General features: G+C 40.5%; 27 protein-coding genes, 2 long non-coding RNA genes and 2 pseudogenes across 55 annotated transcripts; 5 read left to right on the top strand and 26 right to left on the bottom strand.

Moving 5' to 3' along the window:
* Window positions 1-6,924: 6,924 nt before the first annotated feature.
* On the bottom strand, window positions 6,925-11,315 carry tmem100a (transmembrane protein 100a). Its single transcript, XM_074655839.1, has 2 exons — window positions 11,101-11,315; window positions 6,925-9,399 (listed from the first exon to the last, which is right to left on the bottom strand). Exon 2 carries the CDS (start codon window positions 9,304-9,306, stop codon window positions 8,902-8,904), a length of 405 nt encoding a protein of 134 aa, XP_074511940.1. The 5' UTR covers window positions 9,307-9,399; window positions 11,101-11,315; the 3' UTR covers window positions 6,925-8,901.
* Window positions 11,316-14,867: 3,552 nt separating this feature from the next.
* Window positions 14,868-40,760, top strand: pctp (phosphatidylcholine transfer protein). Its single transcript, XM_074655840.1, has 6 exons — window positions 14,868-15,063; window positions 16,679-16,796; window positions 18,195-18,274; window positions 18,438-18,609; window positions 19,174-19,241; window positions 39,080-40,760. The coding sequence occupies exons 1-6, from the start codon at window positions 14,935-14,937 to the stop codon at window positions 39,152-39,154; spliced, it is 642 nt and encodes a 213-aa protein (XP_074511941.1). The 5' UTR covers window positions 14,868-14,934; the 3' UTR covers window positions 39,155-40,760.
* Window positions 40,761-43,475: 2,715 nt separating this feature from the next.
* LOC141780572 (uncharacterized) lies at window positions 43,476-107,265 on the top strand. 3 transcript variants are annotated; one of them, XR_012596697.1, is made up of 6 exons: window positions 43,476-43,547; window positions 48,672-48,738; window positions 65,903-65,966; window positions 70,896-70,994; window positions 73,714-73,854; window positions 106,685-107,265. It is a non-coding gene; the product is annotated as an uncharacterized LOC141780572 (long non-coding RNA). The 3 variants fall into 3 exon arrangements; XR_012596698.1 differs by lacking the exon at window positions 106,685-107,265 and adding an exon at window positions 78,752-79,252; XR_012596699.1 differs by lacking the exon at window positions 65,903-65,966.
* On the top strand, window positions 86,903-89,060 carry nog1 (noggin 1). Its single transcript, XM_074655845.1, has one exon. The coding sequence runs from the start codon at window positions 87,556-87,558 to the stop codon at window positions 88,234-88,236; it is 681 nt and encodes a 226-aa protein (XP_074511946.1). The 5' UTR covers window positions 86,903-87,555; the 3' UTR covers window positions 88,237-89,060.
* Window positions 107,266-115,561: 8,296 nt separating the features above from the next.
* Window positions 115,562-121,117, bottom strand: cbx2 (chromobox homolog 2 (Drosophila Pc class)). Its single transcript, XM_074655849.1, has 5 exons — window positions 120,986-121,117; window positions 120,843-120,886; window positions 118,287-118,352; window positions 117,779-117,848; window positions 115,562-117,699 (listed from the first exon to the last, which is right to left on the bottom strand). The coding sequence occupies exons 1-5, from the start codon at window positions 121,055-121,057 to the stop codon at window positions 116,353-116,355; spliced, it is 1,599 nt and encodes a 532-aa protein (XP_074511950.1). The 5' UTR covers window positions 121,058-121,117; the 3' UTR covers window positions 115,562-116,352.
* A 1,347-nt stretch (window positions 121,118-122,464) lies between these two features.
* Window positions 122,465-129,342, bottom strand: LOC141780574 (ectonucleotide pyrophosphatase/phosphodiesterase family member 7-like). The gene is made up of 6 exons (XM_074655850.1): window positions 128,951-129,342; window positions 128,379-128,524; window positions 127,388-128,017; window positions 124,699-124,924; window positions 123,390-123,519; window positions 122,465-123,047 (listed from the first exon to the last, which is right to left on the bottom strand). Exons 1-6 carry the CDS (start codon window positions 129,183-129,185, stop codon window positions 122,990-122,992), a joined length of 1,425 nt encoding a protein of 474 aa, XP_074511951.1. The 5' UTR covers window positions 129,186-129,342; the 3' UTR covers window positions 122,465-122,989.
* Window positions 129,343-184,611: 55,269 nt separating this feature from the next.
* Window positions 184,612-651,122, top strand: LOC141780577 (RNA binding protein fox-1 homolog 3-like). 17 transcript variants are annotated; one of them, XM_074655867.1, is made up of 18 exons: window positions 184,697-185,223; window positions 233,499-233,621; window positions 283,979-284,078; window positions 351,810-351,872; window positions 424,522-424,614; window positions 461,934-461,969; window positions 506,016-506,125; window positions 601,714-602,016; window positions 613,483-613,626; window positions 618,465-618,518; window positions 621,751-621,843; window positions 622,607-622,667; window positions 622,756-622,809; window positions 628,887-629,019; window positions 631,130-631,169; window positions 633,546-633,604; window positions 636,690-636,768; window positions 638,963-645,531. In XM_074655867.1, exons 8-18 carry the CDS (start codon window positions 601,747-601,749, stop codon window positions 639,005-639,007), a joined length of 1,032 nt encoding a protein of 343 aa, XP_074511968.1. In that variant the 5' UTR covers window positions 184,697-185,223; window positions 233,499-233,621; window positions 283,979-284,078; window positions 351,810-351,872; window positions 424,522-424,614; window positions 461,934-461,969; window positions 506,016-506,125; window positions 601,714-601,746; the 3' UTR covers window positions 639,008-645,531. The 17 variants fall into 17 exon arrangements, with proteins under 17 accessions (XP_074511965.1, XP_074511964.1, XP_074511958.1 ...); XM_074655857.1 differs by lacking the exon at window positions 461,934-461,969 and having other exon boundaries at window positions 184,637-185,223; window positions 628,893-629,019; XM_074655853.1 differs by lacking the exon at window positions 461,934-461,969.
* LOC141780580 (uncharacterized) lies at window positions 626,009-774,998 on the bottom strand. 2 transcript variants are annotated; one of them, XR_012596702.1, is made up of 4 exons: window positions 774,897-774,998; window positions 773,952-773,991; window positions 744,691-744,806; window positions 626,009-626,360 (listed from the first exon to the last, which is right to left on the bottom strand). It is a non-coding gene; the product is annotated as an uncharacterized LOC141780580 (long non-coding RNA). The 2 variants fall into 2 exon arrangements; XR_012596703.1 differs by lacking the exon at window positions 626,009-626,360 and adding an exon at window positions 742,568-743,185.
* On the top strand, window positions 683,776-773,681 carry grin2ca (glutamate receptor, ionotropic, N-methyl D-aspartate 2Ca). Of its 2 annotated transcripts, none has more exons than XM_074655852.1 (13): window positions 683,776-685,025; window positions 713,143-713,589; window positions 729,170-729,771; window positions 737,016-737,130; window positions 744,625-744,836; window positions 755,859-756,027; window positions 758,658-758,811; window positions 759,663-759,788; window positions 761,937-762,166; window positions 764,924-765,084; window positions 765,204-765,391; window positions 767,380-767,612; window positions 769,780-773,681. In XM_074655852.1, the coding sequence occupies exons 2-13, from the start codon at window positions 713,155-713,157 to the stop codon at window positions 771,400-771,402; spliced, it is 4,248 nt and encodes a 1,415-aa protein (XP_074511953.1). In that variant the 5' UTR covers window positions 683,776-685,025; window positions 713,143-713,154; the 3' UTR covers window positions 771,403-773,681. The 2 variants fall into 2 exon arrangements, with proteins under 2 accessions (XP_074511953.1, XP_074511952.1); XM_074655851.1 differs by having other exon boundaries at window positions 683,777-685,025; window positions 713,139-713,589.
* Window positions 774,999-831,685: 56,687 nt separating the features above from the next.
* Window positions 831,686-896,720, bottom strand: tmem104 (transmembrane protein 104). Of its 2 annotated transcripts, none has more exons than XM_074655871.1 (10): window positions 896,452-896,720; window positions 893,946-894,012; window positions 892,958-893,079; window positions 890,928-891,009; window positions 887,015-887,108; window positions 886,340-886,423; window positions 876,524-876,623; window positions 875,084-875,180; window positions 848,826-848,919; window positions 831,686-834,401 (listed from the first exon to the last, which is right to left on the bottom strand). In XM_074655871.1, exons 2-10 carry the CDS (start codon window positions 893,988-893,990, stop codon window positions 833,638-833,640), a joined length of 1,482 nt encoding a protein of 493 aa, XP_074511972.1. In that variant the 5' UTR covers window positions 893,991-894,012; window positions 896,452-896,720; the 3' UTR covers window positions 831,686-833,637. The 2 variants fall into 2 exon arrangements, with proteins under 2 accessions (XP_074511972.1, XP_074511971.1); XM_074655870.1 differs by having other exon boundaries at window positions 887,006-887,108; window positions 896,452-896,641.
* Window positions 896,721-899,066: 2,346 nt separating this feature from the next.
* Window positions 899,067-904,347, bottom strand: LOC141780582 (uncharacterized). Its single transcript, XM_074655872.1, has 5 exons — window positions 904,175-904,347; window positions 904,001-904,078; window positions 901,764-902,369; window positions 901,560-901,679; window positions 899,067-900,496 (listed from the first exon to the last, which is right to left on the bottom strand). Exons 2-5 carry the CDS (start codon window positions 904,027-904,029, stop codon window positions 899,467-899,469), a joined length of 1,785 nt encoding a protein of 594 aa, XP_074511973.1. The 5' UTR covers window positions 904,030-904,078; window positions 904,175-904,347; the 3' UTR covers window positions 899,067-899,466.
* A 1,006-nt stretch (window positions 904,348-905,353) lies between these two features.
* Window positions 905,354-907,209, bottom strand: LOC141780585 (uncharacterized). Its single transcript, XM_074655875.1, has 2 exons — window positions 906,944-907,209; window positions 905,354-906,494 (listed from the first exon to the last, which is right to left on the bottom strand). The coding sequence occupies exons 1-2, from the start codon at window positions 907,120-907,122 to the stop codon at window positions 905,702-905,704; spliced, it is 972 nt and encodes a 323-aa protein (XP_074511976.1). The 5' UTR covers window positions 907,123-907,209; the 3' UTR covers window positions 905,354-905,701.
* On the bottom strand, window positions 907,145-911,872 carry LOC141781537 (uncharacterized). Its single transcript, XM_074657359.1, has 2 exons — window positions 911,655-911,872; window positions 907,145-907,745 (listed from the first exon to the last, which is right to left on the bottom strand). Exons 1-2 carry the CDS (start codon window positions 911,681-911,683, stop codon window positions 907,145-907,147), a joined length of 630 nt encoding a protein of 209 aa, XP_074513460.1. The 5' UTR covers window positions 911,684-911,872.
* LOC141780584 (uncharacterized) lies at window positions 908,044-910,181 on the bottom strand. The gene is made up of 3 exons (XM_074655874.1): window positions 909,703-910,181; window positions 909,497-909,616; window positions 908,044-908,986 (listed from the first exon to the last, which is right to left on the bottom strand). Exons 1-3 carry the CDS (start codon window positions 910,179-910,181, stop codon window positions 908,044-908,046), a joined length of 1,542 nt encoding a protein of 513 aa, XP_074511975.1.
* Window positions 911,873-920,889: 9,017 nt separating the features above from the next.
* Window positions 920,890-926,311, bottom strand: LOC141780583 (uncharacterized). The gene is made up of 4 exons (XM_074655873.1): window positions 926,125-926,311; window positions 922,884-923,480; window positions 922,680-922,799; window positions 920,890-922,272 (listed from the first exon to the last, which is right to left on the bottom strand). Exons 1-4 carry the CDS (start codon window positions 926,151-926,153, stop codon window positions 921,279-921,281), a joined length of 1,740 nt encoding a protein of 579 aa, XP_074511974.1. The 5' UTR covers window positions 926,154-926,311; the 3' UTR covers window positions 920,890-921,278.
* A 3,740-nt stretch (window positions 926,312-930,051) lies between these two features.
* LOC141780587 (apolipoprotein L3-like) lies at window positions 930,052-935,345 on the bottom strand. Of its 2 annotated transcripts, XM_074655877.1 has the most exons (5): window positions 934,993-935,124; window positions 932,875-933,307; window positions 932,711-932,787; window positions 932,505-932,624; window positions 930,052-931,487 (listed from the first exon to the last, which is right to left on the bottom strand). In XM_074655877.1, exons 2-5 carry the CDS (start codon window positions 932,929-932,931, stop codon window positions 930,458-930,460), a joined length of 1,284 nt encoding a protein of 427 aa, XP_074511978.1. In that variant the 5' UTR covers window positions 932,932-933,307; window positions 934,993-935,124; the 3' UTR covers window positions 930,052-930,457. The 2 variants fall into 2 exon arrangements, with proteins under 2 accessions (XP_074511978.1, XP_074511977.1); XM_074655876.1 differs by having other exon boundaries at window positions 932,711-933,307; window positions 934,993-935,345.
* Window positions 935,346-936,663: 1,318 nt separating this feature from the next.
* Window positions 936,664-940,345, bottom strand: LOC141781538 (uncharacterized). The gene is made up of 4 exons (XM_074657360.1): window positions 940,332-940,345; window positions 938,756-939,259; window positions 938,554-938,673; window positions 936,664-938,026 (listed from the first exon to the last, which is right to left on the bottom strand). The coding sequence occupies exons 1-4, from the start codon at window positions 940,343-940,345 to the stop codon at window positions 937,033-937,035; spliced, it is 1,632 nt and encodes a 543-aa protein (XP_074513461.1). The 3' UTR covers window positions 936,664-937,032.
* Window positions 940,346-941,969: 1,624 nt separating this feature from the next.
* On the bottom strand, window positions 941,970-944,523 carry LOC141781539 (uncharacterized; annotated as a pseudogene).
* A 39-nt stretch (window positions 944,524-944,562) lies between these two features.
* LOC141781540 (apolipoprotein L3-like) lies at window positions 944,563-945,501 on the bottom strand. The gene has a single exon (XM_074657361.1). The coding sequence runs from the start codon at window positions 945,499-945,501 to the stop codon at window positions 944,563-944,565; it is 939 nt and encodes a 312-aa protein (XP_074513462.1).
* Window positions 945,502-946,636: 1,135 nt separating this feature from the next.
* On the bottom strand, window positions 946,637-950,598 carry LOC141781625 (uncharacterized). The gene is made up of 4 exons (XM_074657468.1): window positions 950,525-950,598; window positions 948,787-949,383; window positions 948,582-948,701; window positions 946,637-948,054 (listed from the first exon to the last, which is right to left on the bottom strand). The coding sequence occupies exons 1-4, from the start codon at window positions 950,551-950,553 to the stop codon at window positions 947,112-947,114; spliced, it is 1,689 nt and encodes a 562-aa protein (XP_074513569.1). The 5' UTR covers window positions 950,554-950,598; the 3' UTR covers window positions 946,637-947,111.
* Window positions 950,599-956,111: 5,513 nt separating this feature from the next.
* Window positions 956,112-958,786, bottom strand: LOC141781626 (uncharacterized; the record flags this gene model as incomplete). Its single annotated transcript, XM_074657469.1, has 3 exons — window positions 956,112-957,456; window positions 957,975-958,094; window positions 958,179-958,786. Coding segments are annotated over 3 exons (1,686 nt in total), but the record flags the coding sequence as incomplete, so codon positions are not given.
* A 248-nt stretch (window positions 958,787-959,034) lies between these two features.
* LOC141781541 (uncharacterized) lies at window positions 959,035-962,367 on the bottom strand (annotated as a pseudogene).
* A 1,143-nt stretch (window positions 962,368-963,510) lies between these two features.
* LOC141780589 (apolipoprotein L2-like) lies at window positions 963,511-966,208 on the bottom strand. Its single transcript, XM_074655879.1, has 3 exons — window positions 965,823-966,208; window positions 965,618-965,737; window positions 963,511-965,114 (listed from the first exon to the last, which is right to left on the bottom strand). Exons 1-3 carry the CDS (start codon window positions 966,200-966,202, stop codon window positions 964,103-964,105), a joined length of 1,512 nt encoding a protein of 503 aa, XP_074511980.1. The 5' UTR covers window positions 966,203-966,208; the 3' UTR covers window positions 963,511-964,102.
* A 2,928-nt stretch (window positions 966,209-969,136) lies between these two features.
* Window positions 969,137-974,465, bottom strand: LOC141780588 (uncharacterized). Its single transcript, XM_074655878.1, has 4 exons — window positions 974,304-974,465; window positions 971,166-971,762; window positions 970,962-971,081; window positions 969,137-970,554 (listed from the first exon to the last, which is right to left on the bottom strand). Exons 1-4 carry the CDS (start codon window positions 974,330-974,332, stop codon window positions 969,561-969,563), a joined length of 1,740 nt encoding a protein of 579 aa, XP_074511979.1. The 5' UTR covers window positions 974,333-974,465; the 3' UTR covers window positions 969,137-969,560.
* A 3,807-nt stretch (window positions 974,466-978,272) lies between these two features.
* On the bottom strand, window positions 978,273-982,285 carry LOC141780590 (uncharacterized). The gene is made up of 4 exons (XM_074655880.1): window positions 982,026-982,285; window positions 980,399-980,902; window positions 980,195-980,314; window positions 978,273-979,692 (listed from the first exon to the last, which is right to left on the bottom strand). The coding sequence occupies exons 1-4, from the start codon at window positions 982,052-982,054 to the stop codon at window positions 978,699-978,701; spliced, it is 1,647 nt and encodes a 548-aa protein (XP_074511981.1). The 5' UTR covers window positions 982,055-982,285; the 3' UTR covers window positions 978,273-978,698.
* A 2,340-nt stretch (window positions 982,286-984,625) lies between these two features.
* On the bottom strand, window positions 984,626-987,240 carry LOC141781542 (uncharacterized). Its single transcript, XM_074657362.1, has 4 exons — window positions 987,231-987,240; window positions 986,634-987,192; window positions 986,429-986,548; window positions 984,626-985,980 (listed from the first exon to the last, which is right to left on the bottom strand). The coding sequence occupies exons 1-4, from the start codon at window positions 987,238-987,240 to the stop codon at window positions 985,017-985,019; spliced, it is 1,653 nt and encodes a 550-aa protein (XP_074513463.1). The 3' UTR covers window positions 984,626-985,016.
* A 205-nt stretch (window positions 987,241-987,445) lies between these two features.
* On the bottom strand, window positions 987,446-988,372 carry LOC141781627 (apolipoprotein L2-like). Its single transcript, XM_074657470.1, has one exon. The coding sequence runs from the start codon at window positions 988,295-988,297 to the stop codon at window positions 987,446-987,448; it is 852 nt and encodes a 283-aa protein (XP_074513571.1). The 5' UTR covers window positions 988,298-988,372.
* A 3,479-nt stretch (window positions 988,373-991,851) lies between these two features.
* LOC141781543 (uncharacterized) lies at window positions 991,852-1,001,298 on the bottom strand. Its single transcript, XM_074657363.1, has 5 exons — window positions 1,001,285-1,001,298; window positions 999,701-1,000,204; window positions 999,497-999,616; window positions 998,726-999,050; window positions 991,852-992,949 (listed from the first exon to the last, which is right to left on the bottom strand). Exons 1-5 carry the CDS (start codon window positions 1,001,296-1,001,298, stop codon window positions 992,281-992,283), a joined length of 1,632 nt encoding a protein of 543 aa, XP_074513464.1. The 3' UTR covers window positions 991,852-992,280.
* A 2,560-nt stretch (window positions 1,001,299-1,003,858) lies between these two features.
* Window positions 1,003,859-1,008,055, bottom strand: LOC141780593 (uncharacterized). The gene is made up of 5 exons (XM_074655883.1): window positions 1,007,931-1,008,055; window positions 1,007,755-1,007,833; window positions 1,006,006-1,006,602; window positions 1,005,801-1,005,920; window positions 1,003,859-1,005,281 (listed from the first exon to the last, which is right to left on the bottom strand). The coding sequence occupies exons 2-5, from the start codon at window positions 1,007,766-1,007,768 to the stop codon at window positions 1,004,288-1,004,290; spliced, it is 1,725 nt and encodes a 574-aa protein (XP_074511984.1). The 5' UTR covers window positions 1,007,769-1,007,833; window positions 1,007,931-1,008,055; the 3' UTR covers window positions 1,003,859-1,004,287.
* A 2,279-nt stretch (window positions 1,008,056-1,010,334) lies between these two features.
* On the bottom strand, window positions 1,010,335-1,015,742 carry LOC141780591 (uncharacterized). 2 transcript variants are annotated; one of them, XM_074655881.1, is made up of 5 exons: window positions 1,015,450-1,015,742; window positions 1,015,276-1,015,353; window positions 1,012,994-1,013,590; window positions 1,012,788-1,012,907; window positions 1,010,335-1,011,770 (listed from the first exon to the last, which is right to left on the bottom strand). In XM_074655881.1, the coding sequence occupies exons 2-5, from the start codon at window positions 1,015,302-1,015,304 to the stop codon at window positions 1,010,741-1,010,743; spliced, it is 1,776 nt and encodes a 591-aa protein (XP_074511982.1). In that variant the 5' UTR covers window positions 1,015,305-1,015,353; window positions 1,015,450-1,015,742; the 3' UTR covers window positions 1,010,335-1,010,740. The 2 variants fall into 2 exon arrangements, with proteins under 2 accessions (XP_074511982.1, XP_074511983.1); XM_074655882.1 differs by having other exon boundaries at window positions 1,015,276-1,015,742.
* A 1,111-nt stretch (window positions 1,015,743-1,016,853) lies between these two features.
* LOC141780594 (uncharacterized) lies at window positions 1,016,854-1,025,836 on the bottom strand. 4 transcript variants are annotated; one of them, XM_074655887.1, is made up of 5 exons: window positions 1,025,757-1,025,835; window positions 1,024,175-1,024,607; window positions 1,018,985-1,019,061; window positions 1,018,783-1,018,902; window positions 1,016,854-1,018,278 (listed from the first exon to the last, which is right to left on the bottom strand). In XM_074655887.1, exons 1-5 carry the CDS (start codon window positions 1,025,783-1,025,785, stop codon window positions 1,017,285-1,017,287), a joined length of 1,653 nt encoding a protein of 550 aa, XP_074511988.1. In that variant the 5' UTR covers window positions 1,025,786-1,025,835; the 3' UTR covers window positions 1,016,854-1,017,284. The 4 variants fall into 4 exon arrangements, with proteins under 4 accessions (XP_074511988.1, XP_074511987.1, XP_074511986.1 ...); XM_074655886.1 differs by having other exon boundaries at window positions 1,018,985-1,019,148; XM_074655885.1 differs by lacking the exon at window positions 1,018,985-1,019,061 and having other exon boundaries at window positions 1,024,011-1,024,607; window positions 1,025,757-1,025,836.
* Window positions 1,025,837-1,030,707: the final 4,871 nt, after the last annotated feature.

Genomic DNA, 1,030,707 nt, shown 5'->3' on the forward strand with positions numbered 1-1,030,707 from the left:
GGGTCATCAGGGTGTTGACTTTCCTTTTGTTCTGTCGTTCTTCTTCCTCCTCTGCTGTTGACCACAAACTTTAAACTGTAGAAAAAGGATTCAGATATGATGTAGCACTGAATAAAGTGGTCGGATTATCTTTTTTTGTGTTCTTACAAGCCCTTCAGGTGGTAAAACCTCTTATCTGAGAGATGGACAAAATGTGCTTCTAGGTGGCTTTACACACTTCTCTACATCCCTGCTCTCAAGGAGGAAAATGTAACAAAGGACAATTTTGGACAGTATTTCACCCCTGGGTTTATTTAGGAAGTGACAGGTCATGGTAGAAACAATTGGAAAGGGATAAGAAAGACAGTAAGAAGATTAAAAGCAATTTATTGGAAAGTTAATGTTCCATTTCAGCAGTGTATGAGCGCGCAGGTCATGGGTGTGAACTCTCAACATCTTTAATGTAACATCAGTTCAATAAACTGAAATGAAATCAGACACCAGAATCTGTCATGTTTTTATAATTAAAAATGTCTGTATTCTTACTTTACCAAAAGACAATAACTTTACTTAAAATCAACATTGTAGACAAACATCTCAACCATTTGGTTTGTCGGTTAAAATTCCCTGTTAAAATGATGAATGCATTGCTTTTTTTTTTAATTAAAGGCAGTGTTGAACAGATAGAAAGTTGTGTTCCAGCAGCCAAAATTACAGTTGCATTGAACATTTTAAAGCTGCATTCATTTATTTCTTTGGCCACTAAAGGGCAGAAAAACGAAAGAGCGTAAAGTGTGAGGGTTATAACTGCTTACTGACACATCCAGCAGACACAGAGAAACATTGTCTTCCCATTGTGTCTACCTGATGAATGTTCAGTAATCAATCTTTTTTGTTCAGTTTTGGTCTCCACCAACTCCTGAGTAAATTATCTGGCTCATGCTAGATGAACAACCTGGTCTCACGGTAAGCCGTATAAATAGCAGGACATTACGAGGACATTCTGCGATGCATTTTAGGCTTTTCACGTGTCATTTGTACGCCACACAACAAAACTACGGTAACGTCTGCAGTTAGGTTTAGGAAAAACATTATGGTTGGGCTTAAAATAAGTATGTAAACTAAGTAAAATACTTACGGAAATAATGAAACATAAGTACGGAAAACACAAACATTACTAACGTAACTTGCAAAACAAAATACCGGTCTCCTGGTTGAAAGTCCTGTGTTTGTTGGACCCATCCACTTTGCCTCTTGCCCGTCATAAGCAGTCTCTCTCGCTTTTTATTCTACGTCACTAGCTCTGAACGTAGCATATTTACGCGAATGCATTTATATTGCAGTCAATATAGACTACAATGCGTGAAAATGACACGCTAAAAGCAAAAAAGGCGTTATTATTGCACGCTAAATACCTTGCGCATTATCATTCACACACATTTTCTTGCCTGTCAATCAAGGTTGAGAACAATGAGACTGAACCAAAACATGTTTTGTGCTGTAAAACTAAAACATTGAGCTAAAAGAGGCTAAAACGCCACATAGAGACTACAGTGTTGAATAGTTATTGGTGAGGTATTGACTTTGTCTTGTTTTCAGTAGCTGTTACAGTAGGTCTGTTCAGGTTGTTTTTTCCAGATGTTGCTTTTGAAATAGTTAGCACTTTGCCATAAAAAATATAGTTAAAATTAAGCGAAAGTTTAGAGATGATATTTATTTATCTATTTACTGTATTTCAAGGAACAACGGGTATTATGTCTAGTAAGGTTCTTGGTTTTTCCAAAGACTTTGTGTAAAGCTTTGACGAAGAATGTTTTATGTGTGTTGTATTGGAGATGACACCATCGTCCTGTTGAAATGGGATTTACTGTAAAAATGGGAGGAACTGGTCAGGAAGAGCTTTCTCTTTATTATGTGGTGGAATGAGGGCGAACCGAGGCGGCAGCACCTCCGGGACCGTGGCCAGCCAACACTTCAGACACTCCAAGAACCACTGGCAGCACATGAAAGAACCGTAGAGAGAGCATATCGTGCAGAGTCAGTGACCGCCACTGTCACACTGTAAAACACTGCTGGCTCTGATTATGTTGAATGGAGAGGTTTGGCACTCTTACACGAACGCCTTGTGGGATAAAGTGTCAAAAAGCCATTATAAGCTTGTAACAAGAAGATTGCATTATCAGACAACGATCCATAATTGACTGAAAGTATCTTAGAGACCTTCTTAGAGGAAGATTGCGCATGCTGAATGTTTTCCTTGTTATTTTTTGGCTCAAGGCATCAGTATGCTTCAAACGAACTAGGTCGCGAGCAGCATGGTTGTTGGTCCAGGCTGAAATAATAACTATTGGATGAATTGTCTTGAAATTTGGCAGAAAGATTCAGCTCCCCCTCGGGGTAAATAATAATCACTTTGGTGATCTCCTAAATTTTATAGTTGAATTTTAAAACACATAAACAACCTCCAGATTTGAAAAGTGAAGCCAATGTGGAAGTGCCTTCAACATGCATTCTTTCTAATATTTAATAGCCCAGATGGGAAATTCAGGTATTGAAATAAGAAATAAGTACATATAAATAGAGAAAGTAATAAAAAAAAGTAGTTAGGAAAATAAAAACAAGACTAGAAATAAAAATATAAATGATACAACAATTAAAGTCAAAATTACAAGTCTCAGTCTTAGTCTGAGGGTGTTGAAGTTCATGTGTTAAAGTATTCAGGATGACTTTTCATTATTATTTTCTTTATCGCATCAATCATAACATTATCTGATGTTCACAACAAAGAAAGTGATCACGGAGCAGACACACCTCTCTGGGCAGGAAGGAGCTGAGCTGGTGCGTGAGACTGAGCAGCGTTTCACAGTCACAGCTTGGCTCACCTTTATGCCCAGCTCTGAGTTTAACTTCCTTCCAGTGGGCGGTGTCCCGTCCAGCAGCGGAGACGCCCACAACAGCACAGCTGTTGTTCATGTGTACAGACCTCAGACCAGATCCAGATGTTTTCACTCAAGATCTGCTAGCAGCATGGCTCTACAGGGATGGCAATGTTGGTCTGTCTCTCCACCAGTTTGGATCAGATGTTCATGGTCTACAGAGGATAAATCCCAATGACTTTAGTGATCCGCTTACACTTTCTGTAGCCACCGGCAGGTCAACGCGTTCACACATCCTGTGCAATATCTCAACATCTACTGAATGGATTGGCATCATATTTTGTACAAACATTTATTTATATTATTTATTTTATTTTTGAAACACTAAAAGAGAAGAATAACTAACAAAACAAGACTCATGTGGATTCTGGAGCCAAATGAAATTGCTCATACGAAAGATGATGCTATTACAATCTGATAAAAAAGGATTGCCTAAATCTCCTGAGTTTAGTTTTGATCTTCCATCTCTGTCTCCTGACACCCACAAGGTTTATCTTTGCTCTCATGAACTCAGAGCCTTTTCTTGGAACAGATCTTATCAACACAGTATTTGTCCTTTTCTCCAGCTACAGAGCACTGACAAATAACGTTAACAATCAGACGACCTGGACCAGGTCAAATAGAACATTTGGCTCCTCTGTGTTCCAGGTTGTTCTAGAAAATGTCACTTCAATCCAGTGGGCCGGTGGGACGGCTGTCAGGTCAGGTCTGCCTCAGCCTGGACCAGGATCCCTGTACTGCTGAGCTCATTATGTTTAATTGAGTTGGATTGGAACAATGTGCTATCGCTGGTGTTGAAGTCTGGAATTTCAGACTTCAGCTTGTTAGGCTTCGAGAGAGGTGGAAAGTAAATGCATATTTACTCGAGTACTGTTCTCACTGGTAAATATTATTTCCATTTTAAGAGAATTCCTATTGTCATTTGTATATTGTCTACTTTTCCACCACTGAACTTCAGAGGGAATTATTGTTTTCTTTTTAATCCACTACATTTAACTGAAGGTTGCTGTCAGTAAACTCTACCTGCTTTGCAAAGTCAGATTTTACATCCAACATGAGAAAAAATCATAAAATATTGTATAATTAAAATCGTCTTTTCTTCCATAATACATCTATCTTTCATTTTGAATCCTTATTTCTTCCTCCCTTCTGTCCTTTCCTCACAGTCTATTTCTGTCTCGTTCTCTCCTTCATGTATTTCCTAATTTATTTTTTGGATCCCTTCTTTCTGGCCACTTTTCCTGTATTCCTTTCATCATTCATTTCCTTCTTTCCTTCCCATGTTTCCTGATTACTTTGTTTCCTTTCCTCATCATTCATTTCCTTCTTTCCTTCCTATGTTTCCTGGTTTCCTTTATTTTCTTCTGTTCTACTTTCTTTGCTTCCTACCATGTGGCTACCATTCATTACAGCCCAGTCGCACAGCAGTTTGTGAAATATAATTTTAATTGATTCGTGTACATAGACATGAATTTCAAATTGTATTTGTGATGGTCAGCACGAAATCAACTTGTATGTAATCCAGTAATTGTGAACCGGGAAGATGGGTGGGTCATCGCCCAGGAGACCGGTGTTCGTGTCCTGTGTGAAACCACAAGTCAAAGTAAATTGTTTTTGTCATGTAACTTCCGTAATTAAGTTAAAGCACTTCCAGTTATTTTAGCCCAAACGGCGATCTTTTCCTAAACCTAACTAAGTAGTTTTTGTCACGTAACTTCTGTACTTAAGTTTCTGGTGTTATTTTAACCCTGTGATCTTTTTCTTAAATCTATCTAAGTAGTTGTGTTGCCTAAGCCTAACCAAGTCAATCTATTCCTAAACCTAACTAAGTATTTTGAAAAGATTGGAGCAGAAATTGACACGTGCATCACGTGTTGCTGGACATTTGTCGGAAAAAGCACGAAAAATACGTTGTTGAAAGTCATGCTGAGCGTCACGAAAAAAAGGGAAATTCATGTCTATGTACACGAATCAAATAGATAAAATTTCGTCACTATTTCACGAACTGCCGTGACACTGCGTTGTTCATTATTCTTTTTCTTTTATTTATTTCTCCTCATTTATTTCCTTCTTTCTTTGCTTCCTTCCTTCCGTCTAGGCTCCTTCTTACATTCCAGTCTTACTTTCTTTTCTTCCTTCCCTTCCTATGGCCCCTTATTCATTTCCTTTATTCCCTCCTTCTGTCGTATCTTTCCTAATTTTCTCCCTTGTCTTCTTTATCTGATCTGTAAACCCACAAAACTGGACACAAAGTGTTCCACCAATGAAAAATGTAACTCAATAAGCTATTTTACTTTTGATACTGTAGAGTATTCTACTAATAGTAGTTTTACTTTTACTTAAGTCGTACATTTGACTTGTGATAGAATATTTCTCTTAACTAATTCCACTGAGAGGACTTTAGTTCTTCTTCCTGTTTATTGATAAACGGAGCCGGCGGCAACGTGGCACTGAGAGGAATGACAACCACGCGAGGCACAAAAGTGACGCACACAGTCCTGCATGAGGTGCCAGCAGTGTGTAAAGAGGGTAAAGACGCTGGTGGAGAGCACCTGTCAAACTTCATATCAAGTCACCCGTTTTTCCAGCTTCAGTCGGCCTTCCTCTCTAACCTGACGAGCAGGCAGGAGACGCAAACCTCACTGGGTCATGTGTCCCATAAATGTGTTACTGATCTGAGTCCGTACGGTATACGGCCTGTTATAGCTGATCTCCCAAAAGTGACAAAGTGTGTTGTAGGTTCTCCTCTGACGCAAGAAAACCATTTAGTTGTAGTGTCTGGTGTCACGGGGACGCATAGCAACGCAAATGCTGCCTATAAATATACTTCCACGTCCAGGCTATTTTAAACCCAACAGGGTCAAACAGGAGAGTTCAACTTCCTTTTACCACGGAGGATTTCGATGTTTAATTATCTGGAGAAGCCAGCAGAGAAATGAGCGGATTATTATTTAGACGATTTATAAACCGGTGAAATAAATTATGCAAAGACACAGTCGCACCATATTATGATGAATGAAGTGCGACTAGCAGGTAGTTAAAGGGTCAGTTCACCTCCTAAACTATAAGAAAACCAACATACTTTATCACTATATCTACTGGTTTCTGGCTTTGATTTTGATTCTTGACATTTCAGTTTGACAAAAAAAAATCTTGTGGCCTTCAGCAGTGTATGTTATTATCACACGACTTAAGCATGGAAGTTCAGTAGTTGGTGTGATGAAGACGTGGCTGAAAGCTCCAAAAAACATCAAAACATTTTGGGTTTTATTTGCCGATATTTTGAAATAGCTATATCTTTGAGAGTTCTGCCTATACATATTATAATAAATTATTATATTAAACAGCAACATCTATGCAGAAATAATGTTGTCGTTACTCTGGATGACACACACACATTTCACAGGACTATTTCTTTGGTAGAAAGTAATTCCAAACTGTTCACTGTTAAGGTCTGTGGATTATTCACGGTGATGCCAGGATCAGACACGATATGACGACCCGACAGATGTGGCGTCAGGAATAAAATGAAACATCTTATCCCATGTAGAGTCACAGTGGAAGACAACTGACGCAGCATCTGGGACGCCTCACAACAAAAAGACTGTCAAAATATTTATGCCTTTTCTCACTTAGTTTGGCAAACCTTTATAAGACACAACATGACGAAGCAAAAGAGGAATGATGTTGTTGGAACAGTGAAGTTGATCCCTGTCACCTCCTTTCCAATCAGAAGATGGTGAGCTATGATTTGTATGTAGTCTGCCTTGTCTCTTTATAACTCTGATCACCTCATCTGACCCAGTGACCATCTTTAAAGAAAAATATACCTGGTGGTTAATTTAGGACATAACGAGAACAATGTTTCTGGCGAGATGTTGCTGTTGAATTTCTTAAATGTGATTTCTCAATGCTTTGTGCACGACAAACAAAATTCCACTTCCCTTTATTGTGTATTGTTGTTATTGTGAAAGATGCAGAAATCTCATAGACAGATTTTTAGAAACAGTTTTTTTGTAATTTGAGTTAACAGCCCCTTTAATCAATCATGAAGTGTGATGACATCTATAAATCCTATTCATTCAACTGCACTGTAATAACATCACAATTCAAAGCACTTACAACATTCGGTTTGATTATCTTAAGTGATCAACTGTATTTATTTGAGTATGGGGACTGACGGGCACACCCATGTACGTCATGAGAGAAAGAAACATTTCCTTCAATTCAGCAAACCGAAAGCAAAGAGATGATTGTTAACATAATAACTCATCTCTTCTCCAAAACATAAACCGCTTCTAAGTAATACAAACACTGACGTCAATTTATCAAGAGTCAGATTTCCTATGAACAGTAAAAGCCTCAATGAATTTCACTAAATTCTGAAGATGCTCATGGTGATTTACAAACTGTGTCATCATTGTATCACTTGTCCATCTCAGGGCACTGAAGTTTAAAATGTTGCGCTCAGTATATCACATTTAAAGGTACTGTATGTAACAATTTACGTGTATTAATCACTTTGTATTGCTATCGTGTGAACATGATTGTAATGTAACTCAAACATTGAGATTTTCTCGGATGCCTATAACAGCCTTTGGACTGATTTCTATATGAAGGACTCGGGTTGGTTTTGCTTCGTAACGTTAGCTGATGAAGTAATTTGCAAAAGGGTGATCTGTTTGGTATCATGGAGATTGGACATTACACATAGTAACGGTGATGTATGATTATAATGTAATGTAACGTCACTTTTTTGGCCGATGCCCAGGATGATTGCTCATGCCTACGTACATAAGCAACAGGATGCTGACTGCAGTTCACTTAACGGCCACTGGTGTCATTAATTACAAGGATTTAATAAAAGTTGCATATAGTACCTTTAAGAAATCTTCATCAAATTTTTTTATTTATATAGTTATGTGCAAAAAGGTTATGTATCTGTCAGATGTTGACACACATATATCGTCAAATGTTAAAAAGGAACAGCTGAACATTTTGGGAAAAAGGCTTATTCGCTTTCTTTCCCAGAGTAAAATGAGAACATTGATATCAATCTCGGACATTAGAGTCGTGTTAATCTTCTCATCTCACTCCAAATACACATATGTCTCAAAATGATAAACCATTCCATTAACCCTTGAATATCAGTATCGATCAGGTTCTAATAATCATTGACCCTCATTCTTTCCGACTGTTGCATGTTTGTGTATCAACGAGTTTATTACACCTCATGACGTCCTGGTAACAGCCAATACATGCAAAATGATTACATGGAAACAAAACATATGCTACGTTTAATATTTCTTTACAGTATGGAAGACAATAAGTGACCCAACAAAATATTCATTTTGATGTCCCAAATTTGCCAAAAAAAAGGCAAAACTACTCTGGAGGTATCACTTATTTAATTAGTTAATAAACATTGTTTAATACTGAATATGATGATTATGATAATCAAAGTGCTTTAAGAGAATACACATATAAGGTTAAATATTCTCTCTAATATCATGTGCCATATGACATAGAATATATTGGCAGATTTTAAAGAAAATCCTCCCATCGAGTACCATAATCATTCCCCATGAGATGATCGCTGAGACGACGTGTAGTAAATGAGGCATGAATCATTGTCCTGTGTTTCCCGCTCTCCTCTCCTGGGCCTTTCAAACCACAATCCCTCCCATTACAATCAAAGCCGCCACATCCAACAGCAGATTAATGGGAGACTTCCTCTACATGGCTTCGCACAGTGGTAATTCATCTTAATTGTGATACATTCCTTCTGGCAGCGTTCCCAGCTCGCCAGATGCTGCACGTCCGTTTGACAAATAAATCCCTCACAATGTGTTCAAAGCTTTACGTTCTGGGCCTAGGGAGTCTGCGGTCAAAGCTTTTACATGTTCAACACATGCTGGACAACATCTGTCCGCAGCTGGTTCTCTCAAAAATCAGAAATCTTTTCAGACTCCTGTGTCCAACTAGTTCAAGTAAAAATACTCCTCTGGTTCGCGACCAGGGCAGTTTGGCTCTCCCGTCGCCTCTCCTTCTTCCTCTCCAGTCTCATCTTCCAGCAGACGACGCTGGACGCTAAGAGCACCAGTCCGGCAGACAGCAGCACCAGGCCGAAGTAAGAGATGGTGGATCCGTGCGAGTTGAAGCTGTAAGCCACGGCGGTGACCACGATGCCGGCGATGAGGACCACCACGCCAAACGGGACAGTGCAGCGATAGCAGGACAGCTCTGCCCCGCCGGTGGCTGCGGTCAGCTGGATCTCATTGACCAGGGGGATGTTCACCGTGGTGGCTGCTGCTGCTGGGTTCTCGTTGTTGTTGGCCTTCTCTGGGGTCGCTGGCGTTCTCATGGCGTCCTCATTAGTTTCTTCTGGCATTGCAGGATCAAGGAGCCTTTTTCTGTTAACCAACCACAGATGGTTCCTCGCTGTTTTCCTTTTTCCCTCTTTTCCTCGCTAGGGTCTCCCAGTCTGTGTGGAGACAGAAAACCATTCATGAAGTGAGTTGCTCAACACTGGACACACAGACCTTTTCCCTGCAGAATGCTTTTTGTTAGAGTTCAACACGACATTTCACAATTCAACACCACTTTCTGACCGCCCCACGCTGCTTTAAAGTAACCTCTTTGCACAATCCCAGCCACCACCGCCTCCTGACCCAGTCAAGAGGAGTTGTCTGAATGACGCAGGACCACTCAGCCCCGCACGAGCTGAGACATTCCCTGGAGAGCGCAGGATATGACATTACAAACTGCTCCGTGAAATGCGAGGAGCTTCGAAATCACCAGCAATTTCACAAGCACTCATTCTTCCTCCCCCCCCTCACGTCAGACTCTGAGTGACAATAAATGGGGCAGCACAGTGTCAGTTAGACTTTTCATCATTGTCAGGGTTTTAAAACACTTGCTATTTAATCATTTTCATTAAAAGAGCAGAGCTTCTCGCTTGCAAATTAGCTCAGAAGTCTGACATGCTCCAGATTATAGTGGTTCCCAAACTGGAATGTCAACCATAGCTACTACTAGAGCTGCAACGATTAATCGATTAGTGGTCAACTATAAAATTTATCAACTAACTATTTTGATAATCGATTAAAAAAAAGGCAAAATTCTCTGATTCCAGCTTCTTAAATGTGAATATTTTCTGGTTACTTTACTCCTCCATTACAGTAAACCAGACATCTTGAGTTGTGGACAAAACAAGACATTTGAGAACGTCATCTTGGGCTTTGGGAAACACTGATCGACTTATTTCACTTTTTTTATGAAATTTCAAATACCAAACAACTAATCGATTAATCGAGGAAATGATCGACAGGTTGGTCGACAATGAAATTAACCGTTAGTTACAGTATGTTTGTATCTTTGGGTGAAATGTGCAGATTTAAGCAACTTGGTTGGAAAAAATATGACACATGGTGGGTTATAATTATATTTATTATACTGTTATATATTATGCATTTTTCATTGTTATCTGACATTTTATTGACAAAATGGTGAAAATAATGCTAGTTGTGCTGTAATTTAACCTCTGTTTCAGAAAATAGTGGTTGCAAGAAGTAACACAATTAGAAAAAGAAACATTTCTGCTCCATAAAATACTCTTTAGGCTATTTATTTGGACTTTTCTCAAATCTTTGCTCTTTTCTTTTGAAGTGTTGCAGTCTTTCGCCTCTTTATGACTCTAAAAACTATTAAAGCAAAACAACAGCCTTTGGCTGAAATGCTCAAAAGTTTATAGACTTTTATTCTTTTCATTTGGAAATTAACATTTAAAGAAAAAGCAGCATTTTGGGGGGGAAAAATGTTCAAGATGTGAAGCTAAAACAGTTTGAGAAAACACAGAGGTGCAGTTAAACTATTTCTTCAGCTCCAACAGTCCACAATAATAAGTATTTTATTTATTTATTACATGCATGTTTAATGTTTGTTTACTTTATGATACTGTAAGTGACAATAAGGAAAAAGTTATTATTTAGAAAAATCCTCAAAATAATTTCCAGCACATTAATCTGCACCATATAAACTGGCTTTATATGGAGTCTGGCTTCAGCTGGTAACACATGAATGAATTACCTTGAAAGGAAAACTTGATCTTGTTATTTGCACTGAGGTAAATGTACTGGACATGTTTGACAAAAAGCTCAGTAGAGAAAGAAGAAAGGTTAGTTACCTCACAGCCGTTTTCCATTTCGCATGAAGAGCTTCTCTGTTGTCTCTGAGTCATAAAATATTCAGTCAGATTCATCTCATTAAACGTGGATGTGGTTTTCTTCTTCTGTGTTTAACTCTTGTTTAACAAACCGCTTCTCTTGTCTCTCCGGCTGCAGTCTGAATCCATTCATGAGCAGCAGCGTCCTCCTGAAGTCTCCTCTTCAGACTGCACATCCCCATTCACAACAACTATTACTAGTATCGATGACCGCAGCGGCAAGCTATAAACAATGAGGGGAAATAAGTGTTTCCGCTCACACATGTCAAAATAAATCTCCTATACTGTTGCAATTACTTTCACTTCCTTGGATGCATTTATTTTGAAATCAAAATCAGTTTATTTCCGATACTATCGATGGCTTTACACTGACACTATTATATTATATTATATTATGTTATATTATATTGTATTATATTATATTGTATTATATTATATTATATTATATTATATTATATTATATTATATTATATTATATTATATTATATTATATTATATTATATTATATTATGTTATATTATATTATATTATATTATGTCATATTATATTATATTATATTATATTATGTTATATTATATTATATTATATTATATTATATTATATTATATTATATTATATTATGTCATATTATATTATATTATATTATGTTATATTATATTATATTATGTCATATTATATTATATTATATTATATTATGTTATATTATATTATATTATATTATATTATATTATATTATATTATATTATATTATGTCATATTATATTATATTATATTATGTTATATTATATTATATTGTATTATATTATGTTATATTATGTTATGTAATATTATATTATATTGTATTATATTATATTATATTATATTATATTATATTGTATTATATTATATTATATTATATTATATTATATTATATTATATTATATTATATTATATTATATTATGTCATATTATATTATATTATATTATGTTATATTATATTATATTGTATTATATTATGTTATATTATGTTATGTTATGTTATATTATATTATATTATATTACCAACCTTGAGACAATAAATACAATGTATTATTATTATTATTATTATTATTATTAGATAAACAGAAAACATCTTCAACAGTTTGACAACACATAAAAAGAAGAACACGAAGAAGAAGAAGAAGAAGGAATTATTATTATTATTATTATTAGCAGTAGTACTATTATTATTACTATTATTATTATTATTATTATTATTTCAATTAATTGTATTTATTAATTGTATTTATTTATTTACTTATTTATTTATTTGTTTATTTATTGTATTATATGTTTGTAGCTATGTGAATAAAAAATCAACAGTTTGAAAACACACAAAAAAGAAGAAAAAAAAAACTGCAACTCAACAAAAAACTAAAAAGAAACACATTCACCATCATGACAACAATATGCAGCACAAAGGAAGACACTACTACAACATAATGACTGATTAAAGGGTTCGTCCAGTGATTCAGTATGTCACCATCATAAAGTTGGGGGGACTCACAAGTTGAGACAGACAAAAACAATACTGTACTATTTACATTGAAAACAATGGAGGTGCTGTCTGAAAAAGCGACTTGAGTCAAGCTGCATAAACACTGAAGTCAACAGCCGAGAGACCACACGAGGAGTGGAATGCTCTGCTTATACCTGCAACCTGCAGAGGTCAGTGCAGCAAGAGTCAGTGTAGAGTTGCTCTGAGAGAAATTGACTTGCTTGTTTATCTTTGTCTTGTATATGTATTTCCATGCTGACCACATTGTCCCAGTATGTGAGACCTGTGTGTGACACTCTCTCAGGGATCGCTGTTGTTGACATGATTACATAAATGTCCCACAACAGTCATTGATTTACGGTCGCAGACGCACACACCTGTTGTACACACTGTAAATACATTTACACTGGGGCTGTTCCCTCCCTTGTCATCTGTGTAGCTACTACAGTATGGATTTTTCCTAGTAAACTTTACGTAACCTACTGTTGAAATGGGAATCTAAAAAGCTCAGTGCGATACACAACAGCATTCAGCTGGACAAACTGACATTCTTATATACAGTTAGTGTCAGTGTCAATAAAATTAGAATAAAACAGACTCTATCTTTTTGGCTCTCTGGCTCTAACTATTTGGCATGGAGAGGAGGTCGTGTTGCTCTGGCTCTATCTGTTTGGTTTCTTCCATTTTTTTTTCTTTTTTCCCTGTTGAAATGGGTTTTTTTTGGGCGGTGGGAGTTCCTTATCCGATGACAGGACAGAGGGTGTCGTTTCATGTACAGATTGTACAGTAAAGCCCCCTGAGGCAAATTTGTGATTTGTGATTTTGGGCTATACAAATTAAAACTGACTTGACTTGACAGAGACTATTACATAAGAAACATTTCCAGGGTTGACTGCCATGATGAAAAAAACACCTAATCATTTTGAACCAGTATGGCTCACACGATGACAAAACAACTTTTCATTTTTGTACCACTGGCCAACGTACTGACACAATAACACGGTTTTGAAGCATGATGAAGTGTTTTGGGTGAGTTACTGCCCTTCTGCAGACATGCAATAGAGTTATGATGTCCCATCAAACAGTTGTGACAATTGCATTAAAGATTAGAGAAACTGTTTTGAAAAATGAGCCAAAAGCAACTGAGAAAAACTGTAATACAGCGATATAATTGAATTGAATGAATATCAAATATATAACAATAATTTAAATCCTCAGATAAAATAAATGATGATGATACATTTGATGATTTGCTTGACAGAAAAATATGTATAATTTTGAATTGAATTGATAAAAAAAGGGATAATTCATCAGATGTTTAAGCCATTTATCTAGTTTTTAATTGTAATAGGGCTGGGCAATATGGCTGAAATGAATATTGCGATATTATTTTTATTTTGTTTCTAATATTAATCATGATGAGGCAAATATATGCAAAAATACAGAAATAATCAAGTTAATGTTCAATAAATCTAAACTTGTTCCAGTGTTAAGCATTACATAGAAAAAACTCAAAATGTGTTTGATTTTCTCTGAAATTGGCTTGAAATTGTTCATTTAAACAGAATTTCATTAACGATAACATTTAATTTAATTGTAATAGGGCTGGGCAATATGGCTGAACTGAATATTGCAATATTAATTTGATTATCTTTCTAATATTACACATCATGATGAGGCAAATATATGCAAAATACAGAAAATAATCAAGTTAATGTTCATTTCATAGGAAAAACTCGAACGAAATGTGTTTGATTTGCGTTGAAATTGGCTTGAAATTGTTAATTTAAACATAATTTTATTAACAATAACACAATATGACTATATTGTCATGATACAATTATCACCCAGCCCTCTATTTTGATTTTGAACTGTTGATGTGAGCTCTGGAAACTTGTATAAATGCATTTTATTTATTTATTTAATTTAAAAATGCAATCATTAGCTGCAGCACTAATAACAAGAATGAACTCATGTATTTTGTTTCAGTTTTCATGAATTACTTCGACATCTCTGATGGCAGAATTTCTAGCTGGCTGGTGAACTGGGCAGCAGGGGTGACTGATATTGCGATATTAATTTTAATATTTTTTTCTAATATTAATACATCATGATGAAGCAAATATATGCAAAAAAACCCAGAAAACAATCAAGTTAATGTTCAATAAATCTAAACATGTTCCATGAACTCTTTTATTTTGAAACCGGTGACCGGAAGCGTGGTGCCCTGCCTTGTGACAGGTCGTCAGGTGTTGGTAGAGGAGAGGAGGGTTGCCGTCATGTCGCTGCAGTTTACAGATGAGGAGTTTCAGAGTGCCTGGAGAGAGCTGGATGAGCCGCAGCTGGACGGAGGATGGGAGCTCTTCACCGAGACGATGGGAGTCAAAATCTACCGGCTCTATGACAAGGTACAGAAACATGAATAAAAGTGCTGCTTTGACAACAGGAAGACGGTTGCTATAGTGACCGACTCAATGAATGAGTCTCCTCTGCAGAGCGATTTCCTCTATCTTCTGCCCAAAACATGCTTTTATCTTTATCTTTAATGCATTTATTGACAACATTAGTAAACACACCAGCAGCAGTGATTTCCTAGCGGACAACAGGGGAAATATCCGGAAATTGAGCAAGAGAGCTGTTGGACCGGCTGTACCGGTTTCTTTTCTTTTCACCAAACTCCATTTACAAATCTGTCAATTTAATGTTGCCTCTCCTCTGTGCACATTATGCATCATCGTCCAACCTGATTTAATACATTTATAAAATCATTAACATCCACCCTTCAATTCGGCATGCACCTGACACATCAAGGCTGTAGCTTTTATATCATTTTTTTAACAAAAGGTGAACAACAATGAAACAATTAAATACAATTAAATTGTAATCTAAAACTGCATACAGGAAGTATCTCAATTCCCTCACTGCTCTTGATACAAAACAATATATAATATGTGCTTATAATATGTATATATGCGTATAGTATGTATACATGTTTGCATGTGTATGCATATATGGACTATGTGTATGTAGATGTGTTTGTGTATATTTGATGTATGTGTAGGTGAATGTATGTATGTATATGTAAATGTGTGTATATGTACTATATATTTGTGTATGTCTGTGTGTATATATATATATGTGTGTATGTGTATGTATGTTTATTTATTTTTTTCCCTCAGTTATCCATTTACTAGTTGTTCTATGTTATTCTTCTGTTCTGTAGGTATCACTGGGTGTATAAAATACAATAACAAAAATTGCAAATATATAGTGCACCTATTGTGGATGTATAATTTATGATTAATTTTCGATAAAAAGTATTTAAAAAAAGAAGAAAAATTGGACAAATAATATGTTCTGTGAATTTTGAGACATCTGTGGGCACCCTCATATTTTTTTAAAATGTGCTGTATTTAAGAAAATTAAAAAGTTCCATTCACAATAAACAAATATGATTAAATCATATTTTATTTACAGTTAATTGGAACTTATTCCTGTGTTGTTGAGATCAATCTTGTGTCTTGTATAAATCATTCAGTTTCTTAATTAAATTGATTTTTACACACTGAACTATGTGCAGGATAGTCATCAAGGTAATCTTTTTCACATTTGGCTTAAAACGTAAGAATGATGTGATGGCACACTGGTTGAGTCTCCGGAAAAACTCCTAATAATGCTCTGGCCATTTATCAGGAATGTAGTATTTTAAGTGTATCTAATAATTCTATAGGTTTGAGGCCTTGATGTGCTGTACACCGCCAAGGGAAAACAAGACAACTTAAACTGATGTTTTTGTGAATGGAGTTTGGTTTGACTTAACATTCTCTTCACGTAGACACACATTCCTCAGACGTGTTTATGCACTTTTGAATGAAATCCATCACACTATAGGAGTGAGAGAGAGGATGTAACGCAGACCGGCTCTAATCAGAGTTGTGTGGTTTGGGGATTTATTAGTTACATACTGTGGGTGTGGCATGTAGTCTGCTTTTGGAAGAGAGAACTTTCATGTGCTGTTTTCAGGAAACTGGACTTTATGAGTACAAAGTCTTTGGTGTGCTCACCTCCTGCACTGCAGAGCTGTGTGCAGATGTCTACATGGACTTGCCCTATCGGAAACATTGGGATACATATGTGAAAGGTAAAAAAACAAACAAACAGTAACTTAAAGCAAAAGTTGTCATCGTCCTTTCCATCCAAATCAACTTTTCCCTCATTGCTCCTGCTTAATAATCATATTCACATGAGTGTCATTAGTTCTGCTCTCCAGTAAGTTGCTGACATTCACTGTGGATAAATGACTTATTTGTTGGCTGTCATAGCTTTTTCCATGTGCCTTCTTAGATCTTGTCTTGAAATAGTGCTCTGAATATAGGCTTGTTTTTTATACACTAAATAACAATTTTAATTTGTTATCCTTGTCTTCATGCACCGCTACAGTAACCTGCAGGTAACATGTTGTTGTCTTTATTGTAGCTGCCTAGTTTGTTAGAAACTAAAGTCCAGCTTGAATCATAGTTGTTGAAATGTGTAGTAGTTGAAGTAGCCTTTCCTTCCAAAGTCTTGTTGTCTGTGGTGGTAGCAGATTGTTCTTGTATTTGCTATGGTGTCTCTGGTATCTATCTATCGTTAGCTTGCTAATATAGCCTGTGACCTGTTTAGAGTGAAGAGTAAAAGGGGGTGGAATCGAGTGCAGTCGACATATCTAACTCTCTTACTGTATTGCTCAATTCTATTTCATGTGGATGAGGACAAACTGTACTGTGCTGATCCAACTTTAGCCTACTTGGGGGGGATACAGTTGTTTTATTATTACTTCTAATTGCACAATTTGGTCATGGGCAGTATTTCAAGTGTGCCTTCATAACCATTTCATTTCCTTTCCTCTCCATAAGAGATGAAAAAACCCCAATATATATATATAACAAAGCATCTTCAGAGACATTACGGCATTACACACTTCTACAACATCTGATGTTTAGCTGCTTTTTTATTTAAAGGTCCCATATCATGCTCATTTTCAGGCTCATACTTGTATTTTGTGTTTCTACTAGAACATGTTTACAAGCTGTAATATTCAAAAAACACATTATTTTCCTCGTACTGTCTGCCTGAATATACCTGTATTTACCCTCTGTCTGAAATGCTCCGTTTTAGTGCATTTCAATGGAATTGCAACGGAATTGCGTTGCTAGGCAACAGCTTCGGTCCATGTTTACTTCCTGTCAGCTGATGTTATTTACATACACTGCAACAGGAAATAAACTGGGACACATTTAGAATGTTTACGTTTAAAAACCTTGTAATGGTCTAAATATTGTAGATTTGTGACATCACAAATGGACAGAAATCCTAACGGCTTGTTTCAAACGCTCAATTTCTGAATACGGGTTGTGTGTACTTCTCCGTATATTGAGCGTTTTGATAGTTTAACAGTATTTATATAGAACTTAAACCTGCTTTATAATATAAAAGACATGACAATCTCACTTTTTACAATATGGGACCTTTAATGTCATTGTTGTTTCTTTTTATTCAGAGCTCTATGAGAAGGACTTCAGTGGACAGAAGGCAATCTACTGGGAAGTAAAATACCCATTCCCTCTGTCAAACAGAGATGTATCCTTCTGGTCCACACAAATACATTCAGTATGCAGACACTTCTCCTGGACAAACACTTAAAGGTTGTTCCCTTTGAGCACCAAGTCTGGTTTATAGAGTTGAAATCAGGCTATAAAGGAGAGCATATTTTCCAGTGTCTTCCCTAACACCCTTACCTCAGTACGTGTACATGAGGGAGCGCAGAGACCTGGAGGTGGACGGCAGGAAGATCTGGGTGACCCTGGCCAGAAGTGCCCCAGAGATACCGTGTGCAGAAAAGAGTGGCACGCTGCGTGTCAAAGACTACAAGCAGAGCGTCGCCATGGAGAGCGATGGAGGCTGTGGAACTAAACGTAACACATGATGATACTATTGCCACTTCGCATGAATGAATAGCATGTTGTGATGAAATTATTAAATGATTAATTTGCTTGACAGAAAAATATTTATACTTATGAATTGAATTGATGAAAAAAAAGGATAATCCATCAGATGTTTAAGCCATTTATCTAGTTTTAATTGTAATAGGGCTGGGCAATATGGCTGAAATAAATATTGCAATATTAATTTTAATATTTTTCTAATATTAATACATCATGATGAGGCAACTATATGCAAAAATACAGAAAATAATCAAGTTAATGTTCATTTCATAGGAAAAACTCGAACGAAATGTGTTTGATTTTCATTGAAATTGGCTTGAAATCATTAATTTAAACAGAATTTTATTAACAATAACACAATATGACCATATTGTCATGATACAATTATCACGCAGCCCTCTATTTTGATTTTGAACTGTTCATGTGACCTCTGGAAACTTGTATAAATGCATTTTATTTATTTATTTTATTGAAAAAATGCAATCATTAGCTGCAGCACTAATAACAAGAATGAACTCATGTGTTTTGTTCCAGTTTTCATGAATTACTTCGACAACCCTGGTGGCAGTATTCCTACCTGGCTGGTGAACTGGGCGGCAAAGGTGAGTGTATGCACGTTTGATTTACTGTGAGAGTCATTTTATATACAAACAATGCCAGTATAAAACCTTTACAGCTTTAAACCTGAATGACTCATTAAGCAGCTTAAGTGCCGCTGGCCTCGTTGAGCAGTTACAGATGGGTCACATGCAAAGCATTTCCTTATTGGGATCAATAAAGTGTAACTTAACACGACTGGTTTGAATTCAGGTTTCACTAAAATAAAAAAAGTGCAGATTTTAGTCTAGTTTTATTCTCATATTTTGTAGGCAAATTAACAATATAGTGACCAACAAATCTCCCAATGTAACGTTTGCATGATTTACAGTAGAAAGAAAAGGGTTTAGTTTATGTAAACCAGCTTTGTTTGAAGATATTTCTCAACAAAGACGGGGATTTGTAGGATTTGAATGGCTGCCTGTGGGGATTATTCTGCCTTAGGGGGAAAGAAAAACACAGACTACGAGTGTAAAATATTGAGGAGGTGGTTTTGTATTGACACATGTGACTCTAAGACATCCACAACAAAAGGAAAACAAATTCTCCTGTTCTCCATCACCACCTTTTAAAAAGGAATTTGGAAAGTTGGTTTTCCCTGTTTTTCAATTTCTGTGGTTAACGCAAGCTGAAGAGATTTTAACGTTTTGTTCTACGACATAAAATATGTCAATACATATACCACTCTTGAATTTTTAAGCTTTTACGTGTCTTAAAAAAAGGCGATTGCGAACAAGTGGCTAAATGAGACAACAAGATGTCATCACTCCGACTCGTCCGCCTTTAGCTTAGTGGTGGTGATGTGAAGTCATGTGACCGTGGTGTAGTTTGTTTATAGCCTAACGTTAGCTTTTTAATTCTGGTGAGTGCATTTACACTTCAAAAGTCATAAAAAGGGTGTTCATTTTGTGGAGATTATCTTGCTGAACAAAATGTGTACGTATCATAAACGTTTGTTTGCCTCAGAGTTTATTTTCTGCAATGATCCAAAACCCAATGGAACAATCCCATTGGCTTTTTGTCGAGGGAACCAGGGTGATGCTAACTTCCTTAGAGGACAACCTTGTTAAAAAAAAGAAAAGCCTTGAAATGGATTGTACATTCGACAAAGGCTGAGTCCATTTGCTGCCATTTGCTGCATGTCAAGACTATCACTATCTCTATCAAATTGTAGCAGCTGCCAATTCTCTGGTGCTTGCTGTTGTTTCCCTTTTCCCTGGTGTTTTTTTGGTTGAATTGCTGAGTGATTAGAGGGTTATTCAGTTCACCTGTTGCACAGGGTGTGGGTACTGGCTCTTAAATGATAGTTGAGGGCAGCTTGGTGCATTCCCCTCTTGGCCAATCAGGGTGTAACGACGCCCTTTCTGTAGGGCTTAAAAGAGGAGGGAACCTGCACACCCAGGGTGATTCTGATCTCTCCTTCACTCAATGCAACATGTGTTATCAGCCAAACCAGAAACTCTGGTCTGTTTTAGGCCCTTTTGAGATTCTGTGCTCTTTGTGTTTTGTTTATTGAGAGTGTTGACAATAAATACCAATCAATTGGGTTACCTGCACTAGGACGTTTAGGTGCTATTTGTGCAAGAATCTGGCTTGCCTCACGATAGCCTAACGCCTGCAGGCTTTATTTTGTTATTCTAGTCATTTGTTGATTTTCAATGAAACACTTTATACCCATTTCTTTTAGTGTATTTTATTTGGGAAAACTTTAAAGGAGGGTAAAAGGAAAAATAAAACCAATATTTCAGTTTCCTTAATTGTTTGTTATTGTAGAGGCATTTGTTCATTATTATCATTATTATTATTATTAAGGAGGCATTTTATTTTATATTATTATGTGGATGGGAACTGTTTTTCAGTCTTCTGACTGATCAACTACAGTCTGGGGAAATCAGTACCGCCACAAAATAAAGGCAAAAAGCCCCACAAAATAATCTTTAAATATTGCAACGATATTGTGCGTAAAAACCACGTGGAGATCATCCGGACGAGCCGACGCACTGCTGTAATGTATCGATGCAATGTATTTCAGCATACTTTAAAAAAGCATACTAAATAGGGGAATTTAGTGTACTTATGAAAAGTATAATTATCTTCAAGTTCTTTGTAATACGCTATTAGTATGTATTATTAAAGTATACTTTAATTTCACTTCATTAGAGGTGTATTTTATTTTACTTTCAAAAACTGCATTTTAATGTAAGTTTATTTTAAGCTGTATTTCAGTGTACTTTACAAAAACGTATTAAATTGCAAATATGTATAGTGGTAATTTAGTGTACTTATGAAATTCATTTTGCTGCAAGTGTATTGTAGTAAACTTACATGAAGAGTACTTTTTAACTATTACTATTAATTACTTTTACTATTGGAAGTTTGTTTTAAGTTGTACTTTAGTTCACTTAAAATACAATCTCAAATACTTATAGTAGTGTTTCAGTTTTTTTTATTTTTCCTTTTATTTTGTTTTATTACAGACTGATGTAAACTATGCCTACTCTTCTTTCGTTAGTTAACTTTGGCTATAGTCTCTGGTAAAATGGTGTAAAATTCTAGTTTTAAGTAAAAAAACCTCATATTTCCTCGGGGGAGGACCTCCTTTCTATCTACAGACCTAAAGATACGTATACTGAAATACATTTAAGTGTACTTAAGTGTACTATATTGACACACCATTAAGATGCACTTCACTATACTTAAGTACAACTTTTTAACTGATCAGTACGTTTCATGAATACACTTTATTGTATTTCAGTTATATTTTAAGTAGACTTCAAAGTCATTCCAATTGTAATAAATTATGTTTAAAGTGTATTATCCACACATTTTAATTTAATTTAAAATGTCTTTTTTTATATACTATAAGTGTGTTAACAGTTATCTGAAAAGTGGATTAAAATATACTTTGAGTATAAAAATAATTCATTTTTATAAAGTGCATCATTAGTAAAAAAATATGTAAATTACAAATGAAACATGTAATTTTACGTTGCAAAAGCCCATATTTACATTAACTCAGAAGTTCTGCAAAAAAATCTTTATTTTTACAAGAAATATTTTTAGAATTCCATGAAATCCTTTTCTTCTAACATAAATGAATTGTTAAAATAGAGTCATAAACCTCTGAAAAACAGAATAATTATCTTTAAAAATGATCAAGAAAAGCTTAAATACAGATAATAATGATTGTGATTACAAAAAATACTGTAAATCTAAGACCATTTATATAGAAATCACAAATTAAACATGTAATTTTTACATTTTTTTCCTGTCATTTTGAAATACAGACAAAAAATTTAAAATTTCTTGAAAATGTTTTTAATTTTGTTTTTGTTTTTTTACAGTGTAGTCAACATGATACATAAAGTGAGAACTGCTAATAATAATCCTGTTCACATCTCAGAATTGATTAGTACTTGAGTAAATGTACTTAGTTACATTCCACCACTGCTGACAGTTATGAAGCTGTGACACACAGTATACTGTTCAGATATAATCTGTGTGTCAGCTTATTTGATTTGAGACAGAAACCCCCCACCCAAAAAAAAAATTGCTCTGAACCCCTGAATATCGCCCGGAGTCCACCTGCCAGTGGAGCCTAGTGCTCCATGCACACGTCCATGCCTGGCAGCTGGACTCTGAAACATGGCTGTGGCCTGAAGCCTACGTGCCAGTGGAGCACTAGCTCCATGCACACGTCCATGCCTGGCAGTTTCGCCACGGAACAAAACCTACCCCGTAGGTAGGATGGTGCCCGTGGCGAGGTGTAGCCTAGGCTGACAACCAAGTCTCTGGCGTCTGACAGAATCAGAGCACTCCAGGTCTCCTAGATGGGAGACCCGGGTTAGAGGAACGAGAGAAATGGGTCCTATAAGTAAACTCGGTTTTGGTTACACATGACGTCACGTATGACGTGAAACATAAGCCCCGCCCAATAACCTCCTCCGTGACGTCAGACGTGACATCACGGAACATCACCTCATAGATAGTCAGCACTTAATTAAACAGTTTAATGAGCCAAGACTTCAGGAGAAACCTCTTCTTGTCATACTATGTCATTATTGCCAGCTATGGGGAAAATGTTGATTTACCAGAAGATAAAGGAAGAAATAAATCATATGTTTTCAGTTATACTCAACTTATGTTGATTTACACTGTAGCCTGGTCAAGGTGACATTTGATGTGACTGCTCTGCTGTCTCATATGAACCTCTGTGGGACGAACGCGCATCGGTAGACTCCTGCTCATCTCCTGTATGAAATGGATGTATCCTCACTGTCCTGCATTATTATGAACCATAGTAACGTGGTTATGGATCCATTCAGTAACTCACTCTCTCTTCCTCTCCTCGCAGTTCTCATGCATTAGCTCCGTGTTGTTGACTGGTTATGTTGTGGCTGCTTCGACATACAGTAGTCTATGTTGATGTTCAAGTTTGCTTTTCTAAAATCAGAGTTGTTCCTGCTATTGCAGCGCGTTTTTGCGCTGCGTAAAAACCACGTGGAGATCATCCGGACGAGCCGACGCACTGCTGTAATGTATCGATGCAATGTATTTCAGCATACTTTAAAAAAGCATACTAAATAGGGGAATTTAGTGTACTTATGAAAAGTATAATTATCTTCAAGTTCTTTGTAATACGCTATTAGTATGTATTATTAAAGTATACTTTAATTTCACTTCATTAGAGGTGTATTTTATTTTACTTTCAAAAACTGCATTTTAATGTAAGTTTATTTTAAGCTGTATTTCAGTGTACTTTACAAAAACGTATTAAATTGCAAATACGTATAGTGATAATTTAGTGTACTTATGAAATTCATTTTGCTACAAGTGTATTGTAGTAAACTTACATGAAGAGTACTTTTTAACTATTACTATTAACTTGCTTTTACTATTGGAAGTTACTTTTAAGTTGTACTTTAGTTCACTTAAAATACAATCTCAAATACTTATAGTAGTGTTTCAGTTTTTTTTATTTTCCTTTTATTTTGTTTTATTACAGACTGATGTAAACTATGCCTACTCTTCTTTCGTTAGTTAACTTTGGCTATAGTCTCTGGTAAAATGGTGTAAAATTCTAGTTTTAAGTAAAAAAACCCTCATATTTCCTCGGGGGAGGACCTCCTTTCTATCTACAGACCTAAAGATACGTATACTGAAATACATTCAAGTGTACTTAAGTGTACTATATTGACACACCATTAAGATGCACTTCACTATACTTAAGTACAACTTTTTAACTGATCAGTACGTTTTATGAATACACTTTATTGTATTTCAGTTATATTTTAAGTAAACTTCAAAGTCATTCCAATTGTAATAAATTATGTTTAAAGTGTATTATCCACACATTTTAATTTAATTTAAAATGTCTTTTTTATATACTATAAGTGTGTTAACAGTTATCTGAAAAGTGGATTAAAATATACTTTGAGTATAAAAATAATTCATTTTTATAAAGTGCATCATTAGTAAAAAAATATGTACTTAAGTATATTTAAGTGCATCATAATGGTGTGTCAAAATAATACACTTAGTACACTTAATTATGTTTTAGCATATCTTAAGTAGCACTTATGACATATCATTAGTATACTACATTGTTAGTACACTAAAAAATAAAACACTTTAGTACACTAATCACATGTGCATGTGGAAGTATACCAAGTATACTTAAATTAAGTGAACTTCAGGGCACTTTTTTTTTTTAACTGGGTAGTAATGTATTTCCTCTGAGGGGTGCATCAGTGGATCCCATGGGAACTTATATCATAAAAAAATATGAACGGTACACTATAAAAAAAAAAGTGTAAAATAACGGAAATTTTCCGGCAGCAGGGGTGCCAGAAAATGTCTGTTATAAAAGGAAAAATACTGTCTGTTAATTAACATAAATAAACTAAAAAAAAACACAGTAATTATCTTTATATAATTAGCCTTTATTACTGTAATTTTACAAGAAATATTTAATTTTTAACATATATTTATTGTTAGAATAGAGTAATACACTGTAAATCTAACACCATTTACATATAAATCACAAATGAAACATGTAATTTTACGTTGCAAAAGCCCATATTTACATTAACTCAGAAGTTCTGCAAAAAAATCTTTATTTTTACAAGAAATATTTTTAGAATTCCATGAAATCCTTTTCTTCTAACATAAATTAATTGTTAAAATAGAGTCATAAACCTCTGAAAAACAGAATAATTATCTTTAAAAATGATCAAGAAAAGCTTAAATACAGATAATAACGATTGTGATTACAAAAAATACTGTAAATCTAAGACCATTTATATAGAAATCACAAATTAAACATGTAATTTTTAAAAAATGTTCCTGTCATTTTGAAATACAGACAAAAAATTTAAAATTTCTTGAAAAAAAATGTAAAAATTTTTTGTTTTTTTACAGTGTAGTCAACATGATACATAAAGTGAGAACTGCTAGTAATAATCCTGTTCACATCTCAGAATTGATTAGTACTTGAGTAAATGTACTTAGTTACATTCCACCACTGCTGACAGTTATGAAGCTGTGACACACAGTATACTGTTCAGATATAATCTGTGTGTCAGCTTATTTGATTTGAGACAGAAACCCCCCACCCCAAAAAAAAATTGCTCTGAACCCCTGAATATCGCCCGCAGTCCACCTGCCAGTGGAGCCTAGTGCTCCATGCACACGTCCATGCCTGGCAGCTGGACTCTGAAACATGGCTGTGGCCTGAAGCCTACGTGCCAGTGGAGCACTAGCTCCATGCACACGTCCATGCCTGGCAGTTTCGCCACGGAACAAAACCTACCCCGTAGGTAGGATGGTGCCCGTGGCGAGGTGTAGCCTAGGCTGACAACCAAGTCTCTGGCGTCTGACAGAATCAGAGCACTCCAGGTCTCCTAGATGGGAGACCCGGGTTAGAGGAACGAGAGAAATGGGTCCTATAAGTAAACTCGGTTTTGGTTACACATGACGTCACGTATGACGTGAAACATAAGCACCGCCCAATAACCTCCTCCGTGACGTCAGACGTGACATCACGGAACATCACCTCATAGATAGTCAGCACTTAATTAAACAGTTTAATGAGCCAAGACTTCAGGAGAAACCTCTTCTTGTCATACTATGTCATTATTGCCAGCTATGGGGAAAATGTTGATTTACCAGAAGATAAAGGAAGAAATAAATCATATGTTTTCAGTTATACTCAACTTATGTTGATTTACACTGTAGCCTGGTCAAGGTGACATTTGATGTGACTGCTCTGCTGTCTCATATGAACCTCTGTGGGACGAACGCGCATCGGTAGACTCCTGCTCATCTCCTGTATGAAATGGATGTATCCTCACTGTCCTGCATTATTATGAACCATAGTAACGTGGTTATGGATCCATTCAGTAACTCACTCTCTCTTCCTCTCCTCGCAGTTCTCATGCATTAGCTCCGTGTTGTTGACTGGTTATGTTGTGGCTGCTTCCACATACAGTAGTCTATGTTGATGTTCAAGTTTGCTTTTCTAAAATCAGAGTTGTTCCTGCTATTGCAGCGCGTTTTTGCGCTGCGTAAAAACTACGTGGAGATCATCCGGACGAGCCGACGCACGGCTGTAATGTATCGATGCAATGTATTTCAGCATACTTTAAAAAAGCATACTAAATAGGGGAATTTAGTGTACTTATGAAAAGTATAATTATCTTCAAGTTCTTTGTAATACGCTATTAGTATGTATTATTAAAGTATACTTTAATTTCACTTCATTAGAGGTGTATTTTATTTTACTTTCAAAAACTGCATTTTAATGTAAGTTTATTTTAAGCTGTATTTCAGTGTACTTTACAAAAACGTTTTAAATTTCAAATATGTATAGTGGTAATTTAGTGTACTTATGAAATTCATTTTGCTACAAGTGTATTGTAGTAAACTTACATGAAGAGTACTTTTTAACTATTACTATTAACTTGCTTTTACTATTGGAAGTTTGTTTTAAGTTGTACTTTAGTTCACTTAAAATACAATCTCAAAACTTATAGTAGTGTTTCAGTTTTTTTTATTTTCCTTTTATTTTGTTTTATTACAGACTGATGTAAACTATGCCTACTCTTCTTTCGTTAGTTAACTTTGGCTATAGTCTCTGGTAAAATGGTGTAAAATTCTAGTTTTAAGTAAAAAAACCTCATATTTCCTCGGGGGAGGACCTCCTTTCTATCTACAGACCTAAAGATACGTATACTGAAATACATTTAAGTGTACTTAAGTGTACTATATTGACACACCATTAAGATGCACTTCACTATACTTAAGTACAACTTTTTAACTGATCAGTACGTTTTATGAATACACTTTATTGTATTTCAGTTATATTTTAAGTAAACTTCAAAGTCATTCCAATTGTAATAAATTATGTTTAAAGTGTATTATCCACACATTTTAATTTAATTTAAAATGTCTTTTTTATATACTATAAGTGTGTTAACAGTTATCTGAAAAGTGGATTAAAATATACTTTGAGTATAAAAATAATTCATTTTTATAAAGTGCATCATTAGTAAAAAAATATGTACTTAAGTATATTTAAGTGCATCATAATGGTGTGTCAAAATAATACACTTAGTACACTTAATTATGTTTTAGCATATCTTAAGTAGCACTTATGACATATCATTAGTATACTACATTGTTAGTACACTAAAAAATAAAACACTTTAGTACACTAATCACATGTGCATGTGGAAGTATACCAAGTATACTTAAATTAAGTGAACTTCAGGGCACTTTTTTTTTTTAACTGGGTAGTAATGTATTTCCTCTGAGGGGTGCATCAGTGGATCCCATGGGAACTTATATCATAAAAAAATATGAACGGTACACTATAAAAAAAAAAGTGTAAAATAACGGAAATTTTCCGGCAGCAGGGGTGCCAGAAAATGTCTGTTATAAAAGGAAAAATACTGTCCGTTAATTAACATAAATAAACTAAAAAAAAACACAGTAATTATCTTTATATAATTAGCCTTTATTACTGTAATTTTACAAGAAATATTTAATTTTTAACATATATTTATTGTTAGAATAGAGTAATACACTGTAAATCTAACACCATTTACATATAAATCACAAATGAAACATGTAATTTTACGTTGCAAAAGCCCATATTTACATTAACTCAGAAGTTCTGCAAAAAAATCTTTATTTTTACAAGAAATATTTTTAGAATTCCATGAAATCCTTTTCTTCTAACATAAATTAATTGTTAAAATAGAGTCATAAACCTCTGAAAAACAGAATAATTATCTTTAAAAATGATCAAGAAAAGCTTAAATACAGATAATAACGATTGTGATTACAAAAAATACTGTAAATCTAAGACCATTTATATAGAAATCACAAATTAAACATGTAATTTTTAAAATTTTTTCCTGTCATTTTGAAATACAGACAAAAAATTTAAAATTTCTTGAAAAAAAATGTAAAATTTTTTTGTTTTTTTACAGTGTAGTCAACATGATACATAAAGTGAGAACTGCTAGTAATAATCCTGTTCACATCTCAGAATTGATTAGTACTTGAGTAAATGTACTTAGTTACATTCCACCACTGCTGACAGTTATGAAGCTGTGACACACAGTATACTGTTCAGATATAATCTGTGTGTCAGCTTATTTGATTTGAGACAGAAACCCCCCACCCCAAAAAAAAATTGCTCTGAACCCCTGAATATCGCCTGGAGTCCACCTGCCAGTGGAGCCTAGTGCTCCATGCACACGTCCATGCCTGGCAGCTGGACTCTGAAACATGGCTGTGGCCTGAAGCCTACGTGCCAGTGGAGCACTAGCTCCATGCACACGTCCATGCCTGGCAGTTTCGCCACGGAACAAAACCTACCCCGTAGGTAGGATGGTGCCCGTGGCGAGGTGTAGCCTAGGCTGACAACCAAGTCTCTGGCGTCTGACAGAATCAGAGCACTCCAGGTCTCCTAGATGGGAGACCCGGGTTAGAGGAACGAGAGAAATGGGTCCTATAAGTAAACTCGGTTTTGGTTACACATGACGTCACGTATGACGTGAAACATAAGCCCCGCCCAATAACCTCCTCCGTGACGTCAGACGTGACATCACGGAACATCACCTCACAGATAGTCAGCACTTAATTAAACAGTTTAATGAGCCAAGACTTCAGGAGAAACCTCTTCTTGTCATACTATGTCATTATTGCCAGCTATGGGGAAAATGTTGATTTACCAGAAGATAAAGGAAGAAATAAATCATATGTTTTCAGTTATACTCAACTTATGTTGATTTACACTGTAGCCTGGTCAAGGTGACATTTGATGTGACTGCTCTGCTGTCTCATATGAACCTCTGTGGGATGAACGCACATCGGTAGACTCCTGCTCGTCTCCTGTATGAAATGGATGTATCCTCACTGTCCTGCATTATTATGAACCATAGTAACGTGGTTATGGATCCATTCAGTAACTCACTCTCTCTTCCTCTCCTCGCAGTTCTCATGCATTGGCTCCGTGTTGTTGACTGGTTATGTTGTGGCTGCTTCCACATACAGTAGTCTATGTTGATGTTCAAGTTTGCTTTTCTAAAATCAGAGTTGTTCCTGCTATTGCAGCGCGTTTTTGCGCTGCGTAAAAACTACGTGGAGATCATCCGGACGAGCCGACGCACGGCTGTAATGTATCGATGCAATGTATTTCAGCATACTTTAAAAAAGCATACTAAATAGGGGAATTTAGTGTACTTATGAAAAGTATAATTATCTTCAAGTTCTTTGTAATACGCTATTAGTATGTATTATTAAAGTATACTTTAATTTCACTTCATTAGAGGTGTATTTTATTTTACTTTCAAAAACTGCATTTTAATGTAAGTTTATTTTAAGCTGTATTTCAGTGTACTTTACAAAAACGTTTTAAATTTCAAATATGTATAGTGGTAATTTAGTGTACTTATGAAATTCATTTTGCTACAAGTGTATTGTAGTAAACTTACATGAAGAGTACTTTTTAACTATTACTATTAACTTGCTTTTACTATTGGAAGTTTGTTTTAAGTTGTACTTTAGTTCACTTAAAATACAATCTCAAAACTTATAGTAGTGTTTCAGTTTTTTTTATTTTCCTTTTATTTTGTTTTATTACAGACTGATGTAAACTATGCCTACTCTTCTTTCGTTAGTTAACTTTGGCTATAGTCTCTGGTAAAATGGTGTAAAATTCTAGTTTTAAGTAAAAAAACCTCATATTTCCTCGGGGGAGGACCTCCTTTCTATCTACAGACCTAAAGATACGTATACTGAAATACATTTAAGTGTACTTAAGTGTACTATATTGACACACCATTAAGATGCACTTCACTATACTTAAGTACAACTTTTTAACTGATCAGTACGTTTTATGAATACACTTTATTGTATTTCAGTTATATTTTAAGTAAACTTCAAAGTCATTCCAATTGTAATAAATTATGTTTAAAGTGTATTATCCACACATTTTAATTTAATTTAAAATGTCTTTTTTATATACTATAAGTGTGTTAACAGTTATCTGAAAAGTGGATTAAAATATACTTTGAGTATAAAAATAATTCATTTTTATAAAGTGCATCATTAGTAAAAAAATATGTACTTAAGTATATTTAAGTGCATCATAATGGTGTGTCAAAATAATACACTTAGTACACTTAATTATGTTTTAGCATATCTTAAGTAGCACTTATGACATATCATTAGTATACTACATTGTTAGTACACTAAAAAATAAAACACTTTAGTACACTAATCACATGTGCATGTGGAAGTATACCAAGTATACTTAAATTAAGTGAACTTCAGGGCACTTTTTTTTTTTAACTGGGTAGTAATGTATTTCCTCTGAGGGGTGCATCAGTGGATCCCATGGGAACTTATATCATAAAAAAATATGAACGGTACACTATAAAAAAAAAAGTGTAAAATAACGGAAATTTTCCGGCAGCAGGGGTGCCAGAAAATGTCTGTTATAAAAGGAAAAATACTGTCTGTTAATTAACATAAATAAACTAAAAAAAAACACAGTAATTATCTTTATATAATTAGCCTTTATTACTGTAATTTTACAAGAAATATTTAATTTTTAACATATATTTATTGTTAGAATAGAGTAATACACTGTAAATCTAACACCATTTACATATAAATCACAAATGAAACATGTAATTTTACGTTGCAAAAGCCCATATTTACATTAACTCAGAAGTTCTGCAAAAAAATCTTTATTTTTACAAGAAATATTTTTAGAATTCCATGAAATCCTTTTCTTCTAACATAAATTAATTGTTAAAATAGAGTCATAAACCTCTGAAAAACAGAATAATTATCTTTAAAAATGATCAAGAAAAGCTTAAATACAGATAATAACGATTGTGATTACAAAAAATACTGTAAATCTAAGACCATTTATATAGAAATCACAAATTAAACATGTAATTTTTAAAAAAATTTCCTGTCATTTTGAAATACAGACAAAAAATTTAAAATTTCTTGAAAAAAAATGTAAAAAAATGTTTGTTTTTTTACAGTGTAGTCAACATGATACATAAAGTGAGAACTGCTAGTAATAATCCTGTTCACATCTCAGAATTGATTAGTACTTGAGTAAATGTACTTAGTTACATTCTACCACTGCTGACAGTTATGAAGCTGTGACACACAGTATACTGTTCAGATATAATCTGTGTGTCAGCTTATTTGATTTGAGACAGAAACCCCCCCACCCCAAAAAAAAATTGCTCTGAACCCCTGAATATCGCCCGGAGTCCACCTGCCAGTGGAGCCTAGTGCTCCATGCACACGTCCATGCCTGGCAGCTGGACTCTGAAACATGGCTGTGGCCTGAAGCCTACGTGCCAGTGGAGCACTAGCTCCATGCACACGTCCATGCCTGGCAGTTTCGCCACGGAACAAAACCTACCCCGTAGGTAGGATGGTGCCCGTGGCGAGGTGTAGCCTAGGCTGACAACCAAGTCTCTGGCGTCTGACAGAATCAGAGCACTCCAGGTCTCCTAGATGGGAGACCCGGGTTAGAGGAACGAGAGAAATGGGTCCTATAAGTAAACTCGGTTTTGGTTACACATGACGTCACGTATGACGTGAAACATAAGCACCGCCCAATAACCTCCTCCGTGACGTCAGACGTGACATCACGGAACATCACCTCATAGATAGTCAGCACTTAATTAAACAGTTTAATGAGCCAAGACTTCAGGAGAAACCTCTTCTTGTCATACTATGTCATTATTGCCAGCTATGGGGAAAATGTTGATTTACCAGAAGATAAAGGAAGAAATAAATCATATGTTTTCAGTTATACTCAACTTATGTTGATTTACACTGTAGCCTGGTCAAGGTGACATTTGATGTGACTGCTCTGCTGTCTCATATGAACCTCTGTGGGACGAACGCGCATCGGTAGACTCCTGCTCATCTCCTGTATGAAATGGATGTATCCTCACTGTCCTGCATTATTATGAACCATAGTAACGTGGTTATGGATCCATTCAGTAACTCACTCTCTCTTCCTCTCCTCGCAGTTCTCATGCATTAGCTCCGTGTTGTTGACTGGTTATGTTGTGGCTGCTTCCACATACAGTAGTCTATGTTGATGTTCAAGTTTGCTTTTCTAAAATCAGAGTTGTTCCTGCTATTGCAGCGCGTTTTTGCGCTGCGTAAAAACTACGTGGAGATCATCCGGACGAGCCGACGCACGGCTGTAATGTATCGATGCAATGTATTTCAGCATACTTTAAAAAAGCATACTAAATAGGGGAATTTAGTGTACTTATGAAAAGTATAATTATCTTCAAGTTCTTTGTAATACGCTATTAGTATGTATTATTAAAGTATACTTTAATTTCACTTCATTAGAGGTGTATTTTATTTTACTTTCAAAAACTGCATTTTAATGTAAGTTTATTTTAAGCTGTATTTCAGTGTACTTTACAAAAACGTTTTAAATTTCAAATATGTATAGTGGTAATTTAGTGTACTTATGAAATTCATTTTGCTACAAGTGTATTGTAGTAAACTTACATGAAGAGTACTTTTTAACTATTACTATTAACTTGCTTTTACTATTGGAAGTTTGTTTTAAGTTGTACTTTAGTTCACTTAAAATACAATCTCAAAACTTATAGTAGTGTTTCAGTTTTTTTTATTTTCCTTTTATTTTGTTTTATTACAGACTGATGTAAACTATGCCTACTCTTCTTTCGTTAGTTAACTTTGGCTATAGTCTCTGGTAAAATGGTGTAAAATTCTAGTTTTAAGTAAAAAAACCTCATATTTCCTCGGGGGAGGACCTCCTTTCTATCTACAGACCTAAAGATACGTATACTGAAATACATTTAAGTGTACTTAAGTGTACTATATTGACACACCATTAAGATGCACTTCACTATACTTAAGTACAACTTTTTAACTGATCAGTACGTTTTATGAATACACTTTATTGTATTTCAGTTATATTTTAAGTAAACTTCAAAGTCATTCCAATTGTAATAAATTATGTTTAAAGTGTATTATCCACACATTTTAATTTAATTTAAAATGTCTTTTTTATATACTATAAGTGTGTTAACAGTTATCTGAAAAGTGGATTAAAATATACTTTGAGTATAAAAATAATTCATTTTTATAAAGTGCATCATTAGTAAAAAAATATGTACTTAAGTATATTTAAGTGCATCATAATGGTGTGTCAAAATAATACACTTAGTACACTTAATTATGTTTTAGCATATCTTAAGTAGCACTTATGACATATCATTAGTATACTACATTGTTAGTACACTAAAAAATAAAACACTTTAGTACACTAATCACATGTGCATGTGGAAGTATACCAAGTATACTTAAATTAAGTGAACTTCAGGGCACTTTTTTTTTTTAACTGGGTAGTAATGTATTTCCTCTGAGGGGTGCATCAGTGGATCCCATGGGAACTTATATCATAAAAAAATATGAACGGTACACTATAAAAAAAAAAGTGTAAAATAACGGAAATTTTCCGGCAGCAGGGGTGCCAGAAAATGTCTGTTATAAAAGGAAAAATACTGTCCGTTAATTAACATAAATAAACTAAAAAAAAACACAGTAATTATCTTTATATAATTAGCCTTTATTACTGTAATTTTACAAGAAATATTTAATTTTTAACATATATTTATTGTTAGAATAGAGTAATACACTGTAAATCTAACACCATTTACATATAAATCACAAATGAAACATGTAATTTTACGTTGCAAAAGCCCATATTTACATTAACTCAGAAGTTCTGCAAAAAAATCTTTATTTTTACAAGAAATATTTTTAGAATTCCATGAAATCCTTTTCTTCTAACATAAATTAATTGTTAAAATAGAGTCATAAACCTCTGAAAAACAGAATAATTATCTTTAAAAATGATCAAGAAAAGCTTAAATACAGATAATAACGATTGTGATTACAAAAAATACTGTAAATCTAAGACCATTTATATAGAAATCACAAATTAAACATGTAATTTTTACATTTTTTTTCTGTCATTTTGAAATACAGACAAAAAATTTTAAATTTCTTGAAAAAAAATGTAAAAAAATGTTTGTTTTTTTACAGTGTAGTCAACATGATACATAAAGTGAGAACTGCTAATAATAATCCTGTTCACATCTCAGAATTGATTAGTACTTGAGTAAATGTACTTAGTTACATTCCACCACTGCTGACAGTTATGAAGCTGTGACACACAGTATACTGTTCAGATATAATCTGTGTGTCAGCTTATTTGATTTGAGACAGAAACCCCCCACCCAAAAAAAAAATTGCTCTGAACCCCTGAATATCGCCCGGAGTCCACCTGCCAGTGGAGCCTAGTGCTCCATGCACACGTCCATGCCTGGCAGCTGGACTCTGAAACATGGCTGTGGCCTGAAGCCTACGTGCCAGTGGAGCACTAGCTCCATGCACACGTCCATGCCTGGCAGTTTCGCCACGGAACAAAACCTACCCCGTAGGTAGGATGGTGCCCGTGGCGAGGTGTAGCCTAGGCTGACAACCAAGTCTCTGGCGTCTGACAGAATCAGAGCACTCCAGGTCTCCTAGATGGGAGACCCGGGTTAGAGGAACGAGAGAAATGGGTCCTATAAGTAAACTCGGTTTTGGTTACACATGACGTCACGTATGACGTGAAACATAAGCCCCGCCCAATAACCTCCTCCGTGACGTCAGACGTGACATCACGGAACATCACCTCACAGATAGTCAGCACTTAATTAAACAGTTTAATGAGCCAAGACTTCAGGAGAAACCTCTTCTTGTCATACTATGTCATTATTGCCAGCTATGGGGAAAATGTTGATTTACCAGAAGATAAAGGAAGAAATAAATCATATGTTTTCAGTTATACTCAACTTATGTTGATTTACACTGTAGCCTGGTCAAGGTGACATTTGATGTGACTGCTCTGCTGTCTCATATGAACCTCTGTGGGACGAACGCGCATCGGTAGACTCCTGCTCATCTCCTGTATGAAATGGATGTATCCTCACTGTCCTGCATTATTATGAACCATAGTAACGTGGTTATGGATCCATTCAGTAACTCACTCTCTCTTCCTCTCCTCGCAGTTCTCATGCATTAGCTCCGTGTTGTTGACTGGTTATGTTGTGGCTGCTTCCACATACAGTATCCTATGTTGATGTTCAAGTTTGCTTTTCTAAAATCAGAGTTGTTCCTGCTATTGCAGCGCGTTTTTGCGCTGCGTAAAAACCACGTGGAGATCATCCGGACGAGCCGACGCACGGCTGTAATGTATCGATGCAATGTATTTCAGCATACTTTAAAAAAGCATACTAAATAGGGGAATTTAGTGTACTTATGAAAAGTATAATTATCTTCAAGTTCTTTGTAATACGCTATTAGTATGTATTATTAAAGTATACTTTAATTTCACTTCATTAGAGGTGTATTTTATTTTACTTTCAAAAACTGCATTTTAATGTAAGTTTATTTTAAGCTGTATTTCAGTGTACTTTACAAAAACGTTTTAAATTTCAAATATGTATAGTGGTAATTTAGTGTACTTATGAAATTCATTTTGCTACAAGTGTATTGTAGTAAACTTACATGAAGAGTACTTTTTAACTATTACTATTAACTTGCTTTTACTATTGGAAGTTAGTTTTAAGTTGTACTTTAGTTCACTTAAAATACAATCTCAAATACTTATAGTAGTGTTTCAGTTTTTTTTATTTTCCTTTTATTTTGTTTTATTACAGACTGATGTAAACTATGCCTACTCTTCTTTCGTTAGTTAACTTTGGCTATAGTCTCTGGTAAAATGGTGTAAAATTCTAGTTTTAAGTAAAAAAACCCTCATATTTCCTCGGGGGAGGACCTCCTTTCTATCTACAGACCTAAAGATACGTATACTGAAATACATTTAAGTGTACTTAAGTGTACTATATTGACACACCATTAAGATGCACTTCACTATACTTAAGTACAACTTTTTAACTGATCAGTACGTTTTATGAATACACTTTATTGTATTTCAGTTATATTTTAAGTAAACTTCAAAGTCATTCCAATTGTAATAAATTATGTTTAAAGTGTATTATCCACACATTTTAATTTAATTTAAAATGTCTTTTTTATATACTATAAGTGTGTTAACAGTTATCTGAAAAGTGGATTAAAATATACTTTGAGTATAAAAATAATTCATTTTTATAAAGTGCATCATTAGTAAAAAAATATGTACTTAAGTATATTTAAGTGCATCATAATGGTGTGTCAAAATAATACACTTAGTACACTTAATTATGTTTTAGCATATCTTAAGTAGCACTTATGACATATCATTAGTATACTACATTGTTAGTACACTAAAAAATAAAACACTTTAGTACACTAATCACATGTGCATGTGGAAGTATACCAAGTATACTTAAATTAAGTGAACTTCAGGGCACTTTTTTTTTTTAACTGGGTAGTAATGTATTTCCTCTGAGGGGTGCATCAGTGGATCCCATGGGAACTTATATCATAAAAAAATATGAACGGTACACTATAAAAAAAAAAGTGTAAAATAACGGAAATTTTCCGGCAGCAGGGGTGCCAGAAAATGTCTGTTATAAAAGGAAAAATACTGTCCGTTAATTAACATAAATAAACTGTAAAAAAACCCACAGTAATTATCTTTATATAATTAGCCTTTATTACTGTAATTTTACAAGAAATATTTTATTTTTAACATATATTTATTGTTAGAATAGAGTAATACACTGTAAATCTAACACCATTTACATATAAATCACAAATGAAACATGTAATTTTACGTTGCAAAAGCCCATATTTACATTAACTCAGAAGTTCTGCAAAAAAATCTTTATTTTTACAAGAAATATTTTTAGAATTCCATGAAATCCTTTTCTTCTAACATAAATTAATTGTTAAAATAGAGTCATAAACCTCTGAAAAACAGAATAATTATCTTTAAAAATGATCAAGAAAAGCTTAAATACAGATAATAACGATTGTGATTACAAAAAATACTGTAAATCTAAGACCATTTATATAGAAATCACAAATTAAACATGTAATTTTTAAAAAAATTTCCTGTCATTTTGAAATACAGACAAAAAATTTAAAATTTCTTGAAAAAAAATGTAAAAAAATGTTTGTTTTTTTACAGTGTAGTCAACATGATACATAAAGTGAGAACTGCTAGTAATAATCCTGTTCACATCTCAGAATTGATTAGTACTTGAGTAAATGTACTTAGTTACATTCTACCACTGCTGACAGTTATGAAGCTGTGACACACAGTATACTGTTCAGATATAATCTGTGTGTCAGCTTATTTGATTTGAGACAGAAACCCCCCCACCCCAAAAAAAAATTGCTCTGAACCCCTGAATATCGCCCGGAGTCCACCTGCCAGTGGAGCCTAGTGCTCCATGCACACGTCCATGCCTGGCAGCTGGACTCTGAAACATGGCTGTGGCCTGAAGCCTACGTGCCAGTGGAGCACTAGCTCCATGCACACGTCCATGCCTGGCAGTTTCGCCACGGAACAAAACCTACCCCGTAGGTAGGATGGTGCCCGTGGCGAGGTGTAGCCTAGGCTGACAACCAAGTCTCTGGCGTCTGACAGAATCAGAGCACTCCAGGTCTCCTAGATGGGAGACCCGGGTTAGAGGAACGAGAGAAATGGGTCCTATAAGTAAACTCGGTTTTGGTTACACATGACGTCACGTATGACGTGAAACATAAGCCCCGCCCAATAACCTCCTCCGTGACGTCAGACGTGACATCACGGAACATCACCTCACAGATAGTCAGCACTTAATTAAACAGTTTAATGAGCCAAGACTTCAGGAGAAACCTCTTTTTGTCATACTATGTCATTATTGCCAGCTATGGGGAAAATATTGATTTACCAGAAGATAAAGGAAGAAATAAATCATGTTTTTAGACTTAAATTTATTCAAAGGAAAACTTTCACTGACATGTGGAAGTCGTGAAGAAACCATTTCCCTCCAGCACGCCACAATCTTCAAAATGTGCACACATGTTCGTCGTTGACCTACTCAGGCAGATCTTTGATGAGAGCTTTAAAAGGGGTTCACTCTCAGGCCTCGAAGAGCTCCGTCTATCTGCCATGCTTTTATAGTTTTCCATTGTTATTGTGAGCAGATGTGTTGCAGGGTGATGTCAACAAGCTCCTCTCTTTGTTGCCCCACCTGGGTGGGTCTTCTTGACGCACATGTGTTCATGATGGATGCTCTTTGTGTGTTTTTGTTTTTAACAGACTGGGGTTCCAGGTTTCTTAACAGACATGCAGAAGGCCTGCAGCAAATACAGCGACTACTGCCAGGCCAAATGAATGTGACTGGACAGTGGCTCATGCACAAGGGCTCAGTTTAAATTTTCTTGTTTTAGTTTTGGGAGGTATTCTGATGCTGTATGATCAAATTACACTTTTCTGTATGGGGTGAATGTGGCATGGTGTGGGCTGCTACTTGTCGTTGTAGCATGCTGATGACTCAGGCATGATGTGCATGACCGGCCGACCTCATTACTAGGCTGGTGTGAAATCAATTCTGTTTCATTGTACTGTATTAATCAATACTGTATTGTCTTTTCTGTGCAATCACTTTAACCTTGTCACTCCGGGATTTAGGGGCTTTCATAGGATATTTTTTTAATGTTTATGCAAAATACTCCATATATATTATTACTTTGGGGCCTCCATGGTTAAACATGATTAGTTCAAATTAGTTCAGTTTCTTGCATAGGATTTTATCCTTTTACTTTGTTTTAAATGTGCACTTTAAATCTTAAATGTATGGAAGCCCTGAGAGGCAAGTCAGACATTTTTTTTCTGGCGATCCATTTTCTAAATCTGATCTAAATAGTTTTAGTATATAATAGTAAATAGTTTTTTTCCATGCGCTCTAATCACAAGGCACAGATATCGTGTGTTAGCAGGTTATGTAACATTACTGTCATGTCTATTAATCAACGCTAATCTGCCGTTCGGGAAAACATGAATGCTTTTAGCCCTATTTAGAACATGGAGTAGTGGTGCTCGTCAGCCTCTTGTGGCCAAAATGAGTATTACAACAACAAACACAAAAAAACAACAAAAAACAACAATGATACCACAAAAGTGCCGCGATACGATTTCGATTTGATTCAATTTGGGGGCCTGTGATCGATATGAGACGATATCATATGTCCATTTAACACAGTCAGTTACATTTATATCAACTAAAAAATGATTTGACAATTTTGTTGCTGGGCTCTTCCAGACATTTAAATGAAAAACAATCTATTCTTTTTAATAAAAATAACAAAAATAGACATCCTGTTGTTCACATTTCTCATGTTTTAGCACTGTTTGAATGTGTAGGAAGGAGGTGCGCTTGGACGTAAATGGTGACACGGACATGCCAAGGGAATTTAAAAATAAAGGCGTATCTTAAAGATGACGTTATGTATATCAATGTTGCAGAATGACAATAAATTATTATCCTTCCTTATAAACACAGGAGAGAAAACAATTTAGCTCAAACTTGGATGGATCACCTGATTTTTTTTTCGCGCTTCTCTGTGCTTCTGTATAAATGTGATGGATGCAATATAATCAGATTTATTGTACTGTATGTTTTGGAAACACTAGAATCTTCAGCTCAATTCACTGGAATTCATTCATTAGTTATAATAAAGTGAAAATAAACAAATCTGTACTTTTGGAGGAATGTTGCCTGCAGATCTTCTTGTGATTTATTTCCATGGGTTCATTACTTATGCAAAGATCATGTTATGATACTCTATGCTGATTAATATGGGAGGTACAGTATACTGTATTGATTTAGGCTGTACCTCAGTGCTCCTGTTGATGCAGGTGAATAATCTGGTCATGAAAAGCCTATTACTATGTAATATTGAAGTGTTATCGAAATTAATAAACTTTCATTTTAAATTTACTACTGTAATCTGACATTTTCTCCAGCATACACATTCACATCCACTATCACACAATAATGCTTTACATGTAATATTATCTTTTCAAAAGGTCAATGGGTGTGTATACTGTCATGCTGTCTCACGGATGGGATGCTACCATGCAATGCAGTGTTTGACATTGACATGCTGGTTAAAGTTGCCAGTTTATTAGGTACAACTCACTAAAACTAATGCAGTCTAATAATAACAGTCCTGCAATAAATTCTATCTTCATAGTTGAACATGTAATGTTCAGTTTGTGTTGACAATGTTTTAGAGAGGTGTTGATTCAACTATAGGATCATTTTGGAGGATGCAATTTGTGGTGCTATCGAATTGTATTACAGAGAGGTGGTTCTGTTATTTAATCTAGAGATTCTCATTTTTTTTTTCAGCCAAGGACCCTTTACAAAATAGAAAATGTACTGGGAACCCCCTCATGTATGTCCCTTGGAATACTTTGACGTGGCCTACTGTATTTTTTTTTTTACACTTCTATAGGTTTAGTTATGTGAAAGAACAACACAAGAGACATTTCTAAGCAATGTGACACTCCTGTATACCTGGTGGCAAAGCTGGAAGCGGTGTCCCAATTAAATTAGCTATTTTCAGACCTATTAGGGGTCCATTAAGGTCTATTAAGTATTAAGAGAGCACAGGATATGTAATTTATAAAGCAGATCTGTGTGCTGGAGCAGAATAATGCTTTATAATGCTTCAAGAAAATCTAATTTCCTCCTAAATACTTACCAAATGTATTCAGTTTATTTGCTTAGTATCATAGTCTTTTTAAGCACTGTATAATAAAACATGCATTTTCACAATTCATTTTAAAATACCTTTAATATATCTACTGCAGCCTAAATAACATCCTAGAGAAACACTAAATATTCAACATGAATTTATACCGTATTATACTATAATCTTAGACCAGGGGTCTGCAACCTGCGGCTCCGGAGCCACATGCGGCTCTTTAGCTCCTCTCCAGTGGCTCCCTGTGGATTTTTAAAAATGGAAATGAATAAATGTTTTTGTTTACATTTTCATTTTTATTTATCATTGTTGTAGGTCTATGGTACGATGGCACGATGGTACGACGGAGTATTAGGGCCACATTGAGGAAAAAAAATTAATCTGAGATTAAAAGGATAATGTCATAATATTATAAAGTAGTAATTTTATGTGTTTTCTTTTTTTCCTCATAGTTCTGACTTTATTCTCAGAATATTACGACTTTTTTCTCGAAAAGTTATGACTTTATTTTCGTAATATTACGGCTTTTTTTTCTTTTAAATGTATGACCTTATTCTCGTAATATTATGACTTTTTTTCTCATATAGTTATGACTTTATTCTCGTAATATTACAACTTTTTTTCTTGTAAAGTTATGACTTTATTCTCATAATATTTTGACTTTTTCTGTAAATCTCAAACGTTAATCTAATACTCCATAGTGCATTGTCTCTTTGGCCCTCACTGCATTAGATTTATATTCTATATAGGCCTACTTAGACTATAAACTGTCTTACCTTCATCACAATGCTCAAATGTTTTGCGGCTCCAGGCAGATTATTTTAGATTTATTAGATTTGCCTAAAATGTATATTTTGATAGTAAAGGTTGCTGACCCCTGTTTTAGACACTACCAGGTAGACCTACTGTCGCCTACGTGCGCAGGCACGCTTAAAGACAACCCTTTTACGTGCGCGTGTCTGTCCAGGCACAATGACCCTGACCAGGTGGAGGTGCTGCTGCAGGTAAGAACCACATGTAGGCTGTATTATATTGAGTTGCAATTTGTTTCATGGACTGATGTATGGAGTAGAGCTTTAGGAAGGCTTTATAAGTGGTTGTATGATCTTTTATTAGTTTTAGCACTCTCTAAATGACTAACAGGTGTGTAAAGCTGTAGACTGCTAATGCTAACAAGGCATGACTTTCCAATACAACTGTAATCTGAAAGATGTAAACAGAGTTATCTCCCTAGAGATTATTTTACACAACCAGTGGTTTTAATATTTTGTAATTATTAACTTGGCACATTTTGTTAAGCCATTAGCTTTTGAGTGTGAACAGGTATGTTTTTTTTTTACTAGTTGATCAACATTTTTGGAAGATGTAAATAACTTTATATGTAAGGTTAGGTTCTGGTTGTTATCCTTTTATTGCTGGAAAATATATACCCCTGACAAGCTTTAAAACAATATTTTACATTTTCATTTGCAATAATTTATTTATATTTTTCTTAAGATGTTGAGTCTGGGTTAACAGAGAGATAAGATGAAGTATCATGTATTATTTCTAAAATTACATGACTGATGGTTGTTTTGGTAGCTGTGATTGGAGCCTTATCCACACTAATAAATACATCAGCCAAAACATTTGTGCTTGTTATTTTTCTGCATTAAAAAATAATGAATATACAGCAAATGTGACCTTCAAAAGACTATCTTTTACTGAGTGTGAACCAGATTAGCTTCCGATGGGGATTATAATGACATAATACTGCGGGCATCTGGGTTTAAAAGCATGTTAATGTGTGTTTTTACTTGGGCCAAATGTTGCTAAATCCAAACTACAGATATATTAATTCATTACAAGGCTCAGTTAAGGGATGTCAACCTTCCCATGAAATGTATAATCTAAGGTTAGAAATGTAGAAGACTCAGCAGGGATGTGACTTCTTTTTCCCCCAACAGGTGATCCTGTGATGATGACATCTTTCTGTCCAGTATGGAGGCAGACAGCCAGATCCTGATCCTGAGAAGGTTGGTGTCTATCTAGTGTTGTTGACATGGTCGCTGCAGCTGTATGATAAGATAGACGTGCACACTGATGAGTCTGAAACATTCACTAGTTTTGAAACAGACTTTTACCACTGCATTCTGTTGAATGCATGGTTGAATGTCTCGTATGTGCTGCTATAACAGACTCCTCTCTGGAAAGGCTTTCCACAAGACTTTGAAACCCAAACCAGGAGAAAACAGCCCCAGACCAGGTTGGATCAGGGTTTTTTACGCCCACTTTTGGACATATAAATTCACTTTTATTGTCAAATCCAGGCCTTTTACTTTGTTGTCTTTTGCTCAAGCATATCAACACTTCCTCCACCCACTTCCATCATTAGTAGTAACAACAGTAAAACTAACAATGAGAATAATAATATAAATTGTACTAGTAATTAGGCCTGCCACTAATGATTATCTTCATTGTTGATTTAAGTTACTATGATGAACTTTTAACTGGTTATGAAACAGTCTCAATTTAATATTGATATCTCTATATGACCTACATAAGTAAATGAGACGCCGGGCAGACTGTCAGATCCTGCTGCAGTCAAATGAGAGGTTTTCTAAAGGGAGTCTGGTGCTTGGAAACAATACCGCTTTTGTCCACAGGGACCGCCGAAATCCACACAAAATGAAAGTTTCTCTTCGTAACTTTAAGCCATAAACTATTTCCCCATTAATCTATCATTAATCTTAGAGCTGCAATTCGTAACGATTTTCCTTGTCAATTAATCTGATTATATTTTTAAAGGGACTTTTTACACGTGTAAATCTACCGGGTCAGGATCCCATGCGCGCTCGCATATGCGCGCTCGCGTGTGGCCGGAGTCTCTGCTCCTCTGCCTGCTTGCCTTCACTCACACACCGCACGCGTTCTCGCTGTCTCGCTCCACCTCTAGACGTGCATGCGCGCTCACTCCACACTGCAGAAGAGTTAGTTTAGCTCTGAGAATATCTAGTGAATGTACAGCGGACGTTTGTGCAGAAATAAATGCTGCAGCTCCTCCAGACCAACAGAGGTTTCCCGTGTCTTGTGAAGTGACGGAGCTACGCAGCGAGAAACGTTAACGGCTCCGACCGGGTGCCGGTGTCTCCCTGCGGGCGCAGTCGGGAGGTGATAACGTTTCTCTTCCGGCTTCAGCTCCGGCACCGACCCGCTTTTCCTGCTTCAGCCCCGGAGGCTGAAGCAGGAAAAGCCAACACTAGGATCAGCATTGATTCATGGAGAGACCTCCGTCTGGTCAGCTAACATTACTGCCAAGCAGGTGAAATATAGTGATATTGTAGTTTTAGCTGACGTGTGTCGCCTCACTGTTTTGAGCGATGCTCGTTCATGTCTATGTAGAGCGAGCAAGCGCGAGCCCGACGCTGACTTTCGTTGACTTAATGGCCACAGGTGTTGCTGTTAACAAGCATTTCTGAAAGTTACAAACAGTCCCTTTTAAATGTTTGGTTTATTAAACGTTAGAAATGCTTCCCCAGGATCCAAAGTGCTGTCTTCAAATTGCTTATTTTGTTAGACCAACAGTCTAAAATCCAAATATGTTCAAAATACAATAATTTAAAATGTGGGAAAAAAGCAGGAAATCCTCACGTTTGAGCAGATATTGTTTTGTGTTTTTTGTTATTTATATATTGATGATCAGAGTGTTCCTATAGGTATAGTATTGATCACAATATGTCATCAAACTTGCATCAGAGGTGGATGGTTTTTAATAAAAGGTATGATATACAGTATAAGCCCACTTCTTGCTGCCTCAGAGGAGTTCTCAGTGGAAACAATGGACCCCAGTGTCATTTCCTCGTTTCCACTATAATCCTCCTCTACCATAGAGTTAAAAGTGAAACCAGGCTGTGACACGCCCCCCCCCACCACCTCTGCCCTGTTTCTTTTCCCTGCTGATCAGTTGTGAAACTGACGTGTTGGCCCAGATGTTTCCTGTTTCGTTGTTTCCTATGAGGTCACTTTGCTGGTGGTGTAGTGATGGTTCCCCCTTTACTGTCTGTCTACCATAATGGATCTTTACATTGACTCTGGTCATGTGGTTCTATTTAGATCAAAATATTGTGTTTTCAAAGGAGACCAAGCATTATCAAAGCAAACTTAAATTTGCAATTGCACAAAATTGTCTACGTACCAGCAGGCCAGTATAGACCTGCTAAAAAGAGAACTCCTGACCTAGTAGATGAGTCTTTTGGTTAAAACAAAACGGAGGACCTTGTTTCCAGATTTAAATAATTTTGCGGTAACTTCACAAGCAAAGAAACAGAGTAGGAAGGACTTTATATATAAATAAAATAGATATATTACATACCAGTCTAGGAGGAAGAGCGCCAATTCATGATTGATTTTGAATCCTGTCAAACCCCACTATTCTGTCCATCATGTTGAATGACCGACCAAGGTTGACTCTTGTTTTTGCCCGTGCTCTATCACAGTCCCTTTTAGCTTTTTTTTGGTCAATTCTTTTATTCTTCTCCTTGTTGATCCTGCCCTGGTATAAAATTCTTCAAAGAAAAATCTCCTCCTGCTAACTTAATGCTAACTACCCACTACTCGCTGTTAAATCATCTTCATGATATATAATGAATATTTCACGGTATACTATGCTGTAGTATTCTGCATGTGTTTATTAAAACTTCTTATATAATGCACACACAAAGGCAAATCAGGTGTGTTGTATTTTTGCAAAAAGCTTAGTAGTTTTCTAAAAAAAAGAAAGAAGGAAAGTATATGCATGTACAATTTGGACATCCTAGGAGGTAATTTGGGTTTAGTATGTATGAACAGCTTCCTTTTTCCAGGCAGCATTAGATTAAGGTACTTGCATGAAATATCTGTTTTACATACAATTCAAGGCAAGGCTCTCAAAGAGGATGCATTTGCACCAAACTTTAACCAGCTGACAGCTCAGACATATTTGTGATGTTTTAACCCCCTCTGCTGGAGGAAGTTGTACATTGAATGTTTAAAGTCTTGCCTGTGGTTTACTGAGAACAGTATACTCTATGAAGGACTACACCGACCTCAAACTCTTCAGTGTATTAAGTAAGCTATACGTATAATGAAGTACAACCAAGCCACAGTAGATCAAAGAGATGCCTTTGAGAATAAGAGCTGTTGTTGTTCCGCCTGACTCAAGGCTGCAGGTGCATTAAGTAACACATAAGTGTGTAGCAAATGACAATTTTCTTATTTTAAGCAATAAAGATAGAGAAGGATAGAGAGAGAAAGTCCATATTAGGTGAGTAAGTACTCTGCTATTGAAAAAGATTCACCATTAACAAGGTACATGCTTTATTATCAGCATGAAAAACGCACTATCAGATGTGGCATTTTCATTTATTTGGCAAAAATAAGTTAACAAATGTTTGTCTTAACAAAAGTATGGCTTACATAAAGAACAAAAACACCTCTTCATTGTCAAATCTTAATTGAAAGAATAGGTCTTCTACAGTAATTAGTGCAAACAAAAATTGCAGATTTGTTATTTTCATATAAATATGATGAAATTATAGACTAAGGCCATCAACTGGCAGGCCATAAATTGAAGCATAAGCTTAACCAGAACTATACAAAAAACAACAAACAAACCGTATAACATTATGTGTCAATTCCCTGATTATCAGCTCTTAATTGACAGATTATTGTTTCCTCTCAAAAAGGGGAAGTATTTGGAAAGGACTACGGTTGGATTTCTGTACCACTGTGTTATTTTAAAAATAATTAATAAATATAAAACACATTACAGGTATTGTGCTGTTTCCTCTCTCCAGTTTCCGATGTGTCACTGCTTGTGTCAGTGCTTCAGAGAGTTGCTCACTGTGTGGCTCTCATAAAGGGGGCGTGTCTGCAAAACATAGCTTTTTAATCTCCCACTCATTCAACAGTGGCTCATTGACCATAATTCTTACTATAACAGTTAAGGCACTCAAATACTGACATTGTGTCAATAAGAAAAAATAAATTGAAAAAATTAAATCACAAATGTCTGTACTGTAAATGTAATGTACCATCTTAAGGCTGTTGGTAAATCCTCAACTGTTGCTTATGCTAGTTTATACAGGGCAGGCACAACAGACTAAAATTGACACGTGAAGGCTCACGCACTTTGACCATATGCTTTAATTCTGTTTGGTTTACGATTGCGTGTGGTCGTATATGCAGCAATAATATATATATATACACCTTATTTCACATAATTGTGTACATAACAGTCCTGTTTATTCTTTACCTTTATGTCTAGCCTTGTTGTCCCTAGCTGTTATTTCTATTTCTATGTAAGTACATTGAGAGAGATGCAAAAAAATATTTCCCCTGTATGTGCACACATACTTGGCAAATAAATCTGATTGTCAGCAGACAAAGGTAGTTATTAATGTGACATCGTAAAAAGGTCGGTGCCGACATTCTAACTTCATTCCAGTTTTTGATGTGAACCGACTGATTCGATCTGAAATGGTGCGATCTAGTTTCAACAAAGTTCTCATCCGTTTGTTTGGGAATAACAGTGGTAGCAGTGACAAAAATCAGACGCTTAAATCCCACTTTAATGCAACATTTTATCCCCAGGAATGTCTTGGGTGAATAATATTCAGTCCTGGAGTCTTTCCACTGCCAGTCTTTCACAAATGGAAGACAAATATATTTCTTGGCTGGCCGTTGTGTTTCGGAGTGATTGGTAATATACAGGGCTAATTAGCTTAAGAAAGTGATATAGTTTTTCTGCTGGACTGCTGCTCCCCCTTAACGTCAGCTCAGATTTCCCAGGTGCCTCTCTGTCTGCCAGAGGTAACAAAGTAATGGCTCCGCTTGGAGGCCTATTTTTCAACGTGGTTTTTTAAAGTGATTTTTAATAGATTACTATTAGAGATATTGGTGTACTCGAGGGAATCCTTTGACCCTGAATGGGCTTTTATGTGTATTCTTCTTCTTCTTCTACAATCCGCTGTGCAAATCAGCTCTATTTTGGTGGAAGGCCTTCTGCTCCATTATGCATGCAGATTCACATGAAAGCTCAACATGAGCCCATTTTATAGAGAGGGGGAAACTGGAGGTACCAAAAATCAGTGCTTGAATTTCTTTTTCCTTCTCCATCACAGAATGAAAGAAAATCCTGTTATTTCCTGTGATGTCAGGACACTCGAATGACTGCATCCAAAACCACAAGTGAGTACATCGGTTAACATCTCAAGTAATAAAGTACATTTGTCTAGATTTATCAGTTATAAATGATTTTAACCCTACCCTCAAGGCAGGGGTATGCTTCAAAAAAACCACATCTGAAGGCAAAAGTGTTTGTAGCTGTTCAGTATGGCCACACCTCAAAGGTGTGTCCCTGTCAATGAGAGGGAGGAGACCGGTGGGCAATTCCAGGTCTGAAAAGTGAAGCCAAGATGTCAGATTGTATAGAAGTCTATGAGAAAATGACCCTACTTCTCACTTGATTTATTACCTTAGTAAACATTGTTAACATGAGTTTTTGGTCTCAATCGCTAGTTTCAAGTCTTCTTCAATACAGCATGATGTTCATTTAGTAAGTTATGGTCCCATTTAGAGTCAAATAGACCATAAAGCAGGGTATGTTTTAGGGCGTGGCTAACTTGTGATTGACAGGTCGCTACCACGGCGTTGTCCAGTCTGGGAGTCATCCGTGTTTTCATGTTAGACCTTCGACGTTCAGTGTGTTTTCAGTTCATGAAAGTTAATTGTAACATTTTGGTCGCCTAAAAATTCATTGTTCAGATGTACTTAGCTCCATCCTATCGTGTCACTTGGTTGCAAGAAACCAAGATGGCGATGGCCAAAAACCAAGATGGTGATGGCCAAAATGCAGAATTCGAGGTTTCAAAACGTAGTCCACAAACCAATGGGTGACGTCACGGTGAATATGTCCACTTCTTACTGTATATACAGTCTTATGAGTTTGACGCGTAGCGCCACTGACCAAGCTGCCGTATTTGGCGACTTGGGAGTGAGAACTGGCTGCTATATTATCATAAGAAAGCAAACAGTCTGTGGTTTCCAAAAATAATGAGAGGCAGATCCACTGCAATTAAGACGACCACCTTTTTACAGTACACTTGCAGTGAATGCATTTCTAAATTTATAAGGCTAAACGCTGCTGCCTGTCTGTGCTGGTATGGATTTGATTGCAAAACAGTAATAGTAATAACAGCTCATGGGCTGTGCGTAGCTCAGTAAGCACAGTTAATGCCAGCTATTTGTTTTCCTGGGTGTTTTTCTTGCGTTCATTAAAAATAATTGTGTTTTTTACCGAGCATACCACAGACTGGCACCTCCTCTGAGTCGCAGCTCCTCTCTGGGCCAACATAAGCCCTGCATACCAAGGAGGGACTATAGTTGTGTTTACCTCTCCCTACCGGCACAGGCCGACGGCAGGCCGAGGGTCCTCTCCTTTTTCTTCTGTGGTTTCTGGCAGCCAGCGCCAGATTCCTCCATGTCTATCACTGCAATCAGCAGGCCAGACCCGCAGTCAGCCAAGCAGCTTGAAACAAAGCAGCATGAATGGCTGTGCATAAAGTAGGTGAAGCGTTTCTTTTGGGATACTGAGAGGAAGGATCTGTGCTTTCTCTCTCCGCTTTGTCAGTTTTCCGCTCTTTGTCATCGGAAGACACTTCTTCTTCTTCGTGATAAGCCAAAGTGCGGCACGCACCATTTCCTCCTCAGAGGAGGAACATGGCGCCGCATAACTTGTCCTACAAATGTGTTTTAACACCTACACTATATTGATATGTTTTTCTCCATGATAAGAAGAAGAGATAAGAAGATTTATTGATCTGTTGGAACACTAGGCGAGTGATTTAGTGTGATTGCTGATTGGCTCCTGAGCCGATTCATCACTCTGACTAAATTAAACTTCAAGGATCCCACACCTCAAATTATGTCATTATCCCTTCAGCAGATGATTTTTTTCTTTTTCTTCACCATACACATAAAACCAAAGTGCGTGCTGATATGCTAAATGTCTTAAATGGCAGAAGGTGTAAAGCATCCAGAAAAATAAGGGTGTTGGTTAAAAATGCATGTAATGCAGAGACATGTTTACCGAGGAATGATAAATAGCATGATTTGCGCTGGCACCATCCGGGTGCTTTTCTTAGAGCACAGCTTTGCCTTCAGTGATTATTTGGATTAGACTAAATCACACTAATACCCCTCAAGAAATGGCAGAGAAATACTAGACCTGCAGTAAAACAACGGGAAGTTTTTCTCTTTGAAAAATGAAACAAACCTTTTTCCTACGACAATTGGATTGTCGGAGCAGCTTTTGAAAAGTTTAGTAGGCAGGTTTAATTATGAAGCACAGTTCCTGTACTGAAGCTGTCAAAGCCCTTTCCATACAATTAGATATTAAATGCCCTATTTACAACATTTTTAGGGATTATAGCATCTTTCAAATTATTTTGACGAATGCCTTTTTGTTTGTGGATAAATGAGACAATAAAATGGTTCAATCAGCTATTTAATCTGTCTTGCTGTTTACCACAGTGTCTTTTTTTTAATACAACCACTGTGAAAGCCAAAAGTGGGCATTTTCCAATTCTACACATAGTGGCTTTAAAAAGTAGCCTGATAATCAAACTAAACTGTCATTTTGTTGCTAGGCAGTTAACTTAAAGGGACAGTTCAGGTGTTTTGAAGTGGGGTTGTATGAGGTACTTCTCCATAGTATGTGTATTACCTACAGTAGATGGCGGTCAGCACGCCTCCAGTTTGGAGAAACAGACAGGAGTACCAGCACGGAGGCAAAGCAATGTACTGCTGTGGATGGGGGCAGCAGCAAAACGCATTTTAGACACCTTAAAAAATCAAGTGTACACTACATTTAAAAATATTTTCACCGCTTTATCTTGCTGTCAGACAGTCCTTACTGACGGGAACTGAAGACGTTATCTATGCTCTCTTCAAAGCAACCGGACTCCATTGGAAAGAAAACAGTAATTTTACCTTGCAAAATACGGGAGTTGCTGGTCTACCGCTGCCATGCTCGGTTAGTTTGTTTAAGTTATTGTGTGACTTTGGTGAACCAAACTAACTTTTTTAAACACCAAAGTGTTTTTGTCAATGGAGTACGGTGGCTTTGAAGAGAGCATAGATAACGACTTCAGTTCCCCGTCAAAAGGGGTTGTCTGACAGCAAGATAAAGCGTAGAAAATATTCTAAGTATAGCGTACACTTAAAATGATATTGATATTTTTAGGTGTCTAAAATATGTTTTGCTGCTGCCCCCGTCAACAGCAGTACATTGATTTTGCCTTCCTGTCTGCTTCTCCAACTGCCATCTACTGTAGGTAATACACTGACTATGGATAAGTCATGCAACCCCACTTAAAAACACCCAGAACAATCCCTTTAACGTGGGATGTGTTGTTTAAAGAAATATGTTGAAGAGTTGTTGTGTGTAAGTTGACTTATAACTGCCTGTTCTCAGTTATTTCCATCAGAAATAAAATCAATGAGCACAACACCAGACTCATTTGAATCCCTGAAATAATCAGAGATCTGGGCAGCGATTCAAAGGCCTGGAACCAGGCTATTTAAAAGCATTAAAAACAAAAAAAAAGTGTTAAATGCTGCAGTAAAGGCAGTCAGAGTTGAGACCCTCACATATTTTTGTTTTGGAAATGTGGGACATAATACCAAACACTGCAAGTACCAAACAGAGGGTCTCTTTGTGATGGATTATCCTTATCAATTTTTGTCTTTAACATTTCTCAGTCAGGCATATAGCAAATGTTCAATCACTGCACCACTTACCAGTGGCCTTAGTCCATAATTTGGAAAAAATGTCTTAACACCGACTGATTCTCCTCAGCTCGTAATTAGAGATAAAGATGATAAAAAGAACAAAACAGGTTAATTTCCAGCTGCAAACAGCTGTTCAGTGGAGTGTCATCCTTTCATAACCTCCATATTTATGTGCTCTTACCTTTTTTGACATATAATCATGTGTTGGTAATACAATTTCTCTCCCTAATTTTCTTAAATGTCTTACTCAGCCTAAGGTAGCACTTAAGTCTGTGGTTTGTTGCACGCTGCATTTTACACCGTAATTATCAAATTAACCAAGAATGACTTTGTGCTACCGTGTGTGGCGACACCGAGGAAGAAGAAGTGCGTAGATATGAATCTCTGTGTCTCCACTGCTGTGTGGGTTTCAGTAACCCCACACTTTCTATAGAGCAGTGAAACAGTTTTAAGAGAAATGTTTGTTATTTCACACCAAGCGCACGGAGCCAGCAGTAAACCCGTCTGAACTTAAGTGCTCTTCTATAAACCTCTGAACAGTGTATTCCCTGGTAAAAAACAAAAAGCTGTGTTGGTCAGAGATGGATAGGGGGCATTTTGGGACCAATAAACCCAAAATACACAAATACCTCAAATGAGATGTCTCATTGTAGCCTGCAGAGTGATTTACTGATCCCCAGAATCAAAGGCCAGTCACCCTCATACCGTCGCCTTTCACAAACAAAGTGGGAGTCGGGGGAGGACACACAATGGCTGTGACAATATTACAGTTATTATCATTCCGCTGTTGTTCATTCCACACTATCAAATCACTGGTAATAGATATAATTCATGTGCTGCCCGCTGCAAGAAATGTCGAAATCCCTTTTTAGTTTGGCTTCTGAAAAATGCAATACCATGAAAAGCAAAAAGCGAAATGTCAGAATTTCAACCCGAGGCTGCATATTTGTGTTCTTAACCCGTTGGAAGACCTCGCCTGACCCGATCGCTCCATGCAACGGCAGTAACGAGCAGTAATGACTGCACATCCTCTCCCTGCTTTCCAGTAATGCACTCAGATATGATTGAATCCTGCTCTTCGTCGGCTCTTTTTAGACTCACGCTTGAAAAAGTACCCCATTACAGACCCAGTTAACTGCAGTAATCCGGGCCGTAGCGGGAGCACATCTTGCAGTATCATTACTGCCACTGCTCATTACGGCTTTGCCCTTGAATCCACACATACCGGCAGGAATCGAAAGTGTTTAATGGCTGCAGCCATGGCAACAGAAACTCAGCCTCTTTCACTTTCTCCTGGAAAAATGCATCTTAATCGACTGCGCTGCACACTCGGTGTTAGTGTCAGTTACAGAGTAGAAGCTCCCACATTGTGTTTTGATTGATTCGACGTCGGCTCAGTAATGTGCCGCAACCTCCTGCATCCACAAGCATAACAAGAGTTAACAAAATAAAACCTGTGTACATAAATTATTCAATAATTAAATCTGGTTATTTTGTTTGCGGGCTTTTTGTCGGGAGATAGGCCGAGGTCCAGACTCTCAGGGTGTCCTGAGCTTGGCACGTATCAGCCCTGCCGCCGTTAACTTTGTGTTTGTAATTAGTTTAATTCTACAGTTATTAAGCCGTCTCACAAATACTGAAAGGAATTCAAGCTGCAGACTGGATTCTCACAGAGCTTGCCATTCAGGCTTGTCTGGATGAGTCTGGTGCCACTGTTCTTATGTGGGATGATTCCACATGTTGTAGTTTGTTTTAGCTCTACAGCTCTAAACTGTCAGTGGCACACACACACACACACACACACACACACACACACACATAAACACACACTCTTCAAAACAAGGATATATACACAATCACTAGCAGGCTGAACTGTACAAATATTGTGAGAGGAAAACGCTCGACCTTTGGATACCAGTCTTCACAAAAAATATTGGATGAGTTGATCTAAAATCTGAGCTTGTTTAAAGAAAATTTAAATAGACTTTGGAAGGAGACTTTAGTTGAGGCCCCCTTTTTTTTTTAAAGTGTAATAACATCATTCCCTTCCATGTTCACTGTTGCATGTATCATAGATCAAAACCAGCCCCTGTGTCTCCACATGCATATTTCTTCACTCTATTAATTTTGAGTTACTGTACCTTTCTGGCTCTCACACTAGACAATAATTATCAAGATATATATACCTATAGCGCTGAGTAATATTTCACATTTTTTGAAACTGGTGCCCACAAGATGCCTGATTTTTGGTTGAGATGGAAAATATTAGAAATTTACCGACCCTACCATGAGAAACGAACAACTGCTTTTCTCCAAATCCCTTTTTTATTTAACAAAAGTTGCCAATGTTCTCAAATGTTATATGTCTAAACACAAACAGCCGCGCAGATTTGCAAAGTTTTTAGTTAAATCAGGACTTATCTGATCAGAGAACAAGTGAACAAGATTAATCAATACTCAATGTGAAAGACATATTTTGGTTTGCACCAAAAAAGTATTGAGGTTCAGTACTCAGCCCTTTGATACCTTCATGTGAAAATGATTGTGACATATGATCAAACATTAAACATGTAAAGATACTTTTCTTTCAGTTATGTTATATTGTCATGAATCAGACATGCCATTTTAAAGGGAATTTCCACTTCAGTTGAAGTTATGTGAATGTGAGAGCAACAGTTTGGCCCTGGTTAAAATAAAAAAATATATATTTAACTAGAAATTTAAATAAAACTGCAACTAATGATTATTTTCATTATTAATTAATTAATTAATTAATTTTTTGACTAACCAGTTAATCATCTAGAAAATAGTGAAAATTCCCGTACATTTACAGAGCCTAGGGTGACTTGCTTATTTCGCTCGACCAACAGTCCCAAACTCCAAATTCAGCATTTTGGCTGCGCCGTGTTGGTATTTTGCAACCAGAAGAAGACATGAGACCACCAAACGCTGAATAAGACATTTTCATTCTACCAAAAAGGTTATAATTAACTTTCATGAACTGAAAAAACACTGTGAAAGGGTTAAAGTTCTAAAACGAAAACACGGACGACTCCCAGACCGGAAAACGCCGTGGTAGCGACCTGTCAATCATGAGGTAGCCACGCCCCAAAGCATCCCCTAGTTTATGGTCTATTTGACTCTAAATGGGACCATAATTTACTAAATGAACATCATGCTGTATTGAAGAAGACTTGAAACTAGCGATTGAGACCATAAACTCATGTTTACAATGTTTACTGAGGTAATAAATCAAGTGAGAAGTAGGCTCATTTTCTCATAGACTTCTATACAATCAGACTTCTTTTTGAAACCAGAGGAGTCGCCCCCTGCTGGCTATTAGAAAGAATGCAAGTTTAAGGCACTTCAGCATTGGCTTCACTTTTCAGACCCAGAGGCAGCCCACTGATCTCATATATACGTCTGTTTTTAGGGTGCGACCTCTAGTGGCTGTAGTAATTATGACGGGAGTAAAGGAGGAAGTCAGGTGACGTAGTATAAAGAGCGACAAAGTATGCATAGGGAGGAGGTTGGGGTGCGGGTTAGTACGCAACAACGTCACATACTTACATAATAAACATACTTATTTTAACCAAAACCTTGATATTTTCCTAAACCTAACAAAGTAGTTTCGCTGCCTAAGCCTAACCAAGTAGTTCCGTTTCACAACGTTAAATAGATCGATCATATATGTTGTTTTGGGAGTCATTGGCAAACGACCTATTCTGTTAAGGTATGAGGACGTGTTGAGATATTAAGTATAAAATCATATAAAACGGTAAAAAATGCAATTCGTCACATTCGTTCCATTGCCTTTTGTTATTCTAATTGACTAACTTTTTTTTGCATCAATCACCGTAATCACCTGTAATGATTATTTTAAACGAGCATTAATCTGACAGATGAGTACATTTTTGAAGTGACAGGGTGGTCATCATTTCCCCGAGGAATATACGGCAGTGATTATATGTGTTACCGTATAATCTGAACTCTTTACCTGCCGCCTGCTCCAAGCGCTGGTCTGGATTCAAAGTGGATTGAGAGGAGCAGCTTTGCCCTTTGTAGTCCCCAGAGAGGCCGGGGTGGACAGGGCTTTGTTTAGTCTAACCCCAGCGTGCTTCTTCTGCTCCTTAAGCCTTTGGAGACGCCAATCTCAGAGTGTCTGAATGACCGGCAGCACATCATTCACTGTCAGCTCCCCAGAGCCTCGTCTACTACACCTCCGCTTCTCAACCACTGACACTGTCCTATAATAGACATCGGTCTCATAGGAACGTCATCTGGTTCAATTTGTCATCGGTTTATGTTAAAAGACATTACGGAATTGATTAAGGAAAATGATCTTTTAGTCTGGCTCTAACTTCTGACCAAATACAGATGACTTCCCATCACGTTGACATATTTGAAATGCAGTTACAATAGAGTTTAGCACTGTCTTTGACTAAAATGTAGTGGTTTCATATATCAGATCCTCATAATCAAGCATCAAATAGGAAGCATTTATAGCAAGAGATGCCATTTTGCACTTAACTCAGTGGTGAAAGAACAATTTATAAATCCTTCATCCAAGTAAAAGTAGCTATACCACAATGTGGACACATTTCACTTTAGTACGACAATGACAATTAAACTGAACTATTAGGAAGTACTACTTCAGCAACAAACTCATTCTGAAGGATGGGCCCTTTTTAGAGTTACATTATTTATGCAATCAATGTGTTAACTCACCTGTAACTACAGCTATCAGATTAATGATTAAAAACTACAATATTATATAGTTTAAATCAAAGACATTGCTCTCTTTTCAGTGTCTTTTTCTCAACACAAATTTAAGACCTTTACACACCGGAAGCGCGACGAATTAACGACACGAAAATGCGTTATACTCACCTGCGAATATTATATGTCTAGGGCTTTTATTGTGAAAGGTAAGAACGTAAAGAGTGGATCTGGTCTGCGCTGCCTTTGTCAAGGTTGAAAGGAGTAATAAAGTTTGTCGTCTTGGCTCGGACTACGGAGCCTCCGTGTTGTTGTTTCATAAATATAGGCTCATACTCAACCCGTTCTGCACAATGTGATTGATTGATGCCTTTATTCGCGGTACGAAAGCTCAGAAAAATCAACCTTGTTCAGAAAAAAAATATGTTGATGTGAAAAAAAACGCCGCCGGAGTGTAAAAGTTTTTAAAACTTCCACCACAATCTTCACATAAACAAGATAGAGAGCGTCCAGAAAGTCACAAATGTAGGAAATTGGTGATCTAGAAGAGGGTGTTTTTATAAGTAGGTGCACAAAAAGGACACTATCACAAAATAACTCCTGGAACATATATTATAGTTTGAAATCCAACAGTTAAGATTATAAGAAACTCAAAGATTGACATTCAAAGGACGTAAACTGTGTTTTTGCCAGATATACAGTACAGTATATTTTCTATTGAGCTTAATGACTATACCAGAGTGTTGCAAACATGTAATCAACCATGAAAATCCCAGATTGTTTAAAGTCTAACAGTAAGTGCAGACTTTACCTCGACCGTGTAGAGGAAGGAAAGCACAGTAGAAGTCGTATCAGGCAGCACAGAAGCCGGCTCCCCGCCAAGCAGAATCACAAAGACACTAAAAACAACCTCGACCACAGGCTCCTCAGCTTTCACCGTCAACACTTTCCTGTCTGTCCTCGCCAGATCAGGCTGTTTGTTGCTGCAGAGAGTTCTGTGAAATGGGTTACAATATTAAATAAATCAGCTGTGGAGAAGAGCAGGAGAACTGCTGTCTGTCAAGCTGTGAGTGTCGTAACTCTCGGTCTGCATCGCTGCCATTCTCCTGCAAAACTCTGCAAAGGCCAGAAGATCCAGTGCCATTGTTATTTTGAAAAACTCCTCAGGGAAAAGAATGGGAAGTTTGAACAATGCCTCAAACGTATGACTTTTTAGCTCCATCAGCCAATCATCAGTACTGCAACAAAACTGCTCAAATGATTGCTAAAATGGTCTAAAAGCTCCCTTTTATTTAGATTTTAAGTCTGATTAGCTATTGTCTGACTCTTTCTTTCCTTTCTGTTTTGTTTTAGTGGACACAATATTGTTTTTATTTGCTATTATTTAAAAAAGTATTGACATAGACGGCAGCAGTGCCCTCTGAGGGATCTGGGTGGTCTGCGTTGGTCTTCTCTCTTTGTGGGAACTTCTTGGTTGACTGTCTCTGCACTACTCAGGTAATTTGAGTGACTCCTAATTAATTGTTACAACATGGCAAATAGCAGTCCCACGTCTTTACTCGCAGACCTCAGCTGGCTGTCTGACATTTAAAGAAGAGGTAAAAAAAAAGGTAGAAAATTGCGACTGTGAGTCAGGGTCGGATACCTGGCCTCCGTCTCTGAGCCCACTATTTTCATACTTCACTGTCTGGGATGCTGAATTGGGGCAATAAATGTTCATAGACTGTGATGGATTTTCACGGCACAGTTAGGAATGGGTCCGAGCAGCTGGACGGAGCGGAGCGATGTCGGGGCTAAATGTAAAACCAGATGGAGCTGATGATGGTGGATTCATGTCATATTTATCATAAAGACGCATCATCGTTCCAGTCAATTTAAACTCTCCAGTTTCTCCATCAGTTTCATGGACTGACTAGGGAACATTAAAATGACATCAACCCATTGTGAAGTGAATTTCTGGAGGAATTTAGTCCAAAATTTCAGTCCAGTTTTGACCAAAAGATATTATTCCTGGTTGACAGCTAAATGAGCCTTTATTGTTTGGTCATCACAGCAGTTTCTCTTATGACCCTCTTTATACATACATAGCCCATAAATTATGCATTTACTGAAACCTCCACAGGCATTAGTGAGCCTTTAATCTGTATTTTGGCTTGAAAAAAGTATTTTATTCATAGCAATTACTCAGTTATGACACCATAAAAACATTGATGAAATATCACCATATCATGCAAACCCACAAATTATACATTTACCAAAACTTTTTACCACAAGCATTTTGAATAATAGGCTCTTTTAACTGTCCCTGTCTGAAATAGTTTTCTTAGAAGTAGTGGTACATACAGCAGTTTGCACTCAAGAACATTGAAACTCAGTTTTTTGTGAAGTGTATTTCTGAAGGAATTTAGTCCAAAATGTTGTTAAATTTTGATAGCTGAGTTGAGAGCTAAATGAGCATTTATTGTTTGGTCACCATAGCAGTTTTTCTTATGACTTTATTTTTAAATATATAGCCCATAAATCAATGAATTTCTGGAGGAATTTAGTCATTTTTGTCCAAAAAGATAAGACATTTATTCTGTCTTGAAAATATCATCATAGTGATTTCTCAGTTATGATGCCATAAACAATGGTATGATCAGATTAAACATCCCTACATATGCACTACATATGGACGATATGAGCATATATACAGTGAGCCAACATAGTTCATTGTATCAGATGTTCCAGATTATTATGCCGATTTCACGATATATAATTCCCTATACTAAGATAGAGGATTTTATCTGTATTACGCAGTCCTATCCTACAGTGTATGATTTATTCTAGTCCCCAAATTATTCACTGAAACGTCCGCACGCATTTGAATAATACTCCCTTTTAACTTGGTAAGCACATTCTTTTCCTGTCTAAAAATAGATCTACTTTAGAGGTATCACTTGTACATTTTTAGCAATAAAAGACCTCTGCAGAAGTTACATAATTTAACCCTTTCAATGACGACGAGCAATGTTGCCTGTAAAAGCTCTTTTATTGATTCGGAAGGTCTCAAATTAGTTTTACGGGTACATTAAAGCTGAAGTAGGCGAGATTGGTGCAAATATGATTTAACAAAAGTTATTTTTATAAAACTGTCGCTATATCCTGACAGTAGTACATGAAACGGGTAACCTGAAAAAAATCATGTGCCTCTGTGTCCTCCGGTGCTCCTAACGGCATCTGCAAGATTTCACAGACCGGAGGAAAACAAGCGGTAAGAGCTGATCTGAGGTCTGCTGTCCATCTGCTGTAGATGAGAGCCGGCTGTCAATCACTCACGAACTCCAACCAAACGGTCAAACTAGGCAGCGCTGATCAAATATGAATCAATATTATGTTACTGTAATGTCTATTTCTCTCCTCAAATGTTTTCAGAATCATCTTGTAGTGCACTGTTTAGCTGTAAAATGAGAAAGTTTGTGACGCGGCCGCCATTGTGAAATCTCCAGGAAAGCCAAGTTCCGGTCACATGAGCGGAGCACAGCCAATAGGAACTCTCTCTCTCTGATAAGACCTGTGATTGGTCAAAGTCTCCCGTCACGGGCTAGATTTTTTAAAGCCTGAAAACAGAGCCATGAGGAGGAACAGAAGTCTAGTTTTCTCTCAGAGCACTTGAATTACAATATGCTGAAAGGTTATTATCGAATTGTTGCCCAATATACTGCCTACTGCTACTTTAATACAAGTTGTACAAGCTTATATTTGTATCCAATAATGGAAAAAATGTTTTATTTCCTAAAATTAAAGAGATTTCTTTAACAGAGACAATGCTCTCGTTCTTGCCTCCATATGGGCATTTAAGCACATCTTCTGTTTTTCTTTAATAAAGCACCAGCTTGAGTCGCAGAGTCGGCAGGGATCGACCATCCCGGTTGCTGAGACGAGTTAAAGATCTTAAGCTGGGTGTCTCTGCTCTGCACCCAGTGGGCTTAAACATATATCACACTGGCAGTAGGCTGTTTGCTTTCAACCCCCCTCCCTCCGCCCGCCCTCCCTGCCCTCAGCCGGGCAGGCCACTGATCCCCTCTTTGTCTTTATCTCACAGTGAATCCCTTCTAGTCAGGGGGCACAGCGTTGAGTTTTCACAGTCAAACGGCACCCATGCTGGCCGAGAATTTCTTTGATCCCCGAAGAGCTCGTATTGGACGGAGCTACTGAACAACCTCCCTCTGCCAGGTTAATGACGTGTACTTAACTTAAAACTAACAAAATAAAAAGGAATAATCAGTAGTTTAACTGAGACAAAATATCTGTTTTGCAAGTGATTTGATCCAGTATCCAGTTCAGTAATGGTTTTATTGTAGTGAAAAATATTCTAAACTGAGATTTGTCAAGAAAAGAGCACTGCCTACAGAAACCTTATCAACACAGAATCCAAAGAAGATATTAAACTATCAAGAATTATAATTTAGCATCAAGTTGGAAATAGAGCTACTACGACTAATTGATTAATTGTCAACTATTAAATTAATCGCCAACTATTTTGATAATTGATTAATCGGTTGGAGTAATTTTTTAAGATAAAAAAGTAAAAATTCTCTGATTCCAGCTTCTTAAATGTGAATATTTTCTGGTTTCTTTACTCCTCTATAACACTAAACTGAATATCTTTGAGTTGTGGACAAAACAAGACATTTGAGGACGTCATCTTGGGCTTTGGGAAACACTGATCGACAACAACTAATCGATTAATCAAGAAAATAATTGACAGATTAATCGACAATGAAAATCATCGTTAGTAGCTGTGTTTTATTATATTATCATTCATTATCTTTTTACCCTCCTCAATTTATGGGTGTCCACAGGAGGAGTTATAGCTGTTGACAAATACATTAACAAACACTTATATACTTAGATATGTCTTTAGAATACACAATCAAAAGAATATATTTGAATACTAAATATACCAAACTATTACAAATAACATAAGATATAATACAAAAACAGGATAACATACTATATACATTAGCAACGTGTGCAAATTTGTTGCAACAGCTACATTATAATGGCTTATTAGCTATTTATGAAATGTGTACATACTGCTTATCGATGCTGAAAAGAGGGGACTTAAAATGTTTCCAGAAATAGTTTGTCTGCAGCCGTGAGTCAGACCTCCAGAGTTCACCCGGCGGGGGATAAGATGGAAAAATCTGCAGTGATTCTGAAGGAGGGCTGGTATGGGTGTGAAGACTGTGAACTGTCCTGCTGACCTCCCGTGACTCCTTTGATCACTGGACCTTGGTGACAGGGCACCATTCCGTGCCAAATTGCCGTGCCACAACATGGCAGACCATCTATCAATCTAGATTTACCCCAAAAGAGACCACATTTATCCGCAGCACATTTGAAAGGCTACAAGTAGGCAAATAGGGGAGGGGAAACAAATCTCTGCAGCACATGTTAGAGCTGAAACAATTAGTCCATTAATTGATTAGTTAATTGACATCAACAATTTTGATGACAAATTATTTAGGTACTTTTTAAAGTTGAAAAATACCAAACATTCAATGTTTTATATCTTTTATATCATTGTAAATTAAGTATATATACAGTATTATATACCCCCACTATTTAAAAAAGTTTATGGTACCTTTCTCCTCTAATTATCAATAGAGACACTCTATACAGCTCTTTTTTCTGTTCCTGCAGTCGCTAAGTCAACAGCTAAGAAAGCAATTATTTTTAAAGCTCCCTCTGATTGGGATAATCTACCTGTAAATATTTGATCCATCCAATCTTTCCACTTGTTCAAAGTGCCCTTTCTTCTTATTATATAATCAGTTGTACATGTGCATAATAACAGCTCTATAATTATGTGATAACTTTATTTTTCTATAATTTATGATTTTTCATTTTCCATTAACATCTGGCTTTTCACTTTGGTGGGAAAAGTCGGCATTCATTCCCGGCTCCAATCGCTGCTAATTTTCTCCCCTTTTCTGGAGCTATACTATGTGACGCGCGTTGAAGTGAATATATAATAAATAAAATCAGCAGGGATTTGGGCAATTATTATCATTTATTAACGTACAAAACATACAATTAATATGCTTTCCTCAAAGCCACCAGACTCCAGTCAGACAACAGTAACTTTACCTCGCTGATCGTCGTAAAACACACTTCATTTTGTGGGCAACAACTGAAAAGTGAAGCCAATGCGGAAGTGCATTCTTTCCAGTAGCCAGCAGGGGGCGACTCCTCTGGTTGCAAAAAGAAGTTTGATTGTATAGAAGTCTATGAGAAAATGAACCCTACTTCTCACTTGATTTATTACCTCAGTAAACATTGTAAAAATGAGTTTATAGTCTCAATTGCTAGTTTCAAGTCTTCTTCAATACAGCATGATGCTCATTTAGTAAATGATGGTCCCATTTAGAGTCAAATAGATCATAAAGCTAAAATGTTTTAGGGCGTGGCTACCTTGTGAATGACAGGTCGCTACCACGGCGTTGTCTCTGGGAGTTGTCCATGTTTTCATCTCTCAACTTTAACCCTTTCAAAGTTTGTTTTCAGTTCACGATTGTAACATTTTGGTCACATAAAATGTCTTATTCAGCGTTCGGTTGTACTTGGCTCCGGTTTTACTTGGCGACGGCCAAAATGTGAACTCGAGGCTTCAAAACGGCAGTCCACAAACCAATTAGCGACGTCACTGTGACTACATCCACTTCTTATGTAAAGTCTATGATTCAAGCTTGAGAGAAACTAAATAAAACTCATCAACACCTTCTTTAATAGTCTTTCCACTGTTCCAACAATCACCAACTCTGGTTTTAGAGTTTGAAAGAGAGACTGAATTAACAGTAACATATAAAAAAGAAGTAACCACTGTTTATTAACACTGCTTCCGGTGCCGCCCGGCACGTCTGTGAAGTCGAACGTGACACACCAGGGAACAAATCAGAAAGGCCAGTGCAACCGAAGTCTGAGCCTATTTTTAGCGGCTTTTCCTGTGCTTAAAAAACCTGCATATACTGTACACGCCAATTTTGGTGGAAAAAGGGTATTATTTTTTGTTAAATGTTTTGTCTGATTGTGCTTTTATTTATTTTTGCCGTTGAGAACCCCTTTTGAAAACGAAATGGTGCATCTCAAGGGGTTATTCCTAAATACAAATTTCCAAGATCTACAGTGCATATATAATACAGAACAAGCTATTTGAAGACGTCAACTTGGGCTCTGGGAAATTGTGATGGGCATGTTTCACTATTTTCTGACATTTTATCGACCAAATGATTAATAAACAATGAAGATAATTGGTAGTTTCAACAATAATTTGATCCTTAACATGGACTGGGGGAGGATTTGAATATTACATTTTGGATTAATGAGTAACCTAATTACGAGTAAGCGTAAATTAACACATTTAACTTTATTTGGGATAATCAGATAGCTTACAATAGTGGCTATTAATGTGGTCAACATGTGGCTTTTTATCTTTCTTCTCCTGTATGTGCAATAAATGATATGGAATGTAAAATAAGATTAATGTTAAATTTAACTCTAATTGTAGTGATTGTTGTACTATCTCAATGAAAACATTATTCATCACATGATAGAACTGATAACTAACCCTGTGCATTTTTGTGATTAACAGTCCTTATAGCGACGTCATACTGGTTCTGGTTTTGTTCTTAGATCCATGTTTGCAAAATGGTTGAAATTATTTTTTCAAATTAGTTACAAAATTCTCTTGTGAACTTCCAAGCCTCCTGAAAACTGATGCCAGAGTTACAATAACTAACAACAAACGACAATAATACAGTAATGTGATAAGTGTAGTTGGGTAGAGTTGATGTGGAGTTCAAGGACTGTAGGAGAGATAGCTACAGTTCAACAATGAATTAACAGCAACAGACAACAACAAACAGAACAGACTAGATCTAATCCAATGGTTAAATGTTTGTCTATATGGGGATCCATGTAATGAAAACATTTGTGTATTGCATGTCTTGGAAGAAAACTGTGAAAGCAAACTACTTTTCTCTGCTGTATAGTTTTCCTTTATTTCTTATTATCTGCTGTCTGTCTGTATTTCTTCTGTTCTGTCTGCATCTGTGCACTTTTGCAGCCACATCAGGACAAAACAACAACAAAATAATAAATCCTGTGACTTCAAATACAAATACATGAATGCAACTAGTGTCTGCTGTAGGTGCCATGTTGGGTGTCTGCGGGGGAAGTCTTTATATTTCATTCTGCGTGAGAAAAATGCTTCAGAAAACAAACAGCACACAGCCTGAAGCGGTGGAAAATGTCTTTTCTTTCTGCGTTTATTTGATGGTCTAATTTAAACTAAAACAGATCTCATTGGTACAAATTGCCGGTTTATTTGCTTGTGTGCAACACAGATGTTCGATTTCATAGTCCAATAAATTTGCCCACAAGAATCCCTCGAAAAAAACACTTTAAGTCCCGCTATTTAGCATTTATAAGCGGTATATAAACATTTGATTCAAGGTTCATAGCACACTTAAATGTAGTTGTATGCAGCTATACGGACATTTTTAAATGCATACAGTTTTTTTTTTTAACAATTATAACTTCTCCTATGAAGACATATTTTTTCACAACTGTGTTTTACTATATTTCCATTCATTATTAATTTATTTATACAACAGCCTCTACTTTTGGGTGCCTATAGGAAGAGTTAAAGTTGTTGCTCAAAACTACATAAATGCATTAAATGTTTATATGCTGCTCATAAATGGGAAGACTTAAAGTAAATGGGACTTTGAAAATCGTTCACTTGTTTACATGCAGCATGAATGTAAAATAAAGTGACTTCTTTATGCTCTTGCAGACTATCAATGAATTCTGGGAATCTGCAGGGCGTATAAATCAAACTTAATCAGCCACCTGAGCAGGTATGATCTCTCACTAGTGTTTTTATGTTTGACAAAAGAAATATGAAGTAGAAACAAACAACACATTTTTAGTGTCTGACTGCGGGGCCCTTGGGAAGAATGTGTCTCCCACTAAAGCGTCACCTCTTAAAGAAAGCATATTACGTTACATACAAACATGTCATTTGTGGGACACTGGGGTGGAAATGTCTCCCCGGGGAGCAATCAGACTGACTCCAGCTTTTTAAAAAGTCTCCTCTCTCTGCCACTCCTCATTTTTCAGTCTCCCAGAATTAGTCGAAATCCAAGCTTGTAGTATTTGCTTTACCCACACGGCTCAGTTACATTGATTAGAAATCAATTAACATTTTCCTGTTCTGAAAGTCGCTTTGTAATTCAACTCCGCTGGAGATAAATCAGAGCTTTTCTTCACAGCAAAAACTGTGCAAGACTTTTTCTGTTTTGCTCTGATGTTTAAGAACAAGAAATCTAGAAATACAACTAATGCAAAATGATCTTGTCATCAAAGTAATTCAGCAGATAATAGTGTGCAATAAGTGCACATATTTTACACACAATACAACGTATGATGAGTCCATTGAATTAAGCAAATTAAATGCATTTATTGCTTGTGAAGTAAATTAGAATTGTTATGTTGCACCTCATTTTGCAAACTCGTATCTCTGACCAAAGGAGAGGATTAATTCCTTAAAAGATGAAGTTAGACTATTTTTCTTATTGTCAACAAATGCCATGAAAAGACCAAAACCACCAGTATTAATCCATCTCTCAACACTAGTCTGTCGCCCCAAGCCCGTTGCTTCCCCCTGAAGATAGAAGTGTTTAAGAATGGCTCAAAAATATTTAGTTTCATTTCTTAAAAAGGCAGAGTAATCTCCTAAAAGAAATCAGAATCAGAAATTGGGTTACGTTGCAGTTCCATATTTAGAATAAAAATATATAAAAACATAGAGCAGTTATACGAAAAATAGAAATAAGTATGTGAAAATGTGTGCATGGTACACAATATATAACAACAATAAATATGGAAAATAGAAATAAACAGTAAATGTTACTCAAACAGGAGGAAATGGTGCATTTGTTGGGGATTATTTTCAGCGGTGGATTAATCCACATTTGGTGCTCTGGTGAGTATTTGTGGCAGCAGGACGGTGTATCTGGGATCAACCCGTTCTCATTCCCAGGGCGTCAAATACTGATGCTTTGCCACGGCTGTAGGCGTTCGATACCGCCGCACATGGCACTGTTTCACGACGGAAGGACACACACTGGGCTTTCCATTAACTATAATGTAAACCCATCCGCGGCAACAGTAAACGCTCAGGGAAAATACTGTGGTGACGTGGTTTAAAGAGCGAAAGAGACACACAGGGCGGGTGGGAGGTTTTTTCATCCAGGAGGCCGCTGTTCATGACCTGTGCGTTAAGTTTCACTTTCATTTCCAATCAGCTGATCGTTCGTGTTCCGTGTTCACAACGTTCAGTCACATTTTCACTGTACAAACGTAGTAGTTTTAGCCCAACCATGCTGTTTTTCCGTAAACCTAACTAAGTGGTTTTGTTGCCTAAACCTAAACAAGTGTTTTTGTTTAATTCACAACATTAAGCACGTGTTTAGTGCGATGGAAAGAGTGACGCCGAGTGGTCTGACAAAGTGTCAGTATGTGACGAATCAGGATGAGAACCTGTTGCCGGGATTGAGTCTAAATAAACTACAGTGTGTGTGTTCATGGTGATGAAGGAACATGTCACCTGTTGCAACAGTGTGACTCATTGATGTGTTTTTAATGGAGCTCTATGGCTCAGAGGAAGAGGAGATATCAGGTTTTGGTTTCAAAGGTAATACTCATTTGTAGGATCAATTTATTGTTGGTTTTGGTCTTACCATGGGATTTGTTGACAATCAGAAAAACATAGAATATCACCTAATTCATCTCTTAGATGGAGGATCGTGCAGATTCGCTAACATCACTGTTGCTGAGCTGATTTCTGTTTTGCACATTTATATTCCCAAGCCAACAACCATTAATCATATAGATAGTGGAGGAAGTATCTCTACTTCACAAGCAGACCATATTTTTCTCATCACAGACGCCAAATAGCAATGAAATAAGATGCGGTAAAGTAGTAACTGCTGATCTCATTCCTTTTTTTAATCTGTTCCCAATATGTTTAATATTAAAGTACAAGCAAAACAATCCGCTATAGCTCTGTCTGTTGTGTTGTAGACAACAGATTTCCCTTTGATTTCTGTTTCACAAACAGTTTCTCATTAGCCGTCAACCACCATCCTGGCTGGACATTAACTCCCTATAAGTAAGTGAGATTTATTTATACTATGTAGTGCTTTTCAAAACAAAAGTTACAGCCCTTCACAATGAAACAATTAAGCTGAAAAAAACATCAAACAGGCAGCGTAGTAACAGGCACAAGAATGACCGCATTGAATTGAAAGGCTCAAAACAAAAGAGCAAAATCATCAGTTAAGATGAGCGAGAGGATCTGTCTTAGGCTTTTAATTTATCAGTTGTATTATCTAAAGAGGGAAACTATTCCAAAGATTATAGGTGTAAAGACAGTGAATGCACCATGCCAGGCTCTGTGAACAACCAGCAGGCACTGGTTAGCTGATCTGAGACACAGTAATTTTGGAAAATGTACTCCGGGGCTTCAGGTCCAGTCCAGCCTGTTAACTCCAGCAGCAGAAAGGGCATCTGCTCAGTAGGACCGAGGGGTGGCTGTATAAGGTTGCACTCTAACATTTACGCACTTGGCACTGGCAACAAAGCAGCCATTCCTCTGGCAACCACCGCCGGTCATTAAGCATAATTTGTCTGGTATCCCTGTGTTGAAAATGCACAAAGGAGGGTGAGTAAAGCCAGCGTGAGGTTGTCTTCTGGGCTGTCATGTGGAGGGATGGTGGGGGCCCCATGCTGGGTGGTGGTGGTGGCGGTGGTGGTGGTGGGGGGCAGACAGCGACAGAGAGGCTGGCTGGGGGAGCTCCCACAGGACTGCTTGGGGACAGCAGCAACCCGAGAGGGATGCACCCCCCCCAACCACCCAACCACCCATCCACCCCCCTTTCCTCTCCAAATCCCACCTACAACCTCTGCACCACCCCCTCCCTGCAGCCGTGTGTCTGACGGTTAAAACAACAGCCCCTGTGGCCAGCCAGGCTCCATACTCCCCTACTGGATTTACGCTTGTTTCTCAGTTCCCATCACCCTCGACTACACCCTCCCCTCCGTCTCCTGCTTCTGCTGCTGCACCCTCCATCGGCTAAAGAACCTTCTCCTCTTCCTGCCTTTCTTTCTTTTTCTGTCTCTGCTGCTTAACAGATTCTGACATTTTTTGACACCCTCAGCATGATATGCCGCCAAATTAACAAGCAGCAGCATTTATCTCCTGTGATGATTATGATGCACCACATGATCAGAGCTCGTAAAGTCTGCTTGGATTCACTTGGGTATCAGACATATTGACACGCAGACAAGAGACCTGCAGCCCGTTATGAGACCCTTACCTGAACCAATTCGACTCAATAGAATTTGGACTAGAGTCCAGGGCTTGTGAAGACATCGAGGACATGGTTCCGTTTTCTTGCGGCGGGCAGAAACGCAGATTTAAAGTGGCTGACTTTTTGCAAAGACAATCATGCACACATGTGTTTTTGATTTTAAATAGGAGTCAATGACAGTTGACAAGTGCGCTTCAGTCACACCTAGGGTTAGATGCACATATCAACCATAATGTGGAATCATTTAAAAACAATGCTTACGTGTGAAATTGGGTTTCGTCCACACTGGCATTTTGCAACAAGTCCACACCTACATAACTTGTTAGTGCCTTCCAAAAAGCCTATATGGTTAAAGGGGATAGTTCGGGTTTGAAGTGAGGTTATACTGTAGGACGTACTTCTCCATATTCAGTGTATTACTACAGTAGATGGCGGTCTGCACGCCCCCAGTTTAGAGAAAAAGACAGGAGTATCAGTGAGGGAGCAAAGTGATGTACTGCTGTGGTCGGGGGCAGCAGCAAAATGTGTTTTGGACACCTAAAAAAATCAATATCAGTTTAAGTGTATGCTATATTTAGAATATTTTCACAGCTTTATCTTGCCGTCAGACAGCTCTTTCCGACGGGGAACTAAAGCCATTATCTATGCTGTCTTCAAAGTCACCAGACTCCTTTGACAAAAACAGTCATTTTACCTCGCAGAACATGGGAGTTGCTGGTCTACCGCTGCCTTTTGGTTAGTTTGTTTGTTATTGTGTGACTTTGGTGAATCCGAACTAACACTTTAAAAACAGCAAATTAAAATAGCTATTTTTGTCAAAGGAGTCTGGTGGTTTTGAAGAGAGCATAGAGTAAATGGATATAACGGCTTCAGTTCCCAATCAGAAAGGGCTGTCTGACGGCAAGACAAAGTGGTCAAAATATTAGAAATATGGCGTACACGTAAACTGATATTGATGTTTTTAGGTTTCTAAAATGCTCCCGTGCCGGTACTCCTGTCTGTTTCTCCTAACTCCGTCTACTGTAGGTAATATGCTGACTATGGAGAAGTAGCTTCTACAACCACACTTCAAAACACCCAAACTATCCCTTTATGGTTTTGTTAAGTTTAGGCAACTACAGCTGCATAAAGGCTATGTTTGGCGAAAGATCTGGTTATGGTTTTTAAAAAATCAACGTTGATTGTTGGTAGGAGACAAGACACCAAATCTAGACTCCAATGTAGCCCCCATCCATCTACACTGACCTTCCTATAGAGTTTCCTGTTTTGGTACTGAATATAACCATTGGTTGTTTAAAGAAATGACCAATGGCTTGTTGTTCTATTTTTACATTGTCCTCTTAAAGTTCGCCATCTACGCCAATATACCAAACCAATAAAACATTTGTCTGTTTGTTCTTCTCCCTTTTTCAGTTGTCACTTCCTCCATCATCCTGTGACAGACGCACTTTTCTAGGCCTCTCACCCATTGCATGCAGGGAAAGCTCCACCTGGATGGATCAACATCTTCTGGTAAGGAGTGATGTTGAATTGATTGCCAATTTGATATCTAAAACTATTTGTCACCACTGACTATTTATTATTATCAGTCTAGCTGAACACACGGTACCGGTGTGTGTCTGTTTCTGTAGTCAGACTGCAGCAGATTCAATTCTGATTTGATTGTGGGTCATGAGTGATAGCTGTTGCATTGAAACCCACTATGGGAACCCTTTCAGTCATGCACACTCGCTGCTCAGTTTTAGGAAAACGACGACTTAGTGTGGCTGGGAGCCTCAGATGAAAAAAAAAGAAGATGTGTTTTCAAATTCATCTTCATAACGGTGGACACAGCCTGGGATACATAAAAGACTTATTAAGTTGCAGGGCGTCTGCTGAGCAAAACATGGCAGATGGTAATTTAATAATTGATGGTAATTTTGATAATTAATTTTCAGACTTATCGAGGATAGAGTACTTTAATATTGAAATCCATGGTTTGAAGACAGGGCATATCACTGTCTACACAAGTATGGAGTGGGAAATAAAATAATAATAATAACTTTGTTTTTAGAGCTATTTTCATTAAGAAATGTAGCTCAAAGTGCTTTCCAATGAAAAATCCAGGAGACCCCTGTTAGTGTCCAGTGTGAAGCCAAAAGTAAATGTTGATTTTACGTTGTTTTACGTAACGTTGTTTTACGTAACGTTGTTTTACGTAACGTTGTTTTACGTAACGTTGTTTTACGTAACGTTTTACGTAACGTTGTTTTACGTAACGTTGTTTTACGTAACGTTGTTTTACGTAACGTTGTTTTACGCAACGCTGTTTTACGCAACGTTGTTTTACGCAACGTTATTTTACGCAACGTTGTTTTACGCAACGTTGTTTTACGCAACGTTGTTTTACGTAACGTTAAGAAAGAAAGTCCTCTAAGACCAGTTGTTGTTTATTAGTAGTTTATTAGTAGTAGGTAGTTTCGTTGTTACATTACGTTATGTTATTATTTGAACACAAACCATGATCTTTTTTCTAACCTTAACCAAGTAGTTTTGTTGCCTAAACCTAACTAATCGTTTCACAGCGTTAACTACATTGTGCGTTTCTGCAAGCGTGATACGAGGATATGATATGAAACATATTTATGAAACTTTTTTCGTCAACATTCAACATGTACGTAGTTCACAGAAACGTAAAATGCTAAAAAAAATTCTGACAACTGGGTTGATATAATAGTCCATTGATGACATTCTAATCTAACAAATCTATAACTTTCAGAATCTGCGAATATGTTCGATACATGTCTAATATCTTTCTAATTCATTTCTCTTGTGTTGTTCTTTCATATAACTAAGACTATATAGGCTATGCCAAATTATTCCATGGTATATTCTCTATCTTGTAAGGGGTCCTTGGCTGAAAATAATTGAGAACCTCTGATTTATATCATGCACAACACATGTCAGGCTACAATGTGGAGTGTTAACTATTCTACAAATAAGAAGTGAAAAGGCTGTGGCAGAAATCCTGACTCAACAGGGGTCTGTGGCTCTGATGTGTTGTGACAATGTTCCTGATGTAAACCAGCAGAGCTCCTGTTGAATAACAGAAACCTCACCGCTTTAGTGTCACGTTTTATGATGAAAGGGAAAAAGGGAGAGAAAAAACTATTCTGTCTGCCAGAACTGGTATGAAATCCCGTCTGTCTCCACGTCTGGTTGAATTCACAGCAACAACACTGTCACATGTTGAACCAACACAAGACTGAGGTGTGAATTGCAGGAGGTGTGAGGAGCTTATAGAGCCAATAAAGTGATTATAGGTTCCTTCCTATCAAGCTGCCTGACTTTTCAATTCAACAGCAGCTGATAGTTAAAGTGGCAGTAGGCAGTGTATTTTTGGCATCATTGGGCAAAAATGCCATAATAACCTTTCAGCATATTCAAGTGATCTGAGAGATAACTAGACTTCTGCACCTCCTCATGGCTCTGTTTACAGGCTTTAAAAAATCTATTGACTTTGACCAATCACAGGTCCTTTCATTGAGAGAGCGTTTCTATTGGCTGTACTCTGCTTAAAAAATGACTCAAGCAATATAAAATGTTTGTAGATTGACTCTTTGATTAATGGATTAATGGTTTTGGTTTTACTTCCATCGTGTTAATCCTGTTTCTGGAGGAAACATAGAATATAAATTAGGGCTGCACAGTTAATACAAATTGTATCGATATTACAATATGACCCACTGCAATTGTCAAATTGTCGGAGGTGCATTATTTGTTAAAGGCGAAATGTGTCAAAATACCATTTTAGATTAAATATTGTCGTGGTGCAGAGATGTCCTGGCTGGCACATCGTATTCTACAGACTTATTGAAACATCTTTGTTTGGTACAGATCCACGCAAAAATCACACCATAATCATTTTCATATGTTTTTTTCAATGAAAATGAGAATAATGATGTAAAAATGATCATTCCCTCTAATAACGCAATTCATATCGCAAATGCAATATCAGTCAAAATAATCGCAATTAGATATTTTTTCAAAATTTTGCAGAACCTAATATTAATGTGACATATAAATGGTCAGATTTTTAAAGATAGTGAGTAATAATAGTTCAATCCAAAAAATATTTGTATATCGCCAAAAATCCCAAAATATCTGTCTGGAATCACTCCTTCGTTTTGACTGGACTCAGAGCAGTGACCGAGATGAAAGTGAATTAAAGTGTCTGTCTGTCCCATCGCAGTGCTGAACCGCCGGCTGGTGAAAGTGACTGCCTGTCTGTCTACCTGCCTGCTGGTTGTTTGACACGCTGAGGCCACGTGGAGGCTCGCTGACGGCCTCTCCCCGCTGACGGTCTTCTGCTGCGGCTGCCGGAGCTGTGGAGGTGAGCTGGGAAGCGCCTGGGTGGCAGGGCAACACACGGGGCCTCCCTGGCTGGCGCCTGTAATTTTACCTTCCCATTCATCAGCCAGAGATATTAATAATAACAGCACATCTGGATTCACTTTACTGTCTCGTGTTAACCCTTTCAATGCAGCACTGACTGCTACTGCAGCGGCTGGCCAGACCCAAAACCCCCCTCCCACCTCAAGTCCCATTCCTCTTGCTGTCAGTCTTCATTTCTCTGTCTCATCTACTGCTGCACTGTTTCCTTCTTCTGCTTCACAGAGAGCCAGCCAGCTCACCTGAAAAACCTAATGTGCGACTTGTTATTTTTGCGTAGCTGTCTCATACATAATTTTAGACCATGGCTATTTATAATCTCTGAAATCATTTTCCCTATTTTTCTTTCTTCTTTTTTTATTGATGTCTATGAAATAGACAGGGATATGTACAGGATGTTGTATACCACAAAGAAACCCACTGTGGCTGCAGTCATTTTAAAGACACAAGCCGTTTTCACACATGTAGCACACAACAGGAGATTGTCCGTGTCAGACGCGTTCTCACCTACTGGAAATGCTTTTAGGCGAGCGGTGGCGCCTGGGTAGAGCGTGAAAGAGGCAGGACATGACACGGATCACACCGCGGTCACTTATCTGCTTCGTAATTTGGTCATAAACAACCGAGTCTCCTGCCGTTCTTTGAATTTGCCTGACAATTTCAGCATTGGCCCTTACCGACACAAGTTCCTGAATCTTGACATCTCTCCAGTTAGACATTTTCGTTGGCGTCTTCGTGTAAGTGACCCTTCTTCCTCATCCTCAGATGTTTGTTTTCTTCCGGTTTTGCGCCAGCCGCTTGAGAGAAACGTCATCAACACGCCCACTCGTTTGGGGTGAATTCTCCGGACTATGAGCGGCTCTATTCACACATGGGCTCAATCGGACATTGCACAGACTTTGTACCAGGGAGCTGGCAGGGTAAAGTCCATTTAACGTCCGGTTTGGACATTTACGGTCTCACCAAGGTTATTATAGTAAACTAAAACTGAAACTAAACGAAAATAAGCAGTGAAAAATATTTTTAACAAATTGAAACTAAATAAAAATCTTTATTCTCTAAGAAAAACTAAACTGAAACTACATCTCTTGGTTAAAGAACGAATAAAAACAAAATAAAAATGAATAAATAAATTAATTTCGGTTTTAGTTTTTTTCTTTAGCTATAATATATATACCGACAAAAGGAGACGGGATGAATTTCTGTCAACTCTCTGACATTGAACCACAGAACTGAACGGACTTGACTTTCCAGGAGATGGCGCTATACAGCAATTGCTTCACATCGGACGCTAAAGTAGCATGAAGATTAAAAAGGAAACATTATGACTATTATACAGTTCTCCAACCATGTAATATGTATGTATATGTAGCTACATACTTCTGAGGTATTATACCTGGCCCTAACAAAAACAAACTAAAACTAAATGTATAAAAACTAAACTTAAATTAAATTGAATAGTCAAAACTTAAATAAAATAAAAACTAAACGATTATAACCTTGGTTCTCACATACAGCTCCTCTTGGTAATATTTATAGATAGGTTCAGGGTTGCAGTGCATGTGTGAAAGGGGCTAGATACCTTTCTACAGTATTTACCATGGCTGCACTGTGTCACAGCTTATTTGCATAAAGTTGCTCATCGGTCTTCTGTCACTGAGACATTGAGGTGTCTCATCCATACATCCTTCCACTCTCTTGACCCTTGACTTCGAGCGCTTATTAAAAAAAATGTCCTTGTCTTTCATTGCCGCTCACACCTGAAAGCAACAACATAATCACATGATGCAGCACACACACTTTAGACTTCATTATGCTTCAAAAGCATATAGTCCAAAAGTGGATACTGCTCTTGTCTACCGAAAGCTGCATAAAAATGAGTAACATGACATGGTATCGTTGGTCCACCTTTTCCCTTTTTAATGACATACAGTATCATTGACAACCTTCTGAGAATGTCAATCGAACATGCATGGCCACATTACTCAGTAATTGGCCAGTGGTGCAGAAGTGAGGAAGCATTTAGGATATAGACTTCTCTCTCAAGCTCTTTTTCCCCATTCCTCACAAAGCTACACTGTGACTTTCCGTGTTTACAACCGAGTGCATCGTGTTTGCCTCTGAGGAGAGACCGAGTGTGTGTGTGTGTGTGTGACACACAAAAGACAGAGTTCTTGTAGAGTTATCAGGGAAGGCAGTGGGATGCAGCCAGAACACACTAATTTGGTGCCCTAGGCAAGATTTTAGATGGTGCCCCTTGCATCGCAGCCAATTTCACCACCAATTACTACTGCATAGCTTTATGTCTTTATGCAGATCACACTTAAAAGAAAAACTGTATTTCTCAAAATTGTGGTGTAGGTTATTCTCCAAACACCTGAATAGTTTTGGCAACTTTTCCTAATGGATTTAAGGTGACGTTAACTCTAGCTTTTTATTAAATTAGCAAATGTTACTATCGTCCAAAGTAAACTAGTAGCACTCTCCTCCAACGGCAACTACTCTGGAATAGGTAAACTTGCCTCTGTCTTTTTCCCGCTTTTCCTTTTTTTTCTCTGCCTCTTTTCCTTCCCTGGCCCCAGAGGGCTTTGGTCTTTTTGACATGATACAGTGTATTTGAAGCTACCGATGTTAGTGTCAGTGTCACTCACTACGTGGTTTTGTTGTTGTGGGCCTTTTTTGTAATAGTTCGAATAGTATTAAAATCAAAGACTGTATATAAGAAGTGGACATAGTCACCGTGACGTCACTCATTGGTTTGTAGACTACAGTTTTGAAGCCTTGAGTTCGGCATTTTGGCCGTCGCCATCTTGGTTTTTTGCAACCAGAAGTGACACGAGAGGGTGGAGCTAAGTACAACCGAACGCTGAATAAGACATTTTTTATGTGACCAAAATGTTACAATTAACTTTAATGAACTGAAAACACAATGTGAAAGAGTTAAAGTTCTAAGACGAAAACACGGTAAACTCCCAGATCGGACAATGATGTGATAGCGACCTGTCCATCACAAGGTAGCCACGCCCTAAAGGATACGCTGCTTTATGGTCTATTTGACTCTAAATGGGACCATAATTTACTAAATGAACATCATGCTGTATTGAAGAAGACTTGAACCTAGCAATTGAGACCATAAACTCATGTTTACAATGTTTACTGAGGAATCAAGTGAGAAGTAGACTCATTTTCTCATAGACTTCTATACAATCAGACTTCTTATTGCAACCAGAGGAGTCGCCCCGTGCTGGCTACTGGAAATAATTAAAAAAAGTTAAAGCACTTCAGCATTGGCTTCACTTCTCAGACCCGGAGGTTGCCCACTGACTAAAATAGTATTGGTAAAAAATAGTAATAGTTTTTTTTTTTTCTCTCTCCTCATTGGGGGCGCCCCTAAATGAATGGCGCCCTTAGCATTCACCTAATCCACCTATGCCCAGGGCCGGCTCTGATCCAGGACGAGGCTACGATGGCAGACTTTTTGCCCCACATGCCCATTCGGTACAGGTATAAACACTTTTGCCTTTAGATGTGGCCAGCCGACACACCGTCCAAACTAGTTTGCTTCAAGTATACTAAACCATAACTGGCCTTTTTTCAAAGTGTCCACTTCTAAACTGCCTGCAGATATTCTCATCCCCACCTAATTCGGCGAAGAAAGAACTAATTAGCCGTGCCATCCATTTGATTTTTGTCATGGCGCCAAACAAGCCAACAAATGAGGAGCACACTTTGTTTTTCATGTCAACGTGAGACGATGGGGGTGTAAGAACTCAGATGTTGGCCTGGCTTGCTACTATAACGCTGTATACACGAGTGTCCGTAGACCCCTCTGCATGGAGGCAGAGTAAATCACCCCGCTGAGCTGTCTATAGGTGGAGCCAGGGCCCTGCTACTGGCCGCCAGGCTTGGCTCCACGCCCGTCGCCCGAGCCTCCCGCTGGTGGCAACAGGTGACAGAGGTCTGCTGTGTGTAGAGCTGACAGCCCCCTTGCATAGGAACACTTGCTTCATTACCAGACCCCCTCAAACCCCCCCGAGCAGCGGAGAGAGACAGGGAGACAGACAGCAGTAGACGGAGGCTTTACTGCTGTTTCTGTGGCACTAAACATGCGTTTGAGAGGAGGCAAAAAGCTCAGTGTGCATCACTCATCTGCTCATGAGTCAACACTCATGATGTCACACGCCGCCTTGCCAGCCTCACACACAACTATACTGTATTACCAATTTTCGTATAAAAGACCTTATTTATTAAAAAAAGGGGAGAGACGGCTCTTTTTCCATGCAGTGGACTGAGCCGTACCTCCCAGAGAGCCCTGACTGTTAAACCATCGTGCCACAAACAACCTGCTAAAAACACTTAGAGTATTTCTCCCATACAGAAATAAACACTGGCCAATTAGTGTTCTTATTTTTGGAACTATTTTAGCTGCCAGAGGAGTTGAAAATATAACCAACCAGACGTGGCCTGACACGGAGGACTGCAAATTTCAGTCCCGAACGTCTCCGTGTGGACATCCAGGAGCTGCTAGAGCTATCAAGGCCATACATCGGCCTCGAGGATAGTTTATGTCTCTGAAATGAATCCTCGCGCTGGAACAATAGCGCCACTATTATCCGGCACAGAGAGAGATGAATTCACATGAGGACAGGTCATCTTGATTTATGAAGTGTGAATTAGGAGCTGAGAGTTTGAGACCAAGGTGGGGTCGGTGGGGGTTGCATGGCACAAACAGCCGTCTGTGCTGTAGGGGCTGGAGACACCGCGACCTCCCGCCATCCCCCCACCACCACCGCCACCGCCACTACGCTCTGACTCCTGGCCTGTTCGCTCATTCACAGGAGCCTCTGGCACGGCTGCAGCTCTGGCTTCTAGATGATCTGTAGAAAATCCAGCCAGATCGCCATGTGGGGATCAACGCCTCAGCTTCGGCAGGGTTGCTGAAATGCGCTAAATGCCCCGCTAGCCGCAGCAGACGCCTGCTGTGTGTCTGCGCTTCTCGTCAGGCTTCATTTATATCACACGGCAGGTTGATGGAGTGCTGAATCATCCATCAAGAGCACAAGTATTTACTTTGATTCCAGTAAAATAAAGGCTGATCTGAAGCTGCTGACCTGGACTTTTGCTCTTGAGCCAACATGGCAAAGTAAGAGAGAGTGCATGGTGGTTGTGCGTGCTTGCATACTTGAGTATTAGTCCATACCAAAGTTTGACCAGTACTGACTGGTTGATACTGTTTATACCTGCAAGTGTCCTTTAATGGGGTCCACATCTATGGGACAATAATTTGACTGTGAGAATAAACATTTTGATCAAATTTGGCAGTTGCAAGTGAAGTTAGAATTATCACCAACTGTGATGATGGAGGTTTTACTGTCGAACATTCAAGGATTTCCTGTTTGTGCAGCTTCACCATAAATGTGTGTGTCACAGCTAAATGTCACAATTATTACAATTCCGGACACAAGTGAAAATGTGGGATAATCTCTGAGCCAGCTGGTTTTTTTGCTGTGAAAGACAGTGAGACTCGGTTGAAAGCTCTGAAGCGAGGTAAGTTAAAGGATAACTCCGGTATTTTTCAACCTATTTTCCTATGTTTTTGTGTCCAAGTGACTAATGGGGACAACAATTTTTGAAATTGTTCCAGTATTGAGGGAGAACGCTGCAGACGGCAGCTGCTCAGTTGTCTGACAACATTATGGAAAGGATCAGAGAAATAAAACATTTTTCTTACCTTTCACTTGATCCAGTCTTGCGAGAAGTCTCGTTCTGAAATCTCGCGTCACATCCACATTGTGGAAATCATCTAAATATTCAGCCATAACATTGAAAATCTTTTAGATAACACTAAGCTACGCTTTCTGTACTCCAACACAACAAACTCTGACAACACAAGCACTACTCTCTCCCAACTCTCACTCACGTCTCCACCGTTGTCTTCCGGCAACAAGTCACATGACCGGATCAAGAAAAAGGTAAAGAAACATTTTTTCATTTCTCTCGAAGGACCTTTCCATAATGTTTTCAGACACTTATAATAACAATCTGAACCTGTCGGTGACAAAAACGAGCACTTTAGTGGACGTACATTGACGGAGCGATTACGTTACAGCTTGTTTAGCTGCTGTCATCTGTAGCATTCTACCTCAATGCTGGACCAGTTTAAACAAATTTTGTACCCGTTAGTCACTTAGATACAAAAACGTGGGAAAATAGGGTCCAGGTTGAAAAATACCAAAGTTACCCTTTAACTTGTGAGCTTAGATTCTTGTCTCTGTATATAGAGGTGATATCGGCTGTAGAAAATTTTGCCAAACATGATGGCAACCTTGTCGGACAAAAGAAAAATTGCTGTTGCAAATTGTCCTTAAGGTGGTGCTTTTGAGTAAGATTAAAAGTGTATTCATTATATAAGTGGCTGGCTTATGTTAAATATGCAGTATATAAATGGCTTCACATACTGATGAGATAATGAAATATGACCTAGGGAGTTCAGTTTGAGTAACAGATCCTTGAGTCTCGAGGCTTATCAGAAGGCGTAACCCTGCACAACAGTTTATAATAATGATAATGATATTTTATTTATATAGCACTCATCAAAACAAAGTTAAAAGGTGCTTAACATAAAAACAAATTAAAAAAACCCAGCAATAACAAAATAAAAGCACTAAAAGAGCAACATACAAGTTAAAATAGTGAAACCCATAAAACAGAATAAAAACTTGAATCAGGTGAAATCAGTGAAAGCGAGGCGATAAAAGAAAATGTTTTGAGCTTAGATTTAAAAGAAGCCACTGACTCAGCCTGCCTTATTTAGTCTCAGAGGATTTTACAACTCTGGAAAGTTATCACAGCGATCATCATTTTATTTTTCGTTGTGAGGTAAACCGTAGAAATACAGTGTTCACATAATAAAGTAATCTACCAGGAATGTATGCTTGCATAATATAATTGGCCAATTATAGCTGGATGACAATGCGTTGCATTCTGGCAAAAGTTACCGGACAACCTTTCATTTTTATGGCTACTACTATGGCCAACGCAGCGGCCCCATTGAAATGAATGAGGAGCTGAACCGTAGAAAACTGAATTGTTCAATGACGTACAAACTGAACCGTGGGCTTCAACTGTTGCATCACTATTAAATACAGGCCTGATAATCATTTGATGAGGTGCCAGAGACATAGAAGAGACAATAAAAGAGTCTTCATTATATATAATCAGTGTTATGGCTTCATATAATATATAAATTAGGCTGTCAATCAATTAAAATATTTAATCGCGATTAATCACATGATTGTTCATAGTTAATCGCAAATTATTCACACATTTTGTATCTGTTCAAAATGTACCTTAAAGGGAGATTTATCAAGTATTTAATACTCTTATCAACATGGGAGTGGACAAATATGCTTGCTTTATGCAAATGTATGTATATATTTACTATTTGAAATCAATTAACAATGCAAAACAATGACACATATTGTCCAGAAACCCTCACAGGTACTGCATTTAGCATAAAAAAATATGCTCAAATCATAACATGGCAAACTGCAGCCCAACAGGCAACAACAGCTGTCAGTGTGTCAGTGTGCTGACTTGACTATGACTTGCCTCAAACTGCATGTGATTATCATAAAGTGGGCATGTCTGTAAAGGGGAGACTCGTTGGGTACCCATAGAACCCATTTACATTCACATATCTTGTAGTCAGAAGTCTATCAATTGATTTCTTAGGTTTTCTAGTTTCATATGATACTAGTATCTCTAGCTTTAAAACTGAGCCCGCTACAAGCTAAAAATTGCAAGTTGAGTTAATGCGTTAAAGAAATTAGTGGCATTAAAACAAATTTGCGTTTAATCGTTATTATAGCGTTAACTTTAACAGCCTCAATTCAAACACATTGGAAATGATTTTTCTTCTCCGTAATGTACAAAAAAAAAAAAAACAGTGGGCTTTTTGAGCTATTGCGCCACTAATTGTGTTTTTACATCACAGCTAAATAATGTGGGTTATCAAAATTCTTTGTATTACTTGTAATCTAAAGGTTTCGATCAATCTTGACACAAATTGTTTTTTCAATAAATTTCAAAGTACCGGAAAAATGATTATACACAATGAGCCAAAGACTGAGGGGGAAAGGTTTAAAGTTACGTGCCAGAACGTAAAAATACTTGTTACAATTCCACCAGTTGACTCATTTGTGTATTTGAAATTGACTAGAAGTAGAGATCTGAATCCAATCAACTATGTAATCTCTCCAGGACTTTAGTTTTGTAAATATTTTAAGGCAGTTAAACATATTTTAACGTAACAAAGAGGAGCACTGTCACGTTTGTTGTTCCTTCTTTCAGGTATATTATACTGATAAACTCGTCCGTCACCTGTATGCCCAAATACAAAGTCAGCCTTCAGACTAATAATCACAGAGCACTCTGTTCAGAGTTTCGGTTTAATGACTTTGTTTGGATGCAGAGATTCTGTCTGTGAAAACTTTTTATGGAGGAGTGGAAGGAACACACACACTCGCACCAGGCTTCGGCTGCTTTGAGCATCAACTCTGCAACCTGTGGGAAAAATGAGCTAAACGTGCTAATTATAGTGCTCGTTAAAAGCCACAGATATTTATGAGGGTTCTGTGCAACCTGAGCATGATAGAGATTTGACATAAAGGGTCCATTAGAGTCATATATTATCTGACTTTAATAATTATAATGCACTCGGGTCAATAATATCTATCGAACTGTTTAATTATCTTAATGCCTCGCCTTATAAATGTGAATAAAATCAAACCTTTGCAATGGATTTTAGTGGACTGAGATACTTATTAGACCAGCCCGTTCTCACGAAGAGGCGCATAATTGCCACAATAATGCGCAAGGCCTTTAGCGTGCAATAAATACGCTTTTCTTGATCTCCACATGTCATTTATACGGCATGTATTCTAAACTGACTGCAATGTAAACACGTCTGCGTATAAATGCTACGGTAAGAGTTAGCGACGTAGTATGAAAAGCGAGAAAGACCACTTATGGTGGACGGGTGGGGAAGTGGATGGGTCCAACAAACACTGGACTTTTAACCAGCATACCCGTGTTGTTCGAGGCCGTTGTTGACTGTTGCTTTGTTTTGTAACTTACTTTAGTGCCGTTTGTTACACAGCTTTGTTGAATACTCAATTCTGATTGGTCAATCCTAGCGTTCTATGGTCTGTTATTTCTTTGTAGCAGACCGTTGCAATGGGCGCAGTTCTGATGTCGGACTCTGGTGGACCGTTTTTGTGTCAAAGTATTGATTTCTTAAGTAAGCAGCCGTGTAATAAGCGGGATAATTTACAACTAGTGGGTCATTGTTGTGAAGTAAACAGCAATGACCGGCTTGCTGTACGTTATCCCTTACGTGTCACATGACGATTGTTGCGTGTTTTTTATTGACGTTTGTGATGTGTTTTCCGTAGTTGTGTTATGTTGTTTCCGTACGTGTTTTATTTACTTTACATACTTACTTTAAGCCGAACCATGATGTTTCCCCTTAGCCTAACTAAGAGGTTTTCTTGACTAAACCTAACCCAACCGGATGTTTGCGTGACGTACAGATGACAAGTGAAAAGGCCAAAATGCGTACTCATGACACGCGGAATGTCCGTGTAATGTTGTGCTATCTGTACGCCTTCCCATGAGATTGGGTTGATTTAGACATACAAAATCGTCAGACAATCAGTCACTAAACTGACTGAGACTGACCAAAAATGTCTATTTAGAACTTTTATCCCAACAGCATTGAGAATATGTAGGTAATAAAAGCCCTTATAAATGAAATTGTGTGAACTGCAAGAATGCAAATGTGCCATCCGTGTCATGGTCAGCAGTCAGAAGTAGCAATTAATTTTAATTGAGCTAACAGCAGGAGTGATTATTGTGATTGTGTGCTCTTGGATTGCAGAGGAATGGAAAATAGTGCTAAACAAACTAGCAAATTGCACACCTCCCGAGTGCCAGAGTAAACAGAATAGCACCCACTTCATGTCTGTGTGTATTCAGCTTGGCAATGTGGCCTCAATTAGCACGAGGTGTGAAACGGCGTACCGAGGGAGATAAAGCATGTGAAAGGTGCTTTGTGTTTTTCTGAATGACAAATGTCATTGATAACCTTCCGCGCAGAGCCGCGGGTTATCGAGCTTCAAAACGTCTGCTCGGATGATTATGTGACTCCTAAAGCAGCCTTTTCTAAATATCTTTGTGGTTTTGCTCTTGCATGGATGAAAGCTATCAGAATCATTGAGTCCTTTCTGTTGTGTGTGTGTGTGTGTGTGTTTCTACCTGAGCGTGCTTTTTCTTGGTACCAGCGCTGAAGCCGCCTGCCAAGAAGAGAAGTCTGCTTTTCCTCACTAAATGAGAAATCAGCAGGGAAGGCTACAATGACCTGTGCATGGCTCAAACAAGGAGATTCATTTTGAACGCATATCCTTAAGCGCAGGTTTAAAAGTCTTCTCAAGAACCAGACCCCGCAAAAGTCATTACATCGGCCGGTTTATTAGCCAAAGGGAACTGTGTTTGGTTAACTCGAGAATACAAAAAAGAAAACGGCTCAATTAAACAGGCGTCTGTCTCAAGTAGCCTGTCTTTTTAAGGAGGAATATTTCACTATCAAAATGTTCCTGTGGTAAAACAGTAGGAAGGGATTAGAAGAAACAAAAACAACTTGCCGTTAAATGAGCCTGGCAATCCTGATGACACTTAATGAGAAACATATTTGGACTTCACCCATGCAGCCGTACTAGAAATGAAATATTCTAGTGGGTGAAATATTATTTTATTTTGAAAATCCCTCCCCGCAAGTAATTTCAACTTCATTTAAATTGTCAAACAGAAAATAATTCAATATTTATTTGCTTTAAACTCTTATGAGTTCGTGTGTATGGAGTGCTTTTTTAAGAGGCTGACATTATATATAATCTGTATGTGTGAGTATAGCTCACTCCGCACCATCCCACATGTGAATGCACTGGATTGATCTGTCAGGCGCTTTCGGGTAGCGATAGTTTATGATACGTGCCGGTCAGATGAAAAATATAAGGGTGACATTTTCCAGACTTTTCGCCATCATTTACCGTAAACTAAATGAGTCGCTCAAAGTGCTTGTGTGAATTAGCTCATTCAAAAATGAAACAGAGATGCATTTATCTAAAGCGGATGGTTTATGGCTGATGTAGCAGCTGGCTAAGTTCTTCCATTAAATTATTTTTCAAAGAATGATTCTCTGAGCATGAGTTTAGACAGGTTCACAAATTGTGATACTTTCCATGGCTGCTGCTTAGTGAGCGTTGTTTATTTGGGAGCTAATTTGGCCGGCTTTATTGAGAGGCTCGCGGTGGCACCGTTACACGGCAGAAATATTGTCCCACATGAGTTGGACACTGCAAACACTTAACAGGCCATTTCATCTCATATCCAGGCTGTAAATTGTGGCATTCTTTAAATAAAGGGAAGCTTTGGCTAATTGGGTGATTATGATTTCGCTCGGTTTATGTGCAGTTTGTCTTGGGACATCTTTAATAAAGAGGCCAGATCCCTTCTTTCAGAAAAAAATACACTTAAATCAAGAAATTTGTGAACAAATTGAAATGAACATACATGTTTCTCTTCGTGTTTCCCTCTATAGCTTTCACATGGTTAACATGATCTTATCCCACACTGTATGACAGCGTCACATATATTCTGTTCAGCTTCTCTCAGCTTTTTATCGACTGTTTTGGTAGTCAACTAAGATTTCTTTAGTTGATTTGTCATTTTTTTATGCTTTTTCATGCTGAATGATTTATTTCCAAGAAACTTTGAGCACATCTCTGGTACACACAAGCACTCAAGTGGTGCTTTTGTGTGATTCTTTGTGGAGAAACTCGGTTGTACAGATCTGTCGATTAAATGAACTAATCAATTAGTCGACAAAATCGTATGTCGACTAAGAATTTCTTTGGTCGTGGACAGCCCTGGTTTTCACTGAGAGACCTGTTTGTTGGCACAATTTCATCAAATATTCTATATGTCCTGTGTGAATCATTTTATGCACATTTCCATAAAAATTCAGCTTGACATATTTGGTATCTTTGTAAACTTTGGGATCTCCAATTTAAGATAAAGTTAATAAATAAATTTGTGTGTTTGTACAATGTTGGTCTGCACGATTTAATGACTGACCCACGGGCCGGCTGCTACTTATTAAGGGCTTAAAGAAAAATAAGATCCGTGAGTAAATTAAGTTATCGGGGATAAAAATGTGCTTTATTTGAAAATGAAATGTCTGAACAGACGTGACCCTCTTTGAGTTTTCCTGAACAGTTAATTCTCAAAGCACACCAATATTTAAAAATGGTATGCATATCACAGTGATGCTTTGTTCAGAGGGACATTATGTCCACACTATGTCCAAATTGATATGGTACTGATTTCTGTAGACCCATGCCTTTTGATTAAAATCTGTGTTTCATCAAAGTTAAATATGACTTTAAATAACCAGGAAGTAGAAATAGTTAGCTGAAGTAGAACCAGTGAAAGTGGATCTATGGCGTAAACGCTTTCAGGACCTCTGCAAAGAAATATTCTCCTTTACTTAAAGGGACTGTTTGTAGCTTTATACACGTTTAAATCTACAAACTGGCTGAAGCAGGAAAAGCCAACACTAGGATCAGATCTAAATCATGTTCATGGAGAGACCTTCGTCTGGTCAGCTAACATTACTGCCAAGCAGGTGAAATATAGAGTGATATTGTGGTTTTAGCTGTCGCCTCACTGTTTTGAGCGATGCTCGTTCATGTCTATGTAGAACGGGCAAGCGCAAACCCGACGCTGACTTTCGTTGATTTAACAGCCACAGGTGTCGCTGTTAACCAGCATTTCTGAAAGTTACAAACATTCCCTTAAAGCAAAAGTAGTAACTATAGCAGTCAAATAAATATAGTGGAGAACTATAATATAAAGTATCATAAAATGGAAATTGTCCTTAAGCACTTGAGTTATGGTGTAGTTTAGGATGTTGTGGGAGGTTGCAGGACTCTGTGGTTGGTACCTTTGGGTGCTTTGTACTGAAGCTCCATGCAGAAGAAGGATTCTCCAGATGAAAGACTTCAACAATCATTCCCACTGTGAGAAACTGATTTAAGGATGTCTGGAAAACCGACAGGGGGCGTCTCCTCTCCTCTCCCTCCTCCCTCCACCTCCCTCCACCTCCACCACCACCACCTCAGTGCGGTGGAAGAAGGAGGTATTGGGGATCTCCTCCTAGACAACAAACACACATTCAAAGAGGGGCACACACGGATTACGTCACACTCCCTCCGTGTGGAGGATATAACAAGAGGTCGCTGGTTTACTCTCAGTGCTTTTCTTCTCTGTAGACAAGGAGACATCAGGGGAGCATCATGACGAGCCCGCGCGCACGGAGCCCGAGGACACATCTGAGCTTTATCATAATGAAATAAGTTTCTATTGATGCTGCTAAAACTTTGTCTTTTTCTGTCACGGATTTTTCATCATGGGAAAGTTTTAAGGGACAACTAAAGACGCAAGAGTTTGGATACCCCTCACGCGTAATTACGCACAAGAAAAGTGCGCACTGATCTCACCAACTGGGACCTTCAGTCTGATAATGGATCAGACCCAGCAGCAGTGTGTAGCCATGTATCTACTGGTGCTCTTCTCTCTCGGACTCCTCATGGACAGGGTGACTTGTCAGCACTACTATCTTCTGCGTCCCATCCCGAGTGACAGTCTGCCTCTCGTGGAGCTAAAAGAAGACCCGGATCCAGTCTTCGACCCTAAGGAGAGAGACCTTAACGAGACCGAGCTGAAGAACGTCCTGGGAGACTTTGACAGCCGCTATTTGTCCGTTTTGTTGCCCCCAGTGGAGGACAAATACACCCATGATCTGGATGACTTTGAGCTCCAGAAGCCCGGTGGTGTTGGAGGAGTTCTGCCCAAAGAGATCCGAGCTGTGGATTTCGACGTCCAGTTCGGCAAGAAGCACAAGCCCAGTAAGAAGCTGAAGCGGCGGCTGCAGCAGTGGCTGTGGGCGTACTCCTTCTGCCCGGTGGTGTACACGTGGACCGACTTGGGGAACCGGTTCTGGCCGAGGTTCGTGCGGGTTGGAAGCTGCCTCAGCAAGAGGTCGTGCTCGGTTCCGGAGGGCATGGTGTGTAAACCGGCCAACTCGACCCACCTGACGGTGCTGAGGTGGAGATGTGTGCAGAGGAAAGGTGGATTCAAATGCGCCTGGATTCCGGTGCAGTACCCGATCATCACAGAGTGCAAATGCTCCTGTTCAAGTTAAAAAAAATACTATTTTTTTTTATATATATATTTTTTAAAATATTTTTTTAAATTTTTTTTTTTTAAATACTTTTTTTTTTTTTTTTTTGACCTTTATTTAACCAGGTAAAATCAATTGAGAACCAATTCTCATTTACAATGAAGACCTGGACCAAGAGGCAGCAGCAAGAGACACAGTCCACACAAGCGACCACAAACAGCACAGATACATTATATACAGTATGACAAACATACAGTATGCCATGACAAGACATGACTGGCTAATGAATGGGTAAAAAACAGCATAGGTAAATAAATAGGTCAGAAATGAATAAACACTATGTACAAAAAAAAGGTGGATTACTGGATGTTCATTGTAAAATTGTAATGGGAGAGAGAGAGAGAAGTGAGGGCTGGTCAGCAAGTACAATAATAAAAAAGACTCTGAATGAATAAATTATAAGCTCATTATTTTTCTGTGATTTATTTTTTTTTTTTTTCAGGTGCACTACCGAGTGTAGGAATGTATTTTTCTTGTATATGTGGTGCCATGCAGTTATATAGCTCCCCTGTACAAAGTCAGTATTATTTGTAACCAGAGCCTTTACTTTATTTGTGGAGAATATTGGTTATATATTTTGTATTTATGGAGACATGATGGCGCATAGAGCCACGCTGTAAGGACTTGCTGTTTTTTCCATATTTTGGATGATGAAGCAGATCGACCTCAAGAGTTAAAAAGTGGATTTTTTGATACATCCCTGTATCGGTGACTTGTTTTATCCTGTAAATTAAGGAAAATGTGCTATTTATTCTTTATATTCGTATAATAAAACGACACTGAAATGACTTTAAATGCTTTTTCTTTTCCTTCTTTTTGATCACTTCTACCTGATTGGAAGTCACCTGCCACACAGTGCACACAATGTGAAGTTCTAACACCATTTACTCATCAGAAACCTTTTTCCAATCATGCACTTATATCCTCCTGAGACCCAGCCCATTGACATGTGTCCTCTGTAGTGGACATTTTGTCCACATGCATATCCTCTTACTCTTTTGACCTACTCTATCAACCCCTGGTGTATTGTAAAGAGGACATCCTAGGCTTTCCAGTGATATGGCATGTGTTTTTTTTTTTTTAATCAATTTGAATGTATTCTTGTTTTAATATCACTCTACAGCCATAATCTGTTCATTTTTTTGTCTTTTCACACTGAAATAGTCCTCTAGTCCACTACAGTGGACAATAAAAATAAAGTTTAACAAGCCTAAATTGTTAAGATTTTCTTTTAACCCTAAATAAGAAGGAAATCACAAAAAAAAGACACTTTTTGTTAACTCGGTTCCCAGAAAGATATACTGCACCTTGGGGTCTATTTTACTCCCTATTGCAATTTAATGATAATAGAAACAGAAGAGGATTTGGAAGTAGATATATCTGATGGATATTTGATTTACAACACAATATCAATGTTTGATTTATAGACAACATGTGGTCAATAGGTTTCTTCAGTTAACCAACACTATCTTATCAGTGTAAAAGCGTCAGTCATACATCAGAGCCATTACATGCTGATAAAGGAAGCAGCAGAGATTCAGTGATTGAAGGAATCAGCAGCTGCTAACAGCTCCTCATTCTTTCATCTGCTCAACTCCTCCTCTCCATTTGCAGCCCAGCAGGAGCTGAGCTGAAGAGAGGAGCTGGCTGATGCGCCACATACCTTTCTTTAAAATATAATATATTTGAATTACTGTTCTTTCATGTATAAATCAATGTTAGAAAACAGCCTATTAAATATTCTTCCCGGGTGTCTGTGGGGAAAAATAGCAGATAAAAAACACAAGTTCCTCTTTTAGAGAAAGACAAACTTAATTGATTGAAGGGCACTTTAGCAGCAAAGATGGAAACTGAATCAGAATACGGTTTATTGCCAAGTAGGTTTTCACATATACAGTACAAGGAATTTGCTTTACTGTTATATAGACATGAAACATAAATATAGAATAGAAAAAATTACAATAAAAATATTTTAAAAATTAAAAATATCTACAATGTTACGGTTAAAAAAGGAAAGAGCTAGGCAGGAATGTGCAAAAAATATATATTCTATGGGATGTGCTAATGTGCACATGCATTAAAAATAATATGCAAGGTACAGAGATAATAGTCCAGAAAGATGTGATATGATATAAGATATGAAAATACTACTACTACTACTACTATTAATAATAATAATAATAATAATAAATAATGATAATTTAGAAAAAGAACAAGAATCTTAACTTCACTACACTTCAGAGGGAAATTATATACTTTTTTTTATTACATTTATATAACAGTCATAGTTACTAGTTCCTTTGTAGATTGATATTTTAGATACATAACATCAACTCATAAAATATGATGCAGTGTTATAGATTAAAATCAGTGGTGTAAGAAGTCCCAGTATGCTGTGTGTACCTGCAATAAATAATGTGCCAATTCCAATAATAAAAATAATAGAAATGGTCCTGAATGTAAATTCTCATAAATTAAAGTACAAAGGTATTATCAGCAAACTGTACCTAAAGGATCAAGAGTAAAAGTAGTATAAACCAGCAGAATGTCCCCCGTGAGTGATAACATATTAATGAATTATTATAATGTTGCATAAACATGTAGGCAGCATTTTAATGTTGTAGCTGGTGGAGGTGGAGCTAATTGTAACTACTTTATATACTGTTAGGTAGTTGAACCTGTAGCAGTATATCATTATTTATAATGTTGTATGTTTATAATGTTTATGATGTTTTGCTACTATAGCTATAGCTGTCAAATAAATATATTGCAGTAAAATTTGCCTCTGAAATGTAGGACAGTAGAAGTATAAAGTAGCAGAAAATGTAAATACTCATGTAAAGTACAATGATTGTGCTTATTTATTCAACTTAGCTACTTAACTTAGTTAAAATGAGCTCCAGTTGCAACATTAAAATGCGGTTTACACGGTAATAAATCATTAATAATGTTCCTTTATTATAATATGTAACAATGCATGTCTGTTCTGCATATTGATTCTGATATATGAGTACATCTTGCTATTAATACGTCTCTACTTTGACTTATTTTGAATGCAGTTTTGTACTCTCACAGTAGTGGTAGTGCTACTTTAACTCAAGTCAGAGATGTGAATTTGTCTTCCACCGCTGTGTAATCAGTGATTGCTTCACATTTGGCAGGCGGGTGCCTTCCTCTCATTTTACTACCACCACATAATAGCCATTTCTACTGACTCTGAATCTGATGATGCCAGTTAATCTCTTAAACTCTTGAACTCTTCTTTCAAGTTTCTTATAAATTTAGGAAAAAAAGGAACTTCATCAAAGGCATATGATGTCATATTTTTAATGTTGCATCAAACGGAAATATTGTAGATGTCTTGTGCGTTATTTTATTAGCATTTCCCCATAATTCAAACTGACATTTTTGTATTTTTGGAAACTTTGGGATCTCAAGTCGGTGGGTTTGAACAAAGTTGGCTGGTCAACATGAGATTGTAAAGATGGAGCCACTGGTGGGTCATGAAGAAATAATAAATTAGTTTTGCGTAGCCGCTTCACTCTTTCTCTCTGACTAAAGACAACTCCCCCTCCCTCTGTTCTTCCACTACCTCAGTGGGGTAGACTGTGGGGCACCAGAAAGCCTGTGTTTTGTTTCAGTTGTGTTTAGTCCGTAATGATGCTCCTTAGCCTCAGAGCCAGCTCTGCACGTACACATGCAGCAGACAAATCCCCGTACTTGTCACCGGATAGCAACGTAAAGGCAAAGATCTCCACTATACAGCTTAAACAAACACAATAAATAGCCTTTGATGTGTGTGTGTGTGTGTGTTGAATCCTCAGTGTTTGACAATGATCCTCATGTCTTTTCTATGATACTGTTTGTCCTGTTGCATAAAGCTCATGATGGTCAGGCTTCACAGTTGACAAGCTCTGCGGATATCCACCTATTTCAGGTTTTGTGTGTCATAGTCGGGCGTTAAAGGATTAAAGGGCGAGCCAGTTAACAGCTGCCCCGGAAAAACACACATCATGATACTTTCTTATAACTTAAACTAACCTGATTTTGTCCATTATTTTAGGTTAACAGGTGTATTTCTATTTCCCTTTGTAGTCAGCTAAACCTTTCAATATCTCTTCCAAGATTTTGCCTCATGCTTCTTATCACATCAGAGAACCACAAGTTATTCCTCTTCAAGTTTCTATTCCTCAGTTTTCCTGCTGTAAGCGCGGGCAAAGTGCTGACGCCGGTCAGATGATTTGTGTGTGGAGTAATACGCGTTGACAGGGTGCTCGGTGCCTGCTAATACCAGCTGCAGACTGGAGGATGCAGGGCTGCTAATGCCCTTCGTCACTTCTGAGCTAGCTCTCAGCTCTCAGCGTGGCGCTCGGCGGCCTCGGCTGTCCGCAGATCTCTGCAGTCTGAGGTGCCCAACAATGTAATGCTTTTAGCCACCAGTAATCCATTAACTTAATGATCTCTTCTTTGGCTATGGGCTCGTTTTATTGCTCCTCTACTCCCTCCCGCCTCAACCTAATCAACTTTCCTTTTTTCTAACGGAGATATTCTGAAGCCAAAACCTTGCTGCTGATTAAATTCTCCTACAAGGTTCAGATATTTTCCTGATCAAAGCAAACTTCTCCTTGTTAGTTTTGCCAACAATATCAAACATAAGTTGTTCATTTTTCAAATACAGATGATGAAATTAGTTTGAATACATTTGGCTCATTAATAGGCCAAAAGGTAGCCTTTTGTGGCACCTTCATTAAATGATATGATAACAAGCCGAGCAAGTTTGTAAAAGCCAGACAAGCGAGGGATGTTTATTCAATGAAAATTACAAATTTCACATAGTGCCGTTAAACAGTTGAGAACATGAAAGGATGAGCGGTAATGATCAGGTTTGAAAGCTCTGAATACATGTTCACCACAGCTCTATTATAAAATGATACACTACGTTTTGTGCTTTTTATGGAGTGATGAAAGCAGAGAAAAACCTTTTGATCTTCACAACACTGGAAGCGCAGAAAGAGTTTTGACTGGCAGGAGAAATAATTCGAAGATGTATTTTTATTTTCAAACACTCAATGACACGCTCTCATCCCAACTTGTCACATGCTGACGCTTTGTCAGACCCCTCGGCGTGTGGTTAATGTGAATTAAATGAAAACTCTTAGTTTAGGTTGAGGAAAAAACAACATGGTTGGGCTTAAAACTACTATGTTTGTACAGTAAAAATGTGACTTGACGTTGTGAACACAGGACACGAACAGCGGTCTCCTGGATGAAAGCCTTGTGTTTGTTGGGCCCATCCACCTCCCCTCCCTCCTGCCCGCCCGATGTGTCTCTTTCGCTCTTTAAACTCCACACTCAAAGAGTATATAAAGCAAAGAGACGAAACTCTGGTGTTTTTTTGACAACAATCGCTGCCACCATTTTGGACTGAAAACACTTATTTTATTTATATTATGTTATTGTTCAACACAGGCCATTTCATTAGAATATGACAACAGAATAGAAATAATTTTGTTTTACTTTTGTACAGCTCTTTGTAGGCGGACGTTTAATTGGTGTCCGGTAGTCACTTTCAGTCCAAAATGGCGGAAGCGTGTAGCGTTACTGCTGGGCGCTGATGTTGCAATGGAACGAACAATTGACTTTCACTTCTTGGCAATACCCATTCTTTGCCACACTCGAGGCGCACTTTCCATGGGTTTACATTGTAGTTAGTGGAAAGCCCGGTGTGTGTCATACCGATGTTAAAGGGTGCCTTGTATCGAACGCCGACGGCCATGACTAGACGTCGGTATTTGGCGCCCTGGGAATGAGAACGGGCTGGTAATTTTCATCCACCTGTAAGTACCACTGTTTTAAGGTGTAAGTACAGTACATTTATGCTATAAAACAATTTATTCCATTTTCTAGTTTCCTTTTGTTTTACATCTTTATGTTGAAAGTAAGATGATTTATTATTCAAAAGAAAAAAAGACTGCCGGACCTGATGGTGACTCCATCTTGACAAACTCATGCTTTGCAGAAAAGCTTCATTCAGACTCAAAAGATATTATGTCAAGCTTAATTTGTGTGTATTCAATTATCATTGGCTGAGTGATTTCTTTAGTGGGGTATAAGTCTTTAAATATTTCTACAATATTCAGGCTTCAAATGAAGCATATCTGTTGTGTTCCTGCATTGATATCATTGAGAAAGATGAATAAAGATGTTGACTAAACATACACAAACGGAACATTTTGTTGTTCATGTGACACCTGGTAAAGAAACCTTTTTGATTTGGTTTCAAATAGGTGAACTGAAATCCGTCATAAACCTGTCTGACCTATTTTAACTTAAAATGAGTATGTCAGTGAATACAACCCCTGCTTTAATGACCTGAGTGATTTGTCTGCATACATCTGTCAATATGATCAAATATAAAGTAGTTGCTGTCCAGATGTCCCTGAATGAAGGCAGGTGTTCGCTCCCAGTGGAACAGGGAACAGCTGTTTCTCTAGTTCACACAGCTCACTTATGAACCTGACGCCTCCAATCTTTTAGTTTATTGTCAAATAGAAAGTTTTTATGCTGGTACTCCTGACGAGTACGACCTTCGGGTGTTCTGCCAGCGGCAGTCGGTTTAGGATGGGTGTTCTGTTGCTAGTAGCAACCACTACTGGCACAGAAGTGACACCAGAGGCTGGAGCTAATTACAACCGAACGCTGAATAAGACATTTTTAGATGACCAAAATGTTGATATTAACTTTGATGAACTGAAAACACACTGTGAAAGGGTTAAAGTTGTAAGACAAAATTACAGACAATTCCCAGACCGGACAACGCCGTGGTGGAGACCTGTCAATCACAAGATAGTCTCGCCCTAAAGCATACCCTGTTTTGACTCTAAATGGGAACATAATTTGATAAATGAACATCATGCTGTATTGAAGAAGACTTGAAACTAGCAATTGAGATCATAAACTCATGTTTACAATGTTTACTGAGGTAATAAATCAAGTGAGAAGTAGGCTCATTTTCTCATAGACTTCTATACAATCAGACGTCTTTTTGCAACCAGAGGAGTCGCCCCCTGCTGGCTGTTAGAAAGAATGCAAGTTTAACGCACTTCCGCATTGACTTCACTTCTCGGACCCGGAGGTGGTTGTACTTCCTATGAGGAATTCATGTTGATCTTACACTGCTAATAGTTTGCTTCTTCTTGTCATGTACAATGTACAAGTCTGTAGGCCTACTTCTGTAAATCTGGTTTCCTCGTTACTGTAGGCCTACTGATTTATTTTTTACAATACCTTTTGCCTAACTCATCTTTTCCTGATTTGTAATCACTATCATTGAATCTGTTGTCCAACACTGTCTAACAATTGCCTCTGAAACCTCAAATCCTAACTCCTGTCTTCCACCTTTATTATCTCCAAGGAGGTCATGTTTGTCAGCAGGATTACAGAAAAACTGCTGGCCCGATTTTCATGAAACTTGGTGGAAGGGTGTAGCATGGGCCAAGGAAGAACCCATACAATTTTGATTCATCACGGGGCGGATACACACATTATTTTTCACTTATGGAAAAGGCCTTGGCGGAGGTCTGCGCTCTCCGAGTGCCCTTCTTTCCTAATGCGTTCTCCATTATGCCCATTTGAAAGATGATCAAGTCTCACCATCTTCATCACTTTGGGGCTTTTCAACCCACCTTTGAATTTGGCTGTTCGAAACAGCTCTAAACACTTACACATCATATACAAACTTTGTTATCAAGCATACTCAGGCCTGAAGAAAGGATCTGCAGCAAAAACTAATGACTTGTTCCATGGCCTGACTTTGTACCAAATCCCATTGATATCTGGTAAGACGTTTATGGGACAAACTGCTAACTAACCTTGGTGTAGAAAATGAAGGCTTTGTCCCCATATACACAAGTTTTTGTAGGTTTTTCTATGCGTTCTGACCATTCGTCCAGACTCAAATCGCGTATTAGATCACTGAAAACGGAGCTTTTGTAAAACTCCGGCCAGGGTTTACGATCTTCAGAAACTCCATTTTCAGTGTTGATGTGTACATACATTCATGAACGGCGGATGTGGCCAGATAACCTGGACTTTTTACATGTTTATACATAAATGTACAATTACTCTTCCACTATATTGAGGAACAGAGGCGTCGCTAAGGGGTTCACCGCTACTAATCACTGCAACACTACCACGACACAGACCCCATTGCCGGTATCTGTGCGTGTGTCCCAAACTGCCCACTGGCCTTGACAGAACTTCAATTCTGTTTTTGCGTTTTCGTCTGGTCGTAGATTTTTTCAAGACTGTGTTTATGTGGACGGGATTTTTTTAAGAAAGAAGGAGGAAAAACGCCTTTTACAAAAAATACCTGAGTACGTGTGGACGAGGTTTAAAAGGAGAATGTCCTTTTGGGTTTTAGTTTCAATATATTTACTACCATGGCAGTATTTTCACTCTGGAGTTGCTTTCTTTAATAAAAGTATGAATGTAATTTGATAAATTAAGGGTACAGAAATCAGTGAGCGCCGAATATGAGAAGCGTTTATCACTGCCCCGCCTGAGCAGTTTGTTGGTGTGCAGTCCTCTGAAAGGCAGACACGTCCTGTCAAAAGTTTTATTTGTTTGGTAAAGGATGCTCTTTGGCATGCGGCCCAGTTCATTGTGCTCTCCCACACATCAGATAATTGGAGGCTTTTGAAATATCCTCTCTGCTGCTGCTGCTCCCCGTCCTGGTCACGATGTTCAAGCTGAGATGCGTGGCAAGGTTGATGTTGATTTTTCCAGCATTTTTTTGTCCGCTGTAAATTTCACCGAGCTGGGTTTGATGACTTGTGGGGAGTGATCCTGCTGTTTGATGTCCAGAGCTCGTTAATCCAAACCTCATCTGGTATGCAAGGTCAGACCCTACTTTGATGTGCACGGGCCAGCTCTGCCAAGTCTAGAGAGTCGAGAGGGCACTGTTCGTTTACGAAAGATCAGGAACTGTAGCAACCCTGACACATTTTGGCTTTTGTCCATCAACTACTGTGAGGATGAGGTCTGGTTTGTTAAAGGGGCCTCTTAGCTCTCCTGGAGCTGAAAGCGCACACATGAACATTTTCCCCGAGAAGCTGAATCAAATACAAATCTTTTTCCCAAACACACACAGGGTAATCGGAGGAATGTGTGGAACTTTCATGTTTTCCTCAGGGAGCCACCAAATGCATTTAATAAGACAAAAGCTCCACGATAACACAGAATAAAGAACCAAATTATTAGCGGGTATCCATTATGTTCTCACCATAATTGTCATTGTGATAAAACTTTTCAAAACAGCTCTTAAATTCTGCCATCCCTGAACCACATAACAACAACAACAACAAGCAATAATGTATTCATTTTGAGGGAAGAGCTCCGTCTCATAAGCTCCATTGATTTCGCAAAAGCTCCAAACCTCTTTTGCATCTTTGGTCCAAGTTCCTTGGAAACAGAGAGGAATGAGTAGAAACGGTGTGTTTGTTATGTAAAATAAAGCAACAACGGCCCCCACTTTGCACCCAGCGCAGGAATTCACTGCAATTAACTCTTGAGCGTCACATGTAAATATGAAGGTTTGGGGCTCCGCGGGCAGGCCGGCACTCACTCACACACAGGGGATCCTGGGTCTTTGTTCTCCCGGGGCTTTGGCTGGCCGCCACACTGCCTCAGTTGGCGGCACCTAGCTATAATTTTCTCACAATGGCTGGCGTGTGAGCCGTCCATCATTTCTCTCCCGTGTCTCCCCTTTTTCTCCCAAGCATCCCCCTCCACTGGCACACAAGCTGCCGAAGGATATTTATTAATTCACTCTCTTTTACACTGTTTGATCAGATGTTAAATATCTAAAGAGATCATCTTTGGAGGTCTGTGAGATTCTCAGATGCACTTTAAGATCTCTGCAAATAGTTTTCAGCTCCTCTGCTTCCTAGAATACCATTAAATATCCACTTAATACCAATAATATGATATTGGAAAGATGTCAGGCGGCTGCAAAGGAGGTGCTCACAGGATGGATGCAGAGTGATAAAAAAACAGCACAGATGAAGATGTTTGATCACATTTAGATTTGATGCTTTGTTATTTGTTGATATATAGGTTTGGTCTGCAGTCATTTTTCCCTGAAGTTGCAGAAAATTCGAGATTTGCAAACTTAAGTGGGTGTAATGTGAAGTGAATGAGTCATTCAGTTACTCAGTGTTTAATGATGCAGCAAATTCTTTTTAAATATGCACATTTTTGGCTTTCATTTGTGTCATTTAGGTCCACCATGTAATGTTGCAACAAAAAGTGAAAAGGGGAAAGAGGAAGGTTAAAAGAGAATTGTCTTAAGTCGACCAGAAACTTTCACAGGACATAAGACCTTGTCTTGCTAAGACATCTCTCCTGAGCATTTCACCATGCGGTCGCCACAGAGTGAGACAGAGAATGTGAATGCGTATGACATTAGCTGAGAATGACAGATTTGGCAGCCTTGCTCAAAAGCAGGGTTACCGAATGTTCGTAAAACATAAAGGTTATCAGGGGCAAAAGCCCTCCAGCAGCAGAAACTGAGACTAAACCAACCTCACGTCTCCATCCTGATGACAGAGCACCCTCATTAACACGCCTGTGGGTTGCTGATAAAATTGCATTTTGTGAAGGTGCTGCACAAACATGTCACGTAAATACTGTATGGTTCATGGGCAGGATGGGCGCTATACTTCAGGCATAATCCCAGATTTCAGCACATTCGTCAGTCGCAATGATCCATTTCTTCATTGTGTATATCTCACTTGTTGAAAAGGAAAACTGACTGATGAGTAACTCACATTTGACCTGCAGGGTCTTATACTTGATTTGGTTTTACAGGCATTTCCATAGTTATTGCTTGTCACGAAATAGTCCCAGCAAGTAACTCCTCCTGAAACCACAAATTGACATTTTTGGGATTTCTGTTTGTGTAGTTAAACAAGCAAGATACAACATGTTAATTATTGAGCTTAAGGTGTTGGTAAGCATGTTTCTTTTATTTTGAAGAGAGCCAGGTTAACTGGGGGAGTTCTAGCTTTTGGGTTTACTTCGACTTGACATTGTGATGACGTCGCAGATTTTTAAATCCCTATTGTTTGCTCCTATAAGCGTCTTCACTGGAACTGTGCTGCGCTCAAGGACATTTTCTTGTGCTGATTTCCTCAGTTGTTTTGCAGATCCAAACTCACAAACCCTCTGCCTAATATATTTTGTAGGGCTGTGAAAGTTAACGCGATAATAACGCGTTAACGCAAATTCCTTTTAACGCCACTAATTTCTTTAATGCATCAATTTGCAACTTGCAATTTTTAGTATATGGTAGGCTCAGTTTTAAAGCTAGAGTGAAGATCCTGGCATCATATGAAACTAAAAACCTAATAAATCCATTGGTACCAACTGTTTTTTGGTGAGGAAAAACTAGCATGGCCATTTTCAAAGGGGTCCCTTGACCTCTGACCTCAAGATATGTGAATGAAAATGGGTTCTATGGGTACCCACGAGTCTCCCCTTTACACACATGCCCACTTTATGATAATCACATGCAGTTTGGGGCAAGTCCTAGTCAAGTCAGCACACTGACACACTGACAGCTGTTGTTGCCTGTCGGGCTGCAGTTTGCCATGTTATGATTTGAGCATATTTTTTATGCTAAATGCAGTACCTGTGAGGGTTCCTGGACAATATTTGTCAGAGTTTTGTGTTGTTAATTGATTTCCAGTAATAAATATATACATACATTTGCATAAAGCAAGTGTATTTGCCCACTCCCATGTTGATAAGAGTATTCAATACTTGACAAATCTCCCTTTAAGGTACATTTTGAACAAAAAAATGAGCGATTCATTTGTGATTAATCGCAATTAACTATGGACAATCATGTGATTAATCGCGATTAAATGTCCTAGTATTTTGAGATCAAAGCAACCTACTGCTGCCAGAACAGAGAGAGGAGAAGAACTCTTATACTGTATATAAAAGAGAGGAACAAGGGAAGCAGGCGGCAGAGTTTGGAAGACTACAGATTTATCACCCAGCCATGGAGTGGAAAGAAGTGCTGCTCGTCTGGAGAGTGGGTTTCCACTTCACTTTAATTCAGTGTGAAGTGTTTAAGACACATGAGTGTGGTTCGGGGAGATAAATGGGAATCCCAGGCTTTTTCCGTTGAGACTGACACCTCTCTGTACTCTGATCTATAATGAACTCTCTGCCACAGTTAGTTGTTGACAGGCTTTCAGTGCTAATTTGCTGCTTGTTGATTCTGTATTTGAAGCATGTCTTGTTTGGGGTTTTGAACTGATTTATTTTTAGACGATTTATTTTTTCTCTGACACGACTGGAAGCCATCAGTTTTGAGTTTTCATTGAAGGAATATTAATGACAGCTGCTGAACACTACGTAACCGCATTGCAAGTATTTCAGGGGATATCTGCCATCTAGTGGTGCAGATGTGTGCAGATGTTTTCCACAGCTGCACTTTAAAGTGTAACTCATTCAGTTTGCTCGTCTGCCTGTCTCGGTGATGATGGACACAGAATGCAAACTGCCACGCTGCTGCGGTCCATGATTAAAATGCACAAGTGTTCAGCATGTTAAATAGGACTAATGTTAGCACAGGACCGCTTTTATCTGATATATTTAGATCTAATAGGCTAACACGAAGGAATCCGTTTGAACAGTTTTGACAAGAGCTCTCAGAACATTTAATCCAAAAAAAGCTCTTAGACAAAACCTTACATTTACATTTTTTAAATACTATGCTCGTCTGTGTGTGAAGGCAATTCCTCTGTGTGAGAAATCTGCCCTAAATGGCATGTTTGATGGAAGCTGAATGACTTGGCTCTCAAGCTCTGAGGTCATTGGCATGTTAATGGCCGCTTTATTACCATAGCATGTTAACCTGAAGCACCGCTTGCAGTCTCAGAAGAAGCCGAGGAGCTGCATGAAAATGATTACACCGCAATTATATCAGCCACTTTGTTGCGACTCCTCACTGCCCAGCTGTCTGCCGCCCGCTGCCAAGAAATGGATTAGTTTCACTGCTCCTCTAATAAGACTGTTAGACCAGCAGCGTGAGCTCAAATAAATAAATGAAAGCTGCAGATACAGGGACAGAAATAGATTAATATTGTCAGACTGTGGCGTGTGTCTTCATCCAGCCATAGCTGGAAAGTTGGCAGAAGCGAGCGGAGATTCTCATTATCTCTGAAGAACAGTGAACAGCCAGGAGACTCTCGCCACGATGAAAACCTGTCAAACGCTCTCACACAGGACAGGCCCGACGTCAAACAGGGAGTGTTTTGTATCCCCGGAGGGCAGAAGTACAACCCAGGCGGTAATAAAACTCAGGCAGACCATGTTGGTCCTGTAAACGTAATCTGCAAAGTGTTAATTACAACCTGGCGCCTCTGTGAAGCTGTGTGTGCTGGAAGTCAGCTGAGTCGTCAGCGGCGTCCTGATCTCCCCTCCTAAACAACACGGCTCGAGCCATGGCGACAGCCTTGGAAACAAGATTTTCTCTCTCTGTTGATGATCCTGTTTGAATGGGCTGCTTTAAACAAATTAAGAGCCAGTCAGATGCCGTGTTTGTGTGACCCCGTTTCTCCTCAGGGGAGGTGGGGGGTGCGCAGCCAGAGATCCAGTGTTGTTTACTGTCATTCATGTGAAGTGCCGAGGGTTTGTGTGTTTACCACACAAACCTTCTCACAGATGACACTCAATGAAAACGCTCTTAAAGCTGCGTGATGGCCCACACGGCAATGAGAGGCCGCTGCTGCAGCTCTTCCTTTTTCATTGTTGTTTATATGCTGTTATTGCTTTTACTTTATTACCATGTAAAAGTGCCTTTGAGTGCATTTTAAAGCACTATACAAAATAAAATGTATTATTATTATTATCGCAAAATTTAGATTAGTCAGTTCGCTGAAAATTAATCGGCAACTATTTTGATAATTAATGAATCCTTTCGGTCATTTTTCAACCAAAACGTTCTCTTGTTTCAGCTAGTTTCATCTTTGGGTTTTGGACTGCTTGTCAAATTAAAAAAAAGGGAATTTTCAAGATGCCCCCTTGGACTCTTATAATGAGCATTTAATAGAGTGCTACAGGAATGAGTCTTAAAACTCAGAAATGAGTTAGCATTTTAGCACGTCCTGTTCCCTCATCGGGAAGTCAATGTCTTTTTTTTAATGGGTTTTTTAGTTACGTAGATGCCTGAAATAATGGTTAACACAAGCTGAAGACATAAAATACATCAATAAATACCCCACTTGTGAATTTTTAAGCTTTTACGTGTCTTAAAAAAAGGCGGTTGCTAACAAGTGGCTAAATGAGACAATGCTAAACGGCATCACGCCGACTCGTCCGCCTTTACAGCCTCGTTGTGTATACTCACGTTCATGTGACGTTCATTGCATTCATGCCTCAAAATTCAGAAAAGTGGTGTTCATTATTTTGTGGAGATTATCTTGTTGAACAAAACGTGTAAGTGTCATAAAGGTTTGTTTCCCACGGAGCTTATTTTAGTGCAATAGTCCAAAACCCAATGGAAAAATCCCATTGGGTTTTTGTCGAGGGAACCAGGGTGATGCTAGCTTCCTGGTTGCATCCCTGAAGCACTCTATAGACAAAACAGTTAACTGATTAATCAATAATCAATATTTGACAGATTCATCAATCTTGAAAATAATCATCCCTAGATGGTGGTTCTTTTTTTTTATACTTTTCTTCAGCTCTGTTTGATCCTGCAGAGCATAAAAAAAACAGTTTGAATGTGCTCACTCTGGTTTTCAGGATATTCATCCCTCCTCTCTTTGGCGAGGCTTTAATTCAGAAACCTTTTTTCTCCATCTACTGCTTTTTCTCCCTCAGCCCCAGAGGACAGGGTTCAGTCAATGAGCCCCTCTCTCAGATTTTGTTATTTTGTTATTGTGTAATGGCCTCCAAAGGTTGAAGGATGGCTCCTCTACAGGTCTCCCTGAGGAGCAAGCCCTCTATCTAGACATTAATCTACTGCTGTGAGACAGACACGCTTGTTTAGCTAGCACAAAGCCCAGTAAGCTGTTGTCTCTGAGAAAAAGCTGGCCGTCTCCAGAGCCACTGGAGGCTGCGATGGCTGGAGCCAGAGTAATGACCTGTGAAATTCAGCGATAGAGTTGTCCTGTTGCACACAGGTCCGCTGGCACCGGGCCTTGTTCGCGGCCTGCCGCTGATTTATCAGCGCGCCTCTCCTGGTGCCATTGGCTTTATGAAGTTTTGTGTGGGTTGACCCCAGCTTTGGGGAAATTAATGTTGTATTTGGGGAATGTCAAAGCTGGGAAAGATCTGTGTGAATATGATTTTCTAACTAGAAACTAGCAGAAGCTTTGAAATGCTTTAAAAAAAGCGACAATTATTTGGTTAAATTGTCAATATTTGAGCTCCATTTCCACTAGTGTATCATAGCAATGGTTTCAAATATTGACTCTGCTTTGTCCTGTGAAATAGTCAATATTTTCTCTCCTGCTCAATCAGATTAGGATGTGAGGCTGAAAGTTAAGGAGAGGAGCCTTTGAAGGTGGTAAGGAGAGTAGCTGTGTCTTCCCCAGAGCAGATTATGCAAAGATCAGAGGGGCAAACTTCCCGCTGGCACCTTCTGTCTGCTAGATACAGTTTGACTTTGTTACCTCAGTTTCACAGCAGAGGGAGATTCCTCCTTATTCCTGCCCTGTGGGTGTTAAAACGAAGGTTTTCATGTCAAAAAACTGCTTTTGTACAATCACTCCTCAGACTCTTTGTCATATTTCCTTCTGTCTTACTTTATATTTTACTTTCTCCTCGCTCTCTCTGCTCTTTTGTAACCGTGTTTTACCATATTGTATCATTACTTAAAGGGGCAGTGTGTAACAATTAAGGGGGCGGGGTCTCTTGTCAGAAATGGAATATAATATTAATAAATGTGTGTTCTTTAGTATATAATCACCTGAAAATAAGAATCGTGTTTTCATTACCTTAGAATGAGCCGTTTATATCTACATGGGGAGCCTCCTTTACGGAGCCGGCAGCCATGTTTCTACAGTAGCCCAGAACGGACAAACCACTGTGTAAACTTTCCGATAACGTTAATCACTCCACTCAGCCGCCAGGAAACCTCTGTCGGTCTTGAGGAGCCACTCTCTCTCTCTCTCTTGCTTCATCACTCACTTCCCACGTACACACACACACACACTTTACACACCGACTTTGCTATTCACCAAATGACCTACGCTACTCTTACAACAGCTGGCTCTAGAGAGGGACATTCGTGTCTGCACATCGGCAACCGTAGTTGTCCTACACGCTTGGCACGCGGGAGAGGTTTAAAGGACCAGTGTGTAACATTTAGGAGGATCTATTGGCAGAAATTGAATATAATGTTAATAAGTATGTTTTATTTAGTGTACAATCACCTGAAAATCAGAGTCTGGCTCTAAAGAGGGCCATTAGCGTTTTTATGTTGGCCACCGTAGCTGTCCTACACACTTGGCACATTGGAGAGGTTTCTAGATGTCACCAGATCTTACATACTGAACCTTTTAAATAAAAAACTAAATCCTACACACTGCTCCTTTAATTATTAATGTTATTAGGTTAAATGTCTGAACTAGGGATGTCACGTTGAGGAAACTTTCCCACCGGTAAATAAACTTGTGACAACACCGGTGTTACCGATTACACCGGACATTGTACAAGAAAAGATTACATTCAATATGTGTAGAGCGCTTACTTCGATCTTTAACATTGGATTGCTGTGTGTCTGGCCTCTCTGGTTGAGCTTTTGCTGCGGGGCCACAGGTTTCCACCCAGCTCTGCTGAGACCGCTCCTTCTTCCGCACGGCGATCGCCTCATTAACGTTATGGTTCCCTTATAGCATTGGGTTTAAATCAAAAATATTGCCAAGTAGGAGCTTTTGATTTTCGCTTCGACACCAAATCCTCCGCCATCGTCTTGTCTGTCAACTCTCTCTCGTCCCGTGTGAAATCTGACTCCTGCTACTCTGAGCTGAGACTCCGTACAGAGCAGACACTTTCACTTTCAGATCGTGGCGTCCGTCATCCGACTATGTATTGATAACACGGCGCTGATGCGCGAAAATGAACTAAATGGATTTTATTTCTATAAAAAAAAGCAAATCGATGGTGGGGCGGTGGGCTAGTAATGTAATCGGTGTATGTCTGAACACAGTTTAACTCCGGTAACACTGACTACCGCGGCAAGCCTAGTCTGAACTTGAAACTGTAAAAATTAGGGATGCCCCCTCTTCTTAGTCAACTACTCTGTCGTTTTGGTCTTAGTCAATTAAGATTTCTTTAGTAATTTGTTATGCTTTTTCATGCTGAATGACTTATTTCCAAGAAACTTATGAACACATCTCTGGTAAACACAAGATTTAAAGTGGTTGGCATTTCTACATTGTTTTAAGAGGCAGACATCTGGGTGTCGTTTTTTGACTTGAAGTTTCAACAACATGTTAGGACTTCCACAAATATTGTACTGTATTATTTCCATCCATTCATTTTTCTTTGTGGCCAGTACTGAGAAGCTCTACATACTTTTATTTCTGTCTGAATTTCCTAAATGGCAATAAATCAGTTGTGGTTATCCCACATTTTGGACTAGTTGAAGTGAAATTGTCATTTAATTAGTTTTAAAGTTGTGTGCTTGTAATATATAACATTTATCATTCCTCTAAAGTATCTAAAGTTGCCCTGCTCACGTTCCCCAAGAGGCTGGGACTTTAACTTTTAATAAGCTCAAACTTTCAAATAGCCTCCTCGTAGAGCTGAGAAAAGCAGAAAAAATGTTGATATTATCAAACAACTATCTGACCCAACTCCAACCTTTTATTACTAATTATTTAATTCTTATTTCTCAATTATTTTCAGATTTTTCCAGCTCAAAATTTGTTTGATGGGTTCATTTGCAAACACTGATAGCTTTGTTTTTATTTATATTCCTAAATCATGTTTTTCTGTGTGTGCACTCAAGGGAATATCAATCAAAACAGTGTTGGTTTATTAATTTTAAGAACAGTTTTTGCAAATTAACTCTTTATTTATTATATCATTTGTAACATAAACATTTAACCTACAAACCCAATAAATGTATTTCTTTCTAATTTCACTCGTTATTCATTCTTTTAATTACTTCATATTTATTTTGTTTATGTTTGTTTACACTTCGACATTTTTACATGTCCAACTAGAAGCTTCAAATTCATTTTTGAACCGTTTGGCTCCGATGCTGCTCCCTCATGTTTTACAGGTAGCTGATTGGCAATTGAAAAAGTGTTTTGTGGAGCCAGGATGACATCAGATACCATGACTAATCAATAGGTCTTCTCTCTGCCTGCTTGCCCTTCAGGTGTCCGTGAATTCAGAGGGACGGAGGCGGAGTTCATCTGGTGTAATAAAAGTAAGCTTGGAGGGAAAATGTGACAGATGTGGAGGCCTGTGCCAGCGAGAAAAGCGAGAGTGGGACTGTCAGACATGTCGACTCCGGCGTAGTGATGGATGGAGAGTGAGGTAAGACAGATGACATCGTCTGTCTGAGGCCGTGTTGTCATAGTGGAGGATTGCCGCTTGTCTTAACCTCTCAATATCAGAGAGCAAACTGAAGTTTGTTTACACTGCTCCAGCGGAGTGATTTAGAATGAGGGGCGAGGGAGACGTGGGTGTAGAAGGTATGCTCGCTGGAGGGTCGGATCAGGTTTCTAAACATTCCCTTTGAAATCGAATAGCAACCATCCCAGGCGTTTTAAACTCAACCAGCCCCGTTTGGTTACAATCCTCAAGGTAGAGAGGAGTCCAAACACAAATACAAACAGAGAAAATGAAATATCAATATCAGCATTGGCCTTTAAATCCCCACATTAGTCAACATCCAGCCTGGAGTCGGGCCAATGATAGAAGTAGAACACAAAAACTGTGTTTTTCTATCGCCTCTTGTTTGCTATGGAGCCTTCATAAAGCTAAAAAAAACAAAATAGAACTGTTATGAGAAGCTTTCTGAACAGAAGAGATTTTTTCTGAATATTTTTCTATATTTTAGACTATTATTTTACGTTGCAAAGATTATAGAGTGCTAGAGGAATGAGTGCTAAAACCCTGAAATGAGTGAGCATTTTAGCTCTTCTGGTTCCCTCGTTGCTGAAGAGATTTTAACGTTTTGTTCTCAGAAATAAAATACATCAGTAAATATCCCACAGGTGAATTTTGAAGCCTTTACGTGTCTTAAAAAAGGCGGCTAAAAGAGACTACTAAACGTCATCACGCCGACTCATCTGCCTTTACAGCCTCGTCGCGTATGCTCGCGCTCATGTGACCGTGGTGTAGTACGTTTATAGCCTATAACGTTAGCTTTTTACTTCTGGTGATTAAATTCACGCTTCAAAAATCATTAAATCGGTGTTCTTTCGTGGAGATTATCTTGTTGAAGTATCAAAATATGTGTTTGCCACAGAGCTCATTTTTAGCAATAATACAAAACCATATGCAAAAATCCCATTGGCTTTTTGTCGAGTGGAACCAGGGCGATATTAACTTCCTGGTTGGCCTACAAAAATACGTCATCACTGGAGTACTCTATTGTCTGCCTGCAAAAGTTAAGTAAAATCATTTCTGCAAATGAAAAGGTAGGTAAAATGAGTTCCCATGCGTCCCTAATCATCCCTTTTGGTTGCATCCTTTGTATCAATTGCTTACGTTCAAACAATGCATCATGGAAAAAGCTTATTTCTGTCTTTTTAAACAAAGGCCGTGCAAAGAGCTGATTGATTTACGGCATCTTGTGTTGCTAAGACAATAAGACGTCCTGGGGAAAAAAACAAAAACATCCCCGGAGATGAACTTGCTGAATGCTCTTCAAAACAACATGGTTTGGGGGGTGTGTGTTATTGCGATGGAAGATGGATTGGAGTCTGGCTTATTTTGCCAGGAGTCAGGTGTGGGGGGTGTCGGGGATCGGGGTTGGTGCATCGGCGCTGGGGGGGTGAGGTGAGGTGGGGGTTTAGGCTCATTTCCAACTCCTGCCTGAAGTCAGTGCAGTGCTGGGTTGTTGGGTATGTATGTGTGTGTGTGTGTGTGTTGGGCTGTGGGGGTGGGGGGGGGGTGTGGGGTTGGGATTACACTGTCACACTGTTCATAGTGTTTATGCATACCAGGCCACTGTGAGTGCCTCTTTGTTGCGTAAGTGTTTACTTGAATTTATTTTGGGAGAATTCCACATGACTGGGACGGAGATCTCTATAAATTATGGAATCGAGCGCTTTGTGTAATGATAACTTCTGTCAGTTAGTCAGGCTGTGTGACAGTGTTTTTAAGAGTGTGTAAATACAGGGGCGGTGAAAGAGGGAGAGGGGTGTCTGTGTGTTGAAAGGTGCTGCAGACTTTCTTGTTCATTTAGTCTCTTCAGCGGAACAATAACAAGCTGTAAAATGAGCTCCTTGCACCACTTTCCTCACTTGGCCAACATGTATGACACTGAGGACCAGAATGTACTGTAACTAAGTCTTATATTTACTCACCTACTGTACTGTACCTAAGTACAATTTGCACTTTAGTTGAGTTACTTGTTATTCAGCTACATTTATTTGACAGTTATAGTTATTACTTACTTTGCAGATTCAGTTTTTACTAGGGCTGCCCCCTCTTAGTCGATTAGTCAACTAATCGGTCGTTTCGGCCTTAGTCGACTAAGATTTCTTTAGTCGACTAGTCATATTTGTAATGCTTTTTCATTCAGAATGACTTATGAGCTCATCTCTGGTAAACACAAGATTTAATGTGATGCTTTTGTGATTCTTTGTAGAAGTTTCAGAGATCTGTTGATGAAATCAACTAATCAATTAGTTGACAATCATATGAGTGTTAGTCTACTAAGATGTTTTTTAGTCGTGGACGGCCCATGTTTTTGCATACAAAAAATTATCTCATAATCGATTAACTGTATATGAGTATATGCAGTGGTGAAAGAAGTATTCAGGGCTTTTACTTAAGTAAAAGTAGCAATACTAGAGTGTAAAAAAAATGCTCTGTTACAAGTAAAAGTCCTGCATTCAAAATCTTTCTCAAGAAAAAGTACAACAGTAATAGCATCAAAATATACTTAATGTACTAAAAGTAAAAGTACTCACTATGCAGAATAGTTCAGAATGATATTATATTACTGGTTTATAATTATTGATGCATTAATATGTTCATCACTAATATTGCAGCTGGTAAAAGTGGAGCTCATTTTAATTATTTTATATACAGCCGGGTAGCTTGATCTAAAATATTATATTGGAATTTATTGCATTTACTGTATTAATAATCTAAATCTGTAAATTAACTAATGCTATCAAATACATTTTGTATATTATTTATTATTTGCATCTGAGATGTAGTGGAGTAGAAGTATAAATTAGGTAGGGCTGCAACTAACAATTATTTTCGTTTTCGATTAATCTGTCGATTATTTTCTTGATTTAATCGATTAGTTGTTTGGTCTATAAAATGTCAGGAAATTGTAAAAAAAAAATGTTGTTCAGTGTTTCCCAGATGACGTCCTCAAAGGTCTTGTTTTGTCCACAATACAAAGGTATTCAGTTTACTGTCATAGAGGAGTAAAGAAACCAGAAAATATTCACATTTAAGAAGCTGGAATCAGAGAATTTAGACTTTTTTTTCTTAAAAAAATATTACAACCGATTAATCAATTATCAAAATAGTTGGTGAATAGTTCAATAGTTGGCATCAATTAATCGTTTAAACGTTTTAGCTCTAAAGGTAGCATTACATGGTTGTACAAGTACCTTAAAATTGACTATATGAAATACAGTTTTGAAACTCCAGACCTAAGGTGTCTTCTTCAATTAGTGCTTTTTACAGTTAATAAACCCCCAAAGTGATTCAGTACATAGTGATAGTATAGTAAAGCAGCAGATTCTCAGATTGGTGAAGGTGGAGGCTACAAATCTTTTAGCATTTTTATTTGATTCGTCACTTAAAACGGTTAATAGATTGTTGAATTGTTGATTATTTTTCTGTCTTGACTAAACGATTAATCAGCCAATCGTCTCAGTAAAGAGAATATAGCACTTTTCTGATGGTCTGATGGTTACAGGTCATGAATATTACACGCGGGTCAAGTGTGTCAGTAGCCGCCAAAGATTAGTACAACAAAACGGTTAGAGCTGGCAGCGGTCTGCAGCTGGAGGAATGATGGGGAAGACAGACTGGCTGTATTGTCCTCTGTCCTGTTACTGAGAGATTATTTGATTTGAACGACTAAGTGCCAAATCAAAAGCTGTCTGAGTTATCCCGCTGTTCTCAGTGGAGCTCTGGACTCAAGGTATTGCCCAGCCAAGCCATACACACACCCAGTACCTACACAGACCCGAGGCAGATCAAATGGACTGAATGGCTGAAATTGAATCACAAGCGGCCATACGGTGAAGTGTTGGCGTGTCAGAGGAATGTACAGGTTCTCTAATGTTATCAAGATCATCAGATGAGGATGCAGTGGAAACAGAGGACTTCTGCATTTCTCTTGGCACGCTCTTGAAATCAGAAACTGTGGTCGTAGACAACTCGAGCCATTGTTGAGAAAAAAAACAATGCGGTTTATATCATTGTATGCCTTTCACTATAGAGGAAATACCAGTGTGCGCTGTTGTACTATTATTATAGAGAGAGTACTATTGTCGAAGTGTATTGGGAGCTTTTTAATGTGAGAGAGTCAGAAAATTGTCTGCGTATAATAAGATACACTGAGTTTAAGGATGTCAATGTCAAGTGTGTGAACTAACAGATTATATAATTATGGTTAATTAAGAAACTGAAGCACTCTTGGGTGTCTTTACCTTCAAGTACAACAGCACCATCTAGTGGCTGTTGCAGCACATGTCTGCATGAGTCATAGTGGAAGGGAAGAGATGTAGAAAGTCTTGACTGTTATCTCGTTTCTTCCCTAATGTATGTGACTTATTTAAGACTGAAACTAACACCGTTTCAGGGAGAATGAAAGATAAAATTTGTTGGCGGATTTCAGCATAAATCAGTCATATACAAAGTGCGTGGCACTTTTTGGAAAAGCCAAACATATTCTGACTCATCTCAGCTTGATGCTAACATGCTGAAAGTAGGGCTACAACTATCATTACTTTCATCATCAGTGTGTTTATATGTTTAATAAGGCTGCACAATTAATCCAAATTTTATCAAAATCACAATATGGCCTACTGCAATTTTCAAATCTCAGTACAGACATTGTTTGTTAAAGGTGAAATGTGTGTCAAAATACAATTATGGCATGAAAGCAGAATAAAGTGTGTATAAGATTATGGAGTTTTTATATTTGATATAGTTTTATCAACTCATTGCAATGATGTAAACGCACAACTGCAAATGGTAACATTTATTCATGCTCAACCTGCACAAATAAAACATTTTTACTAAAAGGTTTTTAGTATTTCTCAATTCTTAGGTTCAAGTTATACAGAAAATTTAAAAAAGAATGCATGTTTCATTAATAAAATTGGTAGTCTTAGGCTAGCTGCCGTTCTATTTCTCAGAAACTTGTACAACAAAGAAAGACTGTAAAACTGGTATTTTGTGCGATTTTCCAACAAATCACACAATAATGCTTGACACAACTTTGACTTGGTGTGTAGGATTACTGTCCATCAGTAGTAATAGCTAGGTTCTTATGTAAAATAAATGGTTCTAAAAATAGATTTTTGTAAGTTGTGAATCGATTCAGCATCTTAGAAGAATCCCGATTCTTACTTGAATTGATTTTTTCCCCCACCCCTATTGGTTGGTCTGAAGGTCAGAAAATAATGACAAATACCACTAACAGGAGCCCAGTGTGGTGTCTTCGATTTGCTTGTTTTGTCCAACAAACAGTCCAAAACCCAAACATATTCAATTTACAGTCGAGAGAACTGAGAGAAAAGCAGCAAATCCTCACATTTAAAAGAATACTTCACCCACAAAATGAGTTTGTATATCAATTACTCATCCCACGTTACCTTGAATTCTTGAAGAAAACTTTGTTTAACAGCAAAACTATATCAACACATCCGTATACAAACTCTCACACAACTCGTGCAGTATAATCCAAGTCTCATTTATCCAGTCGTATGCTCACTACTTCCCAAACACATGCCACTAAAACAGGCAGCTGCACTACTCAACTGTTTATGCGGAAGTGTTTTAAATAGTATGGTTTTAGCGAAGATGCATGTGTTTGGGAAGTAGTGGGCATATGACTGGATAAATGAGACTTGGATAATCAAGACTTTTCTCCATTTTTTTTATTCTGATATGCCAATAGTACGTTTTACAAACTATTGTTATCCATGGAACTGGGCTCCGATAGTGGCCGATGGCTGCGCAGCCGCCACCGGTCATGCGAGGACTGTTTTGCATGGAGGCTCCATACAAAAAGTCAAGGAAGAGAGGGAGAGAAAAAGTTATCTCCCAAACATATAACGCAACACTACCAGCTCTTTTTCCACGATAGACGGGCAGACGGAGGAAAATAAATCATTCACCGTTACTTTAACTTGTTTACCAATTTGGCGTTCTCTCTTCCAAATAATCCAGCCATGGACCTATCCATTCATGAAATGAAATCACACACTTTAGGATCCTCCTTACCCCGGGAACATGCGCGAACATTAATGGTTTGTAAGAGTGGCATTTAACAATGTAACGGGATGCGCAACAGAAGTAATCCTGGTCAGTCATACTGTAAACCACAGAACAGCGCATCGCCCATCGCAGGTAAATAGGACATATTCCAACGATGTAATCCAACAAATCACACTTCAGGATATTCTCTTACTGATGATTAAATTCAGAGTGACAAAAACAAGTCAGAAGAAGGTTGTACCATTTATTAGTCAATTTGACAAGTGGCACAATACAAGTATTGGTGACACCGTTCTACCCTGAAAGGCTCTTGATTTGAAATAAATAGATTGTAAAGAGAACAATATTCCATCGAGATGGTTAGTAGAGCTAAAAAAAAACTGGAAACATATGTATGCCGAGTTTGTTCTTTTCATTAATTAAGAAAAGCAGATAGAATAAAAAACAAATCATTTTCATATAAACACCGTGCGTTACCCCATAGCCTATCACATGGTAGTGTGAGTGTGAAGGATTCAACTACACTAAACTTTTACCTACTGCCTGATGCATTTCTTTGACTTTGAAAGATACGTCGGAGCTATATGGAAAACTACAATAACTTTAATCTATTCTTTCAATAAGGCATCAAACGTGTCTTGTTCCATACATTTGTGATAAGTCTTCTTCTTTTTACTGTTTCAACACAATACGGACTAGGAAATGAAACAGTCCGGTCTTCCGTGCTATGCTCTAGGGGTGCTCCTTTTTATTGAGCAACCTGAAATTCTAGCTATCTTTGGGGTAATGCCTTTGTGTTTAGTCTTTGAGAGAAAGGAAAGGCACAGTCTGCAGAGCAGGATTAGACAGAAGAGTTCAGTCGAAGTGCTTTGTTGCTGAACTCCTCTCGAGGGAGCAGAAAGTAGCGCACATTGTTGTGGTTTCTTTTCCGTTACATCAGATAAAGATCTTTTTTTTTTTTTTTTTTCTGGGAGGGCCGGGCCTGCAGCTCCTGAACCCATGCAGGCGGGTGAAATGAGACGTCTGCAGCTGCAAAGGAAAAAGAGAAAAACAACCAACCAGATCTGGTATTTCAGTTCCAGACATTTTTGAAACACCAGTAGCAACGGACAACGATGACATCTGGTCGGCGACAAACAATGCCGAGCGGTTTATTTGTCGAGCTTTGTCCACACCCAAACCTCTCTCGCGGTGGGATCAAAGCAGCGATCTCAAGGGGCTCGTGGGAAGCGTCGTCAGGTGTGCCGTCCACGATCGTCCTGCCGTGTCAACACGAGCACTTGTTCTCTGGTTTTTATCCATATTAATTACAAGTCTGAGAAGATTAGAGTTGCTGGTGAACGAAGGACAGAACTGATGCAGAAGGCAGAAGAGCAAACCTCAGTTGGGAGTCTTATCTGAACGGCGGGGAGGAACAGAGATACTCTATCTGACTCCCAGCATGCTTCGGCCCGTTTGGAAACGGGTGCTGATAAACTGGCTGCACTGTGGAATGAAACTTCTTTTTCGAGGCGATAATGGTGCGCACAGTTCAACTCGTTTTTTCATTACACAGCAAAATGAAGCTGTTGTGTCTGCTGCTGCTGGAGCTGCTCGCTGGTACTAACACAAAGTCTATACAGCATGAGAGTCCAATACATTTTAGAGCTATATAAAAAAACAATTATATGGACACAATGATGGTATACCCTGGAGGGAAAAGGTTTTCCTATCCCACGAGAAAATGAATATACATATGCAGCAAACATCGAGAGAAAAAAAAGAGGTAGCTAACTTATGAAATGTTAAAAAAATAAACAATTCTATACTAAGAATTAAAAAACTGGTTTACATTAGCTATTGATTGATATGGATTCACAACACTGAAACATTATGAACTAAATGTCTGCTACCCATAACAGAGGTTACGCCTCCTGCTCATGCCTAACCCTTTCATCATTAGTATCTTATCTGCTGTGTTGTAGGTTATAACCATAGATATAGAATAACAGGACATTGAACTGTTTGCTGTGGTCATTTGACAAGTTACAAAGAACATGGCAATTGTTAGTTGTTAAGGTGACAACTCACGTCCGTTTTGAGTTTTGTAAAGTGTGTTACACATTGTAGTCACAGAGCTGAATCGACGTCTGTTAAGGTCAATTCCTACTTTCTTTAATTAGTTATATATTAAAGGGAACAGTCGACATGATAGGACTACGCACACACACTAGACTCCGACGCTGTTGTTTTACACGTCACGCCGGCATGAGTGAGTCCATGACTTGCCGCAAGTCTGTTTATACGGAAGTTAGTTAGTTACAACGGTTGCAATAGAGTGCTGCAGGAATGAGTCCTAAAGCCTGGAAATGATTTTAGCACTTCTGGTTCCCTCGTCTTTTTTGAATATTTATTTAGTTAGATGCCTGAAATAAGGTCTGCGGAGATTTTAACTTTTCATTCTACAATATAAAAAGTACAAAAATAAATAACCCACTCGTGAATTTTTAAGCTTTTATGTGTACAAAACGTCATCACGCCGACTCGTCTGCCTTTACACCCTCGTTGTGTATACCCGCGCTCATGCCATCGTGGTGTGGTTCGTTTATAGCCTAACATTAGCTTTTTACTTTTAGTGATTGCATTCACTCTTCATGTGAAATGTGGTGTTCATTTGTGCTTTTTGCTGAACAAAACGTGAAGTAAGTATCATAAATGTGTGTTTGACACAAAACTTATTTTCTGCAATAATCCAAACCCCAATGGAAAAATCCCATCGGCTCTTTGTTGATGGAACCAGGGCGATACACCACATGCCAACTTCCCTGGTTTGCCTACAAAAATGCGTCATCCCTGCAGTACTCTATAGCACCGGTACATATAAAATTGGCCGCCGTTCTGACCATCCTGCTACATTGATTTGAATGGGAATGTCCGTTGTACTCCTATTCTATTTCTATGGTTATAACAAAACAGATCTCATCAACAGAGAAACAGAAGAGATCAGAAGTTTTTATCTTGAAACTGAGAAGATGAATAAGTTATTTTTCTCCAGCAAAAGATGCAATTTTGGGCTCACTGAAACCAAAAAGATGAGTTTCTTTGAGATTATCAAGCGAGACCAAAAAGCAGCCTCTTCTACCTCTGTGGGCGTCTCCACTGACATTTTCTTGGAACAATTTGTAGACATGAGCAAATAAATAATAACAATCAATAACTGACGTTCTGTCCTTTTTTCTTTTAACCTAAAAAACTGGTCTTTTACTAAAAGAAGATGAAGCGCAAAATTAACCTCCGGTCCCTGATGCATTCCTCAGGAATTCTCCAGCCAAAGGTTTATCTAATTCCTTCCGAAACCCCCGCCCCTCCCTTTTGCTTGAAAAGCCCATCTGGTTTGCAGTGTCTGGAGTCCTGTCAGTAGTTGCGAATGCTGAAGAAGCCCACACTGGTCGGCGACTCCTTGACTGTGACAGTAACTAGATTAGCCGTGACATCCGTTACAAACACGTGTTCTATCAGACTACGCGTGGGCTTCCAGTCCTGGCTCTGGACCGCTACCGAGCCGTCCTGTCCGACGTAGGAAGAATCCTGGTCGGACTCGGAGCTGCTCTCCTCTTCGCCCGTGCTCATGTCATTCATTTTGCCTTTCTTGCCGTCTTTGGAGGCCGATCTCTCTTGCTGGCTCTGGACCTCCGTGGAGGATTTCTGCACGCCGCTCTTCTCCAGCCTGCCTTGGACTCTGGGGGTCTGGATTTCAGTCGCCTCCTTCACCTTTTCTGTCGCGGGCTGGCTCTTTCTGGTGTGAAGTCTTCCAGGGGCTGCCGGACTCTTGGGAGGATTATACTCCTGGTTCTGTGAGACGGTAGTTTTCCTCGCCGGGTTCGTTGCATTCCTCAGGCCTGATGCTGGAGCGGTGACATTTCCAGGAGCATCTTTGCTTTGCACCAGTTTGTTCTGAAGGTTGAGCGGCTGAGGGCCCTGATTGGACGAGGTGTTTTTAGATGGTAAGGAAGCCACTGCTTTAGTGTTGGGTATCCGCTGCAGTGTTGACACAGGGGCCTGGGGTTTCTTTTGTCCATTGGGGGAGCTTAGTGTATGCTGAGTGGTTCCTTGAATGAGGTGTTTGGATGTGTTCAAATTCAATGCTGCAACCCCTTTTGATTTACTAGCAGCTGCTTTCAAATCCAGACTTGTCCCGCTGCTCATACTGGAGATGGACAGTTTACCCTCGGCGACATTCCTGCTCTGGCTGGATTTGTTCAGAGCGAGCGAGGCCGGTTGGACTGACCTGCCGGATCCCACAGAGTTTTTAACAGCCCCGCTCTGGCTCACAGAGCTCCTGTTCTGACCGCCCGCCGCATCCCTCGGCGAGCCCCGGTGAAAGCCCATGAAGGTGAAGCTCGCCGGGTGAACGGGCTTCTTGATCGCTCCCGGAAGATCGGCATCTTTGGACGCCTTCAGGATTTTGCGAGCGCCCTTGGTCTGTGGACATTCCTTCGCTTCAGGGGACGCGGGTTTCCTGCTCCGCTTCTTTGGCGGCTCCTGTTTTGCGACGACAATCTGCGCCTTCTTCTGCGGGACGGGGTGAAGGTCTCGCGTTCTGACGCCCGGGGTTGCCTGTTTGGCGTGGCTGTTGTCGTCGTCGTCGTCGTCGTCTTCTGACGAGGATGAAGAGGAGGAGCAGGAGGAGGACGAATCGGAGGAAGACGATGATGAGCCAGATGAAGAGCTGCTTGACTTTGGAGCTTCGGGCACATTTTCCTAAATTTTGACAGCAAATATTAGATACTGTGTAGTAATCCGACGGAGTTAATAACATTCTGCTTCTAATTGTACTTACTACAATTTTCCGTGGTCGTCCCCTCGGCCGTTTCCCTTTCTTAAGCAACAGAAGCTCCTTTTCTTGCTCTCTAGAAAACAAACAAAATCAACAAATGCTTAATGGCAGATTAAGTAGTATTCATCAATTTATGTTGTGGCACAACATTTTTTCTGTTAAAACATTTTTCGTTGGCTGTTTCGTGACAAAATTTGACATTTTTGTCAGTGTTCAGTATGATTATAACAATAAGTAGATGAGCAAAACATAGATAACACATTTTAACTAAAAACTGCAATATATTATGTATATCAATATAGAGTATTAAAAAAATATATATTTATATATATATATATAATGTGTATAAATTAGGTCTAAAAAATTATATCTATATTTCTGTCTAGTCTATAAAGTCTATAAATATCTTGCACAAACCACTTAAAGTGTGTCTGAGTGTCACAAAGCTAATATTAAAGTTAAGGGATAGACCGGTCATTGGTGTATTAATGTCTCGATAAAGGACACTCACTTCTTGTTGAATGCAGCCAACAGTCTCGGGTCCAGGATGTTTTCTTGCGGCTCCCAGCTGTTGTGTCTGAAATAAATTGACACATCATAGTATTAGTCAAAATAAAGAAGCAAGGTGGCCCTGCAAGATTAAATGTACCCTCCAACCTAAGCTGGCATCCCACATATAAAAAACAACCTTCGTCGGAGTTTGTTGCACAACTCTGTGCAACAACTGTTGTAACCTGCATGTTACCTGAGACGAACTATTTAAAAGGAATACTTCACCCACAAAATATATCATTCGTATATCAATTACTCACCCCGTGTTACCTTGAATTCTTGAAGAAAACCTTTCTTTCTATCACAACTTGTGCAGTATAATCCAAGGCTCATTGAAACAGTCCAACGGTGCAGGCGTGAGATGCTTAAGTGTTTTGAATAGTGAGGTTTAGGGCTGTCCTCGACCAAAGACATTCTTAGTCGACTAACACGATTATGTTCGATTTAATCGACAGATCTGTAAAACTGAGTTTCTCCACAAAAAGCGCCACTTTGAATCTTGTGTTTACCGGAGACGTGCTCAGACGTTTCTTGGAAATAAGTCATTCAGCATGAAATAAGCATAAAAATGACTAATCCACTAAAGAAATCTGAGTCCACTCAGACAAAAACGACCAATAGTCGACTAATCGACTAAGTGGGGGAATCCCTAGTATGGTTTTAGCGAAGATGCAGCATGTGTTTGGGAAGTAGTGAGCATACGACATGATAAAAGAGGCTTGGATTATCAAGATTTTTCTCTTGTTTTGATTTCTCGTTCGCCGTGGAAGCACGAGAGATAAACATTGTTTTCTTCCAGACTTCAAGGTAACACAGGGTGAGTCATTGACATACAAATGGTCGTTTTGTGGGTGAAGTAGTCCTTCAAGGATTGGCTGAGAAAGATCATTCAAGTGAGCTCAGAACAGAGCGAGAACTAAAAATGTATTACGCTCGTGTCCACAGATCTGCACACTCTAACTTAACCATCAAACAAACATACTAGTGGAAAGCTTGATGTGCAGTTAAATGATTTGAATGGACTTGAGTCGTTACTCGCTTTGTATAACAGCAACTGAAACAATTTCCCCAACACTGATTTTTTGGAATCAATCTGACAATCCCACCCATTTTAAGCAGCGTCTGGCTTCGCTGTGCAGAGGTGTGAGAAAGTAGGTCGGTTTTGAATTCCTCTTCCAAACGTAAAATGGAACAAGCTTTCACAATCAGTTTTTCCAAAACTACAAAGAGGATGCAGGTTGGGTTGGGGGGTGGGAGGTAAAAGTGGAGAATTTGAAACATTTTCTGGGGCTGTTACAGAAATATGTGGGGAATTTGTGGGAAAGTTCAGTGACAGAAGGTACTTTACAACTCGCCTCCCACAGCTTCCAAATCAGATTCTGTTTTGAGTTATTTTTTTCTACCCACAGTGAGCAGCAGCGCACGTGTGGTGAAAGCCGCACACTGTTCATCTCTGTAGAAAAACATGAGCACGCCAGGAAGGAAGGAACATTTTTAGGTCATAGGAGTGCTCTGACATTTATGGGAAGTGATGAAAATAACAACTTTTGTTTTGCTTTGTGACGGCACAGCATGGAACCTCAGTTCTTTGTGACACCTGCACATTTGTGACAAGGTCCAGTGCTGGTTTTATTGTTGAATTAATCAAGTGTCCTGCTTTATTCTCCCTTTTCCTGAGCGCCTAATCATTCGTATAAAATTTAGAAGAATACAAAACTTGCAGAAACAAACTGAAAACAGAGCACAGATGTGCGTCTCGTTGAAGTGATCTGAACTACATGCATTTGTAATGACCTTTTTCTCCTCATCACTTGTTGTTGAATAGCCTATTCTGATCAGCAGTCACCACTGAAATAATCAACCCCCACCCTCTCTCCATACACACACACACACACACACACACACACACAAAGGATGTGGTTCTAACAGAAAAGCCATGGAGCTGGCAGGCAACAGTGTGCATTGATGGTGGATTACAGCAACAATGTGGAGTGAACAGAAAAGGGCAAGTGACAAGAAAATGAAGGCAGAGTGGAGCCTTGCAAGCAGCAAAACATAAATGCAAAAATAAAAAAAAAACAGAGCAAAAATAACAATAAAATGTAGTGTTATGTAAGGAATCTAACATTATACATAAAGTAGTAATAAATCAATTATAATCTTAATAAATTGGACTGATTGCACACATAAATAACTTGTTTAAAGTCAGGAATAAAATGAGTAAAACATCACTATTGTGGGAATAAAAAGGAGGTTATGTAAAAAGAATAAAGATAAAACACCTAAAAATTGGCTTTCTGCTAAATTCCCAAATTTTGAGGTGTTATGAACAAAAGAAAGCAAAATGCAAAGGCAGGATTTGATCATTAGAAACACAATGTGATGTTTTAGTTTGCTGATTTGATGAATAAAATAATAAATAACGGTTTATAGCGAGCAGTTTTTAGTGAGAGCAACAAGCGGACACGTTGTTGTTGTTTTCATTGTTTCGGCTCTGAGCTCCACTTGTACTTACTTGGATGACCATCCCCTCCACTTCACCAGAAACTCCAACTTTCCCTGCAAAGAGAGAGAAACCACAGAGCAGGAAGATGGTTTGTAAACTAGAAGAAGCAAACGCGGATTAAAAAGTGTTGGATGTTTTTCCACAGCTCTGACCTTTCTCAGCCGCTTGTTTAAAATGCATTCCGCATCAAAAACCTGCTCTCCCACGGCGCTCAGCTCCTCCATGTCTGCCTTCACCCCGAGAAACAATCCTTTATCAGAGAGACGAGAGGCGCGTCCAGCCAATCCGAGTTACGCATCGAGCACCACCGGATGTTCACGGTCTGGCCTTCAGAATAAAAGCTCTTCTCAAGCTTAAAGCGCTGATGATATACTCTGTAGAGCAGGGATTCCCTAAAAAGACTGGGTCGGGACCCCACAGGTGAGTCGCATTTGATTTTTTTAGGGTCCCCGATTAAATTAGCAAAATTTCTTCCATAGTCTTTTATTTAACATTTATAAACTCTGACGACAATAGAGTTACACCAACTGTCGTTTCCCGGCGGACGAGAGCAGTCTATGCTCGCGACACAGCACAGTTTGAGCTCATGTTTAAGCTGCGCTCGCCACAGCGTGCAGCGCACAAAGTTGGGATTTGCTTGATGCCGCGAAAAGTCGTCGTGGCGCGACGCAAACCATTGGAATTAATGTGTTTCAGAGCGCAGTGGTGCCGTTGTCACGTTGTAAGTGAAAGGACCTTCAGTGAGTGAGAGAAAGAGAGAGAAACGGATAGTACTTAGAGAAAGAAATACTCAAGCAGGAGCACAAATAAATAAAAACTGACGCCAAGTTCACACCAGAGGGTTGAATTATTCACTTTTCTTATCTGGGAGTTTAAGGTAAAATCAAAAGTTTAACATAAAAATGCTGTTGCAGTGTCCTTATTATTTTGTTATTTTTTCACTCTTTCAAAGTCACCAGAATGCAGGAAACAAAGTCTCTAAAACTAAAAATTCAACTTTTGCTTTGGTTTTGAAATTCCCCCTTTTGACTCTTTGGGTGTACTGCATATAAACTCGGAAAAAAAAGTTTGGAAATTTGTGTTTGGTGGATTATTTCTCTGTTGTTACAATGCTAATTGGCATTGTATTTTACATCGTTGGAAAGCCTGTTTATTTACCTTCACAATGATGTCCAACTTGTAAGGATCATTGCATCCATATCCAAAGAATATGTGCCACAAAACACGTTTGTCTTAATAAAAATACCACCAAAACATGCATTATAAAAAATTACAATACCTCATATAAACTTTGTGATTGTGGTATTTTTCGTAATATATGTATTTTTTTTTACTTGATAGAAATACAAACAATACACAAATGATGGGGAAAAACTCCCACGAAGTCGTCAAGCATATTATTATTGTTGTTGTATGTTATTTTGAAAGTCATAACCGGAAGCTTTGTGCTTCTGTGCGTAACTTGACAACATTACTGGAAGAGAGGCGGGCAACTGAGAAAGAGGTTGGTTCGATTTGTCCCTTTGCAGCCACCGTCCTCTGATATTAACATATTGTAAGTGAAAGTAGAGAAATAATCACTACTTTCTTCTCAAGTTAAACCTGAAAACACATTATTTAAGACTAAAGTCTTTTATCTTCATTTTATTGTTTTTATTTTTTTCCTATTTGCTGCCTTCTTGTTTACTTGTTTGTGGTTTTAAAATAATTAAAACCGCTTCTACATCAGCAATTATGATAAATAGGTGCATTATATGTTCATGGCTTGGAAAGGAAACTAATTGTAGCCTACTGTACAGTTGTAAGACAACTCATAAGTAAACATTTAATCACAACATGTTGTAAAACATACATAATGCACATATAGTACATATACATATAAATGTTCAGTCACACACTGCATCAGTAGTTTCAACCAAATACTAAACAAAGATTTAGCTCATGAGTTATTTTATTAATTTGATTATATTCCCCAAATTCTGCTAAAAAAATATAATTTACAAAATGGTTATGCACAACTCTGCTTTTCTTGGGTTCCTTGTGCAAATCAAATTCTCACATGGGAAATGAGAAATAATCATCAAGAAGTACTGCTGTTTTGTTAATGTCAGACTGTAGCAGTGGCTTGTCTTTTTAGGTTTTTTTTGGTGCGATGATCAAAATGAAGTTTGATTTTTGTTTTCTCCTTCTGGAAGATATTCTGAACTTCCTGATCTGAAACACAGAAGACAAAGAAATTTATTCTGAGGGATAGACTTTATATTATTGTCCGTCAACTTTCAGCAGAATATTATCAAAATGATGTGAACATACTGCGTACTGCGCACAATTCTGTTGTTGATGATGATTTTTTAAAGCAAATCCTAAGTAAAAATTAACAATAGTGCATAATTAAGTTTTACATGTGTGAAGAGTTTGGTGATTTTCAATACAATTGCCTTATAATATGAATATTTAAAAAAATATTGATAACTATAATAAATAAATGTAAATAAATACAGTAATGATACTGAAAACAAACAGTAATGACAAAAAAAAAATAGTTTCAGTCCTTACCTTTTATTCTTGTGTTTGTTCTTGAGTATTTTGTGGGACGTCATCGCTATAAAAACGACAACAAGAAATCCAGCCACGGCAGCCACTCCAATAAAGACATTTGGCAGGATACTCACATCCTCACCTTCAACTGAACATATAGAGAAGAACACATTCACATTTTCAATATGTGTTTTTGGAGAACTGGTGCTGATATTTCAAGACTGATGTTGCATATACAGTACTGGAATTTTGTGCTGATATTGAATATCTATTTTATATACATTTGAAGGACCACAATGTTATTTTTCTTCTCCTGCGTTTCCCCTAAAAGTATCTCTATCTCCAGCGGTCAAAGCACTGCCTCTACTCAGGCACTAAATAACAACAACCAACCACATGATGCCGCTAGAACAACTTTTGTACTCTGTCCATTAACTTCTTAACTGTGTGGCCCCAGACACAAAATTCGTATTCTTGCAAGTCAGTGCTGTCATAAATGTCCTGCTGTCAGAAATACTCACTATAGCACCATATGTGGATAAATCCGCTGCTGAAAATAGTCCCAAACAAATTTATTTATTTCTGTTTGAGTAACGTTTGCTAAAAAACACAGTACCCAGCTATTTTAGAAAATGACTGAGTCTTTTTAAAAAAATTAAACTGTATATTTGTGTTTTTTTAAAGATGTATTTCTTCAGTAGGAACCGATGGGTTTTCGACTGATTAAAAAAGAGAAAAGGTCTGGCGCGCTCGGGAGTTCAAACAAGTGTAATAAAGGTGCTTTTTGGCCGGGAACATAAAAAATTAACAAAAGAAAGAAGGTCCAAGTCACACTTCTGGCAAAAAAGTAAAAAGCCTTTAATCAGATGGCTATTTCATTGTGAAATACTAAAAACATAGACAATGCTGGCACATTTTGAGATGGGTTACCACCCACGCGTATCGGCACAAACAGCCTTCCTCAGGGGGTTTGGGCTGAGTTCAACAGAAAGGGTAGGAAAGTCAGAAAATATTGAGAAACAAACTAACAGATTGTTGTTTTTGGACTTTACATTGTTGACAATAAGAAAAATATAGAATATTACCAGCATTGTCCTTTAATTGTTTAACACCAGACACTTGGCATCATTCTTAAAATCTTTCCAAAGTTACCATAAGCAATGCCAGATCTACTTTCTAGTTTGAACCTACAGTAGCTCTACGTCTGATTTGGTCATATGTGATGTTGGACATGATGGATGAATGGCCTAGTAATGAAGGAGCAGGTGTTGGAGCGACGCACTTTCGAGGCCACGGGGAGAGACTCATTAGTCTGATGTAAACTCACCCGGAGTGGTAACCAGCATGTGTTTGGTGGCGTTCAGGTGGCCGTCGTTGACCTCCGGCTGGATGCCCAGGATGTGACACATCAAGGGGTAGATGTTCACCGTCTCAAAGGGCCCCACCTCCAGGTTCTTGTGAAATGCTGGACCCACTGCCCTGAAGAAGGGCTTCATGTCCAACTCTTGGTTGTCAAAGCCGTGCTCACCCTTGTGGGCCTGAACCGGGAAATACTGCAAAGACACAAGAGGGATGGGTAACATAACATGCATGACCCCGTTTGTTAGATTCAATTACATTGTAAAGTTTATAAGCCAGTGATTTTATCAGCAGCAGTTGGCACATCTTGGTTCGCTCTTATTTAGCCAGCAGAGGGAGGTATTGTCCAAGAGAAAGAGTCACTTCCACACTGTAGGACTGTTTTCTCTTTGTGACTTCTATCAACCAATGAAAGTGGCTAAATGAGAATTTTAATTCATCTCTAAAATTTACATTTTCATAAAACACTACATAAGACATAAATTCCTTTTATAATAATTCTGTTTTCTGTTTTATAACCAACACAATGTGATATCAGAAATATCAGTATGAAGAGGACCCTTATCTTAGCAATTATGTAACAGCCTGAACATGCTTATCCCTCTCTGAGATCAAACTAAAAGGACTTTAAGTGGCCATAAACGGAACAAAGAGTCAGATAATACAGTCAAGATCATGGCCGGGCGTAACCGAGAACAATCCTTAGATAAACTGTTTTATCAGTAGATTCACAGGACTGATTGTTTTCCTCATATTCAGCATTTGGAGACATTTTATGTTCTCAGATGTTTATCCTCCTAAATGAAGTTATGATTTGGGCTGGGCTAACACATTCAGATGCAAAGTTGCCGCCCAAGTGGAGTGACTGAGTGGAGCCAAATGAAAACGCTAATTTTGAATTTTGAGGCATGACTAGCTTCATGAAGCATTTGAGAGCGCTGCATGTCATCAGCCGGGCCTGGATTATCCCAAGGACGTGCAAATCCACTTGATTGAAATTGTAATGTACTAAGATTAAAATTGAACTCCTTATTTCTGGTTGAAAAGAGTCCAGTTTCACCATTTCCAGTGAGCAAAATACAACTGGTAATGTCAGTATGTCTCAAGGCTTGAGGATAGTTCTGTAATAAACTGGAGGTCACATAAAGATTGTTTATATGTATCAGTATATCAGTGCTTGTCATTTATTTATGTATAATCAGATAAGTGGGTCATAATCAAACATAAAAAATATAATATCTAACCCTGGTTTTCACAAGGCTGCACGCAGCAGCTTGGCACATTGATGGGCACAAATGGCAACTTGAGGTAACTTTTTACTATAAAGGGTAAATCAATAGGACTTGCAGTGAGCAGAAAACTGCTGCTGCACGTCTCTCTATGGTTTTAAACTTTACAGCATGTTGCATATCTGGGCGGCTATGGCTCAGAGTTGGAGCGGGTCCGCGGAAAACTTCTGTCTTCACAGGAAACGACTTGGTTAGGTTTAGGCAACAAAACTATTTAGTTAGGTTTAGAAATAGATCGTGGTTTGGGTGGAAATAAGTCCGGAAGTGGCGTAAGTTAAAGCTGCAGTGGTTAGAATTGGAGCAAATATGATTAAAAAAAGTTATTTTTATAAAACGGTCACTATATCCTGACAGTAGTACAAAAAAATAATAATTTGCCTCTATGTTCTCCGTTGCTCCTAATGGCATCTGCAAGATTTCACAGACCGGAGGAAAACAACCAATCAGAGCCGAGCTGGAGCCTGCCGTCTCTGAGCAGCTGTCAATCACTCGCGAACTCCGATCAAACGGTCAAACTAGGCAGCGCTGATCAAATATGAATCAATATTCTGTTACTGCAATGCCTATTTCTCTCCTCAAATGTCTTTAGAAACATATTGTAGTGTACGGTTTAGCTGTAAAATGAGAAAGATTGTGACCGGGCCGCCCTATTGAGATCCGTTGAGGAACTGCCAAGCACCGCCCACCAGCCAGAGCAAACTTTCTCATTTTACAGTTAAGGAGATGTTTCTGAAAACAAGGAATAGGCATTACAGTAACAGAATATTAATTCAAATTTGATCGGCGCTGCCTAGTTTGACCGTTTGATCAGAGTTCGCAGGTGATTTACAGCTGCCTCTGGTGAATGAACAGCCAATAGGAACGCTCTCTCTCTGAAATGATCTGAGATTAGCCAAAGTCTCCCATCATGGTAGAGATAGATTTCAAAGCCTGAAAACAGAGCCATGAGGAGGTGCATAAGTCTAGTTATCTCTCAGAACACTTGAATTACAATATGCTGAAAGGTTATTATGGAATTTTTACCCAATGATGCCGAAAAAACATTCTGCCTACTGCAGGTTTAAGTACAGAAGTTACGTGACAAATAAATAAACTTTTACTGCTGGTTTCACACGGGTACAAACGGCGGTCTCCTGTGTGGAAGTGTTTTCTGACCCACCCATCCACCTTGACCTCCTCCCTATGCTGTGTTTGTCTGGTTCACGCTTGGAGAAAACATATGGTTTGACATGTCTGATCATTGCTGCTGCCTCTTAGTGATTGAATAACATTGAACAGTTGTATTTCTGCAGCCTTGCCCGTCTCAAACACCTACGTCTTTTGCAAGAAATATATAAACATAAAACTTGACTATATCTGTCAACGCACCCCGTTGATTACATATCCAGGGTCGGCCCATAAAATGATGGGGAGGATACGATCATTTTTGGCGAAATGGAGACGCTCTGGCATCTCCTCCTTCTTGAACACATTGAGGTGTGGATGGGCCCCCTTCAAGATGTTGTACACCTTCTCCAGCTTGCCCGGCTTCGGCAACAGCATCCCAGAAGGGCCATAGTCCACCATGTGAAAGGACAGGTCTTTGAACAAGAAGCCCGGGATCTTGTACAGCGTGATCTCTTCCACCAGACCGTTTCGGTACACCGAGGTCATGCCGTGGTCGGATGTTATGATGATGTTCAGGCGGTCGGTCAGCCCGTGTCGCTCAGCTGAGTTTCGAATGTAGCCCACCGTTCTGTCCACTTGTTTGACCATTTCCCGACGCTGTGGGGAGTCGGGGCCGAATTTGTGACCTGTGCCGTCCGGCTCGCCAAAGTACAGGGATATGAAGTCCAGATCCTGATCACTGAACCAGTCCATCACTTTGTCTGTGTTTTCTCGCCAAGCGGTCTCGTTCTTGTAGTTGTAATGCAGTGGCTCCACTTCCCGCACCATAGCAACCTGTCCCTGGTAACTGGAAGCTGTGCCAGGAAAGTGAAGAGAGCCAGCTTTCAGGCCCTGGAAGGGTCGGAAAGAAGACACATTAACACCACACACATAAATATAACGCATGTACTTGTTAACATGACATGACATGTTAACAAGCATGCCAAGGGTTGATCTATTCATACTGTGGGTCACCATGTACGGAAACCAAATCAGCAGTCGCTGGATTTTCATTAATTTCCTTGCAGCTGCACATTTTTAGGAAGCCTTACAGCAGCTGTAAAAATAATTTGCAATATGACTGCGGCGATCTACCTGGAATTATTCAGCAGGCCTTCACCAGAGGTGTTTTTGTGAAGAGAAATGGTTTCTAGTGCTGTAAACTGCAAAACAGTCTCTCACAGATAAGATGGAAATTGTGCTGCACACAGACCTGTCTCTGCGCTGTGATCCAGATAGGGAGAGTGCCATTGTCCCACCACTCATTCACAAACTGAGTCTGATAGTAAGGCTTCTTCTCAGTGGTGGTGGTGTTGAACCACATGTTGTGGATTACCCCGTGATTCTCAATGTAGAGGCCTACAGAAGAGAATCACTGTCAGTCTGCTTGCACTCATTATTCACAGCGTGACACATTCACATTAAAAATTCTATCAACTTAACGGGCTGAGTGGCATGACGCTTTTGGACAAGGTCTTATGACCAACTTCGGAGATTAGAGGAATTTAATTTCAAGGAAGTTAAATTTCTTTTAGCTGGCACTGATGATTTGAGAGTCAAAATAAGAAAGGGAGCAGAGAATTCTTCCCTCAGTCATCCAAGCATAATTATCTTACTCAGCTATAAAAGCTGTTGGACCCTGGGACATTCAATTACAACTAATTCCTTTTTCCCGCGGCTTTTTTCAATCCTAGCAAAGTAAACTCAGAGCGGTTTCCTATTCCGCCATGATATGCAGATCCCCTGCCAACTGGAAGCACTGTTGTAGAAAATGAAACACTTTACCTGTCAAGAGGGTGAAGTGTGTAGGACTGGTGATAGTGAGGTAAGGAGGTGTGACATACAGGGCTTTGACTCCATCCTTGGCCATTTGGTCGAGCTCTGGCGTGTCCACGTCGCGGTCATAATCCCACCGGAATCCGTCGAAGGAGATCAGCAGCACCTTCTGTCTCTGGTTGTGTGCCGGAGCTCCGAGGATGGACGTGGCCCAGAGGAGGCAGAGACTTGCGGTCCACAGCATGGCGAGCACTTGCACTTCCCAGATCGTAACTGACTCGATCCTCCAGCTAACACTCTCATTTACAAGATGATCCACCTCTCGGCTTCTCACCTGCGGGATCTGTAGCCAACAGCTTCCGAGCAAAGTTTCACCGGCGTATCTTATCTCGTAGATTGGACGGACTTTATCTCAGCACTTTCTACATGCGGCCTGATGATGTTTATGAGTCAATTTTACGACTGGGAGTTGTGTTCACAGTGAATTTCCCCCCCTGTTTTGCTCTTGAGGACTGGCAGTAAAGCAGATTAATCTCTCCGGGCATCGCGGCTGTTTGTTTCCCCCCTAACTCGCTTGTTGATGCTGTCTTTCTGTTTGTCTGCCTGCCCCGTCTGTGTGTCGGAGTTTCCTGTGAATCATTGACAATTTGATGGGTTTCACCTTGAGTTGGGATGGTGCATGATTGATCTGACACCAGGAAAATGAAGAGGAAAATGAGAGTATATATCTCTTCGTCAGCTGGCAGTGGTCTCTCGGGAAGAAACGACCCTAATAGACATATTCATTTTAATAACTCTAATGTGTATAATAGCCCCAGGATATTGTTAAAAGATCTTATAAAATCTACATTGATTTCTTTTAGCAATTGCCATGACGATGGACAAACTATTAAAAAGTGATCTCCTCATTGTTTCAGCTCAGATCATCCTCGGCGTTCCCATCCAGACATTATATATCACTGCGTGGTGATATAACCTTATCAACGTCCATCAAATTGCTAGACAAGCTAACTCAAATTTGTTCTTTATTGTGTGTGTCCTTGGCAGAGGTTCAAGGGAATTGTCCAATCTTTATGGAGATAAGGGATAACATTCATCAGCTTTCATTTACCTCATTCATATTCATTAGCTTTCTTATATTAACTCTATCCGCTCGTCTCCACTGTCAGCAAGATTCGGAGGAATGTTTTGGACTGCTGAGACCGGTGCGAGTCTCAGATCTCTGCTATGAGAACTTTATCAAACACACACACACTGTGAACTTGAGGGGCAAGCAAACTTCATCTGACCCTCTCAATCCTGCACAGGATTTCCACAGGGATTCTCACATTTTCTTGAAGAAGAAAAAGTGAAGTTTTTGCCTTTAGCACTCCCTGCTGCCCATACACAACCATTGCAGTACACCTTCCCCAGACGGAGAGCCAAAACAGTTTGAGCCAGAGTACATTACGCATACACAAATTAAGAACATGGTATTTCCCGAGCTGAAGATACAGTATTGTATCTTTAAGCAAAGTTTCTGACTTCTTTATAACTTTTATGATACAATCTATATAAGATCAGGCTGAGAGACAGTGTTGTAGTACTCGAGGCTGGTCTCAAGACCACTTTTTGAAGGTCTGGGTCTCGTCTCGGAATCGACTGCATTTTTACTCGGTCTCGTCTCCGGTCTAATGAACTGCCCGTTCATTTGATTTATTTGTTAACATCATTACTGTTAACATTCCCACACATACAAATTCACCTCTGCAATACATACACACACACACACACATATATATGGCAATAAAAGAGGGGAATGAAGAGGAATCTTTTTTTGATTTTTGAGGGGTTTTATGGGAATGCAGATCTTTTAGTTCAATTTGAGGAGCGCAGTGCATTGTGGGACTCACCCTGCCTTGGTCTTGGTCTTGACTTGTTCTCAACCCTTCAAAGTCTTGGTCTTATCTCGGTCTCCATACACTCTGGCCTTGGTCACGACTCAGTTTCAGTTTAGGTGGCCTTGACTACAACACTCTGAGATAGGAAAAAAAGTGCATACTACAAACTTTTGAATATGTCAATACAGCGCAAACAACTCTTGAGTCAACTCGTGTCTTCTTTGAAGGCATTTTTTGATTTTGTTATTTTTGTTATTCTAAGACTCTTGAACAAAAGTGACAGACTCCTACACACCATCTCACTTACTGCTGAGTTATTTATTTTGTAGTTTCAGTCTAAAACAACCTTCGCCATGTACATTTTAGCAACAACTATTTCAACATTTCCACATACTGTACATACAGTACATACATAGATGCAGGGTAAATCCTCCAATCAGAAGAAGGCAAAAGTTAGTTCAATTGGTAAATGAAACACCCAATGAGGTTATTCAGTACAGAATAAAAAAATCCATAAAACATTACACTGTGTAAAGCTTTGAAAAAGACAATAGATAAATAATGGTGAAGCTATTTCATCGTCCATGAAAGAACATTTTAATAACATCCATATAACAACCATATGTCCCAAAGTAAAATAATTAGAAAATGGCAACATCAGGTGTATGATAAAGCACCAATATTCACACTGTATTGAATGTACGTATTCACCATCTGTGAAATAACGTCACACTGCCCAAAGAATAAGGGAAGTAATATGGGCGTAATATAACAGGTCTGTCTATAGAGACAGAGCGCAATGCGTCATACTCTGAAAACCACGCCCAGCTAGTAGTTAGCTAATGTGCTTGCAAACATATGCACATGATGCATATGATCCACTATAACACAAGTTGCATACTGTCAAAATGTTATAGCTTAATTTACAAAAAATATAGAGAGCCTAAAAGTGACATTTGGACAACATGCTTGCTGCACACGTCAACATACTGAGTGTCAGGATCCTACAGTTGTCCCATTTTTTCCTGCTGATGCCTGTCGTCTTATTGCCTGCCTGTATCCACTTTTGTCTTCTTAAAAGCTCAGTTTTTCAGTCGGCAGCTTATAAAAACTTAGTTCTGGGTTCTTTACCCTGTTGGTTGTGCATCCCACCACACAGCAGCTTTTAGGCGTTTTTTTTCTGTTGTTTGCGAGCAGACAAAAGTGACAAGGAGGCACCTTCATGCAATACAAAGTCAGTGGAGAGCGATGCATTTTTTTCCCCCTGTTTCATTCACCAGTTGACCTAATTTTTCTAACTGGATAATTTAACTTTATATATATATATACAGTATACTGTATATGCTTGTAATGCTTGTTCATTTACCTGATGAAGAAGGTTGTTTTAATCAGAAATAAACCAGCAGTAATCGAGAGTTGTGCAGTCCTCACATGCCTCCTGTCACACATTCAGATATTTGATGACATATTGTCGACTCTTTTAAAAAAGATTTGTCACTTGAGATCTGGATAACCACACAAACACCAAATGATTGTTTTTTCATGATGCTGTTGGCCTATTTACCTTTACGTAAAGTGCCTCTGAATAAACAAGTAGAGTAATGCTGCTCGGTTTCAGCCAGAGGAAATGTCTGTAGGTGTTTCAGTGCTGCACGCCTGGATGTAAGGATTTATTCTAATCTCTATACAATAGAGTTGTATAACACGATGCATTTTAACTAGTTTCACACAAGTGCCTCTTCTATCATCCTAAATGTATGTATTTAATATAAGCATTTGGTGTCAGGAAAGTTGTAATACATCACAACATTTAGAGTATATATGTGACGATTGTCAGGTTAAAAAAACATTAACTAAGTCATCTGTCAACATTTGAATTTTCACAATGCCCATAACATTTTTCGTCTTGCTGATGAAAGAGATCCGAGTGTAAAATATATAAACACTGCATCTGTATTCTGCTCACTTTGCAGTCTGAATGGCAAGCTGCTTCTCTCCCTGCTGTGACTGGAAGTAGACCATCAAGTTCATGCCAGCGTGCCGAGATCGATGTGTTTTGAATTGTGAGTAAACAAACTTTTAATGCATGAATGACTTATTATCAGGTTACATGCAAGTAAGTCCAAGCGTAAAACTTCAAACCACAGGAAAACTCCACTGGAGGTTCACTGTGTTCTCACATAGAGTTCTCACTAAAATAATAACAGCCACGGAGGTTTTCTCTTTGATACCACCACAACATTTTAAAATGTCCAACACAGTTAATTGCCGTCACGCTATGTTGTTTCATCAATTTTGGCAGCAAGCAATGACAGAGCTTAAACAAGGCTGAATGTAAAATATTGATCATAATATCGATCCAACTATTTGTGTAACCTGAAAACACATACACACACACACACACACACACACACACACACACACACACACACACACACACACACACACATTTCAATTGTTCAATTTGTGCCAAAATATTAACTTTTGCATACAATTATGGTTTTGGAATTATGGTCATTATGTAACCATTTTCCTTTAGCCACTGACACGGTTGGAGGAAAACATCATATCAGCCAGTTTAGTGTTTTTTCCATTACAAATTAGACCTGATAAACATTTCTCCAAAATGTCCACTGTTTATGTGTCAAGAAATCCAGTTTTGGAGATGTTTAGGTCAGCCCCGTTAGTCGATTAGTCGACATTTTTTTATGCTTTTTCATGCTAAATGTATGTTACAGTATACAGTTTTGCTGATTTATGTACATTATGTACAAGGTTACATGTTAAGGCATCAATAGTTGAACACCGACTCATAGTACTTTACTTTAGATAACTTTGGTACATTTGATATTTGTTCACTTCCACTTCAGTGAACTTGTGACCTTGCGAGTGAGTTGTTGTGTCTCTGAGCCGGCTATAGCTGTGGCCGGAGGCATTATGTTGTTGGACTGTCCATAAATTCTTGTGAACATGATATCTCAAGAACTTCTTGAGGGAATTTCATCAAAATTTTTGCACAAACGTCCACTTGGACTCAAGGATGAACTGATTAGGTTTTGGTGGTCAAGGGTCAAGGTCACTGTGACCTCACAAAACACCTTTTTGGCCATAACTCAATAATTCATATGCTTATTATGATCATTTCACACAAATGTTTAACAGGATAAAATGATGAAGTGATGACATTTTGGACAGACATGGATGTAAACTGCAACTTGTCTGGTTGGCGGAGGCACACAACCATGAGGCGTAGTTTTCCCAGAGTAGTATTGCTGCTTTTACTTAAAGCGTCTATAATCCATTTTCATAACAACAACAATGTATCGAATGGCAATGTAAAAAACTATTTATCAATGTGAAAGTGGTCTTTTGTAGTGATGAACCTACAGATAATTATCACCTGAATCTGCAGCTATGGAGCTTTTATAGTTTCAGCTTATTGTTTAAGCTTACCTGGCCACAACTTTACTATTTTGATTCACTCTCACCGCTCTCATAGCGTTGTTTTCAGCCGCAGCATGCAGCTGTAAAAAAAAGCTGTAAAAACCTACTATACGCCACCTGCTCAGTGGCAAAAAGCAGACAGACACAGTTTAGAGTGTAGCTGGTGAACATAGTGGAGCGTTTAGCAGCTAAAGAGACCGATATTTCCCTCAGGAGTTGGCAGAGATGAAAGCTGAAAGGAGAGTGAATATTGGATTTACATTCATCAGGTGACCAGAAACACTACAAAGACTACAAATGAATAATGTTTCTCCGTAACAGCTGGATTTGTAAATAAGCAACTGTTTGCTAACAAGTTCGTCATCTGAACCTAGAAGTTGGTTCCTATATACGCACTGGTCCAACACTCTGAAAGAAGTAAAAATGGCTCTGTTTTTATACTCCTAAGCACCTCTTCAGTGCCAACTTCCTGCACTGGTGCTGAGCGTTGCCATTGAACATAAATGGCTCATCATTCATAGCTCCTTCTTCCCCGCTCCTCAGTATCTGGCATGTTGTGATGCATGCTGATCCACCGTGGATCAGGCCAATAGTCTCCAACAGGCCCCCTTATGGAGTCTTATCAGGGAAACAGACCAGATTTCAGCAGAGGGACTGGACTGGAGCAGCAGCACAATAATGGCCGCGGTGCTGCTTCACACCTGTCAAACAACCATGCTGAAACTGAAGAAGGCTGAGGAGGGTTTGGGAGTGTGTGTGTGTGTGCGTGAATGTAGGTGTGTAATGTTACTGGCTCAGTACAACGCACACCCACATGAGGTCAAAATGTGATGACAGCAGAGGTCTCAGGGCAGCATGCAGGGCCAGATCTAGTATTAAGTGAACATACAGGATAAGCTGATGTTTAAAAATATATATATATATATTTTATTCACATCTGTTGTAATTGTTGTCAGCTAGGGGTAGCATTAACTTTCTAATGTCCATGTCAGCACTTGATCTTCTTCTCTTACTTAATCTTTTTTATTTATTTATTAATCCATACATACCTATGTACTTTGTTCTCCAAGATGCAAACTCATTTCATAATACAATATAAATGAATAAGACAAAGAACATGCCATAACATAATCATCATATATAAATCCAAAAGCAGTATTTTTATGTGAGTGGAAAATAAAAAGAAAGAAAATAATAATAATAATAATAATAATAATAATAATAATAATAATAATAATAATAATAATAATAATAATAATAATCATGTATTAATCCAGAAGCAGTATTTGTATGTGAGGGGAAAAGAAAAATAAAGAAAAAAAGAAAATAATTTTAATAATATTAATAATAATAAAAGCAAGGAGAAATAGCCAAACAAACAACCAAAATAATAATAATAATGATAATAATAATAATAATAATAATAATAATAATAATAATAATAATAATAATAATAATTTATTAATCCAGAAGCAGTTTTTGTATGTGAGGTGAAAAGAAAAAGAAAAAATAATAATATTAATAATATTAATAATAATAAAAGCAAGGATAAATAGCCAAACAAACAACCAAAATAATAATAACAATAATAATGATAATGATAATAATAATGGTAAGTAAATAAGTTAGTAGAATGAAATAAATTGAAATGCATTAAGATGAATTACCTTGAACTGGATTGATACTCAAACTGACCTTGAGTGTGTGTGTGTGTATCCTTGGACAGAGTCTATATGTGAATGCTGCTCCTGTTATGTGTGTTGACGTTGATTTGATAACAATGAGATTAACATTTAGAGAGGGTGGCAGTCAGTTCCGCCTGAATGGCACAGTGTACGTAACATACTGCATTAAAATTGAGCAGCAGGAATATGACAGCAGATAGTCCTATAATAAAGTAGCTCTTCCTGCAGCAGGCCACTAGCATGTAATCATTTTCTCTTACAGTTGCTAACCTTACAGTGTATCAGCTTTCCTCTTCATTAATTCTTTATTCGCTCTCTTGAACAGCCCTGCAGAGTAAATATGACTGTTCTTTCTTTGTTGTTTGTTGCTTGCAGAGGTTGCGTAGTCAGCAGTTATTCAGTGGTACGCCAGAAATGTGGAAAAATAGGAAATCTAGTTAATGATCAGCTAAAGGCTACACCATAAAAGATGCCATAAATAGAGATTATACTGCATTTTTAGAAAAGAGTTGATTTGTACTTTTACCTTAAAGCTTGCCTTGTCTTCAACTTACCATGTTAAGATTACCAGTATGATATGGGTTACATAACTACCAATATTTTGAAAGAAGTCAACATTCAGTGGTGATAATCAATATATTGTTTATGAATATATCAGGATTAAACTATGAAACTGAAGTTTAATCCTAAAACTCAGACTGTTTTAGGGTCAGCATTTGATGTATTTTAGGAAGACTTTCAAGCTGCTGCCCTGTTTTTGTTCTGATGTATTTTAAGATGCCTTCTGCAACACCTTGGCCAGGGACAACAGATGAAAAATAGCCTTTTGGCTAATTCGGTTATTTTGTTATACCATGTGTATTTATTTATTTGCACTGTGCCTTCTCAAATAAACTAAACTTTGAAACTTAAACTTAACTTATGACTGTTATGATTTGAATTTAATTAAACTAAGCAGCTCCTTTAAGTCCACTTCAGTTCTCTCATACTAATAAGTGTTGTGTGTGCCTGATATATCATCTTCCTTTGTGCCACACAGCTCCATTGTTGTCCAAAAACTATTAAGAACACATCAATGAGTCACACACTTTAGTTTATTTTGACTCAATCCCACATACACTGTCCTGCTGCCACTAATACTCACTAGACCAGGGGTTCTCAAAGTTAATACTCAGAGGTTTGCATCTGATTTTTATTCAAGGTCAGAGGTCCGGAACGATTGGTAATAACAAAATAATATCACAACTTAGAGATGAATATCGTTCGGATTTTATCAATGCTAGCCATACTACTCTTATCGATACTCCTTATCGCTTTGGTTCTTTATCATTACTAAAAAATAGCTTTTTGATATATTACTTAAAACAAGAATAAATTCAGAATTTATTTGTATTTTAAATATAGCTAAATGTTGTTTCTAGAGCAGCAATGTTTACACCAGCAAAGTCACTATATAAACTCTGTCTCACTGGAAAACAATCTTGAAATGAGCTTTAATAACTTAGTGCCCGTTTAATATGGGCGCCAGTTTAATACGGTGTTTAATACCAGTGTTTAAGGATGGGTGTCACCGTAATAAACAGAACACCAAAACACGAGGAATGGACAGGGTCTGGATTGACTTGCCATTTAATGACTGTTTTTAATATTAATTACTGTTTTTAATATTAATTACTGTTTTTATAATGTGATTCTTTTGCACTTTGTCTCAACGCTTTTGATGTTTTATGTGAAGCGCTTTGAATTGCCTGGTTCCTGAAATGTGCTATATAAATAAACTTGCCTTGCCTTGCCATTCGGTCTGGATGCAGACTTTGGTCCGGATTTGAGAAGCTCTGCACTAGAGGAAATGTGGATTAATCCACCGCTGAAAATAGTCCCCAAGAAATGCACTACTTGCTCCTGTTTGAGTAGAATTTGTTAACATCTACAATATCCAGCTGCTTTAGGAAATGACTGAGACTTAAAAAACATATATGTATATTCTATATATGTGTGTTTTTTTTTAAGATTTATGTCGTCAGTAGCAGGGAAGTCGGAAAACATTGAGAGACGGACAAACACGTTGGTTTTGGTCTTTTAATGGGATTTGTTGACAATCAGCAAAATTCGAAATAATGTTGGAAAGGTTATGATTTGGGCTCTTTTTTTATTGAATTGGGTCAATTGTGATTTGGCTGGAAAATGGTGATCGGATCTGGCAACACTGCTTAAGATGTACCAGTTGTCCTGAGGGTGGCGCTAGAGTGTCCAGAGTGAAAAAGATTCATCATGGGGCGCATAAATATTCTCCAATCTTTACTTTAAAGCTAGATTTTTGTGTGGAAATCTTGGCCTTGGTGGTGGGCAGTCTGTAAAATCAGCCTCCCCCAGCAACATAAATGAAAAAATGCAGAGAAAATATATTTGTATTGCATCGCAATTATGGCTTCAACAGACATTTGTAGCCAGTACGGAGCATTTTCATCTTGGTAGTGGACAAACCCCGATGTGCCAACATTCAATAACGCAGTATGTAAACGGCCATCATTACTCTGAGATATGGCTAACCCTAGCATGTGTACCATATGTGTGTACTGTGAGACCGAGAATTAAGGTGAGAGAATGAGTAAGTGCTGGGAGCGGAGTGGAGGAGGCTCAGGCTTGTGGAGGCAGCTCGGCTGATTTGCGGCTTCATTCCAGCGCGTGGGCCCTTTCAGGCTCTGTTGCCTGTAACAGGTTGACGTGATAAACTCTGTAGCCGAGCCAGTCAGATGTGGCACAGTGGAGGCGCCCTCCTCCTCGCTCCTCTCCCCTTGGCCTGGTGTCTCATTGTGACGCTGTGGGGATCCAGTGTGCTGGCATTACACTTTCACACGGCAGTAATTGATTTCTTTAATTTGCTTCAAGAGAAACTGTTGTCAGCCAACCAGGCAGCCATTTTTCAGGCCACTTTAATTAAATGCCAGGTCTTTAGGTGTGATATGAAATTCGTTTGGCTCCTCTGATCTTCTACTCCTCAGACAATTCATTAGCATTTTCGCTCCTGCCTTTATGTTTTACACAAAGCTTCAAAAAGGAGCTCATCAGTGACATTTCGGTTCCTGCGCTATACATTCAATCATTTATTTAAGTGCATTAAAACTAGAGATTAAGTGCAGTGTGGCTGTTTCACATGAGATAATACAGAGTCTGTAGAGGAATTCAAGAGAATAAAAAAAGCAGGCCTCCAGTTGGGTGTCTTTTATTGGAATTTCTGTTCTATATTGTACTTGTTTCAGGTTACTAAACTGTACCTGAGGATAAGGAGATAATAGAATTAACTGCAGTGAATGTCAAACAAAGATTCAGGTCCTCACTTTTCCAAGTCTTCCTCACTCTGGTGGCTATAGCAGCTTCATTAATATACGTCCTTGGTGAAGAGGTTTTATCCTAATGACCTTTGTCTCTTTCACAACAATCAAACGTGTCATTAGCCCTATAATCTGAAGGGAATTACAGGTTTAATAATATGAAATCTCTTTCACATCTCACATGTAATACCCGATGAAACAACACGGGGCAGGTGTATCTTCGGTCTAAAGCATTTATTTCAGTCATAATAGCAGGGCAGCAGGCACACCTCCCTAATAATATCCCGATGCCTCCCCACTCGCTCTGACTCAGAGATCTTCTGAAAGGCCCCTCTCCACTCATCCTCTCAGAGTGGCCTTACTCTCATGGAGATGAACAGCAGCTGCCTCTTCCTGCCTCCCACCATACGTCAACACATCAGCACCACTCTGCCTGCCTGCCTGCCTTCAAACACCCAAAAATATGAGGCTCGCTAAACCCGAAAGAATAGCCTGCTGCAGTTCATATTACAGTGGTTGATGTGTATTGACAAACATATTTTTGCTGGCGAATTCCTCGGTTACAGACTGTCATAGTTGTGGAATTAATTGGAAAATATAGGGAATGTATGAAAATTATTTTGGAGCAGGGGTCAGTTATTTTTTTTCTTTTTGTAAGGGTGAGGGTAGTCTACATTTTTAGCCATGGTAGCAGCATTAGCTTTAGGTCAGTCCATCACTTTTGATTGAAATATCTGAGCAACCTTTGGATGAATTGCCATTCATTTTTGTACATTCATTCATGGTCCCCTGAGATGAAGCCTACTGACTTTAGTGATCACTCTTTAACTGTAGCATCCAACCATCATGAGGTTGATCTTGGTTTGGTTTTTAGTAGAGCTGTCAAAGTTAACGCGATAATAGCGCGTTAATGCAAATCGCCCAATGCCAAAGGGGTACCTTGACCTCTTACCTCAAGATATGTGAATGAAAATGGGCTCTTTGGGTACCCACAAGTCTATGAGTTATGATAATCACATGCAGTTTGGGTTAAGTCATAGTCAAGTCAGCACACTGACAGCTGTTGTTGCCTGTTGGGCTTGAGTTTACCTTTTTATGATTTGAGCATATTTTTTTATGCTAAATGCAGTACCTTTCAGGGTTACTGGACAATATCTGTCATTGTTTTGTGTTGTTAATGGATTTGCATAAAGCAAGCATATTTGCCCACTCCCATGTTGATAAGAGTATTAAATACTTGACAAATCTCTCTTTAAGGTACATTTCGAACAGATAAAAAATGTGTGATTAATCGCGTTTCAATATTTGAATCCATTAATAGCCCTAGTTTTTGGTTGAAATATCTCAACAACGACTGGATTGACATGATACTTGATACATATTCATGGTCCATTGTGAATCATAATGACCACCGACAAGTCAGTGTTTTCACATATCCAGTGAAAAGTGACATCTAGAATGATTAGTAGTTTTGTACAGATGTTCCTTGTCCTCAAATGATGAATCTCAAGGACTTTGGAGATCTCCTGACCTTTCCTTTAGCCCCACCATAAGGCTCACATTTGTACTTTTGAGTGAAATATACTTTTGAAGTGGAAGGTTGTTTCTCTGAACTTGTGTTCATGTTCTATGTTTCAACTGAGCATAAATTAAAAAAGGAAACTAAATGGCATCACACAAAGAGTTGAGGGCTCTTGTTGTCTGACAAAGAGAAGAAATCCATAGACTGAGTATAACCCTGGATTTCCAATTGATGTGAATGCGTCACAGTCCACTTGAAGCGTTTCAGACTCAGGGGCGTCTTCAAGCAGTCTCTTCTTCAACAGCCCCATTCCAGAGTATTTTGTGTTTTACAAGAATATTGAACACACGTTGGCAGCTCAATGATTGATGTGGTAACAGACACTTTGTGGCTGGACTGGGCATGAGCTGTTGAATCTTTATTTTGTACCGGTATTTCCTGAATATAATAATATCTATTAGCAGAAAGAGCACTCTACAATTCATTCCTCTGCTTCCCAGACCTTGGGGAAGTCAAATAAACAAAAAAGAAAAACTAGTGTGCTCTATGGACGTAAAGACAAAGTCAATAACTGTGAAACACATCATTAAATATTAATGTCATGATAAAAAACAAGCATTTATATACGTTGACTAGTGAATTTCACACTACGGAGACACAAGCTGCAAAAATAGACCCAAACATTGAGGGGGTAAAAAAAACAAATTACCTCGACTATAAAAAAAAAAGTTGTTGGTTTCTGAGAAGCTGAAGAATCATGGTGCATGCAATGTCAGGACTTCAACCCAAATGCATTTAAAGAAAGGTTTTCATCTGGAAATAGAGCGGGAGGTATTGCAAATGGGGCATTAAAAGGAATCCCACATCAATTTCCCATACCAAATGCTGCATAACAGGAGTCATTTTGACAAAGTAGCCGTGTGATTATTTTTTATTTCCATTTGAAAGCAATTAGCTGAAAGGTCCTTCCCTTGAGTTCTGTGGCAGAATGTGTGGAATGACTCAGTATAATTGCTGTGAAATGAACAGAGTGCCAAGTTGAGAGAAGCATGAAAACCGCAAGGGTTCCCTCTCCATGGAAACGCCCTCTGCCTTTGTCAGTGCACCAGGAAATTAGGCAGCAAGTGATAACGGGGCTTGAATGAGTAACAAATGCAGGGGGGCGAGTGATATTTACTCCATTTCAAGCCATTACAGAAATTGAGTGTTTCCCCACGTCTCACGCTGTGCCTACTGAGTGCTGGATACAGGAGGAGGAGGGTCATTAAACATGGCAGCCGCCAGCGACGTGCTGGAGGAAGCCAGTTGAACAACACAGTGTTTCGCACCACCGATGGGCAGGACAGATATAATGAAGCCCAGCGCTGTCAGAGTATGGCACCAACTGATGATACTGATGCCTGAAAGGAGGACAAGGTGTTAGACGAAAGACAAGGCTGAGACAGTGTTTGCAGCTCATCTCATGCCTTTGCCACAAGCTGCCTCCTCAGCTCCTGCCCTAATTGCTGCCCTGCTCGGAGGCGGCTCTCCCTCGGTATGCCTTTCATGCCTCCCTTAATTACGTCAGCCGGAAAGGAACGTGATTGTTATTGTCATTACTCTCGTTAGTAATTAAGCAGCTATTGACTCCTTCCCTACATTCAGTCTGTTTGATTAGGCCTGAGGTCTAGAGATATGGATTAAGCTCTCGCAGTGTTGCAAGCCGCACAACACCGCCGTCTTTTGTTGGCCGGGAGCCACGCGGGCCGTACAGACCGAGGAAGAGGAGGACGGCGGTAGAAGAGGAAGAACTTAACCGCTGTTTACTTTTTCCGTCAGTGAAGCAGTCATCCTTCAGCCTGTGTGTTGGAGTTGGAACACCTTTTTACCTTTCACGCTACATCATCGTCGGTGACACCGGAGCGTGCACCTCACCGGAGCCCGGAGGACACGGAAATCACCAACGCAGCGATGTCAAGAATCTGCTGAAGGAATACTTAGGTGGTGTAGTTTTTGGCTTGGCAGTGATGGAGGAGAGGGAAAAGTCATTCTGCATACTGTATTGCTAAAGTTCAGGAGAGTTCCGTGAAAGAAAGACATTGTCTCTTTACAGAAAAAGTTTGCTTGAAATAAGGTAGTTATAGCCAGCATGAGTAAACAGACAAGAAAATAAACTTCAAACTTCTACAATGCAAATTGTGAAAGTTCATTCCAGACCTCGGGAAACAGTGGTTTAACAAATCCTTTCTCAATGTTCACTTATGGCTTTAAGAAGCAAATAAGTAGACCTTGAGTCAACAGTTTTTTTTTCAAACTTGTCCACAGAATCTGTGTTTCCATTGAGCCTTTTATTCAACTATTGAATAAGCACTCAGAAGTCAGAATTTTTTAGAAAATCATATTCCATTTTAAAGGTTTATTTGAACCCTTCGATATAAAAGAATGTTTCGTGGAAATGATCATTCTGAATACTTGTTTTTTTTTTATCACATCTACTGAATGCTTTCTGTGAACATGACATTTGTAATTTTGGACAGATTCTTTGTTGAAGTGGCACGCTTTCAACTTCAGGAGAAAATGAAACGTTCTCCAGTAGAAGGCTCAGTAATTTCTATGAATAGTGCAGAGTATAAAGGTCTTCACAGGCCCATTTCCTTTTAACAAAGACCTGACGTGGGACTTGAGTTTGTCCAGATCCAAATTGTATTTAAGCTTCCTGGGTCAGGGTGGGGCTCCCATTGTATGTCTCACTATGGGTTCTGATCATGATGATAGCAGAAGAAAAATGTGTTTTCACAGGTGAGACTGAGAAAACTTCTACTCTTTATGGCCATGGCTGCTCGTTAATTGGTGGAGCATCATGGTGCTGCCAGCGTTGGTGTTCTTTCTCTGGGTCTGTTCAGCTCCACTGCATTTTGGGTCTAGTCAAATTATCTTTGGGTATGTATATTTCATGCACCTCTGTTTCAGTCTCTACTACTGGCGGAGTGCTTTAAATAATCGTAAACAACCCTATGCACACGTGCGTAAAACAGCCTGTTCTCATTCCTAGGGCAACAACGCTCTGTCACGGCCGTCGGTGTTCGATACCGCGGCACAAGGCGCCCTTTTGCGTTGGTATGAGACGCACCAGGCTTTCCATTAAATCCAATGTACACCCATCTGCCAAACCCAGACTTCACTTTCACGTTACAGTCAGCTGTTTGTTCGTGTCCCGTGTTCACAATATCAAGTCACGTTTGCGCTGTAAAGACGTAGTAGTTTTAAGCCCAGCCATGATGTTTTTTCCTAAACCTAACTAAATGGTTTTGTTGCCTAAACCTAAGCAAGTGTTTTTGTTTAATTCACAACATTAAGCATGTGTTTAAAGTGACACCGAGGGGTCTGATAAAGTGTCCGTATGTGACGAGTTGGGATGAGTTACGTGAACATATCTTTCATTTTGTAACGATTCATAGAGATTGTCACCGATAAATTTTATCGGCTCGTGTAAACACAGCTTATCACCAAAGGTGTCACCAAAATCAAAGAAACTCAGATCCTGCGGGTTTCCGTTTTAAAACCCCAGGGATTCCCTCCCTTTGGGAAAGTGGCAGAGAAGGATGAGAATAATAGTGTGAGTATAGAAGAGGGAGTTCAATAATCGTGCAGGAGTGACAAGGACCCAAAAGCAATTCCTGACTGAGCACTAATCCCCACTTTTTTTGTGGGACGCACAGAGAGTGAGATAAGCCTGGAGGTTAATGCAGAGGCGTCTCTCCTCTGTCCTCGGCGGTGACAGCCCCTGACAGGCGGACCCCAGCAGCACGCCTTGTTTATGTTAATGTCGGTGGCCCGGGCCAGCTCCCACACTGAGCAGCGCAGATAGAGACGTCAGAGGCTCGTCAGAGTGGCACTCGCAGCCTCTTGCCGGGCTGCACCAGGATCTATGCGTTCACATGCGGGGGGTTGGCTGTGGAGGAGTACCCAGGGTGAGGGGAGACGGGTGAGGTGAGGCGGACCTGCTGGGACTCCCTCCCACCTAATCATCTGTGGATGGTTCATCTACTTCTCCACACTTCGTTTGAACCACAAATGACATCTTGGAGAGAAAGGGGAGAGGGAAAGGATTCCGCTTTTAATGTATGCGCCTTTGAAAATGTGCATTTTCATACCGACTCTTTTCTCTATTCTCTTTTATTTTGATAGGGTCAGACCCTGACAGTTACAATCAAAACTAGCTATGCACTGCCAGTTTTTCCTTTATTTCCTATGCATGAGTTGTGTTATTCATAAAAAATGGCATAACTGATGTACCAAACAGGAAACGGGTACTTTAAGTGAGTGTGGAATAAAAACACTTTCCTCTTTAATGGTAGAAATGAAAACAATGACTTTTACCTTTTTAATATAATATAATAATATGATATAACCACACTTTGGGCTTTTACCAACATGTAACTATAACTATTTGGATTAAATTAGCAGCGTAACAGTCGATTATTTGAATTTTTTGAACCAAGCTAAAATGCCAAACCTTTTCTGATTTCAGCTTCCCAAATTGTTTTAAATTATTTAAAATGGAATATTCTTGAGTTGCGGACTGTTGGTTGGACACCATGAATAATTTGAAGATTGAAACTTTTGAAGGCCATTTTTCACTATTTTCTGAAATTTTGAAGACTAAAGGATTAGCATAAACAAATAATGTTATTCATGACGACTACTAGAAGGCACTAGTTCGTTCACCCATGACTACCGAACCGCCCCGTGATCGACTCTCTTTGGTCAAACAAAAAGTCACAATTACTAATCTGTCTGCTACTTCAGAACCACGGACAGCACCTTGGATTTATCAATACACAGCACTCAGAGCCATGGTCGGGGCCATATATTGTAACTTACTGATATTTCAGAGCAATGGTCAGGGTCATAGATACTAACTTACTGATATTTCAGAGCCATGGTCGGGGCCATAGATTGTAACTTACTGATATTTCAGAGCAACGGTCAGGGTCATAGATACTAACTTACTGATATTTCAGAGCCATGGTCGGGACCAAAGATTTTAACTTATTGATATTTCAGAGCCATGGTTGGGGCCAAAGATTTTAACTTACGGATATTTCAGAGCCATGGTCGAAGCCATATATTCTAACTTTCTGATATTTCAGAGCCATGGTCAGGGTCATAGATACTAACTTAATGATATTTCAGAGCCATGGTCGGGGTCATAGATACTAACTTACTGATATTTCAGAGCAACGGTCGGGGCCATAGATTCTAACTTTCTGATATTTCAGAGCCATGGTTGGGGCTATAGATTCTAACTTACTGGTATTTCAGAGCCATGGTCAGGGCCATAGATACTAACTTACTGATATTTCAAAGCCATGGTCGGGGCCATAGATTCTAACTTGCACAAACCTCAGTCAGATAAAGGATCAGTGTGTCAGGCAGACTAGACTAACATGTTCAACTAAACAACCCCTGCACTCTCTCTGCAACTAAGGAATGGAGAGGGGGGATGGCAAGTTAACAAGGGGGATGCATTTTTGGACATTTTGCTAACAAGTAGGATGGCAACCCCTCCTCCCCTCATCCCCCATCAAATCACCTACTGCAAATAATGCAAACATTTTCATCAATCCAGCCTCCAATGTGTCTTCCATGCGTATTCTACTAAAGGAAACACTGTACCTCCTGGTGTAACTGCCCCGTATCAGCTCTGCACCAGGAATACCTTCCAGTTTGTGTTGTCCCGTTGTTTATGTGTTTGCTACTCGGAGGTATCATTCTCATCATATGCCTTGTCTCTCACTGATGAATGGTTGCGCCTCGCTGACCTGCCCCCCTTCCTCTTGTTTGTGTCTGTGTGATGTAGGGCTGACCTGAGGAGTTGGGAGCAAGGTGGGGACATTGAGACAGATGAAGGGGTCAGAAATGTGTGCTGAGAAGCTTCTCCTCTGGGTCTCCTTCACCCCCGTGTGCCCGACCCACGCCAGCTTTTCATTCTAATCTGATGATAATGATATTTGCTCAGGACGACCTCTGCTTGCACAGTGTAATTACCCCCCAGCTTTCTATGATCTCAGCTATTGGAAATCGATGGGCCATAAGAGGGCCCCATCAGAGCTTATTATTATCACTGCTCGCTTTTCGTTACGGCGCGATCAGATTTAATATGTCGGCGAGTTTTTACTGCATGTTTTTTCCCATTTTTTTTTACGTTGACTACTGTCAGTGTGATAAGTCAGTGTCAGGCTATTCTGTAAATTCGTACAAAAAAAATGACGATGCTTCTCACTACACATTTAGCGCATTTTAGATTGTTTACTGTTTGCATTATCCTGCAAAGATAAATCACAGACTATCAAAAGTTTAACTTTGAAATAATGAAAAAATCACAAAATCTTACATTTTCAGGATGTTTTTGTCTTTATGTCACGCTCCCTAAACTATCTGCTCAGTGCACACCAAAACAGCTTCTGTGGATATTGTTGAGTGTTATTTTGTCCCCTTAATAGCACCTTTGGCTTCGTAGCACTCAGCAGTTCCACGCTTCTCCATGCATTTGTGAGTGGATGCCTATTTAAATCGGTTAGGTGAATCTGCTTTGGATGACTCCCTCCATTAGCTACTCATCCAGGGTTAAGTGCCCTCTGGAACAGACGCCACTGGCCATCAGGTGACCCTGCCTCTGCACTGCCTTGATTGAGACACTTCAGTTGAGGCCTTGCCGCCATGACCTTCCGAAAGCCTCCTGCAAATAGACCTTTCTTGTACTGTCGAGGGTTTGCGTGTGGTCCACTGATCTGGACATTATTGCCACTACTTCAGACTTATGAAACCCAAACTTGTTATTTCAAGAGTAAGGTAGTGTCTTTGTAGTGACCTTCGCGCCTGTTATTGTCAGTCTTGTCAAAGAGATAAGAGGATCACAGGTGAGATTTCATCAATGAGGGTAAACGAGAGCAGAGTTAAGACACACTTTTTGGGCACAAGACTGAGCGTGGCTATACAATTAACCACTGGCGATGGACTTTCTCTGTCATTCCAAAGACGAGGGGCTTTGAAGGCCTGTATTCTTTATTTATTTGTGTTTGGATTAGGTCATAGTTTGAGTTGTATGTCTTAAGTCAAACTCCCACAGCTCCTTTGAGCACCAATTTCCTTTTATTGACCCTTGTAAAGTCCCGGGCTCTGTAAACATTGAGAGGCTGTCTGCTTTATGAGCTATAGGAACCGTATTACACAGCAATCAGCATTTATTTGAAGACCGTACATTTGTGGGTTTTCACAAAGGAATCCAATGCGACTCCAAATGTACAGGAGATCCTCTGACATCGGTACAGCAGTGATAGTATCCTAAGGTCACAGAGTATTGTGGAGGTTGCAAGACAGACTTTGATTAAACAAACATTCTAGACAGAAATATAAAAAAGGATTAAAGCCGAGAGGTCAAAGGATGAAGGAGAGAGGATTGGAGGTGGTCGTTGGCGACACGGATTGGTTGTGAAAGTGTATTTTTAGCCCAGGACAGAAAAGGTGACAAAGGAGGAGAGGTGGAAGTGATCGATATGTTTGTGCAAAAGGCAGAGGACTGCCGACACACAACAGTGGAAGTCATGAGTGAAGCAGTCCCTCAAGGGGACGGCAGGCTCGGCCAATGTGGAGACACAACAAATGAGGAAAATGGTAACAGAGAGATGGCTGATGAGCAGGGGGTGCGCTGGGAGTGCGGGGGTGCTGCTAAGTGACAGGAAATATTTGTTATGAACAAACTGTAGGCCATTTGAACACAAGTCCAGGCTTCCTGTTACCAGACTGAGAATGGACAAAATACAAAGAAATATGTTGGCATGGACTAGTTGAAGTTGTTGAAGTCCAATTCTATTCTAAGAGAGGAAGTGGACATGGAGAGTGCTTTTAATGCTTCTTTAAAGCTTTGTTTGTTTGAGGAAAAAGGGTGATAATAATATTTGCACTTTAAGATTGATCCTAAAATTTGTAGAAGCAGCTTATTACGACCCATATTTACGTTTATTGTTCAGCGGCGACCTCTCATGGCCATAGTAATTATGGCAGGAGCAAAGGAGGAAGTCAGGTGATGTAGTATAAAGAGCGACTAAATCAATGCAGGGAGGAGAACAGGGTGGATGGATTGGTTAAACCAACACAGGACTTTGACCCAGGAGACTGCTGTGCGTCTCCCGTGTGAAACCAAAAGTCAACGTTGAGTTATTTTAACTTGCGTAACATAGGTTAATTTACGTACATAACTTAAGTTACGTAACAAAGGTATTTCTTTCACCCAAACCACTCTTTTCCTAAAGCTAACCTTGTGTTTTATGTTTTAAACTGTGACTGCTATACAGTCCTGTGGGTTTTATTAAAGGGTAGGAACAAATGTATGTGGTCGTATGGGTTGGAGGACTTGTTGGCCACATATGTGACTTTTTGGTCAGTAACTTACAAACCATACGGCACGGAGACATTTGTTTCCCCCTCAGGATCAGAGGCACAACACATGTAACAGTTTTTTTATGTAAGACTTGACATATCCCCGCTATTGCAAAATTAATGCAAATCCTGTTTTCCATTTACATCTTCTATAGTTTGATCCAATTTCGACACAAATCCATGCACATAATTTAGATAAACTTTCTAGATTATGGTAATTTCCCAGAGTATATCCTTGATGAATGCAGGCGGCAAAAGTGAAGCCAATGAGGAAGTGACTTAAACTCACGTTCTTTCTAACGGCCATCAGGGGGCGACTCCGGTTGCAAAAAGAAGTGTGATTGTATAGAAGTCTATGAGAAAATGAGCCTACTTGATTTCATTTCATGAAAGTTAATTGTAACATTTTGGTCGCCTAAAAATGTGTTATTCAGCGTTCAATTATACTCAGCACCACCCTCTCATATCACTTCTGGTTCCAAAATAAACCAAGATGGTGATGGCCAAAATGCCGAACTCGAGGCTTCAAAACTGTAGTCCACAAACCAATGGGTGAATATGTCCACTTCTTATATACAGTCTATGGTTGGATGTAAAATATTTGTCTTTTTGTTGTTGTTGTGACAACTGAGAAAATTTCAACTGCTGCTGAAAACATTTTTGGTTTGTGGTGAAAAGCATTTTTAAGTGGAACTTGACTTCAGAATATTTAGTCAAATATCCCCTTACCAACTTATTTGCAATAACATGTGTTTGTATGTAATCTAAAGGCTGAAAGATTTCCAAAATAGATAAAAAAATCACTTCAGTCAACAAAATGAAACCAATTCTGAAACAGCATAATGTTAGTTATGCATATACTTTAAAGTGTGTACTGTAAACCACATCAGGTCACTGTCAATCTCACAGGCTCTATAGTAAATCACGGCTTCGACATTTTTTATTTGACTGTTTAGACACTTTCCACGTTGTAGACAGATTTCTAACAACATACTTCCCACCTTCAACGCATGGTTAATGTATACCAGCAACCTTTGGTCTTTCCTGTACAATGTGAGTGTATTTGTGTGACTTCATGAGCGTGTGCATGCATGCGTGTATTTCTCTCAGCTGTGACTGGTTAAATGATTTCTTGAAGGGGCTATAGAGCGACCATTTCATTTTGGCACCTAATAAAAGTCAGGTCACACTGTGCCCCGGCTGATCCTCTTTGATATGGTCCGTGCACTTGCCCGAGCCCTCTTTCACAGGTGCCAATCATTATAATCAAGCCCCCACCTCCAGCCCCAGCACCACCTCCACCCCAGCCCCCGAGGGCACGTAGTGGCTTCACAGCAGTTGTGTTGAGGAAGAGGAGAGTTTAATCTGCCCCCCCTGTTCTCGCAGACCGGCCATATTCTTTGACCCTTGCTAACGCCAGTTTGCAGTATTATTCCTCATCTTCTTTTCAAAATACAGTTCTGAACAAAAGATTGTCTGACCCTGAAGATTTCTGCTACGAATCTAAGCATTGTTACTTAATATTATTAATATTATGTTAATTTTATTTCATCAAAGATCAAAGCATGCATGTTCTTACACTAAAGCAGTTGTCTTGTGCAAGGGCATGATGACAGTAGGAACTAATGCTTTCACCACTCATGTACCCCAGACACATTTCCTAGCAGGTGTGGGGATTCAAACGGGTCACCCGGCAAAGGTTGCCCATTTCAAAAAGGCCAAAGGTCAAAGGTGAGCCTGCTTTCCGGATCCCATGAATCGCTGGCGGCACATTATATTTAGCGATTGGCTGGGTCTGACACTGCCCTTTTCTGAGATGAATTACTAACTTCATTGCTCACCCCCAACGGACTGGTCAGTGTTAAACCAATGACAGCAAGACAGAAATCAAATTGAACTCGAGATCAAATCAGGGCAACAGACGCCAAAGGCAGCCTCACCTTTAATGAAAAATGGTAGACCAGCTGATTGCTGCTTTTTTAAAAAACATTTTTTCGATGCAGTTACATTTCGGAAGAAGTGGTGACAATGCTAAATTTAGCCTGTTGGGTGAAGTCATAACATTGCACGTGTTTTATTGTCAGCTTGTTGCTGTATCTTGTTATTGTGTAATCAGTAGGTTTGTCCACAGATTCATCAGTGATCTTTGATTTATCCATACTGAATCTCCTGTCACACTGTCTTCTAAATACTACACGTACAGTAAAGTCATTTTGAAATAAATGTCACATCATCCGGATTGTTTTTAACAACGTATTAATGAAAGATTTAAACGCGTCTTCCCAGTCATATCTGCAAAAGAACCTATTGAATTTCGTTCGTCTGGAATATTTTTATGGTTATGTTTACTCATTCAATGGTCTTGTCTAAGGTTAAGGAAAGATGGGGGTCTTAGTTAAATATAAAAAAATGTCAGTCCTGAACAGTGTGCATTTTTACTTCTGAGGGCAACTTTTCATATACAGGCATTTCTCTGTTTGATGGTGCTCTGTCTGCTGTTAAGTCTAATTGTGTGTTGTTCTTGTGTTACTACTAGACTTCAATCTGATTGCAGGCTGTTCTTGTGCCGTCAATTGACTTTAATCCAGTTGAGTCTCCTGCTCCAGTTTTCTCTGTCTTATTGTATTTTTAACCATTGATATTAGTAGATTGTTGTTTTTTTTGGTCTAGGGTTTGTGCAAGTTAAGGTTACCTATCTACACTTTCATGGGAATACCCATTGGAAGCGTGAGTGGTACATAAGCGTTCTGTCATCATAACCACACTGAGTCTGTCTTCCGTAAACGGTTCATAAGTTCAAAACACATATAGACCATTTCACAGCTGTAAACGTTCCAAATGTGTCCCAGTTTATTTACTGTTCCAGTGTATCTGAATGGCATCAGCTGACAAGAAGTAAACATGGAGCCAAGCTGTTGCCTAGCAATGCAATTCCATTGGACGAAGTCTGAAAACCTCAAATTCATGGCCACATGAAAATAGGGTGAGTTGGCCCTTTAACAATGAACAATCCAGTGCCACAGTGTACTGTATGTACCGGTTCAAGAAGCTGCTCAAATATAAAACATCCACAAAAAGAACAGTGTCTCAGGCTCACACCTACACATTCAAACAACCCAGACCAGGTATTTCTTTGAATTAAAAACAAAATGTACAATATATCACACCACCAGAGGACTGCTTATTCATTTATTTATTCATGTATTCATTCCTGCCCAAGGCCGACCATCATATGGTTTATGCTTATACTCTCCATGTAACACATGGGAAAGGAATCTATAGTCTGTCACAAAGTGATTTTTTTATTTTAATGTAGTCTATATATGGAAAATAACCAACAATAGAAAACATGTATTCCTTCTCATGTCAGGATTAAGCAAGCATAATTCTGAAATAAAAAAAACTATAGAGGTATAGGGGCACAGATAATATAACCTACTTGTCAAACATTAGTTTTTGTATGACTTCACAATGTGTACTATGTTATTATTTTAGTTTTTTCCTTTCAAATCCATTATGATACATTAGTTTAATTACCGGAAATCACTTTTATCTCACACTGCAAGTCTTTCCCCAAACATTGACTTACCCATAAACCACACTGTTTACTGTCACATACAGGGCTGTTCTCCTTGCCCACCCTCTCTTGGGACACGTTCCTTCTACCATCTGCTATTATCAGGAACTCTAAAAGCTTTAGTTGTTTTCCTGCCAGACGAACAGCACCCTCTCCCTTATTTATGCTGTAAAGCAGAACACCTTTTTTGCCTAAAAACGATCCAGCAACTCTCCAGCCAAATTTCCAGCCTGGTGCCGCACAGTGTGGTCTAAAGGCCAGGCGGAGGCTTCCAGTATAGTTTTTGTTGTTGTTTTTTAAACATTTGCCTTTTTATTCACTAAGTGAACAGAACCACTGAATTCATACCCTAAAAGTGATTTTTCATAGTATAATTAAAGGTGCAACGTATGTTTATACTAACTCATTTTATTGGGTAAAATAACTAAATTTGATCCTTAAGAGATGAAAGTGAAGCCCTAGATTTTTCTTATAATCTGACTAATTTTTGTTGATTATTAAGATTTTGGAAATAATTTAAAGGTGCAGTGTGTAGGATCTGGCTGCATCTAATGGTGAGGTTGCAGATTGCAACCAACTGAAAATTCTCCCTTATGCCAAGCATGTAGGAGAACTACGGTGGCCGAGGCAAAAATGTGAAAACACGAATGTCCCTATCTACAGCCAGTGTTTAGTTTGTCCCTTCTAGGCTACTGTAGAAACTCTGAAGAAGACCTGCTCCGTATGTAGATTTAGGACTGTCAATCGATTTAAATATTTAATTGCATGATTGTTCATAGTTAATCGTGATTAATCACAGTTTTTTTATCCATTCAAAATGTACCTTAAAGGGAGATTTGTCAAGTATTTGATAACCCATTTTCGTTCACATATCTTAAGGTCAAAGGTCAAGGGACTCCTTTGAAAATGGCCATGACGGTTTTCCTCGTCAAAATTTAGCGTAGGTTTGGAGCGTTATTTAGCCTCCTTCGTGACAAGCTAGTGTTACCATGGCATGATTGGTACCAATGGATTCCTTATGTTGTTTAGTTTCATATGTTACCAATATCTTCACTCTAGCTTTTAAACTGAGCTTGCTACAACCTAAAAATTGCAAGTTGCGTTAATGCGTTAAAGAAATTAGCGCAGAAATTAACTAATTTGGTTAGTTAGTAGTTTGGTTGATGTTCTGCAGTGGATACAACAAATATGTATTTTTCTTTGACGCAAGACTTTAAACACACATTTTGACTTAAAACTCAGTTAATAAAAAAAGAACCACAAGTTCTGTTTCTCCGTGGTGTAAATAATTAAATAACCTTTAAAAAGGTCAGAATATGCAGCTTTTGTTTGTCATCGTATTTCTCCGTGTTATGAGGGATGAGTCATTCATAAACATTGCGAGGAACACGCTGTTTCTGAAATGTGACTTCCTAATAGTTTAAGTCTACATGTAGCACTATTTAAGTTTATTGAACTTTACCTTATTTCACTAGAAGACTTTATTCCTGTTGCTCAGCATGTGTTATTTTTGGTCCTCCTCACACATTCGGTGGAGGGTGGAGGTTGGAGCGGCTGAAGATGTAGTAGCAGCATAGCCTCAACCTGTGTTTTAGCCCTAATCTGTAATTGCATCCAGTGAAGGAGGAACAGCCTCTCTGACGTGACCGGCCATGGAGCGCGAGAGGCCGGAGCCGCCGCGCAAAGCCAGAGAGAGATGGAGAGATTGAGCAGGAACAGCAAACACAGATAAAAATGAATAAAAAAGGGAAAAGCAAACGGATTGACTTTGGTAAGAGGTCACTTTTGAAAGTCCTCCCAAGTGATTGTTCGAAAGTACCATTTTTTCTCAGTTCAGGACACCCCAGAGATGTGAAGTGTAAGGTTATAGTATGGCCCAGTGCTCTATATTAATGGTGACTTTGGCTCACCTAATACGGATTCTCAGGGTTATAGCCCCCGGGTGCCTGCTGAGCAGAATGTGAATGCAAAAAGAGCCAATCCCTCTCCCCATCCCCTCCCTGGTCACCAGGGCCCCACCAGCCCTCGCTCAAGGTTACAGCCCATACAGCCTGGCAGCGATGAAGCCATCAGCGCTGATTTTAAATGATACCCTGGACTAGCCACCACTTAATGTGTTCCCTCTCCCTTTACTTTTTCTTTAAACTCTTGATTATCCCCTTTTCAACTTGATATTGTAATGCATGATCAGAGGAGAGGCTGAATGGGAAAGGCGCGTTTCTCCTTCATTTCAGTCGCCGGAGTTCCTGCTGGTGGATAAAAAAAGGAAAGGTTTTGATCAAGACCCTGCCTCTTAAGCCCTGAGCTGTGTCTCAATGTGAACCCAGCCTGGGTATATAAATAATTTGCAATGCAAAACTCCTGCACAAGCCCCTGGAAGTCTTAGACATCATGTGTACATTTTCCAGGGAAAACTACACGGCTTTACAATTCCCATTCTGTAATTACACTGTTAGACATCCCCCTGCAGAAAAAAAACGCTCCCCGCCACGGCTGTCAAACGATAGCTCCAATGGACACTGACACTTTTTCTGTGTTACTCCCTTCTCATTGCTCATGTAGATTTCGCTAATGCTTACTTGACGAGTAAAAATGTTATTCTAATGATGGTCGAGGGAGCAGGGTTTTTGCAGGTAGTTGTTATGGAAACTGCAGCTGCAGCTTAACTGTACGATAAGCCTCCTCTCTTACCGCTCCCCCCATCTTCTCTTCCTTTTCGATCTAGTGAACACAGCATGTTGGAGTCATTACCAGAGTACAAATGGTTAAGGACAGAGCCGAGACATGGGGGACAACATTCACTCTGGTCACTGTTGCTATCTGTGAGCCGCAATCTGGCCGACACACAGGAGGAGTGTGATGTGTTTCTGTTCAGTTTTTAGTTAATTCATTCCTTAACATTATTTTCATTTATTCATTATTAATAAAAACAGCATAATTGTAGCATAATCAAATGATATAGATAATTATTATATTGCTGTTATATTCCATATGGCGGACTTCCCTAAAATGACTCATTTACCATTTTTGGAGACGCTTGTCTTTCTCTGTTGTTGAGAAATGATCAGAGCTGTCGCGTTGCACTCGTCCGATTTATATTACCAAATGTGCAATATTTGTTTCCCTCACTTTAGTGCTCCGTGTTGATTTACAGCTAAATGGCTAAAACAGCAAATTATAATGTGATTTATAGGCGGTGTTGTGTAAGTGCTGTCTATTTTTGCAATTGGATACTAATGCACTCAACAGAGTGAAGCTGAAATTCCCAATTTGTGATCAAATTGTCAAACACTCGCTTTGACAAATTGCATATTTGGGGTAAATCAGGGTGTAGTGCTGTTGATGATGGTTTACATTGGTCTTTTTTGTTTTATCAGATCAGCGCGGTCTCACCAAATGGCATATGAATGACACACAAATTTAATTCATTTCACAATTGCAATCACAATGCGGTTCTTGCTTTTGGCGTGTCATTTCACGCCATGTAGTCTGTACTGACTGCAATGTAAACACATTTGTGTGAATATGCGAGAGAGTAAGAACAACTGACATCAGACTGCTTATGGTGGATGAGAGGTGAGGTGGATGGGTCCAACAAACAGGACTTTCAACCAGGAGACTGCCCTTTTACCTAGTTTACGTACTTATTTAAACTGGTCCTCAAAGTGGTTTTGTTGCCTTAACCTAATAGCAGCCGTTTCATGGTAACAACGTGGCGTTAAATGACACATGAAAAGCCAATTCACAACGTTAATCCCGCGGCGTAAAATGACGTGCAAAAAGCTTAAAAAGCGTTATCATGACACGCAGAATATCCTTAAAATGCCGTGCTATTTATATGCCTTCCCATTATATCAGGCTGATCAAATACTATCCTCATTTCAATTGCACAAATACTGTCACCACGACATACCTGAATGTCGTCCCTAGTATGTTTTGTGGAGCTATGCCACACTACTTCCACTTTTGCTTCTGAGCGAGATCGGTCATCATTTTCATGGCCACAAGAGGTCCTTGTCAGGTGAATATAAATATGGTTCATTTCAGGCATTTGTGTGTCTTTCCAAAAATGGTCCATCATTTTTTACAGATTGTTGCATTTAAGTAAGTGACAAACAAACAAAAAGAAATAATTAACTTGCAGGTAATATGGATTTACACTAGATCCATTTACAGCTTGTAAACAATAATGGCTTAAGTAAGAGTGCACACGCATTTTGGCAGCGGAAGTACGGCGGAGTGCAATAGCTTGTCAAGCTATGTGACCACCAAATATCGTGAATGCAACCTAAACAAATTGGCAAATGATGACCGACTTCCAGATCCGTGTTCTATCAGTGAGTTTGTAGAACACATTAGCAAGTGGCCCGATATTTAGTGACCAGATATATATACACGTATTCGGTGGAGAAACCTAGCGTGGAGCGTTACACCAGCGAGACGTTACGAGCATACAAGTCACTAGATGCTTACAACTACGTTATCTGTGGTCATGTACAAAACGTCATATACCATGAGACTCTGACTTTGATCATGTCATCGGTCCACCGGCAGTCAACACGTTCAATAGCTTGCAGCCATAGAGGTGTTTCGGTTTAATGGGTGACCGTGTTAACTGATGACTCTCAGCCGAATGCGTCGTGGTTGCTCGTCGTGACGGCAGCTGTTGAAAACACAAACAAAACAAGTAGGTTTTCCTGTAAAAGACTTCAATCAATTTTAAATACATACTCATCTGTGTTTATTAACTACGCCAACCATTTACTTAAGTTACTATGAGCAACCACGGACGCATTCGGCAGAAAGTTCGTTAAACCGAAACACTCTGAAACAGTCGTGATCCTGACGGAGTAGATTCTGACAACCGAACCAGACATTTTGATGCTGATAACAGTTTTAATTCAATGTTTAAAGCTTGCGAACTCGTCGGATGGCTTGGGCAAAACGGCACTTCCATTGCCAACATGCGCACATATATTTTTTGATGACGTCGGCTGTAAAAGGGTCTATTTAGCATTAGATATTGATAGGTGTCTCCCGTCGTGACTCATCCTGAGGTTCAAGGATCAATATGACATCAAGCGCAATTTATCCAACCTTGATCTTTCTTGTGTTCGACACAAAAAACAGACCATTGTCTGTTCTGCAGTTTGCCCATTTCAATGGCTACACTGATGTCTAAATTAAGGCTATGAAAGAAGGGTAACAAGTCCTTTTTTAGGGTGTAATTTGAAGCATAATACTGGGTTTGCTGCTCCCGGCTCAGTGTTTCCCTCTTCATTATGTTATTAAATAAATGAACATGTTTTACTTGATGGAGGCATTATCATAGGGTGCTCAAATGATGCAGAACCCCCCCACTGTGCATGTAAGAAGCTGCAGCAGGAATTTATTTCAATTTCGACTACAAGCAGTTAAATCAGTGAGTGATGGGAACCTTTTATTAAAAAGTACCTTCAGATATGTTCTGTGAACCAGACCTCTCACATTCTCAGCACAGCTTGGCTTTGACGGAAAAAATGTTTAATTCCGAAAAGAATTTAGATTGGATATAAAGAATTTCTCGGCAGATTGAAGGCCAAACAAAATGTAATTACTGTGAATAAAAAAGTGGATGTTTTGACTCTTTTTTTCTGATTTCTACACGGCTTATTGAACTGTTTGCAGTAACTAATGAGCTCCATGTTAGATCACTCAAGGTTATAGCCGGCAGCATTACAGCTTAATGTGACTCGGGTGGGTGACAAGTTCCCTCAGTTTCCATCGAGCGTCTGTTTTACTGAACTTCCACAAACTTCAGCTGCGGTGATGTCAGTAATGATCTCCAAGTAAACCCAGCTAAAATAGCACAGTGACCTCATTATTGTTTCCATAGTTACAGAATTGCAGGGTTACAGTTCCTATCTATAGCGGCATTCACTTCACACAAAACACTGCATTTTCACAGATGATAGTGGTTAACAGCTAAATTGCAAAAAACAGCTCATGATAATCTGATTTATAGGCGGTGTTGTGTAAGTGCTGCTCATTGATGATAGTTTACATCAGTGTTTTTTGTCTTGTTTATCAAATATTATCATCATTTAAAATACAATGATATCAATTGCAGACCCTGAAACTGCTTCACTGCCACCCACCCACCTATTTCACTTTCTGTGCCAGAGAAAGCATCACACACTTAATTGAACCAGCTGGCTTTGTCAGGCACGGATCCAAAACATGGATCTATATTTACTAGGTTATATCATTGTAAATGAGTCAACTAAAATATAACTCATTTCATGATAGAAGACCTCAGCGCCTCTCAGGCCTGTAACATGTAGAGACATGACAAGCCACTCTGTTTTCCATTTGGTTAAAAGGCGAAATTATATTCTTGAGTGTGATTTGATAAATTACAGTTCAGCTTTCAGCAGCGAGGTGGCTTTTTTTCTGTTGTCTCTGTTTTGCAGGCACAGTCTTGCCTGTTCCCGTTTGGTATTTTGGTGACTCATTGTAAACTGCGCCAAAGGTGGAGGAGAGGCACAGCAGGAGGGGAGTCAGCAGAACTGGGACAGATTGGTGTCAAGAATAACAAAGATTTTGGCTTTCTTCTCTGATTGGTCTAGGTCAGTTGTTTCTACCACGGGTTTCTGACATGTTCTGTAATTATACAACATCTCATTCCATAACCGCAGGCATTGATATGCTGCTATAACAGCCTCCACTCTTTTGTGAAGGCTTTCTGCCAGACTTTGGAACCTGGCTGCAGGGATTTTACTCCAATCATTCAGCCACAAGAGCATCACTGACTATGTTTACATGCACATTAATATCCCACTGTTATTCTGAATATGATAATATTCTGAATTTGATGCAGGGTCATGTAAACAGCATAATCTGTTTGGACATTTTGAATTAGGCCTTATTCTGAATGGAGCATTACAGATTAAGACATGTGGGATATGCCATATTATTCAGGTTTTTAGGAGCATTCGTTGGACATGTATACAGCGCATTTGGAATATGTGTCTCAGTGGGTGTTTTTACGGCAGTTTGCGACACACAGCCTCTTGCCTGTTTGCAGCCAGCTCTGTGCGTTGTACACAGGGATGTATAAAGAGAACTGGATACAGCGTTGGAGGCGGGTTCCCGTTCATTCCTATAAGAGTTGCTCAGTGGCGCATGAAGCCGAAATGGCTCGACTGTCGAGTGATAAAGTACCCAGATCATCCGGCAATCTTCCGCATCCATTGGGCCCATAAAGCAGGCGCAGTAGTGTTTTCTTTAACTCCGCCTCCCAGCCCTCGCTCCAGCCGCGGACTGGGTCTCATTCACATGAACGGAGGAAGGAAAATAATTCTGGATTCGGCCATCAGTGCATTTTACAACTATTAGGACCTAATGATTCAAATAAGGGTGATTCAATTGTTCATACTGGGAAGTTGATTTACCTCAAAAAGAATTATCCCCTACGTTACAGATGTCTCTTTCCCAATGTAAGTCTATGGGAAAAAGTCTTTTTGGGCCCAATGGCATCATGTGACGGACACGGAAGTTACAGTACCACCGGTTGGCCACTATAAAAATTTGCATCAAAGCCCGGCACACTTCCTGGGGGCTTGGTTGTACACAAACCAACTAGCCCAAAAGAAAAGCTCACAACACACCTACTTTTAAACATCATGAAAGACTTGGATATCAACAGGTTTTTGGATATGTGCAAATATCGCAACGCCAACCTTTTCAAGAAGGTGGTTGAAGGAATGAAAGAGGGAGGCTGTGTTCGCAAGGTGGAACAAGTCCGCCACTGGATACATTAATCGGAGTAGGCACGGCTGCATGTAAACGGGTATATTAGTGGAATATTAATTTTCAAGCATATTTTGTGCATGTAAACGTAGTCTCTGATGTTGGATAATAAGGTCTGGCTAGCAGACAGCGTTTATGTTCATTCCAATAGTGTTGGATGGGGTGTTGGATGTCAGGGCTCTGTGTAAGCCAGCCAAGTTCTTCCGCACCAAACTAGGAAAAAACATTTCTTTACGGATCTGCCTTTGTCGCCCAAACCATGAAACACAAGTAAGTAGACAGGTTGTCCACCTACTTTATAAACACATGTTGTTTAATTGTCTGTCTTTAACAGTAGCTCTGGATATATAACTCAAGAAAGAAGTACAACAAGAAAAATGCATTGAAATGTTTGACAGTAGTCTCAACAAGAAAACCAAACAGACAAAATTCAAAACGAGAGAGTGTAAATGAACAATGCCAAAACTTGCAGGTGCGGCTTTAAAGGATGGCAATTTATTCAAAAGTTAATGAGTAAAATGTTAAAAACAGACTGAGATGTAAACCAAATTACAACAAACGAAATGCATCAAGAGAATGACTAAATATCCAATTTTTTAAATTAGTAAATCAACTCAATTTAAAAAGTGTGTCTTCTGTCGAGTGCACACCAGTGTGCCACCCAACACATGCTTGTGATTTCTCATTTCGCAGAGTGTAGCAGGACTCCATCTTAGAGACTCCGATTGAACGCTCCCACCACGCATTGTTGAACCGCGGGTTCAGCTGCAGACAGGTGCTCTTGAATATTCATTGGCAGTGAGCCCTCGCAGATTCTAATCACTGTCAATATGTGTGCACTTTGCAACTGTCAACTACTTGGAAAACAAAATATGCCCCCTGCTTCTAATACTTATGAAAATGAATGATGCAGGTAGAAAACAGAGAGTTCTCAGTTTATTTAACTGAGATTTACACTAAACCTGAACAATGGAATTGTTTTCAAATGATGTGGAGAATGGAGGTGGGGCTTCACATAATCATTCATCTGTTCAAATGGGTCTCAATTTTCAATTAAATGCACAAATCCATTATGAGTAATGGGCTTTTATAGAACAGTAATGTAATGTATGGTAAAGATACAAGACAACTTCTCTTTTGATGGTCAAAATTGTCTCTTGTAGCCTCAGGTCAGCTGCATTTCCTTCAACTCTGTCTCCGCTGTCCTCCTGCAACAATGTTTTGGACACCTTTTTTTGCGATTTCTCTCCAGGATCTATCTAAGGGGCTTCAACGTGTCACTTTCTTGACGCCACAGAACACGGCTACTCAAACTCCACCCACTCCTTGTTACGGTGACATCCATACATTCCTGTCCTGTTTGTTCCACTAGCTGTTTATTTGAAAAGGTTAGTGTCCAGAACATCTTCACGGTGCTGTGCAGACATTTGTTATGTACAACTTTCTGACAACATGCTGAGCCATACAGCGAGCTACATTTGACAGGGTCCTGCTACACTTTCAGTGTGTCTAAAAACTGCCACCTGGGTAAGGAGCTCCTCACCCACTTATTAACGTACATACCATATTTCAATGTGAAGCATGTCATAGCTGGATTTTGAAATAGACTTAATGAAATAATGGCGATAAGTATGTCACCTAAGCGTCTATAAAAGTTTAACTTTCCTTCCAAATTTAGTTCTGTTGTAACCAAGACGTCTTTTTACCTGCAAATATTCAATAGATGCTTACTTGTGTGAGACGATGTCGGGGTCTGCAGAGGCTTTTGTGAGGATTTAGTTTTTTAGCTTTTGTCAAAATCAGAGACTGTCTGAATCAGAAGAACAACAGCATTGTTAGTTTTCTAAAAAAAACAACCTTAAAACAACAACAAACATATTTTAGAGAGGAGGCCGATGTGTATTAATGCACAGACTGGTCTCTTAAAAATTACAGTCCTATGTTACGAAGCGGCATTGTCAATTATGTTTCGATGGAACATATTTTCTCCCGGATTACATTTGTTTTCGACTTATCACAAATCTTTTTTTAATCAAAGTCCGTGGTTGGATCAAATGCAGGACTTTCACCCAGAAGACAGCTGGTCATGTCCCATGTGAAACCAAAAGTAACTTACTTATTATTTTAACCCAAAACATGATCTTTTACTAAACTCAACCAAGTAGTTTTGTTGCCTAAACCTAAAAGTAATTGAGAATGTTTCAAAACACCAAAAGGGCCCCGAGTGGTTAAAACCAAGCAGCAACCTCTGGTGCTGAAACTGCAGTTCCTCAAATGGCCTCTTGAGGTTGGACTCCAAAAGCGAGTCAGTCCCCTTAGACCACCATGTTAAAATGACAAACGTTATAGCAGAAATAAACATATTTACAGCCTGGTACAAAAACGGTTTCAGTCTCTATAAATAATTTACCTGTTCATGACAACTGTACGGGGTTGAATTTATTTTATATATATATATATTATATATTATTATATTATATTATTATTATATATTAGTATATATATATATTATAATATATATAATCAAATATATATAATATATATATTAAAGGTCCCATATTATATTATACAAATTTTCAGGTTCATACTTGTATTTTGTGTTTCTATTAGAACGTATTTACATGCTGTAATGTAAAAAAACAACAACTTTATTTTCCTCATTCTGTCTGTCTGAATATACCTGTATTCACCCTCTGTCTGAAATGCTCCGTTTAAGTGCATTTAAACGGAATTGCAATGGAATTGCGTTGCTAAGCAACAGTTTGGGTCCATGTTTACTTCCTGTCAGCTGATGTCATTTGCATAAACTGCAACAGGAAATAAACTGAGACACATTTAGAATGTTTACATTTAAAACTGTGTAATGGTCTAAATATTATAATTAAAAAATATAATTAATATATTATAATATATCAAGATGGCGACAGCTGGAGCTGTCTGTATTTTATACAGTCTATGGTTAAAACACTAAAATGTTGTTATACGAGTATGAGGAAATGTTGATATGAAACATATTTTTGGTTCAGAAATGTCAAGATTCAACCTATGTGGTTTGCAGAAACGTACATTGCCAACATTTTATATTGGCGACTGGGTTGCATCAATAACGTGGGTAACTGCGACACGGGAGACTGCTGTTCGCATCAATGTTGGATTCTTTGAACCCAAACATTAACCAAGTTGTGCTTAAACCCAAATAAACCTGTACAACAGCAGTGGCAGATCCGAGAACATACAAACGACTAAATGTGATAGTTTTGAAAAGCACAGACAAACAATACTGTCCTGCCAATTGGCTAGCAAAATCAGAAAACTCTTATTTGGGTTGTTCTGGAAGGCAATGATAAACAACATTGTTGTTATTTTGATTGGAAGACTTGTTAGACAGCTAGATGTCTTTGTCACCTGCAAATCACAGAATCCATGCTTAGCACTGTAAAGGTCTGGAGAGGCCTTGCATTTGGAGCGTTTTGCAGCTTTCTTGTCAAAATCAGGCCGTCCTCAACAGAAAAACAACAGCATTGGTTGTTCATTCAAACACGTACAATGACCCACAAAACCTTGGAGAGGAGGTTGGATGGGTCGACAAAGTTAACGACTTTGACACAGGAGACCGATGTCCACATCCCATTTCCAGTCGAGAATGAATTCTTTTTAACCATGAGCACAATCGTTTTTCGACACAGTCATGTTTTATGGAAGGCAACTGACAAACAGTGTTGTCCTGCCTGTAGGGGCGGCGCAGGATCAGAAACTCTCGCAACAGCTTTGGAAGGCAATGACAAACAACCAATTTTGTCCTTTAGTTCGGGGAACTTGTTGACATCTATCCCTTGTATGTGAAACACTGTCGGAGTCTGGGGAGGTCCTTTGTGTTGGAGGGTTTACAGCTTTTGTAGCTTTTGTTGAAATCAGCAGGTTCAAACAGTGTCCTACAACCAGCTGGCACAGTCCTGAACCTCAGGACTCCACTGAACTGGGATGAGGAATGCGAGGTCAGAGCCAATGCCATTGCCAGGGCTGACTGAGTCATTTTACACTCTGTCATCACTCTTATCACAATTTTACCCCCTCTTTCACTCTATCTTGATTGGTCACTCCTCTCTGGAACACGTCTGCACCCTAGAGGCTTTATCTGTGATTCCTTATCATCCCCAACTCTGCCTATCTCTCACAGCTCCCCCCCTCCTTCTCTTTTTTCCCACTGCACCTCTCTCACTCTTCCTTCCCATTTGTCTGTTGTCTGTCATATTTGTCCTTCTCTATCTCCTGTAATAGAGTTGGAATTATATGTTGAAAGTAAATAGTGTTGGGGGTAAAATAGATGTGGGTTTCAGTCAAGCCCCTCCAGGAGAACAAATCTATAGCTCCTGACTTAATTATATGATTCTTTCTTGGGTACGTTTTGCGCCATATGTCCTGCTTTTACCCTGTAATCACAGGGATGAACTTATCATGGCGGTACATCAGCGAAGATAGCCGGACTTTACACTTTGCACAATGTCAGCAAGGCTTGACACTAATTATGATAGTTTCAAAGTCAGTGAGATTCACAGCAGAAGCACATTTATGCAAGATCCATTTAAATTCTTAATTGTGCCTTACTGTTAAAAGTAGAGAGTCTGGGTATTTGGTGTATAGCCGTAGGAGCTGTTTGCCCTTGGCGATTCTTTCATCTTCAGATTTAATAGCACGAGTCAAACAGTGTTTGGTAAATTTGACTGGGGTACATCAAGTAGCTGGAGTTCCTTGTGCTAATATTGACCTGAAGGAGTGGGTGAAAAGGAACGTGTGGGACATGAAGATCCCTATGAGATGGAACAGGGACAGAATGCAGTGAACATTGTTAGAGGACGAGCGTGTTTGATATGTGTCCTTTGTCTTTCTTGCCTTGAAAGTCACTCGTATCCAAGACTTTTGTTTGGCATCTGATTTTCATAATGAAGGTGACGGAAGCTACTTTAAGGTCTTTCAACAACGCTTTGAGGTTTTTACATGAACCTGTTACAGAGTTAAGTTGACACTGCCTTCCAGAGCAGTACCCCGTGTACCTCACGTTGCATTTTAAGGAAAGGATTAGAGAGGCACAGACGTGGAATATCACGGGCTGAGCTATTTCTTAGTTAAGGCCTGAACTAGCACAATATGATAAAGTTACTCTTGTATTGGCAAAAAGGTGAATAATAAAACATTATCTTTTAGATTGACCTGTTTAAGGTCAATCGACTGATTGTTTTGGTCTAAGTCGACGAAGACTTCTTTAGCCGATTAGTCATTCTTTATGCTTTTTTTTCATGTGGAATGTTATATCCAAGAAACACAAGATTTAAAGTGGTGCTTTTGTATGATTCTTTGTGGAGAAATTTTGGTTTTACAGATCTGCTGATTAAATCAACTAATCGATTCGTCGACTAAGAATTTCCTTGGTCGAGGACGGCCCTAGACCTGTTAACTCTCGCTTTTTATGAACAAACATTTCTAAACATTCTTCATTAAATGGCTTAAGAGCCCCAATATAAGATAATGTTTGATGCACTATACAACACCCAGCATGTACAGTATGTGTTGTAGGCTTACTTGATAAGATAAGATAAGATTCTTCGTGACATGAACTCGCAGTGACATGAACTCGCAAGGTTCAGAAGTGTTGTGAGGCCGTCAGACTGACATGCATCTGTCTTCCTATATGGCACATGTATACTATCCATTCACAGCTATTGTAGGAAAAGGCTCCTTGCTGTTTTTATTTTATTTAACCCTAATTTAACCAGGAAGTCCCTGGAGATAGAAATCCGAGCGGTTAATTGCGATTAATCGCAAATTAATCACACATTTTTTATCTGTTCAAAATGTACCTTAAAGGAGTATTTAATACTCTTATCAACATGTGAGTGGGCAAATATGCTGCTTTATGAAAATGTATGTATATATTTATTATTAGAAATCAATTAATATAAACCCTCACAGGTACTGCATTTAGCATAAAGAATATGCTCAAATCATAACATGGCAAACTGCAGCCCAACAGGCAACAACAGCTGTCAGTGTGTCAGCGTGCTGACTTGACTATGACTTGCCCCAAACTGAATGTGATTATCATAAAGTGGGCATGTCTGTAAAGGGGAGACTCGTGGGTACCCATAGAACCCATTTTCATTCACATATCTTAAGGTCAGAGGTCACGGGACCCCAGTTTTCCTCGCCAAAATTTAGCGTTATTTAGCTTCCTTCCCGACAAACTAGTATGACATGGTTGGTGCCAATGGATTCTTTAGGATTGTACAACCTCTGAGAGCTCGGCAGCATGTCAGATTTTTAAGAGGTTATTTAAAAATTGTAAGTTGCGTTAATGCGTTGAAATATGTGGCATTAAAACAAATTTGCGTTCACGTGTTATTAACTTTGACAGTCCTAGTTTATTTTTAAATACCAGACCATGATGCTAACATCATATCATGAATTTCTGCTGAAACTAATGCGTCCAAATGCTCTTTGGATTCTGCAGACTATCAGCAGAAACATTAACGAGTTTCTACTCCTGCTTTAATTTACCACAAGATTTGTGTTTGTTTGGTTGAGGATGAACATCAATCTCACTGGATTAGTTTGAGTTGTTATTGTTTCCATCCAGTTTTTCTATGGCTGCATCTGTTATATGGATGTAAGGTGTAGTGTTAATTATTTCAGATTGAACAACGTGTTTTTAAATCAGTGTTTCTTAATTATTAGTGCATTGCTTTGTGTTTGATTCAGTCTCTTGTCCCTGAATGTGTGCACTTGACTTTTAATAGCACATTAGTATGTGTCTGTGACTCTCCCCAACACCTGGCTTTCCCATTTCCTCCACTCCACTTCATTCAGCAGCACATTTCGCTGGCACTGAACTTACTTTTGATGATTATTTTGGCAGCAGACATATTTTTATACTCTCTGAAGTGAATATATTGTAGAGCCAGCTTGAAGTCCTCGCTCCCTAAGTTTAGTGAAGCTGTGGTTATCGTGGGTTGCAGATCTGGAGACTTCCCTCGTTTCCCTGTTTATCAGTTAATTCTGGCCAAAATGACTTATTGTTATTTCCGCTGCTTGTCTAATGGAACAGCATTATCAAGGCTCTGTTTTTATGAGATAATGCTTGGGAAGACACTGTTCAAGGTCTGGCACGGTCTACCAGATGTCAGATTACCACAAGAAAAGGCACTGTAAATAAAAGCACAGGCCGTCTTGCTGTTGCTCACCACTGTATACGACATTGTGAGATATCAAAATTATCAGCCTATTACAGTCTTGACTGTGTTCAAATCCAATACATGGCCTTCTCGTGTGCAGTGAAAATCACCATCACCTCATCCATAAATAAAGTGAAGGCATTGTACAAAAAAAAAGAGAGACTTGTCCGGTCTCCAGCGAGCGCCAATCCAGTTTCTCTCCAGTGGCGAGTCACAGCTTACATTGTCTTATGTTTGCTCCATGTTGTCATTCTCAGCACATTTCATAATGGATGAACATATTTCCTTCGTATACAGGAAAGCGCTGATAATGAGAGTTCTCGTTCTTTAGAATTTGCACCACTGATGATAATGGACTTCATTATGTCCCTCTTCCAGTAAGCTGTCACCCTGAACAAATTTAAATTAGCCAGCCCAGAACAGATCTTACACCAAGATTATTTCCATTCAAGGCACCATTTGGAGCTGTTTTGATTCCCTTTAATGCAGGACTTTTCACTCCAGCAAGCAGCAGCCCTGTTTATTTGACTGTCACAACATTATAAATTACTGGCAGCTTTCTAAGCAATGACAAGAGGGGAGAAAAGTCACCTAGAGCCAGCCTCGGCTAAGAGAACGGGCTGATGTGAAGGATGCTGGCTCACTGGCTCCGAACAGGGCAAGGTGGGGTCTTGGGCAAGGGACCCTGAGGGAACCATGTGGTGGAAACCATACTGTGACTCATTCAATAAAGTTAATTAATGATATTTTACACATAATGAGGGTCGGTCTCCCATGTGGTCCTCCCTCAGGTTGAGTTCATGGAGAGACAGCAGTTTTGCTGCGGCTGCAGGGACCATTCTGGAAACAAAACACGGCTTGTAACACGTCAGGTTGTGTTAAGGTCATTTTGTTATGACTTTGTCTGTTTGAAACACACATTTACCTTGACATAGGCCTCTAATAGCCATTGATTTATGGATGAACTTGTTATATCTGAGCTATTCTTCATATTAAGACAATATATTCATTTATCATTAACTTATTCACTTGTCAATATTAACATTAACAAGTTTTTTAACACTAATTTTGACATGGAAGGCACTGCACCTGTATTACAAACATGCAAGTGGGTTTGAAACCATCTTGTTGCATGCAACATAAATATTGATACTCAATACATGCAGGTTATTGGAAGCCTATGGTTGCATTCACACCAAATCGGGCGGACCAATCGCGGCTGAATTAATGCGGATAGTGCGTTTAGGCTGCGGCAGCGGGGACCATAGGGGTGCCAAAAAAAAACGCAGCGGCCTGCGGTGAAAAGTTTAAGCACAATCAACTTTTGGAGAAGTGCAACTCGACATCCCGCTGCGGTGGCCAATCACGTAACGGGCGATCAGACCAGAGGATTCCCACGGGATGAAGAGCAGCATGAATGACCCAAACACAACGGAGTGTAACGTTGTTTCACGTGAGGTCACTCAGTTTGTCCGTGTGCACCAGTTTAAAACCCACTGTTTTCTTTCTTTCAAAGGTCTTTTTTATTGATTGTCAGTAATGAATAAAACAGTAACTGTACAGGGAAAGGATTTTTGTTTTTCTCAACAACACTCACCCGTGTCACAACTCATCCATCTTCTCACACAAAAAACAAACACACAGGCAACCACAGACGATAAATTCTAAATTGTGGATAAATAAAATTACAAGTAGAGACATAAAGGAAACAGAAAATGAATAAATAGGATAGGAAAATAAAATAAATAAATAAATAAATAATAATAATAATAATAATAATAATAATAATAATAATAATAAATAGCTTCTCAGAGATTACTGTAGTGGGTTTCTCAAAAAATGCCAAGAAGGGGTGCCACACTTTGTAAAATTCACCCTCTGTTCCCCAGCTCGTATGATGGATTTTCTCTAGATTCATACAGGACATAATATCTCTAATCCAGTGTGGGTCGGAAGAAGGGACAGTCCGGAGCAACGCCAAAAATGGCAGTCAAAGGATTTGGCTCGATTTGGAAACCCACTGTTTTGATAGGCCTCTCATCTTGGTTAGTTATTGAAAATAAATGTGTTTTTTTAATCTGTCGATGTGGACAGACAATCAGTTTTAGGACCTGGCATACTAGCGGCATGGCGTCACACAAACGGGCCATTTAAGTGATAATCCCACACCATCCCACAACCCTGCGCTTATCGTCGCAACCCCTGATTTGGTGTGAATGCAGCTTAAGGCACAGCTAGAATTAAAATTACCAAATGCTACAGAACACAAAAAGCAACATATACCGTATTAATTACCATGTGTATACAAAGCAAGACGGTGTCTCTAAACCAAGATTCAACACCAAACAGCAGTGAAAGCGACAATGTTGACAAAACAGGAAAATTGTGCAAAGTTCAAATGAATCCTTTAAATACAAAAGCAGACTCTTGTTTGCATTGGAAATCTAAAAGGGGGTTGATGCACACCATTTACTCAACACCGTCATCATAAATAAAACTTTTTCATTTTCATATAACACTACTCTGTCTCTCAGTTAGCTTAGTACTTACTGGCACAAAGAAAGAAAAGTAAACATCATCTACCTCATTGTTTTCAGTAAATATGCCAAGGTGCCACATTTATTTGAACAAGAATAATACAAATGCTTATGGATAGATAGATAGATAGATAGATAGATAGATAGATAGATAGATAGATAGATAGATAGATAGATAGATAGATAGATGGAAACAACTGCAACAATGCTGACAGTGTTAACCTGGGGAGAAGCCAGAGGGTGGGTGCTACGCTTCCGTTATCATCTCTGACCGCCGTATGAGCATGGTGTAGAGCGGCGCCCATGAGGTAGCCAGTGGGGCACGCTCACATGCACTAACATGCACTAAAAGGCACGTACGGCTGTCCCAGCTCTGCCAACAAAGCAAGGAGAAGCTCTGTGACACACAGAGGGAGAGGAGAGTGACTTCATTCTCTGCTCAGGTAGACATTATTCCATTATATCTTTACATAGACAATAGCAACATATTCTCATACAACGGCTCGTATGACATCTTACGTAAAAAAGTTATTCCTCCTTTCTCGTTCGTTTTTCCTACGAATGTCCAGCAACACGTGTCAATTTCTGCCTGTTACATGCATACAGTCTTTAAAAAAAAAAAATTTGGTCTTGACAGGAAACAACTTCCTTAAGTTTAGGCAACAAAACTGCTCAGTTAGGTTCAGCAAAAGTTCATGGTTTGGGTTAAAATAATTACGGAAGTGGCATTACGTAACGCCACTACCGTAATTATTTTAACTTACATGACCAATAAATAAAAGTTGACTTCTGGTTTCACACAGGACACGAACGCCGGTCTCCTGGGTGAATGTCTGGTATTTTTTGACCCATCCATCCACCCCGACTTCCTCCTCCCTACGCGACATTTGCCGCTATTTATACTTCCTGGTTCACAATTACACATTAATTGATTTTGTGGGTTATACAGGAATTACAGTGCATTACTTTTCAGAGGTATATCTACGAACGGTGTATGAGGCCAGCCTGCAAATAGATGTTTGCTGCTGTATTTTAATGCTCTGGATATATCGTACAGAGCACCTTTAAAAATGCTGCATGAAGCGTCTGTATTAGGATGTGAGCTGTGCAGTCATTCACAGCTCATGGTGTGGGGTTGAAGGTTAGACCGTGACAGAAAAGTGGACATGCTCAGAGAGAAGTGAGCTGGATTTGTGACATGGCCAATTACTCAGAAAGAAAGAACAAAAATAACACATTGAGCTTGCATCTTTTTCGGCAGTTTAACCCCTTCTACCTGAGTAAAAGATGTCGCTCACATTCAATGTATAGAGAAAACTGCAGCCAAGCTTTTCCACATTTCGTATATACAGTATGTGTTTCTGGGCCTAGGAGTCAGATTGGTTCTGATTAGCATGCTTTCAGCTGTATTGACTCACGGTGAAACTCTGGGCTGGCTTCCCTCGAAAGGTGTAATAAACAGAACCTGGGAGGCTGCAGCATCTGCATTAACACCTTGCCGGGGATGTCTCCTAGGGCCCAGGAGCCGAGGACAGTGCCTTCCCTTCACACCTCGTTACTCCTGTTCCCTCCCGTGACCTTTCCCTGCAGGCAAACACGCACCCCCATGAGACGGCAAGCCAATCAGTACCCCTCTCCCATCCAACCCCACCCCGCACAACCCTTCCTCTTTGCCTCATTCCCTTTTTTCCTCTGCCCAAATACACCGTCGCTGCAACTGTCATAGACTCCTTGGCTGAGTGGTATCGTTGTCGCCGTCCCCCATCATTGTCCTCCACTCTATCAGTCAGCGCTGTTTACGTGCAGGTGATTTTTGCTTTTGAATCACTCCAGCGGAAACTGATGTGACCTTGAAGAGAATGTCTGCGTCTTTTAGACCTGAAGAGGAAGGAGAGCACTCTTTGAAAGTCTTGTCTTTCATGTCACTAATAGACAGGAGGCTGTCTGAATTACTTTTTTTTTGACCAGTCATTACAAAGATCAGGACGGGCTTGAATGCATCAAGCCTTGAGAGAGTGAAAATGGAGTTCTCCGGGTGAAAGGAAAACGGGCCCTCTGGCAAGGTTGCATGGTTTGTCTTTGATGCTCCTGGCTTGACACGGAGAGCTCACCTTGACTGGGTCATTTATTCAGACACACACTAAGTCACCTGGCACTTGGAGGCTGAGAGACAATTGCATTTAGCCTTCATGGAGCAATGACGCCCGGGCACCAGAAAACATTTATATTTTAAACTTTCAATGGCCTGTCGCAGTTTAAGTGGTAATCCAAAATTAATAAACAACATTCTTTTGCACCTGGATATATAATTAAAAAATGTCTCTGCTCTCAACTTTAATTAATTCTCAGCTAATATTCCTTTTCAAAGCAGATCAAAATATGAAAAAAAACAACTTTTTGAAGTCAGCCATGTGTCCCCAAAAAAAGTACGAAAAAAAAAATCGAGTTGTGAGAAACATGTAAATGGTGCAGAAGCACTGGCTAGATGGCACTGCCCTTATCGCTTCTACCTTCTGAACAAACCATCCCAACCTGACCTAGGACATCTGCGAGTCTCACACCGTAGAAGAGTTGCAAACTGCAGTGTGGCGAGTCAGAGCACAGAAAAACCCTGTTAATTGGTCCAGTCTGGCTGGCCCCTGTCAGACGAGGCCTTTCATGGCCTTTTCATGGGTTTCTCCTGGGAGAACTGAGGAGGCTGCCTGTAATGAGGCACCGTACCTGGTTGCAGAGGGGGGAATCAGGAGGGTCACTCGTGGGCAATTAGGGAGAAATAATGAGAGCTTTCTCTTTCTCTCTGTCTCTGTTTCTACCCCCCCTCCTCCTCCTGTTTCCTGTGAGGACGGTGGCTCATCAGGTAACTTTTTAGGGGGGGGTCCCTTGAGAGGCAGCTCGAAAGCCAAAAGTAGCACTGCGAGAAGAGAGCCAGAGCATTGTAGATCTTCCACAAATATGCACAAAATAGCATTCGCCACACATGCTGTAGCTCTGTTGACCAACGGTGGCAGCAAAGCGAGATAGCAAACTTGAAAAGATGAAATATGTGCACGTGACGCTCTCTCCTGAGAAATCTTGAAGTGACACTTGACATGTTATCAAATGACTTGAATCTGTATGCAACCTGCTATCGTATCTGACGTGTTGCGAGCACCAAAGGGATGAGATGGGATGCTATAGCTTAGCTTGTATACAGTTCATTATACAGGGCCAAGGTGAGATGCTATATCTGAGCTCGTATACAGTTCATTATACAGAACTAGTTTCCCCCATGCACTCCTGGGATTCCAGTTTTTATGCAGCTGGTGTTAGCTACTGTAGCTGCTTCCGTCTGCAGACGGATTTCCACTTCTTCGACAGGGATTGATGTGCTGCCTGGCCCCCTTATGTAATAGCACTCAATATCCACTGCACTTAATATCCAAATGGCACCAAATCAAAATCACCACCAGTCTGACACCGGGGTGAAACACCTAGGCTAAGTGCAGCACCTTATTTACGTGCACGGAACTGATTCATTTTTTTTACAGGTTGAAAGGTGATCAATAATTTACATGCAGGTAAGTGCCTTATATGTGTGAAATTGTCCACACGCCTCGAAGAATAATGGAGAAGTATTTGAATTGCAATAGAGCTCTTATTAGCTGCAAAGAGCCATAACAATTGATTAAAAATCAAATTGTACAGGACAGAGAGTTCTTTTGTTGTGCATTTGCTGCTAAAAGGAACGTGACTGACTTTAGAAAATATATTGTTCAAATCATAAGTTTTGCCTGTTGAGGTGTGGAAAAAAATCCATAGATTTCTGTACAAAAAAAAGCCTTTTGTGCAGCCCCAAGGTTCTGCTTTTCATCAAACTGTGAGATCCACAAAATAAAATCACTGTGAAGCTGGTCCTCCCACTTCTCCTTTAATGATAATCACAGATTCCCTCTCTACAGGCTTGCTTTTTACTTGCTTTAGCCTTCAATTTTGCTTTTTGCCGCTTTCGCACGGTGTTGAAAAACCCCTCTGAATGCATTTGTTGTTGTTGAGGAATACTAAGCCGCAGTGGGTTGAAATGTAGCTGCTGCCCTTTCTGTGGACACATCAAGCATTGAGAAAGAATACTGTGGGCGCAGACTGGTACTGAAGGCTGTGTTTTGCATTCAGTTTTGTGTTTTGAAGTAGTACCACAACACTGATGGCATGACAGATTTGGGTTAGGATCCAGACCTTGTTTTGGATCTTGCTGTTTTTTTTGCCTTGGAGAAAGGGCCATAAATGTTACAGCAGTCATGGAAATCCCTCCCTGGTTCAAGCTCCATCTGTGCACACGAGTCTAGCAGAATGTGCACGAGGCAGTAAAAAATGAATGTGAGGATTGCGAGATGGCCCAGGGAGTCTGTTACGCTGATAGAAAATGTAAAGTGCTATAGTCATGGATGTAATGTAGAATGATTGTCTGTCTCCCCTGTTTATTTGCCAGTGTAAGGGCTGTAATGGAGACAAATGCTCGTCTGAGCCTGTGAACCCGTTGCTTTGGCAATCTAACTCCTCGGTATATGTAGCAGCCTGCACTGTGAGGACTGTGTGAAGGCAGGTGAGAGGTCCTCAGGTGACTAACCTGGGTTTTATGCCTTAATGACTCCTTGTTACTCTCATAGCTATTTCCCAATTGCCACCAGCAATTCCACCCTCTGTGTCCATTAGATGCAGGGAACATGGATCAATATGTGATGCAATTTCCCTGGGGAATGTACGAGGCTTCTTTAGGGTGGCTGGCCCACTTTCTCCCCCTCTTGTTCACTCGCTCATTCTCCCTCTCTCTCTCTCTTGCTTCCTCCTCCTCCTCCTCCTCCTCTTTTACATGCCATGCCGAGTAAACCTCAGGCAGGTGTTGCGAAGACAAAAGGAGATTTTGCTCAATCATTTATCTAAGTGAAGTAAAATTCACCGACGACAGGAAACACTTTGTTACAGCAGCTAAAACAGAAACCTGTCACCCAGGTCTCTCTAAAGCACATGAAGAATGAGTCATCACCGGTCCAACACCCACCCAATAGCGAGGCTGGCACTCAGCATGCCAGCAACATCATCTGCCTTACAAGGAATGTTGCCCAGCTATTATCTTTGAACAATGAGACACGGTTTGCTAGTATTCGATTTTGCAAAGGTCAACATCATTTTGCCACTGGAGTAAAGTGTTGTTTTCATAATGAATATGCCCTAGATCATGCACAGACACAACACGGCCTATACAGTCTCAGTGCATTAAAGCTCAGGGAGCAAAAGCACATTATAAAGCAATTGCATACCTTTGTTAACAGCACCTTTTTTTGGTTTTGTGTCATGATATTTTATTGTGCACTTTGTTAGTCCTTTTTGCACTATAAAGCCCATTAATTATTAAAGTAATGCTGAGTTGCAGAGGCTGTTAAAAGATGCTTTTTATGTACCTGGACCTCTTTACTCTGTGATATATACTTAATTATATTTATTTCTTAGTGTTATTGAGTTTTCACTCATCTCATATCTATTATTTTCTGTACTGCTTTAGACCAATGTATAATGTTAATCCTCAACATCCTTAATGAAACCCAGGAGAAGCCCACAGATCTTCAGGATTATGCCTGAAGTTTTCCCATAGTTGTTGTTATGTTTTAGACACCCAAAAATAGCACTCTTAACTGTTCAGACAAGTATGGTATAACTGCAATGCTGTAACTGATCCGCTAACTAGGCAAGGCCCCAAATCCCAGTGCCATTCAGGTAATGGTGATGGCAGTCAGTGTATCATATGCCGCATTTCCACTGCATGGTACGACACAGCTCTACTCAACTCACTCTTTTTTGGTTTTCCATAAGTAAAAGTTTTGGACAGGTTCTCGGTTCCAAGCCAGCTGAGCCAACACTAGAAGGTGGAGTTAAATAGAGAGGAACCATGTGAAAAGCTCTCATTGGAAACTGTTTGGAAAGGGGCAGCACTTTCAGTGAACCATCTGTCAATCAAACTCTTGCTGAAGCCAGTCTGGAGAGGAGCGAAAACATATTTTCCATCGAGAAAAGCCTTCAGTGCCGTTCTTTGCTCTTCTTTCAATGCAGAAAGAATTGTTCTGATGTAACTGTTGCTATTGCAGCATCTACGCTAACCTCTTCAGGCCATTGTTTAAAAGGAACAGTCACCTTGGTGTTGTCTCACACACACCTAAACCACGCCTCTAGCTGCCAGTAGCATCTCACAGGACGTTGATTGGTCCGTGATTACTTGAAGCCTGACAAGATGGATTTTCGTGTGATATGTGATCCTGCAATGCATGCAACATATTTCAGATCCAAAAGCTCTTAACTATACTCTTTATTCTTAACATTAGATTCTTTCTTTGGAGAAATTTAGTGCCCTTACCACTGAGCCGGACCCTGGATCGGACCACACAAACTTTTTTAAAATAAAGAAAAATATCGTTTACCTTTGTAGGTTACCACAGTTTGTGTTGTTCGTCCAGGACGCCGGGCACAGCGGAGGTGATCTCTTCCAATCCTGCCCGACAACGCCACTATGTGGTGGAGATATGGAGACAGATAAGGAGCAAAAACGCAGATGGGCCAAGCTTGTGGATCTGATAGACTTTATTGACACAGAATAAAGACAACTCTGCAGAATAGAATACATTGCAATCACCAGATACCTCCTTTTCTACACATCACTGAGGGTACAAACATAATGAATTAGGTCAATAAACATGGGTTGGTATACCCTGACATTAAGTCATGACAACTGCAGACGTGTTCTCTGGACAGTCATTTTGAGGACATAGCAAACACTCTGTCACGCATCCTTCTCCAACCAGTTAATGATTAAGTGATTTCATTACAGTCAGAGCAGTCAGTATTCAGGCCTGTCACACTACCATATTCTCGCATGATGCAGACAGACGTCAGGCCACTATATATACTGCGTACACATGGGTGCCGACGCAGAGGGCTCCAGCAAAAACATGCAGGTTGTCTGGCAAAAAAAAGAGTTTAACTTGGCTCAAAACTTGCCGCAACACAGTTTGTTGGTTAATCAAATTGTGCATTCCTGGTATATGTCAGTGATGTAAACCAGATAACTCAACTATGCACTTTGGCATCTTTATAGTGGAGGACAATTGACGCCATGATAAGTGTTTTTCAGCAACTGATAAGCCTTCATCTACTACTCAATCTATACTTCCTACCTAGTGGTACCTTATACAACTACATACTATACTACACAGCCCTTTGATTTGATTTGATTTGATTTGATTTGATTTATTTTGACATATCAAAAATATATAAATATGTATATATACAGTATAACAGATCATATACAAATACATATTCATTGAGAAAATATCGAGGATAACACGATGAAGTTAAAGGGATAACTTGTTCCCATTGTGGTCCTCTTTCCAGGAAGACATACCACATAAAAAAGAAAAAGCCACATAGGACTAAGCTACACTGAACCATCACATAGGCTACATTAAAAACAACAATACGTCCATCCATATACAACTACAGAGCAAAAAAAAAAAAATGCAGTGCAGTTCTTTAACGCCATGCCGTTTTGTGAAAAACAGCAAATGTACAAACATAGTTTTTTCTGTGGAGTTTGCATCTCTGCACAATAACTCCCGATTTCCCTCTTTAGAGTTGCAGTTGGCCTGGTGGTGTGTAAACTAATTGATTCATTCGGTTTGTTTGGTAGAGGCCTTGTAATGATTCGGGATACGGAGTGCTGCATTTGAATGTTCCCTTGCTGTGGTAGTTTGCAGCTTTTCTCAAGGTTAAGTGTTTCATGACAACAGATTGTAAATGCAAAATGCAATGTTTACAAGGCAATGGCCCACATTTCCCCCCCCCCCTCCAGTCCGCACTGCCATGGGTCAGTGATTTTCTGTGGGCTTTAGGTTTTTGTAGTTAGCACAGTGTAGCAGTTGAAAGATGTGCATGGTGCGGTGGGTGATCAGAAAGTCTGAAATTGGCCCAGAGAGAGCACCGCTGTCAGAAAAAGACCACAGCATTGAAGGAAAGAAATGGAAAATGCCATCCCCTGCTGAGTGAATGAATACATGAGTTTCTCTGTGAACCTTTGGTCGTGCTGCTTGGATCACAGCATCAGCAAAAAACACTCTTAACAGTCTACAGGTTTCTAAGGGGTATACTAAAGCAGGAAGGGTTATTTATCTCAAAATGCATAGGTACGGGTGAGGTGAGGTGGGGGGGTATTCAGTGTGAAAGCAGAAGGAACCAACAGTTAACATCTTCACTTCCCATTATTAAATTTGTCCGCAGGGGGATATTTCTGTCAGCCCTTCTATGTTGATTCGAAAGGATGATGCAGGTGTCTCCCTCCATGTCTTTAATCAACACACAATGTTATCTTCCACCAGCTCTGGCCCTGCATTTGTTCCTGTGACTGTTTCACGACCGAGCCGCGGCTACTGAATGGCGTTTCACGAGATGAAAGAGCACTTGGTGCAAATGTCGTAAAAACAGCAGAAAAGACAAGACGGACAAAGAGGGAGAATGAAACGGAGGAGACAAAAGAGTCTCTGGTTCAGGATCTGAAGAGGAGACATCAGTATGTGTGGGCAGTGTTAAATAATTTACTCCTCCATGATCAGACCCTATTTAATTAGTCCTTGTTCCACCGATTTAATCAGGCCCTCTTGGTTGGGGTGTTGGGCTGTGAACTGTGAGGGGCGCAGGAGCATCATATGCTCGCCTGCTGCGTGATCACAGCGGGGCCTCAGGTAGAGGACACGGGGACACGTCCTGCCGGCTGACTACAGTTATTGCTAACAACACTATCAGGGCACAGCAGTAGACCCCAATGGCTCCTATAGGTCTGCTAACAGGCTGCCAACTAACACCTTTCACGGCTTAGTTAGCCTTCTAATTACTCTCCTCTTAAAGGGACTGTATGTAACTTTTTACACGTATAAATCGTTTTTTTATTGCCAATGTGTGAACAGGTTGTAAGCTAACCTAAAAAATTAGACCTTCCACGACTTTCTGGGTTTCCTCTATCAGCCTGTAGACTGCTTTTAATGTGAAAAATCCTGGGCCCATTTTTCCGGGAAAATCCAACGGATGTGACGTCATGCGCATGCATGAGTGCCTTAGCCGTAGCTAACGTTCGGTTGCAAATGGAGTCCACTAACGCTAACAAACGACCAGCCCCCACCACAACGCAGACAAAGTTATATCTGTTGAAGCCCGTCTAACAAAACAGGAATGTGACTGACGTCGGGGGGGAAAACTAGTTTTGTGGGAGTGTGTGTGCACGTAGGGAGTGAGTGGTGAAGCAAGAGAGAGAGAGAGCGGCGGCGAGTGTTGGGAGAAAACGAGAGAGCAGCGGAGCGAGAGTTTAGCTTTGAGAATATCAAGTGAATGTTCAGTGGAGGTTGCAGTTTGTCCAGAAATGTGTTTCGTTTCTCTGCTGCTGAGTGCAGTGGCGGGGGTGTACTGCGGACCAAAACTACGGTGTCTCTTCTGTGCCTTCTGACCCCGGTTGGGAGGCTGAAGCAGGACCCAAGGATCAACATCGGACTGACCTTCGATTCAAGGAGGGACCTTCGTTTGGCACACTAACATTACTGCCAAGCATGTGAAATGTATAGCGATATTGTGGTTTTAGCTGCTAATGTTGCTAACGTTAATCAACAGGACACCTGTTAATCACGTTCAGTCTCGTGTGTGCCAGTATGGCGAGCACAAGCGCGAGCAACAGGACACTGACTGTCGTTGTTGTCACAGGTGTCACTGTTAACAAGCAATTTCTGATTCTTACAGAGAGTTCCTTTAACATTTATACAATTATCTTTGTATGTGATTGCGCACAAACGTGTCGGTGATGATGTCACTGAACATCCGACCCCGAACCATTCCTCCATTTTAGGATTAGTGGCAGCATCTTTAGAACTGGGAGCTTTCTGGGAATGATGGCAGAGAGAGGTAGGGGTGCATCTAAGAGCTGTGTTGCCCAAGGCTAGTTTAGAGGAACTGCAAGCTGCCAGAGGATCCAATTTCAGGCCATTTCCCCCCTAAAAAAATTGTCTGAAGTGGAAAATCACACCTGATGGCCCACCAGCATGGCTTTCAAGCCACTAGATGGCTGTATGAAAGTCTTTGTACAAATCAATTTTCTGAAAAAACGGGGTTATGATAAAAAAAGAAAGGTTGGACAAAAGTCCAGAAGACCATCTGTGTCCTTTGGTAAAAAGACTGTGTTCTCGTTTCTTCCCACATGGCGAAGAGATGGACACGTTAAGCAGTTTTTCTCTCACACTGTAGGATAGATGTGAATAGGCCAGTGGAGGACATTGAATTTGTTTTAAGCTACACTCCCACGACGTGCAGCCAATGCTGAGGTACACACTTTGATTTGTGACACGCAGAGAGAGAGGGGGGAAGAGAGAAGACGATGTGGAAGAGGAAGAAGAAGAAGCAAGGGGGAACAGAAGTGGAGTGTCCCGCTGAGGTAATTTGCCTTGGGTCTTATAGAGCTTACTCGCACTGCTGGCAGAGTCATATGCAGGCTGATACGGGAAAAGGAGAAGATGTGGGAACAGCATGAGAAGCCGGCAGAATCACAAGTGTTGTAGCTTTACCTTGTGGCTTCAGAGGAAATAAGAAAGAGTGAGAGCGAGAGGAGGCTGGGAGTGGAGTAGGGTTTAACTAATACTCAAACAAAGGTAGCTGTGCACGGGCACATGCATGTCCTCCAGTGCGTCTGGGAAAGCTAAGGCCAATTTCCATGGGAGCGTAGCAGTTTTGAGCACACATAAGCACCTGTGACACCTTTGGCAGTGCCAAGAGCCCACACATCAGCCGGCGTTGACAGCATGGCTGGCACATGCCTGAGGGGCTGGGAAACTTCCTCTCTATAATTGCATCCCATGTCAACCTGTGACAAGTCAGGCTCAACCAGCACTAATCATCAGCCACACGACCTCCACCTCCTTTACCCTCTCGTTTCCTCCCCTACCGCAACTTTCACCCACCGCTCAGCGCGCTCCCACCCCAGCTATCTGCTGCCCATCTTTGTTTTGTTAAGGTAGCACCCTTTTAGCAAGCCATTACATCTTTATCTCAGCACCTGATACCATCAGCATGACTCAACAGTCAAAGCAGTTCTGTCTCATTAGTCCTCTCCTTTAAACGTACCTGCCATTTTCCATTTATTCCATCTGTTATTCTCACTGGCACGCTCCAGCTGACACATTTTACTCATTTCACGTTAATTGCATAATATTTGTTAAAACGAGTGCTGCGAGATGAAGATGATAATAGTCTTGTCTATTCTTACGGTACTGCTTGCTGGCTGGGGATTCATGAGCTTCTTCTTCTTTCACACCTCCCATGAAAAGTCTGAGTGTGACTATGATACAGTCAGTTACCAGACGCGTTAAAGCAATGTACTTTTGTGATTTAACACGAGGAGGCGATTCGTAACAACTTTATGTGCGTGACGGCAAGTTTGTAAAAGTCTGTACGGCGGAAAGTCCTTGTGATCTTTGATAAGAGATATCAGTGTGTGTGTGTATGGTGTGTGTGTGTGTGTGTGTGTGTGTGTGTGTGTGACCACGTCTTTGATCTTTGGTGAGTGATGTGTGTGTGTGTGAGTGAGTGAGAAAGAGAGCGACATGGTGCTAGTGCCTCCTGCCTCCTACAGATTGAGGTGAGAGCAGCCAGGTGGGGCCCGGTCGTGTCTGTGTGCCACAGTAACTGGATGTGATGGGTGGCCTCTGGGGATCTCTGCCTTAGAAGTGCTAAACGAGCGAAGCAGAGCAATCACACTGTTCCTGTGTGCGTATGCCTCTGTGTGTGCGCGTATATGTCGCATGCCCACACACACACCTCTCTCTCTCTCTCTCTATATATATATATATATATATATATGATAGTCAGTTTGCTTTCCTGTTGCCACTGGCTCTGTGTCTGTGTCTGCTATAAAGGACACTGCATTTATCCCCGGACTAAATATAAGCGCCACGCGATGGATGATAAGATAAAAAAAAAAAAAAAAAGCCTTTAATGTATTAAATGTTGCCAGGTAACAAGCTTTTTTTTAAAATAACAAATACACAAACATAGCTGCTGCCAGGTCAGTATGCACGGTGACGATAAGTGCTGCAGACAGTCCACATACGGTGGAGCTGTAGTGCCGCTCTGCTGGTACGACTCCAAGCACAAAGGTGGTGACAAGACACTGGTTCCGGTCTGGAGACTGTGACCCCACCCTCCTCTCTAAGCCACCTCCACCCCCACCAATGCCTCAGTGCGATTGTTAGCCCCTAAAAGGGCAAACTGCCCCCCCACCCCTTCATTAACCAAATGGAATTGACTTCATTCAGTTAAGGAGTAAAAGATTTCCTCCCGTGAGAGTGTTTGTGTACACTTTTTTGCACAGCAGCTGTGACTGTGTGTGTGTGTTTCTGTGTTTCTGTGCATACTTGCATATATTTTACAACCTGCAAACTGAAGCCCTCATGCATACGAGAGCAAAACAAACAAGCGTGTGTCACAGGTTGTGTTCTTGCCGCGGGCCAACGAGGCCCCGGCGGTGACACTATAGAGGCCTCCGGTAGCACGGGGGCCCCGCAGCTGCGCCCGCGCCCCCTCGTGCACCGCTCGAGCCGAGGTGAATGCCAAGGAGTCTCCGAGCCACTCCATCAAGCAGCTCCCCCCCCCACCCACCACCACCACCACCACCCCAGGGGAACACCAGCCAATGAATTACAGATTAGATCATTGTTACAGGATCATAACAGTGATCTAATTGCCAATTTCTCTTTTTAATTGAATTTGGTGGAGTGAAGAGGCAGAGATAGGATTCATGGGACTTTGTGTGGAGCCGATTGGAGTCGGTCCGCTGTTGACCGGACACGACAGTTAATGAGGGGAAAAATACCGGAGCTTGACATTCGGCTGCAAACAGGGCGTTGACTGCAGAAACGTCAGGACTAATATCCCTGACAGTGCTTCTTGGTCGGACTGCATCCGGTTTTTGGAACGTTTAGGGCGCTGGCTCGCTGAAATTAGTCAAATTGTATCGACATCATTATGAATCACAGTTAAATGAATATAACTGGGCTGCACACGGTGGTTGGTTGATAGTCTTCATTTGGCTTTTTGGATTTTTTTCTACAGGAATTTAATGGTTTTTTTTCTTTCCTTTTTGTTTACCTAGTCAACACATTCTCACTCCCAACTTGTGAAATACCGCCACTTCGTAAGTGCCTTTTACGGCATCGGAGACCTACGCAGAGGTACCCCTCCTGTGTTACTTTTGGACGGACCAGGGACGGTGTGTCAATATATGCTCGTTACATACATAGTGTCCTTTCAAAATGTCCTTTCCTCTCTTGTGAGATGGTTAGGTATTGATCTTGAATAATTAAGGTTAGGATAGGCCGTAGGGCAGTGAGTGTCGCAAGTTTTTGCCCATCTCAGACCAGATTTTGTAATTTGAGGGTTACCTTCTAGACACAACCCTTACGTAGGGTTCGGAAACGGTCGTGGTTGACGTTAACTTCACATGACTAACGACTGACGTGACAAAAAAAGTCAACATTACTTTTAAATTCACACGAACAGCGGCCTTTTGGTTGAAAGTCTTGTGTTTGTTTGACCCATCCACTCGCCCTTAGCGGACTCTCATGCTATTAATACTACGTCACTTGCTCCGACCGTCGAAGAAGAACGCCGTGGGTTTACAGTACATTGGAGTTAGTTGAAAGCCCAGTTTGTCACATATACTGTCGCTAAAGGGGTGCGAGAGGCGCTGCCCAATCGGCGGTATTTGACGAGTTGGGAGTGACACCATGTTGACCTAGTTTGCGTCTTTAATCTGAACCTTTAGGCATCCTCATCCTCACACACCCCCCCCCCATCTCCAAAATCTACTCCGACCAAAAAATGAGCTCCCCGGTGTTGTCTGATTATAGCTGGGTTAAATTAGATGAGATAAGTTAGCCCCACATCTCCTCCACCGCCTTGCTTGAGAGCTGACAAGCCCAATACATCTGCCGCGGCCATGGTAATTGAGATGGGGAGGGGAGGAAGAGGAGGAGGAGGAGGAGGGGGGGGGGGGTTGGATGTGGAGGAGTGATTTGTGTGTGTGTACATGAATGTGTGTGTGTGTGTGTAGAGGCGTGTGAATGGGAGGAGGGGGGCTCCCTCTGTCTCTTGTTCCTCAGTACCTGTCATTGATGAGGAGCCAAGGAGAAGCTTCAGCTTGAAGCTGTCATCGGCCCTCTGAATCTGTCTGCCTCACTCTATCATCCCTCCTCCTCCTCCTCGTCCTCCTCCTCTTCCCTCAATCTCTCTCTCTCTCTCTCTTTCTCTCTCTGTGTGATGTGGATGCAGAGTGTGTGAGTCGTGAGGCAGCCAGCGAGCGTGTGCGCCGTAGGAATCCGCGCGACCGGCTCCTCTCGAGGCGTTTAAAATCGGAGACGCCGCAGACCGACTGGGGTGCAGGCAGCCCGCCACCCTGACACCGCCGAGACCGACGCTCCCTCTCCCGGACTGACAGGCCAATCGCAGGCCACCGCTCGCCCTCCCTCTACCCACAGCGCTCTCTCTCTCTCTCTCTCTCTCTCTCTCACACTCACTCACACTCCCTCCTCCTCCTCCTCCTCTTCTTTCTCTCTCTCTTTCTCTCTCATTCTGGTTTTTCATTCCTTTGCGTTCTATCCGTGCATTCCCTCCTCCTCCTCTTCCTCCTCCTCCTCCTCCTCCTCCTCTTCCTCACACCTTTTGGTCAGAAGAGGAAGAGGAAGCCCAGCCCAGGGAGAGATGCTGAGAGGATGAAACTCTGACACGCCGACAGACCACAGGGAAACAAGAGCACAACTGTGAGTACAGCAGTCCTTTCACCTCTCACTCAGGCTTAACGCTGTCACACACACCTAGTCTTTCTCACACACACAGACACACGCACACGTGTCCGGCACACATAGTGACTTAACTCTACACACCAAAAAACATACTCGCACATCCATCCACTGCTCAAGTGTCTTTGTCTTTTTCAGGCAGGCACAATAACAGTCAAAGAAGTGTGTGTTTTTTATCTTAACATGTGCATGTTGTGCTGTTTGGATTTGGAGCTTTGTCTTGTATTTAAGTGCAAAACAAAAAAACAATCCAGCAAAAAAGTGTTTTATACTTTTACAATATGTGTGTGACATTTTCGCCCACTTTAATGGATTCACTTTTTACGCTTCTTGCCACAACTCAACAGTGCATTTTTATGTTTCTTTGTTTGGCTCAGATGAAAAATCACCCCGGCAATATGCAAGGTCAACTGAATAATGTTTCACATGCACCCGCCTCCTGTTGTGAGCTTCTTTTGTCTGTGCAGTTCTGCTGTTTTTTTTATTGGCAATATAGGCATGCTGGATCACAACATGAGGGAAACGTCCCTGCTCTTATCTCCCATCTTAAACGCATAAGCTGCTATAAGCCAATAGATGCCTGCGGGGTACAAAAAAAAAAGGGGGCGTACTTTCATTCTCAATGGCACAAGCATCCCGAGCAATCCCCACTGCTTATTGTTTAGCGCTCAGCCGGGGGGAGGTCTGCATGCCGGGCTGATCTGCGCCGTTTGCGCCACACTATTTTTTGATTATGTTCCTGGTTCATCTCTGGCCGAGGCGATTTCCTATTTCCTTCTCCCATTTCGAGAGCGGGGAGTATAATATGATAGCGGCTCACATGCGGGGAAGTGCAGACAGTGGATCTGTACAGAGGACACAGATTGCATTTCCCCTGGAGAACGCTTCCCGCTGTATTAAAGGCACTGGAGGGGCTGCTCGCCACTTGTCATCAGCTCCGCTAGTAATGCCGGCGAGGGGGGAAAGTAGACGTGGTGTTTACGGCCACTCTCTCATTTAAAGAGCTCCCATTGGCCCTAATGCCACAGCTGCATCACACCGGCCCGTTGCAATCCAGGTTATATTACATTTGCGAGGCCCAGGATATTGTGTGTTGGCGCCTCACTTTTGCTCCGACAATCTGATGAGCAAATGTTGAAAATGAAAAGATATATATGTTAAACACCACCACAGTATATTAGATTTGTTGTTGGGTCTATAAACTCCTGGAGTGAGAAGTACGGCATTTGCATTTTTATGATGTGGTATAACATGCGCCTGCTTTTTGCTTAAAATTCACCTCATTTTAGTTGTTTTTTAGTTCGCTTTCTCGTCTTTTTCTATTTCTCTGTTGTTCATTTATAATTCTTAATGATTTTCTGGCGTGTTTTAGCCCCTATAGGTGATATTTTTTTATGCTTTCCACGTTGCTGAATCTAAATGAGGGATTGATCTTGACTGTTAGAAATGTGAAGTGACACATCAATGGCTCTCGAGGCCCAGCGAGCCTCTGGTCGCCGATGTGTCAGCAGAAGTGAATGAAAAGCTTGAGACTCACTTCCTTCTCTGTCTGGCCTTGGTAAATTTACTGAACCCTTGTGGTTTAACCCTCACACACACAGACACACAATGTTAAATCAAGGTAAACAAGACAATTATCTATCCTTTCCCTCCTCTGTCGTTCGTTTTTCCCCATCCAAGGAGGGCTGATTAGTTCGAGTTGAACTGATTCGGTGTCCTACATAAGAAAGTGTAACTCCACTGACCGTGCTGCATCACCTATAACAACCATCAAAGCTGTGATATTCGTGGGCACAGGGAGATTACAAAAGCTACATCACAAAAAGTAATTTAAACTCTCTAAATTAATGCAACTTTCATTTTGGATTTGCCTGTGGCTTTCACCGAAAAATCCTGTAATTTAAATGCAGAGAGCCCGTCTGCTTCTGACTTGGTCTCTGACCGTCGATTTAAATATATCTGCTCCCACGTTGTACGTTTCATTGTTGAGGAATATATTCAAGTTAATAGCCTTTTATGGCAGGAAACATATTTAATTACATATATCTTTCACTCTAGAGGTGATGTTAATGTAAGTCGGTGATCTTTGCAGTTATTAAACGGCTCGCGAAGAGAAGATAAGTTACTGTCACCCTATATTTATGACTATCTGCCTCGCGTATCTGCACTTATTGATTAGATGGTTGGTAACCAGTCCTGATCATCAATGGGGATCCTTACAAGGCGAGGGCCAGATAGTCTTTCCACTCTCCCTGAAGGCTCAATTACACAGCATGCACTAGGAAATGTGGGGGGAAGGAGATCAGCTTCTGACAAGGTCAAATTATACATGTCAGCTTCAAATCATTTTGTTGAGGTATCCGGACACATCTGAATGTATAAAAGACACATTCGGAGAATCAATAAATGTTGTATGCTAGAGCTCTTTAAATATTCAGATACCTCACTGATTAAACTATGTCTACTGGAAGATATGGTTTGATCTCCTTCTGGGTGTTTTCATTTATTTTCCGGAAATCTCCACCTGACTTTGGGGTATTAGCTGCCAGTAATTGCACATCTTGAGTGACGGAATTTACTAATTTGCCAACTTGTTACCATTTAAACGATGTTGATTACAATTGCAAAACCATCATATGTTTTTCCAGTCTTGACTCAAATGTAGTGCTACTTGTGTTGCCGAGTAGGAAAGTTGACGCTGTAATTGGTGCTTTGTGGGGCTCTGTTTGCTTCTTTTTAGACAATGGGACACACAGCCTATTCAAAAACCTTGTGAATACCACAATTCAATGATGAAGGACATGTGTAGCAAATATTGAAAATTTTCACTTGGTGGAAAGCCAAAAAGCAGAATTGATTTGTTGAGTGAGCCTGGGAAGGACAACCTTTCCTCAAAAAAACTTTGTGAGAAAGATAATTTTCTTGGCAAAGTGCTTCTGACAGAATACAGGAGGATTAATATATGACACCAATCGCAGGGTTTTACATATACACAAAAACATTATAGTTTGATCTCACAACGTAGGGCTGGGGCGATATGGAGAAAATCAAATATCAGGATATCTGTGACCATATACCTCAATATCAATATTGCGACGATATTTCATATTGTTGTTGACCATTGGTGCTTTCACAAAAAATGTACACAATGAGATTTTTGATAAATAATCATCAGTATTGTGGATATAATGACTAAGTGGGTAAAGGCCAATAGTAGAACAGCTAGTACAGTCTGGTAAGTTCAGAAAATTCCATCACTTTACTGTAATGCAGCCTTTAAAACCAAGAAAAGACAACACTTATGCCATATTACGATATCTGAAATCTAATACAATATCCAGTCTCATATCAAGATATCAATATATTATCGATACATTGCCCAGTCCTATCACAAAGTAGCTTCTATACCAGCAACATGGGTCAGTTCACACGCATTTTCTTATTTATGTGTATTGTTCTCTATCCATGCAGATAGTTTTGGTTATATTTGTCTGGATTTTGAGATATCTGTCTCTAATACCCATTTTCCACCAAAAGTGCAAATGCCATTTTTTCAAACACGGGAAAACCCGCTAAAAATAGTCAATAGACTCCCTTCCCATTGCCAATAGACAAGTAGCCTTTCTGTTGTCCCGTTCAACACACCAGGAAACAGGGTTAGTAAACAGTGAAAATGTTACAGTGGTTACTTATTTTTTTATATCTCTTACTTATTCAGTCTATCTTCAAACTCGCTGCCGACTAATTTGGAACGATTTTGAGCGCTGCTTGGACAGAAATGGACAGAATTTCAGGCTGAGATGACAATAAGTGTGTCTGTCAACCCGATCTCATGGGAGGGCGTAAAAATAAAGCACAACATTACATGGACATTCCGTGTTTCATGAGGACATATTTTAGGCTTTTCTCATGTCATTTGTACGCAGATTTTCGTGGGTCATTTGTACATCACACAACAAAACTACGGTAAGGTCCGCGGTTAGGTTTATGCAACAAAACCACTTAGTTAGGTTTAGAAGAAGCATCATGGTTGGCCTTGAAATAAGTACGTAAACTAAGCAAAGTACGTACGGAAACAACGTAACACGTCACAAACTTCACTAAAAAAACACGTCACCAATGTAACGTAACTTACAAAAAAATAACACCGGCCTCCTGGTTGAAAGTCCAGACTACATGGCGTACAAATAACACGCCACAAGCAAGCTGTTCTTATTGCACACTAAATGCCTTGCGAATTATCGTGTCATTCATACTCCTTTTCGTGCGACCGAGTTGTGTCTGTCCACTCCGGTGTCATGTTTTCATCACTGCTGATTGGAGTTGGAGCTGATAAATACCCAGGACTGCTGCAGTCATTTGTCCTGGGAATAAATGTTGATTGCAACCTTTCACACTGAAGACAAAAGCCAAATGTTAGTGGGTGTTGGTGTTTTTTTTTGTCCACTTGGAAAGGGACTTAAGATTTCTGCCACCAGCCAAATACAATTTGGTGCTCAAAACATTGAAAAATTACATTTAAGAACAATAACAATGTGTCTTAAAAGATGTCCTAGTGATGTTCTGGTTACTTTTTCCTGAATGGGCTTTCAGCATAACAATGTTTTTCATGATTAATTGATTTACTGATTATTTCTATGATAAATCAATTAATCATCTGGTCTTTAACATGTTAGCAAATAGAACAAAAATGCATATCGAAACTTCCCAGAAACCATGCTAACTTCTTAAAATATCCAAAACTGTCATATAAGACCAAGAAAACCAGAAAAAATATTCATATTTGAGAAGCTGGAAACAGTGAATGTTTGCTTTAAAAAAAAAATACTTAAATGATTACTTGATTATTAAAGATGCTATTGATAACATCGATAACATTCAGCCACTAGTTGTAGCATTCTCCCTCCCCGTTCCATTGCATTTACTTCACAACAAGTCGTTGCCAGGCACTTACCGGAAAAGCATTTTTTACACACTAACTGATGACCCAGAGATGCCACGATACCAACATCATTTTACTATTGGCTCACAAGCTTTGGCAGACGTGGGAACCAAACGTCAGATATCTTTCACAGAGATAAACAAAACATTCATTTAGGACCCTCTGACATTTTTAAAAGGATTAATTAACAATCATAATAATATCTTTTAGGAAAAGCCATACTTTTATTCAGCACCTTTCTAAAAGCACTGTGGATGTTTTTTTTTTTTTTTTTTTTTTATTCGTCAACATAAAACTGTTATCAATAAGACCTTTAAAATATAATTGCAGATGAATTTTCTGTGAATTGACTAATAAATAAGTTGATTAATCCATTCTGCTGTAATGGAAACTGTCACCAGTAGTGTCTGTTGATTATTGAGTCAAATGTCCTTTTTCAAAGCTGTGAGCGCCACACCTGAAATTCCAATCACCTCCATGGTTTTAGGAGGCAGTTAGACAGATATATCGCAAAGCCCGGGCAAATAAACCAAAACTATTCACATGGTTAGCTATCACTGGGGGTAAGTAAAAAAAACAAAAAAAAAACATGTTTGTGTGAATTACCTTGTTAAAGCTGTCCTGGACAGAAATTGTGCTGTGAACAGAGTGTTTATTTAGTCCATTTTATTAGAAAGTTTATAGCAGCCCTGGGTGGGCTTTTGCCACTCAGTCGCTATTTAATCAGCCTCTACCCCGAGCGTTAACCTTCATTACCTCTCTGTGTCATTCTCTGCAGGGTCATGCAAAGTATCATCAAATATTTATGATATTAATAACTGCCTTTAGGAAGGAAAAAAAAGGAACATAAATAAATCTGCTCGGCAAAGCACACGATTAAGAAGTCCATTCCATTTAATAAATGGGTGAAGGGGAAATAAAAGGGCAGGCCTGGAGCAAAAGGGGACGAGACGTTACAAAACCGGCGACTAAAGACGAAGAGACGCCACGAAGCGGGAGCGAGCAGACGGCTTTTGTGGTACAGTGGGATGTTCCTTCTGTAAAATTTGTGCATTTATCTGGTGTACAATTGTTCTTCTGTGAGCTTATGCGAGCCTGAGAGAAATCGTTGTTGTGGATGGCTTGAGCATCCGCGGTCCCCGGGGGGGCCTCCTACATCGACAGACTCCAAATAGACAAACATGCAGACACCCACACACATGCGCGCACATATGTGCACGGAGCTGTTTAGCATGGAAGCCGACTGAGGCAGGGCCCAACATTAATTATCTGTTTTTCAGCCGAGGTCTGGTGACAGTGATTAGAGTGAGGGGTTTTTTGGAGAGTGGTGCACACACGGTCTAATGAGGAAAACTGGCCTCTCTATAGAGCTCTCCAGGCACACTTGATCTGCTCTGTGGCTCTGTGAGTGCATGTGTGTGTGTGTGTGTGTGTGTGTGTGTGTGTGTGTGTGTGTGTGTGTGCACAAGTGTGTGGGTGTGACTGTTGCTCCTCCAGGCTCGCTGCTGGGAGAGACACACTCTGAATCTGAGGTTTAGAAGCCGATGTAAGGGTTGAGACACTCCCCAAAGCAAGAAAGGTCTTTTACATAATTGCTGTTTAATTGTGACGATTAATGTTTGGTTTACTGGTCGAGGCCGTTTTGGCTTTGGTGCTCGCTAAAGCTTGAGCTGCTTAAAAATAATGTGATTTTTGCGAGCACACCACATGACAGCGCGGACCAGTCTGTATCCCATGAAGTCTGTTTGGAAAAAAGAAGCAAGCTGCTTTCCTTGCGAGAGAATTATAAATGGCTGTGTCCAAACTTTGGCAGCACAGAGCCAAAAATACTCTGCACAGTAGTGTGGAACAGCAGTGGATCTGTGTTCATCTCAAAACAAAGGAATGATTTTTCTACAGGCGGAGGAAAGAGATGACTTGAATGAGGTTAGAGATTTAAAATTCAGAGTCAAATGCTCGCAAGGTTCAGGTTACTTTGACCTAAATAAGCTGTGATACACTGCAGGGTTTTCTGATGTAAAACATTGTTTGTATCTGAGTTCAAACCGAACCAAATGCACAGACATTTTCAGCAGCAGCAGCGGCAGATTGCATGGCTTGAAATAGTAGTTTTCTTTCACCAGAAGCACTGGTCCAGCACATCAGCTCTCCAGTATCGTCGACTAAATCACATTTGTGAAAATGCCAATGTTGGTGTGCACCTGACTGATAGATTTCTGCCCGCACCAGGTTGGCTTTAGGCGAGGGCCTACACGTCATTTTCCACACCATTTTGTCCCAAAGTCGATTACTTTGCCTCTGCAGCTATGGCCGCCTCTGAATTGAACCACGCATTTAGCTCGGGAGCTGCCAATAAAAGTCAGAGAGCCCGGCTTCCATCAGCGTAATGATATTTCAGCCTCAGTATTAGTTCAGCACTGTTCTCCACAGCAGTTTCTGCTCAATTAAAGATGGTCCATATTTAAATAAGTAGAAAATCAGAAACGCCGGGGCCGGCCCGTGTGCATTCAGATATGCTGTCGAACGGTTAAATGATGAAGTTTGAAATGGACTTTTTTAAGCAGCCCAGACGCTCCACACCTTTCGAGTTTGAATAAGGGGAACTGTTCATTTGTAGCTGTGAAATTTTCCTTTAACGTTATTGATGTAGATTAACTTTTAAAAAGGTAAGTAAGTGAAATGTGAAATAATTCATCAAGAGGCAGCCATGTAAGAAATGTGATTTTTTCGCTGGCAGAAAAAACTCGTAGACCATTACCCCAAACAGAGGAAGTAGATTAAGGGTGGGGCTCTCTCTCTCTCAACCTCTCTCTCTCTCTCCGTCTCTCTCTCTCTCTCTCTCTCCAGGCCTGAAAGTATGAATAGCACATTTCCAACTAAATTGCCAGGCAGAGCGAAGGAAATAAATTTCAGCTAGTGTCAGCCCTGTGCGCTCATGGTTTGGAACTTCCGTTGTCTTCCCTTCCCCGGCCACTTCGGCTTTATTTAGCGGGAGCTGTCATTTCCCATAAATCCCTAGGAGGAGGCGTCCGTCAGAGCTGCCAGCTCCCCTGTGTGGAGCACCTGTAACAGGGGAGCGAAGTGACAGTTGTGCTGGGACGGTCCCATCAAACGTACAGACACACACAGACACACATGCCTGTTCTGAGACCTTTGTAAGTTTCCAAACAGAGTAGCAGCTTCATTGAAAAGTCAATACATCATATAGGAGATTTAATAGACTTTTGAGTTAATTTGAATATCGTTTGAGGCTTCTACTGGTTCCATAAAGTATAAATAAGCACCATTCAAATAGCAACTGTGCTTGTAAATAAACAGTAGGGCTAAGTTTCTCTCAATCACAGTGTTTTGTATTTATGTCTGTCAGCTTTGACACTTTAATAAATGACCACAGTGAGAAAATGTACAGTGGACGCAGGGTTACGGTATCTGTCAATTGTCATTTTCCACAGACTAATTGTTTTATTATTATATTTATAAATGTCGCTTATAAATGCTCGCGAGGTGGAAAAAGAGGCGAAGTCTCTCTTTTTTTTATTTATCAGATTCAGCTGTCAGCACACATGCTCCATCATCTGCGCTCCAGGAAATTAGAAAGGAGAAACGTTTGACAGCACAATTTCACAAAACACCGCCATGCCATCATTTCATTTTCTCTGAACCTTTTTTTTTTTTTTCTCCCCTTTCATTTATTTATTTCATTGTCTTTTGAAAAACAAACAGAGCGATAACAGCGGTTCCTTTTCAGGTAATTTATCCTTGTTGCCGTGTTGCGCTTTACTCTTGCCTCGCAAAAGGTTTAACCCCAGCTGATTAGCCGGCGCACAGGTGGGATGTCAGCTAATGAAAAGGAGAGGGTCATATTATAGGAGATGACTAACATGAATAAAGGGCGGTTTGGTTTGACAGCTGACGAGTGGGATCTCGGTTGCTTGGTTTGGCTCTGCCCTTAGCGTGCTGGCCTGAGGTGCTCCAGTGAGTCTTGACCAAGACGGCAAGAAGTCATCAGTCGCCGCGCAGCCACGGCGGTTATACATCACCAATATCAGTAGCTGACGGCTGCTTATCTCTCAGGTATCGATTGGAGGACTGTGCAGGGGGGACCAAAGCGGCGCGGCCAATCAATGGGGGCATTTCATTCTCCTTGAACATCTGCTTTTTGATCCTCAACACTGATTGGTCGGGCTCACTCCGATACTGTGGGGATTTTTATTTTCTGTTCTGTGTTATGAAAAAGAGTGGGTGGAGAGTGATGAACACTTTGTTGTTGGCAGCCTGCTGGGCTTCTCACGGATGTGCACGGCATATGTGCGAGAATCCTGTTGTGTTCCCCCTTCGCTGCCAAGAACCCACTGATCTCGCTTAGAGGTTTCATTCAAATTTACACTCTAATTTCAGTACACATAATTCCATCACAGAGATATGGAGACCAAAAAGCTTCTCACGCTCACAAAGTTTCCCTGGATTACCTCCAGTGTCTCTGCAGCTGGAATACATGTGTAATCTGTGCAAAAAATGTGAGAGATCTTTGTATTCCGTGTGGTTTTTGGAGGATTTCGTAGAGTTACTGAGCTTTGCTCTGTACAGCTGACACTGAGCCAATTATACACATAATTTGTCTATTTTCATCGGATTGACATTTGCAAGTTGTTTAATATATATATAGACAACCTGATCACACAGGAAGGCATATAAATAGCACAACGTTTTAAGGACATTCCGCCAGTCAAGATAACGCATTTTAGGCTTTTCGCGTGTCAGTTCACGGCACGTTGTTAAAGTGAAATACTCGTTATGTTTACTCAACAAAGCCACTTTGGTTTAGAAAAGACATCACGGTTGGGATTAAAATAAGTACGTTAACTAAGTAAAATACTACATAAACATAACATACAGTACATGGAAAGTATGGAAAACACATCACACACTGCACTTACATAACTTATATTCACGCGGATGCATTTACATTGCAGTCATGACAGACGGCAAAAGCAAGAAAGGCGTTGTTATTGCAAGTGAAATGACTTACAAATTGATGTGTCATTCAGCAACTTGATCTCCCAGGAAGACGTATAAATAGCAAGACATTACAAGGACATTTTAGCCTTTTCACGTGTCATTTCTGTCACGCAACAAAACTACATTAGGTTTAGGAAAAACGTCATGGTTGGGTTTAAAGTATGTAAACAAAGTACAATACATACTGAAACAATGTAACAAAAGTACGGAAAACACATCACAAACATCACTAACGTAACTTAAAAATAACTCAACATGAACACCGGTCTCCTGGTTGAAAGTCCTGTGTTTGTTGGATCCATCCACCATAAGCGGTCATTCTCACTTTTTCCTCTACGTCACTAACTCTGAGCGACATTCATATGGAAGCGTTTACATTGCAGTCAGTACCGACTGCATGGCGTGAAATGACAGGAACCCGCGTTGTGATCGGACGCGATATGAATACTAATTGCTCTGTCATTCATACACCATTTGGTGAGACCGGGCTGATATGTTCTCATCCAAACTTGTCACATACCGCCACTTTGTCACAGATCTGGGCGTCACTTTAGGATTCAACAATAAAACCACTATAGTTAGGTTTAGGAAAGAACTACATACTGTAGTTGGGCTTAAAACTACTATGTTTGCATAGTGAAAATGACACTCAATGTTGTAAACATGGGACATGAACTAACAGCTGATTGTAAAGTGACGCACGGGACACGAACAGCAGTCTCCTTATGTTTGTTGGACCCATCCACCTCCCCTCCCACCCGCCCGGTGTGTCTATTTTCACTGTTCAAACTATGTCACCACACTCTCTGACCACTTTCTCTGACCGTTTATTGTTGCCGTGAATGGGTTTACATTGTAGTTAAGGTGAAGCCTGGTGCGTTTCACACCAGCGCTAAAGGGTGCCTTGTGCGGCGGTATCGAACACCGACAGCCATGACAAAGCCTCCGTATTTGACGCCCCGGGAATGAGACCGGGCTGATATATATTATGGTTAAAAGGGGCGTAGTGTGTTCCAGGACAGTAGTTCCCGACCTGAAGGTCAGAAGCACCCAAGGGGTCACAAAATAAATGTGAGGGATTGAGAGATAATTAGAAAGATGGCAAAGAAGCAGGAAAAAAAACATTTATGCTGCTCAGAATTATGTTTATTATTTCTGACTTTTCTCATATCTTTTCTTCTGGAATACATATTAATTTTTTGGGACTCAGAAAACTTAAAATGAGATACTCTGAAAAGTGCTCACAGACATATAGAGTATAAACACAAGCCGATAAAGTCTGGAACCAGGGCTCCAGGACTTGAATTCTATAAGCAATATGGGCATAACTTTCCCCACTTCTTACTCAAATCTGTGACATTTGCTTTAAACCTCTTCGGTCCCCTTGAGGCAACAGTAGCCGGTAATGGAGAGAAAATAACTAAGCCACATTTTTCTATATGTGAGCAGAGTAAGCAAGCCAAACAGAGCCGGTGTCTGACAGAAACAGCATAGAAAGAAATCGTCAGTTTGGCTCAGACCTTGTGCAATATGTTGCCTTCTTTATGAAACCACTGTTGCTAATCAGTTTCCCGCACAGAATACCTGAAGTGTTGAATGAGCATGTGCAGCAGGTGAAACATCTGTGGATGTTTTTTAAGAGAGAACGTCGATAGTGAATCTCTATTGTGGCTTCAGATCAGGGGATGACAGGTTGCTGGAGTTTTGGCGTGACTCCTGTTTGTTTTTGTGGTTTCTCTGAGCAATGTTTAATAATAATCATCATCATCTTCACAATGAATATGATTTACAGTCTTAACATTTGTTAATTAATCCTCTGACATTTACAGGACAATAAACCTCAGATGGAGGACAAACAGCCAAGTTTGAGAAGTTAGGATGTGCTTCCTCTGAGCATTAAGTACCAGTAGTGGAATGTAACCAAGGACATTTACTCAAGGACTGTACTTAAGTACACACTTAAGGTGCTTGTACTTTACTTGAGTATTTTCTTCTCATGCACTACATGTCAGAGAGGAAACATTGTACCTGTTACTGAACTACTTTTATCTGACAGCTTTAGTTACTTCACAAATTAAAATTGCACACAAACATATGGAAATGTACAAGTATATTAATGGGTTGACATAAAGTATTTTTGCTAAATTGTCTCATGGTTGCAGCTTCTCAAGTGTGAACATTTGCTTTTTAATTATTTTAATAGTATAGGAGTAATAGTAGTTAATAGCTTAGAGGTTTGGCCTGTTGGTTTGTACTAATCAAACATTGTGAAGGTTTCACTTTGGCCTCTGGGTCATTGGGACGGCATTTCTCATTTTCACTATTTTTACTAACCAAACAATCAATCGATTAATGGAGAAAATAATCCGCAGATTAATCCATAATGAAAATAATGATTACTTAATAAATAACAGTCACAGTTTTAATATGTTTACTGAAGACATTTTCAGTATTTGTACAGTTTGGTATTAGTATGTCTGAATACTTCCTCCATCACTGTTAAGTACCCTGTGTATTTTCTTAATAAGCAGATTATTTATTTTACCTATCGCCAGCATTTTTTATGGAGGACAGAAGTTGCCAAAATCAAAAATAAATGACTCAATAAATAAATGACTCAATAAATAAATGTAGCCATTAATTAATTGATAGAATGTGAGATAAATGGTGTTTCTGTTTTAATTTGCTTCTTTATTTATTTTTTCGCTTATGTATTTACTCTTCTGTTTACATTTTCCATTTTATTCATTTATGTATTTATTTGTATTATTTTTTTAATGTATTTATCTATTTCCCAGGACTGTAATAAACCCGTCCAATCATTTCATTACTGTCTACCTGCGTGCACTCTGCCCGTGCACTCATTGTTCGTCATCGGAGTCTTCCACAAGCTGCTAGCTTGACAGCTGTGACTACTAACAATAGCCATGTTCATAGTTTACGTTCATAATGCTAATTTTGGGGGAATGGCTTTGGAGGGAGGCTTGAAGGGACAGGCTGTCAGTGTTGCTGACTTGGCGACTTTCTCACTTTCTCTTAGAAAAGAGTTGGCAACACTGTGCTGGGTTATTCAGTTGGATCATTTTTAAAATCTAGCGTACTCTTGCTAGTTTTTCAACATTACTGACTCTAGCTTTACGTGAAGGATCTGAAAACGTCCTCCCCCACTGTTCAGTACTCTGTGCATTTTCTTAGTAAGCAGATTATTTATTTTAACTATCACCACTCATTTTGTGTCCCATCATTGCAATACCCAAACATGAACACTCACAAAGCAGGTCAAATCTTTAGAGTTGCAGTGTGTAGGATCTGGCAGCATCTAGCGGTGAGGTTGCAAATTGCAACCAGCTGAAACTTCTCCTGCGTGCCAAGCGTGTAGGAGAACTACGGTGGCGTTTTCCTATGAATGTCCAGCGTCAATTTCCATTCCAGTCTTCAAAATGAACTTCCGTCTTACAGAAAACAATTTGGTTAGGATTAGGCAACAAAACGACTTAGTTAGGTTTAGGAAAAGATTGTGGTTAAGTTATGCCGCACCGGAAGTGGCGTAACTTTAGTACGTAAATTACGTGGCAAATCAACGTTGGCTTCTGGTTTCACACGGGACATGAATACCAGTCTCCTGGGTCAAAGTCTGGTGTTTTCCCATCCACCCCCACCTCCTCCCTATGCGGCATTTGTTGCCCTTTATACTTCCTGGTACACAATTACATGGATTACATACAAATTGATTTTCTGGCATATATACGAATTAGAGTGCATTTACTTTTCGCAGGTATAGCTATGAAAACAGCCTGCGCCAGAACTGTCAGAAGCACCTCGACTAACGAATGAGTCACTGCTCAATGATAAAGGAATCCATCAGCTCCCTGCATTTTAAAATCTATAGCAAAATCTGAATTTCCTTGAAGAGGGATTAACAAATAATGATTGTTCTTTGTGAGAGACTGCCAGTTCATGACATTTGATATGCTGTCTTTCAGTTTGTGTATTCACAAAGTTCTCTCCTTCAAAGTGTATAGATGGCTCATATTGAATTCATAAGCCAGTCATGCAGGAAAACGGAGCACCTTTCTGTGATTTACTTTCAGATGGAAAATGAACAAAGACGGTTATGCCACTCTATTTGTGGTTCTGCTGGATCCAGAGAGATCGCTGTTTGCATAATATCTACCTTATAGGTCTCCTTAACCTTTGCTGAAGGCTTATTGACTCTCGCTAACCTTGCAGGGAGCTGCTGGAGGACAGGAGATGATGAGCGTGCTCAGTGTATGGAAAAAGGCCCATGTGGAGGTTTTTTCCCGCCCCCACCTTGCCCTTGCCGAGCGACACCTCTACCAACGCTTTGCATGACCTTTGCCTTCTGATCTCTGTTACCATGGTGAAGCCCACAATAGGCATATGATACAATCTGTCTTTGATGCACTTCCAGCAGGTACTGCATAAGTATAACGCTGTTAAAGATAGAGGTTAAAAGAGGCAAATGTGAGATGATCTCCGCAAATTGTCAATTTTGTGTAAATTGTAGGTTCGTTGGTCAGATTTTCACGGTCCCTCATGACAAGCAAACACCCTCTCTGGCTGTGCATGCTTCCACAGCTTTTACTTTTACCCTTCTCTGACCACTAGGGGCATGTTTCTCCTTGAATAGTTGCTTATGCCACAAGATTTCTGTAAAAGTAAAGAAATACTAGTAGTATAACATAGTACAAACCAAATACATCACTGTCAGTGGTAGCAGTTTAGTCATGCTGCTGGGTGTAGGATCACAAAACGAAACCTGCCCAAGAGAATAGTAATATAAAATGTTCCCTTCAACTCAATGAGAAAAACAGTAAACGTAATATTCAGCAAAAAAACTGCACATGCTCTCCAGATGAAGCTGCTGCTAAAGGGATTTTCTTTCATTTACTTCTCTTAAAATGTCATTTCTTTTTAAATGTATATTTTTAAATTGTACTAAATTGCAAAAAAATAGCTAAATCCACACATTTATTGTACCTGAACAATTCCTATTGTTGCTCATGCATGTCCTCAATAGTGTTCAATAAAAGGCATATGACCTTTGCTACGCTTCACAGACCAAGGTTGCACAGGTAACCGTTTCACTTCACATCCTCAGAGGCCCGTCTGACACGTTTCTTTTGTGATTGATGGTGATGTTTAAAGTTAAATTATAATCCTCCAAAGATCTGGACATGGTTCGCCCTTCGAGGAGGCATTGTCATCAGAGTTTTGGTAAATAATTTATAAATGATACATTCATTACATCTCAGTTATTTTTTTTTAATTTTATTTTTATTTTCAATGATGTTCTTTCAATACATGTCAACAAGATTTCAGGATGTATTTTGTTTTGAGGTGTCAGAGCAAAACAGTGAGCGATTATAACTGTGTCATTGATGGAAGTCATTTCATTCAAATTTGTGTAATTAGGCTTCACTCAATGAAGAGTTTAAGTAGACCAAAACATAAACAAACAAGAAACAATCCTAAAGATATTTTTAATAGACCTTGTGAATAAATTCTAGGCAAGAAAGGTAAACATTTGAGAAATGTTTACTTATATTAAACCTTTCAGTGAATGGGAAAGGTTTGTAAGTTTAAATTCTTATTCTTCTTAATTTTTTTAGGGCTTTGAAAAGAATGCATTCTCAATGTAAGTACAAAAATACCATAAAGTATTTCAAATTTGTGTTTTTAGCCCAAGAAAAACAACTAACTATTAAACCAGGAGCTGAGAGTAATTTTTGGTTAGGATCCACTATTATCTCTATAAACCGATGATGCATTCATACTGTATGCAGAATCTGTAGGCAACGAGACACGATTTTGGTATCAGATGCGTTCTGGTTTCCGTTTGTAGTCTGTTTGTAGTCCGAGTAGTATTGACCAATGGTATTTGGGCAGGCTTTGGTTGCATGCAGGTAAACAATCTGTGTAGAGAGCAAAAGAGGCGGAATGCATTCTGGGAACCCATCGGCTATCGCCTGACGATGATTTAGCTTTTTATTATTATATTATTATTTATACATAGGCTGTGTATAAGAAGTGGACGTAGTCACTAAAACATCAACCGTTGGTTTGTGACAGTGTCGTTTCGAAGCCTAAAGTTTGGCATTTTGGCCATTGCCATCTTGTTTTTTTGCTGTCGCCATCATCGCAATCAGAAGTGACACAAGAGGGTGGAGCTAAGTACAACCGTACTCTGAATAAGACATTTTTTAGGAGACCAAAAAGGTTATAATTAACTATCATGAACTGAAAACACAATGTGAAAGGGTTAAAGTTGTAAAACGAAAACACGGACGACTCCCAGACCGGACAACGCCGTGGTAGTGACCTGTCAATCACAAGGTAGCCACACCCTAAAGCATACCCTACTTTATGGTCTATTTGACTCTAAATGGGACCATAATTTACTAAATGAACATCATGCTGTATTGAAGAAGACTTGAAACTAGCGATTAAGACCATAAACTCATGTTTACAATGTTTACTGAGGTAATAATCAAGTGAGAAGTAGACTCATTTTCTCATAGACTTCTATACAATCAGACTTCTTTTTGCAACCAGAGGAGTCGCCCCCTGCTGGCTATTAGAAAGAATGCAAATTTAAGGCACTTCCACATTGGCTTCACCTTTCAGAACTGGAGGTTGCCGCCTGGTCCACTCTCACGCCTCACGTTGCTAATCGGACTGTAAACAATAACCGGTGGAAACCCAGAAATATCGGTCGTTGCCCTCAGAGGCTAAATCCTCATCAGACTCTTAGCCGATGGGTTCTGAGATTGCGTCCACTGTGGTTGAGGTAGAATTAACCATCAGTCTGCCACCAGGTAGGTTGATAACGTATGAAACAGAACCTATTGTATTACTGTTGCAGGTGCTCAGTGATTTTCCTCTCATTCGATGTTGGATCCAGACAATGGGGTCTTCATGGTGGTGGTGTTGGAGGAGACCGGGGAGGGGTCAAAACAAGACGGAGCTGTCGAAACACTGAGAGCCATCCCTCACGTCTGACTGTAGTGGTTAAAGGGCAGCCAGGCTCTTAAAGAAACCATTAGCATTTAGATTTGAGACGCTCCCCCCACAGAGCAGCGGGGAGTGGTTGCGTCACACCTCCGACTTTTTTTTTTGCTTCGAGTGGGCCCAAGTGGCAGCTCCGTTGCCCTGATCAATCTCTCAATATGCCTAAATTGCTTTGGATGACCTCCTTGTGAAGAGACAGGATTGGCCATACTGATGCTCCTCCAATCAATAGCAGATGCTATCATGGCTCATCAACAATGAAGTGTTTTTAATGGAGGTCAGGGCATGGAAGATCTAATTCATTTTAATTTGTAAATTGTGGCATGACAAAATTCTAATCAGGGCGCTTTGCTATCAGATATGCAGACTTCTGAGTCCCTCGCTCTGTGTCTCGCTCTCGTTGCTTCTTCTCAGCCTCATTTGCATTCCATGTCTGTCTGTGAATCCACACAGGACTGGGAAAGCATGAATGTATACATGACATATATTAAATATCAGTCAGCATTGAGTATCGCTCAGTTTTTAATGTTGAGCATTTCTTTTCTTTTTTTTTTAAGGTGTATCATCTTTATCCGAGACAACTTTTACTCAGAAACACACCCTTGCACATGTTCCACCTCATTAAGTAAAGATTGAAAAGATTATAAATATGACATGTGCAATTTATTATCTTAATTAATTCACTGTCTTCTGTCAGAGACAGGCAGGGCTGCTCTGTCATCTAGAAACTATTTTTTTTTTGCTGGGGATGCTCGTAGGAAGCCGGCGCTGTGTTGTTTGCCGATTAGTGTAAGAGGTGAGCCTTTTCCATCTCCCCTTCCATTTCAGCTAAATTTGCCTCAGCCACAGTAATATGCACCACGGGATCTTTCCCCCCGTGAGCGGAAATGCAATTGGAATGGGATGCGGCCGTCCGTTGTGATTGTGTGCAGATGAACCTGTCTGCCCTTGCACCCGGTGCATGAGTGAGGCCATGCAATGCCCGTCGTCTGTGAAGGCTCTCAGTGCAGCGAGAGAAGAGGGCAGGTCCGGGGGGTCACCGTCTCCACACAAGGCAGCGCGCTTGCTGAGCTGTGACCAATGCAATCGGCAGAGAAGATCGCCACACCATTTCAAATGGATTAGGCTTCCTTTCAACTTGGAGGGAAATTGGCAAAAAACATCCTGTCATTGTTGGCGTAAACAAGAAAAGAGGTCGCTGTCATTACAGAAATATTCAAGTCAAGGATACTGCAGTGGAAAAAAAACTGTGTTTTTGCGCACTATCAAAGGGCCTTGACAAAGTCCAAATGTGAAGAATGCACATTCAGTTAGAAGGGGTTTGCGTTGAAACGCTCTGTTCAAGGTCTGTCGTACCTCCTCCCGTCAGTTGTAACACAGGAATCTATGAGTGAATTATGGGAAATAATTATTGATGAGAGGCAAGGGGTATAGTGCTGTACGGGAAAAAAAAAGGAAGCTTCAGAAGCAGGCAGCATCAACCCCCGTCTTCACTCTCGAGTGTCCCCATTGATTTATCAGGACTCTATTTTTAGTTGCACATGGAACAGTAATGGATTCATGGGAATTAACAATGATTCATGCGAAGCTAATATCAGAGATTTCAGAGGCTCGATTAATGCTGGAGGAATTCAGCGCCTCAACTCCCCAATTATTCACAATATTTCTCCCACTGCATAAACACAGACGCCTCTACCTTATCAGAAAGGCTTGTTAAAGGAGCAGGTGTGTTTGTACTGTAAGAATATCTAATGGGTTGCAATTAATAGCATTAACGTTTTCCCGTCATGGTCCAGCTGATAATGTTTTTGGATTCTTGTTATCAAAACAACAACTCAAATTAATTAACGCTTTACCCCTGATGGTATCAAGCCATGCAGATCATTTGGGTTTTTCTTTGCTGATGTTCTCAGCCACTGAGATTTCTGCCTCTAGCCCTATACAATGGAAGTGAATTGAATTTTGGATGTGGTGTTCAAAGCCCAACTTCTGACTTCTGTTCGTAGTTCAAATATGTTATTTACCTTTAACCTAATCTTTCTTGTAGCACACAATGGCATATTAGAGACTTTGTATGTGAAAATAGAATAATTACAGAGCCGAATCTGACCCGTGGACATTTGCAGCTGTAGCTCAGTGGGTTGAACGAATTAATCATTGAAGAATTTGAATAGACCAAATCAAAAACAAACAAAAAACAACGCTCACAATATATTGAATGGACCTTTTGAATAAATTCCATGCAGGCAAGGAAAGGTAAACATTTGAGAAATGTTGAAACGCTTACTCAAATTGATCTTTTTAATGAATGGGAAAGGTTCATTTTTCAGGGCTTTTTAAAAGAATGCGTTCTCAATGTAAATAACAAATACCACATAAAGGATTAGGCAACAAAAACACTTAGTTAGGTTTAGGAAAAAAAAAAAACATGGTTGAAATTACTATGTTTTTACAGTGAAAATGTGACTTGTCATTGTGAACACATGCAGGACATGAACAAACAGCTGATTGTAAAGTGAGACGTCAACGGACGGGACACTAACAGCGGTCTCCTGGATGAAAGCCCTGTGTTTGTTGGACCCTCTTTCGCTCTTTAAGTTAATTGAAAGCCACGAAAGGGTGTCTTCTGTGGCGGTATCGAACGCTGATGGCCATGACAAAGCGCCAGTATTTGACGCCCTGGGAATGAGAACGGGCTGGTTAATCTGGTTCTAGACTTCTACATCATTTCCCTCAGGTTGTCAGTGATTCAAATAGGTTCGGTGTTTCAGGATTGATAGGCGGGATTCAAAACAATGGAGAAGAAAATGGTGAAAAGCATACATGAGACGGACACAGCCGTGCAGTTAATACATTGACTTATCAGAAAAAAACAACATTTGCAAATTGATTTAATATTATTAAATGTTCCTTTCATTTGCCGTTGCAGCTACTTTGTCTCGAGAAAATGACGTTGACAGGACGGATTCATCACTCGGTTAGGGCAACAAAACCACCCCTCCCAAACAGAAAACAGCCAACGTGAACATAATGTCAGGCTGAATAATGAAGTGGAACAAAATGGCAATTGAGTCTGATTGTCAGGCTACGTTTATACAGCATCATCTGTTGGTCTGCGATCGAGTTTAGATTCAATTTGATGGTTTGCTTCGCTGGAGGAGTGAGCACTTTTCTCTGTAGTTCTACATTTATGATGACTCGTGGGATGTTGTAGTAGATCCTAATAGATTTGATCTTTTTGTATCATAATTGAATGAGCTAAATATCGAGGGCCTGTGAAATGGTGTGTGGGGTCAACCGTACAAATACTGCTAGAGGGAATATAAAGTATAGGCTAATAAATATGACTTGGGATTACTTTTGTGCACAAGGCATTACATAATAACATTTAAAAAAACAGAAAAAAAACAACAATGTCCCAGCTGCTCCAACTAATCCACAGACCTCACTGTGAACAGTTTTCTTTTGGTGCAGCATTCTGCAGAGGAAATAATCCACACTTGAGTATCAAGCGTGTTTATTTGAATCAGTGTCTTGAATACAGTCAGCGGAAGAAGTAATTTCAGTGTTATTACCCCAACGGACGCATTAAGAGTCAACAGCAGAATTCAAATTGTTGCGAGTGTTCGCACACCGTATGCGAGATTTGATAGTGTGTGTTCGACTGTGTAATGTAAAATTAGTCTGAATGTGTGTGTTCAGGCTTGGCTTGGCATTCTGCTTCACTGTCTCTGATGTTGTTTTGGTGGGTGCAGTGAGGATTGGGCGTCCACGGCGGCGACCCCTACCTCCGTTAGGACATCACAGGCAGGCGCCAATTCTTCTTTTTAACAGACTTGTGTTGTACGCCGCAGTCCTCCACAAGGTGGGAGTCCTCGCCTCACAACATTAACCTTACCTCAGAACTCCAGATAGCATCTTGTTGTTGTCGACAAGATCAATGAAGCACAAAAAGCTTAGTGTTGAGTTTATGAAAGGAATTATGAAACTGTTCTTATGAGTTTAGTCTCCCAAGCGAGACTTTTCTTATAACAACTCTGCAGCGTCTGGCAGAGAAGATTCAGGTCTCCTGTTGAGTCAATATGTTTCCTCTCCGAGCTTTCTTGGCAAGTATTCTGAGAGGGAAATACTTCACTTAGTGTTCTGTACCATTAATGTTTAATACAATCAACTACCTTGTCACATTTACAATGAGTGATTTTATGATATTATTTTATACCCAGTCAGTGGCAGTATGTATTTATGCTTAAATAGGAACAATTTTGGGATAACAACAAAGCCTGAAACTGGCATTGACTGTTGAGGACGCCTTAACCTTTAGACTTATCTTTTTTAGCCTGGCTTTTACTTATGGTGCCTCGTCATTTGTTGCCTTAGATTTTAAGTCTTAGTCATTGGTTTTCATACTATTTCTATCTCTGGAGCCTATTTATTCTACTTTTATTTATTGTAGGGCTGTCAAGCGTTATTTAACCTCCTTCACGACAACCTAGTATGACATGGTTGGTACCAATGGATTCCTTAGGTTCTAGTTTCATATGATACCAGTATCTTCACTCTAGCTTATAAACTGAGCCCACTACAACCTCCGAAAGAAATTAGTGGCGTTAAAAATAAATTTGCGTTACTTCATTATTATCACGTTAATTTTGAAAGTTTATCGTAACACTTTATTGTTTATTGCTGTAATTTTTTGTATTTTTTCGTGTATTTTTTTGTGTTGAGTAGGTGGAAACAACTTGTGCTGTAGCCCGTCTCCTCGAAATTACTTTCATATAGAATTAATTTGCAACAGCAAATACGTTTCGAGCAAAACGTAATGCAGAACGGATTATGTTTTGTATCAACATAATGAGGAAATTTTAATTAACGTATATGGCAAGTTGCAAAGCTGTTGATACTGAACTTATCAGTAAAATGTTCACACATTTCTACATGTAATTATAACCAGCATTGAAATACTGTGGCTGCACGGTGGTGCAGTGGTTAGCACGGTCCAAAGTTAGGTTAATTGTTGACTCTAAATTGCCCGTATAGGTGTGAATATGAGCGTGAATGATTTTGTGTCTCTATGTGTCAGCCCTGTGATAGTCTGGCGGCCTGTCCAGGTTGTGCCCCGCCTTCGCCCAATGTCAGCTGGGATCGGCTCCAGCACCCCCGCGACCCCGAATGGGATAAGCGGTTACAGATAATGGATGGATGAATTTAAATACTGTTTAAATAACAGATATATGTAACACCTGAAAAACTATTGGACTAACATTCATTTGGACAAACTTTATCTTAGTTTTATTCCTCAAAGTTTAAATGTCTTTTGACCTTAAAAACTGTGTCCTCACTCAGGCAGCACAATGACATATTGTATTCTTTTCCCACTGTTTACGACTGACTTCAGCACTGAAAATATAGGAGAGAAAAAGTCATACAAATGCTGTAGAAGACAACAACAAAGCTTCCATGTACAGTATAAAGGCCGCCTGTAGGTAGAAAGAGACAGTCTGTACTAGATTCAGTGTTGAGGATGTGAGATGTCAGAGAGTTCAAGTCCAGGTTATGTAATATATTGTTGCCTTGAACGCACCTCAGACTCAGTAGTGGTGTTTGTGTTAGTCATTGTGCTTCAGTCACCTCATCTGAAGTTTTCTGAAAACGAGAGGCGCTGAATAAGGACTGCGAAACTTCGGAGCTGCTTTACATTAAAGTTACTACAAGGAACTTTTAACTGGTTATGAAACAGTCTCGATTTAATACTGATGCCTCTATCTGACTTATATAAGCAAACGAGAATATTGGCTTTTTCTATATAATTATTCTTAATGCTCGTCATCGGGGCCCCAGCGGAATCAGACGAACCGATTTACGGCACTCAGGTTCACCAGAAAATCCTTCAGCTCAGACTCCAGCGGGGCCTCCGGCAGCGACCAGCCCACTGCGGAGAGACCCAGATCCGGCATCGCTGCCGCCTTTGACCTGCAGTTGGAGCTCTGTGGGAGGTGGAGAGCTCCGCGCCCGGCAGTAGCGGCTCCTCCTCGGGCCAAGAGCAGAGCTTCGCCTCACTTGCCCCAAATGGGACCGGCTGAAGACAAAGTGGATCTTTCACATGGTCAAGGACGAGCTGCGCATCGACTTTGGCGGGAAGTTACACTGTGTGTGCCGGAGATAATCCCCGTCTGCGGCTGCAGGACCTGGAGTTCACCAACCGCTTCCTGGGAGCCAACACAAACTGTCAGACTGTCAGACCCTGCTGCAGTAAAATTAGAGGTTTTCTAAAGGGATTCTGGCAGCTGCAGATCTTTATGACACAAAGCGGTGGAGCTCATGGAAACACTGCCGCTTTTGTCCACAGGGATCGCCAAAACCAACACAAAATTAAAGTTCCTGATAGTGACTTTAACCGTTACATGAAGCTCAGCCCGGATGTATTTTAGCAGTTAACTGGAGCTGTCCAAAAGCATGTCATACAATGCACTCGTCAAAATATGGCACTTTTACTTTTCAGACTAGTTACAATGCTAAACACTCCTTCAAATCTGTTTTGTGAATTAATAATTAACGTTTCAAGTAGGCCCCTGTTGAAGGCACTGAGTTGAGAGTAAGCCACTTACATGACATGGCCCTGGCTCCCTGTGTTGCACTGAGATCAAATAACATTTTGATACATCAAAAATTGTGAAAATTATGAAAAAAAGTGTCACCATTAAATGAATGACGGCTTTTTGATGGAGACTTTATGTTCTAAAGTCTTAAGTTAATCAAGGAAAGAGTCATTGTGAAGCATATTTTCATATTTTTTTTACTATATTTAAACTGTGTGGCACCAAATTATCTCTGTGAACTGCTGTTCTCTTCCAAATAACTCCTTCACACAACCCTTTCATATCTGAAATGTTTTTTCATAACTTGAAAATCTTGGAAATTGGACTGAAGTGATCCATGAACTGTACTTGAATATTTGAAAAGTCTACCCTGGACCGTCGTGACAAACCGAGGCATTTTGCGGAGCAGCTGTTTCTCTATGTGAGTCACTTTCTCATTGTGCGTGTCAGAGTTCATTTTTCACGTGTTGTCAGGAAGCCAGCTATTTGCCACTTTCATTGTGAGCTATAAACGCGTAAACAAGCATGTCAAAAAAAGTGATTTTTTTTTTGTGTGAATAAAAGACCAAGAAGGAAGAAACAGACGAGGAGCTGCAGTTACTCACATCAATGCAACCGGTTGGTTGTTTCACATAATTCATCTGAGGACTAATCGATGAGAAGCGTACAATCCATTCTTTTATAGATGTGATGCAGCTTGTATTGTAGGAGAAGATCTGATACTTGTATTCTGTGTAGTGTTAATAATAATACAATTAATTAATACAGTCATACTTTGATTTAAAGTTGATATTGTTTTAATCACTTTGATCCCACTGATCTAAGTCAGTCTTTAAATAGTTTTATTGTACTACTTCTGGAGAGCATGATCTCAAAAATAAAAAATACAAATACATCTGTATGATTCATAGGATTTATGTACACAGTTCAAAGTTCCCCAAGGATTCCACATCTGTGATTTTTTTTTTTTATGTGTTTATTGGAGTTCAAAATGACATCATTTCCAGTGTCCTTGCTTAAACAATTGATACAATTGCCTCCGTTTTAGTTTTTTATTGTAGTAGTAAATGTGGGAAATTGAATGTGCTTCTGTCACTTTTACTTTTTGCCCCGCTTTGGGTTTATAAGGTTACCTTAGTACTTCTAACCATGACTTGTAGTGGTGCTAACATGCTCTATAAACCAAACGGTTAGTAGGAGTATTAGTTTAGAGATGTTTCCGTTTTGTAATTCTGAAAATGTTAAATCAGAGAAGTGTATTGGGAGGGATAAAGAGCCTGGGGCTAAAGTCCTTCACTATAGTTACAAGGATGTTGGTTTGTTGAAATTATAGAGTGGATTTTATTTGACTTTGCCTTGTAGAAGTACTTCTGAATTTGATTATTTTTACTTGAAAGACTGTGGGGACACTCATTTCTTTATGGAATATTTTTTCTGATACTGCAGATGTTGGCTGAAATATTTTTTTTTGTGATTGTTCTTCTCATTAAAACAGTTGGTTCTTTAGCAACACAGAACATACATCTAGAAATGAGACACTGAACAAAATCACTCACAAATGATATTCAATATCCCTCTAGCAAAACCAGACAATCTGAGATATCCGCCTACTGGATGTCTGGGGATTTCTAAATGCAAAGTTGTTGCTAGAATGGCACCATTAACTAGGGATGTAAGAAAATATCGATACAGACGAGTATCGCGATATTATGTTTTGCGATACTGTATCGATTCTCCAAAACACTGTATCAATTTTTAATTAACCTCTTAAAAACCAGCTGCTATTTTGTCTTTTGAGGGTTGTAGCGGGCTCAGTTCTAAAGCTAGAGTGAAGTTACCATCATATCATCATATGATGAGTTACTTATTATATGAAACTAGAGAAAACATAAGGAATCCACTGGTACCAACCATGTCATACTTCCATGTCACAATAAAGGCTAAATAATGCTACAAAGTTGCGCAAAATATTGGCGAGGAAAAACTGGCATGGCCATTTTCAAACGGGTCCCTTGACCTCTGACCTCAAGATATGTGAATGAAAATGGGTTCTATGGGTACCCACGAGTCACTTTATGATAATCACATGCAGTTTTGGGCAAAAACCCTGCAGTTTTTTGAATGCAGTATAAATGTTATTCTGAAAATGGTGCATTTGAATGTCTTAGAATTACATAAATTGGGGATCACTGTAAAGCTGAGACTCTTGTGGATCCAATGAGTCCATTTGTATTCATGTGTGATGATGTTAGTCCCCATAGTAGCCATTTCACATTGTGACTGTTTTTTACACAGATGGTGGTTTGTTCTTTATACTATGACAATTTTACGTATCGTATTGCCAGATTCTTGCCAATACATAGCACTAGCGAGAACAGTGGCTAACAAACCTACGCCCCATACATTGCCTGGATTTGGAAAGAAAAATCACAACTGTTTATCTACATATGTGAGGCACTTACCGTGGCACCACATGGGAATAATGTGCTGTTATTGATCGATGTCATCTAGTACGCGGCTCCGGCGGAGAGAGCCGGAGAGTCTGGAGGAATAAAACCCGCGAGTCACATTCTGGAGCCGTTCACTGGCGGGAGAAGAGCTCTGATATTATTTTTATTTTTTAAACTTTGAACAGGAGCAACAGTGAGTGATCCGTCTGTGTGTGTCTGTTAGCATGTTAGCAGAGCAGCTCTAGCAACAACAGTTCTGTGCATATGTTGCTGCTACGACACTGTCTACAAGCACACAACTTCTGCATGTCACCGCCCTTTGGATTAGTTCTGTTATGCAAGTTTCTTTTTAACTATGATTGTTTCCACCCAGTTTTAGCAAGGAAACCAGACAGATTGTCTTCAGTGTCTATCGAGCAAAACGTTTACAGACTGACTTGTGAGTCTAATATCCCCCCCAAACTTGACATTCAAAAGTGTTTCAACTCCGGAGAGAATATTAAAAGTCTCTGGCCATGTAATGTGATATGAAAGATGGGCGGAAAGCAAGGAGGAGTGGAGGCCACCCTCTCATCACCTGGTCACCCAGACCGGCAGACAGAGCGCTGGCCGTCTGTCCACTCGTCTGATTTCCATCCCCCTGGCACGCTGGGTAATAGAGATCAGTAATTGGGTGCTATAAATCCTGGCCGAGGACAAGGTGGGTCAGAACAGGCTGATTACTTAGGCATTACAGTCAATCTAAGCAAGTCCTTGAATTGAAAGATTTGGCGAGGTGGATTCTCATTATCGGGCTCGGTGCATGTATGCATTTGTGTGAAAGAGTAAGGGCCAAGGTCCCCTTCCCATCCCAAGTTGTAGGATGGCATTATGCAATGCTCCAATGCCCTCGACCGTGCACACTCGTAAACATCACAACAAATTTATTTTCCTCATCCCCCCGCAGTTTTATAAGAATGTTTTCAGAATTGTCAGAGAGCCCGCCTGGAGTTTTAAGACCTCTCTGCTCGAATGATTCCTCAGTGCGTTAAGGACCTCTGCCTGGGTGACACATTCACGGCAGGTTCAATGTTAGACCACGGGAAGGTCCTCGGGTTTCAATCTGCAACAGGCGTTGCAACCGGGACTCTCGCCATCTGCCTCCATCATCCCTCAGCTTCACAGTTTATCTTTCAGTGTAGCCAGAAAACAAGCTCTCAAGGTGATTAGCTCCGTCATTTAACATGAAGCAGATTGATGGCTATATGGTGAAATGCACCTTTCTGTTATTTTTCATCTCAGGGCCGATGAGCTTAATCCATTTTAAGCTTCTCAGTAAGAAAAAGAGTCTATGGAAGGTGAATTAGAGTGTAAAGCCGATAGTCTTTTCTCAGCATTCTCTCCAGCTGAGGGTGTGACTTACTGGATTATGGGAACAGTAGTTTCTGCTCCAACCCCCTTAAGTTCCCTGATGTGGCTTTTATATTCCTGCCTATTTTGATAAATTTTTTTTTTTGGTATCGAGAGCGCATCGACACATTCTGACTGTGAATTTCTTCATCACAAGCTATCCTGCGCCTTTGTGCCGTCAGTCCTCCCCCCGCCCCTCTCCAAAAAAAACTCTTTTATTCACAGTCTTCAAAGTCATTTGTCTGGGAAAAAAAAAAATAGCAGAAGCCTGAAAATGTAAAAATCACGTTATGAATAGTGATGTGGCTGGGCTCCAAAATATGGGCTAAATGAGCAAATGTGATAAATTATCTCAGCATACGTTTGGAGCCGCAGCAAAAACAAAAAAAATATATAAGCAAGAGAAAAAGATATATGACAAATTTATGCTGTGGCATCAGTGCAAACCCCTGCAGTGTGAAGTGTTCCCACTCAGAAAAGCACTCATGCTACCATCATCCCTCGACTCCTATAACAGCATGCTACTTCACTTAGCAGCCTCCATTTGGGATGCAGCACAAACACTGTTTTAGCGCTTTTATCTTAATGCACTGCAACACTCTGTAGCACTAAAGGCATGATTATTGTACAGAGATAGGAGCGGCGTGCATTTAAGCAAGACGTATTTAGACAGGAACTTAGCACCAACCTAACCACTCAAGGGCAGATGGCTTTGTGATTCTCATTGCTCATTTGGTTCATTTTGTTAAATGGACTCTTTCCATATATTTTAATATAACACTAATTCCTCGCGTCGTTATCCCAGTTTAAACCATAATGTCCTACTGAGTGTGTTTACTGTTTTGGAGAGCAATTTATCTGCCAGATACCAGATTGTTGTCACTTTAACCATCTGCTGGCTGGTTTGGCTGTGAAATACTCCTCAAGGAAAAAAAAAAAAGAAGAAGCAGCTGAAGGTTAGAGGGATCACAGTGAGGTTGGGTTGCTTATTTCCATTTTTGTGATGGGAGCTGAGCGGCATATGGCTGCTGTCGGCTTTGTGGTGAAGCCAGGTGTGGAGGTGAGCCTCCGCAAAGCCTCGCCGCCACACCCATCTGATAGCGTCTTCTCCAACACGGAGGATAAAGCGTCCGTCACCCTCAGCTCTGAGCGCGCTTGCACCCAATGTGACAGCGAGGCTTGTTCTCACACTTTCAGAGGCCACTGATTTAATAGAGGCACAATGTCAGCGCTGACCTCATCCACTGATGTCTTCACAGCTAATGCCCTAACATGTGACATTGACACTCAGCAAGACAAACAGTAAAGGAGGGAGATGGATTGACAGAGAGGCTCATATGTCTCTCTCTCTCTCTCTCTCTTTGAATGATAGACATTAGACAGGAAGACGGCGGTGTCAGGAAACAACAAAATCAAGCATGACGTGCTATTTTGTCTCATAGTCATGTAATGTTACATCACATTGTGTCATGGCATGTTACTGTGGTTTGGGCAGCCATGTTTTGACCATATTATAGTAGAGTAACCTTTAGTAGAGTGCAGTAAGTATTCTTGCTATGCAGTGTAGTGATCATATGTTCTGTAGTCTGTTCATGTTATGCGTGCTTATTGTTTTAAATAAAAACTGAAACTAGAACAGAAAAGTTATAAAAATGTAGTAAAATAGAAATAAATTAAAATAAACATAAAAAAAACAAAAAGACGTAAATAAAATAAATTTGACATCAATTCATCCTAAACTAAATCATAATTAAAATGGTCAGAAACAAGGTCAAAGTTTTGATTGACTTGAAAGTTCGACTTTAACTCCTTATGCCCAACGGACCCGGTACCGGTACCAGGTATTCGTAAAGCAACTGTATGTTGTCCAAACTATGTTTTAGTACCAAGTATTTTAACAAATTAAGCCAGTACAAATATAAACTTTGTAAATATATAAGCAGATTCTGTTCAAAAGATAAATTTCTCATGAGTCTACGCTCGGTATCGCTGGAAAATAGAAATTTCAAGCTTTCTAAAGCACCGGCATCGGAAACCGACACACGAGGTACCCCTCTTGCGTTACTTTTGGACGGACCAGGGACGGCGTGTCAATATACGCTCGTTACATGCGTAGTGTCCTTTCAAAATAACCTTCCGTTTTCACAGGAAGTTATGTTTAGGCAACACAATCGCTTAATTAAGGTTAGGAAACGGTCATGGTTGACGTTAACTTCAGTGACTAGCGACTCACGGGACTGTCAATACCAACAACTCACATGAAAAAATAAGTCAATGTTACTTTTAGTTTCACACGGGACACGAACAGCGATCTCCTGGTTGAAAGTCTTGTGTTTGTTTGACCCATCCACCTCCACCTCCACTGCTGCCCGCCCGCCCATAGCGGACTCTCACGCTATTAATACTACGTCACTTGCTCCAACCGTTGAATAACAGCGCGGGTGGGTTTACATCGGAGTTAGTTGAAAGCCAAGTTAAAGTCATAAACAGTTGCTAAAGGGTTCCTCCGTGTGTTGGTTTCCGATGCCGAAGGGCACTTACCAAACTGCGATATTTGACAAGTTGGGTGTGAGACCGGGTTGCTCAGGCAGGCTGCATACAGAGTGAAGAGTGACCAAAATCGGCTATCAGATGCTCTTGTGACAGGCTGTGCCACTACTTTATGATTTCTATTTATTATTAAAAGCAGCCTGTAATGTCAACCCACTTCTGAAATCTTCTCCTATGTGATCCAAGGTGCATTCAATTAAATCAAAGTTGAATGAAAAGTATTATTAGATACTGATACAGATAAAAACCTTCTTGTATTACTTGGTATCAGATCAAAATCAAACCGTATGGTATCATCTGTCCGTATGAGAGAGCAGTATCGAGGATCGTATGTACAAAAGTAAAGGTTTGTTTGTGTTTGGCAACATCCATGTCACGGACCCAGAGATACTGTATGTTCAAAGTGAGAGAAACCCAGTTAGCCAACAGACTGTAACACCATGCTTCAGTAAAGCTGCCGTGGTCAGAGTAGTCTGCGGAATACAAGAGTGAAGCAGCTTGTTTAATCAGGGATGTTTACCAGATTATGTGAAATAATCGGCCTTCAAAAGGTGCTCGGACATGCTGGACCCAAACTCCCAGTGGAGTTTCTTGTTGCCATTTTTCCTTCAAATTGAGCTGAAACTGAAATAGTTTTTTTTTTTTTTAAAAGTCATTGAAATAACTGAAACTAAAATTAAATCGTGAAGGGAAAGTAGAACTGATTTGAAAATGTGGAACTAAAGTAACCTTGATGTGATCCTTCTCCTTGCCACGCTAGCGGTGTGTTTTATTATGTTTGTGTTGTATTATATTCTCTGTTCATACATAGCTGAACTCTGCTTAATGGACTAACCTGCCAAACTCACAGCAGCACAAACACAAAGAACCTGCTGTTTTTAAAATGATTGAGCCATGACTTGTCAGCGAGAATCTACTTTCGCCCTTGAATGCTAATTAAGTGATGTTTATGCAAAGTCACGTACACACTCCCAAAGGATCTGGGAGTGTGTGCGTGCAGGCTGGGTTTTCCAAACTCTTAAAACAAATCTTAACATGTCAGCATAACAATGTCAATAAAATGACACTTCACTTTCTGTGTCAGCGAGGTATTTTTTATTCCCCCAACAGGAAAAGCTTCAATAAGATCCCCCCCCCAGCGTTCCACATTATCTAAATCTGTGACACAATTTCTGCAATCTGCCTGACAGCTGCCCTAAAACAAATTAAAATGTATGAACTGAAAATGCAAATGAAATCCAACTCATTTCAGATAGTTTTCTGTTGTTTAAATGTTTGCTGTAATCATTGTTCACACTGTGTGGGGCAAACCCAGAGGCATATTTTATTAATATTTAAAACTATTTTTGTAGGCGAGTTTCTGGCAGAGAAGTTGCATAAAAAGTTTGAAGGATGGTCTTTATAGAGTTGAGTGTCTTACTTTTGTTTTAGTTGGGGATTGCTGGAGACTTGCGGGTTTTAGCTTACTTGTGATTGAATGAAATGAGGTTAGATATATATAGTTTTATATGAGCTCTGATTGGTACATTTGATGTGCAAATACATTGTAATTATTTAATTCATCACTTACGTATTTGAGACTTTTGCATTGACATATTAGGTAAGGTTATATTGACAATGCTGTTGTTGGCCAACCAATGATGGGGGTGTTACTTGATACATTTTTTGAACTACAGAGAAGTAAATGTGGGGCCAATTCACAAGCCTTGTGTGCTCCAGGGATGACATATTGTTGTAGGCCAAACAGGAAGTTAGCATCGCCCTGGTTCCATCGACAAAAAGCCAATGGGATTTTTCCATTGGGTTTTGGATTATTGCAGAAAATAAGCTCTTAGGCAAATTAACGTTTATGATACTTACATGTTTTGTTCAGCAAAACATTCTTCACAAATGAACATCACACATAAATACAATCGGCAGTAGTAAAAAGCGTTAGGCTGTAAACAAAACACAACGTTCACTTGACTTCACCACCACCAAACTAAAGGCGGACTAGTGTTCGACGTGATGACATTTAGTAGTCTAATTTAGCCACTTGTTAGCATAGGGATATTTACTGACATATTTTATGTCGCAGAACGTGAAAATCTCTTCAGCTTGTATTAACCACAGACCTTATTTCAGGCATCTAACTAAAAACCCATCAGCTTCCAGACGAGGGAACAGGAAGTGCAACAATGCTGACTCATTTCTTGGTTTCAGGGCTCATTCCTGCAGCACTCATTCAAAGATGAAAACTAGTTTAGGTCCAACTTCTAAAAGAGGTTTTAATCTCAATTTGACTTCCTAGTTAGATAAAGGTTATATAGTTTTCCGGGGTCTTTGTTTTGCTAAAATTGTACAACCATCCATATGTGTAATAGCTTTGGATACTTAGGATCTAGTATCATACTTTTAGTTCCAAAAACACTGGATCCTACACTTCCCATAATCCATTTTAATAGCATCTGTTTGTTAGACCCTCCCTGCCTGGTAAAGTCAAACTCCATGCCCCCATTTCAATGTACCCTAGCTATGGGTTCATATTGATGGTTGACAAGCTGGTTGATGTTGTATTGTTTTTGATCGATTCAAGTAACCTTGAGGCTTTTTTCCCTCGAATCTCGGATTAAAGTCAGGTGTTAACATTTGAACCATTTGTATAACCCGAAACTAAAACACCTGAAATTGCAACTGTCTCTAAAAATCAACTGGTTATTTGTCCAAATGTTCAAAGCTTTTCATACTGCCCTGTGCAAATCAGAACTGTTGTGTAAATCCACTTGATGTGTCAACATCTAATCAGCCCAATTTGGAAATGAAATGAGGGGAAGACAAGGAGAGAAAAAGACAGCAAAAGAAAAAATGAAGCTGGGGGTGGGGGGGAGCGATGGGGGGTGGGTGGAGAGTCACCGCCGCCCACCACTGCCTGGCCCTGACACCTTGTGAAGAGTGCTCATTCATCACGCGGCGCAGGGCTTGAGCCTCCGTAAATCACTGTGGATAAAGGACGCGCCATAAAGAATGGAATTGTGAAGGTAAGGGTTTTAAATCCCCCTAGATGATCCGAGATAAACACGGAGAGACTTTTGACAGTCCCTCGTTACCGCCACGAGCGAGAGGAGCTGTCACCGCTCCCTCCTTGCCTTTCATCTCTTGGTAACAGTCTGGCTGCTAATATCCTCAATTATCTCTGCAATATGTTGCTGGGAAAAAGGGAAAGTTCCGAGGAGGCATTCACACAATTTAAAAGTTTTAATTTGACAGCTTGTGGTGTAATGATGACTTGTGATGAGGGTAGAGGGGGCCTGCAGCCCACACGCAGTGTGTGACAAGTGATTGGACCGGACTGAGAATGGTTTGTGCATGTCAAGACTTTCTGGATCAGATGTCAGGAAGCCAAATAGATGTTTCACAGGTTGATGTGGGAGAAAAAGCTCCAAGCTCCTAATTGTAAATGGCAGTGGCATTTCATCTTGTGGCTGTTTTTGGGTATGAAGGTTCATTTTCCTTCACCTAAAATCTTTTTTTTACAAGAAAATTAAATTCTTCCCTCTCCAGACGATACCTGTAACAGTGTCTCGTGTTAATGTCTGCAACACCTCCATGACATTTTCCCTGTCTTGTATCAAAGAGGAAAATGTAATAAAGCAGCTGCGTAGTGCTTGGCCCTTTTTTTTCCGAACCCCTCTGCTGTTCCTAAATCCATCCGAAGGTGCGGGGGAAAAGAATAGAGTGCATTTGCATAGACGGAGCAGCCGTCCGTCTGATAATGACGGCTAAGTCACAGTGCATGATGGAGACACAAAGGGCACGAGACTGTCGCATGAAGGTTGACTCTCAGGAAATATCCTCCCACCTGGGTACCTAGGCAGGTAATTGTCTTTTTCCCTCCTTTTTTCCTATCTGATATATATACATAGCTTCAACTTGGAGGATAAACCAATCGATCATTCCAAGTGTCTCAAGTAATAAGTGAAAGTGATAAATCACGGCTTTGCACTCAGGTTTATGAAATATCGTCCGTCCTGCAGGTGTGGATGCATTATCTCGCAGTCGGGTGTTCCTGGGCATGGGTGCTGGGTGTCAGAGCACGTAGGCAGCACTGTGCTGCGACTAATAGGAGGATCCGCCTACGGTGGAAGTGCCTACTCCATCAAGGGCTTTGTGCTGCAGTGCAATTAGTACACAAAATATTAACATAAGGATCAGACGTGGCGTTTCCACCGGGGCACAACTTAAAAGTTCAAGGTAGTTCACATCGGCGTAGTTGTGATCTTCTTTTCGCTGGAGTAATTGCCTCAGGTTCATTCAGCTTGAGTCAGTATAAGGTGAAGTCAGTAGCCTCAGTGGCATAATGACAGAGTACACACTTTCTTGCTCACATTAACAGCTTTTTTCTTGATAGATAAAAGTCCCAAATAATGGCTTCTGTGATGGAGTGAAACCAGGATAACAAATTGGCCCTTTGTGATAACAACCCCCCTGTGAGCTTCCCGGCCGTGAGAGATAGACAGACAGCTTTGAGGGGAGGCAGGTCTGCAGCAGCTTTGCGCCGGGGGAAAAGCTCCATGCCCTGCAGAAGGATGGATAGTGTAGGTTTGTAATGGTTCTTCCGCTTTTGACAAAGTAACCTAACCCGCAACTTTCATCCTCATTGGCTGAGTGAAAGGGCATTGGCAGAGGAGCTGGCCGGAGATAAGTGAGGTCTGTCGCTCCGGCTGGTACGTTATAAATTGCAGCTACCTCAATCATGTGCATGAGACAAGCGAGCTGTCTCCTGTGACAACCTCCTTTTGACTCGACATGCAAAAAAAAAAATAAAAAATTGATACAAGGCGGAGAGGGAGGGATTGAAGAGAATGAGGGCTGAGCAGATGTGGGAGGGGATGTCGTCCTCCACAACTTTTATTTAACGTTGCATAATGCGATATTAAATTAAAATGCTGTTCACGATTCATCTAAAAAAAAAAAAGAAAAAAAAGTAGGGCTGCAGGACAGAAGAGTGTCCAATGCTTATTAATTAAAACGCCTTGGATTCTCCTCGTTTGTCCAAATTTAGAACAAGTGGTATTAGTGCTCAGTGTGCAGGACATGTATCATCATTTTATCATCTTTCCTTGAGAGCAAAATGTTTAAAGTCAATGTTAAATTCAGGTTTCATTTAGGTTTAACCCTCTCCACCACCCACTGACCAAGGTAATGAAATCACCCTAAGTAAAGTTATATCTGGGCATCACATGGAGCCACTAAAGGGTCAGTTCACCCCAAAAATGCATTTAATTTAACCCTAATAATCCCCAGCTGTGATGTAAAGGTTTTGAGATACGTGCCTTAAAAACGTGTGCTACCACCAAAACAAATGAAGGCAAATAAAATTCCATTTCTGTCATTTAAAAGAGTAAAATTGACATTTAGAAAACTCAACAGCACTGTGTTTCCCCAGAAACAATGTCCTGGTTATTCTGAATATTATCAGACCTTTCATGAACAGTTTAGCAGTTTTAAAAGTTTGACTTACAACAAAAACTTCTTTTGAAATGTGTTGAGGACCGCAAACTAAATGCCATCACCTCTGTTGTAGCAGATATCTCAAAGCCTCGGAAAATCAAACGGAAACACTGTACATGACTGGATACCAGTGCTTTTGGTGAACTAACCCTTTCATACTCTGACACAGCCGTACTCAATCCACTGGCTAATTAGACTTTGTCCTCTGACTGTGTGGGGGCGTGTAAAGACTGCAATTGATTGACATCTCGCTGACCCTTTTGTTTGTTTCTAGCACCTGTTTCAATATATTGAGTCGTCTTTTATAACCCAAACTATACACTGATTAGTAGTGGTGGACTCAGGCACTGCATCGCATCTTCTCAATTTTAAGAGCACCCTGGAGGGCACTTTATCACGTTGTCTCCATTTATTGACACCCCTAGAGGTTACTGCATCATGTTTTCTCCATTTAAGGGCACCGTAGTGTGTACTTTATCACATTTTCTCCATTTAAGGGCACCCTAGAAGGCACTTCATCACATGTTCTCCATTTAAGGGCACCCTAGAAGGCACTTCATCACATGTTCTCCATTTAAGAGCACCCTAGAGGGCACTTTATTACGTTATCTCCATTTATTGACACCCTAAAGGTTACTACATCATGTTTTCTCCATTTAAAGGCACCGTAGTGTGTACTTTATCACATTTTCTCCATTTAAGGGCACCCTAGAAGGCACTTCATCACATGTTTTCCATTTAAGGGCACCCTAGAGAGCACTTTATCATGTTTTCTCCATTTAAGGGCACCTTAGAGGGCACTTCATAATAACTTCATCATGTTTTCTCTACTGGAAGGGCACCCTAGAGGGCATTTCATCCCATTTTTCTCCATTTATGGGCACCCTAGATGGCACTTTATCTTTTTTTTTATCTACAGTAGGGGCATCCAAGAGGATACTTTTGCCCCACCTTAGTCAACCAGTGCTGAGTGGTAATAAATACAATAAACAGCAATGCATCTTATGGATCAGGCTGTCATCCATTTCTGCAGGTCAGTACATTTTCTCTGTTGCTTAGTGCTGGAAACGGGGAAGAATTTTCTTCTGTTACATGCAAAAGAGATTACACAACCTCGACTGTGCGTTTTATGTGGGTGTTGCCATGGACAAGCACAGTACTTTGTTGATCAAAGTCGCTCTGAACTAGCGGAGATATTTGACAGAGGAGTTGGGCTGAGGAGATAGATGTTTCCTTTTAACCCACACTCCTACCGGGTCTGTTCTCGCTCTGGAAAAAGCCTTTGAGTTTTTGTTCTTGCTTTGACCGTATGCACAACACAAATCTGTTGTTATTGTAAACCAAAAGCTAGGCATTAGCTCTTTGGCAAAGTCTCAGACAAGGGTATTAATCACATGACCACAGTTCACTGAACTCTGCCTTGAAATATGAGACTCATTTCTCCTTCCTGGATAATCAACTTAGGGGGGAAAAATCAGATATTTCACCTTAAAATGCTTCATAACTTGCTTGCGGGTTTTTAAACTCGTCATGCTCATGCCTGATTATACTAGACTGAAAGAAAACTAATGAAATAAAAGCTGGCATTCTGCAGCACAGCTTCTCCTAACACATGCACGCCACTCTGTGCATGCCAACAAGCAAATGCATAAATCTACATGAAAGCTCTTATTAATTGAAATGTAATTTTCCTACTTTTAGAGCTGACGGCAGATGTGAAATTTGGGTCCAAACTTTGTAATTTGACCAATTTTGGATTGGTTTACCAAGGAGGATGCATAGGAAGACCTTGGAGACAGTCTTGTGCCTTTCAATCTGCATATGGAGTAAAGTGCAGCAGGTCATATGCACTCTAAAAAGAAAGACCTTACCCTTCCATGTGAGCTGCGGTGCCCCACCTACTTTGATTTAATGTAAGCATTACTTTTCTTAGCTTAGAAGTCCGATTTTGGAATATTCTTATTTGGCACATTAAAGGAAGAAACACTACAGAATTCACATCCTTAAATCAAATAGGGGTGTCAGCGGTCTCAGTATTTCTTTGAATATTGCTCATTTGTTTAGTGTTACTTAGATTTACACATTATTTCGGTGTCGTGCACTATTTTATGCAAATGATCCACTTGTCAGATGCTGAGTTTTAACACAATAACACCTTGTTGAGCACAATATATTGTTAAAGGACAATTTTGTTGTTCATTACGTAAACATTCAGTCTCCGCTAACATCCCCATAAGCTCTCGACAACAATCATACCAGAGCAAATGTTATACAACCTCATGTAGCAGTAAGATGTTCTCTGTGAACTGAACTCTTGGGCCTCAGTTTATGTTGCTCATCTGTGGTTTATAACACTTGATTCCCCACATGAAGAGGCAATCCACCCACATTTAGCTCGCTAGAGGCTGACAGCTATCTTCATAATGAGTTCTGGATCTGTTCTTTTGTTGTAGTGGCCAAAGCTTGGACAGGTTGCATGCCAGGTTCCACTACCTTATTCCAGACCTCTGGATCACTGCTTTCCTGTGATTTTAATACGTCTTGGTTTGCGCTCATTGACGACTGAGACAACTGAACCAATCAGAGCTTTGTAGGCAGGACTTAAAATGGTGTTTCTTGTTACAAAAAAAAAAAAAAGCCTTAAAAATGGTGACAAGCGTGAGATTGACGTCGCTGTTTAGGTTGGTGTTAGGACAGAAATAACAACTCTTAAATAGTCATATTTCTTTGATCACTCTTACCAAATGCTAATGATGTTGACAGGAGGGATACATTAGTCACTACTGATGACTAGGTTTACATATTCTGAGCGTCCGTCTTTTATTGTCCTGGGTGGGAGGGCTGCGTCTTCTCTCTTTGGTAGTCGCAGAAATGAAATCAAAAAAGTAAAGTAGGACGATGGTAATGTTTATTTTGAGGTAGTTCTACTACCAACCACTGATTCTTAGATATCAATGGATGGAGGAGGTAAACTAGGGAGCTAAGTCTGGCTACATTTATGGAAATTGTAGACATGCCTTAATGTATACCAATAAGGTAAATCTGTGTTTTTTTAAATGACTGGGATTAACAAAGCCTCCAGCAACAAATTCATTGCTTTTTTAAACACACCGTCACGCCTACCCACCCACACACGCCAGCCTGAAAAAAGATAAACACATTCCACGCATGTTCTCCCATTTTTTGAAAAGTTTGGAAAACCCCAATTACTTGGAGAGAGACTCGAGGAAGAAGAACAAAAAAATGACTATGCATGAAGGCAGTCAGATGTTAGAGGTCAAAGTGGTTCCCTGATGGTTCGACGTCCTCGTGCTGAGCAAAGCCTCCTCTGTCACCTCCACTGCCGCTCTCCGCTCAAACAACGCTCTGCATTCAATCCTTTCAGGAGAAGCTGTGCCCTTCCTACCAACATACTGATGTTTAATTCATTCCCGGACACCTGGGGGACACTCATAACAACAACAGAGAGGGAGAGAGAGAGAGAGAGGGAGACAGAGGAATTAGAAGGACCTAAATGTTTGCTTTGTATTTTCTATCGGTGGATGTGAAATGAATGAAGGGGCCTAAAAGAAGTCTAAGGAGACTTAAGACATTTGAGAGGGAACATCAGGGACGGGAGGATGTGAAGACAAATAAATCCTGCTTCCTTCGGTTTTGTTTGACTTCATGAGGGGATGGGGTTCAGTGAAGATGTTGCTGGACACCTTGGCGTGCTCCCACTTAATCAGAGGTTGATTAAGCACACTTTCAGAGGCATGGATTACGGGGCTCCCCTCGGACTCCGCTAAATTGGCCGGAAGGGAAGGAAGGCAGAGTGTTGAGCGCTGCTGAGGGAACTTTTGATGTGTCAGTCAGAGAGTCTGGCATGGTTTGCTTTTATTGACCTTCCCATCCTTGATTTGTGACAGATCCCCTGGTGCTAGAGTAGGTGGGGAAGGTTAAAGGAGATGCAGCTTTTGAAGAATTTCCAAATTCTGCTGATCCGGTAGAGCTGCCACAAGCATTCCTGCAATTCATAACAATGAAGGGCATCGAGCTACGAAGCAGCTGCAGCCTAGACGTTTTTGGGAGATTATATATCTGTCATTTTTGCTTTATTTGACAACAATAGGAATAGACATGTGGCGATGGCTCCTGGGGCGGATTCAGATGTTGCACCTACACGGTTGTGCATCTTAGATTGCTGCGCTAACAGGAAGTCCTGGCCTAGTCATTTTTTATTATCTGGTACTTTCCATCATCTAAAGGGCGGGTCCATTATTATTATTATTTTAGGTTTTTATATCATTCTGTAGCTTCCCAGTGGTCTTTCTATTTGAACATTTACATTTTGAGTATGTATGTTTTAACATCAAAATGCTATTTTCCCAAGCCCTTCTGAAAACTTTTCCCACGTGACCTAATGTAGGTTTCTGCATGATGACACGGCTACATATACAGTAATAGTAAACTATATTAATAAACTTTATTTCTATAGCACTTTTCCAAAACAATGTTTACAATGTGCTTTACATGGTAAAAACAATAGCAACAGACATAATAAGAAATTGATAAGAATAAGCCCAATCCAAAAACAATAATTAAAACGAGCAATATGGCATAACGACATAGTAAAAAAAACATGACAATTAACATTAAAACTACATAAACAAATGGTGGGGAAAGTAAAATAGAGGGATCACAGGAAGGCTAGACTATAAAAGTGTGTTTTAAGAAGAGTCTTAAATTAAATGATAGACTTTGGAAAAGTTTGGAAATAACTAAAAGGGTTAGTTTGGATTTTTTTTAAGTGGGGTAAAATTACTGTTTTTGTGAATGGAGTCTGGTGGCTTTGAAGACAGTGATATAACAGCTTCAGTTCCCCATGGGAACGGGCTGTCTGATGGCGAGGTAAAGGGGTGAAAATATTCTAAATATAGCGTACACTTAAACTGATATTGATTTTTTTCGGTGTCTAAAATATGTTTTTCTGCTGCTCCCGTCCACAGCCGCTTTACCTCGCTGTCAGACAGCCCTTTTGGAAGCTGTTGTATCACTGTCTTCAAAGCCACTAGACTTCATTCACAGAAAAAGCAATTTTACCCCACTTCAAAAAAATCCAAACTAACCCTTTTAGCTATTTCCAAACGTAGCACAGATAACCAAGTGCTAGTATTCGCATTATTCATAACCTTATTGATTATTTACTGTGGTAACCTACGTCACTGCTTTTTGCAAACGGCTGAGTGGGCGTTTCCATTTGAAAAAAAAAAAAAAATGCAGATGGATCCACCCTCTAAATCTAAACAGTGGGTTTTTACTCATATCATCTTGCATCCGTTTGTTAATGGATGCAACAAAGTACCGCAGCTCCGCTCTAAATATATCCGTCCCCCTGTATGGACAGTGTGTGTCATTTATGGATTTATGGTTAATAATAGTCTGATGCTTTTTCCGCTGTCAGACTGGTTTGTAACCCCTTCGCAGAAGGATTGGCATTATTCATGTTGTGGCTGTGGCACCGCTATTAATGTAATGAGTCAGGCTGTTAATGTGATCCCGCTTCAGACACAAAGGGGATCTCTCAACCTGAGCTCCTGCTGCAGACAGGAGACCTCTGTGCCCTACATAACAACGACGGGACGTGTCATCGCTGATTTATTTTGCCCTTGAACCTCCTAGTGATAGGACCTTGTGGGATAGCCTTTAAAAGAAGCGCCCAGAGATGAAATGAATGCTCTGTTCCTAAACTATTGAAAGACGTGCACTACAGCTGAAGGCTTTTAGAGGGAGTGCTGTAATCTAAAATGTGCTATTTCTCACTCACGGCACAGCTCTGGGATGGGCTGATCAGATAGCCAGAGATGAATCTGACTTGACCTGTGAGCAGCAGTCGCCGCCTCCTGCATTGCCGGCCATGAGAGGAATTTGCAATGGATTCCAGATAGATAGAAATCAATTCAAATGCAGCTGAGGCACTATACCCCCGATAAGGCATTGCTACACCTATACTCACAAATTTCATAATGAATAGATAAGGATTAATGCAATTTCAAACTGTCAGCACCTGCCAGATGGTATGTCATGAATGAGCTTATCATTGTGCCGCGATTTTATTTACATCCAAGAACATGAACAGACGTGTCCTCACCGTAAACATGACTCCATGGTAACCGTCCACAGAGGTGCACCCTCACAGGTGTTTTCAACAGCCATATTAACTCGGTCCACATGCTCGTGTAATTAATGTCTGCTTACAATGCAGCTAATATCCACTATGTAACCTGTGAAGACACACAATAATTATGTGACCGTTTGAGTGACAGAGATCAGGAAAGCAAATAGAGGAGGCCTGTCCTCAGCCTCATCAGGAGGGGCAGAGTGTTGGTCCAGGTTAATAGGCATCCTCCAGGGACGGATTAGCTGCAGTTCAAGAAAGAGGGAGGCGTCTGGAGTCAGTATAATAATGTCAAATACTTGAAAAAATCTTTTTTATAATCTCATTGTCACGGACCATTTGCAAGTTCTTGGTCCAAGGCATTATGAGGTTCCCTACGCAGCCATTAAAGGGGACATATCGTGCTCATTTTCAGGATCACACTTGTATTTTGGTTTTCTACTAGAACACTGGCTTCCAACCTGGGGGTCGCGAGGCCTTCTTGATATTAAGGGGTATACGTCAACCGTTGGCCTATATCTCATCATTTCATTCATTTCTGTGAAGAAAACAAAATTAAATTGTTATTTTTCAAGTTTGGATTATTATTTAAAATTAAGGCTGTCAAAGTTAACGCGATAATAATGTGAAATGTTGACAAATCTCCCTTTTTGAACAGATAAAAATGTGTGATTAATCACCATTAACTATGGACAATCATGTGATTAATCGCGATTAAATATATTAATATTAATAGATTAAATATTGACAGCCCTATTTAAATTATAAACTTAAATCAAATCTCATAGGATAAGGCCACGGTGAAGACCTGAACACAAGCTACAGTATATTCACACAGCCTTCCGTCTCTGCTGATCAGCTTCATCCCACATTAGAAAAGTACGCAGCTAAAACAAGCAAATAGCTTATAAAATAATTGGCCAAGCATCAGGGAGAAGAAAACACTGAATTTGTCTAAAAATAAGCCTATTAAGTATGAATGATTGTTAAAACTTAAAAACATAAATACACAATACAGAGAATTGTATAAAAGTCCCTAAAAAACTCTGATGTATTATTCACTGGAAATAATCTGTTCAAAATTCATCCCAATTGCTCGTTTTACACAAACTTCCTGCAGTTATTCACTATTTAAGGCTGTTCTCATACACTGTTCGTAGTTCGTAGGTCAAAAAATACCAGACTTTCACCCAGGAGACCGGCGTTCATGTCCCTTGTGAAACCAGAAGTCAAAGTTGATTTATTTGTCACATAAGCGTAAGCCAAACTACAACTTTTCCTAAACCTAACGAAGTATATATTTTTTTTGCTTCAACCTAACCAAGTTGTTTCCTGTGAAGATGGAAGTTTATTTTGAAAAGACTGTATGCATGTAACGAGAGGAAATTGACATGTGTTGCTGGACATTCGTAGAAAAACGAACGAAAAAGGATGAAACATTTTTCGTAAGATATTATACGATTGGTTGCATGAGAATACGTTATTGTACAGTTTATCCGTTGTTCTTTACTTTTATTGTTTTGCATTGAATATAGTATGAAATATCCATAACATATGTCACTTAGTCAAGGTTTACCAGTTTACTCAATGACAGAAAGGGGGTCCCTTAAGGAAGAAAGGTTGGGAACCACTGGTCTTGAACATGTTTAAATGCTTTAATGTTCAAAGAACACATTATTGTTCTCATACTGTCTGTCTGAATATACCTGTATTCACCCTCTGTCTGAAACGCTCCGTTTTAGCGCCTGTCTCTTTAAGATCCCTCCTGAAAGAGCCCAGTCTGCTCTGATTGGCTAGTGAGAAAAATATGGTGCACCTTTGCAAAGGTAGTTCTCAAGCTGTGGCCGATATATTCTTATGTTAATTCAACAATGGCTTGTTAAATCACATGTTTTATGATCTAGGCAGCTCACAAAAACTGACTGGGTTGTCTTATTGCACAATTTATTTACACAAATGTATGTGCACAAGCACTGCAAAATTGTTTTTTTTTAATATGTCCCCTTTAAAAAAAACACTAAGATCCTGTGAAAGAACACTTTATTTGAGTTGGACACTCCGTAGTACCATCCAGAAATAGACAGCCATCTGTTTCCTCCTTTTGCACTAGCCAAGCACTGAGCTAGAAACATTCTCAAACTGAGTCTTGAGTGAGGACCAAAGGAGGAGGACAAAAATGCTGCGTAGTACTATATAACTGAAGATATTACTGCACCAAAGTCCAGCCAGGTGTCTGCATTTCTGAAAGTCCGGCAGGGAAATGTGACTTTTATAAGGGGAATGCCACTTCTAGTAGAGTGGACCTGTGATCGATTGGGATGTGAAGTGGCTTAGCCGTACCTCTGTGTGTCAATAGCTTCACCCTCTACCTCAACCCTGTGATAAAACAGAGAAATCTCAGTCGGTGTACACCTGAAACTGCCTGTATGATTATATTTTCATCTTCTAACTTTATTTACTTGATCTGCAGCTAATTCCTCTGATCAATGTCCAAACTCTTACTCCAGCGAGCCCAGACTAGGACACAAGACCTATAGAGGAGTTAAAGTTTGAATTGACAACACATTAAAATGCGCGCCATAGCGCCATAGATTGAGACAAGGATTTAATTGGCTCCATATCAGGGTTAGATAGCACCGTTGTTGACTTTTGATTAGAAAAAAATAAAAGAACAAGGTGACTTGATATTGTGGTGATAAGCAAAAATCCCAACTCGATCGCGTCAATACGTTTCCCGGGTGCACGTAGGTGTCTCACCTTGTAACCAATGACAGTGGCCGCAGTGGCTCGCCGGCAGATAGACATCAGAGGTTTGCTCGCGAGCGTGCATTGTCATACATTTATTGCTGTGTGTGCAGTGTCTGTTTTCCTTACGATCGTTCCAGTTGTTCTGGACGTACTGTTGACTTAGAGGTCAAGCCCGCGCAAAGGCATAAATTTCTGGAGCGTTGATGTTGTCTAATTCACAGCGTGTCACACAGGCAGCTCTTGAAAATAAAGGTCACCTCTGAACAGCACTTTACGGCTTTATATCTGTTTTATAGGCAACCGTGCAGATTCACCGCTGCACATTATCAGAATCTGAATCACCTTTGTGTGTTTTTTTACCTTCACACAAGACTTTGTTTCAGTGGGAAGAAAACTGTGTGCTCCATGGGGTTCAGCGGACGTGAGGTTAACCATTCAAAAATACACAGATTATTAAAAGGAGTGGATCTATTCAAAGTCATTTCCAGCTACTGTAAGTAGTGAGATCTCGTGCATCATCAGACAAGAGGGATGAGGTCAGGAGCACACGATTAAAGCTCATAAATGGTTGTTCCCACATGTGAAACACGTACTTTGATTCCTGCATCAATAGGACGCTGTTGATCAAACTTTACAGTAAACACAGTAGAAATTGCACTAAATCCAAACAGAACGTTCATATTTCTGCAACTGCAACTGGATTACGTTCATTACAACTATGATTTTAGTTGATTATTTTTACAATACGTGCATGGAAACTACAATATTTTAATGGTTTCTGAAAGTTTAGGCAACTACAGCTTCTTGGTTAATGTTAGTGAAAGATCATTGTCACAGTTAAATGCTAAAAAAGGCCAATACTGACGATTGGTATGAGACTTAAGGAACCCTAACCCATGGTGTAAATGGCAAATGCGTTGGAGAACACGTTCTGTAGATCTCGTACTCTTAGGGAAACTAGACTGACTTGAACTATTGATAGTGAAGAGAGAACTTGAGGAAAAAGCAGCATCCTTGTATGTTTTATTTTTAGTTTACATAACACTAACAAGCCATTAAAGGTGCTAAATTTGACACCCAGAGTATTAATATACAAACAACTATTGTCTATGTAGCGATATAGAAGAGTAATGTCTACCTGAGCAGAGAATGAAGTCCCTCTCCCTCTGTGTGTGTTGTAGCTGCTTTGCCATGTTGAGAGTCGTTGAGAGGAAATAGAAATATTCTCAATCCCATATTTAGCACCTGGCGGGCTTAGGTGAGGTTGTGAAAACAGAACTATATACAAATATGAAAAATACACAGAAATTAACTAAAACGGAGATCGATAAGTTCACAAAATATTAGTTAGGCTATGCCCATGGCTATTGGGCAGCTAGCAGCAAGCTTCCAGCAGGTCTTCACCCTGACTGAACAATGAAGTACCCTAGAGGAAGCTCCTACAGACAAACCAAAGTTATTCCATAATCAACTATAAAATTAAATTTCTATGTGAAATCATTATTCAAATTGTCCTAACTCAGGAACAATATTAATTGTTAAAGGGGAACACCACCAAAATTAATAATTCCAATAAGTTATTCCTATATGGCCTTGTAAAGTTCAATCAATATGTGTGAACATGAGCTACTCTCTATCAAAGCCAGAAACCAGAGAAGTAAGTCTCAAACTTGTGATGTTGTAAAGTCTGGAGCTGCTCTGTAGATAATGATAGGAGGCTGATTTTATGGACCCACAGAATGTTTTTCTTTTTTATACCTAAATGAGTTTTATTCTATTGTAGTGTTGTCAGTTGTGAAAGAGAAAATGTTCCCATATACTCAGAACGTTCCACTGGGTGCTCTCAGTGTCATCTATAGAACATCTCTCCCTATTCATTGTGGACCTGTCTCCGACTTTATGAGTTTGAGTTTATACGTTTTTAGCTCTCTAGTTTTTGGATTTGGGAGAGAGTTATTCATATTTTTTGGTCTGTCTTAGATCATAGGAATAGCATGTATGAATTTTGAAAATGGGCGTAGTTCCCCTTTAAGGGTACTTAAAAATAGACCATTAAACAAACCCCCCTCTGTACTCGACTCAACATGGTACAGTCCGAGTTTCTCACCTATAAATCCCATTGGACGTGCTCACTTCCTGTTTGGCAGTTTGGACCCATACCCAGCAGGTAATATGGAGGGGCATATTATTTATTATAATTAGGTAGGTGTTACACCCACATGGGCTTACTATGCTAACATAACTCTCACTACACAGCTAGGACTACAGATAGTGATGGCGAGATGAAGCTGGTTCGCAAAAGGGTTTATTTCACAAGGCTTCATTTGGGCTCCATGCACACAAAACCACCTATTGGTTGAACAGTGTTAAACATGCAGATGTATTCCAGATATGTGGCAGGGAGAGGGCAGGGAATGTGCTGGTGTAACTATAGGAAAATGATAGATGGGAGACATTTTTCGTTTTTTTTTCAAGAATAATAAGTTCACAACTGTATTTCGGCTTCAGGCGTCTTCAATGATGTCATTGGTCTGAGCCTCGATACACACGTCAGAGAAAACTTCCTGGATTACTCGACACGCTCCGAAGCTTCGGCACAGCATCTAATATCACAAACTATAGATAGAACTGCAGAAACTAGAATATGGGACTTTTGTTTGTACTTCTGTTTGTATACTTTTGTAAGTATGATTTCTATGTGTATATTTGCATGATTTCTTTTAATCAAAATTGTTTCCCTCTCCTGACCCCTAACCTTGGTTTTAAATTCATATTATTTATATGCCAGGATATATTTCACCACTTCTTTTTTTCTCTTTTGAAAATTATGTTTGAAAAAGTATTTTTCCCAAAGCAGGCGTTACAGAAGGAGACGTATTCTTTTAATCAGGGTTGTTTTATTCTAGGCCTGATACAGAATTAATTCAAAATATTGTTTTACAAAAAAAAAAGGAAAAGTATAATTCTATTCTATTCGTACATGCTGCTATATATTTATGCTATGAACAATGCAAGAAGCACCATAACTCAAGACCTTGTACTCTTTAAACCTATATTTAATTGAATTTTGTAGTGTTCTTTTATACAGCAGCCAGAGCTTGTTTCTAGAAAGACCGCATTTGTGTTAATGTGTGGTGCCTAAATCCAGCATTTAATGTTTTGATTCACATTTGACACTCTGCTGCTGTGTGAAATGTTTGCAGCTCCTGTACATGTTGATTACAGGTTGAGCCCTCTGTGTTGACATTACGTCTCTTTGTCTAAGCTTGTTATCTCTGTGCCCCTCAGTTCGCTCCACTCGTTCCAAAAAGCCACTCTTATGTGTCTTCTTTAGTTGCGATCATATTAGTCTCCATGGAAACTCACTTTACCAATACTTCATTGGCGCCAAATGACCCTGTACTGTTACTTAGCTTCTCGCTGCTTTGTGTGAAAGTGTTTTCTTTTGGAGAGATTAAACGTTCGAAGGCAAATTGAGGTCCTGCTGGTTTTATCACCAGGATATTGAATAAGCATATGTGGAAAATACCAAAACGTGGTGCTGCAACACATCATTTGAGAAAAGATTATGATATATCTCCTTATTCCTTAAGGGGATACTGCATAATTTCATCATGTGGAAACGGGTGTAAAAGGTAGCACCCAACACATTTGACTGCTGTTTGATTCGTTATTTGATATTTTACCACTTTCAACACATTTGACAGCAGAGCATTTCTTCAAATTAGCGATCAGACAATGTTGTTTTTATGTAACCATATTTTGCTTCCTGCGGTTCGACCTGCTTTTTGTACTGAGCAGTGTCTGTTTTCGGGATTCCCTCTGGAATATTTACGCTCTTTCTCTCTCCAAAATGTCCACAGATAATTGCTAGAAGGCAGCGCCCAGGAAGGTCAGCCAAGAATCCCGCCGTAGGTGCCAAAGTGAAATCTACAGGACTACAATTACTTGGACAGACTGAGGCGGCAGAGCAAAGTGAATGACAGGTAGGAAATAATTCATATGAATCACCTGCTGTATTATGAATAACCACCTGCTGAGAGGACATAGCACGGTCAGTTATCCTCAGAATTGGTTCTGAATAGCCCGTTTTGTCATTTGTTGGTAATTGCCTTAATTCTCTTGATAATATAGTGAAATTAACCTCCGAGAACATTTCTTCCTTATGGCATTTATGAGACAAGGTTGAAGTTGACATGCCAGCAGTCACACAATTATATTTAGATTATTCCACTCCGCCGCTATTTGGCTTCCTCTTTTGATGTCGACACTTTAGAGGAGTCCTTCTCCCCGCCGCTCATAATTCATAATCTTCATTTTACCAAAACATACTGTGTTGAATCCGACACGAAGGGCGTTCTTTAAGAAACTCAGGATCACTCGCATCTATTTTCTATTTGGGGTACATCTGACCTTGTAGTGAACAGACATAAAAGGCTGTCAGTCAAACCATCACGCCGTCTTTGTTTCTTTGTGCTTGTCATTCTCCAGAGGAGTCAAGCAGCCACTGACTTAAATCTAGTGATTCTACGCTCCTGGCAAAATGCTTCTCTGTCCTTCTTTTTTACCGAACTCAGCGACCGCCTCGGGGTAAGGTGGAAAGAAGGTGAAAAAAAAAAAGGAAAAGTTTTAGAACAGCGTTTGAATGGCTACAGAATGCAATCAAGGCCAGCGGATGGTTAAATAGTTCAGCTCTTTCTAATGAATCAGTCACTTAACACTGACCTTTGAGCGACTTCAACTTTCCCTGCAAACTATAATAACAAAGAACCGATGCCTCTGAATGGGCGTTTCCCATGGCAACTGTTGACGGACAACTGAGGGCCAGCGTTGCTAAGAGACGTGCTGTGGTGTGCTACTAACTGGAGGTTGTCATCCTGTATGTGTTATGAATGTTGATACAAAGTGTTTGTGTTCCATAGCATTGGCGATTAGCGATTTGAGCCGTACGTCTATTTGCAACATTCAACTTTTGAAGCCTCATTGCACTCTTAAGATTGTTTTCCACTTGGAAAGTAAAGGCTAGTTAGCCTAGCTTTCTAACATTAGCACCATGTGTAAAATATGGACGTAGTCTCCGTGACGTCACTCGTAGCTTTCTGAAGAGCCGTTGTGAAGTGGGCGGCTCTGTCCTTCGCCATCTTGGCAGTGACGACACAGCCTAACTCGCAGCTAATCCAAAAATGGGCAAAGAGGTGGATCGTCGGTGGAGCTGAGGCGGCCCGGGTGATGCGTGGATGTATTGAGAGCACTGGATACAGCGTTGGAGGCGGCGCCCCATTCATTCCTATGAAAGTTGCTCAGTGGCGCATGAAGCCAAAATGGCTCGACTTCCGACTGGAAAAGTACCCGGATGGTCCGGCGATCTTCCGCATCCATTGGGCCGACAGAGCCGGCGCAGTAGTTTCTGCTCGGTCACACGGCTCGGTCACGGGGTCACAACGTCACAATGTCGTCGCGGCTCGCTAACTCCGCCTCCCAGCCCTCGCTCCAGCCTCGGTCTGGGTCTCAATCACTTGGACGGAGGAAGGGGAAATAACTCTGGATTCAGCTATTAGTGCATTTTACAACTTTTAGGACCTAATGATTTAAGTAAGGACTATTAAAGTGTTCGTACAAAAACAATTATCCGCTGAGTTACAGACGTCTTTTTCCCAATGTAAGTCTATGGAAACAAGTCTTTTTGGGCTCAATGGCATCACGTGACGGACACGGAAGTTGTAATACCGCCGTTTGGCCACTACAGAAATTGGCATCAACGACCGGCGCTCTTTCCGGGGGCTTGGGGTGATGCAGCAGAGCAGACAGTTATATAAAAATCCACCCTCCGTACAGCTGTCATGAACGGGGAAATTAGCTATAGAGACCAAAACTGTTTTTTTGTTCCAGGCTGTAAACATGTTTATTTCTGCTGTGAAGTTGTGCATCTTAACAGGGGGGTCTATGGGGATTGACTCGCTTTTGGAACCAGCCTTTAGTGACCATTCAAAGAACTTCAATTTTTGGCAATTCCCTGTTGACTTCATTTCTCAGCACCTGAGGTTTCCGCTTGATTAGCGCAGATTCCCAATATGTTGATTTGCATTCTTCTTATATAGAACTGCTCCACATTACAGAAAAAAAGGGGGACTAGCTAGCGTGCTTTCTCTCTTGGGTCCAGATGTGCCGATGGCCTCTCTGTTAACTTGCATGTTGACTAATGATGGCAGAGAAGGATTAATCTTTATTCACAGAAGACAAAACATTATCAGCAGGCCGACCTTCATCGGAGTCACTCTCGTGCAGTATAAATGCCTCTTAAATAACAGACACACATTCATTTGAAGGTAATTGGCCTTGCACCTGGCAAGACAATCGGCTACATAACAACCAATGAGCCTCCAGCATTGAAACGAGAAGGAAAGTAGTTCACCACAAAAAGAAAGTGTGCATCGTCTATTTGACTTATTAATCCATCAAATTTCTTTACATATCAAATGTTTTCAATTTTGACCAAATAAGTACACAAGTTAAAACAAACCCTAATGGTATACTGTGTATATACAGGTAACATGTATTTTAATTTCAGTTTGATCTTGTGTAGCCTTAAAGGAGCTGTATATGTAAAATTGGATGGTTTTTATATTTGTATATTTGTTGTGTAATATTTATTTATTTGTGGAGTTTGCATGTTCTTCCTATGTTTACGTGGGTTTCCTCCTCCTTCTCCAGTTTCCTCCCACCACATCAGGCGTAAAACCTATAAATAAATCATAAAATCAAACTACATGGAAACAAATGATCTGCTCTGGCGACCCCTACGGGAGCAGCAAAAAGAAGAACATATATTTAGTTCATTTTATTATTACATTTATTTATTTTATATTATATTTATTATTTATTTATATTTTTATAAATATTATTTACTTCAATTCAATATATTTCTAAAGCATCAAATCATAACAGAAGTTATCTTGAGAGACTTTTCATAGAGAGTTTAAATATGTATTTATTTATATTTATATTTATATTTATTCCCATTCTGTGAAAAAAAATATTTGAATATCAGTTTGATCTTGTGCAGCCTTAAAGGTGCTCTGTGCACCCATACATTACTGCTTCATTTTAAAAGATTATCATTCAACTATGCAACTGTATCACAATGAGGGGCAGAATTTATCCAAATCCAATCACAATAATCACTTTCACTATCTGGTATCACAAACTAGGCTAAACTCTCAATCACAACTATTCAATCACAAAGTATTTAATGTGCAGATACGTCAAGTTATTAATGTTCACCGACTGTTAAAGGTTTGTCTTCATCCATAAGGCCCCGTATTTGACCACGATGCTGCATGTTGACCATTAAAACGGAGACACACATCACCTTTAACACAGCATGTTGGTTTGTGTTTCACTGTGTTGGCCGTGTGTGTTGCCTCAGATCTCTCTGCATGTTGTTGACCGCAGTGTTTAGAGGAATTTCAGACGTTTGTCCGTCTAACCACCAGCTGGCCGACTGACTCAAACCCTCAGCAGCACAACATCAAACATCACAGTATCTCTCACTGCTTGGCTCAGTTTCACATAAACAGATCAAGGGTAGCACAATGTTTTTATTCCAGTTGATATGGAAATGTCACATCATTTCAAAGAGAACTTCTGTTTTATTCATGTCTAATATCCTTTTACTTCTGACTGCCCAGTGTGGACCTGGGAGAGCTCTAACCAAGCGGAAAGCAAAGGAAGCTTTACTGCAGGAGCTGCACATGCAATTGTTTTCCAGCAGAAAGCATGGCATTTTTAAAATATAAAATGCACATATTTCTGAATGAGGAGAAATATTACCCTTTTTCTGCACAGAGGTAGATTCTTCTCTCCCGGCTTTGAGACAAATATTGTGAGATTTGTGCTCCATTGATGCAGTTTGAAGTGATGATCAGGTGAGTGGGAAATTGGTCAGGATGAAGGATGAACTAATATGATGTTATCTGCACTTATTCAGAAGCAGAACAAATTTGATATCTTTTGCCCTTCCTCTCTTGTTGTGATAAGAGCTGTTCACTACTTTCATAATGGATTTGTTATCCTAACAGATGTTACGAGGGCTCTTTGAGAAATGAGAATTTTTGGTATCCCAGCTGAGAGCCGAAGCATCAAACATGAATATGTCTGATAGTATACTGTAATATTACTGATTTCAATTTCTGTTTTATAGGATTAAACATGTATATTTTTCTTAAATAATGCTGATGACACTGTAATTAGTGTCTGTACTGGAGCAACATATCTAGAAGCTAACAGGGCAGAGAGTGTAGTTAATTACAATAATTTATCTAAGGCTGCAATTAACTAATTATTTTCATTATAATTAATTTGCCTACTGTTTCCTTGATTAATTGATGAACAATATGATTTATAAAATGTCATAAAATTGCTGGTTTTGCCTCATCAACACTCCAAAACCTAAAGATATTTGGTTTAAGGCAAAGAAAAGCAGCAAATCTTACAGTAACAACTGAGGGAGAATAAGGCGATATTTGGTATTGTTCCTTGAAAACTGATTTAATTCAATAAATCAATTCTGGTGCAGCATAAAAACAAAAAAAGAACACATGGGAGAAGCGTACTGTACATACAACAGCAACAAAGACATTATCAATATCTAGTTTGCAAAGTGCAATGAGTAAAGAAGTCTGTTGTCATGATAATTAAGTTGTTTAATTACTCAAAAGCATGTAGGACGGAAAACTGATATACTTTTTTCATTGGTAGAGAGTAGTGCTGTCAAAAATATAGATACATATCGATACTTAATATTTGATACGGTTTCAATGCTCATTTTCCACAGATACACGGGTACCAGCTGTGCTTTCTGCTCTCTCTTCTCTCCGACAACGGGTTGACACACACTATTTATCTTTTAATAAAAATGTAGTATGGCCTCATTGTTACTGTATGTCAGCTTTTCCCCGTGGTATCAAAAATGGTATTGAATATCAATATTTTTCAAGATATAGCGTGACAATACTAGTAGCAAGAGACGTCAAATGCTGCTGTCAGAAAAAGTGACTTGCATGAAACAGACAGTTTGACTGCTAATCTGTGAGACCCCATGTTCTGTCCTTATGTGCTTCTGTTTGCTTGTCTATTCGTCTGTTCGGCCAGAGGCGGAGCCAGGCCCATTTACGGCAGCTATATGCACTATTTTTCAAGCCTTTTGATAATTGAATGCCTAAAAAAACTGCATCATTTAGGATAAACATGATGGTTGCCAATGAAAAAAATCATCCTTTAGAGCCTCCATCCTATTTTATACCTAATTGTTCTCCAAATGTCTTCATCGTTCTGAAACTGGAACACAACACATGTTAAACCTAAAAAAAAGAAGCAGAAATTGTGTGATGCTAGTATTTTTAAGTTACATAACATACATACCTGTAGGTAGGGCAGGAACTTGGCGTCAATAGCATTACTAATCTCGAAACCTATTTTTGTTACACTAAGCCGGAGTAGAGTTCACAGAATAAATGTTAAGCTGACAAATCTGCTGCATTTGAATCCATACCATAATAATCTGGGCTGTTCTAATTGCAAATCAAGGATCCCCAACAATGCCAAGTATATGTGGTCTGCAATACTCTGACTTGAATATTCAAGTCAACAGAAGAGCATTTACTCAATTATATTAGATTTCTTTAGGAAATATCATAGTAGTAGTAGCAGTAGTAGTATAAGTAGTAGTAGTAGTAGCAGTAGTAGTATAAGTAGTAGTAGCATAGAACAAACCACCATGACAATGTTAGGTGGATATGGATGGCAGTATTTAGATTCCATTAAACAGAACTTTATTAATCCCGAAATAAATTCTTTCTTATACCAGAGATTGCTCAAAATTACAACAACATAATAATAAAAAACACAACACAGTAATACATATAACAATAATAAAGTGTATGAGAAGTAATATTGACACCAGTGCAAAATAGAGGAGCAATAAGATACATTGAGTAAAATAAGTAAACTAAGATAGAAAAGTAAATTTCAACAACATAAGAATAGAAACATGAGTAAAAATATAAAGTGTATAAGAAGTAATACTAACACCTAATAGAATAACAATAAAAGTGTGATCAATTTGGTAAAATAAGTAAACTAAGATAGAAAAATAAATTACAACAACATAAGAATAGAAACAGGAGTAAAAATATAAAGTGTATAAGAAGTAATATTAACACCAGTGCCTAATAGAATAACAATAAAGGTAAGATACATTTAGGAAAATAAGTAAACAAAGATAGAAAAAATAAATTAGGGCAACAAAAGAATAGAAACAGGAGTAAAAATATAAAGTAAATGAAAAATGGAGTGCATTTATAATGCATCTTTCTAGTCTTCTGACCACTCAAAGTGCTGTGTAGTGTATAAGAAGTAATACTAAAACCTAATACAATAACAATAAGATGAATTTAGTAAAATAAGTAAACTATGATAGAAATGTAAATTACAACAATATAAGAATAGAAACAGGAGTACAAATATAAAGTTTATGAGAAGTAATACTAAGACCAGTGCCTATAGATTGAATAACAATACAAAGATAAATATAGTAAAATAAGTGAACTAAAATAGAAAATGTGCATGACATTGAAAGTTTCCCGAGTAACAGAACTTAGTCCAGTCAGAGAAGACTGAGGGGAAATGACACAAAGTTAAAGGTAATTTAAAAACCTAAACAATCTTTTCCAAAAACAATGAAAACATATAAGGCGTTACTCCCTTTAAACCTAGCAGGTACCATGTTTTTAAAACAGTAAAGTGGAGTAAGAGTTAGTTATTTGGCAGCAGCGGTGATTTGCTAATGTTCTGTTAACTGTTTGACCTCATCTTCATCATCTCATCTGTCATCCTCCGCAATAGGACTGCATTGCGAGTATGACTGGCATCTTCCTCCAGGGCTCTGCTTAATGTGTCCACTAGTATGTGTGGTGCCACACCCTATACATCTCCCTTCTCAATTATACATGGCTGGAATGGGAAACGAACATAGGGCACATCATAAAAAGCTTGATAATAGAGCTAATACAATTACATTAAAGTGATTAAAAAAAGGTTAAATAGGTGATCTATTACATTGATCTTAAATGCATTCAGACTTAATTTAATTTAACAGTGCTATAATGCTGTAGTTAAAATATGTCCTATTAGTGTTTGGAGCCGGCATGTATAGTGATTAATTATTGAATAATTGTTCATGCATTTCAACACTGGCAGGCTCTGAAGGGTGATTTATTTTCTTCAGTGGCTGTACAGAGATAGGGCTTAATTACAGTGGATAGCCTTATCTCCCCTCTCTAATCCTCTCTTTGGAGTCTCCCGCGTTCACGCCATCTAGTCGTCGATATCATCAGACTGTTGGCAGAGCCAGGCGGAGAAAGTGATCCCCAATTTCTCTGTCACATTAAGGCTCATTCATGAAGTCTCCGCCGTGGACCCGACTTAAGAACTCCAAAGTGGGAGGAAAGAAGAGTCGCTGAGTGCTGGAAACCTCTCCTCCAGTCTGAGGTCAGCGCCAGCTGCCACATCACCCACTTGTGCTGTCTTTCTCAGCTGGATGGACTGACGGATGGGTGGTCAAATCTGATCAGATAATGGGCTCAGTTTCTCGCCAGGAGCAATTTGTTGCAGACATTCTTGTACTAATGTGGGCAATTTAGTTGTTTACCGCCTCACTACGAGTACAGCACTGTACTGTAAGTCTGTGCTACTCACAATGATGTTCTGGCCTCAACTGCATGCAGACAAATATCTCATATGACTTTTGAGTTGACCACTGGTTTGACTTGATGATTCACAATCACCCGTGTTTGATATTAATCAGGGAGACTCATCACAGTTGAATTATTGTAGATTGATGGAAGATTTCCACCACAGTTGGCCCTAATAGTTGCATATATTAAATAAACTTGGGATGAATGAAGTGTTGGCAGCTTAAAAAAGATTGTATTTTGAAGTGCCAGACGGGAGTGGGATCAGCTGATGTGCCCAGCATGATGTGCCTGAGCTACAGTAATGGGATGCTCGAGAGTAACCACTGAAATACAAAATTAACCCTATAGTCAATCAAGCAATGGCATAAGTATACTCTTTAACTCTTCATGGCAAGTAGAGTCATTTCCATGGACATTTCTTCTCTTCTTCTGACAATAAATTGACATGTATTGACATGTACAGAGTATCAAGTACCTAAATACAATATGTGGCCAAAAGTATGTGGACAAACAGGCTGTCCTCATACACCGTCCGTAGCTATACCTACGAGAAGCAATGCACTATAAGTCAAATGTATCCCTCAAAATAAATTTGTGTTTAATTAACGTAATCTTGAACCATGAAATATAAATAGCGGTGGAGGTTGGGGCCGCTGGGCGGGTCAAAAAATACCTGACCTTCGCCCAGGACACCGGCGTTTGTGTCCCGTGTGAAACCAGAAGTCAACGTGGATTTATTTGTGACATAAGTAACGTAACTTCTGGAGTTATTTTAGACCAAACTATGACCTTTTCCTGAACCTAACCAAGTAGTTTTGTTGCCTAAACCTAACTAAGTAGTTTTCTAGGCAGAGCTGGCAAGCTGGCCCATGTCTGGAGAGTGAACCAGAGTAAAGTTTAACATTTCTTTACTAATAAAAGTGTTAAAAAAACACTTTCATGTAACATTTTTCGTCCTTAAAATACAAGGTGCAAATCCTTAGTATCGATACAATCAATTTTTTCATTTCAAATTGATTTTATATTGATATGCGTCTTCAGTAAAGGTCAACTTGCAGAGTAAGCGAGTACCCATCGATGTAGTTGGATTGTAGGAATATAAATGATATATCGATGTAGTAGATGAATCGTTACACCCCTACTAACCAAGTAGTTTTGTTGCCTAAACCTAAGGAAATTATTTCCTGTGAAGCTGGAAGTTTATTTTGAAAAGACTGTATGCATTTAACGAGCGGAAATTGACACGTGTTGCTGGAAATTTGTAGGAAAACAAACAAAAAGGGGGGAATAACTTAATAGTAAGATGTCATAAGAACAGTTGTATGAGGATACGTTGGTGGACACACATGCTGTTCTCATACATCATTCGTAGCTTTACCTACGAAAAGCAATGCACTGTAATTTGTATATATCCCACAAAATCAATTTGTATGTTATCCACATAGTCGAGAACAAGGAACTATAAAGAGCGACAAACACCGCATAAAGGATGAGGTCGGGGTGGATGTGTGGGTAAAAAAACACAGGACTTTCGCCCCGGAGACTGCTGTTCCGACCCCGTGTGAAACCAGAAGTCAACATTGATTTATTTCTCATGTAACTCTCATATTTAAGATACACCTTTTCCGTAGCCAAACCACAATCTTTTTCTAAACCTAACTAAGTACTTGTATTGCCTAAACCTAACCAAGTTGTTTCCTGTGAAGATGGAAGTTTGTTTTGGAAAGACTGTATGCATATAACAAGAGAAAATTGACACGTGTTGCTTGACATTGGTAGGAAAAATCTTAATTCAACAGCACACAATGATAATGTATGTTGGACAACAGTGTGACAACAGTTTGGGGAAGACTCTTTCCTGTTTCAACAATGTCCCCATGCACAAATCTAAGTCCACAAAGAAAGAGCCCTGACCTAAACCTCATCCAACACCTTTGGGATGAACTGGAACTGGAGCCAGATGTTATCACCCAACAACATCAGTGTTGGGCCTTACTAATGCTCTCTTGTGGCTGAATGGGAACAAATCTCTGCAGCCAGGTTCCCAAATCTTGTGGAAAGTCTGAGAGCAGAAGGGTGAAGGCTGTTATAGCAGCATATTATTGCTAGAATGGAATGAAATGTTCGACATTTACCAACCCTGTTGCCAGACAAGAAAGTAGACATTGGAAGATTCTGCAAACCCCAGCTTGTTTATTGACAAAGTTTTTTAAAGTTGAATGCCAACATTGTTAAAATTCTTTCTTTTTACAATATTTCAACATTTTTACTTTATTAATATAGATATTTTCCGAAGTAAATGTCCCTAGAAGTGTATCATTCAACCTTTTCCCATGGTCTAGTGTTAAAAAAGTTAACAAAAATCAAAATAAATCGTAATATCGAATCGCAACACTTGTAAAATACTTAAAAATCACAATACATATTGAATCGGGACTCAAGTATCATGATAGTATCGAATCGGGAGATACGTGTATCGTCCCAGCCCTAGTGTTTACTGCGACCAAGAAGTGACACGGAGGCATCGTTAAACACGTGTTTACTTGGACTGAAAAGTGACGCCAAGGGGTCTGACAAAGTGTCAGTATGTGACGAGTCGGGATGAGAATGTGTTGTATCCCATATGTAAAGGGAATAAAACATCAATTAAAATGGTCTCCTTCACATTTTAATGAGCATTACTTGAACCAGCAGAGGGAAAACAACAATGGCAGAGATGAGGAAGCAAAGTAAAGTAAGTAAAAATACATTCGGTCTGACAAGAAGTTTAATAAAGGTCCAAACATTGGCACTCCATAATATTAAGTGTTAAAAAAGGCAATCCTAGAGAGGTGACATGCATGGTTATTGAAGTGGAATTATACACACTGACTGTCTTTGAGTCCCTCCCTGTCTACCTGTTTTCTGGAGTGATGAACACGGCGCCGGAGATGCTCAGTATGCTGATTTCTCAGGGAGATGACAGGGGAGGCTGGATGTTCTGCTGTACTTTCATTGGCTGAGTGGGCTGATGTTTGTCAGAGCGGTTTGCGACTAGTTAGGGCATCCTAAACATCCGATCTGCTGCCGTATATAGTTTTCAGTGACCGAAGCGAGAGACGTCAAACCCGAAAAAATTCACTCCTAAACCGTCATTCCTGTGTGTTCGGGCTCAGTGACAGCTCTACCTGAAACGGACACAGCTCCCAGTGCAAAGAGACAAGTAAGCTAACTAATTAGAGATCCAACACAAATGTTTAATGAGGAGATTATACAACATGACACTGAATCCTCGAATAATAAGACTACTTTGTCATTAGTCTTTTTTTTCTTGAGAATGAGATTTTTCTTCTTTTTAACCTCCTTAGTGTAGTTGAGAAGCTCCATGAAGTTTTTAATATGAGTTAAGTTTTGTTCTTTTCACTTGCTATTCTTACCAGACTTTCATGATGAAGTACTCTTCCCCTGGATTTCATTTAGTTTTAGAAGATTAATCCATTTTAAGGCACATTAAGCTCATTTGCTCCCATTTCTTTTCGACTGACGATTTTTTTTTCATCATCTCTATATTTTCTTATCATTATTCTGCCATTAAGCTGCACAGAGACCTTGATCGGATGTTTTCAAATAGAAACAAATACTTTTATTTTCTTATTCATTTTCTGTAAAGTCTCCCAGCTTCCTACTCTACATCTTTTAGCCAAATAAAAATGTTCTTGCGGCTATATTCTCTCGATATGTATTCATATTCTCATTTAGTTTAACAAAAAAAAAAAAATCATGTGAATTACAGTTTCCTGTATCCTAATGTACCATCCAGGTGGATTTTTTGGGGGGGATGAACGATATACAATCTGTGGCTGATACATTATCCTCCAGTGTGGAGCTTTTTCTGTCTTGTGTCAACTATTCTTTGTTCAGACTTGTATTGACAGTAGAAAGGAAAGGACTCCAATATGAGATCACTCATGTTAAGCGCTGTAGCACCAAATAATGTAATAATTTCCTGAAAATAACCTACATTAGAATGAAATTAAATAATGACTATTAGGTTAAAGTGCAGACTTTGAGCAGCATACAGCCACATGGGCAGAAACTCAGAGACATGCAACAACATACTGGTCTTCCCCCGTCATACTCCGTGGTGATGCAATTGAGTAAAAGTGCAGTGTGTATGATCTGGTGGCATCTAGTGGTGAGGTTGCAGATTGCAACCAATTTAAACCTCTCCCATGTGCTAAGCGTGTAGAAGAACTACGGTGGCAAACGTGAAAATACAAAACGCAAATAGAGCCAGTGTTTGGTTTGTCCGTTCTGGGTTACTGTAGAAATATGTAGATATGAACGGCTCATTCTAAGGTAACAAAAATACAACACTTCTTATTTTCAGTTGATTATACACTAAAGAAAACATAGCTATTAATATTATATTCCATTTATGCCAATAGATCCCCCTAAATGTTACAAACTGTTCCTTTAAGTATTAAAGTAAACGTTTTTCTTCATTTCAAATTTGATTTGAAACCCTTTTTGAATGCAGAAATTTCATTAGGCGACGCAAAGGAGGCACTTCATTCAATAAGAATCAATGTTGACTCGGATGATGATTTCATGGAGATTGAATTTACTGTTTTGCCGTCATTGCTCGGTTGTGTAACGTTCTGCAGCTTTTGTCATCTTCTGATGGTGTCTAATCTAAGATCCATTCTGGTTTAATGGACGACCAATCAGCATGGGCATGGGTGGGTTTATTTCCCATTGATAAGGATTTTAATTTAATGCAGCTTTGCCTGATAACAATGTACCACTTTCCATCTGTTGTATGTTTCAAAATTCTCATTAAAGCCTAGAGTTTACATTTCCAATCATGAAATCAGTGTCAAATGTTAGTGTTTTCAGTAGGCTAACATGACATTAAAAGTATCATAAATGTTGTATACTTGCACACTTTAAAAACAGCATACTGTTTTTACATTATAACATTATCCGTCAAATTTTTACATCAGTTTTTGAAAAAAACACTTTATAATAACCATAATGTGTAAATGGTAAATTGATAGTTAATTAAAATTAGTTAATATTTATTTTAAGAAACAATGACATGATAATTAATACTGTTTAAAAATTATTAGTAATGTTATTATTTATTATATTTTATCATTAGTTTGTGTAATATGAAATTATTGTTTATAAATTACATATTGTATCATAGCTGATAAGAGACAATAACAATTACATTCTGATTACATTAGTAAAATATTTATTGACAGTTTATAGTTGCACACATTATAACATTTTATATACTGTATTAAGTATTTGTTAGTGATTACTAAATGATTTTAAACTTTTAAGAAATCGTTTGTAAAACATCTATAAACGTAAATAGATGGACCAGAAACCAATTAATGACCATTGACAGATTATTAACTATCCATCTAAATAATGTCTATAGATGCTTAAAAAAAGTAGTTATTAACTATTTAACAAGGTATTATAATCATCAGTTGCAACTTCCATCCAAATTATGTTTATAGACGGTTTACAAACCAGTTAATAACCATTAACAAAGTGTTACAAAGAGCTGGTCCATCAATCTATGTCATGTTTATAGAGTTTTACAGACATTTTCTTAAAGGTTTACAAATCATTTTGGAATCATTAACAAATACTTATAATACAGTATATAAAATGTTAAAATGTGTACAACAATAAACTGTTAAAAATGACATCAGTTATAGCATTATTGATTATAATTTCATTTTTCATTGTATAAATGATGGTTATTAAAAAGTGTTCTTTCCTTAAAATTTTGAAATAAAAAGGTAAACTGGTCATTCTAAAAAGTTTAGCCTTTATTTTCCTCTTTGTGCAATCTCAGTAAGTAATGACAGTTATCGGTTATTTGCCCTGAGATTCCATATTTGTGCATTGCTATTTTTCCCCCCTAGAAGATAAATATTTTAGACTGGTTCCACATGAAATCTTTAAGAATCTCCCGGTAAATGAAAAATTTAAAACCACGCATCTCAACACCTTGACAACTAATTATTAAATTATTGGTTTGGATCAAACGAATCATATCTTCTCCCCCCATATTATTCCAATTTTAGTCATATTACCTTCGTTTAAAATGTTGGTGCTATAAGTCATCCTCTTGCCTGGAATGCAATCAATATTCAAACGAGGTAGCTGATTTCTGCTAACTGAATACCATATGCCCGCACCTGATGTTATAGTGATGGTAATAGCACTGTCAAGTTTGACAATGTGGAGAAAGCAATACTGTCATTCCCCATATTCACTTTTGAAAATCTCATTTTGCTTTCATCTCTTCACTAACACAGAGCTGTCAACATGTAATTCAATGAGTGTCACCACTGCGCTTGAACATTTTCTTCATCTCTTTTGCCAACGTTGCTCACACCATCCGGCATGACTTTACTTCTGTTGTGTTTAAATCACGTTACGGCCACTTTGGTTGCGATTGTTGTTAATTATCATGCGGAGCAGCGTCCCACCTTTTGCATTGTACTCTGGGTTTTCGCTAAAGGTCTTGCTTTGTGGGGGGAACATTTGATCTGAAAGTGATGTGTTGATGTTTACAGTAATGCCTCTGCACAATAGCCGCCTTTTATTCAAAGTTGCGGATGAAATGGGCTGTCAGAATGGAGGAAATTGAAACCAGTCAATATCTGAGGCATTGTTAGAATACTATCTCCTGTTTTGAAAAGCAGGCATAGCACAAAACACACACACACACACACGTAGACGTCCTTATACACACATATATAGTATATATCTGCCCTTTCCATCCTTATACAGAGTGAAATGCACCTCGAGAGGGAGAAGCCATTAAAAAGTGTGCTTCAACTAAGGTCATCCATTTGAATTCGAGCACATCCCTGCATCTCTTTAAAGGAAGAGGCTGACAATATTCTTCTTATTTTTCTTATTTTCAGGAAATCACATAGAAAGACCAAAACCAACAATGTATTGATCCTAGAAGTAGAATCAAGTATTATCCGTGTATCCAAAGCCTGATCTTCCTCTGTGCCATAAAAAACTATTAAAATTTAATTTGGCTCAATCCCACATACACGACCACTCACAAGAGTACCAAATGTGGATTAATTTGTACAGAAAATGCACTTTTTCCTCCTATTTGAGTAACGTTTGATAAAAACTACAGTGACCAGCTGTTTTAGGAAATTACTGAGCGTTTTTAAAACAAAGGAAAGTATATATCTGTGAGCTGTTTTTAGGATCAGTAGGCCTCATTCACCAATATCTTAAGTTTTTTCTTAAATTTGTTCTTGAGAAAGGTCCTAAGAAGATTCATGACATGTTCTTAAACCACAGGATTGTTCATATCTGTGTTCTTATAATGATGAATCCCATTGTATTCGTAAATTGAGAGCGTGCGCCAGTTGATCCTACTTAGCAGGTAAACACAGAAATTGAAAAGAAAAGTTGAGAGAAGAATGCCCAAACGAAAGTCTAAAGAGGGTGGAGTACCGTCGGACTCCAAACGTAAAAAACAATCTTTAATAGTACTGAAGTGGAGATACTTCTGCAGGAAGGGAACGCCAACCCAGCTGTCGTATTTAGTAGCGTCAGTAGTTGATATAAAATAACACAAAAAAAGATACATGGGATGCTATTACTCTTTCAGTGTTGAGGTGTTAGTGTTTATTTTTTTTTTGATACCATAATGTTTTGTAAAATAATTACATTAATTATTAGAAGTATTATAAATTATAAAACATATTAGTGTAATTTAAATCCTGTGTTAAACAACTGTAGAATTGAAGGAATCACAAAAATCTGTTATTTTGCACAAACATGTCAGCACTCAAATGTACCTGAGTGTGCTCTTGAGTGTGCGTAGATACTGATTTTACCTTGGAATAAATACCAAATAAGAAAATATTGGTGAGTGTCAGATGAAATTTCTTCTGAAGAACGGCTGGTGAATGAGGCTCAATGTCATCAGGAATCAATGGGCTTGGTGCTGAGTTCAACAAACAGGGTAGGGGAGGTAACGTTTTGAAGAGACGTTGGCAAAACAATCTTATCTCAAGGTCCATTTAGTAGTCGTTCATAGCTTTCTATTTTCACATGTTCTTCATTAGCAGATAGTTTGCCCAGTTATCGTGGAAATGTACATGTGTTTTGAGCGTGTCCATGTTGCCTACAAATCTCCATCACCATCACTCAGTTTCATCTGCTGATGAAGACCATGTAACATGATCGAAATCTCCACAAGCGTGACCAAATGAACCTTGACGTGAACCGCAAAGTCAAGAGTGAACTTTTGGGTCGGCATGGAGTCCATGCCGACCCAAAAGTTCACAGATCAGGCAGCTTGTGAGAAGCTCCGGTACGCATGAAAAAGTCACGGTATGCCAAGGAGTAAAATGAGTACAATACTGCGTACTGTACCACTTCGTACCGGCCCACTTCGAGCCCTGCTCATCTCTCATGACATGACTACACTCCCTCCCTTATATTTCTCCCTCTCCTCCTCACTGTGGCCGCCCGGCACAGAGCGATTGGGCCAGCCCAGTGTCAATTAAGGAAAAGAAGTGGGCCGATATACCTGTTTTATGGGCCAAAAAAAAAAAAAAGACATACGTCGGCTCAAAAGGACAACGGCCCACCGGGAAAACGCTCAGTATGCCAGATGGCCAGTCCAGCCCTGGCATGGACGAAAAGTCCATAAAATGCTCAGGAAAAACAATGGAAATTGGAACTACATGACGACTACTGTAAGCCGATGTGACATAATCAAACGCTTAAGAATCTTAGCTATTGAGAGACAACACCAACACATTGACTTTGTTTACATGCACAAGATATTCAGGTTTTTGCCCTTATTCCTAAAAAAGACAATATTCATACTAAGCTGTTTACATGGCTCATGAAAATGAATATTCCACTAATACTCCCGTTTACATGCATCTGTGCATACTCTGATTAATGTAAAACGCCTCCCACACAACAACACAGCGTCCCTCTTTCATTCCCTCAACCACCTTCTCGAAAAGGTTGGTGTTGTGATATTTGCGCATATTCAAGAAACTATTGAGTCTTTCATAATGTTTAATATGGGGTGTGTTTCTCATTCTGACCAGAAAATTTGACTTTTTATTTTGGGGATGCATCTCTACTCCTGCCTTGCAAATAGCAAGAGGCCATGTGTCGCAAACTGCAGCAAAAACCCAAATTGAGACGCATATTCTGAATGAGCTGTATACATGTCCCAAAGAACGCTCCTAAAACCTGAATAATATTGGCATATCTCACATGTCTTAATGGGAAAATGCTCCATTTGGAATAAAGCCTAACTAAGAATACCCAAACGAAATATGCTGTTTACATGACACGTATCAAATTCAGATCGTTGCCATATTTGGAATAATGGTGGAATATTAGCGTGCATGTAAACACAGTCATTGTTGGTTTTGTCCATTTTTAGGAATTGTCGACAATAAAAAAGCAGAATAACAGTATGTGTTTCCTGAACACATTTCCAGGCAGACTTGTTCTCTCCTCAGACAGGATTTGAGTCACCTGTTTAATCTGTTTCCTTGTTAAATGTCTCCCTTTCTTTACCAGAGATCCAAAGATTCGGACGGATCATTTACATACAAAGGGATGATCCCTCTTTGTCAGCCCCTGCAAGTGATGGGAATTATCCGGCGTAGTGCTACTTGTGTTGTTGGCTTGTTTCACCATAAGACGTGTGAACAACACTTCAGTTGTTTCCAAGCAGGGCCGACACTCCAGTCATTTTCATCAGCACTCTTGTTCAGGTAATGTTCCTTCAGGCTCGCTGATTTCAGGGCTTATCTTGTTAAGAGCCCCCTGCCTCGCCGCAGATCTGCGTGGCTGTCAGCGGCAAGGCCCGCACATTTCAGGACTATTATTGGTGATTGTAGAATGACACTAATTAAAGTCATTGATGTTGAGAAGGAAGCGCCACGCGTCCCGCTTGTTTTGTCACAAAAGCTCAGATAGCTTCTCAACCTGGCCCCGCCGTGTAGTTATCATGTCATTTGTTTTCAAGCCATGTGGAGAAACTAGCATGTGTGTGTTTGTCACTTCATTAAAAAAACAAACCTCGAGATGGGGGAGAGCTCTGCTTGAGCTATTTACATTTTAATTTTAGCAGGGGCATTCATTTGCTTATGGCGCGGTGGTGTAGCTCACTGAGTCAAACTTTAATCTAGTTTTTATTATAATGGAGCCAAACGAAAATAGCAAAGACTATTTATAGAGCATCTTCCTTCCCTCTCAGCTGACAGGAGCGACATTATTCATGCTAGATTCATTATATGAATTACTAAGTCCAATTCCTTCTGTTTGTACAGTTTGTGAAAACTGAGTTGTTGCTTTCAGTCGGCCGTGAAACCGTAGTCTTTATTCAATCAATGGGTCTATGACAGTAGGTCTTAACTTTTTGAATATATAGTTTTGATTTCCATTTTTGGGTCTTTAATAGGAATACTTTGCTGGCTGTATTTGTATTTTAATCTCTATAAACAGATATCTGCATATTAATGCAGGATCTGTAGGCAAAGGGATAAGATTGTGGTATCGGAAGCGTTCTGGTTTCTGTTTGTAGTCCGAGTAGTATTGACAAATCACGTTTGAGCGCAACCTGATCTCATGGGAAGGCGTATGAATAGCACAGCATTTTAAGGACATTCAACGTGTCATGATAACGCATTTTAGGCTTTGTGAAACGTTTTTTTACGTGTCATTTAACGCAACGTTGTTACCGTGAAATGGCCACAGTTGAGGAACCAAAACCACTTAGTTAGGTTTAGGAAAAACATCATCATCAAGTAAAATATGTACGTAAACAATGTGACATAAGTACGAAAAACATGTCACTAACGTAATTTCAAAATAATTCAACAACACTTTGGGACACGAACACCGGTCTCCTGGTTGAAAGTCCTATGTTTAGTTCATTTTTAGCCACTTGGACAACAAAAGCAGGCTGTAAATAGAATACTGACAAACTGTATTATCACATTTTAAGTTAATATTGCAAATTTAACAAACAGTTGCCTATTTACACATGTTACTTTTATGTTCTCCTCATGAATGTAAGTCAAATATTTACCCTCGTTTTAGCTCTGGTTTGGTCTCCACCTACTCCTGGGGAATAAAAATATCAATCTCTTTAACTGCTGCTCAACAGCTAGTCTCTAAGTTTGTGTGATGTGTGTGTGTTTGTGCGATCAGTACATCTAACAATACATCATTGTATTCAAAGTCTGACAATAGGTAGCTCCTTGAAGTCAAGTTTCCACAGCAAAGCAATTAAATCCAGTTATATAGATCCTGTTACAAAACATGTGTTCTCACTATACAGAGCCTATCCTGTCTGCCTATAATGCTTGTTCCAAGATGCGGTTGAGGGTAAGAAAGAAATCTGATTACTGACCTGCTGCCTATAAACATGGGTTTTACAGTAAAGTGTAGGTAAACGCATCCATTTTCCCCGCACTCACACAGTTTTCTTGTGTGCATGTATTCCTGTTCACTGATAACCAATAATTTATTCCGCTATTGGTGGGAATCTACATAAGACAGACACGTTTTATTGGATAAACGAGTCAATACTGTTTTCAATTAGCTACTCAGAATCACTCAAAGGACCCTTCTGAAATGAGTTAAGGGCCCGATTCGACCCAAGGACCACCATTTGAATAACCCTGCCTTAGGGTGTAATGAATTGACAACCTTTGATTTGAGAGTTTTGCTTCAGTAGCCGCACATCAGCTCTCACCTCCCCTGTTGTTGAAATGGCTTTTACGGATGCTCCATACATGTTCCACCTTTATTTATGACCGTAGTAGCATCTGGCTGCCAGCCACAGCACCCCCACCTCCCTGCTTAAGATGCAGTGGAGCCTCCATGGGTTAGGAGGGCCAGCTCTATCAATCTGCTCCCTTCCGGCCCCCACGTTCCCCAGCGCGGTTAATCACTGCCACTAATTAGTGCTAATTACTCATCGCTGCCCGGGAGAGCCCCCCTCGCTGGCTCACACTGATCTGAAGGTCCTCCGTGGCACCCTGCTGCTTGGCATTCCTCAGGTGCGGGAGGAGGTGCAGGGACGTGGGAGGTGCTGAGGGGACGGAGGAGGCTATGGGGAAGCTTATCTATTCTAATTTACCTTCTTTTTTTTTTGAAGGGGCAACATTTTTTGCTAAATCAAACACATCCCTGGTGTTTAGCCTCCGGTGGCTGCAGGTATAGAAGGCTACGTCCCTGCGGGGGCCTGCAGCAGACTGGTTTGTGCTGGTCTGCTTTGGTCTGGCTGCTGGCCTTGTCTGCATGCTCAGGCCAGCCAGGCTTAATGAGCCAGCACCTTTTTGCTCCCTCTGTCATTAATTGTCTGCGGCCATGACTCTGTGTTGTGTTCGGCTGATTTTTTTTTTTTTTTTTTTCTCCCTGTAATTTTGCTTTAATAGATTCAATTTGCTTTCATTTGCTTTGTATTGATTTATTTGTCCTGCTTTGTCTTGTCAACCATAGAAACCTATAATTTCTCACAAAAGTTTGTGATGAAAAGGCAGAGAAAAAAAAGCTCATTTAATTTGCTAATATTGAGCGAGTTATTAAAAAAAAAGAGAAATGACAAATGATGTTGATGCGGTGTGCAAGTGAGGCTTGACTAAAGCTGAACTCATTCCTTGGAGGCAAGAAAACCCACATAAAAATACAGATTTCAGATCAGGAGCAAAGAGTGAAGCTTAATAACAGGTTGTTAAATGCTATCATTTGATCTGGCGGGGGTTTAACCCGGACAAAAAACAAAACATCTCGGTAATATCTGGTAATGGAAGGTGAGCATGTCATGTCAACCCTAAATAATTACACGATGACAGCTGATTGGAGGAAATGAGTAACTTGGTATTTCAGACAACAGTTTGGACGTCGGGGGTTAAGGAAGAGTCTGAAATAGATTGCTTTAGCCTCTGTCAGAGGGACACGGAGCACAGCACCGAGTGTCACTGGGAATCAACGAGAGGGTAAAGTCTTTACCTCTCACTGACCTCCAAATGTGAAGTGTCCAGCTGTAGTAACTGTGACAGATGAACCAGACACAATCATAACACACACACACGCACGCATGCACTTCAGTTTTTCAAAATGTCAAAAGTTTCAAAAAGCTGTAAGTTCACTCTGACTGACTAATTGAGCCCTTTGGTGCAGATTTGTGATTTAGATGATAATGGCCAAATGACAGCAGCTCATTGACCAAATAATGTTGTACAAGATTAATGCAGAAATAAACCTGTCAAAGCAAAAGTATTGCAGGTATTCTCAATATTCTTTATTCAATTGAAGATATGCTAATATATTTACATTATAATAACAATAGCAATAGCTCCAAGAAGCAAAACTTATCAATGACAAATCACCCGGCAAACAAGTCCAGTTTATGCTATCCATTTTTTTCCCATGACTGAGTCGTTTAACTGGGGGGGAACCAGAGGGTGGGTGTTACGTCCCGTCGGTCGGGACGGCGTTATCAGCTGTTACCGCCATATGAGCGCAGTGCAGAGCAGCAGCCGTGAGCTAGCCATTGGGGCACGCTCACATGCACTAAAAGCATGCAAGGCCAGCCCGGCTATGTCAACAAAGCAAGGAGAAGCTCTAATTACAACACACACACAGGGAGAGCAACTGTAGTGACACTATTTCAACCCTTTTTTCCAATACAAGCCAAGTTGTTTCTAAGTTTCTAAAAATGAGCGTCTGTAGCTTGAAGCAGGAAAGAAAATGGTAAGTTGCTGTGCAGAAGAAAAAAATTAAACTTCATTTTAGAGACATTGGAAACAAGTTGAGGTTCAAAGTTTGTTTTTGACCTTGGAGACAGCAGTCTACAAGATCAATTTAGTAGCTATTCAGGAGCTTTTGATTATATAATTTTATCTTCTTCAGCAGACAGTTAGACAATTTGTCACAGACTTGTAATTGTTCAAAATTTCCATTTTTCTGAGTACTTAAAGGACTTGTCGTCAATGTTGTCTTAAAAGCTGAGGTTCAAACTTCTTTCTAGACCAGTTGAGACGACAATCTTAAAGTAGCAGGAACGATTGACTTATTAAAGCTGGGGTGAGCAACATTGGAGAAATCATAAAAAGTATGCTAGATTTTGAAAGTATCCAACGGGAGAAACCCAGCCCAGTGTTACCAACTGTTTTCCGATGAAAGTAGCTAGCAGCACTAGCTCCAAAAGTCCCTAAATCTAGAGAGAAAGTCTCCAAGTCAGCAACACTGACTGTCATTATGAACGTAAACAACAAACATGGCTATTGTTAGTACATACAGTGGTCAAACTAGCAGCTTGTGGAAGACTCTTGTGATTTATTGATTGCTGTCAGGATGTTAAGAGAATTTGCAACAAATATAACAAAAAAGGATCTAAAATAAATTACCAACCCTAGCTTTAAGTCAACATAGACGAGAAGTACTAAAAGAGTTCAGAAACAAAATAACAACTGGGCTGCTGATTAAGATCATGTGATATGAGCGAAAGCTCCAGACCAGCTACTACAGTAAATGAACCTTTTGGTAAGAGTTTCATTCATTTGCACTGGATAAAGGCTTCAAATGATCTCACTACACCAGCAGCAGAATGTTTTAATTGTTTTCAAGACTTTAAAGGGATAGTATGTAAGATTTGGTGACATCTAGTGGTGTAGTTGCAGATTGTAACCAACTGAGTACCTCTCCGCTAACTCCTCCCTTTCCAAGACTGAGGTAACGTGAGTAGGCGAGTGCAAAACCGTGGTAACGCCGTTCGCCTCGCTCAGAGGCCATCCTTACCATAATAACACTACTTTACTATAGAGTATGGTCTAGACCTGCTCTATATAAAAAGCGTCTCGAGATAACTTCTGTTATGATCTGACGCTATATAAAAATAAATTGAATTGAATTGAATTGAAACTTTAGGAGCAACAGAAGTCAGACGGCAGCTGGCAGTACCGCGGTTTTGCACTCTGTGGCTCACGTTACCACATGAGAACTACGGTGGCCTTCAGGTAACGACTCTTAATTTCAGGTGATTATACACTAATGAAACCTAGTTATGAATATTATATTCTATTTCTGCTAATAGATCCCCCGAAATCATACACACTGGCCCTTTTAAGGACTGAATCATCACCATAAATGAAGTGCATTAATGAATCACCAATTAATCAAGTAATAATGGTATTCAAGAATATACATTAGAGTGTGAATGATATGCAAAGAAAGCAATGAATTCACAATTTATAATGCATTTTAGAAAAGAAAAGTCCAAGACCAAAATCACTTAAATCATCCAGTCGTATAATGTAAGTGAGAGCAGATTGACACAAAGTGAATGTTAGCGTTCACTCAGGGGCTGAACTGAGCTGACCAGACGTTCTCCTGTTGAAGCGTTTCTTATCTTTGTGATATTTGCCGCCAAGGCCAAATAAAAGCTATACGGGCAGGTTAGACCATGAATAGAAAACACTCTCTGTTTATGTCTCTGTGTGTCATTACTTTCGGGGTGAATAGCAGTAGTTTTGAAAGCAATCTCAGTCGCAGGCTCTCAAAGAAAAGAAAGTGTCAGAATGAGGAAGGCACCGGGGCACGATGGTAAACTTCACACTATATACAAATGACAGGACGGCGTTCTCCCTCCACGCTCAACCCCTGATGGGTTTTTATTTCTCTGATGACAGAAAGGTGAAATGAAGTTATGGTTAATAGCATTTTTGAGACGAGCTCAGACAAGTGTGTTGACAAGATGTCATATAGATATATGTATATATTTATTTTTAATATATATATATATATATATATATATATATATACTGTATATATAGATATACATACAGATTTATTTATTTTATTTGAAATTTGTTATTTGTAAGTTTGTCGATGTGGTGTATTATGTCGGAAGAGGACACGTTAATATAGTCATTGTCATAGGGTTATAGAAATGCTGTTGTTCTAATGAGGCACTCAGCAAACTACTGTATGGAGTCACAGTACTTCAGCTGTAATCAGGATCACACTGAAACACTGGAGATCAAGAGCAACAAGTTCCAAATTGGTGATTTATAATGCCCTTTAGATGACGCATGGAAGCGTTTTCTGAGCTTTAGAAAACATTGTGGTTCGGGGTTAAAATTATTACTTCGGTAACGTTAGGGTACCTTCGTCGTCATGGTTACAAGAATAACCAATCCGTTTTCAATCCCAACTCATTACACTCGGACGCTTGGTCAGGACTAGGGATGTCACCGTGAGGAAATTTTTCCATCGATTAATAAACTTGTGTGTTACCGATTACACCGGACATTTTACAAGAAAAGATTACGCTGAAAATGTGTAGAGCGCTTACTTTGATCTTTAACGTTGGATGCCTGTGTGTCTGGCATCTCCGGTCGAGCTTTCACTGCAGGACCGTAGGTTTCCACCTGGCGCCACTACGCCGCGCACACCAGCTGTCACCGCTCCGTCCTCCGCATGGCGATTGCCTCATTTACGTTATGGTTCCCTTATAGCATTGGGTTTAAATCCAAAATATTGCCAAATATTTTTATTAAAAAGCAAAATGACAGTGGGGGCGGTGGGCAAGTACGTTTTTGGTGTATGCCTGAACACCGTGTAACACCGGTAACACCCTTGGCATCACTTAGGTTTAAGCAACAAAACTACTTGATTAGGTTTAGGAAAAGATCATGGATTGGTTTAAAATAAGTACACGTTTGTTATGCAACTTTGTTGCTGACATAAGTTAACTTAAGTACGTAACTTAAAATAAGGCAACGTTGAGTTTTGATTTCACACAGGACATGAATAGCCGTCTCCTGGCTGTTTGTTTGATCCATCCATCCACCCATCCTGCCATGGGTTTACATGGGAGTTAGTTGAGAGCCTGGTGTGTCCCATACAGACACTAAAGGGTGTCTTGGGCGTCGGTATCAGATGTCGTGGGGCGTGAAATGTGTCGCTATTTGACAACCTGGGAATGACCTGTAATAACCACGTGGTTAGGGTTATGGAATGATCGTGGTCATGCTTAAAAGAAACCCACGTTGACTGGTATTAGGAAACAGGAAATGAACAGAGGTTTCTCGTGTGTCCAGAGTTTTGTTGACCCGACCGTCCAACCAAACCTTAGTCAAAACTAGAGGTGGATTATAAACAATTACCATTGCACATTAATTGGTTCCTTATATTTCTACTCCACTTTACAATTCAGAGTCAAATATTGCAGTTTATTCTCAGATTCATTTATTTGACAGCTTTAGTTGCTTTTCACTTTGCTGATAATGAGGTTAAATACAAAACATGTGTTGTTAGTTATCGATTAAACTACCCAGCTATACATTAGTTACAGTTTGCTCCACCTGGACCAGCTACAACAGTAAAGGGCTACTTACATGTGAACGCAACAGAAATAATAACCCTGCCACACATAATATGGAATGCATAATGAGTACTTTTAAACACTGCACCATACTTCTGCAAGCTTATTTCACTTCTAGGATGTTGAATGTGGGACTTGTTATTTCCATAATTATAAAAAGACGTAGAAAGAGAGCAGAAGTTTATTTCTGTCACATTTCGGTTCCCAGAGAAATCATATGTGCTTCACGTAGATACACATCCTGCTAGATGAAGCTAGCCTTATTGCACTGAGCTGTTATAACTCTGCAGCCGTTAAATGTGCCCGACAATGCTTCACGCTGGCATTGTTCCATTTTTTTCCTCATGTGTTTCTTCTGGTGGGACTTTAAACTGAGACACCAAAGCATCATTTTTTCGAATGAATTCCTCTAAATGGAGATATGAAGCCTCTTTACTGTTTGAAAAGACATTTATTTCTTGTCAGTATGCCTCCCCCGAAACTGTATTCATCTCTCCAATAAGATAAATTCCCTCTGCACAAACTTCCCTCATTAAACCTCTGAGATTCATTCAGGTTTATTTTTAGAGAGAGATTTTTCGTTATAGCGTTGTTGATTTTCCACACAGTCTAGTGGGCTTTATTCTGTTGCTCTGCAGCAGGTACTTCAGCAATATGTTTCCTTGGAACAAACACGAGTGAGATGAGGTTAGGGGGTGATCTCCTCAATAGAGGCTTTCAGTGCGTTTAAAGATTCAGGTCCAGGGACAGGAATGTCATCTCCACCAGTATTCCTTTGTCAGGCGCCTTTAAAGGAATCTGTGGCATTCATACATCCCACCGTGTTTCTCTCCCGGTCCCTGACAACATCAGGTATGTGAAGGTCAAGCTTGTCTTTTGTGTTCACAAGCACTTTAAAAAATGCTTGTTGTGTTTTTATTCACCCAATCAAATTCTTTTAAATCAATTTTAATTGGTATTTCATTATTTTTCACAGTCAATCTGTGTTTTAAATTATAGAACAAATTGACAATTTTAGCGAAAAGGAAAGAAAATCTTAACACAAAAGACCCGGGACAATAGAAGCAAAATAGCCTGTGCCAACTTTTCATTTGCAAAAGGATCTTCTTTGCTCATGTGGAATAGCTGTTGGTAAACAAAAGCCCCCCCCCGCCCTGATAAAACATGCCAAATCTGTGCTTTGTTTATGGGAGTCTTCTGGAGGATTTGTCTGTATGATACTTTGTTTGCTTTCACTCTAAACCCCAAATACTTTCATAATCGAGAAGCAGCGGGCGTCCAACGAAGATACTGTCTGCAAATGTTCTTTGTCGCTACATTGTTAACTTCTCCAGATGTATGCACATGTCCCCAAAAAACCCTTAAAAGTCACCTCCGTATGAGAATAAGCCTGAAAGAAAACACGCCACAGCCCATCACTTTGCACCCACCCGGCTACCGTTTGCATGTGTAAATTAGAAATAATATTTCAGCAAAAATGGCACAAATGTCACGGACGCGGGAGGATAACATCAAACAAACTGTAATCTGTTGCATTTCACATCTCTTAATTCACCTTCTGTTCTCTGCCCCTCTTTTCGTTTCCTCTTAATTCTCAATTCACAAGAAATATAGCCGTAAACCTGAGGCAAGAAGAGCCTGTAAAGCCAAAAAACGAAAGGCCATTCTTATTCATTAGACCAGCTCGCAGTGTTTTTGGCTGTCACTGCCACCGAGGGGCCTGTCCATGGCTGCAGCTGACATCTGTTGGCATAATGTAGCGTCCAGCCAGGGCTGTGATAGGCAACAGGAACTGATTTATAAGGTTCCCTGTTTAAGTGGGTGTCTTAAGGTAATTATAAACTAGTGGGGGGGTTGCTGCTAATTGCACCTTCCCTGATCTGTAATGAAGGCCAAACAGCGTGAATGAGCTCATCCTGCGCGTCTCAGGCAGTGGAGGAGCGAGGGCAGCTGAGCTTGACCAGTTAGTGTTGGTTTAGCTCTGGGCTGGAGCTCCTCACCTGCTGTTATGCTGCGTCTTCAGCCAATTCCTCTTGAGTAATTAACTGTGATGCCACATATGGCGCAATGGCGGAAAATCTGATCGCTGGCGGATGTAGAGGAGTCGGAAGAGAGAGAGTGAACGCGGGGAACCCTGCGGTGACCAAAGCTCCAAACACCCAGCGCGAGCATAAATGGGGACGACTGGAAAATTCTTTTGACATGCACAATTAAAAACAAATGTTATTTCCACATGACACAAATGAGCGTAATTAATCACTGCGCAAATGAATTATTAGGAAGATTAGAACATGAGGTAGATTAAGTACACCAATGAGGCTTGAATTATTAACAATATTTGTATCAGTTGATGAAGATGTCATAGAAAGAGAGTACATTCTGCCAACAAATGACAAAGTCATTAGAGGTGGAGTTTTACATACATTATACATTGGAAAGTAAAATAATGAAGAGCTGAACACACCATTATTCATTCTGGGCCTCTTGCAGACATCTATTTTTCCTCTCATATCCTTATGTTTTCACTCTTACAAACATACATTTCACTTTCATATATGTACATTTAATAATATTACTAGGGCTGTCAAAGTTAATGCGATAATAACATGTTAATGCTAATTTGCCACTAATTTCTCTAACGCATTAAAGCAAACGATCTTTCTGAGGTTGTAGCAGGCTCAGTTTTAGATCTAGAGTGAAGAATACTAAGAAGAATCCTATCCTCTATCATATGAAATTACAAAAACCTAAAGAATCCATTGGTACCAACCGTGTCATACTAGCTTGTCGCGAAGGAGGTTGAATAGCGCTCCAAAACTGTGCTAAATTTTGGTGAGGAAAAACTGGCATCACCATTTTCAAAGGGGTCCCTTGACCTCTGACCTCAAGATATGTGAATTAAAATGGTTTCTATGGGTACCCACGAGTCTCCCCTTTACAGACACTTTATGATAATCACATGCAGTTTGGGGCAAGTCATAGTCAAGTCAGCACACTGACACACTGACAGCTGTTGTTACCTGTTGGGCTTGAGTTTACCATGTTACGATTTGAGCATATTTCTATGCTAAATGCAGTACCTGTGAGGGTTTTTAGACAATAATATGTTTCATCGTTTTGTGTTATTAATTGATTTCCAATAATACACATACATACATTTGCATAAAACAGCATATTTGCCCATTCCCGTGTCGATAAGAGTATTAAATACTTAACAAATCTCCCTTTAAGGTACATTTTGAACAGATAAAACAGTGTGGAATTAATTTACGATTTTGAACGATTAACTATGGACAATCATGCGATTAATCACAATTCAATATTTGAATTGATTGACAGTCCTTATTAAAATAGTAATAATGATAATAATAATAATAATTATTATTATTATTATTTGTGTTGTTATTTTTCGTCTTATTATTATTATTATTATTATTATTATTATTATTATTAGAAATCTGAATCAGAAATACTTTATTTATCCCTGGGGGGAACACAATATATGTAGAGTAATATACTGTTATTAAATAATAAGAAATATGCACAATATGTGCATCAAACGCATAGCAATAGATAACCACAGTGTAAATAAAAATAAAAATAAAAAATGCTGAGAAGTAGGATCTATTGAATGTCCTAAATACAAATGCAAGAATAGTATAAATAAGAATTAAATAAGAATATTTCTTGAAATTCACAGTATGAATACAGTATTAATGACAGAGTATTCAATTATTAAATACATACATGTAAGAGGAGAATGTATGTATGACAACACTCATACACACAATATGCATACGTATGTATATATGTGACAGGATAGTGGAAGTGGAAGGAAGGCAGGTCACCCGTTGCGCTGTGATTGGCTGAGTAGGTGGAACAGGTTGTTTTCAGTTACCAAGCAGCATGGAGAGACATGAAACAAGTATATTGAAGCCTGCCTTCAGTTACGACACATACAGTAGAGGCAACAGAGCATATACAGTAACTGTTCCGAAGCCTGTTTCTTTCTCTTCTCTCATAAGAAATTGGCAAAACATTAAAAACATACATACACAGAGTTTCTCCATTTCTAGCAGCAAATGTTGAGATTGAGAGAAATCCAAAAAAGCTTGCAGTAGATATGTTCTCCAAATAGCCATACAGCCTCTCACAAACAAACCAATCTGTAGCATCTCTTTGCGTTTGTTCAATGCATTCGAAGACATGATTAAAAATGGTCTAACCTAGCAAGAAGGATAACCCTGATAGCATCACTGTAGTGGACAGCAGTAATATGATTTAACACTAAGTGGTTTTACCAGATATGTTTTGGAGGAAACATCATTCCTGCCTGGATTATGTTAACTGTCTGTTTGTCACTGTTAACATTTGCAATATTTAACCCAGATTACAATCTCTCCTTAATCGTAACCACGTGCTTTGAGTTACTTAAACATACAGTAGAAGCTTGAAACCATAAACATGTTAAACATGCTCTATGTTGCATTGAGTGGATGTTGAAGAGGAAATCATTTAAGTACTTCGTCAGTGAACATTTTGCTGATAATTAGAAATTGTTTTTTTGTGATATTGATAAAAAAAACTAAATGTGCAAAGCATTTCTTTCAAACATACTGTATTTGCCGTTGCAATGTTTATATGGTGGCCAACAAGGGCCAACATGCTACAAAGACCCAACATATTTAAATTAGGAGAAACATAATGCAGCTTCAGAAACAATGCCAAAATTCAAAAACACATACGAAAATCCAAAACAAATACAACAAGGGAAAAACCATGCTGCAGATAGCCAAAACAAATACATTAACAGGTTGCAAATACGGAAACGATGCAATGTCAAAAACATGACATGAGTTATGTTTGTTTTTTTGAAAATCAAGCAGTTCCACTCAGTGCCCCTAGAGGCCTGGAGAACTTCCGTTGTGTTGACTGAATATGTAGAATTGTTCTGCTGCATTTGTTTTGGGGGTTTGTGTGTTTTGGACTTTGCATCATTTCTGTATTTGTAAAAGCGTTTGCTGTTAATCTGTTGGTTTTGTCTTTCTGCAGCATGTTTCCGTAAATCCTCTTAACCCATTGGCATTGTTTCTGAAGCTGCAGCACGTTTCTGCCGTTTGGAAATGTTTTGGGCCGTTGCAGCGCTTTTGCCTTTGTTGGCCACCGTAAATATTTTGGCTCGACGCAAAGCACTATGGTTATGAACCAATCAGATTGCTTGATTTGAGCTACCTGTTTTTATAACTGTGATTATGCATGAATAATATACATTATTAATACTTACTGTAATTACATGAATAGGAGAATATATGTGAGAGTGAAAATGTTTGCGTGGGACATAGACTATATATAAGAAGTGGACATAGTCACCATGATGTCACTCATTGGTTTGTGGACTGCCGTTTTCAGCATTATGGATGTCGCTATCTTGGTTTTTTGCAACCAGAAGTGATACGAGAGGGTGGAGTTAAGTGCAGCCGAACGTTGAATAAGACATTTTTAGTTGACCAAAAAGGTTATAATTAACTTTCATGAACTGAAAACACACTGTGAAAGGGTTAAATATGTAAAACACGGACAACTCCTAGACTGGACAACGCCATGGTAGCAACCTGTCAATCACAAGATAGCCACACCCTAAAGTATACCCTGCCTTACGGTCTATTTGACTCTAAATGGGACCATAATTTACTAAATGAACATCATGCTGTATTGAAGAAGACTTGAAACTAGCGATTGAGACCATAAACTAATGTTTACAATGTTTACTGAGGTAATAAATCAAGTGAGAAGTAGGCTCATTTTCTCATAGACTTCTATACAATCAGACTTCTTTTTGCAACCAGAGGAGTCGCCCCCTGCTGGCTATTAGAGATAATGCAAGTTTACGGCACTTCCACATTGGCTTCACGTCTCAGACCCGGAGGTTCTCCTCCGGTATTGGACAGTAATTATATTTCTGAAGTTGCCCAGAATTAAATTATGATTTGCATAATTTATTTAAAATGACATTTCTGGCAGTTACATTTCACATTTCTGAAATAGGCAATAAGCACTGCTGTATATTTAATTAACATTTTTTTTGTAGAATACATTATACTGTTCAAGAATTATTTTGGTAATAAAAGATCACTGTTGTGTAAAACCGATGGGGTATTAAAACAGGGAGGTGAAGCTGTGTTTAAGCACTGAGTTACAGAGGAAAGAGTTTCTGTCGAGTGAGTGACACAAAAGCAAGATTAGGGGATCAAGTGCTGAAAGATGAGAGAGGAATTTAGTGGAATTGACAGCACATTCAAGGGTTTCCGAGAGGAAGAGACGACAAGAGACAGGGCGATAATTTTAGAGATTTGAAGGGTCAAGATTAAGCTGCCTGATAATAAGCAGAGTGAAATGAACCAATTTTGAAAATATATGCTGATGCAGTGTGGACAGGGGGGGGAGGAAGACAAAGAGGGTTGTCAGTGCTTCCACAAATGACTTGGTATCAGACAACAGGCTTTTGGAAATATTGGATTGTACAGTCAGACAGTTTCACTGCCTGCCGCACTATATTTATGCACAGATCATATTCGAGGCTACATTAGGTCTCCTGCACGCTGCGCTGCCATTTCTTCACGGTAAATGTGAAGGACCAATAAAGAATCCAGATTTCTCATGGATGTAATTAGCCAATCGTTTCTAATAGTGTCCATAGCAATGCATTTTCATGGCAGTGTCATTTTACCCTGGGCAATATGCCTCGAAGTGTAATTTCTGCCTGAGCGTTTAGACACAGAGCTATCGATTGCATTCAGTGAATGATCTGCTCAGAAACCCATTATCTACTTTAATAATGTCACTCACCGCCACATTCTCTCTGCTTGGTTTCCATTAATAGCCAGCCGACGTGACATTGTCAACATTCACTGCTCAAACAACAGGGTCTTTGAAGCATGGCTGCTTCGCAATTGGGTCATTTAATCAATTTATACAATTGAACCTATTTAACATATTGATATGCAGTTACCCTGTAATGTGTGTGGCCTTTTATCCCCTCGAGTGAAGGAAACTCCAAGGGAGCTTTTCAGATCTTCTGCCGTTATTTATCATGTGACATTTAGCTGGGCCCTGATGGCGGCAGCTCTCCACTTTAATTAAAGGTTCAACCTCTTCACTGGATGACAAATTGACTGGTTTGTGCCTTGGAAAAGTGGTGGAACATGTCTAGTCCACCCTGCTCCTCAGTAACGGTGGGCTAACATCGGGAAGTGGAAGGTGGCATTTTAGTCACCGCGGTCAGAGAATGAGCCGGTTTATCTACTGATAGAACTAAACAATTTCCATCTATTAGCAGTTCCCTCGTGAGCTTATTTTTCTGGGGAAATGAACATCATAAAATAAATGCTTTTCTCTTTTTGTTTGTCCTTATTATTTCCTCCTAGTGCCGTTCTTTTGTTAAGTTTCTTTTGACCTTCTGTTTGTGCAGATGCGAGATCTGCAACTCGGTCGGTAGCAGCAAATGGCTAATGGTCCATCCCCCGGTTATTTTACGGCAGGCTGGAGAATATGTCCACTTTGCATGGTTCCCTTCTTCCATTTTTCAAACTTCGCCTGAGTTGGGGGTGACACAGCTTGAAACGGGTTTCAGGAGAAGCAGCAACACAAATGGAAGAGTAGGCCCAGATGATACAATCACTTTGTTCAGCATGAACACTTCTGCAAACATGTTGGGGGGGTTCTGCGGGGCAGGCGCCAAGGCTTCTGTGTAAGATGAGATGGTGTAAACAGGCAGATTGGCTCTCTTCTCAACGTTAGCTCCTTGAGATTTCATGCTGGCTGGATTTATAGAGAGTCACAGAGCAGAGGAATCTGCCTTGGGCTCCTCTGGGGCCAGTATCAGAGAGAGCACGGAGCTGTGAACTTCAGATGATAAACCAAATATAAATCTATAAAAAAAAGAAATAAATACATTTTACCGTCTTAAAAATAGAGGCCCACCTTTTTTATTGTGGCTTTCACAGTGAAGTAATCCCACCTCCTCAGCCTTCATGTTCATTATATCTATACTGTATGCATACATATTTTATTGTTATTGCTTGGAAAATTACTTTTGGTTGTTATCAAACCATTTTATATATTATTCTTTATTTTTGTTTTAGTTTCCTGGAGCAATTGAGGCTGCATCTCTGCATGAATTGTGCTATAAAAGTATAATTATTAAGACTATAACTATCTACAGTAGGTCATTTGAATGCAACAATGAACAAAAAACCAAGCTTTAGAACAATATGTATTAGACTCCGGATATGGCGATCTACCTGAAGATGTTTTCCAAGAATAACTTGACACTAAATCTTCTTTTTTGAGTTAACATTTAAAATTAATACACGATATGTACAGTCACTTAATTACAGTATCAATAAGCTGGGCTAGGTCCCCCTATCAACATATATAAGTACAGAAACTCTTGGTGTTGTGAAGAGTTCTGGTTCATTATTCTTGACTTCCATGATGGAGTAAATCCAGCTATTACATAACGTCATCCAGGATTCATAGAACTGTAGTTACATTTGCAGTTTAAATTTGTGAACCCACAATATTCTCAGTTTGCACAATGTGAACCATTTACCGACATCCAGTGGTGAAATGTAATTAAGTATATTTACTCCAGTACTGTACTTAGTTTAGTATTTCCTTTATACTTCTAGTCCACTACATCTCAGAGGGAAATATTGTACTGTTTTATAACTTTAGTTACTTTTCATATTCAAATTAATGATACAAAATATAAATCAAATAATAATTGATGCTCCTCCGCTATTAGCAGGATGGAAGCATTGCACACCTCACTTTAGGTTGACTGTATGGTGGGATGAAGTTGGACAATGGTGGTTACTACTGTAGCAGTAGGAGAAACATTTTTTTATATACATGTTATTATTTTTATTTATTATTTATATTTATTTAATATATTTTTATTTTGTATTTGTCTTGAGTATGTTTTCTATATTTAAATATATATATATATATTTATTTATTATATTATATTTATTATCAATTAAACTACCCAGCATAAAGTAATTAAAATGAGCTCCACCATTGATGAACACATAAATGCATCAATAATTATAATCCAGTAATAAAATATATATTATTATGAAAATATAGATTATTCTGAAATGGGCCATTCTGCATGACGAGTAATTTTACTTTTGGTACTTTTAAGTATATTTTGATGCTAATTCTTTTTACTTTTTTACTTTTTTTTTGTACGCACGACTTTTACTTGTAACAGAGTATAACAAAAATGATACAAATCATAATGAAACCACCACAAAGACGATTGTTAACTTCAGTTTACAACAAAGATTTTAATAAGCTTCATTAAATCTCTGCCATACCTTCATACTGTTTATATTTTTCTCTAGGTAATTCTTCAGGTATTATGTATATTAAAATATGCATATAAAAAATATATTACTTTTTAAAATTCATGCCCGAGGGGGGAAATCATCACACCGACGCAGACCAAAGCTATAGGTGTTAAGTTGGTCATTAATGACAGGGAAGGAGGAGTATTTATATACCAAAGCAGTAAATAGACAGCAGCTTGTCCCTCAGCACAGCAGAATGGACGAGGACTGATTGAGGAACCGCGGCTCTCTAATAACGGTCCCGCGCAGAAGGGACAGTTGTCTCGGCTATAAGCCCTACTTCCTTGACAGCCCCTGGGATCCCTTTGTCCTGTTGTAAACTATTCTGAAGGAAGGACATTTAATTGCCCGGCACACACTAATGAGTTTGCAAACTAATTAAAGGGGGTATATTACGCCCTGTGGAGGCCCACATCACTAAGAAAGCCAGGGACATCTTTAATGAGGAGCCTTGATAACCCTTCAAAGGAGGAATGTGTAGTGTCTGTAATGATGCCCAGGGTAAAGCCGAGCTCAGCCAGGGAAAAGAGTGTGTGTGTGTTGGTGTGTGTCCCTCACCTCGGGTGTGCGGAGACTTGCAAGCAGATGCCAAGTGTTTTCAGTCCATCGCCCACAGCTACCTACCTACATGTCCTAATCAAAGAGTTTCACTCTCCTTCCAATAGGTTCAAAGATAGCAGCTCCAGCTCTTCTCTCAGTGGGTGGTGCGCGGACATTTCTAAGCTGTTTCATTTTCCTGTATTGTATTATTTACTTGAGAATAATTTGATTTATTAAGGAATCAGAGGAGGCATATTAGGAGCATTTTTATGAGCAACTCAAATGACCTATATCACATGTAAGAATGGAAAATGCAAGATTGAAGAGGAAGAGTCTTGGCTGAGTAAGAAAGGCAGAGGCACGAGTTGGACAGATGGACCGAATATGCCATCAGAATCGATCAAGGTCATGATTAGTCCTCATTTTGGAAGTCATTAAATCACCCGGGGCGCTTTATGTTTTCTAACAAATTAAACTCTGTGACTGTTGTTGAGGTTCAGCCGCCGCTCTCCGTCATATCTGCCTGAGCTCCTGCTGTGGCTCGATGCAGCCGGCAGCCCTTTTCTCTGTAAAGTCAGTCCCCCCTCCAGTAAATGAGTGCATTTTTTTTTGTTTGGTCACAATATTTTCCTCCCAGACAGTGACGGCTGTTATTTTGCCCGTGGCTCCTGTCAAAACTAACATGGCTTAATTGACTGCAAGCGAATGAGCTCCTGGATTGATCCTGTCAGGCTCCTCAGGAAGTGATGCTGCTCCATCTGTGAGGCGCAACTCCAGCGACAGCAGCAATCTGTTGCTTGGGAATGAGCCAAGGCTTAAAAAAAAAAAAAAAAAAAAAGAAAAAGTCAAAATTACAGAAAGTACCTCAGGCGCTGTGTGTATTCTGATCAGCTGTCAGTGATGACACACTCAGATGAACACGCACATGCAAGAGCAACTGAAAAACTAGACAGACATCCACATATACACAATGTCATTTTTGCATCATGGTTAGCAATGTCACATTCAAGGAGGCCTGTGTCTCTCCCTGCAGGAAATCAGAATGGTCTTGTCTGGCTTGTTAGACATTTGATGTCAGGCGAGGTTGTCCTCAGGGTATATCCAAAAAGCAGCCTGTCATCTATTCCTGCACCGCTGTCATTTGTCCAAACAATTGTGGCATATACTGTCATCTTGGGTTTTTACCTGTAACTCAACTCAGCCAGGCCCAGTCGTGACCCCGCCAGCCGTTCACCTCTCCCTCTCTTTTCTCTCCGTCCTCGCCTTTCATTTCTCACAGTCTATCTTTCCAGTTGGTGATACTGGATTTCCCCGGCTAAAGTGTGCGATGCAGCAGCGCCTTCTGGCGCGATTAAATATTTAGACGGCTGTCTATGTAGATGGCGGCTTCGGAGACGCGGAGGAATAATCTGGGAGACAGCTGCTGTAGCACATCTGGGTGTCACTGATAGCAGAGGAAGGTGTGCGGCTGGTGTTGCTATGGAGGGGGAGACTTAAGAGACACAGCTGTCAATCAGCCGGGTGGCACGGGCGCCGAGGCTTCATAGCGTCCCCTGCATGGTGGGTCGGCTCACACAGACTGACGCCTGACAGACTCAGGCTGCCATTGACGTCTGAGCCGGATGCACTTTTTGGTGAAGACCATATGTTAATGTTGCCACTGGTATACTTTGAAAATATACATCAACTCAGCCTACAATGTAATCCACTTAATCTCATCGCGCTACAGCGATAAGGTCAAAATAAAAGCAGCGGTTAATGACTTTCCTCTGTCAGTGATACTTCCTGCAGGAGACGTTTTGGGCTTTTAAATAGTACTGATCCTTGTTTAGGTTTGCTGGTAACAGGAGGTGGCTGTAGGTGCAGTGTGTCAGAACATTTGAAGAAGATTGAGTGTGAAAAGCCGCCCACTTCTTCCCCCTGCACTCTTCATCCGCCAGCAGCCTGAACTTGGAGGCTGCACAGCGGCACTACGAGGCCGGCTGGCCTGAAAATCACTTTGTGTTCCTCTCCCAGGCACATGCGATATGGATGCGTCTCGGCTCGGCTCAGGCCCTCCCGACACCGTGATTAATGGCACTCGCTTCTCTCCCCATCTCATTCTGTTACTGTCAGAGTTAAGTGGGCCGAAGACAATAATAAACAGTCAGTCTTCTGTGAACCCCCTAACACGATCATTCCACCCCACCCGATTCCCCCTTTCCAATGAGAAAAAGAGGAAGAGAGATGGAGTGAGAGATAGAGAGGAAGTATGTGTGTGTAGATGTGCTACACAGGGCAGACAAATGCAGAGTTAAAGACACAGAAACGGGGCACAGTAATGGAAATGGAGGCTGGGAGATACGTCAATGAATCAGATTGTCTCATAAGCATGTGAAGTTTGCAGCATACGAAGGGGCACCGCTTGGTGTAAATCTTAAAGAACAACATGAGTGCAGGTTTTAGCTGTTTAACTACAAATTATTTATATGTTATGTATACTTTTATACATTTTTGTTTCCTAATGCATGCTTTCCTCTCCATCTCCATACAGTATGGGTCAATTAGCAATTAGCAGAGCCTTGAAACGTACACATAATTGTATATAATTGCATGGTAATGCTGTTTACGTGCAGATTGATTTAAAAAGTCTGCATTGCAGTACCTCACAACTATAATGCAACACCGACGACAATTAATAGACGTGATCACTGTAATAATTAAACAACTCATGGAAGTATTTAATAGATTTGAATACGGTATGGACAGAACACTAGAAAAAAGTACATTTGGATGTATGAAACATAGCAAATGGGTTTGAAAAATGGTGATTAGTGATGTAAAGTGTCATTAGTAGTAAAAAAAAAACATGCAAAACAACTGCTTTGGACTTTTAAGTTTTACTTTGTACCATTTAATATTTGGTAATATATGCATTTGTCCTCTGCTTTCCAGGGAGTCCTGGGTATGCAATTACTAATATCTGATCAGATGCATTACATTACAACATTACATAATAATCATCAGGTAATATTCGGCAATAAGATCCATATACATCACCTGATTTAACCCAGGTATGAATCCCAGGTCGACCTCTAGCTTCAACCATATCAACATGTACCCATCAAATTATTTACAACTCTTAAAAATATATCAGTTACCTGACAATCAAGAGGATGCATTCAAAAACTTTGATCACCAGGTGCAACATAGTCTGAATGTAGTGATTATAATAACAGTTTATCTCATGGGAAAAGTTTATCTTTAGAGCATGCCAAAAATCTCCTTAGGTTCAGGCAATGGTTAAGGCTAGAAAGGATCCGTCTTGTGTAAAACTCTCGCGAGAGTTAGTGTTCATATATTTACGTTCTGCAGGCATCCTGTATCTCTACACTTGTTGGAAGGCTGCATTTGCAGTTCTGTGTGACTTTTTACATGTTACTGCATGTTTACTACAGCAGGGTCTGCCGCTAGCAGTCCTGGTTCTGGTTCTCCCTTACCTCCAGGCGGGCCCAGCAATACGGCTTGGGCCTCCAGCAGCGTGGTGTCGGTGTTGGCTCCCACCGGGGACCGACGGAGCAGCGAGGCGAAGCTCTTCTCGTGGCCGGAGGAGCCGCTGCTGTCGGGCGCCAAACTCTCCACCCTCCGAACTTGCATGATTTTGTCTGTTTACAACGTTAATACAACAGTTTTCTATCACCCGCGAAGAGCATTCAATCCCTTCTGAGTTGTTTTCCCCGAGTCGTTCCAATTACGGAGAAGTTGACGTCATATTTACAAAAGACGGATCTTTTTTAGCCCTAACCTCAGGAAATCCACTTGGTTAGGTTTAGGAAAAGATCCTGATTTTTTTTAAATCTTCAGGCAGAAAGCACTGAAGGGGAGTATTAACCAATCACAGCACAGTAGGGAAGAAGAATGAGTGAGGTGTGTGAGGAGTTAACAAGGTAATTGAGCTAACGTAAGTAACGTTAAAGAGAGAAACTAGAATGGTGTACCGTTACGAATATTTATAGCCCACTCTGCTCCGCCTAGGTTGCAAAGTGTAGATAAATATATTTATTCAGTGCTTTTTATTAGACGTGAACCTCGCGTTAATGCTTGTTTTGTTGAAAAAATAGACTTGGAAGCGTAAATAAACGCTTCCGGTCGCGGTTACGCCCGTGAGACGAGCGCCTGCACATATAGTATGGTTTGTATTCATTCAATCAAACATAACAGCAGTGTTGCAGACACACCTGGCAGAGATCTGCACTTTACTGAATGGTGAATGCACTTTTCTAATAGTATATAAATCTGAGAGGTCACAAGATGATTAACAGGACGAGGAAAGCAGAAAAAAAATACACATTTCTACATCATGTTTTATTCAGACATTCTCTAATATTCATACTTGCCAACCTTGAGACCTCAACAATACAGAGGATTTCAAAATCTGAGTTTCTGAGATTTTGTTTCCTGCATTCTGGTGACTTTAAAAGAATGAAAATAGCCAAATAATAAGTACATTGCAACAGCATTTTAAATCTCAAATACTGTTAATTTTACTTTTTTTCCGGAAAGAATAGGCTACAGAATAATTCGCCCCTCTGGTGTGAACTTGTGTGAATCTCTGGCATACACTTATAATTTTCAGTTTTTATTCATTCATTCATTTTTTTGCCCCTGCTTGAGTATTTCTTTCTTAGTACTCTCAATTTCCCTGTCCTTCTCTCACTCACTTGAAGGTCCTTTCAGACACAACGCAATGACGGCACCACTGCGCTCTGAAACCTATTATTTTCAATGGCTTGTGCCACACCACAATGGCTTTTCGTTGGAGCAAAGCCCAACTTTGGGCAGAACCCAACAGCGGGCGCAGCTCAAACCGAGCTGCGTTGCAAGCAGCTCTCTTCTATCTGTTAACAGTAAAGCTTATACATGCTGTACAGTGCAGGAAACAGATCGTGATAACGAAAATGGAAGAAAAAGTGTGAAAAATGCGTGAGAATTGTGACCCCGGGAGGAAACCGAGAGAGGGCGATGAAAAGCGGGAGCCTCCCGGAAAATCTGGAAATATTTATTTAAATATAATATCTAAAAATGCTTCATATAAACAGGGAACATAGGGAAACTATACACTTATAGTTAGTTATATGCAAACTGTGATGATGGTCCTCAACTAGACATTTCTTCGTTTCAAAAGGTCACACGCCAAAACGGTTGAGAACCATTGACTTTAAGGAAGAAGCTGATTAAGAAAATACCTCTTTCAACGCCTTTAGGATAAACTAGTATTCTGACTGATTGAGAGAAAAGGAAGAAATTGAGATCACTGCAGCCAGAAGAAAGCAGAGCGAGCAAAGACACTTTAGAGCTCAGACCTGCCGGTTAAGTCACTAGTGAATTGTCTTTTCCTGCAACTCCAGCCTCCCTTTCCCTCCCCGGACCTGTCACTTCACTCTGCCATATCCTCCTCAGTCGAGCACTCCCTTCCTTCTCTCTCTGTCTCTGCTGCAAGACACCAACCAACCCGCCACACAAACGACACAGTGCTCGTACGGGCTGCAGCATCGTCCAATCCTCCGAGGGTTTCCGTACACAAGCAGGAATAAAGTCAGAGTTTGAGTTCCAGTCACTGACCTTGGTTTCAGGGCCTCGAAAGCCTCCACTGAGGCCGTGAGACCCTTCACCACCATTACATCTTCCCCTCCCTTCTCCTCCTCCTCCTCCTCTTCTTCTTCTCTTCTCTCTTATTACTGGGGATGACCTGCCTCACAGCCCTGGGCTCAGTGACCGAGAAATCCTCCGGCCCTCACCGTCCCCGTCCTCCTTGCTGCTGGTGGATTGTCTTTGTGTCTACCGGAGTGGCCTCGGAGAAATGAAGTGCCATGATCTCATCACGCCGAGCCCATTGTTTTCACTCTCATGCACACTGTGTAATAGCCATGGAGATAAGGGGATGATTCAGGCCTTTCACGGAAGGAAATGTGAAAAGCCTGCCTGTGAAAAAGTGAAATTACTGTTTTGATGGCTTTCGATGGCGGGGGGCATAATTGCTGGATGGAAGGAAGGATGGAGGGTGAAATACACATAGGAGATTAGTATTTCTAATGCTGGAGACGGTTGGTAGGAGGCCTGCAGAAGGTTATGCACGCAGTGGGTAGTTCTAATGAAGCTGCCATGTATGTAGAATAGCAGATTGACTAAAATAGCTCATTGTTCTTCCTTCCACAGCAACCTTTGCCCCTCTGGATTGAAACTACACTCTTGATGGCAGCACTGATTATGATATTGTTCGATGCTCATCGCCATAGTAACGGTGATTATTTTCACATTGTTTGTGCATGAAATAGTCGTCGGAGTCTTCAGGAATGGGGAAACGAGCTTAAGTATTTTCGGCAAACTGGCAAAAGGCTCATCAACACATGCAGACAACGCGGGTCGGAGGATTACAGCTTGTTGTAATGACAGGGGCAAAGCGTAAATAGCATAAATACTCCATGGGATTATAATTAGCCTTACTCCGCGCATTTAGACACACTCAAGTGGAACTAAAACCGTATTGACTTCTGGAGACAATTTCATATTAATTGGATGCCTCTTCTTTCTCACTGACTACTTCTTTGGTTTGTTTTCGAGCCGCTGACAAACGCGCCGCGGTGTAATAACAGAGAGCGTAGCGGATTAGCATTAGCCACAGCGCCGCCGCCGACTCGAACGCGAGAAAACTCCACCTTCATCGCCGTCACCTGAGCCGACAGCGCCGGCGCTGATGAAGGAGAGGATGGGAATCAAAAGGGAGTCAGGGCAGCTTTGAAGTCGTCTATGAAGAGCAACTAAAAAGCGCAAAAGGGGGATCGATGTGAGAGAGAGGCTGATAAGATAAGGCACTTGCTGGTATAGGGCTGTATCCTCTGGGTGGAGGGATGGTAACATGGAGGCCATGGAAGACGGGGTTTTCCTGGTGATACTGGGGCCTGGACATGAGAGGAATTAATGTGGATCTTGTCCGCCACCACCACCCCCTCAAACACACACAAAAACACACACACACTATTTCATCTTCCATCTCAGCATTCAGCATATGTCCTCCTCCCTCTTTGTCTCCCACACTCCCGCCCTCGTTCTATCTGCGCGCCCGGCCACAAATTTCTCCCTTATTTTCCATCCAGAAGTGGGGGAAAGTTGTAAAGCTAATTAAGGAGCGGGGATGCGGCAGCTCGACAGATGTGCATTGAGATGGGTGCTATTGAGTAGAGGGGATAATGGTGTGTGGACCTGGTGGGCAGCGGGGTTGTGTTGGAGGGAGCTCCTACCTGGGCGTGCATGTTAATCAGCGCGCCTGTCTGTTGAGAGCCGGGGAATTAAGGGGGAAGGGAAGCATGTCGCCAGCCTCCAGTGAAGAGACAAGGCTGGCAAGCTGATTAAGAGCACAAATTTGCCAGTTTGGTCAGACAGGGAGATATGTGTACGAAGGAGGAAAAGGGCAAGAAAGGTGTGTATTGATTAACAGTGCTGGTGGTGGTGGAATTTAGGGGGAAAAAAAACGATGGGTATAAAATCTACCTACCGTTGTCAAACTAAATATTTCACAGTACTTGAAGGCATCACAGTACTTCAAAGGGGCAAAAATCACAAAATGGCCATCGCATATCTGCAGGGAGGCTGTGAAAGTTGTTGATAAATGTTAATAACTTAATGAACTTCTCGACCCGGCGCTGAGATTTCTGCCTGTGAAAACTCACTTTGCCTGCACTGTGAGCAAAAAAACTCACAGCCTGATGAATTTCATGACATTCACAGTCTCCTTCACGTCCACACACATTTTCAGCTGCTCAATAATGGAGGACAGAGCTCCAGTATGAGCAAGCAACATTCCAGTGATGAAAGCGTTCGGCTTGTTTTCTTGCCTTTTTGCTGTGTTTTACATCAAACGGCTGGAAACTTTAACTAATCACTGACCGATAACCAATAGATTGCTTTATATTTTACTCCAAAAAGTACTTACTAGGCATTTAAATTGCCAATGCGAGTCATTAACCTGCTCTAAATTGCAATGTTTGGCAATGTGCAACATACAGGATGAGATGAACTACTATGCTATACCACATTAATGTTAAATATTCATAGACATGGTTTAATGTCATGGGAAATATAATTATGTCAAACCTAAGGTACCATACGCGCAGTTATAATACAAATAGGACATTATTATTGCATTGTCTTTTTGATTCCACAAAATATTGCGATGTACCACATCCTGTAATCATCCCTCATTGTGAAAAAGAAAGTAATCTTTAATTTCTACAGATTTTTAGGCGAGACTGTCTCTCAACATTTTTCAGGTTAGCGCGAGCAACTACAAAATACTTTTTCACATCACAATGTCAAGGTTCAAGGTAGAGTTTATTGCAGAACTATTGAGGAACAAAATTGCATTCCTTCAGTGCTACGGTGTACACAATAAAAACAGATTAAAAAAAAAACTACAAAGACAGGAAAGTGCATTGAAGTACTAAGTTGCAATGGATGAAAAATGTCGTCACACATTAAAAACAGTACGAAGTTCTATAAAAAAGCGGATTATAATGTCCCACATTATAATTACAATGTCTTCCATTCCTTCTACATTGCCAATTAACAATGTTAGTGCTGAAACAATTAGTTTTAATTGACTGAAAATTGTCAACAATTTTATTAATCAACTAATTGTTACAGTCACATTCACTTTATTATTGTAAATTAAATATCTTTTGGTTTTGGACTGTTGGTCAGATAAAACAATAGATGAAAACGGATTACTTGATCAGTAAAATAATAATTAGTCTCTAAATAATTTCATCAAAATATCCCACAGCCATAGTTACAAAGCTACTACTTAAAGGGGAATTAGTTTGACACCAATTAGCAGCATTTCTCATGTATAAAAGAGGCGGCTTTGAGGTTTCAGAGCAACATAAACAATTCACACAACTTGGAAGAATCCAAACTGCATAAACATGTCAAAAAACAGTACATTTCTTTGTGTGTAAATGACGAGAATTAGCAGCACGTCAATCACAAACTGCAACAACAAAGATGAACAGCGATCAAAAGTTGAAAGTACCCAACAGGCAGATTATGGACGTATAAATCATATACGGAGGGTTTAGAAATTAGCAGAGGTTATTTAGTTACTTCAAACTTATACATTTTTTTATTTTTTTATTAAGTATTGATGTCGATTTATCCAACCAATTTACTGTGACGGGAACACTCCATCTCCTGAATAGAAGTTCGGAGCGAAACTCCCGGCTGATATCATAATTAAATAAGATTTGCTTTAGTGACACCTTGTAAACAACACAAGTTTTTCACACACGAGTGAATAATAATTCACTCCTTTAGATAGATACACAGCGTTATGCTTTCTTCCCCAGATATCTGCAAGTTTTTTAATTAGAATTATCTCCCCTTTCACCAACACAGCCTGATCCCTAATTGTTGTTATTTACACAGTAAAGGTTTACGGGGTATTTATCGACATTTACTTTCCCCCAGATCTCAGTGTCTGTCGTCGATAATGAGTAGGGGAAATTATTTTTAACACTCAGTCATTATCTGTGTGTTCAAGTAGTCTTCCTTTTAATATGCTAATGCAGCTGATATAATCAGCTGGTAATTGTAAAACACTTCAAGTACGACACATTTGGTGGCACTCTCTCCTGAATGAAGAAATCACCGCCCCGTCAGCGGCACAGAGCTGCGGTTGGATGTACCGACGATCTGTTTATGTTCTCGGGAGACGTTGTGGAGGGAGCGCCCGCCATTCGATCCTGCATGGCACAAATCCAAATCACACACAGACTCCTATAGAAATGTGTAGGCCGGCGTGAAAGCCGTATCGCTGTGTTAGTGATGCCACCACCGCCACCGCCAACCGCCAACCACCACCACAACAACCCACTTCTGCAGCTTTTTTTTCCCTCTTTCTCATCTTGCTTTTTATTCTTAAAAATCCACCTTTGATTACCATTGATCCTCCCACACAGTTGGTTTATACCTGTGTGCTATTCATGTCACAACATCTTAAATGAATCTTTTTTTATTGTGCGTTAACCAGAATGATGAAAGAAGTGTTCTCCCCGTGTCCTCCAGGGATGCTAGTGCTTTTCTGCGGGAGAGGATGGGATCCTGACTTTGTTTTTCTCCTTCGGCTGTTATTTCCCTGAAGAGAAGAGCAGAGTGAAGGGAGCTATGAGTGATCGACTCTGCCTTTATTCTCCAGGTTTTCGGGGGATTTGAAGTTATTGAAAGTCTGGGGATGGGTGACAGCTCGGAGATGTCTGTGTGATGCCTATCAGGCGTACGCCGGCCGCGTCGTTGTGTGTGTTTGCGTGCATGCATGTGTCCAGCCTCGCGGGCTGTGAGACAGAGGGCACTGGCTCCATGTTCTCAAATACATGTTATTCTTGCGGCCAATCATTTCTGCTCACACATGACATCTCTCCACAGATTGATTTCATTCAGCTGTAGAGGGCGGCAAGATCAAACAAACGTTGTCTGAAATAGCGGCGGCGGTGCAGGGAGAAGGAGGGGGGGGGTCAGGGGTGGGAGGTTGCTTGCTTGAAAGATGGAGTGAGGGATGGAGATGGAGAGAGAGAGAGAGAGAGAGAGAGAGAGAGAGAGAATCAGTCATCCAGTCAGCACTGTGCCATGTGGTGACATGGTATAGCGGTGGAAGGTGTTACTCTATAAACCAACAATCCTTTTCACAGCGAGGTGGCGTTTTTGTGGAGGTGGCGGTGGGGCCCTATTCCTTCACGATGCCTCTGAGTACCCATGCACAGAATAATGGATGCGTAATATGGAACGACAGCTTGCAGAGCACTATCATTAATGTTGTAATTCACTTTTAGTGTTTCTACTATTGCGCTGCAACAGGAGGCACAGATGTCACCTGAATCTGCTCCTTCTAGCAGCCAGAGCACACCCGGTTTTCACCAGCTGTCTTGGAACGCACCCTGCCAGCCCCCCCCTGTGTGGGCAAATGTGGGCACGAGTGTGTTTGTGTGTGTGTGTGTGTGTGTGTGTGTGTGTGTGTGTGGTACATTGAATACAAGTTGGTGTTTTTTGGACAGAGACTTTTTTGCTCGATAGCAATTTTATGATTGTTACATTTTGATCCTAAACTCATAATCAGGGTTTAGTTTACAGTTAGGCTTCTAGTTTAAGGATCATTAATCATTCCTTTATGTTAATCTTTGGTTATAAGATGCATCCAACGAGTTTTCACTTTTCTTTTTAGCCTCTTTGATTCCATCCCGTAAAGTTAATTCATCACTTTTGAATGAGGGGATGACAACCATGTTTTGGCAAAGCATCACAGAACAAATGTCAAGCTGTGAACTTTTACATATTGGAAAACAAATGTTGTGTTTAACATTCGATAATGTACATTCGTCAACACTTTAGTGCGCTCCAATCAATCACAACCGACTAAGCCAAGCTGAAAACCATAGCAACACTGCACTACCAGCTATACTTGTAAAATAAAAGTATATAATACAATGAAAACTTTATGTGAAATATGATTAAAACATTAAATGCAAAATATATTTAATTCAATATTATTTTTGTATATTATTCAATAATATTAATGTTATTATTCATTTGACTTTAATGCAAAGCAACTACTTCTACCTATTATAGACCACTCATAAGCCCCTTTTCCACTGCAGGAACTTTCCCCAGGGACTAGGAACCTTTTGTTGTCATTTTGTGTCTCTTAATTGTCGTTTTGCATCTCTTCTTGGTTGTTATGCGTCTTTTTGCTGACGGTTTGTGCCTTTATGTTGTCATTTTGCATCTCTTTGTTGTCATATTGCGTCTCTTTTTGGTCCTTATGTGTCTCTTTACTGTCAGTTTACGTCTCTTTGTTGTCGTATTGTGTCTCTTCTTGGTCCTTATATGTCTCTTTGCTGTCGGTTTGTGTCTGCTGTCGCATTGCATCTCTTTTTGGTCCTTATTCGTCTCTCTGTTGTTGGTCTGCTTCTCTTTGTTGTCGCATTGCGTTTCTTTTTGGTCGTTATGCATCTCTTCGCTGACGATTTGCATCTCTATGTGGTTGTTTTGCGTGTCTTTGTTGTTGTTTTGTGTATCTTTTGTGTGAATGACTTTTCAACAAGAACTGTTAACTTCATACAGATATTCTGTTCTGATACTAACAAGCCAACTACCTATTAACATCTGACTCTGGTTGGGGGGGGCACCAAGGGTGGCCAATCAGATTCCAGGGAGGAGGCTGTGCCACCTTTTGGCGACCTCTCTGTTCCCGCCTGTGGGTAGGGTTCGGGTTGAGGCGCATAATTTGTTTGAAACATAATCATTAAAATGAAAAATAATAACATAGGTGATGCAGTGGGGTTGGTTTAAGAAGTATTTTATGTGAGCAAAGCAGTAATTTCTAACTGTTCAGTCTTCTAACTTCTCTTTCATTAATGTATTTTTCTTCACCTTTACTTTACCGGTCACTGTTTGTGTGTGTGCGTATGTCCACTATTGCTATTTCAGTATTCCCTCTAAACTACCATGATGCATTCATAAACATGAAGCCCATCTGTCAAATACTTTGTCACATTCCTTCAAAGTGCAGTGTCTTTTCTGCGGCAAAATGCAAAACAACAAGTAAATAATGATATGGATTTCATGGATACCATGGCTCTTATTGAAACAGGTGTGATTAGCATATTGTTTGTGTTTCATGCTGCACCGTAGGCCTATTTGTGTTATACAGGGACCTATATGGAAATGAGCGCTTTGAAAAAAAATCAACAGAAATGTATCCTATTTCTTTTAAAAGGGGCACAAATTTACTGTGAAGATCATCCTGGCAAAACCACAGAGGGAAATGTCAGAAAGGGAAAAAAAAAGGTTCAAAGAGAAAATAGCTGACTGACTCTGTAAGTGAAGCTAAGCTCAAAATGAAAAATGTTCATTATATGCCCGTCAAGGTGAAAGGAAGCCATCTCCTCGCCGCCGCAGTTAAAATGTCGACCTCTCCTTCTCTGAGGGCGAAAAGAGGAGAAATGTAAAAAGAGGAGAAAATGCTGCTCTCGGTGTGTGCGTGGGTGAGCATGTGTGTGCGTGTGCATACATGTTTTGCATGTGTGTGTGTGTGAGTGATCTGAGCCGCAGTTCAGACAAGGGCGGCGATGTTAATGGTGCTGCTCAGTAAAATGACCCTACATCCGTTTCTTCATACATTTTACAGTGCTTCAGAAGTCCTCATATTTTCCCCTTGTCAGCAGTGTTTGTGTATCATTGTTGTGTGTGTGTGTGTGTGTGTGTGTGTGTGTGTGTGTGTGTGTTTGACCTCTACAACGAGCGCTGCGCCCTCTCGGACCTCTGCTTGTCTCTTTGTATGTACCTGCTCATGTTAAGGCTGTTAAATTGCACTCAGGATGCATTTTATTCAGCAGTGAAGCAGAATGTTACGGTCGACCTCTGCGGATCATAGATGCCGTCCCCGGTGCCTCATTACTGACAATTTATATAATCTAATCTTACTTGAATCACTCGCTGTGCTGGCAAATGTGTTTATTTTTAAAATAGCTCTCATTCAGCGTTAACACTACGGTCGCCACGATGCTACAAATCCCTGAAAAATAAAACAGCAGGTGGGAGGCGAGCGGCTGACCACGTATTTGACCAAAAAAAAATTCTGAAACAACCTTCATGGTCCGACTGCAAATGAGCGGAAGCCTCACATTTTTGATTTGTTGGATTCTCTGCTCGTGCCAGGGCCCGTTACAATTTTCATAAGGATTCGATGCCAGCATGGCCACACTTAACTATCTGTTATGGATTATGAGCTAACCTTCCACCTCACCATCTTATTTCTTACAGCAGTGCTGGATGTGAAAGTTTTTCACGTTTTTATGAATGCGAGCAGCGGCATTAAAGTATAACTGCTCTGAACTCAGTGCAGATATTATATCCCATCATTAGAAACAAATCTTTATCTAATTTGGTTTTACCCTATGTGTCTTCTTCCTCTGTGCCATAGAGCTCCATTGTTGTCCAAAAACACACCAATGAGCCATACTGTTGCGCTCATTACCGTTAACACACACATTGTAGTTTATTTTGACTCCATCCCACATACACCGTCCTGCTGCTTGGAAATTCTCACAGTAGCAATAAATGTGTATTAATCCACCGCTGAAAATAGTCCCCGACAAATGCACTATTTCCTCCTGTTTGAGTAAACTTTGTTACAACCTACAGTGGCCAGCTGTTAAAGGAAATTACTGAGCCAGTTTTAGAGATGAAACTATATTATTGGGATGCGTTTTTAAAGACATGTCTTCAGTGGGAACCAAGGCGCTTGGAGCTGAAACAGGAACGCAGAAAGTATCGAGAGATAGAGACTAACACATTGTTGGTTTTAGTCTTTCCGTGGGTTGTTAAGAATAAGAGAAATATAAAAACACAGCATCATCCTTTAACTTGCTACGTAAAATGTACATCCCCATTAATTACTCTTTGGGATACATAGCAGATACAATAGAGCCGTGAAGTCCCTCTCCTTCCGGTGGACTCTATGGGACCTTATTTTGGAAAAAAAATATGAACGGTAGTCAACGGTTAGAGACAAATATTTTTTTGATCCCGTTTCAATTGCACCATGAATCACACATATGATGTTTGTAAATTTAAAAGACAATTTTGCAAGTCAAGAAAGTCCTGGTCTTTTTATCAGTCGGTAAGAGAAAGATCGAGCGAGACCCATTGCTGGTGTGAGTACATCCCAGTACAAAACACACAGACATCGTAGCTTCAGAGAGAGAGACGTCACTTACACAACTTTTGGGTGTGTAGTCTTTCTAATTACGTATTTTTTACAACAGTTTTACAACAAACTGAGACTTTCTTGACAAAATAATGTTTTAAATTGACAAACATCATATGTGTGATTCATGGTGTAATTCAAATGGGATCAAAAACATATTTGTCTCTCTACACTTCTACACAGAGGAAGTCAATTGATGATGTGTTTCTTCTAGTCCCATGTCAGTTGAAGGGAAAATAACTAAAAGGGCATCAATCATATAGGGATTTAATTTTGGAAAATTAAACCTGATTCTAACATGTATATGTAGAGAGGGAAAAATGGTCAGAGAAAACTAAATTTTAAAACTTTTACTGAAATTGAAATACTAATTTATTGACTGAGTAACATACCTCTATCTGTCTGCTCTTTTTTCTTACAGAAACTGATTGGCATAGTGTGGCGTTGACATTGGACTTCACTCTCAACATCAGCAACAAGTGATTTCTCCTCTTCCCAACACCGCCAGCAGCCTCTGACAGGTAGGATGACTCACTTTCATAACTGATGAATAATGATTTACATTTTCATGTTTGAGCAGTGAGTTTAAGGGAAAGAAATTGAAGGTATTTTCACACTAGGTTAAAGCTTCAAAACTTTATCGGACAGAGGGAAGGCAAAAGTTCAATCCTACTGGGGTAACCAACAAGGCAAGTTATTAAACAAAGATATGCAATAAATATATATAAAAAGTTTACAATACAACCCTCCAGATTATCAAAAATCTAAATTGTTGCAAACAAAAACAACAATACGTACTTAATATACAATATTTGTAGTGTTACTAAATTCCATGACAACCCCACAAAATATTCAATAGACCCCAGTGACCAGAAACAATAGTAAGGGAAGGAAGAATTAGTAGCACAACTGTTTGTACTCTCAAAATTCAGCGAAAATAACAGTTTTTTTTCTCACATAAGAAAAACAAAACTATTATTTTTGCTCAGAGAACTAAGTATCAAAAGTAAAAGAAACTAATTTGCAAGGGCTGAGATGACCTCAAAGTAAAATTAATAGAGATCTTTTTCACTACACTGCTTCGGTACCGTCTCATTATTTAGCTCATCTTCTAATTAAAAGATGTCTCTGCAGGTCTCTAAATGCCATATTGACTTAAGTCACAAACCACTGGACAACAAAGAAATACCATTTTTCTTCTTTTGCCATTTTGTGTAATGAGCCACTGTTTCCGCGTCCCTCTGCACAGTGTCGAAAATGCTTTCTTCTCGTCGGCTCGTGCTTTTTTTGCAGACGGTTAAAAGACATCAGAACAGACTCATTGGAATGATAATCGGGTACGCGTCTGCACTTATGGCGAATATCTTGAAGCATGTCAGACTTGCATCAAAGCCGTTGTTGTAATTTCCTTTTCAAGGGCAACTTGAAAGAGGAGTCAGGAAGAAAGTGGCATTAGTTTCTTGTTTTCTCCTACAAGGCAGCCGGTTCAAAAGTAACCCGGCGCTTTCTGATGGGAGTGTAGGGTGATTCAGCAGGAGCCCAACAGCCCATCTGACTGATTCACATTTAAACATAAACAGAAATATGGCCGCTCCAGGGAGCTCCGCAGAGGAATGGAAAGTAGACCCAAATTTCACAGCAGCAAATCAAACGTCTTTTTATTTAACTCTTCCTCTCTGTTTTCCCTTCTTCTACGGCTCCCTGTAGCATTGTGCACACATAACAGCGCCTACTGATTGGGCTTATTTGAAGCACGTACCCCTGACAAAAAATGGAGAAGAGGAGATTTTCCTGTGTCACAACGGGATTGAATGTGGTTCTCCAGAAGAGGAGGGCCTGAGAGGATTATATGGCTCAGTGGGCGCTGCATTGTGTGGGGAGTGGATACAGCAGGTACCCACCGAATCCCAGCCAAGAGACAGACACAGTGTTGCTAGGGATAATGTTGCCTCCCAGCAATTAAACTCTGGAGGTTTTGGAGTGGTTTAGGAGGAAGCTTGTTAAATTATCCCGGCGCTTCTTCTTCTTTTCCCCTTTTCTCTCTCTCTGTGTCGCTGTGCCTCTCCGTTAACCACGTCTGCTTCCCTTTTTTACTGTTTCACTAGATGTAGACCTTTAAGGGGAGCCATTTGCCTTGAATACGTTCCTGCTTAATTGAATCCTTCACTGTTGGTTCACAGCATCGTTTTCAAATGCATATAGAATGCACACATATTGAGACATAAAGGGAAACTGCACCTACGCTCTCACTCTGTTGAGGTATAGTGACACTAAAAATGCCAAAAGCTGCCAGTTGATGGCAGCTTTGAATTAGGAACATATAAGCTTTTTTTTAAAAAAGACATTGAAACTCTGAAATTGTCATAGTAACCTAAACGCAATGTTTTATAATATTATTATTATTATTATAAGATTTCAGTCCTGATACTCATTTTGTAACATCACATTTCACTAATAATTTGTACTGTTAGGAACACATTAGAAGATAAAACTCAATGATGATTCAGGGGCTGTATTAATATTCTAATGCAGCATATACTTCTATAGGATCCTCATTACTGTGACATACATTAAGTTAACAGTGCAATAGGCCTCCTATATGTTGCTATATTTGTCAGTAGTTAAATTAGCCTTTGTTCAAGTGGATTCAAAGGGTTGTGCTTGTTAGGCCAGCGTATTTGTTTATTGTGTATTTTTTGTTTAATTTACATTTTAAGATAGAATGAAGCAGTTCCTCCCTCTATATCATTTTCCACCTTTTCTTGTGATAATTATTCCCATTGCTGTAAATTTTACATTGTGCGCAGGCTGTTAGGTTTTAGTCCAACAGTTGTCTTTTTATATTCTTAAGGGGTTCAACATCCTACTCAAACATCAGTAATTCATGTACCATAATCCTATAATATTATACAGTAACACTGAAAGGAGCCTCCCTGCATAATGATTTCTTTTACTGTTGATATCAGTATGAGCACATTCTGCTCCTAATTATTCTATACTCCTACTAAAGTATTTTAGCTACTTTCAGTAAGTTATAATTCCTTAAGATTTTCATTTAATCATATTGAGTGTTTTTTAGTAATAACCATTTAAAGCTGTGGTTCTCAAACTGCGGGGAAAATGTGATGCACAATTAATGTTTTGACATTGGAATCTTTTTCACGGCGGAACAGTAAACAAATCGGCTCTTTATACATCCATGGTAGCAATGGTGTTCATTCAGACAGGTAGTCTGTAGGTTTACACAATGGACAGATAATTGACAGGGACAAAAAGAAAAACAGACGATGCTTCGGAGATGAACAAGACAACGTGCTCATCTGAAGGTGAAATATGACGAAGTAGGGCTGCATCGAGTTGTTCGAAGCTTCATTCATAACGTTACTTTTCTAATTATTATTAGATTTACAGAAACATTAGCTTATGTCGTATCTTTTCTGCGACAGTGCTGTTGAAGTGATGATGAAGGATGCTCCGAGGACACTGTTCTTGCTGGTAAAATAGAGTTTATTACAAACAAGCCACACATGTCATACGGGCGTCTAGAGCGCCCGGAGGTCTCAAGTCGAATCTGAAAGTCCTGCAGCTTGGGGGCTCGCACCCCCTTATATCGGGTTCAGGTCCTCCAATCCCTGAGCTAAGGTATGACCACATGTCTTAGGTATCTCCTACATGTTTATCTTTCAGCCCCTGGCCTTTGCCCTACTTCTTTCACATATGTTTACAATTAAGGGCCTCTTTGTCCGGTACAAGACCTGAAAATATACCACACTTACCTTCCACCTTTTCTTTCCTCCTCTCTCTCAAACACACACAGAGTGAGAAAAGCGGCGCTCTGTCCGTCTCTGTAATTGCCTCAGTCCTCAGTCTAAAAGTCCAAATTTATTGAAATAAGAGAGAAAAATAGATTTCCAAGATGTTTTTCTTTTACAAAATATTTCAGTCCATATTTTTCGTTGTTCATACTTAATATTCATATTTCTTCTCAAAACATGATTAATTATATAATTAATGTCAGCTGAAGAAAAATAACAGATTATTATTATTTTAGGAAAGTTACAGTTAATTTGCATATTGTGTAAAACAAGAAGAGACCCGAGCACATGAATAAGTCTGTCTCTCCTGCATCTGTATCTGTCTCCTTCACAATGACTGTCAGTGTGTTGTAGTGTTATAGTTGAACCATGGCAAACATTTTATCCATATATTCAATTTTAAATAGGAGGAGGGGGGGTAGGTAATGTGCACCCTGCACTTGTTGCATATCATCAGAGTCTTCCACAAGTTTCTCGCATGACAGCTGTAACAATAGGCATGTTTGTTGTTTACGTTCATTATGACAATTTTGGGCTTTGGAGTGAGGCCTGAATGAACTTTTTATTTCATTGGAAAATAGTTGGCAACATTGAGATGGGTTTTTCAGTTGGATCATTTTTAAAATCTAGCTTACTCTTGCCGGTATCTCCAATGTTATCGACCCCAGCTGTAATGTATTTATATTCTGTAATCTTTCTATATAGTAGTTTTTATCATTGGGGTTGGAGTCCGTCTTTCCTGCCATGGATTTAGACAAACTTACAGTATGCATACCAGCAATATGAGTTTGTTGATTGCACTAAAGCAGGTACATGTGTTGCCATTCTGTTTTATTTCTGACAAAATAGCTGCTCAAGGAGTGTAGTATTGAACTGTACGTTACCACCAGTAACCAATGGTGTCGCCAAATCAACCAGGGTTGAAATCTTAAGGAGAATAGCTTTAAGTGAAGGATCTAAATTCTTCTTCTATCTCTGGGCCAAACAGATAACTTACTCATGCTGGATTCACTTTGTTTTCATTTTGCCTTTGAGTTCAACCTCCATAAAACTCCTGCCTTGGTTTTGGTTTTATGGGAGGTGGTACTCACTAACTTTGACCACTGTCCTCGTCCTCGGGCAAACAAACAACCCATTTCAAAGGTGAAAGTCCATGGCATTCCTCTAGAAAAAAAAAACATTCTCTCATTTATTTCCAAAATGTGACACTGTGCTTCCTAATACCCTTGGGACTTGTGTGTCCGTAGTTCCAGGTCGGTTCCCAACAGCACAGCAGTGCTGCGTTAACCTCTTTTCCATACCCCTACACACACACATAGGATCACACACACCCCAAGGTAACTGTGGGTACTAGAGCCCCAAAGCTTCGTCGTCCAGGACAAATTGGTAGCAAGCGGCTCATTTACTCGGAGCCGTCATGAATGGACTGTGCCGTGACTGTGTAAACAAGTGCAAAGACTCCCAAGGGCATTCCTGCATAAATAATGACTCCAAGAGATGTTTGCCATTTGTACCACTCACTGGTTGCAGACATGGGTCAGCTAGTCTCCTCTGTGGGGAGTCTTCAGTAAACAACAGCCGCCGTGTCCATTAACGACTGTGTGGAAAGTTTACCTGGTCACAGGTGCAAGGGCTGGTCTCCCAGGCTCGGGGAAATTGGGAATTTATTTGGCTTCTTTTACCGCTTGTTGGGGAGCTTTTGGTTTTCGGAGACTCACTTCCAGGGTTTGGTCTCAATCCTGCAAAGTGGGCTACCTCCAGAAATGAAGCCAATGCTGAAGTGCCTTAAACTTGCATTCTTTCTAATGACCAGAAGGGGGCGACTCCTCTGGTTGCAAAAAGAAGTCTGATTGTATAGAAGTCTATGAGAAAATGAGCCTACTTCTCACTTGATTTATTACCTTAGTAAACATTGTAAACATGAGTTTATGGTCTCAATCGCTAGTTTCAAGTCTTCTTCAATACAGCATGATGTTCATTTAGTAAATTATGGTCCCATTTAGAGTCAAATAGACCATAAAGCAGGGGATGCTTTAGGGCGTGGCTACCTTGTGATTGACAGGTCACTACCACGGCGTTGTCCGGTCTGGGAGTTGTCCATGTTTTCATCTCTCAACTTTAACCCTTTCACAGTGTGTTTTCAGTTCATTAAAGTTAATTATAACATTTTGGTCACATAAAAATGTCTTAATCGGTCTTTGGTTGTACTGAGCTCCACCCTCTCGTGTCATGGATGGCCAAATACCAAGATGGCGACGGACAAGATTGCGAACTCGAGGCTTAAGAACCATAGTCCACAAACCAATTGGTGACGTCACAGTGACTACGTCCACTTCTTATATACAGTCTATGATCCTGCCAGGGTAGAGATTTTGGCGGCAGATGAGGAGTCAAAATGCGTCACATCTCCTATCATTAGCTGAGCATTGGCTTGTCTAAAGAGCAATAGTTGAGTACTACTGACATTTATTCTTTTGTTTTTTTCTTAGTCTTTGCAGGCATGATTGGCTTCCTGCTGTTGTTGGTTAATTTCTAACAAGTTGTTTTCTAGTTTTCGTAGAAGGAGAATAAAACAGTTGTTATTTCGACTCTTGACAATGAGCTGTGTTGTTCTCACCTCCTCAAATTAACCAGACTGACGAATTCTGCAATTTGTTAATCAGTTCATCTGGTTGCCTTTTCACTATCCATTAGTGTAATTGTTCTTTTTGTATGCTTTTGTACAGTTGTTGTTACAGACTCTCTATCCACCTCCCTTCACTTGTATTTTGAGAATAATCAATTTGCCAAAAAGGAGACTTACCGCATGATAAACAAAGTTAGCATTATTTATTTATTTTTAAAATTTCTATAGGTATCTCAATGATATTGTTATCATGAATTGTGTTGGCCACCATTATCCCGTAGTACAAATCTAATAGCTCAGCTCTATTTCAAACGCTCTCTGTGTGAGTGCACCTGAGGTTGACATTAGAGGAGGGAGTAATGTAGCTGTAAGCAGTGCTTGTTGTTATGGTCTTATTTTGATGAAGCTATTTCAGGTTTACCCTTGGTGTGTGACTGAAACATCCCTGTTTCTATGACTAAACAGTTTAGAGGACCTGCCTTTACTCATTTTAGATAAATTGTAAAAGTACAGCAAAAGGTCAAACGTGTTTTTTTCCATGAAGAAGTAAGCTGTTTGATATGGTAGTGAGTCAGGTATCTTTGTGTCTCATAATTAGACTATGAGATATGCTGGTTATTGTTAAGATGTGTTCAAAGAAACTGGTTACTTTAAATTTTTTAAACTAATTGAATGACAAAATACGTTTTCGGTGCTGGAACGACTGACCGCCGCCGTCCCTACAACCACACAACTTTGAACTGCCACTGAACTGCACTCTTCCTCTCCACTTTGTTCAAGAAGCAGCGGTGCACTGACCTGATATAATCTCCAGCTCCATGAGCATTATGTTCTTTTGACTTTGACTGTCATTACTGTCAGTAGCTGCCGGGAACTCTACAGTCAGCTATGTTTTTAGACGGCCACCCAGGATGCAAGCAGCACTCCAAATTGTGTTTCATAATTGTTTGGCATATAGGTTTCCGCTCCGAGCGTGGGTTTAAGGGAGAATGGAAAGCGCGAGGATGTGTCAGTGGGAGAGAGGGGAAGAAATAAAGAGGACGACAAAGCAACACCCACTCCTCATTAGCTTAAACATTGCGTGCATCCGTTATCCTGTAAGATAACATTTGAAGAAGAAGAAAAAAGAAAGCGGAAGCCCACATCTACTGCGCCACAACATGGGATGGAGATATAAAACAAATCTCCACACTTAGACTCTGCCATCTGTTCATCTTGGAAAAGAGCATGCCTTTGCGACACTTTTTTCTCCCCTCCCTAAGAAACCATCAAGCTCTCTCAGAAACCAGACAGCTTGACAAAGTGACACGCCTGGATGCCAACCCCGTGGCTGCTTGTTTTCCTTTTTCCTCCCTCCTTTAGAATTTCCAGATAGTTTGCATATCTAAATCCAGTTTTTGATAGCATATGCAAAATACAATGTGACATAATACAATTTGAGCTCCATGTGAGAAATGGAATTATCTTGGTCGTGATTGTCAGCGCTGTGTTACAGTAATCACTTTCTTCCAGGAGCGACGACGTGACTCACTCACAACTTGACCCGCTGTCATTATCTATTCACTCTGACAGTATTTATGCATTTGGCTTGATATTTTGTTTTCCCTTCAGGTAAATTAGAAATGAATTTTCGAAATGGAATAAATAAAGGAATGATGAAAAAGTGAGTAATCCCCCTGCAAATTGGAACAAGGAGTAAATCCCAACGGCAGTAAATCCCCCCACTGTTTCTATCTTCGTCTTTCTCTCTCAAAACGCTGTTTGGATGCTTCAGAGGAAGTGGTCGATCTTCACAGTGAAGACACGTCATGGGCTTCTGCTCTGTCATCCCCACAGCCAGACAAACACCCCGGTGGTCTAATTGATGCAGGATGTGTTTTCCAGGCCCCCAGAGGAAGGTCACACTGCATGAGTCTGACACACCGTGGAGACATACAGAACATAGCAACATGTGAATGTCAGTAGCAATACCGCAACATTATTTATTTCAATAACTTATTTTGAGGAAATTTAAACATTTTCTTTAATTTAGCTCTAAATGCTAAATCGTTCTGTTTAATGTTTTCTTAACAAGATCAGCTAAACTAGAACTTTGTCGGCATACATAAAATAAAAGTTGAATAAAAGTTAGGATTTAGAATTAGGAATGACAAAAGAAAAAGTAAACAAGACTAACATTCAACATGCAATGCCAACTTTTAATACTTTTTTACAGTTTTAGATACTCGATTTGAACGACACATTTCAAGCGTACTCAAGAAGTATGGAGGTTTGACACCTAGCCAACACAGTACATTGAATGTTAATGTTTCTGAACCAAAAATATATTTCATAAATACGTTTCGTATCACACTTGCAGAAACGCACACTGACACATGGTTAACGTTGTGAAACGATTGGTTAGGTTTAGGCAACTAAACTACTTGGTCAGAAAGAAGATCATGGTTTGTGTTAAAATAATAATGCAACAACCGTAAATAAATAATAACCATCCTTAACGGGGCTTTCTTACGTAACATTACATAACAAGCGTTAAGTCAACGTTTACTTTTGGTAGACACGAACAGCGGCCTCCTGGGTCGTAGTTTGTTTCACTCAACCACAAATAATTTCAGTATCAAAAATAATCCTGTCAGTAGCTAATGCGGCATAACCCTCATGGCGCAGATTAGTGTTAATTTTGTCAGGTATCTTTTATATTTCGTCTTAGTCCTGCATCAAATGTCCTTGTTAGTGTTTATCATATTTAGTCAACATCATTAAGTTTTTTTAGTTAAGTTTTAGTTTACTAAAAGTTCAGGCATTTTAGTTTTATCTTAGTCAAAGAAAACCATAACTACATTAGTATAGTTTCAGTCATCAGATTATATTAAACATTTCAGTCAAACTAGTCTAGCCAAAATATCCTCTGGTTTCTTTCTCCCAAGCCCTGTTGTTGTCATTGTTAACTTTAACTGAAGGAAGTTACTCCGAGTCCTGCTGCCTGTGTAGTCCTGATATGACACGAAACTGCTGCATTAAAAAAAGTAGTCTAAGGTTGTTGTTTTTTTGGTAAAGTAAAGCTGGTGAAGTGAAATGCCAGAGTCTTTTTTTTCGTCAACAATATTGCATGTTGATATAGTCAAAGTTGGTGGTCAATGACGTCTTGTCATCGTCTCGTCTTGGAAGTCCTGGGAAAAAAAGGTTGTTGTTGAACATATTTAGTCATAGTTTTCGTTAACAAAATGAACACTGGTGCAGATTCACCAACAATGCAAAGAAATATAGGATTAAAAGACAAAATGGGGCACAAAATAAAACCCAAAGCTGATATATTGTGACACATTATACATCGTCTGTGGTGAAAACTGTAGTGGCAAAACTCAGAAGTCATCATTAACAGATATCCGTGCTGTGTTGAAAATCTGAGGACATACAAGCAAATATCTCAAAACAATTAAAAACTTTCAAGGTAACATTTTATTTTTTAATTTTCTTAGTTTCCTGGTAAAAAAAAATGTGCTATTTAGAATCAGAATCACCTTTATTGCTCAAGTATGTGGATATACAAGGACTGTTTTTATAGATATAGAAATAACAGCTAGGGACTACGACAAAAAACCTACACATATTAAAGTAAAGGATAGAAATGACTGCTATGTCCACACGGAGTGACAAATAGGTGTATAGATACATATCATAAAAAAGCCCCAATGACAAACAATAAAATAAATATGAAACGTCTACAAACAAGTCAAGTGTTCTGTAAGTTGTAAACAATACAAATAGTGCAAAGACATAAATACTGAATGGATATACATGGACTGGATGATTATGTACATGTAAAGATGTATATACTGTATAATCAGCGCTCAGGATTTATATTGATACTGACAGATGATATGTACATATTAAAAAATGTGCATTAAAAACTGTGAAATTATAAGCAAAATAATAGATTTAGTTTATGTTTATTACATTTAAAGAAACTGAAAGTTGCGATTTAACACTTTGTCTCCAGTATTGTATCTATAATTACTACCGCATTACATAGTTTCTTTCCAGGAAACTTGGAAATTATTAAGAAACAAACCTTTTAAATAAAAAAAAAAAGTATAGTGCTAGAGCATGTATATAGTACCACTGACATACTAGTTGAAGGCATTTCTGAGTATCTTATTCTGAAAAACAAACAAATACACGTCATGTCCAGCTAAGACATGCATTGACAAATCCACAGGCCTTTAAATAAAAGACCGAACAACGGCTCAGGGGTTAAAACAGTATTGATACATTAATTGTTAACATGGAGGAAGAACGGCGCTTGAATCACCTTTCCTCTTGATTGCATTGGATTAAGTGGAGCACATGTCTCTCCGTGTTTTGGGCATCGGTATCTGGGCGATATATCCCTCCTGCCCGCCTGTGCCAAGCGGTGACACATGGCCGGCTATGCATTATTTTCTGAGTGTTTGGCTGAAGCCTCGTCCTCTCTCCACGGCCCCTCAGCCTACTTCCACAGCCCGTAAAGAGGACATCCATCAGGACAGGTGCAGTCACGCTTCTCTGCTAATGCAATTTGTTAACCAGTTGTTAAATGTGTATGTGTGTGTGTGAATGTGAACGTACAAACCTCTATGTTTTCAGCGTTTATTTTCTTTGAACTTTGCTTAACTTTTTCGTTCTCTTTTTTAGAATGTATTCTATATCCGCTCACGTCCTTTGAATCTACAGCTGGTTTTGTGAGGACACTGACGATCGTAATTGGCTCGTTGGCTAATTAACTTTTGTTTTATCGAAAATAATTAAGAATTTGTTCAAAGAAAGGCAAACTTCTCTTTTAATCCTGTTGAACATGGTCTAGATGAAAAGAGCCCTTTCAACTCCTAGAGATACGAGGATAATTTGCAGGCTTAACTGGTGTATTCGCTGGCTGAGAGAGCGACATTGGCGGTCTATGATGGTCCGGGCTGTGTACTTCTTCTACTCCAAAACTATTTGTTGCTCGGTGACATTGAGGTGACCCAGAAAATTCTATGTCATTAAATGCTTGGGAGAATTTGGCGCCACTGACCGGAATTTGTTCCCGGCTCAACAACACGTCGCTTGTTTCTCTCGCTGGAGTGTCATCTTTTTGTCCGTCCTGCTGTAATGAAATACTACAATTACTGGGCTCTTCAGGTCTTTTTTTTTTTGTGTTTCCCTACTGCTACTTCTCCAAGTCTTGCATCACAGCCACAGCTTTGCACTGAATGCTACCAAATGGGATTCCTAGATAGCCTCATACAATGCCGTTTAATTCTGGTTACACAACACTAGGTGTCACTCCAATGTTCTGAGATTAGTTTGATGTGACTGCATTTGCCCACAACCTAGGTGGACATCCCTATTCGCCTTTTAGTGCATTCCCACACATCAGCTCGCATGCTTTCACATCACATTACATCACATATCCCCATAGTTAACCACGGATCAAATGCTTGTGTCATCCGAGTCGGAGATGCTGCCTCAGATAAGCAGATTTAAAGTGTGTGTTATTTGAGCAGAAAACTGAAGAGGGGTTAGCACTGTGGTGTGATCCTGGGTCTCGAGGGGAGGCTCCCGCTTGTCAGAATGTGCTGTTGCAGGATCTTCCTGATGAAGTCATTAAGAAGTCATTAAGAAACCATTAAGAATCATTAAGTCGGCGAGGTGGCACTCCAATGCGCGCACAGCGAAGCGCCAGGCATCAGGAAAACTTGTTAATCACGCAGTTTATTTGTTTCCCCAGTGTGAGACTGTAAATACTATGACAGTGTGTTGAAGTGTGCATCCTAATGAAAGTCTGTATTAGCTCCTTTGCCAGTGTGTGAACGCCCGTCTCCAGAGGGGCCACTCTCATCATCACACAATGGCTGCCTCCTCGCCAGCTAACTCTCTAAAGCAATAAACAAGACCACGCGTTTCTGATAGCTGCTCACTCATTTTCCCCTCAATCGGCCAGGTGTCTGATTTCGATTTGGGATCTTTAGGCTCGCACGCTCGTGTGTATGGTTTGTCGGCAAGTGTTTGCACTTGTCATGCATATAGGCGTTGCCCTTGGTGTTTTTCTACCTGATTGTCTGTGACCACTAGAAGCCCCATACTGTGACAGGTCAGGAGGAGGGGGTTGCTGCTCGAAAACCCACTGAAGAGCTCTTATCTTACTCATTAGGCCTGAGCGAGATGTTGCCTTCCCCCATGATTATCTCCATACAGTGAATCTCTCATTAGGAGGTCCCTCTAAACCAAACCCTCGGAGACCCGGGGGCTATCTCCAGGACGAGGAGGGAGAGACAGAGGCTCCAGTGCAGTCTGATGCTGCTATCAGCCAGAATTAGGCGCCACGGGATGTAAAATAGGTCCTTCATAACAGGAGGTGAAGGTGAAAGGTAACTTTTCAACTTGTAGGTCATTTCTTTCTGGATTTTCTTTATTTAGAAATAACACTAAAATGCACAAAATAAACTATGTTAATGGCCAGTATAGCTCATGTCTGTCTGGCACAGAGGATATTTATATATAAATACCCACTATTTGATTTCAGACATTTATATATGAGGATAAAGGCACAAGATTATCCGTTGGAAGGCTCTATATAAACTACGGGCTTGCGCTGTGTTCTTCAGTCGGCCGTTGAAATCGAATTAACGTTAGACTACCAGTACATTTTGCGTTAATTTTAGTGCTAAAATTCGTTTTTAGAGCAAAATTGTGAACCATTTTACTATTTTGGCTTTAGAGATTGATATTTATGTACATCATGAATGGATAATAGTCAAATAGAAGTTGTTAGCTTCTTACCTGGTTTAGTTGAGAGCTCTACATCTACAGATGTGTGTGTGCTATGTTAAACCCTGAAGGAACTAACAATTTGCAGAAGAAAAAAAACCTGTCAAGGAGACCAATTTAAAAAAAAAAAAAAAAGTCGTATGCCAAAGCTAGTCAAATGTGTAGAAAAGAGCATGATGGCTGACTTAGTACCCCGAGGTGGCAAAGAGGAGAAGCCTTAGCTTCCCTTCCCCGTCCTTTTGTTTGATTTTTCTGTTTTTGTGCTTATCTCATATTCCTCCACTTCTGGTGGCTTCAGCCTCTGTCATGGAAGTAATTAAGTTACTGTGTTAGCTGTCACACTGTGTGATAAAACACTTCTTGCAATTAGCTGTGTCGGCTTTCCTCAGGTTGCTAAAAACAATACAGGTGTGTAGCTGAAGTCTCCATTTTTCTCTGAAACTGTGAAAGTTTTGCTGCTTAAGTCCTGCTAAAAAAACAATACTCTATCCTTTTTTTCCCCAGTTGATGCAACCTATGTTTCTTGCTTCTTTTGCCATCATTCTACCATCAGTCAGTGGTGGTTTCTTTTATCCATGACTGCAATCTTTCCGGCAGTAAGTAGTCTGTATTCGTCATTCAAAAAGGGAAACCGGAGGACCGAGTATGGCGGATGTACAAGCCGTTGTTACGATACGTACATGAAACAAAGTGGCTTCCGCCGACCATTTTCACATCACTCTCACTCACCACTTAGCTTCATTTCAGATGGCCATGCCGTTGTGAAAATATCTGTGTATTCGAATGATGACATGAAGATGAAAAATGAGACCAGCCTTCTCTGTGTGTCCGCTTGACTTTACTCGTCGGCTTGCTTTCCTCGCTTCTGTTTCTCTTCTCATGCACTGATTCGTTTAAGCTGAACAGCCAATCAGAGTGATTCCTCTCACCGACAATTCAACATGCTGAATCGGCCGTAAAACCTCCGACACGGGCAGACTAGAGCCAACGATGCGGAACACACCGGAAAAAAATAGGCCGACAGACGCTCACCGACGGCCCCAAACTGTCCGAAGGCCGACCGTTGGCTTGGTGGGGCGTTTTTTTTTTTTTTTGGGCGATTAATTCAACGCACGTCGATATATATTTTTGAGTTTTTGTTTTTTATGAAAACTTTCAAACAAAATACAAATATTACGCGGCGTGAAAACAAAATTTTTTGCGGAACAAGGTTGATTTTTCTGAGCTTTCGCACCGCAAATAATCGGCAATCACGTGCGGAACTTGTTGAGTTGCACAACAATAACACAGAGGCTCCGCAGTCTCAACATAGACGGCAAACTTTATTATTCCTTTCAACCTTGACATATGCAGCGCAGACCAGAATCCACGCTTTCTGTTCTTACCTACAAGAAAAACACTAAACATATCATATTCACGGGTGAGTATTTCGCATTTCCGTGTTGTTTATCCGTCACGCCCCGGTGTATACAGTATGACAGTCGTTTTGGAAGAAAATGAGGAATGAAATGTTTTGTCGCTTAGTTCGGAAGACTTGTTTCATTTGGGCATGTCTTTATATCTATTCATTAGGTTTACTCCCTTTTCGTGACTTATTTGGTCTTTTGCAAAATGTAATTTAATTTGATGCTAGTTCATATTAGATCTTGTAGAGTCTTGTCCAGTTTCTAGTTCAAGAAGTACACAACCTAGATGCTAGAAATGTCGGTCCCCCTGAAAAACACCTCAGCAGCAGCTCTGACATGATACATATCTGTCATCCCTGACATGTTCCAGGGCTTCTGTCCAGCTCTGGAGCCCCAAAATCATTTAACGCCTCCCCCACTGCCTACTGTGACCAAACATCCAAAATAAACAATAAGAAATGCAGGTGTGTTCAACAAAGCGTCTCATGTGATCACAGCCTAGTGAATCCCTGCGTGAACTTTTTACTGCTGCTCAGCTGTTTGCAGCCATCAGAGAATATTGACATGAATGCTGTCAAAACACCAGAAAAGCTACATGACAGATGGTTTTCAGCTGCCATATTATTAGCTTATGGATGTGCCTTTGTCCGCACATTTGGCTTGATACCTCTCCCCGCTGCTTTTTCGACCGAAAAACAACAACCCTCCTGCTGACCGTGTGACCCGGGTCAAGCAACTTCTCTCAGGGTTTAATCGGTGTTGTGTGTAAACACATTAACTGGCAATTAATATGGTGATTCTGCTCCAGATGTGCTTGTAAAAGTGGAGTTTGGACTTGGCAAGCAGCTTTCCACATCCATATGGGTAAGCTGCCGAAGCAATATTCCACCTGCTCCTGCCGCCATTATTTTTCACACAGGCAAACAAATGAGAGCCACAGCATTTGGTTTGGCGGCGCTGATGAGGGAGGAGGTGGTGGTGGGGGGGGGAGACCGCCTCAGTCTTGCAGCATCCATATACACCTGGTTAGTATGTGTTGAGACGAGGCAGAGAATCTGTTTTTTGCTCTTTCGTTATGTTAATTTCAGTCCTCCCACACTCGGAACATGATGATGTGAGGGTTTCATCAACAGCTGCAACTGTCTGTCAAGTGATACAACATTACTGCAGTATCAGTAGTTTTCTGTCAACTAGTTAAACTCGACAAACTTTCGCAGTCGGATCGCATAGATAAACGCGGAAGAAAAATGATGTAAAACGTGGAAATAGTTGACGCCTGAAGCTGTGGCTCAATCCCGTCTGCGGCATTTCACCTCACCTGCTAACTCAGACACACAGACGGCCCAGGATTCCTCAAACAAATTGACCTGAATTGTGCTAAATTACTTTTTTTTCCATCGATCCGGCTTATTTTCGAGCCATGTAATTTAATCCTCCTATTACTCGGCCTATATATCATCTTTGTTTATAAAGAAAAGGGCGATCAATAAAAAATATTACTGACTCTCTTTGAGAATGAATCAATGTGAAACATGATGCTGCAGTATTATCATTCAAAAGCAGTGTGGCAACCTGATCTGCCTCAGATGTATTGTCACAGCTTCTGTGGCAAAGGTCTTATCTGACTGGCAGCATGGAGGCATTAAAATAAAACAAACAGGGTAAATAACACCCTGAACAGATCAGACTCGTGCTGCTTTTACCCCGTGCATTGGATGCCTGTCGTTGCTTTTGCAGTCCTCTGGTTCCTCTCAGTCAGGTGCATGCAGGTCACAGCTGACATATTGTGTAATGCCCGCTGAGATGATCGGTCGCATCAACCAGCTGCAGAAAGAGTGATTGCATACAAGCTCTGTTAACTCCACTTCTCATCAGGATTTCCTCAAAAAACACCCCACTAATTCCGGATTCAGAGCAGCAGCAAAACAAGTGGCTAGTTTTCATGTCACACATCCTCACAGGTTTTTGTTTTTTCTCTGCAGCAGTCTCATCATCCACAGGATAGACCGCATGATGGAAATATAAATGTACCCTAGCTGTCCTCAGTAGAAAAAAAACACCCACATTTTAATGTATTTGTACCGAACAATCGCAGGATTCCCAAGCCGGTTGCATCAGTTCCTCCTCGCCTGTACCTCAGTGTGATTAAAGCGCAGGTGTACAGCAACACATTGATCTTCACTTGACACGTTACTCTTGTGTATTAAAACTCATTAAATGTTCATCTTGCATGTAACAATAAACCTCATGCAGATGTTAACCTTGATAGCTGAGTGCATTTATTTTCTTAGGCTCAAGCAGGCATAGAGACAGAGCGCAACAACGCATCATATTCGGAAAACCACGCCCACCAGAGGGGAAAGCAGTCGGCACCACAATAGGCAACCGACGGCTGAAAGAATAACAAGATGTCTGTAGCTAACTAAAAACATCAGATTTTTTAGTTTAGCAGTTTGTCAGCTGTGTGTCTGCGCAGCGTAACGTTACTCCGTCTGCCCGGCATAACAATAGCAAGTGTCCGACGGACCGTTTTTATCCAAGCCACACTTTTGCAGCTTTTAGGCATTTTTTTTCTATTTACTAGCAGACGGGATAGACAAGGAGGCACCTTTACGCAATACAAAAGGAGAGCGATGAATTGTTTTCCCCTCCGGTATGGGTGGGACTTAATTACGCTGGCTCTATTAGTAGAAACCCTGAAATAAAAGGCAGAAAAGACAGTTAAAAAAGGGCCCCAATATTACATACCTACAAATATATGTAGTAATATGTGGTGATATATGTATTACAAATACCCAGTTAAATAAAAGACACGTTTTTTCATGAAATAAGTAAAGAATATTCATAAACAAAAATTCATAAACAAAACCTTACTGTATATTTACAAAGTAAAGAATGAATGGGTTCAACAACATGCAAAAATACATATTTAGTAACTATGATGTGACATTTGTCACACATTGATAATAATGATCTTTCTGTCTGCACTGCAGATGGCTAACATTAGTATTGGTAGCCTCTTGGATGAAACTAGTTGTACAGATCCGCCGTTATGTAATATAATCTTATAACACTAGATTTAATTTATTTTTGTTATTTCATAAACAAAACCTTAACGTTTGAGATTTTACTTTTATACAACTTTTAGAAGCATTTCTTGTGCCCCTTTTCCAGATTGAAAAATGTAATTTAGTTTAAAAAAAAAATTGCCATTATTATACAATTAGTTTGTTATGCCACCATTACTACCAAGCACCATACATATGGACATTCGTTGTGTAAAGTGGGCTCGAGTGTAGATTTTGGAAAGTTACAGTACAAAAAATTGTGAACAATAACGATCCATGATCAACAAACTAATGTCTTAAATATTTCATTTCTTGCTGGGAATTTGAAGCAGTGGGACAAATAATCTAACATGTATCTTTATCAGTAAATGAAAACAAACACTTTCCTCCACAATATCCACCATGTGACAGGAAGCAGTGGGATTTGTATGAAATGCGACCTTAATTTTGAGAAACACTACCACCATTATCCCCACTAACCACAAAGGAATCGCAATTAATTGCACTATATTAATGTACGTTCGGGTTTAAAAATGCTTTACTTAGCACTTTTAAAGGCAGTGGGGATGCTTTGGCTTAAATTAGACATCAACAGCAAGAAACTAAAACAAGATACCAGGCTGCTAGCTGTTCTTGGAGTAACAGCCACAAACCTCCCACTCTCCGTCACATGGGGTCTGTCCTCTAGCTCGGCCCGGATGGACTAGTGGTCCCCTGATGGTTGCATCCTTTCCCCTGAGGTCCGCCGTGTGCCGACGGGTAAAGGGGAGAGATGCACTAGCAGACGCTGGCCACAGTTGCTCTGCCTGGCATGAGCATCGTGTTGGCTCTGACCAAGCCCGAGTCTTCCAAGAGCACTGTCTTTTCCGGCCGGCCTGAGCGCCCGCATGGGGCCTGGCATGCTGAGCGTGAGCTTGGCATCCCGGACAAACAACAGGAGGTGGAGGCATCCTCGCTCTTTCTCTCTCCTGATGATCTGCTCCAAGGACGATTTCCCTTCTCACAAAACTGGCTGCGGTTACGCACACAACAGCAGCAGCGTTTACAGACCTTCAAAAGGAATAGAATAGAACAAAAAGGAACAGAGGGAATAGGTTTGATTTGCTTGATTCATATTGTATAAAAATCACATTCAGGCTAATTAAATTGCATTCATGTTTGGATACAGATATATTTACATGTAGAAAATACATGCATTATGGTTGGGCCTTGGCCTCTGTGCTTGAAAGATGAAAAGTCTCTGCCAGTATTTCCCCCATATCTGCTAATGGTGGAATATAAACGACTGATGTATTTGTTACTGCTGGGATGAAACTATCCCGATAATCAAGCTGAATTGGCACCGTTTCACTACATTATTTAGTCTGACACCGTGTCCACGTTGTTGTTGTTATTTAACCGATAAGTAGTGACTGATGTATCGGTCTTGTCTCTGTCATTATTCGTTGCTACAGAAGTGGTTGGCAGTAGTGGTTGCTAGCAAAGGTTAATGTTTTGCATGTCCTTCGAAGAAATATGCTGATTTTCGAAGTGTTTCTTTAATCTCAACTCTGCTTGTCACCATTTTCATTGAACTTTTTTGCCATTTTTCTAGCTCTGTCACAAGAAGATCAACTCTAATCGGATTCATTGTTTTTTTCTCGAGCTGGTAAACAGCCGTAAAAGAGCCAAACACTAGACATACAGTATTTGTCATGAAACAAAGGATATGTTAACTGACGACTTTTTTTTTTTTCAGTCAGAGAAAGTGACGTAGTGTATCGATCATCCGTTATTGAACGTTACATGGTATAATAACGAGTACAAGAAGTGAGAAAGTCCACAAAGGGCGAGTGGGAGGTTGTGGTGGGTGGGTCAAACAAACACAAGACTTTCACCCAGCTGTTTGTGTACTGTGTGAAAACAAAAGTAAACGTCGACTTTACGGTTGTTACGTAACATTGTTACATTTATTACGTAACATAAAGTAAGAAAGAATGATAAGGGTGGTTAGGTTGATATGGTTGTGAAGTTATTATTTAAACACAAACCATTTTTTTTTTTTTTTTTAATCCTTAACCAAGTAGTTTTGTTGCCCAACGTGGAATTCTCACCAGAGCAGTGGCGAAGTGCTGCGGCGGCCGCTCCCGAGCTCAGTGAACTGCAGCCGTTTGATTCTGCGGCGAAGTGCAGCCAAACAAAAATTGGGAAAAGTTAGTGTAGTGTGCGGCCAGAGAGGACCTGCAGCCAATCAGTGAACAGAGTGTGACCCCTGTGACATGTTGACCTATGTTACAGATAATTTCTTCCCGCCTGTGATGCATGAATACACCTACCGGCCAAAGAAAAATTTAATTAATGAGGTGAGCTGCACTTCGCCGCTGCCTGGTGTGAATTTGGCATAAACCTAACCAATCATTTCACATTGTTAACCACGTGGCATTGTGTGATTCTGCAAAAGTGAGACAAGGCTGATATAAAACGTATTTATGAAACATATTTTCGATTCAGAAACGTCAACATTCAACCTATCCCGTGGTGATTTGCAGAAATATACAATGGCAACTGGCTACTGGGTCAGGCAGTAGTGCAACGGTGAAGAGCTCATCAACAGCTAAAGTGCTTCTAACTGTAATGTCAAAATCACATTTAAATAATTCTCGTAGTTGCACTGACACAGAATGGTCTGAAGGTGCCAGTCAACAGAATCATTTATAGTCTAAACCGTCCAAGAATATAATAGTTTATAATTCCTAAAATCTTTGGTTTTATTATGCTTAAAACACTGACGCAGTCTGAAAATAAAAAAACAAATAAAAACAAAACAGTGAAGTTCTTATATTAACATCATTAACACATTTACTGTAGCTTAATATAACCAAAATACATAACAGCTACTAACAAATATAAGCAATCACGACTACAAAGCATTAACATCGATCATGCATCAAATAATGACATCAGAAAAATAACCAATATTGTTAATAACTTGATCCTAAAATATTATAACCAACAACTAAAAGTTTAACAAGAAGTACAGAAAAAAACACATTTTTCAATTATATTTTTCATTTTTTAAACACTATCACGTTGCATTTTTAATTTTGTGATTAATAGTCATAGTCTATGACGTTACAAATAGCAGGGACAACCATTAAAGCATTAATACTATCCAATCAACATGCACTTTGTAATGTAGTGCTTTAACAGAATGTCTTGGCATATTAGTAATTTAAAAAATCTGTTATGCATAAATGTGAATAATGTTTCGTGTTTATACATAATAATCGTAATTTAACAATTGCGCAGGGAAGTTGGCAGGCTGTGTATGCCAAAGTCGTGCTGTTTGTGAAAAAAAAGTTCTGCAAATATTAAAATTCAACACTAGTTTTAAAATTTAACACTAGTGCGTCACAAACCTCTGCAGCAACTTTCAAGTTTATTGTTGCATTTGCAAGTCAAGTAAACATCAGTATTCAAAAATAAAGTCAAACTAAAAGAATTGTTTAACAAACTTCTCTTTGCAAAAACTGCCAACTGAAATCTCGACAAGCCCAGAAACCCTGTTGCCAGCTGTATTGTTTTTGCAGCCTAGTGGTATATATGTTACTGACATCAATTCAAAACACTTTCTACAACTGTCTCAATGTGTTTTACTTGTTCCATAATGTCATACTGTGGAAGTTAGAAGCTGCAAAATGTCAAAAGGGTCCAGTAATGTAATAAGAAACCATCCAACCCTTCCTGTTTATTATCAAAAACACAACTCTTTTATTTGAACTACATCTCTATCACTGTTTTTCTATGTGTCAGCATTATCATATTGATCTCGTACTGTGGCTAATGAGCTGGGAGTTATTCTCTCTTCACTTCTCCCACCACGCTGACTGACCAACAGGGGATTTGAATCCTGACAACGTCCTTCAGGCATCACGTGACTGAAAGGGAGCATCTCATTTCCATGCAGAGCTCTGCGGATGGCTAGTTTTCTGACCGCCCCAGCTGATGAAAATAAAGGAAACTGTATTTTAAAGCAGCGCCCTTCCTGCAACCCCCATAATTCATGCTGTTTATGATGTAAATATTTCAGAGAGGTGAGATGACCCCACAGCATGGCAAAGGCCATTAATAATCATAAAAAATATGAACCGCCCTCTCAATGATTAATTGCATGCATTTTGCATAATGCTTTGTTTGCGGTGAGCTTTAAGCAATTTACTATCAGTCGACCAAACTGTCAAAGTAACCAAGGCTACTTCAAAGTGATATTTGTTCCTGTATCACAAGTTACTGTAGAGTTGTCTCAATAAAGGCTCAAAGATGGGAGTCCTTCAATAAAACCAAGAGCTGGGTCTATGAACAAGCATTATTAAATACTTGTCACAAAATATGATTCCTAAAAATGGCACCAATGGCTCCTAAAAGAAAGTAAAGTGCTGGCATGCTGAGAGTTAAGGCTTCAGTTGGCAACAATTTTTGGCATCATTGGGCAAAAATTCCATAATAACCTTTCAGCATATTGTAATTCAAGTGTTCTGAGAGAAAACTACACTTCTGCACCTCCTCATGGCTCTGTTTTCAGGCTTTAAAATTATATATATATATATATATATTTATATATATACTGGGGAAAAAAAGTTCGGAAACTTGTGTTTGGTTGAATATTTCTCTGTTGTTACAATGCTAATTGGCATTGTATTGTACATCGTTGGAAAGCCTGTTTATTTACCTTCACAATGATGTCCAACTTGTAAGGATCATGCATTTGTGGGATGAGCAGCACAGCTGATTATGTGGGTAGCGCCCAAGAAAGATTTGCCAAAATGCTCTGCCAATGGTAAACAGTGTATTCTCCTGTTGGTATTGACTCTTGTTTTGAGTTGTTTGGTGGATTGGATGATTGAACTCTCTATCAGTAACAAGAAACAAACAAGACATATTGGCTATTTTAAACTTTATTCATTTAATACACCGTCAGGAGTTAGTAGCGGTGGAAGATCCATACGCAGCCACAACAGCCTGGCACCTCCTCCTCATGCTGGTCACCAACCTGGTCACACGTTGCTGTGGGATGGCGTTCCATTCCTCAACCAGGATTTGTTGCAGGTCAGCCAGCGTGGTTGTGTTGGTCACTCTAACACGTACAAGCTGATCCCACAAGTATTGAATTGGGTTGAGGTCTGGACTCTTGGCAGGCCGTTCCATTCTCTCTACTCCCACATTGTGGAGGTAGTCTGTGATAACCCTGGCTCTGTGGGGGCGAGCTTTGTCATCTTGGAGGATGAAGTTAGGTCCCAGATTGTGGAGATATTGGATCGCCACTGGCTGCAGAATCTCATCCCGATATCTCCCTGCATTGAGATGGCCTTCAATGATGACAAGCCTTGTTTTGCCAGTGAGGGAGATGCCGCCCCACACCATGACACTGCCCCCACCAAAAGCTGTTACTCCATCGGTGCAACAATTAGCATAGCGTTATACTTTGACCCTGCCATCCAACTTTCGCAGACAGAACCTGGACTCATCACTCAACATGACATTCCCCCACATGTTCAGGTTTCATTGTCAGTGTTGTCGACACCAGCGCAAATGGGCCTGACGGTGAAGGAATAATTAAAATTAAAAAAGTCAAAACCAAGGTTTCAAAACTTAAAGAGATAGAAAAAAAAAAAAAATGTAGCAGAAAATGAAAGAAACACAGGCTGAGATATCAAACTCCAAAAACACTTGGTCCTACACTTCCTATTATTGGATGGATGGTATTTCTTGTTGGACTCTCCCTGCCCAGTAAACACCCACTCTTAGTGTCATTTTACCACTATTTTTCACTACTAAACTGATTTGGATTTTATAAATACTGTATAGTGGAATGCCCCTTTACGATTCCATCAAAATATATTTTGACTGAATCTTGCTTTTATGGATTTTACTGCCAAGAAATACTTGTATTCAATATTGACTTAAGTGAGATAAGGGCAAAGAATCTCTGCCAAATGTTGACCAAGTAAACCTGGCATCTTGGCAACTTCAACATCTCCTGCTGGCTCAGCCGAGAACAGTTTGTCAAGTGGATTTTAATTTATGTAACATTTCCTTTAATGTAGAACACACTCTGCGATACTGTTTGTTCAATTTGTTCATTAATCCTACTACAGAACTCGCTGAGTCAAGAAAAATATGAGCTAGGCAAACTTCAAGTTCAGCCAAAACTGTTAGGTTATATTTTCAGTGATTTCTGATTAGTCATGATTACTAGTTATGTTTAGTTTTTCACGAGTAAAGCATTTTCATGTTTGATCGTGCTAACCCTGTCCCTCAAAAACTACATTTATATACTATCAATGTGCATCACCATACACAAATTTATCAACAAAACAAGAAAGCATTTTTAATATTTAGTATATTTCTAACAGTTACTGTTAACATATTTTATTTGTTTTCCCAAAAACTGGATAATTCAATTTTACGTGACTTGAAACTGACAAACATATTGAATTACATTAAGATTGGGGTTAGCGTTTTCAAAGACCAAGTCAAGACAGAGTCCAGAGCAAATTGAGTCCTGTTCAAGACCATAACAGGCAATAGTGTCTTTCCAATGCTAATATAGTGATTAAGGAGTTAGTATGGACAGAAATAAACAATATTGATCTATCTTCTAACATCAAACTAATCAATGCATAGAATTCAGGTTTTAGGACCATTAAAGTCTAATGTTACATTCATAAACCTTGAATTTGATCCGATATTTTCTGCTGACGTTTATACCACGGGACCACCCCCAATATGCCCATGAGCAGGGACATTATCAGTCAATTTTCATTTTCATTTTATTTATTGAGATTATTATAGACAGAGAGAGAGAGAGGACAGAAGTGTATACGTGATACAAAAACCTTCTTTGATAATGAAGCCTTCTGTTGCGGTCCAATTCTCAGGTGTTTCAGTGAAGTAACTACACTGCAGACTGAAGTCTCTACTAACAGTGACAAACAGAGAGACATCTGACTTATATACAGTACGTCTGGTGTATGAAACAGCTGTATTGTCACCGCGCTGCGTATTTATAAACTATCATATACTGGTCACATATCTCGTCCAGGCACCGTCTCACTCCCTCTTCGTCTCCTTGCATTTCTTGCACTCATAGAACTAGAGTTCCTTTTTTTGTCGTGGCAGCCCAAATTGCGTTCGGGGATATTTTTAGCCGTGCTACTGCACCGCTGTTGAATGCATATAGAGTAAACCAGATAGAATCAGACAATATTCTGTACAACTGATCTCAAATCCGCAGCCTGACTCCATGAAAAGTCTGAGTCTAACAAGACACGAGCCCAAAGCAAGTGCAATACTTTGAGTCTGGACTTGAGTACTACAGCCCTGCTCTGAGGCATAGTTTGTGCGGGTTTCAGGTTTGAATTGACTTCCTGCTCGGTAGAACTGGACAACATGGAACATGGCTTGGGTCTTGAGGAGTTGTAGCATTTATTCACCTACAAATAGCCTAATCTGTACACACACTGCACTGCTACGTTCACAGCTATAACGTTACTGCTATCGCCACACACACGCTCACTCGCTCCCTCTGTCTCTCGGGCCGCCGGGCTTGTAATACACTGGCTGGTGGAAATCCGTCTTGTCTCGTCACCCCAAAAACACATGAACTTTCCAGTTAACAAACACTGCCTTCACTTGTTGTGTACAGTACACGTGTACACACACTGGATTATGCTGTGCTGTATTTTTTATAGTGGCCTCTGCTGTCATAAAATCCAACTCAGCGGCACACTCTTACACTTGGTGGTAAATCTGCAGGATTGTTTTATGCCACAAAGACGCATTGCTTCACAGCTCAAAGCAGGAAGCAGGTATTGTTCTCTCGGTGGATACAGAGGGGGGTGGGGGGAGTGAGCATCAAATACAAGAAAGCCAAGTTAGTGTTTGTTTGTGTCCTTGTGGCAAACGATCCTTCCAAGTTATCTCGGAGAAAATTGAACAGAGAGAAGCAACCTTACAGTTTTAGATGGGCTGCGTGCTTGATATCGCATGTGTGACCAATTAAAACACACAGCTGTTCTTTCTCCCATCTGTTTGAAGCAGCTCTGTATTATAGACTGTTGCGGTGTTTGGATGTGATGTGTCATTCTCACAATGAATCACCGGGCTCCTCATTTGTTCTCATCAGCCGAGTTGCTGTCGGATTTATCCTCATCCATCTCCTGTCCTCATGTTCTTTTGTTGTGGAATCTTAACTTGGACGATTAGACAACAGAACAAGTTTTTAGAGAGACAGTTGTTTTTTAAATGTGAAATGTGATCTTAAAGAACGACTGTGTAAAAGTAGGAATGAAAAATCTTCTTATGAAAAACTAAGTTAATTAGCAAAGTTGGTCAATTCAAAACAGCGGTTTTGCTGCTACAGCCATACTTGGTCTGTTATGATCAGTAGATTATGGTGTCTAATGTTAAAACAAACCAGATAGATACTGATGTATAATCAATATTAGAATCATCAGTTTATTAACTTTGACTCCTCCGTAATTGTGCTGATGTTACACTTTCACAGATACACATCTAGTAGTAAAACAACAAAAACAAAACAAGAACTAAACACACCATACACCGTTTGTTTCTCTTTATGCCATTATGTTGTAATTGCCTCTTGTTGCCACAGTGGACGATGTTCAGAAAAATAGTTACATAGTCTTGCTTTAAAGGACCAGTGTGTAGTATTTAGGGGATCTATTGATAGAAATGGAATATAATATGAATAAGTATTTATTTTTTTTGTTTCTAATCACCTTAAAATAAAAAAAAAAATGTTGTTGCCTTATGCACCGTTTTTATCGACATACGTAGCAAGCCCTTTTCACGGAGCCGGCCGCCATGTTTCTACAGTAGTACATTAGTTGTCAAATATTAAATTAAAAATGTTATTGATTAATCGGTTTGAATAATTTTTTTAAGAAAAATAAAAAACTAAATTCTTGTGAATATTTTATGGTTCCTTTACTCCTCTATGACAGTAAACTGAATATCTTTGAGTTGTGGACATTTTAGGACGTCATCTTGGGCTCTAGGAAAACACTGATCAACATTTTTCACAATTTTCTGACATTTTATAACCAAACAACTAATCGATTAATTGAGAAAATAGTTGACAGATTAGTCGACAATGAAGATAATCGTTAGTTGCAGCCCTATTCAAGATAGGGTCATTTGCGTTTTTGCGTCGGCTACCGTGGTTCTTCTACACGCTTGACACATGGGGGAAGTTTCAGTTGATTGCAATCCGCAACCTCAAATCTAGATACCCCAAAATCCTACACACTGCACCTTTAAAGGAGAAAACAATAAAACGAAAAAATGCAGGCATTATACCAATGGTGTAGAGCCTACAGTACCAATTATCTTGAAAATAGTGCCATTTTATTATTACTGCTGAAACAATTAGTCAATTAATTGATTAGTTTATCTTGACAATCAGTTGTCATCAAGAAAAAATGCCAAACATGATCTGATTCAAGCTTTTCCAACATGAGTATCTGCGGCTTTACACCAATTTTATTTGAACTTCATTTAATCAGGAAAGCATTAAGATTACCAGTCTCTTTTGAAGATGCCCCTTCAGGCTCTACAAAACTCTGATGGGTGTTTTTCCACTGTTTTCTGACTCTACTGTTCTGTCAATTTATGGAACTAGCACTACTAGACCAACGAATCCTAGCAATATATTGATAGGCTGTTCCTCAGGTTGACTGAGTCACCAGCGTCTTGGATCAAACAGAGACAGACAAAACTGACCAAACAAAGGGCTCCTCTAGTGGAACATTGCAAGCGCTGGCAGTCGATAGTCTTATTTGATGTAGATCCCTGAGAGGCTGAACTAACCCACAGCCTGAGTGAAGGTTGGCCCTGGATACAAACCACTGCTCCCCCCTCTCTTTGGACAAAGACAATACATCTTGTGGCCCTGTGAAACAGGTGCTGGCAATTTAGCCTGACCAGCAAGACATAATGTTTGATTGGAGTGGAGCCGGATCAGATTGTTCCCTTCCAATTGAGCCACAACCAGCTGACATTTTCACAGTATTTAATAAAAGCCACTCTTGATTAGTGAGGCCTTACCACAATCTTTTTATTTATTCTCGGTGGCAGAAAAGCATTAATTCACAGTAATTAATGAACAAGTGGTGGAAGGCCTGGGAACAGCTGCCTCCTCTGGGAGGCTGGAGGAAGGGACTCTTTCCTTTGCCCTGATTAGATGCACTCCATTTCCAAGCTCCCCATGACACTTTTACTGTCTAATGATAGCTGCTGCTGTAGTGGTGTACCTAGGTTTTATGTTGTACAACATGCTGGAAGGAGACAGAGCTGTTTTGGCTTTCTGATTACTGCTGCTGTGCAACATCTTGTTACTGTGGGAACAATACAGAGCTGTGGTGACCAGACTCAGTACTTTCTCATTGCATAGATGGTGAATCATACTGGGGAATGTTGTTCCAAAACAGTACAGTACAGAATACTGACCAATTTATGAATATGTAATACCGAAATCACAGTCCTGCTCCAGATCAGGTACCTGCAGGTAACCGCCGTGATAACACGCAAAAAGTTGTGTAACGGGTAAAAATACATTCATATAGATGCACAAGTACGGACACAGATAAAAATGAACTAAATGCGGGCGGGCAGCGGGTGAGAACAAGAATATGTTTGTGTTCTGGAGAAATTAAAAAATGAAAATCAATTTATATTATCAGGCCAGGATTTTATTTTTTATTGTGAAAGCCTGGCACTGATTGTGCGTGTAGGGATGTCACGAGAACCAATATTTTGGTACCAAATCAATGCCAAAATTCTGAAAACGTTATTGTACTCGTTTTTCTGGTGTAACGCAGGTACCATCAGGCCACTAACGCTGTCCCGTCATCCCGGGGATGATATAAAAATTAGTAGTATTAGCTGTCAGCATCTGGTGGACAGCAAAGTCCTGCTTGGCTAAATAACCGACCTAACAGCTAATGTACGGAGGTTGAAATGAGTTACATTATGATGTGTCCAATCATAGCTCTATTCAGCTCTATTCAGTAAAAATGAGTATTGCGCAAAAGTAGATTATACCGTTACCATGATGTGTTCAAATTTAATCTTGTAAAATGTAGTTTTTGGCGAGCAACTTGAGGCGGATCATCAGGGACTAATAAGAAATTAGCAAAAAAACAGTATGCAAACTGTAATAAAGGAGTGTATGTTGAAGAACATGGGATTTATTTTTTATTTTGTGTTTTTTACCGTGGTATCAAATTGGGTATCGAGAATCGTGGAATTTTACTGGTATTGGTATCAACTACTAATTTCTGGTATCATGACATCCCTTGCGGAGTGTGCTTGCCATCCCGGCATGAAGCGCAGCCAGTGAAAGAGACCTTTCTTCGGCTGGATTTGTGATTCAAGAACAGAGAACCCAGCTTAAACCAGGGACTTTGTGTTTAATCACGGGTCGGGTCGTGGGACTTATATATTAACCGGTCAGGGCCAGTCCGGATTGACTTGGAGATAATTGCGGGTTACAGAGCGATTCCGGTACTGAGCTCTGACGGTATTGGCGGGTACGAATTTGCAAAACTGGACCCGTGCAGGACTCGCATCTGACCTAAATACCACTTTGCATGTTTTGCCCTGCAGCTAAAGGGTTAAAAATGAAATTCACAACAACTGATTAACATCAAAACGGAGATGAAAGTGTTAAAAAAGCCTCAAACAAACCAATTTCAAAATCTGATTTTATGCAGCCGCTACAGCAGACGTGTTATGAGTCCATTTGGAGTCGTTCAAGTTGCCATCCATCTTATAATGTGCCCATTCCAGCATTGAGATTTTTTTATTTATTTCAGTCATTTTGTTGTCTTCCAGCCCTTCCCTTCTCATATCCTCTGTCTTTGGCTGTCACTCGATTTTAGTCAGACGGATAAGCTGATCTCTTTTATCCACACTTGATCTTTTTTCTCTTTTATCACCACGTCTTTATTTTTTTTCTCCCCCTGACATCCTTCTTCCTTCCAGTTGGCTGGCCATAGAGCTCTGCTTTATGAAAACAGTTTAGACTTGAAAGGCAGGAGCGAGGTGGTGTGGTGGGAAGGGGGGGTCGTCCAGCCCGCAGGTCAGACTTTCTTTTCGTATCTTGTCTGTCACTGTGAAAGCCAGACATCAGCGCTTGGCATCCCATCAGCTGCTAATTGTCTGCTTGCTTCTTATAGATAATGTCTGAAGACCTGGACTTAAATTTAGACTTGCTTACGTTCCAAAAAGTAAGTTTTGTCCTCCCACAAGGAAGTGGTGGTGGTGGTGGTGAGTGAGCAATGTGAGGAAATCGTTATAGCTTCTGTCGCTTCCTGGCTGAGACAGGTGAAAGTCACTGTTTCATTGCTGACATAGACCCCAGCTATACTGCGGAGGATGCAACATGTCCATCTAATGCTCGTTTCTTGGCAACCAGCTATTTTCATTATAGACATTTATAAAACATAATGTGTTCTTCTAGAAATCAATTAAAATATATTCCATTTAATTGCATTGTTTATGCAAACTGCAATCTGTAACAAAGTAATACACATCCCATAATTAAAATCAGAGGGAAGAAAAAATCATATAAATTTCCCTCTGCTAAGACTTTCACCTTTAACCTTTTAATAGAAGTGCATAAATCAAAACACATGCCCAATCAATGCTAGATGACTAATTATAAACATTACCCACTCAAGTTAATGTTGTCCAATTATATCCTATACAGAACTGAACTGTGCTTTTGTAAAGCACATGTAAGCCTGATATACGTATGGACTTCCTCTGTGCCATAGAACGCCATTGTTGTTGAAAAACTATTAGGAACACATCAGACTGTTACACTTGGTGACATGTTCCTTCATTACCATGAACACACAGACTGTAGTTTATTTTGACTCAATCCCACATGCTGCTGCCTGAAAAACTTAGCAGAGGACACCAAATGTGTTCTAATCAGCTGCTTAAAATAGTCCCCAACAAATGTTCTATTTCCTCCTGTTTAGAGTAACGTGCCGAGCTGTTTAAGGAAATTACTGAGCCCTTTTTTATGTTAACATCTCCAGTGGGAATCAATGGGCTTGAGGCTGATAGCTATAGACGGGTAAGGAGGTCAAAGTATTGTGAGATGGTCTAATGCATTGTTGGTTTTGCTTCTTCTTTTTTTTAAATGGGATTTATTGACAATAATGAAAATATATAATCTTAACAAATAACCTCTTCTAATTTTCAGGCAACAATCTGTCTTTGGCTACTGACAAGTTATGTTATGTTCCCTGTAGGGCTGTCAAAATGAATGCGATAACGCGTTCAAATTCATTTTAACACAACTAATTTATTTAACGCATTAACGTAATCAATCTTTAAGAGGTTGTAGCGGGCTCAGTTTTAAAACTGCAGTGATGGTACTGGTATCATATGAAACTAGACAACGTAAGGAATCCATTGGTATCATTTTTCACATTTATAAAGCTGGAATCAGAGATTTCTTTTTTTTTTTCTTAAAAAATATTCAAATCGATTATCAAAATAGTTGGCAATTAATTTGATTAGGGCTGTCAAAGTTAACGCAATAATAACGTTCCCAATTTGTTTTAATGCCACCAATTTCTTTAACACATTAACGCAACTTGTGATTTTTAGATTGTAGCAGGCTCAGAGCTAGAGTGAAGATACTGGTATCATATGAAGCTAGAGAACGTAAGGAATCCATTGGTACCAACCATGTCATACTAGCGTGTAGTGAAGGAGGTTAAATAACGCTCCAAACTTGTGCTAAATTTTGGCGAGGAAAAGCTGTCATGGCCATTTTCAAATGGGTCCCTTGAACTCTGACCTCAAGATATGTGAATGAAAATGGGTTCTATGGGTACCCACGAGTCTCCCCTTTACAGACATGCCCACTTTATGATAATCACATACAGTGTTGTGCTGTTGTCGCCTGTTGAGCTTGAGTTTGCCATGTTATGATTTGAGCATATTTTTTTATGCTAAATGCAGTGCCAGTACCTGTGAGGGTTTCTGGACAATATATGTCATTATTTTGCGTTGTTAATTGATTTCTTGTAATAAATCCATACATACATTTGCATAAAGCAGCATATTTGTCCACTCCCATGTTGAAAAGTGTCTTAAGTATTTGACAAATCTCCCTTTAAGGTACATTTTGAACAGATACAAAAATGTACAATTAATTTGCACAATCATGACCAATCATGCGATTAATCGCAATTAAATATTTTATTCTATTGACACCGTAGTTCCCTAATTTATATTTCTTAATTCTGTCCATGTTTGAGTTGTATTGATATTGCATATTTTGAGCAACCATTTTAAAATGGTAATATTTTGGTTTATAATGGTATGTAGGCGAAAAGAGGCAATTATTTACATCAGAAAAGCTAAAACCTACAATATTGTCAGTTTTACGTAATTGATGACTTTAAACAATTAACAGATCATTAAGATCGCTGTAAATTCATATTCCGTTGTTTGATTAACCATTTGATACACAGATTACAACTGTTTCCTACAAAATTACGTTCCCATACAACAGAACTGCATTCTCAATTACGTTTCGAACAAAATATATCTTCTCCCGGATTACGATCACAGTTTTGAACTGCTTTAAAAATGTGGTTAACATTGTAAATTGAAACAAAACACAAAAAAAACAGCAAATCTACTTGGTTAGATTTAGTAAAAAATACAACATGGTTTGACTTAAAATGACTGTTTGTTACATTATTAATCTACGAACGTACATTTGAATAAGTGAACTTTTAGTTTCACACGGGACAGAAACAGCAAGAACAAGTCCATCCACCACCCCAACCTCCTCCCTACATGGACTTCCGTAGACTACCATTACAAACGTATATGCGATACGTCTAAAAGAAACGTAATCCGCTACAAAATATGTTTCCCTCGAAGCGTAATTCACAATGCAGTTATGTTGTATGTGAACATAATTTTTAGGAGACCGGGCTGCAAAAAACAATTAGTTGTTTCAGCAACACTCATAAAGCATCTGCTTTTGCCAAAGCCAAACCATCTGGCTGGTGCAGACGAACCAGATTTAGCCAGAGCACATGCTAATTTTTTTTTGTTTTGTTTTGATTATTGTCTCTGAAATCAGCGATGACAAACTCAGAGAGAAACATCAAACAATGCAGAAGCAATAATTATCTAAATTTAAAAAACAGAATAACTGTAAACATATGGAGTGTTTATTTCTTTCTGTCCTCCAACTGTCCCTGTGCGAGCCATTACTGGAAATCAAAGTCAATCAAACAAAAACAAAAAAACTTTTATTCCTGAAAATTGAGGTGGTAAAATTATGTTTGAAAACTGAGCCTGACACCGGTGAACCTGTGTGTTGCATTAACAAAACTTTTCTGACATATCATACCCGGTGATTTAGTACTTATACCATCATAACACTTCATTATAAGAACGAAAGGCAGAGCAGCTGGTCCAATTTTCACCTGAGACAGTCAATAGACACTCAACACTATTTGGGTGACATTACAAATGATTAGTATACACGTGTAGCCATGCTATGTGCAAGTTTTAGATATTACATTTCATAGTATGCCACCGATTAGATTGTATGCATGATCAAGTTCTGATGGTGTCACGTTGGAAATGGACAGCATATTTTATTCAACCTTCTGTTCTAATTTGTTTGAATGTATGAATAATGAGGAGAGCAGAGCGGCTGTCTATTGAACCTTGTATTTATGGGCCCAATGCATTAGAAAGTGCAATTCCTGAATGATAGAGAAACCCATTAAAGTAGTAATAAAATTGCAAATGTCCCTTCTCTGTTTTCCTGCCTTTCAATATGGGCAGCGGAACACGTCGCTCTCACCAACTGTGTGCGAGTCTCTGGCGAACACATACATAGCAATATGATACAGGACACATTTCCCAATCCAATTCCTCCCCGCTGCGTCAGTGAAACACTTGGTGAGATCCATCTTTTTCAATTACGCCGAGAGAGGACACGCATTCCTTTAAGCCTGGAGGGAGAGGGAGGTTTTAAGGACAGGTCTCATCCCCAGATCTCAGCCTGCATTAAAATGTATTGGTGCCATTGGATATTAAAGGAGAATCCGCCGGATTAATCGGCGAGAGGCTCGCTGAGGAATCGCCGTCCGGAGACACGCACTTACAGGAAACACTGCTATGATAACAGATTAAAAAAAACATCAGCAACACTGGGCTGGGTGGGTCAAACCTGAGGGATTGTCTGAGATGCTGGAGAAGCATTTGTTGAAGGATCATTTTATTACAATTTGAGTCAAATTTTTGTAGCATCAATGCCATAACTTCTATCCATCAATTATATCGAAAGTACACTTCAGAGCCAACAAATCCTCCAAACTAGATGACAAGATGGGACGCTTTTTCATTGCCTTCTAAAATGAACCAGGTTTTTAATTTGCACAGTTATGGTTAAGATTTTGAGAGGTTTTCACACAGGGGGAAAGACTCCAGTAAGAGAAACCAATATTAAATGTCGGTAGAAAACTGAACGGCAGTCTGAGTCAAAGTCAAACACTTTGTTAAACCCATCCATCCAGAAGTTTTCCAGCCACTGGAGATCCTTATCAAGTCTTCTTCAATACAGCATGATGTTCGTTTGATAAATTATGATCCGATTTAGAGTCAAATAGACCATAAAGCAGGGGATGCTTTAGAGCGTGGCAACCTTGTGATTGACAGGTTGCTACCCCAGCGTTGTCCAGTCTGGGAGTTGTCCGTGTTTGAACTTTGACCATTTCACAGTGTGTTTTCACTTCATGAAAGTTAATTGTAACATTTTGGTCTCCTAAAAAAATTTCGTATTCATGTCTTATTTATTTCTGGTTGCAAAAAACCAAGATGGCGATGGCCGAAATGCTGAACTCGAAGCTTCAAAACTGTAGTCCACAAACGAATGGGTGACGTCACGGTGACCACGTCCACTTATGTACAGTCTATTGTGAAGACAGTCTCCTGAGAACATGGCCACATTGCGACAAAGAAGTCCAATGGGTCAAGAAACTTCAGCCAGTCATTCAGACAAGTTGTAAACAAACTAATAGTTTTGCTAGATTACAAACCACTTTATTTGGAGGTCAAACTAAAAGTGAGCGCGCCACAATTATTGGTAATCATCAGTAGGTCAAAATTTAACCAGGAAGTCTAATTGTTAACTGTAACCGATGTTTACAGCAGACAATTTGGGCTAGGATTTGAGTATTTTCACCTCCAAGTCCACTTGTACTTGTAATAATGCACAATCCACATATCCATTTTTATATTTTCCTCCACTTATCTGGGATAGATAGTACCTCCAGAGTTGTATGGGTCTGCCCAGGGACTCCTCCCAGTTGGATGTGCCCAGGGAGACATCCAGGAGGCATCCTAATCAGATGCCAAAACCACCTCAGTTGGCTCCTTTCAATGCGAAGTAGCACTCCTTCTGAGCTCCTTCCAGATACTGTATCTGAACTCCCAACCCTATCTGACTCTAGCCACCCTGTGAAAGAAACTGGCCACTTGGATCTGCAATCTCATTATTTTAGTCATTATAGCCAAAACTCATGGTATAAGTAAAGTGACGGAACAATGTGTGATGTTATTAACAATAGGAATGATGGCAAAACTATAAAAAACTGTTAGCCAAGATGATTACAGTGAGACTGTAATGATCTTTAAAATAAGAACAGAGCGGGGAATAACAGAAGGGGACTGGGGAAAAAGCCAACACATCATCATCTGAAGGTGTAAGCAAAGATTCACAAGTCACCCGCTAATGGCGTCGTCCAGCTGCAGTGTGAAGGACCAGGAGCTGTGCAGCTAAAGGTTACGGGAGCGTAGTGCGCCCCCAGCCAGGCCCCCCTCGCAGCGTACTATAATCAGTTGAGTGTGTTCATGGTGTTTGGTGTGTGATCACTCAAAAATCCTATTGTGAATGGGGATTGGAAACACCAGGGCGCTTATGAGTAATGGACAGAGAGGGGTCCCTGTTCCCTAACCCACCTTCTCCATCATACGCAAGCAACTGCCCTGCAGGCAGGCACAGGGGGAGGGTGGGTGAGCCACGCCAGCGGGTGGGAAGGCAGTGGCAGGCCTACGAGTGTTTGATGCTCGCCCCACCTCACCCGTGATTCACAGCTGGTCATTTGTTTTGCTGTATGTAGCGCGGCGTGAGTGCTGCGGCAGCCTTTCTGATCACCTTAAACATGCACAGGGGTGTGTGAAGCCACGCCGGCAACAAGCCAGTCACATCCTCAGCTCCTAATCAGGGAGCCAGGCAGCATCCCTCCTCCTACTCCTCCTCCTCCTTCTCCTCCTCCTATAGTCCCCCTGACCGACCAGAAGAAGGGAATTACATTTCCCCTGGGTGGCCTAGCGCTGGGAAACAAGCCCCCACTGGCCTCGTGTTGGGGGGAAGATGAAGATAGCCTGTGGGGTAGATTGAAAAAGTGACAAAATCTTCCCCAAATCAGAGAGGTGACCTAGCCCAGATTGTTTGGCAGATTAAAAGTCAAAGTTTGTGATACTTTTCATTTGTCAGACTACAGTGATTGATTTGTGCTCTAAACCCTTTTTAAGTGCAGTGGCATCACGGCAGTCACAGGAGGCCTGTGTCTCTACCAATGACATTAAGAACACTTGAGGTAGAGATATAGAGAGGCTCATACCTCTATCTACACAGCATTTTTATTTGTTCCATCCCGATATCTAGGGATGAAAAGATTAGTCAATGAGTCAGTCGACAGAAACATGTATTGACAACTGTTTTGATAAACTTAAATGTCCTTTATCAAACATTGACAGGTTCTAACTCCTCAAGTGTGAAGATTTGTTGCTTTTTTTTGTTTTATATTTAATATTTTATTAGATTTTGGACAGTTTGTTGGACAAAACAATGAATTTGTAAATGTCACTTTAGGCTCTGTCAAACCATAGTGGACTTTTTCACTTCTTTGTGTCATTTTATAGACTACTGTATGCATTTAGCATAAAATATATGCTCACATATCTTGAGGTCAGAGGTCAAGGGACCCCTTTGAAAATGGTCATGCCAGTTTTTCCGTGCCAAAATGTAGTGCAAGTTTGGAGTGTTATTTGAACTTCATTGCAACAAGCTAGTATGACATGGTTGGTACCAATGGATTCCTTATGTTTTTTCATTTCATATGACACCAGTATCGTTTCTCTAGCTTTAAAACTGAGCCCGCTATAAACTCTGAAAGATCAATTCCATTAATGCCGTTAAAATGATTTTGCGTGAACGCGTTAACTTTGACATCCCTAATATTTACGTCATTTGCTTGCTAAAGAAAAAAATATTTTTGAAGTGCTGCATATGTAAATCACAGTCATTTGTTTTCTGTGCTCCTATAGGTGAAAAGAGTCCCATATTTAGTTACATATTTTCTCCAAAATTATTTTGCTGCAAATGTGGCTGTGCAAGACACCTTCAAGATAAACATTTTGTTTTTCAACTTTATGTTTATTGGGTAAAATGAAAAATACACTTTCCAGTTATAACTAGGGATGGACTGATCCGACTTTTTCAGTCCCGATACAGATAGCGATACCTGAGCTTAGGGTATAGGCCAATACCGAGTACCGATCCGATACCAGTGTTAAATTAATAAACTGTATGACTCACTGTGTGGAAGTGACTGGGATCATTATGTTATGTGTAAGGAAACATCAGGCTTAAACACTATTTCCCTAACTTTGTAAAACAAAAAATACATACAGTAGATTTACATTAATTTCATTGTTATTTATTATTAAAATTATAAATTGTACACTAGCAACTTGGTAAAAAAAACTTCAAAATTAACGGGAATTACAGCTTAAGTATACACCTTTTTAATGAAGCCACACATTGGTCACAAGGAATTAAAAGTTAAATTCAAAGTTGTAGTCCGTATGAATTCAAATATGTGCATTAGAAAAGAACTAGTCACAGTTCGCTAGTTAAGTATCACATTGAGTTTATTGCGGTAACATTGACATAGTTCCTCTCTATCAACAGTATTATCTAAATCATGTTATTCCACTAAATCTTTTGTGAAGGCTCCATAAAGAGTCTGTCATTTAAATAGGCGCTGGATGCCTCTTGCTCGATTCTCTGACCCCGTGAAGGTCAATGTCAGTCTTTGTAGTAAAACTTTATGAGATGAAAGAATCCCCAACTGAGCGGAGACCTTGGTCTGTAATTGCTTGATACCCTTCTGCTTAATACAAGAGAAAGCGAGAGAGAGAGAGACACTGAGACTCAGACAGCGGGAGAGTCTCATCTGTGATATTCACAGATGAGATTGAGTGACTTGGAGTTGAATATTCCGGATGATTCAGCTGGACGCAGTGATCGGGCTCATCCTCCATTGTTTTTTTTCTGTATTGCCACAGATGGGATAAGAGTGTGAGGGGCCTTTGTTGTCTCCGTGCTCATCGCTGGTCTGTTCTTTATGATCCCGATGTCCCCAGTCTATTCTACACAGAACCAGCGATTGTCTGTGCAAACAAAACCTCCCTCCCAAGTGATCACTTTCATTGAACCATAGACACTGTATGAAAATATGTACTCCGCTATTCAGGCATGGGGAAAGGGTAGCCGTCAACAATACCTTTGCCTTTTTCAATTCGCAGTGCACATCAAAAGACAAGGCGGGAAAAATGCAGCGGAGTTGCCAAGGACTCCACTTTTTTTTTCTTTTATTGTGGCTTTTTGTGTCCTCTTCATAAAGAATAACAATGGCTTATTGTCTCTGTCTCTCGCTGGGAGCCAGGCGGGGACTATCAGAGGAAGAGTAATAGGACGTACAGGTTGGGGCATATGCTGGCGCAGACATGGCCCCTAAACTTCCTCTCCATCATTCTCTCCATTTACCCACCGCTGAGGCACATCTGGGTCCAGGTGGCATCCGAACATGTTGTCAGCATGTTGTGGTAACTGCCTTAATGGCTTGAGTCATTCTAACTGACAAGATGGGAAAACAGACATGGCAGAGTCTCACTCAGCCTCTTTATCTTGTGTTTACCCACCACTGTTCCATTGATAACATAGAGCCTCCTACCTCCATGGCCCGCAGAAGCCCCGACTAGGCTGGCCAGGTTAGAGTCCTCTGGGCTTTCATAAAACAGATCAAATAGAGCCGTTTCCTGCCCTGCAGTGGTCGACTTGTGTAAACACGCACGGCTGAAAATGAATAGCAAGTGAATGAGATCTTTGTTGTTGTGTTTTTATGTGCTGTGTTTGGTTCCTGATTATGAAGGCTTAAAATGATAGAACTAACCAATCAGTAGTGACTGATATTAAACATTTAACATCAGTTAAAACTGCGGTAGAGGTTGTTAAGAGCTTAATGTTTTTCATAACGATCAAAGAAATAAGCTCAACACATTCTCACTCCCAACTCGTCAAATACCGACGCTTGGTCAGTGCCCCCTCTAGCGTCTAGTTTTGGACATTCAGGGACGGCGTGTCACTTTCCGCTCGTTACATGCATGGTGTCTTCAAAATAAACTTCCGTGATCGCAGGAAATGTACAGTTTCCTCTTGTTACATGCATAAAGTCTCTTTTCATAATATACTTCCAACATAGGTTTACTTAGTTTTTTAGGTTTACTTGGTTAGGTTTAGGCAACAAAACAACTTTGTTAGGTTTAGGAAAAGATCGTGGTTTGGGTTTAAATAAATAAGTAAAATAAGTTTATGTAAAATAAGTACGCTTGTTACATAACAGGCGTTATTAAGTTAAGGAAGTTGCGTAACAAAACTATCGTCAAATAAGTCAATGTTTCACACTGGACACAAACAGCGGTCTGCACTTTTTCACTGAAAATAATAGCATTGATAACATGTTTTTGTTCTTCTAACATGAATTTCAATACAGAAGAAGTGATTAACTACATCTAAGATGTTTTTAAGCAGCTATCAATTCAGTATGATTAATGCAGTCAGATACTCTATCTACAATAATAGACTGTACAATCTGCTGTAGTTCTGCTGGTGTTTTAATGAAGCCTTGTTTTTGTAGAAATCACTCCAGTTATATAAAACATAACAGGATATAACCTATATTCAAATGTTCTCCTTAAAGACTATACAAACTAAAAAAAAAAAGGACATGTTTCTTGCATCTGAATCCTAAAAGATAATTCTCTAGCCACCTTTTTAGAGGTTTAATTGAAAATAATCTTCATGATATGAAGAATGACATAATGTTTTCTAAAAAACGGAGTCATGACTTGTTTTTAAAGAAATCCACAAGGCCGCATTTGATTTTGGCATTGGAAGATAGTAGAGCCGTTTGATCTTCTAACAACATAAATAATACCCACAGTGCTTTTCAGGGCATTCAGGAAGGCCAGCGCACTTTTGCTTTGGCAACCTGCTCAATGCTGTTAGCAGCTGTATTTGTTTAAAATGTACCAGCTGTTGGTGGGTGAGCCAAAAAGTTGAGCACACAACTGTAGCGCACATTGATTTGATATATTCAGCATTCATAACTCTGTAAGCCTGTATGTGTGCATCAGTTCACTTTTATTTTGTCACACACAAGTTAATACCTAAAAATCCTAAAATAAAGGATAAACGTTAGCTTTGGATGAATCCTAATGAGCTGAACTCCCAGGATGAGCTCAAGGATTTTTAATTGACAGCACAGTCAGCTTGTTGCACACACACGCACACATATCAAATAAATTGGCGCTTGCCTCCGTTGAGCTTCGAGTGTTGCGTAAGAACTTCCAGGTACATCCTTAAAAACAGTTTATTGGTTAAAATAAAAAAGTTATAGATTGGTCCTTGTTTGTGATGACGTGCGGAGGCGTGATGACCCAGAAGAGTTCAGGATATTATCTGGATGGAGGCGCGACTGTGAACCACCATAAGTTATAGTGAGACGTGCACTTATCTTTAATTAACGCAGAGTTCAAGAACTGCCGGCTTCATCCGTTACAGAGACGGGCAGACGGAAGCTCCTTTAATTGGGGATGAGGGAAAAAAAAGAAGAAGAAAAAAAAAACAATTGAGCTGAGTAGATGGGTCATGCATTAAGGTCAACATTTTTCATAGAAATCTCCAATCTTCTCTCCCATACAGCATGATTAACTTTGTCACAGCTTCATTCTCTATTTGTGTGCGCCGAGATAATGAGTTTAGAGTTGAAGCTATAATTCCTATATTTTTTTAATTTATGCCTCAATTGAAAATAAGGTGTTTTTACAATTTGGTAATGCTGGAAATGACTCAGGCCAGTGATATGGGCGCTGATGTGACCTGATGATGGACGAGGTGACTCACATAATCAGAGAAATAGCATCAATCTTTGTTTGTGTACAGTGAATCTACCTGTGTGTTACTCTGAGAACTGCTCTGAGAATAGCAATGACAATATACATTATATAAATTCCTTCTCTTCTGTGGAAGTTAAAACGCTGCTTGACTTGTTGCACTAATGATAAGCATTTTGTGTTTTAGTAATGTTATGTCTCTGCAAGCAATGCTGGCTATTGTTAGCAGCTGTTGAAAGGAAAACCTAACATTTATTAGATAAAGTCATATGCATCCACTTTCCCAGTAAGGTGTGAGGTTGTCAGCTGTGTGTCTTCCTGGCGTACACCGTTAGGATGTTCGCCAGTGTATTGCAAGCCCGGTATGCAATAGTGATGATGAGTATGAAGTTATCAGTAACGTTATAGCTGTGAACGTAGCAGTGCAGTGAGTTCAGTTTATTTGTCGATGATACAACTCCTCAAGACCCAAGCCCAAGCTCTCGTGTCTTGCCAGCCACCTGCTGATTAAAGTGAAGGGGGTTATCCCCGAAGTTAGCAACAACTTTTGCTCAGCATCTTTTTAAAATGTATATTATTTATTTATTTTTTTAGCTGCTTAACTGACGGCATTAATAGATTTAAATTATTCTTGTCAGATTACGGCTAAACAATCAATTATTAACCTCCCTCCGGTAAAAAGATAAATGTTGCCTTTTCCACTAGCAACGCAGTCGACGAGCACACAACATATAACCGTAGAACGGATAGAGACTAAAAGGTTTCATATGAAAAATCAACTCAAACAACAATAATAATTGATCAAAAGACTAATACTAAAACTAAATACATTTTGTGCCGACAATTACACTGTTTATTGTGAACAAAGAATATGCTCGTAGAGTATTTTGAAGCATGCTTTAAAACATAATATCATTTTCCGTCATAAATATGAGTTCCTCTGCAGAAATAGAAGAAGCATATCAGTATTCAGCTGCTTCCTCGGGTCATTTGGTGAAGAAATGTAAAATGATAGCCTCAAATGAAAAGATAGGTCAGTCCTTTTTATACAAATTTTGGTAAAAATGTATGTTACCCTAAGAATTGGAGATTAAGTAAAGACGTGAGGCCCCTGCGCAGCCCTTGTTTTAACTTGTCATCTCTGATTTACTCTTGCAGATGGAATATTAAGTATGTTCTTTTAAACACGAGGGGGAGAAAAAAAACAGTAGAGAAAGGGAATTTAATCCGCTTGGCTTTATTTTGATAATGTTTTAGAGCTACGCCTGCCCAAATCCATCGGCAGAGCTGTTCTACTTTCTCTTCCATAGACGAGCCAATTCTTAATCCCAATTCATCTAATTGTACCTCAGAGTGCTAATAAATATTGTTATGAATTATTCAGGCTGTGAGTGGGCTGATGACACAGAAACGGATGCAGTGAGCAGAATTCAAAGCACTTCAAATTGGAAATGGGAAAGTGCACTAAATTCTCTCAGAATTTGAATTAATGAAAGTTGCAGGGAAAATGAATGGTGTGGGGACCTTCTCCTTATGATTATTGTACTAATGGGGATGTTAGTGCAACTGTCCATGGCAAAATACTGCTGGTTCATAGAATGCAAGCTGATATAAAAGGTAAGTGCCATTAAAACATCATGCAGTCAATGATAATAAACACCCCCTGCATTAATATGCCTATTATACATGAAAGTTGGTGCACTCTACTACACTACACTACAACTGACTGACGTCGCCTGAACCCAGCAGTTTGTCTGGGCGCTTATGTCACAGCAAAACGGTTCAATAATCTATTCACGCCGCACCTGGCAGTCATTTTTTATGTCGTTTAAGTGCTGCTTTTAATGCATTCATCTCTTAATTTGCCGCCCAGATACTGTATGTTTTCAAATGTCATCCATGTTCTGCACAGCTGGGGGTTTTACAACTTGCTTCATGGCTGCGGGTCCACAGGGAGCAACCGGGGATTAGGCTCTGTGGCAGCATTGTGCCGAGCCTGTCTCGTCGCGGTACTGTTCCACTACTGAGCTCCACTAATGGCCACTGCTCAGACCAGGCCTCATTAAGGCAAACTGACACCAGGAAACGGGGGCTCGCAGTAGGCGTGATTAGATTAAAAGTTCAGACAAGCCTTTGGTCTGTGTAATTTGTGGGGCTCCGGTGATACACAAATAAACAAAATGCAAGAGCACTTTAGAAACAGCCCCCTTAATTAGCTCATTGAGACTTGGGTAAGCAATATCAACACCGTGGCCTTGGGCTCTGGAAGTAGCTGCTGGAGTACGGGAGGAGCAGAGAGGAGGTAGGGGAGGGGATGAGGGACAGAGGAATTATTCACTGTATAGTCATGTTTCTATGAGCGTTATTTTTCAGCAGGGGAAGCAGGCGGGAGGTCATTGAAAGCAGCAGCGCAGGTCCAAGCTGCTGATTTGGGGCTGGAATTAAAATGTTCCACAGCTGTTTGGCTGGTCTCTGTACCTTGACTAATGAGTTGTGGAACAGGCTGATATCTCGCCAGTCGGTGACATCCTCACTCGGACCAGTCAACTGTTTCAAAGTGTTTTCTGACTAAAATACCACCTGCCCCACTCAGCTGTTGCTACAAACAGCTGCCTCCAACATGTGGACCGCAGTGCACTGTATGCAAACTTAACTTTTCATCAGACCAACCAGCACAATTACACGGCTTTTCATACTTGACATCAGAGGCGGGCGTGCTCTTCACACAATGTCTTTGCTAGATTCTGTTCACATGCCAATTTTTCAAGCATTGAATTCAGCTACAAGAACAAGAAGAAAGACAATTTATTCGCTGTTGCCAAAGGCTGTGGAGCACCGCTATTGCTCCTGGAGCCGATATGGCACCTGAAATATCTAGGCTATATTACTTTGTAGGGACTTTGATAAGCTTGTTACCAGCCGCGACTGCAATGCTGGTATTGCTTTCACCTTGTGTGCCTGTGTGTGTGAGTCATCATGGCAAAATGTGGTCCTGGAGACACCCACTGTAGCGTGAACTACCACAGAAGTGGTTCTGAGTACTTTGCCAAGTGTTTATTTTTTCTGTCTGTGGACAGATTTTGTGGCCACGTCAGCGTCACAACTGTGCAAGAGGCAGGCGTGGAACTTTACAGGAGTATAGTTGATATCAAAATGAAGGCCAAGTTCGAAGATGGGTGTAGTCCGAGCAAGGGCGGCATAAATAGAGGGGTAAGAAACGTTACGCCTCTGGCCCAATTATGTGTTGTAGTTGGTGCATTCCCATTGCAGGCTGGTCTTTAGTTAAAGCTAAACGTGTTTATTATTCTAAATAAATACATACCTAGCGGTAAGGTTACAAATTGCTACCAATTGAACTCCTTCCATGTGTCAAGCGTGTAGGATAACTATGGTGCAAAACTGTGAAAATGCAAATATCACTCTCTGGAGCCAGTGTTGGTTTGTCCGTTCTGGGCTACTGTAGAAACATGGCGGCCGGTTCCGTGAAGAGGACCTACTCCTTATGTAGATATAAACGGCTGTTTCTAAGGTAACGAAAACACAATTCTTAGAAAAAATACTTATTAATGTTATATTCAATATCTGCCAATAGACCCCCCTAAATGCTGCACACTGGTCCTTTAAGAAGTAGAGTTTCTGCCTAATAAGTAACTGTTGTGACTCTGTTTGTTTATCTTTGTTTTCCACACTGCTTACACTGGTGGGCCAGTGGAAAGGTTTAATTGATAATATGACAGGAAGTCTTATATTGTCTTTGACACCAATTTTTGAAGCTGCCTGTTGAATCTCAATACCCTCTGAATAGTTACCCAAAAAAAACAAAAAACGCAGCTCTAACTGGAGCAGATGAGAAAACAGCTGTCAGCAGTGTTCCTGATTGTCGATGAAGATTAGTGGGTGCTCATGCAAGATATGGTCTTGGGAGGAAATACTGAAGAATCACAAAATATCTTGTCCTTCATGACAACCCTGCTCCTAAAACAATACATTCATATATCATTGAGGAGTTTTGTCTAAGATGTATGGAGGAAACATCATTGTGTCCTGACTTATATCATGACAATGTTTTTTGTTTTTTTTCAAAAAATCAGTGAGGTTTTAATGGTGGCATCTCATGTTTGGTTAAGTTCACTCTACAAAAACGTTGCTTATAGTGTGAATTTTTTTTAGGTTTTTGTCAAATATTGAAAAAATAACTTGTTATTTTTTCATTATATCAGATTTTTCAATATATAACCAAGACAAAAACAATCTTACCCTAACCTTAACCAAGTGCTTCATTTGCCTAAACACAACCATAAAAACATTAATTTAATTTAATAATTATTATTGTAGGCAAAACAAACACATTGGCAGTCAAAGTTTTGCAAATACCTTCTGTAAAAGCATTTTGCTTGCATTTTGAAGCTTTAGTCATTAAAAAAAAGTGTTTTATTACATGAACAAAATATATAATTATGATGGCATTAAGTTTAATAAACTTAATATTTTTAAAGTTTTAGATTAGTAATATATAAACATATTTTTTAAAGATTAAGTTTTCTTATGGCAACATATTTGATTTTTTTTTCTTGAAAATTATATGAAGAATTAGATCCAGCAATTGATAAATATATCAATGATGATGTTATCTGAATAAATTCAGAAAAAAATTCAGTCCATCAAATAGACATTTGGGAACTTGTCTTTTGGATGGTGATGCAGAGGGTACAGCTGTCCCCTATATTACTCCATCAATGGCGGCTTGAATATCATTTTGACAATGCCGTGTCATCACTGCATTTTGTAAAATGAAAACAGCCACATCATTTAATTTATGGTATTTTAATGAAAAGGCCTACGAGGCATGCAGCTGTTCCGCAGCTTGTGGCTATACTGAGGAAGGACGAAATGAAAAACAAATAAAACAAACCAAAAAGAAGCAACCTTGACTGTCAGAGGCAGCCAGTAGAAGTCAAACGCCCGTCCAATTAATTGTGTCTTGTGCCAGCGCTGATTGGACCCGTCTGACGGTCGGAGGTGGTTTTTGAGCACTGTTGTCGGTCCTAGATGTTTTGATTCCAGGTTGTAGGTAATGGATGACAGTGAGCTAAAACGAGCACAAAAATGTCTACAATATAAACTAAGTTGGTCATCACCATCTAAGCACACATTTTCCTGCAGCATCTGTACTTACTTAACACCTTTGATAAAATATAGTAATATATATTTCTTCTGTTGGGAGCACCATCAGTAAACATTATTATAGATGCAGCGTGATAGCTAATCTGATTGATGGATCATGCATGAGTAATGGTGACACATAAGTGATGGATAGTGTTAATATCTTTGAAAACATTTTTTTTTTTCCTTCTAAAAAAGACAGCAGCAGGCAGCGGCACTCCTACACTTATTTTCCATCCACCAGTTAACTTCCATTTATCATCGCATTTATCAAAATATGTTCGCGAGATGTATTTTTTACTTCTTTTTCTCACTCTCCTCGGTCGATAAAGTTTTTCCCATGTGCTGATTTGCAGCCGTTGGGTAATCAGATTTAAGTGATGTTCCAAACCTTTAACATTCAGGCTTTAAAATTGTCATTTCAGGACCAGCTGTCAGGAGAAGAGAAGGGAAGGGAGGCAGTTCAAGCAGTTCTGCCAGGCTGTTTGTGTGTGTTGTCATGGCTGCACCACTGCAATACATTTAATAGGCCCATGTCAAAGTTGGTGCATTTTTAATAGGAGACGTTTCTGTTTTCTGACTGGCTCAAACGGTCAGTGAGATTTTTCAGGTTGGAAGCCCAGAGCCAACTGGTTGTTATTAAAAAAAAATACATATTGCCTGGTCACTATAACCAATTATGTGAAGCGGTGTGATAACATCAGTACTGCACTGTAGGGCTGCCAACAACTCATTTTCTATTAATTCATTTATCGACTATTTTACCGATTCATCGATTAATCTAATCTAAGGCTGTCAAAGTTAACGTGATAGTAATGCGTTAACGCAAATTTGTTTAAACGCGACTAATTTCCTAAACGCAATGAGTGATTTTTAGATAGTAGCGGGCTCAGTTTTAAAACTAGAGGGAATATGCTGGTATCATGTTAAACTATAAAACCTGAGCATGTCGTACTAGCTTTTTGCAAAATAAGCAAAATAATGCTCCAAGCTTGCGCTAAATTTTGGCGAGGAAAACTGTCATGGCCATTTTCAAAGGGGTCCCTTGACCTCCGACCTCAAGATATATGAATTTAAATGGGTTCTATTGGTACCCACGAGTCTCCCCTTTACAGACATGCTCACTTTGTGATAATCACATGCAGTTTTGGGGCAAGTCAAAGTCAAGTCAGCACACTGACACACTGACAGCTGTTGTTGCCTGTTGGGCCTGTTGAGTTTGCCATGTTATGATTCAAGCATATTTGTTATGCTAAATTCAGTACCTGTGAGGGTTTCTGGACAATATTTGTCAGTGTTTTCTGTAGTTTATTGATTTCCACTTATAAATATGCACATACATTTGCATAAAGCAAGCAAATTTTGCCCACTCCCATGTTGATAAGAGTATTAAATACTTGACAAATCTCCCTTTAAGGTACATATTGAACAGATAAAAAATGTGATTAATTAGCAAATAATTTTGGACAATCATGCGAAAAAAACCGAATTGACCATTCCATTTTATTTTGACAAACTGTATGTCATTGTGTAGCAACACAATACAAAATGTAAACACAACTTTACATATTACAGTGAAAAACTGTAGTGGGAGCATTATTTGATAGGGGATATTTGTCTACTGAAATACTCTACCCAGAAATCTTAAATATAGAAATTATAATAGAGTATCAAAATATGCCCCCCACATTCTTCTACAGTACACTCACCCCTGTTTGTAATGAAAATCGCTCTATGGTAGCAAGGCAGCATATATTGTCAGAACACGTCGGTGGTGCTGGTGTGTTGGTCTCAACATAAGCTTGGACGTTTGCCGAGTGCAGTGGGGATTTTAGACGTAAAATATTGACCTAGTCAAATGACCACGGCAACAGTTCAATATGTGTTCTACTCCTATTTCATTTCTATGGGCGCGACATGCGAAGGTTCAACTTTATGCAAATTTCCTCTGACATGTGACAGCGTCAACCAATCCCACCTGTTTTGATTCCCTTGAGAAACAGAACGCTGTTTGCAGCTGAATTGTTAGCCCCAAGTCGCCTTTATAAAAGCACTTCAGACAAATGTGTGAAAAGCAGATCGTCATGGTAAACGTCTTCCCCGTTCACTATGATATAACTTTAATGAGCTACCGGGAGCGTGGGAATGATGTGTTGAAACACCTCGCTCGAGAAATGAACTACTTCCTTGTGCACCGCTGTAACGGCAACGGGAGAAAATAACTGTCCAACCAGAGCTGAGTATGTAAATTGCGTGCTTAACACTAAACACAGCAGAAAGCTTCAGGCTTGTGAGAGGCAAAGAAGGAGCCTGCTACTTTGAGTCCTTTGTTGTGATGTAGCATTGTGCAACAGTGCAATGTGAAATTCTGTACTGCACACTTGGATGGAGAGTTCAAGTACACTTACACTAAATTTAGTTCCAGAGGCTTTTCCACTTCAACGAGCACCACAAAGGGAAGAATATAAATCATGAAACTGCAATGATACCCATAAAGAAATTGCATTATTACATCAGGAGATAGTGAAAAATGACTGCAAATCAAGTGTGGTTATGAAAACACAAGCAAATTATGGTACAGTTTATGAATGAAAAGTAAGGGAAGCACAAAGCGATACAAAATACTGAGACTAAAAGTCAATGCAGAAAATCTTTGATATGAAAATTGTACCAATACTCTGAATATTTCCACAGAATTTCAGCTGTCTGAGGCAACCTTATCAGGCTTCAAAGCCAAGTTGATCCCTGGTGGAAACAGAGCCGTTTCTGCTGCCAGGAAACACCATCTGACCTTACATGTAAATAACAACATTATGAATCATTTTTGAAGACTTTCTTTCAAAAATGCATCTTCTAGTCAAAATATGTCGGTTCAGGCTCCAAATATTTAGCAATTTCTATCGTGGGTTGGATTTAATTTGAACCAAACTTAATACAGAAAGCGAAGCAGTTAACTTGACGGATCTCTTGACTTCTATTGATTGCCAGACAACACAATATGGAGACAGTAGGGTAGAAATTGGATCCTTACATTTCTGCTTCTTTCAAAAATGACTTTGATATAAAGTGTCAGGACACGAACAACCTCAAAAACCTTACCGGAAAGGAAACTTTTCTTGGGTTCTGTCAAAACTCTGAATAATTTGAACACCAACTAAAATGCGCCCATAGCACCCAACCTGTCAAGCACCTGAAGTTGGCATTAAATGCTCCCATTCTGTGATCAGATACTTCCCAACTTTAATCGTTATTGAGCAAATTTTCAATTGTGTATTGGTTAGTAAAAGTTCTCAAGTACAAGTGACTAATGGTTACAACATTTTTTGAAACTGGTCCTGTATTGAAAAAGAACGCTGCAGATGACAGCTGCTAAACAAGCTGTAATGTAATCGATTTGGGACAACTCCTCTCCGTCAATGTACGTCCACTAAAAGTGCTTGTTTTTGCCGCTGACAGGCTCGGATGGTTATTATAAGTGTCTGACAACATTATGGAAAGGACCCTACAGAGAATTAAAACCTTTTTCTTACTGTTGGTTTGATCCAGTCTGTTTATTTTTTCGTGTTGGTCGCTCAGAGAAGTCTCGTTCTGAAATCTCACGTCACGTCCACATCGTCGAAGTCATTTAAATATTCAGCCATGACATTGCAAATATTTTAGATAACACTAAACTATGCTATCTGTACTCCAACACAACAAACTCTGACAACACCGGCACTCCTTTTTCCAACTCTCACCAGACCGGATCAAGCGAAAGCCAAAGGAAAGCGTTTTATTTCTCTGTAGGGTCCTTTCCATAATGTTGTCAGACACCTTTAATAACAATCTGAGCCTGTCAACAATCACTTTTAGTAGACGTACATGACGGTGAAGAGTTGCCCCTACCGATTACATTACAGCTCGCACAGTGGCTGCCGGCTGCAGCGCTCTCCTTCAATACTGGACCAATTTAAAAAATTGTTGTCTCCATTATGCCTGTTTCAGACTACACAATATTTGTATTGGTTAGGATGTCAGATTAAGATTTAGAGTCATGCATTTTTGTTTCGACTTGGCCGAGAGATATGACATAGTACACAGTGGCCCCCCGATCAATCATTGCTGGTCGTCTTTCATGACGTGCGTGATGTCATCAGTAAGGAAGCTCGAGCATCACATTGGCACTGGTATTTTGAAATGATATCCAGCATACATGGAGTCTAAACATGCACATGTGTCATATCTAGAGTCGCTCAAGGGTTTGTGAAATAAAAAAATAAAAAATAAAAACTGGCAGAAAACAGGCCATTTTCTATTCCTTTCAGATTCCTGTCTTCTGCCACCCACAGTGCTAAATCAAGGGGCCAAGTCGAGCTCACTTCTACTATATGTGTATGTGTGTGTGGTTGAGGGGGGGGGTCACAGAGAGCTGTGAAGTGCATCAGTCCCATGCCTGTCAGCAGGCCTACACTGCACGCCTGGCCCAAAGGCCAGCCCTGAGCCGTGGAGAACGCCGTGGTCGCCTCCACACCGCTCTGCTCCCAAAACATCCACACTGCCCACCAAACAAAACCCAGAGAGCGAGCAAACAAACCTCAAAGTAATATTATACAACATATACACATAGTGTATTTGCACAGGGGCGCTCTGTTTACAGTAGACATATACAGTATACAGTGTATATATATTTATATATATATATATATATATATATATACATCAGCTCATAGAACATGTAAGCACACACACCACCACACACTCATCTCAGGAAGTACAGAGTAGGAGGACAGGCCCGGTAGCTCATCTCTTCCCCTCTTCCTGTCACTGTGTGGTGGATTCAGGCCTTGTGTTTGGCACAAAAGGCCTCCTACATGCCTGGAGGCCAACTCCTACAGGCTGGCTTTACCCAGCTGGTTCCCTCCCACCAGGATCCCGGTCTGAATCATTAACTCTTACTGAGGTTTTTCCACACTGTCAGTCATTGACAGAGCTAAACCCAGCTAATGGGTAACGCAGAGGTCACTGTCATTTTTTTTTTTGTCAGAATTTTGCATTACTCCTACGTTTACAGAGTTTCTTTTGACAGAAAGTAGCCTCACTTTTCTGATATTCAACCTTCTGCTGTATTTCCTCAAAAGCAATCTGATGGATTCCTTTTTCTACCTGCAAAATAAGCCACTGGCAAAAAAAGAAAAGAAAAATCATACAGTCAGAAATGCTCTTTAGGCAGGAATAAACTCACTAGTTGCGGTAAACTTGAATGGGCAGAGCCTAAGAACCACCACTTTTACTGAGAGCATTTCACTAAAGTGCTAAAGATTTAAAACTGCTTCATTATATCTTCTCTCTTCCTACATTTTCATCTGGCTATAAGAGACTATACGGAGGTTTTTGGCTTCTGCCCTGATGATTTTTTTCCTCAACTAATGAGATTATTTCACAGCCTGGTTCCGACCTCTGAACTATCATCCACATGCACATCCACACATACAGTCTAACGTTATAGAAATAAGATACATTGATACCACTAATTTGTGAAGGAAATATTTAATTTTATTTATTTTTTATTCTTTGATTTTTGGGTTACTGGAAAAAAATTAAATAATTCCTGGCAGTGACTGAAAAACAAAACATGCCTAGTGTAGTAATTTAGAAATTTTCCAAAGTAAAAATCCATAGAAGAGTGTAATTAAACTTTTTCCCATTGTCTAGTGTTAAAAAAGTTAACAAAAATCGCAATATCGAATAGCAATACATATCAAATTGGCACCCAAGTATCGTGATAGTATTGAACCGGAGATAGGTGAATCGTTCCAGCCCTATACTAAAAAGATGGCTGTTTCTCCGTCATCCTGGCACAGCTAGAATCCATTCCAAACAAAAATGCGGCAACCGGCTGTACTGGTTGTTTTACACTGGCATATATCTTCGATCGACAAGACAAATGTTAAGTTATCTTCTCCTCGCAACTGCTACCACAGTTTCTGTTGACACAGGATATATCCCGCGGATACGTTAATCACAAAATAACAACCCCTTCCAAATAGAAAACATGCAATTATGAACACGATGTCAGACTGAATAATGAAGTCAAAATGAAAGTCTGTTTATCAGACTGATCATTTGTTCTTTTCGCCTCCCGTCCCTCTCCGCGAAATGTTGTCGATAAGCAGAACTTCAGTCTGTGGTCTCACCCCGAGAGACATTCATTTCAATGAGATGACCTTCAAGGAAAAGCTGGTGACACGACAAGATTAGTTCGAGGACAGGAGGATGTATGAGTGTGTTTGTGTGTCAGGGATGGTTCAAGGGTGAGAATTTAACATCAGTCACTGGCCAAATACAAGGAACTAGGGATGTCACAATGAGGACATTTTCCCACTGGTTAATAACCTTGTGACAACATTTATGTTACATATTACACTGGACATTTTCAAGATACAAACTCTTAAGTTGCTCTATTTTTTATTGTTTTCAGTTGTTGCATAGTGATGCAGTAGAAAATGCAGATTGATGTTGATGAACATGTTTAGAAAGTGCTGTAAAGAAGGTATAGGAAAATTGATATCACGGCAAAATGTGTAATAGACCTGCCTGTCCACTCAGAGGATAGCATTTCAGTGTCAACTTTAGCCTCGCCAAGATGTGAATATTACACACCTGTATGACGGTGCATTACCAGTAGGGGGCAGCAAACCACCCACTTAGGTTCGGGCAAGAAAACCACTTAGTTAGGTTTAGGAAAAATGTCATACTGGTGGGCTTAAAATAAGTAACTAAACCAAGTACAATACGTATGGAAAACATGTCACAAACATCACTAACGCAACAAAACAAAACACTGGTCTCCTGGTTGAAAGTACTGTGTTTGTTGGACCCATCCACCTCCCCTCCCGCCTGCCATAAACAGTCTTTCTCGCTTGTTATTCTACGTCACTAACTCTGAGCGTCGCATATTCACTCAGTACAGGCTACATGGTATACAAATTACAAGCCTAAAACAAGAACAGAGTTCTTATTACACGCTTGCCTTGCGCATTATCGTGTCATTGACACGCCTTTTCGTGCGAGCGGGCTGAACCGAAACACGTTAAATCAAATAGTGTGATGATACAACAGAAAAGTCAGGGTAGAAGCTAGAAAACAAACAAACAATAAAAACTAAAAAATGGACCTCACGAAATGGATGTTATACACAAAGCACGACAGTGCAACAGGTGAAAACAGCTGTTAGTTATACAATGCGAGCTTGTAAAGGATGCTCCAGTCCACAGTCTTTCAGCTCTGTGGCTTTGTAAAAACAAAAATGAGTATGGTAATTAATACAGTAACACATTCTCTGCAATGTATTTGCATTAATTGGATGAATAACAAAAAGAGGTTGTTAGAGTTGAGGTATGCACCAGCCACTGTGACAAAAAAAAAGTCCCGCTGCATGTTTATGTGAGCATCATACATCTCCGGATCCCCGACAACACCGACGTAAGGACACGCGGTGGAGGAAAGGCGACTCTCGGATGTCATAATGAGTCTGGACAGAATCAATAGACATCAACGGTATGATTGATTACGACCCAGAGCTCCGTGCATCTCAGTTGCGATCCACTTATAGTAAGATACACATTAGCATGTCTTCTTTAACGAAGGAACAAAAACAAGGCACGCCCTCGGGGGACTGTTGTCTAATTTTTTTCACGTCGCGCTTGATTGGGCTCTGTGGCGTCCTAGTAGCCCATTCCAGTCACCATCAACTAACTGCTGTACTCTGGGGCCTCCAGACCTGACTTAATCAGACCAGCTATACATAAATAGCAGGCCAGCCATATGGTGACGGCTAGTTCCTCATTACATCGGTTCTTTAAAATGACTAGCGAGCAGCTATCTTCAGTCCAGCTGGGTTTAAAATACAGGATAAACAGCTGCATCGGCCTACTGTGTAGTGTGTTCATATGCCCTGTGTACGTGGTGAAGTAGCCTCGGGCAATGCAGCTTTTACCATATGCATTGGCCTCTATGTCAGTGCGGGGCTGAATTCACAACATGTAATTTAGTCATACGAGCACACGTTTGTCAAGCAGGTCGGTCGGGAAGAAATGCATCGGCGCTGCTGGCTGTGAAGTTGGTGGGAGGGAAATCTATAAATATTTGCCGTATATTGTGTCAGAAGCAGTGTAATTGTAGCCCATTAAATCAGCAGGGTGTCCGGTGGGCTAGCTCTGATGAAACACCGCTCTGCCGCTGCCTCCACCATCCACAGCAGGGTCAGCAGGCTGGGGATCACCAAGATGATTTAAGGCCCGCGTTGCTGGTTAATAGTTAATGAGAGTGAGTCGTTCACAGGCTCTGGATGGTTCCCAAGGTCCGGGCAGCTCAGGGGCAGCAGCCTCATAGCCACTCAGGGCTGGAATTGAGAGGCAACGGAGAGGTCTAATCACTTTGTTAAATAAAGATGGCCTTTTGCTCACCCTCTGCAGATACACACAATAAGATAGAAAACAAACACACCTACACGCTCCCGTGCTCGCGTTCCCTGCCTCATCTCCCGGCCTGTCCCAGAGCCAGATTTACAGCTGTCCCCGTCGCCTCTGCAACTTGTTCCCCCTGAATTTTTTTTTGTCCTGTAGTTCATCATTTTTCCATTTTTCAGGCCCGCACACGTCGAGCCATAATTCAGGATCGCCGGATAACTTGTCACTCGGCCATTTCCCGGGGAAAAATAAAAAGGGGCTGTGTTCAGGGGGTGGGGATAAAACCCGAGGCTTTTACACACAGACGCTTACAAGGGTACCTCTGTCGTGACCCTCCATCCATAACTACAGCTGGGAGGAGTGATAAGTGAGAGAGAATCAAGGGCGCATTAGTCTACAGAGAGGAAAAAGCGCACCTACAGTAGGAAGCCATTATTACTACAGGTGTTTTGCTAATGCATAAAGTGGCCATTATCTGAGCACGGCTGCCACACTTCTCCCTTTGGTTCAGAGGTGTTTATTGGTTTATTAGGATCCACACTGACTTCACTGCACCAATTTAATGCAATGGAATTGAAATACAGGCAAGTTGCTGTCTGCAGGAGCAGAGAGAACACGTCATGTAGCCCCGTTAATGTTCTTTCGTTATGGGAGAGGATTTAGACGCCTGTGTGTCCTGCGCAGGTTGACAATGAATTATATTCAGCCAGCATCTTTTTTTCCTTATGTTCCGTGTGAATCTGTGCATACGGCATCATGCAACCAGCTTTTGTGTGTCTGTACCTCGTTGGCTGTGAGAAAAGACAGAGATTGGGTGAGAGCTGCAGAGAGACTCTCCAGGGTTTAGAGAGAATGCTCATTAAGGCCTCCTATAGCACAGCCAGCTCATTCCTCACAGTCCCAGCGGCCGGCTCTACTACGCTCTGCTTCCTCACCACATCCTCTCCCCTCTCTTTATCTGCTGTCCTCTATTTCTGTCTCCTCCTCTTTCTGTCTCCTTCCCTGTCGCTGTCTCACCCGCTTCCTCTCGCTCGGTCTTCCACCTGCCATTTGGAAGCTCAAGCAGCAGATGTTTTGACTGTTCGGTAGACGGCGATGTGACGGCTCCGCACGTTAGCAAATTAGAAACACAGCAAAGACAGTCTGGCTTGAATTTAACTTGAAACGGAGTGTGTAGTTGTCTTTACCTGATTTGCATTATTTTGTGTAATTTGGCTGTACATATTTTTTTTTTTTCAGGGGTTGGCTCTCGATGCTGAAAACAACAAATGACAGCTGGTTATAACTGATTTAGACTTTTTTTTAAAGGCAAATCCTTCACATCAGTATATGCACACTTATAGGTCTTCAATGTCTTTTTGAGTGGTGAGGGCGGAGGTGTTGAACAGGTGGAGCCATCCCTGGTGAGCCCCGCTCTGAATCTCTAAAAGCTCTCTGCTGTTTAAGAGACAGTTTTATATTTAACTCGCCCGTTTTTGAATCTTCACTCCTCAGCTCGTCTCACAATTAGGGATAGAACACTCTTCTCTGTTTCTGCCTCATTTCCTGGTTTGAAGTTAATGAGGTTACTGTATTATTGCAGAAATATCTCATCCACCGGCTTTAAAAGGATAGCGTTGGTGTTATTTTATCTTTTTTTTTATTTTATAAACAAATCCCCCAAAGAGAGCAAAACCAACATTGAGTTTACCCGCTATCTGGTACAGCTAATACCTCCACACTGCAGAGATTTGTGTGTCCAGAAACCATTAAAAACACACAAAATAAATGAACTATTGCACTTGAATAACATATTACTTCATTATGAACAGAAAATGCAAGCGCAAGTTAAAAAGCTAAGAGAAATGAATTACACTGGTCGTCTTCATCGTAGTGAATGTCACATGTTGTGTTGAGTTCTTAATACTTGTTGGGTTGAGATACATTAAGCATTAAACATCTTGTTGGGAGAATTAGGGATGTCACGATCCTAGAAATGTATTAGTCGATATCAATTCCAGTGAAATTCCACAATTCTTGATACCCAATTTGATACCACGGTAAAAAACAAAGTAAAGCAATTAATCCATTGTACTTACATACTTAACATACACTCCTTTATTACCATTTGCATACTGGCATTTGTGAGCAAGTTAAACAGGTCATAATTCTCTCTATTATTTATTTTATATTGCTGTGAAAACATCGCCTTCAAACAACTGGATTTATTCAAATTTCTCACCAAAAAAATACAATTACAAGATTACATTTGAACGCATCATGATAACATTAGAATTTACCTTCGCCCAATACTCAATTCTTAATATATAACTACTACTATGCAATACTTTTTTACAGAATAGAGCTTCAACGCATCATAATTTAAATCAATGCCACCTCCCGTGTTGAAATCGGCAGGACGAGAGCTAGTAAACGTTACGCCTTTAGCAGGCGGTAAGCAGCACAGTCCTGCACGGAGCCAAAAGCTAACATTAACTAGCTCCTGTCCTGACGATTTCAATGCAGATTTGTTGTTCACAATGTAGCATTATCAGGGAAAAATAGGGTGCCAATGTTGAGTTTACTGCGTCCTAAACACATTTTCTATCGTCCCCGTTTTTAGTATTTTAGCATCGACTTGGTATCGACATTCTCTTGACATCCCTAAGGAGAATAAACACATTGTTTTGGTTTTGTCATGAAAAACACAGCAGGTTGTATCCTTTAATGTCGATTTCTGTGATACCACAATTTAATTTAGTTGTTTAAGCCTATACTTTGCCAGCCTCCCCTGCATATGCTTCGATATGCGAGCAAACCAGTAGTCTGTGTGAGTGTGTGTGGTTGTGCGTGGCTGGGTGGGTTTGGGTGTATTTGCGTGCTCGTGTGTACCGATGAGTGTTAGCGACGTTATCTGTCACGCAGACAGGCGACCCGCTGTCGGCTTGATTACTGTTGGCCAGCCAAACGCTTGACCCGCAAGCGGTCGAGGCCCCGGCGGTGGCAGCAGTGGGAGCATTATCCACCTCCACCCCTGCCTGTGTATAATGGCCACACCGTGTGATCGATGGCCTGTGTACCTGTGGAGCCCAGCAGCTACAAAGCCAGACACACACACACACACGTCTACAACCAACCCGGCTCTCATAAAGGCCAGGAGACACACAGTGCTCCTCAGGAAACACCTCCAAGTCACACCCTGACACATGGATCCATTATACAGGCTTGACTAGATGTATGCTATATTCATCATCTTGTCCAAATACACACTGCAGTCTCCATGCTGAAATGCCTGGATGCCAAATTATTCACCAATGTAACAGCTGCTTTATGCATTTTCTTTAAATTTATTTTCAAGGTTTTTCAGATAACAGTGTTTACGGATTATAAAAAAGAATCCCTGTATTACCAAACTTTACTGTCGAATTCAAAGTATTTTTTTCTATCTTGTAGCAAATCAACACATTCTCACTCCCAACTCGTCAAATACTGCTGCTTGGTCAGTGGCTCTACGCTTCAAATGATGACGCTCTAGGTACCCCTCTAGCGTTTTGGACTCAGGGACAGCATGTCAGTTTCAGTTCGTCACATGCACAGTGTCTTTTCAAAAAACTTACAATGTAGGTTTGTAATAGTAGTTCGTTTTTAGGTTTCATTTGTGCAACAAAACTACTTGGTTTGGCTTAGGAAAAGATTGTGCTTTGGGTTAAAATAAGTACATTTGTTACGTAGAATAAGTATGTGTTTTTACATAACTGGCATTAGTTAAGTACGTAAATTACATAACACACTCACTCACTCCTCTTCATCCCCTATGGGACATAAGGCTTCAATGAGCTCTCTCCATTGTATTCGGTCCTTGGCAGCATGTTGGGCCTCTCCCCATGACAGGTTCATCTTGTCCAGCTCCTGTATCACAGTTCTGCGCCAGATGTGTTTGGGCCTCCCGGGTTTTCTTTTGCCTGGTTGGTGTCCATCTTAAGGCGACTCTCGGGGATCCGGTCCTGCTCCATTCTCAGAACATGGCCTAGCCATCTCAGACGTCTGTGTGTAATTTCCTTGATGTTGCTCTGGCTACCGTTTTTTTTTTTTTGCACAGTTGGTGGTTTGAGATTTTGTTTGGCCAAAAGATCTGGCATATTTGTCTGAGGCATCCATTGTGAAAAACTTCCACTCTCCTCATATCGGTTTTTGATCACTCGACAACTCTCTGAGCCATATAGCAGAACTCTAGCTCTTTATACTATGTTATTTGCTCTGACCGTCTAATAATGATGCGGATGGGTTTACATTGGAGTTAGTTGAAAGCGTGGTGCGTCTCATACAGATGCTAAAGGCTGCGTTGGTATCAAGATGCCGAGGGGCATAGACCGAGCATCGGTGTTTGTCGAGTTAGGAGTGAGACCGTGTTGTCCAAATACACTGCACCCTCAACGCCAAACTAACAAATTGCTACAGATTATTCAAACGCCAAAATATTTGCATGTATAACAGCTACTCTATACATTTTTGGCATTGCTTTTGAACATATTGAGAGAGACTTCCACAGTCTGTACAGATAGTAAAAGTCATTCCTGTGCTATCGAACTTTCCTGATCCATAATATACACTGTAAAAAACAAAAGTGTAAAATAACGGAAAAATACTGTCCGTTAATCAACATAAATAACCTGTAAAAAAACCCAGTAATTATCTTTATGTAATTAGCCTTTATTACTGTAATTTTACAAGAAATATTTTACTTTTAACATATATTTATTGTTAGAATAGTCATACACTGTAAATCTAAGACCATTTATATATAAATCACAAATAAAACATGTCATTTCACATTGCAAAAGCCCAAATTTACATTAACTCTCAGAGGTTTTGCAAAATAAATCTGTATTTTTACAAGAACTATTTTTAGAATTCCATGAAATCCTTTTCTTCTAACATAAATTAATTGTTAAAATACAGTCATAAACTGAATAATTATCTTAAAAAATGATCAAGAAAAGCTTAAATACAGATAATTACGATTGTGATTCCAAAAAATACTGTTAATCTAAGACATTTACATATAAATCACAAATGAAACATGTCATTTTTACATTTGTTTCTGTCATTTTGAAATACAGACAAAAAATTTAAAATTTCTTGAAAAAAACTGTAAAAAAAAATGTTTTGTTTTACAGTGTAGGTTTGACTAGATGTATGCCGAATTGCCTGGATGCTGAATTGTTCACTTGTTGACAATGTCTTTGTGCATTCCTGGTTGCTTTTGAAAATAATTTCCTATAAATAGCATATTCATCATTCTGCACACTTGTGCTGCACCATCAGTGCTGACTTGCCCGAATGCTTAATTGTCCGAATGAGTTTTTCACCTGTCCAGCAGTTACTTAATGCATTTTTTCCTTTGCTTTAGAAAAATATTGACTTGAGGCTTTCACATAAACAGTATGCTCTTATTGTAAAAAGCATTCCTGTGTTATCAAGCATCCTAGTTTGACTATACAGACTGTACACACGTTATACCTGACTTTATGAATGCAGCAGAGGAATACATTCTTGCAAGTTTAACACATTTAGATGTCTTTAGTCTTTAGTTGTGCTCCACAGATTGAGGGATTTTACTTTCCTTTAACTTGTTACGTTTCAGATTCTATGGACGCTGCTTATCACACATCCATAAGTAGGATAGTAATCCTAGAAAGCTGTACGTATGGCGTTATATATATACATTATATCCCCCGGTGCACACCTGTGTTCCCTGTACCGTCCTGTTCCTGTCCGTCTCCTCCATAAACAAAATCCCTCCTGCTTGATCTTTTCAAAACTCTCCGTTTGTCCTTTGGAGAGCCAAGGTTACCATGTCCATCGCTCCCTCCCGCCACAGCAGAGATCTGTCAACAAACTTCTGAAGACTTTCTCACTTGGCAAACTTAAAGAGGAGCGGGGTTGTCCCAGGAGGTAATCAAGCTCCTTCTCCCACAACCGGTATCTTTAAACAGAATAGATAAAGGAGGAGCGGGTCATGCAGTAGAGCTCAGGTACTCGGCAGGAAAAGTTCAGTGTATTGATGTGCTGCAAAGGGCTGCTGCTTCACAGAGAGAGGAGCCCGTCAGACCCCAGGCTTGATACCTGCACAGGTAGCCCAAAGGGAGCTAGGTTAGTGCCCAGAGAAATTGACTTGCTGAAAAAAAGATTACTCCCTCTTTCTATCTTTTTCTTATAACCCACACGAACCCTCTTTCACTCTAAACTTTTGTGGAAAAGAGTATAAAAAACACATGGATAAATGACTGTCTTCTTCACTGGAGACTAATGATCCACTGGTGTCTTTCAGTCTTGGCACTGAAAGTGGAGAAGAGCTTTGATGATGGAGGATTGCGGCTGACAGATAAAAGCTGGATGCCCCCCCCCCCCTCCCCTCGAGATGCTCCCCATCTCTCATACTACTTAGTAATGTGCTATTGCTATGGTAACCCATTGTTATGTCGTCTTTGACACCAAAGTTCAAGCTGAAGGCAGAGGAGCCCGGTACGAATCGAGGTTGCCTCTCGCTCTGTATCTGTTAGTCTGCCTACCTCGTCTCGTCTGTCTTTGTCTCCGTTCCGCTGTTTCTGTCTGGATCCGTTCATCATACAGAATGCATTTTTTTGAAACGCGAGTGGCGTGCCATTGAAAGGCATCTTTTTCTGTTGATGCTCTCTGTTTCTATAACATGAGTTTAAGGTTCCTTGTGTTAGTCTTCCTATTCAGGTCTTCATATAATCACCTGCATCTTTCCTGACATACTTCTTATATACCAGACATCCAGTGGCACAATTACAAAAGGAAAGGTCACAATATCGAGTGCTACATGTATATAAAACTCTGCAAAGCTCTCACTGATCTTTGTGTTCCCTGCACTGACTTCCTTACCTTCCTCTCCACTTGACTTCGTCTTCAATAAAACTGCTTTAAAGCTGCCTTTGTGCATCTGCATTATTTACTAAATTGCTGTTCTGAGCTATTAAAGGGTAGAAAGAACCTGAACTCCCTGAGAAAATGTGACTGTTTTCAAGCCCATTTCCCTCTCCTTCCCCACTCCCCACTTTTTTCCATCCGAGCACAATTTGATTTGACTTGATTTGATTTGAGCCCTGCCACTTTCAGTTTGAATAAGGTAACCAAGAGTTATTTGCTAGGAGAGACAAGGGCCTCACCGGCCGGGAGGTTTTGATGAATTTTCACACTGCTTAAAAATTCAAACTTTGCTTTATTCAAATGTAACACATGACTACAAAGACCTGGTGTTTGATGAGGTGTATGAGATGTAAATGTCGAATGGAGCCTCTCCACTTATCTGCCCCGCAGAGGAAGGTGCCCGGCATCGTAATCATCTGATCTGAATGGATTCAAAGTGTGCTCCTTTATGTGAATGAGTGCTGCTCCATTGCTTTGACGGGGGAGCCGTACAGTAGCATCCCCCGGGGGCTCGGTGGATCAGATGGAGCCGGCTGGGAGATGTGTGCAGCAGCTTCTCAGGGATCTCAGATGTAGAGTACACTTATTTTTTCCAGGCATCTATTTTTCCTAAAGGAGGAACACTTCAAATCCCGGATTCCCACTACATTCATGCTACATTTATGCCTGATTTTACCAGCGTCACCCAAAAAAATCAACTTGTTCATGTTCCGTTTACTGCTACAGTCGATCGCTTTTATTTCAGTCACACTGAGATTTTTTTTCTTTCTTTTATCATGTAGCCACTCTTATTTTAACCTTTGTACTCCTTATTGTCAGTGTTTGCAATTTAGTCACTTGGAATTAATGCACTCTTGTCTGTATAGTAAACCACTCTGGATGAGAGTGTCAGCTAAATGCTACGATGTGTGAATGTGAGACCTCCTGTGTACAGCTCCATATCTGACTGTGCATAACCATCATCAGCTCTAGTAGGGAACCACATCAACTCCTTTCATTCAGTCTACAAAGTGCCCCACTGTTCAATATATATGCAACCACTCTACAGTACCATTCATGGCTGCACAATTCTCTATTGGCTTAATGAAAAAACAGTAAAACCTAATAAAATATCAGAGCTTATATTGGAGCGATTGAACAGCAGATGTTTAGCAGCACAGCAGATGTTCTCATATCATCAGCAGTGAGAGGGCTGCATACAGTAGCTATTTGCTTTTACAGTAGCTCATGGATAAGTGCGTGTCTACCTCTGCATGTGGCCGTGCCTCTGCAAGGCCGTGCATCTGTCTGGGGGCAAGCTAAGCTCAACCTTAAACACTTTGTGTGTGTGCATGAGCATGCACAGGCTTGTATTTGTTGGTGTGTATTTGTGTGTGAGCCCCTGAATCAAGCTGCTCACTGCCTGCCTGTCTCTTGTCCCCTCCAGAGGGTCATTCAGCGCCTCTCCCAGCTTCTAATCCCGTCTGTCCGGGGGAGATAGAGGGGAGCGGACGGCCGCGGCGCACCCGGGGCGCCGCAAACACAATCACCAGCCTTTCACAGACACTTAACGGGGCTTTGCGCTTGTTCAACAAGGCAAAACGCGGCAGGAGGGATCAATTTAATACAAGGCCTGACTCAAATGGAAAGAGGGTAAATAAATAAGCAATGACAGCGAGGACTGTTGCACAATTTGTGTAGTGGCTGTCCACTTTCTCTCAGTCTCTCCTCTGTGGCTTTTTTCGCCGCGGCACCTATATGAATCCATTTCCTGCCTCGGCAGCATATGGGGGGACGAGCTGAGAAAAGAGCAACCCTGGCTCCTCTCTCTCATCAGGGTGTGTTATTTTAATAAATCACTTCTGCCATTGCTTGGTACATTAATTCCCCGGGCCCAGAGGGCTGTGTTGCCACTAGCAGCGATCTGCATGAGGCGCTAAATGATGTGGGGGATCCCCCGGTGAGAGAACAGAGGCTCTGTGAATCTTCCCTCCATCTCAGCCTTGTCGGTTTGGCTCTCACCCTGGGCTGGCCCAGCTCTCAGCAGACATCATAATCAGAAGAGAGCCAAGGCCTCATCGCGTCGCACATACCAATGAGACGCACATATAGCCAGGAGGGAAGTCACCTGACACCTCGCTCTGCAGACACAGTAGCCCCTCGCGTGCCTTCATTACGCTTCCTCACTCTGGGGCTTTATCATACGATGCATGTACACGGCAATATGTGTGTGGCGTGCACACTGTAGGTTCTCTTGGGGAGTTGCTCCTTTTCAGTGTAATCCAAAGACAACAAGTCTCACAGCAGTTTAACCTACATCTTCCTTAACCTCTCAGTTTTGCAGAAACGTTCAACTCATCAAAACGGAATTCCATTACGTCGTCGCGTGCCGAGACGATCGTAACCCTCTCAATGAGCCACGTGTCTGCAGGTGGCGGCGTGGTGCATAAACACTACGTAGATGTGGCTGTTTTACATGGCTGCTTGATTGAATCCAGCGCAGTGTGACTGCACAGAGGCAGGTGGTAGGAGTAGTGGTAACACTGGCACTCGTAGTGTTGATGTGAATATATTTCTCCACTGGGGGCTCCCAGACACCCCTTTTTTTCCCCTCCCAACATCTTGACGCATCACAGACTGGCTTGCAGTTATTTTCCTTTTCTTTATATATCATAACTCCTTAGACAGAGGTGAGGTTGCCATTGGTATGCACAGACAACACCGGCGGATTCACCACCCAGAATACCGCTGGGAGATTATACCCTTCCCGCTCCACGCAGCAGGGATTCGGCCACCGTAAATAGAGCGCTTGGGAGTGTGCGGTGTGCCCGGAATGACAGAGCACCGCGGCAGCTGAGCACGCCAGCCAGACGCCGAGCACAAACTCAAGGACTGCCGCAAATACAGTAATCTCTCATGCTTTCGGTTGTGGTTTTTAGCTTTTCCTACGGGGACGCAGGAATCGTTGCGCCGGAGATCCGTCTGGCCGATTGTCAGTGTGCGACTGTTAGGGCATGCAGGACATAAACTACAAACAAAATCTGTTGGACTTCAGAAGAGATATATCACATGATAAGGCAGGGAGAAAATGACTTTGGTAGAGAGTTGTTCGCACAGAAACCCTGCCGTCTACATGTGTCATCCGTTATGTTAAAGCTACTGCGGGAATTCAGCCCTAATCAGAGTTTACAGACGAGAAAATTGGCCCCATTTATTTGCTTTTTGCTCAAACATTAAGCTAGTTTATCAATAAATTATTCATTGTCTGTTGATATCAAATCGTCTCAGGGACGGAGCACAAGTTGTAGCTGCGGTTCAGCATGCAGATCAAATCATAAATGAAAAGCAGGAGTTCCTCTGAAGGGCTTCTGTAGTATTGGAGGCAAAAACTGAATGACAGCGAGAGAGGTAATCTGAACAAGTATAATGACTTGCTGTTGCTATGGTGTGCAATGACACTCAGTGGAAACAAGACGCAGCACAGTGAAATTCTAGATGAGAGGCACTTTTGCGTGTTTTAACAACAAGCCCAGCTACCTATGACATTATGAATGGGTAAATGATGCAAGTCTATACCCAAACATTTTTTTTTTTAACAAGTTATTTCAAGTTTAATTAAAACATTTTCAGTTTTCATCATCGAGCTTTATCAGCTTCTGTTTTTTTGCACATTTCCATTTGTCTCACTTGCACATACTCTGACCCATTAAAACTGCATCTGTGCATTTGACTTAATATGGACACGGAGGGCTGTCTTAATTAATAAGCAGGCATCCACCAAACTAATCTGCCTGTGTTGTGAAGTCTGTCCTTTCCATTAAGTGGGACTCACATTATCTCCTAATCAAATTAGTCACTTAATTGTGGCCCTCCCTTGATGGATCCCATGAAAAAAGGAGCGCCGTGTTTGCTGGAGGGGGATGTGTGAAGATGGAACACGGCTGTTTCATTACGATATGAATTTTTTAATAACCAAAGCGTTCGCTGTCATCTCATTGCTTTGAACCTTCGCAAAGGGTGAAGTTGAATTTGACATTTTATCCCACTCTCACAGTTGAGTGTCTAGCTGGTGTGTTGGGGCTAAGTACCTAGCCCAAGGCCACTACCCAATTGGCCAACAGGGGATTGACCCCTGTCATCCACTGATCACTAGTCTGCTTTCTTAATCACTTCCCCACACCGCCTGCCGCACTACCTGATCTTAGTCAATACATTAGCTCCTTCAGCGCTGATAGAACTGCTATTCCCAGAGTCATGATTAAGGAGGGGAAACCTTATGTGACCAGAGACGCCAGCTCTGTCCATCCTCGGCAGATTGGCCCCCGGGAGCTCACGTTTTAAGGCTACCCCTGCAGCAATAGGTAGGTTGTGGTGGCCGGCGTCCATAGGGGGGGAAACCCCCGGGCGTCTGATGAATGGCGGCATGTGCGGTCGTTTGTCCCGCTGATGGAGTTTTATCCCCTGCCCTTTCAGAGCGGCCAGACAATAAAGAGAGCCACAGCCAAGCGTGACAGGTTAACCCAACAGTAATAGAATACCCTTAATAGTCTGGCTTGAGCCAAAGTCGTCGGCGGGGCCGGCCAAATCGCCGGGCTACCTCGGTGGCGAGAGTGCAGGGGGACCCGACACCGGCTCTCGCTGTTGTTGTCAGACAGGAGAGCAAGGACAAAGAGGGCAGCTTGATGGCTTAATGGGTGGTTTGATGGCTTCATAGGGTGAAAGTGAAGTTGGTGAGGGCAACCAAACAGATGAAACACGACACAGGGGGGCGTTATACAAAATAGAGAATCAACCATAATACATCAAACAACTGCATCGCTTATATATTTTATAGGAATCCTTGAGCTTTAGCGTGGTGGCATTGTCTCCTTCATACGGAGAAGGATTTATAGTCATATGACATACATACATAGATGCTGTGACACTGCGGTGATGCCTATACAGAAGGGTGAAAATAAACTGAGCACAAACAGTCAAAAGAGATTTAGATGATGTTGTCATGACGTCGACGTGAACGTGCCTGTTTTCTGGCAGATAATCCTCACAAAGAGAATCCTCCGGGCTAACACGCACCCGCGCAGGCAACGCTTCTGTCGGTGTTTGTTTCTGTAGCACCTCCGCTCGCAGTTTGTCATGTCTGACTTGGGCTTTAATTAGGCCCGCGAATTGAAGCGGCGGCAGCAGGGCCGGGAGCCCTCTGTCCACAGCTCAGCCGTCCTCCACGGCGTCTCCTCGGAGGACCTTTCTGCTCTGTGTGGTTAAGATAATAGCGGCTCGCTCAGAAGATGTTAATTGAGGGGAGATAAAGTGCAGTAGTGGCTGGAGGGATGCAGCGTGCGGGGGTGGAGGGGAAGGAGGGAGGGCTACCTGATTAGAGGCTGAGGTGTTTGACTTACAGCTCTTTTTTGGTGATATATGTACTGCTAGATTTTCAAAAAGAAAGGGAGGAAAACACAGGAGCAGCATGCATCAAAAAACCCAGACCTAAAAGGCAGTTATTAAAGCCGCTCCTGAATCATTTGTGTTGTTCGGCGCTGTGCCGTGCCATGCCGCACTAGCCTTGCAAGACCCGATAAGGCCAGGAGGATTAATTTTACCTCTCGGTAGCTCTTGGAGCTGAATGGTGCCGTCAGCCTGTGCAAGGTGGAGTTTTGTGGAGCTTTTTCGAAGGGGCTGAGGAAAGGTGTAGCAGGCGGGCAGGCAGGTAGGTAGGTAGGTAGGTAGGCAGGTAGGTAGGTAGGTAGGCAGGTAGGTAGGTAGGTAGGTAAGGAGGCAGACTCTATATACGTGGGGCCTGAGAAGGTGAAGGTAGAGAGACAGAAGAAGTGATCTGACCACAACAGCTGAAGTGACAGAAGCTACATTAATAGTGGCATATGTCTGGAGCACGGAGAAAACTGAAAGAGAGAGAAAACAGATCCTCCAGCAGCCCGAGAGAGGACAGAGGGAACGAGAAAGAGGAGGGGAGGACGGGAAAAAAAGCAGAAAACAGTGCCAGCAGCCTCTATAATTGCCTCAATGCCGCTGGGATTGCTTTCATTCAATTGAAGCATTCTCTTTCTCTGTACATTCGAGGTGGAAAGGGGGGGGGGGGGGGCGAGGAGAGGAGAGGGGAGCACGCGGGCGGGTGGCGTGGGCGGGTGGGAGATCCGACGGTGCCCTCCCTCGTTCGGTAACATACAGCGATGAGGGCGATAGCTGAATCTCTGGCATCGGTGTGAGCAGCAGAGAGAGAGAGAGAGAGAGAGAGATAGAGAGTGGAAGAGTGAGGTAGCGATAAGGAGGTAGGTGGACCGCAGATCAGACCTGTCAGATGTGATTGCGCACCCAAGTGCAACCCCGCATGTGTGTGTGTGTGTGTGTTTTATATTTCCCAAAGACAACCTACCTCCTCACCCCCCCCCCCCCCCCCCCACCCACTCATAACAACACACACACCATCACTGCCCAAACACACACACACACACACATTCCTCGAGGAATCCTTTATTTCTTTATTTGGGCTCCTGTTGGTGCGTGCATTGGATGCTCTGCTCTCCCTCCTCCTCCTCCTTCTTCTCCTCCTCCTCCTTCTTGTCCTGCTCTTCTCTCCTCCTCCTCCTCTTCCCTCATTGCCGCTCTCACAGCCTAGTTTTCTTTTTTTTCCCTCTTCAATCTTGTGTGTGCAGGTTGTATCTGACGGAGGGACCGGTGCCGCGCTCCCATCCCCGCGCTCCTTCAACAACAACACTGTGAGTATTCTCATGCTAATTTGGCTTCTCCAGTCTTCCCAACGTCGGTTTGTGTCTCTCTTTTTTTTTTTTTCTCTTTCATTCTTTGCTCTCTTTTATGTTTTCATCCGCCGCGCCAAATGCAGCGGCGGCAAGCGCGGGAACGGAGGAAAAAGAAGTGGAGACAAAAAAAAGGAATGAGAGAGGATGTACAGAAATAGAGAGAGGAGAGGAAAAAGGGGAACAGGGGAGAAGGGAAAAAGAGACATGGGGGAGGAGGGGGAAGAGATTGCTGCTGCCGCCGCCGCTGCGAGCTGCCCGTTCTGCTTTCGGAGGTGTTTCTCTTGGAGGATGGTGGAATTGCCGAAGGGATGAAGGGGGCGGGTCTTGGGTTTGTGAGTAGATAGTTGCGCGAGAATGATAGGGGATGTTGTTGACAAGCATAGAGTGGCTCATCAGACAGCCGGGCAGCTGGAACCAAGGTTTTCTCTGTTGACTAAACTTCTGATTCATCCGTCACTTTCTATATTTACACACACACACACACACACACACACTCTCCGGGTGTCTTCTCTTCCTTTTCCTCTTATTTTATTATTTTGGACTTATATGTCATTTCTCATGATGGTGTGAGATGTTGTCGTCTGTGCAGATTGGAGACGAATCCTTGTCGAGATGTACCGAGCATATGTGTTTGTGCCATAAATAATATGCACTTTAACAGTAGCAGCTGCACAAAGGAGCTTTTCTTAATCAACATTTGCCACCACGAACATGAGTGTCTATCAATAATTGCGAAAGAGTTTTGTGTATTTGCCAGCAGGAAACATCGGAACTGTGTATCATCGGAGTGGACTTCTTATGCATTCACTATAATGAGTACAAAGTGTATGTATGTATCTATATGTGTATAGTGTGTGGAGGTCAGTAAGTCAGTGTCCATTCCCACACGCTGCCCTTTGATCAAAGGGCCACATTTAATCCGCCCACGACATGTGTCTGAGCCATATGAGGAGTGGGTGTACTGTGTGTGTGTGTGTGTGTATGGGGGCTGAGATGGATAGGCCCTGTGCCCTCACTGCAATGCCATGGCTAATGGGCACGCAGGTCAGCGGGGATGGACACGCATCCGGCTGTGCGGATATATGTCACCGGGACCGAAAAAACTCTCTCAGGCCTTCGCTGTGACTCACGAAAAACACGAATCTTTGTAAGAGAAAAAAAGCATATTGGGCCAACAAAACGCTCGCAACACACTTTGGCAGATTCATTTGGCAGAGTAAAAGGGATTGATCTGAGCGTGGCAATTAGGCAAATTTCAGAACTAAGCATCTGGCGAGGCGAGAACGCTTCGCCTGGCAGAGGATTACCATTTTAGTTCCATTTTGAGACGACGCAGCCCAGAATGTGTTATTTCACAGCACTCCAGCAGCTCGGCGGCTCAGGCAAAACCCGGCACATGAGGGATCTTTGTGCAGCGTTTATGTTGTGTATGTTGATTTCCCACAACCTGCAAAGTAAGAGTTGCGCTTTGATTAATGATGATTAGGTTTAATATGTGTGTTCGTAGCCGTGGCGGCCGACCTCCCTATCCCCGGCCCTTTCTGAAAATGAATCGACAGAGTGAAATGACTGGGATGATAGCAGCCTGCCGATGAGCTTGCTTTCTAAAGTAGGCTGATATAAATGAGAACCATTCCCCCAATTACGGAAGATTAGGTTACCCTCCACCAATCTGAATCCTTAAATCCCTTCTGTTTTTACAGCTCTGTCTGCCGAATGTAATTCAGCCTCGAGACCTGGGCAGAATAGCAATAAAAGAAGGTAGAAACTTTAGCAGTGAAACCAAGGCAGTAAAAATATCCATTGGGAGAGAGCTAAAGCACATGATAATTGACACAGCGCTGTGTTGCACTTGGCTGTAATTAACTGTGTAACAGAGGTTGTCAGTTGGAAAGGGAGAAAGCCCAGACTATCTTAGTGCATTTAACACACTTAAAAGTGCAACATTTATCGTGTCTTTCCAGACTTCTCCGAGGATGCGTTTCAGGTTAGCGTGGGCCTCTCAGCTGTATTTATCCACATCTTTTTACTACAGGCCCAGTCAGACATTATACGCTGCTTCCTTTATCCTTTCCACCACAGTTTGAACACATGAAAAATCAAAAGGAGCAATTGTTTCTAGGGCGAGCGCAAAAAAAAAAAAAGCTTATCATCTATTTTTAGTGCGCTTTTCCTCATTGTTGCCTGGGCCACGATTCATGCTTACGTCTAGTGGTTGTGTGCCATAAACTATGTTGTGCTTCGCAGCCAGGCGCTGGCTGGTGACAACTCTCACCCACACATTAGTGATCTATGAGCCATATACCACAGGCCCCCTGCTGCCTCGCCAGCCGCTTTCAAACGCACAGGACCACAACAATGTGGTTCTCCCTGTGTGATAGCACCCATATGTGTCGAGAGCACCTGTATTAGCGTAATGCGGCAACCCCTTTATTTCTCATCACTTATCACAACCCGCTACATGCTGTACCGAAAAGAGGGGGGGGGGAAGCTCATAAAGATAAAAATCACATTTCACTAGAGGGTGCTTGTGTGACAGTGATATATGCTGTGAGCATCCTGCCACCTCATTGAGATGGGAGTGAGTTCTGGGTGGCTAAATCAATTTGTGCAAAGGCTGTTGGCGCTAGTATTGGTGTCGTGATATGATCTTTGTTGTCCATTTTTAGAGGTCAGCGTGAGCGCAACGACAAGGGCAAAAGAATCTGACCGCTTTCTCTCTTGTTCCTGGGCTGGTAAATGATCCCGCCCAAGAGGATTGTGGGTAAAGTCAGTCATGTTTGTTTTGTTTTTTTTCCTCCTAGGTTTAGACACTATGGATTCTCTATTAAGAATGTACTTTCATCCATTACCGCACGCGTCCTGATAGAGTGTCCAGAGCCAGAGGCGAGCTCCGTCCATGCATTAATCGCTGTAATTACTCAGCGAGGGTGACAGTGATTCTGGAGGTGCGTCTGAGTACATATACCAGTAGAGGACTGGGGGCGGGCGGTGGTAGACCAGTCGATAGGTGAACCTGACTCCCTCTAATCTTAGAGATCTCCGGTCAGGAAGAAAAGCCTGCAAGTCAAGCAATTTCCTCATGTCCATCTCATGAGATATGACATTGTGTGTTATACCATAAAAGCCATAATCTGTGGAATGTTTCTCCGAATTTTTGTCTTTATATTAGGGCTGTCAATCGATTCAAATATTGAATCGCGATTAATCGCATGATTGTCCATAGTTAATCCTGATTAATCGCACATTTTTTTATCTTTTCAAAATGTATCTTATCAACATGGGAGTGTGCAAATATGCTTTCTTTATGCAAACATCATAATCATCATGGCAAACTCAAGCCTAACGGGTAACAACAGCTGTCAGTGTGTCAGTGTGCTGATTTGACTATGACATGCCCACTTTACATGCCCAAGTGGGCATGTCTGTAACGGGGAGACTCGTGGGTACCCATAGAACCCCATTCACATATCTTGAGGTCAGAGGTCAAGGGACCCCTTTTGAAAATGGCCATGTAAGTTTTTCATCGCCAGAATTTAACACAATTTTACAGTGTTATTTAACCTCCTTCACGACATGACATGTTGATACCAATGGATTCCTTAGTTTTTTTAGTTTCACATGATACGAGTATCTTCAGTCTAGCTTTAAAACTGAGCCCGCTACAACCTCCGAAAGATCAACTGTGTTAATACATTAAAGAAATGAGTTAAGGCATTATTATCATCGCGTTAACTTTGACAGCCCTAGTTTATATAGCTGAAAAGTACACAGCTTTAAATAACGTTGGTATTCTTCAACCTAAACCCTATTTCCCCATGCTTTTGTGTCTATGTCACTAATAGCAACAACATTTTCTGAAAGTGGTCCAGTATTGAGGGAGAGCGCTGTAGCACTAAGTGTCTGACATTATGAAGAGAGAGTCTTGCTCAAAGAGAAGTCACGCTCTGAAAAATCTAGCGATGCGAAGTGCTGCCAGAAGACAACGGTGGAATAGTGGAATACGTCCATGGTGGAAACACGAGTGCCAGCCGGGCAGAGTTTGTTATGTTGGAGTACAGAAAGTGTAGCTTAGTGTTATCTAAAAGATTTGTGTCAATGTCATGGCTAAATATTTTTATGATTTCCACAATGTGGATGAGGTCTTCGAATTCAATGTATTTATACTCCTTGAGAGGGACGTGCACACAATAACAAATAGACCGGTTAAAGAGAAAGGTTTTATTTCTCTGTAGGGTCCTTTCCATAATGTTGTCAGACACTTATAATACCAATCTGAGCCTGTCAGTGGCGTAAACAAACACTTTGAGTTAATGCAACGTTACATTGACGCTGCTCACTTGACCTCGCCGGTTACAGCGTTCTCCCTCAATACTGGACCAATTTCTAAAATTGTTGTCGATTAGTCACACAAACATGGGAGAATAAGGTCTAGGTTGAATTATACCAAAGTTGCCCTTTAACAAAAGGGTTCTGTCCTTTTGCTGCACATAAAGCGATGCGTTCCATGCTTCCAGTGCATGCGAATAAACCAAAGAATAACCGAAGCTTACTAAAAAAGAGAAGTTCCCTTTCATCAAATTTACCAAGGAAGACGTCACAGCGGCCACACTCTTTGACTGACTTGTGATCTCTGGGAAGTGCAGTGCAAAAATCACCACAGCAACGACTGCTTAGCAACAAAGATGTTGCCAACATAAAAAAAACAAAGCAAACAAAGAAAAAAAAAACATCAACAAAAAAAGGCAAGAGATCTCAGAATTATCACTTGATTTATCGGGCTGGGGATATTATTCTGCCGCATTTGTTTTTATGGCAGGGCCTGCCAGCGACGTTGGCTGTACAGATGTTCGGTGCGAGAGATGCTCGTAAAGAAAAGGAGGCGAGCGGTCAAATCAAGGCTGTCAAGTCAGGGAAATAAAAGCGGAGGAGGGAGAGCTAAACATGCTGCAGCTCCGAGGGCTCCGTATTGTCTGTACAAGGGCAGCAGAGTTCCTCTTTGTGTTGTGCTTCTCCAATGTGTGTTATAACGAAGTGAATGTGCCAGTTAATCAGAGCGGCATTGTTGGTCATAATATGTGAATGGAGTTTAATAGGTGAATGTCTTCCACTTCCCTTCTTATGTCACAGTGACTTTCACTTTCTTGTACCGCCTGCAGCAAGTAATCATGGGAAATATACGACTCAGAGACATCGTTTTTAATTAAAGACAGTTTTTAGAAGAGGGGAAAAAAGGGACATTTGGACGTGTGGAAAGAGAGTTTCTTGTGCACACACATATGCATGTAGAGCCATTTTCTTTGGGTTTGGTTTTCTCATTAATCACAGCAGAACCATGTCTGATACTAGCGTGCAGGAGATGAAACCGGGCTGGAACGGCGAATATTTGAACATCTCAGTGCTGATGTGTGCAAAGCAGAGTGTGTGTCTGCAGGGGAGGCTTTGAAATTTCATCCACTCCATCCCTTTTAACTCTGCGGAGGGGATGTGTGTGTCTCACTCCAGTTGGCCAATGGCTGTTAGGAAGCTCCTGAACACCCCCACCACCACCACCTCCGCCGCCGCCGCCACCCCTCCAACCATTCACACGCACACACACACTCCTCGCTATCTGCCCTCCCCTCCTCTTCCCAACCCCCCCCCCACCCATCTCTCTCTCTCTCTTCTACTCCACCGACCTGCATTGTGTCAGATAGTTTAATGTGAAATTGCTTTTCTTTCAAATTTCCCCCTGGAAACGCAGGTCGTCGCAAAATGTTACATCTCATAATGGCGTGTTATTGTTGTTCTTTCATACGAGTCCTTGGCTCCTTAGTGCGGGATTTTTTCGGCACGGAGCTGAGGTCACACTCGGCTATTTTTTCTCTCTGCTGCTGCCGCTGCTGCCGCTTCACCTCGCTTTGCCATCTCGGATTCTACACCGAGCTCTTCCTCTGCTGCGCCCATGGTAACCCCGCTGAAAAATGTATCACCACCTCACTCTATGATTACGCTGTGCATTAGCAGGGCTTAAATTTAATTTGTCGGCGGGCCCTCGCGGCAGTGCTACGGGCCTGGCCTATCAGAGACACTTTGTAAAGGCCCTGGAAGAGCCTCCCGGGGTGATCCTATCAGTCAGACACACTGTCAGCAGACACACTCAGTTAGTCAGCATTGAGTCAGAAATGTGGCCCAGCCAAGCCACGCGCCACCGTTGGCTGCTCCGCTGGGCCGCTGCTCTGGGCATCAAGCTCCCCCGCCTGCCAATCAAAGCTCCAGCAAGGATGCTGACCTTTGTTCCCCTGTTGAAATGAATGCTCTTCAACAGGTGATCCGACCGACATCCCTGCCTCGGCACCCTCCAGTTTAAATATAGCATTCTTGTCTTTTTGTTCCACCCTCCCTTCACATTAGCCTGTTACAGCGCTGCTGTGTGTTTATGTCAGTGGCTCTGTAGGATGCACTCGCATTATTTCACATATTTTTAGACTTTATTCAGTACACAATGTCAATCCTCTGACGATCGCCTCAATAATAATCACCTGTCCTAGAGTGGCTATTAGCGTCTTCCACTCCTGTGATTTACATTAATACCCGGTGGTTAATGTCATGTTTCTTTACCGAGAGTATGTGGAACATTTAAGTAGCGAGGCAGCGCTACCTCTGCAGTTATACGCCGTGTGATTATGTTCCATTTTGCATTGCCTTATTTTTACTTTCACATTTTTCATCCTCATAGACGACTATCAAAATAGCTTGATCTGAGGCCACTCAAGGCTGCTTTTATCGCCGCTCGCAGAATGAGAAGGTCAATTTTTAAGGCATTTCGTAGGGGGGACATGTTTAAACCAGCTAGTTACTAAGAGAACCAAGAGGTCCGTATGCTTCCTGCGGCTCTAATTGGGATCCATTTTCATTTTCATATGGTTTTAAATGTCAAGAACAGAGCACACGCAAAGTGTTTTGAATTTGCTCGCGAAGGCCTCAGTCCCCGGGTCAGAAAGGTTTAAAGCATATTGGTTTATTATGAAAAGAAGACATACTGTAACGAGGCACTCTGTAGCCGAGTTTTACCATTTGAAAAAGAAGGAGAAAAAAAAAGATGATATACTGCTTCTGACCTCATCCGTGGTCCGCTGAGAACATAATGTCAAAAGTTGCCAGCGACTTTCTTCATTTGACAGAAACAAATCCTCAGGAAGGACTCGATGGCCCTCCCTCCCCATGTGGAGGCTGTGCACTCTCTTCATGCCTTTGTGGGTTTCCCCTGGGTGCTCCAGTCTCCCCTCATGGTCCAAAGATATACAAGTTAGGTGGACTGGAGACTCCCAGCTCACCAAATGTATGAATGAGAATGTGTATTTTATAGTGCTTGGTCACACCAGTAAAGAGACAGTCAAAGTGTCCTTGTGTAGTGATGTAGAGACTACATACAGCTCGTGTAGTGGCAACCTGGTCTCACTCCCAATTCGTCAAATACCGACACTCGGTCAGTGGCCTTTGGCGCTGCTAAAGTTTTTGATATTGTTGACCTATTTTACATGAGTATGTTGCGTAACTTTCTTACTTCGCCAACGGCAGTTACGTAACAAGCGTAGTTATCATACGTAACAAACATACTTATGTTAACCTCATCCACATTATTTTCCTGAACCCTAAGCGTGTAGTTTTGTTGCGTAAGTTAACCTAAAAACTCAGTAAACCTATGTTGGAAGTTTATTTTAAAAAGAGACTGCATGGTAGTGCTGGGCCAGTATTTTCTATCACAATATATTTGATGTCATATCGCGATAACGATTTATATATATCAATATAGCATGCTTTCTTTTAATTCAATAAGTAGTCTATATGAAATAACCACGTGGTAAAGCATATTTTTATACACTCATGTGTGAATTAAATAGTTGTGAAATGAAAAGTACCGAGTAGTTTCTCATTTTAAGAATGTGAGTTCAAAATGACCATAACAGTTTTAAGTGAAATTATAGAGAAAAATGAAATACATGTAGGCCTAGCCTATATCGCGATAGACACAATATTAGAAAATACATACGATAGACATTTTCATTTTCGAACGTTTTGATGACGTATACCGTCATATTGCCAAGCCTACTGCATGCATGTAACGAGCAGAAACTCTGTTTCCTGTGAATACAGAAGTTTATTTTGAAAAGACACTATGCATGTAACGAGTGGAAAGTCACGACGCTGACACGTCCAAAACCAACGCTAGAGGGGAACCTAGAGTGTCATAGTTTGAAACGTAAGGCCACTGACCAAGCGGCAGTATTTGACGAGCTGGGAGTGAAAATGTGTTGGTAGTGGCCACCGTTGGTTGTGCCTGGTTTTCTCATCCCTCCCCTGTGCCCTGTGCTGTACATAGAAACTACAAGAAAATAATCTAAAGTGTTTTTGATTAATTTGGGATGCAAATTAATTTAGCTTTATTGGTTTTACTTCTCATTTGTCAGAACATGGTTTTATAAAGAAGAAAGAAAAATGGCATTTCAGCAAATGCCCAATAACGACACGTTTACCTTCACGTGACAAAGCCCTCTAGTGGTCGTAAGAAATAGGATTCTTGTCAGTCAGGAGCAAAGGAGGAAGTAGTGTGACATTGCTATGTTGCCACAGTAAAGTGTATGGGGGTTAGATGAGTAAACTAAATGTTGGACTTTGACAAAGTAGCTGGCTTGGCTTCTTTTAGTAATAAACACAGCTTTAACCAAATAGTTATTTCAACCCAAACTATACTCTTCCCCTAACGCTAATAAGTTGTTTCTGTGCATAAAACTTAACGAATCTTAACCGTAGCGGTCTCAAATCAGAAAACATGTATTTGAGTTGTTCTGGAGAGCAGTTACAAAACAACAGATTTTCTCATTTATTTTGGACGACTTGTTGTAAAATGAGCGAAAATGGTAGATTTCTCTTTGGACCCTCTGGTTCTCTGATCCACCAGATGGTTTGTTTACACGGAACCATCTGACAAGCCGTAGTTGGAAATTGTTTGGAAAAGCGCAGGCACTTTAAAAAAAAAAAAAATACTTGGCAGGTGATTGGATGAACCATCTGTTAATCAAACTCAGACGGGAGAACAGTGAAAACATCTTTTTCATCGAGAAAAGCCTTCGGTGGCGTTCTTTGCTCTTCTTTCAATGAAGAAATACTCTCCCGTTCTGATAGCACTGATGCTATTGCAGCAGCTACGCCTCTCGGTCACCTCTTCGTGTTGCGTCCCACACCTAAACCACGCCCATATCTGCCAGTCGCTCCTCACAGGACGCTGATTGGTCAGGACACAAACGCATTACTTGAAGCCCAATGATTGATTTTCATGTGATCTTTTATCCAACGATTCTTGCGTGATCTCGTGATGGCACAAGAATCCATCTGCCGTGCAAGGAAACTGCTTTTTCTCCCTTCCCTTCGAAGCTCAAAAGTGTCACATGGTATGCAATTAGTCAACTGTACATATTTGTTCCTGTTTTTTATAAAGCAATTTAATGTCATCCAAACATTCACTGTTATAAATACTGTTTTGGACGATCCCTCGGAGATTTGAACAGAAAGCTGTCAAGGTTATTTAATAATAATTTTTATTTTATTTTATTGAAAAACAGATGGTGCTTAATTCACAGTGCAACTGCAATATGTTAGATATACAAAGTTTTCATTTGTGCATGAAAAAAAATATTTAAAAGAAAGGAATAGGAAACAAAATACATAAGTACAGATAAGGGCTGTCAATTGATTAAAATATTTCATGTCAAATGTACAAAATGTACCTTAAAAGGAAATTTGTCAAGTATTTAATACTCTTATCAACAAGGGAGTGGGCAAATATGCTGCTTTATGGAAATATATGTATATATTTAGTATCGGAAATCAATTACCAACACAAAACAATGACAAATACGTGGGTGACCATAGAACCCCTTTTCATTCACATATCTTGAGGTCAGAGGTCAAGGGACCCCTTTGAAAATGGCCATGACAGTTTTCTTCGCCAAAATTTTGCGCCAGTTTGTAGCTTTGCCTAACCTCTTTCTCAAGCTAGTATGACATGATTGGTACCAATGGATTTCTTAGGTTTTTCTAGTTTCATATGAGACCAGTATCTTCACTCTAGCCTCTAAAAATCGTAAAATTGTAAAGAAATTGTAAGAAATTAGTGGCGTTAAAACAAATGTGCGTTAACTTTGACAGCCCTAGAACAGACACATGTAAATGTACTTCAACAATCTATATATAAAACCAAAAAAACAACAGCAAAAACACACTGTAAACAAACCAAACACATGCGTAAAATATGCACATACAGAGTGAACGCACCAGACCAGAGTGAAACACTGCAAACATGTCCAGGTTTAATCAGAAACTTCCACCTAGTGCTGCGTATATGTGACCGTTGAATAGCTGTTAGGAAAATAAATTAACGGAAATACCCTGGAGACTGGATTTTGTATCCGAGGTTCAAATGCAATTCCGCTTCCTGTAACAATGTATAATCCCTTGTCCGAGCAGGCCCTGTGTTTCTACCTTAAACATCCCTTTCATCCCTTCATTTAATAAATGACACCCAGAGGACGAAACGGGGACAAGTCCCCGCTGACACCTGTGAAATATAGACTGATAATGCTCCTGCCACTCGCTTATTGCCGCTCCCTTCCACCTCCCCTACCGTCTGACAGGCCGGCCCGATGCATGTATCATAATGAGCGGATCTCTACGCCGTCAATTAGGAGCACCTTAAGCGTGTGAGTGAACTTCTGTGATTCCTGAAAATAAAGGGGAAAGAGATGAAGGATCTCTCACCGGCTCATGGGAGTGAGCGCCGGTTCTCCTTCGAGTGCACGTACAGCATCTCCCTCAGTGTTAGCTATTTTCTGCCTGACGATTAAACGCACAGCATCTATTGCTTCTTCGTTTTGTGTACGTGTATGCACAGCGAATATGCGGTGGCGGTCCCAGGGGTGGTGTGACGGAGAGGAGCAAGGCGTACCAGCCGTTCCGTGCACCCCCTCTTGCAGATGGGGGGGAAAAAAAACTCAGTCAGTCATTGTCTGCGTGGCTCACGTTGAATGATTTAATTACTTGCTTTAGACTTGAGCAATTATAGCTGAGCAGCACATATGTTAATTATATCTGACCTCACATTTTTGCTGCTCTGTTAATTGTTCGCTTAGATGACATTCGGAGATGACTGTCATTGGTGCCTGCGTATCGGGCAATTTAAGAAAAAACTGACAGGGAAATGGCTGAGTGACAGATTTTGGTCGACGGAAAAAGTTTAAGCTGCAGCGTTCGGTTCCAGATGGAGGAGTTCACGGCATGTAGGCCCCGTGACTTGTCCTTTTAACCCCTGCCTCTGTTGCCAACAGTTACATACACCCCCTCTCCATCTCTATGGACTGTTTGTGTTTTTTTATGAACTCTTTTAACAGGCTTACAAGCACATATTACAGCTGAGGACTTGAGACTACAAACACCGTGCATGTTGGTAGAGAGGAGATCTCACTTCCGGTTGTTTATGGCGGTGATGCATTTTGTTTTTCTCTCGCCATTATTGCCCAGGAAACATCTAAACCCACTAATGTCCCAGTTCAAAGCTCAGACTGTCTGTTCTAATGCATGTTTGCTTTCCCTTTCCGGAAGTCCTCGGCTCCAAAAAATCCATTAAAAACAGCTTGCGCAGACAAATTGCTACCTGAACTAATACATCTTGTTTAACGACACATGTATTACATTTTTTTTCCCCCGAACATGGTTTTTATCACACAGCTTATTATCACATTTAATGGAGACTGTTTTCACTTTTGCCATTACTGCACACTGTGGTTTAATTCTCCTGGCAGTGAGGAGGCAGAACAGAAGTTAAGGCAGCGTGGAAGGCAGATACACACAGCGAGCTCTTCAAATTCATTTTGTCTTGTGATATGATTGCAGCTGCGTGACTGCGGCCTTATGAAGCAGTGGCAGGAGAAATGAAAAATACATGTGCCGCTCAACACGATTACATTTGTTAATGCCGCAGTATGTCTCTGCACGCTGTTTTCTAATGGACTGTGCTTTTTGTTTGTCACCTTAAGTGAGCGGAGACGTCTCTTGTTTCACTTCACTACACCGAAGTTGAATTTGGTGAAAATAGGATGAATCTGTGGTGTTTTATTCGGGGAGGAATGTCTCCTGTGTCGGAGTTCGTGGCTTCAGATAGATTTAGTGCAACATTGGTACCTACATGGTGAAAAGCAGTGGCTAGTAGTTGTATTTTAACATATGAGTTTTCACTGTCCAACCTGAAGTTGAAGTTTAGCTAAAATGAAAAAAGACATAATCAATGCCAAATTATCTAGAGATGCACCAATTGCTGTTTTCTTGGCAACTTTCGATTTTTGGCAATTCAGATTTTTTTTTTGTCCAAGAACTATAATTGACAGAAACATTTTTGTAACTTTTCTTACATAGAAAATAAGTCAATTGTATGGATTCATAATAAAACATAAACTATTATATAACTTACATTTTCTCTAAAACTGCACCAGGCGTAATCGATGACATTGGCACTGAAAATGAGTCGACACCGATATGTAAAAGCGTCGCATGTTTTTTTTAAATATTTTGTCCTTGTAGCTGCTAAATACACTCATAAAGCCATAAAGTACTCTCCCTGCTACCTTAAAAAATACATTGAATAAATGTTTGAAGGGAAACTTTCAACTGGCTCCGCCAGCGTGTTCTTACGATTTATGCTGCCTCGCTACTGTAGCGCGAATCGATAACATAATCTATCGATTTCCATTACAAACAGGGGTGAGCGTACTGTAGAAGAATAATGGAGCATATTTTGATACTCTATTATGATGTCTTTCTTTAAAATTTCAGGGGTAGCGTTTTTCAGTATACCAATATCACCTATCAAATGCTTACACCACTTCTCACTCCATTCTGTAAGAATATGGGGGGAATATTTTTTTGCATGTGCCGAAACGCAAGTAGCACATCTCGATAGCATATATCATTTTGCACTTTAATAGGCAAACCTTTGTTTACATTTTGTTGATGTTCTTGTTAGTGGCAGCCCTATCTTATTTACACTCAAACAGAGATACAAATAAAAGTGAACAAATAGAATCCACCTGAAAAAATGAATTGTACTATATCCCACTTTATCTAACATGTTTCAGAAGAAAACAGGTGCAGCATATCTATAGAACAAAACAGCTAATGTTCATAGGTACGCATTACTTAACAGAAGTGCATATCTAACAGATTCAGTGTGGACAGAGAGCGTCCGATGTTATGCAATGCAAGACTGATCACCTGTTAAACCGGTTATTGCCAATCAGCTGACAACCGACCGGTTTCTTAAAATGATCGCTGAATTCCTTCTCCCTCCACAAATATCAATACAATCTGAGGTAAATGAAGCATTTCCATGTCCTTGCATACAAGACGTAGACTTGCCGTATGTGAGTTGATCTACTGGCATTTTCTAAATGTTTCAGTATCAGCTGCAGTATATTGTGTCTGATCCATTTCTGATTTTGGGTCTGTTTGCCCAAAATTGAAACCAAAAAAGTGTTGTGACTCAGTGAACAGAAAATGAGTCACACAAAATAAACAACAGTGAGCAGTTTGAGTTAATGAGTGATGCAACCGGAGCCCGATTTGAGTTTTAAAGACATGTTGTTCATGCAGAGGTTGTCAAAACCTACCCAAAGCCTCCTGCAGGCTGTTTGCTTTCCAGCTGTGAAACATATTTAAATTGCCTTCCTTACTCTAATATGTGGCTGTATTATGTAGGAATAAAACATTAGCACGTCATGGAAAATTACTGAGACCACTGCAAACATTTCTATACAAGGCTTAATAGCCGGCTGATGTACAGTATATGCTGTAAGTTTGTCACAACCCTGTTGGTACGTTTCAGCTTTCTGTCAATTCAGTTTGTGTTTGGCAGATTTCCAGACTTGTTCCCCTTGAGATATTAAATCATTTTGCTTTTCTGTTTTTTGTTTTTTTTTAGACTGATGCCTTGTAATGTGGGCACAGATGTTTTGTCCTCTTTGGAACTGTTATGTTACTTTGAAAAGTCACATAAGTGCTGGTTGCCAGACGCCTTTTATAGCTGACAACGCTGCTCATTCAGCCTAATATGACTCACCACAGTGTTTGTAATTGTGATTAAAGTTACTAAGAGGAACTTTTAACTGGTTCTATAACAGTTCTCAATGTAGTACTGATGCCTCTATATGACCTACATAAGTAAACGAGACCATCAGCGAGAAGATGAGAGCTATTTTTAGTTATTTTTAATGTCTGTCATCAGATCCGATTCCCCACGGAATCAGACAAAACGATTTACGTCACGCAGGTTCACCAGAAACTCCTTCAGCTCAGACTCCAGCGGGTCCTCTAGCATTGAACAGCGCCGTGGACAGACCCAGATCCTGCTTTGCTTCCGCCTTCGACCTGCAGTCGGAGCTCAGGCAGGAGGTGGAGTGCCAAACTCCCAAAATGAAAGTTCCTCGTAGTAACTTTAAGTTACTCCAAAGAACTCTTTTTCTATTAGGGGTTATTTTCGATTTTTGCTAATGTTGCAGTACACTTCATGCTGGTGTGTGTGTGTGTGTGTGCCCGTCTGTTTTGGTTGAGATTCTGAGCTGATGGCAGCACACATTCATTAAGCGCAGTGGCTCAGGCTTCTCCCCACCAGGATCCACAGACAGCTGTCAGTTTAGTGAGGGGCTCCTGCACTGATTGTACGTCAACATTCACTCCGACTTGCACATTCCACTGCACATCTACTTACTTCGACATTTACATACCCATCAACACAGGGCCGCTGCAGTGTGAGCGCTGGCCCGAGTGGCTGTCGGGACCGATTACACAGCTACGACCTTTGCTCCCCCGTGTTTCTGAATGTTAAGATTTATGTCAAAGTGAATGCTTATGCATGTAGGAATGTGGAAATTAAAGTGGTATTAATTGATTTTTTTGACCACCTCATTATGGTGAATATGTTAGCAAAGGGTTGCCTACTTACAAATCCAACAGACACATAGCATCATCATGATCACCATCATCATCATCATCACCATTGGAGTCGTTTTTGTGTCCAACTGATGAATGTTAAGTTCCATATTCACTCTTCTTTTAAGACTGGTTTGGACTTTGGACTAAGTGTTTCATTCTCTTCAGTCGCGTAGGTTTTCTTGTGTCTCCTGTTTGGTGCTTGTTGTTAAGTACAGTGGGTTTATCAGAGCTTGTTTGCTGAAAACAGCTGCCTGCTGCTACTGGAAATGCTGGTTGAGGGCGCTGCGACTGAACCATAAAATGTGCCATCAAAGTAAAACTCTGAGCTAAAAGAGGCAAGTTGGTGAAAATATTCTGCAAGTTTATCATTGCAAGCGACTCCTTTCACGACACACAGTCATTAGATTCAAGAGCAAATATGAAGATTTGCTGCTTTTCTGTGTTTAATACAATTTTCAACTGAATATCTTTGGTTTTTGCAATTATGCAAATGATCCATTGTTACAGCTCTACTTGATTCATTTTCAGTAAACAAGTAAAAATATGAGCTTTCACAATAGGGCTGGGCGATGTGTCTTATAAATAATATCTCAATACTTTTAGGCTATATTGTGATGGAGGACGGAACCTGCCAATATAAAAAATAAATTAATAAATAAATAAATGACTCGATAAATAAATAAATATTCATTAATAAAGTAAACATAATATTGAAATTAAATGTAGCCATTAATTAATCGTTAAAATGTAACACAAATTGATATTTGTTTTAATTTGCTTCTTTATTTCTTTGTAATAATTCCTTTATTTATTTACACTTTTGTTTATTTTTGCATTTATTTTTATTTATTTTTAAATGTATTTATTATTTTGCATTTTTTATTTATGTATTAATTTTTCCATTTAATTTTTATTTTATATTTATTTTTAAATGTATGTATTTATTTATGTATTTATGCATTTATTTATTTATACACAATTTTCCCTTTGCATTTCACCGCTTATATGTTTCCCCAAACTTATTAATTTGATTCTATTTCTCCTAAATTGTTGGGAATTATTTAATTCAAAAGAGTGTTTCTATTTTAAACAGCACAGCTTTTTTCTAGTCTTTATAGCACTGGTTTTAGACCAATTGCATGCATCGTAAATCTTCTCTCATGATGCTACTCAGCCAATCAGATCCGTGCATTCTGTTAAGCATTGTGAATTGCGTCAGGGAGTGAGATACACACACGTGAGAGAGGAGACGAGAGACGAGAGACAACAGTCGTAGAAATAAGTGGCGTGCTCAGAGCTTTTTCATCCAGAATGGATGTTGCATGTTTATTCTTCTCACGGGCAGTTCAAAACCACTATGTCTCACACGTTCAGAGACCGTGGCGATCATTAAAAGCAGTAACAGCGTTTTTGAAGTGGAGGCTGGCATCTTCCGTCCCTTTTTCGAATCTCAACACGTATAAACTCGCTCTGGCGCTTCACTTCTTACGCTCTCTCCACGCTCTTTCCCTGTTCCCTGCTTCCCTTTAGATACAGAAACACCCATACGCACATCCATGCTCATATGCCACACACACACTCACCCAGGAGAGTGTGTCTGTGGGAGGGAAAGAGCCAAGAGAGAAGCGGAACGCCAATTCGAGTCCCATGCTGGCGGCTTAAAAAAAAGACAATATTCGATGTTGGCGATATAGTCATTTACTACATCCCACGTAGAACAAGCTGCAATACGTTGAGTATATTCGATGTATCGCCCACCCCTATTTCACATAGTACACACAAAGAAAAGACTTTACACCCTAACCTTGTGCCATGAGAAAGTTCTACTTGTTTGTTATAATGTATGTCTGTTTTATTTTACCTCAGTGTTCCTGTCTGTTGCTGCAGTAAGGAGAATTTTTTTTTTTTTTTATTCATTGGTATTCAGATATGCTGGCCCGAGGTGGCAATCTGTTAAAGAACGTGGAGGGGGGTGTCACCTCTCAGTTAAGGCGGCGCTGCCATGCTCGAGGCCCGGTGTGCTTGGACAGCTGGCCTCAGAGTTAGCGAGTGTGACTGTGGAGGAATGGTCGCTAAATAACAGAGCCTACAGCTCTGCCCTCCCGCCTGGCCGGCTGGCCGGCTGGCCGGCTGGCTGGCTGGCTAGCAGGCGTGACGCGACAGGACGGAGGCCAGAGCCAGCTACAATCCATTACTTTTACCTGAGGAAGAGGGGAGGTGGAGAGAGAGAGGGGGAGAGATTGAGTTAAGGGCCAGAGCACCTTTCAGCGCTCCCCTCTGCATGCTAATTCCACCAGCGCTTCGAAAGGGATCAAAATCTGCTGGCTGAGAAACGTGGCCTCTCAACTCACTAAAGGAAGGGAAAAATCCTCCTTCCTGCTTGACGCTTCACTGGCAACCAGTTTGCACACATATGCATATTAACACACAGCTGCACACAGTGTTTAAATCAAGTGTTTTACAGTACGAGTCTGGGGTTCCTTGACTGTTACATCAGCTGGCTCATAAGGACCCTAAATATATATGAAGATTGAATGTGGAAATTGGAGATTTGTGTTCTATACATACTAACTATACATACTTGGTGCATTATTATCACACAAAACCCCTCTTCTGTTAGCAAAGCAAATCTTATAAAGAATGAAAGGTGCACATAATCTATGTAAAGGGGACATATGCTCATTTTCTAGTTCATACTTGAATTTTGGGTTTCTACTAGAGCTGTCAAAGTTAGCGCGATAATAAGGCGCAAATTTGTAATGCATTAACGCAACTTGCAATTTTGACGTTGTAGTGGGCTCAGTTTTAAAGCTAGAGTGAAGATACTGGTATCATTTGAAACTAAAGAAACCTAAGAAATCCATTGGTAACAACAATGTCATGCTAGCGACTACTAGGAGGCTAAATAACGCTCCAAACTTGCACTAAATATTGGTGAGGAAAAACTGGCATGGCTATTTTCAAAGGGGTCCTTTGACCTCTGACCTCAAGATATGTGGATGAAAATGGGTTTCTATGGGTACCCACGAGTCTCCCCTTTACAGACATGCCCACTTTATGATAATCACATGCAGTTTGGGGCAAGTCACAGTCCAGTCAGCACACTGACACACTGACAGCTGTTGTTGCCTGTTGGGCTGCAGTTTGCCATGTTATGATTGGAGCATATATTGTTACGCTAAATGCAGTACCTGTGAGGGCTTCTGCTCAATATTTGTCATAGTTTTGTGTTTTTAATGGATTTCCAATATAAATATATACATACATTTGCATAAAGCAAGCCTATTTGCCCACTCCCATGTTGATTAGACTATTAAATACTTGACAAATCTCCCTTTAAGGTACATTTTGAACAGATAAAAAATTTATTAACCCTCTGTCTAAAAAGCTCTGTTTTAGCGCCTGTCTCTTTAAATCCCCCTCCTGAAAAAGCCCGGTCTGCTCTGATTGGCTCGGAAACAAATGATGGCTCACCTTTGCAAAGGTAGTTCTCAAGCTGTATGTGACATAAGAAGGGGGAGCCAAATCTGAATGGCATGTTGAATCACAAAAAACTGACTGGGTTGTCTTATTTCACAGTTTGTGGGTTCACTCCAGATACCCAAAATATATGAGCACTAGCACTGAAACTGTGAGTTTTCTTGATATGTCCCCTTTAAAATTGATGTATTTTTCAGGCAAGTCTGCATTTTGTTGTTAAACCCTTCTGGTTTTGGATGAATGATATGGAAATGACTTCTGATAAGAAGGGGGGAAAAGGGTACTATATACCTACCTGTCACACACCACACTTTTTCTTTTTTTCCTTTCCAGATTTATCACTTGCTCAACGATGTCACGACACACACATCCACACTAACACAAATCACCTCCTCCACCCCCTAAAAGTTCCCATGCACGGCAGACAGAGAAACGCGATGAGCATTTGTGCAGAGACCATGAAGCAGAGGGTGATTTTTTGAGGCGCTGCTTAAAGCTATCACTATCGGAGTGGAAAGTACACATGACAACTGGTTTGCAGGTTCCAAATGAGAAACCACCACAAACAGCGTAGGTGGGGGGCGGTGGGAGAGGAGAAAAAAAAAAAGCCGCCTGGATTGGCACCCAGTGACAGTGATAAATTTCACCAATCGTCCAGTGTGAAGATCTGTCTAATCTTTGCGGTGGCTCGCAGCAGGGTAGGACCCCATCACTCTCCCATTATTTGACAACAAAACATCCACGGAGAGCAGTGAGCCAGGTTCAGTTAGCTACAATACACTCCCCGCATACACAAATACCCAGCGAGAGGGATTATCAAGTAGCCGGCCGTTAAAGGGGCAGGCCATTAAAATGCAGCCGCAACCACCTATCCCCACTCTAACGGCAGAGTGGTTGAAAGAGAACAAAACAAAGCCGTCTGTCAATAGCCTTTAATTTTGAATGGAGAGCAAATAAAATCCAATGCCTATAATGGCCTTCATTTTCCTCCAGACTCTTGAAATTGATTCGATGGCTTAATTTGGCGCTGGCAGGTGGGATGCGATTGGCAAACATATACGGCCTCATGCAGTTCACCCCAGATGACTCAATAAACAGCTTCTGCAGCAGTTTAGCAACAAAACATTTTTTCTCTTTTTTTCTTTTGCGAGATCATGCATCACCATCCATATGCATCTATCACGGCCATGTGGCGTTCTGTTGGCAGACACAAGCTCGGCGTTTACACCCAAAATGTTATTTTGATTTCACTGACACAGAGATAATGTTTCATAACACACAGTCAGTCACGAATTAGCCCATCTGTCTGTTTGAGCTCCCCGGTGCTGATGGAGTCTCTCTGTGTTTGTGTATACTGCGAGTGTGTGAGAGAGTGTGTGTGTGTGTGTGTGTGTGTGTGTGTGTGTGTGTGTGTGTGTGTGTGTGTGTGTGTGTTTGACCACAGTGGCTCGGCCCTCTCCCCACCAGGATTCACTGACGGCTGTCAGCTCATTGAGTGACTCCTCCACAGATTGTATTTGAGCCAAAATCCTGATCCCTCGTCTCGCTGCTCCTCTCCTGCTTCGCTTTCTCGCTCCTCCCCGGCTTGTCGGCGTGCATACTGTATGCTGACACACTCACACATGTATATACGAGCACCAACACACGGGGCAGTGTGCTGTGTTACAGCCTGTGGATTTCAACAAGAGATACTGGCGATACTATGTGAATCAACCTGGTCGGATCCAGCTCCACATCTGTAGCTTGATACCGACATACTGAGACACCCTTTAGCGTCATGAATGAGAAGCACTGGGCTTTCAACTAACTCCAATGTAAACCCATCCGTGTCATTTTAGACACTCGGAGTAACTGACACAGTATAAAGAGAGTTGAAGTCAGCGTGCGGATGGACAGGTCAAACAAACACAACACTTTCACCCCAATAGACTGCTGTCCGTGTGCCATGTAGCTCAACGTTGACCTATTTTACCGTAGTTGTGTTACATCATTTCCGTACTTTACTAACAGCAGCTTTACTAACAGCAGCTGCGTAACACATTTTTTTAACTCTAACCAAGTAGTTTTGTTGCCTAAACCTAACCAAGTAAACCTAAATACTAAATAAACCTACGTTGGAAGTTTATGTTGAAAAGAGATTGTATGCATGTAATGAACGTAAACACACACTGTCTCTGACACGTCCAAAACTGATGCTAGAGGTGTACCTAGAGCATCACAGTTTGAAGCGTTTAGGGCCACTGTCCAAGCGTCGGTATTTGACGAGTTGGGAGTGAGAATGTGTTGACTTATCAACACCCCAGAAAGGTATTGGTTTTATCACATTCACTCCCGGGCTGTACGCTTTACCTTTACAGTTTCTGTCTGTACGGCCTGTCTGTTGTGTGCTACAGGTGTCGAATGATGTGACGCTACGCAGCCACTCAACACCCCCGTGAGTTGGAAGGATTAATAAATGTCAAAACACTGCTCAGCTGTGAGACATCTCTGTAAATATATCACAGTGTCAATTAATGTATCCTCCACATTGATGGTCACAGAGAAATCCGGGTTTTAGCCGTTCACGTTGCAGGCTTTGCATCCATATGATGACTTTACTTTGCTTCTTTTTTTCTTCTCGAGGTGACTTTTTTTTTTGACGCATCGCTGGTGTCAGTCTGGTGCTCCCAAAGTGGAATAAATTCATTTTGGTCTCTTCTTTGGGAGAAAAATAAGATGACGTTGCTCCATTGTTATCCTTTAACACCTTTTTGTACTGTCCTGTCAGCTTTAAAACGTCTTTCTCAGATGGAACTCGATGTTCCTTTTGGTATTTTCGGGACTGATGAGTGTACAGTACCTGATGTTGATATTTGTATTCTTTAAAGCAATAGTAAAGTTGAGTGGATACGCTATATGATTTTTGTGCAATTAATCTTTTCTTTGTTAATTGAATATTATTAGTACAACAGCTATTTAAGCTTTTTATTAAGGTCAAAAAGTTCTCCTATGTTGCTCTTTTTGTGCAACACCTTGGAAATGTCTGCAGTGATTTTTTCCTGTACTGTACATTACTGTGAAAAAACCTCATGTGAACCTGCTAGTTCGCCCCTCCGTCTCATCAGACTCCTTCTCTCCATCTTCTCCTTATTCATTGTCAGAGAAGAGGTTGAAAGCCTTCACGCAGGAAGTCTCGCATTGCTGAACAATTTTGATCAGTGTATGAATTTTTAAATCTGAATCCAACAGGAAAATTGAGTTCAGCTCTGAATAAGGAATCAAAGCTCTTTTGAGTATTTTTCATATCCTCTCCCTTGTCAAACTCTTCTTTTATTGTCTTTTTCTCCCTTGTGCTCCCTCTCTCTCTCTCTCCCTAAACCTCACCCATCGCCTCCGCACACCATTTTCTAAACAAGTGTAAAAAAAAAAAATGATGATGCCCAGATTGAGAACCGGTGCGATTTACATGACTGATTACAGTGTAATTTCACACTTATTTGCATGGATCTCCTCAACATCGTCGCAGAGCTAATGGATTGTTGGAGCTCTGCAGCCCGGGCCATGTAAATGAGGATGAGCAAGATGGAGTGAAAGACGAGAGAAAAAAAGAAGACAGGATGGAGACAGAGAGGCAGATAAAGTTCAAGTTAAAGTTCAAGGTCATTTATCTCCATAGCCCTTCATCACGCCAAGTCTCAAAGGACTTTAAAGGGACAGGCAAAAAAAAAAAAAAAAAAAGAAAGAAAGACGGGAGCAAAAAAAAAAAATCCAAAACAGTTGCATCCAACTAATCAGCAACCAATCACAAAAGAAAATGAAACAGTGTGTGGAAAGGACGTGGCTGCGTACCAAACTTCCTAATCAGCAGGAGAAAAAAACAGACTGATGCTTTATTACGCTCAATAAAATAACTCCCCTCTTCCAGTTTCATCAATGTGCAGTAAATGATTGTTCAAACTTTGTTTAAATTTAATAATCTCCACGTCTGAAATATTTAAGTTATAACAAACTCATTTTTATTTAAAGATTAGTTGCTTGTTAACATTTGCACCCAGGTGTAACCTTAATGTAGCTAAATGTATCGCCTGTATAGAGTATATGAGGTTTAATGTAATTTAGTTGACATATTTGACACTTCAAAATGCTGTTTAATCATAATTTAAAGACTCCACTCAACAGTAACCTTGATTAACATCATAACAAATTTCGAACTAGATCTGCCTTGAATGTTAAAGACAATGGGAACAAGACAATTTAACTCAGTTTACAAAATGTTATGCCAATAATGCTAGCAAATAAACTAAGTAAATAAAATCAGTTGGTGAAGTTGCATATTCAGATGTCCCTTTCACTCTAAACTGCATGAATACTATTGATTCTGAAACCCATATATCTCCATTTATGTATATATTCAACATGTTCTCACTCCCAGCTCGTCAAATACCGCCGCTCGGTCAGTACCCCTCGACACCAGCGCACGGGGTACCCCCTTGTGTTACTTTTGGACGGACCAGGGACGGCGTGTCAATATGTGCTTGTTACATACATAGTGTCCTTTCAAATTAAACTTCCGTGTCCACAGGAAGTTAGGTTTAGGCAACACAACCACTTAGTTAGGGTTAGGAAACGCTCCTGTTCAACGTTAACTTCACTGACTAGCAACTCACGTGACTCGCGGGACTGACGATACCGACGTGTCACGTGACTAAAGACTGACGTGACAAAATACGTCAATGTTACTTTTAGTTTCACACGGGACACGAACAGCGGTCTCTGCCCGCCCTGAACGGACTCTCACACTATTAATACTACGTCACTTGCTCCGACAGTGGCGGTATTTGACAAGTTGGGAGTGAGAACGGGTTGATTTATTAATCAGCCCAGAATTGGATGACAATGCAGCTTACGATTTACATCCAATGATTTACATCCAATGTCAACGTCCAAGTATCAACATCCAAGTGTCAACATCCAAGTGTCAACATCCAAGTGTCATGCTGGAGGTTGGATCCTTTAAAAGAACATTTAGTATGATTTGTCTTTTGTGAACAAAACATTCAAAATGTGGCCCTCCTCTCCGGCTCAACGAGGATTACGGTGCTCGCCAGCGGGAGAAGGCCAACCCCAGATTCACTCTCGTTTTGGAATACAAGCTTTGTCCGCTTGCCGTTTCACATCACTATATTTGGGCGATGTGTCCACCATTTTTGTAGCTTCCTCTTGGATGCGTGCTTACGATCTGGCACCCGGTTGCTATGTTTTCCAGAAATCCAGAAATGTCCAGAACAGCAAAATAGAGGAAAATAGAAACATGGAGGCAGAGGGCTGCAGGGTCTCTGCAGATACAGACACCACCACACACTTAATAATAATAATAATAATAATAGCTTGGATTTATATAGCGCCTTTCATGAAACCCAAGGACGCTTAACAAAGACATAAATAAACACAACAAATGTAACAGAAGCTAGAGGCCATAGGCCTTGGTGAAGAGGTGGGTTTTGAGGAGTCTTTTGAAGGTGTCCAGAGATGGTGCGTTGCGGAGCTCTATGGGGAGAGAGTTCCAAAGTGTGGGGGCTGTCACACTGAAGGCTCTGTCCCCAAAAGTTCTCATTGTGGCTGGTATGTGCACATGAACGATGTCAGGCTTCCCTCCGTGTTAGCAGCCCCGAGAGCTCCCCGTTCCCTCGCTGACAAAAGGCTGCCGGATGATGCAAAATGACTTCGTTCCATCATTGTCATTTGTTGATCATGGATTGTCCTGTTTGTAAGTTCCTTTTTACCATGTCTGCCTAAATAACGCTCCAAACTTGTGCTAAATTTTGGCGAGAAAAAACTGACATGGCCATTTTCAAAGGGGTCCCTTGACCTCTGACCTCAAGATATGTGAATGAAAACGGGTTCTATGGGTAACCACGAGTCTCCCCTTTAAAGACATGCCCACTTTATGATAATCACATGCAGTTTGGGGCAAGTCATAGTCAAGTCAGCACACTGACACACTGACAGCTGTTGTTTCCTGTTGGGCTTGAGTTTGCCAGGTTATGATTTGAGCATAATCATTATGCTAAATGCAGTACCCGTGAGGGTTTCTGGACAATATTTGTCATTGTTTTATGTTGTTAATTAATTTCCAATAATAAATATATACATACTTTTCCATAAAGCAAGCATATTTGCCCACTTACATGTTGATAAAAGTGTTAAATACTTGTTAAAGTACATTTTGAACAGAAAAAAATGCGTGATTAGTCTGCGACTAAGACTGTTCTAGCTATACAGCATGTCAAAATAATCAGTTGCTGAGTTTAATGTATTGCATACATAAAAACCAGAAGCTACGTTGTTACATTGTTGATTGCCTTTATTAGAAACCACTGTATGTATTACTAAAACCTTAACTAGCTAGACCTTCCTTATGTTTTAATGATGGTCTAGTCACTATTGAAACTATAGCTCAGTGTTACTAAGACTTCAGGAAGGACTTAAAACACAAACTTAGTGATGCACTTATGAATAACTTGTGCAACCCTGTTCAATCAGCTGCCGTCTTCAAAACATATAAAAAAAGGTCAAGGTATTAAAGAGTATAAAGATATAGACCGGCTGCATGGATTGGATTTTGTGCATCATGGTGATGTTGAAGGCTGCAGAGGTTTTGTGTTGCTTCTGTCAGCGGTCAGATGTGTGTCACAGGGTCTACATATCTGACTGTAAAAATGCACTAAAGCAGTGCAGCTCCGCTCTATAAAGCGCAGTATTTTATTTTTCTCTACAGATGCCATTTATAGTTTTGTCTGAGAATTTCATCAGTGCTTTTATGAGAGGTTGGTCGTATTTGACATGCTTTTATGAGGCCAGTTACTTTTTATGTGAAGCCTTCAGTAGAAATGTTGATGCGGTATGATTGCTGGATTGGGAAGTTTATAGGGATCAGTGGTTCTGTCCAATACACACAGCCTCTGTTTGACAAAAATAGAGCTCATCATTTTAACTTTAAATACATGAATATCTAATTTAATTTATTAAGGATTAAACTCACACTGTGTTGAACATTTTCATTATTTTCTGATTTTCAGCACGCCTATATTGCTATCTTAGAGTCTCCTGAAAAGTTTTTTTTCACTCTCTCCAATGGCCCCTTTCTTTCTTTTCTTCCAATAAGTAATTCATTTCCACTTGTTGTCATTAGTTAACCAGTTAAAAAAAAGAAGTATGGCCGAGTCCATGCAAATAGTGATTAATTGTGGTTGGCTTTAGTCCATTTGTTCTCATGGAAGCTGTACAGGGCAGCTCCCCGGGTGATTCATTCCTCCTGCTTCCAGAGATATGTAGCTCGTCTGCCTTTTCATCATCCTTTTTGTTTCTCATTGTTTCCCTTCACTTTCATCATAAGCCGCATGCTAATGTACAGTGCGGCCGGGGTGGAGGCTGGAATATATCACAGTCTGATTACATTCTATAAATGGATTTGTGGCTATTTGCACAGAGGAAGTGTCACAGCGACATTAGATATCAAAAAGTAGACTTTTGTGCGCAGGTAGAGCCGCAGCAGGTTGTCAGGACGTCCGTCTGCTCTGCAGCAGCTCGCCGTCCTGACGGGCGGACGCTGCTGAGGGAATTACCGGCCGTCAAGGGGAAGCTCTATTAGAATATCTGAGATGGATCCCAGAGTGAGAGTTGATGTTGAGGCTTTTTTTTTTTTTTTTTTTCTCGAGTGATTTTTTTTAGGTACCGTATGCATAAATGGTGCAATTCAGACTGCTACTTAAGCCCTTCGCAGAGGTGCTTAAGTCTTTCCTCGCACACAATTTCCTCCCCGCTCATTCTGACATTGAACTGAAGTGCAATGCCGTGCCGCTCCCAGCAAGTTGCACTCTCACAATGGTCCTTTGCATTATTTAAAGGTTCCTATGAAGTCCAATACTGTGTCTGACCCATATTTATATAATCTGAGATCCTGTAGTTTCCAAAAAGGAATTGATTGATTATTATAATTTTATACACATGCACATTTACCTCAAGGAACTAGGATTACTTAAGTTAGTTAAGCTTTATTTATTCAGTAAGTTCTCTTGTGCGAAAACAGCTCTTGACATCTATACAACAAGACAATTCAGTCACAAAACGCATCACCACTCACAGATACGTTACTTAAAACAATCAGCGAGTAAAACTTTAAAATAAAAAGGAGTCTGTAACTTGAAGTTGTTGTGCACTTCAAAATGGTATTAGGAGCTGTTAATGCTAACCTATCACAGAAAGATTTCCCCTGAGGAAGGGAGTTTGTCTTGGAAATTTCAATCACAATCTCAAAGACTGATGTTGAAAGCCATAACCTATCTTTTATGTATTTAAGGATTTAGGTATTGAGAGCAAAAAATTGAAGAGATCATAAAAAAAAAAAAAATGAAAACTGAGTAGAAGTTTCAACTGTTTAATCATCAACTTTGAGTTAATTGTAATCATGTCAGCCTTTGTCTCCTTTTTATCACATAAGTTTATAAGTATAAAATATATATATATTTTTTTTCTTAATCATTTTTAAGCCACGTCAAATAAAAGAAGTGGTTTGATTTACTGTTGTAATATCTTAATTTTAATCTCACATGTTACATTAAAGGTCAAAACACATGCAAGAGCAAAAGCACAAATGCTAAAGGAATGTATGTGTGGAGGTATGGGGGAACACATACAAAACCAACACTAATCCAATTTCCATGCTACAGGAGAGAGCTATAAGAATTGTAAAATCGATCAGAATCAACCAACGCACTATTTCTTAACTTGCATGCTTTAAAATGTTGCGATGTAGTTGATCTCAAAACTGCAGAGATAATGTACAAAGCACAAAATCATTTGCTTTGTAACTGTATTCAGAGAGGTTGTTTGTAATTACAGAGAGCCAGTATGAATTTATGGAAATACGTATGTTTAAAACAACAAATATAAAGAATAGATGTATATATGTCAAAGGAGTTAACTTGTGGAACGGTTGTGACAAGGAATTAAGAATGTGTAATTCACCTTGCAAATAAAAAAAAATATAAAACTTATGTTTTATCCGTGTTTAAAACCTTTTTTTTATTATTTAAAAACAATATTATTGTGTATGAAATGTTTAGAACTTTGTTTTTGGTTTGTTATTGATTCTGTTTTTGTTTTGTTTCTGTATAGCCTGAACCTAGTAGTGAATTAGTTTCTTATTAGAATATACTAATTAATGTTAAAAATTGTAGGTATAATAAGCTTAAGCTTCAGTATAAAAAAACATTTCGGTCAACGTTTTTAGTTTTTTTTCTATTTAGTTTAATGCCTTTTTGTTATTTATTTTTTTATTATGTGCATTCCTTTTGGAAAATTAATAAGGGCAGAAATAAATGATTAATACTACACTCCAAATTAAAAAAAATGCAGGAATAACCTTGACACATACAGTACAAGAGTGAAAATACACAATATTAAGAAAAATCCCCTTCACATTAATACATGCTAGAGATATTGCATAGAAAAGTAAAAACACAAACAATATTAGAAATCCAGAAATGTCCTTACAGGCCTGCATAACGGAGGTATGATCTTCCTGCGTTTACTTACAAAATATCAGAAAGTTAGTCAGTTAAAAAGGAACTCAATACCAAGATATAAAAAAAACAAACAGTGACCAGAGGGATTTCAACAAACCCCCTTCGACACTTTTAAAAATCTTGTTATGCCGCTGAATCACTAGCAGGTCTAACCTGCTGTACTGCAGCTCCAACGCCTCTCCACCACTTACTGTACCGTACCTCGGTCCAGTCTGCACCTAAACCTCCACACTGCCACCCCCTCCTCGCTCTGTACTGTACTCTTTATCTCTCCCTCTTTGTCTTCCTCTCTCTGCGTGTCTTCCTCCCTCCTCCTCACCACGGTGGGGCTCTGCCAGGGGCTTGTGATCGGATTTAGCGCCGCGTTCTACCTCCGTCTCCCAGAGATGAGTGACAGATGGTGGCCATTAGTGTATATTCCATGCATCTGTTGCAAGGCGCTAATTTATCTCATTAGGGGAACGTGTGGAGGGGGAGGAGGAGTGTGTAGGAGCGGGATGGAGCATTTTATTATGAGTGTAAAACACAGGGAAAGATGCGCCGAGCTGGCTGATACACAGAGAGAGGAATTGGGCGGAGCGTCGGAGTCTCGGAGGTCACGGAGTACAACCATTAGGCTTCAAGACTTCCTCTCTCCGTGTTAGTAGATAAACCCACTCCCATATGTGCAACCCACCCACAGTTACACACTCACATAAGCAGCCACACCCCCACACACCTCTGTCATACTGCATTATTTACATTAAGAAAGGCACGGCGTACATATGCTCAGGCTTAATTAATGCTCCACTGTGCTGATATGAGGCTGAGTGCGTGTTTGTTGGGGGATGGGCCGACGAAGTCTGATGGGTAAACCATTAATTAGTTGACTGTGTGGCAGGTTTTTGTAGCTTTTTTCTCACATTTTTCTCAGGTTGATATATTTGTTATGCCATAGCCATGGGAAATACTTGTTTCTGATTGGCTGGCAGGTGTATGTTAAATCGTGTAACAGGACTAACCCGTAGTTTAAATTAGGGATGTCACAATACCAGAAATTTAGTAGTCGATACCAATACCAATGAAATTCAACGACGCTCAATACCAATTTGATACCACGGTAAAAAACAAAAGTAATACAATAAATCACATGTACTTCAACGTACACTTCTTTATTACCGTTTTCATACAGGTTTTTGTTGAAGTTAAACAGGTCATAATTCCCTCTTTGCTGTGAAAACATCTCCTTCAAACAACTGGATTCATTTAAGTTTCTTGACAAAAACTACATTTTACAAGATTACATTTGAACACATCATGATAACGTTAGAATTCACCTTCACTCAATTATTTTTTTTTTTTACTGAATAGAGCCTGAACGCACCATACTGTAAATCAATGGCACCTCCGGTTACTGTTAGCTGTTAGCTCTATGTAGGACTGTGCTGCAACAATTCTAGCAAGTAACAATCCCTTAGTGAAACATATCTAGTTAAACTGACTACAAATTATGGCTGCATTCACGAAAAGTTACAACAGAATCAACTTCTGGAGAAATGCAACCCGATGTCACGCTGCGGTGGCCAATCTCGTAACGTTATGTATCATGTGTACTCACTTTGGCCAGTGTGTGCTCCAGTTTAAAACCCAACATTTTGATAGACCTCGCATCCTTTTGCATGTTATATTAAATATGTCAATGCGGACAGACAATCACTCGTAGGACACGGCGTTCTAGCAGAATGGCGTCAAACAAATGGGCCATTTAAGTGATACACCGCCAGACAACCCTGCGCTAATCTTTATAATGACTGTGACTTTGTGCTGTGGCATTCTTCAGCCCAGTCCATTATTTTTGCATATCAGGACATCTTGGTGTGCGTCATTGCTTCCTTTGTTTTAAAGCTGTATTAATTGATGTTTTGGCCACCGGGGGAGCAGCAGAACAAACCGAAAACATCTGACATATTTGTAACCCTTTGCAGTGAATGTGGTAGCCAATAATACACCCAGCAGACACAGAGCAACATAAGCATTGGAGTTGTGTTTCTGTTTTAACTCTTGTTTGATATCCACCACCCCCTGAGAAAAATGTATGTGGCTCTTTAACTGCTAGATGTTGAACTTTCTTCACAAGCTGGTCGCTAATCTTTTTCTACCTGCTGTGTGGTGCTGGGCAGGTCGTGTACTGTGGGTTGAAACAGCTGCCTGCTGGAAACAGCATTGATGAGAGCATCATTTGTGGACTCTAAAACCATAAAAGAATTAGCTAAAAGACGCTACAATATGAATTAAATGAGATTCCTGTTGTTGTGGCTGCAGTCTTGATGACGTCAATCAATCAGTGTATCCAGTGCTGTGACAGATTTCTCCTTGTATTGTCTCTTAATGGAGGTTGATTGTCTTTTTCAGCGCTGGTTGTTAGTGTTCTTGCTAAATAACCAGTTGAACGTCAAGTTAAATGTGACATTTCCTGTTGGGAAAAGTACAGAGCTGCCTTCAAGCCTTCATGGTCTGTCTATATAGTTCATCAGGATCACTGTTATGGTACAGCGATCAGTGTGATTTGACAGAGGCACTCGTATAATTTAACTACTATTGTTTATACCATGTTTATTTTATAGCTTATTTTGTAAATTGTAAATTTTTTATTCTTATTTTATTCTAACGTTTATCTATTCTTTGTTATTATACTGTTTGCCTCGCACCAATAAGCCAAAGAAAATTCCTCGTGTATACCCCTTACACCTGGCAATAAACACCTTTCTGATTCTGATTCTGATTCTGATTCATGTCTGAATGTGTGACTTCCTTTACTACTCCTTTCTCTTTACGTTTCCTGCAGGTGGTGGTGACAGCTCCGTGTTTGATTTAAGGGCAATAATGGTGCATTAATGAAAACCTGTGTCCAAGCCTTGTCATGTTGCTCTAATTAGCCTGGAAATATTATATTAAAAATGGTGATACATGCATTATTTTGACATTAATACTCATTACTACATGAATTTTGACACGCTAGTGTAATTAAACAAAGGAAAAAACGGGGGAACTGCAGAGAAGATTGGCAGCCTCCTCCACATAGTACATTGTGGTATAGTTACAGGAGCAAGCTGAAATCCCTCTAGCTAAGTTTTCAATCCAAGACTTTAGTTCAGAAAACACCAGCTGAGAATCAATTTTAGCCCAACAGCTGGAAACTGGACCAGACTGTGAACTGTGGAGGCTTTTTTTAGACAATTGCGAAAAATGAGCAAATAGACTTGGAATGAAAGAGCTCAGGTTCACTAGCGTGGAAAGAGCGGGGGCAGTAAAAGGCTAAAAGAAGAATTAAATGTGTTTATCTTTTACATAAAAAAGAGCCTGATATAAAGCAGTATCTTTTTTTATTATATAAAGCTAGACGGTTTATAGGAAATGTGGTCTGAAACACCAATATGAGTTGGAGGCTTCCAATCATTTGCCGGCACGGTCTCATTTGTTTGCAGTAATTATACCTACATTAGGTATCCTAATTACTTCAACAATAACACACTGACGATTAAAAAAGTAAAAATGTTGCCTCCCCAGCCGGAGCAGCCAAAGGTGGCACATCATTTATCCTCCTTATGGGCTTAAAGTGCAGTAGTGAGCATGTTTAAATTTCTGTCCAAAGTGTTAACTAAAGTGGATTAGAGAGGCCTGTACTCTGTGCACAAACTCCCTAATACCTCCAAAAGATTGTTTCAGCACATATTCATGAATAAAGAGCGAGTTTAAGGAGATTTGGCATCAGGGCTCTTATTGACCCGTCTTCAGTGTACGGTTTTGCAGGGCTATCTGGGAGCCCAGGGGAAGGATTTAGCCTGCCCAGGAAAAATCTAATATTTCTCCACATTAAAGTCAAATAAAAGCCACCTGGCAGCCCCTGTGTGTGTTTGTGTGTGTGTGTGTGTGTGTGCGTGCGGTGGGGAGATGATACAGTGGTGACCTACAGCCATTCACCGGAGCCCGAGTTAAACACTCTGGTTCGGCCTCCTGCTATCTGCTCCGGGTGCCACAAGAGGTGACACATTCTCATAAGCAGGCGGGAGGCCTCAGTGGGTGTTGATATGCTGTCGATTGATGTGTGTGTCTGAGTAGGTGTGTGTGTGTGCGCCTCAGAAATGCATCTTGCTGTACGTGCACGGGGCGATGCTGGGTGAGCTGTTCCTGCAGTTACATGTTATATTTAGGATACGGGCTCTGGATCTAGTGAAAGAAGACACATTGAGCCGCACTCTCCTGTTTATTATTGCATGCATGGAGAGCTTGAGTGAGGAGGCCATGACTGCATTTTTAGGTATTCTGTTTGATTTATAATTTACGTAAAATGCTTTCTAGGTATTTTACGAGTTACTGTATGTACATGAATCATTAAAACATGGAAAGGAATTTAAAAGAAATCTGAAATAGAGAAGTACAGGAAAAATCTGATTTTAAAGCTATAATTTGCAGCACTCTTGAAGAGCATAACTAATTTTTAGGGCTGTCCTCGACCAAAGAAATTCTTAGTCGACTAACACTCAAACAATTTTGCCGACTAATCGATTAGTTGATTTAATCGACAGATCTGTAAAACTGAGTTTCTCCACAAAGAATCACACAACAGCACCACTTTGAATCTTGTGTTTACCAGAGTTGTGCTCGTAAGTCTTTTGGAAATAAGTCATTCAGCATGATTAATAGGGGTGGGGAAAAAAATCTATTCACCTATGTATCCCGATTTTTTTTTTTACGATTTTGAAATCAATTTTTCCATGCCAGAATCAATATATTTGCTCCATTTGAGTCTATACGGAGGTAGAAGGAAGTTACCGCTTTTATTGTTGTAGTATAAGTAACGTGACGTCATATCCGTTCCAATTCCGTCAACCAAAACAATCCAGCCAAACAAAAAAGTAGAAAACGGCAGAGGTTCCGCATGGATACGACCTGCACCCCCTGTTAAATCCAAAGTGGTAAACACTACACATACAGTAAAGTATGGAAACACTTTGAGTTTCACACATTTGCAGGAAAAGCAGAGCTAGACATCATGGCTAAACAGTACGGTCAAGCCAGCCGTCACTCTCATCTCCATGGTCAAATCGGCCGACGCTACAACTGTAGAACACCCACAAACTGTCATTTATTTACTCATGATAGTATCGAATCGGTAGATAGGTGAATCGTCCCAGCCCTAATAATGATTAATCACTGGCAGCAATACACACTGATCTTTACATGTTATACACACTATATGAAAGTATACCTGAAGTAGTGCAATAATGCTGGTAGGCTTACAAAGAATATCTGTACCAGAATACAAGTGAATCAGACGCATAAAAAAGAAACCCAATGAAACCAACAAACACACAAAGTAAATACATTATAAATGAATAAACTCTAAGCTGGTCCCATTCATACAAAGAGTGACGTTGATATCTTCTCTTTGACCATCGATCACAAGTGTTGTTTGAATTCAACAGGCAAAATGGATAGCTAAGGATGTACGTGGAGATGGATCACACCACACATTCAGGCTGCTTTAGTATGGACACTGCACTTACAATCCTCTGGACACAATCACTGAACACTCCCACAAGCAGCACCTCCAGCATTTGGAGTTTGGCCTGCATCATTTAAAAGATGCTTATGTTTTTCTGACAATTGGCGGAAAACTTTTAAAAAAACATGAGCCTCAAGTTGTTTTTGTCTTTTATTGTGAAGCTCTGTTACTATTCTAGAAGAGTCTACATAAACTGTACTGAGTATACAGCGTTTGAGGGTTTCACGGACCAATTGGTACATAACAAATAACAAAATGGAACGAGGCGCTGAAAGGTTTTGATCGAAATCTCAAATAAAATAATCTGGATTTGAAGTGTTACCGTATGATTTAGCTCTGTCAATCTTCTCTAGTGGGTTGCCTCGAGTTGCTCCTTTTTTCGCTTCTTCTCTGTGAGTCATGAAATAACATTGTCAAGAGATTTCATCATTTCCTGTGTAGCAGCTCATTTGGGAGAATAAGTGAAAGGTTGTCACAAAACAGAGTGGAAATAATGCACCACACTGGCCTCGTTAAATCAACCTTAACACCTTTTGGGATAAAAAACTGCGATTTTTGTTGCAGGTTTGGGGGAGATTTATTGCAGAATGGCAAGATCTTTATCTCGGTTTGTGCTGCCTTGGAAAGCGTTTTGTTCGTATCTCTGTGTACTTGTCTCGGTCTTCCGTCACATGTCTCTGTGAAGCCGCTGTATCGTATGTTCCCTGCTGCCTGCAGCCATGCTGGATGAAAGCGGCGTTGGTAGCAGATGAGGCTCAGATGCAGGCGGCCTACAGTGAATCAGTGAGCAGCGACTTGTCTTTATGGGGGCCAGGTCACGAGGAGGTCTCCTTTCATGACGGTGACAGATGTACAAGGAGATGCACATCACTGTGTGTGAGTGTGTGTGTGTAGAGGAGGACTTCTTTTTTGGATTTTTTGCATTGATCAAATTAGACCATCCCATGGATGAGAATGTTCATTTAAATGTCAACACTCATATTAGGAGGCATCCAGTGAAATATGGGGGATTGGGCGGAATCATTTAGATGTCAGCCTTCGTTTCCTATCTTCACTTTAGTGATGGATGGCACCAGTTTGTGTCTACTGAGCAGATTCAAGGGGAAGGTCTCATCATGTCAAGTCAATATTCAAATTCGGAGATGCTGGAGATGGAAATCCGTTGAGTAGGAAGGACGAAGAGTTCCACTGATGAGAGTTTTTGAAGACTTTTAAACAGCAGTGTTCAATATCCTTCTGTCCATTATCTCTTTATCAAAGAGACAAAGAGTGAGGGACAAAGGTATGACGGGTTGTTGTTAAGGCCTTTGCGCACCGAGTCTGTATTTTTCATCCAAAATTGTCGCACATTTAAAAATAAATTCGACCTCAAGTTGTAGTGGTGGGAATCAACAGAGGCGCCACAATATGATATTATCACGATATTTTAGTCACAATACAATCTTATTGCGATTTTAAACATTTTGCGATATGCTGAGTATCGCGATGAGATATATTGTGATTTATTACTTTTTTTCAACTGCAAGTTATGCAGTTTGTCAACATCTGTTTTACCTTAACAAGATACAGTTTTCACTCTGTTCATCTCACAGTTTTCATTCACATATCTGGAGGTCAGAGGTTAGGGGACCCCTTTGAAAACGGCCATTTCAGTTACTCTTTGCCAAAATTTTGCGTAACTTTGGAGCGTTATTTAGTGTTTTTCCCGACTTGCTAGCGTTACATGGTTAGAACCAATATATTTTTTAGGTTTTTGTAGTTTGAGCCCGCTACAACTTCTGAAAGACAGAATAGTGTCCATCAGATTAAAAGGTTAATAGTTTACATAATAAAAGGTCGATACTTGATGTCCGTGTAGCGATACAATATATATATTATATTTACGCAAAATACAGTGATACTATGCTATATTGTTTTTTTCCTCACCCCTATCACGTTGTGTCAGTCACGTTTACACGCCGACTCTAAAACTTTCTTTCGTCATTAAAGTTTTCGGAACAGGTTCGAATTCATTCGCTTTGTCGCATCCGTAAAAATCCTTTAGAGAGTTGTTTGACCACTCAGAGCCACCGTACATGCAAACGTCATCATCCGAAATAGGAGCACTTTACAACAAACAAAGTAAAGACAACAGGGATGTAGAATTTAAAGATAGATTGTGGCAGGGGATTGAAGAACACTTTGAAATCCGGGAAGATATTGATCGCAAAACAAAAAATTTACAAAAGATTAGACAGTAGTTATGGTGCTCTTGTGTAGCAGCTACACGATAGTTTCTTGCTAATATGTTTAATTCATTAGCCCGGTTTGGGACTGGCGCTGTTTTTAACTCATATCGCAAATTTAAAAAACACCTACAAAAAACACAGAGCTGATGTGCAAAGGCCTTAAGATTCATTGCATATCACTAGTAATTTGATCATTTGAGAGTTTATAAGGGACGTTACACATATTAAGTGCAATATAAATTAAGACGGAACCTAATCTTAATCTCTGTCTTTTAGAGGGTCCCAGTGTCAAAGCCTATTTTTCTTCTTAATTTAGTTTAAATTGCTCTTAAATGGTGCATAGTCTTAAATAAAGTTGTGTTTAATCAAATTACCATAAACTAACCGAAACAGAAAACCTGGGGCCAGGTTCCATGTGTGGTCTGCTCAGGTGTGAATAAACATTAGTCAACTATTAATGAAAATAACTTGTTTGGAAAACCAAAACCCATCGAGGTTGTTTCCCAGATGATATATGATATTAAATAATGAATATGGTATTGAATAAAAGTCTATAAACTGATGAGTCTATTGTAAGAGGTTGTTGTGTATAAGATAAAGTACAGTGGAGTTTATCGGCTGAGTAACTTCTGCACTTCTTGTCCGAATCAACACAAACTTTTACTGAGCCCTGAAGCAAATGCACAGCATATTATAGCTGAATCCCAGCGAGAGTCTGGCTGACACCCTGAATAATTCACTCTGCTCTATCAACATGTTTTGAAAAAAAAAAAAACAGAAAGTAAGAAAAAGTCCTTGCTGCCTCTCACCCCCCTCTCCTCTCTTTTTGTTTCATTATAAATCACAACCACTTCTTCTTTTTCTATTTCTTTCCCAGGCTCTGGTTTGATGTGCGGCGACGCACCGAGAGCCGTGTGACGCTAACAAAGCTAAAGTAGCTTGGGTATACCCCTCTGAGAGACAGTCAGCCAGACAGGCACCTGTGTGCTTGTCAGCCTCCCTTTGTGTCAGCCACCTAATTGGGAACAATTAGCCCAAAGGTTGTTTAACATGGCAGAACATGATAGACTTCAGTTATTCCATTGTTCCTGTTTTCTGAATGGCGCTATCTGAATGAAGCTCTGATTGGAATTGTCTTTCACGATGAGGCACGGCGCCGTGTCAGCCTGTCAAAAAGACACTTCCTGAAAGCTCCCTGAAAATAGGCGGCAGAGTCGGGGAGGTCATTGTCATCAAACGAGCAGGCGTGCAGTTTTTACTGCATGTATCTCATGATCGGGCCGGGTTGGGGGCTGCGGGGGCTGCGGGGGCGGCGGCGGCGGCGGCAAACAACAAGCCTCTCATTTCTATCAGCGTTTGTACCGAGAAAATAAGAGGCTGTCATCCAAGAACAGTACAACCATGCGTGTGCACGATATGATCAGTTATGGTGATGATAAGTCATGATGGATTCTCATAATGACTCCGCTGGCTTCGCCGTCGCGCACACATCATCACCTTTCCCTTCCACGCTCATTTGTGAACACGCCGAGGCCAGCTCGGCCTGCTGGTTGCCAAATGGAGCTAACCCGAAGCCAGCCAGCGCTGAGTCTCCTGTCTCCTGTGGCTCTGGAGGGGAAGCCATCTTCTGGGGCCAAGGCGACGTCTCCTCGACAGATCCCTCTCCTCTGTCACTCTGCAGGCGCGAGTGTGTTTGTGTCAGAGTGTGTTCGTCTGTGTTGGCATCATCGCTGGCCTTTTTATGATCCAATCAGTTTGGTCCACACTGAATATGATAAAGAAATATGCAGGGTTTGTTTTATTGTCAGAATTTAGTGAAATAGTTCTAAACATTCTCCAGTTCCAGCCTCTCAAACACTATTTTTCAACATTTATATATTAATATTTATGAATTGACTGCTCAATACGGATTTCAGAGTGCATGTATTGCCTCGACTTGGCTGAGCCGGCAGCTAACTGCGCTAACAGTGCAAACAACGGCAACAGTGCTGACGTAGCTATCAGTGGAGGTTTGGGTGCTATGCTTCTGCAACGGCGTCGTTCGGGACGGCGTTATCAGCTGTTACCGCCGTATGAGAGCAGTGTAGAGCTAGCCAGTGGGGCACGCTCACATGCTCTAAAATGCACTAAAAGCACGCAAGGCCGGCCCAGCGATGTCAAAAGAAAGCACAGAAAAGCTCTGATTACAACACACACACAGAGGGAGAGTGACTTCATTCTCTGCTCAGGTAGACATTACTCCTCCTATATCTTTACATAGCTAACAGTTGTTTGATTCTATATTAATGCTCTGGCTATTGTATAGAGCACCTTTAATAGTTAGCCAAACTAAAAGTCAGCTCCTGGCCTGATTGATTGATTAATAAAGTCTTAGTTTAAGATAAGATAAACTGATTCCATGTCAGGAAACAGAAGAAACAGGTGGTTCTATTTGGTTTTGAACCCACAGTCTGTTGCATGTAAAGCAGACATTATAATAACCACTACACTGTGGATACATAATGTGTTCCCTGACTGGGAAACAAACTTCAACCATGGCAGTGAGAATGTCAAATCCTTAAAACCAGACCATATTTATAGGGCTTTCAATCGTTTAAAATAGTTAATCGCAAATTAATCACACATTTTTTATCTGTTCAAAATGCACCTTAAAGGGAGATTTGTCAGATATTTAATACTCTAATCAACATGGGAGCGGGAAAATATGCTGCTTTATGCAAATGTATGTAGGTATTTATTATTGGAAATCAATTATTAACACAAAACAACAACAATGTCCAGAAACCCTCAAAGGTACTGCATTTAGCATAACAAATATGCTCAAATCATAACATGGCAAAGTCAAGCTTGCAGTGTGCTGACTTGACTATGACTTGCCCCAAACTGCATGTGATTATCATAAAGTGGGCGTGTCTGTAAAGGGGAGACTTGTGGGTACCCATAAAACCCATTTTCATTCACATATTTTGAGGTCAGAGGTCAAGGGACACATTTGAAAATGGCCATGACGGTCGCGACAAGCTAATATGACATGGTTGGTACCAATAGATTCCTTATATTTTCTAGTTTCATAAGATACCAGTATCTTCACTCTAGCTTTAAAAAAAAAAACAGTGGTCCGTCGGATTAAGAGGTTAATTTAAAATCGCAAATTGAGGTAATACGTTAAAGAAATTAATGACGTTAAAAAATTTTTTGTTAACGTTAACTTTGACAGCCCTAATATAGTCACATCCAGCAGACATGATCACCCCATTAAAGTCAAGCTTGTGTCCATTCACCTTCCTTTTAGCTCTGTTTTGGTCTTCACCAACTCTTGAGAAAAATGTCTTTTTAGCTGCTAGATGTCCAACTTTGTCCATCTGCTGTTTGGTGCTGAGCAGGCAGCGTACATTGTGTTCATCTGAGTGTATTTGTTGAAAAGTGCTGCTGCTGGATATGGGCTACATGAGAGCGGTGAGACTGAACCAGACAGCAGCTGTGTTCTGTAAAACTAAAAACTATGAGTGAGAAGAGGTTAAATAACTGAGTAGAGCTCCAGAGTTAGTGATGATTCTCTGGGTTTATCCTTGTGAGGGCCCACAAGTAGTGCTTTGGTTCATTGTTAATATAAAACTATTGATTAGTGGAGCTTCCGTGTTAGTTGCATTATCACTGAGTAAGGATTTTTCTTGCCCAGAGATTCCAACTTGTGTTTCAGAGGCTTCTCCACCCTGACAAAAATACAAATCTGGAGGAAGTATTGAACGCTGTTCTTCTTGGGATTTTTTTGGCCAAGTATTGGATGTCGATGTGCACCTACATTTTTTTTTTTTTTTCTCGTTCCCTTGTGTTTGTATCAGCAGAATATTTTGTCGTGCACGTTTTGGGACACTCGCCACAGTCTTCCCACATCCTTTTGTGCTTTGCTGCTGGAGCTGAGTGGGTTTATGTGAGGGGCAGTATGGTCCTGTAGGGAGGGGAGGGTGGTGGTGGTTTGTGTTGGCAGGCACGCAGGCCTGATCCATGGCTTCACTCTTTCTTTAGAGCTCGAGCCTTGGCTGTCGTTACCGGAAGTAGCAGCAGGAGGATGGCAGTGTGCTGTAATACCCAACAGTGTGTTGGTGTTGTGTTTGTGATATAAATACAGGGAATACATAAATGTGTAGTCAAACCAGGGTTGTGTATTTTTATGCCAGGAGTGAGCACGTTTCTCATTTTGTTTATTTCCACTCAGCCTTGTTATGAATATGATCTGCATGTGTAAATCCAAGCAGGTCTTTGTGCATATGCATGCCTGTGCATGTGTTTCCTGAGTCTGTGTATGTGTGTGTGTGTGCCAGCGGGTGCAGCTTGCAGCTCAGTGTGTTTATATATTCCTGCTCTCAGTGTGCGTCCGGCACTGCGGCACTGCGCCCGGCTTCACCTGAGGCCAAGGAATGTCCTCTCTTCCTCCTCCTCCTCCCAGCGTCCCTCACACTCCTCGCCCACACCCTCAGCGGGGCAGCGGGCGCCTCCGCACAGCCCGGGCCAAGCAGACCTGCCGGGCATCTGGGTCGACTGCACCCGTCTACACTCACCTGGACCTGGACAAGGTCAGGAAGTTGGGAAAGAATACATAACCGCAGAATGCTCAGGCCCGGGGCAAGGAAGAGCAGAGGCAGCGTGAACCGAGCAGACCTTCTGTTGCTTTTCACAATGAACTGAGGAGGAATTCCACTATACAGTTAGACCAGGCTGAGAAAAACTCTAGACTTGTTTCCAATAATTCAATGATCAGGAGGTTAAAGTGAAAACAAAACGAAAGTAAAAAATATATAACTCAGCCAAGGTCGGTAACAGCAGATGAGCTACGTGTTCCAATACTTGTTTCCTTCGCCCAAAACATGGAGAGTCTTTGTGTTCAGTGCTGCTGTGGGAAGGAGTGAACCGGGGGGTTATTCTGGGGGATTTTCATGCTGTGCTGCACACCAAATAGGCAGAACCACAGTCAGTCAGAGCAGGCAGAGAAATTCAGAACTAACCCCAGGATCACTCAGTGTCTATAGCAAAAAAAGCCAGATCCCTCCTTCAACGTCTTGTGTTCTCACACGGCAGACAGCGTAGCTTTGTCTCGTCAATCCCACACTCCCAGAATTCAAACTAATACAAGCCCGGCCCACGAGTGTCTGCCTCCGTCAGGATGCGAGCTACTGGAGATTTGCTTCACTTCAGCGCCTTTGAAACAGGTTTTCCCTCATCGCCATTGTCTGTTTGACTTTTATAGACGATACTCCCGAGGAATACGGGCATGGCATATTCCAGGCTTTACTGATTGACAGAAAAGAGGAGGATTGTGGGTATCGCAGTGGTACACACCGGCCACTGACTGGGAGCCAATCAGCTGATCTAATGCAAATAGAGTCAGTGTTGAAATAGGCCTGGACTACTTTTCATGCGGTGTAATTCCCTGGATATTTTCCGAGGCCTAGCTCATTCTCTTACTGTCACCGCTCCCCCCCCTCCTCTGTCCCCTCTTCCTTACCCTCATTTTTATCACCGTCGTTAAACTGGACCTCCTCGCCCCCCGACAGCGGTTTTTATAGTCCTTGAAGTTATTAAACATGTATAATTACTTTTAGTCAGTTCTGCCGTGGGGAGATGAAGAGAGAGTGTAGAGGGAAAGGATGGAGATGGCGGGAGTGGGGGAGTAGTAGAGACAAACAGAGTTGGATTTTGTGTGCTCGTATATCCTCATTCTTCATAGAGCGAGTGGGAGAGTGTGTGCGGATGTGTGTGTTTGCCCTCCCGCTACATCCTGCTCATATTTCTTTTATTGGCTGTGTGGCGTTTGCTGTCGGAGGGCCCGGGGCAGCCGCGGGGACAGCAGCAGGTGCGGCCTCCGTGTGCTGCTGTATTAGAGGGTATAAAGGCACGGACTGCCCAGGAGTGAAGTGCATGCTGGGAGCCATCGGAACAGCTGCGGAACGGGCACCGGGGCCTCCATTGTTTAGATCGGCGTTCATCTGCTTTTTCATTATTCACAGCCGACTGTGTTTTGCGAGGCATTCTAATTTAATCATTTTTTTTCTTTCGTTCTCCATGTTTCTTTTGAACAGGAGTGTTAAGGTCAAGCTCCAGTAGGGGGCACTCACCCCGTCGTGTGGGCTGACAATTGATTTAGGTCATCCGGTGAAGGACGTACAGTAGGAAGTAGTTGTGTGGGTTCTGTGTGACATTTCGGACATGGCGTCTCACAGAGTCCGCCTCACAGAGTCCGCCTCCTAGGAGCGCGCGCACGCTAAATATAAACCTGCTTCTCAGGAGGATTTAACTCCCCGTTTAACCGTCTGAATGTGTTTCCTGTGCAGGGTTCAGAGAGGTGACGTGATGACTTTCCTCCTTTGAGGATGCAGGGGCTGATGGGTATCGGCAGGCAGGTGGCGGGTTAGGATTGGTGGGGGCTGTGGAAGGGGGCATGTTGGGTGGTTGCTGCAGTTTTGGAAAGGGGTCGGCTGAGGACAGAGGAGTGTCGCTCGCCTGTGGCATTTCTTTCTGCACAGGGACATCTGGTGGACACAGAGGGGACTGCAGTCTGACGCTGCAACAGATACTTGAACATTTTATTTTTACTTTCTCTACGAGTGCTCGGTCAGCTGCAGGTTTTCAAAGCAGCTGTTTGAGTCTGAACTTCAAGAGGTGGATGACATTGTGTTGTCATATGCTCCTGTGACTAATACATGGACATATAAACTAACTTGTGAAGCATATACCAGCTTTGTTATATGTCCTCTCAGCATGTTCAGATGTTTTGTATTCGCACAGTTCTGGATATGGATGTCATATATTTGCAGTTGTGTATATGTGTAGGTGTTGCTCTGACATACTGCCTCCCCATCACAGTGCTGTTCTGTTGTCAGTGGCCAGTAGATGGCAGCAGTGCTCTGCTTTACTCTAAAACAATGAACACCCTCTGTACTGTGTGAAGGAATGAAGTATTTATTCATCCATTATATTTCTTTACTTGCATGCTTGTGCGTGATTTTCTTTTTTTTTTAATTAATTGAATTTAAAAACACTTTGTGTGATTTTTTATATTGCAAAGGAAATAATGCTCTTAATGAGATTATCTCACATCCTATTTATCTCCGTCTCTTGTAAAGTCAACGCTGAGAATATGCAGCAGGAAATTACTCAGAGTTGTTTACATATACAGTTGGGTCATAAACTTTTTTTTAATCACACTGTTTGGACACAAACGATACAAAGATGTTGTCTATTTGTCAGTGACATAGACATGAGTAAATCCTTACAAAGAAAATAAAAATCACACATCTCCCGATATTTTTCATCTTTATCTTTAACATATAAAAAGAAAACAAATATTAAGTGCACAAGGGCTGCAATTAACTCTTATTTTCATTAAAATGTCAGAAAACTTTGACTAATGCCGTCACAATTTCTTCAAAATTGCTCGTTTTGTCTGATTAACAGTCCAGAACCCAAATAAATTCAATGTACTACAATAGAAGTAAATATTAACATTTGACAATCTGGAACCGAGGGAGTTTTGGCATTTTTACTTTTTAAAAAAAAAATGACTTAAATGATTAATCGGTTATCAAATTGGTGCAGATGAATTTTCTGTCGGTTGACTAATCACGTCAGCTCTACAGTGCGTTTATGAAAACACGGTGGTCTTTAAAGCCAAAATGACTGCCAGTGTTGAATGCGTCGCCGTACTGTAAATACAATGCTGCAGGAGAAAAGGAGTAAATCCATTCATGTGTAATTATCAGTAGCGCTCTGATGTCATGTGCACATGCAGGGTTCCAGGCCTCCACCAGCAGCAGCAGACTGAGAATAAACTGGGAAAGCCTTCCTGTGAACGTATCAGCAGCAGCTCTCTGCCAGCTGCCTGTCTGGAATAAACAAACACAGGCTTATTTGTTGCAGGCGGAAATAGGCAGAATCAAACTCTATGGCGCTTATTAAAAAGCTCTCCTAATCTTTCGCAGAGCACACATTGCTCTGAGATAAAGACCACCAAATTAATTACCGGTTAATTATCATTTCTCACACTGCTCGTTCGAAAGAGGACAATGGAGTCTTTTTCCCTCCTTTTTTCGGTGCCGCTCCTCCCCCATACATAGGTTTTCCTCTCTTCCGTGGCCCGATAAAGTGTTTATTTATTCCTGCAGTATGTTTGGCACACACAACCTTTTCCCAGTTACCTCTGGAGCATCTGCACTTGAGCATGCTGGGAGAGAAAGAAGGAAATATGATTTGAATGCAAATCAGTGATGTAAACACAGACAAGCAGCAACATGTTGTGTTGATTATGGAATAATATTCAAATGGAGAATATTCAAGAGGAAAAAAACAAATCCTCAACAGGGGTGAATAATCACTCCAGTAACACTGTCAATGAGTAAAAAGAGAGGAGGAACATTTACAGTAAATAGTGGGATGACTGCACTTATCCGTTTGTCCTTTCACAAGGCAACATGATTAAAATGTAATGTTTAAATTATGGAGATGTTTGATCGTGCTTTGTTCAGTTTTTTTGTGACTGGAAGCAGCTGCTTTGAATCTACCAGACAGGCAGGTACTGGAAGAGAATGAATTATGGTACTTTTGACATGCCTTTAGGCAAGGCACTTTACATTACAAAGACGCCATTCAGGCTCCTTGAAAAGGGCTATGAGATACTGTAGTTTAAAGGATCAGTCTGAAGGTATTCTATACTTTTTTTACTGTCATCAAATCCTGTGAAAAGACCAAAACCAACAATGATTTATCGTAACAAGTCGTCATTGTTTAATATATCTTCTTCCTCTGTGCCATAGAGCTCAAAAACTATTAACAACTAGGACTGTCAATTGATTAAAATATTGAATCGTGATTAATCGCATGATTGTCGATAGCTCATTGTGATTAATCGCAAATTAATCACGCTTTTATTATCTGTTCAAAATGTACCTTTTAGCATAAAACATATGCTATGACTTGACCCAAACTGCATGTGATTTTCATATAGTGGGCATGTCTGTAAAGGGGAGAATCGTGGGTACCCATAAAACCCATTTTCATTCACATATCTTGAGGTCAGAGGTCAAAGCACCCCTTTTGAAAACGGCCATGCCTGTTTTTTCTTGCCAAAATTAAGTGTAAGTTTGGTGCGTTATTGAGCCTCCTTCACGACAAGCTAGTATGACAACATTTCATATGATACCAGTATCTTCACTCTAGCTCTAAAACTGAGTCCGCTACAACCTAAAAATCTAAAGTTGCGTTGAAGAAATTAGTGGCGTTAAAACAAGTTTGCGTGAAGGCGTTATCGCTCTGACAGCCCTAGAATTAACACGAGTGAGCCCCTCTGTTACACTGGGTATAGTTTATTTGGGCTCAATCCCACATACACCATCTTGCTGTCAGAAATACTCACTAGTGAACCAAATGTGGGCTAATCCGCTGCTGAAAATAGTCCTTAACAAATCCAAAACAGTCAACATTTGCTGAAAGTTGGCCTTTAGTCAGACTGCACAGTCTGTTGTGGTTCTAGTTTTGCTCAGTTTTATGATTTGGTCCAAAATGCCTCTCACTGTCGAATAAATGAATAATGTTGATGGCGAGCCTATTGCTGTTGTGTGTTGTTGCCACGAAGTTTAAAAATGTAGATGTATTGCTTTTTGAATCTGCCATATATGTGACGGGTGTCAGCCCATACAGTATGAAGACAATCCTTTTTTATTCTGGTTTCTCATAGAAATATTTTCACTCACATTTCATGACGTTCAGCGCAGACATCACCTTTCCTGAGGACACTATAGACAAGCGATGTTTCAGTTTATTTCATAGTCCACATAAACTATAAAAATAACTGTCTCACTGTAAATTTGGCTGAATAGTACTTGACAGTTTTTCACCGAAAAGAAACTCCCTGATTCACCTGACTGCAGTTGTTTGTTTTTTTTTATCTGCAAAAGTGAAACTTGGATGAACTTGTATATCACGCCAAAAACGCTCTGGGACAACTTTATCTGCATCAATTTGTTATTTTCAAGGGCTTCTCTATCAGTTCATCATTCACATTGAGCATGCAGGAGTTTGGGCACAGAATGTTTGACACAAGAACGTCTCAGTGTCACCGCCTGTATTCATTTTAATGCAACAGGAAGTGCCGTGGTGGCAGCAGCAATGAGAGGCGCTGCAGGAACACACACACAGACTTTTGTTTACCACTTAAGTCCAATAGTTAATGACAAATCAGTGAAGGGGTCAAAGGTCACATGAAACATGACATCATATGCACAGGAGCTAATTAATAAAATGCTTCAGGGATGATGTGTTTTTGTAGACCAACCAGGAAATTAGCACGGTTCCCTCGACAAAAAGCCAGTGGGATCGTTCCATTGGCTTTTGGGTTATTGCAGAAAATAAGCTCTGTGGCAAACACACGTTTATGATGCTTACACGTTTTGTTCAGCAAGATAATCTCCACAAATTAACACAACTTTTATGTTTTTTGAAGTTTGAATGCAATTGCCAGAAGTACAAAGCTAAAGGCTATGAACAAACTACACCACGGTCGCATAAACTCAAGTACACACAACGAGACTGTAAAGGCGGACGAGTCGGCGTGATGATGTTAGCGACTGCCTTTTTTGAGACAGGCTTCAAAATTCACGAGTGGGATCTTCACTGACGTATGTAATTTTGTAGAACAAAACGTTAAAATCTGTTCAGCTTGTATTAACCACAGACATTATTTCAGGCATGTAACTAAAAACTGATTTAAAAAAACTCATCGACTTCCAGACGAGGGAACTAGAAGTGCTAAAATGATAAATCATTTTTTGGGTTTTAGGACTCATTCCTGTAGCACTCTATGGGGTGCGGGAAAAAATCGATAGAGCATAGTATCACAATAGTTTGTGTGGCAATATTGTATCGATACATGGACGTCAAGTATTGATCTCATGTTCTATAAAGTATTAACCTCTTACCAACCCGACGGCTTGCCGGCGGGCCAAACCGCTGTTCGATCTTCCAGATGTTGTAGCGGACTCAGTCTTAAAGCTAAACTGACGAAACTGGTATCATATGAAACTACAAAACCTAAGAAATGGATCGGTACCAACCATTTCATGTGAGCTTGTCGGGAAGGACGCTAATTAACGCTCCGAACTTGTGAAATGTGAAAGAAAACTTTGAGATGAACAGAGTGAAAACTGTATCTTATTAGTAAAACAGATGTTGAATAACTGCATAATTTGCAGTTGAAAAAAGGTAATAAATTGCAATATATATCATTCCGATATTCAGCATATCACAGAATGTTTAAAATAGCAATAAGATCGTATCGTGATAATATCGTGTCATTTTGCCTCTGGTGATTCCCACCACTACTAATTAAGTTGATCTCTTAGTACTCAGAGTATACGAGTCAGTTTCTCTACTTAAGACAATCAAAACCAGATTAGAGCATGTATACATGATCATATAGGGGCTGTCTGATACATATGCATACATATGAAGTGTACAGTCATTATGATTATTGTGTTTTTTTGCCTGCTAGACTGCAATCACATAGTAATTATTTTCAATATGCTAAACCGTTTTTTTAATAGCACAGCCTTTATCTATTTATATATTCATGTTTGTTCTTTATTTTTAATCCACCGCCCGTCTATAAAGAATAGTACACTGAGGTAGAAAACAAGATGTCATTTTATGACATTTTGAGAGCCTGTGTTAAGATTAGTTTTATGAATTAACACATGTATTATACATTTTCACACTGTTTAGTTGTGTGCGCCACAGTCCATCAACAAAAAGTTATAAAACAATAAAAAATAGGGCTGTCAATCAATTAAAATATTAAATCACGATTGATCGCATGGTTGTCCATAGTTATTAATCACACATTTGTATCTGTTCAAAATGTACCTTAAAGGGAGATTTGTCAAGTATTTAATACTTTTATCACCGTGGGAGTGGACAAATATGCTGCTCTATACAAATGTGTGCAAATAATGTATTACTGGAAATCAATTAACAACACAACACAGTGACAAATATTGTCCAGAAACCCTCACAGGTACTGCAATTAACATAAAAAAAATATTCTCAAATCATAACAAGCAAGCTGAAGCCCAACAGGCAACAACAGCTGTCAGTGTGTCAGTGTGCTGACTTGGCTGTGACTTGCTGCAAACTGCATGTGATTATCATAAAGTGGGCATGTCTGTAAAGGGGAGACTCGTGGGTACCCATTTTCATTCACATATCTTGAGGTCAGAGGTCAAGAAACCCCTTTAAAAATGTCCATGACGGTTTTTCGTCGCCAAAATGTAGTGTAGGTTTGGAGCGTTATTTAACCACCTTTGCGACAAGGTAATATAGCATGGTTACCAATGGATTCCTTAGGTTTTCAAGTTTCAGATGATGCCAGTATATTCACTCTAGCTTTAAAACTGAGCCTGTTACAACCTAAAAACTGAAGTTGCGTTAATGTGTTAAAGAAATTTGTGGCATTAAAACAAATTTGCGTTAATGAGTCATTAATGCGTTAACTTTGACCACCCTAAATAAAAAAACATGCATGTTGCAGCCTTCCCTCCTAGAAATTACATATATAAGCTAAACCAGTGTTGCTCGTGTTAGATGTGATGTGTTATTGATAGATGTAAGACTATAAAAGCAGTGTTACAACAGCCAAATCTTATTGGTTCCATTTTTGAACAAAACACTTTTAACTACTTTTGTTTTTTTATTGTCACTACTCCCAAATACCTCATTACATGAAAAATGCATTATTTTGCCGGTCTACTGTAAAAGCTGTTTCACTCAACACGATCATCATGAGATTTAATCCTGGGTGGAGCAGCCATTATGTCACTATTACATCTGCTGTGTGGATGCTTGCTGGTTTAGGTGAAGCTCCTCTAAAGGCAAAACTACATGTTTTAACCCAAATAGATTTCATTTCATCCTCTTTTTCTCCTCCCAACCAAACAGTTAAGCTGAACCCAGCTGCCATATTGCTGCTAGCAGCACATGCTAAGTTGGTACTGTTTGCCCCACTGATGGCTGCCAGTGTCAAAGACTTGACTTTGCTTCAAAGCTAGTGGCAAACAGTAGAAGGCTGTAGTACTGAGCAGCCTCCCAGTGTGCATTTGTAAAGGTGTATGAATAAGAGGATGCTGCAAACCTGTTCAACAAACCTTTTCTTTGCAAACTGTAAAGGAGTAAATGTTGGACCCGCTGCTTTAATGCTGGTCGCCCTCCGTATAAGGAGTCAGTAAACAGGAGAAGCAGTGTGTGTTGTGGGCTGAGCAGTGCAGAGCAGGTACATGGACATGGTGATAAGACCGGGGGACACCGAGGAGCCCCAGCGCAAATGAAAGGCTAAGTAAGGCAGGCAGGCGATCTTGTCATCACATTAGCCCGGCCTCATTGTAATTGTGAGGCTGCTGCTGTCGGCCACGGTGCAGCACAGAGCTCCGAGTCAGAGCCAGCGCCCCGGATAAAGTGCTCCGCCGACTGGAGATAATTGAAAATCCAAAAAGACTCGGGCTAATTTGATTACGCCAGGCAATCGCTGAATTGTTCCCATTATTAAAGGGATTTGATTATGACATGAAGTCAAGTCATTATTGGTGCCGAAACTGCAGGAGCTGTCCCTTCTGATGAGGGCCACTGCTAGAGGGAAACAATGGCACAGTGCGTGACAAGAGTGAGCATGAAGGTAATTTGTGTTCAAAAGAAAAAAAAAAAAATCACTAAATGTGAGTTGTAATAGTCCTTTAATCTTACGGCATTTTACCAAAGTGATCCTTCAGATTTAATTAAGTAAATGTGTGTTATTGTTGAAATGATATGAAAACTTCACACGTTCAGCTCCGATAGACAGCAAGAAGGAGACTATTTGAAAAATCTGAACTTCAATACCCAGACATCCTGTAATGTGATGCCAGAATTCAACACGACGACAGCTTTAACTGACTGCCACCAGACACAACAGTGAGAAGTGATGTAAAAAGTGGAGAATGGCTCCCATTAGACCGATCATCAGCTGCGAGATAAAGTTGTTTGTAAAAAAAAAACTGCAATACAAATAGATAAAACAATAAAGCTACAGTGCTGCTCAGCCCGATGTATATTACATTTGTAAAGGCAGCAGTATGGCTCTGCAAGCTGTTTTTTAATGGATTTCTGAGAGCAATGGGCACAGAAGCAAACCTGCAGCCGAGCAGACTGTCGTGCAGTTTCTGAAATACATCGTCAGGTTTCGACTTTTTCCAGGTTTTAACGGCAGTAAGGGGAGAAAAAAAAGTCAAATTGCAGCAGTTTTAGCCTTTCACTTTTGATTCATCACTTCCTGAGGACGAGGCGACCCTACCGACAGCAGAGTATAATTTGGGCAAATAGAGTGAAACTACAGCATCTCACTTCGGGGACGAGGGAGAAGCTCTTCTCTGTTTCTGCCCCACTTAAAGTCTGGGTAAAGTCAAATCAGAGATTTGTTTCTAAACACATTATACTGTACATGTTAGAAAATAATTGCTGAAAACATGTGAAAAGACTGTGAACTATATAGTGTTGAGTTGTGGAGTTAGACCGTTTGAATAACCGTTAGACTTGTTTTCTCCATTTTTGTGTTCAGGATTTTTGGGGCGGGCCTGAAATCACGGCTCGATGACGCACTGGAGCCATCCTTAGCATAACCCCTCCCTTAACACTATATAAAAACTAGAGCGCATAGCATCACTGGTTCTCCCACTCAATCCTGAGTTACTACATTTACTTACCACATCCAGTGGTCCAGTGGTGTACTGGTCATCTAGCATACTGGGATGTATGCTGCGTGTATGTTGCAAGACTGGGCTCACTGGCCAATCACAACCAATTTAGTTAAACTTATTTGCGTTATAGGCTTGGCCGTAGCCTACTCTGACGCTACTGCTGCGGCTGTATTGCTGCTCAGAATTTGATCATTTGGTCCAATAACATTTGGAAAGTCTACAAGACCCACGTGATTTAATTATTTTATCCCCATTCATATTAGCATTAGCAACTCCCTGGCAGTTTGAAGCCTCTGGTGTGCATGCTCTGTCTGCAAAAGTAGCACGCAGCAGTGAGATGGCCAACAAGAAATGTCCTATACTGTCACTGTGTATATATGTAATCAACCCTGGCCCACGATTGGGCGTGGTTTCAGAGCCTAAAGCGAATCCGCCCCCAGCGTTTAAGAGCAGAGAATACTACCTATTTTCAACCCAGTCGCCAGAAAAAATGTTGGCACTGGATGTTTCTGCAAACCAAACCAAAAATATGTTTCATAAATATATTTCATATCAGCATCGTATCACACTTGCGGAAACGCAATGCCATGTGGTTAACGTGGTGAAACGATTGGTTAGAATTAGGCAACAAAACTACTTGTTAAGGTTTGAAAAAAGATTTGTGTTCAAATGATAACGTAACAACATAACAACATAACAATGTAACAACGTAACAACATAACAACGTAACGCAACAACGTAACGCAACAACGTAACGCAACAACGTAACGCAACAACGTAACGCAACAACGTAACGTAACAGCCGTAACAAAGCAACAGAACCACTATAGTTAGATTTAGGAAAGAACTACATAGTTGGGCTTAAAACTACTATGTTTGTAAAGTGTAAATGACACTAAACGTTGTGAACACCGGACACAAACGAACAGCTAATTGTAACATGACGCAGGCGACATGAACAGCGGTCTCCTGGATGAAAGGCCTGTGTTTGTTGGACCCATCCACCTCCCCTCCTGCCGGCCTTGACTGTGTTTGCTCTTTAAACTATGCCACTTGCTCTGGCCGAATGCAAAAAACGTCGCTATTCAACGTATCATTCAAATTTGGCAGGGTGTTTAATATCAATTTCTTTTTGTGGTGTGACGAACTCAGAACACATTTATTTTTGCTTAACCGGACTTTGCGGGATGGGTGTGTTTGTGTGGCGCAGCTATCGGTTTAACGGCAAATCATCTACGTTTACTTGCAGAGGATGTTTCCCAGCAGGGACAGGTGAATAAAGGAAAGTTCAATAGTTGGACATGCTCATCATTCTCACCGTTGCCTCTCCTTCTTTCTGCCCGCTGATTTAAATATCAGCAGAATTCACTGAACTCCCCCATTAAGGCCAAAGACAAGTCGTGTGTAATGTATGCCCCCTCATGCAGCTCCCTCATATTTGCCACACACACACCACCTCTTCTCTGCCTTTGGGCGCTACATTCATATGAGGGATTAAGAATCCTTTGTCACCGGACCCCATTGACATTTGAGTGAGCATTAGTGAAATTATAACTGCATCTGGACAATATCCAGCCACGTTTTGCTCCACGATGTGACGATAGGCTGTGGGGGGGAGGCGATGCAGCCACACGGTGCGACCAGAAGGGAGCAGTCTTGTGCCTGGGAGTGTGTGTGTGGTTTTTTGGTGTGTGTTTGTGAGTCCCTGTCTGTGCTGTACAGTACGTACACCCATGCACACACTGGGGTATGCAGAGATGGGAGTGTGGAAGTGTGAAAGAGTGATTTTGTCCCTTTTGTATCTCGGCGAGCAGCGCCCTTAGTTCTGCTTGGATGGAGGTATGAAGAGTCACAGTGGGGGAAAAAGGCGCAGCTCTCTTTAAGGCAGGCTTTACCCACTCGAGTGTCCCCATTTGAGACACAGTGCCCAGCTTATCCTCCCTAAAGCACCTTTGACTAGGCCAGCTTCATTCTGAAGAAAAAAAAAAAAGTGCTCACCCCACCCCGTCGGACCTTGCACGGGGAGTGTGGGCAACCAGACCGGCAGAGATGACTCATCCTCAGCCTCCCTTCCCTCGTCTCTTCCTCCTCTATCTCTCTCCTTTAACCAAATTTGAAAGCGACTGTGTTTGTAATTCACCTCTGCGCTTGAATAAAGCTGCGCTCCTATCCGAAATGAGCTTTATATACTGTAGATGTGTGATGGCTGTTTGTGCTCCCCCCCGTCCTTAGTGGCAGCAATAGAACATGAGTGGTTTGAGGTTTATTTATTTATGCCTTTCAGGCTCTCTTTTCCTCTTCATTTTGGGGCTAAGAAATGGCAAGCAAGTGCCGCTGAGGCTGCAGAGATTAGGTTAGCATTGATTGCTTTATTGGTGTGGTTGGATTGTTTCGTATCTGGGAACATTTGATGTAAGCACAGACATTTGTCTTGTCTCGCGCTGTCTCTGTTTCATCGAAAGATCATTCATTTCTCTCAGTGCGTGGGATTTATTGGTAATACAGAAACAGGGGAGCAAATGCTTTTTGTTATGTAGCCTGTGTGTTTTTTTTTAAATGATGAATGTAGATATAGGTTCAATCTTTGGCCTTGCTATTATCACTCTCATTGGAGCTGTTGCAAAGTAATGTTCCAATTTTAATCAACACCTAATTACATCCAATAATGCACATGTAGCTAATCGGCAATAGTAATTACTACGTAGTCCAGCCTGAGAAGTATAGATCTGACTTATTGGTAGCTCTGCTGCTGCGGACTTTTGGATGTACGGCAGCATTGATCATAAAAGTCAATCATGACACACATTATAGTAACTTTTTTATGAGGGCTCTGCAACGTTATGCAATCCCTCCTCCTCAGTTTGATGCCCCTTCCTTTATTTATTGTGCTGAGCTGGTGCTATCCCCTCCAGACCTCATTGTGGATGTGTTTGAGCGCATCAATACCATACTCTTTTGGCGTCAACCATCAATAGTCCGCCCATTAAAATGTGGAATTGCTTAACGCAACACAGTAAGATGCATTTCTCTGTATGGAGACGGGTATTTGCAAATAGCCCTCAGATCAATGGTCTTTTACTGCCTTCTGAAACCATTGTCTGCAAAACAATTGGAAATCTTTGGGAGAGTATAGTGGGGGCAGCGTGAGAGGAGCTGGAAGAGGCGAAGCATCCCAGCACAGCGGCGAATTAATTACCCTTGTGAAGAATGAAGGTCTGTGAGATTTGCTTTTTGGGCCATTATCAAGTGACACTGCGAACGATTGTTTGTCCCTCTCTGGGTAATGTAGCCCAAACAATGGCTGGCCCAGGCCATCATATGGATCATTAGCAGCTCGCCGTGGGACCCCCGTCCTATGAAGTTGCCCTTCCGGGGGACCGAGGGGTTGCTGGGTCCTCTCCCTCCTTCCTTCTACCAGGGGACAGACAGCTGACAGCCCACAGGAGAAGACGGCCACTGGCTGCCGCTCATTAGGAATGGATGCACTCGAGTTGGGTCGTCAGAGCAAATCCCAGCGGGCGAGAACGCAGCTATTACTGTAACTGTTAGACTGCTGAGGGACGCCAAAGCTCATGAAGACACCAGAGAGACAAGATGGTGCCCTCCGGTCCAAATAATAAATGCCAACAGTGTGTTTTGTGGATGGATTTTGCTGTTGGGTTTATACTGAGGAGTTTAAAATAATGAATGGCTCATAAAAGGAGATTCTTCACTCTTAAACAGATGCTGTTAGACGCCATCAGTCTGGGGTTGTTCAGTGCATCTCAAGCCGTTCCTTAATAATTTCGTATACATCCCAGAGGAAGAGGCATCAATGTTTTTCCTTTCAATCAAAAATATGGGGCATGTCCAAGAGAGTGTCCTGTACAGTATAGCTCTCCATCAAAACAATGGTTTGAATGCTGATGCATAGTATGTTCTGTGCATGTTCTACTCTTTTCTTATTCATTATACATCAGAGCATTATTGGTCAGGCTAGAAACAAGCCTCAGCTCTTTGATCCCACAGGACTATTGGCAAAACTTGGTGGTTATTGTATCAGGGATATTTTGGTTGCTGTGTGTTATCATTAGATGGTTGTCTGTGTTGTGTTTATTGTTGTAACACTGGTTTAGATGCGGCCATTGCTCACTTGAAGAAGATATTTTGATATAATTGAGATTTTGCCTACTTAAATAGCAACCCAGTTGCCAGAATAAAATGTTGACATTGTACGTTTCTTTAAACCGTATGAATCTGGACGTTTCTGTACCAAAAATACATTTAACATCAACATTTCTACATACGTGTATATCGACGTTGTATATCAACCAATCCACCACAACCTCATCCCCTACGCAGACTTTGATTAGAAACGTATTTATGATATGTCAAAAATAAACGTAATCCAGGAGATAGGGCTGTCAAAGTTAAAGCAATAATGCGTTAATGCAAATTCGTTTTAACGCTATTAATTTCTTTAACACATTAACATAACTTGTGAGTTGCATAGTTATTATGCTAAATGCAGTACCTGTGAGGCTTTCGGGACAATATATGCCATTGTTTTGTGTTCTTAATTGATTTCCAATAATAAATATATACGTACATTTGCATAAAGCAAGCATTTTTTCCCACTCCCATGTTGATAAGAGTATTAAATACTTGAAAAATCTCCCTTTAAGGTACATTTTAAAGAGATGAAAAAATGTGTGATTAATTTGCGATTAATCTCGATTAGCTACGGATAATCATGCGATTAATTGCAATTAAATATTTTAATCATTTGACAGCCCTACCATAATAAAATATGTTCCATCGAAATGTAATTCGCAATGCAGTTTCACAATATGGCAGCGTCATTTTTAGGAGACCAGGCTGTAAATAAAGGCCTACTGAATTAAAAAAAAAAAAAAAAGAAAAAGCTAACTTCCCAACTTGATCATAGGTGTTTTGGCATTCAGTGTATAAAAACAATTACCCATCAACCCCTTTGTACAGTAGAAACACATGACATATTTGCACGACATGAAGTCAAGAGGCATAATGTTATCATCAGCATCTGGATAGATTATGAAATGAGCAGTTTGTCATTAAACCAAACATTAGGATGTCAAATACAAATAAGATCTTTTTAGGATGGATATTTTTGTCCCATGCAGCTGCAGCATAAAATATAGTCTTAAACATTCTCATTCATTATTTCGCAACAAGCAAAGATAACAAATGTCACAATTTAAGGCATTTCCACCCACGAGGTTATATCAGCGCTAAAACAAACAAGCTAACAAAATAAATGAATAAACGAGTGAAACAGTTTACCTTGAACCTGTGGTCCAATTTGTTTGTCCAAACAGACATATAATTTAATTCCAGTGCATGTTTTGAGTGTAGTGTGCATTGCAAGAGAAACACATTTCCCCAGCGAAATGGGAAAAGCACAAACAGAATTGGCAAGGTGCTGATGGATTTTATGTACAGAGGATGCATAATGCCCCGTGTCAAAAAAGCAAAGTGAAATTTCCTGTTAAATATGCAAAATCCCGGCTGTCTATTGAATGATAATGGCTCGGCACCTTGTCGCTGGGTTGCTGACTCCGTTGGCTGCGCTTCAAAGGCCTGTTGACTAACTTTGAAAAGACCTTGTGTTTCCTGACTCTGGGCTTTCTAAGATTGGACAAATGCAGCAGAAAGAGGGCTGTACGAGTGCCAGTCACGGCTTCCCCGAGACGCCGGAGGGATGTCAGCCTTTGAAGTGATAAAGACCCACTGTTTCTCAAGACAGCCGTCTCATATGGCCGAGCTCTGTGATGCGCTCATGTTTTTTAAAAAATGACCGTGTTGCTTTTGCGCACCGCGCCTTTCTTTAGGGGGTCACATGCTGCATGAGTTAAACTCTTTACAATTTCTGTGAAGACGGCGGATCTGGGTTCTGGCGTGCTTGTGGTGTACACTTTATGGCAATATGGGTGTGGACGCCCTGGATGTTTATAGTTTGGGCTAGGCCCCTTAATTCCAATGAAGGGAAATCTTGATGCAACAGCATACAATACAACGATATATTAGACTAGAATAGGTATGTGACAATACCAGAAATTTAGTAGTCGATACCAATACCAGAGAAATTCCAGGATTCTCAATTCTCAACTACCCATGTACTTCAATATACACTCCTTTATTACAGCTTGTATAATGTTTTTTGTGAACGCTGGACGCTGTTAGTCTTGAGCTCTGAACTCTAGTAGAAAAATAAGTACCGTCAGATTATCATTATATAGGCATCGACTAGGTACCAGTGTATCTGTTCTCATGACATCACTAGATGCCAACGTTATGGAACCAGTTTGGAGAAGGTCCTTTCCTGTTTCAACATGACAACGCCCCTGTGTACCAAGTCAGGTCCATAACTAAATGGTTTTCCCAGTTTTGTGAGGAAGAACTTGACTGGCCTGCAAAGAGCCCTGACATCAACCCCATCCAACCATAGCCAGATTAACCTGTTAGAGGGCTCCGGGGCAAGAAGCTCCTGTTGAGCCTCTATTGAAGCCCCCACCCACTCATATCCCGCCCTCCACCCTACCACCCTGACACCTCTGAATTCCCTGTTAACCGAATACACAGATTTTTGTGTGTGAATTAATTTGCCATACATAACTTTATTTAGAAATGTGCACCACATGGGCATGGAACGATATGAACATTTCCTGTCACGATTATCCTGGCCAAAATAATTCACCATGGTATCCCGATAATCATGAAAATATCTTAATATAATATATATATATATATATATATATATATATATATATATATATATGCAACACCTCCTACACATTTCAGGCCCAACAAAATACAGTTGTGTGAATCTACATGTTGTTATTTTGCTTCAAACTCAAATGCCAAAACAAGAAAAGCTCAATATATATATTGTCCCATCCTTAGCACCATGTGAACACAGTATGAACTCAAACCTCTACATGACATGACCACAAGAACAGGTTGAGTGGTAATATTGTACTTTAGTGGTACCCATTTCTATCTTTAGCAGCAAATTAGCAGTTGACATGCAGCGAGTCTGTTGCTTTGGGGGCACTGGGGCATTTTCCACGTTGCCCAGTTGGTAATCCAGCCTTGCATCTAACACCTTTCGGGATGATCTGGAACGCCGTCTGTGAGTCAGACCTTATCGCCCAACATCAGTGGCCAACATCACTAATACGCTTGTGGCTGAATGGGAGCACATCCGTGCAGTCAGGCTCTAAACCGCCTGAAACCAGAAGTTATAGTCCCACAGCACTACACAAGACAATCCCATATAGTGAAATGCTTACATGTCCACATACTTTTGGCCATGTTGTCAGCGCCACTTGGTGTAATTCATCATCACCATCAACAGGCCTCACCGCTGCGTCCTGATTCCACCAAATCCAGTCTGCATTATGCGCCCACCAGTTGTTATGTCACATGTGTACGGGCTTAATAAATGGTGTGCGCAGCTCCACTTCATGAAAAATGGGCTGCTCCTTGTAATCAATGCAGGAGCAACGTGAATCCGGCCGGCCATTATTCTGTTGGCCTAATCATTTGAAGAACCAGAGACAAACTACCACCTGTGCTCTGAGCATTGATCATGTGTAGGTATTCTATTAAATCTAATAATACACTTTCTTTTGGCTAAATCACCCTGCACATTTCAATACCAAATGACTTCTGTTCATTCTATTAAACTGGAACTACTCTCAATTATGTTTCATAGTCCTATTGTCTGATACTAATGAAGATGAAACACTTTCATTTTTCCAGTTAATTAGTTCATATTTAACAAAGGTGCTGTGCCATCAGACTCCGAGGAAGGAGCTTTTTTTTTTCTTCCTCTCCTTCCTCCCTCTCTGTTTCGCCTCCTATGGCATTGAAAATAATCCTTTTTGCCTTTCATCCCAGAAATTGTGTCTGTGTGTTTTAAATTCCGACACTGTTTTAATTGAATTCTTCAAAAGAATCCACCTGATCCTCTGCACATTTTTTTTTTTTTGTTGAATGAGCTTATGCTTTGTGAATGTACTGATACTCCAGGTCCTGTTGGCAGGCAGTGCCAAGGACAGCTAATTGAAGGTGAATTGATAATGCCCCAGCTGTCTGTGTGTTGCAGCCTCATAGCCGGTCTGCTGTGCGCGTCTTTGATAAGTAATTCATCTGTTTGGCCTCGCAGCACTGCCTTGTTTCTTTCATGTCACTCTCTCTCTCTCTCTCTCTCTCTCTCTCCCCCTCTCCCCCGTATATATATATGTGTGTGTGTGTGTGAAGCCTTGGATGCTCCCTCCCCCAGGCTATGTGTCTGTAGTCATGGTCAACGGGGGGTGAATCCTCTGCTCTCTCTGCTCTCACACTCTGGGTCTCTGGGTGGCATTATATTACTTCATCTTTCTCTCCCAGGCTTCATTCTAATTGGATCCACTCCCAACTTGCACGGAAAAAAAAAAAAAAATCTCTACCAGTCAGCCACCTATCCTATCCTCCTCGAAACTTCATCTTCAGAAAACAATCCAGAAATGACAGTCAGACACCCAGAGGTGCAGATCACCAGGTCGCCACCCAAAACCTCGCCCCCCCCTGTTGCTTTAAAGCCAACTTTAAACCCCCTCCGTCTGCCCGCCTGCCCCACCTCTTGTTTTTGCAGCGCGATTCATTAACATGTTTGAGGTGGACATGGTCGGGCCACAGAGCGGCATCTGAATCAATGCCCTCGCCTCCCAATCTGCCCTTTATCATGTTAATATGATTTCCATTGATGGAACGCTTTTTCAAAATGGCATCCCTCTATGGTTTTACATATTGACTTTTTAATTCATGGCCCTCAGTGCCGCATCACTCTTGTTGTACCGCCGCTGCAAGAACGCTCCCAGATCAGAGACGGATGTTGCTTGAGTGTGGAATTGACTTCAGGGCAGTGTTTTTTATTTTCTCTTTTTTTTTTTTTTTCTTACTTTGTGCAGCTGTGGGAGTGAGTGCGTGCTTGCATGTGCGTGCTTGCATGTGTGTGTGTGTGTCCGGCCCCACCCTTTTCTATCTATCTCCCTGATGGTTTGTGTGTGTGTGTGTGTGTGTGTTCTCTCGTTAGGCCCGAGCCAAAAAAACAAAACTCCACATCGGCTCCATGTCGCTGGGGCGTTGAGTAAGTTGTCTCTTTGCTAATGTTCTCACCAAAATACAACCCGGCCTCGATAGTAATAATGTTTATAGCTCATCCCAATAGCCAGTGGAGAATTGCCTGAACCTGTAACATAGCTATAACAGGAAATAGAGAATTTAATGCCCCGTAGAGTTACATCGTACGAGCAGTAAAACATATATTTCATTATATATTATGAAGACTGAATGATGTCTTTCTTATTGTGGCTCCTCTCTGCAGAGTGAGAGGATGAAGATGATTTTGTTTTGCACATATAATTAAAACAAGTTTCTCATTAGTCCTTGATTTCCTTGGACATCATGTAGTAATATCATCCAGTCAAGATGAATCCATCTTATGTTTAAATAGGTCACTGGATCTCACAGCTTGTTTCAAACATTCATTGCATTAGATGTTTTCTTCAGCTCTATCTGTATATGGAACTTAAAGCTAGGGTAGGTAATGTGTCTTAGAAGCAGGTTTTGTTAAGTTTGTTGAAATTCTCTTTACATCCCGACGGCAATCAATAAACCAAATGCTCTGACAAAAAAAAATGAAGCCTGTTGCAGTACTGTCAGCTGGCCGAGTGGCTTTGGAGGGAGGCCTGAAGGGGGACGGACTGTCAGTGTTGCCGACTTGGCGGCTTTCTCTCTAGATTTAGTGACTTTTAGAGCTAACGTTAGTGCTGCTAGCGACTTGCATTAGAAAAAGAGTTGACAACACTGGGCTGGGTTTGTAGGAAGTATCATTTTCCAAATCTATCGTGCTCCTCAGAAATATCACAATCAGAAATACTTTATTGATACCCGGGGAGCGTTACAGTTGCTCTTTTGTAAACATAAAGAAATGTAAAAAAAAATAAAAAAATAAATAAAGGAGTAACATGTAATACATAATGCTACAATATTAACACCATATAAGTAAAGAAATATAAGTAAGTATTAAAATGAAAATAAGAAAGTGAAAATATGTACAAATAGTTGCATAAAGACGTGCAATGGTTGAGAAATAACCACAGTGCAAATAAGTAAATACAAAATGCTGAGAAGATGCTCTTGTTGGTTTTTCCAATGTTGCAGAGAGACTCCAGCTTTAACATTTCGTAATTGGTTCATAAAAACAACATTAACAGCTATTAACGAGGGGAAAACACTTTGAGTCATTTGGAAAAGTGAGATCTGGAATAATATGGTATTTGAATTCAATGCATTCATGGAGTATCATATTATAAATATATATATGCATTTGAAGTCAGTTTTGTTTTGCAGATTATAAAGGTGTGAATTCACTACCTAGACTTTATTAAATAATTTGATAGACTTGTGCATTAGTGACTTGATGTTTTATGTTATGTGGGGCCCACATAGAGCCTCAAGAGTGTGTTGGCCTCCAAAACTCAAAGATATTCAGTTTACTGTCATAGAGGAGTAAAGAAACCAGAACATTTTCACATTTAAGAAGCTGGAATCGGAGAATTTAGAATTTTTTTTTTGTTTCCGATAAATCAATTTTCAAAATAGTTGGTGATTATTTTAATAGCTGACAACTAATCGATTAATCTTTGCATCTCTAGCAGGACACTGAACCTACGATTGCTCCTGATGTGGGTTTGAGAAAAAAAGTACCTCATACCAAAGTGTCACGTGCCAAATGATATAAAAAAAATAGAATTACATTTGAAATTGCATGATGGCCAGACAGTTGTATGATGCCTTTAAGAGACATAAAGTAGCTGCTGTGAACTTCATCACCACCAACTGTGAGCAACGATTGCCTGCTCATGAACAATTAAATGGAAATGAAATCATTGTCAGCGCCCCAACATTTGATGCGCAGCGATTCAATCATCCAATCACGTTCATGCGTCGGATCATAAAACGGTTCATTTACAGCAGCGGCGGCAGAAGCCAGCCAATCACTTTGTCTTTGCTTTGGCTGTTGACACCGAGCTTCAACCACCGCGTATACGTCTGGGGTTCCTCAGTGGAGAGCCTCGCAGATCTATGTTGAGCTCACTGATTAAGCAATGGCTCTTCTCTCCATTTCAAATGACAAGCTGCCAGGGACTTTGGTTTTAAATTGTGCAATTAGTGATCTGGCATGCTTTGCTTGGCTTCAGTCAGACTCAAATCCCAGTCCAGGGCCTCGCCGAAGCACAGTCGACAACACATACTCCAGGAGCATTTGTCAGACAAATTCATCTGAGCCTCCACTTCCACTTTGCTCTCTGAGCACACTAACCTCCCTCAAATGTCAGCCAGAGTATTTACCGTCTCACCGGTGGGTAAACAGTGGTGATCCGGGTTAGGCGGCACCAGATTCTTCTCAGTCAGAGCAGATAATAATTCACTGTTTGTTTATTGTTGTTGTTTTTGTACAGATTTGCACAAAATGATGTCGAGTATGCACCGGCCTTTGCCAAAAAGTTGTACTGCGCCTGATATTCACTATATTAAAAATGATCTATTTCTCTGCAGTCATAAATTATAAATATATTTACATTTACAATATCCACCTAGGACTGCTATAATAAATCTACATAATCTTGTTGGGTTTACTGCAGCAAATATATAAATTAGGTTACTCATTTTAGGTTGCAAAACTACAAACCAGCCACCTCTTGATCATTATGTTGGCTCAAAAATGAAAAATGGCTTATATAACATAATTATTACTGTACTATATAAATAACCTAAGCTTGGATAATATTGGGAACAGCTTAGATAATAGCCTTAATATTTAATTTCCCCTTTGAAGTCGCGGCTGAGTACATTGAAAGTTAGAAGAAGAATATGGTAAAACTTGTCATCACCACCAAGATTCATTTGAACATGTATTTTTAATAGACTCTTGTAGGAGTCGGATTTCCACAGCTCTGAGAACTGCTTTCATTTCAGCAGTAGTTTGTTTCATGTCTAAAGCCGAGCATCAGGAGTCTAGCATCTGACCAGCTGGGATTTAATGTGCCTTGCTGATAGATGAAAAACTTGCTAAGTTGCAGAAAAAATATTCTGAATTACAAGTACCTTTCCCCTCCTCCTCCTCCTCTTGCATCCAGAAGTACAGCTGGATACTAAATATCATTTTTCTGGTTGGCGGAAACGACAGTCATCTGCAGAAATGGCATTATCTGCCATTTATCACTGCTGTATTTGCTGCGGTAATTAACTTTTTAATGCTGGGAGTTTTGATATCTATTACAAATTAGCACTATTTTTTTTGTGCTTCCCATTGGGGACACAACAAACGCGAGATGTTCGACACATTAGAATGCAAATTTTTCCTCTGCAGCTTTTGTTCTGTCGCAGTGACAACTGTTGGACCGCTGTAGCGAGCAGAAGCAGCCAAACAGGAGGTTCTAACATCCATCCACAGTAGATCCAAGCGCCAGTGGTGAGAAGAAATAAAATTGTAGAAATCGTGGCCTACAGTATATGTCCCAATTTCCCGTTGAGGCTTTCAAATCTATGAGAGTGATTTTACTGATGATCACTTCTCTCCCTCAGGAACAGGAGCTGTAAATGTTAACAACACAGTTTTTAGAATCTGGCACAGGCTGAAATCCCATCTCTCTGCCAATATATCTTTCTGCTGTTTAATATGCTTTAACCCATCGTCACGGGCCAGTGATGGAAAGTAACTCGGTGCATTTATTTTTGTACTCTACTTAAAGGTGCAATGTGTAATTCAACAAATAGGGGGCAGCATTTTCTACTGGTTCATACTATCTAAATTTACAGTCATCAGTTATTAAAAAAAAAAAAAAGCCAATTACATTAGGGCTTTTTATTGGCAAGAATCTGGTGATACGATACTTATCATGATACAGGGGTAACAAATCAATATATTGTGATATATTGCGATACTGTAAACAAGGTGATATTGCAATTTTTTAAATCTAATTTCAGGAAAACTGTCATAGTATAAAGAACACACCAGAAATACACAATTTTTAGAATAGGCAAAAATGACACATTTATATTGCATGCAAAATAACTGCATTGTTTTTCCCTAAAACTGCATTTAATTATCATAAAGTGGGCATTGTCGTGGGTTCCCATAGAACCCATTTTCATTCACATATCTTGAGGTGAGTGGTCAGGGACCCCTCTGAAAATGGTCATGCCATTTTTTAGTTTCACCAAAATTTAGCGTAACTTTGGAGCGTTATTTAGCCTTCTTTGCGACAAGCTAGTATGACATGGTTGGAACCAATTGGTTTTCTAGTTTCATATGATACCAGTATCTTCACTCTAGCTTTAAAACTGAGCCCGCTACAACTTCCGAAAGGCAGAATAGCGGCCGGGCCCGACAGCGGCCCATCATTCTTTTTAAGAGGTTAGTTAAAAAGCGATACAGCGTTTTGGAGAATCAATACAGTATCACAAAATTACGCAAAAATTGACCAAACTGCTGAAACTCGGCCTAGTTCACCTTAGCCATCTGTGTGTTTACTGTGCCACTAACTGGGGGCTGTGGGGTCTGTTGATATTTTTATTGGATTACATCCAAAGTGGTAGAAATGAGAAACCGACTCGTATTTTCGTTTCGTCCTCCCTTTCGCCAGGAGACTACATACTGGGAGGAGAGCTGGTTGCTCCGGAGACGGATCTTCAGTTAGTGGTTAGCTATAGCAACTCAAAGACAGCCAGTGCAAACCCCAGCGCCGGGAGTCACAGTGTTGGGTCTAAGCTTCATAACGGCATCAACAGAAATTCTGCTGATCCGGCGGGGAGTCGGATACATAGACGTCTTTAACATCACATTGACACTGTAACCTCTTCACATTCTGTTGATAATATTATTTCATCTTTTAAACTATAATTTTGGCCAGATCTTCCACAATGCACCTTTAAGTACTTGTACTTTACCATATGCGAGTAGTTTCATTTTAATATACATTTCAATTACACTACATTTCAGAAGGAACATTTGTACTTTTTTTTCTCCACTACATTCATCTGACAGCTACTAGTTACTTCAGAAATTAGGATTTTACATCCAAAATATCAATTTATAAAATAAGATGATCTGTTCTGGATTAAACTGTCCAACAAAATGGGAAATAGTTAGAATTATTTTCCCATACATACTACAAAAATATCCTTAATACATGTTAATGCATCTGTATTCATACATCATAATGCAATGTGATGCACTTTGTCTCTCTTTGATGTGAATTAACAACATTCCAGTCTGGCTTTCTCTTCCTTTTGTTTTATTGAACTTGAACACTATTAAGTGATGAAAACAATGTTGGATTGAACAGTGAATATCTGTTGACTACAATTGGGCATCACAGCAGGTGTTTTTTCTTTTTAATGACACCATCATGCCACAAATGGCACTGATCACATCCATTAATCAAGTAGCTCACAACACTCAGGCAGACCGTGACCATTGTGTACTACAGTGTGATGTAATATCCAGAGCTGGATCTGTAGGTGATTGAGAAAGGCCTCCATGTTTCATCCGCATGGTCCCGCCATGGTAGTTTGCTCTCCTCCCAAAGCAAACATAGCAATTACAGGCGCTGTCAGTCACTGTCAGATGTGGCATCGGTGATCAATCCAGCCCATTGGACTCAGGACATTAGACATGAACATACATGCAGGGGAGTTAAATCCTCCCCCAGCTCCCAGGCCTGCTGTTCAATCAGCTTCCTCTGCTGGGATCGAATGGGAATCCATTTTGTGTCGTCGCAGGCTGCTGTTTCTCCTGCTACTTCTCAGGCAACATCTGTCTATTTCAACACAAAAAATTTCCAACTATTCCCCTTTAGACATAAAAATACAACATTTAAAACAATATTTTGACAGTGTGCCTTGTGTTTCTGGCCATCCTTGTTTGTTGTTTTCCCGTGTATCATCCTTATTCCGTTAGATAACTGGCCAAACGCAGTAATGTCACATTTCTGAACAAAACAATGGGTTTGATGAAATAAACATTTTCCACTCCAATTGTCCAAAACATCAAAGTGAAATGTCAGGTTTTGGTATCAGTCCCTCAGAATGAAACAGTAATGCCTTTATTTCTATAACTGCCATGTTACACTGGCGTTGAACAAAAATACACGACAGCAACGATTTAATTGACCAGAATACATTTCAGCAGTAAAAAATAGTGTCCAAATTCAATACAACACACTGATAGCACACCAACACCGTCTCCTACAAAGTTACATTTCCATACAAATAAACTCTGCATTCACCATTACTTTCGAGGGAAACATATTTGCTCCTGGTTTACGGACACAGTTTTAAAAAAAGTGGGTGAAAACGCAACAACACCACTTGGATAGGTTTACTAAATATAGCATGATTTGGCTTTAAACTAGTATGTTTGATATGGTATTGAAGTTAAAGACGTAAATTAAAACAAGTCAACGTTGATTTTTGGTTTCACACGGGAACACAGCGGTGTGCTGGGGGAAAGTCCTGTGTTTGTTTGACCCTTCCATCCACCCCAACCTCTGCCCTACATGGACCATGATTAGAAACGTATATTTTGATACGTCAAAAACAAATGTAATCAGGGAGAAAATACTCGAAAGGTATTTGTCAATGCAGTTTGGTTTTATGAGCATACACTATGTATATCATGAGTGTTCTCTTTTGTAATTCGTACACAAAATCAATGTACATCCCCGTTTTTTATAAACAGCGAATGATGCAATATGTACACAAACAGAACAATCAAACTTTGACATTGGAATGACACCGCCTATTAAACTTCACAAAGAGGAGGCAATTAGTTTGTCAAAAAATGATATACACTTTTTTAACCAGCCGCATTTTTTTCCTTACGTGCATTGCATTGTGGGACATAAATGTACACCAGCCTACTTAGAGTCCAAGCATTTTTAGTCCGCACACTGGCATCTTAGAATGTAGGGAATTTAGTCACTTTTAAGGCCACACAGGGGGCCTGACGAATAAACAACACTAAAATGCGAAACGCCCCCTCGAATATTATATGTCTAGGGCTTTTATTGTGAAAGGTAAGAACAGAAATAGATCCGGTCTGTGCTGCCTTTGTCAACGTTGAAAGAAGTAAAAAACATTTGCCGTCTTGGTTCAGACTACGCAGCCTCTGTGTTCTAGGCGCAACTCAACTCGTTCCGCACAACGTGACTGGTTGATGCCTTTATTCAAGATGAAAAATCAACCTTGTTATGAAAAAAAGTATGCCGTTTTTTTGGCGCGTGATATTCATGTTCTATGTGACAGTACTCATGACAAAAAGAACAGCTCAAAAAATATTTTGATGTGCGAATTAATCACACGAAAAAATCGCAGCCGTTGCGTAAAGGCCTTTAGTGTGCACTGCATACTCAAATCTTTGGTGTGTAGTATTCAGTTGAGACATGGCTGTTGCATTTTTTTTTTTTTTTTACAAATCTTAGGTGCATTTTTACAAATATTTCTATTGAATAAAAGTAGTACATATATACACAGAGTCATCACAGGGCCTTTCAACTTCTTAATATTTGGGTTTGGTGCCCATTTATAAACATTTTGACTGCACAAAGATCCGTCAAAATGTCTATTAAATGAAAAGTGTGGTTACTCTTTTAAGCAACAGGTTTCTGCCCATTATTTGGATAGCCAAAAAAGCAGAGGTGGGTCTTTGGGGGGGCAGCCTGTGAATGTGCTGCCCCTCTTCCTCAGATGTGCTCGACACACCACTGCTTGTTAGCATTGCAGGAAATCAATAACTGAAATAGAAGTAGACGAGACAAGTGGGTACACCAGAGGGATAAATGGCAATACATGAGCACAAAATAACTCCATAGTGAACACCACAGATGGATGGATATAAGAGCATCTGAGGGTAGAGTTTTTCCTTTAAATGCACAGTTATCACGGTGTCAAACCTCTGAGGGAAAAAAAGGCATAATAGCCTCATTCTTAACTTTACTTCATTGTAGCTGCTGTGCATGTACATTATTCTCATCCGCCCCTGTCGCCCTCGCGCAGCAACAACAGATAGAGATCTATAACTGCGATCTCCAGTCTGGAGGGAACCGGTGGGGGGAAAAGGGCTTTGTTAGGCTACGGGTCCCCGCCTGCGTGGCTGCGCCGCTCGCTCCGGCATGGGTAAAGAAACAGCCATACACACTGACCTCAGAGCTGTTGTTTAATCATCAGGGCATTTTAATGGCTTGTCAGAGTAATGAAATATGGTTGGAGGCTACCTGGTGCAAACATTACGATAAATCCCTCTCACACAAGCCTACGCGGGGCTTAATGGTTATAAATCATCACTTTGGGGAGAGAAAAATGACAGCTATTAAAATAATGAATGGGATGATTAATTTTTCACATTAAAGATTAAAAGCTATGAAAGGTATCATCAGATATTTGAGCCGCCGTAAACGTTTGAAAGTGAGAGCTTATTTTCCGCACTTTATGACGCCCTCCGTTTCTTCACTGTCATCCAAGTTTCTGCCCCCTTTTTTTTTTTTTTTTCCCTCCTCTCTCTGTGTGCTGGCTGGGTGCGCCCGCCGACACAGGCATTCCTTACACCTAATTTGTGCTCTTGTAAAAGTGCTCTGAGGAAAAGCCTTGAAGAACACTCATTGCTTGAGGCAGTACAGGACCCTCTCAGCCTCTCTGCAGGGGCTCCTCAAGGCTCTCACCGACATTATTTCATACCTCTAAAGCTGTCATACCTATAGCCTTTCACAAGAAGAATAAGAAGAGCTGGCCAGAGGTAGTTTGCCTTGTTTTTTGGCCGTTTCTTTTTTTTTTTACTCGGTTGTTCTTGTCAGCTTCCCCAGCTACATCTGTTCTGCTGCTAGTGAGAGCTGATTAGTCAACTTTCTTGCTTCGAAATGCATGTCGAACAAAAGACGGTATATAATAACACATGCTCACTGAGCTGGAATAAATCCCCATGTATAGACAAACTATGACAAGCTTTCTCTCTTCGTCAGATGGCTCCCAGGAGAAGGTGTGTTATTGCACATAGATTCCTAATTCAGGCTTTCACTTCCAGGGGACTCGGCGTGTTGTTCAGACATATATCACCCAAATTGCAAGGCGAAAGATTAGAGGGGAGAAGCATAATTAGAACATTAATAACCATACATGTTAGGGAACATAAGTAATTGAGTTTTTTTATGATGAATGGGAATGTAAACAAAAGGCAGGAGAGTGAGAGGTTCAATTAGATATTCCAAGCAGGGCTCTGTCTCAGCAGAGACGTGAATGTAGGCTTCTCCCACTGTTGCCCAATTATTTCTGTGTTCCCAGGCAATGATAGTATTGCTTGTCCATCTGCAGCCTTCAAAGGGATATTCAAATCGTCTCATTGAAGCAACGGCTCCATTTGTTGGCAGAGAATAAATTGTTGGCGAGAAACATTTTTTTTTTTTTTTTATGCGCTCAGAGCAAAGCCAGGTATTTGTGCAGCTAAAGTTATTTACAAAGTGGTGGGAAATTTAAACGACTCCTCTGGCGTTTCCGCGTACCTCCTTTTTTTCTCTTTGATTTCTGCCTTTTGTGTGTGTGTGTGTGTGTGGTTTCTTTTTCCGTTTTCCTTTCACATGCTGTCACCGGAGACACGCGTGACGGCCGCCCACTCCTCCTTCATGTTCTTCCAGCTCTTTTTTTTTTTTTTTCGCCGTCTGCTAATGATCCAGGGACACCAAATAAAGGGCCACTGAAACAAAATGGCCACCGTAGCTGCCCACTTATATCTCAACCCTCCCCTCTCGAATCAATTCTGACATTTCATTCTGCCCTTATAGAAGGTAATGGTGCATTCAGAGGTTGTTACCGATAATGTTGAAACGGTATTGCTTGGTTTCATTGGATAGACGTACTGTAACCTCTGCAGCAGGATGGCTTCAGCTCTCCTCTGCCTCTCGTCTCTGTACCTTTGTTCTCTCAGACTGAAACGTTGGTATTTACCGGCTCAAATATCTCCTTTGGCACAAGTGGGAGCAGCGTTTCTTTCATTTTCTCTTAACAAGTAACCAACCAGTGTTTGTATTTTTCCTCCCACTCTCGTGTTCACACAACATGAAGTGAAAACAGCCTTTTAAGTCGGCTAGTCAATACACTGTTTCTAATATATTATTTACTGCCTATGGGTTGTATATCAGAATGTGCTAAACAACTGTTTCGGTTTTGCAGTCGTAATCATGTAGAGAGAAATCACAGAGCCAGATGTCTGGCCCTCATTTTACAGCATTTATGTTTCCCTCTGAGTTTATGTAAAATTCATCCTTCCCTGTTTTATTTATTCCCCCGTTTTCACAGACTCAACAATTAGTCAATTCCCAATCAACAAGAGAAAAGAAATTGCTTTTAATTACTTTTGATAAATGACAAATTGTGTTGGCATGGCTCCCCGCAAATGCTTAATCAGGTGCAGGGCGGGGTAGGAAGGCGGGCACCGGGAGAAGGGATTTCTGCTGGGACGAAATCAATGCGCTTTCTCTGCGGTTCACCGGCTGGGCTTCTGGGCACCAGCCAACCCCGAGGCCTGCGAAGATACACAAGTCAGCAGAAAAAAGCACCCGCTGCATGGGAGCAGTCGCACACCGAGGCAGGAGCACGCTGCTGTTTGTGCATATGGGCCGTGTAACAGACGTATACGTGGGCTGCAATGTTCACTCGCGGCGTTAAATGTTTGTGGACATCGATGCAAATACACATTCAGACACAATCATGCACTCAATTAGTCACTCTGACCAAAATAATAAAATCACTGCCAGATAATGTTATTACTTAAATGCAATAGCACCTGTCTAAATGTGTTGACAATGAAATCAAACCTGATGTACCAAACGGAATTACAACGAGCACTTCCATCATTACTTTTTACATTGCTATAACGGTAGAAAGAGACGTGTTTAGATCCATGACTTAAAGGAATATTTCACTATACATGTTTCTAAGTGAACAGCAGCCGAGAGTTTTGTCATTGTAGTGCGGTTGCCAGGTTTTGTACCATTGAGACCAAAACAAAAACTTGCACTCACCAACTGTATATCTGGCAGCCCATGCTAGCTGGAGACAGTGAATGGATAAACAAGTGTTGGGTGAATGGATAAACTGTTGTTCTACATGTCGGATGAAACAAATGACATGCATCATGTTTATTGGTGAACTTTCGAGGTGTTGGTAGGTGTATTTGTTAACCTTTGACAGAGCCACGCTGGCTGTTTCCCCCCTTGCTTCCAGTCTTTATGCAAAGCTAGGTTAACCACATCTTGACTTCAGCGACCTACTGAAACACCAGATACAGTATGAGGTTTATATTGATCATCTAACTCTAGGAAAGTAGGCAAATAAAAGTTCTAAAACGACGTTAAACTATATTTAATAAAAGTTGAAATTCCACAATATATAAATACTTAATTGCCAGCAGATTCTGACGTTCACAGTGTTATCAGCAGGATGGATGTTTCCCAAAAGTAAAAGGGCATCATGTGTAATTGCCACTTCGCATTAGGTTGCATTTATATATACATTAATGATATTTGATGGGGTTAATGGTAGGGTTGTGTACTGGCAAGAATCTCGTGATACGATGTGTATCATGATACAGGGGTATTGATTCAGTTGATATATTGAGATACTGTATGCAAGGTGATATATTTTGTTATTTGTTGTTTTTTTTCAAATCTAATTTTAGGAAAACTGTTATAGAATAATGAACACACCACCATATGTATAAAATCTGAGTAAAAAAAAAAGTCACCATGTGAAATGGCTACTATGGTGACTAATATCATTACACATTAATATAATTAGACTCATTGGATCCACGGGAGTCTCAGCTTTACAGTGATACCCAATGTATGTAATTCAAGACTGTTTAAGACCCCAGTTAGGAGAAATATGCAAATACACCATTTTAAAATAGGTGACAATAACACATGTGTACTGCATGCAAAAAACAACTTTGGAGCGTTATTTAGCCTCCTTCACGACAAGCCAGTATGAATGAATGGTTGGTAAAAATGGATTCTTTAGTTTTTGTAGTACCATATGATGCCAGTATCTTCACTCTAGCCCGCTACAACCTCCGAAAGACAGAATATGGCTGGGTCCGCCAGCGGGCCGTCAGATTTTTAAGAGGTTAATTAAAGATCAATAGTGTTTTGGAGAATCGATACAGTATTGCAAAACTTAATATTGCAACACTCATGTATCGATATCCCTAGTTAATGGTGCAATTGTATTAATGAGCAAGCAGTATTCTAATGTTGTTGCTGGTCAGACTTGACTTACTGATATTTACTTTATCAAGTTGGATAGTTTAATCTGTAACAACGCATCTTATTCCTTTAAATGACCATATGTTTTGTATGAAATTTTCATCTGAAAAGTAAATAATATCTATGATATTCAGTGTTGAATATCCAATGTCCAGTGGTGGAATATAGTATTTCCTTTTCCTGTTACTTTCTACTTCTACTCGACTACATCTCAGAGGGAAATATTGTACGTTTTACTCCACCACATTTGTCTGACAGCTTTAGTTACTTTTCAGATTACACTTTTTCATCCCGTTCCTAAACTCTTTAAAAAGCCTCTCGGATCAGCTGGAAACCTAAATAAGGATTTGATCGTGGGACTTTTACTTGTAGTGGAGCATTTTCACAGTATTAATATTTTTACTGCAGTAAAGGATCTGAATACTTCTTCCAACCACTGATAAAGTATCTAAAAGTTGTTCTTGAATGAATGAATCCAGTGCTTTCTGCCAGTGGTTAAATGATCTAACAGTTGTTATTGTATCAGCTGTATAACGAACTCATTCACAAACATATTCTTGACCTCTGTCTACTGCAGTCTGTGTTTTAACTGGAGCTTTATCCTTGTCTCTTTCTGCAGGGTTCAGCAGCACCTGTGGCAGCAGCAGCGAGTCGAGTGACCCAGCTTCAGCCGACCGGCTTCACCTGTACATGGAGACCCCCAGCTGGGCAGGTCAGTCTCTCAACAAAACCCCCTTTAGCCCCTCATGTCTGTGTGTTGTCCACTGTTGGTCCTTTCTGTCTGTGTGTTAAGTTCCAACCACACTCCTTCTTCAGGTTTGTTTTCTTTGGACTGAACCACGGTGGAAAAGTTTCTTTGGGTTGTTCCCGAAAGGCAAGCCAGGAATCAAAATATAAAATTTTAAAATATCTACTATTAAACTATTAAAACCAGGTTTAGATATATACAATGAAGCATGATCTGCAACTGCATGTACAGGCGCAGTTTGCGTTTGTTCAGAGGGTTCACTGAACCCCCTAGAAATGCATCTATATTTTTTATAATAACGCAGAACAAATCAATTATTGTAATGATTCTTCTTATTGACAGAATAAAATAACAAACCAACAAGATAAGAAGATAGATTTGTGGTATTTTTATTTACGTATAGCCTAATAATATCGGACGCTCTCTGACCGCACATCGTTCAATATGCAACTTCTCTTACGCCTTGTAAACAAACCACGTACCGATCAGCTCTGCGGTAAAGATCAGACTAAAGACGTAACAACTTGAAAGATGGGCGAGTAGTACTTGCTATATTCCAACATTTGTGTTTTTTAAACAGAAAATACAGGTGTTATACTGCGATATTTTGTGAAAATGACATTGACAAACAGTATCCTGAGTAAACGATTTCTTGGTGATCTCCCTCCAGCCAGCTGTCACCTTATTTAGGTGTTTGTAGGTATCGTACAGATAACTCCTCATTTCAACTTCACCAATCAGCCGTTCTTCATCCGTTAGAATAAGGAATAAATAGAAACATGGCGCCTGACAAAAGTTCAGCCCAAAACATCACGCTGCGCAGCGCTTAGTTGCTCGCAGACAATTAGGACATTTAAATAGAAAACAACGCAATCAAACTGATTTTGTCACTGACGCCTGCTTGCGTTACATTCTGTTTGGAGGGTGTAATATGTAAGCTATACACGCATCCCAATGCATTAGACCTCTCTGCATTGTACACATTACATTCCCTCTAGATTTATTTTTGAACCCCACAACCTTAAAGTTCAAACTGCGCCTATGAGTGCATGGCCTCTTTTCTCCTTAAGTTCACTCAAAAACATTTTGGTGCATCGTCTGTATGAAGTTTAATGGTTCCAGAGCAACCAACATGATTTTCCAGTTTGAAAATCAAAAAAGACAAAAGACATATGTCCAATCAGGTGTTGGCGAAATTTCATGTTAATATTTAAGTGTAGAAGAGAACTGTGAATGCCTACATTAAATTACATGTATCTCAAGATAATGTATCTACGGCCTTTCCAGGAAAGAGAAATACTGATTTTTGGATTCCGAACGTGTGAAGTTGTCTATGCTTTATGTATTTTCTGTGATGTTCATATCCATGTCCTTCTACTCACTCATTAATCCATATGTTTTTGATATCAAGTCCATCAAATATTGTTGTTTTTAATTGTCTTCCAAAATGACTCCTAACCTATATCTTAGCTTATTCTGATTTCCAACCACTATAGTTAAAGTTTGATTAGGTTTAAGCATAAAAAAAACCTCACTTAGAGTTAGGGAAAGGTCATAGTTTGGGTTAAATAAACTGCTTTTTTAAGGTTAAGGAAAGATGATAAAAAGAAACTCATGTTTGGTGTAAGTAGTAAACAGGAAGTGAATGGTGATCTCCCATAATGAAGAGTAACTCTTGTTTTTGCTGACCTCCATTGGTTTAACTTCTCACCAGTGCTGCAGTGATGTAGAGGTGTACTTCAGGGTGTGCCAGTACACTGTGATGTCACTGTTGGTTGTGGTTTCAGGTGCAACAGAGCAAACACCCAGCAGTTATGTTGCGTGCAACACACTTGAAACCTTCAACCAGGCAGGACAGTGAAAAGCTGCTTTTCAGCCTGGTATAGACTATTTTAGTGCCGATGTCATGGTTACGTCACAGTGTTAGCTGGAGGCAAAACAAAGGAAAGACTGGAGACGAACCAGAATCACCTCAGAGTAGTTGGCTGACACATTGAAAATGTCATCTTGCTAAGTCCGTTTTAATACTAACACTTGAGGTTCCGGGAGATTGAGTGACTGTGTTCAGCAGTGTCTGAAATTCACTTTTTTGTCCACCTGCCACTGTGGCTGGTATCTAATCTAATCTACCAGCCACTCCATAGATTACCATTGTTTTTTTTGGCTGGTGAGTGAAGCAAATCTAGTAGCCAATTGCATATTTTTTTCCAGCATTTGGCTGGTGACTAGTGCTAATTTCCAACCCTGGTTTTCAGAGAAATTTTGTATTTTCTTTAGCCTTTGTGAAAAAAGCCAAAAACAATTATTCTGCCTCCACCAATGCTCCGCCCAAAAAAATATGTCCTCATGTCTACTAACAGAAAAAAGGGTCTATTAAGTTCCTCTTTAAAGTCACACCCTTTGACAAACCATCTATCCACCAATCCAACGTCACGCTACTTCAGCCTTTTGCTCCTCACGGCTATAATCCACACATTGAACGTAATTGTCAGATGATTTGGGGCGTATGAACAAGCTGTTCTTGGAAGGATATTCTGCTTTTGCCATTGTTTTCTATACATGATTACATCTCCACTCCCACACATTTGTTAGCGAAACTCACACTTTCAGTATGGCCTATTTGAGCGTTTTTCTGTTCTCACCTGGCCTCACACGAGAAGCCAAGCGCCCCAGAGTTTGAGGAAAACGGCTTCACGCCCTCTCGCCGTGGATGCACCCTTACTGTAATAAAAGCCTGTATGTATGCACGCCTTACTCTCCCCTATTCGGCCATATTGTGCTAATGTGTGCTGGTTAAGTAGCGGAAGACTAGAGAAAGACTCTTATCCATATGCCTGAGAGCCCAGGAGCCGGCGTGATCTCTCCCCAGATGGAGCCCTCTGCCTCCCCGCCCATCCTCCGCGGAGCCATATAGCAGGTGGCAGTGAGGATCAATGGGCCTCCGCCATTACCTCCTCTCCACTTCACATCTCCAGCCTCATCTCCAGGGGGGGCCCGCGGGGCACGCGGCGCATCTAGCTGCAGCACACCGGGAGAAATAGGGACGTTTTCCATTAGTCTAATTGCTCGGTTATAGTTCTATATTATTGCCGTGATCACCACTGTGGCTTGGTAATGATGGACCTCCCGTGCCCCCACGTATAGCTGGTGGGTGTTATGTCTCCCCCGTCACCGCCCATTGAAACTGCACTTGCAGTGGGTGTAGGAGGAGAGAGAACGAAGTTAACGCCGAGAAGAAAACAGGAGGATAAACAACCCAAAAAAAGAGAGCACTTCAAATGTTTTGATGTAAGAGTTTAATCAAATAGCCTCAGCTATTTACATTCTCAACAGGTGCAGCATTCGGCTGATTTATGGAATAAACACTGGAGTTCTAGTGCTTGTTCATTTGCCTCTGCTAAAAACTGGCAATATGGGGCTAATTTGCAATAATTTGCTGCCGCTGTGGCCACTGGTTAAGAATGTTTATATAATCATGATATAATAAGAAAAATGAAAATGAGTTTTTCACGCAGTTCAGGCCCTGTCAAACACAGCTCACGGACTCGCTAAATGATAATTACATTCCTCAAGCACAGTATTACATTTTACCCTCTCACATGGACTTTTGTTCATGGTAAATGGGGGAGTATTATTTTCATTTTAAGGCGATATGACCCAGTATTATTCCCACATCTGAGCTCCCTCAGTACAGTAGAAGGTTTTCCCCCCCATCAGCGATTACAAGAGAAGTCTCCCATCAGTCAGCAGATGAGGTGAGGATTATAATGAATTCATTTACCCTCCAAGACTTTCTTCTTTCTGTTTATAATATCCCATTTGCATAACGTAGTCTCTCATGATCGAGACATTGGAAAAGCTTTAGTTTAAGCTGTGGCGGACTAATCGGTGCTGAATATTTCACAGCTGACCTGTAGCTCTCCCTACAGGTCAGCACATAAAAGCTGCTTCCTGTTTTGGATTCCCTCTCATACAGTGGGATTGTTACTGATTAGCTCGCCTCTTATTCCTTAGAAGGAGAAAATCCTTGGCCGTGATTCCTGTTTTTTTATATTTATCATTTATTTATTTTTTTTACAGGTATGGGTATTGATCTTTGCCTTTGCTGCGGGGGAGTGTGTTCACTTAAAAGGCCCACTGATGTAGCAGAGCTTATTAAACAAATAGGCCAGAGAACAAGGCCACAATCGCTTTGAATCATGAAGGAGGTTGCCCGTCTTAAAGCACCACTGTATCAAATATGAAACGCTCTGCTAACAAGGTGTGTAATCTATTTTAATCAGATCATATTTTATGAAACAAGGAGAAGGTTGAACTTAAGTAAGAGAGAAAGATGGAGATACTGGGGGGGGTTGGGGGTTGTATTTTGAAATTGGATGTGACGGCCGGGGACCATGACTTGATTTTACATGCATGGCTTTATAATGAAGCCACGCCAAATGGTCAGTAATGGTTAACTTTAGGGGGAGCTGGAGCCTTTGCTGTAATGGGAGGCTAATTCAGGGCCCGTAACGCCTTGACAAGCTGCAGAGCAGAGCTGGAATATGGATAAGGATGTGCGTTAGAGGCTCTGGGGCTGAAGTAAAGGTCCGTACTTGTCTGCAAATTGCCGGGCTGCCTGAGGGTATAACAGGGTCAACAGCAGCGTAGCGTATTTTCCTGAGTGTACACAGACGCTGTCACAGACACAAATACAATCCAGGAAACACACTCACGCTCAGACGGAGAGGCTCGCTAACTCGCTCAAAGTGTCGCACAGCAGTGACTCCATGTTGACATCGCAACTCAGGCCATGATCCTTTTTATATGTCTTTACACTGGCTGGGTTCATAGGCGAGTGTTTTCAATCACGTTCTCGTGCCATAAATTGTTTCAGATCCTGTGACACTAGACTCGGTTATGAATATATGAATATATATACACTCCCAAGACCTTAGGAAGCTCCAGTAGTCAGACAAGGTAATGGATAGAGATATTATATACTGCTCTGGGAAGCACCACTTGTTGGCCTGGTGTTTAATAATCATAAGGAAACATTTAGCACCAAATGTCTGCCCACAACAGTAAAAAAATACATTAAATTGAAGTTTGAACTCGACGTAGGCGGAGATAGTTCTTCTATACCTCCTGGAAAAAAACAAAATCCTCTGCTGAGAAGCACAACTGTGAGAAAATCTTCAGTGATAACAACATGAGAAAATATTTAACATTAGCTTCAAGCTGAATTTGACAGTGTCACATAGTTGATGTTCTCACTAAATAAATGCTGTTATGGTAAACAGCACAAATATTAATACTAAAAAAATACATTCAATTTGAGTTTGAAATTGACATAGACAGAGACAGTTCCTCTATACCTCCTGGAAAAAACAAAATCCTCTGCTGAGATATTATGCACAGTTCTGAAGCACTGCTGTAAGAACATCTTTGCCCAGATTTCAGTGATACAACACGAGGAAATATTTAACACTTGAGATTTGACAGTGTCATATAGTTTCTGTTCATCCTAAATAAAATGCTATGCTGTTATGAAATAGTGCAGATATTAATAGATATCTATTAGAATAGATGGAGAGGTATTAGTCACCGCTCTGGGAAAGCACCACTGTGGACGAGGCCAGAGAAATTCCCCAGATATCAGTCACTGTTACGGCACTAAGAGAAAGCATTTAACACCAACAACGTTAACAATTGAAGATGACATCTGTCAAGTAGTCCCTTTTTTGTCGTGTTATGTGAGTAAAAGTCCTCCACATTTTTGGGGCCTTGAGTGTTTCCCCTGTGCCACCACCAACTCGGGGGGTGATGAGGAGAAAAGGGAGGAGGAGGAGGAGGAGCAGAGGGAGAAAGAGGAGGGGTGCCTGCGTCTTTAAAAGCTAGATGGAGTGAGGGAGTGGGGCGGACGGGTGGCTGGCAGGATTGTGCTGACGGCAGGGCTTTGGTTCAGAGCATGCCCATTAGAGGGAGCCATAAATCCTGGGCTCTCTGGGCCGGGCTGTGTCAGCAGTCCACTGAATGAATTGATTTTAAACGCCACTGAAAAAAAAAAGAGAAAGTGCAAGAGAGAGAGAGAGAGAGGGAGAGAGGGAGAGAGAGTGACTATTTAATTCACCCTCCGCCAGAGGCCCACACCTCGTTCCACCCCACTTCTCAATTCAGGACTGTCGTTGAAAAAGGGGGAGGAGAGAAGTCTAGAAGCACTGAAACTGTCACCAGCAACGAGCCCATGGCTACACGGCCCCCACACGTTTGATTTAAACAGGAGGTAAACACACAAACCAAATACATAATCTCAAATTCCATACAGCATTTGTTCTCTCCCACCCCTCTAATTTTTCCTCTCAGCCCTCTCCTTTTATATCTCCACAAGAGAAATGAGACATATCGTAAAAAAAAAGAGAGAGGAAAAAAAAAAAGGCGCAGCTCCATTTGAAATTCAAATGTGTTGGATTTTGAAATTGATGTATGTGTTTATTCATTTACGAGCAGCATCCATGTGTGCATGCATTTATATATTATCAGCAGCAATGAAACGCTGCATAGAAAGCTTGTAGCCCATCTTTCTTTTCCCCGTGTGCCCCCCTCGTCTTTGTTTCTTCCTCGAGCCTCGGCTGCCGTGTTATGTTCGCCATCGCAAAAAATATGTCTGCAAACAGACACACAGTAAATTGTGCATGAGGACCAGTTTCAGGCGGTCACACTTCTTTTTTCTTTTCTTTTTTTCCCATGTAAACACATTTAGTATCTGTACTAACTTTGTGTTTGTCACACTTTACACCCACACTTTGGCATCCCTCTGTGTGCGTACCTGTTGGAGTGTCTTCAGACGGTGTGCTGGTGGTGGAGTGTGAGTGCTGTGAGAGCAGTGTTACAAGAGGCTGCAAGGCCAGATGAGGACACTGAAACAGTGTTAAACCTGCAATGCTGCTGGAATATAGGGAGAAGGCAGGGGCAAATTAATAAGTGTAAGTAATAATAATAATTCAAGTTGAAACCTTTTAAGACGTAGGTCCATCCGAATTAAGACAAAGGGACTATTTTTCATAGATCCTTGTGATGAATTTGGGCTGTAAGTTGTGAGCGATTTATTACACTGTTGGACACGCTGTGTCAGTGCCAGTTGTATACGTTGACGTAATGTCTGGGACGTGCGGAGGATGTTAGAGGAGCAGGGGCCCAAATTCATAAAAGGAGATTTTTTGAAAATAATGAAATAAATGTATACCTGGAATGACAATTTTTTTCAACAAGGGGGTGTTAAAAAGAGTCTAAAACAAATGCAGGAACAAGGGTGTAGAATTAATTTCAACATTGAGGGTACACGTATTATTCTGATGAATTTTTATTCACAAATTTGTGCATTTTTTTTGCATCAATTCATGGTGGACATGTCTTTATTTAAAGGAAAACACAAAATTCAGACGCCCGATGACAATTCAAAATATAATGGAATATAATGCCGTAAGGCTCACAGTCATTCTGTATTGTTTTCAAATATTTATTGTACTGTAGATCAACTTTTCTCATTTAATGTTATCCCTGCTGAGTCAACACACATGTAGGCATGATTTACTCTCCACTTTTCTGTGTTTAGTTTGGGGGAGTAACCTCATTAAAGTTGAGACGAATGTTTTAGAAACAATTGTATATCACATCACTGGTCATAGTGTGCACATATTAAACAATATATGCATTTTTTTTTTTTTTACAAAGAAACACATTTCTTTGTTTTTTTATATTAAAATCCAATAATCTTTTCTTCCTCTAAAACAAAAAGTGACGTGTGCTTACGTAAGCAAAAGATTTTGACCGATATTATCATCATAGCTCATGTGTGTTTTAGCAAGATTTCTCCTCATGTTCAAAACTTTCCGCACATTCAAAACAAATCCTCCATCAAGAATAAAGTTCTAATATATTTCAAGAAAAAAGTCATAATATTACAATAATAAAGACGTAATTTAATAAGAACGAAGGCATAATATTTCGAGAAAAATCTACTTGCGAAGTTTAGTGAAGTGGCTGTGCGCTGCTCTTCATCAGAGGTGGAAAACTAACCGAAAACACCTCTGATCAAGCATAAATCTCATCTCATCTTGTGGCTTATTGTCCACACAAATGTTACCGTCACCACCCTATGATAAAGTGTGTGCCTATGCATGAATAAAGTATACGTGCTATTTTATGTGCGTGCGTTCTTCACCATAGAAAGGCTTGCCGCTATACGGCACACAGTGCTCGCCGCTATACGGCAGGAAACAGGAGGGAGGGAGCACCAATCTCCTGACCTGCTATTTTGATTCAATCAATACACCAGTTCGGCAGGGCAGGCTGTGCACAAACAGGAATTTATCTATTTATTTAGATCGAAAAAGGGCACAAACTGCAGGTGCTCAAGCCCACTTTGAGGCCTTTCCACTCTTGCGCCAGCATAATGTCTACCAACTCCTCAGAAAAAATATCTGCCTCTTTAACTTTTGGCTACATGTTCCACTTTCTTCACCAGCCAGGTTCTTTTTTTCTGTCTCTCATTTGGTGCTGGGCAGGTAGTGTACCAAAACAATTAGCTAAAAACCTGCAGACGTGGTGATCATTTTCTGTGTGGGTTCATCACCGTGAGCGACCACTTTCTGCTTCACACAGACTCATTTCAATCATTAGTAATACAAGAATATTGATTAGTGGAGCTTTAAATGCTGTAACTGTTGCTTTGTAATGATAGTTAGCCTGGAATCATTCACTTGGAAAACAAACAATCTGTAACAATCTGTTTTTTAACATGAGATGATATGAAGGGGAAGGGGGGGGGGGGGGGGGATTGGAGTTGGGCAGCGTCCTCTCTGGCTCATTACGCTGTTTAAAGAGCCGGCGCCTCCGAATCACCTGCCCAGCTCCACGCTTCAAACAAGCTCAGCCACCAGGGATCATACATCAACTTCTCCATCAGTCCCCCGGCTTCACTTTTTCACTATTCGTCTCCCAACACACGACTCAACCCATACAACCCACGTGGAAAAACGGAGAGAGCATCGCTTGTTGAATACCGATGTCGCGCCTGGTACAAAAAGAATAATAAATTAGTTACAAAACCGGGCCGTATGTTGTTATGTATGCGATCATGGATTTAATTGAACGCTTCCAGAGGACTTGCAGCATCCGAGGCCCAGTTCGTGGCCCTGCACATTCTTCCTGCGTGGCTCTACTGCATGTAAAACGTACACTTTCTCATGTCTAATTAGCCACGGGGCTAAAGGCATGAAGAAGACTAGCTGCGTATTACTATAAAGATTGCGAGGATATTTCACTTTGAAAAATGGCAAAGCACACAGGACTAAGGGCTTGATTACAAGGAGTGGGGCACACAGCCCCTACATCTTCCTCCCTCATTTCAATTATGGCTGACTGGAGGCACGGCGCTGCCATCGTCCTCAAATAAAACTAAAATATGATAAAGCTGGAATATCAGGCCCGGGACCGCTCCACGCCTCGAGCCATGTAAGGCGCAGATACTCTGCACGTAATTACAACATTTGCCAATATTTTTTTGACGGGAGGTTCAACGTGGATATGAGCAAAAGGGGGGGGAGGGGAGGCATGAAGAGGCTTCATGACACATGATAAAAAGCACATTTCACTTTGACTTCCCTATGGATAACGGGAGACATGCCTGCATATACAGCTGCCACGGCTCTCCCCTACGTGAAAAGTGTAGGATGGCGGTGTTATTTTTAAGTTGTGAGATCATTACTCATGTGTAAGATGCATGAGCTAAGAGAGAGGATCCGCTGTCACAACAGAGGACGGGCGACCGCGGGGAGCGCCGGAAAAGAGCACGTCGTTTCCAGTTATATGTTCCAATGAAATAAAGGCATTCCTATGTTTGAAATGAGACCCAGTGGAACTGCATCTCAACAAACCAGGCAGCTGTAAGCAAATATGTTATTTTGTAACGGAGAAAATGTGCTTCAAAGCATATTCTTTATTCAACCCATGTTTGCCCTTTTAAACGCTGCCCCTTCGCGACCCCCCACAGATGGAGGCGATGTGTGATGTGGCCGATTTCTCACCGTGACGCCCCCCAACAAGGTGGATCTCCTCTGGTGCCCAGATCCCTCTGTGGCCTCAGCACCCCGGGCAGCCGCACCCCGGGCAGCCGCGCTCCGGCCTCCTTCACGTCAGTGTTAATAACAGTCCGGCATGCTCGCCACACCACCGGGTACCACGCAGGGTCAATGCTCCGCACGTCTGGGCTTTCTGAGGAAACACTCTCCTGCTACACTGGGAGCATGGAATGAATGCGAATTGACAAGAGGATTTGCAATAAATGTAATCTATTTTAGCACATTATAAATTTAACCGTTAATTGCTTTGAGAATAGTCTTGATTCATGCACTTCGTTTTGTCAAGATACAGCCTATAAGATAAACAATTTAGCAATTAAACTGAGCAAGAACACATATGTTTATGGAAGGTGTGTTTAGGGACTTGACATGTCAACTCTCAACAGAGTCGTGTCGGTATTATCTCTTTATAAATCCTCACTCATGACTGTGAGGGGCTCCAAATGAGCAGCACCAGTGTGACCGTTAAAAAAAGAGTTTCTTCTTTCCTTTCTCTTTGGAGATATTGATTAAAACTAGAGAAAGAAAAACTTTGAAGTCAAACATTTCTGATTTTAAGTTTATGCGCCCTTCATAAAAGGATAACTGAATGCATTTTTTCTGAAGTTTACTACATATTTGAAGTATATTACTCATTATTTTGTAAGTTGAACTACATAATATATAATTTTGTAGATCTAATCTCGCTCATTAAATCTCAAAAACAACTGATGCATTCGCCTCTTCCTCTGGCACGATTCACCGGACTCAGTCGAAGCCTTTCAGATAAAGAATCTCAGGCTCCTTGTTTAGTTTTTTTTCATGTTGTTATTTTTTTTTTTTTCTTGGACAGTTGAAGTAGCTCCAGCACCTGCTTTTCAAAGTGAAGGAGGAAATGTTTTGCAGAGGGAAGAGCCTCTGCAGCAAAATCAAGAGCGATTCCGCCCCCTTCACTCGTCACAGTGTGGGGGATTCAATCAGAAGTCTGCCCTGTGACCTGTTCTCGGAGAAACAAACAGCCAGCACAGTCTCCAAAGACCGAAGCCATCAGAGGAGGGCGGCTTGTGTGCGAGCTAAATCGTGGCACCTTTCTGAAAGCTTCCATCACAGAAAAATTGTTAGTTGTCGCAGTGGAGAGTGACTAGCATGGCGGCACATTGATACATTGATGCAGTGAATGCCTCGGACAGTGCAGTAAAAGTGCTGAGGTTGAAATTAAGCTGTTATCTCTGGCATGTATCACTAGGGAGGCAAGAAGCAGTGGTGCAAAGGCAGCAGCCTGTTTGCTTTACTGTTATTGCCTCTGCACGTCCTTCCTCGTCTGACTCTCCTCCTGTCGGGACATTTTAAATGCAACTCTTAAGTTTGTTTCATCTCTGATGTTTTTTTGGAAACTATCTCTCCTGTTTTAAAGAACATCAATCATCTCTTTAGTTTTCTAAACTTCATTAACAAAGCTGCATGTGGCATTTTAGCATCAATAAAACATCACCGCCTTGACTCTAAGAAATCAGTGTAATTACCACAAACACACAAGACCATCACTGAGAAAATTGTTGGCCTGATCCAGTCTGAGTGTTGCATTTTACGCTGTGTGAGGTCCTCATTATTTTTTGTATTTTTTATTTTCCAAAAAAAGGAATCTCAAATATCCAAAAATCAGCCCAGTCGCCAGGAAAAATGTTTGCATTGGACGTTTCAACAAACCAGGGATACGATGAATGTTGACATTTTGACATTCGGTTAGAGCAAGTGACGTAGTTTGAAGAGTGAAAAGACACACACTGTAGTACTTCTACGCCCAATCATGTAGCTTTTTTCCAAAACCTAACTACAGTGGTTTTGTTGCTTTGTTGTTACGTTGCGTTTTTATGTTGTTACATTATTATTTGAACACAAACCATGATCTTTTTTCCAACCTTAACCAAGTAGTTTTGTTGCCTAAACCTAACCAATCATTTCACAACGTTAACCACGTGGCATTGTGCGTTTCTGCAAGCGTGATACAAGGCTGATATGAAACGTATTCATGAAATGTGCTTTTGGTTCAGAAATGTTACCTTTCAATGTATCCAGGGTTTGCAGAAACGTCCAATGCCAAAAAACTTGTCACTGGGTAGCTGAAAATGGGTCAAAATGATATTTAAACTAACGTGAGTTCGCAATAGCTGCAACCACGTACGCATATGCATCCACATGTGTACGCATCAACACATACACACTAAGAGAGCGTGGCTTACGTAGAGGGGTCAGGGCTAACCCACACCAATGAAAGAGGAACTCGGCTGAGTGCAATGATGCCTCCCACAGTCGACAAACGGGTCATGAGTTTGGCCATGGTACGTGAATCCGTTTAGAAGTTTTTGTTATAGGCCACTCTCACTGCCACACCCCTTTTTTGCCAATTGGCTTGAACACAAACACACACCTTCACACACACTTGACCTCCATGCCAAATTTCAGCCTCCTATGGCGAAAACTGTGGCCGCCAAAGGGTGGGGTGGGGAAATCTCTATGGATCAACCAACCGTCAGAGTGAGCTATAGAGCTGCTGGTCGCAGATACAAATAAAAACAAATACAAGTTTTGGTGTAAATTGTAGTTTAACCACGCATTGTTTTTTACTTAGAGATGCTGTATAATCAGAAGCTCATTAGTGCTTTGTCCCCATTTTTTGTCCTGGTATTACAAGGACTTAATTTACCGTAGAGTGAACAGTGTCTTCTTGCAGCAGGAAACAAAAGAAATTTGCATTGGGGTCATTAAATCATGTTAACATCAGCTTTAACCAATGTTCTCCTTTCATAACATTCGTGTAGATTTTGGGGAAACTGTGTGCCATTGGGTTTGATTTTGTGCTTACCATAAAATCGCATAATAGTTGACTTTATATTTACCTCAAGCATAGAGAAGCAGGCCTTTTGAGACAGACTAATATCAGAGACAGGTCATTATACTAATACCCTGTTTCAAGCTTCATACAAACTCAAAACTCTTCTCCATGTTTACCCATTGTCTCGATAATTTCAGCATAATGTACATTTCCGGAGCACTTATTCCATCAGTGCTAGAAAATCAAGCCATACTTACCACTCAGAAATATTGAATTCATTCAATATTTCTTCCCAATCACATCCACTTTGCCTTTTATTGTGATTAAACTTCTCTCAATGATATTCAACACGCACTGCACAGACTTCTTCTCATCGGGCTTTCCATCCCTGTTAGGTTTTTAACATTAAAATACTGTAAATAGAAAATAAATACACCGTTGAGTTTCATTGACGGTTACTTAACAGTGAGCAAAACAAAAGCAAAGTGGAACTGATATATAAAAGGTGAACAACACTAGTAGAGTGTTGAGAATGACACTTATCTGTTGTTGTACTATTTTAGTTATTGTTGTGGACATTAAATGAGCTGTTACCGTACAGTTATTTTCACCCAACCTCAATGGTTTTTCATCTTTCTTTTATTTAGCGACTGGCCGTAATTTGTTTGTAAATTTGATAATTTACAGCACTTGGTTTACAGCGTTAAACAGGAAGAGGGCGCTGTTCTGTCAGTGCAAGCAGAGAGTCAAAAGGCCTTCCCACAGTGATTGTTCAGTATTGTGAAGGGCTCATTGCATTGGGTGGAATATGCTCTCAAAAAATGTTCAAATGAAAGTCTCCTTCCAAAATGATCCAAGGCTAGGGTTCGTGCAAAAATTAAAATGCCTTTATTTTACAAGGCAATATGTATCACTGATGACAATGATCTCGATGAAGACCCATGTTGTTCTGAGACCATATTCCACCCAATGCAATGAGCCCTTCTCAAGATAGAAGAAGCACAGTACACCAGAAGGATCCAGAGAGCACCTGTATGTCATCACCACAAAAACCGAGCGGTGCTTCTAGTCCATTACACTTCACGTTCTTCCCACAGTGTCTGATCAATCAATTGCTTTCTACTAATTTCTAATCTTCTAGAGACCATTTTTCTGTTAGTAAACATGATGATGTATTTCTGTGTTTGGAGTGTATGTGGAGGCAGAATAATTCCCATTAGCACACATTAGCTAATGCTGGCTAATTGCTGAACGCGAGTGTTATTGTTAAGACGGACTTATCAAAAAAAGTCTTTCAATCTTAACGAAGCATTTCAGAGATGGAGAGAAAATGTTGCCAGTAGTTTATTCGCTGCTAAACGCAGCCAAAGGCTCACGGCTGTGGTTACGGTTAGCAGAAGGCTAAACTATTAGCAATATTTTCTCCCATCTCTCTAATAGTTAAGCCGCCTCTGCAGCAGCCGTGGCGGCTAATTAAGGTTAGCAGAAAGCTAAGCTAAACTATTGACAACGTTTTCTCTCCATCTCTGAAACGTTTTGCTGATATTGTAGCCTGCTACGGCTTCAAATCACAATTTGTCATCTCAAATGTATGCGATATCGATTCTGGCACGATGACATTTTCGTTGTGTAACTTTAGTCAACTACTCTGAGGAGATACATGTTTGCCTCCAGTCTTTCCTTTTGTTTCGCCTCCAGCTAACAATGTGATGTAATCATGACATCGGCTGTAAAAGGGGTCTATAAGAACAAAGCAACTTTCTCTAAAGAAGCAAACAACACAAGGAAGTATCGTGGCGCTAACTTTTAAAAACCACTACCACAAACACTTTCAGTGGCATGAGCTATAGTGGCTATAATGGTCTCATTTGCATACAAGTGAGGTAAACAAATGTATCACAATTAATTTGACAATGATGTATTAATGTTCAAAATGCTGCACATAGCACCTTTAAAAAAACTCTTTCAATGCATATTATCATAAAGGAGACAGTGAGTAATACCCCGCAGGCACAACAATTGGTTGATGTGACAGTGCGAGATAATGACAAAAATCAACAGATTGGTCTTTTAAAGATGGAAGCAGAGATACCATCCTTCAAAAATCTGGACCTCTGTGTTTTCAGATTTCCTCATAACATGAAGGGCATTATGTTTTCTGGATCCTGAGATAAGTTTGCTCGTTAAAAGTTCAGGACGCTCGTACGTCATATTTGTCTTCCTCCGATGAAGTGAGTGAGGGGAACATAGGTGGAGGTGCTGGTTCTGTCACGCCGCGCTGACACCCCCATGAGTAATCTGGTGCATGATAAACAGAGGGTCGAGGTGTCACGGGAACACCTCAGCGACTGGCACAAGGGTAATTACTCTTCCTGCGTGGGTGCAACTCAAAATTTTTGAACCTTTTCTTTCTCCAATCATACTTGATGGATTGAGTGGAAGAGGGCGATCATCTGGTTCTTAGCAGGCTCACTGAGCGTGGTAGGCCTCTGTTGATTAATGATATCTGCTGCAAGTCACCAAAAGCGGAAATTAAGTATTTCTGTTTAAATGTAACATTTGTCTCCTTTGCTGGTGTTGAGAAAGGCATTTGTCAAAATCCCCGGGCTTTGGAGAAAGGTGGATTTCCTCTGGGAGCATGCTGGGAATTACTCCCTACTTTCACATTAATGGCATTCAGTGTTCCTATTTTATACCTTGAATCTACTTTTCACCCTTTCACCTTTAAGACGTATTTTGAATATGGGATCGTTTCCTTAGCTACGTGACAGTTTTAGGATTAAGTATGTTGCAGATTCTTCCAGAAAGGCGAGGCATGACCTTGGCTGTATGAAAGGAAGTGATTCCTGATGGCATCTCCTGTCTGTGGCAGGGCACATGGGAGGGGTTCTGGTGGTTTCACTGGTTGAGTTGGGTTACCGTTTGTCCTGATGGCAAAGCCCTGGCGCGCTGGAACAGAACAGACTCTGGCTCCTGAGGAGACTAATGGTTACAGGGCCTGGCCAACGTCCAGTGCTGCCCCAGCCACTGCCTCTCCCGTCGCTGGGATATCATTACCTCCAATGTGTTACATCAGACTCGCTTGGTCAGGCTCTGAAACAGTCAATACTCCACAATTTAGAAAATCAGCCAAGTTTGCAGAAACAAAGAGGCAATATCGGAAATAAAGACGGATATATAATCTGACGCCAGGCATTTTTTCATGCTGGGTGAATTATTTGTTGTCCGGAAGGAGGGGACGTGGAGGGGGTAAGAGGGGAAGGAGGGAGGCAGCCAGGGATCTGTCAGGGGTTAGAGGAGGTGGTCAAACGGCCTGAATAAACGTGCAAATCACAGCGCCCAACCGCTGACCCTCCCCATCTCATACAAGCAGCCTCTACTTTTTCCATCAATGGAAATCTAATTGCTTGAAAAGCGATCAATGGAAACTAAATTGGTTTTGTGTGGAAGCGCGCATGGAATAAGCTCTGAGCTGTTTTAATGTGTGTTGGTTTTGCATCTTAAATCACGGTAATATTTGGAGTGGGCCCCCGCTCTCTGGAGGGGGTAAAGTTTGGTAGTGTCGAGACACCGGGGAGGAGGCACTCAATCAACCTCCTAATAAAAATCACAGGCTTAATTGTTTTTCCAAACTCATAAATCGTCCGACTTAATGGGTTAATATTAAGACTTATACGAGGACGGTGGGGTGCTTGTTTTCGGAGCGGCCGGGAGCTCCTCGTTGCGGAGCTGCGACCACTGATAACCCTCTAGTGATCTGATATGACTAATCCCCTCTAATCCTTAATACACTCCTTAACATGCTCCTAAGTGACAGCAGTCGATATGGGTGCACTTCTCTGTCTTATCGCTGATCTCTTTGTCTTTGTACACTCTCTGCAGCGAAATTCGCTCTTCCACTCATCCTTTTGACCGCCCATCACTGGCACATGTAACACAGTTTAGCTCTGAGTGCTTCTTCTTTTTTTTTTTTTTTTTTTTTTTACTTTTTTTTTTATTCTTAACGAAATCATATTGTCCATTACAGTTTTGCATAATTACATAATAAAATGAATAAGTGAAACTAAAATAGATAACAAATGAAATAGAAATAGAAATAATAGAAAGATAATTACAAAAAAAACACACAGAAAGATACTAACCAATTGGATTCATAGCAAATAAAGTAATTATACATTCTAGGGCTGCAACTAGGGCTCTTAATCGATTAAAATATTTAATCGCACATTTTTAATCTTTTCAAAATGTACCTTAAAGGGAGATTTGTCAAGTGTTTAATACTCTTATCTTATGGGAGTGAGCAAATATGCTTGCTTTATGCAAATGTATGTATATATTTATTATTAGAAATCAATGAACAACACAAAACAATGACAAATATTGTCCAGAAACCCTCACAGGTACTGCATTTAGCATAAAAAATATGCTCAAATCATAACATGGCAAACTGCAGCCCAACAGGCAACAACAGCTGTCAGTGTGTCAGTGTGCTGACTTGACTATGACTTGCCCAAAAACTGCATGTGATTATCATAAAGTGGGCATGTCTGTAAAGGGGAGACTCGTGGGTACCCATAGAACACATTTACATTCACATATCTTGAGGTCAGAGGTCAAGGGACCCCTCTGAAAATGGCCCTGCCAGTTTTTCCGCGCCAAAATTTAGCGCAAGTTTGGACGATTATTTAACCTCCTTCCACACAAGCTAGTATGACATGGTTGGTACCAATGGATTCCTTGGGATTTGTAGTTTCATGTAAAAAAAAAGTTCACTAGTGGCTTTAAAAACAAATTTGTGTTAAAGGCGTTATTATCTCATTAACTTTGACAGCCCCAGCTGCAGCCAACAACTATTTTCATTGTCGATTAATCTATCGATTTTTTACTTGATAAAACGATTAGTTGTTTAACCTTTAAAATGTCAGGGAATGGTGAACGATCAGTGTTTCCCAAAGCCCAAGACGACGTCCTCAAATGTCTTGTTTTGTCCACAACTCAAAAATATTCAGTTTACTGTCATAGAGGAGTAAAGAAACCAGAAAATATTCACATTTAAGGAGCTGGAATCAGAGAATTTTTACCTTTTTTTTCTTGAAAAATGACTCAAACTGATGGCGATTAATTTGATAGTTGACAGATAATCAATTAATGGTTGTAGCTCTAATACATCCACTTATCTATCTATATTCTAGGGTTTACTCTGAATGCTTCTTGATAAGCCAACGGGTTGATCAAGGTTTTGAAATCACACCTACTTGTGGGGTAACCGAAGGGCTCACAGGAAGTGAAGAGCGCGGTGGGGCACTGGTAGAAAGCCAGGCCTTTTTTCTACCGCAGTATCCGAAACTGCTGCTTTTTCCCCCTACTTGTCATTCCCGGCGGACAGCTAGATGGACTGCACAGGAGGTTGGGATGTGGCTGGTGCCCGCCGATCGTGTAGCCTTACCCAGGAAAGAACAGTCCCAGCAGAGTAATTTATTGACAGCATTGAGATGTGTTTCTGGCCAGGTGCTTCTCTCAGCCATCCCTCAGGTGCTTATCTATCAGTTATCAGTGCAGACAGAGCACAGACCCAGGTTGTATTTCTGTCTGCTATTGTAATTACATTGTAATTGATCCGAGGGTGTGCTGGGCAGTGCCCATGCAGTAACTTTGCAAGGGCTTTCTTTCCTCTTGTTATCTGGAGAAGTGCTACAGTATCCTTGTAAAGTAAAAAGCAAAAGATAAAAAAAAGTGATTACATGGCAGATGAAATGACACTAAAAAGACAAGATTACATTTTTATTGAAAGTCATAACGTGGACATGCAAAAAGAAAAAAGCACATATGTTGATTTGTTGCCGTATGCACATTTGTAATCGTTTTAAAAAAACCTCAGACAGACAGAAATGCCTACATGTCAATATCTGCTTTATTGGAATGAATGTTGATCCTGTAAATCAGAGAGCGCCGTCTTCTCAGTATGTGTGCCGTCGCTCTCACAACAACAAACAGAACGGGGTTTGTGTATCATTCCAATCACGCATATTAACCAGCCCTCGCCACCCATCAATCTTCCTGCCGCCATTTTGTAACTGATGCTGAAATGATGTTATAAATGATGTTTGAAAATATCCCCACGCCGCCCTGCATCAGCAGTCTGAAGGCCTATCAGATGTTCTCCACACACATCTGTGAGCTGTATTCACCTCCGGGAAATTAGCAATCAACCTTTTTATCAGCCAACACCTGTATAAGGAACACAACATTTCCCCCATCCAGCCGCTCCTAATGTCAGGTCACACACTCTGCGCGCCCGTTGTGTTGAAAATGTTATTGTTATGTTGATAGTAATTTCACATTCCTAATCAGTGTCGTGGCATGTAATTTGCATATCGGCTCCTTCTGTGTAATAACAGCAGCCTTGAAGCGGTGCTGAAACCATCTGAAAGCAGCGTTCGTCCATGCTGTTGCAGCTCTTGAAGCTCTTGTGCAGTCTAATGTAAGTATGCACGCTCTCCCTCATGATCCCTCATTTATCATTTTGACACTGGCTACTTTTTTGAAGTGGAGAAAAATGTTGCAGTCAGCTCTTCCTTTGGTCTCGGAAAAATATGTGCGAATGAGTGCGCGTATGTTGCGCGCGCGTTTCTCGACTGCTTGTGGAAGATAGAGAAGAAGAAGAATGTGTGTGTGTGCGTGCGTGCCTGTACATACATTATTGTGTGTTTGTGTACATGCATCAGTATGATTAAGGAGCATAGGAACAAGGCACTGGCTATTTACTGCTGATAAACCAGAGTGTGCATATGTTGTTGTGTTCGCCGTTTCTTGGTTTGCTTGTTATTCTTATTCTGATGCTCCATCTATCCTGCTTTATGTAAGACAAATTGTATCCTATTTTAAGAAGCGCGTTGACCTGATACAGAAACAAAACTGTTTCAAAACTGTTTTTTTTTTTATCATCGAGCACCATTATAGCTCACTTAAGTTAACTTTATGTAACCGCCCAATGTCATTAAGGCACCTTTCAGTTCAATTACGTCATGGCAACACTGTTTAGCAGAACTCCTGACATTTACCTGAGCTCGGACTAATATCCCCGTTAAATTGCATCGATAGATATCTGAACAGGTATCTGTATTGATTGCCATGGAGTCGATTGCTGACATTATGATCCTTCTTACAGTGTGCCGGTGGAGAGCCTCTGATAAACAGTCTGATCCATCTAGCTGCACAGAGGGATAATGTTACTTGGCTTTTCTGTTGTGTGTGTGTGTGCGCGCGTGTGCATGTGCGTGTGTGTGTGTGTGTGTGTGTGTGTGTGTGTGTGTGCGCGCATGCATGTGAGTGTATGTGTGTTGGGAGTGTGTCATGGCAGGTTACAAATGAGTTTGTTTGTGTTCTGGCCGCAGAAACCTTTTATGCCCCGGGCTGTGTGTGTTGTGTGGGTGGGTCTTGGTGAATGTGATAGAGACTAAGGATCTGCGCGTGTGTGTGTGCGCGCGTGTGTGTGTGCGCGTGTGTGTGTGCATGTGTGTGTGTGTGTGTGTGTGTGTGTGTGTGTGTGTGTGTGTGTGTGTGTGTGTGTGTGTGTGCGGGGCCCAAATAGCTTTATATGAGTGGGATGGTTATGAGTTTGAGCTGCCTTTTTAGTATTTTGCCTGTTGTTACCACCCTAAGCCATATAGTTTCCTGTCCACTCGGTTTCGATCCCCGTGCTCGCGCTGAGGTCAAGCAGGTGACCTATTGGTAAAAGTGCCTTGCGTGCCAATAAATGCCTAGCAGTATTAATCACATAGGAGCCCTCACTCTGTGAAGAGGTCAATGCTTTAAAGGGCACCCAGAGCGCTGCCTAAGACTGAAATACAGCCAGGGCATCTTTCCGGTTGAATGTACCAAAAGTTTTATTAGTTCCCCCAATGAGGTCAGTCTGCCCTGCATAAATGAAATCTGTCGATATCCCATTATAGGCTTTTGGAACTTGATTGTGAGGCATCTGTCAGATGCATATTTCATTCTAAATTTAGTTAGCTGGCAGTAAGTAATGCATACATTACCACCAGCTTATTTCCCAGTGTACACGGCTGCAGAACATCTGTTTTTCTATTAAGTGAAAGATGAAATATTAATCTGAAAGCAGATCTGGTGCAAGTCAATCACTGACAGACCGCAGTGACAGCTGCTGTGAAAGTAACACCAGCATGTCAGGTGTCTGCCTCGATACATCTGATCACGACACCAACACACACTGTAGCTCAGAGCCAAAACATGAATGGGTTCACCGGATCAAATGGACTGTTTTATGAACTGGGTCGATCTAAGCTGGTAATTGGAGAGCGGTTACAGTTAGAGAAATGTGGTGTTGGTTTGGTCAAAAGGATGATGCTCACATCTTCAGATTCACCTCAGTGCTACAGTTTAGCTACTAGCTGCAAGTACACTCAGGAAAACAAGGGACGGTGATATTGTGTTTTTACACTGATGTTCATTAACGTGCTCTGTCTCTATCAAATACATGAATGAAATACTGGTTAAAGCCGGTGTTTCGCTGAATTGTAGAACGCTGGTTTCAGAAAGAACATCAAGGTTCCCACATATCCTGGAAAACGCATGGAATGATAAAGAAGTCAAATGTCCTGGAAAATATGAAACATTCTCCTATTTACCTATAGCTGAGTTGTGGAGTAATGGAGTAAAATGTAGTAGCACAAAATTCAAATACTATTAAGTGAAATACAAGTACATGAAAACTGTTCTTGAGTACAGAACTTCGTTATATTCCATCACTGAAAATCAGGGTTTATACTGTTAACATATGTAAATAATAACTATTGACAACTGAAGTTCCAGAGCTAAGTTTTGATCAGGATCATATTAATGTTCAGATAGTAGTTTATGGACCAGAGTATTTTGACCAGGCTGCTATTAGTTGTTATGGAAATCCACCAAGTCACGTCACATGGTAGCACATGCAGGTTGGATGCATAGATTGTATATAAGAAGTGGACGTAGTCACTGGAGATATCACCCATTGGTTAATGGACTAATGTTTTGAACCCCCGAGTTCGGCAATTTGGCCATCGCCATATTGTGTTTTTGTCGTCATCATCTTAGGTTTTTGCAACCACAAGTGATATGAGAGTGTGAAGCAAAGTACAACCGAACGATGCATAATACATTTTAGGCGACCAAAAAGGCTATAATTAATGAACTTTCATGAACTGCTAACACACTGTGAGAGGGTTAAAGTTCTACGGTTGCTGCCTGGTTGGATGACATTACATATCGTTGCTTTCTCCCCAACTTCTTTTAAACGTTTGAATAATGTTAAATGGTTAGCATGTTTGGTTCAGTTGTTAAAGTTGACCTGCTTGCTGAGTTGTTTTACCTACATCTGCAGGTGTGTTTGCATTGTTTTAAGATCAATTTGTCATGGTTTCTAAGCATGTAAGAGATGATTTCATAGATAAGTTATAGCCGTAGACTGCACATATTTTCAGACTTCCACAGAGAGGAACATATTAGTGCATGGTGTGATCTCTGTCTGTCACACCAGCTAGATCATCACTGAAAATGTCCTGGAAAATTATCTTTAGACAAGGGTGGGAACAGGGACCAAAATCAACATGGATTACATGGTTGGGTAATGGAAATGAGAAAAACACTGATGGCCATAATTGTTTAGCAAAATTAGTAATCTGCATCGGCTCAAAGTCATTCCCATGTACGACTGCCTTAACATATGTGAACAATCAATATAATGTATGCTCCACATTTTTTTTCCTCTGTCTGCCTGTTGAGCATGATGGATGGTTAGAAATCTGCATGTGATGTAATGTTGAAATAGACAAATAGTAAACACATGAAACTCAAAGTCTATTTTTGCTCAGTGCAAAGAAAGGTGCACTGACCCTTGGACAGCGTATGGGATGGATTTCGCATTAATTACTAAATACACCGTCCACCTATCGAATGTATCAATCCACTCGATGAATTCATTGAACAAACAGAGATCCATACTATGCAATTATTGCTCTCTAAATAGCCCCTGTGGATACTTGAAAAGCTAATTGTATGTCAATACCGCTCAAAGGCAAATTGTATTGACGCGCAGCATTTGAAGAATTTAGTATTTGGCTCGGTTGCCAGGTGACGGGCACTAGACCTTGGCTGCAGGCGGCTGTATTGAATGTTTCTCATCATCGAGAGTAATGAGCATTGCCATGTTTATTTTAAGATGATATGAAATGTTGGGATCTCAAACAATAACAGCATGAGCATTTTGCATTTTAGCGTAAATAAATCATCACATCTAACATTAATTTGGAGACTAATCAAAATGACACCACTTCTACAGTCGTTGCAGCCTCCACATTGCTCGTTAATGTTGTGTAACACCAGGATGTATACAGCAGGAAAATTGCTTTATTGCGTTATGATACAAAAGCTATATTAGTTCAAGGCACAAAAACAGTGAATTAGTAAGAAATCCACAATTTGACTGGAGGGCAGGAATTCTGATTGCATACAGTAGTTTCAGCGTAATGTTAGCTGTGCTGGTATGAATGTGGATCAACAGCTGCTATATGTCCTTTTTACCTGTTTGTTTTGTATCTAGTAAACAGAGTGCGTTGGCAACATTCAGAGCGATGCTACAGAGCATTGTTTACCACACGTGCAGTAGGGCTGAACAATTAATCAACATTTTATTGAAATAACTCTATGGCCTACTGCAATTCAAATAGCAGGAGATGCAATATTTGTTAGAGACAGAATGTGCATTGAATTACTAATTCTGATTTTATATATATTCTCTACATATATTGTGTCATAGGGCTGTCAAAGTTAATGCTCTAATAACGCATGAAAGGAAATGTGTTTTAACGCCACTAATTTCTTTAACGCATTAATACAACTTGTGATTTTTAATTAACCTCTTCAAAATCCAAAGGGCCGCTATTCAATTTTTCAGAGGTTTTCAGTCTTAAAGCTAGAGTGAAGATACTGGCATCATATGAAACTACAAAAACTTAAGTAATCCACTGGTACCAACGATGTCATACTAGCTTACGTCATAAAAACTTGCGCTACATTTTTGCAAGGAACGGCATGGCCATTTTCACAGGGGTCCCTTGACCTCTGACCTCAAGATATGTGAATGAAAATGTGTTCTATGGGTACCCACGAGTCTCCCCTTTACAGACATGCCCACTTTATGATAATCACATGCAGTTTGGGGCAAGTCATAGTCAAGTCAGCACACTGACACACTGACAGCTGTTGTTGCCTGTTGGGCTTCAGTTTGCCATGTTATGATTTGAGCATATTGTTTTATGCTAAATGCAGTACCTGTGAGGGTTTCTGGACAATATTGTCATTGTTTTGTGTTGTTAATGGATTTCCAACAATAAATATATACATACATTTGCATAAAGCAAGCATATTTGCTCACTCCCATGTTGATAAGAATATTAAATAGTCAATAATAATAATGACAAATCTCCCTTCAAGGTACATTTTGAACAGATAAAAAATGTGCGATTAATCACAATTATATATTTGAATTGATTGACAGCCCTAGTTATATATTGTAGGATTATGTACTTGATTTAAATGTTACATACTCCCTTATTTCTATTTTCTTACATTTTTTATACTATTATATAAGAGCAACTGTAACGTCCTAATTTTCAAATTTACAGTATTTCTGATTCTGAACATTATAATGTTTTTCAGTGAAAATGAGAATAATGATGTAAAAATGATCATTTCCTTCATATCGCAATTGAAATAGCAATCAAGATAAAATAATCGCAATAAAATATTATTTCAAAATGGTTCAGCCCTACTGTAATATGCAGTGGTGAGTCCAGATCAGAAGGCGGTTTAGTAATGCAGCATGCGTTGGGTTATGGGTATCAGTGGCTTTCCATTGTTAGGAGGCACACGGCAGAGCTGCACCGAACGTCCCTGCAGACTTCCCTTCAGGCCCGACTGTGTGCCGACACGGGCACAACTGTCCTCTCTCTTGAGCTAAAGATGCTTGGACATTAGCATACACAGGTTGTCACGGGTAAATGAATGACAAGACTTTCATCTCCCTATGTGTCAGCCTCGCTTAGCGGTGACACGGTTCAATGTGCCCGCAAAGTGCCACTTTGGTTGCCTGTGGAACCGGCGCACGATTGAAACCCTGCCCCGCAAAGATTACTTAATAAATAGAATAATTTCACCATCAATATTATCCCAGCTTTGTGACAATGTCAAAAGAGAGCAAGAAAACAACCAATCTATATTTGTTATGAAAGTTTGCCATCCTCCCAGTGTTGTGTGCAGCCATTTAAACCATAATGAAAAATGGAGGTATGTTTTTTTTGTACACAGAGGAAGAGTTTGTCACTGATTTCATGTGTTTTCAGTGCTTGGCTTTTGTATTTTGCAGTAAATTCTCCTTCCTCTGCTGTGTTTTCCTCACATTTTGAGTTACGATACTGTTGGTCACGGCGAGGTTTTATTATTTGTCACATGCCGATGCACATATTTTTACAGGTTTATACAGATATGGTTGCTGAACTCAATTACTGTACATAATCTTAACCCTGATAGTTAAAGGGCTGTCAATTAGTTTTTGTTGGGGATATTTAATGCTCATTAAAGAATTAAATGTGCGAAGACTCACTTTGCAGAGAGAACATTTAAAACATGAATATTTAATGCGACCTGTCTTGTCTGTCTTGATGACTGTGACTCGTTCCGCCAGCAGCTGCTCTAAATTCCGCAAAGCCACCCGTGATCCAGTCCCAAAAACTTCTGACATCCTGTCCTCAAAATGGATGACATCTTGATTCCCCGGTAATGAAATCATCACTGGGATATTGCAGACGGTTTTTAATTCTGATTAAAAGTCATTTTTTAAAGAGATGACCTCAAACATCTCACTTCTCCCCGTCTCCGCTCTAATTCTTCATTTCCCATTGCTCCGAGCCGAAGTCCTGAGTTGGCAAAATTCCGCCCGCGAATGGGAGACGTTTATCAAATTTCTCCATTAATCTGATGTGCAGGCCTTGATTAAAATGCTACCCCACACAGACAACGCAGATGCTCAAAGTGCAGACTTATAGGAATATACAGATTGATACAGATGTGCTGCGCTCCTCTGCCTTGTTTGGACGCAGAGGGTGGCTGCGGTGGGAATCGATAAAGGGAATGCTCTGTGATCGGGGGGGTCGGCTTTTGTCTTTAGTGTTTGTCCTGACTCAGCACAAAGTCAAAAAGGCAGCATGTGACCGAAGGGAAGACTGATGTGCCGAATGCCCCCCTCCCTCCTTTCCCTCCTCCCTCCTTTTGGTATCTGACCGTCAGGGATTCCACCGAGCGAGCAGAGATTGATTCTCTCCCCACCCAGAGATAGGGCTTGTTTTTCACATAGGGTGATATGAGACTTTCAGAGAGGGTCGGTTGGGGGGGTGGCGGGTGGGTATTGTGCAGGGGCAGTGGGATTGGTATTGGTGGAGATGACAGGATGGTGATGTGGGGATAGGCAGGACTGATTGGAGTTGAGAAAGAAGTGAAAAACTGAGACAGAGATGGAAAAGCAGACTTGCTCCCTGAGGCCGGAGGGATTGGCCCGCTGCCTCATTCCAACCACCCAGAGCCCGGAGACTCCTCTCATGCCGGCTGGTGTTGCTGCTGGACAAGTTGTCCTCCGGCGTATAGATCCGCCGTCTTCTAATGCTGATTGATATTAATCAAATTGTCTTTGACTGACACAGCGGCCAATAGGCACGATTTTTTAACCCAAAAGGCAATTTTCTAAAATGGGCCCGGGTTGAAGTCTTGAGGCATTCTTGCCGACTGCTCCTGCCAGGGCCACTGACCCCTGGATAGCACATGTAATGGATGAGTACATATGCCTTGTGCTGTCTTCCTCTCTCTGAGCGGAGGAGACATGAACTAATTAATTACGGGGGATGTTGGCCAGGCTGGACGCTGACACGATCGTTGTGGCTGTGTGGTTATTGACTACTCCGCAGAGGAAAGTTGCTCATTTAGCACTGTGTTGCGAGCCTGGGAGGTCACTGATCATTGTGGAAGGAGCATATGCTCCGTGTTTGTCTGTCTCTCGGCTTGTGTTTGCTCCTGTCACACGCAATGTGTGCAGGGGAGCATGTGTGTTTTGCTTCTCAGATGTGTGTGTGGTATTAATTGCATGATGTAACTCGTGAACATATTTGCACCTGACACATTTTTTCTGTTGCCGCCACGGAGGCAATATGTTTTTGGGGTTGTCCGTCCGTCCGTCCAAACGTCCGACTAGTTCTCATACAATAATGAGAAAAAATGATAATGCCTTGAGGAATTTCTTCAAATTTGGCACAAACGTCCACTTGGACTCAAGGATGAAGTGATTTGATTTTGGTGATCAAAGGTCAAGGTCACTGTGACCTCACAAAACACGTTTTTGGCCATAACTCCAGAATTAATATGCTGTAAAATGATTAAGTGATGACATTTTGGGCAGACATGGATGTAAACTGCAACTTGTCTGGTTGGCGAAGGCATAGAACCACCCAACCCTGTCTACCACAAAATTGCGTTCCCATAAAGCTTAACTACATAACCAAAATACGTTTTGAGGGTAACTTATTTTCTCCCGGATTATGGTCACAGTTTTAATGTAAATTGAAACGAAACACACATGCAACAAAACTACTTAGGTTTTGGGCAGCAAAACTACTACTGGGTTAGGTTTAGTAAAAAAAAGTAGGGCTGCAAATCGATTAAAATATTTAATCATGATTAATCGCATAATTGTCCATTATTAATCATGATTCATCGCAAATTAGTCACACATTTTGTATCTGTTCAAAATGTACCCTAAAGGGAGATTTGTATTTAATACTCTTATTAACATGGGAGTCGGCAAATATGCTTGTTTTATGCAAATGTATGTATATATGTATTATTGGAAATCAATTAACAACATAAAACATTGACAAATATTGTCCAGAAAGCCTCACAAGTACTGCATTTAGCATATCAAAATATGCTCAAATCATAACATGGCAAACTCAAGCCCAACAGGCAACAACATGCATATTATTAGCATAAATTGGACATGTCTGTAAAGGGGAGACTCGTTGGCACCCATGGAAACCATTTTCAAGTCAAAGGGACCCCTTTGAAAATGTCCATGCCAGTTTTTCCTCGCCAAAATTTAGCGCAAGTTCGGAACATTATTTAGCCTCATTCGCAACAAGCTAGTATGACTTGTTGCGTTAATGCGTTAAAGAAATGCGTTGCATTAAAACAAATTTGTGTTAACGTGTTATTAGAGCATTAACTTTGACAGCCCCAAAAAAAATCTTGGTTTGGCTTAAAATGACTACGACACTGAAACAAAACAAAACAAAAACGCGACCCATGTTTGACCCATCCACCTCCACTCCCGCCCCCCAGTAGTGGACTTTCTTGCTTGTTATACCTGTTATTATTCAATAACATTATTATTCAACATATCTTTCATTCACGGTGGTTTGATATACTATGCCACCTGCTCTGCGCATCGCTCGTTGTACTATGTCACTCACTGCAGCCGCCCGCAGACTTACAACAGTATTTGTGATACGTAAAAGAGTAACCTATGGCAAAATATGTTTCCTTCCAAAGGTAATTGAAAATGCAATTTAATTGTATGGGAACGTACTTTTTTAGGAGACAGTTGCAGTTATATCATTTTGATTTGATACATGAAGTGTTGAAGGAAATTGAAGCCAGTTGTAATAAGCAGCTTTTATTTCTCCAAGCTCACGAGTGGTTGTGGACATTCCAAGTACATGGCAAGTAGAGTAGATTAGAGGGTTATGCCCTTGAACATCTCTGGTTCTCTATATTATTCTGAAAATATAGATTACAGACTCGGGGTCAGGGAAAGCGCCACAGGAGACTATAGAAAACCACTGCAATCATCTCAGCCAGTCTCCAGCCCTGATCCACAGATGCTTTTGAAATTCTAATGCGCGCCAAGATGGATGTGGAAAAGTACTCAACTGCAGCTTAAAAACAGATAAATTATGATGGCCATCCTTTTACAAAATAGATTGCCTTAATGGCAGGGCCTAACTGTGTCACAGCTCGTGGTGTTTCAGCTTCAAATGGTGCACCTCAGGGACCTGTCGTGGTGCGGCAGATCAACCTTGTTCTTTAGGGGACGAGATGTTTTTCTAATTGCTTTGGCTTCTGCTTTTTTGCCTTTTGGACCTTAGACATGCATACCAGGGGCCAATGAGAGGCTGAGGAGGGAGGGTCTTCTGGGAGATGGGCTGGGCAAAGTGTTATTGTCAATGGGAGAGGTTAAGGTGGAGTCTGTGATTGTTCTGTTGTTTTATTTATGAGGGTTAACACAAGGCTGAGATTCATGTTGGGAATAGAGAATACCAGCTTTACTTGTCTCTGACAGGTAGGGCCGGCTATTGATGCCCAGTGCTCGTTCCAATTTTAAAAGAATTGGTAATTTGTTAAGTAACAAGTTTTTAATTCCACTTTATTGATCCCTAAAAGAGAACTTTGGACTTGCTGCTCTTTCATCCGCATCACCAGTTATGCACGCATCAAAGCACATAGATAGTGTTGGCAATATTGCAGCTAGAGCTCAAAAAGTGTTTGAGCAAAAGTTATACATTGAGATTTGATCATGGCACTGACATAATTTCATTGAAGAGAAGAAGTCTGTCTAACATGATAAATGTCTCCAGTCATTGTCAGAATGATCTAGCACCTCGAGCTCAAGTAAAAACAAACGCGAGACATTAAACTTGCACTAGAGTTTTTATTTATTTATTTTCTGACAAAGGAATCAAAAGCTTTTGACATCACTTTTAACTTTTATTATGACAGCCTACATGTAAATCTAAACAATATAGGGGGCGTTTGCTCTCAACAATTTTGTGTTTACTTTTACTCAAATGATAAGCCACGAATCAAAACCAGGATTCAATGAGAACCCAGAGCCTCATTACAGAACCTTCTTACTGTATGTCGGAAATCCTAATCTTAATGAATTGAATTTTTATAGCACACTTTAAAATACAGAGAAATCTCAAGGTGCTTCACATAAATGGTGAAATCAATCATAATACAACGTTAAAACAATTTGCAAAATAGGATAAATAAAATATCTTATCTTAGTTTAGAATGACATTTAGGATTCCTGGTATTACAGAAACATGTTTTCTAACTGCGTTTAGGAAAGAAATGCTATCTTATCTTAAAATAGGAATTTACCTATTATAGAACTGTCCCAATTTAGGGATTTCCCAAGTTAGGAATCCTAAATTAGCAGCACTGTTGTTAGGTCTGTATGGCAATGACAATGAAGATGGGTAGGAACACCAAGATGTAATGATTGAAATGCTACCCAAACTATAAGATGATGCTTTAAATGTATTAATGGGTATATGTTAGGGCTGCAACTATTGATTATTTCCATTAATCTGTTGATTATATTCTCAATTTACCAATTAGTTGTTTGGCCTATAAAATGTCAGAAAATGGTGAAAATGGCCCAAGATGATGTCCGCAAATGTCTTGTTTTGTCCACAACTCAAAGATATTCAGTTTACTGTCATAGAGGAGTAAAAAAAACAGAAAGTATTCTCATTTAAGAAGCTGGAATCAGAGAATTTTGAATTTAATTGAATTGTTTTCTCAATGTACAGTTATAGTTAGGATTTCTTTAGTTAAGATAAGATGGGAGGTCTGAAATAGGAGAGGACACAGCCATGGCTTTAGGAACTGCTTCTGTAATAGGAAGATTTGATTTTTCCATTTTTCTAATTTAAGTTAAGATAGGACAGGCAGTTAGGATATTTCCTTTTTATATAATGAGGCCCCAGATCAATAGAGATCAATAAAATCCAAATCCCTAGACTCTACAAGGTACTCCTCTGATTAATCTGATTAAAATTGGCTCTCTACATTATTTTAAATATATTTAGCTGTAGTTTCTGCTAGTTGAGACCCAGACCACAATGGCTCTCTTTGACTCTCAACAGGAATAAGAAACCTCAAGGAGGAAGCAGCTCCAACACACGGCTCAATTAAAACAAAAAACTGTTAATAAATTATAACTTTAGCATCTTTTCTCTCTCTCTGCTGTCATAAATCCAATAAAACTAAGGTCCTGTGGGTCTCCTCATAATAGATGAAGACAAAACTCCCCCCGGGACCAATTAGACCATCAGGAAATTACTATCTATTGGATTGTGTACCATTAGAAAAAAATCATATTGAGGATCTTTTCAACAAACACTTGTCAGGAAAACATGATCTAGGTGATTCACATGAGACCAAGAGGTTTTATGCTTGCGGATATCATCTTTATGTCTTTACAGCGCCCCCAGTTACAGTTGCAACCGGGTGTTTGCTCTGAACATCAGTGTCCGTGTAATAACCCGGCAGTATCAGAATCTAACAGCTGATGGCGAAGGAGTGACAGTCGCCTTTTTTCCATCTCCAGCTGATGGAGGTGACAGTGATGTGGCACAGGCAGGTGACAGGAGTGAATTGGCAGGTGCACCTTGTTGCAGTTGTTTGGGGGGTTGAGCTGAAGTTGTGGGTGGCGTGATGATCCCCTGCCTGGCCAGAGGGAGATGGCGATTCATACATTTTTAATGGTTTGTCTGAGGGTGCTTACGCAGCTCCTCGTTACTGCCCATCCAACCTGTCATGGCACCGGGCCCACCAGCCCCGGCAACAGGCCCTCCTTTAGACACCTCAATAATTTAGTGCATGTGTTTACAGAACGTTGACAAAGTCAAGTGCACTGGCCCCTGTATACATCCCTGTATGAATAATACATGTGGCCGATTCAGGAATGTGCCTAGCGGTATGGAAGTTCAGATCTACCACACATAAGCAAAGTAAATGTCCTGACATTTCAAATATCCACCGTGCAGAAATGTGCTGAACGCACAGAACTGCTCCGACTCCCCGTGAAGAGGGAGAGTTGGTTAGTTGGTGGTGGTGGTGGTGGTGGCGGTGGTGGTGGCGGTGGTGGTGGTGGTGGTTGATGGTGGGAGGGGTAAGGACTGCACTCCAGAAATAAAGAATTCCTCTCTCAGAACAATGGCCTGAAACAAACCCTGCATTGCCACAGGCTCTTTGACGGGATGCTACTTGTTTGATGCCTCCGTGCTTTTATCTGTTGTTTGAGATGCTTAGCAGAATTACAGACAGTGAGCACATGTGGATGTTTTTAAGCCAGAATTAAAAATGTTTTGTTCCTATTTAAGTCCAAACTATGATCCCAGGAAGATGAAAAAAAAAAAAAAAAAAAGATGAGGAGCTCTGGGGAAGGAAGGGAGGAATCTACATCGCTTGTTTTTACTCCACTCTCCCATCAAATGAAGTGTTGGAATCTCATCAGGAGTGAAACGATGACTAATCAATTTTTTACAGTCCCCCCGGTGCAACAGCCTAGGACAAGAAAAGGCCTCTAATTTTACTTGTACTTAACAAATGCATGAGTCTGTTGGAAATGGCACAAACAAAACAGTTATGAATGATGCTTGTGTAAGTAATCCAGGGGCGTGAATCAGTAAACAGTGTCCTCCTGTTGCTTTTTTTTATCCTTTCGCTCCTAAAAAATAACAATCAACACGGACGGAATTACAACTCGGCAAGCCGCTGCACCGTTTTACAGTGGACAGGGATGTAAAACACCTCCCTTCAGTCACTCCCAATCAGTGGGATGTTTTTATGCACGCCATGACATGTGTGCAATGCGGTGGATCACATTTCAAATAGAGTTATTTGCAAGGAAGACATTATGCAATATTGTGTTAGACCTGTGTACACTACATACGCAAACACAAACAGACATTGCTTGCATTTTGTTTTCCCCAGGCGACGGCGGTGTTTCTGAAATGAAGCAGACAGCAAACATTTCCTGTTTGTTACATTTTAGGTATTATGCCGTCTCTACCGTAGCAGACGCCTGAACCGCTGTTGGAGGCTTAAGAAATACACACTGCCGCAATCCTAATAAGCACTCCAAGCCTAATGAATGTCTCACATAATTCAGATTGAAGTTTTGTAATCAGTGTGGGAAGAAATGCTCCAAAATGTCACACTTTTTCAACCTAGATCAGTACTCTTGTTGGAAAAACTACTGTTGCATGAGTCTGGCTTTGTATTTGAATATCACCTCAGATTGAGGTGAGCAGGTAAGACAAGGAATTGCTGCCCTTTGCTGTTTTCTGTCTTCCTTAGCTGAGTTACCATCCAATCAAGCACTGCAGGCAACTACTGCCTGGGGCCCCAGACCCTCAAGTGCCTCAAAGGCCCCAGATTCATCGCATATCAGTTGGTTTAAGGTAATTTGATTAATTGGAAATCTGTGCATGTCCACAAGAGAGTATCAACATTCAAGGCATATTGCTTTCTTTAAGTGGGAAAAAAGCCTTTATTAACACAGCTACATTATTGAAAACAAAAAGACCACCACTAGACTGCAAACCGGTCTTCCTTGGAATCAAACAATTACACAAAAGGGCAGACCTACAAAAGTCAAAATGTGAGAAATTGCATGACTACTTGTGGCCTGACCCCTTTCGCACTTGATGCAACTCAACGACTAAACACAATATTGGTACATACATGCAAATACAATGTAAATATAGGATCAAAATAATGTGAAAGAATTTGTATTGTACCTGAAAACCTCTTTTCTGTCCCATCCTGTGCATGTCCTGTCATGAAATCACCCACAGGACAATCTGTGTATATGATAATACAGTCCATTCTCACTCCCGAGTAGTCAAATATGGCAGCTTGGTCAGTGGCCCTATACGCATCAAACTATGATGAAGTAAAGGAGTAGGTCAGGTGATGTAGTATAAAGAGCGAGAAGTCAGAGTGGATGGACGGGTCCAACAAACACAGGACTTTCACCCAGGAGACGGCTGTTCGTGCCCGTTGTGTGTAACCAAAAGTCAACGTTAACTTATTTTAAGTTACATAGCCTACACAAGATAAGTTACGTAGCATTAAGTTACATGGCGTACTTAACTTGCATCGCGTACATAACAACGTTAACTACGTAATAAACTCAACAAAGTAGTTTTGTTGCCTAAACTTTACCAAGTTGTTTCCTGTGAATGCAAGCTATTTAAAAAAAAGACAGTGTATGCATATAACGAGCGTGAATTGACACATGCAAAACTAACGCAAGAGGGTACCTAGAGCGTCATAGTTTGCATAGGATACTCGACTCTGATTGGTCAATTACGGCATTCTACGGTCTGTTATTTCTTTATAGCAGACCGTTGCTATGTATAACAGATAGTTGCTATGGACGCAGTTCTGATGTCGGACTCCGGTGGACCATTTTCGTGTAAAATTATTGATTTCTTAAGTAAGTAGCCGTGTAAAAATGAATAAACCCACTCAGGACGATGGAGCCTGATGCAATGTCAGGGTTTATTTCACAACAATGACCGGCTCGCTGTACAAATAAAGGACTTGTTGCTGAAGAACAAAACAAGCAATCAAACCAAGATAACAAAGCACACAGGATGGACACAGAACAGAGGTTTTCAGGTATAATACAAATTCCTCTGCATATGCCAGTTTGCTCCTATTTTTACATTGTGTAAGAAACATAATGAAATAAAATGAACAAAGTTAATAAATGCACAGAGATAAAAACTAGGACAATTCATAAGCAGTTGAGAATCCTGATTGCCAACAGGAATACACCAAATGACTACAGACTGGGGTTCAGTAGGCTAATTTTCGCCTGAGGAACACCTAACAGGTTAATCTGGTCGTGTACAAATTCTATAATAAACCTTTTTCACAGCAGATATTTTGACATGTCACAGCAGGAAAAGCACAGGTGTATTTAATAACATTAATGATGGCTGCATTCCACTAATGGGAGGTCCTGGTATTGTGCAGGCTGGCTCACTGGGACTCTTAATGGAACCGAGCCATCGTTAAAGGACCCATATCATGCTCATTTTCAGGTTCATACTTGTATTTTGTCTTTCTACTAGAACATGCTTACATGCTTTAATGTTCAAAAAACCCTATATTTTCCTCATACTGTCGACCTGAATATGCCTGTATTTACCCTCTGTATGAAACGCTCCGTTTTAGCGCATTTTGACGGAATTGCAACAGAATTGCATTAACATTGCTAGTCAACAGCTTGGGTCCATGTGTACTTCCTGTCAGCTGATGTCATTCACATACACACTGCAACCAGGAATAAACTGGGACACATTTAGAATGTTTTATGTTTAAAATTGTGTCAAGGATCTAAATATTGTATATTTGTGACATCACAAATGGGCAGAAATCCTAACGGCTTGTTTCAAATGCAGAGTTTCTGAATATGGGCTGTGTGAATTTCCCTGTGGATTGAGTGTTTTGATACTTTCACAGTATTTATATAGGACTTAAGCCTGCTTTATAATAAAAAAACATTGCAAATCTCACTTTTTTATAATATGGGACCTTTAATGTTATCAATTCCTCCTGTCCTTTTCCTGCTATGACAAAATGTCTGCTGTGAAAAAGGGTCTACATGGTTATAAAAATTGCTCAACACTTTAACAGCATCCACAAGAGTTTTTTTTTCCCGTGTTGATCAAAGGACTAAACCTGCGCAGCACTAAACAGAAGAGCAGGTTTAAGACCTGCATTCGGTATGGAGCCCATCATCTTTTGGGACTTTGGGAGTTTCCGTAATTTAGAAAGAGCAACATGTCATGTCAATAAAGTGTCAACATTCATATCCTTCAGCAAAACGGATCACAGTGGATTGACCTGCAGGGACACTGGCTGTAGGGTAATACAGGGTGGTTGTAGGGAGTATTTGCAGAGGCGGAAATATACATACACACACATATAAGCGCTGCCTTCACCTGGGGGGACGTGTTGACGGGCGCTGACTCTTGATTGAGGGGCTGTCCCTCTCTCCCTTTGCAGATTTATGACTGAGAGGATTTGTGTCCAGTCCAACTTATCTTGCTGATAGACAGCCTTGTAGATTTCCTCAGAGTGGATTTATGTTCTGTGGGCACTGGCGTTGTTGGGAGAGAGTGCTCTGCACCTCACATATCCCCCATTTTACACTTTATTTGAACTTTACGTTTTCACACGGCCGCGTCGTCGTCCTGCTCTGAGTGGCTCTCAACCTCCAGCCATTTACTAGAAATGTAATTATTTATGCTGCGGCGTATAGAGAAAAGATTTTTATAAGGAGTCTCGCATTTTATCTAATTTCCCCCTCGTCTCCGAAGATGGCCGATAATGGTGTTGGATTTCTAGCGATGCCATATATGGAATATTATTTTACTACATTATTTTAAAGTCAGTGTGATTTATGGGGCCCAGACTCAAGACGTGATGATCGTAATTAATCTGAACCGTCGTGAGAGGAAAAGGCCAACCACTGATCTGTACACGGCATATGGCTGTGGGATCTTATTCTCCCTGCACCAAATCGCACTTCTTTCACCTGAATCAGCACGTTCGGCTTGCCTGAATCCAGTCATCCAGCCGTCTCTCCTTTAACACGTATGTCTACGGTTGAAAAGGCGTGATCCCAAAAAAACACTCCCGTTATTTCTATCCACAGAAGGAAAATAATGCTTTTTAGGATTCAATTTGAAATCTTGTATCACTCCTTATTGTAGGAATTGTTTGGAGGGGGAAAAAAAGGCAGGATCATATTTGTAGCTCGCATGCCCCAGACGGAGGGACTAGCTCACGTGTTGACCTCCTCATACCGAGCACATTTGCAGAAATAAAACTCCTGTGAGCCTCAGACTGGCAGACAAAGGAGACTCTAGTAGCTGGAGAGCTGGAAAGACAGAGAAAATTCTGAGTAATATTGATCTTAGTTAATTAGATTCCTATCTAGTCTCTGGGGACTAGTGTTCCGGCAACACATTTTAGAGTGAAGAAAGTGGCTGAGAGATATACCAGTATATGAACTCAGTTAATTTAATTTCAAAGCCTCGAGTACAAAATGTGATTTGATTATTGGGAATATTTTTCATGTCTAATTACAATTTCTCTTTTCTCCCCCTAAAGTTTATCTAAACTTTTTTTTTTTTCTCTCTGTGAATCCTAATGAATCTCAGTCCTTGTTTAGAACTAAATGACCAAGTGTTTATCTCCACCCCCCCCAGTCCTCCACCGCCTCCCCCCCTGCAGTTCAGTAATTCAATATGCAGTGCAGAAAAATTAGATTTGAAATTGAACGCTGATATTGTTACTTTCTCCACTCATTGAAACTAAATGAATTTGCACATTGAATCACTAATTAGAAGGTATTTTATTCCACTTTACCTCAGGTTGACGCCTGTGCAATAACACATGATATCATAAAGGTAAGTCTGATTATCATCCCTTGCCAATGCATTAGTCAAAACGTGAGCGGCTTCCAATCAAATGAAACAAAAAAAGCATGATTCAGCCTTCCTCGTCTTAGATTGCGGTGTTATGGTTTCACTGTGTCTCTGCCTTTTCTCTTCTGACACTTCCTGTGTGTGTGCATGTGTATGTGTGTGTGTGATGGCAGGGGGGGAGGGGTCACGTTGGGAAGCAGCGTCCTGACGTCCCGGGGCCACACACCAGGTCACCGGCTTTCATGGCTGATCTGTTTGTCATAATGGCTTTTAAAAGGTCACGTGTTGATTAAAATGACTGATGGTTAAAAGCATCCGTTGGCAACGCGCACACACACACATGTGCACACACACACACACACACACACGCACACATCTCCGCGGGTCATGTCCAACGGTGTATAGTGCCATTTGTTATGGATGGATGCAGAGAGGGAGGGCCGCGGATAGATGAATTAGTGGAGTAGGTCAGGCAAATATATGAAAAGCTCCACACTCTGTTGAAATATCGTCACATTCTTCTCGTGGCGCGGCGAGCGTGTGCACGTTGAGGGATTTCTCAGTAATATGGTCAAAAGCAGAGATACAGTACAAGCGGAGGAAGGGAGACGTGTAGCATTAGCACTCGCTGAAAAGGATTATCCATGTATTCTCCTCACACTTGTCACCATTTATCTCTTACACATTATTTTTTCGCGGGCCTTCTCCTATACCAGATTTCTGGCTTTGCTGCGAGGCAATTGCTCTCTTGCATCGCTGGGGAATTCATTGCACTGCTCTGCTAGAGATCCAAATGTATTACAATGAGGCTGCTGTGAGTGGCTGGCTGCAATGGGGACGTACCTGCGTCTCACTTGAAACCCCCAACCCCTTTTTTCCCGAGCGGCTCCCCAGGCATCTCGTTGTATGGGGGCTATAATTGTTGCTGTAAATTCTGCCGCTCCCCTACGCCCCTGTCTTAACCGCCCATTACACATGGTTCACTACGGCCCTTGTTGATTGCAGCTGTCAAGAAGGGCAGATTTATGCACTCTGGCTTGGAGATGGAGGGATAGAAGGAAGGAGTGAGAGAAGGGTGATTAGGGGGAGGCGGGTTTATTGGGTGAGCCCACGCTTGACCCTTCCTTCCTTTTACCCTCGCTCGGGCGTAGGTGGAGATGAGTGAGGCTGATCAGCCAAAGCGCGACCAGCAGAGGAGGACTCGGTCCGAGCCTCTGCGAGATGAAGGGACAAACAAGTGCTCTAAAGTGGGCTGCTGATGAGATCTGGGCCTGATCCGTTGAGCCTTTGTTGTGTGTATGTGTGTGTTTTCTCACTCACTCCTCTCAGCCCTCAGCCAGCCTCTCAGACACCCTGTCCTTTTCTCAGAAAACACCACTTGTGTAACAAAGGCTGCTAATCTGTTGAGTACAGCAGTGAGCCCAGTGTGTGGGGGGGGAAAGCACTTCCTCAGCCCATCACAGAGTCCGCTGTGGTCACACTCTAATCCACTGAGCCATCACAGCACTAAAATAAACCATTATACGCTGATAGGTCCTCTGCTCTGCTCTGTTCAGCTCAGCTCTGCTCTGTGCCACTATGTTGTTAGGAATCAACAGGAAACTAATCAGTTACAACTGACGATTAATTGTAAAATTATATTCTAAGTGAAAATAGCAAAAAAAAAGTTGTTGGTTGAAAGTTCTGAAATGGGAGGATTTGTTGCATTTTTGTTGTTTGTTTCATTGACTAATTGATTGAGACTCTAGTAAACATGTTGGTATGTCATGTTTCTTTGTTAAATATCATCAGGTTATGTGTTATGTATGGTCCTTGTTATGCGTCTTTATGTGTTCTAATATGCTGGTGTATGTTAAATGTTTTTATGTTCATATAAATGTTATGTTATGTCGTATTTATTTGTTATTATTTGTCCTTACTATGATGCCCATGTATAGTATGCATTATACGCATACTTATAATGCATCATAATCTGCTTATAGCACTCTATAGTTATAGTTATAAGCACTCATGCATATTCATAATGCTTTATAACAATAATCAAAGCATTATTAAGCATTTTTATAATGACTTGTAAGGTGAATGATTATAATACTTCATAATTGCTGGTCTCTCGCTGACATTTTCTTTTAGCAAGGATCATAGTTACTTGTAATAATCTTTTTTTTGTAATGCATTATAATGTGATTATAAGTTACTCTATGTGGTCTCTGTTTGCTTTAAGTAAAGTGAAGAAATATTAAATCTATGCAAGAACAGCACAAAATGTTGTCAAATAAATCTGTGCTTTACTTAAAGCAAACAATGACCACGTAGAGTAACTTATAATCACATTATAATGCATTATAACAGTGATTATAGTGCATTATAAAATATGATAATGTATTACAACTATGGGAATTATAATAAATTATAGTCATTGCAAAAAGATATCGGTGAGTGATCATAAAATGCTTTATAATGTGTTATAATTATTGTTATGGAGCATATACGAGTGCTTATAACTGTAATTATATAGTGCTATAAGCACATTAAAACACATTACAAGACCATGTCTTATGCATTATAGACATCGGCATCATAGAAAGCGTTACCAGTCGTTATGTAATGAATTGTGTGGTTGTGTGGTTGTGTTAGATGTGTTTGAAAGTTATTTTCTTTTGTCATATTATGTTAGTTATGTCAGGTGTTATAATATATGTTATGTATAATTTCCCTGTGTGTTGTCTTGTGTCATGTCTTTTATGTTTTGCTAATTTGCCAGGGTAATGTAAGGTTAATCTTAAGTGTGATTCTATGTTATCCTGTTTATGTTTTCTTCTGTTCTGTCTTGATGTGTTTTCCATTCTATTTTTGTCCCACTAGTGTCTTTTAAACTGATCCATCCACAGCTGCTGTTTGTTAGATAGTGATAGATAGTGCTTGTTGCCCAGTTGGCAGCATTACTGTAACGCAGCTAAACGTGCACAAGTCTCTAAGTGGTCCCTAAGTTGTCCTGCGGGATGATGGGATGCCATAGTAGCAGCGGTAATGGAATTACAGGAAAGACCCTGCCCTGGTCGCACTGGTGAAAGGTACAAATGGAGGATGAGATGGAGTGAGCAGGAGAGGCAACAGAGCTAACAGACCAATCTACACTATGGCACTTATGGAATTACACCAGTTCACCTTCTTTAGACCAAGGAATCAATGGCGCTCATTAATAATTCAGCCAGTCTTAGGAGGGAACCATAACTGTCATAAATGGTAATTTTGTTTGATCATTACAATCCTTTTCATTGGGATAAACAGACAACATTATTCATCAGCAAAAAGTCTAAATATTCATAGCACGCACCCGTTCTGTATACAGAATAGCAAGCGACCGGCAGAAATAAACATATACATATCCAGGCTATATTGATGTGATTTCCCCCTGCGTGATGAAATAATTTACAGAATTGATTAAGATGAAGGCTAATCTTTACGAGGCACATATGGCTGAATGCGAATGCGGCCGAGCCCTGCACCGTCACGCGGCATAGACGGATGACGAGCTGACTGAAAGTCGGGAATTCCACGAAACACCGTTCCCTCTCATGCATCCCGCAATATGTCACCTTCATTTCATTAGCTGCTGAGAGTATCAAGTCTGAACCACTTTGAATTTTTATTGATAGGTTTTATTGCTTCCTTAGAATCATCGAAAACACAATCACAGTTACCGCTGCAATCCATATCTATCTGTTGTGTCCAAAATAAGTACTATGATATTAGATTGCGACGACGGCGCTTTGCTTATGAGTCGGAAGAAACAGATGGGCTATTACAGATACAGAGACGGAAGCAAATTGAGGTCATCGAGCAGGTCTTGTGAATCGTGCGTTTCGAGACGTCGGTGTAAAGCAAGGGGAGGAAAGAGTTTTGTTTAAAGAGGTGTCTTTGGCGCAAATGTATTCAGCGCATATGGGAGAGGACGGGCCTCTGGGCACAGACAGCCGTCACTGGGCAGGGATAATTTGATGAATGCGTTCCCTACACCCCCCCTCCCCTCCTTCTTCTTCCCCTTCATAACCAGATTTCTTGTTCTCTGGCTTCATTTTTGTCTCTCAGATGAAGTGAGAGTGGTGGAATTCGCTACATTTTGTATTCATGCCGGCTCGTCTGTGTGACCGCAGGGCCGGGTGACTTCGAAAAAAAAACAAAAAAAAAAAAACTGAATCTCTGTGTTCAGCTTCCCTCCAGCGCCGTTTCTCCTCTTTGAGCTTGTGTTGCTCAACATGGGTGTTTAGGAAGCAAAGGAGGGGGAGTGTGTGTAATGTATGTGCACGCCGGTGTGTGTGCCTGTGTCTAAAATGTAAATGATGGGCTGTCATTACAGTCACACAGACACACAGCAGGTTTTTTTGTCTTTCAGCTGTTTCCATCTTCAGCCAAAGGATCGGATCGGATCTGAGCTTTGTTTTCCTTTTTCCTCACAAGTGTGTCGGTGCGTGTACAGGATGTGTGGGAGCAGCCGCTGAATGCATGCTAGTCACCACCGGGGAGCGATTTTAGAGCCTTTTATAGAGATAGATCCGTCCGGTTTACTGGGCTGAAGCTGGCTACCAAGAATTGTGACAGACATGTGCCTGCTAGACCTCATACATAAACCACTGGGGTGTGTGTATGCGGTTGTGTGTGTGTTGTTGGAGATAGCGATAGCTGTTGTATCTCCGCTCACGTGCCTTCCCTTCAATTGCCCAATCAGTCAGTGGAACCCTTCAGACAGTCTCCTCTTAATAAGGAAGCTTCCAGCCCAATTCCCACAGATAGCCTAAGTAAATCAAACCGGTGAGGAGGAGAGGAGAGCCTCTTCAATCAGGCTCTAGAGAATGGAGCCTGGGCAACTCTGGCACTCCAGACAATAAGAGAGAGAGGGAGGGAGGAGGAGGAGATACAGTGATATTCCCGTATGGTGATGACTACGCTCAGAGTGAGGTATACTATTCATCTGGCCTCAGCCATCTTCTCAGAACTGCGTCTCTGCACCCTCAGGTCCTCTACACTCTGCATCCAGCCGTAAAACATCCCCCATTGTAATTCATGTTATGCCGCGAGAGCCTGGGCTTCTGGTACAGGCTCGCAAGTGCACGCACCCCCCCCCATCCCCTTCCTCCTCCTCCTCCTCCTCCTCCTCCTCCTCCATCCACCCCGCTTGCAGCCTTATGATACGGTCCTCATGGCGAGCTGAGCGAGCCATAATACCATGTTTTGTATTCAACCCCGATAGCAGCCATTTCAGCAAAGCCACAAACCAGGGGCCCCAGCTTGCGCGTTGGTCAGGGTTCAGCTTGGACCATTCGGAGCAGTCCCACGTCGGCAATTTGGGGCGAGAGCGCTCCAGGCCACATGCGCCTTGTCCGTCCATCACAGGTGAAGGGGAGCAGGGGAGGAAAAGAGGGAGAAGAGGGGGAGGTGGGGGGGTGAAGGGGGGAGGCTGAAGTTGAAAGGCGAGGCCCTGGCATCTGCATCAGGCCAGGCCAGCAGATGTGGCGATCCTGGTCTATTTGAGCTAAAGTGATGATTAAGGGATCATGGCCCTTAAATAGACAATCCTGTTTACCCAGTTTAGGGCTGCAATCAATCCGCCACTCGCCAGATTAATTGAGACGCTTCCGATTGATTTTCTTTTTTTTCTTTTTTTTTTTTTCTTCACTTCCCTCCTCCTCCTCCTCCTCCTCCTCTACTCCTGTTCGGCCCTTCCTATCAATGACTTCTCAAACTGCAAGGCCATAATTCATGAGAGGGCTGCAGGGGTGGAGTGAGGTCTGGTGCTTGAGTGCATGTAGGTAAGTGCATGTAAAAATGTATGACAGCACGCCACTGACAGCGCTGTACATGTGTGGCTTAACTTTGTCAGACTGAGAGAGATGATAAGCACTCCTGGAAAAGACATTAAGCTATTCTTTGACATTAGTGCCCATTTCACTGTGACCTACCTATTTATTTCTTTACTCCTCCTCATATACACTTCCTATCGCCCTCCGTCTTCATTACTTAAATATATGTCGGTATAGGAAATGTCATACGATATGTCAGGGTGAGGACTTCTCCGTATTGTCCCACCTGTAACGATCCTCATTAGTGACAGAGGAGGCATCAGTTAATTAGGCCAAAAGGATGAACTTTACACACAAACCCCTGGCACCAGCTGATAACCACATCAAGATGTGGGAGTTCCACCCTTCCTCCTCCTCTGGGGAAGAGGTGAGAGGAGAAAGGCCACTTAAAGCTTGTTTCCTTTCTCTTTCGCACTCAAAGCGATTCTTATTTTTACCGTATGGAAAGACACGTGCGCTCGTATGTTCGACGTATGTTTATGCACATTTAATTGGCGGGTTCATTTATTTATTTATTTATCTTGATCGGAGAATGATGGGAAGGAAGGTGATCACGATTGAACTCGTCTCCAGCAGATCTCCTTCATGTGAGACAGTGTCTGTCAGCCATCACTACCATCTGTCAGCAGAGAGAATCTTTAAAGACTCTTCTCTGCACTTTGCCTTCAGGGCAAACACATTTCTCATGTTGCTACCCCATCCGCCCCCTCCCACCATCACTCCGACGGCCCCCCCAACCCCCACCCCAACCCCAGCTTCCAATAAGCAAAAGAAAAACAAAAGCTGGAAAACAAGGCAATGAGGGTATCAGTTTTGGCAGCGCCTTCTGAGCGCTCACTCTCACGGAGGCAGATTTGTCAGGCTTTGCGAGGCGGCTCCTTGACAGCTTAAGCACAGCAGCTACCTCGCTGTGAATTTTCTGAAACGTTGTGTGCAAAGTAGCCATAGATCATCTCCCGAATCCCTTCTCTCCGGTCAGCGTGATGAAGCAACACGGATGATTGCATGAGCATGTTATGTTAATCACGGCGGTAATGCAGTTTGCTTGTTGGTGATGCTTTATTGAATGTGACAGCGAACATCAACGGGGACAAGATGACATGTAGTTAGCCATATACATAGTGTTAAAAAAACTAAAAGGAGCATCCTTCAATCGATTCCTCTTTGCTTGTCACCAGGATAATAAAAGAATCGTTCATAAACAACCACAGTTTGGTTTGCGGTTTGTAAGCTAATATAGAAAACCTATTTTACAGTCACAGTTTGTACTTGCATAGCGTTAAACGAACTGGTAAAATGTCAGAGCATGTGCACACCACATATGTATGAAAAGCATTTTAAATATAGATTTCTCAGATGGGACCTGCAGGTGCGCGAGCAAGGTGCTTTGTGGAAGCGCGGCACTTCCTCCTTCTGTCTTGTGCTCTAATTTGATTACAGACTGATTAAACCCTCCCTAATGCAGTCAGAGCTACGGCATGCTAATGTAATAAAATCACTTACAGCTAAAACAGGTTAGCTTAATTGGCAGGAGGCACGATGCTGGGATTTGCATTAAATTATTTATTTGCTTAGCAGACGCCCTTATGCAGGGCAACTCTCAATTCCATTATACACATTAGCCATTTGCGCAACCAATTTAGCTTGAGCACCTCGTTCAAGGATAGAACAACAAGTGTCGGATCGCCCCCCTCCGCCGCCACCGCCACTACCCCATCCACAAACCACACCGCCGTCCCTCCATTTTGCGTGGTTGAGGAACATCAAGAGAACATGAAGTGCTTCTTGGATTGGAGGCCACCATTGACACATTGTTGGCACACTTTGCAGAAGCCTCTTGAATTTGTTTTCCAGCAATCCAGCATGTCCACTCAGTATCTTGAGTTAAACATAAACAGCGCACAGCAACATTAGTGCACTGTCCCGGTCAGTCCACTGAAAGTCAAAGCGTAATTGAGCTGCTCCATTAGCACCGGGATCAACCAGATGGTGCCCTCATTCTTTTATTCACCCATTTATGTGGGCATGTCATTCTTCCAAGTGTTAAAAAAAAGCAGTTGATGGAATGAGTGTTTGCATGCATTTCTGTGTGTATGTGGCGTACTGTAACGGGGGTGGAGGTGCTCATGGATAACTGTGGGTGCCTCCACACTCCCACCTGTTAACTAATCTTTCAGTTTGGTCTGTCTGCACGATCATCTCTTCCCCCAACAGCCTAATGGCTAACTTAGTTATCAGACAAACTGTGCACACCTCTGATTGCTGTGTACACTTAAATGAATGAATTTCATGGGTGTCAGTTGGAGTATGTGGCACTTACCACACCTTAGACCTGGTTTCACCAAATTTGAAACTCAAATTGTTTAGCATTAAAAAGATAGATTTATTTGGAAACCCACATAATAAATGATAAGTTCCTACATACCAAGAACCATCTGTGAAAGGTTCCAACCAGAACCCCCTATGAGAGGTTCGACAGAGAACCATTCTATGGTGTAATGGTTCCACCCAGATCCCTCTCTTTTTTTTCTCCACCTTCTGAAACTTGATTTACGTGCTCGCTTATCGCATCCGCGACCGTCGCGAGTGTCCGCACAGCCAAAGTGACGTCACACCATCAGACACAGCCCTTTGTGGGGTTCCATGAGGCAGGTTTTTGCCTGTCCATACGCGTCCAACATGGTCTAACTACATAGACATGGATGGGCGTAGAAAATAGAGAAGTTTGAGGAGCTTTGAGAATGTCGGTTTGCCGCAAGGAGTAACCCGCACAGAGTATAAAAGATCCAACTAGGGCTGTCAATCGATTCAAATATTTAATTGCGATTAATCGCACAATTGTCCATAGTTAAATTAATCACACATTTGTATCTGTTCAAAATGTACCTTAAAGGGAGATTTGTCAAGTATTTAATACTCTTTTCAACATCGGAGTGGGCACTTATGTTTGCTTTATGCAAATGTATGTATATAGTTAGTATTGGAAATCAGTTAACAACACAAAACAATGACAAATATTGTCCAGAAACCCTCACAGGTTTTTTTTTACATTTTGCATAAAAAATATGCTCAAATCATAACATGGAAAACTCAGCTGTCAGTGTGTCAGTGTGCTGACTTGACTATGACTTGCCCAAAACTGCATGTGATTATCATAAAGTGGGCATGTCTGTAAAGGGCAGACTCGTGGGTACCCATAGAACCCATTTTCATTCACATATCTTGAGGTCAGAGGTCAAGGGACCCCTTTGAAAATGACCATGCCTGTTTTTTCTCGCCAAAATTTAGTGCAAGTTTGGAGCGTTATTTAGCCTCCTTCGTGACAAGCTAGTATAATGTGGTTGGTACCATTGGATTTGTTAGGTTTTTTAGTTTCATATGATACCAGTATCTTTTCTAGCTTTAAAACTGAGCCCACTACAACCTAACAATTGCGTTAATGCGTTAAAGAAATTAGTTCATGGTTCACAATCACAGGGTTTAAAAAGGGTTCTTTGGATAAAAATGGTTCTTAATGGAACCCTTAGTCTTACAAAGAACCCTTGAAAAACCCTTCCTTCAAAAAAGGGTTCTTTAGAAGTAAATTCCTCTGGGTAGAACCTCAGCCCCTCATGAAGAACCCTATTGGAACCCTTGTTTTTAACTTTCACCACTATGGTGACCACCTAATAATATCTTCAGCGTGACATTCTTCCTTATGGTTCGAAAAAACATGGTATTTTTATATCTAAGTGAAGTATTTAGTGGAACTGTCATATGTGCTATTTATAGTAAAAACAAAACACATAATCTCTTTCTGCCTTTTTATCATAAGACAAAACACCCAGTGATGTATCCCATTTAGTAACTGTGTTGATGAGAATCCATTTCTGATTAAGCAACACTTGCCAAGGTTTATATTTGGCTTTGCGCATTCAATTTGCTTTACATTTAATACAGTGTCTTTCACCCAGTAACAGAACTGGCTGTCTGCCACAGAGGCTTTTGATTGGAATTGAATGCACAGTCATTTTCTCTAATATAAATCAATACTCTCCAAACCTGCCACAACACATTCTAGATGCTCACTATTGCCCAATTGCAGTTTGGAGCACTAGTGAAACGGTCAAACGGTTGACACGTTTTGTGCAGCGAGATTAGTCTGTTTGTGAAATCTTGGAAAACAAATCACTTAAGAACCACTCAGACTTAATCATATTACCTTGCTAAGTAAGAAGTTTCGGATCCCCTTCTTCCTCCCAAACTTCTGAATTGTCGAATATGTGTCGGCTCGTGGCTGCTGTTGGCACTGTCTAGCCTGGTGGTTTGTGTCAACTATAGTTCAGTGTCATTACACGACTCCTTTGATTCTCAGCATTTACAGTCCTGTTTGAAATGCGATGAGGGTCAAATGGCTGCATTGGTTTTAAAAGGGGGTGCATTTCAAAGTGAAACAGTTGACCAAATGATCAGACACTAGCTGCACCGTATGTGTTTCTCTCCATTTTTTTTTTTCTTCTGTTTTTTTCTTTGTTTTTTTCGCTGCAACAACAGTATTGTTTGCATTAAGGGCCTGGCTGGAGTAAATGGAGCTGTTTTCAATTAGTTTTCAAAGTGCTTATCCCATTAAAGGTAATGACTTATTGATTTAACGACAGTGGCGCTTTTGGTGTGAAACGTGGTGCTATTATGACTCTCTCCTCTGTTGTTTGAAAGGGGCCAGCGATACCGAGCGTCGGGTGAACGCCTTCAGTCTCAGCCTTCCCATGACCATCGCGCTTGTTGTTTTTTGCCGCGGTCCCCGGGTCATTATTGAGTGGCATAAGTAACTCTGTGCTCGCGGGGCGGAGCAGGTGATTTTTCTCCTCCTGGCCTTTTGCCAGCGGTGTCAGCTGGGATCCAGGAGCCATCACAGAGGTGGGAGAGCCTGATGTCATTGTCAATGTTCCTGTGCGTCCCGCAAACCGCAGTGCAGAGGAAGCGATGGAGGGCCCCGTGCAAGCTAATGTGCCCGCTGCCTCCCCGTGGGTTCCACTTTGCCATGCAGCCATATGGCCGCGCTCCTCCCCTCAGTAATCCCTCACTGGTGTCAGCATCCAACCCAGGAGGGCCACACTTTTGTGTTCTCTCCTTCTCACTCTGTCTGTCTTTCTCTCCCTCATCCTTCTCTTTCCCTCAGATTTTTTTTTTTTTTGTTCCACACACTTTTTTTTTTTTTCTTCCTCCTTTGGCATTCTGTGTATCTCCCTGTTGAACTCCTTTTGTTTTCTGTCTCATTCTTCCAGCATGCTAAAGGTTGAAACATTGTTTTTTAACCTTGACAGAAGTTTCAGAGGCCGAGCAGCTCATCAGTACAGTAATATGCACCCCACTGAGATAATTGGCTTCCACTTATAACTCATCATTGATGGTTGCCACTTGCTAATGTACTGTGTGTCCTCAGCATCGTCAAAAAACACAGCGTCAGTTACATTATATCTTTATCGCTATTATGAATCCCTTTAAATATTCTCGACTATCCTCCCGTACTTACATAGACTCGGTCATCCACATTCTGATTTCTTATCGCTAATTGAGCTCAACAGAAGCGCTGTGAGGAATAACCAGGAGCAGTTCTGAGTTAGCTTCCTTGTTCCACTGATTTCTTTTCTGCTGGAGTATGGATATGTACTGGACCAGGAGGAAGATGCGCAGTTGCTGACAGTCGCTGTTTCAAGTAATGAGACAAGTGATAAGTCAGCCAGCGACCTTGTCTTATTCCCTTTTGCTTTCTCTCTCCCATTTCAATCTGAGATATACACCTGCTGGGCCGAGCACAGTTATGTCTTTATGTTCCGCTGTAATAAGTTATGCTTTAACAACCAAAATAAACAATAACAGCTGGACTGAAGTGCTGAAACAATTAGACGATTCATTAATTAGTGGATCGAGAGGACATTAATTAAAAGCATTTGCTAATTAATTAATGAATGAATCGCAAATCATCCCAGGTTTGCTATGCTACACGGCCAAAAGAATGTGGTCAGCATATGATTTGGAATTGGATATAACGGAGGAGCAGTAGGAAAATGCCTTGAAGAATTTACATACAGCATCAATATGTATTAGGCATGAGCTGATACAGTTCAAAGTACCGCATCGTCTTCATTATTGCAGAGCTAAACTTGACAAAATGTATCCTAAATTAGACTCTATTTCTGACCGATGTAGGCAGCTCCCTGCTACTCTGGCACACATGTTCTTGATCTGTCCTAAATGATCTAACTATTGGAAAACTATTTTCCCCCTTTTTTAAATTGAATTACATTATTTTATTCTATTAATTTATTTCTCATTGTGTGTGTTTTTGTTTGTGAATGCGGTCAGCCAAACATCCTCAGCTATATATGAGCTTTCTTAACCTGTCATCCCCAAAAACCACGGGCATTAATCTGCTGCTATAACAGCCACCACTCTTCTGGTTTCAGGCTTTCCACCAGATGTTTGAACCTGGCTGTAGGGATTCATTAGTGAGCATTAGTGAGGTCCAACACTGATGTTGGGTGATAAGGCCTGGCTCGCAGTTTACATTGCAGTTCATCCCAGAGAGGTGTTGGATGGAGATGGGGCTGATGTCAGGGCTCTGTGCAAGCCAGTGGAGCTCTTCCACACCAAAGTGGGAAAGAATATTTGTTTACGGAGCTGAATTTGTGCATGGGGTCATTATCATGTTGAAATAGGAAAGAGCCTTCCCCAAACTGTTGCCACAAAGTTAAAGCAACACTAGAATACCATTTTATGCTGTTGCATTTAGATTTCCCTTCATTGAAACCACTGCTTTAGACTACAAGTAGAAAACAGTATGTGGTCAGGGATGCCTTTATACGTTTGGCCATGTAGTGTAATAAACTAAAAATAAAAGATATTGCTTGAGCTGTAAACTGGAAAATAGTGCAAGCAGGCCTTTTCAGACTGGTGGTGATCAGTCTGAAATCACATATCATACGTAAATCCATCCTGTCAGGCTTCAAGCAACGCGTTTGTGTCCGGCAAGCCAGAGCACGGACCATACGATGACACAGAGAGGCGACCATTTGCTATAAACAACAATTGCGGCTCCTGACTATCAGAGCTGGAGAGTATTTCTTCATTGAAAGAAGAGCAAAGAACGGCACTGAAGGCTTTTCTCAATGGAAAATACGTTTTCGCTCTTCTCCCGACATGGCTCCGGCGAGAGTTTGATTGACAGATGGTTCATCCAATCAACTGCTGTCACCTGTTGAAAGGCTTTTTCCAAACAGTTTCCAACGACGGCTTCTCAGATGGTTCTGTGTAACAAACCATCTGGCGGGTCAGGTTAGGTGACATCTAGCATTCGAACCAACTTTGAACAACTTTCAGACTTCTTTGAGACGTTGGTCTAGTACATTGTTGAATAGAAGAAAAAAAGCTTGTTTGGTGGAATTCTTTAGGGGAACTGCAGCGGCTATAGGATATAGCTCCAACTTCCCACCCCTGTAAATAGAAGCAAAACCAATAGAAACTCAAACGATCTAAGTAAAAAAGATGCCACAGCAAACAGAGAATTTGATTGCGAGTCTTCCGTGCTCCTCGGTGTAAAAACACCACAGCAATGACTTCTTATCACCAAAGATGGGGACAAAATCAATAAAAGAATGAACCTGCAGAGTGCCACTTTAACAAAGATACCCCTGATGAGGCCGTCTACATGTAATGGGAACTTTTTCACCAAAAGAAAAGAACCTCGGCTTCTCCCTTTATCTGATTGTCATTTTTAACTGCCTCTTGTGGCTTTTTGAGTCGGCAGGACTCGCTGTGAAAACCTTGCAGCTTGTCGAGCCCATACACAGTTATTGAACAGCTTGAGTCACTGCTCACTGTCAGCGAGCAACTTGATTTCTGTTTCCCTGAGGATTGAAAATGAAATTATTTTTGCGCTCAGTAGGATGTGTGATTGACACAGCCTACGGTATGCACACTTTTCCTGTCTTTTTTAATGCTTTATAATGTCCATAAGAGCTTATTGTTTCATATATTATTGTTTAGTTATTATTGCTATTGCTTATTTATTGTTTTCATTCTTTTTTATTTAGTATTGATTATTTTATCTCTTTTTCTATCTTTTTGTTGAGAATGAAAGCGTATTATATTATATTTAGTTTACCCTCTGCCCTCTCTCCGCTATCTATGAGTAACATGGTGGTGATGATTTATCATATTACAACCTACTTTCTATATAGTTAGCATCTGTTATGATACAAATAATTGTCACAGTTTGCTAGATAACAGATCTAATTTCGTCATATTGTTCAAGGTAGCTCCTTTACTTGCAGTCGGTAATACACAGGGGGAAGCGATTGAAGAGATTCTGACAACAGCCCCAGCTGACAGAGCTCAGCATGTGTGAGATTATATGAACGTTGCGAGTGTGTGCATACACAGTAGACCCAAGCTGTTTTTGCGAAAGGAGACATCTCATTTGTTCCAGCGCATCACATTCTTTGTAGAGAACCTGGTCGGAGCAGCAGTCGGGAGTCAGTCAGGCCAGAGGCCAACAGAGGAGTGAAAATACTCTCACACTGTATGTGCATGAAAGTTCGGGCCTGCGTTTGGCGCACTGCATTCACATCGCCCCGAGCAGTGAGAGGTTGGTGCAACTGTACACCACCTAGTACTAGAAACAACAGGGAAAAAGAAGTAGTGCAATATAGTAGAAGATCATAAGGTCATCTGAAAGTAGAGTCCGGATATTTCCTATAAATAGACCAGAGCTCGGTTTCAATTCCGACTGTTTTTATGCAAATTATAACAGATTCAACTAGAAAAGCTCGCTCAAAGTGGCACATTCACTTGATTTGTTTATGTGTATATTGCAAAAGAAAGTTTTCGGTAAGAAATAAATCACATGTTAATTAGCTTTGGAAATACATTTATTCAGCATATATTGATGTTCTTTTAGTAAGTGAGTAAAGTAAATCTGATGATTATATATATACATACAGTATATAAATCCAGTATATATGCCTGGATCCGTATCAAAAACTCTTGTTGACGTGTTCCTTGGCCTGAGGCTTGAAGCAGCAGTGGGTAGAAATGGAGAAAATAAGATTAAATAAATCGGTCACTATATCCTTACAGTAGTGCATGAGACAGGTAATCTGAACAAAAATCATGTCCAGGAGTCTGTCGTCCAGCTGCTGTCTCTGAGCAGCTGTCAATCACTCGTGAACTCAGCGCTGATCAAATATGAATCAATATTCTGTTACTGTAATGCCTATTTCTCGCCTCAAATGTTTTCAGAAACATATTGTAGTCTACTGTTGAGCTGTTAAATGACAAAGTTTGTGAACCAGCAGCCATGTTGAGAACAATTGAGTAAATACCAAGCACCGCCCACCAGCTGGAGCACAGCCAATAGGAACGCTCAATAGGAACGCTCAATAGGAATTGGCCAGGAATTGACCTGATTGGCCAAAGTCTCCCGTCACGGGCTATATTTTTAAAGCCTGAAAACAGAGCCAGGAGGAGGTGCAGAAGTCTAGTTTTCTCTCAGAACACTTGAATTACAATATGCTGAAAGGTTATTGTGATTTTTTTGCCCAAAGATGCCAAAAACATTCTGCCTACTGCAGGTTTAACTGGCTTAACTATTAAAAAAAACGTTGAAATCAGTTTTATTGTCATTAACCGTCTAACTAGGAACTGGTCCGAAAATATAACGAAATCTGCTTAAATCTAACCCTAATCCTAATATAGGCTATACAGTGTGCGTTGACCATGCCAAAACTCTGTATTTTTCCTCCGTTTTTGGCCTTTTCAGCACTATAGTTGCCCTGCATATAAACAATGCAAGCTGCCTGTTGCCGCCCATCTTTGTTTTGGTACAAGAACATGCGAGAATTGGCGTTCTCGCAGGATTTGCATGGTCATCTACAGCCAATCATTACTGACCAGTCATGTTGTCTGATGTATTAACTCATTTGTAAAGTGTAAGCTGTACTAAAAGACTGAAATATCAGTTCATCTTGGTGTAAACAATCTTTACCTGAGGTTTGTCCAGTATTTGTAGGTTTCAGCTAATCCCCAGGTTTGTCCCAATCCTAAATTATCATGGAGATGGATCCTCTCTGACAGTAGCTGTAATGATTTCATCCATAGTGTTTAGGGCTTTTTCAGAATTTGGATTGTTAGGAGGAACATTGAGGTTTAATTCCTTGTTTTCTTTCCTTGTTAAAATTGTGTTGAGTGCTGAATAGAAAAACTACTGATGATGACTGATGATAATGAGCAGCTACACAGGTTTGTCTCAGCTACCAGCTTGTTTGGCTGGTACTAAAACATTATTCTATTTAATTACTTGGCCAATAAATGGCATGGTGTATTTTACATACCAGCCACTGGTTTCAAAAATCCTATTTCCCATTATGAAGATGTCGCCCTATGCTGCAGAACAACAGGGAAGTAACTAACTCAATCACCAAACTAATACACTACACATGACCTTTATTTTTAATTCTATTAGAGGACAATCTTGGAAAAAAAAAAAAAAGTTTGAATGGATAGATCAAGTTGCCTTCGAGAGTCTAAATTAGTCTTACCTTTGCTGAATTTAATGAAGGTGGTCAAATGCAAATGTGGGACTGTGGGCTGCGTGAGTGAGGGTGTGCTCTGTTGTCTGTCTGGCGTGGTGCGATGATGGATAGGGCTGCCAGCCGACTGGGGTTTCACTAATACTGGAGCCTCTGTACAAAGAAGGGGAGGGGTGCATTAATGGATGTGTGTGTTTTTGTGTGTGTGTACCTGCATGTTCAAGTGTAATGTGTGTGTTTTTCAGTACAGGTATTTCAGTAGGACTGTAGTATTGTACACCTGGCTTCTAGTTGTATTAAAAAAGGAATCAATGGGGTTGATGAAAGTGCTTCATCAGTTTTGAATTTCCACTCGGTGCTAAATGAGTTAGAGCAACAAGACATTGGTCTAGGGTCGATATTAACTATACGGGATACAGTTCAGTATGTGGTCTTTACCGACACATTCTCACTTCCAACTCGTCAAATACAAACGTTTGGTCGGTGGCCCTACGCTTCAAACTATGCCGCTCTAGGTACCCCTGACGTGTCATGGTACGTGTCCACAGGGGCGTTTTTTTATCGCGAGGGGACGCGACGCTTCCCAACATTGGACGCTTGATGGGCTGTCACTAGACACAAGCTGTCCCCACCTGATTGGACGAAGGCTTTCCCGCCGTTGGCTACTGCTCCCAGCTTTCAAACCATAACCAGTATGGAGGCTCGTTTTGAAACTTTCTTCTCTTACTTCGAGAAAATAGTTCACTGAAATGTGTTTCTGAAAAACATTTGAGGCGAGAAATAATCCATGCAGTTGCTGAATCTGTCTTTATTTTGGATCGACAACGTTTATTTTAAAAGATTCTTGGGAGTTTCGATAGGTGGCGAGTCGCGTCGGACGCCCGTGATTTACATAAAGTAGATGAGCCCTCAACTTTATGCAAATCACTAAACCTCTTTGAAGTTCTTTATATATATGATATCTCTCTAATTCTTTTTCTTTAAATTCTGACATTTAGCTGTTTAAACGGGCTGATCCCCTTCTTTCGGAAGCAAATACATCAACCGAACACAGAAACACTAGGATTGCATCCCTGAGGTGCCAGACAACCTTCGCCAAGTATAAAAATATCTCATAATAAACCATACTTGAGAACAAAAAATACACACAACATCAATAAACTATTAAATATTATAAAATAGATTTCATAAGGGTTGAGATGAATCCCCCCAAAATATAAAGCACGGAGCCTGTGGACACGTACCATAAGGGACAGCATTTCAGTTTCCACTCATTACATGCATAGGGCCTTTTCAAAATAAACTTCCATGTTCACAGGAAATGTACAGTATCTGCTTGTTACATGTGTAACCCAGGTCACAAAGAGTTAACCACAGGGAGGTGCCAATCAGAGCACAGGTTTACCGCACCCTACGCAGGCTATAGACAGTGTACGCTACTAAAACGCTAGAGGGACACTGTTGGGAGAGGACCTGCTGCTGAACGGTAAAAATAACGCTCAGATAAAGCAGTAAACGCAATATAACGTTGTCAAATCAGAATGGTAACAGTCTGTACTCGGTTATTTAGCTCGTAGATGTGTGTGTGAGAGAGGCCCTGCTCACTGAAAGCTGCTGAGCGACACAGAGAAACTCCCGAATTGGTGAGTCGCTGTAATAAATAAGTGCTGTGCCACGATGTGCTAAGCTAACAAGTTCAAGTGAAGTGAGTTTTGTTTTTTCAGGTATTTTATTTCATGGTATAGTGTATTTTATTTAAATAAAAAGACAGACATAGAGGAAGGCAACAGTAATGTGTCAGGTTTACACTGTATAATTTATAATACATGCAACGTTATTTGCTTTAATTTAAAAGTATGTTATGTTAAGATAGAACTGCAGTTTCATTTTACCACAGTTTCATTTGTAATTCATTTTTACTGTGAAGGTTATTTAAAATGTGTTGATTGTAAAATCTACATTATATGAATTCCTGATGAATCAGAAATGCAATTGATTCATGAACAATTCTGGCCCTCACTAGTCATGAGACTAACAGTAAAGTCTGTCCTGAGGGTGGCACTAAAGCAAAGACCATGGGGTCATTTATTTCAATTTGAAGGAATATCCCTGTAGGAGCACAAATCTGTTCATCATGGGAACATTTCTGCACATTTAGAGAAGAGACATCAAGTTTGACCTGAGGATGGTGCAAGAGGAAAGCGTATGGTGTGACCATAATGGAAAAACAGTCTTGGGACCATGAATATCTACAGCAAATGTAATAACAATCTGACTGCCAAGAAAAAAAGTTGCTCGGGACCAAAGTGTTGGACCTAATGACCGACCTACATTACTATCATCAGGCCCCGCGGTTATTGGGTGGACTATATTGCTTACCACCGCAGCTGAAATCAGCAGTACTGACAGCCGCCTTATATTTCCTCGGTGCTGTTGTCTCATACACTCATAGTCGTAAAACTTTCATTTTACTGACTGAAAATTGCTTAACAGTGTAAGTATGCAGCGTCCCAGCTCGAGATGGCCAATCTGGGCAGCTGCTACATTGAGAGTTGTTGCGTTATGACTCTGCAGAGTGTAAACAGCAGTATATAGTATGTGTGTGTGTGTGGGTGTGTGTGATTGAAAGCCTCGGCAGCACACCTGCTCTGCTTGGACCAGCAGTGTCTCTGGACCTCATATCCCATTCAGGCGAGCTCCTGTGCGGAACAGGAGCATATGGTCTAAAAAAAAAAAAAGAGTTCTTCCTTCCTTTGTGCCACTGTTTTACAGAAGGGCCATATACCCCCAGCGCTCCCAGGAAAGCTGTTCCTTCTTCTTCTTACCCACAGCTCTTTGCCCCTGTCTGTCTCAGCCGCCTCATCCGTGATGGCTTTGGTGGTGTTCATCATCTGACATATGAATATAGACACCATGGGAGGCAAACTGAGCGGGATGAACCATCTTCACTCAGCTAAAATAACTGTATGACTTGAATTTATAATTTATTTCAAACGCGGATGTCTTTTGGCGTTGATCTTTTTTTTCCGTGAGATAATTCTCAAAATGTTGAAGGAAATATATTTTGCCTGAATAAGAAGAAAACATATTCCCATTCAGATTGGGGGAGAAAAAAAAAACATTTCCCCCCATAATACTTCAGTAGGAGTGCGTGTTTAAGACGAGGCAGTGGATGGATTATTTCCGCGTATGAGATTTTAGGATTGTTGCACTCCTATGTGCTATTCACTATTGATGTGTTTTCTCATCGATGCAAAGATTTGGGTTGAGGGAGCGCCTCCACTTTGGAGGAACACCTGTTTCAGCCTGCCTCCAGATGGTTAGCAAATCTAAATGCATTTTATATGATGTCACACTAATCTGAATATAGCATGGCGTGCACATCAAAACCTATGCCTTAGGTGGTGACGGTGGCATCCATATGCCATCATACGTGGAACATGTTTACAGTAATGTTGTTTTATGGCAATGTTCTGCCTGCAGAGTCCATGTTACTGAGATGGAAGAATGTAAAGAATACAAGAGGATTACATTTGTATATGTTTCTATTAAGCTTTTTTTTTATTTATTGTTATTTACTCCTCATAGTGGTATTTAAATTGTGTATATATGCATAAGTAATATTATATATATGTGAAAGGACACTGTGGCAGACAGCAAAGCATGCCGCTCAGGCTGTTATAACACAATGTTTGTGTGTAAAGAGCACCAAACACCGCATAGGGAGGAGGTCGGGGTGGATGGGTGGGTCCAAAAACACCTGACTTTCACCCATAGACTGTATTTAAGAAGTGGCCGTAGTCACAGTGACTTCACCATTGGTTTGTGGACTACGGTTTTGAAGCCTTAAGTTTGGCATTTTGGCTTTCTCCATCTTGCTTTTATGCAACCAGAAGTGACACAACAGGGTGGAGCTAAGTACAACCGTACCCTGAATGAGACAATTTTAGGTGACCAAAATGTTACAATTAACTGTGAAAGGGTTAAAGCTCCAAGACGATAACACGGACAACTCCCAGACCGGACAACGCAGTGGTAGCGACCTGTCAATCACAAGGTAGCCAAGCCTTAAAGCATCCCCTGCTTTATGGTCTATTTGACTCTAAATGGGACCATAATTTACTAAATGAACATCATGCTGTATTGAAGAAGACTTGAAACCAGCAATTGAGACCATAAACTCATGTTTACAATGTTTACTGAGGTAATAAATCAAGAGAGAAGTAGGGTCATATTCTCATAGACTTCTATACAATCAGACTTATTTTTGCTACCAGAGTCGCCGCCCCCTGCTGGCTATTAGAAATAATGCAAGTTTAAGGCACTTCAGCATTGGCTTCACTTCTCAGACCCGGAGTTGCTTTCACTCAGGAGGCCGCTGTTCGTGTCCCGTGTGAAACCAGAAGTCAACGTTGATTAATTTGTCACATAACCCGTACTTAAGTAACACCACTTCAGTAGCCATTTGAACCCAAACCACAATATTTTCCTAAACCTAAGTAAGTATTTTTGTTGCCTAAACCCAAAGAAACGGTTTCCTGTGAAGATGGTAGTTTATTTTGAAAAGACCGTATGCATTTAATGACCGGAAATTGAAACATGTTGCTGAACATTTTTAGGAGAACGCTCAAAAAATGCGGAATAACTTTTCGTGATTTCGTTGTATGAGGAAATGTTGTGCAGCTAACACCTCCCGCAGGATCTGATCCCCAGACATGCAACTACCCTTTAGTAGATTATCCACAAATTCTTTACACATTTTCATGGAAATACTGAATACTAAAACACTGAAATCAATGTGGAGACTCCCTGACATGAACATGCACATGAACATAGCTGCATTTAAAAGACATTAGATTTCAGTACAGAAAGAATCTACTTCAAACCACATCCAGTGTCATGCTCTGAACTAGCTGGAACATGTTATCCAATCGGCTTTCCAGGGGACCTTAATGGAAGCACATAAACATGCATACTTACATATAGGCCGGAGCTTTGATCACTGCACCTCCTTCATCTACAGCCTTGCGTGACATGCCCTGTGTGATATGTTACCGAGAACCCGCTGCCCTGGCTTCATAGGTTCCCATGTATATTTAACGTCCTCTTTGGTGCATTAGAGAGTGCTACCGCTGAGCTACCAGCATCTTGTCAGTTCACGAATGTCCACATGTGTAAGCAAAGATTTTTGTGCATCAGCCTGGGAATAATCACACAGAGTAGCCTATATGTATATTCACGTGGGGATATTTTTTCTCCGTATTTGCTTATCAATATTTAAAGAGGTGTAACATATTCCATAAAGCATATTTTTAGACCAGTCGCCTTCTTCCTCTGCGTGTGTGTTTAGTTGAGTTTAGTTCTATGTCTCTCTCTTTTTGGCCTCTGCATATGTGTGTTTCAGTGTGTGCGTAGCCCCGGCCCCTGTGATCCATCCTCCTCTGCACCGGGGTTAAAGCCGCACACTCAGGGCACAGGGGCTGCAGGAGGGAAAGCGCGGGTGGGCGGCTCATTAGATAGCGCTCCCCGCGGAGTGTGAAGGAGAAAAACACCCATTAGCAAAACAAACGACGTGCCCATTGCTCACACAAACACGCAGATTGTTTACCGAGAGCCAGGCGGCCCAGCCCGTCGGCAACCTGTGCAGCCTGCTGGGGGCTTCCTGTCAAAGTGCTTCCGGGGTCACGCATGAGGCTAAGGGAGGAAAAGGGTTATCTGGGATATATACAGTACCTGATGGATGCCTGCGGTGGCAGAAGCGAAGAAGAGACAAATAAATACTTCTGTAGAGGTGCGATTACTAGTGTTTAAAAAAAGTACAGCTCTGTACAGCTGTTGAAGCTTTAAAGCTACTATCGTAAACAAGTTTTTCACACTGATCCTCATACATGACGAAAGTTCTTCGATTGTGTGGCCCTCGATAACATTTAGGTTGTTCATCCAAACTAAATGACAAAATAGGTCATTTGTCATCGCCTTCCAAAATGACACATTTGAGCATTTTCTGATCCAACGCCCCTATCAGCAGGACAACATCATTTATAACTGCCATCCAAAACTGTTGCGAATGACTATTTACAAAAATGATTCATATCATCGTTTCCTGGTCTGCCATCTCCACGGTTAGGTTTAAGCAACTTGGTTAGGGTTAGGATAAGATTGTGGTCGTGATTAAGAAAGAAACCAGCGTTGTGGAGTAGCAGACAGAATCTGAACAGCATTATTTTCACATTCTGCGTGCCAATATGGAGAAGCAGGTTGAATCTCATCATTGATGTTGAAAAACTCCTCGACCTGACATCCTCACATTATGGTTCTGGTTTAAAAGGCAGGTGTTTTTTTTATAATTTATCATTATTTCACCTGCAATTTTACATCTTGTCGTATTAATGTTTCTTTACAAACAACATAATATCTACTCTCTGACAAATGGAATTTAAAATGTAGTTAATGCAGCATCTCTGTCTCCTAGAAATTACGTTTCCACACAACTAAACTGCATTTTCAATTACGTTTTGAGTGAAAACTTGAAGAGGACCCGCTCAGTATGTAGATATAAATGTCTCATTCTGAGGTAACGAAAACTCAATGATTCTTATCAGGTGATTAGAAAATGCACTTATTAATATTATATTCCAATTTCTGCAAATCGATCCCACAAAATGCTACACACTGTTCGTTCGAAATCAGTAACTTAAGTTACGTACGTAATGTTAAACGTTTTAACATACCGTTAAAGTGACTCAATGTTTACTTTTCGTATAACAGTCATCTGTCCACCCCGACCTCCTCTCTACGCTTACCTCCACAGACTTTGATTAGAAACATTTCGTACTTGTGAAACGTCAAAAACAAATGTAATCTGGGAGAAATATGTTTCCCTCAAACTGTAACTGAAGATAGATTTCCTCTGTATGGTAACATAATATTTAGGAGACCAGGTTGTATGAAGGAATAGAAGAAGTTCAGAAATGACTTAAGCATAATTATTCAATTCAGGAAGTGCTACAATAAAGTAGGGTAATCATTTAGTGAACAAAAATGCCTATTAGAAATCCTCAGAGCCCAAAGCGACAACTTTAAATATATTTTTTTTCAGTCCAAAACTCAAAGATTTTGAAGTCACAATGACATAAAACAGCAAAAACAACAAATCTTCACATTTGAAGCTGAAAATATTTGGTATTTTTAGTCGATAAGTGACTTAACAACTTGTTTCACTGCTCAACATCTGTAGACCAAAGAGATACTCCATCATAGTTAGGACAGTAATATGAAATATGTTGGTTGTGTCCTGGTGAATGCGTGTGTCAGTTGTGCAGTGAAGCTCATCGCTGTGTGTGAGCAGCAGGCAGGCTGGGCGTAGCCTCCTGGGTAATTAGCGTATCTGAGGCAGGTTTGTCTTTCTGACCTCTGACCTCAGGAGTTGTCTTCTAACAGCACCCCCCCCCCCCCCCCCCATCCCTTTCCCCTCATGCCTCGACGTCAACGCTGACATCTCCTCATGAATCTCTGCCAAACGAAAAAACCAAACCGCATTTGATCCACGGGTAGTAGCACCAGAGCTAATTTGCTATTATGCATGATCTTCCAGTCATTTGTTTGGCTGACTGACTACACAGTGTGTGTTACGGTCTGCTGGCTCTGTCTGCGGAGTCCTCCTGCCGTCAGGTGAATGATGGAAATCATTTTCATCAGATGAAAATCAGCCTGAGCATCACGCCTCATGTTTTTCTTTTCTTTTTTTTTTTCTCCTGGCTTATTGTGAAGCCAGAGTTTTCTGGAGTCTGGCTGGGTTTTTACATTCGGCTTCATTTCGCTCCGTTTTCCTGTCGAGGAACCTGCTTCAGATCTTAAGTGGAATCACCCAACCTCATCCTCGCCCTCACTGTGGTCTCTTTCACGCAGATGACTAGTTTGCGAGAGGTCGTGGGAGGTTTCTCTTTCCCTCTCTCGTCTCTCTGTCTCGCTGCAGCCGGATAATTAGCTGCCGACTGTCAGATAATTAGCCAGGCTGCATCTAATTTTGGTCACAACCTCGGACAATAATGGTCAAATGAAATCAATGGCGTACAGAAATGTGTGGGATTAGCTAAGCAGCATGTGCTCAATTGGCTCATTCCAAATGGTCTGTCCCGATTAATGAGTTAGTTGCTTTGTGTTAATGGCTAGAGTCACATCATCAGAGCGGTCACATGTTTAGATCGCATTTATGAATAGCTGAGATATAAATTCGTCGGAGTATGAGCTGCATTTTAGTGTGTTTTCCCCCTCCTGTTTAAACAAGGTTCCCTCACGATTTAAAACAGCCTTGTTATTGTTACATATTTCAGACTGTGTCACCTACTGATACCAGCTGAGGTGTTGAGTGGAGGAAATGGATAATAATGAGAGCCATTGTGTAGATTTTCTTTTGCTCGTGTCAGTTTTTCAACCAAACACACTTATGTACAGGTGTTCTGAAAATATTGCAGAATAGCTTCCCCGAGTTGAGCATTTTGTCAAGAAAATGATCTTCTCCAAGACGTCCGGGGTGCCTGGGAGTGCCATTAAGTTGAGTAGCAAGCGTAATAGGCAGGTGTGACTGAGGAAATACCCCACCTTCAAGCCCCCACTGACGCCTCCCAGTGCCAGCCGGGGATTTGGGTTAATGCAGAGTTATAAAGACATTCAGTAGAAATGGAGGATGGGAGGCGTATATCATCATGATGCACCTCAGTGTGATGACAGCCGTACTGTACGTGACAGTAAATCCTTGATACTTATGCATCATTTCCTATTTCTTGCTCACTGACGAGTGAGGGGAAGTATCAGCAGTCATACAACAATTTCTGCTGGGGCATCAGTCTCTCCGAGAGCTAAAACACTGGCACTCTAGTGTTTAGTGGCAGATATGGCTGCCTGCAACGCTACGAAAAGCCCACTGCCAGCACCGCTGATTCATGCACACTGTTTCACCGTGCAGTGACAGATTATTACCGACATTTCAGGGACACTCGTTTCTGGTTTAAAGGGTAACTGCGGTATTTTTCAATACATATTTTCCTTAGGGCTGTCAAAGTTAACCCGATAATAACGCATTAACGCACATTTGTTTTAACACCGCTAATTTCTTTAAACGCATTAACGCAACTTGGGATTTTTAGGTTGTAGCGGGCTCAGTTTTTAACATATGAACTAGAAAACCTAAGGAATCCATTGGTACCAACCATGTGATACTAGCTTGTCACGAAGGAGGTTAAATAACGCTGCAAACTCGCGCTTTATTTTGGCGAGGAAAAACTGTCATGGCCATTTTCACTTGGGTCCTTTGACCTCTGACCTCAAGATATGTGAATGAAAATGAGTACCCATGAGTCTCCCCTTTACAGACATGCCCACTTTATGATAATCACATGCAGTTTGGGGCAAGTCATAGTCAAGTCAGCAAACTGACACACTGACAGCTGTTGTTGCCTGATGGGCTGCAGTTTGCCATGTTAGGATTTGAGCATATTTTTTTATGTTAAATGCAGTACCTGTGAGGGTTTCTGGACAAGATTTGTCATTGTTTTGTGTTGTTAATTGATTTACAATAATAAATATATACATACATTTGCATAAAGCAGCATATTTGTCCACTCCCATGTTGATAAGAGTATTAAATACTTAACAAATCTCCCTTTAAGGTACATTTTGAACGGATAAAAAATGTGTGATTAATTTGCTAATATAATTAATTGCGATTAAGTATTTTAATCGATTGACAGCCCTGATTTTTCTATTTTCCCATGTTTTTGTGACTAATAGCAACAAAAAATTTTTAAATTGCTCCAGCATTGAGGGAGAGCACCGCAAACGGCAGATGCTCACAGGCTGGTGCTATTGGGGCAAGCTGGCACCGTCATTTACGTCCACTAAAAGAGGCTCTGATTGTTATTAAAAGTGTCTGACATTATGGAAAGAGTCTCGCTCAAGGAGAAGTCTTGTTCTGAAATCTGGAGAGGTGACGTGTTGCCGGAAGACAACGGTGGAATAGTGGAATACATCCATAGTGGAAACATGAGCTGTTTGTTATGTTGGAGTACAGAAAGTGCAGCTTAGTGTTATCTAAAATATTTTCAATGTCATGGCTGAATATTTAGATGATTTCAACAATGTGGATGAGGTCTTTGAATTCTATGGCCGCCCGTATTTATTTGAGCCAGAGTATACAGATTCACAACGAGGCTTCTCCTTGAACGGGACTTGGACACAATAAAAAACAGACCCGATCAAGAGAAAGGTAAGAAAAAGGTTTTATTTCTCTGTAAGGTCCTTTCCATAATGTTGTCAGACACTTATACTAATGACAATCTGAGCCAGTCAGCGGCAAAAAACACTTTTAGAGAACGTAACTTTAAACTCATTTGCCCTCGCAGCTCGTTTCGCTGCTTCCAGTTACAGCGTTCTGCCTCAATACTGGACCAATTTATAAAAATTGTTGTCATCATTACTCACTTAGACACAAAAACATAGGAAAATAGAGTCCAGGTTGAAAAAAAACAGAAGTTGCCCTTTAACCTCCAGAAGATAATTTGGCTTAAACTTTTGCCTTGTTTAAAACCTGTCCGACTGTTTATGTTTCTTTCCCCTTATGACTTTGTTGCAGCGATAACTGTTTGGAACAGTGTTATTATCACTGACAGAAATAATTGCCAAAACCGCAAAAAAAATAAGATCCAAGTTTTAATAAATCGGCATCGTCTTGTAAGGCCCATGAGGGAGTGATGTTTGCATCATGTCATGTGCGATGTGTCCTTGGGCTCAGTGATAATCAGTGTGTTTGGCTAAACTGGATGCTGCTGGACCGGGCGTCTCATCCAAATTCCTGTCATCTTGACGGCACCCCAAAGGGTCTCATTTGGCCGACATTTTTTCCCTTCGGGCTTCCCAGAGATTTCGTTTCCTCGAGCATGTGAGTTTGGGGAACTGGTGGATGTCGTGCACGTGTGTGTGTGTGCGTGTACCTGAGTGTGTCGTGTATGTGTTTCCCCCGCCACACTCCCCTATGCACTTTGTTCCTTCAAATCTTTTTGCTGGGGGAACTTTGTGTGACATTAGTATTCCAACAACATCGCAGGGGTCATGCGATCTACGCCCCGCTCCCTCCCAGCAGTGCATCTCGTTGCACCCTCCCCCCTTCCTCCTCCCCCCTTTCTTCCTCTCCCCTTTCTCCATTTTGTAGGCTGCAGCACTGCATTAACTAGAAGCACGGGGAACAAATAAAAATAGATGGGCAAAGTTGTGAGATGTGAGCCCTGAGGGACGCACCGTACGGATATACATTTTCTGTGCGCATTTGGAGCGGCCCCTCTCGTCAAAAGAATATTATCCCCACCCCTCACCCCACCTCACCCCTCCCATCTTTGGATCATGGCAGTAATTCAATTGGGGATAGACAAGAGCAGGATTTCCTTGATATTTTTTTTTTTTCCTTTCCCTATAAACGGGTTGTCTGCCTGTCAGCATTGATAATGCTAGCTGGTGCACACTGCGGCTAACTCTTCCCAACCCCGCGCTGCCATTCTCCATACTACTCCGGCATTGAGGAGCTTCTTCATGATTTACTCTATGCTTGTCTGCCCATCTGGCTTTTTTTCTCATTGGCTCTCCCTCCAGAGGACTCGTCTCTCACTCTCTCTCCCGCTGATGTGTTTTTCTGTTTGACGATCTAAGCATTGTCCATCTGATACGTCTGTGTGTCTACGGCTATCTTTCCATCTGTGGAGATGGTAATGAAATGTGATCTGACGGGAGGTCGGATTTACTGTATGCTACTTTACAGTCACAGTCACCTCCTGATCTCAGCTCTCTGTGTGAGCATCTGAGCTGATCCACTCTCCAACATACAAGATCAGCGAGGCCGGCTTAAGTTGTGGTCAGAAATAAGCCGATACACAGCAGCAGGTAGTCCGAAGCTATTCACATCATCAGTCAGCTAACAAGGACCCACATAGGTAGCTGATGTACAGGCTGACAGGTGTGATCGACCAAAAAACCTCAACACCGAGTGTGGTCGGTTTCCTCTGAGAGCTTCGTCTTTGAGATTTTTATTCTGACAGTTTCTTGACACTACTGACTTCAGAACTGTATCTTCCACTCAGACACGCTGTTATCATTTTACAAAATGTTCAACATCATGTTAATGGGTGTCAGGAGATTGTGACACGGTGTGGCAAACATCACAGCTGCACTTAAACAAGCTCCACTTTAAGCTTTGTGTCACTAGAAGTCTGAGCAGAGATCAAGGAGCATTCGCTGACATCTGAGAGGTGGAAGTTCACACAAAGTTCGAGCATAATTTAGTCTATTTCCATGAGCACTTGTGGATGTTTTAATCAGAGAGAATATTAGAAGATAAAGCATATTGAGTCCTGTTTGAAATCAGGCTCTATACAGTACATGTCAGTGATGTTAAAGAAGCAGTTTGAATCTGTGCTTTCGGCTCTGCAAGATTTCCCCAGCTTCCCTGTTATTCATATTTAGACAATAAGGACTTTAAAATAGAATAATTAGCTGTCCTGATGATTATCTTACTGTATGCCCCCATAATAACACACTAGTTGCTGTTATTATTATTATATAATGGTAAGAAATGCAATAATTTGAAACTGAGGGAAATGCTAAAGGCAACAGATTTTTTATTTTTTATTTATATTGTGTGATTCTTATTTCATAAAATCAAATGAGGTAACTTACACTGACTATGAGTACTAACACTAGGGGTGGGGAATTATTATTCAATTTTTCCCACTTTATTTATTTTTATTTTGTTCTGTACATACTTGAACATCTGTACAACATTAATCGTACAAAATTCATACTATGTATGAAATCGTTCAAAATCCATACTGTTCTATCTAATTAAAGTACAACATATGTACAAGATGACGGTAAGCAGCAATCAGGTTTCAGTGTCAGAGTACGCTGTGATGTTTCCCGTGTTTTGTTAGAGCTTCTCTCAGGTAACATGTATTAAAAGTCCTCAAAAATATCTATTATAATCTGAAGATTGATAAAACCTCCATCTTCTGACATTTTGGGATTCTGGGAAATATAGGGAGAATGTATTTTTAAATGCTAAAATTGTAATAAACTTTCATTGAGTTTTTCGCCAAGGATCAATTGGGAATTGATTTTGAGTAAATCAAATCGAAACATGAGATCCTGAAAGACCCCCAGGCCCCCTTAGTACCAACACTCAATGGTTGACTGTCTCTGTAGCACTACATAAAGGTTTTAGTAGTAGGTAGTTGATACCAATATCATCCCAACTATGCCTGCCTGTCCACAAGTATGTTGTGGTCAATATATAAATGGTCCTTCATACACTAAAGGCTTGTTCCATACCCATCATTCAAACAAATGTCCCCAATCAAACCTCGTGTGCCAATCAGTGGAGAGCTATTCCATGAGTTCACTGTGGTTGGCTAATAATATCAGAGGACTGAGAAAATCTAAATCTAATCTTAATCGTCTGGATCTGGATGTTTTATCCGATGGAGTCACAGAGTGGATCGGGGAACCAAAACAAAACCGTTAAAACGAAGAACAAGATGGAGAGAGCGAGAGTAATAGGCTGCATCAGAGTGGTGAGGAAGCTAATGCCTCTTGAGACTGTTTGTAAGTGAGGGAGGCCTTTGGATGGCGAGCTGACTTCGGTATGTGCATTACTCAGCCACATAAATCTGGGAGCCCCCGCCTCGTCTGCCTGCTTTGGTTTGGCTTTAATTACCTGAGCTATCCTGCACTCACCACCAGCACTTCCCTAATGGGGCTGCCTCGCTCGGGCATCACTCACACTCAGTCCGGCCAGCTGGCAGGATGGCCTGGGGGGGGGAGCCTGGCCCTCCTATTATAACTCCAAGTCTGTGCCCTAACACACCTGTAGTCTGAGTGTGTGTGCGCTCGCATGCGTGGCTGTCCATCTTCCCGGCTGTCACACAAACTAACTTGTGCAAGAGGGAAACAAAACATTAAGATGTCTCGTATAAACATTATTAATATTATATTAACTGTGTGTTTCTATTTGAGCTCATGCTGACCAACACGATCCACTAATTTGGCCTTCCATTACACCATTAAGCATTGCGTTAGTTACGTGTCCTTGGGGGCTGTGCTGTCAGTCAGCGACATGTCCACCACTTGTCAAGTATGTGTGCTTTCATTCTGCTTGTGTACAGCTGCCTAACAATGTGCCAAGAGCTTTCAGCGCCGACTTAAAATGCATCAGACCTTTTTGTTCCCCCCCTGTGTGAAAAGACAGAGAAGACTCGGTATGAGCTGCTCTCGTCCCGGCCCCGCCGTTGAGTGACTCAGTGACCTTGGAGATTATTGCTATACTAGACAGAAAAAAATGCTATATGTTTGTCAAGAGCTGTCTGTCATCAATGAGCTTTTGTGTTGGCTATCGATCGGCTCCTGGGCAGGACACCGGGGGTTGATGGATGCACAACAAACAGACTCTGCATTGCCAGCAAGCCGCCCAGCCAGCGGCCCCCCCTCATGATGGGATGTCAAGTCTGGGAGGCTGCCGCCGCTCGCCCCTCGTGCTCGCGCTTCCTCCCTCGGATGTGAATTCACCCAAGTGTTGGCCCCGCCCCTCAGCCTGATGCAGAATTGAGCTGAGTCCCTAAATGGCGATTCATTAGTAAACATGAAGTGGATTACTGTAGTTTAGCCCTGCTACCCATGCGTCGATAACAGGCCCTGATTGCTTTGTAAAATGTTGCGAGCTGCTAGCGAGAGCTGTGCCACTGTATCTGCAGCATGCATATATAAAGATAACAACACAATTCCCCTATCAGTTGACCTGGTTTCTCTTCAGTTAGCAAGCTTCAGCCTCCAGGGTGCAATTGAGAGTGCCTTGGTCCGATACTGGATACAACACAAATGCCAGGCGCGATGCAACAATCATCATCCCCTGTGATTTTGGCGAGTTTTTTTTTTTTTTTTTTTTTTCAGGAAGTGAGCTCCCGCTGCTACATTATTCAGCCTCTGCCTCTCAGACAAGAGAGAATGGCATTAAAGTTAATTTCAGCACGGCTCCAGCTGGTGCTGTTGCATGCACAAAGTAGCCGCATTATTATGTATTTTTATTGTAAGAGGAGAAAGCAGCAAAAGGCGTCCTGTTGGAAGAATCCGCCAAACGCTGTTGTGAAGTATTTGTTTTCCTCTCTTGACTGGGTTTAACCCCCGCCTGGCTGCTAAGCGTGGCTACGCTATGAGGTCAGACTGATCGATCTGCTTTGATATTTTATAGACCCCACTCAGCTTCCACCAGTATTCTCCCAATGCAGGCTTACTAATGCCATCCACCTGTGGCCACCGGAGATCTTAAACAAATAGACGTCATCAAGCCGCTAGCCAAGGACACCCAAACACATACACACACCTCCACCCAAACAAATCAGGAAGCGGCAATTGACCTCCACAAGTTAAACACCTTACAAAAAACAGAAGACATCGCAAAATATAAACTGTGACACTTTACCGCCCGTAACCATCTTTCTTTTGTAGTTTTTACTGTCACATTATCCCAAACATCTGGGCTAAGAGTGTGTGGCACTAAAGCCATGTAATTCAACAACACCGGGCGAAAAGAATCAGCCATACTGTGTGTTTCACAGGTGCTGGACTGGATCCAAATTGATAACAATTTTTCAGAGTTTGCAGACTCAATAACACTTAGAAGGATACAGGAAAACAACAGCGCCGGACATGGAGGGGAGGTCTGGCAGATTACAGGAGATTTGTCGGCCCCTGGGAGTTCTCACTCAGCTGATGTTGACAAAGCAGGGCTGATGTAGGTTAGTGGAAACAAAAAAAAGGAAGAGAAACCATGTATACAGGTTTGTGTATGATGAACCTTCTTTGTCCTTTTCAACACCCTCTCCCCCCTTCTGTTGCACCAAGGATAGAACATCAATGAATAATTCATCAGTCAAATCCAAAAATCTATGAAATAAAATCATTTGTTGCCCTATAGTGTGCTTGACAGAGAGATTGTTTATAAGGGTAGTAAAGCAGGACTCGAGCGTTGGTAACAATCAATAGTCTGATGGAATCCCGAGGCCCTCGCTTGGTGCCAACGCACATCCAGACTGAGACATCAAAACAGCTTTTGGTTTCTATCCTCTCGCTCGCTCCTCCAGAAACATTTCAAGCCAGATGGGCAGTTCAGACGTTTTTTCATTGGTTGTTTTGTGTTTGCATTATTTATCTCTGCATTAAAAAAGCCCCCTTCTCTCCACATCTTGAGGTTGTCATTAGCTGCAGTATGTTGATGCGATGATGCCGAGAACAATTAGGATAATAATGCCGTGACCGATCGTAATGGTGATAATGATAATGAAGAGATAATGATAAGAAGGGATGGAAATGACTGTAGCAAATAGGGTTGCTGTTTTTAGTACGATTCCATAACAGCAACAACAACGCTTCTCTTACACCAATAATAATAATAATTATTATAATGACGAGGATGAGTCCAAAATCACCCCTCTCCCCTGTCATCCTCTTTCCTCTTCATCCCCATTGCTTCTCATTAGAAACGGGAGGGGGTCAGATTACCAGTTACGCCATCACCCCCACACACACCCAGTCCCTGTAGCCCGGGCCAGGAATGGTGAATAGTGCCCAGTGCCAATGACTTATTAATCTCTCCAATGTGAGTGAACGGGCCTGTGTACTAATGAGGAGTGATTAAAGAGAGCGAAGAGCCACTTCTTGTAGAGACAGAGTGTCAAATGAAGGGAAGCAAGGACGAGAGATGGATACAGAACTGGGAATACCATGTCTTTATGGCCCTAGCTTGTGACCCATTCAACCAAAGACTTGTGTTTTTTCCTTGATCATGTATGGATTTGTTTGAAGGGACCTCTTATCCGTTGCGCTTTTTCTGTTTCCTTTAGTGTGTGATATAGTTTTTCGTGCATGTAAAAGGTCGGCAAAGTTACAAAGCCCAAAGTCCACGTCAAAGGGAGTTACTCTCCCCCACAGAATCACTGCTCCTGAACGCCTTGATTGAAGTCCCGCCTTTTCTTCTGTAACGTAGTGATGTCACCAAGTAACGCTTTTGCATGATACCTGCCTAGCGGCTAGTTTGGCACGCCCTCAAACAAAGCTAGTTAGAGCGGAGCTGAAACAGAGTCCAAAGAGTTTGTTTCGGTTGACCAATCACAGCAGTGATCCAGCTGACCAATCAGAGCTGGCAGGGCTTTTCGAGAGGGCGGGGCAGGAGCTCAAACAGAGTGTTTTAGAGAGAGGGTGAAAAGAAGTGCTGCAGCACAGCCCGTATGAGAAAGGTAAAGTGTTTTTTGAACATTAAAGCATGTAAACATGTTCTAGTAGAAACCTAAAGTACATGTAAGCGCCTGAAAATAAGCTTAATAGGTCCCCTTTAATATTTGGCCTGAAAGATATCTCACACAAACAAAGATTAGAGAAGAGTCTGAAAATGATCATAACTTTGTGTTGTAGAAATGCTTTTTTTTTTTTGCTTTTGCTTTGCTATCCTCCTAATCTCACAACGCCTCAGATAACTTGTGATCTAGCCTGGTCTCACTCCCAGGGCACCAAATACTGGCACTTGGGCAGAATGCATCGGCATCTTGATACTGCCACACGAGGCACCCTTTAGTGTCTGTATGAGTCGCACCAGACTTTCAACTAACTCCAGTGTAAACCCATCCACATCATCATTAGATGATCAGAGAAACTGATGTAGTATGAAGAGCGAGAAAGTGCTGAGGGTAGGGAGGAAGGGTGTTGGATAACACAGGAGTTCAGCTCAGAGGCATTGGTGTCCCATGTGAAACCAAAAGTTTAATTACTTTTACTGATGACGTTATGCTACATCACTGAGACACATGATGTTACGTCTGTAGCTTAAGTTACGTAACAGACGTACTTAACCCAAACCATGACCTTTTTTCCAACCCTAACCAAGTGGTATTTTGCCTTACCGCGACTATTTTACAACGTTAACCATGCGCGGACCATCTGCTCAAGATGTATGCAAAAGGCTTCATTATAGTGACGACCAAGCGGCAAATTATGACACGTAGGAATCAGATTGAGTTGTGCGATAGAAGTCCCAAACCTGAAGATGGGGTACTTTCTCTTTATTGGAGACCTGTAGCAAATCATGAAAAAACAGCCTTACACCAAAATGGGTTGTCCACATACTTTTGGCCATATAGTGAACATTATGCAATCAAAGAACAACCGTGTTTGTCAAGGTCAAAGATCCCCGCCGCTGTGTGTCTGTGCTGTGTTTTGATCTTTATTAGCTCCTTCCCGCCTCCGTTTTTTTTAAATTCGGTTACAGCAGAGGAATGTACATTATTTTCACTTTAAATTCAACAACTGATCTATTAAAGCGGGGTTGTGTTATGAGAAAGGGAAGACCACTGAGAAACCCCCATGGGGAGTTATGCTTTCTACTGTATGTAGGTGTGTATACATTCTGTAGATAGAAAATGAGCTCTAATCGGCCTGACGGCTCCACACAAAAAAAAGAGGAATCCACTTAGCAACGTGGCTAATTTACATAGCTTTGAGGAAAACGGGGTCTGTGTTTAGTCAGCCTAGATGGCAGAAGCAGGAAGAGCGTCAGAGTCTGACACTCAGCGGGAGACGAAGCAGCTGGCTGACTGGTTTGTCTGACGTTTAGGCAGGGTGGATGACTGGCTGGCTGCACTGGTATTGCTTTGATGTACAAGGCCTCTCATCAAACTCTCATCAAAAGCTGTTTGTCTTTTGTGTTATCTTTTTAAAATGCACTGAAACCAACCAGCCATGCAAAAAAAACTGTCAGGCCTGTGTCGGCATTACATTTTATCCTCTATGTCAGCTTTTTCCACCTACTGAATACAGCACATGTATAAACACATATACGGTACATAAGCATTTTTTTTTTACATTTGAAGCTTCTATTGAGATTTTCGAATGAAGCTTCAAATGTCCGTCGTCATATTTTATGTCATCGCCCTAAACAAAAACAAACATCCTCAAACAAAATCCTCAATTTAAATGAAGTGACTCAACTTTCTTTGATGAATATAACTGGTCAGTACGTGCCTTCCTTTGTGTGACCACAATGGAAATGTTTTTGAAAGGCTAAACGCCAACAAATATGTTTTGGAGCAGAATATTTCGTTATCAACATGTTGTGAATTTTGAACTTTTTGTTCAATACATTCAGACTTTTGGACTTTACAACGCTCTGGAGTTATTGGAAATGTTTGGATCCCACAGGTCAGAAACAATCCTACGCAGTCACCACTGGAATCTAATTCTACAAATAGTGTAATACTTATAATATTAGTGTAGCCTGATCTTTATCTGCAACTGAGCAGAAATACCAATGGTGTTTTTATCTTCAAATATAATATCTTTGATTATTCTAGTACTGTAGCTAGCAAGTTAGTTAAACTACAGTAGTCCTGGTGCACGTCCACAAAGACAATTGATATCCATCACATTCATGTCATGATGGAGTCATCGTGATTACGAGTGTCCAACTTATGTGGTAACGTCAACATCGAAGTCGTAATTACGACTGGGAATAGATCCAACTTGGTACTTAATAATGCAAAAGTGCCTAAAAAACAAACAAGCAAGGACACCTAAATGGATATGGTGTTAGAGTATATTGTCAAGGCATGGTAATTTACAACCATCTTGATGACGTGAACCTGTGCTAGTCATTAACATGGGGATCTTCCCCATCCCTACCATCCATCCCATATGACTTGGAACGCAGCATAAGCCTCCCTAAAAGGTTAGTTGAAAAGGAACTACATCTGCAGCGCTGCTGAGCTTTTCAATGGGCCGAATTGTGTCTGTTTTATATGGATTAAACAAACAAAATTCAATTTGTTCCATAGTGATTCAGAGTAGAGTATCAGATACCTGAACTTGTGGTATCGGCCGATACCGAGTATCAGTTCTTCATCGCTCTCTAAAAGAGTAGTTGCCAGTGGCAGCCATGATACAACCAGGGTGACAGTATAATGAAGGCTACTGTTTTGGAGCAGTGAAGAAGAATTGATTTCTAGTTAAAGAAGTTGATTTTTTTCCAAGGTTAATAAATTATAGTATTGGATTGGTGCACAGACTTGCATACTCGCCGATACCCGATCCCGAATTTTGGTCTGTATCGGACGCATTTCCAATACTGGTATCGGAACAACTCTAATTCAGAGGTGCAGGCATGCAGGTGTTATTACCTTCGGACAGAGCAAAGCTAGCTGTTTCCCCTTGTTTCCAGTTAATGCGCTAAGCTAAACGTCTCCTGTCTTTATCTTCATACTGTAGATATTGCACAGACAGAGAGTGACATCAATTTTCTCATCTAGCTCGGCCTGAAATCAAAGTAGTTTATTTCACAAAATGTTGGATTTTCCCTTTAACTACAGTGAATGTTATCATTTGTCTGATCGACATGTTGCAGTTAGTGTCATACAATGAATATGTAATCGGAGTGTTTCATATCCATCATGTCAGAGGTGAACAGCGCTGACTCGACCGCACTGATTTCTCGTAAAAGGCCAATATATCAGCCAATCATAACATATGTGACATACAGTGTCTTCCTCATCTCTCCTGACCCCCTGTCTTCTGTCTCTGCGTCTCTAACAGCTCACTGGACTTTGATTTAAGATCTCTGCAGCAGTTTATGGTGTATATATCCTAAATGGACGTTTTAATAGGCTTTTACTTTTTTTTTTCATTGTATTGTGCAATGTAAGCAGTAATCATAAATTATAATAATTATAATTTGTTGCTCCCGGCTGAAAACCTTGCGCGGTATCTCTGAAATGTCAAGTTTTCACAAAGAAAAACAGCCTTGTTCGAAGGTTGACCACCACTGCATGAGAGACGACTTGAAAAGATTTAATGAATGGTGGTTTGCGGCTTTTCTCTCCTCATACAGACGCAGGCATACCTTAAAGTACAAACATCAAATTTTTGACAGCAGTTTTCTTTATTTGTTTTTATTTGTTTACCTGTTATTCACTAGGTATTTATTTCCACCCGTATTCAAGGTCCCAAAGTTTCCAAATATACCAAATATGTAAGGCTGAATTTTAAGGAAACTTGTATAAAATGATGCAGAAAACATCTGGAATATTTCCATTTGATGGAAAAATGCAGCCATAACAACTGTATACAGTCAGACAGTCATAGTGGGGATTAAGATTATTTTTCTAACCTTAAAGCAGCATTTTTGGAAGACAAAAAAAAGGAGTTAATACCGTCTGCTGGTTGTTTTAACGGTAACGATAGGTTGTATTGACCCATTGTGTGCACAGATGTTTTTCCCAGGATAACAAAGTATAATAAGCACATCTGCATTTGAGCTTGTTCCCATTTTTCCTCTGCATCTGTATGCTTTATTCATATTCACTCTCTTTGCTCTGGAAACTGCCATCAGGCTCAGAGGCAATTTACGGTACCTTTGAACACGTCCTTAACAGTACCATCATGCGTCCATCAGTGCCACAGCGAACACGGTTTTATTACTCAATTTGATTCCATACAAGGTTCATTCCCCACATTTTTTATGCATCGTGGGCTTAGCTCAGGCAGAAAATAATCTGGACAGCGAGGGCCCTGTATTACGGTTCAAACAGGATAAAGCGCTGACAAATTTCGGACCGGAGGACTAGTGAGCGAGGAGGACAGGGAGAAAGAGAGATTAAGAGCTACACCATTGTTTACCTCCTCCTCTAAGGTGCAGGATACTCTGTCGTTTATAAATGTTAGTAGCTGTTATTGGTTACCTCGCAGGCTTTGGGGGAAAGAGGAAAGGAAAATGAAAAAAAAAAAAAAAAAAACTTTGGGAAAGACCCAGGAGGGGGGTTCGATACAACTTTAATAATGCGTAGCAGGAGCTAAATGAGCCATTCTGCGGTACTTTAAGACGTCTTCCCTCCACCCATCCCCCCACTCCCCACCCTCCACCTCACCCCCCTCACGGTCTCAGGGCCTGAATTATTAAAAGTGTTGTTTTCCCTTATTGCATTGCAGCAATGTGCCTCGTTGCTAGAAATGAGCTGCACACATTCTGGAGTTTGAATGCTTAAAGCGACCCACCTCCAACGGCAGAGCCGGGGAGGGGGCCGGAGAGCAGGCGGCCGGAGAGCAGGCGGCCGGAGAGCAGGCGGCCGGAGAGCAGGCGGCCGGGGGGGCGCCGCGCACACACACACACAAACGCACACACACACTGCACATATATGTAGCCACAGTCACCTATAATGTTAACACCACTATCAGATGGTTTTCTTCCATGTCTTTTCTCAGATATACAGCAGGTTGTGAACATGATGTAACTATACTGTATTTCATTTTACCTCATTTGGCTGCAACCAACAATTATTTCCATTATCAATTAATCATTGAGTCTGTAAAATATCAGGAAAATAGTGAAAAGTGCCCCTCACAATTCCGTAAAGGCCAAGGTGATGTCATTAAATTGCTTTCCCTCAGATCAACGTTTCAAAAAAGACAAAAATATTTTCTTTCACTATCAAAAAAAGACTCAGAATTAAGTAGCTTGAATATTTGGCATTTTTGTATGAAAAATTACTTCTACAACTACTCAGTTATTAAAGTAGTGGACTATTTTTCTGTCGATCAACCAATCAATTTATTGAATGATAATTTCGGCCTTATTACTAAGTATTTTAATATGACATAATTGCATCTATCTGTAACACATGGTAACTGTAGTATCGGTTACACTTTGACTCATGTTCAAGTTAATTTGGGATTGCTATGAGGTGAAACCTCTCTCTTATCTCAACAAGTTGTTTGTGCCGATAGTTTACTCCTTACATTTATATTTTCTTTCAACAATTTGATGGACCACGAGGGCAGATTTGTTTAACTTGTTTTAACTATTTTTTTTAAATTAAAGTTATATTTTTCTGTATAATTCTCCTGCAGCATCTCTCCACCAAAGAGGTTATATGTTTTCGGTTCGGTTTATTGGTTTGTTTGTCTCTTTGTCAGCAGAATTATGGAAAAATGGCCCGATTTTCATGAAACTTGGCGGGAGGGTGCAGCATGGGCCGAGGAAGAACCCATTACACTTTGGAGCGGATTCAAGTTTTGACACATTTCTAATAGTTTTGGAAATATATACAGACATGTATAGTGGTTGCAATTGCAGATTTGCGTATAATGTAATACTTGGCGCAGGTCTGCGTTCCCTTCTAGTACTCTCTAGATGCCAACACTCATATATATAGAAAGGAAACAGGTTAAGCTATTTCTTACTGCATTGGCAGATTTGTTTTTTCACTTGTTTAAAGAAAACTCGATTTGTAGGACTCAAATATAGACTGAAATGACATCATAAGATGATAGAAAGTTTTGCAGTGCATATACAGAAATGATAAATACTACACCGTCCGTACAGAGCGCTTGAACTCATCATTCTAATTTTTTTTCTCCTCAAGTTCATCCCATTTCATCTAAGTACGCCTTTGTTTCCTTTTTTAGGAAAGTTTGAAACATGGTGAAGTTTAACATTTAATATTGACATTTAGATATATATAGGTAGCAACAAACACCTTGAAATCTACATTTGGCCAAACTCTCCATGCGTGTCTGCACTGAGATACAAAAAAAAAAAGAAGAATCTCTGACTTGCAGCCAAAAGAAAATTGAGCCAGACTCAACCAGGCATCACTCACTTAATAAAACAACACCCTCTCCTTCCCTTCTTCTGCTCTTGCAGGTATTGTACATGCCCGATGATTTGGGTATTAAATAATTTGATGCCTGTAGGTAAATGCCTTGTTCTGAAATACAAGTTAAAAAAAGAAAACGTATTGGTGCAGGAATAAAAAGTAAAAGTTGTAGATAATGCAAAGTAGACTGCAAGTTGCATTCCTCTACCCCTCCCTTGCAAGCCACACACACACACACACTTTAATCACACAATTAATAATTAATCAGAGGTTGGGCTCAATGCTGTTGAGTCTGCAGATGAGAGAACACCCAACTGCTGAGAAGGGCCCTAAAAAAAGCAGGATTAACAGCCCAAAAAAAAAAAAAGATTATCAACAGTTCATCGTGAACCAATAAGCAGCATGTCATCAGTTTAGGTTAGATTTTATGAAACTGAAGAAACTACAGATGCTCCACTGGTGCAAACATGCACAGTTGAATCCATTTTTAATACACAAAAATAACAAAAATAATAAATAAATAAATAAAAAGCAGCTGGCTTTACAGCTCCGCAGACTTTATGAGGGGGAAAATTAAGCTGTCTCTTCTATGTGACATTTTCTACATGCATATATGGAGAATTTGATTATATGCTCTGTTCGCTGCATGTAAACACCATCAATAATACCATAACAAACTGGTTGTGGAGGAATAGGTCAGGGATGTGTGTTTATTGTGTGTGTACTATGCTATGCTAACAGTAAAAAAAAAAACACACCCGCTGCATTGATCTCAATGTGCTCCGGAATTGATCACAACAAACACCGATGATCATTTTGTTCCATTTATTTATCCCCACTGATGTATTAAATATTTTCCAATACTGTTAGCGGAGAGATCAGAAGTCATTGCTTCATGTCCTCTTTCTTCTTTATTAGTCCTGCATGCTCTTGCAGCAGAGAGCAGAGTGTTTACCCAGCTGTAATTACAACATGCACAATGACCTCATTCTGCTGTGTCAGTAGCGGTAATGTATAGCCCTTGATCTTAAAACTGCAAAGAAAAATGGTATGCACTTATTTTCAATATGCTGACTACATTCCCGGCATTTTTTAGACATGGCCGTGACGGGCGGATCCGAATTTGATATAAGCACTGGTGCTCCTATTCGTCTGACGAGGTCTCTCTGCCTTAATATGCATTCAATAATGTGAAATGATATTAGCTGTAGGAGCTCATTGACTGTGCACTCGGGGTCTCGCCGTGTCTCTCCGTCTCTGTCTGTATCATGCTCTTCATCTGTTCCTCTTCCACACACACATACACAGAAGAAATGGAAAAAAAAAAAGGGGGAGGCTTGAACCGCGGATAGCAACAGCAGCAGAGCAATCACACCGAAGAAATGCCCCCCACGCCTGGCCCATTAATAACAGTAATACGCACACCGCGCCCAAGCCAGCACTGCCGAAAGCACCACTGACACTTTAATGGGCATTTTTTACTTTTGTTTTTAAATAATGCATGTGCTGCTTGTCAGCACTGCTTCACTCCACCCCTGGTGTGCCTTTGCAGCGTTCCTTTGTGCAGAAATTACAATGGGGACCTGTGTTTTCTGTGCTGGCTGCTCCATAAGCTGCATTCATCACATACATGTGGACGCCGGTGTTGCAGTACATCACACTCTTGGGGACACGTGTGTGTGTGTGTGGGCATGCATGCATGTGTGTTTCTGTTTGTGAAGGCCCCTCATTGGCACCGAGCTAATTAAGAGTGTCTTTGAGAGGGTGAACTGCGCGCCGAGGCTCAGCGGCAGTGGACACGACTTATATACTGTAGGAAGGTTGCTGCTATGCATTTTTTACAGCGGGCTTGACAGTATGCCAGTGTTGTTATAGGCTATCTGTCAAACACATACTGTTTTTATCTTTGATTTTAACTAGGAATAACTCGTAGAGAGCCAAAGTTAAACTGGAACTTCCGAGTTCTGTTCCAGTAAAAAGTTAAAATCACTACAAAAATCAGCCTTGAAATATAAACTTGCTCAACAGTATGTCCATGTGGTTCACTCCATTGGTCTAGTCAAGAAGGGTTTCAAATAAAAAAAATATGTACATACAGTGCTGTGTATCTAATATTTATGTTTTAGAAACTTTTAACAAACACCGTTTCCCACAAGCCCAAGACCTTTGCGGTATGAACCTCAGCAGCTTGACATACTGAGGCTACATATCCATTTATTGATATACAAAAATATTAGAACAACAGGACTTTCACCCAGGAGACTGTTTGTGTCCCGTGTGAAGTGTAGGGCTGTGTATTGGCAAGAATCTGGCAATATGATCATGATACAGGGGTTATGATTCAATATTTTGTGATATATTGCGATACTATAAGCAAGGCGATATATTGCGATTTTCTAAAATCTAATTTTAGGAAAACTGTCATGGTATAAAGAACACACCACTATGCACACAAACTGTGTTATGCAAACAGAACAGTGGGATCTGCGTTTGCATTTATCACAGTCCCTGTAACATCCAACATCATATCACAACTTTGAGAGGGCACATACACTGAGAGGGTGCATATGTTTGCAAATTAAATAAAAGTATTGATCTTTGCATGTAAACTATTCATTAAAAATCAATACAGTATAACAACACATAAAATCGCTATACTCAATATTTTCGATATTTTCTTACGCCCCTGGTGTGAAACCAAGTTGACGTTGACTTATTTTACCTTACTTTTGTTATGTAACTTACGTACTTAACTAACGCCAGTTACCTAAAAAACTTACTTATTTTAACACGAGGACCGCCATAGCCCACGCCATTTAATTTTGTGGTTCAAAAATTTGAATGACTCTGTCATTGTGTAAGATATGTTTCCCTCCTGTTCTGATTTTTCCTAAATACCTATTCTGCACATGCCTGTATTGTCATATCGATCGAGTAACATTTAGAAAAAAAAAATAGATAGGGGCAGGGTTCATGATAAAAGTCCCCTTTAGTCGCCAGGAGTCATGCCGATTAATGTTGGTCCTCTCCTCTGACTCTCCTCCGGCAGCCATATTGCATAATGGCCTTATAAGCGCATTGAGACAATGAATGGGACAAGGAAACTACTTTGCACACCAATATTCACTCACATGCACTTATGATAATTAGGAAACAGACGCTCTTTGGCGTGGGATTTGGAAAAAAATAGTACCCCTAATGAGCCCGGCGGTCCTAGTCTTAACCCAAACCTCAATCTTTTCCTAATCCTAACCAAGCACTTTTGTTCTCTAAACCTAACTAAGTAGTTTTGTTGCGTATATAAACCTAAGTAAACCTACATTGGAAGCTTATTTTGAAAAGACACTATGCATGCAACAAGCGGAAACTGGCATGAAGTCCATGACGTCCCTGAGGAATACCTAGAGCATCATAGTTTGAAGCGTAGGGCCGTTGACCAAGTGTCGGTATTCAAGGAGCTGGGAGTGAGAATCTGTTGCATTTCCAAATTTAACTTTATAATATTTTTCTCTCCATTGCCATCTTCATATTGCACCTCATTTGGTTATTTAGATATTAGACTATACCGTGTTGTTAGATCAGCCCGGCTCAGTTGTGCAACGTTATCGATCGTAGACGAGCTACATATCTGTATTCAACATAACATGTAAGGTCAATAAAACCTCTGAAATCAATATTTATAACAATCAATGATGCTTTCTCTATTATTTATTTTCCTGTGCAATGATTTCCTTTGATTGAATTTGCCTTTTTTTTTTTTTTCTTCTTTCTCAGACCTGAGTGTGTCTTGCTGCTGGAGTGCATGCAGTTGCCCCCTGGCTGCTTCCTGTCCGTTTCAATGACGCCTGCCTGTGTTTCTTTGTGTCCCCGTAGGAAACACGTTGTGTAAGTCAGGAAGCATTGCTGTCTTCGGGAACGTGGTGTACAGCGGACTGCTGAACGATCACCTCTGGCATTTGGGAGTGCCCCTCTTTACGAGACTGGTAAGAGCAGCAGGCCCCTGTGTGCACACTTACCTCCATTTAGTCAGAAGAGTTTCACGCGGTTCTGTTGAACCCAAACAGGCTTCAGGTGCAGAATTCCCCAACGTCTCTAATGGGCTGCTTTTGATGCCTGCTCTGTTGACACGTGTTAGTTGAAGTTATACTCAGCGTACAGGATGTGACAGTCCTCTGCTGTGGATGTAAGACTAGGGAACCCCACCACATCTTAGCATCTTGTTTCACATCAGACTTGAGTTTATAGGAAAGTCCCATGTGAGGCAAAACAAAGATGCCGCTTCTCTGCCCCCTAAAAACACAGGTGAAGCCATATATGGATTCATTTCTTCCCCCGTTGAAGCTCGCCTGGTGTCTAATTTGCACTGAAAAAAAAAGGCTGACTAAATAATTCATGAAATTTAGCTCTATGGCAAAAATGATATGGTTGTAATTAAGAGCTGGAGCAGTTGAAGCCTGTGTTAAGGATTAATGATAAATGCCTATCCCTAATTGTCAAAGGGAAATTGAATGTTTGTTTTACACTTACTCTCACTGGTGCTGGAATGTGGGCTGCGATACAGAAGAGATTCTGCACAAAACCAATGAGGATCATGGAGCAATTTTCCTTAAAGAAAAAAAATCAAATTCAGCAGAGCACTTTTTCTTCCTGTTAATTACCTTCTTTCTAAGCGGGTCGCAAGTTTTCATCAATGTTTATTATTGATTAAATCTGTCGTAGCTGTCATTTATGAGTCGGGAATTACTGTTGATTGGTGCACAAGGGTTGCATATAATTGGGTTACATTAAATAGATAATTCAGCTGATCTCATAAATGTCTAATGTGAAGGCTTGTTTGATTATCAATTAATGTCAAACGGAGATGCAAGAGGCTGTTAGGATTCCAGTTGGGTTTGCTTGTGTTTGCAAGTGGCGAAGCTACTGAATCTCTCTCTTCATAGCTGTAAGAATGTCTAGTGAGATATAGTATATATATATATATATATCTCTAATATATGCACTAATGAATTCAAAGTAAAATTCAAGCATGAATGCACTGACACACACACAGTGCACACTGTAGCCAGTAAACAAGTCTTTGAAAGATACAACAAATGATAGAGACATCAAACACGACAGCTGACAGAGATTTGGCTTTCAATTAAACAGAAATTGTTGCTATTTTTCTGTTGTTATTAGTCATAAAGAGTATGAAGGAGGGAAATAATTAAACTGATATTTTCATAGTTCCAAAGTCTCTTCATGGCTCCTTTTCTAAAAGCATAGAATTTCATATAATAGGATGGTCTTAAGAAGGACTACCATATAAATAGTTTCACAAACAAACTCTTCTTAAAGAGGCAGTCTTGCTGATTTCACACACCAGTTTTCTTGTAGGACTGTCGGTGTAAGTCTGCCATTGAGAGCGTTTTTACCAGAATGATAATGTGTAGAGTCAGACCTTTCATTAGCGCTGTGGAGATAGGTCTGGCTGTGTTTACTTGCCGCGTTTAGTTCTGCTCAGTCGATGGAAAAAAAACATATGTTATGTGGCTCTTTAAGACGAGTTACCCTAATGATGTCATAGTGATGTCATCAGGGTTATTGTAGCCTGCACTACAAACAGAAGGTGTTTAGAATATGTTGGCATTTACCAGGCAGGAAAGATCTAATGAAAATACTCCACAAGGTTGCATTATGGGAAATGTAGGATGCAGTGCAAGGGACTACAAGTCACGATACCTCAGGCTCTGAGGCTTTGATTTCAAGCGCTGTCTTTTTATCTGTCTCCTTATTGCGTGTGCACCTTTAACCCTTCTTTCACACTACTGATGCAATTTGCGTCAAAATCGCACCATTTCGTCTCAGAGTCATACATTTGTCAAACTGGAACACACAGAAGATGTACGTTAACTGCTGGAATCAGTGTGACTTTTTCCGTATTTCAGTATCCTTGACATTTAACACAAATAGATGTCCATAAATGTTAAAAAAAAAGAAAAAACATAAAGAAAATCATGTATAAAAAGATACTCATTACTTCAGGTCTTGCCTCATAATAAAAGAGATTATAATCCAGGGCTGTGTCTGAAATCACTCACTACTCACTATATAGTGTCCGTTTTGTAGTGCTGTCTGAATGCATAGTGAGACCCTATATAGTGGACTCAAAGTATCCCACAATGCATCATGAAAAGTAGTGTACAACGATGGTCACTAACAGAGCACTATATACCATCATGCATTTGTGCTTAAGGAAAAAAAGATGGCAGACGGACAAGAGGAAAGAGAGCAGCGCGAGTGAGACAAATCCATAAATTGTGGAGCAAAAATCATATATTTAATGTGAGCAGCGCATCACAACTCAAACGGACATTATTTTGTATTTATTAATTTGAGAAATTTCGCTTATCGCCCTCACATTCACAACGGCCATTAAGTCTTACCTTTCACAATAAAATCTCTAGACACATACACTGCATCGCTGCTTACCAGGGGAACTTAAATTCACTCAGAGCATTCAGAAAACAACTCAACAAAATAGCGTACATATGTATTTATCACTCACAAAAATACATGTCAGTATTTATTATGGATGGTCTACGAGCAGATATTGATATAGCGCGTTTTAATTGTGCAACAGCAATGATGTAATTAACGAAATGAATGAAAATGACCTGAGTAGTGTCCGAAAGTGTTTCATTTTGCCCAACAGCTCACTATATAGTCCTTTACATAGAACTCTGTGGATAGTGAGCAAGGAGTTGTGAATGAGTGAGTGATTTCAGACACAGCAAAGGGATTGATAATTTGATGGGGATGATTTGATTTGACAAAAATAAATAAATAAATAAATCCAGCGTAGACATGGATGCGCAAGGACGGAAGTAAGTGAAACAAACAATAATTACTAAGTAACACAAACAAGGTGTTGTGCATAAAATGTAAGCATAACTCAGGATTAAAACACAAATGGTTAATATACTAATATTTCCACTGCACCATGATGCCAAAATGCAAAGGGTTAATACGAATGTGTGCATGAACACACGGACCACACACGTTGCTCATGTTGTGCCGACTGCTGTCACCACGTTAACATCCTCTGCGTCCCTTCTTGGACCGCTGAGTAACAACCGAGCTCGCCGGCTGCAGGATCGCTTGTTCGCGAGTGAAAGGTGCGGCTTCCCCGCTGTGGCAGAAAGGCGTGGCCTCGTGTAGCACTCGGTGTGCCTGCCGCCGACACACCGGGTCCGCCCGGCAGTGGTATCAGCATGACACGCAGCAAGCCTTCACATCCCCAACACACAGCCCCTAATTACTGCACAGCCCTGCCAGTTTGCAGCCCTGGGCCAGTACTGCCTGCTCAGTGCCAAGGTGTAAACACTGCATTATTAACACTACATACAGTCTGTGCACACGGCTATGTTTAATATACTCGACGTATGTCTACACGGAGGCGTTACTTTAGTGGGATTCTTTACGTGGAGCCATACAATAGATTTATTGTCTCCCAGACAGTGAGCTCCAAAATCACCAGATGGGCGATTTGCTGCGTATAGTGTAATGTATGCTTACAAATGATGTTTAATGATGTCTTCCAGGGATAGGAAACAAAACATTACTGTTTCCAAGGCTAAATACGCCGGCTCTATGTCTCTATGAATGCCGGAGTTAAAGACATATCCAAAACCATGTTCTTGTTATTTTATTTATTGGCTGCCAGGATGTCTTGATGACATAACACGATTTTTGTTCCTGTCATTATGGCCCACGCATGAGCTAAATTCAATTTTTATGTCGCAAAATAAAAACAAAAATAAAGGGCAATTAAATCTTAGAAACCCATCCACCTATAATCTATACCTGCTTATCCTTCGCAGTGTTATCCCAGCATGCATTGGGTGAGAAGCAGATTACACCCCAGACAAGTTTCCAGTCTTAACAAACAGTAGGCATGACATATTTATAGCCAGACAACAATTCACACTTGTATTCCCATAATGCCAGGAAGTTCAAATTGCATGTTGCTTTGGTAAATACCAGGTCAAGACCTCTAAATATATCAAACTTTTTTTTTTTTTTTTTTACAGTCGTAGGCGGTGTGCAACCTTTAGGCCAGGAGAGTGCACGGCACACTAACAGGATGTACTGGTATTAAGTGGAAGTAAACCCATTTCTGCTGCATTGTCCTTTTAAAATAGGTAATTCTAGATTACATTATTATGTAATGTATTTACTCCTAAAAAATAGATAAAAATATTGAATCTGTATGTTGCGTCATGAAGGTAGCAGAAAAAAAAGAGAATTAAAAACAATACACAAAACCATTTTAACACTCATGTGCAAAATAAGAAGTTTAACAATCAACCAAACTGCAGGTGAGCCTCGCCAAAGTCCACAGGAAGCCAGGAACGGTAGCCACAGGCTAAGGAGCACTGAGTGTGCTGCCTGAAAGTGGTGCATGAACCGGTGTGTAATGGAGTTGATATCACGAGCAGCCGAGTTGAGTCAAGTATACAGATTTGCAGTAATCTCAGCAGCAAGCAAATCAGGACTTGTACAGCTACGGTATGGCGAGCCCCAAAGGGGAAGCGTGTCAGTCAGCAGCCGCACTGCTTAATGTAAGCTCCACTTTGTCACAGTGCTCCAATGATGTTGTACCACTGTTTAATGTAGCAGTGCTTCCATCGAGATCGCTGGCAGTTAGCTTGGTAACATGTAAAAGCTGAGTAGGTAGGAGAAGGTAAGAGTTTTTGAAAATGTGGTAAACGCTAGAAAAAGAAACAGTTTTTCAAAATAAATGTTCTGTGCCAAAAACGTTCTACACTTCATATTTTTTATTTAAAAGATAAATATAGTATTAGGATATGATATATGATCATTCCCAACTTGCAAATACTAAAGCTTGGTCAGTGGCCCTATGCTTCAAACTCTGATGCTCTAGGTACCCCTCTAGCATCCGTTTCAGCTCGTTACATGCATAGTGTCTTTTCAAAATAAACTGCTGATAGCCTCCTAGTTAGCTGGAACAGTTCTTCAAATTAAAAGTGCTACTTTCTACGCTTTAAACGTTGTATTATAATATACTGTATTTAATGTTTTTGATGTTTTTTTGTCAATTAAATCAAACCAAGAAACTGTCATACATTAAATTATTAAATTATACATTTTTAATGTGAAAATCATTCATGTACAATCCCAATACATTCTCACTCCCAACTTGTCAAATACTGACCTTACACTTCAAAATACAGTGTGATACTCTAGATACCCCTCTAGCATCAGTGTTGGACATGTCGGGAACGATGTGTCACTTTCCGCTCATTACATGCATGGTTGTATTTTCAAAATAAACTTCAGTGTTTACAGGAAATATACAGTTTCCGCGCATTACATGTAGTCTCTTTTCAAACAAAACTTCCAACGTAGGTTTACTGAGTTTTTAGGTTTACTTACGCAACAAAACTACTTGGATAGGTTTAGGAAAAGAATGTTGTTTGGGTTAAAATAAGTATGTTTGTTAGGTAAAATAACTACGCTCGTTACGTAACTGGCGTTAGTTAAGTATGTAAGTTATGTAACAAAACTGAAGTAAATAAAATAAGTGAACTTGGTTTAACACGCGACACGAACAGCAGTCTCTTTGACCAATCCACCACACTGACCTCTTCCTTATGTGGACTTTCACGCTCTTTATACTATACCAGTAGCTGTGATCGTCCAATAATGACACCGATGGGTTTACATTGGAGTTGAAATACAGATGCTAGAGAGTGCCAAGCGCCGGTATTTGAGGAGTTGGGAGTGGGAAAGGTTTGGCAATGCGGAATCTAGCTCATATGGCCATTTTTAGCAGCATTCAAGTATTTAGCAGCAGCAAATAGTACAACTTCCTGTCCCTACAAGAATAAAAGTAAATAGAAGTACAATATGTAAAAATTCATCACCACAAAAATTCTTCATATGCTGCAATCTTGATGCTTAAAAAGGTCCAGAGAGGGAACACTTCCAAAGCCTCATCCTGTTGTTTCAGTGCAGTATTGCATAACGGTGCACAGCTTCACTTTCATGGCGTGCTGTATGTAGTATAGAAATGTCAATACCTACCTGTGGAGCTGATGAAGGCAGATAAAACGAGCGTGGCTGAGGATCCTTGTCAGCGAGTAGTAAAACAGGTCACTCCATAAAGTTGAAGTGTGTGATTAGAGGAAAGTAACCTGTGATACTCAGGATGGAGCGGCACCTCTTCCCCGTCTTCAGCCGACCAACGGGGTCTCGCACCAGCTGAGACCAGACAGCGTACCGTAGGGCCCCGGTGTTTGATGAATGGGGACGGCAGGTCGAGCTAGCTATAACTATAGCCCAGAACTCCACTGGGATTGTGTGGGGTGGAGAGTGAGAACTCGGGGAGGAAGGAAGGAAGTGCGGCTCGTTGTCTCCTGCGGAGTCTCTCTAATGACAGAGATCTGAGTCTGTAAGTAGCAGCGCACTACAGACGAGAGGTGAGATCATCATCAAATATTAAGACAACAGATCTCGAAGCCGGCGAAGGGCGGGAGTCAGACGGACATTTTAGGCAGAACGCGCTCTGTGTGAGGCCTTCAACTTCCTCCTCTCTTTGAAAGCTCTATCTTTTATAATGGATGGCAGAGTCTCCGGGGAGTGTCTAGACTATGGTGGGAAATCTAAATGGTTGGGAAAGCCACTCGCATCCTTGGTAAGCGTGGGAGAGATGCAGCTCGGGAGGGGAGTACAGGAAGCAGGGAAGACCAGGTCTGCACCCCGAGCAACGCCATCTTAACCCGAATTCCATTTTTCATCTGTAATTGAAGGAGATTTCTAGAAAGGGGAAGTGGGGATTATATGATGCTAAAACGCCCTCTGATTCTTATTTCCTACCTTTTTCCCTAATCCCTCCAACCCCAAGTGCCCTTAGCTGCAGACCATGATGCTCTCTGTCTACATCCACTCCACCCCTGCCTGTCTGCCCCTTCCCCTCCGGTCTCTCCCTCTTCTTTTTTTTCCTTTTTTGCCTCCACCCTTTTTTCTTTTCCTCCCTCTCTCCCCTCAGTTATTTATGAGCACGACTTGAAATAGACTTCAGTATTTGATAAAAGCGTGATCCTTAATCCGAGTTGCCTGAGAAGTGCATTTAATTTTTATTTCCCATCAGAGATTGATGCAGGAGTGGGGCGGTTACCCACTCTGTGATTGCTAATGTAAATCCATTGGGTTCTGGTGGACAAGCACAAAGATATGGAGGACTTGTATGTGCATGGTAATGCCACCAATAAGAGATTGTGTGTGCGCAGAGTAATGGAAAAGGCTGGATGTGACAAGAGAGGGGAAAGGAAAGAGCGGCGGTCTAAGAATTATATGAAGCATCATCTTGATTTATCGGATGCGCCTCCGCTCACTTCTAAAATAAACCGCGCGATATTTGCAAATTCACTAATTGTGATTCTTCGACTGCCGTTTCATATTTCAGCATTCACTTGTGCTCTCCTGAAGGAGGTGGGGGAAATAAAATGGGTGATAAATTCAAGATGACAGTTACGCCATATGAATGAGGCCCCTTGTGTGTAAATTCGCTCAAAGCCAGCTGCAAATTTAACTCAGCCTCCTTATGTGGCAATTACTGATGGGTAACATAACCTGAATATATCTGCTCTGTTCATTACGCCAATGTTCTCTATAGCAGGCAAATGTTCTTTAGGATCCTACAGCAAATTAGCTCATCCCCCAGGACGTCTTTTATTGGATGATCCAGCACTAGAGGATGCCGCAAAACCACTCGAGCTCTCCGCAGCCTGCCCCGGTTGCCACAGGGTTAATATTTAAAAGCGCGAGCTCCCGGTCGTGTATTGATGATATGTTTTGAAAATTGCTGAGGCAGGCTCATTGTTACAGTGCTGTCTAGAAGATAGCCAAGCCTCCCTCCCTCCTCCCCCCCTCCTGTTTTCCCCTCCCCCTTTACAGCCGCCAGATGGAAAACACACTAAAGCATGTAATGTAATATAGCTTGGCACACAAAGGTGTTTCACACCAACTTCATCTGGCCTCTGATCTGCTACAAAATGATTTTTTTTTACCAAACACGCTACTGGTCACCAACGCATGAGTTTGGTTTGCTTGCACTGGTGAAGAAAAAAGAAGGAAAATGCACCGACACACACACACACACATATGAAGGAGAGTGAAGCTCAGCAGCTAAAAGCAGAAAACAAGTGGAAAATAGGCTGTGCCTCCCAATTGCCTGTGGCATACTTTAAGGTTTTCTCTGAGTTTTGTTTTTTTTTCCGTCAGTATTGTCTTCGTCTCTTCAATGAACTAAAACTGCCACAACTTCAGTGCAACATCTCAGTCACAGACAGTGAAAAGAAGAAAAGAGGAGCAATCTGTTAGTCCTCCACTATCACCAGCATCATCATCAACACACTTCCCCTCCCTCCCCGCAGAGCTCCCCACCACGACTCCCGGCTTCCTGGCTCCCCCCTTCATCCCCCCTTCCTCCCCTCTTCCTCCCCCCCCCCCGCGACGCTGAATTTTACAGTACCGTCTGCAGGATCCCAGTTTGTTCGGCGCACTCCTCTATGCAGAGCAACACGGCTCCGGTGGAGGAACGCTGGAGGCAGCTGTCAAGTGCAGGCTGCTGCTGCTCTAGTTGAGCCTCGGCGCCGTACCGACTGATTTCACATTCACCAATAAGAGACGGCACAGGGGGGGGAGAGAGAGAGAGAGAGAGAGAGAGAGAGCAGAGAGACAGAGTCTGGAAGTGAGTGGTGTGGAGAGGCAAGTGGAGTGGAAGAGTGTCAAAAGAAAAAAGAGGTTACAACACCTCCCCAGCATCTCCTTTTTTCTTTCCCGTCTGCTTTTCCCCCCTCTTTCTTGTGTTGGCTCAGAAGAAGAAGAAGAAGAAAGAAGGGGGCTTTTAAAAATTAACTGAAGAACAAGCTGCTCGCAGAGAAAGAAGCGAAAAAGAAGAAGAAGAAAGAAAGGGGGGAAAACCTCAAGTGAAGCCCTATTGAACAGTTGAGAGGGAGGGCTTGCCTCAGTGGAACAGGGACGTCTGTCCAAAAAAACGCTCGGACTCCTCTCGACACCCACACTGGTTGGACTGGTCCCAGTGCTCGGCCCCGCTCTCCTCCTCCGACCCGCCTGCCCACACCTGTCCCAGCTTCTACCATGATGATGTACTTTTGGGTGAGTACCGGACCGCGAAGTGAGGATGCCTTTTTGCTCTCACACTGCTCCGGCATGGGCAGGGAGCTGCTGGTGTGTGTATATGTGTCAGCCCTTACAGTATATACAGTGTGAGAGTGTGTGTGTGTGTGTGTGTGTGTGTGTGTGGCGTTGCGCCTCCCACATGCATGAACAGAGCTGATGGTTTTCCACTTCCATGTGTTTTATTGATGCTGCAGCCAGATGCTATAGAGGCCTGCGTGTACGTGTCGGATTTACTCAGCCTTTAAACGACAGAGGATGTTGGGAGTGAGATTATTACCCACACTTATACCTTTTACAAGTATTCTTATTCAACTTCCACTCACAGTCAAAACTACAACAGCATGTATTAGAAACTCTATCTCTCCCATTTAACACTGGCGTGTGAGTAGGAACCACTCAGGGGTCTTCTGGGGACACATTTTGATTTCCTCGTCTGCGTTTGCGTTTCAAACACATTTCGGTGCTGTTGTTGTCTCCGTCGGCCCATGCATCTAAGTCGGCCAGAATTTCTCCTATTTTTGTCTTTTTCATAAATTAAGCAGCATTAAGCAGCAGAATGAGGATGATTACAGATTGTTAACCAGAGCTGCTGATTAATTCTGTTTGAGATCATGTGTGATTAGTCAGATTGGTTTTGTCTCCTCGGCGGTTTGTATTCTCACCACAACAATACCCGCCCAGTGCTTCGCTGCTTTACACTCCACACTACATTTATTTCTCACTAATGCACATCGCAGATCACTTTAATCCTCCACTGTTTTGCTAACTTGTATTTTGTACCTTCACAGAAAATACAAAGTAAATGAAATTATTCTCCAATGCACCACATATTTCCCAGCTTTGCCACTGTAAACAGTGCGAGCTGTAATGCAGTTACAGATGTGTCTCCTGCAGAGACTGTGTGTGTGTGTGTAGCTTATTGATCGTGAGTTCAGATTTCTGGGGAGCTTTTTTTTTGAGGGGAGAAAGTTATTTTACGTGGATGACTTCATTATAAATGTTGTCTCACATCTTTTTAAACTTGGAAGTGAGAGCAAAACATGACTAACACAAAAAGCATGTTGAGCATGCTGTGAATGAAGCAGCAGCTCTGAGGTATCGATTCAGAGCTCCAGTTTCTGGAGAGAGAGAGGATGTTTTGGGGCCAAAGTTACTCTAAGTGGATAAATGAGCTCACATTTGAAAAAGTTTTCTTTTTGTTTCCAAGTAGAGTGGAAGAGACAGGAAGGTGTTTGATTTCCAAATTATGTCAAAACTGAAAGAAAATAATACAGGCGTGCAGTGTTGAGTGTTTTTGAGGCCTCGCTCCAACACAGGCCTCCCTGATACTCCTGTGATGCCTGCTGGGTGTTGATGCTTATTGAGAGAGTCTTCTGGCCTGTTTGGAGGTGTGCTGTTAGGATGCAGCTCACCTTTTTTACACCTCTAGTTCCATCACTAATTCTCTCCCTGCAGCCGGTCGGAGCGATGACCACACTCTCAGATGTAGGCCGAACAGAGTGAAGCCGTGATGCTGACAGTTTACAGCCCTGCAGGCTCATCAGTGTGACACTGGGCCTTTTTCTACTCTAGTGGGCTTTTTCCTCTCATCAGCTATAGTGTGTCTGCGGTTTTTCTGTGTCTGTTTATGATCCGTTAAAGTTAGTCCAACATTTTACTACTTTTACTCATTTACGAAGTGACATTATTATTTTAGCTCCGAGCATTAATTCAATACACGACTCCTTATTTTATCGTTTCAATCTGTTAACTCGGAAATCTATAATTATGTCTTTTTTTTTACTTTGAAGTATCAGGATACCTAATTTCCGAATGATCACGGAAGCCAAGTCAGCCAAATGACAAGAACAAGCAGTAAATGTTTCTACATTATGCGTCCGAGTTAGCTTCAAATAAGAGGTAAAAAAGGAACAAAATGAATTAATGTATCAGTTTTTAAATAACCTCAACCTGAAAAAGTAAATGGTGATATAGTGCTGATTTTATAAGTCACCTTACTAGATGTGCTGATCATTGGAGTGTTACCTGGCATTAATTTAGGTAATAGATTCAATGTTGAAGTCATTTGTAATATTAACTGGCTTCTTAAATGTGATTTGCTGCTTTTCTCACTTTTTAATACTTTAGTGTTTTTGACTTTTTTGAATTTGAATTTGAAAGCGATTTGAAAATGCTACCTTGGACAGATTGCGGTGACAATACTCAGACACGTTGTTGACAAAATGATTGATGGAATAATCAGAAAATGAATCATCACATTAATAGACAGTGAAAGTGATTGTAAGTCGCAGCCCCAAAAATATGATGTGACACTGGTCAGGTTTAAATTCAGAGGATGGGAATACGCTTTTCGAAAACTTTAATATGAAAGAAAAATTAATCAATTCATCTTCAATATTCTCTCGTTCCAATTTGACCAATAAAAGGATTCACTTTTTTATATCGCTGTAGATTTAGCATATTTTTGGACTGTCGGTGCGACCGAAGCTGTTTGTCCTAATTGTGTTGTCATATGTCCTGTATTGTTAACGCTGCGTGATGAAGCCGAAGAATGTTTTCCACAATGTGGACAAGAAAGTTATTAACTAACTAACAAAACAAGCAATTTGAAAGCAAAGCAGTGACTTTGGAAATAGTTTTTTTTTATTTTTTTTACAATTTTCTCACATTTAGAAAAAACAATTTATTGATTAAACTGACTATTAATCCAAAAACAGATGAAAATGGATGTCTGTTTGTGCCCTAATGTAATAACAGAAGCAGTGACACATATTTCTGACTGCTAAGCCAGTAAATATTACAGTTCCGGCTTCACGCGACACTACGGGAAGTAGAATTAAGAGCGTCTTCTCGCTCTCAGATCAACATCTATTCGGCGGCAACATTCGCTGGATGACTTGAAAAGTGAAACTGCAGGAGTCTTGCTTTGCAAGTGTCATTCCTGAGAAGATGTAACATCACAACCAGTGCATGATCAATGATTTACCAGCCACCCCTTGGTATCTCCAGTGTGTCTCTGGCTGTGTGTGTGTGTGTGTGTGTGTGTGTGTGCGTCAGTCGGCCAGCGTTTAGCTGCGAGAGGAGGGTGGGACCGCCTCCTGTTTGAACTGCAGGTGGTGAGCATTACCTGCGGTCCCTCCGGAGGCCTGTCAGCCGTGCATCAGTCTGGGGAACCTGCGAGCTCCCCTCATTAGAATATTTATTCACCAAGCAGATGTTCTTATCCAGGGCAATTACCTTTGGCTTACATTTCCCCGTTGCCCACTGATATAGATGAATGTGTATACAAAGACGTCCCAGGTTATGCATGGGGCCCCTGGGTGCCACCCACCTTTTTTCCGCCCCATATGCATGGCGGGCCAGCCAGCGACCGTCTGGCCTGCCACCGCGCGCAACCCAAACCCAACCTCAACTCCACTATTGTAATTGGAGGAAGTGGAGGCGACATCTCCTGCGATGGCCACACAGTGATGGAGAGACGGCCTGTATATCATTCTCTCCACCCGGCTGTTCCTTTGCATTAGAGACAGAGAGAAAAAGGGAAGAGGCATGGAGTGGAGAAACCATGCATGCTTCTGTCCTCCCCTCAGTGTGATGAATAATTTAGCAGTGCAGGGCCCTCGCTGTCGAGTAGAGATGGTGGTAATGGGGAGACTGGATATATATGGCATGGCAAGGAGCAATGGTTTACGTTAGACTTCCCCAACCAACGCAGTGGAGTGTGCCGCAGGCTGCTCACATGGTGTGTTTGGCCTGCATTAATGCTTTGTTTTTATCTGCAAAAAAGCTCGACAGAGACGTCCACAAGCAGCCGTTTAAAAAACAGAAAGGAGCCGGTTTGAGGCTTTCTAGCTGCGGTCATTAGTAAGAATTCCCTTTAGGCAGACGTTCAATCAAAGCTGTTGTGATTTAGTCATATATGGTGCATTATATAGCAAATTGTATCAGGTTAGATTTTCTTAGAAGATGAAGAATAGATGGAAGCACTCCTCCTCCAGTGCATATATATATATATCTGTACAGCATTATGTACAAAGCATGCATATGGTGTCAGCCTCTGGTGAGACGTTACAAACCCACACAGAGGGGGGTTTGCAGCCTCACCGGCAGACGATGTTGAAATTCATGGCGGACTGTGTGTAGAGGCAGAGCTGATCAGCCATTCTGGGCGGGAGGGCAGTGAGTCCAGGCCGCCGGTTTCATATTGCAAGATGAAGTGCTTGCGATCGTTTGTTAATGTATTAATTGATCTGTGTCCTCAGACGGGCGAATCAGGAGTAGTGTCACGTAGACTCTTTAGTACTCCCCGAGACGCCTTCATTAGCTGCTGCTGCTGGCCGGCTCTCCACCCCCATTACAGGGCCGCGTCGCCACACACTTTACCTGACTGCTGTAATAACTTTAGACATTTCTATCTCCCGGCAAGTCCTCCGACAGCCAGAGCAGTTTGGGGGCTTAACATCAAATGTGAGGCGCTTTCTTTGAAAGGCTTATACTTGCAGGTGATTCACTCTGGGGGCGCGTCACGTGCCGTTGTTTTGTTGCTCTCCTTTTCTTACAAGTTTCAGTAACGGCTGTTGCAATCAGTCATTAATTTCCAGCTTAATGTTTTATAATCTGGAAGGCACGCATGCCTTTGTAGCGGGGCTGATGTAACAGCTCTGCTACAAAGCCGAGATAAGGAAAGCAGCGGAGGCAAGTACATCCAGGAAATATCTGTTTAACGCGCTAATACCAATGAGATTCAAGCAACTTCATCAGGTTGTAAATTGTATATATTTCCAGTGTGATTCTGGAAAAACCTCGAAAATCAATTCCCAAAGAGAGAATAGTTTAGTCGGATTTTTTTTTTTTTTGTTGTTAACCCAGACCTGCACCCTTTGTGCTCTGCGGGATCATTAGCAATCAGTAGCTTTAACAATAATTCTGTCAGCTTTTGGTCTCTTCCCCTTGGGGCTAATGGGTCTAGAGCCCAGCTAATTGTGATTAGACTCTGACAGCAGGTTTTACTTGCAGGATTTTCACACCACAGTCCTCTTTGATATTAGCTGCACAGCTGATAAAGAGATTAGATACAGGAGGAGAGAGAGAGAGAATGGAGAGGAGTGGGGGGGTTGGGGGTGTTCTTAAACTACAGAAAGACACCTACACGGGGGAAATCACTGGCGAGTTTAGCAGAGGAAAATAGATCCGGACGCAGTAAAAGCCTTGCGCTCGCTTATTGCACCTGCTATCATTAGCGCTTTTGTACACATGGTCAGCCTCCCAGGGAAAAGTCATTATCCAGCTGTGCCGTTATTTTTCTGCTGTTTTCTCCTAGTGGAGTGTGACTTCAGGGCTATAGCCAGCGCACCATTTAATGCCTCCAACACAATAAAGGACTCTAGCCTTAATGATGTGGGATTGGATGGCCATGCCTCAGGTTGTCCAGGGGCTTGTGAGCTGTTACTACGAGCAGCCATTTTGCCTCGCCGCTTCGAAAGCTCCGTGTCAATTCAACTCCAGCCATTCCAGAGGAGGCGAAAATAAAAAATCCAATTTAATGATTAACAGCGGCGGCGGCGGCGTTTGTTTAAAGGGGTCCTCTCTCTCACTGAGAGAGTAAAGGAGTGCAGCTCGAACAGCAAAACAATGAGAGGCTGGTGGAGTAGTCGGATGGAAAGTTGCCAACGCACGCCGACTTGCCAAAAACACGAGATAATATTGTCTGTTTTCCACTCGTGACTGAGTGAACAAAACCCGGATGAGTGAATCACACGCGGAGGGATGTGTGATTATGCAGAATAATGTTTTAAATTCAAGCGAAGCAGACATTTTACATCTTACTGACTTGCAGAATTAAATATTAAAATTATGGCTTCTCCAACAAATGATGATCCAAAGAAAACTGGAGCAAAGGTTCAAAGATTTTGCCCCAAATTCCATGACGTCTTAAACCTAAAAATAGACAAAGACACCATTTGAGCATTGACAGTAGGACAACAAGTACGTTTCAGGATCACAGCGTTTAAGCCTTGGAGGAGCAGAATTTAGACGCTATGGCCTAAAAATGTCCCCCTTCAGCTGATCTAAAGAAAGAAATGGCTTCTCTCAGCACCAAAGTTCCCTTTCCTCTCCTCTCTCTGTTCAAAATGTACTTAAACAGAAGTATCTCTTTAAGTGGACTTCTCCACTGCCAAATGCCATTTCGCAGTAATAGTTTTTTTTGCGGTCTTATTTATTTATTTTACTTTTTGCGGTCGGCCTGTTGCGTTGCCAGTAACTCCAGAAGTCTCTCATGGCAGTCCTTCATTCTCCTCAGCAGTGTTGCAGCAGAAGGCGTGTGCATCGCTAACACGCCTGTGCCATAGATATGCCCTGAAGTGTCAGCTCTCACATACGGAAAAGATTGGAGGAGAAGCCCCTGTGAGAACACCAGCAACATATCCACTGGCAACCTGCCACGCATGATAAGAAAAACCACTTCTGCCCTCTCTCTCACAGCAACAAATGTAATTTGTGTGCTTTCTACTGTTTTATACGCAGTTATTCAAATAGAATCATCAAGTCACACTCTTTTAAAATTCAGAAACAAAAAAATACTGGCAGTAGGTTTTGTTGTTGTTATGATATCTCTCTAACAAACTGTTTTCAGGAATTAAAGTTTCTGTGTACAGTGCGATATCCAGAGCATCAATATAGCAGCAAACAATGTAATGATATAGAGGAGTAATGTCTACCTGAGCAGAGAATGAGGTCACCTGAAGTGTAATCAGAGCTTCTCTGTGCTTTGTTTACATAGCCGGGCCGGCCGCGCATGTCTTGCCTGGCTGATAGCTGCCGGCTCAGCCGTCCCCATGTTGAGAGCCGCGTGGAGGCTATAGATATGCTCTGAATTCTGTGTTGAGCACCTTTAAAGCTTTATGTAGAATAAATTGCATTTTTGCAGTTCAATCATATCATGAAATGTCAATGTCAAAGTCTTGTAAGTACAACGCAGTTTACATATGCAAATCTTTTGGAATATTATTTTAATTTTACTTTTTCCGTTTTCAGCTATGCCTTCTTAAAGGGGACCTATTATGTTTTTGTGCTTTTACCCTTTTCTTTAGGGTGTTATGTAGTTTTTTGAGCATCTTAAAGTTCTGCAAAGTTTTAAAACCCAAAGTCCACGTCAAAGGGAGTTACTCTCCCCCACTGAAACACTGCTCCTGAACTGCCTGAAACACTTTGATTGAAGGCCCGCCTTTTCTTCCGTAACGTGGTGATGTCACCAAGTAACACATTTTTATGAACCTGAAAATAAGCACAACAGGTCCTCTTTAAATCAATTTATTGGCAGCAGGCGTACCTCTAAATCTCAGTGGGACACTATAGTCTATGTACAAATTATGTACCCATATGTCTTTATACAACTCATATCTACATGCAAACATTCACATTTACACATATTAGCATACATTAGTGTGAGTTATATGCAGAGAAGTTACACTCAATATTAGCGACATGCATGGTTTATGATACACAAATAAAAAAACATGGTTAATATGATATATATGAGGCTCAGAACTACTTTTCACAGGGCTGTTTAGCTACCATTAGGAACACAGAGGTCATGTCGTCAGCATTTATTTATCTTTTGGTAATTTTGGTGATTTAGTAACCTGGGAGGAGAATACAGTAGATTCTGCCCTACAATAAAAAGTTACACATGGTGCATATTTGATTTGCTGAATCTAGTATTTTAAAGTTAAACTCTTCATTAAAATGAATTAGAGCCTTTTGAGTTTAATATGAAAATCCTCCAGGAGTAGTTGGGTGTCTTGCAGGTGGTAATCTGAAAAGGATCCAGTCATATCTGCTTTTCCACCGGCGTTTTCCATACATTCGTTTATCTTTACGGTTGCAAAGGCTCCATTCAGAGCTTGTTATATACTCTTCTCAATCAATCCGTGGGAGTATAAACCCCCCTGTCACGTAAAAAGGGGTTAAGAAACAGTGTGGCACACAGGCTGTAAAATTAATGGCAGGAGAGTGACATTAGTGTTATAGGTTATTGACCGATTTCATGGAATTTATGACCCTAATCGAGAGGCAGTGTCAAAGGGAATGAAGCAAATAAGAGTGGCGCTGACAGCAGGGCCGCACTGTGGCCACTGGACTCAACAATTTGAGCCTTCCCAGTAAATTGTGGCTGGGACTTTATAAGTCTCGGCGGAGGCCCCTTTCGCTCCGGCAGTCCGGGTCCTGAGGCCGTGCCCCGGGCCTACCTCTATCCTCCAGGTCAGACACAGCCAGGCTCAGCGGATGATGAGAAACGTTACTTCATCTCACCTCATGTCAGGCTTGGCCTCTCCCGGTGTCAGCCGGCGTCTGTATGTGTGTGTGTATGTGTGTGTGTGCGCGCTTATGTTCATCCACTTTATGTGCACACTCCTGTCAGTGTGATTTTGAGTGTGTTTGTTGGGGGGTGGGAGGTGGGCGAGGTGTTCGTTCTCATGTAGTTTTTATGAACATTATATAACCTGCAGTATGTTTGTAGCTACTGGTGTCTGTTTCCATGCCCGGTGTGAGCTGGTTAAAGCTCCTGTTTAAGCTCCAACTAGAAACGGAAATATTCAGCAGCGTGCAAAGGGCTAGCCCGTAAAGATGACTGAACTCCTGCTGATAAATAATTCTCAGTTAAAGGACTGTATAATTCCCAAAATATATATCCCCAAAATGTATAAATGAATAGAAGATGACATGATTGTGTCCAAATAATCCAAACAGCAGCTGCTTTTCTTTGTTTGGTTTTGTTTCTGTTTTAACCTTTAACACCAGATAGAAAGTATTTTTTTTCAGTTTTTTCACTATCAGTATATTTTGTCCAGTGTTCACTCACCATGGTTCATATGCTGCCTTCACATCCTATTACATGCAGCCGAGAAAAAAGGTTCACTTTAGCCTAGTTGTAATTTTGAGTCGGATATTAAAGGAGACATATCATGCTCATTTTCAGGTTCATACTTGTATTTTGGGGTTCTACTAGAACATGTTTACATGCTTTAATTTTCAAAAAACACATTATTATTCTCATACTGTCTGTCTGAATATACCTGTATTCACCGTCTGTCTGAAACGCTACGTTTTAGCGCCTGTCTCTTTAAGCCATCCTCCCTAAAAAGACCAGGTTGCTCTGATTGGTCAACGTTGTCCTTTCGCATCTGCGCTGTCGTCGTCTCCACAGCGTCACTCCAGCCAGAGACTCACTGTGTTGTTGTCAACTATACAGAGTTTAGCAGCACTTCTACCGGTGACTGTATAGTTGTGACATCACAACATTACAGAAGTCCTGACGGCTCGTTTAAAAGCAGTTTCTGAATACGGGCTGTTTGCGTTTCTCCGTGGATTGAGTGTTTTGATAGTTTCAGAGTATTAAGTATATAGCACCCTGACCTGCTTATAATCAAATACAACAATATGGGACCTTTAAGATTTCCTGACAGCTACAATATATCTCCCACTTGGTGAAAGGAACTACTTAAGTGCCGCAGCATATCGGCTGCAAAGCCACCATCACTAGCAATTATATTTAAGTAAAATCCAATATTAACACTAATACAATCAATTCACCTTAACGTGAAGAGAGCCATACACTGCATCTGGCTTCATACATTAACAATCTGGTAATGCACAGATTAGGGCTGCCTCCTCTTAGTCGACTAATCGGTTGTTTTGGTCTCAGTGGACTAAGATTTCTTTAGTCAATTTGTTTGTTTTTTTTATGCTTTTTTTCATGCTGAATGACTTATTTCCAAGAAACGTTTGAGCACATCTCTGGTCAACACAAGATTTAAAGTGGTGGATCTGTGTTTTTTGGACATACAGGCCAAATGACAGACACTTCTAAATAGTCCAACTTGCCCTGATGATAATATTCAACATGCCTGGCTAAGACATGTATAGTGACTGTAAATAAAGGGAGTGCAAACCAAGCAAAAGTGTTAATGTTCATCTACTTCCGTCTTTAGTTCAGGTACATAGAGATAGCGCTAAATAGAGGCAAGGAATGAATATTTAAACTAGGCTCACTTCACCCAAAGACGCTTTCATTTATCTAAAAATAGACGCTGACATTATCTTGTTGTCAACAACTTGGCTCGCACCTCCCAACGAGCGGCGACTCTGTGCTGTTTGTTTACTCGGGGTCCTTCAGGCTGTGCGAAGAGGACGGTCAGCTGTGGCGGCAGTGCCTCCGCCGTTCTGCCCCAGCGCTCTGTGGCTTTGTGCGGTGGCTTTTGTGCTCTGCTCTAACCTGCTTTAAAATCCCTTTAGTGCGGTTCTGACATGCTGTGCTATCACATCGTGGCCTCTGCAGAACGTATAGAGCCATTCAGACACTGTGCAGGGTGAAATGAGTTTTATCCAGCGGTTGACGATTGAATGTAATGGCACTCTCTCCGGGGAGCGGCGTTTTCTATCCACTGATGTTCGCGCTGATACGATGCAGCGCTCGCTCTGCACCGCTGAGGAACAGCTTGGTCTCAGCTCTTTTAAATTATGCATTTTCATGACTAGAATATGGGAAGAGAGTGTGCCACTTCTGGACGTTTACATTAAACAAAACGGATACAATGTCTCACATGTTACATAATCCATGGGCATATGGATGCATTAGTGTTGCCTCTGTTGTTGTTTTCTGAGGGAAAAATATCAATAAAAGGATGAACGCTGTATTGCTTTGGTGAAGACATTAATTAGAAAATGATGTTGCACGAGCGTAAAATAAATAATGCTGATAGTTTTATGACATGTAATGAGAATTAATATCTATATGAATGTCACCGTTTGAGGTTTGAGAGCTTCCATGACAGCTTAATCCCAAGACACAACAGAGACAAACAGGAAATAAATGTCTCTGCCGCGCTGATTGATGACGTGCCGACACCCCGGCTGGCGTTTTTCATATAGCGATGAACATGTAAACAAGGACAAGACTCTCTCTCCGCTTCTCATCACCACGCCGTGGTATTTGACAAGAGAGCGCAGTAGTATGCTTTTTTTAATTAAAAAGAAAAATTCAATAACCTTATCAAGACTTGCCATTTTAGTTTGAGACGTATTGATCGGCCGCTCAGTTATGCAGATCCGTCGCTTTCATCTTCTGGGCAATTTTGTGTGGCGGCCTCTGGTTACTGAAACGATCTCATTTCAGAAAATCTATTTCATATATTATTCAGGTTATGTTTAGTTCGGCTTACAATACAATATTCAAATATGTTGTCATGTCGTGTACAGTGTGTCTTAATATCAAAGGGCGACAGATTAGAGGTTAAAACGGAGGCAGTTTTCTACAAGAAATACTTCATAATCTGAGTAGAAAACATTTGTGTGAAGGTGAGTGCTGTCACCAGAGATCCAGGACAAGATGGACAAACTCCCGCTGGTGAGAGAAGTGAAACTGTGCCACTGATGATCTGTCGCAGCAGTAGGCTAATTGCCCACACACCTCTGTGTATCTCTGTTCTTTTTTTTTTTTTTTTTTTGTTCAATACGTCTGCTAATGGAATTAAAAACATGTTGCCAGGGGTCTTTGCAATTTAGAAAATAAGTCCATTAAGTTCATTAATTTAATAATGGGCAATATAAATGAATAAAAAGTATTGCTCAATTAGAGGGGAGCGTACGGTTGGCTGTTTCACATTCATTCGAAATCACCTCAGTGTGCAATAGCTTAATGAGATTATAATGGAATTGATATCGCATAGGTAGTGAATTAAACCGTTACCAGAGAACCCATTAGGAATGAAATTCTAATCCTGAAACACTTGTCACAGCTCAAATAGGCTTCTACTTTTGTTATTAGCCCGTCAGTAGAAGTGGTGAGGAATCCACAGTCTGAAGGTGAATCTCTCGCGATGATGATGAAATGAAGTGATTGTCCTGGATGTGTGTTAATAGCTGTGAATGTCAGGCAGTCCCTCAGTATTTGTTTGGTATTGTATCATTGCTGTATTGGTGGCATCAGCCCACTGATCCCATCAGCGGCCGCCTCCTCAGGTTTCATAGCCAGCGTTTCCAGACCAGCAAAGCTGCTGAGGACTTCAGTTAAAATTACACAGACAGCACATTCATAGTAATCTAAAAAGGTCAGGATAAATTACACTGCTTATTTCAGTGAAAAAGGCAGGTAATGTGATCTGCTGTGAGTAGTTTTTCATGCTGGCCCCAGTATATTCTCTCTGGCGCAGATTTGACTCTTTGACTTTTACACGCTTGACACTTGATGTCAATTTACTGTCTCTTTTTTAAGACCAGGAGGGATTGGACGAGATGAACTTTTCCTTTTCATCAAGATATTACAATAATTTCAGGTGTTTTATATTCATAATGGCTTTTTTTACAGGAACATTTAAAATAATGTGTCGTCGGAGGATGTTGTTAAAATCAGAAATAGATTGCTTCATAATTTAACTTTTCATTTTAATGCCGGCGCAGTGATACACCTTGTAAATCCACGTTATCAGCAGTTTGTGCAGCTTCAGCAAGGCAAGCACGTCAGAATGTATTATTAGTGTCAGTCTTAATGTACTATATATAATGTATAATGTGCTATGTAGAACAGATTCAATCAAAAAATGAGATCTCTGCTGCTTGAAAAATGTGGAAACAAGAAATTAATCAGGGAAAAAAAAGGGGAAACTCAAACAATTTACAGTACGTTTGAAAGGAGCCGGCATGCCCTTGGCTGACAAAATGAGCACATTTTTTAGCCTGAGTCCTTTTTTATGTTAGAGATAAAGTACAATAAAAATGATTCAGATTGTTATTTCTTTCCAAAATGGAAATATTGTGTTTTCAGATGGAAAGAAAATACAAATCTTGTGGCTACACTTTAGATTCTCCACGTAGCGCGCTTTCTTTCATGAATTCACAATGAGCTGTAATCCGAATGGGACATTTTTTTGAACAAGCAGAAAATACAACCGGAACAAGCCGCAAAGTAAATCACACAGTGCCCAGAACATACAGGTGTGTTCTTTTACTCTGAGTTTAAGCCTGTGAAATCTCCTCACACAGAACGCTGTACTCTACAACCTGAGTTGATTTCCTCATCCTGAGCCACAAAAAAAAAAAAGTCAAATGAGGATTTTGGGTCATGTGAGAGGAGAGGAGCCGTGAGATGACAGCACTGAGCATCCTAAAAAAAGAGTGAAAGGAACTAATCAGCGAGATATGGTTGTCTGCGATATGAAAATAGGCTTGTGTGTGTCAAGCTCTCTGGGTGTGCGTTTTGTGACTGAGAGACATGAAGGCGCTGCTTTACAAAATGAGACAAAGAAAACGAGGAAAGTCCCGGATATGCATACTGTACTTAGTCCTGAGCGAAGCGAGTGTGCTCTATATTCTCTGCTGTATGTGTGTGCATATGGGCGAACATGTAAGTGTGTGTGCTTAATTAATATTTAAGCCACCTTCAGCATACCCTGGAAAGGAAGTAAAGGGGATTGTGTTCTCATGGATCCTTTAATCCTCTGAATTAGCAGTTTAATAACAAGAAGCCATTTGTAGATTAGTAAGATCAAGCTTCCAAGACGTGCTTGTGTACAATCTACTTAAATGCTTTGATTTTTGATGTCGGAAAATTCCCCTCACACACGCTGCATATACAGTGAGAGTGCAGCTGTGTATTTGTGTGTGTGTGTTTATGGCTGTTACAGGGCAGGCTGTTCTCATACACTGTTTCATAGCTATACCTATGAAGAGTAATGCACTATAATTTGTATGTAAAACCCATGTAATCAATGTGTAATCATGAGTCAGGACAGGTGACATAGTATAAAGAGTGACAAAGTTGCGTAGTGAGGAGGTTAGAGGTTGGATGGTGGGTCTGAAAACACAGGACATTCACCCAGGAGACCGCTGTTTGTGTAAAACCAAAAGTCAAGGTTGATTCATCTGTCACGAAACTGTCGTACTTAAGTAACTCCACTTATGTAGTTATTTTAACACTAACGTTATCTTATTTGTTACATAACCGTTGTACTTAAGTAACGCTACTTTCCTAGTTATTTTAACCTAAACGTCGACTTATTTGTTACGTAACTGTTGTACTTAAGTAACGCCACTTTCGTAGTTATTTTAACATAAACGTTGAAGTATTTGCTATTTGACAGTTTTTCTTAAGTAACGCCTCTTCTTTAGTTATTTTAAACCAAACGTTGACTTATTCATCATGTAACTTACATACTGAAGTAACGCCACTTCCGTACTTGTTTTAACTCAAATCACGATGTTTTCCTAAACCTAACCAAGTATTTTTGTTGCCTAAACACTGCAGGGGCTAGCGCATTTGCACTGTTCACTCTTGTTGCTTGACACTCATAGGAAAACGCATGATAAATATCAAAATAAATGTAGAAAATAAAAATATATATGGACCGTTGTATGAGGATACGTTACATAGCATAAAACAGGTACTATTCTATTATGTCTTTTATCAAATTATGGATTAGTGCTGAAATTATTAGCTGAAAATCAAAGCACGGGATATTAAGTAACAGAAAATCTGATGATTAATTAATTGAAAGTCATTTTATTTAGCAAAAACACCAAATATTCTCTGGTTCCTGCTGCATAAATGTGAGGATTTGCTAATTCATTTATTTATTTATGCATCTGTATAGTCTAAAACATTTTATTATAGAGTTTGATCAAAGTGTTATCTCGTATTGTTCCCAACCATTTGTGTTTGTACAGTTTGTATTGTTTCATGCTGAGGTGCATGTTTGTAGGAAACATCCCAGCATGCACCAGGATAACAGATGCATGGACATTAGTCTTGTTTTATTTCTATCCCTGCATTGTTTCTAGTGTATTGTGTTTTACCTTTTGTTCCATATGTTTTCCCTTGTTTTACTGTTATGCAGCCGGTTGTTTCAAGTGAACGCAGTGAGAACGTGAGTTGTGCACAATTGGTGATGTACTCTTCAAAACTAGTATTATGGCTCATGTATGGGAACAGGTGGTCCGTTAAACAAAAGGGTTGGATTCTGGCTCTTGTTGTTGGTGTGTGGATGCGTTCTATACACTGCAGAAGGGACTTATTCATAATATTTTTTATGAATAAAAGCCTGAATTGTATCTGTTTTTCTCAAAACTTGAACTTTAAACGATATTGGTCACCGTCACCCACTCTCACTGACTGCTGCGATGCAATTTGACATTTACCTTTCACGTCATCAACACACGGGTTGCGTGTGTAGGTGCGGCGCTCTCCGTTAGTACTGAAACAGAGCGGAGGAAGTTGATAGACAGACAGACAGTACATGTAATTTAGTTCAGTTTCTTACCCTGTTCGCTTTTCGTGGTTATAAAGAAAGAACTAGAGAGAAAGAGATCTGCAGGATACCTATTGCTACGTGCCTCCCCCTGCTGATTTTGACAGAATCGCTCATAAGTTCAAAAAGTATTTAGTGCTCTAATAGTGCTACATTCTTATGTGAGGAATCTGATTAATACATGTATTATTCAACTTCTTTCGTTGATCGTCTTTTTGTTAGTTATTTGACCTTTCTGAGGATATTGCATGTTTAAATCAATGAATTTTATTTTATGAAATAAAAATTGCCCCCCTCAGTCACTTCATCCTGGCGCCTGTCCTGGGTGTCAAACTAAAAAAAGTGTTTTCTAACGTTACTCATTCTAATACTTCAGTAAAATGTATGAGTATCCTCGCCGTGTTTGGATTAAAACAATGAACCCCAAAGTGCTCTCAATGAGCAGATCATGTGAAAACACAATTCTTCTGTCTTTTTATGTTAATTTGTCTTGAAATTATTCCATTAGCTAAATGGAGGCTAAATGTTTCTAATATAATACGTTGGGGTTATGGAGTAATTTCTTTACACACGCACACACACAAAAAAAACCTGGTTAATTGACAATCATTAGCTGCAACCTTTCTGTGATAACAGAAGGAGTGACTTATCTTTTTAATTGGTAAGCAAGGTACTGACGCCGTCGACTACTTCCTGGCGTTTCATTGACTAAACAATTAATTGATTAATCAAAGAGTAATAGATAATATAAATAATAATTAGTTGCAGCCCTGTTTTGGATATCAAACCGGCGTGAGTGGTATGATGAAGGCTTATCCTTCTGACCAACAGCCTTCAATCAATTTCATGCTTTTGGATTCTTCATTTAATTGTGAATTAAGTGTTTAAACATCCAAAACCTCCCAGAGTTTTTCTTAACCACTGAATACACAATAATACATGATAATGTTAAAGCTTTTTTAGACTTATTTATGTGTTTCATTCTTGTTTATTAAGACTACAGCACTGAGTAGTCAAACATCTGGATGTTTCCATGTGTGTGGCCCTGCCTCACTGTGTGTGTGCGAACATTTGCTGTGTTTTGCATCAACACAGCCCCTCTGATCCTCTCTCTCACACGCACACACACACACTCCTAGATCCCATCTCCTCTATCGGCGCTTCGGCGTCATCATTTGCCAGCGATGACAGCCGCCCCTGTTTAACCGCCGCAGATCAGCGTGTCACAGCAGCCGCCGTGTTTCTAATCATCCTCACGCAGAAAATCTCCGTCTTTGTTGGCGTTCGCTGATAGCGTCTGTGTTATCCCCGTACTCTCCCACCCGGCCAATATCAGAGATTGATTGCTTTTGTCTCGTTATCGGGGTCGTTCAGGTGAGATTGACATGTGCTCGCAGGATAAGGAGGCTCTGAGGTGGGCGCTCAGACTAAGAGGGAGGGGGGTCCTCAGTACTGTACGGTACAGTACAGTACCGTACAGTACGGCGGCGGCGGCGGGCCTTTAAACATGCATGATGTCCTGCATGAAATGTTGATGATGAATACCAGCTGCATCATGGGGGGGCTGTAAATAGGTCAAACTGACTTCTCTGTGCCTCATTTTATGTTTTGGCAAATATGCATGTGAGCAAATTAATTTTTTCTGTGCCAAAGAAGAAAATAAATTCTTTAAAATGTTTTGCTCAGCTCGCTAAAATCCCCTCTCTCCCGTCTGTTAGCTGAAAGCCTCAGTCTCTCACTCGCACCAAAAACCTATGGCGGCGAAGTGAAGAAATAAAGACCTCAGACGGGCGAATGTTTGTTGCACACTGAATTCTCTCGGCCACTCTGCCTGGCGGTTGCCGGGCGGGGTGGCTTCATGCTCTGCACACTAGCCACACATCCTAAATAATTCACACTCTACTTGAGAATTCTCCAACAGACTCACTGCCGCCATTAGACAGTCTCTGGCTGCCAGTGTTTCTTTTTCTTTTCTTTTTCGGGGGCGCTTGTTTTTCACATTCTGACTTCAGCATTACAACCTCCACCACCAAAAAATGGAGGAGAAGAAGAAGAAGACGGCGGGTTGTGTGTGGGGGCGGGGGGGGGGGGGGGGGGGGGGGGGGGGGAAATGAAATGAAAAACGAGTAATATCTCGGGTCGATGAGAGTTCATGGACAATCCAATATATAAAAGCGAGTTTACATGCATAACACTTCAACATTAAGATTTTTCACAGAGTTCAGCATATTTTCTAGAAACTCTCCCTCTACTAGTTTCTTTTTTTTTTTTTTTTAATCTGAGAGGCCTCTTTGACAATGTCTTCCTCATGCAAAATGCATGAGCGCTTGTGGATCGATACAGGCCCTTTAATCTCTCTACATAGACAGCTCCCGCGCTCAGGCGTTGAACCCACACCCATGGCTGCCACCGCTGCAGCCCAGATCAGAGGCCAGAGAGAGGGAGAGAGATCAGCCAGAGCCACGAGAGTCCCTGACACGAGGTTCGTGGCCCCCGATGTAGGCCTGTTGACTGTTGGAAAAAAAAAACTCTCCAATATCCTCTATTTTATGTAGAGTGCGTCCCCCTCTTTATGCTTCTTCCAAACATTAAATTCTGCTCGCAAAAAAACTGGCGCTCACTAGAGTCGAGACTTGAGGAATACTCGAAGACGAAAAAAAAAAAGGAAGTCATCTCTTTTTTTTCTGTCTGTTTAGCCATAGAGGCCATTATTATTACTCACTCTTTTTTCCCCTCCAAAATAAAATATTCGAAACACGCCGCTGTTGCTGCAACCAGATACATAAAACACACAGTGGAGGAAGACATATTCACCTCTTTTTACTTAAAGAAAAGTAGAACTACCACAATGTAGAAGTACTACAAGTAAAAAGTTCTACATTTAAGATTTAAGTTTAGCAAAAGGACAAAAGTAGTTGGATAAGGCTGGTGAAATTCTATTTTTTTTTCTTATTACCAACAAATCCAAAATGAAATGTGCATTATCCCCTTTAAATACATTGGTGGTGGGGAAGTAAATTATTTTCAGGGCCGTCCCTCTTCGTCGATTAGTCGAGTAATCTGCCGTTATGCTTTTAGTCAAAGATTTCTTAAGTCAATTAGTTATTTTTTATGCTTTTTAATGCTGAATGACTCATTTCCAAGAGAACATCTCAATCGAGGTCAGCCCTATATACAGTATTTCCCTCAGAAATGTAGTATAAAATAATGTGAAATGTAAAGTATTATTACCTCAAAATTGTAATTACAGTATAGACAGCTCTTGATTAGATGTACTTAGTTACTGTGTTCAGAATAGGACACATACTGTATGAAACATGGAGCTGTATTTAGGTTAATTCAGTCTTTGTGATACAGATTATCACGATGGACATTTGAGATGTCACAGCGTATTAGTTGAAAGCAGTTGTGTGTGTGATTCCAGAGAGCTGATTGGTGTGTCTTCCAGTTGAGACTCTCCTGGGGAGGTTGCCTGAGCTGTAACGTCGGGGTTGGGGCTGCCACACAAAAAGAAAAAGGCTTTTTTGTTGTAATTTTTACGCACAAAAGAAGATTGCTTTAGCTTCCTTTTATCAACACTTTTGTTTACTTAGGATGTGCCAAATGCAGGATTTAGTGTCACATTTGTCTGAGTGTCTGGCACTTTCACTGAGCTCATACTTCAGCGGCTCTTATTATCAGCCATTTTTGAAGCTGTTACTCATTTTGCCAGTCATTTAGTTATTTTTGAGACGTCGTCATTTTCGTGTCGAGGTACACTCTGCCTGCGTTGGGGGCTTTGATCATATTTTTGTACAAACAGATTTAGGAAACAAAGAAGAAGCACTGAAGGTTTTTCTTTAGAACCTCGCTGTTTGTAAATATTAAATGAGGGGAAAGAAGCATTATTACATTTAACAAAAGTAGACGTTCTCGAAGGGGAACGAGGCCAAACAGAATAAAACATTATTGCCGTTTCGGAGCTTTTTGAAATTGTGCTCGTGTAAAACTGTTGACAAACTCTTTTGATTAAGTCGCAGTTGATCAGCCTGCTGCCTTTTTTAAAAGCTCGCACACCTCAGAAACAAAAAGTTAACTAATGAACAACACGATATTTTAAATAGAGCCCTTTGAGTCGCGGCAGAGAGCGATTAGTTAAGTGGAGTATATTGGGGCCCACCTCCGGATAATGTGTTGCGTTTTAGAAATGATCCAATATGGCTGATGCATCAGCTCTGCCTCCCCATTGTCTTCCACCCTCAACAACTGCCTCCCCCCTCCCCGCCTCCTCCACCCCCCATAATGCAATGCAGCTTTTGTTCACTCATTCTTTTAACCGTTTCTTTGGCTGCGAGTTGTCACGGCGGGACAAATTAAGGAAGCGGTAATAGGGTTATGTCAAGTAGACGGAGGTGCTGGCTCTGTGTGGATGCCTCCCTCCCTCTGTCTCCATGAAAGGTTACTGCGCTTGCCGGGTTTTGTCTCCCCCGCTGTAATGAGAAAGGCAACAGACGAGCCTCTATCAGTCCTGCAACACCTACTGACAGATAGCATTTAGAGACTAGAGAAAAAGAAGCATTAGGGAAAGAGCGAGTGAGCATCACAGGAAGTAATACAGCAACATGAGCATGACTGATCGCAACGGACACGCATGACCAGAAAAAACAATCCCTCTCGCCAAGGGTGCTGTGCTTTAACATTTACCTACGTGACACCTTCACGTGTATATATGTATGTTTGTAATTTTCTTTCTCGCAGATTTTGACACTTTAACATTTTCCATTGGAACCATCGATATTATGCCCTCAACAGGGCGGCATTAAAACCAGACATCTTTTAAAATATTGAGCAGGGGTTGCAGCATTTGGGTTCAGTGTAATATTACATTCATGACTCCCACTCAGAGATATTACGCTCACATTTCTTCCACCACCTTTGGGGCAGAATTTCTTAAACCCTTTCTCTTCGAGCCGCCGCCGTCGTTTCGGGGCAGACGTCCGTGGAAAATGTGTGTCATTGCGAGAGTCCCCGTAGCTACGTTTTGATGGCGATGGAATGAGAAGAATGCAGGAGGTGGCGGGGTTGTTGTTGTTGTTGTGTGCTGCCGGTGATGTGGTCAGAGGGCAGGGTTGGATCTTAGGTAAGAACAGCAGACGCTCCGGGCACTGCATGCTATACAGGAAGGTTTTATAGCCCAGCAGGTGTCTACACAAAAAACGCATCTACAGCCAGAGACACACCAAACAGTGAGGGAAACACATTAGGAATGGGACAGAGGCACACACCCACACAAACTTTATATTTAGAGCCTCTATTTAAGTAACACTTCTCAACACGCAGGCGCTTACCAACAGAAAAAAAAAGACACTGGTAGAAAAGAATATGCTCCATAAAACGATGAAAAGCTCTTTTGGAACAAAGCGATTTAAGGGAAGGCACTGATTTAGCTGCTGTGACGACTACACCCTCCGGGCCCAGATGGAGAAGCTGGGTCACTTTTATCCACTTTTACACCTTGCATTAAATTGCGTTTTGGGCGATCTCCTCATCCCTCTGCGTGTGCGGGCGTAGACGTACCTTAAAGTCATGTTTACGGGCCCTCTCCCCCTTTTAACATTGGCGTTTTTCGGCTGATGCACGCTGCCCGTCTGCAAGCCTGTGCCTAATGCAGCCTCCAGAGGCTTTTCCTCTCAGCCCTTTCAGACAGAGCGATCAGATCTCAATCAGATCTCAGTGTGGACACTGGAGACACACATTAATACCAGGTGTATATGTAATGAGTTTAAATCAAATCTAGATAACATTTGGATACCAAATGCATTTTAAAGCCAGGTGTAATAGGGGTATTTTAGCCTGGTCTCAAAGGGGGTGAAAAGGTTAGAGATGGAGCCGAGGGCAAGATCTTGATGAGCTTCTAAACTTAATCTATAAATTATTGAAATCATTCACCAAATGTGTGGATGCCATGATTGTCTAATCTTTTCCAGTGTTCATTTTGGCAGCTATTTTAGATTTAGTCTTAGTCTTTTAATTTGAAAATGCTTGTTAGTGTTAGTCCGATTTATTGTCATTTTTATCCTTCATAGTTTTAGTCGCCAAATAATCATTACATTTTAGTTCACTTGTATCATTATCTGATGATAAACACAGGTTGAATGATTAAGAATGCAGCTTTGTAGTTACTCCGAGTCCTCCTGACTGTGATCATTAGTGATGCGCGGTTCAGTCGCACCCTTCGGTCTGTTAGACGAGAGCCAATCCACCCGCCCAACATGCAAAATATACGTTACTCCACCACCCGAACACGACCCACAAACCACCAACTTTATGCTTTAGCACAATTGTCAGGCTCGAGGTCTGAGACAAGAAGAACAGGGTGAATTGAGCGCTGCTGCCACAGCGTGATTTGTGTGTGTTTGTGTGTGTGTGTTTGAGACAGAGAGAGTGTGACAGGACGAGGGGAAAAGAGGGTGCAAAGTGACAAAATTAAAGAGATTTTGGTAAAGTTTTTATTTTTTAAACTACATTTTAGTCTCGTCTTTTTTCGTCAATGATATTGCATGTTTGATATGATCACCTTTAGTATTTAATGACGTCGTATTTAATTTCCTTATGGAAAATAATACTGGGCTTTTCTTAAATCCTGATCAAAGTTCTTATACGTTTTGTATTTAATATTTGTCCATTTCTTGATGGTTAAAGACCGTTTGTCTGATATTTTATTTTATTACATTCTCACTTTTATTGCATCTTACACTGTGAGCCTGTAGTGCAGATATGCTGGATTGATTACTGTACATATGATCGATTGATTGATGTAGAGCTACTTTTAGAGTTCCTGGCAACTGCAGATGTTTGAAAAGGAGTCAAAGAGTAGGGCTGGAACAATGACTCATTTTCATTATCAATTCTTCTGTTCATTATTTTTATGAAATAATGAATCAATCCTTAAAATGAGAAAAATGCACAATTTCTAAGTTACCAGAGCCGTCAAATTACTTGTTCTGTCCGACCAACAGTCCAAAACTCCAAAACATTCAATTCAAGATGTTGCAACCAAAGAATGTTTGGCATTTTTGCTTGATAAAAATACAAAAAATGCACTGACAACATTTTTTAAAATCGAATACATGCATATTTAACATAAGTAGTCGAGATGTTTCAGATGCCTGTAGTCGTACAAACACATATCTTCACACATTCCCTGACACCGCCCGGCCCGGCTGTGGTTTCTGATGCTCCATTCTGATATGATATGTGTGTGCTGGAGGCCGCTGTGGCCCTGTGCGTCTGGCAGTATTGATGTACCATTTCTCACTCGCCGCTGCTAAATATGAGAGCATGGTAGCTGCAGTGTGAACCCCTGACCCCTCTGGGAGACACACCGGCATTCACAGTTGTGGGGAATAGGTCTCTGGTTCCCCAACTGCCTGTTTAGAGTAATGGTCAAAGGTATGCCTGCTGGAAGGGAACATTACTGGGCATGACCAATCTGCTCCCAAATGGAATACACTTTATGTCACCGCACCAATCTATGTAATTGACTTCGCTTTGGGCTGCTGCCGTTATGGTTAAGGTAGCTTTTTTTTTTTTTTTTACAGAACGTCAATGAAATCTGAAATGCACAAGGATGGTAGATTTTGAGAATGATTGCTTTGGATGGATTTGAATTGTGGGACATTTTGGCCCTAAAGAACACCTGATATGTGTAATGTGCTTGTCAAGCAGCACGTCCTGTCAGGTGTCTTCACACTCAGTCCTCATGAGTCCAGAGCAATGCTGGTTTTCACCGCTGCCAGGTAGTATCCACTTTAGCTGTTGAATCAGGGGCTGATTTAGACCCGGGACAACAGGTGAATGCAATCAGCAAGGTGGCAGAAGAGAAAAGCACCAGTACGCTGGACCCTGACGATTGGATTTGAGAACATTGGCCTGACTTATTGATTGGTAACTTAGCATGATTACAGCACTGCTTGGTGGTGCGTGTGTGCGTTCTGGCACTTAATAAGTTATATGGCAGGATCAGAGCTTTATCTCCAGTGTATATTTAAGGCTAGGCCGTGTTTAAATTAAAGTAGCCTGTAGAGACACTAGTGCAGCACCGTCACGTCTGAAGAAATGTACCCCCAAACTGGGAATGGGCAACATCAATAAAATCCTCTATGGTACTGTATATGAAATGTCAACATGTATCATGAAATAGTACATTTCAAGAATCAGTCAATATCACCAAATATTCAGAAAATGACAATTGATACATTTCCCTAATTTCATGTTAAACTGTATATAATAACTCTACCTGATACTACAATCTACACAGGACACGAAGGATCATGTCTACAAAAAAGGCATGAGAAAATGTCAGAGCTAAAACCCTTCAGAGTCTTTAGTTATGTACTCTGATTGCAACCATCTGCTTCTCAACTGTTTCCCATTACCTATACCTCATGGGGAATTAGGGATGTCACGAGAAACGTTACTTCAGTATCATGTCAATGCCAACATTTTGAAAACAAGACAGTACTCGTTTTTCTACAGCGCTGCGGGCACTGGTGCTTGAGACTAACGGCATCCAAAAGGACGTGGTAAACTCACTATTGCACATATTAACATTAGCTCTTAGCAGCCTATGAGCAGCACAGTCTTGCGTAGCTAACAGCTAATGTTGACAGAGGTTGCATTGAGTTTTATTATGATGCTTTCAAGCTCTACACAGTAAAAATGAATATTGGTATGAAGGTAAATTCCAACGTTATCATGATGTGTTCAAATGTAATCTTGTAAAATGTTGTTTTTTTTACAAGAAGCTTTATTAAATCCAGTTGTTTGAAGAATATGTTTTCATACAGTAGCAATATAAAATAGATAATAGATTATTGTTTTGTTTTTATGTGGTATTGAATTGGTATCGAGAATCGTAGAATTTCACTGCTATTGATATTGACTACTAAATTTCTGGTATGGAAATACAGAAAATAATATCATAGTAGTGGTTTACAACAACAATATGTTTTCATGTCATATGTTGTGTACCTGTATTGGTAGACTACTGTTAGTGGTGTTAGTTTGAAGCACCGGAGTTCACATGGATGATTGTGTAATGTAGTTGGTAGGTGGACTCCCTCTGTTGCTTTCTACCATTTCTTTGTTAAATGATTTTTGGGGGTAACTGAGGGTTAAGGGATAGAGGATGATTCATGCACTACAGATTGTAAAAGCCCCAGAGACAAACTTGCAATTTTAAATACCAACTGAAGTATACATGTGTAAGTATAGCTCTACAGACATGCCTTTTTGTCTCTTATATTCATTTGCTGCCTGCTATTAAGCTCATTTGTAACCAACCGCTCCAACCCCGGAAGACAAAATGGGCAAATGCATATTTGCTGGCTGACACATTAGCCTCTCCGTGTACATTCAGTACTCACACGCTTACATGCACCATGTGACATCGTCCCCGAGAGCGGCTCTTGCCGCCACTGAATTTTTCATCATTGATCTGATGTGATTTCCATGCTTGGCCGTCCCTCTGCCCTGTCAGCTCTCTCTCTATCACAGCCTCTCTTGGCCTAGAGGGCTAGCGGGGCGTGAGCCATCGCCCCCGTTGGTTGTCTCCCAACACGCCTAGACAGAAACCCGTCCCTGTCTTCCACCCACCACCTAGGACTATCACACAACCCCTGGCCTTGGCGCTTTGTAGCCATGAACAAAACAGACCTTTGGATAAGAGGGTGGAAAACACTCGATGTATTGACGTTGACTGTCCACAGCAATGAAGCTCCATCACCCCCCCCCCTTCCCCTCCTTTCTTTCCTCGTCAAAGCAGCAGGAGGAGTCATGGCTCGGTGTGTGTGTATGTGTGTTTTGGGTGTAGACGGCCGTGGCGTGGAGGGGTGATGTATGACAGTGTGGGAGGCAGAGTCAGTACCTTTCGGTTTCTGCTCTGCCTCCTCCGGTGGAAGCTTTCGAAACGTCCTAATATCTGGCCGGAGCTCTGTGAGCGATGGCCGGAGCCAACCTGCTGATCTTAGCACCCGGTGCATTAGTTTGCCATAAAGAAGCAGTGATTGTGAGACGTGGCAGGCGAAAACATATGAGGATGAATGACACCATATAAAAGCCAAACTCTGTTTCAAAATCCATTAGAGAAGCGAGTGCCTCAGCTCCAAACGCAGCAAAAGCCAGCGTCCAATTGAGGCATGGATCACAGATCACTCTTGCAGTCCGTCCCTTAACTGTCCATTTAATCAAAATTTTTAATCAATGCATTAGTACATGACAGCTTTGAGGGAAGAAAAAGCATACTTCACTCGGAGTTAGATATTGGCATCCAAAGATAGGTGGGAGATGAATGCGGCTCATTTGGTGCTGAGATGGAACAAGTGCTTTTCTCTCCCGTGTGTGTGTGTGTGTGTGTGTGTGTGTGTGTGTGTGTGTGTGTGTGTGTGTGTGTGTGTGTGTGTGTGTGTGTACAGGGGTATTTTCTTCTAGTTTGTATGAGTGCAGGCATGTGTGATTTTGTGTGTTCCATGAAACCCCCCTCCTCTCCCTGTGGCACTGCCTCCTAATTACTCAGATCTGCGCTCAAAGTGAAGAAATAATGAACGAGAGCTTTAATTATGCCTCCAGACAAAGGATCCCTGATGCCTCCACAACACCGCTGGCACGCTGAGATGGGTGAGGGCAGGTTAAACAGGAACCCTTTCCTCTGGGTGCACAAAGCTGGTCAGCCTTGAATACAGACCAAGCCTGCAACCTGACATGATGCTGGAGAACGCAGATACGTCGGCGGGGAGGAGGGGGAGTCTGTAAAATGGACTCCCTGATTAAAAAAAAAAAGAGATGAGCTACATAGGTTTGTTATCTCTAACAGATATGACACAACCTTTAATTAGTGGGGATCCCTGAAGCTCTGGGCCTGAGATATAATCAGCGGACCTTTAGCGAGAGCACAACCCTCCCCTCTCTGAGTACCCCCGGGGCTGGCTGATCGAGGCGTCCTCGTGCCCCCTCTTCTACAGCGGGGTTGGCTGGCACTCTGGAGATGCCAGATAATGAGGAAGCCTGTCAGAGGGGCACTTCAAGGGTGCCCCTCCAAAGGCCTCGCTGCTTCTCAACAAAATCCACCAGCACCAACACTGCTGCTTTGTTTTCTTCAGAGTGCGTCTCCAAAGGTCTTGGTTGTGTGTCCAGTGGGGGTGGGGGTGGGCTCTCTCTCGGACTCTCCAAACTCTTCTACAGCTCGACTGATCACATCAGTGGCTCCGATGGACTAATTATACCCAACACTGACTAATAGAGAGAATATGACAGAGTTCCATATTTACTTCCATACAAACTTTGCATAATATGACATTACATAATATTATATTACCCCATTCTGATATGAGTTGTTCAGACTCTGGTGGTCCTCAAGAAGGAGGAGCTGTGTCATGTTGTCCTGTGTCCAAGTCAGTGGGCAACTCAGTGGGTCTGAAAAGTGAAGCCAATGCTGAAGTGTCTTAAACTTGCATTCTTTCTAATAGCCAGCAGGGGGCGACTCCTCTGGTTGCAAAAATAAATCTGATCGTATAGAAGTCTATGAGAATATGACCCTACTTGATTTATTACCTCAGTAAACATTGTAAACATGAGTTTATGGTCTCAATCGCTAGTTTCAAGTCTTCTTCAATACAGCATGATGTTCATTTAGTAAATTATGGTCCCATTTAGAGTCAAATAGACCATAAAGCAGGGGATGCTTGAGGGCGTGGCTACCTTGTGATTGACAGGTCGCTACCACTGCGTTGTCCAGTCTAGGAGTTGTCCGTGTTTTCGTCTTACAATTTTAACCCTTTCACAGTGTGTTTTCAGTTCATGAAAGTTAATTGTAACATTTCGGTCGCCTAAAAATGTCTTATTCAGTGTTCAGTTGTACTTAGCTCCACCCTCTCGTACTTGTTGTTGCAAAAAAACAAGATGGCAACAGCCGATGGGTGACGTCGCGGTGACAAAGTCCACTTCTTATATACAGTCTATGGTCCGAGTGCAGAGTGCAGTGGTGGAAAATAACAAAGTACATTTACTGAACCATCTTGAGTTACTTTGATTTACTTTTTTTATTATTTCTAATTTCTGCTACTTCTACTCCACTACATTTCAGATGGGTTATGATTGTACTTTTTACTCCACTTCATTTATCTGACCGCTATAGTAACTAATTAATTTAAACCAGAGCTGTGACTACAGGTGAGGACACTGAAGTTCTCGGGAGTTTGGCAACCTGGAGGTACTTTACATTCTAATGTTAAAAAATGAACACACATTTGGGTATTTCATACTGATTTCAGTCGTTTAGGCTCAATATATTTCAATCTCTATACTTTTGGGAAATAAGTACAATTTTAAACAATGATGGATTACGTATTTTCCCACCAGAACTTTAGGGCTTCTGAAACAGGCTTTGGGAAGTAAAATTCACAGAACACTTGACAGTTGAATAAATCCTTTTAAAGACTTTATATTTTAAAAAAGGCCAATAAATATAATAAATGATAACAGAGGACAAAAATGTCAGTGAGAACAGAAACATTCATCTGGTGCTAATGTTTCAATGATTGAAGCAAACTGTGAGAAACGTAAGTGTGCCAAGTCAAAGAGTATCTATTGTACAGATTTTACCGACTCAGTCACCAGAAACAATGTTGGCATTGTACGTTTCTGAACCAAAAATAGGTTTCATAAATAGGTTTCATATCAGCGTCGTATCACGTTGCAGAAATCCACAATGCCACATGGTTAACGTTGTGAAGTGATTGGTGTAATCAAGAAAACTTCTACTTCTAAATTAGTTACTCTACTCTTTAAATCCATTTCAAATATACTGTTATTTCCACTTTCCATATGTTTCCATTTATTGTATCTTAATCAATGTTTAGCCTGATGGAATAAATATTTGGAACCATTTAGTAGTTAGTCTTTGATTAGTCTTAAGTGTTTTGTAGGTTGTAAAAAAGATTAAATACCCAACAGTATATAAATTAGTTCAAATTCACTCCACCTCAACCAACTACAACATTAAAATCCTAATACATAGTTAGTTTTTTTTACTTTTGATACTGAAAGGAACGGTGTGTAGGACCTGGCGGTTTCTAGCTGTGAGGTTGCAGATTACAAGTTCTCCCCCATGCCAAGTGTGAGAGCTATAATGTCCGACGAGAAAAGTGAATGGCCCTCTCTAGGGACATTATTGTAAGAGTAGAGTGCTTAGAGTGTGTATGTGTATGTGGGAAGTGAGTGGTGAAGCGAGAGAGGGAGCGGCGGCAACGTTTTCCCGGTGGCTATTTCACAAAACAAGAACATGATTCTTATTATAAGGTGATTATACACTAAAGTAAACATACTTATTAATATTATATTCCATGTCTGCCAATAGATCCCCGTAAATGTTACACACTGTACCTTTAACTACATTATACTGATGATACTTCCGTACATTCACATAGAAGAAGAAATGTTTTGAATGCATCACCTTTGCTTTAATGGATTATTTTACAGTGTGTTATTGCCACTCTTACTTAAGTAAAGGATCTTGGTACTTCTTCCTCCCCTGTCAGAGTGATGGGAGTTAAGGGAAATAAACAGTCATCTCTTATGAAGATTAGTGCGAGTGGGCCGTATTGATCAGCGGTCATACGATAAACAGTGGAGAACAGGAATGCGCCGCCAATCGTTTGGGCCCCATTAGTCTCCGCTTGTATTGCCTTTGATTATTGCTGACTGAGCTCCCAGTGCATGTGATGGCTTTTTACTGCTAGAACTGCTGCTTTCAACCCTTTTTATTTGAGGAGCACATTAAAATAACACCGGCTCCAAAGACAAACCACTCCATATCTTCTGTCACGCCAAAGCTGTGTCTCTCGTATACAAAGACGGATGTTGGTGGATGTTTCTGAGAGGAGATTAAAACCGGATTTAAAATCTTGTGATGCTTCAAATCAGCTGAATCTCAGAGTCGGGACTCAACACAAAGCGTGCACACACACCTGCACACATCCACACACATGCAGACTCGGTAAATCCTCGGAGGGTAAATCCTGTTCTATAACGGGCCAGCAACGCAGGTTTCAGAAGACAGACATGACAGAGTTGACAGTGATGATGATGGTGATTGTGGTAATAATGATTATGCTGATTATTACGGGGCTGCCACAGCGATGTGGTGATTGCGCCGCAAGGAAGAAATAGAGGAAGACAAAGGGCGACAGTGACAAAAATGATGAGGATGATAATGATTAAGATCACTTCTCTTTTTCTTTTGGTGATCAACTTTGAGCCGTTCGCAGCGGTTGTTGATCTTTCTTTAATTGGCAGAACAGCCGTGTGGGGAGTTAACTGAGGATATCTCTACTGCGTTTGAGGGCTTTGATTTCACATGACAAAAAGAAAAAGCACCGTTGAGAACATTCCAGCAACTCCCTTTGAAGGGAGTGATCTGGCAGTGCTCATTTGAATTATTAACTGGGTGAGACAGACAGACAGACAGACAGACAGACAGACAGACAGACAGAGCGAAAAAAAAAAAAAAAAAAAAAGGCAAAAGAGAGAGAGACAGAAAAACACAGGGAGATGGATTCCTGTCTTTAGCAGGCAACGCCAAACCGTTCAGCATAAAACCACGTCACATATCTGCGATGACTGATCTTTGCATCAAACAATCAGGACAATTATCCAGGAGTGAGACTGCACACTGGCAATAAAGCTGTCTGCTAATGGAGGTGAGCATTCATTTGAGTTACTGGTGTCAGTTTCTTTCAGTGGAGTTCATGAAATACAAGTATGAATGTGTAATTACGGGTCAGCCGTCCCCCCGCTGCCTGCTCGGAATTGTTTAATCTGCAGAGGGAGCGTCCCAGGGCGAGTTAATTCTCCTCTGTGGTCGTGTTGTCTCTCCCACAGCAGGACCCTATTATTGCTGTCAGTGTGGCCAAAGCACCAAACTTAGAAGGTGACACTTCAGGTAATGTACTTGCAAGAAAGAGAGGGAAATGTTGCAGTAACCCCTACAATATGCATATCTGTCCCCATCATTTTCAGTGGACACAGGAGCCTGTGGTAGTGCTTGTTAGGAGCAGTTTCTATTGTTTACGTCAGTGAAAGAAAGAGGATGATTTAAGAGTTGTTAATTCTGTACGGCTGGAATGATGGTTCACCGAAGATGCCAGTCCAGTCGTCAGGATAAAAATATTGACTTTGTACGTTTCTGCAAACCACGGATACGTTGAATGTTGACATTTTTTGCATTTGGTCAGAGCAAGTGACGTAGTATAACGAGCCACCATTATTGAAAGTTATGTGGTATTATATCAAGTATAACAAGCGAAAAAGGGCAAATGGGACAGACAAACACAAGACTTTCACCCAGGAGACAGCTGTTTGTGCCCTGTGTAAAACCAGAAGTAAACATTGACTTTACGCTTGTTACGTAACGCCGTTGCGCTTGTCATGTAACGTTACGTAAGAAAGTCTGCAAAGGGGCTTATTGTCTATTTTCAGTAGTTATGTTGTTACGGTTGTTACGTTGTTACTCTGTTATTTCAGGCTGTTCTCATACTCCATTCATAGATATACCTACGAAAAGTAATGCACTAATTTGTATATATCCCACAAAATCAACTTGTATGTAATCCACGTAATTGCGAATCAGGAAGTATAAAAAGTGACAAAGGCTGCTTAGGGAGGCGGTCGGGGTGAATGGATGGGTAAAAAAACACCGAACGTTCGCCAAGGAGATCAGCGTCAATCTTGATTTATTTGTCAAGTAATGCCACTTCTGGAGTTATTTTAACCCAAACCAGGATTTTTTTCCTAAACCTAATTAAGTTGTTTCCTTTGGAGATGGAAGATTATTTTGGAAAGACTGTATGCATGTAAAGATCGGAAAATAACACGTGTTGCTAGACATTCGTAGGAGAACGCACAAAAAATGTATGAGGATACGTTGATTATTTTAACACAAACCATGATGTTCTTTCTAATCTTAACTAAGTATTTTTGTTGCCTAAACCTAACCAGTCGTTTCTCAACGTTAACCATGTGGCCTTGTGTGTCTGCAAGTGTGATACAAGGCTGATATAAAACATATTTATGAAACATATTTATTGTATTCCGAGGTTTCTTAGAAACGTACAATGTCAAAAAATTGTCTGGCGACAGGGTTGAAGATGCACACAAAAGTTGCATCTCTCCTCAGAGATCGTGTTCGGCCACAGAAGAGAGGTGTCAACAACACATAGTGCAGAACTGAGCATCAAGCAAGCTGACTGGTTAAACCCAACTCCTGTCAGGAGGCAGGTTTGAAAAGAAGACACATGTAAACATTATACTCAAAAAATACATACAACTAAAACAAATGTTTCTGAACAACCCCCATTTGTTTACATCCAGCCTGCAGAAGCACATTTAAGCCCAAAGTCGATTACCAACAACCGATACATCTGCGCCAATCTCATCCGTGCTTGTCGCCTTTTTTGAGGCAATTTTTCTGTTGCCATTATTCTGGCTCTGGCACAGGAAGATAACATCCCTCTTCTTAATCCTGCCTAAAGAGCTCTGATTGTCTTAGTTGTTTTTCCAGCTGGGGGAAACAGCCATCGACGAGCACAACACTAGACCTTTTTGAATTGCAGGGAAAAAAATAAAAATAAGCCACCCAAAAGAAAGAAATCATCTTGTAAGGACCAAGTTGGATCTTTTGACTGGCACACTCACTTTCCATCCCTTTAATTCCTCCGGGCGCTCCTTGGTGGCATGTGATAGCATCACGCTCGAGGATCTAAAGATAGAGCGCGTTGTATACTGTAGAGATTATAAAAGCTCTGTGAGGCAAATTTGTGACTTTGGGCTTTTATAAATATACATTTCCTTGACTTGACTTGATTGTATGAAGCAGAAGAATAAGATCAAGAGTAACCACACCTTGTCGTTCCCTGGCGATGGCCCATGTTCCGCCAGCCTCTGCTGAGACATCAAGGTTTTTTGAAGCTTAGGGTTGTGTTGGATGAGATTCAAGATAGATTTCTTGCGTTTCCTACATCTTTAAGGTAATGGGCGACTGGCGCCTGTGATGTAACGAATCCATCTTGTGCATTCCCTTTGTCCGCTTCTTTTAAAGTGGCATCAAACAGAATTGATGAAAATTATACATTAAAAGGAAGTTGTTTTTGCGGTGTACTGTTTAGCTGTGCTCGACAGTACATGCTTGGCTGGATGCGTATTAACGGCTCGGTATAGATAAAGAAGGATGTCACTAATAACAGCCTTGTTTCCGTTTTAATGCGTTTCCCCCCGGCTTCACAGATATGTCTGCTATACATGCTGTACAGTATGTGTCCTTGAGCGCGCACACACAGGCGGAGGTGGAGGGGGGGAGGTGGTTGCCGGCCACCAATGGGGTGTGTGTTTATGTGTGTGTTTGCGGTGTGGGGGGGCCGCAATTAAAAGGCAGCATGCAGTGTCCCACGAGGTGCTAATGCCCAGGATCAGCTGTTCTAATGTCATTCACATCCCCTCTGTTATTCAGCCAGCCCTGTTTGATGTATGAATCCATCGGGGACTTCATCAGTAACCCCCCTCCCCACCTCCCTCAATCCTACCACCACCACCACCACTTTTATAACCCCACCCTAACCTACCCAACCCCCTGTCGGCTCTACAACCCCTCCTCCTCCTCCTCCTCCTCCTCCTCCTCGGATTGCACAGAACCTCCCCTTCTGTGTCTGAATGCTTATGTTGGCTTTTATCACGCTCAAAGTAAACAGAGTCGTGCCAGGGATAGTGAGAGAGAGAGAGAGAGAGAGGGGAGAGAGACCTATAGAGAGAGAGAGAGAGAGTGCAATAGTGATAAAGGTGGAACATGCACATTGTCTGCGTACCGCTCGACTCCCTGCTACATCTTCAATAGAGACACAAAAGCCAGCAAAAGGGAAAATTTAAAAGGCAAGAGGAGGCAGAAGAAAGGAAGTGATCCGAAGAGAGAGAGAGAGAGAGAGAGAGAGAGAGAGAGAGTGTGAGCGAGCCAGAGAGAGAGAGAGAGAGAAAGAAAGAGAGTAGAGCGAAAGGATCTCCCTGCTAAATGCGCAAAGCGTCCCGTCACCCCACGCTGAGCTCCATGGCCAACTCCGGCTGCCTGCTGCTCTCCGGCTCCGGGATGCTACCACACTCGCTCCAGTGTCCCCCTGCCTTCCTCTACCTGCCCGAGGTAAGACTGAATGAAGCTCTGCTTTTTTTGTCGCCCTCGCTCTCTCTCTCTCTTCGCATCTCTCTCTCGCTCTCTCTCTCTCCCTCCGCTCTCACTCGCTCTCCATCCGTTGCCTTTTTTCATTCCTCCGTGCGCTCCTCGGCGGCACGTGATAGCACCGCGCTCGCTTTGTGTTGTTAGCCGGAGTACTTTCACCCCCGTAACCCTTGACCCTCACCCTGCCTTTGTGGGGGGAATAAAAAGGGGGCCGGAGGTGAAGGGTGGGGGGGCGCCCCTTTAATTGTATCCTCTCAACCATCCTGTTCTTCTTGTCTTCTTCCTCTCCTCTCCTCTCTCCCTCCTCCCCTCTTCTTCTTTGAGTGAAATAAAGCAGTGAATTAGTGGTTAGTGTGACGCAGGGCCACTCAGTGTTTTGTGTACATCAGTCGCTTCATAACTCGTGCTTTGGAAATGTTTTGGTCAGGTTTGTTGTGCTCCGGCTTCCCATCACTTCTCTGCTACAGTACAGAGATGAGTGATATTTTGAGTTTTTTAAAGTGAAATATTCCTAAGAAATTGCTTCTTCTGTTTGACTTTTTCAATGCATAAGGATGTCAACTTTTTCCTTTAGCTGTCTGTTATGCGGAAACCACCAAATGTATCCACGTTGTGTACCTGTGCAGTGCGTAAATTCTCAATGCGTCACCTAATCTGACCCCAACCTGGATCTATCTGCTCAACAAAAAAAACAAAAAAAGATTTCAGCTGATTTAAAAATAAAAACATATTTCAATTTCAACCCCTTAAAATTTGGAAGTCAAAGCTGTGAGGCCTCCGGTGTTAATACTAGTTATTATATGAGGTAGCACTGCTGGTATTTAAATGTTAAGATATATATCTGTACTCGGCTCCAGTGCTTTTTAGTTTTGTGATGTGAAAACAAATTTGAAACTGTCGTGAAATATTTTTTTCTTGGTCATTGCATCTCTGTACTTATCACAGTTTTTTGGGCTTCTCATTTTTTAAAAATCACTTGATGTTTTACATAGTAAGATCACGCTGTTACGGGTAAAAGAAAATCCCTAGGTTTGCTTAAACTGCACACTACATTCAGACTTGTAACATGATACTAAAACTTCCTTCAAATTATCTTCAATTCATCAAAAGGCCACAGCGAGCTCTTCAGTCTCTCCCACACCCCTTCATTTTTCTAATGGTGATCACCACCGAGTGACAACACTTTGAATAATTATATATCTCTGCAAATTAACATTGATTTTCCTTTCTTTTTTTTTTGTTTTTGTCCTCCTCCTTTGGAAATTGATTCTGTCACTGATCCCCTTGTTTTGTGAAACCTGAAGACTGCAATTTTCTGAAGGGAGGTGAAAAAAAATCAACAACAAGGTGACTCTTAAGAGCCCGTGTTGCCTGTCTATCTGCTGAATTATTCACATGCTTTAATTCAGCGAGTTGGGGACGGGAGTGCTGTTAGTGATGGGATGATGGTGAGGGGGTGGGGGGGTGGTGTCGAGCGTCCAATTCAGTTTTTACTACCAGCTGCATGTGTTGCAGTAAACAGTGTGTGTGTTACTGCAGTGATTGAGGGGAAATAACGGTGAGGCTGCTCGCGATGGAAACATTTTCATTTTGAATCTTCCTCCTCCCCCGTTCTCCCCCGCCATCATGGTAATGGCCCTCACCCCCTCCCACCCATCTGTCCAAAGCGGGCACACCCCGCCGGCCAGCCGGGGATGAGGGGGGGGAGGCATGTGGACAACCAGGTGCCACCAAAACACACACACTGTAGAGGAGCCAAGGCCACAAAACTCTTATTCTCATACTTAAAATAAAGAACACAGATTATTTTTTTATATATTAAATTAGGATTTTTCTTGTGTGTGTGTTGTGGTGACAAAAAGGAGGCGATTTTTAGATTATAATTTCCTGATAAAATGATTTTTTTCCCCTTTAAGTACCTTCAACTTCATATTTCTAACATTTTAATAGTTTGTATTTTGATGACAACTATATTTTATATCTTACATGTTTATGTCAAGCCATGAAAAGCTCCCTGAGCTCCTATCCTCAAGTAAAAATGTTAGCAAACTGAGTTTAGGTGGGTTTACCTTCCACTACATCCCTGTTACATCCAAATCCTCAGAATGGCCAGTAAGCCTCTTGAGTGTGTGTGTGTGTGTGTGTGTGTGTGTGTGTGTGTGTGTGTGTACCTGCCCACGTGTTTACGTCCACACTCGTTTCCTTTTAAAAGTCCAAGAAGCTGAAATTGAAACTTCCTGTGTGCTATTTTCCTGAAACATCCCTTTTTGTTTCAAACCGCTTTAATGTATCAGCAGCTTTTGTTCTTTTCTTTTTTCCCCCTTTGCGGTAAATCCTCGCCCTGCAGCGCTGTGAGGGGAAACAACCCTCTGAATCACACTGTGGCCAACACCCCCCCTCCCCTCCTACCACCACCACCATCCTTTTTCCTCCCACATCACCCATCCTTCGTAGGATGCTGCCCCCGCCTCCCCCCCTCGCCTCCTCCTCCCACACTACCACCACCACTCTCCTGCTTCCTCCCCTTCGCCACAGTGCAGGGCTGCAGCGTCGGCTCGTGTGAGATGACAGCCAGAGAACAGAAGGGGAATAGATTGAGGTGATAGCCTCTGCCTCACAGTTTGTTTGCATTTCAAATAAGACACTGTATTAAGTTGGGCTCCGAACAGCTTTGCTTATTATGTGTGAACATGGCGCCGCATGATATCACAGGAAGACAGGAGTTTATTACATAAAAGATTAGTGAAGCATACCTTGCCTTTATTTGTGTGCAGCAGTGTTTGGGTGTGTGTTCCCAGGCAGTTTGCTTTGATGCTCTTTGTAGTCGGCTGCGGCGCATATAAATCCCGGCTAAATGTTTGTTTTCATTAACACAAGGAGAGACTCCCTGCGGTGTGGTGGGAGAACTGTGGGCTTCTGATTACCAAAAAAAAAAAAGTGGCGGTATCACCACCGCTGAAGGGCCGTCCCTCTTCTCGACAGGGGGAGAGTTTCTCTACCACATGGGGTGCCGGCTTCATCCTTCCGCAGGATGATGTCACTTTTCTCCCACCGTCAATTTGTATTGTAGTGGCTCATTTCATGAGTTATGGCGCTGGATATTGAGGGAGTTATGAATTACAGTGTGGGGAGGCTTTTACGGGAGGCAATGCTCGCCGCTGCAGGCCCGTATTTAAGTATAAATATATTTATGGCACAAGCCGAAGCTGACGGGGTAGCTCAGGTTTGCTCATGGTAGTTAGTAGCTGTCTTCCGAGCCATAAAAACATGGCATCTCATGGATTTTCTATTTACCAGGCACTGGGTGGGCATATGGCAACGCTCGTAAATGTAACTCTATTATCTAAGACGATGCTGTTGGGTGGGAAGCAGGGTGTTACTTATGTCTAAAGAGGAAAAAAGCAGCACTTGTTATTGTCTTCATGTCACATCTCTCTCTCGGTCTTTGCCTCGGACTTATCTCGAGATCTCCCGTTTTCTAAAATTGCCTTCCTTTGATTTGTAATTGGATTTTCTATCATGGCATTCCGCTGCGCTGATGTCTATTGTTATTGTTGCGTCTATTGATTTCTTTTTTGTGGCTTCTTTGGTCGGGCTGTTTTGAATTTCCCCCCTTAACTGTACACGGCTTCGGTATCGTTCTAAACGGTTGGGTCACATCGGAGAGGCGATCCTTTTATGTCGGTGGATCCTGAAAGGAATTGCCCGGGCTCTCTGGTTTCAGCGGCCTCCTCCTCCTCCTCCTCCTCCTCCTCCTCCTCCTCCACCTCCTCCTCTTCCTACTCACGCTGATCTCTTTTCTACGACTGTACTGGAAGCGACTCCCTCCCTCCTCACACACACACACACACACACTGATATATCTGGTTAAAGGCGAGGGATGCAGAGAGGAGAGGACTGGGAATACTCGTGACACACTTCCCCCTCGGTTCAGGCCTTGATCCTGCCTCCCAAAGCGCCGCTATTCACGGGGACTTTAGATATCGAAGGATTCAGGTTGGCGGTCTCGGGGGGACAGACTAATGCGAGCCGTGCAGAGACGGCTCCTTCCTGGGGGATAATTATTGTAGGCCAAGCTGTACTATTGACAGCTGTAAATGGAGATGCTGTCTGTAACTGGGGAGGCCTAATAGGTTTTTGTCCCTACATGGGCTCTCGTTAGGCCAGCGTGGGTGCATTGGAGATGAGTTTGAGAAATGAGCCGCGGCCTCGTTGGGCTTCAAATGGGACTCAGAGAGACCGCCACCCCCACCACGACACCCCCCTCCTGACCTCTCGGGAAAAGGGTTAACACACAGTAGTTCGATCTACTGTTAGACTCTTACTGTTCAAAAGCTCCCATCGTCTTTTAAAGAACAAAGCTGGTGATATTCTATATTTTTCTCCATGAAAAGACCAAGACGATGAAAGTATTGTGTGTGTGTGTATCAAAGCCTGATATCTCTTCTTCCTCTGTGCCATAGAGCTCCATTAAAAACACATCAATGAGCCACAGTGTTGCACTGGCACTGACATTTTCCTTCATTACCATGAACACACACACACTGTAGTTTATTTAGACTCAATCCCACATACAAACACTCACTAGAGTAGGCATGGGATGATATGAAAATGTCATGTCACGATTATCCTGGCCAAAATAAGTGCAATATTATCCAGATAATCATCAAAATGTGCTTCAAACTCTGCAATACTGCAATCGCTTTACCTTACATTTTGTTAAAAAACGGGAACACATTGTTTTTTATTGAACAGCATTTTTTTTATTAAATAAGGTAATCATAAATCATAAGGTCCCCCGGCATAAATAAAAAAAATAGTGTGAGTCAGCTCTTTCGTACATGATAATTCATGTATTTTTATACTATGCAGCATTTTCCTAAAAACATAAATAAAACAATGTATAAACTTATACAAACTCATTCAAAATCCGGCCATGTGGCATCTTCCTGCAGGGTTTTGTGGCGATGCGGGCGTGTTCATTTGTGCTTTCGAACGTAACCGCCATACACAATCAGAAAATAAAGTTGTATTTGCTTTGTTTGTTCTTGCTAACGCCGCTCCCTCTCTTCATTCACGCTGTAGCTCGCTCGACTATCGCTGCGTTCTCTTTGGCTCGTTGAGCCGGGGAGGATGGGGTCAACTTTGAATGGTTTGTTTACAAATACAACCGATAATGCTGCATATAACATTATACCTTTATATCAAGCTCTATTTTTCACTTCTCTACCATGATAGTAAGCTAGACAGCTTGTTCACGATTATCCCAATTATCCCGTTATTGGAAATCCATCACAGAGTGTTTTGTATCACGATCCGCGATATAATCCCATACCATCTCATCCCTTACACTAGAGCACCAAACGTGGATTAATCCGCCGCTGAAAATAGTCCCCAACAAATGCACAATTGCATCCTGTTTGTTTGATAAAAACTACCAGCTGTTTGAGGAAATTACTGAGCCTTTTTTTAAAAATGAAACTTTATATTTGTGTTTTTAAAGATATACATCTTCAGTAGGAACCAATGGGCTTGGGGCCACAGACAAGTCAGAAAGCATTTAGAGACGGACGGACACATTGTTGGTTTAGGTCTTTTTGTCGTTAACAAGAAGGAAAATAAAGCCTTGTACTTGAACCACTTCAAGTCAAACCCAGATCTTATGATTTAGCCATTTGTTACATCCGCTTTCACAAGCTATCTGATTCCCCTTCTGTTGTGCTGTTATAGGTAAACGCTGCATTTGAAATATTTCCATTATATCACAAAAGCAAAGCCAGTTCTGTTGTTTTTCAGTCAATTTAGCTGAGCACAATTCACTCAGATTCAATCAGGCACAAATAAAAAAAATAAAAACTTAAAACCCAATTTCATGGGCTCTGGAATATACCTCTCAATATGTTCTATGTTTTGGTGTGAAATCATTCAGAGTCTTTCTCTCGCCGCCGTTCAGCTGTTTTGTCCCTTAAACAGCTGATTCATAGCAGCATAACAAAGGCGGAGGGACTGATTGAAATGTTTTCTCACTTTTCTCTGCCCCCCGGAGGAGAATTGTAAATCACAGCTCAGTCGTTTATTTTGAAATTTCATTTGGTGTGTGAGCGAGTGCTGCCTTGTTCTTTACAGAGACTTCACAGTCAGGCTGACTTGTGTGTGTGTGTGTGTGTTTTTTCTTAAGGCTACCCACCGTCTTACTCCACTAGACCTTTGTAAATGGAACAAAATTAAATTTGTTCCCTGTATAGAAGAATGGCACAAACAGCGCAATAGATTTCCTCACCGGCAAAAGCTTTTCCACTGGGGGTCTGGCTGTATTTTAATGCGAGCGTACATATGTATATTTATTAGTCTACCTGTGAGGAAGTCTTGTCATCTGTAGGTGGATGCTTGCAGGGCTTTGTTGCACACGCACACGGTGCTGTGCGGTGCATCGATAAAAGTGGATTTACATTTTGCCAATAATGCTAAATATCCTCCAGCCTGCTGGTGCTCCTGTCTATATTTTGGACCTTATAGTGTCGGTGAATTAGCATTCACAGTGCTGCTGATGCTAATATACTCCTCTTCTGGAAAACAAAGCTGCAGTTGCAGATGTCTTCGCCTCACAATAATTACCAACCTTTTTTTTTTTTTTTTTTTTTAGAAGGTGGCACATTTCTAATGAAGCTTTTAATTAACATCAGGGTCATCAAACATTTACTGCTGCTCATCACACAGAGAGGAGAAACACCACAGGAGTTGTTTTTCTGGGTTACCTGCTAACCTGCAGGGCTGGAAAATGCTTGCATTTCACTACTACTACTTGTTTTTTTATAGTAAACTCTTTTTTTAATTCAACAAAAGAAGCCAAAGTTCTCAAACTAAGAACTTACAAGTAAAATAATCTCAAAACCTGCTGAAATGTTGACACATTTTTGTTCAGTTCTACAGTATTGAGATCCCTAGGAATCTGTCATATGATGCATTACTTCACAAAGGTTCAGATAAAGGCTGCCGGTTGCAGAGGGCTGCTGACACTCACTGCTGTCAAATCTGCATTGCAGTGGCCTTATTTCCCACCCAGGCCGTTTAATACAGCTACAGGAATGTCCGCTTGGTTTTGAAATCCCTGCTACTCGGTTCGCTTGAGCGCTCCTTTAGGCCAAACGGAGACCGCGAGCGAGGAGAGGGACCGGCGAGAGGGGGGGAAGACAAGACACACGACACAACACCTCCCTGTCTTTACACTGCGGGAGCTCTCACTACATCACACACACTTATACACACTCACACACACACACACACGCATACAGTTACAGGAGGATAAAGACAGGAGGATAACCTCGCAGTAGAAACCGTTTGTAGCCTTTTTTTTTTTTCCCCCCCTGAGAATATAATCTGTCCTGAGGTTTTCTATTTCTGCAAATGGCACGCTAAAATGCTTAAGCAGCCAGACCAGCTTGAGTCCAATTATTTCTTTACTGCAGTATCTTAGCCAGCTGTGATTAGTATGTTTATAATGTAGTGTCACTCTCATACTGTCCTTCAAGCATTCTTCTCTCGGCGGGATCCTCTCAAATGAGACGTATTACCCTGTGTGCTGAGTTAACAGAGTGGCCGTACAAGTGAAAGCAAAAAAAAAAAAAAAAAGGAGCTATCACAAGCCATTAAAAGCACTGCACCTTTTTATCACCAGCGGCTTAATGGCAGTGGTGAACAGCAAAGCATTATTACCGCTTCTCCTTGTGCTCCTGCAAGCCTGTCTCCACTGCCAGAAGTCACGCTGCTGCTGCTGCTGCTGCTGACAAATAGATCTCCAGGCAAACACTGAAATTTTGTTTTTCAAAAGGTCATTATCTGTCTTCATCGGAGCAGCAGGCGTGTTGCATGGGAACCAAGTTTGAGGGAATTATTCTTCCTATCAAACAGGGCCTAAGAAGTTCCTTTCCCCCTCGGTTTTCCATCTCATCATTTCATTTTTAAAGGATGCAACCATACAGTGTGTTTGACTACCGAGAGGCACCCCGGGTCACCCGCTGAAGAAGATCAATATTTGAACTATGCTGTTGTGGGTCAGCATGTACGGGCGTATAAAATTAAATGGGGCTTGAAATTGATTTCAAGTTCTCCTTGAAAAAAGTCTACAGGTATTGTGAAAATGAAACCCAAGAGGGGAAGTGCCGCAGAGAGGGGATGACCTCCGCCCAGCCACATTCATAATTGTTTTTGTTTCTCCAAATTAAATGAGCCTTTTTATTATTATTATTATTATTTCTATATTGCAGAGCTGGGGGTCCGACATTGCCAGTTATGGCACGTTTGTTTTTAGAGACCTAAAGTAATATAAAGTAATGGCCGTAATTCCCAGCACATCTCCACTGGCTACTCCCTTTAACATTATATGACACTCATGATTATGGGATGGACTTCAAAATAAAATACAAATAAAAAACGGGGGCCTTTGTTTTTAGTTAATCTCAGTTCTGTGTTGCATGAACAGCAGGAGGGGAAAAAACAATAGCAAAAGCTGAGACTGTCTCTCCCACTGATTGCTTTGCTTCTCTTTGGCTAATCTGTAAGAAAGGAGAGAAGAAGCTCATGTAATTTAACCCAAATCAGAGCCCTCCTCCTCCTCCTCCTCCTCCTCCTCCTCTTCCTCCTCCTCACTTTTCCCTCTCCTCAGATGGAGAGTCTGCTTTTTCTCGCAGCACTTTGTTAGTGGAGCACGCCTCTGTGTTTTTTCAAAATCATCTATCAAGGTGAGATCTGTGGGAAAGAGCAGCGCCTCGGGCTTCCTCTCCGTGTGCTTATGAGGTTTTATTAGGTCCCACAGGACCACTGCTTTGGTGTGTGTTAAAAACAAATGGAACTTACAAATTACAGATTACAGCCTCCGCAGGCTCGCACATCCCAGTGTGTGTTTGCGTGTGTGTGTGTTTGTGTAGAGACAGATGCAAGTGTGGCCAGTTGATGAAGGAATGGGTTTGTGTGTGCAGCTCCTACACGAGTGTGTTTATGTCCGCCGCTGCTGCAGCTGCTGCTGGGTGGGTGCTGCATTGATGGGGGGGGCGGGGGTCCTGGTTCATGATATTATGTATTAAAGGGGACATACTGTATCATGCTCATGTTCATACTTGTAGTTTTAGTTTTTACTAGAACATGTTTACATGCTTTAATGTTAAAAAAACACATAGTTTTTCTTGTACTGTCTGTCTGAACTAGGGCTGTCTATCCATTTAAATTGCAAATTAATCACACCTTTTTTATCTTTTCAAAAATGTACCTTAAAGGGAGATTTTGTCATGTATGTATTCATATATATATATATACTCTTATATTTATATGTATTATTAGAAACCAATAACAACACAAAACAATGACAAATATTGTACTCACAGGTATTGCATTTAGCATAAAAAATATGCTCAAATCATAACAAACTGCAGCCCAACAGGCAACAACAGCTGTCAGTGTGTCAGTGTGCTGACTTGACTATGACTTGCCCCAAACTGCATGTGATTATCATAAAGTGGGCATGTCTGTAAAGGGGAGACATGACAGTGACAGTTTTTCCTGTAAAATTTAGTGCAAGTTCGGAGTGTTATTTAGCCTCTTTCACGACAATCTAGTATAACATGGTTGGTATCAATGGATTCCTCTCTCTTTAAGCCCCCTCCTGAAAAAGCCTAGTCTGCTTTGATTGGCTCGCGAGAAAAATAATGGTTTCATATGGATTCAGGCTGTTCTCATACACCATTCGTAGCTATACCTACAAAAAGTAAATGCACAGTAATTCATATATATATCTCACAAAATCAATTCATATGTAATTATGAACCAGAAAGTATAAAGAGGGACAAATGGCATGTAGGGAGGAGGTCGGGATGGATGGGTGGGCCGCTGATCGTGTCCCGTGTGAAACCAGAAGTCAAAGTGGATTTATTTGTCATATAACTTCTGTATTTAAGTTACGCCACTTCCGCAATCTTTTCCTAAACCTAACTAAGTGATTTTGTTGCCTAAACCTAACCAAGTTGTTCCCTGTGAAGACGGAAGTTTATTTTGAAAAGACTGGGGTGGTAATTGATGATGGACATTTGTAAGGAAAGCGCACAAAAAATGAGGAATAACTTTTCCTAAGATATCATACGAACCGTTGTATGAGAATACGTTGATTTATACGTTATTGCAACAGTAAATATGTTTTGAAATTAATGTTACGTTTCTGGTATTCCAATTTTTTATCAATATACTGAGGAAACATGCTTAATGAACACATCGTATAATGTTCCTACATCTGCAGAACGTTTACTGACCGTGAAGCGATATTCACTCCCGGCAACTAAAGCATACTTAACGAAAGGACACCTGATGTGCAGTGTTTAAGACCATCTACAGAGACCACCTCCCTATGAATCCTTTGCAGTACATTAACTCAACGCTGGAATGGAAAATATAACTTTGCCGGTGAACATAATCCAAGCAGCAATTGCAATTGTTCCAAAAAACATAATTGGCAAAACCATTCAGCACTATATAAACCTACATTTTACAGGTCAGGGTTCCTATCCATGCAGATATCTTTGAGACATCAGTACATTGAAGGTGAATAGTGATGTTACCCTGAGGAAACTGTTTACGAAAGTACGAAACACATTGTTCCTGGAAAGATATTCTGCTGGGGGAGTCTTTTTTTTTCAACAAGTTGAGAACCACAAATGAAATTTCATTCACCGTCATCGTGGGGTGGAGGCAGAAATGTCACAACCAGAACTATCTGCATGGTTAGATACTACCAGAGGAACTGTAAGTAGGAAAATGAGGAGTTTTTTTTTTTGCCTCATTTGGGTGAAGCGACCCGTTAAACGGTAACACACTGTCGAGGCTCAACAGGGATGAGGATTTTCCATTGCCCACTCCTCCCATTCATCCCCTTCCTTCTAATTTAATGACTCAGAATTGTAACTCCAACATTGTTATCATTCAGCAATAGGGGAGTAATGAATAGCAATTAACGTTTTCAAAGGAGGGAGTAAAGCTTGAGAGACGCCGCTTTTCACCCAGAAATGTTGAAACAGCGCAGTAGTGGGAGATACTGTCATGTAGAGAAAAGGCCTAATTTATCCGTCCAGCTGTTTTTGGTAAATAACTTTTTTTTCTTTTCTTCTTCTTCCTGTCACACAGACTGCTATCAGCACAAACACAAGTAATCATTCTAATATCCAACGCATCCTGGCTTCCTCAATGAACTGTAATAAACAGTAATAAATTACTCTGCACATTTTGTCCAATGATTGCTCTTTCTGGCGCCGGGAGAGGAAGTGCTAATTAACTGGATATGAATGGAATTCTAGGGCAGCGTGGTATCAACGGCAGGGAGACAAATGCGATTTAGTTCTGTCGCAACGAGTGGAAAATTGCTGTGTAAATAGGAGGTTGTTGCGGCGGAGCGTTTTTCCGTGTGCTTACATTTCATGGGTGAGAATCCAATCTCACAGGGCAGCATGTGTGGACTGCCCTCTCTGATACACTCCACCGTCCTCCACCTACTCTATGATAGCGCTCTAAAAGCTCCCCCAAATCTCTTCACACACACTCACACACACTCCCACTGACACAGAGAAACACAAACACATATTTCAAAAGGGAAAAGCTATTGTCGAAGCCGAGGAGCCGCACCAGCTGAGGTAAAAATGTAAGCAGCGTATGCCTGGCAATTTGACTCATCTTCCATTTCACCAAATTCCCCCGACACTTGATTTCACGCAACATAAACAGAGCAAATTCTAATTGTCACACTTGTCCTCTCCTTTACTCTACGTTTTGCATATTCTCTGGTCCCGCTTTTATTCGGATGTAGTGGCCACTTGAGTCAGAAACAGACCACAGCCTCCTCATCCAGACTCACTTATTTCACTTACTGTCCCTTTTTGCCTCTTCTCGCTTTTTCATCTGCAGTGGCCGGTTTTTATATATGGGTTTGGGCAGTTTTGGAGAGAATTATGGTGACAGAGCCATGGAAATGATAGGCCGGCAGTGAGATATCTCTGCCTCATAAATTCTACATTGCTCAAGATAATTTACGAGGGAGGTTTGTGTGCGTAAGACAGACAGTGCTCCATGGTATCCATCCACTCCACACTAGCCTCCGTTCACTTCAGCCCCGCAAGTGCAGTCGATTTATCGAAACTGAATTTATTTTCACATTCGTTCCTTTCATTCCCAAAGCATCACTTTGAGTGATTATGATAATTTTTTTTCCACCCTTTTATTTTTTTGCTCAGAAATATGCCGGGATATTATTTCTTCTGTCAGGATTATTACAGATAAAAGAGCAAACTAATAGATCTTGCGCGGCGTGTCTACTAATTTACGACTGAGAGGCCTTCACGATGAGGTATTCTGCCATCAGCAAAGGTCATCAGCTCCCCAGATTGTGCTGTATGAGCATGAGGCCAGGCCAAAAGACAAGACGGCTCTGACATTGGTAATCATTCTTCATGCATATTTCTGTTTGAGGGAGTGTATACCGAACTAGGAAACTTTTATCCCACCAAGAAATAAAAGAAAGCATCTTCGGATCAGTTGCTGAGGTCAGTGTTTTCCATGTTTTCTCTGAAAGTTTCAAAGGCATTGATATTGCTCCTGAGAGGAGAATTGGATTTTCTTGACTTATTTTCTTACTTATTTAGTTTGCATTGTTCGTGTTCTCTCTCTGTACACACTGTCTCTCTCTCTGCTTCTATTTTTTTCTTGACACGGTCTGAATTTACTCTCCTACGTTACGGGCTGATTCGATGACTGCAGCCCTGGGGCGATAGAAGTTTACAACTCAGTTAGCACCGGGCTCTGTGTCTCTATCCAGTTAGCTTTCAGGCCTTTATTTTGGGTGCAGCAGTGCCTCTAGTCTCTACTCCCTGCAAGGCCTTTTTCAATAACACCTCCGCGCTGACTTCCACCATGTCGATTTACAAAATGGATGTCTTCGCAGGGAGGAACACCCCTTCGGGGACCGAGCGCGGAGTCCGGTGGGTGCAGTGCAGTACAGTTTGTACCCCCGGTGGCTCTGAAGAATCACTCGCTTGATCTTCATGTAAGACGCTCGCTCAGGGTGGGTTAGGAGCTGCACGTCAGCCGCGTGTTTGTGTTTGAAGAATACTCTATAGGGTTTCCAATCAGTGCCAGTATTCCCAACACAACTCTGATGTCAGCGCACCTGCTTATTGCCGTGGCATACCTGTGTCGTTTTAACTAGACAAGATGCACAATGGAAGCAGACAAGGCTCTTTCACAGGGGAGTTAATCTAATCTACTCCCACTCAACTTGGACATTCGCTGTCACTGACACGGCGGCGTCGTCTCCAATAAAGCGGGTGAAGGCAGAGCACGTCGACTGCGGCTCTGCAGGTAACTGGGGCTGGCACTCTGCTGGGCTTTCATGTTAACCCTCTCCGGGATCCTTTCCGATCATTATACATGAGCATTCGTTCTCAATACTCCTCCAATCAGTTAGTTCTCGCTGTCTTCTCACCAACCGCGAATGCCACCGACGGGATAGCTTTCCAAAAAATATGTATAAAGTCGTTGTTGTGTTGGAGATTTGTCAGGTGCTTTGGGATTTAAAAACCCACCACGAGGCAGATGTTAACACACCTTCTCTTTCTTCTCTCGCTGTCTCTGTGTAGGTGTGTGGATGTGTGTGTAAGTGTGTGTGTGTGTGTGAGTGAATGCATCATGTGCACACAGGTGACGAGTCAGTAATTCAAGTGCTCAGCAGCAGGTTATTTCCTCTGAACCGGGGCCCTTATTTAATGGTAATTGTAGCAATTAGCATGTGAATGAGGTAAGAATTGGATAATAGAACTAAGATAAATATTGATGTTAATTCACATTGGAGGCGTAGTGTGTGTGTGTGTGGGGGTGGGGGTGGGGGGGGGGGGGGGGGGGGGTGGGGGGGGGGGGGGGGTGGGGGGGTGTACAAGTTCCTGTAAATTTATCCTGAACTCTCATTTGCATGCATTAACGCAGGGACAATTACGAGCTCAAAAAACATCAATGCTGCTGACGTTAAAAATAAATCAATTCGCAGGCGACTATATCGCATGAGGGGGGAAAATGGACCGGGGGCCTGTAGAGGTGTTTTTCAACTTTCCTCCCTCTGCTGCCTTATTTACTTTGGTGTCTAAACCAGTAACCAGCTGCTGAGAAGGTTAAATGACATCCATCAACTGTCAAGACAGCTGACCTGGGGATGAGGCTTTTCATTTTGACTTTGTAATAACTGCAGCTTCGCTCACAAAATGAGACGGATGACCTTGCGTGGTCCCCAAAGCTCTCTCACTGCAGGTATATAACAGGTGATGGGGCTGTGTGTCATTTTCTCCACAGAGACATGGTGGTAGTTCTCTTGTTGGAGGGGTAAGGAAGGAAGGAAGAGGTGCGTAGAGAGAGAGAGAGAGAGAGAGAGAGAGAGAGATGGCGGCCTGTTTTTTTGACGGCTGGTGGATCAAAACGTAAAAGTGACCCAGGATAGCTGATGCTATAGAAGGTAGCCGGGGTCTTGGTGGGCTGCTGTGACTGAGCAGTTGCTCGGGTGGAAGTAAAAAACGCTCTCCCGGAAGGCGCCTGCCATCTGGACATCGGCCCATGTCTGCAAATCAGCAATGTGCAGCCGATGGGCCGTCTCTACCCCCTCTCGCACACGCTCGTACGACACATTACAATCGCACGCCCACTCGAACATATATACGCCAACATTCACATCAGCCACCCCCGTCCTCTTACTAACCCCCCCCTTCTTACCCCTGTCTGCTGTTTTTGAAAGAAAAATGCGAGAGAAGAAAAAAGCGAGGGAAAGAGTGCAGTGCCAGGGGCGGGCGGTGGAGAAAACCTCATTTCTTCCGGCGTGCTGCAGCGAGTGGGTTATTGAGGTGGCTGTAATTTGATAAGGAGAGGAAACTCAATGGACTGTGAGCAAGTCAGCAGTTTGAGGCCAGTCACATTTCTGATGTGATGTGGAGGTGGCGGCGGTGATAGTGGAAGGGAGGGATGGAGGGGGGAGTTAGAGAGGAAGTGAGGGAGACGGGGAGGGCAAGAAGAAAGGGATTGTGGAAGAGAGGAGAGCGGGGTTCCCTGACATCGGCGGCCTCTCCTCTCCTCCATGGGAACGGCGAGGAGAGGAGGAGCGCTTAACCCGCTCAGGTCCGACTGTCTCTCGGACGGAGCCAGAGGCACATTCCCAGGCAGATGGCCCATATACATCGGCCTGATCACTTCTAATCTGGAGATCTCCCCACAGAGCCCCACCAAAACCCTTCCCCCTTCTATTTCAAACGCTCACGCCTTTATCCCCACCTTTTCCCTCCGTGCTCTGAATTTCCCACTCTTGCTCGCAAAGTCACTTTTTGTTGTTGTGGCTGTTTCTCGCTCGCTAGATAAGAGACACAAGTGTGATCAGCGGAACCTTTGAAGTTCCCATAAATAATCGGGCAGCGTGGCCCTCTTCGGAGCCCTCAGCTTCCAGTTCAGATCAAAGATTAGCCTCACGTCGGCCCCAGCCCTGGAATAAAGCACTTTATTGGATTCCAAAAGCTGGGCAAGCAGGCCCCTTTCTCTCTCACCGCGGGTCCCTCGTCAGACACAAGGCCCGAAGACTTTCACACGCAGCCTATCGAGCTGTTTGTACTCCCAGGATCCACAAGAAAGAGAAAACAAGAAAGCCTGAACAATGCTGACTTTTTAATCAACACCACGTTCAGAGGCAATCAGCAAGCACGGCCTGATGTCTGAGAAATCTCTTTGTGGAAAAAAAAAAATGGGACGGGGGGGTGTGGAGTTGGGGGGGATTTTTGAAGTTACTGTTAAACAGGCTGTAAAATGCTCCCTCAGACCTGCGGGGCATTTGGATCTGGCGAGCCCATGCAGGCAGTCAGGGCTGTTCACACATGAGCAGGCTCTCTCATCTGGCTGAGGGCGAAGTCAATCTGGGGCCCGGTGTTTGAAAATGGCAGCCCACCATTCAAAAAGGTCGGCACTGGGCTTCTCTGGCTCGTGGTCACACATCCATCTGGGTATGTTGTTGGACTACACTCCAGGTTAGAAAACTGGCCTGAGCTGATTCTCCAATGCCCGACTAAAATGAACGCCGCCAGCATTTAGATGTCTGAAGAACTAAAGGGTAGGCTGGTCTGTTGTTAGCTGGTTATAGGCAGGGCTCACTGAGCCCTTTGTGAGGGATGAAAAACGATGTCCTTCTGCATGCTAGACTGCTCTGAGGAAGAAATGGCTGATGAGGGTGGGGGGTTGAGCTCCTCCAAAACCCTCAGGAGAGCAGAATTATCTTCCTTTATGCACCTCCCACTCGCCACCTTCCAATAAGTCCTCCTGTACCACTCAACACCAAGAGTTAGTGTTAAGACTTTACAGGTCTGCAGGAGCATCAACAACACTGTGTAAAACATTAACAGGCCCTGTTTAATATCCCCATCCTCCGTCGCTACAGCTCTCCCAACATTGCACATTTTTGACAATAGGTAATACTCAAATCTCTCTTCCAGAGCCTAAATCCCCATAAAAACACATCTCATCGTGGCAGCTGTATTCTCCGGGGATTTGATGTTCATGTCATGAAAAGCCATACTGTGCGAGCACACTGAAGCGCCCACGCACAGATTAGGCTGGTCATACCAGCTCTCTCTCAATTTTTACATTTTTGTCTTTATTTTTTTTCCCTTTGAATTAGACTTGGTAAACAGCTGAGGATTGTACCAAGGGGAGGGATTTTACGAGCAGGAGAGAATGTAATGATCATAATAATACAAAAAACAAACAAACATCATCACTGTGCAAGAGGAAAATTGTTTCAACCTGTTTAAAAAAGGTGCACAGTACAGAGGGAAGGCTGACCGAGCCAAAGACGAGATGAAAAATAATTCTGTCAGCAGACACTTTCTCCCTCCATCACCCCATTGCACTCCTAATTGATAAATGATGTCCATTCATTTCATCAAGGTCAGCGTACAATTAAAACATTCATGATTTATCAACCAATGAACAGAAACCAAAATCAGCAGGGATTGCAGGCAACAAACCTTGATGTTTGATGACTTGAACACACACACACACACACACACACACACACACACACACACACACACGCACACGCACACACACACGCACACTGTGGAGGAGTGTGACCTGAGCGGCTCACTGGGGATATCAAATAACTCTCAGTCCAGAGTGACACTACAGCTCCTGCTGCTCCCAAGTGTGTGTGTGGACTCTGGAGGTGATGAGTTATCAGACACACAGGATACATCTCTATCTATATTTCAATATACACTAATGTTTGCGTTGCACATCATGAAGATGAGAAGAGATATTAGTTCCTTGAAATATTACAAGTCAAAATGTCTCTTTAGCAAATATATTAAAATATTTGAAATATCTCTACAATAAATCCCATTAGCATTGCAAATTATGACTTTTTTCTCATCTTAAGGCTACCTAATAAGGGTACTTTCACATAGAATGCAAATATAACACAGCTAAAAAGCTACGTAATTTTTTTCCGGAATGAGGGGTTGATTTTTCGGAGATTTTGCCGCGCAAATAAAGGCACCAACCAGTCATGCTGTGCGGAACGGACATACTCGATACATACACTGTGGTGTACAACAACATGGAGGCTACAGTATGTAGTCTGAACCAAGACAGCAAACTTTATTACTCCTTTCAACCTTGACAAAGGCAGCGCAGACCACATCCACTCCTTCTGTTCTTACCTTTCACAATAAAAGCCCTAGACATTTACACTACGAAACTGTTAAGCAGAGGCAAATTCACTCAGAGCATTTTGTTAAATGGAAACTAAAATATCTTGCAGTAGTTTAGGCTGTACAACAGTTTAGCTCAGACAGACGCTGCTCTGGGTTAAAGGATCGCGGTAGTTTGTTCCAACATTTTAACATGTACTGTACTAAAATCATAACACACTTTGGATAATTTAGACAAAAGTCTGTATATAAAACTATTTTTTTTTTGCACACACAGTTGCAGATAAAGATCAGGCTCCACTAATATTATTAGTATTGTGCTATTTGTAGACTTAGGATTGTTTCCGGCTTGTGTGATCCAAACATTTCAAATAACTCGCGTTGTGAAGTCCAAAAGACAAAAAAAATGTGCTTGTGGTATCCGTCAAGACGAGTTATATTCGTTAAAGAAAGTTGATTTAATAAAAAAAGAATCACCATTAAAATTGAGGATTTTGATCAAGGATTTGTCATATTTTTTTTTGGAGTGATGACGTCAGAAAATATGGTGGAGGCTCAGCCTTCTGGGGGGGCTTCAAAGACAATAGGTTGGGCTTTACCTGCGCGAGTCTATTTGAACCATTCATTGAAAAAGTGTTGCAAATTTCCATCGCTGCCGGTATGAATAGTTTTGATGCGAAATATTCGCAGCCAGGCGAGTATTTAGCATTTCCTTGTCGTTTATTCGTCACGCCCTCGGTGTGTAAAGGCCTTTAGTCACGCATTCTCTTCAACACGTTTTCCCCTTCTTCCACACAAGCGAGATAACCACCACGTCTTAATCTCAGAAATTAAAAGAAGCATATGTGCCTCATGATATGAGATAAAGCAGCACCATATCCAGTATGACACTAAATTAAACACACAGGCAGCTGTGAAATGGAGAACCATGCCATGCCAGGCAGGTACACTCATGTAATTGTGCTTTTTCAGTGGATTCCCAGCTTCTGAATCTGCATTACCTTTGCATATGAATTAAAAAGGTCATTACAAAGTCTCCTTTTTGATGTCTGAGTGATAAATAATATATATAAGCTTTTGCAAGATATGCTCTTTCAAGTCCTATCAGCGGATCTTTTCTTAATATATGCGCTACATTACTGTGCATGCACACCCTTTGGTGCACATCCCCCCATGCATACTCTAGATGTATGTTAATGACTTTAATGGGCTGTTCTGTTTCCATTTAATCAGAATCTAAGTTCTGGGATACAGCTGCGTGCTCAGTGGTGTCGAGGCTTCGTGTTCAGGCCCAGCTGAACGCCGCCGCCGCTGCTGCCTGCTTCAAAACCCCGCGCTGCCAGCTTCCCCGAGACCGGGCCGAGCTTGATTGCACTCTGCGAGGGTGTGTGTGTGTGTGTAGAGGAGGAGGTGTCAGGTGTAGTTTAATGTTCTTAAGAGAGAAATCTCAGTGTGAGAGAATGAAATACGAGAGCGCCGCTTGATGTGTGGCGACTGCAGTCTTTCACCTCAGATGCTTCAGTGAAGACTTGATAATGGGGGGGCTTGCAGAGACTTCCTTCCTTCCATGAATACTGTGGGGCTGAGAAAAGAACAAAAGAGATTGCATTTTGGGCCGATTTCCTTATCAACTGTAATGAGTTGCCTCACATTTCAGCGTTTACCTCTGTTCCTCCTCTCTTTCCCCTTCCCCTGCCTCCTCTCTATCCCCGTGGTGTTTCTTTGGCTTTCCCTCCCCACTCCCGAGCAGCCTATCTAACTGAACCTGATACTGAGATTTGTGCGGCTAATTCCCTGCACTCACACGGCCCAGTGTGGTGTCATAATTGGCACGCCATTGATTTATGTCTCCTCTTACAGCGCCCTGAATGGCTGATGAGTCGAGCTTCCTGTCATAATAGGCCTTGTCCAGGCCCTCTTGCCGCTCGGCTGCTCACCACACTCCTTCCTGTCGTCCGCTATTTGTTGTGGCTGAAACTATGTTAATTTCCCTTTTACACGATGACAACATGGGACAAGTGCTCATATTTTACCTTGTAGCTAATAACATTCTGTACATTCCCAATCATTAATGGGCTTTGAAAACCGCATTGTTCAAACTCCGTCGGCCAGTAATCACATTGCAGTCGTTTTTCGTAACGCGATGCAAGACTACACTAGAGGTTAATGGCTTGAGTGTGTTGTTCATTTAAAAAGGAGACATAATCTCTATGAGACCGACCCATGTTAGGGGCCAGAGAGGGATTTTCAAGTGCGCTCTCTTTCTCGTGTCGGGCTAACCAGCAGGGGACTGTGGCGCCTGCCGGGAGCTGGTCTCTCCCCGGGGACCGCTGTAATCTCGTTGTCTCACAGTAGGGGATGGAGAGAGGGGGTGGAGAAGAGGGCTGCAGCCCTGGGGAGTCCCAGACTCCACCGAGAGCACTTGCTCCATCTTCCCACCTTTTCTCCGCGCCGCTGAAATGCTAAAAGTAAGCAGTAAAGATGCTCTAGTCATCACATGCGCTCCTATGCAAGCTCTGCCCGCATTGATTTTGTCTGTTAGATGTGATGAGGAAGGTACAGTGGTGTGCTTTGATGAAATGAAGAAGTTGTTCTTTTGGTAGTTCATAAGCATGTGTGACATGGTCTGTTTGACATTTCCCAAAATAATACTTAATTTGTAAAGCACTTTTCATAACAGTGTTACAAAAGATTTCACAACAAGAAAATAAAACAATAATAGTAATAATAATAAAATACAATATAGATCAATAATTTGCGATGAAATAAAGTTCACACAGAAATAAAAGCTTTTTTTTTTTTTCTCAAAGAAGATTTTTTTGAGAAGAGATTTAAAATTAGTGATAGATTTAGCAGACCTAAACTCTTAAGGCTGGCCCATACTAAAATATTTGTAAAAATCTTAACAGATTTTAGTGTCTTTAGTGTAAATAAACACGGCGGACGACGGGCAGGAAGAATTAGCGATGTTATTTTTTGCACTACTTTGTACTGAAAATTCACAAAGGAGAAAGAAAAATAACGGATGAAGTCATGGAGACACATTAAATAAACACTTGTGTTGTTGCCACAAATCAACAAGTTTGTCCTCCATTTCTGAGTTCCATCTTACTACTACTTATGATTCGCGTTTAGCATTAGCTCATGTATTAGCCACCGTTGCCATGACGGCGGTTGTTGTCCTTCTTTCTTCAGTCAGCTTTGTTTCCCAATTTGCTATCGTTCTTTCCCACGTGACTGTGTCATCGTCTGTCCTCGCGGTTTCACACACACAACAGGATATCCAATCGTAAAATAAAACGTTTAATATTTATGATTTGAAATCGGTGCGGCCAGGATGGACTTCCGAGCCGATCGGGGGATGTAAAAAACACTCTTAACAGACCTCACACTACGGAAATATCTGGAAAGATCTTTAGAATCATCAAAAAATCAGGGCTTTGCTGACAATTGTCGGGAATTGGGTCCAAAATCGACTTGACTCTTGTGTAGTGTGTACCTGGCGTTCTTTCTTTGGGAGTTTGGGAGCCCGGTCTGCTGGTTCTTAGTCACCAGTTGGGCTCTGAGAACGCTCAGAAGGCCACCATCAGCTGATCTAAGAGGACAGAGGGAAGTAGATATTTCATATAACTAGGGACCGGGTTATTTAAAACCTTGAAAGTCAACAATAACATTTTAAAACCAATGGGAAAGTGAACTGGGAGCCAAAGCAGGAAGGCTAGAATTGGAGTTTCTTGTTTTCTTGAACTGGCAATAATCCTAGCTGCAACATTTCGGACCAATTGAAGGCGATGGAGGGAAGCCTGGGTGATAACTGTGTACAGGGCTTTACAGTAATCAAAACAAGAAAAAAATGAGAACATGGAAAACCCTGTATAAATCTTCCAATAATAAGAAGGATCTGATTTATGGAAATTAACTTGAGTTGAAAAAAGCATGACTTCTCTATTTGGTCATGAAAACAGAGGCTAGAATCAAATCAAACATGACCTCCTTATAGCAGACTCTACACACACTTGCACATCAACAAACAAAAGAACCCACATTAAGGCTCTGTGAATTGACAGATTTATGAAAAATGTATTGAAAGCTGTAAGCTATGTGGATGGGGATGGTAAGAATGACACAATATTATATTCTGCCTTGATGTTATTTTTTTTTTTTCCTCCATGCTTGCATTTCATTAAAGTTTCAGTTGGCTGGCTTTGAGAAATCAGATACCATCACAAAGGCAGTAGATGCGGTGAAATCCGACGGTAGGAGGACGGGGCGGTGCAAGCGATGGAGCCGAGTCGAGTTGGCCGGCCGGGGTTAGGAGTGCTGAGCTGGAGAGCGAGCGGAGCAGAGATCAGTGAAGGGGCTTCAGGCCCCGGGCGTGGCCCTGCCTCGTCAAACTCCCCACATTCGCGGAGCTGCCGATCGGACAGGCGGGGCTCAGCCCAGATGAGCTGTCAGGCAGGAGTCAGGGCATCCATGGGAGGCTGTGTGAGAACGGCAGCACGTGGCCAGGAAGGGGAGAAAACGGCGAGGAAGGAGAGGGGGAAGGAAGGAGTGGCAGGGAGGCAGGCAGAAAAACCCCAGACCTTGTGTTTCTAAAGCCCAGCTCATACATTGCTAATGCCTGGAGTAATATGGCTTCATTCATAATGGATAAACCCTTGGCCTCTGCTTGCAAAGTATATCATGTGCACTGTAAAGAGGTTAAAGATTGGGTTGTGTTTGCCAGGAATGTGGCGACCACTTCTGGCCCGTGCATTAGCGCATGCTATTGTTGTGAATGCGGAGATGCAGGGAGGGGCGCCTGCATTACAGGCCTGGAGGGGGTCCTGGTATTCAGACAGTCCGAGGTAACCCAGTTGAAGATTCCTCACTGCGTTTTGAGAATTGAGTCAGTTCTTGCCTGTCATGGTCTGTTTCTAGCTTGGCTTTTAGTTTTTTTTATGTTACTTACGGCTGCCATAACATTAGTGTAAATGAGCCAGAGGGGTATACGAGGCTGGGTCGCCTTTTATTTCATCACACCCTGATGACAGTATCACACGCTTTGCATTGTGTTGTGCAGCAGACAGGGAGGCCGCGTGGCTGTCAGCGGCACATGCCGGCGATCAGTCAGCGCTGCTGTGTGGTACTCTGCAGCCCGCCATCTGCTGCTTCCAAAAAGGGGTAGCTTGTAACCTCCGCTTAATTGACGTCTGAGAACACACTGAGATTAAAAATACAGTAGATGCAATTTAGGGAAAAGTTTAACCTCTCAGCATCACTAGCGCTGCGCCGCTAGGCGATAGCTGGGCCGAGCGCGGCGCAGTGCAGAGAGGAGGTGAGCTGCTTTTTGAAGATAGAGCATCTTCTTTCTGTCCCCGCGTTTCTCTTTTACCTAGGTGACTGTGCACATAAATCAGCCCTCCTGTTTGGCCCCATTACCGAGCACTTCCTCCGCCACCATCCGGCCTCCTCCTCCTCTGCTCCGCTGCCTAAACAATGCATGAACCTCTCAAAGGGCAAAATGCTGTACCACTTAGCAAATGCATATTTTATAGTGTGTAAAACTATGTGCAGCCTGGCCCCCTTTTTCGCTCCTCCTCCTCCTCCTCTTCCTCCTCCTCCTTCGCTCCCTCCTGCTGCTGGAGGATGCGTTGTTGGCTCTCCTGCAGGGTCAGGGATCACCACAAGTCCTCCGCCAAACAACATCTGCCGCTTCTTTTTTAAGTAGCATTCCAATTGGTTCTTTTGATAAGGCGTAGTGCTTTGGCGCATTGAATGTGTGTGTAATTTAATTTCATCTAATCGCATCAAGCCCTTGATGCCCCTAGTCAGATTACAGTGGAGTCCAGACTGTAAAGAGTCCAATAAAAAGCTGAGAGAACTTATGAGAATCATGTATCACAGATATGTGGTCGTGGCTTCATTTACGCCCACGAGCTCGTGTTCTGTGGTCCCATAATTCTGGAGCAATCATCCAGAAGGCTCCTTAATGCGCCGCGTTTCAGTCAGGGATCACTGAGCATCCTCCTTAGGTCAGTGGTCTTCGGGTTAATGATCTTATTGCGGCGTTTCGGCGTTTTGATGTCTGTTTGCGAGCGATTGAGACGCAACATGATCTCTCGTCCTTTTCACACCTCGGTTTTGTTGCTTTCCTCTAAAGTCTCCACCCTCCCCGCCCGCCTCGCAACCACTCTTTTACTCATGGTCGTGAGTGTGTGCGCGGAATTCACTAAGAAACTTTCTGCCTTTCTGCAACTTACCCACATACCTCACCTTTTTGGCCTCCATTTCCGCCTTCCCTCCCTCACCCCATCCCATCTCTCCAATTCCCCCCCTTTCTCTGTTTTTTTTCTACCCATCTCTTTCTTTCAATTTGTCTCTCTCTCTCTCTCTCTCTCACTCTCTCTCTCTCTCTCTCTCTCTCTCTCTCTCTCTCTCTCTCTCTCTCCCTCTCTCTCTCTCTCTCTCTCCGCTGATCGATATTTGGGGCTGAATTGGCTGAAAGGGGAAAAGAGGCCTGTAAAATTGAGGAGACAGGCTGTTGGAGTGGAGCCAGCCTATCTCCCTGGCTTGTTTATGCTTCAGGAATGATTCCCAATACCAGATAACCTGCAGAAAAGTCAGCATGTGTCTGTCTTGAGGGATGGCCATGGATCCGCCAATTTCTAATTATCGGCCAGCCGACCACTTATCTGAAGAGTATTTATTGTTATTAAAAATGTTAATTGCATTCCAAATGAGACTGCTTTTAATGTTTGGTTTATGTAATACTAATGAGGAGACACTAAAAGTAAGATAGAGGAGGCCGTTCGGGACGGTTTGCTGGAATGTTCTGTCCGTTTTTTGCGCTGTGTGCGTGCACAAAGGGGCCCCTTGGGGAGTTTGTCTTTCTCTATTTGTGTTTGTCAGGGGATTTTTTTGAGGCAAACACACACTTCATCACTTTGACATTGATTAAAAATACATAGCCCTATTCTCGGGGACAGTCAGTTGCACAAATCAGCACAGTGTTCAGTTCGGCACTCGCCGTCCAAGAGCTCTCCGGCCCCTGCTCCTCCGCTCTTAGCATCCAGGCCTTTACTCGTTTTAATTGCAGTGCTGCTCTGGGCAGCGTAACGGCAGCTCATAGGGGCTGCGGGCTGCACATCCATCCGTCACCGCGCCTCCGCCACGGTCCACCGCTCGCGCTCACACACACGCACACAGACGCCGTGCAATCAAGTTTAAGGCGACGCTCGGTGTGATCATTGTTTTAAGAGCAGTCGGAGAAACCTGCCCGCCGTGATCATCCTTTCCTTTTGCGTCTTCTCACCTAAGACACCTGTGTGTTGCCTCTTTGTTGCTCTGGCTTGTCTCTCTCTGTCCCTCCACTTTGTCCCCTCCTCTATCCTCATTCCTCTCTCCGATCAGTCCCCGAGTGCCTCTCTTGTTTCCTTTGGCTCATCTGTTAAGTGGGAGATAAACCTCAGTTAGCTTGTGTGGAAGTCTCTTCAGTGGGGACAATGTTATCTGAGATGCGGCAGTACTTTGAGATGCACAGAAAGGTATATGCTTCGGTGTGTGTGCGCGTATACACACTCAGGTGTGTGGTGCCTTCGCGGTTTGTTCACTGTTGTGGTTATGGGGCCGAGTGTGCCCACTTCCTCCCCTCAGCTAATGCAGCCCTTTCCCACTCATCCCACCGCCCTCCACTCTCGGAGCGTCTGGTGTGGTCATCCGTGCCTAATGGGCTTACGTCGGGGCCCCGTTTTCCAGCTTTGCCAGCAGAATTGTTGCTCCATCAGTTGGTGCGGGGGCCATTCTGCTGTGAAAGCTGGGTGGTGGTAACCCAGGCAGGGCAATTAGAGGGTATATACGGAAGGGGTAACACATCCACTTCTCCCCCCTGCTCCTCATCACGGCGCTGGGTGGTAGCGCTGCCGATCGATGGCTGGACCTGGAGGTGGAGTGGGGTTGCTGATTAGGGAGGGATCGGTTAGAGAGCCCCGGAGAAGCCACAGCCACTTCTCCCTGTTCCTTTTCCCTCTGTCGTCCTCACTTCGCTATCTCCACCTCAAACGTTCTTGCCCCCATTTGAAAGCGCAGTGTGTGTGTGTGTGTTCCTGTTCCTGTGTGTGTGTGTGTGTGTGTGCACGTGCGCTACCTTTACCCTGACATCAGTGTGACATGGCACTTAATGGACTCTGCCATGTGAAACAAGCACCCTCGGTTAATTACCTTGCCAAGGCCCTGGCCTTTCTGGAGCAGTTCATTCCCACTTGGGCAGGGACTGCTCCTGCATGTGTGTTTGTGTGTGAGACAGTGTGTGTGTGTGTGTGTGTGTGTGTGTGTGTGTGTGTGTGTGTGTGTGTGTGTGTGTGTGTGAATGCACGTGTGAGTGCACGAGCTCCCCATTGTTACTCTAATCCTCTGAAGTTGAATCAGATTCGGGCTCTTCCCTCTAAAAACAAGTGTTTTGTTGTCGCTTTTTGCACAAATGCAGCAGGCTGAGGCTAGAGGCGAAGAAACGCTAACAAAGAGCCGAAGATACAGTAAAGCTGGAGGCTATTCTGGGAGTGGAGGGCTGCAGCGGTACACTTCCTGAATAAGCTCGCCTCCCCGGCTTCATTCATGTGTCGATTAGCATTGAGTCCTCTCTGTAAAACCTCACATTTGAATGGAACTGACAAGCACTTTGTCAACAGATGCGAAAAAATGTCCCCTTTCCAATCTATCTACGTACGTGAATGAGTTTTTGGCGAAGAGCTCCTTGAAATGTCGAATCCGCGTTTGTCTTAATATGCTCGGTATTTTGCACAAATATGTTGTTCTTTTCCTTTAATCTATGTGCATATGTTGTAGCGCTCCAGGGCGGAGCGACTTGTGCTTTTTGTTACTTTCTCCCTCTCTTCTATTCGGCCCTGCTGACAATGCAAACAAATGTGTGTGAGATGCTGGGCAACACTCTCAGGTTGATTGCCCAATCGCTCTGCTCTAAAACAGGTGGTGTGGAATAAAATATTTAATAGCATTCTCTGAATCGACTCAACTCTAGTCCATATGTCGCTGAAGTAAACACATCCCACAATTCCATGTAGCTGTACACCTCCTGCGAAACCACCTCTTCATGTATAGTAATATGTGAATTCATGAAAACTAAGTCAACAGTGGCCAACTCATTTTTTGATGTGTTCAGCTGTGTGCAGCTTGTCAACACAAACACAAAGGCTTTGAAGGCTTATACTAGCAGAGAGCTAGGACGACTACTTTTATTACTAATTATCTGCTACGTGTTAAAAAAAAAAAAACTGGTGCATCCGCAGGTGTGTAATAAGCTTAATGTTTAAGACCACAAATGGAAATGGAATTATCTGCAGTTAGAATTAACTCCTGCCTCTCATTTGTCTCCCTCCTCCTCTGCGGCCGTCTCGCTCTGCCTCAGTCTCTATTGTTAAAGTTAAAGTGAAAATTAGTAATGAAGGCCGAGTGAACAATGGCTGTCTCTTTCTGACATTGAAACGCAGTCTACGCAGTCATTCCAATGTTTTTTTCAAACAGTTGTGGACTCATTACTCAACTGATGCTTCAGATAACAGAATTGACAATATACTATACTCGAATAAATACATAATAATATCCAATGATAATAATCTGTACTCTTATATGGGACCTTTAACCCGAAGAAATACAGTTAAAAATGCCTTATATTAAAGTCCCAGTGAAATGGAATACTTGAGCAGTGTATAGTTAGGATTTAAATCAAATCTTTCACATTTGATTGGACGGCTAAAAAGTAGGCGGGCATAGAGTTTAGCTCGATACAGAGGACTGTGGCGCCACACCAGTGGGCTACCTACGGGTCTGAAAAGTGAAGCCAATGCCTCAAACTTGCATTCTTTCTAATAGCCAGCAGGGGGCGACTCCTCTGGTTGCAAAAAGAAGTCTGATTGTATAGAAGTCTATGAGAAAATGACCCTACTTCTCACTTGATTTATTACCACAGTAAACATTGTAAATATGAGTTTATGGTCTCAATCGCTAGTTTCAAGTCTTTTTCAATACAGCATGATGCTCATTTAGTAAATTGTGGTTCCATTTTCCATTCGCCTGAAATGTCTTATTCAGCGTTCGGTTGTACTTAACTCCACCCTCTCGTGTCACTTGTGGTTGCAAAAAAAAACAAGATTGTGACGGCCAACTCGTGGCTTCAAAACGGCAGTCCAGAAGCCAATGGGTGACGTCATACATCCACTTCTTATATACAGGCGATGCTCCACACACACCTCGAATGACGCTAGAAGTTGCAGATTGATTGATGGATGGATGTCATGATATTAGTGGTTGAAATTGATTGGTTAGCTTACGTAAGAACACGTCATATTTTGTTTTACAGGAAGAAAAGATGATTGGATTTTGATATAATAAATACAAAGAAATCTATTTTTTCTAATTTTATTTGCATATATTGTTAAATAGGTGTTTGAAAGGGTTAAAAATGTATATATATTTTTTTATTTCATCTTAACTGGAAGAGAAAATTATTTAATTAAGAGGGAGCCAAATTCAAAGAAGAAGAAGAGGATAGTTTATTAATAATAACAATAGTAATCTAAAGTAAGAATCCACATGATAAATTCTTACTACTCATCTCCATAGGTAAATTAAAGTGTAAAAAACTCCTCCACCTACTACGACATCAGATTGTAAATTATACAAAGACTATTATTGATATTTCTGCATGCCTCCATTCGCATGTGCACTTTTGAACAATGTGCATTGAGTTAGTTCTGACTTCCAGTATTCTGTGGCCTTCCCGCTTGGTGTGCAACAAAAACAAATTTAGTAAGTGCTGACAAACTGTACCATCAGACCTTGTAGTCCCACTTCTTGTCACCGGCATGTTTGATATTGCGCCTCAGAGTGATAGTGCTGCGTCCCCCGGTCTCCGATGTTTTAGTGAGGCTGCCCTGTGTTTATCTCTGAATTACAGGTTGGGCCTCTAAATGCAGTTTATATGCTGTTGTCATCCGCTCGCTGAGATTTTCTGAGAAGTGGCAATTTTCCGCTGAAATCAAAAAGAAGTATCGATTGCGCGGACGGAAAGTTCAACTCCCCAGAATGAAGTCTGGATGTGATTTGAAGGCTTGGAACTGAACTAAGGCACTTTGATCAGGAAATCTGAGGAGGCAACAATTGTGACATGGTTGTCTTCACTGTAGATGAAAGGAGAGTAGAGGTAGTTTTTTTTCCTCCTCTCTGTCTGTCTCCATCGTGCATTTTACAGTAAACAGCCTCTGACAGAGCCTCCATCTCTCTCTTTGAAATAGCAAGTTATCCAGGATTCAATCAAAGTTGAATTTTGAAAAAAAAGACGCATCTTTTAATTAGTTCATTGTTCTTCACTGTTCAGTCGAGATTAAATTTCATAGACACAGACAGCAGCTTTCATGTTTCATGTGATGGAGTCTCTTTGAATGTGCCTTCTTTATTACGCATAAACCTCGCTATGGAGTCCGACGTGTGCCAGCCCCAAAGTTAGCAGACCTCGGCCTCTCCCGGGTTGTTCTGTTCATCTGTTCGGCTGATTATACAGCATGGACTGCCAAAGCAGAGTGAGACCTGGCTTTACCTCTGTCATTACCATAGTGTGGATATACACTACATCAGCTCTCTTTCAAACTTCCAGGCTGGTGGCAGGCAGGAGACTTTGGGCTGCTGGGCACCGCTGCACGGGGCGTCAACCGCCCTCATTAATGATGCAGGAGACACTACCTCTTCTCTTGCCAAGACAGACAGAGGGAGAGGAGAAGGGTCCCTGAACTGAACAGCCCCATGGGTTAGCCTCTAACAATGCCCCCCCCCTTTTGCACGCCCCAACCTGGCTGCAGACTCAGTCCAACTCCCCGTCTACCTCCTCCTGTCCGTCTCCGACCGCAGCCAGGTTGAAACTGAGCCGGCCCCACAGCAGCAAAGGGGGGAGGCAGGTGAGGGGGGTTGGGGGGTGGAAGGGAAGGAGGTAGAGTGACAGATAGCGGTTAAGGATGCTGACCGGAGCCTCAACCGCACTTTACCGACCAGAGAGATAAGCGACATCCTGCTGGATTGGCGCTCGAGAAGGGAAGTTTTTTTTTTTTTTAGCTCTTCCTTTTCGGCACCCGCCATTCTTCTCTTTTTTTGCACGCATCATAACGTCTGCAGGATAACTCGTGCATGTGTGGTTATTTTAAATGCAGTTTGTCCACCTGCTCGTCTCAAGGTGCAGACACACATTTTACAAGAGCTTAATCCGGGGAAAAGGTGACATTTTTTGATTAACGTACAAAAAAAGTTTCTTGTATTTTTCTGCCACAACTGCCCTCTGGCCTTCTTTTATCAAAGCGGATGAATGTACCAATTTGTTGCTCTGCGTTGATTAGATAGACACTGTTATTCCGAGAATGTCATCTTTTTTTTTATATCTTATGCAACCATATGTAACACAGCCCCAGACGCTAAATACCTGTAAGGCTCTCTGGCTGCTTCGACGACCTGAACTCGCAGCCTTTTGTGTTCCTTCGACAACAGATAATGCAGAATTCTTTTTTTTGTTGCTTTCAGGAAACTGATCTGCAGTCCCGACTGAACTCGCAAGTCTTTTAAATTGCTCTAATATCGTGCAATTAAAGGACTGCGGTTTGTGAAAATGTAAGCAGAGACCAATTTAAAATCTCACCCACCATGAGGCTGCTTTGTGGTCTGGATGTAAGGGAAGAGGTGCGGTGCGTCCCACCCACATCGCCGTAATTATTTGGCTGAAAAACGATAACCCACTTTGGTCGAGTTTTGTTACACTCAGCACAAACTCTGCAGCGGTTTGTAAGACACATACAGACATGATTGAAAGGTGTTCTAACCGTAGGTGATGGTGTCTTGCCATGCAAACTATCCCTCTTTCTCTTCATCTCTTTCCCCACCCACTCCAAGCAAAGTGGCATTTCCATTTTAAGATTGCCTCCCAAGCCCCTTTGTGAATAGAATCGAATTACGCTGAAAAGCACCAATTGATTCTTTCTGAGCACAATAGTTTTCATCATTTAAGCCAATCCCAGCAGGTTTCCCTCTTCTTGAAGTACCTATTGAATCCGGTCCAAGAAGTCATTGTGGCCATTTCATTGTTTCAAAATGGGTAAATGGGTGAATAGGTTCTAGGATCAAGAAACACAGCTCTGGGGAACCGTGTCAGAGGGGCCCGATGTGAGATGTAGATGGGATGGAAGGGGTCAAGAGTTCAGCCGGTACATGCTCGGGGTCTAGGGTATGCATTTCAACGCTTTAACACACCGATGGTCTTGTCACAGACTCTACCTAGGACCCCTAGGGCCCGTTTTAATGGAGGCATTGAGGACTGGATTCCAGCTCATTATGAGTGCTAATTTGCCACGAGGACGGTGCATCAGAAAAGCACAGGCTCAAAGCGAAAGGCAGCAGAGGCTTTTTTTCATGCACGGCACATTTTTCAGTTGGAGGAGAAAGAAAGAGAAGGGAGGTTATTCTGGAGGTGTTTGATAGATGAGCACCACCACCATCCAGCTCTTTGCAGCCACCCACACCCAGGCCACCCTATCCCCACCCACCCCGAGCTTCTGATTACCCTTTGAGGGCACTGTAATGCAGCCTTCATGGTCATAATCTTCGCTGCATACACAGCACGGCGAAGCAGGGCAGGGGGCCCCGCCCCAATCTCCCCACCCCAACGGTGATGAAAGGCAGAGCAGGTGAGGAGTTCACATCTGCGCCGGGGCTTTTAATCAACTTTCCTGCAGACATGCAGTAATGTAAAACAGAGGATGAGAGGCCAATCCCATCTCTGACACTATAACAACACCCCCCAGCTGCCTTATCACCGACTAAGTGAGGACGTGGAGCAAAAGGGGGAACATCGCTTTTCCCAACCCCATTCAGCAGGCTACTGACATCAGCTGCCAAGTTTACAGGCGCTGAGAGTGGAGGGCGGGGGGGGGGAGGTAGAAAGCCTCTGGACCAGACTCCGACTTTGTCACTCCGCGCTTTGACGAGCTACCTGCGCTGACGGACAAAGAGAACAGGGGCGCTCTGGGTTGTCCACAAAGGGTTTTGAGCTGGATGTGACCGCAGGAGCTATCGCAAGTGATGTTCAGCCAGCAAACACATGGATGAGATCCATGTGCACTGTCACACACCGGCACTGGTGTTGTATATCAGTGAGACACTCCTGGAGGGATGCCAGTCTAATGAGCTGGAAGCAAGGTTTTTTTTTTTTTTTATTTAACTTTCCTCCCCTCGTCAGCAGTGCACTTAGAGACAGAAGAAGGAATCCTACATGCTCTTTAAGGCTTTCGCTTTTAAACCATTTATGAGACAGGGAGTGAGGAGGCCCTTTTTTGTTGCATTAAAATGTGTGAAATGTGGATCATTGCGAAATGTCACTGACAGTCATGGTCACGTCCCCCACTTGCTTATGAGCACAGACCTGAATTTTATCCCTTTTTCTAAAGGCAACTTCCTCCGGCTGCAAAACCGAGGAAACCATTAAGCGTGCGAAACAGAACAGTGCGAGTTTTCTGTGTGTGTGAAGGGCGGCCAGCTCTGCTATGTGTGCTTATGTGGGATGTTTTATTAAAGGTGTCTGTCTATTGTGTTTTAAAATGGAGCTTGGTTGACCTCCACCGCACGACCAAGCACTGTTGAAATATTTACCATCCGCAAAAATTGTCACTTTGCCCGACGTCCCCCGATCAGTCATCTGGCCTGTGTGACCCTCGATTACTTCCACCCCCTGCCTCCCTGTCAGGCCGACATGATCAGGCCCTGGTGGCTGCTTTTGTCCTTTTCCCCCCGTAATGTAGTATTTCATGCTTTCTTGCCCAATCTGCTCGATCAGCAGTATTCCCTCTGTCCCTCTGCACTTCCCCCTAGTTCACCCTGTCCATTTCCTCCCTCCATTGGTTTGACATACACGGTGTAGAGCAAGAGAACTTGCTTTTTCGCCGAGGTGGATTCAGTGCAAGTTTAGATCATGATGCGCTTATTGACTTTCTTTCTCCTCCCGTCTTTGAAGCTTGTCTCCGAATAATGGGGAATAAAGAGAAATGTCAGAATGACCAGAAAACGATATTATACTCCATCCTCCTGCTCTTATCTAATTAAATTCATTCCTGATGTTATCTCAGCGCAGACGGATCATAACTCCTTCAATGTTGACGGATACTTAACTGTCACAAAGTAATTATAAAATAAAGTTATTCCCCCCCAAAAAAAATGACGAATTAAAGTTTTGCTAAAACAGTCAAGAGTAGAAGTTAATATGTAACACGAGGTTCCTGAATGAGATCAGATATAATCCTTCTGCTCTTTCCCTCCATCGTTGGATAAACAGAGACAATCTCCAAGCTCTCTTTATTTATATCCTTAAGACCAAACCCAAACCTTGACTGTATATTTTTCTTTTGAAGATCCCTTCCACGGATTAAGGTGCTCCTAATTGACTCAGTTTTTCCCCGTCCAGTCCAAGTTTGAAAAGTAAAGTGTGGGTTGCGAGGATTTTTCTGGCATTAAGTCGTCATGGAAGGGGCACGCCGGCCCGGTGTATTTACTGCCGGCGCTCGCGTTTATCCGACCTGATGCCTCTAATACAGGTATTAATCTCCACAATGCGTTCTCCCTCCAATATGGGTCGTGTCATCTCTGGTTAGTGGAGTCTCCTGATGAAATTGTCCAAAACTCCACCGATCAATCAGCCTTGCCGAGGGATTGATTTTCTTTCATCTTTCTCGTCTTCTCTTTCTCTTCCTGCCCCTCTCGATGCCGAGGCCTCTGATGTTTCTCAATGTAAGACGAATGTCGCGCAGAGGGTAAAAGAATGGTATGCTTTGACCCACACCTACAAAAACATCTTTTTTTTTTTTTTCTTTCTCTCCCACCGTTTCAAATCCTTTCTTCTCTTCAGACTTTGGTAAACGAAGCACCTCTCTCATCTAGATGCACCCACTCGATCTACATTAGCTCTCGCTGGTGAAAAAAACATTCATCCAAACGGCAGCAAAAGTCCTTTCATTTCTTCTCTTTCTCTGGCTAAAATATGCATTGTAGGAGCAGTGAAAAGGCTACAAGGCAGGCAGGCAGGTCTGCCCCCGATTTCTCTCTTCGGCTTGGGACGGCACAGCACGGCAGATCAACACCCCCCACACACACACACCACCCCCCACCCCCATTTATATGGGCCTCACGACTTTCCCCATAATGAAATATTCACAGGTCACTGGTTCCCTGAGAAATGATGGGGGTCAGTCAATTGCTTTTCAGCGAGTAATTTTCTCCCCCTTCAGACGGCCCTGCTTGTCGTGTTGACAGTCATTAGCGCAGGAGGAAGGCTGGATCGAAGCGCAAGTGTGACACTTGTCAGACAGTAGCAGTCTTTAGCTCCTCTGCCTCTCTTTTATTTCCCGCCACCTTTTCTTCTTCATTTTTTATCTCGCTTTTTACGCTCCTTTTTTTTTTTTGTGCACCCCGCTGCTTGTCGGCTGGATAAATCATGCAACTGCATTTTTTTTTTTTTTTTTTTCATATTACTTCCAGCCTCTATTTTTCCTTTCTTTTTTTGTCATGCTGGTTAATTCCATACAGAGAATTTCCTTCATGTTACTATGTAGAAATTAGCCGCCTACTGCTCTTCTAAGTGCCCCTTTTTTGTGTAATGATTCACTTTGAAACAAGGCCATCAAAAGCCAATCAAAAGAGACACTTCAGATTTGGTGATTGGTGATTAGACCTCTGGAAATCCCAGGGAAAGTTTAGCCAAGGCTCTTTTTTCTTTATGACTCGGCCTGACCTTTAAAGATATTACCGTTTGACATGATGAATGGTGCACAGAGGAGACAGAGACTTTTCCTATTAACCAGCAGCAGTGGAGGGAGATCACTTTCTTTCCTTAATCCCCCCCCCACCCCGCCACCACCACCACCACCACCTCCCTGTCCTTAAAGGGGGAAACGGAGAAAGAGAGTCACGTCAAGCGGTGACATAGTGTTAAAAATGATGCGGGGGGCTTTTGAGTGGGGGTCTTCGCATGGTAAAGGCACCACAGATGGCTAGCCTGACCCCGAGGAAAACTCCAATTAGCTTACAGTAATGGCTGAGCCCGGCGCCGTGTGTCCACAGGCAGCCACAGCGCCGACCCTTAGGCCTCACGTTCCCTCTATCTGCCGCGGTGTGATGGAAAGCTGCAGAGCAACCATGGCAATCTGTTTCCATTGTGTCAGCTGCCACATAGCAGCACTGTATTCACACACACACACAGAGACACACATGCATGTCTGTGTACTCAGGTTACACCAATACATGCAGCTGATTTTGGCCTTTAAATAACCACTTGGTGTCACCAGGCAGACTCGTCTGATATGATGCAGGCTTGTTGTATTTGGAACAAAACTTATTAATAAGGGCCCAGATTATTAACTCTTGCCGAGGAGGGTTTTTGGTCCAATTTGGTGGTTGCTCTGGTTGTTAGCCAGCAGGATAAAGTATCCCAAAAACCAGTGAAATTTGGTGAAAGTTAGGACAAACTTAAGTGATTAGTTGTTGGTGTGGATACAGGATTTGTAAATGATTTCTCAACTTTGCAAAAACAAAATCACTATTTGCTCATGAACTACACTTATTTGGATTGCAAGCAAGTGGCAAATGTATCATATAATTGTCTGTCACTGTGTGTATTTTGAACCAGATGCAGATTGACAAACACATTTAGAGGATTGTGCAGTCTTGGCGAGGTATGAATGCTTTTCAGAGGTGCTTGTGATTGGACGAAAGCTTGTGTTTCATATTGAATTAAATAAGTGCCCTCATCATTAATGGATACTTGACAAGAGTGGCCCTTCTACGGCTGCAGGTTGTAACTAGCAGTATACAAACAGCACTGCAACATTAGTGTTTTAGTATTGCCATCTGGTAATGTGGTGTCATTTTCTTTTTTTTATTTCTACATGTGACTGTAAACATCCATGCTAAAAGCCTGAAACACAGTTATAATAATAATAATAATAATAAATAATAATGAAATATGATTATAAAACAAAGTATTTAGATTAAATTAGTGGGATTAGTCACTTTGCTGTAAAAAGCTCCAATCCTTCCTGAACAGATTCTATTATTCTTCACTGGTTTCATCTCTTTCACTGTCTTAAAAAACATTTAATAATCCTGTCACACCAAGTGTTATAGACTGACACATGCACATAGATGCAAACATGCAGACCAACTCATGCACAACAATATATTAGGGCTGTAAGAAAATATTGATATACATAAGTATTGTGACATTATGTTTTGTCATACTGTATGGATTCTCTAAAACACGGTATCGATTTTGAATTAATCTCTAAAAAATCTGGCTTTCAGAGGTTGTAGCGGGCTCAATTTTAAAGCTAGAGTGAAGGTACTGACATCACATGAAACTAGAAAACATAAGGCACCAACTATGTCATACTTGCTTGTCGCAAAAAAGGCTAAATAACGCTCCAAAGTTACGCTAAATTTTGGCAAGGAAAAACAGGCATGGCCATTTTCAAAGGGGTCCGTTGACCTCTGACCTCAAGATAAGTGAATGAAAATGGGTTCTACGGATACCCACAAGTCTCCCCTTTACAGACATGCCCAGTTTATGATGATCACATACAGTTTTGGGCAAAAAATGGTGTATTTCAAAAATACAACATCTTGGTCACTCTCACTTCATTTTCTTCTCTTGAGTTGCATGTCATGTAATTTCACTTCCCTATCTTGCATGCTGCTACAGAATTCACACAAGCTCTTTTTGTGTCTTTGACAGCATTATTTCCTTTTGCAACCGGCTCATTTTCAGATTTTCTTACAAGTCTCAAATCCTTCATTAGGTGCCTGAATAAGAAAGAATGCAGCAGCCTCTTTTTCCATAATGTAAATCAATGTTTGTAATCCCCGTAGTCTTTGGAACAAATTCCTCACACTCGGTCCTCAACTGTAGTAATTTCCCTCAGAATAAAAAAACATGACAACTTTATTTATATATTTGTTTGGTTGCTTGTTTATTCATTCATTACTTTTTCCTCTTTTAATTCAACGAGTGTTTGCTGAGTATGCAACCTCCTTTCTCAGGCATCGCCCTGCAGAGCCCTCACACAGCATGTTAACTCTCAGTCTCAGTTTTCTGCTGATGGCAACCGAGCAGCTCAGTTAGGGGATAAGTGCTTTGCTGAAGGGCACGTAGGTTGGAGATGGTAACTTAGAGGAACGTTAATTTACCTGCCAACACTTCACGCTTGCAGCCAGTGTGAGGAATTATGTTCGGCAGAAGAAATTCCAGGTTTCTGCTACCGCTGATAACAAATGTATCCCTCTCAGTGAATACTAGATTTTATACAGTTAATGAAATGTATTGGAATGAGGTGTAATACGAAGCATATATCAATTCAAATTGTGTATTCATCATAATAATATAGATCCTAAATTAAAGGATTAGGCTGGTGTTATTTTACATTTCCTTTATCGTCTACAAATTCCATGAAAAGACCAAAGCCATAAATGTGTTAGCTCATCTAGTACGTTCCTACCCTGTCTGTGGCACTAAGCCCAGAAGACATTCATCTTTAAAGACGGCGCACAAATATATAGTTTAATTTTTTTAAAAGGTTCAGTAATTTCCTAAAACAGCTGGCTACTGTTAAGCAGACGCTACTCAAACAGGAGGAAATGGAGTATTTGTTGGGGACTATTTTCAGCGGTGGATTAATCTACATGTGATTATTTGTGGTAGCAGGACAGTGTATGTGGGATTGAGTCAAAATAAACAGCAGAGTGTGTGTTTATGGTGATGAAAGAACATGTCTTACTTGTTAGTACGATCAATTCATTGTTGGTTTTGGTCTTTTCATCGGATTTGCTAACTATAAGAGAGATATACAATATTAGCCTTATCCTTTAAAGGTACTGTGTGTAGCATCTATTGGTGTGGTTGCAGATTGCAACCAACTGAATACCCCTCCGCTCACTCCTCCCTTTCTAAGACTGCGGTAACGTGAGCCACTAAGTGCAAAACTGTGGTAACACAGTTCACCTCGCTCAGAGGCCATCCATACCATAATAACACTACTTTAGGTTCAACACATTCTCACTCTCAACTCGTCAAATACCGCCGCTTTGTCAGTGCCCCTCGGCATCGGAAACTGAAGCACGGGGTACCCCTCTTGCATCACTTTTGGACGGACCAGGGACGGCGTGTCAATATACAGTTGTTACGCACATAGTGTCCTTTCAAAATAAACTTCCGTTTTCACAGGAAGTTAGGTTTAGGCAACAAAACTACTTAGTTAGGGTTAGGAAACGGTCGTGGTTGACATTAACTTCACTGACTACCAACTCACATGACTCACAGGATTGATGATACCAACGAGTCACATGAATAACGACTGACTTAACAAAATAAGTCAACGTTAGTTTAGTTTCCCACGGGACACGGACAGCGATCTCCTAGTTGAACATCTTGTGTTTGTTTGATACCGTCACTGCTTGCCTTTTTGCGTCAGTTTCTGATGCTGAGGGGCGCTGCCCGATCTGTGGTATTTGACGGTTTAGGAGTTAGAGCGGGAGCAACCGAAGTCAAACGGTGGCTGGCGGTACCACGGTTTTGCACTCTTTGGCTCACGTTACCGCAGTTTCACAAGCGTGTCAGGGAACTACGGTGGCCTTAACAATGTAAAAATGTGAAAAGCTCTCTCTGTAGCCAGAGTTTGGTTTGTCCGTTCTGGGTTACTGTAGAAACATGGCAGAGCAACATGGTGAACTCTGTGAGAAGGCCCTGCTCCCTATGTAGATATGAAGACACAACAATTCTTATTTTCAGGTGATTATACATTAATGAAAACATAGTTATCAATATTATATTCCATTTCTGCTATAATAGAGCCCCCGAAATGTTACACACTGGACCTTTAACAGTAGCAATGCTACTTGTTATTACAGGCTCCTCCTTACTCTGCGTTTAGTCTTGAGCATATTGAATACAGAGACAGGCTGCCCTACGGTTCACATCAAAATGCCACTCTCCTCATAATGTGCCGTGCAGTTTGGCCTCCGTGTCTGTTCGGTGGGAAAGAGAGCAGCTGGAAGCTCCGTTATTGAGAACTTTTTACTTAAAAACAAGTGGTGATTAATTAGGAAAGATGGCTCTCTGCTTCTGCCTGTCTACTTCTGTATCCCTCCTCTTTTTTTTCTCTCTCCGCCGAGGGGGCAGATGTTTATAAAGAGTAGATATTGCCATGCAGCAAAAGCCAAATATACAGCCTCGATCAGAGAGCGGAGCTGTTTCAAAGATGGTTTGATCTTGTTTAGATTTTGATAAACATGACCAGAATGTGAGCAGTCGTTCAAATTACAGTAGATCCGCGTGTGTGTGTGTGCATGCTGATTATTTTACATGTAAACATGGGAACCTGCTGTGTATCACTATTACTGCTTGTGTCAACATGTAAACATTGCACAGCATCAATCTTGCACTCGGCACAAGTGGACAGAGCTATTACGTTAAAAGCCCATTTGCCCGACATATTCTTACCAAAGATGGCCTCCCGCGGTGGGAGGAGTCTCATCCAGCGAGTATTGATAGGCTCATTGATTGATCGGCGGTCCCCTGGTGATTTATCGATTCATCTCGGTTCCAAATGAGCTACGAGTGCTTTCCTGCCCAGAGGAAAACAACCACGCTCTCACACAAGCCCTGTAATGAGAATTCACAGACTTATTTCGAGCCGCCGTTGCGTTCCCCCTTCGAATCTGATCTTTTTTTGGGGTGGAGAGATGCGCTATTTGAAAATGAAAATTGTTGCATGGTTGTTGTGCTGTGAGATTTAGAGAAAGATTCACTCAGGCAAAGCACTTTACCCCATCACTGTACAAAGTCAATCTCCTCCTCCCGAGGTTTTAAGAAGAGTTTCGGGGCGTCCTTAGGTAGTTAAAAGTGCATCGACTGTGGATGGGCTAGTGGGATGTGTAGATTAATGCAGTGGAAAGCCATCCCTCAAAGTGCTTAGAATAATTAGAGTCAGGCTTCCAACAGAATGGGCATGTCACTGGAGGAAATTGTATTTTTATTTACTGTGTCGGGTCTCCCTTGGCCTCCCTCTCGCTCTGTCTCTGCCTCTCTCCATTTGTATGGCGGCGCAGCTCGCTATTCAGCAGCCGTGTGTTTCTCAAAGTGTCTTAAAGGTGCTGTCAGCGCGCCGTGATGCATCTCCTGGATTTGTATCTCTGCGCGTTTCCACGTGTGGGCGCACACCATTTGTATTCAGGAGCGGATACAAGTTCTGTGTGCATATTCACCTATGTATCAGAGCCCCGCAACTATGTATGTAAATCTGCAGCATTAGCATGTGTTTGAACTCTTAAATGTGCATATATGCGAGGGCGTGTGTTTTTCTTTATGGTGCAGTGGTGGAAAGTAACAGTGCATTTACACAAGTACTGGGCGTAGAGGTGCAATTCTAACTGGTACTATACTTGAGTATTTCCATGTTATGCTACTTTATGCTTCTAATATACTACATTTCAACCTACTTTTACTCCACTACAGTTTATTTGACAGCTGCAGTTACTGAAATAATTGGGTCAGAAATAATTCACTTACTTCATCTTAGTTCAAATTTACTATTTACTACACGCTGTACAGGGGATTCTATGTACAGGAGAAGTATTTTCAACTATGTTTGTAATTCATTTAGATCTCTTTTTACTTTGATTCAAAGCTGTTGGACTAAAAAACATCAGGGATGATTATGTTTTTACAGGCAGCGTATAGTGTGCCAGATGTTCTCACTAAATGACCATTGATTGTACACTATTTTAACAATACATAGTTGGATTCATTCAAATACAGAATTTGAAGAAAACAGTACAAGATGTTGAACACACTATATAGGGCTGCATGATTTTGAAAAGTACCTAATTTTGATTATTTTGACTGATATTAGGATATACTTTTGCAATATTAGAGGGAATGATCATTTTTACATAATTATTCTCATTTTCATTGAAAAATATATTTTAAATCATCATGGTGTGATTTTTGCGAGGATCTGCAATAAACAAAGACGTTTTCTTAAGTCTGTAGAATATGATGTGTAGGCTAGGGCATCTCTGCAGCACGAAGATATTTAATTTAAAATTGTATTTTGACACACATTTCACCTTTAATAAATATTTTGCTTGCTTTGATTTGAAAATTGGAATATTGCAATTTCGATAAACTGTTGATTAACTGTGCAGCCCTAGAACTATACAATAAACAGTCATTTCAGACGCAACCTAAGATATTCGATATAAACATAATCATCATCAGCATATAAAATGTGATGTGTTTTTATAGATTTAACCACCCAGTAATGCCTCAGTAATAGAAATCAAATAATAGAAAACTCAAACGGACCACTTTTCCTAAAAATAAGTACTTTAAAAGTGTCTAGTAATATCTACATCAGTCATTCCCGAAGACTGGGTTGCAGTAGATTTTATAAGTCGCCAAATAATTTTGCAGAATTTCTGCCATTGTCTTTTTTATCTGCAGTACACCTTTGAGCCACATGAGGGAGCCTGAATGTTCGTATTGTTCTGACGATTGTAGCCTACTTATAACATTCAATCTAATATGAAAGGCTACTGCACATTCTGTTTGTTTAGCTGATGAGAGGAAACAAAAACGAGAGCCTTTTTTAACTTTGGTCTCATTTATAAAGTATTTAACAAGTGTATATGTTTTCAATAACATGCATAAAACAAAGTTGTGATTTAGTAAATGTTTACCTATTCAAGATAGTTTAAGGTGATGCTGAAATGGCGGTATAAATGGTCAGGAACGTATTGCGATTAATAGATAAGGCCTATTCTAAATTGTGTCGTGATGGTTCGTCTTTTTCAAAAAGTCGGCCCCCAAAAAAAAAGTTTGGGAAATACCGATCTAGATGATACTAGTAGTTTTTTTTTTACATTGTTTTATTGCCTCCATAAAGGATCTGAATGCTTTTTCCATCACAGTGTGTGTGTGTGTGTGTGTGTGTGTGTGTGTGTGGCTGCATGTTGGCGTGCACAACAAAGTGTGAAGGCATTTCCCATCTCAGTGCAGTGGACGCTGGTGGACAGCGAGGCGGGCCATTGATAAATTGATCACAGTGAAATTGTGGAGTAGTGAGACATGCTCTAAATCCCTCCCCCATCGCTACACATCCCACACACACACACACACACACAAGGCTCTGGCATCAATTATTGTGGATTGCGTGGTTGACAGAGTGTAAACCAGGTGCCAGCCCTCAATCCAATTAAAGAGATTTAATTGGAGAAAATAAATGGAGTGTGTCCACAAAGTGCTGGCCTACCCACATTTTTTTTTTCTTTTACCTTTTTGAAAAGTAAGGTTTTTGTTTATGAAAGAACGATTGAATCTAATAAAAGCCTCAAGGCTGTTGCTTTGCTCCACAGGTCAGTAATGCAAACAATCCAATTTCTCCCGTCTGAGAGCCGTACTGGCATGTAGAAATGGGATTATTATCTCAAATGGGCCCAGCAGGTGTTTCCGTGATACAGTGTAATTTTGCGTGGTCCAGACTTAAATTCCCAAAGACGCTTTAAAAAAGCAACATCTAGCAAATAAGTTGGAAAATGTGCCACTCCGGCCCATTAGCGTTATCGCCGAGCATCAGGCCCTCATAACGGGGCTGTTTCCTGAACTGACTTCCTGTGCGTCTGCAGTTGTCAGCCATCACAGTTTGAGGAGTTCGTGGGAGCTAAAGAGAGGCGTCTGAAGCGGTCAGGTAGCGCTCACGGTGGTCCCGACTTTTCCACACCCAGCTCTTTTCTATCCAAATTTGTCCCCGGGGATAAGAGAGTGTGGCTCATCCCCGTCGCCATATCCCCCCCTCCTCCACTCCTCACAAGGGACAGACATGCATAATTCAGGATTGTTATCCGTCTGCTGCTAACCTCCTTCTTCCCCATACACACACACACATGCACACAGATCTGCAATGAAACAGTCTGACTGCACATCAATGATTCACCAGACAGCACCCCCTCCCCACCCCCCAGCCCACCCCCCCTCCTCTCCACTCCGTTGAGGGAATCATATGGAGCCGACAGGGACTCCACAAGCATGCAACTTCCTATAATTGGAATGAAAAAAAGGGTGAGTGGGGGAAATGCTGTATCAGGGATCTGGCGAGAGCAGCATAGGTGTTCAAACAGTCATTCAGCAGTGTCAACCAGCAGATGGGCGACTGGGTTGCGTACGCTGGCCCACTCGTTAGCCACCGGGAGAGGAATCGGGGGGAGAAGGAAGTGAGAGGCGACGCGGCGCCAAGGGTTTTTTAAAGAGGGAAAAACACTTCAGAGTTTGGATTCATCTCTGTGAAGAAGACAGATTTTTAACTGTCTGAAATGCAGCAGCACCAGGACTGGAGACGGTTGCCTTAAAAAAAAAAAATCCCTCCCAGCTTCCTGCTGCGAGCATCTCTGTTTCCCCCAGGTTGCCCCTGCCTCTTTATCCTCTAAGCTCTCACCACACTCACCTTTTTCTTTTCTTAAACATCACAGGAACAAATCAGCAGACAAGCGATTGTACAAGTTTTCTCAAGCTTTCAAGAATTACCACCATTTCATCATGGATAATCACAGTTAATAACCCTTCTCATTAAGGAGACGAGAATCACGGGTCATTAATATTGTTAATATCTTCTCCCTCTCCTTCTCTTCTATCTCTCTTATTCACCCTCTCTGCGTGCCGGAGGGAGCGGAAACAAAAGGATGACTGAAAAAGAGCTTAGCGCGACAGTGATTAACCGATAGGGGTAGATGGACTGTGATGAATCAAAGTTATCTCTCAAATCTTAATAACTGGAATTAGCCCCTGATTAGATGAGCTTTGGCTACAGCAGGGGGTAGTCGGCATTTTCACTTCAAAGAATCCCGCACATGTGAACCTGTTCCTCCTTCCGCAGACAAAAAAAAAAGAAGAGGCAAATAGGCCAATGGAATAAATTACAAAGCGGGTCATAAGAGAGCAGAGACTGAAGAAAGGTAGAGATAACACAAACAACAATGTTACACCTGTTCTTCCTCCCAGAATCTGCTCATTGTGGCGCCTCATTCTCCGTTTATCTGCCGTTTTTCCTCTTTCTCCAACACGATCGGGGTCCAGTGGGAGGTGTCAGCGTCTCCGTGACAGGGTCATAATGAGAGTGGCACTCTCCTTCATTTGCATATGTTTGCCATTGTCACAGCGGTCAAGGAATGTCATGTTGAGATTCCTGCATGCTTAAGTAATGGCATTTTGTCCCCACGAGGAACTCTGGCCCCCGTATCATAATCCCAGCATGCAAAAAAAGGGAAAAAAAGACTGAATTAACATGACAATCAGCTGATTCTAAAACAAATGTTGCCATTTTTATCCCCCCAGCAGCATTTTTCTAAAGACTCATCTGCAGTCAGGAGAAGCGGTTCGCTGGCATGACGGCGCTGTGGAATTGATTTACGGGGTTTATATGACCAGAATGACAGAACAACCCACTGTTCGTTATCAGTTTTCATTTCATCCAGGTCTTTATCTTAGTGATCAATAGCAATCTCAAAGAAGTCGTTCAAGTTTGGAGGATTTTTTTTTAATAGAATATATGTCAATATCACTTTGTTCAGATAACTTTAGAAGAACAAAAAACAAGAGAAGAAAAGTAGATGAAAAAGTTCTTTGGCGGGTTTCTGATGGGGTCAAAGCAGCACCGCGTCTGTTCTCTCGCTAATAAATGAGTCTAAACACCAAACTGGATGCATCCCACAAGTTAATCCAAATTTTGACACCCAGTCTGGAGTAATTAGTCCCAGATGTAAATATCTGTTATGCAACAAAAGCGGCAACAGCACTGAAACAGACAATTATCTCCTCTTATGGCGTTGGCAAAATGCTATGAGTCTAACCATGTGTAACTGATGGCTTTTTCACAGGGCCTCTAGGCTTATTTGGATGTGTTGTTGCTTTATTTATTTATTTATTTATCTGCGTTTTTTTTACCATGCAGAGCCTGAGCCCCGCAGACGGAGAGCCGTGTGGCTGAGACAGACAGGTTCATTACATGTCACCGGAGTTCAAAGTGATCCTCTGTCTACTCTGTTTATTAAGTGGCGCTCCCGTGCGTCTCTGAGGTATAGTAACACTCGCAGACGCGGCGCTAAGAGCAGTCCCATCTCAGCGCGGGGGGCTCCGCGTTGCAAGGCGCCTCCGCTGCAACGTAATGAAGAAATCAGCAAGGGATTGAGGGAAAATTAACTCTCTTTCTAATACCTCCATGCGAGGGCCGCGGAGCAAATAAGTGCTCCCAATAACGAGGAAAAATCACGTTAGAGGGGGATGAAACATATGTGACATGTGAAAACGATTAAGCCTCTCGGAAAAGGAGCGGCGGAAACATGCTCAAAATCTAAATTGACTCGGACGCGGGGCGCGAAGACACCCGAGTGTTTATTTCTCCGTGAATTGATTTTTGCCACAAATGAGGTGGAAAAATGGAAAGACGGGAGTTTGCGAAAAGGGAGGAAATGTGAGACAAAACAATAACCCTCTCCCCAGCCTATTTGAAATCATAAACCTACTGTGGTGGTGTTGAGGAAGACCGGGTTTTTTTTTGTGGAGGTGGGGGTGTGTTGTGGATCTGCATCAAATTGGGCTGCTTCTCCAACATCTCCCCGCTCTCTCTCCCTCTCTCTCCCGACATGCTGCTGTAATTGGTTGACTGGGGGGAGGGGAATAGCCGCTGCACCAAATATGTGCCTCATCATGAGAAACTCAGCTGAAGGTGTTTTGTTTTTGTTGTTGTTGTTTACCTCTTCGGAGTTGCTCTCTTTTTTTGGCTCACCTTGGATTCACTGTGTGGCATGTGGTTGTAATTAACACATGCTGCAGCCTCTGGTGAGTGTTAACAGAGAGACTTGGAGTATGATCATGTGGCTCGCCTAATTAAAATGGACCCGACTAGACAGCCTTTATTTATGCGCCTTCAAGACAAAATGAATGCCAGTTGCCTGTGGAAATCATCTCCGGCCTGTCTGTGTGCGGGGCACAATTAACCGAGCATCAGCAGCAGAGCCGGGGACAACAAGAGGCTTTCATGCAGCTGGCTGAAAACCACTCAGTGTTTCGTTTGTGTTGCATCAACTGATTGCCGTACGCCGGCCTCCGCTCAGCTGCAACACCCCTCTCGCTATAAACTCTGCTCGGCTTGTGCTGTGACGGCCCTGCGGGATTTGTCACAAGTTCGCCACCATCACTGTCAGGAGGTCATTAAAACCGAATGAGCATTGTTCTAGAGAGAGGGGGGAACGCTCGTCGCGTGATGCCGCGGATGACACGGGGAACAATCTCCGTGCACTGAAAAGCTTAAGATCCACTTAGAAAATGTTATGTCATCTGTAATCTGACAAAGCGAGAAGCTTGTGTACATTCCTCCATGAAGGAATGAGACAGCGAAAGCCTTATGTTAAGTCAACATTTAACTATTCATGCTGTTTGGATTATGCAAAGACACTGCAGAGCTGTTCATAAATCTGTTTGAATTGCTTAGTGTATAGAATCCAGACTATTAGTGTCGTACAGTAGGGACCATGCAAAGCAGGAAGGCCTTCCGCGCTGAAAAATGATCCGAGCTGCGGTGTGACGGAGCTGAAGCCATAAAGCTGCCCACTCCATCACGCCACAGACCGCTGAGATTGATCAGCCCGCTCCCATTTGAGTGATTTCCCTCCGGATTCAATGCAACGCAATTAGTCGCCTGCTGTATTTTGCGTTTGCGTTGCTCTTTGACCCTCCGCCGCACCTATGAGTCAGTGCAGCACTCTGCCGATATGAGTTCCTCCTAACAGCTCCTGTATTTGCACAGCCCGTCTCCTCTTGGCCTCTCAACGCCGTCCCTCCCAGCGCTGCTAAAGAGGATCACGGATCGCTGGCGAGCGGCCAAGAAGTACCTGCTGAGATGGAATATAGCCTTGACCGTGTACACTGGGGCTAGCACCGGTGGAAGTCTCTGTCTCTCTCTCTCTCTCTCTCTCAATACTGTACGCTGGGAGTTTCTCTCTCAGACTGCCAGCCTCAGCAGTGGGCATCGCCACAAGGCCTTTCCTGACCTCTTTGGCTCCTGATGCTGACTGTAAAAACAAAAGAAGTCCAAAAGTGATCTCCTTAAGTAAGGGTGTCCAATCCAATTTTACACGAGGAGAGTGCTTAAGATTAGAGGTAGTGTTTTTTATTGTGCTCTTCAGTAATAGGAGTAGAAAGGGTGAAAGGAGAGATGGAGGGAAGGAGGGAAAGAGGAATGGAAAAGGATGGCAGATCGATAAAGGCCGCTCTCTCTGGTCGCCTTTATTCTCCGTCGGCATGTCCGTGGAGACGAGGTTTAGGCGGCTCATGGCGGCAGGCCATGTAAGGGGGGCATTAAAGCGCCGCAAAGGGACCTGCTCTTTCCCCATAAACGGGCCTGCAGGTAGAGAAACACTCACCAGGATCCCAATATAAAACTCATAGCCATAATGAACAGCAATCTCTTCTAGTGGAATGAGATGGGCTGTGTACCTGACTGGTTTGTCATGGAAGGCTTTTCATTAGCCGCCTTGGATTATCTTGACGACGGCGAGTCAGCCTTAGCGAAAAGGGCACGTGGTCGCACTGGGACGAGCGCAACTCCCCCGATTCGCACGTGCCTTTTTTCTCCTCCCAGTTCATATCCAGTCGAATAACTCGTTTGTCACATACATCAGAGGAAGGCGAAGATCACACGAGAGCCAGCGTTACTTTGTGTTTCACTAATGAGGCCTGTACTCTCCGCCTCCTTGCTTTTGCCTTGCTGCTTTTTGAAACAGCGACGACGTGGTGCTACAACGCTTAATCGTTTTTTTCTTTCTCCGATACTGCGCTCGGGGCTGTTATCCTGTTTGTGTGTCACTTGGCTCAGTCTCAGTCCTTTGCACTTGACACAGATACACTGGCCCGTGCGCCCTGTGAGCGTAACCATTCAGATTCTGACTGACCCGAGCGCCACGAGGGAACATTCGGAGGCAGATGATGATTTAACAAGTTTAGTAGAACATGTCATGACAAAATGCAGAACTGAGAAAGAAGAAACTGCGTCCAGTTCTGCTAGCGAGGAAAGTAAACTACATCACAGATTTCCCTAAACCAAAGAGCTGTCAAATAAATCGCTGCAGATCGAGCAAACAAGAGGCTGAAAGCAGGAGCTCTCTTACAACTTGCTCATCAGAAAATAGCAGACGGAAGAAAACACCCAACAAAATGTGATTTTCAATTCATGACCTGACAAGAATCCACAGAAAACGAGCTAAGCTGATCAATTGCCGCAGTCCAAGTCTACATTTTCACACAGTGAGATTGATTACATGCACACTAGGGTCCTGCGTTTTAGTCTAGTCCCGGTTTAATCATATCTGGGATATGATATTAACCAGCGTATCCTCATGCATCGGTTCGTACGACATCTTATGAGAGGTTGTCCCTCATTTGTTCTGGTTTCACACAGGACAGAAACATCCGTCTCCTGGGTGAATGTCCGGTGTTCACAAATCATGATTACGTGGATTACATCCGAATTGATTTTATGGGATATATACGAATCACCGTGCATTGCTTTTCGTAGGTATATCTACAAAGAGCGTATGAGAACAGCTTACATTAACACAGAACACAAAGGATTTTGGTCTTCCAGCTCTGTGTATACATGATTCCAACATTTTCCAGGATTTTGACTGTCTGCATTGTGTCTCTGACGCCTACACACCTTAGCCACTCTGTCATTTTTGTTCTAACTCAAGTCAAAAGAGGGTAAATGTGGTCTCTGGCTACCTGGGACACTGTTGCACTTACCACTCTGCTGGATTTGACTGCAATATCTAACCACTAGTTATGGAAGACTAGAGTAAATTTATCTTCAGCTTTTCACCTTAATTTTAGCATCTTAGATCATCAAATTCAGATTTATTGATCAAGTAGTATCGTAGGTTGAATTGATAACACACCTGTGCACACAGCAGACAGTGATTCGGAACCCAAAATAGCACCGTGTTGGTGGGGACATGTTGCTTCAGGTACCAGTGAGGAGATGACATATGGTCCATTCCAATTGAATTGGTACATCCATGAGTATGAAGGCGTATCAGGCGCCAAAACACGGCACAGCTGTTTTGAATACTATGAAAGAGATTTTTACAACATACTGCGACAATCACAATTGATCACAATCGTGAGGCTTACATTAGAAAAACACAGTTCACATCACAAACAAATCTACCAGCGATGCATGCTTGCTTTTGGGGCTGCCCCCTCTTCGTCAATTAGCCGACGACTCTGCCATTTTTCTCTTAGTCGCTTGAGAGCTTGATATGTCGTTTTTATGTTTTTGTCATGCTGAATAACTTCTTTCCAAGAAACGTATAGGCACATCTCTGGTAAACACAAGATTTAAAGTGGTGCTTTTGTGTTTAGTCGTCAAAATTGAACGAGTGTTAGTCAACTGAGAATTTCTTTGTTCAAGGACAGCCCTAGTTGCATGCAAAAGCAGCGCGTTGCAGGACAACTGTGCAAAGTGTTGAGGTATAAGTTGAGACAGGTTAAACCTTGTTGCAGCATGACCCTGCGTTGTGTTGCCGTAGGCCTCTGCGTCGTGGCCTCTACTCCTAATGAGGAGTCCGTGGTGCCACAGTATACCCGGATTAAATCAGAATAGCCCAGCTGGTATAATGAGATTCCTCAAAACGGGGATGAATCCCGAATTCTGAAACCAGGATTTGATGTTTATATGATTTTTTTCCTGATCATAACCTGAGTATTAGTGTAAACACATTCCTCAGCAAATCCTTACAAACACCAATCAGGCCCGTGGGCAGCGGTCTTGACAGTGACTAACTAAAAGACATAACTGGAGCTTTGATCTCCTTAATGACATGAGCCGCGTTTGATGTACAGTCGAGGCAGCAGCAGCACCTCCGTGTTTTTCCAGCCTGCTGAGCTTTTCTGTCTCTGCTGGACTGCTGAGCACCGATGTGTTGATGGGTTTGCTCCGGCTGGTTATAAAAGGAGAACACGGAGATCTGGTGCTACACTTCCAGCCGTCATACCAGGAGGTGCATCTTTTTTTAGGTAACCAACCCCATTCTCCCCCTTTTTTAAAAAAATGGGCGCTTAGAAGTTGAAAATTGCCAACATCAAGAGCTTCCTTGAATTAGGATGCCCCGCAATGCAAGTGTGTTATATAATGCCATGACTGGAGGGAGAGGGAAAGTAGAGCACAGGGGTAGAGATTAAAAAAAGTTTCTGCATAAAAAGAGAGGGGGGGAGGAAGAGATGAGCATGAAAGGGAAAAGGGGGAGGAGGGATTGAGGGAGAGACAGAGGGGATAGAAATACAGTGTAATGAAAAAGAGAAGGGGGGATTAGGTCAGGCAGGAGCGAGGGTCCACTCCTGCAGCGAGAGCAGCCTTGAGGCCCCGGAAGGCTGCAGGAAGCTGGTCAATCCCTCCCCTCTCTCAAGGCTTTCTCTCTTTTTTCATTTAGATAATGGAGCATTTCCTTAATTGGCAGAGCACAGTTTCGGCCGAGGTTTGTTTGCCAACGCGTCAAAGTAGAATTATTTCCACTACATTTACAGCATAGTGTTGCTCAGCTCTCTCATTAAAAACCAGCCTCCTCCTGCCCAGATAGATCTTTCTGTGGAAGTCTGCAGAAAGAGGCCAAACACCACGGCAGCAAAAAAAAAAAGAGGGAATATAACACATTTATCTCCTATCTCACCATCCCCAGCCATCTTGTAAAGGAAGAGACAGAAACTTCTCTATCTGTTTACTGTTATTGTTTTTCTCCAATCATAAACCCTTACTTCTGGCTGCTATTTTGTGCCTTTTCCGCCTTCTCTCTTATCGAAAGAGTTATGCATTGAGCTCGCATGATCTGTATCTTTAAATTTGATTGAGGGAATTTGCAGGGGGTGTTATTGGATTCCAGTGTTATTGTCTCACCTTTTCCCTCTGTGTTTTTAATGTCGGGATGGATACCCGCTCCGGCAGCACTGATCTCACTGTTCTGCTCATTAGTCTGGATTCGCAGAGCCTAGTGCTTCGCAACAATAAGACATGCACTTCTGTAGTCCAGCTATTACTGAGTTTAACAATGTGCACCAGCCAGAAAAGTCCATTATTTCTGCAGCTCATCATCTCAAGCATCCACACGAGACAAAGGGTCTGTGGAACTGCTTCATTGCAAAGGGCCATCTATCACTTAAGTCAGGAGCAGAGACTAAAAAACATATGTGGTGCAGATACCACATACTGCTGGAAGCATATGGAAGAATGAGAGTTGTACTTGTAAGACTACGGCTTGGTTTGAGACTCTTTTGAAACGCTTTCACAAGACATAGTCCGTTTCAGGGTGAAATTTATATTTTGGTTTGTTTTCTAATTAGTCTGGTTCGGTTCCACAGTGCAAACATTAAAGGGGACCAAATTAAAAAATTTAAAAATTACTGAAGGGCGTGTACGAAGGAGCAAATTTATTTTTTTGTCTTGAGAGTGTAGTTGTCTTTGCGTTCACAACGTTAAATTTCACTTTCAAATGTAGTTATTTTTAAGCCAAAACACAATTTTCCCCTAAACTTAAGTAATTGGTTTTGTTCCCTAAACCTAAAGAAGCTGTTTTGTTTGTGTTCAAAACGTAACGTTTCATTCAGTTTTACAACGTGTTAGAACGTGTTGCGTTTAAGTTTCTCCATCACTTTTAATGTAGTAGGTGTAGCAGGCCCCTACTGAACCACATCTATGAGGCTTATAGCGTCTGATAACGCACATTTAATGAGCTGATAACAGTCGAATCGGGTGTCCAGTTTATCTCGAATTGCTTTATAAACGTCACTATATTTGTGGACTTTATTTAGCTTATTCTTATGTTCTCTTCGGCCCAGATGTCAACGAAACATTGGACTTCTGCAGAACTCCAAATCAGTCCTCTCTCACTCATGTCGTATACCTGTGTCCATCTCAACAAATGCCTGTGCAGGCAGCCTGCGTTTTGGTTCAAGTCCTGCAATTGGGTCAGATTAATTTCTCACTGCAATTGAACCGCAAGCGGTCCGAGACCACCTCTTGTTATTGGTCTGAGATATTGGTCCACACCAGAGTGAGATTACTGCGTTCACAATGCCCAAGCGAACCACACCAGACATCTATTAAAACGGACTAGATGTTGACTTGTGAAAGCAGCGATAGGGTACCAGCAGAAAGGTTTCTCTAATGAATTTTTTAATCAAAGGGCACTTGTCATCTAATCTTGAATCAAATTCTTGGTTTAGCATTCTTGTTAACTTATTATTTTACAGTATTGGAAACTTCCTGATGTTTTTAGACATAATGTTATGTTGCCATGGTTCTTGTACGGCAAACTGAAAATTAAACCTTTTCAAAGAGGTATTAAAAAAAAAAACATCCGACAAGTATCCTCATTTTGAGACCGAAATATTCCGAGTAATACCCAGAGAAACAAAGGCAGGGCTGGTGAGCGGTAGGGAAGCTCATAAAGTTAGACACAGGTTAATGTTTAAAGTAGGAGCGTGGAGCTTGGAGAGTGGAGCAGCTGCTACTTTAACAGACCTGTCATTGAAATCAAAGGCCCTAATCAAAATTTTATCAATTAATTGATCTTTCCTCTTGTGCTTTGCCACGAGTGCAATTGAGATTCCCCCTGACTCTTACCCCTCCAACAGCGAGCCATGCTCTACAACATAAACTGTGTTCATTAGCAATGATCAAGGAATCCTCTAATGTGAGCTGAGATGTGATATGATGGCTGTTTCCCCCTGACTTACTTGGTTTGCAGGACAACTCTCCCCAGTTGCCTTCCGAATCGCACTGGTGAACTTGCACGTCTTTCATGCTGCGTGTACGAGTCAAACAATGTTCTTTGATTTTAATCTCAACTGTAGTTCTAACGCTTGCCTCCTGTTGTGCGTTTCCTCACAGGGTAACCAAGAGGCCACTAACCCCCCAGAAGCGATGGCCCAGCCGTACACCCCAGCCCAGTACCCACCTCCCCCACAGAATGGCATCCCTGCAGAGTTTGCGGCACCGCACCCGCTTCCGACACAGGACTACACCGGGCAGAGCCGGGTTCCTGAGCACGCCATGACCCTCTATACGCCCACACAGACGCACAGCGAGCCGGCCGGCACTGACAACAGCACGCCCGCCATCACCGCCACCACGACCGCACCGGTCAGTGTCCTTCATCATCTGCAAACACTGTTCTCAACACGCTGTCAGCAAGTAAAATATATTATTATCACTATTTTACCTTTTTTTTCTACATAATGTTGATGATGTCTAAAGAAAAATATACTGTGTATATATATATGTATTACTTTCAATATCAATTTAAAATTGCTAAATTGTGATTCTTGACATAGACACCATTAAAGCTACAGTTGGTAACTTTATTAAAAATAACTTTTTGTCATACTTGTCACTTTATCCTGACAGTAGTATGTGAAACAGATAATCTAAACAGTACACTACAAGATGTTTCTGAAAACATTAGAGGCGAGAAATAGGCATTACAGTAACAGAAGATTAATTCATATTTGATCAGCGATGCCTAGTTTGACTGTGTGAACTTCACGAGCAGTGATTGACGGCTGCATCAGAGACTCTTCGGCTCTGAATGATTGTTTTTCTTTGGGCGGGGTGGAATCTTGCGAATGTCATTAAGGCACAGACACACAAAGCCGACGTCAAAGAACTAGCGGCGATGAAGGCCGTCTGTTGCGTCGCCTTTGTCTCGGCCGACAAGTTGCACTCGAACACACCGCAAAGACTACAGCCGGCGGCCAGTTAGCACGTACGTTCTGCAACTGCACGAGATGAAATAACTCTCCACACCAGCAGGCGGCGGTACTCTGTCTTCATCGTTCAAAAAGGGAAACCGGAAGACTGAGGACGGTGGATATACAAGCCGTTGATACATACGTGAAACAAAGCGGCGTCTGCCGACCATTTTCACACCACTCTCACTCACCACTTAGCTTCATTCCAGTTGGCATTGTCGTTTTTTAAAATATCCGTGTATTGGAACAATCAGATGAGATGAAGATGAAAAATGAGAAGAGCCTTCTGTGTGTCCTCTTGACTACTCGTTGGCTCGCTTTCCTCACGTCCGTTTCTCTTCTCGTGCACTGATTCCTTAAAGCTGAACAGCCAATCAGAGTGATTCCTATCACCGACGAGCACCGCTGCCAATTCAAAATGCCGAATCGGTCGAAAAACCTCCGACTTGGGATGTCAATAATTAACCGTTTAACCGTTAACCGACATTAAGCATTTTAACCGATTAAAGCTATCGGTTAAAACGGTTAAAAGAAATGGTAATAATTAACTCAAAAGCTGAGCGGCTGAGCCGGAGTTGCAGGATACAGGAAGTCGGCTCCGGTCTCTGGCTCGCTTGAGCGGAGCGGAGGAGTTGTAGTTTCGTAGCATTTATTCACCGACAAATAAACTGTTCACACATTGCTACACCTACGTTCACAGCTATAACGCCACCAACAACCTCACGCTCACCGCCAACACACGGTCTGTTGGAAACTCGCTAAAGTTACGCAGACTACGTGTGCGGCGGCGAGCCTCCGGCAATGCTAGAGCTGCTAACGTAGCAGAAATACACACTGTTTGCTGGCCACTTGTTGGTCTCCCGTCAACGAATATCTGTTGTGCTACTGTAGCTGGTACGTGGCACAAATCTTGTTGGTTAACAGTTAATAATTGGTTAACGAGGGTCGGTTATAGGTTAAGAACATTTTTCGAAATGAGCATCCCTACCTCCGACACGGGCATACTAGAGCCGACGATGCGGGGACCACCGAAAAACCTAGAACGACACTGACGGCCCCAAACTGTCCGAAGCCCGACCGTTGGTTTGGTGTGTCAGGACCTTTAAGAGCACTATAGGAGGACGCAGAGAAACATGATTTTTTCACAGATTATCTGTCTCATGCACTACTGTCAGGATATAGTGGTATAGTTTGAGCAAATCTGACAAACAGTAATTTGTATTATACTGTATACCATCATACCATCTGTAGCTGTAACAAAAGAGGCTAAATGTTATGTTATGTCTTGCTTCTTGTTTCCCCTCTCTGACTGTTGTTTCACTGTTGGCTTTTTTACCTTTCGTCTTTCACTCTTTCCGTCGTCTGCCATTGCCTTAAGCCTGAAATCTTCTGCACCATCTGTGCTGGAAGAAGTCTGCCCTCTTCCTGTTTCGTGCCATAAAGCAACATCTCTCTGTGTTGTACAGGAATGTGAATGATTTACCGGAGATTTGCCACAAATCCAACTCAGATGCACACAACATTAAAAGCAATTTAGAGGATAAATACCTCGCCATCAGTTTGATACAGAAAGAAACACAGCCTTAAAAATTCAAACGGTAATGAATTAATATTAATTACACCTTTAATTATGCATTGCATAAATCATAATATTATACAATTATACATGGTTTTAATCAAGGTGTGGCAAGAGAGACTTCAAGAGACATAATTTGTCTTCATTTGCAAATATGGTCCTTCTGTATTATTGTAATACGTATTTAAATTTCATTAGGTTTTACCCAGAGTTGCATTTGGAAACTTTGCATTTGGAAACTTTGCATTTATCCCGGTGGTGTTGTGATCGAGTACATCTAAGCCTCCACCCTTTTTTATGTTTCATTTCAGTTGACAATTTGGATGTTCTCTCTCTCATCACCATCACAAAAAAGTAATAAAAAATGAGGGTCGAGAGTAAAAGTAACACTGAGAGTGTAACAGTACTAATCATTAGTAAGCAGCGGAAGACTTTGATGTCATGGCAGTGCTTTGTGCTCGACGTAGGAGGTGAATTTGGTTGAAAAATATGCTCGTGAAATGAAAGTGCATTTCTGAAGAGCCATTTGGGGCTCCCTTAAAAAACATGTAAGGCTGTGCTGTTTTATTTATTTGCGTGAAGGAGATGTGACACGCTGTAGACATGAATGATTCAGGATCTGTGAAAGGAGGACACGCCCACTCTCTCCTCATCTTTTTTGGTGGGTTAAAGGAGTAAAATGAGAGACGCACTTTTCTCAACCAGCCAGAACCAGTTGGCTAATTATTTGCATCCAAAATGTGTGAGACATCCCTTAATACATAAGACAGTATCTTCTGCATATAGCCGTGCCAGGACCTGATTATGCTGCACTCGTTTTCCCCTCCCCAAAAGATTGCATATGTTTAAATTATTGGCACTCCAAGTGGAAAACAAACCCCTGGCAATGCTGCACGTTGAGATACACGACTTGGGACTGAGTGAAATTCGAAATGATATATTATACGTTTCATTCTTGTGTACTGATAGTCTGATATGAAACACCTTGACCTGGGATTTACCTTCACAAGAGGCAGATGTAGATAAAAGGGAGGACGACTTAGCTCCAAACTTTAGAGACGTGTCTAGAAAGACGGATAACGCTGGCAGAGATGAAAAAAAAAAATAAGACCTGCAGACCTTCTTTTTCTACCGTTAGCATGAAAACACCTGCTGGGAGAGGTCACGGCGAGGCCACGGCCCTCCTGAGAGGGATCTGGGTCACTCATAAAGAGCATTAATAACTCCATTCTGCGAGCCTCACAATTACCGTGGGGGCTAGAGACATTTGGTGGCAGGAAAAGTGCTTATACGGCAGAAGCAGAGCCATAGCATTGCGTAGCGTCATTATCACCGGCCCGTAATGTGGCAATGTTTGATTTGAAGATTTGTGTGACGCTCTCCAACTGCTTCCATGGTTATGCGCCGCACTTACAGTAATGGCTGACACACAAGAAAGTTTAAAGTGAGGAGAGACTTGGCAGGAGGTTCAGCATCCTCCTCCTTCCTCTTCCCCCTCCGACACCGAACACCACTCCTTCGCACGCTATCTCTCACTGTCTCCTCTCTCTCTCTCTCTCTCTCTCTCTCCATTCCGCATTTGATTTCATTTCATCTGCTCACCCGCTGTGAAGAAAGCCCAGAGATGGTGGCCATGGAGAGATGAGAGCTCGCCTTGCTTTTTCCTTCATGCTTTTTCCCCCTCTTGCGCCGTCCCCGCTTTCCACCGTCTTCATTCTCTGCATCCACGCTCTCTCCCCACTTCCACCCTTCTTTTCTCAGGGAGGACAGAGGGATGAGATTAGTGGGGTGTAAACAGAGAGTCTAATCCTCGGGGGCCGCTGGTGTAGTGTCGCCCACCGCTGAGTTCCCCAGCTTTAATGACAGACCCAGCCTGTTTGCTCTGGGTGCCACAGACGGGCCCGGGTGCCTTTGATTAGGGCACCCTGCAGAAACACAGATTGAGGGAGCAGATCAGCTACTCACTGCGACTCTCTCCCCCCTCACTCTCCCCCCCTCCCTAGGCTCGACTCTGCTGCGCTCAGCTCCTCTACCCCACGAAGACGCTTTACTCCGCACATCTTCTCAACTTAAAGACTTAAAAAAGAGTCAAGAGAGAGTGAAAATTCAGTGAAACGTATGGATTCTGTGTGAATTCCCTGCAGAGAACGGAGAGTGTGTATGTTTTAATGAGGCGCGGGGACTCTCTTTTGCTTCCCCTCTCTGTTTCTGCCTGTGTCTACCAGTCCCCTGTCTATACTGGGAAGGTGGCGTTGTCCAGAGCCAGACCTCTGGGACCTCGCTCTGTGCCATGTTCAAACAAGCTGACTTGAAAGCAGGCGACTTGAGGAAGAGAGGCAGCCCCCAACTTTTCTCCAAATCCTAAGAGATGAGGGTTGCAGAGGGCTGCCAGGGAGCTCTGCTGGAGAAAAAAAAAAAAAAAAAAACTGAGCTCGTTATCTGGCTCAGTTCAAATAGTCTGAGGTTTGGTTGAATTTCATGAGTAATCATTCTCTTTTCAGATAACAAATTAAGGCAGTGGCGTTAGGGCAGCACTCAATTCCAGATTTTTCACAGCCCGTGTCAGCGGCATGAAGACTTTCCAAAGGGTATTCTGGGGGACTGTGATAACATAGACACACACACACACACCAACACACAAGGGCATGCGGAAAACACGGGCGAGCACATGCAAACATTCATACATACACGCACGCTCGCACTCATCTCTGGTGAGCGGTGTTTAAGGGATTGAGACTCCACCGGGGGTGTAGCTTTCAGAGGCGGTGCTGATGGCAGCATGTAGGCCACCATTAAAAAGGGGGATGACTGTGTTATCTGGAAGTGGGAGGAACTACTGATTTTACACCACTGTAAATTCCCTTTTTAAAGATATTGTAGATATCCACAATGCTCCTCAACATAAAAAACTCCTGGATAAATTAAAAAAGATAAGGCTGGGATTATTCTGTATTTTTCTTATTGTCAACAAATCCCATGAAAAGACCAAACTAACAAGTTTAGTCCGTCTCTCCAAACTTCTCTTCCCTGTCTGTGGCTCTAAATCTTTAAAAACACAAATATGTAGTTGTTTTTTAAAAGGCTAATTTACTAAAACAGCTGGTCACTTTAGTTTTTATCAAACAAAAAGGAGGAAACAGTGCTTTTTTGGGGGGACTATTTTCAGCAGTGGATTAATCCACATTTGGTACTTTGGTAGTGCAGTGGTTCTCAATTTGTTTCTTCCCTTACAAGATAGAGAATATACCAGAGACTCCCTCATGTATGCCTCTTCCAGAGTCTTAGTACTGTGATAGAACAGATCAAGAGAAATGTGTTAGAAAGATATTAGACATGTATTAAACATATTTGCACCGTCTCAACAAAGAATAGCCATAAAACAATGCAACTTACATCAATCCAATTAGCTGCGAGTAACACGGTACCTAAACAATTATCAAAGGCAAATCAAGAGAAAAGGGATTATTTGAAGTGCATTTCAGAACACACACACACACGCGCACACGCACGCACACACACACACACACACACACACACACACACACACACACACACAGGGCAGGGCAAAATATATATATATATCATCAAAATGATATAAAAATGTCTATCGTATATATTTTTCTATATCGTTTATATTGCGATATAGGCTAGGCCTATATTTATTTCTATTTTATCTATAATTTCGCCGAAAACTGTTGTGTTCATATTGCACTCAGGTTCTTAAATTAAGAAAAATTTCATCAGCCAAATATTTACTATGTGGTTATTCCATATAGACTATTTGTTTATTGAATTACAAGAAAACATGCTATATCGGGATATATATCATTATCAGGAAATTAAATGGCCTATATTGTGATAGAATATTTTGGCCATCTCGCCCAGCCCTACAGACACATATCAAGAAAAGTGTGAGGTGTTTCACTCTTAGTGCATACCTATAGGCTAAATAAGACACCGATTCTGATTACGGTATTTAACATTAGATATAATTTCTTAGATTAGATCATGATTTATGAGCTATTTAAGATTAAAACATTTAAATAATATTTGTTGAATTTTGTAAAAAACAAAAACAATAAAAAAATATTTTATATCTTGATAATTTGAATTAATGAATCCGAAAACGTTGGATCCCACTTTGAGAATCACTGCTCTAATGAGTATTTGTGGCAGCAGGACGGTGTATGTGGGAATGAGTCTAAGTAAACTACAGTCTGTGTGTTCATCGTAATGAAGAAACACATCACCCTGTGCAACGGTGTGGCCTATTAATGTGATTTTAATAGTTGTTGGACAACAGTGGAGCTTTATGGCACAGAGGGAGAAGATTTATCAGGCTTTGAAACACACACTATACTTGTTAGGAAATACATTAACAAGTTTGTTTGATCTTGTGTTGTGATGTGTTGACTATAAAAACAACTAGAATATCACCTGTATTATCATTTAAATATACTATAGGTTAATAATTCTACATACTACGATACTCATAAGCCTCAGCCACCGTTACTAGAGGAGCCCGTCATTCATCGTTGCAGTTGGGACCAAAACACGCTGTCATAGATTTGCTAATCAGGTGAATGGTTTCACTTCCTGTCTCTTACCAACAGTCAACGTTACTATCGTTAAACCATGACTGGCTCAAATATAAAGCTCACTAACTAATAGGGCATCTTGTTTTTGTTATCTGTACATAAAGAGAAATAGAAATATGCCAATTTGTGATTTTTAGGTGCTGGTATTTCTGCTCAGCGTTGCAGTGTCTCCAGCTTTAGAGTGTGTTGCCAGATACGGTCGGTAATTACAGCCATTAGTATATACTGTAGGTTCAGACTGTACCAAAACACTGCACCGCAGAATTCATCCAAGAATGAGCCAGAATCTGAAATTGAAGCTCAGTGCATCTTCTTACCGAAATGCACCTCGAGAGTTGTACGTTTTTATATATCCACGCTTTTAATCAAAGAATCTGATATTTTCTGATACAGTTGCTCATCGTTTCTATTGATGATTCAAGTAGGAGAGTTTCATGTCTATCCAAGCCAACTGTCAATCACTTAAAATTGTCCACGCAGACAATGTTACAGCTCACTACTGTCACCTGAACGCCCAAAATAACTCCTCTACCTTTCACTATTTTATATGAATCAGGGGAGGAGGAGGTGGGGCTGCCCCTCTCCTCCTCACTCCCTGCTCTCTCAGGTGATGGAGAGGATATATTTGCAGCTGCTTTAGAAAAAGAAAACAAACAGTGGAGGACCGGGAGAGGAAAAATAATGAATTAAAGCCCATGCATTATAATTCTTGTGAGCGAAGACTCAGTATCCCCCCCCTATTTAATCGGATGTAATCTACCTGCTTGGCAGCATTCCAATCAGATAGTTTCAATTATGCTCTTGTAATGCCACTCTGCGAGGAGGGGGAAAGTGCTGAGCAGAGCACTTTGCAGGCGATTTGCAAATAACAGCAAGGGAGTCTTTTAGAGAAATGACTGAACAGGAAGCCGGAGAGTTGCTGGAGTTGACAGCTCTCTCACTCTCTGGTTTGCTGGCTTTGGCGGTGACGGCGTGTTTTGCATCCTACCTCCTCCCTCCTCCCTCCTCCTCCCTGTGACAGCAGCTGTCGGGACAGTAAAGTGCCACTGAAGGTGGCCTCCTATGGTAATACGGAGGTAATTATTTTCCACTGAAAAACCACCATCTCACAACCAGGCAGGCAGGTTGGAGCCACGGGAGCGGTGCGCAGAGGCAGCCATCCCGGATCTCAGTGACACCCCAAGTTATTGAGTTAGTAGGATGCGGTCTGGTGTGCTCGGGAGTCAGCAATTCAGCATTTTGTGTTCCCCCGTATGTGTATTTGCCCCCGATGTCAGCGTGCTGCCGGCCTGTCTGAGCGCCGAGTGAAAGTTAATCTGGATGTTTGCAAACACGCGACTGCGCTCGCCGTGATAAAAAGCCAGACAGACAGAGCTGGAGGACAGCGGTGCTCAGTAGTCTGGCAACATACGCTAAAGGTCGATAGTGTCATGTGTGACCGATGAAACAGATTGACCCGCGGGGCTCTGGTACCTTGTCACCCTCCACGGTCCCAGCATCTGTCTGCAATGTGTCACCCCCGGGGCCCAACATGGCTACTCAGGCTATTAACCTCCAGCGCGCGAGGACACGGCAGAGTTAAGACCCCTCCGCCCGTCTCTCTGTCACAAATCCACTCCTCGCCAGCCGGCCGGCCGGTCAGCACGCTGCATTTTTCGGCCCGCGTGTCCTTCGCCACTTGTTACCTCTCTGGTCCGAAAGCCGACAAGCCCGGGCGGGGACTTAGGAAGCTGCCACTGACGTGCCCTACCTGGATGGCTGCAGGGGAGACAAAGTGGGACCTTGAATCAAACAACTGTCACTGTTAACAATGTATGTCACCATCTCGGAATGGGCCATAAAAACCAAATAAATGACGGCCATTACAGTGGAGATTGTGATTATGATAATGAGAATAATAAAGGCGATCATCATTACGATCATGATGATAATGATAATACTGTGATGATGAATTATAATGAATAAATCCCTACCCCATTTCCTAAATGGTGGGAAATGTATCACTAAGAGTGGCCTGCAGCCGTGTGACAGCCTCAGAGCAGGGTGAGGGTTATCACTGTGTGTGTGTCCGTGTGTGTGTGTGTCATTTGAACCGTTTGTACTCCGGCAACAACCTACTCCCTTTTCACGTCTGTATCTCAGTACAAGATTGTGTCTGTGTCTGTGACTCCCCAGCCAGTGTATAGTGTGTTTGCCATGCTCAGAGAGCACTTCCCAGGAGACCTTGCAGTTTACATATCACATTCAAACAGCTTTTGTGCTCAATATCTGCCACTTCCACTCTCTCGTTTCTCATCCTCCCCTCCTCTCTGTGTTTCTTTATCTCGGCACTAAATCACAGTTCGTTTTTTGTTCGTTTTAATCATTTGCAGAAAGGAGACTGTTCCCACCAGAAACAACAGTTTGTTCAAAACATGCTCAAATCAAACTTCATGTTTTCCTGATGAGTGACCTCTTGTGGTAATGCCAGTAATTACTGTCCTCTCTCAGAAGCAGAGGTGGAAGTAGTACGACGCTGTCATAGAATTGCTAATCAGGCGAATGGTTTTCTTTTTTTTGCAGTTCACTCTCTGTCTCTCACTAACAGCCAACGTTGCAGTCGTTTAACCACGACTCTCCAAAGTTCAAATATAAAGCTCAGTAATTAACAGGGCGTATCTTCTTTGTTTTATTTGTACATAAAGAGATATATGAATATGCCATATGTTTGATATTTCTGCTCAGTGCTTCTGTGCAGTAGAACTGCAACAACTAATTTATAAAGTGATTAATTGTCAACTATTAAGTTAATCAAAACTATTTTGATAATCTATTAATCAGTTTGGGTCATTTTGTTAAGAAAAAAGTTCAAATTCTGTGATTATAGTTTCTTTAATGTGAATATTTACTTTACTCCTCTATGACAGTAAATTGAATATCTTTGAGTTGTGGACAAAACGAGACATTTGAGGACGTCATATTGGGCTTTGGGGAACACTGATTGACATTTTTCAAAATAATCAACGGATAAATCGACAATGAAAATAATCGTAAGTTGCAGCCCTACTGTGCAGTGTCTCCAGCTTTAGAGTGGGTTGCCAGATATGGTCGGTAATAACAGCCTTTAGTATAGGTCTCAGGCACGACCTTTACCAGACCTGGCAACCTCACTGTGACAACAAGACTCCAGGAAGTCACTGCACCTGGCAAAAGCCAGGCAAAAGTGGCCCAAATCTGTTTTTCTCTTCATAAGAGTGTGAACAGTACCAGATGGAATCTCATCTTTTCAACTCTGATTTTGGCCACTTTCATATGTGGTCCTAAATCAGATGCAGATGCGACTTTTACGTCACTCTAGATCGTCATTTGTCACAGTTCTGCGCTGTGAAGCCATTCACGTCACAATCCCACCACTCCTGGCTCCCAAGTCCACATCCGCACGCACTTCCATAGAGAAGTAGCAGCCATTGATCCACAAAAAGCCATAATGAGAGATTTGGCTCTCTTTCTCCTCGTCCTCGTTATCATCTGCTCACAAATTTGCTGGCTTCCACTGCACATCATCTTTTAAATGAAACCGTAAACGCTGACTTCAGCTGCCTCCCTGTTTACTTCCGTGCGATGCTGCGTGTCACATCTTTGTTATTGTTTTTTTGCGCATAAAATCTGATATTGGCAACATTTTAAAAAAAAATATGTGAACAGCCAAACCAAAAAATCAGATCCGAGCAATAAATCAGAATTGAGCACGAAGGCTTGCAGTGTGAGCGTAGCCTTAGTGAGCATTAACGGTGCCAGACTGAGCCAGGTTAGCTGCTTCCAGTCTCTATGCTAAGCTCAGCTAATTGCCTCTTGCTCCATAATGTTCATGCGCGAGATTTATACTGATCTTGTGATTAAACTCTCTGAAAAAAAGCGTCCAAAATGCTGAACTCTTAATTTCATTAAATATTTTGTATTGCTTAAATGTAACCAAAGACATGGCAGGTTAGAAAACACTTACATGAACAATTTATTTAGCCATTAAATGCGTTTTGAAAGACACGACCAATGACCTATTTTGACAAATATGAGGACTTGTGCATTATAGACTTACCCCACAGTGGTGCATAGAAGAGAGGATGAACTATGCTGTTGACCACTGAGGTTTTGTTCACTGAAAACACATCAGAAAAAGAACCTGCCTCAAAAACAAGGTCCATCTAAACAGACAAGCCGCCAGCGCCCTCAGTGAAATCCATCACCGGTGTCACAGCGACAAACAAGTGGAATTTGTCATTGACATCAGACACGTCATTTATATAGAAATGTCAGCATAGCATTCGCATAATGATGGAAACAACAACGCTGAGGGCTTTGGGCCTCGCACTCTGATGGCTGTGTGCAAACGTCACCAATAATGTGTCTTTAGTCTAGACATGTCAGGGCTCTGTGGGATCTATATCCACGCCTTTTTGTCAGCGCCTTCAATCTTCCCTGTTGCTCAAGAGCTAAGTGCAAGAGATTAATAAGTGGATTTGTAATGCACAACCTCAGGTTTGACACTATAAGTCATCGGCTGTTTATCGCTTTGGCTTTCTCGCCGGATTGAAAAATGGCAGACGCTGAGTAAGTTAGTTAGCCGCTCTCTCCACCCCCGCCTCCCTCCTATTTCTAACCCCCCCTCCTCCTCCTTGCGCTTCAGGACCGGGAGGTACAGTATACTGTAGCAGCTAATGAGCAGCTTGTGTCTTTTCTGTTTGTTTCCCTCTGGCAGACAGATGATGTGACGCAAACAGAGGGCTCTCAGCAGCTCCAGCTCCAGCACTCAGACTCTTCAGAGAAGCAGCAGCCCAAAAGGTTACATGTCTCCAACATTCCCTTCCGCTTCCGGGACCCTGATCTAAGGCAAATGTTTGGGGTGAGTACCAAGAAGCAAAAAAATCCAATTTAATAAAACTTATTTTTGTAGGTTCAGCCTTTTTCTATTGGTTAATAAAACACTGTGCTGGTTAGGTTAATTCCTGGGATCTGGGAGCACGGTAACAATGGAACAACAAAGTCAGTTTGCCTCGCCTGAAACAGAGGGTGCCTCCGCTTACGCCAGAAGAAATTATTACACTGACGAAATAAAATATTCAAGCTTCAGGGAGAACGAGCTGTGGGGCTAAACCACGAAGCAAAGGCCACAAATTTAATGAGTGAGGCGACTGCGTAAAGCAGCATCTACCGTAGTTACTACACTACATTTTCAGGAAAAAATAGTGCATTTTTACAAGTTGGGAAAAAGTCAAGAAAAACAGCCAAATCAGGTGCTGATGGATGAGAAAAAAACTCACTGCTACACTGACACCAGGCTGAAGTACGGCCATCATTTGACCGTTCATCTTTGTCTTCTTTGCTTTGGCGGACCGGTTGATTTAAAACCCATTTGATCAACTTGATGTGCTCAAGTTTCTTTGCCCTGTCAGACTTCTTTTTCGCAATGTTGCCGTGTCCCCAGATGCCAGCAATTAACTTGGTGAGAACAATGTTATTAACTAGGGATGCACCGATCCGACTTTTTCAGTCCCGATAGAGATACCTTTGGGTTTCGACCAATACCGAGTACCGGTCCGATACCAGTGTTTCATTAATAAGCTGTATGCCTCACTGTGTGGAAGTGACTGGGATCGTTCTTTTATGTGTAAGGGCTTGACTTAAACACTGTTTTCCTAACTTTGTAAAACAAAACGCAACAATTAAATACAGAGATGTAAATCTACACATATTATTTATGATTAAAATAATAAATTGTACACCAGAAGCTTGGTAAAAAATCTACAAAGTTAACAGGAATGATATGGTCAACAGGAAGTCAAATTCCAGTATATAATATATATATAGTATATAAACAGAATTGAATTGAATAGATCGGCCCAGTTGTCACCAATATCCAATCCAGCTGTTTTAGTCGGCATCGACCCCAATATCCGATCCGGTATCGGTGCATCCCTATTATTAACAATTGGAATGATGGCTAAAACATAATTAACTTTAAGTCTGTCTATCTTGGTCATTAACAGAACACATACAGTATATCCTAGCTTTTAGAGCAGCTCGAATCAGGACTGAGAAAAATGGTTTGTCCTGATTACCTGTTTAGAGGTTACACATACAGAGCTGTCAGCTGCACGCAATCAGATTACATATCAGCATTACCAGAAGCCCTCAACAGAAATGTTCTCTTTCTCTCTCCGTCTCTCGCCCAATTAATGAGGCAATGAATAGTTCAACAGCTCACCCTTGTGTCTCACAAAAGCCTCAATAAGAATTGAACCATACATCCCCCAATTCAATAACCATAATGGATCTGAATGGAGACAATCGGCAAAAAAAATTTACTTTAAATGTTATGCGCTAATTGGACCATTAGAACCCAGAGGCGTTAATTCTCGTCGTTATGAAGACAACATCCAGCTGATGATATTAATTACTCGAGAGCCCTGGCTTTTATAAATTGCAGACAACATGGCTGCTCTCTCTCTCTCTCTCTCTGATTGTTGGCTTTATTGTTCCCAGCTCTGGTGCAGGTCGCGTGGAATCCAAATCGCCTCAGTAATTAGCTCGGAGGCTTTGTGTGCCTGGTCGACGCATGCAGATATACGATACAAAATTGATCGCAGCCCACCCAGTCCCCCTCAATCACCCCACTCACCCACGTGTGGCCCCGTTCCTTCCTGTTACACCCCCCCCCCCCCATCCTCCCCTTCCCTTCCCCTTCTTGGTGGTTGGCATAGCAGAGGATTGTGGGATTGATTGTTTTGGGGTAGAACTTGGCATAGATGATAGCTGGTGTGCTCCACCCTCTGACATGGTCCTCCACAATGGGCCTTTGTGTGATCAGCGTGTGCAAAGCCTCATCCCTCTAGCTCTTAATGGCTTCTGGAGCGCCACCGGCTCAATACGCCATTACTGCTGCGCATGAGTGAAACCCACAGCAGACATGCAGGGGGAGCAACGACATAGAGGGAGAGTGGAGGTGCTGCTGCACGGCCCACTAAAGAAAGGCCCTTAAAGCATGAGCAAAGCCCCGCCGGGAGCTCCCATCTGCTCCCACGCGGCACGGAGAAAACCCCTCTCTCTGGTGACGGCACCCTAAAAACAAGAAGGGAGGGAACCCCTGCACGCCACGGGGTTAAGGGTGTGGAGAAAACCTGTGAGCCTTTAACGAGGCGCTGAATGAAGGGCTCATTAGGACGACCACAGCGGACCTTAATCAGTAATTAGAAACTGTGATCTCTGAGAGCTAGCAAGTGCGGGGGGGGGGGGGAAATGAAAACACTCGAAGCGCGATGCGAGCGAGCGAGCTCTGTGCGGCGCCCATGCTGCGCTGCTTGAGGGTGCCCTCGTTTGTGCGACTGGGTTCTTCAGCAGTGCTTCTCTTGGTGCATGTAAGGGCTCTCACAGCATTCCCCGGAGCAATCAGGACCTCTGCACCACCCCCTATCCCTCCCATTCCCCCCCCCCATCCTGCTGTCACGCTGACTGCTGTGCCTGAGCGTGCTCTACACTGGCACTCTACTGTTTGAATACACAGGGCTGCTGCAGCGTAATTATAGGTTTCTTAAGAGCTTAAAGATATTCAAGCAAATCAAAGGTGGAGGCGCAGTGGCCTCAATATTATGTGTTGCTTCCACACTAGGAGGGCTTACGGCACAGAGGATACAGTATATTGTAATTTCATTTAGGGAAAAAGGCACACACTGTATCAAAGCACTGCACCAGTGTGTTTTAGCTCCATAAGTGTACATCATGTATACTTTCACATTTATTTGCTGACCATTTTTTTGTACGTATGCATTCCAGGCGTCCTCATTTTTTGCATAAATATCAATCCAATTTCTATTTCTAGCGTAATGTATTTTGAAGTGCACAGCCTTATTTAATAAAGATAATGTAATGGAATTGAAAATATTGATATTGAAATGAATAGATGCCTGGAATGGTAGAAAAAAACACATTCAAATGTGTAAAATTAAGCAGCATGATTTGCAAAATGGTCAGCTGTGATAAAAAAATATATATATATTTGATAAATGGGATAAAACGTGCACAACTTGTGAATCCGATATGTGTGTATTTGCATATTGAATAGTTTTAGTGGTCTATGGATGGATCGAGCTGCAGCCTCTTAGATGACGTCAGTCTGCCTTGTCCTCCCTCTGGAGACTCCTCCCATTGAAGCTATTGTTTATCGGTGCTGCTGATGCAGCTGTTTCTGTTTCTGTGTGTGTGTGTGTGTGTGTGTGTGTGTGTGTGTGTGTGTGTGTGTGTGTGTGTGTGTGAGTGGGTGGGCGGGGATAGAAGTGCATGAGATCACTGGTGAGCAGCGAGCAGTCCCCAGCGCCATGTGGAAATCCACAAAGACGACTTCCTCTGAAACTAATTAATCGACGCCACAAGCCCATTACGCTCGGTTAAAACAATTAGCATCTGCACATTGCGTGGGGGAAGCATTGTCATCTCAGGCGAGAAAAGGGGCATCACGCTGGGATATAAATGCCTGTGTGTGTGATCGAGCCAACGCGTCCCATTCAAATCAATGGAGCTGAGCGCCATATGAGGCAGATGTGTGGATAGGATCTATGGAATCCTTTTCCAGAGCCCATATATATAGGGTGGGAGGAGGAGGAGGAGGAGGAGGAGGAGGAGGAGGAGGAGGAGATACACCCTGCTGGAGCAGAGGAGCTTTTAAATAACCAGGCCTTGTTTTTCCTTTAACTCTGTGTGGTTAGGCCACCGCAGAACCCTTTCAAGTGGGAGGGGACATGTGTTTTTCGCTAACCCATAAACCCTCACCTCCTCGAGCCCACTCCACTCACTTCAGCCAGATAATAGCCAGCTCCTCCTAACCCCTATTAGTGGCTCAGTCAAACGATCCATCCATTCCCATTGAGCGTCGACCACATGGAAGGCCCATTTCTTCCCTGTTGTGCCGAAATGAAGGCGACGCGGACCGCTTGACAGGGTAATTACTTTTAATGAAATAATACGGCCATTGTAGACAGCAATTAAAAGTCGCTCTCACTCCGCTCATTAGAGGAACTTACAGTTTACTTTCATTCCTCTGTTTTCTAATGATCCAAAGGCAGGCCCTTTTAAATCGAAAGGCTGGAGCGTGTTAACCCCTGGGGACTGGCCCTTAGGTCCTGTTGACTGTGAGAGAGCACACAAACAAAGAGGAGGAAGAGAGAATAAAGAAGAGGCATATAAAAGGATAGGAAAGGTATATTCACAACTGATCCACCAAACTCTCCACCAAGTCAGAGCTCAGTTATCTGCTCAGGAGACTTGAAGAAGTGAGTTTTCCCCCAGGTGATCGCGGAGGTGGAGGAGGTTCCACATCTCATAACACAACTTCAAAATACAATTTTTTTCCTCTCTTTGTGTAAAAACAAGCAAAGAAACATCAGAAATGCTGATATGTAATCAAAGATCCGGTATTTTCTACAGATCGTGTGATCTCATTTCATATAGTATTGATAGGAATACAAAAAGCAGCAGCTATGACTTCTCTTTTTTTAAAAGCGTGCCAGCCAGCTTCAAGAAACTGTTTGCCGAGCTAACAAATGCAAATTGACCACCATTTCCTCACAAAAGTAACATTTCCATATTGCCTTAATGGTTTTTCTTTCTCCAGTCGTCCTTCTCATGAATTCGCAGTCAGTGAGGCTTTCTAACTCCATCTCTCTTCTCTTTTTCTTTTCCTCTCTGCAGCAATTTGGAAAGATTTTAGATGTGGAGATTATCTTTAATGAGCGAGGATCCAAGGTAAGTGAACTAGAACACCAGCTGCTTCATTACCATGTACTTCTTCTGTTTCATAATGATGGCATTAGTGTAGTGTGTACATTGGCTGAGAGTAGTGGTCCCTAAGCCTGGTCCTGGAGAGCTGCATCCACCGTGCCTCTCTTTCTCTTTCTCCCTCCCTCCCTGTTGTTTTTGTTGTTGCAGCTCTAACCCAAGTTGTGAATCATTAGCCCTGTCAATCAATTCATTATTGAGCTGTTTCACAATTCACTTAATCCACCAGCAGGCTGCAGGTCCTGAAGCTTATGGAATTGAAACTGCTTGTTTAGGGAGCGGCTGTTTGAAGCCTGGGTGTTGGTTCTACATTATTCAGGTTTTCTCATTTTGTTTTTTACATATACTATAATTCAGGATAAGAATAACGTTCTCGGGGGTGTTTTGCAAAATAAATGTAGTTTAGCTAAATTTGAAGGCTAATCCTACTTTCACCTCACATTTCAAGCTTTGGACAAACAGGATTGTGTGTTTTCTGTGTGGAGGCTTTTACACACCCAAGCTAATTTAATTTGTGATTTTAAAGGGAGCCAGTTCAAGCCCATGAAAAGACCAAAACCAACAATGTGTTAGTCCGTCTCTCAGCGCTTTCTGACTTCCCCCGCTCTCCACCGAGTCCATTGGTTCCAATTGAAGATGTAAGTCTTTAAAATTGGGTCACAGATATACAGATTTACTCTTAAAAAAAGGCTCAATATTTTCCCAAAACAGCTGCGGACTGTAGTTTTTAGTAAACCTTATTTGAACCGGACTAAATAGTGCCGTTGTTGAGGACTATTTTCAGCGGCGGATTAATCCACATTTGGTGCTCCAGTGAGTATTTCCGGCAGCAGGACGGCGTATTGATGTGTTATTTATAGTTTTTGGACAACAACGGAGTAGAACTGCAACGATTAAACAATTAGTTGTCAACTATTTAATTAATTGGCCAACTGTTTTGACAACCGATTAATCAGTTTGAGTATTTTATTATAGTTTTTTTTATGAAAGAAAAGTCATAATTCTCTGATTCCAGCTTTTTAAATGTGAATATAAATATATAATAATATAATAATAATCTAAATATATTTAAATTCAATATATTTTAAACTGAATATCTTTAAGTTTTGGACAAAACAAGATATTAGAGAACGTCTCGAGCTTTTTTAGAAACACTGATTGATATTTTTTACAATTTTCTGACATTTTATAGACCGAACAACTAATCGATTATTGAGAAAATAACCAACAGATTAATGGACAATTGCAGCCATACAATGGAGCTTTATGGCAAAGAGGAAGAAGATAAAACAGGCTTTGACTGCACTGAAAATACGTTGATTTTGGTCTTTTCATTGGATTTGTTGCCATTAAAAGCACAGAAAATCAGGAATAATCAATATAAATGTTACCTCTTAAAACCTTATTTTAACAGTGTCTAACAGCGTTGATCATGTTTGAATGCATTTCAAAGATAATCTGGACTCCTAAAGCATAAATACCAACAAGCCAGCAGAAAAATAGCCGCCGTGCTGCAGCGTTACTGCAGTATCAGTCTCCTAACCACCTACCATGGACAGGTGAAGCCCGCGGTGGTGTGAACAGCCGAGTGCTACTCATCCAGCTGTTCATTTAATAGAGTGTACTAAGCTCCACAGCTTTCCATTCATAAAGGAGACAGGGTCCCTGGCTGGGTGTTGAGGCATGAATACTATTGATTCCCATTCATACCTGGGAGTAGTTTGGGCTCGTATACAGGCATGCAGGGAGCCCTGGAAGCAGGCGACGCCGCCGCACTCAGCCCCCTCTGCCAGACAAGATTGAGCACCGGATAAACCTGCCTCCTCCGCCGTAACAAGCATTTATTGTTTGTGCCCTACAAAGCCATTACCCATGATGCCTCTCTCCCTCTCTCTCTCTCTCTCGCGCGCACCCTGTGTGCTATATAATGAACCTAGCAGGCCATTAATAAACAATCTATTTTCTATGAAGCTTTGGCAATTTGCATTCAATATGTTTGTCTCCTTTGAAAAATGGTGGCTCCACTCTCCCCTCTTGTAAGCTAATTATTTGTGCATGATAAAAAAAAAAAAAAGATAGAGGGGGTAACCACAGTCGGGTGAATGTCCAAAGGATTAATTTTGCCCTCAATTCCTTTTTTGAATTTATTTCTTTATCTCTCTTTCCCCAAGGACAGGTCCCGTGTTATTTATGCTAGGAATAGCAGCCCGGAGATCCTGTGTATGCATACGAGATCACGCCGCTCGCCATCTCTCACATGTATTACATCCTCAAGCAATTATCAGGCAGCGCCGGCCATGCTCCCGCTCCCCCTGCCCATACCTCTATAAGTATATATAGAAACCAAAAGGAATGGGACTTGTTTGGCCAGCATATCTTAATGCTTCCGCTATAGAGCTCAGGTCCAGTATCCCAGTCCACATAACTCAAGGAAGTGACAAACCCCCCAGGGGAGTGAGGGAGTCAGAGAGTTGAGGGTTGTGGGGGGGAAGGGGGATGGAAATGAGAGGTTGGGTATATTTTGGTGAGGGTTTAAAGTCAATATCCTCTTCTTTATCACAGAGGATGGTATTTGCGGTGACACCATTCACTTTTTTGCATCAATGAGCCGGTGTAATTTTTGCCTTCCATAAAAATGTCCCACTTATTAGAGCAAGTGAATTAGGAATAGCCAGAGATCAAGTTAACATCTCTCCGCGGAGAACTCGCACTCCTTCTCCTGTTGCCCACGTTCTTCAAAGGGAGATGGGGGCCGTTGTGAGTGGGCGCCGCTGCTGAAGTTGTGTAGATAATTATACGACTATTATGGCAGCTAACACAGTGTTTTGCATCCGCCGCTTCCTGACATTCACCCATGGCACCGGTGCTGTGCTGTTTAATTGGGTAAAGCAGGCAGGTTTGTTGGTGTTGTTGCGTGAGGTCATGTCACCGTTATCCTCTCCTCCTCGGATCTCTCTGTTTGCTGTTTCCTGACGCCTCACTAACTGCCTCTAATTAATCTGGCTGCTTACAACTCGACTCTGCCGCCGCTGCTGCTCACCTACTCCTGTCTTCTCACCTCTCTTTCCCTTTCTCTCCCCTTTCTTTTTCCCCCCTCTCTGCGTGAATGTGTGCGTGTGTGTGTGTGTGTGTGTGTGTATGTGTGTCCATCCTTTCCTTCTCCTTTTTTCTCTACCGGTGGCTAACGTGGCGCTCTCAGGGCTTTGGGTTTGTAACTTTTGAAACAAGCACAGATGCTGATCGTGCACGGGAGAAACTAAACGGTACAATCGTAGAGGGACGCAAAATAGAGGTGCTTTCATTTTTTCCCTTTTCCCATCATTTTTCTACTTCCTGCCTGCTGCCTCCTAAACTTACCTATAAACCCATGCATCAGCATGTGGCTGTGTGTGTGTGTGTGTGTGGAGATCTGCATCCCTGAATGTATGTGGATGCATGCATGCATAATGGTGCGTATAAGTTGTTCTCAGTAGAAAGCGGGATCCATACATGTCAACCTGGACACGCCAGTTGTCCATCATTACCTGACAATGCAGAATGAATGCATGCCATCATCCTCTGGGTTTCCTGTCAAATCTGAGAAGACCCGCACTCCCCTGTCACCATTGTTTAGTGTTTGCCTGCTCTAATTCTGCTCTCGTTGACGACGAGCCGAGCCTCCCCCGCTCAGTCATTCTCATCAGGTCAATAGAAGAAAATCAAAGCACTGTCTGTGTTTTTCTTTTGGAATCCATTTGTTTATCCGACCAATTACTGATTTTGGAGGATGTTATTATTTTTTTTATTCATACCTGTGGGTAATTGGTGCATGCTTTCTCCCCCGTTTCCAGTAATTTAATAATCTGTAAGGAAATTGAAATGATGAATAAATTCATGAAAGGGTGAACCAATCACACCAAAGTGCTACATGCATTTACATAATTTATTTATTTATCTATTCTTTTTGAATGTGTCTTGGTTTGCTGCTTGCTTTTTTTTTGCCCATTCCTGGATATCTGGATAGTAAATGTGAAGGTGTGTGATAACAGGCTGCGTGTTTTCGTTGCTTTGAACAGGTGAACAATGCAACAGCACGAGTGATGACAAACAAAAAAGTGGCCAACCCTTACACGAATGGTAAGTGCAGGGCCGTATCATAAAAACCTGAAAAAATAATAACATGTAGTTCTTGTTGTCAGTTGAGATTTGTTGTTGTGTTCACCAGGATGGAAGCTGAATCCGGTGGTGGGAGCTGTCTATGGTCCTGAACTGTATGCCGGTAAGAGAGCCGCAGCTTCTGCAGTTAGAATTTAGAGTGTTTTTCTCTCTGCCTTCCACCTCATGCACCGTACCTGAGGCCACTATCAGCCGCAGCCAATCCCAATCTGACCCCTGAATTTCTACAATCGGGCTCATCCTGAACCTACTGAACATGAAATTCCCCTCAAATCAAAGTGAATCTGAGAGCGGCCCAGATAAGCAGTGGATGATCCAAGCCTCTCTGAGTGGCTGAGGGAGCCTGAGCCATTGTTTGCGCCGTGTGCAACTGTAAAGCTGAAAAAAAATGATTTCAAGAGCAAGCGCCCCTGCAACTGTTATCAGATTGTGGAGGCTGCTGCTGTGGATGGATTTGCCAAGTGCGCCAGATTGACTTTTACAGAGCTAACCGAATAAGGGAGATTGAGTGAGCGATATTGTTGGCACCTACCCTGTCGAAGGCCGCTATTCCTTCTGGTCTCAGTAATGGAGGAATGAGATGAGCTCAGTGGGGTTTTCCCTATCTCTCTCTCTGCCTCGACATGCCAGCTTTATTGCTGTATGTTATATGAACCCTTTGCATTTTAATGAGGGGGAAATGGTACTATTTCATTTGGAAGAAGTGCTGAGCACATCGCGCCACTTTAACGGCTTTCCTTTCTGCTCATTAGACTAAAATCTGTTCATTCCCCGGACAGCTTTACGGCGAACCTCTAAATAACTGTCCATGACAGAAAGCAGTCATCTATCATTTTTATTTCATCCCCAACCCCTCACCCCCTCCATGCCTTCTCCCACCCACCTCCCCCCTCCCCACCCCACCCAACACTCCCTCGGTTTCGACATCTCCCCCTGATAATTATGCACACACATAAACATACACACATCCCTCTGTAGGTGCACGCACATGCTCAAACATGTACATTATGCCATGGTCAGGTGGAATTTTCACTTATTTAAAAATGTGGACATTAAGTAAGTGTTACCTTACATAAACAATCATTTCACTGACCTATATACACACACAACACTATCCCCTGCCCTGTTTTTACACTCAGACCAAAGCATTCCAGCATACAGAAATAGATAACCTATGTAGAACACAGACACTAATACATGTCCCCTCTTTCATGCACACTTTCTCCATTTTACACTCACACACATTCACGCACACACACACACACACACACACTTCCCAAATCATCTCATAAATCAGAGGGAGTGTGGTCCACCACTCCAGGCAGGGGAAGCAGGAGGGGTTGGGTGATTTATTGGCTGCTAATTTTTCAAGTCGTCTTGACATGGCACTGGAGTTTGCCAAGCCTAAACGACAACATATGCTTGCCAGCTGGGAAGATGGGAAACATAAATAAGAGATACATTTTTTTGAAACAAACCCGCCCTAATGAGCGGCAAAAGGCCGTTTTAGCTCTGAAAAAAAAAGAAAAAAAGAAAACCCTGACCATGTCTTTTGACTATGATGTTTCTCCCCTCCCGAAAGAAAGAAAAAAAAAACAAGAATGAGGTTTTGCGGGATTCAGGACGTATTCCAAAATCATCATAGCTACAGTTAATATACTTTTGGTGGGAGTAAAATGGGATATAAAGGCGATTAATCACTGTTTATCAGTCCTCATTTCTGTGCGGGAGATCAGTGAAATTGGGAGCCATAAATCCTGGCTCGGTGACAGCACACTTCGTCTCCATTCGTCCTGGCGCTACAGGTTTATTGTCCTCAAAACCCATTCAGGAGAATGACGGATGAGAGCCTCATGCCGGCTCCCCGCTCTTAACCTCTTCCAGGGTAGATTGGCTCCTCCTACTGATGGAGGATGGAGGAGGGGGGGTAGTTGGTAGGGTACAGGCAGGCGGCGGAAACCCAGAGTCCATGTCCTCTGTCGCCACCTAACACCCAAACCTCCCCCAGGAGCTTGCTACAGGGAGGAGGGGGGGGTCGTGGTCCAGGAAAGAGGAGCAAGGTGATTGGGTTTCCCAGTCAAATGGAGGGATTGGCAATAAAACATAGCAGTGGCACAAATCATGGTGTGTGGCAGCTGGTAGGCATCCAGTATCTGTGCTCACCTTTGTCCTCTTTTACTGTGCGCTGATCTGGTTTACATGAAAAACTTTTTGTAGAACAAACCCCCACTGCCTCGTATATATAGGTCTGTTCATATATAACACCGGACATCTTTGTCCTGGTCCATTTTTTATTTGCTTAATGACACTTGCACAAGTGTCTGTTTATACAGTTTGTAAATATGTATGTATGCAGTGAGTGGGTGTGTAACTAAAAGTATAGTACAAATGTGAGTGTGTACAGGAATGGTGTAGACTTCTGTACATGTACATGCATTTTGATTTGGGTTTATGTATTGTTTTAAACATGCGTAATTAGTATAATGCCAAGTGTATCTACATATGTAAAGAGTAGAGTGCATAAGTATATGTTCATGTATACATGCACAGGTATAATAACTTTATTTTAGGGCTGTCAAAGTTAACGCAATAATAACGCTTTCATTTGTTTTAAGCCACTCTTTAACGCATTAACGCAACTTGCGTTTTTTTAGGTTGTAGCAATCTCAGCTTTAAAGCTAGAGCGAAGATACTTGCATCATAACTAGAAATTAAAAATCTTAAGGAATCTATTGGTACCAACCATGGCATACTGGCTTGTCGAGAAAGAGGTTAAATAACGCTCCAAACAAACGCTAAATTTTTCAGGCGAAAAATGTCATGGCCATTTTTAAAAGGGTTGCTTGACCTCTGACCTCAATATATATGAATGAAAATGGGTTCTATGGGTACCCACAAGTCTCCCCTTTACAGACATGCCCACTTTATGATAATCACATGCAGTTTTGGGGCAAGTCATAGTCAAGTCAACACACTGACACACTGACAGCTGTTGTTGTCTGTTGGGCTGGAGTTTGCCATGTCATGATTTGAGCATATTTGTTATGTTAAATGCAGTACCTGTGAGGGTTTCTGGACAATATCTGTCATTATTTTGTGTTGTTAATTGATTTCCAGTAATGAATATATACATACATTTGCATAAAGCAGAATAATTGTCCATTCCCATGTTGATAAGAGCATTAAATACTTGATTAAGGTACATTTGAACGGATAAAAAAGTGTGATTAATTTGCGATTAATCACGATTAACTATGGACAATCATGCGATTAATCGTGATTAAATATTTTAATCATTTTTTAAAAAACAAGTTGTAATGCAAGATATGGATCTGTATCATAATTTTTTTAATTGGCATTCATTTTCTTATTTTCACATTAATTATAAAAAATAACAAAACAGTTGCAGATATAAATATTATATCATAACATGGAAAATATAATTAAAAATATAAAAAAAAAAACATTTGGAGGCAGATCTGCATGCAAAACATTTACCACCGTTTAGCTCATTTTACAATAATTGGCAAACTTTTCTGGATTATTCCTCGCGTTGGATGTTTTCAGCACCATGGACAGCTGCCACTTAGAAATCCCTTCATATGGCCAGTCCCCTCAGGCTAACAGAGAGAGGCTCTCCTCTGCAGCTAATTCCTAAGGAGACAGGAGATGAGTAGCTTTTTCATTCACCGGTTCACATTTTCTGCTACTAAGGTGGAGTTTTCTTGAGTACTCGTGGAAAAAACTAGCAGCTGTATAAATGACAGAAAAAGAAAGGCTAATTGCCATCTTAATATATGTAGACAGATCCTTTCATTGTTGGAGTGTACGTTAGGGGGATAATTAAGCTCCAGACTCTTGATTAGATTAAGCTGTTTTTGGTCCCCAGTGCGTGGATTAAGTGCTCATTGCCCGATGTATTTGAGCAGGAAGTATTAGAGAGATCAACCTTGTGGAAAATCAGATCTTTCTTTATGGGAGCCGGTTATGACCCCATCATTGGCACAGAGCTGGATTACCTCAGGTCCAACTGGCTCTGCAGGTATTGAGCTTCTCTCAAGTTGACACATATGACATATGAGGTGCAGCGTGACCCCGCCGCCCTCCAGCGCATAACTCATATTTTCTCCAGCCCCCCTCCCGGAAAAGGTGTTTGACTTTGGTGGCTAGACCAGGTTTGTGCTCTCATACACCGTAGCTGTTGTTGCTTTTCACAGGCTTACCAAGGTGTGACAGTGCCTTTGATTTATGGGTTATTATTGAAGCAGTGTAGCCTATCGCCAACTCATTATAAGTTTACATTCACATACATCACTGCATGCATATTGCATACAAATTTTCCAAAAAAGAAAGAAAGAGGCAATTGGACTCTCTGGGGCCCAGAAATAGTACCGATTTGTTAAGAAGAGGGGGGGAAAAAACACACCTCGGAAACTATCAAAGAGGATTGTTTTTGCCCTTTAGCAACTGCACTCAGATGTCCACTGCTCCAAAAAAAGAGACTAATTTAAATGTCAAGGTCAGCATTATAAATCACTTGGGGGAAAGGGGGCACCCTGCGAGTCCAGGCAGTCTATTGGTACGTTGGCAGCAAACAAAGTGCCCATGCACCTTGGTGGGTGTGTGGTGAAGGGGGATGGGGGGAGGGGGTATGTGGGCGTTACCTGGCCAAATGAGACGCAGAGTTTGAATATGTGTGCGGACCCACTAATGGAGCGTGATGTTAATGGCGGAAGACATTAAACCTGGCTCTCTGTGTTTTTAAAAGCGCCACTAATCTGTCTCCCTGTCAGCTTTATTGAGGCAGCAGGGCTAGGGTGTGCATCGTTCATTAGGGTGTTCACTGGCCTCGTACACCTGCAGGGTTAATGCTGCACGCGGGCACAGTAACGCCGCGCCGTCGCTCCTCAGGAAAAAAAACCTATACGCACACCGATTATATACGAGCTACCGTGGAGTCTAGTTTATCTGGCATTGCGAGGGGGACTGCCTGCCGCCTCTTTTGGTTGCAGCGGGTTCATCTAAAACACATCGGATACATGTTATATAACCCCCACATCCCCTCCCCCAACAAGACCAGACAGGAGCCCCCCCCCCGTCACAGAGTGATCTCTGATTGGAGAAACCAAAGTGGTCTGTGATGAATTCGCCCAAAACATGTCATGGAAATGAATAAAGAATAATAAGGTGAGGGGAGGGTGATGAGGGGGCGTCGCTGGGGATGACGAATAATGGGGTTGACTGTGTTGTGATGGACTAGGCAATGGGGGAAGGAGAGAGGGTGAAGAACCGAGGTGAGGGGGGATGTGAGGGAATTTTCGATTGCTGGAAGAGAGGAGGCCAACTTAATCATGTCTGGAGATCGGTGTGTTTGTATGCACCTCCACAGCTTGTAATCAGACAGCCACTGGACTGATTGAAGGTTAAGTAGAGAGCTGAGGATCACATCGCCTGTCCTCTAATCTGTGACCGCGGACATTGTGCCGCACCATCATACCGACCCCTTTGCCACCCACCCTGAAGCCTTTCACCACCACCACCCTCCCTTTCTCATCCAACCGGTAGCCGTCAGCAGAGGACATATGTAGCTGTGTGATTGGCTAAAGATGGTCCCCAGATGGGTTCCGAGATGGGGGTCATGCTGAGGTTTGGGCCTTGGCTGTCCGGCCCATCTGCTCCGTTTTTCCCTTGGGGAAAGTTCTGAACATCTAGTCAGGTTGTTCAACAAACGCTCACCTCCCATTCGACTGCAGCCAACACCTAGAAACGCCCTCTACCTCTCCCCTGTCCACCCTCCCGCTGTTCCCCTCGCTGCTAGCCCATTGTGTCTAAACTATGCAAAAGCCGTGGTGCGAAACTAGTGGTATTGCATCCATTACCTGCCTATGCTTCAAGGCTGCCCCTCGCCAGGCATCAGGAAAGGATGCGTACAGCAAATGTGGATCCTTGCTGAGTACGGCACAAAGCAGCGAGCTGGGAAAGGGGAGAGTGCTCGATGAGGCGCACCTAGAAAAGATTAAATCTATTGTTTCCTTGTCTTCCCCATAATGCATTCTGTCATAGGGAAAGCAGTGCCACACGTCTCTCTCTAATGTATTCTGTCATAAGGTAAGCAATGCCAAGTCGAGGATGTTCTCTGAAAGTCATTCTCTCTTGTCTCTCGTGTGTTTCCTTCCATAGTAACAGGGTTTCCCTACCCTGCCACAGGCGCTACGGTGGCCTATAGGGGTGCCCACTTGCGAGGTCGGGGGCGGGCTGTGTACAACACGTTCCGCACGGCTCCACCACCACCACCCATCCCAGCTTACGGAGCGTGAGTATTGAATCTCTAACCTAAACAACAATGAACCCTTTGGACAGCGTCTGACTGCATGGTTGTGTTCATGCTGTAGAATGAGTGTGTATACAAGGCTTCCACGCTCTAGTTATTAATTATGTGTTTGCATGCACATGCTTGAGTTGTCCATACTGTATTTGTCTAAATTTAGTTGGTTCGTTGATTATAGGTCATTTTGGTATTAGTTGACTAAGATTTCTTTAGTGCATTAGTCATTGATTTTATGCTTTTTTCATAATGACTATTTCCAAGAAACGTATGAGGACATCTTTGGTAAACATAGGATTTAAAGGGACCCTATGTAGGATTCAGAAATTGCTTGTTAACAGTCAGCATCCTGTTGCTCACACTACGCGAGCGAGCATCGGTCAAAACAGTGAGGCAACACACACGTGACTGAGCGTAATTAACAGGCATCATTTTGGTTAACGTTAGCAACATTAGCCAGCTAAAACCACAATATCGCTATATATTTCACATGCTTGGCAGTAACGTTAGCTTACCAAACGAAGGTCTTCTCCATGAATCGACAGCCCGGCCGATGTTGATCCTAGTTTTTGCCTGACGTCGGTCACATTCTTGTTTTGCAAGATGGGCTTCACTTGATATAACTTTGTTTTTTTTATGCTTCCGTGGAGTTTGTGTTGGAGTTTGAGTTGTGGTGGCGGCTTGTCGTTTGTTGCCGTTAGCGGACTCCATTTCTAACTGAACCTTAGCTATGGTTGCACACTGTTAGCCCTGTAGCGGAGCTGAAAATAAAGACACTCGCGAGCGTGCATGATGTCACATCTGTTGAATTTTCCCGGATTAACAGGCCCAGGTTTTTCACATTAAAAGCAGTCTACGGGCTGATAGAGGAAACCAAGTAATTTGCGGAATGTTGCATTTTTGTTTAGGTTAGGTTACAACCTGTTCACACATTGACAAAAAAAAAGATGTATACATGTAAAAGATTACATACAGTCCCTTTAAAATGGTGCTTGTATGTGATTCTTTGTGAAGAAACTCAGTTTTACAGATCTGTTTGATTAAATAAACAAATCAATTAGTCAAAAAAAATCTTTTGCGTGTTAGTTGACGTAAGTACGAATTTATTTGGTCATAGACAGCCCTGAAGTTTGCGTGAGTTAGTCATAATTTCACAATTTCAAAGAGTCTTAAGAACATGTACTTGATGCTCAACAGTGTCATAATACTGTATATTGTTTTGTCCTATTTTTTGATAAGATTACACCAAACATGTATTATCAAACACATTACTGCAGTTTGTTCAAATGTAAAGCTTGGTCATCAGGTGTTGCTGTCCGTTTACTTTGCCATCCTCCCTTGAGGGGAGGTGAAATCCTTGTTGCTATATAGGTATGTACATGCCCTAACTCTGCCCGTCCTTATATTTGTACGTTGTCTATTGACAAAGGAGGAACTAACAAAGCCACAGGGAGAGCTGTAGAGAGCTGAGATAGCGTATTACTGGGCAGATCTCACTGGACTGTGACCAGGGTCCATGCTGATCTCCTGGCTTTGTGCAGCCCTGCCTCACACTCGTCTCTTATCAGCAGTGGTCTGTGTGGCCGTGGGAGAGGTCTGACGGGGGCCGGCCGAGGGCCCAGTATAGCTGTCTATCTGTGATTAGATCAGGATCTGTCTTACTGCAGAGAGACTCACTGCCGAAGCCGGGACTGGAAATCCCACGTCCCCTTTCCCCTCCCTCCCACTCCGGGGCCCTTTGCTACTGATGGCAGCTGGTTGATTTATATAGCAGAGTCATGTGATGGAGCTCCTTCGCTGCTTTTCCTTTTGTCCTCCCCTCCTCTCACCGCCGCCGCCAGCCCTCCTGACAACACTGCAGCAACTGGAAAGACAAACAATTTTACCAGAGCAGAAAATTGGACAGGGGATGTGAAATGGTTGCACTTTTCGCTTTAATGTGTCATTCATTATTTGTGGTACAGTACACTAACGCTGCAAAGAGCTGACCCTGCAGACCCTCAAATGGTTGGAAAAAGGAAGCGCGTTAAGGGCTGAGATTCAGTAGGGTAGCACGAAATCAACTAACGCTTCTTTTTCCTGTTCTCTGATTTCACAGGGTGGTGTACCAAGATGGCTTCTATGGTGCAGAGATCTATGTAAGTACAGTTAGCTTTTTTTCTCTCTCGCCTGCTTAGATGAAACAGAAGCAAAGCAGACAAAAAAGCCCAGCCCTGGAGACAAAAACGTGATCTCCTCATCCCCCAGCGTTCTCCCAGCCTCGCTGCCAAGCCGGCGTCGATTAGGCCTCTGTCTGCTGTGCCAAGAAACCCAACAACAAAATTTAAAACCCCCTCAGCTCCTCCCTCCTCTCTTCCTATGATCTCAGACTTTGGCAAAGAGGCAGACCCGGGCTCAGTGTCCCGTGTCAAGTTAGGTCATTTCTTACTTTAGATTTGTCTGGGTTTTTGAGGTGGCCTGTCTTCTGCAGCCCCTCTCCCCCCATCCCCTTCTCGCTACCTCTTTCCTCCTCTGCCCTGTTTTGTGTTTGTGTACACTCAGAGGGTTTGGCCGGGATATCCCTGCCTGCCCCAGGGGGTCTGTGCAGGCCTGAGTGGAGCCAGTTCCTCCCAGCCATCACCATGTGGGAGATAAGAGGAGCGGCAGCAGATAAAGGGATTAGCCGTCCCTCTGGAGCTGTCCGTGCAGGCAGGGTCATATCAGGGGTTGGCCCTGCTGCACGTCGCCCTTGACAGAGAAAAGCATGGACGCTGTGGAGATAATGCTGAAATTACCACGCTGCCCCACTTTGACATAAGTCCAAACCTTTGCGGGGGGATGTAATTTGTCCCTTTGATTTTTTTTCTTTCTCTGCCGCCGTCTGCCGAGATAGCGAGATGACAGTGGGTGCAGCAGCAATGACAGTTGCCTCTCACTTTCACCCGGACGACCAGTGTCTGGGAGCGAAAATGCTGAACCTCGGTGATATATGACTTACACACCAGCCCACATGATAGGACTGTATTTCACTGTTTTTTATTGTAGCGACATCCACCGCCATAGACGAGACCCGGGCTGTGCGTGTGCTCTGAGTGATATTGTTTGTCTCTCACACTCGTTCAGCCACCTCCAGCTAAGTCCTGCACCCCGATGTCCCCTGACCGAGGCCTCGGCCCGGTTGCTCCATCACTCAACCCATCACGCCAGCCCCCGGTGCTGCTTCACTGCCATTAGTTTTGGCACCGGCCACTGCACTGCTTCAGACTGGCCGAGTGTGCGCAGAGGTCTCGAGTGACCAAGAGGAAGCCCGTCCCTTAGCCCTCTATGTCCTCCACAATCATTCAGTGGACACTGCCTTGCTGTCAAAACCAGCCGGGCTGATGTGTCGAAGCTTCCTTTTTTTGGAAATGGATGACCTGCTGATACATTAGCAGAAACTGGATGCAAACACGTCTAAATATACTCTACATACATTGCATGTGCTAATACATATGCATGCATGCACCTCCATGTAGAAGCACACACGAGCGCGTACATACATGAATGCACAAACACACACTCTGCACGACAAAATAACAAATGTGCCGCACTGTTGTGTGCAGGATTTGACAATGTGGGAGAGTGATTTATTGGCCTGTGTTTGTTCAGGCTGTTGCTGTAATCAGCGCAGTCCCGAGGCATAGCTGTCCCACAGGAAGTCATCTGCCTCGAGTGCTGTGACTTCCTGCCTCCGTGGAAAACCTTTTGAGGGTGAATTGGGGGAGCGAGATTCAATAGCTGTGGCCCCTGACCTGATTTCATGTGCAGCCGCAGCCGCGAACATCCCGCCGTTGCCTCTCTCTCTCTGCACCACTCTCTCCGTCGGACGTCTTCCCCCCTTGAGTTTAAAAATTAATGAAAACATGCATTATTAAAAGCCACCTATCCACGGTATGGACGCAGATGGGCACACACTCCACTGGCACTAATAGAAAAACAGTGGGAGAACAGCTTCATTTTTCAAAGAGAGTAATAGCAGCACTCCACAATGAGGTCTTTAATTCCTTCCCCACTCTGGCAAATGAATACAGCGGTCCTGACTCCCCAACGGTCCGGCCCGTCTTCTGCCTCCTTACTTCATTTGCGAGCCAGGGGGGTCATGTAAAGGAAAAAAGGGTCTCTTCAATAATGTAGCGGCAGAGCTTCCTCAATCTAAAAATGGGCTGAATTTGGGGAGTTGGCTCACATGGCGTGCCGTTGCTGCTACTCGGATGAGCCTTTAGTGTCACAATGGCTCTCGGAACATCATTCACCCCCCTGTTGCCACAACTTACCTAATGCACCATACATCAAACAGCACCCTCTGGTGTGTGAGAGGGACCCTGCAGTCGGGGGGGGATGTGGGCAGATGAGCAAAAGACTGTGCAGTGACATTTAACTATTAAGGCAATTTAAAGCTCTATGTCTGTATTGTTGTTTCCGTGTGTCTCTGAGATCTAACCTTTCTGTGCAGGTTGAGCTTAATCATTGATTAACATGGTGCTGTTTTTTAACAGGGTGGCTATGCAGCATACAGATTTGCCCAGCCCACCACCACCGCTGCTTACAGTGACAGGTGAGAGTCCTCTCTCTCATCCTCTCTTTTCTTTACGTACCATTATGTTGCTCAAGGATTGCTGAATGTTTAAAGTGTTGCATGCTATACAGCAGGCCCAGATGTTATTAATTATATGGTATCAGAAATCAATATGTGAATCATTATGTAACCACAGTGGTCTCAAAGGCAAACTCCACCCTGAAATACCTAATTAGTAGGGCTGTCAATCGATTCAAATATTTAATCACAATTAATTGCAAATTAATCACACATTTTTTATCTCTTCAAAATGTAACTTAAAGGGATTTGTCAAATATTTAATACTCAACATGGGAGTGGGCATATATGCTTGCTTTATGCAAATGTATATATATATATATATATCTTTATTACTGGAAATTAACAACACTAAACAATAACAAATCCACAATGCAACTGCATTTCCGACAAGCTATTATGACATCGTTGGTACCAATGGATTCCTTAGGTGTTCTAGTTTCATATGATATCAGTATCGTCACTCTAGCTTTGAAACTGAGCCCGCTACAACCTAAAAATCGCAAGTTGCATTAATGTGTCAAAAGAAATTAATGGCGTTAAAACAAATTTGCATCAACGCGTTATTATCGCGTTAACTTTGACAGCTCCGCTAATTACATTAATGTACAGGCATCTATAATTTATCTTTTTAGATATTATTTTGAAATCTATGGTAGAGCAGGGAGAGATTGCATTTCCCCCCCCATCAGCAGAAGAAACAGAATGTAATGCTAAATAATAAAACACATGTTGAGTTTTAGCGAGCGAGTCAGAGTAAACACATCTGCACCGTGTTCGACAAGCCATCTTTGTTAATGTGAACTTCGATTTAAAGCAACAAGTTGATCCTGCAGGCTGTCAAATAGAGGAAATTACTGACCGAAGTAGAAATAGATGAGGAAGACTGAAGGAAACGGAGTGCACCGCAAAACACACTCCATCACAAAATAAGTGTTGGAATGCAGTAAACATCGCAGAGTGATATCTAACAACGTAGAAGTAGCAAAAAAGGTGGATTTTTAAAGCAAGCACAGTGTTTCCCTGACGAAAAAGCAACACATCTACGGATGGAGAAATGTATGTGATGAATGAGGGGCTGCTTCACCAGCGTTTTACAATATTATGTGTAGGTTATTTAGGGTTTCTTGTTTTTTTTTCTTCCTCTCCAGTTATCTATTAAGCAAACCGCCATATTCTTTTTAGCTTGGAGCTAAAAGAACACACACAAAAAAAAAAAAAAGACTAACCTTGTTGGACTCGATGAGAAAAGCAGTGATATATGTCGTGACTCTCTGCTTGTGATGGGAGAGTGGGTATATCACTGCGGTATTTATGAATGGCCTCAGGTCTGTGGAAGGGGGAGACGGAGAGAGAGGGAGAGATGGACCGGCAGGAACTCTATCACTTCTGAGTGATGTCACTCCGGTTCAGGTGTGCTCCGTTTGAGGAGGCGTCGCTGATTCATTTCGGCCACTGAAAGCCGTTGTCAGCCGGGATGTGGGCTGGTTTGGGAATCTAATCTGGGAAGGATTGAGCATGTCACTTGTGATAACGTACACCCTGCCTGAGAGCCTGAAGATCATATCGATAATGTAAGATTTATCAGGCCTCGCCGCGGCTCGAATTATGAGCAGCCGTGCTCGGCGAGAGCAGAAATTGGACAGCGGCTTTTTTTTTTTTTTTCTCCGAGTGATTTAATTCCTGTTTCTCTTGCCTATACTTTTCCCTGAGATTTAATGTAATTCGCCCCCAAGTTGTTTGTTTTGCTTTGTCTGTTTGTTTCCTTTTGAATAAGCGGTCATGCCCATTGGATCAATAGGGGTTTGTTGGTATTGTTTCAGCAATACCTTATCAGACTTAACCGCGGAGCAGTCAGACAATCATGAAAAGAGGTCACCAGGATTGTGGGAGGCGTGTGAAAACCCCTGCAAAATATGAAACATTTATTATCTGAAAAGCCTACAGTGCTCACAGGCTGCATTACCAAAGCCTTTAAGTAACTCGACAGAGTTCATACCAGTGAGTGTGATGTATCAGAGAGGCCCCTGTGAGGAGCCAGTCACATTGTGGGAGACGCTGCCGGCTTCCAATCAGCTCTGTCGAGGCTCTGTGACCTTGTGCAGGGTGGTTTGACCTGCCGGTCGTCAGCAGTGCCACTCTGGTGAGAGTCATTTTGTAGATATATTAGCCTTAGAGGGCCTGTGGGGTTCGGTGCTCACTGAAGATAAGAGGACCACGGAGACGTCCCCTGACCATCTCGTGGCGCCGGCCTTCCTCCCCAAGGAGCCGAGTGATTTCACGTCCTGCTCACTGACCTTGGGTGCTGCCGGACTCAAACGGACCGAGCCGTATTTAGATCTTATATAACTCAATGTAGCTCATGCGAAAAAAGGCATTGAGCACTGTATGTCTTGTTGTCTCCTTTAGGAGAATTTCTTCCCCTCTCTCTCCACTCTTTTTTTTTTTTATTCCTGGTTGAGTTGGTGCCCTCAGTCCTTGGCTGGGTGTGCCTTATCTGCTCCGTGCAGACCCTCATTTGCAAGCGAGCATTGAAGAGAAAAAAAAAAAGGGAAAGTAAATAGAGGAATATGTGAAGTCGAATAAATAAATAAATGAGGCAGACACATCTTGTCCTGTCTCAGAAGGAAATTGGAAGGATTAGTTCCAAACCAGCAACAATGAAAAGACAGGGGCGTGAGCCCAGTGTGCAGCCTGGGTAAACAAGAACAGGGTGAGAGACCAAGCCCTCCAGCACCAACTGTTTCCTTCTTCTCCTCCTCTGCCTCCCTCTCTCTCTCTCTCTGCTCATTACCTATTCCATCCACCTAATCAAGATGACAATGAAAAGACAAGTATAATTCACCAACCTTTGAACTCGCCTTTTTGAACCACCTTGTATAATGTAGGAAGCCCAGGAGGCCGAGGAGGGAAATAATTGATTGTGTTAGAGACTTGAAAGAGTTGACTTGAGGGGTTGCGCATTAAACAAGCATGCATAAATGTTCTGCTCTCCTCATCAATGATGGATCAATGAGCCGTGTTCTCTGTGCCTCCTGTTGTGCAGCTATGGCAGAGTCTATGCAACAGCAGACCCCTACCACCACACGATTGGCCCTGCCGCCACATACAGTGTGGGGACTATGGTAAGTCTATGAGACCGACCGCCGCCGCTTTTTTTGTCTGCACCCTGTCTGAAACATCACAACACGAGCTAGCACACACACAAGAACTCACACTCCGAAATAAAGACCAGAGACTGCAGCGGTCACTGGTTTTTATTTATGTATTTATTCATCAATTGATTTTAGTTTTTTGTCATGCTATGTGGCACACCCTAGTGGAGCTGAGCGGTACTGTAAATCCCCGGCATGTGAAATTGGCTCAGACATTTAGTGCAACAAACTTATGTTATGCCACCTCATGCAATATTAATTTGACACGAGTTCCTTCCTGAAAACGAGTATGAGTGATTACTGCAGTATGTGTTTTATTTCATAACACAAACTTTGCATCTTTAACATAAGTACATTTCCCAAGCTTTTCTGTTCCATTCTCCATCACTCAGCTCGCTACAGAGTGAGTTGGATTCACTTTTGTTTTGTTTTTTCCCATTCAGCCAAACCAAAACTTGAAGGGATGAAGTTGAATTTTTAATGTCTGTTTTTAGCTAGCTTTTGCAGCTATACTGTAACATCAAAGATGAAAAGTGATGATAAATAAAAGAGCATCTTTTTTGAAACAGAGAGAGAGAGTTTTCTCTTTGGTTTTGTTTCATGATGATGAGGGGATGGGACCGGGCTCACAGACCAAACCTAGAGATTAAGGACCATCAAACGCATGCAGCAGTGTGCCGTGGGACATAAAAGAGAGAGCGAGACGGATGGAGGGAGTTGTCTCGCCCTCCCCATCCTGCCCACAAGCTTGATCGGAGGCGTGCTCTCAGCTTGAGAAATGACTCAAATTTACCATTCCGGCATGCATGCGATTTTTCAATAACATAAAAAAAAAAAAAGCGTACAGTTCCCCGGTGCAGCTGCTAGCTAAAAGCTTTCATTAATTAAGGCATTTCTTTTTCCTCTTCATTTACTTAATTAAAAAATGTGCTTGAATGTTTTTTATTCTTTCTTCTTTTTCCTCCAAATTTCCTTCCATTTCTCTGACACTTTGATCGTCCTCTCAATGAAAGTACAAGACTGGATTTGGCCCCCTAAAAATATCAGAGCTAATCTTGTGTGTGTTGGGAGCTCAGGGAGCCAACCCAGACTCATGAGGGTGAGGGGGTGTGTGTGGGTGTGTGTGGGTGTTCGTGTGGTGTTGAACAAATGGCGGGGCTACCACTGGGAGACGAGCTGTGCTGAGAGGCCAACATCGAATAAACTCGTGGGCTAAAGAGAAAAGACCAGTTTGGTTCCTAATTCTTTAATCATATTTCATTAATGGTTCGCCAGCAGAGAGGAGTCATTTTTGCATTTTAAAGCTATACAATAATTAGTTCCTCTGAGGTTGAGGTTGGAAAAATTCTCTTTACTCATTTCCAGCATACAGAAGCATTTCGTATGGATGAAAGTTTCGTACAAGCAAGAGGGCTCCCCGAAATTAGGCAAAATTAGCCTTTGAAGACATTCAGTAGCCTTTGGAGTTTGTCTGAATTCTTAATTGCAGCAGAGCCACTGAAAGATGAGAGGAGGGACTGCGTGTGTGTGTGCGTGTGCATGTGCAGGTGTGCATGCATAGGCCCACTTGCATGCTTTATGTGTGTGTCTGCCCTAGATATCTTGAGCATGGTGCTAAATCTAAGGGCTAATATCCTGTGGTGGTTTGCCCCTTCAGAAAGGTGCAGACACCTCCACCAGACTTGAAAAGGAGCTGTGATTAAACCTCTCTGAACTTATTCTGCTTTGGTTGAATCTCTGATATTGTTACAGCCTGGAAAAGGAAGGGTTTTCCTCAAGAAAAAAAGCAAAAGAAAAAAAAATTCTAAATTAATTAAAGTAAATTCGTAAGCCCAGACCCGGTGTTTCTATTTTAGTGCTCTTTTTTAGCTGTGCTACTATATTAAAAATACTTTTTTTTATCAGCTGCCCCAATTAAGCTCCACGTCCACCAATCCAGCTTAACTCTGGATGACCCTGTTCCTAACACACACTCCAATTATTGGCTTAAATATATCAAACCCACCCCTCATGATCATTCCCATATGGAAACCAGTATTCCGATATGAAAACCCTATATAAATAACTTTGCATGGAAAAAGGAAGGAAATTTGTGGAGAAAGAGAAAGCGACTAAAGCTGTCACCTGAATACTGATTGGTACTTTTTCATCTTTGATGTTGCAGGCTAGCCTATACAGAGGAGGGTACAGTCGCTTCACTCCCTACTAAAAGAAAGAAAAAAAGCGAGAAAAGACATTACCCCAACAAACAAACAAAAAAAAATATCTTTAAAAAAAAAAAAAAAAAAAAGACAAACACAAAACAAGCAAACGCCCGGTCCTTGGTGGAGAGCTAAATCAAACTAAAAGCTTCCAGGTCCCCATGCTGAGCCCCTCCCCTGACACCCTCTCAAGCCGATATTTCTACAACAACCTATTTGATGTCATCATTGGTCTGCTCTTGTTTTGTATTCATTTTGTGCTTTTGGTTTTCTTTTGGAAAGTTTTATGCACATGTGCATTTTCTTGATTGCTGTATATGGGTGCTGTGTCACCATAACCAATGTGAGCCTACTGCAGCACGCATGATGCATGCTCAGAGGTGTGTGTATGCAGCCGCTGTCATCTGACTAAGAATATACTGGGGCATTTTTTATTACGATATATATATATATACATGTCAAACAGGAAACATACCAGGTCTGATCAGGTTGACGCTGATCACTGATCCATTCCAAATACCTTTTCTAACCTTCCATTTAAACATGCATAAATAAGGAGCTCAGTCCACTCGCTGACTAACATGCCTTGGTGATTCTTAGTTCAAAGACGGCACTGCTCTGATTGCTTTTGTTTTTCTTTTTAAACGTTGGAGTGTCCTACTGTTGTGCACTTGCAGTGGAGCCTTACAAGCTGTACTATGTGGTATGACAGCATGCAGAGTAAAGGGGGTCACGAAGGTCAGATTTCTGTCTTGGACTCACAATGCTCACACTCCGGCCCAGTCTCTTGCAAATTACTGGACGTTTATATGCAACTATTCTGCCTTGGCGGTTATGTTTTAAGGGGAAATGTAACGCTGGCGGGGTTACGTTCTGGGGCAAAGTAAGTCGTGTGCCATTTCATATTAGTACAACCAAAGGTAAATATGGCGGGTGAGCTTTTGCCTTTCCCACCAGCAGCCTGGGTTTGCATCACTTCTCATGCTAGTAGTTGGCTAGTGATAGTTTTTAAAACTCCACAGGACCAAGAGCAATTTCATTACACCCCTGCATGGTAAACGGCCACATCTTTGTAACACAGGCTCTCGGAAAAATTTGTAAAAAAAAAATATTTTTTCAGACTTTATAAGGTTTCTCCAGAAATCATAGAAGATATTATTAAGTGTTTTCATAGTTATTCTTATTCAACTCAACTTGATGTAAAAAATTGGTGAAGTGCCCTTTTTTTTAATTTGCCATTCAAAAATATTGTAGAAATAATCTTTTTATAAAAGTTAGCACTGAATGTTTTGCAGTTTGTAAGATTATAGTTCTGTCGACCTGACTTAAAACATTTTATTTTTTTTCGTGTTAGTAGCTGTATTTTAGAACATTTTGTAGCTATATTGTGATTATGTTGTATTGGAATGCATTATATTGGCATTGAAAATATTCTGTTCACAGAAATTGCTTATGAATATGGAGGGGCAGAATTGTTAGACACACATAACAATATAATGCAGTCCTATAAAACATCACGATAAATTACGATCTCAGTACAGACTGTAGCTTGTAAATACGATTTATTACAACACAAGTGTATCATAATAGTGCAATTACAGATGCAGATGCCACCTAGATTTTACCCTCCAAGCTGAAAGCCTTCCGGCTGCCAGCCAACATCCAGCCACTGAAAAAAACGAGCAACTGAAGTACACTGAAGAATCATGTTTCCTTATGTAGGCCATGGTTCACACTGTATGTTTAACCAGACTTACAGTAGTTGCTGGAACTTCAATAATGTTTGCCGCCACTCAGTTGTCAATTGTTATCTCAGTACTCAAGACTATTTTATCGGATTAGTGCAGTTACAGTAGTCAATTAACTAATTGGTAGGGCTGTCAAAGTTAACACGATAATAACGTGTTAGCGCAATTTTGTTTCAACGCCACTAATTTCCTGAACGCAACTTGCGATTTTTAGGTTGTAGCGGGCTCAGTTATAAAGCAAGAGTGAAGATACTGGTATCATATGAGACTAAAAAACCCTAATGAATCCATTGGTACCAACCATGTCATACTAGCTAGTCATGAAGGAGGCTAAATAACGCTCCAAACTTACACTACATTTTGGCAAGGAAAAACTAGCATGGCCATTTTCAAAAGGGGTCCCTTGACCTCTGACCTCAAGATATGTGAATGAAAATGGGTTCTATGGGTACCCACGAGTCTCCCCTTTACAGACACGCCCACTTTATGATAATCACATGCAGTTTGGGGCAAGTCATAGTCAAGTCAGCACACTGACACACTGACATCTGTTGTTGCCTGTTTGCCATGTCTGGATTTTAGCATATTTCTTTATGCTATATGCAGTACCTGTGAGGGTTTCTGGACAATATTTGTCATTGTTTTGTGTTGTTAATTGATTTCCAATAATAAATATATATATACATTTACATAAAGCAAGCATACTTGTCCATTCCCATGTTGAAAAATCTCCCTTTAACGTACATTTTGAACAGATAAATAATGTGATTAATTTGCGATTAGATGTGATTAAATATTTTAATCAATTGACAGCCCGACTAATTAATCAATCATACGAAAAAAAATATTATAGAAAATTCCCAAACGTTACTGGTTCCAGCTTTTCTGTTTTATATTATTGCAAATTGAATATCTTTGGTTTCGGATTGTTGGTTGAACAAAACAAGCGGTTTGAAGACGTCACATCCTGATGACCAGTCTGAACCTTTGTACACATTTCACAGACTAAATGTGTAACTGCTAAATCAAAGAATTGCATTACAGTGTTTCTGTTTGTTTCCCCAAAAATCGAATCGCTAAACATAAATAGTTGCATATGAACATAATTTGCAGAAGACACGGTTGCATAATCCTCACACGATACACCACGACAGATAAACTGTACTCAACACTGCACTGCAACATCAAACAGTTTCCACATGGACTCACACAGCACTGAAGGTGGGTGAACCTGACAGAGGGCTGTTCTGCTGCGAGTCACCGGTCCCTTTTTTAAGCATTGCACAAAATGTTTTACCTCAGGATAAGCTAACTGAAACTCACAAACTACAATACAGTGCTATTCACTTCTCAGCAGGCAGGATAGTTTCATTTCTAACACAGCCAGCAGGTTTGTCCTCTTTGCAACACGGCTTTCTATAAGAGATGGTTTTTGTTAAAGCAGAGACCCCGAGAGAGGATGATAAAAAAGACTGTACTGTTGTTCTTTATTAAAGCTACTGTATTATATATATGTAGACATATACTGTATAACTAACTTTACACTGCATACACACACACAAGTACAGTACGATATTATATAAAAGCACCCAGGAGTTAGGAGACGTGATGTAAATGTGTGTAGAGTGCAGCAGTGCTCGCCTCCTAGGCAACATACAGTGGTTGCATTGGCTTCTATTACAACTTTGTGCTACGTGAGGTGGATTGAAAAGACAAATCTCTGTGTAGCTGTTAGCCGTCAAGATTTCAGTGCAGCTATGGAAATACAACTCAAAGCTATTGCCAATAGTATTTCATTTATATGTTACTCACAAGAGTGTTTGTGGTCCTAAAAGAAAAAAAATCTGTTTGTTGCACTTTATTTGTTTTCAGCTTTTTTCAAAAACTTTACGAGATGTAACATATTTATAAAAAGTATCATATACAGCTAGTTATGTTTAGTCGAGATGTTAAAATGATATATAGAGTAATGTTGTATATCCAAAAAAAAAAAAAAAATTAACCCATAATCTCATGAGTCAAAGAAAATCTTTATGTGGGTAAACAAACGTTGTTCTTCCTTTTATATGCTAGTACGTACGCACCATTTGGGGTTTTTATATGAGTCGAAACGAACTTTGAATATTACTTTTAACCATTTTCAAACGAGAAGACTGGTTTGTGCATTTGTAGGAGTTTCTCGTATAAACTCTGCAGCAGAGTACATGTGTGGGATTAGAAAGCTAGACTGGAATGAAATAGATTTTTTTGTTTTCTGATCTGAATGTGTGTGCTATATATATCTATATATATATAGATATATATATGTGCATTTGAATGTGTGTGTTTATGTGTGTGTGTTGGGGAGGAGAGAGAGAAAGAGGAAGTGAATGCAGTTTGCTAACATACTGTAGTTAGAGTACATGACATGACGTCACTCCAAGTCCCTGTAATAACATCAAAATAGCTCCACTCTGACCTCTAATGTATCAGTGGCAAGATTGTTAACTTAATTCAAGTTAAAATCTAAATGTTTGGCCACTTATATCCAGTATGTGGATGAGCCGAAAACACTTTAATGCAACATCACCACAACTGCAATCTCAAACATGACAGTAGAATGTATCACAGCACTGATGTGCAGTATTAATTAACTGATTAATCAATAAACTTACATTTACATTATAGATAATGGGTTTAATCGTAAATAAATTCATTGTATAATAATTTGAATTACACATTTTAATATCTATCTGTAGGAAACTAATATTAATTACTAAATTGCGCTCTTCAATTTATAATTTGTCTTTATAATCTTTTTTTTTTTAATAAAATCGATATGTTGAGAATACAATTGAAATGATAATAAGCGCATATACAGAATTTCTGAGAAATTTTTGGAGAAATTTCTCGACATAAATCTTAAATCTTCCTCATCTTATTTGTTTTCCTTATGCCTGTCCTTAATAGTCTTCCGTAGCATGTAATGTTAAATTAAGAATGTATCATATCTTTCCAAAGATATCGCAGATCTCTGTGTTTAAGAGATGAACGTATCTGCAATTCAAGTAATTCAGATGTCAATACAAAACACATATTCATGTTCAAAAAGCATCAAAACAAGATGTTAGTCTCTGAAGTTTTAGTCTCTGAAGGTTGAACTTTCAGTATTAGTGCCAGGCATAAGAATTGTTTTTGTTTTTTTGTTTTTTAGAAAATGTCAAAATGTTCAGAAGCGCGTAGAAATTATTTTAGAAACTTCGTAAAAATGTTCTTAGAAATTTAGTAGAATTTTAGAAATTTGGTAGAAATTATTTTAGAATTTTTTTTTTAAATTTCTCGAAATTTAAAAAAAAACTTCATTATGCCTGGCCCTAATATTCTTCCGTAGCATGTAATGTTAAATTAAGAATGTATCATATTTTTCAAATATGTCACAGATCTTTGCGTTTAAGAGATGAATGTATCTCCAATTAAAATAATTCAGATATTAATACAAAACACAAATTAATGTGCAAAATGCACCAAAACAAGATTTTAGTCTCTGAAGTTTTTCCTCGTAAATCAATTCCAACTTTAAATGACTAATTATTTATTTAAATGACTTATGATTCAGACTGTTCTACTGAACTTGTTCTTGGATCTTTTAAAGTTGTTGTCATTTGCTTTGAGTAATTACACTTTATATGAAATCATACGTATATGCACTGGCAATAATCTGATCTGCTATGGACTCACAGATCCAGCAGTATTTATCGCCTCCTCACTAACCTCCTGAATCCCAAAGTTTCTCCCAAAAATAACAAACATCTGCAGTTTCATTGTGCTTCCTGATGTCAAAAGACCCGTCGGTCAACTGCTCAATGTAAATAGAGACATTAACAAAATAAAAGAAAATTGAGATATGTTTGTTGATGCAAATAGTATGTTATCCCAACCAATATCTCAGCATGCGGGTCCATCACAGACTATAACACTTGTTTTTCTACTGCCATGTTATTACAGGGACGGGTTTGAGTATTATCATGTGGAATTGCTGCACGGGTTTGTCTACAGTTTACAGAAAAAAGTTTAAATTAGCATTGTCTAACTGTTTCAGTGTCAGCTTATCAAGGCTTAAATGTTAAAGACAAAACATGTAAATAACTCCGTATTGTAGAGGTCTGAGCCGTTTCGTTCTGCTCACAGTAAGTCAAAAGTAATTTAAATGTGAATTTATAAAACACTTTGATATTTTTTGGTTTAGTTTGCTTTTGTTGTATTCCATAACCAGCTTAATATGCAACCAGACCTCTATTATGTTCGTACTTATTAATAGTAGTATTGAGATACGTTTACATATCAACAGAAAATACTCTTTATCCATCATTTATATTTAATACAAGTATTCACTAAGCCCTGATAAGCTGGCAGGTGCATTTATTAGTCCGCGTAAAAGATTTGTACAAAAGAGAACCAAGCAAAAAAGTTAAGGTACTTTGTAAATACATTTAAATGTATATACACACACACTATATCGCAATTCTCTGAGTAACTGTTTTATATGTATTCCTATATGAAGTGGGGTTATCTGTGTATTTTCAATTCAGCTGAACTTGTTCTTGAATTGTATGTAATTTCTATAATGAGAATATATTGTCTGAAAGGTGTAAAGTAACTTTCTTTTGGATTCATTTCATAGGTAAAAGTATACTATTATGACTTTTTTTTCCTCATTCATGAATTATTTTTTGTTGTCGATATGTGACATATAAGTAATCTCTGATTGTTTTGAGTGTCAGAATAAAGCAGTTATAAGAACATTATGTCTACCTTCACACATGGATGTTGTTGATGCTGTTGTTGTAAGGGGTTTCCATCATAATCTGATTTGGGATTTTAATTTTTTTTTTTTATGTATGCACCTTATTTGTTTCTTAAAAGCATTTACTCACTTAGCCCTGGTGGTGTTTGGCCATACAGATGGTGGCAAATAGGGACTATTCTACGGTGGCCAAGAGAGCACAACACAATGCGACTTAAGAAAACATCTTTTCTACTTTGACAACTCATAACTCACATTGAGGAAATATTCAGAAATATTCACCAATTTGACAACACATGCACAAAGAAACGTGAGATCAATGCAACTCTGCATGTTGTGTGTAAGTCGATTTTAAGAAATCACTTTCGTCATGAATAACGTTGAGGTAGGTGCTCCTAGCAACCGCTATCGTTGTTGTCTGATGCTGCATTACGAGCGACAAAGGTACAAAACGGCCAAGCATGGCCAGCTACATTGTCGCCGAGTCACCGTTGAAGTGTTGCTCGAGCACTCATTGAAGTAGTTATGCCGTTAAATAGCATTGGGAACTGGCTAACGGCAATAATCCATTTCATTTTTTAGATGTAACGAAACTATGGCGAGAGAGAAAGATGGTGAAATAAAAACATAGGATTGGTTGACGCGTCATCGTCTCATTGGATGGCTGAAGAAAGTTGAGGCCGGCTCAACTTTTATTTGTAGCGTGTCACGCCCATCACGTGACATCAAGTGTCAGGCGTCAGTTTGTAACTTCATGCCACTGGTTTCCACTGAAATTGACGTGTTGCCTGTTTCTGTGTCGCTCGTAGTGTGAACACAGCATCCAAATGACATTAACAGGATAGATACGTCACTAAAAAACATTTGGTTAGATCCTAAATTCTGAACAGAAACTGGCTAACATGAACACAGAAAATTGACAATTGTTTTATGATTAAGTTGCAATGTGTTGAACTCTCTCAGCCATCACATTCTAACAAAAGACAAAGCACCACAAACTAAATTCCATTCACCATCCATTGTCTCAAAACCTAAAACCATCTGCATGGCTCGATATCACTCGGTCTAAGTAGACGAATGCAATCTTTCCACAATCTGGATGAACCGACCCTTTAAAGGGCTCCACTTTTAATTGCTAAAGATAGACTTGTTTGAACACACTATGACTGAAAGGAGCACAGGCTCTTAATACCTGAACTAACCCTCCCCTGAATCCTCCACGTCCGTGGGTGATTAATATATTTGTCTCAGCAGCTCTTCCAGTTCTAGGCTGCCTGTCAGTGAGGACTATATGTAGCTCTGGAGCTATTGTGCTCCCTCCCCGCTGAGCTATAAGACTGCATGTGGATATTTTTGTATGGCGGTCCCTAGCGAGCGCTCAGTAAATCTGAGGTATAGGATAGATAGGGAGGAGGCGGTGAGGCCGGTTCCTCCATGAGATAGATACAAGGGGAGGCAGGGGTGGACGCTGATTGAGCACGCCACTTGTTTGTCTCTCTGGATTGGGGGGGAGTGACGCACTACAAAGGCGTTTCCAAATTAAAGCCTCGTCTTCTTTCATTTCTTTATTTATTTATTTGTCAGAAGCTCTGCGGAGCTGCTGGAGTTCACTCCGAATTAGCGAGCATCTGTCATGATGAGGGTTCTGGGACACTCGCCTTGCCTGCCCCCAACACCCACACACACCCCACACCACACCACCCCTCCATCCTCCTCCTCCTCCTCCTCTGCTTCCATCCAGCCCCATTACACTGAGATTTTCACTTTGCACTGCCAAACTGCCGATCTCCACTTGTATGATTACAGAGCACTCTGATCTTTATTCTAGGGAGAGCGGTAGCACTAGTTTTGGCAGGCGCAAGGCCTCTGCTCCCGCTTCTTTTATGCCACATTACAAGAACGGGATGAGAAGTGAATGAAGCTGTTGTCTCTCTGCTCTCAAAACTTTTCGCAGTAGAGTTTTAAACGTTGTTTCCTTTCGGCTGTTTTGACTCCGTCGGTACGTCTTAACCTTACATTGTGAACTTTTCCTTCTTGTAACAGTGTATATTACATAAATGGGGAGAAAAAAAGTGTTAGGGCGGGAGGGCTTTACAGAGTGTGTTGTTTATTCCATACATTATCTCATATGTTTACTCATATTTTTTTAGTTTCAAAGACCTATTTTTCTCTCCTCTACTTTCTGCGACAAGACTGAAAAACTTGTTCAGAAAGGAATAAACTTGCTGCTCCACATTGACTTTTAATAAGACCTCTCATTATATATGCCTATCATAACATTGCGTTCTGCATATTTACCAGTCTCCTCGCTTTTCTCCCCCTGTTTCCAGTAAATACAAAAGGAAGAGCTGTACTCAGTATTGATGGACATCACAGATGAAAACAACGATGAGAGGAGAACTAGCTTTAAGAAAATAACACAAGAAGAAGAAGACGAGAAGGAGTCCCTCTACTGAGGCTGGCGAGGGAAGATGGGAGGCGTACAAAGTGGCGCCGCGGCAGCGGTGTCAAACCAGCCACAAACTTGACAGACGGAGTGAGCCAGTTTCCACCAGGGACCACCTTTTTGCCGGGTAGAAAAGACAGAGAGAGATTGAAAAGTGTCCCGTTATTATAAAACATTTTATTTTTCTATACTTTTGTGATTTACAATGGTAAAAAAGTGTGTATAAAGCAGTATATATGTACAAATCTGTTTTTATGTTTTTTGGTAAGGGAGATGAACAGTTGGCCCTTGATGCTGATTCTGTGGTATGCAGGAAGGAGGAGGGAGGAGCCCCCCCTCCTCTCTCTATGGCACACTGCTCTGTCGCCGAGGTCGTGTAAAACAAAAACATAAACAGAAAAGGTGACAGGGAGAGCTCGGCATCCAGACAGAAGCACTTTCTATGCTGTACTTCCTGCGGCTGGAGTCAAAGGTCAGCCTCCTGGTCTCACTGCTCCGCCTTCTTCCTTCCAAACCTCCCCGACCTCCTTCCTTACTTCCTCCCTTCCTTTTTCGGGCTGGTGATGTCGCTCCTTCCTCCTTGTTGCGGTGTCACTGGCCGGCAGCGCCTACTGTTAGCAGCGTCCCCCGTGGATACTGTCGTGATGTCACTTTCTCCTGGCAGCACCATTGGGCATCCCCGCCCTCCCCAATGGGCAGCGTCACTGGTTTACAGCGTTGGGGAGTGGGGGGGTGAGCCACGGCGGGACGGTGAGACGGTATAAAGCCGAGCCTCCCCGGTCTGCCCCTCTCCACGCCCCAGCAGAGGTCACTGACTGAGGACTAGCTAGAGAAAATGGCGCAGAAGTCGCCGACTTTACTCACCTGCCAGACTCCGAGCCCAAGCCTTTGTGTCACTCTGCACCGACGGACAAACTATCAGACCAACGATGATAAAAAAGGTGCGTACAACTACCAAGGATGCACGTTTCCACCTGGCGAGAAATAACTCATCAACGTCCATGTAACAAATTGAATTATAATCGAATAATCCCATTGTACTACATCAGCAGGTGCATAACCAAAACACAAGCCTGAGGCATATAGACTATGTCGCTAGATAAAACATTATAGAAATACAGTAGTGCCCATCCAACGGTAACAAGGAACGAGGGCTGAAATATGTCAATTTTTATTTTGTCAATGTATTCTGAGAATATTTATTTGTGTGTGTTTTTTTTTTTCTTCGTTTTTTGCAGCACTGAAAACTTTTAAAGAGGAAAAAAAGTGTTAATTTGGTGGAAGCGAAAACCTTAATTCTTTATATCAGAAGAGTCACTGTAAACGTGTTTAAACAAGAATGTTGGTTCAGTTCTTTGAATGTACATTAATGTCTAGGGTGTCCAATAAGTATGTATTCTTTTTCTGTATATAAATATATATACATATCTATTATATGGGCTGTGGTGATGTCAGGGAGTAGAGGGGGTGGGCAGGATAGCCTCTAGCCCCCGAACATAGATATCAGACCCCCTCCAACTAAATATGTCCCTGATATTTACTGTAACATGTGATCATGTGTTATATGATTGAAAGTGTGATGGTGATAGTGTGAACTGATCTCCCCTGAAACCCCCCTTTACCACACAAACACACACACACACACACACACACACACACATACACACACACGCTGTGCAGATACTCATAGATTGACAACACAGATTTACACACATTTTTAACCCATCAAATGAAAAAACATCACATCCTACTTTTGCCCCGACAGACACTTCAGGAAAAGAATCACATCTGCGTTAATTTCAGCCCCTTCATTGGAGCTGGGAAGACTTGCTAATTAGTGCAAGGTGTTGTGGGTGTCAGATAAAAAGTTTATGAATATTGATTTTTCTTTTCTTACTTGAACCAAAGTATGATTTGAACACACAGTCTCAGTGCTCTTTGATCAGGAGACAGCGAGACTCTGTGATGACAGCGGAGCCCGGATGTGTATTGACGTGACCCAGATTTCATTCGCTCATCACTTTGCTGAGGAAGAGCTCGCTCTTCTGCTAATATAAGGAGCCCCGCTGATGAAGCCCGGCTCGCAGCTTCCTGCAGCAGCCTCGCTTTATGAACTGCTTTTCTCATGCTGACCCTGGTGGGCAGGCGGTTTTATTGCATATTGGAAATAACCTGCTGGCCCTGAAAAGAAACTTTTTTTATCAGAGGCGAGCAGGTTCGGGTGAAGCACAACTTTGTTTGAGAGTTCAGGGTACACTACTTAGTAGTGGTTTTGTGTGAATTGTTCCAAGAAGGTAACACTAGGTTAAGCTCCTGACTTCCTGTACAAAACTACAGTGTGTAGTGTTAATATCCTGTACAGTAAATCTCACCTCACACTTTCTTGATTAACTTCATCTTATTTCAGGTTAAAAAAAAAAAAAAACTTGTTCTGAATCAGGGCTCCTACCCACGCGACCTCTGTTCATCTGTAGACAGCTTCTCATATATTACAAAGAGTATCTATATCATGGCAACTAACTGTTGTGAAGTCTAATTGGGGTAAAGTCGGTCATTTGTTCTCCCATGCAGCAATCACATGCAGGCTTAGCATTTTTATACCTGTAGGTTTGTTTCTGAGAGTCACATGATTCATCTGGCCTACTTAACTGCGCTACAGACTTGTGGTGGGTCAGAAACGACTCAGGAGCAGGTTGGAGTTTTACTTTGACAGGAACTTCCTGGGAGGCAAAAGTCAGCTTTAATGGTCGAGTTAACTGACAGAGATAAAGAACCACAGCTTTAATTTTTTGGCTTATTTACATTAATAATCTGATTTTGTCCACTGAATGATCTATGCACTTTGCAACAAAAACAGATATGATGTCACATGTGAAAACACCACTGTTATCTACTTATTCTAGTTAGCTTGTAGTTCATAAAGTCTTATGGGTGTGGCTGGCACTATTCTATATTTTCATTGTCAACAAATCTCATGAAAACACCAAAACCAACAATGTTTTGGTAACCGTCTCTCAATACTTTCTGACTTCCTGTCTGTGGTTCTCCATTCCAAACCCATTGGTTCCCATTGGTTCCCATTGTTGATGTAAATCTTTTAAAATGGCTCACAACCATATTGTTTCTTTGCTTTTATTTTATTTTTATTTTTTTTAAAACAGCTGGGACTGTAGTTTTGAACAATTGTTACTCAAACTGAACTAAATAGTGCATTTGTTGGGGACTATTTTCAGCGGCAGTTGGACAGTCATGTAGACATGCATGTCAGATATCAGGCTGCCACTGATTTAGTTAGCAAATTGAAAGGTCAACACGTTCTCATTCCAGCTCGGCATGTGATCTGAGGGTTTGTCAGACCTCTCGGCGTCACTTTTCGCTCGCAGTAAACACATGCTTAATGTTGTGAATTGAACAAAAACACTTGTTTAGGATTAGGCAATAAAACCACTTAGTTAAATTTAGAAAAAAAACAACACGGTTGGGCTTAAAATTACTACGTTTTTACAGTGAAAATGTCATTTAACGTTGTGAACACGGGACACGAACGATCAGCTAATTGTAACCTTAAGCTACGTCAACACAGCCCTTTCCCCGAGCGTTTACTGTTGCCAGTAACAAAGCCGTGAGAAAGCATCGCCACTTGATGTCCTGGGAATGAGAACGGGTTGGAAGGGTTGAGATTTTCAAACTGGAAGTCAACCAGTATAACCAATATTTCCTGTAATAAGTTTTGGTACTATGTCTGTCTATGGTCGCAGTCTGGCGACATTAAAGCTGCAGTAGTAAATATTTTCCGGTTACCTGTTTTGCTCAATTGGAGACAGAAGAAGTCAAAAACAACAACAAAAAAAAGTTAGCTTCTGTTATTGTATCTTTCATTGCATTACTGTATAAAATAAAAATAACACAATTATTTTGTCAGCATTCCACAACTACAGCTCCCATGAGGCTTTGTTTCTCTGACTAAGCCTCATTGTAGTTGAGTTGTAGTTGAATACCGACAGAAGAATCAGTTAAAAACACACGTGAGATTTTATTGCCTTAGAATTTGCTGTGGGTTCATGACAATGTGCAACCTGTTTCACATCATATTTTGATCCGTTGTTGATATAAAAAAAAAATATTAGTGGAATATTTATGTATCTAATGTAACTATTTAGTCTGGCTGGTCTTCCATGTTAGTAGCCGTACTTACATCAGTGGTCAGGTATGGATTTTATTCTTTGGTGCTTTTTTTGTTAACCGGCGCTCTCATTAAACTGTGGTTGTTTGTCTCTGCTCGTTGACACAGTTTTAACTTAACTAGTGAGTTTATTTCTGCATCCAGAGAAGTTCTGCCTTTACAAAAATGTTTCTAAAGCTCCAGCCTGCGCCTCAGCGGGGGGCGGGGTTAAAGCGACCCTCCCTTCCTTCCTTCAGATGCCTTCAGTTTAATGACCTGGTCCTGATCTTCCTGAGCACAACTGCTTGAGCTGTGACACTAGCAGGATGTCCCCTCTGAGAGTCCCCCCGCCTCCCCCCTGACCCCGACAGACCCGCCCCATGCGACACCCTCCTCCCACCATACCTAGCCTTCTAGTATGTGAGTCGACTGGCCCCTTTTGTATTCCTGGTGTTCTGTACATAATAACCCTCACCCCTCTTTACCCCTATCCTCCTCCCCCAGCTGTCCTTTCAGGGGAAAAAAAACAAAAAAAAAAACGACATCCTCTGACTCCCCGAAATCTTGTATTTTGTTCTAATAATGACAAAATTTATTTATAAGGATTTTTTAAAATCTATCTCTTTCTCCTTTTTGTAAATGTTCCAGTTAAATAAAGTTTAAAAATGTTAAAAAATTAAATGGATATATTGAAAGGTTAAAAAAATGTCTCTAGAAGTCCCTGCCCCCTCCTCTGGCTCTGTACTCTGAACTTTGTGTTTTTGTTTTTTCTCTTTCTGTATGCTTCTCTTTATGTGCTTCAGATGAAGAGTTCTATTTATTATGACATTAACGTTATTATAATTATGACTAATTATTAATATTATCATCATCCTCATCATCCTCATTATTATCATTAATAAACTTGTCTACTTCAGCCGCGGTGTCTCAGCGCTGTTTTGTGGTGAGTGATGAGTTCCTGCGTGCTTGGGGGCGGACTGGGACTTGCGGTAAGACTGCAAATCCCACGACACAACATCACTGCATGTGAGATGAGCCAGGTGGAACGGGGCGGGGTGACGCTCCCAGACCCATTTGTCTTATGCCAAACCCCCTCCGGGTTTACAAGATGGAGAGCACCTGTCTGTCGCCGAGGCCGCCATTTACCCAACCGAAGCAAAGACAAACTCAGACTGAAGCCTGCGAGAGGAGAAATATAGACGCACGCCTTCAGGGGGAAGGAGGAGACGCAAAAACACACAAATGTAAATACTTCAAAAGATCAGTGCCTCTCCATCATTGTTGACTTTGTTTAATCCGTTGAGCCTCTACAAACAATGGGAGATGGGATTCTTTTTGTCACAGCCCCCCCCAAAAAAAAAGATAGAAAGAAAAATTGTTTTTTGTTTCACTGCTATCCCACATCGAAATGTGCACAATGTGGTCTGTGCAATAGGTGAATGTGCTATGCATCATTGTTTGTTATTCCGAGGCCTCGACTGAAGCCCATTTGGATCAGACATTTAGTTCTTTCTTAAATCACTTTACATTGAGTGATCAGAAACAGTTAAAAAGGAAAGGTACTAATGTTCAGACTGTGGACTGACATGGACAAGTAAACCTTTCCTCAGTAAATACTTCACTATTCTGCCAACTGAGAATGAACAAAGAACGTTGCATGGGGTTCAACAACTCTATGAAGCTCATCTTTTGATTTCTATTGTATACCACAGTAAGGAATCACCTGGTTCAAACTCGGTACATATGAATGGTCCAGCTAAGACTCGTCCCAATTCCCTACTACTAATGATAAACAGCATGTACGGTACTACAAACTACTGCTCCTGTTTGTCTGAATCAGGGGTTCTCAAAGTTTTGATGACTGAGTGCCAATTTAGGGAGCTAGCTTATGATCGATGGCCACACAGGAAAAGTGCACACTAGGGTTCCCAATTGTAAGCACTTTCTTTTGATAACGCTTATAGTTAGGGCTGGTTCAAGGCTGGCTCAGGCTGCCTTGAACCAGCCCCTAGTTATGCTGCTATAGGCTTAGACTGCTGGGGGGACTTCCTGTGATACACTGAGCTCCTCTCTCCTTCACTCCCTCTCCATCTGATGTAATTTGTGACTCTAAGGAGGGCGGTTTCTGTGCTATGTGGCTTGCGGAAACTCGTAGTCGGTTGAATAAAAAACGCCTTCAGTAGGGGGAGGACTTTTGCCAAGCTGATTGATGATATTAAACATGATCCTGGGATTATGCTTGTTGGAAGAAATTAGCTGTGAGAAATACTGGTTACTGGCTTCCTTTAATTGTTGTACAATACAATTGTATGATGTTAGTAGTTATTTGAACGGCAAGTAATGAAACTGCAATTTACTGGACTTCCACCTGTGTTCAACTTTTCTACAGGTTCTTTTAAAGGGCCAGTGCGTAACATTTCAGGGTATCTATTAGCATAAATGGACTATATGTTTTTATTAGTGTATAATCACCTGAAACTAAGAATTGTTGTGTTTTCGTTAGCTTAAAATGAGCCCTTCATATCTACATACCTTGTACTGTTTGTTTTTGAGGTTTTATAGTAGCTTAGAGAACTGTATTAAGCAGGATATGTGATCAGAGACAGCAAGATCTCTAATGGAGCAGCCAGGTGCAAACACTAGGTCGAGTGTGTCTACAGTTGTGGGTTGAACCATGCACATGTTGGACAAAATTGTAGGACTCATTGATATTTGAAAACTCAGTTGTAGCACGATTTGAGGTGTTATCAAGATAAAAGTTAAAATCCCCAAAGATCAAGATTTCAGCAAACGTCTCCTTCGCGGCCACTTTCCCTACAAGGGGAGCTGAGGAATTCATTATTTGGAGGGCAGAGTTCATTTAACTGGCTGTGATCACCTCGTTTTAACCAGTTAGAAGTCAGAAATCAAGGTCCTCGGTACCAATGAAATCATTTCAAATAAAGGCTTTGTTGGAGACTGACCTCACATTAAAGGGACTGTTTGTAAGAATCAGAAATTGGTCGTAACAGCGACACCTGTGGCCGTTAAGTCAACGAAAGTCAGGCATCCGGTCGGAGACGATAACGTTTCTCGCTGTGGAGCCCCGTCAAGGGACAGAGGTTTCCTGTCAAGACAAGGGAAACTTCTGTTGGTCTGGAGGAGCTGCAGCATTTATTTCTGCACAAACGTCCACTGTACATTCACTAGATATTCTCAGAGCTAAACTAACTCTTCTGCAGTGTGGAGTGTGCGCGCATGCACGTGAGGTGGAGCGAGCTGAGTGAAGACAAGCAGGCAGAGGAGCAGAGTACAGCAGAGACCAAAGCTACGGTCTCCCAGCGTACTACGATTGCGGCCAACACTGTTTTGCAAGACGGGCTTCACTAGATATAACTTTGTCCTTTTGGTGCGTCCGTGTAGTTTGTGTTGGAGTCTGAGTCCGAACAGCGTAGCCACGTGCGAGCGTGCATTGGACACCGACCCGGATTGATTTATACGTGTAAGAAGTTACAAACAGTCACTTTAAGCAAAGCAAATTATATTGCAGTGGGAAGCACCACCAGATTTTGAATATTGGGTTCTTGGTCTTGTAATAGTGGGGATCCTTTGAGGATATATGGGACTTGAGACTTAATCTGATGTGAGTGCAGAACGCTTGGGATATTTTTGTCCAATCCAGGATTAAAGGGACTGTTTGTAACTTTTTACACGTATAAATCTACCGGGTCGGGATCCCATGCGCTTGCATATGCGCGCTCGCGTGTGGCCGGAGTCTCTCCTCATCTGCCTGCTTGCCTTCACTCACACACCGCGCGCGTTCTCGCTCAGCTCGTTCTCGCTCAGCTCGTCCACCTCTACACATGCATGCGCGCTCACTACACACTGCAGGAGAGTTAGTTTAACTCTGAGAATATCTAGTGAATGCACAGTTGACGTTTGTGCAGAAATAAATGCTGCAGCTCCTCCAGACCAACAGAGGTTTCCCGTGTCTTGTGAAGTGACGGGGCTCTGCAGCGAGAAACATTATCGTCTCCGACCGGGTGCCGGTGTCTCCCTGCGGGCGCAGTTGGGGGACGATATTGTTTCTCTTCCTGCTTCAGCTCCGGAGGCTGAGGCGGGAAAAACCAACACTAGGATCAGCATTGATTCATGGAGAGACCTTCGTCTGGTCAGCTAACCAGGCAGTAGCCAAGCAGGTGAAATATAGAGTGATATTGTGGTTTTAGCTGAGGTGTGTTGCCTCACTGTTTTGAGCGATGCTCGTTCATGTCTATGTAGAGTGAGCACAATGTGACACAGGCACACTCAGGCACTCAGGCACGTGGAGCGGACGGTATACAGCATGCTGCAGGTGGGCTGCTAGTATTGGCTATATTCATAAAACCGGATTTAGGCCAGTGTGGAGGTCTTTAAAACCCTTTTTGGTCAGCTCAGACAGGTGAGGAGCTGTATTAGAACCCACATGGACTATCACCATAGATGACGGGAGTGAGCGCAGCAGCCCCGGGGAGTTTATCCAAGACTCACCATAGCGGTTGAAGAAGCGGATGTTTCTGGTGATGGAGTCCTAAATATGAACGTGATCAACTAAGGATGGAGTGACCGAGCAGGCAAGTGTTGTGGTGAGACAGTTGCAGGAGAAATGGAGGAGGATATAACCACCGATAGGGGGCGCTGTCATTTTAACTGGAGGGAAACACTGCGGTGCTCTCTTTGGATATCAATCCAGCCAGCAGTGATGACGCTTGGCGAGAGAGGAGCATGCCTCTTTAATTGGACGGGATAACATGTGCTGGCGAGAGGATGCATCACTTTAAACAAAGCATGGATTTGTCAGATCGATCAAGGTTAATTGTGTTATTAATCGTTGACAAGATTACATGCCACAGACAAAATGATTCCAACAATCACCAGCTGACTGCTCTGCTTTTGGTGGTCGAGGTAGACATGCGCACAACTGAATTTAGCGTGGCATCAATTTTACGCGCCAGCTAATTCAGTCATGCCTGAAGCCAGTCGGATATCTTCCTTAAGGTAAGTAAACTTTTTGTTTGCTTTTTGGAGTAGCACATAGTCCTCAGAGATTATAGAAGGCATATTTAGGCTATGGCTTGTTTGTTAAGTATTTTAAAACTCAGATTTCCAATGACTAATATAATTTATCTGGATAAAATATATAGTTAAAAACAACCAAAATCTAAAAGGTGTATCATAAAAAGTGACCTAAAAGTGGATAGTCAACAGACTATAGCCTACTATGACAATTTAGTATTTTTATGGCATAGCCTAACATTTTATGACGTTTTATGACACACTATACTATGATTTATTTATGACTTTTTAAGACTTTTTATGACATAGGCTACTATACTATGACTTTTTTATGACTTGTTGGCACATTAATAAAATGTCATAGTATAGTGTGTCAAAAAATGTAATGAAAAATAATCATAGTATAGTGTGCCATAAGAAGTTATGGTATGATATGTCGAAAAATGGCATTAAAAAGTGATAAAGGGTATAATATAATTTTAATTATTTTAGAGTGCTTTTCATGAAACTCGAATACACTTTAAATGAGTGAAAACGATCATAAATAATAACAACATAATATATAAAAGACACAACATTAATCACACATTTAAAAGCAGTTCTAAAAGTTTTGATTTGTGATTTGAATGTGGACAGGTTGGTGCAGCTATGGAGAAGGCTCAGTCGCCCCAGTTCCGGTGCTTGGTCCTTAGTGGTGGAGAGCTTGGCATCAGAGGAGCGGAGACAGCGGGAAGGAGGATGGTGGTGGAGCACGTCAGTGAGGTGAAATGTTATCAAAAAATGTCATATTACAGTATGCTAATAATTTGTCATAAAAAGGTCATAGTATAGTATGTCGAAAATTGTTATGAAAAAAGATAGTGTAGTAGTAGAATGAATTGATAAAAATCAGAGTATAGTATGTGGAAAAAGTAAAACAAAGTCATAGTATAGTATTTTGAAAAAAGAGTAAAAATAAGTCATGGTATAGTATGTTGAAAAAAGTCATATTATAGTATGTTGAAAAAAAACAATACAATATTTCGTCAAAAAAAAGTCAGTATGTTGAAAAAAGTCATTGTATAGTATGCAGGCCTGTGAGGTAAAATAATGAAAAGAATTAAAAAGTATGTCAAAAAAAAAAAAGTCATGGTATAGTATGTGGAACAAAAAGTCACAGTTAAGTATGTCGAAAATAAAGTCATAGTATGTCGAAGAAAAATCATAATATAGTATATCAAAAAAAAGTCATAGTATGTCGGACAAAAAGTCATGGTTTAGTATGTCGAAAAAAATTTAAAAAGCCATAGTATAGTGTGTCGAAAAGAGTAAAAAAATGTCATAGTAAAGTATGTTGAAAAAAATAGTTATAGTATGTTGAAAAAAAGAGTAAAAAAAAGTCATAGTATAGTATGTTGAAAAATGTAATAGTAAATTATGTCGAAAAATTATGTTGAAAAACGTCATAGTATAGCATGTCGAAAAAAATAAAGTCAAAGTATATCATAAAACATGTCATGCTTTTGTATATCATAAAAATGTCATAGTATAGTATGTCATGAAAAAATGTCACAAGAAGTCCTACTCTAGTATGTCATAAAAAAGTCAGTTTGACATTTTTTATGGCTGACTAGTCTGACCTTTTTTGTGACATTTTGATGGCAAACTTTACTATGACTTGTAATGACATCATTTTGGCATACTGTAGTATGACTTTTTTACGACAGATGCTTGTAAGGGGGGCACAGTGTGATGCTGTAACCCAGTAGTTTATTAAATGTAAGCTATTGAAATGGACTGCGTGTGATAAAAAATATAATTCATGCATTTCATGTCACATTCAGGGGCTGCACAAAATGTTTCTGAGGGCCGTCATTGGTGAGCTGCACTTTGACAAACTAAACTATGTTCTAAATGGTTCCAGATTCTAAGGAGACAGGTTCCTGTTTGTTTTCATTGCATCAAGTAAAAAAAAACAACAGTCATGTTGTTCTGTGTATTTACTTTGACACTGACATTTAATTGAGGTAATTAACAGATGAAAAGGAAACAGATGGTAAGAGACTGAAAACTCCATAACATCTGTGTCCATATTATGTGTTAGACGATGAGTTTTCACTGCTTTAATATTTAACCGCATTTAAACAATTAGCTTAGAAAGTTTTGTTTCTTTTGTTTTATTCACTTCAGGCCGCAAAGCCAAACTAACACTACATATACTGTAGATTTATTTTAGGGATGCACCGATACCGGATTGAATATCGGGCCGGTACTGACTCAAATAGCTGGAATGAATCCCAGTAACTTCCACACAGTGAGACACGCAGCTTATTAATTAAACACCGTTATTGGGACTGAAAACGTTGGTTCGGTGCATCCCTACTTTATTTGCAACAGAAAGTATTTAACCCTAATTAATTAGTGGTACCCAGTGCAGACTGTGTGAATGAATACTATACAGAAGCTGCTGCAGCTGAGGAGTTTGTGTTAAACCAGTGAGCGACTTTCAGCACTGCTGCGTTCGAAAAGTCAACAAAAATAACGTCCCAACGTCTTTACCTAACCACTTTTCCTTGACGTCGATGGAAAACATCATGAGGTCAAGGAAAGATGAGAAGGAGAATTAAGACAACCGTGGTGTTAAGAGAATCCGACTTCTCTTTCACTAGGCTGCTCAATTATGATGCGACGGCGGCGGATGTTAGTGACGCGGGTCTGCCGTGGTGAAACTACAATGTTCTGAAGATGGACTACAAAAGTCGCTGCATTCCCCCGTGCGTTTTTAAATAGGTCATTCAATGACAGGCTCCTTCACCCGCGCTGTGTGAAAGAGAGATACCACCGGTCCTCTCTGCTGCTGTAACACTTTACATCAACATATAAGAAAGGATTATCTGACCTAACGTGGACAACCGGTGAAAAATATAATTTCATTACTAAGGTTGGAATTGAAATAAACAAAGGAATAAATGATAAATATTGAGTTATAATTGTTCGAGTTTTGGAGAAGGTGGAGGATCATTCTTCCAACTTCTTTTCGGTCATGTAATATTTATTTATGTAGATTATTTGTTTACTGTTCATTTTATTTGTTATTCTTGTTTTGTTTTTTTACTTAGTTACATGTTCGAAATAAATAATTAATTAAAAATAAAGTGAAACGAAATGGTTGTCACTGTCCACTTATATTAAACATGAATCCCAATTAGTGTATGAGCTTATGAAAATAATATGCAAGATAAGCATATAGTTTGTTATTATGAACGGCCGAATGGTGCATCACTTTAAATGCTAAGGCCGCAAAGAATTGTGGGATGTTTTTCTCTCTTTTCCTTTGGTAAAGGATGGTCCAGTGTATCCTAAATGCTAAAGGAAATAATAAAAGAAGCATTGAAGCTCCTTTCCTTAGCATTTGGAGAATTCAAACAGCTCTTATCATGGCTGCTTCTCAGATACTTCCGGGTCATTTCACTCCATTAGGAACCTATTCGACCGCAGCCCAGGTTCTAAACTTGATGTCGTATCCGGTTCCTCTAGTACAAACAAACGAAAGTTTCCTTAGTTCCTGATAGTTCCTGGGGTCCTAAAAAAGTTCCCCTGGTGAGTACTTTACATACTAATGGTATACGGTTGCTAGTATACAAGGAATCAACATATTTTACCATCAACAGTAAATGAGGAAAACTAAATTGATAGATGATAATTAGAAAACAGAAATTTGTGGCAGGTGCTTGAAATTCAAAAATCAACAATTATAATATAGTCAAATGATATTTGGATATGTTTATAACTACCACTTGCTATACTGTATTTATTTGACACCTATGTTTCCATACAGTAAGTGTAATGTTATCTAATTCCCACTTGGTGGCACCATCTATCTATCTCTTACATTTCTACTGGAGGCCTCAGTCATCATATAATTCATGCAACAGCTCCGGTTGTCAGCTTTGACCATCTTCCCTCACAGCCTCGCCCTCTCCTGTGTCACAGCATCTCCTCTCATACACCTCAGGAGTGAAATATTATCTACCCATTTTATTCATACATGTAACGCTTGATTAAGGTCAAATGGGGATCTAAAATATGATAAAAGCATCTGTTGGGCTCGAATAGAATCTGTCACCCCAACCACAGCAATTGACCATAATCACACAATTATGAAGCGATGAGACACTTTGGCTTTATGGGGAGGGTGCTTTGCTAAAATGGCCCACGTAAAACCCCATCTGTACAAATGGGCCTTGGATTTGAGCCAAAGCAGGGGCTAAAAGACCCGATATATCAAGTCACGGCACATCTAGCAGAGGGGAGCGGAGAGCGGCTGACAAAACGGCAAGTCTGTTGGTGTCAAAGAAAAACATAATTCAAATATTTGTAGGCGCTATCAATTTTGTAGGTACAGAATTCCCTCATGTAATTTCAATAGCAAATAAAATTAACAAAGATGATTCATGAGCCAAATGAATCCGAACCAGCTGATAACACAGTTTGCTCTGCAGTTTATTCAAGTATTTATATGACAATAATTCATCTCAGCTGTCATAAGTGAGTGTGTTTGTATACCGTTTGTATATATCTGTGTGTATGAGTATATATGAATATGTATCTGTGGACACTTAATTGCAAAAATATTGCCTTTTATCCTGTTTTTATTTCTATATTTAATTTAAATGTTTCTTGTATGTGCATACAGTATACATTATGTTTATATATGTATTTATTTTCTCTTTTTTAAAGTTATTACTTATTGCAAATTAAAGAAATACTAAAATATAAAAAATAAGTATAATTTTTATTTTTTGATGAATTTGTCAGCAGTTTTTCTTTAATTATTAATACAGTGAATGATTATGAGACAAATTAAAAACAGAAATATAATTACTTGCAGCCGTTCGGCATCTTTTTTTTCAATATTTCGTAGGTTATCTGTAACTCTTGCTGCTGTTGTTTTAAAACCTGAACTTTAGTTTTTGTGTTTGCAAACATCCTGCAAGAGCAGATCCAGCGGATGCGATACAAAATATTATAAAAAGCATCAAAGAAAGCCTGTGAAGCAGGTTCAATTTTATTCAAAAAGAGTTATTCCAGTCAAAAATACTGCTTTACTTATTATAATGTAGCCCTACTGTAGTCCGTATGTATGACTGATCTGCTGTGTTATATTGGAACAGAAACACTGATGTGTAATGTAAATAAATATTGGATCAGATGTGATTCAGCTACGTTTGATTCAGTAACCCATCCATAGATTAACTGATAAAGTATTTCGTCAATCAAAAGTGAGAAAATGGTGAAAAAAGCCAATCATAGTATCCAGAGCATTTTTGGCATTTTTGCTTGACAGACGATTTATTAATCAATAATCAAAACTATTGTCAATTAATTATCCATCGACAATTATTTTCAGCGCTACACGAGAGGGTCCATTGCTTTTCAGTTACCACCTGCAGGTCTTTGCAAACATTGAATTTAGGTTCTTCAAAAAAAGGCCATAGAAGGTAATAAAGTCTTACATTTTATTTATAAAGTCTAAAAAAAATTCACATAATGTTTTGAAATGTTTGTGTATCTGACTTGTAGGCTGCTGGAAGATAGCACACACACCTATAAGCTAAAAGTGGGATTGTTGCGACAGTTTTTTAATCCTTTTTTTAATGGAGTTTCCGTCAGCACTATCAGAGCTGTAGCAAACAGTTACTACTGCAGCTAGCTGGAAAGCCGATCATCTTATAATGGGCAAGTATTGATTTCAGCAAAAACTTGAACTTAAATTAAGTAATAATTTTTAACTGGTTAATCTATTTATCCATTTAATGTTGCTTATCTGTATGGGGTCAGAACAGTCTCAATATTAACAAATGCACACAGAAGGATTCACAAATGTATTTTGTGATTTATATATAAATGACTCTCCACAAAAATATTTTTCACTGCACAGAGAAATAGTTATTGTTGTATATAAAGTTAAAAAATCCACATAAACATTTAAAAAAAATTCACAAATATATTTCTGATGCACACATAAATATGTCTTTTTTTTAAATAAATGTAATAGAAATCCACAAATATATGTATTTAAAAGTATTTGCAATTTTCATCAAAAACACATTTAGATGTTACATTTATATACAAACTGCTGAACCTGCATTTAGAAACTTCTTGTCATGTGTGAACTTCACTGCATTTGTGTGTGTGTTTTTTTTTTGAGACTCCCCTGACGTACACTGATCCACAAATGCATTTTTTTCATGAGGGAATTATCTGTAGCCAATCAGATGCCTCCCTCTTTTTCAGCCAATGAAATGAGCATGTTCCTACGGGGGTATGGGGTCAACCCAACATGGAAAGTAGTCAGATAGCTAGCTCTGGTGAAGTGGTCAAACGTTCAACTTATGAATCCCAGCTAAGTGTTGAAGCAATCAAACCTGAGCAGATACACCTGTAATGATCCTTATTACAATTACATCCAGTTTCTCTTAATAAATCCATGAGACACGCTCATGTGATTGGCTGGAAAGGAGCGAGACATCTGATTGGCTACAGATAATTCCCTGTTGAATACAACGATAACTATTTCTGTGTGCATTTAAAAAAATATTTTTGTGGAGAGAGTCATTTATATATAAATCACAAAATAAATGTGTAAATGCTTCCGTGTGCATTCATTAATATTGAGACTGATCGGACCCCATAAATCTGGATCCAGGTTGCCTTAATTTAATAAATGATATCATTAACAGTTATATATATATATGTTATATACTGCTGCTAATAGTAAATAATTCCAAGCCATATTGTTCCTGTTTTTCCATCATGCCTTCATAGTTTGGCCAGTATTAATTGGCATTATATGTGGTATTAAAAAGTTCTTAATTTGAACTGCAGAAACCCGGATTCATCAACAGACTTCTCATCAAACACTACTAAACGTTTCATCTGAGAATAATATAAAAACACTACTTACTTCTCTAATAAATCAACTAATGTAGCATATATTGCTTTTATAATATACATCATATTTTTTCATACTGCAGTGTGTGTGTGTGTGTGTGTGTGTGTGTGTGTGTGTGTGTGTGTGTGTGTGTGTGTGTGTGTGTGTGTGTGTGTGTGTGTGTTGTGTGGATGTTTGGGAGCTGCAGCAGCAGGTTTCTTGTCTGGAGCTTTAGACAGTGCATCCATCAGCTCGGCGCTCCACCATCTGCTGCTAACGCTGCAGCGCTCGGCCCTGCTAAGAGCCATCTGCAGCCGGCTTCATTTACATCGCTCTGAGAAGTTTTACTTTGGACTCACAACAAGTGCTGAGTGGCTTTTAAAAAGAACATCAGGGGCTACTTACAGTATTTGTCAAATTTAAGAAAAAAGCAGGTACAACGAGAACTATAAAAGGCAAAAAGCTGTGTATTACATGCTCCTTCTGCAGCATCAATCATCCAACACACTGGTTGATGAATGGTTATTGATACTCTGTTCATAACCTCATGTTAGGGGCTCATTACTTATTGTGGCAGCATGTACACAGTGTCCAACTCCTAGTGATGCAAGCTGTGATCACACTATCGATCCAGAAGAGGGAGACAAACGCCTAAAAATCACAGAGAGTATGGATTATAGAGTGCACCCAGTCATAATAAGCTGAATATCAGAATGAGACCACATCACTGAAACAAGCATCTTACAGCCTAAAGCTGCTCTGGAGGCACAAATAATTGAACCAGTTGTTAAACTGTGGCCACGAACCAACGGGGCCACAGAAGGAAAGTTAATATTAAAGAAGCTGCCACTCCTGCTGTTCCTGAAAAAGTGCAATGCAACCAGAATTAACTGCAACGATTAATTGATTAGTTGTTGACTATTAAATTAAATACCATCTATTTTGATAATCGATTTGAGACTTTTTTAAAGAAAAAAAGTCAAAATTCTCTGATTCCAGCTTCTTAAATGTGAATATTTTCTGGTTTCTTTCCTCCTCTATGACGGTAAACTGAATATCTTTAAGTTGTGGACTAAGACCAGACATTTGAGGACGTCATCTTTGGTTTTGGGAAACACTGATCCACATTTTTCACCATTTTCTGACATTTTATTGACCCAATAACTATTCGATTAATAGAGAAAATAATCAACAGATTAATCGACAATTAAAATAACCTTTAGTTGCCGCCCTTCATGAAACAACAACAACAACAAAATGTATTTCACTGCTTTACCTTGCCGTCAGACAGCCCTTTCGGACGGGGAACTGAAGCCTTCATCTATGCTGTCTTCAAAGCCACCAGACTCCATTGACAATAACATCAATTTTACCTTGCAGAACACGGGGGTTGCTGGTCTATCGCTGCCTCGATCGGTTAGTTTCTTTGTGTTGTTGTGTGACTTTGGTGAATCCGAACAAAAAACACCAAAGTCATAGAATAACAAACTAAACAATCGAGGCAGCGGTAGACCAGCAACTTCCTTGTTCTGCGACACAAAATTACTGTTTTTGTCAATGGAGTTTGGTGGCTTAGAATAGAGCACAGATAATGGCTTCAGTTCCCCGTCATAAAGGGCTGTCTGACAGTAAGGTAAAGCAGTGAAAATATTCTAAATATAGTGTACACTTAAGCTGATATTTATTTTTCTGACAGTATCATGCATATTCTGTTACATTGTGTTCCAGTTCTTTATTGAAGCTATATGATGTTCACACGAATATATATACAAGAAATATTCAAACCCAGAACTCCAGGTGTTTTTATGGTCGCACCATACTGTATAATGAAATGCTGATTTTTATGGATGCCATGTGAACAATTTCATACAAAGTTCTGCAAAATTCAGCCTGCCAACTTTGGGATTTCAAAGTAAAGTTCTGTGGGTTTGAATAAAGTTTGGTTGAACAGCATGAGTTTGTAATGAACTACCCATCAGCAGGGAGCTGCTTGTGATGTGGTTAAAAACTCAGAAGAGTTGAACATTTTTTAGTGGTAAAAAGTTTTCTGGTGGAAACTGTTGATCACTGGCATTACACCATACACAGCATTAACCTTCCTGTTGTCCTCGGGTCAAATATGACCTGTTTTCAAACTTCATTTATATCATAAATATGGATTTTTTTTCATCTAATTGCCCCAAAATAATATGGATGGTTCCCTACTTTGGTCTTTGCAAAAAAATAATGAATGACTTATGGGTGTTTTATTCAAATTTATAGCATAAATTTTGACCTTGGAAGACCACAGGTGTCATTATTTGCTGCCATTAAAAAAAATTAAATGGTTTCAAAACAATATTCGGATTAAACTTTGACATATACCAGCCTGTGATAATCCATCAACATTATGTTTCTCTGATAATAGTCAAAATAATTCACAATTTATGGGGGGGGGGTTTAACTAAAAAATTAGGTATAATTTCACGGATATTAGGTTTATTAAAGGGACTATTTGTAACTTTGTACGCGCATAAATGTAGCGGGTCGTCACACATGCGTGCTCGCATATGCGCAGCTAACATTACTGCCAAGCAGCTGAAATATAGAGTGATATTGTGGTTTTAGCTGACTTGTGTCGCCTCACTGTTTTGAGCGATGCTCGTTCAGGTATATTGAGAGCGAGCAAGCGCGAGCCCGACGCTGACTTCGTTGATTTCACGGCCACAGGTGTTGCTGTTAAGAAGCATCTGAAAGTTACAAATAGTCCCTTTAACCTTAATTTCCCCCCAAAAAAAACAAAAAAAAACGTGTGGTAATGAGTTGGAATGAAGTTGGCCAAAAAGGTGTCTCACAGAATTTGGTGATAATTTATACTGTATGCTTTATAAACAGTCAAACAAGACAGAAGTTGCACAGTCGACGGGAAGACAATAGGAGGGTTAAACATGTTCCCGGCTCAGTGATTACATTTGACCGAAATCATGCACACAGATGACATAATAAAATGTCCTGCAGAATGTTTCACAGCCTGTCATGCTGCAAAACTACCTGAGCCTCGGCAGGGCGCTCCCACATGAAGCACAAAGGCAAGAGGAAATACTGGCCTGCGTGACATTCGCTCCACTCTGGACGGCTTAATGCAATTGTGGTTTAATACCCTTTACAACAGTGTGGAGGTGCTGTCATTAGGAATTCAGCCGGGCTGAAACTAACCTTCCCTCCTTCAACCTATCAGGGAAAATAATGATAAAAATCCTGAAAAAGCGCCGTGCTATAAATGGAAACAAAAGTGCTGGGCTCAACAGAACAGGAGCTCCAGCCACAATTTGTGGAATTAGGTGAGCGCACGGCCGACGACCCGCAGCCTTGTGGGTAATGCAAGGTCAGACGGGGAATTGGGTGATCTGAGAGCCGGGCATTAGAAAACTCACTTTGTTGGCACGAGGCAGCAAATCAACGACAGCAGAGACAGATGGAGAAACGAGGAAATGAGGCTGAGAAAGAGGAAATGGAAAGAGAGGAGAGAGGGAGGGAGGAGTGTGTGGGGGGAAAATATCATGGGAGTGGGAAAATATGCTTGCTTTATGCAAATGTATGTATGAATTTATTATTGGAAATCAATTAACAACACAAAACAATTACAATTATTGTCCAGAAACCCTCACAGGTACTGCATTTAGCATAAAACAATATGCTCGAATCATAACATGGTAAACTCAAGCCCAACAGACAACAACAGCTGTCAGTGTGTCAGTGTACTGACTTGACTATGACTTGCCGCAAACTGCATGTGATTATCATCAATAGCATCTGTAAAGGGGAGACTGGTAGAACCAATTTTCATTCACATATCTTGAGGTCAGAGGTCAAGTGACTCCTTTGAAAATGGCCATGACAGTTTTTCTTCGCCAAAATGTAGCTCATGTTTGGAGCGTTATTTAACCTCTTTTGTGACAAGCTAGTATGTAAATGGTAAATGGACTTGGACTTATATAGAGCTTTTCTAGTCTTCCGACCACTCAAAGCGCTTTACACTACATGTCAGCATTCACACACACATTCACACACTGATGGCAGAGGCTACTAAGGTGCCAACTTTGCCCATCAGGATCTAATCTAAATACTCATTCACACACCGATGGCTATGCCTTCGGGAGCAATTTGGGGTTAAGTGTCTTGCTCAAGGACACATCGACATGTGACCTGGAGTAGCCGGGGATCGAACCACCAACATTCCAATTGGTGGACAACCTGCTCTACCCTCTGAGCCACAGCCGTATGTCATTGTTGATACCAATGGATTCATTAGGTTTTCTAGTTTCATATGATTTATGATATGATATTAAAACGGACAAAGCTACGACCTCCGAAAGATCGTTACTGCGTTAAAGAAATTAGTAAAACGGATTACCTTTGACAGCCCTACTATAAATGTATTAATCTAATCATAATTTAGTCCAAAAAAAAAGAAAATGGCCATCAAATTGCCAAGCTCTAAGAGACATATTGAAATTGTTTTTTTGTCCAAACCAAGATTCCAAAACTCAAAAATATATAATATACTGTAAATACTCAATGATACAACAACAACAACAAAGAGCAGTAAATCATCACATTTAAAAATGTGAAGCTGGAACCAGAGATTGTTTTGAAGTTTTGTTGACAAACGACGAATCCACTAATCCCACTATGGGATAAACGCTCTCATTTAATTGGGTAAGAAGCTCAAGGAAATGGAGGTTGTGAGCAAATTAAAATACAGTACATGACAATGTTCAAAGTATGAGCCCATGTATCTCCACAAATGCTGAACAAAACTCTAAATTAACAATTTGAATAGAAATACAACATGATTTATGCATTGACACAGTGTAAAAGCCTCATATGAGCTGTATTATTGAATCCTAACATGGTAAATGTTGTTTTCTTTCTTAGTTAAAATGACAATTCACCTATCCAGTAATTCCCATTTATCTCATAATCTGGACAGGAAATATGAGGTACGTCTTTCAGCTTTTCAGAAAGACTGATTAAAGACAATGTCACAGAGAAAACATAATGAGTTACAGAATCTAGAGGAAAAGAGGACAAGGCGGGGGACTTTGTCTCTCTATAGCAGGGATGTGATTCTTTTCTTTGCTGCACTCTTCCATTAAAAAGCTAAAAAGAGAAATGAGTTTCCTTAAATTTGCCTCCTGCAGCGATACATTATTTTTTTTGACCCATTCCCAAAATGAACTCAATCTGTTACGGCCTAAAGAATAGCGAGCTGAGTGGAGTGATGTTAATACTGGAGTGCACTTTCAGCAGAGGAGCTCAGAAGTGACATTAGGTAAAGAGAAAGAAATACATGCGTGAGTTCAAATAGGAAAAAAAGAAGAGCAGAATAAAGCAGGTAAGACTGAGGAGATGGAGCAGAGGATGAGAGGTGTTTATGATTCTGATCTGAGAAGATGGAAGACTTAAGCTGACATGAACAGATCTTTGTAAAAGAAATGAATGAAACTCTTATTTATCAATGTACCTGACTGTGTTATCTCTCTGGATCTCCGTCACCTCTCACATTCGAACTGAATCATACCCGCCCTCCATGGTTAGACCCATATGTCTGAAATATATCCCATATTTCTTCAAGCTGCTCATGCCTGATATTTTGTGGCTGTATCTAAAATCTAAAAACATGTTGTTTTTACACAAATTTCTTATTTCTTATTTCTATTTTCTTCACACACTGGGGGTGTTTTATTTTGTTCCTACGTACGTATATATTTTTTTGAAAACTGTTGTTTTTGTCATTAGTACTTTCAGTACAGAATGCAAATATTACACGGCGAAAGAGCGACACTTTTTTTGGAACAAGGTCGATTTTCTAAGCTTTCGCACCACGAATAAAGGCATCATCCAGTCATGTTGAACGGGTTAAATTGCAACTGGATTTATGAAACAACATGGAGGCGCCGTAGTCCGAACCAAGCCGGCAAAATGTATTACTCCTTTCCACCTTGACAAAGGCAGAGCAGACCAGATCTACTCCTGCCGTTCTTACCTTTCACAATAAACGTATAATATTCACAGGTGAGTATTTCGCATTTTTGTGTCGTTTATTTGTCACGTCCACAAGTGTAAAGGCCTTTAAAGTAGAATCAAGACGGATGGAAAACAAACGCTACGAGTTGTACAGAATAAAACAGTGGTACAACACATGGGGAACACTAGAAACTGATGAGCACGGCCCAACTTTCCACAAATCACTGGAAAAGTCTTTGATAAATTGATAGCATTGCACACAAAAAGTCTCCACTGTAACGAAACCTAGTTAAAGGACAGATTCAACCAAAATTACTAACATGGTAATTAATGAGTGCAAACTGATACATTACTTTTATCTAAATATTAAATATGTTTACCAAATATTTTAATAAAATTAAGATACAGCTTGAAATTAAATGCACATTAATCGTGAAAAGCTAATATCATATGACAGATTTTACCTTACAAGTGCTCTTTCAGAGGCTTTTTTAACCAAAACAAATCAGGGACGGAGCTCTGATATCACCGGTAAACGTGTTCCTATATAAACCAACATGTGGTTCATAGTGAAATCACAATATCGACATGAAGACGTATCGGTCTAGGCCTGCTCTCTCCTCTCTCTGCTGCCAAGGCGCTCAGGATTTAGAACAACTACTAGTGTCCATCTGCACACCGGATTTAAAATGTGGCTTCGCTGTGACCCGTCTGTTGTCCGAGGCCTCTGGAGACGGAGGGAGGAGAGGACGGCGTGCCAGAAAACCCTCACTCACTCTGACAGCCTCCGTCCTCCACAAACATGTGCAGTTATGCTGCTGCTTTACTGGTGGAAAGATCATTACCAAAAGGTGTCAAACAACGAGTCCTCAAGAAGCATAATCAGGGGTTTCTCTCTGCTGTCAAACCGATCATGTGACTCATACTGTGCTAGACATTATTATTAATGGGATTTATTCTGCACCTTTAGGAGGATAATTGTAAGATGCTGGCTAGGTTGATAAAAAGTTTTGGAATAAAATGTGCAACCTGCAGGTTGGTGTGTACGACCTGTGAAAAATGAGGATGTACATGAGAGAATCTGTGTCCTGGACGATCCTGCCTGTTGGTTTAAGGCGGCTTACTGGGCGTCTGTTCCAGCCAAATCCATTTTTATTCACCCTGTGGATTATAGGACTGGTTGGCAAGGCTGCTCTAGTAGTACCGAAGCCAAAAAAGGCCCATGCAGGTGGATGCCCTGCATGTAGAGCATGGAAAATTGTGGATACCTCACATGTGCATGTTTTTTTTCTACCATATTGCCACCTTTTAAGCCAAAAAGGGCCAACGCTTTGGATGCTGAATCAAATCACATAGTGTTTGAGTGGTTATCACTCTGAGTGGCCTTTAGAGGGTGCTGACACACTGGTGATGACAGCAGCTGTCTGCTGTACAGGTGCTGAGGACACACTTCTCAGTCGCAGCATGTGTGTGAAGTCTCGGGGATGGTGCTAACAAGTGACGCTCGCCTGCAGAGAACGTCCTCGATCACACGTCAGACCGAGCCACAGCACACGGGAGGAGACACAAACGGACTGACTGGATGCTGCTCAGGCTGAAATCTGATCATCTTAGTTTTCATCATCATCACAACTTAAAAGATGTGTTTAATTAATACTATGGAGTGTTAATAAATGGAATACATACTAAACAGAGGCACTTATGCCTACATGGCCAGAAGTATGTGGACACATTAACACTGATGTTTGGTGATAAGGTTTGGCTCCAGTTCCAGTTTTCATCGCAGAGGTGTTGGATGTGGTTGAGGTCAGGACTCTGCAGACCAGTCAAGTTCTTCTGCACCAAACTGGGAAAACCATTTCTTTATGGAGCTGGCATTGTGCAACAGATTACGCTCGCCGCAATATTTGTAATGCGAAATGCAAAGCTGGCCAGGGCAACACATCCCACATGTGCGTCAGCAGTCTCACGCTCTGCCCCAGTGACAGACTGTGACAGGCTAGAGGTTGTAGGGACGAGTTTGGGAGGGGAGAGGGAGGTACAGTGGGGATGTGTTGTGTGGTGTGTATAATCTGCTAAATGTATAGCAATGTTGAAATTGAGAAGTTTGGACTTATTTTCTACAACTGAAATTTTTGTTATTACAGAGTACCAGAAAAAAGGTACTTTTGAGTAGCGGTACAAAATTCGAGGTACCGGTACTCGTTCAAATGTAAATGGTTCCCGACCATATTGTGCACAGGGGCATTGTCACATTGAAACAGGAAAGGGCCTTCCCCAAATTGTTGACACAAAGTTGGAAGAACACTACTGTCTAAAATATCTCTGTATGCTGTAGTAATTCATATTTCCTTTCTCTGTTCCAAAGTGGATAAGCCCAAACCAGTGGGCAACTCCGGGGTCTGAAAAGTGAAGTCAATGCTGAAGTGCCTAAAACTTGCATTCTTTCTAACAGCCAGCAGGGGTCGACTCCTCTGGTCGCAAAAAGAAGTCTGATTGTATAGAGGTTTATGAGAAAATGACCCTACTTGTCACTTGATTTATTACCTCAGTAAACATTGTAAACATGAGTTTATGGTGTTTAAATCTGGTCCCATTTAGAGTCAAATAGACCATAAAGCAGGGTATGCTTTAGGGCGTGGTTACGTTGTGATTGACAAGTCGCTACCACGGGGTTGTCCGGTCTGGGAGTTGTCCGTGTTTTCGTCTTAGAACTTCATCCCTTTCACAGTGTGTTTTCAGTTCATGAAAGTTAATTGTAACATTTTGGTTGCCTAAAAAAAATGTCTTATACAGCATTCGGTTGTAATTTGCTCCACCCTCTTGTGTCACTTCCGGTTGCAAATAACCAAGATGGCTACGGCCAAAAACCAAGATAGCGAAGACTAAAGTGCCAACCTCAAGGCTTCAAAGCCATAGCCCACAAACCAATGGGTGATGTCACGGTGACTGCTGGTGCCTTCATATGGGGTCGTGTTTACGAGATGGGAAGTCGTGTACACGATATGCGTGGCGTTCAAGTGGTTAAGTTGTGAAGAACACCGCTGCTACGCAACGGCAATATTAACGTTACTGTTGGCGTCTAGAAGCCACAGAGGCTAACAATTTAGCAAGCTAGCAAGTGGGTAACATAATGCAGTAAATGCAAAGGTATAATGACAGAGGAGAAAGGATGAGGCTGTTGGGAATATCAACATTTTCCTCAGACATATTATAGAATTACCAAGAAAAACAATATATGACTAAAATTACAATATACAATATATGCCCCGAAAAATTAACGTCTATGAGGTCTGCCATTTCTGACAACGTCAACAAACACGTCACAAGTCGTGTACTTGGAGCTTTCAGAAACTTTCCACTTACGAGGTCGTAAATACCAAGAGGGAGGCGTTCATATGGACTCATCTCGTAAACACAGTAAACACAACCCCATTTGAAGGCACCATACGTCCACTACTTATATACACACCGATCACCCATCACATTATGACCACTGACAGGTGAAGTGAACATTGATTATCTCTTTACACGCTAGTATGTCCATAATTTAAGTGTAATTCTTCTACTCATACTGCTTCTGATTTCTGTGAACATGCTTACTGTATTTTTTGTGTGATGAATTGTACAAATGGGGATAACGGTGCACACCTTCTGACAGTCTGGACATCCATGGTGTTGCATTCTTCACTCTTGCAAAGTTAAAAGATTTCCTGGACACAGTTGTGCTTTGGGGTTCTATAAATAAACGTGATTATCAGCAGGCTGTGATGTCTTGTTGAAGCACACACTTAGCAGCGGGGCCCCTGCAGCAGCACAGTTATGTATCTCCGCTGCATCTTTAACTTTTCTATCACATCCATCAGCTGCAGTAACTGTCCTCCCAGAAACACAGAGGCTTCATATCACTCTGTGACAGTTGAGCTAACAGCTTTGGATTGCAAACATCTCTCCCCTCTGGTGTGCAGTTCTGTTTGTTACAGGATGATACCGGCATGTGTCTGCCATCAGGATGTGTGTTTGACAAAGACGGAAGTTTACCATTATCAGATTGTAAAACACTGATGCATCAGCTCTGTGTACAATCGTTTGTGACTATAGAGCCGAGCTAAGCTCAGCTGCTGGTGGCAGATAGTATATGAGGAAATAAACTTGCTTGTATAACAAACAAGCTCTATAAAAAAGAAGCTAATTTTCTGTATATTTGGATCGTTTTTGTTTTCCTCCTTTTTGGCGACATATGGCAGGTAACAGAGAAAATGGACCAGAGGCCTGAGCGCTGTTGTTGAGTTGTTTACAGTGACTGCATCATCCATCAGGAAACAGGTCTCAGCTTGGCATGAGTTCCCAGAGTGCACAGATGCTTAATGGCATGACAGGTTGTGTCCAGGCTCTCAGGCCCCGACCGAAACGCCGCTGGCTGCTGGACGGAGATGCCAGACAGCCTCGGGACACCCAGCGGACTGGCCATCTGAGGCTGAGGCTCCAGGCGCTGATGGTTGGTAAAAAAGAGGTGTGAAGAGCTGAATGACACCACGGTGCCCAGCCTCGGAGATGACTATATGACCTGGAGACAGGACGATTAGCATCATGGGTGAGAGGAACATTTGGTTGTGAGGAAGCTTCATTTCACACATCATTTACATTTTGTTTTATGAGATAGCATCTGTCAAATGACTCTGATGGCAGAAGTATGATTGGGTTGGATGATGATGGCAGGACATACTCCAGGTTTTATGTTATGCTGCTTTATGTGAGCTTGTGAGGTTGTTTTTTTTCAACATATGTCTACATATTTTGCCTTGTATTTTATGTTCAATCTGTGTTTAACCTGGCTGTTACTAGGGGTGTAAGAAAATATCGATACACTTGAGTATCACAATGATATTTTTTGTGTGTATTGATTCTTAAAAACACAATTTGTAATCAATGTTTCACATGCAAAGATTGGTGGGAGACAGTGGCTCAGATTGCACAAAAAGTGGTGCTATGATGTTAAATAAATGCAAACACAGATTCTAAAGTTCTGATTGCATAAAAAAGTAAACTTTTTTTTTTACTCAGATTTTATGCATATGGTGGTGTGTTCATTATACTATGACAACTTTCCTAAAATAAGATTTAGAAAATTGCAATACATTGCCTTGCTTACAATACTGCAATATATTGAATCGTACCGCCAGATTGCCGATCACCAGACACAAATCTCTCACAGAGAACAATAAATTGAAAGTTGAAGTTAACATTTGCAGATTCAGTTTTTATGCTATAAACATGGCTGTTAAATAACAACTCCTCAGAAACTTACTGAAATTACAGCTTGACTACATTTTATCATTTTAAACATAATCAAAGTTTTTGAGTTTGTGAGAATTGCACATGTAACCCTTCAACTGATCCCAAAGCAGCTGATAGTTTCAGATATTTTAACACAAATACGTATGTACGTATTATAATACGTATATGTCTAGTTTCATATTCATAAATCCTTAAATGCAGGACGTGTAATGGTGTACTGTTATATTGTGGTATTGTAACTGTTGCATAACAAAAGAATCCTAATACATCTTTCACCACTGATCTTGGAGAATACCTACATTTCACAATACAGCATGGCTTTGATACAACTCCTCAAACCTTAACTACAGAATAGGCACTTTCTCAGTGCCTTTAAAAAAAAAAAAAAAAACGATGAGCATTTTTCAGTTTTCGGTCAAAAAGTCAAATTCCTGGGCAGCAATGGTTTCAATGAAAAGGAAATTGCTGAGAAAATGAAGAAAAATGAAGATCTGAATTACAAGTGTGTAACGCACTACTAACAAATCTGTCACGTAGATCTCAAGAGGTCGCACTCGACACTGCCAAGCAGATGAATGGTTGTCGAGACAATCAAACGACGAACAGATGAGAACAGCTTTCTCCCATATCAAAATATCCCATATCAAAGTCACAGAATTTGTTGAACCAAACACCTCCTCGCTGTAAAAACATAACACTATTTTCACAATTGCTACTTAGAGAGCACAGAAATTTCTCCGATGACCACAAGAGATCACTTGGCAGGAAAGCGTCAATCTCGGAAACCATCTGCTATTGGTGTGATGGCGGTCGACGGATAACCCTCTGGGGGCAAGTGGTTATATTTCTGGGGTATTCGGCGGATATCCGGGCCAAGACTTCCCTTTCCGTGTGCTGCATTGTTTACAGTCCGATTAGCAACTTGAAATGTGATACTGCAGTTGGAGTTGAGAGACGATGTTTACGGCGGGATTGTTTCACAAGTAGTGAGTTTACAAACTAATTTTAAACCAACTAAAAGCTAAATCATCGTCAGACGATAGCCGATGGGTTCCCGGATTGCATGTCGGCCAATGCGTTTCCACTTCTTTTGCTCTCCACAGGGACTGTTAACATGCATTGAACCAAAGCCTGCTCAAACATGATCGGTCAACACTACTTGGACTACACGGAAACCAGAACTCTTCCAGTACCAAAATCGTGTCACGTTGCCTAGAGATAAAGGTGATGCAGGGAAAGCGTATTTATGACCATTGTTTTAACAGCATTTCAGTGTGAAGCAAGTCCTACCTACACACTGAAATGATCAATGGTCTTATGTAACCTAGACATCTAAAAATCACCTGAAATTCAGCACGGTTTTAAAGACGTCTTGTGACCTGAAAGTAGCCAAATCAATACTTACTTAATAGCTACTATTATTAAACATCACTGCCACAGACTGTAGGCTAAGCACATACCGTTCATTCTTGAAAAGAGGGCTAATAAATCAAGACATCTGATCATGATTCATCAACAAACAACATGCTTGAGAATTAATATTTGTTTGTTTGGATTTATAGTTTGTTGTCAGAAGCAGCAGCGTTGGAGGAAAAGAGACTGAGAGCACCGAGAGCCTCGATGTGAACAGAGAAACAGGTTTCAGGGTGTAAGCTGAGATTGCCACTGCTCGATACTTGGAGACGACGGGGATAAATTCGGCCTGCCTCTTGGGATCTACGACAGCCAAGTTTGGCCTTTTACCTCGCTGTTTTTCCCCGCCTCAGTCACAAGAACACTTCTGAAAATAGCTACAAGAAAACCCAGACAGAGAAGAGAAGCGTGTTTGTAAATGCCAGGAGTTTGGCAACTGCCGTGATGACGTTTGTGAGGATATTATTTTGGGTCAGATGTGTTTTTCTGCCATATTGTCCGGTGAGGCGGGAAGGCCAGGCCACAAAGAGAGAACATATGCCTGCCTTTTCCTCTGCCGCCGCCGCTGACATGTGTTACTTCCTCCATGCTCAGCCCACCTGCTCGGCCAAACCTTATAGTTTACTATGAATGCCAGCCTACAGCCACAGCGTGCACAATGTGGCAGTCTGCAGAGATGAGTCTTACCCAGGCTCGTCAGAGAGGAATTTGAATCGGCTTCAAATGAAGTGAATCAGAACTGCTCCAAAATAATCAGTAATTCTTCTTGCACATCATAATCATATTTACACATTGGGTTACTGAGCAAACATGCATTCATTACAATTCATGAGAGAAATATAGTTAAGACTTAAGTTATTGTTTGCAATTTGTAGGGCTGTCAAAGTTAACTCGGTAATAACGCGTTAACGCAAATTTATTTAAACACCACTTTCTTTAATGCATTAATGCAACTTGCAAGGTTGTAGTGGTTTTAAAGCTAGAGTGAAGATACTGGCATCATATGAAACTAGAAAACCTAAGGAATCTGTTAGTACCAACCATGTTATAGTAGCTTGTCGCGAAGGAGAATAACGCTCCAAAGTTAAACTACATTTTGGCGAGGAATAACTGTCATGGCCATTTTCAGAGGGGTCCCTTGACGTCTGACCTCAAGATATGTGAATGAAAATGGGTTCTATGGGTACCCACGAGTCTCCCCTTTACAGACATGCCCATTTTATGATAATCACATGCAGTTTGGGGCAAGTCGTAGTCAAGTCAGCACACTGACACACTGACAGCTGTTGTTGCCTGTTGGGCTGCAGTTTGCCATGTTATGATTTGAGCATATTTTTTATGCTAAATGCAGTACCTGTGAGGGTTTCTGGACAATATTGTTTTGTGTTAATTGATTTCCAATAATAAATATATACTTACATTTGCATAAAGCAGCATATTTTCCCCCTCCCATCTTGATAAATACTTGACAAATCTCCCTTTAAGGTACATTTTGAACAAATAAGAAAATATGCGATTAATTTGCGATACAATATTTGAATCAACTGACAGCCCTAGACTCTACACATGGTGGCTTTATACTGTGGATTTTAGGAAGTCTGAATTTATATTAAGGAGTGACTGTTACTGCTTGTAATGGATAGACTGATCAAAGGCATGCAATTATTAAAAAAAGTAGTTTTACACTCAAAAGTAATTTTCACAATCCTTAAATGACTTTTACAAAGGTCTGAATCTGCACAGGTTTCATGTTCCTAGAGAATGAGTTATTCTTAAACATTATTATTAGTTGTGACTTCTAAAAGTTAAGGAAGGATGGTAAGTAGCACCATTAATCATCGGTCAGAGTATCATGTATCCGTTCTTGGCTACAGTGACACCAGACGGAGCCTGTTATCCTCAACAACAAGCACAAACCTGAAAACCCACCCAACACCAGCCGACACGTAATTACCTCTTGCTTTACAGTCCCATCCGTTTGCCTTATCGATCACTTATCGATCGAGGATAGCCAACTCTATAAGCTGTTGATCACAAGCAGGGGATTCATGGACATTTATTATGGTAGAGCGATCGATTGGGGTCATGCTGTCCAGCCTCCACCGTCGGCCGCAGAGAGAAACAAATATGGCCTTGCCGACACATCTCTCAGTGCAGCCCTGACAGCCTCATAAAATCCCCCTGATGTCCTCCTGCTTGGGAGAAAGGATTCATTTTTCCAGGGATTCATCCACAGGGTGAAAAAATTAAGATTAATGGCTTTTTTTGTGCTCTGCGACAGTTTGCAATTGTCTTTGTGAGGGAGATTGTTTGCAGCTTGGCAGTGTAATATATGCAAATGTGACCTGGAAGTGCATAAATGGGTGCTCACAAAATCATTTTGTGCTTATCGAAAGTCTCGGGGGAAGTGTAAAAGCAGAGTACAGGCTGAAATACTAAAATGTTAAGGATTAAGGCAAAGTGCATTAGGAAGCACAGATAAGGGTGTTTTTGAACAATAATTTCTCGTGCAAATCAGCAGGTGTATTTCTCTTCTGTGAACTCTAGGGGGGGCTCATGCCCTGACCCTAACAGCAAAGTGGGGCTAAAACAGCTTCAGGCAGCATGTTTGTGGTGAGTTTGAGAGAAGAAGGGACAGACATGAGTCACCTGCAGACAGCCTGTTAAAGTCAAGTCTGTCTTACTGCTGTGTTCTGTCCTGAAAGACAGCGTGACCTTTAAAAATATCTAAACTTTACACATCCTGCAGACCGATGACAACAACACTGATGTCCTGTGCTGAGAGGAGGGCAGGTGAAATAAGCAGTGAGGAGAACATCTGTTGGATGATGATCAAGGTCAGCCAAGGTCAAAGCTCAGGTTGTATTTTAGCACAGTGGGTGAAGAAGAAAACTCTCCAATGTACCATTCTCAGCATGTCAGAGGTTTCTTGAACACCTTCAGTAAGTTATTTCACGTCATAAAGAAGCATATCACATCATGCATATCGTGAGCTTTATGTCAAATTATAAAATCAAAGCTTAATGGGATGCAGGAGGAAACAAGCAGCTAAAGAGAGAGCACGCGATCGGAGGATTGCTCCACCTCCTTTTTTGCATCCATAAAATCTAACATTTATGTTAAAACCTCTCCTCCTTAAAGTGGCAGTCTCGAAGATTTCCATTTAACTAAATGTCTATTAAGTCACCATCTATCGCCAAATGAGGAAACACAATGGTGATTGAGCCTATGGCCCACTGATAAAAATATTGCAATATTTATACTGTATATTATGAAAAGGGTGTCTGTGGTGATATTCCTGGAAAAAATGCTGTTGTAAAATGGAACAATTCGGAAAACTTGAAGCTTATGAACATAGAAATAGGATTTTTCTATTCTATTTCTGCTCCAGTATCAACAAAAAGGCTTCGTCCGAAATCACATACTATACTCAACAGGTGTTGTACCGTTCAACATACTTTTGTGTGAATAAACAGTAGTATGTATCTTTTCAGACACACTGAGCAATAATTTACGTCGTCACTTCCTGAGAGCCTCCTTGCCGGATGGAGACGTGTAACCATGGTAACCCGTGCCAACCTCATGTGACCAAAATTATGATTTGTGAGAATCAAAGTCTGAATTAATTAAAAAATATACATTACGCCTAGCAAAGCGTAATCTTATACTTACACTTAAATTGTAGCGTTATTGACATTACAGAGCTGTCTGTCAACGTCTGTTATGAACGTTGTCGTCACTACCGCATTGCATTGTGGGATATGTATGCTGGCATAGTGTCCAGTGTTTGTATACCGTAATGCCATAATACCATTGGGTTGCGTCCGAAATTCCACACTAACATGCTATTTAGCACGCTAAAACAGTATGTGACATTTTTTAGTATGCATTTTACAAAGTCAGTACCAAAAAATTTCTATCCAGGGTGTCAAATCCACTTCCACACATTACCTCTCCGACTTGCTAGTTTACTCAATTCTACAGACGTGTAGTAACAATAGCTCAAATTGTGAATAAAATATGACAGCCCTAATTCACTGCAATCCAGCTGCGCAGGGAACTTAAAAAAAACAAACATTTATTGAAGTCAACAAGAGCTTCAAATCCGAGGGCTCACTTTGATTCATTGCAGTCAGTGAAACTGCTACAATTAAGTCAGAAGTGGGTTTTATGTATTAACGTCCATAAAAGAGGGTAAGGTCTAATCATCTTCCAGTGAGTGATGTATCCCATATCCCCATAGACCCTGTTGATGTTAAAATGCCCAACTTTACAGCAGAAATAAACATGTTTGCAGCCTGGTACAAAACATTTTTTTTAATGACGACTGTACGGGGGTGAATTTTTATATCACTCACCTGCTGAAATTATATTAAGGCTTAAAGTTATGCAGAACTAAGGGCATAACAGGCTAGCTGCTAGCTCAGACGTGTTTGTGGTGTTGGTGCCTTTTGGAGAATTTTTCTTGCAAATATTGAACAAATAATACGGCTCTCTCTGCGGTTAATTGTACTAACAGACCGTCCAAGAAGTCTGTGCTCAAGTTTTTTCGCTGGGTGAAATTTGGCGAGGCTGCCAAACAGTAGTCCACAAACAAATGTGTGATGTCACAGTTTTCTCAAACTAAAAGATTGTCTAATTAATAACAAACTGCAGCTTGAAGTCCTAGAGTTTCATGAAGTCCAGCAGCTCAATGAGTCTTAGTGAAACCAAATCATTACGCTCCAGAAACAAGCCGGAAAAACGGAGAATCGCTTGTTTTCATTTTTTCACCATTTTTTGCAAGAAGAACCAGTTAAGTCTACAATAGTAGGCTCTGATTACAAATGAGGGGGTTCATGTCCCCACATACTGTAAAAACAGAAAATCAAATCATACCAATATTGTACATTTGTTAAGCTGATGTTTGAAAAATAAACTCGCACTCTCTGGTGGACAAACTACATGTTTCAAAATTACCTGAAACATGTCTTTGTCATCCATGTACTGCAATACATTGTTACTCTTTTACCAACATCCACACTCATGAGATACTGTATATACAGTACAGTACAACATTATGTGGCCAAACGTATGTGGACAGAACTGGTTTGGGGCCCTTAGTTCCAAGGGAAATATTGATGCTACATCATACTATACTGTTTTAAACAACAGTATCATTCCAGTTTTGTGCCAACAATTCGTCAAACTTCCCTGTCTCAACGTCACAATGTCCCTGTGCACAAAGCCAGGTCCATAAAGAAACCGTTTTCCCAGTTCGGTGTGGAAGATCTTGGCTCACCTGCGCCCAGAGTCCTGAACTCAACCCCATCCAACACCTTTTGGACGAACTGGAACGCAGACTGCATCACCCAACATCAGCGTAGGACCTAACTAAAGCTCTTGTTGCTGAGTGGGAACAAATCCCTGCCAGCAGGCAAAGAACGTATATCGCTAAGAAGTAAAAGTCAATTGGTGGTTCCATCAGCAATGCCCAGCAGCCAGTAGACTACCAGTGGACTACCAGACGTCAGTAAAACGTCCGCCTACAAAGTGCTATTGTCATAACTTTAATGTCTCTACCAAAATGGCCTGTGTTTAACAATAAAAATATTATAAATATGCATACTATTATAACTTTTGTTATACTAACTTACTAACTTACTTATTTATTTATTAAACTTTTTTGCCCGGCTGCTTCCCAGAGGAGCATAAAGTGAGCGATGGACATAAACGGAAGTTAGAAAAAATCCAGCACACAGATTTTGAGATCAATCTCAAACTTTTTCATGTCAAGGACGTCCAAAATCAATGTCCAATAGACCACAGACCGTGGATGTATAAGAGGTTGTGCACTGTGCTTTTGCCCTGCGTGTTAGTAAATGGCCTACAACTACATTAAATCCTGTTTATATCATGCTACTAGCACAACTAGCTACTGGCCGATACAGCCTTGTTGTGTTGGAACAGAGATATTAATGTCGGTGCAGTCCCGTGGGTCTGATGCATGTTCATTATGCTGAGGAAAGTTTTTAGTTCATTTAGGACACAATGACTTCAATGAGGGCTATTTGAGTGTTTGAACCGGGATGTTGATTTACCTCGAAAAGAAAATCCTCTGATTTACAGACGTGTCTTTATACATCCATGCAAATGGACTCATAGGCATTTTCAGTACAAAATGGCGAAAGCACTACCGCAGCGCCATTTAGAAGCTATTGTCAAAAAAGCACCAGAGTTTTGCCTCTTTGCTTCTACACTCATTGAGTCAGGTTCCAAGATCTGGTGGAAAACGTGAAATCAGAAGAGTGGAGGCAGATTAATGCCGGTTTTGGAATGACTTGTAAGGATGTCCACATACTTGTGACCATGGAGTGGGAAAAACTTGTCCATGCTCTCTGATGGAAAAACTATGTTATAATGACAAGACTGTTTCTAAACCACCTCAAACTCTGACATTTCTGTACCGAAATTCCTTTCTATATATCGTCCAGCGTGATACTGATATAGCTTTGATGAGCTAAAATCAGCCAGTCAGGCTCTAAGGTATGCTTGCATATGGTAATATACACATAAAGTAGAGTATTTAAGTACTGCACACATAGACCTCCATGCATACTGTACGTACAAAGGCACATACAGTTCATACTTGAAGAGATAAAGCACAAAGAGAGGAAAGAAAAAGGTGAGCATTGACTCCGTTTGTCCCAGAGAACGTTTCAAGGACAAACCTGTTGATGTGAGCTGCGGCAAGACAGACGAGACACGGAGCGTAACGGGAGACGCGGAAAAATAAAAAAAAGGACGAGTTGACAAATGAATGGGTCCCGGGGAAGAGTGATGAGAGATGATGCGTTGTACTGAGATGGTTGAAAAAGAGGCTGTAGTATGTTGAGAGTTGTACGGCAGAGGGAGGGAAATAAACGGGAGGGGTGGAGGGAGGGAAGGGAAACGGAGAGGAGGGAGGGAGAATGAGAGGATAAATCCTTACTACATAATGATTAGAGCTCACAAGCCCTTCCTGTGACACGGAGTGTAGGAGTTAGGATTACAGCCGGTCAGTGAAGCTAGAGTCAGCCCTGCTGATGGAGGAAGGAGGGGCACAGGTAGGAAAAGACAAACAAGTGCAGTTAACTGGAGACCAAACAAACAAGGTGTGTTTCCAGGGGGAGGCAGGGGGCGGTTCCAGCAAAAGAGACACATTAGAAGATATTTCTAACTCCAGAGGCTGACTCGCATCTGTCCCTCTTCTCCGGCCATCTGTCGCCGGCCGCCGACATCCTCGTCCCGGGCAGCTGGATCATTTCTTTGAGTCTTATTTTGATGGAGCGGCCACAAGAGCGCCACTCGCACCAGAGGAGGGCGAAGACGGGAGACTGGAAAACAAGGGTCACCCTGCACAATCTGTGATAGATGGGACTCACAGTGTGGACAGGTGCCAAATATGGAGTACATCTGTGTCTGTGTGAGCTGGGCAGTGACGGACAAGGACGAGACTGAAGAGTTGAATGTTGAGGATTTGCTTTGCGCTGATATTTATAACATGGTGTAAGTTTCTGGCAGCTTACGGAGCTTTTCTGAAGTCTCACTCACCAGCCAAGAGAGGAATTATCTTTTCCCCCCAGAGGTGAGCAGCTGCTGAAGACCTTAAAAAAGACAACTGCTTCACACACAGATATGCAGGCTGACAGGTTTCTCCTCAAAGCATTCTGGGACATGGTACCTGAAAGCCTGAGGTAGCTGTCTCAACTTTAATTCTAACCTGGAACGTTTAGCCTCGAGCTCAAGTGCAACTGTGGACGATTTGTTCATTTGTTTTGTTTCTCTTTTCCCTCCTCCTCCTCCTCCTCCTCCTTCGGCACCTGCTCACTCCGATCTCCCTCCATCACTCCGTCCATCCTCCTCCTGCTCCTCCTCTTCTTCTTCCCTCCCCCCCCTTTTTACCAGCGAGTGATAATGTGACCTTCTGCCAAAGTGCTGGAAACCATGCCACCGTCGCAGCGGGCTCCTCTGTTGCTGCCACTGAAATAGACTCAAACAAGTGCAGGGAGAGGAAGAGGAAGGGAGGAGGGAGAGAGAGGACGAAGGAGGGAAAGGAAGAGAAGAAGAGGGCCAAAGGGGAGAGAAAGAAGGAAGAGAAAGGAAGAAAAAAAGAAAAGAAAAACGGAAGCAGGACAGCTGAAGCTGCAGACACGGGATGAGTGGTGACGAGCCAGGGCTGGATGTGGATTGCCAACACAGGTAACGGATCACCTTCATCTACCACTTAGTGCTGCACTTAGATGTGTCATCACTACACTGATCGCAACATTGATCTGTCTGCTCATGGTTAAAGGTTCTTTTTCACTTTAAAAACTGAGTATGGCCAAGTATGGAGATGCTTTCTGCTTCTTTTTGTTGTGTTTGGAGGTGTGTTGTGGTTGTTTTTTTTAAGTAGCATCCCCCCTCCTTCTTCCTCCTCCTCCTCCTCCTCCTCCTCCTTCTCTCTTCTAACTGTCAATAGAGGAATTGTCAGAGCGCAGAAGATCATATCAAAAGCAGGACTCAACAGGATCCTTGTCAGGGGATCAGGCAGCACGCTGTGTTTGGCTTTTGTGCCCGTTGTAAGTGTGAGTGGTGGCTGTAACTGTTGCTTTAACTCAGCGAGCTGCCGGGGGGATTAAGCAGAGCGGATCGATGCGTCATTGTAAACAGTTAGAGCAGCTGAGAGGGGCTTTGATACCTGCCCGCCGGACCTGGGATGATGCTGCTGCTGCTGCTGCTGCTGCATGGGAAATTGAACTGCCACTGAAGAGTGACTTTTCAGGATGCGAGAGAATGAGAGGTTCCTGTAATTATTGAAGGATCCGTTCTGGCACTTTGGCTCCATTAATACAGAGCATGTCTTTTTTTTGAGGCATGAGAATGAGACCTGAATTGGTAAACTGACAGCTCCCGTTCTGTTATATCGGTTATATGAATGCTGAAAGTGACTGTCGCTGACATGTGGAGCAGATGAACTAAATGAAAAGATAAAGAAAATAGTCTCAACTGATACTTTGTAAAGGTGTAAGACCTTTTAAGTTAACCCAGAGAAACAATCAAAGCAAGGCAATAAATAGAAAAAAAAGGAAAGAAAACAAGAGCAGCAGAGCAGAACAAGGACAAAGACATATTTCATACAAACACTGCCACGAGATTGTAGCTAAATCACCGGCTACAAAGTGTAATAACCTGTAGAAGCAGCTGCTTATCATCAATGTGTGTCCTCATTACAATGTGTCAAGGGATCGTCTAAACACACAGGGAGGAATCCATCCATAACACCTGATCAGATCGTCCATAACTGAGTAACCGTCCCTTTATCAGTTAGATTATTTTGTCATGGACCACAAAAGCCTGTCCAACTGAAACGTACCGGATAGAGACAAAAGGAGAGGTCAGAGGACATTTGTTGATTTGATTGGTTTAAGAGGCGACAGTGATGCAGTTAAGCCAAGGAATCCACCGGGACGTCCTGTGGATCAGATACAAGTTTGGCTTTTCAAGAACTGAGCCCGTCTCTTTCCAACCTCTTTGGCCGGCATCCAATATTTAACTTAAAGGATCAGCTTCCACTAATTACAAGATACCACATATTCTTCTCCCTTTCCTCTGTAGTGGTGTCTAGTCATGCAGCCCCATAGAGGAAAAGCACATTTTATCTGCAGCATCCAACTGTGGGACGGTCATCAATGTCATCAATAAGGGACATTTAATGACGCTGATGTCTGACTTGAGGAAAAGACAGAATCATTGCTGAGGTTTAGATGTTCCTGCTTCATTTTAAAAGGGTCAACTTATTTCTCTATAGCCTTTAGAACAGTGTTTCCCCACATAGGGACACCCCAAGGGGCTGCTAGATAAATTTGAGGGGTCATGAGATGATTGACAAGACAGGAAGAAAGAAAACAAAAAATATGTTTGTTGCATATACGTATCATGCTTTTTTTGTTGTGAAATACTGTATAGTTTTATACTGGCCTCTAAGAACTATTCAAATGCAACAATCTGAGGTGCATAAATCTACTCACAACTGATGCAATCTGTGACAAGTATTTGGAAACCACTGCTTTGCAATGGGGATTCTCAAATCTTTTTTTGTGACCTGTTCAGAGAAAGCAAAGTCTACTTGCATAGGCTGCTTACATATGTCTTCAACTGTTTACTTCTCAGATTTATTTATTTTAATAATATTTAGAAGCCTGGAGAGGCAAAATTATTTGGTGATTCATAAGAAAAAAAACGAAAATTGGACCAAAATCTGATAAAGAAAGAAAGAAATTCATAGATTTTTGTATCTAATTTCCTAGCATCGTTGGACCTGGGGTTGTATGTTGCAGAATATTTTCTTCTTCCTATTTCTTGTTAATCATTTCATAAACCCACAGATGAGTTCTCACCATTTCTATTCTAAATCAAAAATTTACACCCATTCCCCCCGCTGCTGCAATTTCAGGGAGATCAGCTGTTCTAGTTGTGGAGCATCGTAAAACACACATTCAAACTCCACAGAAACAAAATAAAACTCACCAAAACCCTGTGGGTTAGTTCTTCTACTGTTCCAACAATCACTAACTCCAGTTTGGTCGAAATAAACATTTTATTGAGATGTGAGAATATCCTGGCTCTACATGCTGTTTTCCACCCGCTGTCTCTCTCTCTGCCCGCTGATTGGGCAGCGGCTGAGCGGCAGACCGTTAAATTAGCAAAATAAAATGATAAACATCGCCCAAAAAAAAACAACCGGCGATGTACTCAGCCAATATATTCGTACAATCGCAAAAGCCTGATTTCGACCCTCCAAATCAAAAGCAGAAAATCGCAGATTCTCCCAGTATAATTCTTTCTCTCCATGCCCGACTACTTGCGTGCATCCCAAGAAAATAAACAAACATTTTAAAGTAGGGATGTCACGAGAACCGATGTCGATGCCTGTGATCAGGGTCCGAAATGAACACCTGCCAAGTCCTAAATGCAGGTAGATTTTCCGTTAGTAACTCTCTGAAGGCTATCCGCCACAATGGCGGGTAAACATTTGTCCCAAAATCATGTTAGTCATGTTTTAAAAACTATGCTTGGTTACACTGAGAGTCTCTGACATGTTTTGGTGTCATTTAACGTTACGTGCGCGCCGCTTCTGTCCTTTGCTCTCTGTGTCGGAATTTGACAAACACACACGCGCAACAGTGTTGGAGATGTTGGGTTTTTCAGAGATCCTTTATCGATTTGTTTGAGAAGAGGATTCACTCGTGTGAAAATAACTGAACTGAACAAACTGATCTGAGATCCTTTATTGATTTTTCTTCGAGAAGAGGATTCACTCGTAGGGGAAAAAACTGAACTGAACAAACTGAATTTCTATCTTTTGTTGCTTATTGCTAAATCTCTGATAAGTGCTGTTTTTTTTATTGAACTCTGGACTCTTCTAGAGTGTGTATGTGTGTGTGTGTACATTGAGCTATACCTGAGGAATAAAATCTCATAATTATTTTCTTTTTTACCTTGGTATCGAATTGGGTATCGAAAATCGTGGAAATTCACTGGTATTGGTATTTAGTACTATATTTCTGGGATCGTGACATCCCTACTTTAAAGACGTCTCAGTGTATCTTACTAGCAGCCTGCAGCTACACTTTGAAACACCATGGCCACTGCCAAAGTCGGAGAAAACAGAGAAATAACAGAGCTTGAAAATCCTCCTGCTTCCCTGAAGTCACCGGTGTGGCGATATTTTGTCTTCCCCATGACTTATGTAAACCACGAAAATGTCATTGATGGAATAATTATAGTTTGTAAAACCAATGATCTGTTGATCTTCACGAATCAAGACTCAATAGTCTATAAATGGCATAGCCGGCAGCTTTTTAATCAAATGGTGGATTTGGACAATCATGACACCCCTATGTTCTACTGCTGCAGATAGCTTTGGTTTTATTCGCCCGGGTTTGAGATTTCTGCCTCCACCTCAGTACAATGAAGGTGGATGGAATTCCACTAGGAGTAAATGAGATTTAATCTTTTTTTGTAATTTGGGTGAACCAACCCTATAAAGTGAGGCAGAGACTTTGTTCTCAGTAATAATTTATAGACATATATTTCAGTAATCTGGTAGTAAAACAAGTTAGTTAGTGTCTGTAAATATCCCTTTATCGGTTAGAATTTTGGCAAAAGCATCCGTCCCACAGGTGGAGGTTTAACTGTGCTGTTTCTCCACCGGCTTCACCTGAGGATGAATGGGAGAGTGGAATGAGACCGTGTGAATGGTGCGGCACCAGTTAGGCATGTGAAAAATGGCTGTTCATTATGTTATGCCAACCATATCCTAGTTTCAGTAATTGGATGGACTGGTATGTGTGTGAGTGTAATGGGTACATGCACGTGTGTGACTGTGTGTGTGCATGTGTGAGTGAGTGTGTGTGTGTGTGACAAAGCAACATGTGACGATGGAGGAATCGATGCAAGGATTCTCAGCCCATTGCACCCCTACCCCACACACACACACATTGATGGAGGAGTCTGCTATCAATAACTCATACATTCAGTGATTAAGCAGATTTATTGTGTTTCAGATTGATGCTCTACTAATCCCACTGCCACCTCCTCCCCCCAATGCCATCACACACAAACACCTTTGAGGACAAAATGTCCTCACATTCAAAAAATGTCCTCACCGTGAAGGTTGAACCTCAGATTGGTCCGAACAAAAGCAGATGTAGAAGGGCACACGACTACCAACTTCTTCTAGTCTCAGGGTTTTCCAACACAGTCGTCCACTAATCACGACTAATCCGATAAAACTGTTGAGCGTCTGACTTGTTTAACACGTGTATCTGTTACAGTTTGTCATGTAGGATTAATAGTAGTAATAGATACTGATCAAACCTCACGAAACAGCACTGAGCAGCTGTGATCAGTTGTAACGTTACAGCCACAGGACAGGTTCACGCAGGAGGAGGATTACTAATCTTCATTACATGTAGGAACTTTACACACACACACACACGCACTCTCACACACTCTCCTTAAATTTGATTACTGTATTAATCTGATGTTACTGTAGCGTAACGCTGACTTAAAAGGGACAGTTTACCCCACATTCAAAAATACATATTTGTGACCTGCTCCATCATTATGAGTCACATTGACCCCGAAACACATTTTGAGTTATCTGTCTGACTGTAAAGAGGAAAGTCTCAGCTTTATGGCAATACCAAGATTATCTTTCTACGACAAATATTCGATGAGATATGCTCTTTCAAAGTTCGACTGTCATGGAACATTACTTTTGAGAAAAAGGGCATTAAAGATAAGAATTCATATTCAGCCATTTTTTGCATTGATTAAAACACATTTATTAAGACTCAAATCTAAATGAACACAATATTTCTTGGTCAAAAGTGACACCCAACATTTCATAATGTAGCCTACACATACCTTCATTCATACATGTGCACATAGTCACGAGCACGTGATGTGCACGTTGCCACGTGCACGCGTATGACCACAAGCAGTACAGTAGATAGGGCTAGAAGTCCATGTAGAAAAGAATCCAAAATTGATGGAATAAAATTGATAAAATATATAAAACATATACTGTACATATGATATAATATATAGTATATATGTTTATTTCAATATAATAATAATTATATGAAGAACACACAATTAAAAATATTAAATATGGAGCCATGTGCACACAGGTACATGCACAAACTTACAAGTCCATATCCAAACAATAAAAAAACATACTAGAAAATGGATAACATATGAACAAATATTATGTACATATTATGTATGTACAATATTATATAATATAATATATAATAGAAATATAGATATAATAGAAAGACTATGAAATGTGTTGCCTGTGCACATTCTGCTGGCTTCTCCTGGAGCTCACTGTATCCTTTGACAGGGTCATATGGGAGCTGATCTTCTCAAGGAGATCCAGATGTTTCTCATCTACAAAATGACATAAAGGGAAAAGCATAAAGTGAAAAATCAAGTCATCTCAAAGATTTTAAGCTGGCTAAATCATGTTGAATCATTGTTGAATGAGGCCTGATCATTATCATATTAATACAGCCCTATATTCATTAACATAGCCTATTCACCATGTGATATCAGATTAATATACAACATATCATTTTACTATACATTAAGCTATTTCTTTTGCTATTTAAAATGATATCCTCCAAGAGACACACACCTGAGACAGACAGACAACTCAGAGACACACCTGAGACAGACAGACAACTCAGAGACACACCTGAGACAGACAGACTACACACAGTGACACACACATTAGTAGCTGCTATTAATGCTTCTTAGCCTGCTCTAGGGATTTTAAAAGTCTTTAAAACAAACAGATAAAATAAGGATAGTGTAGTTTAACTATCAGAATTTACCATCAGTCATTTCTTTCATCTGGTCGCGTCTTCTCTCCATCTCCTCCGGAGTAGAGAGCGGCGCTGTTTTACAGTTTGCAGCTACACTGGTACTCCCGGCCGGGCGATCTCAGTCTCTATAACACTGTCCTGATTTAATAACTTTAATCAGAGACATTTCGTGCCACCATCGGCTCAGCCATGAGTGGAATATCTTCCTCCTCGCCTTCCTCCAACTCTCTTTCTCCGTCCTGATCAGCGGATTGAGAGCTAGCCTAGCCTCTAGCGTTAGCCGGGCGTCCGTCCCGGCTCGGCGCACCCGCTGTCCTCATCACCCGGTGCGGTGAAATAATCTGAATTTAAGTCGGTCCAGTTGTCGTCAGATGTAGCACCTCTAACAGGAATTTAATTTAAAAGTCGAGCAATGTTTTCCTCACGTGATTTCATCTTGTCAAACCAGTTATCTCCTCTGTCAACCAGCTCTATTGAGCCGCGTCAATACACAGCGGACTTCCGGTAAAAACTTTATGACAACGTTATGTTTAAGAGCTTCAAAACTAGACTTATCATTTGAATTTCACATCGATTCTTACTTTGTATTAAAGCTGAGACTTTATTTATTCAGAAATGAATAAAAAAACAAAAACCTCAAAACACACTTTTTCATTAAAAAAACGTGTTTTTACAAGAATGCGCTGCCGCGACATCCGACTCATTTTGATAGAGCGGGTCACATTTTTCATTGTACCTGTTTGTGTCAAAAAAATACATTTGCAAAAAACTCAACAGCAATGTCTCTCCGGATATCATGACCCGGTTACTCAAGATAATCCACAGACCTTGTCGTGAGCAGTTTATAGGAACTAGGGCTGTCAATCGCATGAATCATTTAATCGCATTTAATCTCATGATTGTCCATTGTTAATTGTGATTAAATCGCAAATTAATTGCACATTTTTTTATCTATTCAAAATGTAAGTCATGTAAATAGTAAAAGGATTTAATACTTGTATCAACATGGGAGTGGACAAATATAATTGCTTTATGCAAATGTATGTATATATTTATTATTTGAAATCAATTAACAACACAAGACAATTCAAAATATTGTCCAGAAACCCTCACAGGTACTGCGTTTAGCATAAGAAATCATAACATGGCAAACTCAAGCCCAACAGGCAACAACAGCTGTCAGTTTGAGCATTATTTATCCTCCTTGACAAACTAGTATATCATGGTTGGTACTAATCAATTCCTTAGGTTATTTCTAGCTTCATATGATACCCGTATGTTGACTCTAGCTTTAAAACTGAGCCCGCTACAACCTAAAAATCGCAAGTTACTGGATAGAAGGCAGACATCTCTATGTCCGATATCTCCAACGCTCAGCAACTCACACCAAAACAATCTAGGCTGATGAATAGCACTATGGGTAAGGGAACAAATATGAATTTTGGGGTGAACTGTCCTTTTAACATCAGTAAATTGCAGCTGGCAAAGTCACCACTAATCATTCATCACAATCACAATCAATTACACTGAATAATAATAATCAGTGATACTTACATATTTGTTGTGCTTTTTCTGTCTGTATTACTTTGGCCAGCCAACTCACAGCAGATTCTACATTTTATTCATCCAGTGTCTAGTAGCTTTTTACTTTATCAAGGAAGTGAGGTAACTTATGCTCGTTGCTTGTTTGGAATAAATAAGGACTGTAATTGGATTAAAATACTTAATTGTGATTAATCACACAGTTTTTCTCTGGTCAAAATGTACATAAAGGGAGATTGGAGTATTTAATACGCTTATCAACATGGGACTGGGCAAATATGCTTGCTTTATGCAAATGTATGTATATATTTATTATTGGAAATCATTTAACAACACAAAACAATGACACATAATGTCCCGAAACCCTCACAGGTACTGCATATAGCATAAAAAATATGCTCAAATCATAACATGGCAAACTGCAGCCCAACAGGCAACAACAGCTGTCAGTGTGTCAGTGTGCTGACTTGACTATGACTTGCCCAAAACTGCATGTGATTATCATAAAGTGGGCATGTTTGTAAAGGGGAGACTCGTGGGTACCCATAGAACCCATTTTCATTCACATATCTGGAGGTCAGAGGTCAAGCGAACCCCTGACCTCCCCCCCACCAAAATGTAGCGCAAGGTTGGAGCGTTATTTAACCTCCTTCGCGACAAGCTGGTATGACATGGTTGGTAAAAAATTAATTCCTTAGGTTTTCTGGTATCATGATACCAGTATCTTCTAAGACTCTTCTAAGAGTGAGACATGATTACAAATTTAATTTACAGTCATAGGTCAAAAGAGAGACTTTTTATGGACGTCCACTCATGTTCCTGAAGCAACATCCTATAAAATAAATGATCTTTCGTGAGACTTTTTTAGGAAAATGGCGACCTGCTGTGTTGTTAAATGTTATGCTGCAGCATCTTAGCGTGTTTTGCAGCCTGCAGGCAGACTGAAACGACCTCTGGGTTTGTGTCTTGGGGTTAGCGGCTGCTTTGTCAGCTGTCCAGCTCTTCCACGAACACTTAAAGCCGATCTGCTTAATCAATTGTTAAAAGACCAGATCTCACGCTATCTTCACCGTTTCAGCAGATGGGAAGGAGAGGGGGGAGGAGGCTGTCAGGACACGGGGAAGACAAAAAGGAGGAAAAACGAGGGTTGGGGGGGTACTGGGCGAAGACATAAAAAAAAAGTGGGCATGCTTGCATTGACAACGGTTTCAAATGGATATTGCCCTGTTTGACAGCCAGTCACAAGCATCCAGGGCAGTAAAACATTTAGTGCAGGGGAGGGCCGGAGGTTGCAGGATATCACAGCAATGTATCCAAGGTCATGAGAGAGGAGTAGTAAAATGCATTCAGAATCAGGCAATGCTGCTGCATCACCACCGTGATCCTTTTTTTCCCGCCAATTTATAGAGACCTGACAGGCCACTTTTACATGTTCGAGCACAGATCCGTGTTGCGATACCGAAGGCGCACAAATCCTCGGGGTGCTCTCGTACTATGTGGGCTATCTGATGAGATCTTAAACTCGGGGCAGAAGAAGAAGTCTGGCAGGCTGTGTTGCTCAAGTTTATGGCTGCGCTCGCGGGCACAACAGAGACTCCGGGCCCCATTTATATTCATGGCGCAGTGCCGCTTGCACCTCGTCTAACGTCTTGTCCCTGTTGAGAAGGGAAACTGACACGCCGTGGGCTGGGTGGGGAGGTAGGGGGGGGGGGCATCTCCTCTCTTTCCCTGTCATTCTTCTGCCTCTTGTGGATACTGACATCAACCTGAGTGTTTGTGCACGTGTGTGGCACGGGTGGGTGCATATGCAATTTGTAATGCGGGAAATTGATTAGCCTAATTGTTTTCTATTCAAAAGCTGTATGTGTGCCGCTTAATTTTTCACAATTAGCCCAGAGCGGTGACACGGTGGGGAGCGTCTCCATGAAGGATGATGACAACGATAACCTTAGAAATGAAGCCTGCAAAGTGACGGGGGATATAGGGAGGGAGGGGGGGAGACGGCTCTCGGCGTCCGAACAGAAAGAGCAGTTTGACTTTGCGTGATGAATCTAAAGAAATCAGGCTGGATACTCTGCACAGCGGTCTAACAAAAAGTGACACAGGGGCGTCCTGGTGGCTCAGTTGGCAGAGGCAGCTTGTGACTGTGACGTCGTTAGGGTTTATTCTCTCTTCCATTGTCACATGTCTGCTCCCTCCCTTTCACATCCCTCTTGTCACTCTCTGTCGACACCTAACAAATAGAGCCAACGTGCTCAACAGACCCAGAAAAAGATGCTATAAAAACAAGCACAACTTTGTGGCGCTGGATTGGTTCGAAGAGTTGCATAAACACCCTTCTCAAAAGATGAAGAATTGTCCTCACTTTCCTGGAGACTGTTTATTGCAGAAACAAAATCAATACGTCACCCAGAGAAAACTATAAAAGCCAGAGTTGTTTATGACATGCTCTGATTGCTTTCCATGGAGCAGTTTTACATGTTTTAGCTGCAATTATAGGGACTGGATCTGACTGTCACTACCACGACACCCAGTCAGTCATCCAGACAGCAATAGCTTCAAAAAGTCCATGTTACATGTTATAAAAGCATTTTTTGACTGTTTTTCTCTTTCTTTGATCCTTCTGATCTGATCTAATCAGATCAATATTTGCAACTTCAAAGTAATATAAATGACTAACTCTTAACATCTGCAGCTTTACAGACTTTTTCAGCGCTCAGTTTGTTTGATTCTGTTTTTTGGTGTTTTGATCAGCAATTCAGCATCAATCTATCTGGTGAAGAAAACATCTACAGCAGCTGACAGATATTTTTCAAAAGCTTAAAGGAGAGTGATACGTGACAGCTGCATCTGTATCTGTTTTGATGCTCTTCTGGCCCAAGGGGCCAAAGTGGACCAATGAGAGGCGAGGAAACTTGACTCTGTGATAAAGGTTGCTAAAGATAAATTATCATTATATCCCTTTGCTGTTCAAATATTCTGTGATCTGTGATTGGTATTAAAAACATAGACTGTATATAAGAAGTGGAGGTAGTCACTGTGACGCCACTCATTGATTTGTGGTTGTTCTGAAGCCTGGAGTTTGGCATTTTGTCCGTTGCCAGCTTGGTTTTTGGCTGTCCCCGTCTTGTTTTTTTGGAACCCGAAGTGACACGAGAGGTTGGAGCTAAAGGCCCTGACACATCAAGCCGACGGTCAGCTGTTGGACAGTTTGGGGCCGTCGGTGGGCATGTCAGCCTAGTTTTTGCGGCGTATCCCGCGCTGTTGGCTCTAGTCTGCCTGTGTCGGTGATTTTTCGGACGATTCACAGTACAACCAAACACTGAATAAGACATTTTTAGGCAAACAAAAATGTTATAATTAACTTAAATGAACAGAAAAACAACCTGTGAAAGGGTTACAACTCCCAGACTGGAAAATGCCCTTTGTTTCTATAAAGACACAGATGTATTTGTAATTTGTTATTGCCATCTGTAGTGGTTATTTGCAGAAAAACACACAATTCAAAAGATTATGATTATTTAAATATAATATTTATAATCAGATCATACTTCACACATATTTTCTATGTGAAAAAACAGCATTGGGTTAAAAAACAATATTTTCCATAGGGCCCCCAAAAAGTTAGGACCGGCCCTGCTAGCTGTGCTCCTAAAGTTGGAGGAGCTGTTGGACTCCTGTCATGGGGAGAGGAGCAGTATGTTGGTACGGACATTCATTGCAGAGTAAGTAAGTAAATAATTGGTTAACATTAGTAACATGATTTGAGCTGAAGCGGATTTTTGACTCCTCCTTAACGTAATATTAACGTCATCTCACTCACTGTAATTACAAACGTCGGCTTCTGACTCATTAGCGAGCGTTACCTGTAACGTTACCGTTAACATCAGACAGTCTAACGTTAGCTAACTGGTAACGTTAATACTAGAACGTTTACCTCATTGACTTGGGAATTATTCCCCGTTGACGTTGCAGCTGTCCTGAGATCAGAGGCCGGCGATATATGTTATGTGTGTGTGTGTGTGTGTGTGTACGTGCGGGACGGATCGGGCACATACAGTGTGTATGCATGTGTGTGTTTGTGTTGTCACGGAGGTTTAATAATGACGGTGCGCTACACAAAACGTGCAGTCGTTTTCATCGTCGCTCATTCTAAAGTAAAAGGTATTTTTCTTTCAACTCTCGTCCCAGATTCGTATCAAAATTAATTTCATCCTCCCCGATTTTTTTTGGCCCCGGGACGACAGGAAAGTGGCCTGATGATTTTATCTGCCACTGCCAACAATTTACCCGCATTTGGCGGGTGGCGGGTGCTAATTTCAGACCCTGACTGTATGACTAGATACCAATAACACTAAACAGTGTGATTCTGAGCGAACTGACCCTTTAAACTGATTGTAGTTGATTGTATTTTATACATGCCTGCTTTAAACAAATAAGCAGGGACAGAGGAAGAAAACAATGTCAGTGCAATTTAAAGCACCACAAAACCACACCCACACACACACACAGTATAGATTAAAAACAAAGTGGTATGCTCATATGTGGATTAGAGCATGTGCACATGTGTGTATGTCAGAGATCAGCTGTATGTGTGGGCAGCCACCGAGTCAACTTGGAAAGCGCGCTGATGACAGCTGGACCGGTGGCGAGGGTGGAGGGGGGGGCGGTCTGGTTCTGCACGGGCAGCCGCGGTTTCAGCTTAACCAGGGTCTTACACTGATCCCTGCTCCACATACTGACGCACATGAGGCTGAGCATAAGGGGCCGCCAAAGACTAGCGGAGGACTCTTCCGCCACTCCTGCAAGTCACCTACCACTGCGGGTTTACAGCCAGGTCAGCCGACGGGGTCAATGTAGGAGTATTAATATCAGAGCGCCGTGTCGAGGCCCTTAAGCCTCAGGTAAACATCCACCCGCGTGTTATGGCAAAATGGATTACATTTGCGACGCCATTGTAATCTGCAGCCTCGCAAATATTATTACCCTCCACCCAACACTTGCACATACAATCTGTTCAATCTCGCTACACGGCGCGCTGACAGAGCGAACACCGTCTGATGGAGTGTTGTGCTAAATGCAATAAATGTGATAAAGCAAAGAGGAGAGATATAGATCAAACATCTGTCCAATGACTAGCAAGTGCATAGACTAAATAAAGTCTTGTCTGGCTTTTTTGACGTAGAGGATGATCTTGTTTGAATTGTGTTGATTCATTTACTGCATTATCAAACTTTTGATTGTTTTAATGTAAAGTTACAGATAAGACTTACGCTGTGTGACGCGGTGGTTATACTACACATGCTGGTGAGGGAGCTTTGCTTCGGCACTAGATGGGATTTCAAAGACAGGACTGTAATAAAGCACAACGACATAGCTTTCCATCTGCTGTGGCATTTAAAACCTGCTGATCGCAGCCCCTCTGATACGACACAGTCAGAAAATCCAACTGCTCAGTTCAGCTCCGCTTCTCTCCTGAATATTTAAATCCTTTAATGCACAGAGACATCAGCCAAAGCCTGAATACCCTTCAATTGATTCCTGTTGCAGTATGGGAAAATTTACAAGACATTTTAAGACCCCTCACTTATACCCCCAACGCCCTTATCCGGAGAACAGTAAAAATCAAATCAGATTTATTGGGATTTCACCCGCACAGGTTCTCATCCCGTGGCCGATCAATCACTTGTCGTGTATAGTTAACGTAGAGACGCGCATGTCTTAAATATGTCTGCATTGAAATAGGCAGAAGTGAAGGCAGACAGGGGTCTGTGACAGAAACCAATATCACTGATTGAATCTGTTTGATGTGCCCGTGTATCAGAGGTCAACAGTGTTACAGCTGGCTCAACACCAAACAGAATAATGGAAACAACCAGGGGATAACTTTTACTGCATGTAAGTTTACTTAAGTAAATGAATGAATGAATGAGTACCAGATACCAAGCACCACAGAGGTGCTGGTGTACCAGGGTGGAGAAAGAGAGAGAGCTAAACAAAAGGGCCTGTCTTTATAGATTCAGCCCACTAGTCAGCACAGCTGGCTGCCAATCAGATGATAAACCTAGAGAGTCTGAGCAGGAATCACAAAACAGCTCATAAAGATGGCACTTAAATGTGATATTATTCATGCACACACGTGAAAGGGCATCAGCTGCAACATTTTCCGGGCCTTTCTTATTGCAAATGTACAAATTGTAGTGTTGAACTATGTTGGCCCAACGCATTAGCCTCTGGTTGCTGTTGTTAATATGTTGTAGAAACACTAAAATGGGTTATTGTCTGTGTAAATAACAACAGGCTGCAAGAACGAACCAATGTTTAGTGGGACTGTATGGCCAAACACCAACTCGGCAGGGCTGGAGCCAAGTGACTCTTGTACAGTTTCAAGGACCGCAAAAAGGGTTTTCCTTAATCCGACTCTGGACCACGTTCAAGGCAGTAAGTGCGTAACATATACTTCAGGGTCTGGTTGAATCTCTATAGGGCTCCTTGGCTCTCAGGATGGTAAATGCTGGAAACCTGTAGAAACCTGATCAGGGTCTGAAATTAGCACCCGCCAAATGTGGGTAAATTGTTGGCAGTGGCAGATAAAATCATCAGGCCACTTTGGCAGGCAAGGAAAACGCTAAGGACGTCCCGCCATCCCTAAGAAATCCCGCACGTACACACACACACACACATAACATATACCACTGGCCTCTCATCTCAGGTCAGCTGCAGCATCAATGCGGAATTATTCCCAAGTCAATGAGGTAAACTTTCTAGTATTAACGTTGCCAGTTATCTTGTGTTAGACTGTTTGATGTTAACGATAACATGGAGAAAGAGAAAGAGAGAGCTGAACAAAAAGGCATGTCTATATAGACTTAGCCCACTAGTCAGCACAGGTACTTGTCAATCAGATGACCAACCCAGAAAGGCTCAACAGGAAACACAAAAATAAAACAGAATGTAACAGCAGAAACAGATAAATCACACATGGTTTAGACTGAAAAGCCATTGCAGTTTAACTTTAGGCGCATCTTGGTAGGAAAAGCTGCTGGACACTGGCTTTGTCTTATACTTTTTTATATGACAGCATGAGGCAGCTATTTATCACATGGCCATTATATAGAAAACTATACCATAAAGCATAGAGCAGTAAATCAACAGACAGGTTTAGAGATGGCCAACGGCGAAACTCTCTCAGATTCACTGCAGGAATTAGGAACCCTGAAACCTGACCTTCAGAAAAAGAAGAAACCAAAGATATTTATCCAAGCGAGTCCAAAAAACAGACAAACGTGATTGATATGAGTTATAACTGGTGTGTCAATGTGTTGTTGCGTGCACCACTGAAGCATCTACATCCTCACTTTCCACCTCGCTACGTCAGAGCCACACTACCTCCTGCAGTGACACTGACTGTCGGCATTCAACGTAAATTTGCGCAGCAAAATATCTTCAATATGAACGTTAACTGCCGTGTTTGCTGGGTTGTTTTAAATTAGGCAGATTTTATTCCCTGTATTACAAGTATCACGTTTGCCAACAAACATCCGGACGGATGTACAGACAGACAGACAAACCGAAAACATAATGCCTCCGGCCACGGTTCTTGTCCATGCGGAGGCCTAAAAACGTGTTTTGTGACGTCACAGTGACCTTGACCTGGGCAGTCGTGAAATATCACGTTCACGAGAATAGGACAGACGTAAGGACAAAGGTCTTATGCCAACGCAAAGGCATAAAAAGTTGATTCAATAAGACAAAACTCCCAGAAATTCCTTCCAGTGTCAGTCACCCTATACTAGCACAAAAATGGGTAAATCTTTTGTTCGATTAATAATGACACAGGTGTGATATTATTGGACGGATGATTTAGTTTTATTGCACAAAGGTTTAAAAAGTTGATTTAGATATTCTGAGGCATTTTCTGAAATAAAAACTAAACTGGTCTGTTCTCAACTGTTCTTTGTCTTTAACGGTTATCACCTTTATTGTTTTCTCTACATTTTATTATTAATATCTTAGTATTTATATATTAATTTCACTGTTCAAGGGCAAGTAGCTAATTTACTCCTTGCTTCAATCCAGCTGAAGTGAATGCAGGACATGAAGAGAGACATCACTGCAGTCAAACCGTTTCATTGGCAGATGATCTATGTGAAGGGCAGTGCCAAACATTAAAAGAAAAAGAGATCTTACCAAACACTCAGATTGTGACTGAAATAAACAACTGTGAGGTTCTGGGATTGTTAGCAGCACATACAGAGGAGTGCAATTGTTTGTGCATTAATATTTCATTAGATATCTGCAAACTTAACAGCATGAATGCAGGAGTTGTTTGTGCACTCAGCTGTCCCACAGAGATTTGCTAAATTCAGCTTTGGCTCCAGTATTTGTTTCCTAAATGTCTTAGCATCAGATGTCCTGAGTGAGTAGCTATCATGCAACTATATGTCACATTTGCTTGAAGATAAACGTTTAAGTTCATTGTTTACTGCTACTTGTAGGGATATTAAAATGATAAAGCCTGCAGTTATTTAATGAACTGGACTGGAGAAACTATATATTATTATCCATGCTGTCTTTCCCATCCTTTTCTGTTTTTCTCCATAAAGATGAAACAATTATACAATCACAAATGACAATGGTAACATTCAGTCAAAAGGATTTTTCCTCTGTACAGTGGCTATTTCAGAACATCTGCAACTCATCTTGTGAGGCTCAGCTCTACCCTAGATGCATTTCGTGCCACCTGTTTTTATGCACATTTTCAATTTGCCCATTTTCCACAAATTTGGAAAAATCTTGAAAAACAACACATGATGTACATGAAGCATGTGACTTCAACATCCACTGAAGCTTCTGCGCTGCTGAACAGACTAAAAATAGTTCAATAGTTCATTCCCATTCTGACCGAAGTGATTGTTTTTAAGAAATCTTGTCAATAGTGAGTTTATTGCATCCCAAACACATTTTCTATCAACGACAGGACGTCGTTAGTCTCTCGCTCGTTAGCCCTGACGATACCGTACTGAAAAAAAAATGAGTACTGTCACATTATCAGAATCACAAGTACCGGTTCTCATAACATCCCCAGTATCCTCGTCGCTCCACACAGATCTGATGTTACCTTCCTCACATCAACACATGGAACTAACACAAATGTCATATGTACATCCAGTTTTCTACATTGTTTTTCAACATTTGAGGTTCGACTGGCACTCTATTTCTCACTGTATCTTGTTCTGCAATAGTATAACTGTTTTTCCGACTGGATAATTGGCGCCTCCTACTGCTTATCTTGATGAACCAACTAACTAATAATCGCTTACCGGTAGTGGATGGAATCAAGCATTCATTTGCATTTTCTTTTGCCGATTTTGTTGAAATTTGGTTAAAATGTATGATATATTTAGATGGAAACATGGCTAGAGGTGAATGTTTATCAGCCTCACACTAGGAAAAAATGGTACTTTGGATCAACCTAAAAAAAATACTGTAATTTGTTACAGTAATTTGAAAACCGTAAATTATGATTTAATGTAAATCAAAATGTTTGTTTGGCCAAAGTAAAAATTTTACATTCAAACAAAGTAAAAAGATTGTTCATTATGAAGACCATACACTATGTTTTTACTTTGTTACTACTTAATTTTTCATTTTGGAAAAACCTAATATTTACTGTTACATCCAAGTAGAGTTTTTACTTTGGAATAAACTAATTAAAACACTCTAATTTGTTACAGGCACTTAATATTAGCATTACATTTATCTGAATCTCATGGATATTCAATCACTATTTTGAGAGGCATGCTGTCACTAGTCACAGTGTAGGATAAGTGGAAATGTTTGTGGCACTAGATAAAAAGTAAAGGTCAAAGGACCTCACAACACGTATCTGGATTTTTCATTCTGATATGTTAGCCGTTGAACTGAAAGAACTGACCTTAAGCTGACCTTGAACCAACCAACCGTCACTGCCAACCCTATAGCCACAAATGTCACACAAGTGGCAAAAAAATCTGCCGTGTTGTACTTGCTTTTGGTCGTGTTATTGGGACTTGTTATTGGACATTAAAACCAACGTTGTTTTGGCTGTTTTTCTCTGGGACTTGTAGTAACAGTGCAGTCTAGTTGTTATCTGGACTACTGCGATTGAGAAAGTGGTCTTGCCCTGTTAATTAAATCCATTTGCATTACTCAGCGCCGGGCCATGTGGAGCTGAGCCACACTCAGCCTCATGAATATAAAGACTAGTTGTTGTCTTAATGTGTTTGAATAGAACTCTAACAGAGCTAACAGGATGCTTGTTGTGTTTGTGATTCTGCAGTGGCCTATAACTAATGTTATAAGCTGTTCAAATGTTTTAGAGGAGCAGCCAAATCATTCACAGAGAAATTATACACTGAGGACTTATTTGGCATTATTTCAATTTGTCTTGTGGCTTTTGCATTCTGAACAAATGACCAAAGATCAGATGGGGATAGCATTGGACAGCAGGGGTTGTGGTTTTATTTATGATGTTCTGGCTTATGATCTGATTCAGCATTCCCCAAATGATCGGTCAGTACCTGCAGGGGAGGGTCAGAGATAGATGCTGGGTCGAAGAGATACCTTTGATTTTGGCTCCAGATATTGTTTTTGTCGGAGATGGGTCACAAGATACTTAAGATGAATCACATTCAGACCAGTGGAGAGAAGCTTTGGATATACTACAGCTTGGAGGGGAAACTGAATTCATAAAATACTTTTGATTTGACATTGACTCAAATCTGTGGACACACGCCAACTATGTCAAACTGGGGGTATGTTTGGCTCGTCACCTCTTTCTGCTCTCACTGTGCTTACGATAATGATGAATCTACAGATTAGTTAAATGGCTGTGGATTTAAGGAGATTAGCATGGCTGTATTTTTATTTTTTTATCAGAGCTTAGTTAAACATATTCATACAGGTGGAAGCAAAAAGAGACGTGACCAGCGTAATTATGTGGTGATAAATGAGTCCTTACTCTTTGTAATAGTGGTGGTCAAATATCCATTTTAATTCTGGGGTAATATACAGTGAGTCGTAAATTTGTAAAAGGTAAGAACGGAAAGAGTGGATCTGATCTGCGCTGCCTTTGTCAAGGTTGAACAGAGTAATAAAGTTTACCGTCTTGGTTTGTTTCACGAATATAGGCACAATCATTCAAGTTCTATTGTGAAAGTATTCAGGGCACGGTCACACGACAAATGTGAATGCAGGCGAGTGATCATCGCCCGCCGAGGCAATATTTGCCTGACAGTTCACCAAAGTTGAAGTCCACGCAAATTCAAAGATGCAAATTTGCCTCGCCACCGAAGCAAATGTTTTATTGTCCTTTAGCTCACTTAGAATTGAAGTGAATGGGAGGCGTATGTTAATTCCGCACATGTCACTGTGCCTTCATGACAAAACAACAGTTCAAAAAAATATATAATGCACAAAAAAAAGCCCCCGACGTGCAAAGGCCTTCAGGCTGCTGCTTGTGTTGCATTGTATTGAAAGGTGTTTCTAATATTTTGTTAAACCACAATTAATGTCAATGGGGGTGGATACATTTTTTGATACACAGTCTCTCACCCAATGCATGCTGGGATAGGTTACAGCCCCCTACAACCCTGAACAGGATAAGCTGCATTGAAAATGGACTGATGGATGAACTGTAGCAAGCTGTATCTTATAAACTTCACACAGGTGTTTTAACTTGCGAAGCAGGGGCTGGCAAAGGCTCCACCAAAGCAACAAATATTGAAGGAAACTTTTTAAGAATGAGAGAAATTCCCTTGAGACAGCAACAGGGCCAAAGAGATTACAGAGAGGTTGATTTTAACAATTTTAATATACTTGAAGTTTGCACTGTGCAGCTGTATTATCTAGGAAAATACAAGTATCGGATCAGGACTTGGTATTGGTAGATACTCAATATAAACTGACTTAGTTTGGGATTGGGGGCAAAAAAAACTTGATCAGGACATCCCCTAAAAGAAACCTATGTTGACTGTTGATAGAAGACAGGCAATAAACAGCAGTCGGCCCATCCATCCACATCCACTGCCTCCCTGTGAAGTTTTAAGGGGGTACAACTAGACAAGAGTCATAATTCACAAGGCCTTTGGAGATCCTTGTCAGTTAACCATAAACATGTTGTATTTAGGCATTAATAAGAAAGGACTGATGTCGTTTTTCTCAGGAAGACAGCCATGAAGTAGAAGGACAGTGTTCACCCCTTAACACTCCAACGGTCGCTATTCTGTCTTTCAGACGTTGCTGCGGGCTGCAAGCTAGTTGAGTCTCCCCTTTACAGCCATGCCCACTTTATGATAATCACATGCAGTTTGGGGCAAAAACCATGCAGTTTTTTGAATGCAGTATAAATGTGTAATATTTGCCTATTCTAAAATGATGTATTTGCATATTTATGCATACTGGGGTCCCTAAACAGTCTTGAATTACATAAATTGGGTATCACTGTAAAGCCGAGACTCTTGTGGATCCAATGAGTCCAACTGTATTCATGTGTGATGATTATAATCATCAATAATAATTTTGAAACGTGACCTCACTGTATATAATGACCTGTGGTGACCTCTACAGCCACAGACTTGAGACCTAGGGCATTCAGAGGATGGATGGCTTTCCTAGGCAGATTGACAATGAGGGGGTTTCTGAGCAGTTTCCACAACAGAAGTGCTCGCCATCCAATCGCCAAATTTCTTGCAGAAATCTCCAAATGTCAAAAGTTTTGGAAACCAAATCACAGCATGGCTTTTTCTATGGTGTTCCTCAAGCTCTTGGTGTCTTAATGTGGTATTTTGGAGGGATTACTGATCATTTTTATCAATGCTCGAGTTGTAAAAAAAATTGTTAAATTTAGCACAAAATCTGTGTAACAAATGGTATCAACCCCAAAATTGGTGAAACAACTTATGAGACATAATAGAGCATGGGAATGGCCATCATATACTTCTATCATCATGTTTTACGCTGTTATACCCTTTCGCAATTTATTTAAATTGATTGATTAATTTATTAATTAATATGTATTTCTCATTAATGTCTAGAACAACTTGACACACAGTACTGAGCTGCATCTCAAATTAATCTTCAGGCTCCCAGCTTTCAGATGATGTACACCACTTCTATGTGACATCTACTGTTAACGTTTTATCCACTCCTGAACATCCCCTGTCCTCAAAAAGAGGGTGGAATAGATTGGGTTAATAGAGTCTAATCACGTTTCAAGCCAAGCATTAAAACAAATATTGATGAAGCATTATCATGGAATCATTTTGTACAGCGACGCAGCAGATCCTCGCTGAAGGTCCCTGCTGGTTCTTTGTTCTAATTAGCTATTTCACTCATTTATATCCTCACTTCTCTTGTGACTTTGCTTCTGTCGACTACAGATCATTATAGCTTAAGCGGCTGGGAGATACAAGGCAACGTGTTTACGTTGGTTTATGGAAAAGTCATATAAATTTTCCTATAGCTTACCAATAGAGGTCAATAAAGGTCACAGACGACTAAATGGCTCTTGGAGCATGGCGTAATATCAGTCCTAGAAGGAGATGCTCTGGACGGTTTGGATTGGTCAGCAGTTTTACTGATAATGACACGGAGGAGGACGGGTTTATCGGCATGTGAGCCACAGATGCAGCAGGCTGCAGATGCATGGCTGAGTGTATTGATCAAGTAGCAGAAGATGGGACAGGTGCCGGTGTTAAACAGCTGCAGCAGAGGCGTTATGCCCAGAATATAAAAGCATGTCATTAAACACTGCGCCGATGAGACCTCACTTCTCAGCCAGATGTATTTACCGCGGCGGCCTCGCGTTAATGAGCTGGATCAGGAATCAGTTGGAGGACTCTGCGGCTCAGCGGCAACTCGTCAATAGATGGCAGCTTTTTATCTGGCTTCACAATTCATATGGTCAATACCAGAAAATGAAGTGGAACTTTAGTTTTACAAGATATAACAAGATGAAATTTGGAAAATGCATTGTGGGGGAAGCCTGGTAAAGAAAAGGCATTGAAATGAAAATGTGGAAAAATGGAAATCACACATGCAGTATGAAATAACAAAATAAGGAGGTAAATTATACTATAAAGAAAAACCAATATGTGAAATTATAATATACATAACACACTGTGCTCATATTCTCATCAATGCGTCTGCAAAGGCCATACATATTGAGCAGGAAGTGCCAACGTGTGCAGGAAATTCTATTCACCTTATCAACAATATTCAACATACAGGAGCAGATAACATACGTGCAGGCTGAACATGCAGATGTACCATTTGCATTATTACCTGCTCAGTTTATTATAACGTTCAGGTGTGGAGGCACCGCAGATTAAACCGCAAAGGAGAGAAAATCATTATGTGATGGTGTGATAAAGGTGAGCAGTTATTTTAAATGCAGCCTCTATTTGCTCTCTTGAACGGCAGCTAATTCTGTAAAGAAACTGCTTCCACCATATGTCACCCACTAGAGGGGGATAAGCACATCTTAAATGTTTGTTAGTCAAACAACCCTGAAGACACAGAATACAAAGGTTGTTAGTGAAGGACTACTACAGGTTTTTCTTTGAAAATGTAGTCTCATATTAAGTCTTATTGAATCTAATCTCTCATTAGATTATTCTTACACATTTTCACATCATCGTTGGAACAGTGAATAGGAAAGTGGTCAAGCTTTTGAAGTGATTTCTTTAGTTACATCACTTTTCTATGTTCCCTTGTACTGGTACTGACTTTGTCAAGAGCCCAGCAAGAGAGGTTGTAAGAACTCCTTCAGTTATTTAAATAATCTGCCACTGGGAGATAGGACTGCAGTGTGTGGGTGTACTTTTATTAATCATGTTGCAGGGACATGTGTCTGTTCAGTCACATTATGGGGACTGACCTCCCAAACCTCCCCAAACAGCATAAACTGAGAGACTTCCTGCCATCTCCGCACCTTCTTTCCTCAGACCATAATCCCTATAAATACACATTAACTTGGTGAAAGTTTGTGGTTCAATATAAGAGAAAAAAAGCTAGTACCCACAAAACCATTAAAAGTTTAAGACATGAAACTAGAAAACCTAAGAAAATCCATTGGTACAAACAATGCATTGCCGTTTTCAAAGGGGTTCCTTGACCTCTGACCTCAAGATATGTGAATGAAAACGGGTTCTATGGGTACCCACGAGTCTCCTGTTTACAGACATGCCAACTTAATGATAATCACATGCACTTTTGGGGCAAGTCATAGTCAAGTCAGCACACTGACACACTGACAGCTGTTGTTGCCTGTTGGGCTTCAGTTTGCCATGTTATGATTTGAGCATATTTTTTATGAGTTTCTCTTCCCTTTCTTTTTAAGGGTTTCTGGACAATATGTGTCATTGTTTTTTGTTGTTAATTGATTTCCAGTAATAAAAATATATACATACATTTGCATAGAGCAAGCATATATGCCCACTCCCATGTTGATAAGAGTATTAAATACTTGACAAATCTCCCTTTAAGGTACATTTTGAACAGATACAAAATTTGATTAATTCGCGATTAAATCACTATTAACTATGGACAATCATTTCTTTCGGTTTCCCCCATGATAGAAATGTCAACATGCCCACTTGCTCGCCGTGAATTCTCCAGACAATGAGCAGATCTATTCACACATGGGCTCAATTGGGCATTACATGGATTTTATACTAGGGAGTTGGCAGGGTAAAGTCAGTTTAATGTCCAGTCCGAACAATTTGTTCGATTGCATTCTCACATACAGCTCCTCCAGATAAGTTCAGGGTTGCAGTGCAGTGTAAAAGGGGCATAATAAGTCATTTATGTTGTTTATTTAGTGCCATTTGCCTTATTTGTCTTCTCACAGTTTTACACATTAAGACAGGAGCTTCTCAGTACAAACACACTAATACTATATTTACAATAGCCACTTCAAGGGTGGCTATTCAAAGTCAAAATTGCAGTAAAAGTGCACATGCTTGCATAAAGGATTACAGATGGATTGTTATGTGACTGCTCATCACCTGAGCAGGTGGTTGGAGACACATTCTAGCCAGATGTTGAAATGTTGAAAATGCATCTTTACAGTTAAGTGTCTGTTGAAATAGCCACTTTCAGTGTTGTGCCTCCGTGATTAAGGCAAGTGATAATTACACTGAAATGATCTAAACACTGGAATTATAGCTACATAATTTGCCAATCCAACAGGGAGAGCAGCTCCAGCAGTTTGAATTTTAGAAGACATACTGTACATATAACGTATGATGTTAGCTATCTGTGATCAGAGTAACCACTGAACAACCTTTGTGACATAGAAGCATTGTCAATATTTGAACAGAACACAAAACATACAAAATAACATACAGACATCAGTCTGTTAGTTTTCAATAACTCCACATTTTCACTGGTATTGTTAGGCACTTCATCAAATACAGCGGGGGGATAAAGAGCTCTGAAGTGGCCCAGAAAGAAAAACACCAAAGAAAACTGAAAGGTCCCTGTTTGCAATTAGTCAAAACACTGTATGTACTGAAGCTTCTGATGCACACAGTTCAACAAAAAGGGAGAAGACAATCTTTCGATGGCTATATTTGTTACAGATAAGCAGGAAAAAAATATTTACAACTCCAAAAATCTCTGTAAATCTGTAATATAGCAGGTGAATCTATCATGAACTATGTCTTGAATTGATATTAGGGCTGTCAAATTTAACACAATAATAACGTGTTACCGCAAATTAATTTTAAATATAAATAAATAATAAATAATACAAATATTTGGATAATTGATTGAGCGATTCAAGTACATTTTTTAGAAAAAAAAGTCAGAATTCTCTGATTCCAGCTTCTTAAATGTGAATATTTTCTGGTTACTTCACAGTAAACTGAACATCTTTGAGTTGTGGACAAAACAAGACATTTGAGGACGTCATCTTGGGCTTTATGAAACACTGATTGACATTTTTCACCATTTTCTAACATTTTATCGACCAAATAACTAATCCATGAATCAAGACATAATTGACAAATTAATAGACAATGAAAATAGTTGTTAGTTGCAGCCCTACTCACCAGGTGTATATCCTCCATAGTGGTGTTCCGCGACCAGCTCTACGCCTGCTTGGAAAGGCCCGAGGTGAAGGTGGCGCACCAAAATAATCAGAATTTAGATTTTTGCTATAATCGAGCAGCCCTACTACATGTTTAGGAAGTGTTCGATCGATTGTTGTTACATAAAAATGGAGTACGTTTGTACATGAAATACATGAAATGCGTACATGAAATGGGTCGTACCAGCATGTCTATATATAACATAAGGATAACAGGGCTTTGGTAGTAAATGATATCACTCCCTCCATCACCAGGTACAGTGTGACTCATGCTGAATCCAGTCTGTAGCAGCGCCATGACGTAAACGGCAACCTGTCCCTTGCTCACAGCTCAGACGACAGTATGTAGTTTGTATCTGTTACAACCAGGCTTCAGAGCCAAATAGACTGTGTGTCGTGATGGATGCACCGAGTCATGCATCCTCCACAGTGACTTTTGATCCCCAACATCAGAGTGAAGCCTCCAGCCCTTGTACACACAGGAACACTTTTTGGAGGATTTAGCCCAAGCAGATGAAAAGCCTCTTTATATATATCTGTGCAGTTTGCAGGTTCTGCTGACTTTTAGTTTCAGGGGTCAGTGCCCAGCAAATCTGCAATTCAGCTGCGTGACAAAGCTTAGCTGACTGCACTATTCAAAATCAAAATCTTAAAGGGGTAGTTTGGATTTTTTTAAAGTGGGGTTGTATGAGGTACTTATCTATAGTCAGTGTATTACTACAGTAGATGGTGGTCAGCACGCCCCCAGTTTGGAGAAACGGCCAGGAGTACCAGCACATGAGCAAAGCAGAGTACTGCTGTGGACGGGGGCAGCAGCAAAATCTAAAAAAAGCTTCAGTTTATACGTTATATTTAAAATATTTTCACAGCTTTACCTTGCTGTCAGACAGCCATTACCGACGAGGAACTAAAGCCGTTATCTATGCTCTCTTCAAAGCCACAAGACTCCTCTGACAATAACTGTAGTTTTACCTCATAGAACATGGGAGTTGCTGGTCTACTGCTGCCTCCATCGGTTAGTTTGTTTGTGTTATTGTGTGACTTAAGTGTTTTAACGGGTCAGTTCTGATTCACCAAAGTCACACAATAACACAACCAAACGAACCGATCAAGGCAGCGGTGGACCAGCAACTCCCGTGTTCTGCGAGGTGAAATTACTGTTTTCGTCAATGGAGTCTTGCAGCTTTGAAGAGAGCATAGATAACAACTTCAGTTTACCGTCGGAAAGAAAACTGTCTGAAAGCGAGGTAAAGTGGTGAAAATATCCTAAATATACAGTAGCGTACACTGATATTGATTTTCTAAAATACATTTTGCTGCTGCCCCCGTCCACAGCAGTACATTGCTTTGCTCCTGTGCTGGTACTCCGGTCTGTTTCTCCAAACTGGGGATGTGCCGAGCACCATCTACTGTAGTAATACACCGACTATAGATAAGTACCTCATACAACCCCACTTTAAAAAAATCCAAACTTTCTTTTTAAATAAGTTATATTGGATGACCCTCGGTGCCCAAGTTGGTCTCTGTAGTTATTTCCTTGGTATTAAAAAGGTATGTTGACAATAAAAAAAGCCTTGTCACAAAGTTATTGATGACTCATTCCCTGTTTGCTTTAATTCTATATCCACCACCCCGGGATTCGACCTTCATATATCTGCCTCAGCTGTTTCCTCGCCTTGATTAAACACATGGGAGGTCGGAGCTTTTAAGCATTTTGACCACGTACGTAGCTCCCCATCAAAGACATTAACCCCAAACTATTCCACTGCTGTCGCAGCTGAAACATTGCGAATGTCATTGAGAGGAATGTGGCAGATGCCCTCTCACGGTGGGGACTAATCAATTTATAAAATGATTTATGAGCCAGCGCCTACCTGGAGAATCACATGTAGGACATAGCATGTACAGCTCCCCACGCACGTGTGACGTCTTTTATGTGGATTTCAGTGGAGTGACATGACTGGAAAAACAATCACATGATAAATATTCTAGAGATGCACCAACCAAGCGTCGGTGCTCCTCTCCAGCCCACCTGTCTATCTGCCTGCTTGCAGTGTTTTCTAAGGGGAGCTCATGGCTCAGCCCCACACAGGAAGTAGAACATGGGGAGAACTGCGGCACAAAGCTACACTGAGCCTCGTGCAGTAGCCAAATCTCTTGATAAATTTATACACTACAATCAAGCCGTAGGCCATGACGCCTGGCAGGGATTACCAAGGGATTACAATATATTCACCCCACTGGGATTCCATCACATGGTGGATCAGATCTCTGTGACAGGGGACCAGTGTGCAACACTCCCTCAGGGCCACAAACACTACTGTGACAGATTTGACAAAGAGCCTAAGTCTGCCTGACAGCTCAACACAAACCGCTGTCTGGCTACAATGTGCATGTTAAACCAACGCTACAGGGTTTGACATCACGGAGCTCTGCCATGGTGTTTCTCCTCCATTACCTTCCAGAGGGCAGGAAGCACAGCAATTAGGGGTTTGGGAAGAAATTAAGACAGTTTGGCCAAGAGTTACTGGTTACAATCCAGTCCATTAGTGATGCAATGCTGCACAAAGAGCTTGGATTTCTTGCAAAAGGCCAACTTGGGGATTTCAATCCCTTTGTAAATATAGCCTTTGCCGTTTGAATAATTCAAATGTCAGTTTCAAAACTAGACAGGAAAAACTTTCCCAAACAGCTTACAAGTCATATTAATGACACTGTAGATGTCAATGAATCAGCATAGCCAAACCCAAGCATTGCAGATCTTTTGGCAGATTAAGTTTGAATGCTTTGGACCGCTGAAAAAAATTAAGCAACAGCTTCGAAAAGTAATGTCACGAGAGAAAAATGATAAATCCTCTTGTTCTCCATTTGTTGCATTAAACACTGGACACCATCTGTTGGGTTGGACCGCTGAATACAACAGCAGCAGGGTGGCAGCTGCCACCCTAAGACGCAACAGCCTGGCCACAGCCTCATGTCGCACGCTGACACACTCTAAAAATACTATTCTGGGCTCCGGTAATGGGCTCTTACACTGTCTTAGTTATGGCAGGCAGACCAGCACACTGAGCAGAGATGAAGCTAAAAGGTCATTAATCAAAATAAGCCAACTCTAAACAAAAGGCAGTTTGGTTGCCCGGCCAGGAGGGATTATTACGTATTATCACAACATTTCAGAAAAAGGCAGCAACTGGTCCTGCATTTCTAACATGTCCATCCTTCTGCTGACCCCTCCCTCCACTCTGACCCCTCCTCCAGGCAGTAGGTGACTGAGATGGGCGTTCGTCTAGGCTGCTTGAGCGTCTCCCCGTGGTGGCCGCCGCCGCTGCTGCTGCTGCTGTTGCTGTTCTGCACCGTCCCCTTCTGTTCAGGCCGGCCCTTCGGGATTCCCACACCTTCTGTGAACGTAGCGGTGGTGTTCAGCGGCTCGGCCTACCAGTCAGAGATTAAGGGGCGGTTAAGCCGGGAAAACTTCATGGACCTGCCTCTGGAGGTGAACCCCATCACTGTGCTGGTCAACAACACCAACCCACGGGCACTGCTCACCCGCATCTGCGACACCCTCTCCACCAACCGCGTCCATGGAGTGGTGTTCGAGGACAACGTTGGCTCGGAGGCCGTGGCGCAGATCTTGGACTTCATTTCCACTCAGACGGCCGTGCCCATCGTGGGCATCAGTGGAGGCTCTGCCGTCGTCCTGCCATACAAGGTCAGTATGGGGGCTGGGTCAGGGACGGGCAGTAAATCTGGTTGAGGCTTTATTTGTGGGACCGTCGTATAGAATATAATTTGAAAGTGATCGAACTGTAGCCATTTAATTCACATTTCAACCACTTGCATTTGCATGAATTATGCCCTGAAGCTATATTTCAAGCCGTCAGACTGCATTGTGCTCGAAATCAAAAAATTGCACTCTGGGTAAACAAGGCCACTTGTAACTCTGAGGAGCCTGATTAAATCTCCATGTAATTTCTTAATGATATCATTCATAGTCAGTAACTCGCATAAGATACTGCAGCTAAACAGAAAGCTGTATGAAGTAATGAGCACAAGAAATGACAGGATGAATACAGATTATCAGCAACAGTAGAGATGCCACCAGCTACAGTCCACATCTGGGTTGTAAATCGTGCGTCATTTTCCTAATGTTATGGGCTAAATGATAGACTCTCAAATTCATACGCTAACGGGGGGCAAGCCAATAGCTTTTCATCATTTCTCGCCATCATCCTGGTTTTGTTACCGCTATAAATTCTGAGCTTTAGGAGACGCAGTCAGGTGTGGAGCAACAGAGGCAGGTTATAATATCTCCAGACGGATCATTCTGAGAGACTTTTGTTTCATGTATGCAGAAACACTAATAAATCACATATCCATGATGAAGCAAGTCCCTCTCTTCGTCTTGAACAGTCTACTGCAAAACGTATTCAGATATTTTGTGCTCAAAGTGCATTAATATTGAAGCAGTATTTTAATGTAATGCTGGTAAAGGTGGAAATAAATGAAATAAATAAATTTAAATAGTTTGATCGTGGTTTCTAAAAAGGTGAATCAGAAGAGACGATCAGATGACGCAAAACACACAAGACAATTTCTCTACGCGCCGCTAAAATGGCTTCACCAGAGTTGTGAGTTGTGTCTTTAAAGCTCCTTTCACAGAGGCTGTTCAAGGCGGGAATGTTGCGCCGTTATCCCACCTCGCAGTTCTGTATAAAAGGTAAAGACACAGAATGGGGGGCATTGTTGCTCCGTCACTAAGCCGGCAGCGGAGGTAGTAAAAGAGCCAAATGGACGTTTGTGTAAAAGGGACAGCCAACATGGCTGGACTACAAGAACACACACTAGATGACGCTGATGCTGTTGTGTTACACGTCCTGTCGGCATGCTTAAAACACAACTAAGGCAGCATTATGTGAGCTTTGTTTGGCTCAGTGTAAAAAAGTAAAGCCGATGTAATGAGGGGTCTTCTTTACAGCAGTACTGCAGGATCTCAGGTAATGTTATGGCCCTTTTCAAAGGGGTCCCTTGACCTCTGACCTCAAGATATGTGAATGAAAATGGGTTCTATGGGGACCCACGAGTCTCCCCTTTACAGACATGCCCACTGCATGATAATCACATGCAGTTTGGGCCAAGTCATAGTCAAGTCAGCACACTGACACACTGACAGCTGTTGTTGCCTGTTGGGCTGCAGTTTGCCATGTTATGATTTGAGCATATTTTTTATGCTAAATGTAGTACCTGTGAGGCTTTCGGGACAATATGTGTCATTGTTTTGTGTTAATTGATTTCCAATAATAAATAAATACATATATTTGCATAAAGCAAGCGTATTTGTCCACTCCCATGTTGATATGTGTATTAAATACTTGACAAATCTCCCTTTAAGGTACATTTTGATCAGAAAAAAAGTTGATTAATTTGCAATTAATCGTGATTCAAAATTTTAATGGATTGACAGCCCTACTTAACACACAATAATGTTAAGAATAGTTAAATAAATATACGATAAATAGAAGGTTTCAAATAGGGCCTGTGATCTGTGATCGTATTGGCCGATACTGCTTCCAGCGATTGGTGATTGGCTACAAAAATCCTGAACAGAGCAGCCTTAATAAATCATCTGGCAGACTATGAGATAAGTTGCCAGGATCATGGCAGAGGAACACACCACAACAGAAAATGTATGTCATTTGACTTTGATTTTCAGATTTCGTTTTTGGCCAGGTGCTCCACACTTTGACTAAAGTTGGACGGATTGGTCAATATTTTAGATATTCAATCAATCAGCTGAAATAGCCTGGAGCAGAGTCGGTGGTAATTACAACGCCTCAAAAGCAAAAATGGAATCGTTTTAATCTCAATTCCACTCAAGGTACAGATTTATTTTCTTGGGAGCAGTCAAATAATCACACAGAAGCCCACACGTACAGCAATCTGAGTGCTAATTACAGCAGCCATAATCAGCATTAGATAGATGGAAAGCCGCAATAAATGACTTAATGATTAATAAATATCAGAAATACAAATGTGCTCAGGAATGCATTATAGTTGTGCTAAGTTCAAGAAGCAGGAAATTAATTAGGAAACTTTGTCAAGGTCAGACACAAAACATGAATCCCTCAAATTCCTGTTCATTCTAACTGATACAGTGAGATCAGGTCACTATATTTAATCTGTGGCCTCCAAAGACTGTTGAATCATTATCAGTACTATATTAGTACTGTACGCAGCCATAACTCTCAGGTGAGGTTAACAGCTCGAGAGATGCTTGTCACACCTACGAGTCATTAAACTGCCTTTAGAGTCGAAGCTGGAAGGTTTAGCAGCAATGATCCATCTATTGGAGCATGATCACGCACCACAATAGTCTCAGCCACAGAGACCAACTATAATCCTTTCAGAATGGCTTTTTTTCTGGTGACATTTCAGCGCCTTCTGCAGAAGACGACACAGAGCTCGGCATCACAAAACAACATAACATGGAGCCAAATACAGTTTGAAGCCCTGCGACAAGATGATCTTTTAAAGATTTAGAGAAAAGTAAACTTTGCACATTAATAATGATGAATTATTAAATGCTACATGTTGCGCTTTGAAGACATTAATCAAACAAAAGGACCATCTGGAAATCATCTAATTCATAAAGTGCAGAGGAAATTTCCTCAATTTATTTTCTATTTTTTGAGAAACAATGAGACAATAGTAAGACCCCAGTAATTCCCTTAATTCATAAGGGTTTATAGACAACTCCCCTGTCAGTTGCATCCATTTCAGAAAACATGGCTGATCGTGCCATCAGCATGTCTTCTCCAGGGTAATAAAAGAGATGTCACTCAGCAGTTAGCGCCTCCTGCTGCTCATTTGCCCTATTAACTATTCTAACTTGAGGACAGCAGCAGCAACTCAATCATAGCAAATTACTAAATAAACACATGTAACAAGAAGTGAGCGTAATGGCTGGGCTGACAGCCGTTGAAATTAAAGACTGCTTTTCATCAGTAATTAGCCAGTGACGGATGTTTAGACCATTAATATATGCTGTGTAGTGAATGCATTAAAGGTGCCTTACAGAACAGTGAGTGCATGCATTATTAATGTAGACAGCCCCAGGAAGCAAATGTAATCTCCTGCTACCCACCAGGCCTCTGATTGACACGTACACCTCCCTGCCTAACCTGATCATTTCATACTTTTTAGGCAAATAATTTCCCATGGTCTTGGGCCCCCATGCAGTCAATGTTCCATATGTGGTTTTGCATATTTTGTTCCTTTAACTATATGTGTTTTAAATTTAGAATGCTGATGACCATTTTCCCATCTTTCAGGACAGCCATCAAACTGCAAAAGCTCAAAACTTGTTTGAGAGAGGTGTTTTATGGTAGATGAAAGTTATGTTACTGCTGCATAGTAATACGGTAGGTCTATTTTCAAAGCTCACTCGAGCTGCAGTAAAGCGTTATGTTGGAAAATCCAGGCAAACAATAAGCAAACATGGATAATGTGGGGAAGGCTTATGTGAATTTGAAAGTTTGTTGAACTGAAGCAAAATTCTCTCAAGCAAAGTCATTGCAACATCCCAACATGAAAGGCTTTTCTAAGACCTTACCATGTGACTATAATGTTCCTTTAAAAAAATGAAGTAAATACAATCAGGGGTGGCTTCAGCTCTGTTGATTGGACATTTCAATCTCCATCCTTCTCCTGAAAAATGTCAAAATGTCATTGAACAAAACACTGAACCCCAAATGGTCCGAATTTTCTGTGTGGAAAAAAGTGTCTGACAAATTAATGTGATGTAAATGTAATCTTATGTCCAATATCTAAGGGCTTAAGCTTACACAGTTTGTATTTTATGGGATAAAACATTGCAAAGTTTAATAATCAAACTAGAATTACTGCAAAATGGTTGTGTGCCTCCACCAACCAGTCAAGTTGCAGTTTCCATCCATGTCTGTCCAAAATATCATCACTTTAAAATTTTATCAGATTAGACATTTGTGTGAAGTAGGAGTAGGCAATATGGAGAAAATCAAATATCAGGATATTTTTCACCAAATACCTCAATATTGATATTGAGACGATATTGTAGGGTTGACTACTGGTGCTTTTACAAAATATTTACACAATGATATTTTTGATAAATAATGATCAGTAATGTGGATATAATGATTAAGTGGGTAAAGGCAAATAATAGAACAGCGAGAGCAGTCTGGTAATATTACAAAATGACATCACTTTACTGTAATGTAGCCTTTAAAACCAGGAAAAGATGACATTTATGCCATATCACAATATTTTGATATCCAAAATCTAGGATTATATTGATATTATATTGACATATTGCCCAGCCACAGTGAAGTTGCCATAATTAGCATAAGAATTATTTAGTTATGACCAAAAACGTGTTTTTCTGTGAGGTCACAGTGACATTTGACCACTATATTCTAATCAGTTCATCCTTGACTCCAAGCGGACGTTTGTGCCAAATTTGAAACCATTTCCTTAAAGTGTTTCTGAGATATCGCATTCGTTTGGACGGACAACCCGAAAACATATTTGAAAAATGACCCTGAGTTAACGTCTCCAACCACAAAAACTTAAATGTGGATATAAGTCTCATGAATTCAGGCATTTCAGATTTAATGGGAAAAATACATATATGATTAATACTGCGTATAAATAAATATACTATGTAGAAGTTTTACGATTGCTGAGCCCACTTTACAAGCAACATGCTGCTTCAGTTGAAAAAGGGCTGCCAATAGCAGGCTGTCGGGAGGTAGAGAGAGGGGTCTGTCAGCATTATTGCCAAACATCCTAGAGACTACTGTAGATAACATCACGCCAAGAGAGCTGAAGTAGTGGCACTATACCTCTGGGATCAGTTTATCTACAGTAATTATAGTGGAGCATATCACAGAATCCAGATGGCGGAAGTCCAGGGTTTTACAAATCGAAAACAATGGACTACCAAGTACTAACGCAAAGAATCATCGTTTCAAAATGAGATTTAAAGTTAAGGTTTGAAGCATAAATGTATTCTATTGGTCATTCTATTATTCAAAATGTGACATGAGTACTGTCAGCAAAATTATTTGTCTCCAGTCAATATCTATGTCACAATGTATTAAGATAACACCAATAGTCACCTATTTATGCTATAATTGGTCATTTATACATATTGATGTAACAACATGCACATGACAGCCGTGTACCAGGTACACAGAGATGCGTTTGTTCCAACCCTCTTTGAGTCTTCTTCTAAACAATCAGTGATGCCGCCCCGTCGATTGATTTATGGGACGCTGTCAAAGGTAGTCAACAAGGCAATGGAGCTCATTCATTTTTCATGTATATCTCTGAGAGCCGAGGGTTTGATCTTTCTGAAAGTGACAGCGTAAAATTAGGTGATAAACTGATTCCTGTCCTCGGGACATTTTAGTTTGTTGATCAGCAGCATCAGAGTTATCCTCTCCGTTTTCCATCCCAATGAGGAAAAGAAAGGAAATAATGACGAGCAAAACTTCAGAAGGATCTGATGTTAAGATGAAGACTGGAAGTATGAAGCAAAGTTCACTCCGCTAAGAATATTATGTATTTATGCATCTATAGAGTTAGAACCCTTGCAGCCATATGTCAATTTCACATGGACAGAAAATCAAAGCTACATACATCACTATCGCCAACAGATCAATCAGTTCCTACAGGCCTGATCAATGTGCAAACAGTGGATAAATCAATAGCGTTAATCATGGCTGACAGAAATGACTGAAATGTTAGTGCAGCCCAAAGAAAGCTGGACCTGCACCTGGTTTAGAAACTAAACTGCTTCTTTGCCAGGACACAATAAGCACAGAGCTCCAACAAGTCCTCCAATCTAAACAACAAAATAGATAGTTTGTCACTGCTCTCCAAAACGACCTAACCTGCAACTTTTATGATTAACAATTGGCTAGGTTTAGGCATCTAAAACTATATGGGTAACGTTAGAGAGAGATTGTGTTTACATTACAGAAGCTGACGGTGCTCACTTTAAAGTTTTGATTCATCACCACCTGCAGCATGAAAAAGGGACACCAAAATGGACCATTAGGGTGATGACACAGCATCTCAGTTAGACAAAGAGGTGTAGTTTCAACTGAAAATCCTTCCTAGTGTTCTTTTGACTAAAGTAGTTTTGTGAAAATATGGTTGGAAAAAGTTTTCAATCAAATCTCTGAACAAATAAATACATGAAGTGATCTCCTTCAGAAGTATTTACACACTAAAAGCGGTTGTTTTAATTCCATAACAGAATCAACTTCTTCTCTCATTATGTATTTAGTTCAATATCCTGACCTAAAATTTAAAGCATCCTTTGAAGCATTCATTGTGCGGTCTGACAGATCACATCCTCGGAGCCACAGCATTGTAAAGTGGACAAAATGTAAGTCAGACACGAGCACAACTCTGATTGTCTTAGCAGGAACATGAGCCCGAGGCTTTTCTCAAAAGTAGAGCAGTTCTTTTTTTTCTCCGTCTGCCTTCGCTACGTCCTGAACTCGCTCGTCTCTTCCTCCACCTCCACCTCCACCTGCTGCATTTTAAAACCACTGGCACAGTTACAGTGTAACCTGTCTAGAATGGCACAGAGCATTAATACAAAGCAGCCGGAGGGGAGCAGAGAGTCAGTACATATGTATATGCAGTGTAACTATACAACTCAGATGTCAGGCTGGGTAATGTGGTATATTGAGACAAGATGAATTATATATCAGCAAGTACCGTACGGGGGCAATCATCGATTTTGTGTGGTTTCGAGTGAAGGAAGTCCTCACCTAACCAAGTGCTGCGAGTGCCGAAACATGACTATAACAAAGTCTATGAATGCTTTAGTTACTATGAGTGGATATTGTAAGGAAAAGTAAGTTAAAACTGCTAAACTTCTTTGATTTGATTTAGTGAGATATTTCAATTATTACCTCAGAGAACTGAAAATGACTCAATATTCTGATATCTCTTAATTTTCTTGAGTCAAATGCAGACACCTCCATGCTTATTTGCATATTATTTCATTTTTGCTCCACACCATATAGACAGTGTCATAATGTTGGTTTTTGAGTGGAAAATGGCCAGGGAGTTGTGTGTCTGTTCCTGTGTGACGTCAGCAGCACAGGAAGGCGACGCCAGGGCATTTCCTGCTGCGCGGCGGAGGCAGACATATGTCGCAGCAAAGAGCCGTGGCCAGAAGTCCCTCTTTATAGAAGGGCAGAGAGAGAGAGAGGGAGAGGACCAGAGGAACCGAACACCACATTGTGTTCCATATCTTCAGATCTAATTTCACTCACTGCCACAACACATTCACCGCAATACATCATTTAATCATGGCACCAATCTCTTGTTTCCTTTAGATTTTTGGATGCACGCCACGTCTATCAATAGGAATCCCTCACCTGGGTCATTCAAATAACCTTCAGCTATCCAGCGAGACTGTTGGTAACACTTCATTTTACAGGTCTGCAAATTTCATGGTAATAAGGTGTTAATTAGCAAGTAACCTGTTTGTAATTTCTTTGGAATTACTGCCAAATTACCCCAATATTTACCTCAAAATTTACTTTATTATAAACATTATTTAATAATTATATTCCGCTATTTCCCAATAGCTGGTAATTTATTTAATACATTTCCAGGAAAAGAATACAAAGTTAATTGATGTGCTTTATTTCCATGTCTGCTGATAAATCGATAATAATTAGCAAATAACTTATTTGAGATTTCTTAAAAAAACCTCCCTGAATCATTACATTACCAGGTTACATTTTTATAGACAATAAGTCACACAACGGTGAGATTTGTTCCTGATCAGAAGTGTCTTCTATTACTTTTGGTTTTCCACCTCTGATGAAGAGCAGCGCACAGCCGGGCCCTATTTTAACCATTATATGCTATTTTAGCGTATAATTATTGAATAATGTTTATAATAAAATAATTTTCGATAAATTGTGATGTAAATATGGGGTAATGGCAGTAATTCCAAAGAAATGTATAGGTTACTTGCTAATTATCACTTAATTACCATGACATTTGAAGTGTTACCGGACTGTTGTAGAGCAGGTTAACTCTGCTGTTTGTGTATTGGTCCTGTATTGGTTTCAGTGATGTATAACCAGCTGTGGTTCAGAGATAATCACCGCTTTACACTCTCATTTAACTCCAACTCCGTTTCAAAGCATCTAAAAAATAATCTTCTGGCTGCATTCATTCAACTGGACATTCAAGATTTGAGCACAACACGCTTGACTAAATGTTAAAGGGGTTAAAAAGTGAAAGTTGACTGTGTAGACTGACAGAGTTTCTGCATCTGTGTTGGTAAACAGATATGAGTTCTTCTTGTGTATATTTTACCCTTGTGAATGTAATCTCAGCCTTGAGAAGCTAAGCTTTCCACTCAATGGCTGTAATCTTCTTTGGGACTGTAGACTATTACTGCGAGCTTCTGTGGACAACACTGTGGAAACTTACTAGCTGAACAGAGTCATCGTTGATACCCATTTACATTTAGTCATAATCTAAAACATAGTATTGGGCAATATGATCATATCTATCGTGAGATGATAGAAATTTATCAACCAGTGGAGATTTTACTTTACCGTTTCTCCAGTCTCTCTAATATCTCTGGTTTTATTAGATTCATGTCAATTTTGGATTAAGAGGATTTCCGTATTATTGGGGTTTCAGTATCTATTGTGATGTTGAATTACATTATACCTAATAGAAAATGTTATTAACTTGGCCCACCTAGACATACTGTACAAATCACCTTTCAGGGTGTCCTTCAGGGGTTTAAAGTGGAGTCGAGGAAAATATTTAAAACTATATAGTATCTACAGATCCTGACAGATCAGAGACTAAAGACGGATAACCATAATTGTTTCCACTGGCCAACGGTAAATAGCCAGCTGGATATGACACCTGAACAGAAAACACATTCTTGAATTCATCAGTCAAATGGGTTTGAAATATTTGCATTATGCGCACATTTAAGGCCTTCGAACACCGAGTCCATATTTTTCGTGTTTTTTTAATCACTTTAATTTAATCACACATGGAGTCTGATGCGTTTTCTTATTCTCTTTGTTGTGAAAATTCGCAATATGAGATAAAATAATGGATAGAGCTGGTCCCAGACGGGGATAATGAATGACATTAGCAAGAAACCATCGTTTAGCTGTCTAGAGCACAATCACTACTGTCTAATCTTTCCTACATTCTTTGTTTTGCGATCATCCCCTAATCCAAGCTGTTTTGCAATCATCTTCCACAATCTATCTTTAAAGTCGCATCTCTGTATTCTTTCATTTCTTTATCGTAACGTGCTTTGTGCTGGGAGAGGTGCATCACGTTTATCGGTCCTGTCTAGAAGGTAACCCGTGAGTTGGGGGAACTCTTGCAAGATGGTTAAGGTTAGGCATTGATCTCAAATAGTTGAGGTGAGGATAGGTCGTCGGGTAGCAGAGAGTTTTTGCAAATTTTTGCAGATTTCAGATCAGATTTTGCAATTTGTGGGTTACCTTCTAGACAGGACCCAGTTTATCAGATGACAATTGCACTGACGGCGGCTCTGAGAGGTCAAATACAACTCTCTTTTGGCTTTTGACGGATGATGGACGAAAGAGTTGGCCTAAATTATATATGGAAGGCCAAAATAGATAAACATTTTTAGCTGACTTAGTGTGAACGTAATCTAAACTAGAGTTCTAGCCGCTAAGAGTTTGGTGACTTCAGCATTTGTCCGATTCACCATGTTGAGACTACAAAGACACAGATTTCTAGAGGAGGCATCAGGGAAGATGTGGGATGCAGCCAATAGGAGCTATGATGGCAGGCTTTTAGCCCCACTTTCAAGAGCGGCTGGTTGGAATGGGTATAAACATGTTTGCCTTAACATGTGGTTGGATAACACATCCTACTAGACTCTTTAGTCTGCATTTGGCTCCTAGAAAGGTACAGGCGGGGAATTCATATTACATTCTGTGTAACCGACTGTGACTGTTTCATTTCATTCCGCCATATGCCTCGGACATTACTGCACATGCTCTGCACGCTGACAGGGCGGTCGTGACTTGATGCTTTGAGCTGCAGCTGAGCCTGTGGTAATGCCCCAGGCTCATTTGGACTGCGCTATCAGTCTGCTCTCTGCTAATTGAGCTGTTGAGATTGTAGTTTGCAGGGGGCTTTACTCTGACAGAGCCTCAGGCTAGTAACTATGTACAAGGCATACCGAAACCCAGGCATAAATACATACACCTGCACATGCACACTTTGACAACTTAGCACCTGTCGGGGGGACAAGCTTGATTGTGAACCGTCACAGATGCAGGAACAGGCAGCGCAGGAATGAGGCAATAACGCTGACAGATTTGCTGTGGGACAGTGAGGGGAAGGGGAAAATGAGTAGATTTATACGATCTTCCTCAAGCTCCTCCGTGACTACCCTGCATAAGATCCCTGCAGCCAGCGTGGATGTATGCAGCCAGCCGGCCTCCACTGCAGTCTAATCCATCTTAGTCCACAGCAGGTCCCTTAAACTGAGCTGAGCTGAAACCAATTCCTGGTAAAGACGCTGATGACCGTATTTCATTTATATGAATATTACAGTAATCAGTAACGTATGAGAGCAGGCGTTTTAAAGGAAACGTATGAGTTTTGGGTTTTAATTTAACAAAGTATATATAACATAGTTGCCATATTATTATATGTCATAACCACTGACACAGTGACAGTCTTATTATAATATATTATCTAGGGCTGTCAATTGATTAAAATATTTAATCGCATGATTGTCCATAGTTAATTGTGACTAATCACAAATTAAATCACACACTTCTATCTGTTCGAAATGTATCTTAAAGGGAGATTTGTCAAGTATTAAATACTCTTATCAACATGTAAGTGGGCAAATATGCTGGCTTTATGCAAATGTATGTATATATTTATTATTGGAAATCTTATTATTGGAAAACTGCATGTGATTATCATAAAGTGGGCATGTCTGTAAAAGGGAGACTCGTGGGTACCTATAGGACAAATTTTCATTCACATAAGGTCAAGGGACCCCTTTGAAAATGGCAATACCAGTACCAATGGATTCCTTAGGTTTTCTAGATTCATATGATACCAGTATCTTCACTCTAGCTTTAAAACTGAGCCCGCTACAACCTAAAAATCGCAAGTTGCGTTAATGCGTTAAAGGAATTAGTGCCGTTAAAACAATTGTTGTGTTAACGCGTTATTAACGTATTGACTTTGACAGCCCTAATATTATCTCTTCTTTGCATTCATAATGGTTGTACGTTCAGGTACAATTCCCATATTGTGGGCAACTTCTCTATCCACTCAACTATGCATGAAAAACCTCTCATATATGGCTTCCTCACTGTTTGAGGATCTAAGAAGAGAAGTGTGAGCAAACAAGGGCAGTGACAAGTGAAACGAGGCAACTGAAAAAGAAAATATTTCCAGGGGCGTGAGCGCTTTACAGTCGGAGGCACAAAGTCAGTGGATTTAGCCGTGACGTCTGAAATCGTAAGATGCTCATACATCACAAGACCGCTGAACTTCTTTCAAGGACAGCAAGGAGACAGGCTGAATAAGATCACAGGCCTGTTTGCAGTCTCAGGATACCTGACCCTTCCAATCCTGAGCTCCGAGGGGCCGGCGCTCAGGGTGGAGTGGTTTCTCCCCAGAGAGGGAGAAGGTCAGGAGGGGGCCACCTACCTACCAGCTCGACGGAGGAAAAGAAAGAGTTTTTACAACCCGAGTCAAAACATCTATTTCTACTTTAGAAAGATCAGAGGCGAGAAAATGTTTTAAAAGTCGTAAAAGGATAATAAACCCCATTTACATGATATAACCTCACATACAAATGATTCACGGTTTAATGATGATGTTTGTTTCACAGAGCAACAGTAAAGATGAGGCACAGTAATTGGAATCTGCTGCAGAATCAATAATCTCTGTTGAAACTAATGGCTCATCATGTAGAGGCACATCAATCCATCATTGTCACATTAATTGTGATACCTCGGTTTAATTACTTTGAAGAGATGAGACCCACTGCTGCTGGCCTGGTTTATAATATTAAGACTTATAATTCTACATTCTATAAATCTACATTTGCTTATGGGTTTCTCACTGCTTATAAGACTGAGGAACCCATAAGTAAAGGTTAGTATAGTCTCCTACCATTATAAGTCATTAATTATGTATTTTTTTAGTCTGCACTTGATGAATTAATAAAAACTCTGTTAATGGTGTAATATGTTGCATTTGTCTGTTGCTGTTTGTAAACACACGGCATTCAAAGTCGGCTCAACGAGCGAGCGTGGGAGAGGGAGAGCAGTGACAGTTGAGCGAGCTATAGAATGAATGAAGAGAGGGAGCGGCGTTAAAGAGAACAGCAGTGAATCTGACAAATGAAAAGTGATTTTTAAGGCTGTCAAAGTTAACGGGATAATAATGCGTTAATGCAAATTTGTTTTAACGGCACTAATTTCTTAAACGAATTAATGCGACTTGCATTTGTAGGTTGTAGTGGGTTGTCACTTTTAAAGCTAGAGGGAAAATACTGATATCATACACAACTATAAAAATCTATGCATCCATTGGTACCAACTATGTCATAGTAGCTTGTTGCAAAGGAGGTTAAATAACGCTAAATTTTGGCGAGAAAAAAATGGCTTGACCTGAAATGTTACCCACGAGTCTCCCCTTTAGAGACACGTCCACTTTATGATAATCACATGCAGTTTGGGGCAAGTCATAGTCAAGTCAGCACACTGACACACTATCAGCTGTTGTTGCCTGTTGGGCTTGAGTTTGCCATGTTATGATTTGAGCATATTTTTTATGCTAAATGCAGTACCTGTGAGGGTTTCTGAACAATATTTGTCATTGTTTTGTGCTTTAAATTGATTTCCAAAAAATGAATATATACATACATTTGCATAAAGCAAGCATATCTGTCCACTCCCATGTTGATAAGAGTATTAAATACTTAACAAATCTCCCTTTAAGGTACATTTCGAACGGATACAAATATGTGATTAATCGCGATTAGACATTTTAATCGATTGACAGCCCTGGGTATTTTCTGATTGTTCTGATTGATCACAGCAGTTCGTTTCTAAAGCAAAAAATAAACACACCCACAACTGCGTACAACCATGCAGGAAGGTGCTGAGTTGCTGAAGGACAAGTTTCATCCTGTCCGCTGTGGTTCAGCGCTGTTCTCGGTCAAACTCAAAGAGACACACCGATGATAGCAGCACTCTGCACACAGCATAGGAGAAACAGGAGCAGCGGCAACACTGCAGCATATGCACGTACAAACAAACAACCTGTTCTCTTACGTGCAATACGGCCACTTGTTTTAATCTAGCAAAGCTAAAGGGGGGAACTTGTGCCTCGGAATCAGAAGCCGAGGGGCGTGACAAAGCGGTGACATTTGATGACCTTAAAGGGATGCACACCCTGCGTGCCGTTATTGGCTGGGGGTTACACCCCCACATGGGCCCCAGAGGCTCTTTGCTGAAGCCCAGAAACATCCCGAACACAGTAAAATAAGAAGAAAAGAGAAAATCCAGGCAGAGGGCTGCAGGGTTACTGCAGATACAGATACCATCACACATTTCTAATGAGGCATAAGTGATGATTGAGAGAGATTATTTTTGTATTAGTCTATATATTGTTTTTGTTTTTTTTAATTCCTGCATATTATATTTTAAATAAGTTGATTTTGTTGTGGATGTTCTGCAACTCGTTTCCAGAGAAGGATAGCACCACTCTAAGGGAGTTTCAATGAATGGCAGAATCTTAATAAGTGCTGTACTGGCCATTAGTTACAACGTTTTATCTAGTATTAGGTAGTATTTCAGCAACAATTGTTAATATACCCTTTAATGAGTGTTAATAATTTGTAATTTTTGGCTTTATTAATGGTTTATAGATCAGTCACAAAGAATTATTAAAACCTTTGGGTTGCCAGGTTATGAAAAATCCCTTTGGTGTTATCCTCATCACCATCTTTATGGTCTGAAAAAAAAAGGTTAAGCATAGTCACAGATGACCTATAAGTTTTGCTGATGGTTTGTTAAAAAGTTAGATATCATTCATTAGCATAAAGGAATAATATATATATTTTTTTTCTGTTTATCTGGCATTTAACACCTTTACTTTTTACTAACTTGATGTTAAAGAAACCACCTTTGAATAAGCGAACTACCCTTTGTGAATGAAAGCAAAATTCCAGCCATTCCACTCATTCCCCCAGAACCTCTTCAAGCTTTGTATAAGCTGGAAGAACAACTATATTTTTATTTATGTTTTAAGTCTTTGTGCCTGAAGGAATTCAGCATTTTTCCCACCAAATGAAAATGTAATAGAAAGGCAAAGTAAAGTACACCAGCCAGGTTTTCTTGTCTTTTCGTTTCGATGGTGATTCATTGATTTTATATGTTACAGAGAGCACCTTTAAAGGGTAACTCAATACTAAATCACAGGCAAAAAAACTGCTGCTGCGCCGTTTCCTCTTGGAATCTATCAGGCACCTTTTGGCCACTTCCTGATCAGTGATGTCACAGCAGGCGTTTTGTCATTTCACAACTGATTGTAGAAACTACAAGTCGGAGCTCAAGCTTTACACTTCACCCAAAGTGTTGTTTTAAAAGACTGGAGAACACTGTTTTAATGAAAATCTCAAGGGAGACGTATCACACGCCACAAGATGCTGTAATATATTTTTCCCTCCTCTCCACTTCTTTTAATAAAACCATCCTCGTTCCTCTCTCAAGGTCATTGCATTTGCAGAAAAGAAAGATGAAAACGCAGAGCCGGCGCTGGCCGCAGTGATAGTGCCATCCCTCTGAATTTGCAAGTATGGATGACGGCCAGTGTTTGCACGGCAAAAGTAAGACGTGAGTTTAAGTGATGAATGGGTCTGCGGCTCCTGGAAGAGCAAAATAAAGCAGAACCACTTAACTCCTGTCCAAGCGGTACTACAGACCCTACTAGTTGGGCAACTCACTTCTCTACGTGTGATTTGTCTGAGCACAAATCCTGTGTATCCTCACAGGAATAAAGAGGGTCCTTCAGAGATCGTACTGCACGTAATACAAATTGAATTAAGATGTGTTAATCTTGCTTGTTAGTCATGGGGCAAATGGCGTGCAGTCGTTTAACTAACCATAAAAGGTCTTGATACATTTTTCATCTCCTCACGATGATGTTTTTTCCTCTTCCTCCAGGGCGAGGGCTCCAACTTCCTCCAGCTGGGCTCCTCCATCGAGCAGCAGATCAACGGCATGTTCAAGGTGATGGAGGAGTACAACTGGGACAGCTTTGTGGTCATAACCAGCCTGTACCCGGGCTACGAAGCCTACGTGGATTACGTTAAGTCCTTCACCGACACCAGCTATTTCATATGGGACCTGCAGGACGTGCTGACCTTCGACATGTCCGCCGACGGCATGAACGACATCCGGGTGCGAAGGCTGCTGCAGCAGATCGATGCCCAGGTGCTGTTGGTGTACTGCTCCCACGAAGAGGCTCAGTACCTGTTCAGCATGGCCGAAGAGGCCGGACTGGTGGGGCCAGGCTACATCTGGATTATCCCCAGCCTGGCAGTGGGAAACCCAGACATCCTCCCACCTGACAGCTTCCCCGTGGGGCTCATCAGCATCATCACAGACCGGTGGAGGATGAGCCTGAGGAAGAGGGTGCGGGACGGAGTGGCCATCGTGGTGAAAGGCGTGCAGAGCTTTCGGAAACAGAGAGGCTTTGTTCCCGAGGGCCAGAGTGACTGTCACAACCCCGTCAAGCCATCTGCTACTAATGACACTCTGTTCAGGTAGGCTTTCTGCCTAATATCCACCGTTTTATAAGTGTATTTTATCAGATTTTATTTAGAAGCTTCATTGTTTCCTGTTGCTGTTAAAATTACTTCCATGTTTACATGTTGTCTTGATGAATTTAAGATTATGTTCATTTCCACAATACCAATTCCACACACTACTGTCAATTAAAACAACACTTCCTGCTAGGGCTGTCACAATAATTATCGACTTATCATACGATATATGAACATGACCTTGATCAGTTTTAGGTTATCGACTTATCATACGATGCATGGCAATTTAGAATATTTAAAAAAAATTTCAAATCCAATTCTGTCCGTCTGAATTTTCTTATGAATTAAAAGTTCATTGCTCTTTTATAGGGTGCATTATTATGCTATTATCATTATATCAGTGGCATAAAATAGTCTAAAAATCACAATAATATTGTTTAGCGCAATTATTTCTGGAAAAATATATCGTCCGATAAAAGTAATTATCAGGGCAGGCCTACTTCCTGCAAAGATGTTTCACAATAAAAGCCCTTAGGCAGCTCAAAAGGCACCATCGCTCTCTTTCTAATAAGCTTCACATATGAAAAAGAGCAGGAGGTGTTACACTTTACTGACAGTAACTTCAAAGAAACAGGAGTTTGACTTAGTGCTGTGGAAATTCACATTATGTTCAATTTACAATGTCAGCTATTATAGTAGACGTAATTCCACCCTGCTCAATATTTACCTAGCATTTTAAGCGACTGAACTTTATCTATATGGCTTGTCACGCTCCTGGTACACTTTCTTTACCACTATTTGAATACCACTGTTAATTCAAGGATTCATAGTACATTGCTTCTGTGGTATTCTTCAAAGTATTTACATTTCTTTGTAAATGCTTGTCTTTATAAAGGGTTTTCCATGTTCGGTGGCAGGGTTGGGCATTCATTTCTTGTACGGCACACACAGGAGCACAAACATGATGCATGTTAAAAGAAGAAAAGTAGAGTTAGTGGCCAGTTATGGTTCTTTTGGCAAAGCCTGAACTCACATTTAGAAAAATGGCCACCTGGGCCACATGAAGACAGCGTTCATAAATGACAACAGTGAGTTACAAAGTGGTGGCTCTTCCTACGGAGACAACTTTGCAGTGGCTTGCTGTTAATAGTGCTAACGGTGAACATGAGTTATGAACCCCTGTAGCTTTAGACTATCTCATGTATACTCTATGGTGTCTCGTTTGTTGTGTGCAAACATAAACTAGACACCAAGTATAATGCTTTCATGTTAAATTGAACCCCAGAGTATAATGAAAATGCACTCGATGTGACCAAATGTTGCTGCAACTGAGCAAGATGAGCCAAGTCCAACAAAAAGACAATCTTCAGGAGTAACACTTGTTTCATTTAGTGATGTGCAGATCCAATCTCAAAGATCGGTATCAGGGCCAATCGAGGCATTTTTTAACTGATCGGTATCGGCTATATTGAGCCATTAAGCCTGATCTGATTCTGAATTTTACGTCATCTGTAACACAGGTGTTTTTACTCGCAAAGCTTTCATGTACAGCAACGCAACCAATGCAGCCGCCGTCAACTCTCCAACTCTCCGCTGTGCGTCTCACTCTGCTGAGCTCCGAGTATGAGTCTCTGCCAGTATGAGACTTTATGTTATATAGGTCCCTAATTTGATTGCAATCGTTTCAATTCAGCTCAGTGTGAGAGTCTCTTGCGTTTTGCTGTCATGTATTGAGCATGGTGTTTTGCCGCGGACAGACGGCGGCAGGGAAGCGACGTTAACCACACTCAACACGCCACTGCAAGTGCAACAGAAGCACCACAAGCGAAAAGCCAATAAGAGTAATTAATTCATGTAACCCGCGCAAAAAATTTAAGAAATTCCCTCGAGAGAGTGACAATGCAAAAAGATTACATAGAGTTATTTTATACTTTATTTTGTAAGATAAAATTTAAAAACATTAAGAAACAGTTTGGATGCAGGCATTTTTTCCTTAATGCAATGCATTGCAGAGCTATTCAATTGTCAAGCATATACACTGTATTGATTTTAATAACGTTAATGTACTAGAAGTGTGCACTGTGCAGCTGTATTATGTGTTTTATCTTTTTTCTGAAGACCCACTTTTTAAAAAATGACAAACCATCGTGACCCAATTCACAATAGGCCTCATCTATAAATTATGAAAAGAACGAAATATATGTTTGATAAACAACAGCTTTGTATTATGCATGTTATTGGAAACATATACACGTTAAATACTTTATAAATGAGACCAAATAAATACATTTAGGCGGAGTTAACAGGCCCTCGTTTTTCTATTCTCTCATCAGTAAAACAAACGCAATGAGTACTAGCCTTTCATATTAGATTCAATGTTATAAGTAGGCTACAATTATCAGAACAATACGAACATTCAGGCTCCCTAATGTGGCTCAAAGGTGTACTCCAGATATACACCGATCAGCCATACCATTAAAACAGCATGGGCACCCTGACCGGTCTGCAGCTACGCAGCCCCATACGCAACAAACTGCGATGCACTGTGTGTTCTGACACCTTTCTATCGGAACCTGCATTAACTTTTTCAGCAATTTGAGCTACAGTAGCTCTTCTATTGGATCGGACAACACGGGCCAGCCTTCACTCCCCACGTGCATCAATGACCCTGTCACCGGTTCACCGGTTTTCTTTCCTTGGACCACTTTTGGTAGGTCCTGACCACTGCAGACCGGGAACATCCCACAAGAGCTGCAGTCTTGGAGATGCTCTGACCCAGTCGTCTAGCCATCACAATTTGGCCCTTGTCATAGTCGCTCACATCCTTACGCTTGCCCATTTTTCTTGCTTCCATCACAAATAATGTGTAATATATCCCATCCACTGCCAGATGCCATTGTACTGAGATAATCTATGTTATTCACTTTACCTCTCAATGGTCTTAATGTTATGGCTGATCGGTGTAAATCTTAAATAAAAGACGATGGAAGAAATCGATTTGGCGACTCTAATAAAATCTGTGACCCACCTGTTGGTCCCGACCCAGTCTTTGAAAATGACCGATCTAAGAAAATAGAAGTATCGAATCGGGACTCGGTATAAGCAGATACTCAATATTAAATGACTTGGTTCGGGATCAGGGGTGAAATATGAAAAAACATTATCGGCACATACCTAATTTAATTTTTAAAAGATTCTGTGAAAAGTCCTTTTACTTAAACAAGTAAAATAGGTCACTGCTCCCCAGATAACTCTATTCATGCAAGTATTTTCTGATCTATGGTTAGGCTTAGATCATTAAAACCACTTGGTTGAGAATAAGGAAAGTTTGCCCAACTATGCTCTCCAACCTCCGGCGACATGCCTTTCCTTCTTAGAGAGGACAGACACAAGGTGCACAGCCACAAGAGGTCACTTCTCAGGAAACGTAATCGTAGATTGTTGTAAGTGTTTCAACAAACAACCAATGCTGGGAATGACTATTCTCATTAATTCCTGGTATATCAGACTTACATCTATGGGATCTAGCAAAATCAGGCCAAAAGTTGTTTATTTATTCAAGACTTCCCATCTGTTTGGTGTTTTATAGCGACTGTCACACTTTCCCAAACTGTGTCCTCTGTCCCGCTGCCATCTTTCTCCTCGTGTCCTCAGCACTGAGCGCCCCCCCTACTGTATCTCTCTCGGAGATGCTAATAAAGCCCTGGGTGTTTGGTGACGATGGATAAGGGCGTGGCTACTCATTTAAAACCATGCCCCAAAAGAGCAATCTGACGCCATCTGTGCCGCGGAACACACGCAGCAAATCCTATTTTGTTAGAAAAATGTTTTAATCAGCAAAGGGAAGAGCCAAACTGCTCCAGCATCAGCTTTTGGCTCATATATTATGAACCAAGGTCATTCAGGGAGATTGGAAGTGTGTCGTGTGTGAATGTGTGTTGTTGTAGATGGTCACAGAGGGGCCGCTAACGGGACAGGAGCATCGTCACTCACTTCTGTTGCATTATGAAACACCACTCTCTCCCTCTGATGTCAGAAGTGATTTTTCTTTTGGAGTCTTCAGAGCCGTAGGGGAGACAACTTTTCCTTTTATAAACCCAAACCGTCCATGAAAAAGTGGAAATAGTGAACATTATCTCAGGCTTTGATACTGTACGACCCCCTCCTTTTAGACTTTTTTCTAAACCCGGCAGGCACGATTTGAGCAGCAGCGGCTCTCTTCAGTAACGTGAAGGTCGGCGAGATAGAACAAAGCACTTTCCATTAACTTTATAGTCAGTCATTTCTTCTTATTTCAGCCAGATCAAACATTAACATCCCCCGCGGTTCTCAGATTTGTCCTCACTTGATTGGGGATTTCTTTTTTTCAAACGAGCTTTTGATAATGAGTCGGCTCACCTGTTAATGGGATTATTGCAGATTACCAGATTAAATAGGCTTTTCACACAGACAGAGCTGAAGGCGATTCTCCTCCCAGCAGGCTTTCATCACCTCTGCTGGAGTGTCGGGTGAGGTGAGAGCGCAGCGCCGCAGGTCTAATATAACAGGATGTGAGTGATGACACAATGGAATTAAAAGGAGAGAGACGTTTTCTTCACAGTACAGAAGCTGTCGGGGAAAGTGCGTGTCTCTTTTGTGTCAAAGCAGCTTTCTGTTCAATGACGAGGCCTTTGTGACATTATCCAATCAGTCTACAATGGTTCCATACAACTGAGACAGTTTCTTACAACACATAAGGAACAGGAAAATATGAAAAAAGCCTCCTCCAACACAACAGTTCCTTAGAGAATTGCAAATTGAGGTTAGAAAAGTAGTCCATGGGTGCTGGTCAGAACATTTTGTTTTATTTACTGGTGTCCAGGTTGTGCGGCGAGCAGCAACACACTCACCTAGGAGGGTCTGGGGGACTTTTTTTTATTAAATTGTGCAATTTCGTGATTCATTTTATCCCTGGCAGAGGCACCAATTTATGCATGAAAAGTATAAAATAATGTGCCGTATGTATCTGAATAGCATTCAAAAAGTATGCTACTATTAAGTAAGGCTGCACCATTATGGCCAAAATTATAATAACGGTTATTTTGATCAATATTGAAATCACGATTATTTATCCAGATTATTCATTGATTTTATGATATAATTATGACATTACAACATATTTTCATTGCACTTTCACATTAAAATAAACAGAGCACTGCTTTTGCTTCCAAACTGTACAAATTAGGGCTGCAGGATGTTGGAAAAAAACTGCAATTGCAATATTTTTTTTTTCTGCTATATATATTGCAATATGCAAAAATACAGGAATATTTACCCTATACCCTTTTCCTAGCTACATTTTAAAGTTAAATGCTTCAATCTGGTGCACATTCTAACATCTTAATTATTCTGGTGTTATTTTTACTGCTTATTTGCACCAACGAACCAATGCAAATTCCTAGTGTATACCTGGCAATAAACAAAGATTCTGATTTGAGAGCAAAATTAGCAATATTAAGAGGCTAGATAAACAATTTTATGCTCTCATTTTAATCATAAACACATAGATAATATCTACAACCAAAAGTGAAGCCAAAACATCTCGATCACCAGCTGGAGGCTGGCTGTTAGTTTAGGAAGCGCTTGATTTGATATACAGCAGTTTTCTTTGAGCAGAACGCACATTTTAAACGTCAATAATGCGCACAATCATGTTCATTTAATTGTGGGAAGCCAAAATCGTGATCGCGATCAATATTCGATTAATTGTGCAGCCTTACTATTAGGCTTGTCAGCATACAGTTTAAAGTTTCCAGGCGGCACTTGTGAACTTTTGTTCCACATTACACTTACTATCTTTTTTTTGCGTTAGCGGTAAAAATATACAGACTACGACAGAGGCGTCTGGCTCCACACATTATCATCTGGTAAAAACGATCTGGTTTGTTTGTATTTCTATAAACCAATCACAATCATCTTCTGCGGTGCTAAGCACAGGATGCAGCTACGGTCCCCTTGCAAAATAGATCGAGCAGATGGCAAAAGAGGGATGGAGGAGAATGCCGGCTTAAATAGGCAGCCAAAGGCAGGCTGATACCCGCAGTCTACATCCGGTGAGTCAGACTATTAGAAAATGCATAATTAATTTTCTTCTCGATGACCCCAAACGGTACCTCAGGTATAAAAGGAGAAATGGGAGGGTGAAATGAACACATACATCGGTAGATTCCTGGAGGGACGTTTGCAGGGAGGTGACTAATGATGACTAATTCTAATATTTGGGAGTTCAAATGTTCAAAGTTCAAATCTCATAACAGGATACTACTAATACTTGTATTTGACAAATTTTAATTTTGACCCGATAGATTTAAAAGTCATCCTGAGGGGAACATGAATGTGTGAACCAAATTTCACAGCAAACCAGCCAATGGTTGTTGAGATATTTCAATATGAACTGAAAAGTCAACGTCACGGTGGCGCTAGAGGAAACGTCAGGGGCTCAGCAAAGTCAGTAGGATACATCTGCTGGAGAACATGAATGTCTGTATAAAATTGGATCGACATTGCCATTCCTAGAGCCATTCCTAGAGCCATGAAACTTTTGGCTTTTAACTGTTTTGTAACGCCGCTCCACTTGAAAAAGTTCCAGCTTCTCAATTGTGAGGATTTGCTGCTTTTCTTTGTCTATGTGACGGGATTGTGTATTGGCAAGAATCCGATACGCATCATGATACACGATTCAATATATTGTGATATACTGCAATACTGTAAGCAAAGTCATATACTGCGATTTTTTTAAAATATAATTTTAGGAAAACATAGTATAAAGAACACACCACCAAATATTTGTGTTGTTGTTTTTAATGCAATCACAACAGTGGGATCTGCCTTGTATTTATCACAATCCCTGTAACATTCAGCACTACTTTATGTGCAATCTGAACCACTGTCTGCTACAAATCTTTGCATCACAAAACATAATATCGAGACACTCAAGTGTATCAATCTTACACACCTACTATGTGATAGGAAGCTAAATATGTTTGTGTTTTTGCACTGTTGTTGGTCATACAAAAGACGCATTTTTTCACCTTAGGCTTTAGGACATCATGATGGGCATTTTTCAATGTTTTTATCAGAACTTACATAAATTCAGTATATCCATCACACAGTATAGAAGGGTTTGATTACAGGAAACTGCAAATTATGTTTTTTCAAGTTGAAGTCACTCATCATCTTACTCTTTGGGTTTTGATTCTCTACAGGCACATGTTGAATGTAACCTGGGAACACAATGACTTCTCCTTCAACAGTAACGGTTACCTGGTGAATCCAGCCATGATAATTATCACTCTGGACCGAGAGAGACTGTGGGACAAGGTGAGCTTTTCACAACATGGTGACACACATTTCACTTCAGAAAATCCAGAGTTTTTTTGTGTGCACGCTGAATATATTTCTCTGTTATTGTTACGGAATGCACAAACACCATTATGTAACTCGTAGAATAAGAAAACAGAAGAGCTGTGTTGCAGTTGCATTGTGTCTTTGTCTGCATGCTAAAGGCAAAGTGATTTCATACATCACTGGTCTCTTTGTAAAGACCAGTTAGAGGAGGCGGAGCTCCGCTGATACCAATAAACTCCTTAATGAAGGATTGTTTCCTGATCACATACACAGCACTACATTTCACACACACCTCCGCCACTTACTCCTACCCTCCATCTCTTCAAAAAGATATTAAAAGAAAGCCCACGCACACACATTTATCTGGTAACTTTGCTGCAGCGTGCCGCCTCATTGACTTGTTTGGAGATTGGAAACATTAATTTAACCACAGGGGGCGCGTGCGATGTGGACATCAGACTGGAGGGAGTTGACTTCCTCCACTGGTTGATTAGAAGGTGTTTAGTTAAACATCACGCTCAAAGTAAACAGCCGCAAGGGTCTCAAAGCTAATTATGTTAGATTTATGTTTTTGGGTGCTACTTCAGATTCATTTCCAATATATTGTATATAAAACTCTGAGCTAATGGGAAGCTATTTGGTTATGGAAGCAGACAGAAATCATTTAGTGTATGATTTAATACAGCAGCTGGTCCAATGATATAGATATTTGTTAGAAAAAATAATGTCTGGGCATTGTGGTGTATTTATTTGCAGTCAATGTTATGTCGGTCTGTCAAGTTATTGTGAGATATTATTGCTGATTCAGACGGATTTGAAAAGAGATTGTCATGTAATCTACATTAACAGTTCCTTTGGAATAAACAGAAGAATAACTGGCAACCACCATTGTTGAACACAGTGCCACTACAGTTACGGTTTTAAAAGGGAATTTCCAGTAAAAAAAAAAAGAGTAGTTTGGTGTGTTTCCTGTTAACACATCCTGCCTTTCAGTAATACAACATTCACTCTCCTCAGTAAACCCAGTTGTCATTCCTAAACTCTGCTGTTTCAACAAAGCCACTCACCATACTGTTGTTTTTTGCCAACTATTCTCTCCACTGAAGAGCACTGTGATCTTTCAGAAGCTGGATTCACTCAACTGTTCACCTAAATATTGGCCATAGTCTGGGTTTAGCCTGAGACGAGCATCTTAAACATCAGACAATGTTAATGAAACAATATTCCTTTAGAAAACCTTAGGATTAGGGACGCTAATTACCATTAACCGACAAGATTAGTGCCTTGCATGCAGGGGTGTTGTGGTTGAAGTGCCTAACAAGACGCCCAGCTGCAACGACAACCTGATACACAAACGGGTTAAATCCATCATTTACTGCCAGCCGCAGGGCACAGTATGAGCAAATCCACTACTGATGAGGATACTGGAGCTAAATATATGATTCTGCACATGCCTGCGGGTTGCCAAAAGAGTAATTAGGTCATTTGACCATGTATCAGTCTTCCATACGATCGTTTCATTTTCACTGACAAAAATCGCATTACATTATTATACATTTATCATAATCATATCATCGTTTCTGTTTTCAAAGGTTACTTTTTATTTAATCTTTCCATGACAAATGTTGATGAAATCATTATTCAATCCATAAAAATATCACAAAAATAGTATCACAAGTTCCCAGAGCCCTGAGACAAACCGTTTTGTCCGATCAACAGTCCAAAAGCCAAAGATGTTCAGTTTACAATGATATACGTAAAACATAGAAAAGCAGCAAACCCAACATTTAAAAAGCTTGAACCACTCATCTAAAAACTAATAATTTCAGGTGTAACTGTGTCTCAAATTTGAAATTTAGGGATTTTGGGGCGCTGATGGACTCAAGAGGTGCTGTGTCCGTCTCCCGGTCTACCAATCTTATTCATTTCATATCTATCAGATGAAAAATAGGACATTGATTTTTTTCTGCCAACAATTCTGCACTGCACTTCTGGAGAATGCAGTGCATAAAACAGCCTAAACTGTGTGGCATCAACAATTGAGACAATCTTTAATAAATGAATCAACTAATAAATGAATGAGCAGATTGCAGAGAGCAGGTACCAAAATACTGATCACCAAAAGTAAAACTTTTCCTTCTCCTTTCTGTTGTATTCCTGATGAGCCTCAGCTTGGTCTTTCACTTTTCTCAGGGCCTCCTGTCCTGCTGTTGGACGACATACATATTGAAGGGCATTGTTCTCCCCCTGCAACACTCTCAGTAGATTAGGCAGGTTTCTAACCATCTTAATATCCTCGTCCTCTGTGCCATCAAAGACAAACAGGACAGTTGGCTCTGGAAACACCGTAGAAGTGTTACACGGTCTCCTCCAACTTTATGAAATGAGTACAGACTCTAAAGGACTGAAATCAAAATGAATTCAGTGACAGTAAGATGGATTGGATTCATCACTGTCCTATGAAAAGGTTTACTTATACAGTCAAACAATTTGGTTGACATTAGTCATGCAATACCAGACAACTGGAGATCTCCGCCTACGGGGGCGCCATGTGGGGATAACGCAATGTTATTGGTTGATATTAATCGCGATCACGATTTTGGCTTCCCACAATTAAATTAACATGATCGACTGCAATATTGGGGTTTAAAATGCTCCGCTCATAGAAAAGTCTGCTAAATAAATAAAGCGCTTCCCAAACTAACAGCTAGAGATGAACAGTCAATCAGCAGCCAATCGAAGCGGGACGGTTTTCAGTAGTCTCAAATTTTAGATTGTTTTCCAGTCACACATACATGTGCAGACGCCACATGATGGTTTTACATTGGCAAACAGTGGCACAGTCAGTAACGTAACACAACATGTCGTCGGTGTGGAAGTTCTTCAACGTGAGTGAAGAAGGCATAAAGCTGAAATTTATCACAACTGTAAGTCCAAAATAAGCCGTGAAGGAACAACCTTAAAACAACCTTGGAACAACTAACTTAATCAGATAGTTATTATGTTACTACTGAGAGACTTGAGTTGGGACCTGAACCCAGAGTTGAAGGTAAATGTGTCCTCTCATTCACCCTGACTCCAGCACTCATTTCCACCATGCTGACCTTTACATAAACCTTTTTTGGGAGGAAAAAACTGTTTTTCTCACTCCTTCAGAGCACAACATTGTCCTCATTCCAGAAAAAAAATTCGGTGTCAGGTGATTCTTTTTCTGTGCTTAACTTTCTGTTGCCTCTGGCGTCTTTTCTCTGAGAGCTGAAAATCAATTCCATCTTTTGATTGCCTTTTTGCCAGCCTTCTTATTGTTCACGTTTACAGGGCAGCCTCTCTGTTACGTTCATATACTCTATCACCTATACACTCTATAGACCGATACCTCGCATTACATTCCTCACCTTTTGTATTTATTAAACTTAAATCACTGCAACGCTCTTATCTAATGCAGTTGCTGTAATTTGCTACTTCCCGAGAGTCATTATTCAGCCGGTTCTCCGACTTCCTCCTGGATCTAAAAGTCAAGGTAACTTGGGAAGATGGAGGCAGAGCATGACAAAAGAGAGTTACGACAGAGAGAAGGAGACCAGGAGGAGGATGGGGAGCGTTCCTGTCATTGCTGTTATCTGGCAGGGTGATATGCGGGACTGAAAAGCTGCTGTTTTCTGGCTGTATATCTGTGACACGCATAAACCCTGAAATTACAGTCTCGCCGGTTGGTTTGTAAGCCAACAAAAAAAAATCTAATTGAAGTATTTTCCCAATGGATTTTTTTGTAACATACTTTGCTACTGGAGTGACAGTCATTGTATATTTAATTTTCCAAACAGATCATTTGAATAATGTTTTCCTCTTCCTGTCATGACATCACTTTTTAATGTGCTGCATAAAGCGAGACACGATTTTTGGGGGGTGTTTTTTTTCAAAATGAATGAACAATGAAGATGTTCACAGTCTGAGCAGCCGCAGGGACGTGAAGCTTTTCATCTCAGTATATTTTCCTTGAATTTGAAATTCTGATTGACTTGACTAAAAGCCCATGAGTGGAGCGATAGTGGGATCAATATGACTGGCAGGAGAGAGGAACAACTGAAAAGTCCAGAGAGAATTGGGATATTTGCACTCCCCCTCCCTCTCCCTCCACCCCCACCACTTTCAGTTTTTTCATTTCATTGTGACAAGCTGTACTGACTGGTGTGATCAGACAGGATTGTCCCCCTTCCTGCATAAACAGCAGAGATTATGTGGGAGATAAAACATTTTGTCCAGAGTACTGACACTTTTTTTAGCCCTCCGGGAAAGAAGGTTTGTGAAATAAACAGACCAAGGTTTAAATGTTAGTCTGCTCACATTTGCACCATCGACCTCACCACCAGAAGTAAATTCTGAGTGCAATCGATCCATCTACAGAAAAGGAGAATAAGAGGCAGAATCTGCTCTTCTCATCTCTTATTCCTCCCCTGTAACTGGGACACAACCATTCCCACATGGTAAACTGTGCAGATTAAGCTTCCTGTCAAGACCATAGGTTATTTTATGGGAGTAACTTATCTGATACCGGTTTATTGATTTATTAGAACGGAAAAATATTTATATTCTACAGATGATATTGGAAGAGATTTATTGTATTCTCAGTAACTGGAAATAAGCTAAAGTACAGCAAGTCTTTTAGAGTATAGGGACGATTGGTTTTAACCTGGTCTTACAGGAAGGCGTATAAATAGCACGACATTACAAGGTGATTAAACGTGTCATGAGGACACATTTTAGGCCTTTCAAGCATCATTTGTATGCCGCGTAACAAAACTATGGTACCGTCCGCAGTTACGTTAAGGAAACAAAACCACTTAGGATTAGGAAAAATGTCATGGTTGGGCTTAAAATAAGTACTTAAACTAAGCAAAATACGTACGGGAAACAACATAACAAAAGTACGAAAGACATATCACAAAAAAACACGTGACAAATGTCACTAACTTACAAAACAAAACTTCAGTCTCAAACATCAATCTCCTGGTCAAAAGTCGTGTGTTTGTTTGACCCATCCACTTACCACCACCGACCTACCCGCCCGCCGTAAACGATCTTTCTCACTTTTTATTCTGCGTCACTAGCTTTGATCGTAGCATATTTACGTGGAGCGTTTACATTGGAGTCGGTACAGATTACAAGACAAATGACACAAACGTAAAAAAGGCGTTCTTATTGCATGCTAAATACCTTGCGCATTATAGTGGCATTCATACACCATTTCGTGCGAACGGGCTGGCAGATTACAATAATTCACTTTTGTCACTTTACAATACATTTCTTTGACCTACTTGGGTTCAGGTTTCTGCCTGAATTATAAATTAATAGATACATTTAAAAAAATGTACAGTATGTGGACGCCCCTGTCCATTATTACTACTGTACTTTGGGAGCTCTTTCCATTGTTTGGTTCAAGGCCTTTTACTTCCAATTAAGAGGAATCTTAATCTATAGATTGAATGATATTTTGACAGTTTGCTTCAGACTTTGCGTCAACAGTTTGGTGAAGACCCTTTCCTGTTTCAACAATGCAAAGCCAGGTCCCTACATAAATGTTTTTCCAAATTTGATATGGAAGACCTCGATTCTGACCTGAACCCCATTCAACACTCTTTAGGATGAACTGAAACACAGACCAGCATCCAGACCTCAACATCAGCCTCACTAACACTCTCCTGCTGAATGAGAGCAAATCTCTGTAGCCAGGTTCCACAATCTTGTGAAAAGCCTTCCCAGACGAGTGGAGGCTGTTATAGCAGCAGATTAATGCCAATGGTTTAAGAATAACATGTTCAACAAGCACATACAGGTGTCATGATGGGTCTCGTATCAATAGATGTGTTTCCATTCAATTGTCAAATGAACTATTGAAATGTCTCAAAAAAGAAAATGTGAATTAGGCGCGTTTCCATCAACTGGTTTGGAGTGAATAAACAGAAGTTGGCGCTATAGGCTACGCATGGCTGTAATCCTCCAGTAAAGTAGAGGTTGGCCATCTAACCATCTACGAGAGAAAAATAAAGAGAGGTCTTCAGGAATTAGTTTGTAAATGTGTTTCCATATCCTATTTAGTGCATTAACTCTTATTTTGCAAAGGCAAAAACCATCTCAAGTGAGCGTAAATGTGCAATTGAGGACATTTTATCAAATGTTGCCGTTTTCATACAGCTTTTCTAATGCGATACTTCAAAATATGTGATTGGAAACATGGCTATTGTCACAGTTTTACACCAGAAATAATCAAAGTGTAAAAATTTCCTTGAGACTCCAAACATGACTTTCATTAATTGTATGTGGTCTTAAAGTATGTGCAATAAATAAAGCAGGAAAAGAAAAGTTGAAAATAGAAAATTCAATCTAAAGTGGACATAAAAATAAAGTAATTACACGCACTTGCTGGAAACAAATATGTTAATTTTGTTTAGTTTTATTTCCACCGTAAAATGAATAATCAATTACATTATGTTAATGTATAATTAATTTATTATGTTTTTATTCATAGTTGATTATTCAATTATTTTTGTTAATTACTGCCTTGTAAATGGAAATCCCTGACTATTTTTTTATGGATAATTAATCTTAGAAATATCATTTCAGCCTTTACTAGTTACAGCGTCTGGCCTCTGCAAAGCATGTGATAAAACTCTTTAAATAAAATGCAGTTAAGCGATACTCATATCAAATCATCTGAACTGTGGAGTGTTTTGATGATAAATCACTTCAATCTAATCATCCCCTGCAACATGACAACATGTTAAAAACCGACCGTAGCTCCTTCTCATTACTGTGTCTGGATGCTTGGCAGCCAAAGCAGCATTTAATAGCCCCATCTGATTCAGCGTTAAGTTAACAATTGGTGGGATGAGTTGGTGTTTTAGCTAATTGGAGTTCAATTGGTCCTCTGCGACCTTTATTCCTTCATTTCCCAGCATGATTGAAACAGTGAGAGTCAGAGGGGCACATTTGTGGAACATGGTCCTAAACAGGTCACGGCTTCTTCAAATAAATGTTTAATTTCAGATCTTGATTATGTATTCGGCTTGCTTGAACGCTCATTTCCCCACAACATCCAATTTAATTAGCTAACTGGTAATATAGCAGAGGGTGGAATTGCTTTTGTTGCATGAGATGTGTAATTGCGATCTCTACACCCCCAGTCACCCAAAAATCAATTTCCTCTAAACTGTGTATGAACTAAAACCCTCCTCGCTGCACCCGGTCCAGATGCACAAATCACAAGGATGTGCGATAACAAGGTATAGAGTTAGAGAATTGGGAACAACTGTATTAAGATTGGAGGTTGAGATAGACAGTGTTATGCAGTTGTGTCCCCACTAGTTTCATTGGAGATATATGATAGGCAATATGGCCGTATGGTAACCATCTGGCAGAGATTTTTCACTGGCTCGCGTTGATTCACCCATTCTCTCTCAACGCCTTCAGGTGGGGACGTTCGAGATGGGGATCCTGCAGATGAGATACCCCGTGTGGCCGCGGTACGGCTCCTACCTTGAGCCGGTGTCCGATTACAGGCATCTGACGGTGGCCACGCTGGAGGAGAGGCCTTTCGTCATTGTGGAGGCAGTGGACCCCCAGACTGGAACATGTGTCAGCAACACCGTACCCTGCCGACGACAGTCCAACAAGACGGAGACGTAAGTGATGCTGCTGCTCAACAACACTGAATAGTCTCATATCAAGATAACAAGCAAGAAGAGCACATAGACATTCAGAACTTAAAGGGTCAGTTCACCTAAAATTAGGGTTTTTTTGGTAGCATTTTGTCAAATCAACTGAATTCGCTTATTGACCTGAATAATTGTGTGTTCCCATCAAATGTGATTAGGTTAAGCTGACGAACTGTAAACTACATGTAGAATTACCGCCTCAATGGGAACCAATCAAGTTGCAGTTTACATCCATGTCTGTCCAAAATGTCATCGCTACATCACTTTATCCATTGAGACATTAGTGTGAAATTGTCATAGTTAGCATACTGTATACATTTTTGAGTTATAGCCAAAAATGTATTTTGTGAGGTTACAGTGACCTCTGACCACCAAATCATAATCAGTTCTTCCTTGAGTACAAGTGGACGTTTGTGCCAAATTTGAAGAAATTCCCTCCAGGCGTTCCTGAGATATCGCTTTCACAAGAATGGTACGTACGGACAGACAACCCGAAAACATAATGGGTCCGGCCACAACTGTCATCAGCACGCAAGCATAAAAATAGCTGTAGTCTAATTACTTTGATTATTTTTTAGAAGATATTTGCTCCAAATACTGGAGGTCCTGATTAGGGATCAACTGATTATCGCCCTGGCCAATTGACCTACTGTATGTAACGCGGACCTTCCACGTTGGACCCGTTCTTATGAGTCAGCCGTCACTCTGTTTGTTACTGTTAGTAGAGAATCCAGTCTGTTGTTAACACACTTCACTGATGAACCAGAGAATTGTAGAATAACATTGGGCAAAAAACTGGGGCAACACTGACAAATGATCCCTGGAATGAATCCCAAAAATAAAAAGCTAGTACCTGAGTGTTTTTTACCCTGCTAATAAAATGAGCAAGAGGAGATTTCATAAAACATCTGTCATCCTTGGATCTTATATAGTCTTTTTTGTCCCATGGAGGGAAAGCAATTTCAGGAATTTTATCGACCTAGAACCAGATTTTGGTTAAAAACCAAACCATACGCTCGATTGGAGAAAATGCATGTTTAATCGGAACGACAGAACTTTGAAGATCCCAAAGTCATTGAATATATATATCAGATATGTCAGACTGAAATTAGGGGAAATGTATATAAAAGACAAGTCACCTAAAATATAGGGCTGCACGATTATGGCCAAAATGATAATCACAATTATTTTGATCAATATTGATATCACGATTATTCATTGATTTTAGCCACAACATATTTGATTGCATTTTCACATTAAAATAAACAGAGCACTGTTTTGACTTCCACGCTGTGCTCATTCCTGCTAATGTACAAGTTACGGCTGCACAATGTTGGAAAAAACTGACATTGCAATATGAAAAAATACAGGAATATTTACGCTAGATTATTAGCTACATTTAGAGTATAATGCTTCAATCTGGTGCACTTTGACAGCAAAATTAGCAACGATAAGAGCTGGATCTTCAATTTTATGCTCTTAATTTAATCATAAACACATTAGTTGTATAGATCATTTCTATACCCTAAAGTGAAACGTTCTGCTCATAGAAAATGCTGCTGCATATCAAATCAAGCGCATCCTAAACTGACAGCCACCAGCCGGTGATCGAGATGTTTTGGCTTCACTTTTGGGTATAGAGATTATCTATACAACCAATGTGTTTGGTTTTTTTAGAACGTCAATATCGCAGGTGATCATGTTCATGTTATTGTGGGAAGCCAAAATTGTGATCACGATTAATATTCAATTTATTATGCAGCCCTACAAGATAGTGATGCCCTACTGCATCACTATCATCAAATAATTTGATGTAACCAAACCATCTTAAGTCAAAGACACCATATCCTGCAAACCCATGTTATATCAGTATACAGTCCCACATGCACTCTCACATGTTAACATGCCATCTTAATTGATTTGGTATCTAACTTGAGAGCGCCATTAGGTTTGAGATTAAGAGGCTCTTCCCCTGCCATTAGCCCAGGCATGACTTCTTATCACTCAATGAGGTGAGATACTCATTAGGCTGCTCGGCCAGAGTGTAATATCCCAGGGATCACCCTGTGACCCAATCAGGGAAATATATGTGCTGCATGGTGGGGTATCAATTAGATGGGACGATTAGGCCATGTCATCAATCCTGAACACCTAGAGACTGATATTGGTGTTCATTAGTGGGGGAGAGGAGCGCCGGCCATTATCCATTACTGACAATAGTGTTAACGAGATGAGGGGGAACGCAAGATGAGGATCGCGTCCCTTCAGTGTTATGGAGGACTGTAGTGCTTTATCGCTCATGCTGACCAAATCATCCTGCCAGTATAAAAAGTGCATAACTCCCCTTTGTTGGACAATTGCACATTTTCATAGAACGGCAAAAAAAAAAAAAATCATAGAAAGAAGCAGATAAAGTCAATAAGAAGTTCAATGAAGCAATCTGCACTTTGGTCAGCGGAAGGAGAAACATTGACCAATGAAGGGTGAAGAGGTAGATGCTTCTCCTCCACACTTCCAATAGTCAACGTGAAGATAGAGAACATTGTGAGACTATAGGGCTGCATCTATAGATTACATGCATTAATTATCAATCTGTGGTAGCGCTGCATTATTAATCGAATATTAATCACGTTCACGATGTTGGTTTCCCACCATTAAATTAACATGGTGAACACGGTATTGACGTTTAAAATGCGTATACTCTGCTCATAAAAACATTCCACCCCATATCACCTCAAGCGCACCCTGCAGCGGCAAACTGTAAATTTCTTGAATGTTGCAGCTGCAGTCCAGAGTAGAAGAGTAATATTACCCGTTTTGCCCGTCTGCTCTCTCTGTTATGTAATGGAGAGCAGACGGGCAAAACCAAAATGCACTGAATTCAGGTGAAGAAGAACTTTATTTTGTTTTATTTTGATTGCGAAGATTTGTACATTAGCAGGAATGTAGCACAACGTGAAAGGGAAAGCAGTGCTCTGTTTATTTAAATGGGAAAGTGCAATAAAACTATTTTGTCCCTAAAATTTATGAATAATTGTGATAAATAATTGTGACCTCAATATTGATAAAAAAATAATTGTGATTATCATTTTGGCCATAATTGTGCAACCCTAATCTGTGGATTGTTTTTATGATTATTTGATTATTTATTTAGTCTGTAAAATGACAGAAAATAGTGACAATGCCCATTATAACCTCCCAAAGTGGCGTTTTTAAATTGCTTATTTTGTCCTAACAACAGTCCAAAACCCCAAAATATGCAATTTACAAATGATATAAAACAAAGAAAAGCAGCAAAACCTCCCATTTGAGAAGCTGGAACCAGATAATTTTGGCCATTTTTCTTGGATTAGTGACCTAAATAACTAATAAGTAATCTAAATTCTTGTTAATAAACGTTGACGGATGTTAATACTTTAACGCTGATTGAGACATTTTTAAAACTACAGTTTGACTGATACTGGATATTTTAGGCCGATAGGATATTGATATCTAGGGTTTTAAAAATGTGGTAATATAATACAATATTCATTTTTTTACATAAATACACAACATGAACAAATATTTTTGTTAAGGAACCCTCAACTTTGGATATTAAAGAATAAGCAGGACATTCTAGAGTTGAGAAATGCACTTGTCGGTGCTCTCAAGTGGATAAACTATGAAATGTCAACACTTTTTCCAAGTTACATCAAACATATCTTTGGTATTTCCGAAGAGCAATTTCTTGTTACGATGTGTGCCGATACTGGGGGCTGTCCTCGACTAAAGAAATTTCTAGTCGGCTAACACTTGTACGATTTTGTTGACTTATTGATCAGTTGAATTAATCGACAGATCTGTAAAACTGAGTTTCTCCACAAAGAATCACACAAAAGCACCACTTTAAATCTTGTGCTTACCAGAGATTTGATCATAAGTTTCTTGGAATAAATCATTCAGCATGAAAAAAAATCATTAAAAAATGACTAATTGACTAAAGAAATCTTAGTCGACTGAGACCGAAACGACCAACCAGCTGAATAATCGACTAAGAGGGGGGGCAACCCAACACAAATATTTATATATCTGTGATATCAGCCAGTCAAATTATCAATCGTCCTCTGTTTAAACCCAAGATAGGTACATTGTACCCTAATCCTCACTGCAGGGTCACCTTTCTTTATCTGAATCTCCTTCACACCCTTAAGTTCCCCCAAAGCCCTCAACATGGCCACAACTCAGACCCACATCAGTGCTTTCTAAATGGGGAGTCATTGGTCATGCAGGTTCTCCATTTCAATCCTTCAAGCCCCTTCAATCCCATACATTCGGCCAGCCCGGCAGACCATCTGTGCAGTTCCCTCATTTGTCCTCAGAGAGGCCTGACACAGCTCAGGCTTGGCTAAAGCAGCCCGAAGCAGTTAACACCAGCTCTTCCCTTTGAGTCATACAAGTTCTCCAGTGGGATCAGAAAACTCTCCAGCTCTCTTCTTCACTGCTTTAGTACTGCTGGCAGACTCAGAGATTAATTCAGAGGTAATGCCCTGGTGAAGGGTGGTATTGACCTGGGAAGATAATGTCATCATACATTAACTGCGTTTAATGGGAGAGGCTAGATCATAAGTTGATTTAATTAAAGCTGAGACTGAGTGCAGCGGCAGAAGAGCTCCCCAGAGCAGCAGGACCAAGTACACAGCACCAGAAAGCTGAACTGAGCCACTTCACACAGCAGCATAAATGTTCCCCAAACCTTTTAGCAGGCTACTTCATCATGAATTGATTATCCATCAGGCCTACAGGGGACAGGCCTCGGGGGCCCAAGGGGTCTGTTGGCCTTTTGTCAGGGTCGTGTCTAGATGGCAAACCTCCATTTGTGAAACTCTGGCGAGATGGTTGAAGTTGGGCATTGACCTTGAATGGGTAGGGTTAGGATAGGTCGTCGGGCAGGTGACCAACTGGACACGACCCTTTCTGCCTGTGTGTGAGGTGACTTTCTCGTTGCAAAATGAAAGCCCCAAAAGTGAAAAACGGACAGATACAAGCCAATATGACCCCTTCAATGGAGTGTTTTGAATGTGAGTGGATTTTTGGGTTTGGTTCAGTATTAACTAGGGCTTTCAATCGATTGAAATACTTAATCGCGATTAATCGCTAATTAATCACACATTTTTTATCTGTTCAAAATGTACCTTAAAGGGAGATTTGTCAAGTATTTAATACTCTTATCAACATGGGAGTGGGCAAATATGCTGCTTTATGCAAATGTATGTATATATTTATTATTATAAATCAATTAACAACACAAAACAATGACAAATATTGTCCAGAAAACCCTCACAGGTACTGCATTTAGCATAGAAATATGCTCAAATCATAACATGGTAAACTCAAGCCCAACAGGCAACAACAGCTGTCAGTGTGTCAGTATGCTGACTTGACTATGACTTGCCCCAAACTGCATGTGATTATCATAAAGTGGGCATGTCTGTAAAGGGGAGACTCGTGGGTACCCATAGAACCCATTTTCATTCACATATCTTGAGGTCAGAGGTCAAGGGACCCCTTTGAAAATGGCCATGACAGTTTTTCCTCGCCAAAATTTAGCATAAGTTTGGAGCGTTATTTAACCTCCTTCCCGACAAGCTGGTACGACATGGTTGGTACCGATGGATTCCTTGTTAAGGAGGTGATTACTTAAAGAGCCTCTCAGTGACAGTGTTGTCTTTCTTGTCACCCTCAGCTACACAGATGGCCACGGACAGTGACACACACACACACACACTGAAATAACATACTTCTGCCTGTCACCATCCATACAGCAGCTTCCAAACATGACTCTAAGAATGTCCACACTTTGAATAAATAACCTCACACACACATTTGCAATAATTCCCAAAGACCCATTTTAATGCAACTGGCAGCCAACTTAAAGCCCAGCCTTGAACCCTGGCAGCTGGTGAGACGGGGGATGTTGGGACCACTGTGTTTACTCGCGGTCTGCTGTGGCAGCCTTGTTTTCCTCTAAAGTGTCCATTTGTTTCGGTTTGTTGTGGCTGGGCTCTGCCTGTTCGTCTCATTGCCTCCTGGTCCTGATGTGTGGGTGCAGAGTCCATTAGACTGAAGGTCTGGGGGAGGTTAGGGGTGACGTGTCATTAGTGCTCTCTGCATTGCGCTCATGGCTCACTGGTTCGCTGCCGCATCATCTCTCACTGCTGACCACCTTATGCGCTATAGAGGTGTGTCTGTTTTGGTTTCTCTGAAAGCAAATCAAGGTTTAATGGCGGACCATAACCTCTCTGTGGATACATAAAAACAGAGAAGATGGACTGTTGAGTTTGTCTAAAATCATCCTGCCAGGCTGAAGGAGAGGCAGCCACTCTGACACCCCCCATTTATACAAAACTCAGCCTCACCACACAATGGCCTCTTCAAGGTGCAGTGGCCTTGTTTAACTATGACTAATGATTGCACTACGATTACTCTCATGTTTCTGAATCAATTATTGCTCGCAAAGTAGAAACGTGATGTTAAAGGTCATTTAGAACTTTACACAAAATGTGTATCTTGTCACACAAAAAAACTTAAATTATAACTTATAATTCTTAGATCACTGCAGACTTTCACAAGCAACCAAAATCTCTGATTTAATGCCTCAAATTTACTTTAATTTGCAAAATTGTTAAATTGCAAATAAACATCAAATTAGGGCCCTTTTCCACTGGACAAAAAACCCACTAACATCTGTTACAATCAGTATTCATTCCCTGGACAAATGACTCTGCAGTAGTCACAGGTTTTCATTGGCTCCAGCTCCAATTGGCAGTGACACACTAATTCTCATCCCTTTTCCGGTGCTTTCTTTGTCACCTCATTAACAAATTCCCTCCGTCCAAGCAGCGCTTGAACATCGTTCCAAATTAGTCGGGACCGAGTTTGAAGAGAGAGTAACAGATATTAAAAAGAAGCAACCACCGTAGCATTTTCACTGTTTACAAACCCTGTTTGGAAGCGCGTTTGTGACTTCAAAACTGACACCAATAAAAAATAAAAAATAAAGGCATACTCGTCTACTGGCAATGGGAAAGGAGTCTATTGCCTATTTTTTTTTTAAAAACAGTATATACACACTAATTTTGGTGGAAAAGGGATATTAGTTTTCAAGCCCGACCCAGAAGAAGTCATCTCAAAAGACAAAAAAATATGTCATGTAGTCTGGTGTCTGCATGAATTTGAATTTGGGTTTCACATTTGTCAGTCTCGCAAAAGGACCCTGTTCATTATAGAACCGACGGTGCCGTGGGAGGATGCAGTCAGTGAAGCGTACAAACGCAAAAAATCTGAAGTGCTCTGACCTAGCAACTGAAGCAGGACAAATCGGCTGGAGAACACGGGTGCTCCCAGTGGAGGTCGGCTGCAGGCGGTTTTGTGGCCATGTCAACCACCACGCTGCTGAAAGGGATGGGAGCCCCTCCGACAGGCCGTCAAGTCACTGACAGAGGCTGCCAAGCGAAGCCTCAACTGGCTCTGGCTGAAAAGAAAGGATAAGAACTGGGCGGGTAAGATGACCGTCATCCACCAGGATGGATAAACGCGGAGGGCGGTGCATCTGGGACACCAGGTGTCACCTTTGAGCCCTCTGGAGGTGTTGTGGGTCTAACAACGAAACACCAAGAAAGGAGGGTACCCACCTGAAGACCCCAGTAAAGTTATTAACCCCCTATACCAAACACAAGGAACGATTGCTGCTTACAATACAGGACTGTAAAAAGTCCTATGAGTTCAAATGTTAGGAAACAAATTCAGTTATTTGCCCCTTAAAGACACTTATTTACGCACATTACACCTTAATGTTAAGTAGTAAAAGTGAAAGGAATAAGTCAACACAAAACAAACTTACAAATATGATGCCAGGCTCTCGGGTAATTAATCTGTCTATTACTATTAGTCTATAAATAGTGAGGAAAAAAACGCTTGTTTTGTCTGACCAGCATTTCAAAAAATGCTTTTCCTCTCTAAATCAGAGCAGAGTACAGGATGTTTTACACAGCATTAGACTACACTCAGTGTTTCCTGCCCTCTTCATGACTCACATCACTGGCGTCATCCTGTTAGTGTGAAACTGAAGGACATTTTCATCCCCACGTTCCTGGTAATCCTGCTGATAAGTAAGGGGAATTGATTTCAACCCTTACGTCAGCCTCTTTTACTTTGTATGCTGAGCCTCAAACTGTCTGTTTAGCTTGTGCTGCGTGCTCCGTCTGAAGATCAGTAGTGTATGGAAGCGGGCACGCCGTGTCTTTTTTGTCAGGGTCACTCAGGCAGCTTGGCATGTGGTAGGTATTACACAGAAGCGTGTCCTCATTAAAGCGGTTTAGCATACTGTAGTCCACATCACATCCAAGTCTGGGTCAAATGGTTTATATTTGGAAGAGAGGGAAATGTGAGGGAAAAGTCGTTAGTGTGAGTCTATAATGAAATATGTAAAAAGTGCATGTGTAGCATTCGAACAGCAACACAGCAGTAAGAGATTTGCAATAGTAGATAACTACTTTGCTGAGTAAACTGGCAGCCTGACTGTGTTTTATATGCTGTGCCACAAGTTGTGATATGATAATGTGATGGACTGCTGCATGGCACAACACCAGAAGAGGCTGCTGTTATTAGAGCAGTTACAGTCCGAAAGCTCAATGAACATTTATCTTCATCAGTAAAGTGAGTATGCTTACTATCTAGCAAAAGAAGCGACCAATAATCAAATTTAATTTGCTTTATTTACAAAAATTACACCAAGGTGTTTCCATTAAAAAGGCTTAATCAGTAACCAAGTCATTTACTCTTAAGGCTCCATCTTTTCATTTTTACAATTTTTGGCTGGACCACAGTGGGCCAGCCCTACAAACGCAAAAGTCTGTCACTGAGTGATGAGGTTACACGATTGGTCGGCCGAGTCTTGGAGTTTGCTTATTGGCTGTTGGTCTTTCAAAATGAAAAGGCGGGAACAGTCCTTTACGCAAATGAGTCCATCCGGCGCGACATGTCCAGCTCATGAAATTTGGACCAAGCTGTCGAACTAGGCGATCCGAGTTCTAAAATGTAACAAGATTTAGCTGTGGCATAGCCTATTTCTCGCTTAAAATGTTTTCAGAAGTAGATTTTGGTGGATTGTTTAGACGGAATAACAAAGTTTACGAACAGGCCGCCACGTTGTTTCCTGTTTGAAACGGCAAGCAGAAAACCAGGGACCAATCAGATGCATTCCACGAGAGGGTACGTCACTGCTTGAACGGCCAGTTGAGAGGAGCAGCGTGTCCCCTATTGTCCTCGCCGGACCAGGTGGACATGTACCGCTGTATTTAACATTATAGACATGACCACTGACTATTTGTGTAACAATTTAGCCACAAATTCACAGACTGACCAAACACGTTCCAGACAAACAGAAAAACATCCCATGTTAAAAAAAAAAAAAGCTTTAGATTACATCTGAAGCAGTCAATCGATCAACATGTGTGTCCAGTTTGTGTCGCTCCCAGAGCAAATTAAAAACAGGCGAGAAAGCCGGAAAATTAGTATTGAAAACGTTTCAATTCAGAATTGACGCGTCATCTGATTGGCTCTTCTGATCGGCCTTCATAAGGACCGCCCATCAAACTAAACAAAAAACGGACGATAATGATCGCTGGACAATCGATTTCAGCATTCTTACTAGTTTACATTAAATAAGGTCCACTAAATAAAAATGGAAAACGCAAATGCACTACTCAGAATTACTCAAATGAATAACAATAATAAATGGTTGAACTACATGTTTGCACTGAGCTTTTAATTTGGTAGACATATTGAAGTTGTAACTATCCTTCAAGTAACATTTTGAGACTTGAGGCGATGGCCAAGTTGCCATTATCCAGTCCAAACAACCCAGGAATGAGTTTCACTCCTGTCTGCCATTGTTTGTTTGTGATTAATTTATATCGGATTTGTTTTGGTCCGCCCAGCTGTCCGTCCATCTGGTGGGGCCGTGACATAATGCACAAGCCTGTGGAGTAGCTCCAACTGTCCCTCCTGCACCCCCCTCAATTTCCTGACGTCGGAGCTGCTCCTTTCCTCACCTCCGTCAGCTCCATCACCGGCTTTACATTTAATGCTCAGTCCCTCCTTCCTTCTCAGTCATACATTGTTGTGGAGATCAGTTGTAATGACCATATGTGTGCAGTTACCAAGATAATAGACCGCTGCGAGGTCTTTGTGTTTCAGCATTATTTAACTTTTGAGATCTTTAGTTTATGTGGTTTGTAGTCAGGTTTTGCAGAAAAACAGGTTCATATTTCTCAGTATCAGAAAAAGCAGTGTTTGACCAAAACCGAGGTATTGTGTAAGCACTAGCATTAAAAACTTAGATGATCTGGACTATTAAATCACAACTAATAGAATGATTAGTTATGAATATAGAATAAAATGATTGCCAAAACTATGAAGAAAAGACAGAATTATCCTTTAAATAAGTTATAGTTGTGCTTTAAACTTGTGCTCATTTTGTATATGAATTAGAGGAATATGCATGTTTTGTAAAATAGCAGTGCCTAAACTAAACTACAGTGGACTGTTGCAGGTTATAATTTATCTTTTCTACAGACATCGACCCTTAATATCTAAATATTGATCAATGTTTCATACTGCGCTGGTTTTTCTATTCAAATATGAGCCTTGATTGTATTGGAATTTCCATATTATTCAATTAATGTATTGGATATAATAATTGGTGATTTCCCTTCAATCGATAACGTATAATGAGAGTTTAATAGCATAATCTATAACGATGAGAACTGATCCGTCTAGATCAACAGAAACCTATAATGTAAAGAAGCCACAGAATCAGAGCAGGAAGGACACTGACCTCCACATGAAACCTTGAACAATGAGCTTCCCCCAAAGTGTTTGTTGTTTTTAGTTATCACCAGAGCCATCACATTAATTGTCTCTCTCTCTCTCTCTCTCTTTGTCTTTTAGTATTGTGGGTCACACTGAGCCGTACACTAAACTGTGCTGTAAAGGCTTCTGCATAGACATCCTGAAGAAGTTGTCCCGCACCATAAAGTTTTCCTACGACCTCTACCTGGTCACCAACGGCAAGCACGGCAAGCTGGTCCGCGGCATTTGGAACGGGATGATCGGAGAGGTAAGTTAATTTCACATGACCACAGTCCCACTTCAATCCACAGTGACATCGCCAAGATTAGGAATGAGGTCATTTCTCTGTTAGCTGCTTCTCTGTACTGCAGGAGTGAAATATTCAGTGCCAAGATGCAAAACATACATCTACAATTTCAGGGAAAGAACATTGGGCCTCACGCAAGAACCGCTCGTAAGAACAGATTTGTTCTTAAGTGGCGTGATTGAGGAGAACTTTGAAATGTTAGATTTAGCTCTGTTCCGGCTACTTCGGTGGCCCAACGCTGAATAAGCAGAACTGAATCAGCACAGGAACCTTTATGACTAGCAAACCATGGACAATATGCCTTAAACTGCACTAATGTTGGTTTAAGAGTAGAATATGAAGGGTGGTTCCACTGCCTCTTATGGGAATTGGTCTTTTGGGTACTTCAGGAATTAGAAAGTTTGGGGGCTTCCAACTAGGATTGTGCCGATTGGCGATCGGATCATACTGTATATGGACAACTGAAGGGATGATCGACGATTGTTTTGTCATTGTCACTGTTAGATGTTATAAAAATGATCTCTACTGAGCATTTAGAAGGGTTTCTAGTGGAGTGGCATGTCCGCCCGCTGAGCTCTGATAATCAGCACAAGTGAACTTTAAATCCTTAATTACAAACCAGTTTGCCAGTGACATAACTCTCCCCACCCCCTCCTACTCCTACCACGATTGGGCGATATGAAAATAGAAACCATCGGCCAACCCTAAAGAGATGAGAGAAGAGAAGAATGGTGATACATCCAGACTTTTCTACACTCGCATCACTCCTTAGACCCTTCCTGCCTAGCAGACATCCACACCTTTCAAACTCCTTATAGAGTGTAACCTGGTTATAATGGAGGCTACTTGGTTATTTAGGTTGGAGTAAGATCACTGATGTATTTTTCTTTTGTCTTCTTTTTATATCTCATTATGTTAAGGTAACAAATATCCATTGTATTAGGATAAATTGTAAAGCCTAGAGGGGAGGTTTTACTATAAGCCCTTTGGAGTTTCTTACCTCTGCTCCACAATCCATGCTGTTTGTTATATAATTTTGTTTTTTATCACTTCCTTTGTGTTAATACACTAAACTAATTATGGTTTATTCCAAAAAAAAAAACTTGAGGTCTGGTATGTGTGTTAATCGTTGGTTGTTGCAGCGAGATGTTTTATTCCCCGCCCTAACTTTATTCTTCCATCTAGGTAAAAAAAGCAGAAATTGTCAAAATTTGACGTGAATTAGGAGCAGAAAGGAAATCTTTTTATGTAAGACACATCATCATCGAGCCTTGGAACCAGTTTAAAGTACCTTAGCAACATATCACTCCCAAAAAACTACAATATTCAGGACATGTACAGAAATATCATAGTACAAACTTAGGGAAAGAGAAGACCATATATACACAAATATCCACTCATTTAATCCCCTAACTATGAGAGTCATTTTGACGCTGTGATTAGCAACTCTAATTATTGGATCTTTCATCATTTCGAAAATTATTTTATCATTTTATCAATGCTCAAAAACCTCAAAAAGGCATGTTTAAACACAAATCTTTAACTTAACTTTGATTTTTTTGTTTATTACTTTTGTATGCGATCAGAGTAAAACCCACTGATTGACCCATTGTGGTATTAAGTTTAAAAAACAATCATGAAAGTAAATTTTCTTTGATTATGAGCAAAACATTGCGTGTGCCAACGACAGAAAAGAGTGAAATCAGAGTGAAAGCCTCAGACAAAAGACTGTTTTGCTTCGGTTAAAAAAAAAAAAAAAAGCAATTTTGAAGTCAAGAGTAAATGAATTGGTACGAAGGTCACTGTGCTGGGTGAGGGAGAGACTGTTGTACAGAAAGGAGGAGTAGGTGTCCTTGTGAATAATCACTGCAGCCGGAGTCATCTAGCCGGCCCTCGTCTTGAGGAGTTAGAGGATACATCATTAGATGGCCTGTTTTTCCACTGTTTTCAAAAACAGGAAGGCTATTGTGCTCAATGAGGCATTGCCCTCCATAGGACAACTAATGGCTTGTATGAGGCGGAGTGTTGGGACTGTAAATCTACCAGCTCTCCATCAGTATGATAAACAGTGGTGTGGTATGGCAGTAAAGGCTGGACAAGCAGTCACAGGAGCATTTGAACCGTAGAGAGTTTCAAACATTAGCAAAAAAATAGCATCACTTCCTATTTAGCCAGAGTCCCAGTGACCTTTAGCCTGCAGTGATTAATTCCACTTCCTGCTTGTAATGTTTGTCAGCAGACGCATTATGTAATAGGCATTATGCTGCAATACCTTATAATGCATTAGAGATGGATTACATGGTGGATCATGCTTTACACAATGCATTGGTGGAAAAGGTAAGATAACATTAGGATAGGCTCTTGAAGTTGTGTCTGTCTGGCTGCTGGAAGAGACAGTACATCACCCTCAGGGACAGAGGCCGAGCGTGTTGACTTCAATGATGGATGAGATTTATCTCAAAGTTCAGCGGTGGACGTCCAGTATTATGTCAGATACTGCTAAACAGAGTCAGATTTATTATAACGTCAAACAAACATCCACTCTACATTCACACTTTCACCCACAAAGCATCTCTGTTGACTTCCCTAAGGTGTTCTACAAGCGGGCGGACATGGCCATCGGCTCGCTGACCATAAACGAAGAGCGCTCGGAGATTATTGACTTCTCGGTGCCGTTTGTGGAGACGGGGATCAGCGTGATGGTGGCCAGGAGTAACGGGACTGTCTCACCATCTGCCTTCTTAGGTGAGAAACTCCTCTGTGCTTCCCTGAGGTAATGAAGACATATGGATGTGGATGCTTTTGCCTCTGCTTGAAATGATGTGCTTAATTTAGGTATCGATGGGGCATTGTGGTGGTTCACTGTGATTGCAATGGCACTGGTTCCTTCCCCTCATTTTTTGTGACCTCTGGTTACTCTTTAAACTTGTAATGATTTTAATTAACCAAATATAATTTTTATGCTTATATATTTTGAAAAATTGTCATTTTAATTTGTCTTATCTTATTTAATTATATAATGTATAATATCCACAGTATATATCTATATATTTAATTTTGTATTTTTTTTTATTCTTTCTTTATTATATTTTCTTAAATATTTTAGGGTTATGTGTATCCTTTTTATGGTTAATTATTTTGGAAATGTTTCATAATGTGTAAGTTAATTTGTCTTGTGTGTATGTATATATATTACATTACATTTTTTGTATTTTTTTAATTATTCTTTATATTATACCATATTTTGTATATTATGTGTATATTAATTTCTGGCCAAGGTCAACAGATGAACATTTGTCCTTTATAAAATAAAATGAAAATCAAATAAAAAATATGATGAATATTGTACCTCCAGTACATTGATAATTATATTTAAACAAATTAAACAAAAATAGTGTTATAGGCTTTTCATTTGTAGGATATAATTCAGCTTCCTTTAATGCTGATATGACATAAATTCATGATAGTAGTAGAATCAATTGTCATTGTTTTAGTTTGCCGAGTTTTTCTTCATCGCCACCAACAGGTGAAGTCTGAATGTTGAGTGTCTCAGTGAGCTCTTCTTTCCGCCTGACCTCTGTCATCTGTCCCTGTAGAACCATACAGTCCAGCGGTCTGGGTGATGATGTTCGTCATGTGTCTGACTGTCGTGGCCATCACAGTCTTCATTTTTGAATACTGCAGTCCAGTCGGGTACAACCGCAGTCTGGTCAGTGCCAAAGGTGAGTCTCGCCTCCCTCCTTCGTCCATCTGCTGATCCTCTCTTCACAACCACCACAGGGGGTAGAAGATGAGAGTGTGGCTGCTTTATCAGCAATAGTTGTTTGCTTTTTTTAAGTGCAACTAAAAGCACGTACATACCTAGAAACTGCAGAGAGAAACTGTACATGCAGAGTTGATGTCTATAAACTGTAGAGAATCAGTTTTCTTTTTCAGTTTTTTGCTGAAAAACAACAGAAAACGGTCTCTTGAAAAACAAGTCAATATGTTGACCATTCTGTTGCAAGAGGACACTACAGGTGGCAGTACATGAGATCTAAGATGATTCTGGTTTAGTCAGGGGTCTATGTGAAAGTACAGTGAGCTCAACATTTAGGTCTACCCTCTTCCAACAACCCTAACCTTCCATATTTTCAGAAACTGCATCATCATCAGTACGTAAATTGTAGAGAATAGTGCACTGGAAAAGATAGAATACAACATACTGTATGTTTCCATTTGGGGTTTTAACTTTTATTTTGAAAATCCAGCAGTTAAGATGCATTTTCAAACATTAAAACAAAAAGGATAATTTTTCTTTTTACTTTTGCCATAATGCTGAAAAAAACGGATTTTCATATGCTTTAGTGAATTATTTCAGTATTGGCATCCCTGAACTTCCACATACAGAAGTGACAGAGTCTAGAGAGGATTTAGAGAACATGTGAAATCCAAGCCACATATTGGAACAATGCCAGGAAAATTGAGATACTGCAGTTTCATTTCAGAGCCATGTGGTCTATAAAACATCTTATAATGAATGAAGAAAGGCCAAAGGGGCTACGCTCATGGCGTGGCTTCTCATCTCTGTATGTATTTTAGGGTGTTTTGCATTCAAGATGGCAAAATTTATAGCAATGTCAAAACGGTGACGTTCTCGTTGCATAACATCAACATCAAACCGATTTTATACATTTTAGTCTAGACATGTAACTGAGTTATCTTTCAGACATCCATACAAGACAGCTGCTTCACTGCTGTTGTGTGTTATTGTCTTCCATAAGTCAGTCTGCTGACATTTGATTTCAAGTTTAGGATGTAAGATTTCTTTATCGTAATGGCAACAGACAGATTCCCATTTGCATTCAAGTACTACAACAATAACACCTGCATACACAGTGGTGCGGACATAAAACCCAATCCAGCTTCTGTCAAAAATGAAACAGCTTGACTTGTGGACAGAGCAACACACAACACTGGTACTCAGAAAGACACCTCAGTTCAGTCAAAACTCAGTCACGTATTTAAACTGAAATGTTTAGAATATACCTACAAATACAGATTTGGTGTTAAGCAAATCGCATGTTTTTCTTCTATTTCATTTACAATAGAGAACAGTCTAAACTAAAAGGAGTGTAAATAAGCCGATTCAAGAGACTGTCCTTTGATCATTTGTTCAAGCTACATTTAGGCAATGTTTCCTAACAAGGGAGCTTTTGCACTCATACAAATAGTAACAGTAGTATGATGTTACACTGCAAAAAACCTGGATGGATCAGCATACAGAGCATGTGAGATCTTCACAAGCGAGCACAGGTAGCATCGGCTGTTTTTCCTCAAACCTTAGAAACCAAGAAGTTTTACTTGTCTAAAGTTGCCCATGGAGGAAGCACATCAAAATACACTTGAGTTTAGAGCTGCAGCGATTAACCACTTAGTTGTCAACTATAAAAACAAACTATTCAAATGCAACTATTTTGATAACCGCTTAATTGATTTCGGTAAACATTTTCTGATTCTAGCTTCTTAAATGTGAATATTTTCTGGTTTCTTTACTCCTCTATGACAGTAAACTGAATATCTTTGAGTTGTGGATAAAACAAGACATTTGAGGACGTAATCTTGGGCTTTGGGAAACACTGATCAACATTTTTCACCATTTTATCGACCAAAAATCAAATCGATTAATCGAGAAAATATTCGCCAGATTAATCAACAATGAAAATAATTGTTAGTTGCGGCCCTGCTTGAGTTATTTTTGGAAAGGTCATATGGTCCATACTCTTATTTTGTCGTTTTGGTAGCATAGCCATTGTACAGTGATGCTTGTATGTCCTCCAACATTGTCCACTGTGAATCGACTGATACTGAGTCCTGTCCATCCTCCCCAGATCCCGGAGGCCCCACCTTCACTATCGGGAAGTCCGTGTGGCTGCTGTGGGGAATCGTCTTCAACAACTCTGTCCCCATTGAGAACCCAAAGGGCACCACCAGTAAGATCATGGTCCTGGTCTGGGCTTTCTTTGCTGTCATCTTCCTGGCTTCCTACACAGCCAACCTGGCAGCCTTCATGATCCAGGAGCAATACATCGACACGGTCTCTGGACTGAGTGACAAAAAGGTACGGCGCTCTGTCATTGTCATTGACAGTCCTGTGTGTGTTGTCAGGCGTGTTGTTGTGTTTGATGTACAGCTTAGGAAAAACACAAAGTGGTCTATTTTGGGTGTGTAAACAGTGTGAGGTAGAGCTACGATAGGCAAATATCCAGAAGTGTCAATGTCATGGCTGTGACTTTTCCCTTTCCCCGCAAAATATAAAAGGGTTCATAGAGTAAGTGGTGAAATTGAATTACATCCCGGGATTCTTTAGATGAGGTTGTCTGTGAAAAGCCTATGAAATGTAATACATAAGTGGATTTTCTGGTCGGACGGTGATTATAAATTTTGGTATTATCTCATGCATATTTGTCTGGCCTGAGGATGTGTTTTATAGGAGTATTGACAAGGAAATCCATGTTAAACCGCCAACACAATAAATGCTTTCTAGACTCTTTGCTCGCAGGCAACTGAAGGGATTAAAGAGGCATCTGAGGAAAAGACCAAGCTGTCCACTGCTCATTACGATTCTGGCAAAGTCATTTACAATTCTCGTCTCATTATACATTAACTCGGCTATGCAGAGAAAGAAACAGAGCCATTTTGACAGCGAGTCCATAGATTATTGAACAGCAGTCGGCATGGCATCGTGGAGGGAATGCAGGGTTGTACTGCTGTTTGTCCAGCTGTGCAGAACCCTTCAGGTTAAGTAAATGTAAATGAGGTACAAGAGGAAGCCACAGAGAGTGACCTTGTATCAGAGGAGGTGGTGATGAAGACGCGCAGGACGGCTTTAAGGACACTGCGCTGTGGTTAAGGCAGATGATTACCTCATCCCTACAGAACAGACACTTCACTTATAAGCCCTTCTGATTGGGTAACTCATCATGTTAACTCTGACATCGCCCAACCTCTTTCAATCCACCATTCGGGTCCGACGCGCTACATCTCTGTCCTATGTAGTGCAGTGAGGTGTATGCAGAAAATGTCATGATATAGCAACATAGCTTCACAGTAGGCTACATGGAGGTCAAACACTTTAAGCAGCCATGTTTATGTTGTTTAAAGTGTTTGAAAGACATCTTGTGGTCTTGCAAATAATCAGTTCCTTCTCAGACGTCAAGGTCATAGTAGTAGAATGTTGTTGTAGCACTGCAAAAGCTGTTAGATGGGAGGTTGTAGCACGTGTTTGGTTGTACTGTGTAAGAGACTTTGACACCACAGACCATGACTTACATCCTGTTTCCTACCAACAATCAGCATAACACAATCTGTCCCTAACCCTAACCAAGTACTTTTGGTTGCCTGACACCAACCTTAACCACAGAGGTGGATGATCAAGAAGCGCTCATATACTGTACTTAGGGATGGGAATCGAGAATCAGTTCCTGTTGGGTACCGGTTCCTTGGAATCGCATGCCACTACGACTATCAATTCCTCCTGTTGATGCTTTCCGACAGATGCACATGCACAATGACGTAACATCGTATGCAAGCTGTATCATATTTTAGTTTGTTTGTGATCCGAGCCGTGGCGTAGAAAATCTGAACACTTGGTTCAGTTAACGAGACAGTTATACAATTGTTTCAGTCACAGAGGGACACAGTTGTCACAGCGATATAAAATAGATATTAGGGAGGGAAATGTTTAACTTCCTAACACTAGCTCTAAGCAGCTTATAATATATAATCAAAACTATTAATGCCAAGATTTTTTAATCAAAGCAAATATTTAAATAAAAATACAATAATTTATTTCCTAATCATATGAATGGTGTGTTTTTATGTAAATAACCACTATAAATGTCAATAACAAGGTAAAACATTTAGAATTTTTGACAGTTTACACTGACTTCAGGGAGGCTGAAATTATTTTTTGGGATAGTGAAAATCTGTCTGTAGTCTTGCTTTCATTTGGTATTTTGGCCGTTGTCATCTTGATTTTTCGCAACCAGAAGTGACACAAGAGGGTGGAGCTAAACTGAACACTGAAGAAGAAATTTCTAGGCGACCAAAATGTTAAATTAACTTTCAAGAACTGAAAACACACTGTGAAAGGGTTAAAGTTACAAGACGAAAACACGGACAACTCCCAGACCGGACAACGCCGTGGTTAGCAACCCATCACACATATATAAACTTGACCTCGAGAGATTGCTCAAGGTTTGATTGCAGAAGAAGTTTGGTTCATTTTCAAGATGTCTAGAGATAATATTACCCCTTTTTCTCATACATAAACTTTAGCTCAAATTGTCCCTCTGCTAATGAACTGAGAACATATTTGCATAAGGTTAATGAAAAAGTGCAATTTTGTCGATTGCATTTCCACCCCGTCTCACTCTCTGTCCTCACAGCTAATTAAATGCATATAGAATTCCCAAAAGCAAAAGGATAAAATGATAATTTCTTACTGCAGACAAGGATATTTGGAGTCCTTTGGACACAGCGTCTGACTGTTTGGTCTTTGAATTGTAGAGCTCGATGTGTAAATTAATAGAGCAAGAGGCCAGCAGGATAACTAGCAGACAAGCACTTGGGAGTTGAGCAGAAATCACAAAAATGCCAAGTTGGTGAATGTCATTGTATTAATATCTCAGAGCTTTTTATCTGGACCTTACAGCTTGTACGGTGCTACTAAATGACAGAAAAGTGCACGGTAATGAAGTCACGAAAACAACCAACTGGGTGATGGTTCAAACTGAATGTGATTATATATTCAATCCATCAATATCACAGATCATTTTTTTGTCATTATCAATCCTTATTCTACCTCTCTCGGCAGTTTCAAAAGCCACAGGAGCAGTACCCTCCGTTCCGCTTTGGTACGGTCCCAAATGGCAGCACCGAGCGCAACATAAGGAGTAACTACCCCGAGATGCACTCCCACATGGTCAAATACAACCAGAAGGGAGTAGAGGATGCCCTTAACAGCCTCAAAACAGGGTAGGTGTCAGCCAAGGCTCGTAAAAAATATATTTACAGAGGAACTGCAAGCCAAAGCGGAGCCAAATAGTTATATAACGGCCATTTGAGTAAATCTCCTTTTGTCTTTACCCTGCTAGGAAACTGGATGCCTTTATCTATGATGCTGCTGTGCTGAATTACATGGCTGGCAAAGATGAGGGCTGCAAGCTGGTGACCATTGGCAGTGGGAAAGTGTTTGCCACCACTGGTTATGGCATCGCCCTGCAGAAGGATTCCCGCTGGAAACGACCCATCGACCTGGCCCTGCTCCAGTTCCTGGCTGATGGTAAATTCTTCATATATATATATATATATATATAAACACAATAGATGCTGAGTTTCACAGATTATTGCCAGTAATGCTATTATAACTGGATTTGCACTTTGTCCATAAACTTGAATAATTGGATAGGAAGAGACAAAATATTACTGTTGTAAAACGTGTCCCAATGAGAGACGCATCATAAATGCATGTCAATAAAACCAAGTTTCAAGAGGCGATTTAAAATGTGACACTTATTCTGCTAACCTAAGCTCCTCGGGCGAGTTATTTCGAAGCCTCGGGCAAAAGCCTGGTCACCTTTGGCAGAAAATATGCAATACATGGTAAGAGGAATAATACAGCACATTGCATAATATGACAAATTGATTGGCCACACACAAAATGCTGTGATATTATTACTTAGCAGCAAAATCGTGTGATTTAGACTGTAACCTATTTTATATTTGGTGACAAAGATTAAGACACCGACTGGAATAAAACACAAAAAACTAAAATAGGGAAAATATTTAGTATTCACCGGGGGACATCCAGTGATTTAACAACTTGGCAGATCATCAGTAGTTTTATGCTCCTGTGTAAGACTGCCATGTTTGTTTTTGGCAAAGTAAAAATGAAGATGGGAAAGCAGAAAAACAACAAAGTCTCCTAGAAATTACCTTTGTGGGTGGATGGCTGTACAAAGCAGAGGACTTCCTCATCAATACCAGGGTCACTGCAGACATTTTCTGTATTAAACCGAGATCATGATCTTTCCCTTAAACCAGGTAAACTTAAACCAAATGCTGTCACTACCTAAATATAACCATAAAAAAGCTTAACAACGCTTTAGTTACTACAAGCAAATATTGTATTGCAAGATTGGATATTTGGGTTGAAAACAAATGAAATATGTTTTCACTGAGATACGTTCAGTATCAGCAATTTTGCAACTCTCCAGATACGTTAATTAAGAACATTTCCTCGTTATGTTAGTAGAATACATAACCCGGACAACGTTACATTTCCTCCAAAACAGTTGGTTCATAAAGTTGTTTTGTTCAGACTTGTCTATTGTTTTAAGGGGTCACAAGCTGAAAAGATGGGAACCGTTACCTTATACTATTTTTTACGTGCAAATTTCTAACAGCCATTATCTGCTTTTCTTCTTTGAGAAGAACAACTGCTGTCTACTTAAAAAATAATAAATCAGGATAAGGGATGTCTCAAGACCAGAAATGTAGTGGTTCACACCAATACCACTGAAATTCCATGATTCCCGATAACCAATTCGATACCACAGTAAAAAACAAAAACAAAACAATATATCCCATGTATTAACTTCAACATACCTTCCTTTATTACTGTTTGCATACTGTTGCAAATTTATTATTAATCCCAGATGATCCGCCTCAAGTTTCTCGCCAAAAGCTAAATTTTACAAGAGTGCATTTGAACACATCATAACGTTATAATTTACCTTCGCCCAATACTCCTATTTACTCAATACGCATCATAATGTAATTCAATACAACCTCCGTTAGCGTTAGCGATTAGTTCCGTTATTTAGCCAAAAAGGACTGTGCTGCCCATCGGCTGCTAACAGCTAACGTCAACTAGCTCTCCTCCTGCCGATTTCAACTCGGATTTGATGTTCACAATTTAGCATTATCAGGGAAATTTTCAATTGTCCCCGGGACGACGTTAGTCTCGAGCCTTGCTGGTACCTGCCGTGCTGTAAAAAAAACGAGTACCATCACGTTTTCAGAATTTTGGCATTGACTTATCAGTTCTCGTGACATCGCTAGTCAGGGATTGGTTCTGGATTCATTGAATCCCAAACAGATGAACTGTATAGCCTTATGCAGTCGTACCTAATGTTCTGGTTATTTGAGAGATTTCCCATGCAGATGCATTTTATGAGATGCTGGAGGGTGATTCATTACTCACTCAAAGCCCCCAAATAATACTTGAGTTATACAAACAAGTCTGTATTCTGTGCTCCTCACTCACAGGTGACACACAAAAGCTGCAGACCGTCTGGCTCACAGGCATCTGCCGTAATGAGAAGAAAGAGGTGATGAGCAGTAAGCTGGACATTGACAACATGGCGGGGGTCTTCTACATGCTGCTGGTGGCCATGGGCCTGAGCCTGCTGGTTTTCGCTTGGGAACATCTGCTCTACTGGAAACTACGACATTCAGTCCGCAAGTCGGAGCACCTGGACTTTCTCCTAGCTATCAGCAGAGTAAGTCAGTCTTATATATAAAATACTGCACTCATATAACTACAAGTAAGGGATACTGTATAGCAAGCTGGTCATTGTTGTGAACTAAACATGCATCGCCCTGAAAGGGTTTATTTCACAACAATGACCCGCTAGCTGTACATTATCCCGCTTATTAAACGTACATTTTGTACTTCAATAAGTACAAAAAAAACAATAATTTGACATAAAATTGGTCTGCCATAGTGTGACATTAGAACTGCCTCCATAGCAACAGTCTGTTATACCCAGCAACGGCCTGCTATAAAGAAATAACAGACCGTAGAACAACATGATTGACCAATCAGAATCGAGTATTCAACAAAGCTGTGTAAACATATGTTTTATTATCTTCATACAGTTCACATTCAACTATTTGGTCTACGATATTAAAAGAAGTAACTGCAACAACTGCAGTTGTGAAAAGTTTTGTAGTTATCAGTCTAGTGCAAGGATTAGGTCTCATTTTATAGCATCCACTGAGTCGTGTTAAAGTATATTAAATGCCACCCAAGTAACAAAACACTTTTTTGCAGACAGAAGTTGCAGAGAATGTTAATATGTGATGAAAAAAAGCCTGCTGTCGCCTTCTGTGATATCCTTCAAGACATAGGTTTAGGAATATTGGCAATGCAGTAAGTCAAATCAGTACACAGCCTGAATAGGTCAAGGGCAGCAACAATAAAAACAGATAGTAAAATCAAATGAGTTTAAAGCAATAAAAGGACTTCATAGATACTTGCTGGGATATTGTGATGGCCGTGATCCCTGTGAAATTGAATTTAAATTGCCCCATTAAAAAACCTTCATCTGTGTGTCGGCAGTCGTCAGAGGTGAGATTAAGTATTCCAAACAGATACACGATTTGAAAGTAAAATAAAGCCGGTGGAATGAAAACGGAGAAACAAATAGCAAAGTGCATGATCAGCAACTCAGTCACATATGTAGGGGCGTGTTTTTAAAGATCAAGCTGTGAGCAAACAACATTTCAAACACAGCAACAAGAACATGAAACTAGACCTGGGCGATAATTCTATATGATAATTTCTCGTCTTTCAATGGAATCGTATCGTGATGAAATCAGACAATCCACAATTACATCGTCTAAATTGATAACAAATGTCTCAGGAATATCAAACTCCGTTAAATCAAACTATTCTCTTAATGTGATTACTCTGTATTAGTGTGCAGGTATGTAAATATAGTCAGTATATAGCTGGAAATATTTATTTTCTCTAAATGTTAACATGAAACTGTTATGTTCATTTTGCAGTAAAGTTCTTAATTAAATGAGAAAATACTCAGTACTTTCCATGTGTCAAGTTTTTAATTCACACAGGAGTATACACAAATAGGTTTTACCATGTGGATATCTCATATTACGGTTGTAAATCACAGGTTTCATCACGTTAGGATAATATATCGATTCTTTGGACAAGGACACGATATTTGCAGATATCACAAAGTCTGCCACGATACGATTTTGATTCGATTTAATTCAGGGGTCTGCGATTGATATGAGACAATATCATATGTCCATTCAACACAATCAGTTACATTTATGTTACCTCACAAAAAAAAAGCAACTGAAACATGATTTGACATTTTCACAACTGGGCTCTTCCAGAAATTTTAAATGAATAACAATGTATTCTTTTTTAATAAAAAAAGAATAAATGTAAAGTGGGAATTTAAAAATAAAGGTTTATCTTAAAGATTACGATATGTATCGATATTTTCACTTTGCATCGATGAGATAGGATCGTTGATCAGTGAATCGATATATCGATCCAGATCGGTGCATCGTTACACCCCTATTTCATATAGACTATTTATTTATTGAATTATCAGAGAACATGCTATATCGGGATATATATATCATTATCAAGGTATGACACCATCTATATTGGGATAGAAGATTTTGGCCACACCCCCCAGCCCTACATAAAACTACCAAAAACAACAATGAATCTCTTTTTCGCAATGACAACTCATTTGCTCAGTAAGTTAAAAGAAATTTCATAGAAATTGACCAAACTTAATTCAAGGTGACTGTAAAACACGATTGATAACCTCTGGGAGTTTGTTGGTTCATTCTGGTATCTGATGAGGCTTCAAGATCATAATTCACCCTCTCGTCTCTCTTCAGGGCATCTACAGCTGCTTCAATGGAGTAGAGCAAAGTGACCACAACGGCAGCATGCCGAGTCCGGACGTCACCGGCAACTACACACAAGCCAATATGCTAAAGATGCTTCAAACGGCCAAGGACATGGTGTCCTCTGCCAGAGTGGAGAACTCTCTAGACAATGCCACCAAAACAATAGAGAACTGGAGCAGGCGGGGGGGCGACAATGTGCGGGTTGGCCTGCCACCTAGAGTGACGACCACAGACATGGTTCATGGCCGTCTGCCCTATATCTCCAGCATCTCAGACAACCACTCCCCATACCCTCAGAGGGCCCTTACACCCACCTTCCCAATTCATTATGGGGACAGCGCCACCCAGCCCCTCCTGGATAAGCCCCGAGTGGTGACCCGACCCACCCCGCTCCGCTACACGCTGCCCTCCCGCAACAGTCAGCATGTCTTAGAGAGGACTCTGCCCATCTCCAGCCTCAGCAGTCCTCACATCGCCATGAGGGACCCCCTTCCTCCTTCCGGTACTTCTAACCCCCACCACAGCAGCAGGCTGTATGTGGAGAACCAATCCCGGCACCCCACGTCCCCTTTTGTTCCTTACAGGGAGATCCATGTGCCCGATATCTACTTGGAGCACAAAGGACCGCTGAGGAGGAAGCTCAGCTACCCCCCTGACTGTGTGAGCCGGAGGAGACGGTCCCATATCTATACGTTCGATGCTGCAGACCCCAGAGTGAGAGGCGACTACGATGAACCTCGATCCTGCCTTGCTGAGTTGAGGGCCAATCACCTCCTGAACAACCACGCCCCTGCTGCTGCTGCTATGGCCTGCGCTCCAGGACACTACTCGGGCGGCAGCACAAGCTGCAACTCCTGTATGAGGTCCTATCTGGAGCCTGAAATGGAGGAGATACCACTCCTGGGGAAGGACAAACTAAACCGCCGCGCCTCATTCCTCAAAGCCACGTGGGGCAACGACCGGATCCATCAGGTAGACGAAACAAAGCCCTCCACATCCACATCCTCCGCCCGCGTAGACATGCCTGACCTGTTTCCTCGGGTGGTAGTGGCCAACCCAAAGCCCCACAAGCTATACGGCAGTCTGGGGCACAACCTGTCCTGCTATCCCTTGGCTGCTGAGCCTGCCTACTTGGACCCAGCCCACATGGGCTCCTACCCTTACAAGCGGAAGCTCAAGTACTCTGAGTCCACCCGGCTGCCCTCTTACAGGGAAGCCATTCTGCAGAATGCTGCTGCCCTGCGCCGCTCGTCCTCCACGGTGGTGCACAGACACTACTCCACCTACCTGAACTCGTACACAGACTTACCGGTGTATGTGGGGCCATTGGCTCAGGGACCGTCCCAGTTCTACGACAGTTCCAAGGACATGTGCCACGTGTTTCCCTGTACAAGCCACTGCCCGGATAACACGGCAATGCTGCCTCGTATGAGCGACAGGCAAGTGGTTTACCATAACAATATGTTTGGGGCCTACGATGGCACAGGGCAGAGGGAAGACCCGGGCTCTGGGAGCAGAGAGCGGAGGCAGGTGTTGGTGGCGCGCAGAGTCAACAGTCCCTATGTGCCAAAGCCCTGGGGCAGGGTATCCAGTCTGGAGTCTGAGGTCTGAGCCCCTATCCTTACTGGACCTCCACCAGGCTCTCAGACTGAGCCCCGCTAATTAGGGGCATGCCTGGGGGTTCTCCTCCTCAGCCTCTGGTTAAAGCAAAAATTAAACTCTACACCAATAGTGTATTTGAGAGTGCTGACTCTCAATTATCAGTGCAATAATATCTTGGGCAGCGACATGTAAAGGAGAAGACACTGACAAGCAAATAACTGCTGGGACTTTGTAAGCCAAACTTAAAATATTAATAAAAGAAAAGGCAATGTTGAAAAGTATTTAATACATAAGAATTTAACCTGTTGATTGTTATTTAAAGGATTTTTAAATTGCTGTGTTGCTATGTGAAAGATTTCTGGGAGACAATATACTGTAGCCTCTCGATCTAATTAAGACTTGAGACATTTATTTTACTCATTTTTTTTTTTGCAAATCATTGCAGCGCCCACCATTTCAATTGAGAGATGAATTATTAAGATAATTTTGTGATCAAACAACCGACATGTCGTCCGTGAATTTTTCTAAGTCCACGACCTTGGGTGCACGCTTTCTGCTCCGTTGGTCATTCATGTAATTTGACTGGGATTTAAAAAAGGGAAAACCATAAAAAGCATCATGTGTATTACTCATTGTTACACTACCCTTTAATAAAGAACAAGGTCATCTCAAGGGCCTTTTGGAATCATCTGTCATCTCAATCTATATGTTAAACATGCTCTCCCATCGCACAGTGATATAATGAATGTGACTCATATCGTACACACAATCTATCATTTCAATCTGCCAACTTTCAGAGCGGATGATTATGTGAATTCGTTATATGTTCAAAGTTGATATTGAGACCTTTGGTACTACGTGCTCCAACAAAGTGCTTCTAGCCATTAAAAGGAACAGCTTATAGAGAACCGAGATAGATAAATCTGAAGACACCAATTCACTTGACATGCAGCAGGAAGCTAGCACGTGTCAGCCATGCAGCAGACAATTATGAAGCATATTGAAATCACGAAGACACCTTGCTTTGAATCAGACATGCTGGTCTTTTGAAATATAATATGGTGTTGATAAGCAGCAGATGATCATCAGTATGTGGCTATGAGCTTCAGATAGGCAGTGGAGCTGCAGTGTAAACCATAAAACAGAAGCTCCACAGTTTAGTTGCAATTATGATATGATAAACAGTGAATCAAACTGTCACATAAACACACTGATTTGAGTTTAAACTAGGGCTGCATAATTAATCTACTATTAATCGCGATCACGATTTTGGTTTCCCAAAATGAAATGAACATGATCGACTGCGATATTGAAAGTATATTTTGTATGCGCAATGACTTGATACTTTTATATTTGTGCTACAATTGTGTGGTCTGTGCTACAAAACTTTCAATCTCTGTAGCACCAGTGCTATATGTAAAACAAGTTAACGCACAGCCCTGAATAGTCATGTTTCCATCCCTAAAGCAAAAGAACCTCAACCAAAAGACTGGTTATAGCGAGCAAGTGAGCAGTGAGAAGAAACAATAACAAAATCAATCCAACGCGTAACACATAATATTCAACATCAGTGTTCATATTCCATCACTGCACAAACAAAAGCATAGCAGTGTCGAACAAAAAGCAAAAGAAGATTACCGTAGGTCAGCCACCACAAGAAAATAAATTCACGATTAATACCAAATACCACAAATATTGCACATATAAAACAGCAGCACAAGAGCTGAAATTGAAAGCCGTAGAACTGCATTCAGCAACAACAAACATTAACCAGCAGCGTTCGCAGCCATATTTCTGAGCATACAAACATAAACACACAATATGCATACAGACACAAAAATTTGCTTCATACTTGAAAGGGCATTATTATGAAGAGCTGTCCAAATATTACAGGAAATAACTATGTGGCAACAACAACACTGGTGTTTACATCCCTAGAGCCAACATAGAATATTACCCTTAGCCTCAGGGATGGTTACAAAACAACAACAACAAGCTGGAGGGGGATATAATGCAAAACCAATACATCCCATAATACTCACTACTCCAACATCCTTCGTCATAATTGATCACAGCAAAAGCAAGAAAGCATCACAGCCAGAGGAAAATTAGCTCACTCACAAAACAAATCAATTCGGAATTGATAGCACTGCAAATCTGTACATTCATAACAGCAGCAACACAAGAGCAGCAGAAACAGCCAGCAGTCAGCAACGTATTTACAAGCACACCAACATTGACTGAACAGAGACAAAACTGTGTCCTAATTCCATGCTACATAATTGTGTACAGCATGCACTATATACTAATATTGATAGTATATTTTTGACGTTAGCGTACAAGAAAAACATTGGCATTTCAAGATGGCATATATCATGTGTTGTTTATGTATCACTTCCTGATCTCTAAAACATTAAATATTTCTTGTACGCTAACGTCCTTCCTGTGTAGAATATAAACTTTTTAGTATATACTAAAAACCTCCAATGTGCAGTATGGAATTGGGACACAGCTGTGAATTCCCAACAAACATGTTAGCACAAGCAGCAGAGCCTTACCTTGCTGGAGAGAGTCTGTCTGTCTGTCAGGGAGTCGATTCTGGAAAGTACATCCATGATTCCAAGCGACCTGGACAGGAAAGAATAGTAATTAGTAACCGAATATTGTATAAAATAATTATGTGAACTCACCCAACTGTGTTTACATTATTAAAGCCAACATATATCATTGCAAGTGTGTATTCCATTAAATTAATGTGCTGCATTGGTGTATTCTTACAGCGTGTATGACAATATTTTAGCCTTATTCTTTCAGCTGCAACCATGATGGAGTGAAACTTAATTAAAGCAATTCAAAAATACATAAATTAATAATACGTAATACGAGTCGTGCGTTTACAGTTCCCACAGACTGTATTAATTGCCTTGTGTTATTTTGCTACCGATACTTTTATATATGCTGTGGGTGATCATAAGATATGAAAGTAAGCCTGCTTACCGCTTTTAATTATGTTTTAATATTTATTTTTTAATTGCTCCCAAGTCTGTTTCACACCACTGGGGTTGGAGATGCAGCTGGAAGAAGGTTAAATAGTCTTACACGCTATAATTTGCCCAAAGGGAATAATTAAGTATCTTCTATTCTATAAGCAACATATTAATGTAACGGAATACACAAAGTAATTATAGTCACATCTACTCATGCATTTGATGGAACAGTGATATTACAAGTCTCTTCATTTACGCATTCACACATCGGCAATTTTTTTCTTTTGCCAGTTGTCCTTCCTTCATTTGGCAGCTTCAATTGTGTTGCTTTTAGCCTGGATCGTGTGTTTAACTACTTCGTACTTGTCTAATATTATAGTTTGCTCTACCTTTGTAAAATATGCCGCTCTACCGACAGTAGACTTGTCCATGTTTGCGATTGGTCATATGCTGCAATCACCGGCCCTTTAATGTGACGCGCTCACAGACAGATTGGGGAACACTGGGCTGATTTACCGAGTTGATAACCACAGTTGTAGGACCACTTAGCGGGATCTCGGTTGTTAGGGTTAGTGAAGCCAGATAGAAGATACCCTGGGTATGTTGAACTCACTTTGTAGTACAGGCTGGTTACAGTGAGCTAAGAGGAAACAAATCAACAACAGTCTGGATTGCACTGCAAAACCAATTACTTATTACTCAAACATCAGTATCTCTTTTTCATCCCTGCACAAATGAACAGCATGAAAGCATCATACTACACATGCCAAATAACAACCCAAAAAGAAATGCTGCATATCGATCCGTAAACAGCAGCATTGGAGCAAATATTAGCAGCCAGCAGAAAGACATAAAACACAAGCAGCTGGACATCAAGCAGTGTGGGCAGCCATATTTCCAAACACATAAACAGAAAGTGAACAGAGCCAAGACATAAACTCACAATATGAATGGTTAGCAGTTAGGCAGCAGTCGCTGACAGTTAACTTTGGGAAGAAACAATGCGGTTCCAAACAGCATGGACAGGAAACTGCAGCTTGATGTAGTCTACAGCAGCCAGCAGCAGCAGTCCATCCAACACCTGCATCACTCAAGCAACATAATGGGACTGTTAGTATGCAAACGTCTTTATCAAATAGAGCCACATGTTAACTTATCGAAACAGTGAGTGGAGCACGGACAGTTTGAAATCGGGTGACCAGATCCTGACAAACCACATGTGGGACAAAGAGTATGCTTGTGTGGGACAATGTGGGACAAGTTATCTGAAAGGTAGTCTAAAATGTTGTTATAATTTCTATTTAACTTAAAAAATTTACATTTCTATTCTGCTAATCTCTATGCTTTTCCCGAATGCATCCATAGATCAACACATCTCTTTGAGACGCACGTTTGAGACTCACATGAACTGTGTCTCTTCATGATGCTGTGTGAAATTGGAAAATAACTGGCAAAACTCCTTCCACCGACTTCACCCACTTATAAGTAGTTTCCAAGTCTTTGTTGTAGCTGCTCTTCCTTTTCTTTGTGGTAGTTTGCAGCATATTCCGGCTAAATGTGCATAGCTTGTGACTTTGTGGTGACTCACAGCTTTCCACGTTGGGCGTAGCAAAGATGGTGAAATGATAACCTGCACTTGACCCACGTGTGCACAGTTTGTTTGTGAGCAAACACAACGCCGTGAAGACAGCCTTCCCGGCTTTCTTCACAGCCATTGGATATTTTTGAAAAGCGTCTGTCTTGCAGTGGTAGACTATAGTGGAATTTTGAAAACTAGAGCCAATGGAAATGTGGGACATCGTCTCAATATGTGGGATGTGGGACAAGGGATAAAAATGCTGTGCAGTCCCTCATAAAGTCGGACACCTGATCACCCTACCGTAGTTTGAAAAGGGTGTGTTTGATATAATTGCTAAGCTGTGAAGTGTAGAGTCATGTGTGAGTGTAGCAGACATTCCAGTTATTGGATGTCTGGACTAAATAAAGTTGTGTCAAATATATTTATAGAACCCAATATCACAGACAGCAAATTTGCCTCAAGGGGATTTACAATCTGTAAATTACAGCATACAGTCTCTGTCCTTAGACCCTTTATTTAGATAAGGAAAAACTCCCCCAAATAAACCTTTAATGGGAAAAAGAAAACCTCAGGAAGAGCAACAGACATGCAAAAGATGCCATGTGCACAGAATAGACCAACGAAAAAAATTAGAGTAAGGACAATCAGGATGACAAAATTATTAAACATATATGAAAATATTTAACATTAGGCTTTCTTTTTTTCAAGCTTTCATCAGTTAAAAAAATGTGTAAAAAAAAAAAAAAAAACAATAACAAAATGAATCCTAATATATAATATAACAACTGCTCTATTTGCCCTCCAGCCCTACATGTTCCTATCAACACATCATAAACCAAACATAGATCAATCATGTAGTGTGTTTGTTTATTGCATTGTGTAATAAATGAGGCTCCAACCAGCCATTTACTCTGATAACAGCGAGGTTTCAATTAGGTTAAACACAGACAGACTTAGTGCTAACTAGCTCCAGATCATATTAAAACAACTATGTGCTTACAAGATGTTAACGTGAAGTGACTCAATCAAGCTGACAATCAAACAATCAAGCTAGCAAAGTGCTCAAATAAATCACTCCACAACAAACTACACACGGCGAGTATAGTCACAGAAACACTGTTTGATAAGTGGGAGCTCAAGAAAACACACGATTACAGACAAAAAACAACTTTACGGAGCTCTTACGGAGGTGAACCTACCTGAGGAGACAGGTGGGAGCAGACTGGTGACGACACATTTAGGGCTGTACTACTGAAGGCCTGTAGGGGGCGCTCATCATCTCCTTCTTCTTCTCCTCCTCCTCCTCCTCCTCCTCCTTCTTCTCCTCCTCCTCCTTCTCCTCCTCCTCCTCTGCCTCCTTCTCCTTCTTCTCCTCCTCCTCCTTCTTCTCTTCTCCTCCTCCTCCTCCTCCACCTCCACCTCCTTCTCCTCCTCCTCCTTCTCCTCCTCCTCCTCTGCCTCCTTCTCCTTCTTCTCCTCCTCCACCTCCTTCTCCTCCTCCTTCTTCTCTTCTCCTCATCCTCCTCCTCCTCCTTCTTCTCTTCTCCTCCTCCTCCTTCTCCTCCTCCTCCTCTGCCTCCTTCTTCTTCTCCTCCTCAACCTCCTTCTCCTTCTCCTTCTTCTCCTCCTCCACCTCCTTCTCCTTCTCCTTCTTCTCCTTCTCCTTCTCCTCCACCTCCTTCTCCTCCTCCTCCTCCTCCTCCTCCTTCTCCTTCTCCTCCACCTCCTTCTCCTCTTCCTCCTTCTCCTTTTCCTTCTCCTTCTCCTTCTTCTCCTTCTCCTCCACCTCCTTCTCCTTCTCCTCTTCCTTCTTCTCTTCCTCCTTCTTCTATTCTCCTCCTCCTCCTACTCCCCTTCCTTCTCCTTCTTCTCCTTCTCTTCCTCCTCCAACTCCTTCTCCTCCTCCTCCTTCACCTCCTCCTTCTCCTTCTCCTCTTCCTTCTTCTCCTCCACCTTCTTCTCTTCTACTCCTCCTTCTCCTCCTTCTCCTTCTCCTTCTTCTCATTCTCCTCCACCTCCTTCTCCTCCTCCTCCTTCTCCACCTCCTCCTCCTCCTTCCCCTTCTCCTTCTTCTCCTCCTCCTCCTTCACCTCCTCCTCCTCCTTCTCCTTCTCCTCTTCGTTCTTCTCCTCCACCTTCTTCTCTTCTACTCCTCCTTCTCCTCCTCCTCCTTCTCCACCTCCTCCTCCTCCTTCCCCTTCTTCTTCTTCTTCTTCTTCTTTTTTTAACAAAAGATAGATCCTGTAAAGTGGAATAACTCTGCTACACAAGACATAACAAAGACATTAAAAAAAAATACACAATTAATGAGTATTTTTTTTTCTTCTAAAAAGTCTATATTCCTCTTAAGCACGATCTCTTGAAATCCAGTTGCCTCCTAATATTTCCCCTTAAATAGCTTCACAGTTTGAAAAACAAATCATCTTATTTCACACTATCTGACAGTACCACATATATTCTGTATGAGCTTATATCAGCTCTCAAATTAATTACATTAAATCAATAAATTTTACATCATACTATTTCACAAACTGCTGTGCGATGGGCTGGTACTACAGTATTGTACAGTATTGACTTTTCCCAGTAAACTTTGACCTACTGTTGAAATGGGAATCTAAAAAGCGCAGTGTGATACACAATGGCTACAACAAAAATGTATCCTACAGTAAGCAGTCAGTGTCAACAAAAAACATATAAGACATAGTTCCAGGGTTGACTACCATAGTGAAAAAACATGTACAGTATAAACATTTTGACCAGTACAGCTCACACGATGACAGAAAAAACCCTCTTTTGGTGGCATTGGCCAATTTACTGACACAATAACAAGGTTTTGAAAAATGAAGTGTGACAATTGCACTCACAATTTAGACAATGTTAAGACTGTTTTGAAAAATGACTGAAAACGGTTAAAGGGACTATTTGTAACTTTCAGAAATGCTTCTTAACAGCGACACCTGTGGCCGTGAAATCAACGAAAGTCAGCGTCGGGCTCGCGCTTGCTCGCTCTCAATATACCTGAACGAGCATCACTCAAAACAGTGAGGCGACACACGTCAGCTAAAACCACAATATCACTCTATATTTCAGCTGCTTGGCAGTAATGTTAGTTGACCAGACGAAGGTCTCTCCATGAACATGATTTAGATCTGATCCTAGTGTTGGCTTTTCCTGCCTAAGTGCAAGGCAGCGGGGCTCCCCAGCGTGTCTCCCTGCTCTCTCCGCCCGCAGCCGGAGAGAACAGAGGAGGCACCGGCACCCGGTCGGTAACGAGAAGACAACGTAAATCTCTGTAGAGCTCCGTCACTTCACAAGACACGGAAAGCCTCTGTTGGTCTGGAGGAGCTGCAGCATTTATTTCTGCACAAACGTCCACTGTGCATTCACTAGATATTCTCAGAGCTAAACTAACTCTTCTGCAGTGTGGAGTGAACGCGCGTTCACGTCTAGAGGTGGAGCGAGCTGAGCTGTCTGAGTGAAGGCGAGCAGGCAGAGGAGGAGGGTACAGCTGCTACACGCGAACGCGCATATGCGAGCGCGCATGTGTGCTGACCCGCTACATTTATACGCTTACAAAGTTACAAATAGTCCCTTTAAGAAAAACTGTAAATGAATGGCAGTAAGCAGTGATTTGGTGATTTCACGGTCAATAGACGTCAAAACCAGCTTCAATTTGGTTGTAGAATGAAAGTTTATTAGATGTCCAGGTTACAGTATTCAAACAAAACTCCCATGTGTATTATGGCTGCATCATTCCATCAAATGTGTGTCTGGCTGGATTGGTGAAGTTGAGGACGTTAAAAGTAAAAATGCCAGTAAAAAAGATCTTTATAAAAAGGTAATGAAACCTCTATTTCTTTTATGAAGTTTGACTTGCTGGCAAGCGCTCTTTAAAACCCTGATAATAAATGAGAGTTTATTTTCACTCTGGCATTGTTTCCATAAGACAAATGTTAACGGCAATTGCTGAGCGGGACTGAGAGCCAAACCCCATTCTTAAACTTTAAAAAATCACACAGTAGTGAGGAACAAAATTACATTCAGTCATAAATCCGATCATAGCAGCCTTTTAAACTCTCCTGTCACAGCAATTGTCCATCTTGTATTGTTTGTAAAATTACAACTCACAGTGCAACATAAGCGTCATTTAAAAATCACATTTTAGAGGACAGAGTTCACCCGCACTAAACAAATGACAACACATGAATATGAAAAGTCATCTATAGCAAAACCACAATTACTAATCCATGCAGCTGTGAGACTCCTGTCTCCTCATGTCTTTGACTCTCTCCTGTGTGTGTTTTCAGGTAGGCCTGGAGACAAACGGGGATATATGGTGCAGCGATGAGGCATTTATGTATTCTGCTCTCTGAGACCTGCAGAATTGATGGGAGGGCCGGCTGATTGCAGTGCAGATGATAAATGATTCCTCACATGCCGATAACACCGGTCATTTGTGATGTCCAAAATATCCACAGCCACACACACGTGCTGTTGTGGTGCTGGACCGCTGGAGATAATAAAGTCATTAACACAAACAACATAGCTGTATTTGGACTCTTGGGGAAAATAAAACTATTAACCTTGATTACTTATTCCACATTAGCAGCCAAGTTAAAGCTTCCACCAGGGACAATATCCTATTGTGAAATCCATAATATTCATAACATGCCTCTATTGTGTTAGCTTAACACACAGTAACATTAACTGGAGATGCAGCTAACTTGTCAAATGAAGACAAGTGGTGTCAAGTGAGTCATGCAGCATTGGGAATAGCTTGATGAATGGGGAGGGGGGTTAAGTAGCCAGTCAAAGCTAGAATCAATCAGTCATATTGGCCATTAAAGAGTCATATTTCTTTCTTTCATATCTGGCATGACACACACAGTCAAAGGAGAAACAGTTTTAAAGAGGAATCAGAGTTTACATGCTCCTTGCTGAGATGCTGCAAAACGTATTTGTGCACATATGATAATAATTGTGTCTGCAGCTTCTCTGCATTACACAGTTGGAAGGTGCAATGTGTAACATCTGGCCACATGCTCCAAAGAAATAGGTTATTAAAAAGAAGCCAACTACTAACTAACAGCAGGGCAAGAATACGCAGAATTCAACCAAACTGCTGAAACTCTGAGAGCCGGTCTGCTGGCCACAACCTGTTCGTTGGCTTTTGCGCTGGCTGAGTACGAGTTGCTACATCTAATTCATATCTATCAGCCGGAGCCACCGCCCGCCCTCCTCCTGGCAAAGTAATCTCCTGGTGGTAGGGAAGATGAAACGAAAATACTATATTAAATATCATATAACACCCTGTCATGTTTCTGCCACTTTGGATTTAATCCAATAAAAAAAAAATAGCAAAACGTACACAGATCCTGTACCTTTAATGTGATTGACCAGCCATCAGGGCAGCTCTACTTCTTGGTCCTCTCATGTTGGACTGAGGGCAGACTGCATGCTACAGTGACTCACTATCACCTCTCAAGGTACATGTGGTATTACAAGACAGATACAAGATATCTCTGACGTCTTTGACATAACGTCAACACTGTAACCTCTTCACTTTCTGTTGATACTGTTAGTTAAATTTTTGAATGCATTAAACTAAAATTCTGGCTAACACATTGCTCCTTTAAGTAGACATATGTAACTATCCATTCTTTTCCAAGGAAAAGCTGACATTTGAAGATATTTCTGGGTTAAATGCTCTGTTCGCTCCATCTCAGCATGGTGCACACCAACTGGAGCTTCTCACTGATATCACCGAGCACTTTTCACTGAAGCCCAGTATCATATAGAAACGTGACCCCTAATTGGACAAAGAGAGATTAATGCCACAAGCACTTAATAAGTGTGAGAACTGACTCTCAGCTGAATAAACTCATTACTGGAACCCTAAAGTAAATCTCCGTAGATGAATATATGAAGTCGTTCACTATGCTCACTGACCAGACCAATCTTCATTAATTTCACACAATAATTAATGACTAATTCTGTGATCTGTGTGCTTTGTAACGTGACAAATTCATTCCCTCTCGCTCGTCTCTGCGACGTATGAATTCACAGAAGGGGCGAGCGTACGGTACAAAGACGAGCCATGCACGACAATTCATTTCCCAATTTTACCACATAAATACTGGACAAGATTATATCTGTCGTCAGGGAAGAGTTTATGAATATGATTTCACTCTTGATTCCCTCAGCATATTGAAAATAGTGAGATAAAGTCAGAGGTGCATCTGAGCTGCTGATGTGCATCTGTAGGAAGAAAGTTAGCTGCAAGCGTTGAGCATTAACTTTTGGAGTTGTTGTTTTTTTAAAGTTTGTGTCTAACGTCCTATTAAATGAACAACTCATTTTCCCTGCTGCCAACCTCAAACTGGTTGAATTATCGTCATCTTTCTCATTAACTGAGATGAACTAGAATAAAACAATGTTGGCTGGGGATGAGAAAACACAGCAGACCCTAGCACACACCTGACCAACTGATACGCAGGTCACACAGAACAATGTCAAGCCATATTGTAAAGGGCATGCCTGCTGGGGATTGGAGTATCAAACTGGCGAATTAGGGCTGGAGGAATCAGCCAATAGTATCTGGAAAGAGAAAAGTGTGAGAGAAAGTCTCTACACATGATCAGCAGGATGAGCTGTGCCTGAGGCATGATGGGCTCAGAGCACAGAGCAGAGTGGGTTCTACCCAAAACATAACCAGCACAGTGACAAATGGGCTGTTTCCCATTTCCAATGCAGCACACTAAACTGTACATGTCAGCCACGCCGGCATGAATCGACATAAATTACAACTCTTAAATCAGAATGAACTGCTCGAAGCAACTGCTACCACAGCTTTAATGCCGACTGACAATTACACCAACAGGACAGATAACATGAAAACACCGTCTTTCAGTCTACCAATTCACAAACCTGGCTGCTCCATCTGACATTCAACCATGCGTGCTATTGTCTTCCTGCCAAGGTTGTGGTATGATTTTAAGGACGTGCTGTACAGTTGTGGGAAATCTAATACACACAAAATAAGTTTATTGTCACTTTCAGGTGATGGCACAGAGGGCTGTTATAATAATAATAATAAATGTATTTATATAGCACTTTTCAAAACAGATATACAAAGTGCTTCACAAGACAATAAAAGCAGATAAATAAAGTCAAAAATATGATAACTGTTAAAACAGAACATCGCAGAACATATTAATAATAATAAAGTAGCAAAATGGTAGAACAGTGTGATAAAAACAAATATATATACATAAATGTGTATAAATATACACATGCATACACCTCTCTAGGCTCTGCACCCGACCTCACAGTGAGTTAAGAGCAAATCTCTTATCATGTGAAGGCAGCTTAACAGCGCTAACGGGGAAAACAACAGCAACAGTGCCGACAGAGCTAACAGTGTTAACCTGGGAGGGGGTGGGTGCTACGCTTCCGGGACAACGCCGTCGATTGGGACGGCGTTATCAACTGTAAACGCCATGAGAGCAGTGCAGAGTGGCGTCCATTAGCTAGCCAGTGGGGCACACACACTGGAACTCACATGTACACTAACATGCACATGCGGCCGTACCGGCTATGTAAACAAAGTGAGGAAAAGAGGGAGAGAGACTTCATTCTCTGCTCAGGTAGACATTAGTCCTCTATATCTTTACATAGACAATAGTTGTTTGTTGCTATATTAATGCTCTGAATTAGCACCTTTAAAGTGCAAGCAGTGTGAAATACTCAGGATAGCACTGCCAGGAGGTTCAGAGTCTTCACTCTGTCTGAAATAAAACAAGCATTCACGTCGGCACAAACTGATTCTGCTACTTATCATGTGTACAGTCTCACATCGATTTAATTAGATTTATGTTTTGTAGTTCAGCAGAGGGAGGTTAATGTAATAGTTCAATGCTGTAAATAGCAGATTAGCATCTGGTGAAATATTCAGTGTGGATTCTCTACTCTGTGTCTACTTCCTCTACTTTACCCTCCACTCTGTTTGCCAGACCCCTCTGCTTAACCCACAGACAATGTGTTAGTGATGTGTTTAATCAAACCACCTGGATGGGTTGGAGATGGAAGAGAGCCAGACTTCCCTCACACACACACAGACCGACACACACAAACACACAAACAGTGACCCATTGAGGCCCTTCTCATTAGCTCAGTCATGATGTGTGGACCCGGGCTGACCAGCTGAGCAGGTCTCTGCAGAGACCCAGGCCTGCTGTTTGTTTGATGAATCCTTGAACTCCCCTTCCACTGCAGGGATGACAGCTCTGCGATGGGAAACGCAAAGCCGCATGGGGGTGGACGAAATATCGGAAACGGCACATGAAAAAGATGTTCAACTTTTATCTAACTAAATCACAGACACAAAGGCAGCAAGTCGAACGTGTCACCTTTAAAAGATGCCTGATAATCAGCACCTTTATTATGTGAAAGCAAAATGATGCAATCGAGATCCAACGAGAAAAGTTGGTGCCGCAGTACAGCTGTATCAGTCAAACACAGACTAACTTAAACCCACGCTTGGCATCCCACATACAGGTGATGGGCCCTGAGTCTTAACAAGAAAACTTCACTCTGAAATGTAGTTATAATTTCAAATCTTAAACATTTTTGGACTTCTGGAGGAGGAATTTTCTATGAAACAAGTAAAAAAGGAAAAGAAAACAATTTCACAATTTACCTATGTAAGTTTTTAGATTAAAAAAAGCAAAACTATGTAAAATTCTTTGCCTGGCACTTAACCCAAGATTTATTTTGTAATGTTACCTCAACATGTTGTACTATATGATAAAAAACGTATGGTTTTGGTAGAAGATAGGTAAGTGTCAAAACGTGTTATTCTTTATGATGGAATCTGTATGCCTGAACAACGGGATCTCATGGGAAGGCGTATAAATAGAACACCACTTTTAAGGACATTTTGCATGTCATGTCTACGCATTTTAAGCTTTTCACGTGTCATTTCACGTATCAACGCCCTGTTCTCATTCCCAACTCATCACATTCGGACGCACGGTCGCAGTTTGAAACATGTGGTTAACGTTGTGAATTCAAATAAGACTACTTGGTTATGTTTAGGAAAAGATTATGGTTCAAGGCTAAAATAATTAGGTTTATTATGTAAATTAAGTTATGTGCATAAGTTAAGTAGGAAAGATAAATCAGTCAATGGTTGACTTTTGGTTTCACACGGGACATGAAACAGCGGTCTCCTGGGTGAAAGTCATGTGTTTGTTTGACCTACGCATCCACTCCGACTTCCTCTTTACACACACTTTTTTACTCTGTATACTGACTGTCACCTGACTTCCAGAGCACTTGCTCTGAGCGTCTATTCCCACAGCGTGAAATGACAAGCGGAAAGCAAAAAATGAGTAGCTATAACACGCAAAATGACGAAGAAATTGAAGAGTTATTCACACACCATTTGACATGTGTGGAATAGAGTCACATGACTTGGACTCAAGTCAGACTCGAGTCACAAATTTAATGACTTTAGACTCGACGTGACAAAATCAAAAAAGACTTGCACCAGTGACTCGTGACTTCACTTGGACTTGAGCCTTTTGACTTGAGAATACTTGATACCTTCCCAATTAATTTTCCTTCATTGCCTGAATTGATTAACATTAACGCTGTTCATTCCCAGCAAGTCAACACTCAATCCCCCAGAACCACTGTGTTTGAACCAATCCGACAGAATCCAATCAAGTTGCAGGAGAGAACCATGAAGAACTAACATTACGTTACTGAGCGCCAGTTGGAAAACATTATATCAAAGATAATATCATTCCCGTACAAAAACTATGCGGTGGTCAACAAAACACAAATTTGCAGGATGCAAAACGTGCGGGTCGAAAATTAGACAGAGATGCAAATTGCATTACATTTGGTGACGAGCGCATTATGACTTGTTTAGGACTTGAAACTCAAAGTGCAAAGACTTGAGACTTACTTGTGACTTGCAAAAACAATGAGTTGGTCCCACCTCTGCCATTTGGTGAGACAAGGCCGGCCTGACAGATTTCACCAGGCGTCTGGTAAGTGAAGGAATAAAGAGTTGAATGTGTGTGCGGTATCAGGGCAGTCACGTCTATGTAGTTTTGATGAATGATCAGGATATGTGGTCGTTTTTTTAACTGCATGAAGCCCAGAGGGGGAGTTGAAGGGGAAAGGTTGGAGGTGTTGACATGATGAGGCTAATGAAAGATGAACTAATGAGGTGAAGCAGACTGTCATGGATTAAAGCAACAGTGTTGAACCTTCGATGTTGCTCATTCTAAAATGCAGAACCAATATGCAGAATGAAAAGATCAATATTCCATCATATATACTGTACTGTATGACCATTTTTCAAAACTACCCAATACTTTGCAGAGCATTTCTGACAGGTCAGAAAGTAACAAGTAACAAGTGCTACTGCATGAAAACAGAAAACACACAATCTTGATGTATGAATTTGCATCATACATGAAAATATCTGTTGCATCATATCAATCAACGTAACTGCCTTTTATTCATGTCATTCACAAGCATGCTCATGAGACTGACTGAGTAAATGAAATAGAGCAGTTTCAGTCCTTAGAGGACGGATCTATAAACTGTGGAGACAGGCTGGAGACCGGCCCCTGGTGGTTCCAGTCTGCTGGCGTCCAGCCAGTCCGCCTGGTCCACAGGGCTCCAGCATTACATTGTATATGCGGGCAGATGCCTTGGCATCTGGACCCAGGGTTAGTGAGCAACCATCGGCGCGTGCTGGCGCCGAGAGAAACTCTCTGGGCCGGCCTGTACGCAGGGCCAGGAGCCCTCGGTGGAGCAGATTGTTGGCCATGATGGAGCCTGATTTCCATCGTGCATTATCTAAGGCCTGCAGATAAGTCAGGATCCCACCGGGGCCTTCCTCTGAACTGCACGGTCAGGAAAAGATGGTCGGCCACATGTGAGGGTTTGTGGTGCCAATACAGCATGGGAATGAGATGGTGTAAACAGAATAGTGCTGGTAACTCTTACATTATGTAATCATTTTGAGGAACAAAGTTGTTTCATGGTTGTTGTTGAGCCAGTAAATTGCATTTGATTAACAAAGAAGGTTGTGATATTGTGTGTTTGAGTGTAAATAATAAAAAAACACTACCAGTGCAAAATAGAAAAATAATGTAAATACAAAACAACAACATCACAATAGAAGTGACTGTGACTGATGCCATACTTGGTCTGGTACGTCAGATCCCATATACGAGCTTTTGGTGTTAGGTTTGATTGAGCTCTGAGATAAATATTTCTACGGATGTCAGAACATACTTTCAACTGACAACACAGACGAGATCACACTGCCATATAATGTCCTTGATGTATTCATTATTGCCTTCATTTCATCATATCTTATAATCAGGCAACAACCTCCGGGTCTGAAAAGTGAAGCCAATGCTGAAGTGCCTTCAACTTGCATTCTTTCTAATAGCCAGCAGGGGGCGACTCCTCTGGTTGCAAAAAGAAGTCTGATTGTATAGAAGTCTATGAGAAAATGAGCCTACTTCTCACTTGATTTATTACCTCAGTAAACATACTAGCCTGCATCTTGCTGATTGCAGGTGTTCTTCATCTGGAGCTGGTTCAATGATTGCACCCAGTACTTTTAGAATTGCTTCTCAAACTTTATATTTTGTTTTTAAAGCACAATTTCTATATTAGCTCTGCATCCTCCATCACGTCTCAAATCCTTCTTTTTTTTTTTTTTACCGTAACTTTTAAAGCCTGTCCTTGTTTAGTATGTATAAATCTTCTTGTTTTTTTCTGTACGGCACTTTGCCAAATTATGAGATAAATAATTGAAATGTCTCAATATGTAGCATACAAATGCCTTTTTCCTTGGATACAAAGTTGTCATAATTGACTTTTTTGCACTTGTGTATGACACGTGTGCCCTTGATCATTTGATAGCACACACGACCATATGGCCTTAGCTCTAAAATCCCAGGCAGGTTAACATTTAAGCTTTAATCATTCACTTTCTCCAGCCACATTGTGCCATCTGGCCCAGCCATTCAAACCAGTGACCTGCTGTTCACACCCATTTCTCCACACTGTGGCGGCAGTGATGATACCATCAGCTCCATCATGCAACTTAAATGACCAAAACTCTTTCAGACTCTCTGATGTGACAGCAGAAAGGAGAGAGAAGGAAAGTTTGGATTTAAGGAGCACTCTTTTAAATGTTTAACATTTCAAGTCCGGCGCTCCGTTTGAGCTCTTTTGTCATGTCAAGTGCACCTGGTTCATCTTAAAGAAATACTTCACCCACAAAATGATCATTTGTATTACTCACCCCATGTTACCTTGAATTCTTGAAGAAAACTTAGTTTTTCCCTCATGCCTCCACGGTGAACGAAGAATACAAAAACAGAGAAAAGTCTTGATGAATTGAAGTAAATGGGGGCCGCGATTCACAACAGTAAAACTATATCAAAACGTCTGTTACAAACTCTCACACAACTTGTGTAGTATAACCTAAGTCTCATTTATCCAGTCTCATATGCACACATCTTCCCAAACACATGCATCTTCACTAAAATCATACTATTTGAATCACAATGGCCTATTGGCAGCCCGGTCTCACTAAATGGCGTATGAATGACACGGTAATTTGCAAGTCATTTTGTGTGCAATTAGAACGCTGTTCTTGCTTTAGGCATGTCATTTGTACTCCATGTAGTCTGTATTGACTACAATGTAAATGCATTCGTGCAAATATGCTACGCTCAGAGCTAGTGATGTAAAAATTAAAAGTGAGAGAGACTCTTTATTGGAAGGGGAGTTGGATTGGTCCAACAAACAAAGGACTTTCAACCAGGAGACCGGTGCTGGTGTCCCAAAGTGCTGTTGAGTTCTTTTGAAGTTAAGTGAGTGAAGTCTTTTCTGTACTTATGTTACATTGTTTCCTTACATATTTTACTTAGTTTACGTCATTATTTTAAGCCCAACCATGATGTTTTTCCTAAAAACCTAATTAAGTGGTTTTGTTGCCTCAACCTAACTGCGGACATTACCATAGTTTTGTTGGGTGGCATAAAAATTACACGAAAAATTCGTTTTTCTGTTGTTAAATGCGGCCCCCAAGAGGCATGCAAGAAAAACAAAGTTTTCATCAAGAATTCAAGGTAACACCGGATGAGTAATTGATATACAAATGGTAATTTTGTGGATAAAGTATCCCTTTAAGAAATACCCTCTGGTATGTTTAAAAATGTCCCAATGTAAATCTTAATGACAGTCGTACGATCCTCCTTCTGTTCCTGTTGGGGAGTTGACTTAGTGACCTTGATGAGTATTTATTCCCCATTAAAGTAGCACGTTATTAATTAAGGCACAGTTTGATCAATTACCACAAAAGGCAGCGACTCGAGACCATTTGGAAACGCAATTGATTTTATGACCGCCGCTGGTTCTCCTCCCTCCTCCTTTAAGCCATATTCATGTGACTAATGTAATGCCACTCACCTGCTCTGCAGCACACATTCAAATTATATGTTTATGTCATTGGTGTCCGACAAACATTATGTATTTTCCTCTTCACTACACCTAATATACACACACTCAAAACATGGAAGATAGCAAGAAGGGTGCTGGCATTTGTGGCAAAGTCAAATAACTTTACTGCTGTAAACTTCCTTTCTTTTCTGTATGCATTTTGATAAAAGGCATCTTAATATACAATACACACACACTAACACACGCCGGCTGGTATCCACCCTACTGTCCTCCTGAGCCCTGCATTCATCCACAAAGCAACTCCATAACTGCATTCTCGGGACATCCACACATTGAATAAATTGCCTCACACTCCATAAATTTTCCCAGATGCTGAGAGTCACTTTGAGAGTCGGGGTGGGGTGGGGTGGGGGTGAACGCGTGGATGAGAATAAGAAGAAGATACAGTTCAACAGATAGAGAATACAAGTGGGAGAAGACATAATATCTACTAAACAGAGTCATGTACTTTACCCCCAAACTGCTCCACTGACAACAACCAACGTTCCCAGAACAGAAACTGAATCTGCTATATCTTATTTTAAAATATTGTAGTCAGAATATTAAATTACGATTACGTATTATTACGGATAATACAGATTATTATTAAATATTTGACAATAATAACACCTATCAACTAAAATGGTTCTTTGAAGGGTGATACCAATACTGATATTTTGGAAATTTTTTTAACATTAAAAATCCAAATTTAAAGCCCAGAAGATAAAAATACTTCAGGTTAAAGGCAGATCAGATGGAACCAGTGAACAACAATAATCAATCAAACCACATCATGTCTTTAATATCAGAGCTGAGCTGAAATATCCATCACCTTGAAATATGTCAGGATCTTGCGTATCATCTACATTGTTAAAATCATCTAAATATTCAGCCATGACATTGTAAATCTTTTAGATAACACTAAGCTACACTTTCTGTACTCCAACACAACAAGCTCTGACAACACCGGCACTCCTCTCTCCACCTCTCACTCACGTCTCCACCGTTGTCTGACACTTATAATAACAATCTGAGCCTGTCAGTGGCAAAAACAAACAATTTTAGTGGACGTACATCGATGGTGACGCTAAAAGTTGCAGATCGATTGATGGATGAATGTCATGATATTATTGGTTGAAATTGGTTGGTACTACCTTACGTATGCACACGTCATGTTTTGTTAACAGAAAGAAAACATGATTGGATTTTGATATAAAAATATGAAGAAATAGAGTTTTGTAAAAAAAAAAAAAAAATGTTTTGCATATGTTGTTAAATATGACCGGGGATGTGATCTAAAAGGGTTAAAAGGGCATTTTTCGGTTAATCTTGACTACTTCTCGACTTCTTATTGTGGCAGACATGTCTGAAAAGCTCTACGTACGCAGCAGGTGTCTATTACAAAGACTCAGAGATGCACGACCAAGAGTTGTGACAACTACGGAGCCTTCACGCTTTATGTACAATTTGTGATGATGTCATTTTTTATATGCACACCCTCACACCGGGGACACTACGGCGAGCATAAACTCGGCCTCAGACAATAAAACATGGGAAAATAGGGTTCAGGTTAAAAAATACTAAAGTTACCCTTTAAGACAAGCTCACAATTCAGAACAACAACTGTGAGAACTTCACAAACTCACAAAACAAGAACGGTATTACAGTTTTTATAAATTGCACATTACAGCATTGCATCATCAGACTGTCACAGCAGTTTGAGCCAATCTGTGTTTTCTGGAGCTCTAGAGTCACATGGCCTAGTAGAACGGTATCTGAACCCACCAACTGCACATAGATATTGTATGTCTACACCTGTCACAGCTACAGTACAGTTTGACAAGAATTGACAATATTGGCTTTTTGTTAAAAACTGGAAATCAGCCAATCAGTGTCATCCACCTCTGATGTCATCTGGTATTGACCTTGAAAATCCTCCCATCCTGTGCTTAATCCTCCTGCGTTGCTTGTCTTTGGTTAGCTGGTGCAAGGGCAATGGGAGTGCTTTAATAAGGTCCTCTCATCCTCCACCATTTCATTTCCTATATCTATGAGATGAGAGAGACATGAAAAGCTGGATCAGAGCTATTCCCTTTCTGGTAATGAGACAGAGCCAGGTCCAAGGTTGAGTAAAAGAAAAAGAAAAACATCTGTTTCCTAACTTCATTTGGAAGAAAATGGTTGAGATTGTGTTTGTATGCACGCTGGGGAGCCTGTGAGTAATCAAGGTAAAATCAATAAAAGCTTAATGTTCCCATAAAGAAACTACAATGTCAACATGTTTGTCCATTTAACCCCGTTACAGAATGACTTCACTGAATTTATTCACTGAATCCATCAATCAATGAACTGAGGGGAATGAACGGTTGGAGACACTTCCTCTATCTGTGAAATGATGATGAGGGCAGCTCTGACATGAAAGGTTGTGTTACCCAAACATCGCAAGTTTGACCGACATGATAAATCTTAGCTCGGAAGTGAACGACGACCACGATGTCTTCTACGACCACTGAGTTTCCCTTGAGCCATTCTCTTAAAGGGATAGTTTGGGTGTTTTGAAGTGAGGTTGTATGAGGTATTTATCCATAGTAGGTGTATTACTTACAGTAGATGACGGTCGGTGTGCCTCCAAATTAGAGAAGCAGACAAGAGTACCGACACTGGAGCAAAGCAATACAATGCTGTGGATGACAGAAAAAAAATATTTAAGCCACCTAAAAGAAAGGCTCATCTAAAAAAAATCTATATTCGTTTAAGTGTACACTATATTTAGAATATTTTCACCACTTTATCTTGCCGTCAGAGAACCCTTTCTGACGGGGAACTGAGCTGAAAGTGAAACTTATCTATGCTCTCTCAAAAGCCAGCAGATGTTTGTCACGGTCAGCCATGGCTTTTGTTTACACTTGGCGTTGTGCACCTGGAACGCTTGGAGGTTGGAAGGAAATTTCAAACTGGGCCCGTAGAGTTGGTCTTGATGACCTTCTAGTCAACCAAAGTGCCTCTCTTGTCTGTCCAGATGCCCCTGTGATCAGCCAAAGTGCCCTTCCGGTCAGTACAGTGCCCAACTTCTAGTCAGTCCAAATGCCCCTCTGGTCATCCCTACTGGCCTTCTAGCTGGAGCTTACTATCAACCTGACACTGGGCAGATTGCAAATGTGACTGTGTATGAGACAGAGCTCAGCAAACCTTCCCCGGATAAATAAAGTGTAAAAAAAAAATCAACAACATCCGTTTCAACAGATATCAATCAGATGTTGTATATCAACATCTCCAAACCGTCTTCAAGGCCGGGAAATGTAGTTACAGTAGCCGTGTCGTAAAGAATATCCTCAGCTCCCTCTCCCTCCAGACAACGCCATCCATCAGATCGGCCTGATCCACGAATTGTTTTGTGCTCCGTAGTTAATGAGCCCGCAGTCGGGCAACAAGGAATCGACTCATCCTCATACTCTCCTATGGATTTCACCATCACAGACATTACAGATGGTTGACTCCTGATAATTTTTGTTATTGATTTTCGTCACAAGGCCAAATGTGGCAGAGCAACAACGCAGGAGAAATGACCACATAAATCTGCTGTGATACATGCGGAACGCAAGAGGTTCTACTCTGCAAAATGTACTCAGTCTGCAGCACAAAGATCAGCGATTAAGAGAGCGAGGGTCATCCTGACAAAGAGAAGAGTACCTCACTTAAAATTACATTTTGAGTTTTTTGCCTTTCAGTGTATTTGTCATATTTGCTTATTTTTCCTTTCGTCTTAAATTCTCTTCAAAGTTAATTTTGAAACAGATGTTTTCCAAATGAGTCACTTCCAGTGCAGATAATTATAAGCCCTAACTACAACTCAGGCACGAATAGAAACACCTGTAATGCATTGCAACACAGCAGCTCTGCAATAAATTCTACCTTTATGCATCTTCAGTTGTTTGTGTGTTGTTTCATTTGGGCCTTTTTGAACAACAGGATCCCCAAAGAACTTACCTCAGGTACCAGGTCTTGAACTCAAAGTCCTGTTCCTGTTTGCATTTACACACCATCTGACAAACTGTGAAGAGTGATAATATGTTTGAGATGTAGTTTTCACTGCATCTTGCAAACAAATGTTGCCTTTTGTTTCTCCTTCATTCATCTACATAACTGTATAATATTAAGTGTATGATTTAAACAGCAACAATATCAAAAGAAATGAACATGAGATCGCTTTGAGATCTTACAATCGCATATTAGGACCATAAAAATAAATAAATTAGGAACCGGCGGAGGGGGTTAATATTCCGTGAAAAAACTCACAAATTTACAGGATAAAACTTGAATATTCTCTGAGATTATAAACTCACAAATTTATGGGAAAAATAACTGAACATTTTTTTTTTTTTGGTCAAGGAACTACATCTCTTCACTTTGCATGCATGGAACAACCTCATCCCACCACAGACGCCGCCGCTTGCCATGTATTATGCAAGTGGATGACCTAATAAAATTATACTTTGCAATCAGATTTAGCAATGAGGAAATATTCGTGATTTTAAGCCCAGCATCATCATATTATCATAAGCATCCAGCAGATGTGTGGACTTGAGTCAAATGACATACATTTAATGACTTTAAACTTGACTTGTCAAAATCAAAAAAGACTTGCAATTCAACTTGGACTTTAACACCAGTAACTCGTGACTTCACTTGGACTTGAGCCTTTTGACTTGAAAATACTTCATACCATCCCTTCGTTATCCCTTTTTTAATATATTATAACTCTGCTTTATGACTTGTTTAGGACTCAAAGTTTAAGACCTGAGATTTACTTGTGACTTAACAATGACTTGGTCCAACGTCTGGCATCCGGACTTTGAAGAGACATGGCCGTGAACCGGGCCTATTCAGGAGAAAACAATACACTGATATGAGTTTTTTCTCATACATTTACCACTTTAATCTCGTAAATTCGGATTTTTTTCTCAGAATATTACCCCCCTTCCCTGTCTGCGTATTTTTTACCTACAAAGGCCCTAATAGGCCGTTGTAAGATCTAAATCTGCCTCACACAAGCCGAACTCTGAGGGGAAAAAAAGCAGATCTACTCCTGCAAGGACAAACATTAATCTCCTCTTCTCGCAGGACTACAAGGCAAGAAGAGCACTTATTTATGCTGTACAGCACATTTCATTACAAGTAAAGTGCTTTATATTAAAATGTGTACAACAAAAAGCTACAAAATATATCGTAAAAAGGAACAACAGCAAAAAGAAAGACATACACGACGAGACACCCACGCACAAAACAGAGATGAAGAGCAATAGCTTGTGCGAGTGGGAGAGGTGAGGAGTTGCGGGTTTACAGGGACTCTTCTCTGAAGTGGAAATTTCCCTGGAGGAAATCAGCGAGAAAGTAGAAACCATTTATGTGTTCACTCCTCCCTACTGCAAAGAAATTATCCTGTACAGACCCCCACATCTCTGGGAGCCGAGCTACCTTGACCTTCACCACGCTCTACCTGTTGTAAAGCCTCTCAATTTGCAGCGCATTTTGTGCTGGATATAAAAGTGGAACGAGTCCGAGCATCAGAGAATAACACGCACTGACACATCCATGAATTTTAATGAAAAACAAATGTACACAAGCAAAAGAGCGGCATCCAGTTTACTTTACCGCTGAACTGCAGAGGTGCATATAACAGGACATTTATGGGTATAATGTTTAAAGGAAAAAATAAGCCTGACTCTCCAACCTACGATTCACACAATCAACCAGCTGATGTGCACAATGTCATTGTGCCAGCAACTGCAAATCTTTCTCTCTCCCACTCACTGGAGAGAAAACAAAAAAGTTTTTCCACTGACAGTTTATTAATTGCAATTCTACAAATGAAATCTAGATGCTGATCGGTCCCTGTGGCGAGGTCTCTGCTGGTCAAACCAAAAGACATCTTAAAGAGAGAATAGCTTAACACAAAACAACAATTCAGACGCGCAGTTTGCTGTGGGTAAATAATACATTAAGGCCAGAGATCTCTGATTTGTGTTAGCTGGTGGCAGGCTCCCTCAGGCGTATACCTTCTCTAAATATGTTTGGGTTCATAAGTGAACCCGCATTTACATTTTGTATACAAAAGTTGCTCTATAAAATGTGGTGGTTTACATTAAATGGGTGTTATCTGTGGTTATCAGCCTCATAGATGTGGGTCAGAAGAGCCCTGCTACACCCACTAGTAGGTTTTTATCATCGATTCACATGGGCAATCCCCAAAAGAAGGAATAAAAGAAGACGACAGCGACCTCTAGCCACCGAAGTAATTATGACAGGAGCTAAAGCGGAAGTCAGGCGCTGTATAGACAGCATGAAACTCGAGTTGCATCACTTTCTCATTCCAACTCGTCACATACCTGCTGCTTTGTCACGCCCCTTGGTGTCACTTTAGGGTTAGGCGACAAAACCACTATAGTTAGGTTTAGGAAAGAACTACATGGTTGGGCTTAAAACTACATTTTTACAGTGAAAATGACACTGAACATTGTGAACACGGGACATGAACAAACAGCTGATTGTTGACTGCGGATGGGTTAATTTGTAGTTAATGAAAAGCCCAGTGTGTCTCATACCAGCGCTAAAGGGTGCCTTGTGCGGTGGTATCAGACGCCGACGGCCGTGACAAAGCCTCGGTATGTGATGCCCTGGGAATGAGAACTGGCTGAGGGTGGAGGTCGAGGGTGATGGATGAGACACAAAACACAGGATTTTCAACCAGGAGATCGGAGTTCGCATCCAAACCAACATGCAGTTGTCTTTGTGTTTACTTTAAGTTTCACTTTCACTTTCACTTCTCAAACATACAGTCGTTATTTAAATATAATACAAATTTAACTAAGTGGTTTTGTTGCCTAACCCTAAAGGAACTGTTTTGTTTGTGTTCAAAATGTAATGTTTCATTCAATTTTGTGTTAGAATGTTTTGCTTTTAAGTTTAGCCTTGATTTTTACAACATAGTAGGCATAGCAGGCCCTTCCTGACACACATTTATGAGGCTTATGATGACTGATAACACACATTTAATGAGTTGATGTCAGTCAAATTGGTTTCAGAGTGGGATTAGATGTTAAAGGTGCAATGTGTTTGGATCCTTTAGATGAAAGGTGTTACATATTAGTGTTTTTTGTGGTAACAGGAATTATAGTAATGCTTCTCCTACATATTCTTTAAAAAAATAATCCGATGATGACTTGTTGGCCAAAACACATGAGCATATGAATTAAAATGGTAAACTGAAAACATTGTAGAGATGTTTTTATGTGTTTTCTGAGTGCACCTATCCCAGTTCATGTCACGGTCTGGAGAGCAGGCAGCAGGAGAAGGCCCCAAACACGGATACAAGATGAGGAGGCAGCAGGAAAAACACTATGACTTAATTGAAATAGCTTACAGGCTTTGAGTCTAAAGACAGGCGGGAATCAGCAGGAAAGGTCACACGCACACACACACTGGTAACAGAACTCCAAACAGAAATGAAGACAAACCGACAAAGAACAAAGGAACTGGGCTGGTATAAATAGTGACTGACCAATGGGGACGAGGGAACAGGTGAGTAGGAGGTCAGGTGACTACGAGGGACAGGTCAAACTAATCAGGGCGGGAAAACACAAGGCAGGAAGTGATCGGAAAAGAGGAGAGGTGACTAACAAAATAAAATAGGAAATAGGAATGAGTGAATTGAAACAAACAAAGCATAACCTAAAGGCAGGGCAGATTATAACAGTTCACAAGATATGCACTGTACATGTAAATATACTCCTTTGGGCCTAAGGAGCACACCAATATTCATATCATATAGTTTATTTTTTTAAATGTAGGAACAGATTTTCCTTAAGACTTTCAGAGTCTCTCTGGTGTTTCTCTCTCAGAGTTGCCACATCTCCTTTGAGGTGCTTGTTCTCCAATTGTTGTTTTTTTTAGTTTTGGTTCTGTAATTGTTAACTCTAAATTTCCCATAGGTGTGAATGGGAGTGTGAATGATTGTCTGTCTCTATGTGTCAGCCCTGTGATAGTCTGGCGACCTGTCCAGGGTGTACTCCGCCTTCACCCCCTGCGACCCTGAATAGGATAAGCAGTTACATATAATGGATGAATGGGAAAAAAAGTATAAACGTATTTCATTCATTAAACAGTTATTACACAGTACATACGGTATGTCCTTAATCTGCCGCAGAAGTTCAATTTATTCAACGTACTCGGGGCAAATTACGGACTGCAGAAAAAACATAAGGAGTTTCACAAACACATCGGAGATCACAAAGGTTCCCATAGGAATGAATGAACTTCCAGTTAAGACGCTTATGTAAACAGAGCTGTGTGGAAACAAGGTGTCAAACTCCTATATGAGGCTAAACACTTGAGTGGGTTTGTTTAACACTGAGTCACAGCGATGATGTGATGGAGTGAGACACTGCAGTCAGTGATAAAGCAGATAAAGCAAACATACAGCTCAATGAGCAAAACAATGAGAGTTCAAACAACAGTTTCCTTCCACACAGCGAGAAGGTGGAAGGCTGAAAGACCAAACACAGAATCAGAGACAGAGGAGAGTCTTTATATCAGGAAATGGGAGAAATGGCATTTAATCTCCGTCTTGTGAGGCTGACACTTTAATAGATGTCTCATAGGAAACAGCCACATGACGGTGAGTGTTTATGTGTGCTGACACTTTGCCCTCTGTTGTACCATTATGTCCCTCAGGTCTCTCACTCTACACACATTTCTTCCCTCTTTGCGTGCCCTCCTGACTCCTTTCCTCTAACTCAGTTTGGATCTATTTTTTATTATTTTTTGCAGTGTGTGTGGAAACATTTCAAAATCGCCGGCGACAAGGTCAGAAGTTTCCTCACATCACATCACAGCCCCTGAGAACGCTGAAAAACAACCACACTACCTGCAGCCATAAGATGTGACATGGAGGTATCTACAGGTATCAAACTATCCAGATGAGGAGGGGTCATATTACACTATCTCAGCCATACCAATAATAAATATAACACTTGCATGACTATTCAGAAATATTCAGATGGAAATAGATTGTGTGAGTTGTGTGATTTGGCAGAAGATCTTTACCTAAACCTAAGTAAGTAGTTTTGTTGCCTAAGCCTGAGGAAGTTGTTTCCTGTGAAGACAGAAGTTTACTTTGAAAAGACTGTATGCATGTAACAAGTGCAAATTGACACGTGTTCCTGGACATTCGTAGGAAAACGCACGAAAAATGAGGAAGGATTTTTCACAAGATATCATACGAACTGTTGTATGAGGGTACGTTGTATTTATACGCAGCTTGCTGGATCTAGTTCAGATCAGTTTGTGGCCCATGTGGGCTGGGCATAGTTATGTGCATAATAAAAACCACATTCATATGTATAGAGATCAGAGGTTAAAGGCGCTTAGTGGTGCTACCAGTGTTTTGAGTGGGTCATTGTTTTGGTCGTAGCTCGATGCAAATAGTTCCTGAAAGATAAAATGCATTCAACACGTTTGTTCGATTTTAAGGACACACACAATGCTGGTGAGAAACACTGAATATAAACATGACCGTGTTTGTTTGCAAGAAAAAACTCCACAGGTGTCCTTTAACCTTTAATTCTGCGCTGTCGGACATCATTTCATTTCCAGGTGGGATACTGAAAAACATGTCAGTAAATTAAAGCGAGCAAGAAATGGAAAGTTTAAACGTCAAAGAGACAAATGAACGGTGAGATGAAACACATTAATAAATGCAAAAAGTAAAACTTAAGAGCCTTTTTAGAATTAATTTCCTGAATCAATGAATCGATGAATTGATGATGTTTTGTTTTTTTACTATGACTTTTTAATACATCATTTAAATGCAAATTTCATGAATCCATGATGTATCAGTTTGTGTATTTTGCTATAATTAAACACTGTTAAAGCCTACTGGCTGTAAACGATTCCAGTGGCTCCATAAATGAAGCGAAACACTGCGTGTCGTACAGGTACAGACAGGTGGCTCTCTGCGTGCTGATAAATGTTTCGCTACATTAAATCTGGCCGTTTACTCTAATGACTCGACTTCTTGTTCCTCTGCATTCCCTCTTTGACTCTTTGATGAAGCCACTGCTTCTTCTGTTCACTTGCTGCTACTTTACCTGCTATTCATCAGTGTCCAAGACTCAGGAAACTTTCTTGAGTGGCCGCCAACATCGCACCATCTGTCTCCACCTGTCCAGCGCTGGAGGTGCTGCATGAGAAATTGATATCTAGTGCTCCGGCTCCACCTGCAAAGAGAAGCAGAGAAGGGAAAAAAGGTGCAGATTAATAACTGAAAATTATAATAGAAACATGTGCTACAGCATGAATTAGGCAGGCGTCCATATGTCACCTTGACCTTTTGCTGGTGTCGTCTCCCTCGAGTCATTCGGTGTAATTTCAAATTTTGCCAGAAGTTTGGTGAAAGCTGCTCTCTGAGCGACGCCTGATGTGTGGATCAATAAACAAACAAATGATTCCACAAAAAGACAGACTGTTCCTTGATATGTATTTGAGAACAGCTGTTGTAAGCCACTGAAGTTTGTGCCCCGCTGAGCATCTGCCTTTGCAAATTGATTACCCAGGGGGAGGCCAGACTCTGCCCCCCCACCACCACCACCACCACCACCACACTACCCACAGCTGCTGCTTTGATTAAAAGTTGAATGCAAGTCCGCTGTTTCTCCACACAAAGGTCCAACTCTGAACTGGGACCAATGTTACCTGTGGAGTCGAGTCATTTTTATTTACACAGCTCAATATCACAAATTTGCCTCAAGGGGCTTTACAATCTGTGCAGCATACGACACCCTCTATCCTTAAGCCTCAGTTATACTCCACTGGATACAGCGTCGGAGGCGGGTCCCCGTTCATTCCTATGAAAGTTGCTCAGTGGCGCATGATGCCAAAAAAACTTCTGACTGGAAAAGTACCCGGATCTTCTGGCGATCTTCCGCATCCATTGGGCCCGTAGAGCAGACGCAGTATAGCGTCCACTCGGTCACATGGCTCGGTCACGGGGTCACAACCGTCACAGTGTCGTCACGGCTTACTAACTAAGCCTAAACTAAGACTAAAATGATACACAGGATGTGAACATATATGAAGAAAATGAATCCAGGTGTTAACAAACAGCTGGAGAACTGAGCCTCACAACCTCCTCTCCACCATGTAAACCGAAGCACATCATTCATACAGACAGGAGAAAGAAACAAACATACAGAAGGAGAGAGAGACAAGAGGAGAGGCTAAAGCTCCTGGAGAATGGAGATCCAGATCCGACATGTGGAAGCACCAACAGCCAGGAGAGAGAGAGAGAGAGAGCGAGAGAGAGAGAGAGAGAGAGAGAGAGAGAGGTCCCAGGACGGCCGATGGTCCGACCTGATATAAAGAGAGAGAGAGTACTCAGCAGGACTACGAGGCTTAAATGATACATTGAGACTGAAACTGACCCGCCAGCCGGATGATGAAAGAAGAAGCAATTCATTGAAAGTTAAGGCAAAAAGATGAGTTTGGATTTAAAGGCCTCAACAGAGGCAGACAGAGGACAGAGACAGGGGGTCAATGGGAGTGTCAAAAAGCCAGGATGAGACACATTGCGATTGATGAGCAGATGATTGAAGACTGATCAGACCGTGTTTGACTCCAGAGCCAGAGAGTAGGGAGGTAAAATCATACAGTGTGGTTCTCATTAAGATCTTCTTCAACAGGTTTGGGTTTTAAACTGGAGAAAAACATAAAAAAAGTGTTTTGTTTTAATGTTACAACAATGTTACCCTCACCAATAACTCTCTCTGCCGAGTTTTATTCGTCCCTCCATTCATTCACATTTGGCTTTTTTTACTCTACAACCTGGCAAGTGTTAGACGTACTTTTGTTAAATGAATGAACACAAATTCATAATTTGTATTAATTTAATTCAATTTAATTTAAAATAGTAATTAAATAACAAATGAAGTGATTTGAGAGGCAAATAATTAATTTAAGAGCACAGAAGCACCTGATAAAGGTGATAAAGATTATGTCGGTGCAGTATGATGCCACACACATTATTTACTCAACAACTCATTGACCACAAAGCAAACCTTTCTTTCTCACTGACCACTGAGCATTTGAGGAGCTGAAGTTTGCAGCACTCAGTCAAGGAAGAAGGAAGTTAAACATCTCAGGGCGGGAAATTGGTCTCCGGTTTATCTTGCCTTCACAAAATTACATCCTGATGGACCAAAGAGAGGAACCTCAGCGTGAGCTCCTTCTTCCAATAGTTAATTAACTCCGGCACTTTGGTCGGAATTGACCTTTGAGTCTTTTCTGACATTTCTGGAGCCAAACATCGATCTCAGTTATCACAGCGTCTCCACAGTTTTCCTCCCCCGAGTACCGCCATGCTACATTTTCTCTGGTCCATCTGAGTTTGGTTTGGGCAAAAATAACACAAGAGGTGGCCCAATTTGCCCCTTAAAGCCCTGTTGTGAGAATGACTTTTATATACAAATCATTTCCGTTTTCTTTTCAATATTTAATCCAAACAGCATATGTCCCTTCTTTAATCAAGTGTTATAGATTCTATTCTATTCTATTCTAGGCTAACGTTAGTAGAGAGAAGAGTGTACTATGCTGTGGGAGAAAACCCTGCGCCAGTAAAAGCTCCAAAGCGTGTCGTGAGGAAATATGACCCGGAATACATTACATTCAGATTCATATGGCAGGAAGTGATGCTGAGATGAGAGCAGTGTGTTGAATGTGGTAAAATCCTGTCAAATGAGGCGCTAAAACCAATGAAGCCCCGTTGTTACCGTGAAACGGTCGTGGTTATGTTTAGGCAACAAAACCACTTAGTTATAGGTTTAGGAAAAACATCATGGTTTGGCTTAAAATAGGCACAAGTAAAATACGTACGTAAACAACGCAACATTGGTCTCCTGGTTGAAAGTCCTGCATTCGTTGGACAGTCTTTCTCACTTTTTATTTTTACGTCACTAGCTCTGAGCGTAGCATAGATACTTGGATGCGTTTACATTGCAGTCAATACAGACTATATGGAGTACAAATAACACCAAAAGCAAGAAGGGCATTTGTATTGCATGCTAAATGACTTGTGAATTACCGTGGTATTTATTCGACATTAATGGGTATACAGTACTGTAAGGATGTCAAAACAAACTTGCTGTTTTTTCTAAAAACATCAGTGAACATAATCCAGGCAGCAATTATATTTCCTCCAGACCTTATTTGGCAAAGAAAGTTCCTTGTATATATTATAAACTTGTTTTTTAGGAGACAGGGATGGCAGCAGTGTGAGGAAACAAACTGCCTTTGACTTCCTGGAGCCATTAACATCAGAATGAGTCAACACTTTCTGTTTGGCCTTGTGTTCATTCAAATGAGAACATAAATCCAGTCTGGGCTTATAGATTGTAAAAGCACTACAAGTCTAATTATGATGATGAATAAATATTGATAGGACCCTAAATTACATTATCAATGCATCGCAGTGGGGGATTTATCATTGTGGCACTTGTACAGAACTTTGATAGTTATTTATATTAGACATTTAAAAAAGCAATTAAATTACTTATATTCTGTACGTATGCACTGATATATAGAGCGAACGTGATTTTGCAGTCAGAGGTGGAGTCATTGTTTACTCACACTTGATTTAAAACCCTCACTTCATTGTGAGGGTTTGCACATACGTCATGCAGATTAAGTAAGATAAGCAGAATGGAGGTAACAAGAAACTTCTTTAACACCCGGTGTAAATGCAAAAGGCCCCACGATCAGATCTCATTCATTATCCAGGTAAGGTCTCAGCAGATGTTACTAACAGGTGGTGGAAATTTGCCACAAACGTTCAGTGCAAAAAGCAACGAGGGGCGACTCATATACTGTGATTCATAACAACAGGAAGCTTGCAGCAACATTTTGTATACATTAATATTATATATTTCATGCACGTAATGTTCAAGACTGCCCAGACACAGACAGCACACTGCACGAATGACAATGTAAGAATATAAAGTTAAAATCTGTTGCATGCTCATGCAGAGAGTAGATCATAGAGGTGTTTTACAGCACCACTCGCCCCGGACTTCGCCACTGCCCGGGGCCGTGGCGTTCTTGCTGCGTAGTGCGCTCTCTCTTCCTGTGGGGAGGGATTGGATTCCCGGTGTGACTGTCAACCGGGGCGGACTGCCCTCAGTGCGAGGGGTCTGCGGCGATGTCTGCGGCGATGTCTGCGGCGATGTCGGCACCCTGTCTCATTTACCACGCTTGTGCTGTGAGACTTTTTGCCATCAGCATTCATAACCATACAACATTTATGATCAAATTGTTTACTAGAGCACCAAGTACTGCATAGATCTAGCCTCGTAATTTTGGAATTGGAATTGGAATATATTTTAAATCATAGGTGAATACACCTACAAAGAGCATGCTCAGACTTGCCAACAGCATCTCTTCCGATCCCTTACATGTTTTAAATGGGGAATATCAACTTATGCCCTCCAAGAGGCGATTCAGAGTCCCTACCTTTAACCGCATCAGGCTAAAGAACACTTTTCTCCATCAGTCCATCTCTAAATAATAATTAATGTGCTGCTAAAGACATGTAAATCCAGAGGACAGATGGTAATTTTGTAATGGGTTATGTATGAATAATGGTGATGTGTTTTGTTTTTTTTTGTCTGATGGGTCTTACTTGTCTGTCTGTCTATGGTAACAGTATGTCTATTGTATGTGTACTTTTTCTCAAACTGAACTGCCTATGGATGCAAAATGAATTTCAGTGCAAACTGACAATAAAGTTGTATCGTATTCGAAAGTGTGGTATACCTATAAATTGAGAAAGCAGTTTAACTAGCTTCAACGAGAAAGACTTAGTTACACAAACGATTTCATAAACTGTCCTCATGTTATATAAAAAAAGTAGCAGACGTGATACTCTTGGTTTGTGCAGCATGTCATGAATTATGTCCTGCAATTGTATTTTTGTCATAAAGTATACAGAAACAGCCTGCCTGTCCCGTAACTAACAACAACACCAGCATGACATGAATTATTACGTTCAGTGAGATGAAGCAGATTGGTGTAGGAGGCCAGTTTCTCTTCACTCCTCAGAGAAGATAGACAGACAAATAACATAACATCAATCTAGTGTAATTCCTGGAATGACCCAGGGGTGAAAGATTTGGAGCAAAGGTGCTGAAGACGGAGGAAGAAGAGGAAGAGGAGGAGGATGGCAAGCAAGCAGAGGGGGTGGAGAAATAACATAATTGGTTGAGTGGGGAAAAAAACAACTAATGGCCAATAAAAATGTGACTCTCCATCCTCTCGTGGAAAAAACTTTCTGTCGCTTTATGTGACGCAGTAAACAGGACGGCTGAGAGGAGGAAAGAAGGAACGGCCATTTTATCGGCTGGAAATGAGTCTGTCTCTCTCAACCCCAAACACTCATATTAGTTTTATTCTTGTCATGGTGCACTTCCCACAAGCCTCTTGCCACATTTTCCAGTCTGCTCATTTAGCCTTTCTCCTCGGATTTACACACTCAGTCTGCTGCCTCACTCTTCTTGTTTATTTCATGACTTAACTGCAGATGAAACAGTCACAGAGATGCAACTGGATGCTGACAGATTCACTTGTTTCTTCTTCAGTTTGTAATAAGAATGGGAAATGGGCTTCACACCATTCACTGTCTATGCAAAAGTAGACAGTGATGAAAGACAGCAGTAGTATACACCATGAAACTGGCTTTGGAAGTAACAAAAGCTAACCAGAAGCAGGAAATGTGGCTTAAAACAGGGTTGGAATGGGACCCTGAGGCTTGTATTACCAAATTTGCAACATGAGACCATTTCCTCTCACTCATTTTAACTTATTTTGCACTGATTAAAAACAAACCACATACTTGTGACCAATGCATGAGCACGCAAGAGCCCTGTTGGCCTTTTTGGCAAATGTATCTCCAGTTAGTGAGACGCGAGGCGGACTCTTTGCAATCTGTTTGTAATGGGTGCTCAGAAATCGCTTTCGTGAAATGGGCCACTGGTATTTGCAGGGAATTATAGCAAATATCGACATCCTTTTTCCGAGGAATAATACTTTCTGAAAGCCGGGATCTTTATCCATGCTGGCAGCAGATGTCTAGGGGTGGCTATGTCAGTCCGTGAATTGATCCACCACTTTGTTTTGTTTTTGAACTGAAATATATGTTCAGATTGCCATGAAGGTTTGTATAAAGACGTTGTGGTCATATTGAATTGATATTTTTTGTTTTGGAGTTATTTGGTCGTACGCCAAAGTGTTTGCCTGATATCAGACAGATTTGTCAACTCGTTTAACTCCGTTTCCATCTTCAGTCTGAGACTGCCTAACAGATTTTCCGTGGGGGATTCAATCACTGCCCAGAGCACGTTTTAGCAGCCTGGGGCGGTTTTTGTAATCGTTTTCAATGAGACTGAAGTGTTTTGGGCGCTGCTTTTGCGATGCTGAGTGCTTTGCATTTATCCGCTCTGTGTTTTTACAGGAGTGACCTGAACGCTTTGAGTTGAAAAAAATTAAACTCAGAACAGAAAAGTGCCCGACATCATTAGAGGTTTTTCTCATTGTAGTGACTTTTGCTGGATACCCGGAGCTATACGAGTTTACCAAATGTATAACCTGTACCATGATCTGAACAAAAAACTGCAGGATATTGCTGGATACCTGGAGTTACTGTTTCTGAGTTTACCCACCGTAATTTGTTTTCATTCATTTAAACAGTACTATTAACGTTTTGGGTCAGTGCATGGCTTATATGTAATGTTGGCTGCCTAGCAACATAAAAAATAGAAAGACACAGCAAATTGCAAAAATGTTTTGTCTAATTAGGCCCTAAGAGTGGAGCAGAGCGAAGTAAAAACAAACTACAATGTCGGGCAATATTAAGAAGGTTTGCCAACAACAGCTTGACAACATTAGTCCGCTGATTGGCTAATCGTTAGGCCCCGCTGTGCACATTGGATCGATTGTTTTTTTCAACCCGTTTCATGTCATGGTGCCAGACGGATCAGTCAACTCGGTGGAGTGGGCGCAGATTCAAACAAAGGTCTGGACACAGGCAACCAAAGTATTGGAGAAAATAAAAAATTTGACCTGATGGTTGTGCCAAATGAAAAATGAAGGGATCACCAAAGCCATTAGGATTCATCCTCTGGGAACCATGATCGTCTGTACCAAATTTCATGGTAATCCATCCAATAGACATTTCACTTAGAACCAAAATTTCACAAGAGGAAAACTCACAGAATCACCAAAGTTAGTAGGATATGTCATCTGGGAACCAGGAATGTCTGTACAAAATATTGTGCCAATCAATCTAATAGTTGTGGAGACTTAATACCAGAAATATTAAGCTCATTGAGGCTTATTGGGGTTTAACCTCTGGGTATCACGTATGTTTGTACAAGTTTGTGCCAATTGGTCGATAACGATAAGATACTTAACTGGATAATTGAAAACTTGCTGCTGCTGGGTGAAAAGGTCAAAGGATCGCCAAAGTCTGTAGCATTCATCCTCCGTAAATTTCTTTACCAAATTTCATGGTAATCCATCCAATAATTGTAAAGACATTTCACATTTTCACCTGATGGTAGCACAAGAGGCAAAACTCACAGAATCACCAAAATGAGAAGAATATATCATCTGGGAACCATGAATGTATCTACAAAATTCCATGCCAATCTATTTAACGGTTGTGGTGGCATTTCACTTTAATAACAGCAATGTTAAGCTCATTGTGGCAAAAATATAAAGAGTCAAGAAGGTTATAAGAGTTTAACCTCTTGGGATCATTCATGTCTGGACAAAATTTTGTGCCAACTGATCAATAGATGATGTGATACATAAAATTTAAAAACAATCCATCCAATAATTGTTGCAATATCTCTGTTTGGATCAAAGTGGTACCTCTAGCATGGCTGAAGAAAACATCACTGCACAATCTCATACAGTACGTTTGTGTCCTCCCTTCCAGCCTTGACACTGAACCTCGCTACTACCTCAACAGTCATCTCCATCACGGATTCTGGACCCTTCAAGGCCACAGACCTGGAAGAAAGATGATCCTCAGTGTACATACATGGGGGGGAGGATATGTGGCAGCCGAAGCTTGACAATGAGACTAATGAGATTTCATCGTCATCAATCTCAAATTTAATCTTAGAGGCTGACAGTGATGAAAAAAAAACACACCAACAGTGATAATTGCTTCAGTTAGAGCATTCATAAATGTATCAATCTGTTTACATGAATCACTTGGGCCACATTTACATTTATCCAAGGCTATTTTCTACATAATCAAACCTCAAATCACTTCCAGCACAGTGCTAAACAACAGTCAGCTGGCACACAATGAGTGGACAAATTCCCAATCAACAGCAAAGTCACAAGGTTAACAAACAGATCCTTCATTATAGCCAAAACAATCTTCTTCTCCCACACAATTAGTGCCAAAACTCCCAGCGGAGCCCCGACAGCACGGAGCTGCCGTCTGTCTGCTCCCCGCTCCGTCCAGGATGAGGAACGTCCGTTCACAGCGCTTTCTTCCCTCTGCTTGCTGCTGCTCTCTAAACACCAGAGTGGGTTTCCACAGAGGACAAACTAAGCTGCTGCTGCTGAGGGCCCCGGGGCCACAAGATGCTCCCCGACACACGAAGAGAACAATGGGTTTAGTTGTTTTAGAAATGTGTCCTCTCAACACATTATATTCCATTTCAGTATATGAAATTTCTTTTTACATTTTTTGACCAGTATCTATCTTGTCCTCTTCTTGCACAAAACTTTCTGCTGCTTCAAATATTCAAATGTTTGACAAAGCAACATGTTCTCACTCCCAACTCATCAAATGTCACCACTTGGTCAGCAGCCTCTAGCGTCAGTTTTGGACGTGTCAGTTTCCGTTCGTTACACGCATAGTGTCTTTTCAAAATAAACTTCCAACTCACTTAGTTTTAAGATTTACTTATGCAACAAAAGTACTTGGTTAGGTTTAGGAAAAGATCGTGGTTACGTTTCTTACATAACAAAACATTTGTTACGCAGTAATTAAGTATGTAAATGACATAACAAAAGTAAGGTAAAATAAGCAGCCCAGTCGCGTGCCAGCCCAGTGGAGTGAGAACAGGTTGGCTGGCAATCAATAGTATGATATGAAATAATATCTAAGGAAAACCAGAAGCACATAACAAAATAAAATAGTGTGTTTCATGACAACTGAAGCCCCCTCCACCACCCCAAAAATATTCGAAGCATCTGCTCAAAGTGACGACTCAACTTGGAAAACTCTGATTCAAAAACGTTTTCTGTTGCTTGATATAGAGTGCTGAGTCCATTCAGTAGGTACAGTGGTATAGGGGGTAGGGATGTGGATGCAGAAGGGGTCGATTGGGGGGTTACGAGGAGTTCAGGAGCTGAACAGTTTGATGACAGAAGAAAGTGTTGGTCCTCTGAACTGGAACGCCTCTCTTGACCTCTCTGCACCCACCTGTCTCCTCAGCCACGCCAACGCTAACCAATGCTTAAAAACAGCAGGGTCATTTTCACAGCATGTGCTTAACAGAGACGGTGTATGACAGCTGAAGGGCCCTTGATTCATTGTCATGTTCAATTTGCACGACGGGGCTCGTTGGGAAGAGACGCCGCCCGACACGCCAGGTTTGTCCGCCGAGGCTGAGCCAAGGCATCATGGTCAGGGTTCCCTCCATGTGTGAACGCGCCAAGGCCTGCGATGGAGAATGGATGAGGAGCACCCACAAGACGAGCAGTAATGTGATCATCCATAACGTGCTGGGCAAATATCCCATAATTACTGCACGCGTTGGAGTCCAAACGTACATTAGCATTGATCACTACAGCACAAAGCTACCTGGTTGAACCAAGTGATGACACCAATCACAGCCTTAATGGATCCCACTTAGCACCAGTGGCTAGTTACCCCAGAGTGATTACTTCCCCAGTAAATTAGAGGCACACATCTGTCACAAGATGTTACAGATGCTTTGCGTGCCCATAGATCAGCATTACATACCGGCAGAGGGACCGTTGTGGTCGACTGTAGCTGACTGAAAGGGAGTTTGGTTTTGCTTTGCAGGTTATTCTGTTTCATGGTAAATACAAACAAGCTTCCCTCCACCGTGCTGGGTCGAAAAGTAAATGGAAAAGTAGTTTGCATTTTTTCAAATGACTCTGGTCACTTAGAGGAGCGCTGAGCCGTTACACACAGCCTTAACGACTTCCCCCCTCTGGCTGTTAGCAGAACAAGTCGATGGATTTACAGTTTGTGGTGTGTGAGTGTCGGATTTGGAGAGAAATGATCCGGATTATTATTCTCCTCAGAGGCAGGGCGGTTAGAAACAAAAGATGTTTGAATATTTGCGGAGGGGTTCAATATAGAGAAATAAAAACAGTGCACGATGGTATTGATCAATTCTACAATAAATACTAGGGCTGCACGATTTAGAAAAAATATTGCATTGCAATCATTTTGACTGCTATTGCGATATGATTTGTGATATTAAAGGGAATGAGAATTTTCATTATTCTCATTTTCATTGAAGAAACATATTTAAATGATCATGGTGTGATTTTTGCAAAGATCTGTTCCAAACAAAGATGTTTTATTAAGCCTGTAGAATATGATGAGTAGGCCAGGACATCTCCGCAGCACAAAAACATTTAATTTGAAATGCTATGTCGACACACATCTCGCCATATATTGCAATTTTAACAAAATTGCAGTAGGCCATATAGCAATTTCTATATAATTTTGATTAATTGTGCAGCCCTAATAAATACTGTCGATCAAACTAGTGTTTAGGATTTGGCGGCATCTAGCGATGAGGTTGCAGATTTCAACCAGCTGAAACTTTTCCTGCCTGTTTTAATTGTGTTAACATATGTCTCATGCTTCATCTTTATACTATCCACATAGTGTTTGTGGCTGCCATTTCAGTGGTAGCTCAAGCATTTTAAGTTGCCTGCACACGTCTGTGCCTCAATTCCCACTGCCTAGAAAGAAATTTGCATCCATTCTTGGTTTTCCATTTACTTTGTTAGAATCCATTTTGCATTCAGGCTGAACTCGCCTTTGAAACGCAGCTTTAAAATATTACACAAAATGTGAGTAAAACACATTTTCCCACAAGGAATTGAGTGCATAATGAAGACACGCTTTGTGACAGTTACATGCAGCATGCTGGCACTGAAATAGCTGGATGATTCATTCAGAATTTGCTCCGAGAAAATCACTACAGAGAGTGAAACCAAACCCAGCGGTGGAAGAAATACTCAGATCCTTTACTGAAGTAAAAGTACTAATACAACAATGTAAAAATACTCCACATGTGACATTTTTGGATTGTTAATAATATGCAACAATGTATAAACTAAATGTAGTTTAGATCAGTGGTTCCCAACCTAGGGTTCAGGGCCCTTCAAAGGGTCACAAGGTAATTAAAAGGGTCGCAAATGATACGTCTCCTCTATACGATAAACATCCCAACCATGGAGGGACCAATTAATAATCTCTGTAGGATTTCTGTTTATGTCAAAATCAAATCTGACACCAATGTGAAAATGTTCCCACACCTCTCTGCCAACCAGCCCACCTTTCCAGGCCACTCTGGCCCTTTTAATTGGCGAGCAAAGACCAGCATCCAACACCAATTAGGAGTCAGCTAGAACAAGAGGAGTTAACAAAGTTCAATCCAGAGGACAGCCAACATGCAGCCGATCGGCGGCGTTCCCACGGCTGTGAAACATCCAGTGTCTAACACATGCCAAGAAGCATTAGCAGAGATTTAACCAACACTGTTCCCATCTTCCCTCGAGAGGGGAACACGAGCGCCGCTCGCCCACGACATGAAACAAAGCAGGCGGCTGCAGCCAGAAGAGAAGGACGAGAGTAAATCTCTGGACAATTTCAGAGGCAGGAGCAACATTTCAGAGGGACAAATATTGTGTCGGGTCTCCCTAAATATCGGCAATAAAAACAGACGTATATCCTTTGGTCCTTGGAGAGCTTTCAGACAAACTGGCTCAGATTACTGAGACAGCAAGGGCAGTACTGTTTATCAAAAGGACACACTTGTGGATCATGGCGGCGTAGCGAGCTGTTTGGTCGGGATATTAAAGTGATATTTCACTTTCCTCCACCACTCTTACTTTTTAGCATGCGATCCAGCTTCATATCCCTCCAGGTGATGGAGTTCATGTCATCCTCGGCTGGTTCAGCCATCTATATGAACAGATTTCTCTCAGTTTTTGTTACTGCTGATCAATACAAAAAAAGGAAACTAGCCTTCATGAAAGCTGTGAAGAAAAGCTGACTTATTTGTTGTCTGATTTTCAGACTACTGTAGGTTTTAATATTTAGTTAAAAAGGTAAATAAACAAAAGGTCCCAATGTTCCAGCTCCATTCTGATTCTTGGAGCTGAAGCTTTTTGTGGAGTGGAGCCAAGAATCAGCTCGTAAATGTGATTTATGGTCCCATGTAGTCTTTCATCTGGAGCTGTGAAGTTGCTGACAGAATCAGGTACGACGTTGAGAGACAACAGCAGAGAATTGAGTCACTGCATCATGTGTAAACTCAATAAAATGATTAATAAACTACAACTGACTGTTCTATAAACCTCTCAACCAAACAGCAACCATCCAGTCACAGCTTAGCAACCGAAACTCAACACGTCAGACCTGTTGAGCTCTGGATTTCTCAACATATCAAAGCTGTAAAGTTTATTTAATACCTACATCAGTTTGTAGGGTTACAGGTTAGTATTAAACCACTGTGTGGATGCCAGGCGTTATTGTTAACGTTATCGGCTCTGGCCTGCTCTTTATTGGATTTGGGGAGGTTTATACTGAGACAGTGACTACATTTACATGCACAAAATATTCCTCTTTCAATATTAAGACAATATTCCTACTAAGCTGTTTACATGGCTAATGGAAATTAATATTCCACTAATATTCCCGTTTACGTGCAGCCGTGCATACTCTGATTAACGTAGCCGGTGGCGGATTTGTTCGACCGTGCAAACACAGCCTCCCTCTTTCAATCCTGCGATATTTGCCGGCCAATAGCTGGCCGCGAACAGGCAAAGAGGCCTGTAAAACCCCCAATTGAGACAAAAAATGCTCCATTCTGAATAAGGCCTAATTCAGAATATCCAAACAGAATATGCTGTTTATATGACCCGTATCAGATTCACAATATTGCCATATTCAGAATAGTGCAATATTAGTGTGCATTTAATCGTAGTCAATGTTGGGTTCGCCGAACATATCGATTAGTCATCAAAAAAGAAGTGAAAAAATACTGTTTGAAAGTACAAGCAAAGGACATGAGCTAAGCAGAAAAACAGTATTATGTTAAAACAACATAACAGCCTGGTCTTAAAAACTGACAGCAACCTCCCGGTCTGAAAAGTGAAGTTGATGCCTTAAACTTTTATTCTTTCCAATAGCCGGCAGGGGGCGACTCCTCTGGTTGCAAAAAGAAGTCTGATTGTATAGAAGTCTATGAGAAAATGACCCTACTACTTCTGACTTGATTTATTACCTCAGTAAACATTGTAAACATGAGTTTATGATCTCAATCTCTAGTTTCAAGTCTTCTTCAGTACAGCATGATGTTCATTTAGTAAATTATTGTCCCATTTAGAGTCAAATAGACCATAAAGCAGGGTATGCTTTAGGGCGTGGCTACCTTGTGATTGACAGGTCACTACCACGGCGTTGTCCCTGTTTTTTTTTCGTCTTTCACAGTGTGTTTTCAGTTCATGAAAGTGAATTTAACATTTTGGTCGCCAAAAATGTCTTATTCAGGTTCGGTTGTGCTTAGCTCCACCCTCTCATGCCACTTCTGGTTGCAAATAACCAATATGGTGACGGCCAAAATGCCAAACTCGAGGCTTCAAAACCATAGTGCACAAACCAATAGGTGAAGTCACGGTGACTACGTCCACTTCTTATATACAGTCTATGTTTATAAAACAATAGTGAAAATATAAGTGACGGTTGTCATTTCAGTGGACACAATTGAGGCCATTGTTTCAAAAATTACTAAGAAATTGCATTTGTAAGTCTGCCACCATTGTAAACTGCATACGTGCGGATAACAGAAACTTTGACAGTCATAGCGGTCAATTAAGACTATATAAAGATTATATATTCTGTGAAACACCTGTGCTTCACCTTGAGCAGAGGTGGCTGTCTGCATACAAGCAAGTGGACATTAACATCAGAAAAGCGACCGTTGGGTGAATTCCTGCCACTTGACGGCACAAGTGGTGCGTGATTAAGCAGCCTTATTGACGAGTCGATTGGGGGAGAACAAATTGGAGGCCGAGGTTGGCGTTAATGGGCCAAAGTCGTGGAGACATGGTGGTGGGATGGGGATGGATGAGGGGAGAAACGTTTCACCTGGAGACTAATTAGATATGACATCCAAAGCCTGCTATCAATTTGTACCCTACACACACGGGCTACGACAAGGCCGACCCAGACCAAGGGCAAGAAGAAGAAAGGAAAGCTTACTGAAATGAAGAAGACGGAAAAAATTACAGTCCTGTGATATGAAGACTCCTCTACTCTCAAAACTAAAAGTCAAAAAGGTTAGTTAGTTATCCATCGACAAAAAATTAAGGGAACACTTAATCCGACTCATCAGGAGCATGCCCAGACGTTGTCGGGAGTGCATACAGGCACGCGGGGGCCATACACACTACTGAGTCACATTATGAGTTGCCGTGATGAAATTCACGCAAGTTGGATCAGCCTGTGATTTCAATTTTTAACTTTGTTTTTCAATGTGATTTTGAATCCAGCCCTCAATGGGTTGATGATTTTGGTTTCCATTGACCGTCGTTACATCATTTTGTTCTCAACAAATTATACAATGTACATCAGTAAAGATATTCAACTTTAATAATTCGTTCATCAAGATCTGATGTGCGATTTAAGTGTTCCCTTCATTTTTTGGAGCACTGTATATACTCAATACCCAAATATCTTTTATGGGCTCCATTTTTACTGTTTCTTTACATTTTTTAGACTTTCATGAACATTTTTGAAATGATTGAGCAAAAAAATAATCAACCAAATAATCTATGATGAAAAAAATCGACTTTAAAAATGTATTTACTTTTTTTGCGGTCATTATTGATTGCACAATGCTATAGAATAATGACACCATTGGTGTTTAGATTGGTTCCCTAGAAGCCTCGCTTTCACTCTGCAGTTCTGTCTGCCACCAGGTACGACCTCCCGGGAAAATGAAGGCTCCATTAATTATATATTATATTATATTATATTGTAAGTAAAATGTATCTGCGTGAATTATGAATCTGCAATGGTAATCCTTCTGTTGGTAGTTAAGGGGTCTTCTCTTCATCTATTTATTCTAAACTTAATCTGAGAGTATTTTTCCAGGGATTCCCATGCTGGGAACAGCAGGAAACACACACAAGGAGATACGAGACACCCAATGTTTAGAAGAGCAAATGTTCCGATTTGAATAATTGGATACAGATTGAAAACCAGCTGTTTTAACATTTGACAAATGGTTGCAGGTTGTGACTATCCTCAGCAGTAATGGCTACTGCATGAAGACAACGATGACCTTGAGCTCCCTCTCTTCCCATGATCCTTGCGGTCTTATAGTCTGACGTCATACAGTATGAAGGAGCTGTAGAGGGTTAAAGCTTGTATGACTGAGCCCTCAGAGAAACCCTGGCGTTTACAACAATAACAACAGTGTTGCGCTGCTGTTACCAATGTGGGAAGCAGCAGTGGAGGACGGGGACGGGAGGGACAGATGGCTTCAGATGAAAGAGGAGGAGAGGGGGGGGTACTGTAAGTCATCAATTCATTTGAACTGCGGCCTGAATCCCAAATGATGCTCCTGTAAAATATCAAAGACTGCTGCAACAGATTGAACGATGAGGAAACGAGAGTGTAATTGGGAGCGCGGAAATGCAAATTAAAGACGGCTTCAATTACTAAAAACTTGTCTCTTCAGAATATCGGTTGTGTATCGCTGCAAGAGTTGCTTTAAACGTTGTGGGAAAAGATCAATCTGACCAACATCACTGCAACAATATAATAAGATCTTAACTTAATCTGCCGTCCTCGTCAGCGCAGTGATCGAGACTTAGTGAATCAATAGATGCCTTGTGGCTGCGGCCAGAGGCAGACGGGACCTGAGGCCGTGGATTTGTAAAAGAGGAAGAGATCAGTCACTCTGGGAATGCTGGAAAGTCAAAAACCTGTATGACTGATACAGTAGAGAACATCTTAATCTGCTCTGAGTAACAGCAAGACACTGGGATAAGCTGCATGATCTCAGGAATCTTCTCAGCTCAGTCGAGCATGTGGACACGCTCATGCATAAATCCAGGCCTTAATACACCGATACACACACACACACACACTATACACACAAACAAAACAGCATGAGGGGAGGATGAGATGAATGATGCTTGTGGGTAAACTGGGTCACTGCAGAAGTGAAACTGGAAAAACATGCAGTGATGAAATCAGAATATGAATGAATCAAAAGTATGAATGAAAATAAGGTTAAGTGTTGTGAGAGTGTAAAAACAGCAGAACGCACTGAGGCATGAAAAGATATTACTGAATATGAAAATACAAGTCTAGAGCTCCTCTAGCGCCCCCTAGAGGCTGCAGCGGCCATTACATCTGACAGTTGTGTTGGACAGAAGTCTAAAGCCAGAAGTTACCACCTTATAAAGATGAAAATGTAAAGTTCGTCCTGAGGATGGCGCTAGAAAAAAGGCCACGTCATCATAAAATCAAAAGAGTCAAGACGCTTGAGAGCATGAATGTTCTCAGGAAGTGTGATTATCTTTAGTAGAGAGTCAGCATGTTGTCCCAAAGGTGTAAAATCATGACAAGTACAACCAAATACAAAAAATCGAGGTGATAAAGGTGACAAAGTCAGAGGGACCCCTTTGGAAATGGCCATGCAAGTTTTTCCTCCCCAAAATGTAGCCCAACTATGTAGCGTTAATTTAGCCTCCTTCATGACAAGCTAGTATGGCATGGTTGGTACCAATGGATTCCTTAATTTTAAAACTGAACCCACTACAACCTTCAAAAGATTGAATAGCGGCCGGGTCGGACCGTCGGATTTTTAAGAAGTTAATTAAAAATCGATACAGTGCTTTGGAGAAATACTTGTGTATTGATATTTTCTTAAACCCCCTATCTTTATGATTCTGAATGACTTCACAAAATAAAAAAAATTAATAAATATATAAATTGTACGTCATTAATAAAGTTATGGGGACACACATGTCGCAATAAATCAAAGAGCGCTTGCGGTGATTTGCTGCACAACGTATCCTCATTCAACGGTTCGTATGATATCTTACGAAAAGTTATTCCTCATTTTTCGTGCGTTTTCCTACGAATGTCCAGCAACACGTGTCAATTTCCGCTCGTTACATGCATACAGTCTTTTCAAAATAAACTTCCGTCTTCACGGGAAACAACTTGGTTAGGTTTAAGCAACCAAACTACTTAGTTAGGTTTGAAATGAACGTTGTTTGGGTTTAAATAACTCCGGAAATGGCGTAACTTAAGTGAGGAAGTTACGTAACAAATAAATCAATGTTGGCTTTTGGTTTCACCCGGGACAGCGGTGGGCGCTTGTCGCTGTTTATACTTCCTGGCTCAGGATTACATGGCTTATAAATACTTTGATTTTGTGTGATATATATACGAATTACAGTGCATTACTGTATTAGGTATAACTACAAACAGTGTATGAGAATAGCTTGGGCTGCGAGCAAAACCATGCAAATAGGCTGTCCATTTTTTTCTAGATCTGGGCACAAAAAAGATAAAATGTAGGTATCGTTTGACAGGAGAAGTTTAGATGCAACTTGGTACTGAGTTATTTTGGTCGATACCTTAAAGAAACAAGGATCCAAACACCTTGGATTCTGCAGAAATAGAAGTGGACCCAGTTCAGACTAGATTAGACTGAATGTAGTTGAGACCCAGCCCAACTTGGGTCAATAGGAAGTAAAAGTACCTGTAGTGATAAGCCACCCAGATCCTGACCCGTCTCGTCTCATAATCTGTTTAGTTAGTAGATAATGACCTAAACAAAAGCCAGAATAGCACCTGTACTCTGTTTCCCTGAAGGTTAGCAGAAGTGGTCTTTGTTCAGGTGAGGTGGTCCGCCTCCATTAGAAAAGACCCTGGTATTTACATAATGTGCCGTCATAAATCTAGTACATCATGTGCACGGACAGTTGGTGTAAATGACAGTGTAGCCAAAGTCAGTATGGGACACTGAGGTTGGTCGGTGACAACAGTGGCCTCATGTCTGCCGTCTCACTGCGGCTGTCTCAGCATCATCACTCTGCAGGGTTTAAGCCGCTGTCACTTTCCCCGTTTTGCATTCCGACTACGAGTCCTAATGAGGAGCGTGGAGGTGACTGTCGCTGTCCGATCCACATCAATCCAAACTTCGTCACTGAATCCTCAGTGGACGACGGGCTCAAGAAAAAATGCCGCAGTACCTTTGACCTTCATTTCATTATGTTATACAGATGCTGAAAAGACGGAAATGTTCTGTCCTGTTTTATATAATATACAGAAACAATTTACGAGTTGTCGACGAGTGAATCAGTCACAGCCAGAGATGAACTGTGACTGGCCAGCTGGCAGTGGGCTGCAGCAGCTGTCAGTATGCACACTGAATCCATATATATTATGGGATTTACTGATGCATTAACTGGAATTTTATTGGTATAGCTGATTGAGGAGGAGGTCATTTTAGCTACTTTAGCTACTGTTGGGCAGCTTAATCTATAACAATGCATCATACTGTGTAAATGTATCACATGTTTTTTTTCTAAAATCTAAAAACCCAGTATGACATGGTTGGTACCAATGGATTCCTTAGTTTAGTTTAGTACTTAGTCTAGTTTCATATGATACCAGTATCTTCACTCTAGCTTTAAAATTGAGCTCGCTACGACCTAAAAATCTTAAGTTGCGTTAATGCGTTAAAGAAATGAATGGCATTAAAACCAATTTGTGTTTTATTATCATGTTAACTTTGACAGCCTTAATGCTAACTGTAAAAGAAGAAAATAACATATTGTATACCAGTGGTAGTCCAAGAAAAATAATTGGCCCCTGACAAAAGTTTTCAATTTTTAATTTGTATCTAAACTTTTATATTTTTTGATAAATCTACTGTAGATTGTAAATACAAGGCCCAATTAAAATCCCAATAAATACGACCTTGCAACATCTAATAATAATAAGAAATGATTTGCAAGTCAAACAGTAGGCAGTCGAACAGAAATTGCATGCTGATTTCTTGTTTTTGTTCCAAAGCAACAACAATAACACTTCAGTTCATTCAACCATAAATGAAGCAGGTCCTGTTTCATGTGTGAGGATAAGCTATCAATTAGATTTCTACTCTCGGAGTGCAACACAAAGCTTACGTTGGTCTGTTTTTGCCAAATGAGTATCAATATAATGCTGCTGTAACTCTGTTAGCACAAACTTACTGATGAGAAACCCACAGCCACTTTAATAAATCTGTGTTTTTCTTCAATTAAATACTCTAACAATCAAAACAGTGACATCCAGGCCTTTGTCTCCACGTATAAAGGATAAAAAAAGACATTTAAATACATTGAGGAAAGGAGAGGTGAAAGATTTTAAAATTCTAAATTAGCATTTCTCACAGTATTGTTTTTCTTTTGAGCCAATTATTTCAAATCTCTTCATTTTTAGAATAAAGACACGTTCGTCTGCACAGCTTAATGCTCAGAATAGCTGATGTGTGTGATTTCAACCCTCTGCTCTGCCATCCAGCACAACACACGACTTCTGGCTCATGTATAATGAGTGAAGAATACACTGTGAATGATGATTAGCAGTCGCCCTCAGGAGGGCACTTTAAATATTAAACAATTAACTTTGTTAACCTTCCCACAGGTTTCCTACAGGTGTGGCAGCGATTTCACCCCAGTGAACCAACCCAGACGTGGACAAGAATTTTAAAAATGATACACTTAATAAGGGAAAGCGGGATCTGGACTCAGATATGCAGCACTTCATGTGTGGTTTGATGGTGTCATTTTATGGGTGATTAACAGAATTATTAACAACACTTCAGCATTAACTGCATCCTCGTCCTGATTAATTCAGGATTTATGGAAATACAGGGACAAATATTTTTCCTCTTCATTATTAAACATCACCGTCACTGAAGGATCAGGCTGTGCAGGAACCTGCATGTTATTTTCAGGGTCCTCTATGAAAAGATATTACTCTCATATAATTTTATTAATGACTTGTCGCTCATAATGTGTAAAAACACTAAACACACCTCAAGTGCAGATTCTAACCTTGAAAAAAGATGCTCATGCTGCGTAACTGTAGTGTATATGCTTTTTACCAATGTAGTATGTTCTTAACTATTGTACATATTGTATTATTTGTATTATTCTAGGATGCCTAGCAACATCAGGCAAAGGGACTCCCGATGAAAACTAGCCTCTCGGCTAACTCGGGTACATTATCATTTGTTTGAATGTTGATTTATGTAAATTGTCCCTTTTTCAAATACAAATTTAACTACATTAAACACCTACAAAGACTTCAGAAGAATTACATAAGCAAGTTATTAGGCACAGTTGAAGGCCAACAAGTCAAAGTGCGATTTAAGTTAACTTGGCAGGAGGAAGTAAGGCCCAGTCCCCCATAAGCCCGATGGACCCATTACATGGTCCACCCCTGTGGTTGTAGTTTCAAAAAGGATGGTCTATTTCAACTGTAGAAGATATGCATGTTACTGTTTTGAAAGGATGAAGTCTTCATCTTTCAGAATCAGTAAACCAACCGTACTGTATGTTGTCCAAACTGAATTACGATTAAGTATTTTAACAATAAAGTCGTACGAATACAACCTTCGTAAATATAAGAGCAAATTGTGTTCAAAAGATCTGGGATCATTTTCTCGTCACAATAACATACTTGGTATCCCTGGAAACTAGAAATTCCGAGCTTTCCAACGCAAGATACCAAGATTCACAACACAGATGTTGCGTCCGCAAGTCACGGCTAACATGCTATTTAATACGCTAAAACAGTTTGTGAGATTTGCATAAATTGCATACTATTTCCGGTGAAATATTACAGTATGCAATGCTGGACACTGCGGCGGCATAAATATCCCACGATGCAATGCGGGAGTGACAACGTTCATAACAGACGTTGACGAACAGCTCTGTAACGTCAATAAGCAGAACGACTCTTTTAAAGGCCAGAAATGAAAAGAAAACTGAAAAGGTTGAAGAGGTCCCTGAGAAAACAATTCCTGTCACAAAGTGGAGTTTGCAGCTGCATTAGTCTGGAGGACGACTCCCCTGACGACGTGACAGAGAGAGAAAATACCAGCAGCAGGTCCGATGACGGCTGCTCTGTCTCAGACTGTTTGCTCTGCCTGATCCTCGAACCGCCGACGCTCCTGTGACTTCTGGGTAGACAGAGACAGCGTCCGCATAGAGCTCTGCAAACAGTCCACACAGAGGAGATGAAGGCTACCGCTGGGTTCCCCATCCAATCATTGTATTTATACTGGAGTTACCTGAACCACTGGGGCGGGGGGCTGTTTTCCATTATCTCATAGCAGTGTTTGAATTATTGGTAATAATCAGAAGTGAATAAATGGTAGGTTTGTTTGTCTTCTCGTCAACACTGCAAGCAGCAATACCAGGAGCCAAGCAATCGGCCTGCTCTGATAGCCCGTTCTCATTCCAAGGGCGTCAAATACCGACACTTTGTCAACGCCGTCTGCGTTCGATATCGCTGCACAAGGCACCCTTTAGTGACGCACCGGGCGTTCCATTAACTACAATGTTAACTCATCCGCGGCAACAGTAAACACTCAGGGATAGTGCTGTGGGGACGTAGTTTAAAGAGCAAAAGTGACACAGGGTGGGTTGGAGTGGAGGTGGATGGTCCGACAAACACAAGGCTTTCACTTTGCAACCAGCTGATCGTTTGTGTACCATGTGCACAACGTCAAGTCATATTTTCACTGTACAAACATAGTAATTTTAAGCCCATCAATGTTGTTGTTTTTCCTAAACCTAACTAATTGGTTTTGTCGCCTAATCCTAAGCAAGTGTTTTTGTTAAATTCACTACATTAAGTACGTGTTTACTGGGACAGAAAACTGACGCCGAGGGGTCTGAGAAAGCGGCAGTATGTGACAAGTTGGGGTGAGAACGTGTTGGCTCCTTTGAGCTCTTTGTTGTGGTTTTACGGGCCACTGATAAACCAGCAGACAGCAGACAGACACAGTTTGAGACTAGCTGCTGAAGAAAGCGAAATATCGAGCAGCTAAAGAGACCGATTTTTTCCTCAAAAGGAGAGTGAATATTGGATTTACATTCATCGGGTGGCCAAAAAGCAATTCCATATAAATGTTGCTGTGTTTGACCTTTGAAACAATCCACAGTCAAGATCAACTCACTCACTTGTTTTGGAGCTTTCCGTTTCATCACGCAGTCTCTTGATGATGACAAGAACAGAAACGATGACAGAAAAATACAAAACTGTGACAGAATTCTCCCCCTCCTTGCTTCTTCAAATTTCTAATTTCCCTTTCTGGTAAAGGCCCTTAGTTTTTGACTAAATTAGTATTCTAAAGTATTGTTGTTCCAATATCTGTGTTGGCTTTGAAAACACAATAAAATACACCCGCCATCTGGTTAAAGAGTAAATCTACATGCAGGAGATCACCACCCTGAACAGGATGGAGTCATGTGTGAGCAGTGAGCGTTGTGAACGACAGAGAGCCATCGCTGTGCGTTGTGTGTGTCTTGGACTGAGTCTGTTAACCAGACAGGTGTCAGGGTGTCCAGTTCCAGTAAAAGGTTTCTCAGTGAAGCGGTGAGCTGACAGCAGTCAGGCGCTTGTTGACCCAGCAGCTGTAATAGAGAGCTGAGCTGCACGAGACGCCGTCCTACAGCCTGTCAGTCCTGCACAGATTGAGAGTCGCACAATGACAATCTTGTTTTCCTCCTCTATCTGCTGTTAACTCAACTATCACCCCGAGAGAAAGGTTTATCCTCACACAGAAAATAAGCCGTATACGTTTCTCTGAAGCACGCTTCCCAGCATTTTATCACACATTGTTGGACATTTGTTGTGCTCATTTAGCTTCGGAGCTCAAATGACTCCTAAAGGTTCAGAGACATAATACTGAGTGGATTAGGATTAGACCAATATGGGTTTTTGGAAGCTGCTACTGATGCTAGAGTGAAAGTATTTACCATTAACATGCCTCCGCGCCCGACGGCAATCCTGCCAAAAAGTAAAAGGATGCAGGGATTATTGTTCCCCTCAGGATGGGAAAGCCTCTAAAGCAGCATTTAGTCCATCATGTGACTAAAGGAAGTATTTTTAGGTGGATGGGTGTCTCCTCAAGGGATACAAATAAATCAGTTAATATACAATAATGATGATAAAATAACAAAAAGCCATCATAAAGTGATATTGGTTGGGGGAAAATGTGGCGTGATGAACGACTGCAGGGTCGATGGGGTCAAAGACGGCCGCGTACGCCTCCTGAATGTAAACAACATGTTAGCGGCTGCTTGTGCTCGTCTGCACGTTTAGTGTAACGGTTATAAATCATGCACTGACACTCTTAGCAGACACGACACTGGCAGAATATTCAACCACAGCTTCTGTCAATACATCAGAGAAAGAGAGAGAGGAGAGAATAACAGAGTGGGCAGAAAAACATACAGAGGATGAGAGACGTGGTGGACGTGAGCAAGAAAACTATCTCCAAGGTCAAAATAAAAAGAACACACACAGTGTCGTACTCAAACACATCATTCACTCAGGTGCTCAGCTAACGTCAGCACTTACTATACTCCATCATTCTGTTACAGCCCAGTGTCCCAGGAATTACAGCCATATTGGATGATTCTGCTCTTCAGGATTAACGTCTAAAGCCAACATCCAGTGCCAGTGTAGGAGGTAGTGTGTCTCTTACAGAGAGAGGAATGTGGAGGCCGCTTTCAGCCTGGTCTCACCGAATGGTGTATGATAGATCGGCAACTGGTGTGCAATAACAACGCCGTTCTCGCTTCTGGTGTGTCATTTCACGCTATGTAGTCGGTACAGACTGCAATGTAAATGCATCCGCGTGAATATGCTACGCTCAGAGCTAGTGATGTAGAATAATAAGTGAGAAAGACTGCTTACGGTGGATGGGTCCAACAAACACAAACCGGTGTTTGAGTCCTAAAGTATTGTTGAGTTATTTTGAAGTTACTTTAGACTTTAGACAAAGTTACTTTTGACGTTTGGGACGTGTTTTTTGTACTTATATGACGTTGTTAACGTACGTATTTTACTTATTTTACGTACTTATTTCAAGCCCAACCATAAAGTTTTTCCTAAACCTAACTAAGTGGTTTGTTGTCTAAACCTAACCGCGACCATTTCACGGTAACGCCATGGCCATAAATGACACGTGAAAAGCAGTTACCATGCACGGATATTGTAGAAAGTGTCAATTTTATAAATGTTGGCATTAGATGTTAGAGTTAATGTGAGGAACTTTTAACTGGTTATCTCAATTTAATTCTGATGCCTCTACTTTAAATGACCTACCTGAGTAAACAAGACCATCAGCGAGAACATTGGCTATAAGTTATTCTTAATGCTCGTCATCTGCGTCACCGGGTCGGATTCCACGGAAAATCATACGAAATCATGTATGTTCAGCAGAAACTCTTTCAGCTCAGCCTAGCCCGTATTACTGGGCCCACTGGAGGGAAGGGAGGCACGGGAGAACCAGAACCAGGACTGAGCAGGGCAGAGTGTCAGACCCTGCTGCAGTAAAATGAGAGGTTTTCTAAAGGCAGTCTGGTGCTCATTGGAAACAGTACCGCTTTTTTCCACAGGTTTAAAATTCCTTGTAGTAGCTTTAACATTTTTTTTGTCATGTTGACATTTGCAGAATTATGTGATATCGACGTTCTTTTCTGACGATAGGGTTGGTCACGTAGCACCACAAATGCAAACCAAGGTTGTTTTTTTAGCTGTTTTCCAACAGCATGTTATATCTTCAAAGCTGTGTTCGTGATCTCACAGATGTGTGTTATTTACTCCTCAAATATTTGCACAAAGCGAAACAACAAGCACGATCAATAACACAACTACAAACATGGCCTCGCTCTTCTCTTCTTCCCACTGGGGCTAACATAAGAAGGGCTGCAACTAGTGATGGTTTTCAATTCATCGTTTAGGCTATGAAATGCCATAGAGGGGAGAGACAAAAACATTATTATGTTACTTAAAGTGAGGAAAGAGATGAGATGTGGAAACCAGTGGTGTAAGTAAGTGGATGTTGGTGGGCACAATAATGAAAGGGATAATGTACAGCGAGCCGGTCATTGTTGTCAAATAAACCCTGATAGGGCGATGGTGGACTTGGTCTTGTGTCGCCCTGAAGGGGTTTATTTCACAACAATGACCCGCTAGCTGTACATTATCCCACTTATTACACGGCAACTTACTTAAGAAATCAATAATTTGACGCAAAAACGGTCCGCCAGAGTCGGACATCAGAACTACGCCCATAGCAACGGTCTGCTATAAAGAAATAACGACAGTAAGACCGAAGAATGCAGTGATTGACCAATCACAATCAAGTATTCAACAAAACCGTGTAATACAACTTATTAATCTATGTTCAAATCTCCATTAGCTTGAATATTTCCCCACAGTATACATATATGGAGTTAAGACTGAACCAAAAAGTATTGTTTAGTTTTGTAAGTATCTGCTGAGACAGCTGTGGAAATGTTCCCTCCTATCATCAGGACCAGACTACTACCTCCGTCCTGGATGATCATCAGGCTGTCGGAGCAGCTCAGTCAAAGCTTGGCTACCATCCCTAAAATACTGTGACCCTAATCTCTCCCCAAGACTTCTACTAAGCCCTGTTTGTGCTAATGAACCTCACAGCGGCGAGACACGAGGGAGGAAAAAGAAAAGAGGTCATTAAAAAAAGGGAAGCATCTGTCTGGAATTAAAAGAAAGCCATCTGTCATTACAGGATGAGACTACACCTGGCTGGTAATGAGTTCCAAACGTGCTAAAAACCTCAGGCAGGGGAAATATTAAATGTGAATGATGTTGGAAAGTAACAAAGAGGGTTGGCAGACGAGGACGATTGCTACTTTTAACGCTTCGCCCTTTCTTTCGGGTACCTAAGTACTGCCAACATCCAGCAAACAAGCTCCTGGCATTGTTTTAATGCATTCATGTCTTATCTTGTAGCCACTGTGTTTACCGACACCGCCTCAAATGACTCCTATTAGTGAGGCAAGGTGAGCACAACCTTTCGGCCATGATGGCTGTACAGCACGACAGCAGACAGAGGAAACACGCGACCTGTTAATGAGCGGCTTGAAACGGGACGATTTCCCTTCGTCTGTGACTCCGGTCTGCAGCGGCCACAGTGTCCTGTCTGCTGCTGCTGCTGCTGCTGACACTTAATAAGGCCGGTTGATAGAGTCATAATCGCCTCCGCCATCGGGGCTCACCTGAGGGGGTGAGCAGGTCTCACAGTAGCACCTGAAGCAGCCAGAGAGTAAATAAATCTAGTAATAAAGCTGTGGACCAGAATGGATTGGACTGCAGATGGTACAGAGTGTTACTGTCTCCTCTCAAGGACAAACCTGGGAGTAGTTCTCTGACCATCCAACCGGCTCTACAGACTTTCGGTAAAGGGACGACGGCCAGAATGAATCTGTCTTTTCAGTGGGACAACGGGGCCGTTGAAAGTAGCGGCAAATTCCACGATCTCTAGATCCGCGATGGTAAGGGCAGGCAGAAAGAGCAGGAATGTGCGAGGCAAGACTGAAAAGGTGAATCTAGTTATGAATAATAAGCTGTTATAGTTTTACCTTGAATCAGGGCCCTCAGCAAATGCTACGCTGGGCTAGAAAATCTAGCACCGGGCCCCGTTGGGCAGGCGGTAAAAAGGAATTTCATAGTTTTTTACGGAGCAGATGATGGAAGTAGCTAAGGAGTGAGCATTCTCGCTTCTTTCCCGTATTTCCACAAAGATTAAACATGACAATTAACGTAATTAATCTTTGTTATTATTTGATAACCGCTAACAAATCTAACAATTTGGATAGGGGCAAGTAAAAATTGACTTTGGGCAAATAGATTTCTGACCCACTTGCCCAAACAAGCGCATCCACGCGTGCATGCATTCACACACCTCCTCCCACAAGAGTCATGGTACCTGAAACCGTTTAGAAGTCACGCGCCTTTTCGTTATATAGGCCACTCTCACCACCAGACACCACACACACACACACACACACACACTTGAACTCCATCCATAATTTCAGCCTCCTAGGATAAAAACTAAGGGTGGGGAAAGTTTTGAGCTGCTGGTCGCAGATAAAAGATGAACATTTAACCCTGACGATACCATGAACCACATCACACTTCAACAGAAGTTGATCTTTTGATTCGGAAAACTTGAAGTTCACCATTGAACGTCCATCGAACAAATCAGATTTCCTTACAGGCTGATGGGACTGTCATTAGTTTAGCAGGTATTTTATTATAAACTATAGTACTGGACACATTCAGATTCTGAATTGACCAGAGAGATTCAACCTGATTGAACTCTGCACAAAGTGAAAGCATCAGTTTCATTTCACGACCGGAAGCAAACACGACCCGGCCTGTTCCACATTGAAGTGAATGGGAAGCAAAATCCGGTCGGACTGCACCATTATTCCCACCTCAGAAAGCTCTGATTGGCTTGTTGTTTTTTCTCCAACTGCAGCACCACATCTCACATGTGCATACTAAAATACTCTGGAAATAATGTACAGTAGGAATTATGTAGGATAAATGACATGAAACATTTCTAAAGAAAAAGTATAATGCATCAAATACACAGAGATATTAAGGTAAATATGGGTAACATAATATCTTAACACACAGACAACACACTGTACAAGAGAAGTACGAGAAGAAGAGATCACATCTGACTGATTGCAGGTTTTTAAGTTCCACAATGTCACCTCAGGAGATCAAATATGAGCAAAAACAAACAGCAGCCAGTTCTCCGTATAAACCATGCAGCAATTAAACACACTGTGAATTAATTAAGCCGTGCCAAGTTTGCATTTCCAATTATAGCTCTGCCCCCGAACATGCAGACACACCCCACATACATAAAAGGGCAGAGGGTAAATTAAATCACGGTGGAGCAGCTCTGCTGAGTTTGAGATTCAGAGGGGGAGGTTTGGTTTGATAATAAAAACAGGGATATTGTATGTCAATAAAAAAACTACTGAGGTGCTTCAGGGAAGATTGAGGTGAACGGAGGTGTAAAAAAAAAGAAGAAAAAAGATGCCAATTACCTGGAGAGCAGATACAAATACTACCAACCGTGAGTCTGTGAAATTGTGTAGGAGTATGACTGAATATGAGAATGTGATATGGCTGAAGTCACAGCGAAGCCGCTCTGATTCATGCATTCAATTCCCAGCAGTGAGTCTCACATTTGTATGGGCACCAGCAAAGAAGTGGTTTCTCACAACAAGCAGGTTGGAAACAGGCCAGACTGTAATCCGTCATTTAAGAGGTGAAAGAATTTCATATCTCACTGTTTAAACACTCTTGTTGTCAGAACTCTGCTGTTTAACAAGGACTCTCTGCCACATTTTATTAGATTTATTGAATCTTAAAGGGAGACATATTTTTTTTGCAACCTGGGTCATATTTTGGTAGTTTTTGCCACCCAGCTGCGGTTTATAATTCGGTTGTTCAGCAGCTTTACTGGATATCAGGAGAACACAGCTTCACACATGGAGTCAACTAACAGGTTTTTAATCATCTCAGTCACGTATACAGTTCCTCAGCTGAAGAGATTAATGACTTCAGTCCTGTTAGTCTGTTTGTTTGTCTGTAAGTTAGCAGGATATGTTAAAAACTGAAAGTGAAAGCACAGGCCAAGGAACCAGGTTCTTAACATTTCAACTACTGCCCTTTCCTGCATAAAAACAATTGACAAATAGATCACGCGACTGTTTGCCACTATGTGGTTTTCAATGCAAAAATGTCAATTTGCTTTTAATTTTGGAAGTAAAAACAAGTGATGACACAACAGCACATTTCTACAATAATGGTCAGTTGCATTGCAGTTCCAATATATAGACTAAAATCCAATTTTACAATCTTTTATTATTCCCTGGACTATAATGCATGTAGTCTAAAAGAGAAGCATATACTGTAGATTTAAAGTAATTATGGTAGATCATCTCTCTACGCATATTCTGGTTTCAGGTTTTCCACCAGATGTTGGAACCTGCTGCTGGGATTTGCTCCCATTCAGACACAAAAGCATCAGTTCTTCCACACCAAACTGGGGAAACCATTTCTTTACGGAGCTGGCTTTGTGCTCGAGGGCATTGTCATGTTGAAACAGGATAAATGTACGGAAGCCCTGAGAGGCAAGTGAAAAGTCTGATCTAAACTATACTGTATATACCTTGTGTTTAGAGTGCATCCAGAAATTAAAACTCAACTGGAAGAAAACATGAATTACCCTGACTAAAAAATAAAAAAATAAAATAAAATCACCTTATAATCATGTTTTTACAGATGGAAAAAAAAAGACTTATAAAAAATGATCCTGGTGTAATTTTTTATTTTCACATGGCAAAACTTTTCCCACGTTTCACAGAAAAAAATTTTTTTTTATCACCTGTTCTTAAGTCATAAACACAGGAGATAAAACAATTTAGATCAGACTTAGAAAATGTATCACCATAAAAAAAAATTCTCACTTGCCTCTCAGGGCTTCCGTAGTTTCCCTTCCACATAAGTAATTCTGATATCAGGTAACTGGATTTCAAACACTTTCGTTCCCGTGTCCGAATTGTCTACACTGATGCCAGTAAGTGTTCTAAATGATGGCCATGAGGGCAACAACTACAAAAGAAGACCCAGGTTGTAAGAAAACTCAATCTCCCTTTAAGTAATTGAGGTTCGGGAGGTACAGATGAACATAAAGTCTTTATTTTTTTTTGTGAATCATAAAAAATCAAACAGAGCATCCATTAAAGCAGTAAACATCCATATAAATGGACAAATTATTGTAAACAAATATCAGAAACATAAAGGAAAAAGGGCAACCCGCAACAACAACAACAAAAATAATAGAAATCAAAGAGGAGACATGAAAAGACAAACGAGCATTATAACGTATTTTGGGGACACGGTGATTGTCAGTTAGATGAAATGGCTTACATGCAGGTGTTTGTCTGGCCAGCTGATAAAAAAAAAACCAACAGAGTTGAGAAGTTCAGGGCATGATAATAAAGCCCATAAAAAAGGCACATTTCACAACTCCAAACAAGAGTCATCAGAACCACATTTCACAGATTCAATACATAATCATTCATTCGTACGGATGCACAAACACATACACAGTCATATCTTTGTCTCCCGACTGAATTATAAATATCAATCCAAGTGTTCATTCACATGTTCCACTTCAGGTGAAGAGGAGAACAAGACCTGTAACATCAGAAACCAAACGGCACAAACGTAAACGTATAAATGGCATACTGTATAATAATGATGTTTTATGGATCTCTGCATGCAGGGACTGTTACAGATTGCACTCAGATTAGACAAAAGCTGACCGGTAAAGACAGACAGAAGCTCTGCGGTGATTCGGAGTAATGGAAAGATGATTTCAAAGCTGTGGAGTCCATTATTTGGTCCGGCTGACCTCTCGGGTGCAACTTCTGGCTGCAGTTTGGTGAAGACAGAGGTCTCCCAATGTGACAGTAAACGCCTCTACAACCTTCAACAGTGCTACAACAAGGCTATCAACGCACGAGTGGAAATCTTACAGTTGCGGTGCCTTAACAACACGTAAGTCACAGCACATTACCTTTCAATTTAAACTGCATTACAGCAGTTGATGAAAAAGCTGCACAGCCTCTCTAACTGCTCCACAACTCACTGAACTACTGTACGCCCCAACACTGGGTTTGCATTTTAATGGACCACAACTCTAGTGGCATTTAAATACAAATGTGTGAAAACCAGTGGTGTTGCAGTGAGGATGACTGTGTGTGTTTCCCTTTATGTCCTTTGCGGTAACAGCATCAATTCAGTATTCATTATTTAAGGGACATTAAAGGTGCAGTGTGTATGATTTGGTGGCATCTAGCAGTGAGGTTGCAGATTGCAACCAACTGAAGCTTCTTCACTGTGCCAAGCGTGTAGGAGAACTACAAGGTTTGTCCGTTCTGGGCTACTGTAGAAACACGGCGGCCGGCTCTGTGAAGATGACTTGCTCCCTATGTAGACATAAACGTCTCATTCCAAGGTAACGAAAACACAATTCTTATTATTTTAAGGTGATTATAAACTAAAGAAAACATAGTGCCAATAAATCTCCCTAAATGCTACACACTGTTCCTTTAAGGGATATATAGTATCCAGTGTTTTTGGAGCTTTGACCCATACCAGGGACTACAAGTCTGGATATCTCTGCTTCAATTTTGAGAAGTTCCATACTAATACTAGTACCCTCCATGAGAAAATGTGTTTGCATCTTGATGTAAAATAATCATTTTTTGGTTATGATTGATGCTTTCAGAGGAAATATATATGTAAAAAGCAAAAAACAAAAACAAAGTCAAGACAAGGAAAATACAACATTTTTACCATCTCACAACATTTCGATCCAAAATTAAAGATTACATTTAGTTTCATATCTTGGTATTGCTCTTGTGTGATCAACAATAGAGAATAAATTGTGCGCATATAAGAAAATTATTGGACAAAGTGGAGGTGAAAATGCTTAGCAGAGCGGCGTTTCTTCCACTGAGTCAGTTACTTTCTATATTCAGACACTTGATCGTGTCATTGTGCTTATACAACGGATATTTATCAATTTACATCCATACTCTCACATACTAAACGTGTCAGTTTAACTCTAATTGGGATTGTTTGACTAGTATGAGTTAACTGTTAACTGCAAAAAATGCTTTGGGATCAGATTTTTCTCATTCCATAGTGGGAATATCCGATGGCACTAAACAGAGCGTAAAGTCACAGTCGTATTTTGGAGACTCAAAGAAAATATCACAAAGAAAATATAGCGTACCGAGTAGCAAACAGAGTGATATAGGACGAAGCATTTCATTAAACTGTTGACTGAAACTATGTTTACTTAATGTGTCAATAAGAAATTCATATTTTCTGTGGCCATAGTATGATTCAATATATCGCCCAGCTCTAGTCTCCTATACTGCTGAAGTCCTACAGCAACACTAGCCAAAACTAATGTTACCCAAATTACAAAAACAAACAAACAAACAGTGGACTAGTTGATTTTATTTGTCCAGGTTTTGAGATATCCGTCTCTGAGATTTCTGGAGGTGAATTAAATTTTAGTTTGTGGTCTTTCAACAGCAACATTACTTTCCAGAAACAATTCCATTGTTACTCTGGATAATCCACAGACCACACAATGAATAGTTTTCAGAGGAACTACTTCCTACTAAAGAAATAGTCCCACCAGAGGAACACGGACACCATTTCCGCTAAGACTTGCTGCTACTGAATTTTTGAAACATATAAGCGTCACAAACACATTTCCATTCACCTCCAATGTAACTTTTTGACAGCCACAATACTACTTTTTTTGTACCAACCCCTCACTTGTGATTATGAATTATGATAATGAGAAAGACAAAATGAGACGGGTAGAAGATTAAGTCCATTAACAAAGGCACAACTCAGACAGGAAGCTGCCAAGTGTCAGTGAACTCAGCATTTCTAAACTACAGTACAGTGTGAAGCTCTGTCGTCACATTTGGCTCACGAGCCTTCACTTCTTGGCCACTGTAGATCACTATTATCCTGTCAGGTGCTGGGGCTGTGTGATAGATACAGTACGAGGCTGACAGAGTCATGAACGGGTGCTGAGCAGTAAAAGACGGGAGACATGCCCTGTGTGTGAACTACAGGCGCGACTGCCTGGTGATAAACAGAGATGGAGCTCTTCCTGGAAGCCTATCTATCAGTGGATCTGTCACTGACGGAGCTTCATTGTTCACAAGGGGGACCAAGAGATCGGAGGCCGCCGCCTCTGAGGAATGGATACACGTCAGCCGAGAAAGAATGATGGTCCCCGATTCGTTCGTTTGTCTTCTTCTGTTGGTTTCTGTTCCAATTTCATTATCAAGCTGTGTAGACGGCGAGCGGTTTAGCAACAGAACACGAGTCTGGATGTGGCAGGCTCTTTTTCTTGTCACTACGCTGCTGTTTCAATTGCTTTAATATATCTTTATTGGAACATTCAGCCTTGAGGGTCCAGAGGATCCCTCTGCATCTTACCATCCAGCCTTTTTTATAGTTTTGGAAGTAAAGAAGTACAGGATGGGACAACCCACAGAAAGCTAAAGGCTCCAATCTGCTTTAAACAAAGTGTTTTTTCAGATCGTCGAACAGCGTCTAATACCCCCTTCCCCAAACCTTTCCAACGTCGCAAACGAGGGTTGCGTCCGATAATGTTTGTTACTTTCTGAAATCAACAAGCAAGCCATCATTACATAGTTTGTATGACTCTTCTTCTTAAGACAGATTTTAAAAAGTTCTGTTTGTGCAAATCCTTGTGAAAACCTCAGACTATTAGGTGTTTGTTGAGAAAACATTCTTTTAATAAATGACCCTTTTCAATTCCCTGTCATTGTTGTCATGCACTGTTCCAGCTTTTGAAACGGAAAAAAAACATTTGACATTTGGTCCCTTTTAACAAATTTGATAAATTACTCTTAATTACATTTAATATATGCAACAAAAGTCCCATTAAAAGGCACACTGTCCAACCAGCAGCAAGTAAGGCCTCGTGTACAGGAACAAAGACACTGGCCAAACAGATATACTTTTTTTTTTTTCTAGAAAGTTCTTGGAACAGTGAGTTCTCATTTCTTGATGTCAGTCAGGATGATGTTGGCTGTGACGAACATGAGGCAGGAGGCGGCCCACAACAAAACAAACCACACCCAGCAGGCGTGGCGGAAGGGAGACCGGTGCTTGTTGATGGCATCCCTGCCCACCACGGGCTCCAGATGGCGTCGACCGTAGTACACAAGGCAGGCTGGGATAATGTACTGGATGCCCGTGCCAGCATAGGCTCCTGTAATGCCCACTAGGGACTCCAAGTTGTTGGTGCAGAAGGCCACCACGATTGGGGGCACCAGGGTAATGAGGGGAAACACAACACGGTCCACCACCCAGGGGTAGGTGCCTCCGTCCCGGTAGAAAAGGGTCTTCCAGTTGTTGCGAAGAGTCACGGCAATGATGGGGAAGTTGGTGCTGATGGTGAAAACCGGAAAGAGGCCCAGGAAGTAGCGCAGGAACGGAATATTCAACACGTTGCAGTTGTCGGTGAAGTTCAGGGTGTACATGTCGTGCAGCCGTGAGCTGTCAAAGCAGAAGATCGCGGTGAATGAGAGCAGGACGTAGAAGCCCAAGATCAGGATGTAGTCCGCCAACACCAGGGTGCCCACACGCTTCTTGTCAGAGATGGGCGTCACCAGGGAGGGCAGGGAGTGTTGACACATGAAGGAGTAGACGCACACCCCAAACAGGTTGGGCACCCCAGAGAGGGAGGCGACTGGTGGGTGGCCCTCGCCGGTGTCTTTACCAATGTGGATAAGAGCCAAGATGATCATCATGCTGAACGCTGTGGAAAGAACAGAGGAGATGTAATTAAGAACAACCTAGGGATGTCACAATACCAGAATTTTAGTAGTCGATACCAATACCAGTGAAATTCCATGATTCTCGATACCAATTCGATATCGTGGTGAAAAAAACAATACAATAAACACATTATGATAATATTATAATTTACCTCTGCTCAATCCGCTCATTTTTACTGAATAGAGTCTGAACGCATCATAACGTAAATCATGGCAATCTCCCGTCTTGGAATCGGCAGGAAGAGAGCTAGGTAACGTTAGCTGTTAGCAGCCGGTAAGCAGCTAATGTTAACTAGCTCTTCGAGGATTTGTTGTTCACAATGTAGCATTATCAGGAAAAAAATAGGGTGCGTCCCCTGGATGCGTCCATAGTGAGTTTACTGCGTCTCAAACACATTTTCTATCATCCCCGGGACAAAGGGACGCTGTTAATCGCAAACCAGGAAAAGACAACACTTATGCCATATTATAATATGATATCCAAGACGACATCTAGTCATAGTCTATACAGTATCACAATATCGATATAATACTGATATATTGCCCCATCCCGTTCTCATTCCCAGGGCGTCAAATACTGACGCTCTGTCACGTCCGTCGGCGTTAGATACCAATGCACAAGGCATCCTTTAGCGTCGGTATGAGACGCACCAAGTTGTCCATTAATTACAAAGTAAACCCATCCGCATCAATATTAAATGCTCAGGGAAAGTGTGCTGGGGGTGTGGTGACGTAGCTTTAAGAGTGAAAAGTCACACACACACAAACACCGGGCAGGCGGGAGTGGAGGTAGTTAGGTCCAACAAACACAGAGTTTTCATACAGGAGACCGCTGTTTGTGCCACGTGCGTCACGTTACAATCAGTTGTTCGTTCGTGTCCCGTGTTCACAACGTTCAGTGTCATTTTCAGTGAACAAACGTCGTTTTAAGCCCAACCATGTTGTTTTTTTCCTAAACCTAACTGTAGTGGTTTTATTGCCTGAATCTAAGCAGGTGTTTTTGTTTACTTCCCAACATTAAGCATATGTTTACTGCGACTGAAAAGAGTGACGCCGAGGGGTCTGACAAAGTGTCTGCATATGACGAGTTGGGATGAGAACGCGTTGATTGCCTAGCCCTAATACCTTGTTGTTACTACATTTCAACGTGGCATCAATACTAATGTTAAAACATCTATTGCTTTGAAAAGGGAAGGTAATACACCACATGTGAATACAGTTCATTCTCTCAGTGTGGAAGTGCCTTCCAGCTGTTTGTCCCAGAACCATCAGGTGTAAAAACCAACTAGGGAACATTTCATGGCCCGGCATAAAGTCACTGGAGCCAGGTGAAGATAGAGAAGCACCTCCTGCTGCTCACATCGCATCTCCAATTGATTTCTGGAGGTGCCTCTCTGGCAACTGGCATGAGCGAAGCTAAAGGAGACCTCTGAGCATGGCATGCAGTCCCGTTACAGGCTGACAGTCATGTGACACAGTACGCCATCTCACCTCCACACACACACTCAATCAGTCCGTGACACCAAGAGTTAGTCATAGCCCTGCGATGGCCGTGAGCCAGCTCCTTAACTTTCATCACCAAGCTGTCCTTTAAACACAGGGTGACATTTAGGCGGTACCGCTCGGACCATAATTTGTCACACATATGCAGAAAATGAGTCTATAGCATAGGCGTCCATACACTCTGAGAGACTGGGTGTGATAAACGAAAGAGAGAGAAAGATCCCTGCTGCCTTTGATGGAAATATTCAAGAGGGCAAATACAGCATGTCCTAGAATAGTGTTGTTTCTGTTTCCAGCACAGGTTGCAGTGCCTAAACAGGGTGGAGGGGAGGCGTGTGCAAGGTGGGAACTTAAAGTTTCAAACAAGCTCTATTAATCAGCTACTGTGTGCTCCTGCAGCGACACTTTAATATATGTCAGGAGGATAAAATTCATTCCAATTATCAGAGACGGACTGTACAAAGCGAAGGAGAAACCATCAGCATGGAGGTTAGTGTTTGCAAAACAGCAAGAGTGGGAAAGTCTGTGGGAGATAAAATATTTAATTGCAATTAATGCATGATCACACATTTAATATACGTATGAATATGAAAATCTGCTCAAATCACAACATGGCAAACTGCAGCCCAACAGGCAACAACAGCTGTCAGTGTGTCAGTGTGCTGACTTGACTATGGCTTGCCCCAAACTGCAGGTGATTATCATAAAGTGGGCATGTCTGTAAAGGGGAGACTCGTTGGGTACCCATAGAACACATTTTCATTCACATATCTTGAGGTCAGAGGTTAAGGGACCCCTTTGAAAATGGCCATGACAGTTTTTCCTCGCAAAAATTTGGCGCAAGTTATTTAGCCTTCTTTGCAACAAGCTAGTATGACACGGTTGGTATCAATGGATTCCTTAGGTTTTCTAGTTTCATATGATACCAGTACCAGTGACGATGGAGAAAATTATGGGACAGAATGGGGGTTTGGTGTTAGATGTTTGACTTCTGTTGTTTGCCAAACAAAAGTATGTCCTGAGTTTGAACAGTACACAGCTACATTCCTCACCCTTGTTTCACACTTTCCATACACTTATATCAGAGTAGATGTATGTATTCACACATCAGTGGCCAAAGTCTGTAAACCCTGTTGCACAAGTGTTCGATATTTAATGCATCTTTGGCTAACAGCCAATGTAATCTCCGGCTCCCGGGGAAAGCTCTACAGACCTCCCCACTCTGACCTTAACCCTCTTTATACAGAGGGGTCAAATGGCTGGGCAACAGACCAGCCTTCAAGGGCAACAGACCAACCTTCAAGGACACAGATCCACAGATGTAGTGCTGCAAATAACGATTATCTGACAATTATTTTCCTCATTTATTAATTCTTAAGTAGTGCTGTACCAAAGGTATTTTTTTTTTTTTTTTTTTTTTTACATTCAAAGCTTCTATTGAGGTTTTCGAATGTGGCTTTGATATTCATATTCATGCTATTCATATTTTATGACGTCATCACTTTAAAAAAATAAAAAAATAAATCCTCAATTTGAATAAAGTGATTCATCGGATTAAATGAGGTTTTTTAAAATCCACTTTCTTTGATGAATGAATGTATGTAACTCATCAGTGCGTTCCTCCCTTTGTGTGCGGCGAGCGGGAGAGCAATCAGTTTTTTGACTGCAGTGAAAAATGTTGTTTTTGAATAGCTAAACGTCAACAATTATGGATGGAGGCAGAATATTTCGTTAGATAAAAACATGATTGAAATGATTACATCCATCTTTTTTTTCCAATACATTTTGACTTTACAACGCTCTGGAGTAATTGGAAATGTTTAGATCAGAGTCAGAATCAATCCTACACAGCCGTCACTGGAATCTAATTCTACAAATGTACTATTAGTGTGATACTAATAATATTGGTGTAACCTGATCTTTATGTGCTACTGTGCAGAAATACCGACTTTAAACACAACGAACAGACATGCAAAAAAAAAACACTGCGCAGCATTCAAATATTGATTTAGAATTTGAAAGTCAACGTTATGAATGAAGCTTCCAACTATTTGGTACAGCCATATTGTTTAGTCTATAAAATGTAAAAAAGAAATGCCATTTACAACTTTTCAAGCCCACAATGATGTAGTTTGCTTCTTTTCTTCCGTCCAAAACCTTAAGATATTAATTCTACTGTCAAATATGACGAAGAAAAGCGGCAAATTCTCACATTTGAGAAACTGAAATCAGAGAATAATCAGTTCTCATTTCCAGGGCATCAAATACCAACGCTTAGCCACGGCCCTCGGCGTGTGATGGTCACGCACAAGACAACCTTTTGCGTCTGCATGAATTGCACCGGGCATTCATTGACTACACTATAAACCCAACCGCGTCAATATTAAATGCTCAGAGAAAGTGATCAGGGAGTGTGGTGATGTAGTTTAAAGAGTGAAAAAACACACATAGGGAGGGGAGGGTGGGTCCAACAAACAAAGGGCTTTCACCCAGGAGAGTGCTGCTCGTGTTCCGTGTGAAAACAAATACGTTAAGTTTCACTTTCACTTTACAAACGTAGTAATTTTAAGCCAAACCATGATGTTTTTTCCTAAACATAACTAAGTGGCATTGTTGCCAAAACCTAATGAGCAAGTTTTATTTTCTTTGAATTCACAACGTTAACCATGTATTTACTGCAACCATGGTGGAACGTCATAGTTATGAGGTGCTGGGCTACCCAGTGCGTTACAAAGAGACGCCAAGGGGCCCTAACAAAGCGTCAGTATGTGACGAGTAGAGATGAGAACCTGTTGGGATTTTAGCTTGTTTTGCTTCTTGAAAAATGACTGAAATGATGAATCTATTATCAAAATAGTCTAATTGTTGCAGCCCTACAAAGATGTGTGAGAAAAGTCACACAACATATTATTATATCTATTCAAGGCCATAAAACAGTCTCCAATTATCTGCTATGTTTCTGCATTACTCTCCACCAAAAAAAGTCTTTAATGTGTAAAAGAGCCATCACTACCACCCATCTGTTTGCTCCCTTCCCTCCCTCAGTCTTCTTTCTCCTTCAAACTCTCGTCTTCTTCCCACCTTTGTGTCTATAAGAAGCTACGTGTGAACCTCCGAGCACAGCCACCTGTCTGTACACGAGGGAGGAACAGGGAGAACGGGAGCTTGTCTCCTCTCTGACACCAACACTTTCCGGCTGCACAGGAAGGAAACAAGCATGGGGCTTTTAATTAAGAGTGCCTCGGGGTGGTTGGGCACTACATTACCTTAAGCACCTTTTTGCAAGTTTAGCCAAGATTAAGATGCAGCAAGAGAGCCTGTGAGATAGGACAGCAGGGCTGGTCATACTGGTAATCTCCCAGTTAAATGTAAATGAAGGTTAATAACTAGATAATATTCAGAATCACTCCAAATTGCAAAAATCTAAAAGCATAACATTTCTTTTTTTTCCTGCCCACACTTCACAAGGGTTTATGCTGATTAGAGGCAGAGGACTCATTTATCTTACTTAAGACAAAGGAAGTAACCTTACTTTTCAAAGAAATTGAAAGTCAATCAGATGGTAGAGAGGAACAAAGCCACTATAGGATGAAGCTTTTCATAATGTGCTCATTTGTCACCGACTCTGAGCTGCATTATGCTACACGAGGTGAGCAAATCACGTCCGCCCGTGACAATTTTAATAGCAGTCATCGCACCTGTAGCTATGAATCTTAATGTCGGAGCACTATCACGCCATGAAATAAGAGCATATTAGCTTTGATCACCTTCACTGCTTTGACGGACCAAGGAAAAAGAGGCTGGTGCTTTACTTACATAGTAAATTCAGTATGGTCTCCCAGGTCACTGAATTGATGTAAATGCATTATTCAGTCACTATCAAATTGAAACCAGTAACACGTACAAATGAAAACTACATCAGCCTGACTTTCTGTTTTAATCTAAACTTGTCATCTCTTCTTTACAGCCATTATTGCCTGCGCCTTACTTTATGGTCTTATCATGTATTGACAAAATGAAAAAGCCCCTTTTAAAAGATGGCATTGACTCCCTGATGAAGTCACACATTTCTATGTCACCAACTACAAGCCAGACCAAAGACGCTCCAATGGGATGAGTCATTCACCTCTGCAGATATCTGTCAGGATATGGTGATTACATGTACTTTCAAATTGACATTTCTGGGCCCCGCCAATACTCTCCCGTACACTTGACACGCCACAACAAGAACTGAGCAAATTGAGCAGGTGTCAAACAGCCACATATCACGTCCACGTAACTAGTGCCCGTCCATCTTGCGGCCTAGTGATTTATATTACCAGGATGGGGATGGCAATGACCTTGTGGAAAAACACTTCGACTTAACAACCCATGAGAGGCTGCTCTCACAGCTGTATTCTCACCGGTGGCAAACATTGCTGTTGGCTGGAAGACACACTCAATGCTCCGAGGAGTCATTGGCTGCGTGTGGAGAAGGACTCTTCACAGGCTATCTCAGAAGAGATGGGATTCCTGGACTCAATTAATGAGGAGAAAATTGTAGAAGGTGAGAGGTGATCAATCTCGTGTGCGACGGAGCAAGAGAAAGCTGCAGGCTGGGGGGGGGGGGGGGTCTCGCTCCTCGGAGAGAACGACTCGGACACTTAAACGCAATTCATTGATGATAGTGAGAAGGTCAAGGACTGCTCTGCTGTGCTTTAATGTTTGAGAGGAGTGCCACCGTTGTGACGGCATTTTAAACACTGCCGAAACGTTGGGTTCTGGTACTACTGCACTACTGTTTTCTCTTCCCGTTTGCCAATTTAAACATCTCCCCCTCTAGTGGTTTTTAGAGCACAGCAATCATCCCATCATTAATTAAGATAGACACTCCTTGAGCGCTCTTGGATAACCTCTTAGCTAATTGGTAGCCCTGGCTCTTTGCCGAGTTCTCGCCAGGAGTTCTCGCTGTGGTAGAGCTCGATCACTTGAAACCCTTCAGGACCGGAGCTAGCGGGCCGCTGCTGCTGCGGCTGTGTTTGGTGGGTGACTGGGTGATAAGTGGCTGCCTTGCCTCGTCACAACTTGTGTGATCTCAGATAGGACTATCAGCAAACACAGCACAGAGCGGCACAGCAGTTGGCCTTCTGTTTAGCACTCCATACCGCAGCTGAGGTTCACAGGGATGAGCCAGCCAAACTCCATGACACTATCTAACAGCTTCATGAAAACACCAATTAGTCCACTCACTCAGCCGCAGCGCTGACAATCAGTACGTTATCCACAGATAAGAAGTTTCTCTATAAAATGCAAGAAAAATTAACTATTCAGAGAATTTATTTAGTTAAAAAAAAAGGTCAGATCATCTGCTTGTGATCCGTGTGGTTGGTAGAAAGGTTTTTATTTTTTTTAATTGATTTTAATATCATAATAAAAATATACAGAATTAGTTTAACTTTATAACAATGTCTTATTCTAGGGTAAAACTCTAAAATATGTAGAGCTGGAAAGATGGAAAAAGAATAGACAAAAAGTCTGATAATTGATTAATTGTTAACCATTTATAGAGCTACAACGATTAATTGATGAGTTGTCAACTATTAAATGAATCTGCAACTATTTTGATAATTGATTTATTGGTTTGAGTAATCTTTTAAGAAAAAAAGTAAAAATTCTCTGATTCCAGCTTCTTAAATGTGAATATTTCACAAGCGCGAGCAACAGGACGCTTACTTTCGTTGACTTAACGGCCACAGGTGTCGCTGTTAACGAGCAATTTCTGATTCTTACAAACAGTCCCTTTAATTTAGAAACATATTTTTAAAAAACAAACGTAATCCAGGAGAACATACATTCCCTGGAAAGAGTTGACAATGTTGTTTCGTTGTATGGGAACGTTGTTTTTAGGAGACAGGGCTGGTGCTGATAGGGTTAAAGGTATAAATGAGCATTTAACTAACATTTACATATAGCATTTATTTCATTGAAAGGCAATAACTGTTAGGGAGTGAAGCAATAATAAAGTATATAGAAGGAGAGACCAACTGTACATGGAAATATTATGAATTATAGGACACATTTTGTCTCCGTCTGCACAGATTTAAAGCCAAGTTAGAGGCCCACAGGTTCAGGGTTTTAAGCAACAGAAAACAAGTATGAACAAATGTCTTCTTTTAAACAAATGGCTGAAGGTGCAGCTTTAATTCCTCCCCCTTCAAACCACTCTTGCCTCGGAATGAATACTCCTCTGAGGTAAACAAGGCACTGAGGTCACTGACCATAATTAAAAGCTTAGTCACTGGGTATAGATCCAATTGATCATGTTCTCCGACTAAAGCAGACATCCAGCAAACGTTCCCCTAATCACCCTGGAACTCATCTCTGCAGGAAGTCAAACTTCTCATTACGCAGAGAGACATCAATACTAAGCAGCGATGGAGGACTAAAGAAAAAAAACAAAAAACTGGAAGTCAGACGAGAGAAAGTGGCCGTGATCATGTTGCTATTTCAAAAAGATGCTTTTTTTAGTCCTTGGCTGACAACAGAAGTGTCGTATAAAGACAGAAAATGGATGATGTTTTCCCAATCTGAGGGTTCTTCCCTCTTAAATGTAATTTTTCAGGACCCCTGAACTGTGGTTCTGCTGTACGGTTCATTAAGACCTGCTCATATTTCACTGTTCCCCTGTGAGCTGCAAGCTTCTGGACAAACTGAACTTTCCACTCAACCAGCCCCATGACTCCCCCTGACCTTCAAAAACAATATCTGCCTCCCTCACCCATTTAAAATGGCACTGAGCAGCTGTGAATATCCCTGCGGGCAGTTTCTTAGCTGCTGTTGTAGTAAACTAAGAGCGTGAGATGGATGGCGAGTCCCATGGATCACTGAAGCAACGACTCTTTAACTTAGTTATTTTTTTTCTTGGTGCAGAGGAGGAAAATGGAGCCGTTTACTACACTTCACATAAATACTCAGTTCATCACAGTCAGGTAGGTTACTTTGAAGCTGCAATGACGCACATTTATTACACCATTAGCTTTTTTGTGTGTTCTCACATATAATTTTATATGGGAAATAAACATTACCTTTTAGATTATTTTTATAATAGTGTTATTTTTAGTGCCTATATAAACTATAAATACCTCCTGGAAGTTTTATTGTTTTGCATAACTGAATCAAAAGGGATTTAATGTGAATTTTTTGACACTGATCAAAAGAAAAAGACCTTTTAACAACAAAAAAGTGTCAAAAAAGCCACATTAAATCTACTTTGATTCAACATTGTAGGACAATGACACAGTTAAACTTGTTTCATAAATATAGGCGCAACCAGTTTACTATAGGAAAGATGCTTTAAAAGAGAAATCAAGGAGAATGTTAACTAAACCAGTGGTATGATTATTTCATCAAGGAATAACAGATATAAATCACTAGCTTTCCTGTTAAATAAATGTGACAGCTGCTCATGGGAACCACAGATCTATAAGGCACTGTCTAATATAGACGGTAAACGCCTCCGAAGCTCCAAACAGCTCTCCATGCATCCCAGGAGAGACGGACCCAAGTGATTAATACTCGTTTACTGAGTGAGGATGGCTGTTAACTTATTCCCTTCCTCTCATACCACTCAATATCAATTAGAGAAGCTCTCTGCTCCTGTCAGTGTTGAGGAGGTGGTCCTCTGGAGAGCTGATATGTAACGATCCCTCCTGCTTTCAGTGGGCAGGAGGCTGACTGCAACAGGTTGCAACAGCGTTTACTTTTTCATACATTTATCGACATAATGTGCAAGAAAGGTGTTGTTTGGGGTTAAGTTTTCATATATGTGGTTTATTTTTCAGTGCATTTTTGTGCTGTTACGGGTATAATGCATTTGAAATATACTATGGCCAGTAAACTACTCATACAATTAAAGGAGTGCAATAACAGACTGGTAACATCATCAACAGCACTACTGTCAAAGATCACACTGAAGCAGTGTTACATTTGTTTAAATTCACAAATGTCACTCGCAAATAATGCTTCATCAAAAAGGTTAATGTGCTTCAGTGAGTAATGATGTACAGTGTGTTATATGCAGCTCCATGCATCCATTATTACACAGGGCCGAAAAGATATAGACGTAAAGGTTAACAAGCTCTCGAAATTTCAAAAGGAATGAATGATGACTGGTTGGAGTGGATGGTGTTGGAGTTTTTCAGTATATTCGGTCCACATATATATATAGAGGGAAGAATATGTGAAAGGCGGCTTGTGCAAGAAAAAATAAATGTTTCTCTTTATTTATATATTCATTTTTTTAATGTATTTTTTAAGTCATTTTTTATGCCTTTATTTATAAACAGTGGAGATATGTTAGGAAACTAGGGGTGGAGAGATCTCATCTTAACCCTTAAGCCAGCAGTTCCCAGCCTTTTAGCTTAAAAGGGGTCCTTAAAGGGGTCCCCCTTTTCTACCATTGAGTAAACTGACGACCCCTGACTAACTGGCAATACATGGATATTTCATATTATATTCAATGCATAACAATAACCGTACAGAACAACTGATAAACTGTACAATTAACCCAAATAGTGAACACAATAACTGCAGGAAGTTTGTGTAAAATGAGCGATTTGGATGCATTTTGAGCACATTATGTCCTGTGAATATTGCATCAAAGATTAGTTATTTTTTAGGAAGTATTAATACAAATCTGTCTGTATTATGTTTTTTTTTTGGTTGTTTTTTTAACAATCATACATATTTAATAGGCTTCTTTTTTGGCATTGCTCTATTAGCTCTTTGGGTGATTTAACTGCATACTTTTCTTATATTTAAGTACATCTTAAATAATAACCCAAACATTAAAAATAACAATTTCATTAAGTTTTCTTCACATAAATTAATTAAATGACAACCGGCAGGCCAACCGCATATAAAGATCTAAAAAAATTGATTGATGATTTACACCCCTTAAAATCAAGAATGCCTTGCGACCCCCCGTGAAGCTTTGGCGACCCATCAGCCTATATAAAAAAAAAAACAATAACACATGCAAACGCCTCTTTAGATAAACAAATAAGTCACTTTGATTTAGCACACTCCTTGTCCCTATGAATTTTATTTTGCACATGCCAGAACATCGTTGTTAGAGGCAGCATTTTCCGTGCAGCTGGTAAACAACTGATCTCAGGTGCCTCAGATATTCGAGGAGACACCCTCAGGTGTCCTTTAGTGTGTTGAAAATGTCAGAATAGTTGATGCATTTTTTAGTGTTAAAGATTTTCAGTGACCAAACAAAGTGTGTACAGATGGCCTGAGCCCACACGCTGCCCTTTGCACCACTTTCCATTTTAATTTAGGAACAATTAAGTGGCACGGCGGGAAAAGGGGAAATGACTGCAGTCAGGAGTTCTGGGTTGTAGGTGTCACACTGACCCAGGCTAATGGCTACTCCATTGAAAACCCCAGCATGCTAGAGGCAGCACAGCAGCAGGCAGCCACACCATCATTCATGTTTGGTGTAAAAAAAACACAGGGCTCACTGGACAAGAGGGTGACCACAGTTGAGTGGCAATGATCGTGACAAGGCCAGAGCCGAGGGCAGGAGGCAGGGCCCCAACACACTAGCCAGCTGCTAACCCCGACATCCAACACACCACGTCCCCTCACAGGGCAGCACAGGTGACCGCAGGTGTGTCCAGGAAGTGGTGAGTAATGGTCAAGAGGGGGAGGTGGGGTTGCATGTCTGCAGAGTGTTCTAAATAAAACTGTGCCAGAGACCCACGCACACAAAAAATAACCAAACTGAGTTAGCAGTTTCCTCATTTGGAGAAAAGCGGCCGTTATCGGCTTAAATGCATTAGTCATGCCATTTCTTTTGTGTGTGAAAAAGCAAACTAGAAATCTTTTACAGCCACCTCTTAAGCCTGGGTTTTACGTCATTTGAAGCTGCAATAAATTACCTCTAAAAACACCTTTGACTGCCAAACATTTGATCTGAAGGCATCCACACGTAAACAGGGGAGCACTGTAGGATACTATAGCAATTTGCTACAGTGCGCTATAGCACTTTTGAGAGCAGAACGCCACTTTACATCACACCAAGCACCTTGTAGCTGTCCAAAAAACCCACACAGTCATATATCTGAAAAGAGACACAGACTTAACGGCATGATATTCTCTCTTGTCCTCGATAGCAGCTCATCCAGAAACAAACAATCTATAACCCAAACTGTCTTTACACACTAGGAGATGTATGCCTCTCTGCACTAAAAACAAAGGATAGGTCTGGTTTATTACATTCTGGGTGTTATTTTCTTAATTTTGTTGATCATCTCCATCCATTGTTAATGATCTGGGAACACTCAACATCACTGCAACACAGACCGATGGGTCTGGAAACACAAGCAGTCACATGATCAGACAGGTTGACAACGAGCTAACAATTTGTCCAGATAATCTGAACCACTTTATGTGTGAAGCGGTCGGGATGAGATTCAGTACCCCCAAGAATGAGGCCATGGTTCTCTGCAGGAAAACGGTGGATTGCACCCTGCGGGTTGGGAGTGAGTCTTTGCCCCAAGCGAGGGAGTTGAAGTATCTCAAGGTCTTGTTCACGAGTGAGGGAAAAATGGAGCGGGAGATGGACAGGTGGTTCCGGTGTGGCGTCAGTAGCTATGCAGGCGCTGTACCGGACCGTTGTGGTGAAGAGGGAGCTGAGCGGAAGGCAAGGCTCTCAATTTACTGGTCCATCTACGTTCCAACCCTCACCTATGGTTATGAGCTTTGGGTAGTGACCGAAAGAATGAGATCGCAGATACAAGCTGCCGGAATGAGATTCCTTTGTAAGGTGGCTGGGCTCAGCCCTAGAGATAGGGAGAGGAGCTCAGACATCCGGAGGGAGCTCGGAGTAGAGCCGCTGCTCGTTCATGTCAAAAAGGGCCAGCTGAGGTGGTTCAGGCATTTGTTCAGGATGCCTCCTGGACGCCTCCCTTTGGAGGTTTTTTCCGGGTACGTCCAATTTGTAAGATGCCCCGGGATAGACCCAGAACACACTGGAGAGATTATATATCTCGTCTGGCCCGGGAACGCCTCGGGGTCCCCCAGGAAGAGCTGGAAAACGTTACTGAGGAGAGAGACCCCTGGAAGTCTCTGCTAAGCCTGCTGCCCCCGTGACCCGGCCCCGGATAAACGGAAGCAAATGGATGGATGGACTTTATGTGGAGGTGAAGCAGAAAGTGTGAATAATCCCTCATTGCACAAGCTGCCAAGGCCTACATGGGGTGCACGCTCTACCGGGTGAACCAGAGGTCGCCCCGCGTTCACAGTCTTTAGAGTGGCTGCTTTACGAAATGAACGTGATGTGAAGGGGTTGCAGGACACACAACATCCCATCAGGCGTGTTCATGACCCAGCTGTGGCTTTTGGGCCATAGCTGGGTCAAAGCCACTTGCTCTGTGCTTCCTGTGCTGACTGCTAAATATGAAAAAGAACAAAAACAAGTTCATTTTTACTTATTCTATTCCTCAATATTTCAGTAACTTGTCTAATCGCTCATCCTTCTCTGGTTTGAGTCTCAGTCATGACCCTCACTTTCCTCCCGATCAATATTGAGTTACTGTCCGAGTTTAAAGATGTTAAAAGAGCCTATTATAGTACAGTACGTCACCGCTCTCTTTCCTCCTCGGACTTTTATAAAAAAACACCATTATCTTCATTTTAATTCTGGAGATTTCAAGCTATTGCATTTAGACATCAGTGACAAACAACTGTTTATTTCTAGGGCTGGTTATCGTTTCACATTTTTTGATACTACTAGTAGAGGCAGAGATGCTGCTGCCGCCCTGATCATCTTGATTCTTTGCCCCTCTTGAGTCTTTTTACCAGGTGTCATCAATTAACTAAGTGAATACAACATTATTATTATTATTATGAACTAATAGGATTAATGCCCAAAAATGAGAACTAATTTCCTTATGTTGAAGTAAGACAAACTAATATAGACCTGGTCTGTGTTCACAGCATGTTTCACACAGCATAAGGACAAAAGAAAAGTTTGTATGCATGTCGTTTTAATTTCTTTTGGGATCACTGGCGCTCTTGCTAAATGTAATGTCGCAGGGGTGTGTAACGTTTTCCTTCATTAGCACATCAAAGCTCAACCAGACATGTATCACTGTGGTCAACCCTGAGTGACTCAGACCACAATGTTTGTCTTTGGCTTCTGCAAAAACTGCAATTCATTGTGACTTTCTTCACGATTTTAAAATCTAAATCTAACTATGTTGGCTGTTGGATTATCGTTCAAACACATGGAGGAAACAAAGAGCCATTTTGAATCATTAGCCAGTGTTGTAAAGAAAAAAGTGACAAACCAATCAAATGTGTCATGGGAGGGTGAAGACAAAACGAAGAAGAGTGAAGGTGCAGCTAAATAACCTTTGTGTTACTTAGCCCGCCAGGAAGTGGACAGTATGTGGATGCTCCTGTGTTTGTGTGTTGTTTATGCAAGCTAGCACGCGGCAGTGCGGGGGTGGCGGGAGCGCCATGATTCAGTGGTGTTGTGATTTTAACAGCGGGAGCCCAGGACGGGCAGTTTATTTTCGCCCGTCGCCATGTGAGTGACGGTCCAATCAAGCTCGGGACGGGCTGTCAAGCCTGTCAGGCTGAGGAATGAGAGGAGATGGGAATCAAAGACACAGAGCAGGACCGAACCTGTGATGGACAGACCTGAGCACAGCAGCCACACAGGCGAGGGAGGGAGGGAGGGAAGGTTGAAAGAAACGTTGGGAGAAAATGGAAATATGTGTTGGTAGAAAAAGAGGAGACAGAAAGAAACCAAAGGGAGTATGGTGAAAGGCAAAGAAAAGTAATCTTCACAATGTACACTAAGTAATCAGTGTGAGTGAGGAAATACTGCAGAATTAGTTTATTCTTACCAATCCAGCGCATGAGTGAGGTGAGAATCTGAAGATATTTGGTCTTCTGGGCGTTGAAGAATGTGAAAGGCCCCAAGAGAAGAGCGAAGACGCCCTGCAGGAAGGGACAGAGAGGAAGAGTTAATAACTGTCACTGTTGTATAAAACAAAAAAACTGCTTAAATTAATTATCACAGAGAGGGATGACACTCATGGTCATGTAAAAGCAGGCTTTCAGTGAGGACCTTCCTTTAATATCCAATAATAAAAGCAGTAACACGGAGAAACCGAGGCAATAACAGTGAAATGTCACCCAGCGCAGATGTGGCCGTAAATGTCAGAGCTCGTCAGTTTGATTTATCATGAACATCTGTACAAGACATACTTCTAATTTTTAATCAAATTATTTTCAAAGTTTCTTAGACTGTGTAAGACAAGTATATATTCACTGTTTATATATATACCCGGGACAGTAATTAAAAATGAAATGCAAAACTTGGTTACTAGTATAAATATAAAAATGATGCAGATTAATTTAAAATATATAAGAAATACTATGTACAGTAATATTTTTTTTGTTTTGTTGTATATATATATATATATAGTAAATAAAACTAAATTAATAAATACAAAATTAATAAATAAAAAATATAAAAAGCCAGCAAACAAAAAAATTATAAATTAAATAATCTGTATGTATGTTTCATTTTAACATTTTCCATAGGAAAGATACATATACATGCTACTTTAATAATCAATTATAGATCCTGTAAGTTGTTTATTAGTTGGTGAGAATGTTGAGAATGTGTTTTTACCATTTTTTTCTTACACTTTAAAGGATAAACATTCAATAAAATGGAAAGACACCTCCTTGCCCTCGACATTGTGGCATTATCCCACTTTGTGTTCATTTTATCTTGCAGTTCTGTTTTTACTTCTCTGATATGTCATTTTTATACGCCAGTGTAGACGCATCTGCTGTCAAAATCCCATCAGCCCTCTCAAAGATAGGTGAACAGATAAACAAGTGGACCGATCCATAGTCCACCAAAAAATTTTAAAATCCTCTCAGGCCACAACTCTGATTGCCTATCAGATACGTTTCGCTATCAAGAGCTGCAATCAGAAGTAGTGGCTCAGCTACTGTAGCTCCAATTCCATCAGTTCCTCCTCCTCCTCCTCCTCCTCCTCTTCTTCCTCCTCTTCTTCCTCCTCCTCCTCCTCCTCCTCCTCCTCCTCCTCCTCCTCCTCCTCCTCCTCCTCCTCCTCCTCCTCCTCCTCCTCCTCCTCCTCCTCCTCCTCCTCCTCCTCCTCCTCCTGACACTCTCAGGTCTGACTGCACACTTTGAGTGGCATGTGATCTCTGGGGCAGTCACTTGTGTGCCATTTCATCTAAAGAGCAGCCAGCAGGGTTTCAAACAGGGACCCATCAAGACACATACAAAAGCCCCTTTAACATTGGAAAAAACCCACTAACATCTGGCTTTTGTCTTCAGTGTGAGAGGTTACAATCTCCATTCATTTCCAGGACAAATGACTCTGCGCAATGCTATATGCGAGCCTTGAAGTGAATATATAATAAATAAAATCAACAGGGATTTGGATCATTATTATAATTTATTAACATACAAAAACATACAATTAATATGATCTCCTAAAAGTCACCAGACTCCAGTCAGTCAACAGTCATTTTACCTCGCCGATCGTCATAAAACACACTTGATTCAAATTCGACAGAAACAAATAAAACTCATCAAAACCATCTTTGTTAGTCTTTCCACTGTTCCAACAATCACCAACTGTGGTTTGAGAGTTTGAAAGAGAGACTGAATAAGTAACAGATATAAAAAGAAGTAGTAACTGTTTACTAACCCTGTTTCTGGTGCCGGCTGGCACGTCCTTGATGTTGAACGTGACACAGCAGGAAAAAACAAAACAGAACGGCCAGTGCAAGATTGCTGAAACAAACCACCCAGGACTTTCCAAAACCTCTACCGAGAATGGTCTGACAAAGATATAGTATATTCCCATTTAAGTTCCCTCGCAACCTTATTTGAGTATGATAATATTATACTAATATTTTAAGCAAACTTTGACTAAACATTAATCTAAGCTGTTTGCAAATAAGCAAACATATGACTCTAAAGTCCAGCAGTGGGAGCAAGTTTGGACACTTAGTAATTCATGCTGTAAATTAATAAGGTGGTGCTGGTGCAAAACGATGATTTAAAAGTATCTGAAGGTGTTTAACAGCCCCCTACAGTGTTTCTTATGTTTGAACTAATGAATGAGGGAACAAGGGAGCGATTTCGGACACAGCTAGAGTCAGCTATTATTTCCAGATGTACAAGGTGGACAGCTGGAGTATCTGTGGGAACTGGAAGAGGTGAGAGGGGGGGGGAAATCATAGCCTTTAATTCTGCTGAATAATGATGATGCCTATGTGTCTATATATTAAAGGATTACCAGCTGTCTTCTTGGCAAAGTGCAGCCTAAGCTCGAGCTGAGCCAAAGCATAAATCTGCAACGCCTAGGTAATGAATGAACCATTATGAAGAGAGATGAGTCTGAAGAAGAAAATGAAATTTATGGCATCTGGCTGACGGACAGCAGGGTTTTAGACCCGAAAGTTTCAGCATATTCGGTTCTTTCCCTGCAGCTTTGTAATGTAAACTACAGCATGACATCAACCTGGAACTAAATTAAGATAGACTTATATTTGAAACTTTCTTTTCTTGCTTAATAAAAATGGCTTGAATGGCGATAAAGTGTCTTGAATCTTGAATGACTGAATACATCTACTACATCTAATGACCACGTTTCTAAGCCGTACATTAACAGGCAGGAAGTTGACCAAACATACTGAGCTCCAATAATATCTATTCTAAGTGACTTTGCATGTTTTTATCATTATATAGTGACTTTTTGGTGAAAGGCTAGACATAATCTTTCCTTTATCTGTTTCATTGGAGCATATGTTATAAATAGGGTTGTGTGTCCACTGGCATTTTTTCTTTACCTGTGCCAATAAGATAGCTGAACTTTGGTATAACACAAAAACAATATCATTTTGAAGACAGTAACTCCTATAATAATTTAACGAAACATGCCAAACGTTCCAATGCATCAGTGTTTAACGCTCAGTTAACACAAGGACAACTTTAACTAAAAAGAAATTCAAATTTTGATTAATTGTGCAGCCCTAATAGTTAGAACATGACTTCTGAAGTTATGGCTAAAAACGTGTTTTGTGAGGTCACAATGACCTTTGAACCATCAAAACTTTATCAGTTCATCCTTCAGTCCGAGTGGACATTTGTCCCAAATTTGAAGAAATTCCCTAAAGGCATTCCTGGGATATCGTGCTCACGAGAATGTGACGTATGTATGTCTGTCTTTATACACCTTTAGACCCTCAGTTCGAATAAGGCCAAACTTCATTGGTCAGCAAGTCCTAAAAGTATATTTCTAAAGCTTTTAACATCTTTACATACCAGCTCAAAGAGACAGATCTTAATGCGAGGTAGAAATCCAGCCTGGTGAGGCAGAGATAGTGATATCCCTGAGGGCTGATGGCTGATGAATTTCTCAAAGGTTTCTGAACCTCATGAATCAAGTCTGCACCTCCAACAGCTTACAACCTCCCATAAAACCCCATACCAAACAACGGCCTGAGGACACCGGACTGCATCCCAACAACAACAAGAGCAACACAAGAACAGTCTGAAAATGAACTGCAGCACCTCTTCCTTTGCAGAGAAAGACACATTTGCACCAGTCAGATCACCAATGAAGACAACAGGACAACTGGATATGTGCATTGTATTTCTGTCCACAATTAGATTGTTGGTGTTATATTTCTGTTATTTTGGTAGATAAGCGACCAAACATTTCAGATCATGTCCAGCTGTTTTTTTTATTTTTTTTTATCACCACCAGGAAATGTGTCTCACAATGAAAGAGCAACACGAGAAAAATCAATCACAGGAAGGAGATTTATCTCTCTAGAGCAGCCTCAATTGATCACTCTGCATGTGGCCACAAGTCAAGTTGCGCTGTGTGAGAAATAGTGACCCAAATAGGATATGGTTCAACAGGTTTTACACAAAAATAAACTATTTTATCAAACAGTAACTCTTAAAATCTTCATCATGATTTCTCTTACATTCCCACAACTGTGTTTTTTTTTGTATGCATTTTGTTCGATTAACTTTATCTTGCAAATACCCTTATGACAACCATTTTCAAAGCATAACCTCCTTTTTATGTTGCTATTCAAAGCCTTGGTGTACTTGGGGAAATGGCTGGCACTAATGCTATGTGTAAACGACTTGAAGTTAATGGGCTAAAACATGTGAAACCACCAAGATAGACCATTAACTGGACAATGAGGACATAAACTAAACATCAGAGGAGGAGTGCACTCCCACATGAGACAGGAAAGGCTTGGTCCTCATTGGTAGAAAAAAAGATCACGCTGCACATGAAAGGGAAGAAGGCACAGAACACGACAGGGTTTTAGAGAGGGAGCATGGGAATGGAAAAGAAGTAGAGGAAGTGTGAGTGGGCGAGTGTAAAGGCATCAGATGCCATGTGCTGTAGGGTGACTCAGACCCAGAGAGTTGGCATGACCGTACCAAAGACTGGTAGGGCACTAGAGGCACGGCCAGCACGAGATCACACTTCACCATTCCACCTTTTGCTATTGGTGAGGGTCGAAGCAGGAAGCATTCAAAAGGTGGGTCCAGTCTAGATTAGACTAAAGACTGCTAAAGCTAGGTGACCTTCATGATGCATATTATAAATTCTCAGAGTGGTCTTTATTTGAAATGGCCTTATCCCACCAAAATTAAGTCGTATATGCAGGTTTTTTAAACATGGTAAAACCCACTAAAAATAGGCAATAGACTCTTTTCCCATTGCGAATATGCCGTGACCTTTCCGTTTTCTTTCCTGTTGTATCACGTTCGACGTCACAGTTGCGCCAGCCGGAACCGGAAGTAGGGTTAGTAAACAGTGAAAATGTAACAGTGGTTACGTCTTTTTTAATATCCGTTACTTATTCTGTCTCTCTTTCAAACTCTCAACACAGAGTTGGTGATTGTTGGAACAGTGGAAAGACTAACAAAGAAGGTTTTGATGAGTTTTATTTTGCTTCTGTCGAGTTTGAACGAAGTGTGTTTTACGACAATCAGCTAGGTAAAATGATTGTTGACTGACTGGAGTCTGGTGGCTTTTAGGAGATCATATGGACCTACAAAACCTATGTTTTGTAGGTTAATAAATTATAATAATTGTCCAAATAAAAAACAACAACAAGGGAGCTAATAAGAATGAATGTAAAGAGTCAAGTCGTCTCCTTTTCTGTCAAAAAGAGTCGTTGTTAATGGGTCTCTGTGACGCAGAGTCTTGTGATTATTTGGCAAAAGAAAATACAAAAATACTGTTTGGCGACAGCTGTCTGAGGAATCAAACTGGAGGAACATCAACACATGTAGATTGCTTCTTTTTAACAAATATAGATATTTCAAACTACACTATAGACATTTTGTTTGTCCCCAACTGTGTGGTTCTGTTGAAGTGCAGTCAAGTGCCACATAATGTTGGTTATACATGCTGCTGCGATACAGACAGAATTTGTTTTGCACTTCAGAATTCCTGATGTGTAAAATGATAGAACACATTCAGATTTCCGTGTGCAATGAAGCTGCAGACAGAGATATGCAAACCTACAGAAAGAAATCCTTTTCCTAAATATCAGTCATTATACAATTAACTCTATTCTCGATGGTTTGATATTTCAAACAGCAGTAGTTGTATTAATATCACACAGTACAAGCCAAGAACCTGTACCCATGGTCCGCCTCGGCTCATGGAAATGTGCAGCAGTGTCAGCCGGAGAAATAAAACTGCCAGACAACAGCAGAACAAGAGATGAATATAACTAGAATTTCATAACGTCGATGGATTGAATGACACTTGGTACCAATGCATTTATTCATTTAATACTTTGATCAGGCTGTTCTAGCAATTTCATCTCGCTCTTGCTCGCAAGGCCGACATACAGATTTCATTTTTGTCTGCTTTTTTGCTTCCTCGCCACGGAAACTGCTTACGTTTCATGCCCGGTTTAATAAATGTCTCAATAAACAAAAACAAATTCTGTCAGGAGAAAAGTGGCATGAATCAATTTTGGCTGGGTCCTTCCCTCCATTCCCTCCTCTTCGGCAAGCTGATGGGTTTTTGCTCCTCCGAAGCAGCACACTCATCAACTACGAGCATTTCACTTTTGACAACAAAGACATTCTTAAAAATCGTCCATTTCTCCTTTCTATATGAGACAACACTTTCCGCAGCAGCCACCTGGCTGGCTGCAATCACACACTTCAGTGAAACACAATAAACTGTGAGTCTGAGATGAGAAACTGCAAAAGGTGACTGAAGCAATGACGGATACAAACACTGAGATCTGTCCTGTTTCCTCTCTTTAGGGGATACAGACTCAAAGTGCATCAGCAAACACTAGGATAAAAGATTCTTGTGGTCATAAAGCCGCTCAGTGCTTTGCAGAAACCACAACAATCAACTTCTCAAGTGGACCAATTTGAGAATTAGGTGGTGATTTTAACCCCAATTTCAGGACCTCCATTTAAACTGTTGTATAATATGGAACTATAGGGGTGGGCGATATATCAAATATACTCGATGGTTTGCGACTTGTTCTACGTGGGATGTAAATGACTATATTGCAAAAATCGAGTACAAAGATCACCACGTCATTTTTTTAAGCCTGGCGAGAGCGAAAGAAGTGAAGCTCCAAAGCGAGTTTATAGATGTTGAGGTCGGAAACGTTGCTGGAAGATGCCAGCCTCCACTTCGAAAAAGACAGTCAAACTAGCTCCCACGTTGTTTTGCTGTACGATACTAGGCATTACGATAAGAGCGTGTAAGAACTAGCTTCAAAATAAACTGATCTTCCGGTGAATGTGCAATTTCAAATAAATTCAATCAGTCAGTCAGTCAGTCCATAATAAAACAAGAAATACAACAAAATGAATAAATATTAAATAATGAATTTAATTAATGATATTTTTTTTTTAAAAGCCGACTGCTTGCAAACTGTATTCCGGAGAAAAATTTAATTTCAATTGTGTGAATAATTAGTCAAACAAACAAAGAATACATTTCCAAAGACTAATCTGACTTCAATATGACAGTACACCACCTCAGAGTGTTTAGAGATTACTTTGATGCAATGATCACACTGGTATGATCATATACGCATCAACGGGTTAAATCAAACAGTTGTGTTATTTTTGCCAAAATATGAAAATATTGAGATATAAATCGTATATCATGATATAGCTTAAAAATATTGAGATATTATTTATAAGCCATATGGAACCAATAAGATATACAAATAGACAACATAAACATTTGATGGTAAAATTAGGTTTTCCGAAATGGACTTGGGAGCCTAAGGAGACATGTCACAAAACTATTAATTAAACTGTAAGCCCTGTCCACTGATGTTTAAATAAATAAATGCAACTTCACAATTCAGACAAAAGACATCTTGTTAGGGTTAGTTAATGAGCAACACTTCAGGTAACAAATCTTTTCAGTTGTTAACACCAGGCAATGACACAAAAACACTCAAATCCGAACTCAAATAATTGCCATCTCTTGGGACCATCTTTTTACAGTCATTCAAATGCACCTTTGGCTCTTTGTTGTGACACCACCATTATTTGGGCTCCCAACAACATCTTTGTTGCCAATCCTCATTGCTATACTAAGGTCTCATTATAGACCATGACCCAAATCATGACAAGGCTCAGAGGACAATATCTTTTCATCATTATGTCAGAGCCAGAGGGCCCAACAAACCTGCTGCCTCGAATTCTCTCTTTTCTGTCTCTCCACATGGCAGCAAATAACATCTCCAAACAGCCAGGGTTACTTCACATGGTTATATTTGAACAGAACTCCATCTGAAAGCAGATAGTCTAGAGTCCAAGCCAGCTACTGAGTATGGACGACAGATTGGATGTTGAACTCGGCAGCCTCCAGGTGTGAATGTGGAGCACGGGGTTTCGGAAAGAGAGCGTCACTTTCAGCAAAACTATTTTCAAAAAAGGTAACAAAACAGGTGCGTCCTGGTGGACTAGAGGTTTAGGACACAAGTAGTCGCGAGAACTCTAGTTTGAGTCCGGCTGGGGACCTTTGTTGCATGTCATCCCCAAATCTCTGCCCTTACATTTCCTTTCAGCTCTCAACTGTCCTCTGTCTAATAAGAGGAAAAAGCACTTGTTACAAAATAACATCACTTTTCCACAACTTTCCCTCAGCACCGTCTGTGACGCTGCAAAGTTATAATTTGGGAATAAGAGATTAATGGGGCTTAGATATGGTCAATGATCTCAATAATGGTGCAACCCGCCACCAAATGGCAACCAAGGCTGCAGCTGTCAATCACTTTCAAAGTCTCTAGAGACCAGTGTTTTGGATTTGTGCGGATGAGAGAGTTCAGAGTATGGAAAGGCATTTAATTGGCATTAGATTGCGTCACTCGGAGCTCACGAGCCAATCCACTGGTCTCATAAATTGCCACATATGTGAGCATTTCTCCTGAGCCGCGTGTTGCGTACGTTCTTCATAAATCACAGTTGGGCTACATAAGTCAACCCCTGACCGTCCAACCCATTTAAGTAATTAATCAACATATTTTTCTGTTCTTTTCTGTGGGGTCGGTCAAATGCCGCGATGGCACAGATGCCCTTAGGCTCTTGGACGTCACTGTGGCTGAATTTATATCCAAGAGAGCCATATGAGCGCTTTGTTCAAGCTGTCATTGGACCGGATCATTGTGAAATCACTGCTCAGTTTGGTAAATGATTTTTCTGGTGTTTCGTCAGACGTAAAGAGGGTTAATGGTAAAAGTCCCTGGGGGCGAGCAGCGGTCACGATAGGGAGAAAATCATACTGTAAGTGCCTCTGTGGTTCCATGCAATGGTCCGGCCTGAATACTGATAATCCCCCCCACAATCAAACAGAGAAAGAAGGATTATGATTCCCAATCCCTACAGTCCCAAGATCCCCAGCCATTTGTTTCTGATGTTAATCTTTATTCCAAACAGATTTCATTGTTACAGCTCTGGGAATAAAAGTAAACTTTAAAGTAATCGTTCTGCTCATTAAGGAAAGCAAAGGAAAATCAGATGTGATTAAAAGGGCAGAGTTCATGTTGATATATCAGGGTTTGCCCCAGGATAAACTAACTTTAACTCCATGAAGATCATGCGTCCATCTGGTGTTTATCAAATAAACTTGCTGTGAGATTTTTCCCTCCAACATCTCCACCTGTTTGTGAGTGATTTCCTCTACATTTCCTGACTAAATTCTGGTTTTCTTTTCCCCCGCATATTGCTGCCCTGATAAATAAACGCAGAGTGAACGGTGCTATGTGATAAATCTTCCATTGTCACCTGTTGAGCTAAACGAAACAGAAGCATCTCATCTCAATATCACGGGAAGATGACAATGGCCTCAGTCATTAAATATGTGGTGTTTTCTATGCAGCACTTCAACTCGTTTTCCCTGACGCTTTGTGCTATATTCGTTACGTGAGGCAGTCTTTATTTCAGGTGAGGCAGCACGCCTCCACTATAAAACACACTATCACGTTTTCAGTCATCTAACCTCCTGTAATTAACAAGATGTTTCAAATGCAGGAACAAAACATCAAGACGAGGTTTTGAGAAACATGAAAACATTTAACATTGCCTGTTAAGGGAAGCTATAAAGCCTACATAAATGCCAGCTGTAATCAATTCCAAGATGGATTTCATAACAGAGACATACAGTGTGCATGTAAAATGCAGAGAACTCTACACCAATTGAAACACAAATCTGGTCTGCTTCCTGAAGAAAAAAATGCAATAATTCAAGTCCTCTACAACTGCATGCATCATTTAACTTTAATTAAGACTTTGAGTTGAGACCTTGAATGTGTAAAGCAAAGAGTCGAGCAACGCTCGCAATAGCTTGCAGACAGTTTGACAGAAATTAAGATATTGCTCACATTCCCAGTGCATATCAAGAATGTGCTTTGCTTTTCATTAGGACTGATTCAAATGAAAGAACAAAGACAAACTATCCATTGCACATTTAAATGGCTCACTATGTACAGTCACTATATATGTGTGAGGGGTTTTCAGGAGCCTTAAAGAAGACAGATTATTTAGATTTCCAGGCAATATTTCATCTTAATGACGCAAAACAAAATAAAACGCTCTGTGACTGCATGACGCTCACAAAAAACACTACTTCAACTACATCATACAGACAATGCAATGGAATATTGGATATTATGGGGCAATTCATTGCCGTGGTTGTGACATGTATGATAAAAGACTTGCGGGTAGCCTGACCATGGTGGTATGGAATAGAAATGGCGTAAAAATAGGCCATAAAAGCCCAAGAGATACATACAAACTCTTATGATAGCAATAACAAGTCAAGTGATTCGCTGAACACACGGGCAGCAGGGATGTAAGACAAAGATGAACATGATTGTGGAGGGGGGTAATACAGAGGGGAGCAGGGACTGTGCCTGGGAGGCAACACTATGCGGTTAAAACCATATCGGAAACTATACGTTTGTCAGGATGAAAGAGAGTCCACCTTCAGCCTCATTAATCACCAGCAAACGTCTCCATCACACAGACATAATTAGCTGAAATAAAAGAATGGATGAATAAAATTATTTGATTGGTCATATTAATGACGCCAATTAAAATGTATGGTTCCATCTTGCATTTGTAACAAGACAAAATACACTGAGTAGTTAACCTTGGGTAGGAAAGACAATATTAAGCAGCATCTAAGTTACAAGGTGACAATATACTGTAAGTATTAGCAATTAATGACAAAGTGAGTGCACTTTAGCAAAGAGTTTAGAGCCGAAATGATTATTCAATCAACAATTTTGATGATCAAAAGTAATTTTTTCAAGCAAAAAATGCCAAATATTCTCTGGTTCCAGCTTCTCAAATGTGTTTCTGTTTTATATCATTATACGTATATTGTTGTGAATCTTTTATTTTTGCACTGCTGTTCAGACAAAGAAAGCATTTTGAAGAAGTCACCTTGGGCTCTAATGTTATGTTGGGTACTTTTCACTACTTTATGACTATGTTTAGATTAAAACAATTAATCAATTAGTCCAAAAAGTTGAATCAATTATTAACAGATTGATCAACAATGAAAATAACTGTTAGCTGCCGGCCAAAGAAAAACCAACAGGACTTAACAGCAATTAAAGTACATGGTTTAAACATTATTTGAGTCCATTTAATGAGAATAAGTTCATTTTTAGGCTATTTGTAGTTTGCAGATCAAGTTGGATTTATTTATATTTGTTTGTAAATATACAGTATGTGCATGACGTCAGAGGAAGTCGGAATCAAGTCTAGACACAAATCTAACCAGCATGCATTGTGCACCAATCGCCAGTAATCGATTCTGCGCAGGCCTGGCTCATCTCGCTGTAAATGTTTTGCTGGGATATTTGCTATGAACAGATTGGCCAGATTTGGGTTTCTGGGTTATGACCAGTCACAGTGCAAGAAAGTCAGTGTTAACAGCAAGAATGGAGGGCAGACAGACTTTCAGAAAACATCTAGAAAAACATTGGATTTTTTCTACAATTATAATGCATTTAGTGTCTGCAGAGGTTTTACAAATCAGCCTCCGTCAAGGTGCCATTTCAAAGCGTTGACAGTGCATCAAAATGAGTGACAAGTGTTTGCCTGGCAGTCTGGACTGCACCGTATGCTGACTCAGGGCATGGATCAAAACTATAGAAAAAGCTAAAGCTGACGAGTAGAAGAAAAAAAAAATACTCAATTAGAAATATCATTAACAAATGACAGATTCGGGGTCAATGCTATGTTAATGTCTGGGAGCGTGTCTGCATATTTTTGTGTTTCATGAGATGAGAATGTATAACTGAGGGCTTATCTGCTGCCAACAGAAGCCTCTCCATCCATCTCTTTTGTGGCCGTCTCTGTGAGCTCTGGACGCTGCTCCCACCCCTCTGGGTCTTTGGGTCATCCAGTTACATAAATGTAACTTAAACAAAGACACACAAAAAATAAACCCCAAGCCAACACACATATATAGATGGATGAATAATGCTGTCTCTCTCTGAATACGCCTTGCATACAAAACACAACTGAAACCAGTGAACCAGACTGTGAATGGACCAACTGTCAGGCCAAGAGGAAGATGATTCAATCCACTGGAGCTCCTTCAGCCAGTTTGTACAAAATAATGTCCAAGAGGACCAAGACTTAAACAATCACTCAATATCAAGTACATAAGATCTATTGTTCTTATTTCAAATAAGACGTTAAAGTGAAGGATACTACTGTACAACAGATATAAAGTTTAAAAAGGCAAAATGGAATGAACCCCTGATTTTTGTAAAATGTCGTGCAGTGAGTGAACCTCTAGAGTTGGGTATCAAACGTCAATACTTCTTTAGCAACTTCAAATTTACACTATTTTATTTAGGTCAAGCACTTGTACAGCTGCACGTGTTCACACATTTAACATCTGAAGACTTTGGTTTCTAGTGTTAAATGAAAAACTTATTTTTTCACAAAGTAAAGTAAAAAGGGGCAGTTTTGGAATTAGTATTGAAATTCAGGTATCGTGTCGGCACAAGTATTCAAACACTTCAAACAATACCTAGCCTTGGGCATATGATATACAGAGGGCAACCTCTGGGAATGAAAAGTGAAGGCAATGTATACAGTTGAGATCTATGACAAAATGAGCCTACTTCTCACTTGATTTATTACCTCAGTAAACATTGTAAACATGAGTTTATGGTCTCGATCGCTAGTTTCAAGTCTTCTCCAATACAGCATGATGTTCATTTAGTAAATTATGGTCCCATTTAGAGTCAAATAGACCATAAAGCAGGGGATGCTTTAAGGCGTGGCTAAATTGTGATGGACAGGTCGCTACCACGGCGTTGTCCGTTCTGGGAGTTGTCCGTGTTTTCATCTTACAACTTTAACCCTTTCACAGTGTGTTTTCAGTTCATGAAAGTTAATTGGAACATTTTGGTCGCCTAAATATGCCTTATTCAGCGATCGGTTGTACTTAGCTCCACCCTCTCGTGTCACTTCTGGTTGCAAAAAAACAGGATGGTGACATCCAAAAATCAAGATGTTGACAGACAAAATGCCAAAGTTTAGGCTTCAAAACCATAGTCCACAAACCAATGGGTGACGTCATGGTGACTACGTCCACTTCTTATATACAGCCTATGATAAAATATATTATTTAACACCGTATAGTGAACACCATCTCACCTGGACTACACAGCATAGTATAAAGCACAAGCAAATTTGCCTGTATTCAGAAAGATTTTGTAGGCTATGTTACATTACTCAACACATGAAGAGATCTCCTGCTACAGTATGTCCCCTCTCCAGGAAATATCTTTTTAATGTTATGTTTACCTTACTGACTCTCTGGATACGTATACATTAACAAGTGCTGCTGTTTTGACACGAGTCAACAATGGAAAATAGGACTGCTGCTGTCACTGTGTTCTTGCCGCTACTGGTGTGTGGGCTGCTGGCAGAGATAATAATAGGAGCGTCTGTTTGGACACATGTCGTACACTGTCAGTGTGTTTTGGCCTTGAGTGTAAGTGAGTGGATATAAGTGAGTAAATGTAAGTAAGTGAACCAGTGAGTGAGTCACACATTCACTCACTCAGAGATGGGGTTTCTCATCATAGAAGCCAGCAGGAGACAAGACAATGGGCCTCATGCAGGAATCGATACACAAACACAATTTGTTGTTATTTGATTTCTGGGATTTACTATTTTTTTCATATTTTTGCTCTTCTCTTGGTAAGAGTGCTCTCAACTACTCGTAAAACGTTCTCTTACCTAAGATAAGAATGCACACAGTCCACAAATTGTTTGTTTTAAATTTGAGGAAACTCAAGCTCAACAGGCAACAACAACTGTCAGTGTGTCAGTGTGCTGACTTGACTATGACTTGCCCCAAACTGCATGTGATTATCATAAAATGGGGATGTCTGTAAAGGGGAGACTCGTGGGTACCCATAAAACCCATTTTCATTCACATATCTTGAGGTCAGAGGTCAAGGGACCCCTTTGAACATGACCATGCCAGTTTCTCTAAAATGTAGTGTAATTTTGGAGCGTTATTTAGCCTCCTTTGTGACAAGCTACCATAACATGTTGGTTCAATGGTTGATACCAATGGATTCCTACGGTTTTTTAGTTTCATATGATAGCAGTATCTTCACTCTAGCTTCATAACTGAGCCCGCTGCAACCTCCGAAAGATTTGGACGCAAGTTGCATTAATGCGTTAAAGAAATTAGCGGTGTTTTGTGAATTTGTGTTAATGCGTCATCATGTTAACTTTGACAGCCCTAGAAAATACAGTAAAAATACTGCTTTGAAAAATCACATTAGCAAAACTACTCGAAGCACCTCTCATCTCATTTGAAACCCATCCAGTGCAGTAGCCTGTACTGTTAATTAGGTATACTATGTGGCCCTGGAGACTGCCATGTCTCCACACGATTAAAGATAGCACTCTAATGAGGGGAAGGAAGACAACTCAGACAAAAGGAGAGGTGGAGGAGGGATAAATAGAGGGCAGAGATGCAAGGAGAATGTATCATCGTGTTTCCTGAGACAGGAGTGCAGGACCGGTCGGTATACTTAAACTGTGAATAAAACAAAGGGTTTTCGGGTTCACTTCTGACTGAGGCCACTATGCTAAAAATGTATGCAATCCAAGATCGTTGTATAATATTCACCAAGAGTGTAGTTAAATCAACTATGTGACATTCAACTTTAGACCGTACAACCAACCTGACAGAAAAAAAATACAGAGCGCAGACACATTCATTTCACTGCAGCGTTGCTAAATCAAACTAATCTCATCACTGTCAACCAAAGACTGCTGCAATATGCAAACAGAATGAATGTGTTGGCTGGACTGTTTGTGGCAGAGCTCAAGTGTAAAAGTTAATCACACGTTGGTCATCTGCAGTGTGATTTAGCAGGTGATTAGGACGTTCCACTTCTATGGTTCTAATAACGATAAAGGTCTTTCGGCAGAGAGTACTCACCTTTAACATTTACCTTTCTGATTTGGTTTACAGGCTCAGAATGAAAATTAAGCGAAGATAATAGAGAGAAACAAAAACTAAGAAAAGCGGTTACACATTGCAACCTTTGTCCTAAGAACATGGAGCATCTTTGCGGTACTTAAATCAGGGTTGTGCTTGAAAAAAAATCATTTGTACTATGTGTCGCCCGACCGCGTCACAAGGCAAAAGTGTTTATAGATGTTCTGCTGCATGGCCACACTGAAAGGTGGGGTGAAAAGACAACTTCTGAGTATACTAGCACATTTAGTCTCATTGTTTAGCAAACAATAGATAATCACACATTCCCATTGTCATACAGGAAACATAGCACTGCTAACTGTGAAGTTTCACACTCATAAATCTACTTCTAATCACTGTACACAAACCTGGCTGGGATTAAGGTCATATGGAACATTTTAATTATTTCTGTCTACTTAAAATGTTAATTATGTGCTGTTAAAGGGTTACCCCAGACTCGATGGAGCAGAGGCCCAGGTGTTGTTTCTTTTTAAGATTACTTTTTGTCACTTTTTATTTGATAGTGATAGTGGAGAGAGACAGGAAATGTGGGGAAAGAGAGATGAGGAATGACATACAGCAAATCGTCCGGGCAGACGGTAATTGAACCGGGAACTCGCTGTTCAGGGCATTTGCACCCATGTGGTATACTAAGCACTAACAATCGTCTATCGGGTCGCCCCAACAGTTTTTTTATTCTAACGAACCCCTAACAGCCTGCATCAGTAAAGATGCACCAGGGCTATTTTCATAAACTAAAACTGAAACTAAAACAAATATAAGAATTGAAATATATTGTCTGAAAACTGAAACTAAATTAAAAAAAATAATATAACATCGCCTAATTAAAAAATGAATAAAAATAAAATGAAAATGAACGTGAAATCATTTCAGTTTTAGTTACAGTATTTGCTCCAATATATCACTACCGGAAAAAGGAGACAGCGCGAATTTCCGTCAACTCTCGTAACATTTACGTCCCAGGAGATGGCGCTGTGCCGCAATTGCTTCACATGATTTGGATACTGTAGTAGATTAAATGCCATTTACCTAAGCTATGCAGCTCAGGTCTAATGTTTACCAGATGGGGCTGTTTTTGAGTGTGGCAGTGAAAAAAGACTCAAGTTGATTCCCAAATCAAAAAATTTAAACATTATGGCCATTCCTACATAGTTCTCCAACCATGTACTTGGCATGTATATGTAGCTACATACTTCTGAGACATTATAGATGGCCCTAAATAAAACAAACTAAATATATAAAAACTGAAACTAAACGAAAACTAGCAAACAGACTTAAACTAACTAAAACTAAACTAAAATGAAATCGAAAAGTCGCAACTAAAATAAAATAAAAACCGATTGAAAATTAAAAAATATTATAACCTTTGAAAACGTGAGGACTTTTGATGACAGCAGTCATTACACATACAGCAAGGTGTCATTCGAAATAAGCGCCACAACGAACTGTGCATATTAACTCATAATTACTACCTTGCTTAATAATATGTGGCTCTACTTTCCAACCTGTTGCTGCTGTCTTTAAAAACATGTATTCATTCCTCCTGAAAGGAGAGGACAGTAACTTGTCAAAGTAAAAACTGATGAGCTATTTGCTGCAGACTTTATGACTTTGAACAAGCTGCCGTTTCCAAGGAATTCGCCTAATTAAAACTCATAACGTGCAGTTCTGTTCCTCAAAAAAGAAACCATTACACACCTACCTCGGTTAAAAATAATGAGCAGCAACACACAGTGAAGATTTATGACAGGCTTGGGACATATCTGGGGAGGAGATGAGAAACGATAATTTGTGTGGTTTAATAGGACGATGTTATTTCACTCCGCCCATCATCCCGACTATTGTAAATGGGAGACGGAGAAGGAAGAGGAGGAGGAGGAGGAGGCAGCAGCTGCATTACAGTACAGAACACCTTCCTCCCAAATTACACTGATGATAAACCTTCTGAAAAAATAAAAGAATAAATCGACACAGGACGTTTTGTGAATATGCGATGCGTCAAGACGTAATGAAAAAGACGACTGGATATATATTTTTTTCTACTGTGAGAAAGGGGACGAAACGGATAAGTGGACAGCACTTAAGCAGCTTCTCCCTAAGGAGCGACTACAGAGCACCATGACCTGTCTACCCAATCAATTCAGACAGACCCTTCAGGTGGACCGCTGTGGCAACCTACACCATAATAACCCACAAACATGCGTCCAGACTCGTAATGAGATCCAGGTTACACAGGGTCTCAGTGTGGACGTCTATTGTTAACCCTTCTGCATTTTAAACGCGGCCGTGAACTGCTGTACGTTTCACGGAAATCACGGTAATTTGCCTTCAGCGAGTGAGACCATTACATCACTCTGAAACGTCCTTGGTGACAGATAGCCAGCGTTACACTCCTTGTATCCGACATGTAGATTTGTCTTCCCCTCCGTGCTCTCCCTGATTACGCTAATCTCTATAAACATATCTGTGTCATATGAACACAGAATCTGTAGGTAATGGGACAAGATTTTGGTTTCCGTTAGTAATCTGAGTAGTATTGATCAATCATATTTGAGCGGGCTTTGGTTGCATGCAGGTAAACAGTCCATATGGAGAGCAAAAGAGGCGGAAGGCATTGGCCGAAATGCAATCTCAGAATTGGCTATCGTCTAACGATTCAGCTTTTTATTAGCTTTTATTTATCTGCATTCATATGCAGATATCTTTTTATAGAGATGAGATGTTTCCTATCAACTCTCATCTCCCTTCTTGCGTCTCAAGTTGCTAATTGGACTGTAAACAATGACGGGCACACGAGAGAGGAAGTCTTAGCCAGGATATCCACTGGCTACACCGGAACCAAAGAAATATTGGCCGTTGTGATCAGAGGCTAAATCGTCATCAAACCGATAGTTGATGGGTGAGAAAAAAACACTAGAGCCTACATTTCCCATAATGCAACTCAATAGAATCTTCCGTTAAACCTCGTCTTTGTAACTCCACCTTCCAACTTTGGAAAGCTTCCCTCATTTTATATATATTGTTGTTTTGGGTTAAAATGACTACTCTGTTTCTTACTACTACTTTCTCTCTTTTAGAAGGAAACAGGAAATGAACAGCAATCTAGAGGGCGTTGTAAGTTCAACGTAAACATTCGGAGGACAGTCTCATCAGGGCTGCACACGCACACATGCACACACTCACAACGCCCTGGAACATGCCGAAGCAAAAATGATATCTGATAAGACTTTAGTGTGAAAAAGGGCTACTACGGTGTAATAAAAGCATGATATATGAGTACATCTGTTATCTTATACAAACAAGTCCTCATAATGAATCATTCAGTTTATCAGGCTGCAACTAAATGGGCTGAATAACTTACTAAATCTTAAATTAAAAAAAAGAAAATCCACAGTGACCCCTGTGTCTCCTTGACAACTGCTCCCTCATCACCAGTCACCACCAGTCATCCCAGCGCCAGCAGCATCCCGCGTCTCCGCTGCTCTGATACAGCTTCCTGCTGTTGAGTGGAGTGGACTCCCCCCCGTGTGGATCGCAGCTCCAACACTTCTTCCCGCTGCGATAATCTCTATTAAACCATCTGTACCGTCGTCTCCCCGCAGCTCTGGCCCCGACTGGGAAAGTCGCTGTCGCTCCCACTACAGTATATACCTCCTTACTGTACAAATGGAGTGCTTCAGCCATGTGAAGTAGATCTGTAAGATGGCAATTGAGGCTGATCCTGCTCCCAAGTAGCTGTACTCCGATCAGTGAATTTATTACGATACTGGTACTTAAACAGCATGAGCCTGGTAAAATATGAAACTTCCAGGAGGAGGAGAAATATGAAAAAGTTCAAAACTGAAAGACATATTATGTACTGTAGGTAAAGAGGCTGATCTATGAAGACTGTGGACACATACTGGATGGATGCTTTTTTTAACTGTTCCTGTATTTCAAAATTACAGTTTCATATAATACAATACAACTAGGATCTTATTTTCATTGTTTTGGTCATCATTCATAAATCCGACAAGAAAAGAAACACAATAGTGAGAGGATCAGACTGGTTTTAAACTCCCAGGTTAGACAAAGTTTGATCTGAAATTGTTTGAAATTTGCTTCCGATTTCGACCATTGAAGTCAAAAGCAGGATCGACGATTTGTTTTTTTCTACGCCCCCGCCAAACAGCGAGCGTTCGAAACAAAACACAGCTGGACTAAAGAAATGTAACAGCTACCTCACTCATGGTTTGAATTATAAACCAGCACAAAAATTAAAATTAAACATAAGCCACCATGTTCTGAACAGACACATTACTTTACAAACACTAACAAAAGTCACATTTGCATTTTGGAACAGAAAACAGAAAACTACTCAGTCCAGCACTCGGGACTAAGCAGGCATGTTGGGAAATGTGGGCCATCCCTGTCGGTAATATTTGCAGGCGAATATTTTGCATTTTTGTGTCGTTTATTCATCATGCCCCCCGGTGTGTAACGGCCTTTATAGGGAACCAATCTAAATGCTGATGGTGTCATTACATTGTGCAATCAACGTTTACTTCATAATGATAAGATAAAGCAAAACAATTTGTCAATTTCCACTTTAAAGTTGGGGAAGCTACAATTGAAAAAAGAGGAGAGTGATATAATTGAAAGTGCATCATTAACAAATCCCCAAAACCAGCCTGTCCGGTAAAGATTACAAATTATTCACCCAACCTGCTGCTAGTTTTTATTTACTCACTTTAAACTGTGTGTAACAGGCTAAAACACTTCAGTAAAACGATGGCAGGAGGCCTTCGACGGCAGGAACGGCCATCAAGGTCGCTGAAATTCCTCTTGGAATAAATCTTTATTAGTCAGTTAATTAATCAATCAGCTCGGTATTGAGGAAAGTGGCAGGGTGGGGGTCATTTCTGAACTCTTAGGGGACGCGCAACAACTTTACCCTCACTTCAAATGAACTTTATTTCAATACACGAGAGTGTATGGCTTAATAGAAACACACTATAATTGAAACATCTGCATGAAGATAAGCAGTGAACAATGCAGTGTAAGCATAAACTGTCTTTGAGCTCATATACCGCATTGATTTTCCATCACTTCCCACATGCTGGGAGAACAATAAATCAGCCATTTAAAAATTGTACTGGCTGTCCAGCAGGGTGGAGTACACCGACCGCTGCTTGGCTAGACACCGTGACAAAGCCCCTGCGGTGAAATTCAAAAAGAAAACTTAGCAGGGGACAATCAAGGACAGAGAGGTTTAATTGAGGTCTCCGGAAGCTCTGCTGGAGCTGAACTAAAACCACAGAAGGACTCCACTGTTGCACGGCCGCTTAATCTTTTCAATCAAAGCCGTGTAAAGGGCCAGGATCAACACTGAGTGCTCTGTTATGCAATGGCCTCCATCATCTCCCGTCCACACCCCGAAAGCCAACAAATATTGTAGATATGGGAAGAAAAGCCCTCCAGCCGTCCACTCGGGCAGCAAACACGAGAATCAATCAGCCGCACAGCAAATCACGGTCGATTGATGTTCTTAAGAGCTTTCAGAAGCTTGGATGAGAGGAAAGTGGCTGTTGTGACATGTCTACTGCTCAAAGTGCTGATGTGCAAAGTCAATACTGATTGAGTCAAAGATCTGACCTCATGAAATATCAACCGGGCTGCTTTAGGCCTTATTATCACAGAGTAATTAGTCCGTCTCTTTGTGAATTCAGCACTGATGTCTGTATTAAAAAGACATTGCCTACTAATATGAGAGTTTGATGTGCACTACGACATCATTCTGTGGTGATTTCTGGCCTTTGAAAGCTGAGTAAAACAGAGCATGATCACTGTGAAGACCATGCAGAATTTAACTTTGTGGGAACACACATATACCCCAGTTTCCCCCTATAGGCTGAGTGTCAAAGTCAAGACTGACACTCAGTTGATGTGACTGACACATGACGAAGGAAAGGAGCCTGAGGTGTGGAGCTAAAAAGAAAAATGTGACGCCTGAAAACACACTAAATTCAAACATGCCCTCCGGGTGTTAAAGTGAGAAACGAGGGTCATGCAATCTGTAGGAAACAACACACGGTTTAAATAACTAGCAGCAACAGGTGGAATAAAAAAACACTAACAGAGGATTACAAATTATGTCAAAGCTTTTCCTTCATTCCTCTTCATTTCCTTAAGTGTCGAGCGTTGTTGGTAAAGGTCTAGTCATCTGTACAGGGACAGCTGTTCTCAAACCTAAAAATAACCCGCAATCTGTTGTCCACTGTGAACAAAGCACCCCAATCGCTGCGGAGCGGCCATCTGGGGGAAACCTGCCAAAACTGTTGAAGAGATTCACACATAAAAATCTCTAAGTCCAGACAGAAGGGACACCAATAAGGTCAATGACAAGAAACTCCTGGCTGTTAAAGGAATAATTCACCCACTAAATAACCATTTGAGTATCAATTACTCACCCCGTGTTACCTTGAATTCTTGTTTTTCTCTCGTGCCTCCACAGTGAACGAAGAATAAAAAAAAACAGAGAAGTCTTGATAAATTGAAGTAAATGGGGGCTGCATTTAACAACAGCAAAACTTTATCAAAACATCTGTTTACAAACTCGCACACCACTCGTAGAGTATAATCCAAGTCTCATTTATCCAGTCGTATGCCCACTACTTCCCAAACACATGCATCTTCCTCAATCAGCCGTACTTTTTAAAACACTTCAGACTCGTAGCGAGTAGCATGCGAAACTGTTTATGAGGAAGTGTTTTAAATAGTAAGGTTTTAGCGAAGATTATACTGAACGAGTTCAATCAATTCATCAAGACTTTTCTCTACTTTTTGATTCTCCATTTCAAGAATTCAAGGTAACATGGGGTTAGAAGGGTTAGTAATGGTCATTTTGTGGGTGAAGTATTCCTTTAAAGTGCTCTTAAGGATGATTTAGATTAGTAGTGGTATAACGGATGGTAGTTGAATCCGTGATCCGTACGGTGCAAATAACCACTATAGATGACTATAACAAAGTAAAAGGATAACATTTAAATTTAAAAACAACAACAAAAATGATCTAAATCGTCCGATATGGCTCATCAATTATCGGCAATCTATCTGCAGCAAAAAAAACGTGATCGGAGCATCTCTAAAGTTATATTTGCTCCCTTTTTTCTGCTGATCTGATCCGTGACTCAAAACCGTGATATGATCTGAACCGTGAGTTTTGTGATCCGCTGCACCCATATAGATTAGTGCTGAAATTATTAGTTTATTCATCTCTAAAGTTTGAGGACTTGCTGCTTTCTCTGTCTCTATCTTTGGGCACCGAAGGCTTGCAGTCTGCATTTATTTCCATTTTCTGACATTTTAAAGACACAAGATTTATCAGTTAATCAGATAATTAATTAACACATAACCAGATAACAATGAAATAAACGTCAGTTGAGGCCTGAGATGTGACCACTGGGACTTATTTTGTGGTGATTCTCAAAATACAGACAGATACTTAAAAAGGTCAAGATGAAGTCCAGCAGTAAAAGAAGAGTAAATGAAAGCTTCTGAACAACATTTTGTCCTGCAGGACTCACAAGGGAAAGCCTCCATCCATCAATACAACAACAACAACTCCCTCTGTCTGACATCAACCTCCCTCTCTCTCTCTCTCTCTCTGAGCACCAATCACCCACACAGGGATTACAGCTCTTTAGTGCAACACCATAATCAGGCTGCTCTTTAATCTCTCGTCATTTTCTAAACTCTAAAAATGTTATGGCTGCAGTAATGTCTCTAGCATCACCCCCAATGATTCTCCTGGACACAACCAAAGCAGCTCTCTATAGTCCAAACATAACAACTACAGGCCCTCGTTGGCGTCCAATAATCCACAGTACACATGAATGTTACTGTAACTACAGTACAAATTAAATGATAGAAGAATAACAGACGTGAGAAGAAGAAAAAAAACGTCATTCACAAGGAAGAATTGAGGAAGAACATGTGATTGTTGCTATGTCAGCCAGTGATAACTTGTTTAGCTCTCTCACTCTGTATATATTTTGTACATGTGCATCATATACAAAATATCAAGTAGAATGATTTGGTATTAAAGTAGCATTTATTTATTTATTTGTTCACATGTCTACGAGGAAAAGAAAACTCAAATGAGAACAGAATATAAAAAATATGAAAAATCCCATCTTAAATGTAGAAAAGGTTTAGTTTTTCAAAGATAGAAATTTAGAGAAACTGCTACTTAAAAAGGAGGGACTTTGAATTTCTAAATTGGGTTTCGTGCATTACATTTGTTTTTCTCAAAAAACAATATTTGTTTGAGAATATTATTGAAGTATGGATGTGTTGAGGTCTGCTATATATGTACTTCGAAAACAGTAGTCAGGGCTTTCTATAAGTGTGGAGATGGATTTTGGTATACTGTGTTTAGAAAAATAAGGTTGAAAGAATATGCAATCTGCTATTTTGTCTATTTTTCAGCTTGCCATTTAGAGCATGGCTTCACTGAATGACCCCTCTGAGACTTTGAACCTCTGTGAAAATGGTCCGTTACAAAAACGAACACTCAGTTCAACACTGCGGAAGAAGGGCACTTTGTCCTTGCAGCTCAGCTCACAACACTGAGAATACAAAGGAGCCCAGGTGGATCGTGAGTGGGGCACGTTGTGATAGCTCTTTCCACAGGGTAGAGCACAGCTGATGAGAAACAGTCAATTATTCAGACTCATCATTCAGAGTCGGGCCAGATCCTCTTGATCCTGTGAAGGCACAGACACACAGTGAAGAGACCGTCCACACACTGTACTGTACGCTGAATGTTTCATCACAGCGCAATGATTTCTGATTTATTTAAGGAAAGTTCAACCAGAAGAAGAAAGACGATTTTACAGGATAAAAAAAATATACGACTTAAAATAAAATGTCTGTGAGCAGATGGATCGAAAAGTCTTCAACAATCATCCGAGGCTGCAGCCAAGCATTTAAATCATGACAATGTGGACATAATGTTTATGAACACCAGTTTATACTTCTGTATTTTGCAACCAGGACCCTATTTTCCCATGTTTTTGTGTTAAAGTGACAAATGGGGGGAAAAAAACTTTTGAAAGTGGTCCAGTATTGAGGGAGAACGCTGGCTGTCTAACCAAGCCTCGCTCAAGGAGAAGTCTTGTTCTGAAATCTTGCATCGCATCCACATTGTTGAAATCATCTAAATATTCAGCCATGACATTGAAAATCTTTTAGATAACACTAAGATACGCTTTCTGTACTCCAACACAACAAACTCTGACAACACTCTAATTAACTTTCATGAACTGAAAACACACTGTGAAAGGGTTAAAGTTGTAAGATGAAAACACGGACAACGCCGTAGTAATGACCTGTCCATCACAAGATAGCCACGCCCTAATGCGTACCCTGCTTTATGGTCTATTTGACTCTAAATGGGACCATAATGTACTAAATGAACATCATGCTGTATTGAAGAAGACTTAAAACTAGCGATTGAGACCATAAACTCATATTTACAATGTTTACTGAGGTCATAAATAAAGTGAGAAGTAGGCTCATTTTCTCATAGACTTCTATACAATCGGACTCGGAGTCGCCCCCTGCTGGGTATTAGAAAGAATGCAAGTTAAAGGCACTTCAGCATTGGCTTCACTTTTCAGACCCAGAGGTTGCCCACTGATTGTAACACCACAGTTTCATAATCCTTTTAAACACTGCAAATAAAGTGGATGGTTGGTGTATGAACGTCTGCATTTGCAGTTAAGAGCGAAAGTGTAATTACAGCCTCATGTTACTCATTGAACAATAAGTTTAATTAATGTCACAGATTTTAATTTGGGGGGGGGGGGAGCACTGCTTGCAGTACTTGTATAGCAAAGGTCAGATCCGTGCATCCCTACTTGTCAGTGTTCACTGGTAAAAATATTCTTCAGTGCTACATATCTATTTCCCTCGGCGGTCATGATGAAACTGGGAAATTAGTCTGCAAAACTGCTAGTGTAAACAAATTGAGAGGAGATTACACATCAGCATTATTTCAATTTGCTTACATACAGTAAGAGGCTTATCCCATTAGGAGATAAAGGGGAAAAGTTCATTTATTGGCAAATTATTTGGGGTCTGCTCATTCTATTAAAATGTAGGCGAGGATGGGAAGCAGAGCGGGAGCAGGGAGGAGGGAGACGGAGAAATTATACAGGAGGAGATCAGCACATCTATCACTGTCGCTGTGCAAAGTTAAAGCTCAAGTGGAAATCAGAGTTTGGCTCGCTTAAGACTTCAAGGACGGACACACACACACACACACACACACACACACACTTCCTGTGGGCTGCAAAGGTGGGGAGTCCGGGGAAGTTTGAGTGAAGGAGGGACTCAGAGGACAGAAAATGTTGTTAGAGCTGCATCCGACAGAAAAGCAGGCATGGCTCTGCACATTTACACATTTGTAGACAAATTCTTAGTCGACACACACTCACACGAGGTTGTCGACTAATCGATTAGTTGATTTAATTGACAGATCAGTAAAACTGAGTTGCTCCACAAAGAATCACACAAAAGCACCGCCTTAAATCTTGTGTTTACCAGAGATGTGTTTCTTAGAAATAAGTCATTCAGTATGAAAAAAAGCATAAAAAACAACTAAAGAAATCTGAGAACAAAACGATGGATCGACTAAGAGGGGCAGCCCTAGTTATCCTTTAACACAGGGAACACTTTACCATCCTTTACGAAAGGAAAGGAGATAATGCCGTCCCACAATTCCTTGTGGCAGCAACACGGCATACCCACGTCAATAAAATCCACCATCACATAATTACGTAGCATAGTGTAAGTGCAGTCAGATTCTCGGTTGTCTTTTCCTAAGTCCTTATGTATTCTCCTTCAAATATCAACAATCTTTCTCCAGAATCGCTGACTCCACCTTTAAAAAGAGGCGGCCTATAACTAGTGGTGGTTTCCAAACTACTTGGCAAGTAACAGGCAGGTAAACAGATGTTCGTGCATGCTGGACTTACCAGAAACACCCGGTACGCATCTTTCCTCGTCACAGATCCCCAGCAGGGATCGGTATCGTTGTAGTTCACACTTCCAGCGCTGCAGGAGTGGTTTCCACTGCACAAGGCAAAAAAAACACAAACACAACAGAGCTCAGTGTTTAACCCCAACCTTGTGAGATGTTGCCATCTGAAACCGATGCACACTGCAGGCCGTCACCATTATGATTTACATTCAAAGTTTGAACTCTCATTACAACTTGTCATGTAAAAAAAACATGTAAACTCAAAGAGTGTCTCTTAAAAGTAATCACAAGACCGATCATTGTTGCGTGACAGACAGAGATTTTGTAAATTCTCCCCAGTTCTGCTCATGCTGCTAACAAGTCTGCAGTTTGTGCCTTCAGGCAAAGAAAACTGCTTTTGAAGTCTCAGTTACATCTCACACTTATTGTTGCTGGAAGGTTAGCAGGGTTTGGACCACAGTGGAAGAGAATTTAATACGATAAGACAGCGTCAGTGTGCCGTGCCTCGGGACAGGATGACGTAGGCCTGCTTTGTCACAACAACAATTAGAAGAAGAAGAAGAAGCAAACTTTACACTGACTTTTCCAACTCAAAACCACAACTATGATTGTATTATTGTAAATTAATTCAATGAACATGAAGGAAACTTGAAGTTTTTCAAATGCTTATTGAGGGTAAAGTGAAAGTATTCGTAACATAGTGTCCTGAGGAAAGATAAGAGCTCAGTCTAGGTAATCATTTATCTTTCTGTCTGTATGGTTTTATAAATAGAAGAAAGGAGAATCTCAGTGTGTTTTGTTTTGGCTCAGGTTGGCTGTTACGGTTATGCATTTCCATTTTCTTTGAATTACGACCTATGGGTCATCATTTCCGTTGTGTTATTTTGGCACTAAAAAGATCTCACTGAGAACTTTCATTTTTGCCCAAAATAGTACTTATGCCCCTTTGGCTCCAAGCCCTATTGTCTTTAAAACGTTTTGAAACTACCTGAACCAATCAAAAGACATCACTGTCAGAAACTTTAACCGTCCCCATTAGGAAATCATCTCACTACAACGGCACTAAGGATCTGCAGGGCAGAGACTGTAACTATATAAAATACCTTATTCTCGCCCAGTCTGGCTAACAGACTTGCAATAAAAATGTGCCTGGAAGCAAGTCAACACGACTCAGACGCCAGGAGCAGCGATAAGAGGTCAGCGGGCCTAAAGGCCTCTGTCAGCAAAGCTTTATTGTCTCAATCTTGAGTTCAGAAGGACCAACGTGTTGGGGAAGAGGAGCCAGTGAGATTAAGACAGATGTGCTCCAACTTGCCAAAACAGAGAGTAGCAAATGTTCTTCAAGAAGAAACGTCCATAAAATCCATCTATATATAAGTCTTATTTCGCAATAAAAGTGAGAATGAATGTGATAAAGTGTGTGTATTGGTCTTACCAGGCGACTTCCATCAGTGATAGAGGCACAGCTGCTGCGTAGATGGCCAGGTCTCCGTACAGATAGACTATGATGCAGATGTAGAACATATTGACGCCAACTGAAAGACAAAAAACGAATAAAGAGTTTGTCTATGTGGGAAAAAATCAACAGATTCTTAAACTGTACTTCTGCATAAACAGTCTCACGCTTGTGCAAATAGTAAGGTTCTAGTAAAGATGCATGTGTTTGGGAAGTAGCGAGCATACGACTGGATAAACGAGACTTGGATTATACTGCCTAAGTTGTGTGAGAGTTTGTAAATAGACGTTTTAATATAGTTTTGCTGTTGTTAAACGCGGCCCCCCCATTTACTTCAATTCATCAAGACCTTTCTCTGTTTTTGGATTCTTTGTTCACCGTGGAGACACGAGAGAAAAACTAAGTTTTCTTCAAGAACTCGAGGTAACACGGGGTTGAGTAATTGATATACAAATGATCATCTCTTTAAAGTAACACGAGGTCAAGAGGTGAAGAGCAAACACATTCTTCATCTTCTCATCAGCCGTCTAAATACTTAATCATGAAATATAGTTGATCGACCACATGTCAAACTTTACCACTATGGTGCCGTCTCTATTAAAATGTACTCTCGTCCACACCTCCGCTCACTACATCCCTCCATCCACATCGCTTTTCTGGGACAGCAGAGGCACTTCTTATTGGTCCAATGAAAAAATATTAATAGCATTAATTAAAAAACTAATCATTCCATGAAAGCGATTTTCCCCGTCAGCCTTTACTCTCCACAGCAACAAGCTCTTCCCCATCTGCCCTTTTCTCTCCCTCCACACTCGACTGGCAGGCCCCGGCCCCGACCGGCTTTGCCAGGACAAGATGGAGGGCTTTAACCAGCAGACAGACCATCACGGTGCACCACACATCCATCATGCTCTTGAATTCTCAGAGGGGGTTCAAGCGTCCAACTGGACCACTCAGCTAATTCATTACTGTCAAGGAAATTAGAGCAGAGTGTCCATTAAAAAGGAATAAAAAGTGACAGATTCACAGCTTTGAGGGCTACGCTGATTCTTTTATGAATTAAGGGCTGAGGGTGCCGATCAAACAGTTAGATTAAGCTGTGATAAAAGTTGAAAACATAAGGAACTGGCAGACTATAAACAACCAAAATCTGTCATTTTAATCAATGGTTTGTTTCATTTGGTCGGTGCTGTGGTTGTCTGCCAGAAGCTGTCAAAAATTGACTTTTTATCCATTTTTAAACCACATTTTTACGATACAATTTATAGATCTTGGTTGTTTTTAATCGGATGAAGGATTTTAGTCATCGGACGTCTTAATCTCAAGTTATCAGAGAAACAAGCTGAGCAAACGTTAGCAGCAGCTCAGCTTGCAGACCTTCTGGGACGTCCTGTGTCTGCCGAACAGCATCAGGTACACACAGATTTTTAATATGAAACTGCTTTATTCAGTGTTTTTACCAGTTTTAATCAGTGGGTCTGTTTGTTTTGGAGAGGAGGAGACCTCTGCTGATAATAAAAACCTCCTGAACGATGAACACTGAAGGAATCCTAACCAGGAGAAGCTGACTGCAATGAAGACAACAACTCCCATGATCCCACGCTGCTTCATCACGTCACCAAACTCCTTCTTTTGCTGTTGTTTTGATTGAGGGACCCATAGCGGCAGAAAATGACATATTGTACGTTTTACTCAAAAAGAAACCAACATTAGAGACTGCAGGAAGTCAAAATTAGCTGATACAATTATTTTCTCGATTGTTTGATCTATAAAATGTCAGACAATGTAAAAAACCAACAACTGCCCATCACAGAGCTTACTGTCATGTCTTCAGATTGCTTTTTTTGTCTGACCAAAAGTCTAAAACCCCAAAATAATCCACTTACACTGATACAAATCAGACAAAAGCAGCACATTTTCACATTTAAGAGCTGGAAACTGAGAGTTTTGACATTTCAGGTTTAAAAATGACTTAAATAATTATCAAAATAGCTGCCAATTAATTTTCTGTCACTCCATATTGAGCATGCATATAAGCAAGTGTAATTTTTAGCCAGGCCCCCTGGCATCATGCGGTGTTCACGCTTAAATAATTGAATCAGAACTGGCATATTATTCTTTTGATCATATTCTAGCCACGTTTCAGCTTTGTAGCTGTGTGTAACCATTTATTAAGTGGCTTTTAGGGCTGAGTTTGTGTATATACCAAAACTGTATATGTGTTTGCCTCTATTGGCGCATCACATCTGATGATGGTTCTGTGAATCAATTCAAAAGTCTCTTTGGTGAGAAGCCACAAAACATCCAACCCTCCAATTCCACTCAAAAGTCAGAAAAGAGATAGAACTCATTGCATGAAAAATAAAGTCATTTTCTAAAATATCATACTAGTTAAAAGTGGTATTATATGCATTCTATGTAATTTTGAAGGTAACTTCAAATAAATCAATAAACGCATTAACAGACAGATTGAATGGGGCAATCAACAGAGACGATTGCAATGATTGAAGAACTTTGAAATGTTGTGCTTCATTTCATTTTTGAAAAAAAGATGCAAGCCAAGTGAAATGTATAACATGACCCATTTTAGGAGCTCAAAGAACTTCTGTTTGCACTTTTTAACTGTGAAAATGTCCTTTCTTTCTACCTTTGCTGTACCATGAGGTACAACGGTTTAAATTCTAACCTGGGAAATACTTAATTTCTGATTGAGTTGCATGATCTCACCGTGCCTCTAACATTTAACATTTAACTGAAGTTAAATTAAATAAGCGGTTTTGTAGAAAAATATTTTTGTATTTCTCAAAGGAAAGTTTTGAAAGTATGGTTTTGGTATCGAAATTCAGGTATTGTATCTTCAATATACTATCGTTTAAACAATAGCGGAGTAATTTGAAGAGTTGCATGAAATCTTGTGGAAATAAGTATAAATACATGTATCATCACAAAATCAGCATCAACATGTTGACAAAGACAAGTTTTGGATAGTTCCAGCACCGCCGTTAGGCACTTAGGTGCACTTAGGCACCAGGCCTCTTTCACATGAATGGAGGAAGGAAAAAACTTGGCTATTAGTGCGTTTTACAACTTTTAGGACCTAATGATTTAAATAAGTCATATTAGATTGTTCGTACTGGGAAGTTGATTCACCAAAAAAAGTATCCGCTGAGTTACAGACGTCTCTTTCCCGATGTAAGTCTATGGGAATAAGTCTTTTTGGGCCCAATGGCGTCACGTGACGGATACGGAAGTTGTAGTACCGCCGTTTGGCCACTATTCAAATTTGCATCAACGACCGGCGCTCTTCCTGGGGGCTTGACGTACACACGCTGTGCCGGAGGGAGCACAAACAGCCTGGCCATAACATTGCCATTTGCCACTGAGGTGTCATGGACCTCGCGGTAAAGACAGCTCAACTTTGGAGTGATATTTAGTCCCAGTAAGCTAGCATGAAATGTTTGGTATAAACGGATTCATGGATTCATCGCAATCTCAAGATTCATATACCACTGTATGTCCACTATCTTAACAACTGAACCCCACAACAGCCTTCAAAAGACACTAATGTTAATGCCAGTCAGATGATCCACAGGGTTTTTGTTTTTTTAACCAGAGGGTTACAAGTAGGCCAAGTAAACCAAGAACTGATGGGGAGAATAATTCCAATTTTAAGATCATGGGGATCAATGAAACAGGCAGAGTCTCATTAAAATATAAACTGTGGTTCTATTTTTCATTTTTAGATGGTTAAATTATGTTAGAAATAGGCGTACCAGTAGGATACTGTTTAATGTTTGGCCTATTCAAACAATTTCATTTAAAACATAAATATACTGTAAGCTTATCTTGCTTTTGTTCAATATGTTACTGTGGCTGGTGCATTCTGGTCAGATTTCATTCTTATTGTTGGTTTAATAATCAAGGTCAATATGGTAGCTAGCAGGTTAAGAAGCTATATGTCAATCCTGTGCGCACAAATTTTCATGCACCCTCAAATGGAAAATACAACATAAGTAGTTCTGTAGTGAAGCAACTGATGAAATGAGGTCAGACTCAAGCAGAATGATATAATATGATATTAATATATAGTCCAAGTTCAAACTGGACTGGCACACAGTATGGTTCAGGGTTAAGGAGGAGGAAGGAAAATTAATTCTATCTCAGCCAGCTGAAGAAACAAACCCTTCTCTACTCATGCGTAATGTCTCCTGTGGCACCACATTGGACGAGGCCTATTAGTGTCTCAGTGGCAGATAGCAGAAACAGGACGTACTGTACTCTGCCGCCGCTGTCAGTAAGCGATAGCGGGGCGAGAGCCCTGCATGACCACAGGGATGCAGGCCTTCACGGCACTGTAACTAATATTTCTCAATTACCCAGAGCCACGGGCAAAAAAGATGCAAAATGGGTCTTCACGTATACGAGCCCAGTCTTTCATGTAGCTGTGAAACGCATCACTATCCATCATCGCTTTGCTTCTGACTGACAGCAGACCTGACAGCCTCTCTGAGAGCAGCTACAGAAAAAAAAGTATAAAGATTAAACAGTCTGTCTTTAATACTGTACGTTACATAATAGGAATGGAAAAATAAGTTATTTTAAGTATCCTATTACAAAAAGTCTGCTTTGACCTCCTGTAAAGTCACAAATAACTCATGAGGATGTGCCGCCGTCACACTGAGAACGTCTGAAATAAAAAGGGGGAATGTTAATTTTAACTTTGAATTTCACCTCATTAACCTCCTTATATTCCAATTCGTCTTCTTGTGGGAATAGCAGAGTCAAATTTTGATGAACTGAGATTATAGACTTCCACAGATCAAATCTAATTTGAGCCAACCCCAGAGGCAACAACACCATTAACAATATGTCTCTAAAAATAAGTAAATAGGACAGTACAGTGTAAGTCATGCCCAGTTTAGGTCTACCTTGTCAACACAACTTGTGTGATGCAGGTGACACACTGAATGTCTGTTATATTCTCGATAAATCATTTGATCAGTAAAACACACAAAAACAGAAAGATGACAACTATAATTTCCTGCACTCCAATGTGATCATCAAACGTCTCGTTTTGTCTTTCCAAAATTCAAAAAGAATCAATCTCATACAATGTAGGTCACTGAAAAGCAACAAATTCTCACATCTGAAAACCTTGAACTATCACAATGTTTGACTCTTTTGCTTGAAAAACGTAAACATAAACAGTTTATCAATTATTAGAATAGTTATATCTGATTCATTTTCTGACCATCAACAAATCATCGGAGCTTTAATTGACACCAAAGTGACTTTTTTTTACATCTAGGACTCGGGGAAAAGATAGAAAGATTCAGATCTTAGCTATGGCTATTTTTAACAACATCAATATTCAAGACTTAAAAAGAAAAATGACAAGTATGTATCGGCCTATCATGTCGATTGAGGATGATACAATACCTGACGCCGTTATTTCTGTAAGTCAACTTACAACAACAACCTGTATGGTGCCGTCAATCTTATCCATGACTATCACCATTTTCTTGCGCAGGAAGATGACATCCCTATTCCTAATCATGCCAACAAGACTCTGATTGGCTCGGTTGTTATATTTTATCGTGACTGCTCACAACATGATCATGTTATAAGAACATGACTGACAGAGAGAAGCAGGCAGTAATAAGATGGGAGGTACAATGCAGCAACAATGCTATCATAGAGGACGCCATTTCTTCTGTAGGCTTTGAGCAGATGTGACATGACCTGGCCATACCTCAGCACGGATTCTTCTACCAAACTGCCCAGTAAAAGCCCCTTAACATGGCAATATCATCTATTTTCTACTGCTGTAAAAACATGCTAACACACCTTGAAACCAGAAACGAGTCTTCTAAAATCTGAGCTACTTCTATTACTTTCTCCCCCACAGCTCCACATATGCCTCTAACCACCAGGAAGCTGAGCTGAGGTGTGAAAAGACTGAACAGATTTTAAACTTAAACAACATAACAGGCCTTTTTTAAAAAACAAATCAAACTGTCATGGAGCGAGCTTCTTTCCTGGGACTCAACTTGTAGTATCAATCTGTTTGTTTGATGACGGTTAGCCATTATAGTCCCTGAAATTAAAGTGCATCTCTTACAAAGCTGACACAGAAACTATTGTAGCGGTGGCTTATAGAAAATGATCGGGCTGCAAGCTGAGGCAAACATGTCCATTTATCTTCCCAGTGGCTCAGGCACTCCAGATTTTAATTTTGCCAGCACTCTCAAATGCACAAGTATGACATTTAGGTAAAAGTCAGTGAAGTATTAAAAATGGATGTGTCCATGTTTGGCTCTCGTTAAAGAAAGATGCCCGGGTTACAGCGGAGTAAATTACTATTCGGCGCCATGGTCCTCCGTATGTCAGGGGAGGAGGCGGCTCACGTTGAAGAAACAATCGTGCTGTTTGCACAGCCGCCATGTTAACCAGCACATCACATCACAGAGGTAAGACAAGCTGAGACAAGATGCTGATGCAAGGACAGCGCTCTCTCACTCTCTCTCACTCTCTCTTTGTGACTTTAGCCAAAGTCGTCTTCTAATCAACTTTCAAAATCATCAATGTGAAGGTTATAGTAACACCTTTTCCACAGTGGTGCAGATAAACCAGCCCCCCATCAACATTCCTGTCAGTGGCGGCAGGTCAGGCTGATACGATACTCATGGCCTTATTCCAAGCCTGCCTCGCCGCCGCTGCTGCTGCCATGTCAATTTCAGTCCAGGAGGAAGTCAAATGCCCTCTAAGAGTGCCTCTTCAACAGCGGGAGAGATGCCTTTTAATTGCCTGCAGAGGTGCAGGACAGAAAGACAGCGTGCAGTCACGCCTACAGTTTATTCTCTGTGAAGAGTGAGGGAGTGGTGTTAAAGCTGTTTCAACATCCTGTAATTTGATGGACTTGTTTGCACTCTCGTTATTTAGATGCTTGAATGCATGAAAAAAAAAAAAAAAAGCTGAATACAATCATCAGTCCAGACTGCAATTTTCACCCTCAGTTGATTTAGTTTTGCTCCGCTTTCCAAGAAAGACAAACCACTGGCTATCAGATGTTGACATCTGTCGCCACACACCCATAATCCCTTGCAATTTAGGTTTTGTTTTCCTGGAGTTGCTTTGAATTAATTTGTCACATCTAACAAACTGCACAGCCCTTCCCTCGGAAGAGAGCTGAGATTTACATTCGTAAACAAAGAAATGAATAGCTCCTAACGGCCTGCTGGTGCTTCTTCTTAGATTTAGCAGTTTATTTAAAGCAAATCTATAAAGTCTGACCAAGAGGCAAAAACGAGATAAAGAAAGAAGCACAGCTCGGGCTGCAAGCAACACTTAATTTCATTATCAATTAGTCTGCTCATTATTATCTTGATTAATCCATTAATTGTCTGCTCTGTAAAATGTTAGAACAAGTTTCCAGAGCCCAGGTTGAAAATAAAATAGCTTGCATGGTCTGACAAACACTCCAAAAACACAAAGATATTCAATTTGTTAACATGGAATACTAAAGTATCATTTGACCTGCAAAAGAGTAAGACAGAAACTCACACTGTACAATTACAAATTCAGATTTGTTGTTTGTTTCACTACATTTGCGTATCCAGTGACCTGTAAGTTTGTTGACAGTTGTACCAGTCCTCCTCAGCATGTTTTTACATAAATTATCATTAGTCTGAGCATGCAGAGGTCATGCAGAGTGGCCAGCTGCACCAGTCTGTTTGAATCCTTTCTATTAGTGCTCTCGACTGGCACCGAGTCTAAAACTTTACTAACACTGAAAAAGTCCAACAACAAAGTTTATCAATGATGAACATCTCTCCAAGAGGAGTGGAATCACTGTGGACTAAAAAATATTTTGGAGTAGATTTTTATATCATTAATTGATTAATTGTTTGATCAACACAATTTCCCCAAAAATGTGTCGTCTTTGTCCAACTAACAGTGTAATTTGTGTAATTTAATGTCATATATGACAAAGAAAAGCTGAACCAGAGAGTGTCGATCAACTAATCAATTAATCAAATAACTGCTTCAGCTTTCAGCGGCCAATATACTTCATAAGAACTGCTTGTCGGATGATCGAATAGTTTCGGAAAACCCCCTCTGTGTCCGATCATTCCTGTAACTGATAATCTGACATTCACGTCCACATCACACAGTGAATGGTCAGCTATGCGGAGGTGAGACAAGGAGCCACGGTTTGAACTTTCTCTCTAGTGGCGCTCGCTTTTTTGTAACACAACTATCTCCGTCAATTTGCACATGAACAACTGAGTGCAACACTTTGAACGCCTATCTGAAAATATTGTTTAAATATCCCCATATGGCGTCCCCCACTTCTCTCTTTGACAGACAGCTTTTCCCTCCACATTCCAGTGTGACTGTACATAACAGGTATAAGTACTTTTGATTTCTGTTGTGGTCGGACAACACCTTGTAAAAACTAGTTCTGATCGAGTATAATCCAACCCTACGTCCACAGCAAAGACTATCAAAAAACTGGACTGAAAAGTACCAAAAGTTGGCATCAAATGTCAGGCAGATTTGATCAGATAGTAAAAAAAAAAAGTTTTGAATAGTCTCTTGTGTTTACGACGATCTAACATTTCAGATATCTAAAAATATAACTGACAACTTTCAACTTTCTTCATTTGTGCACAAAAAGGAAGCTCTCAAAAAGTCAGGACATCAGGTAGAAAGCGAGCAGGTCGGTGCTGTCAGGAGAGACAAAAGAGCTGCGTTTCCCTTTTCCTCGTCCAGCATGTGCTGGGACTCGTGCCTATCTAATTCATTTCTGATTAGAGTCACTGGGCAGCTTTCCAATAGCATGGGGAGAGAGAGAGAAGAGGGGAGAAAACTAATTTCCTTATTGCCAATCGATACCTCCTCCACGTGCCTCACCTACACACAGCCTGTTTCACAATGGGAAAGGTCATCAGCAAAGATTTTTTTTTTTTAGCACTTCACCTTTAACGAGCAGGACAGTCAAGCTGAGTGACAAGAGGCTGGATGGATGCAAGCACACTGCAGCTTTAACAGCATGAGCTGCATGACGGCATGCATGAGTGCGTTCACACGTGTGGGTGTGAACACGGGCCGAGTGCTACACCGTGTGTGCCGAGTGCTCCACCTAGTGTTAAAATGCTGAAGGACCGAACGCGTCGACGCAGATGATGTTGTCAGAGCTTTGACCTTTTGTTGTTCCTTTATGCCTGCGACAACAGGGACGCCGCGGACCGTTGAGTCACTCGCATCTGGTGAAGAAGAGCTGGTCGGCGTAATGCAAGCAGACAAGGGGAGGGAGGAGACAAGGCCAGGACAATGTACTGATGTGACTGAGGAATGTAAAGCCGCGAGGTTGCTCCGTGTGGTTCAAGGAGAACGTGATTCTGCTTTCAATTTGCCATCACAAGTTAACAGAGGGTTCATTAGCGCCCAAATCATTCAGGCAGAAGCCTTACCATCTTTGCCACAAGTCCCCCTCCCTCACACATGCACAGTAGGGAGATTAACAGCCTTGATGGAGTCTCAAACAGGTAATTACAACCAAAGGCAATTTATCCATATATAATTACATCCAATTAGAGAGCCGGCAGCCTTCCTTTGTGAATGTGAGGATCGGACATAAAAAGGTGTAAAAAATTCTGAGTTAATTCTGAATCATCCCACACAACCTTCACTGCTCCTCCATAAATGTGTTACACGCGGCTAATGATGGCGGCTGCAGTTAATTGAATAATGGGCAGCGAGAGCAGACGCTTGAGGCCAGACGAATATTACCTTTGTTGAAGAACATGGAGGCCATTTGACCCATCTCGACCCGCTCCACGATGTCGAACTGATCGACGTGACCTCCTGATCGCTCTGTGAAAACATAAGAGGCCATCTGCAGTAAATACCACGCACAGATAAATGTCAAAGAGCAGCCTGATGATTTGATTTGACTTTATTTTTTCTGAAACTGGTCTCGCATCACAAGGCGTACACTTTCTGCAGCGCAAACTGTTTCATCGCTCGCTTTTAGAGTCAATGCTTAGCCTACACAGGAACACCGGTCTTAAAATAAAAACAAATTATTAACAGTTTGACAGACTGATAATTAAATATGAATCATATGATTAGAAACATAAAAAAATGTAAATTACATTTTATAATCTGCACATAATTATCTTGTAAAATTTACTTTGGTGACCCCAACATCCTCTAGTTCATTTTTAATTTAAAAAAAAACTCTGCATAAGATAACTTTGAAAAGTGCATTTTCAAGAATGCTTTCTCAATCTTCTGTTGTGATAGATACATATTTAACACAGACTGTCCTCAGAAGAAAAACAAACTGGTTGACAGGTTGATTTACCAGAATGTAACGATGTCCAGTCCAGTTTAAAACAGCTCAACCTCTTGTTTGTAATAAATCGATGTACCGTAAACACTCGTCAAACTTACGACACTTACGGACAGACAAGATGGGCTTCGTCTCCGGCTCCGATCGACCTCGGACCATGACATCATCATCCGAATACTCAGAGGTTGAGTCGCTGTCGTTGACCTGTAGAGATAACACGAGTGTGTGAAGCTCTATTTTAGTTGCCTGTTTTCCTAATTTCTCAACATAAACAACATTCAATTCACAAGCGGTTAACACAGTGTTTAGTTGTTCTGTATGTGACGCAGGGGAAGGCAACATCTGGAAATTACAAGCAACAGCTGGGAAGCACTTTGCAGAATGGAGTACTGCACACCGATAACACATCGCTTGTTATCATTTCACAAATTCTCCGCAGATTAATGTCAATTAGCTGTCAATGATGAGTCAACTTTGTGATTGTCATCAGCTGAATTAAACAGTGACACGCTGGCTGGGACGAAGAGGAGATGAGGAGTGACAGGAGCTAATGGCTCTGTGACAAACAGCAAACATCAGCATCCCGACACAAAAACAGACTAACATGTTCAGCTATGGATGAGAGTCAGTTCCTTTATCGCTGCCTGAAGGCATGAACAAAGTCAAACTAACTTTGTAAAACACAAGACTACATGTAAGTCTGTAAATCCGAAGTGGAGCAGTTTTCTATGACCAAGCAGGACGGAGCAATGACAACATTAGTACACATACTATGTCTAAAAGAAATGACTTAATACAAAGACAGTTTTGAGACAAACCAACTATACTATAATTTTCTAGAAAGGAAATTATATGAAACTGAAAATTCATCCTGGAAAAGGCGGTACCAATTACATGGAAAAGGAGATGGTGTTCAATTTCTACACTTCCAATTAATTCATTTTAATTAGTCGCTAGTGTAATCTAGAGCACCGGCTCCCCACCTTTTTGCTTGTGATACATTAATACGAAGCACTGTCTATATATGACTCCACGTACAGGGTGCAGGGTCTTTCAGCTGTGAGCAGTTCCATCGTATTTAAATGACTTTTTTTAGGTTGAAAGGTAAAACTTTACGGTATTTTACAGAAAAGTTAGACTAATTAAATTGTGTGGCAGAATTTTTTTATTTTTTTTTTATTTCCTAACCCAGTAATCATCCGACCAACTTATCCATAGTGACATCTGTTAGTTGCAGCCCTTATATAGAGGATAACGTGTCTAAGAATAAAATAATAACACATTTCCATGGGTTTGAATGGAGCAGCTCCATTCCAGAGAATTTCTCTGGAAATCATCTGCTAATTAAACTGTTTACAATATTGTCACTAGTTTCCCTGTAACTAGTCCCAAATAACACTTTTTTCCAGGAAATTATAGACGAGTAAAAGAAAGTGCTGACATTATTTCTTTGTGGATTTTTAACATTTGGGGAGAGAATTATACAATCTAGTCGCATTTCACTTAAAGTTCCAGCAGAGGGCGGCCATATCTCCACAGCCACTGCCAAACATTAACTATTTAATCAGAACATCACTCACTTATGTGATATTTTATGCCACAGAGTTGTGAATAAAGGCCAGAATTGGATAATGTGCTTTATCTTTGCCTACAAATCTGCCTTGTTTTCCATATGAACAGGCTTACAATTATTTCTAACGCAGGTAATGCAGACAGAAGGACCATTATCGAACTCATGGTCTCTAGTTTCTGTGGAAACCTTCTTGGAAAACATATATGATGCATCGCTTTATTTTTGTTAATATGCTTCACTCAAGCAGAGAGAAATAAAAAGCATTCAGCGGTGAACATTTCCAGTTTTCTCCCTCTGTTGTTTTCCATTACGTGGGAGGAAAAACGCTGAGAGAAGTACAGGAGCCATGAATCAAGGCCGAGTGTTTGGGGCTCAGTCAGAGCCGGGCTATTGTCCTCGGGCACATAACTCCTCAACTGGAAACCCACAGGCATTAAGCAAGATGACTTCTGTACCAGGGGAGAGCCAAAAAGCAAAGGCCGTGCCATTTAAAGTCTTAGTCAAAGTAAAAAATGATTGAAGGGTGGGTTGTTTCCCTTGATAATCGAGCACAGTCCTTTACTGACGGCTTCATCCAAATTGGGTTTCTTATAGACGAGTGGCCAGAGACACATTTCACTTGTGCTACGATTGGACGATAAAACGACAGCCTTCTAATATAAAAAATATATAATATAGCTTCCTATTAAAAAGGATGATTTCTTTTCACCTTTTAAAAACATTAAATATTTTATAGTCTCTTCATTTTGGGGCCAATCTATTTGATTCAATGCCATGTTTATATACTATATTATACTATATAGTTTTGACCAGTTTGTTTCTGCAAAAAAAGGTTTACACTTGAATTGTAATTCCTGTTAAATTTGAAGCTTTTTACCAAGTTGTTGGTGCGCGATTTATTATTTTAGAAATAAATAACTATTCACTAAATGTACAAGTATGTATTTGTTACACAAAGTTAGTAAAGCAATATTTAAGTCAAGCCTGATATTTCCTTACACATAAAAGAATGATCCGTGGCACTGCCACACAGTGAGGCATTAAGCTCATTAATTAAACACTGATATGGGATCGGTGCTCAGTATCGGCTGATACCCGTAGCCCAGGTATCTCTATTGGTATCAGGACTGAAAAAGTCAGATCAGTGCATCCCGAGATCACTGATAAGAGACGTCACTCAGCTTTGGTGCTACAGAGATACTTGGACACTAATATGTTACATAATCACAGACTAGAGACCCTCACCTCACTTATAACAACGTTTTTTTTAATGACTGTATAGCACGCGGAGCCCACATTTTTTCCAATAACACTTGTTGGGCACTTTGTTTGTTCGCAACGACAAAAAAAAAAACAATACGCTGCTTCACACACAAGTGAGTTGAAGAGCGAGTCTGTTGCGTTAGCTCCGCCTACCCTCTCTGGCAGACCAACCACTGCTGGGTGATGGAGAACACATCACTAACTGAGCGCCGCTTGTGATTTTTCCCGAAAATGTCGCCACAGACGCCCACTTTGTAATACTGCAATAGTGAGGGCTTTCATCGGAGGCAATGATTAAATGAAAATCTTCAAGATTATGACTCTAAGCCAATGTGAATGAAAGAATGTAAACACAGACTCTGTGGGGAATATGATTAAATATGGCCTTATCACGTGTGATCTAGTGTTACGGTGGTGATAGCAAGGGTTGAAACCTACGCTGTAGATATCTGTTGCAGGACTGCCATTAACCCCGGGCATCAAGCATGATTCCAGCTTCACCTCAACTCAACAGGACAGACTGTTTACATTTTAAATGAGTAATGCAAATTATTAGAAATCCACACAAGCAAAATATGACGTTATAACTAATACAAATCCACTGTGAAACATCCTGTAGTGAGTGCACTACTGCCCACACTGCACGCTCCCATATTATCCAGTACTTGTGTCCTCAGTGTGAAATCTGTACCATAGCAGGATTTGCATAAGTCTATTTTTAAGAATCAATTAAACAAGCTAGATCCGGCGTGCTCCAAAGGAAGAAAGGATCTTTTTCATTAATCTGTCTCACAATGCGGTTCTGTATACGCACACCATCTCTCCCCCTGACTGCAGTCACTCTGGATTTGTGTTTATTTGGACACTGATTAATTAACAGGTTTATCTTTGTTAAAGAAAAAGATAGTTCAAGTAAATTCTGTTAGTAGCTGCCTAAACATGCTTCGACATGTCAGAACAAGACCTGTAAGCACATGCGCCAGAGCTAAGGACTGGAAATGCCCCTGCACTGCATTTATACGAACATTAGTTCCACTGTTCTGCCTGCAGGGTGTAAATAGTGTTTGGCTTCATGTTAGACATTATTAGACAAACTCTGACAGAGTGGAACATTCACTTCTCTAAGCAAATAGAGAACTGTCCATCCAGCCAACGTCCTGTTAAAAGATATGCACACGTTATCTCACCTCTTCCTGCTCTCTCCTCTTCCAGCGCAGCTGAGCGTTGGCCGCCGCCATCGCCTCGATCACAAACGTGGTGGTCATGTAGCTGGTGAGGAGAGAGGGAAGAACGTAAGACAAGAAGACGCGACAGGTTAACGAGCAGCTTTTAGTTACACTGATTGACAAATGCAGTATGACTGGTTATCAAGTGCAGAAATTGTTCCGTTATCATTTTATTTTCGCCTTGATCATTGCAACTTGAAAGAGAAAACAAGTTCATGTAAATATCAAAAATCTGTTTCATTTAAACCACCAATAACTGATTTGTTGGCCACTTGGGAGCAGCAGAAACACATTGTGAACACCTACTACCAACTCCTGAAGGAAATATCTGCCTCTTTAGCTGCTAAATGCTCCACTATGTTCACCAGCTAGTCTCTAACTGTGCTTGTCTGCTGTTTGCTGCTGAGCAGGTAGTGGACAGTGGGTTTTTACAGCTTTTTCTCTTAAAATGACACAATGAGAGAGGTGAGAGCGAATTAAAACAGTAAACAATGAGCTGAAACTCTCTATAAAGCTCCGTAAGCCAAAGGGAGCTAATTCGGTTCAGTATGTGACATCCTTTCGGTACACCCTGTGACCCAACAGCTGTTTATGTCGACTAATCGCACAACTGGAACAGAAATTTTAACTGGAAAGTTTTGGCAGCGCACCAGTTGTTGTCAGCTGTAGCATGCTGGTTGGTTTAGCCCGGTTAGCTGGGTTAATAAAGCTCAATGGACAATGATTTGTGTCAAACTGCATGCATGCCACTGCTGCATGAAACACTCCTGTGTTTCACTCTTTTTGCTGATGTTGCTGCTTTGACACCTGAATTTCCCTCCGGGGATTAATAAAGTTTCATCTTATCTTATCTTAAACTGAAGTCAGGTACATTTCTGTGGATGCACTTCAAACATTAAATTTACGACGGCATCACCTGATTGTGTCGATTACAGTGTTTATCGCTGCATGTGTGCGACCACACTCGATCCCAGACAGTACAGAATCAAAGTATATGGTCAAAGTGTTTTGAGCCCTGCTACAATGCACCTTCACATGTGTGTTTCAGTCAGTCCGTTGTGCCTGCCCTGTATGAACCAGCACAAGTTACAGTTCTGTTCAGGAAATATATATAGTTCAGAGTCTTATGATGGAGCATTATAGAAACAGAAATACTTTATTGATCCCCAGCGGATATTGGGTTACATTTACATTACATTTATATATTACAGCCATTTCTGTTGTTTTGTTATTAATTTATTTTTCATAGATAATATGCCAGTATTTGAGTGCCTTAGCTGTTAAAGTAAGAATTATGACCAGTGAGAAACTGTAGAATGTTCAAAGTTATTTTCTGCATTTTCTTTGTTTTCTCTATTATACCAAAAATGTACCGAACCGTGAGCCCAACACCGAGGTACGTACCGAACCGTGAATTCTGTATACCGTTACATCCCTATTTAATACATTGTTATTATTAAAATATTGATTATGGGATCTTAAAATAATGAAAACAGAAGGACGAACATTCAATTTATGCCAAACTGGCAAGACATTATCACATTTAAAAATGTTTTATTTCGAAATGAATTTAAACGCACACTTATGTAATGTGCGGTAATTAAAAGATTAATTATTATGAATCATCAGCAATTTTGACATCAGAATTTTGTTCCGACAGTAATACAAATTTTTGTTAATTATTAACTTTTAAACAATTAACTAACAACTAACGTGATTGTCCTTGTGTGCTTGATATTAATAAAACATTCGTTATTAAAAGTCTTCTTAATAATCGCTTTTATCTTAGCAGGGAACAAATATCATCATCACCAAACGTGTGGTTTTAATACTGAATCTGAATATAAACTAACAAAAGAAGGCAGACGTTGGTAGAACATGTCGGCCTTCAGCTCTGTGTTTATGTTGTCTCTGTTGTTGCATGCAGGACAGAACGATAGGTGATGCATGTGGGAAATGGAAAGGAGGTAGATGGGTAGAACAATACCTACCTCATAAATCCTAAAGAGGAGATGAGTGCTATGCTGACCACCCAGCCGGCTGTAGCGAAGGCTTTGGGCATCGTCAGAGCTCCTGTTCCCACAATCAGATTGAACATATACACCAGCCCCACCTGGAGAAGACATGAGTGGGATGAGAGGTATAAAGACATGTTCAAGTGTAATATGACACTCGGATATACAATTTCATTTTCTGTTGCATTTTAGTTTTGCTTGAATTACAAAATCTCAAGCACTGCAGTATCAGGTGTTCCTCTGTACCTTGGTTGATTAAGATCAGACTACTTGCTGGATTATTCAACCATTGCCATGGATGGCAACTGGGTTAATTTGGCAGCACTTAGACCTATCTGGTATCAGAGTGCTTTTAATGATTCAAAGCCTATAGCTTCCTGGAAAAAAACATATGACCAGCAGAACTTTATCTCTGTGGCAAAGTCTTGCTGACGTAAGCAGTGTGGGACTTAAATGAATTGTCAAAAACTCCTGAGTCCAGACCATAAAGAGGCCTTGCGTGTTAAAAAAGGATGTGTAAGCAATTTAGTTTCCTCTTCATTCTTCACTGCACTTTCATATTCAGGAACCCTATACTCCCAAAGACATGACTCATTTGATTACACAAAGAAAGTTTGCTTTTCTTTGTCCTAACTTTACGAACCGTTTGAAACATAGTGAGCATTCAATTTAAGTAGCTAAAAAAAACACACGGTAAAGGTTAAAGCACCTGCAAGTAACCAGACGAATTACTACAACTTCTAATCCTCCAAGCTTAAAGTGCTGTAATATTCAAAAATGTAATTTCCCCAGTCAGGTGGTGCACTGCAGCTCCTACTGTAGCTACCAAAAAGTTTATTGACAACAGGCAGTGTGTGCAGAGCTCGCCCTCTACATATACAAAGCAGTGAAATATATGTCTGACTTTAAATAATGATAATATAAGAATAGAAATTAAACCCAGCATCTTGTATGAGATACTCACAAATGGGGAGTAGGGTTCCCCGCTCTCTGTAATTCCACCTGCCATGGTTGATGACACTGGTCCTCACCTGAAAGAAAAACAACAGACGGGTAGCTGAATCCAATTTTGGTTCAAAGTCTTTTTATTGGTATTCTGTAGAAAAGCCAATAAAACACAGAAATAATTGTATAAACAAATTATACCCCTCCTCAACCCCCCATCCCTATAACAATATTACTGCACCATTAAATAAGCAGAATTAATTTCATAAACAATAACATTTATACATATAAATTAATTAAATCTGATAGAAACATAAAAAAAACATATACAAAAAAAGGAAAAAGGAAAGGACCAAAAACATAAAAGATAACTAAATTTAAAATAATAATAATAAATAAATAAATAAAAACTTTAACTTCTTTTAAAAAAAAATTAATAATAATCTAAATTCAAATTGACATTATTGGCATGACCATTATTAAAATATTGCCAAAACCTTTGTACAAAAGTCTATAATATAATAATAAATATTGAGAATGTAAGAAAAAAATATTGAGTATGTAGGAAAACCCCAATAAGTGGTTGCTCAGTTTGATCTTAAATGGTAAAAAAGAACTCCCATCACATATCTTGCAATTTTGCATTCATCTCAACGTTAGCAAAAGACTGCGCGTATATATAACATAATTTAAGTCGCTTCTTAAACTTTACAGACCTCCTTTCAATTCGGCACACATGTGATTCACATAGCAGCACATATTTTCATAAATAATCTGTCTTTTACCCAATGTCACTACCGTGTAGTTCAATGACAGAGATTGTGCAAACAACTAAGAAAACAGCTTCTTCTTTTTCATTTGATTAAAGATAATGTGTTATTTCTTTATGTTACGGCGTGGATGTCCTCTTGCAAAAGTGATACTGGTTGTATAAAGCTGTGTTTAAGTCACTACAGATAATAACACACACAGTGCACTTAAGACTAAGCTACTGGAGTTACCCTGCACTATACTCATTTTTAACAGTCTATTCTGCACTTTTTAATAGTCGTGTATCGATTTCCATTATGTGCTAAACTTCTACTCCATTACACCTCAGAGGCAAATATTGTATAGTTTACTCCTCTACATTTATTTGACAGCTTTAATTACTTTATAGATTTATATTTTACATACATAAAACTTACATTGATATATTATTGTAGATTAAGCTGCCCAGCAGTTAAGTATTTAAAATGTGCCATTTGCATTAATGTGCATGTTGCATTTACTGGAATTACTCTAATTTTAATAACAAGCAGTGATGGAAGAAGTATTCAGATCCTTTGCTTCAGTAAATGTACTGAATGAATATGGTATGTAACTAAGTACATTTACACAAGTGCTGTACTTAAGTACATGTTTTTTAGGTACAATACTTTACTTGAGTAGCATGACAGATAATAATGCACACAGTGCACTTTCATAGACTAAGCTACTGGAGTTACCCTGCACTATACTCATTTTTAACAGTCTCTTCTGCACTTATTCACTTATTTAATAGTCCTGTATCACAGCTGTTACCCTGCACTATATTCAGTTTTAACAGTTTTCATCATCTCCTTGTATTGTTATATCTAGTATATTTTTTTTGTACTTTGTAATTTGCATTACTAACTTTTTTTACTGCCTTTTTACTAACATGTTTTGCACTATGGAACTGTGATGATGGACACTTGAATTTCCCTCAGGATCAATAAAGTTACTATCTATCTAGCTATTTATCTATCTTAATGACTGCAAAGAGACACCAAATGACTACAAAGAGACACCAAATGACTACAAAGAGACATTAAATGACTACAAGGAGACACCAAATGACTACAAAGAGACATTAAATGACTACAAAGAGACATTAAATGACTACAAAGAGACATTAAATGACTACAAAAGAGACACCAAATGACTACAAAGAGACACCAAATGACTACAAAGAGACACCAAATGACTACAAAGAGACATTAAATGACTACAAAGAGACACCAAATGACTACAAAGAGACATTAAATGACTACAAAGAGACACCAAATGACTACAAAGAGACACCAAATGACTACAAGGAGACACCAAATGACTACAAAGAGACACCAAATGACTACAAAGAGACACCAAATGACTACAAAGAGACACCAAATGACTATAAGGAGACACCAAATGACTACAAGGAGACATTAAATGACTACAAAGAGACATTAAATGACTACAAAGAGACATTAAATGACTACAAAGAGACACCAAATGACTACAAAGAGACATTAAATGACTACAAGGAGACAGAGAAACAAAGATCTCCACACAACTGTTGGTGTGTTAAGCTGACATTTGCTTGCTAGCATCCCAGCCAGCAGCGTAGGTTAGGATAACTATCACACAAAAATACATATGGATAATATAATGTTTTTATCGTTTGTATTAAATACACTGATACAAGTGAGTCTCTAGAAGCTAGCTACACGAGTGTCATTACTTAAAACAGAAGTGCTCACCTCACTTCTTCCCAGTGTGTCTTGCTAATGTAGCTGCTCGGCTAGCAGGATGCTCCAAGCTGTCATGTGTATCTCTAGATAGCTGGTTGAATGAGCTGAGCCACAGAGCTAACATCAGCTGTTTTCGTTGTTAGATAGTTGGTGGGAAGTCGGCGTGGACCGAAAGTTTGTAGAAAAACGCGACCCAATAAGGATCTAACACTTATAACTAACTGACTCAGTAAACTAACCAACCAGCTGACCTGCTCTCGCATGAACCAAGGACTATTGAAAGAGGATAGGACACGAGTCTGAGCTAGGGGTATGACGCATGCGCAATGTAAGGCAAGGCAAGGCAGCTTTATCTGTATAGCACATTTCAGCAACAGGGCAATTCAAAGTGCTTTACATAAACATTCAAGAACATTGCGACAAAGTGCAAAAGAACATTAAGACATAATTAAAGCAGTAATAAAAACAAGCTAAAAATTAAAGCAATATGATAGAAGCTAAAATAGAGTATGACACACAAGAGTAAAAGCTCTAGTGCAGTATAAGATCATGATCTGGTTTAATAAAAGGCAGCAGCAAACAGGGAAGTTTTAAGCTTTGATTTAAAAGAGTTGTAACGGTCCTGCAATTTTCTGGGAGCTTGTTCCAAATATTTGGTGCATAAAACCTGATTGTGCTTCTGCATGTTTAGTTGTGACTCTGGGGACACTAAGCAGACCTGATCCAAATGACCTGAGAGGTCTGGATGGTTCATAACATAGCAGAAGATCAGAAATGTATTTTGGCCCTAAACCATTTAGTGCTTTGTAAACCAGCAGGAGTATTTTTGAAATCATTTCTCTGAGACAGGCAGCCAGTGTAGAGACCTCAGAACTGGACTGATATGATCCACTTTATTGGTCTTAGTGAGGACTCGAGCAGCAGCAGGTTCTGAATCAGCTGCAGGTGTCTGATCATTTTTTAGGAAGACCAGTAAAGACGCCGTTACAGTAGTCAAGTCTGCTGAAGATAAATGCATGGACTAGTTTTTCCAAATCCTGCTGAGACATCAGTCCTCTAATTCTTGCTATATTCTTCAGGTGATAGAAGGCTGTCTTTGTAATTGTCTTAATATGGCTGTTAAAGTTCAGGTCAGAGTCCATGACTACACCAAGATTTCTGGCTTGGTCCGAGCTTTTTAACATCACAGATTGTAGATGAGCACTAACCTTTAACTGAAGCTGCGGTCGTGCAGACCAGATTCTACTGCGCATGTGTGGTACCCCCTAAGCTATAACAAAGTGATGACGCTTGTCCTTGCCTTGATTCATGAACACACGTCGTTACCAAGTTACCGCTCACATAAACTCCCACTTCCGGTGCTAGCTTTCAAAATAAAACTCTATCTTAGCGGTTGATGTAAAACAAGCTTTTATTGTGATAGGTAAAATGGAGTTATTATTGTGTTAACTTGATGCATATATTACTTGCTCGGTCAGTTGTTGTTGTTGTTGGTGCGGAAGAAAAAAAAATCACGAGGTCCAATCATTTTCAGATTGTGGGATCATAATATGTTGACACTGCTGACTAATTTTAGCATAATTAGTTCAACATTATATGATTACACTTTGACTACACATCAGCAAAACCCGCCCCTCCGTGCTGCTAATGTTATCAAAACGACCAACCCCATAACCACTAGGCCTATGGAGAGTTTAACCTCTGGCATCATCTAGTGACATAAATACATTACTGCAGCTTAAATAATATGCCCAGCCCAAACAGGCTTACTGTACAAGACACCATTATTTAGAAAATTAAGAAAAAACACAGAAACCAGAGTAGCAACATAAATTAAAAATAATACCAAATAAATAAACCATCCTGATGTTTTTTTTCCAAGCTTGAGAAACAAAAGTAGCCAATTTATAAGCATCAAAATTAAATAGCTATTCCATTCTGTCATTGTCAGTGCACCAAAACATTTATGGATTTTGAACAGACATTTCATTTAAATCAAAATTCTTAATTCATCACAGTATATCGAAGAAAGGATATCAAAGAAAATGTGATTCATTTTCAACTTCTCCTAATTCGCATTATTCAAACAACCTGTTGTCCTCCTGGATGTTTTTAAATCTGCCAACTTCAAGGGCCAGAGGAAAGATTCCTTTTCTTAGCTGTGCAACTCAAGACCTTTGACTCCTTGATAAATTTGCTTCAGAGCATACAGTAAGATTCAGTGTCATAATTGTGCTTGATTTGAATATACTGTATTACTGTAATACTGTATTTTTCTTCAAATCCAGCAGGTAGCTTTCTCCTAATTGTGTTCACTCTGCATGATAAATTATTACTATATATGTATTGCAATTCAAGTGCTTCAAAAACAGCATGAAGCTCTGTAGCCCATGGAGAATTGTGTGATTTACTGCAAAGAAAAACCTTCTTATTGACCCTGTATTCTGACGTATTAAGCAAACGATTCCACAGTCTTATCATTTCACATTTTCGCGTTATTGATCCAGGAATCCAACTCATATCATCCTGAGAAGCCAAAGTAGGAGGAAACGTATGAACACCTAAAAAACAGCATGCAGCTCTTTTCTGTACGGAATCTCTGGATAAAAAAAAAAAAAAAAAAATTTTAGTTTTTAAAATTGTATTTATTTATTTATGCAAGAGAAATGGCAGACTGAATTATACATACATAATAATGAAGATCATACAGATTGTACAGAATGTATTGTGCATAACAGTTTTTTGCTCAACTTATATTTTTATATGACAGTGATTGCAACTCTTGAATTAAAATGGTAATTACATTTTTTATTTACATTTATCATCAGGTAAAGTGCTAGGTGGCAATATTGTTTTGAATCATGATTAACAATAAATTGGTATATGTCATGAGAATTACAGCTGATTAAAAATTCCTCAAAGATAGATTGTAATGATGTTTGATGCTGAACAGTGAGCTGTAAGCAAAGTTTAAATGGATCTCGTATCTGATCATAGTGTCAGAGTTGGTATTGTCTCTGAGCACTACTGTATTACACAAGAATTTTCCTCTTCCACTTTTTCTTTTTGATCCACTTCATCAACTGGAATTTCCATTTCTGTTTCTCCGAGTTTCTTCATCTCCCTCTCTGGATAAAATGGCGTCTCCAGGACAGCTTTGTTTTCATTTGATGTCAGCTGACCTTTGTCAAGGAAGTCATGGATCTTCTGCCATGAGTCAATCTCTGAACGCCAGAGTACAGCTCTGGCTCTGATGAACTGAGAGAATTCAGTCTCGCTGCCTTTGGCCAGACTGATGCTGTCTTTACAGATGAAGAAGACATCCATGCCGAGGAAGAGAGCGTTGAATCCGATTGCAACAGCTCTGGCTGTCTTGGAGAGGGCAAGAGGCCCTTTGACTGCTGCCTGACCAATATCTGGGATATCTGCCGCCACCCTGGGCACGTTACGTAATGCTTTTCCTTCCTGCACTGCCACTTTGCCAGCACTTACAACCAGCTCCTCAGGTTTTAACAATTTAGCAGCTGAGGCAACATCAACAAGCCCATCGATACCCTTCCCAATAACACAAACTTTACTAAGCACCTTGCCTACTCCCACAGCCACATCTATCTGGCTCGTTTCCCTTTTGGTGACCTCCTCCAGACAATCCTGGAGACACTGCACATCCTCCATGAAGCTCTGGAAGGTCTCACTGGCTTTCTTCTGATGTTTACGGTTCACGCCAACCTCTGTGGCGGTGGTGACGGCACTGTTGACTCCGCTGGTAATTCCCAGCCCCAACCCAGTCATTATCAGAACTAGAGACGCTCCAGCTGTTACAGGAATTAATGCGAAACCAACGATGGAAATCACACCTCCAGCTGCCCCCACCGAGCTGCCTGCCACACTGGAGATCTTTGCCCCCTTATTCATCCTGTCCAGCTGAACAGCATTCTCCTCCAGGTCTTCTAGAAACTTCAGCATCCTGGGCTTTCGCTCGCTGAACTTACTGATGAAGCCAGAACATGGTTCCTCTTGAAACAGGAACACCGTCCGGAAGCTCTGGTTCATCCTGAAGAAGAGAAAAGAGGAAATTAAGAAAGACTAAATAAGATGACACATCTCAAAAGGGTAATATGTAACTTTAAAATTCTGTATGAAAATATTAGATTTGGGATATGGTTTTCTTTTTAGGATCCACATAAAATTGAAATAAACAGTAGTGACTACAATGTTTGATCAAAATAAATTAACAATTATAGGTAACATTTCGATTTTCAGGTCTGCAAATTTCATGGTAATTAGGTGATAATTAGCTAGTAATATTTGGAAATTCTTTGTAATTATTGCCAAATTACTCCAATATTTACCCTAAAATAAATACTTAACAATTGTATGCTAAAATATCATATCATTGTTAAAATAGGGCCCTGCTGTGCGCTGCTCTTCATCGGAGGTGGAAAACCAAAACTAATAGAAGACACTTCTGATCAGGCACAAATCTCACCGTTGTGTAACTTATTGTCTACACAAATGTAACCTGGTAGCTAATGTAATGATTCAGGGAGTTTTTTAAGATATTTCATATAAGTTATTTGCTAATTATTATATATTTATCAGCAGACATGGAAATAAAGCATATCAATTAACTTTGTATTCTTTTCCTGGAAATGTAATAAATACATTACCAGCCATTGGGAAATAGCAGAATATAATAATTAAATCATGTTTATAATAAAGCCATTTTCGATACATTTTTAGGTCAATATTGGGGCAATTTGGCAGTAACTTTCAAATAGCTTACTTGCTAATTATCACCTAATTACCATGAAATTTGCGGACCTGTAAAATGAGGTATTATCCACTCAATTCTGAGTCCTTATAGAAATCATGGAAAATCAGGTTTATGTCATTTGAGTTATGAATTATAATAATTTTGCCTCTAATTTCCTTTAGATGCAGTAAATTGAGTCTACAGCCATGCTGCCGTGTCTCCAGCTCCTTTTCAACTTTCTATTTTGTTATTTATTTTTGGTGTGTGATTTTCTTTTTATACATATTTGCATTTTATTTTCATTGCCAAAAGCTGCTTCTTTGATATTTGGGGCCAATAAACATAAATGGTTAATGCTTACCTGATTTCATCAAACTGATTAATGTGATGAAGCATCCTTTGTATGTCATCTTCAGACAAATCCACATCGAGGTCTACCAGAGTTTCATCGTTCATATTCAGGCAAAAGTCACTGAAGGAGCTGTGAAAGACACAAATAATTTTTTTTATATTAGATGTCTATTTTTCTAAATGTGCATATTGTTTTGATAAAATTTCTCTTTACCTTTTCTCTAACTTCTCACAGATTTTCTGGGTGGTCTTGATGTATCTGTTCAGCTGATATGACAGCACTTCCACATTCTGAAGTTTGGGAAGGAAGAAGACACTTGCATCTCTTTTAAACTCGAGGAGGAGATGGCAGATTTTCCGTGCAGCAGTGATGACAACCTGAACTTGTTCGAGGCTGATCCCTTTCGGCAAATGTAACGCCTGGTTCTCCTCCATGAACACATGGAGTGAGGTGACCGCCAGATTCTCTACTGCATCCAGGAAGCAGTCAAGCTTCTCCAGGCTTCTCAGAGTGTCCTTCAGCACAGCAGCCAGCTCCTTCTCCAGCTCTGCACGTCTGCTGTCTGCAGTCACCTGGGTGAACTTGCTCTTCATATATTCCAAAAAGGCCTTACCTCTCTTACCTTTGTTCTCTGACTGGGTAAAATGGCCAATGCTTAAGTCGATGCTGTCAGCCCTTTCTTTGATGTCCACCATCATGTTCAACTCCGTCTCCCTCCCAAGCATCCATTTAGGGCTCCTCTCACAGAACTCTCTCACTGTGTCGATGTAGATGAGGGTATCTGCGGTGTAGCAGCACAAGGCCTCCTGTAGTTCTTTTCTGAAAAACAAAACATCATCCAGTTCGGGAGATTTCAAAACAAATTCAAACTGAACTGTTGTTTTGGAGTGGCAGGAAGCTGCGTCAGACAGCCTCTCTTCATCTTCATCACAGTAAACTAAATAATTATAATAGTACTAGTCCCATATTGTAAAAAGTGAGATTTTCATGTGTTTTTTTTTATTATAAAGCAGGTCTAGGTGCTACATAAATACTGTGAAAGTATCAAAATGCTAAATCCATGGACAGAGGGTAATGTTCAGGCAGACAGTGACAGGAAAATAAAGTTTTTTTTAACATTACAGAATGTAAACAAGTTCTAGAAGAAATACAAAATACAAGTATGAATCTGAAAATGAGCATCTTATGGGACCTTTAAGTTGAGCTACAGTTTTTGAATTGACAAAAGCACCTGAGATGTCTGCTTCACCTGTAAAATATCACTGAAAGAACAACAAAACGACCACAAAGAGACACTAAATGAGACACTAATAAGTACAATAAATAACTACAAAGAGACACTAAACGACTACAAAGAAATGCAGACACCAAACAGCTACAAAGAGACATTAAACAGCAACAAAACAACTACCAAGAGACACTAAAGACGAACAAAAAGACAAAAAATGACTGCAAAGAGATACTAAATGACTACAAAGAGACACCAAATGACTGCAAAGAGACAGAGACACAAAGAACTAGAGACTAAAAAAGACAACACAACATGCAGAAACATGCAACAGCTACAAAGAGACACAAAACAACTACAAGGAGACACTAAATGACTACAAACTAATTGTCACACATATAGTATGTATGTATGTATGTATGTATGTATGTATGTATGTATGTTTGTATGTTTGTATGACTAAAACATAACCAGAAGGCCCTCTTATATATAGAGGCCTATATCGTCTTCATACATCAGTGGTTCCCAACTTGGGGGTCAGGACCCCTCCAATAAGTCCCAAAAGATGAATCTGAGGGGTTGTAGGATGATCGGATGGCAAATTATGAAAAGAATACTTATACTTTGCAATTAAGTTATTTTGTTTCACATGCTCCTCTAATCTTGTGAAATAGGCTAATGGCTATAAAGACTATGATACTATTCAGATAAAACAGGACAAAAGTCATAATGCACAGACATTTTTTGTTTGTCGTTGCATTTACACGATTTGACCAGCAGATGTCACCAGATCACAAATGGTTTATCAGTTAAATTCAAGGTTTTCTTTTCCAACAATATTCTACTAATTCTTTTAGGCAGAATAATCTGCAATAGCCTATAATATATTTTAAATTATTTCACAGTGATGATTAATACAATAGGTTGACATACCAAAAGCCAAGAGGTTCGTACTTCTCTATTTGTTGCCTTTGTTTATAGGATACATTACTTTCTACATTTATTTAACCCTAAAAAACAACCTCACATAAGGATGTAATTTAGGGTTAAAACCCACTCAAATCTCGGATTTATTTAAGACCTTGATAACACACTGTGTACTGGAGTTTCAATATGTCTCCTAATAATACACATATCTTTACTTTATTTGACACTCTGCTGTTACTACAGGCATTTCTATCTTATTCTGTGCAAAAATATTTCAAAGATTTAAGCTCTTTACCTTGCAGCAGACATGTTTGTCCTCTCCATATGCTGTCTCCAGTTCCTTATCAGGGCCTCGTCTTATTATTAGGTCTACCTGCGAGGTTAAAATAAAAATAAATAAAGATTGGACATCTGATTGTTTCCTATAGAGACAACCAACTCATGTGTTGGCTGAATCTGCCAAAATTACCAGTTTAGCTAAACTGTTCAGGACTTTTGTTGACAAAACTTCGACAGTGGGCGCAGTTTGGTTTCATTTTCCTTTCTCCACATCAGCAAGTCGAACCACCACCACACCCACCTAACTTGTTTTTCTTTATTTCACGAGGCTCAAACAATGAGCGCTTCACAGAGACAGCAGGAAGCCAGCTGATTTCCTAATGCTGCCTTCACAGGCTGTCGGAAATATAATTTGACATGACCCAAAGCAATGATAGAAGTGATTGTTACTTCTGTAGAGGAAATGTTCACTTCCTGGCAGCAGGTTAAGAAAGGCTGGGACCAGTGGTGGAATGTAACTAAGTACATTTACTCAAGTACTGTTCTTAAGTACAATTTCCACATAGGCCTACATATATGTTAGTTCTAGCATACTTGAGTATTTCCACTTTATGCTACTTTATATGCTACTGCACTACATTTCAGAGGGAAGACCTTTTAATGTACCTGTTAGAGCAGGGCAATCTGCTGCTTTGATTATTTAGAAAATCCAGAAATGATACCCCATCAAATTCTCAGCATCTGTTCTCAATGTTTATTCATTTATTTATATATATATTTATATTATTTATATTATATTATATAACCTCCCACCCTCCCTGGACACCCAAAAAGTAATTATAATTAAAATAGCAATAATAATAATCATAATAATAATAAATAGTAGTAAATAATAATTAAATAAATAAATATAAATGTAAAAAAGCAGTGTCTTTTGGTGTAAAAAAAACATCGATACATTTTAAAGTTATAGTTAAAAGTAATATAAATTAAAATAAATAGGCGCTCTAATGTAAAATAAACTGTAATAATGCCTTCAGGGTTCAGTTTACAGAAGTCCTGTATAACAGCACCATCCAGTGGTGTAGGGCAGGCATCTTTCAATCTAAACTTTTCTATTTTTGGTTTGTTTGTAAAATTAAATAGTAATGAGTAATAATCATTGAAATGGTTTCTAAAACATGTTTGGATGGATGTAGGCTAATAGATCAAACACTGCAGTTAAACCTGGAGGGAACAGACGGCTGACTTTATAACCTTAGATGACCCATGATGCACGGCAAATGGCAGAGGTCATGTTCAGACCTGAAAAAAACAAACCTTTTATTTTTTTTAAATTGTATTTATTTTTGTACAAGAGAAATGGCAGACTGAATTATACATACATAATAATGAAGATCATACAGATTGTACAGAATGTATTGTGCATAACATTTTTTGCTCTAATTATATTTTTATATGACAGTGATTGCAACTCTAGGATTAAAATAGTAATTATATTTTTCCGTTACATTTATCATCAGGTAAAGTGCTAAATGACAGTGCGTTATGTTTTGAATCAGGTTTAATGATACATCGGTTTATACCATGAGAATTACAGCTGATTAAAAATATGAAAGATTTTAATCATGTTTAATGCTGAACAGTGAGCTGTAAGCAAAGTTTAAATGGATCTCATATCTGATCATAGTGTCAGAGTTGGTATTGTCTCTGAGCACTACTGTATTACACAAGAACTTTCCTCTTTCACTTTTTCATCCACTTCATCAAATGGAATTTCCATTTCTGTTTCTCCGAGTTTCTCCATCTCCCTCTCTGGATAAAATGGCGTCTCCAGGACAGCTTTGTTTTTCTTTGATGTCAGCTGACCTTCGCACAGGAAGTCATGGATCTTCTGCCATGAGTCAATCTCCGAACGCCAGAGTGCAGCTCTGGCTCTGATGAACTGAGAGAATTTAGTCTTGCTGCCTTTGGCCGTACTGAGGATGTCTTTACAGATGAAGAAGAAAGCGTTGAGCCTGTTGAGACTGGCTGACTTGGAGAGGGTAGGAGGCCCTTTGGCTGCTGCCTCGGCTGTTTCCCTTTTGGTGACCTCCTCCAGACACTCCTGGAGACACTGCACATCCTCCATGAAGCTCTGGAAGGTCTCACTGGCTTTCTTTAGATGTTTACGGTTCACGACAACCTCTGTGGCGGTGGTGACTAAACTGTTGACTCTGCTGGTAATTCCCAGCCCCAACCCAGTCATTGTCAGAACTAGAGACGCTCCAGCTGTTACAGGAATTAATGCCAAACCAACGATGGAAAGCACACCTCCAGCTGCCCCCACCGAGCTGCCTGCCACACTGGAGATCTTTGCCCCCTTATTCATCCTGTCTAGCTGAACAGCATTCTCCTCCAGGTCCTCTAGAAACTGCAGCATCCTGGGCTTTCGCTCGCTGAACTCACTGATGAAACCAGAACATGGTTCCTCCTGAAACAGGAACACCGTCCGGAAGCTCTGGTTCATCCTGATAAGAGAAATTAAGAAAGACTAAATAAGATGACACATCTCAAAAGGTTAACATGTTGAAATAAGCAGAAGTGGCTACAATATTTCATAAAATAAATTACAAATTATACTGAGGTATTAACAGCTGGACAAGAACCATAACCCAAGGATCCACTCATTTTTGAGTGCTTACAGAAATCATGGCAAATCAGTTTATGTCATTTGAGTTATGAATTATAATAATTATGCCTCTAATTTCCTTTATTTGCAGTAAATTGAGTCTACAGCCATGCTGCCGTGTCTCCAGCTCCTCAACTTTGCATTTTATCTTGTTCTATTTTGTTGTCTATTTTTGGTGAGTGATTTTCTTTTTATACATATTTGTATTCTATTTTCATTGCCAACGGCTGCTTCTTTGACATTTGGGGCCAATAAACAATATAACCAATATAGATGGTTAATGCTTACCTGATTTCATCAAGCTGATTAATGTGATGAAGCATGCTTTGTATGTCATCTTCAGACAAATCCACATCGAGGTCTACCAGAGTTTCGTCGTTCATATTCAGCCAAAAGTCACTGAAGGAGCTGTGAAAGACACAAATGATTTTTTTACATATTAGATGTCTATTTTGCAAAATGTGCATATTATTTTGATAAAATATATCTTTACCTTTTCTCAAACTTCTCACAGATTTTCTGGGTGGTCTGGATGTATCTGTTCAGCTGATATGACAGCAATTCCACATTCTGAAGTTTGGGAAGGAAGAAGACACTTGCATCTCTTTTAAACTCGAGGAGGAGAGGGCAGATTTTCCGGGCAGTAATGATGACAGCCTGAACTTGTTCGAGGCTGATCCCTTCTGGCAAATGTAACCCCTGGTTCTCCTCCATGAACACATGGAGTGAGGTGACCGCCAGATTCTCCACTGCATCCAGGAAGCTGTGGAACTTCTCCAGGCCTCTCAGAGTGTCCTTCAGCACAGCAGCCAGCTCCTTCTCCAACTCTGCACGTCTGCTGTCTGCAGTCACCTTGCTCTTCATATATTCCCAAATTGCCTTACCTCTCTTACCTTTGTTCTCTGACTGGGTAACGTGGCCGATGCTTAGGTCGATGCAGTCAGCCCTATCTTTGATGTCCACCATCATGTCCGACTCTGTCTCCCTCCCAAGCATCCATTCAGGGCTCCTCTCACAGAACTCTCTCACTGTGTCGATGTAGATGAGGGTATCTGCGGTGTAGCAGCACAAGGCCTTCTGTAGTTCTTTTCTGAAACACAAAACATCATCCAGTTTGTGAGATTTCAAAACAAATTCAAACTGAACTGTTGTTGTGGAGTGGCAGGAAGCTGCGTCAGACAGCCTCTCTTCATCTTCATCAAAATATCAATTAAAGAACAACAAAACGACCACAAAGAGACACTAAATGAGACACTAATAAGTCCAATAAATAACTACAAAGAGACACTAAATGACTACAAAGAAATGCAGAGACACCAAACAGCTACAAAGAGACATTAAACTGCAACAAAACAACTACAAAGAGACACTAAATGACTACAAATGACTCACTTCATCTCCCTCTCTGGATAAAATGGCGTCTCCAAAAGAGCTTTGTTTTTCTTTGATGTCAGCTGACCTTCGCACAGGAAGTCATGGATCTTCTGCCATGAGTCCATCTCTGAACGCCAGAGTGCAGCTCTGGCTCTGATGAGCTGAGAGAATTCAGTCTCGCTGCCTTTGGACAGATTGATGCTGTCTGTACAGATGAAGTAGACATCCATGCCGAGGAAGAGAGCGTTGAGCCCGATGAGACCGACTCTGACTGACTTGGAGAGGGCGAGAGGCCCTTTGACTGCTGCCTGACCAATATCTGGGATATCTGCCGCCACCCTGGGCACGTTACGTAATGCTTTTCCTTCCTGCACTGCCACTCTGCCAGCACTTACAGCCAGCTCCTCAGTTTTTAACAACTTAGCAGATGAGGCAGCATCAACAAGCCCATAGATAGCATTCCCAATAGAACAAGCGTTAACAAACACCTTGCCTACTCCCTCAACCCCATCTATCTGGATCGTATCCCTTTTGGTGACCTCCTCCAGACAATCGTGGAGACACTGCACATCCTCCATGAAGCTCTGGAAGGTCTCACTGGCTTTCTTTTGATGTTTACGGTTCACGCCAACCTCTGTGGCGGTGGTGACGGCACTGTTGACTCCGCTGAAAATTCCCAGCCCCAACCCAGTCATTATCAGAGCTAGAGACGCTCCAGCTGTTACAGGAATTAATGCCAAACCAACAATGGAAAGCACACCTCCAACTGCCCCCACCGAGCTGCCTGCCACACTGGAGATCTTTGCCCCCTTTTTCATCCTGTCTAGCTGAACAGCATTCTCCTCCAGGTCTTTTAGAAACTTCAGCATCCTGGGCTTTCGCTCGCTGAACTTACTGATGAAGCCAGAACATGGTTCCTCCTGAAACAGGAACACCGTCCGGAAGCTCTGGTTCATCCTGATAAGAGAAATTAAGAAAGACTAAATAAGATGGCACATCTCAAAATGTTAATATGTTACTTTAATATTCTGTATAAAAATATTAGATTTGGGATATGCTTTCTTTTTTGGATCCACATAAAAACTGAAATAAACAGTAGTGACTACAATATTTCATAAAACAAATTACAAATTATACTGAGGTATTAACAGCTGGACAAGAACCATAACCCAAGGATCTTCTCATTTCTGAGTGCTTATAGAAATCATGGAAAATCAGGTTTATGTCATTTGAGTTATGAATTATAATAATTTTGCCTGTAATTTCCTTTAGTTGCAGTAAATTGAGTCTACAGCCATGCTGCCGTGTCTCCAGCTCCTCAACTTTGCATTTTTTATTTTGTTGTCTATTTTTGGTGCGTGATTTTATTTTTATAAATATTTGTATTTTATTTTCATTGCCAACGGCTGCTTCTTTGACATTTGGGGCCAATAAACAATATAACCAATATTGATGGTTTACGCTTACCTGATTTCATCAAGCTGATTAATGTGATGAAGCATCCTTTGTATGTCGTCTTCAGACAAATCCACATCGAGGTCTACCAGAGTTTCGTCGTTCATATTCAGGCAAAAGTCACTGAAGGAGCTGTGAAAGAAACAAATTATTATTTTTTCATATTAGATGTCTATTTTGCAAAATGTGCATATTGTTTTGATGAAATGTCTCTTTACCTTTTCTCTAACTTCTCACAGATGTCCTGGGTGGTCTTGATGTATCTGTCCAGCTGATATGACAGCACTTCCACATTCTGAAGTTTGGGAAGGAAGAAGACACTTGTATCTCTTTTAAACTTGACGAGGAGATGGCAGATTTTCCGTGCAGCAGTGATGACAACCTGAACTTGTTCGAGGCTGATCCCTTTTGGCAAATGTAATCCCTGGTTCTCCTCCATGAACACATGGAGTGAGGTGACCGCCAGATTCTCCACTGCATCCAGGAAGCAGTGGAGCTTCTCCAGGCCTCCAAGAGTGTCCTTCAGCACAGCAGCCAGCTCCTTCTCCAGGTCTGCACGTCTGCTGTCACAAGGCAACAGGGTGGACACCTTGCTCTTCATATATTCCAAAAAGGCCTTACCTTTTTTCTTTGACTGGGTAACATGGCCGATGCTTAGGTTGATGCTGGCAGCCCTGTCTTTGATGTCCACCATCATGTGCGACTCTTTCTTCCTCCCATCCATCCATTCAGGGCTCCTCTCACAGAACTCTTTCACTGTGTCGATGTAGATGAGGGTATCTGCGGTGTAGCAGCACAAGGCCTCCTGTAGTTCTTTTCTGAAACACAAAACATCATCCAGTTTGTGAGATTTCAAAACAAATTCAAACTGAACTGTTGTTGTGGAGTGGCAGGAAGCTGCGTCAGACAGCCTCTCTTCATCTTCATCAAAATATCAATGAAAGAACAACAAAACGACCACAAAGAGACCCTGAACGAGATACTAATAAGAACAATAAATAACCTCAAAGAGACACTAAACGATTACAAAGAAATGCAGAGACACCAAACAGCTACAAAGAGACACCAAATGACTACAAAGACAATTTAATGACTACAAAGAGACACTAAGCGACTACAACGAAATGCACAGACACAAAACGACTACAAAGAGACAACAAATGACTACAAAGAGACACGAAATGACTACAAAGAGACACAAAATGACTACAAAGAGACACAAAATGACTACAAAGAGACATAAAATGACTACAAAGAGACACTAAATGGCTACAAGGCGACACAAAGCAACTACAAAGAGACTCAAAAAGACAACAAAATGACTACAAAGACACTAAATGACTACAAACTAACACAAACTAATTGTCACACATATAGTATGTATGTATGTATGTATGTATGTTTGTATGACTAAAACATAACCAGAAGGCCCACATATATTTAAATGCCTATATCGTCTACATACATCAGTGGTTCCCAACTTGGGGGTCAGGACCCCTCCAATGGGTCCCAAAAGATGAATCTGAGGGGTTGTAGGATGATCGGATGGCAAATCATAAAGAATACTTATACTTTGCAATGACATTTTTTTTTCACATGCTCCTCTAATCTTGTGAGATAGGCTAATGGCTATAAAGACTATGATACTATTCAGATAAAACAGGACAAAAGTCATAATGCACAGATATTGTTTGTTTGTCGTTGCATTTACAGGATTTGACCAGCAGATGTCACCAGAACACAAATGGTTTATCAGTGGTTAAATTTTTTTTCCCAACAATATTCTACTTATTCTTTTAGGCACAATAATCTGAAATAGCCTATAATATATTTTAAATTATTTCACGGTGATGATTAATACAATAGGTTGACATACCAAAAGTCAAGAGGTTTGTACTTCTCTATTTGTTGCCTTTGTTTATAGGATACATTACTTTCTACATTTATTTAACCCTAAAAAACAACCTCACATAAGGATGTAATTTAGGGTTAAAACCCACTCAACTCTCGGATTTATTTCACATCTTCATAACACACTGTGTATTGGAGTTTCAAAGATCTGTCTCGTAATAATACACATATCTTTACTTTATTTGACACTCTGCTGTTACTACAGGCTTTTCTATCTCTTATTCTGTGCAAAAGTACTTCAAAGATTTAAGCACTTTACCTTGCAGCAGACATGTTTGTCCTCTCCATATGCTGTCTCCAGTTCCTTATCAGGGCCTCGTTTTATTATTAGGTCTACCTGCGAGGTTAAAATAAAAATAAATCAAGATTGGACATCTGATTGTTTCTTATAGAGATAACCAACTCATGTGTTGGCTGAATCTGCCAAAATCGAAATCTAAATCATAATCACTAGTTTAGCCTAACTGTTCAGGATGTTTTGACGGATGTTGACTAACTTGTCTTTTTTTTTTACGAGGCTGAACCAATGAGTTCTGAACAGAGTCAGCAGCACACCATGGATGTATTAGCAGCACTCCTAAAAGGTGACAAATGCACTAAATACTTTTTTAATTTAGAAAAGAGAAATTATGAGCTATCATTTCTCTGTAAACTTAAAATGAACAATGCATTTATGCTACTTTATATGCTACTGCACTACATTTCAGAGGGAAGACATTTTAATGTACCTGTTAGAGCAGGGCAACCTGCTGCTTTGATTATTTAGAAAATCCAGAAATGATACTCCATCAAATTCTCCGCATCGGTGCTCAATTTGTATTTAACTATATAACTATAACTATAAAAGTTTTTCAACAAAGTTACACACATTCCAACAAAATCACAACCGCCCACCCTCCCTGGACACCCAAAAAGTAATTAAAAGAATAGATAAATTATAATTAAAATAGTAATAACAATAACAATAAATAGTAGTAAATAATAATAAAAATATATAAATATAAATGTAGAAAAGCAGTGTATTTTGGTGTAAAAAACAAACAAAACATCGATAAAGTTTAAAGTTATAGTTAAAAGTAATATAAATTAAAATAAATAGGCGCTCTAATGTAAAATAAACTGTAATGATGCCTTCAGGGTTCAGTTTACAGAAGTCCTGTGTAACAGCACCATCCAGTGGTGTAGGGCAGGCATCTTTCAATCTAAACTTTTCTATTTTTGGTTTGTTTGTAAAATGAAATAGTAATGCGTAATAATCATTGAAATGGCTTCTAAAACATGTTTGGATGGATGTAGGCTAATAGATCAAACACTGCAGTTAAACCTGGAGGGAACAGACGGCTGACTTTATAACCTTAGATGACCCATGATGCACGGCAAATGTCAGTGGTCATGTTCAGACCTGAAAAAAACAAACCTTTTACTTTTTAAATTGTATTTATTTTTGTGCCAGAGAAATGGCAGACTGAATTATACAAACATAATAATGAAGATCATACAGATTGTACAGGATGTATTGTGCATAAAATGTTTTGCTCTAATTATATTTTTATATGACAGTGATTGCAACTCTAGGATTAAAATAGTAATTATATTTTTCAGTTACATTTATCATCAGGTAAAGTGCTAAATGAAGGTGCGTTACGTTTTGAATCAGGCTTAGCGGTACATTGGTTTATACCATGAGAATTACAGCTGATTAAAAATTCCTCAAAGATAGATTTTAATCATGTTCAATGCTGAACAGTGAGCTGTAAGCAAAGTTTCAATTGATCTCATATCTGATCATAGTGTCAGAGTTGGTATTATCTCTGAGCACTACTCCACATCGAGGTCTACCAGAGTTTCGTCGTTCATATTCAGCCAAAAGTCACTGAAGGAGCTGTGAAAGACACAAATTATTTTTTTTATATTAGAAGTCTATTTTGCAAAATGTGCATATTGTTTTGATGAAATGTCTCTTTACCTTTTCTCTAACTTCTCACAGATGTCCTGGGTGGTCTTGATGTATTTGTCCAGCTGATATGACAGCACTTCCACATTCTGAAGTTTGGGAAGGAAGAAGACACTTGCATCTCTTTTAAACTTGACGAGGAGAGGACAGATTTTCCGTGCAGCAGTGATGACAACCTGAACTTGTTCGAGGCTGATCCCTTCTGGCAAAATGTAACCCCTGGTTCTCCCCCGTGAACACATGGAGTGAGGTGACCGCCAGAGTCTCCACTGCATCCAGGAAGCTGTGGAGCTTCTCCAGGCCTCTCAGAGTGTCCTTCAGCACAGCAGCCAGCTTCTTCTCCAGCTCTGCACATCTGCTGTCTGCAGTCACCTGGGTGAACTTGCTCTTCATAGATTCCAAAATGTTGGTCTCCTTCTCCCTCCTAAGCATCCATTCAGGGCTCCTCTCACAGAACTCTCTCACTGTGTCGATGTAGCTGAGGGTATCTGCGGTGTAGCAGCACAAGGCCTCCTGTAGTTCTTTTCTGAAACACAAAACATCATCCAGTTTGTGAGACCCTAAATGAGACACTAATAAGTACAATAAATTACTACAAAGAGACACCAAATGACTACAAAGAGACACTAAATGACTACAAATAGACACTAAATGACTACAAAGAGACATGAAATGACTACAAAGAGAGACTAAATGGCTACAGAAAAATGCAGAGACACAAAACAGCTACAAAGAGACTCAAAAAGACAACAAAATGAGTACAGAGACACTAAATGACTATAAACTAACATAAACTAATTGTCACACATACTGTATGTATGTATGTTTGTATGACTAAAACATAACCAGAAGGCCCTCTTATATGTAGAGGCCTATATCGTCTACATACATCAGTGGTTCCCAACTTGGGGGTCAGGACCCCTCCAATGGGTCCCAAAAGATGAATCTGAGGGGTTGTAGGATGATCGGATGGCAAAGCATAAAGAATACTTATACTTTGCAATTACATTTATTTTTCACATGCTCCTCTAATCTTGTGAAATAGGCTAATGGCTATAAAGACTATGATACTATTCAGATAAAACAGGACAAAAGTCATAATGGACAGACATTTTTTGTTTGTCGTTGCATTTACATGATTTGACCAGCAGATGTCACCAGAGCACAAATGGTTTATCAGTTCAGTTCAGTTTTTTTTTCCCAACAATATTCTACTTATTCTTTTAGGCACAATAATCTGCAATAGCCTATCATATATTTTAAATTATTTTCCAGTGATGATTAATACAAGAGGTTGACATACCAAAAGCCAAGAGGTTCGTACTTCTCTATTTGTTGCCTTTGTTTATAGGATACATTACTTTCTACATTTATTTAACACTAAAAAACAACCTCACATAAGGATGTAATTTAGAGTTAAAACCCACTCAAATCTCGGATTTATTTAGCATTTTCATAACACACTGTGTATTGGAGTTTCAAAGATCTGTCTCCTAATAATACACATATTTTTACTTTATTTGACACTCTGCTGTTACTACAGGCTTTTCTCTCTTATTCTGTGCAAAAGTACTTCAAAGATTTAAGCTCTTTACCTTGCAGCAGACATGTTTGTCCTCTCCATATCTGCGTGGTTAAAATAAAAATAAAATAAAGATTGGACATCTGATTGTTTCTTATTTATTTATTTATTTATTTAAAAAGGATCCCCATTAGCTGATACCAATGGCACCAGCTAGTCTTCCTGGGGTCCGAAATCATGTACATTAATTTATCACATACATACTATATACAACATCACATTTGTGTTACACTAATAACACTCAAATTTTCAAACATATATAAATTTCAAATTTCAAATTTCAAATTCATACACAAATCTTCCACAATTTTTTTTTTTTTTTTGTTGTTTTTTTTTTTTTTTTTGTTTAGCCTCAAGGCCCATCATCAGGGAAAAAGGAACAAAGAAAACAAAGAAAACCATACATGACCAACACTGGACTATCGATCAGCTGTTTAAGTAATGTATTCGTAGATGGTATTTGAATGTGGATTTGTTAGAGGATTGACGGATGTGAAGAGGGCAGCTATTCCAGTGAGTGATGGCGCGGTAAATGACCGTCTTTTTTAAGGCATTCGATTTTGGGTGAGGTAACATGAGTTGGCCATCACCCGCTGTTCTAGTGAAATGACTGTGAACGTCCCTGCATCTGCTAATTTGACTGTATAAAAACTCGGGTTTAGTAGAATAAATGCTGTTACTAAAGAATGTCGCTGTGCTTAAGGCAAGTCTTTTCTCTACTGGTAACCATGACAGCTTATGATGCATGCTGTCTGTGTTCGTTCTCATGGGGCAGTGTAACACAAGTCTTGCAGCTCTGTTTTGTGCAATTTGTAGTTTCCGCAGTATGCTTTTCGGTGCAGAAGACCATACAGGTGAGCAATAGTCCAGGTGGCTTAAACTTAAAGATTTAACTACTTGTCCCAGAACGTGTGCTGGAACATACGGAAGGCATTTTTTTGCCATGGAGATACCATTTCCCATTTTCCTGACAATTGTTTCTATGTGCTCGACCCATGACAGTTGATTGTCTATGGTTAGTCCCAGTAATGTGACCTTATCCACCTGCTGTATAGGTTCACTGTCCAAGTAGAGATTCATTGTGGGCATAGATGACAGCTTATGACTAGATCCAAAAATAATGGATTTGGTTTTTGAGATATTTAGTACCAACTTATTTTGTTTTATCCAATCGTAGACCAAGTTTAGGTCTGAAGATAGAACTTGGTCTAGTTCGCCGCTTGTATTTGCTGCGTAATACAGTGTGGAATCATCGGCGTACATTTGTATACTGGCTTTATGCAATACAGATGGCAAGTCATTTGTCAAGATGGAGTACAGGAGAGGTCCAAGACAGCTGCCCTGCGGCAGGCCACAGTTAAGCCCTTTACTGTTAGACATGCTGCCATTGTAATACACCCTTTGTGTTCTGCATAAAAGATAATTCTTCATAAATGTGATTGCAGTTGATCTAAATCCATAACGTTGTAGTTTATTAATTAAAAGGTCATGATCTATGACATCAAATGCCGCGCTGAAATCCAGTAACACTGCACCTGTTATCCTAGAATTATCTATCTCTTTTAGCCAGTCGTCTGTCATTTGCGTTAGTGCAGAACAAGTGGAGTAGTGATGTCTGTAAGCATGTTGAAATCTAGTGTACAGGCCATTACAGTCAAAGTAATCTTGTATTTGTGAATGGACTATTCTCTCCATCAGTTTGCTTAGTACAGGGAGAATACTGATGGGTCTGCTGTTCTGCCCAGTAAATGTTAATCTGCCATCTTTAGGTAAGGGAATTATTTTACCTTCTTTCCAAATACTAGGATATATACCTTCCATTAGACATTTATTTAATATGTGACATATGGGACCAGAAATGTAATCGGCTGAGAGACAAAGTACCTTACTGTCCAGCATATCAGTGCCTACGGAGCCATAATCAGGAAGGGCTTTTAACAACTTCCTTACTTCACTCTCATCCACACTGTTAAACTGAAATGAACAACTTTTGTTAATCATTATATTTTTACTTATAAGGTTGAGAGTATTGGAATCCATGTTGCTCATATTCTTCCTTAGTGCATCGACCTTATTCACAAAGTAATCATTAAAATAATTGGCTATGTCAAATGGTTTAGTCAAAAACCTGCCATCCGACTGAACAAAAGAAGGGCTCCCAGTTTTATTTCTCCCCATTATTTCATTTAAGGTTCTCCAGAGTTCTTTACCATCTAGTTTCACTGCATTTATTTTATTTTTATAATATTCCTTTTTCATGCTTTTATTCTGTTTTGTCACTTGGTTTCTCAATTGACAATATTTTAGTCTGTCTTCCACAGATCCTGACTTTGCTAATGTGGATTTGGCTTTGTCTCTCTGTTTCATAAGGTCTTTTAAAGACTCATTCAACCATGGAGCTGGTCTGGATTTGGCAGTATACTTCTTCATGGGAGCATGGTTGTCGACAATCCTCATAAAGATGTTCATAAAAATATGTAAAGAAGCCTCAGGCTCCTGTGTAGCATACACATCGGCCCAGTTTACATTCCTGACATCCTCCAAAAAACGTTCTGAGATGAATTTCTTATACATTCTCTTATTAATAATTTTGACACCACATTTAGGAATTTTGGTTCTCCTGGTAATAGCTATAATGTTATGGTCACTGAACCCTACAGGTAGAGAGACTGGTTTAGTGCAGCGCTCAGGAGCATTTGTGTAAATATGGTCGATGCAAGTGGCAGATGTATGACCAGCACTGTTAGTACAGACTCTGGTCGGTTGAGAAATCATCTGTGATAGATTACAAGCACTGACTAGTGACACCATCTTCTTTTTCATCGGGCATTGACTTGCAAGCCAGTCAATATTCATGTCCCCTAATATGAAAATTTCACCATTCACATCTGCAGCTCTGTCAATTAGTTCACATAAGTCATTCAGATAATGAGTATCAGTTCCTGGAGGCCTGTAGCAACAGCCTATCAAGATTGGTTTTAAGTGAGGAAGATGTACTCTAACCCATAAGGATTCTAAGTTATTTGGCATGAGCTCAGCACACAGTGTTGCAGGAAAATTGTTTTTTATATATATCGCTACTCCACCTCCATGTATATTTCTGTCCCTCCTGAAGATGTTATAGCCATCAATAGATACCTCAGCATTCTGGATAGTTACATCCAAGTGGGTCTCAGACACAGCCAAGATGTGGATGGTGTTATTCTGAGTGAGATTGTTCAGTTCATGTACCTTATTTCTGACACTGCAGATATTCAAATGAGCCATAATAAGGCCCTTTGTAGGAGATGTTAACATGCTGAAAATCATAATTTTAAATATGTTCTTACATTTTTTTGGTTTGTATAAACTGTGATGGCATTTAGTGGTTTGAAATGAATCACAGAAAATAATATGGAATGAGAGCGTTTGTTAGTCATTGTCTGTGTGGTTATCTCCAAGATGTTAGAATGCAGTAGAGATAGTAACCTGCATGGAATAATCCTACCTCCATGATAGTCCCAGCAGCAGGTCATTTATTCACCAAACTTATCCAGTTCATTGCTGTCTCTTATATAGAGAACTTTTGCTGCCTCTGGCGTCGATCCATTCAACTTAATGAATACTTTGCAATTCATAGTCCAAGTTGCCTGGATCTTGTTTTGTTTTCTTAATATGCGTGCTCGTCTAGCGATGTCCGCGTTCTTCTTGGTGAGGTGTTCATTGATGTACACATTAGACCCCTTTAGTTTCCTTCCTTGCCTGAGGAGCGCATACTTTTTCTTCCTGTTGGTGAAGCGGATTAATATTGCTGGTGGCGCATCTTTGTTTTTGCTGGGCAGAGTGTGACAGGCTTCGATGTCATCGCTGTCAACAAGAATGTTTTTACTCTCCAAGAAGCCCACTACTTGTTGTTCCAGTGACTCTTTTTCGGCCTCGGAAACATCGACCCCGCGCCGGGCAGCGGTTTCCACGGAGGCCGCTGCCACCCTGGCATAGGACTGATGCCTCGTCTTCAGGCCGCTGATGATTAGATCGTTCATCCGTGAGTATTGTTCGAGATCAGACACTCGATTCTCCAGGAATGTAATCTTTATGTCTTTTTCCATGTTTTGCTTTTTAAGTGATTGGACTTCTCCCATCAGCTCCATTATCCTCTTTTGTTGAACGGCAACCGTTGCGAGCTCGGCTGACATGAAGTCGAGCGATTTTTTAATCTCTTCCATCTCCTCATCGGGGATGGTTGCAGGTTTCCTCGGCATTTTGCTGTGCCGCAAGCAGTTCAAGTGTGTGTGAATGAGACAACCAACTCATGTGTTGGCTGAATCTGCCAAAATCGAAATCGAAATCAAAATCACCAGTTTAGCCTAACTGTTCAAGGAGTTTGTTGACAAAACTTCAACAGTTGACGCAGTTTGGTTTCACTTTCTTCTCAGCATTGAACCACCACACCCAACTATTTTTTTACGAGACTGAACCAATGAGTTCTGAACAGAGTCAGCAGCACATCATGGATGTATTAGCAGCACTCCTAAAAGGTGACAAATGCACTAAATACTTTTTTTTATTTAGAAAAGATAAATAAAATTAACAATGCAGTTTGTGAAGATGAAAAAGACATTTCGCAAAATGTAGCTAATTTCTATCAGAAGTTATATGCTACTGAGACTGAAAATGTAGATAATATAAATAAGTTTATCAAAGATATAGAAAAGAGCATTAAAGGCATTGATGACAGTTTTAAATTGATTTGCGACCAGAACATTAGTTTAACAGAGGTACTGTTAATTCTATTTTTTATTTTTTTTATTGTATTTGTTTTATTGTACCCCTGGCAAGAACAGTTGTCAATGTACATATTGTTATTGTACTTATATTTTGTTAATAAAAAAAAAAAACGGTAAAAAAAAAAAATAAAACAAATTAGCAGCACACCTGCTTATTTCCTGATGCTAACCTCAGAGGTTGTCGGAAATTGAATTGTTCCTTGACATGACCCAAAGCAATGATAGAAGTGATTGTTACTTCTGTAGAGGAAATGTTCACTTCCTGGCAGCAGGTTAAGAAAGGCTGGGACCAGTGGTGGAATGTAACTAAGTACATTTACTCAAGTACTGTTCTTAAGTACAATTTCCACATAGGCCTACATATATGTTAGTTCTAGCCTACTTGAGTATTTCCATTTTATGCTACTTTATATGCTACTGCACTACATTTCAGAGGGAAGACCATTTAATGTACCTGTTAGAGCAGGGCAACCTGCTGCTTTGATTATTTAGAAAATCCAGAAATGATACCCCATCAAATTCTCAGCATCTGTTCTCAATGTTTATTCATTTATTTATTTATATATTATTATTATTTATATTATATTATTATATATTATTATATAACCGCCCACCCTCCCCGGACACCCAAAAAGTAATTAAACAAATAGATAAATTATAATTAAAATAGCAATAATAATAATAATAATAATAATAAATAGTAGTAAATAATAATACAAATAAATAATAAAAAAAAATATATATATATAAATGTAGAAAAGCAGTGTCTTTCGGTGTAAAAAAAATATAGATAAAGTTTAAAGTTATAGTTAAAAGTAATATAAATTAAAATAAATAGGCGTTCTAATGTAAAATAAACTGTAATGATGGCTTCAGGGTTCAGTTTACAGAAGTCCTGTATAACAGCACTATCCAGTGGTGTAGGGCAGGCATCTTTCTATCTAAACTTTTCTATTTTTGGTTTGTTTGTAAAATTAAGTATTAATGATTAATAATCATTGTAATGGCTTCTAAAACATGTTTGGATGGATGTAGGCTAATAGATCAAACACTGCAGTTAAACCTGGAGGGAACAGACGGCTGACTTTATAACCTTAGATGACCCATGATGCACGGCAAATGGCAGTGTTCATGTTCAGACCTGAAAAAAACAAACCTTTTACTTTTTAAAATTGTTTTTATTTTTGTGCAAGAGAAATGGCAGACTGAATTATACATACATAATAATGAAGATCATACAGATTGTACAGAATGTATTGTGCATAATATTTTTTGCTCTAATTATATTTTTATATGACAGTGATTGCAACTCTAGGATTAAAATAGTATTTATATTTTTCAGTTACATTTATCATCAGGTAAAGTGCTAAATGACAGTGCGTTATGTTTTGAATCAGGTTTAGAGATACATTGGTTTATGCCATGAGAATTACAGCTGATTAAAAATATGATAGATATTAATCATGTTTGATGCTGAACAGTGAGCTGTAAGCAAAGTTTAAATGGATCTCATATCTGATCAAAGAGTCAGAGTTGGTATTGTCTCGGAGCACTACTGTATTACATAAGAACTTTCCTCTTTCACTTTTCATCCACCTCATCAAATGGAATTTTCATTTCTGTTTCTCCGAGTTTCTTCATCTCCCTCTCTGGATAAAATGGCGTCTCCAGGACAGCTTTATTTTTCTTTGATGTCAGCTGACCGTCGCACAGGAAGTCATGGATCTTCTGCCATGAGTCAATCTCTGAACGCCAGAGTGCAGCTCTGGCTCTGATGAACTGAGAGACTTCAGTCTCGCTGCCTTTGGCCAGATTGATGCTGTCTGTACAGAGGGAGTAGACATCCATGCCGAGGAAGAGAGCGTTGACCCCGATGGCAAGAGCTCTGGCTGACTTGGAGAGGGCAAGAGGCCCTTTGACTGCTGCCTGACCAATATCTGGGATATCTGCCGCCACCCTGGGCACGTTACGTAATGCTTTTCCTTCCTGCACTGCCACTTTGCCAGCACTTACAGCCAACTCCTCAGTTTTTAACAACTTAAGAGCTGCTGCAGCATCAACAAGCCCATCGATAGCATTCCCAATAGAATAAACTTCATGAAGCACCGTGCCTACTCCAACAACCACATCTATCTGGCTCATCTCCCTTTTGGTGACCTCCTCCAGACAATCCTGGAAACACTGCACATCCTCCATGAAGCTCTGGAAGGTCTCACTGGCTTTGCTTTGATGTTTACGGTTCACGCAAATCTCTGTGACAGTGGTGACGACAGTGTTGACTCCGCTGGTGATTCCCATCCCCACCCCAGTCATTGTCAGAGCTAGAGACGCTCCAGCTGTTACAGGACCTAATGCCAAACCAACGATGGAAAGCACACCTCCAGCTGCCCCCACCGAGCTGCCTGCCACACTGGAGATCTTTGCCCCCTTATTCATCCTGTCTTGCTGAACAGCATTCTCCTCCAGGTCTTCTAGAAACTTCAGCATTCTGGGCTTTCGCTCGCTGAACTTCTTGATGAAGCCAGAACATGGTTCCTCCTGAAACAGGAACACCGTCCGGAAGCTCTGGTTCATCCTGATGAAGAGAAAAGAGGAAATTAAGAAAGACTAAATAAGATGACACATCTCAAAAGTTAGTTAGTTAGTGTTACTTTAAAATTCACAATGAAAATATTTTATTTGGTATCCGGTTTTCTTTTTTGGATCCACATAAAACTGAAATAAACAAAAGTGACTACAATATTTAGTAAAATAAATAAAAAATTATACTGAGGTATTAACAGCTGGACAAGAACCATAATCCAAGGATCCACTCATTTCTGAGTGCTTATAGAAATCATGGAAAATCTGGTTTGTGTCATGAATTATAATAATTTAGCCTCTAATTTACTTTATTTGCAGTAAATTGAGTCAGCCAACGGCTGCTTCTTTGACATTTGGGGCCAATAAACAATATAACCAATATAGATGGTTAACACTTACCTGATTTCATCAAGTTGATTAATGTGATGAAGCATCCTTTGTATGTCATCTTCAGACAAATCCACATCGAGGTCTACCAGAGTTTCGTCGTTCATATTCAGGCAAAAGTCACTGAAGGAGCTGTGAAAGACACACATTTATTTTTTTATATTAGATGTGTATTTTGCAAAATGTGCATATTGTTTTGATGAAATGTCTCTTTACCGTTTCTCTAACTTCTCACAGATTTTCTGGGTGGTCTTGATGTATCTGTTCAGCTGATATGACAGCACTTCCACATTCTGAAGTTTGGGAAGGAAGAAGACACTTGCATCTCTTTTAAACTCGACGAGGAGAGGGCAGATTTTCCGTGCAGCAGTGATGACAACCTGAACTTGTTCGAGGCTGATCCCTTCTGGCAAATGTAACGCCTGGTTTTCCTCCTTGAACACATGGAGTGAGGTGACCGCCAGATTCTCTACTGCATCCAGGAAGCTGTGGAGCTTCTCCAGGCCTCTCAGAGTGTCCTTCAGCACAGCAGCCAGCTCCTTCTCCAGCTCTGCACATCTGCTGTCTGCAGTCACCTGGGTCACCTTGCTCTTCATATATTCCAAACAGGCCTTACCTTTGTTCTCTGACTCGGTAACATGGCTGATGCTTAGGTCAATGCTCTCAGCCCTATCTTTGATGTCCACCATCATGTGCGACTCTTTCTCCCTCCCAAGCATCCATCTAGGGCTCCTCTCACAGAACTCTCTCACTGTGTCGATGTAGATGAGGGTATCTGCGGTGTAGCAGCACAAGGCCTTCTGTAGTTCTTTTCTGAAAAACAAAACATCATCCAGTTTGTGAGATTTCAAAACAAATTCAAACTGAACTGTTGTTGTAGAGTGGCAGGAAGCTGCGTCAGAAAGCCTCTCTTCATCTTCATCAAAATATCAATGAAAGAACAACAAAACGACCACAAAGAGACACTAAATGAGACAATAATAAGTACAATAAATAACTACAAAGAGACACTAAATGACTACAAAGAAAGACTAAATGAGACACTGATAAGTACAATAAATAACTACAAAGAGACACTAAACGACTACAAAGAGACACTAAACTGCAACAAAACGACTACAAAGAGACACCAAAAGACTGCAAAGAGACAGTAAACGACTACAAAGAGACACTAAATGAGACACAAATAAGTACAATAAATAACTACAAAGAGACACTAAACGACTACAAAGAAATGCAGAGACACCAAACAGCTACAAAGAGACACTAAACTGCAACAAAACGACTACAAAGAGACACTAAATGACTACAAAGAGACACTAAATGGCTACAGAGAGACTCAAAAAGACAACAAAATGACTAAAGAGACACTAAATGACTACAAACTAACATAAACTAATTGTCACACATATAGTATGTATGTATGTATTTATGTTTGTATGTTTGTATGACTAAAACATAACCAGAAGGCCCTCTTATATTTAGAGGCCTTTATCTTCTACATACATCAGTGGTTCCCAACTTGGGGGTCAGGACCCCTCCAATGGTTCCCAAAAGATGAATCTGCGGGGTTGTAGGATGATCGGATGGCAAAGCATAAAGAATACTTATAGTTTGCAATTACATTTTTTTGTTCACATGCTCCTCTTATCTCGTGAAATAGGCTAATGGCTATAAAGACTATGATACTATTCAGATAAAACAGGACAAAAGTCATAATGGACAGACATTTTTTGTTTGTCGTTGCATTTACACAATCTGACCAGCAGATGTCGCCAGAGCACAAATGGTTTATCAGTTCAGTTCAAGGTTTTTTTTACCAACAATATTCTACTTATTCCTTTAGGCACTATAATCTGCAATAGCCTATAATATATTTTAAATTATTTCACAGTGATGATTAATACAAGAGGTTTACACAGGGTCGGCACCAGAGTGTTAGGGGCGGACGGGCAATCAGCTTTGACATCTGACGCTCTCTGTCCACTGAATCCGTTAAATCTGCACTTCTGTTACATCATGTAAACAAACCAGGAACATATAAGCTGTGAGCTCCAGATCAGACTGGAGCTGAAGATGTAACCACCTCAAAGATGGGTTAGTAGTACTTGTTATCTTCCAACGTTCGTACTTTGTTTTTTATCAGAAAACACACGTTTTATTTTTGATATTTACTGGAAATAACTTACAATATAGCCAAGAGCAAGTAGGTTATTATCTAGTGATCTTCTCCAGCCAGCTGACACCTTATTTTGGTTTCTGTTTTGAAATGAGGAGGTACTGGGGGCTACAGATAACTCCTCAGGCCTTATTATGGTTTCTGTAGTGAAATGAGAAGGTACTGGAGGCTACAGATAACTCCTCAGGCCTTATTATGGTTTCTGTAGTGAAATGAGGAGGTACTGGAGGCTACAGATAACTCCTCAGGCACGCCCTGCGTCTTGCTCGTGCCAGGATCAGAATGTGCACACACACGGGTGCCGAGATACAGTAAACAGGGAGTTAAACAACACATTAATCTAACAGTCTGACTGATTTCTTCATAACTATAATTTAAGTTAATAAAGACTAAATGTGGATGTTTCACACAGCAGTTGTTGTCCCTGCTCAGCCTGCTGTAGTGTAACATTAGTCCATTGTTTTATTCCACAATACTGAACAGAATTATCCACAAAAAAAAAGAAAGATGTGAGAGGAGCACAGGATGCTTTTTACTCTCATAATTGTGCTTTAATGCACCAGGTTTGTAAGTCTACTTTCAATACAAACACGCAAACGGAGCGGATCAAAACGAGTCTTCTTACTGAAATATTCTAGTGACGGCTCTTATTTCCCAGAGTTTCCATAGTTGTCTCTTTGCGCTGTGTGTTCGTGTTTTATTTGAACCATTAGTGAGGTGGCTGTTATATTTTTTGACAGGTAGCTCGTAATAAAGTTTCACTAGTGAACTTTATTACATATAACTGCGAGCGGCAATGCCTGTGCTGAAAATGTCATTAATCAAGTTAATATTTTCATTTGCATCCAGGACAACTGACCCGGTTTTCTCGGCTCATTTTATCTAAACTAATCAGCCGTTCCTCTCAATATGAGTGACAGGAAAAAATAGGAACCGTGTATCCGATAGAAGTTCAGGCAAAACGTCACGCAGCGCCGTGTTGCTCGCAGCCAGTTAGGACACTCCAATAGAAAACAATGTAATCAAGCCCAAGTACATGTCCTAGTTGTTTCCTAAATGCAAAACTATCACTGTTTTGTGCTTTATTTTGCATTGCAGTGTTAAGTCCTTCCATTACCAAACTGAATTACTTAATTTTACTTATAGCCTAGCTGTTATTTCAGTTTAGTTTTTTGTCTAATAATACACATATTTGTACTTTATTTGACACTCTGCTGTTACTACAGGCTTTTCTATCTTATTCTGTGCAAAAGTACTTCAAAGATTTAAGCTCTTTACCTTGCAGCAGACATGTTTGTCCTCTCCATATGCTGTCTCCAGTTCCTTATCAGGGCCTCGTCTTATTATTAGGTCTACCTGCGTGGTTAAAATAAAAATAAATCAAGATTGGTAATCTAATTGTTTCCTATAGAGACAACCAGCTCATGTGTTGGCTGAATCTGCTAACATCACCAGTTTAGCCTAACTGTTCAGCAAGTTTTGACGTATGTGGCAGTTTGGTTTCATTTTTTTCTCAGAATTGAACCACCACACCCAAATAACTTTTTTTTTACCAGGCTGAACCAATGAGCACTGGACAGAGTCAGCAGCACACCATGGATGTATTAGCAGCACATCTAAAAGGTGACAAATGCACTAAATACTTTTTTTAATTTAGAAAAGAGAAATTATGAGCTATCATCCCTCTGTAAACTTAAAACTGTAGGGACCTGCCATTTCTGGTGGCAGAGACAGTCACTTCATGAACTCAGTAACACGATCCTTGACTCTGGACTCAGCTCCTCATTGGCTACAGTAACATTTCACACAGAGGTGTGAAATTCACACAGAACAAAACCAGAGGAATGTCCTTTGTTCCTCCTCTTTCGACTCTTTCTACTCATTCTCCTCAACAAGCTGACCTGTTTGAGGTGAGCTGCTGTGCTCCAGACCGGAAGCAGCTCTGCTCTCTGATTCTATGTCCTGTTAGGAAACAGACATAGCCACAAGGAACCCTTTTCACCAGCTAACTTCAAGCTATCAAGCAAAGAAGTTAGCACCAAACTAACAGCAAAGACGACATCTTTGACTTGGAACCACAACTTCAACACATGGAATTACAAACCCTGTTCTTCCATCGGTAACGTACTGGGCCTTAGCATTTGCAATCGCACAGTTAAACTTTGATTTCTAGAATGTACTGGTATTGATTTGGTTTAATGTTATTCATTGAGTTTGACTGTGGTGATTTATCTGTATTTGATTTTTGGGTAACTGGCTTCGCCACATCTGATGTGTTTAGTTTATGCTTCACATAGACAAGGTCTTGCATGCAACTAACCATCTTTTCTAACCCACTGCATATCTAACACACATTACGATCACATACAGAAACTGTGAATTAGTTAAACATAAACATACAGCTTCAGATAATCTTAACCCCCACATCACCCCCCTCTCTGTCCTAGAACAAAGAGGTCATGTGATGACATGCTGATGGCCATCTTTGATTCCGCCATCTTTGATTCAGCCATCTTTGTAGTTTTACAGTGCCCGCCATTTTGTTTGTAGGCCATACAGACATTTTGAGACAAGAACCCATCTTGTTCCTCCCCCCCCCCCCTCTCTCTCTCTCTCTCACACACACACACACTGCGTTTGGTTTGTTTAGTTTAGTTATTTAGTTAGATTAATATTGTGTTTTAAACCTTTATTATCTTGTAAATAAATGTTTGTGGAATATACATGCTGGTCTCTTCAATGTTGCACAAGAGTGAATAATGCCAACCTCTGCTATGTCAAGAACTCCGATATCCTTCAACCTTTACTATCTATTTTGGTTATAGTTATTAATTTAATTATTAATCAACATTCCAAATTGATAGTTTAGCATATATAATGAGACTATATTAATGTTTTGGTCATTGGTCCCTGATTCCAGGGTGGTGCCCCGTTTATTATTGATGTTTATTGATAATCTTTATTAATATTAATAATTCTATTATTATTTATTAATTAATTTGCTAATAACCAAAGCCTACTAAAGTAGAATCCCTACAAAACTAACAATGCAGTTTGTGAAGATGAAAAAGACATTTCACTATATGTAGCTAATTTCTATCAGAAGTTATATGCTACTGAGACTGAAAATGTAGATAATATAAATAAGTTTCTCAAAGACATAGAAAAGAGCATTAAAGGCATTGATGACAGTTTTAAATTGATTTGCGACCAGAAAATTAGTTTAACAGAGGAAAAAAAATATATTGACTCTCTTAAAGATAATACATTTCCTGGGAATGATGGATTGATAAGTGAATTTTATAAAGTATTTGTTAAGACATTAGCCCCATTTTTAGTATCTGTGTTTGAAGAAGCCATAGAAAAAGGAGAATTACCGCCAACTCTTCGACAAGGCCAAAAAAAATTAAACTATGTATTGAAAATTTGAGACCAATTAGTCTGCTAAATAACAATGCCAAAATATTTACATTGGTCTTTCCTCAAAGGTTAAAATTAGGATTTAATGATATTATTGATGGAGAGCAATCTGGGTTTATGCCAGGGAGAAATAAATGCAATAACATTAATACTGGATATGGTTGACTACAATGAATACATATTGGACAACAGTTTTATTTTATTTGTAGATTTTTATAAAGCATTTGATACAATAAGCCACCAATCTATGTTTGGAGCAAATAAAAGCTTTGGATTTGGGACCCAATTTTTGAAAGCTGTCCAAACATTGTATAAAGGATGCAACAGCTCTGTTAAAGTGGCACATGGTACGACTCCTAGATTTGATATTGGTCGAGGGATCCGGCAAGGTTGTCCCCTTAGCCCATTTCTAGTTCTTCTTGTTACACAAATGATGGCTGTACATATTAAAAAAAGATAAATTTCAAGGTATTGTGGCCTTAGGTAGATTATGTAAAGTATCCCAACTGACGGACGATACAACGTTATTTTTGTCTAATAGATATGAGGTCGTCAAAGCAACTCGGTGTATTGAGGAATTTTCTGCTGTGTCAGGTTTAAGAATGAAAATGAACAAATCTGTTCTATTACCACTCAAGGAATGTGACCTATCAGAAGTGAATGGTATCCCTGTGAAGACCACTGTTACGTACTTGGGTGTGGTTATTGATAAGAATGAAAAACTTTGCAGTAACCTAAATTTCAGCCCTATAATTGAACAAATAACTAAGAAGTTCAATATGTGGTTGATGAGAGATCTTTCATTGAATGGCAGAGTCCTTCTGTCTAAAGCTGAAGGAATATCCCGGTCTGTCTATGTCTCCTTATCATTACCAATGCCTACCGAAATATACAAGAAATTGGATAAGATTTTATTTAATTTCATCTGGAGGAACAAATGTCATTATTTAAGGAAAGATATCCTTTGCAACACAAAAAGAAATGGCGGTCTGCAGGTATTAAGTTTTTAATCATTAAACAATACTTTCAAGGTGAAATGGTTAACCAATTTGATAAAAGAAAAAGAAAACATTTGGAATACCTTCCCTAAATATGTATTTAACTCAGTGGGTGGAATTAGATTTTTAATAAAATGTGATTACAATATTGATAAATTACCTGCAAAATTTGCAAATTTTCATAAACAAGCTCTGCTGAACTGGAAACTGATCTATAAACATAATTTTTCACCAACTACTTGCTACATTTGGAATAACAAGAATATTCAATACAAAAATAAATCATTATATTATGGAAAATGGGTCGACAATGGTATCGTATTGGTCAAACAACTTCTTAATGCTGATGGGCAGTTACTAGCGTACAATGAATTCCTTTCCAAATTTAATTAACCAGTTACTCCGAAAGAGTATGCAGTGGTGTTTGATGCTCTGCTGAGGAGTACGCTGCAACTTAGAGGTTCAGTAAGGGAGATTTCAATGTTGGATCCATTTAATAGTGGTATATTCCTTGGAGAAGTCAACATTACCAAGAATAAATGCTCTAATAAATACATAAGGAATTGCATACAAGCTGTAACTCTGCCTCCAGGAAGATTCTTTTGGGCTTAACTTTATGGAGAAATTAATTGGCAGAAAATTTGGGTAGTTGGGGACAAAAGAAGTTTCCTTTAGAATTTTGCACCGCATATATTCAGCAAAATAGACATTGGAGAGATTTAGAATTGATATTGAGTAACACAGCATGCAGCTCTGTTCTGTACGTAAGACTTGAAAAAAACAAACGTTTTACTTTTTAAAATTGTATTTATTTTTGTGCAAGAGAAATGGCAGACTGAATTATACAAACATAAAAATGAAGATCATACAGATTGTACAGAATGTATTGTGCATAACATTTTTTGCTCTAATTATATTTTGATATGACAGTGATTGCAACTGTAGGATTAAAATAGTAATTATATTTTTCAATTACATTTATCATCAGGTAAAGTGCTAAATGACAGTGCGTTATGTTTTGAATCAGGTTTAGCGATACATTGGTTTATGCCGTGAGAATTACAGCTGATTAAAACTTCCTCAAAGATAGATTGTAATGATGTTTGATGCTGAACAGTGAGCTGTAAGCAAAGTTTAAATGGATCTCATATCTGATCATAGTGTTGGTGGTGAGTTGGTATTGTCTCTGAGCACTACTGTATTACATAAGAATTTTCCTCTTCCACTTTTTCTTTTTCATCCACTTCATCAAATGGAATTTCCATTTCTGTTTCTCCGAGTTTCTTCATCTCCCTCTCTGGATAAAATGGCGTCTCCAGGACAGCTTTGTTTTGCTTTGATGTCAGCTGACCTTCGCACAGGAAGTCATGGATCTTCTGCCATGTGTCAATCTCTGAACGCCAGAGTGCAGCTCTGGCTCTGATGAACTGAGAGACTTCAGTCTCGCTGCCTTTGGCCAGACTGATGCTGTCTTTACAGATGAAGAAGACATCCATGCCGAGGAAGAGAGCGTTGAGCCCGATGAGACCGGCTCTGGCTGACTTGGAGAGGGCAAGAGGCCCTTTGACTGCTGCCTGACCAATCTCTGGGATATCTGCCGCCACCCTGGGCACGTTACGTAATGCTTTTCCTTCCTGCACTGCCACTCTGCCAGCACTTACAGCCAGCTCCTCAGTTTTTAACAATTTAGCAGATGAGGCAGCATCAACAAGCCCATCAATAGCATTCCCAATAGCACAAACTTTACTAAGCACCTTGCCTACTCCCACAGCCACATCTATCTGGTTCGTTTCCCTTTTGGTGACCTCCTCCAGACAATCCTGGAGAAACTGCAAATCCTCCATGAAGCTCTGGAAGGTCTCACTGGCTTCCTTTTGATGTTTATGGTTCACGCCAACCTCTGTGGCGGTGGTGACTAAACTGTTGGCTCCGCTGGTAATTCCCAGCCCCACCCCAGTCATTGTCAGAGCTAGAGACGCTCCAGCTGTTACAGGAATTAATGCCAAACCAATGATGGAAAGCACACCTCCAACTGCCCCCACCGAGCTGCCTGCCACACTGGAGATCCTTGCCCCCATATTCATCCTGTCTAGCTGAACAGCATTCTCCTCCAGGTCTTCTAGAGACTGCAGCATCCTGGGCTTTCGCTCGCTGAACTCACTGATGAAGCCAGAACATGGTTGCTCCTGAAACAGGAACACCGTCCGGAAGCTCTGGTTCATCCTGATGAAGAGAAAAGAGGAAATTAAGAAAGACTAAATAAGATGACACATCTCAAAAGGTTAGTATGTTACTTTAAAATGATAAAATATTAGATTTGGGATCTGATTTTCTTTTTTAGATCCATATAAAACTGAAATAAGCAGAAGGGCTACAATATTTGATCAAAATAAATCGCAAATTATTTAATTCAAATTAATGCAAATTAATTATTCAATTACTCCAATAATTACCACAAAATAAATATTTAACAATTGTATGCTAAAATAGCATATCATTGTTAAAATAGGGCCCTGCTGTGCGCTGCTCTTCATCGGAGGTGGAAAACCAAAACTAATAGAAAACACTTCTGATCAGGAACAAATCTCACCATTGTGTGACTTATTGTCTACACAAATGTAACCTGGTAGCTAATGTAATGATTCAGGGAGTTTTTTGAGATATTTCAAATAAGTTATTTGCTAATTATTATATATTTATCAGCAGACATGGAAATAAAGCATATCAATTAACTTTGTATTTTTTTTCCTGGAAATGTAATAAATAAATTACCAGCTATTGGGAAATAGCGGAATATAATAATTAAATAATGTTGATAATTAAGTAATTTTCAATACATTTTTAGGTCAATATTGGGGCAATTTGGCAGTAATTCCAAAGAACTTTCAAATAGGTTACTTGCTAATTATCACCTAATTACCATGAAATTTGCGGACCTGTAAATTGAGGTATTATCCACTCAATTCTGAGTCCTTATAGAAATCATGGAAAATCAGGTTTATGTCATCTGAGTTATGAATAATAATAATAATTTTGCCTCTAATTTCCTTTAGATGCAGTAAATTGAGTCTACAGCCATGCTGCCGTGTCTCCAGCTCCTCTTCAACTTTTTTATGTTTTATTTTGTTTTTTATTTTTGGTGCGTGATTTTCTTTTTATACATATTTGCATTTAATTTTCATTGCCAAAAGCTGCTTCTTTGATATTTGGGGCCAATAAACATAAATGGTTAATGCTTACCTGATTTCATCAAGCTGATTGATGTGATGAAGCATCCTTTGTATGTCATCTTCAGACAAATCCACATCGAGGTCTACCAGAGTTTCTTCGTTCATATTCAGGCAAAAGTCACTGAAGGAGCTGTGAAAGACACAAATGATTTTTTTTTTATATTAGATGTCTATTTTTCTAAATGTGCATATTATTTTGATGAAATGTCTCTTTACCTTTTCTCTAACTTCTCACAGATGTCCTGGGTGGTCTTGATGTATCTGTCCAGCTGATATGACAGCACTTCCACATTCTGAAGTTTGGGAAGGAAGAAGACACTTGTATCGCTTTTAAACTCGAGGAGGAGATGGCAGATTTTCCGTGCAGCAGTGATGACAACCTGAACTTGTTCGAGGCTGATCCCTTTTGGCAAATGTAACGCCTGGTTCTCCTCCATGAACACATCGAGTGAGGTGACCGCCAGATTCTCTACTGCATCCAGAAGTCAGTCAAGCTTCTCCAGGCCACTCAGAGTGTCCTTCAGCACAGCAGCCAGCTCCTTCTCCAACTCTGCACGTCTGCTGTCTGCAGTCACCTGGGTGAACTTGCTCTTCATATATTCCAAAAAGGCCTGACCTCTGTTCTCTGACTGGGTAACATGGCCGATGCTTAGGTCGATGTTGTCAGCCCTGTCTTTGATGTCCACCATCATGTTCAACTCCGTCTCCCTCCTAAGCATCCATTTAGGGCTCCTCTCACAGAACTCTCTCACTGTGTCGATGTAGATGAGGGTATCTGTGGTGTAGCAGCACAAGGCCTCCTGTAGTTCTTTTCTGAAACACAAAACATCATCCAGTTTGTGAGATTTCAAAACAAATTCAAACTGAACTGTTGTTGTAGCAGGAAGCTGCATCAGACAGCCTCATTTCATCTACATCACAGTGAACTAAATAATTATAATAATACTAGTCCCATATTGTAAAAAGTGAGATTTTCATTATTTTTTTATTATTATAAAGCAGGTCTAGGTGCTATATAAATCCTTTGAAAGTATCAAAATGCTAAATCCATGGACAGAGGGTAATGTTCAGGCAGACAGTGCGAGGAAAATAAAGTTTTTTTTTAACATTACAGAATGTAAACAAGTTCTAGAAGAAATACAAAATACAAGTATGAATCTGAAAATGAGCATCATATGGGACCTTTAAGTTGAGCTACAGTTTTTGAATTGACAGAAGCACCTAAGATTTCTGCGTCACCTGGAAAATATCAATGAAAGAACAACAAAACGACCACAAAGAGACACTAAATGAGAGACTAATAAGTACAATAAATAACTACAAAGAGACACTAAACGACTATGAAGAAATGCAGAGACACCAAACAGCTACAAAGAGACATTAAACTGCAACAAAACAACTACAAAGAGACACTAAAGACTACAAAAAGACACCAAATGACTGCAAAGAGATACTAAATGACTACAAAAGAGACACTTAACGACAACAAAGAAACGCAGAGACACTAAACAGCTACAAAGAGACACCAAATGACTACAAAGAGACAGAGACACAAACAACTAGAGACTAAAAAAGACAACACAACATGCAGAGACATGCAACAGCTACAAAGAGACACGAAACAACTACAAAGAGACACTAAATGACTACAAACTAACAAACTAATTGTCACACATATAGTATGTATATATGTATGTATGTATGTTTGTATGTTTGTATGTTTGTATGACTAAAACATAACCAGAAGGCCCTCTTATATATAGAGGCCTATATCGTCTACATACATCAGTGGTTCCCAACTTGGGGGTCAGGACCCCTCCAACGGGTCCCAAAAGATGAATCTGAGGGGTTGTAGGATGATCGGATGGCAAATTATGAAAAGAATACTTATACTTTGCAATTAAGTTATTTTGTTTCACATGCTCCTCTAATCTTGTGAAATAGGCTAATGGCTATAAAGACTATGATACTATTCAGATAAAACAGGACAAAAGTCATAATGGACAGGCACTTTTTGTTTGTCGTTGCATTTACACGATTTTGACCAGCAGATGTCACCAGATCACAAATGGTTTATCAGTGGTTCAAGTTTCTTTTCCAAAAATATTCTACTAATTCTTTTAGGCACAATAATCTGAAATAGCCTATAATATATTTTAAATTATTTCACAGTGATGATTAATACAATAGGTTGACACACCAAAAGCCAAGAGGTTCGTACTTCTCTATTTGTTGCCTTTGTTTATAGGATACATTACTTTCTACATTTATTTAACACTAAAAAACAACCTCACATAAGGATGTAATTTAGGGTTAAAACCCACTCAACTCTCGGATCTCGGATTATTTCACATCTTCATAGCACACTGTGTATTGGAGTTTCAAAGATCTGTCTCCTAATAATACACATATCTTTACTTTATTTGACACTCTGCTGTTACTACAGGCTTTTCTCTCTTATTCTGTGCAAAAGTACTTCAAAGATTTAAGCTCTTTACCTTGCAGCAGACATGTTTGTCCTCTCCATATGCTGTCTCCAGTTCCTTATCAGGTCCTCGTGTTATTATTAGGTCTACCTGCGAGGTTAAAATAAAAATAAATAAAGATTGGACATCTGATTGTTTCCTATAGAGACAACCAACTCATGTGTTGGCTGAATCTGCCAAAATTACCAGTTTAGCTAAACTGTTCAGGACTTTTGTTGACAAAACTTCGACAGTGGGCGCAGTTTGGTTTCATTTTCCTTTCTCCACATCAGCAAGTCGAACCACCACCACACCCACCTAACTTGTTTTTATTTATTTCACGAGGCTCAAACAATGAGCGCTTCACAGAGTCAGCAGGAAGCCAGCTGATTTCCTGATGCTGCCTTCACAGGCTGTCGGAAATATAATTTGACATGACCCAAAGCAATGATAGAAGTGATTGTTACTTCTGTAGAGGAAATGTTCACTTCCTGGCAGCAGGTTAAGAAAGGCTGGGACCAGTGGTGGAATGTAACTAAGTACATTTACTCAAGTACTGTTCTTAAGTACAATTTCCACATAGGCCTACATATATGTTAGTTCTAGCCTACTTGAGTATTTCCACTTTATGCTACTTTATATGCTACTGCACTACATTTCAGAGGGAAGACCTTTTAATGTACCTGTTAGAGCAGGGCAATCTGCTGCTTTGATTATTTTGAAAATCCAGAAATGATACCCCATCAAATTCTCAGCATCTGTTCTCAATGTTTATTCATTTATTTATTTATATATTATTATTATTTATATTATATTATTATATATTATATAACCGCCCACCCTCCCTGACACCCAAAAAGTAATTCAACTAATAGATGAATTATAATTAAAATAGCAATAATAATAATCATAATAATAAATAGTAATAATTAAATAAATAAATATAAATGTAAAAAAGCAGTGTCTTTTGGTGTAAAAAAAACATCGATAAAGTTTAAAGTTATAGTTAAAAGTAATAAAATTAAAATAAATAGGCGCTCTAATGTAAAATAAACTGTAATGATGCCTTCAGGGTTCAGTTTACAGAAGTCCTGTATAACAGCACCATCCAGTGGTGTAGGGCAGGCATCTTTCAATCTAAACTTTTCTATTTTTGGTTTGTTTGTAAAATTAAATAGTAATGAGTAATAATCATTGAAATGGCTTCTAAAACATGTTTGGATGGATGTAGGCTAATAGATCAAACACTGCAGTTAAACCTGGAGGGAACAGACGGCTGACTTTATAACCTTAGATGACCCATGATGCACGGCAAATGTCAGTGGTCATGTTCAGACTTCACAAACAGTGCACATACATACATTCACGTGAACAGTTTGTATAGAAGCTATAGGTGGTGTGAGGCCATTTCCATGGCAACAGGGCATCCAGAATCTGTACGTTTCCCCCCAGCTGAACTCAGTTCACTCCTCACAACTACACATGGACGACACTGTGACTCTGTGCTCGCTATGAACAGATCTCAGGTCAGACTCATGTTTTTGATCCAGGAATGCAATTTATATAATCCTGAGCAGCCAAAGTAGGAGGAAACTTATGAACACCTAAAAAATCTGTACGGAAGACCTGAAAAAAACAAACCTTTTACTTTTTTTAAATTGTATTTATTTTTGTGCAAGAGAAATGGCAGACTGAATTATACATACATAATAATGAAGATCATACAGATTATACAGAATGTATTGTGCATAACATTTTTTGCTCTAATTATATTTTGATATGACAGTGATTGCAACTCTAGGATTAAAATAGTAATTATATTTTTCAGTTACATTTATCATCAGGTAAAGTGCTGAATGACAGTGCGTTATGTTTTGAAGCAGGTTTAGCGATACATTGGTTTATGCCATGAGAATTACAGCTGATTAAAAATTCCTCAAAGATAGATTGTAATCATGTTTGATGCTGAACAGTGAGCCGTAAGCAAAGTTTAAATGGATATCATATCTGATCAAAGTGTCAGAGTTGGTATTGTCTCTGAGCACTACTGTATTACACAAGAACTTTCCTCTTTCACTTTTCATCCACTTCATCAACTGGAATTTGCATTTCTGTTTCTCCGAGTTTCTTCATCTCCCTCTCTGGATAAAATGGCGTCTCCAGGACAGCTTTGTTTTCATTTGATGTCAGCTGACCTTCACACAGGAAGTCATGAACCTTCTGCCATGAGTCTATCTCTGAAGCCCAGAGTGCAGCTCTGGCTCTGATGAACTGAGAGAATTTAGTCTCGCTGCCTTTGGCCAGACTGATGCTGTCTTTACAGATGAGGAAGACATCCATGCCGAGGAAGAGAGCGTTGAATCCGATGAAACCGGCTCTGGCTGACTTGGAGAGGGCGAGAGGCCCTTTGACTGCTGCCTGACCAATATCTGGGATATCTGCCGCCACCCTGGGCACGTTACGTAATGCTTTTCCTTCCTGCACTGCCACTTTGCCAGCACTTACAGCCAGCTCCTCAGTTTTTAACATCTTAAGAGCTGCCGCGGCATCAACAAACTCATCGCTAGTCTTCCTAATAACATGACCTTTACGAAGCACCTTGACTACTCCCACAGCCACATCAATCTGGCACGTTTCCCTTTTGGTGACCTCCTCCAGACAGTCCTGGAGACACTGCACATCCTCCATGAAGCTCTGGAAGGTCTCACTGGCTTTCTTTTGATGTTTACGGTTCACGCCAACCTCTGTGGCGGTGGTGACGACACTGTTGACTCCGCTGGTAATTCCCAGCCCCAACCCAGTCATTATCAGAGCTAGAGACGCTCCAGCTGTTACAGGAATTAATGCCAAACCAATGATGGAAAACACACCTCCAGCTGCCCCCACCGAGCTGCCTGCCACACTGGAGATCTTTGCCCTCGTATTCATCCTGTCCAGCTGAACAGCATCCTCCTCCAGGTCTTCTAGAAACTGCAGCATCCTGGGCTTTCGCTCGCTGAACTTACTGATGAAGCCAGAACATGGTTCCTCCTGAAACAGGAACACCGTCCGGAAGCTCTGGTTCATCCTGATGAAGAGAAAAGAGGAAATTAAGAAAGACTAAATAAGATGACACATCTCAAAAGGTTAATATGTTACTTTAAAATTCTGTATGAAAATATTAGATTTGGGATATGGTTTTCTTTTTTGGATCCACATAAAACTGAAATAAACAGAAGTTGCTAAAATATTTCATGAAATAAATTAGAAATTATACTGAGGTATTAACAGCTGGACAAGAACCATAACCCAAGGATCCACTCATTTCTGAGTGCTTATAGAAATCATGGAAAATCAGGTTTATGTCATTTGAGTTATGAATTATAATAATTTTGCCTCTAATTTCCTTTAGTTGCAGTAAATTGAGTCTACAGCCATGCTGCCGTGTCTCCAGCTCCTCAACTTTGTATTTTTTCTTATTCTATTTTGTTGTCTATTTTTGGTGCGGGATTTTCTTTTTATACATATTTGTATTTTATTTTCATTGCCAACGGCTGCTTCTTTGACATTTGGGGCCAATAAACAATATAACCAATATAGATGGTTAACACTTACCTGATTTTATGAAGCTGATTAATGTGATGAAGCATCCTTTGTATGTCATCTTCAGACAAATCCACATCGAGGTCTACCAGAGTTTCGTCGTTCATATTCAGGCAAAAGTCACTGAAGGAGCTGTGAAAGACACACATTTTATTTTACATTAGATATCTATTTTGCAAAATGTGCATATTAATTTGATAAAATATATCTTTACCTTTTCTCTAACTTCTCACAGATTTTCTGGGTGGTCTTCAAATATCTGTCCAGCTGATATGACAGCACTTCCACATTCTGAAGTTTGGGAAGGAAGAAGACACTTGCATCTATTTTAAACTCGAGGAGGAGAGGGCAGATTTCCCGTGCAGCAGTGATGACAACCTGAACTTGTTCGAGGCTGATCCCTTCTGGCAAATGTAACGCCTGGTTCTCCTCCATGAACACATGGAGTGAGGTGACCGCCAGATTCTCTACTGCATCCAGGAAGCTGTGGAGCTTCTCCAGGCCTCTCAGAGTGTCCTTCAGCACAGCAGCCAGCTCCTTCTCCAGTTCTGCACGTCCGCTGTCTGCAGTCACCTTGTTCTTCATGGATTCCAAAATTGCGGTCTCTTTCTCCCTCCCAAGCATCCATTCAGGGCTCCTCTCACAGAACTCTTTCACTGTGTCGATGTAGATGAGGGTATCTGCGGTGTAGCAGCACAAGGCCTCCTGTAGTTCTTTTCTGAAACACAAAACATCATCCAGTTTGTGAGATTTCAATACAAATTCAAACTGAACTGTTGTTGTGGAGTGGCAGGAAGCTGCGTCAGAAAGCCTCATTTCATCTTCATCAAAATATCAATTAAAGAACAACAAAACAACCACAAAGAGACACTAAATGAGACACTACTAAGTACAACAAATAACTACAAACAGACACTAAATGGCTACAGAGAAATGCAGAGACACAAAACAGCCACAAGGAGACAGAAAGCAACTACAAAGAGACTCAAAAAGACAACAAAATGACTACAGAGAAACTAAATGACTGCAAACTAACATAAACTAATTGTCACACATATGGTATGTATCTATGTATGTATGTATGTATGTATGTTTGTATGACTAAAACATAACCAGAAAGCCCATTTATATATAAAGGCTTATATCGTCTACATACATCAGTGGTTCCCAACTTGGGGGTCAGGACCCCTCCAATGGGTCCCAAAAGATGAATCGGAGGGGATGTAGGATAAATAGGCTAATGGCTATAAAGACTATGATACTATTCAGATAAAACAGGACAAAAGTCATAATGCACAGACATTTTTTGTTTGTCATTGCATTAACACAATCTGACCAGCAGATGTCGCCAGAGCACAAATGGTTTATCAGTTTACAAGTTCAAGGTTTTTTTTCCAACAATATTCTACTAATTCTTTTAGGCAAAATAATCTGCAATAGCCTATCATATATTTTAAATTATTTCACAGTGATGATTAATACAAGAGGTTGAACTTACCAAAATTCAAGAGGCTCGTACTTCTCTATTTGTTGCCTTTGTTTATAGGATACATTACTTTCTACATTTATTTAACACTAGAAAACCACCTCACATAAGGATGTAATTTAGGGTTAAAACCCACTCAACTCTCGGATTTATTTAACATCTTCATAACACACTGTGTATTGGAGTTTCAAAAATCTGTCTCCTAATAATACACATATTTTTACTTTATTTGACACTCTGCTGTTACTACAGGCTTTTCTCTCTTATTCTGTGCAAAAGTACTTCAAAGATTTAAGCTCTTTACCTTGCAGCAGACATGTTTGTCCTCTCCATATGCTGTCTCCAGTTCCTTATCAGGACGTCGTCTTATTATTAGGTCTACATGCGAGGTTAAAATAAAAATAAATAAAGATTGGACATCTGATTGTTTCCTATAGAGACAACCAACTCATGTGTTGGCTGAATCTGCCAAAATCTAAATCTAAATTATAATCACCAGTTTAGCCTAACTGTTCAGGATGTTTTGACGGATGTGGCAGCTTGGTTTCATTTTCTTCTCAGAATTGAACCACCACACCCAACTCACTTTTTTTTTTACGAGGCTGAACCAATGAGTTCTGAACAGAGTCAGCAGCACACCATGGATGTATTAGCAGCACTCCTAAAAGGTGACAAATGCACTAAATACTTTTTTAATTTAGAAAAGAGAAATTATGAGCTATCATTTCTCTGTAAACTTAAAATGAACAATGCATTTATGCTACTTTATATGCTACTGCACTACATTTCAGAGGGAAGACCTTTTAATGTACCTGTTAGAGCAGGGCAACCTGCTGCTTTGATTATTTAGAAAATCCAGAAATGATACTCCATCAAATTCTCCGCATCTGTGCTCAATTTGTATTTAACTATATAACTATAACTATATAAGTTTTTCAACAAAGTTACACACATTCCAACAAACTCACAACCGCCCACCCTCCCTGGACACCCAAAGAGTAATTAAACGAATAGGTAAATTATAATTAAAATAGTAATAATAATAACAATAAATAGTAGTAAATAATAATTAAAAAAATAAATATAAATGTAGAAAAAGCAGTGTCTTTTGGTGTAAAAAACAAACAAAACATCGATAAAGTTTAAAGTTATAGTTAAAAGTAATATAAATTAAAATAAATAGGCGCTCTAATGTAAAATAAACTGTAATGATGCCTTCAGGGTTCAGTTTACAGAAGTCCTGTGTAACAGCACCATCCAGTGGTGTAGGGCAGGCATCTTTCAATCTAAACTTTTCTATTTTTGGTTTGTTTGTAAAATTAAATAGTAATGCGTAATAATCATTGAAATGGCTTCTAAAACATGTTTGGGTGGATGTAGGCTAATAGATCAAACACTGCAGTTAAACCTGGAGGGAACAGACGGCTGACTTTATAACCTTAGATGACCCATGATGCACGGCAAATGTCAGTGGTCATGTTCAGACCTGAAAAAAACAAACCTTTTACTTTTTAAAATTGTATTTATTTTTGTGCAAGAGAAATGGCAGACTGAATTATACATACATAATAATGAAGATCATACAGATTGTACAGAATGTATTGTGCATAACATTTTTTGCTCTAATTATATTTTGATATGACAGTGATTGCAACTCTAGGATTAAAATAGTAATTATATTTTTCAGTTACATTTATCATCAGGTAAAGCGCTAAATGAAGGTGCGTTATGTTTTGAATCAGGTTTAGCGATATATTGGTTTATGCCATGAAAATTACAGCTGATTAAAAATATGATAGATATTAATGATGTTTAATGCTGAACAGTGAGCTGTAAGCAGAGTTTAAATGGATCTCATATCTGATCATAGTGTCAGAGTTGGTATTGTCTCGGAGCACTACTGTATTACATAAGAACTTTCCTCATTCACTTTTCATCCACTTCATCAAATGGAATTTCCATTTCCGTTTCTCAGAGTTCAGAAGGATAACATTTTTACGTTCTTTGTACAGTTGATTCTATTTTGGGGGGAAATTCCACATTCAAAAGAAGAGATGGTCGGACTCCAAACCCAATTTTTAACATTTTTATCAAGAACTGAGGCAGTATGTCACCACAATTAAAAACATTAAGAATAAGAAGGCAACCAGAACCAGCTTTGTGTACATCTCCCTCTCTGGATAAAATGGCGTCTCCAAAACAGCTTTGTTTTTCTTTGATGTCAGCTGACCTTCGCACAGGAAGTCATGGATCTTCTGCCATGTGTCAATCTCTGAACGCCAGAGTGCAGCTCTGGCTCTGATGAACTGAGAGAATTCAGTCTCGCTGCCAGTGGCCAGACTGATGCTGTCTTTACAGATGAAGAAGACATCCATGCCGAGGAAGAGAGCGTTGAGCCCAATGAGACCGACTCTTGCTGACTTGGAGAGGGCAAGAGGCGCTTTGACTGCTGCCTGACCAATATCTGGGATATCTGCGGCAACCCTGGGCACGTTACGTAATGCTTTTCCTTCCTGCACTGCCACTCTGCCAGCACTTACAGCCAGCTCCTCAGTTTTTAAAATAGAAACTGAGGCAACATCAACAAGCCCAATGATAACCTTCCCAATAGCCCAAACGTTACCAGACACATTGTTCGTTTCCCTTTTGGTGACCTCCTCCAGACAATCCTGGAGACTGCACATCCTCCATGAAGCTCTGGAAGGTCTCACTGGCTTTGCTTTGATGATGATGGTTCACGAAAATCTCTGTGGCGGTGGTGACGACACTGTTGACTCCGCTGGTAATTCCCAGCCCCAACCCAGTCATTGTCAGAGCTAGAGACACTCCAGATGTTACAGGAATTAATGCCAAACCAATGATGGAAAACACCTCCAACTGCCCCCACCGAGGTGCCTGCCACACTGGAGATCTTTGCCCCCATATTCATCCTGTCTAGCTGAACAGCATCCTCCTCCAGGTCTTCTAGAAACTGCAGCATTCTGGGCTTTCGCTCGCTGAACTTCTTGATGAAGCCAGAACATGGTTCCTCCTGAAACAGGAACACCGTCCGGAAGCTCTGGTTCATCCTGATGAAGAGAAAAGAGGAAATTAAGAAAGACTAAATAAGATGACACATATCAAAAGGTTAACATGTTGAAATAAACAGAAGTGACTACAATATTTCATAAAATAAATTACAACTTATACTGAGGTATTAACAGCTGGACAAGAACCATAACCCAAGGATCCACTCATTTCTGAGTGCTTATAGAAATCATGGAAAATCAGGTTTGTGTCATTTGAGTTATGAATTATAATAATTTTGCCTCTAATTTCCTTTAGTTGCAGTAAATTGAGTCTACAGCCATGCTGCCGTGTCTCCAGCTCCTCAACTTTGCATTTTATCTTGTTCTATTTTGTTGTCTATTTTTGGTGTGTGATTTTCTTTTTATACATATTTGTACTTTCTTTTCATTGCCAACGGCTGCTTCTTTGACATTTGGGGCCAATAAACAATATAACCAATATAGATGGTTAATGCTTACCTGATTTCATCAAGTTGATTAATGTGATGAAGCATGCTTTGTATGTCATCTTCAGACAAATCCACATGGAGGTCTACCAGAGGTCTGGCGTTCATATTCAGGCAAAAGTCACTGAAGGAGCTGTGAAAGAATCACATTATTTTTTTTTATATTACATGTCTATTTTGCAAAATGTGCATATTACTTTGATGAAATGTCTCTTTACCTTTTCTCTAACTTCTCACAGATGTCCTGGGTGGTCTTGATGTATTTGTTCAGCTGATATGACAGCACTTCCACATTCTGAAGTTTGGGAAGGAAGAAGACACTCTCATCTCTTTTAAACTCGACGAGGAGAGGGCAGCTTTTCCGTGCAGCAGTGATGACAACCTGAACTTGTTCGAGGCTGATCCCTTCTGGCAAATGTAACCCCTGGTTCTCCTCCATGAACACATGGAGTGAGGTGACCGCCAGATTCTCTACTGCATCCAGGAAGCTGTGGAGCTTCTCCAGGCCTCTCAGAGTGTCTTTCAGCACAGCAGCCAGCTCCTTCTCCAGCTCTGCACGTCTGCTGTCACAAGGCAACAGGGTGGACACCTTGCTCTTCATATATTCCAAAATGTTGGTCTCCTTCTCCCTCCCAAGCATCCATTCAGGGCTCCTCTCACAGAACTCTCTCACTGTGTCGATGTAGATGAGGGTATCTGCGGTGTAGCAGCACAAGGCCTCCTGTAGTTCTTTTCTGAAACACAAAACATCATCCAGTTTGTGAGATTTCAAAACAAATTCAAACTGAACTGTTGTTGTAGAGTGGCAGGAAGCTGCGTCAGAAAGCCTCTCTCCATCTTCATCAAAATATCAATGAAAGAACAACAAAACGACCACAAAGAGACACTAAATGAGACAATAATAAGTACAATAAATAACTACAAAGAGACACTAAACGACTACAAAGAAATGCAGAGACACCAAACAGCTACAAAGAGACATTAAACGACTACAAAGAGACACCAAATGACTGCAAATGACTCACTTCATCTCTCTCTCTGGATAAAATGGCGTCTCCAAGACAGCTTTGTTTTTCTTTGATGTCAGCTGACCTTCGCACAGGAAGTCATGGATCTTCTGCCATGAGTCCATCTCTGAACGCCAGAGTGCAGCTCTGGCTCTGATGAACTGAGAGAATTCAGTCTCGCTGCCTTTGGCTAAACTGATGCTGTCTTTACAGATGATGAAGACATCCATGCCGAGGAAGAAAGCGTTGAATCCGATTGCAACAGCTCTGGCTGTCTTGGAGAGGACAAGAGGCCCTTTGGCTGCTGCCTGACCAATATCTGGGATATCTGCAGCCACTCTGGGTACGTTAGGTAATGCTTTTCCTTCCTGCACTGCCCCTCTGCCAGCACTTACAGCCAGCTCCTCAGTTGTTAAAATATAAGCAGAGACAGCATCAACAAGCCCATCGATAGCCTTCCCAATAGCACAAACTTTACGAAGCACCTTGACTACTCCCACAACCCCATCTATCTGGCTCGTTTCCCTTTTGGTGACCTCCTCCAGACACTCCTGGAGACACTGCACATACTCCATGAAGCTCTGGAAGGTCTCACTGGCTTTCTTTTGATGTTTACGGTTCACGCCAACCTCTGTGGCGGTGGTGACTAAACTGCTGACTCCGCTGGTAATTCCCAGCCCCACCCCAGTCATTGTCAGAGCTAGAGACGCTCCAGCTGTTACAGGACTTAATGCCAAACCAACGATGGAAAGCACACCTCCAGCTGCCCCCACCGAGCTGCCTGCCACACCGGAGATCTTTGCCCCCTTATTCATCCTGTCTTGCTGAACAGAATTCTCCTCCAGGTCTTCTAGAAACTGCAGCATCCTGGGCTTTCGCTCGCTGAACTTCTTGATGAAGCCAGAACATGGTTCCTCCTGAAACAGGAACACCGTCCGGAAGCTCTGGTTCATCCTGATGAAGAGAAAAGAGGAAATTAAGAAAGACTAAATAAGATGACACATCTCAAAAGTTAGTTAGTTAGTGTTACTTTAAAAAAAACGGTAAAAAAAATAAATAAAACAAATTAGCAGCACACCTGCTGATTTCCTGATGCTAACCTCAGAGGTTGTCGGAAATTGAATTGTTCCTTGACATGACCCAAAGCAATGATAGAAGTGATTGTTACTTCTGTAGAGGAAATGTTCACTTCCTGGCAGCAGGTTAAGAAAGGCTTGGACCAGTGGTGGAATGTAACTAAGTACATTTACTCAAGTACTGTTCTTAAATACAATTTCCACATAGGCCTACATATATGTTAGTTCTAGCCTACTTGAGTATTTCCATTTTATGCTACTTTATATGCTACTGCACTACATTTCAGAGGGAAGACCATTTAATGTACCTGTTAGAGCAGGGCAACCTGCTGCTTTGATTATTTAGAAAATCCAGAAATGATACCCCATCAAATTCTCAGCATCTGTTCTCAATGTTTATTCATTTATTTATTTATATATTATTATTATTTATATTATATTATTATATATTATTATATAACCGCCCACCCTCCCCGGACACCCAAAAAGTAATTAAACAAATAGATAAATTATAATTAAAATAGCAATAATAATAATAATAATAATAATAAATAGTAGTAAATAATAATACAAATAAATAATTAAAAAAAATATATATATATAAATGTAGAAAAGCAGTGTCTTTCGGTGTAAAAAAAAATATAGATAAAGTTTAAAGTTATAGTTAAAAGTAATATAAATTAAAATAAATAGGCGTTCTAATGTAAAATAAACTGTAATGATGGCTTCAGGGTTCAGTTTACAGAAGTCCTGTATAACAGCACCATCCAGTGGTGTAGGGCAGGCATCTTTCAATCTAAACTTTTCTATTTTTGGTTTGTTTGTAAAATTAAGTAGTAATGAGTAATAATCATTGAAATGGCTTCTAAAACATGTTTGGGTGGATGTAGGCTAATAGATCAAACACTGCAGTTAAACCTGGAGGGAACAGACGGCTGACTTTATAACCTTAGATGACCCATGATGCACGGCAAATGGCAGTGTTCATGTTCAGACCTGAAAAAAACAAACCTTTTACTTTTTAAAATTGTTTTTATTTTTGTGCAAGAGAAATGGCAGACTGAATTATACATACATAATAATGAAGATCATACAGATTGTACAGAATGTATTGTGCATAATATTTTTTGCTCTAATTATATTTTGATATGACAGTGATTGCAACTCTAGGATTAAAATAGTAATTATATTTTTCAGTTACATTTATCATCAGGTAAAGTGCTAAATGACAGTGCGTTATGTTTTGAATCAGGTTTAGTGATATATTGATTTATGCCATGAGAATTACAGCTGATTAAAAATATGATAGATATTAATCATGTTTGATGCTGAACAGTGAGCTGTAAGCAAAGTTTAAATGGATCTCATATCTGATCAAAGTGTCAGAGTTGGTATTGTCTCTGAGCACTACTGTATTACACAAGAACTTTCCTCTTTCATTTTTCCTCCACCTCATCAAATGGAATTTCAATTTCTGTTTCTCCGAGTTACTTCATCTCCCTCTCTGGATAAAATGGCATCTCCAGGACAGCTTTGTTTTCCTTTGATGTCAGCTGACCTTCACAAAGGAAGTCATGGATCTTCTGCCATGTGTCAATCTCTGAAGCCCAGAGTGCAGCTCTGGCTCTGATGAACTGAGAGAATTCAGTCTCGCTGCCTTTGGCCAGACTGATGCTGTCTTTACAGATGAAGAAGACATCCATGCCGAGGAAGAGAGCGTTGAGCCCGATGAGACCTGCTCTTGCTGAGTTGGTGATGGCAAGAGGCGCTTTGGCTGCTGCCTGACCAATATCTGGGATATCTGCCGCCACTCTGGGCACGTTACGTAATGCTTTTCCTTCCTGCAATGCCCCTCTGCCAGCACTTACAGCCATCTTCTCAGTTTTTAACAACTTAACAGCTGAGACAGCATCAACAAACCCATCAATACCCTTCCCAATAACACAAACTTTACCAAGCACCTTGCCCACTCCAACAGCCACATCTATCTGGCTCGTTTCCCTTTTGATGACCTCCTCCAGACAACCCTGGATACACTGCACATCCTCCATGAAGCTCTGGAAGGTCTCACTGGCTTTCTTTTGATGTTTACGGTTAATGCCAATCTCTGTGCCGGTGGTGACGGCACTGTTGACTCCGCTGGTAATTCCCAGCCCCAACCCAGTCATTGTCAGAACTAGAGACGCTCCAGCTGTTACAGGAATTAATGCCAAACCAACGATGGAAAGCACACCTCCAACTGCCCCCACCGAGCTGCCTGCCACACTGGAGATCTTTGCCCCCTTATTCATCCTGTCCAGCTGAACAGCATCCTCCTCCAGGTCTTCTAGAAATTGCAGCATTCTGGGCTTTCGCTCGCTGAACTTACTGATGAAGCCAGAACATGGTTCCTCCTGAAACAGGAACACCGTCCGGAAGCTCTGGTTCATCCTGATGAAGAGAAAAGAAGAAATTAAGAAAGACTAAATAAGATGACACAACTCAAAAGGTTAATATGTTACTTTAAAATTCTGTATGAAAATATTAGATTTGGGATCTGGTTTTATTTTTTGGATCCACATAAAACTGAAATAAGCAGAAGTTGCTACAATATTTCATAAAATAAATTACAACTTATACTGAGGTATTAACAGCTGGACAAGAACCATAACCCAAGGATCCACTCATTTCTGAGTGCTTATAGAAATCATGGAAAATCAGGTTTATGTCATTTGAGTTATGAATTATAATAATTATGTCTCTAATTTCCTTTAGTTGCAGTAAATTGAGTCTACAGCCATGCTGCTGTGTCTCCAGCTCCTCAACTTTGCATTTTATCTTGTTCTATTTTGTTGTCTATTTTTGGTGCGTGATTTTCTTTTAATAAATATTTGTATTCTATTTTCATTGCCAACAGCTGCTTCTTTGACATTTGGGGCCAATAAACAATATAACCAATATAGATGGTTAACGCTTACCTGATTTTATCAAGCTGATTAATGTGATGAAGCATCCTTTGTATGTCATCTTCAGACAAATCCACCACGAGGTCTACCAGAGTTTTGGTGTTCATATTCAGGCAAAAGTCACTGAAGGAGCTGTGAAAGACACAAATTAATTTTTTTTATATTAGATATCTATTTTGCAAAATGTGCATATTGTTTTGATGAAATATCTCTTTACCTTTTCTCTAACTTCTCACAGATTTTCTGGGTGGTCTTGATGTATTTGTCCAGCTGATATGACAGCACTTCCACATTCTGAAGTTTGGGAAGGAAGAAGATACTTGCATCTCTTTTAAACTCGAGTAGGAGATGGTAGATTTCCCGGAGAGCCGTGATGACAACCTGAACTTGTTCGAGGCTGATCCCTTTTGGCAAATGTAACGTCTGGTTCTCCTCCATGAACACATGGAGTGAGGTGACCGCCAGATTCTCTACTGCATCCAGGAAGCAGTCGAGCTTCTCCAGGCCTCTCAGAGTGTCCTTCAGCACAGCAGCCAGCTCCTTCTCCAGCTCTGCACGTCTGCTGTCTGCAGTCACCTTGCTCTTCATATATTCCCAAATTGCATTACCTCTCTTACCTTTGTTCTTTGACTGGGTAACATGGCCGATGCTTAGGCCGATGCTGTCAGCCCTATCTTTGATGTCCACCATCATGTGCAATTCTGTCTCCCTCCCAAGCATCCATTTAGGGCTCCTCTCGCAGAACTCTCTCACTGTGTCGATGTAGATGAGGGTATCTGTGGTGTAGCAGCACAAGGCCTCCTGTAGTTCTTTTCTGAAACACAAAACATCATCCAGTTTGTGAGATTTCAAAACAAATTCAAACTGAACTGTTGTTGTAGAGTGGCAGGAAGCTGCGTCAGACAGCCTCTCTTCATCTTCATCAAAATATCAATGAAAGAACAACAAAACGACCACAAAGAGACACTAAATGAGACACTAATAAGTACAATAAATAACTACAAAGAGACACTAAACGATTACAAAGAAATGCAGAGACACCAAACAGCTACAAAGTGACACTAAACTGCAATAAAACAACTACAAAGAGACATAAAAAGACAACAAAATGACTACAGAGACACTAAATGAATTCAAACTAACATAAACTAATTGTCACACATATAGTATGTATTTATGTATGTATGTTTGTATGACTAAAACATAACCAGAAGGCCTTCTTATATAGAGAGGCCTATATCGTCGACATAGATCAGTGGTTCCCAACTTGGGGGTCAGGACCCCTCCAATGGGTCCCAAAAGATGAATCTGAGGGGTTGTAGGATGATCGGATGGCAAAGCATAAAGAATACTTATACTTTGCAATTAAATTTTTTTTCACATGCTCCTCTAATCTTGTGAAATAGGCTAATAGCTATAAAGACTATGATACTATTCAGATAAAACAGGACAAAAGTCATAATGCACAGACATTTTTTGGTGTTGCATTTACAGGATTTGACCAGCAGATATCACCAGAGCACAAATGGTTTATCAATTTATAAGTTCAAGGTTTTTTTTCCAACAATATTCTACTTATTCTTTTAGGCACAATAATCTGCAATAGTCTATCATATATTTTAAATTATTTTACAGTGATGATTAATACAAGAGGTTGACACACCAAAAGCCAAGAGGTTCGTACTTCTCTATTTGTTGCCTTTGTTTATAGGATACATTACTTTCTACATTTATTTAACCCTAAAAAACAACCTCACATAAGGATGTAATTTAGGGTTAAAACCCACTCAAATCTCGGATTTATTTAACATTTTCATAACACACTGTGTATTGGAGTTTCAAAGATCTGTCTCCTAATAATACACATATCTTTACTTTATTTGACACTCTGCTGTTACTACAGGCTTTTCTCTCTTATTCTGTGCAAAAGTACTTCAAAGATTTAAGCTCTTTACCTTGCAGCAGACATGTTTGTCTTCTCCATATGCTGTCTCCAGTTCCTTATCAGGTCCTCGTCTTATTATTAGGTCTACCTGCGAGGTTAAAATAAAAACAAATCAAGATTGGACCTCTGATTGTTCACTATAGAGACAACCAACTCATGTGTTGGCTGAATCTGCTAACATCAGCAGTTTAGCCTAACTGATCAAGGAGTTTGTTGACAAAACCTCAACAGTTGACGCAGTTTGGTTTCATTTTCCTTTCTCCACATCAGCAGGTTGAACCACCACCACACCCAACTCACTTTTTTTTTACGAGGCTGAACCAATGAGCGCTGAACAGACTCAGCAGCACACCTTGGATGTATTAGCAGCACTCCTAAAAGGTGACAAATGCACTAAATACTTTTTTTTTATTTAGAAAAGATAAATAAAATTAACAATGCAGTTTGTGAAGATGAAAAAGACATTTTGCAGTATGTAGCTAATTTCTATCAGAAGTTATATGCTACTGAGACTGAAAATGTAGATAATATAAATAAGTTTCTTAAAGACATAGAAAAAAACATTAAAGGCATTGATGACAGTTTTAAATTGATTTGCGACCAGAAAATTAGTTTAACAGAGGTACTGTTTATTCTATTTATTTATTTTTGGATGAGTTTTCAATGTACATATTGTTATTGTACTTATATTTTGTTAATAAATAAAATAGTAAAAACGGGCAATTTAGACTTTGGACTGTGGGAGGAAACCGGAGTACCCGGAGAAAACCCACGCTAACACAGGGAGAACATGCAAACTCCACACACAGACCTTTGACCACCAAATTCTAATCAGTTCATCCTTGAGTCCAAGTGGATTTTTATTTATTTATTCAGATTACCTGTCTCATGCACTACTGTCAGGATTTAGTGACCGTTTTATGAAAATAACTTTTTTAATCATATTTGCTCCATTTTTACCCACTGCTGCTTTAATGTCGTAGTTTATGTCGTGCTCACATGATGCACATCCTAATAAAATTGTGTTTAATCACACAAAATAAGTATTATTATAGCATAGAAGCACTGGTAGCACTGGACTTGATGGGAATTAGCCACATGGGTACATCATGGAGGAGTTGGAAGATGGGGGGGGGGTCAGTCGGGGCCCAACTGCCCCGTGGCTCCTGAATAGGTTAGTCCAGCCATGAGCAGCATGATGCTGAAGCAGGACGAAGGACAGTGTGTGTGTGTGTGTGTGTGTGTGTGTGTGTGTGTGTGTGTGTGTGTGTGTGTGTGTGTGTGTGTGTGTGTGTGTGTGTGCGTGCGTGCGTGCGTGCGTGCGTGCGTGCGTGCGTGCGTGCGTGCGTGCGTGCGTGCGTGCGTGCGTGCGTGTGTGTGTGTGTGTCATGTCAAAACGCTCACTCAGCTGCTCTCAGCTCAGCACAGACACTCAGGGATCAGAGTGGAAACACTGCTGACATGGCGGTGTCCTCACACACGCAAGACAGCAGAACACATTGAAGAACACAGAGTAACACAGCAGAACACAGAGTGGGAATGGGATGGAGACCAGCTCTGAATGGGATGCATCAGAATATACCCGTAATCTGCAATAAATCCTCCTTTCATGAAGGTTATAGTGTTCAGTTTGTATTGGAACTGTTTTAGAGAGGAGTTGATGATCTTTTTGGAGGATGTAGTTTGTGGTGCTGTTGCAGGTGTTTCTATTATTTTGCCCATCACACTTATATACCAATGAAGGTATAGGCTAAATAACAGAAACACATCTCTGTGTAATGCCTCATAGGCCCTTTTACCCTGACAGTAACAATATTGTGTTTACAGTTATGTTTTCGTCGAAATGGGCGGCCTCATAATGAGGAGCACAAAAACCTGATGTGTTTTATCCAGCGACTCCTGGTCTTTTTATCAGCCGGGGAAGAGAAAGAACGAGAGAGACCTGTTGCAAAACACACAGCCATCGTAGCTTCAGAGAGAGAGAGATGTCACTTACACTACTTTTTTGTGTGTAGTCTTTCTAACCACGTATTTTCACAATCATACTTGAATACTGAAACTTTCTTGACTTGATAAAATATCTTTTAAATTGACAAACATCACGTGTGATTCATGGCGCAATTCAACGGGATTTTTTTCAAAATAAGGTCCTGTGGTGGTCCACCGGAAGGGGCGGGACCTTGTCTCTCAATTATGTAATTATCTAACTCGCTGTGCATCTAATTGGCCTTCCTGGAGGGTAAGACGTGTTTTTAACCCAGTAGACCAGAGGGCCCATGGGTGCATCCTCACCCAGCGTTTCCCTCTAATCAGGCTCAATTACTGAGGATAGTAACGTTCAAAGTGCGACCACCTTTAAGCAAGCCTCTGTTTTCCCTCTCTTCTTTTACTCCAGAGGACAATTTACTGGAAGCATTCCCTGAGCCAATGCTCGAGGGGCGCTCTAACAAGGCCCCGATTAGGGCTGGATTTGCAGCTTGCTGAGTTAATGTCAGATTGGCATAAAGAGTCCATGTGGGACCGGTGTTGGTGCGGGCCTAGGACCTGATTTGCACACCCTCCTCGCCTGTCAGGGGTAATTGTTTAATGAAAGCAAAGGGTGTCCCAAATCCTGGCAGAGAGGGAGAATCAGAGAGGGTTTTAGTCAGAGCTCAAGGTCTCTCTTCAGGGAAAAAGTGTTGGTATCTGCAAGAGAGATTCTGCTTCAACAAGAGTTTACTCTGGAATTAACTCTCATAACAGCTGTTGAGGAACTCAGACCTGGAAACTTCAGCGACTAACAACAGCTGGGTTTCCATCAAGAAGTTCCAGATAATTTTAGTCCCGGGACTACTTTTCAAGACACAAAACTTTCCTTCAGCTCATTGTTGTCTGCGTCTCCATAGTAGTCTAAAGTCCTGCAAAGATTACGCAAATGAATCTGCTGACGTATGAAAAAGCAACATGACATGGGGGTAAAAAGGCCTTTATTTACGAGGCTCAAACAAAGAGCCATAACAGTCAGAAGGATGCTGCCGTAACAGGCTGTCGGAAGTAAACTGAAAAATAAAAGTTCGGAAACTTGTGTTTGGTGGATTATTTCTCTGTTGTTACAATGTTAATTGGCATTGTATTTTACATCGTTGGAAAGCCTGTTTATTTACCTTCGCAATGATGTCCAACTTGTAAGGATCATGCATTTGTGGGATGAGCAGCACAGCTGATTATGTGGGTAGCGCCCAAGAAAAATTTGCCAAAATGCTCCGTCAATGGTAAACAGTGTATTCTCCTGTTGGTGTTGACTCTTGTTTTGAGTTGTTTGGTGGATTGGATGAATGAACTCTCTATCAGTAACAAGGAACAAAACAAGACATATTGGCTATTTTACACTTTATTAATTTAATACAATATGTCAGGAGCCTCAGTAGCGGTGGAAGATCCATACGCAGCCACAGCAGCCTGGCACCTCCTCCTCATGCTGGTCACCAACCTGGTCACACGTTGCTGTGGGATGGTGTTCCATTCCTCAACCAGGATTCATTGCAGGTCAGCCAGCGTGGTTATGTTGGTCACTCTAACACGTACAAGCTGATCCCACAAGTGTTGAATTGGGTTGAGGTCTGGACTCTTGGCAGGCCGTTCCATTCTCTCTACTCCCACATTGTGGAGGTAGTCTGTGATAACCCTGGCTCTGTGGGGGCGAGCGTTGTCATCTTGGAGGATGAAGTTAGGTCCCAGATTGTGGAGATATTGGATCGCCACTGGCTGCAGAATCTCATCCCGATATCTCACTGCATTGAGATGGCCTTCAATGATGACAAGCCTTGTTTTGCCAGTGGGGGAGATGCCGCCCCACACCATGACACTGCCTCCACCAAAAGCTGTTACTCCATCGGTGCAACAATCAGCATAGCGTTCTCCACGTCGTCTCCATACTTTGACCCTGCCATCCAACTTTCACAGACAGAACCTGGACTCATCACTGAACATGACATTCCCCCACATGTTCAGGTTCCATTGTCTGTGTTGTCGACACCAGCGCAAACGGGCCTGATGGTGAAGGGCAGTCATTGCAGGCTTCCTGGCAGCCTTATGAGAATACACTGTTTACCATTGGCAGAGCATTTTGGCAAATATTTCTTGGGCGCTACCCACATAATCAGCTGTGCTGCTCATCCCACAAATGCATGATCCTTACAAGTTGGACATCATAGTGAAGGTAAATAAACAGGCTTTCCAACCATGTAAAATACAATGCCAATTAGCATCGTAACAACAGAGAAATAATCCACCAAACACAAGTTTCCGAACTTTGTTTTTCCAGTATATAATTTGACATGACCCAAAGCAATGATAGAAGTGATTGTTACTTATAGGAACATTTCGCTTCCTGGCAGCAGGTTAAGAAAGGTGGGGACCAGTGGTGGAATGTAACTAAGTACATTTACTCAAGTACTGTTCTTAAGTACAATTTCCACATAGGCCTACATATATGTTAGTTCTAGCCTACTTGAGTATTTCCATTTTATAGTACTTTATATGCTACTGCACTACATTTCAGAGGGAAGACCTTTTAATGTACCTGTTAGAGCAGGGCAATCTGCTGCTTTGATTATTTAGAAAATTCAGAAATGATACCCCATCAAATTCTCAGCATCTGTGCTCAATGTTTACTCATTTATTTATATATATATTTATATTATTTATATTATATTATTATATATTATTATATAACCTCCCACCCTCCCTGGACACCCAAAAAGTAATTAAACGAATAGATAAATTATAATTAAAATAGCAATAATAATAATCATAATAATAATAAATAGTAGTAAATAATAATTAAATAAATAAATATAAATGTAAAAAAGCAGTGTCTTTTGGTGTAAAAAAAACATCGATAAAGTTTAAATTTATAGTTAAAAGTAATGTAAAATAAAATAAATAGGCGCTCTAATGTAAAATGAACTCTAATGATGCCTTCAGGGTTCAGTTTACAGAAGTCCTGTGTAACAGCACCATCCAGTGGTGTAGGGCAGGCATCTTTCAATCTATACGTTTCTATTTTTGGTTTGTTTGTAAAAATTAAATAGTAATGAGTACTAATCACTGAAATGGCTTCTAAAACATGTTTGGGTGGATGTAGGCTAATAGATCAAACACTGCAGTTAAACCTGGAGGGAACAGACGGCTGACTTTATAACCTTAGATGACCCATGATGCACGGCAGATGTCAGTGTTCATGTTCAGACTTCACAAACAGTGCACATACATACATACATGTGAACAGTTTATATAGAAGCTATAGGTGGTGTGAGGCGGGCTCTGTGCCATTTCCATGGCAACAGGGCATCCAGAATCTGTACGTTTCCCCCCAGCTGAACTCAGTTCACTGCTCACAACTACACATGGACGACACTGTGACTCTGTGCTCGCTATGAACAGATCTCAGGTCAGACTCATGTTTTTGATCCAGGAATGCAATTTATATAATCCTGAGCAGCCAAAGTAGGAGGAAACTTATGAACACCTAAAAAACAGCATGAAGCTCTTTTCTGTACGGAAGACCTGAAAAAAAAAAACCTTTTACTTTTTAAAATTGTTTTTATTTTTGTGCAAGAGAAATGGCAGACTGAATTATACAATCATAATAATGAAGATCATACAGATTGTACAGAATGTATTGTGCATAAAATTTTTTGCTCTAATTATATTTTGATATGACAGTGATTGCAACTCTAGGATTAAAATAGTAATTATATTTTTCAGTTACATTTATCATCAGGTAAAGTGCTGAATGACAGTGCGTTATGTTTTGAATCAGGTTTAGAGATACATTGGTTTATGCCATGAGAATTACAGCTGATTAAAAATATGATAGATATTAATCATGTTTAATGCTGAACAGTGAGCCGTAAGCAAAGTTTAAATGGATCTCATATCTGATCAAAGTGTCAGAGTTATTGTCTCTGAGCACTACTGTATTACATAAGAACTTTCCTCTTTCACTTTTCATCCACTTCATCAAATGGAATTTCCATTTCTGTTTCTCCGAGTTTCTTCATCTCCCTCTCTGGATAAAATGGCGTCTCCAGGACAGCTTTGTTTTCCTTTGATGTCAGCTGACCTTCGCACAGGAAGTCATGGATCTTCTGCCATGAGTCAATCTCTGAACGCCAGAGTGCAGCTCTGGCTCTGATGAACTGAGAGACTTCAGTCTCGCTGCCTTTGCCGAGACTGATGCTGTCTTTACAGATGAAGAAGACACTCATGCCGAGGGAGAGAACACTGAGCACGATGGCTTTGGCATTTGCCTGACCAATATCTGGGATATCTGTCGCCACCCTGGACACGTTGCGTAATGCTTTTCCTTCCTGCACTGCCACTTTGCCAGCACTTACAGCCAGCTCCTCAGTTTTTAACAACTTAAGAGCTGAGGCAGCATCAACAAGCCCATCGATAGCATTCCCAATAGACCAAACGTTACCAAGCACCTTGCCTACTCCCACAACCACATCTATCTGGCTCGTTTCCCTTTTGGTGACCTCCTCCAGACAATCCTGGAAACACTGCATATCCTCCATGAAGCTCTGGAAGGTCTCACTGGCTTTCTTTTGATGTTTATGGTTCATGCCAACCTCTGTGGCGGTGGTGACGGCACTGTTGACTCCGCTTGTAATTCCCAGCCCCAACCCAGTCATTGTCAGAGCTAGAGACGCTCCAGCTGTTACAGGAATTAATGCCAAACCAATGATGGTAAGCACACCTCCAGCTAACCCGACCGAGTTGCCTGTCACACTGGAGATCTTTGCCCCCATATTCATCCTGTTTAGCTGAACAGCATCCTCCTCCAGGTCTTCTAGAAACTTCAGCATCCTGGGCTTTCGCTCGCTGAACTTACTGATGAAGCCAGAACATGTTTCCTCCTGAAACAGGAACACCGTCCGGAAGCTCTGGTTCATCCTGATGAAGAGAAATTAAGAAAGACTAAATAAGATGACACATCTCAAAAGGTTAATATGTTACTTTAAAATTCTGTATGAAAATATAAGATTTGGGATCTGATTTTCTTTTTTGGATCAACATAAAACTGAAATAAACAGAAGGGCTACAATATTTCATAAAATTAATTAAAACTTATACTGAGGTATTAACAGCTGGACAAGAACCATAACCCAAGGATCCACTCATTTCTGAGTGCTTATAGAAATCATGGAAAATCAGGTTTATGTTATTTGAGTTATGAATTATAATAATTATGCCTCTAATTTCCTTTAGTTGCAGTAAATTGAGTCTACAGCCATGCTGCCGTGTCTCCAGCTCCTCAACTTTGCATTTTATCTTGTTCTATTTTGTTGTCTATTTTTGGTGTGTGATTTTCTTTTTATACATATTTGTATTTTATTTTCATTGCCAACGGCTGCTTCTTTGACATTTGGGGCCAATAAACAATATAACCAATATAAATGGTTAACGCTTACCTGATTTCATCAAGCTGATTAATGTGATGAAGCATCCTTTGTATGTCGTCTTCAGACAAATCCACATCGATGTCTACCAGAGTTTCGGTGTTCATATTCAGGCAAAAGTCACTGAAGGAGCTGTGAAAGACACAAATTATTATTTTTATATTAGATGTCTATTTTGCTAAATGTGCATATTGTTTTTATGAAATATCTCTTTACCTTTTCTCTAATTTCTCACAGATTTTCTGGGTGGTCTTGATGTATCTGTCCAGCTGATATGACAGCACCTCCACATTCTGAAGTTTGGGAAGGAAGAAGACACTTGCATCTCTTTTAAACTCGACGAGGAGATGGCAGATTTCCCGTGCAGCAGTGATGACAACCTGAACTTGTTCGAGGCTGATCCCTTCTGGCAAATGTAACGCCTGGTTCTCCTCCATGAACACATGGAGTGAGGTGACCGCCAGTTTCTCTACTGCATCCAGGAAGCTGTGGAGCTTCTCCAGGCTTCTCAGAGTGTCCATCAGCACAGCAGCCAGCTCCTTCTCCAGGTCTGCACGTCTGCTGTCACCAGTCAACAGGGCTGACACCTTGCTTTTCATATATTCCAAAAAGGCCTGACCTCTGTTCTCTGACTGGGTAACATGGCCGATGCTTAGGTCGATGCTGTCAGCCCTATCTTTGATGTCCACCATCTTGTTCAACTCTGTCTCCCTCCCAAGCATCCATTTAGGGCTCCTCTCACAGAACTCTCTCACTGTGTCGATGTAGATGAGGGTATCTGCGATGTAGCAGCACAAGGCCTTCTGTAGTTCTTTTCTGAAACACAAAACATCATCCAGTTTGTGAGATTTCAAAACAAATTCAAACTGAACTGTTGTTGTAGAGTGGCAGGAAGCTGCGTCAGAAAGCCTCTCTCCATCTTCATCAAAATATCAATGAAAGAACAACAAAACGACCACAAAGAGACACTAAATGAGACACTAATAAGTACAATATATAACTACAGAGACACTAAACGACTATAAAGAGACACTAAACGACTACAAAGAGAAACCAAATGACTGCAAATGACTCACTTCATCTCTCTCTCTGGATAAAATGGCATCTCCAGGACAGCTTTGTTTTTCTTTGATGTCAGCTGACCTTCGCACAGGAAGTCATGGATCTTCTGCCATGAGTCAATCTCTGAACGCCAGAGTGCAGCTCTGGCTCTGATGAACTGAGAGACTTCAGTCTCGCTGCCTTTGGCCAGACTGATGCTGTCTTTACAGATGAAGAAGACATCCATGCCGAGGAAGAGAGCGTTGAGCCCGATGAAACCGGCTCTTGCTGAGTTGGAGAGGGCAAGAGGCGCTTTGGCTGCTGCCTGACCAATATCTGGGATATCTGCCACCATCCTGGGCACGTTACGTAATGCTTTTCCTTCCTGCAATGCCACTTTGCCAGCACTTACAGCCAGCTCCTCAGTTTTTAAAATAGAAACTGAGACAGCAACAGCAATTCCATCAATACCCTTCCCAATAGCACAAACGTTACCAAGCACCTTGCCTACTCTCACAGCCACATCTATCTGGCTCGTTTCCCTTTTGGTGACCTCCAGACAATCCTGGCAACACTGCACATTCTCCATGAAGCTCTTGAAGGTCTCATTGGCTTTCTTTTCATGTGTACGGTTCACGTTAATCTCTGTGACAGTGGTGACGACACTGTTGACTCCGCTGGTGATTCCCAGCCCCAACCCAGTCATTATCAGAGCTAGAGACGCTCCAGCTGTTACAGGAATTAATGCCAAACCAACGATGGTAAGCACACCTCCAGCTGCCCCCACCGAGCTGCCTGCCACACTGGAGATCTTTGCCCCCTTATTCATCCTGTCTAGCTGAACAGCATTCTTCTCCAGGTCTTCTAGAAACTGCAGCATCCTGGGCTTTCGCTCACTGAACTCACTGATGAAGCCAGAACATGGTTCCTCCTGAAACAGGAACACCGTCCGGAAGCTCTGGTTCATCCTGAAGAAGAGAAAAGAGGAAATTAAGAAAGACTAAATAAGATGACACATCTCAAAAGGTTAATATGTTGAAATAAGCAGAAGGGCTACAATATTTCATAAAATAAATTACAAATTATACTGAGGTATAAACAGCTGGACAAGAACCATAACCCAAGGATCCACTCATTTCTGAGTGATTATAGAAATCATGGAAAATCAGGTTTATGTCATTTGAGTTATGAATTATAATAATTTTGCCTCTAATTTCCTTTAGTTGCAGTAAATTGAGTCTACAGCCATGCTAACGTGTCTCCAGCTCCTCAACATTGCATTTTTTCTTATTCTATTTTGTTATTTATTTTTGGTGTGTGATTTTCTTTTTATACATATTTGCATTTTATTTTCATTGCCAACGGCTGCTTCTTTGACATTTGGGGCCAATAAACAATATAACCAATATAGATGGTTAACGCTTACCTGATTTCATCAAGCTGATTGATGTGATGAAGCATCCTTTGTATCTCATCTTCAGACAAATCCACATCGAGGTCTACCAGAGTTTCGTCGTTCATATTCAGGCAAAAGTCACTGAAGGAGCTGTGAAAGACACACATTTTTTTTTTTTATATTAGAGGTCTATTTTTCTAAATGTGCATGTTGTTTTGATGAAATGTCTCTTTACCTTTTCTCTAACTTCTCACAGATTTCCTGGGTGGTCTTGATGTATCTGTTCAGCTGATATGACAGCACCTCCACATTCTGAAGTTTGGGAAGGAAGAAGACACTCTCATCTCTTTTAAACTCGACGAGGAGAGGGCAGCTTTTCCGTGCAGCAGTGATGACAACCTGAACTTGTTCGAGGCTGATCCCTTCTGGCAAATGTAACCCCTGGTTCTCCTCCATGAACACATGGAGTGAGGTGACCGCCAGATTCTCTACTGCATCCAGGAAGCAGTGGAGCTCCTCCAGACCTCTCAGAGTGTCCTTCAGCACAGCAGCCAGCTCCTTCTCCAGCTCTGCACGTCTACTGTCTGCAGTCACCTGGGTGAACTTGCTCTTCATATATCTCAAAAAGGCCTTACCTTTGTTCTTTGACTGGGTAACATGGCCGATGCTTAGGTCGATGCTGTCAGCCCTGTCTTTGATGTCCACCATCATGTTCAACTCTGTCTCCCTCCCAAGCATCCATTTAGGGCTCCTCTCACAGAACTCTCTCACTGTGTCGATGTAGATGAGGGTATCTGCGGTGTAGCAGCACAAGGCCAACTGTAGTTCTTTTCTGAAATACAAAACATCATCCAGTTTGTGCGAATTCAAAACAAATTAAAACTGAACTGTTGTTGTGGAGTGGCAGGAAGCTGCATCAGACAGCCTCTCTTCATCTTCATTAAAATATCAATGAAAGAACAACAAAACGACCACAAAGACACACTAAATGAGACACTAATAAGTACAATAAATGACTACAAAGAGACACTACACGACTACAAAGAAATGCAGAAACCAAACAGCTACAAAGAGACACTAAACTGCAACAAAATGACTACAGAGACACTAAATGACTTCAAACTAACATAAACTAATTGTCACACATATAGTATGCATGTATGTATGTATGTATGTATGTATGTATGTATGTATGACTAAAACATAACCAGAAGGCCCTCTTTTATATAGAGGCCTATATCGTCTACATACATCAGTGGTTCCCAACTTGGGGGTCAGGACCCCTCCAACGGGTCCCAAAAGATGAATCTGAGGGGTTGTAGGATGATCGGATGGCAAAGCATAAAGAATACTTATACTTTGCAAGTAAAATTTTTTTCACATGCTCCTCTAATCTTGTGAAATAGGCTAATGGCTATAAAGACTATGATACTATTCAGATAAAACAGGACAATAGTCATAATGCACAGACATTTTCTGTTTGTCGTTGCATTTACACAATTCGACCAGCGGATGTCGCCAGAGCACAAATGGTTTATCAGTGGTTCAAGGGTTTTTTTCCAACAATATTCTACTTATTCTTTTAGGCACAATAATCTGCAATAGCCTATAATATATTTTAAATAATTTTATAGTGATGATTAATACAAGAGGTTGACATACCAAAAGCCAAGAGGTTCGTACTTCTCTATTTGTTGCCTTTGTTTATAAGATACATTACTTTCTACATTTATTTAACACTAAAAAACAACCTCACATAAGGATGTAATTTAGGGTTAAAACCCACTCAAATCTCGGATTTATTTCACATCTTCATAACACACTGTGTATTGGAGTTTCAAAAATCTGTCTCCTAATAATACACATATCTTTACTTTATTTGACACTCTGCTGTTACTACAGGCTTTTCTCTCTTATTCTGTGCAAAAGTACTTCAAAGATTTAAGCTCTTTACCTTGCAGCAGACATGTTTGTCCTCTCCATATGCTGTCTCCAGTTCCTTATCAGGGCCTCGTCTTATTATTAGGTCTACTTGCGAGGTTAAAATAAAAATAAATCAAGATTGGACCTCTGATTATTCACTATAGAGACAACCAACTCGTGTGTTGGCTGAATCTGCCAAAATCTAAATCTAAATCATAATCATCAGTTTAGCCTAACTGTTCAGGAAGTTTTGACGGATGTTGACTAACTTCCTTTTTTTTTACGAGGCTGAACCAATGAGTTCTGAACAGAGTCAGCAGCACACCATGGATGTATTAGCAGCACTCCTAAAAGGTGAAAAATGCACTAAATACTTTTTTTTAATTTAGAAAAGAGAAATTATGAGCTATCATCGCTCTGTAAACTTAAAATTAAGAATGCTTTTATTCTACTGTATATGCTACTGCACTACATTTCAGAGGGAAGACCTTTTAATGTACCTGTTAGAGCAGGGCAACCTGCTGCTTTGATTATTTTGAAAATCCAGTAATGATACTCCATCAAATTCTCAGCATCTGTGCTCAATTTGTATTTAACTATATAACTATAACTATAGCTATATAAGTTTTTCAACAAAGTTACACACATTCCAACAAACTCACAACCGCCCACCCTCCCTGGACAACCAAAAAGTAATTAAACAAATAGATAAATTATAATTAAAATAGTAATAATAACAATAAATAGTTGTAAATAATAATTAAAAAAATAAATATAAATGTAGAAAAGCAGTGTCTTTTGGTGTATATATAAAAACATAGATAAAGTTTAAATTTATAATTAAAAGTAATATAAATTAAAATAAATAGGCGCTCTAATGTAAAATAAACTGTAATGATGCCTTCAGGGTTCAGTTTACAGAAGTCCTGTATAACAGCACCATCCAGTGGTGTAGGGCAGGCATCTTTCAATCTAAACTTTTCTATTTTTGGTTTGTTTGTAAAATGAAATAGTAATGAGTAATAGTCATTGAAATGGCTTCTAAAATATGTTTGGATGGATGTAGGCTAATAGATCAAACACTGCAGTTAAACCTGGAGGGAACAGACGGCTGACTTTATAACCTTAGATGACCCATGATGCACGACAAATGGCAGAGGTCATGTTCAGACCTGAAAAAAAAAAACATTTACTTTTTAAAATTGTATTTATTTTTGTGCAAGAGAAATGGCAGACTGAATTATACAAACATATTAATGAAGATCATACAGATTATACAGAATGTATTGTGCATAACATTTTTTGCTCTAATTATATTTTGATATGACAGTGAATGCAACTCTAGGATTAAAATAGTAATTATATTTTTCAGTTACATTTATCATCAGGTAAAGTGCTAAATGACAGTGCGTTATGTTTTGAAGCAGGTTTAGCGATACATTGGTTTATGCCATGAGAATTACAGCAGATTAAAAATTCCTCAAAGATAGATTTTAATCTTGTTTAATGCTGAACAGTGAGCTGTAAGCAAAGTTTAAATGGATCTCATATCTGATCATAGTGACAGAGTTGGTATTATCTCTGAGCACTACTGTATTACACAAGAATTTTCCTCATTCACTTTTCATCCACTTCATCAAATGGAATTTCCATTTCTGTTTCTACAAGTTCAGAAGGATAACATTTTTATGTTCTTTGTACAGTTGATTCTATTTTGGGGGAAATGCCACATTCAAAAGAAGAGATGGTCGGACTCCAAACCCAATTTTAAACATTTGTATCAAGAACTGAGGCAGTATGGCACCACAATTAAAAAGATTGAGAATAAGAAGGCAACCAGAACCAGCTTTGTCTTCATCTTCCTCTCTGGATAAAATGGCGTCTCCAAAACAGCTTTGTTTTTCTTTGATGTCAGCTGACCTTCGCACAGGAAGTCATGGATCTTCTGCCATGAGTCAATCTCTGAACGCCAGAGTGTAGCTCTGGCTCTGATGAACTGAGAGAATTCAGTCTCGCTGCCTTTGGCCAGACTGATGCTGTCTTTACAGATGAAGAAGACATCCATGCCGAGGAAGAGAACGTTGAGCCCGATGAGACCGGCTCTGGCTGAGTTGGAGAGGGCAAGAGGCCCTTTGACTGCTGCCTGACCAATATCTGGGATATCTGCCGCCACCCTGGGCACGTTACGTAATGCTTTTCCTTCCTGCACTGCCCCTCTGCCAACACTTACAGCCATCTTCTCAGTTTTTAACTTCTTAAGAGCTGAGGCAGCATCAACAAGCCCATCGATAGTCTTCCTAATAACATGAACTTTACGAAGCACCTTGCGTACCTCCACAACCACATCTATCTGGCTCATCTCCATTTTGGTGACCTCCTCCAGACAATCCTGGAAACACTGCACATCCTCCATGAAGCTCTGGAAGGTCTCACTGGCTTTCTTTTGATGTTTATGGTTCACGCAAATCTCTGTGCCGGTGGTCACTAAACGGTTGACTCCGCTGGTAATTCCCAGCCCCAACCCAGTCATTGTCAAAATAAGAGACGCTCCAGCTGTTACAGGACCTAATGCCAAACCAACGATGGAGAGCACACCTCCAGCTGCCCCCACCGAGCTGCCTGCCACACTGGAGATCTTTGCCCCCATATTCATCCTGTCTAGCTGAACAGCATTCTCCTCCAGGTCTTCTAGAAACTGCAGCATCCTGGGCTTTCGCTCACTGAACTTACTGATGAAGCCAGAACATGGTTCCTCCTGAAACAGGAACACCGTCCGGAAGCTCTGGTTCATCCTGTCAAGAGAAAAGAGGAAATTAAGAAAGACTAAATAAGATGACACATCTCAAAAGGTTAATATGTGACTAGATTTGGGATATGGTTTTCTTTTTTAGATCCACGTAAAACTAAAAATAAGCAGAAGGGCTACAATATTTCATAAAACAAATTACAAATTATACTGAGGTATTAACAGCTGGACAAGAACCATAACCCAAGGATCCACTCATTTCTGAGTGCTTATAGAAATCATGGAAAATCAGGTTTATGTAATTTGAGTTATGAATTATAATAATTTTGCCTCTAATTTCCTTTAGTTGCAGTAAATTGAGTCTACAGCCATGCTGCTGTGTCTCCAGCTCCTCAACTTTGCATTTTCTCTTGTTCTATTTTGTTGTCTATTTTTGGTGCGGGATTTTCTTATTATACATATTTGTATTTTATTTTCATTGCCAACGGCTGCTTCTTTGACATTTGGGGCCAATAAACAATATAACCAATATAGATGGTTAACGCTTACCTGATTTCATCAAGCTGATTAATGTGATGAAGCATCCTTTGTATGTCATCTTCAGACAAATCCACATCGAGGTCTACCAGAGGTCTGGCGTTCATGTTCAGACAAAAGTCACTGAAGGAGCTGTGAAAGACAGAAATTATTTTTTTTAATATTAGATGTCTATTTTGCAAAATGTGCATATTGTTTTGATGAAATGTCTCTTTACCTTTTCTCTAACTTCTCACAGATTTTCTGGGTGGTCTGGATGTATCTGTTCAGCTGATATGACAGCACTTCCACATTCTGAAGTTTGGGAAGGAAGAAGACACTCTCATCTCTTTTAAACTTGACGAGGAGAGGGCAGATTTCCCGGGCAGTAATGATGACAACCTGAACTTGTTCGAGGCTGATCCCTTCTGGCAAATGTAACCCCTGGTTCTCCTCCATGAACACATGGAGTGAGGTGACCGCCAGATTCTCCACTGCATCCAGGAAGCAGTGGAGCTTCTCCAGGCCTCTCAGAGTGTCCTTCAGCACAGCAGCCAGCTCCTTCTCCAGCTCTGCACGTCTGCTGTCTGCAGTCACCTGGGTGAACTTGCTCTTCATAGATTCCAAAAGTTTTGTCTCCTTCTCCCTCCTAAGCATCCATTTAGGGCTCCTCTCACAGAACTCTCTCACTGTGTCGATGTAGCTGAGGGTATCTGCGGTGTAGCAGCACAAGGCCTCCTGTAGTTCTTTTCTGAAACACAAAACATCATCCAGTTTGTGAGACCCTAAATGAGACACTAATAAGTACAATAAATTACTACAAAGAGACACCAAATGACTACAAAGAGACACTAAATGACTACAAATAGACACTAAATGACTACAAAGAGACATGAAATGACTACAAAGAGAGACTAAATGGCTACAGAAAAATGCAGAGACACAAAACAGCTACAAAGAGACTCAAAAAGACAACAAAATGAGTACAGAGACACTAAATGACTATAAACTAACATAAACTAATTGTCACACATACTGTATGTATGTATGTTTGTATGACTAAAACATAACCAGAAGGCCCTCTTATATGTAGAGGCCTATATCGTCTACATACATCAGTGGTTCCCAACTTGGGGGTCAGGACCCCTCCAATGGGTCCCAAAAGATGAATCTGAGGGGTTGTAGGATGATCGGATGGCAAAGCATAAAGAATACTTATACTTTGCAATTACATTTATTTTTCACATGCTCCTCTAATCTTGTGAAATAGGCTAATGGCTATAAAGACTATGATACTATTCAGATAAAACAGGACAAAAGTCATAATGGACAGACATTTTTTGTTTGTCGTTGCATTTACATGATTTGACCAGCAGATGTCACCAGAGCACAAATGGTTTATCAGTTCAGTTCAGTTTTTTTTTTCCAACAATATTCTACTTATTCTTTTAGGCACAATAATCTGCAATAGCCTATCATATATTTTAAATTATTTTCCAGTGATGATTAATACAAGAGGTTGACATACCAAAAGCCAAGAGGTTCGTACTTCTCTATTTGTTGCCTTTGTTTATAGGATACATTACTTTCTACATTTATTTAACACTAAAAAACAACCTCACATAAGGATGTAATTTAGGGTTAAAACCCACTCAAATCTCGGATTTATTTAGCATTTTCATAACACACTGTGTATTGGAGTTTCAAAGATCTGTCTCCTAATAATACACATATTTTTACTTTATTTGACACTCTGCTGTTACTACAGGCTTTTCTCTCTTATTCTGTGCAAAAATACTTCAAAGATTTAAGCTCTTTACCTTGCAGCAGACATGTTTGTCCTCTCCATATCTGCGTGGTTAAAATAAAAATAAAATAAAGATTGGACATCTGATTGTTTCTTATAGAGACAACCAACTCATGTGTTGGCTGAATCTGCCAAAATCGAAATCGAAATCAAAATCACCAGTTTAGTTCAACTGTTCAAGGAGTTTGTTGACAAAACTTCAACAGTTGACGCAGTTTGGTTTCACTTTCTTCTCAGCATTGAATCACCACACCCAACTATTTTTTTACGAGACTGAACCAATGAGTTCTGAACAGAGTCAGCAGCACATCATGGATGTATTAGCAGCACTCCTAAAAGGTGACAAATGCACTAAATACTTTTTTTTATTTAGAAAAGATAAATAAAATTAACAATGCAGTTTGTGAAGATGAAAAAGACATTTCGCAAAATGTAGCTAATTTCTATCAGAAGTTATATGCTACTGAGACTGAAAATGTAGATAATATAAATAAGTTTATCAAAGATATAGAAAAGAGCATTAAAGGCATTGATGACAGTTTTAAATTGATTTGCGACCAGAACATTAGTTTAACAGAGGTACTGTTAATTCTATTTTTTATTTTTTTTATTGTATTTGTTTTATTGTACCCCTGGCAAGAACAGTTGTCAATGTACATATTGTTATTGTACTTATATTTTGTTAATAAAAAAAAAAAACGGTAAAAAAAATAAATAAAACAAATTAGCAGCACACCTGCTGATTTCCTGATGCTAACCTCAGAGGTTGTCGGAAATTGAATTGTTCCTTGACATGACCCAAAGCAATGATAGAAGTGATTGTTACTTCTGTAGAGGAAATGTTCACTTCCTGGCAGCAGGTTAAGAAAGGCTGGGACCAGTGGTGGAATGTAACTAAGTACATTTACTCAAGTACTGTTCTTAAGTACAATTTCCACATAGGCCTACATATATGTTAGTTCTAGCATACTTGAGTATTTCCATTTTATGCTACTTTATATGCTACTGCACTACATTTCAGAGGGAAGACCATTTAATGTACCTGTTAGAGCAGGGCAACCTGCTGCTTTGATTATTTAGAAAATCCAGAAATGATACCCCATCAAATTCTCAGCATCTGTTCTCAATGTTTATTCATTTATTTATTTATATATTATTATTATTTATATTATATTATTATATATTATTATATAACTGCCCACCCTCCCCGGACACCCAAAAAGTAATTAAACAAATAGATAAATTATAATTAAAATAGCAATAATAATAATAATAATAATAATAAATAGTAGTAAATAATAATACAAATAAATAATAAAAAAATATATATATATATAAATGTAGAAAAACAGTGTCTTTCGGTGTAAAAAAAATATAGATAAAGTTTAAAGTTATAGTTAAAAGTAATATAAATTAAAATAAATAGGCGTTCTAATGTAAAATAAACTGTAATGATGGCTTCAGGGTTCAGTTTACAGAAGTCCTGTATAACAGCACCATCCAGTGGTGTAGGGCAGGCATCTTTCAATCTAAACTTTTCTATTTTTGGTTTGTTTGTAAAATTAAGTATTAATGATTAATAATCATTGTAATGGCTTCTAAAACATGTTTGGATGGATGTAGGCTAATAGATCAAACACTGCAGTTAAACCTGGAGGGAACAGACGGCTGACTTTATAACCTTAGATGACCCATGATGCACGGCAAATGGCAGTGTTCATGTTCAGACCTGAAAAAAACAAACCTTTTACTTTTTAAAATTGTTTTTATTTTTGTGCAAGAGAAATGGCAGACTGAATTATACAATCATAATAATGAAGATCATACAGATTGTACAGAATGTATTGTGCATAATATTTTTTGCTCTAATTATATTTTTATATGACAGTGATTGCAACTCTAGGATTAAAATAGTATTTATATTTTTCAGTTACATTTATCATCAGGTAAAGTGCTAAATGACAGTGCGTTATGTTTTGAATCAGGTTTAGAGATACATTGGTTTATGCCATGAGAATTACAGCTGATTAAAAATATGATAGATATTAATCATGTTTGATGCTGAACAGTGAGCTGTAAGCAAAGTTTAAATGGATCTCATATCTGATCAAAGTGTCAGAGTTGGTATTGTCTCGGAGCACTACTGTATTACACAAGAACTTTCCTCTTTCACTTTTCATCCACCTCATCAAATGGAATTTTCATTTCTGTTTCTCCGAGTTTCTTCATCTCCCTCTCTGGATAAAATGGCGTCTCCAGGACAGCTTTATTTTTCTTTGATGTCAGCTGACCGTCGCACAGGAAGTCATGGATCTTCTGCCATGAGTCAATCTCTGAACGCCAGAGTGCAGCTCTGGCTCTGATGAACTGAGAGACTTCAGTCTCGCTGCCTTTGGCCAGATTGATGCTGTCTGTACAGAGGGAGTAGACATCCATGCCGAGGAAGAGAGCGTTGACCCCGATGGCAAGAGCTCTGGCTGACTTGGAGAGGGCAAGAGGCCCTTTGACTGCTGCCTGACCAATATCTGGGATATCTGCCGCCACCCTGGGCACGTTACGTAATGCTTTTCCTTCCTGCACTGCCACTTTGCCAGCACTTACAGCCAACTCCTCAGTTTTTAACAACTTAAGAGCTGCTGCAGCATCAACAAGCCCATCGATAGCATTCCCAATAGAATAAACTTCATGAAGCACCGTGCCTACTCCAACAACCACATCTATCTGGCTCATCTCCCTTTTGGTGACCTCCTCCAGACAATCCTGGAAACACTGCACATCCTCCATGAAGCTCTGGAAGGTCTCACTGGCTTTGCTTTGATGTTTACGGTTCACGCAAATCTCTGTGACAGTGGTGACGACAGTGTTGACTCCGCTGGTGATTCCCATCCCCACCCCAGTCATTGTCAGAGCTAGAGACGCTCCAGCTGTTACAGGACCTAATGCCAAACCAACGATGGAAAGCACACCTCCAGCTGCCCCCACCGAGCTGCCTGCCACACTGGAGATCTTTGCCCCCTTATTCATCCTGTCTTGCTGAACAGCATTCTCCTCCAGGTCTTCTAGAAACTGCAGCATTCTGGGCTTTCGCTCGCTGAACTTCTTGATGAAGCCAGAACATGGTTCCTCCTGAAACAGGAACACCGTCCGGAAGCTCTGGTTCATCCTGATGAAGAGAAAAGAGGAAATTAAGAAAGACTAAATAAGATGACACATCTCAAAAGTTAGTTAGTTAGTGTTACTTTAAAATTCACAATGAAAATATTTTATTTGGTATCCGGTTTTCTTTTTTGGATCCACATAAAACTGAAATAAACAAAAGTGACTACAATATTTAGTAAAATAAATAAAAAATTATACTGAGATATTAACAGCTTGACAAGAACCATAACCCAAGGATCCACTCATTTCTGAGTGCTTATAGAAATCATGGAAAATCTGGTTTGTGTCATGAATTATAATAATTTAGCCTCTAATTTACTTTATTTGCAGTAAATTGAGTCAGCCAACGGCTGCTTCTTTGACATTTGGGGCCAATAAACAATATAACCAATATAGATGGTTAACACTTACCTGATTTCATCAAGTTGATTAATGTGATGAAGCATCCTTTGTATGTCATCTTCAGACAAATCCACATCGAGGTCTACCAGAGTTTCGTCGTTCATATTCAGGCAAAAGTCACTGAAGGAGCTGTGAAAGACACACATTTATTTTTTTATATTAGATGTGTATTTTGCAAAATGTGCATATTATTTTGATGAAATGTCTCTTTACCTTTTCTCTAACTTCTCACAGATTTTCTGGGTGGTCTTGATGTATCTGTCCAGCTGATATGACAGCACTTCCACATTCTGAAGTTTGGGAAGGAAGAAGACACTTGCATCTCTTTTAAACTCGACGAGGAGAGGGCAGATTTTCCGTGCAGCAGTGATGACAACCTGAACTTGTTCGAGGCTGATCCCTTCTGGCAAATGTAACGCCTGGTTTTCCTCCTTGAACACATGGAGTGAGGTGACCGCCAGATTCTCTACTGCATCCAGGAAGCTGTGGAGCTTCTCCAGGCCTCTCAGAGTGTCCTTCAGCACAGCAGCCAGCTCCTTCTCCAGCTCTGCACATCTGCTGTCTGCAGTCACCTGGGTCACCTTGCTCTTCATATATTCCAAACAGGCCTTACCTTTGTTCTCTGACTCGGTAACATGGCTGATGCTTAGGTCAATGCTCTCAGCCCTATCTTTGATGTCCACCATCATGTGCGACTCTTTCTCCCTCCCAAGCATCCATCTAGGGCTCCTCTCACAGAACTCTCTCACTGTGTCGATGTAGATGAGGGTATCTGCGGTGTAGCAGCACAAGGCCTTCTGTAGTTCTTTTCTGAAAAACAAAACATCATCCAGTTTGTGAGATTTCAAAACAAATTCAAACTGAACTGTTGTTGTAGAGTGGCAGGAAGCTGCGTCAGAAAGCCTCTCTTCATCTTCATCAAAATATCAATGAAAGAACAACAAAACGACCACAAAGAGACACTAAATGAGACAATAATAAGTACAATAAATAACTACAAAGAGACACTAAATGACTACAAAGAAAGACTAAATGAGACACTGATAAGTACAATAAATAACTACAAAGAGACACTAAACGACTACAAAGAGACACTAAACTGCAACAAAACGACTACAAAGAGACACCAAAAGACTGCAAAGAGACAGTAAACGACTACAAAGAGACACTAAATGAGACACAAATAAGTACAATAAATAACTACAAAGAGACACTAAACGACTACAAAGAAATGCAGAGACACCAAACAGCTACAAAGAGACACTAAACTGCAACAAAACGACTACAAAGAGACACTAAATGACTACAAAGAGACACTAAATGGCTACAGAGAGACTCAAAAAGACAACAAAATGACTAAAGAGACACTAAATGACTACAAACTAACATAAACTAATTGTCACACATATAGTATGTATGTATGTATTTATGTTTGTATGTTTGTATGACTAAAACATAACCAGAAGGCCCTCTTATATTTAGAGGCCTTTATCTTCTACATACATCAGTGGTTCCCAACTTGGGGGTCAGGACCCCTCCAATGGTTCCCAAAAGATGAATCTGCGGGGTTGTAGGATGATCGGATGGCAAAGCATAAAGAATACTTATAGTTTGCAATTACATTTTTTTGTTCACATGCTCCTCTTATCTCGTGAAATAGGCTAATGGCTATAAAGACTATGATACTATTCAGATAAAACAGGACAAAAGTCATAATGGACAGACATTTTTTGTTTGTCGTTGCATTTACACAATCTGACCAGCAGATGTCGCCAGAGCACAAATGGTTTATCAGTTCAGTTCAAGGTTTTTTTTACCAACAATATTCTACTTATTCCTTTAGGCACTATAATCTGCAATAGCCTATAATATATTTTAAATTATTTCACAGTGATGATTAATACAAGAGGTTTACACAGGGTCGGCACCAGAGTGTTAGGGGCGGACGGGCAATCAGCTTTGACATCTGACGCTCTCTGTCCACTGAATCCGTTAAATCTGCACTTCTGTTACATCATGTAAACAAACCAGGAACATATAAGCTGTGAGCTCCAGATCAGACTGGAGCTGAAGATGTAACCACCTCAAAGATGGGTTAGTAGTACTTGTTATCTTCCAACGTTCGTACTTTGTTTTTTATCAGAAAACACACGTTTTATTTTTGATATTTACTGGAAATAACTTACAATATAGCCAAGAGCAAGTAGGTTATTATCTAGTGATCTTCTCCAGCCAGCTGACACCTTATTTTGGTTTCTGTTTTGAAATGAGGAGGTACTGGGGGCTACAGATAACTCCTCAGGCCTTATTATGGTTTCTGTAGTGAAATGAGAAGGTACTGGAGGCTACAGATAACTCCTCAGGCACGCCCTGCTCTTGCTCGTGCCAGGATCAGAATGTGCACACACACGGGTGCCGAGATACAGTAAACAGGGAGTTAAACAACACATTAATCTAACAGTCTGACTGATTTCTTCATAACTATAATTTAAGTTAATAAAGACTAAATGTGGATGTTTCACTCAGCAGTTGTTGTCCCTGCTCAGCCTGCTGTAGTGTAACATTAGTCCATTGTTTTATTCCACAATACTGAACAGAATTATCCACAAAAAAAAAGAAAGATGTGAGAGGAGCACAGGATGCTTTTTACTCTCATAATTGTGCTTTAATGCACTAGGTTTGTAAGTCTACTTTCAATACAAACACGCAAACGGAGCGGATCAAAACGAGTCTTCTTACTGAAATATTCTAGTGACGGCTCTTGTTTCTCAGAGTTTCCATATTTGTCTCTTTGCGCTGTGTGTTCGTGTTTTATTTGAACCATTAGTGAGGTGGCTGTTATATTTTTTGACAGGTAGCTCGTAATAAAGTTTCACTAGTGAACTTTATTACATATAACTGCGAGCGGCAATGCCTGTGCTGAAAATGTCATTAATCAAGTTAATATTTTCATTTGCATCCAGGACAACTGACCCGGTTTTCTCGGCTCATTTTATCTAAACTAATCAGCCGTTCCTCTCAATATGAGTGACAGGAAAAAATAGGAACCGTGTATCCGATAGAAGTTCAGGCAAAACGTCACGCAGCGCCGTGTTGCTCGCAGCCAGTTAGGACACTCCAATAGAAAACAATGTAATCAAGCCCAAGTACATGTCCTAGTTGTTTCCTAAATGCAAAACTATCACTGTTTTGTGCTTTATTTTGCATTGCAGTGTTAAGTCCTTCCATTACCAAACTGAAATCTGTCTCCTAATAATACACATATTTTTACTTTATGTGACACTCTGCTGTTACTACAGGCTTTTCTATCTTATTCTGTGCAAAAGTACTTCAAAGATTTAAGCTCTTTACCTTGCAGCAGACATGTTTGTCCTCTCCATATGCTGTCTCCAGTTCCTTATCAGGGCCTCGTCTTATTATTAGGTCTACCTGCGTGGTTAAAATAAAAATAAATCAAGATTGGTAATCTAATTGTTTCCTATAGAGACAACCAGCTCATGTGTTGGCTGAATCTGCTAACATCACCAGTTTAGCCTAACTGTTCAGCAAGTTTTGACGTATGTGGCAGTTTGGTTTCATTTTTTTCTCAGAATTGAACCACCACACCCAAATAACTTTTTTTTTACCAGGCTGAACCAATGAGCACTGGACAGAGTCAGCAGCACACCATGGATGTATTAGCAGCACATCTAAAAGGTGACAAATGCACTAAATACTTTTTTTAATTTAGAAAAGAGAAATTATGAGCTATCATCCCTCTGTAAACTTAAAACTGTAGGGACCTGCCATTTCTGGTGGCAGAGACAGTCACTTCATGAACTCAGTAACACGATCCTTGACTCTGGACTCAGCTCCTCATTGGCTACAGTAACATTTCACACAGAGGTGTGAAATTCACACAGAACAAAACCAGAGGAATGTCCTTTGTTCCTCCTCTTTCGACTCTTTCTACTCATTCTCCTCAACAAGCTGACCTGTTTGAGGTGAGCTGCTGTGCTCCAGACCGGAAGCAGCTCTGCTCTCTGATTCTATGTCCTGTTAGGAAACAGACATAGCCACAAGGAACCAAACGGCAGAAGACGCGAGTGCTCTGCCCTTTTCACCAGCTAACTTCAAGCTATCAAGCAAAGAAGTTAGCACCAAACTAACAGCAAAGACGACATCTTTGACTTGGAACCACAACTTCAACACATGGAATCACAAACCCTTTTCTTCCATCGGTAACGTACTGGGCCTTAGCATTTGCAATCGCACAGGGCTGAGCAAGACAGTTAAACTTTGATTTCTAGAATGTACCTGTATTGATTTGGTTTAATGTTATTCATTGAGTTTGACTGTGGTGATTTATCTGTATTTGATTTTTGGGTAACTGGCTTTGCCACATCTGATGTGTTTAGTTTATGCTTCACATAGACAAGGTCTTGCATGCAAACTAACCATCTTTTCTAACCCACTGCATATCTAACACACATTACGATCACATACAGAAACTGTGAATTAGTTAAACATAAACATACAGCTTCAGATAATCTTAACCCCCACATCACCCCCCTCTCTGTCCTAGAACAAAGAGGTCATGTGATGACATGCTGATGGCCATCTTTGATTCCGCCATCTTTGATTCAGCCATCTTTGTAGTTTTACAGTGCCCGCCATTTTGTTTGTAGGCCATACAGACATTTTGAGACAAGAACCCATCTTGTTTTCCCCCCCCCCTCTCTCTCTCTCTCTCACACACACACACACTGCGTTTGGTTTGTTTAGTTTAGTTATTTAGTTAGATTAATATTGTGTTTTAAACCTTTATTATCTTGTAAATAAATGTTTGTGGAATATACATGCTGGTCTCTTTAATGTTGCACAAGAGTGAATAATGCCAACCTCTGCTATGTCAAGAATTCCGATATCCTTCAACCTTTACTATCTATTTTGGTTATAGTTATTAATTTAATTATTAATCAACATTCCAAATTGATAGTTTAGCATATATAATGAGACTATATTAACGTTTTGGTCATTGGTCCCTGATTCCAGGGTGGTGCCCCGTTTATTATTGATGTTTATTGATAATATTTATTAATATTAATAATTCTATTATTATTTATTAATTAATTTGCTAATAACCAAAACCTACTAAAGTAGAATCCCTACAAAACTAACAATGCAGTTTGTGAAGATGAAAAAGACATTTAGCTATATGTAGCTAATTTCTATCAGAAGTTATATGCTACTGAGACTGAAAATGTAGATAATCTAAATAAGTTTCTCAAAGACATAGAAAAGAGCATTAAAGGCATTGATGACAGTTTTAAATTGATTTGCGACCAGAAAATTAGTTTAACAGAGGAAAAAAAATATATTGACTCTCTTAAAGATAATACATTTCCTGGGAATGATGGATTGATAAGTGAATTTTATAAAGTATTTGTTAAGACATTAGCCCCATTTTTAGTATCTGTGTTTGAAGAAGCCATAGAAAAAGGAGAATTACCGCCAACTCTTCGACAAGGCCAAAAAAAATTAAACTATGTATTGAAAATTTGAGACCAATTAGTCTGCTAAATAACAATGCCAAAATATTTACATTGGTCTTTCCTCAAAGGTTAAAATTAGGATTTAATGATATTATTGATGGAGAGCAATCTGGGTTTATGCCAGGGAGAAATAAATGCAATAACATTAATACTGGATATGGTTGACTACAATGAATACATACTGGACAACAGTTTTATTTTATTTGTAGATTTTTATAAAGCATTTGATACAATAAGCCACCAATCTATGTTTGGAGCAAATAAAAGCTTTGGATTTGGGACCCAATTTTTGAAAGCTGTCCAAACATTGTATAAAGGATGCAACAGCTCTGTTAAAGTGGCACATGGTACGACTCCTAGATTTGATATTGGTCGAGGGATCAGGTAAGGTTATCCCCTTAGCCCATTTCTAGTTCTTCTTGTTACACAAATGATGGCTGTACATATTAAAAAAGGTCCATTTCAAGGTGTTGTGGCCTTAGGTAGAGAATGTAAAGTATCCCAACTGGCAGACGATACAACGTTATTTTTGTCTAATAGATACGAGGTGGTCAAAGCAACTCGTATATTGAGGAATTTTCTGCCGTGTCAGGTTTAAGAATGAAAATGAACAAATCTGTTCTATTACCACTCAAGGAATGTGACCTATCAGAAGTGAATGGTATCCCTGTGAAGACCACTATTACGTACTTGGGTGTGGTTATTGATAAGAATGAAAAACTTTGCATTAACCTAAATTTCAGCCCTATAATTGAACAAATAACTAAGAAGTTCAATATGTGGTTGATGAGAGATCTTTCATTGAATGGCAGAGTCCTACTGTCTAAAGCTGAAGGAATATCCCGGTCTGTCTATGTCTCCTTATCATTACGAGTGCCTACCGAAATATACAAGAAATTGGATAAGATTTTATTTAATTTCCTCTGGAGGAACAAATGTCATTATTTAAGGAAAGATATCCTTTGCAACACAAAAAGAAATGGCGGTCTGCAGGTACTAAGTTTTGAATCATTAAACAATACTTTCAAGGTGAAATGGTTAACCAATTTGATAAAAGAAAAAGAAAACATTTGGAATACCTTCCCTCAATATGTATTTAACTCAGTGGGTGGAATAAGATTTTTAATAAAATGTGATTACAATATTGATAAATTACCTGCAAAATTTGCAAATTTTCATAAACAAGCTCTGCTGAACTGGAAACTGATCTATAAACATAATTTTTCACCAACTACTTGCTACATTTGGAATAACAAGAATATTCAATACAAAAATAAATCATTATATTATGGAAAATGGGTCGACAATGGTATCGTATTGGTCAAACAACTTCTTAATGCTGATGGGCAGTTACTAGCGTACAATGAATTCCTTTCCAAATTTAATTAACCAGTTACTCCGAAAGAGTATGCAGTGGTGTTTGATGCTCTGCTGAGGAGTATGCTGCAACTTAGAGGTTCAGTAAGGGAGATTTCAATGTTGGATCCATTTAATAGTGGTATATTCCTTGGAGAAGTCAACATTACCAAGAATAAATGCTCTAATAAATACATAAGGAATAAAGTATACAAGCTGTAACTCTGCCTCCAGGAAGATTCTTTTGTGCTTAACTTTATGGAGAAATTAATTGGCAGAAAATTTGGGTAGTTGGGGACAAAAGAAGTTTCCTTTAGAATTTTGCACCTCATATATTCAGCAAAATAGACATTGGAGATATTTAGAATTGATATTGAGTAACACAGCATGCAGCTTTGTTCTGTACGGAAGACCTGAAGAAAACAAAACATTTACTTTTTAAAATTGTATTTATTTTTGTGCAAGAGAAATGGCGGACTGAATTATACAAACATAATGAAGATCATACAGATTGTACAGAATGTATTGTGCATAAAATGTTTTGCTCTAATTATATTTTGATATGACAGTGATTGCAACTCTAGGATTAAAATAGTAATTATATTTTTCAGTTACATTTATCATCAGGTAAAGTGCTAAATGACAGTGCGTTATGTTTTGAAGCAGGTTTAGCGATACATTGGTTTATGCCATGAGAATTACAGCTGATTAAAAATTCCTCAAAGATAGATATTAATCATGTTTGATGCTGAACAGTGAGCTGTAAGCAAAGTTTAAATGGATCTCATATCTGATCAAAGTGTCAGAGTTGGTATTGTCTCTGAGCACTACTGTATTACATAAGAACTTTCCTCTTTCACTTTTCATCCACCTCATCAAATGGAATTTCCATTTCTGTTTCTCCGAGTTTCTTCATCTCCCTCTCTGGATAAAATGGCGTCTCCAGGACAGCTTTGTTTTCATCTGATGTCAGCTGACCGTCGCACAGGAAGTCATGGATCTTCTGCCATGAGTCAATCTCTGAACGCCAGAGTGTAGCTCTGGCTCTGATGAACTGAGAGAATTCAGTCTCGCTGCCTTTGGCCAGACTGATGCTGTCTGCACAGATGAAGTAGACATCCATGCCGAGGAAGAGAGCGTTGAGCCCGATGGCATAAGCTTTGGCTGACTTGGAGAGGGCAAGAGGCCCTTTGGATGCTGCCCGACCAATCTCTGGGATATCTGCCGCCACCCTGGGCATGTTACGTAATGCTTTTCCTTCCTGCACTGCCACTTTGCCAGCACTTACAGCCAGCTCCTCAGTTTTTAACATCTTAAGAGCTGCCGCGGCATCAACAAACTCATCGATAGTCTTCCTAATACCCTGAACTTTACGAAGCACCTTGCCTACTCCCACAACCACATCTATCTGGCTCGTTTCCCTTTTGGTGACCTCCTCCAGACAATCCTGGAGACACTGCACATCCTCCATGAAGCTCTGGAAGGTCTCACTGGCTTTGCTTTGATGATGACGGTTCACGAAAATCTCTGTGACAGTGGTGACGATACTGTTGACTCCGCTGGTGATTCCCAGCCCCAACCCAGTCATTGTCAGAACTAGAGACACTCCAGCTGTTACAGGAATTAATGCCAAACCAACGATGGAAAGCACACCTCCAGCTGCCCCCACTGAGCTGCCTGCCACACTGGAGATCTTTGCCCCCTTATTCATCCTGTCCAGCTGAACAGCATTCTCCTCCAGGTCTTCTAGAAACTGCAGCATCCTGGGCTTTCGCTCACTGAACTTACTGATGAAGCCAGAACATGGTTCTTCCTGAAACAGGAACACCGTCCGGAAGCTCTGGTTCATCCTGTCAAGAGAAAAGAGGAAATTAAGAAAGACTAAATAAGATGGCACATCTCAAAAGGTTAATATGTTACTTTAAAATTCTGTATGAAAATATTAGATTTGGGATCTGGTTTTCTTTTTTGGATCCACATAAAACTGAAATAAGCAGAAGGGCTACAATATTTCATAAAATAAATTACAAATTATATTGAGGTATTAACAGCTGGACAAGAACATTAACCCAAGGATCCACTCATTTCTGAGTGCTTATAGAAATCATGGAAAATCAGGTTTATGTCATTTGAGTTATGAATTATAATAATTTTGCCTCTAATTTCCTTTAGTTGCAGTAAATTGAGTCTACAGTCATGCTGCCGTGTCTCCAGCTCCTCAACTTTGCATTTTTTTCTGTTTTTATTTATTTATTTTTTTATTTTATTTCGATTTACTTTTTATACATATTTGCATTTTACAGCTGCTTCTTTGATATTTGGGGCCAATAAACATAAATGTCTAATGCTTACCTGATTTCATTAAGCTGATTAATGTGATGAAGCATCCTTTGTATGTCATCTTCAGACAAATCCACATCGAGGTCTACCAGAGTTTCGTCGTTCATATTCAGGCAAAAGTCACTGAAGGAGCTGTGAAAGACACAAATTATAATGTTTTTATTAGATGTCTATTTTGCAAAATGTGCATATTACTTTGATGAAATGTTTCTTTACCTTTTCTCTAACGTCTCACAGATTGTCCGGGTGGTCTTGATGTATCTGTCCAGCTGATATGACAGAACTTCCACATTCTGAAGTTTGGGAAGGAAGAAGACACTTGCATCTCTTTTAAACTCGACGAGGAGAGGGCAGATTTCCCGTGCAGCAGTGATGACAACCTGAACTTGTTCGAGGCTGATCCCTTCTGGCAAATGTAACGCCTGGTTCTCCTCCATGAACACATGGAGTGAGGTGACCGCCAGATTCTCCACTGCATCCAGGAAGCTGTGGAGCTTCTCCAGGCCACTCAGAGTGTCCTTCAGCACAGCAGCCAGCTCCTTCTCCAGCTCTGCACATCTGTTGTCAGCAGACACCTTGCTCTTCATAGATTCCAAAATTTTGGTCTCCTTCTCCCTCCCAAGCATCCATTCAGGGCTCCTCTCACAGAACTCTCTCACTGTGTCGATGTAGATGAGGGTATCTGTGGTGTAGCAGCACAAGGCCTTCTGTAGTTCTTTTCTGAAACACAAAACATCATCCAGTTTGTGAGATTTCAAAACAAATTCAAACTGAACTGTTGTTGTGGAGTGGCAGGAAGCTGCGTCACACAGCTTCATTTTATCTTCATCAAAATATCAATAAAAAAACAACAAAACGACCACAAAGAGACACTAAATGAGACACTAATAAGTACAATAAATAACTACAAAGAGTCACTAAACGACTACAAAGAAATGCAGAGACACCAAACAGCTACAAGGAGACACAAAGCAACTAAGAGACTCAAAAAGACAACAAAATGACTACAGAGACACTAAATGACTACAAACTAACATAAACTAATTGTCACACATATAGTATGTATGTATGCATGTATGTTTGTATGTTTGTATGACTAAAACATAACCAGAAGGCCCTCTTATATAGCGAGGCCTATATCGTCTACATACATCAGTGGTTCCCAACTTGGGGGTCAGGACCCCTCCAATGGGTCCCAAAAGATGAATCTGAGGGGTTGTAGGATGATCGGATGGCAAATCATAAAGAATACTTATACTTTGCAATTACATTTTTTTTCACATGCTCCTCTAATCTTGTGAAATAGGCTAATGGCTATAAAGACTATGATACTATTCAGATAAAACAGGACAAAAGTCATAATGCACAGGCATTTTTTGTTTGTCGTTGCATTTACAGGATTTGACCAGCGGATGTCGCCAGAGCACAAATGGTTTATCAGTTGAGTTCAAGGTTTTTTTTCCAACAATATTCCACTTTTTCTTTTAGGCACAATAATCTGCAATAGCCTATAATATATTTTAAATTACTTTACAGTGATGATTAATACAATAGGTTGACATACCAAAAGCCAAGAGGTTTGTACTTCTCTATTTGTTGCCTTTGTTTATAGGATACATTACTTTCTACATTTATTTAACACTAAAAAACAACCTCACATAAGGATGTAATTTAGGGTTAAAACCCACTCAAATCTTGGATTTATTTCACATGTTCATAACACACTGTGTATTGGAGTTTCAAAGATCTGTCTCCTAATAATACACATATTATTACTTTATTTGACACTCTGCTGTTACTACAGGCTTTTCTCTCTTATTCTGTGCAGATTTAAGCTCTTTACCTTGCAGCAGACATGTTTGTCTTCTCCATATGCTGTCTCCAGTTCCTTATCAGGTCCTCGTCTTATTATTAGGTCTATCTGCGTGGTTAAAATAAAAATAAAATAAAGATTGGACATCTGATTGTTTCCTATAGAGACAACCAACTCATGTGTTGGCTGAATCTGCTAAAATCACCAGTTTAGTTCAACTGTTCAGGTAGTTTGTTGACAAAACTTCAACAGTTGACGCAGTCTGGTTTCATTTTCCTTTCTCCACATCAGCAGGTTGAACCACCACCACACCCAAATAACTGTTTTTTTTACTAGGCTGAACCAATGAGCGCTGAACAGACTCAGCAGCACACCTTGGATGTATTAGCAGCACACCTAAAAGATGACAAATGCACTAAATATTTTTTTTATTCAGAAAAGATAAATAAAATTAACAATGCAGTTTGTGAAGATGAAAAAGACATTTTGCTATATGTAGATAATTTCTATCAGAAGTTATATGCTACTGAGACTGAAAATGTAGATAATATAAATAAGTTTCTTAAAGACATAGAAAAGAGCATTAAAGGCATTGATGACAGTTTTAAATTGATTTGCGACCAGAAAATTAGTTTAACAGAGGTACAAAAATATATTGACTCTCTTAAAGATAATACATCTCCTGGGAATGATGGATTGATAAGTGAATTTTATAAAGTATTTGGTAAGACATTAGCCACATTTTTAGTATCTGTGTTTGAGGAAGCCATAGAAAAAAGGAGAATTACCGCCAACTCTTCGACAAGGCCAAAAAACTATGTATTGAAAATTGGAGACCAATTAGTCTGCTAAATAACAATGCCAAAATATTTACATTGGTCTTTGCTCAAAGGTTAAAATTAGGATTTAATGATATTATTGATGGAGAGCAATCTGGGTTTATGCCAGGGAGAAATAAATGCAATAACATTAATACTGGCTATGGTTGACTACAATGAATACATATTGGACAACAGTTTTATTTTATTTGTAGATTTTTATGAAGCATTTGATACAATAAGCCACCAATCTATGTTTGGAGTAAATAAAAGCTTTGGATTTGGGACCCAATTTTTAAAAACTGTCCAAACATTCTATAAAGGATGCAACAGCTCTGTTAAAGTGGCACATGGTACGACTCCTAGATTTGATATTGGTCGAGGGATCAGGCAAGGTTGTCCCCTTAGCCCATTTCTAGTTCTTCTTGTTACACAAATGATGGCTGTATATATTAAAAAAGGTAAATTTCAAGGTATTGTGGCCTTAGGTAGAAAATGTAAAGTATCCCAACTGACGGACGATACAACGCTATTTTTGTCTAATAGATATGAGGTGGTCAAAGCAACTCGTATATTGAGGAATTTTATGCTGTGTCAGGTTTAAGAATGAACTTGGAATGTGACCTATCAGAAGTGAATGGTATCCCTGTGAAGACCACTGTTACGTACTTAGGTGTGGTTATTGATAAGAATGAAAAACTTCGCAGTAACCTAAATTTCAGCCCTATAATTGAACAAATAACTAAAAAGTTCAATATGTGGTTGATGAGAGATCTTTCATTGAATGGCAGAGTCCTACTGTCTAAAGCTGAAGGAATATCCCGGTCTATGTCTCCTTATCATTACCAATGCCTACCGAAATATACAAGAAATTGGATAAGATTTTATTTAATTTCATCTGGAGGAACAAATGTCATTATTTAAGGAAAGATATCCTTTGCAACACAAAAAGAAATGTCGGTCTACTAAGTTTTGAATCATTAAACAATACTTTCAAGGTGAAATGGTTAACCAATTTGATAAAAGAAAAAGAAAACATTTGGAATACCTTCCCTCAATATGTATTTAACTCAGTGGGTGGAATAAGATTTTTAATAAAATGTGATTACAATATTGATAAATTACCTGCAAAATTTGCAAATTTTCATAAACAAGCTCTGCTGAACTGGAAACTGATCTATAAACATAATTTTTCACCAACTACTTGCTACATTTGGAATAACAAGAATATTCAATACAAAAATAAATCATTATATTATGTAAAATGGGTCGACAATGGTATCGTATTGGTCAAACAACTTCTTAATGCTGATGGGCAGTTACTAGCGTACAATGAATTCCTTTCCAAATTTAATTAACCAGTTACTCCGAAAGAGTATGCAGTGGTGTTTGATGCTCTGCTGAGGAGTATGCTGCAACTTAGAGGTTCAGTAAGGGAGATTTCAATGTTGGATCCATTTAATAGTGGTATATTCCTTGGAGAAGTCAACATTACCAAGAATAAATGCTCTAATAAATACATAAGGAATTGCATACAAGCTGTAACTCTGCCTCCAGGAAGATTATTTTGGGCTTAACTTTATGGAGAAATTAATTGGCAGAAAATTTGGGTAGTTGGGGACAAATTCTGTCTCAATAATAAAGTTAAAGAAGCTTCCTTTAAAATTTTGCACCGCATTTATTCAGCAAAATACACATTGGAGAGATTTAGAATTGATATTGAGTAACACAGCATGCAGCTCTGTTCTGTACGGAAGACCTGAAAAAAACAAACCTTTTACTTTTTAAAATTGTATTTATTTTTGTGCAAGAGAAATGGCAGACTGAATTATACAAACATAATAATGAAGATCATACAGATTGTACAGAATGTATTGTGCATAAAATGTTTTGCTCTAATTATATTTTGATTTGACAGTGATTGCAACTCTAGGATTAAAATAGTAATTATATTTTTCAGTTACATTTATCATCAGGTAAAGCGCTAAATGACAGTGCGTTATGTTTTGAATCAGGTTTAGCGACACATTGGTTTATGCCGTGAGAATTAGCTGATTAAAACTTCCTCAAAGATAGATTGTAATGATGTTTAATGCTGAACAGTGAGCTGTAAGCAAAGTTTAAATGGATCTCATATCTGATCATAGTGTTAGAGTTGGTATTGTCTCTGAGCACTACTGTATTACACAAGAACTTTCCTCTTTCACTTTTCATCCACCTCATCAAATGGAATTTCCATTTCTGTTTCTCCGAGTTTCTTCATCTCCCTCTCTGGATAAAATGGCGTCTCCAGGACAGCTTTGTTTTGCTTTGATGTCAGCTGACCTTCACAAAGGAAGTCATGGATCTTCTGCCATGTGTCAATCTCTGAATGCCAGAGTGTAGCTCTGGCTCTGATGAACTGAGAGAATTTAGTCTCGCTGCCAGTGGCCAGACTGATGCTGTCTTTACAGATGAAGAAGACATCCATGCCGAGGAAGAGAGCGTTGAGCCCGATGAGACCGACTCTTGCTGACTTGGAGAGGACAAGAGGCGCTTTGGCTGCTGCCTGACCAATATCTGGGATATCTGCGGCAACCCTGGGCACGTTACGCAATGCTTTTCCTTCCTGCACTGCCACTCTGCCAGCACTTACAGCCAGCTCCTCAGTTTTTAAAATAGAAACTGAGGCAACATTAACAAGCCCAATGATAACTTTCCCAATAGCCCAAACGTTACCAGATACATTGTTCGTTTCCCTTTTGATGACCTCCTCCAGACAATCCTGGAGACACTGCACATCCTTCATGAATCTCTGGAAGGTCTCACTGGCTTTCTTTTGATGTGTATGGTTCACGCCAACCTCTGTGGCGGTGGTGACGACACTGTTGACTCCGCTGGTGATTCCCAGCCCCAACCCAGTCATTGTCAGAATTAGAGACGCTCCAGCTGTTACAGGAATTAATGCCAAACCAATGATGGAAAGCACACCTCCAGCTGCCCCCACCGAGCTGCCTGCCACACTGGAGATCTTTGCCCCCTTATTCATCCTGTCCAGCTGAACAGCATTCTCCTCCAGGTCTTCTAGAGACTGCAGCATCCTGGGCTTTCGCTCGCTGAACTCACTGATGAAGCCAGAACATGGTTGCTCCTGAAACAGGAACACCGTCCGGAAGCTCTGGTTCATCCTGATGAAGAGAAAAGAGGAAATTAATAAAGACTAAATAAGATGACACAACTCAAACGGTTAATATGTTGAAATATGCAGAAGTGACTACAATATTTAGTAAAATAAATTCAACTTATACTGAGGTATTAACAGCTGGACAAGAACCATAACCCAAGGATCCACTCATTTCTGAGTGCTTATAGAAATCATGGAAAATCAGGTTTGTGTCATTTGAGTTATGAATTATAATAATTATGCCTCTAATTTCTTTTAGTTGCAGTAAATTGAGTCTACACCCATGCTGCTGTGTCTCAAGCTCCTCAACGTTGCATTTCATTTTGTTATTTATTTTTGGTGCTTGATTTTCTTTTTTTACATATTTGTATTTCATTTTCATTGCCAACGGCTGCTTCTTTGACATTTGGGGCCAATAAACAATATAACCAATATAGATGGTTTACGCTTACCTGATTTCATCAAGCTGATTAATGTGATGAAGCATCCTTTGTATGTCATCTTCAGACAAATCCACATCGAGGTCTACCAGAGGTCTGGCGTTCATATTCAGGCAAAAGTCACTGAAGGAGCTGTGAAAGAATCACATTTTATTTTTTTATATTAGATGTCTATTTTGCAAAATGTGCATATTACTTTGATGAAATGTCTCTTTACCTTTTCTCTAACTTCTCACAGATTGTCTGGGTGGTCTGGATGTATCTGTTCAGCTGATATGACAGCACTTCCACATTCTGAAGTTTGGGAAGGAAGAAGACACTCTCATCTCTTTTAAACTCGACGAGGAGAGGGCAGATTTCCCGTGCAGCAGTGATGACAACCTGAACTTGTTCGAGGCTGATCCCTTCTGGCAAATGTAACCCCTGGTTCTCCTCCATGAACACATGGAGTGAGGTGACCGCCAGATTCTCTACTGCATCCAGGAAGCTGTGGAGCTTCTCCAGGCCTCCCAGAGTGTCTTTCAGCACAGCAGCCAGCTCCTTCTCCAGCTCTGCACGTCTGCTGTCTGCAGTCACCTTGCTCTTCATGGATTCCAAAATTGCGGTCTCCTTCTCCCTCCCAAGCATCCATTCAGGGCTCCTCTCACAGAACTCTCTCACTGTGTTGATGTAGATGAGGGTATCTGCGGTGTAGCGGCACAAGGCCTCCTGTAGTTCTTTTCTGAAAAACAAAACATCATCCAGTTTGTGAGATTTCAAAACAAATTCAAACTGAACTGTTGTTGTGGAGTGGCAGGAAGCTGCGTCAGAAAGCCTCTCTTCATCTTCATCAAAATATCAATGAAAGAACAACAAAACGACCACAAAGAGACACTAAATGAGACAATAATAAGTACAATAAATAACTACAAAGAGACACTAAATGACTACAAAGAAATGCAGAGACACCAAACAGCTACAAAGAGACACTAAACGACTACAAAGAGACATAAAACGACTACAAAGAGACACCAAATGACTGCAAATGACTCACTTCATCTCTCTCTCTGGATAAAATGGCGTCTCCAGGACAGCTTTGTTTTTCTTTGATGTCAGCTGACCTTTGCACAGGAAGTCATGGATCTTCTGCCATGAGTCCATTTCCGAACGCCAGAGTGCAGCTCTGGCTCTGATGAACTGAGAGAATTCAGTCTCGCTGCCTTTGGCCAGACTGATGCTGTCTTTACAGATGAAGAAGACATCCATGCCGAGGAAGAGAGCGTTGAGCCCGATGAAACCAGCTCTGGCTGACTTGGAGAGGGCAAGAGGCCCTTTGGCTGCTGCCTGACCAATATCTGGGATATCTGCAGCCACTCTGGGCATGTTACGTAATGCTTTTCCTTCCTGCACTGCCACTCTGCCAGCACTTACAGCCAGCTCCTCAGTTGTTAACATATAAGCAGAGACAGTATCAACAATCCCATCGATAGCCTTCCCAATAGCACAAACGTTACGAAGCACCGTGCCTACTCCCACAGCCACATCTATCTGGCTCGTTTCCCTTTTGGTGACCTCCACCAGACAATTCTGGAAACACTGCACATCCTCCATGAAGCTCTGTAAGGTCTCACTGGCTTTCTCTTTATGTTTACGGTTCACGACAACCTCTGTGGCGGTGGTGACGATACTGTTGACTCCGCTGGTAATTCCCAGCCCCACCCCAGTCATTGTCAGAGCTAGAGACACTCCAGCTGTTACAGGACCTAATGCCAAACCAACGATGGAAAGCACACCTCCAGCTGCCCCCACCGAGCTGCCTGCCACACTGGAGATCTTTGCCCCCATATTCATCCTGTCTTGCTGAACAGAATTCTCCTCCAGGTCTTCTAGAAACTGCAGCATCCTGGGCTTTCGCTCACTGAACTTCTTGATGAAGCCAGAACATGGTTCCTCCTGAAACAGGAACACCGTCCGGAAGCTCTGGTTCATCCTGATGAAGAGTAAAGAGGAAATTAAGAAAGACTAAATAAGATGACACATCTCAAAAGTTAGTTAGTTAGTGTTACTTTAAAATTCACAATGAAAATATTTTATTTGGTATCTGGTTTTCTTTGTTGGATCCACATAAAACTGAAATAAACATAAGTGACTACAATATTTAGTAAAATAAATTACAAATTATACTGAGGTATTAACAGCTGGACAAGAACCATAACCCAAGGATCCACTCATTTCTGAGTGCTTATAGAAATCATGGAAAATCAGGTTTATGTAATTTGAGTTATGAATTATAATAATTTAGCCTCTAATTTCCTTTAGTTGCAGTAAATTGGGTCTACAGCCATGCTGTCGTATCTTCAGCTCCTCAACTTTGCATTTTATCTTGTTCTATTTTGTTGTCTATTTTTGGTGCGTGATTTTCTTTTTATACATATTTGTATTCTATTTTCATTGCCAACGGCTGCTTCTTTGACATTTGGGGCCAATAAACAATATAACCAATATAGATGGTTAACGCTTACCTGATTTCATCAAGCTGATTGATGTGATGAAGCATCCTTTGTATGTCATCTTCAGACAAATCCACCACGAGGTCTACCAGAGTTTCGTCGTTCATATTCAGGCAAAAGTCACTGAAGGAGCTGTGAAAGACACAAATTATTATTTTTTTATATTAGATGTCTATTTTGCTAAATGTGCATATTGTTTTGATGAAATGTCTCTTTACCTTTTCTCTAACTTCTCACAGATTTTCTGGGTGGTCTTGATGTATCTGTCCAGCTGATATGACAGCACTTCCATATTTTGAAGTTTGGGAAGGAAGAAGACGCTTGCATCTCTTTTAAACTCGAGGAGGAGAGGACAGATTTTCCGTGCAGCCATGATGACAACCTGAACTTGCTCGAGGCTGATCCCTTCTGGCAAATGTAACCCCTGGTTCTCCTCCATGAACACATGGAGTGAGGTGACCGCCAGATTCTCTACTGCATCCAGGAAGCTGTGGAGCTTCTCCAGGCTTCTCAGAGTGTCCTTCAGCACAGCAGCCAGCTCCTTCTCCAGCTCTGCACGTCTTCTGTCAGCAGTCACGTTGCTCTTCATATATTCCAAAAAGGCCTCACCTTTGTTCTCTGACTGGGTAACGTGGCCGATGCTTAGGTCGATGCAGTCAGCCCTGTCTTTGATGTCCACCATCATGTTCAACTCTTTCTCCCTCCCAAGCATCCATTTAGGGCTCCTCTCACAGAACTCTCTCACTGTGTCGATGTAGATGAGGGTATCTGTGGTGTAGCGGCACAAGGCCTCCTGTAGTTCTTTTCTGAAACACAAAACATCATCCAGTTTGTGAGATTTCAAAACAAATTCAAACTGAACTGTTGTTGTGGAGTGGCAGGAAGCTGCGTCAGACAGCCTCATTTCATCTTCATCAAAATATCAATGAAAGAACAACAAAACGACCACAAAGAGACACTAAATGAGACACTAATAAGTACAATAAATAACTACAAAGAGACACTAAACTGCAAAAAAAAGACTCCAAAGAGACACTAAAAGACAACAAAATGACATACATACATACATACATGCATACTATATGTGTGACAATTAGTTTGTTAGTTTGTCATTTAGTCTCTGTAGTTTGTATGACTGAAACATAACCAGAAGGCCCTCTTATATATAGAGGCCTATATCGTCTACATACATCTGTGGTTCCCAACTTGGGGGTCAGGACCCCTCCAATGGGTCCCCAAAGATGAATCTGAGGGGTTGTAGGATGATCGGATGGCAAAGCATAAAGAATACTTATACTTTGCAATGACATTTTTTTTCACATGCTCCTCTAATTTTGTGAAATATGCTAATGGCTATAAAGACTATGATACTATTCAGATAAAACAGGTCAAAAGTCATAGTGCACAGACATTTTTTGTTTGTCGTTGCATTTACATGATTTGACCAGCAGATGTCGCCACAGCACAAATGGTTTATCAGTTTACAAGTTCAAGGTTTTTTTTTCAACATTATTCTACTTATTCTTTTAGGCACAATAATCTGCAATAGCCTATAATATATTTTAAATTATTTCACAGTGATGATTAATACAAGAAGTCGAACTTACCAACAGTCAAGAGGTTTGTACTTCTCTATTTGTTGCCTTTGTTTATAGGACACATTACTTTCTACATGTATTTAACCCTAAAAAACAACCTCACATAAGGATGTAATTTAGGGTTAAAACCCACTCAAATCTCGGATTTATTTCACATCTTCATAACACACTGTGTATTGGAGTTTTAAAGATCTGTCTCCTAATAATACACATATTTTTACTTTATTTGACACTCTGCTGTTACTACAGGCTTTTCTCTCTTATTCTGTGCAAAAGTACTTCAAAGATTTAAGCTCTTTACCTTGCAGCAGACATGTTTGTCCTCTCCATATGCTGTCTCCAGTTCTTTATCAGGTCCTCGTGTTATTATTAGGTCTACCTGCGAGGTTAAAATAAAAATAAATAAAGATTGGACATCTGGTTGTTTCTTATAGAGACAACCAACTCATGTGTTGGCTGAATCTGCCAAAATCACCAGTTTAGCTAAACTGTTCAGGACTTTTTGTTGACAAAACTTCGACAGTGGGCGCAGTTTGGTTTCATTTTCCTTTCTCCACATCAGCAAGTCGAACCACCACCACACCCACCTAACTTGTTTTTCTTTATTTCACGAGGCTCAAACAATGAGCGCTTCACAGAGACAGCAGGAAGCCAGCTGATTTCCTGATGCTGCCCTCACAGGCTGTCGGAAATATAATTTGACATGACCCAAAGCAATGATAGAAGTGATTGTTACTTCTGTAGAGGAAATGTTCACTTCCTGGCAGCAGGTTAAGAAAGGCTGGGACCAGTGGTGGAATGTAACTAAGTACATTTACTCAAGTACTGTTCTTAAGTACAATTTCCACATAGGCCTACATATATGTTAGTTCTAGCCTACTTGAGTATTTCCACTTTATGCAACTTTATATACTACTGCACTACATTTCAGAGGGAAGACCATTTAATGTACCTGTTAGAGCAGGGCAACCTGCTGCTTTGATTATTTTGAAAATGCAAAATAATAATAATAATAATAATAAATAGTAGTAAATAATAATTACTATATATATATATATATATATAGCGGTGTCTTTCGGTGTAAAAAAAAACATAGATAAAGTTTAAAGTTATATGAAGGCATCTTTCAAGTTTAAACTTTTCTATTTTTGGTTTGTCAGTAAAATTAAGTAGTAATGAGTAATAATCATTGAAATGGCTTCTAAAACATGTTTGGATGGATATAGGCTAATAGATCAAACACTGCAGTTAAACCTGGAGGGAACAGACGGCTGACTTTATAACCTTAGATGACCCATGATGCACGGCAAATGTCAGTGGTCATGTTCAGACCTGAAAAAAACAAACCTTTTACTTTTTAAAATTGTATTTATTTTTGTGCAAGAGAAATGGCAGACTGAATTATACATACATAATAATGAAGATCATACACATTGTACAGAATGTATTGTGCATAACATTTTTGCTCTAATTATATTTTTATATGACAGTGATTGCAACTCTCGGATTAAAATAGTAATTATATTTTTCCGTTACATTTATCATCAGGTAAAGCGCTAAATGACAGTGCGTTATGTTTTGAATAAGGTTTAGCGATACATTGGTTTATTCCATGAGAATTACAGCTGATTAAAACTTCCTCAAAGATAGATTTTAATCATGTTTGATGCTGAACAGTGAGCTGTAAGCAAAGTTTAAATGGATCTCATATCTGATCATAGTGTCAGAGTTGGTATTATCTCTGAGCACTACTGTATTACACAAGAACTTTCCTCTTTCACTTTTCCTCCACCTCATCAAATGGAATTTCCATTTCTGTTTCTCCGAGTTTCTTCATCTCCCTCTCTGGATAAAATGGCATCTCCAGGACAGCTTTGTTTTGCTTTGATGTCAGCTGACCGTCGCACAGGAAGTCATGGATCTTCTGCCATGAGTCAATCTCTGAACGCCAGAGTGCAGCTCTGGCTCTGATGAACTGAGAGACTTCAGTCTCGCTGCCTTTGGCCAGACTGATGCTGTCTTTACAGATGAAGAAGACATCCATGCCGAGGAAGAGAGCGTTGAGCCCGATGAAACCGGCTCTGGCTGAGTTGGAGAGGGCAAGAGGCCCTTTGACTGCTGCCTGACCAATATCTGGGATATCTGCCGCCACCCTGGGCACGTTACGTAATGCTTTTCCTTCCTGCACTGCCACTCTGCCAGCACTTACAGCCAGCTCCTCAGTTTTTAACAACTTAACAGCTGAGGCAGCATCAACAATTCCATCAATACCCTTCCCAATAGCACAAACGTTACCAAGCACCTTGCCCACTCCAACAACCCAATCTATCTGGCTCGTTTCCCTTTTGGTGACCTCCTCCAGACAATCCTGGAGACACTGCACATCCTCCATGAAGCTCTGGAAGGTCTCACTGGCTTTCTTTTGATGTTTACGGTTCACGCCAACCTCACATCTCATGATGGGTAAAAGCAAAGAGCTCTCTCAAGACCTTTGCAACCTTATTGTTGCAAAACATACTGATGACATTGGTTACAGGCACATTTCTAAACTTCTGAATGTTCCAGTGAGCACTGTTGGGGCCATAATCCGGATGTGGAAAGAACATCATTTCACCATAAACTGGCCACGACCAGTTGCTCCTCGCAAGATTTCAGACAGAAGAGTGAAAAGAATTATCAGAAGAGTTGTCCAAGAGCCAAGGACCACTTGTGGAGAGCTTCAGAAAGACCTGGAATTAGCAGGTACAATTGTTTCAAAGAAATCAATAAGTAATGCACTCAACCGCCATGGCCTGTATGCACGCTCACCACGCAAGACTCCATTGCTGAAGAATAAGCATGTTGAAGCTCGTTTAAAGTTTGCTGCACAACATTTGGACAAGCCTGTGAAATACTGGGAGAATATAGTCTGGTCAGATGAGAGCAAAGTTTATCTCTTTGGATGCCATAATACAAACCATGTTTGGAGGACAAATGGCACTGCACATCACCCTAAAAACACCATACCAACAGTGAAGTTTGGAGGTGGGAACATCATGATGTGGGCCTGCTTTTCAGCATACGGTACTGGCAAACTTCACATAATTGAAGGAAGGATGAATGGAAAAATGTACCGAGACATTCTTGATAAAAATCTGCTGCCATCTACCAGGATGATGAAAATGAAACGAGGGTGGACATTTCAGCAAGACAATGATCCCAAACGCACAGCCAAGGAAACTCTAAATTGGTTTCAGAGAAGGAAAATAAAGCTGCTAGAATGGCCCAGCCAATCACCTGACTTGAATCCAATTGAAAATCTATGGAAAGAACTGAAGATCAGAGTTCATAGAAGAGGCCCACGGAACCTTCAAGATTTAAAGACTGTTTAAAGACTGTGCATACGACTAGTTTCTCCATACAGGAGGCGTCTTGAAGCTGTCATTACCAACAAAGGCTTTTGTACAAAGTATTAAATAAATATCAGTAAGCGTGTTCAATACTTTTCCCCTGTGTCACTTCACATTATTACACATAATTTAATTTCTGAACTTATTTGTTTTGGTTTCTTTGTATGTATAAATTACTTGGGTTGTTACCAACATCTGGTGAAAATTTCATGTCAATAGCACCTTTGGAAATATATTTACTGAGAAAAATGGTGACGTGTTCAATACTTATTTTACCCGCTGTATGTATGTATTTATGTATGTATGTATGTATGTATGTATGTATGTATGTATGTATGTATGTATGTATGTATGTATGTATGTATGTATGTATGTTTGTATGATTAAAACATAACCAGAAGGCCCTCTTATATATAGAGGCCTATATCATCTACATACATCAGTGGTTCCCAACTTGGGGGTCAGGACCCCTCCAATGGGTCCCAAAAGATGAATCTGAGGGGTTGTAGGATGATCGGATGGCAAAGCATAAAGAATACTTATACTTTGCAATTAAATTTTTTTTTTCACATGCTCCTCTAATCTTGTGAAATAGGCTAATGGCTATAAAGACTATGATACTATTCAGATAAAACAGGACAAAAGTCATAATGGACAGACATTTTCTGTTTTTGTTGTTGCATTTACACGATTTGACCAGCAGATGTCGCCAGAGCACAAATGGTTTATCAATTTACAAGTTCAATGTTTTTTTTTTTTATTCTTTTAGGCACAATAATCTGCAATAGCCTATAATATATTTTAAATGATTTTACAGTGATGATTAATACAAGAGGTTGACATACCAAAAGCTAAGAGGTTCGTACTTCTCTATTTGTTGCCTTTGTTTATAGGATACATTACATTCTACATTTATTTAACCCTAAAAAACAACCTCACATAAGGATGTAATTTAGAGTTAAAATCCACTCAAATCTCGGATTTATTTAACATCTTCATAACACACTGTGTATTGGAGTTTCAAAGATCTGTTTCGTAATAATACACATATTTTTACTTCATGTGACACTCTGCTGTTACTACAGGCTTTTCTCTCTTATTCTGTGCAAAAGTACTTCAAAGATTTAAGCTCTTTACCTTGCAGCAGACATGTTTGTCCTCTCCATATGCTGTCTCCAGTTCCTTATCAGGGCCTCGTCTTATTATTAGGTCTATCTGCGTGGTTAAAATAAAAATAGATCAAGATTAGACATCTGATTGTTTCTTATAGAGACAACCAACTCATGTGTTGGTTGAATCTGTTAACATCATCAGTTTAGTTTAACTGTTCAGGACTTTTGTTGACAAAACTTCGACAGTTGACGCAGTTTGGTTTAATTTTCCATTCTCCACATCAGCAGGTCGAACCAACATCAACTCAACTAACTGATTTTCTTTATTTACGAGGCTCAAGCAATGAGCCATAACAGTCAGCAGGATGCTTCCTTAACAGGCTGTCGGAAATAAACTGGAAAAAAAAGTTCGGAAACTTGTGTTTGATGGATTATTTCTCTGTTGTTACAATGTTAATTGGCATTGTATTTTACATCGTTGGAAAGCCTGTTTATTTACTTTCGCAATGATGTCCAACTTGTAAGGATCATGCATTTGTGGGATGAGCAGCACAGCTGATTATGTGGGTAGCGCCTAAGAAAAATTTGCCAAAATGCTCCGTCAATGGTAAACTGTGTATTCTCCTGTTGGTGTTGACTCTTGTTTTGAGTTGTTTGGTGGATTGGATGATTGAACTCTCTATCAGTAACACTCACAAACAAGACATATTGGCAATTTTACACTTTATTCATTTAATACAATATGTCAGGAGCCTCAGTAGCGGGTGGAAGATCCATACGCAGCCACAGCAGCCTGGCACCTCCTCCTCATGCTGGTCACCAACCTGGTCACATGTTGCTGTGGGATGGCGTTCCATTCCTCAACCAGGATTCGTTGCAGGTCAGCCAGCGTGGTTGTGTTGGTCACTCTAACACGTACAGCACGCCCAAGCTGATCCCACAAGTGTTGAATTGGGTTGAGGTCTGGACTTTTGGCAGGCCTTTCCATTCTCTTTACTCCCACATTGTGGAGGTAGTCTGTGAAAACCCTGGCTCTGTGGGGGCGAGCGTTGTCATCTTGGAGGATGAAGTTAGGTCCCAGATTGTGGAGATATGGGATCGCCACTGGCTGCAGAATCTCATCCCGATATCTCACTGCATTGAGATGGCCTTCAATGATGACAAACCTTGTTTTGCCAGTGAGGGAGATGCCGCTCCACACCATGACACTGCCCACACCAAAAGCTGTTACTCCATCGGTGCTACAATCAGCATAGCGTTCTCCGCGTCGTCTCCATACTTTGACCCTGCCATCCAACTTTGGCAGACAGAACCTGAACTCATCACTGAACATGACATTCCCCCACATGTTCAGGTTCCATTGTCTGTGTTGTCGACACCAGCGCAAACGGGCCTGACGGTGAAGGGTAGTCATTGCAGGCTTCCTGGTAGCCTTATGAGAATACACTGTTTACCATTGACAGAGCATTTTGGCAAATTTTTCTTGGGCGCTACCCACATAATCAGCTGTGCTGCTCATCCCACAAATGCATGATCCTTACAAGTTGGACATCATAGTGAAGGTAAATAAACAGGCTTTCCAACGATGTAAAATACAATGACCATTAGCATTGTAACAACAGAGAAATAATCCACCAAACACAAGTTTCAGAACTTTGTTTTTCCAGTATATAATTTGACATGACCCAAAGCAATGATATAAGTGATTGTTACTTCTGTAGAGGAAATGTTCGCTTCCTGGCAGCAGGTTAAGAAAGGCTGGGACCAGTGGTGGAATGTAACTAAGTACATTTACTCAAGTACTGTTCTTAAGTACAATTTCCACATAGGCCTACATATATGTTAGTTCTAGCCTACTTAAGTATTTCCACTTTATGCAACTTTATATACTACTGCACTACATTTCAGAGGGAAGACCTTTTAATGTACCTGTTAGAGCAGGGCAACCTGCTGCTTTAATTATTTTGAAAATCCAGAAATGATACCCCATCAAATTCTCAGCATCTGTGCTCAATGTTTATTCATTTATTTATTTATATATTATTATTATTTATATTATATTATTATATATTATTATATAATCGCCCACCCTCCCCGGACACCCAAAAAGTAATTAAACGAATAGATAAATTATAATTAAAATAGCAATAATAATAATAATAATAATAATAAATAGTAGTAAATAATAATTAAAAGAATATATATATATAAAAATGTAGAAAAGCAGTGTCTTTCGGTGTAAAAAAAAACATAGATAAAGTTTAAAGTTATAGTTAAAAGTAATATAAATTAGAATAAATAGGCGCTCTAATGTAAAATAAACTCTAATGATGCCTTCAGGGTTCAGTTTACAGAAGTCCTGTGTAACAGCACCATCCAGTGGTGTAGGGCAGGCATCTTTCATTCTAAACTTTTCTATTTTTGGTTTGTTTGTAAAATTAAGTATTAATGATTAATAATCATTGAAATGGCTTCTAAAATATGTTTGGATGGATGTAGGCTAATAGATCAAACACTGCAGTTAAACCTGGAGGGAACAGACGGCTGACTTTATAACCTTAGATGACCCATGATGCACGGCAAATGTCAGTGTTCATGTTCAGACCTGAAAAAAACAAACCTTTTACTTTTTAAAATTGTATTTATTTTTGTGCAAGAGAAATGGCAGACTGAATTATACATACATAATAATGAAGATCATACAGATTGTACAGAACGTATTGTGCATAACATTTTTGCTCTAATTATATTTTGATATGACAGTGATTGCAACTCTAGGATTAAAATAGTAATTATATGTTTCAGTTACATTTATCATCAGGTAAAGTGCTGAATGACAGTGCGTTATGTTTTGAAGCAGGTTTAGCGATGCATTGGTTTATGCAATGAAAATTACAGCAGATTAAAAATATGATAGATATTAATCATGTTTGATGCTGAACAGTGAGCTGTAAGCAAAGTTTAAATGGATCTCATATCTGATCAAAGTGTCAGAGTTGGTATTGTCTCTGAGCACTACTGTATTACACAAGAACTTTCCTCTTTAATTTTTCCTCCACTTCATCAAATGGAATTTCTATTTCTGTTTCTCCGAGTTTCTTCATCTCCCTCTCTGGATAAATGGTGTCTCCAGGACAGCTTTGTTTTTCTTTGATGTCAGCTGACCTTCACACAGGAAGTCATGGATCTTCTGCCATGAGTCCATCTCCGAACGCCAGAGTGTAGCTCTGGCTCTGATGAACTGAGAGACTTCAGTCTCGCTGCCTTTGGCCAAACTGATGCTGTCTTTACAGATGAAGAAGACATCCATGCCGAGGAAGAGAGCGTTGAGCCCGATGAAACCGGCTCTGGCTAACTTGGCTGACTTGGAGAGGACAAGAGGCGCACTGGCTGACTTGGAGAGGACACGAGGCGCTTTGGCTGCTGCCAGACCAATATCTGGGATATCTGCGGCAAGCCTGGGCACGTTACGTAATGCTTTTCCTTCCTGCAATGCAAATCTGCCAGCATTTACAGCCATCCTCACATTTTTTAATATAGCAACTGAGGCACCAGCAACAATTCCATCGTTAACCTTCCCAATAGCCCAAACGTTACCAGACACATTGTTCGTTTCCCTTTTGGTGACCTCCTCCAGACAATCCTGGATACACTGCACATCCTCCATGAATCTCTGGAAGGTCTCACTGGCTTCCTTTTGATGTTTACGGTTCACGCCAACCTCTGTGGCGGTGGTGATGGCACTGTTGACTCCGCTGGTAATTCCCAGCCCCAACCCAATCTTTGTCAGAATTAGAGACGCTCCAGCTGTTACAGGAATTAATGCCAAACCAACAATGGAAAGCACACCTCCAGCTGCCCCCACCGAGCTGCCTGCCACACTGGAGATCTTTGCCCCCTTATTCATCCTGTCTAGCTTAACAGCATTCTCCTCCAGGTCTTCTAGAAACTGCAGCATCCTGGGCTTTCGTTCGCTGAACTCACTGATGAAACCAGAACATGGTTCCTCCTGAAACAGGAACACCGTCCGGAAGCTCTGGTTCATCCTGATGAAGAGAAAAGAGGAAATTAAGAAAGACTAAATAAGATGACACATCTCAAAAGGTTAATATGTTACTTTAAAATTCTGTATGAAAATATTAGATTTGGGATATGGTTTTCTTTTTTGGATCCACATAAAACTGAAATAAACAGAAGGGCTACAATATTTCATAAAATAAATTAAAATTATACTGAGGTATTAACAGCTGGACAAGAACCATAACCCAAGGATCTTCTCATTTCTGAGTGCTTATAGAAATCATGGAAAATCAGGTTTGTGTCATTTGAGTTATGAATTATAATAATTTTGCCTCTAATTTCCTTTAGTTGCAGTAAATTGAGTCTACAGCCATGCTGCCGTGTCTCCAGCTCCTCAACTTTGCATTTTATCTTGTTCTATTTTGTTGTCTATTTTTGGTGCGTGATTTTCTTTTTATACATATTTGCTTACCTGATTTCATCAAGCTGATTAATGTGATGAAGCATCCTTTGTATGTCATCTTCAGACAAATCCACATCGAGGTCTACCAGAGTTGCGTCGTTCATATTCAGGCAAAAGTCACTGAAGGAGCTGTGAAAGACACAAATTATAATGTTTTTATTAGATGTCTATTTTGCAAAATGTGCATATTGTTTTGATGAAATGTCTCTTTACCTTTTCTCTAACTTCTCACAGATTTTCTGGGTGGTCTGGATGTATCTGTCCAGCTGATATGACAGCACTTCCACATTCTGAAGTTTGGGAAGGAAGAAGACACTTGCATCTCTTTTAAACTCGACGAGGAGATGGCAGATTTCCCGTGCAGCAGTGATGACAACCTGAACTTGTTCGAGGCTGATCCCTTCTGGCAAATGTAACGCCTGGTTCTCCTCCATGAACACATGGAGTGAGGTGACCGCCAGATTCTCTACTGCATCCAGGAAGCAGTGGAGCTTCTCCAGGCCTCTCAGAGTGTCCTTCAGCACAGCAGCCAGCTCCTTCTCCAGTTCTGCACGTCCGCTGTCTGCAGTCACCTTGTTCTTCATGGATTCCAAAATTGCGGTCTCTTTCTCCCTCCCAAGCATCCATTCAGGGCTCCTCTCACAGAACTCTTTCACTGTGTCGATGTAGATGAGGGTATCTGTGATGTAGCAGCACAAGGCCTTCTGTAGTTCTTTTCTGAAACACAAAACATCATCCAGTTTGTGAGATTTCAATACAAATTCAAACTGAACTGTTTTTGTGGAGTGGCAGGAAGCTGCGTCAGAAAGCCTCATTTCATCTTCATCAAAATATCAATTAAAGAACAACAAAACAACCACAAAGAGACACTAAATGAGACACTACTAAGTACAACAAATAACTACAAACAGACACTAAATGACTACAAAGAGACACTAAATGGCTACAGAGAAATGCAGAGACACAAAACAGCCACAAGGAGACAGAAAGCAGCTACAAAGAGACTCAAAAAGACAACAAAATGACTACAGAGAAACTAAATGACTGCAAACTAACATAAACTAATTGTCACACATATGGTATGTATCTATGTATGTATGTATGTATGTATGTTTGTATGACTAAAACATAACCAGAAAGCCCATTTATATATAAAGGCCTATATCGTCTACATACATCAGTGGTTCCCAACTTGGGGGTCAGGACCCCTCCAATGGGTCCCAAAAGATGAATCGGAGGGGATGTAGGATAAATAGTCTAATGACTATAAAGACTATGATACTATTCAGATAAAACAGGACAAAAGTCATAATGCACAGACATTTTTTGTTTGTCGTTGCATTAACACAATCTGACCAGCAGATATCACCAGAGCACAAATGGTTTATCAGTTTACAAGTTCAAGGTTTTTTTTCCAACAATATTCTACTAATTCTTTTAGGCACAATAATCTGCAATAGCCTATCATATATTTTAAATTATTTCACAGTGATGATTAATACAAGAGGTTGAACTTACCAAAAGCCAAGAGGTTCGTACTTCTCTATTTGTTGCCTTTGTTTATAGGATACATTACTTTCTACATTTATTTAACACTAGAAAACAACCTCACATAAGGATGTAATTTAGGGTTAAAACCCACTCAACTCTCGGATTTATTTCACATCTTCATAACACACTGTGTATTGGAGTTTCAAAGATCTGTCTCATAATAATACACATATTTTTACTTTATGTGACACTCTGCTGTTACTACAGGCTTTTCTCTCTTATTCTGTGCAGATGTAAGCTCTTTACCTTGCAGCAGACATGTTTGTCCTCTCCATATGCTGTCTCCAGTTCCTTATCAGGTCCTCGTCTTATTATTAGGTCTATCTGCGTGGTTAAAATAAAAATAAAATAAAGATTGGACATCTGATTGTTTCCTATAGAGACAACCAACTCATGTGTTGGCTGAATCTGCTAAAATCACCAGTTTAGTTCAACTGTGCAGGTAGTTTGTTGACAAAACTTCGACAGTTGTGGCAGTTTGGTTTCATTTTCCTTTCTCCACATCAGCAGGTTGAACCACCACCACACCCAAATAACTGGTTTTTTTACTAGGCTGAACCAATGAGCGCTGAACAGACTCAGCAGCACACCTTGGATGTATTAGCAGCACACCTAAAAGGTGACAAATGCACTAAATATTTTTTTTTATTCAGAAAAGATAAATAAAATTAACAATGCAGTTTGTGAAGATGAAAAAGACATTTTGCTATATGTAGATAATTTCTATCAGAAGTTATATGCTACTGAGACTGAAAATGTAGATAATATAAATAAGTTTCTTAAAGACGTAGAAAAGAACATTAAAGGCATTGATGACAGTTTTAAATTGATTTGCGACCAGAAAATTAGTTTAACAGAGGTACAAAAATATATTGACTCTCTTAAAGATAATACATCTCCTGGGAATGATGGATTGATAATTTAATTTTATAAAGTATTTGGTAAGACATTAGCCCCATTTTTAGTATCTGTGTTTGAGGAAGCCATAGAAAAAGGAGAATTACCGCCAACTCTTCGACAAGGCCAAAAAACTATGTATTGAAAATTGGAGACCAATTAGTCTGCTAAATAACAATGCCAAAATATTTACATTGGTCTTTGCTCAAAGGTTAAAATTAGGATTTAATGATATTGATGGAGAGCAATCTGGGTTTATGCCAGGGAGAAATAAATGCAATGACATTAATACTGGCTATGGTTGACTACAATGAATACATATTGGACAACAGTTTTATTTTATTTGTAGATTTTTATGAAGCATTTGATACAATAAGCCACCAATCTATGTTTGGAGCAAATAAAAGCTTTGGATTTGGGACCCAATTTTTAAAAACTGTCCAAACATTGTATAAAGGATGCAACAGCTCTGTTAAAGTGGCACATGGTACGACTCCTAGATTTGATACTGATCGAGGGATTAGGCATGGTTGTCCCCTTAGCCCATTTCTAGTTCTTCTTGTTACACAAATGATGGCTGTATATATTAAAAAAGGTAAATTTCAAGGTATTGTGGCCTTAGGTAGAAAATGTAAAGTATCCCAACTGACGGACGATACAACGCTATTTTTGTCTAATAGATATGAGGTCGTCAAAGCAACTCGTATATTGAGGAATTTTCTGCTGTGTCAGGTTTAAGAATGAACTTGAACAAATCTGTTCTATTACCACTCAAGGAATGTGACCTATCAGAAGTGAATGGTATCCCTGTGAAGACCACTGTTACGTACTTAGGTGTGGTTATTGATAAGAATGAAAAACGTTGCAGTAACCTAAATTTCAGCCCTATAATTGAACAAATAACTAAGAAGTTCAATATGTGGTTGATGAGAGATCTTTCATTGAATGGCAGAGTCCTACTGTCTAAAGCTGAAGGAATATCCCGGTCTGTCTCTGTCTCCTTATCATTACCAATGCCTACCGAAATATCCAAGAAATTGGATAAGATTTTATTTAATTTCATCTGGAGGAACAAATGTCATTATTTAAGGAAAGATATCCTTTGCAACACAAAAAGAAATGGCGGTCTGCAGGTATTAAGTTTTGAATCATTAAACAATACTTTCAAGGTGAAATGGTTAACCAATTTGATAAAAGAAAAAGAAAACATTTGGAATACCTTCCCTAAATATGTATTTAACTCAGTGGGTGGAATAAGATTTTTAATAAAATGTGATTACAATATTGATAAATTACCTGCAAAATTTGCAAATTTTCATAAACAAGCTCTGCTGAACTGCAAACTGATCTATAAACATCATTTTTCACCAGCTACTTGCTACATTTGGAATAACAAGAATATTCAATACAAAAATAAATCATTATATTATGGAAAATGGGTCGACAATGGTATCGTATTGGTCAAACAACTTCTTAATGCTGATGGGCAGTTACTAGCGTACAATGAATTCCTTTCCAAATTTAATTAACCAGTTACTCCGAAAGAGTATGCAGTGGTGTTTGATGCTCTGCTGAGGAGTACGCTGCAACTTAGAGGTTCAGTAAGGGAGATTTCAATGTTGGATCCATTTAATAGTGGTATATTCCTTGGAGAAGTCAACATTACCAAGAATAAATGCTCTAATAAATACATAAGGAATTGCATACAAGCTGTAACTCTGCCTCCAGGAAGATTCTTTTGGGCTTAACTTTATGGAGAACTTAATTGGCAGAAAATTTGGGTAGTTGGGGACAAAAGAAGTTTCCTTTAGAATTTTGCACCGCATATATTCAGCAAAATAGACATTGGAGAGATTTAGAATTGATATTGAGTAACACAGCATGCAGCTTTGTTCTGTACGGAAGACCTGAAGAAAACAAACGTTTTACTTTTTAAAATTGTATTTATTTTTGTGCAAGAGAAATGGCAGACTGAATTATACAAACATAAGAATGAAGATCATACAGATTGTACAGAATGTATTGTGCATAAAATGTTTTGCTCTAATTATATTTTTATATGACAGTGATTGCAACTCTAGGATTCAAATAGTAATTATATTTTTCAGTTACATTTATCATCAGGTAAAGCGCTAAATGACAGTGCGTTATGTTTTGAATCAGGTTTAGCGATACATTGGTTTATGCCGTGAGAATTACAGCTGATTAAAACTTCCTCAAAGATAGATTGTAATCATGTTTGATGCTGAACAGTGAGCTGTAAGCAAAGTTTAAATGGATCTCATATCTGATCATAGTGTCAGAGTTGGATTGTCTCTGAGCACTACTGTATTACACAAGAACTTTCCTATTTCACTTTTCATCCACCTCATCAAATGGAATTCCCATTTCTGTTTCTCCGAGTTTCTTCATCTCCCTCTCTGGATAAAATGGCGTCTCCAGGACAGCTTTATTTTTCTTTGATGTCAGCTGACCTTCACAAAGGAAGTCATGGATCTTCTGCCATGAGTCAATCTCTGAATGCCAGAGTGTAGCTCTGGCTCTGATGAACTGAGAGACTTCAGTCTCGCTGCCTTTGGCCAGACTGATGCTGTCTTTACAGATGAAGAAGACATCCATGCCGAGGAAGAGAGCGTTGAGCCCGATGAAACCGGTTCTGGCTGAGTTGGAGAGGGCAAGAGGCGCTTTGGCTACTGCCTGACCAATATCTGGGATATCTGCCGCCATCCTGGGCATGTTACGTAATGCTTTTCCTTCCTGCACTGCCACTCTGCCAGCACTTAAAGCCAGCTCCTCAGTTTTTAACAACTTAACAGCTGAGGCAGCATCAACAAGCCCATCGATACCCTTCCCAATAGCACAAACTTTACCAAGCACCTTGCCTACTCCCACAACCACATCTATCTGGCTCGTTTCCCTTTTGGTGACCTCCTCCAGACAATCCTGGAGACACTGCACATCCTCCATGAAGCTCTGGAAGGTCTCACTGGCTTTCTTCTGATGTTTATGGTTCACGCCAACCTCTGTGGCGGTGGTGACGGCACTGTTGACTCCGCTGGTAATTCCTAGCCCCACCCCAGTCATTGTCAGAACTAGAGACACTCCAACTGTTACAGGAATTAATGCCAAACCAATGATGGAAAGCACACCTCCAGCTAACCCCACCGAGCTGCCTGCCACACTGGAGATCTTTGCCCCCTTATTCATCCTGTCTAGCTGAACAGCATTCTCCTCCAGGTCTTCTAGAAACTGCAGCATCCTGGGCTTTCGCTCGCTGAACTTCTTGATGAAGCCAGAACATGGTTCCTCCTGAAACAGGAACACCGTCCGGAAGCTCTGGTTCATCCTGATGAAGAGAAATTAAGAAAGACTAAATAAGATGACACATCTCAAAAGGTTAATATGTTACTTTAAAATTTTGTATGAAAATATTAGATTTGGGATATGGTTTTCTTTTTTGGATCAACATAAAACTGAAATAAACAGAAGTGACTACAATATTTCATAAAATAAATTACAAATTATACTGAGGTATAAACAGCTGGACAAGAACCATAACCCAAGGATCCACTCATTTCTGAGTGCTTATAGAAATCATGGAAAATCAAGTTGATGTCATTTGAGTTATGAATTATAATAATTTTGCCTGTAATTTCCTTTAGTTGCAGTAAATTGAGTCTACAGCCATGCTGCTGTGTCTCCAGCTCCTCAACTTTGCATTTTATCTTGTTCTATTTTGTTGTCTATTTTTGGTGTGTGATTTTCTTTTAATACATATTTGTATTTTATTTTCATTGCCAACGGCTGCTTCTTTGACATTTGGGGCCAATAAACAACATAACCAATAAAGATGGTTAACGCTTACCTGATTTCATCAAGCTGATTAATGTGATGAAGCATGCTTTGTATGTCATCTTCAGACAAATCCACATCGAGGTCTACCAGAGTTTTGGTGTTCATATTCAGCCAAAAGTCACTGAAGGAGCTGTGAAAGACACAAATGATTTTTTTTTATATTAGATATCTATTTTGCAAAATGTGCATATTGTTTTGATGAAATGTCTCTTTACCTTTTCTCTAACTTCTCACAGATGTCCTGGGTGGTCTTGATGTATCTGTCCAGCTGATATGACAGCACTTCCACATTCTGAAGTTTGGGAAGGAAGAAGACACTTGTATCGCTTTTAAACTCGAGGAGGAGATGGCAGATTTTCCGTGCAGCAGTGATGACAACCTGAACTTGTTCGAGGCTGATCCCTTCTGGCAAATGTAACCCCTGGTTCTCCTCCATGAACACATGGAGTGAGGTGACCGCCAGATTCTCCACTGCATCCAGGAAGCTGTGGAGCTTCTCCAGGCCTCTCAGAGTGTCCTTCAGCACAGCAGCCAGCTCCTTCTCCAGCTCTGCACGTCCGCTGTCTGCAGTCACCTTGCTCTTCATATATTCCAAAATTGCATTACCTCTCTTACCTTTGTTCTCTGGCTGGGTAATGTGGCCGATGCTTAGGCCGATGCTGTCAGCCCTATCTTTGATGTCCACCATCATGTGCAACTCTGTCTCCCTCCCAAGCATCCATTTAGGGCTCCTCTCGCAGAACTCTCTCACTGTGTCGATGTAGATGAGGGTATCTGCGGTGAAGGAGCACAAGGCCTCCTGTAGTTCTTTTCTGAAACACAAAACATCATCCAGTTTGTGAGATTTCAAAACAAATTCAAACTGAACTGTTGTTGTGGAGTGGCAGGAAGCTGCGTCAGACAGCCTCTCTTCATCTTCATCAAAATATCAATGAAAGAACAACAAAACGACCACAAAGAGACACTAAATGAGACACTAATAAGTACAATAAATGACTACAAAGTGACACTAAACTGCAACAAAACAACTACAAAGAGACATAAAAAGACAACAAAATGACTACAGAGACACTAAATGAATTCAAACTAACATAAACTAATTGTCACACATATACTATGTATGTATGTATGTATGTATGTATGTATGTATGTATGTATGTATGTATGTATGTATGTATGTATGTATTTATGTATGTATGTTTGTATGACTAAAACATAACCAGAAGGCCCTCTTATATGTAGAGGCCTATATCGTCTACATACATCAGTGGTTCCCAACTTGGGGGTCAGGACCCCTCCAATGGGTCCCAAAAGATGAATATGAGGGGTTGTAGGTGGTCGGATGGCAAATCATAAAGAATACTTGTACTTTGCAAGTACATTTTTTTCACATGCTCCTCTATTCTTGTGAAATAGGCTAATGGCTATAAAGACTATGATACTATTCAGATAAAACAGGACAAAAGTCATAATGCACAGACATTTTTTGTTTGTCGTTGCATTTACACGATTTGACCAGCAGATGTCGCCAGAGCACAAATGGTTTATCAGTTGAGTTCAGGTTTTTTTTCCAACAATATTCTGCTTTTTCTTTTAGGCACAATAATCTGCAATAGCCTATAATATATTTTAAATTATTTTACAGTGATGATTAATACAAGAGGTGACATACCAAAAGCCAAGAGGTTTGTACTTCTCTATTTGTTGCCTTTGTTTATAGGATACATTACTTTCTACATTTATTTAACACTAGAAAACAACCTCACATAAGGATGTAATTTAGGGTTAAAACCCACTCAACTCTCGGATTTATTTCACATGTTCATAACACAGTGTGTATTGGAGTTTCAAAAATCTGTCTCCTAATAATACACATATTATTACTTTATTTGACACTCTGCTGTTACTACAGGCTTTTCTCTCTTATTCTGTGCAAAATTACTTCAAAGATTTAAGCTCTTTACCTTGCAGTAGACATGTTTTGTCTTCTCCATATGCTGTCTCCAGTTCCTTATCAGGTCCTCGTCTTATTATTAGGTCTATCTGCGTGGTTAAAATAAAAATAAAATAAAGATTGGACATCTGATTGTTTCTTATTGAGACAACCAACTCATGTGTTGGCTGAATCTGCTAAAATCACCAGTTTAGTTCAACTGTTCAGGTCGTTTGTTGACAAAACTTCAACAGTTGACGCAGTTTGGTTTCATTTTCCTTTCTCCACATCAGCAGGTTGAACCACCACCACACCCAACTAACTTTTTTTTTACTAGGCTGAACCAATGAGCGCTGAACAGACTCAGCAGCACACCTTGGATGTATTAGCAGCACACCTAAAAGGTGACAAATGCACTAAATACTTTTTTTTATTTAGAAAAGATAAATAAAATGAACAATGCAGTTTGTGAAGATGAAAAAGACATTTTGCTATATGTAGCTAATTTCTATCAGAAGTTATATGCTACTGAGACTGAAAATGTAGATAATATAAATAAGTTTCTTAAAGACGTAGAAAAGAACATTAAAGGCATTGATGACAGTTTTAAATTGATTTGCGACCAGAAAATTAGTTTAACAGAGGTACAAAAATATATTGACTCTCTTAAAGATAATACATCTCCTGGGAATGATGGATTGATAAGTGAATTTTATAAAGTATTTGGTAAGACATTAGCCACATTTTTAGTATCTGTGTTTGAAGAAGCCATAGAAAAAGGAGAATTACCGCCAACTCTTCGACAAGGCCAAAAAAAGATAAACTATGAATTGAAAATTGGATACCAATCTGCTAAATAACAATGCCAAAATATTTGCATTGGTCTTTGCTCAAAGGTTAAAATTAGGACTGAATGATATTATTGATGGAGAGCAATCTGGGTTTATGCCAGGGAGAAATAAATGCAATGACATTAATACTGGATATGGTTGACTACAATGAATACATATTGGACAACAGTTTTATTTTATTTGTAGATTTTTATAAAGCATTTGATACAATAAGCCACCAATCTATGTTTGGAGCAAATAAAAGCTTTGGATTTGGGACCCAATTTTTGAAAACTGTCCAAACATTGTATAAAGGATGCAACAGCTCTGTTAAAGTGGCACATGGTACGACTCCTAGATTTGATATTGGTCGAGGGATCCGGCAAGGTTGTCCCCTTAGCCCATTTCTAGTTCTTCTTGTTACACAAATGATGGCTGTACATATTAAAAAAAGATAAATTTCAAGGTATTGTGGCCTTAGGTAGATTATGTAAAGTATCCCAACTGACGGACGATACAACGTTATTTTTGTCTAATAGATATGAGGTGGTCAAAGCAACTCGTGTATTGAGGAATTTTCTGCTGTGTCAGGTTTAAGAATGAAAATGAACAAATCTGTTCTATTACCACTCAAGGAATGTGACCTATCAAAAGTGAATGGTATCCCTGTGAAGACCACTGTCACGTACTTGGGTGTGGTTATTGATAAGAATGAAAAACTTTGCAGTAACCTAAATTTCAGCCCTATAATTGAACAAATAACTAAGAAGTTCAATATGTGGTTGATGAGAGATCTTTCATTGAATGGCAGAGTCCTTCTGTCTAAAGCTGAAGGAATATCCCGGTCTGTCTATGTCTCCTTATCATTACCAATGCCTACCGAAATATACAAGAAATTGGATAAGATTTTATTTAATTTCATCTGGAGGAACAAATGTCATTATTTAAGGAAAGATATCCTTTGCAACACAAAAAGAAATGGCGGTCTGCAGGTACTACGTTTTGAATCATTAAACAATACTTTGAAGGTGAAATGGTTAACCAATTTGATAAAAGAAAAAGAAAACATTTGGAATACCTTCCCTAAATATGTATTTAACTCAGTGGGTGGAATTAGATTTTTAATAAAATGTGATTACAATATTGATAAATTACCTGCAAAATTTGCACATTTTCATAAACAAGCTCTGCTGGACTGGAAACTGATCTCTAAACATCATTTTTCACCAACTACTTGCTAAATTGGAATAACAAGAATATTCAATACAAAAATAAATCATTATATTATGGAAAATGGGTCGACAATGGTATCGTATTGGTCAAACAACTTCTTAATGCTGATGGGCAGTTACTAGCGTACAATGAATTCCTTTCCAAATTTAATTAACCAGTTACTCCGAAAGAGTATGCAGTGGTGTTTGATGCTCTGCTGAGGAGTATGCTGCAACTTAGAGGTTCAGTAAGGGAGATTTCAATGTTGGATCCATTTAATAGTGGTATATTCCTTGGAGAAGTCAACATTACCAAGAATAAATGCTCTAATAAATACATAAGGAATTGCATACAAGCTGTAACTCTGCCTCCAGGAAGATTCTTTTGGGCTTAACTTTATGGAGAAATTAATTGGCAGAAAATTTGGGTAGTTGGGGACAAAAGAAGTTTCCTTTAGAATTTTGCACCGCATATATTCAGCAAAATAGACATTGGAGAGATTTAGAATTGATATTGAGTAACACAGCATGCAGCTCTGTTCTGTACGTAAGACTTGAAAAAAACAAACGTTTTACTTTTTAAAATTGTATTTATTTTTGTGCAAGAGAAATGGCAGACTGAATTATACATACATAATAATGAAGATCATACAGATTGTACAGAATGTATTGTGCATAACATTTTTTGCTCTAATTATATTTTGATATGACAGTGATTGCAACTGTAGGATTAAAATAGTAATTATATTTTTCAATTACATTTATCATCAGGTAAAGTGCTAAATGACAGTGCGTTATGTTTTGAATCAGGTTTAGCGATACATTGGTTTATGCCGTGAGAATTACAGCTGATTAAAACTTCCTCAAAGATAGATTGTAATGATGTTTGATGCTGAACAGTGAGCTGTAAGCAAAGTTTAAATGGATCTCATATCTGATCATAGTGTTGGTGGTGAGTTGGTATTGTCTCTGAGCACTACTGTATTACATAAGAATTTTCCTCTTCCACTTTTTCTTTTTCATCCACTTCATCAAATGGAATTTCCATTTCTGTTTCTCCGAGTTTCTTCATCTCCCTCTCTGGATAAAATGGCGTCTCCAGGACAGCTTTGTTTTGCTTTGATGTCAGCTGACCTTCGCACAGGAAGTCATGGATCTTCTGCCATGTGTCAATCTCTGAACGCCAGAGTGCAGCTCTGGCTCTGATGAACTGAGAGACTTCAGTCTCGCTGCCTTTGGCCAGACTGATGCTGTCTTTACAGATGAAGAAGACATCCATGCCGAGGAAGAGAGCGTTGAGCCCGATGAGACCGGCTCTGGCTGACTTGGAGAGGGCAAGAGGCCCTTTGACTGCTGCCTGACCAATCTCTGGGATATCTGCCGCCACCCTGGGCACGTTACGTAATGCTTTTCCTTCCTGCACTGCCACTCTGCCAGCACTTACAGCCAGCTCCTCAGTTTTTAACAATTTAGCAGATGAGGCAGCATCAACAAGCCCATCAATAGCATTCCCAATAGCACAAACTTTACTAAGCACCTTGCCTACTCCCACAGCCACATCTATCTGGTTCGTTTCCCTTTTGGTGACCTCCTCCAGACAATCCTGGAGAAACTGCAAATCCTCCATGAAGCTCTGGAAGGTCTCACTGGCTTCCTTTTGATGTTTATGGTTCACGCCAACCTCTGTGGCGGTGGTGACTAAACTGTTGGCTCCGCTGGTAATTCCCAGCCCCACCCCAGTCATTGTCAGAACTAGAGACGCTCCAGCTGTTACAGGAATTAATGCCAAACCAATGATGGAAAGCACACCTCCAACTGCCCCCACCGAGCTGCCTGCCACACTGGAGATCCTTGCCCCCATATTCATCCTGTCTAGCTGAACAGCATTCTCCTCCAGGTCTTCTAGAGACTGCAGCATCCTGGGCTTTCGCTCGCTGAACTCACTGATGAAGCCAGAACATGGTTGCTCCTGAAACAGGAACACCGTCCGGAAGCTCTGGTTCATCCTGATGAAGAGAAAAGAGGAAATTAAGAAAGACTAAATAAGATGACACATCTCAAAAGGTTAGTATGTTACTTTAAAATGATAAAATATTAGATTTGGGATCTGATTTTCTTTTTTAGATCCATATAAAACTGAAATAAGCAGAAGGGCTACAATATTTGATCAAAATAAATCGCAAATTATTTAATTCAAATTAATGCAAATTAATTATTCAATTACTCCAATAATTACCACAAAATAAATATTTAACAATGGTATGCTAAAATAGCATATCATTGTTAAAATAGGGCCCTGCTGTGCGCTGCTCTTCATCGGAGGTGGAAAACCAAAACTAATAGAAAACACTTCTGATCAGGAACAAATCTCACCATTGTGTGACTTATTGTCTACACAAATGTAACCTGGTAGCTAATGTAATGATTCAGGGAGTTTTTTGAGATATTTCAAATAAGTTATTTGCTAATTATTATATATTTATCAGCAGACATGGAAATAAAGCATATCAATTAACTTTGTATTTTTTTTCCTGGAAATGTAATAAATAAATTACCAGCTATTGGGAAATAGCGGAATATAATAATTAAATAATGTTGATAATTAAGTAATTTTTAATACATTTTTAGGTCAATATTGGGGCAATTTGGCAGTAATTCCAAAGAACTTTCAAATAGGTTACTTGCTAATTATCACCTAATTACCATGAAATTTGCGGACCTGTAAATTGAGGTATTATCCACTCAATTCTGAGTCCTTATAGAAATCATGGAAAATCAGGTTTATGTCATCTGAGTTATGAATAATAATAATAATTTTGCCTCTAATTTCCTTTAGATGCAGTAAATTGAGTCTACAGCCATGCTGCCGTGTCTCCAGCTCCTCTTCAACTTTTTTATGTTTTATTTTGTTTTTTATTTTTGGTGCGTGATTTTCTTTTTATACATATTTGCATTTAATTTTCATTGCCAAAAGCTGCTTCTTTGATATTTGGGGCCAATAAACATAAATGGTTAATGCTTACCTGATTTCATCAAGCTGATTGATGTGATGAAGCATCCTTTGTATGTCATCTTCAGACAAATCCACATCGAGGTCTACCAGAGTTTCTTCGTTCATATTCAGGCAAAAGTCACTGAAGGAGCTGTGAAAGACACAAATGATTTTTTTTTTATATTAGATGTCTATTTTTCTAAATGTGCATATTATTTTGATGAAATGTCTCTTTACCTTTTCTCTAACTTCTCACAGATGTCCTGGGTGGTCTTGATGTATCTGTCCAGCTGATATGACAGCACTTCCACATTCTGAAGTTTGGGAAGGAAGAAGACACTTGTATCGCTTTTAAACTCGAGGAGGAGATGGCAGATTTTCCGTGCAGCAGTGATGACAACCTGAACTTGTTCGAGGCTGATCCCTTTTGGCAAATGTAACGCCTGGTTCTCCTCCATGAACACATCGAGTGAGGTGACCGCCAGATTCTCTACTGCATCCAGGAAGCAGTCAAGCTTCTCCAGGCCACTCAGAGTGTCCTTCAGCACAGCAGCCAGCTCCTTCTCCAACTCTGCACGTCTGCTGTCTGCAGTCACCTGGGTGAACTTGCTCTTCATATATTCCAAAAAGGCCTGACCTCTGTTCTCTGACTGGGTAACATGGCCGATGCTTAGGTCGATGTTGTCAGCCCTGTCTTTGATGTCCACCATCATGTTCAACTCCGTCTCTCTCCTAAGCATCCATTTAGGGCTCCTCTCACAGAACTCTCTCACTGTGTCGATGTAGATGAGGGTATCTGCGGTGTAGCAGCACAAGGCCTCCTGTAGTTCTTTTCTGAAACACAAAACATCATCCAGTTTGTGAGATTTCAAAACAAATTCAAACTGAACTGTTGTTGTAGCAGGAAGCTGCATCAGACAGCCTCATTTCATCTACATCACAGTGAACTAAATAATTATAATAATACTAGTCCCATATTGTAAAAAGTGAGATTTTCATTTTTTTTTTATTATTATAAAGCAGGTCTAGGTGCTATATAAATCCTTTGAAAGTATCAAAATGCTAAATCCATGGACAGAGGATAATGTTCAGGCAGACAGTGCGAGGAAAATAAAGTTTTTTTTTAACATTACAGAATGTAAACAAGTTCTAGAAGAAATACAAAATACAAGTATGAATCTGAAAATGAGCATCATATGGGACCTTTAAGTTGAGCTACAGTTTTTGAATTGACAGAAGCACCTAAGATTTCTGCGTCACCTGGAAAATATCAATGAAAGAACAACAAAACGACCACAAAGAGACACTAAATGAGAGACTAATAAGTACAATAAATAACTACAAAGAGACACTAAACGACTATGAAGAAATGCAGAGACACCAAACAGCTACAAAGAGACATTAAACAGCAACAAAACAACTACAAAGAGACACTAAAGACTACAAAAAGACACCAAATGACTGCAAAGAGATACTAAATGACTACAAAAGAGACACTTAACGACAACAAAGAAACGCAGAGACACTAAACAGCTACAAAGAGACACCAAATGACTACAAAGAGACAGAGACACAAACAACTAGAGACTAAAAAAGACAACACAACATGCAGAGACATGCAACAGCTACAAAGAGACACGAAACAACTACAAAGAGACACTAAATGACTACAAACTAACAAACTAATTGTCACACATATAGTATGTATGTATGTATGTATGTATGTTTGTATGTTTGTATGTTTGTATGACTAAAACATAACCAGAAGGCCCTCTTATATATAGAGGCCTATATCGTCTACATACATCAGTGGTTCCCAACTTGGGGGTCAGGACCCCTCCAATGGGTCCCAAAAGATGAATCTGAGGGGTTGTAGGATGATCGGATGGCAAATTATGAAAAGAATACTTATACTTTGCAATTAAGTTATTTTGTTTCACATGCTCCTCTAATCTTGTGAAATAGGCTAATGGCTATAAAGACTATGATACTATTCAGATAAAACAGGACAAAAGTCATAATGGACAGGCACTTTTTGTTTGTCGTTGCATTTACACGATTTTGACCAGCAGATGTCACCAGAGCACAAATGGTTTATCAGTGGTTCAAGTTTCTTTTCCAAAAATATTCTACTAATTCTTTTAGGCACAATAATCTGAAATAGCCTATAATATATTTTAAATTATTTCACAGTGATGATTAATACAATAGGTTGACACACCAAAAGCCAAGAGGTTCGTACTTCTCTATTTGTTGCCTTTGTTTATAGGATACATTACTTTCTACATTTATTTAACACTAAAAAACAACCTCACATAAGGATGTAATTTAGGGTTAAAACCCACTCAACTCTCGGATCTCGGATTATTTCACATCTTCATAGCACACTGTGTATTGGAGTTTCAAAGATCTGTCTCCTAATAATACACATATTATTACTTTATTTGACACTCTGCTGTTACTACAGGCTTTTCTCTCTTATTCTGTGCAAAAGTACTTCAAAGATTTAAGCTCTTTACCTTGCAGCAGACATGTTTGTCCTCTCCATATGCTGTCTCCAGTTCCTTATCAGGGCCTCGTCTTATTATTAGGTCTACCTGCGAGGTTAAAATAAAAATAAATAAAGATTGGACATCTGATTGTTTCTTATAGAGACAACCAGCTCATGTGTTGGCTGAATCTGCCAAAATTACCAGTTTAGCTAAACTGTTCAGGACTTTTGTTGACAAAACTTCGACAGTGGGCGCAGTTTGGTTTCATTTTCCTTTCTCCACATCAGCAAGTCGAACCACCACCACACCCACCTAACTTGTTTTTCTTTATTTCACGAGGCTCAAACAATGAGCGCTTCACAGAGTCAGCAGGAAGCCAGCTGATTTCCTGATGCTGCCTTCACAGGCTGTCGGAAATATAACTTGATATTACCCAAAGCAATGATAGAAGTGATTGTTATTTCTGTAGAGGAAATGTTCACTTCCTGGCAGCAGGTTAAGAAAGGCTGGGACCAGTGGTGGAATGTAACTAAGTACATTTACTCAAGTACTGTTCTTAAGTACAATTTCCACATAGGCCTACATATATGTTAGTTCTAGCATACTTGAGTATTTCCACTTTATGCTACTTTATATGCTACTGCACTACATTTCAGAGGGAAGACCTTTTAATGTACCTGTTAGAGCAGGGCAATCTGCTGCTTTGATTATTTTGAAAATCCAGAAATGATACCCCATCAAATTCTCAGCATCTGTTCTCAATGTTTATTCATTTATTTATTTATATATTATTATTATTTATATTATATTATTATATATTATATAACCGCCCACCCTCCCTGACACCCAAAAAGTAATTCAACTAATAGATGAATTATAATTAAAATAGCAATAATAATAATCATAATAATAAATAGTAATAATTAAATAAATAAATATAAATGTAAAAAAGCAGTGTCTTTTGGTGTAAAAAAAACATCGATAAAGTTTAAAGTTATAGTTAAAAGTAATAAAATTAAAATAAATAGGCGCTCTAATGTAAAATAAACTGTAATGATGCCTTCAGGGTTCAGTTTACAGAAGTCCTGTATAACAGCACCATCCAGTGGTGTAGGGCAGGCATCTTTCAATCTAAACTTTTCTATTTTTGGTTTGTTTGTAAAATGAAATAGTAATGAGTAATAATCATTGAAATGGCTTCTAAAACATGTCTGGATGGATGTAGGCTAATAGATCAAACACTGCAGTTAAACCTGGAGGGAACAGACGGCTGACTTTATAACCTTAGATGACCCATGATGTACGGCAAATGTCAGTGGTCATGTTCAGACTTCACAAACAGTGCACATACATACATTCACGTGAACAGTTTTCCATGGCAACAGGGCATCCAGAATCTGTACGTTTCCCCCCAGCTGAACTCAGTTCACTCCTCACAACTACACATGGACGACACTGTGACTCTGTGCTCGCTATGAACAGATCTCAGGTCAGACTCATGTTTTTGATCCAGGAATGCAATTTATATAATCCTGAGCAGCCAAAGTAGGAGGAAACTTATGAACACCTAAAAAATCTGTACGGAAGACCTGAAAAAAACAAACCTTTTACTTTTTTTAAATTGTATTTATTTTTGTGCAAGAGAAATGGCAGACTGAATTATACATACATAATAATGAAGATCATACAGATTGTACAGAATGTATTGTGCATAACATTTTTTGCTCTAATTATATTTTGATATGACAGTGATTGCAACTCTAGGATTAAAATAGTAATTATATTTTTCAGTTACATTTATCATCAGGTAAAGTGCTGAATGACAGTGCGTTATGTTTTGAATCAGGTTTAGCGATATATTGGTTTATGCCATGAGAATTACAGCTGATTAAAACTTCCTCAAAGATAGATTGTAATGATGTTTGATGCTGAACAGTGAGCTGTAAGCAAAGTTTAAATGGATCTCATATCTGATCATAGTGTCAGAGTTGGTATTGTCTCTGAGCACTACTGTATTACACAAGAACTTTCCTCTTTCACTTTTCATCCACCTCATCAAATGGAATTTCCATTTCTGTTTCTCCGAGTTTCTTCATCTCCCTCTCTGGATAAAATGGCGTCTCCAGGACAGCTTTGTTTTCATTTGATGTCAGCTGACCTTCACACAGGAAGTCATGAACCTTCTGCCATGAGTCTATCTCTGAAGCCCAGAGTGCAGCTCTGGCTCTGATGAACTGAGAGAATTTAGTCTCGCTGCCTTTGGCCAGACTGATGCTGTCTTTACAGATGAAGAAGACATCCATGCCGAGGAAGAGAGCGTTGAATCCGATGAGACTGGCTCTGGCTAACTTGGAGAGGGCAAGAGGCCCTTTGACTACTGCCTGACCAATATCTGGGATATCTGCCGCCACTCTGGGCACGTTACGTAATGCTTTTCCTTCCTGCACTGCCACTTTGCCAGCACTTACAGCCAGCTCCTCATTTTTTAACATCTTAAGAGCTGACGCGGCATCAACAAACTCATCGCTAGTCTTCCTAATAACATGAACTTTACGAAGCACCTTGCCTACTCCCATAGCCACATCAATCTGGCTCGTTTCCCTTTTGGTGACCTCCTCCAGACACTCCTGGAGACACTGCACATCCTCCATGAAGCTCTGGAAGGTCTCACTGGCTTTCTTTTGATGTTTACGGTTCACGCCAACCTCTGTGGCGGTGGTGACTAAACTGTTGACTCCGCTGGTAATTCCCAGCCCCAACCCAGTCATTATCAGAGCTAGAGACGCTCCAGCTGTTACAGGAATTAATGCCAAACCAATGATGGAAAACACACCTCCAGCTGCCCCCACCGAGCTGCCTGCCACACTGGAAATCTTTGCCCTCGTATTCATCCTGTCTAGCTGAACAGCATCCTCCTCCAGGTCTTCTAGAAACTGCAGCATCCTGGGCTTTCGCTCGCTGAACTTACTGATGAAGCCAGAACATGGTTCCTCCTGAAACAGGAACACCGTCCGGAAGCTCTGGTTCATCCTGATGAAGAGAAAAGAGGAAATTAAGAAAGACTAAATAAGATGACACATCTCAAAAGGTTAATATGTTACTTTAAAATTCTGTATGAAAATATTAGATTTGGGATATGGTTTTCTTTTTTGGATCCACATAAAACTGAAATAAACAGAAGTTGCTAAAATATTTCATGAAATAAATTAGAAATTATACTGAGGTATTAACAGCTGGACAAGAACCATAACCCAAGGATCCAATCATTTCTGAGTGCTTATAGAAATCATGGAAAATCAGGTTTATGTAATTTGAGTTATGAATTATAATAATTTAGTAAATTGAGTCTACAGCCATGCTGCCGTGTCTTCAGCTCCTCAACTTTGCATTTTTTCTTATTCTATTTTGTTGTCTATTTTTGGTGCGGGATTTTCTTTTTATAAATATTTGTATTCTATTTTCATTGCCAACGGCTGCTTCTTTGACATTTGGGGCCAATAAACAATATAACCAATATAGATGGTTAACGCTTACCTGATTTCATCAAGCTGATTAATGTGATGAAGCATCCTTTGTATGTCATCTTCAGAAAAATCCACATCGAGGTCTACCAGAGTTTCGTCGTTCATATTCAGGCAAAAGTCACTGAAGGAGCTGTGAAAGACACACATTTTATTTTACATTAGATATCTATTTTGCAAAATGTGCATATTATTTTGATGAAATGTCTCTTTACCTTTTCTCTAACTTCTCACAGATTTTCTGGGTGGTCTTGATGTCTCTGTTCAGCTGATATGACAACACTTCCACATTCTGAAGTTTGGGAAGGAAGAAGATACTTGCATCTCTTTTAAACTCGAGGAGGAGAGGGCAGATTTCCCGTGCAGCAGTGATGACAACCTGAACTTGTTCGAGGCTGATCCCTTCTGGCAAATGTAACGCCTGGTTCTCCTCCACGAACACATGGAGTGAGGTGACCGCCAGATTCTCTACTGCATCCAGGAAGCAGTGGAGCTTCTCCAGGCCACTCAGAGTGTCCTTCAGCACAGCAGCCAGCTCCTTCTCCAGTTCTGCACGTCCGCTGTCTGCAGTCACCTTGCTCTTCATGGATTCCAAAATTGCGGTCTCTTTCTCCCTCCCAAGCATCCATTCAGGGCTCCTCTCACAGAACTCTCTCACTGTGTCGATGTAGATGAGGGTATCTGTGGTGTAGCAGCACAAGGCCTCCTGTAGTTCTTTTCTGAAACACAAAACATCATCCAGTTTGTGAGATTTCAAAACAAATTCAAATTGAACTGTTGTTGTGGAGTGGCAGGAAGCTGCATCAGAAAGCCTCTCTTCATCTTCATCAAAATATCAATTAAAGAACAACAAAACAACCACAAAGAGACACTAAATGAGACACTACTAAGTACAACAAATAACTACAAACAGACACTAAATGACTACAAAGAGACACTAAATGGCTACAGAGAAATGCAGAGACACAAAACAGCCACAAGGAGACAGAAAGCAACTACAAAGAGACTCAAAAAGACAACAAAATGACTACAGAGAAACTAAATGACTGCAAACTAACATAAACTAATTGTCACACATATGGTATGTATCTATGTATGTATGTATGTATGTATGTTTGTATGACTAAAACATAACCAGAAAGCCCATTTATATATAAAGGCCTATATCGTCTACATACATCAGTGGTTCCCAACTTGGGGGTCAGGACCCCTCCAATGGGTCCCAAAAGATGAATCGGAGGGGATGTAGGATAAATAGGCTAATGGCTATAAAGACTATGATATTATTCAGATAAAACAGGACAAAAGTCATAATGCACAGACATTTTTTGTTTGTCATTGCATTAACACAATCTGACCAGCAGATGTCGCCAGAGCACAAATGGTTTATCAGTTTACAAGTTCAAGGTTTTTTTTCCAACAATATTCTACTTATTCTTTTAGGCACAATAATCTGCAATAGCCTATCATATATTTTAAATTATTTCACAGTGATGATTAATACAAGAGGTTGAACTTACCAAAAGCCAAGAGGTTCGTACTTCTCTATTTGTTGCCTTTGTTTATAGGATACATTCTATATTTATTTAACACTAAAAAACAACCTCACATAAGGATGTAATTTAGGGTTAAAACCCACTCAAATCTCGGATTTATTTAACATGTTCATAACACACTGTGTATTGGAGTTTCAAAGATCTGTCTCCTAATAATACACATATTTTTACTTTATTTGACACTTTGCTGTTACTACAGGCTTTTCTCTCTTATTCTGTGCAAAAGTAATTCAAAGATTTAAGCTCTTTACCTTGCAGCAGACATGTTTGTCCTCTCCATATGCTGTCTTCAGTTCCTTATCGGGGCCTCGTGTTATTATTAGGTCTACCTGCGAGGTTAAAATAAAAATAAATCAAGATTGGACATCTGATTGTTTCTTATAGAGACAACCAACTCATGTGTTGGCTGAATCTGCCAAAATCTAAATCTAAATCATAATCACCAGTTTAGCCTAAATGTTCAGGATGTTTTGACGGATGTGGCAGCTTGGTTTCATTTTCTTCTCAGAATTGAACCACCACACTCAACTAACTTTTTTTTTTACGAGGCTGAACCAATGAGTTCTGAACAGAGTCAGCAGCACATCATTGATGTATTAGCAGCACTCCTAAAAGGTGACAAATGCACTAAATACTTTTTTTTAATTTAGAAAAGAGAAATTATGAGCTATCATCTCTCTGTAAACTTAAAATGAACAATGCATTTATGTTACTTTATATGCTACTGCACTACATTTCAGAGGGAAGACCTTTTAATGTACCTGTTAGAGCATGGCAACCTGCTGCTTTGATTATTTAGAAAATCCAGTAATGATACCCCATCAAATTCTCAGCATCTGTGCTTAATGTTTATTTAACTATATAACTATAACTATATAAGTTTTTCAACAAAGTTACACACATTCCAACAAACTCACAACCGCCCACCCTCCTCGGACACCCAAAAAGTAATTAAAAGAATAGATAAATTATAATTAAAATAGTAATAATAATAATAATAAATAGTAGTAAATAATAATTAAAAAAATAAATATAAATGTAGAAAAAGCAGTGTCTTTTGGTGTAAAAAACAAACAAAACATCGATAAAGTTTAAAGTTATAGTTAAAAGTAATATAAATTAAAATAAATAGGCGCTCTAATGTAAAATAAACTGTAATGATGCCTTCAGGGTTCAGTTTACAGAAGTCCTGTGTAACAGCACCATCCAGTGGTGTAGGGCAGGCATCTTTCAATCTAAACTTTTCTATTTTTGGTTTGTTTGTAAAATGAAATAGTAATGAGTAATAATCATTGAAATGGCTTCTAAAACATGTTTGGATGGATGTAGGCTAATAGATCAAACACTGCAGTTAAACCTGGAGGGAACAGACGGCTGACTTTATAAAATTAGATGACCCATGATGCACGGCAAATGGCAGTGTTCATGTTCAGACCTGAAAAAAACAAACCTTTTACTTTTTAAAATTGTATTTATTTTTGTGCAAGAGAAATGGCAGACTGAATTATACAAACATAATAATGAAGATCATACAGATTGTACAGGATGTATTGTGCATAATATTTTTTGCTCTAATTATATTTTTATATGACAGTGAATGCAACTCTGGGATTAAAATAGTAATTATATTTTTCAGTTACATTTATCATCAGGTTAAGTGCTAAATGAAGGTGCGTTACGTTTTGAAGCAGGTTTAGCGATACATTGGTTTATGCCGTGAGAATTACAGCTGATTAAAAATATGATAGATATTAATGATGTTTAATGCTGAACAGTGAGCTGTAAGCAAAGTTTAAATGGATCTCATATCTGATCATAGTGTCAGAGTTGGTATTGTCTCGGAGCACTACTGTATTACATAAGAACTTTCCTCATTCACTTTTCATCCACTTCATCAAATGGAATTTCCATTTCCGTTTCTCAGAGTTCAGAAGGATAACGATTTTACGTTCTTTGTACAGTTGATTCTATTTTGGGGGGAAATTCCACGTTCAAAAGAAGAGATGGTCGGACTCCAAACCCAATTTTTAAAATTTTTATCAAGAACTGAGGCAGTATGTCACCACAATTAAAAACATTAAGAATAAGAAGGCAACCAGAACCAGCTTTGTGTTCATCTCCCTCTCTGGATAAAATGGCGTCTCCAAAACAGCTTTGTTTTTCTTTGATGTCAGCTGACCTTCGCACAGGAAGTCATGGATCTTCTGCCATGTGTCAATCTCTGAACGCCAGAGTGCAGCTCTGGCTCTGATGAACTGAGAGAATTCAGTCTCGCTGCCAGTGGCCAGACTGATGCTGTCTTTACAGATGAAGAAGACATCCATGCCGAGGAAGAGAGCGTTGAGCCCAATGAGACCGACTCTTGCTGACTTGGAGAGGGCAAGAGGCGCTTTGACTGCTGCCTGACCAATATCTGGGATATCTGCGGCAACCCTGGGCACGTTACGTAATGCTTTTCCTTCCTGCAATGCCACTCTGCCAGCACTTACAGCCAGCTCCTCAGTTTTTAAAATAGAAACTGAGGCAACATCAACAAGCCCAATGATAACCTTCCCAATAGCCCAAACGTTACCAGACACATTGTTCGTTTCCCTTTTGGTGACCTCCTCCAGATAATCCTGGAGACTCTGCACATCCTCCATGAAGCTCTGGAAGGTCTCACTGGCTTTGCTTTGATGATGACGGTTCACGAAAATCTCTGTGGCGGTGGTGACGACACTGTTGACTCCGCTGGTAATTCCCAGCCCCAACCCAGTCATTGTCAGAGCTAGAGACACTCCAGCTGTTACAGGAATTAATGCCAAACCAATGATGGAAAGCACACCTCCAACTGCCCCCACCGAGGTGCCTGCCACACTGGAGATCTTTGCCCCCATATTCATCCTGTCTAGCTGAACAGCATTCTCCTCCAGGTCTTCTAGAAACTGCAGCATTCTGGGCTTTCGCTCGCTGAACTTCTTGATGAAGCCAGAACATGGTTCCTCCTGAAACAGGAACACCGTCCGGAAGCTCTGGTTCATCCTGATGAAGAGAAAAGAGGAAATTAAGAAAGACTAAATAAGATGACACATATCAAAAGGTTAACATGTTGAAATAAACAGAAGTGACTACAATATTTCATAAAATAAATTACAACTTATACTGAGGTATTAACAGCTGGACAAGAACCATAACCCAAGGATCCACTCATTTATGAGTGCTTATAGAAATCATGGAAAATCAGGTTTGTGTAATTTGAGTTATGAATTATAATAATTATGCCTCTAATTTTCTTTATTTGCAGTAAATTGAGTCTACAGCCATGCTGCTGTGTCTTCAGCTCCTCAACTTTGCATTTTATCTTGTTCTATTTTGTTGTCTATTTTTGGTGTGTGATTTTCTTTTTATACATATTTGTATTTTATTTTCATTGCCAACGGCTGCTTCTTTGACATTTGGGGCCAATAAACAATATAACCAATAAAGATGGTTAACGCTTACCTGATTTCATCAAGCTGATTAATGTGATGAAGCATCCTTTGTATGTCATCTTCAGACAAATCCACATCGAGGTCTACCAGATGTCTGGCGTTCATATTCAGGAAAAAGTCACTGAAGGAGCTGTGAAAGAATCACATTATTTTTTTTTATATTAGATATCTATTTTGCAAAATGTGCATATTGTTTTGATGAAATATCTCTTTACCTTTTCTCTAACTTCTCACAGATTTTCTGGGTGGTCTGGATGTATTTGTCCAGCTGATATGACAGCACTTCAACATTCTGAAGTTTGGGAAGGAAGAAGATACTTGCATCTCTTTTAAACTCGACGAGGAGATGGTAGATTTCCCGGAGAGCCGTGATGACAACCTGAACTTGTTCGAGGCTGATCCCTTTTGGCAAATGTAACGCCTGGTTCTCCTCCATGAACACATGGAGTGAGGTGACCGCCAGATTCTCTACTGCATCCAGGAAGCAGTCGAGCTTCTCCAGGCCTCTCAGAGTGTCTTTCAGCACAGCAGCCAGCTCCTTCTCCAGCTCTGCACGTCTGCTGTCTGCAGTCACCTTGCTCTTCATATATTCCCAAATTGCATTACCTCTCTTACCTTTGTTCTTTGACTGGGTAACATGGCCGATGCTTAGGCCGATGCTGTCAGCCCTATCTTTGATGTCCACCATCATGTGCAATTCTGTCTCCCTCCCAAGCATCCATTTAGGGCTCCTCTCACAGAACTCTCTCACTGTGTCGATGTAGATGAGGGTATCTGCGGTGTAGCAGCACAAGGCCTCCTGTAGTTCTTTTCTGAAACACAAAACATCATCCAGTTTGTGAGATTTCAAAACAAATTCAAACTGAACTGTTGTTGTAGAGTGGCAGGAAGCTGCGTCAGACAGCCTCTCTTCATCTTCATCAAAATATCAATGAAAGAACAACAAAACGACCACAAAGAGACACTAAATGAGACACTAATAAGTACAATAAATGACTACAAAGAGACACTAAACGATTACAAAGAAATGCAGAGACACCAAACAGCTACAAAGTGACACTAAACTGCAATAAAACAACTACAAAGAGACATAAAAAGACAACAAAATGACTACAGAGACACTAAATGAATTCAAACTAACATAAACTAATTGTCACACATATAGTATGCATGTATGTATGTATGTATGTATGTTTGTATGACTAAAACATAACCAGAAGGCCTTCTTATATAGAGAGGCCTATATCGTCGACATAGATCAGTGGTTCCCAACTTGGGGGTCAGGACCCCTCCAATGGGTCCCCAAAGATGAATCTGAGGAGTTGTAGGATGATCGGATGGCAAAGCATAAAGAATACTTATACTTTGCAAGTACATTTTTTTTCACATGCTCCTCTAATCTTGTGAAATAGGCTAATGGCTATAAAGACTATGATACTATTCAGATAAAACAGGACAAAAGTCATAATGCACAGACATTTTTTGTCGTTGCATTTACATGATTTGACCAGCAGATGTCGCCAGAGCACAAATGGTTTATCAATTTATAAATTCAAGGTTTTTTTTCCAACAATATTCTACTTATTCTTTTAGGCACAATAATCTGCAATAGTCTATCATATATTTTAAATTATTTTACAGTGATGATTAATACAAGAGGTTGACATACCAAAAGTCAAGAGGTTCGTACTTCTCTATTTGTTGCCTTTGTTTATAGGATACATTACTTTCTACATTTATATAACACTAAAAAACAACCTCACATAAGGATGTAATTTAGGGTTAAAACCCACTCAAATCTCGGATTTATTTAACATCTTGATAACACACTGTGTATTGGAGTTTCAAAGATCTGTCTCCTAATAATACACATACTTTTACTTTATGTGACACTCTGCTGTTACTACAGGCTTTTCTCTCTTATTCTGTGCAAAATTACTTCAAAGATTTAAGCTCTTTACCTTGCAGCAGACATGTTTGTCTTCTCCATATGCTGTCTCCAGTTCCTTATCAGGGCCTCGTCTTATTATTAGGTCTACCTGCGAGGTTAAAATAAAAACAAATCAAGATTGGACCTCTGATTGTTCACTATAGAGACAACCAACTCACGTGTTGGCTGAATCTGCTAACATCAGCAGTTTAGCCTAACTGATCAAGGAGTTTGTTGACAAAACCTCAACAGTTGACGCAGTTTGGTTTCATTTTCCTTTCTCCACATCAGCAGGTTGAACCACCACCACACCCAACTCACTTTTTTTTTACGAGGCTGAACCAATGACCGCTGAACAGACTCAGCAGCACACCATGGATGTATTAGCAGCACACCTAAAAGGTGACAAATGCACTAAATACTTTTTTTTATTTAGAAAAGATAAATAAAATTAACAATGCAGTTTGTGAAGATGAAAAAGACATTTTGCAGTATGTAGCTAATTTCTATCAGAAGTTATATGCTACTGAGACTGAAAATGTAGATAATATAAATAAGTTTCTTAAAGACATAGAAAAAAACATTAAAGGCATTGATGACAGTTTTAAATTGATTTGCGACCAGAAAATTAGTTTAACAGAGGTACTGTTTATTCTATTTATTTTTTTTTGGATGAGTTTTCAATGTACATATTGTTATTGTACTTATATTTTGTTAATAAATAAAATAGTAAAAACGGGCAATTTAGACTTTGGACTGTGGGAGGAAACCGGAGTACCCGGAGAAAACCCACGCTAACACAGGGAGAACATGCAAACTCCACACACAGACCTTTGACCACCAAATTCTAATCAGTTCATCCTTGAGTCCAAGTGGATTTTTATTTATTTTTTCAGATGACCTGTCTCATGCACTACTGTCAGGATTTAGTGACCGTTTTATGAAAATAACTTTTTTAATCATATTTGCTCCATTTTTACCCACTGCTGCTTTAATGTCGTAGTCTATGTCGTGCTCACATGATGCACATCCTAATAAAATTGTGTTTAATCACACAAAATAAGTATTATTATAGCATAGAAGCACTGGTAGCACTGGACTTGATGGGAATTAGCCACATGGGTACATCATGGAGGAGTTGGAAGATGGGGGGGGGGTCAGTCGGGGCCCAACTGCCCCGTGGCTCCTGAATAGGTTAGTCCAGCCATGAGCAGCATGATGCTGAAGCAGGACGAAGGACAGTGTGTGTGTGTGTGTGTGTGTGTGTGTGTGTGTGTGTGTGTGTGTGTGTGTGTGTGTGTGTGTGTGTGTGTGTGTGTGTGTGTGTGTGTGTATGTGTGTGTGTGTGTGTGTGTGTGTGTGTGTGTGTGTGTGTCATGTCAAAACGCTCACTCAGCTGCTCTCAGCTCAGCACAGACACTCAGGGATCAGAGTGGAAACACTGCTGACATGGCGGTGTCCTCACACACGCAAGACAGCAGAACACATTGAAGAACACAGAGTAACACAGCAGAACGTAGAGTGGGAATGGGATGGAGACCAGCTCTGAATGGGATGCATCAGAATATACCCGTAATCTGCAATAAATCCTCCTTTCATGAAGGTTATAGTGTTCAGTTTGTATTGGAACTGTTTTAGAGAAGAGTTGATGATCTTTTTGGAGGATGTAGTTTGTGGTGCTGTTGCAGGTGTTTCTATTATTTTGTCCATCCCACTTATATATCAATGAAGGTCTAGGCTAAATAACAGAAACACCTCTCTGTGTAATGCCTCATAGGCCCTTTTACCCTGACAGTAACAATATTGTGTTTACAGTTATTTTTTCGGCGAAATGGGCGGCCTCATAATGAGGAGCACAAAAACCTGATGTGTTTTATCCAGCGACTCCTGGTCTTTTTATCAGCCGGGGAAGAGAAAGAACGAGAGAGACCTGTTGCAAAACACACAGCCATCGTAGCTTCAGAGAGAGAGATGTCACTTACACTACTTTTTTGTGTGTAGTCTTTCTAACCACGTATTTTCACAATCATACTTGAATACTGAAACTTTCTTGACTTGATAAAATATCTTTTAAATTGACAAACATCACGTGTGATTCATGGCGCAATTCAACGGGATTTTTTTCAAAATAAGGTCCTGTGGTGGTCCACCAGAAGGGGCGGGACCTTGTCTCTCAATTATGTAATTATCTAACTCGCTGTGCATCTAATTGGCCTTCCTGGAGGGTAAGACGTGTTTTTAACCCAGTAGACCAGAGGGCCCATGGGTGCATCCTCACCCAGCGTTTCCCTCTAATCAGGCTCAATTACTGAGGATAGTAACGTTCAAAGTGCGACCACCTTTAAGCAAGCCTCTGTTTTCCCTCTCTTCTTTTACTCCAGAGGACAATTTACTGGAAGCATTCCCTGAGCCAATGCTCGAGGGGCGCTCTAACAAGGCCCCGATTAGGGCTGGATTTGCAGCTTGCTGAGTTAATGTCAGATTGGCATAAAGAGTCCATGTGGGACCGGTGTTGGTGCGGGCCTGGGACCTGATTTGCACACTCTCCTCGCCTGTCAGGGGTAATTGTTTATTGCGAAGGGTGTCCCAAATCCCAAAGGGTGTCCCAAATCCTGGCAGAGAGGGAGAATCAGAGAAGGCTTTAGTCAGAGCTCAAGGTCTCTCTTCAGGGAAAAAGTGTTGGTATCTGCAAGAGAGATTCTGCTTCAACAAGAGTTTACTCTGGAATTAACTCTCATAACAGCTGTTGAGGAACTCAGACATGGAAACTTCAGCGACTAACAACAGCTGGGTTTCCATCAAGAAGTTCCAGATAATTTTAGTCCCGGGAATACTTTTCAAGACACAAAAATGTCCTTCAGCTCATTGTTGTCTGCGTCTCCATAGTAGTCTAAAGTCCTGCAAAGATTACGCAAATGAATCTGCTGATGTATGAAAAAGCAACATGACATGGGGGTAAAAAGGCCTTGAAAAAAAAAAACCTGGTCCTTGCAGTCAAAATGCAATGACTTCCTCAAAACGTTTCCTAGTCCCTGGGGCAAATTCCTGCGGTCGAAACAGGGCTTATACAGATCTTTGGATCTGTAGCCACTCCTGTTCAGCACAGAGTGTGAGTTCAAATCTTTTACTTACAGGGACAGTGTGTAGGATTTGGTGGCATCTAGTGGTGTGGTTGCAGATTGCAACCAACTGAGCACGCCTCCGCTCCCTTTCCAAGACTGCGGTAACGTGACCTGCCGAGTGCAAAACTGCGATAACGCCGTTCGCCTCGCTCAGAGGCCATCCATACCATAATAACACTACTTTAGGAGCAACGGAAGTCAGACGACGGCTGGTTGTACCACAGTTTTACACTCTGCAGCTCACATTACAGCAGTTTCACAAGCTTGTCGGAGAACTATGGTAGCCTTCAGGTACCGTAAAAACACGAAAGTCTCTCTCTAGAGCCAGAGTTTGGTTTGTCCGTTCTGGGCTACTGTAGAAACATGGCTATGCAACATGGTAGACTCCATGAAGAGGACCTGCTCCAAACGTAGATTTGAAGGACTCATTCTAAACTAACAAAAACATGATTCTTAATTTCAGGTGATTAATGAAAACTTAGTTATAAATATTATATTCCATTTCTGCTAATAGTACTAATAATACTACAGTGTAAAAATACTCAGTTATGAGTAAAAGTCATGTATTCAAAATTCTACTTGAAAGTACTCTTAATGCAGAACGGCCCATTTCAGAATCATATATATTACAATACTGGACAACCTGTACTGGATTATCAATTAATAGCTTAATTATTGATGCATTAATGTGTTCATCACTTTAATATTGCAGCTGGTAAAGGTGGAGCTAGTCTGAACCACTTTACATACTGCTGGGTAGCTTAAATACATCACATTTCTTAGTTGATTTATATTTTGTATTACAGTAGTAATCTGCATTTGCAAAGTAATAACGTTGTCAGACAAATGTAGTGGAGTAAAAAGTACAATATTTCCCTCTGAAATATAGTGAAGTAGAAGTATAGAGTAGCGTAAAATGCAAATACTCAAGTAAAGAACAAGTACTTAAAAATGGTTTAAGTACAGTACTTGAGTAAATGCACTTAGTTACATTCCACCACTGATAATATATAACAATACAACACTGATATGCTACATAATTAGTACTTTTGATACCTTAAGTACATTTTGCTGATAGTACTTCTCTACTTGACTTTTACTTTACTGAAGTAAAGATTATGAATACTTCTTCCACCATCATTCAATCAGAGTTATTCATTGCCTGATCTGTACGTGGTAAGAGAAATCTACCTTTTCACTTGTCCTGCTTTTTCAATTTACTTTATCTGCATCAAACATTTCATCTCTCATACATGCTTTAACATGCAGCGACTCAGCGGCTCGGAGACGATAAATGCTGAACCAAGAGCAGCAGAAATCATCCTGTCCAAATGTGTCTCTGACTGGATCATCGGAGTGTCTGACATGTGGCCCGGAGGCCTGAGGGAAACATGATGAGGACGTCCAACCTGCACAGGCTGACGCTGTTGGTTACATGAACAACAGTTTTCATCCACATCATCAGAGATGCGGGTCTCGACCCATAAAAACAAAAGCTTAGCTCGCTCACGATGCACTGACACCGGCACAAATGTGGACGATGGCAAGCTGGCATGAAAATGCTGTTTTAGATCTGTATCAAAAGAAACAAATGCTGACACATATATAATTAGTATAAATATCAGTATCGACATGGCCTTTTGTCACACCCCTTGGCATCACTTTAGGATTAGGCAACCATACCACCAGGTGTAAGAAAGAACTACATGGTTGGGCTTTAAAGTCCTACATTTGTAAAGTGAAAATTAAACTGAACATTGTGAACACGAGACACGAACAAACAGCTGATTGTAAAGTGAAACTTAACGCACGGGACACGAACAGCGGTACGAGTCATAAAAGTGACTATTCTGATCATAG

Source organism: Sebastes fasciatus, chromosome 13, assembly GCF_043250625.1.
Source record: "Sebastes fasciatus isolate fSebFas1 chromosome 13, fSebFas1.pri, whole genome shotgun sequence".
NCBI classification, from domain to species: Eukaryota; Metazoa; Chordata; class Actinopteri; order Perciformes; family Sebastidae; genus Sebastes; species Sebastes fasciatus.

Bases quoted from the DNA above. Each gene is read 5' to 3' on its own strand.
- nog1 (XM_074655845.1), top strand. From the start codon at position 87,556: ATGGATCAGACCCAGCAGCAGTGTGTAGCCATGTATCTACTGGTGCTC.
- LOC141780591 (XM_074655881.1), bottom strand. From the start codon at position 1,015,304: ATGGAGAGGACAAACATGTCTGCTGCAAG. The intron at 1,013,591-1,015,275 runs GTAAAGAGCTTA...TTTGTGTTTCAG, and splicing joins ACAAACATGTCTGCTGCAAG to AAAAGAACTACAGGAGGCCT. The intron at 1,011,771-1,012,787 runs GTAAGCATTAAC...TCTCTTCATCAG, and splicing joins AATCAGCTTGATGAAATCAG to GATGAACCAGAGCTTCCGGA.
- LOC141780594 (XM_074655885.1), bottom strand. From the start codon at position 1,025,785: ATGGAGAAGACAAACATGTCTGCTGCAAG. The intron at 1,024,608-1,025,756 runs GTAAAGAGCTTA...TTTGTGTTTCAG, and splicing joins ACAAACATGTCTGCTGCAAG to AAAAGAACTACAGGAGGCCT. The intron at 1,018,279-1,018,782 runs GTAAGCGTTAAC...TCTCTTCATCAG, and splicing joins AATCAGCTTGATGAAATCAG to GATGAACCAGAGCTTCCGGA.
- LOC141781627 (XM_074657470.1), bottom strand. From the start codon at position 988,297: ATGCTGCAGTTTCTAGAAGACCTGGAGGAGAATTCTGTTCAGCAAGAC.
- LOC141780577 (XM_074655853.1), top strand. From the start codon at position 424,593: ATGGAGACCCCCAGCTGGGCAG. The intron at 622,810-628,886 runs GTAAGAGAGCCG...TTCCTTCCATAG, and splicing joins TGGTCCTGAACTGTATGCCG to TAACAGGGTTTCCCTACCCT. The intron at 629,020-631,129 runs GTGAGTATTGAA...CTGATTTCACAG, and splicing joins CCCATCCCAGCTTACGGAGC to GGTGGTGTACCAAGATGGCT.
- LOC141780584 (XM_074655874.1), bottom strand. From the start codon at position 910,181: ATGATGGTGGACATCAAAGACAGGGCTGCCAGCATCAACCTAAGCATC. The intron at 909,617-909,702 runs GTAAAGAGACAT...TTTCTTTCACAG, and splicing joins TGTGAGAAGTTAGAGAAAAG to CTCCTTCAGTGACTTTTGCC. The intron at 908,987-909,496 runs GTAAGCGTAAAC...TTCTCTTATCAG, and splicing joins AATCAGCTTGATGAAATCAG to GATGAACCAGAGCTTCCGGA.
- LOC141781540 (XM_074657361.1), bottom strand. From the start codon at position 945,501: ATGAACCAGAGCTTCCGGACGGTGTTCCTGTTTCAGGAGGAACCATGT.
- LOC141780582 (XM_074655872.1), bottom strand. From the start codon at position 904,029: ATGGAGAGGACAAACATGTCTGCTGCAAG. The intron at 902,370-904,000 runs GTAAAGAGCTTA...TTTGTTTTTCAG, and splicing joins ACAAACATGTCTGCTGCAAG to AAAAGAACTACAGGAGGCCT. The intron at 900,497-901,559 runs GTAAGCATTAAC...TCTCTTCTTCAG, and splicing joins AATCAGTTTGATGAAATCAG to GATGAACCAGAGCTTCCGGA.
- LOC141780590 (XM_074655880.1), bottom strand. From the start codon at position 982,054: ATGGAGAAGACAAACATGTCTGCTGCAAG. The intron at 980,315-980,398 runs GTAAAGAAACAT...TGTCTTTCACAG, and splicing joins TGTGAGACGTTAGAGAAAAG to CTCCTTCAGTGACTTTTGCC. The intron at 979,693-980,194 runs GTAAGCATTAGA...TTCTCTTGACAG, and splicing joins AATCAGCTTAATGAAATCAG to GATGAACCAGAGCTTCCGGA.
- LOC141781537 (XM_074657359.1), bottom strand. From the start codon at position 911,683: ATGGAGAGGACAAACATGTCTGCTGCAAG. The intron at 907,746-911,654 runs GTAAAGTGCTTA...TTTGTGTTTCAG, and splicing joins ACAAACATGTCTGCTGCAAG to AAAAGAACTACAGAAGGCCT.
- tmem104 (XM_074655870.1), bottom strand. From the start codon at position 893,990: ATGGCAGGTGGAATTACAGAGAGCGGGGAACCCTACTCCCCATTT. The intron at 876,624-886,339 runs GTAATATTCGTC...TTTGTCTTTCAG, and splicing joins CTCCATGTTCTTCAACAAAG to TTGGCGTCAATATGTTCTAC. The intron at 848,920-875,083 runs GTAAGTCCAGCA...CCCTTCCTGCAG, and splicing joins ATGCGTACCGGGTGTTTCTG to GGCGTCTTCGCTCTTCTCTT.
- LOC141780588 (XM_074655878.1), bottom strand. From the start codon at position 974,332: ATGGAGAGGACAAACATGTCTGCTGCAAG. The intron at 971,082-971,165 runs GTAAAGAGACAT...TGTCTTTCACAG, and splicing joins TGTGAGAAGTTAGAGAAAAG to CTCCTTCAGTGACTTTTGCC. The intron at 970,555-970,961 runs GTAAGTGTTAAC...TCTCTTCATCAG, and splicing joins AATCAACTTGATGAAATCAG to GATGAACCAGAGCTTCCGGA.
- LOC141781543 (XM_074657363.1), bottom strand. The intron at 999,051-999,496 runs GTAAGCAAATAT...TCTCTTCATCAG, and splicing joins AATCAGCTTGATGAAATCAG to GATGAACCAGAGCTTCCGGA. The intron at 992,950-998,725 runs GTTGGCGTGAAC...ATGAGATGTGAG, and splicing joins CCATCACCACCGCCACAGAG to GTTGGCGTGAACCGTAAACA.
- LOC141781625 (XM_074657468.1), bottom strand. From the start codon at position 950,553: ATGGAGAAGACAAACATGTCTGCTGCAAG. The intron at 949,384-950,524 runs GTAAAGAGCTTA...TTTGTGTTTCAG, and splicing joins ACAAACATGTCTGCTGCAAG to AAAAGAACTACAGGAGGCCT. The intron at 948,702-948,786 runs GTAAAGAGATAT...TGTCTTTCACAG, and splicing joins TGTGAGAAGTTAGAGAAAAG to CTCCTTCAGTGACTTTTGCC.
- grin2ca (XM_074655852.1), top strand. From the start codon at position 713,155: ATGGGCGTTCGTCTAGGCTGCTTGAGCGTCTCCCCGTGGTGGCCGCCG. The intron at 758,812-759,662 runs GTGAGAAACTCC...CTGTCCCTGTAG, and splicing joins CTCACCATCTGCCTTCTTAG to AACCATACAGTCCAGCGGTC. The intron at 765,392-767,379 runs GTAAATTCTTCA...CCTCACTCACAG, and splicing joins GCTCCAGTTCCTGGCTGATG to GTGACACACAAAAGCTGCAG.
- LOC141781542 (XM_074657362.1), bottom strand. The intron at 986,549-986,633 runs GTAAAGAGACAT...ATTCTTTCACAG, and splicing joins TGTGAGAAGTTAGAGAAAAG to CTCCTTCAGTGACTTTTGCC. The intron at 985,981-986,428 runs GTAAGCGTAAAC...TCTCTTCATCAG, and splicing joins AATCAGCTTGATGAAATCAG to GATGAACCAGAGCTTCCGGA.
- LOC141780587 (XM_074655876.1), bottom strand. From the start codon at position 932,931: ATGGAGGAGAACCAGGCGTTACATTTGCCAAAAGGGATCAGCCTCGAA. The intron at 932,625-932,710 runs GTAAAGAGACAT...TGTCTTTCACAG, and splicing joins TGTGAGAAGTTAGAGAAAAG to CTCCTTCAGTGACTTTTGCC. The intron at 931,488-932,504 runs GTAAGCATTAAC...TCTCTTCATCAG, and splicing joins AATCAGCTTGATGAAATCAG to GATGAACCAGAGCTTCCGGA.
- cbx2 (XM_074655849.1), bottom strand. From the start codon at position 121,057: ATGGAGGAGCTGAGCGCCGTGGGAGAGCAGGTTTTTGATGCGGAATGC. The intron at 117,849-118,286 runs GTGAGTGTCCTT...TTTGTTTTCTAG, and splicing joins TTGGCTGCATTCAACAAGAA to AGAGCAAGAAAAGGAGCTTC. The intron at 117,700-117,778 runs GTAAGTACAATT...GTCAAAATTTAG, and splicing joins GACGACCACGGAAAATTGTA to GAAAATGTGCCCGAAGCTCC.
- LOC141780589 (XM_074655879.1), bottom strand. From the start codon at position 966,202: ATGAAGAGCAAGTTCACCCAGGTGACTGCAGACAGCAGACGTGCAGAG. The intron at 965,738-965,822 runs GTAAAGAGACAT...TGTCTTTCACAG, and splicing joins TGTGAGAAGTTAGAGAAAAG to CTCCTTCAGTGACTTTTGTC. The intron at 965,115-965,617 runs GTAAGCGTTAAC...TTCTCTTGACAG, and splicing joins AATCAGCTTGATGAAATCAG to GATGAACCAGAGCTTCCGGA.
- LOC141780585 (XM_074655875.1), bottom strand. From the start codon at position 907,122: ATGCACATTTTGCAAAATAGACATCTAATATGTAAAAAAATCATTTGT. The intron at 906,495-906,943 runs GTAAGCATTAAC...TTCTCTTATCAG, and splicing joins AATCAGCTTGATGAAATCAG to GATGAACCAGAGCTTCCGGA.
- pctp (XM_074655840.1), top strand. From the start codon at position 14,935: ATGTCGCTGCAGTTTACAGATGAGGAGTTTCAGAGTGCCTGGAGAGAG. The intron at 15,064-16,678 runs GTACAGAAACAT...TGCTGTTTTCAG, and splicing joins TCTACCGGCTCTATGACAAG to GAAACTGGACTTTATGAGTA. The intron at 18,275-18,437 runs GTATCCTTCTGG...CCCTTACCTCAG, and splicing joins TCCCTCTGTCAAACAGAGAT to TACGTGTACATGAGGGAGCG.
- LOC141781538 (XM_074657360.1), bottom strand. The intron at 938,674-938,755 runs GTAAAGATATAT...TGTCTTTCACAG, and splicing joins TGTGAGAAGTTAGAGAAAAG to CTCCTTCAGTGACTTTTGCC. The intron at 938,027-938,553 runs GTAAGTGTTAAC...TCTCTTCATCAG, and splicing joins AATCAGCTTCATAAAATCAG to GATGAACCAGAGCTTCCGGA.
- LOC141780574 (XM_074655850.1), bottom strand. From the start codon at position 129,185: ATGCTGTGGACCGCAAGTCTCTGCCTCCTCTGGGCCACGTCCATCCTC. The intron at 128,018-128,378 runs GTCTGTGTGCAG...CGACCCTTCCAG, and splicing joins GGATCACAGCGCAGAGACAG to GGCCTGAAAGCTGGCTCTCT. The intron at 123,048-123,389 runs GTAAGGACTGAA...TCTGTGTTTCAG, and splicing joins AACAAACACAAGAATAAAAG to ATCAGGAAGTTCAGAATATC.
- LOC141780593 (XM_074655883.1), bottom strand. The intron at 1,005,921-1,006,005 runs GTAAAGAGACAT...TGTCTTTCACAG, and splicing joins TGTGAGAAGTTAGAGAAAAG to CTCCTTCAGTGACTTTTGGC. The intron at 1,005,282-1,005,800 runs GTAAGCGTTAAC...TCTCTTCATCAG, and splicing joins AATCAGCTTGATGAAATCAG to GATGAACCAGAGCTTCCGGA.
- LOC141780583 (XM_074655873.1), bottom strand. From the start codon at position 926,153: ATGGAGAGGACAAACATGTCTGCTGCAAG. The intron at 922,800-922,883 runs GTAAAGAGACAT...TGTCTTTCACAG, and splicing joins TGTGAGAAGTTAGAGAAACG to CTCCTTCAGTGACTTTTGCC. The intron at 922,273-922,679 runs GTAAGTGTTAAC...TCTCTTCATCAG, and splicing joins AATCAACTTGATGAAATCAG to GATGAACCAGAGCTTCCGGA.
- tmem100a (XM_074655839.1), bottom strand. From the start codon at position 9,306: ATGCCAGAAGAAACTAATGAGGACGCCATGAGAACGCCAGCGACCCCA.